The sequence below is a fragment of the Lissotriton vulgaris genome, chromosome 2_1, assembly GCF_964263255.1.
Source record: "Lissotriton vulgaris chromosome 2_1, aLisVul1.2, whole genome shotgun sequence".
NCBI lineage: Eukaryota > Metazoa > Chordata > Amphibia > Caudata > Salamandridae > Lissotriton > Lissotriton vulgaris.
In genome coordinates, this window is record NC_141687.1 from 839460734 (window position 1) to 840371491 (window position 910758).

Sequence of the window (910758 nt, forward strand, 5' to 3'; positions counted from 1 at the left end):
CGGGTGAAACTGAGCAGAGCTATAATACTAGCAAACTGTTGTCATGGAGAAGTATCTTTGTACAGCTGCATTTTCCATCCTTGTCATTCTATGTTTTAAACTGATTCGTAAAATTATTTTTTTCTATATGTATTCATATGTAGATAACGGATGTATGATGAGGTATCTAGTCAATACTACTGCTGTACTATTCTGTTTTCCTGTATTCTAATGAAAGAAATGCAATAAAATATATTCAAACAAAAAAATGAATTAAGACGCAAATGTTTATTTATTCCTTTTATTGTGCTTTTATAATTTTTCTTCTATCAAAATCGAATAAAGCTGATTTTGACTTTGACTTTGAAGTTTGTTGAAATGAAATGAAATAATCTCGTTGATCCAATCATGTCGCCTCCTCCCCTGGGGCGTGCAGGCTTCTGATGCAATTCGTCCTTCACGGACGCGGACTCGTTTGGGATGTTACACTTTTGACCTCTGCATGGAACTTGGCTGCTCCCTTCTCCACGCCATCACGTTTGCCAGAGGGTGTGCAGTGCTAATAAAACTCGGAGCTTGAGGTCGTCCCGTAGCAGTAAAGGCCACGGCAGGGATAGAACCGGTCGCCATGTTTCGCCTGCTTCTTCTCCTGATGTGCTGGAGCGCTACGGAGGGCGGGAAGCTGCTGGTGGTGCCCCTGGATGCCAGCCACTGGTTCGCCATGCGAGACGTGGTGGAGGAGCTCGGGCACCGGGGCCACCAGGTCATAGTTTTTGTGCCAGAGCACACGCTCCTCGTCCGACCGTCCCAGCATTACACGCTCAGGTCCTACACCGTGCCCTACACCAGCCAGCAGCTCCACCGGCGCCTGGACTACTTCAAGAATTACCTCCACGAGGGCTCCAGGGCGGAAAAGATCCTCGCAGGCACCTTCGAGTACCAGATCGTGTCGTATGTGACAGACATATTCTTTGACGGGTGCGCCAGTCTCTTGACCAACGGCCGCATGATCCGGGCGCTGCAAGAGGAGCGCTTCAATGCGCTGGTTACTGACCCTGCTTTACCGTGCGGGGTGATCCTCGCTGAACAGCTCAAGCTCCCATTCGTGCACACTTTTCGCGGGTACCCGTGTGGTCTAGAGCACGTGGTCACCAATTCTCCCGGACCTACGTCATATGTTCCTAGGTGCTACACTCTTAGCTCTGACCGGATGCTCTTCGGGGAACGTGCCTGGAACTTCGTTTTCGGCTACCTCGAGCTCCTGCTGTTCAAGAACTTCTATGGCCAGTATGAGCGCCTGGCTGCTGAGGTCCTACAGAGGGACGTGAGCCTCGCGGAGCTCTATGGCCGAGCCGCCGTCTGGCTGCTGAGGTACGACTTTGTGTTCGAGCACCCGCGGCCCGTCATGCCCAACATGGTCTTCGTCGGAGGTCTCAACTGCAAGAAGGGGGCGGAGCTGAGTGAGGTACATAATAATAACACGCAGTGGCTAGAGGTGTGAGGCCCTTGTCGGCCTTCCGGTGTTCCCTTGTCTAACTGTGTCAGCCTAGGTCAGAGGTCAATGGTCGACAGGACGTGAGGGGGAATGGCTTGGAGAGCGGGCCATGCAGATGCCTGCTTTTCTTGTCTCACTGATCTCACTGTAATTTTAGGCATTACTGAACTGCCTCCTTTCTTGCAAAAAAATAATTTACAATAGCGAATTCAGACTGCCTCTGTGCAGCATAATATGGCCTTTGAGTATTTGCGTTTCTAAGGTACAGAATGCTGATGTACTCACTTAGGAGACCCGAGCGCCTCACATTTCCTCTTTTAAGTTCACTAAATTCCACCACCTGCTCCCAATGCTGTGTGTTCAATGAACTGACTGTCAATGTGCTGCAGCTCCTGGTATTTTCTGTTCATTTGGCCCATGATCCTCATGCTCAGCCCATGCTCCACAAGCTGAACCTCCTCACGCCATGTGCTCCAGGAGTCTCAAACTCTTTTTTGTATCCCAAGTATTTCAGGCTGCCCGAGTGTATCCCACTCTGCAGAATGTCCTTTTCTTAGCCTCAAGCCACTCTTAATGCCTGTTTATGAGCATCAAGCACCCACACTGTCTTCCAAGATGGTGAAAACCCCATACACTGTCTCTGTACCCTGAGCTGCCATGCTTTCTTTCCATGTACTCATCTTACCTCATTCTGCATAGGTTCCCTAGGCTCCCCACTCTACTTGTTGGTGATCCATAAGGTACTTAATATATATGGATAGTTATTAAACATGTCAGTAAAGCACAACCTACAGTGACTTTGCAAACTCAAGCCCAGTGTCTCGGGCCAGCAGTCGGTGCATGTTACCAGCAGTCCATTACATCTCATTATTGACAGCACATCGATGTTTCATGGACACAGCTTTACCACCTTTTGAAGACCTTTTACTTTTTGCTCCCTAACAAATTTCAAGATCAGTTTTGGCATATAATGTGTATCTATCCCAATGCTACTCTGGTATGACATGTAAAAGTTGTTACTCTCTCAGACATGGCATGCTTGACATATGTAAGGATTCATGGAGGTTCATGAATTAAAAAGTGAGACCAAGTCTTCAGCAGAGCAGACCAGGTCAAAAATGGGCCTTTCTCTGTTATCCGCAGACCCTATGCACATTTCAGCAGTTGTGTGTGTGCTCATTTGTTCAGGGCACATATCTAACATCTAAGTAAGGACTTCAGACTATCCCTGTCATTGTTATGGTTTAATAAGGTTAAACCAGTGCTAGGCCAATCAATTTATGTACCTGTTTCTCTCTCTCTTTCCTGGATAGCACACCCAATACCACCGTTTATGTGTCCACAATACAGTTCTATTGAATACATTGTAACAAAGAGCTACCTCTCTGGATACAAAAAGGGCAGAGTTTACATACCAACAATAACAAGCATTTACAATGCAATGGCCTCGGCTTTGTTGAAGTTAGAGCTATTGGCATTGCAAATGGCATTTTTTTCATTTTTTTTAAACATAAATAAATGGTATTGTCATTTACAATGGCAATATGTGAGCATTACAGTGTAGTAGAGTATTAGCGGACACAGAGCCACACACACAGAAAGCCACAGCCACACACACACACAGCCACACACACACACAGAGAGCCACACACACACACAGAGAGCCACACACACACACACAGAGCCACACACATGCACCCACACACACACACAGACAGAGCCACACACACAGAGCCCAACAAACACACACAGAGCCCAACACACACACACGCACACACACACACAGCCACACACACACAGAGCCACACACACACACAGAGCCACACACACACACAGAGCCACACACACACACAGAGCCACACACACACACAGGCACACAGAGCCACACACACCGCCACACACACGCACAGAGCCACACACACACAGAGGCACAGAGAGCCACACACACAGCGCCACACACACACAGAGAGCCACACACAGCGCCACACACACACACAGAGAGCCACACACACAGCGCCACACACACACACACACATCCACACACACAGCGCCACACACACAGACACAGAGCCACACACACAGCGCCACACACACAGAGAGCCACACACACAGCGCCACACACACACAGCGGTACAAAAGGGGGTGGTGATGGACGGAGCATCTGAACCAATCAAACACTCACACCTAGTCAACAGATCTGGGTTTAATCCATCACCATTCTTTAGCCCACTCCTTGGGACATATTTTCTTCGTTGTTGTGCCTCAAATCCTTCTTCTTGTTCGTGACTCAGGGTGGGCTCCTGGTCACGATCTCTTCATTCAGTCCTCGATACAATCGTTTATTTTCAGCAGGACACGCCTGATGTGAATCCCTCCTCGTCGCCAGTTGTCGCGTCCTTGTTCTGAGGCGATACATACACGACACATCACTCAGGTCAGTTGCTTAGGTTGCTTTATTCTCTTAGTTACAATAGACTCCTGGGATGGCGTCCTTGCTTCTCCTGGTCATCCCATGTTCTGTGTGTTCCCCCGCCCCGCTGACCGGATGTCCTGTCCGGTGACCTGTCCCCAGCTACTTGACCCACGGGGTCCTAGTGCCCCACACTCAGGTCACGACAACCCAGTTAACAGATCTGGGTTTAATCCATCACCATTCTTTAGCCCACTCTGCCACCCCAGTTCAGACATGGCCATATGCATATCAGTCTGACCTTGTACCTCATGGGAACAGTTCAGCCCGAACTGTCAAGCCATGCCTTCCCTGGACCGGAAACAAGCTTCTGAGGACCGGACACACACACACACAGAGCCACACGCACACACACACAGAGAGCCACACACACACACACACACACACACACCCACACACACACACACACACACACAGCGCCACACACACACAGAGCCACACACACAGCGCCACACACACAGAGAGCCACACACACAGCGCCACACACACACACAGTGGTACAAAAGGGGGTGGTGATGGACGGAGCAACTGAACCAATCAAACACTCAAACCCATGTCGCGTCCTTGTTCTGAGGCGATACATACACGACACATCACTCAGGTCAGTTGCTTAGGTTGCTTTATTCTCTTAGTTACAATAGACTCCTGGGATGGCGTCCTTGCTCCTCCTGGTCATCCCATGTTCTGTGTGTTCCCCCACCCCGCTGACCGGATGTCCTGTCCGGTGACCTGTCCCCAGCTACTTGACCCACGGGGTCCTAGTGCCCCACACTCAGGTCACAACATCTCCCCCTTTGTTATAAACAAATGTTCGTGACACATTTCTGCAGTCACTGCTAGCCAGCGCTGATAGTGATCATTGGCCAGAAATGGAGATATAGAAGAGAGAGAGATATAGAAGAGAGAGAGATATAGAAGAGAGAGAGAGAGAGAGAGAGAGAGAGAGAGAGAGCGCTGCTCACTCTATCTCTCTTCAAATTGTCTATGTCGTTTCTTGCATGTTCTTCTCAGCCTTGCTTCATCTTCCTCTATTTGTCCTCTATTTCCTCCGTTGTGCTTGCTGCGGGTTCCGTTGATGTTTCTTCTTTTTTCAGTCTTCAGCTCCTTTAAGTGTGAGCTGTTTCTCGTCATGTCGTGTTCACCTGCTGCTGCTGTGATCATTGGTCCTTTTACTTGCGTCACAGTTAGAGGGTCTCTGGAGAGTGGGTTGTCAGACTTCCTTTGTTGTTTCTGTCGCCCCACTACCATGTCGCCTTCTTTCAGTTTTAGTTCAGATGCATGTTTCCGGTGATCAGCATGTGCTTTTATCTTTTCTTTTGCCTCCTTGTCTTTTATTGGTAAGTCCCTTCGGTCTACACTTATTTTATCTTCCACTTGTGGCAGTCTCGTCTTGCTCAGTCTGTAAGGTGTTACTATCCGTACCTTCCCCATTAACATTCCTTTCTCTGCTTCTGACAGTTCTTCACTTATTGTCTCGAGCATTAATAGTTCTTCTTCTTTGCTGACTCCTTGATCCGTGAGGCTGTTATTGTTTGTGTGTCTCCATCTTTGTTGCCTCGATGCTTTCTGGATCGCTAGCATGGTGGTGTCTCTTTTTGTCTCTTGTTCTAGCACTGACATTGTTGCTAATATCGGTGCGTTGTTCTTTATGATGTAGTTTAGGTGATCTTCCGCCCTTGTTCTTGCGTCTTTTTTGTATGGCCGTGGATGTCTGGACATGTAGTCGGCTAGATTTTGTTCTCTTTCATGCTTGTTAATTATTTTCAATTCGTAGTCCATCAACCTTCTTCCCCACCTTTCTGTCCTTGGTGGTAAATTTGCTTTTCTGTTGCCATAAATCATTTTTAGTGCTTGGTGGTCCATCACTATTGGTGATCTTGGTGATTCTTTTTCTGCTTTGTGTTGGGCCACTATCGCGCCCAATCCTACTGGGCCGGCATCTGCGGTGATCTTCGTGCCTAGTGTTAGATCCAAGTACTCCAAGTGATCTACCATTGGTGTTACCCAGGCTGCCGGTCCGTATGCCGGCTCGATGATATCTTGACTCAGTAGTGTTTTCTCCCTTTCAGCTTTCCTAGTCCTCTTATTTGTTTCTGATATTCTCTTGAGATGTTTGTGGCGCAGCTGTCGAGCACGAGCCTCGCTTTGTGGGGTCCCACCTCTATGGTCACGGACTCTGTTTTTTGATTGTCTTTTTGTCTGCGGTATTGTGTACTTGGTCTCGTTTCAACCATGTTATTTTCCTCTTCTCCTTTCCTTTTTTGTTCTTCTTTTCTTTTTCTAGCACTTGTTCACTGACTCTTCGTGCTTTCTGGCACGTGTTTTCGTCCTTTTTGCTCTTTTTGGCACTTATTCTTTTATTTCTTTATTTCCACTTTTTGTATTCTTGTTCACTGTCTCTTCGTGCTTTCTGTCATTTATTTTCTTCCTTTTGCTCTTTTTTGGCACTTTGTGATTCTCTCTTTATTGTGCTCTTTGCGGCACTTTCCTCTTGTCTGTGTTCTTATGTGCTTTTTGCAGCACTTTTCTTAAGTTGTCCTCTTTTTGTTTGTGCTTAATGTTTGTCTCTTGACTATGCTCTTATCAGCACTTTGTCATTCTCTCATTTATTATGCTCTTTGTGGCACTTTTCTTATTAAGTTATCCTCTTCTATTTTTTTTCTTGCACTTTCCTGTGCTTGTTTAATCCTCTTGTGTTCTTTTCCTTGCACTTCCCTTTGTTTATTTCACTCTCCTGTGCTCTTATCGGCACTTTGTGTTTCTTTTTCCACTTTCTATGCTGTTTCCTCGTTTTGCCTGACTTCAAAATGGCCGCCGCTTCTCAGACCGCTCCTATTGGTCCTTTTTGCCTGATTCCAAAATGGCTGCCGAAATCTCGCTCGATTTCGGAGCCAATCTCACTCTTGCCTTACTTCAAAATGGCCGCCGCGCTGTTCTCTTCTCCTATTGGTTCAATTTCCTGGCCCCAAGATGGCCGCTCTCATTCTCGCGAGAGTTCGCCCTCCTTTGAAAAAACGAGCGCGTTTCACTGCCGATTCCTTACCGGAGCTGTTCTCTTCATCAGACGCTTGTTTTCCTCCTTGGGACATATTTTCTTCGTTGTTGTGCCTCAAATCCTTCTTCTTGGTCGTGAATCAGGGTGGGCTCCTGGTCACGATCTCTTCATTCAGTCCTCGATACGATCGTTTATTTTCAGCAGGACACGCCTGATGTGAATCCCTCCTCGTCGCCAGTTGTCGCGTCCTTGTTCTGAGGCGATACATACACGACACATCACTCAGGTCAGTTGCTTAGGTTGCTTTATTCTCTTAGTTACAATAGACTCCTGGGATGGCGTCCTTGCTCCTCCTGGTCATCCCATGTTCTGTGTGTTCCCCCGCCCCGCTGACCGGATGTCCTGTCCGGTGACCTGTCCCCAGCTACTTGACCCACGGGGTCCTAGTGCCCCACACTCAGGTCACGACAACCCAGTTAACAGATCTGGGTTTAATCCATCACCATTCTTTAGCCCACTCTGCCACCCCAGTTCAGACATGGCCATATGCATATCAGTCTGACCTTGTACCTCATGGGAACAGTTCAGCCCGAACTGTCAAGCCATGCCTTCCCTGGACCGGAAACAAGCTTCTGAGGACCGGACACACACACACACAGAGCCACACGCACACACACACAGAGAGCCACACACACACACACACACACACACCCACACACACACACACACACACAGCGCCACACACACACAGAGCCACACACACAGCGCCACACACACAGAGAGCCACACACACAGCGCCACACACACACACAGCGGTACAAAAGGGGGTGGTGATGGACGGAGCATCTGAACCAATCAAACACTCAAACCCATGTCGCGTCCTTGTTCTGAGGCGATACATACACGACACATCACTCAGGTCAGTTGCTTAGGTTGCTTTATTCTCTTAGTTACAATAGACTCCTGGGATGGCGTCCTTGCTCCTCCTGGTCATCCCATGTTCTGTGTGTTCCCCCGCCCCGCTGACCGGATGTCCTGTCCGGTGACCTGTCCCCAGCTACTTGACCCACGGGGTCCTAGTGCCCCACACTCAGGTCACGACAACCCAGTTAACAGATCTGGGTTTAATCCATCACCATTCTTTAGCCCACTCTGCCACCCCAGTTCAGACATGGCCATATGCATATCAGTCTGACCCTGTACCTCATGGGAACAGTCCAGCCCGAACTGCCAAGCCATGCCTTCCCTGGACCGGAAACAAGCTTCCAAGGACCGGACACACACACACAGAGAGCCACACACACACACACACAGAGAGCCACACACACACACACACACACACACAAACAGCGCCACACACACACACAGAGCCACACACACAGCGCCACACACACAGAGAGCCACACACACAGCGCTTCACACACACACACAGCGGTACAAAAGGGGGTGGTGATGGACGGAGCATTTGAACCAATCAAACACTCACACCCAGTTAACAGATCTGGGTTTAATCCATCACCATTCTTTAGCCCACTCTGCCACCCCAGTTCAGACATGGTCATATGCATATCAGTCTGACCCTGTACCTCATGGGAACAGTCCAGCCCGAACTGCCAAGCCATGCCTTCCCTGGACGGGAAACAAGCTTCAGAGGACCGGTTTCTGGCATTTCAGCCGTCTTCAGCCCGGCTTGCTTGAATCCAGTGGCAAAGTGAGCAAGGGACTCACGTCTGAGCATACCCTGCCAACTTATGGCGAACAAAGCGGTACAAAAGGGGGTGGTGCTGGACGGAGCATCCGAACCAATCAAACACTCACACCCAGTCAACAGATCTGGGTTTAATCCATCACCGTTCTTTAGCACACTCTGCCACCCCAGTTCACTCATGGCCATATGCAAATCAGTCTGACCCTGTGCCTCATGGAAACAGTCCAACCCGAACTGCCAAGCCATGCCTTCCCTGGACCGGAAACAAGCTTCCGAGGACCGGACACACACACACAGAGAGCCACACACACACACACACAGAGCCACACACACACACACACACACACACACACACACACACACACACACACACACACAGCCCAACACACACACAAAGAGAGCCACCCACACACACAGAGAGCCCAACACACACACAGAGCCCAACACACACACAGCCACACACACACACAGCGCCACACACACAGCGCCACACACACAGCGCCACACACACAGCGCCACACATACACACAGCACCACACACACACACAGCACCACACACACACACAGCACCACACACACACAGCACCAAACGCACAGCACCATACACACACACAGCACCACACACACACACAGAGCCACACAGACACACAAAGCCACAGAGACACACACACACCCTCACCCCGGGGAGTCTCCTTATTTACAAATGGGTTATTCGAGGCCCCCACCAACTCCCAGAGCTCACCCGTTGCTTCCCTCAGTGTAGGTCAGCCACACGCCCATCTCTGCCTAGTAACGCCCCAGGGAACAGAGGCAAGAAGAAAAAAAATGATCACAAGCAGGGAACAGAGGCAAGAAAAAAAAAACGATCACAAGCAGGGTAAGTGCTGTGAATGGTCATCTGAAGACTGGCATAAATCATTTTCAGGCAGGAACACATCATCTATAGTCACACAAGCACATTTCATGTCCAGATAGGCATGCAGCTGAAACTATAAGAAGACATGCAAGTGCTTTTTGAGGACATGCATCCATCCTCCCACATAAACAGGAGCTTATCAGCAACATATAGACAGACCCATAGTATCTCCAGAGAGGCACTCAGCATTAATAGGAAGGGAAACTATGACCCCTACCAGCCATGACCCATCACGCCGTCCTGATTTCTATGAAAAACGCGGAGGAGTGGCAAAGTTAACCCACGAATAGCAGGTGCATATTCTCTCTCTCGTAATCATTACATTTGGAGAGTTATCTTCGGCTCCTACAGAGGCTGGGGTCTATCTGCCAGATGACTGCATGGAGCCAGGAAAAAGGCCAAAGAGTAACCATGTGGTGTCTGGCTGCAACCGAAGCTCAAGCAAAACAAGGTGTTAAATGTCCACTAATTAGAAGTGTCAAAATACAAGCACCAGCAGCAGGCAGAGCATCCCAAACATGCAGTGAAGGGCAGGAATTCCTTGAGATCGGTTAACAGTTGAGCTCAAGAAGGCGCAGAAGTTCCTGGGTGGGCCACAAACCCAGTCTGCAAGTGCAGGAGAGAAACAGCCCTCTGGGGCTCCTTTACTCCATCAGTGGGAGAGAAGCAGGGGTGAAGGTGCCTTACTGGAGACCGGGAGAGTGAAAAATAGGGCTAGATTACATGAGATGGGAGTGGAGGGATAGGTTGAGGAAGACAGGTGGATTGAAACATAGGTCAAGGAAGGCAAAGGGTGAATGTTAGGATGGGGTTTGAGAGAGTGAAGACCAGGATAGGGTTGGCAGGGAGATGAAGGTGACAAATTACATAATGCGGGGACAGAGGTTTGGGGAAGGTGGGGTGAATGATGGGTTGATGGAGGCAGGGGGTGACGTTTAGGTTACCAGGGTAGAAACAAGGCTGGGTAGAGCCAGTCAGATGTACTGCATCCAAGACATATGAGTGATCTTACCATCCAGCCTTATGTATGACAGGTCTGCCTACAAATCTTTTTACTTACCAGCCTGTGGATATCTCAAAACATTTCATTGTGAGACTTTTTTTTCAGTGCACAAATCGAGGTTCATTAAACTCATTACATTTGCAGCATAAGCCTGCCTTAAGGCTGTCTGCACATATGAAAATTATAAAGTACCATGATTCAGAGTGCCAACCTCGGTGGCCTTCTGAGAAATACCTCAGGCCCTGGCAATTATAACACTTAACCACGGGCTTTAAAGACACCCAAAAGTGAGAGGAAACAAGAATCTGGTGCACTTCTAAAGGGCTACGAGCCATGTACTAAGACTTTCACTTGGAAAAATATATACAGACTTGTCCTTGACAAACATGGGAAATTGGAATCTGTAGTCTCCAACACAGAGGGCAAGACTGCATCTTCCAGTAGTGTACATGTTTTAAATATTACCCTTTTACAGTATTGTTAACGTGAATTCAGGGTGTACAGCAGTTCAGCACAAGGATGCTCACATCACTCACTATTCATGGAAACTCGTTAAAACCCACCAAAGTGCTGAGTGAGATATATACAAGTATCTCCATATGTCAATCCAGAAATAAAACTGAAAAACACAAACAACCACATAGAAGAACTGGATACTGCCACCTATAAACGAGAGCATGGCATGAGGGGCTAACTATTTTTCAGCTGTACTGGCCTTGCAGATGACTCAGCTGTGGAATAGAGGAATGTTCGGTGGTGTGAACTTAAAAATATGGGAGATGGATCTTATGCTTGAAACTGAGAGTCCATTGCTGTAGACAGTGGAGCTGACAAGCCCTCCTACCCTGGAAGTCCTGGGTATTGATCAGGCTCCTGCCCCACTAATTGCACAGATCTAATTCCAGAGGCACTCACCCAAGCCGCCCGAAGCCCCCCTCACTCCCCCGCTCTGTGTGGCCAAAATCAATGCTGCGGTGCCCCCTGAAAATGGGCCCTAATCACATCTGGGGATGTAACTTTCATTCATTTACATTCAGTATGTACACAAACACAGGTGTGCTCGCAGGGAGAGGGGCCTCCACGGACGCAGGGGACAGGGAGAGGCCTGGGACACGGGCGGAGACGCCAAGAAAGGCACAGGGAGGTAACGAGACACACCAACAGGAAGAGACAGGCAGGGAGAGGCACAGAACACAGAGAGAAATGAAGATGAAGAGACCTTAAACATAGACAGATGGGACAGAGGCGCGAACACAGACACAGGGATAGAAGGAGACACACCAGGAGAAAGAGACACGAGCAGACAGGGTCAGGAAGAGGCAAAGAAAACGCGGAGTTGAGGAAATAAACATAGTAGTACAGAGACGCCAACACAGACAGGGGGACAGAACGCGACACACACTAACAGGAAAAGACACACGCAGGTACGAGCAGGAAGAGACAAAGATCACAGGGGGATTAAGAGACATTAAACATAGGCTGATAGGGGCAGGGACGCCAACACAGACCCAGGGACAGAAGGAGACACACCAGGAGGAAGAGACACAGGGAGAATAGATACAGAGATGAAGGGGTATTAAACATAGAAAGGCAGATAACATTAAGCAGATAGGGACAAAGACAAGCGAAATCAGGAACACTGTGACAGAGAGCACATGGAACAAAGGGAAAAAGCGACGGAAATACATCGTATACCGGCAGACAGGGGCGGAGACACGAACATAGGCAGGGACAGAAGGCGTAAAGAAAGGTTTTATACAAATGAGAAATGGCAAAGGGTTGGTGCACTGTGTTCTGGTTACCTACATTCTGCAGTTCAAAATTACTTGATACAGTTACTGCCACGAATTTCAAGGCTGGAGAGGAACGGAGCAAGCACTCGCCATGACGTTGTGTTTTTGCTGTAAGCCCTGTCCTTTTCAGACTGGGGGGCGTGTTTTTTTTAAAGAAACAAAAAAAAACACGCCCCCTCAATCCGAAAAGGACGGGGCTTACAGTGAAAACACAACGCAAAGGAAATACATCGAATACCGGCAGACACCAGGAGAAAGAGACACACGCAGACAGGGTCAGGAAGAGGCAAAGAACAAGCAACGAGGGGGGGCAGAACAGTAAGCACAACCAACGAGGGGGCAGGGGAGCAAGCACGAGCAACGAGGGGGCAGGACAGCAAGCACGAGCAACGAGGGGGCAAGACAGTAAGCACAAGCAACTAGGAGGGGCAGGACAGCAAGCACGAGCAACGAGGGGGGGCAGGACAGCAAGCACGAGCAACGAGGGGGCAGGACAGCAAGTACTCACCTGAGGACGGCTTCTTCCGGCGGCGGTCGAGCTGAAATGGCTTTAGCAAAGCGCCGATATTTTCCGATTCGGGGGCGTGGTTTTCGTTCTCTCCTCTTCTGATTGGCTGGAAGGTAAAATTCCAGCCAATGGGAAGAAGAGAGAAAGAAAACAAGAAAGAAGCTAAAAAAAACGCCCCCGAATCTGAAAAAGACGGGGCTTGAACAGAGTGATGCCCCTCTCCTTCAATGGCTGTCCTCCGTTTAGGAAGCCAGCAAATGGAGAAGAGGAGCGGGTTCAAGCCCCACTCTAGGAAACATAAAATCTCGGCTGCGCAGTGTAACGCTAGGCCGAGACCTAAAAAGGAAACTCCCCTTGAACTTAGACACTACTCCACCAAATTATGAATATAGGTAGCCAATAAGATCAGTGCTTCACAAAGTCTACAATCAAAGTGCCATACAAAGAATTTACAAGTTCTTTATATACTTTTATTATTTTTCGGGAGATGTCTCAGCCGAAAGGAATAGACATGAAGTGTTTTAGGGGAGCTGAAATGGATGACATGATTGGTAAATGGGTACATAATTGCAAGTTAATGCAAAATTTGTGTCAGATCTGCAATGCGTTGCATTTTGAATTTTCAACCAGTTGAATGGACAAACTGTGTACGAAGAAAGTTAGAAATGGGTTTTTGGATAGGAAAGAAAGTTATGCACTTGTTCTTATTGTCTGTTTTTCAAAGTGGCCTAAAGTTAGCCACAAAAGGGGTCATTTGTAGGAAAAAAGCATTGCAGGTAAGGTTGATTTAATATAAAACACTCTGATTTTGAGCACAGTAGGTTTTCTTTTTGAACTCCTGTGAGGTAAAAAAAAATTTGGTTTGAGATTGTCTCCATGATGGTTGAAAAACGGGAGTAGTGTTTAACATAAAAGATGCATGAGTTCTTGAATAGTAGGCAGACATATAGCAAATGTGTTCACAGTTGGTCAAGTGATTCATTTCAAAATGCAGAGAAGCATAAAACTGGGGAGCCGAGCTAGTCTAAACCAGTTAGTATAATTGAATAACTGATGGGGCTGCGAGAGTGGAAGGTGGAACTATGTGGAAACTCGACAGAATTTCGTATGCAAGGACAAGGGGAGGTGAGGAAAATACTGAACCTGATGTCCAGGGTGTACCTGAACAAGGCAATAGTAATGTTTACTTAGCTTTGTCTATAAGTGTGTCACTTGCTTCTCTTGGCAAGCAGAATGATCTGGTGACACGCAGAATGATCTGGTAACAATTTAAATCTTCGGCTCCTCAACTATGGCGGAGGAGCGTTGCCCCACTGCTTTGAGCAGTGTAAAGGAAAGGAAATATAAAATGATAATAACTTTTAGTTATGATCATTTTATGTTTCCTTCCTTGGCGGGCAGGCACATGGGGATGCTCTGCTCAAGGAGTAGGGCAGGAGAGGAGTGGTTTACACACTCCTAAGTGCGCAATGACTGTTTGGTCGTCCCTCTCCGGCCTCCCAAACCAGTCATGCACACTTTCCCCGTTCTCCATACAGGCAGCATTACAGCCTACGTGGAGAATAAACCCCAGGCCCCCAGACCCTGGTTGAGCGTCCAACCAGGACGCTCAAAACCAACCACAATGCTGCATTGCAGCGTTGTGATTAGTCAGGGGAGCCTGGCTTTCTGTCCCATGAGGAGAACAGGAGCAAGCAGCAGAGACGAGGTGGCGGGCAAGGATAGTGTTGTAACTTGTTTTTATAAAGTGGTTTTCCATTGCACTACCTTGCGCCCGCAGCCCTCCTCCCACTCCCCCATGTCGGCGAGTCATGCCGACCCCCACTGACAAGACGAAGTCTAAAGTTGAGGAGAACACTGGGGAAGTTTGAGGACAACATTTTAGATTATTCATTTTGTATATATCTCTTGGTGTCAAGTGTTCTTGGCTGATTTGGCACTCATCTTGCATGCACATACCCACTTGTCATCCATTCCTGGCCACCAAATATACACCCAGACACTTCTTCTCATCCCAAACATCAGTAGGTGCCCCTCATGGCACTGCCTCACTATGTGTTCTCTTAAATTACCGAAGGGGACAGCCCTCATGCCCCTTTTCAAAATACCTCCCTCCAGCGCTATTACTACTTGTCCTCTGACAAGTGATTTGAGCTTAGGGAACAATGTCTATTCCTCAGGCCAACTTTCTTTTAATTACTTGATAAGAAATGTACTAATGGAATCAGTATTAATATCTCCATTCTGCTCCTCCTACGAAATCACACTTTCAGGTGGTAGATTTGAACTTGCATTCATAGCTCTGATCTTCCCGTTCATCATTAACTTGTAAGGGTAGGCGTACCATGCAGTCTCCGTGCATGCGGTTTCCACTGAACATATACCCCAGTGAACTGGAAGGCCTGAAACTTTGAGGCATATCTTGCTAGTCTTGGTGCGAGAGTTCATCATCCTCCAGGCAAGAATGCTGCATGGAGAGGCTTGGGGTTGGCTTGAATAATACATTTTGGTGGTGCATGGCCGTTCTTAGTTGGTGGAGCGATTTGTGTGGTTAATTCCGATAACGAATGAGACTCCTTCATGCTAACTAGTTACGCGACCCCCAGCTATAAGTATATTGGAGGACCTTACTGTTTTACTAGGGTGTGTTTGGTGGACAGACACAATGTACATGCGGCCTCCAAAGCATTCTTCACATTCCTTTCTCCTTGCGCCTTGACGTAGCAAGACGCGCAGTGTACTATCAGCTTCATTAGGCAGTGTGGAGGGCACGCGTCCCTACCCGACACAAGATGCAGCCCTCCCTTCACATTCTTGAAATTCCTTTATGCACGTCTCTGCATCTCATTGCGCTGTCCCATCTGCTCTCAATGAAAGATAATCCGCCTGATGAGCGCATGAGACGGCACATGATTTATCTGATCCTGCTCTAGGTACCATTGTTTTTGCTCCCGATAAGCGTTTTTGCCCATGGAGCGTTGTTTTCCCGTATAGCCCGTTATAATTCACGGGGCCCATCTTGATTCTCACGAACAGAACCAACAAACATTGGGTAATCAAAATCTTTGTCTGGTTCGGCAAGGGTCGGTTTTCGAATTGGTCTCTTCATTATTCCTCCCTATTTTGCCGCTAACTTCACGTGACCAACCATGCCAAGTGCATTTGATAAATATTGGGAGTCTGTTGAGAAGGAGGAGGCACTTCTCCCTCATCCATGAGAAGCTGGTGGATGCCATTGAGGCAAACCTGGAGAGGGTGGTCTCTTCTGCTTTGGAACCCCTGAGTCAGAGGATTATTGAACTGAGGGTATGACACAGTATATTGCCCCTGGCTGGGGAAGGTCTGAGGCTTGAACCTCCTACTGACTAGGCCTGGGTGTAAAATCCCGCTTGCTGAGTTTTTTCCGACTTTGTGCTCTGCGTAGCAGAGTTTTTTTCTTTGCTCGCCAAGGTTAAATTGGCGAGGTGTGCGAGGAAAATCTTACCCAAGACCACCTCCTGGCAAGACTTCTCAATGTGGGCTGTCACGGATGGCCGCTACCGCTTGCATTGAGAAACCTTCCGTTCTTATTGAGGAAGTTGCCCCTCGAGTAGAACATCTACTTGAGCAGCAGAAAGAAGCTCTGCCCGTTGGTTGTGCTCTGCATGGTGATGTTCACATTGATTTCCCTGCACAGGTTAAACACCCAGCGCTAAAACACACAGTGAACGTCTTGACCTAAGGCACTCCGCTGCTTGCGGAACTCTGTGTAGCGCGAACTCCGCCCAGGCCTATTACTGACACTCAGGAGCCCCTAAGAGTAAAAGCAAAGCCAGACGGAATGCCAATCTTAGGGTGACCTCTACCTCCTCAGATGCCGGTGAAAAGCTTTGGCAGGCTTCCCTGAAAAAGGCGCCTTGATGCTCTGGAGGCACATGACGAATCATAGCCTGGATATCTCCTCTAGGGCAATTGATGATAATGCTGGGGAGGGTTCAGATACCCCTGATGGGGACCCGGGAGACAAAGCAGGCCCGAGCAGACTGTGGAGACCTGAAGGTGGCACCAAAAAACCCAGACTGGAGGAGAAAGGCGAATAGAACACTTTGGAGTGCCGGGTATATTGAACCCGGAGGATATTTATTATCCCATCTCTGTGGACTGGGTTCCAGCGTCTAAGGTGATGTTTTATTTAGCCAGCCGCATTAGTAAGCCCATGGGCCAGGAGGTACGGGAGCATCTGAGGGCTGAGGGCTTAGACCCTCCCTGGCCAATAAGGTGGCATGTACCCCGGCTATAGATGCCAGAATCGTGAAGTTTATCACAAAATTTGTCAACGACCCTAAGAAGGACCTGGACCATTCCTGGCGATCCTGTCAGAATAAGCTTTTAGATGTTCTGGGGGCACTCACAAAAATCTGTGATATGGCTGAGGATGCCAAAGAGTCCAGACATTTGATTGACCCCACTATTCTGTCAGGTTAAGCCCAATGGGCACACTCTTTTTAGACAATGCCAACTGTGCCTTATCGACGAAGCGCAGATGTTCCTTACTAATCAAGATAGAACCCAGGTTGGGTGAGCTGGCTACTACAGAAGCCAGCCCTGTGGAAAATGGGGGTCTCTTTTGGGAACCCTTCATTAAGGAGTTATCACGCTTCATCAGTACATTCTCGTCCCTTGACAAGGCTTAACAGTCCATCAAGAAAGTCTTCAGCCAACAGGTTTTTGGAGGGGCCAGAATAGTAAGTGAGAGCTCCTCTGGCTTGGCGTATAATTCCAACCCCCATAAACTTCAAACAATGCGTTCCATTCAGTGGCAAGACCACAAGAAGGAGAGTTCTACCCCTCTAGAGGTCGTGGCAGAGGATGTGGAGGCAAAGGAGCCTTCTGAGGAGCCAACAAGTCACCTGTAGGCACCACCAATAAGCAATATCCCTTCTTCCCTACACATGGTGGGGGACAGGTTACAGTGGTTCAGTCAAAACTGGGCATCCATCAAAGCCACAACGCTCCACCTGAACTTGATTGGTACGATTATTAGACAACCACCCACACGGGAAGCGGCACTCAAACTGCAAACGGCGTGGCCTTAGAATAGAGCCTACACAGCCTTTACTGACACCGGTTGCCAAAGACAGCGATGGAGTGGGACAGAAAAACTGAAAGGCTGCAGCAAGTACTGTCTCCCCCATGCCAAGGAAACATGTGTATCCCCCAGAGTCAGAGGTGCCATGGGAGGCAGAGGACAGCGATCGCTGCAAAGTAACCGACTAGACAAATACGCCTTCAATAAAGAACAGCCAGACACGCCGGTTCTGACCCCAAGTACTGACAGTGGCCAACAGACAGCGAAACCCAAAGAGGTCACATTGCAAGATGTGATGACCACCCTACAGCAAATGCAAACCTCCATTGACACTATATCTTGTGACATAACGCTGCTACGAGCAGATATCTCCAAAATGAACACGAGAATGTCAGAAGTAGAAACCACCACTGCAGCTCTCTCGACTGACACTGTGACACTGCAATGACAAGTACGTCACCTGGAATTAGCTACCAAGCAGATGGCAGAAAAGCCATATGATCAAGAAGGACGCTCACAGCGCAACAACATTCGCCTGGTGGGGGTACCGGAAATCATCAAAGGGCTAGCATGAGATCTCTTCGTTGAAGACCTGGCACAAACCCAATTGCAGCCACGTGGACTCTCGAACTTCTTCTCGGTAGAAAGACCCCACCGGGTACCAGAAGGGAAACCTAGACCAGGCCACCCCCCACAACCTCTTCTGGCACGTATCTTCAACTTCAGAGACAGAGATGCAGTTCTGCAGGCGGCCCGAATTGCTCCCCCATTGCGGGTGGACAACAGTAATGTAACCTTATACCCTGACTACACAGCGGCTGTAACGAAGCAACGCGGACATTTTTAAACATTAAAAGAGAGCTGCGCAATCGAGATCTCAAATACGCAATGCTCTTCCCAGCAAAACTAAGGGTGGAGGCACAAGGGAAGAGCTGGTTCTTCGCAACACCGGAAGAAGCCCAAGAATGGTTGGAAGGATGGCACCCAGCCAAAGGATATAACCGACAAGGGACCAAGCAAAGGCACCAACTCACCAAATCAGCCCTAACAACAAAGACAGAGACTGAAGCAGTGGGGGACGCTCACAAAAGTGCTAACAATGACTCCGAATGATACCCCACATAGTAGAACTTGAGGGATCACTCCGAGACGACGTTGCTACACCTAAAGAAAAACTTCGCGCATTGACAGGATTGCAACGACCTACAGACAAGCATTCGTTCGAGGGGCCAACTTCAGATCCCACGGACTATGGGACCCACACTACAGACAGCACACAATAGCCAGGTTGAAAATTGGAGCCTGGGTCGGATTGCCTGATGCCTGGAGAATGTTCGCAACAGACTGTGAGGACATAAAGGGAATGTCCGGGGGACGCGGAGTGACTCTCCCCTTTACGGAAGTACAAAGTTATGGAACTGAAGCACTCTGCTGAGTTGGGGAGGCGGGTAGTTTTAAATCCGCTGTGCAGGGAGGGTGGAGGAGAGATGGGTACAGTTAAATGGTTTCTTTTTAGTTTAAGTTATATTTTTGACGAAAAGTGCAATAACAAGGGTCAGACCAGGAGACAATATGGGAAATACACTGCGAACAGTTCAAGGCTTGCTATACATTAATGATGATCATGACAAACACAAATTCGGGGACCAGTGACAAAAGTCCCCCCCAAAAAGGCCTTCCGACCGTCCTGCCTTCCGTTGAAGGTGCTATCATGGAATGTGAATGGTCTGGGAGATAAAATCAAATGGGGCCTGGTCTTACAATACCTCAGACGTAAAAATCCAGCTGTTGCACTCCTCCAGGAATCTCATCTGACGGGGAGGACCTGTAAAGCCCTAGACAGATGAGGCTTCAAAATGATAGTGCACTCTGATTTCACCTCTGGTTCCAGAGGGGTAGGGATTCTAGTCAATAGGCGTTTCCCATTTATTATAACTGGGACCAACAAGGATGATCAAGGGCGATTTGCAGCAATAACATGCCAATGGGACGGTACAATATATAACGTAGTGTCAGTTTACATCCCGCCAACGTTACATCAGACTGCCTTTCCAGACCTGGGGAAATTCCTACTCCCACTCCCACATGGATAACTAATTATGGGGGACGACTTCAGTGCCACCATGAATGCACTCATGGATAGACAGCCCCCCAGAGACCCTAGAGACCCTAGTGGTGCTAACCTCAAGTTAGTAGAGTTTGTAGAAGCTCTCGGCTTGTTGGATGTATGGAGGACCAGATACCTGACAGAACAGCAATATACATTCCACTCTGGAGTACATAATAGTCTCTCTCGACTAGATTACATTTTTAATTTAGCAAAAGGGATGCTAGGAATGACAGAGATTACACACCTACTCGGGTATATCGGACCACTCACCAATACTCATTACATACACGACCTCACCACGCAATGGCGAGGATTGTTCCCAATACACCCCGGATACCTAAAAAATCATAAAATCAGTAGGGACCTCCTTAAGACGACAAATAACTATTTTGAAGAAAAACAGCACTTGGTCCCCTCTCCAACGACTCTGTGGAAGGCATACAAGACAGTGCTGCGAGGGCACGCAATATCCCTAATTACGGGACACAAAAGGACACAGAATAGCCACATTGATAATCTAGAACTGGAAGTATCATTAGCCGAGGCAGCACATATAGCAGACACCAATGAGGAGACGACACATAAGCTACACCTTGCACAGCAGGCATATAAAGCCTACACACAGGAGGAAACTAACACTACACTCACAAAAACACAACACACTATTTGCGGGTAAGCTATTGGCTTTGTTAGAAAAGAAGGAGAGGGCAAGTAAATGGGTGGGTTAGATCCGATTAAATGATGGACAAGTAACAGCTGAACCACAGGAAATAACCGAAGTGTTAGCGGCACATTATAAAACAATATATACCCCAACAGCCACAGCCTCGATAGACGACACACTAACCCCAGATGCAGCAGTGGCTCTGGAAGAAGATATAACACCAGGGGAACTCACACAGGCAATAGGAGCACTACACACAGGGAAGGCCTTAGGGCCCAACGGAATCCCGGTGGAATTCTATAAAAAAGCAGCACCCCAGCTCGAACCGCACCTACTCGCCATGTACACAGATAGCTTAGAGAGGGGGATCCTACCTAGAGATCAGCGCCTGGCTACCATAGTTGCGATACATAAACCTGGCAAAACACCACAGGAGTGTATGTTGTATAGACTGATTTCCCTAATACACGCTGAAGCAAAATTACATTACTATTACTACATTTACTATGTCATTATTATTATTATCATTATTATTATTACTACATAGAGAAGGCTGTCTTACTGTTTAATACTTACATTATTACTATTGCATTGTTATTATTATTACATAGGGAAGGCTATTTTATTACTTTCATTATTACTATTGCATCGTTATTAATATTACATAGGGAAGGCAATTTTCTTACTTAAATTACTATTTTCTCATTATTGCATTACTTTTACATTATTATTATAATTACATAAGGAGAGTTTGGATCATGATTTTATGGTGTTTTATGTTTACTTCTGGAATGTTTATCTTCTCTTCCTATGTTTATATATGTGTATACTATTTCATTTTTGTTAAATATTATAAAGGGGAAGATGTGTAGTAATCTGCTTCCTATGTAATGCGTCTTCCTGGCCCTGGTTCTCTGCCTGATGCTCTAGCTATCTGATGTTATTTGGAATGTTATGGATGTTTGTATTTGAAGGTGGAGCTGTTGGAGGAGATAGGCCGAGCAGCCAGGAGGCTGCTCCTGGTGGGGCTTATATTAAGACTTACATTGGAATTTACCAAGATGTAACTTGAAGAATAAACTACAACTACAAGAGCTGTCTACAAGACTTTATTTATTTCTACATTGGCGACGATTTAAAAGGAAAATAACTTATGCGTGGAGAAAAGAAGGCTATTTGATGGCTACTGGAACTCAAGGTACTAATATTATTAAAGACATTGAACTATTTAAGCTTTCTGGCACCCGCCCCACCAGTGACCCTGACAACGGTCGCCCTAAATAATTTTAGGTGCCAGATCCACCTGTGCATGAAACTGTAAAGTATATCTGCAGTCCTGTTTTAAAACTGTGAAGCCCAATGAAGAAGTATTTGCTAAATCAACCTCAAATTGTCACTGATGCTGAATGGTGTGACCTGATGAGAAGTGGCTGTACATGGTAGAAAATAATCGGGGGCAGATTTTGATCACATGCTTTTAAAGAATCATCAAGCACCGCTGTTAAAAATGTAAGAGAACAAATGTGGAGAAAACTGCAGTCAACACCAATTTACAGTTTCAACTGTGAGCAATGGTCTATTAACTGATGACGTCCAGTTAAACTGCAGTCAGCCCCATGGTCCATGGTATTGAAATGGAAATGGAATAGCAAGAGGGCAATAGTTTGTTGTTGTGTCTCTGTGCTCTGTAACTGACCAGGATTGCCATCAGAGTTAATTTCGTGAGTCAAGTACTGGTGATAAAGATGATTTTAATGTGAGTGTTGCCATGAGCATTTCTGCCTGAAGATCGTCACAGGTACTGTCATTTACACTAATTGAAAACTACATATTACTGAGAATGTCGCTTTGGAAAACTTAGAACTAGTGTAACAGCGCCATCTTCTGGTTATGGCGCGCAATTGCACCAAGAAAAGGAATTAAGAGAAATGAGGATTCAGAACTGGAACAGTAATGAAATATTGCTATAAGGAGTTAGAGTATGGGTCAAAGGAAATATGAAACCCGGAACTGTACTGTGTGAGATGATTGTTAAGTATTAAGTCACTCACTTGTTTGTTGTGGTGCATGTGATGACGGCTAAGTCACTTAGTGACACTGCATTGAATTTGGTGATATATGCCAATGTTATGTACATCTGCTTTTGATTTGCAACGTGTCATTCTAAATTGATACTCAATGTGATGTTCATTTTACAGTATTATTATAGGGAGGTGGATTCCCCCTTTATAATTATTTGGGAGGTTACTGCGAATGTGTGGTTTATAGGGAGGTGGATTCCCCCTTTACAACTATTTGGGGGCTTACTGCGAGTGTGTGGTTTATAGGGAGGTGGATTTCCCCTTGGGAGGTTACTGTGTGTGGTGGTTTATAGGGAGGTGGATTCCCCCTTGGGTTACTGTGTGTGGTGGTTTATAGGGAGGTGGATTCCCCCTTTACGAGGAGGTATGTGTTCTCTTATTGGGAGGTTACTGTGCATTAATGCGTGTGTGGTCCTGCAATAGCATGCAGTGCATTAGAGGATATGTAAATTTCCCTGGTCCTACAATAGTATGCAGTAGAGGGTGTTCTTGGTAAGTGGACAGTATATTATAGTGTGTGCAGTAGAGGGCGTATGGTATTCCCTGGTCCTGCCATTTGTTTAAGTTTACGACTTCCATATTGTAAATTGTAAATTGATACTTGTATAACTTTACTTGTATAATATATTACTACTTTATTACTTACATTACTATTACTACATTTACTAGTTACTCTTGATGTTAACGCATTATACACGAGTATACCGCTAGATAAAGGCTGGAGGCACTGAGATTTTTTCTATCTAAAAGAGATGCTTCTCTGTATGACCATACCAGAATGCTCCTTGAGCTCACTGAATTGACATTAAATAACAATTACTTCCAACATAGATCTGTTTGGTACAAACAACATTCGGGTGTGGAAATGGGGGCTAGATTTTCACCTTCGTTTGCCAACCTGTACATGGGTTTCTTTGAACAACAGCACATTTGGAAAGACGGCCCCCATCATTTAACTAATAACATCATTTACTGGGGTCTTTTATTGAGGATGTCCTACTCATATGGAGCGGTGACACGGATTCTCTCAAACAGTTTGTAGAACATCTTACAAACAACGAGTATAACTTAGCATTTACTTACTGCCATGACAAAAAGGAAATTGACTTCCTGGATGTAACATTATATGTCAAAGATGGAACTCTACAAATGAAACTTTTTCGTAAAACAACAGCGTGCAATTCTGTTTTGCACGCAAGCAGTGCCCACTCTACTAGTCAAATTAATGCCATTCCGTTTGGTGAGATGACCCGAATAAAAAGGAATTGCAGTACTGATGACGATTTCCAGATTGAGCTGGACAGAATGACTGAACGCTTTGCCCAAAGGGGATATGGTTCAGAAATTTTGAAAAAAGCCTCTACTAGAATTAAACAATGCAGACGTAGTGATCTATTGAAAAACAACAAAAGGAAAATAATATCAAAAACCAGGGACGTGTAGCGTGCATCACTCAATATCATTGCCATAGTAATGAGATTTATAATACACTACGCAAACACTGGCACCTGCTCAAACTGGATCGAGATATTGATCCATTCATTAAGAACAAATCTTTCATGACATACAGAAGGCGTAAGACTCTACAGAATTTGTTGGGATCAACTAGTTGTAACACTAAGATTAAGACATCAAAAAATTGGCTCCCCTCCAAACCTAAGGGCTTTTATAGCTGCACCATGTGTAATGTCTGCCAATTTGCTTCCAACAAAACAACAGCTTTCTGCTATAATACTAAAAAGACCTATCAGATTCAGGAATTCATCAATTGCAATTTGAAATTTGTTGTTTATTGCATTATATGCCAATGCAAACAAATTTATATAGGGAGCACGATTCGCCCTCTTAAGGAACGCATACAAGAGCATATTAGGGCCATCCGTAATAACAACTCCAATTATCCACTGGCTGCACACTATAATTCAGAACATAGATCATCTGAACTAAGCAATATTGGATTCCATGGAATCGCCATCCTTAAACATGACTCTCGAGGTGGTAATAAGGTTGCTGCTCTTAGGAAACTAGAAACACAATGGCTCATTAGATTGAGAGCGGTAGACCAGGGAATAAATGTAGACAGAGAAATGCATGTCTTTGTATGATAACTTGAGCATATATGTCTACAAGCTCAGGACATATAGGCTGTCGCTCATATCTACTTCCAATCTGGTTGGTACACCACTGAAACTTATAAATGTATTCTCTCATACACACCTCTAACCAACTTTTCTGCTTTTTCATACTGTAGAATTGTATGGCTATAATCTGAGACAATACTTTATTGATGTCATAGTTAAACGATGTTTTCACCTTCTGACACTAATTCTGTTTGTGGTCTTGATGTAATCGATATATACCCAGAAACCTGCTATGGACTTTTCCAAACTGTATATGTATATCTTTTTGAGGTATGTGCTTTATAAGCATTAACTGTTACACTGTTACTGTTTACGTGATTTTAGGACAAACTGTATTATGTTTTAATGATTGAATCTGACATGACAACAGATACTGATGATAAATATTTCATTGTACCTGCATATCTTTTTTGATGGAATTGGTCCCACTGTTACATCATTATGAATGTATGTATACCATACAAAACGCGCGCTGACTGCTAGCACAGTGTTTGATAGAACTCGCTCCTGAGGTGAAAAGCCGGGAGTTTGCTCACTCTTTTTTAAAATTTTAATATTACTTGTGATATTGTGTTTACTGGACTTACCCTCGGCCACTGCCTCGCATTTCCCAACACCCCGCCCAGCCGATTGCACGCTGTAGCAGGGGAGTGTTGCTGGAGCTACTCCGCCATTGCTTGACCCGCGGACACGCCCACGGACGCTGGCCACGCCCCCTCATCACGTCACTATTCACCATAAACCATGCTCTGTACCCGGAAGCGCAGCGGACGAGCGCAGCGGGCGCGACGATTGCGCACCGAAGGCGCGCATAAGGCAAGCTCGTCTGCGCTCGTCCGCGCCGAGACCGGGCCTAGGGCCACCCCCCTTATTCCACCTGTGTCACCCCCGGGTCTTAATACGGAGATACTTACCTATACCTCCGCCCAATTACAAAATCTTAGGGTCGCAGCAGAGGTGCCCCATGTCCCACCACATTTGTTATATACCAACTCCAATATCGGTCCTCGTAAATGCTCTACGTGCACGGGAGATACCCCTACCCCTCCTACGACCTCCCCCCACCAGGTCCTAGCAGCACTCATAAACGTGCGATCTCTCCCCAAACACAAAATTGAAATCTCCGAGTTAATCGACTCACATAACTTAGATAGGTTATTCATCACGGAGACATGGGGGGATGACTCCTCTGGCCCAGATTTCAGAGCAGCCACTCCAACTAACCACTGCATAAGCAGACTAGATAGACCTAAAAGAAAAGGTGGAGGTATAGCTGTTATCTATAAAGATAATTTTAAAGTTACAATTGTGGAACCCAACTTCACTGACTGTGAGGCTTTTTCTTTCACCATTGGCCTTTCTGACAAACATTCATTCAAAGGCATGTTAATTTACCCCCCTCCTGGGCCTAGGTCAAAATTCCTCACGAATATTGGTAATCTAATTGAGGCCTCAGTAGGATCTCCAGATTTCACTTTATTGGGAGATTTTAACTTTCATCTCGAAATAATAGATGACCCAGACACCTCGCTCTTAATCAATGACCTAGCCGCAGCGGGTTTCCTGCAAATTGTTAAACAACCCACACACCAAGCGGAACATACCTTAGATGGACTATTCACCAGCAATAATCAAATATCTGTCTCTAAGGTAATCCCACTTACTTGGACGGATCATGCAGCCGTATGTTTCTCCATAAAAACCATTCCCCGTACCTCTTCCATTACTTCTCCTTCTCCTGTCTCCTTTAGAGACTGGAAAAATATTAATACTGACCATCTCGCAGAGATGATGCTAAGTAGCACTATCCCTAATGAACAGGATCCTACATTGGCGTCCATGCACTATTTGAGCAATTTAAACACTGCTTGTAATAAGTTAGCCCTGGTCAAAACCATTTATCGCTGTAGAAAGCTTCCCCCGGCCCCTTGGTTCACGGAACCATTAAGAAAAAGCATACCCTATGCACACACTTAAATGTAAAACTTGGAAACAATGTCCATATGCAGTAATCAAATACGATACAGAGAAACAACAATAAATTGCAAATTTTTGAAGATCAATAAAGATATGTCAAAAGAAGTCTTGGTCTCCTTGTTTTATTCCAACACAGCATGTGTACAACCAGCCGACACGTGTTTCATCGCGTCTGCGAATCTTCAGGGCTGGAAATGATACAGAAGACAAAGGGCTATATTTGGGAATTTATACATTGGATGTATGACCTTGGGTAACACTTCAGGTCAGCCGTACGAGACAAGCATTACATTGGGTGATCTCATGCATAATTAATGCCCTTCGAGATGGTAGTGGGAAAACATCTGTTAGTGTGCTGAGGTGCCTTAAATAGCTCACATATCCCATGCAATCGAAGTGAGCCGTTGTGCACTTAAGCACCCTAATTACTGGAGTGCATTCTCGTGCAATTGTTGTAACAGAATGGTGCACAGTGACGTGCTAGGCTAAGTTCTATGCCGATGTGGGGGATCATGCGTGCTTATAAGTGCTCGGTGACACAATAAAAATTCCAACACATACCTCCAATGGTTGTGTTAAGTCCTTACGGTCTGTCGTGATTAAAAGAGAATGGTAGATAAGAAAAAGAAAAAGTAAAAGAAAAAAAGGAGAAAAAGGAAAAACGGTGGGAGAATAATGAGAAAGCGAGGGAGGGAAAAGAAAAGAAAAGAAGTCAAAATTTAATGTATCAAATCGTGAATAGATTATTGATTACTGGTCATGAAAGAAATGCCAGTTCTATTTATAATTAGGTTGAGATTTGTAGTTGACCGATGATAATGAACAAAAGGGAAAGCTCCCCGCTATTCCGGTGATACTTCCGACCCGGAAGGGCCCAGGACCATTCAAGGTTAATTATGAGGTGAAGTACAAATGCTGTAATAAAGTTGAAAATAATCGTGTTAAGTCTTTCCTGATGTTTAACAGGATAGACTGGTGTTGCCATTCTTAATCCTTGTTATGAACAACAAAGAAAACGAGTAATAGTTGTCTTAAATGCTAGCGCTCCTAAATTAGGAAGACGCAACCTGCTCCGTGTGCAAATATAAGGGACATATTGCAAGTGCTCACAATGGCTAACAAGTAAACTTTCCAGCGTGAGTGTATTGGAATCACTAACAATCGTGTGACGTTTAAGATAACCTAGTCTGGTAATCTGCGCCCCATTTTATTTGGGACGGTCAGAGCAAATCAACTATGGAAAAGTACTGTATAAATGAGATCATTATAAGACTAGATTATTATACTGGTTTCGTGTGTTACCTTGCAAGCGAGTGCGCTTGTATTTGGTCGCCCGGGTGAAGGAAATGGGTTTCAGTCACTTTTAATCTGAAATAAAATATATCCAGATTGTATCGCATTGTTATGTAAGTATACCGACACAGAGCATGTATCCACTGTAAAGTACCAGCGGTATGGATAAAAGCAGCCTACCTTAGCTTCTGGTATATCGGAATATGAAGAGAAATATTCTGTAGCCTCGTCCGGACTTGGTGTCTGAAAGACAAACAATCCAGACGGGCAAGTTGCAATATCTACGCGGTAGCTGCTGAGTCTAAAAAGACATCGAGCCCCCTAGAAAAGTATCATTGTTTGAATTAACAGAACTCTAAATAGGCACTTCTCCTGTCTAGAATTCTTTTCACGGCTTCTATCCCTTTAAATCTTTTTCATTCGGGTAGACGCTCACGTCACCATTGGGGGCCGTACACTACTTTAGCCAGTTCCACTTCCGGGTCACGTGTTCGCACTTCGAACAACGAAGACCCGGGAGAGGAAGGAAGGACTCTACAACGTCTTGGAGGTAATTCAAACAATGATACTTTTCTAGGGGGCTCGATGTCTTTTTAGACTCAGCAGCTACCGCGTAGATATTGCAACTTGCCCGTCTGGATTGTTTGTCTTTCAGACACCAAGTCCGGACGAGGCTACAGAATATTTCTCTTCATATTCCGATATACCAGAAGCTAAGGTAGGCTGCTTTTATCCATACCGCTGGTACTTTACAGTGGATACATGCTCTGTGTCGGTATACTTACATAACAATGCGATACAATCTGGATATATTTTATTTCAGATTAAAAGTGACTGAAACCCATTTCCTTCACCCGGGCGACCAAATACAAGCGCACTCGCTTGCAAGGTAACACACAAAACCAGTATAATAATCTAGTCTTATAATGATCTCATTTATACAGTACTTTTCCATAGTTGATTTGCTCTGACCGTCCCAAATAAAATGGGGCGCAGATTACCAGACTAGGTTATCTTAAACGTCACACGATTGTTAGTGATTCCAATACACTCACGCTGGAAAGTTTACTTGTTAGCCATTGTGAGCACTTGCAATATGTCCCTTATATTTGCACACGGAGCAGGTTGCGTCTTCCTAATTTAGGAGTGCTAGCATTTAAGACAACTATTACTCGTTTTCTTTGTTGTTCATAACAAGGATTAAGAATGGCAACACCAGTCTATCCTGTTAAACATCAGGAAAGACTTAACACGATTATTTTCAACTTTATTACAGCATTTGTACTTCACCTCATAATTAACCTTGAATGGTCCTGGGCCCTTCCGGGTCGGAAGTATCACCGGAATAGCGGTGAGCTTTCCCTTTTGTTCATTATCATCGGTCAACTACAAATCTCAACCTAATTATAAATAGAACTGGCATTTCTTTCATGACCAGTAATCAATAATCTATTCACGATTTGATACATTAAATTTTGACTTCTTTTCTTTTCTTTTCCCTCCCTCGCTTTCTCATTATTCTCCCACCGTTTTTCCTTTTTCTCCTTTTTTTCTTTTACTTTTTCTTTTTCTTATCTACCATTCTCTTTTAATCACGACAGACCGTAAGGACTTAACACAACCATTGGAGGTATGTGTTGGAATTTTTATTGTGTCACCGAGCACTTATAAGCACGCATGATCCCCCACATCGGCATAGAACTTAGCCTAGCACGTCACCGTGCACCATTCTGTTACAACAATTGCACGAGAATGCACTCCAGTAATTAGGGTGCTTAAGTGCACAACGGCTCACTTCGATTGCATGGGATATGTGAGCTATTTAAGGCACCTCAGCACACTAACAGATGTTTTCCCACTACCATCTCGAAGGGCATTAATTATGCATGAGATCACCCAATGTAATGCTTGTCTCGTACGGCTGACCTGAAGTGTTACCCAAGGTCATACATCCAATGTATAAATTCCCAAATATAGCCCTTTGTCTTCTGTATCATTTCCAGCCCTGAAGATTCGCAGACGCGATGAAACACGTGTCGGCTGGTTGTACACATGCTGTGTTGGAATAAAACAAGGAGACCAAGACTTCTTTTGACATATCTTTATTGATCTTCAAAAATTTGCAATTTATTGTTGTTTCTCTGTATCGTATTTGATTACTGCATATGGACATTGTTTCCAAGTTTTACATTTAAGTGTGTGCATAGGGTATGCTTTTTCTTGTTACTTTGGAGTAGTACAGCTTGCTTGCTTCTCCGTTGAGTGGTTATATGGTTGCCCACTCACCCAGTTGCACCACATTCTACTTAGTCCTACAGTGCTACCATACTGGCAGTGCGCCCAGTCCCTGACATTCTAAAAACCATCCCTTCTTCACGGAACCATTAAGACTGCAAAGACACCATTGCAGGAACCTGGAAAGGCACTGGCGCCGCCATTACAGTCCTATTGACAAAACTGCCTACAAAAACTCTCTCTCCAAATACAAAAAACTTATCACTTTGGAAAAAGCACGCTATTATACTTCCCAAATTAATCAGTCAAAAAACTCTACAAGAGAACTATTTCAGACAGTCACTCATCTATCCAACCCGCCTGTGCCACGCTCAGATGGATCACAGTCACTCTCGGATTCGCTAGCAACATTCTTAGAAAATAAAGTCAGTGCCATCTTTTCAACCTTTTCCTGCTCCCCTTCCTCCTCCACACCCATGGCACCTTTTCCTAACAAGGCACCAACTTTCTCTGCCTTCGAACCCACGACGCAGGACATATTAAAATTCTTGGTGCTCGCATCAAATCGGGGTCACCAGCTGACCCTTGCCCTCCCGCCATCCTTAATCTCATCCCGGAAGCTATCTCCCCTGCTCTGACTACCATCTGCAATGCAATGTTTTCATCTGGGATATATCCATCGGTTTGGAAGGAGGCCATAATTAAACCACTTTTAAAAAAGCCCACATTAGATCCTCTCCTTCCCGCCAGCTATAGACCTATTGCTTGCCTTCCTTTCCCTGCTAACATTTTCAAAAAAATTATGAATACACAAATTTCTAAATTCATAAACGAAAATAATTTACTCGATGATACCCAATTCGGGTTCAGACAGGGTCATGGAACAGAGACATCGCTACTTATTGTATTGTATTGTATTTAGTTATTTGTAACGCGCAACTGTCACCCTACGGGTATCCTGGCGCCCAAACAGGAAGTAGTCAGATGGTAATCAGATGGTAAACAATACACTAGCTGTCATGACATATAGACCGGCCGCCAGAGCTATTAAATAGAGTCAGGGGGATTATACTTTGGCGAACAGCCAGGTTTTCAGGCTCTTTCTGAAACCCAGTAGGGTGTCGATCTGTCTGATCTTCTGGGGAAGCTCGTTCCACAGCCTAGAGGCAGAGGTACAGAACGCTCTGCCTCCCATCCTCGTTCTCCTGATCCTGGTAGTAGCTGCCAGACTCTGGCTAGCAGAGCGCAGGGACCTGGAAGGACTATACCAGGAGAGCCTTTCCTGTAGAGGGATAGGTCCTGTGTTGTGCAAGGCTCTGTACACGATACATAGGGACTTGAAGGCAACTCTACTCCCGATTGGCAACCAGTGTAGATCTCTTAGCGCCGACGTAGTGGAAGAACTACGAGGTCTTTTGAGTGCCAGCTTGGCCGCTATAGACTGGACCCTCTGGAGCCCCTGTAGGATATATAGGGGGGTCCCTAGATATAAAGAGTTACAATAGTCCAGTCTGGCCAGAATCACACTCCTAACTACTAGTGGTCTAGATTCGTCAGGCAGGAGGGGCAGAATCTGTCTGAGTGCCTTCAACAATCCATAACAGACACTGATGGTTTTATTGGTCTGAGAGGTCATTTGGAGATCCGCATCAAACAGTACCCCTAGATTGCGCACGGTCTTAACTGGGATGCAAGGTTCTGCTCCCGGCGCGAGCCTAATCTCATGGGAGGGTTGTTGACTCAGCTTGGCTGATGAACAGTAGACAACCTCTGTCTTCCCCTCATTAAATTGAAGGGAGTTTATTGTCAACCACCTGGACACCTTGTTCATGCAGTTCTGGAAGGTCTCCATGGTCACCGCCTGTCTTCCTTCTAAGGAGAACACCAATTGTGTGTCATCGGCGTAGTTTATCAGATCTATGCCGAAGGATTTGATCATGGGGATCAGGGGCTGCAGATAAAGATTAAAAAGAATAGGACTGATCGAGGAGCCCTGAGGTACTCCATGACTGACCAGGGACTTGGGCGATGAAAAGGGTGCTAGGATTACCACCTGTTGTCTACCTGTCATGTAGGATTGACTAAAAAAAAAAAAAAATTGACGGAAAAAAGTGAAAACATGGCTCTTCCCCAAAGCGTAATCTCACCTGAACCTTAATACTTCTCCTCCCCTCCTCTGTTGCACAGCATTTCTCAGCAATTTGTACACAGCGCCAGGATGCCCGTAGGGTTGCAGATGCGCTTTACAAATGATATAAATAAATATAAATAAATAGGATTGTATCCACCTCAGGGCTTTGCCCTTCACGCCCAGTTTTTCCAGCCTGCTTAGCAGAACTGCATGGCTGACCGTATCGAATGCGGCCGACATGTCCAACAGCACCAAGACTGAGGAGTTGCCATTGTCGGCTCGCATTCGAAGGGTGTCCAGCATGGTTGCCAATGCAGTTTCTGTTCCGTGGCCTGGGCGGAAGCCAAATTGGTCCTTATCCAAAAGACAGTTATCTTCCAGATAACCTGACAAGGATCTACTGACCATCTTCTCCAAAATTTTTATCGGATAGGGCAGGAGGGAGATGGGCCTAAAATGCGCCGGGATAGTAGGGTCCAGCGAAGGTTTCTTAAGCAGGGGGGTAACGACTGCCTGTTTCCATGCTTCCGGCACTATGCCTTCTTCGAGAGATTGGCGACAGATCTGATGCATCCAGGGGAACAACTCTGGCCCATATTCTTTCCAGATCCTGTGCGGAAGGGGGTCTAGAGGGGACCCAGATGATACATTCTGGGCCAGTCTAAGAAAGAGCTCTTCTGTAAGAGGGGTGAAATTTTCCAGTGATGACAATATTGGTAAGGGTTCCTCTTCTTCTATCTGTGCCTCTGCATCTTTGCAGCTATCCCTTTCCTCCTTCAGCCCCCCCACAATTTTAGCGATCTTTTCCTGAAAATAGATCGCAATCTCATCACAAAGTTCTTGTGTAGCAACCACCTTATTACTCGTACAGGTGGGATGTGAGAGATCCCTTATGATGTTAAAAAGGGTTTTAGTACTGTTAGGGGACTGAAGAATAGTAGTGGCATAGAAGAGTGCCTTAGCTTTGGCGATGGCTCCTTTGTATTTAGCCTGTTCCACTTTCAGCTGTTTTTTGTCCATCTCTGAATAATGTCTTCGCCATTTCTTTTCTGCCTGTCGGCGTGCATTGCGTAGGGATTTCAGCTCCTCATTAAACCAGGGGGCAGATGGTTTCATCTTATTTTTTATAGTTTTCAGGGGGGCAATTCTATCCAGGGTCTTTATGATGTAGTTACAGTATTTTAGATAGTTCAGGTCTACCGATTCCTTTGGATCATAGGAAACATTGTTCATAAAAATAGGCTTTGTTTTATCCTTCGGTAATTTAGACCAGTTCCGTCCCTTCCTGTAGGTTACCGGTCGTTCACTTCTATTCCCCTCAGTAGATATGGAGATCTCAAAGTGGATTAGGGAGTGGTCGGTCCAGTGCTGAGGTAGGATATCAACCATCCTAGTCTCAGTCTTGTTGGCGAAAACCATATCTAGGATATGTACCCCTGAATGGGTTGGTTTCTGTACCAACTGATCCAGACCCCAGTTTCCACAGTTGTCCTTCAGATCCCTCAGGTGGCTCCCCAGGGACCCGTTGTCCCATAGGTTAAAATCTCCTAGGATCAACATTCTGGAGTGGGACAGGGCAAGGGCAGCAATGGTATCAAACAGCGCCTGGTATTGTGTTTCCGCACCAGGTGGTCTGTAACATAGCAGTCCGGTCAGCATTCTACCTTTTGGTTCTTGCAGGGAGAACCCCAGTAACTCTACCCCCGCCACCCCATCGATCTGTAAAGGGGAAAAGTCCCACTTATCTTTGTAAATCACTCCAAGCCCCCCTCCTCTTCCCAGTGGCCTAGGTTTATGAAATAACTTATATCCTTCCGGGCATGACAGGCCCAACTCAACAGTGGTATCCACAGTAGTCCATGTCTCAGTGATGAATAGGGCATCTAGGTCCATGTCATTTAGCAACTCTGACACTTCCAGGTGATGTTTTACTAGGGATCTGCTATTGATCAGTCCACAACCCAGCACTACAGCGGACTGTGGTAGGATATTATGAGGAGATCCTTCTACACTCTTACCTATGGCTAATAGCTCATCCCTAGAATACCTACAGTATGCAGCGGTCCTGGTCCTGAGCCCGTCCGAGGCACGGACGGGCACAGACGGGCTTTCCTCTGGCGCCCCTCTGGCGCGACGCTGCGCGCGAGCGCTGCGCGTTGGCATGCTGGACATTAAATAGTGTTTGGCAGAATGTGCTTGCAGCCACTAGGACGTTCGCCCCTGGAGCGCTTCTGAACCCACACCCAAAATGGCAGTCGGGAGTGAGGCGGCGCTGAGTTTACCCAAATTGGTAAGTCCTGTTAGCTCTTATTATTTTCTAGGTGATAGAATCAAAGGGGGAGCGAGGGGCACAATTATAAGTTAGCACAGCGTCATGTAGTACAATGTAGCACCACCACACAATCAATACTTAAAGCAACAGATGAGATAAGGATCTCAATGGATAAGGGAGGAGCCGCGGTACTAATACTCTTGGACCTCTCCGCAGCCTTTGACACGGTCGATCATGTCACCTTGATCGACCGTGTCTCAGCCATGGGAATAAAAAACAAAGCCGAGAAACTTCTTGCCTCATTTCTGGCTAACCGTCCTCAGACGGTGAAGATGGGCAACTACATCTCCCAGACATTTTCTCTCCATTGTGGAGTACCTCAGGGCTCCTCGCTAAGTCCGACACTTTTTAACATCTATGTGTCGGACTTAGCGAGGGTTATAAAATCCTATGGAATTGCCCTTACAACCTATGCGGATGACACGCAATTGGTGTTATCCATATTTAATGATGGTATAACAGTTGCGCTTAACTTCCAGGAGGGAATGAGGGCAATAAGTTCCTGGATGTCATCAAACTGTCTTAAATTAAACTCTGACAAGACATTGGTGATGACATTCGGGAAACTGGAACCTATCTGGTCCCCCCAATGGTGGCCACCTGAGATGGGAATGCCCCCTCAACCGGTGACCAAGGTACGCAATTTAGGAGTCATATTTGACAACAAACTGACTTTCCACCAACATGCCAACTCGGTGGTTTCCTCATCTTTTTTCATCTTAAAGAAGATTAAAAAACTAATTCCGTACTTACCTCCTTCTGCGGGCAAAACGTTAATCAGTACTCTGGTCTTCTCTAGAACAGATTACTGTAACGCCCTTCTGCTGAATGCCCAAGAAAAGGTCCTCAACAGATTGCAGATGGTCCAAAATGCCTCGGCCAGGACCTTACTAAACATCCCCAAGTTTTCATCCATCTCTCCGTATATTCGACAGTTGCACTGGCTCCCAGTGAGTAACCGGACTAAATTCAAGGCTTTATGCATCGCCTACAAAGCCATCAACAATCTAGGCCCACTATATCTAAAAAAAGCATTCTGCCCGGTCGAATACTCAAGAACTTTACGTTCTTCGTCAGCCCATTTGCTAAAGGTTCCTCGGACAAGAAGGGCCAACTGGGGAGACAGATGCTTTACCACCTCAACAGCCAAACTTTGGAATACTCTACCCCTCCATTTCAAAACAGCTCCCACACTGATTAATTTCAGAAAAAAACTCAAAACATGGTTGTTCTCAATATAAAATTTTATTTACTACAGTGAGAGTTCTATTATCTCAGCGCCGAGACACCCATCTGGGTATTTGCGCGCTTTAAAAATTGCATAAAATAAATAAATAAATAAATAAATATGTAAGGACACTGCATGGATAAATAGATTCTACCAACCACTATGATCCCTTACACTTGGGCTTCACTATATCCACCTCCAGTGCTTTACCTGTCTTTATTATTATAATACTGGCTCTTTTAATTATTGTCAATCCGGATCTTAATGTGCTTCATCGTTTACTGAGGAGAATAGTAACTTTTCGTTTATACTGTATGACTTTTTCCTTCATAAACTTCATAGATATATAGTTAGTATTAGGATCATTTTAAGATATCCAAATCGATGTGCATTGTTATATATTTTTTTCAAACTTCACTACTGGCTTTTGAGCATACTTGCTAACCTGACTCAGGTATAACACTTTTCTGGTTCTTGTCAGGCTTTTTACTTTTAGCCCTTTGAATTTTAAGATGGCGGTGAGTTTCTTGGCATTGCGGCTTTCAGGCTTCTCATGACTTGATATCTGCGGTTAAGCACATTCGTATACATCGCGCGAACATCAGCTTTATACTGGGTCTGTTTGGGCTTTCTAGAATCACTCTTGCCCGTTTAAAGATGGCAGACGATTTTTCCAGCCAATGAGAGCTTACTTTATGACCAGAACAACTTCAGTCTTCTTTTGATTTCTTTTATTTTGCTGGGTGAGCTCCGGTGTTTTCAATGGCGCCTGTTCCGACGTTCGTATATATTTGGTGGCTCGATGGGCAACAATCGCTTACGGAGTGCCAGTATCAAGAAGTGCCAGACCCTACAATACGGTAAGCAGGGCTTTGCAGGGGATGTTCATGGGATTAAGGAACTAGTTAGCTTACATGTTTTTCGAATTTCACTCAAGATAGAGTCTGATGTATACCTCTGTTTCCTTACAGCCTCACGCATTTTCGAGGTGTCTCTATAGGTAAGACAGTGGTGTTAGCCAGTAGGATTTGTACTTTGTTTGTTTGTTTAGACTAAGCTTCATGTACATCTCTGTTTCTGTTCAGCCTCATGCACTTCTGAGGTATCTCTATAGGTAAGACAGCGGTGCTAGCCAGTAGGATTTGTACTTTGTTTGTCACTTTCAGAATCTTGTAGTTAATGTTTACAACATGCCATGTATTTATTTTATACTAGCAGCCCGTCCCGACATTGTCTGGGAGCAAAAGGCTGCTTCAGGGCCCCCGCCCGCCCCGCAGAAGAGTTGTCTGTGCAAGTCCTGGCCCTGTTCAACTGATTTGGCCCACTTGTGTTATTTTTTTAATTCGTATGTATTGTTTTCCGCGTTTTATGTTGTCCGCAAGATGTGAGGAAAGTGTTGTGTCACCTGTTTAATGTTTTTTTTCTTTCGAAGGCTCTTTCCGTGTGTTCGTTTTTGTATCCCTTCAAAGAAGTTTCCCTTTCGTTTTGTCAATTGTGTGGTGAAGTCCTGGCAGTGCTCGAGTGATTATGGGCCGTTGTGTTATTTTCGTTATTCGTATGTCTTATTGTAAGCGTTTTATCTTGTCCGCAAGATGTGAGGAAAGTCTCGTGAATGCGCAGTCGATTGCGTTTCTCTGTTAAGAAATGTCGGCTTTTTTTGTTCGTGTTTACCCCCCTGTGACGTCGTTGGTCAATGAAAAATGGTTAAAGACTTTTTTTTTGGTAAGCCAAAGTCGTGTGTGTGTTTTCTTTAGTGCGTTGTGATTGGTTTAGTATGCGATTAATCCTGCCCCCTGTGTGGCGTCATTTGACACTCCTCGTCGATGGAAGACCCGCCCGGTTTTTAATGCGAAGGCGTCAATATTGTCTGGGTAACTGCAACGAATGTGTGTATATTTCTTATAGCGCGCACCTCTGCTGTTTTTGTATATTGGTGTTACCGCGCTGTATGTGTGAATTTAAATTCATTGAAAGCGCATTTCCGCTGTATGTGTTGGGATTTGCAAATGTTTGTTAGAAATTCATTGAAAGCGCATTTCCGCTCTATGTCTGCATATTGTGCGTTCTAAATTCAGTGAAGGCTTATTTCCACTCTATGGGGCCGATTAGGATTGCGGTTTTTCCGCATCCTCGGGGCCGGCGGAAGCCACCGCCGGCCCAGAGGATGCGTAAAAACCGCAGCGGACTGACCAAGGACCCACCGCCACATTAGGATGGCTGGTGGGTCCTGGTTTCCGTCCGCAGCTTTTCCGCCGCGGTCGGCTTACAACCGCGGCGGAAAAGCTCTGATATGGTGACGGTGTCTCTCAGACACCGTCCGCCATATCAGGATGGGCTTTAAAAAGTGCTTTTCCGCGGCGGGTTTTCCGCCGTGGAAAAGCATACGGATCTTCACTGCGGGGGCCCGTTGCGGGCCCCCTAGGTGAAGGGGGGTGGTGAGGGGTGCACATGGGGGGTACCTGTGGTACCCCCCTGCATTTGCATGCAGAAAGCGGCAGGCACCGCGCGGTGCCTGCCTCTTTCTGCATGCAAATGCAATGCGTGCATTTTTAACATTGCCGCGGGTGCAGCTTGAAGCTGCACCCGCGGCAATGTTAAAAATAGAGGATGTGACCGCCAGGGTGGCGGTCACATCCTAATTGGACAGGAGGGAACTCCGCATGCCATGCGGAGGTTCCCTCCTGCTCTGCTAATCGACCCCTATGTGTGCATATGTAAGTGTGTTGTGAAGTCGCTTGGCCTATGTTTATTTGCACTTGGCACGGTCCTGTAAACGCCCGCATTTGTTGTTTGAGACGCCCACGGCCACGACCACGCCCCCAAGGGACTACTTTACCACTTTGGGCGTTTTTGCTTTTTTAATGCATATGGTGTACATATCTATAGCCTATGTCCTTCTGCCACATCTCCCCTTTCAAATGGTGTATTGGGTGTAGTGATTGGTGCATTACTTTTGTAGTTTACCTGGCTCAAAGGTTTGTATTCTCTCTTTATAATAGTAGCATAGATTTCAGCATGTTGGTGTTACGATACACCTGATAGACAATAGTGTGATTTACGATTGGTATTACCACCACGTTCTGAAAGTATCTAACCAGGACGTTTGCGGTATGAACTTCTATTTTATGGCGTTTTAATCAACTCGTGTGCACTCTTGGATTGGATTTTTTTGCGCTGCTACTAGTAATTTATGACACACTGAGTACTCATACTTTGCGTAATTCATTGTGCTTGTCTAGATCTAGGCATTACGGGGTGACCAGGCACTGTAGGACATATTGGGCAGACATGCCTGTTAGTGTGTAGGACCGATATCAGTTTATCAATTAAACTTAATTGTCAAATAATCTTATATCAGGAGGTATATGCTTTTTTATGTATACATGATTCAGTTACCCTATGACCACCCCTCACTTTTTACTTGTTGTTCTAATACTGTTTATTCCTTTATACAGGTAGTTCACCTTGTTCCATTCAGACTTCTCTTGCCCGTTTTTGGAAATAACTTATTTAATCATTGGTGAGTGTCTGCTTATAGCTGACTCTTCGCCGTTCTGATTTTGAAATGGTCGTTTTAGAGCTGATAATATCTTTATTTTGTGTTACAGAGTCTCTTTATATATCAACCCACAACTATTTTATGTGGTGTCAGTAACGTGGGTTTCATCAGGACAAGTCCATAATACTTACATTATAGGTGAGATTCCTCATCTTCTTCTGAGGCCCCTCACTCAAGTGCTGTGTGATTCCACTAAATGATCATTTTTTAGGTATATGAATCCAACAACCGCTTTTATTAATTTTGGGATCGATACAAACAGTACATTTACTTTTCAATTTCTCCATAGAACCAATGGTGAGAAACCCCCTCTAATTTTTCTCCAGTTGTGCACTTTCGATCTACCTTCTCGGGCGACTTGGACTTGGCTTTTTTCCGGTGAGAAGCCTTTATTGATACAGCATTCTCTTGGTCCTCAGCAGACTGTTTATAGATTTTTTTTTAAAAACTTTTTTAAAACCTTTATTCAAAAACAGTGCACACAGCTATTTAGCCTGACATCTCGGAGGCAAGGCAGCATGTTGAATCAGAAAAACAATAGTGCAAGAATCAATGCAGCAGAACAGTGAAGGTTGATTTTACTTTTTTATAGAAGAAACAAAGAGAAATAAGAAAGGAGGAGAAGCGCCGGATAAGGCGCAAAGATATAGGCAATGGAGTATGAAAGCCAGTGAGGCGTTGTGGGAGGGTTCGGGGGATATATGGAGCACAAGTATGAAAACAGGAAAAAAGGCCAGGAGCGGGGAGGGAGGGAGGAAAACACAGGATAGCATATACACAGCATTGCAGTTGGTGTCACAGGCTACGGCGACAGATGTTCCTCCAGCGGAACGGGTTCTGGGGGTATGCAGATGTCTCCCCTGTATGCATTCCAGGCCCCCCATAACTTCTGCCACTTTTTAGGTTTACCCCTGGCAACATAAACAGTCTTCTCCCTGAACATACACCAATCCATATTGGCTTTCCATTGCACAACCTTAGGAGCTGCCGTAGCTCCCCATTTCTGCGCGATGTCACGCTTAGCCACCATGTTGCCAAGGGTTACCCATTGAGTCTGGGCCACGTTGTGGTCCGTCGGATCCCAGATGTTAAGGAGGCATCTCCTGGCTTCCGCATTCACCGCTACCCCAGTCACCTCACCCATAATCAGGTGCACGCGTCGCCAGTAGGAAGCTATTGCGGGGCATTCCCATAGGATGTGCATGAAAGTGGCAAGGGCACCACAGCCACGACGACAAAGCCCGTCCTCAGAGTAGCCCATATGCACAAGTCGGGGACCAGTTACGTAAACCCTGTGCAGGATCTTAAGCTGCACCAGTCTGAGACGGGAAGAGATGGCAAACTCCTTAGGGGAGGACACCGCACTCTGCCAGTCCTCATCATCAATTTCCAACCCATCACACACCCACTGATCCCTCACACCCAGGAGGAGGTCGGTACGGACATTTATAAGCTTTTTATAGGACAGTGAGATGGCGCTGTCCGGCATATGGCCGTCCAGCACCCTATCTTCCAATGGGGAGCTGTCTGGGATCGCCCCCTCCTCCGGTCTAGCAGACAGCAATGCGTGCCGTAACTGGGCACACCGGAAAAATTCAGAGGCACCCAATTGAAATTCTTCCTGTAACTGGGGAAAGGTCTTAATCTCGCCTCTCGACAACATGTCTTCCACCCTGGAGATGCCTATCAGGTCCCATTTATCAAAGCCCTTGGTGTGCCACAGTTTGCCCAGAATGTCCAAATCATATAATGGGGTCAATCTGGTCAGTCTATCTTTCCATCCCTGAGCCTTGGTAATTGCCCTCCAAATATGGACCGCGGTTTTCGTTGGACCCGACATCTGCCCATCAAGAGACCTCGAGTAGAGCGCCCTATAGTAATTTCCGCCGCCCAGGAGCCATCTATCCATGGCGTATCCAGGGTTGTTTTCCGGACCATAAAGACCATGGTTGATAGCCGCTAACTGGGAGGCCCAATAGTATCTTCGCACATCAGGTAACGCTATTCCCCCATCGTACCATAGGAGCGTGAGCTTCGTGATAGCGATGCGGGGCCGGCCATCCCAAAGCAAAGCACGTTGCAGGCCCTCGATCTCCCGAAAGTACCGGGCGGGGACCGGATCCTGAGTATTCTGCAGGGCATAAAGGAACCTAGGCAAGGACATCATTTTAAATAATGCCGCGCGCCCAAACAAAGAGAGCGGAAGTTTGCGCTAACCCTCCACATCTCGCCGAAGCCGGAGAAGAGGGGGAAGCAGATTATGCTCGTAGCGTGCCTTCGCATTACTGGAGATATAAATCCCCAAGTACCTGAAGCCCTGGCTCGCCACCTGGATGCCGCAGCCCCTAGGGAGGCGCGGTGTTCCCCCTTTCAGTACGTACAGGTACGACTTGGCCCAGTTGATAACAAGGCCAGAGTACCAACCAAAAAGCCGCAGCACATCACAAGCCACAATAAGGGATGTGCAGGGGGAAGTGAGGTACAGCAGAATATCATCTGCGTACAGAGAGACTCTGTCCTCAAAACCAGGGGCCCACCTGATACCATGCAGATCCGGGTGAGTCCGCAACAGGGCCCCGAGTGGCTCGAGCGCGAGTGCGAACAGGAGAGGCGACAAAGGACAACCCTGCCTGGTGCCCCTACGAAGAGCGAAAGTCGCTGAAACACGGCCATTAACGACAACGTTAGCCAGCGGTTCAGCATATAGGAGTTTAACCCATCCTACAAATTCCGGGCCAAAACCGAGCTTCGCCAACACTGCCCACAGGTAACTCCACTCGAGGGAGTCAAAGGCCATCGTGGCGTCCAGGGACACCAGGACAGCCGGCTCCTCAAGTGTATGGGCCCTAGTTAGGGCACCGTGAAGTCTACGCAAGTTAAGAGCAGTGTTGCGGTGTGGAATAAAGCCCGACTGGTCCGGGTGCACTAAGTCGCCGATAACACCAATCAGACGATTGGCGAGCATCTTGGCAAGAATCTTAGGCTCTGCGTTCAAGAGAGAGATGGGACGGTACGACCGGCACAAATCCCTCGGCTTCCCTTCCTTATGGATGACCACAATGGTGGCCAACCTCTGGTCAAGGGGAAGTAGGCCTTTCTCCCGTGCCTCCAGGAACATATTGCGCAGGTGTGGGGACACCACATCCGGTCTAATCTTGTACAATTCAACCGGAATACCGTTGGGACCAGGCGCCTTGCCAGACCTCAATGATCGGATCGCAAGCGCGACCTCATCAACGGAAACGTCCCTGTCCAGGTCATCCCGATCCGCGTCCGACAAGCACGGAAGATCGATGTCGGAAAGGAATGCGGCCGAATCGGCCTCAGACCGGTCCGAGACAGAGGCGTAGACACCCCGAAAGTAATCCGCAAAGGACTCAGTAATGGCACTCGGGTCAGTGACCACCACTCCGTCCTCTCCCAATATCTCAGGGACGACACGGCTGGCCCTCTCCCTCCTGTCCAGCCAGGCCAACAACTTCCCGGCCTTGTCGCCGACGTCGTAAATCCGACCCTGCTGTTCTTTAGCCAGGACGAGGGCAGCGTTAGTAGCGAGTTCACGGTACTCCGACTGTTTAAGGGAGAGATCATGTAATAGGGCAGGCACGGGACCCGCCTCTAACCGGGAATCCAACTCCATGATCTCCGCCTCGATGCGCACCATATCGGCATCTCTGACTCTACGGGCCTCTGCTATGAGAGTAAAGGCCTCCCCCCTCAAAACTGTCTTAAATGCTTCCCACAGAGTGGCGGCCGACACAACCGACCCCACATTTTCGGTGAAATAGAGGTCGATGGCCTTGGCCAGGAGACCATGAGTTTTGGGGTTACGGAAGTACCATGGGTTAACTACCACTGGTCGTTCCGACAGAACAATATTAAAGTCGAAGGAGACCCACAGCGGGGAATGATCAGAAATACCCCGTGCCAAAAAACGGGCCTCGGAGACCGCAAGCGCGTGAGCCGCCAGGGTAAGAACGTAGTCGATTCTGGAAAGGCTGCCGTGGGTGCCGGAATGGAAGGAATAGTGGCTTTGGGTGGGATGCAGGAGTCGCCAACTATCGACCAACCCCAGCGTCTCAAGGAAGGTGGGCAGCCACAGTTGGGTGTTACGGAGGTCTCTAGGCGGATGTCGGTCCAAGGAGCCGGAGCAAACCGAGTTAAAATCACCCCCCACAATCAACAGCCCCGCGGGCAGATTCAAAATGGCGCCACCAAGGTCCTGGAAGGTGCTAGTCTGTAAACCCGGGGGAACGTAAACTGAAAGTAATGTCAGGGCACGCCCTTCCCATCGTCCCGCAACAGCGGCATACCGCCCCCTCTCATCAATCACAGTAGAGTCAATCTCAAACGGAAGGGACGTACGCACCAGAACACCCGCCCCCCGAGATCCCGAAGAGAACCCCGAATGGGCCACCATTTTAAACCCTTTACGATTGAGCGCTCTACATGTATTTCCAACCAAATGCGTTTCCTGCAAGAGAACAATATCTGGCATATGTCGTTTAAGCAACTGTAGCACCACCCCTCTCTTAATACGGTCACCCAAGCCATTGACGTTCCAACTGAGAACTTGCAATTTCCTACCCCCCATCGTCGTGTCCCAGGTTCCACCCAACCCCGAAAAGCCTCAACAACAAGTGAAACATAACAGTACATACGACCCATTGCCTAAGAGATAGAAAGAGAGAATAAAGAAAACACACATGAACATCACCACCACCACCCCCCACCCTGCACCCCTGCAGCAGACTAAAAAGCCCCCCCAACCAGCAGTGTGCCTGTCGCCCCATAAACTAAACTACAAGAAAGACCCTGGAGGAGTGAGGAATCCCCGCAATCCCCCCCCCGCCACCCTCCATGGAAAAATAGAAGAAACAAAAATGGAAAAGCTTTGGCATTAGTAGTCACAGACATCGGAAACACCAACCGCTTAGGCTAGCGCAACAAGACCTATTCTTGATGATCAAGGCCCCCAGATGCACCTTCGGAGTGTTCATCATGCTCTTCTCGACGTTGTGGCAAAGTGTCCAGCCAGTCGCTCGCAGACTCAGGCATGTCGAAGAACAGGGCTCGGCCATCATGCTCGATCCGCAGTTTAGCAGGGAATAGCATAGAGTACTTTAACCCCATGTCTCTGAGGCGTCGTTTCACCCCCGCAAAGCTCTGACGCTGTCTCTGAACGGCCCTGGTGAAGTCCGGGTAGAAATGCACTTCAGCGTTCTGAAATTTAAGTGGCCCGTGTCTCCTGGAAGCTTGAAGGATCACATCCCGGTCTCTAAAATTGAAGAGCCGGGCGATGATGGGCCTCGGTGCGACACCCGTCTTCGGAGGGCCGCCAGGTATCCTGTGAGCCCGTTCCACTGAGAAAAAGTTACTGAGTCCGGCTGGTGCGAGATGTGTCTGAACCAAGTCCTCCATGAAGAGGTCGACAGCCGCTTCTTCCGCTCCCTCCGGTATTCCGATGATGCGGACGTTCTGTCGTCTAGCACGCCCTTCGAAGTCCTCCAGCCGTCTGGAGAACTGGTCATTAACCGATCGTAGGGTCCGGACCTCCGCTTGCAGGTCCGAGACATCGGTCGTTAGGCTGGAGGTCTTAAGGTCAAGGGATTTCACCCGATCATTGGTTTTGCCCAAATCGGCCCTGATCAGGTTGAGATCAATGGCCAGGGTGTCCACCTTGTGTGCCAGGACCTCGTGCTGTTTCTGCATCTCAGTCCTGATGCTTGTGATGGCCCCCATGATGTCTCTTAAAGTAGGTTCCGAACCTTCGGGCGAGCCCGTACGTAGGGAGTCTTTAGATGGAGCCACCACGGAAGGCGAGGTCCTTTGCTGGGCATAGCGGTCGATCTTATTCGACTGTTGCTGAGTCGTCCTCTTACCGCCCCTATTCGCCGTCCTGTCGGGGTCCCCTCTGACGGCCATGATGGGTTCGAAGAGAACAAAGGGCTACCCAGCGAAAACAAAGTAGGCACTTGCGTAGGACCGAGACGAAGCCAGCACACAGGTCAGGCCAGCAGCAGGCGACTCCGCAGCTACGCACACTCCGCCAATCGAGATCGGAGGTTCACGCTCCGCATTTCAATCATGCAGCACGTCGCCACGATCATCAGCCGCCCACAGGACAATGGCGCATCCCTGGCACAAAGTTCAACACGACGTAACTTCGTCTAGGAACATCGGATTTGGAAGCGGTAAGCAGTTCCCGTGCCTGCGACCATTCGCCAATTGAAATCCACGACTGTGGAAGAGGATAGCCTCCAGGATATTTGCGGAGGGTCGGAGGGTCCGCGGAGCTCCGAGCTTACGCGGCCATCTTGCTCGCCCGCGAAGCTCCTCCCTTTACTGTTTATAGATTTATATGTCTTCCTGATTTTATTGATTCTGATCAGGAATGGATAGACTATTCCATCGTTGACTACTGTTGTTTTTTACGTATTCTGTAGGATTCAATCTGTTCTTGTGTACATACCGCTGCTTGATTTACCTTTTTCCAGATATTCTCACATTTACTAATAAAGAATTTTTTCCTCATGTACTCAGGAACTTCAATTTTACAGCATCTTCCACGTAATTCGGCTCAATATATGCTGTAATCATTTACTTCAATGGGTCAGTTTCTATTTTGGATATATTTTTTTCTTGGTGGTGGCACTATTATATTATTTCACATTGTTTAATCACTGGGTAGTTCTTTTCCATACTCATGTCTCTGGAGTCTTATTCTTGGCGTTTCACCTGTCGGTTACTCGGATATCTTACTATATAAGAATTTTCTCTTTTTTCTCTCTCTTTATTTTTATAAATTCACCATTTGACTTTTTCTTCTGACTTCATCTTTCATTTCACATATTGAGTTTGTATATTTTGTACACTCAGTACCCTATGCTTATTTAGGTTGTTTTTTGTTTAGGCTCTTTTTATAAAATTTCTCACATTGTATTACTAAATTTTAAAAGTTTGTATTCTTATGTATATATTTTCCTATCATGTCTTTACAGCCTTGAAAAAGTCCCTGTACTTATTCATAGTACGGACGAAACATGTGTCGGCTGTCGTTTTATCATTTGGAAAATCACTTTTAAGAATCAATGAAAGCTGGCGGAAGCTCCCGCTCTCCCTACTCGGCCATGCGGCCCTGTTCAAGATGATGTCCTTGCCCAGGTTTCTCTATGCCTTGCAGAACACCCAAGGCCCGGTTCCGGCCCGCTACTTCAGGGAGATTGAAGGTCTCCAACGAGCCTTGCTCTGGGATGGTCGCCCCCGTGTCGCTGTCACGAAGCTCACGCTTCCGTGGTACGACGGGGGCATAGCTCTACCGGATGTTCGTAGGTACTACTGGGCCTCCCAGCTCGCAGCTCTCAATCACAGGTTTTACGGCCCGGTGAACAGCCCCGGCTACGCCATGGATAGATGGCTCTTGGGTGGTGGTAACTATTACCGGGCCCTGTACTCGAGATCCCTGGACCGGCGGATGTCGGGTCCAACGAAGACGGCGGTCTCCATCTGGTGGGCGATTACCAAGGCGCAGGGATGGCAGGGCAGACTGACGAGATTCACCCCTCTGTACGATTCCGACATTTTGGGCAGGTTATGGCACACCAAGGGTTTCGACAAATGGGACCTCATTGGCATCTCTAGGGTGGACGACATGATCTCTAAGGGGGGAATCAAGACCTTTCCTCAGTTGCAGACCGAACACCAGTTGGGCGGCTCGGAGTTCTTCCGCTATGCCCAGCTGAGGCACGCGCTGCTCTCTGCCATGCCACCGGAGGGGGCGATTCCAGAGAGCTCTCCGCTGGAGGACAGAGTGTTGGACGGCCAAATGCCTGACAGTGCTATTTCACTGTCATACAAAAAACTAATCAATGTCCGCACCGACCTCCTCCTTGGAGTGCGTGATCAGTGGGTGAGAGATGGCCTGGAGATCGACGATGAAGATTGGCAGAGCGCAGTGTCCTCCCCTAAGGAGGTTGCCATCTCTTCTCGTCTTAGACCGGTCCAATTTAAGATCTTGCACAGGGTGTATGTGACTGGCCCCCGACTGGTACATATGGGATACTCGCCCGACGGTCTTTGTCGTCGAGGCTGTGGTGCCCTCGCTACCTTCCAGCACATTCTATGGGAATGCCCCGTCATAGCCTCCTATTGGAGAAGGATACACAGTGTTATGAGTGAAGTGACTGGAGTGGCGACTACGGCGGAGGCTCGGAGGTGTCTCCTTAACATTTGGGAACCGTCTGATCATAACACCGCACAGACCCAATGGGTGACCTTAGGCAATATGGTGGCCAAGCGGGACATTGCTCAGAAGTGGGGTGCCGCTACGGCTCCCCTTGTGGTACGATGGAAAGCCAACATGGATTTGTGTATGTTCTGGGAGAAGACGGTATATGTTGCCAGGGGTAGGCCCCGTAAATGGAATAAAGTGTGGGGAGCCTGGAATGCTTACCGGGGGGATGTATGCCTGCCACCCGAGCCTGCTTCTCTGGATGAACGTATGTCACCGTAGCCTGTGACACCAACTGTGACACGTTACCTGATTGATCCTGTCTTTCCTCCTCCCTTTTATTATCCTCCACTCTTCTGTATCACTGATTCGTTGCTTTCTCTCCCCTGCCTGCTACCAACACCTTGCTGCATTCTCTATCCCATTGCCACTCTCTGGCGCCGTTTGGCGTTTCCTTTCTTTTGTTCTCTTCTCTTCATTATAAAATACTAAAAACAACCTGTATTGTCCTGATGTACCTGTTTTGCACTGCTACGCTCCTCTCTTACCATGCTGCCTTGCCTCCGGGATGTTAGGCTGAATAGCTGTGTGCTCTTTCAAAATAAAGGTTCTAAAAATTAAAAAAAAAAAAAAGAATCAATGAAAGAAAAGATGATATAAAACATGAACTCTATCCATCTATTTGTCCTGCACACCATGAGAATTTGTTGACTTTACTTGGATTTACTGTTGTTTAGACTTTACATTGCATTAGTCTTGTACATACTTGTACTGTAGGATTGTGCTCTCTCGACCATTTTTGCCTATATGTTTATTTGTCAATCCTTTGGCTTGATAAATTGTGTTCCTTCCTGGTAGTGGGGGATATTGGTCCATGTAGCACTCCGTCTTTGATATTGAGAAAGATTTTATTAACTGTCCAGTACCATTTCTGACTTTATTAGTATTAGTGGATGTGCGGTCTTTTCCAATCCTTTGGAATCACCACTACCGTTCTCTGTATACATTACATTTACTATGTCATTATTATTACATAGAGAAGGCTGTCTTACTGTTTAATACTTACATTATTACTATTGCATTGTTATTATTATTACATAGGGAAGGCTATTTTATTACTTTCATTATTACTATTGCATCGTTATTATTATTATTACATAGGGAAGGCTATTTTACTACTTACATTACTATTTTCTCATTATTGCATTACTTTTACAATATTATTATAATTACATAAGGAGAGTTTGGATCATGTTTTTATGGTGTTTTATGTTTACTTCTGGAATGTTTATCTTCTCTTCCTATGTTTATATATGTGTATACTATTTCATTTTTGTTAAATATTATAAAGGGGAAGATGTGTAGTAATCTGCTTCCTATGTAATGAATCTCCCTTGCCCTGGTTCTCTGTCTGATGCTCTAGCTATATGATGTCATTTGGAATGTTATGGATGTTTGTATTTGAAGGTGGAGCTGTTGGAGGAGATGGGCTGAGCAGCAATGGAGGCTGCTCCTGGTGGGGCTTATATTAAGACTTACATTGGAATTTACCAAGATGTAACTTGAAGAATAAACTAAAACTACAAGAGCTGTCTACCAGACTTTATTGATTTCTACACTAAGACACTGGCCACAAGATTACAACCACATTTCACCACGGTGATCCATCCCGATCAGTCCGGATTTTTACCAAACCGCAATACTGCACTCAATCTGAGAAGGCTCCATAGTGTTATAGAGCGTAGGTCCGCCATAGAAGAGGACGCAGTTATTCTCTAACTAGATGCACGAATGGCGTTCGATTAGGCGAATGGCCCTTCCTTTTTGCAGTCCTCGGTCACATGGGATTTGGGCCCAAATTCTGCGTGTGGATCCAATTACTCTACACTTAGCCACTAGCACAAGTGGTGGTGAACGGCTACATACAACTGAATTTCCATTGGGAAGGGGGACACAGCAGTGTTGCCCACTATCACCACTCCTATTTGCGCTAGTGTTGGAGCCCCTGGATGCATGGATAAGAGAGGGCCCATTGATACGTGGATTAAGATGGGCAATGGGCTGGGAAGACCGAATCTCGCTATATGCGGACAATATAATTTTATATTTAACATTCCCAGCACGCTCCATTAATTGCCTTTTAGGCATCTGCACGGCATATGGGCGAGTCTCTGGATATTCCATAAACTGGACAAAGTCAATTCTTTATATATTACATGATTCCTCGCTGCAGCTACCACGTGGATGTACACTTCAGATAGCAGACAATGGCTTTAAATATCTAGGGATATTCATAACACTCGACCGACCACAGTTTATTGCACAAAACCTAACACCTAAAAGCTAATACTGGCCGCAGTATTCTGCAGAATACTGCGGCCAGATTAATTTTGGACCTACCCCCAAGATCGCCGTCCTGCCCCAATTTAAAATTCCTTAATTGGCTCCCAATTAGGAACAGAGGGCACTGTAAAATCCTGTGCCTAACACATAGAAGCATCTATGGCACCGGCCCCGGTTATTTAGAAAAAAAGCTGAAAAAATACCAGCCCGTTAGAACCCTGAGGTCCAGCTCTAAACTTCTTCCTATCTCCCTGCGAGTTTGCACTGTGCAAAACAGAGGCTGTTCCTTTTCACATCTTGCTCCTCACCTCTGGAATAAGCTTCCGTCCCATCTCTCGTCCATCTCAGATAATCTGCGCTTTTGCAGGTAATTAAAGACATGGCTGTTCTCTAAATGAAATGAGATATAACCCAGGTAGTGGAATCTTCTGCAAGTACCCTGAGACCTAACAGTGATTTGTGCGCTATATAAGATTCTTTGACATTGACAACCCTTGATGAGATTCAAAGGCGACGTCAAACACTGGCGTACACTGCCACTGACATTACTGGGAAGGGCAGCCCTCTTTAAAATGATGGCACTTCGCAGGTTTCTATATGCACTACGAAATACACCATTCCCTGTCTGCCCAAGATACTTCACAACGATAAATGAAAAAGTGACTGATCTGCTCTGGGATGGGAAGACTTCCCGTATAGCTATGCACAAAATTACGAGAAGTTGGTATGACGGTGGTGTCGCCCTCCCTGACATTAAAATATATTATTGAGCTTCACAGCTGGTTGCCATCAACCAATGGCTGCATATACCCAAAGAGGACCCAGCATACCGATTGCATAGACACCTACTAGACGCTAAGGGGATTATGGGAGCGCTCTACAACAGGGTTAGGAGAAGCAACCTCACAGGTCCAACAGCACACACGATACACGTCTGGTTTGAGGCACAGAGAGCACTAGGATGGGAGGGAGTAATAACACAAGCTATGCCACTATGGCACACAAAGAGATTGCGACGGGTTGAACAAGTGCACTCCGTGGTAATATAACTTCAGTAATATAACCATAGTTCAAAGGTAATTGCGAGCAGCCCAACCGTGGCCTGCCCTGGAGCCACGTGTGTGAAAACTTGAAAAGAAAAGTGAAGCGATTGTGCACTCCAACCTCGGACGCACTGCTGAAGGCCAACAATGTATCACAAATACACCAAGTTGTTCAAATATTTAATCCATTTATTTCAGGTACTCCCAAGTTATTCGTCTTGATTCATCAAGTTACACGGTAAACATTTGTATAGTTAGCTTCTAAAACAGCAGATGTGCCTCAGGCCTCTTTCTGTCGCATGCCTTATACAATATTCATATCCTTAGTGATTATTCTCCAATGCATTTCGGGCTTAACTTATAACCCTTCTTCAGGGATTCACTAAAAAGTTTAAAAAGACATGACCATTAGATTATACGTCCCAACTGCATTTCACATTTCAACAAATTGCTCATTTACGTAACCCGACTTTTTGATTGACGTTTTCCCGCTATACGTTTTAACATGCTTAAACCAAGCTCCCCTCTGAAGTTCCCAACCATTGTTATGCCAACATTTAAATGACTAGTTTCCTACTAATCAATTACCTTTGAACTATGGTTAAATTACTGAAGTTATATTACCAGTGCACTTGTTCAAACCTTCGCTGTATGATATTGATTCTGTCCTGACACAAGTGGCACCCACGATTACTGGATATGAAACTAAGTTACAATGTTACACGATAAGACTTTGGAATCATCATCTATCCTTTTACAACTGCAGTTTGACGAGCATGGCGATGGAAAGTTTACACTCGCAGTGTCAAATGACGTCTTATTACCATTCCATGTAATTTACAATTTGCTCGTATCGGAGTTGGACTTTTTGAAAAAATTGGTTTGACATATAATGTACACTCTTAAGGGAGGGCGGGGCATACGTGTTAAAGCTCAAACAGTTGAAAATGATTGACACACTGGTTACCCTTACCCATAAAATGATCGTTGGTGCATATTGTGCATTATGGGAGTTGTAGTTCAGGCGAGTAATGATGTGTAACTGCTGGGTAACTCCATTGGTTAACTGAAGGGGAGGAGTACATAGAGTACTAGTTTAAATATGAGGACGTTAGAAGTTCAACACAACGCTGCACTGTGAAAACGAAAGTTTGCAATGACTGATATCAAAAGGTAGGAAGGACAGTAGCTGGGTAGCATTTGAAAGCTTGGGATACAGGGGAGAACTATACGGGAAAATAGTCATTTAAATGTTGGCATAACAATGGTTAGGAACTTCAGAGGGGAGCTTGGTTTAAGCATGTTAAAACGTATAGCGAGAAAACGTCAATCAAAAAGTCGGGTTACGTAAATGAGCAATTTGTTGAAATGTGAAATGCAGTTGGGACGTATAATCTAATGGTCATGTATTTTTAAACTTTTTAGTGAATCCCTGAAGAAGGGCTATAAGTTAAGCCCGAAATGCATTGGAGAATAATCACTAAGGATATGAATATTGTATAAGGCATGCGACAGAAAGAGGCCTAAGGCACATCTGCCGTTTTATAAGCTAACTATACAATTGTTTACCGTGTAACTTGATGAATCAAGACGAATAACTTGGGAGTACCTGGAATAAATGGATTAAATATTTGAGCAACTTGGTGTATTTGTGATACATTGTTGGCCTTCAGCAGTGCGTCCGAGGTTGGAGTACACAAAGAGATTGGGCACACTGGGCAACACCAAGGGGTTTAGCCAATGGGATTTGATAGGAATATCGAAAGTTGGAGAGCTCTGGAAGAAAGGGGAAATGGTCACGTTTGCCCTTTTACAGGCCACTTACAGATTGGCAAAGACAGAAATATTCCGCTACATGCAGGTCAGACATGCACACCAGTCTCTGATCCCACCAGGAACACGACCCGAAGAATTCTCACCATTAGAAGATAGGCTCCTAATAGACCACCTTCACGAGAAGGCAATCTCACAAACCTACTGGAAAATTGTGAATAACCGCCCAGACCCCACAGCAGCACTGAAGGCCAGTTGGGAATTAGGTACACTATACCATACTCTCTGGCTCTGTCCAGAGATATTAGAGAGCGGTGATGCGCATGCTCTCACAAGTCACGACAGTCACGATTCTCCCAGAACCGAAACGTTGTCTTCTCAATGTTTGGGAACCTACGGACTCAAACAATACAGCTCAGGACTGGGTAACACTAGGCATGACAGTGGCAAAACGAAATATAGCGCAACACTGGGGATCCAGACTTACTCCTACCCTCAGCCAATGGTGCAACGACATGGACATGGCAATGATAAGCAGAGAAGTCAGTCTAAACTCACAGAGGGTGCCCCAAAAAATGGACAAGGATATGGGGGAAATGGAACACATACCGTGGAAATATATGTGAACCCCCACAGGAGGAGTCTAGGTCAGACATTAGTGAATAAACACACTTTAGCATACGATGATTGCAGGATATGTTACAGTTTGTCTATTAGTCCCAATAACCTAGATGGACTAGTCTCCGACGTTTATATACAGCAAGAAAGTTTATGTAAAATGCATCACCTCTGTCTATGCACCATGAAAGATTATTGTACTAAAGGTACTGTTATGGTAATTTAAATGTCAATAAAATTGTTTAAAAAAAAAAACTGGGCATCCATAACGGGGGACACGTGGGTGGTTCAAACCGTGAGGAACTTTCACATAGAATTGTACTGTATGCCCAGTCGACACTTTCACCCCCGTCCATTGGTGTTCTCACAAGAAGGGACGCGGTGGTAAATCAAGAGGTGATGGCTTCTAGTAAAAGGGACAATTACCCATTCTGTTCTTCACCCCAGGGCGTTCCTGAGTAATATTTTCCTGGTTGAGAAGTACAAAGGTTACAGACAGTCATAAAGTTGAAAGATTTCTACCAATGGGTGGTGTTTTGTCATTTTAAAAAGGAGGGCATTCCCCTCCTCAGAGATGGGAAACAGCCATCACATCGGATGCCAAACAATGCATGCGATTACAACACGGTCGTTACAACGAACATATTGTTACATTGCAGTACCATTACAACGCAAGTCGTTACAACGACTTGCTCCAGGGGCGCTCTAAACTAAGGAATAGAATAATTTACTATTCCAACACCTTCTCTACTGTTGCACACACTGGAGTTGGAATAGTAAATTATACTATTCCTATGTCCAGTGTGCCCCCTAGAGCAAGTCGTTGTAATGGTACTGTGATGTAACAATGACAACGTTGTAAACGCATGCAATGTAAATGCCTATATTCTCAGAGATGCTCTGTTTTCCAATGACTGGTTGATAAGGCTTTGATAAGGATGCCTACCTCAACATTCTGATTTTTCCTCCCCACAGATGTGTCTTACAGTTCGAGTGGGCCATATTTTTGAGTTCACATACCTGCTGTTTGCTTTGTCCTCAGTGCCTTGATGGTTCACAGAGAAATGGAGTTGGGGGTGTGGGGACATTCTCGTGCCTCTAAATATAATAATGGGATTCAGCATGCTTCCATTCAATTTAACTTGTGCCATGAGAGCCGAGCACAAAAGTGATACCCAACTTATCAACTGTTCTCCAAGACAAACACTCCAGTGTACAGCAACCATAAAGCTCCACTTCAATCCATCAGACTCATTCTTGGCTTCTAAAATGTCAATCAGTTGGTCACAATTTGTTTAATGTTTAGTGCTAAACATTGTTGGGTGGGTGTGGCTGGTTCAGTGCCCCATTATGCTCCAGATTGGTCGAGTGACACCAGCCTTGACATTAATGGGATAATTCTCAGTGCTATAACCATAATAATTTTGCATCCATGTTGCTGAGACACTGTGGCTTAAATGAGGAGCACAGTGTGTGACATTTGCCTACTTTTGGAAGTGTTGTAATTATAACCTCCCTCGGGGTATGATTTTGCCTTCATCGTACATAGATACGAAGTAAGAGCAAAATATACGTCCAATTTCCATATACAATTCAATCTTCAGCCCGTCACTGAAATACTTGAAATTACACTATTACGCTATGTCGTAAAATGACATGCCATTCACGGCAAAACTTTACAGCGAAGACGCAGGAATAAAACAAACAACTAGAATGTGAATGGCTGTTGCTCATGTCACTTGTGTTTTTGCGATATTGTTTCCACAAAAATGGTCTCACGTCAAAAATTGACACAAGGATGCATTTCACACTAAAATATAGCACTAACTGATGGATTTGCTTTGGGTAACTGCATGTAATTTTTTGGATGGATTTGCTTTCTTGTAATTGCATGTAATTGTGTGTAATTCTCCTTAGATTTCACATAACTACGCAAGTTGTTACATCCTCACCATGGAGTCTAAAGGCCTCCCTTTGCCATACCACTCAGCTAGCCTGTATTTGTTCTTAAACTTGACTTGCCAATCTGCAGTTTGATTCAGTTACAGCAGGAGCCTGCTCATGCTCTAATTTCTGTTTCTCTTACTCAATTCTGTGGAAGATGGACCTTGTAGATCTCAGGACTCACACCTATTTCCTCTATAAAAATGACATATACATCATGGTAGTTTGAGATTTCCATTGCTTATCTTATTGCCCACTCATTGTTTAGGCCCTGCACATTCCATGACGTCAAGCGATTTGCATTAAATGGACCGCCATGTGGTGCATGCACGTCAGATAATGACATTTAGCCTTGTTGTTCTCCAGTTACTGTCAATCAATCAATCAATCAAACATTTGTAGAGCGCATTAATCACCTGTGAGGGTCTCAAGGCGCTGGGGGGTGGGGAGGGGGAGTGCAGCTACTGCTCAAACAGCCAGGTCAAGTAAAAATACACCCCTCTGTCTGGTTGTATATAGGCTGCTAACACCAAAGCTGACTAATCCTTCCCACCGCCCACTCTGGTCCCACAGTTGGCCAATGTCAATCGTAGCCCTCACAAAGCCAACTGTACCAAGAATCCCCTTCAACAGCAGAACCACGTTCCGGGGGTTAGAGTCAGGTCCCCCACAATGCTCCCTTGTCAGTATCCCTTGTTTGAGTCCATGCCCCTACCTGTGTCTCAGTGGGCCCCAACAGTAAGCATTCATCATTCACTACTGGATTCATGATCTGCCTACGGACGTCAGTATAGAACCACTGACAGTAAGCAAGCAACCCCAAGGTATTTAGATCTATCTGTAAACATTATCCCGCCCCAGTCATTTCAGAGCCCTTTGCATCCAGCGTTCTATGCCATTTGGAGCATTCTGATGCCGCCTACTCTGAATCACTGATAGTCTGTCCTTCCTAGGCCCAATGCCACCTGTGACCCCCAGTGTTTTGGTGTTACAGTCCTGTCCATGAATTATTGCACGTTTGTGAGGTCAGTAAAGTAATACAGTTGATCTTTTCTTTATCATCTTTATTTCGACACAATATGTCATAAAAGAAGTCACAGAATAAAATTACAGCAAAAATCATTACATTTTTAAGATAAAACCAAGGTACATCTTATCATAAAACTAGTTCATCATAGGAACATTTACAGTGATTAAAATAAAGGTTAAATCAGAGTCCCGCTCGTCATTAAAAACCTACAAGCAACCTGGAGCTATACACAAAAAGATACACTAAATCTCATTTTACCACATGCTGTCTTCTAATATGCCACATGGCAGCTAAAAATTTGGTTACAGCAAAAACAATTACTGGAGATAAATCAGTTTTTAGTATTCTATAGGAGTGAAAGCACTGCCTAATCCCCAAGTTTTTGCAAATTGGAAGAATCCACTTCTTTCTACATTGCTGATAGGAAGGACTAAAGAAGATAACATGGATTTCATTTTCTAGCTCCACGGTGCACCCTGGACAGTTTTTAGGGGTAGGTGGACACCAGCGGCTAGTAAGGGCTCTGATTGGCAAAGAGCCATGTCTCCATTGAAGATACAACTTCCTGTGGGAGGTAGGGCTAATATCATCAAGCACAGACTCCATTTTATAGTAATCTTTCGTTACTGCAAATGTGCTCGACAATGACCCCATTTGGGCATTCGATAAACAGGCAGACAGATTCTGATCGTAATACATTTTGACCAGGTTTTTACGGGTTATACTTCTGCAAGCTTGTTCCGGGTTGGTCCACAATAGAGGACACCTAGCCTCTCAAATTCCTGTCTAATATATTTCAACCAAGGAAGTTTCCATACATTAGGGAGATTTAATAGGTCCAAAAGTTCTTGCCTATAGCTTGAGAGTTCCGGGGTGACCCACAGTCGCCTCCAGAATGTCAGGGGCTTAAGGCCCAATTCCTCTTTTAGTGATCTTAATCCCAAATCTAGCCTGAGGGGAAGCAGGGGTGTGCTGGCAGGCATGGATACCAACTGCCTGATAAACTTGTTTTCCGTGGCAGTAATTGCAGGGGCACAATTGTGGCCCCACAGTTCACCTCCATGGATTACCGCCCCACGTGCCTGCATTTTGTAGATTTCAAGAGGTGGGCCGATAGGTTTTATCGCTGATTTGTTCAGTAGTTTAAGGATCCCCCCACCTTTTGGGAGAGCTTTAATTGGGATTTGATCTGATGTTGGGCCCAGTTCATGTTTTCATTAAGGGTCAGACCCAAATACTCAAACGTCTGCACCCTTTCCAGCCGTACACCACCTATAGCAGGGTTTGGGCAAGTTGTTTTCGGCGGGTTAATAATCATGAACTTCGTTTTGGATGTATTTATTTCAAGCCCCCTATCATAACAGAAGGTGACAAAGCCATCCAAGACACGCTGTATACCCATTGGAGTCTTAGCTAGTAGCAGCGTATCATCTGCGAACATGATCGCAGAGACTGCCGACCCAGCCAGCCTTGGGGCATCTCTGTTGGGGACTGCATTCAGATGGGGGATTACTCCGTTGACATAGAGGCAGAACAGGGTTGGCGCCAGAATGCAACCCTGCCTTACCCCCCTGTCAACAGAGAAGCTAGATGACAAATTGCCTTCTCTCCCACACCTGACCCTAGCAAAATTCTGAGTATGGAGTCGAATTATGATGTTCAGAAGGGGGACTGGGATGCCTAGGTCCTCCAGAACGCTCCAAAGTTTCCTGCGTGGGACCAAATCGAAGGCCGCACGGAGGTCCACGAAAACAGTATATAATGAACCGCCCTCCACAATGACCGTTTTCCAGTAGAGCATAGATAGTCTGAAGATCTGGTCAATGGTGGATACGTTCTTTCTAAAGCCTGCTTGGTACTGGCTTAAGATTTCGGAGTCCTCCATCCAGTCCAAAAGGTGGTCCAAAATTAGCCTTGCAAAAAGCTTCTGCGATACATCTATCAGGCTAATTGGCCTGTAGTTGGATGGGAGCAGAGGGGACCCCTTCTCAAAAATGGGGACTAACTCTGCTCCCAGCCAAGTACTTGGGACCGCCATACCTCCAAGGATTGCATTATAGATCGTTAACAAGTAGGGAGCCCAGATCCCAGGCTCATGTTTATAAAGATCTCCCGGTACCTTATCCAACCCTGGTGCTTTACCTGCAGGTAGCTTCGATATAGCGTCCCGGACCTCTCCTAAAGTGAACCTAATCTCGGATGAACCGTCCGCAGGTGAGCTCTCTGCATCACCAGAGTGGTGCACCATGCGGAAATTATCCACCTTATACAGGGTGCTAAAATGTTGTTCCCTAACCTCTGCTGCAATGTTCAGCTGAACTGCCAGCTCTGGTTCAACCGACCCAGTGCTCACAATCTGCCAGAACTTCCGTGGGTCTTAAATTGCCAAGGCTGATGTTAACTTTGCCCAATTTTCATTCCCCCACTCGATCTTAGCATGGCGGATTAGCTGCCGGTATGCTTGCCTCCTACTCTTTATTAATTCCCTGTTGGTATTGTGTTTCAAAGCATGCAGGAGTTCGCTTTTTGCCAATCGGCATGCCCTGTTATACCAGGTAGGCTTTCTTCCTGCCCTTCTCTCACTGGGATCTGGGGGATTTAAAATATCTGAGAGACTATCAAATAGTACCTTATTAAGTGCTCCCAGCCTTTCGGAAAAATCCTGCAGGGGATGCTGGTCATTAAGAGCAACTACCTCAACTACTACAGGGATGACCCGGGCATATAATTTGCCTACTCCATCTGGATTGTTGACCAGCTTTCCCATCTTACCCTATGTCTATTACTAGACAGAGTAGCTAGCCCCATTAGATGTATCAGCCTGTGGAGCTGGGCTGCCCTTGTTGATACCAGGCATAGAAAAGTCCAAAATCAGGGGATTATGATCACTCTCTCCCCTTGGTACAACCCTAAGGTCTAAAACTCTATTCGAAGCCCTACACTCGGCAAAGATGTAATCCAAACGTGCCTCCCTCCCTGGCTTATTAAAAGTGGTCATAGGCGGGTTATCAGACTTAGTACGGCCATTACATGCCCTGATAGAATGGGCCAACGTGAGAGACGTAATTTGAATGGCCAATGGAGCCCATGACCTCGCCGAAGGGCCTGCAACCTGAGGGATTTTCCAGAGATCATCCTCCTCCTGGTTTACACCATCCAGTAAACCCTCCAGGGGTTCGAAGTGAGAGTTAAGATCTCCTCCCACCAGGAACAAAACTCCCTCTGGAATGTTCGTTAAGAAGGAGGATAGCTCTTCAATAGCTTTAGACTCAGATGTAGGACTCACAGGTCTAGAGTAGATATTGACCAGTGCGAGTCTAGAGCCATTCTGCCACTCTAGAATCACGCACTGTACATCCTCGGATGCTGTGTCCATGATTCTGGCGGAGCAGCCCAGATGGGTTGCAACCCAAATTGTTAGACCTCCCGACGGTCTACCTTTTCCCCCACCTTGCGGGGACTGAGAACGAAGCAAATCCCAGGCGAAATTGCTCTTCCCTTGCCCATGTTTCCTGGAAGAGGCAGATATCGTTTAGATCTATAAATGATCCCCAATCAGGGCAGGCGAGTTTGTTACATAGGCCCGCCACATTACAGGAAAGGATTTTTAATGCACTCGAGCCCGAGGAATTGGCTGAGGGTTGCCCAGAGCGTCCTCCAGTGACAATGCCCAAAAGTTCAGGAAGTGGGCATTCCCGAGAAAGATAGCCATCATCAGGGATGTCCACATCTGTCCCTGGCTGAACTAAGTAAGGCGCCCCCCCTGCTCTTCCCCCTTTGCCTGGCTCCAACTGGAGTCAGTCTACCTGATCAAGATAGCTGTATCTGTTGGTATATGAGTAGTCTCCCTGGGTAGGTGCATCATCGATTGGGCCTATACCTTCCGCCTTGAGAACTTGGACCCACCCTTGTCCATCCATTATCAGTACATGGATACCATCGGGTATTTGGTGGTGGATAGAAGAAGGACAGTGGCAATGGTCGAATGGTTGTATTTCCCGAGTCACCCAGCCAATTGCAAATATGAGAAACTATCTGCGGATCTCTAAAGTTCACCAGGATGCAATCACCCTTGATTTTCTTCGAAGTGTTGCCCACCCAAGCTACCCTCCTGACCATCAGCAGCTCACTTCTCATATTGGGGGGAAGGGGCCTGTGGATGTTCAACCAACTGATCACTTTAATTTTTAAGGAATCAAAGGTTTCTTGGGCAGAGTTAGTAAGCTCAGGCACACCACTTAAGATTACCACGTGGGATGCCGCGTCTGGGGGTAAATTGACAACTTTTTTCCAGCATAAGCAATTTGGATCCTGGGCAGGGCGGTCACCAGTCTCAATGGGGTTCTTTGTGGGTGCTAGATTAGACTTCTGTACTAAAGGCCGGGGGGGTGGTTGCCTAGGGGCAGGAACTGGAGTGGGAATCGGTGTGTTGGGTAAAGTTGTGCTAACTAAGGTAGGGGGGATGGTTTTCTTCGCAGTTATCAAACCAGAGGGATTGGGTGGAGGGGGAGCGCCCACATTCGTAGGCACTCTCTGGGTACTACCCCTAGTTCTCAAGTGATCCTCAATACCCCCAGTCACAGTTTCTATTGCTTGTAGCCTAGAATCGATCCGGTCGAGTCTGACCATTAGGGGGTCCAATAAGTTCTTCAGAGCATTAATAACAGCATGGGAATGCTGATCTCCCCCACCAGAAGACCCCTCACCAAAGAAAGAAGAAACCAGCAGCGTTGTCACCCGTGATTGAGCGGGCTGAGTTGGACTAGTATTTACATTTAAAGGTGTAGGAGAGTCCACTACATGGGAGGATTTCTCAGGGTTATTAAGCGGACGATCTAATTTGGCCCTTTTTCCTCCCTTTAGCTGCTTCCCCCTTTTCCTTTTGGGGACAGCACCTTCCTGCAGTCCTCGGGATTGTGATAAATTAAGGTCACTCCCCTCTTCCAGAATCTGAACTGCCTCCGATGTTGAAACAGGTTCAACCACCGGTATGGACTGGAGTGAGTCTTGCTGTAAAAATGAGGTACTCCTTAGCTCTAGCAGGACAGACTCAATCGTTTAGTTGATACTGTCCAGGAGAGCTGAATGGGAGGGATCAGCCTTTTCCGGGGAATTGGCATTCGCAATTAGACCCAGAGAAGATCTTCTAACGCTTTCAATACCGTTCGAAAGCCGCCTTTCAAGGATAGTTAATTCATCGTCCACCACAGAATTAGCTCTAATTAAAAAACTGTCCAAGGTACCTGCAACCCTGGTTGTTGATGCCATGGCTTTACTTCTCGTCTCCCTTGATGTCATGTCCCTTGTTATTATTTGGAATCCCTGGGAGATGTGTTATAAAGCAGAATGATTAACCTCCGGGTGGGCTAACAGAAGGCCAAGAGGGGTGGCCCGGTCCGGTCTCGTCCGTGCTCGAACGGGCTAAAACGGGCCCGCCCTTGGCCCGGTATGCGCCCGCGTGCGTCCCGCGATGCGGTAGCTATCAACTGCTAAGTAGGTAGAGGCAGGGGGGCGTGTCCGACCGGGAAGAGGCCACAGCTGTGGATGTATCCGGGGTGCTGGTCCTCGCAGTCCTGGTAAGCTCTGCAGCTCTGCTCCAATGTCCGCCCAAAATCCACACAAGGAAACTGCTGGCGAGCGGCTCCCGATGAGCGGGGGCCGCGAGCAGTAAAGAACAGGAGGCAGGGGGGCGCGTCCGGCCGGGAAGAGGCCGCAGCTGTGGATGTATCCGGGCTGCTGGTCCTCGCAGTCCGGGTAAGCTCTGCAGCTCTACTCCAATGTCCGCCCAAAATCCACACAAGGAAACTGCTGGCGAGCGGCTCCCGCGGAGCGGGGGCCGTGAGCAGTAAAGAACAGGAGGCAGGGGGGCGTGTCCGGCCGGGAAGAGGCTGCAGCTGTGGATGTATCCGGGCTGCTGGTCCTCGCAGTCCCGATGAGCTCTGCAGCTCTGCTCCAATGTCCGCCCAAAATCCACACAAGGAAACTGCTGGCGAGCGGCCCCCGTTGCGAGCAGTAAAGAACAGGAGGCAGGGGGGCGTGTCCGGCCGGGAAGAGGCCGCAGCTGTGGATGTATCTGGGCTGCTGGTGCTCGCAGTCCCGGTAAGCTCTGCAGCTCTGCTCCAATGTCCGCCCAAAATCCACACAAGGAAACTGCTGGTGAGCGGCCCCCGCGGAGCGGGGGCCGCGAGCTGTAAAGAACAGGAGGCAGGGGGGCGTGTCCGGCCGGGAAGAGGCCGCAGCTGTGGATGTATCCGGGCTGCTGGTCCTCGCAGTCCCGGTAAGCTCTGCAGCTCTGCTCCAAGGTCCGCACAAAATCCACACAAGGAAACTGCTGGCGAGCTGCACTCCCAATACAGTTGATCACACAGTAAGATCCGTAGCTTAGCAGGATAGAACATGGCAAATTTGATCCCTTTAGCTTACAATTTTTTACACTGTGGTAAAATCTCGCCATGCTTCCTGGATCATATGGGTGAAATCAGGGCAAAAGTTTCATTTCTTGATATTCCAATTAGCCCCAGTATTTGATTTGTAAAATATTAAGTGCCAGGGCTCTGGCCAGTTGGCCACTGCAGCTTGCACCACCCATCGCCCTTGTCATCGCTGTCAAAACAACTACTAATCATCTCTCTCTCATGTAAATGTGACGGTTCAGATTATTCCGGGTCCCCAAAGCTAAAGGAATGGCTGGGTAGGTATTAGCAATTTTAATGTATATTGTATTTCTAAACAACCGTTGTTCTGCTCATATCTAAATTAGAGGTAGACTGTTCTAGGTATGTTGTTGACAATAACGTGCCTGTGCAGAGCACCGGAAACCTATTAAGTGCCTGTGCTTAGCTCCGGAAATCCTCGGCTCAAATTAAGCACTAGCCCTTTTCTCCAGTGAGGCGCAGCTTAGTACCCCTGTCGCAAAAACTCAAGAATAATTGTGGGGTGGGCGGGAGGATGTCCTGTTTTCGCCTGGGAACCAATAGTTTAGAGAAAGTCTCCGGTAGAGCTTAGATAAGGAGTGCAGGTTTGCACATATCTATGGATTCAACAAGGAGTTGTATGCCCGCGTAAATTCCGAAAAATTTGTACACCATGGATGAAATATTACAAGCTAGATCTAGACGCAGATGGGGCAACTCTAGATCTTTCGCACAACAGGACAGAACTGAGTCCTTAGTAACTGTGTTACCTAGCCTATACCTGAAGGTTAAGATTGTACAAGATTTGACCTATGTATTTACATGTCTGTGTTGTTTATGTGACTCTGTGTCTCTCATTGAAGAGTCAGCTGCAATGTTTACTGCCCATTAATGTAACTTGCTCCTCGCAATTAGACATACCTCATGCATTAACAACTCCTTTTCCCAATTGTATGTTTTGTTTTTCAGTACAAAAAAACAAAATTAAGTAAAAAAAAACCAAGGAGTTGTGCATGCCTGCTCAGGACCATAAATGAATACAAAAATCAGGTTTTGATCACCCAGTGCAGTAACCAGCTAAGTCAGCAACAATCTTTTCAAAACAACCAGTTTAAGGAAAACCATAAACGACAATCGTATCTCTCACACCTCTTTATCCACCACACTGCGAAGAGCTGTGTCCCATATCACAATAACCACACCTTGGTGGCCATCATGCAACACTTAAAAGCACTGTCGACATAGCATCACAAAAGAAAGACAACTACTTTCCAACAGACACTGTACAAGGTGTAGTTTGCTGCCCATGTAGGCAAGCGATTCAGTGCCCCACAAAAATATAATATAATATAAATGTTGCAGTACTACACTAAACAATTATTACGGCTAGAGTATGCCTCAAGATCTTCGGTTGTCATTTTAATAAGCTCTTGTACTTCCACATCTGCTAGATCGGCTTGGATTGTGATACAGCGCCGTCTTCCTCATATGATATTCTGCGCTCCGCAAGATTTATCTGGGCACCTTGTTTGTCCCAGTGCTCTCTTAGAAGATCCACCCTGGCAGTCACTGCAACAGCTTCAGAGCCTATTGAAAGTAGGTTGACTTCCACTTCCATTAGCAGGGACCATGTATCCATGGTATCAGGGTCATCTTGGTTAGAAGGGTCCAATGGTGCTCAATTTTTATCTTGAAACCCCTATCGCTTCTGTTCCGTTTTGGGTCAAAAAGCAACTTGCTGTATGCATTGTCTCATTTGTCCATTTTTACAGCATCTGCAGGATGCCACACGGCGGTCTGTTTTGTCAGCAAGTACAATTTGGTCTTGGGTCAACTGCACGCAAGGATGATACTTGAAATTGTTACATATATTGCTCCATTAACTCCCCTATCTGTTCTTTGCCAACCTAGAGAAATGTTCTTGCAGTAATTTATGAAAGATCAGGCATCTGATATCAATGGAGCTGCTGCATGTGCTATCTTGTTATCACTTTATGCTCTCTGGAACCATGCTTAGTTCCAGATTATAGAAGCTGCCTCCATCTGCCCGGCAATTTACCATCTATGGCAACACAAAACCAACAGGCACACTCGAGAATAGCATGGAAGGCAACACATGTGGTCATTAGGTCTTGTTTTTGGGGTACTCCAGCCCCCAGAAGACTCTGCTCTGGAAGCTCCGCCAGCTGCCGGGACCAGGGGTAGGAGCACCCTCCGCACTTAAGAGCGCCACCAATCCTCCCGCTGTGCGGGAAGCCTTGCCTTTGTTTGTGGCAGACTCCAGCAGTCAGAAGACTCTGCGCTAGAAGCGGTTCCAGCTGCCTGGCCCAGGGGAGGAGCCCCGTCCCTTCTCAAGAGCACCACCGATCCTCCCAGAGTGCGGGACGCGCCCTGTCCAAGCGCAGGCCCTTCCTACACCTGTCAGCGCTAGGAAGAGCCAGGCCAGGACCATCCCTCTTGGCTTTGTGGCCTGGTGTTGTCTGGCACTTTGGATCCAGGTACACAATTACATTTAACTCTTCTCTGTGCTTTTCTCCTTGGTTTCCTGTAGGGGTAGGACTTAGCCCCCATTTTGCTGAGACTCATGGATTTGAGGAAAGACTGCAAGGGGTGGCTTTCGCTGCCTGTGTTATCATCTCAGTGGTCGAAGTGGGCAGGATCAGCAGGGCACGGCTTGCCCCTACTTATTTAATTCAACAGATTTGTTCCCCTACTTTTTTTATTTTAGACATGCGTCCCAGGACGGCAGAAATAGCCATGGCCTATGGATAAGGTTCAGCGTTTGTGGCCGTTCCCGGACTGTCAGATGGCTGAGAAGACAAGGACAGTGTCCACTTCTGCTGTGCTGCTGGAAGCTGCCCCCCCCCTCTTTCTTCCTGTTATTACCTTTCTCTTTCAATCTAGCTCCTCCTCACTTATTGAAAACTGTTCTCACTCTCTCTTTCCTCCTTTCGTTTATTTGTTCCCCTGTGAAATGGATCCAAAAAAGAAATCTACTTTCTCTAGAAATGTCTTTTTCTGAAAATGTTCTATTCCAAAGTGCAGCTTCAGTAATAAAAGGTTCAAAATATGGAAAATAAATTAAATAACTAAACAAAGCAAGACAGATGGTGGTAAATTGCCCAGATTGATTTTATTCACACCCAAACATATTAGCGCCACTTTACATAGTTTGCCAGTGAAACGCTACTTTTGTTTTCTTGTCTTACTTTGAACAGCATTATTTTCCCCGGGTGGGGAAGTGCACCAGTCCTGGAGGTACTGCAATGCCTGATTGATGAGTGGAGTGGAAAACAAAATGTGTACTGCGGTTTTGTGTTCACGGATGTGGTCTTTTTAAATCATACTGCTCGTGTTTTGTAAGTATATAAGCAGTGGACATTGAAACGTGTCCCGGTAGTCATTTCCTTAACTTTTCAGGCAAAAGCACTCACTGATTTCTGAACAATGAGTGTAAAAGCGTTAAGGTAACCATGTTGTTCCTGCTTACATTTCACATGCTTTACTTAATCTAGTATTCCCTATGAGTGTTTGCTTTTTCCAGGATGTTATTACTTTTTTGTCCAGGCAGTATATTGCTCGTGCATAATTTGAATTGAGTTGCATCCAGGTGTTTCTAGTGGGGTACAAATGGGTTGTAGTTGAAGGCAGTGTGAGTTTCTCTCAATGGTGCAATATTGTCTTCAGTGGGGGAGAGGATATGGCAGTATGGTCAGAGCTGCCGAATTTGGAACTGGGGAACCAGATTTAGCCTTCAGAACCAGTCCACCAGACCACTCTCCTGAGGGAGCGCATTCCCAGGCAAGACCTTAGCACCAGCAGGTGGACCCTACCAGTGGCAAGTGTGGGATAACCTTAAAGGCCTGTCCACCACAATCCATACTGAAGTTCACCTCCAATCTTGCGGGCAGGCCTACAAAGCAGCACTCCCTAGAACAACAGTGACTCTGTCACTGAGGTCACAGGATCTTTGTGAAAACCTGGCTCTAGGGGAGTGCAGCCGGTGTGACCGCACTGGGTGCTGACTTTGGTTGGAGGCGTCGTGTTTGCAAATATATTATGGTTTTAAAACTGTTTGCTGCCTCCTTTCTGGCCTCCAGTAATGTTAGCAACAATAACAATTTCATGATAATTCTGGTGATTAGTGTTCTTCCTAGAGAGAGATCAGAGTTTTGCCTAGTGAAAGTTTTGACTCATGGAAAGGTAGTGTAGAGGGTAATGTGCCTGCTGCAGAGAACATGTACCTTGCGGATCACAAAGTGCACATAATATAAATAGGTCAGTGGGTTACTGCTTTTGCCAGAGACATCCTTTTGTTACTTACAGTTTATAAGTTAAAATCTTAACAGCACAGTGAACTATTAACTTTCATCTAAAAGCTGCATGCAAACTGCAAGGTATACATTAGAGGGTTATGGTTTTTTCCCCAGTCTTTGATTATCCTAATTTTGCAAAAAGTGTTCATTTGGATAGAAAGCAATTCTGATTATTAAAGAGAACCCCCAACCATGGTATTCCGTTTGTTTTATATTCTGAGTTTGTGTTTCTCCAGCCCAATCACTATTAAACTATTGTTGCAGGGATTCTGCTCCGTCACAGAACTGTGCACAGAGACTCAGGACCTCAGTGAATTAGGGTGTACCAAAAATCGCCTTAGTACCCAAAATCCCCTACCAGACTAGCATCAGTGTCTCATTAGCTCTGCGTCCTATAGCAAAGTCACCAATGATTAGACAACCCAGAGCACGTGACTTAGGATACCTCAGGTAAGGTGGGAAACATGAGCACTCTTTCATTATACTCTCATACCAGTCCAGAATAGGGAGTAAAGGGAGACACGAGCATGTTTAAAATGTTTATTTTAACGTTGTGATCTCAGGTGCAGCATCTTAGCTAATACAAGCAGACATATGATAAGAAATAAGATTGTCCGTATAGTTACTATTCCATAAAATACAAAGGGAGAAAGCGTATTATAATGCTAAATAGAAACAGGTTAAATGTATACCTATATTTCACCCTCCCTTGCTAGTAGGTTATTTTATAACTAAAGAAGGTCTCTTAGGCTTGCATAGGCGACCCCATACCTCAGAGATTAGCAGGAGTGAATCACATTGAGTTCAGCACAAGATCTCAGCATACGAATGTTCTACAAGTGTGTTCAGTCATGCCTACACAGTGTATTATTAAAGGTGCCTGTATCTGAGCTGTCCACAGCTGCATATATGTTATGTCTAGAATGTGCCCTGATTAGTTCGAACAACAGCAACAGTGTTGATATAACCTTGAAGGCCTCAGCACTCACTGTTCAGACTAAGCTTACAAAGCTAGTCTAGCAATGTAGAAAAACAAGTCATTCTCATGTGAAGCAAAACTCTTAGTCTAACTCGAAACAATATCTAACTTGTGTGCCGTGTGCAAAAGAAAGCAAAAGGTAAAATGACATTTAAACTTCTAATAGGCTCATGCTAACTTAACACTGTATAAAAGCAAGGCTCCGCCCACTACATTATACTGCTTACTAGTATGGTTTTCATGTGACTCCCACAACTTGTAGTCTTTTGTCATATGTAACATTTCCCATACAGTGATTTACATACATATAATTGATTGTCTCTGTGTAGTGTGTGTGATGTAAAGTACTCTGACACACTACACTGGTATGAGTGGCACTGTAAATCAAATTAAATGCATCTGAGAGAGAGTGTTGTTATGGAGACTTGAGGGGCACTGTTTAAGAGTGGTAGTGAGGGAATCTGTGGCGGAGGTGGTCATTGGGGGGGCACCAATAACCATTGTTGTACATGGCGCCACCAGTGCTAAAGCGGGCCCTTCCCTTGAGGCCGGTCTGCCTCACCCATTGATACCTCCATTGGCTTTGTTTCAGCAGTAGTAGCTGCAACTCACCAGGGATCGGCAATGCAGGATTTGCACAGACACCAAACAAAGTTTGCAAACTTCACAGTCTCTCTGCTTCATGCACAAGCTTTTGAAACATGTGCTGCCTGCTTTGGGGGCACTGAAAATATGCAGCAATGGGGGGCAAAATTATGCTGCAGTGTTGACTAAATTATGCAGCATAAAAAAAGGCTGCGGCATAATGCAGTATATTTTCTGATGCTTTTTTATTTTTACATTTTTACACAATTAATGCCAATATAACATGCAAATACTGCAGCAAGAAAGGTGATCAGTCAACCGTTGCAAAGGGCCGTTCACTTTGCAGCAACTCAAGTCATATTTTCTAGTAGCTTTTGATCCATTTGAGCTACCAACCATTAATAAGTTAAAACTGCCAGATTATGCAGCAGATTTGTATAATGTAGCAAATATTATATAAAAAATAATAGCAAACTTGGATATTTTACCATTTATGTCTGAACTGCTCTTCTGGAAAAAGCGAGGAGAAGTACTGATGATAGAAACTGTATGGCTCGGAGACGAATGGCTTGTGATTCCACTGTAAGCGTATTTGGCACATTCTGTGATTGAAAACATATCCCACTTTGCAAATGTATTTTAACTCATATTAAACCCTAAATAATCATGTGTATCTATTGGTTGAATGAAATAACATAATAAGCTGTAACTGGTCAGTGAAATACCAAAAACTGAAAATTGGGATGTTTTGTGCATTCTGGCCGCACCTCTAACACCGCCCACTGATCCAATCCATGGGTCATTCCCTCCCTCTGATTCCCCTACTTTTTTTCCCCTCACTTCGACCACTGGTAAAGTTTTCCCTAAGACCCCCAGCTTAAGCGTGTGGGGTCCCTGTCCCCCAGTACCCAGAGTTGTTGCCTCTACCCAGGAGTCACCCTGTACCCTATCTGCAAGCGCACTTAAGTACTTTTCTTGGCACAGGAGCCTCGAACTTTCTCAGTCAGGGCTGGTACTCTGCCTTTTAGCATCTACTGTTGTGGTTATTTTTGGTTGTGGGGCTTGCTCCATACACCATTGTTGAGCGCATGTAAGCGCTCTGTATATTCTGCACCTCCGTCTGCCTGAGCCTGGAGGGGATGGGAACAGTTTATCCATTTCGACCCTGACTGTGTTCTTCCCAACTGCGTTGTGCCCTGTTGATGAGTCTGTTCTCGAAGATATCGTGATTGATTGAATCATTGATCTAGCATTGTTTTTTTTTTTTTAGTTTTAAACTTGACCTTTATTGACATCAGAGAATTAACCCAGCCGGGTGCCTACATCCCATCGGGCCGGCACAGCAATATATAACAGTCCGTGCTTAAAGTAGGGGAAAATGCGTACACAGCAAGTTGCCTACAACCCAATGGGCCGGCCACGTCAGATAGGCAAAAAAAGAGCAGACAGCAGTCAATTTAGGTCTCCTAAAAGGTAGCAAAAAACCCAGAAACTTCCTAACTTATGATTTCTGCAAAGATCATCTGTCACAGTTAGCCACAGTTCAATCCAATATTGTAGTCCAGTCGCCACTCACGTCACAGCTACCTAGGCGTGATCAAGAAGTGTGTCCCCCTGTACCCCACCCTCCCCCAGATGTCTCGCCCTAGGATCTTATTGGCCCACATCCAGGGATGCTCCCGCCTCTGCAATCTCCTCCTGGCCCCCCCCCCCATCTTCTCCCCTGATCCTGGCTCTGGTCTGACCCCACATTGTCATTGTGTTCCAGAAGGTATGCCCTAAGAGGCCGCCAAATATCTTGAGGTCATGAGGAAGGTGGCATTAGGTCAGCATAAACGTCCAGCTGTTCCTAGCAGTACACAAGATCATTAAGCCACTCTTTAAATGCAGGAGCTAAACCGCGTCCCCAGCGATAGGCTATATGCTGTTTCGCCATCAATAGAGCTAGAGAGGCGAACCTCCGGATTTTAACGGGAATTTGCTCAGTATAGCCCAACAGGATGGTAAAGGGATCATCAGGAACATGTATTGCAGTTATGACATCCAGTGCCTGCAGTACCTCCCCCCAGTACTCCCGAACAAGCGGGCATTCCCATGTCAAATGTCCAAAGTCTGCTCCTGCAGCCTCACATTTGTCGTAGCAGTCTGTGTCGCGCAAGCGTAGCCGTTGTAACCTAGCAGGCGTATAATATAAGCAATGAATGTATCTCCAGTGTATCAGGCATAGCCTCCTATTTGCAGAGATGACCCCTGTTTGGCGACAACAATAGGCCCATTGCTCCTCTGAAATGGGGGCAGCCAACTCTTCCTCCCACTTCCCTTTAGCTGAGGCAGGGCTCCGTCCCCGTTCCTTTTGAGTGGAACTATATAAACGGGACACCACGTGTTCAGGGGGGTCTTGTTGCAGTAAAGTATGTAAAGGGACCATAACGGGGGGTTCCGACGGGAAGTCCTGGGTTAGTGACCGTACATCTTGTCTAAGTCGTACATAATAAAAGCGTTCTAAAGGAGGGGGGGGGGGTGGAGGAGCCGAAAAACTCCTCACTAGTCTTGAACTTCCCATTGTTGTATAAGTGACCCCAAGTGGGATAAGACAGTTTCCGCAGCATGCAACGGCAACCTCCCTCTGCAGTGACCAGTATATCCTGCCTCCCTTGTAGGGGCACTAGCGGCGAGTAAAGAAGGGGGCAATGAAGTGTACGCGCTAGATCTCGCCAGGCACTGGTCGTGCATTGGACCGTGGTGGCTGCCAAGTGTCTAGGTACCGTGGTCACGCTAAGGTATGCAGTATACGGTGTGGGTGCCATATGCCCATCCTCTACAGCCAGATGAGGCATATACGGAGAGGGATGGAACCAGTATGCCGCAAAGTGCGCTTGAACGCAAGCAAAGTATAGATCCATATCCGGGATCTCAAATCCACAGTTTTCAAAAGGCCGAGTCATCATTTCCCACGCCAGTCTGGGCTGTTTTCCTCCCCATGTTAGTCAGATCAGCTGCATTTTGATGCAATTAAATAAAAACCGGCTCGGTGCGTAGGGGATGTTAGTAAAGAGATAAAGGAGTTTAGGCAAAATAATCATCTAGATCAGCGACACTCTAGCCGCCATGGAAAGAGGCATCAAAACCCACCCGGTCACCTGGTCACCCTGTCAGTGATGGTGTCAAGCGCACGGCCATAGTTGGAACTCATCAATTCCTCCCGACAGCAAGAGATTCTAATACCTACATAGGTAATGGTGTCCTCGCACCATTTCAGTGGAAAATCAGGCGTGAATTCCTCTGTAGCGTCTGTGAGGGGGAAGATTTGGGATTTGCCCCAGTTCACATTAACGCCAGAGAGCTGTCCAAAGAGGATGAGCAGGCGGAGAATGGGGTTAAGGCTAACTGTAGGGTCTCGCAAATAGAGAGTTTAGTCATCTGCGTATAAGGAGATAAAAATTAGCCTCTCAAGATATATTAGGGCATGCTCTCGATAGTGCTGTCTAGGGGCTCAATGGCTATGGCAAAAAGCAGTGGCGACAAGGGGCATCCCTCCAGGGTGCCCTGTGTGATAGAGAAGGGCGCCAACTGAAGTGCATTCACCACCACCCTCGCACGCACCCCAGAGTAGAGCAGGTTGATCCACTCCAGAAAGAGGGTCGGGAATCCCATGCGCTGAAGGACAAAAATAAGGTAGTCCCACTCCAAGGAATCGAACGCCTTAGTGGCATCAATAAATACAGCCGCAGCGTTGGCATCAGGATCAATGTCATGGAGCAGCGCAAAGAGTGTCTGCAAGTTATGGGACGTGCCTCGAGTAGGCACGAAACCTGATTGGTCCAGAAGCACCAGTGCCGTCATAAGGGGACTAATAGGATCAGCAATAAGTTTGGCCAGGATTTTTGCGTCAACATTTATTAAAGAGAGCAGCCTATATGAGTTGCACAAGTGAGGCGGTTTGCCAGGTTTAGGTATAGAAATGATACGCGCCTCCCTCATAGTGGGGTGGAGTATACCACTCTCCAGGGCCTCTTCAAACATATGTCTCAACACTGGGATAAAGAGATGATGAAAAGTCTAATAAAATTCAGCCGGGAGGCCATCCGCCCCCGGAGCCTTCCCGGACTGCAACTGCATTTTGCGCTGCAATGATTTCCTCATCTTCATGATGTCGTAACAGGAATGTCCGCTGCCCATCTCCCAGCCAGGCAATCGCAGTATCCTCGAAGAAGGGGGAAAAGTCTACGGTCTGCGTTCTGTGGGTTTTGTACAGCTGTTTATAAAACTGTTTAAAAATGTCCACAATCTCAGTCGCGTCGTTGTGCATTTGCCCATCCTCCCCCTCAATTTCCAACACCATGTTCGAGAAGCGTGGAGGGCGAACCAAAGCCACTAGCATCTTTTCGGGCCTATCTCCCTCCCCATACTGCTGTGCCCTATGATACTTCCCTCTGCATTTGCATTCCATCTCTGCTGTCTCTTGATATTCACTAAGGGTACTGCGGAGTTCAACTTGCAATTCAGTGGTGGGGCATCGCTACAGTTCAGTCTCGATGTGCCCAAGTTCTGTTTCCAGGCGACGCAAAGTGGATCGGATGTCCCTCAGGACCCCGCCACTATTGGCAATGCATAGTCCCCGCTTCGTAGCCTTAAAGGCGTCCCATAGGACTATTGTGCCACCGAGCCATCATTCCTGGGGAAAAAGTCTGTGATCTCCTGCTCTAACTCTTGCTTGAAAGCTGAATCCAGTAAGAAGAGTGGGTTAAAGCGCCAAAACTGAAAAGGGGAGTCCATGTGTGGGAGGGTTACAGCGACCAGTACCGGAGAGTGGTCGAATAAGTCCTAGGCAAATGGGAAGAATGCGTAGCCCATGGAGCAAGGCCCTTCGAAAGAATCCAGACATCTATCCTTGACCAAGATGCCCGAGCGGTGGTATAACAAGTGCTCTCCTGTCTAGTCGGGCGTAACTGTCGCCAAATATCAACCAGATCATAATCCTCCAGTATTGCCTTAAGGCAGCCGGTGTGGTTGTGGGTGCGAGCGGTCCATACCAGGAGCAATTGTCACATTGAGATCACCCCCCCATAACAAATGTTTTGACCCAATCTCTAATATCTTCCCCCACAGCACCCGGAAAAATTCTGGATCATCAGTGTTAGGTCCATAGCATGACACCAGGGTGAAGGTTTGATTAGCTAACCACCTCCATAGAATGGAATACCTCCCCTGCTTATCAGCGACATTTCCCAGTGGGGTATATGGAAGGGACTTTCTCACCAGTAAACACGTGCCTTGGGCATACGTAGAGTAGGAAGAGAAGCACGTATGACTGGCCCATCGAGCAGCAAAGGTAGGGGGGACAGTGGGGCTGAAATGCGTCTCTTGTATCATAGCGCAGTGTATGTTGTATCCAAGAATGAGTTTGAGTTTACAGGCTTCTCCCATCCCTCTAACATTCCAGGTAAGGAAGCGGTAGGTAGTGGGTGATGAGCGATCATCTATCACACATCCCAGTGCATCGCATTCTCCTGCGGCGCTTGGTGACATTGCTTTATTTAATGCACATGGCAAAAGTGGCTCGAAAAACAGTGCCCTGTGACAGGGCCGGACATTGATCATCATTCAAAAAGTCAAACAACAGTGTCACACCCTCCTCCCACATCAGCAGCCCAAACCTGCTGTGGCCCTAGTCCCTCCCACCATCCCCCCCACAAAACTATGCTCCCAACAGGGGAAAACATCTGTACCATTGCCATAACTAGTGGTACAAAACCCACAGTCATCTCAGTAAGGGGTCTCCTGCGAGGTGGCGTCCAGAGGGCGGCCAAGGTTGTCCTCACTTTAACGACGGTGCTCAGGAGTTTATCTCACGGTCATCCAGAACTTAGTTACACACCAAAAGGACATTGACTAGAACAAACCGCTCTTGCAGCAGGCATAGGGGTGAATTAAAAGTGTCTTTATCTGTGCAAGCAGGCAGAGGGCGAGTATCTCTTCCAAACAATGTCAATGCAGCCGTCTCTTTGCGCGCCACTAGGGCAACCTCCAGCATAGCAGAGTTCATAACTGGATCCCTGCTCCCCTCAGGGGGGATGGACCGCCCCCCCCCCCCTCCAAGAACCCTCCCGCTTTATATATCTGCCCCTCTCACCTATACCATTTGAGTCAGGATCCCAAGGTGTGCCTGCTCATCCATGTGCGTCATAAATGATGTCGGGGTCATTCCACATCAGAGGTGCCTCCGCCAGCTTCAGGATGGGGGGACGGCAAAGCATGCCCCACCGCTGCCCTCGGTATGGTCTTCAGGAAGACCTGTGCGAGCTGCCGAGTGTTAAAGAAATGCTGCTTGCTTTGATAAGTTACTTTAAGTTTCGCATTAGGGAGGTTAAGTTGCTGTAGGTTCTTCTTCACTGGGAGGAATTTCCATTTCTGCTCTTGAACGGCCATGGTAAAATCAGGGTATATCGAGATGTCCATCCCTTCATGTCAAAGCTGTCCCTTCTCTCTGGATAGGCGCAGGGCCACATCCCAGTCCCGGTAGTTGAGCAGGCGGGTGATTATCGGGCGAGGCGTTGCCCCAGGCACCGGGCGGGCCGCAAGCGACCTATGAGCTCACTCCACCAACAAAAACCGGTGAGAAAGCCTCCCTCCCGAATAAAGCAATGAGAAGGCGCTCCACATAGTCCTCCATCCTCCCAGTCGCAGTCATTTCCGACATACTCAAAATGCGGAGATTGTTCCTTCGAGAACGGGATTCAAGGTTTTGGTCACAATCACCCGCAGCACCCTCTCCATGTCCAGCGTGCGAGTCGTAGTCATTGCAGATGCGTCTTCCATGTCTGAGATCCGCCGCTTCCTCTCCGCCAGGTGCTCTTCATGTTTGTCTACTTTGTGTGACACGCCATTCAGCCGCGCAGACATGGAGTCCATTTTGGATTCTATAGAAGTCAGGCTAGACTGCAGGGCTGGAGCAGTTCCTTCAGGTCAGCAGTCAGGGGCGCCTGGGTCTCTGCCTACTCCTCTTCAGGGTCTGTGTGCGAATGTGTGCTTTCCACGCCTCGAAGTTTAGTTTCAGCCTTTGGGTTTTCCCAAGGTGTCCAGTTGCGCAGCGTGGCCCGCACCCCCGTCCTCCCCTTTGATCAGGTAGTAAAATTGCTGGCCTCCGTCCCAGTCGCATACCACCAAAACACAGAGTGCCACGCAGCTGGAGGCGCTCAGGGAGAAGAGGGCCAGACTCCAGCTCTCTCCACACCTTGGGTGGGGAAAGCAGGGGGGGTCACAAGTGCTATTCCAAGCAGGTCGTCTTCGAAGGAGGATACAGCCCCCCAGTGCCGGCTCGGCTCCCCACAGGGCCCCGGTCTCAGCGGTCAGCAATTGCTCCAGCCACACCACAGTGCCCTCTGCTGGGCTGTTAATTATTCCCAGGATCTCCAATCTTCTGTGTCCCTCTGCCTATAATGCAGGTATACCTTCCCTATCTCAGCACTCCAAGGATCAGGGCCCAGATCAGGCAGTCGATAGGTCTTCCACAGTGACCTCTCAGCCTCAACCTCCAACTGGTCACAAAGCTACTTATATGTCCCGCATTACATGTTCAGCACTGTCTGCCTTGATCCCAGCGGCAGGCCGTCAGCCCACATCAGGCCCCTCTCACCACCTCTCCTTCCTCCAGGCGCCTCCTCCATGGACCGGGCCAGCTCGGCTTCCAGCAGGGTCCCGCAGCCTCGTCACGTCCCGCTTCTCCTCTGCAGCTCCGCTCCAATATTGCACGCCGGCCCGCAGGCTCTGCTGTGCCTGCCGGGTATGGGGGCCCCTAAACAGGCCTCCAGAGGTCTTAAGCGCCCGCAGTTAACACACGCCGTTCAACAGGCGCTTGCATCCCCGCTGCATTCTTCAGCGCGGCAGACACTCGAGGGGCAACACAACTCTCCGCATCGGTCCGGTCTCGAGGACGGGCCTCCCTCCAGCTCCTCCGAGGCCCTTCACCCGCGATGCTCGCTGTAGGCCTCCGGCTCCTCCCTGCACCAGCCAGTCCGTGGACTCCAGTCGGGGGGCAGCTGTCCACCACCCCCACAATGCCAGGGAGCGTCAGGCTCGACCAGGGTCAGCAGCGCTCCTCACCTCAGACGGACCAGCTCCGCGTCGATCTTCACCACTGTGCTGGCAATCGTCCCGTGTCCGCCATTTTAGATCTGGACGCAGCTTCCGATCAGTTGGGCATATCAGCGCTCCACGGCCAGGTTCCGGCTAATTTCTCGATTCCAAGCATTCCTGCACGATTCCCCCACACAGTACTCATGAAATAATCGCCAATAAAGTCTGGATGACCAGGATAAAGATCGGATATTCCGAGCTGCAAGATCCCCACGGTTGTGTGGCCATCTTGCTTGGTCCCCTATAGCGCCCCCCCCCCCCCCCCCGCTTTGGGTTTTATGTGTGTATGTTATGTCCAAGAGAAAGCTAGGACAAAATAGGGAGGGGGGGACTGCGAAACAGATTGGCACTTTGGATAGGTATATTGAGAAGGCAGTGGGAGCCCTAGACAAAGATATTTTGCTTGCAGGGAGGTGGCTCTTTTTATATTCTACTTCATATAACTTTACCAAGTATAGGTAACACCTCAACTGCTACCCCTGTTACTCCTGCTGTGGAGTTGGTTGGGGGGCAGAGATGAAAAAGATGTTTATTATGTCCCGAGGGTAACAGACGGATCACCAAGCATGCCTCATTGCCCCACTTTCAGTGGAAACAGGGGGTACCTCAAGCAAAGGCTGCCAGCCTTTTGTCCCTTGGGTCCTCAACACCTGGTGATTCCCTTAATTCCAAAGAGGTCATCAGGAGTATTCTGGCTTAGCTTAGCAAGGAGGTTGTTGAATGGATTGATTCTAAGCTGTTAGAGCTGTATAAGTGCCTGGGGCGTATTGAGGAGAAACATGGTGAATTAAATGCCACGGTGGGCAAGGGCTCTATGGGAGGGTGGGGCATGCCAATGGGGTATGGGTTCTTAGGCATAGGCAGGGAGCCACAATCCCAGTTGGTGGGGAAGGAAGGGTGAAATTGCACACCATTGTCACAACTGGAGTTACGACCCCGCATGTTGGCCATGATTGTTGCCCGTCTGAAACTGTGATGGTTGTTCATCAACCTGGGATCTCCAACACCTTGAGTATTCTCCATCCACCTACCACCCAGGAGGGTCCAGTACAGAAATGTGTTTCCCCGCTGCAATCTTCCGCCTGCAGCATGACCTTATGTTATTGTCCTGGTGGATGTTGCGCTGTTACGAGCTGAAGCCAGTGAGTCTGCTGTAGAATGAATCAATAAGACCACTCATTGGAGTCACTGGAATATCAGATGTAGAGGCAATATCTTTCCAGAGGTACGTATGGCAAAAAGAATGGATTGGGTAGATGTATGAAGGTAGGATCTGCTTTCATGGTTACCCCCACTTTTTGCTGGCGTCGGTATGTTTTTTTATTTACTAGTCTGCTAATCAGGACCCCAGTCACAGTGATTTCTGCCTAAATTGACCATGGTAAGTATCTGTACATCAAAATTGGTGACTGGCGTTCCTTGAGTACCCATGTAAGTCTCTAGTTATGGTACTAAGGTACCCAGGGCATAGGTAAATCAGCGCTCTCCCATGGGCTGCAGCATGTATTGTGCCACCCATAAGACCACTCAAACTGTGACTACAGGCCAGCCATTGCAGCCTGTGTGAGCTGGTGCTTGCACCTCTCACACCATATATAGGTTTATTTATATCTGAGGTCACTACTCTTAACACCTATAAGTCATCCCTATGGTAGGCCTTTCAGTCCTGAAGACATGGTGCTTGGTTATAAGTCTGAGGGTGTCCCTGCATGAGTAGGACAGGACACCCCTACAAACCCTGTGTTGATTTTCTAGGCTTGTTAAGTGGGGTCAGCCATTTTTATACATATGTCAAGTCAAGTCAAGTCAATAAATTTATATAGCGCGCTACATACCCAGAGGGTCTCAAGGCGCTTGGAGAAGGGTGGGGAATTACTTGTCAAATATCCACGTTTTAAGTTGCTTTCTGAATGCTAGGTGGTTCTGAGTAAGGCGAGGGTGAGTGGGAAGTGAGTTCCAGGTTTTAGCTGCCAGGTAGGAGAAGGATCTACCTCCCATGGTGGTTTTGTTGATGCGAGGTACAGTGGCAAGGGCTTGGTTGGCGGATCGTAGCTGGCGGGAGGGGGTGTAGAAGGACAGTCTTGTGTTGAGGCATTCAGGTCCGATTTCGTAGAGCGCTTTGTGTGCGTGGGTTAGGAGCCGGAAAGTAATCCTCCTATTGACGGGGAGCCAGTGGAGGTTTTTCCGGTGTCCAGAGATGTGATCTTTACGCGGGATGTATAATATGAGCCTGGCTGAGGCGTTCTGGATGCGTTGGAGTTTTTTCTGGAGTTTTGCGGTGGTACCGGCGTAGAGGGTGTTTCCGTAGTCCAGACGGCTCGTGACCAGAGCGTGGGTGACTGTTTTTCTAGTTTCGGTGGGGATCCAGCGAAATGTTTTTTTGAGCATGCGAAGAATGTTGAAGCAAGATGAAGAAACGGCGTTGACTTGTCTGTTCATCGAGAGTGAGGAATCCAGGATGACGCCCAGGTTCCGTGCGTGGTCCGTCGGGATGGGTGCTTTTCCAAGGGCCTCTGGCCACCAAGAGTCATCCCAGGCGGAGGGGGAGGTTCCTAGGATGAGGACTTCTGTTTTGTCTGAGTTCAGTTTCAGACGGCTGTGCTTCATCCATTCGGCTACTTCTTTCATTCCTTCATGCAGGTTGGTTTTGGCGGTGTTAGGGTCTTTGGTGAGTGAGAGGATCAGTTGAGTGTCATCAGCGTAGGAGATGATGTTGAGGTTATGTTGGCGTGCGATGGCCGCGAGGGGGCTCATGTATACGTTGAAGAGGGTGGGGCTGAGTGAAGATCCTTGTGGTACGCCGCAGATGACTTCAGTGGCCTCTGACTTGAATGGTGGAAGGCGGACTCTCTGGGTTCTTCCGGTGAGGAACGAGGTGATCCATTCCAGTGCTTTTCCTTGGATTCCGACGTTTCTGAGGCGTTGTAAAAGGGTGCTATGACAGACCGTGTCGAAGGCTGCGGAGAGGTCGAAGAGGATGAGGGCGACTGTGTCTCCATTGTCCAGTAGAGTTTGAATGTCGTCTGTTGCTGCAATGAGGGCGGTTTCAGTGCTGTGCTTGGCTCGGAAGCCGGATTGTGAGGAGTCGAGGGATTTGTTGGTTTCGAGTAATGCGGCGAGCTGGTTGTTGACCGCTTTCTCGATGACTTTGGCCGGGAATGGAAGGAGTGAGATAGGGCGGTAGTTTTTGAGCTTGGTGGGGTCGGCTGTGGGTTTCTTCAGGAGGGCGCTGAGTTCGGCATGTTTCCAGCTTTCCGGGAAGATTGCGGAGTTGAGGGAGCAGTTGATGACGTCTCGGAGGTGCGGTGCTATAATGGAGTCTGCTTTGTTAAAGATGTGGTGAGGGCATGGGTCTGTGGGGGATCCTGAGTGGATAGAGTTCATCAGATGGATGGTGTCCTCAGTGGAGATTGGCTTCCAGTCATTGAGGATGTTCAGGGGGTGTGGGGGTCCTGCAGGGGGTTGGGTGGGTTGGTCTTCGGGTCGGTTGTCGAAGCTGTTGTGGATGTTAGCGATTTTGTTGTGGAAGAATGAGGCTAGGGAGTCGCAGAGGGCTTGAGAGGGGGTGATGTCGTTGGAGTTGGCTGAGGGGTTGGTGAATTCCTTGACGATGTTGAATAATTCCTTGCTGTAGTGGCTGCACCGAACCCAGTCATTTGTGGTATCAAACATGTTGGAAGCATACCCCAACACCTTTCCAGTATTGGACGTACTATCCTATGTACTGGGGGGGGGGCTCCTTTGGGATACCCCCCTGTACTCCCAGCTACAGCCTTTCACAGTCTGACAGAAAGCTAGTGCTGCTGCCGACCATAGACACATTTCTGCCCCCTGTTGCTGCGCCAAGTTCGAGTAGGGGAAGGTAGACAATTCCAGTCACCGGGAGGTGTGACTACCTCCGAGACAGGACTTACTTTATTGGGCAGGGGTGGGGGTTCTTGCCTACACCACCAGACTGCTTTGAAGGGCACATTTGGTGCCCTCCTTGCATACTCCAGTTTGAGCCAGTTTAGGAATCCCTTGGCTCCATTCCTGCTGCGAAACTGGACGAAGGAAATGGTAGTTTCTCTTTCCCTATATCCAGCAACTCCTCTGGGAGGGACCCTTGAGTCATCCTAACCCCCTTCCCAGGGTATTTATGCCAATAGTGGTATAAGACATGATTATAATTTTTGGGACCAGAGAGGATAAGTACTTCACATATTAATTTAGCCATTTCTACTGGCTAATGTGAAGGATTTCTATGATCCCAATTACCAAGTTAAGGCCACCCATGATTTGTTGACCAGGGTCTCTAGGTCGGCTATTGCCACACATACTTATAGTGATCATAACTCCCTATGCCTAGACATATGTCTTCCTGGGAGGGTGAGGAAAGTTATGAGTGTGGCATCTGAATCAGTAACAGTTAAGACCCAAGGATTGAGCCTGGCCTGGAGAAATGTGATTATGAATAACTTCACTAAATTATGCTTGAACCATCTGCCCCTGGTGATTAAATGCCTTACTGCCTCCTGCGACTATATTGGGATGACCAACCTATTTGTTAAGTTGAATTTATTTGTAAGCACGTTTCTTATGAAACCAAGTAGACCAGGGTCTCATGAGGCTAAGTATTTGATCAACACTTTAGGAAGGCCTCATTGTTGTTACATGAGGCTCCAAAAAATGTAGAGTATAAGGTCACATTACGGAACTGGATTAAGGACCTTCTTGGGAAAGCTGGTGAGGGCTTGTAGGCTGAAGGATACTTTTGGCTAGTGGCTTATGGGACTAAATCGGTGAGTGTGAAATCTAACTCTGTTATTACTACCATTAGCCTGGAAGAGTATCTAGCCCTACCCACGAGAAATGCCACTTATTAGACCCTGTTTTTTCCAGTGATAGAATGTTAACAATTCAAAACCCCACTACCTGTCACTTGGTCAGACCCCTTTCTGATCTCATTTACACTGGAATCTCCTAAAATGCTTACTAATTATAATTGCTGCTTCTTTCGCATAACTTCAATAAAATTCTACACAAAGTTATCTAGATGCGACACACAGGTGTTTTAGCTGTGAACTCACACGCCGGCCCACTCACTGAGTGTGCCATTGCTTAGCGATCATTGTATGAAGAGAGAGCGCACAGCTGTGTATAACACGTTGTTTACAAAACAAGCATTACTACTGCTGCCTCTGTTAAAAGAATGGATGAGCTAGTACATTACATATACAAACTTCATGAGATAAACTGTAGGTGGCAGTGTCGGCCTGCTTTGGTCAGTTCAGGTAAAAGTAATGGTGCTCGGTGCAGTTCATCATATTGGACACTTGGTGGCAGTACTTCTCTATTACAGATTAAAAGATGACATTTCTCGTGAGGTTCTAAGCATTAAAGGCCTGTGTAATTACCCAGGATTAACAGAACAAGCGTGAGGGAGCGTGGCGCGGCCCCGCATGAGCGGGCAAATGCACTTGTGCTTGTGCTGGCATCCGCTTCGTGGGAGCGAGCAGCGGCGGCGCAAGAGCCATATGTTTTCAATTACCACGCGCACCACTGCTCGCTCCCGCAAGGTAGATGCCAGCACAAGCACGAGTGTGCTTCAAAAGGAGCAGACCGATGGCCAAAGGCCCTCCTAGAGAGTGCGTGCGCCCTGCCTAGGCGAGATCTAAAAAAGTTGAGTCTGCCTCAAACGTGCAATATGTCTTCTCTGGAATGTGACCCTTTGGCAATTTTGAATTTGTTGTGAGATGTTTTCCAGTTGGATTTAGCTATCTCTTCCTGCATGTCTTGCTGGCAGCTATCAATTGCTTCAGTAGTCTTCTGGGAGTTGGTCTTCCATTGTGGGGATGGCTCACATTTATGGAGAAGGTTTGAGTTGCCTGTACTAGGGTTCATTCTGTAGTTCCTAATTTGGATTTTCTCTTGTCATTTGTGGCCTGATGCATGCTGTATTTGAGTTGTTTGAGCATGCTCACCTTGCAATTCTGACTAGGAAAGTGGCCTTCTTCCAGCCAATTATGTCTGCCAGACATCTGGGAAAAAGTGTAACTCTTTTTTTGCACGAAGTTTCTTCCTACAGGATTGGTGTTAAGAATTTCTCCTTCTTTTCATCCTAAAATCATGTCCTTTTTTCAGCTTTCTTGGGACATAGTTGTGCCTAGCTGTGGTTGAGGGGGCTGATCTGTCTATGGAGTTCTTTAATTTCTTGGATGTTGGTCATGAAATCAGGATGTATTTGGCTCAGACCGAAGCATTCCTTGAGATGGGTGCTCTTTGTGCTTCTTATTGTCTACATCAAATGGATGATAAGCCGATAATGCCCACTACTGCTTCTTTTGATGCTAATTTGTGAGTTCCCCTGTTCTGTTTAGGTCCTCGCCACCAGGAAAATGGCACTCAATGAGGGAGTATTTCCATGGTCAACATCTGTAGGGAGACTACCCAGGCTTCCCTACATACATTTGTTCTTCATTATAAGTTGGATGTATCTGTAGCTTCCTCTGTGGGTTTTGCTAAAGCAGTTTATGCTTTTAGGTCTTGATAATAGGACCTGCTCTCTTGAGTGCATTACACTTTGTGTGACATACATTTGCTGTGCTTTGTATGTGTTTTCTGGACACCTGCTTTTTGCTTGGCACAGTAATGACTAGGAAAGGAAGAATTGATGAGGAGGTAATGCCGATTACTTACAGTAAATCTTTTTAGGTCTCACAGAGAGACCTATTGAGGCTAAACCAGAGGCTAAACCAGCGGATTTCCGAAGCGGATTTCCGACAGTTCACAACGCGCGTCCACATCAAAGCTATTAGCCTCCCTCCCACAGGCAACCAGAGGCTAGTTCACGACGCGCGTCCACATCACAGCCATCAGCCTCCCTCCCACGGGCAGCTTGGCCTCAGGCATTCACCCCAGCGCGAGTTCTCCTCCCCAGTAATTACATCCCTGCTGTTTACTTCTTTCACGGCCGCGAGGCCGTGCTTCAAAGGGATCAGCATGCCCACCCCTTGTCCTTTATTTGTAGATCATCCTATTTGCCCATGTGTTAGCATCTCACCCCTCCTTCTCAGCTTGATACCGCTATTCACGCCCCACTCTATTTTTCACCCCACATCTTCGTCCCTCTCAGAGGGTGTAAACTCTACCCCTTTCTCAGCCTGGCACGCTCTAATTGCCGTTTCTCAGGGCCATCCACACTCCCAGCATGTAATCTCTCCCCCGCTCTCAGCCCGCCGCTTTTAGGGATTCACCCATTAAATTCAGATAGTACCCCCTCCTCCCTGCCTGTATTCTTTATTCCTGCTTCAAGTGAACCCCCACCCTCCATCAGCCTGTCACACACTATATCCTTCTCTTTCTGACCGAGTCCACCTTTAACCCCATCTGCCTGTTGCTTTAACATGTCACCCCTTTCTCCCACTCTCCTTCGTCTTTCACCCCCCCCCCCCCACCCCTCCACATTTTTAGCCAGTCCTCTGCTTGGCTTCCAGGACAATAGCATTTCAACCCCTCCCCCTCCCTTCCCACATGAGTTCCTTCGTGGCTATAGCGCTATGGCGGCACCCCACGGCCTAGCACTCACAGGGAGCAGCGTGACGTGTCACAGAGCTGCTTTACTCGATCATTTGAGTTCGTGGTGCGGGAGGACAGGCGTGTACACATAACAAAGTGTCCTGTTACCTGGTGCTTGTTTTTCTTGTCTCTTCTGCAGTTTGCTTCTTAGCGCTCGCTGGTCTGTTTTGCCTGCTACGATGCAGGGGGCGGAGGTTCTGCAACTTCGAAGGGTTTGTACATCACATAACAGAAGCAACGATTTTGCTCTATGAGTGTGTACGAGGAAGGTTTGCAGCCTAGCTAGGATGTTTTCAGAAGCACCCTAGGCATACATGCCAATAGACAAGATTCAGGCGGGGACTCCCGACGGCTTCTTGGGCTCAGTCACTGAAGGCATACACAAGTCGTGCCTATCTCCTCACTCGCAGTCAGAGCTCCCCTGTAGCAATGCATCCGGGTGAACATTTGCAACTTATCTCACTGTGGAGGGCGTCGCCGAACGCTGGAACCGAGGGAGGTCGTTTATCTTGAAGTCCAGCCAAATTGTCAAGCACCAAACTGTGGAAGAAAGAGGCTGCGCTCTGAGGTGTCCTGAAAGAAGGGACATTCAGCAGTAATTATTCTATCTTGGAAAACCCCTTGCTCACAAACACACGCTCCCCTGTACCTCTGTCCCTCATACGTGCACTGTTTTCCCTTTCACCTTGTTTTCAATACCACCCGTATGCTCATTTATTCTCAGAGGGATTGAGTCACTTCACATTCTCCAGTTACGTTGCAGATAAGGAGGAGCGGCTCATTATTTGAACGTAACACTTGGGAGAGTGTCTCAAGGGCTTCCACGCCCTCCATCTTCATAAGGCAGCGAACATTTAGTTGGAATTCATTTTCTGCAGTCTAATATTTAACGCCCCACCTGAAAGTCTTTATCCGGCAGCTGTATACCAAGCTCCATTTGAATCAGGTTTTCATACCTGTTGTGTTATTATATCAATTTGGCAATTTATTGCTAATATGTTCTGAAACAAAAGACATGTTTTATTGGTTTCACTTTCAGTTGTTTTTCTCTTACATCACCTCATACTTGCTTGTAAAGGTAACCCAGATAGGCATGAGCGGATTTTGCGGATTGGCAATCCGCGAATTTGCGGATTTGCGAACTCGCAATCCGCAAAATCCGCGAATTCCCGCGAATTTGCGGATTTTTTTTTTTTTTGTGTTCGCCCGTGTTTCTGCCAGTTCGCGAGGGTTTTTACAATTTCGCAATTTGCGAACTTACCTGTCGGGTCGCAAGTTTTGCGAACTTGTTGTTTCTACGTGTCCAACCTGTTTGGGACACTCTTCTTCATCACTGCCACTCTCTGTCACCACTGCCACTCTCTGACTACTCATGCCACCCTCTGGCCCACCCATGCCACCCTCTGTTTCATCACCACACCCTCTGGTTGTCCAGTGTACATTATTTTCGGCAAAGCAAAGCACACCTTCCCTGCCTCAAGTGACCTGAATTAATTTGGGGCTGATTAATGTGTCACAGAATATTTTTTTAGCTGGCACCTGCTTCCTTAGTGCGCCCTGATTAGTGATCTTTTGCACTTGCTAAGTGCTTTCATTGTTGCAAAATTAGTTACAACACCTGCCCTGCCCCAACTGACAATAATGAATTAGGGGCTGATTAATGGATTTTAACTTCCAGCCTGGCTCCTGCTTGTCTCCCTTAGCTGTAATTCATGACCTTTGTGGCATATGTGTAACTATTCTGAGGTTCAGAGCAGGGTCACATAATAGTTTCAACTGGCAACTGAACTCTGGAGGGGCCCCTCAGGAAGCACTACAGGAAATGGCTACTAATGATGTGCCTGAACTTTTGAACCTGGTAAGTAGTTACTTTCAGTTTTGCTTAGATCATATTTCTGCAATTTCGCACTTATTCGCGGGGCGCGAACTCACGCGAACAGTGCGAGCAGTGCGAGCAAAATCCGCTGCTCGCGGATTTGCGGATTTTGCAGGAAATTCGCAAATCTCGCGGATTGCGGATTTCCCGAAAATCCGCAAAATCCGCGAGCGGAACGGATTTTCCGCCCATGCCTAAACCCAGACAGACATTGTCTGCTTGGCGTTGTGGAAGTGGTTCAATGCCCAGTTTATGTTTTTTCTCGACCCAGGTTTGCAAGAAAGGTGTTTCTAACTGTAGCCAGGGAGTCTGTCATTTAAGTGGCCATTTTTATTTTTTACAAACTGTCTATTGTTAATAAAAGATGTTGCGCATACTAAAGTAGAAATGTTATCCAGATCTGTTTAATGTACAAAATGAAGGGTGCATAGAAAAAAGAGCAGTTGCTACCCAACATGTGCACTCATGTCAAATAGAACCTCTGGTACAAATTACACCATCATGAAGTTACCTATTGGAGTTTGTGGTCGGGAGGAGGAACATGCCTTTATGCATTGGGGTGTAGAGGAATGACTTGGCAAACTGGATGACTAGCTTATTGCAAGAGACTGAGTGGTTCAAGGTTTACATCACTCTACCACCCTCACTCTACCACTCTACCGCCCTCACTCTATCACTCTACCGCCCTCACTCTACCACTCTACCGCCCTCACTCTACCGCCCTCACTCTACCACTTTACCGCCCTCACTCTACCACTCTACCACCCTCACTCTACCGCCCTCACTCTACCGCCCTCACTCTACCGCTCTACTGCCCTCACGCCCTCACTCTATCACCCTCACGCCCTCACTCTACTACTCTACGCCCTCACTCTACCACTCTACCGCCCTCACTCTACCGCCCTCACTCTACCGCCCTCACTCTACCGCCCTCACTCTACCACTCTACTGCCCTCACTCTACCGCCCTCACTCTACCGCCCTCACTCTACAGCCCTCACTCTACCACTCTACTGCCCTCACTCTAACGCCCTCACTCTACCTCTCTACTGTCCTCACGCCCTCACTCTACCGCCCTCACTCTATTACCCTCACTCTACCGCCCTCACTCTACCACTCTACCGCCCTCACTCTACCACTCTACCCCCTCATGCCCTCACTCTACCACCCTCACTCTACCACTCTACCGCCCTCACTCTACCACTGTACTGCCCTCACGCCCTCACTCTACCACTCTACCGCCCTCACGCCCTCACTCTACTGCCCTCACTCTACCGCCCTCACTCTACCGCCCTCGTGCCCTCACTCTACCGCCCTCACTCTACCACTCTACCGCCCTCACTCTACCTGTCTATTGTTAATAAAAGATATTGCGCATACTAAAGTAGAAATGTTATCCAGATCTGTTTAATGTACAAAATGCATAGAAAAAAGAGCAGTTGCTACCCAACATGTGCACTCATGTCAAATAGAACCTCTGGTACAAAGTACACCATCATGAAGTTACCTATTGGAGTTTGTGGTAGGGAGGAGGAACATGCCTTTATGCATTGGGGTGTAGAGGAATGACTTGGCAAACTGGATGACTAGCTTATTGCAAGAGACTGAGTGGTTCAAGGTTTACATCACTCTACCGCCCTCACTCTACCACTCTACCGCCCTCACGCCCTCACTCTACTACTCTACGCCCTCACTCTACCACTCTACCGCCCTCACTCTACCACCCTCACTCTACCACTCTACCGCCCTCACTCTATCACTCTACCGCCCTTACTCTACCGCCCTCACTCTACCACTCTACCGCCCTCACTCTACCACTCTACCACCCTCACTCTACCGCCCTCACTCTACCGCTCTACTGCCCTCACGCCCTCACTCTACCGCCTTTACTCTACCGCCCTAACTCTACCGCCCTCACGCCCTCACTCTACCACCCTCACTCTACCACTCTACCACCCTCACTCTACCACTCTACCCCCTCACGCCCTCACTCTACCGCCCTCACTCTACCAATCTACCGCCCTCACTCTACCACTCTACTGCCCTCACGCCCTCACTCTGCCACTCTACCGCCCTCACTCTACTGCCCTCACTCTACCGCCCTCGTGCCCTCACTCTACCACTATCACTCTACCACTCTATCGCCATCACTCTACCACCCTCACTCTACCGCCCTCACTCACTCTACCGCCCTCACACTTTCACTCTACCACCCTCACTCTACCACTCTACCGCCCTCACTCTACCGCCCTCACTCTACCGCCCTCACACCCTCACTCTACCGCCTTCACTCTACCACTCTACCGCCCTCACTCTACCGCCCTCACTCTACCAGTCTACCGCCCTCACTCTACAGCCCTCAATCTACCACCCACATGCACTCACTCTACCGCCTTCACCCTACCGCCCTCACGCACTCACTCTACCGCCCTCACTCTACCGCCCTCACTCTACCGCCCTCACTCTACCGCCCTCACTCTACAGCCCTCACTCTACCACTCTACTGCCCTCACTCTACCGCCCTCACTCTACCACCCTCACTCTACAGCCCTCACTCTACCACTCTACTGCCCTCACTCTACCACCCTCACTCTACCACTCTACTGCCCTCACTCTACCGCCCTCACTCTACCGCCCTCACACCCTCACTCTACCGCCCTCACACCCTCACTCTACCGATTTAACGCTACCACTTTACCGCCCTCACTCTACCGCCCTCACTCTACCACCCTCACTCTACCACTCTACCGCCCTCACTCTACCGCCCTCACTCTACCGCCCTCACTCTACAGCCCTCACTCTACAGCCCTTACTCTACAGCCCTCACTCTACTGCCCTCACTCTACCGCCCTCACTCTACCGCCCTCACTCTACCGCCCTCACTCTACCGCCCTCACTCTACCGCCCTCACTCTACCGCCCTCACTCTACTGCCCTCACTCTACCGCCCTCACTCTACCTCTCTACTGTCCTCACGCCCTCACTCTACCGCCCTCACTCTATTACCCTCACTCTACCGCCCTCACTCTACCACTCTACCGCCCTCACTCTACCACTCTACCCCCTCATGCCCTCACTCTACCACCCTCACTCTACCACTCTACCGCCCTCACTCTACCACTGTACTGCCCTCACGCCCTCACTCTACCACTCTACCGCCCTCACGCCCTCACTCTACTGCCCACACTCTACCGCCCTCACTCTACCGCCCTCGTGCCCTCACTCTACCGCCATCACTCTACCACTCTATTGCCCTCACTCTACCACTCTACCGCCCTCACTCTACCTGTCTATTGTTAATAAAAGATATTGCGCATACTAAAGTAGAAATGTTATCCAGATCTGTTTAATGTACAAAATGCATAGAAAAAAGAGCAGTTGCTACCCAACATGTGCACTCATGTCAAATAGAAACTCTGGTACAAAGTACACCATCATGAAGTTACCTATTGGAGTTTGTGGTCGGGAGGAGGAACATGCCTTTATGCATTGGGGTGTAGAGGAATGACTTGGCAAACTGGATGACTAGCTTATTGCAAGAGACTGAGTGGTTCAAGGTTTACATCACTCTACCGCCCTCACTCTACCACTCTACCGCCCTCACGCCCTCACTCTACTACTCTACGCCCTCACTCTACCACTCTACTGCCCTCACTCTACCACCCTCACTCTATCACTCTACCGCCCTTACTCTACCGCCCTCACTCTACCACTCTACCGCCCTCACTCTACCACTCTACCACCCTCACTCTACCGACCTCACTCTACCGCTCTACTGCCCTCACGCCCTCACTCTACCGCCTTTACTCTACCAGTCTACCGCCCTCACGCCCTCACTCTACCGCCCTCACGCCCTCACTCTACCGCCCTCACTCTACCACTCTACCGCCCTCACTCTACCACTCTACCCCCCTCACGCCCTCACTCTACCGCCCTCACTCTACCAATCTACCGCCCTCACTCTACCACTCTACTGCCCTCATGCCCTCACTCTACCACTCTACCGCCCTCACGCCCTCACTCTACTGCCCTCACTCTACCGCCCTCGTGCCCTCACTCTACCACTATCACTCTACCACTCTATCGCCATCACTCTACCACCCTCACTCTACCGCCCTCACTCACTCTACCGCCCTCACACTTTCACTCTACCACCCTCACTCTACCACTCTACCGCCCTCACACCCTCACTCTACCGCCTTCACTCTACCACTCTACCGCCCTCACTCTACCAGTCTACTGCCCTCACTCTGCAGCCCTCAATCTACCACCCACATGCACTCACTCTACCGCCTTCACCCTACCGCCCTCACCACTCACTCTACCGCCCTCACTCTACTGCCCTCACTCTACCGCCCTCACTCTACCGCCCTCACTCTACCACTCTACTGCCCTCACTCTACCGCCCTCACTCTACCGCCCTCACTCTACCGCCCTCACTCTACAGCCCTCACTCTACCACTCTACTGCCCTCACTCTACCACCCTCACTCTACCACTCTACCGCCCTCACTCTACCGCCCTCACTCTACCGCCCTCACACCCTCACTCTACCGCCCTCACACCCTCACTCTACCGATTTAACGCTACCACTTTACCGCCCTCACTCTACCGCCCTCACTCTACCAGTCTACCGCCCTCACTCTACAGCCCTCGATCTACCACCCACATGCACTCACTCTACCGCCTTCACCCTACCGCCCTCGCGCCCTCACTTTACCGCCCTCACTCTACCGCCCTCACTCTACCGCCTTCACTCACACCCCCTCACGCCCTCACTCTACCGCCCTCACTCTACCAATCTACCGCCCTCACTCTACCACTCTACTCCCCTCACTCTACCACTCTACCCCCTCACGCCCTCACTCTACTGCCCTCGTGCCCTCACTCTACCGCTATCACTCTACCACTCTATCGCCATCACTCTACCACCCTCACTCTACCGCCCTCACTCACTCTATCGCCCTCACACTTTCACTCTACCTCCCTCACTCTACCACTCTACCGCCCTCACTCTACCGCCCTCACACCCTCACTCTACCGCCCTCACACCCTCACTCTACCGCCTTCACTCTACCACTCTACTGCCCTCACTCTACTGCCCTCACTCTACCAGTCTACGGCCCTCACTCTACAGCCCTCAATCTACCACCCACACGCACTCACTCTACCGCCTTCACCCTACCGCCCTCACGCACTCACTCTACCTTCCTCACTCTACCGCCCTCACTCTACCGCCCTCACTCTACTGCCCTCACGCCTTCACTCTACCGCCCTCACTCTACCGCCCTCACTCACTCTACCACCCTCACTCACTCTATCGCCCTCACTCACTCTATCGCCCTCACTCACTCTATCGCCCTCACTCACTCTATCCTCCTCACTCAATCTATCACCCTCCGTCTATCGCCCTCCCTCTATCTATCTATTGCCCTCACTCTATTGCCCTCCCTCCCTCTATCGCCCTCCCTCCCTCTATCTATCGCCCTCCCTCTATTCCACCCACCTCCTTTTCTAACTCCCTGTTCTCTTCTCTTCTCCCGTGCTGATCTGCTGCTCTCTTCCACCCCGCCTCCTTCTCTAACTCTGTTATCTTCTCTTCTCCTGTGCTGATCTGCTGCTCTTCCACCCCGCCTCCTTCTTTAACTCCCTGTTCACTTCTCCTGTGCTAATCTGCTGTTCTCTTCCACCCGCCTCTTTCTCTAACTTCCTGTTCTCTTCTCCTGTGCTGATCTGCTGCTCTCTTCCACCCGCCTCCTTATTTAACTCCATGTTCTCTTCTGCTATGCTGTTATGCTGCTCTCTTCCACCCACCTTCTTCTCTAATTCCCTGTTCACTTCTCTTCTCCAGAGCTGATCTGCTGCTCTTTTTAACCAGCCTCCTTCCCTACCTCCCTATTCTCTTCTCCTGTGCTGATCTGCTGCTCTCTTCCATCCCACCTCCTTCTTTAACTCCCTGTTCTCTTCTCCTGTGCTAATCTGCTGCTCTCTTCCACCCCACCTCCTTCTTTAACTCCCTATTCTCTTCTGCTGTGCTGATCTGCTGCTCTCTTCCATCCACCTCCTTCTCTAACTCCCTGTTCTCTTCTTTTCTCCCTCTGCTGATCTGCTACTCTCTTCCACCCTGCCTCTTTCTTTAACTCCCTGTTCTCTTCTCCTGTGCTGATCTGCTACTCTCTTCCACCCCACCTCCTTCTTTAACTCCCTGTTCTCTTCTCCTGTGCTAATCTGCTGCTCTCTTCCTCCCGTCGCCTCCTTTAACTCCCTGTTCTTTTCTCCTGTGCTGATCTGTTGCTCTCTTCCAAGTGCCTCCTTCTTTAACTCCCTGTTCTCTTCTCCTGTGCTGATCTGCTGCTCTCTTCCACCCCGCCTCCTTCTTTAACTCCCTGTTCTTTTCTCCCGTGCTGATCTGCTGCTTTCTTCCACCCACCCCTTCTCCAACTCCCTGTTCACTTCTCCCCTGCTGATCTGCTGTTCCCTTCCACCACCTCCTTCTCTAACTCCCTTTTTTCTTCTCCCGTGCTGATCTGTTGCTCTCTTCCACCCACCTCTTTCTTTAACTCCCTGTTCTCTTCTGCTGTGCTGATCTGCTGCTCTCTTCCATATACATCCTTCTCTAACCGCACACACACATACATACAGCCACGCACACACACATACAGCCACACACACAACCACACAAACACACACAACCACACAAACACTCACACAATTGTACACACAACCACACAATCACACCCAACCACACACACAACCACAGATACAACCACACACACACAACCACACTCAATCACACACACAACCACACACACAACCATACCCAACCACACACACATACGACCACAGACACAACCACACACACAACCACACACATCTATCTATCGCCCTCACTCTATCTATCTATTGCCCTCACTCTATCTATCTGTCGCCCTCACTCTATCTATATATCTGTCGCCCTCACTCTATCTATCTATCTATCTATCTATCTATCTATCTATCTATCTATCTATCTATCTATCTATCGCCCTCACTCTATCTATCTATCTATTGCCCTCACTCTATCTATCGCCCTCACTCTCTATTTTTTCTCAATCTATCTATCTTTCTATCTATCTATCTGCCTCACTCCATCTATCGCCCTCACTCTATCTATCTATCGCCCTCACTCTATCTATCGCCCTCTATCTATCTATCTATCTATCTATCGATCACCCTCTATCTATCGCCCTCTATCTATCGCCCTCTATCTATCTATCGCCCTCTATCTATCTATCGCCCTCTATCTATCTATCACCCTCTATCTATCTATCGCCCTCTATCTATCTATGGCCCTCTATCTATCTATCTATGGCCCTCTATCTATCTATCAATGGCCCTCACTCTATCTATCTATCTATCTCCCTCACTATCTATCTATCTATCTATCGCCCTCACCCTATCGCCCTCACTCTATCTATCTGTTTATCTCCCTCACTCTATCTATCGCCCTCACTCTATCTGTCTATCTATCGCTCTCACTCTCTCTATCTATCGCCCCTCACTCCATCTGTCTATCTATCACCCTCACTCTATCTATCGCCATCATTCTATCTATCTATCACCCTCACAAAGGGCCCGATTCACAGAACTAACTTAAGACAAAATCCTAAACTTACTACTTTTGGTATTCACAGAAGTTAGGATTTTGTCTTAAGACAGACTTAAGTTAGGATTCTGTCTTAAGTCTGTCTTAAGTCTGTCTTAAGACAGAATCCTAACTTCCGTGAATACCAAAAGTAGTAAGTTTAGGAATTTGTCTTAAGTTAGTTCTGTGAATCAGGCCCAAAATGTATCTATCTATCTATCTATCGCCTCACTCTATCTTTCGCCCTCCCTCTAGCTATCTATCTCCCTCAGTCTATCTATCTATCGCACCACCACAGCATCACTCAGGGGCACCACAACATCACCATGCGCTACTACAGCATCACTGAATGCCACAGCATCACTCGTCACCACCACAATATCACTCGTCTCCACCACAACATCACTCGTCGCCACCACAACATCACTCAGCACCACCACAGCATCAATCTGTGCAACTATTCAACAACAACTGGTTCAAATATGTTCTCTCAATGTTTCAAGCTTGATTACAAATGTCACAAAAAGATGTTAATATTTCACTTCTGTTCTTGGAATTTCATCACAATAAAATACACTGAACATAATCTTCTCAAAAGTTATTTAGTAAAGTTTAAGCTATTGCCCTTGTAAATTACAATAACTTTTATTTAAGTATTAATTATTTAAAAAAATTAAAAGCCATTGTTATTTGTAATATCAATACATCTAAGTCATGTAAATACAAAACATGTTGCATTACAAATGCTATAGGTGTCACATTTGCAAAAGTTAAAAGTATTGGCATTGTAAATGACAAAGCTATTAAATTTGCTATTTTCAAAACCAACACATAAATAAAATATTTGCCATTTACAAGACCAATAGCTCAAACTTTCCTAATGCGAGACCTATTGCATTGCAAATGCTTGTTTTAACGGTGGCCTAACCTTTCTTGTCACTGTCATACACCCCTTTCAAGTGTGGCAGGTGCTTTGTGATTTGCTATTGGAGGGTTTGCTTTATGCAGGATGTGCTACTGCGAATGGGTTCATCTTAAGAGTAGGTTTCAAGTGGGGTCATTAATTTTATCTTATGAAAATTGCTTTTTATAACCCTTGTTCTCGAAGTCTTAACCTTAGTAGCAGAACATAGTTTGTGCTGATGGTTGCAGGTGGTGGGCAATAGCAATAGATTTTGGGGAGCAGGACTTATCATTGACCCAGAGCAAAGCAATGGAGGAAAAGAAAGATAGGAAACATGTGAGAACGGCTAAAAGCAGGGTTGAAAAAGGAAAGCAGTGGAGCCCTAATGAAAACATTTTGTTTAACAATTACTCAACAGTGAGGGCTGTGACAAGGAAGAGAATGCGTCCATGTAACATATTACTAATAAGTAATCCAGGCATTATACAAATTCATTATAGGGTGTCTAGTTTCTTTCTTTGCTTTGTCTGATTGTATGATCACAATTCTTGGATATTAGCTTGCGATAAGGAAGTATTAAAAGCAATGAATGCCCCAAAATCTAATGCCATTGCTAGAAGTACTTACAGGAATGAATGCCTCAAAATCTAATGCCATTGCTAGAAGTACTTACAGGAATGAATGCCTCAAAATCTAATGCCATTGCTAGAAGTACTTACAGGAATGAATGCCTCAAAATCTAATACCATTGCTAGAAGTGCTTATAGCAATGAATGGCTCACAATCTAATGCCATTGCTAGAGGTGCTTACAGCAATAAATGGCTCAAAATCTAATGCCATCTGCTTAAAGTACTTAAAGCAATTACTTAAAGCAATAAATGTCTCAAAATGTACTGTAATTGCTAATGAGTAAAAGGCCTAATTAATCAATGGACTAGAAGTTGCATTAAAATGAAGCCACAGTAATCTGATTTACGGGGACACCCCCTCGTGGGAAGTAAGATTCACTATTGCTATTGTAACATGTTTAGATTTGCATACTAAACCTGAGCACGCAATATTGGAAGTCCCTATACAATCATTGTTGCCATAGAATATTTTCAGTAAAAAGGATTTTGAGCACAATTATTGTTTTCGTGGTTCATGACTTTTGTGTTTACATAAAATGCTCAAATGCCTTCCTGCCAAGTTCACGGTTACACAGATCTGCGAAGAAATAAACATTTACAAACAATACAGCAAGCATTAATTATAAGGACCCTGACTCTGGCACGAGGCAAACAACTAGTAACCCACCTTCCTCATCCAACTAATATTTTCGTTGGTTATGGTGTTTGAAAATGCCCATGTCAAATAGCAGCATACCCTTTATGTTGAAAACATTAAAAGGTCTTTTGTAGAGCAAATACGACTAAAGCTGCAAATTATAACACAGGAAACCAGGTTACAATCAAAACCTCAGCTCGATATACTGCTTATTGTGATCAAATCACTTTTCTATCTAGGTACCTAAAAATAGGAAAATATGTAACATTGTGTTGACAATTGCATTTCAGTCTTGGCATGACCCTAAGTTTAAGCCACATTTACTGTTAAGACTTCACGGACTTTGAAGTTATAATATAAAAACTCTTCCCACAGAAAAGACAGACAGCTTCTAATAGTATGCAGGGATACTTAATGTGTATTACCTTCTATATTACCTCATAATGTTAAAAGCTGTCTGCCTTTTTAGGCACATGGATAAAAAACTGATTTGGTCATAATAACAGAATGTTGAGCTGAGATCATGGTTCTAACCTGTTTTCCTATTTTATAATTTGCAACTTTAGTCGTACTTGCTCTACACATGCCCCTTTATTATTTTAAACATAAAGTGTATGCAGCCATTTGATATGTGCAAAAGGGACACTTGATGGACGGAATGCTGGACAATGCAAACATTCACCCCTAGTCGCAAGGATATGGGTTAAATCTATCATTCTTTTGCTCACCACACCACCCCAGTTTGGACCCAGCCACGTGCAAATCAGTCTTGCCTGGACCGGAAACAAGCATCCTGGGACTAGATGCAGGGCATCATCCTTCATCAGCAAGACTAGCTTGAACACAGTGGTGTAGTGAGCACAGGACCCACGTCTGGGCATACCCTTCCCACTTAGGGCGACATATGCAAAAGAAACAATCGATGGACGGAATGCTGGACAATGCAAACATTCACCCCCAGTCACAAGGATCTGGGTTAAATCCATTATTCTTTTGCTCACCCTACCACCCCAGCCATATGCAAATCAGTCTTGACCCTGTTCCTTTTGAGAACAGTTCAGCCTGAACTGCCAAGCTAGGTACTCCCTGGCCCGGAAACAAGCATCCTGGGACTGGTATTCTTTTTGGCATTTGATATGGGTATTTCTTCAATTTAAATTTAAATAGTTATGGCAGCACCTGTCACTCTTGTCATCTACTTTTTCGCTCTTTCTTTAGTCCCTGCTCTCTTTTACATACCGCCCCTTTCACTTTTTTGTCATTCTTAAATAAGTTGGTGTCTTTCAGAGCATTTCTGCTCTACACCCTCTTGCAAAATGCCCTGCCTTCAATGTCTGCTCCAATACCTCAAATCAGTGACAGTACCCCAAATGAGGGGGCTCCCCTGCAGAATGTGGTGAGAGGCTCATGATATTCCCATTTCTCACAGATTTACGTTGTGCTTGGTCTGAATGGAGCCCTCGCTGCTCCACAGTGACTGCAGGAGCAGCGTTGCCCCCCTGCCTACACCAGTAATTTCCACCTGAAAGGAGATGGTGAAAACTATCTTTGACCTGAGAGATTAAAAAAAAATATCTCCTAACTTGCAGCCTTAAAAGTAGTTGACCCCATATAACTGGCGTCTGTAGGTGTGAAGGTTGAGCCACTGCTGCCAACACACTTTTCTTAAACAAACAAAAATCTCTGAATGCCCTATCCCATGGTGTCACCATTTCCTTCTTCATCTACACAATCATGTATTGATTCCATCATTATGGAATTACCCAAAAAATAATAATAATAAAAACCAAATAATATTTATATAAAAGTACGGCAAAAATTAACAGTCTGAGTTTATTAAATACAACTCAAATCTACATACCTTGTGTGCGCTCGTCGGCCAACGGCTGTCGCGAGCACTACCTCGGTAGTGCTGTGTACGTCCGTTGGCCGATGCGGCCCGCCCACCTAATAGAACTCCCGCAGCGAAATTTTTGCCGCGGTAAACGAGTTAAATGACCTTCCTTATAATATTTAGCTTCCACGTACTTATGTATCTTTATATTTATAATTTTGCTTTTAATTCAGCATCTCCAATACACTACCTTATATTTTAACCTATACCTCTTGCAATATAACCTGTACCTCCACTCTCTGACTCATATTATCAAACTGCATTCTACCACTCTCTCCAATGCTCTACCCTATTTCTCACTCTATACCTCTCTCAATATATCCTCTGCCTGCACCCTCCCATTCAATCCAAACTCCATTCTACTAGTATGATCCTCAAAATAACCCTTTCTAGATTCTTCCCAACTCCACCCCTCCTTGCAACACCTCATAACTCTTTTACTTTTCCGATCTCTCAAACAAGCTTTTCTAAACCCATCTTTGACTCTCCCTCCTCCACCTCCCCTTTACTCATCCCAAATCTTCACCTACTTCTATAAGCTCCAAAAATAAATAAAGAATTTCTAACCCCTTCCTTTTTCTATCTCTCCACTATCCTTTTCAGTCCAAATAACAGACTAACATATTCACCGCTCAAATTAATTTCATATTTCCGTATACTAATCCTGTTTTGGGTAGGAGAAGCCTGCTACCTGCCAACAAGCACTTCAGCACCTCATCAGGGGTAGCGTGGCACTGATGGGCAGTGCAAATAGGTGTGCCACTGCTGAATGAGGTGGCCGTGTTGGTGTTTTCTGTCCACAGAACCTCATGTCTACACTATATTGCCATCCATCATTACATTTGTGTTGAGGGGCATGCAGCTGTGGCATTTTTTTTTAACTTTATTTTTCCAATGTATAGCATTTACAAATGTCGCAAATAAGGCACCATGTCCCACATATCAAACAATCATTTTGCAATTTATACATGTTTATCCTGATAGTACAGTTTCAGGTGTCAATTGGCACATCTAGTACAAAAGCATATAGTGACAATGAATATCCTACCAAAACGGCCCCACTACTAGCCCACCCCCAAGTTTGTGGCCAGGCATGCAGTAACACAACCCCACTCATGGTTGACCGCAACGTAGGCGTTGATAGTCGATATAATCACCCACTCCCTCAGGCACAATACCATTTTATGACTGAGAATTTGAGGCCAGCTTAGTTGCTTCCACATATCTCCGAAATGGGCCCCATATATCCTTGGGTCGGGACGTAGGGGGTGTGATGCAAGCATAATTCTCCGCGTTAACATTGCAATAGGCTAAAATGCGAAGCCAATCCTGCACTTTGGGTCCTGTTATCCTGCCCCAGTGTATTGCAATCTCCCGTTTTGCCAGCAAGAGCCCCAGCAATGCAAAACGTCTAACTCTCTTGGGAAAGTTCACTGTGTACCTATCAGGCTCCGCTTTCCGTCTTCCTCGGGGCAGTGCTGAGAGTCCAATTCCCGCCCCCTCTGAACCACCCCAGAGTCTGAATACAGAAATACAGACAACTGAGACAATGCAGACGTCGCGGGAAAGGAAGGGGACAGCGGGGAGGGAGATCTGTAATGACAAAGAACAAGGATTTAGAAAAGCCCACCCCTCTCAGTCTACAAACGTGATCTTCATGTGGTCTCTATAAGACAACCTCCCCCTTCCCAAAGCGTTTAGGCTATACCTGTAAAGGAAAATACAACAGGCCAAATCCAAATGGAGACAGTGGTTCTGAGGAGGTATCAGGAACTTATACCCAACTGCGAACATAAAACAAAGCACAATCAAAGATCCGTGTATGTAACCACACGTGCCACTGTTATATGAGATTCATAGAACACATACCAAGTACTATGCAACAATTCTCTTAATTTGGGTACTTGTCTGTTCCAGTACTGCAATACCCCTCATGTCTCCTGAAGAAATGAAAATAAGGAAAGAACAAATGAACTCTGCATCAAAGTATGAGACCACAAGGAGAATACTGGCGTTTGGTTTCCTTCGTGTTAATCTTCACTCAAAGGTAAACGCCCATCTATTACACATGAACACACAAAGTTCTATATGCCCATGTGAATGTGTATTCTGAGGGTACTGCGAGGCTCAGTGTTGATATCACACAAAGTGAGTCCTATCGCACCACTCTTCTCCTCTGTTTCTCACAGGAAATAAACATAATAGTTCTTTGGTACAAAACGTAGGTAACTGTAAACTCTAAGGTCTCTATCCTTGTGGCTGCAAACGGCCCAATAACCCTTTGGGTAAACCTTTACAAAATGACTGGTGACCGTATTCCTCTCAGCCGAGAGAAACACCGAGATCGACCAGTAAATGGTGTGCGCTGTTGGGATCGAAACTACCAACACCTCGCACACCCAAAACCAACAATTACTCACAAGTTCGTAGGACTTGGGGCAAAACAAGTCATAGATCCTACCACGGCTTCCTTCAGTAACAGAATGGAATTATCGGCGTTTCACCGCCGTTCTCTGCATCTCTTTATTTCCCGGTATGCGCGCGCATTCCACGTTGTTACGTGACGTATGCACAGCATGCCGGGAACTGTAGTTTGGGACACTGAATGCCCGTGTTTGTCGCCGGCCCCACACCACCGATGCTGCGGATCCTGACAGTACATCCCCCTTCACAAGGAGGGCCGAAGCCGCTTTCGGCCTATCCGGAAACAAACGGTGAAACTGGGCCACCAACCGGGAAGCCCGAACTGCTCCTGCAGGCTCCCACGAGTCCTCCTCCGGACCATACCCCTTCCAGGAAAGCAAATACTGGAGACGACCCCGCACCCATCTAGAGTCCAGGATCCGATTCACCTCATACTCACTATCCTGTTCCACCCAGATAGGCAAAGGGGCCTTACGGACTGGACACCTGGAGGGCTTCAATAGGGAAACGTGGAAAACAGGGTGAATGCGCAGCTGCGCTGGCAGCCGCAACCGAACAGCCACTGGATTCACATGGCCCACCACTCGGTAAGGACCAATAAAACGGGGATTAAACACGCTATGTTTCTTGAACCTGATATTCTTTGTGGACAACCACACCAGATCCCCCTTCTTGTACTTTGGATTGGGCCTCCTATGCTTGTCTGCTTGAAATTTGTACCTTGCCTTGGCCTGTACCAGATTCTTGCGCGTATCCAAAAGTATTTTGCGTACCCGCAACAATCTGTCCCTCACCTCTGGCAGCTTCACATTGTCTCTTGGCAACAGCATAGGAGTAAATCTAGGGTGGTGTCCGTATGAGCAAAAGAATGGCGAGTGTTGAGTGGATGCGTGTTGCGTGTTGTTGTAGGCTATTTCTGCCACCCACAACCAGTTTACCCAAGAGTCACTGTTGTTCTGCACATAACAGCGGAGGTATTGTTTCAGAGATTGATTCAGTCTCTCCGTCTGCCCATCACTTTGCGGGTGAAAACTGGTGGACACTGAAGATGTTATACATAAGGCGGCACACCAAGTTTTCCAAAAGCGAGCTGTGAATTGTGCTCCACGATAAGATACAATGTCCCTTGGAAGACCGTGTAGTCGCACAATATTCACAAGTAGCAGGTGAGCTAACTGGCCAGCTGTGGGCACCTGCCGGCAAGCGATGAAATGACCCATCTTGGTCAAGAAATCTACCACAACCACAATGGCTGTATTGCCTTGGTCTTTAGGAAGTCCCACTATGAAATCTACTGAAAACCTCTCCCAAGGATGCTCCGGAGTGGGCAGAGGTTGCAGTAATCCCTGAGGCTTTTGTCTGTCTGATTTCATCCTGTTGCAGGTAACACATTCCGCCACCCAACGACTCAAATCTGGTCTGATGGAAGGCCACCAGAATTGTCTCTGGGTTTTCTCCAATGTTTTAATAAAACCCATGTGTCCGGCACTTGGATTGTCGTGGCACCAGGAGAACACCATTTTCCTCAATGTGAGCGAAGGAACTAAGACCTGCTGTCCTCTCATCGGTACGCCATCTTTCAGCTTCCAATCCGGATGATATCGAAGCCATGTACGCCAAACACAGGTTTGTGCTCCTCTTCTGACCCCCATCAAAAAATCACTGGATTGAGTTGCTCCTATTACGTTGGCCGGTTCTACGATGGATCGGATGGGTTTCTCTGTGGGAAGCAGGAGATTTTCTCGTCGTGTGAGCGCATCCGCCTTTCTATTGGTAGAGCCTGGCCGGAACGTAACCACAAAACGGAACTCCTCAAAAAACATCATCCAACGGAGTTGTCGGGGTGACAAGTGTCTAGCGGCCCTCAGAAACTGCAGATTCCGATGATCTGTGTAAACCATGACCAAATGTTTCGCACCCATTAGCCAGTGTCTCCATTCCACAAACGCATCTCGAATGGCCAACAGCTCTTTTTCCGCAATCGTATAATTAATCTCAGCTGGACTTAGTTTGCGCGACATGTAGGCGATGGGATGTAGCGTTCCAGTCGAAACATCCTTTTGTGATAGCACGGCTCCCAGTGCTATTTCTGACGCATCCGCTTCGACAATGAAAGGGAGGTCGGGATTGGCATGTGTTAACACAGGTGCGGTAGAAAAAGCGTTCTTGAGTTTATCAAAAGCGGTTTGTGCCTCGTCATCCCACACAAACCGAACGTTCTTTCTCGTGAGCCGAGTGAGTGGTGAAACCATTCCAGAAAACCCAGAGATAAATCTTCTGTAGAAGTTGGCAAACCCCAATAGGCTCTGGATATCCTTGACATTATTCGGGCGAGGCCACCCCACTATGGCTTTCACCTTTCTCTCGGCCATCACCTGCCCGGACGGAGTAAGCATAACTCCCAGAAATTCCACCGTTGTTACGTGAAACTCACATTTGGTGATTTTGCAGAATAGGTGATGTTTCAGCAACGCCTGCAATACCGATTTCACATGCGTGACGTGTTCCTCTGTAGAATTGGAATATATAAGGATATCGTCAATATACACTATGACATGATGATCCAGATACTCACGTAGCACTTCATTCAAGAAGAACTGAAACGCGGCTGGGGCGTTGCAGAGCCCAAAGGGCATTACCAGATATTCATAAAGCCCGTAACGCGTTTTGAAGGCAGTCTTCCACTCATCACCCCGTCTGATACGAACAAGGTTATAAGCACCACGCGGGTCGAGTTTGGTGTATATGTGCGCTGATCGGACCTGTTCCAGTAAAACAGGGATCAAGGGTAGTGGATACTGGTTCTTGACGGTGATGGAATTCAACGCTCTGTAGTCGATGCAGCATCTCTTTTCACCATTGGCCTTCGGGATGAAAAATAACGGCGAGGCTGCTGGGGATCTAGAAGGCCTGATGTATCCAAGAGCTAGATATCTATCCAGATAGGCCCGCAATGTTTCATTTTCAGGTATGGTCAAAGCATATATTCTCCCATTGGGAATTACAGATCCCGGTATAAGATCGATGCGGCAATCATACGATCTATGTGGCGGAAGAACCTCCGCCTCTTTATCACAGAATACTGATTCATACTCTGCATAACAGTGTGGAAGAGACACTTCTTTTTCTGCGGCTGTGGCTATGGTATGCAAGGAAGATAACGCTTGAGCCGGGCTCCAAACCTCTGAAATACAGTGTTCTAAGCAATAGGGAGAAAGGAACTGAATAGTCTTTGTGGTCCAACTTATCACAGGTAAGCATGGGCGGAAAATCCGTTTCGCTCGCGGATTTTGCGGATTTTCGGTAAATTCGCAATCCGCGAGATTCGCGAATCTCCCGCAAAATCCGCAAATCCGCGAGCAGCGGATTTCATGGCTTGCTCGCACTGTTCGCGTGAGTTCGCGGCTTCCCAGTACAACTTCGCGCCCCGCGAATAAGCGCAAAATTGCAGAAATACGATCTTAGCAAAACTGAAACTACTTACCAGGTTCAAAAGTTCAGGCTCATCATTAGTAGCCATTTCCTGTAGTGCTTCCTGAGGGGCCCCTCCAGAGTTCAGTTGCCAGTTGCAACTATTATGTGACCCTGCTCTGAACCTCAGAATAGTTACACATATGCCACAAAGGTCCTGAATTACAGCTAAGGGAGACAAGCAGGAGCCAGGCTGGAAGTTCAAATCCATTAATCAGCCCCTAATTCATTATTGTCAGTTGGGGCAGGGCAGGTGTTGTAACTAATTTTGCAACAATGAAAGCACTTAGCAAGTGCAAACGATCACTAATCAGGAAGCACTAAGGAAGCAGGTGCCAGCTAAAAAAATATTCTGTGACACATTAATCAGCCCCAAATTAATTCAGGTCACTTGAGGCAGGGAAGGTGTGCTTGCGTTGCCACAATAATGTACACTGACTGGACAACCAGAGGGTGCTGTGATGAAACAGAGGGTGGCATGGGTGGGCCAGAGGGTGGCATGAGTAGTCAGAGAGTGGCAGTGGTGACAGATAGTGGCAGTGATGAAGAAGAGTGTCCCAAACAGGCTGGACACGTAGAAACAACAAGTTCGCGAAACTTGCGACCCGACAGGTAAGTTCGCGTTTTGCGAAATTGTACAAAACCCTCGCGAACTGGCAGAAACCCGCGCAAACACACAAAAAAAAAAATTCGCGAGAATTCGCGGATTTTGCGGATTGCGAGTTCGCAAATCCGCAAAATTCGCGAACGCGAGATTCGCAAAATTCGCCCATGCTTAATCACAGGATCATGTTTTTGCAACCATGGAAGCCCTAATATGATCCCATATTGCGCTGCCTCGATAATGTTGAATCCCAGGTATTCGTGGTGCGTGTGATCATGAGTAACCTCATACTCCTGAGTATGACATGTGATGGGTCCTGCTTGTAGTTCGTTCCCATCAACCACGTAGACAGTCTCTGGGCTGGTTTTGGGGACTAGCTGTACTCCTAAACGACGGGCCTCGTTGATATCCATAAAACAACCAGTCGCCCCAGAATCAACCATCGCACAAATGTTTTGTTTCACCTCCCCAATCTTAATGGTCATGTCCAAAAAGAGGTGTTTTCTCTCATAATCCGCAATTGGGGTGAATGAAGGGATAATATGTATGCTTGAGTGCCTCCCTTCCTTTGCCTTCAAGCTTTGGAGTTTTCCGGCTCCTTCTCATTGATTCCTGCAAGGTTTTGACCTCCCCTGAACCTGTTGGCTTTTGGTTTCACTGGGCATTCGCGTAAAAAGTGTCCTTTTTTCCCGCAGTATAAACATAATCCCAGTTTACGTCTATGTTCCCTTTCACTGGCGGTTAAGGAGGCTCGCACAGCTCCGATGTCCATAGGCTCAGGGGATGTAACCGTTTTCTCCCCACTGCTCGCTTGTTCATAGGGCATCACCGATTTATCTTTCTTCTTATGTTCCCCTTTCCTTTCCTTCATTCTATGATCCAAACGGAGGGCAAGGTCTATCCAGGCTGAACACGTACGGGGTTGGGGGTCTATTTGGGCCAGAACATCTTTCATTTCTTCACTAAGACCCTGATAAAATATGGCTGACCTCTTGGGTTCCGGCCAATCTGTCTCAGCCACCAGCCTTCTGAAATTGTTTAAATAGGTAACCAAATCCGCATCACCCTGCTTAAGTTTTAACAATTCCCTATCTGCCGTGAAGGTTTCTGCTCGTCTATCAAATGATTTTTCAAATTCCTCTTTGAAATTATCCCAATGGTATAGGAGTGGGTCATCCCTTCTAACTATTGGAACTGTCCACTGTGCTGCTTCCCCCCCAAGATATGAAATAAGGAAAGCCACCCTCGCTTGGTGTGTGGAAAACATTTTAGGTTTACACATCAAGTGCAACTGGACTTGGGTCATAAAGACTTGTACCTTCTTGTTATCCCCATAGTATCGTTCAGGAGGAGCAAGAGGGATTTGTGCAGGCATCTCGACCACCACAGAAGTAGTAGGAGATGAACTGCCTGATGCCCCATCTTGTGCAACAGCGGGAGTGGGTAACCTATCTACCTTGGCTCGTAATTGTGCGTTTTCAGCCCTTGCGGCAGCAACCTCTCTACTGGAAGCTGCCAGCTCCACTTGAACTAAGGCCAAAGCAGACAAAACATCCTCTAAGGTAGTCATGGCGGAATCACAGCACTGCCAAGAAGAGGTAAAATTCGTGGGCCGATAATTCTATCAGGCTCTGCTTTCCGTCTTCCTCGGGGCAGTGCTGAGAGTCCAATTCCCGCCCCCTCTGAACCACCCCAGAGTCTGAATACAGAAATACAGACAACTGAGACAATGCAGACGTCGCGGGAAAGGAAGGGGACAGCGGGGAGGGAGATCTGTAATGACAAAGAACAAGGATTTAGAAAAGCCCACCCCTCTCAGTCTACAAACGTGATCTTCATGTGGTCTCTATAAGACAACCTCCCCCTTCCCAAAGCGTTTAGGCTATACCTGTAAAAGAAAATACAACAGGCCAAATCCAAATGGAGACAGTGGTTCTGAGGAGGTATCAGGAACTTATACCCAACTGCGAACATAAAACAAAGCACAATCAAAGATCCCTGTATGTAACCACACGTGCCACTGTTATATGAGATTCATAGAACACATACCAAGTACTATGCAACAATTCTCTTAATTTGGGTACTTGTCTGTTCCAGTACTGCAATACCCCTCATGTCTCCTGAAGAAATGAAAATAAGGAAAGAACAAATGAACTCTGCATCAAAGTATGAGACCACAAGGAGAATACTGGCGTTTGGTTTCCTTCGTGTTAATCTTCACTCAAAGGTAAACGCCCAGCTATTACACATGAACACACAAAGTTCTATATGCCCATGTGAATGTGTATTCTGAGGGTACTGCGAGGCTCAGTGTTGATATCACACAAAGTGAGTCCTATCGCACCACTCTTCTCCTCTGTTTCTCACAGGAAATAAACATAATAGTTCTTTGGTACAAAACGTAGGTAACTGTAAACTCTAAGGTCTCTATCCTTGTGGCTGCAAACGGCCCAATAACCCTTTGGGTAAACCTTTACAAAATGACTGGTGACCGTATTCCTCTCAGCCGAGAGAAACACAGAGATCGACCAGTAAATGGTGTGCGCTGTTGGGATCGAAACTACCAACACCTCGCACACCCAAAACCAACAATTACTCACAAGTTCGTAGGACTTGGGGTAAAACAAGTCATAGATCCTACCACGGCTTCCTTCAGTAACAGAATGGAAATATCGGCGTTTCACCGCCGTTCTCTGCATCTCTTTATTTCCCGGTATGCGCGCGCATTCCACGTTGTTACGTGACGTGTGCACAGCATGCCGGGAACTGTAGTTTGGGACACTGAATGCCCGTGTTTGTCGCCGGCCCCACGCCACCGATGCTGCGGATCCTGACAGTACCCCAGTAGTGCAACCTCTGGAATAGGCTCAAGAGGCAAGTCGATCATCTTCCGCAGTGTAGAGTGAATGTCCACCCAGTAAATGTGTAAGCAGGGGCAATTCCATGTCTTATGCATGAAGTCGGTGGGAGGTGCAGCGCATTTCAAACATGTGTGTGCCTTGGAGGTGTCTATCCTGTGTGCCTTGGCCGGTGTAAAATAAGCATGGCGTAGAAATTTAAAGTGTAGCAGCTTGTGTTTGCTGTTAAGGGAGATGTTTTTGGTTACCTCGCAGCATTTGGACCATTGTTCGTCTGTTATTGGACCTCCCAAGTCTGCCTCCCAGTCCTGTCGGAGCTTGTCGTCACATGCCGGTCTCATATCGGAACATGCTTTGTACATTTTAGAAATGAGACGCGCTCACTCTTTGCTCTCCATTAGTAGTGTGAGGTGGAGAAACGAGTCCGGCTCAATTGGGAACGTGGGGAGTATCACCTTCAAGGCCGACCTCTTTCGGGCCATAACATATCTGCCCTCCGGGTCATGAACCACGTCGTTGAGACTAAAGGGGGACTCTTTTGTGTACTAGAATGGCGGTGCCCCTGGCATAACTGCTGTAGTTGGCAAAATATATGTGCGTGCCCCAGCTGGCACCGAATTGTGCCGCATCTGTGGGGGGAGATGTGTTTCCTGCAAATAGGCAATGTCCGGCTTGTGTCGAATCAGGTAATGAATCACCTGTCCTCTTTTGCGGTTGTCATTTAGACACTACTTCAATGAGAGGGCCAGGGGGCTGTCAACATTACCCATGCACGCCATCAGAACTGAGTGTACAATCTAACTTGACAAACCTGCGATGCATGTCTAACATTGTTCGCGATAGTGGACAATGGTGCAAACTATAACATTTAAATCTCAAGATCCAAACAGCCCCCCACCCCACATCCAGCCACCTTACAACCCAAAGGTGCCAAACCCTCTGCAAATAATCAAAGAAGAAGTACAATTCTACTTTAGACGAGACTGATGTGGCCCAAGCATAGATCCCAGTGAGGAGAAGAACAGACTCAGTGGATATATCATGGGGGGGTAGCAACGATGGGGCATGTACCAGCCAAATGACACAACAATGTAACATGAATAACATTGTCCCAATTGAATACACTAGCATGAAGAGACCGATCTAATGTGTCAACCAGTGCCTGAATTAAAAAAAGAGTTCTGTGCTAGCATCCGAGCCACTATGTGGTGGGGAAGGAAGGCTCGCTCCCGCAATTGACTGGTTGTTTCGTTGTTTGTATGTCCGACAAAATTCCTGAGCCTCAGCTGGAGTGTTCTTCACTCTCAGGGCGCTGTCCGTAATACAAGAATCCCAAAAACAGTAAACACACCCCTTCAGGCAGGTGCTTCCTCCGGGATTTTTCCACCAAACTCCATCTTCATCCAAAAAACGTTGCTGGGTTCTTGGGTCCCAGGTACCTTCTCCGCCAAATGTAACATCTTCGCATTCTGATTCACTCCCACCGTATTTGCTTCTACCATCCTAACTCCCAAACAAAGGATTATTCTACCTAACAAGCTATGTCTTCTTGCACCTGCACAGAAACGTACGAGAAAATAATCTTGTACACACTCTAAGTTACAATTCGAAAATCAACTGAAGGAGCCTTTCCCAAGGAAAATACATTTCTAGTCTACAATATTAAGTCAAGCTAAGAAATTGCAGTTAGGCCTCTGCTGGCTTTTTCATATCTCAGGCCTGTACACTTTGAAATGCTTTCTAATACGACAACATAAGCATTACATTCAAAGGCACTCTAAAGCATTACGTGTCATAACATTTCTAAAACATTACTCTTTCTCAGGTTAAAGCGTTACTTTATTAATTAATAAGCAAACCTACACGTGCAACTTCTAATATGGCATGGTAATCCTAATGCAACGTTTTACACACGAAGCAATAATTTCTGCATTAGTTAAGGTATATTATCGGTTAAAGCCCTACATTAGTCTTCAAATGATGTGAGCACACTACTACATTTTTCAATACACTCGATTTAGTTCCGACATTTCTGATGATAACATGTTAATACAGTCCTCTAAATATGCGGATGCTGACTACCCAGGAATAGGATGCACCCCTACAAATTTCAGAATAACATGGCGCTCTATCAGTCCCCCCCTTTGATGACATGTGTAATCACCAAACTACACCATCCTTGGGGAAAGAACCGACTTAAACAGAACTTGTTGCCTCTCATTCTCTCCTGAGCAACTCCATGTTCTTAAGGTTCTGATATTGACTGTCCTGTAGTCTCTCCATTCGTCTCTTTTGCGCTCTCAGAGATCTCTCCAATCTGCTGGACCTATACCACTTGTAAGCCCTAATCAGACCCCACAATCCAATCACACATGCCACAACTATAATAAGGGGTTTCAAAACAAAGCCAAGGAACCCTTTCCAAAGGCTCGCTAACCAACTTCCTACCTTGCCAAATCCTTTGCCAACTTTCTCCCACACAGTTTCTTCAGTCAAATCCTCAGTTTCATGATGGATTGTAGTGATGTTACTTTTATATTTCTCCAGATCTTCGCTGTTATCTGGTATATAAGTACAGCACTCTTGGACCTTCAAACGTTTACAGACTCCTCCCTCTTTTGCTAGCAGAACATCTAAAGCAAGACGATTCTGCAAGACTATCGTCCTTATCGATAACATCTCTCCTTCAACCAACACCAACGACTTAGCTGTATTCATTGACAATTCATCCACAACAGTCGTCAACCTTCAAATCTTCACATTATTCAAAATCACACCCAATCCTGGTATCATAGCTACAAAGATATCTCCAACCACAGCTGCTGCACTTTCACCTCGCTTCACTCTTACATGCTGTCCTCCTTCTAGGAGCTCCAAATCTTCTGCATGATAAATCTTAGAGAAAATGATCGCTAGATAACATGTACCATACCATTTTGCACAATCGCACATAGGCATTCCCTCCACAAACAAAATACACATTCGGAATAATCTGCACCACACCTTGCAAAAAGTCTTTAGCTGAATATTCTAATGTAAAGGTATGATCACATGTGGTCTGACCCAAGTTAACATTCTCATAATATGTCTGTGGACGACTTATGCACAACTTTCTCTTCTGCACTTCATCTAGAGCTATCGGACCATAACTCCCCTTCGACTTGTGCAATTTCTCTTCATCTGTCCAATCTACCTTTCCCTGATCTGAATCTCGCAGCTTTTTTTGTTTCCTGTATCTATCTTCTACTTGATCTATGAATTTCTTCTCTACATCTGACAACAGACATGTCAGATTATGGTGATGAGCATAAGCTGTATTCAACTCTAAAGTCGGAATGAAATACGTTCTAAGTCTATCTTCTGATTTGTAACAATCATACTTATTCAAATGCTTATAAGCTGGTACTTCATGAAGCACTGCATCATAATTCGAAAAGAAATACTCAAAATGATTACGTCCATAGAAAATGCTAAGCAGCAAAACTACACGTAATACCATATGTCAGTGGAAGATGATGATATCTAATACCCTCATCCACCGAAGCAGGCAATTGCATACACACATAACAATCTTTCTCATCCATTGCATCGATGTATTCATACAACAACTTTGCATATGCATTAAGCTTAAAGTCACCTCTAGACATATCTACACGAAACCTACGACTCTCTTCTAGTACCAAAGCTCTTTCATCTCCTATTTTGACCTCTTTCTTGCTAGGAGTAGTAGGTGTAGGTGTTCCTTCTACCTCCTCTGCCTGCTCATGTGGTGCTAAATACGAAACTACAGCAACTAGAATTAGGAAGAGTATCACTCCTCCTACGAGTGTACCTACTAGACATCTAGCCCTACGATTTGGGTTTCCAGCCTCCATGGTCTCAGAACAGATTGCAATTCTTGTTCAGCAGCAACGCTCAAGAGTCACTTCTTCTCCTCCTTCAGCTGCTTCACCAACTTGAACCACACCTCAAAAGCTGGAAGTCCCTTTTTGATTTCAGTTCCTTATTTACTTTATTCAAAAGACAACCTTAACCCTTCTCCGTAATCCGTGGAAAGCCCCTAAATTTCTTCTTCTTCCACTTGGACCTAGGTTATCTAATTCAACTTAATTACAACAAAGTCTCGTTAATCCAAGATAAGATTTGTCCCAATGGCCTCTAGAACATGCTGTAAAAGTTCATGACAAAGAACAATAGATTCATGAGATGGCACTTCAGTTCCAAACATAGAAAATATCAGTCTATTCAAAATCAAGTTGCGAATTCTGCTTAGTATCAGAGGATTCTGGACTGTGATGGTCAGTACCCCTTCAATTTCAAGTCCTGGAACCAATAACACCACGTCCAATTTCACGTTAGGACTTGTTCTGATCACTGTCACTGACCTCAGTCTCCCCAATCTCAGTACTCCTGGCATCAGTCACAACGTATGTCCACTCTGGAGTCACGTACTTTCGGCAAGGCACCCTCGTTCGTCTTGACCTCCTCAGACCTCCACAAACTCGTACTTCCTCGCCTTCGTCCAATTTCACATTAGGACTGGTACTGATCACTGTCACTGACCTCAGTCTCCCCAATCTCAGTACTCCTGGCATCAGTCACAACGTATGTCCACTCTGGAGTCACGTACTTTCGGCAAGGCACCCTCGTTCGTCTTGACCTCCTCAGACCTCCACAAGCTCGTCCTTCCTCGCCTTCGTCTGACTCAGACTCTTCAGACACGGTAGCAAGCTCCCTCTCGGAGACCAGTCTCAAGTTCAGCCGCCTCTGTCTCTCTGGTCACTGCTCTTCTGCTCTACTGGTTCTCCTGCTTACTCCTTTCTCACCCTGTTCACAACTTCTCTCAGCTGAGTCTGACTCTGGGTCACCTTCACAGTCACTTCCCCTCTCTGATGCAATTTCAGTGTTGCTGCCGTCGTGAGCCGCCTCACCTCGGTCTGGTGAGCAACCATCTTCTTAGGGACCCTCACAGCTTGGCTTGTCCCCTCCTGTGGCCCTGCCACTTCAGCTGGATATTTATTTCGGAGAGGAGCTGTTTCTTCCAAGGGTGCTGAAACTCGACGGGTGTGAGAAGCATTTACCCACTTTGGCAATCCTCCACACTTCACTGCAGTGTTTGTTACCAATATGACCAGGTAAGGGCCTCTCCAACGAACATCCAAGCAGCTCTTTCTCACGTGCCTCCGAACCAGTACCTAGTCCCCCGGACTCAGGTCGTGAGTCGTGACAGAGATCACTTGAAGCCAGAACCACAGCAGCCTGCACCTGATGGGACACAGAACGGATGACATCAGCTAGTCCCTTGCGAAAATCAAGAATGAGATCATCTGTGATGCTTATCAAGGCTGTTGATGGCACCGCTGGTAACCTCATAGCCCACCCCCTCAGCATTTAATGAGGTGAAAAACATGTTCTTCTGTCAGGTGTACTGCGAATACTCATCAACACCAGAGACAATGCATCAGGCCACTTCAGTGACGTGGATGAACACACTTTTGCCATTCGGGCTTTCAAAGTCCCATTGATCTGCTCCACTATCCCAGAAGCCTCTAGACAGTAACTACAAGAAAGTCTCTGATCAACATTCAGCGCTGTACAAAGCATCTTCACGATTTCGCTATGGAAGTGTGTTCCTCTGTCCAATTCCAATGAGGTCGGAATCCCAAACCTAGGTATGAGTTCCCTCAACAACAGCTTAGCCACTGTGAGTTTATCGCACCTACGTGTCGGGTACGCATCTACCCACCTTGAGAACACACATACCACAACCAAGATGTACCTCAGCCTGTTGCACCTAGACATCTCAATAAAGTCCAACTGCATCCTGTTGAAAGGTCCCCCAGATCTCCCAATGTGACTCATCGTCACCACAGTTTTCTTTCCAGCATTCATTTGTTGACACGTAAAACATCTCTGACACACAGCCTCAGCCACTGCACGAAATCGCGGATTGTACCACGTTTGTATGAACACTCGCACTATCGCATCTCTTTCCAGATGTACAGCAACATGAATCTGTCTTGCCATCGGTCTCAACAACTCATCTGGCAACACCGCTCCCCCATCACTTGAGACCCAAATGTCCACATCCCCTTTTACACAGCCTGAATTGATCCACACATTCTTCTCCTGGTCTGAAACCTGTTCCTGGCACTTGAGCTCATCCCAAGTATCTGCCATGGCCAACATTTTGTAGAACTCGGTTCTTTCTTGGTTCCCTTTTACATGACTCTCAGTGAATGAGCAACCCTATTCAGGACAGAAACGTGCCACTTCATCCGCATAGCGGTTTCCAAGTGACACGAAATCTGTCCCCTTCCCATGAGCTGTGCACTTTACAACAGCAATTTCTTTGGGGCGCTGCAAGGCCTCTAAAAGCAACCTCACGAATTCCCCATTCCGGTTGGGCGATCCAGACGATGTCATGTAACCTCTCTGGGACCATAACTGTCTGGAATCATGAAACACACCAAACCCATACTGGCTGTCAGTTTAAATGGTGATTTGAATCTGGTCGGCTGACAAGCAGGCACGAGTCAAAGCAATGATCTCAGCCACCTGAGCGGAGTATAATCCTTCCAGGCCTGCAGCTTCAACTACTCCCGTAATGGTACATACAGCAAATGCTGCTCTCAACTGACCAACACTGTCTCTTATGTATGAACCATAAACAAAGAAAATGTCATCAGGGTCAGGCAATGGTTCATCAACAATGTCAGGTCTCGGTTTGGTGCAAAGCTTAGTCACAGCAAGACAATCATGGTCCACACAATCTTCATCAAGTGTGTTTGGCAACAGCATCAATGTAGCAGGATTCAACCAGAACACCTCCTAAGGGTCACATTCTCTGCAGCAAGCATTACCTGCTCGTAGCGTGCGAGCCTATTAATGGTCAGTTGCTGTGTCTTGGTCCTTGTCATCAACAATTCAACAGAATGTGGAACATAGACAGTCAATTGGTGACCCATGACAATACATTCACAACTTTCAATGCTCTTTACGATGAAAATCCATTTTCACAAGTGTTTTTTTTAACTAAGGTGGTAAGGCTTTCTATCATATTTTTCAATGCGCCTATCTCTGTTCTTAGTGTATTTCTGATAAAAAGGGTGTCCATGGGTTCTGATTTGTTTTCTATACAAATCGTCGCAATATTACACACCGACCTAGGAGAGGATGGTGAGGGCATGTTGTCACTGTGTTCGTCGTTAACACCCTCGAGAGGTAGAAATCTGTTTTTACAAGGGATTGCAGGTTCTTGCCCTTGTTCCTGCTGGGAATTGCTCATACCAGTGCTAGCAAAGGAAGTGGCAGAGGATTGGGGTGCATCATGGGGAGTTAGTGCTAGCTTTTTTGGTTTTAAGGGTGCCCTCTCGGGAGGTGGTTTTTGGAACATTATTGGGATAACAGGGGGACAGTTTGCTCTCGAGCTTAGAGGGGGTCTCTCAGTCAGGTCACCCGGGGTTAGAGGTACCGAATGATTGCCCTCTGGGTTGTCCTCGCACTCATTAATTAAAGTATCTATCCTGTCAAGGACGCAATTGCTGCCATCATGAACCTCTAAGGGGCTGCTAATGCCAAAAAGATCAAAGTGCTAGCAATAGACAGATAAGCATGTGCCCCCCCAAAGGATTGCAAGCGGGCGCGGCAGATAGTATATAGGTGTAAAATAGTCCCCGGTAGCCCAGAGGAAACAAAACCATCAGAGTCAAATAAAGTCCACTAGGCAGCCAATTGTTGGCAGCAAACACAGCGATATATGGGACAGAATGCATAATACCTTACTGGCTGATGTTCAGGGTTCAAAGCAATTCCAGTGGCAAATTCAAAGTGGGGTGGCCCTGCCCTGCCTCTTCCTATCAATGACTTGCAAGGACGGGCCCGCCCGCGAGCGTCGTGCGCTGACGAACACGCGCCGATATTTAAAGCACCTCCAGGCACGGAATGATGTCGGGCGTGACTGTGGCCACAGGGGATTCTGGGACTGGTGGTCCTTGCCCCCTTTCTCCTCCTGCAGCATGTGGCAAATCAGACAAGTGTCAGGCATCCAGGCGGGTTTCCCGCGCTTCGGGAGTCCACGCGGTTAATTAATGCTCCTCCGGGCACTGAATGATGCTGAGCGTGACGGTGGCCGCAGGGGAGGCTGGGACTGGTGGTCTTTGTCCCCCTTCTCCTCCTGCAGCGTGCGGCAAATGAGGCAAGTGTCAGTCGTCCAAGTGGGCTTCCTGCTACGATATTTAATCCGCCTCCAGGCACCGAATGATATCGAGCGTGACGGTGGCCACAGGGGAGGCTGGGACTGGTGGTCCTTGTCCCCCTTCTCCTCGAGCAGCATGCGGCAAATCAGGCAAGTGTCAGGCGTCGAGGTGGGCTTCCCCAAAACTGATATGTGATCACCTTAGTAGATGAGATCAACTTGTTTTCTGGTTGCATCCAGAATTTCTTCTTTCTCTCTGTGGAAGTGAACCCTGGTAATGACATTTTGTGGCATCTAGTCAGTCCTTCGGTTTCAGCCTTTGTAGTTCAGAGGGATGATACGAGCGACCTTTCCCAGACACCATCTTGTCTCTTCTCAAATAAACAAGGCAGGATCCTGGGTGAAACAAATTTTAGGTGGCAAAAACTAGATGACTCAGCCGCCAGAAAAAAAGAGGAAAGCACCTAAATAGAGGAAAAAGACAAGAAGTCAGAAAAAAACCCTAAGGGTAAACATGCAGAAGGAACACATAATATAACTACACCAAGGAATACAAAAATGATTTAACAAAGAATAATCAAGAAAGAGCAATAAACATACAGGAAACAAGGAAATGCACTGCAAGAAGAGATAATCGCAACACACTGGGGCTCACAAAGCTTTCCAATGCACTGCATTCATTTGTCACCCATCTTATATAATGGTAGAAATTCTAACTACTCATTCAGTAACTGGGAAATAGAGAAGACATCTTGAAACCTGTATTAAAATAGCAATAAATTGAGGGCAACATATTGTATTGCGATATCATGCAATAATACACCTCAGCATTAGCTGCCACTTAATCTGGCCTTGTTAAAAACTGAAGTGAAGGTAGGCGTTCTATTTTTTTAAGAGGCATTTTCTTTAAAAAAAAAACCTTGTACTCCAGATACTACAGTGATGCACCAATGACCACATACACAAAAATATGAGTACCAATTGTAAACCTGGGGCAGGGGGAGTGGGATAAGGAAGAAAACCAATACAATGGATTCCACCACTTTGACTCGTCATTTCTGTTGGACACTAATGTCTGAAAGGTGTAAAGGTCACAGTAGTTCTGCATTAAATTGTAAAAGTGAACGTATGTACCCTAATAATATCTCTGTGTAACTGAATCTCTGTGAGCTGATGTTGAACCTTTCTATTCCTTATACTAAATGAAAAAGAGAAAAGCATTTTATGGAACTAAGCTGCTTATTAGGTTATTTGTTAGGTGACTCGTTTTCTGCACACAGCCGATTGCCTACAACCACCTTGTTAAGGCCGACATCCCAGAGGATGGCCACATATAGAATCAAGGCTAGCAAGTTAAAACAGCCTGTATATTTAAAGGCCCATGCCGGTCCTAAAACAAGAGGCCACCTAAAAGGGGGAACAACAACAGAAAAATGAAGTCCTCCCACCCCCCCAGGCCTGAAAGAGAAGGAACGTAAAACAAAAGAGGACCCGTATCAAGATGTCAAGAGCTGCATAGTGACCCTAAAAACCCAACTCACCCGTTCCCACTCGCTCCCGCTTGCCTAGCTGGGGCCCATCTCAGTCCGTGGTAGGAGGTATCAAATGTCGTACTTGTAGTAGTATGGGGCAAGGGACCTCACGGAGATCTTTTGATAACAATGCTATGAAAGGAGCCCAAAGTTCGGCATATTTCTCACCTTTCTGGTTTTGGATCAGCGAGAGTCGCTCCATTGCCAGGGTTATCCAGAGCCTATGGAACCACGCCGAGTGTTCCGGAACCGTAGCTGTACCCCAATGCACTAGTATCGCCTGTCGCGCTGCGAGGAGATCTAATGTCATCTGTCTGCTGCGCAGTAACTGCAATGGGACGGTGAGGGGGTTCGATAGCCCTAGCAGGGTGTAGGCCGGGAAGCGAGGTATCTCGGTGTCAAATTTTTCATCAATGTCATTTAGGACCCACTCCCAGAATCGCTCTAGCCTCGGGCAATGCCACAAAAGGTGTGCAAGGGAGCCTGACCTACTGCAGCCTCGCCAGCATTCTTCAGTGTGGTTTGTGTTCCATTGATGAATCCTAGCCGGGGTAAGATACCAGTAAGATGTGACCTTAACTGCGGATTCAGTCCCTGCAGTGCTATATGCTGATGATGTGCTCTGTAGTGGATGTTCTCCCACTACTTATCCGTGAGGACCTTTCCGAGCTCTGCCTCCCATCTGAGTTGGCCGCGAGAGCGAGTCCCTTTCTTACTCAGAGCCAGAAAGGGACTCGCTCTTGTTCCGTTATGAGGTGTTTGTCATCCTTTTTATTTGCTATCCATTGCTCGAAAGGAGCAAGCTTACAAAAGGCATGTGGAAGGCAGGCCTTAGAGGTGGCCCAGTGTCATAGTTGTAAATAATAAAATTCATCCGGGCGAGGAAGGTCAAGATTGTGGCGCACGCGGCTAAACAGGATGATGCCATTTAGGTCGAGGAGGTGGCCTAAGCGCGTGCAGCCCGGCTTCCCTCCATCTCTGGGCAACTGCAGTCGTGATACCTGGAGGGAAATCCGGGTTATCAATCAGTGGAGTCATCGGAGAGGGGAAGGTAGTGAGGCCCTTTGCAAGTGCCACCTTGTCCCAAACTTTCATGGTGGCTGCCGTGAACGGAGAAGAGTAAAGACCCCAAGAGCCCAGGTGGCGGGGAAGCCAGATTTCGCGCCAGACATTCGCACCAGCTACTGCCTTGTCCATAAAGGTCCAGTGCTTCTCCAAAAGTGGACAGTTCCATTCAAGCACATACCGCAGGTGTGCAGCCTGTAAATATCTGTGAATTAGCAGCAGCCTCACCCCTCCATCTTCCCTGGAGCACAATAGTTGCTCCACTGGAAGGCGTGCCTTCTTATTACCCCAAATGAATTTGTTCAGAGCAAGCTGCAACGACCGCACGGCGTTAGGTGGCTGAGCTAACGGGAGGGTCTGGAATAGGTACAGGATACGCAGCAAAATCGTCATCCTGACCACCACAATGCGCCCAAACCATGACAACTTGTGTTTGGCCCCCCCATCCAGCGTCCTTCGTGTCTGCGCTACCAGAGCCGTGTAGTTCACCTCCATCGTGCGTGTGAGCGAGGGAGTCAGAAGGATGCCCAGGTAGCGTACTGGGTCGCGGGATCAGTGCAGGGGAAGAGACTGTTGGAGGGCCTTGACCTGTATTTGTGGTAGGGACAGATTAAGGACCTGGGACTTGCAAAGATTCACCTTAAAGCCAGAGAACTGGCCAAAGGACTCAAGTTCATCAACCAGCGCTGGGAGGGAGGAAAGACGCTGGGCAAGGGACAAGATGACATTGTCTGCGTACAAGCTGATCTTGTGGCTGTCGCTTCCAAACTTGAGGCCCTGAATGCCCATGTGATCACTGATTTTCTGCGTGAGGGGTTCCTTGTAAAGGGCAAATAAAAGGGGTGAAAGGGGACACCCTTGTCTCGTGCTCCGGTCAATCTCAAAGGGGGCTGAAGAGACTCTCTTAACTCTAACAAACGCCCGTGGGGCATGATATATGAACTGTACCCATTTGATGAAATGGGGGCCAAAGCCGAAGTTCTGAAGGACGTCGAAGAGGTATGCCCAGCACACTCTGTTGAACGCCTTCTCAGCATTGACCGAGAGTAGCACAGCGCACACCTGAGAGCGGTGAACACTATTGATGAGGTGGAGAAGGCGTTTGGTGTTGTCGCCTCCCTGACGGGTGGGGATGAACCCTTCCCGATCAGGATCTATGAGACCTGCCATTAAGGTATTCAGCCGAGACGCAAGAATGCCCGTGAATTACCAACGATGCCTCATGAACCAACTGTCTGAAATGTAAAGGACAATTTACTGTATGCACACATGCCCACAACTGCAACAAATGTATGAGGTTATGATGATCTCAACGTACGTACTATATTAGTGTATGATATTAATTTACTATTTGATGTTAAGAATCAAAATATGATTGTGCTGTATATGTTTAATAAAAGATGTTTAAATAAAAAAAGAATGCCCATGAAGAGTTTTGCATCGATGTTGAGCAGCGAAATCGGGCGATACGAACCGCATCTTCCTGGGTCCTTATTGGGCTTAAGGATGACAGAGATCGCTGCCTCCCCCATTGAATCTGTCAGTGCCCCACTGTCTTGGGAGGAGTTAAATAGGCGGGTGAAAAGGGGAGCCAATTCATTACAAAATGTTTAGTAAAATAGGGCAGGGTAACCGTCGGGGCTGGGCTGCTTATTTAGCTTCAGTTTAGAGATGGCTGAGATAACCTCCTCTAAGCGGATGGGGTCCTCTAGAGGATCTGCCTCTCCCTTCGGGAGATGGGTGAAGTTGCTAGAGGCCAGGTAGTCCTGGGCATCAGGGGTGTCTGAGCTATATAGGTTGCAGTAGAAGCATCGGAACTCCTCGACAATCTAGGAGTCCAGATGGAGTTCCTCTCCCGTGGAGCGTTTAAGGAAGGGGATGTTCCCTGCTATTGCTCTGGCACGCACCTTCTGCGCAAACATTTACCTGCATCCATCACTTCCCAAGTAGAACTTGTGCCGGAAGCAGAGCAAGGCATATTCGGCCCTCTCGAGGTCTAGGCGTTTGAGGAGCATTCGCTTCTTCTCCATCACCCGCCGTACCCACGGGGCCCACGTGCGCTTATGTATCGCCTCCAGTTCTGCCACCTCCTGCTCAAGATTCAAGCGGGCTTCCCTACGTCTACGGGCCTCAGCAGAGGAAATAGCCATAAAAACCCCATGTAGCACTGCCTTGAGAGTGTCCTAAACAGTAGCCAGGGAAGTCTCACCGGTATCATTATGTTGTAGGTAGTTCACTATCTTGGTACGTACTTCTTTCATGATATCGGGGGAGTGTAAGATGCCTACCTGCAGTCGCCATCTAGCAGGGGCATGTCCGATTCCGTCAGGATACAGGGAAAGAGAGATGTGTGCGTGGTCAGAGAGGGAGCGTGTGGCCCTTAGGGAGAAGCGCACTGCAAACCAGGAACATGTCTAGGCTTGCATATATTTTGTGTGCTGCCGAGTAGTGGGTATAATCGCTTGTGTCAGCATGCTGAAGGCGCAAAACATCGTGAAGGACATTCTCTGCTAGCCACTGCTGACTTTCGGTAGAGAGGGCTCCCACTTGAGTGTAGCGCTGCCCAGACCAGTCTTAGTCATTATCCACAACTAAGTTGAGGTCCCCGCCCACTACCAGTGCGGAATCGGGGGAAGCCAGCCCCTCCGTTACATGTCTGCGAAGAAAGGCCTCTTGATGTGTATTGGGTGCATAAATATTGAGTAGAGTGAAGACAGTGGATCCCCACCGGATCCTGAGGGCTAAGGGCCCGATGTAGGTGGCCGTTTCAGGCCATTTACCGACCGGTAACGGCCGATTTCGGCCGTTACCGACCGGTAAATGGCCAATCGGTATGTAGGGGCCTAAATCCAAGGCCACATGTAGGTAAATCTACATTTACAGAATCGGTAAAATTACCGATTCGGTACAAAACCGAATCGGTAATTTTACCGATTCTGTAAATTCCATATGTAGGTGGGACTCTTCTGAGTCCCAAAGGCCTTAACAAATCGGTATTTTACCATGAAATCCAACTTCATGGTAAAATACCGATTCCGGTGTGCATGCACATGTGTGCATGCACACCTATGCCATGTGGCAGGCAGACCTGCCCCTAGGGCTTGTATGCCTGCCACATGGCACCCAATCATGTTTAGGGGTGCCAGGGGGTGTCAAAGTGACACCCCCTGCACCCTTGTGAAATTCGGTATTTACCGATTTGGTAAATACCGAATCGGTAAAGCCTATTGATTCCTATGGGCTTTGAAGCCCATAGGAATCAATAGGCTTTACCGATTCGGTATTTACCAAATCGGTAAATACCGACTTTTGCCGATTCGGTAAAAGGGAACATCTGGATTCCCTACATACCCACCCCTCACATTTACCGATTCTTCATTACCGAATCGGTAAAATTCGGTAATTTTCGGTAATGAAGAATCGGTAAATGTTACTTACCTACATCTGGCCCTAAGACCCTTCCCTTGGACTCATAGAAGGTAGACAACACCTTACCCTCGAATTCAGCCCCCCTATAGAATGGCCACCCCGTTCTTTTTCACCACCCCGGAAGACCAGTATTGGCGCGGAAAGCACCGGGCGCGCATGCGGGGTGTATCTTTAGCAAGCAAATGAGTCTCCTGAAGCAGACAGATTTCGCAGTTGGACTGCTCAAGGAGGGAGAGAATCGCAGCGCATTTCGTGAGGTGGTTCAGGCCTTGGACTTTGAGGCTCACAATTTTCAGGTCTCTAGGCATAGCCAGCGTAGGCGAGTATGCAAGATGGGCTCCCAGGTTGTCAGGTGCGCAGGGCAAATGGTGGGCTGGAGAATGAGAGGGCTAGCAAAAAGGGCTAATAATTGCAGTGTCTGATATGGGAAATCCCCAAAAGAAAACCCAGCAAGAATACAACACAAAAAATACATCTCAGAATAACATAGTCCCAAAAGAGAACAGTAGCCATGAGTCTGCCTGTAGGGAGAACAAAAGGTGCTTCCCAAGAGCTCAGAATAGTAGAACAAGACACGTAAGTCCATCTGAATTGAAGGATCAAAGAGGAACATGACCTTGGCGGAATGCCACAAAACAAAGTACCTGGCGAACCACTGGCCGCAGACGGTAGTCCGGTGAGTCAGGAAAGGTAGACTACTCCTGTGCCCCTCCGCACTCGTGTCATTACCTCCATTCCCTCGGTGTAAGTTGGAGTGCTTCAAGGTTACAAGGACAGTCATGGGGCTGAGACAGGGATGAGATCACCGCCTCACGTTCCTTTGCCAATTTTCTCCGGGGCTGGCTTTGCGGAGGCCGCCGGTTTAGGAGGCCGCCGGTTTACCGACAGTCTGCCATCAGGGAAGTTTTGTGGGGCACTCCTATAGGTCATTAGGCTCCAAAAAAGTTCATAAACACTTTACATACTTCAGTAAGTGATTTATTCATTTAATGCTTCATTTTTTTTAAATTCCTGCATATTATGTAGCATATGCGATTTTTTTAATTAAACTTGCAAAATCATCAATTGAAATCTTTCAGTCTCCAATGCATTTCGAGCAACCCTGTGCTCTTCATCAGGGAGCCAAACTAGAAAGGTAAATAGATAATATAATGCTTAATCCCATAATGTTGAAACGTCACATATTAATAACACATAAATGACAGAATTCAAATCAAGATGTTCAGTGTGGTTAGTAAGCACACGTGATTCAAATGTATCCAGAAATGTCAGTACTCACTTATAACAGCATAGTTAATACCAATGTTCCAATGATTTTTGACAGAAAAACTGTTGAAAAGATAAAAGAAACTCATGGTCGAAAATTGATATTGTGCCCTAATATGGATGAAACTATAATACAGGTAAGTGTACCATGTAAATGAAAGTATCAGTCATGCTACCATTCGGGGGGGCGTGGCTTGGACGCCGATCGGGATGGCGGCGTGAGCTTGTAGCTCCGCGCAAGGTCCCGCTATTTCTCCTGAAAACTACACCCTGGGGGATCCCTGATCGGCGAAATCTATCTGTGAAGTATTGGGGAACCATCGGAGAGCAGCTGAGAGCTCTTGGGAGACTGGATATACCGCCGAGACCCGAAAGAAGGAGTCGGAGGTGCTGTGCGAAGCGGGAGGAAAATGGCGGTGGAAAGGGACGGTGGTCTCTGAGCCAGGGTCGAGGTGGACTGGAATCGGACTGCGGTGCGAACCGCCTCCAGCGAGACTGGTGCAGCTGGGGCGCACCCGAATGGGCCTGAGAGGAGCTGGGGGTACGGAGGCCGGTGTTGGACTGGTGTACAGCTTGTACGCACCCGTTTATACCTCCTCCCTTCCCCCCTTATCCCGGCCCTAGCGACAGTGAGGCGGGCGGCCCCGGTACTCCTGGTTATTGGAGTTGCCAGCACGGCAGGGGTGACTGCCCTACGATAACTGTTGGTGCGCTCGACTCGCGGGCAGAGGATAACGGGATCTGGAAGAAGACCAGGGGCGGCCGTATGACGACGCCAGAAGCACCTAAAATGGCGGCTGCAGGCGGGGCGGCCATTGCAGAACAGGGCCGGGAGGACTCTACTGCGCTGTCCCATGAAGGTGAGGCCCGAGCTTCCCCGCTGATGATGGAGCAGGAGCAGCGGCTGCATCAGCGGCTGGATACTATTCTAGAGGCCATAACCTCGACTAAGGAGGCTTTGCAACAGGACATTGCGCAGGTCGCCACAGGGCTGGGTCTCCTGAGGGCGGATCATGCTAAGCTGGCGGACAAAGTGAAGGACCATGAGCAACTGCTTCAAGACCTGAAACCGGCGGTAGTGACCGCGGAACATAAAATAACGGACATCCTCAGCCGCCTGGACGCGTTGGAGAGACGAGCGGAGGATGCCGAAAGCCGTAATCGACGGAACAACGTACGGGTTGTAGGCCTGCCGGAGAAAATCGAAGGGGATGACGCAGTGGCCTATGTGGAAAATTGGTTTCGGACGGTGGTGTCGCCGGAGGGCCTCTCATCCTTCTTCTCACTGGAACGGGCACATAGGGTGCCGGCTCGCCCACCGGCGCTCGGCCGCCCTCCTAGACCGATGGTGGTGAAGCTCCTACACTATAAAGATCGGGACCTGTTAATCCAGAGGGCTCGAACACTGGGCCCATTTGAGGTGGAAAATAGCCGAGTCACGATATTCCCGGACTATACGCAAGAAGTTCAAAAGAGCAGGGCATCCTTCCTGGCGGTGAAAAAAGAGCTGAGGGAGGAGGGCATTCAGTACTCGTTGCTCTTCCCGGCTAAGCTACGAGTCATCCTGGATGGGAACACTCAATTTTTTCAGACTCCTGATGAAGCGTGGTCGTGGCTAGAGTTGTATCGCGCCGGCACAGACAGAACTGGTAAAAGTCAGCGGGAGAGGCCTAAACCGCTTCAGATCTGGAAATCTCAACGAATCCGCTCGCGTAACAAGCTTCAGAGAGCGAAACGGGAAGGTCAAATGGCTGCGGACAAAAGAGGGGCGCTGGCGGCGACGGCGAGCATCACGAGGTCGCAACAGGAGAGTGGACTGGTTGAATCGGACTCTGGTGAGGACGGAGGCAGGACCGGAGAAGAACTATCGGAGGCGGAGAGCTCGAAGGGCCCTGCGGTCACCCCACAGACATCTGATGGGATCTTTAATGGATAACTCATGTATGGGACTTATGACACTGCGCTTCTCACGTAGAAATACTCAGTTAGTACTAGAAGGGCTGGCAGGTAGGGTGTTGCATAAGAAGTGTGGGATGGAAGACGCGGGGCGCGGACTCCGCCTGCCCTGGGTCGGCAATAACTCACCCCCTTGGGGCCCTTAAGGCCTTCTGTGGTGGCGACCACAGATTAGACTGATGTGTGTTGAGTTCAAGGTTTGGAACAGGGCTGAAACTGGGTTATTAGGCTCTGTCCTGGGGAGTGGGGTTTGGGGAGTTTTTTCTACAATTGTTTTGGGGGGGAGCAACTGCTGCGATGTGGGCAATGACTGGCTGTACCTGAATTGGATCGTTAAGGATTATCATGGGGACGTTACCTAATTTGAAATGCCTAACATGGAATGTCCGAGGACTGCGAACAATGATCAAACGCTACAAAGTGCATGCTTATCTGGTGAGGCGGGGTGTTCAGATTGCAATGTTACAGGAAACTCACTTACCTAAACAAGAATGCACTGCGCTACAGAAGAGGTGGCGAGGTCAGGTTTTCGGTACCACTTATTCAGCATTCGCTAGAGGGGTGCTGATATGGGTTCGAGCGGGCGTACCGTTCCAGATGGTGAACCAGCTGGTGGATCCTGAGGGTAGATAGGTGGCGGTGGAGGGGAGGTTATATGGCCGGGATGTGGTTTTGTGCTGCGTATATGCCCCAAACGTTGACCAGGCTCGCTTTTTTGATGGCCTGTCGTGCTCACTGGCCTCCTTCTGGGCGGGTCCTGTGATTCTGGGAGGGGACTTTAATTCAATCACTAATGTGGCATTGGATAGGTCGCATCCACCACTGGCTGATTCCCCAGTACGTAGACTAGCTGCACATAGGAAGGATTGGCAAGAGAGGTGGGGACTGCTAGATGTATGGCGGGAGCAACATCAGGATAGTGGGGATTATTCCTTTTTCTCGGCCCTCCACGCCTTACACGTCAGGATCGATTCGGTCCTGTGCAGTGGTTCCCTGGCTACAATGGTCACCCATGCAGAATACCTGACCAGGACCATCTCGGATCACAATCCCTTGTTGGTATTCGTACAATGGCAACGGGCGAGATCCGCGATTCCAACATGGCGGCTTCGGCCCGACACCTTGGAAGATTCGGTGTTTAGTGGCGCGGTCCAACGAGGCATAGACCAATACTTTGGGGAAAACGAGGGTACAGCTCATACTAGGTCCACTGAATGGGACGCGATGAAAGTGGTGGTGAGAGGAGTGTGTATGGGTAGGTTCTCGAATGCCCGAACATCGGTGTTGAATGCGCTTGCAAAAGCGGAAGAGGAGTTGAGGGGTCTGGAACAGCGTAGACCGGACCGACCCGACTTACAAGCCCGGTTATTAGAAGCCAAAGAGGCAGTGGCGACTGAAACGGAACGGCTGCGGAGCTATGATTATAGGCAATATGCCATTAAAGCGCATGCTGAGAGGGATAAAGTAGGCACGCTCCTGGCCAGGCTCGCTAATCCTGAAATCAGAGGCTGCCCAATCTTGAGCATAAAGACTGCATCAGGGGAGATGGTTTATTCGCAGACAGCGGTGCTGGAGTGTTTTCGGACCTATTATGCGAAGTTGTATGGGTGCCAACTGGGGGTAGAGGCCTCGGAGATCAGTGATTACTTGGAATTGATGCAGCTTCCGGTGCTGGATGACGACGATGCGAAGGACTTGGGAGGGCCTATCGCGCTCGCCGAGATCAGGGCGGCCATTAAACACATGGCGAGGAATAAAACGCCTGGGGTGGATGGCCTGCCAATTGAATTTTACCAGAAGTTTGTGGATAGTTTGGCGCCCAGATTACTGGTGGTGTACGAAGAGGCTAGAAGGTTGGGGTACCTGCCCAGATCGATGAGGGAGGCGTTGATAGTACCATTGCTTAAACCCGGCAGAGAGGCATCAGATGTGAAGTCATATAGGCCTTTGTCCATGTTGACGGTAGATTACAAGATATTGAGCCGCATACTAGCCACCAGGTTGGCTCCACATATGACCAGGTTGGTGCACAGGGACCAAGCAGGGTTTATCCCTACAAGGAACACGACGCTCAATATTCGTCGCCTAATTGGGATATTGGATGGCGCTGCGGACGCAGATGGTTTTCCGGCAGTGTTATCTGTGGATATTGAGAAGGCCTTTGATAGCCTGGAATGGGTCTACTTGGAAGAAGTCCTGGTGAAGTTTGGTCTTGGTGAGGGGTTTCATAGATGGACGAAAGTGTTATATTCATCGGCCACAGCGAGGGTGCGCCTGGGCACTCTTGTGTCCGCGGATTATCCGGTTTGTAGAGGAACGAGACAGGGGTGTTCGCTATCCCCATTGCTGTTTGCATTAGCAATGGAACCATTAGCAGCGCGAGCCAGGTCAGGAGTCATGTACCGGGGGATTGAACGAGGTGAGCAATTGCACTATATATCTCTATATGCGGACGACTTGCTGCTGTACATGGCGGATGCAGAACAGGCTCTGGAGGGAGCGATGGATATGTTATCCGAGTTTGGTCGGTTGTCAGGCCTTATATTTAATTGGACGTAGACTTGCATCTTTCCGCTTAAGGCGGACACACCATGCCCCCCTCGTGATTTGGGTGTGGTCTGGGAGCCATCTTGTTTCACTTATTTAGGAGTCCGCATTTACCATGAGGTCGCGAATCTGTTGGAGGGTAATATTGGGCGTTGTATAAGAGCACTGAGAGGCTGTATATCCTTTTGGGCCTCCCTCCCCTTGTCAGTACTGGGTAGAGTAGCTCTATTGAAGATGGTGGCGCTCCCAAGGTTACTTTATTATTTCCGCACGCTACCCATTTGGATTCCTCAGAGGATCTTTAAGGACCTGCGGACGATGATAATCGACTTCCTCTGGGGGCACGGACGACGTAGAGTAGCTTTGAACACCTTGCTTAGGCCAAGCTTGAGGGGGGGATGGCAGTCCCCGATTTTGAATTGTACTATTTGGCTGCGCAGCTTCAGGTTTTTACGCAGCACGTGGCTAGGGTGTTCAGAGGGCCGGAACACGAGCGAGGGAATGGCATACAACGCCACGTCCTGGCTTACATTATTATGCAGCAGAAATTAGAGTTACGAGGCCTCACTATGGAGGAAAAGACGCTCAGGTTGTGTTGGCATAGGAGTTTGAAGAGAGCACAGACGTCCCGACCTTATGCACCGGAGATACCATTGGGAATGCTGACCGCGCTGCCGCATGGTGGCGATTGGTCTCCGTTGCTGGAATGGGAAGAGCTGGGATTGCAGGTGGTGGGTGATCTGTATATAGATGGAACGTTGGTCCCCTTCCAGACGCTACAGGAACAGTTTGGGCTGCCGGAAGGGAGCTTCCTCTTGCATGCGGCTGTGGTGGCGGCAGTGCAGAAACATTGGAAAGGAGGGCTCCTTGAGCCGGAAACGACCATGGCCTGCCAGTATGTCGTGATGGCCGCAGGTACATTTAAAGCGGTGACCTGCCTCCATAATAGGATGTTGCACGAGGGGTTGGATCCGCTCCTAGGCCTGAAATCGAAATGGGAGGTTAGCATATGTAGGCCCATCCCAGACACGGTGTGGGGACATATCCTGAAGCGAACATGGAAGGGGACAAGGAATGCACGCTTTCAACAGGTACACTTTTACGTCCTGCATAGGGCTTACCTGACCCCGGAGAAGATTAAGCGGTATTTCCGGGTGCAGGAGGCGCGATGCCCGAGGTGCCTGGCATTGGAGGTTGATATAGATCACTTGTTGTGGGGCTGTCCAAAGCTGGAGACATACTGGTTGGAAGTTGGGGAACTCCTGAATGCGGTGACTGATCGGGAGGTGTATTTTGACATGGCGGCGTGTCTGTTGCTCTGGTTCCCACACACGTGGAGGACGAAGAATAAGCTATTTGTGTATACGGGCTCCATGAGGCTTGAGAGTGTAACGGCATCAATCGATCTGTAGCAAGCCCCATTGTAGTGATGAGAATAAGGCCCATATCGGCAGCGGTTGCGGGGGGGGGGGTTGTTTGGGGGTTGTTTGGGGGTAGTATTAGGCACCGAGGTCCAGGTCAAGAAGCACAGCAGTTATTCCCGGGGTTGGACGTGTCCCTAGCGTGACAGGAGAGCTCAGATAGGCAGCGAGGGAGGGACAGGGACACATAAGACCAACGCGATAGGGACCCACCATTAGATGGGCTGGGGTCCGGGACCACGAGTTTCGCTCGCCTAAATAGATGCTAGTAACTGCTGGCTGGTGTGGGGGGAGGATTAGGAGCTTAGGGGGGAAAAACGCAGATACGTAAAGCTGTTATTGACCAATCATCCCTACGGGATGCTCACTGTGATGTTCTTGCTGGAAGTACGGATTACTACGCCGCCCGGCCTCCGGGATACGGGCTAAATGGCTGTGCACGACTTACTGTTTATTTTATCCATGCGTGGGGACACCATGAGTGTGCTGGTTGATTTATTATATGCAATGGTTTCTAATTCTGCAATAAAAACAAATTAAAAAAAAAAAAAATCAGTCATGCTACCATTCTTAACTAGTACTAGACAGTACACGTTTACACTAATAGCGTATCTGATAGTTACAAACCAACATGTTACATAGCGGCGCGTAATGCGCTTTACAAGATTGTCGTTTTCTCAAATCTTACCGTTATATCTTCTTATAGAGGGATATAACTCGTCCCGTTCTACGCTAGTTCATGTTGTGAAGTTCCTGGTGTGTGACATCATTATTAAGGGCGTGACAAATAACGCAAACTACTATAGTTAAAAACTAAAATAGGACTGGAGTGTAGATAGTGGCGGCCATCTTTTAAATGTCAGCGCTAGTTAATAATACCAGGCATCAAACCTGTGAATTAGAGTTAATAGTAATGGATGCCTGGCTTCACCTTGGGGGGTGCCCAGGAGTGGACATTTCACAGGAAAGCCAGGAAGGGGTCCACAGTGGTATAAATACAGCGCTACGAGACCCCAGGGAAGAAGTGCGCTATATACATACAAACACATTTACATTTACATTTACATTTACAATGCACGGACCAGGCTGGAGCAGAGAAGGAGGCAAAATGGTGGGCGCCCGACAGTCCGCGCTCCGGGCCGCACCTGTAGTCCTGCAGCGCGAGGGCAGCTCGTCTTCTGGGACCTCTAGCCGGCGTGAAAGACTGCAGTTGCATAGGATCTGGTGCTCCGGGGCTCACTCAGGCAGCGCTGCAGCGGAGCACACCCAGGTCTCACCAGTGGTATCTCTGTGGCTGCCGCCTCGCTCGTGGGAGCTCCAGCGCGGTCTCAGCAGGAGCCCAGTCAGGAGCACTCGATCGGCCTGCGTATGTCCTCACAGCAATACCGGAGGGATCATAGGTCGGTACCAGTCATTGTTCCGCAATTCACAGGCCGGGGGATGGGGCATATACAAAGGATCGGCGGGGCCAGAGGAGCGGAGTTTCGCATCCTACCAAGCCGCCATTTTGGCTACGCCCCCTAGAAAAAAGCATTTTAAATGTGCGTTTAATAATGCTACCTCAATGAATTAAATAACTATAAAGTAATGAAAAGGAGCATACAATTATATACAATTAGTCTGTAAAATACAATCAGTGTCTCAAACTCCACGAAGTCCAAAAAGTGTAGATGGAGTCTTGAAATTCCTTTTCAATTTTTCTTTATTTTGAAGTCATATGCGAGAATGCATGCACCAGCCCAGCCAACGTGTTTCGTCCAACATTGACTTCCTCAGGGTTGAATCTATTTTTTCCAAAATAGGTGAAGCAATCTTCTTTAATTCCGTTGCAAACATAAGCTGAGATTCCCCGTAGCGTCCAGAAAAAGAGTTTAAAGGATAATTGCCTTCATATCCAATCTGCCAATCTGTCCTTTTAGGACGGATAGACCGATTGCATTCGAACTTGACTGCTGAACATGTTTACCCCTTTTCTGTTTCTTTCTCACGTTGTAGGTTAAAGTCTGACAAGGAAAAATAAGTGCGGTCACCCAAACATGAGTGCCGATGGGTCCCTCCTGCAACTACCAGCTCAAATTAAGCACGAGGGTGTGGACTTATGCTTCCTGTTCAGTGGGTGTCAAATATGTGGTCATCTCTCACATGCATAGGATAGTGCATCTTGAATGATTCTGTCCATCTTCCTTTTAGATAGAACCTACACCTCCTACAACATAATTTCCTACATTTTATTCCACATTTTGTCTTATTCTGGAGCCAGTTCAGCCAATTTGGATCAATTGAATCGATGCAGAACTCAATCTGATGGAGGACGATCTTCCTTACATCAGTCATAGACTTGAAAATGTCCTCATTCGTGACAGAGTTCCTTTTTAAATTCTAATGAGGTGAGGTTGGGATTTTTCACTGGAAAGCAATTCACTTGACTAGAGAATAATTTCCAAGGGAAATTTCTGAATGAAAAACAAATAAAAAATGAACAGATATTAAAGTAATTCAGTGTGGGACGAGCAGAAGAAAAGTTACGTTTTGGATGGGGGTGTAGCTCTTCTGTAAGATGTGCAACGCATTCATATCCCTACCTTGTGGTAGCTTTTTGCCAAGCTCGTTGTTTTTCTGACTCGAAATAATTTTGGTCACAATTATTCTGTTGAGACATGATTAATACAACACAGAAAGCTTTTACTTAACAAACATTTAGTGGAGTGAGCCTTTTCACATTCTGTCCTCGTCTCTATCTTGAACACCCACCTAAGAGAATCTTTAGGTGCTTATATAAGCTCGGAGTTAAAAATTTATTTTTTTAGTTAGACCCGTCAATCTAAAACTTGTGCAACCATTAGCCTCTTTGTATGGAACACAGTGGATTTTTGGATGCCTTGCTAAAGTTCAATATTTGAGCACCACTCACTTTTGCCAGATATCATTGAGTGGCCTGCCGCCAGGCAGCCTGATTACAAAAGCCAGTGCTTTCATGCTCTTTGTAGCAGAGCACCCAGTGCTGAGATGACTCCACAGGGACCCCTCCTTTTCCTTTTCTTGTTCTGGAGCACAGCTGAGGGTGGGAAGCTCTTGGTGGTGCCTCAAGATGGAAGCCTCTGGCTCAGCATCAAAGCGATAGTGGAGGAGCTTGGACAGCGTGGAAATGAGATTGTGGTTATTATTCCTGAGGTCACTTTTCTCATCCAGCCATCTCAACATTACACGCTGAAGACCTACCCAGTGCCGTACACACAAGAGCATCTTAATGATAGATATAAAATATTTGGTACGTTCAATTTTGATGAGCCGTCTCTCATAGAGCAGTTCATGGCTGGTACAAAGGAATACAACGTGTTAGTGTACCATGTCAGCCTTCTGTTCCAGGGCTGCATGAGTCTCTTACAAAATAAGGATGTGATCAGGTACCTAGAAGAGAGCAACTTTGATGCTCTGTTTACAGATCCAGCCTTGCCCTGTGGGGTGATTCTTGCTACTCGACTCAATCTGCCTCTTGTGCAGGTCATCCGCGGTTACCCTTGCAGTGTAGAGCACATAGTCTCCTACTCCCCCAGCCCACCTTCCTACATCCCAAGATGTTACACCTCCTACTCTGACCACATGAACTTTGGAGAGCGGTTCCGTAACTTCATTGCTAGCCATCTTGAGCACTTGGCTATATATAGCATCTATGGTCAATATGAGCGCCTCGCTGAAGAAGTGCTACATAAGGAGGTGGATATTATGGAGCTCATCGGCCGCGCCTCGATCTGGCTGGTGAGGTATGACTTTGTGTTTGAATACCCACGACCGGTGATGCCCAACCTGGTCTTCATTGGAGGTCTAAACTGCAAACAGAGGAAGACGCTGAATGAGGTACATCATTCGAGTTACTCGGATGTGGGATCCTTGGGATCTGTACAGTGATTACATTTACGAGTTCTCAAAGGTCAAAAAGTGATCAATGTGAATCTCCTGGGCTTCTAGTTTAACATGTTTGAATTGAGAACCAGTAGTGATGGATGGCTGGAGGAGAGAATGTCATTTGTAAAGTTCTTCATCTCGAATGGGGCATTAGTATGGTAAGCTTTGCTCAATCTTGCCACTGTACATTCACTCTGCCTAGCCCTATGTAGATCTGATGGGAATGATTCTCTCAGTCAGGGCTTATGCACAACGGAATACACCTGAACAGCCTTACTGCAGCGCTTTGAATTTTCTGCAGTTTTCAATTAGATCTTTTTGACAGGCCTATTACAAAGGTACTGCATTAAATAATGTTGGTTCCAATAGTAGTTCTTGCAATTGTGATTCTTTTGCCTCTCTTGCTGAAGAGATTCGATAATGTTTAATCATTTGATATTGCAGTAAAGATACCTTTCATTCATTTGCCAAACCAACTAAGGTAAGCACAGCAAAGCTATCATGGTCTCGCTTTTAACAGCACATTGAACCCTTATTCAGGTAAAACTTTGCCAAGTGTTTGTGCGCTGATGTGTAGAGAATTAAATTCTTCTTCCGGGGTAAACCCCAAACCCAATGGCCCAGAAGGAGTTTGGCTTTCCTCAAACATTGCCAGAATTGCATTTCACAGGACAAAAGTATGCTACATCCTTGTTGTATCTCTGTGTTTTATAGGGAGGGGATTTGGTGGGAGGGTAGGGAATGCGATTAGAGGCCTTAATATATATTTTCCTACTTTGCTACTTTCCCTCTACAGCAAGACAAACCTGACTTTCATGCCTGGAATTTGGAAATATATAAACAGTTAACTTATTAAAATACACACTCTCATGTTTTGGAAGGTACCTCCTTTATTGGTCATATTACACAGGTGAAACAGTTTATTAATTTTAAATATGCTCCATCATCCTGCCTCCCATTTCAAGAGACCGCTTTTATTATAGATCAAAGCCTATCAGACAGCATAGCTATCTGGTTGGCTAATGGAATCTTGGGGACATTCGTAAAGCATCTCTGGGTATGCATTCTGGCCATTGTTTACCATTGGCTTTGTGGTTTGTAACTCACATTTGCTTGCCTTCTATTTGCTGGTTCTATTTGTTTTAGGCTGACCAGCTTGAGTTTGTCACTTCTGTTGCCGAAAAACCTATTTACTGTATTCTTCCACCAGTACCAGATTTCTGTCAACAGGCCTTTACATCTTTTTCTTACCTTTTCACATTTGCTATGCATTCAAAAACAGAGGACATGTGTCGGGTTCTGTCTTCCAGGGAGCCTGGAGTTTACTTTTCTTTCTCTGACTTCAAAGTAAGAGGATATTTATGTGACAATTGTGCTGGCTACTGAGGTTGTGCTTAAAAAAAGGAGGGTGCATGTTATTTATTTTTCTAGTACACAACATTTAAAAGTCTATAAATGAACTGTGCAGATATTTCAGAATATATAAGAATTAGAAAGACACAAATAAAGCCAATTTTTTGATAGTTCTAAAGTGTGGTGGAAACAAATATTTTAACACGATCATAAACTCAATACACATGGTGATAATATTTCCACACAATATCAAAGTCAAAGTCAAACAAGCTTTATTCGACGATTGTCATAAAAGCAACTGTACATATAAATACAAGTTTAGATAAAATTATACATATTTACATTTAAAATCAAAATCCATTACACATTTAAAATCAAATTATAGTACATTAGATAAGGGTTTTTAGATTGGCACCATGAATACATATTAATCTTTTAGCCTTCTACTTCTGATAGTCCACGCCCAACCCAAGAATTTTGCCACAGCTATATAAACTGTTGTGTCTGTGCAGGTACGAATTATTCTAACTGCCACCGACCCCCTGTCGGTGCCCATTAATCTGCACATTGGGCGTAGCCAAATTCTCCGGGGCGCAACGTACTCGGGACATTCAAATAGTAGATGGCCAATGGTTTCAGAGAGCGCTGAGCAAGATGGACAAGCGGCCTTGGTTCCCCCGGACCATCTACTGGTGAACGCCCCGACTGGTAAACTCCCAATTCTCAGTTGAAAGTAAAGTTTGCGATCTAAGGGTTTTAGGATAACGTCCCAGAAGGCTTCCAATTTTGGCACTTTTTTAATGTCCATAAACAATCCGGTCAAGGACCCAGAATAAATAGACCTAAAGGTCCTGGAGACCACAAGCTGCCAATACAGTTCTTTAAGAACCTTCTTAGGAGGGAACCTTACATTTGTTGGATCTTCCCACAGATCCCGTCAACCCAAATCAATCAAGAGGCCCCGGATATGCCCTAGCCACTTGATTTCATGGGAGATGTCACTTCTAATTATATCCAGCAGGCCCCTTGAGAAGGTTTCTAATTCAGGGGTGATCCAAATCCTCCTCCAGTATAAAACTGGTCGCAGAGATGCAATAAGCGCTATTGGGGACATCCCCAGATCATAGAAGAGAGGATTCAGAGGGGTACTCTGTGGTAATTTTATTAGGTTCTTAAGAAAGGAATTTTCAGAGACTGACATCCCCCTAAGATTTTCAGTTCCCCACATTTCAACCCCGTATGAAGTGGAACTAACCACTTTACCCTTGTAGACCGCCAATACCGGTGATATTGGTTTAGTGAGGGACTTAGAGTGCTCCTGGCTCAGGGCCCCAGAAAGCTGCCTATGTTTTAGAGTGGCCAGCTCAATTTGATGTTTCCAGCAGAAGTTGTGCTGAATACAAACTCCCAAATAGGTAAAAGCTTGGACCTTTTCCAGAGGACGCTTATTCATGATCATGCCACCCTTAAAAGATTTAGAAGCATTAAAAGTCATAAACTTTGATTTCTGCACGTTTACTTCTAGGCCCCATGCGGTACAGAATTCTTCAAAGAGCCGCAAACCCTTTTGAAGCCCGCTAGGAGTTTTTGCTACTAAAAGACAATTGTCTGCGAACATTAAAATAGGAACTTTTGCTCCAGCAAGGATCGGTGCATCAATATTAGAGTCAATAAATATTTTAGCCACGTCATTAATGTATAAAGAAAATAGAGTTGGTGCCAGGACGCAGCTCTGGCATACTCCAGTTTCCACTGAGAACTGCTCCGTGACACTCCCAGGACTCCCCCACCTGATCTGTGCATAGTTTTGTTTGTGAAGTCTTTTAACCAATGATAGCAGAGGCCCAGGCAAACCCATGTCACTGAGGACATTCCATAGCGTGGAACGTGTAACCAGGTCGAATGCCGCTCTTAGATCTATAAATGCGGCATATAGACTACCGTGTCCAATTATCACGGTCTTCCAGTACAGCATAGCAAAATGCAGCACCTGGTCGACCGTGCTAATTGAGGTTCTGAACCCAGCCTGCAAATGCAATAAGATCTTGTTATCCCGTTCCCAGTCAAGTATTTTGTTTAAAATCAGCCTGCCAAATATTTTTTGAGAGGTGTCAATGAGGCTGATTGGACGGTAATTTCCTGGCTGGGACCTGTCCCCTTTTTTAAACACAGGTATGATTTCAGCCCCGTTCCAAGAACGAGGAATGGGGGCTCCCCTGGCAACCATATTTGACAGAAGGAGTATATAACAACCCCAGGAATTCTTATCCTGCAGAAATTGTTCCGCGGGTATACCATTGATACCTGGCGCTCTACCAGGGACCACTAGATCTAAAGCACACTGAACGTCTGTCTGGGTAAAGAGATCTTCCGAGCAAGGTTCAAAGGGGACTTCCACGGTTGATTGCGTATCCTTCCCCTTAGCATATTGTGGCTGGAAGTGTGCTACACACTTTTCTTGAGGGACCCAATTCTGCGGTTTATCCGGGTTGCCATCCACGCCCCACTTATAGTCATTCCAGAATCTTCGCATGTCTTTGTGGGATCCTGCCTCCTTAAGGTCATTCCACCTTTTCTCATCACAATCACGTTTAGCTCTGGAGACAGCATTTTTATAAATCAACCTGGCCGCCCTTATATTCTCAGCGGACTCAGTTTTGATAGCTCTTCCCAGGTCAAGGCGGGCCTTCCTGCATTCACCTGAGTACCAACGTGGTGCCTCAGGGGTGCGGGAACCATTCCGCCCGCAGAGCTTAATAAAGAGACTTTTTAGTTCACCAAAGAAAACCTCGTGAATCATAGTTACTCCTTCTAATTTTAAAATATTTTTATCTACTTTAATTAGCAACCCTAAATCTAGTGTTGCCTGGGCAAGCTTGTTGATTATAAAATCCACATTCTCTTTATATAATGAAACTTTGGACCATCGGACGTGTCGCATATCATTAGATATCACAATATCTGGGGAGGGGTAGGAACCATCTCAGCCCCATGGTGGTCGGGAGATTCCCAATAGGTGAGGTTCATGCACAAAGGATTGTGATCACTCTCAACCCTATCTATAATTAGCATGTCTTGGAGATATCTCCACAGGCCCAGGTTAAGCAAGATATAATCTATTCTACTCTTTCGAGTGCCACTCTTAAATGTAAACGCCCCAGCCTTGTCATCTGTCGCCCTTCCATTAGTTGCTCTTAAACCTTTATTTAAACAAAGAGAATTCATTTGGACCACTACATCGAACCATTTGCTAATCGGTTCAAGATCCAATTTTGGAATCCCCCACTCCCTATCCTCCTCGTCTGATACATCCCAACTTCCATTCAAAAGAGGTTCAAAATTAACATTAAAATCCCCCCGACAATTATATTACAGGGGAAATGGCGACTTTCAAGTAATTCTTCCAGGAGCAATAAGACCTCAGATTTTCTACCCCCAGTGCTTCTCGCATATACATTATAAACATAGACTGATACAAGATTTGGAAACTTAAGTCTTAGTACCTGCAAATCCCTATGGTTGGTGGGTATGGTTTTTATTTCCACCCCAAGATCCTGTCTTATCCATATCGTTAGCCCTCCAACTGGTCGGCCCCTCCTTCCCTTCTCTGCAGGGATACTGTAATTTCAAATAACCAGGGAGATGTAGTTGTTCCATCGACCAGGTTTCTTGAAATAAGCATATTTCATATTCCCTGATAAATAGTACCCACTCAGGTGACTCTAGTTTAGACTTCAAGCCAGCTATATTCCAAGAAAGGACAGATCCAGATTTACCAATAATAGGCGCAGGGCTATCTTGCCCTGCAAACTCTAATTTGGTATCTGGGGGGATGGACTCACCAGGGGAACTAGCTGGTAAAGATTGCTTTTTAAAAGGGTTTACTACAATACTACTTAAATCCTGCCCAGTTATTTCACTATTAGCTACTTCACTGGATATTTTTATTGGGACTCGTAATTGAAGTCCATTGTTACAGTCTAGTCTCGAACGTTCCCCGTATAAGCCTCATCCTGCTTCCCTTTTATAGGCTTCCAGGAATGCGGGGGGGGGGTTTCTCTCATCTGAATCCTAGAATAATCCGGAGAGCAAGATCTGAATTCTAGATTTAACAGTTCTCCGGCTACCATTGGATTTTTCAAAGTGAGTTCTATGCAATCATAGGCATCACCCTGGAAAGTAAGCCTACTTGCGCGTAGAATGTCCTCCGTAATCACTGACCTGCATCCCCTTACATGCCTAATCCAATGAATGGCTTTGTTGGTCAGGGTATCAGGTGATTCGCGATCCCTACCAACAGGGAGCTTGGGTATATTAATCAGGTATACTGATGGAGACTTACTGAGGTTTGGATTAGGTTTCATGGCACCAATGTTTAATGGAACAGAGCCCACTTGATGCCGACTAGAAGGAAGCTTCTGCTCAGCCTGGTTTACCCTATTAGTTTGCTTACCCCCCAAATGCCCTGATTCGTCACTAGTTAGGATTTGATCGTGGCGCTCGAGTAAGTATTTATTTGTCTGGAGGCACTAAATTCCCTGATCTGGCAACCTCACTATTCCTGGAACTTTTGGGTGCAATGGGATCTGGTCTAGACTTTTGGCTTAACAATGAGGGAACATTTCCTGCACGGCCTACTACACCTGCCCAGTTGGCGCTAGGGGCTTTAGTTGGTAAAGGACCTTTGTTACATTCCACCTTTAGAGGGCCAACAACGTTAGTTAAGTGGTCAATCTTAACTTGCATACCCTTTATTAGGTCGCATAGATGGGTTACCAGTTTGAACAGAAGATTATCAGATTGATCAGCTGCCTCAAAGACCACCTCAGGGATACCTGCTGCTGGGCGTAATCCAGGTTCTGTCGCTTCCAGCCCATTATCTAAGTGGGAGTGTTCAATTTGAGCTAGAACAGTGAATCTATTAGAGCACGGTAAGTTTAAAAAATCATCGGAGCTCTGGTTGGAGATTACAATAGATCCGCTCTGGCCTGAGTTATCCTCACTATTTTTATTTAATGACGTTTTAGCCCCTGAGGTTAATTTGCCCCTAAACATTTCAGGTATAACTGCTAGTCCCCCTTTTTTACTCTTCCCACCCTTCACACCCCCAGAGCTTTCAACCTCACAATTCTCCCCCCTAGGCTGGGGGCGACTGTTAACAGGTCTGTGCAATCTTGCACAAGTTCATCAATCCTGTCCATTCTGCAATTTCCTCCTGGATGTGGCTGACGCTTTCTGGTAAGCTTACACTTTTGTCTCTTTGGATGCTTTCCTCCCTTGGACGCCCCTCCAATAGAGTCATTGATGTCCTCAGGATTTTTTCTTTTCCCCATTGTTCCAGTCCTATTGGCCCATAGACAGTAGGCAAACAAATAATGAACAGTACCTTTTGATAGCAGATGAAAGGGGGGGGGGGGTGGCCCAGCCCTGCCTCCTCCTGCCCCGGACGGCCACAGAAGGTCCGCCCTTTGTGCGGGCTTCGTCCGGCTCGTCCCGCTCGCGTCCCGCGCGCGTCCCGCGCTGCGGATTCCGGATTTGTTGATATACAAGATGTTATCAAGCCCCGGTGAGCTGGGGGCGGGCCTACTCACAGGTGCCAGCATGCACGGGCTCCTGGTCCCTGGAGTCCCGTGCGGCGTGAACTTGGCGTTCTGACTCCCTCGATAGCGAGTCAGCAGCAAGTAGAACCCTTCCAGGGGTGACAGCAGCGCTGGGGGAGAGAGCACAGTGGACACAATATCGTTTGTGTGCTGTACACTTTTATCACTAAAACTGTATGTCTCTGCAAATGTAACACTCCATTCTACTCTGCACCACCCACACCTCTGGAGTCTACACTACATCACTTCACACTATGCCACTTCACTCCACACTGCGTCACTGCTCTCTACTCTGCACCACTCCACTTTACTCCACTTCATCCCTCACCTCTCTGCTAAACACCACTGTATTCTGCCAATGCATTCTATCCCACACTACTCTACTGTGCACCACTGCACTTTTTATCACTGCACTTTACACCACTACACTCTGTGCCACTCCACTCTATGCCACTCTGTGCAACACTGCACTCTCTGGCACTGCATTCTACTCTGTGCCAATACACTCTACCACAGTGCACTCTGACACTCTAATCTACTCTGCACTTTATGCATTCTACACCACTGTACTCAACTGTGCACCACTCCACTTTATTCTGAAACGATCTACTCTACGCCACTGCACTCAGTGCCCCTCCACTCTACTCTGCACCTCTCCACTGTACTCTGCACCATTCCAATGTACTCTGTGCCACTGCACACTACTCTACACACTGCACTCTACACCACTGCACCCCACACACTTTAGTCATAACCAATGGACTCTATGTCACTGCACTTTTCGCCATTGCACTCCACACCATTTTACTCAAAACCAATGCACACTACGCCAATCTACTCTCCGCCACTGCACTCACTGCCGCTATACAGTACCCAGCAACACTTTACGCTACTCCTTTAGTCACCACTGCTTTCTGCACCATTGTACTCTGTTACTGAACTCTATGCCACTCTATTCTACTCTGGACCACAGCTCTGTATGCCACTCCACTCTGCACCCCTCTGCACCACTCTACGCCACTGCCCTCCATACCAATGCACTCTACACCACTCCACTATACTACAATGCACTCTACGATAGTCTACTCTGTAACACTGCACTCACTGCCACACTACTCCACTGCACTCCACGCCAGTGCACTCTACACCACTCTAGTATACCACACTGCACTCTTTGATAGTCTACTCTGTAACACTGCACTCTCTGCCATGCTATGCCACTACACTCTACTCTATGCAATGTACTCTACACCACTACACTCCGCATCTCTCCCCTCTATGCTAGTGCACTTTACTGTGCACCACTCCACTCTACTCTGCACCACTCCACTCTACGCCACTCTACTCTGCAACACTGCACTCTACACCACTGAACTCTACGCCACTCTTCCCAGCACCATTTCACTCTATGCCACTGCTCTCTACTCTGCACAACTCTACTCTTCGCCACTCTACTGCACTCTACACCAATGCATTGTGCGCCACTACACTCTACTCCACTCTGCATCGCTCCACTCTATGCCACTGCACTGTATTCTAATCGGCATCACTGCACTCTACTCTGACACAATCTACTCTACGCCACTGTATTCCACTCTGTACCATTCCACACTATGCCACTCCACGCCACTTTGTTCTACGCTGCTACACTCTATGCCAATGCACTCTACACCACAACACCCAAAGCTAATACATTCTACGCCACTGTACTCTATCCCAGTTTACTCTGCACCACTGCACTGTACCCCTCTATACCCTACTCTGTAATGCTCTATGCCACTCTACACTACCCCATTACACTCTATGCCACTGCAATCTACACCAATGCACTCTATGCCACTCTACTCTACATGGCACCACTGAACTCTCTACCACTGAACTCTACGCCACTCTAATCTGCACCATTCTATCTGTGCCACTGCACTCTACTCTGCACACTCTGCTCTATGCCACTCTGCTGCACACTATGAAAATGCACTCTACGCCACTGTAACGTTAGCGGTAGGAAAGGGCAAGAGACGTGTCTTCGTCAAAGTTGCGTTTATTTTTGACAAGAGGTAATCAGTGCAAGTTATTCGTGAAGACACTCTCCTTGGGGAACGACTTCGGTCCGTCCGCCTTCTCCTCCTCGAGACGTCTTCGGTCTTTGCTGCTTTGGTGGGGCTTCTCCGATGTCTCGTCTCGTCCGGCTCCGTGGTGCCAGGTCACGCTCGAGGTGGGGAGAAAAGGAGAGGACAAGTTTCAGTCCAAATGCCCCGAACTTTCAGTGTAGGGAAAAGGAGTGAGGAAAACCCCAACCGTGACTCAGTTCGACTACGAGCGTGAGGAAAGGGTAGGTCAGTGCAGGGGACGGGAACACCGGGAAAACAACCAAGGGTACTGGTCACGTAACGGACCCGCCCTTGTGTCCCACCCAACCTGCTATACGAGCCCGTACCTCGCGGAGCCACATACCTCCTCCTGGCGTGCGGCTGGGCGGCTCGTGGTTCCGTTGGCCTGATGGCTCCTCTCTCTCAGTTCGGTTTCCAGTAGTTGTTCACTCGGTCTGCTCTTCTCCTCTGGATGCTCCTCCCAACGATTCGTCTTCCTCCAGCTCACTCGACTCTTCCTCCCGTCTCCAACGTCCTCCGGTGTACAAGCACACCTGATCCTGCCTCACCTCGGCTTTTGACAGGACGTCGGACTCCGCCCACTCTCCCGCCTTTGTCCAGTTAAAGGAGCCACACTCATCATCATCTTCGGATGACTGCCACGGCATGTCGGACTGCCACCATTCCTGCTGCGGATCGGGCGGCTGTTGAGACAAGAGGGGTGTGTCATGGGAGGATTCCCCGATCAGGCTTCTGGGGGTCTTTAAGCGTTGGGGCAACGGGCTCCCCTGGTTACAGCCACTCTAATCTACTGTGCACCATTGCACCCTATGACAGTGCACGCTACGCCACTTCATTCTAGGCCTCTCTACTCTACTCTGCACGACTCTACGCTATGCGAGTGCACTCTGTGCCATTCTAATCTAACTTTGCACCACTGCACTCTTTGCCAGTGCGCTCTAAACCACTCGTGCCTAGGCCACTCCACTCTACTCTGCACGTCTCCACTCTATGCCACTCTATTCTTCAACACTGCACTCTATGCCACTGCACTCTACCCTGCACTCTATCCTGCACCACTCCAGGCTACGCCACTTCACTCTACTCTAAAACAATCTACTCCACGCTACTGCACTTTACGCCACTCTACTCCACACTATGCCACTCTATCTATGGCACTCTACACAACTGTACTCTACTGCGCACCACTCCACTTTATTCTGAAATAGTCTACTCTACGCCACTCCACTCAGCGCCACTGCATTTAGCAGCACTGTACTCTGCCCACTACATTCTACTCTGCACCACTGCACTCTACACCAATGCATCCACAACACTTTACTCAATATCAATGTACTCAATGCCACTATACTCTACTCTGCAACACTTTACGCTCCTCAACTATACGCCACTGCTCTCTGCACCATTGCACTCTACGTCACTGCACTCTACACTACTCTATTCTACTCTGGACAACTTAACTGTATGCCAGTGCACTCTACACCACTACACTCTATGCCACCGCAATCTGCACTACTCCCCTCTACACTCTACCATAAACCACTCCACTCTACTCTGCACCACCCTACGCCACTTCACTCTATGCCTCTCTACTCTCCAACACTGCACTCTCCTCCACCAAAGTCTCTGGCACTCTTCTCTGCATCACTGTACTCTACTCTGCACCATTCCACTGTATTCTGTGCCACTGCACTCTATTCCGCACCACTACACTCTATGGCACTGCACTCTTCACCATTGCACTCCACACCACTTTACTCAAATCTGCTGCACTCTACGCCAATGCAATATGCACCACTCTAATCTACTGTGTACCAGTACACTCTATGACACTGCACTCTGTGCCAGTTCACTCTATGCTTTCCTACTCTTCTCTGCACAACTCTACTCTATGCCCATGTAGTCTAAGTTACTCTACTATGCACCACTGCACTCTTTGCCAGTGCGCACTACATCACTCCAGTCTAGGCTACTCCACTCTACAATACTCCACGCCACTCTGCTCTGCAACACTGCACTCCATGCTACTGCACTCTACCCTGCACTCTGTCCTGCACCACTTCACTCTACTCTGAAACAATCTATTCCACGCCACTGCACTTTTCGCCACTCTGCTCATCTCTGCGCCACTCCACTCTATGCCACTGCACTCTTACGCCACTCTACTCTGCACCCCTCTACTTTATGCCACTGAGTTCTGCGCCACTGCTCTATGCCACTGAACTCTATTCTACACTTTTCCACTCTACGGCACTGCACTCTATGCTGCACCACTCTATGCCATTCTAATCTGCACCACTCTACTCTATGTCACTGCATTCTACACCAACTACTGTACACCACTCTACTCTACACCACTGCACCCTTTGACACTGCATGCAATGCCATTGCATGCTATGTCACTCTACACCATTGTGCTCTACTTCACTACACTCTACACCATTCTATTTTACTCTGCACCACTGTACTCTATGCCACTGGACTCTACACCACTCTACTCTGCAAGACTGCACTCTTCACCACTGAACTCAATCCCACTATTTTCACATCACTGCACTCCACACCTCTGCATACTATGCCACTCTACACCGTTCGGTACACTTGATCACTTGATCAATGCACGCACAAGCTCTGTTTTTATAATATTTGTAGCCACTGCTTTTTAAAACTTATTTCTAATCACTGTCCTGTCATCTGCCTGCCCTTACTCATCTTTGGGCAGCTGGTCATTCTTGTGGGCATTACCTGCTTCCCCGGTCCGCCACGAGCAGTTCTGCTTGATTGTTGTGGAGGGAAGCAGGCTCCTGAAGCTCTTCTGGTCTCAGAGTGAGGAGGGGAGATCCCGGCAGGTATCGTTCCAGTGTTTCCACTAATCACTCCTACTTATGGCCCATGTGTATGCGGATGCGCCGGTAGATAGTGCCGTCCGGTACACTTGATCACTACACGCACAAGCTCTGTTTTAGTAATATTTTTAACCACTGCTTTTTAAAGCTTATTTATAATTGCTGTCCTGTCACCTGCCTGCTCTTACTCATCTTTGGGCAGCTCGTCATTCTTGTGGGAATTTCCTGCTTCCCCTGCCCTTCTCACTGAAACCTGGTCCAATAACGCTTCAGGACCCAATCTAGTAGACGCTATTCCTACAAAAGACTCTACCCAGAGGGTAGACATGGTGAGATGGATGGGGGGAGGTCTGGCCATTGTGTTCAAAACTCATTTTAAATGTCTGATGGAATCAAGTTATAACCTACAAATATGCAAAGCCCTCCATTTTAAATGTATTACTTCAGCCACCGACTGTTTTGGAGGCCTGCTGATTTATAGACCCCCAGGCCCTAGGTCCCCCTTTTCTCATGGAAATTAAACTCTTACTAGAACCTTTTTTAGCAGAGAACTGGATGACAATCTTGGGTGATTTTAATTGTCACCTAGAGGAGGCGGTCAACCAAGATTCAGGCTCCCTCTTAGAGGCTCTTGCAAATATTGGATTGACGCAATTGGTATCCACCCCCACCCATAGGGCGGGAAATACACTGGATGGTATTTTTACCAATGATACCAGATTGGTTTATCAAAAAAACATCCCTATCAGCTGGTCTGATGATAGCACAGTCGCCATTGGTCTTCTGCCCATACCTGCAGCCAGAAATATTAGAACTCCTCGCTTCTCGGACAAATCTAGAAACTGGAAAGAGGTCTCGACCAAGGCACTTGCCAGAACTCTAAATAGTTAACCCTGCGTAATACCAGAAGACTCGGATAGAGGGGCGGAGACCTTTGTTGAATGGTTGGAGAGTGGCGCTAATAAACTGGCCCCTCTGAAGGCAACTGCCATTAAAAGGCACTCGCCATCAGCCCCCAGATACAACAATAGGCTTAGGATGCTTAAGCAGACATGCCGTCGCCAAGAGCGGGCATGGAGGAAAACCCAAGATGAACAAAAATAATCTCCTTCAAAAGATCATTAAAGAATACAAGCTCGTTCTAACTTTGGAAAAATCTAAATATTGCACCGGCCGTAAAATCGTGAATGCCTCTTCCACCGAAGAACTTTTTAGGCTAGTACAGCAGCTCTCTGCCTCACAACTCAGGGAGGAGCCAGAGAGCTCTCAAATGTTCTGCAATCAGCTACCAACCTCTTTTCACTCCAAGATTAGACATTTGTGCAAGTTTTTGACCTAACCACCACTACGCCTATTCAGTCAAGTACCATTAGCGGGTCCCTACTGACACATAAAGGGATGTCATGACTCTCAAGTCAAGAGTCGAAAGGTCTTTCTGTGTTTCCTACACTCTCCCCCAAGTTGGTAGAACAATACCTTCTGAAAACCAACTCAGGATCACTGCCAGAAGGCTGCCCACCAGCAATTCTCTATATAGCAGCCAGCATCATAGCCAACCCACTTTCCTATCTAATGAACAATGTGATTACATCCGTCTCTTACTCCCGGAGTCGGAGGCAGGCTATTATTAGGCTTCTCCTAAAGAAACCGAATCTGGATATCAAGGACTGTAGAATTATCATCCGATCCCCGACTTCCTGTGCCAGCGAAGATTCTGGAGATGCACCTTAATATCCATTTGATGGGAACTGCAGGACAGCAACACTGGTTTAATGGCTCCCATTTTAGCTTTAGGCAACATCATGGGACAGAAACTGCATTAATCTCAGACACTGATTGTATAACGTGGCTATTGGATGAAGGACAAGGGGTGGGGCTGATACTCTTCGATCTATCAGCAGCATTTGATACCATCTCACCTGTGCTGCTGATGGGTAGACTTCAAGGTCTTGGCATCTCTCATCAAGCCTTAGCCCTCTTGTCCTCCTTCCCCAGGGAAAGATCCCAAAAAGTGAAGTTACCACACATCTATTCAGAGGCCTTTTCACTGCCTTATGGAGTGCCGCAGGGCCCATCTTTGAGCCTTGCGCTTTTTAATCTTTATGTGGCCGTCCTAGAGACAATCATCCAGCATTTCAGAATGTAGATAGTGTTGTATGCTGATGACATTCAAATCATGGTGTCAAATCCCCAAGAATCCATGCCCATTAGCTGAGAACGTCCGACGTTGCATGGCCAAAGTGGCAGAATGGATATCATGTAACTTTTTAAAACTCAACGGAGAAAAGACACAAGTGATGATTTTTGATCCAGGGGCACCCAGCTGGAATAGTAGCTGCTGGTAACTCTCCTTAGGATACAACACTATACTACCTCTGGTCTATATTGTAAGCATGTGTGATTATGTGTAAGTGTGAGTTCTCTCTTATACTATTGTATTAAATTATAATATAATCTTGTCAAAGGGGAATCATCCCTTGAGGACTAGAACCCTCACTCACCCTTGGGTGACATGCTTCATCATATGGGTTCCTCCTCCCAGCACGAAAACCTAGTCTTGCCGAGGGCTACAACCTCCTCACTGTGATACGCAATAGGCAACTCAAGGAAAAGAGCAGCAAATAACAACTGTGATGCTTTGTTTGAAATACGGATGCCAAGAGAAAAAAACTCCCGGCTGACGTTTGTGAACACTTTTCAAGCTACTCTTATGACATTAAGAAAATTGTGAATCATCATTGGAAGATCTTAAATACTGGCAATGAGAAACTGCCCTTTCCCATTGTAGCATATAAAAAAAAAAGTATGAACCTGAGAGATCGTCTAGTACATACTCGACCAAGGGAGAAAAAGAAAAGTGAAGGACAGGCCTCTTTGTGGAATCTCCATCCGGTAAAGGGTCACTTTCCCTGCAGCACTTGTTTGTGTTTCCACAAACAGAAAAGACTACGGAAATAGACATAGGTACTGGACGGCCTTGGATATTGCAGAAAAGCACAAACTGCAATAGTGAGAAAATTATCTATTTGGTATGGTGCCCTTGCAAGCTCCGATACGTCGGTATGACTTCACAAAATATTAAAACAAGAATATCAGAACATAAGAGTACCATCAGATGTAAAAAGCGATCGACAAAACTGAGGAATCACTTTCTGGATCAAAACCACTCAGAGACAGAACTTAGATGGGTGGTACTAGAGCAACCCTGGGTACCCTCACATATTACAGATATCTCCAAATTTCTTTTTAACCGTGAACAGCGCTGGGTTTTCAAACTCTGAACCGACATCAATGGGTTAAATGATGAGATACCCTGATTATCTGTACATTAAATGATTTCTTTATCATTCTTATGATATGTACTACTATTCAACATCACTTGCCCCTACCCTCATGCTATCACATTTTAAATCATAGTTTGGATAAGGACATATTATACATATCACAGTTGCCCAGCTATCATTAGAGGTAAATGAGAAAAGATCCAAAGATCCTTGCAGATCTTTTTTACTGGCATTAAAATAAAATAGAAATATATATATATATATATATATATATATATATATATATATATATATATATATATATATATATATATATATACATATATATATATATACATATATATATATATATATATATATATATATATATATATATATATATATATATATATATATATTCTACTCAAAAAGTAGTTTGGAAGAGTCCCCCTTCTTCATCTTTTTCACCCCTTCATGCCTGTGTACATTGCCTTGACATAAACAGGAGGGACTGTTTTTTGCTCTTCTTACTGCTTAGAGCATAATTTGTTACATTACTTTATTAATATGGGTATAGACAATTGGTGGCCCGTGGTTGTGCATGCATGCTAATCATGACTAGAGACTTGGAAGTGGTACATGTATGCACATGCTCTTCTGCGTGTTTTGCGTATTTTGCATAGAAGGTTTGGGTCTCTCTTCTCTTCTAATATACACGAACCACTCTCGCTTGGCCATTCTATTAGAATGAAGTATCCCGTGATTAAAAGAACAATGCACTTCGCATTAGCATAAAACACCTCGTTAGGAGATACATGTAAAAGACGTAGTGTCACAAGTATAGCACTAGGGTAAAATTCTGCCACGGGCAAACGCATGCGCTGTATCCCTTTCCATTTGTGATTTGTGATCTGCCGTGTTTCGATTATGACACATGCGCGAGTCCCCTTCTTTTTCTTCTTTTTCTGGGCCGCGCAGCTTGGCAATGAACCTTTCGTGCTTTAAATATATGGCACAAAACATATATATTTATTCAAGGCGGGTTACTTTGGAAAATAAGTAAACTAAGCAAACATCGTGCAAGATTCAAACACAAGCACTGCGCATGTGTGAAAAGATTAGTGATGACTCTGGAATACATGCGCATTTAAATTGGATGAAAGGGGTCTTTCAGGCGGGTATTTTAGACTACTAATGCCAGCACCTGAAAAGAATTCCATGAATTAACTAGCCTACTTAAACAGAGCCCTTCAGTCCGATCGGTACCTCCCGGAGCAGCTCTGTTCAGTGCCGAGGTACCGACGGACAGGTAAGGAGCCTGCTGGAAGTCTAGCCAATAGCAGGAGATTGTTGTTAACTACCAATCTTAGAGTAAAATAGGAGCTGTCCTTGCTTTGGATTGTGGTCTAAGCTAGTTCAAAGTTCAAATTAAAATTAAATTGCTTCTATAATATTAGCAGAGCAAGATGTATTCAACATGGGACTTTGAGACCAATGTTAACCCTTGTTTCTAACTCTGCAAACTATTAGAGCACTTCGTGCTTGTTTGAGAGGACCACTGTGGGGGGTGATGCTACACTGCCTCAAGTATTTCTGAATACATCTAGAGTACCTTTTTAAACATAGCTGACTCACTTCCAATTTGTAAGAGGAGTGATTTAGTAATCCTTATCTCCCCACAGAGCGGGGCCTCATCCCCTGAGCTGTAGCTAGGTGGAGGTGAGGCGACTTATCCTACATATGAGGGTAAGTTGATCTACAGACAAAGAAAATAAAATAAATATTAATAAGTATACGGTCACTCTGACGATAAAATGTATCACATGATGACAACTGTTAAGCATGACTTTCTGATGATGTGTGTATCTTTTTTTTTTTTTTCTTTTTTCACAGATTGTCCCAGTAAATCCTGATTCAACTTCACAAGGATTACTGGTGTTGTATCTATATGCTTACTTTTAAATAATTTGAGCACTTCATCATAATAGCAGCAGCGAATATTATCATTCTATCTGGTCCTGAAGAAAGCCATCGATACATAACCTTGATCACTTGGCTGAAACATGTTGACCATTTGTAAAGAGCAGTTTTAAATCTATATGGCTCTACTCACTGTTTTTTAACCCTGCCAGTGAGAGCAATTTAATAAAGAAAAATCTTGCATCTCCCTAGGCAGTTTTAAGTTCACGTTTAGACTCACTCATTAACATTTGTTTGTTTTGCGCTGCACCCCCACTACAACACATCTTCACATATGGGATTCTAGCATCCTAGTAACACTAGGCAGCATCTTAAAAAACATCCCTGAGCTCCCTCCTCACAGTGAGGAGGTTGTAGCCCTCAGCAAGACTAGGTTTACTTGCTGGGAGGAGGAACCCATATGATGAAGCATGTCACCCAAGGGTGAGTGAGGGTTCTAGTCCTCCACGGATGATTCCCCTTTGACAAGATTATATTATAATTTAATACAATAGTATAAGAGAGAACTCACACTTACACATAATCACACATGCTTACAATATAGACCCGAGGTAGTATAGTGTTTTATATTACGTAGAGGGGAAGCTCTCCTTGCTGGTCTTTAAAAATAATTCCCTAGGACCCTACCACCACCCTTTATGTTGTTATAATAACTCTCCTTAGGAACCTGTCCTACTCTGGGGAAAAAGGCTAAGACACTTGGAGTGCTAATGGACACTGAACTTAGCTTTAATGCCCAGGTGAGTCGCACAATAGCAATATGTACCTGGAGTATAAGGATGCTTAAAAACAAAATCCCACTCAATCAGCAGTCTGCACGTAAGCAGGTTGCTCTCGCACTGGTAATGTGCAGACTGGATTACTACAACTCACTGTAGCCGGACTTGAATAAGAACACGCAGCACAGACTCCAGGTGGTGCAGAATGCATTGGCTAGACTTGTTCAGGACATTCCCAGGGGGCAGTCGGCCGCAAAGGGATTGGAGACCCTTCATTGGCTCACAGTTAGTAAGCCCATCAGCTTTACATCTCTCTGCATGGTACATAAGGCTCTTTATCTCCCAAATCCAACAAGATTTAAAGCTATGTTTAGTTGGGAAACCCTAGGCAGACACCTTCGTTCATTGCTTCAACTCTGGCTCACATTGCCGAGAACCAAAAGAAAGAAATGAGGCAACAGAACCTTCTCCACGGCCATAAGCAAACTATGGAACACCCTTCCACAAGACATTAGGGCCATCTCTCCGCTCTTCCCCTTCATGAAGGCTCTTAAGACCTGGTTTTACTCCCTGTAGATATTTTCTACATCTGGAGTTCTAGTGGTCTTATTCCGGACGATGGTCTATAGCGCCTTGATGACTTTGGGTAACTGCTTGGCTCTACAAATTCTAAATCAAATTGTGTTCCATCTCACTGCACTCTACGCCACTCTATTATACTCTGCACCACTGTACTGTACGCCATTGCTCTCAACTCTGAAACTCTCTACTCCGCACCACTCTTCTCTGTGCCAATGCACTCTATGCCACTGCACTCTACTCTGCACCAATCAACTCTACGACACTCTAATGCACTCTATGCCACTACACTCTGCATCACCCACGCCACTCTGATCTAGTCTGCACCACTGCTCTCTACACAATTCTACTCTATACCACTGCACTCAATTCCACTCTGTTCTATACCTCTGCTACCCTGCACCACTGCACCATTCGACTCTGCCCTGCATCACTCCACTCTAGGCCTCTTCTCTCTACTCTGAAACAATCTACTCTATGCCAGTGCACTCTATCATACTGCACTCGACACCACTGCAGTCTACTCTGCACCACTGCACTCTATGCCACTCTGCTCTATGTAACTGCAGTCTGCAGCACTTTACTCAAAACCAATGCACTCTACGCCATTTCACTGTACACCAGTCTACTCTGCACCGCTGTACTTGATGTCACTTCTCTCTACTCCTCTCTACCATACCCCACTCCATGACGCTCTACTCTATTAAATTTTACTCCACTCTACAACACTACTCCACTCTGTAACGCTCTATGAAACTCCCTCTGTGCCACTCCATGCCACTTTACTCCACTTTATTCTACAACACACAATACTCTACTACTGCACTCTACTCTATGACCCACCACTCTATGTCACTCCACAACACCCTACTCAACTCTATGCCATTCCACTCTCCTACACTACTCCACTCTAAGCCACTCCACTCTACGAGAATCTACTCCGCTCTAAGCCACTCTAATCTATGCCGCACTATTCAACACCCTCTATGCCATTCTACTCTGCTCTACACCACTCCACAACACTTTGTCACTCCACTCTATGACAATCTCCTCCACTCTACGCCCCTCAACTTTACTCCACTCTACTCCCTTCCACTCTATGACACTCTACTCCCCCACGACACTCCACAACACTCTAAACCACTTCATGACACTCCATCTCACTCTACACCACTACGCCACTCCAATCCACGCCACTCAATAAAACTCCACTCTAGTCCACTTTATGACACTCCATTCCACGCCACTCTCCTTTACCCTACCAACTTTTAGCCAAGCAGAATAGTAGCCATGATGGTGTACAACATGGCTAAATGATATTGGCAAAGCCAATATCTCTTGCATAGGCGACATGTATTAGCTTTGCCATTGCTTGTTGACCATAGAACCTACGAACGGTTCTCACTGTGGCTTTGGCACGCAACCATATATCATGCAACAGTAGGCAGATTGCAGTATTTTGCTGCACCTCAAATTGTAAATATGTGTCAGGTAAAAATATATATGGCTGTACACAATAGAGTGTAGTTAGGTAAATGGCCCTCCTGGGAGACGCACTAACGGAGGCTACTGAGGTGATATTAACTAGCTATATCTTAAGGAAAACCTATTTTAGGCCCCCCTTAAGTATATGGCATACAAAAACTGCACAGTGTGTATTTTAATAAGGGTCTAACAAAATGTTGTGCTCTTACACCCTCTCCAGTCGGTCGGGTTTATGTAAGTTGTTTTAAACTGTACCCTACAGTCTTTGGACTGAACTCCAAGGTAATGCTCTTGCTCTCATAAATGTTTTTCGTAAAACACTCTGCCACTCCTAGTGGTGATGGTCTATCTTGTGATTACTTGTTGATCTCTGTGACAGACTCTCCAGGCTTCATGCGGAAAGAAATTAATGAATCCGACCTCATGTGGGTGTAGAGTTTCTCATGTGAGGCCTTCAGAAAACTATTCCAGGGTATTACTGCGCCAGCTGTAGCTTTTAGGGTGTAAAATTAAATGTTTTATGAAAATATATGTATGTGCATGCTAAATTATCTTTCTATTTTTTTTTTCCCCATGGGGAAAATATGTTTTCCTCTGGAAAAAACCCTATGCCTTCACCCCAGCAATTTTAAAGGGAAGAATGTTTTATTCTGTTTTCTATCCTAGAAAGTGATTTACTCCTAGTGGCAATTGATGGTCTTTGAAAGTAGTGGTCGTAACACCTGCCCTTAATCTGAAGGTTCGACTAAGCAGAGCAAGCAGGCTCGGCTGGCTTCGGGATGTTTGGAAGGGTGTCCTATCCGTCCCTGGTAACATTTTGGAAAAGGGTGCCAAAGGGGGCATTACAGCACATTTTCCCTTCAATTTTAAAGGCTAACATTTTTCTTTATTTTGCTTTTGTTGGAGTGGGAGTTCTAAATCTATTACCTACAAAGTCCAATACTTTCCCTAGTGTTTCTTACATTGGGTTATGAATAGTATATCTAACCCTTCCAAGTCGATCACTTTCCCTACTGTTGCTTACATTTAAGTGGGAATAGTAAATCTAACCCTTCAGAGGTCCAACACTTCCCCTGCTTTTCCTTACTTTGGAGTCAGAATAGTAAATCTAATCCATCCAAAGTCCATCACTTTCCTAATTTTGATTAAATGAGAGTGAGAATAGTTAATCTGACTCCTTTGAAGTTCAACACTATTGCAAGTGTTGTTTATTTTTGATTGGAGTTATTTTTTTTTCTTTCATATTTATTTTTTTTAAAAATTATCATTGTATTTTTTAAATGTTTAAAAAATTTATATAATTGTAAATTGCTTATATATCTTTACTATTCATATATGCAGTTCACACTATTCAATCTATTTGTATATTAATTTTAGTATATACATTGGGTTACATATATTCCAAACAAACTCTGATGCCGGGAAACAACAAAAGAAACAGCACTCCAGTGTTGTGTGAATCGCTTAGTTTATTAGCGGACACAAACACTACCTATGCAATTCAGCTCCAGGAGCCTTTCTCAAAGTAGTTATCCCCATCACCCTTAGACATTAAATTCAAACATATGCATAAACAATAGACTCCATTCATTGGAGTACATATCAATTAGTTGCTTCACCATAATCACTCGAATAGTCAAAATTCATTTTGTCACAGCGCTCCCTTAAAAGAGATTTTACATACAGAATATATCACAATTAATTTGTCCTGCATGATCGTACAATGATTTCAGAAAAATTACATGCTTGGAGGCGATAACATATCAAATATCAATTTAAAGTGATGTGTGATAAAAACAGTTGATATTAAAATATAATGAAAGCTTAAGAAAACATAGGAAAAATAACTTATGTAAATACCTTTCCCTAATTTTCTAAGCAAAATGTGGAGGCTACTTCTCTCAATCCATCCCCAGTGGGCAGTGCATGGTGAAAAAAACACAACTACCAGCTTCATCATAATTCCTAATTATTAAGAATAATCCACCATAACAGAGAATGTTACCCCAAATAAATAAGCAGAGTAATGCAGCAAATAACTACAATTCAACCCAATTGGGCTACCAATCGTTAGAAAGGAAAACATTTCGGCTTCACATCCATGTAGGCAATGTCTTCTTCCATCACAAATTGAATCCAATATGCTTGATAAACGTGATATTCTATAACAAAAATATATCAATCATCATGAAGGAAGAAGAAGCAAGAAAACTAAAAAGAACACGCAATAGTATACATAATAAACTAAAGTATATACAGTTGACTGAAAATTCATCATCATGGTCATCTCATTACAATTTTGCCACTCTGGTGTCAAAGACCTACTTAACATCACCACTAAGATGCAACAGCAATTTTAGAATGTGTTACAGTTAGCTGTATTGTCATTAACCCATATGAACCTCCATCTCTTTGTCATTATTCAGGCCGAGGGGGGGTTTGGTTTGCAGGTCCTGAATATATTTGGATTCCAACTGTCTTAACTCTCTAGCACTATTGCCCTCTCCTGCATTTGTATTGGCTCAGTGTATTGCAAAAAATCTTAATGTATAAACATCCTTCCGATGCTTCAATGAAAAGTATCTTTCCACAGGGTGAGACATATCCACATTACGCATGGCACATTGGTGCTCAAGATTGCGCTTTCTGAAGGTAGTGCTTCCCAAATACATAGTATTTCTTGGATTTTTTTAACCGGATGTTTTGAATCATACATTTGGAGCTACATAATTGGTTTTGAGTCTCCATAACTTCATGCTTATTAAATATGTATTGTGAAATAGTATTATGGTGAATATTTAAATTATTGGGATTTTGAAATTATCTTTTGAATTTTCGTAAAAGTTCTCATTTGAAGTAATTAAACACTGACCATTTGCAGGGCAGGGCCGTGGGAAAGGCAATCTCTGTTCTACCTATCCTAGATGTAAACCTCAGATTTTTAGGATTGGCATTTAATATGTCCAAAAAGATCTGAGCCTTCTCACATGGTCCATTCTAAAGTATGACAAGATCGTTGATGTATCATGTTCACGCTATATAAAACTTTATAAATAAATAAATATCATAATTGCTGAGTTGATTCCTGTTAATCCTCCACCCAAGCAATCTGCTCCTCCCACCAGCCCATCACAAGATTTGCTAAGCTGGGGGCGAAGCAGGTGCCCATTGCGGTTCCTGTCCACTGTGTATAACAGACACCGTCATGAATAAAGATATTCTCTTTTAAGCAATAGTTGATCATCTTAATCAGTATCCTATTCTGTTCATTGAAGCAGGCCAAACTCATCTGAAAGTAATGCTCACGTTTGTGTACCAAAATTGTGAAGTGTATAACAATGTCACATCCATCGTAATCATAGCATAGGACCCAGAGCATTCCACATTCAGTATTTTAGTCAGAAAGTCACTACTGTCTCTACAATTGGATGCCAGAGCGAAAAAAAATGGAGATAAATAGAAATTGATATTGATAGCCGTATTCTCCTAGAATGCTGCAATAGAGGAGACGTCCCGGGTAATAAATCTATTTGTATATTCATTTTAGTATAAACAACTCCTACAGAGGAGAAATCTGCATCTCCCCATCCTCTGAACTAACAGCAGAAAATAGAACCAGAGAAAGACCTGGTTGGAAAGATACATGAAAATGTCGAAATTAATTGAATGTGAAATATCATGCATGTTAATTGACAAGATGATCTGCATGTAATATAAAAAATTGATAAAAATATCTATTAAAAACATTTGAGTATATACATTAGGCTACATATCTGTTTTGGTTATTTATATATATATATATATATATATCAGATCCACATCCTTTGTAACGCCGGGACACCGGGACAGCGGTGCATTAAGGGGCAAAGGTTCCCCTTCGTCAAAATGCAGGTCCACACAACGTAGCGACGCTACGTAAAATGCACTCCCCTCGAAATACCGGGAATCAAAAAATTCTCAGCAAAATGCGCTTTTCCCAAAATCCATGTTTATTTAAAGTGCAGCATCGTGATAAGTCATGGAATCACAAAACCCAACGCGTTTCGGCGAGGAAACTCGCCTTGATCACGGGTAGTTTCAAATCCAATGAACAAACATTTAAATAAAGTTTCATGTGATAAGTGCAACATAAACAAAGGACTCATTGCTTGTTTGTGGTGGCCATCTTTGAGTGGAGTACACATTCATTAGTCGCATAGTTCAAAAGACTAGGAATACGTTTTTAAAGGCACCTTTTCATAAATTAAAAAGCATTTGGCATAAATAAGCCCATCATTGCCACTTATATAATGTCCTGACATGCAAAGGGAAAATAACAGGAAAAGTTTATATGCGCGTTCTAGATTCACGCTAACATCTTAAATTAGATATACATCCGGTTTCTATATTCTTATTTAAATTCAGAATTCAAATGAAATTGCCCCAAACGTCAATTCAGAGATAGGCTCACATATATAAAACCCCAAGTGAGGTTTTGCATTCTGTCGTGATTGTTTTCCAGGGTTATTTTTAACCAACATACATTCTTGGTCTCTGTATGAGTATTTTTCAGTTCTATGAAACATTACACTGTCCAACTTCAGTGAGTTGACTTAACAGGAAGGTGCCCAATACGTTCAGTGCGTTGCATGCTACATGTGAAATCCCAAGTGAGATATAGTGTATAAGGCAGTCATTCGTATCAATCCAAGTGTATATAGTCTTAGACGGATGTCTCTCCCTGTGCATCATAACATATTCAGTACCTATAAGTGAAACACAAAAGAAAATGTGCCAGTCAGAATCTCTCTCATGCATAACCAGAGACTAATGATTTAAGCTATGAGTCTTATACTAAGTGAATGACAGTGATGAAACAAAATTAAAATTACAAAATACATTTAAAAACAGCAGAAGGCACTAACTAGACCAAGGGCTAAAAACCAATTTGCAGTTCTAATTACATCCAAAGCAAATACTTTGTTAACCATATCCAGACTGCAATTTACATTAATCACCTAGATGCCATTTCATTTCTTCCTCCGAATTTAAACCCCTAGGCATCAGGGTGTCGAGCTCAATGATGTATCTGTTCTCCATTTGTCTTAATTTGCGGATCTTATCTCCACCTCTCCTCATGGCAGGGAGCTTGTCAATTACGAAGAACTTGAGCAGATTTCTGTTGCTCTTGTGTTGTTCTTCGAAATGACGTGCGATGGGCGAAGTTTGATCCTTGTTTTCAATAGATCTCATGTGTTCAAGGACACGTTTCTTGGCAGGGAACATTGTGCTCCCTACGTATTTCCTTGAACACGGGCATGTCAAAACATACACGCAATATTCAGATAGGCATGTTAGGTGTTTGTTAATAGGCTTTTCCACTGCTTCAACCGGAAAAAAGACTTTCTTGATGTTATGACTATACCTGCACGCTTTGCATTTCATGCAGGTATAGAAGCCCTTGATGTCACTTGATTTAGTTGTATTCATGCTTACCTCATTTCTGCTCAATTTGTCCTTGAGGGAATGTGCTTTTCTGTAGGTCATACTGGGATTCTCACCTAGGACTTCAATCAGAGTGGGTTCCGTTCTAAGGACATCCCAATGGCGTTTAAAAGTATTAAATACTTGCTATGATTTGGAATGAAAAGTAGAGATATGTCTTACTAATTCTGTTGTTTTTGCGGTTTCAAGATTTACATTGGTTGTTAGCAGGGATTGGTGGCTGATTTCACTGGCCTTTTTAAAAGCAGCATCTATGATAGAGGATTGATATCCCCTTTCAACAAAGCGCTTCCTCATGCATACACTTTCAATCAAGAAATCTTCTTCCCTACTACAATTCCTCCGAGCCCGGAGGAATTCCCCAAAAGGAATGCTTTTGATCAAGGTTTTCGGGTGTCCACTGTCCGCGTGCAGCAGGGTGTTACCCGCAGTTTCCTTGCGGTATAAGGAGGTTGTAAGTTTCCTATTCAGCACTTTCACATGTAGATCCAGAAATACCATATTCTGGGTATCCATGTGACCCTCCAACCTGACATTAAGATCATTTCTGTTTAGATCTTCCACAAAACTTTCTGCTTCACTCTGTGTCCCATCCCAGATGATGAAGAGATCATCAATGTAGCGCAGCCACATTTTCACATGGCTGCGGTACAATGGATGAGTCCTCTCTACTTGCTGCTCCCAGTTCGCCATGAAAAGATTAGCAAAACTGTGAAAGTGAAAGTGCTGAATAGGAAACTTACAACCTCCTTATACCGCAAGGAAACTGCGGGTAACACCCTGCTGCACGCGGACAGTGGACACCCGAAAACCTTGATCAAAAGCATTCCTTTTGGGGAATTCCTCCGGGCTCGGAGGAATTGTAGTAGGGAAGAAGATTTCTTGATTGAAAGTTTATGCATGAGGAAGCGCTTTGTTGAAAGGGGATATCAATCCTCTATCATAGATGCTGATTTTAAAAAGGCCAGTGAAATCAGCCACCAATCCCTGCTAACAACCAATGTAAATCTTGAAACCGCAAAAACAACAGAATTAGTAAGACATATCTCTACTTTTCATTCCAAATCATGGCAAGTATTTAATACTTTTAAACGCCATTGGGATGTCCTTAGAACGGAACCCACTCTGATTGAAGTCCTAGGTGAGAATCCCAGTATGACCTACAGAAAAGCACATTCCCTCAAGGACAAATTGAGCAGAAATGAGATAAGCATGAATACAACTAAATCAAGTGACATCAAGGGCTTCTATACCTGCATGAAATGCAAAGCGTGCAGGTATAGTCATAACATCAAGAAAGTCTTTTTTCCGGTTGAAGCAGTGGAAAAGCCTATTAACAAACACCTAACATGCCTATCTGAATATTGCGTGTATGTTTTGACATGCCCGTGTTCAAGGAAATACGTAGGGAGCACAATGTTCCCTGCGAAGAAACGTGTCCTTGAACACATGAGATCTATTGAAAACAAGGATCAAACTTCGCCCATCGCACGTCATTTCGAAGAACAACACAAGAGCAACAGAAATCTGCTCAAGTTCTTCGTAATTGACAAGCTCCCTGCCATGAGGAGAGGTGGAGATAAGATCCGCAAATTAAGACAAATGGAGAACAGATACATCATTGAGCTCGACACCCTGATGCCTAGGGGTTTAAATTCGGAGGAAGAAATGAAATGGCATCTAGGTGATTAATGTAAATTGCAGTCTGGATATGGTTAACAAAGTATTTGCTTTGGATGTAATTAGAACTGCAAATTGGTTTTTAGCCCTTGGTCTAGTTAGTGCCTTCTGCTGTTTTTAAATGTATTTTGTAATTTTAATTTTGTTTCATCACTGTCACTCACTTAGTATAAGACTCATAGCTTAAATCATTAGTCTCTGGTTATGCATGAGAGAGATTCTGACTGGCACCTTTTCTTTTGTGTTTCACTTATAGGTACTGAATATGTTATGATGCACAGGGAGAGACATCCGTCTAAGACTATATACACTTGGATTGATACGAATGACTGCCTTATACACTATATCTCACTTGGGATTTCACATGTAGCATGCAACGCACTGAACGTATTGGGCACCTTCCTGTTAAGTCAACTCACTGAAGTTGGACAGTGTAATGTTTCATAGAACTGAAAAATACTCATACAGAGACCAAGAATGTATGTTGGTTAAAAATAACCCTGGAAAACAATCACGACAGAATGCAAAACCTCACTTGGGGTTTTATATATGTGAGCCTATCTCTGAATTGACGTTTGGGGCAATTTCATTTGAATTCTGAATTTAAATAAGAATATAGAAACCGGATGTATATCTAATTTAAGATGTTAGCGTGAATCTAGAACGCGCATATAAACTTTTCCTGTTATTTTCCCTTTGCATGTCAGGACATTATATAAGTGGCAATGATGGGCTTATTTATGCCAAATGCTTTTTAATTTATGAAAAGGTGCCTTTAAAAACGTATTCCTAGTCTTTTGAACTATGCGACTAATGAATGTGTACTCCACTCAAAGATGGCCACCACAAACAAGCAATGAGTCCTTTGTTTATGTTGCACTTATCACATGAAACTTTATTTAAATGTTTGTTCATTGGATTTGAAACTACCCGTGATCAAGGCGAGTTTCCTCGCCGAAACGCGTTGGGTTTTGTGATTCCATGACTTATCACGATGCTGCACTTTAAATAAACATGGATTTTGGGAAAAGCGCATTTTGCTGAGAATTTTTTGGTTCCCGGTATTTCGAGGGGAGTGCATTTTACGTAGCGTTGCTACGTTGTGTGGACCTGCATATATATATATATATATATATATATATATATATATATATACACATACATATATATTCCTTAGATTCTTCTCACTTCGTTCCTTACGATGGAAGTCACGGCACAGCAAACAGGTAGGTTTTAACAAAAACAATTTATTTACACACAATGTGCAAAATAACGTGCAACGATTAGGACTGCCTACGCGTTTCGGCTACTACAAGCCTTCCACTGGACCATAGAGTCTAGACCATTTTTTAAGTGCTATGTGCAGTACGAAACCCCTTTTCCATTTCCATTGTGTGTCTAGACTGTCAACCTTGCTTGCAGGTAATAGCATAATGGTAGTCGCCATTTTGTAGGTCTTTTTGTCGTACATTATGTTTATAAAGGTTTATACATAATACACTCACAGTGAAGTACTCGTTGTAAATGATTTACAGTATATGTAACTTCCACCTAAATATTTACAAACTATATACAAGTTCCGGCAAATGAAGGAGGGTGATTTACCAACTAAATGTTGTTCAATTCCAGTAAAGAACTCATAATTCATAGCCCTCCGCGGTATTTATCCCGCTTTTTCACACATATTCAATCTGAACGCCATTTCTAAGTGTAAGTACACTTATTCTGTACATTTTCTAAATTATTTACACAGTGATTCAAATGTCCACAAGACCTATCCTCTTATATTGTCATTGCATTCTACCATAATTGGATTTGTGCACTTCAAAGTAAGTATCTACAATTCAGTATTCCCTATGGTTTTTGCATCTTCAATCCGTAAAGTACATTATATACAATATAAGTTCTTGGTTCAAAGTGGACTCTATGTTGTATTTCATCATAATGGCATTCTCATCCGTGTGTTATTCTCTTGATTTCATCATGGAGTTACATACAGTTTGAAAGGGATTGTTCTCTCTTGTGGCGATTTTTCTTCTCAAGATTCTCATACTATTTACAATTAATTACATTGATCAATTTACAGAAGCATTTGTAGATAAGGAGCTCATTTTATAGTTCCATGAAAGCTTTACAGATGTACAAACAATTCGGCATCCAGGTTGTGTCCGAAGGGATATTCCGTGCCCATTGCTAAGATCATTCTCGATTCAAGTTTGCGTAAAAGTAATGTTTCATCACCCCCTCTCTCAGATGGTTTGCTAAGTTTTATTCCAGCATATTTTAGCAAGTTGGGGTTCGATTGATGGTATTTCGCAAAATGTATGGCCATAGGATAGCTCGTGTCCTCATTCTTGATCGCTCTTAGGTGTTGCAGGATCCTTAGTTTTAGTTTATTGATTGTGCTCCCTATGTAGAATTTTCCGCAAGGGCACATGAGTCTGTATACCACACATTTAGATTCACACGTTATGTGGTCCCTTATTTTTTCAGTCCGTCCGCATTGTAGTTTGTAATCTGTGATATTCGTGCCATGCTCACAGGCCTTGCCTTTGAAGCATTTCCAGAACCCTGGAGTTGTAAGCCATGATGTTTTCTTAGGGGGTTTCAACTGTAGGTGACTTTGAGTTAAAATGTCACGTAGTGATGAGGTTTTTCTATAGGTGATACTGGGATAAGAGGTCAAATTTTCTTTCAAAGTGTCATCAAGCAATAAGATATTCCAATTTCTTCTTAAAGCCTTTTTAAGTTCGTTACTCTGGTTGTTGTAGTCGACAATCAAACGTGTCACATTCTCCTTGTTGTCTGATTCATGTCTCATTCCATCACTTTTACTATCTACTGGCAAAAGGAGGTCTGCTCTTCTTTTCAAATTCATCCTTTTCCGTGCCGTTGCGATTACTTCTACAGGATAACCTCGTTCCTGGAATCGCTTACTTAGTCCATCAATTTCTTTCTCAAGATCATCCAATTCTGAGCAATTCCTTTTGGCTCGCAACATTTGTCCGTACGGAATGCTCCATTTCAATTTAATTGGATGCCACTGTTCGCGTGAAGTAAGCTGTTGCAAGACGTAGGTTTTCTATGAATCTTTGTACACAAGGTTCCTTTTTTAACGAAAACTTCAATGTCTTGGACGATCAAATTAGTTGCACTGATTGATGAAGTAAAATGGAGGTTAAGATCATTTCTCTCCAGTGAGTCAATGAATATTTGGAGATCATTGCTGTTTCCGTCCCAGATTATAAATAGATAGTCTATAAAACGACACCAGAGTTTGATTCTTGATTTATGTTTTTTCTCCTCTTCCATCACTCCAGTCTCCCACATGGCCATCAGGAGGTTCGCATATGTGGGCGCAAATGATGTCCCCATCGTGGTGCCTTGCTTCTGCAGGTACAAGTTCCCCAGAAACAAGAATGCATTGTGTGTTAAGCAATAAGTCAGCATTTCTATCAACATTGCTGAATGTTCCAAATAACTGATGGATCTTACTTCCAAAGCTTTTTCAATGGCCTTGATCCCATCCTCATGGCGTATTGACGTATAGAGTGATGTTACATCTATACTAGCCATTAAATAATTTGCTTTCCATTTGATTCCTGAGATTTTATTAAGGAAATCCATTGTGTCCCTTAGGAACGACGGTAATGTGGTTACATAGTTCATTAGGAATATATCGATGAATCTAGATGTTGTTTCAAGTAATGATCCTATTGAGCTAACAATTGGTCTACCCGGGGGTTTCACAAGTGCTTTGTGTACTTTGGGTAGAAAGTAGATTGTAGCTGTGATGGGATTGTCTGTCTTTAAGTAGGAATATTCATCAAAGTCAATCAGACCTTTGTCTTTCCATGGCAACAAAAGAGAGTGATATTCCTCCTTCCATTTTTCCAGTGGATTGCTCTTTAGTGGCTCATAATGATCTTGATTTTCCAGCTGTCTGTTTGCTTCCGCAATATAGTCAGTTGTATTCTGCACAACAATGTTTCCACCCTTATCAGATGCCTTTTTACAATTGTGGAATCATTCTTTAACTCTGATATTGCTCGATACTCCTCAGGCGATAGATTGTTCTTGTTGCCTGTATCCTTTTTTTAGGTTGGACGATCTCCCTGAGATGTTCGCTATTTCTTCTATCATTACTTCATGAAAAAGATCGACTTTATTCCCAGGCGGGAGTTGTGGGCAGAATCTAGATTGTCTTTTCAAGCCACCCATATATATATATATATATATACACACACACACACACACACACACACACACACATACATACATATATATATATATATATATATATATATATATATATATATCAGGAGACGAACAGAAGTTTAAAGGGTCACATAACGATGACCTGACAGCAAGAATCATATTGCTGTTAATGAGTTGATAACTGTTACAAATTGAGTGGTAACAATTGCCTACAGGGGCGTCATGTCATGTTTATGCAAATGTTAGTGATCCGTATCAGTGGTTATTATACTGAATGATGTAATTCAGGAAATGAAAATGCGTGATATTTAAATGCATTTATTGTTGAACTCATTCAATTGAGCTAATGTAAATAATAATGAACTATGGGAATTGTAGTCCCACAAACGCGTGAGCTAGCGCGATTTCTCCCGCTATTGACTAAAATAACCTGAAACACTTAACAATTGTATTATGTTAAGGATACTACATTAATTCTGCATTGTAGTGCAAAATGTAGACATGAGGTAATATTGGACGAGAGAGTATGTTTTCACTTTTGAAAAGTCACATGAATAGGTCACATGACTAAGTTTCCGTTTTCTTTTTTGTATATATCTTTATGTGAATGAATACAACCTGTCACTCGTGAGCAAGCGGCGAAGGCTGCGAAACGCGTTGGGTGTTGTTGCCGAATAAAATCACTTAACAAGCAGAATTGGGCCTCGACTTTCTGTCGCATGAATGGTAAAGGACAGTGTTTTCTCGGATTTAAAGGGGTAAGACGAAACCCCGTCGAGGCCCGCCATCGTCAAAGAGGCGCAGGCACGAACTTCGTCAGCCTTTTGGAATTTTGAGTTTCAAAGCTAGCGCCCGCCCGAAATTGACTCGTAAGCTGTAAATCAAGGAGCCGACCTTACTGCATCGTACTGAATCGAAAGAACGTTGTGAGGGCTGAGCACCCGGAAGTCAGCAAACACGTAAATGTGTACGAGCTATACTGGAATAAAAGCAAAGGGCATTTGGAGCATCGCTGAGGAAATGAAAACATTGACCAGCGGTGAGCGTAAATAAGTGATACTAATACTGAACGCATGAGAACAGTATGGCGACATCAAGGAATGAAAAACGTCATGAAGCAGCATGCAAAATGTTTGAAACAACTGCATTGGCGCATAATGAAGGGAGTACAGCTGAGCCCTCTTTGGGAGAGAATATGTCAAAAAAAGCCCAATGGGACCTGCTTTGGAAATACATGAAATTAGAGCAAAACAAATGGTGGGAAGCGACCACACTGCAAAAATATATTGAGGCAGGAAGAGTGCCTCGAGGACTCCGGATCTTTATTACCCCTACATTCAGCGATTCTGACCCGGATTTAATCGGCGAGTGGGCTGAGAACAATCACCACTGCTCAATGGTTATGCTGAAACTATTAGTTAAATACGCTAACCGTGATTGTGAGAAACTGACTGCAAAGATTGAAGAGGTAACAGCTAAATTAAAGGCACTCTGTGAAACTGATGAATTTGACCAAGATATGGCGAAACTTGAAAACAAATTAGAACGAATTGAAAAAGACATCAAAGAGAAGAAGCAGAGGAAGTTCCTACGGGATTTTGTGGACTATAAAAAAGGGCAGATACTAACATTTGCCAAGAAATTTGACCGGTTGAGATGTCAAGGAGCAAATGTGAAAACCGCAACGGAAAATTCAAACCAAGCGGAGGAGGTGAATTATGTGGACAAAACACCAGAATCCAGAGCCACTACCAGTGAACCTGCCCTGAACCAGAATATGTCAGTAAAAGACAAAATTTTAATGGAGTTCACAATGTTAGCCCAAGACAGACTGACCACACAGGAGAATGTCGAAACAAGCAACCAAAGAGGACGAGGTCGTGGACGCGCAGGAAGAGGCGTAGAAAGGCTGCAGAATACGCCAAAAGAAACAATGGGGAGTCCGGTAGGATCTCGCACACGCTGGCAAAAAAGAACAAAAGAATGGAGCAAACCGAAATGAAAACCAAGACGGTGTTGAATTTATCGGATCGCAAACTAACGAATATTGAAATTGATGTTTTGTCAAGAGGATTAACATTTGTCCCTACAAATGAGTATGATTACACACAAACTAGGATTGCTCTCTTCTACTTTACAAGAAAATTGCGTTTAAAGAAATGGTTTTCCACAAAGACTACCATGGAGAAGGAGAACACAAGTAGAGATGAGGTTAGTAACCTGTGTATAAATTACATTGATACATTGCATTTATTGAATGAACTGGGGGACCAAGCTGATTTCAATAGAGATCCGATCTTGAATTTACTCAATGATGACATTGTGACAGACCTTAGCAGTAAGAGTCATTTTAAACCTACATCCATATTTATGCCGCAAATAGCAAATGATGCACTTGATGTGTTTGAAAAGGGAGTGAAAACGGTTTTAAAAAAATTAGCGGCATTTCATCAAATGTAAGAAGAAATTTAACAACTGAACAGACCTCCGCAATCCAGACATTACAGAATGACCCTGCCATTGTGATAAAAAAATCCGATAAGGGGGGTAATGTTGTGGTATGGGGGAGAGATAGATATGTGAACGAAGGTTTAAGACAGCTAAGTGATGTAAAGCAATATGAGAGAAGCTCCAAACTGTGTTTTGAAAAATCGAACAACAAATACCATGAGGAATTGTATGAATGGAAGGATAAGGGTTGGTTGGAACAAAATGAGTATGACTATTTGTTTTGTAAGTATCCAAAATTACCGGTATTGTATTTATTACCCAAAGTCCACAAGGACAAAGATAATCCGCCAGGCAGACCGATAGTGTCATCCAGAGGGTCTAGCCTTGAGAACACGTCTAGGTATGCTGGTTATTTCTTGCAGCCATACGTGAAAGAGTTACCATCGTATATTAAGGATACGGGTGACTTTCTAAGGATGATGAAAGATTTTGTGTGGAAAGATGACTATTTGATAAGTTTAGATGTTACTAGTCTATATACGAGCATCCCTCATGATTTAGGCCTGAAAGCCTGTAGATACTACTTTGGTGAAAGATCCATCTCCTACCTTATGCACACTGAGGTACTGTTAAGTATGATTCATACATGCTTAACTGAAAACTATTTCTTATTCGATAACCAGGTGTACAGACAGCTAATGGGGACTTCGATGGGCACTTGTTTTGCCCCAAGTTTTGCGTGCCTCTTTTTAGGGTGGTGGGAGGAGCATGTTGTCAGACCCCATACCTTATATAACAAACATGTGAAGAAATGGGCAAGATTTATTGACGATGTGTTCTGTGTGTGGGATGGTACCAAAGAAGAAGCTGATATCTTTGTGAAAAATCTAAATACCAATGAACTGAACTTATCATTTACACACCAAGTGCACCCAACCCAAATGGAATTTCTTGATGTTATGTTAAGAGTACATGATGGCAAAATTGAGACCTCTTTACACCGCAAAGCAACAGCAGGAAACAGCATGTTGCATGCTTGGAGCTGTCACCCTAAAAGTCTTATCCAGAGTATCCCATACGGAGAATTATTGCGTGCAAAACGTAATTGCAGTACAGTGGAGGGGTACGAGAAAGAATGTAAAATCATGACAATGAGATTTAAAGAAAGAGGATACAGTGACCAATGCATATCCACTGCCTGTTCCAAAGTAAAAATAAGAACTAAGGACGAACTATTGGTAGGTGAGTCAAGAGATGAATTTACACCAAGTTGTGAAAAGGTTAGATTTGTAACCACATACAGCAATAAGGCCTATGAGGTAAGGAAATGCCTGGAAAAACACTGGAGCATTTTACAGACTGACCTAGGTATTGGGAAGTCAGTGAACGAGTACCCACAAATCACCTTTAGAAAAGGGAGATCAATTAGAGACTTGGTAAGCCCAGCGAACTTGCCAAGAGCATTGCCCAAAAAAATAAATCCGATACAGGGATTTTATATTTGTGGCAAATGTAATGCCTGTAAAAACAGCAAATCGGTCAAGTTGTCAACCAACAGCAAACCATTCAAAATACAGAAACACCTATCATGCGAGACTGAATACGCAGTGTACGCCCTCAGATGCCCATGTAGTCTATATTACATAGGGAGTACGGTACATAAAGCAAAAAAAAGAGTACTAGAGCATCTGAGAGCTATAAATCACCATGACCAACAATACCCAATTGCCCGCCATTTTTACAACAAACACAACCAAAACACAAATTTATTATCATTTGTGGTATTGGATTGTATACCCAAGAGAGAGAGAGGTGGCGACAGGGTTAAAGAATTACGAAGACTGGAATCCAGGTTTATAATTGGATTCCAGACACTGTTTCCATCAGGGCACAATGCAGATGAGGGACTGGCATCTCACCTAGGATAACAACTGCGCCAATGCTAATTATGATGTATAAATGAATCTTGCTGTCTTCTTTGAAATGTGCGGAAAAAGAATGTTTTTATTGAATTTTTGTAAAAACAATCGAGTTAATGTTTTTAATAGATATACTCTCTCATTTTCAGGTCACATATGAACCTTTATTCACTGCGGAGTGCGTGAATATGAATGAAAGTCACAAGGGAAGAGTGATCAAGGGTGCATTAAGCACAGCGTGAGACAAGCCAATATATATTGGAATCATATTGAACTAGCTTTTGAATGGTTAAGCCCACTTGGGCATAATATATCAGGAGACGAACAGAAGTTTAAAGGGTCACATAACGATGACCTGACAGCAAGAATCATATTGCTGTTAATGAGTTGATAACTGTTACAAATTGAGTGGTAACAATTGCCTACAGGGGCGTCATGTCATGTTTATGCAAATGTTAGTGATCCGTATCAGTGGTTATTATACTGAATGATGTAATTCAGGAAATGAAAATGCGTGATATTTAAATGCATTTATTGTTGAACTCATTCAATTGAGCTAATGTAAATAATAATGAACTATGGGAATTGTAGTCCCACAAACGCGTGAGCTAGCGCGATTTCTCCCGCTATTGACTAAAATAACCTGAAACACTTAACAATTGTATTATGTTAAGGATACTACATTAATTCTGCATTGTAGTGCAAAATGTAGACATGAGGTAATATTGGACGAGAGAGTATGTTTTCACTTTTGAGAAGTCACATGAATAGGTCACATGACTAAGTTTCCGTTTTCTTTTTTGTATATATCTTTATGTGAATGAATACAACCTGTCACTCGTGAGCAAGCGGCGAAGGCTGCGAAACGCGTTGGGTGTTGTTGCCGAATAAAATCACTTAACAAGCAGAATTGGGCCTCGACTTTCTGTCGCATGAATGGTAAAGGACAGTGTTTTCTCGGATATATATATATATATATATATATCCTACTGACACACATATATCTATATATCCTACTGGCGGTCGCCAGTAGGTAGTTAAAGTTAGGACCTTGTTTCTATTCAAAAAGCTTTTTTCTTTTCCCAATAACTTTGGCGCCGATTGACGAATCATCGCAAACTTTTCATAACTAGTGGGGTGCTCCGGTCAGCTCCTGTCTTGAAAGTTTCGGGGTGATTTGGCAAGCAGGGGCCGAGAAAAGAGGGGTCCCAAAACGTGTTTTCTCCATGTTAATTTCCATAGGAAACTTTAGACACGGCTACAGACCATACTGCTGAACGGAATTACATCAAATTTGGCAAAAAGGTAGCCCTTGGTTCAGAACGAGTCCTTTTTTTAAATGGTGTAAATCCGTTCAGTAGTTACTGAGGGGAAAAAAAAACAATAAAAGTTTCGATATTTAGAGGCACGAAGGGTCCGCGGACCCTCCCGACCACGAACTTTATTCTAATTGGCTGTCAACACTCCAAACCAGGAAGTGTTGGAAGCCATCTTGTGCCTCGGTAGAACCGATATTTACAACAAGGGGTGGTGAGGGACAGAGTCTCTGAATTAAACAGAATACTCTCACCCAGTCAAGAGATCAGGGCTAGATCCAACACCGTTTTTTAGCTCACTACACCATCCCAGTTTCAGAACCTGGCTGTATGCAAATTAGTCTGTTCCTGTCCCAGTGCATGATGGGAACAGAACAAACCAAACTACAAAAGCCAATTCTTACACTGGGAAGGAAACAAGCTACCAGGGACCGGTTTCTGGCATTTCAGCCGTCTTCGGCCTGGCTTGCTTGAATCCTGATGGTGCAATGAGCAAGGGACTCACATCTGAGTATACCCTTCCACGCTTAGGGTGGACAAAAATATTTACAACAAGGGGTGGTGAGGGACAGAGTCTCTGAATTAAACAGAATACTCTCACCCAGTCAAGAGATCAGGGCTAGATCCAACACCGTTTTTTAGCTCACTACACCATCCCAGTTTCAGAACCTGGCTGTATGCAAATTAGTCTGTTCCTGTCCCAGTGCATGATGGGAACAGGGCAAACCAAACTACAAAAGCCAATTCTTACACTGGGAAGGAAACAAGCTACCGGGGACCGGTTTCTGGCATTTCAGCCGTCTTCGGCCCGGCTTGCTTGAATCCTGATGGTGCAATGAGCAAGGGACTCACATCTGAGTATACCCTTCCACGCTTAGTGTGGACAAAAATATTTACAACAAGGGGTGGTGAGGGACAGAGTCTCTGAATTAAACAGAATACTCTCACCCAGTCAAGAGATCAGGGCTAGATCCAACACCGTTTTTTAGCTCACTACACCATCCCAGTTTCAGAACCTGGCTGTATGCAAATTAGTCTGTTCCTGTCCCAGTGCATGATGGGAACAGGGCAAACCAAACTACAAAAGCCAATTCTTACACTGGGAAGGAAACAAGCTACCGGGGACCGGTTTCTGGCATTTCAGCCGTCTTCGGCCCGGCTTGCTTGAATCCTGATGGTGCAATGAGCAAGGGACTCACATCTGAGTATACCCTTCCACGCTTAGGGTGGACAAAAATATTTACAACAAGGGGTGGTGAGGGACAGAGTCTCTGAATTAAACAGAATACTCTCACCCAGTCAAGAGATCAGGGCTAGATCCAACACCGTTTTTTAGCTCACTACACCATCCCAGTTTCAGAACCTGGCTGTATGCAAATTAGTCTGTTCCTGTCCCAGTGCATGATGGGAACAGGGCAAACCAAACTACAAAAGCCAATTCTTACACTGGGAAGGAAACAAGCTACCGGGGACCGGTTTCTGGCATTTCAGCCGTCTTCGGCCCGGCTTGCTTGAATCCTGATGGTGCAATGAGCAAGGGACTCACATCTGAGTATACCCTTCCACGCTTAGGGTGGACAAAAATATTTACAACAAGGGGTGGTGAGGGACAGAGTCTCTGAATTAAACAGAATACTCTCACCCAGTCAAGAGATCAGGGCTAGATCCAACACCGTTTTTTAGCTCACTACACCATCCCAGTTTCAGAACCTGGCTGTATGCAAATTAGTCGGTTCCTGTCCCAGTGCATGATGGGAACAGGGCAAACCAAACTACAAAAGCCAATTCTTACACTGGGAAGGAAACAAGCTACCGGGGACCGGTTTCTGGCATTTCAGCCGTCTTCGGCCCGGCTTGCTTGAATCCTGATGGTGCAATGAGCAAGGGACTCACATCTGAGTATACCCTTCCACGCTTAGGGTGGACAAAAATATTTACAACAAGGGGTGGTGAGGGACAGAGTCTCTGAATTAAACAGAATACTCTCACCCAGTCAAGAGATCAGGGCTAGATCCAACACCGTTTTTTAGCTCACTACACCATCCCAGTTTCAGAACCTGGCTGTATGCAAATTAGTCTGTTCCTGTCCCAGTGCATGATGGGAACAGGGCAAACCAAACTACAAAAGCCAATTCTTACACTGGGAAGGAAACAAGCTACCGGGGACCGGTTTCTGGCATTTCAGCCGTCTTCGGCCCGGCTTGCTTGAATCCTGATGGTGCAATGAGCAAGGGACTCACATCTGAGTATACCCTTCCACGCTTAGGGTGGACAAAAATATTTACAACAAGGGGTGGTGAGGGACAGAGTCTCTGAATTAAACAGAATACTCTCACCCAGTCAAGAGATCAGGGCTAGATCCAACACCGTTTTTTAGCTCACTACACCATCCCAGTTTCAGAACCTGGCTGTATGCAAATTAGTCTGTTCCTGTCCCAGTGCATGATGGGAACAGGGCAAACCAAACTACAAAAGCCAATTCTTACACTGGGAAGGAAACAAGCTACCGGGGACCGGTTTCTGGCATTTCAGCCGTCTTCGGCCCGGCTTGCTTGAATCCTGATGGTGCAATGAGCAAGGGACTCACATCTGAGTATACCCTTCCACGCTTAGGGTGGACAAAAATATTTACAACAAGGGGTGGTGAGGGACAGAGTCTCTGAATTAAACAGAATACTCTCACCCAGTCAAGAGATCAGGGCTAGATCCAACACCGTTTTTTAGCTCACTACACCATCCCAGTTTCAGAACCTGGCTGTATGCAAATTAGTCTGTTCCTGTCCCAGTGCATGATGGGAACAGGGCAAACCAAACTACAAAAGCCAATTCTTACACTGGGAAGGAAACAAGCTACCGGGGACCGGTTTCTGGCATTTCAGCCGTCTTCGGCCCGGCTTGCTTGAATCCTGATGGTGCAATGAGCAAGGGACTCACATCTGAGTATACCCTTCCACGCTTAGGGTGGACAAAAATATTTACAACAAGGGGTGGTGAGGGACAGAGTCTCTGAATTAAACAGAATACTCTCACCCAGTCAAGAGATCAGGGCTAGATCCAACACCGTTTTTTAGCTCACTACACCATCCCAGAACCGAGGCACAAGAAAACAGGGAAACTGTTGCAAAAAACAAGAAAAGGGGGCAGGTCAGAAACACCCTTACCCCCCAGACCTGCTCAAGGGGTCCCACAAGGACCCCCAGGGCCAAAAAAGCATTTTTTTTAAAATCAGCGAGATTCGCGCACCCACTGCGAATTTCGGCCGAACATTTTTAAAAAACGAAGCGCGGGTTACCACGCTTCGTTATTATTTAGCCCCCAGGTGCACTAAGTCCCGGGGGCATGCAAAATTGAAATGCCCCGCAGCCCCGGGGACAGCCACCCCCGGGGCTTTCATCTATATATATATATATATACATGTGGCTTTTTTCAGGCATGGCAGGTTTGTGCTGCTTTCAGGGGCTGCTTTTTGACCGACACTGCTTGGTGTCGGAGAAAACCTTTATTTAACAGAATGTACAGAAATGTCAAATCCTCTTACCTGGGGGTCTGCCAGCTCTGGCTCTCTCGGGCTATTTCTCCTCCTTTATTGGGGAAGGGGGCAGCGACACCCACGTTTCTTCCGCCGGACACACAATCTTTTAATTGAGGGGCTGATTGCGATTAAGCCTGTGCTGAGAAATGCTTGGAAGGGATGGCCTGCTTGACCAGTGCAGCTGTCCTGGAGCCATCAGTGGCGCAAAGGAATCTGACGAGCCGCTAGGCCAGAACACCGTGCCAAGGAAAGGCGAGATTCAGGGACGAAAGAAACCCCTTAATGCCCCACTTGAGGCAGCCCGATGGGTGCAAGCAATATAAGCCCCTTGCAAACAGGTGGGCGTGCCGTTTCCCTAGGGGGTGAATCACGCCCCTAAGAAATGACAAGCCCAGATGAAGGTTTAGCCTGTCTTGCCAGATTTCAAGCTTAGAGACTCCAGGTTACGCGAAAATCATTTTATCGAGCGCTCAACCCATGTAGCTGTTTGAGTAGTTGGTGGTAACTATTGCAATCCATCAGAAAGCAGAGTCACCCACCTGGTTACCTACGCGTTCCTTTAAGAAATGCATGAATTATAAATCCTGAAGGGAACCAAAGACCCTAATCACTAATGCTATTAGCTTTGACTTATGTATGCTGATTTTTTTTTTTTTTTTCATTTATTCACCCTCACAAACGTAGGACGCGTACGTGTCAGGAGAGGGATGGGAATCTGACGAGGGGGCAGGAAAAGGACAGTAGCTCAACAGTCTGGGGCAGAAAGGCTCTGAGGCTAAAGGAGCGAGAGGGGGATATGAGAGGAAACTTAGTCTCCTTGGGTAGAGAGGTGTGGTCGGGAGCTGAAAGAGGTAAGGACGAAACAGAAGTGGGAGACACATGCGGAGAGGCAGGCAAAAGCCATTTTCTGCTTTACACTTTGTATATCCTTAACGCTAGTCAGCGCCTTTGAGAGCGCCCCATTGACTCAGAGTAATTTACATTTTTGCCAGTCCACTAGGGCAATGAATATCTCAGGCCTCCAGTCTGGACCGTAGGTCTTCCAGTCTGGACCGTAGGTCTTCCATGACAGAATAATTCTCCCCAGAGCGCCTGTTTCTAAGTTCAGTTCTTTAAACTTGCAGCGTAATCTTTGGGGAAACAGAGCCTGAGTGGGGCTTCAAAACCTTGATGACTTCTTGTTCACAAGAGAGGAGACGACGACGGTGAACGTGGCAGGCACTTGAGCTATTTTGTGGACACAGCAGCAGGTTTTGTGGTACCAAAAGCCCGGGAAGAAGAAGGGCCTGACCACAGCAGTGGTTTGGATTCTGTAACAATACATTAAATCAAGACTGCCACAGCACACGCCAGGGATCCTGGGGGACGGGTGCATGAAAGGGAAAAGTGCAGTAGCTGGTAGGCTGTAGTGTCACCTAGAAAATCATTATACAAACAGTGAGGGGCGAGCAACTGCCCTCCAGCAAAAAAAAAAGGGGGCCAGGCCCTGGGGGATGGGGTCCCCAGGGCACAAAAACAGGCAAGAGAAGGGGGCCACACAGCCCCCCTTCTTAAAGAAAATAAAAGCCGGCATTGCGGCTAGGCCCCGCCCCGCTACACTCAGCGCATTTTAGTTGGGGAATTAATTTCCATTGAATACTGAGGGTCCCTGGGGGCCAACTAGCCCACCAGGTACCTCCAGTATGCGCCAGGGAGCTGCGTTGCAGAGAGGTATTCAGAGGCCACTCCCCTTTGTACACCTCTATTCAACGCAGCTCTGTGGCGCTTACTGGAGGTACCTTGTGGGCTAGTTGGACCCCAGGGACCCTCAGGATTCAAGGGGACTTAATCTCCCAAGTTAGCTGAACTAACTATATCGGGGGAATTTCTCTGGTTTTGTACGAGTGAAGTGTCCAACTAACTATAAATTTCCCTAACATCTATGGTGTTTTCAGTGAATGTGTATATGTATATATATATATATATATATATTTGGTGACTTTTGCTTTAAAGTTTTTATATTTCCATGTAAAATGTTGTAAAAACTGTTTCATTATTGAGTTTATATTTTTTCAGTACACACACACATATATATTTAATTTGCATTAGTTATAGAAATTATTTATTTTTAATGTTATTAATATTTTGTACCTTCATTATTTAAATGCATTTCTTATAATACTATATATATTAGTATTTCTATATTCTTACCTTTTTTTGACTATATTCTGTTCCACAATATTTCCTATTAAAACAAGCATTTGCAATGCAATAGGTCTCGCCGTTGTGAGAGTTTGAGCTATTGGCATTGTAAATGGCAATGCCTTATATTTACGTGTTGGTTTTTAAAACATAAAACAAGGCATTGTTATTTACAATGCCAATAGCTTAAACTCTCGCAAATGCGAGACCTATTGCATTGCAAATGCTTGTTGAATATTGGTTTAACAATGTCAACTAGCAAACACACAAAGGGCATACTCAGTTAAAATATACACCCCAGATGCCTACAGAAGACCCTGAGTAAATCCCAAAAACAAAGCACTAAGTAAGAACTGGATTTAACTTGAATGTTTTCCATGGCATATTAATCACACATATAAAATACATAGCATCATTTGTACCACAGTTTGGCTAGAATCTATTCCCATTTCAGTGAAGAATACAATATGATTGTGACATCACCTCCTGTGACGTTATCGCACATCGCCTATGCTTATTAGGCACTACTTGGTGTTTTAGCCCTGATTCCCTTCTTTCAGCATTCATAGGTGGGCAACTTGGATCTGACTGTGGTTTTATGCAAGCTGCTGAGGTCTGAGTCAGTATGTGGTCGATCCCAGCTTTTTAGGTCTCGCAGACGTAAAAAGCAGGCGTAAGCCTGCTGTGTGCGAGACATCTGTTGCTGGCGTGTTAGGAGGAATGTGAGACGGAGCTCAAGCACGAGCGTTGCAGTCTCAGATTCCTCCTCGGGGGCGCGCACGGCACCACACACGCATGCGCATACACAGACTCAATCACACACAGTCACGCATGCGCTCACACATTCCCACACGCACACACTCACCCCCCTCCCCCCTCAGGCATACACACAGGCAGGCAGGCAGGCAGGCACGCGCACACACACACACGCACCCCCCTCCCCCACCACCACTCCTCACGGGGCTCACACGCACACACACGCACGCGCGCGCACACACACATATACACATATCCCCCCTCCACTCACCGTGCTCGAGTCGCCTCGCTGAGCTCCTTTTCTCCACACGCGGGGCACTTCTGTGGATCTTCACGCTACCTCGGCGCTCTCCCTCCATGATGGGAGCCCGCATCAGCGCGCAACACCGGCCTCTTCCGGCCGCGTCACAGGCCCCGCCCATGTCACGGGCAAGGATGCCTGACTTCCTGGTTTCACCCCCGCCAGCAACTCTGCTTTCTGAAAGCGTGCAGCAACCTAGACCGGTAACTTGGGATTGCGGGCAAATTACTTGTTTTTTTCATGTGTTGTGTGCAGATGTGTTTCACAGTAGATGTTGTCTTTGTACGTTTGTTGGGTGGCCGTGATACTTCAGTTTTCTGGTTTTTGTATTGTTGCTGAGTGCACATCTTTTCCTGGCTCAGCACTACATGGACGCCGAACTTTTACAGATGCTTGTTTTTGTATTGACTGTCAATGTGTTTTTGTGTGTGATGTCTTCTATGGCTTTCTTTCATTGCTATATTATTTTTTAAAGGCTTTTGCATGTGTGTGTATACATTTTTTAATTCATGTTTACTTTCCGAAGATTCTTTTTGTTCTCTTGTGCTACCACACAGCTTTTATCAGCACAAAGGCCACTGCGCATAATGTTTCAAAAGAATAGTAAGTTAATTGCGCTTCATGTTACTGAACCCCCTGTCTGCTTACAACCATGGCTTTTCAGATTGGATTACGTTTTCCTGTCACCTCAAAAACTACCAGTCAATTCTTGATGCACAAAATAAGTAATATTCACTACTGAACAATTCAGCTACAGCGAGCTGTGGCTTGGTGGATCCTTTAGACTAGAGAAAAGAGCCGAAAACCTGCTCTATTATTAAGTTAGTTGCTGCACTATTGCTGCACTGCTCCCGCACTCGCTAAGGTATTTGCAAAGAACTATGCGAAGCCCATCGCTCTGCCTATTGAAACCTCCTCAATCAACAGATATTCATTAAGAATAAAACAATGGAAAGTAGTTCATTGCTGTTTATAGGACAAGTACAGATGTTGTGGACGAGAATCCGCAGCACAAGATTCACATGCTTGCATCTTCTGCCACCTGCTGGCGTGATTCTGGAATTCGACATCAGTCAAAAGAAGTAAGATTACAATGATAATCTAAGGAAACCGAGAGCGGGCCTGGGTTGCTAAAAGAAAGTTGCTCGCCGCTTCAATGTACAATGAACACTTGTTGAAATAGTCAGTCAGTCAGGATATCTTTATTCGACTTGTTCCAAGTCATACAAAGAAACAGAAACAATAAAAACATAACATAGGATACATACATAACCTTACGTTTTCCTAAAAAACATCAAACTACATACACGTTTAAAATACTATATACAAAATTAAGAAGGCGAAATTTGACCAGCAGCTTTCACCCTAGCAGCAGCCACTAGGAAATTAGCAATGCAGAAGGTTGTACGTGGATTTGTCAAAAGCTGTAAATAAAGCAGCGCCGGGCGTACCTGTGTAAAACCCGCTTCTTTCAGGATGGGGAGCAAATATTTTTTCCTCTGCTCATGATACAAGCTACAGAACATGACAAAATGCATTGTGTCCTGCACCGAGAAATCATCGCAACTGCAAGGTGGGGCTAGGTCTGGCTTCTGCCATCGCTTAAAAGAACCTAAGTAAAAATGTAACAGTTTAAACCTAAACTTTGTCAGTAAAAACCTATGATAAGGGTATGTAACGAAACTGAGATAAGGTGCAAGAGAGGGAGCACTAACCAAAAGGTTATGTGACCCAACTGTAGGCTTCAGTAGTTCAACATCCTCGCGTCGCGCTTCCTTCCTTTCCATGAATGCCTTTTTTATATGAACTATGTCCAAGGCCCTGATTTTTTCTGGACATGAAAAAAGTTCTGGGCGACCCAAGTCTGTGAATGATTTAATTAGATAGGCCAGCCATGGAATGCTCCTATGTTTGTCTAGAGAAAGAACATCTTTCAATATTTTATGGTTCAGTGGGAGATCTTCATTCAACCACATTTTCAGCCATAGGATCAGGGGCGCTAAGCTCAATGAATCCGACAAGTAGGGTAAGCCCACCTCTTGATGAATCGAATAAGTTGGGGCTGACTGGGGTACAGAGAGGAGGGATCTAATGAATCTGTTTTCTGCTCTCTGGATAGGATCAAGATTTACATAGCCCCACAAGGGAGATCCCTATAGTGCAATGGCCACAGGCTTACACTTATAGATCTTTAGAAGGGCTTCCATGGGCCTAGCTCCCAACTTACCCGCAAAGCCCAGGATCGCTGAGGAAGACCTAGTTACGGCCAACCTTTTTGCTCTTATCTGTGGCCCCCATGTTCCCTTTTGGTCAAACAAAACGCCCAAATAGGGGAATGTAGTTACCTTTGAAACAGGGACCCCACTGCAAAAGAATGTTTTATGGCTTTTTTTGGTACACTCACGCCCCATTACCATCATATGTGATTTGGAAACATTAACCTTCAGGTCCAAATTATCCATGAAAGAACCGAAGGCATCCAATAAGAGCTGAAGTCCAACACCAGTGCGGGCTATCAGCACCGCGTCGTCCGCGTACAGGAGTGCCGGAATTTGTACATCTCCTGCACGCGGGACGTCCGCGTCCTGGCCACGCAGGTGTGCCCCCAGGCCATTGATGTAGATGGTAAAAAGCGTGGGGGCTAAGATGCGACCTTGCCGTACCCCCTTTAGAGATTTAAACAGTGGAGTACATCTACCGTTATTTGACACTCGTACGGCTGCAAAGAGCTCCTGATGCAAAGCGGCCATGAATGTAACCAAAGCCTCATCGATGCCCAACTCCAACAGGATCGCCCACAGTTTTGACCTGTTGACAAGGTCGAACGCCGACGAAAGGTCCATAAATGCAAGAAACACCGAACCCTCCTTAGCCACCGTATACTTAGAGATGAGTAGGTGCAGGTTAATGCATTGTTCAATGGTCCCTTTTCTCTCTCTGAAGCCGTATTGCAGTTCGGACAACCCGCCACAACCCTCAATGTTCTCCCTCAATCTGGATAAGAGGACTCTACCCAAGATTTTTACGGTTGAGTCCAAGAGGGATATGGGCCTATAAAATGCGGGGTCGTCCCGCCGTCCTTTGTTTTTAAAGATGGGGACGATGGTAGATATGGCCCATGAGGCGGGGGCTGAATTACCGGTAACTGCATTAAACACGTTTGACATGACCTCAGCCCACAGTTTAGGTGAAAACATGAAAAAGTCAGCGGGTACTCCGTCTGGACCAGGTGCCTTATGTTTAGTGGTTGCCAGCAGAGCTTTTTCCACTTCTTGAGGATTAAAGATGATAGGGTGGGCATCTATGTTATGCAGTTTGCCTTTTTTAGTTCCTTCATCGTCGCCCCCATATACATTTTCAAAAAAAGACAGCCAAGACTCGTCGGTAATCACGCAATCCATGGAAGCATTACTGTCATCAAGAAATAAGGGCTGTTTGATGATCTCCCAAAATCTCCTGCTGTCCTTCAGTACTGCTGCTGAAAGGAGATTGTCCCATGTTTCACGTTTAATAATGTCTTTACGGTTCTTTATGGCTGCTTTATAGGCTTTCCTTAATCTCGAAATGTCATCTTTGACCCTAGGAACAGATTTAAGTGCCGCCAGCAGTTCTCTGTGGGCTTTCGAGCATGCAGGGTCGAACCATCGCTTATGTCCATGGGCTCCCTGGATAGGTTTGACAAGAAGATCCTTAGAGACCTGATCACATATTGCCTCATAAGCTGCTATTATTATATACCCTTGGGTGCCCGGGTCTCTACAAAGCTCCACCTGAGCTTTAATTTTAGGGTAGCATTTTTCATAAAAGTTTTCCGGGATAACTTTAGCCCACTTTACACGTCTATCTTGGTCAGAGGTCCTCAGGGGATGTGCCGTTTTAGTCATTGCTGGTGGTGCCCCCATATGGGCTCCCCAAGCCACTTCGAGTAGAACTGGGTTGTGGTCACTATAGTGTGTAGAGACTGTGCAGTAGGCCATAGACCGATTTAAAATGCCTGATGAAACAAAAATATAGTCAATCACTGTTCCATATTGGGCGCCAGTAAAAGTTGGTTTTCTCAGGCCACAGTCAGGTTCGTATGTGACAAAAAACAACCTAGGCAACCCACACTGAACAATGCAATATATTTAAGGACAAATGGCTACAATTAATTAGGAAAATATATGTTTTTTATTTTAAGGCTTGTAAAAACACAACATATGACACAAATAAAGAAAGAAACATTCAACATCAATAAAATCATATATCACATAATGGAATTAAAAAATTCATATAATGGTGACAATTAATAACAGCATATATGAAATAAGTTAAAAAACAGAAAGTGGCAAATTGAGTCTCAGGTTCGTGTAAGTCGTAATTAGCCAGTAGCTCTTCAAGCTCCTGCCCATCTGCAGAATGTTCGAAGTGAGGTCCCCGTATGGCTGCGTCGTCGGCCTCGTTAACATCTCTTCCCTTGCAGGCTAATTCACATGGATGAATATTAAAATCGCCTAATAAAATAAACTCAAAAGCTAAGTTGATATCCTGTGATACTGTGTTTAAAATGTTGTCCAAGTTGGCGATATTACAGCCGCTGTATTCGCTGTTCCCAGAATTATAAAAGTTAACATACAATGTCCTGCTTTCTTTGTTGATCACCCTCTCGACTATTAAGATGTTATCAGAGTCAGCGCTGATCTGCCTATAGCTACCTTTTAGGGCTAATGAAAATAAAATCACCAAGCCCCCTTTGGCTCTGCCCGCTCTGCTGGGGACTGCAGGTTTAGTGAAGCTGGTGAACCCATCCCACCAGAGATTGTTAGATGTGTCCCAGGTTTCTTGCAAGGCGATGATGTGATATTTTGAGACAAAGCTCAGCCAAGCTTGATCCTGGCGTTTTGCATTTAATCCTGCTACGTTCCAACTTATGATCTTACATGAGTCAATGGGTGACCTTGAATCATTTACGCCCTCTGATGCTCCTTCAGCTGTATGTTGCGATACCAGACCACCACTTACTAATAATGGATCATTCGACACCTCCCTTACTTGCTCGACTCCTGGTTCAAGTCAATCGCAGGTATTTAAGTCAGATAGAGGAGCAAACCTATTGCCTGTACTAAAACCCCACTCAAACGGGGTAGCTACCTGACCCTGACCATATGGAACTGAGTTCCACATGGGTTGTGGAGTATTTGGGTGTTGCAGGAACTGGTCATTTCTCAGCCAGTGTGTTGGCCTAAAGCCCCGGGCGTTACGATCGTCACCCAGAAAGCCAGAACCCCAAGCATTACCTCTTGGCTCTTGTGCCAAGACAGGCCTGGTGTTTAACTCAATCGGGCGATGGAATCTTCCTGGCTCCTGATATGCTATAGGCTGAAACCAGTCATTAGGATGTCGAAGTCTGGTGGCTGCTCTCCAGTTACTAGTATTGGTATGTCTATTATAACTGGGGAATTTAGGTAAGGTACAAAACTTAGTCTCGTCAAAAAAGAACTTGAGGGTGAGAGGAACAATGGAGCCACTGCGACGTTGGGGTGGAAAAACATTACTCAGAATGTCTGGAAGAACCTCCGCATTTGCGAAGTTTAGAATGACGCAATCCCCTTTAAACTTTTTAGGCTTGCTACCGATCCAAGATACCCTCCTAGACATGACAATGTCCCCTGCCAACTTATCGTACCCTTGTTCTGTCATGTGCATGTTGTTAGTGAGCCAATACAGCGCTTTATCTTTTAGATCCTGATTGGACTCTACTTTACCTTGTGATAGAGCAGGGACATTTGCCAACACCAGAACTACCGGTGAGGCTTCCAGAATGAATTGGGCTGAAGCATCCTCTTGCTGTGTTCCCACTGTGGCAGCAGTTATGCTAATACGGGGGTCTGCAGCATCTGCGTCCTGTCCAAGTACAGGTAATGATGGTGGTGGTAATGGAGGCGGAAGCAGCGACCCTTGCTGGATGGGTTGCGGGTTACTTTCAGTTGGAGTAACCTCCACATTTGTGGGTATTAAATTTGTGACGAGGGAGGATAAGTTTTCGACCTCGTCGGCCAACTTGCTATGAACCACGCCCAGCTTTTTGACCTCAGATGTTAGTTTATCCAATTTCCCGATCAGAGGTTTGATTATAGTCTTGATTTTAATGTCTATCATATCTTGGATCCTATTAAAAAGATCATCATCATTAGTGCTTCTTGGCTCGCTATCAGTATCGAGATCCGCCTGTTTCCATTGCCGTCTAGGGGGTGGGGTGGTGACCTTTTTCCTACCTAGATGTTTTCCCCCCCGTTTAGCTACGGATTTTCGGCAAGCTCTGACAACCCGTGTGGCGGGCTGCGGGGATTGTGAGGCTGCGTCCGTAATGGATATCTGATGGTTTGAATCATTGATAGCATTGACTGATAAGTCTATTAGATCTAGTCTATCTGTTCGAGGGTCAGAATCAACATCGGCGTCGTCCACGGTTCCATTAACTTGAGGATTCAAATCTGCTGGATATAGTGTAGGATTTTCTTGCGGTAGTTCAGATGTCGCTGTACTAAGTACGCTTGTCGAGGGGCTTTCTGAAGGCAAGATAGGTGATTGACTCAAACCTAGAGATTGCCTTCGCTTATTGTTAATATCGTTAACCACTTGTACCAAATATGAGTCTAAAGTATTCACAGTCTCATCCGGGGCAGGTGCCCGTTTTTTCACCATTATTAGAACTGTGGCTATGGACAGCCTACAGAAAGCTCACCTTCAGATGTATTCGATAAGAGCCAATAGAATAATGTGATGTGGCTGACAGTCAGTGTCAAAACGAAGGCGAGCCGATAACAGCAATACAGTTTGATGAACAAAATAGCAGACTAGGAACAGTACCTTAGTAATCAGCCGGAAGATGAATGGGGAATGGCCTAGCCTGGCCTTTTCGTGCCTCTGAGGGCCACAGAGGGCCCGCCCTTTGCCCGGGCTTAGCCACGGGCGTCCCGCGTAGCTGAGGGCTGATTGTTTTTGTACGCCCCTCCTGACGCCTTGGCTCGGCGTCAGGGAACGCGCCTCCGCCGCAAAGGCTGCCGGGACCTGTAGTCCCGAGGCGGCGGTGGCGTGCCTGGTGCTCGCGGTCTGCGCTCTCCGGTGCTGGTTCCTCCTGGGCGGTGGTGTGGCTTGGTGTTGAACAGGTAATGTCCCCTGTTATCTCCTGCTATGTCTGTGCTCCGCTATCTATTGCTCTGAAGAGCTCCCCCCGCTTCACCGAGGGCTGATTGTTTTTGTACGCCCCTCCTGACGCCTTGGCTCGGCGTCAGGGCGAGCGCGCCTCCGCCGCAAAGGCTGCCGGGACCTGTAGTCCCGAGGCGGCGGTGGCGTGCCTGGTGCTCGCGGTCTGCGCTCTCCGGTGCTGGTTCCTCCTGGGCGGTGGTGTGGCTTGGTGTTGAACAGGTAATGTCCCCTGTTATCTCCTGCTATGTCTGTGCTCCGCTATCTATTGCTCTGAAGAGCTTGAATCCGTGCTTGGCACACATTTTATTTAATGTATGCTTTTTGGGGTTCACCGTGGCGCTACAGGAGCACGTCCCTCGGATGTTTTTGTATGCTTTAAACACGCAACACACGCTACATCCGCAACACCATACGCCCAATATTCTTGTAATGTGTGCATTATGGATTACAAATTATGAACAAGCAATTTAGATTTATCGCAGCACAGGCTTTACAAATGCCGCATTGTCTTTTAATCCATCATTGCAGATGCAGTGGAAAGATGCGCGCATTTCTTTGATTCTGCTCTTGATTTTTGGGTTGGCTAGGTTTGTTGGTATTGCAATCTACAAATAAGTGGGGGATATTATGTTACATGATGCAGTGCTACATTTTCTTTAAGTCTGTGTAGGTATTACAGATTAAAATGTTTGGGATATGTTATGTAACGCTGCCTTCATTTGAATAAATTATATCTGTGTTTGCAAGTTCCTCCAACTTATCGCGACACCAACATCACAGACGCCTGACTTCATTTGACGCCATAATGCTGCGCCATACTGACTATCGCACAAAACTTGACAATGATAAGCGAGGCTCACGGTTCACGGACCACGTGCTTTAGTTTTAACGAACACTTCTAAAATCGGGTCCTCTTACGATTTGTGCTTCATTAGCGGTAACTCTGGCGAACCACGCAGTACAAATGCTATAGGTGTCACATGTGCGAAAGTTAAAACTATTGGCATTGTAAATGACAAAGCTATTAATTTCGCTATTTTCAAAACCAATACATAAATAAAAAAATTGTCATTTACAATACCAATAGCTCAAACTTTCCTAATGCGAGACCTATTGCATTGCAAATGTTTGTTCTCATTGGTATGGGGCACATTTGCCATGTTATTCTGTGGCTTGAGCATTGTGTCTGGGCTCGTTGGACCTGCCATTAAATGGGTCAGTCTGTCTTCCTTGCATTGCAGCTCTCGCGTGGCTTACACACATGCACAAGAGGCAAACAGAGAAGGGTAGTAATGGGAAAGTGAGGAAAATGATTCTTTGACGTGGACATAGATAGAAGGACGCTTCGAAGAAAGGTGGAAGGACGACAACAGCATATTAAGGCAGACAAAGAGCAAAGGGAAAGTAAGAAATTAAAAGCAACTGCAGGAAATGGACAGAGCTAGAGAAGGGACAAGGAATGGAAGAAAACACACAAAAAGAAAACCTATTGAGAGCGAAAAGGAGCTACATAATGCAGAACAAAGGGAACCTGGCTAGAGAAGTAAAGCAGGAAATACAAGAAGAGAAAAAGAATGGCAAGGAGAAACAGCAAAAAAAGAAGAAAACAGAAAGGAAAGAAAGGTAAACCGAACTGAAATGAAAAGAAAGCAACAAGAAGCGCGAGCAAAAACGTGTGGGCGAGGAGAGAGGCGCGTGCAGAGAAGGGACAAGGAGTGGAAGAAAACACACAGAAAGAAAACCTATTGAGAGCGAAAAGGAGCTATATAATGCAGAACAAAAGGAACCTGGCTAGAGAAGTATAGCTGGAAATACAGGAAGAGGAAAAGAATAGCAAGGAGAAACATTAGCAAACAAGCATTTACACTGCAAAGGTTTCGCCTTTGGAAAAGTTAGAGCTATTGGCATTGTAAATGACAAATTTTGTATTTATGTGTTGGTTTTGAAAACAGATAAATAAATGGCATTGTCATTTACATTGCCATTAGCTTAATCTCTCGCAAATGTGAGACCTATTGTACCCTACGGATGAGCTCAGCAGACAGCAATTACTACCACACACACACACCCAGAGCCACACACACACACACACCCACCCAGAGCCACACACACACACACACACACACCCACCCAGAGCCACACACACACACCTACACACACCCACCCAGAGCCACACACACACCCAGAGCCACACACACACCCAGAGCCACACACACACCCAGAGCCACCCCCACACACCCAGAGCCACACACACACCCACACACCCAGAGCCACACACACACCCACACACCCAGAGCCACACACACACACACACCCAGAGCCACACACACACACCCACACCCAGAGCCACACACACCCACACACTAAGAGCCACACACACACCCACACACTAAGAGCTACACACACACCCACACACCTAGAGCTACACACACACCCACACACCCAGAGCTACACACACACACACCCAGAGCCACACACACACCCACACACCCAGAGCCACACACACACACACACACTCAGAGCCACACACCCAGAGCCACACACACCCCCACACACACACACACACACCCCCACACACCCAGAGCCACACACACACCCACCCACACACACACACACACCACCCAGAGCCACACACACCCAGAGCCACACACACACACACACCCAGAGCCACACACACAAAAACGTCCCTAGTTAGTTTAACCGGCTTGTATATGGCTTTGTACTAATGGAATATGTTAATGTAACAACTCACGGTATGATGTTTCATTGGGTTCTCTGCTCGTGATGCATAATTCTGTCCTCAGTAAAGTTAAGAAAGCCTACTGCCACCCAAGGCCGTCACTCCCGGCAAGCCTCATCCCAGCATATCCTCCTCTCCTGCCAAGGGAATAGTGAAAAACATCTTCTGTGTATCGTGCAGCGGTACATCTGGTACAATAACAAAGCTTTTGTAGTGATTGACAAGTTCTTGAGAGTACGGCAGTAACTAACTGAGCAAATGCATTCGCTGAAGATGTCTGTGTACAGTCAACCCCAAAACATTTAAAATCCGGAGGTGTTAACTCCGTATTTAATCTTTGTGAGGATGATACAAGGAAGAACAGGTCGCATTGGAAGCCAGAGTACCTGTCCTCTATGAGTCGGTCTTACATTTAGAAATCAAGAACGCAATTTGAGGGTAATGCTGACATTCGTTGTGTGGAAAGAGTGACTCGTTAAAGAGCAGGTCGCCGCGTACGGAGGTCAGAGCCGTCCGTGGCAGGATGCGACCGAGTGCCCTCCGCCGAGATCTAGGTTTCCAGGGACCAACCTCCTCCATGGCGTGAACGCCGGCGGTCTGTGGGTGCTGCAAGAACACGTCAGAGGAAGGGACAGACACAAAATGGAGCACGAGGTGGGCATTCCTTCTCGTGGATTCCGCCACAGGCCCAGCTGTCCCTCCCCTCCCCTCCCGCCGGCACTCGGCCTCAATGCGATGCTTGGCTGGACAGTTGCCAGGTCAGTAGCCCACAGCCACCGCTAGAGTCCTGGGCGTAGTGACGCGCCCCTCGGCAGCGTCACGCATCGCTCTATACTACAGGGTCTCCTACGAATGTTTGTTGTTGTGGTGAGTCGAGTCAAGGCTGGGTAGCAAGTATTTCAAGTTTGACGGCGGGTGAGGGGTACTCGTGTCAGCTTTTCATGATGGGAAGAGTCCCGGGTGGAACCATTTCATTGGGGGCGGCTCAGAGCATTCCATACGCAAGGGCGGAGGTTTATTACAACCAGCCCGCACTTCACAGTCGGGGGGGCTGTTACATTTGCACTCCAGGCCTCGGCGTAGTTGTGATTGTTACAGTCCTGCGCTTTAGGGTTGCAACATCGAAGCACTGGGAGTCGAAGGGGTGGGATGACACAAGGCATCGCTGGGAATGCAGGATCGTTACTCCCAGTATTAGAGCAGGCGGGGTAGTGGGTTGTCAGCCCAGAACTCAAGCATGGGGTGGAGGGTTCGTTGCTGAACTTGCTGTTGATCACTACAGATCTGGTCTTTGGCACTGGCGGGACCCGCCTAGAGCTGCCAATGCACCGGTACTATGACATCTCACTTGTTACCACAGTACGAGAGCAGTTACTACAGCCCCGCATGGGATGACCGCTGCCTACCACAGCCGTCTGCTTCTGGCTGGCGAATGACCCTACAATCAGCACCCTACAATTATTTATTTATGTATGCGTTTTTTTTTTTAATAGCGCGGCGGACTTTACCCGAAGGTGTCAGAGCGCTCAATCATTCCAACATTCTATGCTGTTTCCTTAAACAGATGCCTCTTCACCTCTCTCAACACCGCCGCTATTAGTACCCCGCATCTAACTTTTAACCCACCCTTCCAAGATTCACCAATCACACAAAGAATTAGCTGCAGCTCTACTTGGCAGCCACGGTGGGCAGTACTTCAGGCACCCCCACATTCCATCGAGCGAGAGCACGACAGCTCCCTTTTCAGAAAGACATTCACCTAAGGATGGAATAAACCCTGCCACCACCCCCTTACCAAAGGAACACCCCAGAAATCTCACGGGAATCTACAATAAACAAGAAAACGGTCTCAGACTGATGAGATGGACCCTGGGATGCGTGCACTCGGACGGGCACACGGACAGCTGGAGGGGGCGGGGGGACGGGCACACGGACAGCGGGAGGAGGGGCGGGAACGGGCTCACGGACAGCGGGAGGGGGGCGGGAACGGACAGCGGGACATCACGCAACCCACCCCCGCAAAGGACACTTCCGAAATGGCGAAAACAAAGCTAAAAAATAAAAAAATACACGCCCACAGCCGCATGACGTGGGCAAAAGCCTAAAATTCTCGGGAACGCCCACGAATCTGCTCCGGCATTGATGGACAGATCTCTGTTCCAATGGCTAGCCTCCATTTATGGAGCTAGCCAATGGAACAGAGGGGCGGGACTACACACACATACTCTAGACAAAAGATTTCGCCTGCACGAAACGCTGCTTGCGCAGCTTTCGACAGGCGAAACCTAAAAAAGAAGAAAACAAAGGAAAGAAAGGGAAATCGAATTGAAATTAAAAGAACAATTCACATATACAGATATCAGATGGCTAACCTCAACATACTTCTAATACAAAGTATTTCCTAACCCAGTCTAACATCTGAACCATAATCATACATTAATTACTTTTCTGCGTATCCTATTTGGGCCTACGGCAAGGTCGCTAACTGGTGTCAGATCCTTATCAATTAGCCACGCCCTCCCGTAGGAGTGCACATGCGCAGAGGGCCCGTTTACCGAGAGGGTACTCTCCCCCCTCCCCCCTTCCCCCCCCGGTTACCCAGTACGCTCCATGAACTCCATTAAAAGGGGGCCCCTGCACTCTGTGCCGTTTAGTGACGTCATCGTGCCCGTGCGGGGTGGCCAACCAGCCTAAAGAAAGCGTGACTCCCCCCTCCCCCGTACCCATTCAGCCAACTGGATGTACCGCCCCTGGAGTTCTAGGAGAGACCACTTGTCCCTCCACCTGGGCGACCCCATTCAAGAATGGCACCGCCCCCTAAAGACCTTAAATTTACTGCTCACCAATCATGACCTTACCGCCTGACCAAGGAATATCAATAAATACAACGATTGATGACCTGTCAGTGGGAAAAAGTTCTAAGGAACAAAACTAACATATTAATAACCTTATAATACAATAAATATCTGCTTTAGGGGATGGTGGGTGGGGGAAAAGATTACAGCCTCCTAGAGGCTGGGTGAGGCAGACCTGGGAGCGTGGGATAAAGAGACCGACTCCCGCGCTCCCCAGTCTTTTAAACCCCAATACTGGCCAGGCCGGTTCTAACCAGCCTGACCTCTTCTCCCCCTTGACTCAGAAGCGATTCAATCGCTTCCGTGTCAAGGGGGGGCCCTTTGGGCCAATCCCTGACGTTGCGCGCCCACCGAGTCATGATGACGCGGCGGGCGCGCCCCACCCTGGAGAGCAGGCGAGGGGGGCTGGTGCCCCGCCATACCTGCGGCGGGGCTGATGACGGCTCCCGCCTTTTTTCATGGCCAAGGACTACCGAAAATCCCCCTCCCCCGCCTTGTGTGGATTTCTTTTTGGAGGCAGGGGTTGTACAACCCTCGGCCGTATTTATTAAAACATAAAATCAAATAAGTATTGAAATAAACAATATTCACACATTTTTACGCAGAAAACGTAGCATGACATTTGATTCCAAGTCACATATACAGATATCAGATGGCTAACCTTAACATACTTCTAATACAAAGTATTTCCTAACCGAGTCTAACATCTGAACCATAATCATACATTAATTACTTTTCTGCGTATCCTATTTGGGCCCACGGCAAGGTCGCTAACTGATGTCAGATCCTTACCAATTAGCCACGCCCTCCCGTAGGAGTGTGCATGCACAGAGGGCCCGTTTACCGAGAGGGTACTTCCCCCCGGTTACCCACGTACGCTCCATGAACTCCATTAAAAGGGGGCCCTTGCACTCTGCGCCGTTTAGTGACGTCATCGTGCCCATGCGGGGTGGCCAACCAGCCAAAAGAAAGTGTGACTCCCCCCTCTTCCGCACCCATCCAGCCAACCGGATGTACCACCCCTGGAGTTCTAGGAGAGACCACTTGTCCCTCCCCCTGGGCGACCCCATTCAAGAATGGCGCCGCCCCCTAAGGACCTTAAATTTACTGCTCACCAATCATGACCTTACCACCACAGGCCAGCCTAGTTGCCCGACTATCTGGCCCCCCCTCTCCTCCTACACTGAAAGATCATGCCCAGCCCTAACACTCCCTAGCCAAGCCATTATATTTTCCAATAGGATTTCATTACCTAACCTAGTCAGGTGAACCCCGATTTTTAAGAAGCACAGTTCCCCTCCTGACACACCAATGGGCTATGTTTTGTAACTGAGGGGACCTGAACAATTTTGCTATTTTATTGTTGATCCTCCTTACCGAGTGATTCAACGCTTTCACAGAATCTACCCCCCTCCGATTGAATCTGGGTATCATCTGAGACCAAACTATGGTGGAGCCTTGGCATGCCTTAGCTAACCAGCCTACCTCAGAGATTATGTCCTCCATCAAAACTCCTCTCCCCAGATTTACCAGATCGTTCCCACCCAAATGCAAGATAACTATCGTGGGTGGAGGACTGTGTCTACTCAAAAGATATATAACAAAACCTCTAAACTGACTGAGGCAGAGACCCCCTTTACCATGGAAAGAAACCTTGAAACCATCCTGCTCAGCTCTTTGTCTGTAATTACCTGAAAGAAAAACAGATTTCATACGCCGTATATAAGAATGACCAATGATCCATACAACATGTGCTCCCTTGTCCTGTGGATGTGGCCGCCGTTGTGAAGAATCCTGCTGGTGATGCGCCGACGGCAGTTTCCCCCCTGCGTGACAGGGTCGAGAAACTGAAATGCAAACAAACAGGACAGTCATCAGTCCACAATTGCATAGGTACCCTCACAACATGTGCAGCCGCACATAGCGCTTGTAATAATTAGAAGACCATCTTCCAATCCTCTTCACACTGTTGCTATGCAACCCTCTAGCTGTTGCCTCTGTGGCAGCCCCTATTCTGAATTAATGGGTCCAAAGGTCCTTTGGATTCAAACCTGTCCTTTCGATCGCCATGGCCAATAAACTTTTTAAATTGGAACATGGTAAGTGGGGTACTGTCAGCATGTATTAATAATGTCCCCCCTACTGCACCATGCCTCTGTCTGAGAAAGGCTTCCAGGTGCATCACAGGGCAGCATGGAGAGTTTTGTGCCTGATGAAGTACCATCCCTTTGCCACAGGCTTCTTGATCGCTTTTAGATTTTCTAATGGTTATTAGCAAAGTGTCTCCCTGTATCTTCACATGCTCAAGCTGGAGCGTACCTTGCCCATCCTGTTTGTTGCGCGCCACCAGTTCCCCCACCCTAAATGCCCTATAAAAGGCTAATGCTAAGGCAGCTCTGAATAGTAATGCCTCCCCATGTGAACTGCAAATGCCACCCAGGGCTGTTAGCAGTGACGTCAGCCACCCCAAACCAATCGGCTGTCTGGTGTCAGGAGAGGCCCCCTGGAGGCGACACCGCCCCTTTAGTGCTTTTCTTACGATTACATTATTTGTGGGGGTCCCTGGTTTCCTTGATCTGTGCAAAGAAAGAAACCGCTGCCACATGTCGCCTAGCTGTCGCTGCAGAGCGCCCTTCTTTATTCAAAGTGTCTAAAGACTGGAGGAATGCCCCTGACTTATGCCAGCTATCCGCCATATCCTGCTCCAAAAAAGCGCAGTAAGACCAAAACGCCCCTTCGTAAGCCTTCCTGGTCCTAGGCGCTAGGCTAGCTGCCACGAGGTTCTGTAGCTTGGGGCACCAATCTGCCAGAGTACTTCCAGGAAGTGTGTTGGTGTCGCCTTTGCAGACGGTAGGTGTTCCCTGAAAACCTGCATCTTGAAGCGAGAGAGTGCGTCAGCGGCATTATTCAGCACCCCCGGGACATGTTTAGCCTTAAACTGTATGTTCAGCTTCATACACAACGGCACTATCTCTTTTTCAACAGGCGGAGGATAATTTTACACCGGGCTGCCTGTTGGTTGATGCATTCTACCACTGTCATGTTGTCTGACCAGAAAATCACAGATTGATTACGCAAATGATGAGGCCAAACCGTCAGTGCTACCCAGATGGGAAAGAGTTCCAAGAAACCTATATTGGCTGTCCGGCCACTCTTAACCCACCAAGCCAGCCAACGTTGAGCCACCCACTCGCTCCCGAGTATGGCACCAAATCCCACACTGCACACAGCGCCAGTCCATAAACCTAACTCAGCAGAAGTAGTGGGGGGACCGGGCCACACTACCCTGCCGTTGAAACCCTCCAGAAATGCGATCCAAATCCGCATGTCCTGGCGAACCTCAGACGACAGTCTTGTGTGATGGTGTTTCTCCTGCAGGCCTGCCATGGCCTGAGAGATGGAACGGGAGAGTGGTCGTGCCATAGGTATTACCCTTAGTGCAAAGTTCAACTGTTGTAGCTGATGTAATGTAACCTTATCCTTTGCCAAACTTTGCCAGAGTGATGCTCTAAATTTCAATATTTTTTCTTGCGGTAACCGGAAAAACCCCTGTACAGAGTCCAACTCAATGCCTAAAAATGTTATTGTGGTTGCTGGACCCACCGTCTTCCCCAGCGCCAGAGGGACCCCAAAAGCACGCATGAGTATGCAAAATTCCTGCAATACCCACATGCATTCCCGGGAGCCCGCCGACCCCAGAAAGAGAAAGTCATCCAGATAATGCATGACATATTGGTGCCCCGTTGCCTGTCTCAAAACCCATTCCAAAAATTAACTGAATTTTTCATAGTAAGCGCAGGAAACAGAACAACCCATGGGCATGCACATATCCATGTAGAATTAGCCTTGGAATTAAAAGCCTAGAAGGTGATGATCTAGAGGATGTACAGGCAGTAGCCAGAATGCAGATTCGATATCTGATTTGGCTAGCAAGGCCCCTGGTCCCAGAACCCTTCGCATATCCACGGCCTGGTCAAAAGAGGCATATTTCATGCTACAGATTTCTTCGTTGATGGTGTCATTTAATGAATTGCCTCTAGGAGCTGACAGATTATGAATAAACATGAACTCCTCTTTCTTCTGGACCACCCCCAGGGGTGAGCAAACAAAGTTGTGCACAGGGATGTGGTCAAAAAAGGACCCGCTATTCTGCCCAGGCGCAGTTCTTTTGCAATTTTTGCTGCTGCTACCCCCGGATTGGTCCTAACAGACAGCTGATTTTTACACTCTGGTGTCCCTGTGTAGTCAACTGCAGGAATCCTAAAGCCATACAAAAAACCTTCTTGTAAAATCCTAGCCATGGCATGGTCTGGGTATTTGTTTAACCAAGGAGTCATAGCCAGAACGTCAATGGGTGAATGTGTTACCAATCGTACCTTCCTGTTTCTTCCTTCCCCTATTTCCTGAGAATGTATTACGTTTTTTGAGGCAGTTTGATTCTGGGTGGGAAGGGTGATTACATATGGAGCATGCGTGTCTGAATTTACAAATGCCTTGTGCCCTGGTGCATGACTGCCTGTTAAAATCCCACTGCTCCCTGGACTAAGCCCGTGCTCTCCGTTTGTGATGGCCGAAAGGGCTGAGGCGCTTGGGAAGTGTGACCCATGTTCCAGTTTTGCGCTGCATTACCAGGCTGTCCTGGGTTAAAGTGATCAAACCACGAGATGGAGTCAACCCGGTCCCAGGTAAGTGATGGGTCAAATTCTTTAGCCTTCCGGAAATTCATGTCACAATCCTTCCATCCTACACCGCCATAGTTATCATGCATCATAGTGACCCTGCTCTGGTAACACGCCATTTCTGCTTGCAGATTAGGCGAACACTCAGCTATTATAGCCATAAATACAGAGAAGGCCCTAATCCAGTTGTTCAAAGTCTCCTCTACCCTGAATCTCGACATTTCAACACGCCATTCACTAGGAAGCATCCAATCCTTCTGCTTCCTGGCATACTCCATTTCCCTGTTATCCATCAGCAAGGAGAACATATTAACGTAAGCGCCTGACCATACCAATTCCTTAACCTCGCGTGTTACATGCCTAACCAGATGTTCCCTCCTAGTGGGTAACACACCCACACCCAACAGTGGATATACCACTTCCTTACCTGTTGACTCAACTCCAGCTGGCTCCGCCATCTTGTCTTTTCCAGTATCACTCTCCTGTACCGCTGGTTGGGGTAAAATTGAAGTGCTTTGCCCTTCGCCTGGCACCCCGTTTGGAGCAGCAATAATTTTTGCCACCATTCGCAGTGCCTCTGCTAACGGGTCCTCCCCTACTTACTTAGCACCCACTGAAGATGGTAGCATTCCCCCCTTTCCTAACCAAGGGAGAACTGCCGCCATCTGAGCCGCTAGCTCTGGCGGTATGTGATTTACCCCTGTTGGTGCTGGGACAGGAGTTGGTGCCACTGGATTCAGGATGGGAACCACTGGGAATGATGCAGAGCTAGGTGTGGGTACCACAGGGGTTATCGCTGGGACGACCGGCATAGGCAGAAGCGGGGTAGGCGCAGGGAATAATGGGACACTTGCCGGGATCTCTGGTATAGGCGTAGGGGTCACCTATGTCACTGGAACTCCTGAGGGACCCTCCCCCGAAGGAAATTCCCCCAAAGGCTGTCCTGGTGTGGCGTCCTGATTCTTCCCCTTTCTTGGGTTTAACCTGCCTGGGGAGTGGATCCAATTCCCCTCTGGGTTTTGGGGGCACTATGGTTCGCTTGGGCCTGCCTGCTGGGCCCTTCAGCCCATCCACTCTTTGTCTAAGCTCCGCAATGCTCTGCCTCATTTGCTCTACCTTTCCCCATCTCCTATCCATTGTTGCAATCCTACGCATCACTGGTTCCAACATATGCTCCATGTGGGAACGCTTAGTACCGCGTTTACTAGCCATAAATGCTGACCACACAAATCCAAGCTTAACTTCCACACTGATAGGTAATAACACCGCAAGCACAATGTTCTCTGCTACCTAAATGGGACCTATCCAGGTCCTTACATGCGACGTTGGAGGTACACAGACTGGCCGTAAGCACCACGCAACTGGAGCCGCGCCACACCAGCTAGCCTGGGTGTTGGGTGAGTAAACTCTAGCCCGGCGGCCCACAGAAGCAGTGAAGTGCAGGCCTATCTGTGTCCCCTTATAGCGATGTCCTCTGTGCCTAGTGTGAAGAGCACCCTCTGTACTCCTATGATGGAAATCAACAAGCTTAAGCGTATGTTATGGACTCACAAACCATAGAAATTGGGTTAAAAGCATACAGTCGTGGCTTTCACAGAATTAGCTCCTAGGTGCCACAATATCTTGCTCCAGGATCATTGAATACCAGCGTTCTTGCCAATAATCAACCCAGCTCTCACCAGTTGTTTCCCAATGATTTACCACCTTTTATGAGCCCCCCCCCCCTCTTTGCACACACAAGTTATTGGAGCACTGCTTAGCACCACAGATTATACAATGATTTGCCACAGAATCACAAAATGCGTTTTGTTGCCGAAAATTCGGCCTCCTTACTTCAAATTCCTTTATCGCATGAACGCGCCGCCTCTGAGCAAAGTGCTCAGTTCCTTTCACAATCCCCGCTTTCACTGCTGCACGTCGTGCGACAACCTGCCCTGCCTTCTTCTGTACCTTGAAGGTGCGTGTGTGCACCTTACTTAAATCCAAGATGCACCGCTTTCACCCGATACTCCTCCGCTCTCAGGGAACCAGGAATACGCCGGCTCCGTACTCCGCTGCACGTCCACGCCGGCACCCGCCCCAGCTCTCTCCGCTGCACTCTCACACGATCTGTAGAGGGGAAATAAAGAGGAAAAGCCGGCCACCGACCAGTCCTTCCACCGAAACCAAAGGAGACGAATCGCCCGCGTCTGCCGCCTGCCTATAACCTGTAAAACTAAAAACAAAGAAAAAGATTATAGCCTCCTAGAGGCTGGGTGAGGCCGACCTGGGAGCACGGGAAAAAGAGACCGACTCCCGCGCTCCCCGGCTTTTAAACCCCAATACTGGCCAGGCCGGTTCTGAACCGCCTGACCTCTGCTCCCCCTTGACCCGGAAAAGATTCAATCGCTTCCTGGTCAAGGGGGAGCCCTTTGGGCCAATCCCTGATGAGGCGTGCCCACCGCGTCATGATGACGCGGCGGGGCGTGCCCCACCCTGGAGAGCAGGCGAGGGGGAGAAGGGCGGGTGCCCCGCCATACCTGCGGCGGGACTGATGATGGCTCCCGCCTTTTTCTGCTTGTGGCGCGCCCCTCAAGGTGTATGCCGCCACAAGCATGAGTATGTGCTTCCAAAAAGAGCTGCACGACGGCTAAAGGTCTCCTATGGAGCACATGCTCGCTTAGGTGAGACCTAAAAACAGTGGAGGTAGATATAGAGGCTAGGTTTAGCCTCCTTTAGATATGTTACACACACAAATCGAATACTTAGAAGAAAACCTTCCGAAGGGAAAGGTGGATAGGACACAGTGGGAATCCACTGTAATCGCTTCGCAGGACAAATTTGTTTTCCTGGAGACCCCTCACCCACCAGGGTTGCCCCTAGGTGGCATGCTTCATCATTGGGTTCATCCAATCCTCTACGGAGTGAGGTGTGCTGCAATTTAATGATTACGCAGGAGCACTTACTGGTATTTACTAGAAATGAAGTAGGAGGGAGTGGAAAAAGTGAAGTTAAAAATACCTAAACAGTGGGCCAGTATTTTATTCCCGCACCTAGTTGGTAAGGTTAAAATCAGGGGCTATCACTGAAAACTGGGACCATAATGAGTCTGATTGTCTCAGTAATAGGTAGTCAACATGTTTCGAGCCGTTCCCCTATTGGCTTTTCCTCTGGACTACACAGGAACCAGTCCCGTTAGTACCACTCCTAATAAATCCTCTATTAAGGACCCACTCGTCCACACACACTGTGCATACACCTAATATACATACGTTGTCTCTGAATATCTCGTATTTAAAATAGGCTATGCTATTGCGTCTTGGTCTAAACAAGGGTCGAAGGGCCTGTAGTCGCACTTTCATCAAGACCGCCTCGGACAATACACCTAATTTCTGCGCTGGGGACTGCATCTTGCACCTAATTCCTGCTCTGGGGATCACATATTGTAGCCCCAGGGCTACAAAAGCTGACCACCTACCGTGCCTGTAATTTTACCATCCCTCTTTCTTTCCATACTCGTTGCACCGTTTTTAGGTCCAGCCTGGGGAGTGCATGCACTGCTCTGTGAGCCATGCTATATGTATGTATGTAGTTAAAGCCCCGCCCACTCTCTGTCCCTATTTGCCAGTGGCTTGTGTCATCGTCCTTCATAAATGCTGGCTTCTGATTCGTTATTAGTCTTGTTAGTCCCTTCTTAGTACCGCCTTGTCTTCATTTGTAATCTGCAATGATGGTCCTTTTTCTTTGGTTGTTAAACAATATTTCTACTTTAGTCTGTAAGTACTTTTTTCTTCAATGAGCTTCTCTTACTGCAATAGGGCAGGAGTGTCTATCATGCACAGTTGTGACCACTGGCTTGTTTAACTTGCAGAAAACAGGGAGCTCTTCAGGGGCCATGAGAGACAGAAGGGGGCAACTCAGAAGTGCCTTTAGGGAGGTTCTGTACTAACATCTATGTTAAACATGTATATGCTTTATGTTTGCTCCTCCGCTCACTTGCTAAAAACCATAACTTCAACAAAGGGCTCTTACCCTCTTTTCCCAATTTGTTCCTCTGTGAAATGGATCTAAAAAAGAAAGAAACTCTTTGGTTGCAAATCATGTCTCTTTGCACACACTCTCTCACAATCGCAAGCGCAAACCCGACCAGAAGTTATTGGAGCGCTTTACTGAGCAGTTCTCCAGTTCCAAAGTGGCAGCTCGCTGCACATTGCTCCTCGGCTCAGATTACCTGTAAAGAGTGTGCTTTCACCTCCAGCTCAACGTTGCTCTCCCTCATTTGCTTTTCTCCCCCTGCCCGCCACATTGCTGAGTCTGTCATTTGCTTCCCTATGCTCTCCGTGCCCCTTCCCCCACTGTGCCATCATTTTTGATTTCTCACACCTACCTGCACCTTCAGTTTTGCTTCCCCACACCCTCCCCGTCTGTGTTCCTTCTGCTACTTTCTGTTTGCATTCCCCCCCACACACACACTCACTTTTAAACAAGCATTTAGAACACATTAGGTCTTGCATTTGTGAGAGTTTAAGCTATAGGCATTCTAAATGACAATGTATTTTCTTTATGTTTTAAAACCAAAACATAAATAAAAGGCATTGTCCTTTACAATGCCAATAGTTCAAATACACGTAAATGCGAGACCTATTGCATTGCAGATGCTTGTTGTTTTAGTTGGGTGCATGGCTGTGATTCCCACAAGCATTCCGGCATATTAGGGGGATCCATGGCATGTGAAAATGCTGCATGTGCAAGTAAGGTAGGATCTCTCCGTGTGTGTCAGCAGTACATGAACAAGCTTGTGCCTGGTGATTAAATGTGTGTATTCCCAAAGTATGTTTAAAACCGATTATTGAGTGACTGAATTAGAAATACATATTGCTGATGTTGTCTGTTTGGCACCAGAGGGGAGTTTTTGCAGTTGCTCATGCTTAGTCACTTGTGTGGCAGCATACCATAATTTTTATTGTTTTTATGTTTTTATTAGCGCTGTCTGGGGCTTGCAAGACTGGTCTAACTTTCTGAAGTCTGGCCCTATAAGGTCTCTTACCTTTCATGAACTTATAAAATGTGTTTAGCTCACCTGAGACATCTTGAAATTGTGAGATCTGTGTAACTGAATAATTCAACCCTCCCCTTCCAATACGTTTCTCACTCACTTGACTAAGATTTTGCTTAGAAGAACCCTAGAAACTACTAGCAAAGGCCAGGCTGGAAAAATGAAAGGAAGTGAGATGTAGCAGTGAAGAAATATGCTGCAGACATTTTGAAAATTGATAGGCCATTTGAAGTTTCACACCGTTTATAATAGGCTTGCCTTTCACCCCATGAAAACATTGGAATATTTAATCTTTGCTCCATATTAGCATCCACCATCAGACACTTATCTATTGCTGCCTCTCTCAACACAACAGCACAAGTACAACTTTGCGAGTCACAATAAAATCACATAAACATTTTGTAGGACATAGTCTAAGGATCTCCTAATATTCCTTGCATACATGTATGTTGCCTGGTCCTCACTTTGAATAAGTGAGTGTCTCTAAATTATTGGGCGACATGTATGGATGAATGGATGTTCGAAAACCTTAGACTTCAGCCATAACACAAATAAACCTCATCAGAGACAGAACTCATCGGAGTCCTCTAACCCTCCAAAATTATTTACAATTAGTCTACCCCAGAGGTCAGGAACTGACCACAGTAACCAAAATCAATAACCTCAGGATAATCTTTCTTAGAAATGTCCTCACAGACCTATATCTATCTGGACGCAAAGAATGCTCAGCTCCCCACCATCAGACAAACCTTTCCAGTCTGCAAATTAGCACACAAAAGGAACCTAGTAAGAACCCTTATCCTTCGTAAACTGACTATTTCAATACCATCAACAGTGGAGTTGAACAAAAAGTAACACATGAAAAACTGCAGGTAAGCCAATAATTAATATCAAGTCTCTGAACATTAGTAGACGCAAAACCTACTCCTCATGCACCTCACTGCCTCCTCCTAGACAAGAATAATACTATGCCACTAGGTTTATATACGGCGCAATCTACACCATTTCAATGTCGTCTTTGGGTTTTTGGTGAGTGATGCATTGTGGATGCATTGTTGAATATAGATTATTTCAATAGAGAGGAATCCTACGGAGGTCCAGTCAAGTAACCTTTCAAGGAACCCTTATGCATGTGACCGCCTTCTCTGTGCTAGTGCATTACTGAAAAGCAATTTCCTTTTTACTGGTGGTGTTTTCTGTTCCCATCATTAGACTAATTCCTAATCTTGCTGTCCATGCGTTTCGTCGAAAGACATGGTGAATGATCAAAGACTAAGCAGTGGCGTAACGAAACTTGAGGGCCCCCCCCTGCAAAGTACATGGAGGCCCCCCCCCTATTACCCGCACCGTTCAAGAGCTCTCAGGCTAGCGACCCGCCATACTGCAGGGGCTGAGGAGCTTTTGTTACGCCACTGTTACCAATACAGCCGTTATAAGTAACCCTGGATGGTGGAGTTAACAGTTGGGCTTAGTCTGCCTGCAGTCTATCATAGGTGCTCGTCTATCCACTACTGGATCCCTGCCATCAGTTTGTCAGGAAGGTTTGTCCTATTTTAGGTGGGTTTCCTGATGCAGACTCCTTTCATGATATACATTGGGCCCACTCATTGTTCAGTTTTGCCAAAAGTGCATCCACTGCTCCTTCTCTTTCACCCCTCCTCCCTCTTGCTTTCTGTCTCTTCCTTTCCATTATTTCTATGCATCCTATCTTTTCTTCATTCTCATCCTAGCCTTTTTCTTTCTATTCTGTTACTCTGTTTATCTCCAACATTTTCTCACCCATCCCGTCGAAATCATTCCACTATGCTATTCCTATCTCCTGTGCAGTATTTCTCTCCCTTTTTCTGCTCTTTTTCTGCTATCTGCTTTGCATTTCCTTTGTCCATTTTCTCACCCTCTCCATTCCCTATCTCTCTTTTCTCAGGTCCTCTTTTATACCCCACCCTCTCTTCTTTATCAGCTTTCCAGTGGACCTTGTCCTTATAGCCCCTCGTGATTTCTTTCCTTCATACTTTCTCATTGTGTCCATTGATTAGTGCTTCCAGTGCATTCTTTTCTATCACTACGCTCTTCGCCAATCCTGTACAGACCTGGAGCCTGGGTCGCTTGTCTTGAGCTCTTATTGCCCTTCTTCTTGCTCATACTCTCCCAGAACCCCAAGCCTCAAAGGTTTTATTTATTTACTCTAGAGTCTTCACTGGTGTCTCTAGAGAGGCCAGATGGTGCCAGTTCCCCAGAGCTATTTGTCCTGACTCTAATTGTGTCCGCCACCACAGCTGCTCAATGTATTGGGTGGCAACACAGAAAAAACACTGCACCTTGCCACACACATTAAATTGTCCAACTACCTTTTGTCTCCTTCTTCTGTTCTCTCACTATAATGTTCCACTGTTCTACTCCATCAGCCTTGGATTTAGGTAAGAGTATTTGTTCCTGGATAAATTAATAAAAAGATCTGAACCATAAAAGATCAATGGGTTTTCAAAATATTTATATTTGAGCATTGTTAATATAATATTCCATCAACACAAGCAAAATTCAAAGTGGTGGATGTCAAAAAGAAGCACTATTTACAAGGAGAATAAAGTTAAAAAGTTTTAGGGAAAAAGCCAAGACCTAATTATATCAAGCAGATTAGTATATGGCACCAAATACTTAGATATTTTATAAACAAAGATATTTTAACTGCACCAAGATTGAAGAAAAGTAAATTCATGTTTTATAAGTGTGATGGTAAATGTGAGCCTTAAATGTCAAATAATCAATGTATTAAGAATTATCAGCTTGGGAAATTTAATCTCCGACACAGAGTTGGATTTTTATTATGGAATTTGCAGAAGTGGTCCATGAGCCTTAATGAATGAACCTCGATCCCGCTGAGCAGCCTGAGAAGGTAGCACTGTTGGGGGATACGGCAGTGGCTGATCAGACCAGTCTGACCTATATACACTTAACTAGAGAGCTTCAAACTCTGTGCTCGCAATCCAGCGCATCACACATGCACTGAACGCTGACAACCAACTCACGTAAAGGGAATACTGTTGTCCTCTCCCTTCGGTGTTTCCTTTATCTAATGTTCTTCCTGTGGGTCTCCTTTACACATTGTTTCAGTGGATTTCTCCTTCCGCATTATTTCTCTCTCTTTTGCAAATTCTTAATACTTTTCAGAAGCCTTCTCCCCTTTCCCTTTGTCTTTCAATGACTCTCTCTTTTATCTTTTCACTCTCTTTGTGGCTTCCCAGTCGCTTCCACCCATTTTCCTATTTGGGATCTGTTTACCCTACATTTATGGAGATCTTTCTTTCAAAAAATGTTATCACCTCCCTCTGGGCTTTTTTTCTTTCACCCTTTTTATCTCCCTGGGGCCCATACTATTGCTCCGTGAGGCCCTACTTCATCCATTTTCGCCCCATCTCTTGATCTATTTGAAGGTATTTCTTTCACTCTCTCCTGGGTAGTCTAACATTACCTTTCTCTCTTTGCTCATCTTCTCTTTATCTATCCCCTGACACCAGTCCACGCAACACAATCTACCATCTATGGCTTCTTTAATTTTCTCTGCACAACATATTTTGATGATGTTCAACAGAAATAGAACGTATTGTTTATCAGTGATCCTTCCAAAACATTCATATGCTCTCTCTCTCGTGGCTTAGCTGCCTTTCTCCCTCATTCTAAAGGGTGTCTCGTTTGCTCTTGTGGGTCTTTTTCACTCTTAATGTGACTCTCTCGGTTTCTAAGGCTCCTTTTATACTTTCTCTTTGGGGCTTTCGTTCACCTTTTGATCTTATATTCTTTCATACGCCAGAGTATGTGTAGACGTGTTTTTTGTTTGTGTAGATGTCTCACTTTGCACTTGAGAATGAATCTATAAAATAAGGTTAGAACCCGATACCACAGTAATATGTTAAATAACTCCAAGGGCTGCATCACCTCATGGATAGGCAGCACCCTAATATAACACTGCATTTAGGTTTTAACAACATAATGCCATCTGAAATTCAAATTGCAGCATTTTTGCCCCTACGTTCAAATATGCACTGGCCGGTGCTTTGTGTTCTTGGGTCCTTTGCAGTGTTCACCATGGAGAAGGGAAATTTCCTCCAACACAAGTGCTGTTCCTAAATGGACTGCTGCGAATCTAAGCATATTTATAACATTGTGTGTTTGAGCTCTGGCATCCCCCAAAAAACGAATATACTTTGCACCCCAGGAGAGACTGTATGTACAGACAAACTTTAGTTTAATGTCAAGTAAGTGTCTAAGGGGCGCATTAGGATGGCGAGCGGACGACACAAAAAGGGACCGCCCGCCATAAGGGCGGGGGTCCCGTGGGGGACATTAAGATGCGCCCGCCACAGTGGCGGGCGCATCCAGCATTCCTGACATTGTGGCGGAACACAATGCCAGTAAGGCATGTTGTGCACTTCCATGCACAACATGGCAGGCATCGCGCGGTGCCTGCCATGTTGTGCATGGAACTGCTGGGGGGGTACCATAGGTACCCCCCATGTGCACCCCCCAGAATCCCTGCCAATGTTAAGAACCGCCTGCCTTTCCGTGGCGGCGTTGCCACCACAGAAAGGCACATCCCAGCCTGCATAGTAATATGGATGGCGGTGTCTACCAGACACCGCCACCATATAAAGTGCTTTTCCGCCCGGTAGGGAATCGGGCGGATTGCCTACCTGCGGAAAACCGGCGGGCGGTCTACCGGGGGCGGCGGTGGTTTTTGGCGGGCGGATCACCACCGCCACACAGGCGGTGGCGATCCTCCCGATATCATAATGGGCCCCTAAGTTTCGAGAACAACAACAGAAGCACTCACCTTAGCTCACCCTGGAAAATCACTCTCTTCCTTCGATCTGTTTATTTCAACTCGCCACTACTGGGTAATTTTTTTATAAATTCTTCTAGCTTTTAGGGGAAAATAAGCATACAATTGAGCTTGGGAGTGGTGAGCAGGGCCCGCTTTAGGGCAGTGCGAGTGGTGCGACCGCACTTCGCGCTGATCTGGAGAGGGTCGCTGTGCTGAGCAGCTTCTTACGATTTAAAAACGCCTGCTGCAGAGTTCCTTGTGCATCCAGCTTTCGGGCAGCAATAAAAATGTCAAGATAACTCTAGTGAATAATGTTCCTGCTAGACAGAAAGAGATCAAGTTTTGTCTAGTCAGTGGCAATTTTGACTAGTCATAAAGTAGTAGAGGGTTAATATGCCTGCTGCAAAGAACAGCTCTGTATTTTATTAGGTTAGGTGAGTGGATTAGTAAAACCAGCCGTTAACAGTGCTTTAAAACAAATGAAATGTATGCGAGAGAGGGGCTGTGGAGAGATATGGGGCACTTTTTTCAGATGGTAGTGAGGGCATCCGAGGAGGAGGTCATTGGAAGAGGGGTGCCAAAAAAGACTGTAGCACTGGGCACCACCAGAGCTAAAGCCAGCCCAGGTGGTGAGAGACGAACTGAAAGCATTGCATGTGCCAAAAGTGCTTACCCTGCCTTCCCAGCGCCTCCTCTAAAGTGTCTTGATTATGAACTGCTCTGTCATTAAATGGCTGATGCTGGGCCACTCACTTATAAAGCATCACACCTCCTGACAAGCAGCCAGGGCACCATCGCGATACAGCTCTCAGAAATAATCTACAAATTATACCAATGATCTTCTCTGCTGCCTATCTGCGGCCGGTCTGTTTTTTTTCTACCTGCCCTTTCAGTTTCTTTCTACCAGCGAGGGGAAACCGAGAGGTTGGTGCTGAGCAGATATGAGCAAAACACATAACTGAGGAGCCAACCAGTAAAATAAATGCTGTCTACAGAGGCTTCTGAACCCCGGTGCCTCTGCACTGGCTGCACCACTGACAGCTCTGCCTCTGATTTTGTACCTTCCAATGCGTCCCAGCAGAGTCTTGCAACTGGAGCTGCAAACCTTCTCCTGCCCCAGTCAGCATTTTTTTTTCTGAAGTTTAATGTAGTGCGAATTTGACTGAAGGTATCAGAGCACTTTACGGGAGCACCAGTTGCATTTACATAAGGACACATTCATTTTTGTAAGGGACGGGAAGATTAAGTGATTTGCCCAGAACCACAGAATGTGAGCGTCGTTGCCGGGACTCAAACCCGGTTCCCCAGATTTGAGGTCGACCGCCCTCGCCCTTAGGCCACATCCTCTCTTATTTATCTGTGGTCAATCATCGATTCTGTGTCGGGATGGCCTACTCTTACTATCTTTGATATATGGTTGTCAGGCTGGGTTCCAATCTGTGGTGTATTATGTTTTTCCAGTAACTATTGTATTGTCCTCATCTGAAGAATTCAACAGCATTCTCCAATTTACCGATCTTTCAAGCAGGCATTCATCAGTTTTTACTTGTAGGAGAGTGTCTCAGGCATGTGTCCACCCTTCTCGGTATTATAAATAGTGTGTAATGTTAAGCGGTCGCCCATTTCTTTACATTCATGAGCAATACTTCAGTGGAGAGGGTTTCTAAAGCTTTCCACGCCATGGCCATCCTTCTTTTTGCTAGCATAAAGGCCACGTAAATGAATTTGCTTATGGTTTTTAATTTTTTCACCTTACATGGGGCAAATGTCACCATATGTCAACATGCAAGCAGGACGAAAATCACAACAATTTAAAGGGTATTAACAGAGTATACATGCCTTTTGTCCCTTTGTCAGTTGTTTGGATGATGAATAAATAAAAAACACAACACATTTCTTTGGCAAACCGCAACAAACGGTCTCTGTATTCCTTACAACTGTCCAGATTGATATACAAATTAATGTAGAACAGCAGCAAGTGTAAGATCCTGTGAGAGGAGGAGAAAAAGAATGGAGGATGGATGTACAAAAATCCCAGAGGAATGATAACCCAAGTTTGTTAAAGCTTTTGTACCATCTTGTGCTGTCAAACATCCAGGCAGCTGTATGCCTCCTCCTACTCTCTCTGGCGGCCCCCACCCCCATCCTTTTTCCAGCCAGGCTCAGACTGAAGAGAAACAATGTAAGTTGTTACTTTGTTTCTCTTCAGTCCTGGGTCAGGTGAGGAGCTCAGAGCAGACTGCAGCTGTTTTAGAGCAAGACACACAGCTCTCTACAGATGACCTGAGGGGGGCTTCCCTTCACGTACTGAAGACTGGGCCCCCTGCCCCTCGTACCTAGATGCCAGAGCTGGCTGAGAGCACCGAGATGCCAGAGCTGGCTGAGAGCACCGAGATGCCAAAGCTGGCTGAGAGCAGCTAGAGGCCAGACCTGGCTGATAGTGCCTAGAGGCCGAGCTGGCTGATAGCACCTAGAGGCCGAGCTGGCTGATAGCACCTAGAGGCACGAGCTGGCTGATAGCACCTAGAGGCCCGAGCTGTCTCAGAGCGCCTAGAGGTCAGTGCTGGCTGATAGCGCCTAGAGGCCCGAGCTCTCTGACAGCCCCTAGAGGCCAGAGCTGGCTGACGGAGGCTAGAGGCCAGGGCTGACTGATAGCAGCTAGAGGCCAGAGCCGTCTCAGAGGGCTAGAGGCCCAAGCTGTCTCAGAGGGCTAGAGGCTAGGGCAGGAGCGTAACACAAGCCCCCGCAGCCCCCGCGTTGCGGGGGGGCCCTGCGCTCCAGGGGGCCCCGGGGCCCTCGGCCCTTACTGTAATACACGCATCATGATTCATTGATATTGATTTTAATGGACGGTCTGTGCGCTGTGTGCACTGCACGCTCGTGCCGGCTCTGACAAAATGGTTAAATGCGCGGGCCCCGCCCGGGGCCCTGCGAGACTTAGAAATGGTGTAGGGGCCCCTGGAGTCTCAGAAATGGTGCGGGGGCCCCGGCCGTCGGGGCCTGTGAGTGAGGCACTTCTGCTTCAGTATATTGTCTGGCCCGGCCTGAGGCGCTTGAGGACTGGTGCGGGCTGCGGGCGGGACCCGGGCCCCTGAAATTGTTATATGGTGCGGGCCCCAGCTGGGGCCCGTGAGAGGCTGGCAGCGGCTCTTGATGAAGGGTGCGGGCCCCGGCCGGGGCCCCTGTGAGCCTTATTGGTGGATGGTGCGGGCAGGACTCACTGCGGGCCCCGCCCCTGAGACTCTTAAATGGAGTGGATGGTCATGAATGATGTCAGTGCGGGGCAGCGGGGACCCCGGCCGGGGCCCCTGAGGCACATATAAATGGTGCGTGGGCCCTTCAGAAATGGGGCCGGGCAGCCCCTGAGCAGGCTCTCTTTCTAGTCTTTACATTCAATGGCAGCAGACAGGGTTGGTGCGTGGCGGCGCGCACTTGTTTACTCCTCCGGACTTTCACTTTCCGCCTTCCGGGACGCGTATGCGCGTGGGGGGCGGGGGCAGGGCTGGCTGGTGACCAATGCCCTCATTACATTTGTCGGGGGACAGGGATAGGACTGTCAGAAGTCCGTCACCGGCGGGGTCTTTATTTACAATAATTTAAATTGCCCGGCCCCTACCTGGCTAGCCTTGCGCTGCCCCCCCCCGCCACCCCCTGCCTGCCTTCTGCCCATCCGCTCGCCTCGCATCCATCACGCCGCCCTAACTCTGAGCTGCAGGCCAGGCCCAGCAGGCCCCCCCAGCCCTCAGGTCAGGTGAGTGTGAGTCTCATGACGTCGCGAGTCATGCAGTGAGAACCTGGCATGTTGTAGAAAGTTAGTGTGCAAGGCGCAGAAACGGCTATGACATGTGAGTGAAACTTTGGGGTACTGCTACTGCAGCTAGTATAGTGTGCGCCAGTATTCGCTTCGTGAATGATTTTATTAGGAAATTGCTGAGAGCCTCACCTAGGCCTCTCTAGAGAGGAGTTGTTCTTTTGTTGTGCTGGTATGGCAGATGAACTAGGGGTTCACGGCTCGAGGATGCTTTCCCTTGGACTTCAGTTCCACCTGAATCTTCTGTTTGTCGTCGCCGCGCTTCACACCTCGGTGGTGTTAGAGCAATCAGCAGCGCATCCTTACACACCCGGCAGTCACTCGCAGTGTGACCTCATCGGCTGCTCTCAGTTATTGTATTTATGGAGACGGGCAGTGGAACTTAGAGCGGTCGACCTGGAAGCTGGGGACCTGGGTTCGAGTCTTGGCATCCACACTCAACATCCTGTGATTCTGGCTAAATCACTTAATCTCCCCGAGCCTAACAAAAATGAATGTGTCTGTCCAACTGTAACGAAACTGTAGCTCATTAAAGTGCTCTGATACCCGATTTCAGTTCGCGCTATATAAAAATCTGGAAATAAATAAATAAATTGTAGTGCGAATTGCGAAGGTTGCTGACTGTTCTGGATGCCTGGGCTCTTCAATCCGGTTCACTACGGTTCTTATTTCATTTCAACGTGGAATTATAGCGCTGAGAAGGTCGGGAAAAGGGTAAAAACGCCAGACACATAAAACTTGTGTCACTGAAGAGACAATTTATATCTATATGTACAGAATGTCCATGTAACAGTTTTTCAATGAATTCCGCACCATGCACCGAATCTATAGGCATGCAATCTTGGTAAAACAGCATTGCAGAAGCAAAATAAGGTGCATATGTACATCGAGGAGCGCGGGAGGAAGGAGCTATGTGGGGTAAATAGCTGTGAATGTATTCCCTGGTCTATGTACTGTGTAAATCGGGGATGCTAAAACCAGTCGAGCGTGACATTTATATGTTGCGATACTACAAGTAACCCTCATAGTAAGTGCTCTAGCTTAGTGTGTCCTTCCTCTCCCTATTGGAATTTGCACACTGTGACCTTGAAGTCTGCATGGCCGCTTCGCCTAACTGTGCCTCCTCATGAGCTGGGATTGGGCCGTTTAGAAAGTGTGAACAAACACTTGTGTTTATTATTTGCACGTGTAACAGATATTGTGTGGAGTTAGTATTTGATGGGCGGCCACGGTGTTCTGCACACACATTACAATGTCCTGCATAAATAAAACATTTCAAACTACCCTGATAGCTGCAGTTGAAAAACCCCGGTGTGGTAAAGGTTTTACAGTTGGTGTCCTGACCACCCCTAACCTTGAGCTATATAGCGCATGCACGTGACTTTCGACAGGGCAGAATCATTAATTCAAGCTTAGTTTGTGTGTTTTAGAGCCCGTGGCCTCCACGCTCTCTGCTCTGCATTGATTGAACCCTGATGGTGTCTTTTCACAACCCTAGCGAAAATCCCCGTTGGCCGATTGCAAAGAGTTTCTGCTAGACGTAGTAGCTACCATATTGGTTTTTTGACACCTGATGTTTTCCTGGGGAACACTGCAACCCTGCAACTGGTTATTGGGATGTATTTTCCAGTGTACTCCCTTATAAATCTCACGCTCTGTAACTGACCCGAGTAAAAACATTAGTAAGTAGCCAGATGGATTTCCCATCAGGGATTTTCCATCTGAGAATACATAGATATTTGTGAGGTATTGTATTGTGCTTACGAATTTAAAATGTTTCCAGACAACAGTGTGCTTTCAAAAAGGTATTTATATAAGAACAATGCTGCCTTTTGAGTCACTGTTACTCAACATTGCTTTGATAGTTATATTTATAAAGGGTTTTACAAAAACTGAGTGTTCAAAATTGAATCACATGCCTGAATGATATATATATATATATATATATATATATATATATATATATATATTGAAATATCTATTATCTCATTTAGCAAGCAATGGTTTATGTCAAGTGATTGACGTCCTAAAATTATCATATTTACTCAACAACTGTTATTCCTCTAAACATTATAATTAACCAGAGCGAGGGTGCAACATAATGGACTTGCCGGTAATTTACCCATGCCCCCCAGAGAGCGAGAGAGTGGAGAGAGAGAGAGAGAGAGGCAAGTGGAGAGACAGAATGTGGAGAGAGAGAGAGAGTGGAGAGAGGCAGTGGAGAGAGAGAGAGTGGAGAGAGAGTAGAGAGAGGGAATGGAGAGAGGGAGTGGAGAGAGAGAGTGGAGAGATTGGAGAGAGAGAGAGGGAGAGACAGTGGAGAGAGAGTGGAGGGAGACAGTGGAGAGAGAGTGGAGAGAGAGTGGGGAGTCGGAAGGGACAGTGGAGAGAGAGTAGAGAGAGAGAGAGAGAGAGAGAGGAGAGGCAGTGGAGAGAGAGAGTGGAGAGATTGGAGAGAGAGTGGAGAGAGATTGGGGAGAGAGAGTAGAGGGAGAGAGTGGAGAAAGAGAGTAGAGGGAGAGAGTGGAGAGAGAGAGTGGAGAGAGAGTGTGGAGAGAGAGAGTGGAGAGAGAGTGTGGAGAGAGAGAGTGGAGAGAGAGAGTGGAGAGAGAGAGAGTGGAGAGAGAGAGAGAGTGGAGAGAGAGAGTGGAGAGAGAGTGGAGAGAGAGTGGAGAGAGACAGTGGAGAGAGACAGTGGAGAGAGACAGTGGAGAGAGACAGAGTGGAGGGAGAGAGTGGAGGGAGAGAGTGGAGAGAGAGAGTGGAGAGAGAGAGTGGAGAGAGAGAGTGGAGAGAAACAGTAGGGAGAGAGAGTGGAGAGAAACAGTAGGGAGAGAGAGTGGAGAGAAACAGTAGGGAGAGAGAGTGGAGAAACAGTGGAGAGAGAGCGAGTGGAGGGTTAGAGTGGAGGGTTAGAGTGGAGGGTTAGAGTGGAGGGTTAGAGTGGAGGGAGAGTGTGGAGGGAGAGTGTGGAGGGAGAGTGTGGAGGGAGAGTGGAGGGAGAGAGTGGAGAGACGGTGGAGAGAGAGTGGAGAGAGAGAGAGTGGAGAGACAGAAAGTGGAGAGAGACACTAAAGAGAGAGATGGAGTGGAGGGTGACCGTGAGTGGAGAGAGAGTAGAGAGAGTGGAGTCTGGAGAGAGAGAGTGGAGAGAGAGACACAGTGGAGAGAGAGTAGATAGAGCGAGTGGAGAGAGAGTGGAGAGACAGTGAAGAGACAGTGGAGAGAGAGAGTGGGGAGATTGGAGAGGTTGGACAGAGAGAGTGGAGAGAGAGAGAGAGTGGAGAAACAGAAAGTGGAGAGAGACATTGGAGAGAGAGAGAGTGGAGACAGAGTAGAGAGGTTGGAGAGAGAGAGTGGAGAGGTTGGAGAGAGAGAGTGGAGAGAGAGAGAGAGAGAGAGAGAGAGAGTGGAGAGAGAGAGAGTGGAGAGAAAGTAGAGAGAGACAGTGGAGAGAGAGTGGAGGGTGAGACAGTGGAGATAGAGTGGACAGAGTAGAGAGAGATAGTGGAGACAGTGGAGAGAGAGTAGGGAGACTGACTGATTGACTCAGAGACTGAATACTGACTGACTGACTGGGTGAGAGGCTGACTGAGAGAGAGACTGGCTGACAGAGAGAGGGAGACTGCCTGACTGACAGAGAGAGAGAGAGACTGACTGACAGAGAGAGACAGAGAGAGGCAGAGACTGACAGAGAGAGACTGATTGACTGAGAGAGAGACTGAGAGAGAGAGAGAGGCTGACAGAGAGAGAGAGAGAGAGACAGAGATTGACTGACAGAGAGAGAGAGTTAGATGCTTACTGACGGAGAGAGACTGACGGACAGAGACTGACTGACTTACAGAGAGAGAGAGAGAGACTGACTGACTGAGGTAGATAGAGAATGACTGACTGGGAGAGACTGACAGAGAGAGAGAGAGACTGACAGAGAGAAACTGACAGAGACTGACTGACAGAGAGACTGAGAGATTGACAGTGAGAGAGACTGACTGACAGAGAGAGAGACTGACTGACAGAGTCACTGACTGAGAGGGAGAGACTGACTGAGAGAGACTGACAGAGGGAAAGAGAGAGACTGTCTGGAAGACTGACCGACTGAGGGAGAGAGACTGACTGACTGACAGAGAGAGAGAGAGAGACTGACTGAGAGAGAGAGACTGACAGAGAGAGAGACTAACTGACTGACTGAGAGAGAGAGAGAGAGAGACTGACAGAGGGAGAGGGTCTGACAGAGAGAGACTGACTGACTGAGAAAGGGAGACACTGATAGAGAGAGTCACTGACTGAGAGAGGGAGAGACTGACTGAGAGAGACTGACAGAGGGAAAGAGAGAGACTGTCTGGAAGACTGACCGACTGACGGAGAGAGACTGACTGACTGAGAGAGAGAGACTGTCTGACTGAGAGAGAGAGAGAGACTGACAGAGAGAGAGGGTCTGACAGAGAGAGACTGGCTGACTGACTGAGAGAGAGAGACTGACAGAGCGAGGGGCTGACAGAGAGAGAGACTGACTGACAGAGAGAGAGAGAGAGAGACTGAGAGAGGGTCTGACAGAGAGAGAGAGGGGGTCTTACAGAGAGAGAGACTGACAGAGAGAGATAGAGACTGACAGAGAGAGATAGAGACTGACAGAGAGAGACTGACTGAGAGAGAGAGAGAGACTAAGAGCGAGATAGAGACTGATAGAGAGAGAATGACAGAGATAGTGGAGAGAGTGGAGAGAGAGATTGGAGAGAGACAGTGGAGAGACAGTGAGACAGTGGAGATAGAGTGGACAGAGTAGAGAGAGTGGAGAGAGAGAGAGAGAGAGTGGAGAGAGAGTAGAGAGACTGACTGACTGACTCAGAGACTGAATACTGACTGACTGAGAGACTTACTGGCTGAGAGACTGACAGAGAGAGAGAGAGAGAGAGAGAGAGAGAGAGAGAGAGAGAGAGAGAGAGAGAGAGAGAGAGAGAGATTGAGACTGACAGACAGAGAGAGTGAGACTGACAGACAGAGAGAGTGAGACTGACTGACAGAGACTGCCTGACTGACTGAGGTAGAGAGATACTGACTTAGAGACTGACTAAGAGACTAACTGAGAGACTAACTGAGAGACTAACTGAGAAACTAACTGAGAGACTAACTGAGAGACTAACTGAGAGACTAACTGAGAGACTGACTGAGAGACTGACTGAGAGACTGACTGAGAGACTGACTGAGAGACTGACTGATAGAGAGACTGACAGAGAGACTGACAGAGAGAGAGAGACTGACTGATAGAGAGACTGACAGAGAGACTGACAGAGAGAGAGAGACTGACAGAGAGAGAGACTGACTGATCGACCGACAGAGAGAGAGAGAGACTCACTGACGACGGAGAGAGAGACTGAATGACAGAGAGAGAAAGATTGACTGACTGAGAGAGAGATTGACTGACTGAGAGAGAGAGAGAGAGAGATTGAGTGACTGAGAGAGACTGACTCACTGAGAGAGAGAGAGAGAGAGAGAGAGAGAGAGAGAGAGAGAGAGAGACAGTGATGGAATTTGGTTCACAGTGTGTATGAAGCTATGCAATGCCTCTTAAGATTGCTATTGTCTGCTAATGAAAATGTATTATCAAAATGTGCTCTTTGTAGTTACATCTGCTTTTGAAATAGAGCATTGTTGCATTGTCTAATGTTTTAAATACAGAAACGAGAAGGAGCAGTGGATGCACTTCACTCGATGTTGTATATCATGACAGGAGTCTGCATCAGGAAACCCACCTAGAATTGGGCAAACTTCCCCGGCGTACTGATGGCAGGGACCCTGTAATGAATGGACCACCACCTATGATAGCCTGCTGGCAGACCACGCGCAACCTTTAACTCCACCATCCAATGTTACTTATAAAGGTTGTATTGGTGACAGTGGCGTAACAATAGCTCCGCATCCCCTGCAGTATGGCAGGTCGCTGGCCTGAGAGCTCTAGAGTGGCACGGAGAATGGGAGGGGGGCCCCCTCCATGCAGTTTGCAGGGGGGCCCCCTCGAGTTTCGTTACGCCACTGGGCTAGGGATGGCTGATAGCGGCTAGAGGCCAGAGCTGTCTGTGAGCGGCTAGAGGCCAGAGCTGTCTGTGAGCGGCTAGAGGCTCGAGCTGTCTGAGAATGCATAGAGGTCCGATCTGTCAGAGGGGCTAGAGGCCAGAGCGGTCTAAGAGGGTGAGAGGCCAGGGTTGGCTGATAGCAGCTAGAGGCCAGAGCTGGTCGAGAGCGCCTAGTGGCCTAAGTTGGATAACAGCGGCTAGAGGTCCGAGCTGGCTGCGAGCGTCAGGGCTGAATTGAAAGCGGCTAGAGGCCAGGGCTGGTTGAGAGCGGTCAAATGCCAGTCTCAGCCCTGCTATAACTCTGAGCACACCTAAAGATGACACGACAGATACGCCCCAGACATCCCCAGAAATGAAACACACACCTTGTGCACACCCCAGACATCACCAGAAATGAAACACGGCCCTTGTGCACACCCCAGACATCACCAGAAATGAAACACAGACCTTGTGCACACCCCAGACATGAAACACATGCCTTGGTACCCCCCAGACATCAACAGAAAAGAAACACACACATTGTGCACACCCCAGACATCACCAGAAATGAAACCCAGGCCTTGTGCACACCCCAGACATCACCAGAAATGAAACACAGGCCTTGTGCACACCCCCCCTCCATGTCTGTTGTATTGTCCCAAGTCATATGACTCCGTCAGTTAGCCTCCTATTCCTAGTCTAATCACTGCCCGGCTTGGCACTGCGGCCCTATCCCATCCAAATAAAATAGAAGTTGAACATTTATTTACAAAGGAGGTGGAACATATCATGACGCCATCATCGTCTCTCACTGTCCCTGTAAACAAGTCACTGCAGGCCCAGGAGGGGGTGGGGGTGGCATGAAGCAAGAACATCCCCTTCTGCATCTTTCAACTCTTTATTTCCCCTGAAAAATGGAAATTTCAAATTACAAGGTCCCCAGTGAGAGAGAGAGTGTGAGGGGCTTTGATGCACGGCTGAATTTATTTACAAATTGGCCCTGATGAAGTCTCTGTAACCCTCTGAGGGCGCCCACCCAATCTTGTTCCCGCAGGGCTCGGACTGAAGAGACACAATGTAAGTTGTTACTTTGTTTCTCTTCAGTTGGAGTCCTGGGTCAATTTCAATTTCAATTTCAGAAGCTTTATTCGAATTGTAAAAACAAATTCATAAAAGCATACAAATAAAGTTCAGATTTAAAAATAAACAGTTCCAATGCTGGTTCAGTGATTGCATTTACAGTACAAAATTTGTTAAAAACGTCAAAATCAAAGAATTTCATGATATAGTACAGCGGCCTAATGAGAAAATTCATTTTGAGTTTTAAACATTCTGCATATTGGGCATAAACAGGTACAAATTTAGGTTTCTATACCTCACGATAGCTCTCAGAAAAGATGATACGATTCTAGTGATGCGTTCATTTTCTAGAGATCTTAATTAATCATATGCCCCTCTGCAAGTCCTTAAGCCCCATGATACAAGTAGGGGTTTCAGTCATTTTTTCCTCGGATGGCTATAAAAGGTGAAAAAAAGAATACAGTGAATGTTAGACTGATAAGAAACATCGTCGCAAGGACAGGTTCTTTTTTTTTTTTTTGACCAGTCATTACACTGTGGAAAGGTTATCAGTCTAAAGAAAGTCTCTAAGCGAAAACGAGTCAGGAGCATACGGTTAAAAGGGGGTTGTTCGATCAAAAGATACAACAGGGCCCCCTTATTAACAGTAATCAGATCATGATCCATAACTGTCTTCTTAGATCTTTCTTCCCGCCATCTTTTTCTCTCTAAATGTTGTAAGAGGCGTTTTTTAAGGGCAGTTCTAGACACTTTCTCCATACTATCTGTGTTGGAGAAATATTCAGGATGCCCAATTTCTTGCAGTAGATCTTTAACAGAGGTAAACCATTTGATGTTGGTGGCTCCATCAGATGCCAAACAATCATTTATTATATCCCTATTCAGGGTGGTCTCTGGATTAACCCCATTATGCCATAGCAAGATAGGAGATGATTTAATAGTGTCTGTAACATATGGCAAGGCTACTTCCATATGTGCCACATATGTTGCCGTACTCTTTGGGGTGGCCAGTAGATAGCGTAGGAATCGATTTTCAACTCGTTGGATGGTTTCCACCGACTCAATCCCCCTGAGTCCAGCCCCATATGTCCCAGTGGAGATACATTTGGCCTTAAAATTCTGGAGCAATTCTCTTACTGGTCTACCACCAAGCTTTTTTGCAAAATTCACCAGAGCTCCAGTAGCTCTAGTAAACTCAAGACCCCTGGCAGTTACTGCAGGTTTCCATGAGCCCTTTCTCTCAAAATGTACGCCAAGGTAGCAGAATCTGTCGGTAAGCTCTACCTGTCTACTGTCCAGAACAATTGAACAGGATGTTCTTCGGTTCTTGGGTCCGCATGACATAGTGTATGTTTTAGAAACGTTCACGCAGAGGCCTCTACTTTTCATGAAATCTGAAAAATTCGACACTGCCTTTTGTAAACCAACCCTGGTCTGGGACATAATTGCTGCGTCATCCGCGTAAAGGAGTATGGGAATAGGTGTCCAGTTTACTGTGGGATAATCGTGGTAGACTTCAGTCCGGGTGGATCCAACCTTGTTTATATATAGAGGAAAAGGCAGGGGTGCTAAAATGCAACCCTGTCTTACTCCTCTGCGGATTCGGAACATATCAGAGCACTCACCCATCCTGCCAAATCTAACACGTGCACCAGCCCCATTATAGAGTTCTTTGATGAAAGTGAGGATTTGACTGTCTAGACCAATGTCAGATAGTGTTTGCCAAAGCATTCCATGGTTGACACAATCAAATGCAGAGCTTAAGTCCACGTATGTTATAAAGAGATTTCTTTTTTTGGCATGGATATACTTAGCTGTTATTATTGCTAGATTGAGTCCCTGCTCAACGGTCCCTTTACCTGCCCTAAACCCATATTGCAGGTTGGAAACCTCCTCATGTTCTTCCATCCAGTCCTGCATTCGGTTAAGAATGATTCTGCCTGCAACCTTCATTAGGCCATCGAGAAGCGAGATTGGCCGGTAGCAGGCAGGATCATTCCTATCCCCCTTTTTATACATAGGAACTACTATGGCCTCCGACCAGGTGGTGATGAACCCAATGTTATTTGAGGAGTTGAGCACTCTGGTCAGCAGAGGTGCCCAAAGGTCAGGTACACTTTTGAAAACATCTATTGGAACGCAGTCCGGCCCTGGAGCCTTCCCCGCCGGGCTTTCTGTGAGTGCCTTGATCACTTCATCAAGATGGAAGTGGATGCCCAGTGGGAAAGAACTGCTCTGTATCTCGGCCAACAGTGCCTCAGAGTTTTTTTGGTGTTGTTCCTGGGAGGCCTATTTCATTGTAAAGACCTTCAAAGTGTGTAACCCAGTCTTGTGCTGTAATAGCTTGATCTATTTGTTGGGCCCTGATGGCCTTGGAGGAACGGGGCATTGACTGCCTTCCAAAAGGCAGTGTTATCCTTCAGCTCGGAGGCTGCCTGCAGGACTGACCATGCCTGCATTTTTAGCTCTTTTTTCCTGGTTATTAGGGCATTCCGATAGGCACGTCTGGCTGACTGGATGTTTTCTCTAGACTTTGGGCAAGAATACAGAGCTTTTTCAGGGCGGCAAGCGCCTTAGAACAGTTCCTGTTAAACCATCCCTGAGTCCCCTTTGGTGGACTACGGGGTACTCTGGTCAAAAGTTGTTTTATACCTGAACAGATCTTTGTAAATGAGCCAACAATGGTATGAGCATCGTCTTCAGTTGAAAGGCCAATTTTAAACTCCTCGTAGACGTTCCTAACAAGCTTTTGTAAAAAGTTTGTGGGTGTCACCTTTTTCCATTTGATACAAACCCATTTTTCGATGCCAGTATTGGCGTTAGATTTTATATATGATGTTGCTCTTATGACTTAAATCACCATCCCTAGCCTTCAATGTTACAGCAATGGGATAGTGATCGCTAAGGGCAGTATCAATGATCTCCCAGTTTAGTACCGCACCTACATAACGAGTTGATAGGAGAGTAAAATCAATAGTCGAATTGTACCCTTTCCCTTTGAAAGTTGGTCTAAATGCTTTAGTGGGGGTGCAAAGTTCGTTAATGAAAGACAGAGAGAAATGAGCCGATATAGAATTATACAGCTCCCCTAGTTTTGTGTGGGTAAAATGACTCCAGGCCCCTTCGTTGTCGTCTCCCCTACCGCACAAACCCGCTATTCCTCGGGGACATAGGGGGCAATTAAAATCCCCCACCCACAGCAGGGCCATGTCTCCTGTCATATGCTCCTCGATTTTAGTGAGATCCGTCAAGAGGTTGTTGATGACACGCTCTATAAGTATGGCAGGAATATTATTATAAAAATTTACCAGCACCATATTTTGTAGGTATCCCCATGATGTAATTAAAATTTGATAGTATTCATTAGTGGTGAATTTAACATTTAAGGGACCAGTGGTGATTGAAATGTAAGTACACAGATCCCCCTTGTGCCTACCACTTTGGCTGGGGGTAGCTGGAGTAAAAAAAGTTTTATAGCACACAATATGTAGTTCCTTGTTAGCCCAAGTTTCTTGAACGCATATGATGCTATATTTTAATGTCAATGATTGCCACATCAGGTCATTGATTTTGGAGAGCAGGCCTGCCACGTTCCAGCTGTTGGGAAGTACAGGCTTCAATAAGGGGCCGGTTTCAGTGACTTCAGGAAAAATAACTTCAACACTTCCCACGAGAGGCACAGGACAGGTGGACGATTGACGCCCCTCAGGATTTACTATGGGAGGGCTTATTGTTGGTTGCACTAATTGAGATTTAAGTCCCACTGTGGAGTTGGCAGGATCGGCAGGGTTATCTGAGGTCATACATGGCGGATAAAGATTTGTAAGACCCATATCATGAATTTCGTGAAAGTTATTTAAAAAGCTAGTTGCTTGGTTAGGATATCTTAAAACTTTGACATTGTTATTTGAATGGGATTTTACACTGCTGTTATCAAGACTACCACCTAGAGTGGGCGCCGTAGGGATGGCCGGGACTATGTTGAATACGTAATTTGTCTGACTCACACCCCCCTCACTATCACTACTCAAACTATCCTGTGTGAAGGTCTTTTTAGTGACGATGCATTTACTTAAATCCACATTTAACTGTGATGCTAGGGGTGGAGAGCCATTGGAGGCATTTGACCAGTCGATGTGATTTGGTGCACATGGGACCATACGTTTCTCTGAAGTGAGTCAGTCTACTCCATCTAATCCTGTGAGTGCATCGAATCTGTTTAGGGTAGGGATGTTAAATGGAGGGACCCCCCACGATCCCTGATAGGGATTAATTTGGCTATGTTGACGGGGTAGTAGGGACCTAGGATAGAAATAACTCAGATCGTGAATCTGGATCCCAACCCCCCCCCGCTCTCCTGATACCAGTCATTGAGGTACGGAATGACCCTGCGGTCCCTAAAGTTGATTATTATGGCATCACCTTGAGTATCTTTAGGCCTCTGTCCCACCCAATCGAGCCTTCTCACATTCAGAATTTCCCCATTGATATTGGGGGGCAGTGGTCTGTTATTCCTTAGCCAGTAAATTACTTTATTTTTAAGTTCCTGATAGCCTTCTGTTTTCCCTGTTTGTAATTCTGGGACCCTAGTCAGTACCGCAACATAAGGGGCCGCTTCTGGCGGAAGATCAATTTGCAAAATGGGGCCAGTGTTTTTTCTAGTATCTAAATTGCCCCTGCCATTGTTACCCCGTGTTACCGCTGACCTGATTTCATTTCCCGCTGGTCCATCGGTCCTAGTTGGTTTAGTGGCAATAGTTGGAGTGTGTGTTTTATCTGGTAGTGTATGTGTGGGTTCTAGAATTTTATTTGCCTTACTGGTGTTATGCGTCGCTGATTCCACTGTTACAGATTTAATACTTACATTGGATGATAAGTCCCTTAATAAACCTGTGTTTGATTTAACGGCAACTTCTATGGTCCCCAATAGGTCAGCTATCCTCTTTACTCTTTCAACTAGTGGAAGAAGTAATGACTTCACTAGGACTTCAATGTTCCCTATTAACTCATGAGTTGGTGGAAAAGGCGCTGGGATCTTGCCTGAGATTGTATTTACTAATATGTTCCCTGTTCCTGTAGTTTGATTTATTGGAGAATGTGGGTGAGTCTTGGCCAGTTTAGCCTGTCTACCCCAGTGTCTATTTCCCCCTCTTTTCCTCTTTAATGTATGCCCTTTAGATAGAATTTGGCCCCAGGGTTTTTTTGTTACAGTGGGGCTCGAGGCTTTCTGAAGCAGGGGTTCTTCCGAAATTATTTCTAAGACAGGATCAGCGCTAGAATCCTTGCTACTATGTGACCTATTGGGCTCAGATAATGTTGTAGCATCTTTAAACAGGAGAGGAGTGCTAATATCGCTGTGAGAAGATCTCTCCTTGTCCGGAGTAGGCATCGGTGAAGTCACTAATTGGAGGGGTCCTAATGATGAGCGTTTATTCTGGAATTCAGTTGATATGCGGCGCTCGTGATGGCTATCTCATGCTCCAGCATGGAGGCCGCCCTGGTAATAAACTGATTGAGCGTCCCCCTTACAGACCTGCCCACTAATGATTTCCTTCCGTTCACAGCCCTTGGTGACATATTCCACAATCTTTGTGCTCAGGTACTTTGTGACCTAGAAAGTAATAAGCAAGGGCCCCACCAAAAACACAATGAGGCAGAAAGTGAATAAGTGAGGCAGCAGGATCTTGGGCAAGATATCACAGTACCTTCGAGTTTTTGAATTCCCAAGTAGTCTGATGATAGGTGGAAAAGGTATGGCCCAGCCCTGCCTCCTCTGGCCTTTGAGGGCCACAGAGGGCCCGCCCTTTGCCTGGGCTTCGCCCGGCGCTCGTTCCGCGCGCGTCCCGTGTAACGCGGGAAGATGCGTAACTAAATAGGAAGTGATGGGGGCGGGAAGAGGACCCAGGTGCGGCCGATGTTATCACGCACAGACTGCTGGTCCTCTCAGTCCCACCCCTTTAGCAAGTCGGCAAGTCCTCCGGTTTTTGGCCCAAATTCGGCAGTATTCCACGTAAGTTCAGTAAAAGAGCCCCACAGGTATTAGGCACAGGATTCCAAAGACTGCAACACCACGGCTGCGAGCGGCACCTGGGTCACTGCAAGGAGTTAGGAGCAGGCTGCATGTGCCTGTGAGCAAACCTCTCACAGCTCTCTACCGGGCGATGAGCTGAGGGGGCACCCTTCACGCACTGAAGACTGGGGGTCCCCCGCACCGCGGGGGCTGCGGGCGTGTTTCTTACACCCCTGAGACTAAGTTGACTGGGGAGAGAACTTTTTAAAGATATGTATTCCTGGGTCCCACGAGTTGAGGAGATGAAACGGCTCAGGTTGGATAGTAGTGAGAATAGAGATAATACGGAGTGGTGTGAGGTTTAGGTTTGTGTAGCAAAACGGAGGAACTTTGAGTAAAATCTGACCGTCTGTCACCGCCTGGGCGGGGAGTATGAGCTTTCTAAGAGGAATAATGTACAGGACCTGCAGGAGGAAGACCTTTTGCAAATTTCCAGGACAGATTTGCAGGATTTGGTTAATTCTGCTGTTCAGGCTGCACTGCTGAAGCCTTCTGCCAAAAAGTCAAAAGGGGAGAAGGATGAGGACATGGACAATTCCATTAAGGGGAAGTATTTCCAGGGTTATGTATTTTCCGACATGCTAACCCATATTCGTGAGGTCCTGGGGTTTGATCCTAAATCCTTGGCGGACGATGGCGTTTGCTCCCTGTATATTACCTCAGTGGTGGATGAATTGCCTTTCCATGATGTCATTAAGGACATTCTGGCTAAGCAACGGCTTGAGGTTAACAACCAGGGGATTGCTTGCTTTTTGGGAAAGCAGCATCGCTTGGCAGAATTTGATGTCCAGTTTCTTCAGTTTCCTAAAGTGAATTCTATTTTGTTTTCAATGGCTTCTTCCTCTTCTTTGTCTTTGGAGGAGGCTTCCCTTGCTGATCCTGTTGAGCAGAAGGTGGAGTCAGCTTTGAAATGTTCTTATGCTGCTTCTCATTTTGGGATTCGGCCTAGCACTTACTCTGCCTATGTCTTGCAGTTCCTCATCAAGGATTTCGAAAAGTTGTTTGACTGTCTTCAGGATCAGGGGGATCCTACTCCTATCTTGGCACAGGTGGAGGTTTTGGCCCAGTTTCTGTCTGAAGTGACTTTTGATTTGCTGTGGACCTTCTCCTTAGCTGCAGGGGTAGCGGTGGCTGGTTGGAGGTCTCTATGGACAAAGCCTTGGCGTCTTGAAGCGGTTCAGAAGGCCTTGACTCATAAACTGCTGTTTGAGGGTCCCTAGCTTTTTTGGGACGATTTGAACACAATGGTGCTGTGGTCTACAGAGGAGAAGAAGTTGTAGAAGCCTTTTCAGAGTGTGCAAAAGACAAAATACTTTCTCCATAAGTAAGGCTTTCACAGTGTTCTCTCTTCTTCTCAGCCCTCTCTGCGGTCGAGGCTGCGTTCCATTATAAGTCCCTGCCTCAGCAGCAGCCCAGGGTGCTGGGCAAAAGCAACTATGCCAAGGTGGGGGCTCAGCTCCATTTGTTCCTGCAACAAATGGTCAACAAAAAAGAAAAAATGTTCAAACCAAAAACAGTGATTGCTTCAGGGAAGGTCAACCTGGATATAAAAAACAGGACTGCGTCTTCGATTGCAGTAGGTCTTTTACCCCATAAATTCATGTTTCATAATTAACAAGAAATACCAGAAGCTACAAACATAATGCACGAAACTAGAAAAAGTAAAATCCCTACTTTGTCAACCTATCTTCTGTGTGTGTTTTGACTGCAGCATTGTTTTTTATTCAAGAAAAGGTAACGTTCTACTTAAAAACTGAAACGGTAACTGCTAACAGCGTTTTCAGTGGATAGCAAAAGTACAATTTCGAGGAAAATGTCTGAATAATTTTTTTTTTTAAAAAGGCAGGATATTAAAGCAACTCAGTATGGAACAAGCAGGAGAGAAGCTAGGGTAAGGTATGCACCATTCCTATCTCTACACTGCAACGTAGCAGGTTTCTTAGCAGCTCGATATTCTGCCTAGAAAATACATTTTCTTCACATTTTAATTCTGTTGAGAAATGATGAACACAACACAGAAATAATGTGCTCACTTGCATTTAGTGGAGTGTGCCTTGTCCCCTGCTGCCCTCGTCTCCATCTTGTATTTTTACATCTACCTTGATTGGCTTTCCTCCATAACAGCCTGGCAGAAGCAGTATGAAAATCAGCGCTTGCATCAGTTATGAGTTCCAGATAATCATTCAAACAAAAAATTGTGCAACCATTAGCCTTCTTTCGTGAACACAGTGGATGTAGGTACCTTGTTAAAGTTCAATATTTGAGCACCACTCGCCTTTGCCAGATTTCTCATAGAGTGGCCTGCCGCCAGGCAAACTGATTACAAAAGCCAGTGCTTTCATGCTCCTTGTAGCAGAGCACCCAGTGCTGAGATGACTCCACAGGGACCCCTCCTCTTCCTTTTCTTGTTCTGGAGCACAGCTGAGGGTGGGAAGCTCTTGGTGGTGCCTCAAGATGGAAGCCACTGGCTCAGCATCAAAGCGATAATGGAGGACCTTGGACAGCGTGGCAATGAGATTGTGGTTATAATTCCCGAGATCACTTTTCTCATCCAGCCATCTCAACATTACACGCTGAAGACCTACCCAGTGCCGTACACACAGGAAGATCTCAATGATCAATTAAAAGACATTAATGCGTTTAGTTTTGATGAGCCGTCTCTCATAGAGCAGTTCTTGGCTGGTACAAAGGAATACAACATGTTAGTGTGCCATGTCAACCTTCTGTTCCAGGGCTGCATGAGTCTCTTACAAAATAAGGGTGTGATCAGGTACCTGGAAGAGAGCCACTTCGATGCCCTGTTGACAGATCCAGCCTTGCCCTGTGGGGTGATTCTCGCTGTTCGGCTCAAGCTCCCCCTTGTGCAAGTTTTTCGTGGTTACCCTTGCAGCTTAGAGCACAAAGCCTCTTACTCGCCCAGCCCACCTTCCTACGTCCCAAGGTGTTACACCTCCCACTCTGACCACATGAACTTTGGAGAGCGGGTCCGTAACCTCATCGCTAGCTATCTAGATCACTTGGCTATATGTAGTATCTATGGTCAATATGAGCGCCTCGCTGAAGAAGTGCTACATAAGGAGGTGGATATTATGGAGCTCATCGGCCGCGCCTCGATCTGGTTGGTGAGGTATGACTTTGTGTTTGAGTACCCACGACCGGTGATGCCCAACCTGGTCTTCATTGGAGGTCTAAACTGCAAACAGAGGAAGACGCTGAATGAGGTACATCATTCGAGTTACCGGGATGTGGGATTCTTGGGATCTGTACAGTGATTACATTTATGAGTTCTCAAAGGTCAATAAGTGATAAGTGAATATCGACTGTTCTTCTAGTTTAAGGTGTTTGAATTGAGAACCTGTAGTGATGGATGACTGGAGGAGAGAAGTCATTTGTAAAGTTCTTCATCTCGAATGAGGCATTAGAATGGTAACATTTGCTGCATCTTGCCACTGTGCAACCCAGCCCTATGTAGATCTGATATGAATTACCCTTTTAATCAGTGCTCATGCACAGCTGAGTACACTTGAACAGCCTTACCTCAGCGCTTTGAATTTGCTGCTTTTTTCAATTTGATTTTTTTGGCAGGCCCATTACAAAGCGACTGCATTAAATAACGTAGGTTCCAATATTAGTTCTTGTGATTGTGATTCTGTTGCCTCGCTAGCAGAAGAGATTCGATCATTTTTCATCATCCTATGGTGTTTCTACTAACTCTGATAGTGCAGTAAAGATACCTTTGATTCTGCTGACAAACCAACAAAGGTAAACACAACAAAGCTATCATGGTCGTGCTTTTAGGAGCACAGTGATCCCTTATTCAGGTAACACTTTGGCAACTTTTTGTGCGCTGATGTGTAGAGAATTCAGTTCTTCTTCAGAGGTAAACCCCAAACCCAATGGTCCAGAAGGAGTTTGGGTTTTCGCAAACATTGCCAGAATTTAATTTCGATGGACCAAAGTATACTACATCTTTGTTCTATATCTGTGTTTTATAGGGGGAGAAGGGAATGGAATGTAATTAGAGCACTTACTATATCTTTTCCTACTCAGGTACTTTCCTTCTACAGCAAGCAAACCTGACATTCATGCCTGTAATTGGCAAATATATTCTTTCCTTCATAAAAAACACACTCCTAAAATTTGGAAGGCACCTCTTTTTTATTAGTCAGATTATAGAGGTGAAACAGTTATATTAATTAAAAATATTCTCCACCGTCCTAACTCCCAGTACAAGAGACAGCTTTTGTTATAGATCAAAGCCTTTTAGAAAGCATAGCTGTCTGGTTTGCTAATGACTTCTTGGGGGCATTCGTAAAACTTCCCTGGGAATGCATTCTGGCCATTGCTTATCATTGGCTTTGCAGTGTGTAACTCATATTTGCTTGCCTTCTATTTGCTGGTTCTATTTGTTTTAGGCTGTCCAGCTTGAGTTTGTTCCTTCTGTTGCCCAAAACCTATTTACTGTATTCTTCCACCACTACAGCCTTTACATCTTGTTCTTATCTTGTCACATTTGCGATGCATTCAGAGACAGAGGTCAAATGTCAGGCTCTGTCTTCCAGGGTGCTTGGCGTTTACTTTTCTTTCTCTGACTTCAAAGTAAGAGGATTTATGTGACAATCGTGCTAGCTACTGAGGTTGTGCTTAAAGAAGGCTATTCAGGGGGGGCTCCTCCATGTGGGCGGAAGAGCATCGCCACACTGCCTTCTCGCAGTGCGAGAAGCAGAAACATAAAATGGTATTATAAATACCATTTTCTGCTTCTCACACTGTGAGAAAGCAGAAGACTTTGGTTGGGGGGCGGGCGGATGGGCGGTCCTGCTCAAGGGAAGGGGAGGAGTGGCTCCCCCACTGTTTTGGGCGCTGACTGTTTGGTCGGCCCCAGTGCAGACCAAACAAGTCATACACACTCTCTTGTTTCACCATGTAGGCTGCATGCAGCCTACATGGCGAAAATGGCCTCCCCATAGACGCCTGTGTGGTCAGGGTCCCTGCCAATCACAACGCTGTATTTACAGTGTTGTGATTGGCTTAGGGGAGGCTGCTTGCTTCCTGCATGGAGCAGAGAAACAGTGATGACGTAGGACGACGCAGGACAGGACCGGGCCGGTGAAGGTAAGTTATTTTTTTTAATGATTTATTTTCCCCCCTCCGCGTGACCCCCCAGCCCGTGAGTCATGCCGGTGGCAACTGAGGCTGTACATGTTATTTTTTCTTCTAGCCACAACATTTAAAAGTCTGTAAATGAACAGTGCAGATATTTCAGGATATATAAGAATTGGTAAGGCACAAATAAAGCTCTTTTTTTGGTAGTTCTAAAGTGATGTGGAAACAAATATTGTAACACGATGTAAAAAATCAATACACTTGGTGATGATACTTCCACACATTATCGTTTGTGTGCTGTATACTTTTATCAATAAAACTGTATATCTGCGCAAATGTAATTGTCATTTCAGTTGAAGATGTTTTGTCTGTAATGGTGGCAGTACGCTACCACACCATGCATACTTCACTTTATGCCACTCCACTCTACACTACACCACCAAAGACCACTGCAGTCTATTCTACACCACTCCACACTATGCCACTCTACTCCACATTGCATCATTGAACTCTATTCTGCACCACTCCATTCTACTATCTACTACACTTAATTCTATCCCTCACTGCTCTACACCAGTATACTCTGCCACTGCCCTCCACGCCAATGCACTCTATGCCACTCCACTAAACTATACCACAATGCACTCTATGGTAGTCTGCACTGTAACACTGCACTGTCTGACACTATATGCCACTGCACTCTACTCAGCACCATTTCACTCTTCACTACTCTTCTCTGCACCACTGCACTCTTTGCCACTGACTCTACAGCAACGCACTGTACACCACAACACTTTATGCCACTCTACTCTCCAAAGCTTCACTAAACGACACTCCATGACACTGCACTCAATTCTGAAACAATCTACTCTACTCCACTCTATTCCACTGTGCACCGTTCCACTCTATGGCCATGCCATCTAACTTGCACCAGTCCATGCCACTCTATTCTACTTCATTGTGCTCTATGTGACTGCACTCAAAGCCAGGGCATTCAACACCACTTTACCCAAACCCAATACAGTCTACACCACTGCACTCTATGCCATTCTACTCTGGACCACGGCACTGTACGCCACTATAGTCTACTCTGCAACATTTTATGCCACTCTACACCATTGCACTCTACGTTACTTCACTCTGCACGACTCTACGCTGCTGCACTCCACACAAATGCACTCTATGCAACTTTACTATGCATCACTCCACTCTGCTCTATACCACTCTACGCCACTCGACATCAATGCACTATACATAACTACACTCTACACCACTCTACTCTGCATCACTCGACTCTAAGTCACTGCACTCTAAGCTAATCCGCTCTAAGCCACTCTTATCTACTCTACTTTACTGCACTTTATGACACTGCACTCTACTCTGAATGCAATATACTCTATGACACTGTTTCATTCTGCACCATTCCACTCTATACCACTGCACTCTAGACCACTACAAACTACCCTGTGTCACTTCACGCCATTTGTTCTACCCCTCTGCACTCTACGACCATGCACTCTACACCACTTTACTCAAAGCTAAAACACTCTATACCACTGCACTCTAATCCTGTTTACTCTGCACCACTGCAGTGTCCCCCACTATACTCTACTCTGCAACTCTCTTCTCCACTGCACTCTACCCCTCTCTACTCTACACCATTTCACTCTACACTAATGCACTCTACGCCACTCTACTATGCATCACTGCATTCTGTTCTGCACTGCTTTACGCCACTCTACATCAATGCACTATACACAACTACACTCTATGCCACTCTACTTTGTATCGCTCCACTATACGCCACTGCACTCTAAGCCAATCCACTCTAAGTCACTCTAATCTACTCTGCATCACTGCACTCTACGACACTGCACTCTACTCTAAAACAAGCTACTGTAGGACTCTTTATTCCAATCTGCACCATTCCACTCTATGCCACTGCATCTACCCTGTGCCACTTCATGCCACTTTGTCCTAACCCTCTGCACTCTATGGCAAAGCACTCTACACCACGTTCCTCATAGCTGATACACTCTATGCCACTGCACTGCACCACTGTTCCCAGGTGCGTGCTGTTACCCGGAGCATGCAGTGCTGTGTGTGGAGCGCATCCCAGGAAACACCCGTTTTGCACGCCGCTCGCTTTTTTAAAGTGCACAGCTGCGGGGTTATTGACACTTTTAAAACTTTTTTTGTGCTTGGCATAGTGTGCCACCCGACCTGTATTTTCCTGTTTCAGTTGTGGCATCCAGATGTATGATACAACAAGTAACATCATACCTGCAACAAGTCAGACTATTGTCTTTGAAAGTGGTTGCTACTTGCATAAGATAAATAAGCAGCAACTATTGCTTTTCTAATATTGAAAGAGCTTCCACTTAAAGCCCTGATGACACCACCTCAATTTTGCTGCCCCTGAGGTTCAAACAGAGAAGGGACGCAACTGTTAGTGAAGAGAATACTCCAACAGATGGATCAGTCATTTACACACTTGCAGCTGCCATCTGCTCAGACCTGCATCTTGACAAGATTAAACATCTTGGCAAGGCCTAACCAGCCTTCTACCCTTCTTAGTTCGTTCAAGTGAGCACGGTTACATAGAGCAAATGTTTAGGAATGACAAGATGGCGAAAAAGGCTCCTTATAGAACCCCAACGTCGATATGCAGAGGCACTACTTCTGAAGCATTGCCATACCACACTCCCTGACATATCTTTTGTCCTTTTTTCTTCCACTCCCCAGCTGCTCCCGTCATCTACTTCTCTTGTTTTTCCTCTTCCTCATATCTGTTCCGCTACACGTTTACCCATTTTCTCCTTCTCCCCATCCCATTCTTGTCTCTATTTCCCTCTCTCTGCCTGTTCTTTGCTTTCTCTCTTACCGGTTTTCCATTCTCCGTTCTCCCTCCCAGCTCTCCAAACCCTCTGGCTGCCTCTTACCAATTTCTCCATTACCCCTTCTCCATTTCTCATCTTTACACCCCCCTGACATTTTTTTCCTTTGTTCCTCTCTTCCCTTTTCCCTGCCACTAAATCCTATTTCTCACTAGTCTCCTCTCCTTTTCCTTCGGCTGTTATGTTACAATTTTGAAAACACATACCACTATCCCTGAATATTAGTTGGAAGCACATTTAGAATCTGGACCAGTGTGCCTCTGTAGTGTTGGTGACCTGGCTAAAAAGGACATAAAAAAGCTGAAATTGAATCATAAATCCAAAGCTGTTCTGATCAGGGGCCCCAGAAAAGCGTTTGGCCCAGGGCCCTCCAAATCCTTAAGATGTCCCTGTGCATTTGTTAAAGTTTTCATGTTAATCCCAGCACCCATCATGAGCTACAATTAACATGAAAACCTTAACAAATGCACACAATCATCCCACAGCCCAGCCCTATTAAGAAAAGAAATGCAGCACCGTAGCTGCCAAGGTTTCAAATTGCAATGTGGGACATTTTCATAATTTCACTGTAATTGTTTGTGCCATTTGAACAGGGACGGCTTTAGTGCTGGTGGCGCCTGGTGTGGCATTGTTTGTTGATGCCTCAATCACCACCTCCACCACGGATACTCTCAATACCAACCTTTAACAGTGCCCTTCAGGTCCAGAACCCCTCTCTCTTTCATATTTATTTTAATAACGCCACTCATACCATTGTAAGGTGTTAAGCACTTTACATCATTTTACATCACATACACATTACACAGAGACACTGAATCATAGTGTGTAAATCAATGTATAGGAAATGTTACATCAGACAGAGGAATACATTTTGTAGGAGGCACAAGTCGTCCATACTGGTAGACAGTATAGTTTAAAAGTTCTTGTTCTGAAGAAGCACACACTGAGAATTTAAAACGTAACACCATAGCTTTACTGATACGAATTGATTTCTACACGAGTGAAACCTTTTTGCAACATTAGGATAATTAAAGACTGGGGGATAATTCATAATGTCCTAATCTATAACTTACAGTGTTCATGCTGCTCTTTGATAGTTACTAGCTCACTGTTCTATATTAGGATTTAAACGTATAAACTGCAGGTGGGAATGCAACGTCTTTTGATTTTTTTATGCACAAGTTTGGAGTGATATTTGACGCGGCACACACGCGCGGTCTGGTTCCTGACGCACATAGCCATGGCTGCAGCGCACAGAGACCCTACTTTGCAGCACACAGAGGAAAACAATTTGAAAGAACATTGATCTGCACCACTGCATTGTACCCCACTATACTATGCTCTGCAACTCTCTACATCACTGCACCTTACCCCCTCTACTCTACACCATTTCACTCTACACCCCCCCACCACTGCACCTGCTGCACCCCCAGCCACTCCACAGCTTACTGTGCTCCTATACTTTAACAGATAGAGGTGACCATTCTACTGTGCACATAAAAGAAGGTTAATGGGAATGTGATTTATATCACATACCATAAGAAACTGTATACCAAACAAATGAAGTATACTGTTTTGGAATATGGGGTTACTGATTAATCTACTACAAGAATAATTTATTTTTTGTATATAATATGGTGAATGAAAGAAGGATCTTTCATTATTATATACATTTTGTATTGTGCCTTTCACTTTTTGATCGAGCACAATCTGTCTGGTTGCAAAAGACCTATTGTGAACTTACCAAGAGTTTGCAGGGGCTTAGAGCCTGCCCATTGTTAACCACGTGTCGGCTTTATTGCCACACACATTTGCTTTCTTCTTATTCAGTGTCTTTCCTTGTCTAAGCTTGCACATCTTGTGTTTGTCCTCTCCTTGAGCATAGTCTCTTTGCCATCTCTCTGACTAGCTGGCTTCTATCCTTCCACTGCCTAATTTTAAGGAACTTTTTTTTCTTTTTGTTTATGCACTCCATGAGAGTGCATGTGTTTTCCAGTTCTCTCCTTCTTGCTCCCTAGCTCTCAGCAAATGCTCTGTTGGGTGCTTTTCTTCTCTCTCCTACAATCCTCCCACCTGAAATGAAACATAAATTAGTAAATATTCGGTGGGAGGTTCCCTTTAATAGGTAATGAAAACTGAATTGGTTAAACCAGATGACTGCAGATGTTTGTGTGTGTAACTAGTTACAGAACTGAATTGTGGCGCTGTGGGGATAAGTGATGCATATTGTATAGTGCTTGAAGGTCCCAGCGTGTGATGGAAAGCACAGTGAATATGCAAGTCATAATTCTAAAATAGTATTGCACACAGTATGAGATAGGCTGCAGCAAAATGCTAAACGGATTTATGGGGAGATTTACCAAAAAGTCAAGCAATGCAGAGCAGCCCCCGTGTGGCTGTGCTTTATTGTGCTATTTACAACAAGGGGTGGTGAGGGACAGAGTCTCTGAATTAAGCAGAAAGCTCTCACCCAGTCAAGAGATCAGGGCTAGATCCAACACCGTTTTTTAGCTCACTGCACCATCCCAGTTTCAGAACCTGGCTGTATGCAAATTAGTCTGTTCCTGTCCCAGTGCATGATGGGAACAGGGCAAACCAAACTACAAAAGCCAATTCTTACACTGGGAAGGAAACAAGCTCCCGGGGACCGGTTTCTGGCATTACAGCCGTCTTCGGCCCGGTTTGCTTGAATCCTGATGGTGCAATGAGCAAGGGTCTCACATCTGAGAATACCCTTCCACGCTTAGGGTGGACAAAAATATTTACAACAAGGGGTGGTGAGGGACAGAGTCTCTGAATTAAGCAGAAAGCTCTCACCCAGTCAAGAGATCAGGGCTAGATCCAACACCGTTTTTTAGCTCACTGCACCATCCCAGTTTCAGAACCTGGCTGTATGCAAATTAGTCTGTTCCTGTCCCAGTGCATGATGGGAACAGGGCAAACCAAACTACAAAAGCCAATTCTTACACTGGGAAGGAAACAAGCTCCCGGGGACCGGTTTCTGGCATTACAGCCGTCTTCGGCCCGGTTTGCTTGAATCCTGATGGTGCAATGAGCAAGGGTCTCACATCTGAGAATACCCTTCCACGCTTAGGGTGGACAAAAATATTTACAACAAGGGGTGGTGAGGGACAGAGTCTCTGAATTAAGCAGAAAGCTCTCACCCAGTCAAGAGATCAGGGCTAGATCCAACACCGTTTTTTAGCTCACTGCACCATCCCAGTTTCAGAACCTGGCTGTATGCAAATTAGTCTGTTCCTGTCCCAGTGCATGATGGGAACAGGGCAAACCAAACTACAAAAGCCAATTCTTACACTGGGAAGGAAACAAGCTCCCGGGGACCGGTTTCTGGCATTACAGCCGTCTTCGGCCCGGTTTGCTTGAATCCTGATGGTGCAATGAGCAAGGGTCTCACATCTGAGAATACCCTTCCACGCTTAGGGTGGACAAAAATATTTACAACAAGGGGTGGTGAGGGACAGAGTCTCTGAATTAAGCAGAAAGCTCTCACCCAGTCAAGAGATCAGGGCTAGATCCAACACCGTTTTTTAGCTCACTGCACCATCCCAGTTTCAGAACCTGGCTGTATGCAAATTAGTCTGTTCCTGTCCCAGTGCATGATGGGAACAGGGCAAACCAAACTACAAAAGCCAATTCTTACACTGGGAAGGAAACAAGCTCCCGGGGACCGGTTTCTGGCATTACAGCCGTCTTCGGCCCGGTTTGCTTGAATCCTGATGGTGCAATGAGCAAGGGTCTCACATCTGAGAATACCCTTCCACGCTTAGGGTGGACAAAAATATTTACAACAAGGGGTGGTGAGGGACAGAGTCTCTGAATTAAGCAGAAAGCTCTCACCCAGTCAAGAGATCAGGGCTAGATCCAACACCGTTTTTTAGCTCACTGCACCATCCCAGTTTCAGAACCTGGCTGTATGCAAATTAGTCTGTTCCTGTCCCAGTGCATGATGGGAACTGGGCAAACCAAACTACAAAAGCCAATTCTTACACTGGGAAGGAAACAAGCTCCCGGGGACCGGTTTCTGGCATTACAGCCGTCTTCGGCCCGGTTTGCTTGAATCCTGATGGTGCAATGAGCAAGGGTCTCACATCTGAGAATACCCTTCCACGCTTAGGGTGGACAAAAATATTTACAACAAGGGGTGGTGAGGGACAGAGTCTCTGAATTAAGCAGAAAGCTCTCACCCAGTCAAGAGATCAGGGCTAGATCCAACACCGTTTTTTAGCTCACTGCACCATCCCAGTTTCAGAACCTGGCTGTATGCAAATTAGTCTGTTCCTGTCCCAGTGCATGATGGGAACAGGGCAAACCAAACTACAAAAGCCAATTCTTACACTGGGAAGGAAACAAGCTCCCGGGGACCGGTTTCTGGCATTACAGCCGTCTTCGGCCCGGTTTGCTTGAATCCTGATGGTGCAATGAGCAAGGGTCTCACATCTGAGAATACCCTTCCACGCTTAGGGTGGACAAAAATATTTACAACAAGGGGTGGTGAGGGACAGAGTCTCTGAATTAAGCAGAAAGCTCTCACCCAGTCAAGAGATCAGGGCTAGATCCAACACCGTTTTTTAGCTCACTGCACCATCCCAGTTTCAGAACCTGGCTGTATGCAAATTAGTCTGTTCCTGTCCCAGTGCATGATGGGAACAGGGCAAACCAAACTACAAAAGCCAATTCTTACACTGGGAAGGAAACAAGCTCCCGGGGACCGGTTTCTGGCATTACAGCCGTCTTCGGCCCGGTTTGCTTGAATCCTGATGGTGCAATGAGCAAGGGTCTCACATCTGAGAAAACCCTTCCACGCTTAGGGTGGACAAAAATATTTACAACAAGGGGTGGTGAGGGACAGAGTCTCTGAATTAAGCAGAAAGCTCTCACCCAGTCAAGAGATCAGGGCTAGATCCAACACCGTTTTTTAGCTCACTGCACCATCCCAGTTTCAGAACCTGGCTGTATGCAAATTAGTCTGTTCCTGTCCCAGTGCATGATGGGAACAGGGCAAACCAAACTACAAAAGCCAATTCTTACACTGGGAAGGAAACAAGCTCCCGGGGACCGGTTTCTGGCATTACAGCCGTCTTCGGCCCGGTTTGCTTGAATCCTGATGGTGCAATGAGCAAGGGTCTCACATCTGAGAATACCCTTCCACGCTTAGGGTGGACAAAAATATTTACAACAAGGGGTGGTGAGGGACAGAGTCTCTGAATTAAGCAGAAAGCTCTCACCCAGTCAAGAGATCAGGGCTAGATCCAACACCGTTTTTTAGCTCACTGCACCATCCCAGTTTCAGAACCTGGCTGTATGCAAATTAGTCTGTTCCTGTCCCAGTGCATGATGGGAACAGGGCAAACCAAACTACAAAAGCCAATTCTTACACTGGGAAGGAAACAAGCTCCCGGGGACCGGTTTCTGGCATTACAGCCGTCTTCGGCCCGGTTTGCTTGAATCCTGATGGTGCAATGAGCAAGGGTCTCACATCTGAGAATACCCTTCCACGCTTAGGGTGGACAAAAATGTTTACAACAAGGGGTGGTGAGGGACAGAGTCTCTGATTTAAGCAGAAAGCTCTCACCCAGTCAAGAGATCAGGGCTAGATCCAACACCGTTTTTTAGCTCACTGCACCATCCCAGTTTCAGAACCTGGCTGTATGCAAATTAGTCTGTTCCTGTCCCAGTGCATGATGGGAACAGGGCAAACCAAACTACAAAAGCCAATTCTTACACTGGGAAGGAAACAAGCTCCCGGGGACCGGTTTCTGGCATTACAGCCGTCTTCGGCCCGGTTTGCTTGAATCCTGATGGTGCAATGAGCAAGGGTCCCACATCTGAGAATACCCTTCCACGCTTAGGGTGGACAAAAATATTTACAACAAGGGGTGGTGAGGGACAGAGTCTCTGAATTAAGCAGAAAGCTCTCACCCAGTCAAGAGATCAGGGCTAGATCCAACACCGTTTTTTAGCTCACTGCACCATCCCAGTTTCAGAACCTGGCTGTATGCAAATTAGTCTGTTCCTGTCCCAGTGCATGATGGGAACAGGGCAAACCAAACTACAAAAGCCAATTCTTACACTGGGAAGGAAACAAGCTCCCGGGGACCGGTTTCTGGCATTACAGCCGTCTTCGGCCCGGTTTGCTTGAATCCTGATGGTGCAATGAGCAAGGGTCTCACATCTGAGAATACCCTTCCACGCTTAGGGTGGACAAAAATATTTACAACAAGGGGTGGTGAGGGACAGAGTCTCTGAATTAAGCAGAAAGCTCTCACCCAGTCAAGAGATCAGGGCTAGATCCAACACCGTTTTTTAGCTCACTGCACCATCCCAGTTTCAGAACCTGGCTGTATGCAAATTAGTCTGTTCCTGTCCCAGTGCATGATGGGAACAGGGCAAACCAAACTACAAAAGCCAATTCTTACACTGGGAAGGAAACAAGCTCCCGGGGACCGGTTTCTGGCATTACAGCCGTCTTCGGCCCGGTTTGCTTGAATCCTGATGGTGCAATGAGCAAGGGTCTCACATCTGAGAATACCCTTCCACGCTTAGGGTGGACAAAAATATTAACAACAAGGGGTGGTGAGGGACAGAGTCTCTGAATTAAGCAGAAAGCTCTCACCCAGTCAAGAGATCAGGGCTAGATCCAACACCGTTTTTTAGCTCACTGCACCATCCCAGTTTCAGAACCTGGCTGTATGCAAATTAGTCTGTTCCTGTCCCAGTGCATGATGGGAACAGGGCAAACCAAACTACAAAAGCCAATTCTTACACTGGGAAGGAAACAAGCTCCCGGGGACCGGTTTCTGGCATTACAGCCGTCTTCGGCCCGGTTTGCTTGAATCCTGATGGTGCAATGAGCAAGGGTCTCACATCTGAGAATACCCTTCCACGCTTAGGGTGGACAAAAATATTTACAACAAGGGGTGGTGAGGGACAGAGTCTCTGAATTAAGCAGAAAGCTCTCACCCAGTCAAGAGATCAGGGCTAGATCCAACACCGTTTTTTAGCTCACTGCACCATCCCAGTTTCAGAACCTGGCTGTATGCAAATTAGTCTGTTCCTGTCCCAGTGCATGATGGGAACAGGGCAAACCAAACTACAAAAGCCAATTCTTACACTGGGAAGGAAACAAGCTCCCGGGGACCGGTTTCTGGCATTACAGCCGTCTTCGGCCCGGTTTGCTTGAATCCTGATGGTGCAATGAGCAAGGGTCTCACATCTGAGAATACCCTTCCACGCTTAGGGTGGACAAAAATTCCACGCTTATGGTGGACAAAAATGGGGCAGTGAGATAAATAACGGTGATGGATCAAGCCCTGATCTTTGGACTGGGTAAGAGTGGTCTGTTTAACTCAGACACTCTGTACATCACCACCCCCTTTTCTAAATCGTTTTTGGCCACTATAGGTGTGGCATGGTATACTCAGACATGAGTCCCTTTCTCACTGCTCCATCAGGATTCAAGCAAGCCGGGCCGAAGAAGGCTGAAATGCCAGAAACCGGTCCCCGGTAGCTTGTCTCCTTTCTGGTGAAGAATTGGCTTGGTAGTTTAGTCTGCCCTGTTCCCATGATGCACTGGGCCAGGGACAGACTGATTTGCATATAGCCAGGTTCTGAGCTGGGATGGGGCAGTGAGATAAATAACGGTGATGGATCAAGCCCTGATCTTTGGACTGGGTAAGAGTGGTCTGTTTAACTCAGACACTCTGTACATCACCACCCCCTTTTCTAAATCGTGCTTTATTGTGCTTCAGGGAGGGAGAAGGATATTGCCATATCTTTAAAGATTTGGCTCTCTCCTCCCTTTTCCCTTGCGCCGGCGCTGATTACAGCTTCTGTGTGCCATGCACACACCTTTGCACCAAACCGCTAGGGGTTGTGTGTGTGTGTGAGAGTCTACATGGAGAATCACAAGGAGAATTACTCCATGGGCTTGGGCGTCGGTCAACCCATATCTTCACAGGAGTTTTTCGTAGTATTTCGCCTCTCAGCACCTACCCGACCGGGCGCCAGCCCGTATCCGACGCCCAAGCCCATGGAGTAATGTGATTCTTAGGTCACATCAAGGAGCAGATCAACTGACTAGTTGTAGCTCAGCTGTAGTTATTCACAGCACGAGCCTGCTCCTTTCACACTGGGGGCTAGTATCCCCTCAACACTTGCACATTACACTTCACTATTTATTACTGGTCCTGAGGAAGCGCCAAAGATTGTTATGACCGTCTAGGTGCAAAACATGTCGACTTGACCATTTTTGTTACCAGGGGTACATTATTGCCCATAGGCGTAATGCATAACCTTTTGTTTTTTTAGCATGGCAAGGGGACCAACACAATAAAAGATGTATTCCCTCTGGTATCCGTTAGCCATTTTTATTGTTCACACACACCTTCACTGTGCACACAGGACCCACTCCACACACCCTCATTCATCTAACAGCCGTACTCTTAAAAAGATCTCCGCTAAAGTGACCCTACGGGGACCCGTAGGGCATTGCAGCGCCGGCCCAACGAGTAGCTAACGCCCAATGATGAAGCATCACATCCTTTGAGGTGTGTGAGGGCGACAAGACTTATTCTTCCCCCTTCAAAGTGGGTCCTACTCCTAGGTTCATCCTTTCCTTCTTTCCACTCTCCTCTCTACCTCGCATATCGATGTGAGGGTGACTTTTAGGCACCCACATCAATGGAACAGTGACCCTCCTTTTGGTTTAACGCCTCGATAGTGGAGCATGGGCACTGGACCATAATCAGCTCCTGGTCCCCATTTTTCTTGTTTTGATATGGTTCCCTGGCCAAACATTTGAGTAAAGCCTCATTTCAGGATTGTGCTGAATTGTTCAAAATAAGTGCAAGAGACTGAGCAGCCAACGGAATACACCTGTCACAGTAGAATTTTGCATTGGAACTGCAAACCCAACAAATGAAAGTCATCAGGGTGGACTGGCAACAAACGAAATACTGACTCTATATTTGCTTTTGCTAATAGGGCTCCTAGACCTAGCTGCCTTGCAAGTAGGAGTGGGCAGAGCTCGAAGAGTTTCACTCTGTGGAATTCCACTTAGTTACCAAAGTACCCCAGTTAGCACTATTTAGAGGAAGTCATGACTGCAGTACACAGATACTGCACGATGGGTCTTGAGAGGGCGCACAATGTATACAGCCATCCATAGGCTGCACCAACTGTGGGACCCCTTTATATGTCCTCACATGCGCACAATGTATACAGCCATCCATAGGCTGCAGCGACTGTGGGACCCCTGTATATGTCCTCAGGTGCGCACAATGTGGACAGCCATCCGTAGACTGCACCGACTTTGTGACCCCAGTATATGTCCTCACATGCTCACAATGTATACAGCCATCCATAGGCTCACTGACGGTGGGACCCTTGTATATGTCCTGACATGCGCACAATGTAAGTAACAGCTCCGCAGGGTTTTTTAGAAGATTTCAGATATTAAGGGCGCTCTGCCTTGGATTTGTTACGTTAGGGAGTACTTCATAAATAGGTAGGTGAGTGGTGCGTGAAGAGCGAACGGAAAAGCCCTTAACCGTCCAAAAGAAAAATCTAAGGACTTTAACAGCACATAAAACAGCAATGCTCTCGCACTCACAACAAGGTGTAAACAGGAATATTCAAGTATAACATGAAAGAATAGAATATACAGAAGCAGAATCTTGGGTGTTTTTCGTCGACGAAACACGTGTCGGCTGACTGTGGACTATTCCTTCGGTTGTGGACTCATTAAACAACCAACTTAAAAAGAAAAACACCCAAGATTCTGCTTCTGTATATTCTATTCTTTCATGTTATACTTGAATATTCCTGTTTACACCTTGTTGTGAGTGCGAGAGCATTGCTGTTTTATATGCGCACAATGTATACAGACATCCATAGGCTGCACCGACTGTGGGACCCCTGTATATGTCCACCACTGATGCGCCGCATTTACAATGGCGTTGGCGCACGGATGGGCAGATGCGTGTTGCATCCCCCGGCGGAAAGGCAGCGCATTGCTGGAGTCGCGTCACAAGCGTGACGTAGCTCCAGCAAGGCTCGGGGTGCCCCTATGCCTAACATGCTGCGTCAATCCTTATGCCTGTTTCAAGTAAATTGTAAATTGATACTTGTATAGCGCACTACTCACCCGAGGGTCTCAAGGCGCTTGTACGAATACCGCTATGGAACCCATCCTGGCTTTCCCTGTGAGGCTTCCACTCCTGGGCACCCCCAAGGTGGAGGCCAGGCATCCTTAGCGTTGTGGGGGCCGTTGTGGAGATTAAGCAAACTATTGCCCAGAGTTGCAGAGTGGGACTCCATGATTGGAATAGTCACCGAGGCGAGAATTATCAGGTCCGTGGAATTTTAAGCCCAAGACCCGCGGAGGCGGGGAATTGAACCCTGGTCCCGGGCTAGACCTCTGCATCAGGGTCTGCCGCTCTAATCATTGAGCCACACTTCTCCAGCAGGCGCAGGGGTTTGACGCAGCATGGCCGTAAAAGTGACTGAGTGAAATCTTGTAGATTTCACTCAGCCACTTTTCTGAGGCGTTCCTGCACTGGAACGCCCCCCCCGTGCCGGAACGCCATGTGGTGCAGGGCTTTACAACGTGACGCATCTCTCAGATGCATCATGTTGTAAATACCCTGCAGCATGGCGCTGGCTTTGCGCCACCGCTGCGTCACAAAAGTGACGCAACGGCGGGGCAAATGTGGCGTGCGGGGCTTGTAAATCTGCCCCTAAGTGATTTGCCCAGAATCCGATGTCTGAGACTCTAACCACCACACGTATTTCGCTTGTTTACGCCCGGCTGAAACTAGGTTTCTCACCTCGCACCGCTTCCTTCAATTATTCCTAATTAAAGGAGCAAGCAGGTGCACTGCTCCAGCATAAAACCCCTCACCACAGAAGCCAGGCGTGGGGGGGGGCATAGAGCAACATCGGATTTGTCTCACAGTCAAACCATGGTCTCATATAGCCACTAGATGGCAGTAGGCTCATAGTAATATGTAAAGCGATGCAAAAGGGGATGATGGACGGAGCGTTTGAGCAAATCAAATGCTCAGACGGGAGTCCCTTGCTCACTTTGTCACTGGATTCAAGATAGCCTGGCTGATGAGGATTATGAATCCGAAACCGGTCCCAGGATGCTTGTTTCCGGTCCAGGGAAGACATGGCTTGGCAGTTCGGGCTGGACTGTTCCCATGAGGCACAGGGTCAGACTGATTTGCATATGGCCATGTCTGAACTGGGGTGGCGGAGTGAGCTAAAGAATGGTGATGGATTAAACCCAGATCAGTTGACTGGGGGTGAGTGTTTGATTTGTTCAAGCGCTCCGTCCATCATCCCCTTTTGTATCCCCTTTTGTATCGCTTCATAGTAATATGTAGCCTCTTGTCTACAGTTGTGTTTATTTTTAGGTCTCGCGTGGGTGTGGCAGCAAAGCTGCCCTTCCCTCGGAGAGATCTTGTAAACAAAAAGGGAGCCTAAGCCCCGCCCCTCCTTTCTATTGGGTAGCGTCATCGTTCATGGTAAACACTGGCTTTCCATTAGAAAGGAGTGTTTTCCGTTGCCGCCCTGTCCGCTTTCGGAACGGCCCCTCCGGACATGGTAGCCTGCATTACGGCCGTTGTGACAAGGTTTCTTCTCTGAAGCTTCATCACGCTGCCTTGTTAGGTCTCGCTCGTTTAAGTAGGAGGCAGCTGCAAAGTGCTGCATGGCCACTCGCTACCGTTATTGCATTTCATATGCATTTTTTAAAACGTTTTAATTCTCCCATTAGAAACGTGTATTGTAACACTTGCATAGTCCGCGTTTATTTAGGTGCCGGGTCTATTTACTGTCCCAGTCCGACCCCGGGTGCCGCCGTCCTGGAGGGTTTGCCCGTGTGACTCAGCGCCACATCTAGCAGGTCACATAACTGGCAGTTTGTGCGCCCGGCGCAGTCACAGACCGTGGGAGACAGCAGTGTGCGTGAGGCAGGTGTGTCTGTCTGAGGGAGATACACCAGCGTTTATTTATTTTATGTATCTATTTTATGCGTTTTTATAGTGGACTTTACCCGAAGGTGTCAGAGTGCTTCACAAAAGGAACAGTGTGTGTGAGGGAGAGAGACAGCAGCCTCCGTTTGTGTATGGGTAACGGAGAGAGGCAGCTGTGTATGCCTGAGGGAGTGTGTGTGTGTGGGAGGGAAAGATAAGTGTGTGAGTGTGAGACATCGCCGTATATCTCAGGGAGAGTGACAGCAGAGTGAGAGTGACAGCAGAGTGAGAGTGACAGCAGAGTGAGAGTGACAGCAGAGTGAGAGTGACACCAAGTGAGAGTGACACCAAGTGAGAGTGACAGCAGAGAGAGTGACAGCACAGAGGGAGTGACAGCAGAGTGATAGTGACAGCAGAGTGATAGTGACAGCAGAGTGATAGTGACAGCAGAGTGATAGTGACAGCAGAGTGAGTGTTCCAGAGAGAGCAGGGTATGCTTGTGCGCTTACACGGTGCACTGACACACAGGAGCTAAGACAAAGAATAGCTGACCATGAGTCTTGGGAGCTTCATGGAGGCAGCCGGCCCTCTGTGAGGTGAGCAGCAAGGAGGGGACGCCCCAACCAATCAAGCGCAACTACTCACACGTGACGGTCTCAAGGGGCGGGTAGGTGGCAGATCCTCTAAGTGCTGGGGTCACTGTAAGACCCAGGTCTTGAGATCCTTGACACCCCGACCACAGGAGCTGACAGGTAGCCTGTGGAAAGCATGACCCTCCCCTCCCCAAATCGAAGCACCCCAACCCCGGAGCTGACAGGGAGCCCGTAGAAAGCATGAACCCCCCCAATCGAAGCACCCCAACCCAAGAACTGACAGGGAGCCCTCCCCCCGTCGGCTTCGATGTCTAGTGCACGGCAAATATGTTATAAAATGAACTGGTGTGAACTCAAAGAGAACCAGAATACATGAAAAAATCTGCTGTAAACATTTAAGCCGCGTCACGCTATATTTTACTGTAAACCACACTTGAAAAGGTTAATCTAAATAAAAGGGCTGGACCTTAACATAGTGTGAGGCATTTAAAACCAGCAACAAAAAATGAAAAAGGTAAGATCGCGCCACGTGTTCCCTTACATGGAAACACAACAAGATGAAAAGATGCGTGTTGTTAGGTCTCACACTTTCATGAACACCTTACAGAGCATCAGAGGTAGCGCCTCATTTCATGAATTAGCCTGAATATTGTATGCTGTTCAAGCCCGCACCAACCCCAAGCTAGAGGAGCAGGCTAGTGAAGTAAAAGTTCGGCAATGACATCCTTTATCTGTTGACATTGGCAAGGTTGTACGGTCAGGGTAAACAAATGATAGGCCCATGCACACGTGCTCGCAGAAGCCTGGAACATCTGTGAGAACTCGAGGTTGCCATAGCAAACCTTCATCCACTTTGCATCTTCTTACAAAGAGGGATTTCTGTCTTGTGAGTGCCGCCATTCCATGTTCTCGGATGCATTTTATTTAATGAATATACCTTGTTTATTTTTAGAAACGATCAACGCTGCACACAAGCGATCGTTATGGGTGAGTTTTCGTGCCGGGGTTTTAGATGTATTTCCCCATTGTAACAATTGATTTATACCAGCATATTGTCCACATTTCTGGTTTTAATTTTAGTAGTTGGATGATTCCTCCCTCTTTTAGGGCCAGATGTAGGTAATTCCGATTTACCTACTCTTAAATACCGAATCATACCGATTCGGTAATTAAGAGTAGGTAAATTAGAAGTAGGCAGATGTAGGTAATTTTTATTTTTCAATTACCGAATCTGTAAGATTCGGTATTTACCGAATCGGTAAATACCGAATCGGTATTTCCCATTGATTCCTATGGGCCTTGAAGCCCATAGGAATCAATGGGAAATACCAAATCGGTATTTACAGATTCGGTAAATACCGAATCCTGGCAGGGGGAACGGGGTGTCACTTTGACACCCTGTAGCACCCCAATTGCAGGCTTGTGTGCCATGTGGCACACATACATGCCCTAAGGGCATGTCTGTGTGTCACATGGCATAGGTGTACATGCACAGATGTGCATGTACACTGGAATTCGGTAATTTACCACCCAATATGATTGGGTGGTAAATTAGGAATTCCTAAGGGCCAGTGGCACTCCAAACCGTGCCACCTACATCTGGAATTACCGATTCGGTAAATATACCGAGTCGGTATTTTACCAAATCTGTAAATTTACCGATTCGGTAAATTTACAGATTCGGTCAAATTCGGGCCCCCTACATCTGAAAAACCAATTATCGGTCGGTAACGGCCGAAATCGGCTGTTACCGACCGGTAATTGGCGACCTACATCTGGCCCTTAGTGTTTTGTTCACCTATGCTGGTAGTCACATAACACTCTTCCAGAGACCCTTCTGACCCCTGTTTCATGTTTTTAAAAACACGTGTTGCTCTCTCCAATAGTTTATTACATTCAGGGACGATCCAGTACAGCGCTTTGAGGAAACTTTGTGCCACAGGTTGCCCTTAGCTCATTTTACTTCCGTCGGTGAGCTTCCTTACAAGTCATAAACCACTTGAAAAATGTCTTCAGGGAGGGGTTTTGTAACAAATTATTTAACTTTCTTTATTCATTAGAGAAACCTATTCCCAGAGGACTTTTAGCGGCATATGGAACGGCTCCAACCCTGAATTCCATATTGTTACTCACATGTTCTCACTGGGTACCATAAGCCATAGGTCAGTGAATCTTCTTCATACACTTGAGTGTAGACACATAAACTTACAGAACGTAACATTATTGTCTTCTTACCACAGATTGGGATCTATTCCCCGCCACTCCTGTGGCGCCCTATGCCTCAAAACCAATCGGAAGCATTTACATGATCATCCTACCAATTGGTCTGGTTAAAATGTATAAATTCAGAATTTTGGTCAATGCAAGCAGACCCATTGACACATGTTTTCTCCTCCATAGGTGCTTCCCAAACCTGCGTCCTGAAGATGACCCTGTCTAAATTGTATGCAAAGGGCCGAAATGTTGACAGAATAATAGTGTACTGTGTGGAGAATAGTGTGTGGAGAAGTGTGGCTCACTGGTTAGAGCAAACAAAACAGGTGATGGACCGAATGTGGATCAATGTCACACATTCACCCCAGTCCAAAGATCTGGGCCCAAATCCATCGTTTTTTTGCACTCCACACCACCCTGGGTTAGACAATGGCGATATGCAAATTAGCTCTGACCCTGTGCCCCATGGGAACAGTCCAGTCCGAACTACAAAAGCCATGTCCTTCCCAGAACGGAATCAAGCATCCGAGGACCGGACCGGTTTCGAGGTAACACCTCTCATCAGCCCGGCTAGCTTGAGACTACCAAGGGTAAGAGATGTTGACCTAGTTTTCCATGTGGCACTCGTCACACTGCACTCAGTACCCCTTGTCTAAGTGAAAGGATCAGAAAATAAAGAGAGATTTAAAAGTCATATGTATGTTTTACATTCCAGTCCCTCTACCTAGCCACTGGGCAGCAAATAAGTAGCTGTTGTGGAGCTAAGCATGGGTAAAGGGATCAACCTTTACAGTGATTGCTGCCATTTTAGTGAATAAGTGCTATGGCAGCTCAGGGCTGACATTCACACCTGCAACATACCCCTGAACACAAATGGGAGCAGATTATTGAATAGCAATAACATATGTGAAAATAATTTGCAACACTGCTCGAAGAATGAGAATGTTTTTACTGATAACAATGTTTGCAGATTTCTATTGAATTTGTGTGTGAAGCAAATGATGTATGTAATAAGACTTTTTAGGGCGGAAGCTTAGTAGCAGTATGACAAAGCAATCCCGAAAAAACTTTGGATGCATGACTCTGTCGTCGAATAAGAATGATGAGGCTAAATTAGAACAATTGCATAACATTTGGAGTAATCATAGTGTGAGAAAAAGACTGCACTGAAGACAAGCTAGGCTCTGCTTTGTTGTGGCAGGCAGGAAATTAAGCACAATTGCTAGGCCCTGCAAACCTAATCCCAACCTCATTTGAGTTAACATATTGGCTCATCTGAGCCGGGTGCGATTAGTGCAGGGACAGAAAATACCTTCATGAAGTATTATCCATTTTAAGCACTACCCCTCCTGCTAACATTTAATGCAGAAGACAAGACAACCATGCTGGCCTCTGTCCTAACAGAAGTCATCTCTCCCTTCCACATTGCCTCCTACTGTCTCCTCAGCTAAATGTAACTAATTTAGCAAGGATCATGAGCCTTGAGGCCCTATGTTGAAGGTGGGCAGCTGCTACTTCCAAGGGGCTCTTCTTGGCCTGCTCTCAAAATACTTGGGCAGATGTTCTTCTTTCAAATCACTATTGCCCTCATCTGCCTACTGGGGAGGGGTGGTGGGGCAGAAAGTCTTGAGGCTTTTTTTGGGGGTAGGCGGGACATTTGCATGCCCATTTTGGGCAGCCCCCACCCCTGGCCTATAAAAAAACCTGGTGTTGATTGTGCTTTCTAACCCCCGGGGAGGCAGATTGGGGGCTACTTCCCCATCTGCCTCCCAAAGGGAGGCAGAAGAACTAGCATTCTGGGCAGCCCCACCCCAAAGTATATTAAATCAAAAAATCCCTCGTGCTTAGTGGGCTTTCTCGCCTCCCTCCCCCGGTAAGCTCTTCTTCAACCTCCCGAGGCCAATAAAAAAAAGGAAATCCCTCTGCTGTCTGCAGCAGAGGGATTTAGTGCCCCTGTTCTCACGACGGAATGGTTCTGTCATGAGCACAGGAGCACTGGTGCTCCTTACGGAACCATTCCATCATGAGCACCCAAAGGGTTGAAACACAAGCAGAGGAACGAAAACAGAACAAACGTATTGTGTGTTTATACAGTGCAAATGCCACCAGATAAGTGTTTTAGGTGGAAAGCCCAAGTTAACTAAATACATTTTTTTTTAAATTAAATGAGCCGAGGCAAAAAAAGATACAACTACCACAAAAACAGTCCTAAAACGAGCCAAGGAACGAAAATGAAAGAAACATACCTTGTGTTTAAAAAGTAGAAATTACACCAGATAAGCACGTTTAAGTAAACACAGTCCTAAAACACAAGCCAAGGAATGAAAACAAAAGAAACCTAATGTGTGTTTATAAAGTGCAAATGCCACCAGATAAGCGCATTTGAGTCGGAAAGCCCAAAATAACTACAATCCAAAAATACGAGCAGAGGCAAACAAAAAAAAAAATTGCGCGCACAAAGTAACATAAAAAACAAAAAGAGTAACATCACATGTACCAGGGAAGGCTTCTGGGAGGGTCTGAAACACAAAAAGGCGGGGCTAATTAAGCTTATTCACAAAACAAAAGCAGTCACTTTTGAAGGGCACTAACCGGAACGAATGGAAAAGATGGGAGGTGCTTAAAACCCACACCGTAGATACAGCATGTCTCTAAGAGACAGCGCATGCACTGCCTAGGCGGGACCAAAAAATGGGAGAGCCCTCTTTGAAATTCAATCTACAAGTTAGGTTTTTATGAGGGTCAAAAGAAGAAACTAAAAATCAGAAGTGCTGCTCCTAGAGGTCAGTTGCGAAACACACCAGGTGCTTTAAGCAGAGGAGGGTGTCATCAGCAACCCTCCATCCTGTTTCTGCTGTACATTTAACTGGCACCGGTGCTTTCAGTGGGCAGTTACTCTATGGTACTGTGTACCTGCACTTCTCAGCAATTTTACAGTACAGTTAATGGGAGAGTACGTGCACTTCTCAGGAGCACACAAGTACTCTACACAGTGAGTGCCAGCACTCCCATATTTCTGTGTAAAGCAATGATTGGCAGGAATTTGCAGCCCCAGGCATTATTTATCCTGTTTCTAACCACTTCCAACCCGGGAAGCTATCAAGTGATTGGTCCAGGAACCCACAAAGTGTTCAGGAGAAGAAGTTGGGATTTGAAACCAAGTGTTATTGCTCTGCAGTAAATCCAGGGTGTAAACTCCGCTACACCCCACAGATAAATGTATTTTCTAGTAAATAGTTGGGTACAGGTGTTTTAGTCTGGTATGGTGAGGCATCTGTCGAATTCCACCAGGAATGTTTTTTATACTCACAGACAAAAACACACACACTCTCTCCCTCTCTGTTTTGAAAGTCTTCAGTATTGTTAGTTATTTTACAAAATATTGTGTTTTGTCTCACTTAGTCTGTCTACCAATCTGCATTCGTCCCCTTGCCACTGCTCCTTTAGTCCCTCTCAAGCACCCTGCTAGTTGGATAGTGCATTTCTTTTCATAACACATTTTATTGGGATTTGGCAATACAGCAAAACCAGGACAGCCCACATTGTAGGGTGAATACCCATGAACAAAAGTGATACAAAAAACTGGCACAGTCATTCCCCAGCCACCCACCCAAACCCAACATGTCTCCTATAGAGCCTTCATGCAAGTACATTCTTGGATCCCTCCCTGTTCCCTCATGTTGTAACAAACGTATATTTGTATTTAAATAGCTAGCTGGGCGCAACAGTATGCATTGGGGCTAGAACTATTCCTCCATAATCGTCCCAGCACCATCATATCTAGTGTTTTTGTGGACAGCCCGTAGCCTGAAACACTGCAGTCTCTAGACTAATACAATGGTTCATCCCTCTCTTCCATGTCCCTATTGATAGTGAAGAGTCCCCTTTCTACATTCTGGACATGGTCCTCTTTGCCACCATGAACCCCAGAAATAACAGAGGGAATGGGAGGGAACCGTTACAAAAAAAAGCACCTGTTATATGGAGGAGGATCCCTTTAGGGTCTAGTGGGATCTCCACAAGACAAGACGCCACCCTCTGGCAGAAGCGCTTCAGTTTCAAGAAACTCCACACTGAGGAGGGTGCCCTCTTCTATCCCGCATCGAAGACAAATGGTGGAATTAATTACACCCATGCGCCACAAACGGCGTCTGGTATAGTAAATTCTGTGCAAATATTTAAATTGTATCAAGCGGAGGCGTGAGGCAATAGCTGCTCTGCAGGGGGCCCCTAGGGCCTGTGTCCAATCCTCTTCATCACCATCTATGTCATCCTGCCATGCCGCCCAAAGGGCAGGTGTTGGACCTGGCCTTGTGGTGTGGTTCCCCCCGTTCCTCAGCGCCCCGTTAGCTTAGCCCCGTGCCCAGAAATCCCGGGTCGTCCTGTCCATGTCTACGCAAACGCTGACGACCACCCCCGGCAAACCCTGTACTCCTCCCCGGCCCTGCACGCCAGACCCACATGGCCCCATAGGCCCATCGTCAGCCATTTTCCCTTCCCGAGATCCCTGATTCCCTGGGCCTAGCATGACCCCCAGCCCCAGCGACACTCAGGCTCCAGACACGCCAGCCCCCGCTGGGAGGGTGAGGGCTCCCCGAGGGAGATAAGACATCTATGTCATCCTGCCATGCCGCCCAAAGGGCAGGTAATGCAGTGGAAGTATTTGTGGTCAATGTCTTATGCAATGTTGAGAGTACCTAAGTTGCCCATTCAACCGTTTTCCCTTACTGGGCTAAAGTCTGGTGGCTCCCAAAGGTCTCTTGAAATTATTTTAAAACGGTGCCTCTCATGACATCGCCCAGCGTGGAGATCCCGAAGTCGTCCCATCTTTAGGACCCACTCAATGAGGCATCTTTGTCGAAGAAGGATGACCTGCAAAAAGGGAGTCCTTTGTGTCAATCTGCCCCTCCACCCCATCCGCCAGAGGGAGCGCCTCCATACAGATATGTTATGTAATGGATTTTAACATTGTATGCCACCCTGATTGCATACAATGTTACTGACCAGGCTACTCCCCAAGGTAAATGATCTCACCAAGGGCACAACTAGACCTGAACTTCGGGTTGGGTGGTAGGGGGCAAACAGGTCAGCCAGTCGAGATGGGGTTAACACTTTAAGCCATGGGGCTGAACTACCTTTTGAGCTAATGCAAGAAAATAGACTGATAAATGATGCATTTTAGACATTGGTCAAACCCTATATGATTACAGCAAACATGTTTTAGTTGAATTGACAATGTTTACATGCTACTTCTAGATCTTTAAAAGGGGAATCAATCCAACACACCTTAGAAGCAGATTTTGAAAGTTATTTCAAGCTGGGGACCCTTTTTGCCAATGCTCGAAGAATTCCTTCTGTGAAATGACAATGAGCTCATAAATTGTTTTTAATTCCAACTTCAGAAAGACACCACAGTCTGACTGTTGACAAAACTGACTTTGTTCAGTCTGTTCATTGGGACGTTGCAACATAAGCTTCTTTGAGGCCACACACATGTTCAGTTCTCATAGCAGTGTTGTGATTGTCTTAGGGGAGCCTGGGTGCTTCCTGATCCGGCCTGCGCGTAGGGATGACGAGGAGGTAAGTGTAATTTTCTTTTTCTTTACATCCTCCACCCCGCCTTCCCCGATCCGTGCCAGTCGTCACTGATTACTTTGCCAGGAATCTGCACTGTTCTAAATCAAAATAAAAATAGTTTTGCTAGCAACCCACATTGAGCAGTTCTCATATGAGGTGACAGTATAAAGAAGAATTTAACTTGGCTAATAAATCACAAGGGTCAAACTATACTACATTAAATCATGCCAGAACCCTGAAAACATACAACAGTACTAAATGTACTAAATAAATAGGATTCATAAATCAGTTATAAACACACAGAGACTCTAAATTTAAGTATCGGAAAGATTCATTTATTAAAATAACAATTCATAAAGTTAAAAGCCAAATTTTAAGTCCATTAAAAAAAGCATATCCACAAATTCAAATACGGGACAACCAAAAGACAAACAAGATACTTAATGTATACGAGAGACAAAAAACTAGTGAAATATTAAAAAGACATCATGACTGGGTTACATCGATTGAATCAGTTCTGTTGGAGTCTATCAGCTATACTATGATTGATAAGGCTCAGATGTTCCTCGAATTTAACTATGCAGGGAAGGGCGTCGACGTATTTCGGTGGGTTCTATCTTTTTGTAAACCACCTTCTTCATGACATTTATTATTTTTGTCTCTCTTAATTTTGGTACAATAATATATATGCCTATTTAAAACAAAAACTAGCATGTATCAAATGACATGATTCCATTCTATGTAACATACAACAAAACATCATACATAACATCATGATTATTTAAAAGCATTCAATTTTACAAAATGTAAAAACTTAAAAGCATATATTTTATCAACAAACAATGTTGTAATGTAATTTTATAACTGTTTTAGGGGCCCAAAACACTATTCATAAACACATTCAATACTACAATTAGCTCTACACCATCTATTTCACTAAATCTATTTCTATCGGAAGATATACAATATATCTTTCCAACTGATATGTGTACGGTATAAGTAAACTGTCCAGTGTGATACTTTTCTAAAAGCATGTCATATATTGTAGGGGAGTCAACCCCAATTAATCACCTTTGGGTTATTTTTAATCTAATGGAGGTGGCTGTAAGATGTTCCTATACACCAGGTTCAAATAACACCCATAACATACTTATAGTTAGAATAGTGTGCTGTACCTCTTGTTATGCTCACACGGTATGTATTGTACACAATCCGTCCCGACAAGGCTGACTACCGATTTTCAACCTCTGTTTTCAATAAGAAATGTATCTGAGAAGAAATTGTTAGGTCAGAAAGTGCAAACGGATTAAGATAATCGTATTAAAAAAGCGAATCTATAACGATCCACCTCTAATTCTGGTGATAGATGATAGACCACAGACTGGATTCGTTGTGGGTATCTTGGTGCGTGGGGCCACTCTTTTCCCGTTTTACTCATATGAGGTGACTACATCCACAAAGTAAACACAAGGCCTAGAGAACCAGCACAAAAGGTAGTTGCTTTGAAAAAGTTTGCTATGAGTGGAGTTCTAGCAAGCAAAGGACACCAGTGTTCCTTCAAGGTCCAGAACAGGTACAATGTAGGCCGGATCCCTTTCAGGTTCCCCTGGCATAGCCTTACCACCTGCAAGCCCAGGAGCCACTGTTAAATTATTTTATTTCTCTTGTATCAGTTTAGCAGTGTTCATACAAACACAACTTTCATGTTTACGTGAAACCTGCAGTGCTGAGGCCATCCCTCTCGACTCTCCACCAGGGTCCTGATGACAGGAGGAGAAAGAGTGCTGAGCGACGATCCAGCTACAGATTGGTGTTTGAAAACACAGCATTCTGTAGAGAGATGTCAGGATTGCGCGTTTGAGGGACGTAGTTCAACTACGATCCCCACACACAGGTATTGTATCCATTTTATTTGGCAGACACACTGCGCATGCCTCAGGCATCACAGTTTATCTGCACAACTGGGGCTGTCAGTCAGTCCAATGAGGAACCAAACAGAGCAGCAGGGGCAGGACCCTCATCATTGTCCCAGCTTCTGATAGGACTTCCAGTCCTAACAAGAAGCTGGAAGAGGGCTTGAGGTGGGTCTTCCTCTGAAACCCGGCCTTGCTGCTCTGTCTGGCTATTCGCTAGGAATCTTGGTTTGCTGGGTCCCATGTCCAGCAATGGATTCCTGCTCTACTGCTGCTAAAGAGCCTTTGCGTTGCCAGCAAAGGGGGAAGGGCAAGTGGAAAAAAGAACTGTGTATGATTGAGGGAAATTGTGTTTGGTAGTGATTGAGAGTTAAGTGAGAGTGTGCGTTTATTGATTGTGTTTGAGAGTGTCAATGAGAATGAAACAGTGAGAATCAGTGAGAGTGAGTGTGACAAAGGGAAAGTGAGGGAATGAGTAAAGCTGTCTGAGTGATTTAAAAGGGGGAAATTACGGGAGGGAGTGTGAGTGAATCAGGGGCTTCTCCAATCATGCAGCAGTTGCACCATGTGTTATAGGCAGGGGAAAACCCAATCAACTGGTCCAGCTGCACAATTTAAACAGAACACCTGTACCCCAAGAGTTCAAATCAGAGTCCCCGCATACCAGTAGTTATTAGTGAGGGTCAGTGATTGTGAGATTGTGTAAATGTGTTTTGTGAGTGAGAAACAGTGAGTCTGATTGTATGGCTACATTTGTGTGTGAGGGCACCTGAGGCATATTTTCAAAACAAAATTTGCCTCGGGTGCCTTTGTGAACAAGTGGCAAGTATTACGCCTCATCGGTATCAGGAATCACCAGCCGCCACTGATGGGCAATGCCCTGAAATAAATAGTGTCTCTTTATAGCATATGTTATAATTACAACAACCATGGTTTCACTTCTGTTCTAAAGCCTCCAGCACAAATGGTGAAATCCACTAAAATATAAACGGTATACACCTGTTACAACGCACTACTGTTACAACGCGACTTTTACAACGCATACCATTACAACGCATTGCGCTGGGGGGCGCTCTAGGATAGGGAATAAGTATAATTTACTATCCAACACCTTCCCTAGGGTCCACGGGGACTGGAGTTAGAATAGTAAATTATACTTACCAGTATCCAGCACCTCAAAGCGCTATGCGTTGTAATGGTATGCGTTGTAATGGTCGCGTTGTAACGGTAGGTAGTTGTAATGGTATGCGTTGTAACATGGTACATCCAATATAAACGCTGTGTTTTTTAAAATCCTTCAACGTCAATGTGCATTATACATTTCTCTAAAATTCCGTTGTGATGAATGACCATAGTCTACATAGTGGTTGTTCATAAATGTATATACTAGTTATAGCAATTATAGCAATTACACTGGCCTAGGTGTAAAAAGGGACCACCTTGAATAAAGCACAAGAGACACAGCCGACTGGCCACACGGTTACCAGTTTCTTATTGTAACACTGGAACAAGTAGTGAATGAAGTAGTGTTTTCTACAGGATGCTCTCTCAATTCCATCACTTCAGGGAATCCTGTAACCATTCTCACCAATTCTCCTCCTCCCGAAAGTGCGTCAGAAGATTCAGGAGGAGAGGAAAAAAGTGACACTAACAGTTCCTTTTTGACCACGTCACCCATGGGTTTGTTTTCCCATGGATCTGTCCAGAGGGGAGATTCTTCACATTCACATTTAACCATCACCTCTCCAGTTTCCATTGCCTGACTTGACTCAGCAACAGCACATAAGGTTGACGGCCTGTAAGTTGAAAGGGTAGGGTTGGAACAGATGGGATGTTCTAGGCCAGTTGTTCTTGAAAATCAGGAATCATCTAAGCCATCAATCTTAACAGTGTATAGGAAGACTGGAACTCATTTGAGAAATGGTGCTCATCTAAAGGGTACTGTTCCTCTGAAAACTGACCCTTTTCAAATGTTTTATTTTTTACTGGATGATTTTTTGAAAGGTTTTCTCCATCTACATTGTCTTCCTAGTGGGTGGTCATTAAAGCAATTTAGGGGCTCATTAGGATTGCAGTTAATCCGCATCCTCCGGGCCGGCGAAAGCAACCCCTGGCCCGGAGGATGCGGATTAACAGCTGCGGACAGAAAAAAGACCCCCCGCCAGATTAGGATGGCTGGGGGATCTTTTTTCCATCCGCCGCTTTTCCGCTGCGGTCGCCTTCCGACAGCGGCGGAAAAGCTCTAACATGGCTGGCGGTATCTATCAGACACCGACAGCCATATTAGGATGGCGGCGGTCCTATGCCTTTCCACGGCGGCATTTCCGCCGTGGAAAGGCATACAGACTTTTCTTTGGGGGCCCGTTGTGGGCCCCCAGGGGTGAATGGGGGGAGTGGGGGGTGCACATGGGGGGTACCTATGGTACCCCCATGCCTTTGCGTGCACGAAGCGTCAGGCACCACGCGGTGCCTGCAGCTTCGTGCACGCAAAGGAAAACATGTTTTTTAACATTGCGGCGTGTGCTGCTTCAAGCAGCACCCGCCCTAATGTTAAATATACAGGATGTGACCGCCAGGGTGGCGGTCACATCCTAATCTGCACGAAGGGACCGCAGCTGCCCCTGCGGACGGTCCCTCCTACTCTGGGGTGGCGGACGCCATCCTAATAGGCCCCAAAATTCGTGGAGGTCTCTTCCAGAATTTACATTTTGGTCACTGAACTTTTAAAGAATTTCAGCCTTAAATGTCCAACAGTTCCTTCGTGGGGTCTGTCCATAGGTTACAAGGACTTCAGTTACATCCTTTTGAACCTCTCAAGATATCATGTTTGGCATGGTTGTCTTCTAAGACAGCCTTTATTGTAGCAATCACCTCTACAAGGAGATTGGGTGAGTTGGGGGCACTGTTATCATCCTTTCCTTATTTGAAATTCTTCTTGGATTCTCGATTTATTCCTAAGGTTAACTAATTTTTCCATTTGGCCCAGGAAGTTGTTTTCCAGTTTTTCATTCATAAGATGACACTGTCGTCCCTTCCACTTTAGATGCCAAGAGGGCTTTATCTATTTATATGGCTAGAAGAGGAGAACGTAGGACTTCCGATTCTCTCTTTGTGCCTCATGTATCGGTTACCAAGTGTAACAAGCATTTGCAATGCAATAGGTCTTGCATTTGCAAGAGTTTAAGCTATTGGTATTGTAAATGACACTGCCGTTTATTTATCTGTTTTGATGATTAACACATAAATTAAAGGTATTGCCATTTACAATTTCCACCAGCTCAAACTCTTGTTAATGCGAGACCTATTTCATTTCAAAGAAGCATTCCCCATTGTTACGGGCTGCTTGGAAAGTGAAAGCGTGCATGGCGCGCTGAATATTGCAGAAAAGCATGTAATTCCTGCAGTAGGAGAAATGCATTATAGAAAATAGTGCTCACAGACTAAATAAGACATACGTGTAACAACAGAAGTAAATGGGCCAGTCCTCATGGGAGGTTACAAATGAAGATAAGGTGGTACTAAGGAGGGACTAACAAGCCTATTAACGAATCAGAAGCCAGCATTTACAAAGGACAATGGTACAAGCCAATGAAAAATATGGGTGCAGAGTGGGCGGAGTTTCAAGTCCATACTCGAATACAGCATGTCTAGCAGAGCAGCACATGCGTTGCTCAGGCTTGAACTAAAAAGGCTTCTACTCAAATACTGAGCAGATGGGTACTCCAAGCTATATCCCAAGCCTATAAATCAAATGGGGAAGCTATTCCTTCAAACATTCAGAGCAGTTCTACTAGAGCTGTAGCAGCTTCTTGGGTAGAAGTGGGTGAAGCCTCAATTCAGGAGATTTGTCGAACAGTGACATGGTCTTCCCAGTATACTTTACCCAAAACACTATGGACTGGATTTGGCAGGTTCTACAGAAGAGTCTTCTCGTACCACTGTTTTATAATCTGCAATGAAGTAATTATTGATCCACTAAACTTCTTTAAACATCATTTATTCATGATGGAATGGTTTTAGGTCTTGCGCCTAGCGTTGCAGTGCGCATCACTGCCCGCGCAGCACGAGACCTCTTGTATGGGCTTAAGAAAGCTAACCACATGCTCATGCGTGTGGTTTTGCTTTCGCAGGCTGGCATTGGCTGTAGCGTGCTTTTTTTAAAAAAAAACAGCACGCAATTGGGCAAAGGTGGGCGCATGTCCCGCTTTTGCTCCGCCCATTCCCGTCCGTGTCTAGGACGCACATCAGCTCTCGGCACAGACGACAGGCTCCCTCGCCCCCTGACTTCTTTGTGGTGCGCACGCACCACTGGTTTCGATTCCCGCGTTCGACTCCTCTGTGGTGCGCGCGCACCACAGGTTTTGATTCTGTGCTTGTTTCTGGTTCAATTAAAACAGTGTTGAATTTTCTACGTGATGTTGTGCAGTAAACTCTGTAACCGGCTGCTATGGAGGGTATTCCATGGATGTGCACAGTTGAAATTTTTGTTCTCCTAAGAGTTTAATTTACAACCAATATTCAGGTGGAATTTCTCTATGAGTCGCAACATTGTGTAAGAGATGCTCTTGTGACTCCTAGCTCCAATTGAAGCAACTGTTTCGGGGCAGAAGAAGGAGCCGGGGGCTGGGTGGCTAGGGCGAGCGCTCATTGGAAATGTCCAGCTTATACGCAAACCTTCTGTGTGTCAGCATGCGTAGTGCTGCTAAAACAAAGTTGAGCGAGGAGGCTGGAGCAGACGTCGGTGGCAGCAGGAACAGCGCGTGCTATAGGCTGCGGCAAGCTGGTGGGGTCTGCTGGCGCCTACCAGCCTTTCCTGTGGCCCTCGTCAGGTAAGGGTGCTCGGGTAGCGCGTGGTCCTTTGTGAGTGGTGAGGTGGCGCTGGCGCGGGCTCGCAGAGCCTGTTATCATCATAGTTGATGGAAGGAGCAGCACGCAGCGCGATTGCACGAGGATAGTGGCTGTAAAGTCCCCTCTCTGGGCGGGACTTGTAAGAGGCCGAACTTGTTGCCCTTTTGTATGGGAGTCTAGGGTTTTAAAAGGCGCCCTATTGTATGTTATAACTGGGACCTTACATGCCGCATTACTGACGTATTTTATTGGGTATCGTCTGTGGTATTACTCTTGCTTGTGAGGGGGTTAGCACAGGATTTTACGTGGGTTCTACCAAGCGGGAGTTTCTGTGCAAGTTATTTTTGGGGATAAAGTGGAAATGCTAATTTTAAGGCTCCATTTTGGGGGTGGTCAGATGACTTATATTATAAAGATCTAGTGCGGTCATTTGAGGGTCATTTCATCCTCTTGAATGAATATATGTGTCATCGTGCTATCTGTTCACTGAGGTTAAGCTTGAAGTAAGGACGGACCTGTTGAAGGCTCTGACTGGGCTGTAATTTTAAAAGAAAAAAAACTGATCTTGAATCGGGACCGGGCCTATGTTCACGTCCTCCCACTCTTGAAGGCAAAACCCTGATCGATTGCTCGCAAAGACTGTAAAGCCCCTTAATGTAATACACGTTAGCAGTCTTGTTTTAATTTTTTACATGTTTTACTTTATCTTGTATACCCCGAGTATTTGCTGTATCCAGGTGCTACTGTAGTCTCTTTCATGCAAATTAACACTTTTGTGCAGTGAACTAAATTGCTGCCTGTTTGGGTGAGTTCATGATGTTGTTGGATGTATGATGGGCCACAAAAGAGGGCTCCAGAGTGGAAGGTGAAAGGAGTGAGTTTCATGCACTGATTGGCCTATCTACAGAATTCATGTTACATATTTGCATGTGTTAATTATAGTTATCATTGTATGTGAAACTGTGTGAAGGAGGTATACAGCTATTAAAATATGGACAACACCAAAGGAGAAGAAAATGTTCTTCCAGGTGAAGGAATGGGTTGCCTATGCAGAGAAGGGTGAAGTGAAGATGAAAGAAGATACTTGCAGACAGAGAGTTTAAAAAGTGGGTTTTGAAGAGGAAATATGTATGAAAGATGCAGGCAGAGTATTTCGGAAATGTGTGGGTAGAAAAAAAGCAGTGTCTAAAAGAATGAGAGGCTTTGGAGAAACATGGTGTGAAAGGGATAATGGTAGTGATTAAATCACCAGAGAAATTATTGGATTTACGGGTTCATATGCTGTTTGTATATTTCAAGATATACAAGCAATTGTCATCAGTAAATGATAACAAGCATTTACAATGCAATAGGTCTCACATTTTTAAAGTTTGATCTATTGGAATTGCTAAATAATGCAACACCAATAGCTCAAACTTTAATAATGCGAGACCTATTGTATTGGAAATGCTTGTTTTTTTTTACTTGCCTCATCCTCAATGTTTAGTACTGAGATGAAGAGCACTAGGATGAAGGGATAATATCCCAATTACAATTAATCTTTATTACCCTTGTGAGAAGTTGGCCTGGTATACGGTGTTCACTATTCTAGTGAGCACCTTGCACCAGTCCAAACGACCCTTATGGTGATTGGTTGTAAGTCAACCTTATAGACCAGCTATCCTAGTGGTAGCATGGACAAAAGCAGTCTTAGGCTAAACTCAAGAGGGCATGTGAAGCCAGCTGTTTTACCATATGCAACCCCTTTTAATACCAAATGAAAGACACCACACAAGTTATATATTACAAAATATATGTATTTATTTCTAGAATAATCCCCTTAACTCTTTATGAGCACAGGATCACAAGCATTAAACAAAGGACACAGTATAACATACAGTAAGCTGCACAATTATGGATAGGCCGGGTGGCCACTCAAACCATATATTAAGAAAGTAGTAGAAGTACCACGTCACGAACAATGAACAGGTCTAGGGCCTAGGGAATCGCTGGGCCTACACTGGACTAATGAAGGTTAGGTCAGGAGAGGCCCACAGGATACGGGTGCAGAGTCTATAGGCAACCGCGTTTACCATACAAGTCAATGGTGCGTAAAAATCAGAAAGTTATAGGTTTCGGAGTCTTCCGACTGGACTAGAACTTAGCCACTTGAAACTAGGACACTAGAGGTGTAAACCACTACAGGAGCACCGGAGTTATATTGTTACCTCACCCACAGGAAGCGGGTGCATAGGTGCCAAAGTGTGATGGGTTTCGTCGTGAAGTTCTATGGAGCCTGGAGATGAAGATGCTGCAGGCGGCCAGGAGAGAAGAGTCCGGTTGGATCCAAGAGTGGATCGAAGATGTAGAGTACCTGAAAGCAGAGGGGACAATGTTCAGGTCACTGGCCAGTGACCAGCGAGGAACCAGGCGATGTTGGGTTGCAATCAGGTGATGTCGAGGTGTTTGTCTCCGCTGCCACGTGGACCAGGAAGGATCGAGGATGACCAGCTGGTGAACACGAGCTGTACCACAAAGGCTCTTGCTGTCGGCGGTGTCGGTACTCGATTCGGAGTCACCAAGCCTTGGCAAAGGCAACCCACGCAGGATGCGAAGATGTCTTCTTAATCGGACCGGGAGGGTCAGATCGATGGTTCCTTTTCAGGGGAGCTGGGGCCAGTCTGGAGCAACCAGACCAGCAGTGTAGTTTCAGTGTTTCGTCGTCACAGAGGCCACTAGCCAACGGGCAAGCGACCAGACAACGCGTCGAGCAGGAAAAGTGCAAAAGGGCCCCACGCAGCACTCAGAGTGTGGAGAGGTGATCTTTGGAGCACAGGCTGCTCGGGGCTGGGGCTTCTCAAACCCCAAAGCACAGCGTCGAGGGAACCTCGGGAGCTGCACTGGAAGCACTTTGTTGACTTTCCAAGATTGGCCGGTCCCACGTCTCTCGTTGCCTCCACGGGTCTAAGCTTTGCTAAGACTGTGGATCGGGCTGGTGGAAGTCTGGGAGTCAAGGTCTTGTCGGTCTCTGTCGTTCGAGCTCCGGCGGGAGCAACGGCAAGGAAAGCCTCGTTGCGCTGATGGTGCCTGCTTGCACAGGGTGGCCACTCCTTGACCACAAGGGAGATTCTTCAGTCTTCTACGTTGAGTAGGATGTCGAAGGGTCCAGAGGTTTGTTTCAAAGTTTCAGTCAGGATGATCTAAATTGCAGTAGCACAGCTCCTTCCTTTATTCCAAATCAAGGGGCTGGATCACCTGCTAGGTCCCTCCTATGGGTGGGACCCAGGAAGGGGGTGGTTACACCCCTTTCCCTTTGTCCAGTTTCGTGCCAGAGCTGGGGCTGGAGTGCCCCAGCACCGGTTTGAACTGGACTATGCATGGGGTGCCTTGTGCGCCCCAGGCAGTGTCTAGTTTCATTCAACCCTCCCTGCTACAATCCACTATCTCCTGTCTGAGGTGGTGTAACACCAACCTGTGACAGGTTACCATTTGTCCCGGCCTCCCCTGCCGGAGTTTCGGTCAGCAGCAGGAGGCCAGACTTGTGTCTGTGGCAGCAGCATCCATTTTGTGATGCTGGGGCTCTGGTTAGATTTAACCGCTTTTAAGCAAAGTAACATGTCTTCTCCCTCTAGAAGGGTGGGATGCTACCCCCGTCACCAGAACTGGCGAAGGGGTAGTATTCCAAAGCGTATGACACCTTACACGACATGTTTTGATAAAGCCAAACCAAAGTTAGCAAGTAACCGCAAGGATTATAATGCACTTAAGAGTATATGGTATGGCAATATCCCAGAACAGCTAAGGGAGTTGGTCCCGAAAGCTGCAGACAGGCTCAGCTCATGCTAGAGCACCATCTCACATAAAACCAAGCACTCTGCCTCCTGGATTGATAAGGCCTGCCATAGGAGTGACTTATAGGTGCATATGTGTCCAGATATAGGTTTAGATATAGGTATACTATATCCAAGCAAGGGGTGATTACACAACCTTGCCCCAGCTGAGTGATCAGCCAGTTGTGCCAGTTTGGATAGCCAACCAAGGGTGGCAAAAGATATGCTGCAGCCCCTGGTAGGCCTTGGATGCACCTATGCCCTGGGTACCTATAGTACACTGTACAGGGGCTGATAAGGTGACCCAATATCCAATTGGAGATGTACCTAGGGTACATGGAGTCCATTTTACAGAGAGAGCAGATAGCCTGGGCCCTGATTAGTAGTGTGCCAGGCCAACTAAATCGAAAACCAGCTAAACACTAGGCAACAAATCTGGGGTAACCAAAGTCAGGTATCCACCTTCCTACAACCCTGATTCATAGTCTTCCTCGTCCAGTCCACAACCCTTCTTCCCATTTACACCTCCAACATATTGCCCTTGGTAAGTACAGGAGGCCAGGTAGGGGAGGAGCATTTGAAGTGGGTTGATATAGAAATAGAAAAGAGCTGCAATCAGCGCAGATCAGTATTCATGAGCATGTTAAAAACCTCTCAAAGGCGAAGCCGCCTCAGTGTTAAGGACTTGGACGAGGAGGTCTCCGAACCAGGGTAATTAGATTACCGGAAAGTAATTGAAACATTACCCAGTTTAATGCTAATGTATTTACTGACCCTGATAACATGGAAGGATGCGTCCCCATTACCAAACTTTTGATGGTGAGCATCAATTCACTGAGTAATCTTGCTGAGCTGGATAGGTAGATAGGTAGGTAGAGACACAGACAGACAGACAGACAGACAGACAGACAAATAGATAGATAGTGAGATAGATAGATAGATAGATAGATAGATAGATAGATAGATAGATAGATAGATATTTTGATCCTCAGCTCCCACAAATTGATTAATTAATTTGTTTATAGCGGTCCTTGCTTCAACACTGCACCATATACATGTGTAAGGAACTTCTAGCAAACTTGCAAATCTAGTAAAAATCAACAACATTAATCAGGTAGGAACCAAATCATCTATCCTAACACCAATTAACCCATTTGCTCCCGGATGCCCGTCTTAGGAAGTCTCCGACTGCAAATGGTGGGAGAATATATGTGGGTGGCCCGTGGGGGTATGCCAGTGCTTCCCCCTGGGTGGGTGCCAGGACGTAATGGTTACGTACTCGGCACGGGAGCACCGCAGCCGAGGACCTAACCAATACATCCATGGCACCCAAGGCGTTAAAGGCTTGAAGCTCCCTTCATTATGTCCCAATAGGACCTTAACTTGGTTTTTACTTTTCTCGTGTGTGATTCCATTGAGCCACCTCATACCAGCTCTCTTAAACTTCTTACCATCAAGACAGCCAGTCTGGTGACTATTACATTTGCCCAGAGAGTCACTGAAATGTAGGTGCTGTCATCACAGCAGCCTCTATACATCTCATTCTTCCCAGACAAACAGGTTCTTCGTACTCGGGCATCCTTCTTGCCAAAGGTATTCACCCCATTCCATGTAGGCCAATCCATCGCCTTGCCTACTTTTCACTCTCTGCCTCATCTTTCTAAGGAAGAGGAGAGTCTCCACTGTAGGACCCAAATAGAGCGTTGCGGTTGTACCTTGACCACACAAAAAATGGGTGGACGATCAACTCTTAGTGCGATATGTCAGAGCCAAAAATAGGAAGGCAGTGCAGATAAAAGACTATCTCAGAATGGATCATGCTCTGCATCAAGATCTGCTACGCATTGTCCGAGAAGCAACCGCCAGAGTGGGCTGCAGCCACTCAGCATGCAAAGTTTGGGTCCTAGACACCTGTCAGGCAGAGCGCGAGCCTCATTGCAGACGTTCACCAAGCCATAGTTCCTGGACAGTGAAGTTTTGCGGTACAGGCACTTTGCCTGTTCGGTCCTGCAGGACTTCCTAGTATAAATCAAATTAGCAGACCCACCTCCACATAGGTATTGCTTGGGTATCTATTCCACGGTAAGGTATCTGTGGTTAGAAGTCGCTTTCAGATGAACATGTTACTTACTTTCGATAATGCCTTATGTAGTAGAGACTCTATCTAGCTGCATATTCCATACCAATCCTTCCCTTCTCTGAGAACAAATTAATAGGTACAGGGCTACTCACTTATCATGACCCTTGTTCCATGCTGCAGTGGTCAGTGTAATTTGTGGCTCCGCGATCCTGGCTTGGAAAGTTGAGAAAAGAAACTGACGTCAGCATGCTGGCGTGGTGTCTATGTAGGCACAGCGCTTGTCACATCTGGCACAGAGGATACCGACGATGCCCTGCGGAGGCGAACAACACCACCTGCCGGGGCACAGTGGTATAGCACGCGAAAAAAAGTCCGGATTCAGTCTGATGTCTGGGGATAGTTCTGAGGTAAGGAATCTGCGGCTAGATAGTCTCTACCAGATAAGGCGTTACCGAAGGTAAGTAACATACTCTACAGTGTTTAAGTGCATTTGGTATTGGCACATAACATGATGTTCTTGGTATTCAAGACTGGCTATAGAAATTGGGGGTATGTGGACATTTGCTATAGATTTTAAGGGTATATGTGCAACTTATGTGGCTGCACAGAATATACGCACACTATGAAGTAATTTAAAGATATGCTGAATCTTTCAAGTGTTGGACTCTGAGGATGACTGTTGATAATGACTTCTGAGTGCTTGCTATTGAGGTACCAGGTTCTGTGGACCCTTACTGTGGGACATGGGGTAATGGTTCAAAGGCATTAGGCTTTTCTCTAGATGTATGTGTTTTCTGAGTAATTGAAATTGGATTTATACCATAGAGGTAAGTGAACACTTGGTGGAAATATTTGGCAGTATGCATACACTTCCTGTAGCAGTGAATGGAATGTTTGGGGAGAAGATGTAGCCTTATGGCTAGAGTGGTCGACCTCGAAGCTGGGGAACCGGGTTTGAGTCTCGGCAACGACGCTCAACATCGTGTGATTCTGGACAAATCACTTAATCTCCCCATGCCTTACAAAAATAAATGTGTCCATTTGTAACGAAACTGGTGCTCATGTAAAGCTTCCGATACCCGATTTTTCGGGTCTGGTTCGCGCTATATAAATCTAAAAAACAAAAACAAAACAAAACCAAATAGGCTGGCCCTGATAGACTGGAGATCTTGTTCATGTCATTGTTCTTTCTCAGGGCAAAATTAGGAATCCCCATCCCCTCAAGATCCTGCTTACCACCACTTGTCTTGCAACTCTTCGAATCAGTAACCTGGTTCTCTACTCAATGGCTGGCTTGCCTGTCTCTCTTTAATTATACACCCCTCTCATCACTCCTCGTTTTCAATATTGTAGCTTCTGCCTGAAATGAAATGAAAAAGAAACTTATATAGCGCTCTAAACCCTTGTGTATCAAGGCGCTGCATTCTAACACCTAATTTGAGCCTTATTTTCTACCATTTCTTGGTTAGCCACTCTACCCTTTAACCATGGCGTCATAATTACCTCCCCTCCCTCACGTGCTTAGACCAGGCTTCCATATCTGTGAGCATCTGGCAAATTATAATTGTATTTCCTGCTTTGACCCCTTCATTCGCGTACACATTGTCCCATTCCCTTGCTTGGAGCGCCTATCAGTTATCATGTGTTGTGTAGCCGCAATTTCCTTTCGTCACATGGAAAGGCATTTCTTTACCTTAACTCTGATAACTTACACCTGAATTGTAACGTCTTCTACTGTCACTTGGCCTCGCCTGCGCTTTTCATAAAACTCGAAAATGAAGAAAAATAAAATGGGTCTGAAGCACAGGCACTGCCTCCAGCCTTGAGGGGTGGCATGAGGCTAAAGTAGAAAATCAATGAAATGTGTTGCCAACATACTGGACCAGAACAGAGGAAAATGCCAGGACCAGTTCAGCCAGGGACATCGGCCCCTGGTGGGTGGTGCATGCCACGTGGCAGATTCACTGGCCAAGCCCCAAGTACTAGAGCACGTACATTGATCTGAGGCGGATGCCAGTGCCCTCCACGGCAGGAACGAACAAGCATTTGCAATGTAATAGGTCTCGCATCCGCGAGAGTTTTAGCTATTGCCGTTGTAAATGACAATGCCTTCTATTCATGTGTTAGTTTTTAAAACATAGATAAAAGGCATTGTCATTTGCAATGCCAATAGCTTAAACTCTCGCACATGTGAGACCTATTGCAGTGCAAATGCTTTTTTTTCTATGGGGCATACAAAGAGTGTGACATTTACAGTGCGAGAGTAAAAGCAAGAGTAAGGATTCCCTTTTCATATATTTAAAAGAAAAGACTTAAGTCTCTGGGGGGTTCGAAACCAGGACAGAGGGTGAGCCAACGGTCGTATCTAAAGTTGCATAAAGATTGACAAATTCACAATCGGTTGTAGCTAGCCTTAATTGCTATAATCTTAAATACCAGTACGTTAGTAAATGATGAGGATGTATACACTAGATGTGGTTTTGCTTACAAAAATATTTTTATTTTTAGATGTTATTATCTGTTCATACCAACTTTCAATATTAAGAGTTTTCACATTTATTCATAAAATACATTAAAAACATTTGATACAACAATTTATCACACAAAGTAGTCCTGCATTAAAAATATTTTGATGCAACAAATTATCACACAAAATATGTCGACGCGGCGTTTCGGTGATTTGAGTCGTCACCTTCTTCAGGACAGTATTTGAATTAAAATCACTATAAATTTAAAACAAGAAAACAAAATGTTGTAATTACTCCATCATTATTGTGGTAGTTGTTAGCAGAACAGAACTTGACTATAGTTATCTCATTATACTTTAATCTCCACATTTTTGTCTCAATATTACATCCTATGCATAAGAAACAATACATCCTCATTAATTTTCAACGTTTTTATACAATTACTCACACTGGAAAAGTCAGAATGATTGGGAACTAACTGAAAGGTTCTTTTATAGAAACAAGCCTATAAGATATTTGTAAATCCCGCAACTTTATTGAGGTCACACCCTTTCATCTTGAACCCTTTTTGTATGTGTAGAGGGGGTTGAGTTTTATTTCACCTCGCTCTCTTATCTCATCACATCGCGGAGCGATCGTATTGGGTTTGACCACAATAAAGTTGTGGGATTTACAAATATCTTATAGGCTTGTTTCTATAAAAGAACCCTTCAGTTAGTTCCCAATCATTCTGACTTTTCCAGTGTGAGTAATTGTATAAAAACGTTGAAAATTAATGAGGATGTATTGTTTCTTATGCATAGGATGTTATATTGAGACAAAAATGGGAGATTAAAGTATAATGAGATAACTATAGTCAAGTTCTGTTCTGCTAACAACTACCACAATAATGATGGAGTAATTACAACATTTTGTTTTCTTGTTTTAAATTTATAGTGATTTTAATTCAAATACTGTCCTGAAGAAGGTGACGACTCAAATCACCGAAACACCGCGTCGACATATTTTGTGTGATAATTCGTTGCATCAGAATATTTTTAATGCAGTACTACTTTGTGTGATAAATTGTTGTATCAAATGTTTTTAATGTATTTTATGAATAAATGTGAAAACTCTTAATATTGAAAGTTGGTATGAACAGATAATAACATCTAAAAATAAAAATATTTTTGTAAGCAAAACCACATCTAGTGTATACATCCTCATCATTTACTAACGTACTGGTATTTAAGATTATAGCAATTAAGGCTAGCTACAACCGATTGTGAATTTGTCAATCTTTATGCAACTTTAGATACGACCGTTGGCTCACCCTGTGTCCTGGTTTCGAACCCCCCAGAGACTTAAGTCTTTTCTTTTAAATATATGAAAAGGGAATCCTTACTCTTGCTTTTACAATACCCTTCCCTTTTCAGAAAAAGGGTTTCTCCTTCTAACTTGAAGACATTTACAGTGCGGCCGGCAATGATCACATGCATTTTACGGAACAGTCCTTATTTTAATAGATTTCACTGCTTGCGATTTTCTTTTTTTCCAAGCGCACTTTGTTTAAATACTTTTAAGGAGCTTCATATGTCGATTATTTTATATTTGTGTGCAATTAAATGCATTAACTGGCACTATTTTGCCCCAGAAATTAATGAAATAACAAGAGAGGGGTATCAGACAGTGAACCCACTGACGCCTCGAACTAGGACCGGAGTGGGCACTGAGTTGGCAGGTGAATGCCTCAGCATAACCACTGCCCACCCGGGTAATCGTGCTCTGTGACCCTTAACTTTCAAACTATGTCTTAACTATGACGGAAGAAATGTGCCTGGTGCGGCCGGCAGCCCTGAGGACTCATGTCGTCCATCCTTGGAGGTCACGTCTGCAGTATTGTTCTGTAACACAATCCAGGCACTGGGGCCACGTGAGGGATGACTGGGATTGTCCATCCAGGCAGGGAGCGGTCTTCTGCCCTCCTTCAGTTCGTGTTTTCGCCTCTCCAAGGGACGAAAGAGGAAAGGGAGTCAGAAAGAGTCGTGGAGAGGTGGACCAGGGAACACAGGGGTAGCAGTAAGAAATGTGTCAGAGCGATGGTAGAGGAGGCAAGCAAGAAGAGCTGTGGAGAGCCCGGACGAGGGGGGAGCGGAAGCAGGGAGAGCTGTGGAGAAGGGCGAGAGGAGAGCAGAAACAGGGAGAGCTGTGGCTAGGAGGTGCGAGAGGAGAGCTGAAGCAGGGAGAGCTGTGGAGAGGGGGTGCGAGAGGAGAGCTAAAACAGGGAGGGCTGTGGAGAGGGGCGAGAGCAGGGAGATCTGTGGAGGGAGGGTGCAAGAGGAAAGCAGAAGCAGGAAGAGCTGTGGAGAGTAGCGAGAGCAGGGAGAGCTGTGGAGAGGGGTTGCGAGAGGAGAGCTGAAGCAGGGAGAGCTGTGGAGAGAAGCGAGAGGAGAGCTGTGGAGAGGGGCAAGAGGAGAGCGGAAGCAGGGAGAGCAGTGGAGATAGGGGCGCGAGGAGAGCGGAAGCAGGGAGAGCTGTGGAGAGGGGGTGCGAGTGAAGAGCAGAAGCTGGGAGAGCTGTGGAGATAGGGGCACGAGGAGAGCGGAAGCAGGGAGAGCTGTTTAAAGATGCGAGAGGAGAGCGGAAGCAGGGAGAGCTGTGGAGATAGGGGCGCGAGGAGAGCGGAAGCAGGAAGAGCCGTGGAGAGGGGCGAGAGGAGAGCCGAAGCAAGGAGAGCTGTGGAGAGGGGCGAGAGGAGAGCAGAAGCAGGGAGAGCTGTTTGGTATATCTATGTTGCTGAGGTTATTTATACAGCTATATATATATATATATAAGCATGGGCGGAAAATCCGTTACGCTTGCAGATTTTGCGGATTTTCGGTAAATTCGCAATCCGCGAGATTTGCGAATTTCCCGCAAAATCCGCAAATTCGCACGCAGCGGATTTTTTTTCTTTGCGGTGTAAGTTCGCAATTGCGAACAGCAACAATCTCGCACTCGCGAAATTACAAAAATTGCAATTCTGCACAAGAAATCTACTAGCAAGCAGCATAGACCTTCTGAAAATGATTATTTTTATCAGAATAACTCCTCAGGTTGACATTTGCCTGCACTTTTTTAGATTTGAGGCCTTTTGATTTTCTTTGGATAACTTTTGGATTAGAAATCAACTTTCTCATATAAGCTTGGTGGGGCATTAAAGTTGCTGTAATGCTGCTCTGCAGAAAAACGAGTTTTGCAAAAGTGAAAGCAGGTTCAAAAGTTCAAACTCATCATTAGTAACCGTTCCCTGTAGTGCTTCCTGACAAGGGCCCCTCCAGACTTCAGTTGCTAGTTGCAACAATTGTATGACCCTGCTCTGACCCTCACAGCAGGCTCATAGAATAGCTACAAGTAGGCCACAAAGGTCCGGGGAAAAAAAATTGCACTGCAACAGAAAGCAAATTACAGATAAGGAAGCAGGTGCCAGACTGGAATTTTAAAACAGTGACACATTAATAAATCAACCCCAAATTAATTCATGTCAGTTGAAGCAGGCAGGTGTGCTTGCTTTTTCCCCCCATAATCTACAGTGATGATGAACCAGAGGGTGGCATAAGGCATTGATGTACCAGAGGGTGGCATGGGTGAAACAGAGGAGGCAGGGGTGAAACAGAGGGTGCTGGGAACCTGTGATGATGAACCAGACGTAGAAACAACATAATCGTGACCGTTGCGAGCCGACATGTAAGTTCGCAATTGCGAACTGTTACAAAACCCTCGCGAACTGTCAGAAATCCTTGCGAACTGGCAGAAATCCTTGCGAACACCAAAAAAAAATCCGCAAATTCCCAGTTCAGTTGCTAGTTGCAACAATTGTATGACCCTGCTCTGACCCTCACAGCAGGCTCATAGAATAGCTACAAGTAGGCCACAAAGGTCCTGGAAAAAAAATTGCACTGCAACAGAAAGCAAATTACAGATAAGGAAGCAGGTGCCAGACTGGAATTTTAAAACAGTGACACATTAATAAATCAACCCCAAATTAATTCATGTCAGTTGAAGCAGGCAGGTGTGCTTGCTTTTCCCCCCCATAATCTACAGTGATGATGAACCAGAGGGTTGCATAAGGCATTGGTGTACCAGAGGGTAGAATGGGTAAAACAGAGGGTGGCAGGGGTGAAACAGAGGGTGGCAGGGGTGAAACAGAGGGTGCTGGGAACCTATGATGATGAACCAGACGTAGAAACAACATAATCGTGACCGTTGCGAGCCGACATGTAAGTTCGCAATTGCAAACTGTTACAAAACCCTCGCGAACTGTCAGAAATCCTTGCGAACTGTCAGAAATCCTTGCGAACACAAAAAATAATTTGCGAGAATTCGCGGATTTTGCGGATTGCGAGTTCGCAAATTCGCAAAATTCGCAAACGCCAGATTCACAAAATTCGCCCATGCTTATATATATATATATATATATATATATATATATATCCGCTCCAACAGTCCCTCCCCGCAATACTCGGGAAACAGGAGGCAGCACTCAAAAGATAGGATGCACAAAGTATTTAATCTCACAAAATAGCGCTTTCGGCACTCGGCCTTCGTCAGTAATGAGACAGTGGGAGGAACCCATACTCATCCATTTAAACTTTCACGTTGCACCAATAATAAACATAAAGATAGGACTCAATATAGAATCGGCATCCGCCATCTTAGAGTGGATGTGAAAACATTGTGCTAAACGCTCATGTTAACAATAATGCATAAATCAATATCCAAATGCAACAAGCCCAATAGGCTATAATCTCCACACAATGCAACTGATTCTCATACGTGCTACTTAATCACGCCCTGGATGGGCAAACATAAATTCAATTGAAACTCAAATTCATACGGCATCCGCCATCTTAGAATGGGTTTAAGTATACAGATGTAAAAGCTTAGTGTAATCATTATATGGTAATAATCACAAGAGCCATAATGTCTACAATATCTACGCTAAGCACTTGATCCCCATATCACTGCATTTATCACGCCCTGGATGGGCTTAAACCATTCAACGTATCTGCAACGTGTCACAACCCTCATGGACAATATAACTGCTATTAGAAATCAGATCATCTTCACAGTTAAAAAATATTTAGAAACAAACAGAAAACATGAAGCAATGATGCAGTCAATTCAATATTCAATATTCCATAACTCTGAATATCTGTGCTCATACCAAATGCACAGCCAAGTCCTCATGCATGTTAAGTCCAGTAGGCATTTTGCTCACCAAGTCAATTATGTATCGTGATTCTAATCGCCTTAACTTTAGGAGTCTATCTCCGCCCCTGACACTAACTGGGACAGAATCCAAGCAGAAGAAGGTCAGTAATTCTCTGTTGCGTCCTTGCTCTTTGTCAAAATGTCTTGCAACAGGATAACTGACATCTGCATTCTGGATAGCTCTCTGGTGCTCTAATATTCTCAGTTTCACCGGATTGGTCGTGCTGCCCACATACCTTCTGCCACAAGGACATGTCAGACAGTACACCACTGTTATGGCAGAGTTTTTGGCTTTATTTAGCAGTGATATAGACCTTAGTCTTGCTCACATCTAGTATAGGTATTCTTAGCCTGTGTTGGCCCTTTTAAGCCCTTTTTTTCCAGACCTAGAAGAGGATAGCTGCTTAATATGATAATAGATCCTTTATTCTTGACTCTAACCTGTCTATTGCCTATTGGCTTTGACATACTTGACATATTGGTATGGTTTATGTAGGTATTTTGGCAGAGCTAAGGGGCATTTCATCCCTTTCAGGCCTACAGGCCTAGAGCTAGAGGGACTCCATCTTGATGAAGCTGAGAGGCTTTTCAGGGTAAAGGCAAAGTTTATAGTTAAGGCTGTTTTTCACTTGGAGAGAACCGGTCTGGGCCAGCCCTTATCGGTAGGCTGTATTATTCTCTGTGTTGAAGACACCACAAAAGGCTGGCCAGCTGGGTGTGTGTCCTTGATGCGAAGTGGTGCAGAGATCTGGTGGGCGGCAGGCTGATGGCTGGAACTTTCCATGAGGAAACAGCATTCTATATCAGTGAAGTGCAGAGGCGGAGTCAGGGAGTCGAGTAGAGTCGAGGAGAGTCGAGTGGAGGTGGCGAAGCCAGTCAGTCGTGTTAAGGTGGAGGAGTGGAAAGCAGTGGAGTGGAGTTGGCAGAGAGAGAGGGTTCAAGCTGGAGAGAGAGCTGAGTTGAATAGTGAGCTGGAACTGAAGGAAGCAGTCAGAAGCAGTTACTTATCAGGAGGAGGTGTGAATAGCTGGAGTATGAAGTAATGCCTTTTAGAAGAGACGGAGGAGAGATCGTGGACTAACCTATGGGAGCAGATGGAGTTAATTGGACATTGGCGCAGAGACAGAGTGAATAAGCTAGTGGAATGAACGGTGATCAGAGCGGAAGGAACCATTAGATTGAAGCTGGAAGGTGGAGACAGTTCGTGGGGGAGAGGAGTCCCGTGCAAAGTGATCAGCGCAGAGGTGTACCCAAGAGTGCAGGAGAGAGAGAGAGTCTGAGATGAGCCAAGGCACAGACGAGAGAGGAACCCAGATGACAGCTAGAACAAGACTACACACTAATAAGGTGAACTCTATCCTTAATCTTGTCCTTATTCCCTAAGCTATTGCATGTCTAATCTTTTCTCTTTCAGCGGTGTGTTCTACCTATAGTCTTTGTCAGATACAGATCTGTGTAAATGTTTATATTGTTGTAATAAAATAACCCCCAGTTTGTAGCAAACTGGCGTGTGTCTCATACTTTTGTTCAATCTAGGTAAATATATCTCCTAGGTAACCATGGGCGAATTTTGCGGATCTCGCGTTCGCGAATTTTGCGGATTTGCGAACTCGCAATCCGCAAAATCCGCGAATTCCCGCGAATTTGCGGATTTTTTTTTTTGTGTGTTCGCAATTGTTTCTGCCAGTTCGCGAGGATTTGGTACTAGTTCGCAATTGCGAACTTACTTGTCGGCTCGCAACGGTCGCGACTATGTTGTTTCTACGTCTGGTTCATCATCACCGCCTCCCAGCACCCTCTGTTTCACCACTGGCACCCTCTCTTTGACCCATGCCACCCTCTGTTACATCAATGCCACCCTCTGGTTCATCATCACTGTAGAAGATGGGGGGGAAAAGCAAGCCCACCTGCCCTGCTTGAACTGACATGAATTAATTTGGGGTTAGTTTATTAACAACACCTGCCCTGCCCCAACTGACAATAATGAATTAGGGGCTAATTAATGTGTCACTGAAAGAATTTCAAGTTCCAGCCTGGCACCTGCTTGTCTGCTCCTTTAGCTGTAAATCAGGACCTTTGTGGCATACAGTTAAGGTCAGAGCAGGGTCACACAATAGTTGCAAGCAGGCAACCGAATTCTGGAGGGCCCCCTCAGGAAGCACTACAAAGAATCGTTACAAATCATGAGGTTGACCTTTTGCACCTGCTCATTGCTTTTGCTTTTGCTGAAATCGTTTTTCGGTTTTTTTCGCGCTATTCGCGGGGCGCGGCGTCGTGCGAAACCGACCGCGGAAGCCGCCAATTCGTGCGAATGAGCATTTTATTTTTTTGCGGCTTGTTGTTTCGCGAGTTTTTTTGCAGTATTCGCGAGCCGCTTGCAGCGCAACACGCGAATTTACCCCAAGGTCGAGTACGGGCGCGGCCATTTTGTTTGCGTGACGTATTTCCGTTTCCGCCCGCTATGTATAATCTCGCGCAGTAAGCGCATTGCGAGTAGAGGTTCGCACGAGATCGCGCGGGAAATCTAGAGGTTCGCACGAGATCGCGAGGATAATCTCGCGCGAACTTACTTTCGCGCTCGTGAACGGGCGCCGGCCATCTTGTTTTTCATTCATTTCCTGTGTCTGGGCATGGTGTTTAATCCTCTTGGTATCTTTGCCATCCTTTGCTTATTTTCAGGTTTTTTTTTACGATTTTGCTTCTTATCTATCCCTCTCTTTTCCTAGCTGTATATTTTTGTCTTTTCTGCTATTTTTCTTTACTTTTAAACTACTTTTTTAAACTCTTTTCTTTTCTTCTTCCCTATCCTATTCTTTCTTAATTTTCAACTTCTTCCTAACTTACCTGCCCAGACCATGGTCAAGCCAGGCGCCGTGAAGCTGCCCAGGCACTTGAGGGCCGCAGCGGCGGCGGGGAGTAGTGCTGGACCCAGTGCCAGGACAGCATGCGGGAGATTGAGGGGGGAGCAGGTGACTCGACGGGAGATATTCAGCCCGGAGGAAGTGGGCGCGCTGGTCTACTTCGTCCAGCGCCGCCTGCCCAGGACCATCGCGGGAGGCGGCAGGATCGCGGCCGGCGGCTACAACATGCGGGAGCGTCGGAAGCGGTGGGAGAAGGTGTGCTGGGCCATATCCCACCTCTACGGGGTCCAGCGCACCTACAGCCAGGTCACCCATCGCTGGACGGACCTCCTGGACTGCGAGCGCGACCTGCTGGACCAGCTCGGCTTGGAGATCCCCGGGCTTGGTGAGTAGTAGTAGCCATTTAATCACTCACTACTATGATGTTTTCTCCTGCTCTGTGTTGTTGTATTGCAAATATTTGTTTTTTACATGGAGCAAGCCAATAATGCCGCTGATGACGATTACATTGTAGTTAAATTATATTTCAAAATCTTCTGTGCATTTCAGGTGCACTGCTCTCCTTCTCAGTGGCGTTGCTACTATGCTTATTTGTTTTCTATTTCGTGGTCTCATTGGCCTGAGTAACTATTATGTATGAGTGTACTTTACAGAACTGCGTAATGCTAGACACTAGGGGGCAGATTACATTTACAAGCCCCTTGCGCCACGTTTACGTTGCCACGTTTACGTTGCCTTGCGTGACGCAACAGCGGCGTAAACGTGCCGCATCCCTGCGAGTCATTTACAGCATGACGCATCTAGGGAGATGCGTCACGTTATAAAGCCATGGGCCTGCACCACAATGGGTGCGTTCCTAGTACGCAGGGTGGGCGGTCCGGCGGCTGTGCGCCTCGCAAAATTGCCTGCGTGAAATCTACAAGATTTAACGCAGGCACTTCTGCGACGCTGCTACGTCAATTCAATTCCTTATGTCTGCTCGAAGCAGGCTAAAGGACTGACACAGCATGTTAAGTATTGGGTGGCCCTGAGCATTACTGGAGTTGCATTGCGTTGGCGACGTGACTCCAGCGATGCGCCGCTCTTACGTGACGAGATGCGTCACGCAAGTGCCTACCCTTGCGCCAGGGCGCGCCGCATTGTAAATGAGGCGCATCTGCCGTGTCGCAAGGGTAGTTTTGCGTGACGCATTTGATCTGGCGCATCTCTGGAGATGCGCCAGAACGCGTAAGTAAGTATGCCCCTAAGGGGCAGAATTGCAATTACCGTCGCATCCCTGCAAAGTAGCAGGGATGCGCCATTAATTGTGCGGCCCGCTACCACCACCAAACATGGTGCGCCGTATTTGCAATGCGGCGCACCATGGGCCCAAAACGTCACCGAAGCTTTACTGCTGGAGTTGCGTCACAACGATGGCGCAGCTCCAGCAATGCTCTGGGGTACCCTATCTCCCCAATGCTGGGTCAAGCCGTACGTCTGCTTCAAGCAGGTGCAGGGTTTGTGTGACGCATCATTGTCCTAAAGGTGACTGATTGAAATTTTGTAGATTTCCCTCAGCCACTATTAGGATGTGTTCCAGCGCAGGAATGCCCTCCCTTGCGCCGGAACGCCCCCTGATGGCGCAGGGCTTTATAACGGGATGCATCTCCCAAATGCGTCACGTTCCTATAATATTATACGCCGCACCATGGCGCCCTTTTTTGTTTAGCTGCTGCGTCACAAAAGTCACGCAAGAACGGCGCAAAAGAGCCGCAAGGGGCTTAAATCTGCCCCTTCCTTTGTACCCCTGACAATAAGAAAAATAGTGGCGGTGGATTGATAGTTTGACTATTTCAATGACTGGTAATGTAGCAGGCAACTGTTAGTGTTGTCACTGATCTGACTGAAATCACAATGGAGTTTGTCTGTCACTTTGCGTCTTGCCTGCGGACTGCTGCCTGCCAGTCCTAGGTGAACGTTTCAGTACTTTGTTTAGTGAGTTACGTGACTTTCCAAGTCACAGGTCCGCAAATAAATGAAAACTAACCTTAATCAATATAAATTCGCGGAAATATTTTGTTATTGTTCTTTTGAAATGTTTGATTTGGTTGACATTGACAAGCAACAATCATCCATGTTTTCTGTTCTTTCTTTCATGTTGTACGTCAGCTCCCCCCAGGGGCGAGAGGAGGACACAGGAGCAGCAGGCGGCGGATGCTGTTCAACAGGGCCAGGATCGGGCAGGCGAGGGCTCCTCTGCTGGCCCCAGTAAGTTTTCATTTTAGACAAGTACCTATTTTTCCTAGCGTTCCTCATTTGACTTTTTTCAAAATTGTCTTTGCTCTTCTTGTAGACTGTATCTAAATTCTTATCCTGCCTCTACTATGACTCCCTGTGGTATTACTAGATTATTCTTATTAGTCTGTCTGTGTAGCTAACTAAGATTGCACGGTTGGCGAAACTCCCATGATTCTAGTCAGCAATAGCTCTATCAACTTAGTGCAGTCCTCTGGGATTGTCCATAATGTCTTTTGAAGTGTTCTATCTGGACTCATGCTTGCAAAAATTGCAAAACCTTTCGCTCAGTCACTCTAGTCTGGACCAAAATACACAGATTGTATTTAAGTTTAAAAGCTTTATTAAAAGTAAACACATTTATTAAAATGAAGTCATAATAAAACTAAACGTTTAACTGATAATGGAAAAGTGGTTAGTGCTGACGATTAATTGAAGACATTTCTTGTGGTCGAGCCGAGCTCTCACCTGGTTTCAACTTGATCTTGTTGTTAGAAGTCCATCTTCTGTCTGTGTGGAGAAAAATGGTGCGTGTTAAAAAAACAGCCTTCATCAGTTGTGCCAAAAAGTGCAGCAAGACAACCTTCCCTGGAAAAAGGGACATTTTTTTTAACTTTAACGTAGACAGTCACAAATTACATTGTTTTCACATGTCTTCATTCCTAGACCAAAGACTAGTGAGTGCTTTATTCTAACATTCTTAAATGTACTTTGTAGGTGGAACATCTGGTGGCGGGGCCAGTGTGGAGGTGGTGGTGCTCGACACGGAGGCGGAGGGCGATTCTTCAGGGGAGGAGGCGGCGGCTGTGAGAGTTGAGACGGTGGTGGTGGCGGCCAGAGGTAAGCTCTTATATATTCCTTACTTATTGAGATTGAAGACTAGCTGGGAAGGCAAGAATATGAGATGCATGGCTGGGTGAATGATGAAGCAATGATGGGTGGAAGGACAACAGCCTGGGTGGGTGACACAGAAACTGTATGTGTCCATATACCTGGATCATGCTACTATCTGACTCTTAGATAGCATATGTGTATCTAGAGCAGGGGTACTCATAGTACGGCCCTCGGGCCGGTGGTGGCCCGGCAAGCCTTCCTTGGCGGTGCGCAGACCTTGCAGACAATCACTGCTCCCCCGGCCCCCACAGAGCAGAGTGGAGATGCAAGGCCACAAAGAGGTGAAATAGAACAAAGCCTCTGTGGGGCCGGGCAAGCAGTGATTGTCAGGGTGGAGAAGCAGGGGCGCTACAACAAACAAAGCCTCAATAATATGTTAATGGTCTTTTAAAGACCTGTTAAGTACTTTGGTGTTGTTGTCTGTGTGTGCGCGTTGAGGAAGCGGTCTCAACCCGGGCTGAAGGCTGACACAGATAGACACACACACAGTGAGATGACAGAGGGGGAGGTAGAGGGAGGGCAGGAGGGAGAGAGAGATGGAGAGGGAGGGCAGGAGGGAGAGCAGGAGGGAGAGAGATGTATGTAAATGCTGGGTCTGGTGGCTCAGTGGGTGAGGGCATCTGCTGCAGGGACCTGTGTGCAACCTCATGGTCACAAGTTATCGTTTTGCTTTAGCCCCGCCCCCTCTGACTCCGCCCCCACCAGTGCGGCCCTCGGCCCCAAACTACACTGTAAATGTAGCCCCTGAGAGAAAGTTTGTGAGTACCCATGATCTAGAGAGAGTAGACGGTCAGTGGATGAACTAAGTGTAACTTTGAAGAGCATGTAACACTGCACCCGCACGTCCGTTCCAGTGTAGGAAAGGCAAGGAAAAGAACTTTTAATTTTGTCCAAATACTACCATCAATAGTAGCAGTAGTTTGTATTGCAAGCACTGCATAGATCCGGTTATTACGGTGGCCACTCCCTACCTCTCTTAATAAGTTTAGTAGTACTCAGTCATTCATGTGTGGATGTATCACTGGTCACTCAATAAAAAGCAAAGCACCAAAAGTCATCCCATATATAAGCAAAAACATCCCATTTGAAGTGATAGATAATCAGATTATTTATCTTCTTCAATTTTCCATTTCTAGTACTCATTTCCACTGTAGGGTGAAAGTTAAATTAATTAAGGAGTAGCCCTTGAGTTGTAACAGAGTATTCTCAGTGCCACCCGTAATAGAAAAGTAAGAGCTTCACCACCTGCATGTACTGGACGGGTACAGTAACGCAACGCAAGTCTAGGTCACTCCTCATGGCGTGCGTCTCTTTTTCTCGGGTGCAAGTTTACTGCGCTGGCATTATGCCGGCTTGCAGAAGATAACGTACCAATTTTCCAAAACAAGAGACAAGAAGAAGAATAAGACTGGTGTACTTTCATAGTCGACTCTAATGGAAGTCCATAGTGCTCGTTGAATTTGTTCCTTAAACTCCCACTAATGTTAGAGCAAGGATGAAGAAGTGTGAGGTTAGATAGATACTGGCCTCAATAGTTATGTAATGCGTTTGCAAGTTGCTAGTTGTAGTGCAACACAAATTTCTGCTGAATGATTGAGTTAATCTTAAGGAGCATTGGTTACAGACTATGTCTTTCTTTCTTCATATAGGTTCTCCTTCCAAACGAACAAGGAGGAAGGAGCTGGCTAGAGCGGCCCGGCAACGGAGGATCGATGCCACTGTGGCCGAATATCGGCGGCTGGTGGCCCTGGAGGACGAAGAAAGTGTGCAGTCGACCACAACAACTACGTCGTCTGCATCGGCCTCCGTTCCCCCACGGGCTGCCAGTGCCACCCAGCACAGTGGTCCACCCAGACTGAGCCGGGCTGCCAAAGCCAAACGCCACCGCCGAGTAGCAAGGACAACAGCTACAGCTTCCTCTCACAGCCGTTGCACCTACAAGGCATTGAAGGCACGCCTGCGCCGCAGTACCCTGATGGTGTCCCGCCTCCAGCAGGAGCTCCACCACTTTTCCAAACAGTTGGAGGGGCTCCGCGTAGAGCACGCCTTGCTCTGCCAGGAGCATGATGCCCTGGCCCAAAAAGTTGACATCATCCGCCCATAGTGTCCCTTGCCCCTTTTTTAGAGACTTTTGGGGGGTGGGAATTGGGAGTTGGGTTTTTGGGGACTTTTGAAGGACAATCGTTGGGGTTAGGGAGGGTCTTGCGGGAGATTATTTTGTTAGGGATATAAATATACTTTTTCAAACTTTATCTGAGCATACCCGTTTCTTACTGCTTGCCTGGTGGGTGGGGGTTTAACGTTGACTTTGTTTTCCTGAAAGTTTAGTTCCATTTTCTTCCTTTAAGTGTAAATGCCCAAATGTTTTCAACACTAAGTGCCTCTCACAGACGAAGTGAATCCAAGAGTCCTAGGACTTTAGTAGTACTACCTTCAGTCTCTCGTCTCTCGTACTAATACTCCATTATACCCCCAAACCACCAAACGCTTATCTTACCTGTAATTTGTGTTTGAAAGTAGGGCTAGACCCAGGGCTGGCTCCACGGGAGACAGCGAATATGGTTGGCAATCTTGGTCGGATAAAATTTCCTCATAGCGGTGGTACTAGTGGTGTGACACAGTGGCAGTTGCATGCCTATGAAAAAAAAGAAAATGAAATCTGGTTTGTCCTCCTGAGCAATTCAACGGTACAACTGAGAATATAGCAGGTGACAGAAGTACAGTAGAACAGTGCCACATTGTAGCCTAACAAATGGTAAAGTATAACTACTAATTCGGTTGAAGTTCTTTCACATTAGCAATGGTTCTTTGTCAAGCAGAGTAAGAATATATCCTCGGATTTCTTCACCAGCCTGTTGCTATCACCTTATCCTCCCCAGCAAGTGTGTGGATTTATTGCTGTCATTTAGTCACACATCAATCAAAACCACACAGCCCGGGGGAAGAGGGTTAGGGTTTGAAAAATGGATGGGTACGGGGGTTTTTGGGAAAGGTTTTGGGAGACAAGAAAAAATAGCACAGCATAGACAAACAATTGTGAACATAAACAAATCTTTGGGTACAAACCTATCCATCAATCTTTGAAAGTGCATGCACTACTGCATACATGTCAGTGAAAAGTAAGTAGTACATTCGACAACTGTGGAAGAATAGAAAGAATGCGACAGTACAGGGCCTGTGTGGAATTATTGATAACGATATTCAACATAAGGTCTCTGTACTTAGCCAGATACCCGAGCGAGAGCCTTGCTGGTCACTATAAATGCATTCACAACAACACTCAGTGGGGTTGGTCTGGAAGGTATAGTAGATAGAAAAGGAGAAATTGCTTGTTTTCTAGGTGTCCCCTCACTCACCAGGGTTGCCCCTTGGTGACATGCTTCATCATTGGGGCCATCCCAGTCCTCTACGGCCTGGGGCGTGCTGCGACTTGCGAATTACGTAGGAGCACTTACAAATGACTATGTGTGGTGCAGATGTGATAGTGGAGTGGACTAAGTGATGTGTTAAGGGATCAATTTAGAAGCAGAGAGAGATCCAAGAAATGCAGTCACAGTCAGAGAAAAAGGCAAGGGATACTGTATCTATGTGGTTGTAGTGGTCCTGTTGGAAGTGGTAAGTAAGTTGCCTGCAGAAAAAAAATCCTCCTATTAGCGGCACTCCTCCATTGCAGCCGACGCTTCGTCCATCGATGTTGGTCACCAGAAGACACCCTGTCCACTGCCTGCCTGATGCTGAATTGTGGCTCGCTACTGTGAAGCCTGACTCCATCCTTTTTTCCCCATTGCAGAGACTGAAACCCGGCCTGTAGTTATTCAACGAAAAACAGGAAGTGATATAATATTACAACACGACTGATAAATAAATATAAGGTATGTAGGCTGTGGAGTGCAAAAAGTCACAATTTGATTCTCCTAGTAGACAGTACAATATTTTTGAAAGTGCGTACTCTGAGTCACCTTTTGAAGGATAAATAAGTATGGGCAAATTAATGTAGCGGATCTTGCCCCTCAAGCTAGGTGTACTGTAAACTGTGTTTTAGAACAAAATTAGATCTTCCTAGCAGTGCTCCCACCCAGACCCTTACTAAAGCCAGTCGCAAAAATGTAGAAGACCCCCAATCAAATCTCAAAAAACGAGGCCTAGCAGAAAACTGGTGACAAAACTTACTTTGAAAGTAAAAGTAGGCCGAAGTACCCCCTTCCTAATTACCCATTACCCACCGTGGATTGCATTCAAACCACTTGCAAGCAACCAAGCAAAAGTAGCCATAGCCAGCATCGCTCCAAGACTCGAAATCCCCCCCACTCAAACACATGCAATAGAAATACTGCTAACCCTAACGAACCCTAAGTTAAGAATAGTGGCAAAGGCTTTCTTTAACTATGCCAAATCCCCCCTTTCCCACACAGGATTTTCTTCAAATGACTTGCAACCAAAATTACACATTCTCACGAGTGCTCTAAGACCCCAGAACTCAGTTGGAAAAATCTAGAACACCCCGAAACACATGCAATCCTGCTGCTAGGGCTAACCCTAACGAACCCTAAGTTACAAAAAGTGCCAAAACTAAAGGCTTTTTCGCGAGGATTTTGTCCCAACCACTTCTATCCGGTATTAGACCTTCCCAGGAATGCCCCAAGACCCGGCAACCCACCCGCCAAGAAGCATAACACCCCCAAACAGGCCAAAAGCAAAATCTCATACTTGCAATATTTCTGGGCCTTCGGTCCAAACGCGCTGCGTAGCTAGGCCATAAGTCGGGGTTGGCACGACGGATTTCCTGAAAAGCAAATGCAATCAAGATTAGAGTGTCCCAGCAATGCTCCCAGACCACGAAACTCACCCACAAACAGACGGAACCCCCCCTAAGAGCACATCAAAGGCAAGCAAGTCATCAAAAACACAAAAAAATTTCCGCCTGGGATTTGGTCCATAACACTTTTATCCGGTATTAGAGCTTCCCAGCAATGGCCCCAGAGCCGTCAACCCAGGAGAAAACGAGTAGAAGACCCCCAAACAGCCAAAGAGCAAAAGTACAAAAATGGGGACTTAGTCAATTTTTCACAAATTTCCCAAATCACTCCGCGCGCGCTCTGCAGCTAGGCCCTAAGTCCCCTCTGCCACCATGGATTTGCTTCAAACCTCTTGCAAAGTAAAGTATATATAGCCAGCAGTGCTCCCAGACCACGACACTCACCCGCAAACACCAGGAAGCCCCCCAAACAGGCCCCCGAAAACGCTACATAGAGCAAAATGTCAGAAATAGCCAAAAAAAAAATCGGCCTGGATTTTGTTCCAACCACTTCTACCCGGTATTAGACCTTCCCAGGAATGCCCCAAGACCCGGCAACCCACCCGCCAAGAAGCATAACACCCCCAAACGGGCCAAAAGCAAAATCTCATACTTGCAATATTTCTGGGCCTTCGGTCCAAACGCGCTGCGTAGCTAGGCCATAAGTCGGGGTTGGCACGACGGATTTCCTGAAAAGCAAATGCAATCAAGATTAGAGTGTCCCAGCAATGCTCCCAGACCACGAAACTCACCCACAAACAGACGGAACCCCCCCTAAGAGCACCTCAAAGGCAAGCAAGTCATCAAAACACAAAAAAATTTCCGCCTGGGATTTGGTCCAAAACACTTTTATCCGGTATTAGAGCTTCCCAGCAATGGCCCCAGAGCCGTCAACCCAGGAGAAAACGAGTAGAAGACCCCCAAACAGCCAAAGAGCAAAAGTACAAAAATAGGGACTTAGTCAATTTTTCACAAATTTCCCAAATCACTCCGCGCGCGCTCTGCAGCTAGGCCCTAAGTCCCCTCTGCCACCATGGATTTGCTTCAAACCTCTTGCAAAGTAAAGTATATATAGCCAGCAGTGCTCCCAGACCACGACACTCACCCACAAACACCAGGAAGCCCCCCAAACAGGCCCCCGAAAACGCTACATAGAGCAAAATGTCAGAAATAGCCAAAAAAAAAATCGGCCTGGATTTTGTCCCAACCACTTCTACCCGGTATTAGACCTTCCCAGGAATGCCCCAAGACCCGGCAACCCACCCGCCAAGAAGCATAACACCCCCAAACAGGCCAAAAGCAAAATCTCATACTTGCAATATTTCTGGGCCTTCGGTCCAAACGCGCTGCGTAGCTAGGCCATAAGTCGGGGTTGGCACGACGGATTTCCTGAAAAGCAAATGCAATCAAGATTAGAGTGTCCCAGCAGTGCTCCCAGACCACGAAACTCACCCACAAACACCAGGAAGCCCCCCAAACAGGCCCCCGAAAACGCTACATAGAGCAAAATGTCAGAAATAGCCAAAAAAAAATCGGCCTGGATTTTGTCCCAACCACTTCTACCCGGTATTAGACCTTCCCAGGAATGCCCCAAGACCCGGCAACCCACCCGCCAAGAAGCATAACACCCCCAAACAGGCCAAAAGCAAAATCTCATACTTGCAATATTTCTGGGCCTTCGGTCCAAACGCGCTGCGTAGCTAGGCCATAAGTCGGGGTTGGCACGACGGATTTCCTGAAAAGCAAATGCAATCAAGATTAGAGTGTCCCAGCAATGCTCCCAGACCACGAAACTCACCCACAAACAGACGGAACCCCCCCTAAGAGCACCTCAAAGGCAAGCAAGTCATCAAAAACACAAAAAATTTTCCGCCTGGGATTTGGTCCAAAACACTTTTATCCGGTATTAGAGCTTCCCAGCAATGGCCCCAGAGCCGTCAACCCAGGAGAAAACGAGTAGAAGACCCCCAAACAGCCAAAGAGCAAAAGTACAAAAATGGGGACTTAGTCAATTTTTCACAAATTTCCCAAATCACTCCGCGCGCGCTCTGCAGCTAGGCCCTAAGTCCCCTCTGCCACCATGGATTTGCTTCAAACCTCTTGCAAAGTAAAGTATATATAGCCAGCAGTGCTCCCAGACCACGACACTCACCCACAAACACCAGGAAGCCCCCCAAACAGGCCCCCGAAAACGCTACATAGAGCAAAATGTCAGAAATAGCCAAAAAAAAAATCGGCCTGGATTTTGTCCCAACCACTTCTACCCGGTATTAGACCTTCCCAGGAATGCCCCAAGACCCGGCAACCCACCCGCCAAGAAGCATAACACCCCCAAACAGGCCAAAAGCAAAATCTCATACTTGCAATATTTCTGGGTCTTCGGTCCAAACGCGCTGCGTAGCTAGGCCATAAGTCGGGGTTGGCACGACGGATTTCCTGAAAAGCAAATGCAATCAAGATTAGAGTGTCCCAGCAGTGCTCCCAGACCACGAAACTCACCCACAAACACCAGGAAGCCCCCCAAACAGGCCCCCGAAAACGCTACATAGAGCAAAATGTCAGAAATAGCCAAAAAAAAAATCGGCCTGGATTTTGTTCCAACCACTTCTACCCGGTATTAGACCTTCCCAGGAATGCCCCAAGACCCGGCAACCCACCCGCCAAGAAGCATAACACCCCCAAACGGGCCAAAAGCAAAATCTCATACTTGCAATATTTCTGGGCCTTCGGTCCAAACGCGCTGCGTAGCTAGGCCATAAGTCGGGGTTGGCACGACGGATTTCCTGAAAAGCAAATGCAATCAAGATTAGAGTGTCCCAGCAATGCTCCCAGACCACGAAACTCACCCACAAACAGACGGAACCCCCCCTAAGAGCACCTCAAAGGCAAGCAAGTCATCAAAACACAAAAAAATTTCCGCCTGGGATTTGGTCCAAAACACTTTTATCCGGTATTAAAGCTTCCCAGCAATGGCCCCAGAGCCGTCAACCCAGGAGAAAACGAGTAGAAGACCCCCAAACAGCCAAAGAGCAAAAGTACAAAAATAGGGACTTAGTCAATTTTTCACAAATTTCCCAAATCACTCCGCGCGCGCTCTGCAGCTAGGCCCTAAGTCCCCTCTGCCACCATGGATTTGCTTCAAACCTCTTGCAAAGTAAAGTATATATAGCCAGCAGTGCTCCCAGACCACGACACTCACCCACAAACACCAGGAAGCCCCCCAAACAGGCCCCCGAAAACGCTACATAGAGCAAAATGTCAGAAATAGCCAAAAAAAAAATCGGCCTGGATTTTGTCCCAACCACTTCTACCCGGTATTAGACCTTCCCAGGAATGCCCCAAGACCCGGCAACCCACCCGCCAAGAAGCATAACACCCCCAAACAGGCCAAAAGCAAAATCTCATACTTGCAATATTTCTGGGCCTTCGGTCCAAACGCGCTGCGTAGCTAGGCCATAAGTCGGGGTTGGCACGACGGATTTCCTGAAAAGCAAATGCAATCAAGATTAGAGTGTCCCAGCAGTGCTCCCAGACCACGAAACTCACCCACAAACACCAGGAAGCCCCCCAAACAGGCCCCCGAAAACGCTACATAGAGCAAAATGTCAGAAATAGCCAAAAAAAAATCGGCCTGGATTTTGTCCCAACCACTTCTACCCGGTATTAGACCTTCCCAGGAATGCCCCAAGACCCGGCAGCCCACCCGCCAAGAAGCATAACACCCCCAAACAGGCCAAAAGCAAAATCTCATACTTGCAATATTTCTGGGCCTTCGGTCCAAACGCGCTGCGTAGCTAGGCCATAAGTCGGGGTTGGCACGACGGATTTCCTGAAAAGCAAATGCAATCAAGATTAGAGTGTCCCAGCAATGCTCCCAGACCACGAAACTCACCCACAAACAGACGGAACCCCCCCTAAGAGCACCTCAAAGGCAAGCAAGTCATCAAAAACACAAAAAAATTTCCGCCTGGGATTTGGTCCAAAACACTTTTATCCGGTATTAGAGCTTCCCAGCAATGGCCCCAGAGCCGTCAACCCAGGAGAAAACGAGTAGAAGACCCCCAAACAGCCAAAGAGCAAAAGTACAAAAATGGGGACTTAGTCAATTTTTCACAAATTTCCCAAATCACTCCGCGCGCGCTCTGCAGCTAGGCCCTAAGTCCCCTCTGCCACCATGGATTTGCTTCAAACCTCTTGCAAAGTAAAGTATATATAGCCAGCAGTGCTCCCAGACCACGACACTCACCCACAAACACCAGGAAGCCCCCCAAACAGGCCCCCGAAAACGCTACATAGAGCAAAATGTCAGAAATAGCCAAAAAAAAATCGGCCTGGATTTTGTCCCAACCACTTCTACCCGGTATTAGACCTTCCCAGGAATGCCCCAAGACCCGGCAACCCACCCGCCAAGAAGCATAACACCCCCAAACAGGCCAAAAGCAAAATCTCATACTTGCAATATTTCTGGGTCTTCGGTCCAAACGCGCTGCGTAGCTAGGCCATAAGTCGGGGTTGGCACGACGGATTTCCTGAAAAGCAAATGCAATCAAGATTAGAGTGTCCCAGCAGTGCTCCCAGACCACGAAACTCACCCACAAACACCAGGAAGCCCCCCAAACAGGCCCCCGAAAACGCTACATAGAGCAAAATGTCAGAAATAGCCAAAAAAAAATCGGCCTGGATTTTGTCCCAACCACTTCTACCCGGTATTAGACCTTTCCCAGGAATGCCCCAAGACCCGCGGCGCCAACCCACCCGCCAAGAAGCATAACACCCCCAAACAGGCCAAAAGCAAAATCTCATACTTGCAATATTTCTGGGCCTTCGGTCCAAACGCACTGCGTAGCTAGGCCATAAGTCGGGGTTGCCACGACGGATTTCCTGAAAAGCAAATGCAATCAAGATTAGAGTGTCCCAGCAGTGCTCCCAGACCACGAAACTCACCCACAAACAGACGGAACCCCCCCTAAGAGCACCTCAAAGGCAAGCAAGTCATCAAAAACACAAAAAATTTTCCGCCTCGGATTTGGTCCAAACCACTTTTAGTGTTTCCCAGCAATGGCCCCAGACCCGTCAACTCACCTGCAGAGAGGTAGAACAACACCCCCACAAGTGCTGAGTCTTTCTTCATTGGGCGTAAACCAGCCCTCTGCTTTGATGGAAATAGGAGTCTAGAGGAGGAGGATAGAGGAGCATGTTCTTCTGAACTTGTGAACCTGAGGAATGCAGACTGCGGCACCTTCAAATCAATTAGCAAACAAGTGAAGACAGTTCTGGTGATGGGCTTGTTTTTGTGATTATCTGATTAAAGTTTGAATTATATTAACTGTGCACAACAAAGAAAGACAGACACACAGGAATAAAAGTGAATAAGGATGAAAAAGAAAGTTATTGATTCGTTGTCTCATTTTCAGGGCTCGGTATCACGGTCCAGGAATAAGAATAAGGCTTCGTCATCATACTCTGCGAATTCAGGCAGGGTGAGCTCAGTGTCACCTGACAGAGTAGAAATTCCCTCATCTATGTTGCTGGCCACCTCCTCTTCATCCGGCACGCTCTCTCGTACTCTGAAATCTGGTGGTATGAGGTGCTGATTCATCTTGATCATTGTTAACCTCTCCACATTTTTGGGCGAGAGGCGGCTCCGTTTGGGAGTTACAATCCCACCAGCCGCACTGAAAACCCGTTCAGAAGACACGCTTGCGAGTGGGCAAGACAAGTAGTTTAAAGCCAGGTTGGTGAGCTGTGGCCACAATTCTTTTTTCCCATGCCAATACGCCAATGGGTCAGAATTAACATAGACCTCTGTTGAGTCATTCAGATAGTCCTTCACCATCGACTCAAGGTCCTCATCCAAGGTTCCTCCACTTTGCTTAGCTCTTGCTGTGCCTCTGACCTTTTGAGAAGCAAACCCACGCAGAGCTAGCCAATCCTCTTCAGCCTCCAATGTTTCTGTTGTCTTTCGTGCAGATGATCCGGTTGCCGGTGTCTTTAACGGCTGAGAGGTCACTTGTGCCACAGCCACAGGTGCAGAAGTGGATTGTTTTGACTGGGGATGGCCTGCTGATGTACTGCCATTTCCTTCAATTTCCAGCCGTTCTGTTTCAAACTTCTTGGCTGACAAGGCTAGCCAACGTTTGTACTTTGGAACATGTTCATCATCAAAAGGAAAGAATGCTTGGCCTGCCAGCGCCTTTTTGTAGCGTGGATCCAGAATAGTAGCACAAATGTAATGCTGTTCTGAGTGGATCTTTTTAAGACGTTCATCACCTTGTAGGAGCTCTAATAATTGCTCAGCCAGAAGCAAAGAGTCTTGGTTTTTGTCATCTTTTCCAAACACAGAACACACCTCCTTCAGTTGGTCCTCCAGCATGTACAACAATGGGATAGCTTTTCCCAAATTAGAGTCCTCCTTGCTGACTGCACGCGTGAAGAACTCAAAAGGACGAAGCATGCGTGTCAGGCTTTCAACTATGTTCCATTGCGGCCCACCCATCCTCAGCTCCTCTATACCCTCTTTAAAGAAATATTGATCGAGTTCCGTATACTGCTCATACAGACGCTTAAGCATGTAGAAGGTTGAGTTCCAACGTGTTACCACCTCCTGGATGAGTGCTTTCACTGGCATTTGACGTTGATATAGCAGGCTCCTCAGCTGCTTCCGGGCCTTAAAAGAATGCCTGAAATGCTTGCACATTTTTCGGCAGGTCTCCAATACACTGTACGCTGCACTGCCTTTATTACCCAAGAATTTTTGGACAACCAGGTTTATACAGTGCGCCAAACACGGCACTCTGAAATAGTAACCGTCCCTCATGGCCTTAACTATATTGGCGCCATTGTCCGTGGAAACATAACCAACCTTGCGTTTTAGTGGGGACAGCCAGTTAAGGACCTTTGTGTTAAAGACATCCAAAATGTTTTCTGCTGTGTGACGTTTCTCCAAACCAAACATGGCTAGTGTTGCATGTTTCCGAGCACCTTTAAAAACAATGTTAGTGTCAACACCTGCGTTTAGCTTTGCTTTAGCCCCTGAAAAAGAGACCCAGTGTGCAGTGATGCACATGTAATCAGCGCCTGCGCCACTGGTCCACATGTCTGTTGTCAGATGTATAGTGTGAACAGCACTCTTCTGCAAAGCTGCCCCAATCACCTTCAGAACATCTTCATGTAGTGCTGGAACCGCAACTCGGGCAAAATAGAACCGGCTAGGAACCTTCCATTTAGGGCAGAGCGCTGTCACTAATTCTAGAAAACCAACCCCTTCTACAAAAGAAAAAGGGAGAAGGTCCAGAGCTAGCATTTTAGCCAGCTTAGTGTTATACAGATGGGTCATTGGGTGGTTGCGTTCATATTGCGCTTCTGTAAACAACATCTTTTTAATGTTGCCCTGGACCAAGGATTTACGGGATGATGATGATCTCTTCGACCCAGTTACGCTCGCTGATGAACTTTTCCGCATTGATGTCTCACTCTCTCCCACACTCTTAGTGTGGCTCCCTTGGGGTGTGCTGCTGACAGGGGAACTGGGTGTAAGTGAAGTGTTTGAATCGTCTTCTACCTCCTCGTCATCACCAGATGAAAAATCAACGTTTTCATTACGTGCAATTGCGGCTTTCTTGACCGCCTCTAGGTGCGGAAACCATTGGACAGGGTGCGCTCTCTCAAGATGACCTCTCTGGCCTCCGGTACCATAGTTAGAACCAAGCTTACCACGACTAAATCGAAGCTTACAAAGGCTACAAATGGCTACGTTTTCCTTTTTTGGGCAAACACTAAAGAAGTCCCAAACTGGAGACTTGAAATGTCTTCGGGGGCCGGAGGAGGCGGCGATACTGGTGGTGGTGGTCCTGCTGCTAATGCCAGATGAAGTGGAGGATGTGGATTGCCGAACTTCAGTACGTTTTGCACTTTCACCACCACGAATTGAGGTCGAGGACGAGGTGGGTACCTTCTTGCGAGGAAGAAATATGGAAGCAGTAGGTTTTGGTGTACTACTTAACTCCAAATCTAATGATTCCATTTCCATTGCCTCCTCGCCGACATCATCATCACGCTCAGCAGCTTCTCGGGATAGGGTCAAAATGTCTCTTTGCTGCATGCCCGGTGGGGCTGCAGTGACCTTTGTGATGACTGGCTCGTCGTCATCGTGAGAGGCTTCATCACCAGCAGTATCTGTCACTTCTTGTTGAGCCTCATCACACTCCATAGGTTTGAGTTTTTGGACGACCTTCCTTTTACGCTTAGGTACCGGTGTCAGATCATGGTGTGCCTCACTGTCAGACCGCAGTTGTGGTTCCCAAGACAGATCACTTGCATCAGAACGAGGTGGGCTTGAAGAAGATGTAGACACCCCCCTTGATCTTTTCCTTGCTAGGGATGTGGAAGACAATGAATGATCATCAGGAGGAGTGGCTTCCAATGATACCTCGGCTTCATTGTCGATTTCCTGATGTGCCCCTACTTCGGGAGGAACAACTATTGTGGGCACTTGTGAACCTCCATGCACCTTTGCTTGCGCATCTCCTTTTGCTGCCTCTCCTTCCACATGTACTTGGGCGTGTACTTGCACATGGTGTTGTTGTTGCGGCTGTGGTTGTTCAACACTTGTCAGATGAGTTACAACAACCTGTGTTGATTCAGGGACATTGCTGCTACTTTCTTGCGATGAGCCAACATCACTGGTCGATGGTGATTGGAGAAGTACACTGACTGCCTCTGAAGCACTCAAGGGCTTTGACTTAAGTTGGCGTGGTGGTGGAGGCACTGAACCCAATGGAGCAGGGGTGCTGCTCCCAGCTTGGTTCCCAGCAGATCCTGCTGCTGCAGGCGTACTTTTTTTTTTTGCTCCCAAAAAACGTGGCGGGTGGCACACCAGCCTCCTTGGTAACTTGCTTCTTCTGCTCCTTACTAGCAACTTTCTTGCTAGAGGAGCTACGGAGAACTTTCTTTGGGGGCGGGGCCATCTTCTTCAGAGCAGGTCAGACAGCAGGCCGCAGTTGCACGAATTGTAGAGTTGTCTGAGGCCAGACGTGACGTCGCGTGACGTTATGCTGCACACACACACCGCTGCAGGACTTCTTCCTGGCACTGGTGGTTCTCTTGAGTCTTGTGCACCTAAAAAAAATGGAAGACAGAGGAACATCAGTTCAGTTATAGAGCACAAAAAAATCGAAAAACACTGCAAAATCAGCACAATCCCAATCCATCCATGCCCTCCATAATGTTTAAATTCAAGACAACCCACAGAAAGACTAGGCCCATGCAAGACTCACTACCCCTGGGCATAAATAAAGGTTGAAAAGTAGGCAAAATGGTTGGAGGCCTAACAACAAAGCCTGCATTCAAAATGGCCACTTGCCTCCTAGCACATGGCCAGGGCCTGCCTGTACCAGCACTCAAAATGGCCCCCACCCACATGGCCTGTCCCCATGAACACCCCCAAAAATCGAAAAACACTGCAAAATCAGCACAATCCCATTCCATCCATGCCCTCCATGATGTTTAAATTCAAGACACCCCACAGAAAGACTAGGCCCATGCACCACTCACTACCCCTGGTCAAGGCCCCAACAACAGGTCAAAAATCGAAAAACACAGAAAAATCAGCACAATCCCATTCAATCCATGCCCTCCATGATGTTTAAGTTCAAGACAGCCCACAGAAAGACTAGGCCCATGCTAGACTCAAATACCCCTGGTGAAAAGGCCACAAGTACAGGCCCAAAAAACGAAAATCACTGAAAAATCTGCACAATCCCATTCCATCCATGGCCTCCATGATGTTTAAATTCAAGACAACCCACAGAAAGACTAGGCCCATGCAAGACTCACTACCCCTGGGCATAAATAAAGGTTGAAAAGTAGGCAAAATGGTTGGAGGCCTAACAACAAAGCCTGCATTCAAAATGGCCACTTGCCTGCCCGTGCCAGCACATGGCCAGTGCCTGTAGCTGCACTCAAAATGGCCACCAGCCACATGGCATGTCCCTCCCCATGAACACCCCCAAAAATCGAAAAACACTGAAAAATCTGCACAATCCCATTCCATCCATGCCCTCCATGATGTTTAAATTCAAGACAACCCACAGAAAGACTAGGCCCATGCAAGACTCACTACCCCTGGGCATAAATAAAGGTTGAAAAGTAGGCAAAATGGTTGGAGGCCTAACAACAAAGCCTGCATTCAAAATGGCCACTTGCCTCCTAGCACATGGCCAGGGCCTGCCTGTACCAGCACTCAAAATGGCCCCCACCCACATGGCCTGTCCCCATGAACACCCCCAAAAATCGAAAAACACTGCAAAATCAGCACAATCCCATTCCATCCATGCCCTCCATGATGTTTAAATTCAAGACACCCCACAGAAAGACTAGGCCCATGCACCACTCACTACCCCTGGTCAAGGCCCCAACAACAGGTCAAAAATCGAAAAACACAGAAAAATCAGCACAATCCCATTCCATCCATGCCCTCCATGATGTTTAAGTTCATGACAGCCCACAGAAAGACTAGGCCCATGCTAGACTCAAATACCCCTGGTGAAAAGGCCACAAGTACAGGCCCAAAAAACGAAAATCACTGAAAAATCTGCACAATCCCATTCCATCCATGGCCTCCATGATGTTTAAATTCAAGACAACCCACAGAAAGACTAGGCCCATGCAAGACTCACTACCCCTGGGCATAAATAAAGGTTGAAAAGTAGGCAAAATGGTTGGAGGCCTAACAACAAAGCCTGCATTCAAAATGGCCACTTGCCTGCCAGCACATGGCCAGTGCCTGTAGCTGCACTCAAAATGGCCACCAGCCACATGGCATGTCCCTCCCCATGAACACCCCCAAAAATCGAAAAACACTGCAAAATCAGCACAATCCCATTCCATCCATGGCCTCCATGATGTTTAAATTCAAGACAACCCACAGAAAGACTAGGCCCATGCAAGACTCACTACCCCTGGGCATAAATAAAGGTTGAAAAGTAGGCAAAATGGTTGGAGGCCTAACAACAAAGCCTGCATTCAAAATGGCCACTTGCCTGCCAGCACATGGCCAGTGCCTGTAGCTGCACTCAAAATGGCCACCAGCCACATGGCATGTCCCTCCCCATGAACACCCCCAAAAATCGAAAAACACTGCAAAATCAGCACAATCCCATTCCATCCATGGCCTCCATGATGTTTAAATTCAAGACAACCCACAGAAAGACTAGGCCCATGCAAGACTCACTACCCCTGGGCATAAATAAAGGTTGAAAAGTAGGCAAAATGGTTGGAGGCCTAACAACAAAGCCTGCATTCAAAATGGCCACTTGCCTGCCAGCACATGGCCAGTGCCTGTAGCTGCACTCAAAATGGCCACCAGCCACATGGCATGTCCCTCCCCATGAACACCCCCAAAAATCGAAAAACACTGCAAAATCAGCACAATCCCATTCCATCCATGCCCTCCATGATGTTAAAGTTCAAGACAGCCCACAGAAAGACTAGGCCCATGCACCACTCACTACCCCTGGTCAAGGCCCCAACAACAGGTCAAAAATCGAAAAACACAGAAAAATCAGCACAATCCCATTCCATCCATGCCCTCCATGATGTTTAAATTCAAGACACCCCACAGAAAGACTAGGCCCATGCAACACTCACTACCCCTGGTGAAAAGGCCACAAGTACAGCCCAAAAAAACGAAAATCACTGAAAAATAAGCACAATCCCAAGCCATCCAGCCCCTCCATGATGTTTAAATTCAAGACACCCCACAGAAAGACTCAGTCCACCCACCACTGAGTACCCCTGGGCAAAAGGCCCCAAAACAGCCCAAAAATCGAAAATTCCAAAATGTAAATGCAGCAACTGTAATGCCCCAAACAAACTTACTTGTAAAATTTCTAATCCAACAGTGATCCAAAGAAAGTCAAAAAGGCCTCAAATCCAAATATCCAGCAGCATCCACTAAAAGTAATCCTTCCAGCTCCAGACCCAAATGAAAAGTGACCAGGAGATGGACAAAGCACTGGGAGGAGCCTGCTGAACAGGAACAGGAAGGTGAAGACTGTGGGGCACTTCCTTCCTCCCACCCCCCTGCCCCCCTCCCCAAAATGGACTCCTCGCTAAAAAAGTGCAGGCAAATGTCAAACTAAGGAGTTATTCAGATAAAAATCATCATTTCTAGAAGGTTTATGCTGCTTGCTGGTGGATTTCTTGTGCAGAATTGCAAATTTATATTTTCGCTCGCCGCATCTCAAATCTCGCAATTGCGAAGTACCGCGAGACGTGATCTCGCCGTACTCGCGTTGACAAACTATCGCTGGCAAGCCGCGATGACGTAATCGCGCTCGCCAATTCCCGCGGGATCACACAGCAAGATCCAAATTGGCGCAGCACTCGCAAACTATCGAAAAAAACTACTCGGCAAACGATGATAAACGCCGCGCGCCGCAAAAATTGTATCACCAACGCCGCGCGCCGCAAAAAAAATCCGCTGCGTGCGAATTTGCGGATTTTGCGGGAAATTCGCAAATCTCGCGGATTGCGAATTTCCCAAAAATCCGCAAAATCCGCGAGCGTAACGGATTTTCCGCCCACACCTACTCCTAGGTGTTTACTAGGTACATGAATGGATGAGTAATCCCAATCAGGTAAGTGGTGATCACATAAATAGGGAGTGAGTGGACCTATGATGCCAAGAATAAGAGGTACATTATATTAATTGGCTAACTCCTAATATTGTAGTAGCAGACCCTTAGTGAAGAGACTTCCCAATATATATATAGGTGTTCATAGGAATGTGGTCGTCGTTGATATGCGGCGTTAGTGAGAACATTGGGTAGGAGACCAGCGTGGATACCCACAAGATTGTGGCTTGAATAAGTGAGAGCGTCAGGTGGGAGACTGGCGTGGAGGTTTGCAGGATTGCGAACCGTTTGGAAAAGGGAGCATTGGGTTCTGCAGGCCCATGTGTAGACGCACCGGATTGTGTGTCATATCTGCCCTAGGGTAGATCAGTCTGGGTCTGAGTGGCCGCGAGACTAACTGATGTATGAGTGTGGTGTAGGGTATGGATATCCCTAGTAATCAGTGAGTATTCTTAGTATCCCTATAGATTTAGTGGTGTTTTTAATAATATGAGCTTGTATATTGCGAGTTCCCCATCCTCAGGTAGGTACCCAGGTGCCTGGATAGTTGGTCCTGAGGAGGGATGTGATTACGTTCTGGCTGGGTTGGAGGGGCCCCTAGGGGCTGATCCCATCTAATCAGAAAATCCGACCATAACAACCACATAAGGCGTGGTACATGTGAGGAATTTTAGAATTCTCTTGGGTTCCTTGACACCTGGTATGCTGTATTGAGTTATGTGTTTACTTCCCTTGCACGCCTTACACCGTCCGCAGGGAAAGAAACCTTTCATTGGTTCAATCTTAGGTTTGGGCTTCAGTTCATCATGGTGACTGTGGACCAAATAGTCTTTTAGTGCTCTGGCCTTTCTAAATGTTACTAGAGGATAGGAGGGCAGATCTTGTTTTATAACATTGTCCGTCATTAGGATATTCCAATGTCTACGCAGAATGCGTTTGATGTCTCCGGAATTCCTTAAATAGGTAGTTATAAGTCGAAATTGCCCAGTCTCAGTATTTCTTTCATGAGTTTTGTCTTCCAGCAACTTGCTCCTCTCTAGGGTCTCCACTTTACTTAATGCTTGTTTGAGTATACCTGCATTATATCCCCTAGCTTTAAACCTTTGTATGCAGTTGCTGGCTGCTTTTTTGAACTCATTGTCCTTGGTATTGTTCCTCCTTATCCTTAATAGTTCACCATACGGTATACTATTTACCAATCTCTTAGGATGTCCGCTGTTCGCATATAATGTCGAATTGCCAGCGGTGGCCTTGCGAAAGAGCTTGGTATGCAGATTACCATCTTCAACGAAAACAGTCAAATCCAAATAATTAACTTCCTTTTGGCTGATTTCTCCTGTAAATCGCAAGTTGTTGTCATTTTTATTAAGTACCTCTAGATATTCCTCAGCTAGTTCAACTGTCCCTTCAATGATGATGAACAGGTCATCTATATAGCGGTACCAACATTTCACCAGATTATTCCATTTGTTGTTGGTTTCGGACCAAGCCACCCGCTCCTCCCAGTGCCCCACGAATAAATTCGCGAAGCTCGGGGCTGAGCAAGTGCCCATCGCCACGCCTGTTAGCTGTTTATAGAGGTTCTTGCCGAAGAGGAAAATGTTGTTCTCGAGGCAGAATCTTAGAAATTCCATCAACATTTTATTGTGTTCATAGTATTTCACTGGCCTACTCTCCAATAACCAGGAAATAGCTTGAAGTCCTTCATCATGCTCGATACATGTGTACAAGCTAGCAATGTCAATGACCATCATAGTATACCCTTCCATCCAATCCATTCGTTCAATACAGTTCAAAAAGTGTTTAGTATCCTTCAGATAGGATTTCAAATTGACCACAAGGGGAGAAAGAAAAGAGTCAACATATATTGATAAGTTCTCAGTTAAGCTGCCCTGAGAAGCTACAATGGGCCTCCCGGGGGGATTCACCGGATCCTTATGTATCTTTGGTAGATAATAAAAGGTCGGGGTCACTGGATTTAAGCATCTCAAAAACATGTGTTCATCACCATTTAGCATATTGTTATTGTACCATTTCAGTATCATGTCGTGGTAGTCTTTGATGCTCTTATTATATGTAGATTCGTTAACCCTCATATACGTGTTTGGATCATTTAGTTGTCGCAGTGCCTCTTGTTCATACTGCAATTTAGTTAACAACACAATATTTCCTCCTTTATCCGAGGGTTTACACACCAGGGACGAATCATCACATAGCTTTTTTAATGCTGTTTGTTGTTTATAGGTGAAATTGGACCTACCACGATCCGATTTGTGTTTACATCTAAGAGACCTTAAATCCTGAATCACAGCTTCAGAAAAAGTGTCTATCGCATCCGTTCCCATTATTGGCATGAAAGTGGAACTAGGTTTGAAGTTTGTAGCACTCCCTCTTTGCTGTACTTCCATATGTGTCACCATTTGTGTATCTCTTAGGTTGACAATATCCTCATCTTCTACCTCCCTTCTCAGTTCTTCCAGAGATCGAATGCCCGCAAGATCTTTACATAGCAATGTGCTTTCTTCCGTGTCACCAGCAGCCGCTGGTTTGGGTAAGGGAGGTTTCAGCTTGAAATATTTATACAGTTTTAGTTTGCGGGTGAACTTGAATAAGTCTATGCGTGTTTGCGTAAACTCGAAGTTTTTTTCAGGGCAAAAAGTAAGTCCCAATTTCAAGATGTTCTGTTCCTCGGTAGTCAGTATTTTTAGTGTCAAGTTGACAATAGTAAGATTGTCTACAATGCCTATGTTTTCTTCTTGTAGGCACTCTTCATGCTCCTGGTTACGGGTGGCGAGCCCACGGTGTTTGCGGCTCCAGCCCCCCCTCCTCGTCTTCCTCTTTGTGTTCTTCTTTCCGGGGGTTTGCCCCTCCCCCCTGGATGTTGTTTCGTGCGCATTACTTGATACTCCTCCTGAAAACCCGAGGGTTCAGTTTCGTCTTCATGACCGTCCTCGCTTGATACCTCTTCTCCAGTTAACGATGATTCCGAGGTTTCAGGCACAGGGATACTTGTCCCAGATTGTTTTTTCTTTCTCATTTTCAATTCTTTGCGTGGCTGGTCATATTTTTTTGAGAAGGTAAGTACTCTTCCCATGCGGTAGTCTTTCTCATCCCTCTCAAATTTCTCCTCCTTTCTTAGTTTGATTTTCTCTTCATATTTCTTCAATCTTTTCTTCATTGCTTCACGTTTTTCTTCCAATTTGGGTTGATCTTGTTCTTTAGTGAGGTCATGTTCAATATCCTTAATTTCAGCCAAGGCTTTATCTCTATCGGACCAGGCAAAGCGTACCAGTATCATCAAACTGCCCTTGCATGACTGGGCAGTGTGCTCCGCCCATGCGTCCAGTAGCAGGGGGTCCGGATTTTTGTATGCAGGGATAGTGTAAATCCTCAGCCCTCTTGGCACACGATCAACATCTATATAATTTTGAAGCGACGTCGCTTTCCACCATTTTCTGCATTCTCTGTCATAGAGACGTTCTAACGCAATCAGCTTTGCGTTCAGGTCCGTTGCGTTTTTGTCAGTGGTATCAGGTGCCTCCCCCTGTGCCCCAGCAGCCTTTTTCTTGTTCTTGAACATGCCCTCTTCAGCCTTCCGTCTCTCTGTTTCACAAAACATTGTTAACGCTCGTGGTTACAGCCGTGACCACGGAATGTGAGCCTATCTCGCCAGCGGTGTTCCAACTTCACATATGTGGTTCAAAAGCGGTTTAGTCTCTTACCCGGTGTAATCCAGGGACGCTTGCTCTGTTGTTTCCCTCGAGAAACGGCGTCCTTGTAGTGGGAAAAACCGCTGATAAATCCAAAGCGTTGGTTCCGCGGTGCAACTGGAATATAAATGACAGCTCCACTCGCACCAGCCTGTAGCACTCAGAGGCGGGTGCCTGCCAGTCGGAGGTGCACAAAGTATTTAATCTTACTTTGTGCATCCTATCTTTTGAGTGCTGCCTCCTGTTTCCCGAGTATTGCGGGGAGGGACTGTTGGAGCGGATATTATTGTCGGGTGCACCCCCGACTGGCAGGCACCCGCCTCTGAGTGCTACAGGCTGGTGCGAGTGGAGCTGTCTATATATATATATATATATATATATATATATATATATATATATAGCATACAACTTGTCCTGTCGCAGCGGGAGCACGCTTCAGTCGGTGCCGGCGAAGGGACCAGGGCAGTGTCCCGTTTTGATGAAATACCAATAATTCACCGCACACGAACTACGGTTCGAAACGCGTAGGTGTTTGTCACGTTTTGAAATAAAAGAAACTGCAATTTGACATCAAGGCGTGTGCGGTGAATTATTGGTATTTCATATATATATATATATATATATTTGTATTCACATTCATGAATATTTTCCTAGGTAACACTGCTAACTCTTCTGATTCAAGTATGTGAATCTATGAAAGATCCAATGCTGGAGAAGAAAATAATTTAATTACCTGTAACTGTGGGTCTCCAGTATTGGTATTTTTCATAGATTTTTAACATCGCGTTTGAGCACACAACTCATAACATCATTAACATCACTCCCTGACATATGTAGACACTGCCGAAATAAAACTGACATGGTGACACCACGAGCGGGTATCGTAACGTTTGAATCTTTTTAACTTCAAATTTTTTTGTTCGGTGTGTTAAACACCGGTGACATTATTAAGCCCGATGACTCGTTTTAGAGTCAGTTTAACATCGTGTTTGTGCACACAACTCATAACATCATTAACATCACTGCCTGACACATTTAGCCTCAGACTGAGAGGGAAGCCAAGAGTTTTTATTAAAACCGCCTATTATTTTGAAACCACGGGTCATCATTTAGTGAAGGTCAATCACCCATTACTTTTCCTCATGTATATATGCCTGAATATTTGTATTACTGTTTACAGATTATCCCCAGATGAAGGCACTGATGCCGAAATGCAATGGGATCATATAAAGTCATTCAACAATTGAAATGCATTCTCGGAATTGAAGTGTTTGAAGAATCACAATATTTCTATATGAATTGTGACGCAACAATCCATTAAAAGATGTAAATCGTTACATAAAGTACTGAACGTCTTTTTCATATAACATTTTGATTAATCTGAGAAACCTTTTCCTAAGGACACGACAACCAGTGCCCGTGGGACATACCCCACTTACGTGGGGATACAACTTTATTGATATCTTCCACACTCCCGTTCAGTGATACCTTGGAGCATGGCACAATTACACAACTACATACAACCAGGTAGTGCGCACACTAAACCCCTTGGATCTTTCATAGATTCACATGCTACCCACCCTCCTCTCCATAGAGGATCACCTACCTATTCCATTATCTTCATTTTTCACTTGTGCTAGAAAATCTGAGAGCCTGGAACCTCTGTGGTGAGGGTTCTTGAGGATGCTGTTGTCTGATTTGCTGTACTTTTAGCAATTCCTAATGACAAGTGATTAAAGTATATGTTTTTTCTCCATTGAATTCAATGTTAAAGTTATTACTTACTGCTTTATATGTACCATGGGACTTCCACTTCGACGACAGGGAATGATTCAAGCATGTGACTCTATGAAAAAATACCAATACTGGAGCACCACAATTACAGGTAAGTTACTTATTTTCTTTTTCCGTATAGCACAGACTCCACTAATTCAATGGACTCTTGGCGCTTTTATGTTCTTGGGGAGCCAGCTGGGTTTTGCGATTTGTGGGCTACTACCTTTGATTTAAGTGTTGGTGATGTGGTGTGTAGAGTGAAGATCTTCCCTACATTAGCTTTGAACAGTGTTGTGGTTTCTCCATGTAGAGAGCTGAATGGAGCTGGGACATCTGTTGAATTATATAACTCTTGATCTAATCTAACCCCTGTCAGTTTTACAAGGGTTGTCTGTCCTCAGGAGCCCCTACATGCATTCGTAATTGTGACACGTCTTATGCCTTTCTATGGGACATATGTGGACGCGCCCATGCCTTCTTAAGTCTCACCTGAGGCAGGCCTTGTGTTTGCAAGGCATTTTATTTGCTTACATTGAGCTTACAGCCTACCGATTGCTTATAATTAGTTGGCTTTATCATCACTTTCAGGTGCTTGCTTCTCACTCACTTGCATGTGTGGGCTTACTTCTTTTTGTTTTTGACCCTCACCTGGAGCATGGCCCAAGTACTTGTGACCTTTCACTGCTTATGTTTTGGGGCCTACTTTTTCCATTTTGTTGAATCACTCGATGAGAGTGCATGTGTTTTCCATTTATCTCTGTGATATGTTGTCCACAAGTCCTTTGTGCCTCTTTCTCTTTTACTTCTTTACTAGCCCCTTTCACCCTCTGTGGTCTTCTGTTCCAAATGCCCCCTTTTCCCTAACACCTCTCCCATTCTCTTCGCTGTTCTGTTATAAGCACAGTATCAAATCTAACACATCCCATGCATGCACAGAACCAGATCAGAAGGACAGGCGTTTTTATTACATTGCATGGTACAGCATCCCATTCCACATCAGAGCCTCCTCGAATCTTCTTTGATCCTGAAGGAAATTGAAGTCATGACTTTTTAATTACCTAACCCACCTTAAGGTAGTGCCAGGCCCCAGTGCTTAATTTAAGCTGGTGGAGGCACAGGTGGTAATTTTTAGGGTTCTCATTCTAGTGGTGCTCATTCTATTTCATTGCCGCATTGTTGTTTTTATTTAGGTGGCTCTATACAAGTGGAGCACTGGGAGGACACGTGATTATAAGACACGGGGTCCACTATATGATCGCTGGTATGTGATGCCCTGGCGATCATAAGGTAAACAACTGTCTTTGAGTAAAATTAATGCGTGGCGTTACTATGGGTGAATTCGCCCTGAATATACTAAATCCTTTGGCTGCAGGGTTGTATATTGCGGTTTATTCATCGCTGCACTCCGGTTTTATCTACACAGGTTCTTTAAATTGACAAGATGTGAAGATTGAGAATAGTGCACCCCATCTTTTGTCCTGATGAAGTTGCTGAGGTTGGAGCAACGAAACATGTCGGCAGCAAACAAATAATGATGGTATATAACTAACCATTTTTAATTGAAGAGTTTGCAGCACCAGAATAAAGATAGATAGCTAGCAAACCTCTTCACACTTTTTATTCTTTTTTGGAACCAATTTTCTTGGTTCATTTTATATGGGGTTCTGGTATTACTATATGCAATCGCACAATAAGTGTTGGTAATTGTCTACTGTTGGTGTGTTTGTCACTATTCTTATTTGTGCACATATATATGTTTGTATGTGATTCTTTTGTCTTCACCCAGAGAGAGTGACCAATGATGAGAAGTGGGTAAACTGGTGATTGTTAACCAGGAACCCCCTCGGGTGATTCGACCGTGAGGCACTCTCTCTGTTTCCACTTTAATTTTTGGGTGTCAATGTACAGTGGCCTGTGTTTATCCATTTTTATAAATCTATGCATCTTGACCTTGGGTACAGTGTTAATCTACACGTTAAGGAATTATAGATTTTTCATCATATATCAGATCCCCGTTTGGTCTAAGTCTTTGTTGCGTCCCGTCTTGGTAGGGCTCTTTGTGATTAAGGGTAATTTTTAGGGGCCAGGTACTTATTTTTCCTAAGCAAGAGAGGTAAAAACACACAAACACAAAAGAAGAAGGAAGAGAAAGACAGAAAATTGTCAATGAGGAATAAAGCAGTAGCCCTCTAGAGTGAGATAAAGCGGCAGAGAGTGTCTGAAAGTGGATTAAAGAGGCATGAGGTGGATTCAGGAGTGCACAGCCTTGGTATTTGGCACACTGACATTTAATAGCATGTGCAATTGTTATTTATTCCTGAGTCAGTCTACTCATCCGTTTGTGCTGATTTTTAGCGCCAGGTGTTTGTCCTGTGCTGGAAACCCAGCGCAAACTGCACCATGCGCAGCACAAGAGGGCGCTGCTTCTTTCTGCTGCTTGAGTAGATTTTTGACTCAAGAAGCAGCTTCCTCAACGCAAACATAGCTTTTCAACACAAGGGGTTGAAACTATTTGCAAACGCCCGTATTGAGAAATCTCGCTGGAAAGAAGTCTAGCGTTGGATTTTCTTCACTCGTGATCGCAAAGTTAACATTAATGAACTCGAATGAGGAAAAATCTCAAAGTGCAGAGTATGGAAAACTCCAGACACTCCAAGAATGGAGAGAAGTTCACCAGCCAGGCCTACCCAGAACCACCGCTGACATGTTTTGTAATCCTCATTTACACCAGAATCAGCTGTGACGCGTCTGATTCTCAGTTATTCAAACATTGACACATTGTGTTGTCCTCGCCCATATTTGGCACATTGAGTGAGCGTAACCCATATTCAGAGCTAGTACATTTGGGATACTCACCCTAAAATCAGCATGAACACCTTGTCTGATTTTTACATTAATGTGCAATCAGCTCTGACACACTGTATAATATTGCACCACATTGAGAACTGATATATCGTGTGATAGTAGCCCCAGAATCAGTCCTGATACCTCGTCCGATTTCCAGTTGCTCAAGTAACAACTGTGGCCCATTTTCATCTTCACCACATACACATTTTGTATAACTTGCTCTAGAATCGGTGCGGACACCTTTTCTGAATCTCTGTTATATCAGAAACAGCACTGACATGTTGTGTGAGCCCTATCAATATTTAGTACTGACACAATTGTATCCAGGACACAAGTCGGGGGTACACACGGTAAGACTGCATCCACCAACTATTTTCACACGGTAGATAGACGCTGTCCACCCTGCCAAGAAGTTAGGCCCCACACAAATATCTTGAAATTGTCCTGGTGTCATTTTCTGAGGCTGGAACACGTTTAGCAGCGCATGCACATTGTCTGCTTTCCATTACCAGCAGCAAGGTGCAGGTAGGGTGGGGGCTTTTCTATTTTCACCTCCAGCTGTGTGAAATATAAAGGGAAGTTAAGGGGCCATCAGGCCTCCTTTTTGTTCTAATATGACCCTGGCTGGGTGTGGTCTGTAGACTCACACATAGATACAAAGGCAACGAAGGGGAAACCAAGGCAGACAGCTTGTTATCACGTCACAGGCACTTAAGAAAAGCATGCTTTTGCCCATGAATATATAAGACTTCATGCCCTGTAAGAATATCAGATGTGTTGGTCTGGCCCAGTATTTACACAAATAACAATTTAAATACCACTATTTTATTTCTTGTATAATGCTACTCGTCCCATTGCAGGGTGTCAGAACTCTTTGTGTTCCATACACATAACACTTAGACAATAAATCATCTAAGTGGGTAAATCAGTGTACAAGATGTGTTACATAAGACTGAGTGTTACATGGTGAAGGAGTCACATGTCCTTCATAGTTCTCCGTCCTATATCAAAAGGATTACAATTTATGAGATGCAAGTAATAAATGGATCTCTGTGTTCAAAGCATAACCCACATATCTGCAAACAATAAAAATCTGTAATCTGCATGTTACATAATGTGCTTTGCAGGAGACACATTTACCTTCTACACTACTTTAATTAAAATCTGGGACTAGACAAAACACAGATCTCTCCAACAAAAGTGTTAACCTCCAGAGATTTCTTACCATTTTTAATATTCCCTGAGATTTATTGAGCACACAAATATCTCTGCAGCAGTAACCCCATAAGATATTTTAAAACTCAGACTTTGTAACCAACTTAGCAGAACAGATCTACTGCCATGGTTCTCCTTGTTGCCAATTACTCTGTGGCAGAGTTTTAAACAAATGTGTTCGTTGAGGCCCAGATTTTGCATCGGGGTTGCCCCTCTTTTTTGTCAGAACCCTGATGGAAAATCTCAATTGTTAAATCTAGTAACTCGCCTAAATGTACTCATAATAGACCTGCTAAACATGTGTGAGGTCTTAATATCTGATGTCACATCTTCTGATGTCACTTCCTGTGAGGTCACTTCTTGTGCTGCCACGTGCCATGTCACGCGCCGTGACATCATGCGCTGTGATCTCACGCACCATGAAGTCACTGTTATACTGCCTAACTAGGTTAGCCCCTCCACTTCTTTTTGAGGATGTGTGCATTGATTGTATGCTACTCGCCCTAGAATCAGTGCGGACACCATTCCTGATTCTCAATCATACAAGAAACAGCATTGACACATTGAGTGAGTCTTTTTCGGAAATAGGTGCTATTGCCTTACCAGGATAAATGATTTAAGCAACAATGTGGGAAATAACGTTAAAAACTAAATTTCTACTTGAAAACCATTCTAGAATTGCACCTCAGATTGCGTTTAAATTGCTACAAAAATTGTTTCACATAGAAAATGACACATAGGGAATATGTGCTTGCTTAAATGTATATGAAATAATGTTAAGAATTATTTTTGGGACTAGGCTATCATTCTTTCATGTGCCCCTTTATTAGGCCCAAAAGACTTTTTCAACTCCTACTCGTAGCTTATTAGACTTTTATTTAGAGCATGTTTTCCTCAATCCAGCATGCCACATTAGCTCATTTAAACTGAACAAAGACCCACCTTACTGTGACTGTTAGAATAAAGAATGATTTCGATATATTTTATGTACGTCTCACCAGAACATTATTGCTAGTTTTGTCTCAGCATATCCGACTCACTTTTATATTCACAATGGACATAGAGCTAATCGTTTAGCTTAGGTAGTAAGGTTCTCATGAAAACCTTTCTCCATGTTATAAGTATATGCAACATTGTTTTACTACATACCAATGTGGATGTTTACTGTGGGAATCGAGAGAATAAGCATCAGAAGTTGACAACCCCATTGAATAAGCGGTTTCCATTGGAGTAAAACTATTAACACTTGATAAGCTTGATACGTTCCGTTACATTATTGTGTGATTTTATATTAATAAGTGTACCTAGCTAGAGACCAGAGACCAGACTTGATTCTTTTCCTCTGAAATTTGCTTGAAGGAGACTTCTTATGACTCTGCAGAGTTACTTCTTATTTCAGCTCTTTGTTATCGACAGCTATTGCTGAAGGTGACTTTATTATTTACCTTATCTAAACCCTTTTTTGATCAATGCTACTGCAATGATAATTTGCTTCTTTACTGATATTTTGACAGTTGCTCGGCTGAGTTTCCAGAACGACTCTTTATGAGAAGTGCAATTTACTCTTTTCCAAAAAGGACTCTTCATGGGTTCTATTTAGGGTAGATTAGGCTCTTAGCTAGTTTAGTGACAATTTTCCTTTATGGAAAAATTTGTATTGATTTATGCTGTCACTTGCCATTTATTTGGCATTTCTGTAAACTGAACTAATCTGAATAAAGATGAAAAAAAATACTAATCTTTTAAGATAAATAAAAGTTTTGAAAACTCGACCAAGCTCTCGTCATTGACTGAACATTAAGGATCTGGCAGTTGATGATATATGCAGGATTTGTATTCTCATTCCAGCTCCATTCAACACTTGGCAGAGGTCCATTGACCTGTCAGGAAGCCATAAGGATTTCCAAAGGACGAGATCTGTAAGTTGGGAAGTTAGGTCTTAAAGGCCTTTTGGAAACCCTCCTAGGAAATTTCCCACAACAACAAGCATTGCCAAGGACAATAAGTCTCGACTACAGGAGGTATTGGCCATTTCAATGTTTTCATATCGATTTTGTACAGCCACAAATCTACTGTCGAACTTGGCTGAAATAAAAAAAATAAAAACGCTATGACGTGGTAGCAGCTTGTGCGTGATACTGCTTCATGGCGTTTATTTTGTGATTTTTCTGTACCAGCCTCCTAGAACTTGAGGTGTCCTTGGAGAGAGGTACTTTTTGTTCCAAGTTATCTGGTGTTTGCTGTAAAGCTGTCAGCTCTTTCTGCACCTGTGCATGTTTGAACTTTTAGCTGGGCAACACATGATACATTTCTAAACTTTTACTAGAAAACTAGTTTTCCAGAGGGTGCCTAAAATCACGCTCCTTCTTGGAGTGCAGCTTATGTGCAAGCTCCTCCCCCTGGACGCGGGCATATCTGTTTGTATTTCAAGTTGCACAACAAGGCATGTGGGAATTGCCAAATTATTTTCCAGGTCATTGCTTCTCCGAGCTCAATAAATGTCCGAAGTCCAGACAAGATTCTGTGGACTCAGCACCTCCCTATAAAGAGCGGATCTCCATCCTTTCGCAGCAGAACCTCTTGTCCACAGATGGCTTCTGGGACTTCCTCCTGGGCTGCAGCCGTGCTTCTATTCTTGGCCTGGTCCAGCCTCACAAATGGTGGGAAGCTACTGGTGGTGCCCCAAGATGGGAGCCACTGGCTCAGCATGCGGCCTGTCGTGGAGGAGCTGCAGCGTCGAGGGCACGAGATCACCCTGGTGGTGCCAGTGGTCAACCTTCTGATAAAGACTTCAGACGTCTACACTGTGAAGACCTACCCAGTGCCCTACACGAGGGAAAACTTTGAGTCTCAAATCATGCGGATGAGTAATGCCGTCTTTACTGAGCTATCTTTTGTGGAAAGGGTTATCACGGAGTATGAGCTGGCATACAACATCACCAAGATGATGCTCTCAGCCTGTCGGCAGCTACTGAATGACCGTGAGCTGATCCAGTACCTGCGAGAGGGTGATTTTCATGCCTTGTTCATTGATCCCATGTTTCCATGTGGGCAGATAGTCGCTGAATATCTCTCCATCCCATCCGTCTTCTTCCTGAAAGCGATCCCGTGTGGCTTTGATGATGCTGCCACACAGTGCCCAAGTCCTACATCCTATGTACCCCGTCTGTTTACAGGTTTCACAGACCGCATGGTGGTTTCTGAGCGAGTGAAAAACATGTTGTTCAGGTTCTATTTGATGGGAATTTGCCATTATATTTACTCGCCTTATGGTCACCTGGCCTCACAGTTCCTCCAGAGGGACATATCTGCTCCTGAGCTCCTAGGTGGGGCCTCGCTCTGGCTGCTGAGATATGACTTTGCCCTTGAGTTCCCGCGACCAGTGATGCCCAACATGGTCTTCGTAGGAGGAATCAACTGTGTAGAATGGAAGCCTTTGTCTCAGGTGAGTGCTCATTGCCTTCTTTCCACGCAGTGACCTTTAGGGGTGTGTGTTTCTATGCTGCATATAACACCCTGACATGGCTGGTGTAATATCACTTTTGATGAGCGTGAAAAAGTTGTACAGAGAAGTTCAGCAGAAAAGCGTTCAAAACGTTGCTGTTTTCTTAATGTCTGCTGCCTCACCTTATGACCTATTATTCAGTAGCACCAAGAGACCCTTGGGTGATAGTGCGTTTTAACAAATACAAAAAGAGTGTAATGAAAATATTTGGTGGGGGGGGGTAGAATAAAAGGAAGGGAGGGATGTAGTAGACTTGTGCGAGAGAGAAAAGAACAGATGGGGCGAGAGATGGAAGAGACAAGAATGAGATAGAGAATCATCCAGAAAGCCACAGAGCTTGTGAGAAGAATTGTGGATATCGGCGGGAGACGGAGGAAGAGTGAGGGAAGAAAGAATGAGATGGGGATGGAAAAGGTGAGGGGTATGACTTATTGGGATAGGTGGAGCAAGTGGCAGAGTGAATGAAATAATGGGTAATTGATGGAGAAGGCGCTGGGAGGTACTAAGTTATGAACTACTTGATCATCCCTCTCTAGTGACACTGCGAATGATTCAGAGTTAGATGCAACAAAGTATAAGAGTGACAGCTTTGTAAAAAGTGCACCTGCGCTTACCACCATTAATCACCAGGATTACCATACTTCTTTGTTGCTGCTGTACAAGCCTGTGGGCTTCCCTGTTCACTATTTATTTATTTATTTTATTTTATGAGTTTTATATAGCGCTGGCTAGACCCGGAGGTATCAGAGCGCTTTACAAGAGTATCTACAGAGGTACAATACATTACACAAAGTTACATATTAAAAATAGGGGTTAAGGACATGAGAACACTTGAAGATGGCAAACGAAGACACTAGGTGAGGCAACGAAAAGCCCACGCGTGCAACACTGGACAGTGAAGGCCAAGGTCTAGGTCTTCTTAATTGTGTCTGTTAGTCTTCAAATTAAGGTCTGACCAAGGGCATCTTTTTGTTTAGCAATCACATTTATGCCAAAGCTCATTCTGTAACCAGATCCAGACTATAGTCAACCAGACGGGATAAACGCCAACCTCACAAGTCCATTCTGGACCACAGATCTGGAAAGCAGGCCCAGCATGGCCTTTGGCCATCCCAACCACAGCAGAAGAGGCCACCTGTGACGTGCTTCCTCCTTGTCAATAAACAAACGTTGTGATTTGTTTTCACTTCATTTACTTTAATGATCAGTCCAGGGATATCAAGGAACCTAGAGAATACATCTTAAAGTGCATTGTTTTAATAATAGCTGTTTAAATTATGATAGGGAGAAAAATACTGGCTTTTGATGATTATCCCTATTTTTGTACTGACTGAGACATTCAAATACCGCTCATGCCGGTAAAAAAAATAAAACCACCCAGTGTCAACCCTAGCTCATGTCTGAAGCAAGCTACAGTGGGGTGGGGGGGAGGGGGGTGGAGGGGGGGTGTTGGGGTAGAGGAGACAGGAGTTTGTCTGCCAATGATGCAGCAGGTGCACTGGTACCAGGGCTATGAACGGCCTTTTGCACCTCAATTATGGCTGTTTGTGTTGGGGGTTCTGAGAATGTTAAGTAGTTTAATCAGTGTAGAATGCGCACATTAATAAACTGTTGAAGGAGGCATGCATTATACTATTCAGATAGTGGCAGTTCATGCCTCCTCGGATGAGCACCCATAATGTGGAATTGCAATGCCTACTAGAATATGAGTGTCTGTCTGTTCTCTGCCAGATGCTGTGGTAAAGTAAATAACAGTTTTATCTCAAATTAGAAATTGAACACAATAAAGCTGTATGATGTAATGTGAAACAACGCTATCAATAAAAACAGTTAAAAAAAAGTAAGAAATTGTGCTGGGCTGAATTTATCCCCATCGGTGTGGCAGGGTTACAAATGTGGGTATTTCATATTCTAATATCTTGACACGGTATATTGCCCATTCCCAGGTTATAGTCGAGGACACTGGATTATGCAATTTTGTGGCTTGTGTGTTTTCTGCATAATTATGGATTTGCTGCATTTGCCACATAATCCATTATCTGATGCATAATCTGCAAATTAAAAGAACATGTTTCTAGTTCAAATGGATCAAAAGTTGCTAAAAAATACAGCAACATTCTTATTGCTATACTTGGGTGGTAAACATGTACCACTGAGGTGCAACCTATGACCAGATAGTGTTAACAAGTGCAAAGAAAAATAATAAAGGAATGAAGTAATACTATCACAATATGTGCCTCATTACGCCACTGTATTTCTCTTTCCTTGCTACATAATTTGGTTCTCCCCCTGCCACATAATTTCAGTGATCCTGTTTATGATCTTACTCTTCACATTCAGTGGTGGCTCCTTCATAAGGGCGGAGGAGCGACGCCCCACTGCTTTCTCGCAGTGTGAGAAGCAGAAACATAAAATGGTAAAAAGGCCATTTTATGTTCCTGCCTCTCGCACTGCGAGAAAGCAGAAGGGTTTGGTTGATGGCGGGTAGGTGGGTGGGTCTGCACTAGGGCAGGGGAAGAGTAGCTTGCCCATTACCAAGGGTGCTGACTGTTTGGTCCGCCCTCAGGGCCGACCAAACCAATCATGTGCACTCTGCCTTTTCTCCAGGTAGGCTGCATGCAGCCTACATGGAGAAAATGGCCTCCCCATAGGCACCTGGCTGGTCGGCATCCCAACCAATCACCATTAAAATTGCAGCGTTGTGATTGGCTCAGGGAAGGGGAGGGAGGCTGCTTGCTTCCTGTTCTTGCCAGAGGCAAGAGAGCCAGAAATCAGGAAAATGCGGGACACGCGGACAAGGTACGTTTTATAAATGTTATTTATTACCAACACCCCCCCCCCCCCTCCACCCACGATTAATGCCGGCTGTGACTGTTCGGTACAGATCAAAATTCAGTTCAAAAAGATCTACTAAGTGTTATGCAATATGGCATGATATACACATGGTGGCATTATGGCTAATTATCCAAACTTGTCTCAGAACTAAATAATTCATTCCACAGGTATAGTTTAAAATTGATATAGCTAAACATTTTCCACAAACCAAGTATGATTATCAGATAAATGGATAGTGTCTGCGTCATCTGGTCACCTTTCGTAAATAGTGTTTGGTTACTTTTTACCTGCACAGCACTAGGTTTGGTAAGGTTTGCTGTTTCGGTGCGAGGTCTCACAGTTGATGATTCATGCACATAAGCCTCAGAGAGTGGAGTTCTTCGACCTTTAGGACCCAAAGCTGCATCACATACACATTCATAAAAAACATGGTTTGTTTGCCTCAAACAAGTTATTGTGTCATTTTATCAATATCGTTTTACTCACCCATTCAGTGTTTAAGGAACACAAAACACACCACATGCACACACCACCACATGCATAAACGCCATGTTTATACTCATACATACAACACATAAGCACCCTCACACCAGACTCAAATTAACTTTGCCTACAGAAACACCTGCACTGGAATGGCCATGTCAGACACATACGCAAAAACACCACAAGCATGCACGCACATACAATACCCACTAAAATTGCACATGTATAAGTTGATTCCATATACTAGAGATGCACAAGCACAAACTTTCACTATTCACAAACAGGACCTCAAAAACTGCAAGCCGCACAAGCTCTCAGCGCTTCTCACCCTTTAGCTGAATCTGCCTAGAACATATATATGTCACAATGACCAATGAATGATGAATACAATCTAACTGCCTGAAATTGAACACAGAGGAGACTGAAGTTGTGATCTATGGAGAGTGCTTTTCTCTGTGCGATTACACTGGTGGCCAACAGGACGAGGACCTATTCCCACCCCCATCACCCATGCCAGGAACCTCTGAATCATTGCTGACTGCAAACTTGACATGACAGTCCAAGTTAGGGTCATCACCTCATAAAGGCACATGTCTCACCTCACCTCACGGAGCTACACTGGTGCAGATGTTGCCACCATTTGTGAACTGGTGTATGATTATTCTGAAGTTTTCCAGTACTTCATGAAATGTTTGTATCTGTGGTTGTTATAGGAATTTTAACTGCAACCTGTGAGATCACCTTTTCAACACTATCTCCTGTCCTCGCCCCTTTCTGTCGCACAATGAGTGGAAACAGAATATGACCAATTTAGCACATAAGATGGACATTTGTAAGAGAGTTTTCAAAGAACAACAGGGCCTGTATTACAGATAGGGAGCACTGTCCCTATTTGTATCACTGCGCACCTTTAAGCAGGTGCACTTAGATGCAAATAGGGACAGTGCACTCTGTTACAATTAATGTGCTGCCCTTGGAACAGTGCGGAAACCTGTGATTGGCCTGTGGGAATCGCTTTCAATGAAATACGAAACGTCTGTTTATAAGTATAGAAGTCATGTGTTTCACAGTACAGGTGGCATACTGCCGGCAATTTAAAGAGGGGAGAGAAATTCCCAGGGAGACAGGTGCAGTTAGTGATGGCACCTCCCTGCAGGGCTATGTCTAGGGCACCCTCCAGAAGGCTGGCTTAAGGAGGCACATACTGTGTATCACTTTTTTGGGGAATTCTGTCAGTGCGCATCCTGAGGGTCATTTTGCCCCTGTACCTGAATCTATGATACAGGGAGGGTGCAGAGGCAAAGGCATTCCCTCATTTGCATAGGGTCATGCTCCCATAAAAATGAGGAAATGCACTCTGAAGTTAGCGCTGGCTCTACATGTACCCCAGTACATTAAGAAGGGGCTGCACAAGCGGCCGTCATCTGTAACACTATAGTGCCCTAGGGTGCACTAAGAAGGCCATTGTACCCCTCGATCACCTATGTGATATACCCCAGAAGAGATTACCTCTGACTGCAATTACCAGTTTTACAATTGTCAGGCATGAAAATTGCAAACAGGTATCAAGAATACTACTTTCTTTTGTCCAGATGTGTTGCTGTTTTTAAAACTTGTTTATCAATAAAAGCAAAAGAATGACATGGAAATAAACAGTTACCAAGATCACAATGTGCAGAGAAATAGGTGTTGAGCAAGGAGTAAATTTAGCAGGTCTTCCAAGTGTAGAGATACAAAGGTTTAGGTGTGGTTACAGGGAGGGCAGGGCCTGACGAGTATAGACATCAACTTTTACTCTCAAATAACTCTACACATGCTGTGTATGACTGTTTGGAAAAAAATATAATATAAAGCTAGTACTTGTAGGCTACCTTCAGAATTGTCAAAAATTCCACACATTGGCCCACCCAAACGCACCCTTGACCCATCCAGATATAAATTCCTGGAACCGGGCCTGCTGGGAAGGTCCATTTGGACGCTTTATCTTTGAGCAATGAAGAAGGAAAAATGCTTTGGTTTTGCAAATGGCAAACCTAATCGCTCTCAACGTGGTCGAAGTTTCAAACTTCACTCTCAAAGTTGTGGGAAGTTCGAAATTTTGAAAACATTCATTTGTGGAGTTTACCAAGTGACTATACTTTCCTCAGCTTCTCTTATGGGAGAATATTCTTGCAAAAAAAGCAGTTCTGTTTTTCTTGAGCTTTTCTCTCACAAATCGAGATGAATTGCCGCATTATAAACATATTCTGGTGGTGCTCTATTAATTGCCAACCCTTATCTTGTGATTACTCACTCTGGACAGATGGCCAGGAGGTCTGCTTTCAATGCAAACTGAAGGATAGATGGCCAGGACGTCTGCTTTCAATGCAAATTGTTCACTGTTATTCAAGAGGGGCTCCTTTGAATTTGTGTTCCTATTAACAACACATACACAAACGGTAGATGAAACGAAAGGATCGCACATCCTCAATTCCTATTCATACGAGAAATGAGCTTCAATGCCTCATCAGCGGTAGTAAGTGATAGAAACATGCAATTACATACAATATGTTGGTTGTGGACAAATCAGCTTCTGATCCATGTGGAGCAGTTCATCCTACTCTGCCTGGGGGCATTCCAGTGGGTGGGAGCACCAGGTGGAGTTCTCCTTCCCATGGTGGGTGTACAGAATCTGGTTTGGATGATGCTCTGCGTGAGGAGTAGTTTTCAGGGATAGAGATTCAGGGAGGGTGTGCAGGGTGAGACACCTCCCTAATAATTACTTAGTTGTTCTGGGCCTGGCAGTGTCAGTCGGATCTTCTGTCTGCTGCAACGGTAACATCAAGCTACCACTGATGCCTACTGGGTAGAGGTGTGTGAGCCAACTTTTTAACCGGGGAGTTGAGCCAGAACTGAGCCAAGAGTCGGGCTTGGCACTAATAGCCCACGAGCTGAGACATGATTTACATATTTAGTATGTAAATCATGCAATAAACATCATGTAAAAATATGATGACGTCGCTTTTAAAAACAGTGTATTTCTTTACCATGCATGTGCTTGTCACCTAAGTATTTCAGATTATATCACTACATTGAGAGGCATTCAATAAACGCAATACTGATAAAATATAAACTTAGAAATGTTCATGCGTCCCCCACCCAAACGCCAATGCCTCTATTGAAATCAGAGATAAGTCAGTTGTCATGTGAACCCCATATGTGGTTTAGATTCTTAATATAGATTGAGCAACATTATACTCTATTAAACATATGTTTTTTGTGCAGTGTACTTCCTGAACTCACACATTTGAAGGTACTCTTGTTTGTGATAATAAAGAAAAATGAGACCCTGTAAAATAAAATGTTTGCAGTGGATCACACAGTTTGTTCAAGCCAGGAAGCAGGACTGTTGATTAAGTTACGACTTTGGCATAACTCTACAAGGGGTGTTTTGCCTCCCACAAGTGACAAGGTGAACTTGGTTCAATACACCACGATTAATGTGATAGACAAGTTATTGTAGCCCTGCAATCACTACTCGATGTGTGATTGATATGGAGGTATTGCTTTTGGGTTACTAACATTCTCACAAGAATTGGCTCTTCCTCACATAACCACCACACGCAAACAGAAATATACAGCATACCCTTCTGTATATAAACATTTATTTGTACTATAAATAGGTACCTATATATGTGTATTGCTTTATATAATCGTATAGAATAATTATTTTAAAAAAATATATATATCTTCATTAGTTCTGCTTACCAAATGTACATATATTGATCGTTACTTTATTCAATGTTTTTAACATATATATAAGTGACTGCATAAATAAGTGAATCTTTTATCATAATTATTTATCTAGAAATGCTTCACTATTGAATTACAAAAAATATATAAATAAAATTAATTTAAAGTACAAAAACACATGAAAGCCAGAGTTTATTTAATGCATCTTGTATCTACAAATACTACCTTTCTGTATGCATCTATATACCTTCCATTTACTTCTGGATCTATATATTTATTACGTTTCGTCTAATTCAGCTTATCCAACGCACTACCCTATTCCTCACCAGATACTGCTCCCAATATATCCCCTACCTCAACTTATTGACTCATCTCAAACCTCATTTTACTACTCTTTCCAATGCACTACCCTATTTTTCACAATATACCTCTATCAATATATTCCCTACCTCCACTCTCTCTTTCATCCTAAACCTCATACCACTACTATGATCCCCAAAATAACCCCTTTTAGACTCTTCTGTACTCTACCCCTCCTTGCATTATCTCATACCTCTTTTACTATTCTGGTCTCCTAAAATAAGCCTATTTAAACCCTTTTCTCTGACTCTTTCCCCTCCACCTCCCTTTTACTCATCCCAAGCCTCCTCCTACTGCTATAAGCTCCAAAACAAAAAAAGGGAAAAGAAATCTAAATCCTCCCCTCTTCTATCTCTCCACTATCCTTTTCAATCCAAATACCAAACTACCATGTCCACCACTCAAATTCATTTTATATGTCACTATACTAATTAACCACTAATCGTTTATGGGTCCTGGAGTGCGTACTCGCCGAAAAAGCGCTTCACTGCCTCATATGGGGTAGCAAGCGTTATATAAATGCAAAAATTGTTCCCTTTTCTATCCCTCCGCTATCCTTCTCAATGCAAATGACAAGCCAACATATCCACCACTCAAATTACTTTCATATTTCACTATACTAATTTAGCACTAATATTTTATGGGTTCCGGAATAGCATGCTACTCGCTGAAAAAGCGCTTCAATACCCCATCAGGGGTAGCAAGCGATATACATGCAAACCTACTTCCCTCTTCTATCCCTCCACTATCCTTCTCTATACAACAGATAACTGACTATCATATCCACCACGCAAATTACTTTCATATTTCACAAAACTAGTTCACCACTAATCCTTTATGGGATCTGGAGTAGCATGCTACTCATGGAAAAAGCACTTCAACCCCCCATCAGGGGTAGTAAGTTCTATTTAAACGCAAACCTTTTTCCCTCTTCTGTCCCTTCACTATTCTTCTCAATCCTAATAACTGACTAACATATCCATCACTCAAATTTCTTTCATATTTCACTATACTAATTCTCCACTAATCCTCAATGGGTTCAGGAGTAGCGTGCTACTTGCCGTAAAAGAGCTTTGACGCCTTGTCAGGAGTAGTAAGTGCTATATAAATGCAATTACAATACAGTACAATACAAAAAAGTGGGGATCGGGCAACATGACAACAGCAACAAACCTTCTTTTGCCATTATCACACACAATGTACTTAAAATAATGAATAGTTTTACGTTAAAAGTTTTTCTTACTTCAGGAACCGATTTCTTAGTACATCTAAAACAACGACACATATTTTTTTAACGAGAACAAAACTAACATTCACAGCATTGTTAAAATGTTATCTAGAACCTGACACCCTAATGCGTACTTCTATGTGCTTTACTTTGAGAGCATGAAAGGCATAGCAACTTGCAGTCTATAGTTTCTTGGGTGAAAGAGAGCACAGCATACCTTGTTGACAGCAAAGGCTGTCTTTTTCATTATAGACATGAAGACTGTGTTCACTGCAAAAGGCAAACACCCACTGCAGTAGCAGTATGTTAGTCTTCCTCCAAAACATGGCTTTATCAGCTTCAGGTTTCAGTGCACTGGCAGTAGGTGGTTCAAGTGGCAGTCCTTATGTCAGAAATTTCAACTTCTGATAAGATTTAGGATATAAGTTTAAGAATGTCTGACATAGATTATATGCATCAAGGTATGGGTCCCAGACGGCCCAGGACATCAATTCTGACTACATTATTTTGGTTATATGTCTTTATGCGTTCTTATTAAACCTTGACATGTTGAAGAAGAGACATTTCCCCCAGAAGAATGTCACAGTAGATGTTGTATCTATGTCATTAATCGAAGAACTTGCCAATATCACAGTTCTTAAAAAGATAAGGTCTGGTGACAGCTGTGTTAAAAGGCAGACATGACAACAATTCTGCATAACTCAAGTAATATGGTGGTGTCCACTGTCTAAGTTGAGGAAGATGGTGACTTCCAAGCACTAAGAAGGAGTTGGGGCTTAATAGATGGAGTTGGACCTTATTGGTTTTACGTCAGGAGTGACACCAAACTTTCTGGTTTCACATTGCACAGCTCAGCTACTAGATGGGTATTATCCCTTTACCTTGCCCATTTCACAACAAAGGTCACTGCTTTGTCGTTAAGTCTTGGCACATTAGGCTAGATCGTGGAGGTAGGCAGATGCCATATGAGAGATCAGCTCGTTTTGGGCTCAGGGGTCCAAGAGGACTTTGAGATGAGCCAGAGCCAGGCATTTGGTTTTAGTTTTCAGTAGCTCACCAACCTCCAAGACTGGGCCTGGGATTGAAGAGTGAACTACAAAGATGTGTGTGATGCATGGTCTGGATCAAGTGCATGGGTCTGAGTGGGCCCCTGCTTGCCATGCAATTCACACCGGTCTACTGCCTGCAAGTCTTTAAGTCGGTTGTGTTCTGTCAGGTCTCAGATGTGATATTAACTAAAAACTTTGAAATGGGCTCCCATCAGGTCCAAAACTCACATCCTTTACAGGTGAAAACAATGCTCGAATTCACAACTACTATAGAAAGCCTTGATGTAATCCATAACAGCGAGGCAGTCTCTGCTTACATTACATTTTAACTTAATCTTGTATTCCCGTAAGAATATTTGTTTTTCCATAAATTGTGCTTCTGTAGTTTTTTTCCTGTAACATATGACTCTTTGTGTGAATGAAGTCACTTCTAGGTGAGTTCTGGTTGTGAGTGAGTGTTCATGACGGAACAAGAGTGAAGGCTCTGGAGATGAGTCTGAAGGCAGGATGAATTTTTCACAGTGCCTGTCAGTGTGTCATAAAGGTGTTCAGATGTGCCTGCAAACTGTGCTTCTAAAAGGCCTGTTCTCACTGTCCAAACTAAGCTTGGTCTGCTCATGATAGGTATGGGCTTATGTTAGCTTGCTCTCCTGGGCTGCCCTGCACGCCATTATTCTGAGAAGGAACTGGACAATATAGTCAAAACGATCCCATAGAGGCCCTACACTGTTTGGATTTAGTTTTCCAAATAACTGACAAGTAACACCCCTAAATGGAGATGCTGGCTCAGTATATGATGTACACTTATGTAAGTGGACACCTTGCACTGATCCAGGCTACCCTTATTGTGATTTAAATAGACAACCTTAGAAAGCTCTCTAAGTGGTAGCTGGGGAGAGCAGCCTTCTGGCTTAGTCCAGAAGGAGTGTAAAGCAACTTGTTTTACCAGAATATAATCTTATAGGTATAGATTAAGTGAAAAAGAACCACACAGTCTATTTATAAAAATATGTATTTATTAGAAGACACTCAATAACACATGCAAATATCTCCTAGCCAAAAATTTACGCAATGCGCACAATCGTTTGCAATAGAAACAGGTACGTAGCACAGAATACACAGTGCTATGGGGAGACCAAACCATATACTAAAATAGTTGTATACGAACCACAACTCGAGTAAAGACAATACTCAGAGGACGTAGAAGTGCCGGGGACCAAGAATCCACCCAAGGTGAGTATCTAGGAGCCCCACGGAGGTCGTGTGCTGTGTAGGACCAAAACCACGTTCTCTGTACAAATCAACATATACGTCACGGTTGCAATTTTAAAGAAAGAAGACCCTTTGCAGTCGACCTGAAGAAACCCTGTGGAAGGCAAGAGGTTGGAGAGCCACTCCACCCGTGGACACCCTTGTAACCAGGTTACCTGCTCGAGAGAATCTGGGTGCATAGGGGTGACGTGGGGTCGTAAACTGTCGCCAAACACAATGGGAGACCTCAGGAAGCTGCCGCTGTTGAAGAAGGTGAAAGTGTCCAGTGGAACTCAAAGGTTAATTCAAGGTGGAGAGTACATGCAAGCAGAGGGGATAGAGTCTAGGTCACTCGGTGTGACTAGGGGGCACGGAAGACGAGTGCCCACTGATGTCGGGTGTTGCAGGAAAGATGACGGTTACCCTGGAGCTGCAGCTATGAGGACCAGGTGACACTGTGGAAGACCAGGAGTTGTCCCACGCCGGATGTCGTGAGTTGAGGGGCCGGTGCCTGTCGGGAGCACCAACAAGCCTTGGCAACTGCAAACAACATGGAAAGCAAAGAAGGTGCTGTGTCCGGACAAGCAAGGTTCTGAGGACTCACCACAAGTAGGGGAGTCAGGGTAGGCCCTAGCAAAGAATTAAAAGGTGACTCTCAACAGGACCCACAGGCCAAAGGCACTGGAGTTCCAAGTGGACCTAGAGCAGCTCACCAAAGAAGCAGGCCCATGGTGCAAGCGATGCAGTATTGGATAAGATTCTGGTCACTGCAGATGTTTGACGTTGGGGCTACTTGGAGCCCGAAGATCTTGATGAAAGGAAGACTTCAAGCCTTTGCAACAGTAAATCGCCTCGGTGTGCAGGGGTTCGGTTCCTGTGGCTCCGACGAGGGACACTGGCCTCAAACTTATTGAGAAGACAGGACAGGCTTTTAGGGATGTGAAGAACCACCACCTGTGTTGCCGTGCCTTTCGGAATCCGTGGGATCCCAGGATCAGCAGACCGGTCAGCTTAGTTGTAGTTCCTGCAGATGCAGAGAATTGACTCCTTCACTTCAAGGGAGGAAGGTTTCCTGCATGGAGCACAGGCCCAGACGTTGCAACAGACAAACAGGGTGAAGAGATCAGGAGCAGCAGGAATCTTCCCGGTTGATGCTCAGAGCGAAGTCCAGAGTGCCAAGACCGTCGAAGTTAAAGTGGTGTCTGAATTGAATCATGTACCATGACAAAACTAAGACCACCATCAGGTAAGCCCTTACATACCCTAAGGAAAGGGTTGGGAAGATTCAGGGTTCCCTCCCAGGGGAGGAGTTGGACAGTGGGGAGGATACTCCCCTGTCCTTTGTCAAGTTTCACACCAGAGCGGGAGCCAACGGGTCCCTGAGCTGGTTTGAACTGGACTATGCAAGGAAGACACCAAATGTGCCCTTCAAGCAGACTGAGTGGCACTGACAAGCGCTCCTACCTGGCCCCAATACACTAAACCCTGTCTGGGAGGTGGTCATACCACCCTGTGACAGGATACCTATTGTTCTGCCTTCCCCTGCTTGAGTTTGGCTCAGCAGCAGGAGGGAAAACCATGTTTCAGGTTAGCAGCAGCCATGTTGGGCTGTCTGGGTCTAGAAGATTGGTACCAGGAGCACTGAGGGCCTAACAGAGAGCCTTTCCTTTTACAGTGCTTGGAATCATTCTTCCAACACCGTTTATGGTGTGGGGGTATGATTCCAACCTGTTTGATATGAAACATGACAGGGTTTGTTACAGCCAGTTTTGAGATGGTCATCGCGTAATGACGTGGTGCCCCTCTATATGTTATGTGGCTGTCTCACTTACAACCCAGGAGAATGGACTCCAAAGGCTGTAGGGGTGTCCTGCTCATGCAGGGGCAGCCACACACATAGAACCAAGCACCCTTGACTACAGGATTGACAAGGCCTGCTGTAGGCGTAACTTATATTTTTAAGTGCAGTGACCTGTACCTTACTTCCATATACTAGGGATTTATAAGGGTTCCCCAGTAACTAATCTGGGGTGTATCTAAGTACATAATATACCATAACAATTCAGGGGAGAAAGCAGAGAGACTGGGGATCTGATTAGCAGGATCCCAGTCAGACAAGTCCGAAAAACAGCATAGCACCAGGCAAAAAGTAGTGGTAACCATAAAAGCAGATCCTACTTTCCTTCACTAACACTGTCCATTAGCATCTCCCAGTGGTGCTAGTACATGGGCCCTATTCAGGGAACCAGTCCTAAAAAAAAAAAGTTAGGGCACTCACCAAGTTAGGTAGTATGTACGATCACAATGTGTGACATCGCAGGACGTGGCATCACGCTACACAACATCACAGGAAGGGATAACCATAAAAGCAAATCCTACTTTCCAACACTGTCCATTACCATCACCCAGCGGTGCTAGTACGTGGGCTCTATTCAGGGAACAAGTCCTAAACAAAAGAAGTTAGGGCACTCACCAAGTTAGGTAGTATGTACGATCACAGTGTGTGACATCGCAGGACGTGGCATCGCGCTACACAACATCACAGGAAGTAAAATCACAGGTGACATGACATGTTTAGCAGGTCTATCATTTGAGTGTATTGCGAGATTTAACAATTAAAGATGCTCAGCACTTAAGCCTGTGACTTTAGGTCTCTGTCTGGAGGAATTAACAGCCAATATGTGGATTAAGTTTGGTGTCTAACTACATTAGCCAAGCCACTAAGTGCTGCACGCTAGGCATACTAACCCTTGCACCATGAACATAGCATAGTCATTGCATTGTAAAACAAATGCTAGAAACTGAAATTATGAATAGCAAAATTACAAAATGTACTATCCTACCTAGCATATCACAATTAAATGAATGCACTGCTAATTTTAAACCACTTTGATCCATTATCAAAAAATGCAAGTTGCACACTGTAGTTTCAACTGGATATTTTGCACAGCTGTTAATGTAGACATTATGGATCATGCTATATTGCCACAGGATGTTTAACCATGAAAAATGAGTAATTAGTGAGACCGCTTCTATCACTGAAAACCTACCATCACTTAAAACACTCCCATGGGTCTGCACATCTTTTATGGTGATGGACTGTAGGATCTACCTTTCTAGACTGGGTATCATACACAGGGCAACGAGCAGTCAACCACCTGTTAACATATGGCATTGGCTTCCAAAGCGGCAGAGGAGGGCTCATGAGATTTATAAAACATTAATTAAGCACGGCCTTTTGCACTCCCAAAATAAGTCAAGCACTTTTGAAATGCTTGTAATTTCAAAAGAAAATGGAACACAAACTGATGTCATACGCAGGATGAAGAGAACCTTGGAGTTCAATTCTTTTTAAAATGAGTTAATTTTAAAACAGCCCTTCACATCAAACCCAAACAGTATTTGCTGGGTCTCTTATGCTAATCAAGAGAAATGCCTATCTAATTACAGGTGGTACAAAAGGGGGTTGTGATGGACAGAGCATCTGAACCAATCAAACACTCAAACCCAGTCAAAAGATCTGGGTTTAATCCATCACCGTTCTTTAGCCCACTCTGCCACCCCAGTTCAGACATGGCCATATGCAAATCAATCTGACCCTGTATCTCATGGGAACAGTCCAGCCAGAACTGACAAGCCATGCCTTGCCTGGACCGGAATGAAACTTCCTAGGACCGGTTTCTGGCATTTCAGCCATCTTCAGCCAGGCTTGCTTGAATCCAGTGGCAAAGTGAACAAGGGACTCACGTCTGAGTATACCCTGCCAACTTATGGCGAACAAAGCGGTACAAAGGGGGGTGGTGATGGACGGAGCATCTGAACCGCTATCTAATTCCAAGGTCCTCAACTCCCTTAGTGCAATTTCCATCATCAAAAACAACTAAATAGCATATGATATCTGCTGATCTAATAATACATTCTGATGTCCAATTGATATAAATCATGTTAGCAGTAAGAGGGAGGAAGCTTCTTAAAGTGAATCTTTATGGAAGGCCAGAAGACTTAGGGGCTGTGTTCGCTGCCACGGACTTGGGGTGACTGCCATTCAGGATTCAGGACACAGTTACACATGTGGGATCGGCTTGTGTTAAAGAGGGTTAGTGGGACTACGTGTCGCCGGCCTTGCATATGGAAATATGCTTCACTGATCGAAGGGAGTGTGGTGCTGTGGTCGCGGCCACGGACTTGGGGTGACTGCCATTCAGGACTCAGGACACAGTTACACATGTGGGATTGGCTTGTGTTAAAGAGGATTTGTGCAACTATGTCTCGTCGGCCTTGCATATCGAAATATGCCTCACTGATCGAAGGGAGTATGGTGCTGTGGTCGCTGCCACGGTCTTGGGGTGACTGCCATTCAGGACTCAGGACACAGTTACACATGTGAGATCGGCTTGTGTTAAAGAGTGTTAGTGGTAGCACGTGTCGCCGCCATTTCATATGGAAATATGCTTTAATGATCAGAGGGTGTCTGGTGCTGGGGTCACTGCCTTTCAGGACTCAGGACACAGTTACACAAGTGGGATCGGCTTCCGTTGAAGACGGTTAGTAGCACCATGTGTCGACGGTCTTCCACAGTGTAGGCCAGAGATAGCGGTGGACAAGGGCCCACAGTCACGTGCATAAGTTGGTGGCCCCCCTGGTCTGTGTAGTGCAGGTTCAGTGGCACCACGTGTGGCCGGCCTTCCATATGCAAATATCACTCACTGATTGAAGGGAGTTTGGTGCTATGGTCGCTGCCACTAAGTTGTGGTCGCTGCCATTCAGGACTCAGGACACAGTTACACATGTGGGATCGGCTTGTGTTAAAGAGCGTTAGTGGGACTACGTGTCGACGGCCTTGCATATCGAAATATGCCTCACAGATCGAAGGGAGTGTAGTGCTGTAGTCGCTGCCACGGACTTGGGGTGACTGCCATTCAGTACTCAGGACACAGTTAGACATGTGGGATTTGCTAGTGTTAAACAGGGTTAGTGGGACTACGTGTCGCCGGCCTTGCATATCGAAATATGCTTGACTGATCAAAGGGAGTCTGGTGCTGTGGTCTCTGCCACAGACTTGGGGTGACTGCCATTCAGGACTCAGGACACAGTTACACATGTCGGATCGGCTTGTGTTAATGAGGGTTAGTGGGACTTCGTGTCGCCGGCTTTGTATATCGAAATATGCCTCACTGATCAAAGGGAGTGCGGTGCTGTGGTCGCTGCCAAAGACTTGGGTTGACTGCCATTCAGGACTCAGGACACAGTTACACATGTGGGATCGGCATGTATTAAAGATGGTTAGTGGGATTACGTGTCGCCGGCCTTGCATATCGAAATATACTTCACTGATCGAAGGGAGTCTGGTGCTGTGGTCGCTGCCACGGACTTGGGGTGACTGCCATTCAGGACTCAGGACACGGTTACACATGTGGGATCGGCTTGTGTGAAAGAGGGTTAGTGGTACTAGATGTCGCCGGCCTTGCATATGGAAATATGCCTCACAGATCGAAGAGAGTGTGGTGCTGTGGTCGCTGCCACAGACTTGGTGTGACTGCCATTCAGGACTCAGGACACAGTTACACATGTGGGATCGGCTTGTGTTAAAGAAGGTTTGTGCGACTACGTGTTGCCGGCCTTGCATATGGAAATATGCCTCAATGATCAGAGGGTGTCTGGTGCTGTGGTCGCTGCCACGGACTTGGGATCACTGCCTTTCAGGACTCAGGACACAGTTACACATGTGGGATCTGCTTGCGTTGAAGACAGTTAGTAGCACCATGTGTCGCCGGTCTACAACAGTGTAGGCCAGAGGTAGCGGTGGACAAGGGCCCAAAGTCACATGCATACGTTGGTGGGCCCACCGGCCTGTGTAGTGCAGGTTCAGTGGCACCACGTGTCGCCGGTCTTCCATAAGTAAATATCACTCACTGATTAAAGGGAGTCTGGTGCTATGGTCGCTGCCACTAAGTTGTGGTTGCTGCCATTCAGGACTCAGGATACAGTTACACATGTAGGATCGGCTTGTGTTGAACAGGGTTAGTTGGCACCACATGTCGCCAGTCTTCCACAGTGTAGGCCAGAGGCAGGGGTCAGCAAAGGCCCACACCCGTGTGGCGTTGACTTGAGCTGCACAGATTGTTTAAGAGAATGTAATGGGTTAATAAGACCAAATGCTCCCAATTTGCATTGCTACTAATCCTGAATTGTGAACGTGCTAAGCCCAGTGTAGGGTGGAGGCAGCGGTAAGGATGGGCGCACAGCTATGTGGCGTTGAGTTGAGCTGCACAGTTAGTGGCACCTGGAGCACTCAGTGTGTGTGCCCTCTGCAATGATACGTGGTCCCGGCGGGCCGCACTGGGAGCAATGTCTTTTGTCTAATGAATTCTGCCCTTATAAGGCCACTTGGCGATGACTTATGGTGCAGTGAGTTAGTAGCACCTGAAGTACACAGCGTGTGCACAGCCTGCGATCATGTGTGGTCTGTGCCTGCCGCACTGGGAGCAACGTGTCTTGCATACTGGAGTGCGTCATCTGCAATCGCCACTGCATCTGAATTGTGAGCCCTGCTGTCCGCAGTGTAGATCGAAGGCAGTAGTCGGTTCAGACATAAGTCTGCGGTGCTGTGCTGCTGTGTTCGCAGGAGGCCTGTGTCGAGGAGGCCCGCGGTCATGGCGGCAGCCACGTGGGAGGGTGAGTGCCGCCACTCTGGGAGACTCGTTGGTCTTCCCACAAGTGAACCACACCCAGGGCCTGGCCTATTTATTCATACTCCTACGCTGGAGTGGCGTATGTTAGACCAGCCCACTCCGCTTCCAGGGGGAGACAGCACAGCTACATGACAGCGATCTTCCCACTGCCTGAGGTAACATGGTTGCATCCACTGTGCACTACACTACAAGTATCAATAGTATATCCCCACATGGAGTGGTTTGTGCTTTGCATAGTGAGGTCTGTGCAGCACATCAGCGTTAGGGGGTGAGGTTCTGGTGGCGCTGGGTGCTGTGGCCTTGTTGGGTGTCGCAACTGCATGATCAGTAGCTCTATCACGTGTTGGTGTTTAGATGTGGCTGTTAGTTGGGTCCAATTCACGCTGTAGATAGTCGACATCCTTACACCAGTTAAAGGTTGATGTTAATTTGTTACTGCTAACTCGGCTTATCGCCTGCTTTTTGGATCGCATTGCAGATTTGGCGGGTCATTAAAAATATGGGGAAGCGGTGTTTTTTTTTTTTTGTGCACAGGAACGCCTACTTTGCATAACATTAGCGTTAGTTGTGGCTCTCGTTTGTGGCGATTTTATTGGCGGAAGGTATTGATGGAAAAGTGGTGAGATTCGCAGTTTTCACCAGGTTGAGAATGGGATGATAATTAAAAAACACAGAAAAAAACATAGGTTTAATGAACATTATAATTAGACATTAGCATTTAAAAAACCTTTTGAATTCACTGAAAAAAACATAGGTTTCAGGCATGTTATAGTTAGAAATTAGCATTTAAAAAACCTTCGAAATTCATTGAAAAAAACATAGGTTTCAGGCACATTATAGTTAGAAATTAGCATTTAAAAAAACCTTAGAAATTCACTAAAAAAAACATATGTTTCAGAAACGTTATAGTTAGTTGGACATTTCACTCATAGAAAACCATTGAAATTCCCCTGTTATAGTTAGTTGAGCTAACTATAACATGCGCATCCGCAATGCACTGCCGATGACGTCACATATTACATCATTCATGACATGGTCAGTGGCAGGTGAATTTCTATGGTTTGCTATGAGTGAAATGTCCAACTAACTATAACGCCCCTGAAACCTATTGTTTTTTCAGTGAATTTCTAAGGTTTTTTAAATGCTAATTTCTAACTATAACGTGCCTGAAACCTATGTTTTTTTCAGTGATATATATATATATATATATATATATATATATATATATATATATATATATGTGTGTAGATATTTTTATATTGTTTGTAGAGGTTCTTCCTTCAATAGAGCGCCATATACATGTGAAACGAACTGCTTATAAACTCACAAATCTAGTGAAAAACAACATTAATAAATTAGGGACCTGAACACTCCTTGAATGAAGGAAATTGCTGAGGTGTCCCTTCATCTGAACAGGTATAAGAACCTGTAGACAAGCATTCAAGGGCTCAACCTCGAACATACACTCCTGAATATAAGGGTTGTTACATTTGTACAGTTATTTGGGGCGAAAGCAAATGCATATATCCGTGCAAGAAAGGCTGAAAATCATGTACGAACATAGTAGGAAACAAAGAAACTTACAATCGACCTTTTTCCGTTAATATCTTTTTTATTTCAATCAAGTAGCTGTTAATTGTGCTGTTTTTCTTTCTTTTTGTATTATTTTACAGCAATGTTTTTTACATGTTTTTAAGTCTAATTCAGTGGCATGGCGTATCTAGACCTTTTGCCCCCCCCCCGTGGCGGTCCCTGCATTTGCCGCCCCGAGATGGCCGCAGGTAAGGGGGGGTGCTGGCGATTCCTGCGTTTGCTGCCCTGCGATGGCTGCAGGTAAAATCGGAGGGGGAGGGTCCGCCACCTCCAAAACTTGTTCTGCCCAGGATGTACCACCCCCCACCTTGCTACACCAGTGGTCTAATGGTTTAAACTGACTATGGGGCAGATGTATCAAAATACCTATTTGCGATTCTCAAATAGCGATTTTTTGAGAATCGCTATTTGAGAATTGCAAAATGGTATGTATGTAAAAATTCGCTATTTTTTTGCAATTTCTTTAAATTCTTTAATTGCGATTAGCAAATTGCTAATCGCAATTAAGGAATAATTTCCCATTCATTTCTATGGGCCAGGAGGCCCATAGGAAGTAATGAGAAGTTATTCTCAATTTGCGATTCGCAATTTGCTAATCGCAAATTGAGAATAATTTCAAGGGTGCAAGGGTGTCTTAAGGACACCCTGCTGCACCCCTGAAATTTACATGTGTGCGCATATGGCGCACATACATGCCCTAAGGGCATGTATGAGCGCCACATGGCACCTTTACAAATGCCAAAAAGTGCATTTGTAAAAGAATTAGCAAATTACCACCAACTACAAGTTGGTGGTAATTTGCGATTTCTTAGTGTAAATTCGCAAAACTTAATTGCTTCTTACATAGCATTTAAGGAATCGCAATTTGCGATTCCTTAAATGCTTACGCAATATTAAGGAATTGCAAAATTTGCAACTCCTTAATATTGCGATGTGTTTTAGATGATACATTGCATTTACCGATTTTGTTGCTAGTGCTGCTTTTTACCGAATCGCAGCGTTTGCGACAAAAAAATCGCTTGATACATCTGCCCCTATGTGCTTTATTAATAAATCTGAATCACTATTTTAACACCAATTAACCCTCTTGCTCCCGGGTGGCCTTCTTAGGACGTCTGGCTGCAGAAAGGATTGTCAAGATGACTGGGGTTCTTGTTCTAAGTCATTGTTCTAGCTCAAGGCAAAATTCGATATCCCGCTTCCCCATCCAGGGTCCTGGCAACCACTACTTCTCTTGCGAGGTTTAAAAAGTTCCTTTTAATCATGCTCCAGATAATCTGGTTGTCTAATCAACATTTGGCTCTCTTTTTATGATCTATACTCTTATCACTCCTCGTTTTCACCTTCTAGCTTCTCACTTTTGCAGCCTTATTTTCTATCCATTCTTGGTCTACTCCTTTTACCCTTTGATGGCATCATAATCCTCTCCCCTGTCTCACGTGCTTAGACCAGGCTTCCACATCTGTGGGCATCTGGCACATTATGACTTCATTACCTGCTTTGCCTCCCTCCACTTATACATTCCCTTGCTTGGAGTACTTATCAGTTAACATGTGTTGTGTATCCCTATTTCCTTTTATCACATGCACGGGTATTGCTTTACCTTAACTCTAGTAACTTGCATCTGAATTGTAAAGTGTTTCACTATCACTGGGCCTCGCCTGCGCTCTAATAAAACACGAAAATGAATACAAATAAAATAGGTATGAAGCACTGCCTGCAGCCTTGAGGTGTGGCGTGAGGCTAAAGCGGAAAATGGCAGACATTGTTTGCCAACAGACTCGGAACAGAACAGAGGAAGATGCCAGGACCAGTTCAGCCAGGGACATCGGCCCCTGGTGGTACATGCCACGTGGCAGATTCACTGGCACAGCCCCAAGTACTAAAGCACGTACATTTATCTGAGGCAGATGCAAGTCAAGTGGCCCCCGTGGCGGGAACTAGAAAACAGCGGTTGCTGCTTCAGTTATGGCCAGCAGAGGGCACCCCCAAATCTTACACACTAAACATCTTTTCTCTTTATGGCAGGTAACTCGGAAAATGAAATTCAGTCTACATTATTGGCATAGCACGTGGAAGCGTTTCTAGGTGATTCCCTACAGCAGCAGAGGTTGTACCTTTCAATGAAGCAGCTGGTACCCACGTCACCTAATTGGTGGTGGTTGTTTTTCACTGACATATTCCTCGGACGCAATTTCCTCCTTTGCATCGGGCCTCTTGGCGCTCTTGCCAGACCACTGTTTTTGCAGCAGCCACTGCAATTGTGGTGAGATACGAAATTACAACATTTCAACCCCGCTTTATATTATTGGGGGATGTTTTAACTTTCTACAATATATTCCAGGACCCGAGCTAGAAGTAGCAAATACGCCTACAGAACGATTTTGGGGAAAATAAACTTTGCCCAAACGCTCCAGGACTGCAGTTGTATTAGAAAATTTGCCGTCGCAGCCTCCACAAAGCTTCTGCTGTTCTGAGGGCACAACTGAAGCCAAGAAACTCTGCTATCTATCGATCGATCGATCGATAGATAGATCGATGTTGTACTTGTTTTTATTTCAATACTGCACAGACCTCACATTACATGTTAACCCTACTGTTTGCAGTGCGTCAGAGATGGTTAATGAAGAGACCACCAGTTAACATTTACTCCGAAGTAACTGTACATAGTATCACAGTGGTCTGCATGTGTGCCCAAATACACTGGGGTGGTGGAGTGAGCTAAAGAATGATGATGATGGATTAAACCCAGATTAGTTGCCTGTGGATGAGTGTTTGATTTGCTCAAGCTCTCCGTCCATCATCCCCTTTGGTATCGCTTTGTTCGCCCTAAGTTGGTAGGGTATGCCCAGACGTGGGTCCCTTGTTCACTTTGCCACTGGATTCAAGCTAGTCTGGCTGATGATGGCTGATTAGCCAAAAACTGGTCCCAGGATGCTTGTTTCCGGTCCAGGGAAGACATGGCTTGGCAGTTCGGGCTGGACTGTTCCTATGTCTGAACTGGGGTGGTGGAGTGAACTGAAGAATGATAATGGATTAAACCCAGATCAGTTGACTGGGGGTGAGTGTTTGATTTGCTCAAGCGCTCCATCCATCATCCCCTTTGGTATCGCTTTGTTCGCCCTAAGTTGGCAGGGTATGCCAAGACGTGGGTCCCTTGCTCACTTTGCCACTGGATTCAAGCTAGTCTGGCTGATGACGGCTGATTAGCCAGAAACCGGTCCCAGGATGTTTGTTTCCAGTCCAGGGAAGACATGGCTTGGCAGTTCGGGCTGGACTGTTCCCATGTCTGAACTGGGGTGGTGGAGTGAACTGAAGAATGATAATGGATTAAACCCAGATTAGTTGACTGGGGGTGAGTTTTTGATTTGCTCAAGCTCTCCATCCATCATCCCCTTTGGTATCGCTTTGTTCGCCCTAAGTTGGCAGGGTATGCCCAGACGTGGGTCCCTTGCTCCCTTTGCCACTGGATTCAAGCTAGTCTGGCTGATGACGGCTGATTAGCCAGAAACCGGTCCCAGGATGTTTGTTTCCAGTCCAGGGAAGACATGGCTTGGCAGTTCGGACTGGACTGTTCCCATGAGGCACAGGGTCAGACTGATTTGCATATGGCCATGTCTGAACTGGGGTGGTGGATTGAACTAAAGAATGATGATGGATTCAACCCAGATCAGTTTACTGGGGGTGAGTGTTTGATTTGCTCAAGCGCTCCGTCCATTATCCCCTTTGGTATCGCTTTGTTTGCCCTAAGTTGGCAGAATATGCCCAGACGTGGGTCCCTTGCTCACTTTGCCACTGGATTCAATCTAGCCTGGCTGATTACGGCAGATCAGTTGACTGGGGTGAGTGTTTGATTTGCTCAAGCGCTCCATCCATCATCCCCCTTGGTATCAAATACCCCACCCAGCAGTTTTATTGATGGGCGCATGTTATCTATGTGGCATGCAGAACAGTCCCCACAGAGAAGGAATATGCGCAGCATTAAATAACATAACTTTGTAGTAAAAGAAACAAAGAAAAAGAGAACCTGGCAGGCTGGTGGCGGGTGTCTGCCCCGGAAAGTAACAGGATGCCCAAAGGAGGATTATAAAGTGTCAGGCAGAAAATTCAGAATGTACAGAGGCAAGAGCCTCTCAGCTCTCCGGAGTGTGTCAGAGTGGGGTGGTGGTCTTCAGGAGTCATTACCGAAACAGTACAGTTTGCGGGGATAATGTTGGCCGCTATGTCGGGCCCCCATCAGTGGCATGTATGGGAAACTGGCACAATTGCATTCTGCCGAATCTACAGCCTGTGTCGTTAGCCCACCCCATTGTTAGCCTAGTCACCAGCAACTCAGCAATATATTTAGAGTTACCCTATGTTCATCCCCTCGTCTGCAGAAGTGTGAGTTGGCGGAGTATGTGTGGTAGTCTGAGAACAGATTTCAGCTTAATTTTCACTTTTCTTTCGTCCAGGATCCTTCCATCTGCCCTCTTGGGTGCCTGGCCTGAGTATACATAGGCAGCACTCTTTTAAATTAAAATATAAAAGTGCTGGCAGTCACTATCCATAGTACCTCCTGGCTCCTGAGAAGTGCTGGTGCTCTCCCATTAAATGTATCGGAGCAGTGCTGAGAAGTGCAGGGACTCTTTCTTTCAAATTAAAGAAATGCAAGTTTTCAGTAACAGACAGTACCTGCCCATTTAAAGCACTGATTGACAGCACATGCAAAGTAGTGGGCCAGAACCAGGCGTTAAAGAAAGTTCTGACCAGTTGCCAGTGCAGAGCATGGCACCAATAAATATGCTCCCTCGCAGAATACGGACTGGGGTTCGGTGGCAGCAGCAAAACACTTGTTCAAGCTGGACAGATCCCCCAAAACAAGCAAAAAGCAAAATAAATGGTATGCAACAGCAAATGTTAGAACCCATTTTAGGCAGTTATTGCGAATAGCGAGGAGTCTCCCGTTTGGAGAGGTACAACATTAAATGCTAACTCATGCCTCGTGCTAGAATTACACAAGTAGGTTAAAGGTCACAGCAGAGGGGTGAGGCAGAGCTCAAAGCCTCTGTGTGTTGCATGCTCTTCAACGGGCAGGTCCCCGCAGCTGCAGGATGACTCACGTGTCCCAGAAGGCCTCACGATCCACCCCTTTCTGCCTTAATCTTTTGTTGGCATGTTTCCAACTTCTACAGATGTCAAACTACTAACCGGTTGCAAAGAACACATTTTACCTGCACAGGAGCCTGTTGGGGAGGGGTTTGCACTTTGCACGTGATACAATAGATGTGTAAGAGTGATTCTGAGCAGTTCAGGCAGCATCAGAGAGGAGATGGCGTCTTTTCTGTGCTCCATTCGTCCAACCATTGGTGCTCTTCAAGTCCTTCTTGTTGTGTCACTCATGGCTTCGGTCAACTGTGGGAAGCTGTTGGTGGTGCCACACGACGGAAGTCACTGGCTCAGCATGCGCCTCGTGGTGGAGGAGCTGGGGAGGAGAGGCCACGAGGTGGTGGTAGTCGTGCCAGAGATCAGCCTAGTCTTTGGTGGCTCTGAGGGGCACGCGCTGAAGACCTACCGAGTACCGTTCACCAAGGAGCACTTTGATGGCACCCTCAAAGCTGTAGCATTTGATGCCTTTCTTGAGCACCCCCCACTGCAACAAATTTTGTCCATCAGGAGGTTGATGACTAACGTCACTGGCATGATGGTCGCTGCCTGCGAGCACCTCCTGCATGACCAGGAACTGATGGCGTATTTGCTTTCTATGGAATTTGATGCTCTATTAATGGACCCCTTCTATCCATGTGGCACAATTGTTGCTGAGCACCTGTCTCTCCCCACTGTGTACTTCCTTCGTACTATCCTTGGTGGGATGGATGAGACAGCATCCCAAAGCCCTAGTCCTTTCTCATATGTTCCAAAGGCAATGTCTGCAAACGCAGATCATATGACATTCTTTCAGCGAATACATAACCTGATGGTGGCGCTCTCTGACTACTGGCTTTGCTATACCCTTTATTCTCCATTTGAACGTCTGGCTTCCACATTCCTCCAAAGGGAGGTGACTTACAAAGAGCTGTTCAGCCGAGCATCAATCTGGCTTGTGCGATATGACTTTGTCTTTGAGTTCCCGCGTCCTGTCATGCCCAACATGGTCTTCATAGGCGGTATCAACTGTGCCAAGGGAAAGCCTCTGCCTCAGGTAAGCTCCTCAAGTTCAGCATCAATTCATAGCCTTAAGTCAAGCATAAATGAGTTAGAATACATTTTTTCCATGCAGAAGTTCCACTTATTCATGGGTATATATTTGTGAATTGGGTTCTACAAGAGCAGACTGAAGCGCAGATCTGATAAAGTTGTGATCGATTAATAGATAGTAAGGTGATCAATAGCAGTAGCACTGGTCCTTGGGGTATGGAAGGTGCTGCAGAACCCCTATGAAACCAGAAAGAGTTTAGATAGAGAATGAACAATGAATAGGGCTGTCATATGCTTTTTTTCTTGCAGCATGTTTTGTATTTTTAAAGATAGACTGTCACATATGCCCCATTCTTTTAGTGTGGTGATGATATTGGCCAGCAGCCCACTATAAAAATTGATGCAGCGTCACTGAAGGTAACCTTCCAGAGGTTCTCCATGATTAGAAAGTGGCCATTGACTGGGGTTGCCCTTCTGTTCTTCCATTATTGAACTATGAAGTACCACAGCTGCTTGTGCCATACACTCCAGCCTCACTGAGCTAAGAGTTGGACTTATGTGGTTTGGCTGTTGTTTTCAAGTGGATACTAACTTTTTTAATTCAGAGCCAACATTATCCTTCAAGGTCAGGTAAACCATAGACATAAATAGGTGCTTAGGAACCAATCCCAGACCCTTACAGATGTATGCTGATAGCAGCTTAAGTTGGGTGACTTCCTTCATCAGTATCCAGCTGTTGCGCTTTTTGGCACTAGAGTGCTGTGGTTTAAGCGCACTAGCCTAATAAGGAAGTGTGCAACATGGTTGTGGGTCCTTTGCAGCGTAAATATAGGTGTTGGTATGAAGCCACTCATAGATGTTAATTGTAATTGCATTTATGTAGCGGTTACTACCCCTGACGAGGCATTGAAGAGGTTTTTAGGCGAGTAGCACGCTACTCTGAAAACAGAATGGATCAGTTGTGAATAGTATAGTGAAATATGAAATTAATTTGAGCAGTGGATATGTTAGTCTGTTATTTTGATTGAGAAGAATAGAAGAGGGAAATGTTTGCTACATCTAATGAGGTGTGGAAGTGCTTTTTGGCGAGTATCATGCTACTCCAGAACCCAAACAGGGTTAGTGGTGAATTAGTCTAGGGAAATATTAAATTCATTTGAGCGGTGTATATGTTAGTCTGTTATTTGGATTGAAAGGATAGTTGTGGGATGGAAGAGACAAGGGTTTGGATTTATATAGCGCTTGCTACCCCTGATGAGGTGTTGAAGCATTTTGGAGACAAACAAACAAATTTAGAAGCACAGCCACCACAGGGTGAATACTTAGGGACCCAAAGAAGAATATCTGGTCTGAAATGGCCAACAGGCACAAAATGAAAAATCGCAGAAATGAGCCGTACCATCCACTAATGGACCGTTTTCCTACAGCTGAGACCCAAAAAGAATAGAGAATTGTGGGCCAGAGTGGTCAGTAAGGTGTAGCTGAATGCTTACAGAGACCAAGGGCAAACGCTGCGGAATAGCCAGCTTTAGATTATACAAGAAACAAAGTTGCTTGGCCAAAACCAGTCCCGCCTCAAACAGAGGAACCCCTGCAAGAAAACAGATCAAATAAGTAAGATCTTCTAAAAAGGAGGCATTCAAGACTAAAAGCACTAAGCATGAATAAAGACAAAGGAAAATGCTCAAAATCGGAATTCAACATGGGGCGTCTCTTAATGTCCAGTTAGGTGCAGAGTAAAGTACTGATAGGGTGGATGATGGAAGTCCATAAGACGCATGCAAAAAGAACAATTGATGGACAGAATGCAGAACAATGTCATACATTCCCCAGTACAGAGATCTAGGCCTAAATCCATCGTTTTTTTTGTTGCTCACCATGCCACTCCAGTTTGGACCCAGTCATTTGCAAATCAGTCTTGACCCTGTGCCCAGTGGGAACAGTCCAGCTCGAACTCCCAGGCCAGGTCCTCCCTGGGCTGGAAACAAGCATCCTAGGACTGGTTTCGGGCTTGAAGCCCTCATCAGCCAGAATAGCTTGACTCCAGTGGCATGGAGAGCACGGGACCGACGTCTGGGCATACCCGTCCCACTCGGGGTGACAAATGCAAAAATAAACAATTGATGGACAGAATGCAGAACAATGTCATACATTCTCCCCAGTACCGAGATCTGGGCCTAAATCCATTGTTGTTTTGCTCACCATGCCATTCCAGTCCCAGGATGCTTGTTTCCGGTCCAGGGAAGACATGGCTTGGCAGTTCAGGCTGGACAGTTCCCATGAGGCACAGGGTCAAGACTGTACTGGGGTGGCGAAGTGAGCTAAAGAACGATGATGGATTCAACCCAGATCTGTGACTGGGGGTGTGTTTGAAAAGTTTCAGCGCTCCGTCCATCATCTCCTTGTGTTTGATTTGTTCACCCTAAGTTGGAAGGGTATGCCCAGATGTGGGTCCCTTTCTCACTTTGCCACTGGATTCAAGCTAGCCTGGCTGAAAAGGGCTGTAAGCCCAAAACCAGTCCCAGGATGCTTGGTTCCGGTTCAGTGAAGACATCGCTTGGCAGTTCGGGCTGGACTGTTCCCATGAGGCACAGGGTCAAGACTGATTTGCATATAGCTGTGTCTGAACTGGGGTGACAAAGTGAGCTAAAGAACGATGATGGATTCAACCCAGATGTAAATGTAAATGTATGTGTCTTGTAAAGCGCACTGCTGCCCTGAGGCGTCGTGGCGCTGTAGACCGCTGGGGAACCCATCCTGGCTATCCCTGTGAGATGGTCCCTACTGGGTATCTCCAAGGTGAAACCAGGCATCCCCGGCGAATGTGGGGGGCCATTGTAGAGATGAGGCAAGCTAATGCCCAGAGTTGCCGAGTGTGATCCCTGGTTAGAGTAGGCACCAAGGCGAGAATTATCGAGTCCGCTGACCCTGGTCCACGACCCTGCTGCGTCGGGAATTGAACCCTGGTCCCGGGCCGTTCTCTGCTTCCGGGTCTGCTGCCTCTAACCAGTGAGCCACACCACTCCACTGTGATCTGTGACTGGGGGTGAGTGTTTGAAAAGTTTCAGCGCTCCGTCCATCATCTCCTTGTGTTTGCTTTGTTCGCCCTAAGTTGGCAGGGTACGCCCAGACGTGGGTCCCTTGCTCACTTTGCCACTGGATTGAAGCTAGCCTGGCTGATGAGGGCTGTTAGCCCGAAACTGGCCCCAGGATGCTTATTTCTGGTCCAGGGAAGACATGGCTTGGCAGTCCAGGCTGGACTGTTCCCATGAGGTACAGGGTCAAGACTTATTTGCATATAGCTGCGTCTGAACTGGGGTGGCGAAGTGAGCTAAAGAACGATGATGGATTCAACCCAGATCTGTGACTGGAGGTGAGTGTTTGAAAAGTTTTAGCACTCCGTCCATCATCTCCTTGTGTTTGCTTTACTCTATAGGACACTCCAAAGGACAAAAATAAGGAATACTGATCTTCAAAGCAGTTAAATCTCAGAATATGTGAGGCAAAATTCTAGATAGAAAATATAACATCTACACAATTGCAGCTGCAAGAAAAAATAAAACTACTTAAAACAAAAATGGAGGTGAATGAGATCCAAACTGTAGATAGATAAGCAACAGGTGAGAGTAAAGTACGAGAAACCAATAAGATGAAGAGAAGGAAATAGGACTGTTCACAAGCAGTAGAAGCGGGAGCCAGAAATAAAGAGATGAATGAGGACACGAAAAGCTCTGGGCTCCTACTACAGACAGATAAATCAGTGGAACATGCGCAGAGCTTAAAGAGAAAGGTAGCAATAATGTAGGGCCAAAGGCCACATCCCAGGCAAAGTGTGAGCCATGGTTCTGAAGAAGTCTAGAAATGCAGCATGTAAACAGGCCAAATTAAAGACCTGAATTAAGTTAGCAAAATAGGCGTTACAGTTTGGGCGTGCAAGCAACAATATAAATAGAGACTCGGACGTGGGAAAAAAGGCCAAATAAAAATATAAAAGAAAGATAAACACTAAATCAACCTGCCCTGGGCCCACAGAAAAGTAAGCAAAGTGTCAAAGTCGTGCGGAAAGGTCCACCCGCAGCAATCTCAGGAGGCAAAAATGCTTACAGCTTACTTGCAGGTCCCAGGAACAGTTACAAGGCCCAAAGCACAGTAGGGGGCCAGGTCCCATACATCCAACGTGGGTGGCACTGCAGTTCTCTAGTCTTGGTGTGTCCAGTGCAAGAACTAATGTGGTCCATGTGGATCACTATACAGAGGATTCGCCAAAGGAAGCGATCGTGGCGGATGGCAATCTTCATATACCTGTTCACCTGAGTTACGAATGATAGATCAGAGTCCACAATCATCTTGAGGACCAGTTGCCTTAAGGATGCAACTCCCAAACCTAAAAGAACTTGACAAACCTCTCAGCCCAAGAGCTCAAAAAGAACCTTAAATCAGTGTATACAAGAAGCACTAGAAATTGCCTTCTCTTCTGCTCTAGACAGCGTGAAATCTATTCCGATGTCAACCCTCCAGTAGAGTGCAGAAAAATATCCTAATAAAATCTAGCAGATCTCGCTCGAAAAAGACACAACCCTCAGGCAGAAGCAAGCATCAAGAGGAACTCGGGGGCGTGAGCAGGAAAGAAGAAACATAAAGTAAGGTAATGTCATGTCCATGGAAATTCAACAGCTCATCTTCGTGTGCTTACTCCTGCGTGAAGTCGGTTATAAAAAAAACAAAGGAGCCATTAAAAACAGTGACTATAATGGGGATCGAATCCAGGTGCATTCCGTGGCCGAGGAGCACATATGCCATTGGTGAGGGTGCGAATACCAACCTAATATAAACTAGAGGATGTAGCCTCCTTGCTTCATGTCACTGAACCAAGTGGACTAACACACCTGAAGACAACGAATGGCAAAAGCACACTCGACAAGAACCATAAAATGCCAATAGACCAGATTCAGACGGGAGACTACTGATTTTTCAACCCAAAAATGGCTTTATTTGAGTTTTCTCCCGCCTGAAATTGCATTTTCTATAATAAAAGTCAAAGGGGAATTTTAATTCTCCCGATTTTTTATTGTAAATCTCCCACGTCCCTGTCATAAAATGTTGGCATATATGCTAGAACGGTGTTACTGGTTACATCGATCATCAGGGAACCGAGGTAAGTGGAGACATGTAGGGCGAGCCTGATCTGCACCCTTCCCAAACGGAGCGGAGCTCTCAGAGTCGCTCATCCTGTCCAGGGTTTTGCTTTTCATTCCGGGAGTCGTGACCGTACAAGTCCCATTGTAAAATGAAGGCTCTAGTATCAGCATGCAAAGAATCATCCTAGAGTCTAGACTGTATGAGTTACTGGCGGACGAATACGAGAAACCTCACAGCTTCACCAAACTAAAAGCTGTTTCCTCCAAGGGCCTTTATCGAAGTGGGATGGACCAGTTAGAGAGATGCGCAGTAAAAAAACACATCTCACAGCAGCCAATTGGTATATCGGGACTGTTTCACTCGCCATTGTGTTCAGCTGAAACTGGTTTGAGGCGGGAGGGGGTTGCTTGACTCAGATTTCTGCCCTCTGCCCCTCCTGCCCTGCCCCCTCCACAAACAGAAAATTCAAACGTATAAGGAGGGCCAAAGGGCGGGCGTTTGCCTGAAGCAAATGAGGCCCCCGCCTCACTCTGAACGTACGTGTCACGTGCAGAACAGGTTACAGCCCTGTGCGCGAGGAGCTGCTCTGCCCGCCACGGACAGCACACGGTGGGATACTGACCCCGCGGTTTCTGCTGCCAGAGCTCCTCCCGCAAATACTCCAGCAGAAACGTGCACCGAACATTGTTTCGGCAGAGGGTGAAGACCCGGAAGTTGGTGTTGGCTGCTGTGTCTGTGGCTGCGACAACCTCGCCTCAAAATTCCGCCGTTACCCAGCTAGCACCTCTCGTCTCGTTCCCGCAGGACCCTAAGAAAAGAGCACTTTCTCCATTCAGCCATGCTCCCTGTCCCAAGTTTTGTGTCCTGGGCTTTGCCTGGGCTCCTTTGCTTGGGCCTCTTCAGCCTCACCGAGGGTGGGAAGCTGCTGGTGGTGCCCCAAGATGGCAGCCACTGGCTCAGCATGCGGCCTGTGGTGGAGGAGCTGCAGCGTCGAGGGCACGAGATCGTCCTGGTGGTGCCGGAGAGCAATATCATGATAGAGACATCGAGCGCCTTCACAGTGAAGACTTACGCTGTGCAATACACCAAGGAATTTTTGGAAACAAAACTCAGGTCAATGGGCCTAGAAGTTTTTAGTGAGAAATCTATTCTTGAGAAGGTAGTTGCTCTCTATCAGCGGATATCCAACATGACCGAGATGATGCTCTCCACTTGTCGCCACTTTCTGGACGACCAGGAATTGATCCGGAGTCTGAAGGAGAGTGACTTTGATGCTTTGCTGATTGATCCAATCTTCCCATGTGGGCAAATAGTAGCGGAGTACCTGTCCATTCCATCAGTCTTCTTCATGCGAGCGATCCCGTGTAGTTTTAACCACGAAGCGGCTCAGTGCCCTAGTCCAACGTCCTATGTCCCCAGGTTTTTCACAACTTACACTGATCGCATGGTCTTTTTTCAGAGATTGAAGAACATGATGATGGGTGTCTTTGAAAGCTTGCTTTGTCGCGCCATCTACACACCATACGGACTCCTTGCCTCACAGTTCCTGCAGAGAGAGGTTACCGCATTGGAACTCTTCAGCGGAGCTTCAGTGCTCCTGCTGCGCCATGACTTCCTCTTTGAATTTCCACAGCCAGTGATGCCCAACATGGTCTTCATTGGAGGAATCAACTGTGCTGAAAAAAGATCTTTGTCTCAGGTGGGTAACATATATGTCTATTATAAAAATGGAAGGAATTGTATTAATGGGTGGGCCGTGGAAGCGACACCTCAATCACATTTAAGGTCCTGGAAAGTCTTTAGTTCCTGGATTCATAATAATTACAAATTGTGAATACCTAAGTGATGTTGCTTAAGAATCATTGAACTCAATGATCCTAGTAATAGCTATCCCATCGATATCCCCTGGGCAACAGCATTAAACGCGTTTGTGAACACGTGTGCCATTACCACGCTTGCCTTTACCACGCATATGCCTTTTACCACACATATTCCTTTACTATGCATACCTTTACAATGATTTTAGTTGTAAAGGCATATGCGTGGTAAAGAGAGTCAGCGCTCTAGATTCCGAGCGAATTGGTGGGGGTGGGAGGTGGTAGAGACTTTGGGGACATCCTTCTGCCTGGACTGGACAATGTTACCTCCTACATCCCCCTCTTCATCTACCCTCACTTCTCCCCCCCCTTATCGCCTCTTCCTAATTCACTACGCTCCATTACACACGCCTCTCCTTTCAACCTCCCCCCCAACATACCCCCTTCTTGCAATACTTCTTACATCCAAACAACATTACCTCCTACATCCCTCTCTTACCCCCTGATCTCCCCCAATTCCAAAAACACACGCAACCCCCCCCCCTCTCCAGGCTTTACACCTCTTCCTCCACACTTTATCCCTCCACTTAACAACCCTAACTCGACGAACAGACCAATAAACACAGACCCTCATCAACTCGCACTCTAGCTTCCCCTACCATTGAACTTGTCCTTTTGTCCCTCATCCTAGAACTCTCCTCTCTTAGAAGCGATATCTCACTCCTTTCTAAAACTGTCTCCTCACACATTGACACCCTCCTCAGCACACCCACATACTGTCAGCCTAACTCTATCACCTACAGAAACACTCCTCCTTCTAACAACCACACAACCTGCACATTACCCAATCAACCCTCACAAGTCGTGACCCCATATAATACCAACATGTCCACACAACCACAACGTGGTACTCAACCAACAACCTCTGAAGCAAACTGTTCCTCTAACCCAGTGGTTCCCAAACTTTTGACTCCTGAGGACCCCCATTGAGTCATCACTGAAAGCCGGGGACCCTCAAGCAATTTGTAAGAGTTACATTTCAAATATTAAAACAATAATTCGAAAAAAATACACACTTGTGCATACAAAACAAATACTCAAAGTACTAAGGATATTGGGGCCAGATGTACGACCATTTCATTTAGCGCCTCCCAATTGGCGACACATGGCAAGTGGCAAATTGCGAGTCGCTAAATGAAATGTACAACAGTGTGTTTAACACTGTTTAGGATTCCCAATGGGGGTCGCAAATTGCGAGGTTCATTAATATTAATGAGCCTCTTTCAATTTGCGAGCCCATTGGGAATGCCAGCCCTCCCAGGTATGGTGGCCTGCTGGGCTCTGCAGGCCACCATGTCTGGGACTGCTTTTAAATAAAGCAGTTTTCAAAAGAAAATGCAGCCCATTTACCATGCATTTAAAGAAAAAGGAAATGAAACATTTTCGTTTAATTTTCTAAGGGCAGGCAGAGGTCCCCGGGACCACTGCCTGCCCTTAAATAATAATTTTGCATGCATTTGCAAAGGGGAAGGGGTCCTCTGAGGACCCCTGCCCATTTGCAAATGCATTACCATCTACTTGCAGTAGGTGGTAATTGCGAATGTTTTGCGACCGCAAAACATTTGTACATGGTTTTGAGACTCGCTATTTGGAAGGAAATGCCCCTTCCAAATAGCAAGTTGCAAAACGTATTTAGCGAGTCGCAAACAAATTGCGACTCGCAAAATAGGCAATGTACATGGCCCAATAGGTTTTTGCATGCGCAAGCGGGTTCGCGAACCCGTTCGCACATATAAAAACGGATCATACATCTGGCCCCTAGCATTTTATTTTGAAGTAATAGCCCCTCTGTCACATGCATTTCATTTGTTTTATAGCATCTCTCATACCATTGTAGGATGCCAGAGCACTTTACATCACACACATATAGAGACATTGAATCCTACATGTAAATCAGTGTGTATATAAAATGTTTAAAGAGTGCTTGGTCTGGAAAAGCACAAACTCAGGATTCAGAACATAACACGGTGGATAGCACTGACTTTAACATTAAAAATGTATTTCCACCCAAATAAACCTTTTTAGCAGCATCAGGATAATGAATAACTGGGGAAAAACATAAGTTACTAACTCGTACCATGCAGTTTGCAAGCAGCTCTTTGATGACAGTTTATAGGTCCCTCTGCTACATTACAATTGTCACTTGTGAAGAGCACAGTAACAAAAGAATCTCTGTGACAAAAGCAGTAACCACGAACCTATGCACATAAAATACTGCGTTTTAAAATGCATGTTACACATTCTTTGCAGTAGGCACATTAACCCTCTGTGCTACATTAGTTAAGTCAAAGCTGCCACTGAACAAAACTCTCCTCACGCTCCAGCAGGTACATTAATCACTGGTATGACCTTGACACTTTTATTGTTGCTGGAAAGCTGCTAATTATACAAGAAACTTTCCTGTGCTTTTAAAACTGTTGCCTACGGACCCCCAGGGAATGTGTCACGGACCCCTGGGGGTCGGCGGACCCCAGTTTGGGAAACACTGCTCTAACCTAACTATCTCTCCATCTCTATCCTCTATAGCTAACAGTTCCTCGAACTTAACTATTTCTCCTCCACCACGGTCGTCCAACGTACCCTCTAGTCATAAATCTTCTATCCCAGTTCTCTTAGAAACTAGAAGACTCCCACTTCCGCCTTCCTCCCCTAGACCACCCCAACAACTTAGATCTATCCCCCCTTGTCCCCCTCCCAATCGCCCGATCCCACTCCCCTATGTTGCACGATGACTAACTGCCGATCCGCCTACTGCCCTACGCATCTGTCTACTATTCCAGTTCTTTTAGGAACAAGCAAACTCTCCCTTCCTCCTTCCTCTCCTAGACCACCCCAACTACTAAAACCTATCCCCACTTGTCCCCCCTCTCTACCGCCAGTCCCCACCCCCCTCTGCTGCATGCTGATTAACTGCTGATCTGCCTCCTGTCACGCTACGGAGATCGCTGAAACCATTCTTAGTGAAAACATTGACATTGCTTTCCTAACTGAAACATGGCTCACCTCCCACTCCACTCCCATCCTCGACCTGCTTATCCCCCCTGGTTATTCTGTCATTAGAAAAGACAGAATCGAACAAACAGGTGGTGGACTCGCCATAATTTTTAAAGCTGAACTTAACATCTCACTCGCCAATCTACAAGACCCTTCTTCCTTTGAATACCTTTGCGCCAATCTCATCATACCTGACTCAGTTCAGTTCAAGAAGTCTTTATTCGATTGATTCATCATAAAAGACATAAATACACAATACACATGAAACATATAAAACCAGTATTAAATCATCGGCATCGAGTTGACTTCTTATAGAGCTATACAAAAATTTAAAAAGGTGTCGAGCATGACCATACTACCACAGTATATACAAAATTTAAACAATCTCCACTAAATTATTTTTAATAAACCTACATCTGATCACCCAAGCCCACCCGAGAAACTTAGCAACCCCCACAACAATAAGCGGATCCAGATTAGTTTTTAACAGTCTCAAGGCTTCCACAGCCGATCTGGTGCCTAGTTGTCTACATACTGGTTTGAGCCATTTGGTTCTGGGGGCTGAGTATAGTGGGCACACATACAAAAAATGATTCAGACTTTCCCCGGTGCCGTGACAGTTAGCGCAAAACCCCGATCTATCGCTTCCCCACTTTTTGGTAAAGTCCCCTATGGGAAGTGAACCACATCTAAACTGAAAAAAGAGTTTGCGGTCCAGAGGTTTAGTAATAATTTCCCAGTACCCTTCTAACTTGGGAGAATCTTTATGTACCATAAACAGTCCAGAAAGACTGCTCGTACTCGTTTTTAAGAAGATGTTGTGCGTCACCCATTCCCAGTAACATTTTTTAAGCTCATTTTTTGATGGGAATTTGGCTGTCTCGGGCGAAGACCACAACTCACCAAGGCCCAGAGATAGTAAGGTAGCCCTAAGATCTCTAAACCATCCAATTTTAGTGGCAACAGGACTATTTTTTACCTCCAGACAAGCTTCTGCATAATGGTGTAGTTCTGGCGTCGTCCACAGGCGTCGCCAGAATGATAAAGGTCGAAATCTTGCTTGGTCCACCACCGAGTGGCACCCCAGGTCGTATAAAAGTGGGATTAGTGGTGTTGACTGAGGCAGACCTGTTGCCATCCTTAAGAACTTGTTTTGGGCATGTTTCAAAGAGTCCAGATTACTTCCACCCCAGAGCTCTGCGCCATATAACACCGCTGATAAAACCTTTCCTCCATAGATCTTCAACAGTGGTGACATAGGCCTCGTAAAGGACCCTTTATGTTCCTTAATCAAGGCTCCGCCCAACTGTTGATGTTTCAGGGTCATGAGCTCGATCTGGTGGGTCCAGCTCAAGGTGTCACTAAAGGTAACTCCCAGATAGGTGAAGTACTTTGTCTGCTCCAGGGGGGTATCCCCCATGGTGACCCTAGCCTTAACCTGTTTATGCCCCCTTAAAACCATAAATTTAGTTTTGGCCACGTTCACCTCCAGCTCATGTTCGCTGCAGAAACTCTCGAACCTCGACAGTGCGTTCTGTAGGCCCTGTCTAGTTCGTGAAATCAAGAGAGTATCGTCAGCAAACATGAGCAGGGGGATTTTCATGCCAGCCAAACTGGGAGCATCCGTGGGAAAGCCGTCAAAGTACTTGGTAACTCTATTGATATATAGAGAAAACAAGGTGGGTGCCAAAACACATCCTTGTCTGACACCTTTCGACACAGGGAAGTTCTTTGTCACCTCTCCGGGTTTGCCCCATCTTACAAAGGCATAGGCCTCTGCGTGGAGGTTCACTATAAGGCGGACCAGAATAGGAGGCATGCCCATTTCTAGTAGGCAATTCCAAAGCCCGGCCCTCGGGACAAGGTCAAACGCAGACCTAAGGTCTACGAATGCCGCAAATAAGTTTCCTTTACCCAGGGTAACCGTCTTCCAGTGCAGGAGCATAAAGCGAAAAGCCTGATCCAGGGTGCTTACATGAGGTCTAAACCCTGCTTGGAGGGGAGTGAGAACGTTATACTCCTCGATCCAGGCCTGGACCCTAGATAGAACAAGTCGAGATACTATCTTCTGTACCGCATCAATAAGACTGATCGGCCGGTAGTTCGATGGAACCGACCGATCACCCTTTTTAAAGATGGGCAAGATCTTGGCACCAGCCCATGAATCAGGTACCTTAGCACCCCTAGCCAGCGTGTTTACCAAATGCAATAGATACGGTACCCATAAGTCTTGATCCTGCTGGAAAATATCTGCTGGGATACAGTCCGGACCGGGCGCTTTACCCCTAGGGATGGCATTCAAGACATTTTCAACCTCTTTGGCTGAAAACACAAGGGTATCAAAGGTTAATGGCCAACTAATGGGAGCTTCCCCAGCACTAAGACAACTAAATTGTTCCTCAAAGTGGGACACCCATTTTAGTTGATCAACAGAAGCAGGGCTGGGACGATCATCCTGAGACTGTCCCCATCTGAGGAGATGCCAAAACTGCTGGAGGTTCCTAGAGCCGCAGGCCTCAGCTAGGAGAGCCCAGCGCTCATCATCCCATGCGGCTTTAGCCCGCCGTTTAACTTCATTATAAGCCTTCCTGCTGGTTTTGATTAGGGCTAGGTTCTTAGATTTTAAAGCTTTAAACAAAAGTGAATGGGACTTGCCGCACTCTTCATTAAACCAATTAGCAGGTTTCCTCGCCTTTCCTAAACCCTTGTTGGCTACATATTTAACAAATAATGTCTTTAGGGACAAAAACAGGCTGGCATGAATGTCGGAAATTTTAGGGATAGTCCGATTCAGGTTATCACACTTATCAAGTTCCCTTAGAGAATTAGAAACCAGAGATCTTATTTTACTACGTGCATTCACATTTACAGCTACCTTTGGCCAACGAACCCTCCTCATATCATTAGGTAATACCATGGCCTCCTGAACGGGATTGGAATGTCGCACAATCGGCCCGGCAAAACTAAAGTCCTTCAGTTCTGCTATGAGTGGTTCGTGATCACTTTCTGGTCGTGGTTTAATTATCATATCCGAAACTATGGGCCACAGGTTTGTGTCTACTAGGATATAGTCAATGCGGCTGCTATGCCTGCCATTGAAGAATGTTGGGTTGCCCATCCTATCCGATCTTGTACGACCATTTAGGGCACGCAGCCCCCAATTCAGACATAAGCCTTTGATGAAAGTGGCGCCTTGGGACCACTTAGTGATCGGAGGTAGCTCAAGTTGTGGAATACCCCACATCATGTCCTCTGCCTCGGTTAGCAACCCATCCTCCCTGCTTAGAGGTTCAAAACAAGTATTAAAATCACCCATTACGACCACATGACCTGATGGTTGGGTAGAGCCAAGGAATTCATCTAAACATGTTAGGGTGGTTGATACTCGACCACCCGGAGTTCCTCTGGCATATACATTAAACAACAAAATGTCCAGCCCACTATTAAATTTCATGCTAATTATTAAAATATCAGGGCAGTCGATATGAATTTCCTTCACAGAAACCCCTACAATTTGACGAACCCAAGTAGTAAGGCCCCCCATAGCCCTGCCTCTTTGGCCTCTAACTGCAGGTTTATTAAAGCTCAGGAAACCTGGAAGAAAAACTGGAAGGGTTGACCATGTCTCCTGAAAAGACCAAACATCACCTTGACGGATGAAGTCAGCCCAGTCAGGTATACATAAACAGGATTCTATACCAGCCACATTCCAACATCCCAAAGTAGTACCCTTAACACAAGCTTGAACACACGGGACTATTGTGTCTATAGGGAGGGGTTCACTGGGTTGAACGGAAGATTCTTCAGACGGGCGTGCCTCTATGATCGACCCTTCCCTTGTCAAGCATATTAACCCAGCCTGAGCAGCTTGCACGGGAGATGTGCCCGTGGGAGAAACAACCATAGATTGCAGTGGGGCAAGAGACAGTGTTGATATGACTAGCTCTCTTGAGTAAACTAAACATCCCTCCTCACAACACTGGTGTGTGACTTTAGAACTTACAACATTACATGGAAGGATACTCGTGTCATCTCCCACACACGGAGTATAAGGGTCGTCATCACTTTTCTCTAGTGCTTGTCAATCATTAGACGACAACCCTGAAAGTGGGTCATATAAGTTTCTCAAAGGAATGTTCCAAAGCTCTTTGGGGTGGGTAGGCCTGTTGGCATAAAGATTTGCTGGAAAAAAGCTTGGAGGCTGCTGTAAGTGTGTGAAGGCTGGTGTTGAGGGAACCATAGGATACGGGGGCTTATTTAAGAATGGCAGATCCAATAGGGCTGGAGGACCAATGGGCTGGGTGTATGACTTAGCCCAGCCCGGCGTTTGTACAGGGCAGTTGTAGCTAGATTGAATATAGGAGCGATACAGCGCCTCTGGGTTAAAATGGGGTCCATGGAAACTTTGCGTGAAATTGGACCATTTAAGGAGGCTTTTGGTGTTTTTATTATTTCTACCAATGAGTTGGTCAGTTGGATTGATCAGGGTCTCAGGGTAGAAATAGCTTAAATTCCTTGTGGAGATCCCTCCCTCGTTGTTTCCCACATACCAATCTGTAAGGTGAGATACAACTCTGTGGTCCCTGAAGTTGATGATCACTATGTCCCCCTCTATGTCCTTAGGGCGCACCCCAACCCACTGACATCTTCTGACCGTAACGATATCCCCATTAAGGTTAGGGGGAAGGGGTCTATTTGTTTTCAGCCAAAAGATGACTTTATTTTTTAAACTTTCATTATTTTCTCTATCCCCTTCCTGAACTGGTGGCACACCTGTCATAACAATAACAAAATTTAGTGAATCTGGGGGCAGATCTACATTTTTCTTCAATGGAAAGGGTTTGTTGATTTTACCAACAGGTTTACCCATCCCTTTCTTTGTCTGCGGTGCTGCTCCCTTAGCAAGTGGTTTGCTGACTACCACACTAGGGTTTGCTTTCACGGGGGGTATTGTTGGAGTAGGTTTAGCAACCACATTCGGTGCTTTCTTTAAAATAGTAACTGCTTTAGTAGCATTGATAGTATGTTGACTGGTAGTGCTAGGTTGTTTGCCAGCAACAAGAGATGAACCGGCTGGTTTATTGGATGAGCCCTTAGTCTTATCCAGGCCAGAGCTATGTGTAGACTCAATGGTCGCCACAAGGCGATCCAATTTTTCTCCCATAGTCCTCACACGTTCTAGCAGGGGAAGCATATATGATTTAATGAGCTTCTCCAAAATACCAAGGGACACCTCATTTACCCCTACGGTTACTAGCTCTGGGGATACATGTTCGCGTGTGTCTGAGAGTAAAGGCTCTACTATGTGTGGGGGCCCTGGCTCACTATTTGGGTTGAGTAGGGGTGGTAATGGAGTCTGGCAGCTACGCCCTTTCCTTTTTACCCCTCCCTTTCTCCTTTTCTTCCTTGGTGGGGAGTGTACAACCCATATAGCCTTGTCGGACGTGGTTCTTGATTTTAGTGCACTCGTTTCAGGAATGATCTCGCCTGGGTCGATACAAACCAGTGACAAGTTGGACAGCATAGGGCTTGGTTCTACTTCCCTGGTAAGGGTCTCGGGGATGTTTGTTTCAATGATGCTTGAGTGATCAATAGGGGGACAAACAAGGTGACCTCCGCAGGAGGCACTACTACAGGGCGGGGAGATAGCAGGAAACCTAAATATACTAGGGGTAAGGTTAAGATCAGTGGCATCGCCCTCAATAACGCTCAAACCTTGGGCGGCAAGTTCTTGTGTATTATTTGAAACTGGCAGTGGATTTTTCTTTAACTGCTCAATTGAGCGTCGACGCTCGGCTCTTCTTTCAGCAAGAAGTAAGTCCATATCCACCTCCTTGGCGGATTTCTTAAAGAATTTATCTAAGGGACCCAGAACAGAGACACTCACACCGGGCGGAGCAGAGTGGCTCATGTCAGAGGAGGATTGTCCAGACTAAAAGCGCTTGGTGTAGTAACTAAGGAAACACTGCTAGCTATACACAGTGCAGAGATACTAAGACACAGCATACAACAAGCAAGATGAAAATGACCAGGCCCAGCCCGGCCTCCAGCGGCCCCGGACGGCCACAGACGGTCCCGCCCTTGTCCCGGGCTTCTCCCGGCGCCCACCCGCGCGCTCCCGCGCAGCGGGGATGTTAACTCCTCTTTGTAGCTTTACAAAGGTCACCAAGGGGGCGGGGCCGGCAGGGAGAGGAGCCCAGCTGGAAACGGGCGCGCGGGGACTCCTGGTCCGTGGAGTCCACCCGCTCTACCCTCGCAGCCCTGCCGGTCAACAGGTGATGCCCCTTGAGGTAGATTGACAGCCGCTGTAAGACCGCGGAGCGGGTCCGGCGAGCAGCAGCGGCTCACAGCAGGCTGAGTCAAAGTTACACGGTGGTGAGCGTGGCGTCAGAGTGAGGAATCCGCCGTAGATGGGCTTGGCAGCCTCTTAAGACTTGCTGTGATGGGGGCGGGGCCGGCAGGGAGAGGAGCCCAGCTGGAAACAGGCGCGCGGGGACTCCTGGTCCGTGGAGTCCACCCGCTCTACCCTCGCAGCCCTGCCGGTCAACAGGTGATGCCCCTTGAGGTAGATTGACAGCCGCTGTAAGACCGCGAAGCGGGACCCGCGGAGCGGGTCCGGCGAGCAGCAGCGGCTCACAGCAGGCTGAGTCAAAGTTACACGGTGGTGAGCGTGGCGTCAGAGTGAGGAATCTACCTGACTCCCCCACTACCCGGTTACACACTATCTACCACCCCTCTGGAAACAACATCTCCTTTACGGAAGAGTTGACTGATCTTATCATACAATCGTCACTCTCACATTCTAAAAATCTCTTCCTCGGTGAATACAACATCCATTGGAACAATAGTGTTGATCCTGCTGTCATCCTACTTAATGATACCATGGACATCACCAATATGTCCCAACTCTGCCATTCTCCCACACATAACAAAGGTGCCACCCTTGATGCTATTATAACGAACAACGATCTAGCCTCCCTCTCAAATATTCTTCCGGTAGATTGGTCTGACCACTACCATATCCTTTTCACCATGACTAAATCCATTTCTCGCCCCACCCCCACCAGCATATTATCCAAGAAATCCACAGGCAACCGTCACCTTATTCCTCCGGGTGAATTGGAAACCGCAATTAAGGCTCCCTTAGCTCTACCCCCTCTCTCTGACAGCACCACTGACCTAACCAACCATTATAATAATTCTATTCTTGAAACCCTCGACCAAATTGCTCCAATCAAACTCAAACAACAACAAAATATTCCTCCTAAGTCTTGGTTCAATTCTGAACTCAATAATGAAAGACGGTCCCTTAGACATTCTGAACGGATCTGGAGAACCCATCCAAGCGTGGACAATCTTGCCAGCCTTAGAACTGCTAGATCACAGTACAAAAAACACATATTTAACAAAAAAGCCTCCTTCCTACGTTCTCAACTGGACCAGGCCAGAAACCGCCCTAGAGAACTCTTTAACATTGTAAAAAAACAAACCTCCACTGGCCCTCCTAAAATATTAGCCTCCATTGACAAATGCAAAGAAATTGCCAGCTTCTTTACGAACAAAATCAACATGATCAAACTTTCCTTCTCTTCCCTCCCACTTCAACCTACCACCATCCTACACACCCTCCTCAACACTCATAACTCTCCTTCGACCACTTTTTCCATACCGCTCGATACCTCTGCTCCCCTCCCTGCTCTACTTCCAAAAACAAACCCCCCTCTTAAAAACAATGCCTCTTGGAGCGATTTCAGTCCTGTATCAGAATCTATGATCACTAATATCATTGTCAAACTAAAACCTTCTGTTCACTCCAAAGATCCTCTCCGCGCCCTTCTGGTTCAAGAACTTAAATCTATCATTGCCCCCATATGGACTAAAATGATCAACTCCTCTCTTTCCACTGGATGTGTCCCTGCCTCCCTTCAACTTGGTCAAATCTTGCCTATTCTCAAAAACACCACAGCTGTCCCAATGATCCAAACAACCTTCGTCCAATCTCTAACCTTCCATTCCTCTCCAAAGCCCTTGAAAAATGTGTCCTATTACAACTAGAGAAACATATTGTCTCCTTCAACCTCCTTGATGTCTTCCAGTCCGGCTTTAGAAAGGGGTGAAGTACAGAAACTGCTATGCTTAATATCATTGATGACATTCATCGTTCCCTTGACAAAGGAGAATCCTCAGTTCTAATCATTCTAGACCTCTTAGCTGCATTTAATACCGTCCAACACCCCACCCTTCTCAGCACTCTGAAAGATCGATTCGGTCGGGAAGGCACGGTATACAAATGGTTCTCTTCCTTCCTACAAAATAGATCTCAACAAATCAAGCTTAGCCATTTCCTCTCTAAACCTCAACCTGTCTCACTCGGCGTTTCTCAAGGATCCATCCTCTCCCCTACCCTATTCAATCTGTTCATGGAACCACTCATCCTCAAACATTCTAATATCAACTACCACCTCTATGCTGACGACAACCAATTATACTACAAGATCAAATCTCACAAAGACATCCTTCACCTCAATAAGACCCTGAAAAAAATTCAAACCTGGTTCCATCTGAACCATCTCAAACTGAACCCCAAAAAAACAGAAATCATAATTTTCTCCCCCAAAAATAATTCTCTTCCCATTCAACTTTGGTTAAATGACATCAAAGCTCTAAACTGCCCTCTCTCCACCTCAAATTCTGTCAAATCCCTAGGCATCAGTATCGACCAGAATCTTAATCTCATCCCCCACATTGAAAATGCATCCAAAAGCGCTCTTTTCACCCTTCTCCACCTTAAGAAACTTACAGCTAGATTAATGAAAGTAAAATCGGCTCGCAAAGGGCCAGATTCTGAGAATCTGGCCCTTTGCGAGCGCAATTTTTGCATTTGGGATTCATCATCCCAAATGCAAAATTCGCTATTTAGGCCCATAGGAATGAATGGGGAGTTATTCCTTATTTGCGATTAGCAATTAGCTAAACGCAAATAAGGAATCAGTGGGAATCGCAAATTCAATTGCGCTTCCTACATGAATCCCGGTTTGCGAGTCCTTAATAGCGAATCCTTAAAATTCGCTATTAAGGACTCGCAATTCCTTACCTTGATGAATCTGGCCGATAAACCTTTTATTCCTGCAGAAGATTTCAAACTTGTTGTCCAATCGCTGGTCCTTTCCAGGATTGACTATGGCAACGCCATTTTGGCTGGCACCCCTAAAATCCATCTTGCTCCAATTAAATCTGTCCTCAGCCTTGCTGCTAGACTCATCTCTGATTGTAGAACATTTGATCACATCTCCCCCGTCCTCAAAAATCTCAAGTGGCTCCCAATAGAAGGTAGATCCACCTATAAGATTGCCTGCATCACTCACAAAGCTCTCCACCAAAACACCCCTTCCTACCTTGCAACAAAACTACACAAAGCAGGTTCCTCCAGATCCCTGAGGAGCACAAACTCCCTTGTACTGATCCCACCTAGACTCAAATGTCAAAAGACCAAATCCCGTGCGTTCTCTGGTAACGCTCCCACAATCTGGAACTCTCTCCCAAAAGATATCCGTTGCAACCCCTCTTACCCTCTCTTCAAAAAAGAACTAAAAATACTTCTTCTCAACAAATATTGACTATCTAATGTTACTGACACTGTACATGTTCTAAGTACTGGGGTATCTAATGTTAGTGACACCTTACATGTTCACTCCTCTCTCTATTATGCACTCCTCCTCACTCCCCCTCTCTATGCCCTCATATTCTTACTCCCCCTCTCTTCACCCCCCTCTCTCTCCTAACTTTCATTATCCATTTCCAGCTTAATTTCTATCTCTATGTCTCTTTACCCGATTAGACAAGTTGAATACACTATCATTTTGTAACTCGTTCTTGCTTGATTTTTAGTTTATTTCATTGTTCGTTTTCACCTGCCTTGTAAAACGCTCTGATACTCTTGGGTCCAGTAGCGCTATATAAAACCTTTGAAATAAATAAATGAATGGAAGTAGCAGGATGGATCAGGACGTGGCCTGGTGAGTAGGGCTCAGGGCCGGATCTTAGGGCTCAGAGCAGGGGTTCTGGGTAGTTTTTAGGGTTAGGGGCTACTTTTAGAGCTAAGGGCAGGGGGCTGGGTTGTTTTTAGGGCTGGGGCCAGGGTAGTTTTTGGGGCTGATGGCCCGTTTCTAGGCGAGGAGTCAGGGTAGTTTTTAGGGCTGGGAGCTGGTTTTAGGGTGGGGGGCTAGGGTGTTTCTAGAGCTGGGGCCTGAGTCATTTTTAGGGCTGGGGCTGGTTTCAGGGCGGGGGGCAGGGGTGTTTTTTGGACAGGGATTGAGGTCGTTTTCAGGGCTGGGGCCAGGATTTAGGGCTCATGGTGGGGGACTGGGTTGGAATCTTTACCACACATATGCCTTTACCAATCCTGCCTTTACAACGACATTAGTCCCACTTACAGTGAGTAGCCTATTAGACAATTCCCCTGGACTTTGTCTAAAGCATATTATTAATCATAGGACCCAGAAACATGTATGTCTAAAAGCAAGGCTGGCACCGCGATTCACTGGCTCCACCTGACGACCAGAGATTTACTCCTGGGCATCGTGATCAACCCTTGATCAGCTCCCGTACCTGCCGCCCCTTTCCCAGCGGCTTGATCCCAAGGTCTTCGGTGACCGTAATCCTCCTGAGACGCCTCATGGACGTACTAATGATTCCACGCCTCAGTTGATACCTTTCCTCCATAATCCAGGATTGCCCCGTGTGGCTTTGAGCGCACTCCAGCATACTCGCAGGAGCCCGACCATCACTACCGGTTGATTTATAACCCGGTACTGCACTTCACCCAGCTAGTCCTGAAGATGATCCTAAATTGTACGGATCGAAACGCGGTCGACTTCCCAGCCAATATTTAGGCGCTTCCTACATAGTGGTTCTCTGTAGAAATAACAACCAAGTTAATTGTGGAATGTGCTTTGAAACCTCTATGTTTATAGTCACTGTAAATATCCTTGCACAGAACACTTTGCGCCGTTTACGCTGTTTCTTTTGTCACTTGCGTCGCCGTAGTGTCACTCACTTGTCACTCGTGCACCTTGTACACACTTGGGTCTCAATGAATTTTGAGTATTTACAATTACAGTGCTGTTATTAATTGTGAATCATTTCTTTGCCCTACTATTTATATGTTGATTAAAATTGATGGTTTTAGCACATATCATGAGTAAATAGAGTCTCCTGGTGCCCTTTTGGATAATGTTTTCATATCCTTATTATTTGTCATTCAATTATACCAGTTGGGATATTGTTTCCTTTATATAAAAGAAAACAAAATCATAAACAGAGAGATTTAAAACCCATTGCACTATAGAATATTTTATATATATCTCGCCCCTGTCTCAACCCAGTTATCCCAGATTTCCCAGTATTTTCTCTTTTTCGTAAAGTTGCCTCCTAGATCCAAAAGAGCTTTCCTCTGAATAGAGTGGATCCATTCATTCTCCGTAGGGGGACATGGTAATATCCATTTAATACAAAGCACCCTGCGGGTTAGGAGAATCAAGGTAAATATTAGAGCGTTATGATTTTTTGTTAGTTCTCGTTCATCAACTTCGCTAGGGGGTAACCCAAAAATTACAGATATAGTTGTTAGTTTTATTTCTAGCCCCATAATATCTGATATGGTCTTACCCACTTTATTCCAATATGAAGATATTACCGGACAGCTCCAGAACATATGGACCTCATTAGCTCCATCTTCTGCGCATTTGGGGCATTTCTTGATTTCCCGATTTCCCATCTTTGATATTTTCTGGGGGGTCCAATAGGCCTATGAGCTGTAAAGAGGTGATTCTTTTTTAATGGTGCAGTATTTCTACAGGACCAAAGAAGAGACATAGATTTGAGTTCTTCATTCAGCAGGTCATTCTTCCATATCTCCATAAATGAGGCCTGCTCCTCCTCTCCATTTTGGGCAAGTAACCAGTACCAGTCTGCCATCTCTTTTAGGTTTCGCCTGGGGCCGGAGCTCCTGGCTCCGTCCAGGAGAAATCTTATGTCCCTACAGTGTACTGCTTAGTCCCGCCCTCTGTTCCATTGGCTAGCTCCATAAATGGAGGCTAGCCATTGGACCAGAGATCTGTCCGTCATGGCCGGACCAGATTCGTGGGCGTTCCTGCATTTTTTCCCCTCTCCACCCTTTTTGCATCGTCATCGGGCGGTGGGCGGAGTTTCTTTTTTTTTTTTTGGGGTGTTTGTTTTCGTCATTATGCCGACCACGGCCGCCGGAAGAAGTCCAGGTGAGTGCCCGTTCCCGCCCTCCCGCTGACCGTGTTCCGTTCCCGCACCCCCGCTCCCGCTGTCCGTGCCTTTCCCGCCCCCCCTCCTGCTGTTCGTGTGCCCGTAGGTACTTGTTTTGGGTTGCAAGAACCACTGTTTGTGAAGCGGTGTCACAGTACGGAAGGAGGCAGGACTGTCAACAAACACGAGTGCAACGATAAAGGTCGCATGCGAAAACCTGCAATCATTAGCAAAGAGGTCGACATCACATTTCATCAGATCACGATCTCCAGGGCATTTGCATTGGACGGATTAACCACTACGTAGGCTGCGCGCGTGTCACGTGACTGTTGTAACCCTGGAGGCCGGGAAGGAGGAGGGCTGAATCCATAGGGGAGGGCTTTTCCCGCCCCCCCCTTCCGCTGTCCGTACCTTTCCCGCCCCCCCTGAAGGATAGGCACCATCACCATTGTGGGCTAGGTTTTAAATCTATATTATTTTGGGTGAATTTTCTGCCTGGCGCAGCTATTATAAGTCAAATTTAAAATATGGGTCTGGATTATGTACAATATGAAATAGCGCTCTGGTTAAAGGAGCACGCACATATTGTTTTTACTTGTAGTTGCTTGTTTTACAGTCCTGCATGTGCGCCCAGTGAGGTGCGAAAGAGGGGTGTAAACAGACGTGCGGAGGTTGACAAACAGAAGGGAGGCGCAGCCCCTCCGAGGCCAGTCATTCTTCGTGAAGAAAGGGTCGCGGGGGGGGCGGGGCGGGGGAGGGGCGAAGGCAGTCACTTCTGCTGGCCCGAGCTGCTGTCACTTGAAAGGATTCCCGCTGCATGTGACTGGCCCCCAGAGACCGGCCATTCACATGTAAATCCTGCCGGGGGGAGCGCATTGGCCCACAGCCGCGTGTGTATCCCCCTCCCCGGGTCTTGTCCTTCATTCCTAGTCAGGCTTTTGGAATGCGAGGGATGGTTTTGGAACAATTGTTTATGTGGGATTTTCTCTCTGGAGTGGTTCATCTCAGAGCCGGACTGCTTCTGTAAGTACTTTGGTTCTGTTAAATATTTTTTTACATGTTATGCTGTTAATTTATATTGTAGAAATGTGTGTTCTTTAGCTGTCTGTCTGACAAATAACAGAGAATATTGCTTGTTTATGGGATACAGGGCACTTTGTTTCCACTATTCACCCGGTAATTAAATAGCCATTGCCTTTACAAAGAGATACCTGTTTAAATGCAATAGATTATGTCAACTCTGCACCTGGTTCCATTTGACCAGTCACAAATGGTGCCATCTGCTTTTGGTCACAGCTATATGAGTTGTTGAATGTCTGATAAACAGCTTTACAGAAAACTCGCTTTGGTTCTGGTTGCATCCTGCAGCAGCATGTTGGAGTCTGATGGTGTACAGTGGAGACAGTTGATACTTTTTTCCCCAAAAAGTATAATTGGCCTTGTTTTTTTCTGCCGGGTGTATATAGCACAGCGTCCAGAAACCTATATGTTGTTGTTTTTGCATATGTAGCTGCGTACATATGCAATTGATCAACTGAAATTCACGATAGGGTGATTATTAAGTGACGTGTTTTCTGTTGGGCGAATCTCACGGTAAATGTACGAACCGAGCGCTTGCTTTCATAGGCTGGTGATGAGCCCATTGGTTGGTATATGGGATTATAGATGTTGTAGACAGTAGTGCTGGAAAGGAGCTTGTAGTCGTGCCAGGAATATGGGGGTCTGTGTTGTCTACATTGTACACGTTGATGGTTCATGCTGGTAAGTGAGCGTATCCGTTGTTGGGTTGATTTAGCAAAATTAACTTCCATCTATCTACGTGCTTAATTTGTAAAATAAAAAAGTGCCATGTCCCTGACCAGGAAGCCACTGAAGCTTGCACATCCAATTGCCCTGTCTCTCCAAGTGCGACACTGCAGATTATTCCAGGTCCCAGAGCTAAAGGGATGGCTGGGGAGGCAGATATTACAAATGTTGTAAGTATATTGTATCAATAAACGACCGTTGTTCTGCTCCTCTCTAAATTAGTTGAGCAAGGGCACCATATGGCAGCCTGTCTTAGGTGTCCATGCAGAGCACCGGAAACTACCGGCTCAAATTAAGCACTGCACTGCTTATTGGCATCTATAACTATGCAACACAGCCTCGCGGGCCTCTGGTTTAAAAACGAGCACGTGCCGTTCTCCCCAACCGCCAATCAGTTGTTCCAAAAGAGGGCTCGCGCGGCGGTGGCTTGTTCTCGTGGCCTGTCTTTCTCAGGACGCGCGCGGGGCCCGGACCAGCACCGTGGTCACGGAGCGAGCCTGCTTTGTTCACGGGACTTGGCAAGTGCTCCCCGTCTGTAGGGCAACCCAGCCCGGGCCTTTGCAATCCCGTGAAGGGGCTGTGGTTGCGCTCTTTCTGTCCATGGCCACTGCAGGCCCCCCACCCTCGGCCCAGGCAGCAAGCAGGTGGCGGGGCCATGACAGGTGCTAGCAGTCCCGGCTCCCCGGCCTGCTACTCCCGCCGCTAGGCTGGCAGTGCACGCTCACGTCAGCTGTTGTGAGTAGAAGAGTAAGGCCTCCCAGGTCCAGCACAGAGGCTGGCGTTTAGTACATGCGACTCTAGTCCAGGGCAACGACACACGCAGGCTGCATTCCAGAGGAAGCACAAAATAGCACAGTGCAGGCTGGCTGACAGAAAACAGTACAGGATCTCGGGTACTGTAAACAGAACGCACGAACATAGCTCAGCAATTCGATGTTCCTCGTTTTATCTTAATCACGAAAGGTTAAACGCACCTGCTTCCAGTGAGTGTCTAAAACTTTCAATGCCAAACTTTATGTAATTTCTAGTTACTGTATTTTTGCAGGACAAGAAAGGGAAGCGCCTTGCCCGGGATCACACAAGCGTAGAAGCCGGAAATAGAGCGCAAATAGCGCAGTTTCCCAGGGAATAATTTAGTCACTGCTCCTCACATACCTGTTCCATAATTCACGGCGTCACTGAGCAGTTTCTCAGGGAAGCCAGCAAATTATCCGTCTCTAGAATGTAATATGTGCCCCATCCAGCTTTGTAGGCTTTTTGTAGTGGTTACTTTTACTGTCACCGTTACAACAAATGACAGAGAAGGATAAACGCTGAGCAAAAGCAAAAGGAGGAAACAATGGGCCAGAAGGGAGGACTTAACAAGAGGTCCAATAAAATGCAAACTTATAGAACAGTAAATTCCACATACTTCGTGACAGTTGGTTTTGACAGGGACTTTTTAAATCAATCAAATAACTAAGCATGTAATAAAACACACACTTCTCTGTGAATGAACTGTCAGGAGATTGACAAGATGCATTAAATCCTTCTCAAAACAGTGAAGTCACAAAACACACAGAGCAGCCACAGACTTCTCATGAGAGGCTCTGAGGCTGAACAGGTCGCTTAGGTTCCCTGGCAGGTCATCACCGTACGGTTTCCTTTCACAACCATTCCTGATAAATATTTATGAAAGTATAATTCGCCCGTCCATCAAAAGGCCCCCTTAGGTTCCCGGGTGGAATTTAAGACGCGCAGCTCGCCCGCACGCGAGGGTGCCTGCTGAGGTGAGCATCAGAGAGGGGAAAAAAAGTAGTTGAACGTCAGCACCACCCTGGAGGCACGAGGCGCTGCATCTTCACGGCACCCGACCAGGGGGCACACATGCCTGAGCGGTGACCTTTCGCAGCAGCACCACAGATCATCCCTGTTGACGGAGGAGGCAAGTAAGGACAACAAGGGACACCCGATTCACAAAGAACCAGGGTACCTAAGCTTGCACACGTAAACCGCTAATTCCAATTAAAGTTTTGTCCAGAGGTTGTCATTCTGTTAAACACACAGCATGTCAGTCACGTTAGATGGTATCGCAGGGACTTACTCTTCTGCTTTTTCTTTAACGTGCCTTTTAAACGTTTTGGATTATGGTTTTAATGAACTGCACAATATATTTTCGTACTACTGGTACAGCATGTGTTGCACGTCAATCTTAAACACATTTTTTTAATGGAATGTCTTCCTTTTTCGTACTCGCTCTTGCATGCACCCGCCTATTTCTTGTGGCCGGAGGGACTCTTCCCGGTGGTTGCTATTGCAGGCCTGTTGCCCTTTCTCCTTACGTGCTCTGCACTTTGTAATGTTGTATAGGAAGCTGCATGTGCAAGCTCTTGATATTGGAGTGCTCGATACTTGTGTCTTCAATGTCAAATTGCTTACTGTATCGCGTATGTGTCACCATTTAGCCACAAACATAAATGTTTCAGGTTTGTATATTTGCATCAATAAATGTACAGATATTTCCACCATCCTTTTTATAAATCATATACGCTTTGTGCGAAAGTCCGTCCCTGCGCCATGGCAGAAGCATCCGTGTTTCCTTTCAACAAATGGCTGCGTAGTCCTTTCGCTAAATGTCATTCACCCACCTTAATTTGTGTAGTTATTGGTACTGTGATAACTATATATTTCTTCTTCAGGGATGCAGAAGACGCTGTATATGGGCGCGATGGCTACGACTGTGACTGCAGAGTTCTAGGGAGTGCAGAGTGACTGCAGAGATTAAGCTAATGACAATGTAAATGACAATGCCATTTATTTATCTGTTTTCAAAACCAACACATAAATACAAATTTTGTCATTTACAATGCGAATAGCTCTAACTTTTCCAAAGGCGAAACCATTGCATTGTAAATGCTTGTTCCTTAATGCCACAAGAGCTAATCTTTAGTGCTAAATTCGAGTTTCCTGATAAGTGTGGCCAAGAAATGAGTTCCGCCTCAAATAAAAGTTGCCCCCAATTGTTAATCCCACTTCTTCTCAGAGGTTTCGCCAAAGCATCTGCCAAACACAGTGGTGTCCCAGGGGAGTCCCAGATCGGAGTAATGTCATTATGTTATGGGATTTTTAAGACGACTTTCTTGTGACCAAAGTTTTACTGTTGATTTCAAAATCTTCAATTTTACTTTTTTGAAAAATTTAGGATGGCCAAATTTTAAAAGAAAACCCCCGGCTTGTTGAGAAAAATCCCTTGTAAGAGCTTTAAAAAGAGGTGAGAACATAAATGAGGCCTGCTCCTCCTCTCCATTTTGGGCAAGTAACCACTTCCAGCATTAATTGTAGGACGTTTTTAATCTGAAATACACACATATACAGCTATAAATCAGGGCTTGCAATCCCTCCGTATTCCTTTTTCTTTCTGAGTTTTTTCTGGGCAATCCTTGGACACTTATTTCCCCATATATACCTTGAAAAGACCCCCTGGACCTTCCCAAACCAGATTTTTGGGAACTCTAAGGGAATAGTGTTGAACAAAAAGGTATATTTTGGAAGAAGCAACATTTTTAGGTTGAGCCTAAGGCATTGCTTTAGCAATGCTTGTTGGCGAGATTATAGTAAGGCTTTCAAAAGTGTACCCAAACTGCAGATCGGGTACAGTGCATGCGAGCACAACCACGCGCATTGTGAACAGCTGCCATTTGCTACCAGACACTTCGTGCGCGTGCCGCGCTCCGCCTCTGCTGCACTTCAGCTCACCAAGCTGCACACCCCCTCACCCCTTGCTCGCCAATGTCCCTCCCACCCTTCCTTTGATCTCGCCGCAAGTTCTCTCAGGCTAATGGCCCTCCCCCAGCACAGAGCGCGCATCACTTGTTCTTTCTGGTTTTTCCTTGCTGGCTCACGGCGCTGCTCCCAGTTAATCTAATCTCCCCATACCATTCCCACACAACATCTCCAGCCCCTTGCAGGTTATTTGTAGTGTCATTGTTTTCGCAATGCCACCCGCTTGTTTGAATTGTTGTTTTCCGCCCGTCGCGGACCTTCACTGACACTTCCTCCCCGTCTGCATTTTAATTGTTGCCACACCTCTTGGCTTCTCATGTCACTGATCCCAGAGGACACACTCACGGGCATTGTACCACATGCATCTGGTTGCGATTTCCCCCTCTCTGGGAGCCCGCGTCTACTATCCGGCACTAGGAGGGGAGGGCTGCCCCACCCCACCCCATGCTTTTGTTGGTAAGCTCTATAAAACAACGGAGTCTGGTCCTGGGACGAGGGGGCAGCTGGACCGATTATATCACAAGGAAAAAAGAAGTTGCTGGCCCTCTCAGATATTTAGTCTCTAAACATTTTGAGACCACAAACAAAAAATGAATCATTTGTTTGTAAGGGTAAATTTATTTAGCCCTTTTGAACTTATTTTCAAAATTGAACTATTTTAAAGGCGAGAAGAACACTTTACAACAATGTACAAGACACAATGACACCTATTTACAACTACTATACAAATAAAATCTATACAGTTAAACAAACAATTATGCACAAACTTCTTTATCAAAAGCAAAAATTGGCGATTATTTCACAATAATGATTATTCTTCAAGAGTATAAACCGCTACAAAAACCACAAAATGAAAGAATGGCAACAAGAATTGAATTTTTGTTTAGCAATCAATTCAGAGATACTGAATAATCTCTTCAGGGACAGATAATTTATAGTTGCCGTTTGCCGACGCGTTTCAAATCTGTAAAGAATCGCAGATTCTCCTCAGGGCTCTGTCATTGTAGTTGATCTATGTGAATAAAGGAAGTTTGTTTTAGAAAAATAAAATTTGGACACTTGTCGACCCCCTACGGTCGCTAAGGGCTACCGGACTCATTACCTTCGCGGGAAGGCGGTATGGTCTCGATGGTCCAATTGCTCATGCAGGGCTGTGCGCTGCAGATGTTCAATGTGGCAGAAGATGAGTTCTGCAAGAGATTAATTCATATGCTTACTAAACCACCCGGGGCAGCACAGTGTGACTGACTCCAGACTGGAAAGGCACAGGGTTTCTTACCTTAGTCAGGTATGACGGTAAGGCTCTGTCTAGATCCTTTCAATGGTCAATGCAATTACGATGGTACCTATGAGACACAAGCGTTGTGCTCAGTGTTAAAGTCTATTTTGACACCCTGGACAATAGGGTTATGCGAGGGAGTGTTGAAAAACATACCTATTGTTTGAAGGTAGAGCGGAGAACGCCGGTCGCCATGCCGTTTTTTCCTTGTCGTTCTCTATGTGCAGTTTTAGTCAATGGCGGTGGCCAAGTTTAGAATCCTCCGCGGTATTCACAACGGCGTGTATATGAATCACGCTGAAATGAAAAGGAGAGATTTCCTTAGTTACCAGCTAAAGCTGTTACGCTTGTCATAGTTATTTCGGAGCCTCACTGACACTCACCTCGCTCTTGTGATGTCTAACCAGCAAATGCGAACACTCAGGCAGCCGTGTGGCCGTCTGGAGCTCCTACATCATAGTGAACCATGCACTCGGCATTGTGGGTATTGTAGTTTTTCAGTATTCGGTCAAGTGGAAAATTTCACAGCCGTGAAATTTCCGAGAGTGAATTCAACCCGGTTTGAGTACTGTTAAACTTGAGTATTAAGTAAGCCTCCTTTTTCAATAGGATTTGTTCAATGTTGGTACCTGTTTTAGGCTGATTTATGCTGAATAGTACGGTCCATGTGAACTCATTCTCACCATGTTGTTTATCTGAGAAGTGTTGGGCTAAGGGCGCAGTTAAAACTTTGTTCTTGATGCGTGACCTGTGCTGTGTCATGCGTGTATTGACCTGTTGATTGGTCTTGCCTATGTAGATTTTAGAACAAGGGCAAATAATGGCGTAAACAACATTTTTAGTTCTACAATTGGTAAAGCCTGTGTGTGACCATGTTGTGTTGCGGTGTTGAAAAGTTTTGCCTTCCATGGTTGTATCGCAAGCAATGCAATTACCACATCTGTGGTGTCCTTCAATGGGTTTGAGACCCCATTGAGACAACAAGTCACTTTTGGGTTTGGCTATTCCTATGTCTGCACGAACTATTTGCTGGCCAATATTTTGATTTCTTTTAAAAGCAAATATTGTACGTGGAATCGGTGTGTCTAGTTCTTCAAGTAAATGCCAATGTTTTAGCACCAATTGACGTATTTTGTGAGTTTCAGCACAAAATGTAGTCACACAAACCAGGTTCTCTAGGTCACGCTTAATTTTGGTTTCAAGAAGGCACTCTCTCGGTGTATAGCGTGCTCTCTTGAAAGAGTGTTTCAATAGTTTTTTGGGGTACCCCCGTTGTGTTAATTCCTCACAAAAGTTCTGCCCATGTTGGTCGAATTGTGCCAGCTCCGAACAATTCCTCCTGATGCGCAGGAGTTGTCTGTACGGCAAATTAGCCCTCAAGTTTCTAGGATGCGAGCTATTGTAATGGAGTATGGGGTTCTTGTCTGTGGCTTTCTTGAATAAGGAGGACTTCAGGGAGCCTCCAGCATCTGTTATTTCCACATCCAAAAATGTCATTTTCACATTGCTGGAATCAACCGAGAATTTTATGTCCTGGTGTCTTGTATTGAGCCACTGGTGAAAGTCACTCAACTCGGTGCTACTCCCCTGCCACAGGAGCCACACGTCGTCGATGTAACGATACCAGTGCACAATGTGATGTTTGAAAGGGTTATTTTCCTCCACAAATCTTTTTTCATATTCGGCCATATATAATACGGCCATTTCCGGAGCATAAGGGCACCCCATAGCGGTGCCCTTGATTTGCAAAAAGAAGTCATCATTGAAACGGAAGTAGTTTCTTTTAAGGGTTATCTCGGCCAATTTCAAGATAAAGGAGGTGGGAACTCTATGAGGTCTTTCTCTTGAGTCAAGGTAGAGTTCTAACACCTCTAGTGCCTCGTCCTGCGGTATCTGGGTGTACAGTGACGTGACATCCATCGTAACCATGAGTTGTGATGTATGATCGAACTGGGTCCCTTCTACCTTCACTAGAAAATCAGTTGTGTCCCTTAAATAAGATTTAACTTTGGCCACGAAAGGTTTTAGGAAGAAATCCACATATTTTGACAGTGGCTCTAGACAAGAATCACATCCCGACACGATTGGTCGTCCCGGGGGATTCGACAGGTTTTTATGAATTTTCGGCAAGAAATATGCCACCGGTGTTCTAGGACATTTCTTCACCAAGAATTCGCTTTCTTTGAGACCAAGAAACCTACTTTCTTTGCCTGTTTGGACTGTCTCCAAAATTAGTGACTGGATTTGTTGTAACGGGTCCTCCTGCAGTTTTCTGTACCACTCTTGGTTGTTCACTTGCGAGAACCCTTCAGTCAGGTATTGTTCTCTCGGCCAGATTACCACCGCGCCGCCCTTATCGGCCTGTTTTATTATTATCGAGGGGTCTTCCTTTAGGTTTTTCAAAGGTAGTCGCTGTCCTTTAGAGATATTATGTTTGATAAATTTCTGATTGTTCTCTAGTTTGTTAATTGAGGACAACAAAACTTGTTCAAAAGCGTGAACCTGTTTCGGAATATTCTAATTCGGTACAAAGGTGGATTTGTTCCTAAGGCCCGTTGTTTCCATGTTGATACTTGGAGGCTGATTCGCAAAGAAAGCTTTGAGTCTGATCTTACGGCAAAACTCTATTGCTTCCAATTTGATCTTTGTAAAGTCTGTCTGTCTAGAAGGGACAAATTTGAGTCCTAAATTAAGGACCGTTTCTTCCTCTTTTGTCAATGTCCGGGTAGATAGGTTCACTATGGTGGAGGGACCCTCTACGTTTTGTAGTAATTCCTCCTGGTTCGCATTTCCCATGCTGGTTTGAATCTTACTTTTTGTTGTTGGCCTTTTTCTAAAAAAGGAGTTTGTTTCTTGTTGTTGTTCCCTCTGCTTTCAGACCCTGAGGACTCCGAGGACGAAGTCCCAGAGAAAGTTTTATATCTATTTCTAGACCTTCCTTGAAAATTTGAGAGTGCTCCTCGAGATTCGGTTTGGGAGTAGTAGTCTTCTTTAAGGAAGGGGTAAGCCCTTTCTAATGTGAAGGATTTAGAATCCCTTTCGTACTGAGCTGTTTTGCTGTTGATGGTATTGTCTTTAAAGGTCTGTATTTCTTTATCTAGTTTCTCAAGTAGGGCCTTAGAGTCCGGAATCACCTGACTGTCCCTAATGGCCTTAGTAAGTTCCTCGATTTCCTCTAACTCCTTTGCACACATTCTCTGCGCTGTTTCTATGGTGTGGACCATAAGGTCCCTGCTGCATTTCGTGTTTATGCAGCTGAAACCCTTTTTGTAGTCCGCATCGTCAGTGAAAATCACAGGCACATTCTTGACCTGAAGCCCCCAAGGGATGGTGCCACCCCTTAGGTGCTTGAGGAGAAAATGGCTGTGTAATTCTGTGCGAATATGTTTTTTACGAAGTCTCGTTAATTTATCAGTTTCATTCTGTTGTTGAGCTGAAGAACTTAAAGTAACCTCAGCGAAGGGGGAGTTGGCCAACAGATTTTGGATATGGCTCTCAGAAAAAGATAAAGTGTCCTTCTCGCCCATTCCTTTGGAGGGACAAGATGTCTCTCCCAGCTGTCAGCTCAAAAAGCTTCCACCGTGGAGAAAATCCTGATGCCCTAAGAACTCTCGCGGGTGTGCGCCCGCTCTAAAGTTTATAAAACAACGGAGTCTGGTCCTGGGACGAGGGGGCAGCTGGACTGATTATATCACAAGGAAAAAAGAAGTTGCTGGCCCTCTCAGATATTTAGTCTCTAAACATTTTGAGACCACAAACAAAAAATGAATCATTTGTTTGTAAGGGTAAATTTATTTAGCCCTTTTGAACTTATTTTCAAAATTGAACTATTTTAAAGGCGAGAAGAACACTTTACAACAATGTACAAGACACAATGACACCTATTTACAACTACTATACAAATAAAATCTATACAGTTAAACAAACAATTATGCACAAACTTCTTTATCAAAAGCAAAAATTGGCGATTATTTCACAATAATGATTATTCTTCAAGAGTATAAACCGCTACAAAAACCACAAAATGAAAGAATGGCAACAAGAATTGAATTTTTGTTTAGCAATCAATTCAGAGATACTGAATAATCTCTTCAGGGACAGATAATTTATAGTTGCCGTTTGCCGACGCGTTTCGAATCTGTAAAGAATCGCAGATTCTCCTCAGGGCTCTGTCATTGTAGTTGATCTATGTGAATAAAGGAAGTTTGTTTTAGAAAAATAAAATTTGGACACTTGTCGACCCCCTACGGTCGCTAAGGGCTACCGGACTCATTACCTTCGCGGAAAGGCGGTATTGTCTCGATGGTCCAATTGCTCATGCAGGGCTGTGCGCTGCAGATGTTCAATGTGGCAGAAGATGAGTTCTTCAAGAGATTAATTCATATGCTTACTAAACCACCCGGGGCAGCACAGTGTGACTGACTCCAGACTGGAAAGGCACAGGGTTTCTTACCTTAGTCAGGTATGACGGTAAGGCTCTGTCTAGATCCTTTCAATGGTCAATGCAATTACGATGGTACCTATGAGACACAAGCGTTGTGCTCAGTGTTAAAGTCTATTTTGACACCCTGGACAATAGGGTTATGCGAGGGAGTGTTGAAAAACATACCTATTGTTTGAAGGTAAAGCGGAGAACGCCGGTCGCCATGCCGTTTTCTCCTTGTCGTTCTCTATGTGCAGTTTTAGTCAATGGCGGTGGCCAAGTTTAGAATCCTCCTCGTATTCACAACGGCGTGTATATGAATCACGCTGAAATGAAAAGGAGAGATTTCCTTAGTTACCAGCTAAAGCTGTTACGCTTGTCATAGTGCTTTCGGAGCCTCACTGACACTCACCTCGCTCTTGTGATGTCTAACCAGCAAATGCGTACACTCAGGCAGCCGTGTGGCCATCTGGAGCTCCTACATCATAGTGAACCATGCACTCGGCATTGTGGGTATTGTAGTTTTTCAGTATTCGGTCAAGTGGAAAATTTCACAGCCGAGAGAAATTTCCAAGAGTGAATTCAACCCGGTTTGAGTACTGTTAAACTTGAGTATTAAGTAAGCCTCCTTTTTCAATAGGATTTGTTCAATGTTGGTACCTGTTTTAGGCTGATTTATGCTGAATAGTACGGTCCATGTGAACTCATTCTCACCATGTTGTTTATCTGAGAAGTGTTGGGCTAAGGGCGCAGTTAAAACTTTGTTCTTGATGCGTGACCTGTGCTGTGTCATGCGTGTATTGACCTGTTGATTGGTCTTGCCTATGTAGATTTTAGAACAAGGGCAAATAATGGCGTAAACAACATTTTTAGTTCTACAATTGGTAAAGCCTGTGTGTGACCATGTTGTGTTGCGGTGTTGAAAAGTTTTGCCTTCCATGGTTGTATCGCAAGCAATGCAATTACCACATCTGTGGTGTCCTTCAATGGGTTTGAGACCCAATTGAGACAACAAGTCACTTTTGGGTTTGGCTATTCTTATGTCTGCATGAACTATTTGCTGGCCAATATTTTGATTTCTTTTAAAAGCAAATATTGGACGTGGAATCGGTGTGTCTAGTTCTAGTCTACTTCCTTTATTCACATAGATCAACTACAATGACAGAGCCCTGAGGAGAATCTGCGATTCTTTACAGATTCGAAACGCGTCGGCAAACGGCAACTATAAATTATCTGTCCCTGAAGAGATTATTCAGTATCTCTGAATTGATTGCTAAACAAAAATTCAATTCTTGTTGCCATTCTTTCATTTTGTGGTTTTTGTAGCGGTTTATACTCTTGAAGAATAATCATTATTGTGAAATAATCGCCAATTTTTGCTTTTGATAAAGAAGTTTGTGCATAATTGTTTGTTTAACTGTATAGATTTTATTTGTATAGTAGTTGTAAATAGGTGTCATTGTGTCTTGTACATTGTTGTAAAGTGTTCTTCTCGCCTTTAAAATAGTTCAATTTTGAAAATAAGTTCAAAAGGGCTAAATAAATTTACCCTTACAAACAAATGATTCATTTTTTGTTTGTGGTCTCAAAATGTTTAGAGACTAAATATCTGAGAGGGCCAGCAACTTCTTTTTTCCTTTTGTTGGTAAGCTCAGCATGGGACGCGTGTCACATGCGCACAGGAGCTTTTGCACCCAGCCAGGTTGTGCACAAGGCACTCCCTGTCTCGTTACCCGAAAGGACATACCACCGGGAGGGGGACCACACACACACACACCCCCAAGCTAAGCTGCAATCACTTCCAGGCTCGCACAGCCATGCAGAAACTCGTTCCAGGAATCAGTTATCAAAAGAGCCCAACACTCGCTCCGAGTACACCCATAGCAAGACTTGCGTATTGCCTCATAGCCAATGCCCCCCCCCCATACGTTTTAGAACCCCGTGGTACCGGCCGCTACTTAGCTGGCTGTTTTTGCACTGCATCGTGCCCAACGTAGAAAACATGCCCCACTCCCTCAATTAATGAAATGCATTAAGTGTCTGACATGAGGTATAAACCGTGTCTCTCCCATTTTTGGTAAAAATGTGTTGCAGGCAGCCCGTTTTTTTCCTGTTTTGGGGTTTCCGACTTTATTTTTGCCCGCCCAGGCACCAACAATACATTTTTTTTCTTGTCACAGCGAGATCATTGGCTACAGTGGCCTCATCAGCTGCCAATATTTTACTGGGATATTTTCCGTCCATGGAGGGTTTTCGGTTTCGTATGCTGGGTGTGTTTTGTTGCTTATGTTCTTTACTTCGTGATCCTATTTGTATTTCAACATCCTGTGAAAGGTTACATGTGTTTAGTAATATATACCCTCTCGTGCATGTTCAATATTGTGAAGAATGTTGTATATCCACTGTTGAGATTGCGCAATCTCATTTCATCAATCAAGAAGCCAGGGGGTTTTGACGGTGTGTAATGTGTGCTGGCGTCAGTCTGGGGAGATGTGTCTGATTGTGTTTACCGGAAGCACTCAGGGCTACTACAACTTGCAGTCCTCTCATGCGTGCTTCGTGGGGGCGCAGGGACGGTGGCCTCTTGCCCAGACCACTGCTGGAGCCCGGTACCTCGCCATTTGTTCCGGAAAATCCCTCGCCATTGTGTACAGTGCCGGTCTTCCTGTTTCAGGCTAACTACAGAGGCGCCATGTTGTGTTTTTTTTTACTAAAATCTTTGATTTAGCTGAAGCTTCATTGTGTCCTCCCCTCTCTCCCTCCATTCCTCCTTCCTCTTTTCTCTCTCCATTCCTTACATCACCTCGTCCATTCCTTCTTTGTCCTCTCTGCTGTCCCCCCTTCCATTCCGTGCCTGCTAACCTTCACACCTCTGCTTCTACACTACCACCGCCTTCATTCTTTGGGTCTCCGCATGTGCGCTTTAAGGCTATTACAATGTGTCTCAAACTAACTATGCAACGCGCAAGGAGTTAATATTCTGAAACTGATTCATATGCCCCCAAAATCCAATCCCCTGTGAGTGGACTGTTCACCCTTACATAAATTCACTTCCTCCCTCCCATCCTAACATCTGGTATGCTAATAAAGCCGCCCCTCGGTGGCTTGGCTCAGCCTGTCCAGTCTGGCAAGCCTCCATTCAGTGCCCACTGCTCAGGCCAGCTGCCCTCAGAGCACTTCTACTGGGCACATCTGCAAGTAAAACAGAAACCATTTCCAGACACACTCTCTCCTGGGAGCAGCCTTTTCAGCTCGTCCATTAATTGCAGAATAACACTTGGTTTTAATAAAATGGAAAAGTAATTCCAGCATGTGCGTTAATGACGTCTGCCGTAGTACATAATGCCACCAGATTATGTTTTTAAAGATTTAGCTCCTGAGATATTGAGTGTTCACAGATTCATGTTTTACTGTATCTAGGTGTAAAAGGAGGGCGTGCAGGCTCCTGTGATGTTGGGTGTTCACAGATTCATTTTAACACTTTATCTAGTTTAGTTTTTAATGATTGCATTTTTTTAAAACGCCATACACTTTGTTTATTCTGTACAAATGGCGGTGGGCTGTGTTTGATCTGTTGGCTGGGAGGCCCGAGAAATGTGCTGAGTTTCTGTAAATAGAACATCTTTATGTTTAGTACACCACACACCTCGCTCTCCATCATATGCAATCATGTGCAGTTACAGAAGCGGAGGAAAGCTTACACTGCTGCTGCCTGTGATGTATAAGTGTGTAAACGTGTTAACCACTTGCGTTCTCATTTTGGTGGTCTTTCATGGTGCCAATTTGTGTATTTCACTATTTGTTCACATTCTGCACGCTTTTCTTTGTTCAGTGTTTTTCTATCCAGTGGGTAGCTACCAAAGAGTGTCTATCCATCTATCTATCTATCTATCTATCTATCTATCTATCTATCTATCTATCTATCTATCTATCTATCTACACGTTATAAAGCAATAGATAGAAGGTTGTGTGCTCGCGCTCTATTGTCAACAGTACAAAGTAAAACTTATTAGGGCTGCTACTAGGGATAATAATGACGTCTATCTACAGTCACAAATAATGTAGTCAAACCACATTAACAAAATTGCATACAATTTATCCCGAGCAAAATCAAACTGTGTACAGAACATCTATCAAATAAAGCATCATGTTCCAAGTTTGGTGTTAGTCTTCTTCTTTAATGTTTGTTACAGCATCTCTTTGATTTCTAGCCAACACGTGTTTCGTCTAATTAAAGAAGTCTATGCATTTAGACTTCATCAGGGCTAGAATTAATAACAAAAACAATAATTACAAACTAAATATGTCCTGTAAAACATATTTTGAAAGCAATTCAGAGAAGACAAGTTCTGAATTCAACCCACTGACAACCATGTCACCACAAGTGACAGGAGCATCGAAATAAACAGTTCACCTCTGTGTCAAGATAGTAAGTTGATCAACACACCCAGTGTGAATAGTCCATATTCAAGCCAACTTAACGCAAACAAAACGTACAGCTTTTGTTTGAAGAAAGAGAAGTGAAAAATTAACCTCGAGAAAAACACCACAGAACCCAAAAAGTAAAAAGTTATTAAGTATGAAAAGAGTATTGAAAAAGACAAGCCCAGTTATGTGCTAATCGAAAACAGATAGTCCTAATACCTCCAAAGCCCAAGTTAAGTCGCAGTGAATCTAAAGCTTTATTACAAATGTCACAAATAGATGTTAATATTTCACTTCTGTTCTTGGAATTTCGTCACAATAAAATACACTGAACATAATCTTCACAAAAGTTATTTACAAAAGTTTAAGCTATTGCCATTATAAATTACAATAACTTTTATGTAAGTATTAATTATTGGAAAAAAATTAAAGGCCATTGTTATTTGTAATATCAATATATGTAAGTCACGTAAATACATCACATATTGTATTACAAATGCTATAGGTGTCGAGGCAAGATGGCGGTTTGTCACTAGACCGCAATGCAAGCACCATACCTGAGCTCCGCACCATGATCAGAAGGATGCCGGCCCCTAGGTCACCCACGCGCCCGTGACTGAACATCAATCCCAACCTTAAACCTAACCCTTGGCTAACGGAAGATGCTAAACGATTGCCAGAAGCTAACCCGGCACGCTCCTAATTTTATATCATCCCTCTACTCACTAATCAGATGGGCTTTTATAAAAATATTTTTAAACTCACCGGTCTACCTCCGGAGAGAACCGGCTGACTCTGTGAACCGTGCTGATCCCATTGACTCTGTGAACTGTGCTGATCCCATCAAAGCAGTCTCCGCTTCTACCGCAATGCCCCCTAAAGCTGCTGCAGCCTCGATGTCAGTGGAAGCACGAGCCAGAGCTGCCAGGGTGCTCCGAGAGAGTACCGAGCGCCAGGCACAGAGCGGATGTGGATTCGGAAAGGCACAGACACCTACCGCAAAAGGAAAGAAAGAGATGACCCCTTCCGAGGTCGGGGATGCTAACTCACCAAGGCAGGATGCGCTGGCAGCGTGAAGGAACTCCTGAAAAAGGATGCGGCTGGTCCCATTGCTGATCCAGGGACTACAGTGAACGACCTGCTTCGAAAAACCCACAGAGCACTTCCGGAGTGGGAGAAGAAGCTACAGGCAGCATCCCACAGTGATGCAGCAGAACCTGCCCCGGCCGCCTGCGGGAACACACAGCAAGACGGCGAAAATGGTTCTCAAGCTGCTGGTTATCAAGTGTCTGAAGGAAAGTGTAAAAAAGGCCCCTTTTCCCACCCAGAGCAGTTACAAACACCCACTTCAACCGTGAGTACTGCGGGGGCAATTATACAGTCCGGACACATAAATGCTAGCTCAGCTTCTGACTTATGTCCAGGCATCGGGGATGGGACGGTTGTTATTGACCAACTCGCCGAAGCAAATGTCTCTAACCTCGCCAATCTCTCCTTGAATGGGGGGCCGACTAAAAATGTATCTGAACTACAAGACATTGCATTAACTGCTAGCGACCCCCAGGCACCACACGAGAAAAGGGATGGGATATGGGGCGACCCTATGCTGAATAGCGCATTCACTGGCAAGGGACAAGGTATTATTGGTCAGAATCCGCACCAAGATCCTCCTAAAGATGATAACAATCTTAACCCGGAGTTGGATAAAGAGGCCAGTGACGTCTTCTCTTTTTCCAATGAAGCTGGGGGTGAGGGAGATTGGTCAGATGAATCTGAATCTGAATCTATGTCTTACCTGACGGACGAGAGCAGCAATAGTAACGGAAAGAACACCGAGGTTAGCACTATCAAATCTAAGCCCACACAGATGCGCATAAAGAAACAGCAAGGTAGTGGCGATCTTGTTTGGGATTATTCCCTCTCAGACCAGTTTACACTCCCTGCATGTAGCGCTAAGAACACCCAGCACATCACGCACCCCTCGCTTGGCGAGCCCTCCCCGACAACATTAGACACTGTTCTACAAGCCATAGCGGCCCACCTCAAGGAAACTGCATAAGATGAGCGGAGGGCACAAGCAGCACTACGCAAAGTGCAAGGGGTTGTTCGCAAGCTTACCAAGACTTTTAGCTCTTTTGGAGACAGAATTACCGAAATTGAAGCTAGGGTGCTCTCTAATGAAAATGAAGTAGCCATGAATCACGAAAAAATTGAGTCTCATGAGTCCGAATTGGCTGTTGTTGGGTGGAAGCTCGAGGACTTGAAAACCGCCAACGAAGGAACAACCTTCGGATACTTGGCGTTCCTGAGAAGGCTGAAGGTGATGACGTCCGCTCCTTCGTGGCTAATCTATTCAGAGACTCTTTGCCCGAGCTAACAAATTGGGACTGGGACAATGAGATCCAGCGAGCACACCGAATGCCCTTTAAACTGCCAGCTAAACCCGGGACCAACCCTCGGGCAATCTTGGTTTACTTTGGCAACTTTTTGCTTAATCAAGCAGTCTTTGAAAAAGCGAGGCCAGAATCTAAGCGCACTAGTAAAGATATATCCTATTTTACGCGCCACAATTTTTGCCAGGCCACAGTCGAAAGGCAGTGGCGGCTCCGCATGCTAATCAAGCCGTTCCAAGACAAAAAATCTCAAGCCTACCTAAACAATCCAGCACGGCTCAAGGTTGTTCATGGAGGGCAAACGCAATTCTTCCTGTCAGAGATCAAGGCCAAAGAGTATTTGGATGAGCTAAAATGACTTAGATAAGAACTGGCACTATTCACATTATGCTCACATTGAACAATAATTAAGTCACTACATGCATCAGTCTTAACAAACAGGGCCAGAATGAGATCTAATGTTTAATTTCGTGTGTTAGGGTTGGGTGGTGGGGTTTTTTTTGTCTGTCGAGAAACTCACTAGGTTGTTGGGTGATTGAGGGGGTTGTTTATGCTCTTAGGTTTTCTAAATGCATTTAATGTTGCCTGAACTTCTGGAATGTCCTGCGCAATAAGCACTAACCGGCAACCTTCTGGGGTAAAAACTATTACAAAAACAATGTATGTTCTATTGTATATGCTCAAATGCGGGGCTGCATTACCATCATCCAGACTCTTATGGAGTCTGAATGCCTTTTTGGGGGGGGGGGTGGGGGGGGGGAGAGGTGTTGTTGTGGGGTGGCGGGGGTGGGTGGGGGTGCACCCACAATTGGAAAAAACAGAACCAGATCCAAGATAGGAGTCCCTTTTTTTCCTAAATCAGTACTAGGCCGAGAAAGTATTTCAACCAAGGCAGAACAAATATGTTATGAAATCCATTGTGAATCAAAGTTGCACATGCATATTGAACTACTTAATACACTCTTATGGGGAGGTTGACCATTCAAACCTGGAATGTTTCAGGTCTTCTATCTAGAGATAAGCACCAGCGCCTGAGTCAGATAATAAATCAGAACCCCTTGAATATCATTTGCCTCCAAGAGACCCATTTGCCCTGGGACAAGAGGGAGCTGTTAAGAATTAGGGGATATAATTTACTAGCATGTACCTCACAAACTTCTAACATTCAGGGGGTAGCTATACTTGATAAAACCTTTCTTGGCCAAGCGATCCATAAGTTAGTTGACCCACAGGGCAGATGGGTTATTATTAAAATGGCCCTTGGAATTACTATTTGTTCGATCTATTGATCCAACCAAGACGACCCCACTATCTTTGAGAAACTCGAACTTGAACTTGTAGCCTGGCAGGGGCCACTTATTTTATGTGGAGATCTAAATATCTTGCTCGGTCCCTTGCTCAATAGCCATGCACAATCAAAATATATTGGTTGTAAACCACAAGTTTTTAAATCTATTAGCAGGCTCAGTGACAGCTTGGGCCTAGTAGATATTTGGGACGCTAAGAAGCATCCTGACCCTGGCTATACCTACTTCTCTTGCCCCCATAGCAAACATGGTAGAATAGACTATATATTCACAACAACCGATTTGTCTACCCAAGCCACAATCACCAAACATCCTAAAATTATCTCTGATCACAATGCACTAACCCTTACAATCAACATCACAACCACAAAGAGACAACACCGGATTTGGACTTTTGATGGAAAACTCCTGGCCAACAAAGAATACATCAAGTATATCACCAACTGGGCCCAAGAATTCTTTGATATTAACCGGTATAGCGCCTCAAGATGTGTGGTTTGGGATTGTTTTAAAGTAGCTCTTAGAGGCGAAACAATGAGTTATCAAGCTAGAGTTCGGAAGCAAAGTAGTGGGGAGTATAGCCAGAAGGTTCAGGAGATGGCCAGGGTCGAGGAAGAACATGTTACACAAATAGCTCAAGGAAAAGATGGGAAACATGCTATGTATCAGCTGTTGGTGTTAAAAACCGGGCTTAACTCGGGTCTGAGTCAAAAAGCTGCTGAGACTTTTAAAACACACCAGAAAGATGTATATGAAAATGGCAAAAGGGTAGGCAAACACGATGCGCTACGTACCCGCCAGAAAAACTTATATAACGCTATCACATCTATACAAGTAGGAGGGCAGTTGCATACACAAACCTCAAATATAATTAATGTATTCCAACAATATTACCAGAACCTATCCCAAGATGATAATACAGCTAGTAGGGCTGAATCAGATACCTTTCTGAGCAACTTTCTCGACGACCCCGAGGCAAGTAGGCTCATAGACGATAACACCCGAGAAGACCTTGAGAAGGAAATTACCCTTGCCGAGGTACTACTTGCCCTGTCCTCACTTGCCTCTGGGAAAGCCGCAGGTCTAGATAAAATACCCCTCGAGCTATACAAAATCCTGAGTCATTATCTAGGTCCACTTATTCATGATCTATTCCTGGGGATTCAATGGAGTGGCATTCCTCCAGAGTCTTGGAAAGAAACTAACATAATCTTCTTTCCTAAAAAAGGGAAACCCCCAGACCAATTATCATCTTATCGCCCAATTTCCCTAATTAATTTTGACTCCAAATTATATGTGAACGTTATGGCCATCCGGCTTGGGAGGGTTGTCGAACATCTGGTCTCTCCATGGCAGCACGGATTCATCCCGGGTAAAGGCACAATCAATCACACCCGAATGGCCATCTCCTTATTTGATATAATGTCCGCAACGGGGGCCAGATGTCGATGATCCTCCTGGACGATGAAAAGGCCTTTGACCGCGTGTCCTGGAACTTCCTCTGGGCTACTTTGACACGTAACAATTTTGGCCCCAAATTTGTTAAATCCATAATGGCGATGTATCTTGACCCCAAAGCCAAATTACAGATAATGGGCTCTGAATCAAGTACGATTAATGTATCTAGAGGTACAAGGCAAGGGTGCCCCTGCTCTCCAATACTATTTGCCCTATATATAAATCCCCTAATCTTGAAGCTTCTGGAAGATCAAAAAATCAAACCTGTAGTGACCTGCCAATTTGAAACTAAGGTACCGGCTTACGCCGATGACATTGCGGTACTAACACCTGATCCCACAGAAGCAATGCCGGAAATAGAGAGTCTAACGCATTTGTATGAACTTTACTCTGGTTACTCCTTAAATAAAGGAAAAACAATTATGCTTTGTACTGATAATATCGTTTGCGTGGACCCCCGGAAAGCACAGAGAGGTACATATTTAGGCGTTATGATAAGCCCTGATACCAAATTAATCCCCAAGCTCAACTATGAGCCATTATTGAATCACATAAGAAAAGACTTAGATCGAGTGAACAGCTTACATCTCTCTATTATCGGTAGGGGAAACTTTTTAAAGATGAATATCCTCCCAAGGGTGTTGTATCTTTTTCGAGCTATTCCTTCGATCTTCGAAGACAACATCCTAAAAACACTTGAATCTCTTATGTCCAAATTTATGTGGCAACAGGGTAAAATGAGGAGGTCCTTGAAATTTCTTTCACTCCCCCAGAACAGGGAAGTATTAGCAGTTCCAAATATGCTATTCTACTTCTGGGCCTCGTTTCTTCAACAAATTGCCCGCTTCTATATTCCATCCCCTCCGTGGACGAAGCCGAGGTTATAACGATTCCATCTATCTATGAGTTGTCATTAGGGCAGAAATCTAAAGGTCTCTTTCTGAGGCAAGTAGAAGCAAGTTACTACAAAAAGAGTAAATTCAAAATTATTTCCAATGCCTGGAGAGTATGGTCTGGAACGACTAAATATATGCAAATTTTAAAAATAAATAAAGAAGAGACAAAATCTCAGAAAATTCTGCTCTATACGCGGCCAGTTCAGGGATTGACCACAGCCTCTTCCAATACACGATTGGTCTTGCACTGATAATCTCTTCTAATGGAGCAAGGAGATGACAGGACAGCAGCGAACGGCAAAACAACAACACAGGTCTCCTCTCCTCGTGACCCCAGGTGCTGACAAACAAGTAGGCAGTCCAACAAAGCAGCAGGCAAAGGCTGCTTTTGTAGCGCTGTGTACGCAGCTGTACCAAGAGTCATGGCCTGCCCACTAAGGTCCCTTATACCGCAAACGCCATCTGCCGCACTGCCTGTTATTTCAGGATCGAGTGTATACAGTTCCATCAAGGTATTGTATCCCTGATCTATAGTGCCCTCTCCCCTGCATGCACTGGAACCTGTGCAACTCCTCATATGCACCCTGGGGCGTACCTACCATAGGTGCAGCATGCGCACTGGCACCGGGGCCCAGACCACAGAGGGCCCTCTGAACCCTGATAATAGCTGAATTTACTAACCAAAAGCATTCAAAAGGGTCATTAATCCTGCTTGCTCCAGGGCCCATGGTATGGTTGCTACACTAATGTATGCACCTCAAACCCTGACCTTCACTACTGTATGCTATTCCAACACTGATATCCGCAAAGAACTATGTTGATGCACCTCATTCGTAGGTTTTGGCACTCTTGCCTATATCCGCCTACACTTTGCTGTTATGGGAGGCACTGAAATTGTACCCCCACCGCCCAGGATACGAGGTGACTGTGTGTGATGGCACCTGATTACAATTCAAAGGGCTTTATAGCTTCACATCTAGAGCCAAGACAACATGCCTTAATTTCTCCTCTCACTTCATTTCTCTTTGCAGCTAACTATGAGGGGGAAGCCATTTAAAGTCAGTGCCGTCCAGATCAGTGGGTTTCCAGTACTCCCTTCTTAGGTTTGTGATCACTCAGCCCGTCAGGAAGCTTCACTGGCTTCCCATTCCCAAGTGCAGCCAATTCAAACTTCTCATGCACACGTACACAGACCTACACAACACAGGACCAGAATACCTGAACAGCCGCATACACTTTCACCTGACCACCAGACATCTACACTCTGCCTCACTCTCACTTGCACATATTCCCCGCATCCACAAAAGCAAAACTGGAGGTTGCTCATTCTCCATCACCCACGACACGGATTGACCTCCCTCAACACATCAGAGCCTTCTCCTCACTTCTTGAGTTCCGTAAGAAGCTGAATACCTGGCTCTTCATGTAAGAAAATTTAGAACCACAAACCTACACACCTGCCCAAGTGCCTGAATACTCTCTCACGTGATTAATGCTCTATAGAAATCAATATAACATAACAAGATTAAATTCACTCATTATTAAACAGCTGCCACACACTTGAGTTCCCCAAATTTGTAGTCTGTCATCGTTCAAAGTACTGTTAGTTGATACATTGTCAGATTATGAAAAGCATGAAGATACAGTTCTTTGTTAAAGTAAGGAGTAACCCAAGATTCTAACCTCACCCCCTTAAAGCTCAGGTGCTCTTGAAATAAAAATAAAAATACAATGAAAATAAAAATGGCTTGAAAGTAGATTTCTTTTCGTTATTCTGATGCACGAAGTACAAAAGCTGTCCCTATCAATTTCAGAATCTCATTCCCAGCAAAGGTGTAACAAAGCCAGGATTAGGTTTCTAGGAACCCTGGCACTCTCTTCCCCAACCCATCGTCACTGTTGTCGGTTCTTTATTCTACCCTATGGAAACCTTCTAGTTTACTGGCCTCCTCATTTGCGGGCCTGCTAGAATGACACATAGGTGTTCCATCCTAAGTTGATATGCTACCTGGAAGGTTTGGATTTCCCAGAAGTTGATTTCTTTCTTTAAAAGTTTTTTCACACACTTTCGGGAGAAGGAACAGTTGGGGATTAAAACTGGTGTGAGGGTAATTCAAAGTGGATCCTACAATCATATTGACCTAGAAGGAAACCTGGCTCCTATACTGCTGAAGGCCTACAGGTAAAGGTGGCGTGTGGGTTGGCTTAGCAATGGGGATGCCCCCAAACGGGCATGGGAAGCCCTATCCAAACGTACACCGATCGCCTGCCACAGTAGGAACATGTAATCCACAAAACGCAGTCACATTAGAGAACATTGCAAGGGCAGGCAAAATATTCCTGTTGGCCAAATGTCTACTGAGCCATGGGATGAAAACTACAGCAGAGAATCAGAGCACTGTTGCTATATTGGGTACCATTACCAGACATATTCGTCCATCGAACACTGCCAGCATAACGGAGTGACTCATAATGGTTGAATTTAATGTTACACTATTTTATTGCAAACTATGTGTTTTTCCGTATAGCACAGACTTCACCAATTCATTGGGTTCTTGGCACTTTCATGTTCTTGAAGAGCTAACTGGGCTTTTCGATTTGTGGGTTATAGCCTCTGATTTAAGTGTGGGTGATGTCATCTGTAGAGTGAAGGTCTTCCCTACTTTGAGTGTGAACTTTGTTGGGGTTTCTCCATGTAGAGAGGTGCATGGAGAAGGGACAACTGTGGACTTTTATGACACTTAATCTAAACACTGTCAGCTTTACAAGTGTTGTCCATTCTAGGAGCCCCTTCATGCATTGGTAATTACGACAGGTCTTGTGTCTGTCTACATGACATATGTGGGCATGCCCATGCCTTTTTAGGTCTCACTTAACTAACCCATGTGTTTGTGAGGCATTTTGGGCTTAGAGCCTACTCATTGCTTACAATTGATTGGCTTCATGGCCCCTCTCGGTTGCTTCCTTCTCACTCATTAGCATATGTGGGATTTACTTCTTCTTCTGTTTGACCCTCCCCTGAGGCATAGCCAAAAAACTTGTGTTCTTCCACTGCTTGGGCTTTGGAAGCTACTTTTTCATTTTTATTGACTCACTCCATGACAATGCATGGGTTTTCCATTTGTCTTTCTGACATGCTGTTCACCAGTGCTTTGTGTTTCTTTCTCTTTTACTTCTCCACTTGCCCCTTTCATGCTCTGTGGTGTTCTCTTCCAAAGGCTCCCTCTTCCCCAAGACTCCTCCTGTGCTCTGTGTTGTTCTATTATAAACACACAATCAGGGCTGACACATCCTACGCTTACACAGAAACCAATCAGAAGGACTGACGTTTTATTACATCGTTCCTAAAGCGTGGAACAGCCTCCCATTACACAGCAGTGCCGCCTCTTCTTTTCTTGGATCCCGAAAAAAGGTTGAAGACCTGACTTTTTCAGTACCCAACCTACCATAAGGTAGGACTTGTCACTAGTGCCTAATCTGAGCCGGTGGTTGTTGCTGCGGGCCCCTAGCACTCCTTTTTGGGGACTGGCACTTATTTTGCCTGATTGGACATTGCCTGAGAGCAAACTAGGGAAAAACACACAAATGGTAAAGAAGGAAGAGAAAGATGGAAAAACGTCACCAAGGAATAAAGTTGTAACCTGCAAGAGTGAGATAAAGGGGCAGAGAGTGTCTGGAAGTGGATTAAAGTGCATGGTGTAATTTAAGGATTACGGAGCCTTGGTATTTGGCGCACTGACATTTAATAGCACCGGCTGCAGGTGTCTGAGAAGCTCTTTGGGTCCAGGCCCTCATTATTTTACTAAGTAAACCCTGCTAGGCATAAAAGCCTGCTCAGGTCCAATATAACCCTGTGTGCGATAGTGCGCTTTACAATTACACATTACACAACCATATGCAATTGTTACTAATTCCAGAGTCAGTGTGCTCCTTTCCCCAGAACCATCACTGACATGTTTTCTACTCCTCTTTTACACCAGAATTAGTGAAGACACACATATTACTCTCACGTACTCCAGAATCAGCAGCAGCATCTTGTGTGATCTTCGTTCATGACAGAAAGTATGCCAGCACATTTTGTGGCCTCCACTTTCTCGCGAACAATTTGCCTGATACTCCTACACTCCAAAATTAGCACTGGCATTTTGTACAGCTTTCTGCTGACACCTTGTCCAATTCTCAATTGCTCCTGAATCAGCTGTGACACGTCTGATTCTCAGTTAGTCAGACACTACTTCTAAGGATAACACAATGTGTCAGTACTAGTTTGAGTGCCGAATATGGGCGAGATCATATTCAGCACTCAACCTTGGAGTGATCGTGGCCCATATTCAGTGGTAATACGTTTTGGGATGTTCCAAAATCAGTGCTGACACCGAGGCTAATTCTCCATTACTGTACTGTCCTCTCTGACACATTGTACATTGTGCCACTTTGAACACTGACATATCGTGTGATAATCGTCACAGAATTAGTCCTGATACATGGTCCGATTCCCAGTTGCTCAAGAAACAACACTTGACTAATTTTGCAATTGTTGCTCATATTCAGCACTGACACGTGTTGTGTTACTATATATTGAATAGGTACGGACACTATGTATGATTCTCAGTTACACCAGAAAAAGCACTGACACATTGTGTGAACCTTGCCAATATTTAGCACAGACACATTGTGTTCTACTGGCCCTAGAATCTGTCCGGACACAATGTCTAGGTGTTGGAAACACCAGAAACAGCACCAGCACATTGTTCGAATCTGACCAGTAGTCGCTGCAGATACCTTGCAAGAATAAAAAATATAAACAACCAGCATTAACAAAGTCAATAGGTCTCGATGACAAGAGTTATTGGCTTTTCAATGTTTTTTTAGCAATGCAGTGTTGCTACGCGACTGCTGTGAAACATTGGTGAAAGTTTTAAAAAGCACTAGGACGCAGCAGCAGCTAGTGCATGATAGCGCTTAAAGCCATTTATTTCATGATTTTTCTGTACCCGCCTCCTAGATACTTTCAACTGTCCTTGGACATAGGTGCTTAGTCCATGTTATCTGGTGTTGGTTTGCTGTAAAGCTGTTGTAGTTTTTCTGTGCATGTGCATGCTTGAACTTTCAGCTGGGCAACAGAATACATTTCTAAACTTTTACTAGTAAACCGATTTTCTAGTGCGTGCCTAAAATTGCTCTCCTCCTTGGAGTGTGCATAAAGTCACCTGGCCACTACGCTGTGACCGCGACCCCCACATTTGATAATGCAACCCTTACGGCTGGGCACGGCCGAGAGTATAGATATAGGGGGTAAAAAACGCTCGTGGTTTTCCCCCACAATGAGCTCGTAGAAGCCCCATGGTTTATATGTGAGCCATCACCACCCTCTCCATTGATGTCGCCTTCATCATTGAAACATGGGTCAACCGCTCCTCAAACCCTGACATCAACACCGCCACTCAAGGCTTCAAGATGATACACTGAGACTGCACCAACAGACAAGATGGAGGAATCACCATTATCTTCAAGTAAACCATCAGATGCATCATCACCAATGATGACCCCACACCGCTCATGGAACACCTCAACTTCCTACTACAAACGGACAGGAAGACCACAATAACAAGCACCCTCGTCTACAGACCCCAGGGACCCCGAGCAACATTCTGCGACACAATCCCTGACCTCATTGTCCCCCTAGCAATATACTCTCACCAGTATGTCCTACACGGCAGCCTCAACTTTCACATCGATGACAGCCAACGCCGCCAACTCCATTGCCCTCCTGGAGAACCTCAACAACCTCAGCTTCACCCAACTGCTCTCCGAACCCACGCACAAAGCCAGACACACTCTCAATTCCATTTTCCCTCCAGTAACAGAATCAAATTCAGCCACACCACAGACCTCCCCTGGACTGACCCCACCATCGTACTCTTCACCATCACCAATGCCCAGCACACCATCACCAAGCATCAGATCTCCTCCCACCACCATTGGAGCAAGGTCACCGAAACTCTGTGGTCTCAGGCATTCACCCCCTCCCAACCCAGAGCCTCGACAGACCTCGACCAGCCCATCCAGAACTCCCTAAGACTCCCTCTGCTGCCTCCAACTAATGTATGATGAGTGCTCTGGGTGGACAACTATCTTTAATAATGCGGGCCCTGGAGGATGCTGTCCCTGGGGCAGGAAAATTATCAGGGAGGGGGACCACGTTGTTCCCCCTCCCCTTTAATTAAAAAAACAGCCCTGTGGGATGGAGTCCCCAGGACCTAACAAGGCTTGTGGAGGTGGGGGCCGGAGTCACCAGGGCCTAACAAGGCTTGGGGAGGGGGGGCCACGCAGCCCACCCACCTCCGCCTTCAGTAAACAAAAAAAGGCCCTGAGAAAAAGCCCTGGGGGATGGGTTCCCCATGGCATAATAAGGCTCAGGGGGGACAATGCGTCCCCCCTATAATTAAAAAAAAAAGGCCCGGGAGGGATTGGATCCCGAGGGTCTAAAGAGACTCCGGGAGAGGGGGTCGCGTGGCCCACTGCCCTTCTTTTGTAAGTTTGGGCAACAGGGTGGGCTCCTTGTGGCCTACACTGGCTTGGGAACTGTGGGCATCTGGCAAAGTATGCCTTAATTCCCTGCTTTGACTCCCTCCACTCACTTATACATTCCCTTGCTTGGTGCGCCTATCCGTTAACGTGTTGTGTGATGTTGTGTATCGCAATTTCGTTTTGTTCCATGAACAGGTATTTCTTTACCTTAACTCTAGTAACTTGCACCTGAATTGTGAAGTGTTCAACTGTCAATGGGCCTCGCCTGCGCTTTAATAAAACAAAAAAATGTATAAAAATAAAATAGGTACGAAGCACTGCCTCCAGCCTTGAAAAGTGGTGTGAGCCTAAAGCACAAAAAAAGTACATTTTTGGCAACATACTGGAACGGAACAGAGGAAGATGCCAGGACCAGTTCAGCCAGGGACATCGGCCCCTGGTGGTACCTGCGACGTGGCAGATCCACTGGCACAGCAGCCCGAAGTACTATAGCCGGTACATTGATCTGAGACAGATGCCAGTGGCCTCCACGGTAGGAATGAAACAAGCATTTGCAATGCAATAGGTCTCACATTTGCGAGAGTTTAAGCAATTGGCATTGTAAATGACAATGCCTTTATCTGTTTAGATAATTCATACATAAATAAAAGGCATTCTCATTCACAATGTCAATAGCTCAAACTCTTGTAAATGCGAGACCTCGGCCGCCATTGTCCTGGGCTGCTTGGAAAGTGAAAGCGTGCGTGGCGTGCTGAATGTTGCAGGAGAGCATGTTATGCCTGCAGTAGGAGGAACGCATTAAAGAAAATAGTGTTTACCGACTGAATAATTTAATAAATAACAATGTCTCAACAAGTATCAATCCAAAAAAAGGTTAAGTATGCACACAATAGTTGTAAGAGAACAAGAGGATAAAAAGAGGGTGGGAGACATCAATGGATTCGCTAAAATTGCTAAGAGCCGTTTTAGATTCAGAATTGGATAAAAAAAGAAATTCCGAATATAAAACCGCTCTTAGCAATTTTTGCAAATCCATTGATGTCTCCTTCCCTTTTTTTAATCCCCCTGTTCTCTAACAGCTATTGTGTGCATACTTAAACTTGCCTTGAATTGATACTTGGTGAGACATTGTTAGTTGTTGCATATGCTTCTTACACGGGTCTCAACTGGGGTTATGAGTTACCTCCTGTTGTTTTTTTTTTAGGTACAGACTATATAAGACATACCGCGTAACAACAAAAGTAAAAGGGCCAGCCCTCATGGGAGGTTACACATGAAGATAAGAAGCCTACAGGGGTATGGAATATTTGGAAACAATTACTTGTCCAAGGGACAAAGTGCTACGGAAATGTTCTTGCCCTGTAATGAAATCCACTTGTCCCCTTTAACACCTAAATCATTTAGATGAGGCTGCACACTTGTTTTATTAATCAGGAACAACCTCCTAAGTAAACTTGCCATCTGTTTCTGTCCATCAGTTGTAAGCAACCACACAAATTCCCTTAAGGCAACCTATAAGCTTCCACATTCCTCTCACCAAAGATGCTAAGCTGGTCTCATTTCCTCTTAATTTCTGTCCATAACCCTTCCACAGACTCATCATAGGCTCCATCCCTTTGCTTCTGATCTTTCACACTATAAGCTTTATCCCCTTACCCATTTCTCTCAATACAGACTGAATAGTGTTTTCCTCCACTCTCTCATTGCAGGCCACAAGTTCCATGCCCTTTCATGCACTACACACAATACAGGTTTCATGCTTGGCTTCTTGCTTCCAGCTCGCTACATGTTCTATGCCCCTTTCTCCACTCTCTCTAGTGCCTACTAATAACTGTGTGATAAAACACATCATTCATCATTTCTTTCTCTGCCAATGAAGGCCATCTAGTAGATGTTTGTAGGGATCCTTAGCAAAGGAAAGTATTGTTTGCTTTAGTGTAAATATGACACCTTCTCATGTTATGTGTGTATTTTCGAAACAGTTTCACGATACGCAACCTATAGACATATGACTGAATCTCCTCTCTGCATTTAAGAAGGTACAGGCTGGTATGAAGATGTACCGCTTCCTGGTTCGCTAGGAGTCGAAATTATCTGACGCTAACAAAATTATTTGGGTTGAGTTGAAGCAGTGGCCATCTTATTGGGGTCTGAATGAAATGCTGCATTAATTCGCTGTCTGTAGCCGCTGATCTTTTTTATTTTTTATGTGAGCGTAATCCACCCCTGTAACCTCTTCTCTCCTGTACTGCTCCTATGAATGAAGCATCTAAAATATTGATAGGAGAGTCCCAGTTAACATAGGGAGAACACAAGTATCCTGCCCATTCATTACGAACACACAGCAGACATATCACCTACCTGTGCATGCCAAAGTACAGGCCATGTAGACTTTATTTGTGAAGAACAGCAGGAGGGTGACAGACTGGCCCAGACATTGTGTGTGAAATCAGCATAAGCGCAACTTTGTCAGGGAACTTAGTCCGCTTTTTATGCATGGTTAAAGACTGTGACACTGACTTGTAAAACAGCATTTGAATGCTATCGTGGAACTCGCGCTTAAGCTGTAATCATCTTAAGCTAAAGCGCAGGTGCCCTGATTGCTTCAAAAGTAAGGAAAAAGAAAAAAAATCAATTTCTTTACTTTTGAATCTATAGTGGCACTGTTCTTTAGCTTAAGATATTTACAGCCAAAGCGCGAGTGCCGGGATTGTAACCAAAGTAAAGAAAGAGAAAAAGATGGCGGCTGCACGTCTTTTTTTTATTTACTTTGGTTACAATTGCCTCACTCGCGCTTTAACTGTAATGAAGAAAATAGTGCTTGCTAGACTAAATGAGATGTGCCGTGTAACAAGCGAAGTAAAGGGGACAGTAGTCAATCGAGGTTACAAATGAAGACAAATTAAAGAAATGAAAGTACTCATTACCAGACAGTACCTGCCCATTTAAAGCACTGATTGACAGTACATGCAAAGTAATGGGCCAGAACCAGGTGTTAAAGTTCTGACCAGTTGCCAGTGAAGCGCACAGCACCAATAACTCCTATGTTACCTCGCCGAATACGGACTGGGGTTTGGTGGCAGCAGCAACACACTTGTGCAAGCTGGACAAATCCCCCAAAACAAGCAAAAAACAAAATAAATTGTATGCAACAGCAAATGTTCGAAAACATTTCAAGGGGGTATGCTGAATAGCGCGGGATCTCCCATTTGGAGAGTTACAACATTGAATGCTGACTCATGCTAGAATTACACAAGTAGGTTAAAGGGCAAAGCAGAGGGACCAGGCAGAGTTCAAGGCCTCAGTGTGTTGCATGCTCCTCAACGGGCATGACCCCTCAAATGCAGGATGACTCGTGTGCCAGAATGCCTCGCGATCCACCACTTTCTGCTTTAATCATTTGCTGGCATGTTTCCAGCTTCCGCAGATGTCATAATACTAATCTGTTGCCAGAACACATTTTACCTGTAGAGGTACCGGCACAGGAGCCTTTCGAGGAGTGGTTTGCACTTGGCACGTGTTGCAATAGAAGTGTAAGAGTGATTCTGAGCAGTTCAGGCAGCATGAGAGAGGAGATGGCGCCCTTTCTGTGCTCCATTCGTCCAACCATTGGTGCTCTTCAAGTCCTTCTTGCTGTGTCACTTATGGCTTCTGTCAACTGGGGGAAGCTGTTGGTTGTGCCACACGATGGAAGTTACTGGGTCAGCATGCGCCTCTTGGTGGAGGAGCTGGGGAGGAGAGGCCACCCGGTAGTGGTAGTTGTGCCAGGGATCAGCCTTGTCTTTGGTGGCTCTGAGGAGCAGATGCTGAAAACCTACAGAGTACCGTTCACCAAGGAGCATTTTGATGGCACTGTCAAAGCTGTAGCGTTTGAAGCATTTCTTGAGCACCCCCCACTGCAACAAATGTTGTCCTTCAGGAGGCTGATGACTAATGTCACCGGCATGATGGTCACTGCCTGCGAGGACCTCTTGCATGACCAGGAGCTGATGGCGTATTTGCGTACTATGGAATCTGATGCTCTATTAATGGACCCCTTCTATCCATGTGGCACAATGCTTCTAATCTTTCTGTTTGTTTGTCTACAAAATGCTTCAACATCTCATCACGGATAGCAAGCGCTATATAAATCCAAACCCTTCCCTCTTCCATCCCTCAACTATCCTTTCAATCCAAATAACAGACTAACATATCCACCGCTCAAATTAATTTCATATTTCCCTAGACTAATTCACCACTAATCCTGTTTGGGTTTTGGAGTAGCATGCTACTTGCCAAAAAGCGCTTCAACACCTCATCAGAGGTAGCAAACGTTATATAAATGGAACCCTTTCCCTCTTCTATCCTTCTCAATTAAAATAACAGACTAACCTATCCGCTACTCAAATTAATTTCCTATTTCACTATACTAATTCACCACTAATCCTTTCGGATTCTGGAGTAGCGTACTACTCGCCGAAAAAACGCTTCAACGTCTCGTCAGGGTAGTAACCGCTGCATAAATACAATAACAATCTATGCGTGGCTTCATACCAACAACTACATCTGCGCTGCAAAGGGCCCACAACCATGTTTCACACTTCCTTATCAGGCTAGTGCACTCAGACCAGAGCACCCCAGTGCCAAAAAGCGCAACAGCTGGATACTGATGAAGGAAGTCGCCCAACTTAAGCTGCTGTCAGCATACATCTGTAAGGGTCTGGGATTGGCCCCTAAGTAACTATTTATGTCTATGGTTTACCTGACCTTGAAGGATAATGTTGGCTCTGAATTAGTTGGAATCCACTTGAAAACAACAGACAAACCACATCAGTTCAACTCTTAGCTCAGTGGGGCTGGAGTGTATGGCACAAGCAGCCGTGGTACTTCATAGTTCAATAATGGAAGAACAGATGGGGAACCTCAGTCAATGGGCACTTTTTAATCATGGATAACCTCTGAAGGTTACTTTCAGTGATGCTGGATCAATTTTTATAGTGGGCTGCTGGCCAATATCATGTTCAAGTTCAAGTTCTAAAATTTGTATAGCGCACTACTCACCCAGAGGGTCTCAAGGCGCTTGAGGGAGGGAGGAGTATTTATTTATCGAATATCCACGTTTTTAGTTGCTTTCTGAAGGAGAGGTGGTTCTGTGTAAGGCGGAGGTGGGTGGGGAGAGAATTCCAGGTTTTGGCCGCCAAGTAGGAGAAGGAACTTCCTTCCATGGTGGATCTGTGGATGCGCGGAACTGCGGCAAGGGCTTGGTTGGACGATCGTAGTAGTCGAGAGGGGGTGTAGAAGGAAAGACGCGTGTTGAGGCATTCGGGTCCTAGGTCGTAGAGGGCTTTGTGTGCGTGGGTGAGGAGACGGAACAAACGGAGAAACAGTCGCTCTCATCTTACTTGACCTCTCCGCAGCCTTTGACACAGTCTGTCATAGCACCCTCATACAACGTCTCAGCAACGTCGGAATACAAGGAAAAGCATTGGACTGGATCATCTTGTTCCTCACCGGAAGAACACAGAGAGTCCGCCTCCCCCTTTTAGATCAGAGGCCACGGAAGTCATCTGCGGCGTACCCCAAGGATCTTCACTCAGTCCTACCCTCTTCAACGTATACATGAGTCCCCTTGCCTCCATCGCACGCCAACACAACCTCAACATCATCTCCTACACAGACGACACCCAGCTGATCCTCTCCCTCACCAAAGACACAAACACCGCCAAAACCAACCTACATGAAGGAATGAAATAAGTAGCCGAGTGGATGAAGAACAGCCGTTTAAAACTAAACTCGGACAAAACAGAAGTACTCATCCTAGGGCCATCCTCCTCTGCCTGGGATGACTCATGGTGGCCTCCGGCCCTCGGAACCGCACCCATACCTACGGACCATGCACGTAACCTGGGCTTCATCCTGGACTCCTCCCTCTCGATGACCAGACAAGTCAACGCCGTCTCATCTTCTTGCTTCAACATCCTACGAATGCTCAAAAAAATCTTCCGTTGGATCCCCACAGAAACAAGAAAGACGGTCACCCACGCACTGGTCACAAGCCGACTGGATTACGGAAACACCCTCTACGCCGGAACCACAGACAAACTACAGAAAAAACTCCAACGTATCCAAAATGCCTCAGCCAGACTCATTTTGGACATCCCTCGGCAAGACCACATCTCCGGCCACCTGAAAGAACTCCACTGGCTCCCTATCAACAATATACAGCCAATCCCTCAACAATTTATGCAATCCACCAACCCATCCAACCAACAACCTATCCATGCATCCACCCATACATCCATGCATCATGCATCCATCCATCCATCATGCATCAATCCACCCACTGTGTCCCACTCCGACCCCTCTAAATATAACTCATTTTTTCTGTATATAGAGATGACTGTATTCACTAGTATATGCAGTAGACCTTTCTACTCTAACATTCCTATGTGACTCTTGCAGTACATCTATTCATATCCCTTCCATATGTATATAGAAATATAACAAGAATCAACAGTCTCTTCTTTGTGACTACATCTAGTGCATTTCAATTGTTTTCCTGTTTGTATCTTTTACTTAACGCATGTAAATCAAAGTCCTTAGGTTTGGCAACTGGTTCTTATGTAAAGCGCTCTGACACCTTCGGGTAAAGTTCGCGCTACATAAAATCACATTAAATAAAACTTTACCCCACAAAAACAAACCATCCATTTGTGCCTAGGCTTACATTTTACGGCCTCGAAGCACACAGAGAAGGGACAGTTTACTAAGTCGAGGCTTTGTAGGGTGCATGGCAGGGGACAGTTTTAGGCGCCATGGGAGGGTAGGGAGCAGAGTCAGAGTACTTCACGGAGGTAGGGGGCATTTTTTTATGGTTCAGGGCAGGGGGCTGCGGTACTTTTTGGAGCAGGGCCTTATTTTAAAGTGCTCAGTTCAGGTGGAGGAACGGCACAAAACACCAAGCAGACAGAGGGCAGAAGGACACAAAAATGCATAAATAAATAAATGAATAAAAATAAATACTGAGAGACTGCAGGCCACAGACTGCCCACACAGACAGAAGCACCTACCAGGCTCACCACTCACATACTGGGGGGGGTCCACATACACACTGGGTCCGGTCCTACCTATGTGATGGCAGCACTCTGATTTTGTAGTGTGTTTAATTGTACACTTCTCTCCTCAGAGGCATAACGAAACTGAGGGGGGAGTAGCAAAGTACATGAAGGGCGGGGGGCGGGGCTCCCACAAGAGCTCTCAGTGAAGGGGCCCGTGCACAGTGCCAGAGGGGAATCTCCCAGCACTGCGGGGACTGACGTCATTTGCATTGTGATGCAAACCCTAGCAAGAGAAACCACCATTTACGATCCCGAAACTTCCTAAAAACCCAGTTTGGCATCCCTGGTGTCCTCTTACTCATGGAGGAGGAGGAGGGCGGGATTAGCGTCGGTCTGACTGGATGCTGTCGAGTCACACTTTGTGCTAGTATAGCGCACTGAATTATTTGTTTACAGTCTCCTAGCGCTGTACATAAAGCTTCTGTGAATTGCTGTTGTTCCCACTGTCCCTGCTCTCCAGTTTCCTCCCGTGTCTCCCAGTTGCACCATATACATGTCTCTCTAGGTCCTTGTTTTATTTATTTCTTTATTTTCAGCTTTATATAGAGCGAACTCGACCCGATTTGCTCATATCAGGACGCCGGGACTAGAACCTGCGACCACAGTTCCAAGGTAGACATGCTGGCCGTGACGCCACATCCCCCCCCCCCCCCCCCCCCCCCCCCCTCACCTAGGGAATCTCTGGATAAGCTATGACGTCACTATACCTGTGACACCTTGAACTCATTTTCATTTTTAAGCGCCTGCGCTTTGCCTCCTGGGATATTTCAGTCATGACTCGAAGTTACAACGCTCTTAGACACAAAACTTTGAAACAGGCATTCTCTGGGAGGGGGAATCTCCTGAAAGTAGGGAAATCCCACCCCACTCCCTTTGCTGATTCAGTGACAGAAGCCTGGTTCCATAGTTTCTTATATCTGCAGCTCTGTCCTATTCTGTAAGGTATTTTGCACTACACCTAATTCACATACATATTGCAGTTTCTGTACAGCGTCCCTTCGCCCTAGTGTTCGCCGTAAAAAAACTAAAATATAAGTAAAATACAATTTAAAAAAATTAAACATACCTCCTATAATGTAATGTGGCTCTCGTGTAAATCACTCTATGACTTTTTTGCGCTGTATAAACTGACAAAAGGGAACGCCAAACCTACAAGTCCCAGAATGCAAAGTGATGTTGGCATAAAAGGCCGGACAAATTTGAAGTGCCACAGATGACAAAACGACAGTAAAACATGGGTCTTCTTCCATTTCAAACCAATTCCCTTCTTCAATTACTGTAATATTAACTTGGTGTCCCAGAGTACGGCGGGAAACATGACCAGAGGCAGATTTGTGAGGATCTATAGACTGCAATTACCAAGAATCCTGGTGCGACAAGCAGCGTGGCCCAGAAAGCCATCTAGTCCTCACCAAGGGGCTGACCCAAAGCCCACTCTATGTAATGTTCTAGGCAGTGCTGTCTGTAACAAGGCAGCAACAAACGGGGAACTGGAATGTGGTTTGGAGGGTTTACGCCCATTTTGAAATACCATCTACTGCACTTTCTCCGGCCAGTGCCATGAGGCAGCAGGGCAGCAGCTATAGGGCACTCCACTGGGTGACCCCAGATATGCTAACACATGCTCTGGCTGATCACCCTGTGTCCTGTACGGGCGACCTGGAGAAAGATCTGGAGAGCCTGCAATCCTGGCTTCTTGCCAGATTAAATGAGCTCGCTCCCTTACAGCCACCCAGGTCTGCGGCCCAACGGGTCTCTGCCCCCTGGTTCACGGAGGAATTAGCCCACGCCCGTAGGCAATGTAAAGTTGCTGAGCGGGCTTGGAGAGTTCAGTATGAGCCTGAGGCCAAACAACGTTATAAAATCATGATGAAGTCATACCATGATCTAATTTTTCAGGGCAAGAAATGTTACTTCTCCAAAAGGATTGAAGACGCGGCTAACTCCTGTAAGGAGATTTTTTCAATTGTGCGTGAATTCACCAGCCCCCGGTCAACCTCTACTCAGGGCGCTCCGGTGGAGACCTGGGCTAATACTATTGCCAATTTCTTCACCACCAAAATCAGGCAAATTCAGGATTCCTTCTCGTTGAGATCTTTAGATGACGTATCTACGATGTCGACTGAGACAGTCTTTTTGTCTCCTCCTGGCCCTGCTTTGCTAGACTTTCCTCCCCTTCCGGCTGCCGCATCCTTAGCCTTGATGAGGAACCTTAAATCGGGCTCACCGCTAGATCCGTGCCCAGCAAAATTCTTAGCGAAAATGGCTGACGTCATCAATCCCATTGCTAATCCTATCCTTAATCTATCCCTGAGTCAGGGTTTTCTGCCCCAGGCTTGGAAGCAAGCCATGGTCATCCCCCTGATCAAGAAGCCCAATCTTGACCCAGAGGCGCCTTCCAATTACAGGCCTATCTCGCTCCTTCCAGCACTGACCAAGATCCTGGAGAAACACGTGCACAGCGTGCTCTCTAACTTCCTGGAGTCTAATGAGTTACTTCATGAATCCCAATCGGGCTTTCGTTCCAACCTAAGCACCGAGACGGCGCTCCTGGAAGTCTCGGAGACCGTTAAGGAGGTGCTGGACACGGGAGGCAGGGTGATGTTAGTCATGTTAGACCTGTCGGCGGCGTTCGACACCGTCCCCCATGAGGATCTCCTCACTAGACTTCATGACATCGGACTAGGGGGGCCGGTGCTCAACTGGTTTCGTTCCTTTCTGGCCAACCGCCGGCAGACGGTCTGGGTCCCACCCGGGTCAGCCGAGATGCCGCCACTGGGAGTCGGAGTGCCTCAGGGCTCTGTATTGAGCCCCACTCTATTTAACATCCTTATGACCCCTCTGGCAACATTGGCGGAATCCTATGGGGCCCGGATCGTCTCTTATGCTGACGACACCCAGCTCCTATTCACCTGTCGTAAGAGCGAAGAGTTCGATGGAGAAAGGATCCGCGAGTGCCTTGGGGCTGTTTTTAGCTGGTTTCAACACAACAGCCTCAAGTGCAACTCGGACAAATCCGAAATACTATTCTTCGGATGCCCATCGGAACCAGATTGGCAGGGATGGTGGCCTGCTGACATGTTCCCTCCCACTCAGTCCTCTAAGTGGGCTAAGAACCTGGGAGTTAAAATTGACAACGAGCTCTCGCTCAAATCCCAGGTTTCTACTCTTACGGGAACATGCTTTGGGATCCTCAAGATGCTACGCAAGTTCTTTCCCCTTCTCTCGGAGGAACATCGGAGGATCACTGTTCAGGCACTCATAGGATCCAGATTGGACTATGCAAATGTCCTATATCTGGGTCTGCCTGAATACCTCCTCCAGCGTCTGCAGGTTACCCAGAACGCTGCTGCTCGTGCAATTTATGGCCTGCACCGCCGCACCAGTGCCTCCAATCTCCTTGTATCCCTTCACTGGCTTCCGGTGCGGAAGAGGATACTGTTCAAGGCCATGACTCTCGCCCACAAGGCCTTGCATGGCAATGGTGCCAAATATCTTCAGAGGAGGCTGGATTTCTATCGACCTGCACGGTCCCTCAGGTCAGAAGCTTTGGCTTTGGCTCGGGTGCCACGCATCAAAAGGGCTCGGCTAGGCGGCCGGTCCTTTAGATTCCTTGCTCCTCAGCTATGGAATTCCTTACCGGTGTCCTTGCGAAACACCGCAAACCTGCTTGTCTTCAGGAAAGACTTAAAAACTTGGCTGTTCGCTGGATAATCTGTCCCCTCTTTTAGGCCCCCGCTCTTTTACTGTTATGTTTTCCAGCTCTTTCTTTGGTCTGGAGCACAAAGCGCCGGGACACTCCTTTGGAGTAGCCGTTGCGCTATAAAAGTCCCATTTTAACATAACATAACATAACATAACCCAGTAGCTGGGATTAAATCAAGTGTTACACACTGCAGTCTATGGTAGTTGCATCGTTTTAAGGAATGTGTTGATTCTGTTGTGTGAAATACTGCCCAAAGCCAGGTGATGTTACTAATGTCAAGCAGTATGGCCTAATGTGTGCAACGGCAGAGGAAGATAAGAGAACTGAGTGTTGTTTATGTTATTCTTCCTCCCACTGCAGCCTACATGTGCTGCTCTCCCACTGCGGTGGCAGATTGAACTGTCAGTGAGGGGTTTGTGATTCATGGTTTAATGAACAGGATTTTCTTAAAGAAAATGTTAAAATGTTCCATGCGCTCCTTTTGCTAAGCAGCAAGCGCCCCCTACCATAAAACCATTGTGCGAGCTATAGACGAGTGAAATGATTCACGATCAGGTGGTTTTCTTGAAGGATCGCGCTCTCGATGCGGCTGTGTTAGTGTGAGGAAAATGCTGCTGATGGATTGCAATAAACTCAAATGTTGCCATGGAAACCATTGCATCACAGCCTATGTGCGACATTCCAAACAGCCTATTTGTTTATTACCTGGTCTGTGAGATAGATTTCACATCCGATTGCTTTTTCAATGTACTTTATCATAAATGTAATGGCGGGCTGGCACAAAAATCGTCTGTTTATGCACACAGCTAGGTCATGAAACATTAGCCTTCTGGCCTTGTCTGCCACTGAAATAAAATATCGCTAGCAGTAAGTCTGACGTGTCACCTCCAATCCAGACGGGCATCAGCCCTCTGCTATCGCAGCACGAGGAGAGCTCGCTGCTTTGCCATTGCATCTTGTCACCCGAACCACAATCTGCTGTACCCTTACTTTTTCTACTCTATTCCTCTCCGACTGGCCCCACACAGTTCTTTGTTAATGCCTATTATGCACGACCTGCAGTACTAACTCTCATCGCCTCTCATTTCCTTCAGCACGCCGACAGAACCCTGCCTTAACTTGCTAACTTTCAGAGATTAGGCGTCCTTCCGAGACTGGAACCCGGTTTCCCAGCCTCGAGGTCGACCACTGTCAGTGCCTGAGTTTCGCAGGCTGTGCTTAAGGAAGGCGGGTGCCGTCAATGCCGGCACAGATTGGAGGGCGTTCCCGAGAACAGGCTTTCGGCTGACGTAGCCAAAAGCGAAAAATTCTCGGGAACGCCCCCGAATCTGGTCCGGGATTGACGGACAGAGCCCTCTCCCAATGGCTAGCCTCCATTTATGGAGCTAGCCAATGGGAGGAGGGGGCGGATACCCGACCCCACAGAGAAAAACATAAGGTTTTCCTAGCGCATGCGTACTTCGTACTTCGTACTTCGTACGCATTTGCTAGGCAAAACCTAAAAAAGGAGGCATTCAAGACTGAAAGCACCAAGTATGAACAAAGTCAAAAGAAATTGCTCAAAATCAGTATTCAACATGGGGCATCCCTTAATGTCCAGTTAGGCGCTGAGTAGAGTACTGATAGGGTGGATGACGGCACTCCAAAGGGCATTCCAAAGGACAACAAGCATTTGCAATGCAATAGGTCTCGCAGTTACGAGAGTTTACGCTATTGGCATTGTAAAAAACAATGCTTTTTATTTATGTTTATAAAACAAAAACAACAAAAACAGGCATTATTATTTGCAATGTCAATAGCTCAAACTCGCGTAAATGCGAGACCTATTGTATTGCAAATGCTGGTTTCTCTTCTCTCATCTCCAGTTAATGCGATTCCTCAGTGGAGCTCTCTACCAAAGCCCATATTAATTAGAGGGCATGTGTGAAGCTCGGCCTTCCTCTCGCCAGTTGCAAACACCCACTGGTACCAGCAAGCAAGCACTGGCAAGTTTAAATACTGTTCTCCACGAGAAGCTACAGGTCTTACAACAGGGAAATACAAGCATCTCAGTACAAGGAACCACAAACTTCCTTTCTGAGGAACCAGATGCGTCACTGTTACAGACCTCCCCATTCTGAGGCAATATAGGCTGCCCGGCATAACAAACCTGATGAGAAACCAATCACTCCATACAAATAACTTCATACACCCCCTCACTCTGAAACACAGACATCGATCCTTGAGTAGCTAGCTGCAGGCATTCCACCCGAGGAACCACAGACATCCCCATTTACAGAACTGAGCTGTATCACCAGAAACATGCATTTCCTGCGAATAAATGTAAGTTGCGTTTATTTTTTTATGTAAAGTGTGTGCATTATATTTTGTACCTGGCCAACAAAAGAGTTACAGAATAATTTATTCTTTTTAGTCATATCTCCGACCCACCGCCAGGCTCGCTGACTACGCTCCCCTGCAGGATGACAGTTTCCATATACATTTTATGCACTTCGACCACTGTGTACCATCCAACATCCAACCCGCTTTTAGCCTTCAGTAAATAGATGGCACCCCGCGTATAACCATTATCGGCACAGGTGTCCCAGGCTCTCTGTAGGGGTGGTATTACTAGATTGAGGTTTGGTATTTAAAATATTGATTTCAGCATCCACAGACTTCAAATGGTTTTATTAAGAAGGCCCATGGAGAGGTGATAACTGTGATGCTTTGAAACGTGCTGTCCAAGTTTAGACTCTTTTCAGGAAGAATAAACCTTTGCATGATTCCAAGGTTAATAAATTAATAAAGCATATCTCTGTTGATGTGATTAAATGAAAGAATAAGAAATGGCTTACCTTCCTGGTGCTTCCGCCACCAGTGTTTGTATAGAGATATAGCATTTTGAAATAAGCGGGTGGCACTCAGGAAGGCGAGGTACTCTGTGATGTACTAGCAACACGGGAGGGAGGCATCTGGTAGACGGCAGGAGCCCTGCTCTGTTAAAGAAGATTACACAGCACGCTGAGAGGCAGCAATCGGCCGAGCAGGACCTCTGGTGGGCACAATAATATTGTGTGCCCCACCTCACAGGATGCCTCTCTCCGGCCCCTGTTGATCCTAGGTAGTGCGTTGACGCCTTCCCAGAAAGTTACAAAGGACGGCTCCAGTCTTAAAAAGCAGAAAGAGACACTGTGATCGTTCGAGCATGCACATTGGCTGTCCAGATGCAAGCTGAAAGACATATCATGCGCGTGCCCATGTGCTGTCAGGGGCCAAGCTGATACAGACGCTGTGAGCGTGCACATCGCCTGTCCGGGCGCACACATGTTTTGTCTCCCTTGGTGCACGAAACCGATAACAATAGCCTCGCCAAGCCAAAGCAGCGCATGCACTGCGTTCGCTAGGTGAAACCTAATAACAAGGAATACTGCTCTTCAAGGCAGTCAACAGCGCAGAATATGCGAGGCAAAATTCTAGAGAGAAATTATAACATCTACATAATGATAGCTACAAGAAAACATAACTATTTAAAACGAAAATGGAGGTGAATGAGATCCAAACTGTAGATAGATAAGCAATAGGGGAGACTAAAGTGTGAGGAACCAAAAAGATGAAGAGAAGGAAATAGGACTGTTCCCAAGCTGTAGAGGCGGGAGCCAGAAATAAAGAGATGAATGAGGACACATAAAGCTCTGGGCTCCTACTACAGACAGATAAATCCGTGGAACATGGCAGGGCTTAAAGAGAAAGGTAGGAATAATATTGGGCCAAAAGGCCAAATCCCAGGCAAAGTGTGAGCCATGGTTCTGAAGAAAGGTAGAAATGTAGCATGTAAACAGGCCAAATTACAGGCCTGAATTAAGTTTGCAGAAGAGGCGTTACAGTTCGGGCATGCAAGCAGCAATATAATAAAAAACGTGAACATGGAAAAAATGGACAAATAAAAATATAGAATAAAGATAAACAATAAATCAACCTGTCCCAGACCCACAGAAAAGTAAGCAATGTGGCAAAGTTGAGCGGAAAAGTCCAGCAGCAGCAAGCTCGGGAGGCAAAATGCTAACTGCTTACTCTCGGGTCCCAGGAACAAGGCCCAACGCACAGGAGGGGGGCAGGTCCCATACATCCACCGTGGATGGCACTGCAGTTGTCTAGTCTTGATGTATCCATTGCAATAACCAATGTGGTCCAAGGAGGATCGGTATACACAGGATTCCCCAAAGCAAGCGATTGTGGTGGAGGGCAATCTTCATATACCTCTTCACTTGAAGTATGAATGATAGATCAGAGTACACAATCATCTTGAAGACTTGAGGGCCAGTTTCCTTAAGGATGCAACTCCCATACCTAAAAAACTTGACAAACTTTTAAGCCCAAGATCTCAACCGATGTCAACCCTACAGTAGAGTGCAGAAAAACATCCTAATAAAATCTAACAGATCTTGCTCTAAAAAGACAACACTCAGGCAGAAGCAAGCATCAAGAGGAACTCTGGGACCTGAGCAGGAAAGAAGAAACATAAAGTAAGGCAATTCTCATTAATCTATCGGGCTCTGTTTGTGCCCTGGCACAGGCGGTCCGTTTATTTCCGGACTGCAGTGACAGCAGCCACATGGATGTGCGTGTGCTCACTTCTCACTAGTGGAGAAGTTACTGCATGACGTCTTGCCTGGTGAGCTTTGAAGGGGAAGGGAAATCCTTTAAAGAGAGTCATTTTCTCTCTGGATTTGCCTTCTCTTCTTGAGACTCCAGAGCTGCAACATTGTCGTGGTGTCTCAGTGAAAGTTGTTTCTCAATATTATATAGAAGCCACAGTTACTGCTTATTTAACTTATGCAACTAACAGCCACTGACAAAGCCAAGAGTCCTGACTTGTTGTCGGTATGATGTACTTGTATCATATATCTGGATGCAATGACAGAAACAGCAAAATACAAGTCAGACCTCACACTATGCTAAGCACAGATTTTTAGTTTACATGCTTTTAAGCTACGCCCTTAATGACAGGGGCCACGCCCCTTTGAGACACCCCCCCCCCCTATTTTTTTTATCCCACTTAAAGCCCCGGTCATGTCTATGAAAAGTTAACAACTCCTCTTCGTGTGCTTACTCCTGGGTGAAATCGGCAAAGGGGAGGGGGTGTGGTCTGCCAGCTAGATATTCGACTTTGGGTGTTGGAGACCAGAGTTCGAACCTCGGGGGCGCCTCCACGTCCTGTGATTCTGGGCAAATCACTTAATCTCCCCCTGCCTGAAGGTGTAATGGAAATACGGTGCTCATGTAAAGCGCTCCAACATCTTCGGGTCGAGTTCGCGCTATATAAATCTGCATTAAAAATAAAAAACACACGAGGAGCCATTAAAAACAGTGACTACCTTTCGGACCCAATTCAGATGCTTTCCGTTGCCGTGGAGTTCCATTCCTGGGAGTTCGAAAACAACCTAATATTTTAACCGCGTGTTGTCGCCTCCCATGTCACTGAACCAAGTGGACTAACAAATCTGAAGACAACGAACTGCAAAAGCACACTCGACTAGAACGTGTTCCTGGTTACATGGAGCATCAGAGAACCGAGGTAAGTGGGGACATGTTGGGCGAGCCTGCACCTTTTACAAACGGAGCTCTCAGAGTCGCTCATCCATTCCAGGGTTTTGCTTTTCATTCTGGGACTCCTGTGACTGCTACTACTATTGTAAAACTAGGACTACAAGCGCCAGCATGCAAACGATAACGTTTGACTGTACGAGTAATTTAGGCACGAACGAACCCAGTATACCTCACAGCTTTACCAAACTCGGATGGGTCCCATACAAGGGCCTTTAACGAGGTGGGACGGGCCAGTGAGAGATGCGAGAAAAATATCTCACAACCGGAAAGTTGTATTGTCACTGCTTGCATACCATTGTGTTCAGCTGGAGCTGGTCTGAGGCCGGAGGGGGATTACTTGACTCGGGTTTCTGCCATCTGTACGTCCTGCCCTTCCACCTCCACAAACAGGGTTAGACAATGCAAATGTGTAAGGGTCAAAGGGCGGGCGGTTTGCCTGAAGCAAATGAGGCCCCCGCGTCACTCTGAACGTACGTGTCACGTGCAGAACAGGTTACAGCTCTGTGCGCGAGGAGCTGCTCTGCCCGCCACGGGCAGCACACGGTGGGATACTGACTCCGCGGCTTCTGCTGCCAGAGCCCCTACCGCAAAAATTCCAGCAGAAACGTGCACCGAACATTGTTTCAGCAGAGGGTGAAGACCCGGAAGTTGGTGTTGGCTGCTGTGTCTGTGGCTGCGACAACCTCGCCTCAAAATTCTGCCGTTACCCTAGCACCTCTCGTCTCGATCCCGCAGGACCCTAAGAAAAGAGCACTTTCTCCATTCAACCATGCTCCCTGTCCCAAGTTTTGTCTCCTGGGCTTTGCCTGGGCTCCTTTGCTTGGGCCTCTTCAGCCTCACCGAGGGCGGGAAGCTGCTGGTGGTGCCCCAAGATGGCAGCCACTGGCTCAGCATGCGGCCTGTGGTGGAGGAGCTGCAGCGTCGAGGGCACGAGATCGTCATGGTGGTGCAGGAGAGCAATATCATGATAGAGACATCACACGCCTACACCGTGAAGACTTACGCTGTGCCTTACACCAAGGAATTTCTGGAGTCAAATGTGAGGTCACTGGTCCAAGAAGCTCTTGGTGAGAAATCTATTCTGGAGAAGGTAGTTGCTGTCTATCGGCGGATATCCAACATGACCGAGATGATGGTCTCCAGTTGTCGCCACTTTCTGGACAACCAGGAATTGATCCAGAGTCTGAAGGCTAGTGAATTCGATGCTTTGCTGATTGATCCATTCTTCCCTTGTGGGCTAATCGTAGCGGAGTACCTGTCCATTCCATCAGTCTTCTTCATGAGAATGATCCCGTGTAGTTTTAACCACGAAGCGGCTCAGTGCCCTAGTCCAACATCCTATGTCCCCAGGTTATTTACTACTTACACTGACCGTATGGACTTTTTTCAGAGGGTGAAGAACATTCTCATGGGTGTCTTTGAAAGCTTGCTTTGTCGCGCCAACTACGCGCCATATGGACTCCTTGCCTCACAGTTCCTGCAGAGAGAGGTTACCGCATTGGAACTCTTCAGCGGAGCTTCAGTGCTCCTGCTGAGCTATGACTTTGTCTTTGAATTTCCACAGCCAGTGATGCCCAACATGGTCTTCATTGGAGGAATCAACTGTGCTGAAAATAGACCTTTGTCTCAGGTGGGTAACATATATGTCTAATTACGAAAATGGAATGGATTGTACTAGTGGGTGGGAGGTGGGAGAGACATCTTAATCACATTTCCTGTCTTGGAAGGTCTCCAGATCCTGGATTCGCAATTATGTTACTTAAGAAACATTGAACTAAATGATCCTAATAACAGTTATCCCATCAATATCATTCGAGCAACAGCATTAACAACGCAGTTGTGAGCACGCTTGCCATTACTGGTTACCACGCTTGCCTTACCCACGCATATTTCTTTACCATGCATACCTTTACAATGTTTTTTGTTGTAATGGCAGTAAAGGCATTTGCTTGCTAAAGGGAGTCAGTGCTTAAGATTCAGAGTGAATGGGTGGGGGTGGGCCGGTTTCAGGGCCGGGGGCTAGGGTGTTTTTAGGTCTCGCCTTTTCCATTCCGAAGGAATGGAAAATGGAGAGAATTCAAGTGCTCAAAATACTCGTCAAACGAAGGGTTTTTTGGTGCGGTTTTCTTCGAGTTCACGTGGCCACAGGCACGCGCTTTTGGACCATAAACTTTCACGGTCATCTGTTCCCCAGCTCCAGCACCTCCCCTCCTTAGCCTTACTTGGATTTCTCCTCCCCCTCCCCAGCCAGCTTCCCCCAGGCCGTGTTCTCTCCCACCTTTCCTCCTCTCTGTCCCTTCTTTCATTCACCTCCCCTCTCTCTCCCAGCACACAGCCTTACTTGGATTTCTCCTCCCCCCTCCCCAGCCAGCTTCCCCCAGGCCGTGTTCCTTCCCACCTTTCCTCCTCTCTGTCCCTTCTTTCATTCATCCCGTTTTCGCAGAGGGCTCGGGGACCGCACAAAAACGCAGCTTTCTTATTCTTCCGTCTTCGGTCTGATTCCTTATGGATTCTGTACATCTCCCTCTGAGCCCAGCTGCACTCGTGTGCAGAGACAGTGGACCCAGGGTAAGCGCAGCCTTTTTATTCCCGCCCTCTCTGTGTGATCTTATGGACTGTCCATAGTTTTAAAATCAAGCAGTCCTCCCCAGACAGCCCGTGGACTCTGCTATCACATTTCTTCGCTTATTGATTCTTTATAGTCTTCCTCGGATAGTAGGTGGGTACTACATCAACAAAGGCGTTTTATTCCTGTACCTTCGCTTTAACACCCTATGGATTCTGTACATCACCTTCTGAATCCTACAGTGTTGCTTAGATAGCACGTGGGTTCTACATAAACAGGCTTTTTATTCCTGCGCCACCGCTCTGACACCTTATTGATTCTATATATCGTCCTCAGAATCCCGTGGCCTTCCGCAGGTAGAATGTGCACCCTATATAAACACCGTCTTCTGAGTCCTGCGCCTCTCATTATATAGATTATGGATTCTATACCTAGCATTTTGAATCCTGCATTTTTCCTCAGCTAGCATCAGAACACGACCTTCAGATTACTGGGTCCTGCGTCTCTCATGGTATGGAGTCTGTACAGCGTGTGATCGACCACTGCTGCCTCTTGAACATCACGCAGATAAAATACAAATGTGACCTTTTGATCCTTGCAGCTTCCTCTGATGCCCGACACGGTCTACACAGAGCCATTGGAACCCTATATTCTTCCGCGGGTAGTACCCTAGTGTATATAAACATAGTATTCTGGTGCCTGGTCACCCTACTAATTGCATATGGATTCTTTCTATACTTGGCCTTTTGAGTGCTCCAACCTCTCCCTTCAGAACGCTCTTAGTTCAATTCCTCAACCCTAACCTGTATGGTTGATGGATTCCATAAATCACCTTTTTAATTTAACAATCTTCTATATATAATACGTTACTACGATATAAACACAGATGCAGGAATCGTGCAAAGGCCGCTTTGCGTGTGAAACAAGTGAACTTATCTATGACGCGTGAAAACTCTACCTTCCCCGCGTGGAAAACTTGTAGTGTTTGAATGCCCCAAAACATGCCCACAAGATGTGTGGAGCCCTCACCCGGTCTTGCACCACCGAGTGTGCATCAACACGCCCCCAGCACTCGGCGCCAAAGCCCCAACAGAGAGGGGGGAGCTCGGCGTCTCTGCCAGACTTGATCAGTCCACCGAATATGATTCAGGATCAAATCACCAGGAGACAGCAGGCTTTCGCCAGGTGTCGAGGCATGTCGCAGACCGTGTGCGCCGCGCGGCCTTCCACCGGGCAGTGTCTGAACCATCTATCCTTTGATAGTAGGGAACCATGAGGCCTCAAGGTATGTGAATCAGCAACCCCAAACAGAGCGAGCAAGCTATGCTTGATACTAACATGTGATATGTGCTCTATGCAGGCATCCGCATAATGTGTGAGGCATAGTTCTTTACCAAAATACAGTGTGCTTCAACATCCTTTCACCCAATCGTAGGTGAGCTCAAGAATCCTACCAATACTAAGCATATGCACCATATAAACCCACGCCCCACGGGGCGTGAAGCACAATTCTTACCAACAAATAGTGTGTGCACCATGCAACCCACTACCCCACGGGCGTGAAGCACGATTCTTACCAACACATAGTGTGTGCACCATGCAACCCACCACCGCTCAGACGTGAAGCACAATTCTTACCAACACATAGTGTGTGCAGCATGCAACCCACTTCCCTACGGGTGTGAAGCACGATTCTTACCAACACATAGTGTGTGCACCATGCAACCCACTGCCCCAAGGGCGTGAAGCACGATTCTTACCAAAAGATAGTGTGTGCACCCTGCAACCCACCGCCCCACAGGCGTGAAGCACGATTCTTACCAAGACACAGTGTGTGCACACCATGAAACCCACTGCCGCACACACTGTAATGCATGACGCCATCTATGCAGTCAAATGGCTGCGAACTGAGGCTGGTCCACCTCCCACTGCGCCCCTACCCCCCCTCCCCAGTCATCAGTATAGGACTCGGAGCTATGGTGACACAAAACGTATTTTTTTACTGCCCGTGAGAGCAGCCCTGGAAAAACATTAGAATTCGGTGACATTAAGGAAGATTCAGGTTAAGTTTGATTGTGTGATTGTTAATATCACGTAGCTTCCTTTTAAACAACTTGAAGCCCTGTGAGGCATTTGAATTAACCGTGCACTTCAGATGTTTGCTTTGGAGGATTTATTTACATTTCATTGCCGTTTTTTTCTTTTTTTTTTTTTTACCCTGGCCCTCCTGCTGGCCTTCCACCTACATATCCCCTCAGTGTTTCGTGCTTTTGTAGAGGATTGCCACCAGCAGCATTTCTCCTCCCCTTGCCTCCGAGAGCTTCAAATGGATCTGCTTCCCTGCCCACTGCTTCACACTTCACGGCCTGGCGGCCGTGACTCGCATCAGGTCTGCAAAGCTACGGCCAGCTGCTGGGCAGTAAGGTTGCCTCCCCCCCCATCCATGGGAAGTCCCTCCAGTGAAAGCGCAAAGGCATATAGGAGGTCAGCCCCTGATTTTCAACACTGTTCTCTATGAAAACGCCAATACTTATTGTGGGTTTTATTAACCTGCCTTCAAAATATTGGTTTTGGTAAAAGTTTCCATAACAATTATGCTGAGATTTAGTTTGTTATGCAAACGCCAGATATGAATTTCTGCCCTGTTTTCTGTGCCACAGTTTTTCTATTTTGCCACTATTTTATCTACTTCGGACTATTGCCATTATAAATTACAATCACTTTTATTTAAGTATTAATTATTTAAAAAAATTAAAAGCCATTGTTATTTGTAATATCAATACATCTAAGTCACGTCAATACAAAACATGTGGCATTACAAATGCTAAAAGTGTCACATTTGCTAAAGTTAAAAGTATTGGCATTGTAAATCACAAAACATAAATATAAAATGTCATTTACAAAACCAATAGCTCCAACTTTCCTACTGCGAGACCTATTGGAAACGCCAGTGCTTGTTAGGACTGGGATCTGGGTCATTTTCAGGGCTGGGGGAAGGGTGTAATCTTTAACACTTGTATGCGTTTACAACAAAATTTGTTGTGATGGCATGTGTGGTAAGGACGCAATTGTGGTAAAGACCGCATTGTTAAGGCATTCAATATATCTGCTTGCGTGGTTCCATCATACAAGTCTAGTCCCCATATCCTTGTTAAACCTATTGGAAAATGCAAAGCCTTCAATATCCAAGAAAATGTTATTCACAATCACTCCACAGACATCATTGGTGTTTCTGCTCTTTCTGTTGCAATGAAGCTTCAGATGCCGTCCAAATCAACAATTCTGTCTGCATCGTAGACTCTGAGGATCATAATCCATGGATTCACAAAAAGTAGAAAAGGACTGGGTGGAATGTTTGAATTGATCTCAACCAGTGGTAATTATTCAGGACCATTTCCAGTGCAAGATTGTTTTGCCCACCATACCACTCCAAATGCAAAAAAAACAATTGATGAACAGAATTGAGCACAATGTCATACATCCACCCCAGTACAGAGATCTGGGCCTAAATCCATCGTGTTTTTTGCTCACCGTGCCATTCCACGTTGGACCCAGCCATATGCAAATCAGTCTGGGGTGGCATAGTGGGCAAAAGAACGATGGATTTAATCCAGATCTCTTGACTGGGGGAAAATGTTTGAATCCTTCAGCATTCCGTCCATCATTTGTTACAGTTACACTTTTCACCCTTTCACCCTAAGTGGGATGGGTATGCCCAGACTTGGGTCCCTTTCTCACTGTGCCACTGGATTCAAGCTAACCTGGCTGATGGAGGGTGACATACCCCGAAACCAGTCCAGGATGCTTGTTTCCGGTCCAGGGAGAACCTGGCTTGACTGTTCAGTCTGGACTGTACCCATGAGGCACAGGGTCAAGACTGATTTGCATTTGCATGTGGCTGGGCCCAAACTGGGGTGGCGTAGTGGGCAAAAGAACAATGGATTTAACCCAGATCTCTTGACGGGGGGAGAATGTTTGAATCATTCAGCATTCTGTCCATCATTTGTTGCAGTTACACCATACCACCCCAGGCAGAAACAAGCATATTAGCCTTGGCTTATAAAGGGAATAGTACAGCTAAATCTGAGACCCAGAGCCCCTCTGAACAAGAGCACAAGCAACGGGTTTGGCCTTTTTGACCAGATCAATAGGGTGATTGAGTTTCATGGTGGAGTAATCACACAGGACCCAGATTTGGGCTGTTGGAGCGCGGTGCTGAAGAAAGCAAAAAAGCAAGGCTTAAATTAATCTCTACCACTGGTAAGTGATTGAGGCTGCATTCCAGACCATCATTTTCTGTTAAATTTGCCACCTCTGCCAGGATCCAGCCATATGTAAATCAGCCTTTGCCCTGCTCCAATTTTGGCATCACTGTAAATAACATGTCCTATCCTTAACTCAGTGATAGAAATTTTATCAGCCTCTGAAAAATGAAAGGTTGAACACCCCTGCTTGAATTCAAAATCTCTCTTAGGTTGCACATAGATGTCTATAGAGGGCGCAAACAAGCAGGTACATATTTATTTGATCTCAAAACATAATCTTTCTTTTGTGCATTTTAATTCTAATAGTTATGCGCAATATCACTGGCTTCACAGTCCAAGAAATAAACAAAATAAAACTCTATTAATATATATGCTATTAAATACGCTGGGCTAAATTTATGGACTTTTTGTTTGGAAGGCAAAATTCTTCTGGCGTAGCCCAGTCTTTTAACTGCCATGTGATGGGTATTTATTGTGGCTAACATGTTGTAGTGGAATTCTTGTTGGATACCCGAGCTATCTACTTTTTGATGGGTGTGGGATGTTATAATGGCATTTTTGACCCCCTGCCAATTTCAACCAATCCATATTAAATATGGTAGGTCATGTTTTTAGGTTTCACCTAGGCAGCGCCTGCGCTGACTTTTTGAGACATGCTGCATTCATGATATGGGCTTTATTCTCTGCCCATGGTAACCTCAAATACTTAAAGGCACCAAAAGGAGTCACAAAAGTATTGAGTGCCTGACAGCTCGAAGAAAGTTGTATTTGGTGGTAGGCGGATTGTAAGTCAATGGTAGAGAGAACCTTGGACTTGCCGATATTGGCTAGCATTTCATGTAGATGTGGTAAAGGGTGACGATCAATGAGAATATTTTGATTTAGAGATCTTAAATCTACACATAACTGTTGGACTTGGCCCTTCTGGCAGGTTCACCCCTGAACTTTTTGCTTGGTATTATTAAATAATTATAGTGATTTCTTGTCTTTGCGCCCTTTGACACTGTGGCGCAGTGTAAAGTGTGTGCGCTCCCTGAGTGCGTGTGTGAGATTGGCCTGCCCTCCCATAGGAATGCATGGGGAATATGTGTGTCCCTGGTAGTTCCTGATGCATTGGGATTTCAGATGCGAGTTTGGTATGTGCGGACTCGTGTGATTAAATGCTGCGCAATGATGTATGCAGCGTGATTGTGTCTAGTGTGGAAGTGCCACTTCTAGAAGTTGGCATGTTTGTGTAATTTGTGTCTGGCGTGTGATTGGCTGGAGCTGGCTGGTGAGCCTGGCTCCAGGAGTCAGGATGGGCCTGCCCCGGTGGTGAGTGTTGAGATTAACATGCTGATGTGAGAGAGGGGCTGCACCTGGGACCTGAATTGGGCTGGGATTTTCCCTCACAATGCTGGCTCCACCCCCTGTGGTGTGTCTGATGTCCCTGACCCATCCTGTGAATAGAGAGAGGGGTTGAGCAAAAACAAAGTGCTCAGGAACCAGTTGTATCTGGTTCGCCCCTTGCCTGCCCCTTTAGACAAAGGATTTATGTGTATAAAAAGAGGCTGTGACCTCTTGTAAAATGTTCTTGTTTTCCTGACTAGAATCTATCAGGGGTGTGCTGCTGCTGGGGAACAGGGGAAGGTTTGCCTCCCTGGGCCCTGCCCAGCCCCTGGCTTGCTGATGGACTTGGTTGCTGGGGGCCCTTTTCTTCCTTTAGGGGTCCTCCCTTGGGGGTTTACTGGTCTCTTTGCCCTCTGGCAGCCTGGAAGCGCTTTATTTCTAAAATATTACTTGTGATTCCAAGCGCCTCTCCAAGGGCCTGGAAGTGAGCTGGCCCCCTAATCTGAGTCCCAGGAATAGTGGACTCTGCCTGCTAAAGCCGTGAAGAAATTGCTTGGCTGTCCCTCTGCCGCTGGAGCCGCTACAAGTGCGTCCCGTGTCCCTGGACCTCCGCGAAGCCGTCTTGTGCCTGCCCGCCCCGTGTGACCCGCTCTGCCTTGAGTTGTCCTCGCACCGTGTCGCTGGGCTGCCCACACCTGCTTCGCCCTCCTCTTGCGGGCCCCCGCACTGCCTGCCGCATTCCCTCTGGGGGGAGTACCCTGGCCGAGAAGCACAACCCCCGGAGACTCCTGGTACGCTGAAGCGCACCCTCTCCCGGGGGTCGCGCCCCGCCAGTGAAGAGCCTTTTCCCCGCTTTGTGCCCGGCACCCTTGTCTTGTTTGTGGCGTACGCCCGTGGCGTACAACAACCGAACCAGCCTTCATTGCCCCCTACAAGAGTACCGCCCTGTCCGTGTGGCCGTACGCCTCATACCTGCCTGCAAAGTCCGCCCTGCACTCAGTATGCACCAAGGGCATCAAGTATCCCGAGTACGCTGGAGGCCTACTAAACAAGCTGCACTTTCCATCTTGATCCTGTGAGCCGTACCGGCGTGTGCGCATCGGCGTGGTACGACTCGCACTGCCCAGGAGTTTGCTGAGGTTCACGCCGTACGCGTGAAGTGTACCACTTGACATGCCCTTGTCCCCAGGCCGCGTCGCACCCGAGGGCCGCACTGTACTGGAGTACAGGCGGCCCCGTGCCGCTCGCGCCTCTGGGGGGAACCTCCTGACACTCAAGGACGTCTGCCACCAGCCGGACCGGCCCTGTGAGCACCGCGTCCCGAGTACGCCTCGCAGCCCGCGTAGGACTGCGCATCTTCAGGTACTGTGCCCACATTGGACTGAAAAGTCCAAACTGTCTTTTAATCAAAGGTCCTGCATTCGGGGAAAGTTGAAATCCTTCAAGGCAGCCACGTAATAAGAAAAGCTCATTTTGCATCGAGTGCAAATCCACAAGAAAGCCTCATTTTGCATCGAGTGCAAATCCACAAGAAAGCCTCATTTTGCATCGAGTGCAAATCCACAAGAAAGCCTCATTCTTGTGCAGCATTGAAACTTTATAAGAAAGCCTTGTTTTTCCTCATTGAAACAGCCTCTGAAAGACTAGGCTGACCTTTTTGAAGCATTCTGCCTGATTTAGAAAGACACTTATGAAAGCCTATACCCTCAAAGCTAAAGTATTGTGTGCAGCCCAAAGCGAATGCTATTTATGGTCTTCCCCAGATGCACAGCACTTAGTGCCAGCTGCAGCGTTTACGCCCTGTTCTGCCCCTGTCCTTACCTGCCTAGCAAGTAGTGGGCAGCTGCTACGTTTAGGTTATGGCGCAACCTGGACCTCAGTGCTATTTATGTACTAACTGGGATTCCTGCGCTAATGTGATTTATGGGCGGCTATGATTTATGCGCTAATGCTTGGGTGTTAGGAAATGCACTGTGCGTAGTATGTTTTGCGCACCCTGTGTTCTGACACTTGAATGTGTTTTTATGCATCATGTCTGAATCTTCTGGCCTATGCCCCTAAATGTAGTTTTATGCTTAGGTGGTTGTTTTTTGAGTTCATGATTCCCTGCGTGATATTTTACTAAGGTGGTTAGGGTTGCGTAGGTGGTACTTACCTCCCTCCTACCAGTGGTTACTGGTTGTGTGCTACATGATTATTTGGTGCTACAATGGTTCTAGTTCTAAAAGTACTTATTCCTGACAGTGGTCCAGGTGGTCCTGTCCCATGTACATAATCCCCTGTAAATTCTGTCCGTGCCTCTGGCACATTGTAAAGTGTGTGTTTACTATCTAATATGTTTTGTAATACAAAGGCGATTTTTACATATACCTTTTGTGGAGTTCCTTTTGTGGGGGGCCTGGGATGTTGTTGCTGGTGGGTGCGTGCGATAATACTTAACTTACATTGCCTCCGGGGTAAGCCTTACTGCTCGTGTCACGCTACCAAGGGGGTGAGCAGGGGTTATTTTGGCGTGTAACTTCCTTGCCCTGACTAGAGTGGTGGTTTCTGCCTGACTTTGGCGCAAGCCTCAACCAACCAGAAATCCCATTTCTAACACTGGAAGGCAAGTGGAAGGATAAGATACCTTGTGTGGAGTTCATTTTGTGGGGGGCCTAGGATGTTGTTGCTGGTGGGTGCGTGCGCAAATACTTAACTTACACTGCCTTACTGTTCGTGTCACGCTACCAAGGGGGTGAGCAGGGGTTATCTTGGCGTGTAACTTCCTTGCCCTGACTAGAGTGGTGGTTTCTGCCTGACTTTGGCGCAAGCCTCAGTCAACCAGAAATCCCATTTCTAACAATAACCACATGTTCCCAGTTCTCTTTTTCTGTAAAACCACCGGAGAAACCCATTCTGAGGCATCAATAGGAGAAATTATACCTTCGGTCTGGAGATTGGACAGTAACAATTTTAAATCCTCTCTGACGCTCGGAGGCACAGGTCTAACTGTATGTACACTAGGAACAGCATCGTTTTTTTGCATAATAGTATGTTCATGACCTTTGACAGTACCTACAGAATTTTTAAACAAACCAGGAAAGGATTGCAGTAACCTATCGACAATGGAGTCCAGTTGATTGACAGATAGAATGTTGGAAGAAAGATCACCCAAAATGATGGGAGGATCTTGCCCGGGACACAAAATGATGCCTATTAGAGCAAGGTACTTCCATCCTATGATGTCTCTTCTTTTGACCGCCACATACATTTTGGTTTTAGCGGATCTGCCTAAAGACTCCACTCTGTCCCAAAAGTAACCCTACAGATCAATGTCCTTTTCCCCAAAAGCTTTGGGGTTGATATCAGGAGGAAGAAGTACCATGCCATTGGGCCATAATTTCTAAAACCATCAGCTAGGATAGTGACAGGAGCTCCTGAATCAGCCATGAACAAAATGGTTTTACCATCGATAGAAATGTCAACCAACGGCCCATTAATAGGTTTATCAGAAAGTTCAGGAGTGTCAACAGTGACTAAAATTTTAACAAACTGGGAAATGTCAACAAACAATCTTGGACGTCAGGAGTGTCCCATGAAATGTTAGAAACTTTAACTCTACTGGAAATACTGCTGGTGCTGTATTCATCCCAATCCTACACACACCTTGGAAATGTCCACATTTCCAGCACTTGACACATTTTTCCCTATAGTTGGACAATTAGGATTGTTTCCTATGTGGTTCCTGGAACCACAACGAAAACAAACCAATTGGCTCCTAAAAGGTTGATTCTTGAAAAACCTCTTGTGGGAGGTTTTCTTCGAGTTGGTGGCATAAACAACATTGTCGTCTGAAACAAGACTCACAGTGGGAGAAGGTGCAGGGTGTGTGGTGGACTGTGTAGGAAGAACCATAGTTTGATTAGATTGACCAGATAAAACTTTAGATGTAACGATTGACCTTTCAATACTTTTGGAAATGTCTATCATCTCAACTAAAGTAGGATTGCGAGAGGTGAGAAGACACTCTTGGATCTTTTTGGAAAAGCAATAGAAGACAAATTGATGACTTATGTTGGTGTCAACATTGGGACCAAACTCACACTTTTCAGCCAAAACTCTTAAAGTTGCTACATAATCCTCTACCGATTCCTCAGAGGACTGATCCCACATTGCAAAATTAAACCTTTCTAAGAGAACACTTGTGGAGTCAGAATATTGTTTGCCCATGCGTAGTTTAGCTTCAATAAAGACGTTCCATACAGTATCTTCAGATGTAGACGCAGGATAGCGTGGAAGGTTGTCAAAGACTCTGCGGCTGGCTACTCCCAAAAGATTGATCAACAAGGCTAATTTCCCTGAGGGAGAATAACCATCAACATCAATGGCAGTGAGATCGTTTTCAAAATCTCTCGGCCATTCTGTCCTCTTCAATTCAGGTTTGCCTGGTTTTTGTAGGAAAGGCACAGGCAGAATGACACCTTGGCTGGTTGCCATGACAAGTGAGGCAACAGAAATGATGAAGAAAAACAATGTTATGCTGGAGAAAACACAAAATATAATGGTGTTTGAATCACCAAATGAAGGTGTCACAACAAGTGCGTAGAGTAAATGAAGGAAACAACAATGGTGTGTGAGTCACCGAAGGATAAGGTGTCACACAAATGGCACGCAAAACTCACTAGGGTAGCAGGAACAGATGGGAAGAAGGTGTGCAAATTACCATTGTGCTGCATATAGTGGCTGATGCAGAAAACTGGCAGCAGGTGAAGTTGTTACAGGTAAGGAGGTGTGCGAATCACCGATTGTGGTGTCGCACAGGAGGAGAAAAGGCGTCGGAATTGAGTCTGAATGAAATTCACTTCACGACTCACCCAAAATGGCCGCTGTGCGTCAGACGTCAAAACGCCTCCCAGAATGCAATGCAGGACTTCCTCCGACGTCGGAAAGACAATAAGAATTTAGAAAAAGAGGTCAGAACTCAGTGGCTCTAGAGATCCAGAATTGACGAAGGTAAGAGCGAGCTACGCAGCTGGTGATGATTCAAAACAAAGCGCGTGGGCAACAAATAGAAGGGGGGGTTGGGTGCGATAGCAAATAAGTGCAAAATTTGACCCAGCCGAAAGAACTTCTAATGTCCTTGCCAGGGACGTCGGTAAGGAAGCAGGTGCAGCAGACACGAATAATAATCCACATTTGTAAAGCGCGAACAATCACCCGTAAGGGTCTCTAGGCGCTGGGGGCCGTCAGGAAGATTAAGCAAGCTATTGCCCAGAGTCACATGGTGCTGGGCTAATCTGCTGCTGGTGCTGCGGATAGAACCGTGATCCCCAGATTCCGGAGTCAGTCGCCCTGGACGCAGCGCCACACCTCTTCCACACGAACCGCTGGGCTCCAGTAGAAATGTAGAATGGTGCAGGAAATGACAGCAGCTGGAAACCCCACTCCTGGTACCGAAATGCGGTAGTGGGTAGAAAGGCAGGAACCAACAGAGGCGCAGGTATTAAATCCAAAAGAGCTTTATTAGGATAAAGCTAATAAGCACATGCAGAGAGGAGCCCACGGCAGAAGCAGCTGCACAAACAAGTGACAAGAAGCCACTGCTGGGGCCAGAGTAGAACATAGTATGACACAATGCAGATTCCAGGTAAACATTTGTTGTGTTGACTTTTTACTTTGTACACCTTTAAGACTCGTGCTTAGTTAGTTAGAATGCTATGATGCTAGGTAGAATGTGGTGCTTGCATCTTTAGAATGGGGAGTCAGTTGTACAGCAGCAGAGATGGATAGCAGCTGTTCCCTGGCGCTCACCTGTATTTAATTATTCTTCTCTTAATAAAGCAACTATTCATATTATGGCCTAAAGAGCATCATTACAATTGGCGACGATAGAACATGGAGGAGAACCCACAGAGTTTTAAAGAAATTAATTGAATTACATTTATTGGCTTGGAGAATTGACAGATCGCAGATGTGGATTATCGGTATACACGATTAAAAGAAAATGGAGTTGGAGCTTTAAAAGACATCTGAGGATCGGCGGTGAAGCAGAAGCTGGAAAGAGCAACATGCCTGGAGGTACGGAGAACATTGGGGAGGTATGCAAGGCGTCCGTTGAGTCTCCGGTCGGCTGCATCTTTCGAACAGCAGAGGAGATTCGGTACGGGCTGTGTGCGAGCTTGCGTGCTGGTCAGAATGCAGGAAGATCTGGGGGATTATTGAGGAAGTGATGCAATAGGGTAAGGTAACGCAACGTGACCTTACGCAGTGGCCATTTTGGATCAGCTAGAGGAGCGGAATCGGAACATCGCGAAGGGAGGTGAAAGGAGGAGTAAATACACGACGTGACAATAAAATGATGTGTATTAAAGGAAGTGGGGGAAACGGAGAAATAAAGAAGAAATACAGGTGAGATTGTCAGGGGGAAGTAATTAAAATACAGATAAGGGACTTTAAAAAAAAAAAAAGAATAAGAAGTTTATGGAGAGAGGAGACTCTAGTGAGAATATTGTAGGTAACACAAGTGGGAATACGGAATGCAAGATGGCACAACAAAACTTCACGATAAGCACTCCTCAGCCGTTTTGGGCTACAGGTACCCAGCCGGAGATAAAGTGGATTGAATGGAAGGAATATTTTATAAATTACATAGAAGCAATTGATGAAGAAAAAAAGATGAAACCGGAGCAAAAGAAAATAATTTTACTACACTCTTTAGGAGCAATAGGACTAAAAACACACTCACGTATGAGTAAGGTGGAAGATGCGAATTTAAATGTTTTTGAAAATTGCATGAAGGATATGGATAAATACTTCGCACCAAAAGTGTGCATTGGAGTGACTAGACACACATTCTTTCAAAGGAAGCAAAACAAAACAGAGACAGTTGATGATTGGATTGATGAGTTAAAGAAGTTAGCAATAGATTGTAGATTTGGAACTCTACACGATGAGTTGATACGTGAACAATTAGTTATGCATAACAATAACTCCACGTTACAGGATAGACTATGGGTGAATGGCGATGCGCCATTAGAGGATGTGTTGGCTATTATGAGAAAGGCGGAAATGTCGGGGAGATGTTCTTCTGTGGTAAAAGAAACAGAACTGGATAAAACATCAGGCACAGTTTGTAAAATACAACCACAAAACAGAACTCAGACGAGGTATCAACAAAGTTCACAGGGAAGATGGATGGGTCAACCGCGAGAAATAAAAAAAAAGATACTAGAGGAGAAGAAAGAAGATGTTATCGTTGTGATAGCAAAGAACACTTGGCTTTTAGTAGGACTTGTCCTGTTTTTAATAAGAAATGTGGTATCTGTGAAATGTTAGGACATTTTTAAAAAATGTGCCGCAGGCGTAATAATGTTATGTATATTTGGGATGAGGAAGAGGTTGTGTTGTTGAAGAGGAGGAAGAAAGGTTGGAATGTGTAAAGAATGTGAGAGGTAATTATGTCATCAATATATCAGATAAGGCCTTAGAAGGAAAACCCTTATGTAAAATATCTTTGGGTAGCGTGGTGGTGGAAGTGTATGCGGATTCTGGATCCCCTTACACTATCGTAAATGAGGAGGTTTGGAAGAAAAAATTTGTGTGAAAAATTGGAAATCAATTGGGGAGTTCAGATATTTGTCCAGTAAGTTATACTGGGCAGAGAATTGAGATGCTGGGCTGCAGGCGACTCAGTCTTATTCAAAGGAAGGAGCACAAGAGGCAAGTTATGTGACAAAGGTGGGACCATCAGTGTTGGGATGGTTTGATCAGAAAAATTTAAATATAATTTTAGACCCTAATAGTGAAGAAAAAGTGTTGGTGATTGACGAGGAGAGCAGGTTGAGTGATGTTTTGAGCAAAGAATTTCCAGGAGTATTTGGTGCTGTTTTAGGAAGGTTAAATGGCTTTGAGCATAAAATACTGCTTAAGGCTAATGCAGAACCTAAAGTGCACAAGGTTAGACCCATCCCAATGTTGATTAGAGAAGAAGTAAGGGGGAGTTGCAAGGCCTACTGGCAAAGGGGATCATAGAAGAGGTGTAGGCTTCCGAGTGGATCAGTCCTATTGTCGTTGCACGAAAACCTAACGGCAAGATCCGCCTATGCATAGACTTACGCCATCTAAATAACAATATAATTGTAGAAAAATTTCCATTACCTAAGATCAACGAGATGGTGTCTTCATTTAAAGGTGCTACATGGTTCTCGACTATAGACTTATCCGCCGCATACCACCAGGTAGAGTTGGAACCAGAATCAAGGTATCTAACAGCTTTTATCACGCCCTTCGGGTGTTATCAATTTAGACGTATGCCATTCGAGTTAGCGTCAGCTGCGGCTGCCTTTCAGAGATTGATGTATAGGTTATTGGGAAACATGGATATGATTGCATTTTTCCAAGATGACATTTTGGTGTCTGCAAAGAGCAAGGTAGAACATGACTCAAAGTGAAGGCAAGTTTCAAAAGTTTTAGAAAAGGCAGGACTAACAGTGGAATTATCAAAGTGTAAGTTCTGCCAAAGAAGTGTATCTTATTTGGGTCACATCATAAGTGAGGAAGGTGTTAAACCTAAGCCGGCTTTGATTGAAAATATTGTGAATTCAGGGGCGCCAAGTACGAAGGAAGAGGTGAGAGCATTTCTTGGAATGGCAGAGTATTGCGCGAAATTTGTGAGCAATTTTGCGTCAAAGGTATTTAATATTCGCAATTTGCTCAAGAAGAATGCTAAGTTTGTTTGGACAAAAGATTGCCAGGATGAATTTGAAAGGATAAAAATTGATTTGCAGAATGTCAATGCACTAGCAAGTTTTGATCCAAATGTTGAATGTTTGTTGACAACGGATGCGAGTGATAAAGGTATAGGGGCAGTGTTATCCCAGAAAGATGTAAAGGGGAAAGAAAAGATTATTCTATTTGCATCAAGAGCACTTTCCCCGGCCGAAGTCAGGTACCCCATTATTGAAAGGGAGGCATTAGCATGTGCGTGGGCATTGGAACACTTTAGAGCCTTTGTGTCGGGGAAACCAGTTACAATTAGAACAGATCATCGTCCATTAGTGAAAATTTTGTCATCAGATGGCATCTCTGGAGCTTCGGCAAGAATGGCCAAATTGTCGATGCGAATGAAAGAATTTATTTATAAAATGATTCTCTTACCAGAAAGAGACAATATAATTGCAGACTGCTTGCCTAGACTGCCATCTCCACTCGAGGAGTGTCTGGATGACCCGTGGGGGACTGTTAGTATTGCTTTGGTTCATGATTCAGGGGCCCCTGCCATCAGCAATAAACAGTGGTTGGAAGAACAGGATAAGGATGTTGAACTTAAAAAGATTAAGGAGTATATATGTACTGGTTGGCCAAGACATTGTTTTATAAAAGACTATTTTAGAGCATATTGGGAAGTTAGGATGGAGTTGTCTTTAGAAAGAAATATACTTTTCAGAGGTGACAGAGTTGTTCCCCCGATCTCTTTGAGGAAGAAGATTTTGGAGTTATGTCATGAAGGGCATTTTGGAATTGGGAGGAACAAAATAATTGTGAAAAATATGTTTTGGTGGCCAGGAGTGGACAAGGACACAGAAGTATTTGTTAGGAACTATGAAGTTTGTAGTTCAGCGGATAAAACTCTCAAGACTTTGAAACCTTGTATGAGTGATGGGTTGATCCCAGATCTTCCATGGGAAACAATTGCTGTGGATATCATTGGGCCAATTGGAGAGATGAAAGAATTTGGTTTAGTGGCTATTGATTTATTTACAAAATGGCCTATTGTAAGGTTTGTGGACAAAGAGGACACACAAAGTGTGTTAAAATTTTTGGACACGATTTTTATTATGGAGGGTTTACCTGTTTGTATCTTAACATGGAGTGCAATTTTTGTCACACATAGCTAATAGTTATTTTCAGAAGTGCGGTGTTAAACATAAAACGACTGTGTTATATAATCCAAGTGAGAACGGCACAGTAGAGAGATTCAATAGGGTGATCAAAGGAGTAATTCAGGCAGCGGTTAACAAAAAAATGGATTGGAAGGTTCAGGTATAAAAGGCAGTGTGGTCTTGCAGAACAACATCACAAACTAGCACAGGGTTGTCTCCCTTCGTTATGATGAGAGGAAGGTTACCTAGAAGCAAAATTAACCCTGGTTGGTTAATGAAGGGTAAAATTGCACAATGGTCTCCAACTGAAGTAAAGAATGATTTGGATTTACTCCATCCTAAAAATAAAGAGTTTTATGATAACCAGTATGGCACGAAAAATGTGGAAATAAAAGTAGGGGAATGGGTACGGGTAAAGAAACCGTATAAAGTACGAAAGGGTGAAAGTCGTTTTGAGCCACAAAAACAACGTGATTGAGGTTTTGAGAAATGCTGTAAGGTTAAGTGACGGAAAAGTATGGAATATGAAAAGCATTGCTATTAGTGATAATCACTATGATTGTGTGGATGCAGATGTTGTAAATAGCCAGAATAAGTTTGATTGGATTGAAGACCATTTTGATAATAGTTGTTTACAAGCACAATTGACAGATATGGAAAGGGACACAAATGAAGTTGTAGGTGACTCTCCTTTGGTTGGTCAGTCGTCCTGTGGGGGGGGGGGGGAGGGTTGCCAGTGGTTGCAACAATGGTGACTCTAACAAAGACCAGGATGAATCCAATGTTATCGAGAGGGGTTATGGTAAAAGAACAAGTGCTTTACCCTCATGGCTCAAGGACTATGTTATGAAATGATTTATATTAGCTGACAAAGTTATTTTATGTATTTATTGTTATTTTCCGTTTACCTTTTTTTTTTAGTTGTTATTTATTTATGGTGTTGTACTCTTTCTTTTTTCGGTTGAAGAGAGGGGGATGTGTTGTGTTGCCTTTTTACTTTGTACAACTTTAAGACTCGTGCTTAGTTAGTTAGAATGCTATGATGCTAGGTAGAATGTGGTGCTTGCATCTTTAGAATGAGGAGTCAGTTGTACAGCAGCAGAGATGGATAGCAGCTGTTTCCTGGCGATCACCTGTATTTAATTATTCTTCTCTTAATAAAGCAACTATTCATATTATGGCCTAAAGAGCATAATTACAACATTCTAAACATTAAAGAGATAGTAAGCAACTTAACTTATCACACCAGAGTTGCTGCCTACGACCACCACCCGCCTGTGCCACAGACTCGACTCTGGACTGACTCTGGACTCTTCAGCGCCAAGCCGCTGGCCAGGTAAATACCAGCCATAGAGCCTTAAATTATAGACCGTGAATCTCCTCGTCTTCATTTTGCTCGTGAGAAAGTGTAACACATACTTGATGAAATGTCACTCATAATCACAGTGAAATTATGAAAACGCCACACCGCAATCAGAAACCTTGGCAACTATAAATACACATAATATAACTGTATGCAATCAGTAATTCCCAAACCAGTGTGATCGTCACCCCAGAACCTTAACAGACATGTTTTCTAATCCTCTTTTACAATAGAATTGATGAAGACACATGTATTACTTATCACGTACCCCAGAATCTGTGGCGGCAGCTTGTGTGATCTTCGTTCATGACAGAATGTATGCCGATGCATTTTGTGACCTTCACTTTCTTGCTAATAATTTGCCTGGTACTTCTACACTCCAGAACTAGCACTGGCATTCTGTACTGCTCTCTGCCCAGATTCACTGCTGACACCTTGTCCAATTCTCAATTTCTCCAGAATCAGCAGTGACACTTTGTCCGACTTACCATCTTATCTAAGGACACAGGTCTCCTAATTCAGAACCTAGTTTTGTCCGCTCATACACGTTTTTAATCCCAATACAGGGTGGCCCACATTAAATATTTTGTTTGGGTTCCAACCCTGTATTTTTTAATTCTGCACTCACATTTGAATAGCACATTTTGAGTTAAATCACTGTTACACTCACCACCAACCTGCTCCGCTGTAAATCGGGCGTTGTAGCACGCTGGGGGGCATTCGGCCACCCCAGCGGGGACCCAATGATGAAGCATGTCACCAACTAGTGGTGAGTGAGGGTCCTTTTAACAATAGAGGTAGACATGCCCTTTCAGATGTGTGTTAACACATCAGTACACAAGGTTGCTACCTACTGGTTGTCATTATTGGAATTTTCCAGTTTTGAAGTTACCTTAACCGGGTAGGGGCTTCTGTAAAGTCTAACACATTTATACTTTGTTGCACGGATTCCTAATTCATCAGGAAACAGCACCCACTCATTTTGTGATTCCCTGCTCATATTTAGCACTGACACATGTTGTGCTACTCGATCTAGAATCGGTGAGGACTGGACACCATGTGTGATTCTCGGTTACACCAGAAACAACATTGATACATTGTGTAAATCTCATCCGTAAATTAGTGCAGACACCGGGTCGGAATAACAAATGTAAACAATAAGAAGCATAGACAAAGCCAATATGTCTCGCTTACGAGAGCTGCTGGCTTTTTCAATCTTTTTATGGTGATGATGTACAGCCACGCTGCTGATATGGAACGTGGCTGAAAGTTTAAAACAAGCATTAGGTTTTGACTATGTAAGAGCTATTGGCTTTGCCAATATGTTTTAGCCATGTTGCACACAAGCATGGCTGCTGTTTACCCTGGCTAAAAGTTAGTGTTTTAATGGAGAGTGGCGTGGAGTAGAGTGGAGGGAGGTGGGGTGGCATAGAGTGTAATAGAGTGGAGTGGAGTGGAGTAGAGTTCAGTGGTTGTGTGACACAATAGTGTGTAGTGGAGTGCCATAGAGGGTGTTGCATAGAGCGGAGTAGAGTGTTGTAGAGTGACATAGAGCAGAGTAGATTGTTGTAGAGTGGAGTGGCATAGAGTGGAGTAATGTAGGAGAGTGGAATGGCATAGAGAGGAGTTGAATGTTGTAGAGTTGAGTGGCATAGATTGGAGTGGCATAGCATAGAGTGGAGTAATGTGGCATGGAGTGACAAAGAGGGAGTTGTATAGAGTGTCGTAGGGTGGAAATGTGTGTCATACAGTGGAGCAGAGTTTATTGGAGTAGAGCGTCATAGATTGGAGTATCGTAGAGTGGAATGTCATAGAGTGGCCAAAAGTGAAGTGCCGTAAAATACAGTGGTGCAGAGTAGATTAGAGTTTAGTGCGTTTACATAGAGTAGAGTGGTGTAGAGTGATGTAGAGTTCAGTGACATAGAGTGCAATGGTATAGAGTAGATTGTTTCAAAGTAGAGGGAAGTGGCATAGTTGATTGGTTCAGGGTAAAGTGGAGAATAGATTACAGTGAAGTGATGCAGAATGTAGTGGCATAGAGTGTAGAAAAAGTTGAGTGGTGCAGAGTATAGTGCAGTGGCATAGAGTAAAGTGGTGCAGAGTAGTGGTGGAGAGAGCAGTGGCGTAGAGTACATTGGTGCAGAACAGAGTGGCGTAGAGTTCAGGGACGTAGAGCACAATGGTTTAGAGTGCAGGGGTGCAGAGTATAGTGGTGTTGAGTTCAGTGGCAGCTAGTGCAGTCTTGCAGAATAGAGTGGCGCAGAGTAGAGTGGTGTAGAGTGGAGCGATACAGAGTGAAGTAGTGTAGAGTGGCTTAGCTTGCAGTGGCGTAGCATGCCGTAGTTTAGAGCAGTGGTTCCCAAACCTTTGACTCCTTAGGACCCCCACTGAATCACTACTGGATGCTGGGGACCCCCAAGCAATTTGTACAATTTAAATTTCTTTTAAAAAAAGCCTTTTGAAGCAGAGGCAATTTCAAGAGGGAGACAGACTGAATTGGGTCTATTGGCATGGACATGTATGCATACAGCAGTGTATTATTTAGTGGTACCCAAGGGCTTGTGAAAATTGAGCAGTCAGACAGCAGCACGAAAATCCTACTGCTGATCTTGGCTGCATCTATTTTTACCTGCCTGCCAAGTAACAGTAACCTATACACATGTGCCTTTCAACGTTTTATTGCTTTTATTGTATTGCCTGCATTGTCATTGTTGTGTCTGTGACTGCTGTTGTCTGTCTTCCCCCGCTGCCTGTATGTGGTCCCTGCCCCTTTTTAGGTCTCGCCCTGCGATTGCAGGCCAAAGGCCTGCTGTCGCAGAGCGAGACTATTGCTATCATTCCGGTTTTCAGGGACTCAAGGGGAGAGGACAACAGACTGTCACGCGCACGCAGCAGCAGCCTGCCGGGATCAGGTCGCGCGCGTCAACACGCGCTCCGATTCCGGCAGGCTGTTAACAACATGTGCAAACACACATACAGCCCCCCCGCATACACGCACGCACACACATACACAGAGAACCCCCCCTTACACACACATCACCTACCTTGTCTCGGCGTCTTCGCGCTCCCTTACCCCCGCTCCTCTGGTGCGCGCGCACCACTGGTTTCGATTCCCGAGTCGGCTCCTCTCTGGTGCGCGCGCACCACAGGTTTCTATTCAGTGTTGATTTCGACAGCCAATCAGGAGGCAGAACTTCAACAGCCAATCAGGAGGCAGAACTCCTTGAAGATATGCTCCCTCTCTGGTCCGCCATCATTTGAACTGCACGGTGCGTCGTGCACCCCAGCAAAAACGGCAGCATGGGCCAATAGACCATCATGGGTTAGGATCCGGTTTTACTACTAATGGCAATAACTTTTCAAGTGCCTTTTCGCATCAATATAGTCTTGCCTTATTACATATTTTATACGTGATGTATTTAACCCATTACAAGATGGCGGGTCCGGCGAGGGCTCGTCAGTCCGCTTTCGATTTTCAGTAATCGGACTTTTTACTGACAGTGGGCGTGTATTTAAAGCCCCGGAATGGTAATGGCAGGTTTTTTCTCTCCGTGAACATTTTTTAGGAGCATGCCAGGAGACCTGTGAGTCCCGGTAAGTTTTGGTACCATGGCGAACCAGGTGCATGTAAATAAAACCCTGTTTTTGCACCGACCACGTTCTATATGGGTTGGAGGAGGTGGTTGGGTTTATCCTCTGTTGTCCGGATGCGGCATACGAAGTAGTGCTTCTTGGCCACGGATGTGTTCATTCTCCCTCTGTGGGTTCTTAGATTCATATTTTGCCCGGAGCTTCTCGCTATAGCCCTGGGTTGGGTATATCAAACCGTGCATTGATAATTTAAAACAAGTTCCAAATTGACGGAGTGTAACAACGGGGCTTTCTCATTATGTCTATACAGGCACTTTTAAATATCATTCATTTTAAACATTATTTGCACCGCAACGTGAAGTCTAAGGGTATCACGGAGTGCATTGCACAAGCCTTCATCACCCACAGGTAAATTCCGTGAACACACAATGGAATGTGTTACTGTGCGTTTGATAGCAGTAGAGAACAATGGGGTTTAGTGCGATTCTTAAAAAATTCATTTTTGGTATTTAATCATTTCAGTGTCTTGTATGCGAGGCCATCTCTTTGAGGTGTTCATCCTCTTCGCTTTGGGATCTGAGTGACCCTTTGAGATTTGGGAGATTAGGCAATTGAGGTATTTATTGCTCTGACAATAGTAATTTGGAGGATCAATGGTCCATTATTTTTTTTTTAAATGAGACATGGGCCTATTAGCCTTAGTAATCCTTTGGGACGTCTCTATGGTGTAAGACGCCGCTAATATTGTCCTCTCTGATACTTATAATGATGCATGTCGTTTTAGGGTGATTATCCGTGCGCCCTTCACTTCACCCATTGATCTGCTTGTGTACCATCTGTGGACATTAGAGCAGCGAATTAAGAGAGATGAATTTCCTCCGATAACCCACGAATTCTATCAGTGTGTATTCAGGTTACATTTTTTCTTTGATTTTGAATCTGGGTGCGAACAAGTGAGTGTGTGTCTTAAGAATGGAGCGGGTGATGTAGTTTTAGTCTTACTTACAGCACCCATTGGAAGCGGGGAATGCAATGGTTAAACACTATACTGATGATTTGTTCACAGTTGGGATTTGCTATTTTGGGTTGGTGTTAGTAAAAGTTCCTGACTGCACACGCCATAATGCATTTTTTAACTTGTGTATTACAATTTGCATTGTTTTTTAACATTATGATGTAGGTGCCATCTTTTTAACTTGTTTTTATTGTCATTTTTAGATTATTCGTGGGGAGATTTACCAATTATCTAGTGTTAGCCTGAGGAAGGTGGAAAGTATATGCCACCGAAACGCGTTGCTTTGTTTGTTTAAATCATTGGTTGTTTGGTTTATGAGAATAATCAACACGAAGCTGGTCTCACAAGTAGACCTATGCTGGAATTCACTAGCATTGATAAACAGCAATAGAGCACACTGAAATGTGATTTTTTTTTAAAAAGTGTTTTTGACAAAAGATCATATCTTCCTCGTTTGTATTTATACTCTGTGTTTTTATTTTTGTATGATCACTTAATGAATTTGTTTTACTCCTATAGGGTCATATTCTGTGTATGGATTTATGTATTATGTGTATTTTTGTTTAAAAACAATGTACAATCTGATTTGATCACTATATATGTGTTTTAAAAAAAACTATTATAAATAAATTGGAGATAGCAAAAGGACTTTTTTAATAAATGTTTTGGTAACTTACTTTGACATTGTATTCTTCAACTCCTAGGGTGACTTTTTGAATGTAGTGTGCGCGGTCTGTGAATGCAAGTTGACTGGTGCTGTATGCTCAAATTAAACAGAAAACAAAGGGATTCTTTGTTTTAAGCCTTATAATTGTTTAGCCATGCAACAGTTGATGTTGTTGCACCAAGGATATTGTGCGGCATAACTAAATACTTATAAGGTCCCAAAAGCGAGACCTATTGGCTATGCCAATGCTTGTTCTTCCCTCTGTTCCCCTCGCTGTCCCCGTGCTTTCTCTGCCCGGTCTTTCCTTCTCTACCCCTCGCTGCCCTGTGTCTCTGCCCGGTTTGCCCTTCTGTTCCTCTCGCTGCCCCCGTGCCTCTCTGCCCGTTCTGCCTTTTGTTCTTAGCTGCCCCTATATTTCTGTATTCTGTATTTTGCCTCTGTGCCATCCGTTTTTGTGCCCGTCTGCTCTCTGTGCCGCTCTTTTTTCCCTCGTTTTTAGGCCCCTTTTGCCTTCTGTTCCACTCGTTTTTCCCTAGTTTTTTGTGCCTTTCTGCCCTCTGTTCCACTCGTTTTTTGTGCCTTTCTGCCCTCTGTTCACTCGTTTTCCCCTTCTTTTTTGTGCCCTTCTGCCCTCTGTTCCACTCGTTTTTGTACCTTTCTGCCCTCTGTTCCACTTGTTTTTCCCTCGTTTTTTGTGCCCTTCTTCCCTCAGTTCCACTCATTTTTTTATGTCCTTCTGCCCTCTGTTCTACTCGTTTTTTGTGCCTTTCTGCCTTCAGTTCTACTAGTTTTTTGTGCCTTGCTGCCCTCTGTTCCACTCGTTTTCCCTCATTTTTTGTGCCCTTCTGTCCGCTGTTCCACTCGTTTTTTGTGCCTTTCTGCCTTCAGTTCTACTAGTTTTTTGTGCCTTTCTGCCCTCTGTTCCACTCATTTTCCCTCATTTTTTGTGCCCTTCTGTCCGCTGTTCCACTCGTTTTTTGTGCCTTTCTGCGTTCTGTTCCACTCGTATTTTTGTGCTCTTCTGCCTTCTGTGCCACTCGTTTTTTCCTTGTTTTTTGTGCCCTTCTGCCCTCTGTTCCACTCGTTTTTGTACCTTTCTGCCCTCTGTTCCACTTGTTTTTCCCTCGTTTTTTGTGCCCTTCTTCCCTCAGTTCCACTCGTTTTTTTATGTCCTTCTGCCCTCTGTTCTACTCGTTTTTCGTGCCTTTCTGCCTTCAGTTCTACTAGTTAGGTTTCGCCTGGGGAACGGAGCGTAAGCTCCGCCCCCAGAGAAATCTCTAGTCTTCAGTAAGGGACTCTTGGAATACGCCCTCTGTTTCATTGGCTAGCTCCATAAATGGAGGCTAGCCATTGGAACAGAGAGGCGTCCGTCATGGCCGGACCAGATTCGGGGGCGTTCCCGAGAATTTTTGGCTTTTGGCTATGTCATGCTACGTCAGCCAAAAGCCGGGAACGCCCCCGAATCTGGTCCGGCCGGGCCGTGCTTGCTGCTGTCCTGCCTTCCTCCGTGTCCCTCCTCCCGCCGTCCCCCCTCCCCTCGCTGTCCTGTGCACGTTTCCCGCCGTCCGTGTCCTCTCCCGCCCCCCTCCCGCCGTCCGTGTCCTCTTCCGCCGTTCGTGTCCTCTCCCGCCCCCCTCCCGCCGTCCGTGTCCTCTCCCGCCCCCCCCACGTGCTGAATCAGAAAAGCCCATTGGTCACTGCCCGATTGTCCTATTGGCTAATCCGACTCTGACCCATAGAATTCTACAGTGTGGTATGACCTTTGATGACACTGAAATCTTAGACAAACCCTAAGGGGTCAAGCCTTGCCGGCCTTTGGTCTTGGGAAAGGCAGGCACGTTGATCGATGTGTTCAGAGACCAATAGAAGTGACCAGCGTAATGCCAGGCAACTGTTTGTATACAAGTAGGAATAGTGAGGAACTAACGACTGGAAGGCGGGTAAAAGCTCATATTCGTCCAATGCGAGCTCTATGGGCGGGGTTTGCTCGCAGGTGAGAGCGGAAGAAAGTGGCGTCTGTTGGCGGCTCCCGGTGGCAGAACAACTTTACGGTTTTAATTTATATTTTAATACTTCTCGCGGAGGTCTTACTGGCAGACCAGACTGACGAATATCTGAAGCGGGAGCATTCGCTGAGCAAGCCGTACGGGGGTAAGAAATGGCGCTTGTGGACTCGAGTTAAAGACTAAGATGCAGGCGAACTCTGGGGGTAAAGTGGAGTCACGTGAGAAGGGCAGGCTTGCTGTCAGCTGCCGTACCTTTAAGTCCTGTGTACGCACAAGTATAAGTTATCATTTAACATCGTCCCTGACGAGGCACGGTGGCTTTTTCGGACAGCCGGAGTCCGGTTTTGTAATTTAGATGTGTTTTGACTATGTGGGTAGATCCAGACTGACCATTCTGCCGCCCTGGTATTTAAACGTCAGACAGCAGGCTAGGTGGTTGCTTTCAGAGAAGGATGGGCTCCCGAGTACCATGGCCTTATTTAACAACAATCTCCTGCGGGGTAGGGCTAGAGTGATCGTTTTCTTTAGTGTTGATTTTGGTTCCTAGCCAGACACTGGAAATGGGGTCCGTCTTTTTAACCTTATGGATTTGTACAGAACATGATCTATCTTTGCAAATTATGTACCTTCCCTCCGTCACAGATTACAACATTATCTAGGAACATTTTGCGACCACCCCCTGCAAATTGCCACAAGTCCTGCGAGCTCGGTAAGGTGCTGCGCCGCCTGCACACTCACCTCCTGCACACTGGGTACAAACTCCAGCCGCCCCTGCACACACTACACCCCTTCCACAAATCGTGCGAACTAGGCATGGGGCTGCTCCGTCTTTTTTCACGTGTCTGCCATCTGAACTGTTGGTACTCACTTCTGCCCTCACTGTGGACAGTTGCTAACAGTGTAGACCAACCATGTCCTTTGATTGCCATCACTTTCCATTCGTGCTCTGCACTCTTCAGTTATTTACAGAGTCTGGCACAGAGTCTGGCACAGGGACTTATCTTTGAGGTTCTAGTTTTAAAGGTCCCCAACAAAGTTGCTCTGAAAAGCTCATGCCTTACATTAAACCTTTTCAAGCCCTTTGGTTGTAAACGGTACAGCAGCTACGCGTTGATTTCTGATGTTACTCTGTTAAAGAAGCTATTCGTTACTTTACATGTCGGGTTTTACACAGGGATATGTATTGAAAGTAACCATTGTTAATATTTTTCTTCATTAAATAATTTGACAGGTTGTATTTTTCTACTTCATAGTTTGCACCACTAAGAGAAATGTCATAAATAGTCTGTATTTAGAGTGTGTTTCTGTTCTCTTGTTGACAGTCATTAGAATGAGTAATTAGACTCCTTAGCTCAGCTGTCTTTTGAAGGCAAATGATCCTTCGTGGTTTACCCCGAACAGCATGAATCCTCTGTCATGTGGTTAGCCTCACTTCTACACTCGTTAGTCTAAGGTCTCTACTTCTGCTGATGGTCTTAAGAACGTAATACAGATGCTTTAAGGCACAACCATGAGAATGAATTGTGTCTTTTGTATGTAGGAAAAACCTTTACTATTGGATAAGTAATAAATACAATTTTTATCCTTTACACATTTCACTTTAATCACACAAGCTTATCTTCTTCGAGTAAAGTGTACAGGGTGTGTGTTCACTTGCTGCAAGGAAATGAGGTTCTTTCGGAAATATCACATTTAACTTCCTTTCCAGGCCAGTTTACAAATAGAGCTAAAGCAAACCTGTACTATCAAGGCCAAGCTCTGTGTGTGTGTGTGTGTGCGGCTGGCTGTGTGTGCGGCTGGCTGTGTGTGCGGCTGGCTGTGTGTGCGGCTGTGTGTGTGTGTGTGCGGCTGGCTGTGTGTGTGTGTGCAGCTGGCTGTGTGTGTGTGTGTGCGGCTGGCTGTGTGTGTGTGTGTGTGGCTGGCTGTGTGTGTGTGTGTGCGGCTGGCTGTGTGTGTGCGGCTGGCTGTGTGTGCGGCTGGCTGTGTGTGTGTGCGGCTGGCTGTGTGTGTGTGTGCACGGCTGGCTGTGTGTGTTTGCGCGGCTGGCTGTGTGTGTGTGTGTGCGGCTGGCTGTGTGTGTGTGTGTGCGCGGCTGGCTCTGTGTGTGTGCGCGGCTGGCTCTGTGTGTGTGCGCGGCTGGCTCTGTGTGTGTGTGTGTGTGGCTGGCTCTGTGTGTGTGTGTGGCTGGCTCTGTGTGTGTGTGTGGCTGGCTCTGTGAGTGTGTGTGTGTGTGTGTGCGCGGCTGGCTCTGTGTGTGTGACTCTGTGTGTATGTGTGGGTGCAAATGCAATAGGTCTCACATTTGCGAGAGATTAAGCTATTGCCATTGTATATGACAATGCCATTTATTTATCTGTTTCCAAAACCAACACATAAATACAAATGTTGTCATTTACAATGCCAATAGCTCTAACTTTTCCAAAGGCGAAACCATTGCATTGTAAATGCTTGTTTTTTGTGCCTTTCTGCCCTCTGTTCCACTCGTTTTCCCTAATTTTTTATGTCCTTCTGCCCTCTGTTCTACTCGTTTTTGTGCCTTTCTGCCTTCAGTTCTACTAGTTTTTTGTGCCTTTCTGCCCTCTGTTCCACTCGTTTTCCCTCATTTTTTTTGCCCTTCTGTCCGCTGTTCCACTCGTTTTTTGTGCCTTTCTGCCTTCAGTTCTACTAGTTTTTTGTGCCTTTCTGCCCTCTGTTCCACTCGTTTTCCCTCATTTTTTGTGCCCTTCTTTCCGCTGTTCCACTCGTTTTTTGTGCCTTTCTGCGTTCTGTTCCACTCGTATTTTTGTGTTCTTCTGCCTTCTGTGCCACTCGTTTTTTCCTTGTTTTTGTGCCCCTTTTGCCTTCTGTTCCACTCGTTTTCCCAACCGCTGTGCCCCCTGCGGCCCCGCCCCCCTGACTACCCACTGCCCATTCGCTGCCCCCGCCTCCCGATTGTATTGTTGTGGTCTTGCCGCCCCTCCGCCAACATTCACAGCTCTTGTGTGCTGTGAGGACGCATGGGCGTTTCATTTTTCACTACGACAACAGGCACTCAAGTCCTGCAGAACCCCTGGGAATGTCTCACGGACCCATGGAGGTCTGCGGACAACAGTTTGGGAAATGCTGGTGTAGAACACAGTGAAGCAGAGCAGAGTGGCATTGAGTTTAGTGGCCGAGAGTGCTATCTTGCAGAGTAGTGGCGTAGAATGAAGTGGTATATAATAGCGTGGTGCAGAGTGGAGTGGTTAAGGGTAAAGTGAAGTGGTGCGGGATAAAGGGTAGATGTGCAGAGTAGAGTGCAGTGGTGTAGAGCAGAGAGCAGTAGCGGGGAGTAGCGAAGAGCAGAATAGATTAGAGTGGTGTATAGTGATGCAGCGTAGAGTGCAGTCAAGTGGCTTAGAGTGGAGTGATGCATAGTAGAGTGCAGTGACAGAGAGTACAGTGGTGTAGAGAGCAGTGGCATAGAGTACAGTGGTATAGAGTTGAATAGAGTTGAGTAGCGTGCAGTGACCTAAAGTGCAGTGGTGCAGAGTAGAGTGCTGTTAAGTTCAGTGCAGTCTTGCTGAGTAGACTGGATCAGAGTACAGTGGCGCAGAGAAGAGTGCAGTGCCATAGAGTATAGTGGTGCAGATAGCAGTGGCATAGAGTACAGTGGTGCTGAATAGAATAGAGTGGTGTAGAGTGCAGTGAGAGTGCAATTGTGTAGCATGCAGTTGCGTAGAGTGCAGTGCAGCAGAGTAGAGTGATGTTAAGCTTAGTGGTTGAGAGTGTAGTCTTGTAGAGTCGAGTGACACTGCGTGCTGTGGTGCAGAGTAGAATAGAGTGGCATAGCATGGTGTGGCATAGAGTGCATTGGTTTTGAATAAAATGATGTTGAGTGCATTGTCTTAGAGTGCAGTGGTTTTGAGTAGAGTAGCATCGAGGGCGGTGGCATAGAGAAGGAGTAGTGCAGAGTAGAGTGGGGCAGAGTGGAGTAGTGTGGGCATAGAGTGCAATGGCATAGAGTGCCTTGGCATAGAGGAGATTGTTTAAGAGTATTGTGAAGTGGTATAGAGGGGACTGTTGCAGAGTGGAGTGGGGCAGTGTAGAGTGCATAAAGCCCATTGACGTAGAGTCATTCAGAGTAGAGTGGAGTGGAGCAGAGTAGAGTGCAGTAGCGTAGAGTAGAATTGTTTTAGAATAGAGTGAAATGGCATAGAGTGCAGTTGTGCAGAGTAGAGTGGCATAGAGTGGATGGGCTTGGAGTGGTGCAGAGTAGAGTGGAATGGCCTAGATTGGACTGGTGATTAGTGCAGTGATGCATAGTACAGTGGGGTAGAGTGCACTGGCGTTGAGGAGGGCAGAGTGAAGTTGTGTAGAGTGTTGCACCAGATGCCAGCAGTGCTAAAGCCGGCCATGGCGGTGATAGAGCGCGGGTTCACCTGCCCAGAATTTTACCATACTCACCTGGGCTCATAAACACTTATACACTTTGAACAGGTAAACCTACTCCTAACCAGTGATTTAATTTGAACCTTTTAGGACTTACCAATCCCAGTCACTGGTACCTAGAGTCCTAAGGGATCAAGGGAGTTAGCAAGAAAATAGGTAGTAAATAAACATTTGCACTCATAAAATAACCACAGACTCGGGAAAGATTTAAAAGCGTTATCTAAATAATGTTTTAAATGTTAGTGTCCATACTAAATTTGTCAAAGCTTGATCAATTAAGATTAATATTAAAGCAAGATGATGTGAGAGTATCATGAAACGTTCTTTAAGCATTGAAACATAGGAAGGGTAATAAAGGGAAACAGCACAATGACATACCCTTATGACTTATATTTACCTAGAATGGTGTGAAGACCAACCCTGGCCACGAGCTGGAAAAAAGGATAGGACCCCCGATAATGCAGGTGCCAGCAGGATAGAACAGGTGAAGTACAGACCAAATTGGATTAGGACAGGACCTCCACAGGTCAGGACCGGCACCCACAGCTAAAGTGCAACGCCAGCGTCACACCCCTCTCTGCAGGTGGCAAAAGTACATTTTGACTCGATAATTTCAAAGGTCAAAAAACAGCCACAGAAGTGGGGTTCACTCCCACTTTCCTGCTTAGGGAAATCAAACCTACTGAAGATGTCTATTCTTCCCAAGTACACCTTTATATTCAATGCTATCCCGCTAGAATTTAAACTTGAATGGGTTAAGAAAGGTCAAGGCCTTTTTAACAGCTTTATATGGGGAAATAAAAGGCCGACAATTGCATGGAAGAAATGTAGGGAGAAAAAGGAAAATGGCGGTATAGCAAGCCCAGACCTTCTATGTTATTTAAGAGCCTTTCAATTAAAAAATTGTCGGCAGTTATTAAGGATCTCAAACCTTATCTCCCCACTATTCCAAGCTCTAACATTTGGCCCACCTGATATATCCAATCATTTCCTTTATAAGTTCGGAGATCCTAAATTCTTTAAAAAAGTTAGATTAAAGATTCTCAAAAGTGCCTGCATTTTATGGTACCATATCAGGAAGAACAGGTGCAGACCAGAATCAGGATAAGTACAGACCAAATTGGATCAGGACAGGACCACCACAGGTCAGGACCGGCACCCACAGCTAAAGTGCAACGCCAGCGTCACACCCCTCTCTGCAGCTAATAGTTGGACCCCGATTGGGTTAGCGAATCTTCTCCCCAGGAAAACCCCGGTTGAGTTATCGAACTCCTTCCCAGAACCCCGATTGGGTTTTCGATTCTTCTGACAGAGTGCTCCGCCAGCACCTCTGCTCTCGATCGCCTATTGAGTGATTTGGGTCAGTGACAGGTCAGCTATTCGGACAAGTCGGACAATCTAGCTAGCTAAGCCTACCTTACACTCAAGAACTATTGGCACGGAAACTGTAAAAGGCAAAGAACAAGTTTATTAAGACCCCATGGGGTGGTGGTACACTCAAACAGCACCCTTCGGTAATGCAAGAGGTATCACACCGAACATCGGTGTGACCCCGTTTATATACAGTTTTGGGGCAATAAAAGATAGGCGGCACAAGTTAAGACACATTTTAGGGACATATATGGTCATGTTTTGGAATACTGCCAGCTCATTGGAGGGGGCACAACTCCGCTGGTCAGTTTGGTGCACATTCCTGAAGGTTTACAGGTCAGTGGGAACTGCGCATGCGTGGCTTGACCAGTACTAAAATAGCCTGTTGCTGGGCAGACAAGAGTGGTCAGTGGAACGGACAACGGACTAAAGGGCACGCCGGCCACGAGGCCGCTCATGGTCTAAGATGGCCGCCACAACATTCAAAATGGCGTTATCGTATATAGCCAAGAAAAGGAGGACAACGTGTAGGTTCAGCTAATCGCTAATGCGGCCGGGCCAATTACGACAGACGACCCTTTTAGCGTTTAGCTGAATCTACCTCATAATGAACATAATCAGGATGTTCGTCCTCGATGTCTATTAACATAATTTGTGTCACCTCTTTGTGCAGCATCATTTTGTCATGGGCAAGAGCTCGCCTTGATGGTAAACAAACTGATAAACACATCGAACATAAGGCTGGGCCACATTGAATACATAGGCATATAAAAAACATTGCTCCCACAAGTATACAAAGAATTGTCAACAGTTTCCAGCCCCAAGTTGCAATCATAGACCAGAACCATCCCGAAAGTGTCCAAGTTCCATTGTCCGGGTGTATTTCAGCAGCTATTTTATGGAGCTTGGAAATAACATCATACACAGATGGAGAATTATCCGGAACATATACGCAACAACTGCTTCCGATAATTCTACATGCCCCCCCACGATCAGCCAAAACAACGTCCAATACCATTCGATTTTGGAGGGTGACAATTCTGGAAATCTGTAGTTCCTCGGTAATATTCCCCAGGGCAATGGCAGTGTCATTCGCAACAGCCTCGACAACACGTGTCAGTCGTCTAATTTTCTGGCTGTTCAGTGCAGCCCCCACAAAGGAGAATAGTCCCAGATTAAAATCCACATACTGTTGTAATGCAGTGTCCGTTTGGTCAATGTCCTCCAGGGCAACAGTTCGTTTAACCCTATTCAAAACGAAATCATGGTACAAAGTATAATCGTTGTGGTACATCGGAGGGGCAATGAATACAGGGGGTAACACAAACGATACGTAGCACGTGCCCAACCACCCTACTGGAAGCTGATGGTAGCCCTTCGTTCCACAGATAAAGTATGTATTTCGTGATGCAACAAATGAAATGCCATTCGGGCTATCAAACGTGAGAGTAGTGTTACATTCGCTTTTTCCTACTGCAATCGAGCCCTTATTCCTGATGCATAAATCGGCTTTTGTAGCAATGACATTTATGACGTGGGCACTAGATACATTAACGTTCCGCTGATTGCTGTATACACGTGGGGCAGACACATTGTCAGGCCTATACTCCTCCCATTCAAAACGAGTGCCCTCAGCCCGGGGAAACCCATCCTTGTCATGGGAACATACTTTATTCAAACGGAAAAGCACCCCCCCCCTTAGTTGGCCATCTCAAAGTAAAAAGGAGGGTGTACCAGGCGTTGCATGACCCATTATGTGAAAACGGGAGTGGAATAAGTGGGGTGCCCCCTCTCTTCTGATGCCCAGGCAACATCCCACACACCCAACAATTCGAGGTATTGGTCATGTTATGTGTGTGGTGAAGAATCTGAATGAAGCTGTTATTTAAGTACGTTTGGCGGTGGCGCTCTTCACGAAAAGGCAGTGTAAAATGAAAATGTTCAGACGGTGCCGGGGTAGTCGGCAGCAAATGTTCACGTACGGGCACCACAAGTTCGACCACCCAGGCTATAACAGCTATCACCACAATAGTCAAAACAAAGAGAAAGGCACCCAATATTTTCTTATCACGGGATGCCGTTGATGCCATAGTTCAAGAATGTTCGTGCAAAGTCTCAAATGGCACAAATTGTTCACAAATTGTTCACAAAGTCTCAGATACACGTATGTGTATACCTAAAAAAGAAAAATGCGGTGCTGAACTCCGAGGTAGCCGTTGTTTTCTTCTCCGGGCCAAGACGGGTGTCGCTACTCTGGCAGAACTGATCCCCCCCCCTTGGAATTCCCGGTTTCCGTTTCACAAACCTGGAGCGGTAACCAACCAGTCATTAAAAAGGGCAAAAAAATCTTCTTATCGTGGACGCAAGTTGTAGCGCTCTCTTCCGGTAGCAGATTGGTCCGGGAAGGCTCCCTCAACTTCGGCCGACGTCACAGCTGGGCTCTTTTCTTTCTCCAAGATCTCCTTATAATCAGTCAATACAGTAGGAGTCACCAGATCCGGAGAGACACGGCGACAATGTGTCGAATGCACCCACCGCTTCCTGTTTGTCACTCGTACTGCGGTACGGGTCGCAAGGAGGACCTGCTCGGGGCCCTTCCACCTGGGCTCCAGACTGCTTGCTCTCTCAAACGAGCAAACCATTACATGGTCACCAGGACAAAGATCATGGCCCTCTCCAGTAGAGTTGTCAGGGAGCGCTTCTCGAACCTGTGGATGAATAGAGAGCAAATCATTTGTTAATCGTGCCAAATAATCATTCATCATAACACAAGGCACATCATGTATTAATCGCGGCTTGGGCACCCCCCAGATGTTCATAGGGCGGCCAAACACCACCTCATAAGGCGTAAGGCCAGTTCGTGAGTGGGGTACTGATCTAAGAGAGAGCAGTGCTAGTGGCAATGCGTCTGGCCACTTCAACGATGTAGACGCCACAATTTTGGCCAGCTTAAGCTTCAACGTAGCATTGTACCGCTCGACCAAACCTGCTGACTGAGGGTGGAATACAGCGTGGAACTTCTGCTGAATCCCTAACCCCTTCAGTACATATTCCACGATCTTTCCAACAAAATGAGGCCCATTATCGCTCCACAGAAATTTACAAACTCCAAAGCGAGGAAAGAATTCCTTAAGCAACACCTTAGCTGTTGTCAAAGCCGTATTGTCTTTCGTGGGGTAGGCCTCAACCCATTTGCTAAAAGCACACACCACCACTAGGACGTACTTCAGGTTATTGCAGCGCTCGAGTTGGATGTAATCCATTTGAAGCACCTCAAAGGTGCAGAAGGTGGAACGAACCCTCCTTTCGGAGTATGGGTCCCCTTTCCAGGATTGTGTTGCAAACATACCAGGCAGGTCTGCACTACTCTCTTTGCAGTATTAGCAATCTCGGGGTGTTCCCAAACTCGTGTTAAAAGCCGAGTGATTGCAAGAGCTCCGACATGAGCCAGTCCGTGTGTCATCTGGACCATCGCCTGTAAGTAAGCCGCAGGCAATTTCCACTTCTCCATGTCTTTGCTTCTCCAACAACCCTCGTCATCTAGTACCCCATCTGCTGCCCAAGCCGCAAGTTCAGATTCAGTGGCCGATTTTTGAATATCCCGTATTTCTGCTCTAGCATCACTCCATCGCTCAGCCTGCGATTGTACCACGTACATGGGGGAGCTAGTTCGAGACATAGCCGTTTGTCTTGCTATGCTGTCTGCGAAGGCATTTCCTTGGCCCACTTTATCCGTGATCTTTTTATGGGCACTGCACTTCACTATTGCTACTTTCTTAGGGCCAAGCAACGCATTTAGGAGATCACGCACTAGCTCTCCATGCATAATATGCTCTCCGTGTGATGTCAGAAACCCGCGTTCCCTCCAAAGCAGCCCGAAGTCATGGGCCACTCCAAAGGCATACCGGCTGTCCGTGTATATGTTCACACATAATCCGGCACTCAATTCGCAGGCTCTTGTTAAAGCTATCAGCTCTGCTGCCTGAGCCGATTTTTGTGGTATCCTAGCTGTTTCTACCACTGTCTTAAGCGTCGTGATCGCATATGCTGCGGAAGTCGTACCATCTGGCAGCCTTAAACACGATCCATCAACCCACAGTTCCCCATCCACATCTGGAAGTGGCACATCCTGTAAATCGACACGACCCTTTGTCTGTTCCTCGGTCAGGAAAACACAGTCATGATGTTTTTCTTCCTGACCCTCCTCGGCCGGATAGGGCAATAAAGTGGCAGGGTTCAAAGTAGCGCATCTTTTCAACGTAATATGTGGCGCTAAGAGTGTCAGCTCATATCCTGTTAGCCGTGCACTCGTAAGGTATTGGGTCTTTGTTTGGTTTAACAGGGCATCTACTGCGTGAGGGACTAACACCAACAATTTGTGTGATAACACTATGCCCTCACTCTGTCGTATGGCTACTGCTGTTGCTGCTACCGCTCGAAAACACCCAGGCAACCCTCGTGCTACAGGATCCAAAATGGCAGAGAAGTATGCACATGGTCTCTGCTTATCCCCGTGTAATTGCACTAACACTGACAACGCGCACCCATCATTCTCGTGCACGTACAATGTGAAAAGTTTCGTGTAGTCTGGTGTACCTAACACGGGTGCGGAACAAAGGGCCTGCCTCAACTGCTCAAAAGCTTTCTGACATTCATCTGTCCACTCAAGAGGCATCGGTGTAGCTTTGGACAGTAATGCTAGCAAGGGTTTTATGATATGTGAAAAACCCATGATCCATTGCCTACAAAAGGACGTCAACCCTATAAAGGCACGTACATCTCTCTGCGTGCGGGGGACTAGTGTATCTAAAATTGCTTGAATTCGATCAGATGTTAATGCACGCCCCTCCTTAGACAACAGATGACCGAGGTAGGTCACCTGGGGTCTACAGTATTGAAGCTTTTTCTTAGAAACCTTGTGATTGTGTTGTGCCAAAAAGGAAAGCAACGCAAGTGTACTCTGTTCACATTGTGCATAGGAGTCAGCGGCAAGCAGAAGGTCATCCACATACTGGATGAGCGCAACGCCAGACTGCAATTTAAAGGAATCTAGTTGCCGTTTCAAAGCCTGGCTGTAGATGCTAGGGCTTTCAGTATATCCTTGGGGAACACGGCAAAATCTATACGATTTATTATTGAGTGTAAAACCAAACAGATATCTGCTATCAGGGTGAACAGGGATGGAAAAGAACGCATTCTTTAAGTCAATAACGCTAAAGGTGGTGGCCGTCGGTGGAACCAAGGTAAGCAGAGTCGTGATATCAGACACCACCGGGTATTGGGGAATGACAATTTTGTTGATCTCACGCAAATCAATAATAAATCGATAGATCTTGCCATCTGAATCTCTCTTAAGAATCGGTAGAATAGGGCTGTTACAAACATTATAAGGGACCTCCTCCACAACCCCTGCAGAAATCAAATCCTGAACAATATGTGTCAATGCAATTTCACCTTCTCTCGAAATCTTGTACTGTGGCACTCGTGGTAGAAGGGCCCCCTCCTTAACAGTAATGTGTATTGGTGGAATACGCATCTCTCCCACATCCGTATCTGAGGTCGCCCACAACTTGTGCGGTAGAGAGGCCAAAGCAGGGATGTCTAAAATGGCATAAAATCTGTCAGGGTCAGGGTAATTGTCATTCAGAATAACCCGCACTCCCTCTGGAGCGCAACGTATTGTCGCTCGAAAATATTTAAGCAAATCAATGCCCAGGATATTGTCTGGGGTATGGGGTGATAACAAGAATTGGCCAAAACTAAAGTATTTGTCAATGCATAGTGCAAGGGGCTTGGACAATGGGCTGGGGGAGGGTGTGCCATCAAACCCACACACGTAATCATTTCGCCAGACAGGGGAGCCCTCGGAACCAAGTTTTTCGACAGAGCGCTACGAGTAGCTCCTGTGTCGACTAGAAATTGATCAGTAGAACCCAAAATACCCGCTGTTACATATGGACCTTGCTGATCTACCGGCACTTCAACTGATTCCTTACCCCATCCTACGCAATCCTATGCATGCACATAATCCTGGTGTTCCACATTCTCCCCTTCCGAAATCTGATATTGATTCCGTCTATCAAACGTATTTCGTTCGTCCTGGCCACGGCCCCTCTCCTCAACCTGTCTACGATCACCTCCGCCACCTCTCGTTTCAGTATAACCTCCTCTTGACCTTCCACTGCCTCGACCACGCTGACTACGCTGTTCACGAAGTACCGGACAATCTTCGGCCCAATGCCCAAACTCCTTACAATAAGCACACTGATCCTCCGCAATGTCCGTACGACCATACGATGCGTTTCCTCCACCTCGTCTACCTCTATCATTCCCTCTACCCTGTGTTCCCCGAACTTGCGCCAACATCACCTTCGTTTTCAATTCCTTCGCCTTTTTCTCTACACTTTCTTTAGCCTCCACTTCCTGCCGCTCATAATACTGAGCCATAGTTAACAAGGACGCAGGGGTCGCCGTGGCCCAGGAACTTTCACTCGACTTCAATCGCTTAGCAATCTCTGGTAGGAGATTAGCTACATACTTATCTACAAACAAATGCCGACCCGTATCGTCAGTTAAAGATTGACCACTGTAATCATGAAACGCCTCCTCGAAGCGTGTAAAGAAATCTGAGACCGTTTCATCGGGTTTCTGCTTGCACGACGTTAACATGGTCCAATCAATCTTTTTGGAGGGAACGAGCGTCTTTAATTTATTCAAGATAGCTGCCGGAAGGTCTAGAATTAACTGACAAGGCTTACATGCTGGTTCTCTATCCAGATCTGCAGCATTTATGTCTTTCCATGTCCCCCCCAATATCGTTTCATCATTATTTTTACGAATTTGCCTCCACATATCAGGTGGTAAAATTAGTCCAAAAAACAAATCTATATCCACAAGAGTCATCACACAAGACGATATAGCCCCCTCCACCCCCTCATAAAATGCCGCCGGATTCTTCCGAAGATCAGGTAAAGAATTTTTCAATGCCATGACATCTGCTCTATTCCATGGCGTGTATACCCAATTATACACAAAATACCCTTTCGCATCCTTCGACAATTTATCATCATCCGTACCTTCCCCTTTTGGTGGAACATACAAAGGCGCGGCTTCACGCATAGGCATAACATGCAACGCAGAACTCTTATCTGAACCACGGAGAGAACACTCCTTAGCCCGCCCGTTATTCTCCGATTCGGACTCCTTTTGCCTCCGTTTCCGTTCCTCCCGCAATTGGGTTGTCTCATCCCGCAGCTTGATCAATTGCTTGAACAGGTCGTCAACATCTGAAAGATCAAAATCACCTTTAGCTAAATTCTCACGATACACTGACAACACTTTAGGCTCTAGCGTATCAGAAAGTTCACGATATGCGTTTACAACTTCATCCGCCAGACTGGACAGAAAATACATTAATTCAAGATCCGACCACCCTTTCTTTTCTGTTAACAACTGCTCCTGAGTAACACAATGCTTATTCACTTTACGAGCCCAACTGCGTAAATGAGCGGACCTCTCCGCAGTAAACCTGAGAGCCGATACCCCCTTCTGGCTCAACTGATCCTGTCCATCATCCTCGGAATCCGCAGCCGGAGCCGTCGGCGAAACGTACGGAGGCGGTGACCGATCTAACAAAGAAAAATCATCAATTTCATTATTAAGGACAGGATAAAGTGGTCGGCGAATAGGAAATTGACCAGTCGTTTGCAATTTACGTTCCCGTTCCTCCCTTTCTTTCTTCTCCTGAGCCTCCTTTTCCTCAAGCTGTAAAGCCTTATCCCGAGCAGCCTTGCGCTGCTCTTTATCCGCCAAGGCAACCTCACGCTTCATTCGTTCACGCGCCGCTTTCTCCCACATTCGCACACAATCAAACATATTTTGTCTAGACCTACGTTGAAACAGACACTGCTCTACAAATTGTATTTTACTTAAATCAAACGACCCGTGTAGAGGCCATTGCAATTCAGGATCGGCCTTGGTATACTTATGCCATAATTTACTGTACATAATAGGGGGAAGGCCAAATTTTATGTACATTTCCCTATTTGGTGTTCCCTCTGGGGGAGCCGGCTGTGCTTCTGCTAACCTAATTGAGGTACCTTCTCCAAGACAACACATTCCTCGGAGTGTGCTAAAAACAGGCATGTTCGAAAAGTATCACGAAAGCGTGACACCAAACCAAATGGCACTTACAGTTCTTCACACAATTGTGCCGCTCAAGGGAAAAAAACAAAGTTAGAGAAACATCTCTACATGCCTGCCTATGTGAAGTGCACTACACATATAAGTTCAAAGATCACAAATTCACAATGTTAGCTAACTCAAATCGAAGGACGTAGATCGTAGGACTTCCGCAAGCGTCCGAGGACTACCTTACCGATCACAAAGCACAGATTTTCAGTAAGCGTCCGAAGACTACCTTACCGAACACAAATCATAGGACCTCAGTAAGCGTCCGAAGACTACCTTACCGATCACAAAGCTTACCCAAATTCCCAAATGTCCAGATTCCAACTGCCAAGGTCTTGTAAGCCAAATCAGCCAAACGGCACTTTCTCAGCGATGCAGACACTTCGAAAACTCAGTCGGAGACCGGCGCCACCTGGAAGGTCAGATCGGAAGGAAAGGAAAAAACACCGTGGCAGCCAAGACTCGGGTCACTCGTGGCAGCGCGCGCCCATGGCGGGTTTCCAAGCCTTCGTCACGACCTCTCCTTCGGGCATCCGAGTCGCCGATGAGTCCCTTCGTGGTCGCCAATTGAAGTATTTTGGGGTTCCCAAGGCCTACACGCTCCAGAGATAACCCACTTACACTCAAGAACTATTGGCACGGAAACTGTAAAAGGCAAAGAACAAGTTTATTAAGACCCCATGGGGTGGTGGTACACTCAAACAGCACCCTTCGGTAATGCAAGAGGTATCACACCGAACATCGGTGTGACCCCGTTTATATACAGTTTTGGGGCAATAAAAGATAGGCGGCACAAGTTAAGACACATTTTAGGGACATATATGGTCATGTTTTGGAATACTGCCAGCTCATTGGAGGGGGCACAACTCCGCTGGTCAGTTTGGTGCACATTCCTGAAGGTTTACGGGTCAGTGGGAACTGCGCATGCGTGGCTTGACCAGTACTAAAATAGCCTGTTGCTGGGCAGACAAGAGTGGTCAGTGGAACGGACAACGGACTAAAGGGCACGCCGGCCACGAGGCCGCTCATGGTCTAAGATGGCCGCCACAACATTCAAAATGGCGTTATCGTATATAGCCAAGAAAAGGAGGACAACGTGTAGGTTCAGCTAATCGCTAATGCGGCCGGGCCAATTACGACAGTACCACCACCCAATGTTGCAAATGTGTGTATTCCCTCAATTTGATTGATCAAAAGACGAGGAGAGGTCATCACACCATACCAGTTATGAGGCCATGCTCTTCAATATTCAGATTTTTCTTCCCGCCCAATATTTTATTTTCCCATGCACTTTTACTTTTATTCCACCCGGCAATTAATGTTTCAATAACAAATACAATGTATAATTTGACATCCTCTTGGAGGTTCAGGAAGTCGAGTTCCCAGGAACATCTTCTAGCAAGACAAGACTTGCAGGATTTCAAAGCCAGTACTTCAGGAATTTGAGCTTCTCTGCACAGGTGCAGTTCCTCCAAAGATGGAGTTCAGAAGTGCATGTCAGGCCCAAAATACGATACATGCAAAAGTAGAAAAGAACCCGTTTTAAAATAAGAAATAAATGAATGCACTGTTTACCACTTATTTCTACTCTAATCCCATTACTTTATTTTAACTACAGCGTTAGGACTTAAGCAGAACGAACAACTTAGTTAAAGCAATAGTGCAAGCGTTAGCACTTTAACACACAGAGCAGCCATCTTAGTTCTAGTGCGCAGAAGCAAGAAATTCCCACCAAGCAGAGAGAATACGTCATGTCACGTGAGTGTGACAGACGCATGCGCAGAAAAGTTCCCGCGTTGCGGCGGACATATTAGATCACTTGAGTTACTTTTAGTAAATGCACATTAAAAAGCATCCCCTAGATACTAGAAATGTCGTGTTTTGCATTGTTAATAAGATGAAACATGTTTATTAGTGTATTACAGTTTATTTCGAGAGGGCTGAGTACAATCAAGGCGCTTTACATGCGAAACCTTGCTCCATCAGCGTTAGGTAATTGTTGTTTCAGTGGAATATGTTCACCTATTTCATTGTTGACAACACACGCATCCACCAAATAATATAAAAACTATGTTTAAAATAGAGTGGATGTTTAATGGTGTAGTGTAAATAATGTAGTTGTTTCCAGGCTCCTGCTTGTAGTTTTCTGGAAAGCAGTTATCTGTGTTATCTAGGTTTGTATGGCATGGTGCTTCTGTACATATTGCACATACTGAGGCTATTGCTCATTAAGTATAGTTGGTGGGCTACACCTTTTGGCTTGCCAATGCGTGTTTTTATTAAAAGGGTTTTGTAGCCCGCTGACTATAAACAAAAAGATCATTAGACATGCACTAGACTAGAGGGTCACATTAAGCAAAAGCCCACAGTGCTTTGATAGAAGACCCTCAACATGAATATTTGTTGCCACAGAAGGTACATGTACCTCCTCCCCGCAGGCTTGTTTTAAGGGTTATGTTACAGCCTTGTAAAATGGAGCAAAGAGGTGGCACGAGCAGGCTCCATGGGGACAGAAATATGCATTTATCTTGCTTTACTATAAAAGCTCTTACTTTGAACTTACAGAAAGAAAAGTAAATGCCAAGCTCCCTTGGAAGAAGAAGTCTGACATTTAACCTTTTTTTTTAAATGCGCAGGAAATTTGACAAGATAAGACGAGATTAAAGGCCTGTTTACTATAAGTGATATCTCGGAAGGATACAGTAAACAAAGTTTGGGCAAGGGAAAGAACAAACTCAAGCTGACCAGTCTAAAAAATTGAGCCAGCAAATAGAGGTCAAGAAATTTACAAACCACAAAGCCAATGGTGAGCATTGGTCAGAATGCATTCCCAAGGAAGCTTTCCGAATTTCCCAAAGATGTCTTCAGCAAACAAGACAGCTAGGCTGTCTGATAGGCTTAGACCTAAAAAACGCTGTGACACCGGAGTAGCGGATTTATCTGTACCTGCCTCCCAGAACAATTGTACTGTCCTTGAAGTTATGCACTTATTGTTCCACACTATCTGGTGTTTGCTGTGAAGCTGCCAGCTCATTCTGTGCCTGTGAATGCTTGAATTTTCAACTGAGCAACATAAGAGAAATTTCAAAACTTTAACTAGAAAACTGGTTTTAAAGGCCCTGTCGAAAATCGATCTCCTCCTTGTAGTACAGCTTATGGCGAGCTCCTCCCACAGGTCACAGGTGTGCGTGATAACATTTTGAGTGGCACAACCAGGCATGGGGAAATTGCCAACATATTTTCGAAATCCTTGCTTAGCCGAACACAATAAATGATCAAAGTCCAGACAAAAGGTTCTGTTGACTCAGTTGTGTCCTTAAGAGAGTGGATCACCGGGGGGGAGGAGCCAGGCCGGCGACCGCGATGGCCGCTTAGGCGTCCGGCTCCGTAAACCTTTCCGCCTCGCGCCCTCATCCTGAATATCATCCTCTGCCCGCATCACAGTGTTGTGTGTGTGAACAGATGCAGCCGCCGACCGTGTGCCTCCGGGATCTCTACCTGCCCTGACTCCGGAGATATGCTCTGTCTCTTCCCGCGGCCTGGACGATCGTTGGAGCCGGGACCTGGAGTGGGGCACTGTACTGACCGCCGACACAACAATGGCGGCCATCAGATGTGAAGTCCGGCCGATCGCCCCGAGCGGGGATGCAGCTAGCTCCGATTTTCTGCCTGTGTCTGTATTCTAGCGTCGGAGCCGTGAAGCGATCCCGACCCACCATCACACGGACTGCTGCTCCCAGTGGGAGACTGCTAACTTCAGCGGCCATCGGATTTCCAACCCGGCTGTCCCTGAGGCGGGTGAGGCTTCCCCGAACTGCCTGGGGAGCGCTTTCATTGCTTGCGGGATCCGCCGGGTGGTCTCGGTGGCCCGGATTGCTACACTCGATCTCCCTGGCCTGTCAGTGGCATCACGTCTTTGTTTGGTGCACGCTCCCGATCTTCTATAGTTTTGGACGCTGACCGAGAGGCAGTTCGTGACTGCAACTTGTGGCTTTGGCCGCCTCAAGGAGAAGGACTTAATGTAACGGGGAGGAGTGCCTGCTTCGAGATGCACAGCGAAGGGTTGAAGGTTGGCGACCTGGTTTTGGCCCTTTGTGCCCTCCGCGGTGCCCTACAACAAAATGCACGAGACCTGGGGGACAGGCTGGACGCCATTATTGTCACCCCGAGGAGGGAGGCGCCATCCGTATCCTGTGCGATTGCCACTTTGCCTGTCCACACATCAGTGGGCTGTGTCTTTGCTACCCGATCAACTGTGGAGGCAGGGAAAGACCCGACTTCTACAACTCCTAGCTGGACACCGGGACTTTCCCTTAAATCGGAGATCGCCGGAGATGTGACGCCGAAGGGGCCAGCTGTCCATGTACCGACTTCGAGAGCTCCGACAAGGTTCCGTCAGTGCAATGGAATTGTTCCTATCACTCAATCACTGAAGGCCCCATACACAGTCCCGCAGCTACGTTTGGTGGACATATTGGTGCGGCTTGATCCCCGTGATTACTCTGCTCAACATGGCCGCCTGTTCTTCTCCCTTGGGACGTCTGAGTCTCCCGGCACTATTTCTTCGGACACTGACTGGTTGCTGTACATGGGTGAGCTTGATAGGGTGGGCCAGGGGTAGAGGAGATTCTACTGGGCAGAGACTGCTTCCGGACTGATGGAAATGGTGGTGACCTGGAATATTTTCACTGTGTATCTTTGCGGGCTAACAATGTATCTTATTACCCTCTTGCGGACAGATTGTCTCTGATTTAGTAGCAATTCTTGTGTAGAGGGTTGGCGCGGGGTGTGGTGGGGCCGGGGGCTGGCCTGGGGTTCCTCCTCCACTTCTTTCGTGACTACTTTTCTTATCTTTATATATTCGTTTCTTTTGGGGGGTTTTGTTTCTTTAGGGCGACAGGCACACTGCTAGGGGGGGTGGGCCATAGCCGTCTGCAGGAGTGCAGGGTGGGGGGTTGGGGGGATGGGTCTTCTTCGCTTTGTCCCTTTTTTGTTTCTATGGCTTATTTTTTCTTTCCCTTTCCCCTATTTCTGGGATCTGGATAGTGTATTCCTGTAATTTCTCCAGTTTGTTCTTATGGGATGGATGTTTCTGGGATGTGCCTAGGCATGATGGTTGGATTGTTATGGCGATGCAACGTGTAAAGTCCCCCTGCTTATCCTGATTAATACGTATTGGTGTTATTTTTCTCATCACAATCATCCTGATGTTGAATATCCTACAATATTGTAATTACGTCCTTTGTTTTTGAATGGATATACGGTTCCGGATCCTGTTCTTCTTTATATTTTAAAAATGAACCTTCATTGATCCTGTTATATATACGGCGAGCTGTGGGCGAATTTTAAGTTGTTTCAGTTTTGTGCTGGCGGGATGCTGATTACTGTTTTTATGATGTACTTGACTTGATTGGATTAAATCGTACTAGCGGCCAGCCTGGATGGTTGTAGGCCCATACCTGTACCTGCCTAATATAATAATAAAGGTTCACCAAAAAAAAAAAAAAAAAGAGAGTGGATCACCATCCTTTCGCAGCGAGAACCTCTCGGCCACAGATGGCTTCTAGGGCTGCCTCGTGGGCTGCAATTGTGCTCCTATTCTTGGCCTGGTCCAGCCTCACAGAGGGCAGGAAGCTACTGTTGGTGCCCCAAGATGGCAGCCACTGGCTCAGCATGCGGCCTGTGGTGGATGAGCTGCAGCGTCGAGGGCACGAGATCACCCTGGTGGTGCCAGAGGTCAACATCCTGATAGGGACTTCAGACGTTTATACTGTGAAGACCTACCCAGTGCCCTACACGAGGGAAGAATTTGAGTTCCTCATCAGCCCGTCTTTACTGAGCTATCTTTTGTGGAAATGATTATTAATGTGTATGAGCGGGCATACAACATTACTGAGCTGATGCTTTCATCCTGTCGGCACCTGCTGAATGACCGTGAGCTGATCCAGTACCTGCGAGAGGGTGATTTTCATGCCTTGTTCATTGATCCCATGTTTCCATGTGGGCAGATAGTCGCTGAATATCTCTCCATCCCATCCGTCTTCTTCCTGAGAGCGATCCCGTGTGGCTTTGACAATGCGGCCACTCAGTGCCCAAGTCCTACATCCTATGTCCCTCGGCTACTTACAGGCTTCACAGACCGCATGGTGTTTTCTGAGCGGGTGAAGAACATGTTGTTCAGTTTCTACACGATGGGACTTTGCCATTATATTTACTCGCCGTATGGCCACCTGGCCTCGCAGTTCCTCCAGAGGGAAATATCTGCGCAGGAGCTCTTTGGTGGGGCCTCGCTCTGGCTGCTGAGATATGACTTTGCCTTTGAGTTCTCGCGACCAGTGATGCCCAATATGGTCTTCATAGGAGGAATCAACTGTGCCGGAAGGAAGCCTCTGTCTCAGGTGAGTGCTCATATCCTTCTTTCAACACTGTGACCCTTAGGGTGGGGTGTTTTCTATGCCTCATGTAACACCTTAGAGTGGCTGCTGTGATATTAGGCTTGTTGAGCATAAAAATAAAAGCTGTACAGGGAAGTTCATTAGATAAGTTGTGAAAACATTCCTGTTTTCTTAATGACCTACTCTTTAGTAGCACCAAGAGACCTCTGGGTGATAGTGCATTTTAACAAATTCAAAAAGAGTGCAAGGACGATAAAAGGTGGGGGGAGAAAAGGAGGGATGGAGTAGACCGGTGTGAGAGAACAAAGAACAAATGGTGCGAGAGAGGAGAATGAGATAAAGAAATAATCATTCAGGAAGACACAGAGCTAGTGAGAAGAATTGGGTCAGTGGGAGGGAGAGCAAGGAAGAGTGATAGGAAGAAAGAGTAAGGTGGGGATGGAAAAGGTGAGGGATGTGACTTATCGGGATAGGTGGAGGAAGTGGCAGAGAGAATAAAATAAGATGTAATCAATGAAGGAGATGCTGGGAGGCAGTAAGACATGAACTGGGTGTTTTGGGCGCCCAACTTGATCAGCCCTCTAGCGACACTGTGAATGATTCAAAGAGAGATGCAACAAAGTAGAAGGGTTTCAGTGTTGTAAAAAGTGCACTCACAATTGCCAGCCTTGATCACAAGTATTTCAAAACTACTTTGTTGCTACTGTGCTGGTCGTACCCCAAGATGGCAGCCGCTGGCTCAGCATGCGGCCTGTGGTGGAGGAGCTGCAACATCGAGGACACAAGATAATTCTGGTGTTGCCGGAGAGCAATATCATCTTAGAGACATCACGCGCCTGCACCCCGAAGACTTACTCCTGGAGTCAAAATTGAGGTTAATGGGCCTAGAAGTTCTTAGTGAGAAATCTATTCTGGAGAAGGTAGTTGCTCTCTATCAGCATATATCTAACATGACCAAGATGATGCTCTCCACTTGTCGTCACTTTCTGGATGACCAGGAATTGATCCAGAGTCTGAAGGAGAGTGACTTTGATGCTGTGCTGATTAATCTGTTCTTCCCAAGTGGGCAAATAGTAGCGGAGTACCTGTCCATTCCATCAGTCTTCTTCATGCGAGCAATCCCATGTAGTTTTAACCACGAAGCGTCTCAGTGCCCTAGTCCAGCATCCTATGTCCCCAGGTTTTTCACAACTTACACTGACCTCATGACCTTTTTTCAGAGGGAGAAAAACATGCTGGTGGGTGTCTTTGAAATCTTGCTTTGTCGTGCCATCTACACACCATACGGACTCCTTACCTCACAGTTCCTGCAGAGAGACGTTACCGCATTGGAACTCTTCAGCGGAGCTTCAGTGCTCCTGCTGCGCTATGACTTTCTCTTTGAATGTCCATGGCCAGTGATGCCCAACATGGTATTTATTGAAGAATCAAGTGTGCTGAAAAAAGATCTTTGTCTCAGATGGGTAAAATATAAGTGTAATTATAAAAATGGAAGGAATTGTATTAGTGGGTGGGCCGTGGAAGAGACACCTCAATCACATTTCATGTCTTTTAAGGTCTCTAGACCCTGGATTCACAAAGATAACACATTTTTAATAGCAAAGTGGTGTTACTTAAGAACTAACAGCCTGATTCATCAAAGAACCGTTTTGCAAGTCTCTAATAGAGATTCATAAGGAATCACTATTAGAGACTCGCAAAACAGTATTCATGTAGGAATCGCAAAATAAAATGCTATTCCTACACATTCCTTATTTGCGATTAGCAAATTGCTAATCGCAAATAAGGAAAAACTCCCCATTCATTCCTATGGGCCAAAAGGCCCATAGGAATGAATGGGGAGTATTCCTTATTTGCGATTAGCAATTTGCTACTCGCAAATAAGATAGCGATTTGAAGGGTGCCAGGGGTGTCCAAAGGGCACCCTGTAGCACCCCTTAAATGCACATTTGAACAGGTGTTGCGCACACACATGTCCAAAGGACATGTGTGTGTGTTACATGAAAAAGAAAACAAGCACTGGCGTTGCCAATAGGTCTCGCATTAGGAAAGTTGGAGCTATTGGTTTTGTAAATGGCAAAGCCCTTTATGTTTTAAAAATGATAAAAAAATAAAAGGCATTGTTATTTGCAATAGTAATGGCTCCAACTTTCCTACTGCGATACCTATTGGGAACGTGAGTGGTGTAGTGTGTGTGAGTGGCGTTGCGTGTGTAATTGGCGTTGCGTGTGTGAGTGGCGTTGCCTGTGTGAGTGGCATTGCCTGTGTGAGTGGCGTTGCCTGTGTGAGTGGCGTTGCCTGTGTGAGTGGCGTAGCATTTGTTATTGTTGTTGCATGTGTGAGTTCCGTGTCATGCGTGAGTGGCGTTGCATGTGTGTGTTGCGTGCGTGTGCGAGTGGCGTTGCATGTGTGAGTGGCGTTGCATGTGTGAGTGGCGTTGCATGTGTGAGTGGCGTTGCGTGGGTGAGTGGCGTTGCGTGGGTGAGTGGCGTTGCGTGGTTGACTGGCGTTGCGTGGTTGAGTGTCGTTGCATGTGTGAGTGGCGTTGCATGTGTGAGTGGCGTTGCATGTGTGAGTGGCGTTGCATGTGTGAGTGGCGTTGCGTGTTAGAGTGGCGTTGCGTGTTAGAGTGGCGTTGCGTGTTAAAGTGGCGTTGCGTGTTAAAGTGGCGTTGCGTGTTAGAGTGGCGTTGCGTGTTAGAGTGGCGTTGCATGTTAGAGTGGCGTTGCGTGGTAGAGTGGCGTTGCGTGGTTGAGTGGCGTTGCGTGGTTGAGTGGCGTTGCGTGGTTGAGTGGCGTTGCGTGGTTGAGTGGCGTTGCGTGGTTGAGTGGCGTTGGGTGGTTGAGTGGCGTTGTGTGGTTGAGTGGCGTTGGGTTGTTGAGTTGCGTTGGGTTGTTGAGTGGCGTTGCATGGTTGAGTGGCGTTGCATGGTGGAGTGGCGTTGCATGTGTGAGTGGCATTGCATGTGTGACTGGCGTTACATGTGCGAGTGGCGTTGCATGTGTGTGTGGCGTTGCGTTGTTGAGTGGCGTATAATAAAAAAAACGGAGGGAGAAATGAAGGGAAAAAAATAAATAAAAAAGGCTAATGGAAATTAAGGATATACATTAAAAAGCGTGGAATCCATTTGAAATCAGATGAAAGGTTTAGTGTCTGATAAATATTAGTCTTCAGGCGCATAGAGAAAGACCACACGAATGTTAATATTAATACCACACGAATGAAATCTGTAAAGATGAACAAACTGGTTGTCTGCAGCATTGAGCGTGCTCGACAGCGCTTTAAGACCCTTTAAAAGATATCCAGGCACAGTGCAGTGATTTTTTAATCTGCTCGACCCCGGCACGTGGTGAATCTGGCTGTCGGGATTTGCCGGGATGCCAGTCCAGTCTATGAAGCGTTTCCAGGAACCACGAGAGAGGAGGGAGATTCTGGAAGCTGAGGGCAAGCAGCAGAGAGGTGGGCCGAGGGGAGCATGGAGTGGAGGGGGTGAGAATACTGGGTAAGTTGAGGGCCAGAGAGGAGAGGAGTGAATGCGGGAGTTGGCTTGATAGAGGGCAGAAGGGGACTGAAGAGGATGAGGGGAAAAAAGGAAATAGGTTTGGCAGGACAGAGGAGAGTAAGACATTAAAAACAAGGCAGAGAAGGGGAGGGGGAGGAGAAATCCGACACAGCGGGCATGGGAGGGGGCCAACGGCAATGAGAGTGTGAAGCAGCAGGGGCCTGGGGGAAGCTGGCTGGGGAGGGGGAGGAGAAGTGAACAGATGTCCGTGAGGTGTGGGAGGAGTGCCTGATGCCGGATGGGGGTGGGAGAGCCTGGGAATGCGAGAGGCTGGGCTTGCATGCGATGCCTGGGGGAAGACGTCAATAATTCAATCGCAAAATTGAATGTTGTAACAAAAACAGACCAGGGTAGAATTACAGAAGGGATTAACACCCCCTCTGAAAATGGTAGGTGAGAAGGGGATGCTGCTTAATGAACATGACTGTACGATCTTGCATTAAGGTCAGAGCTTGGTGGAACTGACTGTAAAGTGAACACACACACCAGAAATCCCTACGGATGCAGATATGAAACAGATCAAGCTTAACAGGAAACGGCCAACACTGTGGAGGAATAATGAAAGAGTGCTTTTGTTGCACTGGCTCAAGGCGGTGCTGACATTCTGTAACACATGCAACAGAATCAAAACACGCTTCTGAGATAAAAAAAATAATACAGGAAGATCCAAACGTGTAAGGAATGACGAGGTGCCTGAATATTTAGATACAGCGCACTCAAACTTACCACATCACATGGTGGACATGATTTAGCAGTTTGGATCGATAACATCGGCCATGATGAGCAGATGTGAGCATGTTATAAAGAGCACCACCCTGAAAGACGACCAAGTACCGAAACAGGCCTGCACAACGTGCTGAGGCCGAGTAAAATATAAACAAGAGTGGAAGGGTTGAGGAGAGCGAAAGTGAGCAAAGCAGAAGCCATGTGACGGAGCTGTGTTGTGTTGTTGGGACAGGCTCGGCAGTGCGGCAAGGCTGTGATTGCGTGGAGAGAGAGGGGAGGTGCTGGTGTGGGAGGGGGGAGGTGCTGGTGTGGGAGGGGGAGGCTGTGATTGCGTGGAGAGAGAGGGGAGGTGCTGGTGTGGGAGGGGGAGGCTGTGATTGCGTGGAGAGAGAGGGGAGGTGCTGGTGTGGGAGGGGGGAGGTGCTGGTGTGGGAGGGGGGAGGTGCTGGTGTGGGAGGGGGAGGCTGTGATTGCGTGGAGAGAGAGGGGAGGTGCTGGTGTGGGAGGGGGGAGTTGCTGGTGTGGGAGGAGTGCTGGGGCGGGAGAGGCTGGGCTTGCATGCGATGCGCGTGCATGTTCACGTGAACTTCATGAAAACCGCGGGGCTGAAAGCCCTTTGGTTTGAAGATGTTTTCGCCACATGAATTCTCGCTCCGCTCGATGCGCTTGCGCACATCGATAGGTCGCGAGACCTAAAAATGCACTAAAGTGCTTTTTACTCTTTTTTCGCAATTTACCACCAAGTCAGACTTGGTGGTAAATTGCGACCAAATATTGCGATTTCGCAATTTCTAATTGGTTGATGAATTGCATTTAAGGAATCTCTATTAGAGATTCCTTAAATCCAATTCCTCGCAAATATGCGATTTCGGTAATAGCGATTTTTGCATTTGGGATGATGAATCCCAAATGCAAAAATCGCACTCGCAAAGGGCCAGATTCTCAGACTCTGGCCCTTTGCGAGCGCAATTCGGCTTGATGAATCAGGCTGTAAATGATCCTAGTTGCAATTATCCCTTCGCTATTCCCCATATCCTTGTTAAACCTATTGGAAAATGCAAAGCCTTCAATATCAAAGAACGTGTTATTCTCAAGTCCCTCCTTAGGCAGCATAATTTGAGTTTCTGCTCCTTCTGTAGCAAGGGACCATCGGATGCCACCCAAATCAACAATGCTGTCTGTATCATAGACTCTGAGGAGGCTGAACCCTTGTGCTAACTGATTGCTAAGCGGTAAGACTGCTGACCACATCTCTCTGATTAATATCAGGTCAACTTGAACGGAACTGAGGGAAGAGTACCTTGAACTTACTCACACTTACAGGAGACTCAGTTTACCCTATGCAAGAGTCACATTTTGCATGAAAAAAACCCGACAGAATCCGGACATATGCAACAATAAAAAGCATATACTCGTTGAGAATAAAAGATTAATTAAACATGTGAAAAGTAAACAGTGACTGCATCGCTGACTTAGATTACCATAAGGAGTTTTACAGTAATAGCTGAGAAATTGATCAGTGTTTTTGCCTGTAAAGTTAAGTGCATAAATAAAGTCCCAGAATGGACACGTTTCAAAGTCGTTTTTTAAATCAAACCTCGCAGGTACCCACCATACTTAAAGCTCTGACTTTTAACAGATGCTAAGTGGCTTATTTACACGTATGACATTTTCAGCCACTCACGCCTGGAATTGCTCCACTGTGGGACTTGTAGTATTTTAGAAAAATTAAAAAAAACACATTGCAAGTAGGGGTTGAAAATTCCAACATGAAAAGGGTTGTGGCTGAAAAACTCATGACTGCCTCAAAGAATCAAGCATGGCTTAAAATCACTTGAAGCTATGTTTTTAAATCGTACAAAGCGCTGTAGAACATTTCAAATACGATTACTGCTTGTTCCGCATTTTATACCTAATACAAAACTTTTCGAACCATTATATGGAAGTGCACCATTTCATTCACATAGTGCATGAAAATAAACAATGATAATCCCATTTGGTCTGACTTTTGTGTAGTGTATTTTGATAATGTTTTACCAATTTCACAAACACAGAAGAAAGGCATAGTAGGGACAGCGTTTGTAACACTATACTAAGGATAGATATAGGTTGCTGGGCGATTTTTGTTTTAATTATGTAGTAGTAAGTAAACTTGCACCATGAATCCACTAATGGCCATGGACGAACAGTAAGTCGGCGATCAAACCGCAGCCTGGTTTTCAGTCAGTTCGATCAGTTTGCGCTTTGCATGCAGCTTGTGAGGGTACCCGGGGCAAGTTGTGGGCAGGAGCACTGGAGCGAATTCATTACACGGAGGAAACCAGTGACAAAAACTCTTGTGTAGCGTTAGACGTCCTTGGCACACTGATATACTGGAATAGGTCTTGAGTGTCCTTTCAGACTTTTAAACAAATTTATGTGAAAACTGAGCTGTATAATGCAATATTTGGCCTATTAAAAAAGCCTGGCTTGCTTGCCTCGCTTGTTGGATTTAAGGGGCAAGTATTAAGCCTGACAGCTTTCAAAGATCATCAGGATCTGCAGCCCCTGCTATTTTTGTATTGAGAACCACACAGGTGGTGTCCCAATGCATCTCGGTTCTGGTATACAGCTACCTTTGCTCATTTAGTACCAGCAGCAGTGCACATTCTTAGCAGAACACCCCAGGTCTCACCTAGCGCCCCCTTCATGGTTCTATCACTGGGACGCATCCACAGCTCTTGCAATGCACCTAGGTCCAACCCTATTATCTGACTGCAGCAGCTTTGCTTTTCTAGCACAGTGTACGCGGCTGTACCAAGCCCCTGAGTCTTGGCCTGCACACTAGGTGCCTTTATACCACACACGTCATCGGCAGCACCACCTGTTATTTCAGGATAGAATGTGTACAGTTCCAACAAGGTGTTGCAGCCCTGATCTTTAGCGCCCTCTCCCCTGCATGCACTGGAACTAGTGCAACTCCTCATAGGCACCCAGGGGCGTACATGCACTGGCACTGGGGCCCAGAGCACTGAGGGCTCACTGACCCCTGATAATAGCTGAACCTACTACCCCAAGAGCAGCCAATAGGGTCATTTATCCTGCTTGCACCAGGCCCTTGGCATTGATGCTGCACTAATGTATGCTCCTCAATCCAGACCTTCAGCACCGTTTGCTATTGCAACACTGATATCCGCAAAGAACTATGTTGACGCACCTCAGACCTAAGCTTTGGCACTCTTGCCTATATCCGCTGAAACTTTGGTGGTGTAGGAGGCACTGAAAGTGTACCCCCAGCACATACCAGGATACGAGGGGACTGGGTGTGATGGCACCTGATTACAATTCAAAGGGCAATATAGCTTCAAATCTAGAGCCAAGACAGTATGCCTTCATTTCTCCTCTCTCACTTCGTTTCTCCTTCCAGTTAACTTTGAGGGGGAAGCCATGTAAAGTCTGCATTCTTGATAATTGGGTTTCTGGTTCTCCCTTCTGTAGGTTTGTAATCACACTACACCTCAGAAATCTTAACTGGATTCCCATTCACAAGTGCAGCCACTTCAAACTTCTCACGCACATGTACAAAGCCCCACCCAACACAGGGCCAGAATACCAAAACACCCGTATACACTTTCACTAGCCCACCAGACATCTACTCTCTGCCACACTCTCACCCTCACTCGTACACATTCCATGCATCCTCAAAAACAAAACTGGAAATGGCTAATTTTCCTACATCACACCGAAGACACGAAATGACCCCTCTCAACACACCAGAGCCTCCTCCGCACTTCTTGAGTTCCAAAAAAAGCTGAAGACCTGGCTCTTCATATAAGCACCTTGGAACCACAAACCTACACAGCTGCCCCAGTGCCTGGATACGCTCTCGGGTGATTAGTGTGCTATACAAATCAATATAACATGATTAGACCAACTCCTACTTATAAAACAGCTGCCACACACTTGAGTATCCAAAGCTCTAGTCTGTCTTCCTTCAATGTACCCTGGGTTGGTATACTGTCAGCATACGAAAAACATTAAGATACAGTTCTCTGTTAAGATAAGGAGTACCCCAAGATTCTATCCTGATGCCCCCTTAAAGCGTAGGTGCTCTTGAAAAAATAATATTGACAATTTAAAAAAACTGGCTTGAAAGTAGATTTTTCTTTATTCTGAGGCACACAACCAGTCCCTATCAATTTCAAAAACCTGTTCTGAAAGTGCTGCTTTTAGGCCTGGGGTGTCCTCTGTACTTAGTGAGATATGAGATAAAAAGCTACACACTGCTGCCCTCATCCCCTAGAAACCTTCCAATTTACTGGCTTCCCCCTTTTCACTATTGGTGTTCCAACCTTCTGGAAGGCACAGTTGATGTGCTACCTGGAAGCTTTGGGTTTTCCACAAATTGATTTGCTTCTTTAAATGTTTTTGGGGTTGCCCACACATGTTGGGAAGAAGAAACATTTGGGGATTAAAATTGGTTTGATGGTCGGTCAAACTGGATGCTACGATCATGTAGACCTGTGGTGAAACCTGGCTCTTACAGTGTTGAGGACCTACAGGTAAAGGTGGCGTATGGGTTGGCTTAGCAATGGGTATGACCTTATCCTGCCCCTGTAGAAATATGTAAACCGCAAAACAAAGTCGCAGTAGAGAAATGTTGCTAGGGCGGGCAAAAGATTCCTGTCGGCCAAATGCCCATGAAGCCTCAAGATGAAAATTACAGTAGTCAGAGCACTGGGGCTCTTGGGCACCATTACCAGGCATAATCATCCACCAAACACTGCCAGCTGAAAGGAGTCCGTCATAATGATTGAATTTAATGTTAAACTATTTGATTGCATACTATGTGTTTTTCTGTATAGCACAGACTTCACTAATTCTTCGGGTTCTTGGCACTTTTATGTTCTTGAGGATCTAACTGGGCTTTGCAATTTGTGGGCTGTGGCCTCTGAAGTAAGTGTGGGTGTTGTGGTATGTAGAGTGAAGCTCTTTCCTACATTCAGATTGAAATGTGTTGTGGTTTCTCCATGTAGAGAGATGCATGAAGAAGAGGCATCTGCTGAATTTTATTCCTCTTGATCTAACCCTTGTAAGCTTTACAAGTGTTATCCGTCCTTAGGAGCCCCTACATGCATTCATAATTTTGACAGGTCTTGTACCTTTCTATGACACATGTGGGCGTGCCCATGCCTTTTTAGGTCTCACCTGAGCCAGCCCATGCATTTGTGAAGCTTAACATGGGCTTAGAGCTTTCCCATTGCTTACAATTGGTTGGCTTCATCGTTACTCTCAGTTGCTTCTTTTTCATTCTTTAGCATGTGTGGGCTTTATTTCCTCTTCTTGTGTTCGACCCTTCCCTGGAGCATAGCCCGAGTGCTTGTGTTCTTCCACTGCTTGGGTTTTGGGAGATACTTTTACCTTTTTTGTTAAAACACTCCATGACAGTGCATTTGCTTTCCATTTGTCTCTCTGACATGTTGTCCACCAGTGCTTTGTGTTTCTTTCTCTTTTAATTCTCCTCTCACCTCTTCCACTGTCTTTGGTGTCTTCTTCCAAACTCCACCTCTTCCCCAATACTCCTCTAATGCTCCGTAGTGATCTGTTATAAACCCAGAATCATGTCTGGCATATCACACGCATACACAGAACCTGATCAGAAGCACAGATGTTCTAACGCATCGCTCCTAAAACGTGAAATAGCCTCCCGCTCCACACCAGGGCCTCCTCTTCTCGGATCCCACAAGAAGTGGAAGACCTAGCTTTCTAATTACCCAACCTTCCATAAGGCAGGGCTAGGCAGCAGTGCTTAATTTGAGCCGGTGGCTGCTGGTGGGTGCCACCGGCACTCATTTCTGGGGACTGCCACTTTTTTTTCCTGATCGGACATTGCATGAGAGCAAGCTATGGAAAAACACAGAAAAGGGAATGAAGAAGGGAGAAAAAAAGGAAAAACGTCACCACGGAATGAAGCAAGATCCCGCAAGAAGTGAGATAAAGGCGCCTTGGTATATGGCACACTGACTTTTAATATTCCTGGCTGCGGGCATCTGAGAAACGCTTTGGGCTCCTGTACTCATTATTTTTCACAGTAAATACTGCTACCCATAAGCGCCTGCTTAGTGCCAAGATATCCTTGCAGGTGATAGTGCGCTTTATATATTCCCATTACATAACCATGTACAATTGTTACTAATTCCTAAGTCACTGTGATCCTCGCCCAAGAACTATCACCGACATGTTTTCAAATCCTCATTTACACTGGAATTGGTGATGGCACATATATTACTCTCACATACTCCAGAATCGGTAGTAGCACCTTGTGTGATGTGAGCTTCGTTCATGACAGGACATATACCAGCGCATTTTGTGACCTTCAATTTCTTAAAAATTTGTGCAAAAAATGTGCCTGAAACTCCTTCCCTCCAGAATTAGCACTGTCATTTTGTACAGCGTTCAGCCCAGATTCACCACGGACACCTTGTCCAATTCTCAATTACTCCCGAATCAGCAGTGACATGCTGTCCTATTCTCATTTATTCAGACACCAGCACTGACACATTGTGTTGTCCTCGCCCATATTCTACACTCCAAACATGGAGTGATTGTGGCCCATATTCAGTGCTAAATATAGGGGGTGAATGCTACTTGTGGTTTCCCAACAGTGCGCTCACTGATTCTGGTGTGCTTCATTTGTCGTGGGGCTTTGAGAACCACGTAGAAGCCCCAACATGACGGAGTGTGGTTTATATGTGTACCATCACCACCCTATCCACAGACGTTGCCTTCATCACTGAAATGTGGCTCGACCGCTCTTGGAACCCCAACATCACCACTGCCACTTCCGAAGGCTAAAAGATGATACAGTTAGACTGCACCAACAGACAAGGTGGAGGAATCATCATCATCATCATCTTCAAGGAATCCATCGGATTCACCATCCCCTGTGGCGGCTCGCAGAGGGAGTGCCAGGGTGAGGGGAGTAGTGGACTTCGACATACGGCAGAACGGAGTAAGAAGTAAGTAAGTAAATAAAACAATTTACCTTGCGCACGCTGCATTGCCGAATTGGCGATGCAGTGCGTGCAAGGTAAATTGTTTAATTTATCTACTTACTTTACTCCTTTCCGCTGTATGTCGGAGTCCACTACAACCCCACCGTGCCCCTCTACCGCCCCACAGCACTCCCTCTGCGAGCCACCACTGACCATCACCAATGATGACCCCGCGCCGCTCATGGTGCACCTCAACTTCCTATTACAAACTTACACGAAGACCACAAAACAGCCAGCCTTGACTACAGACCCTAGGGACCCAAAGCAACATTATGCTACGCCATCCCCGACCTTATTGTCCCTCTCATCACTACGTCCTACTCCGCGACCTCAACTTCCACATCGTCGACACCAATGACGCCAACTCCATCGCCCTCCTTGAGAACCTGAAAAACATCGGCCACACCCACCTGGTCCCTAACCCATGTGCTAAGCCGGACACACGTTCAATCCCATTTTTCCTCCAGCAACAGAATAAAATTCAGCCACACTACAGAACTCACCTGGACTGACCACACGATCGTCCACTTCACCATCACCGATGTCCAGTACACCATCACCAGATTAGGGGTGTCGAATTTAGTAAAATATCTACTTGTCCATGGGGCAGGTTGCTTCATAAATCTACTTGCCCTGCAGCAAAATGTTCTTGTTCCTTTTGTTCCATGTAGTGTAGTGACAAATTATACCAGCAATCTAATTGTAAAAAAGCTCTGATATAGCCTCTCAGATTATGCCTGGGCAGGATTTGAATACTAGCAATTCCCTTATTTTGCCACCCTTCTGTAGATATCCATACTGGGGCTGAAGTTAATGGTGAGCAATAGTTCCACAATTGCAATGCCCTTTTGAGTCAATGCAAACCTATTAACTTACATGTTTTATGGGTTTTCACCAGCTCTTCTCTAATATTTTACCATACTGGGAAAGGATGGAAATGTACTTCTGAGAATGGCAGACTTAAAACTTCTTCCAGGGTTGGGAAAAAAGTGGTTGGAGGGAAAGTGAACTTGCAAACGCTCCACAGATTTTTGCAAGAGCAAATCTACACATGCGTGTTTGCTCATGCTAAAAGGTAGTTCACAAATTCTTTCTAGGTTTACGATTTCTTGGCTTACGTCTATAAATTCTTGTGAATTCATGAAAGCCGCAAACCTGCACTTGATGCACAGGCATATACCATGGGTTCACTTTTGAGATTTTTTAAATAATTGAGCCCCTAATTAGGTCTGACAATCAGCAAGTCCTTTTGTGTTTATTGAAATTCTCTCTCTCTGCCTATCGGCTGGCTTCACTATGAGTGACAGGATTCTGCTCTTTCACAAGAACAAGGAGCATATTAGCACTCATAGTAGTTTTGTTCAGTGCCAGCAACTAATGTGGCAATGTGTGGTATTTGAGGCTGCTATTGTTTTTAGCTTTTTGCCAATGCCTTTTATAATGCTGAGGGCCCTGCAACTCCCACACCAATAATATTTTACAACAAGCATTTGCAATGCAATCGGTCTCGCCTTTGGGACCGTACATGTATTTAGCTATGCAGCACATTTGCCTGGGTACTGAAACAGCTACTGTTGTTGAACACAGTGGAAAGTAAGCACCAAACTGCGCGACACGCTAGGTATGGGAACACATGGAGAGAAATATTGCCTTTCAGCGGGAAATGTATAGTACAAAGCTCTAGGCCATCGGAGGTCATATCACTAAAAATACAAGATTTGAAAAAAATATATTATTGTCTACGGGTACTTGTGGATGACAATTTATATGGACTGGAATCTGGAGAATGCTAAAGTGATTGTGGTATTTTACTGACCTCTGCTGGTCGTTTTCTATCAAGAAAGTTAAACAGCGGCAGTTGCCAGAAAAAATTGTAAAAGAAAGTCCCTCAGTAAAAAGCAATTCTGGTATTTTACTGACCTCTACTGGTCCTTTTTTATAGAGACCATTAAATAGAGACAGTTGAACAGAAAAAAAAAGTCCCTAAGCGGAAGCAGACCAGTCCTAGGACTGATCTCCAGAGCCCACAAAGTACATACACATACAAGTATATGCTAATATATAAGTATATACTAAAGTATATACAAGAGGTCTCGAATGCTCGACCTAAAAACCATGCCAAAACAAGACACACATTCACCAAACGAAAAGGTCGATCACTAATTTCAGAGCTACTGCCTTTGCCAGTGCTTGTTTCTTTTTGTTTCCCATAATATTGTTGAAACTGGTTACACCGATTTTTCATTAGAAATATTTTTGGGAAATACTAGCATGCATCAACATATTTTATAAAAGAAATGGTACCTAAAATTTTACAGTGGTTTATCAAAATATTTTTATCCTAGTTGCGTTTTTTGTAAACTTTTTATTTTTAAAGCAAATAATCATCTTGCTTATAAGCTTTTGCAAATATTTGTTTCTAATCAGAGACCATTCTGGGAGCATTGGATATTTTTTTTAAAATATCTTTATTGGTGACTGCATAGTAGATTAAGCATACATTTCGCATCTTTGCCATATCACAGTCATTTTTCCACTTTTTTCTGTAACTTCCCCGTACATCCCTCTGAATTGTCTCATATGCTTCAGAGTTTCCATCCAACTACAATTGCAAATATCAGGAAATCCAATACAGTTCCACTATTATTCCACTGATAATCATTCTCTTAGATATCATACATATGAGGTAGTACGGGCCAGAACCATAATTACTATTGAAACACAAAACGTTATTACTAACAGTCCCCCCTCCCGTATCCCACCCTCTCCTGGTCGTTTCTGGCCAGAGCTGTCAATACACTTGTGGCCTATCTCCAGCAGGCAATAAGCTGCTACTCTAGGACATCATTATGCGTGCATATTCCGTGGAGGGGGGGCAGTCCCTTGACCCTCCTCTACTACTATAAGCAGACTACTGGGAGTCATCCACACGAGGGGCTAGTAAATACATTCCCTCCAGCTGTAATACCCTCTCATCCCACTCCAGTGCTATGGGTTGTTTCCGTCCCCTCTCTTCCTCTCTCGTCAAAGTCACCCCTTCCGCCTTACTCCATTGCACTAGGTCCGATTGCCATGTAGAACTCCTGGGGGGTCTGGGGGCCTTCCAACTCATTGTAATACATCTAATCGCCAGAACCAAGGTGAGGTCCAAGAATTTCAGTTTGACCTTCAGGGCCTTGGATCTCCTACGTAATCCCACTAGACAGTACAGAGCGTCCGTTGGAATGGTCATTTGAGTTATCGTGTGTAGCGTCTGGCATATCTCTTCCCAATAACTCGACAGTCGGGAACAGGACCACAGCATGTGAATAAAGTCAGCTTCATCCCCGCGACAACGCGGGCAGCAGTGTGAGCAGGGAGCATTAGACATAGCCTTATACTGCTAAACGTGTGTACACATAAAACCGCTGTAAGTAGTGCAGTCCAAGCTTACGTTTCTTTAGAACACTCACCCTAATAATAAAAGCTTTGCATTAATGAACCATAAATACAAATTCGAACAGCAGTAACATATGAAATCAAAAATGATCTTAAGTGCAGACAATGCCCTTCTCGGACCCATAAAGTGGTACTGTAAACTGGCAGGCAAAGGGTTTGTGCTGCAGGGGGTTGGTCATACTTGCCCCAAGGACAAAATACACAAGAAAACTTGTCCTTGGCCCCAAAAAATATGTCCTGGGCATTGGGCTATAGGAATTCCACACCCCTGCAGATGTCAGAACTAGTCCTTCCACAGCTTTAGCAAGGTCACCGAAACACAGTGGTCTCCGGCCCAATGCCTCAACAGACCTTGACCAGACCGTTCTGAACTTCGTCTCCTGGATCATCGACAGAATCACCCCACTGTAACCTACAAAATCCAACAACACATCCAAACATGCCAGCTGATGCACCCCAGAATTAAGAACCATCAAGCACAACTGCCACCAACTGACAAAACGATGGCATGCCACCAAGAACTCCGCCGACAGAGCAGCTCACCAAATAGCCCTCAGGAACTATCATTGGCACATCAAAGAAGCAGCTATCACCACCAGCATCGACTCCGTGGCCAACCACACAAAGGAACTCTTCAAAATAGGAAAAAAAATCTCCAATCCGACAGCCATAAAGAACACGATCCACCTGAAGGACTGGGTTCTTTAAGACCCAGCGGTGCCAGGGCACAACACCTGAAACCTTCGTGGGTAACCTGCTCCGGCGCACAAGTCACAGAGACACGGGACACTTCCTTCGGCGTCAAAGATTCAAGGTTTATTTGCTGCAGGGAACACAGAGATCACGACAAGTACACAGCGTGCAACTTGGGGAGACTGCTTCAAAGTGGTTCTGTGGATCGCTCCTTTTATACAGTTTTTACCCATAGGATAACATGATACACAAAAGTTTACAACCCGGTTCCCACAATTATCCCCCAGAGGGGTCGCTTTGGTCACTTTGAAACACACAAGGCCCGGAACATAAGTGCGGAAACATTTGGCGGTTCCCAACTGTAAAAACCATCTTCCCACCAGTAGCAAATTCCAATCAGCAGTAAAACAGATCGAAAATAGGAACAAAGACAGGTGCAGGGGAAGACGGAGACAGTGGGGAGATCGGAAAAGGGTGTAAAAGGGGAGGTATCGAGAAACACGAGATACAGGCATCAAAGGGACGTGCCTAATGAGATGCACGGCTGAGACAATAAGTCCGTGCGGCAAGATGAGCCTCGAGCGGCACCATCTGCTTTACAGTAGCATCCCCCTCGTCATAAAGACACTCACAAAGAACATGTGTCTTCCGCAAATATCTTGGGAGTCCCAGGGTCGCGAAGCGGACATCGTCCGTTCGCTGGCTACTTGAGGGCAAGAGACAAAATGGATGCCGTATCTAAGATGGAACCCGTGGGTACAGATGAAAAACCCACATAACAAACGAACGGTTTAAGTTAGCACAGCGAAACTGCGCACACTTACTAAACTCATCGTTTGCGGTTCATAGATACCAGACTCGACCATATTCGTGCGAGTCGAAAACACCACTTATAATTGTCACGGAACCTCAGACGCTCCTTTTGCCCTCATGTAGGCAAGCACTAGTCGGAATCATATTCGATATTCATCAAACCATCGAGATGTTGCTGTAGCATAGCTCTGTCCAACCGAGCCCCCTTGGTAACAGATGGTTGTCTCATACACGTTGTAGCACAGAGGCCACATAAGGCAGGACCACACTGCACACAAAGGCAACACGTGAACAGGAACACTACCACAACTCCGATGATCATCAGGATTTTCCAACCCCAAGTCGACATCAGGCCCCAAAACCATCCAAGTAGCGTCCAATCCCCTACATCCACGTGTATGGATTCGGAAATCTTATGCAACCTCGAGATGGCTTGATAGACAGTAGGAGCATTATCTGGAATGAAAATGCAGCAGCTCGAATGGATCACCTTACATACCCCACCGCGATCTGCTAAAATGACATCTAAAACCATACGGTTTTGTAACGTCATAAGTCTCTCCGCCTGAAGTTCTGTGGTGATATTACCAAGGGCACTGGCAGTAATATTAGCTGTCGATTCTACCACTCGAGTCAACTGTCTCAGGTTCCTACTATTGACCATAGGTCCCCAAAACGGGAGGAAACCCTTGAAAAAGTCTCCTGCCTCTTGACCGGCAGTATCCTCTTCGCTAATTACGCCTCGTACAACTCTAGTCTTATGATAATCGGCATCTACAGTAAACGTCGGAGGCAACAGATTTGCAATGAAACATGAGCCCATGAAGTCAGCGGGCAACCATGTGTATGCACGATCATAACAGATAAAGTATGTACCTTTGGCAGCTAGGAACACAGGGGACGAGAACATCGGCAGAATGTAATTTTCAGTGCAAGCACTTGCTCCAAGTCGGGCTTGCGATCTTCGGCCACGACCCATAAGACAAAAATTACCAGTGTGGGGTACGACCCATATAGGAGGCGAGCTTTTGAGCTGCTTCTCACTAGTGAACACACTATATTCACCTCTACTTAGGACTCTATAGGCCTGTACCTCTTCTTCGGGAATAAGCAAAGGATCATAGATCTCACTATCTAAATCCTCTATCGCTATCGACAAAGGTTTTTGGTACGAGGTAGGACCAGAGTAGGGGGAACGTGGTTCTCGAATGGGGTGGAAACCCAGTGCGCTTCGAAACATTGTTTGAAATGCTCGAGCTGACCCTTGGGAACTATACGGTAACACCAGATATGGAATTCCCTTATCCGTAGTATGTGGCATCAACCCACACACCCAACAATTGGTAGTGTTAACCACTAACTGATGCTGATGGAGGAGCTGAATAAAGGAATTGTTGCGGAATTCTACACGTCTAGCCTGCTCGTGTTCCGGTAACATGTGAAAGGAATGGGGAGAAGCAGTAGAGGTAAGATTAGGGTAAGGAGTAGGAGTAGGTGTAGCAGGTAAGAAATAAGACATCGTGTAATACACCCCACCCGCCAATAATGCAGAAGCAGTCAAAAACAATACAAACAGTTGGAATATGAAACATTTAGTACGACTGAGTTGCTGCAGCTTGAATCTATGGGCTTGAGCTCCTTCCAAATCATTCAGCTTCGAGAATGCCATTCCCTACGACCGTCCGCAACGTTTCTTGACGCACTTCGTTCTGTGCAGCAATAGTCAATCCCTGGGAGTTCCCAGGAACCGACGGCCTTTAACCTAGCGTCAAGACCTACCGTCCAGAAGGAAGTACGCGCGCGGCCCTACGGCCTTCAATGCACAATATGTACAAGTGCAAAAACAAAGTCTCTCAGCTGTAAAGGCAAAAAGATACAAGGAGTGAAGCTCAAAATATATGTACAAAAATAATTACAGTAATACAAAAGTTCAAAACTGATCACGGAAAACGGGATAATGCAGTTGTCAATACGGCAAGGCAAGATCTTTTTATTTGTCCTTAGTGCGAGATCGCAAAGAATATCGGTGTTTCCCGGGACGTGTCTGCTCGTCGAACAAAGGATCCGTTGAAGAGACAGCGTCCTGCTGATCAGTTGATTGTTCTGGTCTTGAGTCTTTTGCTGACAATTTTTCAACAGTGGCTTTCTGCTGCGCTGAGGATTCTCCAACAGGCTGTGCGTCGCTGAAAGGCACAAACGCCGGCAATGTTTCTGTTTCTGTTGACGCAATGCCTTTCCTTACCCACGGGTCTGCCGGCAAAGGGATGGGGACTCGTTTGGTGTGCGTAGCATGCACCCAATTCTTACGTCCCTCGAGACGAACGGCAGTCCTCGTGGCCAGGAGCACTTGATAGGGTCCGGTGAACCTCGGGTCCAGGTTATTTTTGCGTGAAAAATTCCTTGTCACCACCCAGTCTCCGGGCTGGAGCTGGTGGCCTGGACCCTCTGTCTGCGTCGGCAATGCGTCGTAAACCTGTTGGTGAATTAACCTCAGTTTAGCAGTCAAGTCATGTAGATAATCAATCAGCATTGGGTACCCAAGATCAGAAAACATTCCTGGCCTAGGAACCCCCCACACATTCGCAGGACGGCCAAACACTATCTCATAGGGACTAAGCCCTATTCGGGAGTGTACAGTCGCCCTAGTTGACAGTAATGCCAAAGGTAAAGCGTCAGGCCACGAAAGACCAGTGGTAGCCTGAATCTTTGCTAGCTTTAGTTTAAGGGTGCCATTGTACCCTTCAACCAATCCAGCTGACTGGGGATGATTGGCGCTGTGGAATTTCTGATTAATTCCAAGGCCCTTACACACACTCTTCATCACACTTCCAACAAACTCACTTCCGTTATCCGACCACACGACTCTAGGCATTCCATACCGAGGAAAATATTCCTTCAGTAGGATTTTCGCAGTAGACAAAGCAGTATTGTCTTTGAGGGGATAGGCCTCGATCCATCGGGAGAATGCGCAAACCACAACTAAAACGTATTTCAGGTTGTTGCATCGCTCCATATGGATGAAGTCCAATTGAATCACCTCAAAGGGATACGAAGGAGGAGCAAAACTGCCAGGGGGAGTTGGGGTTCCTTTGCCAGGATTGTACATTATACACACCATACAATTCTTCACCAGACGTTCAGCACATTTCGTAATGCCGTCATTCTTCCACACAGCAGCCAGCAACTTGTAAATACCTTTCGCGCTAATATGTGCTAACCCATGTGCCATTGTCACAACGGCCAGCACATACGCATCGGGCAACATCCATCTTTTCTGATCCGACAAATCAATCCAACAACCATTCGCATCCAACTTTCCCGTACTTTCTTTCCACTTCGTCTTTTCAGTCTCGGTGGCCTCATTCTGAATTGCTTTCACACTCTCGATAGTGTCTTCACACATACTCGATTCTGTGGGCCACCTAACCGAACTCGTCACATACATTCGAGTGCTAAGGTTCCGGGCAGTCTCCTTAGCAGTCTCGTCCGCAAACGCATTACCACGACCAACATCATCCGTCACTTTACGATGCGCACTACACTTAACAATCGCAACTTGCGTAGGCAAAGTCAATGCATCCAAAAGATCATTCACAAGCTGGCCATGCTGTATCTTCGTACCGTGCGACGTCAAGAAACCTCTCTCTCGCCACAATCGTCCAAAACTATGCGCTACACCAAAAGCGTATTGGCTATCGGTGTACACATTCACACGTTTCCCTTTTGCTAACACACATGCTCTGGTAAGAGCAATCAGCTCCGCAGCTTGGGCAGAATACTGATTCAATCTTGCAGTTTCAACAACAGTATTCAATGTTACAACAGCATAAGCGGTAGTCACATCGCCATTCGGCAACTTAAAGCATGACCCATCCACATACAGAGTGCCATCCGGATCTTCCAATGGGGTGTTTTTAAGGTCCACTCGACCTTTTGTTTCCTCTTCAGTCCTCAAGTAGCAGTCATGTTCTGCTACTTCATCTGACTCTGCACTAATTGGTAACAAAGTTGCCGGGTTCAGAACGTTACAACGTTTTATCTGAATGTGGCTTGCCAAGAGCGTCAATTCGTACCCAGACAACCTCGCACTCGTCAAGTGCTGAGTTTTCGTCCGATTCAAAAGAGTATCGACTGCATGCGGAACCATCACCGTAAGCATATTATCCATGACCAATCCTGCTGATTGTCGGATGGAGACCGCAGCTGCCGCTGTTGCTCGTAAACAACTCGGCAATGCTCTAGCTACTGGGTCCAAGGTCGAGGAAAAATATGCACATGGACGTTGCTTACCACCAAAAGGTTGCGTTAAGACACTCAAAGCACAACCTTCCCTCTCGTGAACATATAACGTGAACGGCTTACCGTAGTCAGGGGTACCTAACACAGGAGCCGAACACAATGAATCACGCAGTTCAGAAAAACTGTTCTGACATTCTTCCGTCCATGGTAAAGGAGTCGAAACATCCTTGCACGTAAGAGCCACCAATGGTTTCGCTAGCAATGAAAAATTAGGAATCCATTGCCTGCAGTACGACGTGATACCTAAAAAGGCACGCACATCTCTTTGGGTTTTTGGCACAGCCATTCGCGCAATCGCTGCAATTCTCTCTGGGGTCAATCTCCTTCCCTCCTTTGACAATAAGTGACCTAGATAGGTTACTTCTTGACAACAATATTGGAGTTTAGAAGGTGACACCTTGTGATTTAACTCACAGAGATGTTGCAGCAATGACACCGTAGCGATTTTGCAAATGTCCTGAGTATCAGCAGCCACCAATAAGTCGTCGACGTATTGGATCAAAGCCGCACCAACCGGCAACTTAAATGCATCCAGTTGACCCTTCAAGGCTTGGCTGTAAATAGATGGACTTTCACAGTAGCCCTGAGGAGCGCGTTTGAACCGGAAGCTACGCCCACCGAGAGAGAAACCGAAAAGGTCCCTGCTCTCTTCGGCAATCGGGATGCTGAAAAACGCATTTTTCAAATCAATCACCGAAAACCATGATGCAGTAGCTGGAATCAGAGTCAGTAGCGCCGTGATGTCAGGCACAACAGGAAATTGAGGAACCACAATTTTATTTACCTCCCGTAAATCGATAACAAAGCGATAAACAGGCGGTTTTGAGGGATCAGTACGTTTAAGAATGGGCAGTACAGGGCTGTTGCACACGTTTCCCCGAGTCTCTTCGATAACATCTTTCTCGATCAAATCATAAATGATCGCCAACAGTGCTCGCTCACCATCAAGGGAGATACGATATTGGGGAATACGTGGCAACCGTACATTAGATTTCAACTGAACAACATAAGGGGAGATATCAAGCAGGCCCACGTCATTCGGACCCGTCGCCCACAAAGACGCAGGAAGAGAACTCAATTCCGGTGGGAGCTTATCGAGGGACAAATACATAGGAGAGACAACCCTCTCTCCCAACGTAAGCTTTACACCCGCAGGAGAACAATACAAAGTTGCGTACAAACGTTTAAGCAAATCCAGGCCCAAAAGATTTTCACCACAACCCGTAGTCAAAATCAACGGGGCTTCTAGCTCACGTGGCCCAATTTTAAGGGGCAAAGGGCACGAAACTGGATTGCTAACGGGGGCGCCAGAGAATCCAACGGAAACATTTGTTAAGCCAGACAAAGGTGCGCCAGGGAGTTTCGAATACATGATAGAACTTTTCGCTGCACCAGTGTCCAACAGAAAAGGCTCAACGACGCCCGATGTAGCAACTGCGACGTAAGGCCCTCTCTGATCAACCGGAACTGATACCACTCCCTCTCCTTGTCTATGGCTGTCCTAATAATTACTGTCGTCAGTTCCCTGATCGACGTAATAATCGTCTACATTGTACTGCGCAGATCGTCCTTGCGATGATCCACGTTGATCGAAACAGTTATTAGAATTTGATGAATTATCTGAGCGATCATTCTGAGCACCACGGCCTCTACCACGTGATGTCTGCTGTGAACCACCACGGCCTCCTCTAGTTGAGTTACCACTATTGCGTTCGTTTAAAACAGGGCAATTGAATTTAATGTGTCCCTCCTGTCTACAATAAGCACATTGATTGTACCCTAACGAGGATCTTTGGGAGGAGGAATCGTTACGGGTTTGCGATCGATTCGATTGCGACTGCGATCTATTCTGTTGGGGCGCATTCTGATTAGAACGCGGCGGATACGCTTGTTGCAACAACACTTTAGTTTTCAGTTCTTTCGTCTTTTTGTCAGCACGGTCATTCTCCTCTTTCTCTCTATTCTCATAGTATTGTGCCGTAGCCAATATCTGAGCCGAAGTAGAAACGGCCCATGCACTCTCTGAATTCTTTAATTTATTGCTCAAATCGGGCAATAAGTTCGACACGAATTTATCCACAAACAACCTTTGTCCACCCTCGGTACCCATATCCTGTCCACTATGGTCAATGAACGCTTCCTCGAACCTCGTAAAGAAGTCGGAAACACTCTCATCTTTCTTCTGCTTACAGGCTGACAACTTGTCCCAATTCACCTTCATGGCTGGCATAAGAGTTTTCATTAATGTTATTATTCTTTGCGGGAGAGCAGCAATCAACTGTTCAGGCTTAGCGCCACCAACTTGCAACCCATCTGCCGCTACAATGGCCGCCCAATCACCACCTAGTTCGTTTGCGTGATCTTCCTGGCGAATCTTAGTCCATACCGGTTGCGGTACAACATTGCCAAACAACATGTCGATATCGGCGAGATTCATTATCGTAGCATCTACGAGCTGCGATAATTCTTTGTAATACCCTGCAGGATTTTTGCGAGGGTCAGGCAAAGATTGCTTCACCTGCAACACTTCCGATCTTTTCCATGGGAGATGTATCCAAACTCTCTGGAAATGCGGCGGAACAATAGGAATAGCAGTAGCATCGCCCGGCATCCATACTGGTGGAACTTCCCGCATAGGGTATTGGCCAGACTCGTCTGGTTGTTTTTCAATATCCTCAACAAACAATGCATGAGGGATGGGAGCGGGACGGAAAGATAGTAACCGCTCAATAGCACGTCGGACGTTAGTATCCACTATCAGTCCGTTTGCGAACTGAAGCCGAAGTTCAGACAGGGCGGTCAGCACCTCGTCAGGCGCATCGGCCGCTATCTGATCATGAAGGAACTTGCACATTTCATCAAACACATATCTCTGGGTTGGTATGTTAAATTGACAAAACGTATCGAGGACAACACGGGGTGGACACCTAAGAGGATTTATCATCCAACCCATCGCCATATTATATAGCGCAACACGTTCTCTGTTACCAGGAAGCTGACTACGTCTCTGAGGACCATCAGAACCAGCAGACCCATGAACAGGTCCGAGCGACTGAAAGAAGCTAGCCGCAAGAGGAGAATTGCGACTACGAGTAGAGGGAGAAGAATAAGACACAGGGCTAACAAGAGAAGGAGTAGAAACAGTGGCAACAGCAGGGGTTAACAAAACAGGAGCAGTAGCAGGAGTAGTAGCGGGAACAGGAGTATGTGGAAGCGGAGGAGCAGTAGGAATAGCAACAGACAAAGGAGCAGGAACAGTCGGAAGAACGGGTGCAGGTTGAGGAACAGGCGGAGGAACAATAGGTGGAAGAACAGGTACGGCAGGGACCACAGGAACTGCGGTACCCTGTACGTACGGAGGAGGCGACTTCATAAGATAGGACATTAAAGGATCCTCAACTGGCTCTTCCTTCTTTTCCGACTCCGTTGGTAAAGCGGGGTAACATTTATCTACAGTCATACGCTGTAATCGGTCAAACACTTCCTTATCCTTAACCTCCTTATCACGCTGGAACTGCTCAGCTTTCTTCACTATGGTAGCAACATTATCTCGCTGACTACGTTTATTCTGTCTGATCTCTTTCTGTCGGGCTTCTTTGCGCCACAACCGAAAGGCATCAAACATGGCCGGCCTTGATTTACGTTCGAACAGCTTCATTTCTAGATTATCTAAGATCGACGCCTCGAAGCTACCGTGAGGTGGCCAAAGAAGGTCGCCGTCTTTCTTTGTATACTTAATCCAATAATCGTTAAAGGTAATCGGGCCTAGCCCATGTTTGCTATACAAGTCATAAGTAGGAGTCCCAACCGGAGGTATCGGGCACGAGTCCTCCAGTCGGGAATCCGCACCACAAGGTCTGAAACAACTAAACAAAGTACTGCGACCAGGCATCTTGCACACTAGCCGAGTTTCACAAACTTCAAGGGTTACGGGATTTACCAAGTCCCAGCAAAGAACAAAACCCTCGGTTTTTGGCGGCTGCAGTCGTCAAACAACACAACAAAGTACGCTAGCAAAGTGTCACCGACAAAAACACTCACACAGCGCTAACAACAAAAACACTAGCTAAAGTGTCAACAACCAAGAACTATGGGAGCGACCCACAAATACTTAACTCAGAAATCGATGGCGTCACCAGGAAGGCCCGTCAATCGTCTCGCTATACTGAGGTCTACGCCAGGCGCCAAAACAGGTCTACAGTCAGGGCAGCAGTCCGTCGCAGCCGTCAGGAGGCGGGAATCTTCGCGGGAAAAGTCTTCGGGCCACTTATTTCGACAACAGGATCGATGAAGCGGAGTGCACCTTCCCTCGGAGATTTCACACGAAGTTCCTCACGATCGTCGGGCTTGGACCGGTACCACTGATGCAGCCCCACGTTGGGCGCCAACTGAAGGACTGGGTTCTTTAAGACCCAGCGGTGCCAGGGCACAACACCTGAAACCTTCGTGGGTAACCTGCTCCGGCGCACAAGTCACAGAGACACGGGACACTTCCTTCGGCGTCAAAGATTCAAGGTTTATTTGCTGCAGGGAACACAGAGATCACGACAAGTACACAGCGTGCAACTTGGGGAGACTGCTTCAAAGTGGTTCTGTGGATCGCTCCTTTTATACAGTTTTTACCCATAGGATAACATGATACACAAAAGTTTACAACCCGGTTCCCACAATTATCCCCCAGAGGGGTCGCTTTGGTCACTTTGAAACACACAAGGCCCGGAACATAAGTGCGGAAACATTTGGCGGTTCCCAACTGTAAAAACCATCTTCCCACCAGTAGCAAATTCCAATCAGCAGTAAAACAGATCGAAAATAGGAACAAAGACAGGTGCAGGGGAAGACGGAGACAGTGGGGAGATCGGAAAAGGGTGTAAAAGGGGAGGTATCGAGAAACACGAGATACAGGCATCAAAGGGACGTGCCTAATGAGATGCACGGCTGAGACAATAAGTCCGTGCGGCAAGATGAGCCTCGAGCGGCACCATCTGCTTTACAGTAGCATCCCCCTCGTCATAAAGACACTCACAAAGAACATGTGTCTTCCGCAAATATCTTGGGAGTCCCAGGGTCGCGAAGCGGACATCGTCCGTTCGCTGGCTACTTGAGGGCAAGAGACAAAATGGATGCCGTATCTAAGATGGAACCCGTGGGTACAGATGAAAAACCCACATAACAAACGAACGGTTTAAGTTAGCACAGCGAAACTGCGCACACTTACTAAACTCATCGTTTGCGGTTCATAGATACCAGACTCGACCATATTCGTGCGAGTCGAAAACACCACTTATAATTGTCACGGAACCTCACACCCCTCCCAAGAACTCTGCAACACCCTCTCAGACTACTACAACATTTTCAACCTCCAACCCGCCATTCTCACCCCGTATGACCTTAACAACCAGCGAACATCAGTCAAACCATTACCACCTGGTCTCCCCTCACCACCCTGACCACCTTAGCCATAATGTCTTCCCTCACACCTACCCCCACCACTTCTACAACCCCGCAATGAACCCAATCAGATCGCAACTCACCAGCATCCTCAACACCTCCACCTCCACAGCAACCTTCCCAAAGAGATGGACACATGCAAACGTTAGATTCCTCCTTAACAAAGCCTCTGCCAACCCCAATGATCTAAAAAATGATCGTCTGATCTCCATGGCCCCCCACCTGGCCAAAGTACTCAAGAAAGCCATCACCAGCAGCTCACCGAATTCTTGGAACAAAACCACCTATTGGAAGCCTCACAATCTGGATTCCATGCCAACCACAGCCCTAAGACCACGCTGATCGCCGCCACTGACGACATCAGAACACTCCTCGACCATGGAGAAATGGTGGCCCTGATTCTCCTCGACCTCTCTGCAGCATTCAACACCATCTCTAACAATATGCTCATCAACAGACTCTACAACATAGACATGCAGCAAGATGCCCTCAAGTGGATCGCCTCCTTCTTTACAGGACGCACACAGAACATCCAACAGCCTCCTTTCACCTGCGCACCCAAAGACATTATATGCAACATGCCACAAGGTTCATCCCTCAGCCCCACCCTGTTCAACGTCTACATGACCCCCCACGCAGAAGACGTCAGATCCCATGCTGCATCGACTACGGCAGTGCCCTCTCACCGGCATCTCCACCCTGCCCCTCAGAAAACTCCAGACCACACAGAACGCTGCAGCCAGACTCATACTGGTCCTCCCCAAACAAACCCACTTTGCCCCTTACCGGAGAGACCTCCACTGTCTCCCCATTCAGAAGAGATGCCAGTTCAAGATCCGCATACACATCTACAAAGCCCTCCGCAACCTAGGGCCTGTCTATATTAACCATCAACTGAACTTTCTCCAACCCTCTAGATATCTACGCTTCTCTTCACTCACACCCCAGTGTCCGTCACAGCCGTCGCCGCTCCTTCTCCTACATCACTGCCAAGCCCTGGAATAGCCTTCATCTCCCGCTCCAGACAGCCTCCTAGCAGGCAAACTTCAAAAAAAAGGCCTGGCTCTTCGGAGGCAGAGTGCCCAGATAACCCTAGAGTTGATAGTGTTGCACTTAATAAATCTGTTTGATTGATTGATTCAGCTTGACACCCAGGGCAAGGGTGCACATGATCACATTTCATGTTACACAATGAGGCATGGGGAATTGCCAAAATATTTTCTGTCATTGTTTCCCCGAGGGCAATGAATGTTTTAAGTCCAGACAAGAGGTTCTAATGACTCCGCTCTGCCCTAAAGAGAGCAGATCTCCGTTGTTTCGCAGCAGAACCTCTCTGCCACAGATTGGCTTCTAGGGCTGCCTCGTGGGCTGCAGTCGTGGTCCTATTCTTTGCTTGGTCCAGCCTCACCAATGGTGGGAAGCTGGTGGTGCCCCAAGATGGCAGCCACTGGCTCAGCATGCGGCCTGTCATGGAGGAGCTGCAGCGTCGAGGGCACGAGATCACTGTAGTGGTGCCAGAGGTCAACCTTCTGATAGGAACTTCTGACATCTACACTGTAAAGACCTGCCCAGTGTCCCACACAGGTGAAGATTTTGAGTCCCACATCAGCCAGATGAGTAGCGCACTGTTTACTGAACTATCTTTTGTGGAAAGGGTTATCAATGTGTATGAGCGAGCATACAACGTCACCGACATGATGCTCTAAGTCTGTCAGCACCTACTGAATGACTGGGAGCTCATCCAGTACCTGCGAGAGGGTGATTTTCATGCCTTGTTGGTTGACCCCCTGTTTCCATGTGGGCAGATAGTGGCTGAATACCTCTCCATCTCGTCCGTCTTCTTCCTGAGAGCGCTTCTATGTGGCTTTAATGATGCTGCCACTCAGTGCCCAAGTCCTAAATCCTATGTCCTTCGGCTGTTTACAGGCTTCACCGACCACATGATGTTTTCTGAGTGTGTAAAGAACATGATGTCCAGCTTCTTCGCAAAGGGACTTTGCTATAATATTTGCGCGCTGTATGGCCACCTGGCTTCGCAGTTACTTCAGCAGGAAATATCTGCGCCTGAGCTCCTAGGTGAGGCCTCGCTCTGGCTGCTGAGATATGACTTTGCCTTTGAGTTCTGCAACCACTGATGTCCAACATGGTCTTCATAGGAGGAATCAACTGTGCTAGAAGGAAGCCTATGTCTCAGGTTAGTGCTCATTGCATTCTTTCCACAGTGACCTTTATGAAGGGGGGTTTCTATGCTAAACGTAACACCCTGAAATGGCTGCTTTAATATTAGTTTTTGTGAGTGTGAGAATAAAAGGTGTACAGAGAAGTTATCATCAATCAAAAAGAAGGGGAGAATGAACCACAAAAGTCTCAATTCGAGTCTCGGGAATATTCTATTTGAGACTCCCAACCACATGTTTACAGTCTGCAGTGTATATAATCTCTTCTCGGTGTGCTTTGGTAGAAAGTCTCTGGTTCAGGGCCCATTAACTGGTTTTTGTCATTGGTCCAACAAAAAATTCTAAGTGGCCTAAGCATGTTATGCAAGTGCACTGAAAATATCCTTTGTATTTTTGTAAGGTAGGATAACCACATTGGAAGCACTCCTCTTTATGGAACAGGCACAGATTGGGGAGAAATAGTGCAACCTTCCCAACTCCACAGGACAAGTACAGCTAGGATAGAATCAGCACAAACCTTTCCCATCACAGGACAGGTACTAACTGGGAGCAGCAACTTAAACTGTACTCGCTCACAGAAATGGTGCAATATAGCAGTAACAAAAGAAGCTTCCCTCTCTCTCACAGAAGGCAATACCTTTTCTGGCAGAGCAGATCCGGCAGGCCAGACTAATATAAGTTTTAGTTACTCACAAACTATGTACATTTAAGGCATGAGAGACGTGTAGGTTACAGAGAGGTCTCTGGAGTGGGTACTGAAGTTACTGAGGTGAATGTGTGAGCAGATGAGTTAGTGAACGTGAGAGTTCTGGCTCCAGTCTAGCTTAAGAGATATTCCAAGTAAACATCCTAAAAGTCCTGCTGTTTTTTGATGCTTTGGTGTCTCATGTATTAAGAAGTAGCCATCACCCAGTAGGTCATGGTTACTTTAAGCAGCCTTGCCACCGCGTAACAGTGTTCTAGGCATGCAGACGGGTGCCAACCTCTGCGAATATGTTTTGAGTGTACGGCCACAAGGCGCTGTGCCACCCCACGCTCCGTGCTGCAGGAGTTCAAAATGTTGAGGGCTGCCAGAGGTTGGTATGGCAGGCAGTGCCAAACAAGTAGGTATATTTTGTTTGGGATGGAGGTGGTGGGGTCGAAGCAGGAAACAAAGGCAGCTGCTTACCAGCGTCAGTCTTACCATTTGCCTTGAGTGGTTTTATCACGACAGTGGGGACAGTTTCCGGCTGCCTGTGATGCTGCTCTTTTATTTAGGGCAACTTTGCACAACACTATATATAACTGCCCAAACCATGTGCAGGCGAACTGATGGATTCTGAATCCATGAAACGTGGTGGATGGCCAGTAGGCAGGGGTTCAGGCAGGGCTTTAAGTGGGCCGGGTCTGTCTGGGTCTGAGCACCGGCAGTTATTTTTAGGGGGCCTGGAACCGGGTCTCTATCGGGCTCTGTTTTCAGGCCTCCAAAGGAAGTCCGTTTTCTTTTTCTTTTTCCTTGACAGCAGTGAGAGCATGCACATGATGTGCCCATGCTCACAAACAACTTCAGAAGAACTGACATCTTACTTTTTCACAGCGCCCCTTACCGCGCTTTCACTTTTATAGCTGTCCCCGAACTCACAACACTCCCTCTCCAGTCTCCTCGCCCCCACTACTCGGCAGCAGAAGCCAGGAGTAGCAGTGCCACCGGGTCACGACACGACTCCATCTTGCAGGAAGACGAGCAGTAGCAACTGCGTGGTAACTGGCACAGGATCATGTAAAAGTCCTTGGAATTAATTTTGTGCATGTGAAAAAGCGCTTCTTAACCTTGCATTCTAACCTCCATAACTGATCACAAAACTACCCCAAAGGCAGTGTGTCCAAATAGAACAGCGTTTTCATTTAATTACTGCATTTTCTTTGGCTTGGATCAGAAAGGCACGACAACATGCCCTCAAATTTTATTCAAACTACGAGTGTGCTTCCTTCGCCGTATTATTTGATATAAAGTGATGAGCATAATTTGGGCAGACACTTGAAAAACAACGTGCAGGCAGTAAATAAACATTCATAACCCCAGCCGAAAAACCACAGTCACCCCTTCCTCTGCCCCCACCTGCTGCAACTGCTTCGCACTTCGGTACCGGCTGCAACAAAAATGAAAAGTACATTTGGGTGGCTCCTTTCACCAAGTGTATTTCTGCCTAGGTCTGGACAGTTTCACAATTATTTCGGATCTAGTCACTTTGCACCCTTCCAACTGTACCTGCGATCCTTTCATTAACAGCGCGTGCAGAGATGGGGTAAGCCAATGCTGAACAGCCTCACCCCCATTTTGAAAAGGATTGACAGCGAATGAGGAAAAGCAAAGATGTGCACCTGCCCTTTGGGACAGGAGTGGGGTGGTGACAGGAGTTTTTTTGTGCTTGGGGACTCCATTTGATTTCATGGAAATAGAAAACTTCACGTACCTACTACCTACAGAACGGATGTTTGCTGCGAAGTGCTGGTACTCTTTCTCTCCCCTTCAAGTTACAAAAGTGTGGGCACTCTGTACAGGAGAGCACATGCCCGTTTGAAGCACTGGATGGTAAATGAAACTTTCCCTGCCAATGGCACACAAAAAAGGCCCCCCACATCCTAGCACTCAAACAAAGCTAATGTGTGCTACATTACTTTGACATATGTCAAGGCTTAGTTTGGGCCCTAGAGTCAGGCAGTTTTAAAAGTGCATTTGTTTCATGTACTTTGTGCAACACGTTATTGCTGATATAAGGTGCTTAATGTAACTGCTCATTCTCAGTTTTGGTTGGCAGAGCACGGTTTGTGTTGTATGTTTGGTACAGGGCTTTAAGTGGGCCGGGTCTGTCCGGGTCTGAGCACTGGCAGTTATTTTCAGGGGGCTTCAAAATGGGTCTCTATCAGGCTCTATTTTCAGGCCTCCAAAGGTAGTCTGTTTTCTTTTTTTTTTCCTCGACTGCAGTGAGCGCATGCACATCGATGTGCGCATGCTCATTTTGCTCACCACTGAGCAGTGGAGATAGTGAGCATGCCAGGTGAGCCGCGTTGTAGGAGGAACGCAGCTTTAGAGAGCCATTTTCTCTCAGGATTTCCCTTCCTGCAGCACATGTGCAACGTCGTATTGGTGCCAGCCTTCACCTCATGGGATGATTAGGAGAGAGACGACCACAGGCAGCCCGCTCCAGCACAACCCTGCTCTGACTTTTCACACTGAGCGTCAAGGCTGCAGTGTAATCAAGCAATAATTGAAACGCAGAGAGAGGAACTAGTCTGCGTGATCCTGCCCCAGCCCTAACACAATGCTAGTTATCTTGATTTAGACCACGCCCCTACTTGGATTGGCCACGCCCCTTTAAGTGGTTTCCCCGCCCATTTTAGAGCACCCCCAGTTTTTTTTTCCCACTTAAAGCCCTGGGTTCAGGAATATTTATTCTCTCTTCTGACACCACGTAGCAGCCTGGTGACACCATTTGCTCCATCTTCCGTCCGTTGTGACTCTTTATCCAGTAGCATTTGCATGTAGTGGGTTTTTATCCCATCCTTGTATCTTTCAAAACAAAACGAAAGATCCCAGGATGCAAAGAAACTTCCAGTGGGACCACTTGAGCTTTGTGCTGACACAGCGGCAGAGTAATTCTCAATGGACTGACCCGCCTCGTGATGAGAACCAGGCGCGCAACACCCATTGGACTGAAAGGGCTTCAGTCCCCCCACCCCCACCCTCCCACCCCCCGTCGTGTGTGGCAGCCCGGGATGAGACAGCACATCCCGGGCATAATCACCGCCGCACCAGAGCACTTCACAGGTCTTTAAGACCTCTGCCTATTAATTAAAGTTTCAGCCCCCTCCCCCCCAATTTTGCCTCAGCCCGCCCCCAACCACCCGAAAATTGGCTCTAGTTGCGCCTCTGATGAGAACTAAATACTCCTTACTCGCACCGTGAGAGTCTGTCAAGAGCTAAAACAGTGCGACACACCGACAGTGTGAATCAGTAAACACGTCAGCTTTACAGTGCGTCTCGAGACCTGAGTTGCTACGTCTCTGTTTGTACTGCTTCAGGGTGGTGTTTTGAGCCAGGCTCGCTTGAGACGCGTCTCTCTACAGAGTTTGCGCAGTTTTCTTTTCTCGTAAGGCCGCTTGTTGCTTGTTTATCTTATGTGAGTCCTCGCCCCGCCTCCATAATCGAAACAGGAGCGTCTGGGGTGTTGATTCTGCGCACGCACCTGCCCGTGGACGCCTTTTTGACGTGAACCTGATAAGATACGATTACCTGTGGTTGATATAAGCTGATCTGCTCTGTGCTCCGAGAGCGCCCTGGGCGAATCCGCATGTGGCGCCCTCTCCCACTCGACCTCTTCAATTGTCTATTGATCGAAAATGTAGGAATAGGAAGACACTATTAGGGAGCGCCATGAAAACATAAACAAACAAAAAAAGCAGACAAGGACGCCCGTAACCTTCAGAGCAAGTGTTTAAACACCCCTTTCTTTGGACCTGCGTCATTGGGAGACTGCGGCAGGTCGGCGCCCTCCCTGGGTGTGAGCCCAACTCCCACCTGTTAAAGACGAGCCCAACTTGATGGTAAGGGGCTCCTCGGCCCTGTCCTGGGAGTGCTCCTAGCGCCTCGTGCAAGAGAAGCTGTCAGCCACCGGGTGGCGCTCTTCTGATGGCTTCTGTGTCTTCCTCCTGGACCATGGCCTGGCTTCTGATCTTGACTGTGACCACCCTCGTCGAGGGTGGAAAGCTGCTGGTGGTGCTGCAGGATGGGGGTCAGTGGCCCAGTCTGAGCCCGCTAGTGAGGGAACTCGGGCAGCGAGGTCACCAGATTGTTCTGCTGGTGCCGGACATTAGCATTATAACAGGGCCGCCCCACGCCTACACTGTGAAGTCCTACTCTGTGCCCTACACCAAAGGGTACTGGGAGTCCAAGGTCAAGTCGATCAGTCACTCCATCCTGAAGGAAGACTCCCTTCTCGAACAGATCCTCCCCCTGTATCAGCGCATAGTCAACATGACCGAAATGATGCTCTCGGCATGTCGGCACTTGGTGGATGACCTAGAGCTGCTCCAGAGTCTGCAGGAGGGTCAGTTCGATGTCCTTCTCATGGACCCCATGTTTCCTTGTGGGCAGATAGTGGCTGAGTATCTATCTAGGCCGTCTGTATTCTTCTCGAGAACATTTCCATGTGGCTTCAACCATGAGGCCGCTCAGTGCCCAGGTCCTTCATTCCTCTCCCCAAGGCTGTTCACAGGCCACACGCACCACATGGACTTTACCCAGCGATTGAAGTACATGCTTGTCGCCCTCCCGGAATGGTGGCTCTGCCATGAACTCTACTCTTCATACGAGCTCCTCGCCTCACGGCGCCTTGAGAGGAAGGTGACCTACCAGGAACTCATTAGCAGCACCTCGCTCTGGCTACTAAGGGCTGACTTTGTCTACGAATTGCCTCGCCCCGTCACTCCCAACATAGTCTTGATTGGAGGAATCACCTGTGTTGGGAAGAAGCCCCTGTCTCAGGTGGGTGGCCACTAGTAAGTTTGCACAGAATTCAGTGACTTTGAGGTGGAGAGCGGTGAAATGGAAATAAGAGAAATATATTGGGGTATAAGAGGAGAAATGAATGATAGAAGCAGTGGGGATTAGATGGGAAAGTGTGAGAGGACAGTCAAAATTTGATGAGAGGGACAACTGGCGAGAAAAAAAGAGAAGGCAGAGCGTGGGCAAGGAGTGAGTAAGAACGAGAAAGAAAGGTAAAGTGGTACAAAAGAGTGACGGAAGTGGGTGTAACCTACAGAAGGAAAAACCGGTAATAAGTACATGGAAAAACAGAACAAATCAAAGAGAATGGCTCGAGCAGACAAACATACGAAGAATAGGTGAAAGATACAACTGAGGCACTGTTGACCGAGACCTGTCTAGGCCTCAAGCTTGTGAAGGCCTGCTGAGGGTTCTTTATGCGGCACTGCAACAAAGCACAGCGTTCTGCTCTTTCAAAGATGCACATAATCTCAACCTCCTTGAACTACTCACACACATTTAAGGAGTTCTTTTTGCTGCTATCTGTTGGGTGATGTAGAATGAAGAATCTACTACTCTACTCCGTTTAACATTTAGCCACCAACCCATATTCTCAACTGGTAGGCATTTTGGTTATGAATTGCTACCGTTGTATTTTTTCGGTTTTACCTGTCTGATACTGTAGCAGTTCATGGTGAACATATTGCTTTTGTACTTTTGGTAACCTTCCTTCAGCCATTCTCTTCTTTTGCTTCGGAAACTTCAGCTATTGGCTTGAGACATTCTGAATTACATCTTGGATCAGACCAGAGGAGTATTTTAGTCTCCCCATTTTTAGGTCCTGCCTACCACACAGCTACCATAAGGCCCAAAGCCAAAAGAAGATCTTTATATACCTATATAACTTTATTTCACTCCAGATGTAAAGAATGTATGGAGATAGCTACATGGTTGACCACATCCTCTAAGATAGAGATTTGTAGGAACACTCCCAATCCTATCCAAAAGCGTCCTGGTTAAGTAAGCCCTGTGCAACAGCTTTAATTGAACTATTTGGAACACTTCTTTTATTGCAACGTCCATTGGAGAGCTAATTACCATCTTCCTATCCTTAAGGCATCCCACGTTTTTTCCCACTGGGCCCATAACGTCGTCTGTAGGTCTCCGTCAATGTTTTTTTTTTTTTTATATGAGTGATATTGCCTCCTGAGGGGTTCAATCAATAGTCTATCCTCCAGCAAGGCAGAATCCGCCACTGTTCTTTTACATGGTACATGTTTGGTGGAAGTAGGTATTTAAATACCTCCTTGTCAGCCAGATCATATTTTTTTGCATCAGTTCTCACATTAGCATTTAGTTCACTACTGATATGTCCTCTATTTTACTAATTCCAAATATCCTAGATGTGAAATACTACAAACCCTCCTACATCTTTCATATAGAAAGGAGACAAGCTACCGGGGACCGGTTTCTGGCATTTCAGCCGTCTTCGGCCCGAATTGCTTGAATCCTGATGGTGCAATGAGCAAGGGACTCACATCTGAGTATAATTCAGACACTCCGTTCATCACCACCCCCTTTTCTGAATCGTTTTTGGCCACTATAGGTGTGGCAGGGTATACTCCGACATGAGTCCCTTTCTCACTGCTCCATCAGGATTCAAGCAAGCCGGGCCGAAGACGGCTGAAATGCCAGAAACCGGTCCCCGGTAGCTTGTCTCCTTTCTGGTGAAGAATTGGCTTGGTAGTTTAGTCTGCCCTGTTCCCATGATGCACTGGGCCAGGGACAGACTGATTTGCATATAGCCAGGTTCTGAGCTGGGATGGGGGAATGAGATAAATAACGGTGATGGATCAAGCCCTGATCTTTGGACTGGGTAAGAGTGGTCTGCTTAATTCAGACACTCCGTTCATCACCACCCCCTTTTCTGAATCGTTTTTGGCCACTATAGGTGTGGCAGGGTATACTCAGACATGAGTCCCTCTCTCACTGCTCCATCAGGATTCAAGCAAGCCGGGCCGAAGACGGCTGAAATGCCAGAAACCGGTCCCCGGTAGCTTGTCTCCTTTCTGGTGAAGAATTGGCTTGGTAGTTTAGTCTGCCCTGTTCCCATGATGCACTGGGCCAGGGACAGACTGATTTGCATATAGCCAGGTTCTGAGCTGGGATGGGGCAGTGAGATAAATAACGGTGATGGATCAAGCCCTGATCTTTGGACTGGGTAAGAGTGGTCTGCTTAATTCAGACACTCCGTTCATCACCACCCCCTTTTCTGAATCGTTTTTGGCCACTATAGGTGTGGCAGGGTATACTCAGACATGAGTCCCTTTCTCACTGCTCCATCAGGATTCAAGCAAGCCGGGCCGAAGACGGCTGAAATGCCAGAAACCGGTCCCCGGTAGCTTGTCTCCTTTCTGGTGAAGAATTGGCTTGGTAGTTTAGTCTGCCCTGTTCCCATGATGCACTGGGCCAGGGACAGACTGATTTGCATATAGCCAGGTTCTGAGCTGGGATGGGGCAGTGAGATAAATAACGGTGATGGATCAAGCCCTGATCTTTGGACTGGGTAAGAGTGGTCTGCTTAATTCAGACACTCCGTTCATCACCACCCCCTTTTCTGAATCGTTTTTGGCCACTATAGGTGTGGCAGGGTATACTCAGACATGAGTCCCTTTCTCACTGCTCCATCAGGATTCAAGCAAGCCGGGCCGAAGACGGCTGAAATGCCAGAAACCGGTCCCCGGTAACTTGTCTCCTTTCTGGTGAAGAATTGGCTTGGTAGTTTAGTCTGCCCTGTTCCCATGATGCACTGGGCCAGGGACAGACTGATTTGCATATAGCCAGGTTCTGAGCTGGGATGGGGCAGTGAGATAAATAACGGTGATGGATCAAGCCCTGATCTTTGGACTGGGTAAGAGTGGTCTGCTTAATTCAGACACTCCGTTCATCACCACCCCCTTTTCTGAATCGTTTTTGGCCACTATAGGTGTGGCAGGGTATACTCAGACATGAGTCCCTTTCTCACTGCTCCATCAGGATTCAAGCAAGCCGGGCCGAAGACGGCTGAAATGCCAGAAACCGGTCCCCGGTAGCTTGTCTCCTTTCTGGTGAAGAATTGGCTTGGTAGTTTAGTCTGCCCTGTTCCCATGATGCACTGGGCCAGGGACAGACTGATTTGCATATAGCCAGGTTCTGAGCTGGGATGGGGCAGTGAGATAAATAACGGTGATGGATCAAGCCCTGATCTTTGGACTGGGTAAGAGTGGTCTGCTTAATTCAGACACTCCGTTCATCACCACCCCCTTTTCTGAATCGTTTTTGGCCACTATAGGTGTGGCAGGGTACACTCAGACATGAGCCCCTTTCTCACTGCTCCATCAGGATTCAAGCAAGCCCGGCCGAAGACGGCTGAAATGCCAGAAACCGGTCCCCGGTAGCTTGTCTCCTTTCTGGTGAAGAATTGGCTTGGTAGTTTAGTCTGCCCTGTTCCCATGATGCACTGGGCCAGGGACAGACTGATTTGCATATAGCCAGGTTCTGAGCTGGGATGGGGCAGTGGGATAAATAACGGTGATGGATCAAGCCCTGATCTTTGGACTGGGTAAGAGTGGTCTGCTTAATTCAGACACTCCGTTCATCACCACCCCCTTTTCTGAATCGTTTTTGGCCACTATAGGTGTGGCAGGGTATACTCAGACATGAGTCCCTTTCTCACTGCTCCATCAGGATTCAAGCAAGCCGGGCCGAAGACGGCTGAAATGCCAGAAACCGGTCCCCGGTAGCTTGTCTCCTTTCTGGTGAAGAATTGGCTTGGTAGTTTAGTCTGCCCTGTTCCTATGATGCACTGGGCCAGGGACAGACTGATTTGCATATAGCCAGGTTCTGAGCTGGGATGGGGCAGTGAGATAAATAACGGTGATGGATCAAGCCCTGATCTTTGGACTGGGTAAGAGTGGTCTGCTTAATTCAGACACTCCGTTCATCACCACCCCCTTTTCTGAATCGTTTTTGGCCACTATAGGTGTGGCAGGGTATACTCAGACATGAGTCCCTTTCTCACTGCTCCATCAGGATTCAAGCAAGCCGGGCCGAAGACGGCTGAAATGCCAGAAACCGGTCCCCGGTAGCTTGTCTCCTTTCTGGTGAAGAATTGGCTTGGTAGTTTAGTCTGCCCTGTTCCCATGATGCACTGGGCCAGGGACAGACTGATTTGCATATAGCCAGGTTCTGAGCTGGGATGGGGCAGTGAGATAAATAACGGTGATGGATCAAGCCCTGATCTTTGGACTGGGTAAGAGTGGTCTGCTTAATTCAGACACTCCGTTCATCACCACCCCCTTTTCTGAATCGTTTTTGGCCACTATAGGTGTGGCAGGGTATACTCAGACATGAGTCCCTTTCTCACTGCTCCATCAGGATTCAAGCAAGCCGGGCCGAAGACGGCTGAAATGCCAGAAACCGGTCCCCGGTAGCTTGTCTCCTTTCTGGTGAAGAATTGGCTTGGTAGTTTAGTCTGCCCTGTTCCCATGATGCACTGGGCCAGGGACAGACTGATTTGCATATAGCCAGGTTCTGAGCTGGGATGGGGCAGTGAGATAAATAACGGTGATGGATCAAGCCCTGATCTTTGGACTGGGTAAGAGTGGCCTGCTTAATTCAGACACTCCGTTCATCACCACCCCCTTTTCTGACTTGGTGTGATGTGGCATGTTCTTCCTGTGTCCCCATTGATATAGGGCAGTCAAGTAACCAGTTGGCACCATTGCATATCTGAAAGAGACATGTTAGTGATAGATTATTTACCTTAGAATATCCCCAGGCGTCAGACTGGATCCATAAAGTTTTACTAGCAGTACCTCTGCGCATCAGTAGGTGGCTGGCGTCGTGCGATTCCGCGTCCTTCGCTGGCGTAAGCACCGAGATGACAACACGGAGACTACTTAGGCGCCACCCATGCGCGCTGACATCAGTTCTTTCTTTTTCCGCGCAAGTAAGCGGCAATCCGGTTAGAGCACGTACTTTAGTCACTTTTTGACTATTTTTTTGGGGACTTTTTGTCTCTTCTTGGTCTTCTCTGGTGCATGTAGGGATGCCTGGTTTTAAATGCTGTGGGGCCTGCCGTCACAATATGTCGGCGGCGGACCCCCAGGACATCTGTGTCTACTGCCTGGAGCGCAACCATGAATCCTGGTCCTGTCTGGACTGTCGGGCCATAGCCTGAAAGCCTTAAGGGAGCGGTTCCGGAAGTTGCTTGAAGTTTGGCATTCGTCCCAGCGCCGTTCACGGTCCAGGGGCCGTTCTAGAGAACGCTTGCAGGTCCACCATCACCGCTTCTCGGGCTCCAAGTCTTCACCCTTGGATTCGGGTAAGAGACGACACAAAAAGAAGTCGAAGAAGCATAGACGCTCTCTGACGTCCCCCCGTCGGTCCCCGGATGCGGACGAGGGGGCCTGGAGTTCCACCCCCTGCGGCTCCTTTGGAGCATGGGAGTTCCGCATTCTACCCCCCTTACCCTGGTCCGTCGGCGACTCCCACACATGTGGAAGAGATTCTTGCTGCCATGGACCGCCTGTTTAGGCCTCAGGCTCCCGCCGGTGCACCTTTGGGCTCACGGTCCGGTGGCAGGATCCTGCCGGGCCTCGACTCCACCAGCAGCTCCGGCCCCAGCGCCTTCAGCTGCTCCGGCCCCGACTCCGCAGGATCCTGCGCAGTTGGCTCCGACCACGGCGCCACCGGGTCCCAGGCTTCTGGCTCCGGCCCCAGCGCCACCTTCGGCTCCGCCTGCGACACTGCAGTGGATGCCGTTGTTTCCGCCTCTGCCCCGGTTCCTGGCCAGTTTTGTCCCTGCCTGGGAACCGAATTGAGATACGGCGCCGTGCCCGGCGCAGTTTTCGACGCCGCTTTCGACGCTGCTTGTTCCTTCCCCGGTCCTTGCCCCGCAGTCGGCGCCGCCCACGGTGGAGGACGACTGGGAGGAGTCGGAGGTCCCTCTTGCGCATCAGTGTGACTCTGAGCAGAATTTGGCAGACGACTTGGAGGAGGCTGGCAACCTCGACGTCTCCTCTGATCCGGGGTTTGCCTCTCCCCCCTCCCACTATGGAGGAAGGTGCCTCGTACATAGTGGTGCTCCGACGGGCAGCTGAGGTCCTTAACCTTGATCTCCCTACGGTGGCCCTAAAGACTTATCTCCTCACTGAGGTGCTCCAGTCGGCGTCCACTTCCTCGGAGCCACTGCTGCCCTTTAATGACGCCCTCACTGACATCTTGCTGGGCACCTGGTCGCGGCCAGCCACATGGGCCCCTGTGGATAAGAACGTCGCCAGGCGTCATCGCCCGGCACCGGGTGACCCTGCCTTTTTGACCACTCATCATACGCCTGAGAGCCTGGTCATTCAAGCTTCGACGTCCCAGAGTGCCTTTCCCACGGCTCCACCGGATGAGGACTCTAAGAAGCTGGAGCAGTTGGCAAGCGGTTGTTCTCCTCTGCCAGCTTGGGGCTGCGGTCGGTGAACACCGCATGTCTATTAGGCCGCTATTCCCACACGGTGTGGAACACCGTTGTTCCGGTGTTGCCTCAGTGTCCTGAAAAGGTACAGGCTGTGCTGTCCCAGGCTGTGGTTGAGGGTAAGGATGCGGCTAAGTTCGCCATTCAGTGTGATTTGGACACCGCGGACTCACTAGGTAGAGCTATTTCCACGACTGTGGCGCTTCGTCGCCACACCTGGTTGAGATCTACGGGGTTCTCGTCCGATGTCCAGAGCTCACTCATGGACATACCCTTTGATGGCACTCGCCTGTTTGGTGATAAAGCGGACAGTGCGCTGGAGCGTTTCAAGGACTCTCGGGCTACGGCCAAGTCCTTAGGTCTCTCCACCACGCGCCCAGCCACGTGTTCCTTTCGTGACTACGGAAGGGGCGCCCCTACCTGCTCGTTCATTCCGAAGCCTGTGCAGAACCAAACTCAGTGCGGCCGTAAGCGGGGAGGCTGCCTTGGCGGCACAGGGGGCCAGCGGGCGGGTCAGTCCACCTCCGCAGCATCCGCCTCAAAACCTTCCTAGTCCGAGCTTTGGGGTGCACCCCATGCCTCTGGGTGTCAGGATTCCTCATCACCTCCCCCACTGGCATTCTGTCCCTTCCAACATGTGGGTGCTGCAACTCGTCCGGAGAGGTTACTCCATCCCCTTCGAGTCTATGCCCCCAGCCATGCCGTCTCAGTTCCACCGCATGTCGGGGGATCATTTCGCGCTTCTCCAACAGGAAGTTATGTTCTCTTGACCAAGGGAGCCATCGAGCACGTTCCTGGGCCAGAATTAGGACATGGTTGTTATTCCTGTAGGAAGGTGGATATCTGACTATGGTTACCCCCAAACTTTTTGCCTGGTGTTTAGCTGGTTTTTGACATAGTTGGCCTGGGATCCTGCTATTCAGGGCCCCAGGCTGATTGCTCTCTCCTTAAAATGGACTCCATGTACCCTAGGTGCATAACATAATTGGAACTGGTTCACCTTATAGGCCCCTGTAACAGTGTACCATAGGTACCCAGGGCATAGGTGCATCCAAGGCCTACCAGGGGCTGCAGCATGTATTGTGCCACCCCTGGCCTAGCCTCCATATTTTGACACAACTGGCTGATCACTCAGCTGGGGTAAGTTGGTGTAATCACCTCTTACTTAGATATAGTATCCCTATATCTAACCTTAAACTGGACACATATGTTCCTATCAGCCACTCCTATGGAAGGCCTCATCAATCCTGGAGGCAGAGTGCTTGGAAATATGTGAGATGGTGCTCTAGCATGAGCTGAGCCTGTCTACAGCTGTCGGGAACCACTCCCTAAGCTGTTCCGGGATATTGCCATACCATATACTCTTAAGTGCATTATAATCCTCGCGGTTATATGCTATCTTTGGTTTGGCTTTATCAAAACATGTCGAGTAAGGTGTCATACGAATTGGAATACTATCCCCTCGACAGTTCTGTCGACGGGGATAGCATTCCACCCTTCTAGAGGGACACGACATGTGTGTAGCCTTAACCCCGGTTAAAGTTAACCAGAGCCTCAGCATCGCAAAATGGATGCTGCCACCACAGACACAAGTCTGGCCCCCTGCTGCTGGGAGTCCTTCCAGCGAGGGAAGCCTGGACAAAGGGTTTCCTGCCTTGGGAGGTGCGAGCACCACCCCAGACAGGGTTTTGTGTATTGGGTAGGACAGGGCTGAATAGATTGAGACATGCCCGGGGCACACAAGGTGTCCCCGTGCATAAGCCAGTCCAAACCGGTCCTGGGACTTTCCAGACCCAGGCCTGGCGAGGAGCTGGACAAAGGAAAGGGGGTGTAACTGCCCCCCTTCCTGGTTCCTCCCAGAGGAGGGACCTAGTAGGTGATCCACCCCTCAGATTGGGAATAAGAGTGGGAGCAGTGCCATGGCACAGCAGATCATCCTGAATCAACTTGAAATAAAGAAGAAGACTGGACTTCGACATTCTGCTGCTCAGAAGACTGATGAGAATCTCCCTTGTGGCCTAGGAGTGGCCACCCTGTGAAAGCAGGCACCAACCAGCAACTCAACGTCTGCTTTGCCGCCGCCTCCCGCCGGAGCCCGAGCCCAGAGCCTGACAAGACCCAGACTCCCAGACCTCTCACAGCCCGATCCACAGTCCCTGCAAAGAAGGGACCCGTGGAGGCACCGAGTGACGTGGGACCGGACCTCTTGGAAGACACTCGAAAAGCTGACTGCGCAGCAACCGAGGCATCCTCGACGTTGTGCTTTGGGGACTGAGAACCCCCACCACTGAGCAGCCCTTGCACCGAAGAAGAGCCCTCCAGCATCTCCACGATCTGCGTGGGGCCCTTTTGCATTGTGCCACTCGACGCGCCATCCCGGCCACTAGCCACGTGGTCAGCGGCCATCTTGGCGACGAAACCGACAAACTACACTGCGGGTCTGGTTGCTCCAGACTTGCCCAAGCTCCTGTGAAAAGGAGCACTCGCTCTGACCTTGCTGGTCCGAGTGTTAAGCATTTTTCGATTCCTGCGTGGCTTGCATTAGCCAAGGCCTGTTTGCTCCGATCAAGTTGCCGACACCGCCAACAGCGAGAAGCCTGCGTGGGACAGCTCGTGACCGACTCCTGGACGTCCTCGACCCCCGGTGTCCACGTGGCTGCAGAGAGAAGCTACACCTCAACGCCTGTTTGCACCCTACATCGCCTGGTTCCAATCTGGTTCCACGGTAGTCACTGGCTAGTGACTTTGAACATTGTCCCCTCTGCTTTCAGGTCTTCACAACTTCAGATCCACCCTTGGATCCACCGGAACTCTTCACATCGAGCCGCCTGCAGCATCTTCAGCTCCAAGCACCATCGACCAGCATGACGAAACCCGACACTACTTCGACCCTGTGCACCCGCTTCCTGTGGGTGAGGTAACTCAGCTCCGCCGGTGTTCCCACACTGGTACACATCTCAAGGGCCTGTGTCTTAAGTTTCAGCGTTCTAGATCACTCGGAAGGTTCCGAACTAACTAACTTTGTACTTTTTACGCACCATAGACTTTACATTGGTGAGTGCGTGCACTTTAAACACTGCACCCGAGTCCCGCGGGCCTTTCCCGACTTAGTCACTGCTAGTCTCGAATAGCTCCAGCGATTCCCAAGGCCCTAGGCCTGTTTCCGTTCTGATTGGTATCTCTTATACCACTTTCTTAGTATATGGTTTAGGTGGCCCCTAGGGCTCATCCATATTGTGCAACTTTTGTGTATTTTAAACTGTCTTGTGATTTAACGCTTGTGCTTCTGTGCTCATAAAGAGTCCAGGGTATTTTATAGTTAATAAATCAATATATATTTTCAATATATATCTGTGTGGTGTCCTTTCATTTGGTATTCAAGGAGGTTGTGTATGGTAATACAGCTGGCTTCACATGCCTTTCAGAGTTTAGCCTAAGACTGCTTTGTCCACGTTACCACTAGGATAACTGGTCTACAAGGTTGAATTACAACCAATCATCATAAAGGTTGCTTGGCATGGTACAAAGTGATCACTAGAATTAGTGAGCATTATATACCAGGCCAACTTCTCACAATTCCCACTACTTTCTGATCCCCAAGAAGGACAAGGGGGGCTTGCGCCACATCTTGGACCTCAGGAGCGTCAATTGCTTCCTCCGGAGGGAGAAGTTCAAGACGTTGAGTCTGGCTCAGGTCTTGGCTGCCCTCGACCCTGGAGACTGGATGGTAGCGTTGGACTTGCAAGACACATATTTTCACATCCCTGTCCTACCGGCCCACTGGTGTTATCTGCGGTTCATGGTAGGCCAGGAGCATTTTCAGTTTGCCGTGCTCCCCTTCTGCCTTACCAGCGCCCCTCGGGTGTTCACCAAGGTGATGGCGGTGGTTGCAGCTCATCTGCGCAGGTTAGGGGTGTCAGTTTTTCCCTACCTCAATGACTGGATGTTGAAGGCTGGTTCGCCCCAGACACTCGTCACTCACCTTTAGACTACGGCCCACCTCCTGCCTTTGCTGGGGTTTTCCATCAACATGCCGAAGTTCCACCTGAACTCAGAAGCTCCCCTTACACGGAGCGGTTCTGGATTCGACGCAGTTTCGGATTTATCCTCACAAGCAGCGAGTCTGGGATATTCAGGCTATGATTCCGATCTTTTGGTCTCTATCCCGGGTTTCAGTCCGGATGATCCTCCGGCTACTGGGCCTGATGGCCTCCTGCATCCTGCTAGTGCAACATGCCAGATGGCATATGCGGGCTCTGCAGTGGGATCTGAAGTTCCAGTGGGCACATCATCAGGGCAACCTGTCCGATCATGTCCAGATCTCGGACGGCACTGCACGACAATTGCACTGGTGGCTCACGAATCGGGATTGGGTCAATGGCAGATCCCTCTCCCTTCCCTAACCGGAGCACACAGTGGTGTCGGATGTGTCCCTCCTGGGTTGGGAAGGCCACTTGGGAGAGGCGGAGATCAAAGGCCTCTGGTCCCCGGCGGAGTCCCGGCTCCATATCAACCTTTTGGAGCATCGGGCGATCCGACTTGCACGGAAGGCATTCCTTCCCTCTGTCCGGGAAAGTGTAGTGCAGGTGTTCAGACAACACCACTGCCATGTGGCATTGCCACAAACAGGGCGGGGTGGGGCCGTTGACCCTATGTCAGGAGGCTCTGCGCCTCTGGATATGGCTGGAACATCAATGCATTACCTTGGTGGTTCAACACCTGGCAGGTTCTCTTAACGCCAGGGCTGACAAACTCAGCCGCTGGTGCTTGATGGATCATGAATGGCATCTGAACTCGGACGTGGTGCAAGGTCTCTTTCGGCAGTGGGGAGAGCTTTGGTTCGATCTATTTGCCACCGAAGAGAACGCGCAAGTCATCAGTTCTGCGCGTTGGAATTTCCAAGGCGGCACTCGCTCGGCGCTGCTTTTTGTCGCGAGTTGAGTTGCGGTCTCTTGTACGCCTTTCCGCCTATCCACTTCTGCCCAGAGTGCTGAAGAAGATTCGGCGTGACTGGGTCCAAGTCATCTTTGTGGCTCCGGATTGGGCACAAAGATACTTGTATCCCAAGCTACTCAGCATCGCAATCGATCCCCTGATCTGACTGCCCTTTTGGGAGGATCTTGTGTCGCAGCAGCAGGGGACGGTTCTCCACCCGAACCTGTCCAGCCTCCACCTCCATGCGTGGAGATTGAGCGGTGATAGTTGACAACTTTCGATCTTCCTAGCGAAGTCTGTGATGTCATTCTGGCAGCCAGGCGTCCCTCCACTAAAACGGTATACGCCTGCAAGTGGAACACATTTGTGGCATGGTGCACAGCAAAGGCTGTGGATCCACTCTTTGCCCCTCTTTCTAAGGTCCTTCTGTTCCTTCTATCCTTGGCCCGGCAGGGCTTTGCTATGGGCACTATCAAAGGTGATCTTTCGGCCATCTCCGCCTTTCTACGGCTTCCAGATCGTCCTTCTCTTTTGAAGTCCCCGGCTGTTAACCGTTTTCTCAAAGGCATTACACACACGTTTCCTCCCGTGCCTTTCATAATGCCTCAATGGGACTTAAATCATGTCTTGACCTATCTGATGTGTGCTCCTTTTGAGGCCCTTCATACCTGTCTTTTACGTCTTCTCACTCTAAAGACGGCTTTCCTGGTAGCTACCATATCTGCTAGAAGAGGGAGTGAGCTCCAGGCCTTTTCTTCTAAACCTCCTTTCCTCTCTGTTCATCCGGACAAGGTGGTTTTAAGGACCCGTCCTTCTTTCTTGCCAAAGGTTGTCACGCCCTTCCACATCCGGCAGACCATCACCTTCTTTCCGCATCCTTCAAAAGAGAAAGAGAGGCTCCCCCGTCTGGACCCAAACCGTGCGCTCTCGTTCTATCTGAAGCGCACACAACAGTTTTGGGTGAATGACCAACTCTTTGTTGGCTACGTGGGCGCCAAAAAAGGTCAGGCCATGCACAAACTGACCATTTCTCGATGGATTATTCTGTGCATCAAAGCATGTTACTCGTTGGCCAAGAAGGAGCCTCCTGTGGGTCTGCATGCCCATTCTACCAGAGCAACGGCGGCTACTACTGCCTTGGGACGCGGCGTTCCCTTGCAGGACATTTGTCAGGCAGCTACGTGGGCTTCGCTGCACACGTTTACCAAGCATTACTGCCTTGACAGTCCTGTCCGGAGAGACGATTTCTTAGCTATTCTGTTCTCCGTGACTTTCTGGTGTAATCTTGTTCCCAGCCCCTCCAACTTGGTTGGTATTGCTGGGGTATCTATTCTAAGGTAAGGAATCTATCACTAACGTGTCTCTTTCAGATGCACAAGTTACTACTTGTGTAACAATATAACTGTAAGAGACATTAGTTAGTGATAGATTGCTTACCACCCCACCCATCCTCCCTGTTCTGCGAACTGCTTTCGAGGGTTAAGGTCATCCCTTTCAGGGCCCTAGTTTCATGGCACCAGTGGTCAGTTTCTTGCATGGCTCTTCGTTCCTGGTGCGGAAAGTCGTGTACAGAACTGACGTCAGCGTGCATGGGTGAAGCTTGAGTAGTCTCCGTGACGTCATCTCGGCGCTTATGATGCTAGCGAGGACTCGGTCAGTATCGATTGTCATCTGGGTAGGGAGGGCTATGCGTCCTTTGTACATTACCTAGATTAGTTTAGCCTGGGCTTTCTTAGCTGCTACTCCATCCCACAGAAGCATACAAAATCTTGCCTCCACTTTTTTGAAAAAATCTGTTGGAACCCAGTAGATCGTGTTCTGGAGCCGCAAATAAAGTTGGGGAGCAGAACCATTTCGAACATTGTCCTATGTCCCAGTCAGGAGAGTGACAAGATCTGCCAGTGGGTGACATTATCTCTAAATCCACCAAGAACAGCGTATAAATTATAAATGAAAAATTGTTCTTTATCGAGAACAGAGAAATCTTGAGTTATTTTTTGACTACATGAATTTGTGGAATAAGATAAGCTGATAATTTGGATAGTTTTGACTAGGCTTCTGTTCTCTGTAACCGTACATTGGAATTGACAAATGTGGACGAGTTAGTTACTTGTCTAAAGATACTTTGAGATTTTGAACTAAACTCCATATTGAGATTGTGGCTCTTGTGGTGTAATTTCAACTGTGAGTTTGTATTAGTAAGTGGATGCTGTGAGATCAATAGTTCGTCATTATGTAACTCAAATCCTTATTGAGCCTTTTATTCACTGTGTTCAGTGTGTGATATCATTGATTGTTCACTATATTTGATTTTAGTTCTCTCTCTAATTAAACATGTTATATTTGTTATTATTTGTGGAGTAATGGCACCTTCCCCCTTATGGACTACAAATAAGTATGCTCATTAGCAGTGGCTTCTTATCTGTTTAGGAATATTCATGTTGTTGCATAATTCCGTTTCACTAAGCAAAGTTCAAGAAATACAAATAGCTTATGTCTAAAAAGGTCCTTTCGTTTCTCATGGATGCAATCATCCACCTTTAGGTCTTCAGTGTGATGTTCATGTTTGAAAAAAGGGGGAGGAGGGTAAGAAAATGAGTAAAAGAAGCAAAAAAAATGGGGTCTGGTGCAGATTTCCTCATTCATCACCAAACCAATATTACATTTCTGCATCTTTGTCAAGTCCATTTCTGATGGTGTTGTATTGAAGAACTAGCTCACTCTCTCTTCTGCGTAACTTGAGTTCTTGATTGCCTCCTTGCCTGTCTTTGTGTATTACTTCATTGCCATAGAAAGTGAAAGTTTTTCTGTCTGGGTGTGTCTCTTGAAAATGATCCGGGAGGGGATGACCTCTTGTGTATTTTATGTTCCTGTAGTATTCTTGAATTCTGGTTCTCAATGGATGAACTAATACTGGATTCAATAAAACAATGTCATTCCTAATTAGATTCTGAATATTCTTATTTGTCCTGGCACACTTCTCAGTAACTAAATAAACCGGGAAGGGGTTTCCTATTGCCGAGAACAAGTAGCTTAATAAATATCCTCATTTATAAGCATGTGTGCAAAAAAACCTAGACCCATTACTCCTTCACTCTATGAGAATGGCTTAATCTCTGAAGGATCCATAATTGGGTCGACAAATTGAAGGGTATACAACACCTATTTACTTTTGTAACACTAGCTGCTGAAAAGGCATTTGATTCCCTCAATGGGACGTACGTTTTTTAAGGTTTGAAGAGATTTAGATTTGTATTAACTTTTTGTGGGTGGGTGGTCCTACTGTGCCAGGCACCCCCTTTAAAAGTTAACAGATGTATTCTGAAATACCTAAGTTAGAGCGCAGCACCAGAGAGGGTTGCCCATTGTCATCCATGTTGTTTGACGTCTGCATGGAACCTCAGGCGTGGTGGATTAGAGTATGAGCCAACATTATGGGATTTCTGAAGGTCAAGGGCGAAAGAGAAAAAATATAGTTATATGCAGATGATGTCTTGCTGTATCTCTTGGAACCCTGGTCATGTTTAGTCATCGTTTCAAAGATTTGAGTGAGAGGCATAATCAATGTAAGCTTGAATGGGATCGTTTGGTCTTATATGAATAGGAAAAATTGAGAAAGGGTGAGAGATGTGGCCCATGACATTGAGGTGTTGAGGGGTGACTTCAGAAATCTGTGAATTGAGATCATATCGAACAGGACAGTTTTCCTGGAAAGGAATCTAGAGGTGGTGCTCCGGGAGTTTCAAATAGTTGTGGAAACGCCTACCTCAATAATGGGGACTTAGTCTTTTAAATGATAACGGTGGCAACATTCTTATACGTCCTACAGAATACGCCATGCGTGGCCCTCGGTCCTTCTTTGAAAGAGTTGACAAAACACTGCGTACACTTTTGTGGGACCAGGGTAAGCCCAGGTTAACACTGCAAATACCAACAAGGTCTGTGCATAAGAGTTCAATACTCTCCCAGATGTAAGAGCATGTTACTGGGCTTCTCATCTCAGGCTCATTAATGCATGGGGGTGCACTTCTTGGGATGAATCTGTATCAGGAAAGGAGAGGATCCCAATGGTAACACACACATACATACATACATCACTTGTCCGGGAAACCATTTAGGAGAGGATTTCTGGAACCTACTCTGACGGCATGGGCTAGGGCCACAAAATGTTAGGGATGATGGGAGATTCACTGGAAAAAAAACCTCTGGAAAGCAGACACGCTACCAGAGATGCAGAAGCAGATGGGGTGTGTTAGACCTGACACCCTTGGCGTGGTTTTTCCCCCATCTTTTTGCCTCTGACTCATGTATTTTTGATGCTGTGCTGGATTTCGTTTTTTCTGGTTTAGATGCTTTGGACACTCTGCCACTGCTGATCAGTGCCAGAGTGTAAGTGCTCCCTCTGTAAATTGTCATATTGATTGGGTATACCTGATTGGCATATTTGTATCACCATGGAGTCCCTAGTAAAGTGCACTGTGTGTGCCAGGGCTGGTGATGACAGATGCTACTAGTGGGCCTGCAGCGCAGATTGCGCCACCCACATAAGTAGCCCTAAAATGGTGTCTCAAGCCTGCCAGCGCAGGGCCTGTGTGCAGTCAGTGGACTGCCATGTCCGCCTGGCCAGTGTCCCCACTGGCTGGGCCTAACCCTTCCCTGTCTGTGCACATCAGTCACCCCTCTGGAAGGCTCAAGGTACCCCCCTGGGCAGGGTGCAGTGTATGGGTAAGGTAGAGCATGTACTAGTGAAGGTAACATGCTCTGGTAGTGAGCAGCAGCCATTTTGTGTGCTCACTTATGCAAGGTAATCTTGCTACATAGATTAACATGGGGGAGGCTGGTCCCAATGGATACCAGCCTATCTTCCCATAGGAACAAGATGGGACATAAGTGAGTGATATCCCTGAACTCAGAATTTAATAACACATCTTTTAGGAAAGGTGGTTTTTAAATTCTGTGTTTGAGAATAGTACTTTTAGAAAGTGGCTGTTCTCTTGTCTAACCTTTCTGTGTGCCTGGGACTGTTGTGGATTGACTGTCTGGGTTGAGGATGACAGGGGCTGCCGAGCCCCCAGGGGGTTATCTGACCCAGGCCGTGGATGAAAGGCAGCAACTGCTGCCAGGGAAGTGGGAGGAGATACCACCTGATAGTGAAGGGCTGTGCCTGCCAGACCACCATGCTGGCTCCACCTCCCGCTGAGCGACTGTCACCTCTGACCCTGATACTGAAAGAAGAAGGAAGCCAGGACACCCCCAGAGCCCCAGCAACACTCAGAACTGGTTTGGACTGGGCTCAGGGCCCCCTTTGCACAAAGACTTCAAAAGACTTCAAAGGACTTCAAAGACTTTTTGGGGTATAAGAGAAGGACCCCTGACAACAGAAAATCAGATTCTACAATCAAGAGGAACCTCTGCTGGAAGAAGGACTGCTGGAGAACTGAAGGAAGATTGCCTTGCTGTGTGCTCTAAGGGCTGACCTGTTCTGCTGTTTCAACTGAAAGCTGAGGAGGAGAAAGGGACTTTGCTGTGTGCTGTGACCCTACCTGCTTGATCTACCAAGACCTTGCTGTGTGCTGTGTCTTAACTGAATCTCCAAGGGACTGAGAAGAGCTGGCCTCCTGTTTTGCAACCCAGGAACATAAAGGTTGTTAAGGACTACAAGACTCTGCTGTGCCCCCCCCCCGAAGCTGCTGTGGGCTGAGGAAATCGTGCGCTGCTGTTGCGGTGAAAATCGGGGGCTGCTCGACTGAGATCTGCTGTTTGCCCCGTGTAGCGCACTGGCTGCTCTTTGATCTGAGTGAGAGTGCCGCGCTGACTGCTGCCTGCCGTGTCTCGAGGTGGATGTGTTCATCGACACGTTTTTTGCAGTGGCTGAAGGGTTCTGAGCCTCCCCAGTGCGGGGCGTGTTGATTCAGTTTGCCCGCATAATCACCGCCGCGGGCCGGGGCCCTGAAATCGACCTCGAGGGTCCGCTCGCAGCACCGAAGGGGCCGCGCTGTGATTGGCTGCTGCCGGAGGCTGGTCGGGAAGCGCCGCGCCCTGATTGGCTGATTCCCCCGAAGCAGCTGTGACGTCAAGGAAGGCTCGCCTGAGAAGGCCGCTCTGTCATAGGCGGATCGCCAGGGACTACACGAAGGAGCCGCGCTCCTATTGGACCAGGACCGGAGAGGCGTGCGGCGTCATCGGAGGCTCGTCCCGAGAGCCGCGCAGGCATTGGTCCAGCGCCCGGGCCCATCGGGAAGAGCATCTGCTGCCGAGGAAATCTCCCTGCCTGCCCCCGGGACCTCGCGTGTCTGCTGCCTGCCCCGCGTGTGGCAAGCTCTTCACCGAGGAGTCTCGACTGTTGTGGGGGCATAGCGGAAAGCACGGGGAAGGTGACCAGAAGCGCTGAGAGCGCGGGGGAGACTGGGAACTCACCGATCAGAGCGGGTAAGACAGCCTGAGAGGAGCGCTGAGAGACATTAGCGCCAAATCAATCATAGAGTCAATTTAACAGTGAATTCAACTACCAACACGTTCTAGAGACTTGAGACTGTTTTATTTTAAGAGCTTCCTAACAAACTAAGTGCAACCATTAAGAATTAAGTGCAACCTTTACCTGAAGAAGTGATTATCGTGTATTACTGCTTTTTACTGCCTGCAACTAGATAAAGTTATATTTTTATATATACTTACCTGTGTGGTCTCAGTTTGTGGTGGATTGGGGATAACTGTTGTGTTAAGTGCATTTATTATACACATTGCCTTGTGGATAAGCCTGCCTGCTCACGCCAAGCTACCTAGAGGGAGAGCGGAGGTTATCTACTGTGTGCATTCCTTCATCCTGACTAGAAGCAAGGGTCCCTACTTGGTCTAAGGTACTTACCTCTGCCAATTAGAAATCCCCAGATCTAACAGGGTGTATTAAGTGGGACCTTGTAGGTATCTCTAAACTGGGAGATGTAGTGGGGGGGGGGGGTGGGGGGGAGGGAAAGCAGAAGTCATTTGAAAAGTAATACGACTTAGGTCCTACCCAAAATTGTAAACTGTTACAACTCAGGCACTCATTAGTGGCAGAATTGGCAGACTGGGCTGATGTACCAGACAATAGCCTGCAGGAGAATATAGGGCCAGATGTATCATCAACATTAGTAATACCAATTTCCTAATTTCAATTATCTCTGAATCGCAATTAGGAATTCAGTATTCTAATGTATGAAACTTTAAATTTACAAATAGCGATTTCTACCAGGTCGCAAATAGACCTAATTTATGAATATGAATGAGGTAGGTAGCAATCTGCGACTCATGAGGATTTGCCGCCATCACAAGGATGGTGGCCTGCTTGGGGCAGCAGACCACCATGTCTGGGGTTGCTTTTAATTACCCTCCCCCATATATTGGGAGAGGGTAGCTTCTAAAATTTTTAGTTCTACCCCACCACTATCTCTTACAGTGATCTTTCTCGATCTTAAAGATGTGACCATCCTTGAAACATTTTGGGATGATATATCTAAACCACTGGATAGAAAGCTCTATTTCCAGGTTTGAATTGGTAGTCTGCCAATTAGAGCTTTCACGTCTAGGTGGACAAATGGGGGAATGGTCACGTGTCCCTGTTGTCTGGCCCCTAAGGAAACAATCATATGTTGTTTGGGTGCCCAGCGCATTCCGCCCCGCGTAGGGCTTGGTTGCGCCCTATGTGTAGATCATTAGCCACCAGGAGTGGCAAGGCCGCTGCTAGAATTATTTGCACAAGCACCAACCTTTTTTGTGTATATAGCAGTGGCAAAGTTCCTAGGGTGGACATGGATTATTAGGAGTAAAATGATGAAGGGGTGATTCGCACATGTTATGCTGTAGTAGTATCAAGTTAATTTTAGGTACCATGAATTGTATCCACTTTTTTTAACGTTTAATTTTAAGATATATTGTATTTTATGAACTATGAATTATATGCAGTTTTAGCCTCTGAGATGTATTGTACGTATTTTTAATGCTTTTATGACATTTGTCGAATAAGGCTTGCTTAACTGACTGTAGAGCATTCTCATTTAAAAAAAATGTTTTAATGCAGCCCGTTTTCCTTAAAGGAAAACGGAATGCATTTAAAAAAACAAAAATGAAACTTTAAAGTTTTGTATTCTAAGAATGGCAAGTGGTCCGTGAGGTCCGTGAACCACTGCTTATTAAAAAATATTTCTTTCAACATTCTCAAAGGGAAAGGGTTCTCATTTGCGAATGGGATACCACCAACTTTGAATTGGGGGTAAAATATGAATGTTTTCCAACCAGAAAACGGTTGCAGAACATTTACACATGCCATTCCAATTTGTTATTTCGAAGGGACGCTCTAAACATACCCCTTCCAAATACCGAATCGGTATGTATGTGCAATCCCACATTACGATTTAGTAACATTATGTACATACCATAATGCCTTATTGCTTTTTACATCTGGCCCATAGTGCTGTTGGAAGAATAAAACAGCAAGCAGTTTCTTTCTTATATTGTACCCTCATAAATAATAAGCCAGCTAACCTTCTAAAACTGAGGGCTACATGGGAAACCGCTGTAGGGCCATTGGAGGATGTTGATTGTGAGGCAGCCCGGATACATCCACAAGAAGTTTGCATAAGGGCAAGATAGAGGTTGATTCAACTAATAGTACTACATAGCGTGTACTACAATAGAACTGAGCTATATAAAATGGGTAGGACGCAGTCTCCCACATGCAAAAAATGCAATGCCATTGATGAGACCTTCCTCCATGCGATGTGGGAATGTCCTATAATACCGCAATATAAGGCTGAGATCATCGCGGAACTAATGGCAGTATGGAGGTCCAGTCGCATAATAGACCCCATTTGTTTATACTAGGCATCTAATGCCATGTTGGTAGACGAAGAGCAAAATTGATGTTCTATGCAATAATTTGTGCTGGCGAAATGAGATATGGTGAAAATGTGGGGAAACTAGGGAGCTACAACTAAACAAATGTGGTTAGTGGGAATTCATATTTGTAGGGAAGCGGAGATAGTGGTCATGAGGGACGACGTTTTTTTAGAAAGTTGGAGAAGGTATCATGAAGTTGGAGGGCTCATTATGGTGTCATTTGGGAGACTCAGGTGATACTTGGAATCGGACACACAACATATAGTCTGCGCATAAGCCTCTTTGGAATGGGAAGATACAAAGTTTGACTGGGATTATGTTCTACCAAGCGACTGTAAGGGAGAGGTGGGGTGGGAGCGGGTTTTCAAAAGTTGAACCATGAACTTGTGTACTTACCAACTTTACTGCCCTGTTGACCTATTGCACAATTCAGTGTACTATTTGATGCTTTTGGAAGCAAAAAGAATGTAGACCGTTAAAAAAAATAAAAGGGAAAGGGTTCTCAGGTCATATCAATAGGTGCATTTCATAGGACACTAAAGAGTTATTGATTTTGAAGTCATGCCCCGGTTGACCGTGAGGACCTCTGATAATACTTCAGGGTTTGGCATCAGACCCACTGGAGAAGAGGGTATAACTGTTTACCGAAGTCAAAGGTTGAAAGTCCAGAGATAAGATTGTGAGGAGTGGATCAGGCAGGATATCACTGCCTCTCTTTAGCAGACGCTCTGAAGCTCGGCGGTGATTAAGATGGCTTCTATATTCGTCTCCTGGCCGGTGTCTGGGTTCCTTCTTTTGACCCTCTTTAGTCTCGGTGAAAGCGGGAAGCTGCTGGTGGTTCCCCTGGATGGAAGTCACTGGCTCAGCATGCTCCCAGTGGTAGAGGAGCTCAGGCAGAGAGGCCACGAGATAGTTCTGGCAGTGCCAGAGATCAACATACACATTGGAACGTCATCCCAAGACTACATAGTTAAGACCTATCGTGTGTCTTTCACCAAGGAATACTATGAATCAATGGTTAAATCAATGGGTACTTTTGTTTTTACTGAGTTGTCCTTTCCAGAAAACATCTTCACTTTATATCACCGGATATCGAACCTCACTGAAATGATGGTCTCCACATGTCAACGTTTTCTGTATGACCGAGAGCTGATGCAGTACCTGAAGGAGAGTCACTTTAATGCTCTGTTAGTTGATCCTGCGATGCCATGCGGGCAGATAGTGGCGGAATATCTGTCCATACCATCAGTCTTCTTCATGCGGGCGATTCCATGTACTCTAAATGATGAGGCTGCTCTGTGCCCAAGTCCAACATCCTACATCCCCAGGAGTTTTACCGGCTACACAGACAAGATGCTCTTTTCTCAGCGGGTGAAGAACATGCTGATCACCCTACCTGAAATGTGGCTTTGCCACTTTATTTATTCTCCGTTCGAGCGCCTGGCTTCGCAGTTCCTCCAGAGAGAGGTGACCGCCCTGGAGCTCTTCAGCGGGGCATCAGTCTGGCTGCTGCGTTATGACTTTGTCGTTGAGTTCCCTCGCCCGGTGATGCCCAACATGGTCTTCATTGGAGGAATCAACTGTGCTGAGAGTAAGAAGAGTCTGCCTCAGGTGTGTTATTTATTTTTCTATGAGAACAGAAAGATCTAATTAGAGTACAGTGGGCTGAGAGAGGGATGTTGAGAAGACATCATCATGGGCAATCAGTGAATAGCAGGGAGATGCTAGGAGGAGAAGAGGAAAGATGAAATAAAAGGCTTCGGTAAAGTGGAGGATTACAACTCTGTACATTGTTTTAAGTAATGAGTTTACAGCATTGGTTAACATCAGCGATACTGTGGCAGCACTCAACACTGTCTTAATGTCTCCAATAACATTTCACATCAATGTCCACATGGTCTGTGCCCCAGGTGCCCTCCGTAGTGGAGACACTAGCTCAGCACGACCAGTTGCCTCCACAGGCAGTCCTCTCCACCCCACGCCCAAATCATCACTTGTACGCTTACTTTAGTACAAGTCCATCTGATATGCTTCTAAAAATCCATTTATAACGATTCTCCCACAGTGAATGGGCATCAGGACTTTTGTGCCACACAATAATATGCGAAGGGATTATAAGTATTACTCAACCTTTAGAATTTGATCATGATCATTACACTGCCACGAAATTACAGCGCCAGGAAACCTTTCGGTGCCAGTGCGCTATATAAGAATCCCCTAAAATAAGATAAGATAAGAATTACTCATCGGAATTTCTGCATATATGTCCATCTCAAATCCTAGTAGAATATGCACACCAGGATTCTAGTGCAGGAAAGTATGGCCATATGAATATCTGTGCTTCCAGGATATGTTCAGTATGGTGTTACAGATTATAGCTATGAGAATTATTGTGCCACACATTATCCTCTTATGTTATCACATATGTCCAACATAATGATTTTGACTTTGAATGTGCACATTCGAATTGCAGTGTTTATTGAATATGCACATTATAATTACCGTGCCAGAGAAAATGCAAATCACAATTACTATGCAGAAAAAATAGCCTTCTTATTAACTCTATCACAAATTATGCTTTTCAGAATAGTTGTGCTACGCATGGAATGTTCTTATTGGATTTGCAGTGCTTTTCGAACACACACATCCAAAACAGGGAGTGCAGCAAAATTACTATCTGGAAAATATAGACATCATCATGACTTTGCAACTGGGCACGGCCACTAGAATGTCTGTTCCACATAAAATGTACAGCAGGATAGTTGTTTTGTAGAAAATCCCATTAGAATTACCTTGGCACAAAAGTTGATCGTAAGAAATACGGAAGCAGAATATGGCCACGGAATTATAGTGCCATATACTGTTACAATATTGTCATGAGAAATACTGCCTTTCTGATATCTGTATTACTGACTCGACAGAATGCAGGCGTCATATTTACTGTGCCAGACGTAAATAGTTACAACTCAGACATGCATTAGTTCCCCAATTGGCTCTGCAAGGCATTCTGTATTTAGGTATGGAATCGAAGCTCTGCCCATCTTTTCAATTAGCTCCTGTTACTGTCCTTTCAAAATCGTTGCTTTTGATTGATAAGTAGGCTTGGTACCGCCTTGTCTGCATTCGTAACCTCCCATAAGGACTGGAATTTTTACTTGTTTTGTTACACAGTCTGCTTTATTGAAGCTGTGCTGAACAATTTTCTTTAATGATCTAACACTATTCCACCCACGTAGTGCTTTCCTACAACGCAGCACGCCCCCCGCTTTTATATTTTTAATAGTAATGCATTTATTTAATTTACAGCTCTGTCCATTTTCACTTTAGCAGCTGAGCTTATTTAGTTGTTCAATATACAGCACAGTCCGCTTTCACTTTAGCGGCCACGCTACTTTATTTCATCTACAGTGCAGTCCGCTTTCACTTTAGCGGCCACGCTACTTTATTTCATCTACAGTGCAGTCCGCTTTCACTTTAGCGGCCACGCTACTTTATTTCATCTACAGTGCAGTCCGCTTTCACTTTAGCGACCACGCTACTTTATTTCATCTACAGCGCAGTCCGCTTTCACTTTAGCGTCCGTGCTACAGAACCTTTCTTTCTTTTTTTATCTTTGGGTGAAAGTGTCCTAAACCATGCTTTCACTTTAATGTTGGCCGCGCCACTTTCTTTAGACCCTGCTCACTGTAACCTTAATATGGTGAGCACAATCTAAAGAAAGGGGCGCGGCCCCCAGTAAAGTGGACTTGCAATTACAAGATTTTCAGCTATTGTCATTATAAATAACAATGCCTTTTATATGTGTGTTGTTTTTAAAAGCACATAATTAAAAGACTTTGTCATTTACAATGCCAATAGCTTAAACTCTTGCAAATGCGAGACCTATTGCATTGCAAATGCTTGTTATCAGATGGGAGCCGAGTCACAATTTAGGCTAATAACTAGTAGTCGGCCATAGGGAAGCGTGGATGCCGCTCTGCGTGGGCGAGTGTGAGGAAAGGGTACAAGGTGAACTGAGGTGCACTGAGGGGAAAGGGTGGACAGGTGGGAGGGCATGGGAGATATAAGAGTTGTGTTTGTGAGGACAGGTTGAGGTGATCATTAACCAGCCCTTTTAGGAAGAGTTGACTCTGTGACTAGGCAGTTTTTGTGTGCGTTTTTAGGAGATAAGAGTAGGTCTGAAGAATGAGAGGAAATGACACGTTCGAGTTACATGCAAGGGGAAAGCTGACTTTATAAAATCAGGTTTTATTAGAAATAAAAGGGGGAGGATGCTTGTGACTCCTGCATCCATGCTTCATTGTGGTAACCACAGCGCTGCTCGTCATTACGGACATGGTTTCCAGTATTGACCACCTACAAATCATTGATTTCAGGCGTTTGTCCAACTACTGAAATGGAAGGAAAACAGGAGGTCAGCACCCAGAATGCACTTTGTGGTCACCCAGTTGTCCAGTACTGAGAGGGAGGTGATCAACCTATGCCCCACACATGTACACAGTCTATACATGCCAACAGACCTGATTAATGCGGGAGACTCACAAATGTTAAGCAAAAAAGGCTTTAATGTAGGTCCCCTCCCACCTGAAATTGCTCCCCTTTAATACATATCAAAATGGAAAATAAGTTCTCCCAATCATTAAAAAAAAAAAACCTCCCTGTTTTGTCTCTCTAAATGGTGGCATGTTTATCAATATGGAGGGAAAAGTCCAGAACTTGGGCACTAATATTGACCATTTAGTCTCAAAATGCAACTGTGTCAAAAGATTTTCAGTGGTCAGTAGCAACTTGACAATTTCTCTTCCAGAAAATGTCCCACTTTTCGCCCTGTAGTGTTGGAGATAAGTGACATGGGGTTGAGGGAGTGGCAGGAAACGTCATCTTATGTGTTTCTTTTGTCTGCACTGGAGTAGGGGGATCCCAGTTATAAAGGAAGAACGACCCCCCCCCCCCCCCTTAAATAACGTCAGCTCTGCCCTGGGTTGTATCTGCTTCCACAGATGGTTGACAAGACCATTCTCTCATTCACCAGGTGCAAGACTGTCTGTCTGATTTCTTGAGTCTCCTCAGCCCACAAGCGGCTGCTGAGACATCAAAATATTGCCGCAGGGGAAGACCACCACATAATTCTTGAATTTCCAAGAAGGCAGTGGCATAGACGGGGGAGTCTGGAACAGCCAGGCTTGATGCTGTTTTATGCGGATCCTAGTCTGTCCTTCTGCCCCGGGCTGTAAAAGAATACATTGAAGACAGTAGCTTAGCTAGTGTAGTGTGACGGAAGGGTATTTCCATTCTATAAAGGGTCCAGGACCTCTCTTCCCTTCCCCTCTCACCTCCTTTAGCACTGTTGAATGGTTGAATTACACAGTGACCGGTGATAAGTCTCACATGACCACCCGCATCTTTGAATCCTTACATCTCTGAAATCTTATTGTCCCGTTTGAAGCAGCATATCTATCAGACTTTTACCTCAAAAGTGCAGTTGAAGTCAGGTGTTTGAGGGTGAAATTAACACTTATTTTGGAAGGTAATGTAGGTTTGAAAAACTGGCGACTCCATTAAAGTCTATGGAGCTATTTTGTCTGCTAGGTGGGTGAATAGAAGTAAAAAGCGACTTGACAGATATGCAGCAGCAAATCTTTCCAAGCAACAACACACACATGGAACACAATGCAGTAGGTGGTGCTCTGCACACTCACCCAACAATTATCTCAAATAGTTGGGTATCAAAAGGCTCAGAAAAGCAGGCAGAATGATTAAGATCCTCAACAAAGCACACTGGACGAGGCTGCACACAAGAATACAGCTCAGGACAAATGCAGCTTCTATTCGGATGTTGCTGTTGATACAGCCTTACAATTGGTAAGAACAGTTTGAGGCATGTGTGGTTGTACAGACACATGCTTAGCTAAGTCTGCCATCTAGTGTTGGACTCGAAAGTGTGCAAGTTTTTCATTGAAGAAGTCTTTCTAGTCACAAGCTATGGTGACTCTTCCTCTTGCTTGCAATGCACATGGTCCTTGGCTCAATTTTATTTTCTGCCATTAGTTTCGGAGGTGTTCTCTTTTGCTCCGTCTTGGCATAGCTGTTTCCTTGTATAGACCTTAACGTCGGTGTTGCCCTCAATCTTGGTTATTTATAGTTCTACATCGGCAGCTCGTTAATATGTTTCCAGCCGACCGAAGAGGAGGTGGGGGGGGTGGGGGGGGCTTTCCCCTTCTGGGCAGATCTTCATTTCATGATGTCTCGTCCACGCCATGTCCCTCTTTCGATGGAAGAGACACCCTTTCGATTTTGCCCATGCTGCCATGCCATGTTTTCACACATTGACCAACATCTGGTGTGCAACTTGTGCCTTTCTCTGGATCATCAGGAATCCATTTGAGAGGCTTGCAAATCCGTCAGAGTTGAATGTGCATTGCAGAATACCTGTGCCAGAAAAGATGGCTGGAAAAATAACTGTGCTTCTATGCTATGCTCATCTATATTATGGGTCTCTTAAGTATGTATTACAAATCACACTCCAAAGAAAACCCATCTCTTCTTGCAGTAGTTGGCGTCAGGTCATTAAGGTCCTTTATGCGTAAAGTTGTAATTGCACCTCCAGAGTCTAGCCCTTGTATCAATGGGGTTCAAGGGATCCCAGTGTATATCAAATCAGGTGCCTGTATGCAAAATGTAAGTTTATATTAGAATCAGGGCCGGACTGGCTACTGCGCAGTTGTGTGTGCTGCAGAGATGGGGGTCTGATTTCGTTGATGGGGACCTGCGTGTGCAAAACGAAATTTGTTTTGCTTTTTTTATTTCAAAGCACACGCAGGTCCCCATCAAAGAAATAAGCCCCCACCACAGAGAAATTAGCCCCCAGTTTGGCAGCACACAGAAACGCTCGGTAGCCAGTCCAGCCCTGATTAGAATATATATATATATATATATATATATATATATATATATATATATATATATATATATATATATATATATATATATATATATATATATATATTCTTGATTTGCAACTCTTTCAGGTGCTCTCCTGGGTTCCATGGTGCTGCAGGGCTTCCAGTTGGACTTCCACCTGAAGTCCCTTCCCCGCTACCCTCGGGACCCTTTATTGGGTCTCATACTGATGCTAGCTCAGGTTTCCACCCCAATTCTTGGGTCCACTACAGTCCCTTCTCTACATGCTCCAACGTTGACTTCACTGCACTATGAGATTACAAAAGTGCAACCACTTAGTATGCATCCAGACTCTAATGCTGTACCTTAACCCAAGTACTATCAAAGGCTGAAAGCTGTGTTTAAATCCGTCTCTAACGCAGGTCAAGGTATCCAAAATGTGCCGCTCAACACTCATGATGATAAGGAGTCTGTCAGATTGCCGATATGGTAGATAAATCGCCAGAGTCTAAGCTGGACTCGTTGGTAATCAGAGGTGGAAAGTGTCGGTTTCAGTGCAATTGTGTGAAGAGCAGCAGAAGTGCTAGATTTAAAGTTGTCTGCTATTGAAAATAAGGTAAATTTATTAACTGAGAAGTACAATCAGATCCTCCTCTTCTGAGCCACTATTGCTATTCAACAAGGCTCTTGATGAAACTCTCAAGGCCACCTTTTCTGAACCCATCTACGTCCCTCCAGTCAGAGGAACAGTGGCCAGATGACAAAGGCCAGCCCTCTGTGATCCTGATTTTATAACAAGGCATGGTATGTCTAAAAGGTCTGTTGACTAGTACAGTTACTCCCAACACCTTTTTGACCCACCATCTGGAAAGATTGAGAGTCTAAGCATATTGATGCATTCAGGAAGAGAATACTCTTCTTGGCTATTTTAGCATTACGATTTTTGAATACAGTAGGCCCTGTGGGTAGGTACTTTCATGCTTTATGGGAAATGACCAGTGAGATATTGTTTGCCATCCTGGAAGATGAAAGCGCGTTGCTGATTAATGCGATACATGATAGCAAGGATGTGGCGAAGGATGTGTTGCATGCTGACTTGGATACCACAGATTGTGCTGGCAGAGGTATGGACACCAGTGTTGTGGTTAAAAGGTAGGCCTGGAAAAGTTCGGTTGGAAGTTCAGCAGATTCAGCAACATTGATTGACATGCTTTTCGATGGGTCCAGATTGTTTGGTGAGAAGGCTCATTCAATGGCCAAATGATTTGAGTACCGGTGAGCCACAGCATGATCCTTGGGACTCCTGTCTCCTGCCAAGTAGTTCCACAAGCTGTACAGAAAAAGCAGGGGTTATTCCAGGGGGCTATCGTATGGACGGCACCACCTCTCCCAACTTGTGAAGCAACAGAACACCAAGTACTTTCAAGACAGAGGTCCTGGCGGTGGCTGAGTCTGTTAGCCCCAGCCGACACAGCGCTCCTCTAACTCTTCCTCTCCTGTTGTAGAAGTTGCCAAGCACCACTCATGTTCACATTGGGCTGGGAGGAGGCAGGATATGACCTTTCCTGCTCAATTGGAGATACCGGACCACTCAATGAATACCTTTTTGAGGTCTCAGATTGTTTCTGCTCTGTACGCAAGAGACCAAATTGTATTCCTGGGCTTGTAGGATGCGTATTTCCATATTTCCATCCACTGCTGCTCATCGCAGGATTGGTGTACTTCTTGAGCCTACCTTGGCCTCTCAGGTGTTCACGAAAATGATAGTGGTGTTTGTTTCCTATCTTTGGCGAATGGAGATGGATGCATTTCCATACCTTGATGACTGGCTGCTCAGGTTGTCTTCCCCAAATAGTTGTGGGCCACCTACCTGGTTGAAGTCCTGACATCTTTGGGGTTTCCATCAATGAGCTGAAATCCCATCTGAGCTCATGCTGTGGACTTCCTTCATTGGAGCTGTCCTTGACACGGTGGCATGCAAGACCATTCATTGCACCGCAATTGGACTTCATTTTAGTGTTAACATTTCTTATGTGCGTGACTTTTGAGTGAATGCACAGTTGCTCATTGAGACTATTGACTCTCAAAAGAATGTTTTTGATTGCCGTCACCTCTGCAGGCCATCTGAATGAACCGCAGGTACCTTCTTCCAGGACAAATTTTGTTTTGGGAACCAGGGCAACATTCTTATCCAAACTTGTGACTTCTTTTCACAACAGCCAATTTATCACCCTTCAAAAGAGGAGAAAAGTCCATTGGCTAGACATTAAAAGGACTTTCAGTTTCTTCTGTGAGTTTACAAAAGACCATTGTGTGGATAGTGAGTTCTTTGTGGGATTCTCTAGTGCCAAGAAAGGAATGTCAGCGCAGCAAGAACCCTGCCAATATGGATAGCCCTCTACATCAAAATCTGCTATGCTCTGACCAAGAAGCAACTCTCTGAAGGTCTTCAGATCTATTCAACTAGAGACAAGGCCACTATGATGGCGTTTGCAGGGGAGTGTGCCTTTTCAGGACATCTGCCAGGCTATTATGTGTGCTTCCATGCAGGTGTTCTCAAAAGACTACTGCCTTGACAGTCCGCTCCACGGGAGGGCCATTTTGCCCGATCGGTCCTGTAAGACTTCGTATTATGACTCAACTCTTCAGTCCACCTTTGGCAAGTACTGCTGTGTTATCCATTCTAAAAGTAAGAAATCTGTGGGTAGAATTACCCATCAGAACAAGTGACTTACCTCAGTAACCCTCTTTATGTTGAGTACTTTATTTAACTGGATATCCCTCACTGCCCTCCAGACCATAATATATTTGAGAAAGAATTGTGAACTCTCCTAATTGAAGGAACTATATAGAATAATTTTAAACAAATAGCATCTTGGAGCTTTCGTATCCTATGTTACCTCCTAGAAGAATTATGCAACGGGGTAGCCTTTTGGAAGGCAAGATTTGTAAGATTTGAAACAAAACCAAACTTGTTATTATAAGAAACACCAGCCTTCATGACGCTCACATTTTACTCTGTTTCTTTTGATCAGTTTAGAGACAGTAAAATACCTTCATCCCTCTGATTTTCCAGATGACCCAGATCCTGCAAGATGGCTGACACCTTTGTAAAATGTTCACCTGTGTATTTCATAGCCACCCTTATTAGTTCTGTTTCAATGGCATAGTATGTGTGCCATGGAAATAGGAGATCTAAAAGTCCCCATAAAACAAAATATCTCTAAATCCTTTGAAATTTAGTAACCACAGACCTGTTTTACTACTCTCCTTTTCAGGTAAATTTCTGGAGAAAATGGTAAATAACCAACTCTACAGCTATGTAGAGCGCAGCCATATTCTGGACTGCATCCAGGCGGGCTTATACCTTGTTAGAACTGCTGAATTGTTGATTGTTTCTGTTCTGGATGATCTGTGAAGATTGGTGAGAAATGGTGGTGTTGGTGCCCTGGTTTACTAGACCTGCTTTCGACAACCTCAATCATTCTTTTCTGATCTCCAGATTTTGTGCATCACATGAACCGCTCTCAAATGTCTGATATATTTTCAGAAGGACAGGGATCAATCTGTGCTACTTCCCTCATTTCCCTCTGACTCCAGAACCCTGAGATATGGGGTTCCACAAGAATCTGTAGTATCTCTCCTTCCATTTAATTTCTGAATGCTTCCCAATCGCCACATTGCTGTATTAGGCAGTCACTTTTATATGTATTTTGCTGATAATCGGCTTAACTTTGCCGTAACAAGAAAGAGAAGCATCATTCTAAGTCTTCCACCAACTCCATGAGAAAGTGCTTATCAATTGCTAGATAGTGGATGGCAAAAATTCTGAAAATTAAATCCAACTAAAATCAAACTTCTTCTGACATCTGCAAAACATCAATTCTAGACCATCTGGATTGGTCCCCAGTTATAGGTCTTGTCCAGTGTCCCATAAAGCGTTTCGGAATCTTAGCATTGATATTAACATTGACTTACAGCTGTGCTTTCATTAGGAAAAGCCACGAAAAATGGGTTGGGATGCCTGTGGATAGGAACAAAATGTATAACTGATGCTTCCCTCAGTTGAAGAAAAATTATAGAAATAAAGACAAGAAAGAGCTTGTTTTCGTTACTTCGTATGTGTAGACTATTAATGTAGTCGGACTGTAGATCAGTTAAAAAACATGTGAAAATGGTAAAAAAAAAAACCTAGCAGCCAGATTCATCATCGGCATGTTTTGCGAGTCTGTAATAGCAAATAATAAGGAATCGCTATTACAGACTCGCAAAACGGGATTCATGTAGGAATCGCTAAATAAATTGCGATTCCTACACATTCCTTATTTGCAATTAGCAAATTGCTAATCGCAAATAAGGAATAACTGCCCATTCATTCCTATGGGCCTAAAGGCCCATAGGAGTGAATGAGAAGACTTATCAGTGTCCGAATCGCTATTAGCGATTCGCATTTTGATTTTGCGATTTCAAGGGTGCAGGGGTCTCCAATGGACACCCTGTTGCACCCCTGAAATGTAAATGTAGCCTGATGTTGCGCACACACATGTCCAAAGGACATGTGTGTGTGTAACATACCACTTAGAAAAATGCACTAAAGTGCATTTTTCTAAGTTTTCGCTATTTACCACGAAGTTACACTTCGGGGTAAATAGCGGCCAGAGATAGCGAATTCGCAAATATAAATGGATAATGAATTGCATTTAAGGAGTCTCTAATAGAGATTCCTTAAATGTAATTCCTCGCAAATATGTGATTTCGCAATTAGCGATTTTTGCATTTGGGATGATGAATCCCAAATGCAAAAATTGCGCTTGCAAAGGGCCAGATTCGCAGAATCCGGCCCTTTGCGAGCCGATTTTCCTTTCATGAATCTAGCTGAAAGACCCTTAGTAAGTGTTTTGTTCCTATCCACAGGCATCTCAACCCATTTTTCGTCACTTTTCCAGATGAAGGCGCTGCTGTGCCGAAACGTGCATAGACACCAGACATTACCTGGGTTGTAGCCACTGATTGATGTTGGAATTATTCATCAATTTGATTCTACTACCAGAATTAAGCTTTTTGCCGCCTAATATGACATCACATTTAATAGAGATCTCCCAGATTAAACATCATCAACAATGAAAATTGGCTTTACATATGTACATATAACTTGTTTGTCTTAATTATACACTGTGCTGCCAGAGTGAATGTTGATAGGGCTGTGGAGTGTCTGTGAACTATTTTATTGTTACTATTATTCATATTTATTGTCTTGTCTCAATAAAAGTCAATTTTGTACTTGTCGAATATAATTTTTGTTTAGGGTCCCTCTATGTGATAGTATTGTATTGCCCATACGTTTTTAATCATGCTCGAGTTGGCCTAGGATTTTGGATTTTTCATTTTTAACATTGCAGTATTAAACTCTCTCATCCAGTCAAAATTGGATTACGGTAACGCCACATGTCTATTCTCACCAGAATCAATCTTTCTCCAACTTCAGCCAGTGCATAACGCTGCAGCACACCTCTTTACTATTGCACCCTAAGGTAGTACTGCACATGTTAAAACTATGTAATAGAGCTCTATACAAACAACACCTCATGATTGCGCATATCAACATGTGTACTATTTATAGATCTGAGGGTCTTGTGTGGTCAATTACCATGCTCCCAGTTGGAGAGCTCCAGTGTCATTGCAAGTACTCGAATGCAGTGCATCCCAAAGCTTTGACATCAAAATAACTTCTGAATCATAGAAGCCTTTCTTAAGGTATTTTATACATTATGAAGCTTTAATATATAGCTAGAAACGTGAAAGATCTCAATTAATTGCCCGTTTTCAATTGACATCCCTAATACATATAGGTTTGGGGTTGGGCAAGATCAGATATACCCTGGAAACTGGCAAATGGAAGAGGCTTATTTTTTGTCTCATAGAACAGAATAGTTACTGTGCATGGGATGTATGACGTTACAACGCATGCTTTTACCACGCATGCTGTTACAACGTAGGTTTTACCACGCATACCATTACAACGCATTACACTTGGGGGTGCTGGATAGTGAATAGTTTAATTTACTATTCCAACTCCAGTCCCCGTGGACAGTAGGGAAGGTGTTGGATAGTAAATTAAACGTATTCCTTATCCTAGAGCGCCCCCCAGTGTAATGCGTTGTAATGGTTTTCGTTGTAAAACCTGTGTTGTAACAGCAGCATGGTAAAAAGTGATTTCATTTCAATAAAATAATTCATGTCCCTTGTATAAGAATATAAAATAAAGATATTCAATCAGTTTAAAAAAGATCATAAAAGCACAGAATAAATACAAAGTAACAATTTCATTTCAATAAAATACTTCATGTCCCTTGTATAGGAATAAAAAATAAAATAAAGATAAAAAGATGATAATATAATATAGGTACACGTTTAACATCAACCTTATCTGAGTCACTCTCTCAGATGCAGTAGTGGATAACTTTTCCATGACCCTTAGATACAAGCCGCCCCCCTCTTCCTTTTTCTCATACAGGCCCAAAGAAAAGAGGCTAGTGAAAAACGTGTAAAAAAGTCGGGTAATGATTTTAAAAAGAAAAGTGCAACTCAACACTGCCTGAAGTTCTTCTGCTTTAAAAGGGGCTTAAGAAGGCGATTTAGTCATATGCAGTATTTTTAGTAGGAAGTAATGTTAAATCACTGACAGCTCCCAAACTACAGGAGGCGTGACTGTGAAAAATAACATCATAAGAGGAGTAAAGCGTCAGATAGTCTTTTCACATAGTAATTTGCAACTGTAGAAACACTAATTAAAGCTGTATTTCACTACTAAACACCTTAACAGCACAATGATGGAGGGTGGAAGCTACCATGCTGTCCTCCATTTTGCACACTACTCTAAAAACGCCCGTGTCTAGAACATAAATTTCTTTCCATTATCAAGAAATCATTCAGCCTCCTGCCTTATACCACCGAACTTTGAAGATGGTTAACACACTGAATTTAGTAACTGGAACCACTAGTCTACAAACGACTGTTCCACAGGACAGATAAAGTGGGCAGATTGGAGTATTGCAATAGTTGGGCGTCCATATCAAGGATACAGCAAACTACTGAAAGAAATGTAGGAAAGCTAAAAATAATTGATCCAGGTCTAAGGCGCTATGAAACAAAAATCATTATTTGCTCAGAAAGCCTAAATGCTTTTACTGTTATGCAAAAGCATGTATGGGTAGAGTGTGTCATAAATGATAGTTCTAAATGAACCCCTACTACACTTCATTAGTGGTTCTCATTATAATACCAAGCATTGGCAAAGCCAATAGGTCTAGTACTAGTCTAGTAAGCACCATTGGCTTCGCCACTGAGTTGTAGCCATGAAGTACATCAGTATGACTGCTGCTCAGCTTGGCTAAAAGTTAGTGGCGAAGAAAAGAGTGGCATGAAGTAGAGTTGTCTATAGTGAAATAGAGTGTTGTGAAGTGTCATACTGTGGAGGGTAATGGATTAGAGTGTGGTAGAATGGAGTAGAGGGAACTGGAGTGGTGTAGACTGATGTAGATTAGAGGAAAGTTCTGTTGAGTGGAGTAGAGGGGTGCATAGAGTGGAATAGAGTGTCGTAGAATTTAGGGTGTAGAGTGGCGGGGCATAGAGTGACCTAGCATAGAGTGGAGTAAAGTGTGATGAAGTATAATGTCGTAGAGTGGAGTGGCGCAGAGGGTTGTGGAGTAGAGTGTTATGGAGTGGAGTGGCATGGCGTGGAGTGGCATGGCGTGGTGTAGACATTTGGAGAGTGGCGTGGAGGGTTGTGGGGTAGAGTGTTGTAGAGTGGAGTGACATAGAGTGGAGTATAATTGAGTGGAGGAGAGTTGCATAGAGTGGAGTAAAGTATCCTAGAGTGGAGCATCGTGGAAGGCCAGTGTTGCAGAGTGGAGTAGAGTGGCCTAGAGTGAAGTGGCATAGAGTGTTGTGGAATGGCGTAGAGTGGAGAACAGTGTCGTAGTGTGGCGGGGCATACAGTGGTATAACATATAGTGGAGTAAAGTGATGTAGATTGTTGGAGAGTGGAGTGCCGCGGAGTGGAGTGGTGTAGCGCAGAGTGGTGTAAAGTATTTGTGGAGTGGTGTAGCATGTTATTGAGTGGATTGTCGCACAGTGTTGTAGAGTGAAGTGCCATTGATTGGAATTGAGTAGAGTGTCATAGCGTCGGAGGTCGTAGAGGGGGGGTCATACAGTGGGGGTCCTAGAGTGAAGAATTGTGGAGGAGAATAGAGTGGAGTAGACCGTTGTAGTGTGGATAGGCACAGAGTGGAGTAGAGTGGTCTAGAGAGAAGTGGCATAAATTGGCATAGAATGGAGTAGCGTAAAGTGGAGTGGCATAGAGTGAAATTGAGTAGAGTGAAGTAGAAAGAGTGGAATAGTGTTGTGGCACAGCGAAGAGGGCAGCAGAGTGTCTAAGTGTGTCGTTGTGTAGTATTCATAGTCTGGTAGTGCACTTCCATTCAGACAAAACATTTTTAATTGAACTGACCATTACATTTGCTCAGACGTACAGGTTGCACTTATAAAACTATACAGCACACTAGCAATATTTTGTGTAAATGGCATTAGCTGCTTCGTTCTGATTGTGCTAAAATATTTGTTTCCACCACACTTTGGAACAACACAGAAAGTGCTTCATTTGTGGTTTCTAAATTCTGATATATTCTGAAATATTTGCACAGTTCATTTACAGACATTTAAATGTTGTTGGTCGAAAATGTAACATTCTAAAGCCTCTCCTGTCACGTGGATACGCATCAGGATTTTCATATAAATCCTCCCACTTTGAAGTCCAAGACCGAACAGTAAACATCAGGCTCCTGCATAACACTGAGCCTGACATTTGACCTCTGTCATTCAATACACAGCAAAAAGGACAAGCTAGAAACACAGTTTCAAAGTCTGTTTTCAGAAAGCGAGCACCCGTGGATTAATACAAGGAGAGATGTTGGAACAGACGATGCTCCACTGGAGGGGCAAACAATTGCAGGACAACCTAACGAATGAAACCAGCAAATAGAAAGCAAGCAAATGTGAGTTACAAACCACAAAATCATTGGTAAGCAATGGGCGAAATGCATTCCCAGAGAAGCTTTCAGAATGTCCCCAAGAAGTCTTTGGAAACCAGACAGCTGTGCTGTCTTGTAGGCTTCGACCTAAAAAAGGATATTACAAATATTATTTGTGTATAAATTCACCTAACTAGGCACGCATGTATGGATACATGAAAACACATGGTGCCACATATGCAGATATGTAACTATACACATAACTCTATCAGTGCCTGAGTTTAATTCATAAATTGGCAGGAAGGAGCCCCAATGGAATACATGCCAAAACTTGTGATGCAGGGCTGAGACTTGCAATTCTTTCAGCTCAAAAGTATATTTCTTCAGATTCTTTAAGTGCAGTGAAAGTTAATGGGAAAATAAGGGTTATGATTTCTGCCTCAAAAACTCTTAGGTGCCCCCAAATAGGGGTTGTACTGTGAAGGCCCAGGCAACTCCGATCTATCCACAATACCATGGGGAAGGGGAGTGAAGGGTCAGTGCCTAGTTTTCTTCTTTTAACCACACAACACAAATCACTATCCGTACAGTCATGGGCACCATCTCCCATAGGGGGCTCGTTCTCATTTTCCGAGGCATGCCATGAATGTCCGTTACATTTGAATGGGCTAGCTGCGTTGGTCTACAATTTCCATGTCGCAGTGTAGTTTTCTGTTTAAGCGAAGTGTCTGCTCAATTGTTTCATTTCAGATGTCCCTTATCTTAAGGTCCTGGTGAGACCCCCAACCCGTCATGAGGTCGACACATCATTGGCAAACGTCAAAACGAAATATTTCAGGCCCCTTTGATATCCAAAAGGGGCCCCTTTAGGATATTGCTTACTTATGAATGGTCATTTTTGTATATTAAGAAACCTGATTGGATACTGTGATATGACACATTTTCTTTGGCTCTTTCTCACATGGGACAGTGAGCACTACCTATTTTTCAATACAGATAATACTTGTACAAAACTAAGTATGTCTAGTATTAAACAAAAAAAGATTGACTCATTTTTGTCTGTATATAACATTCTCCTTGAGACATCCGAATCTCCGGTTGAAATTTGCTATTGTGTAGTGACTTATCATTTATTCATACATTGTCCACAAGAACCATTGTTTTTTTGATACATGCAGTTAAGTAGTTATGCATATTCGAAATCTGTGTGTGATATTAGGCATGCATTGTTTAGTACCTGGCCTTAACTGGGGGATATTGGGCCATGGGAATGTGCTCTGTGAAGCTCTGCCAAAGCCATATTTTAGACCAGATTGTAATCTTGGGCTCTGTGCTCTGCCATTTTGAGCCTACATTATGCGACATTGCCCCAGCACTGCGTGGTCTTGGTACACTACAGTGTATTTAGATGAGCATGGACAGTGCCAATGCTATCTATCGAGGCACTAGTTTTTACTGGATCAACAAAATAGTCTAGGACATGGATATAAGATGTATGCCTTCCTTGCTGAGAAATGTCTGTCTCATGTACACAACTTTGGTCATTAAAGAACCGAGGTTCTGCATTTGCTTATGTATTTACAAATAGCGATTGTGGCAAAATTCACAGCACCCAAATTCACTCTGTGACGTCTGGTATTAAGGAATGGTGCAACACAGAAACGGAAACACTGCTGCAAAATGTCCCCACGTCCAGTCCTCCAAAAATAAAATAAAATGGATCTACATAATCATATATTTTGTGAGTGGCATACAATCTAACAAGGTGATGAAATATGAGAATTTAGGGCCAAGCATATCATTCTAGAAACCTTTGCCGTCATTTTTCAAATGCTACTTTGTAGCAGATTCTCTTTCCACAGTCTCCCACAGTCGCCGTACTGTACTTATTTTTGTGAAACCCCAAATGGATTTCGTTCCTACCATTTTGGGAGTTCTTCAGGGCAATCGGCAATGTTATGTAGATGTTCCTCTTAGAAAGACAATTGTAGGCTTTTCATTTAGAAGTCACAGATCGCTGTGTAAGCAGGACATGCCTGACTCAGTCCTGTAGTGACCTAACCAACTGCTCAAGTTAAGGCACCAAGACGGTGCATGTTACCAAGTAAATTTGCAGCTGAATGGATGCATCAGTTGGGCAAACAGCGATAAAATTGGCCGTAATAAGCCTCAATAGTGCTATTGTTGCGCGTTGATAGCGCAGAATATGTTAAGTCATCGACCCATGAGATCTACATTCAAAGTCTAGACCACAAGATGGCAAGAAAATGTACTGGTAAAGACGAAGGGAGACGCAGTTGTAGGCGGTGATGTGGCTGATTGTACTTCCGGTTTCAGTGTCTGCATTCAGTTGATGGACGGTGGGCGCAGAAAATAGTTTTGTTAGTTCCACAAACTTTTGAGATGTCCTGAGAGACTGGAGCCCGAGTTGGTGACTACTTAACTATGGATGAGAATTGGTCCCCATTGAAGGCCTACAAAATTAGTGTTACTTAGGCACACTATGCAGGGTTTGGGAAATGAAATTGTCAACAAGGGTCTACAAGGTCCTCTGAGCAGCTCCCCGGCAGCCTTCTCAGTCTAGCCCTCCAGAACATGAATCATTTTTCAATCTTTTCGAAAAATTAAAAATTGGTTTGACCAACCTATTTAGCCTCATAGGAGCGTCGAACGTTCAGCGCCCAGTGCTGAACGTTCGAAGAACGAATGCTGGCCCGTCGGCCAACGGTCGTGCGCAACACTGGCAAGGTAGTGCTTGCGACGACCGTTGGCCGACGGCAGCACTTAAGGGGTTATAATAATTAAGTTTCTCACCTATAACACTTCTGCTCCTTTCTAACCGCTACAGAGGAGCTTCTCTCAGTTAAAGGACAACAGAAGTGTGTGGTCTGCAGCTGGCACGAGTCTTGGAAACAGACAGTGCTGTACACCCTAGCCTCTAGCTGGAGGAAGGTGAGAAGTTGCAGGCACCTTTCTTCCAGAGAAAAAGGTGACCTTATCTTCTGAGCTATGGAGGAGACCCACCAGGAGGGAAGCGTGTGTATCCCACACCCATAGTGCACTGTTGCCACTTGTCTTTGGGCTCCAGGGGTTAGAACAGAGCTCACTGGAGATGCATTTCTCTTCTCCAGGCATGTGCTGTGAGACATCAGCACACTATATTTATTTTTTGCTTACCTATTAGATATTTTTACAGTGTCCTCCTCAACATGGGGTTGTCATCGAGTCCCCCGCTGTGGGCTCAGGACTTGACCCTGCTACGTCACCCCTAACTCCACAAGCCTGCTTCCTTGGCAACGTCTTGCTGCAGGGAGGGGGTTTCAATAACTAACTTGGACAGTGGAGTTAGGGAACTTCTCTGGAGAACTGCCTTACATTGTCTAACATTTGCAGGGCAGTCACCTCACTAGCACCCCCACAGCTTCCACTGTGTGAGAGGTGTCTTGAAGGGGCTCAGACCAGGGCGTGCTTTCTCAATGCGTTCATTGTTGTGTGGGACAGTCTTTAAGTGACCAACCCCGCCCTTCAGGCTTATTGCCATTACAGGGAGCAGCATGGATGTAGGGTTAGACTGGGCTGCCTGGCAACACCCTTCACATTCATGAGGATCCGTCCCAGTGAAACTGGCCACATTAGCACTCAACTCTGTGTAGTGTGTTTGAGAAAGAAGCAGATCTCGCCTGAATCCCAGGCAACACCCACTGGCAAAAGTAAACACCCGCTTCCCTTCGGCTGAAAGAAGAGCCACCTTGGAGATTGACATATTGTCGACTCTAGGCCTGACAGTTTTCTGCCTAACATGCAGGAAGCAAATGTTAGGAATTCAATATCCGAGGAAGTGTAACTTTGTAATGCTGTCTAGTCACCAAGTTAGTAGAGATGAAATAAGACACAAGGACCATCTGATTCACCTTTCCTTTCGTTATCCGACATCAAATGATTGTCACCTGGTGACTTTGACGGTTAAGAAAATGGCAAATTGCAATTTTTCCCCCAAAGAACACAGTCAAGTATTTTTCGTAACCCCCTATACAATCTACATGCACCCTCAGCTCTCGCCCAAGTGCTGGTCAGATACTCTTTGGACTCCCTGTTGACCATCTGTGCACAGACATTCCAGGTATAGCCCTCAATTCTTGCTGCACTCCAGTATCACAAAATTAAGAACCAAACCCCATCTTTTGGCTCACAAGAATGCCCAAACTTCATGACTATAGTGCAGTGATCTTGGCCATCTTCCTTATACTTCTGCCTTCATGGTGCTCTGAACCACAGATTTTACCTTGCACTGAGCATGGTAATGAGCATAACTGTGTATGTTCCAAGGACCCTTGCATAAGCTGTGGACCTGGTTCTGTTATCTTCTGTTGTGGACCACTTTTGGATGTACATAATTTAAATAAGACCACTTTCTGCCTTCCTTTGTTTAAAGACAGCAATATTATCAGTTTCAGCCTTTCGTCTAACGCAAATCTTTTATTCCTTCAGGCAGTGGTCCAGAGAGAATTCTTGTTTTAACCCTGGTGAAGTGGGGGCTCCCATTTCTTCCTAGGAAGCATCATGATTCATACATTTGTTTAGAGGGTTTCATTATGCTGAAGGCCTACTATACCATTGCCATTTAGCTGAGCGCGTGTGCTTCCCTATGACATAGACTGCAGACCATCTACAATGCCACAAGTCATCTTTGAATAAGACCAGAGACTCAGTCGTCCGATGAGATATGTTCATTGGTGATGGTCGGAAATGGCTGCAGTCTAACTCCCCACCCTACCTGTAGCTTCCCAAGGAACTGTATATATGAAATACAACATTTAGCCATATGCTCCTGCATGTATTCTTCGGTTGGTTGAGCAATGAATAATTGTCACCCTCTGAATAAAGGTAAAGAAAATGATCACATATTTTGTTTGGCAATTGGTTGTTTGCAACTATTTAATAACTTTTTAATATTCCAGAAGGTGGTGTTTCTCTGCATGTGGGGTCACAGAAAGCACACTGAGACCATTCAAAGGTAGAAATGTTCTACAGAACAATGATAACACAATGACATTACATGTCATAAAAAGAGTTTGCAGGTTTTCCTTGTAGTTGGTGCAGAATGGTGATTGGTACAGTCAGTCAGAATGGAAATATTACAGGTTACTTGGTTCATCTAGTATGTGGTATAAAGGTGAGAAGATACTGAGAACCCATCAGCATGCTTACTCTTGACCTGCTTCGAATGACCAGTGCGAGTTTGAAGATTTGCTGAGTTGTCTTAAAGCCATACAAAGGTAAACATGTGGTATTGTGAATCAGGTAAAATGGCAATCCAAGACGTTCCAGGTACTTGCTTTCACTGTAACAGGATAAAAAATGTGTAACATCAGGCTGATGAATTAGTCATCTACATAATTTAAAATTAAGGCACACTAGAAAAACGATATCAAAGTCCAGATGGGGGGTGCATTGTGATTCTTTGAGGACTTTGCTTGAGACCTGCAGCAGATACCCTGCACGGTGATGGTGAAATGGCTTGTTTACCTGCCTGGTGTGCTGCCGCCTGGCTCCCTCTATTGGCCCTCTTCGGCCTCAGTGAAGGTGGGAAGCTGCTGGTGGTTCCTTTTGATGGAAGTCACTGGCTCAGCATCCGCCTGTTGCTGGAGCAGCTCAGGCACAGAGGCCACGAGATTGTTGTGGCGGTGCCAGAGATCAACCTACAGATTGGAAAATCCCCAAACTACACAATGAAGATCTACCCTGTACCCTTCAACAAGGAATACCGGGAGTCAGCAATTAAATAAGTTGGTACTCGTGCTTTTACTGAGCAGTCCTTTCCAGAAAAGCTGTTTACTTTGTATCAGCGTCTAACTGACTTCACCGAGATGATGGTCTCCCCATGTCAAAACTTTCTGTATGACCGAGAGCTGATGCAGTACCTGAAGGAGAGCCACTTTAATGCTCTGTTAGTTGATCCTGCGATGCCATGCGGGCAGATAGTGGCGGAATACCTGCCCATACCATCAGTCTTCTTCATGCGGGCGATACCATGTATTCTAAATGATGAGGCTGCTCTGTGCCCAAGTCCAACATCCTACATCCCCAGGAGTTTTACCGGCTACACAGACAAGATGCTCTTTTCTCAGCGGGTGAAGAACATGCTGATCATCCTACCTGAAATGTGGCTTTGCCACTTTATTTATTCTCCGTTCGAGCGCCTGGCTTCACAGTTCCTCCAGAGAGAGGTGACCGCCCTGGAGCTCTTAAACGGGGCATCAGTCTGACTGCTGCGTTATGACTTTGTCGTTGAGTTCCCTCACCCGGTGATGCCCAACATGGTATACATTGGAGGAATCAACTGTGCTGAGAGGAAGTCTCTATCTCAGAAAGATCTAATTAGAGTACAGTGGGCTGAGAGAGGGCTGTTGAGAAGACGTCATGGGCAATCAGTCAATAACAGGGAGATGCTAGGAGAAAAGAAAGTGGGGTGGAAGTGGGTTTCCCTAAGTTGAACCATTAACATTGAGAGTCAGTGTACTTACCAACGTAACTGCTGTGTTGATCTATTGAACCATTCAGTGTACTGTTTGATGCTTTTGGTAAGCAAAAAAATCTAGATTTAAAAAAAAAAAAGGTTCTCGGGTCATATCAATACGTGCATTTCATAGGACACTAAAGAGTTGTTGATTTTAAAGTCATGCCTCGGTTGATCGCGAGGACATCAGATAATACTACGGGGCCTGGCATGAGACCCACTGGCTAAGAGCCCATTCTAGGGCATAACTGTTTACTGAAGTCAAAGATTCAAAGTCCAGAGATAAGATTGTGAGGAGTGGATCAGGCAGGATATCACTGCCTCTCTTTAGCAGACGCTCTGAAGCTCGGCGGTGATTAAGATGGCTTCTATATTCGTCTCCTGGCCGGTGTCTGGGTTCCTTCTTTTGACCCTCTTTAGTCTCGGTGAAAGCGGGAAGCTGCTGGTGGTTCCCCTGGATGGAAGTCACTGGCTCAGCATGCTCCCAGTGGTAGAGGAGCTCAGGCAGAGAGGCCACGAGATAGTTCTGGCAGTGCCAGAGATCAACGTACACATTGGAACGTCCTCCAAAGACTACACAATGAAGACCTACCGTGTGCCTTACACCAAGGAATACTTTGAATCACATATTAAATCATTGGGTACTTTTGTTTTTAATGAGCAGTCCTTTCCAGAAAAAATGTTCACTTTATATCAGCGGATATCCAACCTCACCGATATGATTGTCTCCTCATGTCAAAACTTTCTGTATGACCGAGAGCTGATGCAGTACCTGAAGGAGAGTCACTTTAATGCTCTGTTAGTTGATCCTGCGATGCCATGTGGGCAGATAGTGGCGGAATACCTGTCCATACCGTCAGTCTTTTTCATGAGGGCGATTCCATGTACTCTAAATGATGAGGCTGCTCTGTGCCCAAGTCCAACATCCTACATCCCCAGGAGTTTTACCGGCTACACAGACAAGATGCTCTTTTCTCAGCGGGTGAAGAACATGCTGATCACCCTACCTGAAATGTGGCTTTGCCACCTTATTTATTCTCCGTTCGAGCGCCTGGCTTCGCAGTTCCTCCAGAGAGAGGTGACCGCCCTGGAGCTCTTCAGCGGGGCATCAGTCTGGCTGCTGCGTTATGACTTTGTCGTTGAGTTCCCTCGCCCGGTGATGCCCAACATGGTCTTCATTGGAGGAATCAACTGTGCTGAGAGTAAGAAGAGTCTGCCTCAGGTGTGTGATTTTTTTGTTGTTTTATTAGAACAGAAAGATCGAATTAGAGGGCAGTGGGCTGAGAGAGGGGTGTTGAAAGACATCATGGGCAATCAGTGAATAACGGGGAGATGCTATGAGGAGGGAAAAAAAAGACGAGATAAAAGGCTTCGTTAAAGTGGCGGATTACAACTGTATACATTGTTTTTAAGTAATGATTTTACTGCATTGGTTAACATCAGTGATACCGTGGCAGCACCCAACTCAGTGTCAATGTTCCCAATAACCTTTGACACCAATGTCCACATTATGTGTGTCCCCAGATGCCCTCCGTAGTAGAGTCACTAGCTCAACCCGACCAGTTGCCTCCACAGGCAGTCCTCCCCACCCCACGCCCAAATCATCACCTGTACACTTAACCTAGTACTCCTGCCAAAGGTAGCTCTCAAATCCCAAGGCCCACATCCTAATCTTTACCCACAGCTCCCATTGATCTCAGTACCCAAAGAGGACAATCGAATTTTCTTGCTAACTAAATGTGCATACTTTGGTACAAGTCCATCTGATGTGCCTCTCACTATCCATTTAGAATGATTCTCCCACAGTGAATGGTCATTGGTACTTTTGTGCCGCATAATATTATGCGGAGGGATTATCACGATTACACAACCGCAGGATTTTATCATGATAAATACACTGACACGAAATGTACCCATCAGATTTCCAGCACGGGTTTATATGCCCATCAGAGAGACTGATACACAATATACTCATTCTAAATTCTGTGGCAAAACATTTCCCATCAGAATTAAGGCACCAAAGAAACTGCATTTTTCAGAATTACTGTGCGGGTATATGTCCACTGGCTAATCCCTTTACATTTCCCTGCCACTTAATGTGTCGATCGGAAGTTCCGGTAGAATATGCCCAGCTGAATGCCAGTGCAGGTCCGTTGAATAACTGAGCTTCCAGGATATGTTCATCAGAATTCTGGTGTTACAGATTTTAAGTATCAGAATTATTGTGCGACACATTATCCTCTTATGTTATCACATATGTCCAACAGAAAACCTAATTTGCCTTTGAATATACACATTGGAATTGCAGTGTTTCTTGAGTATGCCCATTATAATTACCGTGCCAGAGAAAATGCAAAGCACAATTATTTTGTAGACAAAATAGCCTTCTTATTAACTCTGTCACAAATTCTGCTTTTTAGAATTTTTGTGCTGCGGAATGCGTCCCGCTTAATTGCCTGCCCATGAATGTGCTCATTGGATGTGCAGTGCTTCTAGAAAGCACACGTCCAAAAGGGGGAATGCATCAAAATTATTATATAGAAAATATAGCCATCATCATTACTTTGCCACGGGGCATGGCCCCTAGATTGGCTGTTTCAGATAAAATGTACATCAGATTTGTTTTTCAGAAAATGCACATTAAAATTACCTGGCACAAAATATGCGCGCAAGGAATACTAAGCGAGCAGAGACAAGCCAGAACTACTGCCCTAGATATTGTGGCATCCGTATTACTGAGTCGACAGGATCCAGACGTCATATTTACTGTGCCAGATGGTCTCAATTTGTTTCAGGACATTTTGGGCAGCGTGACTCTTTAGTCACCACATAACTCTGCCTAATGCCTGATTATGAGATGGTAGATAAAAAGATTTCTTCTGACACTGCAGTGTTTAGACTAACTCCACTTGTACATTTGCAAATCTTTTCCTGTTTATATATCTCTTATGTAACTCATTTAATCCAAAGTCCTTATGTAACGCAACTGGTTCTTTTGTAAAGCGCTCTGACACCTTCGGGGTAATGTTCGTGCTATATAAAATCGCATTAAATAAAATAAAATAAACTTCGAAGGGCTGGCCACGCAGAAACAATTCTTGAGTGGTTATCATGCAGGAAGCCGCATGTTTGTATGAGATGGGAGCCGAGTCACAATTTTGGCTCATAACTAGTAGTCGGCCACAGGGAAGCGTGGATGCCTCTCTGTGTGGGCGACTGTGAGGAAGGGTTATAAGGTGCACTGAGGTGAATGGGTGGACAGGTGGGAGGGCATAGGATAAATAAGAGCTGTGTTTGTGAGGACAGGTTGAGGTGATCATTAACCAGCCCTTTTAGAAAGAGTTGACTCGTTGACTGGGAAGTTTTTTTAATGTATTTTTATGAGATTAGAGTAGGTCTGACAGTAAAAGAGATGAAAAGTACACATTAAATGTATATGCAAAGAAAAAGGTAACTTTATAAAGCCAAGTTTTATTAAAAATAAAAGGGTAAGGACTCTTGTGACCCCTGCGTCCATGCTTCACTACGGCGACAGCTGCGCTGCAGGCCATTCCGGAATTTTGTCTCCAGTACTTGCCACCTACAAATGTATTCTTCTGAAATGGAAGCACACCAGGACTACAGCACCCAGAATGCATTTGCGGCCACACAATTGTTCAGTACTTAGAGGTAATCACCCTATGCCTCACAATGTACTCTGTCCATACAGGCCAACAGACCCGATTCAGGCGGGAGGCTCACAATCTTTAAAGCTTTAATGTAGGTTCCTCCGGCCTGGAAATGCCCCCCTTAAATACAAGTCAGTGTGGAAAATAAATCCTACCGATCAATTTTTTAAATTCCTTCCTTCTCTCTAAAGGTTGGCATGTAAGGTGTTCCAATTTGGATCACAGTTATAAAGAAAGAACGAATACCCCCTAAAGAAAACTCAGCTCTGCCCTCGACTGCAGCTGCTTCCACTGAAGGTTGACATGACAATTATGCTCTGGTTTACTCAGTGGAAGATAGTCCGCCAGTGATTGACAGTCTGATTCCTTGAGACTCCTCAAGCCCTCAGTCGGCATAGAGAGTGAAGTCTTAAGGGGCCAGGCTCAATGCTGTGTTATGCGTATCCTTCCTAATCTGACTTTCGGCCACTGCTCCAAAGGAATATGTTGGAGACTTTGGCTTAGCTGGAGAAAGGGTAATGGAAGGCGATTTCCCCACTCTATAGGGTTCAGGACCACTCTTTCCCTCGCCTCTCCTCATCTTTAGCAGGGAGGAGTGGATGTCGAATTACAGACTGCGAGACAGGATAAGTCTCACATGACCACCCGCATCTTTGTCTCCTCGCCTCTCTGAACTCATATCGCCACGCTTGCAGCAGCATACCTATCCTCTTACCTCAAAAGTTAGGTTGAAGTCGGGAGTTTTAAGAGCGTGATCCCATTAAGATCAATCAGGAATTAATGCTTTTTGGAGGGTCCTGTAGGTCATGTCAAATGTGTGTGAGTCAATTGAAGTCTATGGCGGCATTTTGTCTGCCAGGACGTGTTATTGAAGTAAGAAGTGGGTGATATCTGGTGAATGCAGGTGAAAATTGACAGATCTGCAGGGGCACTTCCCTCCAATTAACAACACACACGTTGAACACAATGTAGTGGTTGGTAGTCTATTCACCATCCAACAATGATCCCAAATAGTTGGCTGTTGATGAGCTCAAAACAGAATGCAGAATAATAAAAAAACTCACAACAGAGCACACTGGACGAGGCTGCGCAGGACAGATGCAACTGGTGATTGGATGTCGCTGTTCATACAACCTTCAACTATCGAAGAATATTCTTGCTCAAGAGGATATGCCACTCGCTACTCTATAAAAGCATGCATTAAGAAAGAAAAAATAAACATGTAGGAAACATAACCTGAACATGCATTTACCTGGCTATGAAGACAAGCAGCAGCACTTATTATTTGCTTCTTACCATGCAGATACATATTTCCAAGAATATTCATATTCCAAGCAGACACAGCGCAATTTGGTCCAGTATACTGGCCTCCACCACATCGCCTACACTCAGACAAAAAGACTCCTTCTGCCCTGTAAACGTTTGGAAATTCACTCACTGGATAACAGAAAGGTGTTGTAACTAAATATTGTGCGCCATGTAGAGGCCACATACCAACTACTATGTAGGTAGGGAAACGAAGCATGAGCAGCACGGGAGGGTGGCTGCAATAGAGCAAACTCTGTAAAGCAGATAAAAAAGGCTGTAAATTAGTGGCTGATTTCTTAACAAAAAACTTCTCATGAATACATGTTCATTTGTACAAATAACAATTTGCTGGAATAAAAATAAGCAATAATGGATGCTCAAGATCCAGATGCGCATAAATAAAGATTTCCTTATTCTTAAATTGGGGCAGTCAAAGGTTGATTATGTTGTAAAATTCCTTCTTCATAGGCTAGCGTGGCCAACTGATGTATCTAGGACACAAACCCACGGCTGAGAGGCTGGAAAATGCTAGGCTTCTGTTCCTTCTGGTGCAGCTCCTTGCTATGGCAATCCTTTAGGGTTTCTGAAGAGGTCCTGTAATGGTTGCTAGGAAGAAGAGTCATCTACATTAATTGCCTCAGGACAGAATGGAAGAGCGCATTGGCCTGGCACAAAGATGTTTATGTGATAGCACCTAACTAAGCTGTCAAGGAATCATGAGATCTCAGGAAAAACTTTTGGGCGCCCTCCTGTTGTTTGAAGTATGCCTGGTTTAGAAGAGTGCTGTACACAGGCTTTGGTGCTGCACCGAAGAATGTGGTATTGCAAGAAATTTAGAGGAGAGATGCAGTTGAGCATTTGAATACCTACAGTTTTTATTAGGGATTTAACTATGTGCATAGGAGAGAAAGGTTTTAATACTTTTCAGAGTGCACAATGGATTGCCATTATTATAGCAAGGAGTGAGTTCCATACTTTGCCATTTGTGGTGCGATGAAGTTTCCACCAGTCTGAGATTTTTTATAAAGGAAATGATTTGCTAAAGAGAGGAGCCAACCCAAATAGAAGTCCTCTGCTTTGGTGGAAGGTAGAGCTTGGGCTGAGGGAAGAGAGGGCCAGTGCAGTGAATGGCACGAGGAGCTGTGCACATTGCATGGGGACAGGTCTAGCCTTGGCAACCGGTGTAAGGACTCAAGAGTAGATGAGATATAAGTCTTGAAATTAAGATTAAGAAGTTATGTGGCAGCTGGTAGTTTCTTAGTGGCGTAACACGGGGCCCGCAGCCCGCTCGGTGCGGGGGTGGGGTGGAATCAAGCTCCAGCCCTCAGCACAATACTCTGTAGAGATCCGGATTGTGTCCGGAGTGGGCCCCTCACGTATCTTGCAGGGCGCCCCCCTCAAGTTTCGGTACGCTAGGGCAGGGCCGGCGCTAGGCATGGGCAGCATGGGCGGCTGCCCAGGGCCCCGAGCTCAGCCCATCAACAGGGGGCCTCGCAAAAGTGTTTCCCCACCACCCTCGCGCCTGTGATGAGCACTGCGTGGCCCAGGGAAGGGCTGCCTCTCCTCTGGGCTTCGCATGCATGTGTAAGAATAGGAGAAGAGGCCCCCTCCCCTGTGCCTCGCAGCACTGGTTAATGGCTGTTAACCCCCAGGGAGGGGCCCCCTTTTCCCCAGGGCCGTGCAGCCCACATGTAGTGCGAGGCCCATCTGCATTTGCAGCTTTGACCTGTAATTGAGGACAGGGTCGGATTGCAAGGCAAGCAGTAGAGCATTGGCCGATCGGCCGGTGCTGAAAGGTGTGACATGTAGGCCGGTTGTTAAAGGGCCTCAACTTCATTCCTGCCCCCCAGGCCATCACACTTCTGGCTTTTGTGCGCGGGGCGAAGGTGTTAAGTGTGGCAATCTGCCTTAATTGTGGCGAGGTGTTGATTTAAGTATTGTGTCATTCTCTCCTCAGCCCCCCAAGTGTCAGACCGCTCCCCTGCCAGGCAATGGTGGGTGGGGGCAGGTGGGAGTATGCCGGGCCGTCACTGAGGGAGAAGGTTTTTGGCTATGGGCAATTGGCACCTTAGCCTCCATCTTAGCTGCCAAGGTTTCAAATTGCTATGTGTGAAATTTTCATAATTCAGTGTCATTATGAGAGACATTTCAACGACCATGAGTGACCCTTTCTAGTACGCAAAATCAAGCAACAATGAGGAGGAAAACATATAAAATAACGTGGGACCCAGCCCAAACAGGGTGTGTGAAGACCCAAGTGAGGCACGAAAACATCACGGACCTGTCTGGACATCTGTGTTGATGGGCAGGCCGGCAGAATCCTGTCTTCCAGCCTTTGGCGACTCGCACTGGGTTCCCTGGCTCCACCCTTGAAATGAATGATGCTGTTGTTTAGAGCATCAGTCTATCAAGGGCCTCTCTGCCACGTGGGACACAGCCCTAACAAACAACACACTCCTCCGGTGCCTACTGTTGCCGGGCGGGCTGGCCACCAGAAAAACAAAATACAGATTGCCAGCCCATGTGGTAGGCCCCCCTCCACGCTGGCAAACTCGGGGCCTCTGACATCACGTGAGTGACCTGGGCCAACTGGGAACGGGGACGGACCTATGTCAGAGAGGGCCCAACAACATGAACAGGTGTCATTTATATATACATTCGATTGGATCAATCCACCTATGTCACTCTACAGAGTAACAACTTTAAAGTAACACCGGCAGGAACGACTGCAGCTACCTGATGGGATTGTGCGCTGCACTGGCATCATCACTGTCTATTACAAACACACACAGGCTCACAGTGCCTGGTACTTACGGTCTTGGGCACGGCCGTAGATGAGTCTGAGTCAGTACGGAGTCCGACTGTGGCGCATGCAGGCAGGGACTCTGGCCTGCTTAGTGTACATCTGAAGGGCGCCGCTTCGCTATTTCAAGGCATTACTACACACCTATTCTTGAATTACTTTAACAGCAGGCACTTGCTCACTTTGTGAAAGGAGAGGAGCGGCAATTCAGCATGGGGCGCCTCGTGGCCGCAGCGACTTCCGCCGCAAATGTCATCTGCTCGGGCATACTTCAGTGACTCCACTAGGGCGGAGGAGCGTCACCCCACTGCTTTCTCGCAGAGCGAGAAGCAGAAATATAAAATGCAAAAACTACCATTTTATGTTTCTGCTACTCACACTGCGAGAAAGCAGAAGCGTTTGGTTGGGGGCAGGCGGGTCTGCTTTAGGGCAGGGGAGGAGTGCCTTGCCCCCTGCTAAGGGCCCTGACTGTTTGGTCGGCCCTCCGGGACCGACCTAACCAGTCATGCACACTCTGGCCTTTCTCCATGTAGGCGCCAATGCACCCTACATGGAGAAAATGGCCTCCCCATAGGCGCCTGGCTGGTCGGCGTCCCAACCAATCACAATGCTGCCATTGGGAAGGGAGGCTGCCTGCTTCCTGTTCCTGCCAGAGGGAGGAAAGAAAGAGAGCAGGTCAGGAGCAGAGATGACACGAGACCTGGGAAGGTAAGTTTATTTAATTTTTTAAATAACCCCTGCGAGACCTCCCACCCGCGAGTCATGCTAGCCGCGACTGGATTTTACATGCAAATTAGAGGGGCCTCACATCTTCCCTTTCGCCCGGGGCCCCAGAAGTTCTAGGACCGGCCCTGCGCTAGGGTAGTTTCTGGATCTAATGCTGGCATGATCCATACGGAAAAAGTGCTATGTTGATGACAGCTTGTACCCTTTGAGGGAACGGTAGATAAAGAAAATTTAATATAGATTTCTCAGCATGTAAAATTAATCCTTGTAACTTGAGGCATTGAGGAAAGATTTGGTTCCACAAACACACAGTTTGCAAATTCCTTACGTGGTGTGCTGTGTTAGAAGGTAGGACAACCTCTTTTACCCAGATAGTGGTTAGGGGGAATGTGGTATATTTACAATATCTCCATTTTTTGTGTATAAGATCAAGCGGAGTCATTAGCTCCTAAAGGTCAGCAGCAAGGGAACATTGACATATGGCACAGAAATCAAGATCAGATGGGTACTCAGGTTTTAGAATAATTTTTATGTCATTGGTTTAATTGTAGCTGTTGAGGGTTTTGGAAGAAATGCGTTCCAGTAGCGGGCTTTGGAACACTTTAAAGAGGAGCGAATAATGGGGAATCCTTGAGAAACTCAGGGTGTTGAAGGAAAAGGAGAAGAATGTGCTAGAATGATGGATTTGTTAGTGAGGGTGAAGTACCATAGTTTGTACTACTCTAGGTATGAGTCTCTCAAACAGAGTAGGATGAACAACCATAACAAAGGCTGCATAAATGTCTGATAGCGCCTTTACTCAATTTGAGTCCATTGTATTACAGATGAAGTCCAGTGCTAAATATCAGTGCAGAATGAGAGTCCTTCGGCGTGCTTACTCTTGACCTGCTTTAGATTACCAGTGGGAGTTGGAAGATTTGCTGAGTTGCCTTAACCCATATAAAGGGATACTTGGTACTGTGAATCAGGTAAAATGGCAATCCAAGACGTTACATGTACTTGCTTTCACTGTAAAAGGTAAACAATGTTCAACGTCATGCTGATGGATTCATCATCTGCATGTTTTAAATGTAGAACTGACTGGAGAAGTGATAGCAGAGTTCAGAGAGGAGGTGCATTGTGATTGTATGATGATTGCCCTCTTCTTGAGATCTACAGCAGATATCTTGCACAGTGATGGTGACATGGATTGTTTACCTGCCTTGTGTGCTGCCGCCTGGCTCCCTCTATTGAGCCTCTTCGGCCTCAGTGAAGGCGGGAAGCTGCTGGTCGTTCCATTTGATAGAAGTCACTGACTCCGCATCAGCCCGTTCCTGGAGCAGCTCAGGCAGAGAAGCCATGAGATTGTTTTGGTGGTACAAAGAACAAAATATGAGGGGGGTCCGAGGGGAAGTAATGTTTACAGACCAGCTTGCAACCTGTCCCCCCACCATAGTTTGAAACATCAACTCACATCAGAGAACCCGGCAGCCATATGTGAAAATCAAGTATTTTACATTCTGCTGAACTCTAACCGGCCCAGACAGACTTCTTGACGGTTAGTTTTCCAACACGTTCTCCTCTATCTCCAGGATGATGCCTGTCTCTGGGAGCATCAAGCATTTCAGTTGCGACATGTTCACATCTAAAACCGACACAGGCTTCATTGATCAAACTCTAAACCTGGTTGTCCGCTAAAACACATGGTCCTAGGTACACAGATTGGCATCCGGTTTCCGGTCTTTACAAAACAACCAATCATCATGAACTATACCTGTCAAGCGATTTCTCAATCCGGTCCGCTTCCGTCTGGTTCTTATCAGACGTAGCAGCAGCGTTTGCCCTTTGTGTTTCCGGTTCTTGCAATGAACCAATCATCGTCGTACACTTCCGTTAACACACAAAAAACCGGCTCCTCTCTGGTCCGCAAATGGTCGTCATAGCCCGCCTAAACGGATATGCTCACCACCTTCCCCTCGGCTCAGATGACAGACCGAAGCAACGACAGACAGGTTGGTGATACTCTATCCAGACTCTTCAAAACCAGGCTCAAGATCCCCTCTGTGTTGAGCCCCACATTTCATGCCATACTTAAAAATAACGAATTTCTAACATGCAGGACATGCTTCTTGAGGCACATTTTTAAGATCAAAGTATTTGTGTCCCTCTCTTCCACACTTTTTACGCCATAATTACACACACTCGTGAAGCGAGCTGTATGAGAATTTTTCTCATTACATCCGAGCGCTTTAAAGTCACATCAACCAGAGGCGCCTTGTATCTGTCTCCATCTCTGTGCCTTCGCTGCAATCCTGCCAGCAGTCATTGCCTACATTGAGTTACACCATAAGTATCACACAACGCACTTTATGGAGAGGTTCATACAGGTTATTCTTTCATGTTTTTTTACCCTTGTTTAGAGCGTGGCCTCTTTGCCCTGAGCGAGCGCCAGGCGAGGTGAGGTCTTCTCCATAACGTGTATGGGTGAGTTAATCATACCGAACCGTGGTACACTGATTTACACACATTTGGTGTTTTCTAATATGCTGACATCTGTTCTGTTCTGTGTGTATCTTTGTTTTTCATTTTTCCTTAGGAGAGTTTGTGTTATAACGATATGAGACTACCATAGAGTAAAAGTTTACCAGTAGGTCTACATTATCATCACTTATTGTGTTTTAAATCACTGTTGCAGTAGTGTACATCATAGGTCCTGATGAAAGCCTGTCTAGGCTGAAACATGTCGACCAATAAATATCTATGACGGATAGTAATTCTTTCCATACTATCTTCACTCTGCTTTTAATCATGCCGTTATGATGGTCACACCCAAAAAGCAGTTTTTTGTAATCTTAACAGGTATTTTTAAATATCACCACATTTACTTTTCACACTTTTTGAGCACTGCAACCTTTCCCTTCAGCCTACTAATTCTACCTACTGGCTGTCCTTCTCACTGGAGGATCCGATACTAGCACTCCTCGAAAGAGATCTGATGAGGTGTCTAGCGGATACCGGTTTCTAATTTCTAACCCAGATGACGAGGCTCCGCCAATGGGTGGGCTGATGGGTATTTTCACACTCCCTTCTCTCCTCTGGACTATCCTTTTTACACACTACAATTGAGTGTTTAGTATCCTTATAGGATCTTCGGAGACCCTTGGCATCCTTCTTGTGTTGTCTAATTGTTTTGGTGGTGCCAGAGATCAACATACAAATAGGAACATCCCACTACTACACCGTGAAGACCCTCCCTGTGCACTTCAACAAGGAATACCTGGAGTCCGCAATTAAATCAGTTGGTATGCGTGCTTTTACTGAGCAGTCCTTTCCAGAAAAGATGGTTACTTTGTATCGACGGCTATCCAAGGTCACCGAGATGATGGTCTCCTCGTGTCAACACTTTCTAGATGACAGAGAGCTGATCCACTCTTTAAATAAATCAAATGAATTTCGTTGCGCGCACTGCATTCCCAAATGCAATGCAGTGCGTACAACGAAATTCGTTTGATTTATTTAAATGTTTACTTACCTGCAAACCTCCATTATCCATACATTACTTACCCCCACCCTGCCCCTCCCCACGTCACCGCCCCGCCAGGTACTCCCCTACCGACCGCGGCTGTTTAATCCACATAAGATTTATTGACCAAAAATTACACTACATGGGTGCCCCTTGTAGAGAGTCGGGAAATTCGATTATCTTGGAATTTGATTCTTTGACCCTATCAAACGAATTGATAATATTTCTGCTTTACTTAACCAGAGGCCATTTGCTTTAATTAAATTTTGCTCAGAGAACCTCTAATCATCCTGTCTCACCAGCACTAGAGATAAATAGAACACAAGCAGCAAGCACAGCTTTGTATGGCTTAGAGATATGGGGTCATTGCGACTCTCGCAAACTCGAAAAAGTGGAAAATACCTTTCTCCGCTCTCTTTTGACACTTCCCCAAAGCTCCCCTATGCTACCAGTCCGACTAAACTTGACCCTGAAATCTATAGTCGATCACATGAAATTGTGCCAATTTTGTTCTGGGTTTGAGTTTGGATGGTAGAAAATCTCTGCCCTTATAGAGAGAGTTTAATAGATGTTCTGGAAAACTCGGGTGCATCTAAAATTCTTTGGTTAGGTTATGTAAAGAAGTCACTTAACAAGGTGGGGCTTGCAGCCTTTTTGGCTACACACAGGCTCTTTGCCTGTCAATGCCAAATACGTTGTGAAGGATAGATTTCGGTATTGAAATCATGGAACATTTTTTTCTTTATCTTTCCGGGGTCGACTGACCAGTGATTTTCTCTTAATTAAATGGGACTACAAATTTCATGCTTTTTAGATTATATTAAGTCATGGTTAGCTAGAACCCTTTATATAAAGTGCAGTTTGCTAACTTTACCGACCGCTTCCTATTGCAGTAATTGTCAAATTGATGGTCAAATCTCCAGCACTTTTCAATCCAGCAAGTCCCAGGATGAAACTGAAGGGCATATTTATTTTTTATGTAAAGCATCTTGTAGAGCAAGATCCAAATAGGTAAAGCCACTTTGTAAACTATATGAGATAAGGCAGTATCTTGTAGCATTTAAAAAATTGTTAGGCTTATACGAACCCTACGGTTGCGTTTGCTGTAGCCAGATGTTTATGCTCTACTTGGGTCATTAGATTTAAAGCTTTTAAAATTATTCCTACGTATTTATCCTTTTAACAATTGTTTACGGACCTTGCTACATTACACAATCACACTTTATTGATGTTTGGGAATGGTTCTCATTGGATCGACTTGTGACAAATTGGGGCTAGTTGAAGTATGATGGAATGGGCAAGATGTGATCTGTTTATTTTTAATTCTTTGAATGAATTTTAAGATGGGTTTGTTTCATGATATTTTAATGTTTTATATATTTTTTTCAATGAATGCAGAATCCGGAATCATAATAAATAAATAAAATGATTCACAGTAGCTGTAAGTAGAAAACTAGGGGGCTCCTGAGTCCACCCGCCATCGTTGCGGTGGTTGGGACCCCCGCCAGTGATGCGGCGGTCCCACCACACATGCAGGCCCTTAACATTGCGGACGGTGCTGCTGGATGCAGCACCATTCGCAATTTCAAAATAGCATGCACTGCATTTCCCTGCACTGCGTGGCAGGCACCATGTAGTGCCTGCCACGCAGTGCAGGGAAATGCAGGGGGTTACCATGGGTACCCACTCAGTGCAGCAACACCCCCCCAAACAAGGAGGGTATGTAACAGGCCCCCAAACAAAGTCCCCGCCAGCCTTTCCATCGCGGCCATGGAAAAGCCTTTCTTTACCCACATTCTAATTTAGTGGACGGTGCCTGCTAGACACCGCCACCATTTTAGGTGCCCTTCACCGGCCAGGCAATTGGCGGTGAAGCGGCGTACGGACTTTGTGCCTGCCGCAGTACCCACGCCATCCTAATTGGGCATGGGTAAACTGCTTAGTGATGGCGGAAGGACCGCAGCTGCCAGGCCGGTGTTAATGGGCCTTCTGCCATCCTAATCGGCCCCTAGGTTTTTAGATCTCTTCCGAAATCAAGATTGTTACAAATAACTCTTATTCTTGCAGGAAGAGTTCTGTAGCTTAGCTATTGAGACTGAGAGGACTTTCTGAATGACGAGATGGGTAGGAGTGAACCTAAACCGGAAGTAAATGTTATGGACTGATACTAGGTTTACCCAGATACGATAAGCTATGCACATCGCCTTAAAATGGAAAGATGTGGCACAGCGGCCAGAGCAGCTGAATCTGGAGCATAGGGCTCATGGTTCGATCGCCGCCGGCAGCTCAGCTCAGCATCCTGTGACTTTGGGCACTAGCTCACTTAATCTCCCCTACAGTCCCCAGCACCTTGAAACCCTGAAGGGGGTGATATGCTCGCACTTTACAAATAGGATTTCATTCATTTCAAAATGATTCGTCTGGCCACTAGGACCCCGTGTATATTGACTGAAGTGCAGGAGAAATGATGTTGAGGATCTGTCTAGCACCTGCATCCTGGATTCTCTGTAGCCTCTTAATCAGTATGTAGGATACTCCAGGGCATATATTTGTGGTGTAGTCTAGAAAGAAGATAACTAACTGATGGGGGCTTGTAACATTTGTGGGAACCCTAATTGGAGAAGATGTGACATAGTCATCTCCTAATGTATAATGTTCTCTTCTTGATTTGGCTCACTTTAGGTGTAAACGAAAGTTCCACAGCCTTGGTCACTCCTAGATTCCTTAACTGGAGTGAGGGGTTAGCTTTTGGGCATGTCTTTGGATGGGTGGTAAACGGTCCTTTTACCACAGGCTAGAACTGCGTAAATAAATGTTACATTAATCTATGCACTATAGTTATACTATTTGTTCTGTGTCTCTTGTTGAATGAAGGTAAATGGTTCGTAGATACGGTATTTGATTTGTTGAGAGGCGAGCCAGACTTGAGAGTGGCTGAAAAGGATGGAGTAGACTCATTTAAGGTTTATTGATGGATTATATTGGATAATGGCTGACTAGACCCTATTATGGGTTAGTATGAAGCGTTGTGTGCATGGAAGCACAGTGCTGTTTGTTTTGTTCCTCTAGGCCCATTTCTCGCTGAAAGGGAATATTTCTCACCATGTTTTCCCATACCTCGCATGTCACGCAGTTTGGTGCTTACTTTCCTCCATGTTAAAGAACAGTAGATGTTTCAGCACCCAGGCTAATGTGCTGCATAGCTAAATACATATAAGGTCCCAAAGGCGAGACCGATTGCATTGCAAATGCTTGTTTTTAACCCCTCAGAGACACACACGAAGAATGTGCATTTCCTTAAGGATTCAAAGAGTTGCAAATGTGTAAATAATTTTGAAAGGTGGGTTGGGGCTTATTTGTTGGAGAATATTTGTGCAAATGAAGAGAGTTCAAAACTATTTACCAGGGGTTAGATAAAAGGTCAAAAGGGTCGCAAAAAATATTTGCCTTCACTGTCATTCTTTGACTAGCATGTGTTGAGCCAAATTTTAACTCAACATTTACCTTCTACATTAATATAACTTCCCTTCTCAGCGAATGCTTATTTTCAATCGTAGCACAATTATTTCACTTTTTTCCATGACCTTTAATTCTGACCCAGTTATTGCATTTTTGTATTGTGGTCTGGGGATACTTTGATGGCATATTACTATTTCTTGGCACGTCAAGCTTGTTACTGATAATAATACTATTACCCCTAAAGCAACAATTCCTACTCCTCCAACTGCTCTGACTGCTACACCTAATTTCACTACTGCAAGTGCTACAACGGCTACTAGTACTACTTGAAATCATATCAGAGGGGCTCAGCAAAATACCTTTGGATATTTTTTCAGGAAAAATCATTTCAGATTGGCAACATTTATAGTTCATTTTGCCAATTCCTACTAACTTTGTAGTCTCCTTCAAAAACAAATCCATTAACTTTGACCTGCGCCCAATGCTAGGCCCTAAACACGATGTAAGTGACAATGTTGAAAATGGATTCTGCCTTAGTATGCAGAGGTGAATGGCATTTGTTTACCTGCCTTTGTTCTGTAAATGGTGGCACTGTCACATGATTACAATTTCCTCCACATACAGCTCACTGGAAAATGAGCAATTCTGATAAATTACCTTTGGCTGGTGTCCTTTGTTAAACTTTAATCTTAGCTCATCTGAGGCATCCTGTCCCCCCACATCACCACCCTGACCACGCAGCTGGGGAGGGGCCTAATATGCCAGTCCTGTTTAGTGGGCAGCCTCCTTTAAACAATCACCATCATTTTTTTTGATTAGTGGTGGCAATTGCATTCGGTAGTTTGAGATCTTATGTCTGTTTGTTTCTCGCGCCTTGATGCCCTTTTGGGGCAAAGTCTGCGCGTTATAAAATTCTTTTCATTCATTCAATTGAGTGGGTGATTCTCTTTTGCTGGGGAGTGCCTGTTCTTTACCAAGGATTGTTTTTCCAAACCCTACTTTCTCAGCTGCTGTTTCTCGAGGTTGTCTTACTTGAGGTTGCACACTAGTAACGTCAAGTTAATGTATCCATATAATAAGGTCACCTGCGATGGGGTGATTAGTAGCTGTATTTATTGGTAACTGCAGCCTAGGGTAGACACCGCTCCACCCTGTTTCAAGACGATGCAAAAATACATCCACAAATTGGCATTCTCTCTGGAGAAAAAGAGGCACACCCATCACATTAGTTCAGAAATATGTTATCAAGTTTTGTCAAATTATGTTTTGTTTAGGAAAAATAAAAGTACTGTTGTGCACTTTTGGGCAATTCTTTTTGGAGACTTTTTGTTTGAACTGTGTAGTAAGTTTGTGACTCCGAACTGCTACAATCACCCAGAAACCTTTAGTTTGCTAAACACTGTTTAATAATATTTCTGCTCTGTTAAAATGATTTGCCGCCGGAACTGGGGGCGATTGTGGTTGTCGGTGATGAGGAGTACCAAGTGCTTGAAAAATAAATTCAGGAGGGGGTCCTTACGGCTGGAAATTTTGTCAGGGGGGTCTCGGCATCCAAAAGTTTGAAGACCTCTGCTCTAGGGTGTACACTTGTCAGTTGCTCGGTTTTAGGTGGTATGTTTCGAGACATTTATTTCCATTATGTAAAGTAGCACCAAAAAAACATAAAGTGGTAGGTTTTTACTAAAGTTCTTCAGGATGAAAGTTACAGGTTGGTGAGAGCATGTAGATGCGTTGGCCTGCCTTGAATGAATGCACTGTTGACAAAAATGCACTTAGAGCAGGCTGCTTTGAGTTCACTTGTGTTAGACAGTCTTCCGAGAGTGCCACTCAAATTGTCATGTATAACTTGTAACTACTAACCCGTGATTGTTCTATTGAAACCCAGAAAAAGAGGACCATCAACTGAAATATCTTTGTATGTGGCTGTTAACTAAAACTATGGCTACCATTTGCATTGTTGTAATATAATTTCAGGCTGATTTAAGGCGCACGAAAGGCTGGCAAAATTGAGGCAAGCATGCTTGACACCCCCGTCCCCCCCCCCTCCCCCTTTGCCAGTGCTATTTTGCTTTTTTAGCCAGTCATGCTTTGCACCCAGAGCTTGTAGCGCCATGTATCCTATTGGGAAAGTAAAGGTGCAAGGAGCAGAAGACTTTTAGTCAAAAAGACCAGAGTCAGTAAATGCGTCTCTTGAGACATATTGTACTCGACAGATAAGAAAAGGCAGAAGCCAGGCAGCAATGGGGACAGGGAGCTCTAGCTGGCCATGACGTGGTACGCTGTAAAAATTATGTTTGTTTTCAGCCTTAATATTATGTTGAAGCTGACCTTGCTTCTGCGCATTGCTTACCATTGGCTCTGTGTTTTGTAACTCACATTTACTTTCTTTCTATTTGCTGGCTTTATTTGTTTTAGGCTGTACAATTTATCTTTATCCCTCCCATAGGGCATAACCCATAGGGCATAACCTGTTTATGTATTGTATCACGAGGGCTCGCTTTGAATGCCCAGCATACGCTTCCCGTATGCTGGGCATTCAAAGACGGAGGTCAAATATCAGATTTTGTCTTTTGATGGAGCTTTTCTTTCTCTACTTCGAAGTGAGAGTATTTATATGACAGCCTGGTGCTGTCAAAGGAAAGGTTTTTTCTAGCACATAACAAAAGTTGAATGTCTGTAAACGGAGTGTGCAAATATTTCAGAATGTCAGAATTAGGAAAACACAAATTAACACATTTTTGTATAATACCAAAGTGTGCTAGAAACAAATATTTGAATTACTATCAAAACAAATCAATACACTAGGTGATGCCATTTTCCACACCTTTTCATTTGTACACTGTATAGTTATATCAGTCAAACTGAATGCATGGCCATTTCAATTGAAAATGTGTTGTTTGTAATGGCAGTGCACTACCACAGTATGTATAATCCACGCTACGACACTCTATTTACTCTATGCCCCTCCACTTTACAACACTCCAGGCCACTCTACGACACTGTACTCCCCTCTATGCCACTCTGCTTCACTCTATGTCAGTCCCCTTCACACTGTGCCACTCCACTCTATCCCACTCCACTCAACTCTACTCCACACTAACCCACTCCTCTCTACGACACTCTGACACTATGACACTCTACTCCACTTTGACACTCTATTGAACACAATTCCACAACACTTTGCCATTTTATGACATTCTACTCTATACCACGTTACTCTACACCACTCCACTCTACTTCACGACACTCCTCTCTACTCAACTTTGCTCCACTAAACTATTCCATGACACTCTACTCTACTACTCTCCACTCTACGATACTCCACGACACTCCACATGATCCAACTCCACTCTGTGACACTCTATTCTACGCCACTCTATACGCCACTAATTTTTAGCAATGCTAAACAGCAGCCATGCTATTACACATTGGCAAAGTCAATAACTCTTGCATGGGGTAGACCTTTTGAATTTACCAATACTTGTTAAAGCCCTGTAGTAATTATTACAGGTTGTGAAACTGTCGTATGCTTGTAGGGATTCTGCAAAGCCAGTGGAACAAGCCAGTCGGTGCTGTTGTATGACAGATTCTTCTGGTGCATGGAGGATTTTCTATTTGCAAAATAGGGACATTTAAAATCGTAAACAATAATTACATTTACAATGGTTATATTTGCTATCATCCAGGACTGCTGATGCTGGGGCAGGGAGGGACAGAGTGATACAGAAGAAATAAGCGTTTTCTCCTGGGTGTAAATGTATGCAACTGGCCAATCAGCAAATCTGAAGGCTGCAAGTGAGCCGAGTGTCATGGAGTCGTTTGACAATTGTGACAAAGAATTCTTCCCGTTGCTATGTAATGAAAGGCTGTTGCCTGCTGAGTTCTGGAGTGCGTCTTTCTAATGCACATATAAAAAACATTTTGCACCAGATTGAGTCTGATTGCATATTTATTACTAAAAATTATGTATTTTGAAAGCAGCTGTTTCAACTTGAACACTTGGGCCCTGGTTACAAGAATCCGCGTTATTTGTCGCACCTGGTAAATAATGATACCACATAGATTGCTATTTATATGGTGAACTAAATAGCAGTTATTATGAGTTTCTGGGGAATAACACATTTTCCTGTTTAACACACCAACAATTCACATGGTACTTTAAATGCCTATTCTTTCCCCCTGTTCACTTTCGGCAGGTTTGACCTTCCAAGATTTAACGAAGGTTGAGATATTTAAGGAGTCCATAATTATCTGATGTGTTAAATAAAACGAACTCTTAATTACCACATGTGGGTTACACGTGTGTCGGGATTAACCTCCTAGCTCGTAATCAGGGGCTAAATCTTTTTGCACATTTCCCGAACTACCTTATAATAAATGAAAGTTAAACATAACTAAAGAGTACCCTTCCCGTTCATTCTTTGCTTCTCTTTTAAGGTTATGTTTTATATACAACTACCAGGAGGTGAAATGCCAACTAATTACGTACAGAATCTTTGGTTATTTTAAGCCACCTCTCTGACCCCGACCTCAGCCTTAGGATCACAGTTCCTACTCTTTTTCATGCACTTCGACTGCTGACTGCGGCGGTGGTAGCACAGTTGCACGAGCAGCTGGTTCTTTCAGGTCACCATCCATTTATGACGAAACGAGCTGCTGCCTGCATTTGTTGTGCCCTTGGCACCAGTCCGATGAGGTGAATTGAGGACGTTGACCGCGCACTTCTTATTGGATGAGGAAATCTTGGCTCCCTCTCAGATTCTTTCCCTTCCAAAGAGCACACAGCGCCGCGATTGGAAAAACAAAGTTTAACATTTGAATGCTGGTTAATGCCCAACCTTTTATATTTACCTGAACATATTGAATGTTAAAGTCTTGCGATAATTAAACCCCGCCTTCTCTGCAGTGCACTCGGCTGCATGTCACAGGACCTCAGCAACAGAAGCTCTCTGGCTGAGAAGGTCTACAAATCCTTCGGTTTTATCTCCGGGATCCCGAAATCTAGCGCTTTTGGATAAATGTTGATCTGGGATTCAGCGTGGCGCAAAGGGTTGGCACTTCTGTCTAGAGTCTGGTAGGGCCTGTTCTTGAGGCGTCCTCTCTCCGAATTCTTCCAGGTGCCCCCGTGCTGTTCTGGCACACATCCCGTTGGCCTCACCCAGGCTGCACCTCCATTCCATCATGGCTGCTGGCCCTCAGTGCATCCCCTGGGCAGGGGTCGGGCTCCTCTTTGTCCTCCTGTCCCTTTCCTGCCCTGCTGAAGGAGGGAAGCTGCTGGTGATCCCTCAGGATTTTAGTCACTGGCTCAATGTGCGTCCCTTGGTGGAAGCGCTGCGGCATCGAGGGCACGACATTGTTGTTGTGGTGTCGGAGACCAACATCCTGGTTGGGCCATCGAATGACTACACCTTGAAAACCTACTCTGTGCCCTACACTCGGGAACAACTGGAGTCAAATATCAGTTCAATGAGCCAACCTGTTTTTAGCGAGAAGTCCCTTCTGGAAAAGATCCAGGTTCGGAATAAGGAGGCGGCCTTTTGGTCTGCGATGCTGGTCTCCAACTGTCGGTACTTCCTGGCTGACCACGAGCTCATCCAGTATCTGCGGGAGAGTCAGTTTGATGTGCTGCTCATCGATGCGGTCTCCTCTTGCGGTCAGATAGTAGCGGAGTACCTGTCCACACCTTCCGTCTCCTACATGAGAGCAATCCCATGCGGCTACCACTATGAGACTGTTCGGTGCCCCAACCCTATATCCTACATTCCCAGGTTTTTTACAGCTTATACCGACCGCATGACGTTTTTTCAGAGAATTACCAACCTGATGACCAGCTGGTATATCAGCTGGCTTTGCCATACCATCTACTCACGGTATGAGGACCTGGCGTCTCAGTTTCTTCAAAAGGAAGTGACCTCACAGGATCTCTTAGGTCGGACCTCAATCTGGCTTCTTGGATATGATTTTGTCTTTGAGTTCCCCCAGCCAGTGATGCCCAACATGGTTCTTATTGGTGGGATCACCTGCGCAGAGAGGAAGCCTCTCTCAGAGGTATGATACTTTTTGCTCTGATTGTTTTAATGTGGGGGCGTGGAGAGAGCGGGAACCCTGAGATGAGGGCAGAGGGGAGGGATGCTGCGTGGGAGTCCCAAGCTTACAAAGGTGGCGTTTTGGAAGGGTGAGTGTCAAGGGCAACAAAAGGAATGGAGAGTGGATGCCAGGACGAAGGAGCATGCTGAATGGACGTTTTCCCAGTTTCATTGGCCTGGAACCCATGAAGGTGAGTAGAGCACAGTGGCATTTCGCGAGGAGTGCAGTCGCTGGGTCGAGCCATCATAAGCCGCATCATCCCATTTGTGGCGCAGTGGGCAAGTTGGAAACTGTGAAACCAGGAGACATGGTTTTGATTCCCACGCTACGGAACTGTGTTCTCTTAGGCAATCACTTTTAAAATATATTTCTCTGCTTCTATTTATCGTAAAGATTGGCAGTACTGTGAATCAGGATACATGCTTGACAGCAAGTGTGTTGGTCTAGGACCCAGCAATCATTAATGATAACCCTGCGGGAACAGCACCCCGTCTCCGGGGGTTCTGACTGACAAGGGGTAGAGAGGGAAGTCACAAGCCATACGACAAGCCTTCTGTGCATTACAGTCTTGGCTCTCCTTCTTGACTAAGTTGATGATGTGAACATCATGTTTTCTTGATGCCTTTGTCTGTCATTTGGTAAGAACTTTAAAGTGGTCTCAGGAAACGGGCACCAGTTGCATGTTCTGGAGACAGGACAGCCCCCAAGAGCAGGTTTCATTCGGACAATATATTTTCATGGCTAAATGGTAGCTAGTTGACTGGTAATGCACACAAGGACCTTTACTGAACTTAATTAAGGAAACCTCATGACACATTGTTTAGTCTCAAGCAGAAGCTTTGCTCTTACGTTATCTCTAGTCGACGTTTACCGACCATTCCATTTGTTGCGCATCTCCAGATAGGAGAGATGCGCTTGTTCCTCAGACTGCTTTGTCCTCCTTGGGGAGCAGCAAGTGGGACATTTGGCATTCCCCACTAGCTAGGTGAGGGAGAGACGACGAAAATGTGGGGCAGTCATGCAAAAATCAGGAAGAATGACCAGACCATGGTGTGCTTCACACACACTGTGCTGTTCAGCACCTACCTCTCCTCTCGCCCTCCCTGAATCACCCACCTTAATGAGCAGCCCCACTCTGAATCCTGGATTCTCTGTAGCCTCTTAATTACTTTGTAGGATGTGCAAAGGTGTATATTGATGGCCTTGTCTAGAAAGGAGAGAACTAACCTGATGGTGGCTTGCAACAGTTGCGGGAACCCTAATTGGAGAAGACTTGACATAGGCATCTCCTCACATATAATGTTCTCTTCATGATTTGGCTCACTTTAGGTATAAGCGAAAGTTCCACAGCCGTGGTCACCCCTAGATTACTTAATTGGAGTGTGGGGTTAGCTTTTGGGCACAATCTTTGGATGGGTGGTAAGCGGTCCTTTTACCACAGGCTAGAACCGCGTAAATAAATGTTCCATTGATCTATGACCCATAGTTCTACTATTTGTTCTGTGACTCTTGTTGAATGAAGTTATATTGTCCGTTGATACGGTATTTGATTTGTTGAGAAGCGAGCCAGACTTGAGAGTGGCTGACAAGGATGGGGTAGACTAATGTATGGTTTGGTGATGGATTGTATTAGATAATGGCTGCCTAGATTCTGTTAAGGGGTTAGTTTGAAGCGTGATGTGCATGGAAGCACAGTGCGGTTTGTTTTGTTCCACTAGGGTGTACACTTGTCTGTTGCTAAGCTTCAGGTGGTATGTTTCTAGATATTTATTTCCATTATGTTTCTTTGGTGCCACTTCAAGTAGCACCAAAAGCACATAAACCGGTAGATTTTAAGTATGTTATATTTTAGTTACTTTCTTCAGAATTATAGTTACGCAGAATGGTAACAGCATGTAGCTGTGTCCGTCTGGGTGACCAGTTGACAAACCTGCTCTTAGAGCAGGCTGCTTTGAGTCCCCTTGTGTCAGACAGTCTGCCGAAAGGATCAATTATAACTTGTAACTACTAACCTGTGATTGTTCTATTGAAATCCTGAAAGAGAGGATGGCCAACAGATGTATTTTTATCTGTTGCTGCTAACTATTTCTAGTGCTACTGTTTGCATTGTTTTAATATCATCTCAGGCTGCTTTAAGGCGCATGAAACGCTGGCAAAATTATGACAAATCATGTCTGATCCCCCCTCCCCCCTACTGTTAGTGCTATTTTGCTTTTTTACCCAACAATGCGTTGCATCCCTGGGAGTTAACTCCACATACCCCATGGGAAAAGTAAAGGTGCAAGGAGAAGAATGTTAGCCAACAAGAGCAAAGTGAGTAAATGTGTCTCTTGTGAGATATTACACCACTCGATGGATAAGGAAAGGCCGAGGCCAGGCAATATGGGGACTTGCGGCCATCACACGTTTTATGCTGTAAAAACGATCTGTTTGTGCCTACCAGAAAACATAGCTGTCTGATTACTAAAGACTTTTTGGGGCCAGTCTGAAAGCTGACCTAAGAATGCATCCTGCCCATTGCTTACCATTGGCTATGTGGTTTGTAACTCACATTTGCTTGTTTTCTATTTGCTAGCTTTATTTGAGGCAGGGGCGACTCCTTTGCTAAGGCGGAGGAGTGTTGCCCCACTGCTCTCAGAGCAGGAAAAGTAAAATGATTTCATTATTATTATCATTTTATTTGTCGTTGCTGCGGGGCTGGGTTAGGGCGGGGCAGGGCTGGTGGCACAGGGAGGAGGAGTGGTTCATGCACTTAAGTGCACATGACGGTGTGTGGTCGGTTATCTTGGGCTGGCCTAACAGTCATGTGCACTTAGCATGTTCTCCACCGGACTGTAATACACATACTGGTTGGAGAACATGCACATGCTTCCAGTCCCCATGTGAGCTTAGAACCACAGTGCTCAGACCAATCGCAACGCTGCATTGCAGCGTTGTGATTGGCTTAGGGGAGCCTGTGTGCTTCCTCCTGCAGGGACTCGCCAGAGAAGTGGAGAGACTATGGTGGAGAGACAGCAGCCGTGAGGAGGTAAGTGTTTTTTTGTATTTACCCTCAATTCCTCCCCTTCCCCCCTTCTCCCCCCTCCCCCCCGCCCCCGGTCACCCTCCCCTTGCCCTGCCACTAGGGTGACCAACTGGCATTGGTGCAAATTCAGGACGCGGAGTGTAAAAATTCAGGACAAAGGGTCAAAATTCAGGACACAAATTCAGGACAGGAGGTCAAAATTCAGGACAAAACTTCACGACAATTGGATACGTTTTACAGACACATCAGAGGTCGCGCAATAGTATAGAAGTAAGCCCAGCCATATCCAAACATATTCAACAATTTGCAAACCTATCCATCATGTATCCTTCCATCTATCATTTCACTCATCCATCCCCTCATCCATCCTTTCACTCATCCATCCATTATCCATCCATCCACCCTTTCAACCTATCCATCTGTACACTCATCCATCCACTCTTCTACCCATCCATCCATTCACTCATCCATCCAGCCATTTACCCTTTCACCCATCCAGCCATCCTTTCACTTACTCATCCATCCATCCACCCAGTCACTCATCCTTCCACCCTTCTACTCTATCAGTCATCCATCCATCCTCCCTTTCTCTCTCCATCGACCCTTTCACTTAGCAATCCAACCTTCCATCCATCCACCCACCCACCCACCCATCCATCTACTAATCCACTCATGAATCTATCCATTGACCCTATCATTCACCCATCCTTTCTCTCATCCATTTATCCTTTCTCTCCTCCACTCATCTATTTATCCTTTTGTCCATCTACCCTCCCTTTCACTCACTCATCCATCCTTACATCCACCCTTTCACTCATTTATCCATCCATTCAACCTTGCATTTATCAATTCATCAATCCATCCATCATTTCACTTATCCATCCACCCACTCACTCATCATCCACCTTTTCACTCATCTATCCTTCCACTCATCCATCCACCCTTTTACTCATCCAGCTACCCTTCCACCCATACATCCAGCCAATTACCTTTTCTCTCTTCCATCCTTCCACTCACTAATCAATCCATCCATCCTCTCTCATTATCCATCTATTCAATCTTTCATTCATCCATTCACCCTTTCACTAATTCATCCAGCCATCCACTCATCCCTTCACTTACTCACTCACCCACCTTTTCATATTAATTTTTAGCAGAGCCTTTTTGACAAGAGGCCCATCAAGAACTTCACCCTCGCTGCATGAGCCATTCCAGGACTGGGACAGAAGCCACCCAGGGCAGAGACAGGACCCACCACAGGAGGGGGACAGGAGCCATCACAGGCGGGGGGGGGGGCAGGTGGGGGGACAGGAGCCATCACTGGGGCGGGAAGGAGCCATCACAGGAGGGGGAACAGGATCCACCAGGGTGGGCACAGGGGTGGGCATGCAGTATTCTAGTATAATCTTGGTCTCTTCCGGGGTGAGGTAGGGCTCCTCACCCCCTCCTGGACAAGACAACGAGAAGACATGCTCTTTCCAAAATGTTAGTTTTGCCATCCCCCGCTGTGATGTACAGTACTTACAGGAGATGCTCCAAGAGAACTGATTTAACTGATTGTCCTCCATACTTTGTTAATTAGTGTGGGTACGATTGTGCCATTTCGTAATTTTATTACATTAAGACTGCATGTTAGAAGAACCGAGGTTTGTTTACAATTTAGTGACAGTATTTAAGCTCTGTGAAGAGAACCAGTGCTGCACCGTGTAATCAGGGCCGGTTCTAGGATGTTTGGGGCCCTGGGCAGAAATGAAATGTGTGAAGCCCTCCTAAATCGCAGAGACATGGTGCATTCAGGGCTGTTTGCATCTGAATAGATGCCCCTGCTCCTGAAGCTGCCGCCCCTCCCTCTCAGTCACCTTCAATCACCTCTTAACAGCTCATCAAGGGCTGGAGGTGTGAGGGTTGCCATCCCGCTGTGCCTCTCCAATGCTGCGGGGTATCTGAGCTTTGCATCAGAGTCAAGAAGGGAGGAGGGTGGAAGCTGTGCCGGCTTCAGGGTAGTGCAACTGGTGCCCGAGGTTAAAATTACGGACAAATGGCGTCCGTTAAAGAATGCTTCACGGACAGAGGGCCGAAATTACGGACTGTCCGTAAAATTTACGGACGGTTGGTCACCCTACCTGCCACCCCGTTCCCTGCCAGCCGCCACTGGTTTGAGATGTTCGGCGTTGTCCCTCCCATAAACCATAAATAAAACATAACCTGTTTACTGGCTTCTTTTATGAGTACTCGCTTGTACTAGAAACAAATATTTTAATACAATTAAAACAAATCAATACACTAGGTGATGCCATTTCCACACATTTTAATGTGTGCTGTATAGTTTTATCAGTAAATCAAATGTAATGGTATTTTCAATTGAAAATATGTTGTCTGTAATGGCAGTGCACTACCATACCATGCATACTCCCCTCTACGACTCTCTACTTCACTCTATGCCCCTGCAGGTTACAACACTCTACTCTTCACTATGCCACTTTACACCACTCCACACTTCAACTCCACTACACACTATTCTACGGCCCTCTACTCCACACAACTCCGATCTGTGCCACTCCACTCTACGCCATTTGACTCTACTCTACAATACTCCAGTCTGACCCTACACTCTGACCCTCCATTCTGACACTCCTCTCTATCCTACTCCACTCTACGACACTCTGTTCCACTCTACTGCACACAAATCAACTCTACACCACTCCACTCTGCGCCACTTCACTCTGCACCATTCCACTCCACGACACTCCACAGCACTGCACTCTACTCCACAACACTCTACTCAACTCCACTTTGCTTCACTCCATTCTGTTCCACTTCAGTCTATTCCACAACACTCCACTCTACTACATTACACTCTGACACTCCTCTCTTCAACACTCTTTGATAGTCCACAACACTTCTCTAGACTCTATACCACTCCACAACCTCCACTCCGTGACACTACACTCTGCTACACTGTCCTCTTTGCCATTAACTCTTAGCCATGCGGAACAGTAGCCACACTGTTGCACAACAAGGCTTAAACACATTGGCTTAGGCGATAGCTCTTGCATAGGGGATACCTATTGGATTTGGCAATACTTGTTAAAGCCTTTTAGGTATAATTACAGGTTGTGAAACTATGCAGTAGCATGTGCTTGCAAGAATTATGCAAAGCCGAAGGAACAAGTCAGTCATGCTGGTGTATGACAGATTCTTCTAGTGCATGGGTGAATTTGTTTGCAAAATAGGGGCATTTAAAACGTAAACCTGGATTACATTTGAAATGGTGTATTTGCTATCATCCAGAACTGTGATGCTGAGGGAGGGACAGAGAGACCGAGTAGAAACAAGCCTTCTCTCCTGGGTGTCCTGCTACCTGGAAGAAGTGTAAATGTATGCAACTGGCCAATCAGCAAATCTGAAGGCTGCAAGTGAGCCGAGTGTCATGGAGTCATTTGACAAATGTGACAAAGAATTCTTCCCGTTGCTATGTAATGAAAGGCTGTTGCCTGCTGAGTTCTGGATGTGCATCTTTCTCTTGCACTTATAAAAAAAGGTTTGCACCAGATTAAGTATGATTGTATATTTATTACTAGTACTAGTAGTAAAAGTATATTTTTTGAAAGCAGCTGTTTTAAATCAAACACTAGTGCCCTGATTACCAGTATAGGTTCTATTTGCACCACCTGGAAAATAACGTTACCACGGTGTTCATTATTTATCTGGTGCCATAAATATAACCTATTACGGGTTTCTTGGACATAACGTGCAGATTTTTATGTTTAACACACACAAATCTGCATAATAAGGAAAATGCTGTAAGCTTTTCTCCTGTTAAATTTCAGCAGGTTTTACCTCCTAAAATGTAACGAAGGTTGAGGTATTTAACGCATCTGATAATGATCAGATGAGTTAAGTGACGCGCAACTCATAATTCCAAACCTTGCGTAAACAGGGGTTTACACATGGGTCGAGATTAACTTCCCAGCTCATAATCGGGGCCTGCATCTTTTTGCACATTTTCCGGACTACCTTCTAATAAACAGAACTTAAACATAACTAAAGAGTACGCATCCCATCCATAAGTTTGTTACAAGTGTTTTTCATTTAAGGTGTGTGCGTCATATTTTATATGCAGTTACCTGAAGGTGGAAAGACAACTAATTAGTTACAGAATCTTTGGTTATTTTAAGCCACCTCTCTGACCCCGACCCCAGCAGATAGGATCACAGTTCTTATTCTTTTTCATGCACTTCGACTGCTGACTGCGGCGGTGGTAGCACAGTTCCACGAGCAGCTCGTTCTTTCAGGTCACCATCCATTCATGACGAAACGAGCTGCTGCCTGCATTTGTTGTGCCCTTGGCACCAGTCCGATGAGGTGAATTGAGGACGTTGACCGCGCACTTCTTATTGGATGAGGAAATCTTGGCTCCCTCTATTAGATCCTTTCCCTTCCAAAGAGTACACCAAGATAGCGACTGTAAAACGAAGTTCAACATTTGAATGCTAGTTAATACTCAACCCTTTATATTTACCTGAACGTATTGAATGTTAAAGTCTTGCGATAATTAAACCCCGCCTTCTCTGAGGTGCACTCGGCTGGATGTCACAGGACCTCAGCAACAGAAGCTTTCTGGCTGAGAAGTTTTAAAAATCCTTCAGTTTTGTCTCCGGAATGCCAAAACGAAGCGCGTTAGCATAAATGGTGACCTGGAATTAAGCGTGGTGCAAGGACTTGGCACTTCTGTCTAGAGTCTGGTAGGGCCTGTTCTTGAGGCGTCCTCTCTCCGGGTTCTTCCAGGTGCCCCCGGGCTGCCCTCGCATTGATCCTGTTGGCTTCACCCAGGCTGCACCTCCATTCCATCATGGCTGCTGGCCCTCAGTGCATCTCCTGCGCAGGGGTCGGGCTACTCTTTCTCCTTTGTCCCTTTCCTGCTGATTTTAGTCACTGGCTCAATGTACGTCCCTTGGTGGAAGCGCTGCGGCATCGTGGGCACGACATTGCTGTAGTGGTGTCGGAGACCAACATCCTGGTTGGGCCGTCGAATGACTACACCTTGAAAACCTACTCTGTGCCCTTGACTGTAGCAACTGGAGTCAGATATCAGTTCAATGAGCCAACCTGTTTTTAGCAAGAAGTCCCTTCTGGAAAACATCCTAATTCAGTTTAAGGCGATGACCTCCTAGTCTGCGATGCTGGTCTCCAACTGTCAGTACTTCCTGGCTGACCATGAGCTCATACAGTATCTGCGTGAGAGTCAGTTTGATGTGCTGCTCATCGATGCGGTCACCTCTTGCGGTCAGATAGTAGCAGAGTACCTGTCCACTCCGTCTGTCTCCTACATGAGAGCAATCCCATGCGGCTCCCGCTATGAGACTGTTCGGTGCCCCTATCCTATATCCTACATTCCCAGGTTTTTTACAGCTTATACAGACCACATGATGTTTTTCCAGAGAATTAGAAAGCTGATGACCAGCAGGTATCTCACCTGGCTTTGCCATGCCATCTAATCACCGTATTAGCACCTGGCGTCGCAGTTTCTTCAAAGGGAGGTGATCTCACGGGCTCTCTTAAACCGGGCCTCCGTTTGGCTTCTAGGGTATGATTTTGTTTTTGAGTACCCCCAGCCGGTGATTACCTGTGCAGAGAGGAAGCCTCTCTCAGAAGTATGATACTTTTTGCTCTGATTATTTTAATGTAGGGGAAATGGAGTGAGATGGCTGTGATGCACCATCTAGAACCCTGGGGAGGATGCAGAGGGAAGGGAGAGGAGCGTGGGAGACCCAAGCTTACAAATTTGGTGTTAAGGGAGTGTGAGTGTGAAAGGCAGCAAAAGGAATGAAGAGCGGATGAGGCGCGGGAGGAGCATGATGAGTGGACGGTTTTCCAGTTTCATTGGCCAGGAACCCATGAAGATGAGCAGGGCGCTGTGGCATTTTACAAGGACTGCAGCCCATGGGCCAAGCCATCTTAAACCACCTCATTCTATTTGTGGTGTAGTGGACAGGTTGGAAACTGGAACCAGGAGACATGGTTTTGATTCCCTTGCAACCGAATTGTATCCTCTCAGAGGGAACAAAAGACAAACTCCCACTTGACATTTATTTCTTCTTTTGTGCTAATATAGTGCTGTGTGTTCTGACCTAGTAAACATTAAACAACATACATAGTTTGTACAATTGCATTTAATATTTTCTGGCTTAGTTAGCTCATTCAATAAATATTCTGATCTCACATAAATATTTTACAATATTTGTCATATAATTTCATGAACAATTAGTATAGACACAGATTTGCAAACCACTTCACATGAAAAATACTTGATGCCCATCCTTCACTCACTCATACATACATCAAACACACATGCATCTCAGAACCTCCACACATACACAGAAAAGCTCCAGCAGCGACCATCCCCGACGCCCGATATGATCTTTGTGCTACAGCGATGACCGCACTCTACGCCCGCACCGCTTTTCCTGCTACAGGGACCATCCGCGACACACTCCCTGTTCTGCAAACTGGACTCTTTGAACTAGACTTTGAGAAGATACATTTTTAACTAGGACTAACCTGGTCCCTGAATCAGGCCCACTCTCCATCACGGTCAGCCTGAACTTGTGATTTCCCTCAGTCTAGCACGACCAAATGACCGCGAGTGGCACTCTGTGCTTATAGGCGTTATACTTACCTAAACCTTTATCTTTGAAATTGAATATCTTCGGTTATCCTGATTGTATTTTTGTTGTTTTGATCTCAAATTGTTTATTAAATTATAATCTGTGTTTTTAAATTGGTTTGGGATTTTTCTCATATTGTGTTTTCACTTTGTTACTGTTAGTGTGCCGCATAAATAATTTACACATGGTCTCTAAGTTAAGCCTGACTGACTTTGTGCCAGGCTACCAGAGGGTTAAGCACATGTTAATTTAGTGACTTTTGTGTTTTACCCTGACAGGGCTTGTTGCTTTTTTTGTTTTGTGTTTTTTTGTTTAAATATGTTTTTATTAATTTAGTCTCCAATCACAGTACAACACTCTGAAATATCCTTTCACACCATTCAAATATAGATAAGAAATATGTTCTCGAGGATATGTAGCATTCTAAAATAACAAAGGGAACAGTGCATTTCTACAACATTGTGTCTTATGCATATCGTATTGTACTGAAGCTTATACTGATCAATCTTATCAGTAAAGAACATCACAACATAACATTAACTACCCAATCCCCCACCCCCCCCCCTGATTCACATAAGGAAAAACACTGTACTGATGTTACAATTACAAGCCAAATACTGAGTATGACTAGGAATGTTTTACACTGCGTCCTGAGTGTGCAAGGCCTAGAGGCTGGCTCCCTCTTCAGAGTTGCCTTCTTCATTGCTATGTTCTTCTGGTACTGAAGATGAACGATCCTCCCTCCCCGTGTACCTCCGTAATCATGGCATACCAAACCTTTGCGTCCTCTTCTAATTTATCATCCTTCCGGACCCACCTCATCCGTATTAGCTCATCCGTCACCCATTCCCCTAGATCACCAATCCACTGCTTCACTGTAGGGGGCCTCCAACTGACCGATATCCTCCTTTTAGCCAAAACCAACCCCAACTCAAGGAGTCTTCTGATGAGGATTTTATGGGAGACGGTGTTGAAGGCCACGGAAAGGTCGAGCAAGATGAGGGCTGCCATTTCTCTTTAGTCAAGAATGATTTGAATGTCGTTGGTGGCTGCAATGAGTTATGTTTTGGTGCTGTGGTGCTTTCTGTATCCTGATTGAGTGTTGTCTAGAAGATGGTGAAGTTCGAGGTGGGTTGTGAGTTACTTGTCGATGGCTTTCTCAGTCACTTTGGCTGGATAGGGGAGCAGGGAGATCTCTCTGCAGAGCACAACACAGTCACTGATTGCACACAGTGAGATCCAGCCCAAAACAACTAACAGTTCAGATCAGTACATTCTCCTAAAGGCCCACAGTGCCAGCACTCACCTACAGTGGACTGCTCCTCGCTGTGTGCAATCAGTGACTGACTGTGTCATACACTGCAGAAAGATCTAGGAGAACAAGTAGGTACTTGTTACCTGAGTCAAGGAATTGTAGTGCATTATCAACCGGTTTAAGACGGGTAGACTTATTGCTGCAGCTCTTTTCAGTCCCTAATGGCGATCATTGAGGAGGCTGTTGGCCTGGATATGCAGAGCGAGTTAGGAGGCTACATGATAAGCTGCAATCACCTCAGCAAGAAAGGGAGCGTTGGAGAAAGGCCGGAAATTGTTTAGGTCCCTGGTGTCCGCTGATGCTTTTCTTTGGAGGTGGGCTCATTTTCAGACAGTAGGAGAAAGTACCTTCAGTAAGTGAGGAGTTCTCCAGAGTGTCCCAGTAAAGCAGATGTTTGGCAAGCAAGCTCCATCTTGATGTAACCAGGCAGAACATTATTGAAGTAATTTGATGATTTAACTTTGGAGATGATATTGAGAAGCTCTGTTTCCGTAATTTCATCAAAATGAGACCAGGTTCACTGTACCTTATCGATAAACTTTTGGTCATTTTCGAGCTTTCATCCGGGTTTTTCTTTCATCGTAAAGATTTTTTTGCGAACCAAAGAAGTAAAGGTTTCGGCCTTTTTTTCTTATTTTTTTAGACCAGCAAATTCCTTGATGAGGTCCATAAAGCAGCTGTTGTATTCATTGGGTAAAGTCTTAATGTCTGTCAGAGGTCTGTGAAAGAGAAGGGGGTGAAGAGTGGGAGAAATCTACAAAGAGTTCTCGAAATTAGAACATTAATGACATGTCATTCACAGTCCTCGCCTCTAATGGAAACCGTACAACGCCACCAATAGCAACACAAAGCTAATGTTACTTTCAATAATTTAGCACATGAAAAAGTGGGAGCACAAAGAAGCCATGTCCAACAAAAGGATAGCCATGGCCACTGGCTTGCCTAGAGGGTCATAACATGTGTTTACATGTTGCAATCAGACGTGACAGACAGTAGTGTGGGGCTGCCTATTCGAGCAATGGAGGTGGTATGTTTGTGCTGTAAGTCTATTAATTCTAGGCTATTCTGCAAACTGATTAGCACCCATCCAGTTGGGCCTACATCCTGGCACAGTTAAGCACTAAAAATATGAGCACCCTGCTCCTGAACTGGAGGGGGGTATCGGGGCATCTAGGCGCAATGCAAAGCTTTTCCCACTTTACATACGTGCTGCACAGTGCAGCATGCGCATGGAAAGTCGGAAAAGCACGGAGAAATGAAAGCATTTCTCCTGTTAGCGCCTCCTATGAATGGGCTCTAACATTTGGTGCAAAACCATGTTTGCAAATATTTGTAAAAATGGTTTTGCATCAAAGGGCATGGGTGGTTGCATCAGAACGCCCATGTACCACCCATGTAATGCCCCCTCAGCGCAAAGTAATGCAAAGCAGTGCTTCGCGATGCTTTGTTCTACTTATGAGGTGCTTTCCAGCGCAAAACAAGATTGCGCTGGAAAGAAAATATCAACAAAAACAATTTGCGCTGGTCAGCGTCACTTTTGTGACGCTAAACCAGCGCAAAAGGTTTGAAAATCTCCCCTCTATATATTTTTTGTAAATGTTGGAGACCCCTGACCTACTCTATCCTGCTCATTCTCTGGAGATGACACGAAAATTTGGAAGCCAAATGATATATTAGCCCCCCAAAAAATAGAGCAACATGCATTCCCTCTTTAGCTAGCCTAAAATGACACCTATTCATAAAGCACATACCCAATACATAACGTTCACTACACTGCAATTGCCTACTTCAAAAAGTCTCCTTAAGCCTGTAAGTCTGTCTTCACCCTCAGTTGTTCCCTACCACTGGGATGTCATCTGCTCTTAACTTCGAAAACCTGACATCGCCCCTCCCATCACTAGCATGTCATCCTCCAAGCAGACCTCCAGAAAAATGCACTTTAACACAATAAATCTTAATGTGCTCGTATCAATTAGTTTCTTTATTATTTACACCTCGCCGCCCCCTCCCACTCATAAACCTTGCCTTGGCTGATGAGTTGTTTGCTTCAGGCTGGTGAAAGGACTTGCTAAGCTCTCTCGGGTCATATGAGTGCACAGACCACGGAGTTTCTTGATAAGAAGCTGTGGAGGCGGTACCTCTCCACAAAGGACTTTGTAGTTAGAAAGCAAAGTGCACTAGATTGAGGGATTAGGTCCTCTGTAGCTTGCATGTTTGCACTAGCCTGCTAAGATTTCAAAATCCTGCGGTAGGAACTTGTAGTTCCAGGACTAAATACAAAAGCATATTTTGTGCAGCAGAGACTATTGGTTGTCTCTGAGGTGAGATTTGTCGTGACTGCCTCTGGACTTGGTGCCTTTCTGACTTTTCCGGTCAGTCTTGCTCAGGATCTTTCAGCGATCAGCAAAGATTCCCTCCACTGGCCATGTCTGCCTTCTGGGCTGCTATCGGCTTTCTTCTCTTGACCCTCTGTGCCCCCTGCGAGGGCGGGAAGCTGCTGGTTGTGCCCCAGGATGGAAGCCATTGGTTCAGCATGCGGCCGGTGGTGGACGAGCTGCATCAGCGAGGACATGAGATCGTTCTGGTGGTGCCAGAGATCAGCATGCACATAGGGACATCGCACAAGTACACAGTGAAGACCTTCCCTGTGCCCTACGGAAAGGAGTTTTTTGAATCTCAGCTCAAGCTCATGAGTGATTATCTTTTTGCCGAAGAAGCTCTCCTAGAAAAGTTTATCAATCTCTATCAACGGATTTCAAATGCAACTGAGATTATGACGCTCGCCTGCCGTCAGTTTCTGGAATACCAAGAGTTGATCCAGTACTTGAAAGTGAGCCAGTTTGATGCTTTGTTCATTGATCCAGTTTTCCCATGTGGGCTGATACTGGCAGAATATTTGGATATACCGCCGATCTTTTTCATGAGACTTCTTCCATGTGGTCTCAACCATGAGTCAACTCGGTGTCCGGCCCCAGCTTCATAGGTCCCAAGCTTGTTCACAGGCTACACTGACCGGATGGATTTTTTCCAGCGGGTGAAGAACATGTTGATGACCATACCCGATATGTTGCTTTGCCGTGTCCTGTATTCTCCTTTTGAGAGTCTGGCCTTACATTTTCTCCGGAGAGAGGTCACTGCCCAGCAGCTCTTTGGGCGAGCCTCCATTTGGTTGATGAGACATGACTTTGTCTTCGAATTCCCTCGACCAGTGATGCCCAACATGGTTTTTATTGGAGGCATCCACTGCGGCCAGCGGAAGCCTCTGTCTCTGGTGGGTGACTCTTTCAAATACCAAGATGGTTACTAAGTTGGCTGTGGCCTATCTCCTGCAGTCTTTGCAGTGGTTTATAACAGTCATTACCATGCAATACCCATATCACGCATCCAATACCATGCAGATGCCTTTACCTCACATACCGTCACAGCGAGAATTTAAGTATTTCGTAGGTAAGTGTATGTATGTATATTAGGGAAAGGGCGTTTTTAGGGTTTAGGAGTGGGTAAGGGTGTTTAAGTGCCATGGTTATTTTTAGGGTTTAGGGTAGTTGTGGCTATTTTGGTGGCAAGGGTATTTTTGGGGTTTAAGGTCGGTAAAGGAATTTGGGTGGCAAGGGTGTTTTTGGGGTTAAGGTGGGTAAGGGTATTTTTAGGGTTTAGGGTCGGTAACCTTATTTGGGTGGTAAGGGTGTGTTTAGGGTGGGTTACGGTATTTGGGTGAAAGGAGCGTTTTAGGGTTTAGAGTAGGTAAGGGTATTAGGGTGGCAAGGGCATTTTTAGGGTTTAGGGTGGGCGAGGGAACTTGGGTGGTAAGGGTATTTTTAGGGTTTAGGGTGGCAAAAGGTATTTTGGTGGCCAGGCGATTTTTAGGGTTAACGGTGGGTACGGGTATTTAGGTGGCAATGGTGTTTTAGGGTTTAGGGTGGGTAGGGGCATTTGGGTAACAAGGCTGTTTTTTTTTGGGGTGGGTAAGGTATATGGTGACGGGTAATTGTAGGTTTTAGGGTGGATGATGGTATTAGGGTAGCAAGGGTGTTTTTGGGTTTAGGTGGTTAGGTGGCAAGGGTGTTCTTAGGGTTATGGGTGGGTAAAGGTAATTGGGTAGGAAGAGTATTTTTAGGGTTTAGGGTGGGTGATATTTGGTTGGCAAAGATTTTTTAGGGTTTAAGGTCGATGGGGTTATTAGGATGGCAAAATATGTTTAGGGTGAGTGAGTTTAGGGGTCGATAAGAATATATATATATATATATATATATATATATATATATATATATATATATATATATATATATATATCCTACTGGCGGTAGCCAGTAGGTATATATAGTTAGGACCTAGTTTCCATAGGAAATCCCCAACATTCTATTGGGAATAACTTTGGCGCTGGTTGATGAATCTTCGCGAATTTCTCAAAGAAGATGGCTCGCTCCGCTCCTTCCCTGAAAGTTTGGGGGGGATTCGTCAAGTGGGGGCTGAGAAAAAAGGGGGGTCCCAAAACGTGTTTTCCCCATGTTAATTTCCATAGGACCATTAGACTCAGCTACAGCTTGAACCGCTGAAGGGAATTACACCAAACTTGTCAAAATGGTAGTGTCTGGTATGCAGATCACGCTTTTGGTAAAATAGTGTAAATCCCTCCAGTGGTTCCTGAGAAAATTAGAAGAGAAATCAATTATATATCTATAAGCGCGCACCCCGCGATTTTTCGCGATTTTTTTTTGGGGGGAGGGGGGCTTGGGGGGGGGGGCTTGGGGGGCTTCTCTCTTTCATTTTAATGTTTTTAATTTAATTTCGAGGGTGCCCACCCCTCGTTTTGCACCCCGAGATCACCGCCGCCGGCCGAGCTGCCTTAAGATGGCCGCTGCCTGGTTGTGGGCGGGGCCGGGAGGACGTGGTTTTCGCTTCCCCCTGCCTGGGGGAAGCCTTTGATGTGGCCGTCCTGTCTCCCGTGCCGAGGGGAGACCAGGTGATGCCCTTCTACGGCGAAAGTAATCACCTTGAAGTGGCAGGTAAGTTTTACAATCTGGGCACCTGCTTTTGTTGCTTCCCCCAGCAGCGAGACCTGCCGCCGGCACTTTTGGATTCAGCTGAAGCGCACGCACTGTATCGTTTTGATTATATGCAACCTTTGCGGACAGGGTGCCAGCCGTGCGGTTGAAGGCACTTCTTGAGAAGTCTTACATGTGGCACTGAGGGGGAGAACCTTGATTTATTTATTTTTCCCAGTTATATAGCGTGAAATCGACCCGAAGGTATTGGAGCGCTAGCGCTGTACACGAGCAACACAAAAAACACTGTATAATGCATTTTCGTTTTTTTTGACGGCCTGCTTTCCGCATTAAAGTTTGTGCGCAGGCAGGACCGGGCCTGGTAGGAGCATGAAAATAACAGTAGTAGGAAGCCATCTCCATCTAAGAGGTGACGCCGCAGCCGAGCTCAGTTTACACTTTTAATTTCCTTCGCCGCCGAGCTCGTTTACATTGTTAATTTCCTTGCTCAAACAAGCCGCTGCACAGTGTCATTGCATTTGGTGGCCCACGCTGCAAATTAAATATGTTGTCTTTATAGCATTTTGCTAATTACTTATACGAGTCTTGTCATTTATGACAACATGTAATTTATTTAAAAATGGAAGTCCAGCGGCGGTGATTGGTGACGAGTTAAACAGCGCCGAGCAGGCTGAGCTTTTAGCACTCATTACTGGCAGGCATGCAGGAGGACACGGGACAGCGGCGGGTGGTGTCGGCGGTTTTGGGGAGTGGGTGGGGTACTTTTACTTACCCCATCAGGCCGGGCTTTTCTCTTCCTGCTAAACTGCCACGTATGGGATCTCATTGCTTCTTGCTATCTTAGCTAGCGCCAAGAAGCCTTTTTTGGCATTCGAGCGCTTTAGAAGAACACCTAATATGATACATATAAAGAAAGTGTGACCAATGACAAAGAATTCAATGAAAAGAAGGCAACGGCAACGAGGAGGGATAAATGAGGGAATGTGGAAAACGGAGAAAACGAAAGATAGTAGTGTAAAGAAGAGAAAAAAACAAGAGAGAGAGAGGGAATAGAGTAAGAATTTTGGACAGAGAGAGGGATGGACATGAAAAAGGAGACAGTAGGAGTGAGAAGTGGGAGAGACAGGGTCGAGGAGTGTAGAGACAAGACACAGGAAGAACATTTGAAAGAGAAGGTGAGGATGAGAAGGAGAGACAATGTTGAGATGAACAGAGGTGAAAGAAAACAGACCGGACAAGTAACAGAGTGGCGTGATAAGAGGAAAGAGTCGGAAAAAAGCGCACCGAGAGATCAGACACGAAGAGGATGAGACAGAAAGAGGTGAGAAGCTTTGGATAATTAGGCCGACATTAGAGAAGCATGGAGTAACAGGCGCCACAAAGAGGGGAAACCCCGCCAGGGGAGACAGGTAGGAGCAGACAGAGGTGGTGACGACTGGAGAAGAGGGAGGAAGGCTTGGTACAGCAGGATTTGCAGACATTCAGGGGAATGGGAGGGGTGTAGAACTGGGGTACCCCTTAAATTCTTGTTTGTTGTTTTTTATAGCACATGCTTCACTCTGCAGGATTTTCAGAGCGTTGAACATAGTTAGTGTGAAAACACCAGGCAGAAGTCAACCAACTGTTAACTGGACACAGAGCAGAGAAAATACTACTTACATTACAGCTAGTGTTTGAGGAACGCATGTGGGTTCGTTGCAGTGATATAAATGGTGGATAATAGGGCATTAGGTTAGTTCAATGCAGTGTATGCTGGATATCGGTCTTCCAGTACACATTGACAACAACTAGGCAGTTGTGCATTAACTGGTAGACGTGACACAGCAGATAACATATAGCCGTCCAAGATATGTATACAGGTGCGACAGCCTGGTACGGAGCCCAAAGTACCAAGTGCCAACACCAAGAAATAAGGACGTGATTAGAATAAAGCAGCCTTTTGAGTGGGAAACAATTAGTCATACATTGATGACTGGATTGCAAACAATCCAGAGCACAAAGACAGCAGAATATGTGAGTGGGTAGCGTAAAGTACAATACTTTACGTAGGCCCCATGGGCCAAAGGAGCCATAGATTAAATATTAGACATAATGTCACATATACATGCAGCAGCTTCAGGTGTAGGTAAGGTAGAGCCTAGGATGAAGCAACAATTGCCAAGTACCGACATCAATAAATCAATCTATGAATCAACTAGAGCAGCAGTGCATGTGAGGCATGCGTATTCATGCAAGAGGGACGTATGAGCAAAGACTAGAGTAAAGGTTCAAAAGCATAGGAAAATGCAAGAGGACAGAGTAAGACAAAACAACGCGGAATAGGGCATAATTGGTGAAAAGAGGCCTCAGAGGCTCGAGATTATTGGTAAAGGAATGGTAATGGGAGATGGTTGAGCCCAGAAATGGGGGAGGTTTGGTACACACAGAGCTCTGTTCCCCAGCAGCGACTGGACTGGCGAAGACAGCGGCATGTACCAACTTGTGTCTGTGGGGTGGACGAGTTCCCCATCTATATGTGCAAGAGAGGGAATCTCACACTTGTCAGAGTTCAGCCTACTCTAAACTTCACATGAAAGTTGCCAAAGAACTCCATGTGTGTGCTGTTCTGTGGGGCTGGTGCATACAGGCCTGAGGCTTACAATACAGACACCTACTGATGCCTCTTTGATTATGTTCTGAATTCAGTGGAGTAGTGGCAAAAAAGCCATTACGATTGGTTACTTTTTGCTTTTGGGGATATATGTTAGTGTCTTTGAAAGAATAAAAGTGCTGTGATTTTTTTACATATAGAATTGTTTTAATCGAAGTGACATTCCTTAGTCCCAGCACCACAGCGTACATTTTCAAACTAATACGAGTAAGGTTTTTGTGTCTGAATATAGACTGCTTTATAGGTCTCATAGATCTCATTTCAGTACATATTAGGAGGGTGGTTGAAATTCAGGATCACCCCTAACAACAACTAAATTAGTACACACTTTGAGTCTTGATATATTCCATTTTGTGCTGTTAGTTTATAGCAGTGAAGGAGTCCTCCTGCAGGATTACAGCTGGTGTGGTAGCTTTGGAAGAACGTTTATTGAAAACACTGCAAGACATTTATGTAAAAAAAGAAATTGGCAAAATATTTGGGGAGACAGTCTATCAAGCACGCAGTAATAACTTAGACACTGTCCACAATGTCCACAGAAGTAGCAGTTTGAGTATGCCCCCCCCCCAGTAGATATTTTTGCACTAATATTTTAATCATAACCCTGTTCCTGTTTAGTTTAAGGGCTCTGTCCCTCCGCCTACCTCCCTCTCCCTATCCCTCTGTCCCTCTCTCTCTCTACCTCTCACCCTCCCTCTACTTCCCTCTCCCTTTCCCTCCTCTACCTCCCTCTCCTTCTACCTCCCTCTACCTCTCCCTCCCTCTACCTCTCTGTCCCTCCCTCTCTGTCCCTCCCTCTCCCTCCCTTTCCCTTTCCCTCTATCTCTCTGTTCCTCCCTCTACCCCCTCTCCATTTTCCTCCCTCTACCTCTCTGTCCCTCCCTCTCCCTCTAATTCCCTCTCCCTCCCTCTCTATCTCCACCTACCTCTCCCACTCTGTACTTCCCTCTCCCTTTCCCTCCCTCTCCCTCTCCCTTTCCCTCCCTCTCCCTCTCTTTCCCTCTCCCACTCTCTCCCTCTCCCTCTAGTTCCCTCTCCCTCTGTCTCTACCTACCTCTCCCACTCTGTCCCTCCCTGTACCTCCATCTCCCTCTACCTCTCTGTCCCTCCCTCTCCCTCTACCTTTCTGTCCCTCCACCTCTCTGTCCCCCCTCTCCCTCTACCTCTCTGTCCCCCCTCTCCCTTTCCCTCCCTCTAACTCTCTCCCTCCCTCTCCCTTTACCTCCCTCCCCCTCCCTTTACATCCTTCCCTCTACCTCTTTGTCCCTCCCTCTCCCTCCTCTACCTCCCTCTCTGTCTACCTTCCCCTACCTCTCCCTCTCTGTGCCTCCCTCTCTCTCTCTGTCCCTCCCTTGCCGTCCCTCTCACACTCCCTCTCTCTCTACCTCCCTCTACCTCGCTGTCCCTCCCTCTCCATCTACCTCTGTCCCTCCACCTCCCTCTGTCCCATGCCTCACTCCCAATTTATAAAGCAAGAATTCTTCCATAAATCAAAAGTTACAAACAGACTTTGTAATGCCATAACTCTCGTGACGGCTTTCTATATATATTCACTGAAAAAACCATAGGTTTTAGGCCTTATATAGTTAGGAATTAGCATTTAAAAAACCTTTGAAATTCACTGAAAAAAACATAGGTTTTAGGCCTTATATAGTTAGGAATTAGCATATATATATAGATAGATATATATATTAGCTTTTAAAAAACCAATGAAATTCACTGAAAAAACCATAGGTTATAGACTATATATAGTTAGGAATTAGCCTTTAAAAAACCTTGGAAATTCACTGAAAAAACCATAGGTTTTAGCCCTTATATAGTTAGGAATTAACATATAAAAAACCATTGAAATTCCTCCTATATAGTTAGCTGGACATTTTATTGATATAAAACCAATGAAATTCAACATATAGTTAGTTGCACTAACTATATATTTCGCGCATCCGCAATCCAATGCTGATGATGTCACATATTACATCATTCATGACATGGTCAGTGACATCACTGATGACATCACTGATGACATCTCATTTAACATCAATGATCACACCACTGATGATATACTTCATGTGATAATACAATGCACCTCCTTACACTCTAATATAACTTCTGTTACACCTAGTGTAAAATACAGAGTATCATTATTTAAACTATTGACACACCAATACCATTTACTACATACGCACTCACTGATTCCTACGTCTACACACACATTCATTCATTCACCCATAAGGTCACTCGTACATACAGTCACTCATCATTACAACACTATCATATGCACTCATACACCTATGCAGACACTCACACACTGCCACTCATCCATGGAGTTACTCACACACCTAGTCAGTCCTGTAAAGAATCAATCACACTTTGATTTCTTAATCTATACAGTTAAACACAGAACAGCTTACATTTCCACAGATATACTAACACGTACTTACTCACTTATATAATCAAATCCTTCATCCATACTCTTATACATCCACTCATTCTTCAATATGTAAAACATATTTAAACTTTACAAAAACACACAGACACTGGATGATGTCATCAGTGATGTCACTGACCATGTCATGAATGATGTAATATGTGACATCATCAGCATTGGATTGCGGATGCGCGAAATATATAGTTAGTGCAACTAACTATATGTTGAATTTCATTGGTTTTATATCAATAAAATGTCCAGCTAACTATATAGGAGGAATTTCAATGGTTTTTTATATGTTAATTCCTAACTATATAAGGGCTAAAACCTATGTTTTTTTCAGTGAATATATATATATATATATTGTCCGTGCTCTGGTTTCCCTGCCGCTTCACCTTAATGAAGGGCGTGTTGCTTTCGGTCCCACATATGCAAAACAGTCCCTCTCAAAAGAAAGGATCACAACGCCATGTCTCCTTTGAGCGAAAATAGTTTTATTTGCCGGCCATCGCCAGCGAATAAAACTATTTTCGCACAAAGGAGACATGGAGTCGTGATCCTTTCTTTTGAGAGGGACTGTTTTGGATATATATATATATCCACAAAACTCCCTACTTCCGAAGGGAAGAGAGCACACACACTAGGGCTACAGAATCCCGGCTTCTATATTTTGTTGGGCCTCCCTCGACTCAGCAACCAAGAGATACGTGTTTCGGCTGTAGCAACAGCCTTTGTCAATCTGGTAAGTGCCATTTTCATGCACATTTTATCATGTCACATAAAAAAAAATATAGAAAAAATACTACATATTTATATATAAGATTTCATTTGACATTAGCATTTAACAATTGCCAATAATCAGATTCATTGTTTGCACACTATCCATCGCCTTCATATGATTTTAAAAGAGCTAAAAGAGACAGATCACGTCTCCCAATTCATACTATGTACTGTAATGTACTCCCAGATTAGAAGCCAAACTTAAATAAACAGTGCAGGATTCCCAATTTGCAATATTGGTACAATACACCAAATAGGTACAGTTGTGCACTTCAAGGCATTTCAGTTGCCATACGCCTGAGCTGTGCATGTCAGATTAGCCGGTATTTTTGCTGTGGACAGGCTGACCTGCACAGTTCAGGCTTCCACATTGAAAGCTACCATTGAGCTGTGTGAGTAAAGACTCAGCCCCATTGGTCTTCAATGGAGCGTTGTGCTTGCATCCCCCGGCCAATGTTAGCACTGCTCTTATGCTACTTAGTATTGTATGCAGCATAGTAGCAGTGCTTGGATTGGCTGCGGAACTCGGTCTTATTTTTCCCTGCCTTGCGTTGCCTAGGCGTGACCCAAAAAGTCTGTGTACCTTCTGAAATCTTTTAGACCCCAACTTGTAGATAAATATATAGATGTGACCTGGACAACAGGCCTGCCGTGTCCATTGCACTTTACTGATTTATCCACATTGTGCAGGGGTTTGAGGCAGTTGTCTCTGCGCTGTGGCTGCAATTCTGTGGATGCGTTCTTCTAAATTCTTTAAAGCCGAGCGATAGACGAACATTATGTTGGTTTTCTAAAGGGATGGACCATGCAGCTAGGAACGCTTATAGGGCCGTGGCCTAGCTAAATAACTTGCATATCACATGTTTGAAATCTAATAACTGAGCCGCTTCTTTGTAGCAGGGATAATTGTATAGCCTGCACGTCACAAGTTCCGATCGTTTGAAGATAGCTCAGTGAGCTATGCATCAGTAGCACATACGCATGCGCACTTTACAAGGAAAAATTGTAAAACCCCAACTCAAACTTTTATTTTTCTGCAGCTGATAAAATTATTATTGCTGAGCTGGGTAGTAGTGAACGCCTGTTATCTTAGGTCAAGAAATAATTCAGTTTGTGCTCTATTAAAGGCAGTGTAATTAATTACACAGAACTTTAGAGAAGCCTTTTTGTTTTTCTTGCCTGACCAAGATTCATAGCACATCTTTCTGCAGTTTCTGGTCTGTATTTGTTTTGAGCACAATTGTATCACTATTTATTTGAAAATGTTGTGCTTTTTTTCAGAAGACTTAAAGTAAATAACTTTGATATATATGATCTTTGTCTCCTAGTCACCTTATGATTGAGGAAGCGTGTATCTTTGTTATGTTTTGATTTATTGATAATCTAGCATCAACTGCAATGAACTATTGTATTGATGTGAGATAAAACCCCGACTTCAAGTTTGGCTCGAGTCTGAAAATGTATTTATTACAAGAAACATCTATGAGTCACAGTGTAAAACAAAGGGTATCCCTGCAGCTTGACACAACACACTAATATAGAGGCTTCTATCATCCTCGACGGGATGCAGGTAGGGCAGAGGTGGGGGCTGTGAGGGTTGTTGGAGCTGGTGCAGGCGGTCTTAAGGATGTAGCTGAGCAAGCTCCAATCTTACAACCACCTATCCTCGGGTGCTAAGCTGCTTCACATCTCACCTCACTTCCGGTGAACAGAGTTAGCAATGGCAGAAAAACATGGCAGGTACAGCCATGCCTTTCAAAGAATAGCACGTTTTAATTATTTCACAATGGTATTAACACAAAATGATACTTAGAACAGGAAATGAAAAGGTGGTTTTGTTGCCTTTTCACAAATGGCGCTTCCGCTGTGAGTCATTTTCCGCAGTGCGCGTTCATGTGAGCATGGCGTAGAGGTCCTGTATTAACTTCTACGTGGCCATTTCAACGTCAAAATTATTTTCTGGAAAGTTACGAAGTATCCATTTGTTTGAACCAATCACAGAACGTGAGGTGTTTTTTGCTTTGTTATTGATTCTGCCGGATGAACTGGTCATGGCGAGCTAATAAAAGGGCTTGGCTGCTGCCCCAGGTGAAGTGAGGACAGAGGCCATCAGTTTCTAGGAGCTGTTGACTTGTTATCTACGCTTTCCACGAAGGCCGCTGTGAGGTGGGTACAAGGTCCGGTTGGGGGAGTATGCAACCCTTTGCAACTTTTGTTTTTGCATAACCCACTAAGGTTTCAAAACCCTGAGACAGAAACCTTTACTCCTGTGACCGAAACCTTTGATTGTAGGACTGGATGCAGAGCCACAGATGCTCTTTGGCAGAAACTCTCCGATGTCTCTGTGGAATGACTGATCCTGACGCCCCCTGGGCTCGGTGCCTTTTTAGGGTTTCCCTTGGCACCGATTGAGATCCGCCCTCCCTCTTCAGCCATTCCTTCCAAGCTCTCCTCCTTCTCATGGCTACTGTGTCTTTCTTCTGGGATCTGCCAGGCAGTGGCGTCACTAGGGTTGGTGTCACCCGGTGCGGGTAACTCATGGTGTCACCCCCTCACGACTTACAAAAAAGAATTGTTGAGCATTTGACCATGACATAGTGGTGAAAGAGCGTCAGTTATATCACTGGATGCAATGTAATCCTACATGTCGAGCCAGAGGGGCAAGTAACCAAAATATGTCAGGATGAGTTGAGTTTTGTACCGCACCAGTGGCCTGTAAACCTTCCTTGGGTCTACATGACCCTCTAAGAGTGTCTTGCAAAGTATATCTTAAGCACAACCATTGTTTTAGTCTAACACAAATGCAAATACATTGTCCAAAAAGCTGCAATTTGTCTGCAAACGTGAATTGGAAAAGCAAGCCAGCTTCACAACGTTTTCCACAAACCCTTGCAAAGGTTGAAAGAAACTTTGAACTTGACTCAACCCTACTCTGATAGACAGGCAGAAGGCATATATGTTGGGAAACCTTTTTTATTTTTTAAAACACTGCAATTGACTGCTGGCTTTGAAGTTTTATAGAGTGTCCCATCTGCATAGTCAAGGGAGGCGCTGCAAGGTATTGTAAGGTATGTGATCTCACAAGAAAGGTGTGCTGAAGTATCCGTACTAAGACTGAGACTATTTGTATTGTATGGTATTGTAATTGCATTTATATTGCGCTTACTAACCCTGACGAGGCGACAGGGCGCTTTTCAGCGAGTAGCACGCTACTCCGGTACCCATAGAGGATTAGTGAACCAGTATAGTGAAATTTGTGTAATAAGAAAGAGCGCATCACGTGCCCTGGTAATTGGACTGTATTAATGTGACACCACTATAGTTACAGGTATAGTGCCAAGTGAGAGAAATAGTGAGCTATGTGTCATGGGTTTCATTGGTGAAGTATCCGCACAAAATCACGCTGAACTTGGTTGGTTGCTATGACCGGCGCCGGCCGTGTGCAACTGCAAGCACATGCACGCCTGGGTCAGGAGTCAGGACTAGCCTAGGAGGCTGGAAGGGCGGGCCGGACAGGGCCTTCTATTTAACCATTACCGCAGTCCCCACTCCCCAGGCCTATCGTGACTGCCCAAGGATTAGGGAAGAAACTTTAGGTGCACTAGACCCCGAGAGGAGCGTGTTTTCGTTTGTGCGCCCGCTGCGCACCACAGAGACCAGGCTGAAAAAAAAATCCATGGGACACACAGATGACTGTTGACGTTTTTTCTTTTACATTAGTGCCACTGCACTGCCACATTCATTTCTAACTTAGTTCATTCAGGATTCATAATCATTATATACTTGATAATATTTCTCTCTCACCGACTGCCTGTCTCCGGAGTTCGGACCCAAGAAGTTAGTCAGTCCCAAATTTGAAGGGGAGAGGGAGACGACGGCGCTGGCGAATCGCGATATCAAAGAAGATGACATCCAATTAATTCTTTATTATAGCACGCACTCGTGACTCAGCACTACCCTGTGCTGCCGTCTCGTCTCCTCTCCTCCCTGGCACGTGTTCTCACAGCACCATCATCACATGCATCGGTGCGTGCGTGCGTGGCGACGGGGCGGTTGCAGTGCACAAACTCACTCTCTGCACTGACTGCAGTAGTAGCAGACGCAGCAGTATTTTAATTTGTAAGCAGCAGGTGTGCTGCGCATCTGCGCACCATGGCGGTAGTGTGCGCTAGTTGCTGCTTGCACACACCGCACTATAGTATACATAAAAAGCAGCACTGGCAGCAGGTGAGGGCGAGGATGAGCAGAGGCTCAGGCTGCACTCCACTCCACTGTGCAGTGCTGAGCGAGAGCGAGCCAGGCCAGCCAGCGCGTAACTAACCAGATTGGTGTCACCCCAGACGGGGTGACACCCGGTGCGGTCCGCACCCCCCGCACCCCCCTAGTGACGCCACTGCTGCCAGGCCTCCTTTTCCTGATCCTTTGCTCCATCTGTGAGGGTGGGAAGCTGTTAGTGGTGCCCCAGGATGGGAGCCACTGGCTTAGCATGCGCCCAGTGCTGCAGGAACTACAGCATCGAGGACACGACATCGTTCTAGTGGTGCCGGAGATAAGCCACCTAATTGGGACGTCGCACAACTTCACCGTGAAGACCTACCCTGCGCCCTACACACAAGAGCACCTGGACTCCCAGATCAAGCTCATGAGCCATGATCTTTTTGCTGAGAAGTCTATACTTGAAACTTACTTAACTCTTTATCAGCAGATTTCAAATACGACTGAGGCAGTAGTCTCTGGTTGCCGTAACTTTCTGAATAATCAGGAGTTAATCAAGTTCCTGAAGGAGAGTCAATTTGATGCTTTGTTCACCGATCCGGTTTTCCCGTGTGGTCCGATTGTGGCGGAATATTTAGCCATACCGCCGATCTATTTAATGAGATATATTCCATGTGGTCTATATCACAAGGCAGCTCAGTGCCCAGCTCCAGCTTCCTACGTCCCAAGTATGTACACCAGCTATAGTGACCGGATGGACTTTTCCCAGCGGGTGAAGAACTTGCTGATCACCCTGCCCGATATGTGGCTTTGCCATGCCTTCTACTCCCCATTTGAGCACCTGGCCTCGCAGTTTCTTCAGAGAGAGGTCACTGCCCAGCAGCTCTTTGGCCAACCCACTGTGTGGTTGGTGAGACAAGACTTTGTTTTCGACTTCCCGCGTCCTGTTATGCCAAATATGATCTTCATAGGAGGCATGCTCTGTTTTAAGAGAAAGCCTCTGTCTCAGGTAGGTGACATGTTTAAACATCAGGTATATGCCGGAGTGGGGAATGCTCCAAATCTAAGTTTTACGCCCTGCAAACATGGTAGCACTGTACATTTTCAGAGTTTTCAAGTTGACCATCTCAGGTGAGCATTCTTATAGTCCTACATTTATAATGGGAAATACAAACTATAGGTGCCAGCAAGGGTGGATTGACCATTAAATCAAACAAGATCGTCGGAGGGACTGGCCTTTGTGATCAGCCCTGGGGCCACTCGATTGCTGATTTAGGGGCGACTTTACTGTATGTCGTCACTAGCATGCCTCAAGGTAAAAATGTGCTTCCATAGCTGCGTTTAGTGGGAAATCTTGGGCATTGCAGTTTGTCCCTCCAGTTTACCTGGAAAACCAATGCCTACCCTTTACAAGCACAGCTCATGTCCACAGTCTGCAGGGCTGCACAAGAGACACCTAGCCAGGGTCACTGGAGGAACATGTCATCTGCCCCCTGTGGGAGTTCTTGCCAGGGCCACTGTAGTCCAAGGCTGCTCCCGAGGACCAGAATACGATTAAGTAAAAGACGGGAATAGTTGAGCTACTCTCACCTGGCATAGAACACCATGATTGCTCTGTATTTGTGACAAAATCAAGACCGTGCAGTTTTAGATTTTGAAAATAAGGGGAATGACGTGATTAATAGAAACCAGCATTGGCGATGTCAATAGGTCTGGCTTTAAAGAAGTGTTGTATAGCAATGTGAAGCATTACTTTTAAATAGCATAGGAATGGAAACGTTTTGTGCGGTAGCACAGAACTATAGAATAATATTGGCGTATGTTAAAAGGTCAGGTGACAGTTGCACTTCCAAGCCAGACCTAAACATCCATGTAGGTTAGAATGCCATCCTTCCATCTTTGCTACTGCCAGAGAAAAACACCATAATTGATTTAATTATCTAAGACACTTTAATAGCATTACAATGCCGTGTATGTACCCCTGAAAGTTCAAGCTCAGAAAGCAGGATAAATAAACAAAATGATCACAGTTTTATGGAGGGCAAGCCCTTTTTGGGGGGAAGTACACGACATCTGCCCATTCAAAACATGTACTCCTGGTTCCCAACATTTGGGCAGAGCCAGGGCCCCTCTCTTGGTGATTCTCACATAATTGTCTGGCTACAGCCTTACTGTCAAGCCGGACCATAAAAAGGGGACCTGCACGCGCAAAGGAAACAGAACAAGAAAGATGCAAATGAAGGAAAAAATGAATAAACAATGAGTTATTGCAGGTTAGAAAGAAAGGGGGTTATTTTTAACCCCTTGCATGCTGCCCTCGGCCATTGGCCGACGGGAGCACTACCTCGCTAGTGCTGCCGTCAGCCGATACGGCCCTGCCCATTTTGCGGAACTGCGCGAAATTGCGGCCGCGGCAAAGGGGTTAATCAGCTGTCATTATTTACAGTAAAGGTATATGTCAAGTGTTGTCATAAAACATACTTTACAGTAACAAAGGTAATGAGAGGAGAGAAGGCAAAGGAGAGCATCATTTTCTAAACATTGCTTCTGATTGCAAAGAATATTTCTATATTTCCACAACATGAGACCGGAAAAGATGGTTTGGCTGGTATTTCCAACTGTAAAAAAATATAAATGTATTAAAACTTTCAAAGTCCGGCAGGTCTCTGGTCCAAAATGGCATGAAAGGGGTCATGATTTTGGCATGAGTGATGTCATTGGGCATGTGCCCTGCTGGGTGCTTGTTGCCTACCAACTGCACGCAGCCTGGAGCATAGAAAAGGGGGAAATCCCGGTGACTGCTTTCACTGGCCTGTTTCTGTCTCCTCTAGTCGTGTATGTTCCCATTGGTGGCACTGCAAAATCATCATTTATAATTGCTGTCAATTTTACATCTTTTGCTTCTTCTTTTCTTTTAATGGCAATACAATTCCACTTAAACTCCTGCCCTCCTAAAAAATTAGGATATTGCATATATTTTTCCTCACTTACTGTGCCAGTTATGCCTTGCTTCTTTAAGTGTAAAATTGAACGTGTAGACCATGTAAGATAGGCTTGCAAATATTTGTGAACACCCACAAAGTTAGATATTTGTGAATATTGACACCCTTTGCTTTGGCCACCCTCTAGGAACATCCACTTCCCCTTTCCTAGGTTTCACTTGTGGCTAAGGGACTTGTAAACACACTGACATTGAGGTTCAAATTTTGATGGGAAAATGCACACGTCATCACTGCAGCATCTGCAAATTGACCTACGAGAATTGATATCATGATGGTGCAAGCCATAGTAAAAAGACTTAGCACCTACCCAGGCGGAAATCGGTCATCGTTTTCCTCGCATCCCATTTCCTGTGTTTCCTACCTGCATTCCCTACCCCCGTTTACCATTTCCCCTCTACCTCTTCACTCCGCATAAGCTGTGTGTATGCGCTAATAATTCTCACATTATTGTGTAATCTCATGGTTTTTTTTTCTCCGATTTCTATACTTGTCTATGTAATTATGGAACCTGTAACTCACTGATCCTCATGTAAAGCGCTCTGATACCTCCGGGTATAGCCAGCGCTATATAAAACTTTGCAAATGAAATAAAGAGACATTCACAGAATTTTACCAGTATCCAGCATCGGTCCATGAGGGACTGAACCACTCCAGTTGTTCACAATAATGGCTTGGCAAATGAGTTCCATTTAGATTCATAATAGTATATAGATGCATCTGATTTAAATACACTGACAGCACGGCATGGACCCACCTCTCCTTGAGCTACATTGGATCCTCCAACACAAATGAGCAGTTGTGATTAGTTAAGAAACCTGACTGATGTAGTGTACACATGGAATAGATTGCGAACTTATCAGTTATACAGCTAACCATTATTCCCTTTCTTACTTTAGCTGGCACAGCCGGTACTCTTATCTCCATCATGTAGATGCGCAAATCTATGAATTCGCAATTCAATGAAAGAGTCTGCCCCTAAAACATAAAGAGAAGCCATTTTCTCTCTTTATTTTCATTTTTTTGTGCTTTGCCCTCTTTGTCTATGAAAAGGGCATACACCCCGCAGAAATACTATTTTAATCTCCATCCGGAGAAAAGTTGCTCTCTTCCCAAATCCAATGCCTGGACGGCCAGGCAGGTGAAGATTTAAAGACTTGCTCCAACAACCATTGGCATCGACTCTGGGGCTGGTGGGTTCCCATTGTGGTCATGCTGGAATGACTGTTCTTCTCTCTGGCATTACCCCGTGAGCTCAAATGGGGTACTGCTTTCAGAGCGGGATTGTTTGTCATTAGCCAGTGGTTCACCTTGGCCTCATTCTAGCCTCGACCGTGAGTAATGAGGGCTGAACATGTTGTTCAAGGCTGATTTTGGTTTCCAATCTTGCCCTGCTTTGTGGTTGTGTTTGAATTGGCTCAAGGCAAAGGTATCACCAGAGGATGATGGTACAATCAGGAGAAAAAAGACAGTAGCAGTAGCATTGTGTGATGTGCATCACGTAACTGGTACATCTGCAAGCTATGATTATCTTTAGAATAATGCATCTGTCATCTTTTTCCCTACATGCTCTGTCTTATTGGTAAAAGGAAGGGTTGTTTTCACCCGAGCATCGTCAAAATTCACACCTTCTAGACCCTGATTATGAGCTATTAGGAATTCTATGTGGATCTAAATGCACAAATCAACCACACTTGTTTGTTAATGAGACACAGCAATCCAACACAATTGTGGAGGTATATTTATTTAAGCTTAAGCTTAGAGAGACAAGAAGCCATTTGCTTTCAGATGTACTCTACCAGATGCGGCTGGCACAATGTTTACATACTGTTTGAACTTCATTGACCTGCATTGAAATAGCTAAGTCGGACATGTGTTAATAAATGAATAATGGAAGTTAAGCTGAAGCCAAATACTAACAGGAATCTTATCAAAGCATAAATACATTCTCACAGGGCTGAGGACAGGTGATGTTGAAACGTCTGCTGATCCTTCAATTCTTGAAAATAAGAGTGAGGTCACAAGAATAAATAGTTCATGGACTTTTACCCTCCTTGGCCTGTGTGCAAATTCCAAGGTTTGTTCAGCTGCAGGGTTCATAACATTTCAATGAAACACAACATGGAGAATAGTTGACCAATGTCCTATTTATGCTCCGACATGGAGATTCCGTGCTATCAGAATTCCCTATATCGACCTGAATCTCTGCATCTAATTTCCGTAGGAAAGGGGAATAACTGCGGAGCCTGACTTACTGGGTGATATTCCACATGGTATACCCTATCCCAATGGTTTTAATATACACATTTATCACCTACTCTGAGGGGGATAGGGGCTTGGAAACTGTGTGTAGTGTACACTACATGCTGTAGTGTACACTTTTCCCTAAGCAATTTTACTGGCATGATTTTCAAGTCGGTAGACTCATATCCAGACTTACTACACCTAGAAGACCTGGGGGGCCACCAGACCATTTATAATTGCGCAGAGTGGCAATATACAGGAAATAATCACATTGTTGTGCACGACTCTCTCTGTTGTTTGTGAAGTATTCCTAATTTTCTTACGTTGAGCAGTGCCCGCTCAGTAATGGAAAACTGTAACTGTTCAACCCTTTTTTAAAACACTTGGAGAATTTCTAACTTTTCCCAAAATATTCCAAGACTTTAGTTAATATAGTAAATAAGCCTCCTAGACTAATTTGGAGAAAGTTGAATGTTACCCAAGTATTTCAGGGCTGGAGGTCTAGTAGTAAATTTGTCTTTCCAGTGTCGACAAAACCCTCAGCCGTCCTGAGGGTACAAATGGTGAGGGTCTGTTTTCTTTATCACTCTACCATACTCTATCTCCAGTTATATGCACACTCCGCTTCTCGTACTTCCGCTCCCCTCCTCCAGTCTGTGCTGCCTCCAAATCCTGTGTTCCTTTAAAACATCCACTGGCAGTATAGCACTATGTAGAACCTAAAGAGAATGCTCCATACAAACATCACAGCCTCTTTTATTCCGACAGTGCCTATTGTCCACTGCTTTTATTTGCCGACCGAATAATTTTTTGATGTTTTGTTTGTTGAGGGTCTGTGTTGAGGCCCTGTTTCAGTGCTTAATTTGAGGCGGTGGTTTCTGGTGCTGAGCACTGGCACTTTATCATCAACACCGGCGCTCTTCATGAGCACCAGTTAAGGGCACATTAATTTATGGCACAGGAACATTAAATTATTTGTCCCGAATCACAGAATGTCGAGCCGACACCAAGACTCGTGCCTGGTTCCCCAGCGCAGAGGTCGGCAGCTCTGGCCATTACGCCAAATCCTCTTCCCACTTTCATGGTTTACTAGTTGGTTCTGTTTTAGGTGACTTTAGCAAGAAAAATGGGTTGGCGCAAGCTGTCTTCTGACGAGAGCCGTGTCATTTATTTTTTTACAAATTAACCACTGCCCTGTTTCCTCACCATCCCTTAGTAATTGCTCGAGCCAGTGGTTTAACACACTCCTGCCACCTCTTCGTGTAGAGAAGCTCCTCTCCCTTGACATCCCTTCCTCAGGGCACCATACCGTGATAGCAGGACAGAACCCCACAATCACAGCAGGGCTGAACCCCACAATTGTTGGAATCACACTGACTGCAGACCAACTCTCTCTCTCTTTGTTGTGGACACTAGTAAACATGAGCAGCAGTCCAGAACTAATCGTCATCAACACTGAGGGCGAGTGGGCACTGGTAGCATGCCAACTGAGGGCTCATAACAGTGACAGCAGGCCAGAAACCAAGTGTCCTAAAACACAGAACCCAAAACTTATTAAAAAAAACAGATGAGGCTTGGGAAACTGAGAGCCTCTGACACTGGGTGCAGGACAGAAACTGATAATCATTAGAATCTTTAAAACTGAGGGTCTCAAAAACTGGCAACAGAACAGGACCCTAGTGTCGCTTGGCCAAGGGTTATTAAACACTAGGAACCCTGACACTGCCAAAAGGCTAGACCCTTACAGTCCGTACGATTGAGTGCTCCACAGCGTCAACAGGCTAGAAGCCCACTGCCCTTATATGGAGGGCCCTAAAGTGTCGCCACCACCAATGGGGTGTCCCGTTGCACCTCAATGTATCAAGTGTAGGCCCATTGTCCAGGGAGGCGCTCTGTTTTCTAGTGTTTGGAGTGACCACGTAGCTATATTTTGGTCTTGCAGTCCTGAGACTATGTTGCAGACCACCAGAAGATAGATTTCCAAGTCATCTTTGAATATCCGTAGATCACGTGTTGCTTCTGAAAGCAGTGTGCATAAAAAAATGTGTATGTTTTCTTGGTCTTCAAGACTACCGTCTACTGTTGCTTGCTTACTGTTTTTTTCCCTTGCACTTACCCTGAGCTAAACTCTTTCATAGCCCTGCCCTCGCTTATGCAGCCTTGGATTTCTGAACTTTTCAATAATCACTACACCCTGATAGTCTTGCTGTGTTTGCCACTTACTAGTAACAAGATGAGGCTCACACCTGTGGCCCAGTGGGCTAGCTGTGTTTTATATATGTGCCTCTTCACAGTGGTGAAGTTATAACATGCATAGGGAAGAGTGGGTGCTATACTCTGGGTGTTCTATTGTACATCCCCTGTCACAATAGAGCATAGCAGTCTAAGCCTATTTACACATAATGTCCACCTGGAAAGTCTTCTAAATGCAGTCACACGAGGTAAAACAAAATGACACAATAAGAATTGTCCTTCACTTATCAGCCTACCATGGACACAGGCACCTCCTCCGTTGGGACTCAAAATTCCCCCGCATGGTGATGGATGTATACTCCTGCTCTGAGTGCCCCAGCTGCAAATATATCTGGATCCCAGGTTTTGATTTTTGTTGTCATGGGCAAACATTGATCATGCGTGTGTGCCATGACATAGGTCTGTCTCATGGATTGCGGCCTTCTTGAACCTGGAGAGTCGCCTGAGGTGCTTACATCACGATGATGATAAGATACTTCCTTTACCAGGAGGAATGTAGCACGAGCGCTGATGTAGCATCATACTGTGTAGTGACCAGGGCCCAGATGAATTTGTTCTGCTTCTTAACTCTTTAGGCACTGGAACACTTTTGACTTTGAAGAGTTGGAATGGCACTCCTGAGACTCAGACTACTAGTGGGGCCTAACTTGAATTTTGCTTATCGCGAATGGGGAATAATCACTACCATTAGTGGGAAAGGGAAGAGGGACTCAAGGGCCTGCCTACCGAACACTTAAGTACTAACCTCAGGGGACTGTTTTTTATTTGGGTATGCCGGAATTTTACTTTGAGTCCAATATAAAAATTCCATTTTATTCATAAAAGCAAGTATTTGATTGCTGCTACTGAACGTATTTTGAGTTGTTAGCCTATGTTCATTCCTTGCATCTACCTTCTCCTGAGAAGCCTTGAAGTGCTCGACCCGTGCTACCACTGACACTCAAGTGCTGAAGGGTTCTTGGCCCAGTTGCTCACGACCCATAAGAGGTTGGGCCCAAGGACATCAAAAGTAAAATGCCTAAACCCCCACAACTGAGCCCAGAAGCTCCTGCTTGCCCCAGGCCAGTGAAAAGTGTTCTGACAGCCTCTCTCTCTGGCAGTCCATCATCCTGAAGTGTCCTACGCCTTCACTCTGACCATACCACATCAAGGCAGCGAGATGAACAGGTAGGCAGGTAACCAGTTAATCCTCCCGCAACCTTCAATGTGTCATCTAAATATAGATTCAGAGCACCATGAAAAGCATGAGGTGTTCTGGTGTAGCTGTGGGCTAATGTGTGCAGATTTTACCCTTGGTAGCAATGCTGGATCTCACCTGGTGCTGTGTAAACTCGCCCCCATGGGATGGTAGCCCTAACAGTGACCCGCACTGTGTTACCCACTTACATCCTGCACAAGAATCAGTAGACGCTTCTCCCTCTTCTGGCCCTCATGCCTATTGAAGACAGGCTCTTGCATGGGTTCATCCAGGAATCTTCCCACTGGTGTCTCAGACCTTAGTGGTATGTTATGTTATGTTATTAGGGATTTATAAAGCGCACAGCTACTCGATAGTGTCCCAGCACTAAACCTTCTGGATAGGGCTAACAGTAAGCTCTGGCTGGCTAATTTACACTATAGCTGAAGTAAACAAGTTTTCAGTAGCTTCCTAAAAGGGAAAACATCCTGCATTTGTCTAAGTGCCAGAGGAAGTTTGTTCCAAAGTTGACCTCCTTGCGCCTGAAAGGAGCAGCCACCGATTTGAGTATATGAGAAGTTGGGGATGCAAGCTAGCTGAAGTGCAGCAGACCTCAGGGCAAGATGTGGGTAATAGAATTGTACTCTGTTCCTAAGGTATGGGCCCCCATCCCATGGAATGATTTTAAGGTTAGGACCAAGGCCTTAAATATTATCCTATTACGGATCGGTAGCCAGTGCATGGCTTTCAGGTGGGTAGACATTAGTGTTCTGGGACCGAGCATCAGTATTGCCCTTGCCGCAGGTTTCTGAACCGCCTGTTGTTGTGACAGCAAATATTCGGGGATTCCCAAGTAAAGGCTGTTTACGTAGTCCAGCCTGGATAAACCGTCGAGGATTTGGTCCGTGGGAATCTTTTCTGTTCTTCAGGATGGAGCTCTGGTTTTGTCAAGGGTCCTCCCAAAGGAAATTCTTTCTGCTCCTTGGCACCCATGTCGGTTTGGAAGGGCAAAGGCCCTCCAGTGAGGCCAGGTGAGTAGTTCCACACTCACAAGCTGATAGTGAACTAACTACAGAAACATTCAGACTTTACATACATATGTTGTATTCGTGCAAGTGCAACACTTACTTCACTGCAGTCACTGTCGCTCATGATAGACTCTCCCCAGGCATACCTGATTACATCTTCATTCCTTCCTGAACAAAAACACCCATTTGTTCTTCTTTGTGAGCCTTTCAACTGTAGCTTACCAAGGGCTCTGATAAAAAGTGAACTTACTGCAGTCATTCCCTTCACTCTTCATTCATACTTCACTCACAAGTCAGCCTACGCATGCCTATCCCACCGTCACCCTCACAAACCTTGAATAGAGCCAACATGCCTGTGATCAGGGAACCTCTTACAAAGAGTCATCTGAAGTAAAACTGTTGGGAGATAGTGGCTTAATATGGGTGTTAGCTGGGAATCGTTGAAGATAAAAGTCAGGTGATCTTTATCCGGGGCATAGACATCCAACATTTGCCTAGGATTAAGGGTGAGATTCCTCCATGAACATCTGTGCGGTTCAGTTTTGTGCAGTCAGTCAAGGGAAACAGAAAGATGAGCTCTGGGGAAAGGGAATTCTAGTTGAGGAGTAATCCAAGTGAAACCCACCTATTAAACCATTGTTTATCTTTTCTATACCGGTCACAGTAAATGCACATTTGTTCACAAGTATCTAATGTTTCCGTCTTCTTTCTTCTGCAGGAATTTCAAAAGTTGGTGGATGACTCTGGTGAGCACGGCATAGTGGTCTTCTCGCTGGGGTCCATGGTGTCGGAAATCCCCATGAAGAAAGCGATGGCCATCGCTGAGGCTTTGGGGACAGTTCCTCAGACGGTGAGTAAGAACCCCACCCAATACCCTCTCCGCATTCAAGGGCACATGCTCAAGTGTACATAGCAGAGTTCTGTGAGGAAGGGTTCTGTGTCTTGGATGTGGCTGAAAAGGTCTAAGATGAAGGCAATGAGAAGTGGATGCACCTCCTTCAGAGATCCTTGTGCAATCTGTAGGGTCAGGCTAAATCCCTACTTAGAGGTTGATGAAACGAGTTCCATTGAGCCCTAATTTCTTCATTGTGGTTTAAACCAATGTTTGAGGGCCTCCATGGACTCTGGCAACAGCAATGCTCCAACCTCAGTAGGCCCTAGATATTTGGCCACAGACAAGAACCCTCTGCTATTGAAACATAGGACCAAAAACACAAGCAAGGCTCTGTCAGGAGCCTCGCTATCCTAATCCTGACATGGTGGTGTAGAATAGCCTCCTTCTAGAACCAGAAACTCATAAAGATCTTGGGGAGGGTCACTGGAGCGGAGCAGGGTTCAATCAAGTGAAATAAGGTTCAGTTAGGGTTGTCTTACCCCCGGACATGTCATTCCCTTATCTCATATCCCAGCTGGGCATCCATTAATAATGCAGAACTGCAAGTTGTCTTGGAACCTCTTGCCAACACACCTGAGGTTGTTGAAAACGGAGACACCGTTGAGGAAGGCACTAAAAACTTGGATTTTGGGATCCTCAGATAAATTCTGCCTATCCCTCATATAGGGTCCCCGCGGCTCCATCTCAACCTTCTTCCGACTAGCGACAGGAGGCTTCTTTCGGAGTGACAGCCCGCGCTTTATAAATGCAACAATTAAATCAAATCAATGTTAAGAGAAAACCAGAACTTGATGCGTTGTTCACACATGCTATTGAGAGCTCCCTAACCTGCTTTTGCATCGCATTTGTAATTTAAAAGAGGTCTCACTCCAAAAGAACTGCGTGATTATGGTGTCTGTCTTTAATCGTCAGATGAGACTGGCATGCAACTTGCTTTGTATAACATGAATTTGAGTGTGAAATTCCACAAAATGAAGATTTTATTTTGCATGCCAAACGTGGTATTACAAGCTTTTTTCTTCGAGCTGCTTCCTCTGGGCCGCACTTTCCGGCAATGCAAAATTATTACTCCTCAAGATATTACAGCACTTGAGTTAGAAAAGTTAAGAAGTCTTGTGCACTATTTTGGAGGAAGGTCCACTTTTTCCAGCATGTAGAACTCACGTTGGAAATAGAGTTAACAAATTTATAGAGGCCACTTCATGAAAGGTGAGAGCATTTTGGAGGTGAAAATAGCGGGATTTCCACGGGTGAACTCTTGTGGAATTTTAACATACCTCTTAACTCACCGGCCTATTGCGGGTGACGCCTGCTTTGGGCGATCATGTGCCTGTCAAGGCTGCCTTTTTTCGCCCACTGTGCTGTTGAGTGCAGCTGGCTCCAGTAAATTGTGCTTATAAAGCCCTTTAGGCTCTCTAGATAACAGAGATTATTATTATAGCCCTATAATCCGTTGCGGAGGGTGTTAAAAGCCCTGAACCAGAGTTATAGGCCCATGATGCAAACAATAGTATCAAGAGAGAGGGTTGACCCAATAAAGTCACTGGGACCTGGGTATCTAGCGTTAAGAGAAGGGGGTCCCAGTAAGGAGAGTGTATTGATAGAAACAGTTCAAATAAAGCAAATGAAAAAATTAAATGCATCTATAATGTTTAATTCACATTATAGGAAAAGTAATCAAAGACAAATTCACAAATTACAGTTGTATAGGTGCCCCTGGGGGTAAGGGGGACGTGCAGTCGTGAGGGTAGTGTAGGAAGGGATAGTGATAATAAAAACACGTATTATTCAAACATTCGTATGAGTTCAATGTCGGAAAGACAGTAGAAAGATCATGAATCAACATAAAAGTTAAAAATGCACATGCCCCAATGTCCATACTATACAAGAATTATGGGTAGGAGGAGGCTGTGTTTCGAGGTGAAGAAGTCGACGTTTCGACCCAAGTGGAGCAGGAATCCGTGAAATCCTTGCATGTGGGTCTTCATCAGGACGAGAGGGGGGTAGTGGGGCAAACAACCTGAATTTAAATAGATATATTGAGTCAGTGTAACATTCATAAAGCTGACCAAATCGCAGGTTGTATAAGGGTAGACATATTATTTGTTCAACATACCTGAATATATCAGTGTTGGTGAGTAATATTCATTTATAGAATCGATAGTGAACATTCAATTCTGGGGAAAATCAATATTATGCCCATTAGAACCATAGTCAAATACTATGCGTGCTCATATCAAGGGCTAGAGAAAGAGATTCCCGACTTACTTGAGAAGTAAAGTCCGATATCCCAGATGGATATGACCAAACGATCCGGGTACTGGACAGGGAGGGACCACTCTACGTATCTGAATAAAGGGAACATTGTTCAGGTGGGCTTGACCAAAGTAGAATACTCAAGATGTCAATATGAGAAAACAGTGGTCGGTGGGGCTTACCGATTTATGTAGAGTTTATCTTGTGTCCCCGGTGTAGAAAAGGATTACGTCCGTGTGAATCGGGATACGTATCCTGGCAAGAGGGAAACAGGAGGGGGCGTCATTATCAGAGAATAGTTGGGTTTAAAGCACATTGGTTGTCACTGGTATCGGGGGCCGATGTGCGGCGGGCTTACCGGTCTATTTCAGCTCATTGAAGATCAAGCGTCTCTCTCGGCTGCCTCGAGGAGAACGCCGAACTTCCTGATGCGGGGGTTGACATAGCAACCGGAGGTCACGAGTTAATAGTAAGCGAAAAAAGACTCAAGGAGTCAATCGTTGTCAAGGTAACCCGTACGGAAGGTGATATATTACAGTATACGGGAATAGTTAAACCGAGGATAGGTCCGTATTCATTAAGCAATAAACACTAGATGGGAACTAGGAATCAACATCATTGATTCTAAGTGTTGGCATATCAAAAGGAGAAATTGTGTAGGTTTTTAGAGTCACAAAGAAATCGAGAGGGCACAATCGTGTTAGAATGCATGCTTCGTGGTTTGGGCAAGCCAGAATAATTAATTTAGGCAAACCGAATAGATAAAAGCAGAAATCCTATTTGAACAATCAAAAATTACGATTGGTAAGGCATACTCATGAGGTGGAGAATGCACGAGTGAGGGAGATCCCTCCCTAACATAAGAGGGTAAAGTCAGTGATAGATAAGCACAAGACATTGATACGCCAAGTATGGACATAAGCAATTACACTGCGAACCTATCACATGATGGTTAAGGCAGTGTCAATGAGACATGAGTTGTCAAAAACATAGTAATGAATGCAAATCGAAAGATATTATTCAGTATCAATCACAAAGGAGTACCAGTATCCAAACTTATGGGCATAATCTATTCTTAGAAGGCTCAGAAGAGGGGGCAAGAAAATCAGCATACTGTCTCAGGAATCAAAGCTTAAGTAAACAGAGCCTACTACACCTAGTAAAGAAAAAGTGCATGACCCCTAGAAGTACAAAAAAATCTGTGAAAATCCCCCCACGCTTAGAAGAATTGACGGAGAATATAAAAAGCAGAGGTTCTAGGAAATCCAAAGATAAGAAAATAAAAATTACTCCTTCATTGAGGTCATACTTTAAAATTCAACAAGTGGTGCAAGTGAGAGGAGGAAATCACGGTCAGGCAAATAATACGACTGACACAACGACGACTGACACAACAAACTCAAAAAGTACACTGGATACATCTCCTGCACAGTCTCTGAGTATAACAGCAGGTATTCAGAGTACCAATCACATGTCTGAAAAAGAAGTGGAAGAACCTGCAGACATGGAAGTGTCAGTAGGAGGAAATACGCAGTCAACGTCTCCTCCTGACCCATTTACTAGTATGACGTCTTCAATGAAACAATCTTCACAACTAAATCTGTCAGCACATTCAGGCTCTTTAGCTCAAGTAAGCAAGAGCGCAACACCACAAAATGAAATCGCAAATCAAGAGTCCCAAGAGATCTCCGAAGAGGAGCCGGAGCAGGATCTTATAGACAAAGATGAGAAAGGAAACTATTTGGAACTGTGTTTGGACAAAATGATGGAAAAAATAATGGGGGAAATGAGAGAAAAATTTGCAATCTCTGAAACAAACCAGAACAGAATACAATAAGCGGTAGAAAGATTAGACCAGAAAATAAATGACTTCGGGGTCAGAGTCACAGCAGTAGAGAACGAGTTGGGCTCCCTAAGTAAAAGAGTGGACAATACCCAAAGAGAGATAAGACACTTAAAGGATAATGACAAAATAGTCAAGGAGAAACTTGAATCTCTGGAAAACCAAGGAAGAAGAAATAATATTCGCATCTTGAACGTCCCTGAGAACTCAGAGGGAACGGATATCAAGGCTTATGTAATATCTCTATTAGAAGAATTCCTGCCTTGGACAAAAGACTGTGATTTAGCGGAGGACATCCAACGAGTCCATAGAGACCCCTTCAGGAAGAGCAAAGAAAAGAAAACCCCGAGGAAAATCTTGATAAATTTCAGAACATACTCTCTGAAAGAAAAAATATTGAGTGAGGGTCTAAAAACCGGGAGCTTCAACAAAATGAGCTGGTCATTTCGCATCAGATCAGATATTTGCAAAATTACGCAAGATCGGCAATGGGAATTGGGCCAATATATGCAGGAGTTAAAAGCACTCGGAGCGAGCGTACAACTAAAATTCCCCGCCTCCCTCAGAATAATGTGGCGAAATAAAATGCACAACCTAAGAGACCCTAAGGAGGTAGAGAACCTCATTCAGTTAATAAAAGACCAGATTGAAATCAACAGATTAAATAAGGAATAAGTTATCAAATCATGAGGTGAAGGAACAATGCTTGATTCATTTGATATTATAAACAAGAACGAATTAAAAAGTTCTCAGAGGCAAAGAAAACAGACAATTGAACATATATGGGGAAAAGCAATCACTAAATTAAACCAAAAGAAGAAACTACCTGGAGCAAACGGAGCACGAATCCTGGGTGAAACAACACCTGAAAAAAGAAAAGAGGAGGCTTCCCCTGGGAGGGAACCTAAAGTAACTCACAAAATGCAGGACTGTAAATACACACGGGTGGGGAGCAAACTAGGGAAAAATGAAAAAATAATCCTCAAAATTGGAATAAAAAAAAAGATTGGCAAGGGGGTTAAGAGCTGTCACAAAAGCAAAAATAACTCAAAATGGCAAAAGAGAGATCAATAAACATTCTAACATGGAATGTTAATGGGCTTAGAACTCCTCCAAGAAGAAGAAGAATCATGGAATATCTCAAAGAAATAGAAAGTGAAATTATTATCCTTCAAGAAACTCATTTAACAAAGGCAGAATGGTCTCAATTAGCAAAAAACCTAAACTGGATTGGAGCAAGCATACACACAACGCAAGAGTGTAACACAAAGGGGGTAGTAATTATTATAAAGAAATCTCTCAATGCTAAAGTGGAATTTGATAAAGTCGACAATAAAGGCAGATGGGCAATTGTCAAGGTCAGAATTGAAGAATGTATTCTCACTATTGTGGGGTACTATGGCCCCAATAGGGACGACGCCGAGCCACTTAAAAAACTTTATTCTGAACTCTTAACATACCCAGCTCCAATCATTATGGGAGGGGATTTTAACCTCATAGGAGATCCTAAATTAGATAGATTCCCTCCAACAAAACAATGGAATCTACCGAAGATGAGGGAGTGGCTAGGGATCTATAAAAGAGATTTATTGCTAGAAGACATGTGGAAATTAAAAGGAATAAAAAACTACCCATACACCTTACACAATAAAAAATTAGGACACAAATCAAGAATAGATTTCTTTCTACTAAACAAAAATTTGCGAGATAAAGTTAAAAGTATTGAACACTTGCCTGCACACCTATCAGACCACTCTGCAGTCCAGTTAAACATAACACTTCCGAATTCTCAAATGCCTAGCAGATGGACTGTTGACCGTACAACTCTTAGGGACGAGCGATGCGTAGAGGATCTTATAACTACTACCCAACATTACTTTCAAGAAAATGCAACTAGTACTTCAAAAAGAATGACATGGGATGCCTATAAAGCAGTTATAAGAGGAAAACTGCTCAGCCTGGGTGCGTATAAACACAAAACAAAAAAACAGGAAATCAAGAAAATGGAAACAGAAATCAAAGAAGATGAACTACAATTAGAATGTGATATCCCGCAAGAACAAAAGGAAAAAGTGGAAGAAAGACTTCGTAACTCAAAAGAGAACCTGACAATTTATTTAGAGAATATAGTCAAAGAGAAATGGGAGAGCAGTAAACTAGCAAATCATGAGTATGGTGAAGGATGTGGAAAACTCCTAGCTTGGAAAATGAAAACAGACCAATCCAGAAATAATATACTAAACATACACAGCCAAGATCAATCAATTACTTTCGCAGATGATGCCTCAATAAGGAAGGACTTCTTCAACTTTTTCACCTTAATATATAAGGAAGACACAAACCCAACAGAAGAAGAAATTAAAAACTATCTCGAAAAGATTCAACTCCCGTGTCTGACTGAGGAGGAAGCGAAATCTGTGAACTCAGAAATAACAACAGAAGAAGTAAGGAGCACCATAAGTCATCTAAAGAAAGGCAAAGCGGCAGGCCCAGATGCGTTACCTAACGAATTTTATATGGCATTGAAAGAAACAATAATTGAACATTTAACTGAAATGATGAATAAGATATATTTGGAACATGAAAAGATCCCAGACTCATGGAACGACGCTACAATAAGCATATTACTAAAACCTGGAAAAAATCCTAAGCACTGCGCATCATATAGGCCAATATCGCTACTAAACTGCGATGATAAGATTTTTATGAACATAATAGCAAAAAGAGTGTCTAAGGTTATGGCCAAATTAATTGATACGGACCAAAGGGGTTTTATAAAGGGAAGACAGATACAAGAAATTACACATGAACTAATAGCAACAATTCACATAGCTGCACAGGAAAAGCTTCCCCTTACACTTATCACATATGATGCCGCTAAAGCCTTCGACCGTGTCAACTGGGCTTTTCTAATTAAAAGCATAGAGAAAAGCAAGCTTGGGATTAACTTTATTCACATGGTAAGTGAAATATATTCGAGCCCAAGAGCGAAGGTAACTGTTAATGGCAATCTTACGGAAAACATTGAGATCCAGAGAGGCACACGACAGGGATGTCCTTTATCTCCACTACTCTTTAATTTATATATTAAACCCCTGGCATGTTCTATCAGGAATAATACTAAAATCACACCTTTTAGATATTCACACTGGACAAGGAAAGTTGCACTCTACGCAGATGACCTAATGGTGTTCACGGACAACTATAATTTTTCCAAACTGGCGATAGATGAAGAAATGAACAAATTCGGCAAAGTTTCAGGATACCTAATAAATAGCGACAAAACGGAGATAATGAGGTGGAACTCACAATTAACTTCCCCTCTCTTGAAGGATAAAATAAAATACTTAGGAATCATCATAACACAAGATCTAGGAAAATTAGCAGAAACAAACCTTAGTCTAGTTATGAATGAAATGAAAAAGCTCCTTAAAATTTGGTCAGGCTTACCTTTGAGCTTTTTAGGTAAATCAAATATAATTAAAATGTCAATTATTCCAAAATTCACTTACCTCTTCAATAACATTCCATTAGAATGTAAAAAAGAAACCCTGAAAAAAATACAAGGAGAAATATCTAGTTTCATTTGGTCATCGAAGGGTACAAGAATATCATGGAATAAACTCAGGAGAAAGAAGGAACAAGGGGGCATAGCAAGCCCGGATATATATGAATATTACAGATCCTTCCAATTTAAAAATGTCAGAGTTTTACTAAAAGCACACCAAGCATATCCACCATACTTGCAACATTTGACAAATGGTGAAGACCACTTCCTCTTCAAGTTCGGCCATCCGAAATTTTTCAAAAAGGTTAAATTAAAGGTTCTGAACAATGCCGTTAAAATCTGGAATCAAATAAGATCTGTCACACACATTCCATATTATAGTAACATGGCTCCAATATGGGACTCCCCAGGCACTCCTGACTGCTTAAAAGACTCTTTATCAAAACCACTTAGGCAAGCTGGAATTGAAAAATGGGGACAACTTCTATCCGGAAACTCTTTGTTATCCTGGGAACATTTACAAACAATTACAGATCATAGAATCTCGAAGTTTAAATATTATCAACTGAGTAGCTGGGTAAGCACAATTCCAAAGGGAGCCTCTGATCCGGAAAACCTAGAACCAGAAATGACTAGTGAAACGGTATTAAAAAAAGAAGTATCCAAATGGTATTGGGCATTAATTGAATCAGAAAAAGAAGATCCAACAATTGCTGAAAAAATATGGAAGAAAGACTTACAAAACAAAGTTTCAGACCTTTGTCAAATCTGGAAAAAATCAGTAGAAAAATGTTGGTCGTGCGTAAAGGCCGCTCCACTAAAAAGGAATCACCTTTTCTCTATACATAGAGCGTATTGGACCCCCAAAAAACTATCAAAATTCAAAGGTGCTTCAGTTAGATCGTGCAGTAAATGCGGAGAGGAAAAAGCTGATGATATACATATGTTTGGTGGGTGCCCCTCGCTCACACAATACTGGCAAGAAATTGGTAAGACCCTAACTGCAATACTGGCAACACCAATAACCGTGAGTATTATTTTGATTATTTTTGGGATACACTGTACTACTCAACCTAATCAGATTAAGTTAGATAAACATCAAGAAAATTTACTATTTGTTATGATCCTTTTAGCACGTAGAGAGATTTGTATTAATTGGACAAAACCAGTTCCTCCAACACATGAAAACTGGTTAAATACTACAATAAGAATTAGTAATTTGGATAGAAAAGGGAAACAATTCAAAAAGATGAAACACTGGGAAATTCTGGAAAATTACATCGAATCTAGACAATAATCTACAACCTTTAATTGCCAGAGGCTCCTTTGTTTGTTTGTTTTTTTTTTTCTTTTTCTTTTTCTTTTTGATTCCAATGATTAAGCGGTCAATAATTCCTGGCATGACTTGAAGTCTGTCAAATATACAAAGGGTCAGAGATCTTCCGAAACAAAGGAATTATTGTGTAAGATGGAGGTGTGCGGAGGAGACCTGATCAGATCAAGAAAGAGGCATACCCCTTGTACCCCCCGATAGACGATCAGGGGCAGCCTTTGTGGAACACCTTGTTGGGATACAGGTGGTCTCCCGAACGCCTTTCTTTTCTTTTTGCACAACCCGCAATATGAGGATAAAGGGAAAAAGGAAAAAATAAAAAAAAAATAAAAAAAAAAGAATCTATTCTTAGTTTCAGTATATAAAGCAGGTAGATTTCAGCCATATATGTCAGAGATTGGTATGTACTCAAGACAATTACAAGATAAAACAAACTGCGTACCTATCGCATGATGGTAAAGGCAGTATCAGTATAACAGGGGCTGTACAGCTACCCAGGTTAAAGTAGACAGAGTAAAGTGAAGATATAAAGTTAGATTACCGTCATTCAAGGTAGGGTAGCAAGCTGAGAGAAAGAGCTATCATGTTCGTTTAAACCTGATTGAATAGAGTTAAAAAAGAACATCCATTTGAGTTCTCTAATGTTCAGTATATTGGAGACATTGCCTCCCCTGGGGCCTAAGGTGGCTTTTTCAATCACAACCCATTTAAGGCTCTCCGGTGGGTGTGCAGCTGATCTGAAGTGGTCTACAAGGGGGGCCCCTGCCACTTCGCACCTTATTCTGCTCATATGTTGTAAGATACGCTGTTTGATCTTTTGTTGGGTTTGGCCAATGTAAATGAGGTTGCATGGGCAAACGATGGCATATATCACCATTGAGGTGTTACAGTTCGTTAGAGCTTTGAGCTGGATCTTGTTCTGGTTATGTTGGAACTCTTTGGTCTGTATAGTACTACTGCAGGCTTTGCATTGGCCACATTTAAAGTGACCCATTACTGGTTGGAGATTCCAGAGTGACCTAATGGTAGGTTCCTCCTTGGTGGGAAGGAGAGAACGCACAACATAGTCTTTGACACTCTTAGATTTTTTGAAGGCATGAAGAGGGTTATCAGGGTGTTCAATGTCGTCTGAGATCAGTTGCCAGTGGTGATTGACAATTTTCTTTATTTGGTTACTCTTAGTGGGGAAAGTAGTGACGCATACAATGCGATCCGCTTGGTTGGTGGTGGAGTCCTTCACTTTCAGAAGTTCATCCCGAGGGTAGAACCAGGCTCTTTTTCGGGCCTTCGTGACCAGTTTTTTGGGATATCCACGCGCTTTGAGGCGGTCCGATAGGTCTTCTGACTGTTGGAAGTAATGCTCTTTAGTGGAACAGTTCCTGCGAATTCGCAGAAACTGCCCAAAAGGCAGATTATCCTTTAGTGCACGGGGGTGGTGACTGCTGTATTGAAGTAGGGAATTCCTCTCGGATGGTTTTCTATAGAGGGTGGTTAGGAGGTGACCTTGATGGTGGTAGATAGTGATGTCCAGGAAATCAATATTTGGTTATCAGATTTGATAGTGAATTGCAGATGGGGTGATTGTTGGTTCAGCCAGCCGTGAAACTTAGTGAATGTGGTCAAATCGCCATTCCAGATTATTAAGATGTCATCTATGAAGCGAACCCATACATTAGGATGGTCTTGAAAAGGATTTCGTATATTCAATATATTGTTGTCTTCGAAGGCTGCCATATAAAGGATGGCTACATCCGGGGCAAAGGGAGCCCCCATTGCCACACCTTTGGTTTGTAGGAAAAATTCATTCTTAAATGTGAAAAAGTTCTTAGTCATAGCAATTCGAAGTAATGCTGTAATGAATTCCGTCGGAACTTGCATGGGTGCCGGTCGTGAGTCTAAATACCTGGTAATGACTGCTAGTGCTTCTTCTTGCGGGATGCAAGTATAAAGGGATACCACATCACAGGTGGCTAGCAGTTGTGTCAGTGGGTCAAATGGTGAATTTTCAACCAGATTGATGGTTTGTAGAGTGTCCCTCAAGTAAGTTTGTGTAGACTCTGCCAGAGGTTTTAAGAAGAAGTCAATATATCGTCCGAGTGGTTCTAAAATAGAACCACAACCTGAGACAATCGGACGTCCAGGTGGATCGGTCATGTCCTTATGAATTTTTGGCAGTGTATAGATCGTTGCCAGGCGAGGGTGTTGCTGATTGAGGTATTCAAATTCGGTTTTAGAAAGAAAACCTTGGTCAAATCCTAGTTGGGTTATTTCCAAGATCTCACGTGCTATTGCGTGTGAAGGGTCAGAGCGTAATTTCTGATAGCTGATCCCATCCATTAGTTGTCGTTGGATTTCAGATTCATACTTCTTGACGTCTTGAATAACAATCGCGCCGCCCTTATCAGCAGGTTTAATCACAACCTCTGTGTTGTTGGCCAATGATTGAAGAGCAGTTTTTCCAATTTTGCTGGTGTTGTACTTGGTATAGGTGTGATTAAGTAGAGCTGAGTTAACATCTCTCCATACAACTGCCTCATATGCTAGAATTTTGTTAGTCATAGTACAGGATGGAGGGACAAAGGTAGATGGAATCCTCAGTCCGGTATTGGAAGAATTTTTATATGGTCCAGCATTTCTGAAGAAATATTTAAGCCTCACTTTCCTGAAGAATTTGAACAATTCCGTGCGGACTGTAAAGGGGTCTGGTCTACTGGTAGGGACATAAGATAGCCCTTTGCTCAGTGCACGTAGTTCATATTCATTAAGTGTGTAATGCGAGATATTGACAATGGGATTGGTGGTGGGTGCATCCCTTACCAATGGTAGGTCTTGTTCCGTGTGGTTCTCTCTCCGTGTTGTTCTTGTTGGAAATGAACCTGTTTTGGGGCTTGGCCACGGCCGGTATCCCAGTTGGTGTTGTTCTGGTTCTGTTCTGGTGATGCAAACAAGGCCATATAATGAAGGTGAGGGCGTTTAACAACTAGTACACCTACTGAGGGTCGAATGTTTTAAATTAAAAGGGAAGAAACAGAAAAACAAACATTGGCAGGTTAGAGCCGATTATTAGCCCGAATTGTAGCCCTGAGCCAGTTCACTTGAGCTCCCAACATCTTACTGTTTTAATATTTATTTATGGTACACATTGTATGACCTATGGGGGCAATGGAGGCTAAACAGATTGGCGTGGCTGGGTTCGGTAAGAGCGGTGCGGCGGGGGGCAGGGAGGGGGAAGGGGGGATCGACAGATGACAGAAAAGGGGGAACATTTTTTTTGTTGAAAAAAAATAACTTACCTTGGCTCGCCACGTTGCAGACTCAGCGATGCAGCAGCGCAAGATAAGTGTTTTTATTTCATTTTCCCTATTCCGTTGTCTGTCGACCCTCCACTCTGCCACACCCTACCGCTCTTACCTGAACGGGCCACGCCTGCGAACAGACTGTGCCTGGTTTCAAGCTCGTGAACTGCTGCTTCACACTTTCTTCAGTAATCGAACTTTCAACTTGTTGATCTCCTCAGCACACTCCCCGTGGAGTTACAGCCAGGAAAATAGTGAAGCTGGACAGAGCCCATCTTTAAATAAAATGCTATGTGGTTAAACGTAACATGCCCTTGTTAAAATGTGTATGCAGTGTGTTTTAAAAACACGGGTTTCAAGCACAATATTGTCACATATTAAACCTACTTTGCCACGATCTCAGAATTATAAGTATGAGTACCTGCTCACCTGGTGAGAGAGATGAGGAGAGGGAATTCCAAACCTTGAACACATGCAGAAGGTGAACACCCACAAACCTCCAAGTGTGTGCACATTCTGAAACCGTTGCAAACCTTCATACCCTTCAAAAGAGTAGAGATGTAAGATGTTGTCAGGGTAGCAAAAGCAAGAGGAAAATTCAAAAACTGGTGCTTTAGAAAAAGAGGGCTTTCAACAGGGGAACTATTTCCCCAGCGAAGAAAAAAAAGAACAGTACAGTTATATTTATGCATAAAGAAATATATCCTCTGCTACATTTCTTTATGGGTAAATGTGTTTGCATTAAAGTGTTCAGTCACAGCTGTAGCTTTTTAAGATGACTAGCGAATTTCTTTGTGAACTGACATTTTTCTAATGTAAGGACCGCCTCATAGGAGCAATCCCGGGGATACAAGAGAACAATGAAGAGTACTGTATTAGGACCATTCAACTACAGAGCAGCCTACAGTAGGCACCTTTGACATATTTAAATGTGTCAAAAACATGCCAGCTCTTTTTTTCTTCTCCAAATTGTACTACTGTTCAGTGCCTGGTGTATTCCACTACATAGCAAAGGTGGATGTATGGGGTCAATCCGAACTTAGAAACATCCATTCTGCTGGACATGGTGCTGTTCTGTGGGGGTGCTCTCCAGGTAGACACAGGGGAGAGCACCTTCCGAACCAGGTGTTGAATGTGTCACATAAACATGCACTGTATTATGATTGATGCAATGTGTTTATCAGATGCCTTCTTATATTTTAGGTTGGTGGGTGTTATACATAAAATGTTAAAATTGTATGTGTAGTTTATATATGGTGTATAATGATTTGCATAAACTATAACAAAGCATTATGATATTGCATGTACTGCTGTAGTAGGTATACGCACGAGTGTTTCTAGGTCATTTTGCTTGCACTGCATACAGTGGGGGTGTTGTCATGTTGAATTATGTGTTCTGGGATGTGCTTCAGTGTCGCACTTCTTCATGGTCACTGGTGAGGAGGTCTCAGCAAGCATTGTGCTGCCTTTTCTACTGAGGTGTATCTATAATGTCTTTAAAAAAGCCACTTTCCTTTAGAGTATAATTTAAAACGGTTTCTTTTCACAGGTTTGCATGCGTGAATGCATGTTGCCGCAAAATAGCTACCTGCTATATTCCTTGACATCCGGCAGGGCCTTGAATTACTATTTCCCTCCTTTATTTTAAATGCATCTCTGCTTACCTTATATATAGGGCCACTGGAATTATGCGATTGTGTGTTCTAGGCAGTTTTTGCATGATTATAGATTTGCTGCATTTGCCACATAATCCATCTTCCACATAATCTGCATATTTTAACCCAAAAACCATTCTAGCTCAAATTATTCAAAAGTCAGTAAGAACACAGTGTCTCACGGGTTGATATGCAAAGGAAGGCCCTTTGGAAAGGTTTTCTTTCTGTTGCTTATTGTTATGTGTGGGAGTTAAAATGAGGCGCAACCAATGCCCAGGCAGTGTTAAAAAGTGTAAAAGTGACAAAATAGTGAAGTAATACTATCATAAAATGTGCTGCATTATGCCACATAATTTACCTTTTCTTGTCACATAATTGACTCAACCATGCCCATAATTTGTCTCTCCCCGCCACATAATTCCAGTGGCCCTGCTTATAAACCTCTATAAACTACTCTGAAATCTCAACCTTCTTCACCCCCCTTTTTTTTTTTTTTTTTATAAATCATATGCTTCTCACATGCCCCCTATAATGATCACACCTAAAATACTAATGCACCACAAAGAAATTAATGCATGGAATTGTTTCCTTTAGCATGCAAGGCTAACTAACCCCAGTAACCAGTGGACTGAATACTAACCTTGGCCTACTCGCCGTAAAGCGATTTAATGCCCCTTCAGATGTAAAATAAGAGCTATATAAATGCAGTTTCAATTTCAATTTCAAATTTGATGGTGCGAGGTGAAATAAAATGACCCAGGGGCCAAAACACCGAATTTAGTAAGAGCTGCCACCAGTCGGTTTTTCCACTGGCGTGACTGGTATTTTAGTGTCCTGGACGGTACGAAAATGTAGAAAATCATCCATATCTGGTAGTTTTACCCAGATCAGTCTGTACTTTAAACAGAAAACGTAAGGCAAAAGCACTTTAACACGAGTTCTCAAGCTGCCCTAATAATCCCTGACTGATCATTAAACTAAAGAAAGGAAGAAAAGCCATTTAAAAAAGGAATAGGTTTTTTGGAATATATATATAGATATATATATATAAAGCTTCCTCTTTAATTATCATGTTCTGGTCTTTGCAGAATTTTCCAACATAAATAATGCCGGTTATTTTATTTTCGCTTTTTTGTAGTTTTATGTAATGTAAAGTCAGGCCAAGGGCATTGGAGTGATTTGCATGAGCATCAGTTACATTAGAGAAGATCAAATTTGTATATGCTTTGGGAGAGCAAGTGATTTTCCCAGATTCACAGGATGCTCGGCTGCTTAGTTCCCAAGTTCCAAAGTTCGTATCTCTAGCCAAGGCGGCCTCACTGTGAGGTCTACACAAACACACTGACTCCTATTCTAGCCCCTTCATCCCTCTCCTATCAACCTAGACCTGAAAGACTATGGGGCCGAGGTGACAACACCTGGCACAGGGTGGCCTTTACCCACTCACCCACACAGAGGGCAGGAAAAAAAACAGTCCACAGGTTACCTTTTGGTGCCGGCCCATTGCCCAATGCCCGACTTCCCAATCCGACCCTATCAGGAGTAGCATTCCTCTTCAGTGAACACATCAGAAGTTCCACTGGTTCAGCGACTACATCAGGGGCTCCATTGGTCTTGGTAAGAGCAACATTGTTTGAAGGTGCCTTCTTTCTAACCTTAACTTTTCTCCACCTCACCTGTACAGGTTTTATGGCGGTACACTGGCCAAGCTCCCCCAAACCTCGCAGCGAACACCAAGCTCATCAAGTGGCTGCCGCAGAATGACCTCCTAGGTAAGTGGCTTCAGCACAGCAGCACCACATACTGTGCTGAGATAACACAACCATGCGGCCCAACACGCAAACCAGAGCTGGAGACCAGAGAGGGTCTTCATACAATACATTTGACAGGAAATGGGCAGGTGGGCCTAGGACTGGAAGCCCTAATTTAAAATAAATTCCTGTTCATGCTTTTATCTATGGAGATGCGATGTCCATCCCACCACTGCAGGCTTGTATAGACCCTTCCACCTATACCACAGTTTAGCAGTAGGAAACCTGATGATCTTATCTTTTGTTTGCTGCACAAGTTTGTGCTCCTCGGATTGCATCTGAAGTTGTGATGTCTGGCCCCTCAAGACACCCATTATGCTCCGACCTCCTCGAGAGATGAATGTTGGATTTATAGATGCCGCTGATATCGTGTCTGTCACTTACTGATGCTAATAAGGCACTGATTTATCACAAGAAGTCAACTTAAGTATCCTATGAAATGAGATGGCGAATACAGGCTGCCATGTCCATGGACGACCATCCTATTTATAATTTACGTAGAACACACCAGAAAATGAATTTCCGCTTGACACTAAAATAATACGGGTCATTATTAACCCACTTCATTTTTAATTTAATATTAATGTTGGAAAGGTCAAAGGTCTGCTCTCCCGATTTAAAATGGTGACCTTCAGGCTTCACACTACTCTCCGAAACAAGCTATCAGTCTATAATGCTATATTACATAGTTTAAATACTACAAAGTATTTTTATACTACAATTAATATTTATTATCAAACTGTTCTGTAACTCAGCCTGTTTAAATTGCATGAAGCAGTTAAGATAGTCTTGGTTTTAACCAGTGCTTAATTTGAGCACGTAGTTTCTGGTGCCCAGCACTTAATTGTCAATACCGGCACTTATGATATCGTGCCACAAGGTGGTGTTATTTGACGAATTTAGAGACCAGCACAACAACAGTTGTTTGTTAAATCAATATACATTTAAAATTACTAATACCTGCCTACCAAGCCATTTTTAGAGCTGGGGGGGAGAGGAGAAGGTGCTAGAATCGTCTGAATTGAGTGTGATGCTTAGTAGTTGTGTCGTTACTGCCCATGACAGCGCTGGAATAGGCAATGGGTGGTGCACACTGGAGCGGCCTCCTGAGAACGGCCTCAGCACTTCTTTTGTTCGCCAATTAAGCCCTGGTTTAAACTTATATTACATCTAATCATTTTCAGGGATCACAGGGATAGCTTCTTTGCTTCTCAAAAGTAATCACTCATATGCTAACTTCTACAATGTTTCATTTATCTATGATAATCCTATGTGTTGGGAAACCTAATCATTCTGTCCTGAGCTATCAGTGAAAGGCATAAAAGGTCACTGTAATTTTAAGAAAAATCAACAAATGATAAATGCTAAGCTATATGTTTTATGGTTATTGCACCCTGGTCTGTGATATAGCGAAAACATATACTTTTTACGCTGCAGAGTTCACTTTTCAGTGCTAGGTGGCTGTGTGACTCCACCCCAGTGAAGAATCGATGAGGAGTATATCATCCGTCACTGCCTGTAAAGACTAGCCGCAGATGTGGAGTTGGGACCGGGTGGACACCCACTTTCTGTTTTTGGGGGAATCTGGGCGGCACTCTCATGAAGGCATGGCTGGGAAACAAAATGTTCTTCCATTCCCCCTGATCTAGCTCCTGAATTAAATCTGCTTTGATCCCCCACAGGGCTTTCATCAACAGTTAGTTCAGTGGTCTTCCTCAGGGCAAGGTAGCCAGCTGTGTGGTGCAACAGAGTTCTTGATGTTGTGAAATGCTTGTTTCGTGTCTCCGCACCTCCATGTTCCTTTTGGATTTCGTCAATGTTCTTTGGGGCTCTGAGAGCTTCACCAGGTTAAGTATGAACCTCCCACAATACGTTGCTAGATCAAGAAAGCATCTTACTTCTGCTGCTGTTTAGGGTCGGCTGCCTTCTCTAATGTCTCACCCTTTCTGAGTATCAAAACTTAACACCACTCCATCTGTTACTCACCAGTACAAAGTCTCCTATTTATGTGTTTGATTCTTGGGAGTGCTGAACTTGTTCTTGGGAGTGCCGAGCTTGGCTAGCACTTGCATTATTCACAGCTCTTTTCCGTTGGTCACATCCAGATGTGTTGGAGCCCAGGAACTAGCATGAGGTATTACTTTTTGCACTGCTATTCCAAACATTATCCCATCTGAGGACCATAGTGTGATGCTATGTGGTATGCGCTTGTAGGCCCCAGATGCGATGTATGGCATACTCCATGTCTAGTTAATGTGACTTGCTTTGTTCAATGTCTTCATCAGGCCTTCCACTTCCCCTTTGGCCTGGGGCCACATTAGTGTGGTATGTCAGTGAGCAATTCCTAAAGGTTCCAGATATTCTTTAAAATCACAGCTCTGGAACTGCAGTCCATTGTCTGCTTTCAATTGCTGGTCAGACCCAAAATGGGAGATAGCATCTTAAACTTGGCCCATGTCTACTCAAAATTGATGTTGGCAAAAATGTCAACCTCCTGAAATATGGAATAAGCATCCAACATGTCTCCCATCTAGTAGTGACCCAAAGTCAACTCTCACTTCTTGCCATGGGACTTCACTTGAATCATCCGGGATCACAGGACCTGGTCTGTGGAAGGGGCCAGTGACTGACCCCAATGGCACTCAGCTACTGGTGCCTCAACGGGATGTCCATTGAAGGGCACAAGACTTCCTTGCACAGGCGGGCTTTCATTTTCTCCGCCCTTCGTGACTTAACTGCACTAGCTAGACATGGAGAGTCATGGAGAGTTTGTGGGATAATCACTCTGTGCCTTCTGTGGTGCTCAGTTCATCTTGTATGTTCCACAGTCCTTTCGTAACCGTGTTACTGCCATTGTTTCAATCTCCAAAATTTTGCAATAAAGTGTTCCATTGATTCATTTTCGCAATATCATGCTAAATATATGGACCTATTTTGGTTTCATCTGCTGTTTTTGCCGGTTATGGAGTGAATTGCCAATGTGAGTTGCCCCAACACTATCAAACTCATCAACTCCACCTCCTACAGAGTCCTCTACTGACTGTCTCTACCTGAGGTGTCTGAGTGTTAGTCGGTCTTGTTTTTGCATCCAGACTTGTACCTGAATACAAACTATTACTACTGGAGCTAAAGAACCCATTTTTAATGCTTGGTGGAGAGTGGGGAGCAGTACCAGCGAGTAGTGGTTTGAGGAGATTGTGGTCAGTTGTTACTTTGAAGGACTGCCCTTTGAGGTAGAGGTGGAAATGTGTGCAGTCTCATTTGATGGCAAAGGCCTTTTTCTGTATGTGCGCATAACACTTTACTGTGCTTGTTAGTGCTTAGCTTTCAAAGGCAATCTGCCTTCATTCATCCCCCCAGTGTGTTGCATCAAGATGGCCCCCTACCCAGTGGGACTGGTGTCGACTATAAGCTCTGACTCCTTGGCTGGGTCATATATACCATGGTTGAGTTCTACAATATGCATCGTTTAATGTTTTGGAATGCTGCTCCTTAGGCTTTTCCTCAAAACCCAGGGGTTTGCTGTTTTGGTCAGCTCTGTCGGAGTTCCAGACAGTGTTGCAAGATTGGGGATGAAGCTACCGCAATTGGTGACTAGACAAAAGAAGCTACATACTTGAAATGGTGAGGCTCGGCCTCTCTGACATCAACCCTTATTCAAGGGTCCACTCTTATTCCATCTCCAAAAAATATGTATCATAAAATCTGCCAACAACAACACACCGATCAGGTAGAGGACCCAAGAGAATATTTAAAGACCAAGCTCTAGGGACATTCCCAAATAGTATACAACAACAAAAGAGTGCCAGAGGGTCTATACAGAAGGTAAGTTAACAGTGTGGGTTATCAAGCAACACAAAAAACTATCTAACTGACTGAGAAAGATGGTAATCAATGACACACTGGCAGATGGTCAAAGATACCCATCAGTCACCACTCGGAACCGCCCTTCATCATTTGGTATTCCTTTTGGACCATCTACCCAGATGTATTATTCCCAGAAAAAAGATGACCAAGGTGGTAAATGGTCCCTTTGACTGGGATAAAAGGTAGTATGGTCTTACCACTCCTTTGGACTGGTGAGTTGCAGAGCGTAAGGCAACCAATGACGTGCATTGCAAAAAATAAAATAAATTACAAAAAAGAATAGAAAAGTGCGTTTAAAATTGGATGAGGGAGTAATGAACAATATTTATTCGGATGATTCTCGCTTCTACCAATATTAAAAATTTGTCAAGACAGGTTACAAATTAACTGTCTAGAAGTAGTACCAGGTCGACATGTTTCAGCAAATAATGGACAAGATTGTCCTTGCTTTCTTCAGGACCTAACGACAAATATTGCTACTGCAAATAAAAGTGAAAAGTGACAGTAAGAAGCCAGATATAAAGACAAGTACAGAGATCACCTGAAGTTTTTCTAGGTGACGACTCTTGTCTGTTCTTACAAGTCATGTAGTTCACTAAGAAAGCCAGAAAGAAAAGGTTAAGTGCCAGTAAGTTGCTAAACCACATATCAACACACACAATCACTAGGTCATTACTTGTGAACTTTAGTGTAGTCAGGCCATCATGCTGACATTGTCACTCGTTAACGTAGTGTCACTTATTGACATTCTAGGATACATAATTATATGCCACACGCAGGAAAAATATATGAATCTTACCACAACTTGTAAGAAGTGAAGACCTCACCCCACCTGGCAGTGGCTCAGGAGTAGAGTGAAGCACCGCTCTAAAAGGGGCAAGTAGACGAGAATCAAAAACATGCCAGACTTCGTTAAAAACTCACCCACACATACAAACACAGCCCCACCAAGAACTGTTGAAAAAATATAGAAAAGACTCCCTTTCCTATTATGGAAAACGCCGTGTAATGCGTTAACACGTCCGTTTTTGTAAAGACGGAAAAGACGCATTAACGCGACTACAAGCTGCTATGCATAGTAATGTCTTGTGGGTGCTCAACCGCAGTTCAGGGATAGTAACCAGTATGTAAATATATCCCATCAGCGTATGAGGGCTACTCCAGACTCGAGATATCAGGTTGACTAGTTCTCCCGTAGAGAATCACAGAATCTCGGATTCACCTTGAAAGAACGAGTGGAACGGGTCCCTAATACAGACATGAATGAAAGGATAGTAGAGCCCATAGGAACAAGTCTGTCTGTCACAACATATATACCACGTGTAAACAAAGCAGGCTTACCTAACCGTCGGTACTTCCTAGCCGGCGTCTAAACCGACTGGGGAGGTACCTGCGGCATATTGTAAACAGGAACAATCGGCGAAATGATGTTCGCTACCTAGGTAGACAGCTACATGTGTTTAAAAATAAATGTAAAGCGCCTGACAGTGAAGTACAAATCTGTATTAATTGCACTAGGGAAAAAGAATTGCCCATGTAGAAAGATACCATAATTCTACCACAGAAACTCCATATTGTCCAGCACAACCTGACAATGCCCACAGAGTGCACCTTCCTCTCCATGATTAACGACTGTAGCAAACCTAAAGTGAACCACAGAGGTCAGAGAAGAACAAAGAAGAACAAACAGAGGGAATTGTAGGTTACTTAGAGAGAAGACCAAGGAATCTCATCATTCAGCCCCCAGGAAGCTGTCTACCTCGGTAGCGAACATCATTTCGACGGTTGTTCCTGTTTACAATATTGGTTGCTATGGTGCCGAGAAACGGGCTACCTCCAATAGTAACTGTTGTTACACGCTCGCTGCTGGGTGGACCAATCAGCATCCGGACTAGTGAGTCACATGGCCCGCTTAGCCAATCAGCGCAACCTTCTTAAACAAGAGTGTTCTTGGACGCCGGTACCTCCCCAGTCAGTTCAGACGCCGGCTAGGAAGTACCGACGGTTAGGTAAGCCTGCTTTATTTACACGTGGTATATATGTTGTGACAGACAGACTTGTTCCTATGGGCTCTACTATCCTTTCATTCATGTCTGTATTAGGGACCCGTTCCACTCGTTCTTTCAAGGTGAATCCGAGATTCTGTGATTCTCTACGGGAGAACTAGTCAACCTGATATCTCGAGTCTGGAGTAGCGCTCATACGCTGATGGGATATATTTACATACTGTTACTATCCCTGAACAGCGGTTGAGCACCCACGAGACATTACTATACATAGCAGCTTGTAGTCGCATTAATGCGTCTTTTCCGTCTTTACAAAAACTGAGGTGTTAACGCATTACACGGCGTTTTCCATAATAGGAAAGGGAGTCTTTTCTATATTTTTTCAACAGTTCTTGGTGGGGCTGTGTTTGTATGTGTGGGTGAGTTTTGAACGAAGTCTGGCATGTTTTCGATTCTCGTCTACTTGCCCCTTTTAGAGCGGTGCTTCACTCTACTCCTGAGCCACTGCCAGGTGGGGTGAGGTCTTCACTTCTTACAAGTTGTGGTAAGATTCATATATTTTTCCTGCGTGTGGCATATAATTATGTATCCCTGAATGTCAATAAGTGACACTACGTTAACGAGTGACAATGTCAGCATGATGGCCTGACTACACTAAAGTTCACAAGTAATGACCTAGTGATTGTGTGTGTTGATATGTGGTTTAGCAACTTGCTGGCACTTAACCTTTTCTTTCTGACTTTTTTAGTGAACTACATGACTTGTAAGAACAGACAAGAGTCGTCACCTAGAAAAACTTCAGGTGATCTCTGTACTTGTCTTTATATCTGGCTTCTTACTGTCACTTTTCACTTTTATTTGCAGTAGCAATATTTGTCGTTAGGTCCTGAAGAAAGCAAGGACAATCTTGTCCATTATTTGCTGAAACATGTCGACCTGGTACTACATCTAGACAGTTAATTTGTAACCTGTCTTGACAAATTTTTAATATTGGTAGAAGCGAGTATCATCCAAATAAATATTGTTCATTACTCCCTCATCCGATTTTAAACGCACTTTTATATTCTTTTTTGTAATTTATTTTATTTTTTGCACTGCACGTCATTGGTTGCTGAAATAAGTTGGATTCAATGGCAGGAGTTGAAGGTTGAAATCTTCTTTATTTTTATAGTAGAAACACCCACAGGAAAAAGCCGCCGCTCGACTCCAGGACTCCGGGCAACTGACTAGCGTTGCCCAGAGCGCTAGAACCGAACGGGGCGATAGAACAAGAAGCAATCCCTCGTGCTGGGTGCAGCACGAGGGTGGACATCTACTACAACTTCTCCCTCTTCACAACATTTCAAAGCAAGGAAGGAAAAGAAAGCAAAAACATGTGAACTGAGACATCAAAAGTATTTTGAACTGAAACATGAAAATAAGTTTCAACTTAAAACATAATCATTAAACCTGACAGGTAACTTCCTACATCGAACAGATGGAGCAGAAGCTTGATGAATAACTTTCCCACCAATCTCAGAATCAATGGAAGAGGGAGAGGGACACATCAATGAAGCGGAGGGATCTGAGGAAGAAGAGGAATTTGTTCATGATGCGGATGCATCTGACAATGGACTGGATGAAGATGAGTCAGAAGAACAAGGAAGATCTAACCAAAAAGACCAGTCACACTGATCAAATTGTTCTTTGGTCAAACTTAATAAGGAGCGAGCCTGTGAGTTGGACAAGTGAACTAAAGCTCTCTTGTTCCACCATCCTCTGCTGCCAAGTAAAGCAGAAGCCCTACTGACAGCAGTTACCTGAACTGGGGTAGAGAATTTAGAGAGGCCTTTAGCAACTTTTCTTGGGTTTTTGATGAGAACCCAATCACCAACTTTTAAAACAATAGAACTGAAACATTTACCTGAATCATGCCTGGTCTTCATTAGAAACTGTTTTTGTGAGACTTTTTCAGATAAAGAAACATCAGAAGGTCGAAGGGTCTCAACGTTTTTCTCGGATAACCATGTAGGACACAATTTGGTGTGAACGCTCCTATTTCTTAACAAAGAAAAGGGAGATATGCCAGTTGTACAATGGGGAGAAATGTTGTATGACCAAAACTTCTCTTCAACAAAATTCCTTACATCATTGTGGGAGGAAATGGCAGTTTGAACAGCATCTTTGAGCAGTCTATTAGCCCGTTCAACTAAACCGTTTGAAGTGGGCGAATAAAGTGCAACTTTGAAATGAACAACATGTTCCATTAAAAATGAGTTAAATTTTTCGGATACGAAATGGGAACCATTATCGGTAACTACAACAGAAGGACAACCTTCAATGATGAACAAATTCCGCAAAAAATTGATGGCATTGGCAGAGGAGGGAGAGTCACAAAACATGTGGTACAACCATTTTGAATGATAGTCAATTAGAAGAATGACATATTTCATGTCATGGGGAAGGACATCGAATGGGCCTGAAAAATTCAACCCAACCTTTTCCCAAGGTTTGAGTGGAAAAGGAACAGGATGGAGGGGCGTACTAATGAGTTTCCATTTCTTATCCGAGAGTAAACATTCATTGCAGGAATCAATGTAAAACTTTACCTGGGACTCAATAGAAGGCCACCAATAATGGGATTTGATGAGTTGAGATGTTTTTGTTATGCCTAGATGCCCTTGATGTGCGAATTTAATGATATCAGGTCTGACATCAGAAGGAGGAACAAAAACATCATGCCTCATTATTAAGTTGCCAACAAGAGAGAGTTCAGAAGAAATCATGGAAAAGGCTTTCAGCTCATTAGACAATTTTCTATTCTCAGGCCAGCCCTTAGAAATGTATTGTGCAACCAATTTTAAATTGTGATCATTCTCATAGGCTTTGGACCAAGAATCCTCCGTAATGTAAGGGCACAATTTGGTGGCGTCAAGGGTGGCAACTACACACTCAACGTCACCAATTTCTTGAAAATCAGAAGCATTATTGAGTGACATACGAGATAAACAGTCAGCACGAAAATTTTTACCACCTGAGATGTGCTTAATATTGAAGTGAAACTCATGTAATTTGGACAAGAGCCTGACAAGTCTTGAAGAGGCTTTACCTAGGCCATCCCCGTTGAGGAGTTGAGTGAGTGGCTTGTGATCGGTAAATAAATCAAATTCTCTACCCCAAATGTAGTTTTTGAACTTTTCAATTGCCCAAACGCAAGCCAATGATTCTCGTTCAATGGTGCTATAGTGGGTTTCGGAATCCTTAAGTCTTCTAGAAGAAAAGGCAACTGTGTGTTCTCTACCAGAAACCCACTGACCCAAGACAGCACCTAAACCAGTCAAACTGGCGTCAACCATAATGAAACATTTGGCAGAATCTTGAAAGGGATGCAAAGCGGGGGCACCAACAATCATGTTCTTGACGTGGGTAAAAGAGGCATCGATCTCTTAAGACCAAGAAAATTTAGAACCTTTGCGAAGCAAAGAACGAAGTGGTTCAACGATTTGTGCATAGCCTTTTACAAAACGGGCGTAATACTCTGCTAAACCCAAAAAGGAGCGGAGGGCGTCCTTGTCTTTGGGAGGGGAGGCCTGAGAGATAGCCTCGATGAGAGAGGACTTGGGTTTTATGCCTTCGGGAGTTAAGGTATGACCTAAGTATTCAAGGGATTGAGAGCCAAATTTGCATTTGTCAGCTCTGACAGTCATGCCAGTTTCATTGAGCTTGCTCAAAACAGAAGATAGATGAGATAAGTGAGAATTCCAATCAGGTGAAAAAAACAAAATGTCATCCTGATAGGCCTGCACCCCGGGAACAGACTCGAAAAGATGATCCATTATTTTTTGGAAAACACTAGCTGCACTAGCAAGTCCAAATGGAAGTTTCAAATATTTGAAAACACCAAATGGAGTCACAAAAGTGGTGAGATCTTGAGAAGGTTCAGTGAGGGGTACCTGATGGTATGCCGAATGCAAATCGATTAGAGAAAAATATTTTGCACCACCTAGGTTGGCAAGTAGGTCGTGAATTTTGGGAAGGGGATGGCAATCAACCAAAATATTTTTGTTTAGCGTGCGAAGGTCGGCACATAGCCTAACCTCACCATTCTTTTTGCGAACGATAACAATGGGCGAAACCCATTCGGAAGAGTCTGAAGGTGCAATGATACCATCCTTTTTAAGAGAAGTGAGCACAGATTTAAGCTCATCCCTGGCACTGATAGGGACAGGGCGAACTTTATGAACAATGGGTTGAGCAGAAGCTTTCAGCTTAATTTCATGTTGAAAGCCTTTGACAGTACCTGGTTGGTTGGAAAAAACATTGGGGAATTTGTCCAAGATTTGTTTGATGTCTGACTCATGATCTGACTCATGATCATTAATGAGGAGACAAACTGGAACAAAAGGTGGAACAGGAGAATAACCCTCAGGAGGATCACCTACTCTAATGGGATCATCCGAACCAGGGACTAGGAAAATACCCATTTTGGCGAGATCTTGCCAGCCAACTATATTGGGACCCTTGGTCGCAACATAAATCTTTGTGATTATAGATCTGCCAAAACACTCTAGCCTATAGTCAAAGTAGCCAAGCATGATAATATCAGACTCGTTAAATGCCTTTGGACTAAGGTCAGATTTGAACAAAGAAATGGAATTGTTCCATTTTTCATGAAAGAATACTTCGCTGAGAATGGTTATTGGAGATCCAGAATCTGCCATGACTGTAACTTCAACGTTCCCAAACAGTGCAGAGCAGTAAGGACCTTTGACTAAATTAGAAGTATCGATGAAATTGCAATGGATAGATACAACCATGTCTTGGAATTCGTCAATGCAATCATCTAAATCAGGACATACAATATTATTTACAGAAGGTCTGAACGTTTTTTTGACAGATTTGCACATACCTTGGAAATGTCCTAATTTTTTACATAAAACACACCTTTTTCCTGAAGCAGGACAAGAGGGGTTATTGCCAATATGGGATTTAGAACCACACCTGTAACAATAAGGGTTAGGTTTTTTTTGTAATTGTCGAAAAGACTTATTAGTGCTAACTAAATTAACAGAAGTAGAATTATCAAATGAAGAAGTATGAACAGAAGTATGAGGTTGATCTTTCTGAAGAGCATTGGAAGTAGTGATGGATCTTTCGATGCTCTTGGCAATGTCAATAGTTTCTTGAAGTGTAGGCTTCTTGCAGCTCAACAGGCGTTGTTGAATCTTTTTGGAGAAACAAGCGAACACGAATTGATCTCGAATGTAAATGTCGGGATTAGATTCAAATTCGCAAGTAGACGCCAAGATTCTCAACTGAGCAATGTACTCCTCAATGGATTCGTCTTCTTGTTGTCTTCTCTTAAAGAAGTGATGTCTCTCAAGCATTTCATTAGGTTCTTCACCATAATGTCTTGCAAGGCGAGATAAAGCTTCCTTATACTCGTCCCAATTATCACCCGCACCACCAGAGGGAGGAGAAGACCTTGGGAGATTTTCAAAGACATGCTGTGCAGCAACTCCCAAGCAACCATATAAGATAGCAACTTTTCTCTCAGGAGTGAACTTAACTGCATCAATTGCTACAATATGGTTGGCAAAAGCTCTAACCCACTGACGCCAAGGAATAGTAGGTTTCCCAGGAAGTTGAAGAAAAGGTGGAGGTTGAGCAAATTGTTGAGAAGAAGCCATTTAAAATGAAAAGTTTCAGAGTTATGGTTGAGAAAAAAAATAATTAAAACAATTACAAGTGCTCAAGAAATCAAACGCATGAATTAAAGCTTATAACGTTAATTGAAATGCAGGCAAAGGTGTGCCTGTCACTGAAAGAGCACACACTTGAAATAACAAATTTTTGTCATGTAAAAAAAAATGTAGCGAAAGATTGAGAAAATACCAGTATTTGAATCCTCAGTATGATGAAGAAATGTCAATAAGACGAAGCGAAGGTCGCGCTTCAGCGTTAAATTCCAGCAAACTGACTCCGTGTGTCAGTGTGTTAACGCCGCGTGTATAGCTGTAGCTAGGCAACCAGCTAAGATGGCTGCCGTGCGTGAGCGTGATGACGAGGAGGCGTGGTGAGGTGAAGCGCTGCAGCGTCAAGTGCACGTTAGGAGGTGATGACGTGCAGGGGTTGATGACGCTAGGGGAATGCTGCGTACTCACGGGCTGAAGCTCGAGGCCAACCGTCACCGTCAATTGCACGAGTTGCAAGGAAATCCAGCAAAATGGGCAGAAAGCAAGCTACCGGAGACTTGAAGTGCAGGTAGATGAGCAGGATTTGAAGATACCGGATGAGTGATGAAGCGCCTGGTGGGAGCCGAGAGGGCGAGCACAGAAGGGTCGGCCGAGTATCTCCTGGTGGGTGTTCGGTAGGTTCAGGACCCGCTCTTCGCCAAATGAAATAAGTTGGATTCAATGGCAGGAGTTGAAGGTTGAAATCTTCTTTATTTTTATAGTAGAAACACCCACAGGAAAAAGCCGCCGCTCGACTCCAGGACTCCGGGCAACTGACTAGCGTTGCCCAGAGCGCTAGAACCGAACGGGGCGATAGAACAAGAAGCAATCCCTCGTGCTGGGTGCAGCACGAGGGTGGACATATACTACAGTTGCCTTACGCTCTGCCACTCACCAGTCCAAAGGAGTGGTAAGACCATACTACCTTTTATCCAAGTCAAAGGGACCATTTACCACCTTTGTCATCTTTTTTCTGAGAATAATACATCTGGGTAGATGGTCCAAAAGGAATCCCAAATGATGAAGGGCGGTTCCGAGTGGTGACTGATGGGTATCTTTGACTATCTGCCAGGGTGTCATTGATTACCATCTTTCTCAGTCAGTTAGATAGTTTATTGTGTTGCTTGATAACCCACACTGTTAACTCATAAAATGTGCCTTCTTTTTGCATGAACTTGCTTTTGTTTTGGTCTGCGACCCTTTGCTGTTTGGCTTTGAGCCTCCTCTGAAGTTCCTGTATCGTTGTGGCAACCATTAAACCATCATCACTGACACTGAGGACTCCTTCTAGGCCCTACAGGACCTTCCTAATCACATTTTGAAATACCTGTGTCAATGAGGATATGCTAAAACTAAGACAGTGGTGCCTTAGGAGGTCTCCATGTGCTGGGAAGGTCGTAATGTATCTGCACTACTCATTGAGTGCACTTACTTTCCAGTCTGTAGAACCACCAGCTTCCATTTGATCAGTTATGAAGTCATCAATGGTAAGTGTGATGTGCCATTCCCGCTTAATGGCTGTGTTAGGCAGGGGCATGTGTATACAGATCCTGATGCTTTCTCGTTGTTTAGGTTTGTGGGCCACCGCCAGTTGCGATGGTTGGGGAGTGGGGCTTGGGATCTTGTCAATGACACCAAGGTCTTACAGGTTTTGTAATTCTGCTCCACAGCAGGGCATAGGTGGAAAGGAATATGATGGTGGCATAGGGTCACAGCTGTGTGTAGTGAAACTGCAGGTGTTCGAACCCAACCAAGTCCACAGAAGAGGTGATTCATGCTGGGCAGTATGTCATCTACACATCATGATTGAATGGCTACTGCAAAACGTATCAGTTGCAGCTCTTCCGTGGTGGAGCAGCTTAGGAGAGTTTCTACACCTCAAATGGCAACAAAACGTAGCCATGAAACATTGTTCCTGTGTGCGAGGTGGCCCATTTGAATTCTTCTAAGGGAAGAGGGTTTGCTTTTCTATATGTGGTTAACTTTGTCTTGGTAGGTAGCAGTGTTTGGCAAGGGTATAGTTCATTGAAGTGCTTTATGCACATTATGTGTCCTGAGGCACCAGTGTCTATCAGGGAGGTTATTGAAGTTCCTGATATGGTGATTTGACACTTGGGTTATAGCCTCCAGCCTCTTTTATGGCTTCTAGTTAAGCATTATATTAGAAAATAATCAATTATATTTACCTTCTTTGTCAATATTTTAAAGAGGGAAAGAGCCCCATTTGTGGGCAGAAATTCCCTCGGCCGCCAATGGGACACTTGCATCTTACTGGGTGAAATCATCATTTGAGATCCACTCTTCGAACCCTTGCAAAGTGATTTGGGCGTAGTGTGCTGAGCATGTTCTACCTTTGGCTGGGCAGTCCTATAGTAGATGTGCGGGCAATCCACAGTACCCACACAGTACCCTAGTCATCACACAAACCGTAGTTTTTGGCGGGAGACCACACCAGCCATCCTTTTCCAATGGTTGCAGCAGTCTTTATCGTTTTATGTTCGCTCACCTCCTCTCAAATTGACCTTTGCTGATTATGCTCCCCATCTGGTTAGCCCTGTCATTGGACAACTCATAAGATCTGATGAAGGTAGAATTTCACCCAATAGCATTCTCGGCTTGCAGAGTATGTGCTGTCAGAGAGCAGCCGAGGTACATCCTTGGATAAGCTGCACCCTGGCTTCCTTATGGGGGGCATCATTAGTACAGGTGCTTGCTAGTTCATGAAGTCTTGCATAGGGAAGATTTCAGTTGAGTCTCCCTCAGGCTGATCAGCTTGTAGCTTTGAAAATAGGATTCATCTTGGGGTTAAGGAACAGATTAAGTTCCATGATTGCTCCATCATAATCTTTTCCACCGCCTGTGTTGGGGAGATCCTGGACGAGCTTGAATATTTTCTCCTGTATAGTGAAGAAGCAACTTTTTTGCTTCCCCATCCCTCTCCTTTGTAGTTTTGAAGTGGTTGTTGATGCAGGCAACCCAGTTGTGCCAGCAAGGCATCCCTGTCATAAGCTCACCCAGCTTTATAAAGGGGGCTAATGGATTGGCTGATCCTCCTCCTGGACGTATGGGTCTGTATGGCTTGCGGACATCATGACATTGTACACCATTGGTAAGGCACTGGGCATTTATTTGTGCACTGCCACCCCCTGGAGTGCCTGGCTCATTATCTTGCAGTGCGCCCTTCGTTGTAAACACAGTGACTGGGGGCGAAATGGCCTCTTCTTTTCTATTTTTTTGGTTGTTTTCTATTTCCCTGTATTATTTATGCCCATTTTTGTTTTTATATAGTCTCTTTCCATTGCATTGTTGAAGTTCTCCCTGGTGTGCCGGCAAATACACTTTGCAATAGTCTCTCGATTGAGCTTTATCATGCCAGTGCTGTTGCCAAATTAGGCAAGCGTTGACAACGCCAATAGGTCTTTCTTATGAATACACTGTCAAGCCAGACCTAAAAGTCAGTGTATGTTAAAAACTGCCTCCTCCTATCTGTTCTCTGCCACAGAAAAACACCATCAATCATGTAGTTATCTAAGACACTGTAATAGCGTTACAATGGCATGTGTGTGTGCCCTTTAAAATTCAAGTTCAGGAAACTAGATAAATAAACAAAATGATCACAATATTGTAGAGGACAAGCGCTTTTTAGGTCGAAGCCTACCAGCCAGTGGCACTGTCTGGTTATGAAAATACTTCTTTGGGACATTCTGAAAGCTTCACTGGGAATGCAATCCGTCCATTGCTCCCCATTGCTTTGTAACGCACATTTGCTTATTTTCTATTTGCTGGCTTTCTTTGAGGCTGTCCAGCATGTCTATGTCCCTCCTCTCATGGAGCATAGCCTGTTCACCACTTCTATGACTAGCTCCTTGTATTCTTCAGTGAGTGCTTGCTTTCTGTAAATAGGCCTTTAAATGTTGTTCTAATCTTGTCACATTTGATGTGCATTCAAAGAAAGAGGTTAAATGTCAGGCTCTGTCTTTAAAGGGATCTTGGTGTTTATTTTTCTTTCTCTGACTTTAAAGTGAGAGGGTTTATGTGAAAATATTGGAGGTGGGAAATCAGATTTTTTCTAGCATAGAGCAAAATTTTCTCAGTTTTCTCAGTTCGTTGGCCGACACGCTGCCCCAGGTTGGGCCAAACATAGAGACGATGGAAATAAATATCTCGAACTGGCTCGTGAATGCCAGTAATAAACATGCCCCTCTCACAAGATTAAAAACCTCCCGACGCTCTGATGCTACCAGATGGTTCTCTACTGAACTTAAAGATCAGAAGCTACGGCTCCGCAAATTGGAGAGACAGTGGCGTGTAAAGTATGGCCAGGAAGAACGACTGATTTATGTGAATGCTAGGAAAGAGAATAAAAAAAACATCTTGGCAGCCAAAGCTGCCCATTTTTCTAGTCGCATTACCAATTCAAATAATAATTCAAAAGAGATTTTTAATATTGTCGATGAACTCTCTAATTCAGAGAGGATATTATTGAAGGTGGCACCATCACAGGAATTATGTAATTCCCTCAATGATTATTTCATTGACAAGATTATAACTATTAAAAATAATATTCCCAAACGTTCCGTTGTACCTAGTTCTGATGATCAGTTTAAAAACACTCATACGTTAAGTCATTTTCCCAATATTGACCTGGAAATTTTTTATAAGCTCCTAATGAAGGTAAAATCAGGAGCTCCATCTGACTGTTGTCCGCCGCATATCCTCAAAGACTGTTTTTTGGCTTTTCCCAGCCCCATACTGGCTCTAATGAATGAGTATCTCTCCGAGGGGAAAGTCCCCTCGGCCTTCAAGAAGGCTATAGTCGTTCCCCTTTTGAAGAAACTCGGGGCAGATCCTACATTGCTACCCAATTATCGCCCGATTTCTTTGCTGCCTTTTGTCGCAAAGCTACTGGAAACTCATGTAGCAAATTGTCTATCTGACTTTCTAGAGGAGTCTGGATATCTCGACCCCCACCAGGCAGGCTTCCGGCCAGCACATTCGACGGAAGCGGTCATAGTGGCGGTGTTGGATACTCTCAGAGATTACGTGGATGGGGGCTCCCCACAGGCACTGGTACTATTAGATCTCTCAGCCGCGTTCGACACGGTCGACCATGAAATTCTGGTGGACCGCGTCGAACTGGCCGGTGTCCAGGTGGGCGGCTGCCTGTTGGCTGTCGTCTTATCTGAATGACAGGTCTCAGGCAGTACGTCAAGGGCCCTACATTGCCCCCTCCCCCCCCCATAAAACCATATGTGGGGTTCCTCAGGGCTCAGCACTGTCACCTCACTTATTTAACATCTATATCTCCCCTTTGATTCGATCACTGAAGATGAGAAACGTGACAGTTGTCAACTACGCAGATGATCTGCAGCTGGTCCTTGAGATCGATGGCTCCGAACGTTCAGTGGCGGACCTCCATGAAACACTGCTGTTTATACAACAGTGGATGGACGGTAACCATCTGAAACTGAACCCGGGCAAGACAGAGCTTGTCTTGACCGGGGACAGTGGTAAATTCTGGGGTCCTCACTACTGGCCCACGGAGCTCGGTCCATCCCCCTTCCCTGCTAGCTCGGCAAAAACGCTAGGAGTTTCCCTTGACAAGGAACTAACACTGAAATATCAGGTGGGCATTGTGATTTCAAAGTGCTTCTTTCAGATGCGCAAGATCCGGAAAATCCACCGCTTTTTCACTCAGGACGCTCTGGTCCGGATTATAATGGCCACTGTCATATGCCATTTGGACTATGCGAATTCTGTATACCTGGGGATGCCACTTTATTTATCTAAGCGATTGCAGTTAGTCCAAAACCAGGCTGCTTGGTTGGTCATGCGTCAACCCAGATGGCAACCAATCAGCCCAGCGCTTCAGAAACTTCACTGACTCCCCATCTCTCAGCGCTGTGTTTTCAAAACTGGCTGCATGGTGTTTAAGGCCTTGCATGCCAAAAACCCCGCTTTTATTACTAACCTGTTACCCAGATATGTGCCCAACTGGACCCTTCGTTCTGCCCATCTTTCTCTGCTTTCTGTACCCAAGTTTAAACGTGTGCGTCAGGGGGGCTGCCGTTTTGCGGTCTTGGCGCCTAAACTTTGGAATTCGTTTCCTCTGGAGATTCGGTCTTGTAACGACATCATGCAGTTTAGGAGGCTCCTCAAGACCTGGTTGTTTCGGCTAGCTTATAACTTGGGGTAATTGACAGCTGTAGTCTGTTCAGTCCGCCTTCATTATTTGTCTGCTCTCTGGTCAGTGCCATGAAGCCACCCGGTGTAAGTGCGCTTAATAAATTCCCATTAACATTGATATAACATTAAATTTAAATGTCTGTAAATTAATTGTGCGGATATATCCGAATTAGGAAAGCACAAATGGAGCACATTGTAAGTCAGAAGTGGTGGATCCAAATATTTGAGTATGATCAAAACAATTCAGTACACATTATCATTTGTGCGCTGTATAGATTTATTAGTAAAACTGTATGTGCGAATGTAATGGTAATTTCAATGGAAAATGTGTTGTCTGTAATGGCAGGGCACTACCACATCATGCATACTCCACTCTACGGCACACCACTTTACACCAGTCCATTCTATTCCACTTCACTCTAAAACAATCCAACACACAGCACTCCACTCTAGGCCACTATACTCCACTCTACGCCACTATACTCCACTCTATGACACTCCCAGTCCCCTCTATGGCACTACACTCTATGGCGCTCCGCTCTACGACACTCCACACAACTTTATTCCACTCCTGTCTATGACACTCTACTCTACTTTACTCCATTCCATGCCACTGCACACCACTCTATTTTAACAATCTGACACTCTATGCATTCTGACACTCTATGGCACTTCACTCTATGCCTCTTTACTCTAAGCAACTCTACTCTAGTCACTCCACTCTACTCTACATCACTCCACTTTGCATCACGTAATTTCACTCTATGCCACCGACAACACTTTACTCCACTCTGTGCCATGCCACTCTACTGTATGCCACTCCACTTTGCCATTCCACTCTAAGGGCCACATGCATCATTGTAAATTGCCGTTGCAAAGCAAATCTGCCCCTTTGTGACCACTATTTTTTCATTTGGGATGCATCATCCCAAATGCAAAAATGGCTATTTAAGTAATTGCTAAAATATTGATTACTTAAATTGCGATTGCATTTAGGGAATCACAAATTGCTATTCCCTAAATGCAATGCAACAACCAAAATTAAATTGCGATTTCGCAATTAAGAAACGCAAATTACCATCAATTCAAAGTTGATGGTAATTTGCGAGAGCTTTGAAAAATGCACTTTTGCACAAAAGTGCATTTTTTAAAGTTCTATGTTGCACACATACATGTCCTTGCGGCATGTGTCTTTGCAACATGTGTCGAAATTGCAATTTCAGGGGTGCATCAGGGTGTCCTTTTGGCACTCTTGCACCCCTGAAATTGCTTGCACAATTTGCAAATACCTATTTGGTACTCGCAATTGCGCATGCAATTCCCATTGATTCCTATGGGCCTCTAGGCCAAAGTAATGAATAGGGAGCAATTCCTTATTTGCGAAACACAATTTGCGAGTCGCACATACGGAATGTGTAGGAATCGCAATTTTTGGGCGATTCCTATATGAATAAGCATTTGCGATTCCTAAATTGCGATTTCTTAAAAATCGCAATTTAGGAATCGCAAATGCACAGTTTGATGCATGTGGCCCTAAGCCCATCCACCCTACGTCACTCTACGACACCCTATGCCATTCCACTGTATGACACTCCACTCCACTTTATGCAGTTTCCTCCACACAATGTTACTCCAATCTACTCACTCCACTCTACAATACTTCACTTTACAACACTCCACTCTATACCACTCCACACTGACACTCTATTTCACTCTACACCACTCTATGCCACTACATGACACTTTACTCCACTCTACGACACTACTCTCTATGACACTACACTCTACAACTCTCTATCCGACTCCATGCCAGCCAACTTTACGAAACGCCTCTCCATACCACTTCAATCTTGGACACTGTATTCCCTTCTACGCTACGCCACTTCACTCTACGTCATTCCACTCTACATATCTCTCTCTATGCCACTTAACACCACTCTATGCCACTCCGCTGTACAACACACTACTCCAGTCTACGACACTCCATGCTGCATGCCCCTCCACTGTACCCAACTCAAATCTACTTTTCTCGACTCTACTTTTTACCAAGACACTGCACTCCGCGACACTCTACTCTATTACGACACTCCACTCTGTGCCACAATCTTCTATGCCTGTAATATTTAGCCCTGAACAGCATCCACGCTGTTGTACAACATGGGCGTAGGCGAGACCTATTGGCTTTGCTGATGCTTGTTGTGGAAGAAAACATATTCTGCCCAATCAAAACATGTCCTCTTGGCTTCCAACATGTGCGCAGAGCCAAAGATTCTCTCCTTGTGGTCTTTACATTAATGTCTGTCTACAGCCAAGCTGTCAAGCAAGACCATAAAAACCGGAAGCTGATGTCGGTGATTATTTGTTGCTGCAATCTTCTATTTCCCCACTAGATGGCAGCCTCACGCTTAAATTCACACGAGGATTCGGTGTTTAGTTCCATCGCTTAGTTCCAGATAGCGGAGAATGGCTTTTCGATGATGCGTTTTGGTTGCTAAATTTGACAGAATGTTTTTCCAAGGTGTTTGTCCATTAAGTCTTATCTAATTGGGTAAGCGTCTTTTGCCCTCCTTGTGAGTATCGTCTGCGTTCGTATAGCAAGTATCTGGAGCGAGGGACAGTTACTTGGTGATAACGATTCATGTCCTGGCTTATTTGCCAAATCGTTTCATTCTGGGAGTTTTTTTTGTGGTTCAGTTCAAAGAATTGTGCTAGACATTTACACTTTCCTGCAGCTGGAACATTAACCCTCTGAGCTCTCCTACTCTATTTTCTGATAAATTCGTCTGATTTGAACTTGCTAATACGTTTCATAATGTATTTTCCTGTGAAGATATCATGGCAAAGGTCGCAAAATGTAATATCCTGTGATGTCTTCATTACATTCATTTACATTTTTAAAACCTGAAAAGTCCTACCTCTTTTTGGCCACAGAATGTGTAATGATGTATCTGTGTCCCCACACAGTGCTCAGAGACTGCTTGCGTTTTAAACAGCTTTATTTGAATCAAGTACAACTGTAATGCATATAGAGCGCCGAGCGTCTAACTAGCTGCTGCTCCGGTCGCCAACTGCCGTTCTGTCGCATTCGCGCCCTTCCTCTCATCGCTCTGCGCCTGCGCGCGTGCCTCGCTCTCGTCTATAGCGTGACGCGCCAGACTAGAGCGCAACACCACATATCTCCCCCCTTTGACACACTGAAATTTAAGCTGATAGGAGTCCATCTCTAATGTCCACTCATGTCAAAGTCTCTATATTTTGAAGGCAAGGTGACAGTTCTGCCCATGCGGGTGCGCCTTACCAGGTTACTCTCCTCACCCTCGTTTCCTCCGGGAAGACTCTCAGTGTCTCTCTGATCCTCTCTCTCCCCTTCAGCATCTGGGATGGAGTGGCCTCCCGCTACCTCTGCTGTCTGTGCTTCTCTTTCTCCTCCTTCTACTCTGTCCCCTGAGGTTTCTCTCTGGCCTTCCCCGCTTGTGGATGTCTCTTCTTCTCCTCCTATACGTATCTCCTCTTCCTCTGATTTGGGCCACCTTACAATCCTATTGACTCTCGCGATGCGGTCTTGGGACCACACCTTGCCGTCACTGAGTAGGGCAGCTCTGCCTCGCACCTCCTTGACTTGTAAGGGTTTGCTATACTTGCTCTCTCCTTTCCTCTGCAGGGTGGGAAGTTTGACTCTGACCCATTCTCCTTCCTCCAGCAAGGTTTCTTTAGTGTTGCGCCGCCTGTCGTAATGGGCTGCATATACTCTTTGGGCCTTTTCTAGGTTGTGCTGCACCACTGCTGGGGACCATTTGCTGGTCACAGTTTTTTCTCTCCACACCACATTGTCCCGGGTGAACGGGAGTCGGCCTCTCAGGATTTGGAACGGGCTATACCCTACCACCGTGGGGGTGATCCGGTACGCCCACAACATGCTCTGTACTTCTGCTTCCCAGTCTTTCCCTTGCATGATGGCCGCTTGTATTGAGCCCATTAGTACGCGGTTAAACCGCTCCACTTGGCCGTTACACGCTGGATGGTAGATAGCTGTGTGTTTCGATTTGATTCCGTTCCTCTTCATGAATCTGGTCCATTTGTCTGAGACGAACTGAGGTCCGTTGTCACTAAGTATTGTCTTTGGTATTCCTTCCCTTAAGAACAGGGAAGTTAAGAACTTCAAAACTGTTTCGGTGTCCATGGATTCTTGCACGTCTACCTCCGGCCATTTGGAGTATTTGTCGATGACCACACACAAGAATTTATTTATTCCTCTGTTGTCAAGCATTGGTCCCAGGAGGTCAACAGCTAGGTCTTCCCACGGGTTCTGAGGGTTCTCGAATTTCCCTAGCACTGGTCTGAGAGGTCGGAGTATTTTGTCAGCTCCTTGGCATTGCTCACATTCTCTCACCTGCCTTTCTATTTGAGTGTCCATGCCAGGCCACCAATACATTTGTTTCACTCGGGCTTTGGTCTTTACGATGCCTAGGTGTCCTTCGTGCAGTTGGTTCAATAGTGTCGGTATAAGGGTTTCGGGTGGAATGACTCTCTCCCCTCTGTACAGGAAGACTCCCGAGTCGCTCAGGGACAGTTCCTCCCGAATTTCATAGAACTTCCTCATCTCCGCTTTGAGCCTCCGTTTGTCCGGCCAGCCTGACGTGAGGTGTTGTTTGACCTCGGACTTCTCCAGGTCTTGCTCATAAGCCTCTCCCCACGTTTGCCTGCTTATCGTCATCTCATTGTCAGCCATGCTCGCTACCATCTCGTCCATGTCCGGTGCGGTTGCCGGAGCATCCTCCATGGCGGAAGCTCTACTGAGGTAGTCAGCCACCCTGTTCTGAGTTCCTGGTAGGTATTCAACATCATAAGTATAGTCCAGTAATTTGAGCGTCATTTTCGCAATGCGCGGGGTAGCAGTGTCATGGCCCGAAGACGTCAGGACCTTGACCAATGGCTTGTGGTCCGTTTGGAGTTTGAACCTGGTGCCCCAGATGAATTGCAGGAACTTGCACACTGCCCACGTGACCGCCAGCATCTCTTTCTCAATGACGCTATATCTTTGTTCCGTGGGAGACAGAGCTCGTGAAGCAAAACTGACAGTCTCTACTGAGCCATCCGCCCTCTCCTGTGCTAGCACAGCTCCCCGGCCTTTGTCACTGGCGTCCGTGGTCAGGATGGTGCTGCCTGAGGGGTCGTAGCCCTGCAAAGGGACGGCCTCACTGATGTCTCTCTTCACGGTTTCAAATTCACTTTTAGCTTCAGTATCCCATTCGAACTTTGATTTGTCTCTGATGAGCAGGCGCATCCTGTGCGTTTTGGTCGCAAAGTGTCTCACAAATTTACTATAGTACTCGGCCATACCGAGAAACGACCGTACCTCTTCTTTGGTTTTCGGGGCCCTGGCTTCCTTGATGGCTCTCACGTTCTGTCCTTTGGGAGATATGCCGTGACTCCCAATCTCGTGTCCCAAGTAGGTGACCGATGACATCCCTATTTTGCATTTGCTCCATTCCGCCGTGAGGCCTTTGTCTTGCAGCATGGTAAGCACCTTGGTCAGCTTTTCGTTGTGATCTTCCTGGTTGGACCCCATTACCAGGATGTCATCCTGGAAATACTGGGCTCCTGGTATATCTTTGAATAAGCGATGCATCAACTTTTGGAAGACCGCGGCTGCCGATGCCAGGCCAAAAGGCATGCGGCGGAATTGGTAGCACCCAAAGGGCGTGATGAAGGAGGTGTATTTTCTGCTTGTGGGATGCAGGTCGATCTGGTGGTACGCCGACGTGAGATCAATAGTGGAGAAATGGGTGACGCCTTTTGTCCTCGCTAACATTTCCTCAATTCTAGGCAGAGGGAACTTTTCCACAATGAGACACTTATTGAGTTCGCGGAGGTCCACACATAGACAGACTTTGCCATTGGGCTTCTTGGCTACAACCAGGGGGGCCAACCACTCTGAACTGTCTATGGGCTCTATAATGCCCTGTCTTTCCAGCCTCTGGAGTTCCAGTTGCACGGCCTCACTTGTGGATATGGGGATGTTCCTGACTTTGTGGGACACCGGTGTCGCTCCTTCCTTGAGCATTATCCTGTGGACAAATTTGTCCAATTTTCCTACTGTTCCGTCAAAAACCTTGGGGTAGGATAGTTTCCAATCTTCACCGTTGGTAGTTTGCAGTTCTTCTGTTAGGAGGATTTGTTCCTTGCCGCCGGGATCCAATTTGATTCCTAGGTCTCCAGCATCTCTCCACCCGAGTACAGAGGGGCCTCTTTCTGCCACATACAACTTGCAGGTTGCCGATCTACCTCTGAATTCGAACTTCAACGGTCGATAGCCTATCATGGGAATGGTGTTTTCGGTGTATGAGATGGCACGAATGTCCGGTGGACGTAGATCAGGCCCTACTACGGGTACAAAGTCTCCTTCCCATATGGACCGTTGCACTATTGTCCAGGGAGATCCAGAGTCAACAGCCACGTGCACTTTTACTCCGCCGATGAACATGTCCGTGCGTGGTTTGTCCGTGCGTTTTCCTGTTACTTCCAGTACCTGACCTTCTATGCACAGTACCATGTCGCCGTCTTCCAGATCATCCTCTGTCCCGATGTCCGACGGTGCTGACTCAACACACTTTACCGTGGACCTCTTCCCCTTTTTGCGGCATACTTTCTCAAAATGGCCGACCAGGCCGCAGAACGCGCATCTGGCGCGAAACGCGGGGCAACGTTTGTCCTGTGCCGAGTGGGCTGTGCTCCCGCACCTGTAACATGAAAACTTGCTGTCTGTGGACGGTCGTCCCATTTGCTTCCCTGCCCATCTAGGTTCCTGCTTCTGGTCTCCGTATGATCCTTTTTGCTTGTGTGTGGTTGAGGCCTCATCGATCTTGTTGACCATCTGTTTCTGCGTGCTTTCTCGTTTGGCTGCGTCTGCGCAGCGCTTTGACATCTCGGCTTTCTTTACCATGGCTATGACGTCCTTAAGTGATGTCTCGCTCTGTGCCCATAGTTTGTCCTGGACTGATTTGTTGGTAGTATGCATAACTATCTGGTCCTTTATATACTCATCTTGCAGTGTTCCATACTTGCACGTGATGGCCAGACGCCGTAGTGCGGCCACGTAGTCATCTATTGATTCCCCTGCTTCCTGTTTCCTTTGCTGGAAATTGTAACGGTCTATGGATACACACACGGCTGGTCGAAAGTGGTTATCCAGGTCTTCCAGCGCGTTCTTGAAGACGTCGTCCTCTGTTGCGTCGCGTTCCTTGGGCACTATGTTGGCAAACACCCTCACCCCTTCCGGACCCAGGTTGTGGAGCAACAACCTCTTCTTCCGAGCTGGGGCGTATGGTTCTCCATTCTCGTCCTCTAGCGCTTCTATGTAATTCCTGAAGTACTCCCTCCAGTCTTCCCACTTCATTTGGGGTTCGCCTGGTCTGGGTAGGAAGGGGATGGGAGCCATCAATGCGGAGGACTGGCTTGCCATCTTGGGTTCGTCCTTGGGTGCTTCTACTTGGACCCTGGGGCTATTGGGTGCACTGGAGGCTTCCGCTCCACCTGCGGTGTCTCCTTGGCTTCTGGGGCTGCCTGGGGTGTTATCCCCTGTTCCTCGAGGTAGGTTGGAGGACTGCTCGCCCTCCTCTGGATTCTGGATTGTACCTTTAGTTGCCAGTGTGCTGGCTGAGGGACCCCTCGCCTCCGGGACAGCACTGACCTGTGAGGTGGTCTGCAACTGGTCCTCTGCCGAGTGGTGGTGGTGCGCTGCTGCCACGCTCTATGCTTCTGCGTTGGTGCTGCTTCACATGCGCTGTTCTTTTGGCCTGGGATGGTCTTCCGATGTTCAGGATATCGACTCCCAGGTAGGCTGTGTGTGGACAGTGGGGTGATCCCAGTCCTCGTCGCCACTGTAATGATGTATCTGTGTCCCCACACAGTGCTCAGAGACTGCTTGCGTTTTAAACAGCTTTACTTGAATCAAGTACAACTGTAATGCATATAGAGCGCCGAGCGTCTAACTAGCTGCTGCTCCGGTCGCCAACTGCCGTTCTGTCGCATTCGCGCCCTTCCTCTCATCGCTCTGCGCCTGCGCGCGTGCCTCGCTCTCGTCTATAGCGTGACGCGTCATCGCGTTCACGCTCGTAGACTAGAGCGCAACACCACAGAATGTTGTCCATTAAGGAGAGGTGTGGTTGGGAAGCATGCATACAAGGCATGAGCGGAACATATGCCAGTCATACTTTGGTTCTGGAACAAGTGATGATTAGATGGGGCTATTCTCAGGCAGTAGAAGCTGCTACCAGACGCGAGTGGGGGGGAGGGGGCGAAGGACGGCCGCCTCCTCTCCTGTGTCCTCCGTTATCTTCCTGCAAACTCCCGGCTAGCCGCAGGAAGCACCAGGCTCCCAGGCTGCTCCTGAGCCAATCACAATAATTCAATGTAGCGTTGTTATTGGTCTGAGCGCCATGGTTCGGCGCTCAGATGGGGACTGGAAGGGTTTGCACGTTCCTCACCAGGCTGTGTAATGCAGCCTGGCGTGGAACATGCAAAGTACGCATGACTGTTTGGCTGGCCCAAGAGGGCCGGCCAAGCAGTCGTGCTCGCTTCAGGAGTGAAAACCACTCCTCTCCCGGCCCTGCCAGCCCCGAGAGCTACTGACAGCTTTAGAAAAAACAAAATGATAATACTTAGAATAAAATGATGGTAACAATAGTTATCATTTTATTTTTCCTTTGTTCAGTGAGGCAGCGCTCCTCAGCCTTAGCGGAGGCGCTGCCACTGTTCTCAGGTACATTAAGAACATGAGGAACATTATTATTGTAGGAAGGTAGGTAGAGCCTGGACCAACTTCAATGGGAATAGTGGGAACAAAAATAGTAACTGTTTTTGTAAGAGAACTGTGATGGACTTAGTGAAGTAATAAAAGTGCATTCGCTGCCCGTCCATAGGGACTGAAACCACACCCCTCACCTTTTACCCCTCAAGAATAGCGTGTGTCAGGCCGTGCAAAGGTCAACCTGATAGAAACTCTTCATTTTCAGGTCAGGCTGCCAGTCGCTAGACATGCGCAGGCTCTGGGGCTGCTTGAGCTGAACTTTGCTGGGCTGAAGATGTTGTAGCTCCTGTGGGCGTGAACTCCTCAGCACAGCAAAAGGTTCTCGAGGCCCTCCCCATCTTGACAAGGGGGAGCTTCACTCATTGCCTTGGACCTGGTTTCTTCAGTTTGAACCCAAGTGCTCATTGCCGAGTATCAATTAGTGACCAGCAGTCTCTCTGACCCATCACATCTGTGACAAGGTTGGGACTGCTGCTTCCCCTTATTCGTTGATCACGGGTCAGCAAGTGAGGGAAGGCAGCAGTCCCAACACTCCTGGGATCCCCGAGGAAGAACTGCAGGTAAGTGTAATGATTTTTTAAAATTAATGTTTGGTGCGTGTGTGTATCTTTGAATATTTGGTAATGAGTGTTCTGAATGAATGGATGCGAGTGGTTGTATGTATGCATGTGTGTCCAGGGGCAGCTGCTGTCAATCCAATGTGAGTGGGGGGCGGCGCGGGGGAAAAATAATACAAAATACCAAATAATAAACAAATGTACACTCACCTTTTACTGCACCAGTCCTGATCTTCTGCTCCCGCACTGCACTGCTCCTCTGCCTCCGGCACTGCAATCCTCATGAGCACAGGCTCCCAGACTCCCCACACAATTCCAGCGCTGCTCTCATGCTATTAGTCCCAGCATGAGCGAAGCGCTGGGATTGGGCAGAGGGGGCCAGTTTCTCGCTCCAGCAGGGACTGGGAGTCTATTCCCCTGAGCACTGCTGAGATCTCCAAGGTACAGCCTGGTGATATCAAAGTGTGCATATTCGTTTGGCTGTCCTTAGATGGCTGGCGAAACCTACATGCGCACTTTCAGTGCCACCCACTCCTCCTCCCCATGCTGTGTGGCACTGCGACGTGGCCCAGCTCTAGACTCCGGAACTGGTAGTGAAAAATAAAATAAATAGTTTTATTGTCATTTTCTTTTTCTTCTGTCTTCTGCCTTTCAGCAGTGGGAGCGATGCTCCTCCGCCATAGCAGAGTGTGTGTGTGTGTGTCCCATCTGCTCTCCTGCCTAAAATTACCAGCCACCACTGTCAAAGTGTAAGAGTAAACAGGAAGCTTCAGACATTGTAGACAATGGAGTTACCAAATATGTAGGGGTGTAGGTATGGATAATGCAACAGGTGCAGTGACAGCAGCTCCAGAGATGTGAGGGGCCCACCTACTAAACCGGGGGATGATGAACCCATTTTTCATGTTTTCGCTAGGGCCTGTGGCACCTTTGCTATGCCACTGCAAATAAGGGAACCAGGTCAGTCCTGTAGCCTTTCTCTTATATTTACTATATTATGTTGTACGCATGTATTATTTCCAAATGCAACACTCCTCGTGGTGCTGCAGACTGGGCCAAGGTCGGCTTTGTCTCATGGTGGACACACAATCCTAAAAAAGCAGACAGGTGGGTAATAATCGCACTGGGACCACAAAAGCAAAAACGCTTTTTGAAAGTAACAATATTTAAGACGTGGTACTTAAAATATGCAATGTTTTTGCAATGCTGTACATATTTAGTTACTAAGTGGCCTCAAGCTGAGATCAACAACCACTGTATGCTTTAGGAAACCACACTCTGTCGACACGTCTCCCCTCCCCCTAGAGCAAAACCGATGAGCTGTCCTTGGACAATGAGTGTATAACAAAAACGTGATCAATAACTGCGGTGGGTGAGCACAACTATTGAAAGTTCAGTTAGCCGCATACACGCTCCTCAGCTCAGTGATCATTAACTCCCAGAACTGTAATTGTTGCCTGACATTTGTGTAGTCCACTCTGGTGGCGTGTTGTGTTCAGTCATATTCAGTTAGGAGCAGGCTGGCGTGCGCATGCTCGGCGCGCAGTATGTGTGTACGCAGTGCGGCCTGCGTGGGCATAGTTCAGTGTTGTGTCTGAGGTTGTGAACCGTGCTCCAGATTGTGTGCGGTGATGAGGCCCTTATGGTGGGCACGCGCTATATCATAGGAAGAATGCGCGTGAGAAGGAGAACAGCACATGTACCTTCCCCTGGCATTTCCTTAAAAAAAAATGGAGTGACACCTTGTCACAGAGTCATATTATTATTCATAATTCTATCTCTTATCTATCTTTTTGGTTACCGGTTTATGTATATTTATCCTCTTAATGGTATATTTATAACTTGATTATCTTTTTTATTACAATTAGAACATACTAGTTATAGGATATTGTAGCTCTATTTATAATTAATGCATTCGTTTTTATAATTGTACCCCCTTCCTTCCCTCTTTTTATGTTTCATATGAATATGTAACATTTTCTTGCCTATTGTAATTATTTTGATGGCTTTTCTAATCTATGAACTGTGAATAGGTATTTTCGCTAAATAATATTATTTTCTGTAGTGTCTATGTTTATTGTCTATAAACAATCTTAATAAAATATTTTGAACAAAAAAATATTTTTAATACCAAAGCGGTTTATTTATTTTCACTGGCTCACACCTAGGCACAATCCCACCCACGTATAATTGCCTATGAATTCACACCACCATGTTACTCATGCTGTTTTTCCTGTCACTTACAGACTTGGTCATGCACAATCACTCAAACTCTCTAATTTACCTTCAGTAAGGTTTACAAGCTGTACTCGCCAAGATGTATTCAGCCTCATTCCTGTTACATGCGTTAATTCACATTTAAGTAAGATTATAGCACGCACATTTTTCTCACTCTCTAAAGACTTGTTTTTCTTCCTCTGGCAGCACACCCTAAGGCACGTGCCTTCATCACACATGCTGGCTCACATGGAATCTACGAGGGCATCTGTAACGCGGTGCCCATGGTCCTGCTGCCTTTATTTGGGGACCAGATGGACAACGCCAAGCGAATTGAATCGCGTGGAGCTGGCGTGACCCTCAACGTCCTGCAGATGACTGCACAAGATCTCAGTAACGCCTTGAAGACGGTGATCAATGACCCCAGGTCAGTGGTGTGATCTCTGCGCGTAAGCCATACCTAAAACCCTAACTTTATACTCCAGCCTTCAACACTATTAGCACAGCGAGCACACCCCAGTATATGCTGGAATTCCAACTTCATCCCAGCCTCATTTTCTATGCCAACTTTAAATCCAGCCCACATTTCCATCTATGACACATTCCCCACTCATGACTCCACCTTTGGACCACATCCTCAGCGGTTCTGCCATTCACATCTTTTAACTCCATCCCAGTTATATATTCCTCTTTTTAACATCGCCTCTAAAACTGGATTCCAATCTTGTCTACAACTTTTTTTTTTTTACGAACCTCACTTTCATCCTTATGCCTTGTCCTAATTGCCTTGTCCCAAAACATTGCACCTTAAGCTACCGTCCTACCTCGCTTCATTCCTAGAGCCATCAGCACCCCATGATCTTAACAATGCCACTGAAATATGACTCAACTCCATCTCGTCACACTACGACAGCAACTTTTTTATATAACAAAACTAACCCCAGTTACACTCCATCTGCAAACCTGGGGCCAGATGTACTAAGGTTTTTTGCGGGCACAAATGGGTTTTAGACCCATTTGCACCTGCAAAAACCAAGTGGCCCATGTACTAATCCTATGTTGCGAGTCGCAAATGCATTTGCGACTTTCAATATAGGATTAAGAACTCGCTATTAGGAAGGGGCGTTCCCTTCCAAATAGCGACATCAAAAGCTATGTAAGAATGTTTTGCGATCGCAATTGCGGTCGCAAAACACTCGAAAGCAGTCGCAAACGGGAAGGGGTCCCCAGGGGACCCCTTCCCTTTGGGAGTGCATGCGCAAACATTATTTAAGGGCAGGCAGTAACAAAGTTACATTTTTATTTTTTAAATGCATTCCGTTTCCCTTTAAGGAAAATGGGCTGCATTTTTTTAAAAAACAGCTTTTTCTTTAAAAGCAGTCCTACACCTGGTGGTCTGCTGACTCCAGCAGGCCACCATCCCTCGGAGTGCCAGCCATTCCCAGTGGGGTCCCAAATTGTGACAGCCTCGTTAATATGCATGAGGAATGCAATTTGCTACCCCATTGGGATTCACGAAACAGTGTCTCTGACACTGTTGTACATTGATGTTTGCGGCTCGCAAATTGCGACTTTCAATTTAATGCAATTTGCGAGTCACAAAAAATCAATGGTCATACATCTGGCCCCTGGTCCAGGGGCTATGGCCTTGGGATGAACCTTAAAAGGACTGTAGATCTCTTGACTGTAAACAGGAAACAGGTTACGGATAACATGCATATCTCTGGATTGTAGTCTAAGACCGATTTATTCAAGAACTGCGGCCCTGTAGCAGGTTAGGATAGCCCTGAATATATTTAAACTGTGGCCTTGGGCCAGGGTACAACAGACCGGACTACTAGCTTCTAGTCCTTGGCCAGTTTAGCAGGGACCTAGGTGGCCTGAACTTGGCCCTTGGACACAATATAATAGGCCACCTCCATATCCCTTGAGGGTGGCACTGCTCAGGAAATGTTTGATACCACACAGTGTGGCCCTCGATCTGGTGACAATAGAATCTGTTAGCCTGTGACCCTGGCCATTTCTAGGACAGGGCAGGATATCTCTTGCCAGTCAGCTTTGGCAAACATGGGCATCTTTGTACTGTTTCCCCTAGGTCGGGTAAGGACAGATATCCCTGTTCTACTGCCATAGGTCAGGTTAGAACAGGACACACTAGCTATCTTTGGACTACGGTCCTGAGAAAGGACAGACCTCATTCTTCCACGACTATGCACTGGTTAAAGTTAGGACATTCCTGGATCATGGGCTGGAGTCCAGTCAGTGCACACCTGGATATGCTTCACCTGGGGCCGTGCTCTGGTTAGGTCAAGCTTGACTATACCTGGACTGCGGCCCTTTTTCAGGTGACGATGAAGTGGGATTTCAGGGTACTGTCACCTTTGGTGAGAGGAGGACACCAGTTGGTTCCATACACAGACTGTGAACCTTGTACTTCATATTAATCTCTGCTCTTGCAGGTGCGCTGCCCAACATACGTTACTTCAGTTTGCGCTGCCTTGCAGTCTTCTGGAAATATGACTTTGCATCCTGGTGTCTTTATCTTGTGCTTATGTATCTCTTTAATATTTACTTTCTTTACTCTTTCTAGCTATAAAGAGAACATCTCTCGCCTCTCAGCACTGCACCTGGACCGGCCCATCCACCCCCTGGACCTTGCTGTGCATTGGGTAGAGTTTGTGATGCGGCACAAGGGTGCCCCCCACCTGCGCCCAGCAGCGCACGACCTCAACTGGATTCAGTACCACTCACTGGATGTCATTGCCTTCCTCCTTGCTGTTGTTTCTGTCACCCTCTTTATTGTAATCAAGTGCTGCTGCTTTTGTGGTAGGAAGTGCTGCGGCCAGAAACGGCGACCCCAGAAGTCTAAAACGCACTAACTGGGGTGCACGCAGCTCGTGATAACCCCTATTCCACTCAGGAGCAGAAACAGTCTTTCATAAATAAGGTATTTGAGTTACAGGACATGGATAGCAGATTCTATTTCAAATATGTTTCAGTTCTAGGTCAAACCTATCTCAATTATGCACAATTTTTACTCAATTTGGGCTTCCTGTCCCAGATTTGTATACACCACGCCAATTTCTTTCTTAAATTTTGGTCAGTTGCTCCTGACATTTGGAAAACATTTTCAGGATTTGTGTAAACGTTTTCCTGCCTCTGATAAGAAATTTTGGAATTCCTTTTAGTCTTTCCTGAATTATTGGACAATCTTTCCTGAAATCTGGGGTAGACTACCTGAAATGTCTTTCCTGAATTCCAGGATATTTCCCAGTTTTTAGGTCAGCCTTTCTGGATTTCTGGGTAATGAGCTGAAAGATCCTGACGCGGCTCTCCAGTTTGGGTATTCTTTCCTTGATCCTGGGAAAGTCTTTCCTGAGCCAGCAATTTAAAAACTCTATCAAATCATTCCTGAATTCTGAAGAATTCTACCTAATATTTCCCTCATCAAGAACAGGCATTCCTAAATTTTGAAAATGTTCATGAATTCTATTTAGCCTTTGTAGACTTCTTGGTAAACCGTTCCTAAATTCTAGTCAGGTTTTCCTGATTAATACAGCCTGCTGAGACGCCGAAGGAGCGTTTTCTTCATTTGTGAAGATAAGTCAGTGTTCTTTAACTTTTTAGACTTGTATCCTGAATTCTGCACTGCGAAAAAGCACGCACTGAATTCTGCACTGTAAACTGCACGCACAATTTACCTTATGGAGAAAGATAAAATTATTTCATTACTATAAAACGCACTGTAAATATACAATTAATTGTCATCTCACTTTCCTTCCTTGCCCAGTAATGAGACTCGGGTACATTCTTTCACATTAATTTTGCCTATCCCTTAAATTTAAAATTGGCGAGATTCTGATAATTATATTTTACAATTCTGCAAAACATTCACATGATGACATCTTGTAGCAGCACATTCAGTTACTCATCTTCACAAAAAGTGAAAAGACTCTGCATATATTAATTATCAAGCTCCTGGATTTTTCATTTTCTGCGCAATAAATGCACTGCAGAAATATTTGCAAAGTAGTGCAGAATTGTATGCAGGGCTCATTTCAATATATTATTTTTGTAAAGGTTCTCCATTTTGGCTTGCTGAATTCTGTAACTCTCCTGATTCCTGAATGAATTTGGTGTTTACATCTACATACCTCATTTCTGCCCACATTTGGTAGGACAATCAGGACCACATTAGGAAGTGAAATTAAAGCCATAGAATTAATGTTAAAATTGTAAGATCTGATTTTCTTAGATTTTCATCTGTTTAAGATTGTGCTTTACTAGAAAATATGGCCTTCACGTTCATGGGATGGTGTCTTTGTTTAAGGTACTCTTTAAATAGTCCTTCCTGGCATTAAACACTTTTGAGACTGTCTTATGCCGTTAAAAAAGTATTAGTAAATCCCACTTGTACCTTTTTCTTATGACTTCGGGATTAACTCTCAAAATGGATTATCAATACATTTCTTAAATTCAGCTCACACAAAATGGCTGCTGGACAGAATAGCTCCTAGTCAAAGTAGCTACTCCTGAAAGTAGGTACTGTACATGCGCTAACTGCGCAGGCGTCTGGCAATGGAAATAGCCTAGCAGCAAGTAATCAAAAAACAGGGAATTTGTCTCCACCTGCATGTGGGTGAGCTAAGTATCGGAAATGCACCCCTCGTTTCTGTGTGTGACTTTCTATCTCTCTTAGTCTCTCTCTCTGTCTCTCAATCCCCGATGCCGTTGAGGGGTTCTGGTGACATAAGATCAAAGGCAGAATGGCTTTTAACGTCTCTGAAATCCTGAGATGGAATGATATTGGCTTATATTTTCAAAGGAATTTCTATGTGATCTGAATTTTAAAATGTGTGTTTTATTATGGAAAATGAATATTATATTTTTATTTTGGAAGGGGAATGTTCAATGAATGTAATGAGCAGATCAATGATGTATAATCATGGAAAACTCTTGAAGATGCTAGCACGGAAGTTGGTTATGAATATTTTGATATTGAAGCTATTTTGTACGCACAAAAAATGATTTTCTGAATAAACATGCAGAAATTGGTGTGTTTCAAGTTTCATATATTGTGTGTCTTATGTTTGTGGTGTACTACATAGTCCACAAAAACTGATGTTCTGCATGTGACTTTTACCCTGACATGCAAGGATGTAGCAAGGGAGGGTAAGCAACAATAACAAGCATTGGCAAAAACCAATAGGTTTCACTATCTATTGGCTTTGCAGCTTAAAGTGAACAAGCATTGGCATAGCCAGTAGATCTCGCCTTTGGGACCTTATGTGTTTAGTGAGAGCTATTGGCTTTGCCAATGTGTTTAAGCTATGTTTGCAGAGCAGTGTGGCTGTGATAAACACCTTGCATAGCACGCCGCACAGACCGTACTTGCTCGTCACATATTGAAGGTGAGTAGCAGTTACGTGGAGTTGTTTTTCTTCCTTAAAACCAAGTCAGTGGAAAATGCAACCATGGCAAACGGAGTAATCAAAGTGCGCTTCAAGCCTGTGCTTGGCTGTGGGCTGGCCAGCCGAATTGATAGCCATTGTTGTTGAAGCCCATAAGCTTTCCCGTGCACCGAATCAGTATTTTCCAGGCCATTATTGTTTCAGAACCTTCAGTAAATAAAGCACATTTTTCTGCACTGAAGAAATTTTCTACAAAATCAAAACAACGACAGCATGAATAAGCACTGCAAAATGTGCCGTACTACAATATCATCTGGCTACAGCAGATTTGAAGACCTTGTTAATTATTATTTATGACATTCACTTTTCAATAAGGACACTCTAACCCGAGACATTATACTTGGGTGAGAGCCTTGTTGTCTGTTTTTACTTAGGGTAGGAGACCCCCAGAATAAAGTTTGGATTTCTTGGTACTCTGAACCCTATTTTAAGCACCTTCCTACATCTACACAGTTCTAGCCCCACACCCGCCCTTCACCATACGGCTATTGGATAAAAGATCTTCGATAAAGTGCCCCTACTATAGGGAGCCCGTTGGGTATTACACCGCCGATCCAACGAGGAGCAAGCCCAGATGATGAAGCATGGCACCTGAAAGGGTGTGTGAGGGCATTACAATCCAATATATGGATTCCCAACTCTAAACACCTGCTGGGGCATAGTTGGTTCCGGTCTCCCTGACTTTCTAACCCTGACATTGAGGAACAGCATAATCTTATTCTTGAATGTTTTAATTAAATTTTTAAAAAAAGCGTGGCTGCAAAAGGGAATGCGACCGTGCTGTGTTAATTAGTAACATGATCCATGAGGTTTGCCTAGAAAACAAAACAATTACTAGAACTCTGCAGTTTCCAGGCGCCTGTCCGCGATGAAAGGGGTCCGTGGCTGGTGTCAAGGTTACCCCCAGCGGGACTCCCTGGGAGCGAGGGCGCGCATCACAGGCCGAGGTTTGGCTGTGCAGGCTCCATACAGCGCACGGAAGCCCTGCAGGAAAGATTTTGTATTCAGTGATGGGAAGTGAACTGTTGTGACCCTGGTGAGGTAGGCAGCAGAAGGGCCCTCCAGTATATTGATCGGCTCCGCTGCACGCATTGTTTAGGGTGCTGCAGATAAAACTACTCATCATACAGACAAAGGATGTCCTTAACGATAGTGTGCATGCGAGACAGTCCAGCAAGCATTGCGGGAGGCTTTGCGCACATTGCTGCACAAGACCCATTTATCGCTGGAGACGGTGCACGCGCTTCATGTGCGAGGTGCACATACTGCAGAAACCAAAGAGAGTGCACACTGGGGAGGGTGGCACACGACGAGCGTATAGTACTAGGCAATAGGTGGAATTGCATCCAGTGATAGAAGTAGCGCTCCAATCTCCAAACGAGGTGAAGCAACGCTGCGCAGACTGCATGGGGATGCACTGCATGTAATTTAAACCGAAACACTGCAGCTGGGTAACCATATTTTATGGTTTATGCATATTAAACAGAATTGGGACTAACTGAAAGGTGTCGCTTCCACCAAGTCTGCACCTTGTGCATCCTGCTTTGGAAAACGTATTGTATGAAACGGAGAGGTGTGTGGTGGGCGGGAGACAAACGTGGTACACACTTCTTTCAGTACAACACTTTCTTTGCGAGTGCTGAGCACCCACAAAGCATACTAGGGTGGCTGATTGCATCCGCCATGGATCTGCAGCTCTCTTAACTGGTGCATGGTGGGTAAAGGAAGCCCCACATGGGGAGTGGAGTGGTTTGTGCTGGCGTGGGAACAATACTAGATAGGAGCGAACAGGACACGTGTGGACAGTAAACGCATGCCAGTTCGCGTGCCTCTTTAGCATGTGAATTGTCATAACAAAACAATGGAGTTATTTTCTGCAAAAAATGCAAAGGAAGAGCTGGGTATCCCATCCCGCACATGGGTGGATTTGGAGCAACCGGCAAGGTTGAGAGGTGGAGAAAAGCCTGCAGCAGAATAACACTCCCGGCCAAATGCTATTTGGTTCCCAGTCAGCAAAGGACGTCCTGCTCGACTGCCAGGGATAGAAGAATGAGGAGAAAAAGAAGCATAGTGTACGGGTTGTGACGTCTAACAGGTGAAGGAGAAGGGACAGGGGTCAAGAATTAGAAAGCGAGTCAGCAAAAGAAGGCACATGCATGAGCAGAGAAAACAGGTGGCGGGAAAAACTATATATGTGATGGTTAGCGAGGAAAGGGGACACACATATGTCATATGGTTACGCCATCAACACTAGTGAAAGGAGAGGTACGGATCTGGGAAGTGTTTCTGAGATGCATGCTTTTTGGCGGAGGGTATTGCAATGACCACTCGGTCAAAAATATGAGTTTACTACATGAAATAAACCGAGGAAATGCAAATTCAAATGCACGGCGCAACACGCCTAACATAAAGAACAGCATCCGGCGAATGCTGCGTGCGCGTGCTGTAAGTAAGAAAAAAAGAGGAATGCAGCTGCTACCCTTCGTGCGGCTGCTCGCTCCCGATACCCAAACGCCATGGGAGTGAACAACTGGAAGAAAGGTGGGACATGCACCCACCTTTGGCCAATTGCTTGCTTTCATTTTTTTTTTTGCAAACCTTTTTTATTAAACAGTCTCGACACGAGGTATAAATTCACATAGTCAATGAGGGTACATGCAATACAACAGCATGGTTCGTTAAAATTTACGGGGATGGGGAATCATCATCATCGGCATCACGGGGAGGGGTACATATATTGCCCCGGTATGTATTCCAGGGTGCCCAAACCTTGGACCGTTTGTGGCAGCAACCTCGGGCCACATAGACTGTTTTCTCTCTTAGCATGCACCAGTCAAGGTCTCGCTCCCAAGCTATGACCGTGGGCGGGTGCAGGGCTCCCCAGAGCTGTGCTGTATTTCTCTTGGCGAACATGCAGCCAAGCGTGGCCCATTTCGTAGTATAAGTGTTGAGGTCGGTAGGTTCCCAGATGTTAAGGAGGCACCTGGGGGCTTCTGGTCTGATTTCTACCCCCCAACACTTCACTCATGACCGTGTGGATGTTGCGCCAGTGTTCCTGAATTTGTTCACAGTGCCATAGTTTATGTATGAATGTGCCCAATTGTGTGAATCCCCTCCTACAAGAGCCGTCCGTCAGTCCACCCATGTGCACCAGCTGGGGACCAGTTACGTAAATTCTATGGAGAATCTTTAGTTTCACCAGTCTGAGTCGCGCTGGGATAGCGACCGTTTTAGGAGAGGAGACCGCTTCCTGCCAAGTTTGATCATCTAATTGTATTCCGTCCTCCGTCCATTTGTCTCGCAGTTTCAATAGGGGGTTGTCAATATTGTTAATCAGTTTTCCATACGTTGGGGAAATGGCCCTGTCAGGTAGGTGGACATCCAGCAGTGTGTCCTCTAGTGGGGAGGTGTCCGGTGGAGTCGAGTCAACGGGAATTGCTGTTTGCAGCGAGTGTCTGATTTGTAGGTATCAATAATATTCTGAATCGCCAGGGCATACTGAGTTTGTAGAGCGTCAAAGGGTTTCACACCCCCAGCGTACCAAAGGTCTTTGACATGGGAAATGCCTATTAAGTCCCATTTATCAAATCCTTTTGTATTTCCCATATATCCAAGTTTTTGTGAGTCCCACAGAGGTGTGGCAAGAGTCAGCTTGTTGTGCCAGGCGAGTGATTTAGTAGCAGAGTGGTAAATTTTAACTGTGAGGTCAGTGGGGCCGGTGAGTGGGTATGTGCTTGGTGTTGAATATAGCGCCCTTGAGAAGGTCCTGTTGGGTAAAAGCCAACGGTCCATAATGAACCCTGGGTTGTCAGGGCAGCCATATGTGCAATGATTGTTAGATGTGCAGCCCAATAATATATTTTAATATCAGGCAAGCCGATTCCTCCATCATACCAGCTAAGTATCAGCTTTTTCATAGCAATACTTGGTCTCCTTCCCATAGAAGGTCCCTCAGGAGCCCTTTAAAGTATGAGTTTGGGATGAGGTCAGCTGAATTCTGCAGTGCGTACAGAAAATGGAGCAAAGACATGTTATGTTATGTCATGTTAATTATTTCTTCTATAGCGCTCGGCTACTACAAGGAGCATCCCGGCGCTTTGGCGAAGAATATCTGCAGGTAGAAGGGCTACATAACAGCTGAAAAGGAGACTAAAAGAGGGAAAAAAAACAAAGAAAAAGTATTTAGTAAAAAGCCACGTTTTCAAGCCCTTCCTAAAACCAAGAAGACTGGTAGTCTGTCTCAGGGACAGGGGTAGTTTGTTCCAAGCCCGCGGGGCCAGGTAGCGGAACGACCGGCCTCCCTTTCTAGCACGCCTAATGGCAGGAACCGTCATTTTGGTCAGACAAGTTGACCTCAGGGCCCTGCTGGGTTGGTAAAAAGAAAGGTGTTTCCCAATATACTTGGGGCCTACACCATTTAGAGCTTTGAAGTCAGTGTCAGGCTTTTGAAGAGGATCCTCTTAGGAGTAGGTAGCCAATGCAAGGTGTTAAGTAATACAGTGGCACCTGCTCTTCTCGGGAGTCCATAGATGGCTCGGGCTGCCGAGTTCTGTACTACTTGCAAACGGGTCAGAAGATACTTCGGTAGACCCAAAAAAAGAGCGTTTGCGTAGTCCAGTCGTGATCCAATCAAGGCCTGAACAATTATTTTCATATGGTGAAGTGACACCAAAGAAAGGAACTTTCTCAGCATCCGCAGAATGCCAAAGCACTTCCCCGAAAGGCACGAGATGTGGGGCCCAAAGGACAGATCACTGTCCACTATCACTCCAAGGTTCTTAACCTTGAAGGACACACTGTCAGGAGGAAACATATCCTGTGGCCACCAGGATTTCCAGTTTGGCTCGGGAGCACATCCAAAGAAGAGCAGCTCAGACTTGTCGGAGTTGCACTTCAGGTCGTGTCGCCTGAACCACTCAAAAACCGCACCTAGGCATTCCCTGATCCGTGTGCCATCAAACATCCCGCCCCTGTCACATGTGAACAGGAGCTGGGTATCATCGGCAAAGGATATGATCTGGGCGCCGAAGGACTCCGCCACCACCGCCAGAGGGGCCATAAAGATGTTAAAGAGCATGAGGCTAAGAATGGAACCCTGTGGGACCCCCACCTCTAGCGGTGCCATATCAGCGGAGTAAGGGGGCGCCCAGAACTTTTGCCGGCGGCCGGCCAGAAAGGATTTGAACCAGTTCCACACCGTTCCACGAAGGCCACATTCCCAGAGTCTTAAAAGGAGGCCCTCGTGGGGAACGGTGTCGACATCATTTTAAATAATGCAGCTTTGCCCAATAGTGAGAGCGGGAGTGACTTCCAGTGTGTTATGTCGCTTTTGAGCCTCTGCATTGGGGGGAGTAGATTGCGGGCGTATCGGACTGATGGGTCAAGGGAAATAAATATGCCTAAGTATTTGAAGCCTTCTGAGACTACTGGAATCTGGCAATTTCGGGGTAGAGGAGGAGAAATCCCCCATAGGACATACAGAAGTGATTTTTGCCAATTGACACCAAACCCAGAATACCTTCCAAAAGTATCTTATATGTCAAAAGCTGCTATTAGGGATCTCTTAGGAGACGTGAGATAAAGGAGAATGTCATCCGCATATAGGGATATCCGGTCCTACCAGTCCGCCGACCAACGCATGCAGCCGATCATTACATCTTTACAGATCCACGCTGCAAGTGGCTCAAGGGCCAAAGAGAATAGTAAGGGAGAAAGAGGGCATCCCTGACGGGTCCCGGGGCTGAGTATAAAGGGCTCTTACTTCCTGTTATTCACAACTATCTGAGCCATCGGCGCGCTGTACAGCACTTGTACCAAGTGGCAGAAATTTGGCCCAAACCCTAGTTTGACAAGTACTGCAAAAAGATAAGGCCATCCAGTGCATCGGAAGCCATTGTGGCGTCTAGGGAGACTATTATGGCATCCTCACGTATCGTCGGCACTCTGCCCAGGACTCCATGCAGTCTGCGCAGGTTGAGAGCAGTGTTTCTCATAGGCATGAACCCTGATTGATCTGGGTGTACTGAATCGCCTATCACCTTGATCAGTCTACTGGCAAGTACTTTAGCTAGAATTGTAAGTTCTGCATTCAGCAGCGATATAGATCAATAGGAGGTGCACTCCGTTTTGGGTTTCCCTTCCTTGTGGATTGTGACCATAGTGGCAATCCTCTGGTCATATGGCAATGAGCACTGTTTAAGGCTGTCCTCGAACATGGATTTAAGATAGGGGGCCAATTTATCTGGTTGAAGTTTATAAAGCTCAATTGGAATGCCGTGTGTGCCCAGAGCTTTCCCAGAGTGTAAGGTTCTTCTCGCTGATGCTATTTCATCAGCAGTTAGTGCACTGTTCATGAATGTGTGGTCTGAGTCTGATAGCATGAGAGAGGAGATCCCTTGATGAAAATGAATGCCCCACAAAAAATAAAAAAGGGCGAATTGGTAGCTATGCACTAGCCCATATATTCGAAGTGAGTGTCAATAACAAACTAAAAGGATATTTCTGTAAACAATTATTAATGCTTTTATTTTCAATTGATTAAAAAGGAGTTTTTTTGTACAAAAATTGCTTTAAAAACAGTACATACTCAATACATTCAAATATACCACAAAATCATCTCTAAATAAAAACCATAAAACAATTAGTCCTAAAGATAAGAAAAGACAGAGGCGAGAACAAAAAAACAGACAATCTTATTTGTCATAGCAGTACATATCTGGGAATACGCAATGGAAGAGACTAGTCCAGGAAACGTTTTGCTTATAATGTCTATGGAAATAGCTCTGTCCCTTGATTATGTGCTTTCTTGCGTCAACGCGTTTCGATGGTTAATTTGAATTTTTGACCATCTTTTTCAAGACAGAAGTGATGTGTCTCTCCTATTTATGGCACTGGATGGTTGCCAAATTCATGAAGGTCCTGCAGGTAAACATACTTATATAAGTATTGTGAATGTTATTTCTATCACTTTCATAGTACCACTCTAAACAAATTTTTTACAGGTTCTTTACAAGATGTATTGGGTTTTTGGAACGTTAGATCTTGAATTACCCATACCATTCTTTGCAATGATTGTAGTATCATCATTACACATAAGAGATATCCATCCACTTTTCAATTGCATAGATAGCCGTTTCATAAATTGCTATTTCTTAAACATATACACATTGTTCGATTACCCATTTTCCTATCGTTCTAATGCTTAAGCCATCATTTCTCATATATGGGCTTTCAACACAATATATCTCTTATCCCGCATTGTGTGAGCAGGTCCTTAAAATTGCATTCTCAGTGGTGCCCCCGGTTTCCCCCTCCCCGTAGATGAAGTGGGAACCTGGGCTTGGACTCAAATTGCTGGATAACTGATAGTTTACCTTATAACATGTACTCTTCTATTTTATTTTGCTCGACAGTTGTTCTTATTGTACATGGCATCTGCCAAATGATTGCCGTTTCTGTGGGGAAGAGGTGTATCAAATTTTTTTTATATATAAAAAACCTTTCCCAAAGTTTGATTTCCTCTTTAGCATAAGTTAATAATGATTATTTCGTACCTTTTATTGTCCAGTGGGCTGTGGATATAGGTACTTTTAATTTCATCGAATTCCGACCTCCCACTCTCCAAGGACGATTTAAATATTGCACTCTTGGTTGTTTCTGTAATTAGGAAACAAGGTATGGATGGGTACTTTAAATCGGTGCTTCCTTCTTAGTTCAGAATCTCTACATTATAAACTGATTATATCGTACCTTTCTAGACATTGTGAAATTGTCCTCGTTTTTTTTTGTCGTTTATCACCAGTTAGTTTCTCACGCTGTCCTGTGGTGTTTGAAAACGGGCTTCGATATAAAATTCTCCCTGTGGTGCAATCAAAGCATATATTTTAAGTATTCCATTACCAGGTTTTAAACGCCCTATTGATCGCGCTACGTTTGTTACTACTTACTCTCTACAAGAGTAGTCCGGGTTTCCTCCCTTAACTTCAGTTTCTTGACACAGATATTAATCTCTTGTCCTTTTGAAATCCCACGGAGAAGCCTCATCTCATTTGATTACCCGCTGAGTCTGATAGCTTCGGGGGAAAGATGTTTCTAATAAGATCGGTAAAGTCTGCTTCAGGGTATGGTGCGTCTGAGCTATATACAGTTTGGAAGTGAGCTTCAAAGTGGTTAACTATGTCTTGGGGATCTGTCGAAGGGGACCCATCAGTACTTTTAATTTCTGGCATGAGCCTGCTGGCCTGCTCCCTCTTGTCTAACCATGCAAGCAATTTGCTAGCCTTGTTACCTCAGTCATATCCCGTACCAGCCTATCCTGTCCCAGTAGTTTGGCACAGTCAGTGACCAATGCCCAGTATTCATCCTGGCGCAGAAGGAGGGAGTGAAGGGCTTCAAGTGTGGCGTCTGAGGTAACATCCTGTTCCAGACGGTACAGCTCCTGTTCCATATCAGAGATTTTTCACCCTATCTTTTTTGGCACCCTCCACCAAGGAAAGAGCCTGCCCTCGGACCACCGTTTTAAAAGCTTACCACAATATTTGAGGGGACTCAACTGTGTGTTTGTTCTCCAAAAAGTATGCATCAATAGTTTTGATTAGTCCTTTCTGTATTTTGGGGTTCTTGAGGTACCAGGGGTTTATTGGGGCAACCCGTCTCACCTGTGTATGGTCTAGAACAATATGAACCCACAGAGGGGAATGGTCGGAAATACCTCTTGCTCGGTGGCGGATTTTGCGTGATTTCATTTTTGAAAGCCACATGCAAAGGCCAATAGAATGTGTGGAAAATAAATAGCCACACGCACAAGTTTAGCGAAAGTCTGGAGTGATTCCAAGAAGCCCTCTCCTAGAGCAGAGCATGCACACCGCGCTAGGCTCAACCTACAAAAAAAAAAGGTATGATGCCGTTAGCGCTATTATTTTCTTTACTGTCAGCTATGTAACACAGTAGCATGCTTTGCTGTTCAATATGTCTAAAAAACATTGACAAAGCTAATAGACCTCAGATAGGTGAGGCGTATTGACTTTGCATATGCTTGTTTGGGAAAGCACACTACTTCTCCCGAATCAAAGCACGTACCTCTGTTTCCCAGCATGTGAGCAGAGCAAATGTCCTCTCCTGCGATTCTCTCCTAATTGCTTAGATAATGTGTAATGAGTGTGTAATAAAGGTTAAAAGGGTATGATTATGCTTGAAACGTAGGGCCGTGTGAATTTTCAGGAAGGGCGGACCACGCTACAGGGCAAGACTAGAACAGTAGGAGAGGTTTTGTACAAGCACAATGCAAGGTTTTGAAAATAGATCTGAAATTAAAATGTGATTGCTCAAATGTTTCTAGATGGGCACATGAGGTAACAACTTCCCAGGAGACGGTACTGTAAAATGGCCTTCCATATTGCAGCGCCCTTTCAAGGAATTTTTCTTTTTTTAAATTGACTGAACTGCAGTTGAGGGTATGCCTTATTTTATTTTTTATTTATTTATTTTATTAAACTTATAATGCGTACAGCTACCCTCAGTGGGTTTCCCGGCGCTAGGGACAGACTAGAGAAGAACTAGCAGAGTGAAATTGCAATTAGAAGAACCTCCGACATTACTGCTGAAAAAGCCAGGTTTTAAGTCTCTTGCGAAAACGGAGAAGATTACATTCCGTCTTCAGGGTCACGGGTAGGGCATTCCACATCTTTGGACCCAAATGGGAGAAAGAACGACCTCCCATTTTAACCAGCCTAAATCTGGGAACGGCGAAATCGCCGTTTCCTGAAGATCGTAATTTTCGGCTGGGCTTATAAGCCTGAACTAGGCCCTGTAGATATTTAGGAGCTAAGCCTTGTTTGATTTTAAATAAATGACACAGGGCTTTAAATTTGATTCGGCTAGGGACTTTAAGCCAATGAAGGTCATGAAGTGCTGGTGAGGCGGAAGCTCTCCTCTGAACATTTCGGAGAAGCCGGGCAGCCGCGTTATGAACAACTTGGAGTTTTTTATTTGTTTTCTGGTCAGCTCCAAGATGGAGAACGTTACCGTAGTCCAGGCGTGAGATCACAAGTGCCTGGACCACGGTTCTCTGTGTCGAAGGAGGTAACATCCACAAAATCTTCTGAAGCCATTTCAAGATGACAAAACACATTGAGGCCACCTTCACGGCCTGCTATCTCATAGTAAGATTCTCATCAACAAGAAACCCGAGGTTGCCTTGCACAAAATATTTTATTTTACCTCGTTGTGAGGCACCATTTAGTTCAAGTACTCAGCGGATTTTTGTGAAATTTTTACAAGACTCAGGGGACTTTGAAAACAACTGTTCAACCGGCCTCTTTCATTTACTACAGCAGTGCACTATGGGAGTTGTAGTCACCTACATTGAATGTAACCTGAAAATCTTTTAACTCGTCAGATGCACAACGTTTTTTGGGTAACCCAGGATAGGTCTGGCTCCGTCAATTTGTAAAATTTACATTGGACTTTACAATGTGTATGCAGAGTGTGTCGATTTAATTGGAGGCCAGCAATTTTGCTCACATTAAACTGATACAAAGCAAAGAACTTTGGACATAATCTTTCTGCAAGTTACAGGTTTGGCATCCAACACCCTCCCACACAGGTTCCTGCCCAGTAGAAATGATAGGTGGGTTAATGTTCCTTCTCCACTAATATGGACACTCAATTGGGCTACTGCACCTGCTGCACAAACGTGCACCTGTTTATTTGCGGGAAACGTCACGTTTGTCTCAATACAGTGTGAATTGTAAGCCTCCTGGAGCACCAAGTTGGGTATTGTTCAAGGAGCAGTGTACTAAATAAATTACTCATGGCTAAAATCAGACTATTTGGGAACCTGGCTTCAAACATCGGAGGTTGAGGTGAAGGAGGAGGCGTACGCCTGTGCGTTGAATGTTGTTGATGCCACGTGAAACACCACAGACACTGCCAAACAACGCGGAGTTTGAAGGGCCAGCTACTTAACCAAGAAAACATTGTTTGGGAGTGTGTAATGCAACAAACACCCCATAAGTGTTGCCGCCCTGCCAGGTTCCATGCATCAGGCGTTAGACTAACGCATTTTAATGTGGTGGTCCGCATCCCAGCATTATTATGCATTTATCACGCATGGTTAGCACCTTCACTGTCTGCGCACTGAGCGTGGGTGAACTAAAAGCAGGTAGTATAAAGTTACAGCGGCACCACAGTTGCTCTGCACGGAAGCACGTTCGGAGACACTCACTGTGAAAAGCAAGTACTATAAGGCAGCGTACCCTTAGGACGCGGGACCCCGGTGTGAGAAGTTGGCCTGATAGATGATGTCTCCAATTCTGGGGGCACCTTGTATCAGTCCAAACAATCCCTTATGGTGATGGTTGTAAGTCAACCTTATAGACAAGCTATCCTAAGGGTAGCATGGACTAAGCAGCCTTAAAGGCTTAACTCAAGAGGTCGTGTTAAGCAAGCTGTTTTACCAATCACAATCCTGCAATATCAAATGAAAGAACACCACACAAGTTATATATTATAAAAATATATGTATTTATTACTAGAATAATCCTCTGTACTCTTTATGAGTGCAGAGGCACAAGCGTTTAAACAAAAGCACAGTTAAACATATAAAAGTTGCACATTTATGGATGCCAGCGGCCACGCAAACCATATAATAAAAAAGTGGTATAAGAGTTACCAATCGAACAGTGGTTAGGCCTAGGGCCTAGGGAATCGCTGGGAGCAGTCAGGACTAGCAATGCTGAAGTCGGGAAAAGCCCGCGGGATTCGGGTGCAGCGCTTAAAGCACACACATGTACCAATGCAAAGTCAATGGTGCATAAAAGTTAGAAAGTTACTGTTTAAGGAGACTTCCGCTTAACCTAGAAGGATGAAACTTTAGACACATATACTAGAGGTGTGTACCAGTGTAGGAACACCAGCGTTGCTGAGTTACCTCACCCACAGGAAGCGGGTGCACAGGTGCGAAGTAGTGTCGGGTTTTGTCATGCAGGTTGATGGTGCCTGAGGATGAAGATGCTGCAGGCGTCGTGAAGAGAAGTGTCCGGTGTGATCCAAGGGTGGATCGAAGATATAGATGATCTGAAATCAGAGGGGACAGAGTCTGGGTCACTCAGCAGTAACCAGGGTGGAACCAGGAAGGAACCAGGCAATGTCGGGCGCAATCAGGTCGATGTTGTGAAGCTTCTCTCCGCTGCCACGTGGACTCTGGGACACGGGGATGTCCAGGAGTGGATCACGAGCTGTCCCATGAAGGCTCTCGCTGTCGGCGGTGTCGGCTTCCGGATTGGAACATACAACTCTTGGCAAGCGCAACCCACGCAGGATTCGAAGATCGCTTAATACTCGGACCAGGAGGGTCAGAGCGGGTGCTCCTTTTCAGGGGAGCGAGAGCAAGTCTGGAGCAACCAGACTCACAAGTTAGATTTCAAAGTTCGTCGGTACAGGAGCCAAAAGATGCAGAAGGGCCCCACGGAGCACTCGGTGAGTGTAGAGGGGTGGGCTTCGGAGCAAGAGAGGCTCAGGGCTGGGGCTTCTCAAACCCCAATGCACAGCTTCGAGGGTCACTCGTGGGCTGCACTGTCAGCGTCTCGTGGTCTTTCCAAGATGGTGGGCCCCACGCTTCAGGTCACCTCCACAGGTCTCAGCTCTGCAGGGACTGTGGATCAGGCTGTTAGAAGGCAGGCACGCTGGGTCTTGTCGAACTCTGTCGCTTGAGTTCTGGCGGGAACTGCAACAAAGCAAACGTCGAGGTGCTGGATGGTGCCCGTTTGCACAGGGTGGTCACTCCTTGACCACAAGGGAGATTCTTCAGTCTTCTACGTCGAGTAGATGTCGAAGGGTCCAGAGTTTCGTTTCATAAGTTTCAGTCAGGATAATCTGAGTGCGTTGGCACTGCTCCCATTCTTATACCAATCTTGGGGGCTGGATTACCTGCTAGGTCCCTCCTATGGGTGGGACCCAGGAAGGGGGTGGTTACACCCCTTTCCCTTTGTCCAGGGTCGCGCTGGGACTGGGGCTGGTGTGCCCCAGAACCGGTTTGACCGGATTATGCAAGGGGAAGCCTTGTGCGCCCCAGGCACTGTCTGATTTCTTTCAGCCCTCCATGCCCCAATACACTATCTCCTGTCTGGGGAGGTGTAGCAGGAAACCCTTTGTCCAGGCCTACTCTGCCAAGTTTCGGTCAGCAGCAGGAGGTCAGACTTGTGTCGGTGGCAACAGCATCCATTTTGTGATACTGAGGCTCTGGTTAGAATTAACTGCATTTCAGTAAAGTAACATGTCTTCTCCCTCTAGAAGGGTGGAATGCTATCTCCGTCGACAGGACTGTCGAGGGGATAGTATTCTAAATCGTATGACACCTTACACAACATGTTTTGATAAAGGCAAACCAAAGATAGCACATAACCGCGATGGATTATAATGCACTTTAGAGTATATGGTATGCATTATCCCGGAACAGCTTAGGGGGTTGTTCCCGACAGCTGCGGACAGGCTCAGCTCATGCTCGAGCACCATCTCACGTTAAACCAAGCACTCTGCCTCCAGGATTGATAAGGCCTGCCATAGGAGTGACTTATAGGTTTATATGTGTCCAGATATAGGTTTAGATATCGGTATACTATATCTAAGCAAGGGGTGATTACACCAACTTGCCCCAGCTGAGTTATCAGCCAGTTGTGTCAATTTAAGAACCAGCCAGGGGTGGCAAAAGCTATGCTGCAGCCCTGGTAGGCCTTGGATGCACCTATGCACACTGTATAGGGGCTGACAAGGTGTCCAGTACCAATTTGGTTATGTACCTATAGTACATGTCTGTGAATTTAGAGAGAGAACAGCAGGCTGTGGGTCTGATTAGCAGGCCCACAGTCACATTAAGTCGAAAACCAGTGAAGCAAAAAGCAAAAATTGGGGTGACCATAGGATAGCAGACCCTACTCTCCTACACCCGGGATCCCGGCCACGCCCCGTGGCTCCTGTCTGAAGCATGGGTCGCCGTGGAAGGCGGGAAGTACTTCCGGGGCGAAGTGACGTCATTTCCGGGGCTGGTAATGAAGGGGTAGAAGAGGGCTGGGGGCCTATTAAGGGCATGTTGCCGAGGCCCTCGTCATCTCTGCCTTTACAGTGCCAGCCCCGTGTGCAGAAGACTTCGTGAATCTCCGGGATCCCCTTTTCTTTCTCCTTCTGCAGGTCGACGGAACGTTGGTGAGCCGGCTCTTCGTGGTGTGGCTGTCGTGAGCGCACATCGCAGCGGTGCCAGAAGTTGGAGGAAGTCGTTATTGTTATGGAGGAGGAGCGGGGCGCAGCCATGGAGGAGTGCGATGCAGCGTTAGGAAGCAGGAAACGAGCAGTAGAGTGTACTCTCGGTACACAGAGGTGAAGGGAGGGGGGCCTCTTATTGTTGCACGGGGCAGTCGCGGGTGGAGGCTGTGTAATTTTGTTTGTTTATAGTCGAGTTGGAGGGAGATTGTATCTGGTGACCCTCATGCCTCCGGTCCCTGTGGATGCCCGGGCCACATAATTGGAGAACGGACAGGAAGGGATAGAACGTGTTAATTACCGTCGGCCCCTTCCCTCCTCTAAATATCGGGCGGGCACATTTTGGGAAAAGTTAAAAAAGAGAGAAGTTGTAGACGTCCCTTGCCAAATTTGGGGGTATATTATCAAGCACGGAGTTAACTTTATTGCCGCTTTAGCAGCAGAAAACTGCGCTGGTTAAGGAATAGGCTGGCTATGGGTACAGAGAGTAGCTATTCTGGCAGTAGGGGTATCTCCCTTACACTAGTGGCCACCGAATTTTCAATGCATGGCGGCGTTTGGTCGGTGTTGAAGTACAAAGGCTGTTGGCGCAGTATTGTACCTGTTTTTGCTAATGAAGCCACAGTCCCTCAATTTTTTATACAATGGTTTTACATATTTGGTGAGCTTTTAAGCTAGTGGCTGATCTTGGGCACTATATTGGGGTTACTGTGTTGAGCCCGGGCCTGCTACTGACGCCGAATTGTGTGCTTTTAACATGGTGGTTGGTCTGAGCTTTAGATTGGCGATTTGTTTGAGGCACTGGGTGCTCTTTGCGCTGTGTGCTCACTGTTAAAACTCAGTTACTCTAGGAGCTACACTACACTTGTCAGCAGACGCAATGCTCAAGGAACACGAAATACACGCGCTTTTCATTAGATGCCTAATAATTCTTAGGGAGGATTCTGCCCTGTTTATCTTCAATATCCGTCCCTTCCACCTTCACTCACAGACAGTACGGACAGGCCTTGTGAGACAGCATGTAGTCTGAGTATGTAGAAACTGGAGAAAGAAGGGCTGATGGAGGTCGCCTGTGGGCGGGTGCTAGATGTTGTTGCTTCTTTGTTCTGTTTGGCGGGCGATCCTGCTGAACCTGTTATTCTAAGGTTATTAATATCAAACTTTATTTCTATTTCTCTATAACTTGGTACTTGGCTTTTTGCTTTTCAGAGGTACTGATTTTTGTAGTATGTTCCTTTAGGTTTGTCAGGTATGCGTTTTAGTGGGCCATCTCTATGATTTGTATATCTCATGCTGTTATGTTTTTTTGAGGTGGATGCATTGGTGGTATGTTTGCAATGTAATCTGGTTCTCCACTGACATTAGTAATGGAGTATTTAAAAAAGGAATGTGTTTACCGGCAATTTTGCAAACAGTCGAGTGCTCAAAACGTTAAGCACTGTCATCCCTCTACCCTAGAAAGTTGCTTCTGGTGGCATGTTTTCTCCTCGTTTGAAGAATCACACTTTGGAGAAGTCAAAGATAGACTATGCTTTGAGACAGACCTCCCAATCGTCCCTAGTGTTGATGTACGGACAAAGAGGCCAAGGACTGAATGGGCCCACAAGCTGATCTCCGACTTACCCCTAAACTGATCTCTGCACAGAGAAGTCAATTAGTGAATTGTCTTGAAAGAGGACTTTGCTTTCAACCTTAACTGTGGTCTGTCGAGAGAGAGGTAACGGAGAATGACTGTTTTTTTTTTAATCACAGAGTAGGGCATTTAATAGGGATTATTACTAAACTCAGTTAGCAAAGTCTCGAGGCTCCACTGAAGTGTTAGCGCATACATTTTATCCTTCTAGGAATGGTAAAAGGAGGAGTCCGTTTGTCAGGGATTAATTTTGTGACCTCAAAGGTGTAATTATACATTGGTCTACCCTCAAAGGCATGCCCACACCTTTCAGATGCTTTAACACCTGAAGGACTCTAAGATTGTGTTCCTCCAGTGTTCTGCCATCAGCCTGGAAATATCTCAACCTAACCAGGTCACTAAACAAATTACCCAACACCCTCTGAAAGACTGATGCAGTGGAGGCAAGTCCTAACAGAATCCTAAGACACTGATAAAATTAATGTAAGCTTGTGAGCTTTTATGAAAGCATATCTGGTGGGCACCGGGTAGAAGAAGAAATCCACCATTTGACACAATGGATAACAATCAAACCATGAAGTGGGAACCTGTCCACTACTTCCTCCCTAATCAACCCTGAGTTCCACACACAAAGTAATGCCCTTGTTGGCCTTTCAGCCTACAGCCTTGGAGTCCAGTCAGACAGTTGCCTCAACTGGTACTATGATGACCCCTCACACTACATCAATGGCTCCTTCATGACATACTAAACACTGAATAGCATCCTCCTAACCCAGGCAACTACAGGTGTGACAACCTACTTCCTAATGTTATGAGTTTAATTGGGAAGGCACCCCAGTCTAGAGCTTAAAACCTTGACATACATTCTAGGGATATTGTACCCTTGAACTACCTGATGCATACTTACTCGAGTGCTGGCATTCAGGATCAATATAAACCTCTAACACACTTTTATTTATTTTATTTGCATAGTTTTATATAGAGCTGGTTAGACCCAGAAGTATCAGAGCGCTTTACATGAGGTTAACATTAAAAACAGACCTACACAGTTACATCAGTTCTCAGAACTGAAGTAGGGGAGATTTGTATTGAAATAGAAAAAAACTTTGACACAATCACTAAAGCTAAACGTCCATGTTTTATTTGCCATAGTAAGAGTTTCATTCAACCAGTCACTACAAAACAGTTTACAAAAAAAACCTACTTTCGCAAGTACTTTATACTGCGCCAAAATATTATCAACCTTGATGGCCATATACATTTCCACTTTTACAAAGCGATCTTGGGATTCCAAGGTGATGGAAGTACCAAATCATTCTAGTGAGTTGGCCTCCATATCCTCATTTGTGAATATCCATCTTTTCCAAACATACCAATCCCTCAAAAAACTTCTTGTAAATTTGCGAAGATTTAATGCTTAATTTTGAAATACATCAAACATCAAGACTAATTGTGTGTTCTTCATTTTCACTGTGGCTGATAAATTACTTCCCACTGAGGTTCCGTGAATTCTGAACCCGTATTATAAAGGTCATGATTTTGTTACGAATTTGATAGTAGCGAACCGTAACTAGTGAGTGCGGCATGTACGAGTGATTTCGCCATGTTAAACCGATGGCTTTACTGTGTATTTAAGGATTCTGTTCCGAACCCTCAGGTTCCATTTTGTGTACGGCAGCCATTTTGTGGTTGCCCTCACATAGGCTGATGACTACGGCCGAGCGAGTCTTTTGGTACACGTACACGTTAGCTGACTCCTAGGTGACCTGAGCGAACTGACCCTGTTGCCTGAAGCTAGCCTTGCTAAGCCAGTTCCTTGTCCGGTAGTTGATCGAGATTAGGATCAAAGAGCAGGACATTGCTGAGTTTATGGCACACACACACGCCCTTCTATCTTGCTTCTCATCTGTTCCTGTTCCTTCTTTTATGGTCTATTTATGATATGGGTTGTGGTCTTTTATTATGGGTTTGTCCGGCCTGTTCGAGCAAGAATGTTGGACTTTCCTGTGTAATTAATGGTGGGCTGGACAACTGAAGAGTGGATTTGTAGACATGCGATACCTTTTGCAAAGTTGCTTTGGATTGGACAATTCGTAAATAATGGGTGTTTGTTAGGAATGTGATTTTTGGCATAAAAGACAATGTCTCGCTCTACTAAAATTGAGCAGTTTCTGACGAACCTACTTGTTTTTTTAATTGAATTTGTTTTTATTGTTGCAGTAAAGTATTTCATTACAGCTTAAACAGTCCGCCGACGTGGCCTCAACATTCAGCCACGAACAGCTATGTGTGCAACATTTTCTGGCTATATAGAACTGGTACACATACACATGATTTCGGTGAATCAGTGCAGTATAATCATGGAAAGGCTCCTGCAGGCTGAGGGGTGGTGGGACGGTATCGCCATAGGGGCGACGGATAAGATCTAATGGGCACTCTCGTGCCGTAACAGCGCCGGATCTAGATCTGCACAGTGCACATAACAGTGTTACCAGTGAACAGGGGGGTAACAGAACTGTGGGAGGGAAGCATGTAGGCGCTAGCAGGGTCTAAGCAGGGGGATGATGGCGGCGGGTGTCGAGGGGGGGGGGGGGGGGGGGAAAGAAGCCCTCGGATGGCCGGGCATGCGAGAGGTCGCCCTGGACGTAGGGAGTTATCGGGGCCCGACTCTGGGGTGACTCACTTCAGGGGAAGGCTACCGGTCTTCTTGGGTGGGGGGGGGGGAAGGGTCAGGCGGGTCTCCAGCTTGCGTGGACTGGCGGAAGCTGTGAAGGAGCATGGCCCATTCCATGGAGATGGGAAGTTTGCGCGCGCCCTTGGCTTCTTCTTCCCTTAAAGCGTCTTCCTCCGCTGCCGCCCATTTGCTAACCGCTCCCTTCCAGTGTGCTATGGGGGGACCCTCTGGGGATCGCCAGCGCATGGTTATACATCTATTGGCTAGTAGGAGCGCTAAGGACACGAAGCGCCTATGCACCGGTTCACGTTTAGATATGTGGAGGATGCCTAATGCACTGGACTCCCAGGTGGCTAGTGTAGTGAGACCCGTGAGTTCCCGTAGTGTGTTATGCACATCCTGCCAGAAAGGTTGAAGATTGGGACAGTCCCAAAACATGTGACGGAAGTTCGCAGCCGGGGAACAGCATCTGGGGCATAGGAATGGCGTGGAGGGGTAGAACTTCTGCAATCGCGCTGGGGTGAGATATGCCCTGTGTAATATATAATATTGAATATTTTTGAAGCGGGCGTTCCTAGAGACGCGTTTAGGGGCCTCGAGAGCTTTAGTCCACTCCGAGTCGTGCAGAACACGGCCTATGTCCTCTTCCCAAGTGGCTCGAAGGGTCGCCAGGGGGGTGTATGAGAGTTCCCGGATGGATTTGTATAGCCACGTGACCAGGTGGCGACCCACCCCCATATGTAGAATAGTATGTATTACTGGATGCGTGTCTGGCTCGCCATTTTGGAGATTGAAATGGGGTCGGTATCCGTCGAGTAGTTGCCTATACCTGAGGAATTGGCCTGGGGAGAGCCCGTATTCTGCGATCAGGCGGTCCAGCGGTTTCAGTTGACCCTCCTCGAAGAGTGATTCTAGATCTGTGATACCACAGCGGGACCAGTCGGCGAGTAGTGGTGCCGCAAAGTAGGAATCCTGCTTGGGGCCGCCTATTAACGGCAGCAGCGGGGAGTATGGGGGTCTAGCGGGGGACAGCCGGTGTATCCGCAGCATACATCGGCGCGCTATCGTCACCTGGAGAGGGTAAGTGCGTCGCGGCTTGGTGCCCGGGAGAAGCAGACGGGTGAGTTCCGGAGTTGTGATTCTACCAGTAGGAGTAACCGTCTCCTGAGGGTAACGGTCCGCTGTCCAGTAGGACAGCCACTGGAGCTGTGCTGCGAGGAAATATGCCTCGAAGGATGGAGCTCCGAGTCCCCCCTGTGTTGTGGGGAGTTGAAGAGTTTTCAGGGCGACTCTGTGGCGGCCCGCTCCCCAAATGAGAGTCCCTAAGAGGGAATCAACGTCGCGAAAGAAGGACCTGGGTGGTATCACCGGCAGGTTTGTGAAATGGTAGAGGAGCCGGGGGAGCATCACCATTTTAGCGAGGGCTATCCGTCCAATCGGGGCCAGTGGTAGTTTATTCCAGAAGGCGACCGTCGGGCGCAGACTCTCGAGTACCGTGCGGTGATTACCGTCAAGGATGTCCGCCGGAGAATGATATAAGCGGACGCCAAGGTATCGGGGAGCTTCCGCGGACCATGAAAGACTATGCGGTCCGAGGTCGATGTCCCGGGGGGGCAGGTCCGGGTGTAGGGGGTAAACCGCGGACTTGTCCCAGTTGACCTGTAGACCCGAGGCAGTCGCAAAGTCCGCTAATGTGGCCCCTATGGGGGTTAGGTCCATTTCAATGTCTCGGACATATATGAGGAGATCATCCGCGTACATGGATACACAATGGGTCCCGTCTGCAAGCGGTACTCCCCAGGCCACACCCTCCCGACGCAGTCGAACCGCCAGCGGCTCGACCGCTAGCGCGAATAAGAGGGGCGACAAGGGGCAGCCTTGTCGTGTGCCTCGTCGGACTGCAAACGCCGGTGAGATGCGTTTCCCAATACGAACTCGCGTAGTGAGGTCGGTGTATAGGAGGCGGGTATATGCCATGAGCGTCGGGCCGAGATTAAGGCGTCGCAGGACCGAAAACAGGTAGGGCCAGGTAAGGGTGTCGAACGCCTTCTCTAGGTCCATAATAAGGCAGGCAGCGCGGGGAAATCTGTCGCGTACCTGATCTTGAATATGGAAGACTCGGCGGAGGTTCTGGGAGGTATTCCTCCCGGGGACGAAGCCGCATTGGTCGGGGTGGACCAGCGGGCGTATGATCTGCGCATAACGATCAGCTAGGATCTTCCCCAGTATCTTACAATCAGCCGACAGGAGAGTGATAGGCCGGTATGACCCCATGTGAAGCGGATCTCTGTGGGGCTTAAGAAAGGTGATAATCACGGATTCCCGCAGCGACTGGGGTAGTTTCCCCAGGTGTAGTGACGCCCCAAACATCCGTGACAGACGGGGAACCACCAGGGGAGAGAATGTTGCGTAGTATTCTAGTGGGAAGCCGTCCAGGCCCGGTGCTTTATTTCGGGACATGGCGCGTATCGCTCGGGTGATGTCAGAGGGAATTATCTTGGCGTCTAGTGTGCACTTGTCGGAATCCGATATCGTGGGCAGCGTCAGAGGGTCTAAAAACTGATCCGCGGTAAACAGGGTACAGCATGCCGGGGCTTCGTACACTCGTGCATAGTGGCGGTGGAATGCTAGGAGAATCTCAGCTTGTGATTGCACCAGTACACCCTCCGGGTTGAGAATGTCCGTGATCGGCTTAATTTCGGTGTCCTGCTTCGCCATCCAGGCCAGAAGCGCCCCGGTTTTGTCTCTGTCTTTGTGTACCCGAGAGGCGTATGCCCTGAAATTATACTTACGGAGGTCAGCACAGGCAGACTGATATTCCGTTTTGGCCTCTGCCGTGAGTACGGCGTGTTCCTCCGAGTCGTCAGGCCGTTTGGTGAGAGCAGCTAGAGCCTGTTCCGTCGTTAAGAGCGACCGTTCTAAGGTGCGGCGGACCCCCACTATCTGTTTGATGCATTCTCCTCTCGCCACCACTTTATACGCGTCCCACTCCACTAGTACCGATGACGCTGTGTTCTCGTTGTGTATAAAGTAGTCACGTATGCTGGTTTTGTGCGCGTCCGTGAAGACCGGGTCCGTTAGGCAGTCTCTGGGGAGGCGCCAGGTGGGGACCGGTGGATGCGGGGGGCGCCAGGTAAGCCGTATTATGTGGGCATCATGATCCGAGAGGATCCGTCCCAGGTAATCTGCAGATGTAACCTTAGGAAGGATCGGAGCAGAGCAGAGGAAACGGTCTAGGCGGACCCGAAGGTTGTGTGGTATCGAGTGGAAGGAGTAGATGCGTGCCAGTGGATGTAGGTGTCGCCATGCATCGGTGAGCGCCCAGTGTGTGGTCCATGCCCTGAAGAGGGCCGCCTGCCGGGGGGCTGGGGAGTGCGCGGGGGGGGGATGTGAGCGGTCTAGCGAGGGGTCTAGTGTGCAATTAAAGTCGCCTCCCAGCACCCATGGGACTGTGGTGAACTGGGCCAGGACGCCCGTAAGGTGATCCCAAAACCGGTCCTGATCCGTATTAGGGGCGTATATGCTGCCAAGAAGTACCCCCTGCCCATCAAGAATTCCCTCCAGTAGCGCGTATCTGCCCTCTCTATCAACTACTCGCCGGAGCGCCCGGAAGGGAGTGCCAGGTCTCACCCAGATTAATGCGCCGCGTGCAAACGCTGAATATTGTGTGGCGCAGATGGTCCCTCGCCATTTGGCCTGTAGGCGAATGAGTTCAGTGGCGTTAATGTGCGTCTCTTGCAAGAACGTAATGTTGGCCGCCATGCGCCGTACGTAGGAGTATACAGAATAGCGCTTGCTGGGCGTGTGGAGGCCCCGTACATTTAGTGTAAGGATACTAACGTCAGAGTGGGGGACAGCCATTTCTAGGGTGACGTGGTTGGGGGAGGGGCACCCCTACAGTTCCCGTGTGCCGCCCGTGAGTGCGTGTCGTGTATGTTCCTGCGCGCCAAGCTTCCTTAAACGTGGGGGGGGGACTGGGGGAGTTAACAACAACTAGAACTTTGGGTGGGCAACTGTCCCAATTCTGGGGATACGTCACTGGGGGTGGCATATCCAAACTAGTGTCCCACTAGGGGAGAAAACCAACAGAAAGTCGCGGGGGTGGCAGCGTGTGTCGCTGCTGGGCCTGTGCGCGGGTCGGGCTCTAGCAGGAGAAGTGTGTATCGCTCGCTGGAGCTCGCAGTTATCTGGTAAAGCAGTCTAGGCGTCTAGACGTCGCGCATTACAGCAGGCAATCATGAAAAGGATATGTCAGCTGACAGTCCAGGTGTTCACGAAGAGGTGGTAGGCTGGCTGGCCAGGGCAGCGTCCAGTGTGTGCGTCACCACAAGGGGGGAAGAGATTGGGCCAAATCCTGACATAGTCCCATCACTGTCCCGGTCTTTCTCTGGGGTGAACAGGTGCGGGTGACCTTCCAGGTCCGAAGCTGGGGGTGACTGATGTAGTCCGGTGGCCGCCCGTATAGCGTCTCGTCGTTCCTGCATGATTTGTGCAAGATCGGGCGAGCCCGCCTGGGAGGACGCTCGATTCTTGGAGTGGCTAGCTCGCGAGCGGCTTGCGCCCCGTCTCCTTGATCGTCCGGAGTCATTGTTGCGTTTCTTCTGGGGTCCTGGTTTAGGGATAATCGGGCAGTGAAATTCGGTCCAGTCCTGTGCGTCCGCTGCCGTGTCGAAGAAGAGAGCTTTCCCTTTGTGGATCACTTTAAGGCGGGCAGGGAACAGCAGGGAATATTGAAGATCATTCGCGCGGAGGCGCCTTTTGACTTCCAGAAACGTGGAACGTCGCTGTTGGACCTCTCGGGCATAGTCTGGGAACACCATAACATGTTGGTCTTCAACCTGCAGGGGACCCGCCGTCCGGGCCGCGCAGAGGACCGCATCCCGGTCTCGGAAGTGCAGGAACTTGGCTAGCATGGGCCGTGGTGGGAGACCAGGCTTGGGAGCCCGGGCTGGGACTCTATGAGCCCTTTCGATGGAGAAGTACGGCGACCGGTCGCAGTCTGGGGTAAACGATTTAGTCCAGGATTCCATATAGGTCAGGGGGTCAGAGTTTTCGATCCCCTCCGGCAGGCCCAGTACGCGAATGTTACATCGCCTCGAGCGTCCCTCCAAATCCACTGTGCGTTCTTCCAGGGTCGTCACGCGTCGCAGGATCTCCTGTATATCTGCTTCCTGTGATTTCACCGCTGGTAGCATTTCAGTCATGTTCCGTTCACCTTCCTTCACTCTGTCTGCCAGTTTTCGGTGTTCATCTCGAACCAGGCTGATGTCTGTTGTCAAGGTGCCCAATCTCTCTTCCATCGAGAGGCGGGACATTTCTATTGCCGCCAGCACTTGATCTAGCTTTGCTGACAGCGTAGGGTCGGTTTGCGATGCATTAGTCTGCGTCCATGCCCTCGTCTGCGGCATCTTCTCGACAGCTGTTTCCGGGACTGTTTGGGTGGCCCTCGGTTTCCCCATGGGTGCTGCTAGATGGGAGAGGGGGTTCCCCCTGTGGTCGTCGTGTGTCTCGAGGGCGGTAGGCCAAACAGTAACCCCGGATGAGCGGTAGTTGAGTGCCAGTCAGGTCCTCCGGCCCCTGTCGGGTGTAATGCGAGGCCTGTTCTACCTCGAGGGGCCTCTGCCAGGGGTGCCAGGGGCGGTGCGCAGTTGCCGGGGTCGGCGATTCCGGTCGCGTGGGGGTCCTCTCTTCTCTGCGTGGAGGGGCCCGCGTTGACTGGTAGGGCAGGGCCAGGAGGCATGGGCTGGTGCCGGCTGGAGTGTAGGTAGGGCGCTCCTATCCCCAGAGCGGTCGTTCTTGGCGTCAGGTTCCTATGGGCGCCATGTTAGGGTCAGGCACCGTTGGTGGGAGTGATCGCGTTCCAGGCACCCTGGTCAGGTGGCGGTGTGTCCAATGGCTCCCTACAATGGTGGACGTGAGATGGAGAACTTCGGGGCACCGGCAGGAGGTCCTCGGGGGGGGGAAGTATTCCGCGATGACCAGCTGTCCGATCTCGCGGAGCTCGATCAGGCTCCTGGCAGTGAGCCGGCGTCAAGGCGCCGGGGTCCCGGGGTGGTCGCCGCCCTCTTGCGAGCCGGAGCTCCGGGGTGGAGGAGGGCGCCGTATGGCAGCGCAGTCTCTGTGGGATGGCGGCCTGCGGGGCCGAGGCCGGGGCGTCACAGTCAAGACCCCCGGGAGAGGGGGAGGGGGGGATGGGGAGATCTCCACTCACCGCTCCCAACAATGGTGCCGGGCGTCTGGGGCTGTCGGCTCCGTGAAAGTGTAGTGCCCGCTGGCTCCCTGTGATGCGTGGTGGCAGGGAAATCGAGTCCGGGAGCCGATCAGGCTTCTGGCATAAATGCAGCCTCGGTGGATCGGAGCCCCGGGGCGGCGGCCGCCATCTTGTGCGTCGGGGCTCCGGAGCTCAGAGAGACGCTGTGCACCGCGTATCTCGGTGGGTCGTCGCCGGCTTTCCCGCCGGCTCACTGCCGGCGTCTCTGGTAATGGCTTCTGGGGTCGTCTTCTAGCAAGCCGGATTTCGGCGATTCACGGGTCCGCGGGGCTCAGTAGCGTCCGCCATTTTCCTAGGGTAGGCGTCCTTCGGCCGTGGTGAAAAGCAGTTTGGCTCATGCCGTTCTTCCACAGAAGCTGCCGGTCACTCAAGGGGTGCCCCGGTGTGCAGGGGGATCCCGAGTGTGGAATCGGGTAAGCTGAGGCTCCTTGCGATCCAGGAACTGGGCAAGATGCTAGCCCGATCGCGGAGCCTCAGCAGGACACAGCCGCCATCGTGGCTTGCTAAGCCACCCTGACGAACCTACTTGTGTCGTACTTTGTAGACTTCTGTTCCTGGTTGCAACCAATAAATTTGATCTTTGACGCCACCGAGCAGTATCCCGTGTCTCTGTATTCTAGGACAGGGGAACCCGAAGACTTTGGGCGTGTCCCTGGCGCCGCTGGGTTCTAAAACCCAGTTCTTCAGTAGGCGCCCAACGTTGGGTGACTTCAGTGGTACCGGTCCAAGCCTGAAGATCGTGAGGAGCTTCGTGAGAAAATTCTGGAGGAAGGCCAACCACTTCATCGACCCCTGTATGTCGTCGTGGTCCGAAGGTTTTTGCTGCAAGGCTTCCCGCTTTCCGACGGCTACGAGGGACTGCTGCCCTGACTGTTGCCCTGTCTTGGACCCTTTAGTGATGCTTTGTAGAGCGAGACGATAGACGGGTCTTCCGGTGACGTGACTGATACCTCAGTTAAAGTATAAGTGGGTCGCTCCCAGTCCATAGTCCTTTGTTCTTTGGTTCTTTGAGTCCTTAGTTTGAATCCTTAATTTTTGGGTTCCTTGGATCTTTGATTTGATACTTGCAAGTACCAAAGCCGAGGGACTCGTATATTTATGAGACTATCTTGTTTTGATAATCCCTTTAAGTTTGAAGCTAGATTGGTGAGCGAAGATGCCTGGTCTTAGCAGACTTGGAAAGATATTTGGTTGTTGTAGTTGTAACAGGGATTCCCGATTGGAGGATTCGTGTCCGATACCTCCGGTTGGAACTCCGACTTATGAGCTCTATTCTAAACATGGTGTGGGTCCTATTATGTTTAATGAAGTATGGGTCAAATACACCAGGAAAGACGATGTTCTAAAATGGCCCCAATATGGTAGTTATGACAGATCTTAGATAATTTAGAAGTTAAACTATTTTAGAAGAAAGCCCGGCCGGCAATGTTTGACTCTTTCCGCCTCTGGCGTAAGGAAGCCAAACAGAAAGCGATTAAAGAAGCGAAAAAGAATAAAAGAGAGAAGGGTATATCGATAATGCAGGCTGCTATACAGTTTAAAGATAATGAGGAAGAACAAGCGAGTGAGCAGTTGCACAGGCAACATAAAATGGCCATCGATAAGTGTTATCCAGCTTTGTCACCTCTCTTGCGAGATGCGAAGGAGGACCCTGAAAAGGATCTTTTGATGTCACATTTGTTGAGTTCGCCACCCCCTTACTTACAGAGTGCTACGGCACCTCCGCAACCTTTAGTTGCGCAACCTCCAGTTGTTGTGCCTCCTGTTGTTGTACAGCCACCAGCTCCCCCTCAGCTTGTTTCTTCTCCTACGGCGCAGCCTCCTCTAGGGCCGCTGACTTTGCTAACAGTTTCGCCTCAAACTCCTACAACTTTCTCTCCTGTACTTGCTGCTCCTTCTGCTACTGCTCCTACGTTTGTTTCGTCTCAGCCTACTTTGTCTCCTGTCATTATGACAAACTCTCCTTCTGTTCGGCAGAGAATGACTGATACTGTTACTGGTCTTTTCTCTCCTTTCTTTGGGTCATTGAGTGTGACCCCTGTTTCTATGCGTAAACAGTTGTATAGTCAATTGCCTGGTCCTGAAGAGCGGGCAGTGTTGGACCATTTGGCTCGTAAATGGGTTACTTATTCTTCGAGATATGATTTAGAATCGGTTATGGATGTCTTCCGTCAATGGGAAGCACCAAAGCAGAGGTATGTCTTCGACATCATGTGCACTTTCCTCCGTGAGGAATTGGAAGATGGTGAATTGGGTCAGACTCCGTCAGAGTTGTTTCGTGTACAGTCCGATTTTGCAAAGGGAACAATAGAGGGTCTCAACGTTGAGAGAGAAGTTGCAACGTTGCTTTCGCTTAGGAGTGAGCGTCCTTCTCAGTCGTTATATGAGCCTGATTCTTCTGTCAGGAGGGAAGCGCAACAGTATCCAATGAGAGAGGTTCCGCCAGTTTGGAGAGCAGGAGACGCAACCACTCAGCCACCAATTTTGCCTCATTTTCAGCGTGTTTAGGTACATTGTCCATGGAAGAGAGCTGAAGTTTTGGCTCTTAAACAAACTCTGCCTGATCCCCGAAAGAATCCTGCAGGGTATTATAAAGAGTTGTCACAGACAGCTGATGCGTGCATTATGAATTTGGCCAATATAGATATGTTGTTTGGTAATGTAGTTCCTCAACCCTTATGAGCAAAGATTCGTCACGAGAATCATGCGGCAGAGTTAGGTGATACGTGGGTTAATATTGTTGCTGCAGATGGTCGACAGGTAGGTGGAGCTAAACCTGAACCTTTAGTTGCGGAATTACCTGGTAGAATTATTACGTTGATGAAAACCATGATGCCTGCTATGCGAGTGAATTGGGATAAATTGTCTGCATGCAAGCAGAAGAAAGATGAAAGTGTGTCTGATTTCTTCACTAGGTTTGAAGAGACGTTTGTGGATCATAGTGGTCAAGACACGAGTACGAAAGGAGGTCAAAGGTTGTTCGTAGATAAGTTTGTTCATAACTTGCTTCCTGAGTTGTGTAATAAGCTGAATGATTCAGAAAGCTCATGGGCTGTCTCTTCGTCTGCCCAGATATTGCCTACTGCACAATATTATGAGAATAGGGATAGGGATAAGGATGAGAAAGAGAAGGTAGACAGAAAGACTAAAGATTTGAAGACGAAGGTTCTTTTGCAACAAGCGTATCCGCCTCGTTATAATCAGCGTGAGTTTCAGCAACCTCAGCAGTTTCAGAGAGGATCTCAAAGGTCTGAGTCTTTTCATCAGCGTGTTCCTGTAGGCCCTAATCAGTGTGCATATTGTAGAAAAGAGGGTCACTTTAAGAGTAGTTCTCCGGTTCTGTTACAGCGTACGAATGATGCGTCTGGTGTGAGGTCGAGGTGGTCAGCAAGCTCTTAGATGTAGAGGACGTGGTGGTTTCCCAGAATGCACGATCCTTTCCTCCACAGAATACGATGAATTGCTTTGATCAGCAGAAAGTTGCGTCTGGTAGATCGACTCAGTACTATGCTGACGACTATTATGTTGAGTGAGCATGTCGCTGTTAATGATTGCTAGGACAGCCATAGACAAAGAGAGGGATTTGTTTCAGTTCCAGATCAGAGTGGACCCTATGCTGAAGTGATTACATCAGGTGTGTCAGAGCCTTTTCTGTTGGATACTGGTGCTGCAAAGAGTTCTATCATGCACTCTAAACTCCCTGGCGCACCTTTGTCTGGCTTGACAAATGTTTCGGTAGGTTTTTCTGGCACCCCAGTTCGTAATCCAGTGTTCGAGGCATATGGGCTGCAGATGGTACATTATGAATAGATCGCCATCTGGTGTTGGGCTCGGATGATTGCACTTTGTTTTTCTCTTGGAGAGTCTTTTGTATCTTGGTGACTCCTCCCTTAGTTGGTAGTGCGCATGGGCATCGGCTCCATCCTTAGATTGTTTTTTTCCGCCATCGGGTTCGGATGAAGATCGAGACGCTCCAGATCAACTTCAGAAGAAAGTGATTTTTCGGCGCGTATTCCCTTTCCAATTCGACGGTATTGTTATCGAACGCGTTCTTTTCCATTCCGACGCGTTACAAATTCAAAATAGAAGAGAAAAACTTGGATCTACGTCGAAGAACAGGAGACCTTTCTCGACGCAGTCAAGCCCGGAGTCCATGGAAAGGACTCCATTCAAAAAATGTCCATCGTGTGGTGCTAAGTTCCCACACAAGGACCTACACGAGGTGTGCAACCTCTGTCTATCGCCTGAACACGAATCCAGGGACTGCGAAGCCTGCGCAGCATTCTCCTCCAAGCTAACGATTAGAAATCGTCGAGCTCGAAGACACGAGGTTTCCAGAATGCAGGCGGAAGCAATCCCGGAGCTGTTCAGAGACGAACAAATCGAGGAAGAAGAGGACCAGTCGGGGTCGGAAGGGGACCAGTCGGAGGTTGAAGAACTCTTCGAGCAACAAACCGTGAGTGACGACGTCCCCTTACCGAAAAACCGACCCCGTGTGGTAACGACCCCGCCCTCGGGCCCGGTCAAACCGCTGAAAAAAGTTTCCGACGCCCCGCCCTCGGGCCCGGCAACGAAACCGAAACTGAAACCGAAGCACTCGGAATCCCACCATGTCGGATCCGAGAAAAGGGCGACATCGACTTCGGCACCGAGGCTACATACAAAGGAGAGCTCGGTATCGAAACATTCCATGTCGAAAAATAAATATGATTTATCGCCCAAAAGACACTCGATACCCAGAAAGTCGGAATCGAGCAGACATTCGGTGTCGAAAACAGCAAGATCTGACGATCGAAAACAAAGACAGCTCTCGGAACCAGGACCCTCGGTACCGATTCAAGAGCAACAAACAGATCCCAAACAAAAGATCTTGTTTATTGACCCACAAACTGGGAAAGTGGTCACGAAGAAGAGAAAGAGTGAACAGTCAGAAGATAAACCTCTTCCTTCAAAAAAGAGAACAATGGGGACGAACATAACTCCTCCTGCTTCTCCTCGTCCTAGAGCCACACCCTCTTCTCCTATTCCTCACAATAGGCCACATATTCCTACACCTTCCACACCAAGACCAGCTACACCTCAGTCAGATGTAGACAGTGATATAGGGGAGGGAGAACCTCAAGGGGATGACGAAACTATCCCAGATGAGGAGGATCCATGGGAAAATTACGATGTAGGGTCAGATGAGGACAACGACCCAGAGCTATATCCCTCAAAGCCTTCACCACCTGATGATAACACAAGGTTTTGTGCAGCTCATTAATAGGGCAGCAAAATATCACAAACTAGATATGCACACAGAACCTCAGATAGAGGATTTCTTGTTAGAGACTCTACCTAGTGCACAGAGAACATCAGGTACTCTTCCTATGCTGAAGGGTCTTCTTACTCACACAGAGGAAATATTCGAAAACCCAGTGAGAGCCAGGGTGTTAAACCCAAGAATCGATAAAAAATACAAAGCGGCTCCAAAGGACCCAATATTTATTAGAGGGCATGTACCTCTAGACTCGCTGGTGGTCTCAAACGCTCGTAAAAGAGCAAACTCATTATCTACAGGAGAGGCTCCCCCACCAGATAAAGAGTCGAAGTTAATAGATGCATCGGGCAAAAGAGTAGCATCACAGGCAGCGAATAGCTGGCGTATAGCCAATACACAAGCACTACTCGCACGATACGACAGGGCACATTACGATGAGTTAGAAAAACTTCTCACACATCTTCCAAAAGAACATCAGAAGAAGGCAGACCAATTAATACAGGAAGGTAAAATAATAACCAATACTTCCATTAAGTGTGCATTAGACGCAGCAGACACTGCAGCAAGGTCTATTAACACTAGTGTCATGCTAAGAAGGCACGCATGGCTTAGAATCTCAGGATTCAAACAAGAAGTACAAACAGCCCTACTGAACAAACCTTTTGATCAGAAGACATTGTTTGGTTCAAGTACAGACGAGACATTAGAAAAGATGAAGAAAGATACGGAAACGGCTAAGTCAATGGGAGCATTGCAACAGCCAACACACAGAGGTTCCTTTCGTAGATCCACCTATAGAGGGGGCTCAAAAAACACAGGAACAAATCAGCAATCCACATCTATCACACCAACATCATCCAGAGGTAATTCAAGAGGTAGTTACAGAGGTAACAACAATAAGGGTAGAGGCCGCGGAAATAATAACAACCGCAACGCCTCAACACCAAAACAGTGACTTCATAGAACTCCCCCCAGACCACATAACACCGGTCGGGGGACGTCTATCACAGTTCCTACCTGTCTGGGAAAACATCACGTCAGACAAGTGGGTGAGACAAATTATCCAACATGGTTATTGCCTAGAACTCACAGCTACCCCACCAAACATCCCCCCCAAACAGCGTCCAATGAGTCAAGATCATCTGACATTGTTAAGAGAGGAAGTTATAGCACTTCTACAAAAGCATGCAATAGAGAAGGTCCCAAAGGATCAACAAGGAACAGGAGTATACTCGCTATACTTCCTGATCCCCAAAAAGGACGGGTCCCTAAGACCAATATTAGACCTCAGACCTCTCAATGCTTACATAAATTCGGAGCACTTCCACATGGTCACGCTCCAACAAGTACTCCCTTTACTGAAGAAAGGGGACTTTCTTTCTACACTGGATCTAAAAGACGCTTACTTTCATATCCCAATTCACAAACCCCACAGAAAATACCTAAGGTTTGTGTTAGAAGGACAACACTACCAGTTCAAGGTCCTTCCGTTCGGTGTCACAACAGCACCGAGAGTTTTCACAAAATGCCTAGCTGTGGTGGCAGCACACCTAAGAAGACAACAAATACATGTCTTCCCATACTTGGACGATTGGCTAATAAAGGCCAAATCAAAGGAAGAATGTCTTCACAACACACAGAAGACAATTCAATTGCTGCACCACCTAGGGTTTACGGTGAACTACAAAAAATCACACCTGCAACCAAACCAGATCCAGCAATACCTGGGGGCTACAGTAGACACAGAAAAGGCAATAGCATACCCCAACCCAATCAGAGTACAGACAATGGTCGGGTTAATACAAAGATTTCAACCACAACACTCACTACCAGCACGAGTGTTTATGCAACTATTAGGCATGATGTCCTCTTGCATACTGCTAATACCACATGCCAGACTACAAATGCGCCCACTGCAAGAGTGTCTAGCGACACAGTGGAATCAGGCTCAAGGTCAGATTACAGATCTGGTGTTGGTAGACGACCGGACGTATCGCTCTCTGAAGTGGTGGAACACAGAAAACATTTCCAAGGGACGGTCGTTCCTAGAGCCAATTCCACAAGTAATAATAACAGGGGACGCATCGCTCTCCGGATGGGGAGCGCATATGGACAAATACACAGTACAGGGGAAGTGGAGTGTGCAGCAGAAGAAACTGCACATCAACTACCTAGAACTATTAGCAATATTTCTAGCACTAAAAGCTTTCCAAATGCAAATAACAAACAAGGCAGTCCTGATCAGAACAGACAACATGACTGCAATGTATTATATTCAAAAACAGGGGGGGACACACTCTCTCCAACTGTCCAAACTAGCACAGGACATATGGAGATGGGCCATTCCTCAAAAGATCTACCTGTTAGCGGAACACCTACCAGGAATTCAAAATCAAATAGCAGACATCCTAAGCAGACAGTCAGAACAAGTTCACGAATGGGAGCTGCACGACCAAATACTACAGCCATTCTTCCAAAAATGGGGGCAACCAGAGATAGATCTGTTTGCAAATCATCAGAACGCAAAATGCAAACAATTCGCATCCAGGTACCCACACCAAAGGTCCCAGGGCAATGCACTGTGGATAAATTGGTCCAACAAATTTGCTTACGCGTTCCCTCCTCTACCACTAATTCCATTACTGGTGAGGAAACTGCAGCAACACTCAATGACAATGATACTAGTGGCACCCACGTGGGCAAGACAGCCGTGGTTCACCACGCTGCTACAACTCTCACAAGTACCACATCAAAAGCTAAGGTTATTACCCATGCATCTTACACAGAACCATGGAGAAATAATGCACCCAGATCCCAAACAACTGAACCTAGCGATCTGGCTCCTGAGGTCATAGAGTTTGGGTACTTAGATTTACCACCAGAATGCATGGAAATCATTAAACAGGCAAGACGTCCTACCACCAGAGCATGCTACGCAGCAAAATGGAAGAGGTTTGCTATACACTGTAACAGTAAGCACATCAACCCTCTGGACGCATCCGCTAAACAAATCATTTGCTATTTATTACACTTACAGCAATGTAACCTAGCATATACCTCTATCAGGGTTCATCTAGCAGCCATAGCGGCGTACCTACAAAACAGGCAACACCTGTCACTGTTTAAAGTACCAGCAATTAAAGCTTTCATGGAAGGACTCAAAAGTCATTCCACCAAGAAGACCACCTTGCCCAGTCTGGAATCTCAACATAGTGCTTACCAGACTAATGGGGCCACCCTTTGAACCTATGCATAGGTGTGAAATACAATTCCTCACATGGAAGGTGGCCTTCCTCATAGCTATCACGTCACTTAGAAGAGTAAGTGAACTGCAGGCTTTTACGATTCAAGAACCATTTATGCAGCTACACCAAAATAAAGTGGTTCTTAGAACAAACCCAAAATTCTTACCAAAGGTTATTTCAGCATTCCACATCAATCAGTCAGTGGAATTACCGGTTTTCTTTCCAAAACCACAAACAGTAGCGGAAAGAGCCCTACATACACTGGATGTTAGAAGGGCCATATTGTACTATATAGAAAGAACACAAACTTTCAGAAAGACAAAACAGCTATTTGTTGCGTTTTCTCCCACACATAAAGGCAATCCCATCTCCAAAGCGGGCATTGCCAGATGGATTGTAAAATGCATTCAAATATGCTACTTAAAGGCAAAGAGAACATTAACTGTTCCTCCTAGAGCTCACTCTACACGTAAACTAGGAGCATCTATGGCATTTCTGGGAAACATCCCACTAGATGACATATGCAAAGCGGCTACCTGGGTTACACCGCACACTTTCACAAAACACTATTGTGTAGATGTGCACACAACACAACAAGCTAGAGTGGGACAAGCAGTATTAAAAACATTGTTTCAGACAGTTGCAACAGACACGGGCGACCACCGCTAGGGAGAGAACTGCTGTATAGTCTATTCATAATGTACCATCTGCAGCCCATATGCCTCGAACGGAATATGCTACTTACCAGTATGCATCTGTTCTTGGCATAGAGGGCTGCAGAGTGGTACATGCCCTCCCAGCCTCCCCGGAAACCTGTGTCTGTTCCAACATTATCTTATTTAGATACACTTACATGGGCACTCTTATCTGTATTCTACTATACTACTCCATCTAACCCTACTATGGCAAAACAATCTAAGGATGGAGCCGATGCCCATGCGCACTACCAACTAAGGGAGGAGTCACCAAGATACAAAAGACTCTCCAAGAGAAAAACAAAGTGCAATCATCCGAGCCCAACACCAGATGGCGATCTATTCATAATGTACCACTCTGCAGCCCTCTATGCCAAGAACAGATGCATACTGGTAAGTAGCATATTCCTTCTAGTCCTTTGTCTCTTTCAGTTGGACCTTGTGAATTGGAAGCACCCCTCATTTTGACGACGGGTTGTGGTGAGAATTTGTTGGGTTTGGATTTGTTGAAGAGGTTACATGCGACATTGCATTGTTCTCCTTCAGGAGTACAGCTTACATTGGGTAAGAAGGTGATTTTTCCGATGTATTTGTCTAAAGATCGGCTTCCACCGGAATTGTGTTCTCTCCCTGATACTCTTTGGGCTACTGGTCCTAATGATGTGGGTCTCCTCGAGATCCCACCTTATGTAGTGACGCTTAAAGCGAGTGTCCAATTGCCACGTATTCCTCAATACAGGATTTCTAGTGATGGTGAAAGAGCGCTTTTAGCGATCATCTATAATTTGATTGAGAAAGGTGTGATAGAAGAAACGGGAGGTAATGTGTGTAATAGTCCGGTTTTGCCTGTCCTGAAACATACTGATTCTTCTCAACCGCCTATGTATAGGTTTGTGATCGATCTTCGTGAGGTGAATAAGATTGTTGTGCCACAGTTTCCTGTTGTTCCGGATATTACTGCTTTGCTGACTACGATTCCAGCTTCAGCTACTTGCTTTTCGGTGATTGATCTGAAGAAGGCTTTCTTCAGCATCCCGATTGCCGAGGAGAGTAGGGATATTTTTGGCTTCTCTTTAGGAGGCCGAAGTTTCCGGTTCAAGCGCGCACCTCAAGGTTATTGTGAAAGTCCCTCCATCTATAGTCAGGCTTTGAAAACACAGCTTGATACGATTTTATTGCCTGATGGTGCTGCTCTTATTCAGTATGTCGACGATTTGTTAGTTGCTGCTGATGATGAAGAAACCTGTAAAGAAGCTACTCTTTCTTTGTTGCGACATTTGTCTGACTTTCATCATAAAGTGTCACTTTCGAAGTTGCAGTATTGTCGACAAGAAGTGACCTACTTAGGTCATCTCTTATCGAAGGAGGGAAGAAGGTTTACCCCAGAACGAATTCAAGCAATTGCGAAAATGAATGTGCCGACTACACAGAGAGAAGTACGTGCTTTCTTGGGTATTACTTCGTACTGTAGACAATGGATTCCAAATTTTTCGTGGCTTGCGAAGCCTTTGTTAGCACTTACTCTTAAGGATACTCCGAATCCTCTTCCTTGGTCTGACGAATGTCAGAAGACTTTTTCTGAACTACGTAATGCATTGTGTTCGGCTCCTGTGTTAGGTAATCCCGACTACAGTAAGCCTTTTACACTCTATGTCCACGAGAGAGAGGGATGTGCGTCGTCAGTTTTGACTCAGCAGTTTGGCGATAGACAGCGTCCATGTGCGTATTTTTCGTCGACTTTAGATCCGGTAGCTAGAGCGTTGCCGAGTTGTTTGAGAGTACAGCAGCAGCAGCTGTTTCTATTCGACAGTCTGCTGGTTTGGTAATGAATAATATGTTGATTGTGATTGTTCCACATGCAGTGGATACTTTGTTAAACAGGACTAAGACACAGCACTTGACTAGTGCTCGATAGTCAGGTTACGAGTTGACACTTTTGGCGAGTCATGTGCATATAAAGCGTTGCAACACGTTGAATCCAGCTACGTTGTTGCCGATTTCTGTAGAGATGGATGTTCAAGAACAGCATGATTGCTTCCTTAGGAAAGAGGAAGAAACGAAGGGTAGGATAGACCTTAAAGATACTCCTCTTGCGAAATCTGATGGTACCTTATGGGTAGATGGTTCATGCTTTAAGCTTCCGAATGGTGATACGACTGCAGCATATGCGGTTACGACTTTGCATACGATTGTTGAAGCTGCACGTATTCCACAGAATTCAGCTCAAGCAGCAGAGTTGATTGCACTTACGAGAGCATGTGTGTTGTCGAAAGGAAAGAGAGTGACTGTGTATACCGATAGCCAGTATGCATTTGGAGTTGCCCATAGTTTTGGGCGTTTGTGGAAAGAACGTGGGTTCTTAACATCGCACGGTACAAAGATACAGCATGGGCAGTTGGTGAATGAGCTTCTTGAGTCACTTACGTTACCGATGCAAGCTGCGATTGTGAAATGCAGTGCACATAAGAAGGTTACCGATGACGTTGGTCGTGGTAATGCGTTTGCGGATGAAGTTGTGAAAGAGACGGCGAAAGATGTGACGAGTCGAATGTATGTTGCGGGTCCAGCAAGATGGGTTCCGGATAGAGGAATGTGTGAAGATACAATAGAGAGTGTGAAATCAATTCAGGCTGAAACTACTGAGAAAGAATTGAGTGTATGGAGAGAGAGAGTACGGGAAAATTGGATTCGACTGGTTGTTGGATTGAGTTGTCAGAGCATCAGCGATGCGTATGTGCTTGCCGTGGTTACAATGGTGCATGGAATGGCTCATATTAGTGCGAAAGGGATTTGTAAGTTGTTGGCTCCAGTATGGCAGAATGCTGTGATTCCTAAGTGTGCGGAGAATCTGGTCAAGAATTGTATGGTTTGTCTGATGTATAATCCTGGTAAGGGAACTCCAACTCCAGCAGGTCACTTTGCGCCTCCTACGTACCCGTTCAAGGTGTTACAATTGGATTTTATCCATATGGAGAGATGCAACAACTTAAAATACGTCCTTGTAGTGGTTTGTGCCTTTTTGAGATGGATAGAAGCATACCCCCTGAAAGATAATACTGCCTTGTCCACTGCTAAAGCCTTACTCAAGGAATTCTTCCTTAGGTATGGATTGCCGAGAATGGTGTGGAGTGATAACGGAAGTGAATTTGTGGGTCGAGTCATGAAGAGAGTATGTGAGAGTTTAGGAATCCGTCAGAAGTTCCACGCTGCAAATCGTCCCCAATCAGCTGGTCTACTGGAGTGTTATAATGGCACATTGAAGTTGAAACTTGCCAAGATTCAGGCGAGCTCTGGTCTCCAATGGCCCGATGCTTTGCCATTGGCACTTTTGTCAACTAGAACTACAGTGCATTCTCGAGTGGGCCTTAGCCCATACGAGATTGTGTTCGGTCGCCCGGCAAACATATGGGGAGTGCCGAGGCCGACCAAGTTTAGTGAGATCGAATATCCTGTACTGATATACTATTTGTATGAGTTGACGGCTAAATTGAGTGTTTTACACCAACAGGTTCACGATACACTTCCACAAGCATCTGAAGATCCAGGACATGCTATTGATCCTGGTTCGTGGGTCCTTATCCGAAATTTCCAGCGGACAAAGAATGATCAGCCCCGCTGGACCGTCCCCTACCAAGTTTTGTTGTCAACGCGTACAGCAGTGAGAGTCTACGGGAAGAAGAACTGGATCCACGGCGTACATTGTAAGAGGGTTTCTTTGCCTCTGCCGTACGACCAGTGGGTCCAGGAGGGTGTTGGTGATTCAGAGACTGAGACTGTGCCACGTTTTGGCCCATTCAGTGATGCACGTTTAGTTGGGACAAGTTCTGATCGCGAGGACGACGATATTTTACAAGCAGCTGTATATTCTCCCCTGAAACTAGACACTACTGAACCAGAACTTTTATTCCGGAGTCAGACGGAGCCTGGTAAAGGCCGCTACAATTTGAGGCCTAGATCTATGGACAAATAAAAAGAAACACAATTTTCCTTTTTGCTGCTTTTTGACAATTCTGCACTCTCTCATCCAGAAAGCTGTTTTGATCTATTTTCCTTTTTTTCGAACCACCATCAGGGTTCAGCTGTAGGGTCGTGGTGCAAAGACTTGAGTGTGCAACCGGGTAGACACAAGGTCGACGGTTCTGGTTGGTCTAGGGAACTCCCTGGACTGGCAGAAGCACTCTTGAGCAGAAGAGAACCAACTGCTGCGAACAGCACGTTAGAGGATGGAGTTTTTTGAGATCGAGAGAGTTGTTGAAGAAATTAATTTTTAGAGAAAACTGTGTAACTTGATGAATAGGACATGTTTTTTGATAACGTGCCTCTTAATGCTACTTAGTATGATGATGTTTTTGGTGGGATATGTCGTTTTCTCTTTTCAAGTGACGTTTGCACCCACCACACAACCTATGTCTTTTCCTACTATTTCTTCGCATTCTTTTCATCCTTTGCCTGAACAGGAGTCTATTAGAAGATTGGAATTTGCTAATAACTCCTTTGTACAACTTCTACATCAGCATCAGTTAGTAGTGAATACCACTAATTGTTGGGTGTGTGGACTTATGCCTCATACTACGGTTTAAAGGTATCCCTTATTTGGTTCTGCCATTCAGTTATAATGGTTCCGTGTGGGCGTATAGGACGATGTTCATTTATGCCCATGAAGATTATCCTCTGCGTTCCATGAAAGATAATCCAAGTAATAGTGCTCTAGTGAAGGGAATAGTGGATATGATTAGAGGAATTAATTCCTATGAGACTATTCCTGGAGATGAGACGCGAGCCTATATTGGATGGAGCGTCACTGGATATGGTGTTAGTCTGAGTGAGAAGCAGCGAGGGAAAAGGTCATCCCCGATTTGGATCATACCCCATCGTGGTCATTTTTGTCTGCAAGGTAACGGCAAGAATCCGAGAGCTCAGTTAGGGAAGAGTGTTTGCACTGAGACGTATGTTTTTGCGTCCCAGACTTCCCCACCGTTTTTAGCAGCTAAGGGTACGTATTTTGTCTGCCATGACAGAGCATATACATGGTTGCCCCCGTGATTTTTCAGGAACATGTTATGTTTCGTTTTTGTTGCCCCCTACGTATACTGCAGCGGCAGATTACCACAGAACGAGAGTTAGTAGAGGTGTCTTCAGTAAGGAAGATACTGTAGGACAAGAATTGGGAGATTTTCTCAAGGGTTTCCTACCGTTTTGGGGACTTATGGCTAACAGTAGGAACATACGACAATTGACGAGAGTGGTAGAGTCCACCATAAATGAGACTACTGGTGCCCTTGGTAATGTGACTGCAGAGCTTCAAGCGGAGCGTCTTATGACATTGCAAAATCGTGTTGCGTTAGATGTCAAACTTGCATATAGAGGAGGGGTATGTAAACTGATCCATTCGAGTTGCTGCATTTTCATTCCAGACAATGCTCCGACAGTATACCAGGCCATTTCTAAGCGACATAAGATCTCCGAGTCTGTACATATGGGCGAAGGAGATTGGTCATTGATGGGATGGTTTTGGGAATTGTTATCTTCCTGTTCTGTCTTTGTATACAGTGTGCTCCTGCTATATGTGGCTGCTGTGCTACTACGTGTGTAAGGAGACCTGTATCGAGAGAAGTACTAAGTACTAGGATCATGCTCCAGCGACATCTTGATGATCTGATGAATATAGACATGGATTCAGATTGACGTAAGTTTAGGTTATTGCCTATGTAAGGGCAAAAGGAGGGTCTAAAGTTCCGTGAATTCTGAACCCGTATTATAAAGGTCATGGTTTTGTTACGAATTTGATAGCAGCGAACCGTAACTAGTGAGTGCGGCATGTACGAGTGATTTCGCCATGTTAAACTGATGGCTTTACTGTGTATTTAAGGATTCTGTTCCGAACCCTCGGGTTCCATTTTGTGTACGGCAGCCATTTTATGGTTGCCCTCACATATACCGATGACTACGGCTGAGCGTGTCTTTTGGTACACGTACACGTTAGCTGACTCCTAGGTGACCTGAGCGAACTGACTCCGTTGCCTGAAGCTAGCCTTGCTAAGCCAGTTCCTTGTCTGGTAGTTGATCGAGATTAGCATCAAAGAGCAGGACATTACTGAGTTTATGGCACACACACCCTTCTATCTTGCTTCTCATCTGTTTCTGTTCCTTCTTTTATGGTCTATTTATGATATGGGTTGTAGTCTTTTATTATGGGTTTGTCCAGCCTGTTCGAGCAAGAATGTAGGACTTTCCTGTGTAATTAATGGTGGGCTGGACAACTGAAGAGTGGGTTTGTCGACATGCGATACCTTTTGCAAAGTTGCTTTGGATTGGACAATTCGTAAATAATGGGTGTTTTTGGCATAAAAGACGATGTCTCGCTCTACTAAAATTGAGCAGTTTCTGACAAACCTACTTGTGTCGTACTTCGGAGACTTCTGTTCCTGGTTGCAACCAATAAATTTGATCTTTGACGCCACCGAGCAGTATCCTGTGTCTCTGTATTCTAGGACAGGGGAACCCGAAGACTTTGGGCGTGTCCCTAGCGCCGCTGGGTTCTAAAACCCGGTTCTTCACCACTTGCAGCTCCGCTTCCCCACTAATGTATTTCACTGAACTCCTCCAACACTCCACAAAATGACCACCCTTCCCACAATTAGTTTTCAAAGCTGCATAGTCTTTACTACTAGGCATGTGTCCATCTAATCCACAAGGAAACTTTTACAACCAAAAATCGGCTTCGCTTCAGCATTCATTGACACAGTATTCCCCTCCCCTTTCTTACTAACATTACTTTTCAGCTTCTCCGCGCGTTTAGCAACTATGTCACACAACTGGAGGTCCATCCTTTAACCACAGCGCCTCCTTGATCTTATCTGACTTGTATTTACAGCAGATGTTCCTCTACAACCCGGCCAAATTTGAAAGTAGGAGATAGTTTCCTAACTGCTATGATCTTTTTCTTTACGCGTTCATCTTCCCTTTGCACACTCCTCCCAAAATCGAACCTCTCAAGGATTATGCTGACTGTAGGGAGAAAGTGCATGTTAGATTTCTTCACAACCACTTTAAACTCATTTGATCCTCGACTTTCTTCCTCATTTAACTCCCCGTGATTTTCCAACACTACTTGCCCCTCCACCCCAAAACAGTTCGTTAGGCAGGCAAGCTTTATTTCTGTTCTAATATTTGCACCACATACACTTGCATAGTTCAGCAACAATTATTTTACACTTGTCCCAACAAATATTTGGTTCATCTGGGTGAGGTAGGGAAAATGGAGGGGTCATGTTCTGAACATCAACTTACAAATAGGACAACCCTAAGAAATGTAAATAAACCACTACCAGTCTAGTGACCGATGAGCGCAGTACATAGTATATACAAACACTCAAAATATGTAACAGCTTTGAAAAAATTGTGCCTTCCAATCTTGTTAGAAGTATGGACAAAGAGTAGACAAGAAACCTAAGAGTACTCACAGTTCGCAGACCTCCACTTAACATATATTTAAATGCCAGCTGGTGCTAGTACATGTAGTTACATTATTATACACAAACCATGGAGAGTAGCTTTTTGTGAGTTCCACAAAGACCATCTTCACTCAGCCAACCTGGGTATGGTAGATTCTCCTCGATGCTACATCTCAATGAAAAAAAAACCCATCCCGGTCAGCACCTCCCAACGGTGCAAATCTCTGACTCACAGCCATTCTCCAAGAATGTGCATGTAACCCACTGCTGCCCTTGTGGGTGAAAGAGACCATGGGCCACACACAAACTTGATCATCAGTTACCCAATCACACGTGCCATCAGGGATGCTCCCAAACACAGTGTTTAAGTTATCCTGCGGCTGAAAGTGTATCACCATGCTCGAGTATGCCAGGAGTCACTGACATAGGAACTTGTAACACCACTGAGCACTGCCGCTTCTAGTGACCTGATATAGCCTTATAACCCACTATAGCGGGCTATACTGGCTATTAAAGGCCCGCTCCAGAGTTAAAGGCCCAAGACCAGGGCCTTTAACAAGGGAGTAGGACTTTAATAGCCGGTATAGCCGAGATACGAAGGGCTATAAGGCTATTAGAACATTCTGCCACTAGAGACAAGAATGTTCTGACAAATAAAACAAAGTTTTCATGGAGCGCGAGGGTCTGGAAATCTAATACAAGCCATTTTAAGCCCTGAGCTACTCCATTGTTTTCAATGGAGCTCCCAACATTCCAATTTTCTAATATAGCCTCATAGCCCACCATAGCAGGCAATACCGGCTATTAAAGGCGCGAGGGGCTTTAACAAGGGACTGGGATTTTAATAGCCGGTATAGCCCTGCTACGAAGGGCTTTAAGGCAATCTGCAGTACAACAGGGGGTGGTGATGGACGGAGGATCTGAATCAAACACTCACACCCAGTCAAAAGATCTGGGTTTAATCCATCACTGTTCTTTAGCCCACTCTGCCACCCCAGTTCAGACATGGCTATATGCAAATCAGTCTGACCCTGTGCCTCATGGAAACAGTCCAGCCCGAACTGCCAAGCCATGTCTTCCCTGGACCGGAAACAAGCTTCCGAGGACCGGTTTCTGGCATTCCAGCCTTCTTCAGCCCGGCTTGCTTGAATCCAGTGGCAAAGTGAGCAAGGGACTCACGTCTGAGCATACCCTGCCACACTTATGGCAGCCAAAAGCAGTACAAAAGGGGGTGGTGATGGACGGAGCATCTGAATCAAACACTCACACCCAGTCAAAAGATCTGGGTTTAATCCATCACTGTTCTTTAGCCCGCTCTGCCACGCCGAGTGGGCTGGGTATGCTCAGACGTGAGTCCCAGGCTCTCCACATCACTGGAGTCAAGCTATCCAGGCTGAAGAAGGCTGATAGCCAGAAACCGGTCCTTGGATGCTTGATTCCGGTCTAGGAAAGACATGGCTTGGTAGTTCGGGCTGGACTGTTCCCATGAGGCAGAGGGTCAAGGCTGATTTGCATATAGCCATTGTCTGACCTAGGGTGGTGTGGAGTGCAAAAAAACAATGGATTTAGGCCCAGATCTTTGAACTGGGGTGAATGTAAGACATTGTTCTGCATTCTGTCCCTCAACTGTATTTTTTGCTATTAGAACATCCTGCCACAAGAGGGCAGAATGTTCTAACAAATAAAACAAAGGCCTCTCGAAGTTCGAGGGGATTTAAATCCCCTTGAGCTCCAAGAGGCCTTTGTAAAACATTGGAATGTTGCTCTGCAGGTCTTTAACGGCCCGTAGAAGCATGGAATGGAGCTCCCAACATTCCAGTGTTCTAATAATGCTTATTCCTCGCATGATGTGGTTATGTCAATGGCTGCTCCCCATGCCTGGGGCACTGAGTATCACAAATCGTAGCGATCAATATTGCTTTCCAGCGTTGCTTTGTTCCTGTGCCATTGGTGCTGCCCATAATTGGATTACAGACCGAGATGCGTTTCACTGTTCCTGCGTTTGGCCTCAGCAAAACGTGCCAAAGTCACCAACTATAGGAACTGGAATGTTGCTTCTAAACTTGAGAAAATATAACACTTTAGGGGCTTATTTACAAGCCGCCCATTGCGCCGCTGGTGCGTTACTTTTATTGATGCACCGGCAGCCTAATGGGCTTCCCTATATTTACAAGGCTATATAAAATCGCCCTGCGTGGCTTTTCATGGCCTTGTAAATATGTTTCCCTTTCATGCACAACTCTGCCTGAAAGCGGCATTCCATGGGCGTTGCCGTAGGTGTTACCACTCACCATCCATGGAACTTGAGGCACTCCCAGATTTACAAAATTGTGTAAACCTGGTAATGAATCAGAATCCTACGCTTCCCCAGGGGAGGTGTAAGGAGATCAACAAGAAGAAATACTTCCATTTCTCTTTTTTTCTTCCTCTTTCTATGCAGGTTGCACTCTGCATAATGAATAGAAAGAGGACAAAACCGTTAATGATTGTTTTTGTACAGGAAGGAACACCTTCCTGCACAAAAATAATCATCCGCTCAGCGCATGCAACCTTGCAAAACGATGTACGGGTGCCAGTGCAGGCGCACAGCTGCTGCTTGTGCACCGGCACAGCGGAGAAGGACAGGGATGGGCCGGATCTTCTAGATGTGGCCATCCCTGCCCTTTTATTTTGAAGCACAGCAGCGCAGTAGGAAGGCTTGCTGAGCTTCCGTGCGTCAAAATATTGTAAATGAGGCCCCTAGAGTCTTGACACAGGAACCGGCTACCACACCTTCGCCTCTGCTGTGTGACATGATTTCCACTCTACCTGGTCTACTCCCACATCTACTCCCACAGACAAACATCCTCTTCACCAAACCGAGGACAGTAGGAATAGCAAAGAGAAGATTGATGTCCCCTGCTCATGTTGAGGCTGAATGCTTCTCCTATTGCATCCTCGTCACCAGTGTAAAAAAGCAAAGTGCAGAGTCCAGCTAAAGTGAGCAGGCTTTTTCATCGACCTCAACCACCACTGCCCTCCTGCAGCTGCCACAGTAAAACCCCTCAAGCACAGTGGCGGTTTAAGGTCAGCAGGGCAAGACACCACAGCTGGGTCTAAAGTAGTTTTTGTAGGTTTCTTTGTACACTGCAATGCAAAGATACGCTGTGAAGAGTTTACAATATTGTTCCATAGGGTCAAGGTTGGCTGCATCATAGATCCAGGAGGGGTTCGATCAAATATGGATGTCACTGGTCAGGAGTGTATGAACGGTCCTGGAAAAGGTTGTACTAATGAACATCGAGCCCAAGAATATAGACTTATAAGAATATCATGGGATAAAACACCAAACGTTAAGTGCATCAAGGGAAGTATAGATTTACTATCTCTAACTCCAAATATACGTACGTACCGTTAAGATGTCACCTAAACATATATATGAAAGTGAGGAACAGAAAATATAGTGAGTTACACTGGTAACCACTAGAGGGCAGTCTCGTAGTCGAAATAAGCGGCCAGGCGATTGATGGACAAAAATGCAAATCCTGCATCTACATCCTTCGCCCATTCTCGTTTCGCATCCTACTTTGTTTTGTATCTCGAGTGAGTCATCGTGTTTCATCTATTTATATATATTCGGAAATAAAAGGCTCACGAGGACTGTCTCCCATGCTTTGTCTGTAAGGGCTGTGTCAACAGCGACGCCTCTCTTGAGGTCAAGAGGGGCCTTAGATGAAGAGATGTGGGTAGGGTCGGACAGGAATTAGATTTAGGCACCGAATTAAAATTACTACCAGTAGCGGAAAAAGTGGGCCGCAATGGCAAACCAGGGCAGTTTTAAACTTGTAAAGACAGCTGTATACGTGTATTGCAAGGTCTGAGAGACTGCATGCAGGCGATATTTGTGGTAATATCAGAGCCATCAGCAGTAACAGACATTGCCAAAGTAAATAGGGCTGACTTTTCTACAACTAAGGACTTTGTCAATGTCTTTTTAGTCATATTGTACGTCAGCTGTGAAAAATGGCTGAAAGTTAGGAAAAAAGTGCCATGTGACCCATTTTCTTAGAATTGACTTTTTCTCTGTCATGACAAAAAAATGCTTTCAGGAACAAAATGACAATAACACTGTCACCAAACATAAACCAACAAGAAATAAAAATAAAAATGTACACATCATTCATTTTAATGGAGGCAGGCAGGAAAGATGAGCCAAAGGCGGTGGGTGCTGGGCAAAACTCAAATTAAGCAATAACAACAAAAATGGAATAACTGTGACCCATTAATGGGTGCAAAGGATGCAATCTACTTAAAGCGGTCTGAAGTTGATAAAAAAGCGAGAAAGACATGGTTGTGATGCCTGAAACTCTCAAATACATAAACGGCTATCAAAGTCAAAATTTCACTTGTTTAACCATTTTACCTCCGAGCTGAAGTTCGCCTTCTTGGCCCTGCACGAAGATGGCTCCAAAAAAGCCATACAGAGCAGGGAGTGCAGCGCTGTCTGCAGTTTTGTAGCATCTTAAAAACTCATTGGGGTAATCTTTTGGTGCTTTTTTTCTGGCAGGAGAGGGCAAAAAACGAAGGTGGGAGGTGGAGGTGGCCAGGGCAAGAAAATCTGGGGAGGTGGTGGAGCGGACAAGCAATGCAGGAAGAGGGCACAAGTAAAAGGGAAAAAAAAGTACCTGTATGAGCGGCAAGCACTGGAAGGACACAGGCAAGGGAAGAAGTACTTTGTCAATGCTCCGTTGTAGGTGCAAAGAGGTAGTGAAGCTGGCATTTGCTGACCAAATAAAGATGAGGGCAAATTAAGCAAACCAATGGTAAGCAATGGGTGGGCTCTACGCCGCCCGTTAGTCTTTCATGCCACACCGCATGCTCTGCCTCAAGTAAGACCTAAAGTACAGGGTGTGAAGGAAGGGGGCAAACTGTCTAAGAGGTGCAGTTGCCCACTAAACATACCAAAGGGCATAAAACAACCAAGAGTGCCCCTTAAACATGTAGGGGTGCTAGCCTAGGTAGAAGGCAGGAGAGTGTTTAAAGAGAGGGCATGAAGGGTGACTAGTTAGTGATTTTAGGTTTCGGGATGGGTAGTGGTAAAGGGGGTCAGGGTGATTTTGTGGCTCAAGGTAAAGGGAGGTAAGTATGAATTTAAGATTTGGGAGTGGGTAGAGGTAAAAGGAGGTAGGGGTGATTTCAGGGATGTGTTTAAAGAAAGAAGGGTGAATTTAGGGTTGGGGAGGGTGGAAATAAAGGAGTTTAAGGTGATTTGAGGTTTCAGGGGTGGGTAGAGGTAAGTGTGCTTTTAGGGTTCAGCAGTGCACAGTGGTAAGGGGAGGTAAGGCTGATTTTACGTTTCAGGGGTGGGTAGAGGTAAAGGAAGGTAATGGTGATTTTCGGGGATGGGGAGAGGTAAAGTAGGGGCAATATTATGCAGAAGAAAGCTAAAATAAAGCCCTTTTTACTCAAAAAGATGCGATTCTCCCATCTGAATCCTGTGTGTTGGCATATATGAGACAGTCAAGCAAGGACCTGACACACCTTCAAACAAGCAGAGCCACCACAAGATTTGGCATGTAAATGATACTGTAAATGTCCTGTGAATCAATAATAAAGGCTTCTTAAATTTCTGTTTCACTTTAGTACATTAAATTACATCACTGCATTGACATCTGTTAGAAGTAACAATTTTGAAGAACACTTTTCCACACCTCCAAAAGAAGGTCGCCCCAAGAGCACCCAAAGTGAGCAAGAGAAAACAGAAAAACTGCCTGAGACAACACTTTTGTGACTTTTGAAAAAACCTCTTAGGCCACATTTTATTACAACACATTTCAGAAGAACAAAAGCAGTTCCATAAGACTATTCAAAGACTTTAAAATATGTTTGATTCCCATGCAGTCTGCCAAACATACTTACTGGCCATCCTCTGTCTCCCTTTGAAGGTTTTTCCTCCCCAAGCCTCCTAGAACACCCAGACCTAAATTGGGACCTGGTCTGCACCCACTAGGGCCCTAGAGTCTTAAATTACCCACTTTCTCTGAAAGAAGGAGCAACGCCTGCTCAGATGCAAGCCTAAACAACCATGGCAGTGGTGTCCTCTGCAGGACTCCTCCAGCACCTATCAGAGAGCTGTGACTGGGCCACCGGGCCATAGCCTAGTCCCCTGGTGAAGAAGGCATCTTTCCCACGCCTAGAACCACAAGGATGAGGCAACCACTGCATAAAGAATCAAGAAGATATTGTCACCACCCCCTTTGTCCTTCAACACCTCCTGTCAATATTTCAGGCTTTAACACACCTTGATCCCAAAAATGAATAGGCAATAGAATGCAATATGTTTGTGTGGGACACCAATGTGACCAGAAGTATCACTGCCAACTATGAGCCCACACTGCCACAGGACGACCATTTTTCACCCACCATTCGGCATCATCATCCTCAATGATGCTAGCTGCTGTTCTGCGAAAGAAGACAAGGAATGATCAAACATCTTGTTCCCCTCAGTAGACAGGTGAACCCTGTCAGAATGGAACAACTTCCCACCTCCCACCCCTATACAACAATGAGAAATGGACTTCAAACTCCTCTTATTCAACAGACGGACTCAGCATTTTTCTGTTCAGGTGCTTAGCAAAAGGCCCATTCTGCCAAACTCTCTAGATATCAAGTGGGGCCATGATGCAGTTGCTTAAAAAACAGTTTAGTCAAAACAATGCAGCCATCAATAAATCAATCATGCTGACCCCACTGAGCCAAAACCTTACCACCCAGATGCAAGGTGGCCAGAGAAGGCTACATAAGGTGCCTTTCCAGGAGCCCTTTGATCTCCTGTCTCAGTCGTCCAATGTGACTCACCTCACCCTGAAATTGGCTTCATGAGCATGCCGGTCGAAACCACCTTGTCGCATGTAGGACTGCCCCAAGACCATAGAGAAACCAATACCTAGTGCACGAGAAAGAAAGGGGTCAAAGAAAAATCAAATTTAGACAGAGGCAAGACAGCGTTGAAATGACATTTGAATTGTGTTCCTTAACTTGTGACAAAGCACGCATAGTATTTATAACAACCAGATATCCATCTGCCATTTTTTCTTTTTTTATCTTGCCCCGGCTCACGTCCAGACCCAGTTGCTGAAGTGGCTACCCCCAATCCAGTATAAGGAGAAGAAATTCACCAAATAAATCCCAGTACACACTAGTGCCCTGGATAGGATCCTCCTAAAGTAACCTAGTTTGCATACAAAAATATAGCCTAGCAGTACCCCTTGCTAATGTACCCCCTAATGCCCAGAGACCATGCTGAGGGTTATGTGCTCTCCTTTTTCCAGTTGATATGTTTTAGAGCAGCAGAGAGATGTAGCAAGAGAATCACCTGGCCAACTGATGTTCTTAAAGACCAACTAAACATCCTTCTGCTTTTGAGGAAGCAACTATTTTGCCAAATGTTAATGTCCAGTAAAAGTCAAGGCAGAATATCACCTTAAAGAAGATGGCCTGAAAACTGAGGGGGAGATTAATTGTTATGCCATGTTTGACGTAAAATCGTTGAAAAATCTTTTTTTCCCCCAATTTACTTTCCAGCGCTAAACTTGTTTACCACCCAAGGTTTCTGACGGTTTAACCCAATTTACTAACCAAAGTGTGGATTTTGGGAGTCTTTTGGGGGACCACCCAAAAGGTGCAGGGATCACCCTATAGTCCACGGGTCCGGAATACAAACTGAGACCAATGCTGGAGCCAGAGAGAAAGGATATTTATTACTATCTCATGAGAGAGAAAGCATCAACAAAAGACACCCATAGCTGTCTGAGGCGGCAGTCTGATCAGTGCTTTGGTTCTGCACCCTATATACCCTTCATCCCCACCCTGAGCGTGCCAGGTGAACAGTAACAAACACCAATAATTTAAAGACAAATAATGATAAGTTCTGATACAATCGGCATGTGTTGGCTGTTTGGCCCCTGCAGGGCATAGGTGAAAAAGGCATGATTATATGTCAAACAAAGGTTAATCTGATAAGCACAGAGGGTAGCGGTGAGGTCCCTGCAGGGTGTAGGCGAAAAGCATGTTTATACAAATAAGTCCGCAAATGGTAGTTTGTTTGGACCCCTTGCAGGGCGTAGTGTGCAGGGTGAGGACGATAAACATCTGGGAAACTCCCTGCCCGACTGGTTGAGCATGGCTGGTCAGTTTGTGGCAGGTCAAAACATGAACAGGGTGTGAGTGTCTGTGCAGGAATGTGGCAGGTCAAAAGTGGAGCTCCAGAGTGTTCCAGAGAGGTCAGTCATAAAGGGTATAGCACAAAATGGCGGAGTGAATGGCAACATAACAGATATACTTTTATACAGAGTACAAAATGGCTGAGCGAGTGTCAAGATAAAAAGTCTATTTTCCACAAAAGTAGACAGGGTTTAGCGCAAGAAAACTACCCCCTTTTAAAGTAGGCACAAGGAAGGAGAAATGCTTTAATTTCTCCTTCCTTTTCCAACTTCGCATCTGTGTTGCACTGTACAGCACACATACAAAGAGGAACAAGCATTGGCATAGCCAATGGGTCTCGCCATTGGGACCTTATAAGTTAAAAAAAAACTGAAGTATAAGACTTGCGGGAGAGTAGGTGGATGTGTGTGGATAGTAGGGCTGGGGTGTTGGTTCTGGGGCTGGCTTGGTGGTGGTTTGAAGTTTGTAATTTGTGGGTATTATGTGGGGCTCCGAGGGCATCAGGATTGCGGGGGATCTGTGTGGGGAGGTGCGCATCCTGGGGTTGGGGGTTGCAGGACGGGAGTTGTGGTGCTTACCACAGGCTTGGCGCAGGGTCTTGCATACTAAAGGATCAGTCTGGGCATGGTGGGGTTGATTCCAGGGGGTGGGGGTGGGTGTGGGTGGCTGTGAAGTGTGGTGGGGTTTGGCGTGGGTGAGGCAAAGGGCTTGAGGGGGGGTGTTGCTGGTGAAGGAGGACGGGGCCCTCACAATGCGGGATGAATTTTGGGGAGTTGCAAGTTGGTCAACTGGGGTCCTCTGGGCAACCGTAAGCAAATGCGGGGACCTATGGGGAAGCGTGGTGGCCCTCAGTGCGGACCTGCTGACTTTGGAGCGGCTCAACATACGGCGATACAGCGCAGATAAGTTAGTCTTCTCGGAGTGCCACAGACTGGGTGATTGGCCTGGGGTGACGCACAGAGAATCAGGAGGAGTGTTTTTATGCGGAGTTGGGTTTAGGTGGCAATTGGGTTAAGGGGTAGTCAGTGGTGCTCCAGTGGGAGCGGCGAGGGAGAGGGCGGCTGCTATGGGAGCGGCTGTGGACATGGCGTGCATTGCCACTCTGAAGGGGCCCATGGAGTTGCACAGAGGATCGGGAGGAGGGTTTCAATGCGGAGTTGGGTATGGATGGCAATCAGGTTAAGGGGTAGTCAGAGGCGCGCCAGTGGGAACGGCGAGGGAGGGGGGCTGCTGTGTAAGCAGCTGCGGACAAGGCTTGCAGTGCCACTCTGAAGCGGCCCATGGAGTTCAAGGCCCTGCTTAGCCCGTAGTCCCAGTCTGGTAGACCATAGGGTGGGGAGTTGGCCTGTCCTAGCCGTAGGAAGCGCTGCTTGGGCTGTAGTTTCTTTCTAGGGCCCAGTGGGGTGTATGAGGCCTGTGCCCAGTGGGGAAGGAGTGATGAGTATTGGTATGTGCCCCCTGGCTCTGTACCTTTATAGTGCCCCGCAGGTTGTTCTGCGAGAGGCTGATGTAGCTGAACTTGTCCTTGGAGCTCCAGGCTCAGTGCAGCGGCGTCTCCAGTTTATCCATGGCTGGATAGAGGCGTCGGAGCCTGCGCTGCAGCTCATTCTCCTGCTGGTTCAGGGACGAGTCTCTGTGCGGGTGTGCGGGCAGCGGGGACACAGGGGCTGTCAAGGCGGGGGGCTCTGGGCCCAGGGCCGGGGAAGGCAGCGGGGGTGGAGGGGGTGCAGCAGTAGCCGGGCAGCCGAGCTCTGGGATGAGAGCAGCGAAGAGGAAGGCAAAGAGAATGTGCTTGCAACCTGTAACGGGGCCGAGCCCGGACATGCTGCGAAGAGCCCGGGGAGTGGTTTCATGAGAGAGCTGTGGCTGCATGGAGAGAGCAGGGCCCTGGCTGGCTGTTGTGCAGAGAGGGGGCGGATGCCGATCCCGGCTCAGGCACCGCGAGTGTACTGCACTGCGGCCTCTACTGCCTCTGCCAGCCTCGCACAGTGCAGACCTGCCGGCCCCACAGCGGCGCAGGCATGCTCTGCGCAGGTAGCAGCGTCTCCAGCACAGGCACAAACTACTGCCTCTGGCAGAGTGACTCCAGCGTGCAGGCTGCTCCGCTGTGCCGAACCAGCTCGGTGGGAGAACTCGGTCTGAAGGGGTGCAAACATGGAGGACAGGCTGCTAATTAAACAAGCACAGTCGTGAAAGTGACCGTGCTGGGTTAATTAGTAACCTGGTCCTGGAATGCAGCTGGCACACTGCTCCTCCGTTCGCTCACAAGGCTCATAGGCCATGGGAGTGAATGTTTATAGAAAAGGCGGGACATACCCCCGCCTTTGGCCATTTGCGTGCTTTCATTTTTGAAAGCAACACGCAATGGCCAATAAAATGTGTGGGTGTGAATAAACTCACACGCAGAAGTCTGTAGGAAGTTGGGAGTGCTTAGAAGAAGCCTCCCCATAGAGCAGCGCATGCATGCTGCGCTAGGCTCGACCTAAAAAAAAAAAAAAGTTCAAGTAAATAAATGTGGGATTCTTGTAAAGCGCACTGTTACTCTACCCGAGTGTCCTGGCGCTGTAGACCGCTGGGGAACCCGTCCTGGTTTTCCCTGTGAGATGGTCCCTTTCTGGGTATCTCCAGGGTGAAGCCAGGCCTCCCCGGCATCTGTGGGGGGTGAGGTTCCGTGACGATTGTAAGTGGTGTTTTCGACTCGCACGAATATGGTCGAGTCTGGTATCTACGAACCGCAAATGACGAGTTTAGTGGGTGTACACAGTTTCGCTGTGCTAACCTAAACCGTTTATCTGTTATGTGGGTTTTTCTATCTGTACCCACGGGTTCCATTTTAGATACGGCATCCATTTTGTCTCTTGCCCTCAAGTAGCCAGCGAACGGACGTTGTCCGCTTCGCGACCCTGGGATTCCCAAGATATTAGTGGAAGACACATGTCCTTTGAAAATGTCTTTATGACGAGGGGGACGATACTGTAAGGCAGATGGCCCCGCTCGAGGCTCATCTTGCCGTGTCGGTCTATTGTCACAGCCGTGCATCTCATTAGGCACGTCCCTTTGATGCCTGTAGCTCGTGTTTCCAGATACCTCCCTTTTACACCCTTTCCGATCTCCCCACTGTCTCCATCTTCCTCTGCATCTGTTCTTGTTCCTTCTTCGATCTGTTTTACTGTCGATTGGAATGTACTAATGGTGGGAAGATGGGTTTTTACAGTTGGGAAACCGCCAAATGTTTCCGCACTTATCTTCCGGACCTTGAATGTATCAAAGTGACCGAAGCGACCCCTCTCGGGGATAATTATGGGAACCGAGTCGTAAACCTTTGTGTACCATGTAAACCTATGAGAGAAATATGTATAAAAGGAGCGATCCACAGTAACAATTTGAAGCAGTCTCCTCGAACCTACACTCGTTGTACTTCCTGTGACTTCTGTGTTCCCTGCAGTAAATAAACCTCGAATCTTTGACGCCGAAGGAAGTGTCCCGTGTCTCTGTCATTCGTACGCCGGAGCAGGTTACCCACGAAGGTTTCAGGTGTTGTCCCCTGGCACCGCTGGGTCTTAAATAACCCAGTCCTTCAGTTGGCGCCCAACGTGGGGCTGCATCAGTGGTACCGGTCCAAGCCCGACGATCGTGAGGAACTTCGTGTGAAATCTCCGAGGGAAGGTGCACTCCGCTTCATCGATCCTGTTGTCGAAATAAGTGGCCCGAAGACTTTTCCCGCGAAGATTCCCGCCTCCTGACGGCTGCAACGGACTGCTGCCCTGACTGTAGACCTGTTTTGGCGCCTGGCGTAGACCTTGGTATAGCGAGACGATTGACGGGCCTTCCTGGTGACGCCATTGATCTTTGAGTTAAGTATTTGTGGGTCGCTCCCAGAGTTCTTGGTTGTGGTTGTTTAGTTGTTGCATGGTTCCATTGCATTTGTGGTTCTTGGTACTTTGTTGTGATATTGGACGACTGCAGCCGCCAAAGACCGAGGGTTTTTGCTCTGTGCAGGGACTTGGTAAATCCCGTAACCCTTGACGTTTGTGGAACTCGGCTAGTGTGCAAGATGCCTGGTCGCAGTACTTTGTTTAGTTGTTTCAGACGTTGTGGTACGGATTCCCGACTGGAGGACTCTTGTCCGATACCTCCGGTTGGAACTCCCACTTATGAGCTCTATAGTAAGCACGGGCTAGGCCCGATTACTTTTAATGAATACTGGATTCATTACACTAAAAAAGACGGTGTCCTTAGTTGGCCACCTCATGGTAGCTTTGAGACCCCGATCTTAGATAATCTTGAGGCTAAATTGTTTGAGAAAAAGTCAAGGCCGGCCATGTTTGATGCCTTTCGGTTGTGGCGTAAAGAAGCTCGACAGAAAGAGATCAGACAGACTAAACGTAATCAGAGGGATGGTGTTGCTACCATTGTAAAGAAAGCAGAGCAGTTCCAGCGTGATAAGGAGGATAAGGAAAAGGAAGTGTTTGATAGGTTACAGCGTATGTCTATAGATAAATGCTATCCTGTTTTGCCTACGGAGTCGGATAACAAGGAAGAATTAGTTGAGGATCCTTTAATGTCCTATCTAATGAAGTCGCCACCTCCGTATGTACAGGGTACCGCGGCTCCTGTGGTCCCCCCTGTACCTGCTCCTGTGCCTGTTCCTCAACCTGTTCCTCAACCCATACCCGTTCTTCCGACTGTTCCCGCTCCTTTGCCCACTGCTGTTCCTACTGCTCCTTCGCTTATACTTCCACATACTCCTGTTCCCGCTACTGCTCCTACTCTGCTTACTCCCGTTGTTTCCTCTGTTTCTACTCCTTCTCTTGTTAATCCCTTATGCTATACTTCTCCATCTACTCGATGTCGTACCTCTCCTGTTGCGGCTAGTTTCTTTAATTCTCTTGGACCTGTTTTTGAGTCCGCTGGTTCGGACGGTCCTCAACGACGTAGTCAGCTTCCCGGTAACAGGGAACGTGCTGCGCTATATAACATGGCGATGGGTTGGATGACGCATCCTCTTAGAAATCCTCCACGTGCTGTACTTGATACGTTCTGTCAATTTAATGTACCGACACAGAGGTACGTGTTTGAAGAAATGTGCAAGGTTCTGCGCGATCAGATATCGGCCGATGCACCTGATGTGTTGACCGCTTTGTCTGATTTGCAGCTTCAGTTCTCGAACGGACTGAGTGGATACCAACGTTCGACGCGCTGTTGAGCGGTTGTTATCTTTCCGTCCCTCTCCGATACCTCAAGCCTTGTTCGTTGAGGACGTTGAGAGACAGTTAGATGCGTCTGGTCAGTTTCCCATGCGCGACGTTCCACCAGTATGGATGCCAGGTGATGCTAACGCTGTTCCTATTATCTTACCGCATTTCCAGAGAGTATGGATACATCTCCCATGGAAACGATCGGAAGTGTTACAGGTGAAGCAATCTTTGCCTGACCCTCGTAAAAATCCTGCAGGATACTATAAAGAATTGTCGCAGCTCGTAGACGCTACAATAATGAATCTTGCCGATATTGATATGCTGTTTGGCAATGTCGTACCGCAACCGGTATGGGCTAAGATTCGTCAGGAAAATCATCCAAACGAATTAGGTGGTGATTGGGCTGCCATTGTAGCGGCGGATGGGTTACAAACTGGTGGTGCTAAACCCGAACAGTTGATTGCTGCTCTCCCTCAGAGAATAATTACACTAATGAAAACACTTATGCCAGCTATGAGGGTGAACTGGGACAAATTGTCAGCCTGTAAACAGAAGAAGGACGAGAGTGTCTCTGATTTCTTTACGAGATTCGAGGAGGCATTCATCGACCATAGTGGTCAGGATATGGGCACTGAGGGTGGTCAACGGTTGTTCGTAGATAAATTTGTCTCTAACTTGTTGCCCGACTTGAGCAATAAATTAAAAAATTCTGAGAGTGCGTGGGCTGTTTCTACCTCTGCTCAAATATTGGCTACGGCACAGTATTATGAGAACAGAGAAAAAGAGGAGAACGACCGCGCTGATAAAAAGACGAAAGAACTTAAAACCAAAGTGTTGTTGCAACAGGCGTATCCTGCGCGGTCGAATCAGAATTCTTCGCAGCAAAATAGATCGCAGTTGCAATCAAATAGGTCGCAATCGCGAAATGACTCCTCCTCCCAAAGATCTTCGTTAGGGTACAATCAGTGTGCCTATTGTAGACAGGAGGGTCATTTAAAATTCAACTGTCCTGTTTTAAACGATCGTAATAGTGGTAACTCATCTAGAGGAGGTTGTGGTGGTTCTCAGCAGACGTCACGTGGTAGGGGTCGCGGTGCTCAAAATGATCGTTCAGATAACTCGTCAAATTCCAATAACTGTTTTGATCAACGTGGATCATCGCAAGGACGATCTGCGCAGTACAATGTAGACGATTATTACGTCGATCAGGGGACTGACGACAGTAATTACTAGGACAGCCATAGACAAGGAGAGGGAGTGGTATCAGTTCCGGTTGATCAGAGAGGGCCTTACGTCGCGGTTGCTACATCGGGCGTCGTTGAGCCTTTTCTGTTGGACACTGGTGCAGCGAAAAGTTCCATAATGCATTCGAAACTCCCTGGCGCACCTTTGTCTGGCTTAACAAATGTTTCCGTTGGATTCTCTGGCGCCCCCGTTAGCAATCCGGTTTCGCGCCCTTTGCCCCTTACGATTGGGCCTCGTGAGCTTCAAGCTCCGTTGATTTTGACTACTGGTTGTGGTGAAAATCTTTTGGGCCTGGATTTGCTAAAACGTTTGTATGCAACTTTGTATTGTTCTCCTGCGGGTGTACAGCTTACGTTAGGTGAGAGGGTTGTCTCTCCTATGTACTTGTCTCTCGATAAGCTTCCACCGGAATTGAGTTCTCTTCCTGCATCTTTGTGGGCAACAGGTCCCAATGACGTGGGCCTGCTTGACATTTCCCCTTATGTTGTTCAGCTGAAATCTAATGTGCGATTGCCACGTATTCCCCAGTATCGAATCTCCCTTGATGGTGAACGAGCACTGTTAGCGATCATCTATGATCTGATCGAGAAAGATGTTATTGAGGAGACTCGGGGAAACGTGTGCAACAGCCCTGTATTGCCTATTCTCAAACGTACTGATCCTTCGAAACCACCTGTTTATCGTTTTGTTATCGATTTACGGGAGGTAAATAAAATTGTGATTCCTCAGTTCCCTGTTGTGCTTGACATCACGGCGCTACTGACCCTGATTCCAGCTTCTGCATCCTGGTTTTCGGTGATCGATCTGAAGAATGCTTTCTTTAGCATTCCGATTGCCGAAGAAAGCAGAGACCTTTTCGGTTTCTCTCTTGGTGGTCGCAGCTTCCGGTTTAAACGTGCTCCTCAGGGCTACTGCGAGTCTCCATCGATTTACAGTCAAGCCTTGAAGGGTCAACTGGATGCGTTTACGTTGCCGGCTGGTGCGGCCTTAATCCAATATGTCGATGACTTATTGGTGGCTGCCGATACTCAGGACATCTGCAAAATTGCTACAGTGTCGTTGTTGCAACATCTCTGTGACTTACATCACAAGGTATCACCTTCCAAACTCCAATATTGTTGTCAAGAAGTAACCTATCTAGGTCACTTATTGTCAAAGGAGGGAAGGCGGTTGACCCCAGAGAGAATTGCAGCAATTGCGCGAATGACTGTGCCAACAACCCAAAGAGATGTACGTGCCTTTCTAGGTATCACGTCGTATTGCAGGCAATGGATTCCAAATTTTTCATTGCTAGCGAAGCCATTGGTGGCTCTTACGTGCAAGGATGTTTCAACTCCTTTACCATGGACGGAGGAATGTCAGAAGAGTTTTTCTGAATTGCGTGACTCATTGTGTTCGGCTCCTGTGTTAGGTACCCCTGACTACAGCAAGCCGTTTACATTATATGTTCACGAGAGGGAAGGTTGTGCTTTGAGTGTCTTAACGCAACCTTTTGGTGGTAAGCAACGTCCATGTGCATATTTTTCCTCGACCTTGGACCCGGTAGCTAGAGCATTGCCGAGTCGCTTGAGAGCAACAGCGGCAGCTGCGGTGTCCATCCGACAATCAGCAGGATTGGTCATGGATAATATGCTTACGGTGATGGTTCCGCATGCAGTCGACACTGTTAAATCGTACGAAAACTCAGCACTTGACGAGTGCGAGGTTGTCTGGATACGAGTTGACGCTGTTGGCAAGTCATATTCAGATAAAACGTTGCAATGTTCTGAACCCGGCGACTTTGTTACCAATTAGCACGGAGTCAGATGAAATAGCAGAACATGATTGTTATTTGAGGACTGAAGAGGAAACAAAAGGTCGAGTGGACCTTAAAAACACTCCTTTGGAAAATCCAGATGGAACCCTGTATGTGGATGGTTCATGTTTTAAATTGCCAAACGGTGATGTGACTACTGCGTATGCTGTGGTGACTTTGAATACTGTTGTGGAAGCTGCGAGATTGAATCAGAACTCTGCCCAGGCTGCAGAACTGATTGCTCTCACTAGAGCGTGTGTGTTAGCGAAAGGGAAACGTGTGAATGTGTTTACCGACAGCCAATATGCATTTGGCGTCGCCCATAGTTTTGGATGGTTGTGGAGAGAGAGAGGTTTTATGACGTCGCATGGCACGAAGATTCAGCATGGACAGCTTGTGAATGATCTTTTGGATGCACTTACGTTGCCTAAGCAGGTAGCGGTTGTTAAATGTAGTGCACATCGTAAGGTGACGGATGATGTTGGTCGTGGTAATGCATTTGCGGATGAGACTGCTAAGGAGACTGCCCGGAACCTTAGCACTCGAATATATGTGACGAGTTCGGTTAGGTGGCCTACAGAGACTAGTATGTGTGAGGACACCATCGAGAGTGTGAAAGCGATTCAAAATGAGGCCACCGAGACTGAAAAGACGAAGTGGAAAGAAAGTATGGGAAAGTTGGATGTGAATGGTTGTTGGATTGATTTGTCGGAACACAAGAGATGGATGTTGCCGGATGTGTATGTGCTGGCTGTTGTGACAATGGCACATGGGTTAGCACATATTAGCGTGAAAGGTATTTGTAAGTTGCTGTCCCCTGTGTGGAAGAATGATGGTATCACGAAATGTGCTGAACGGTTGGTTAAGAACTGTATGGTATGTATGTTGTACAATCCTGGTAAGGGAACTCCAACTCCTCCTGGTAGTTTTGCTCCCCCTTCATGTCCTTTTGAGGTGATTCAATTAGACTTCATCCATATGGAGCGATGCAATAACCTGAAATACGTTTTAGTTGTGGTTTGCGCGTTCTCCCGATGGATTGAAGCCTATCCCCTCAAAGACAACACCGCTTTGTCGACTGCGAAATTCCTACTGAAGGAATACTTTCCTCGGTATGGAATGCCTCGGATTGTATGGTCTGATAACGGAAGTGAGTTTGTGGGGAGTGTGATGAAGAGTGTGTGTAAGGGCCTTGGAATTAATCAAAAATTCCATAGCGCCAATCATCCCCAGTCAGCTGGTTTGGTTGAAGGGTATAATGGCACCCTTAAACTAAAGCTAGCGAAGATTCAAGCTACGACTGGTTTTTCGTGGCCTGACGCTTTACCCTTAGCTTTACTGTCAACAAGGGCAACCGTACACTCCCGAGTAGGGCCCAGTCCCTATGAAATAGTGTTCGGTCGTCCTGCGAATGTTTGGGGGGGCCCTAGACCGGGTGTGTTCTCTAGTCTTGAGTATCCAATGTTGATTGACTATCTTCATGATCTGACTGCTAAACTGAGGTTGATTCACCAACAGGTTTACGAAGCATTGCCGACGCAGACGGAGGGTCCAGGCCACCAGCTCCAGCCCGGAGACTGGGTGGTAACGCGTAACTTTGCTCGTAAGAAGAATTTGGAGCCCAGGTTCACTGGACCCTACCAGGTCCTCCTTGCCACGAGAACTGCCGTCCGTCTAGAGGGCCGGAAAAATTGGGTGCATGCTACCCATACGAAGAAGGTTCCTATACCTTTACCGGCGGACTCGTGGGTGAGGAAGGGCATTGCTTCAGCTGAATCCGAAGGATTGCCGGCTTTTGTACCTTTTAGCGACGCACAACCTGTCGGAGAATCCTCAGTGCCGCAGAAAGACATTGTTGAACATTTGCCACCGAAAGACTCAAGACCAGAACATTCGACTGATCAGCAGAACTCTGTTCCCTCATCGGATCCTTTGTTTGATGAACAGACACGTCCTGTGAAAACTCGATACTTTTTGCGATCCAGCACTAAGGACAAATAAAAGGATTTCGTTTTGTCCCTTGACAATTGCATTATCCCGTTTTCCACGATCAGTCTGAACACCCGTATCATTGTGATTATTTTCGTATATATTGAGTTTCGTTCTACATGTACTTTTGCTTCCACAGCTGAGAAACATTTTGCATATACATTGTGAATAAAGGCCGTAGGGCCGCGCGTGTACTTCCTTCTGGTTAGTAGGTCTTGACGCTAGGTTAAAGACCGTTGGTTCCTGGGAACTCCTAGGGATTGACTACTGCTACACAGAACGAAGTGCGTCAAGAAACGTTGCGGACGGTCATAGGGGATGGCATTTTCAAAGCTGATGGACTTGGAAGAAGCTCAGGCGCAAAGATTCAAGTTGCAACAACTTATTCGTACCAAATGTTTTATGTTTCAAGTATTCGTATTGCTTTTGACTGTTTCTGCACTATTGGCGGGTGGGGTGTATTATATGATGTCGTACTTCTTACCTTCTGCCCTACCTACTCCTACTTCTGACCCTAAACTAACCTCCACTGCATCCCCTCATTCTTTCCATATCTTACCTGAGCACGAGCAGGCTAGACGTGCAGAATTCCGTAATAATTCCTTTATTCAGCTCCTTCACCAGCACCAGTTAGTGGTTAACACTACTAATTGTTGGGTGTGTGGGCTGATGCCACATACCACGGATAAGGGAATTCCATATCTGGTTTTACCGTATAGTTCCCAGGGTTCAGCTCGAGCATTCCAAACAATGTTTCGAAGTGCACTAGATTCTTACCCCAGTCGAGAGCCACGTTCTCCCTACTTTGGCCCTGGCTCGTATCATAAGCCTTTGTCTATAGCGATAGAAGATTTGGATAGAGATATCTATGAGCCGTCGCTCATCCCAGAGGAAGAGGTACAAGCCTATAGGGTCCTGAGTAAGGTCGAGTATAGTGTGCTCACGAGTGAAAAACAGCTTAGAAGCTCGCCGCCGATATGGGTCGTACCCCACATTGGTAATTTCTGTCTAATGGGTCGTGGCCGAAGATCGAAAGCTCGACTTGGAGAGAGTGCGTGCACCGAGAATTACATTCTGCCGATGGTCTCATCCCCTGTGTTTCTGGCTGCCAAGGGTACATACTTTGTCTGCCATGATCGTGTGTATGCATGGTTGCCCTCCGACTTCGTGGGCTCATGTTTTATCGCAAATCTGTTGCCTCCGACGTTCACTGTAGACGCAGACTATCACAAGGCTAGAGTTGTGAGAGGCGTAATTAGCGAAGAGGACACTGCCGGTCAAGAGGCAGGAGACTTCTTCAAGGGTTTCCTCCCGTTTTGGGGGCCTATGGCTAATAGTAGGAACCTGAGACAGTTGACTCGAGTGGTAGAATCGACAGCTAATATTACTGCCAGTGCCCTTGGTAATATCACCACAGAACTTCAGGCGGATAGGCTTATGACGTTACAAAACCGTATGGTTTTAGACGTGATTTTGGCAGATCGAGGTGGGGTATGTAAGGTGATCCATTCGAGCTGCTGTATTTTCATTCCAGATAACGCTCCGACCGTCTATCAAGCCATCTCAAAGTTGCATAAGATCTCTGAATCCATACACGTGGATGTAGGGGATTGGACGCTACTTGGGTGGTTTTGGGGCCTAATGTCGACTTGGGGTTGGAAGATTCTGATAATTATCGGAGTTGTTGTGGCTTTCCTGTTCACGTGTTGCCTTTGTGTGCAGTGTGGTCCTGCCTTATGTGGCCTTTGTGCTACAACGTGTATAAGACAGCCGCCTGTTACCGGAGGAGCTCGGTTGGACAGAGCTATGTTACAGCAACATCTAGATGGTCTGATGAATATCGAATATGATTCCGACTAGTGCTTGCCTACTTGAGGGCAAAAGGAGCTTCTGAGGTTCCGTGACGATTGTAAGTGGTGTTTTCGACTCGCACGAATATGGTCGAGTCTGGTATCTACGAACCGCAAATGACGAGTTTAGTGGGTGTACGCAGTTTCGCTGTGCTAACCTAAACCGTTTATCTGTTATGTGGGTTTTTCTATCTGTACCCACGGGTTCCATTTTAGATACGGCATCCATTTTGTCTCTTGCCCTCAAGTAGCCAGCGAACGGACGTTGTCTGCTTCGCGACCCTGGGATTCCCAAGATATTAGTGGAAGACACATGTCCTTTGAAAATGTCTTTATGACGAGGGGGACGATACTGTAAGGCAGATGGCCCCGCTCGAGGCTCATCTTGCCGTGTCGGTCTATTGTCACAGCCGTGCATCTCATTAGGCACGTCCCTTTGATGCCTGTAGCTCGTGTTTCCCGATACCTCCCTTTTACACCCTTTCCGATCTCCCCACTGTCTCCATCTTCCTCTGCATCTGTTCTTGTTCCTTCTTCGATCTGTTTTACTGTCGATTGGAATGTACTAATGGTGGGAAGATGGGTTTTTACAGTTGGGAAACCGCCAAATGTTTCCGCACTTATCTTCCGGACCTTGAATGTATCAAAGTGACCGAAGCGACCCCTCTCGGGGATAATTATGGGAACCGAGTCGTAAACCTTTGTGTACCATGTAAACCTATGAGAGAAATATGTATAAAAGGAGCGATCCACAGTAACAATTTGAAGCAGTCTCCTCGAACCTACACTCGTTGTACTTCCTGTGACTTCTGTGTTCCCTGCAGTAAATAAACCTCGAATCTTTGACGCCGAAGGAAGTGTCCCGTGTCTCTGTCATTCGTACGCCGGAGCAGGTTACCCACGAAGGTTTCAGGTGTTGTCCCCTGGCACCGCTGGGTCTTAAATAACCCAGTCCTTCAGGGGCCGTTGTAGAGAGGAGGCAAGCTTAATGCAGAGTTACCGAGTGTGTTCCCTGGTTAGAGTAGGCACTGAGGCGAGAATTATCGAGTCCGTTGACCCCTGGTCCACGACCCTGCCGTGTCGGGAATTGAACCCTGGTCCCGGGCCGTTCTCTGCTTACAGGTCTGCCGCCTCTAACCAGTGAGCCACACCTCTCCACTAGTATGTTGTACTGGAAGGGTATCTTTCTTATACAAACCCTATGCTTGACTCACGGAGACACCCTTGCCACCTGGCCCAAAGGTGTTTCAGTGGTGCACAGCAGCTGATTTCAGTGCAGGCGCTAGGGAAAGCACTAGAGAGAGGGGAGGAGAGTGCCTTATTTTAGCAATTTTGCGCTCTGATCCTCTCTCCTTTTCAAGCAGTGCAGCATTTATAGCTGCTGCACTGTGGTGTGTGGAAAAGTAGTAAATCACACCGAGTTACGCACAGCCAGTAAGGATGCAAAAAGCTTGCCAGTTTTCCAATGTAACTATGTCTTCTTGAATCCTTTTATAGCTCGCTCCGTCCTCTCCCTACCCTTTAGGGTCTTCTATCAATGGAAGGAGGCTGCTATATCCTGAGTGCCCACTAAAACGGTCAAAGCAGCCATATGACACCTTGCATAAGCAGTGGACCTCACTTCCCTCTTAAAGCAAATAAAGAAGGACAGCTGTGAATCCTCTAAAAAGGTCTGAAGCCCTAAGGCCTATTCTAGAAAGCTCAAATATGCTCTTCTGTTCTTTGGTGCTAGGGAGGCTGAGAGATATTGTAGGACAATGCACCAATGGTGCATGGCAAAGGTGCTGGGTTCCTCTGCTGCCTCTGGATGGGAGCATCCGAATCCTGCATCTTGAACAACAGCGCATCAGTGGCATTATTCATTAAACCAGGAACATGTTGGGACTTAAACAAGATGTTATGCTCTAAACATACAAGGGCGGTTTCTTTCAACAACCTCAACGCCATTCTACGTCTCAAATGCCGTTGACAGATTTCTCCCCTGCCATATTCTCTCCTGTTTGAACACCATAGATCAATAACAAAAGTAACCAGTGGAAATGCAGAAGGCTACCAGTATGCTTAACAATTCCCGAAATATCACATTCTTTATCAATCCTATCTCGGGCTCCTTGCGAGGCCATTTTAAGCATGCCAGATTTTGCCAATAATCACTAGAAAACCCACACATACCATTACATTTGTATAGAGACATTACAGAGCAGCGGTAAGATGCTACTATTAAAGGTTTAGAGGAATTCAACCAGATATGCGGGTCCTACTTTATCTCAGCAGACTCTAGTTCTGCAATTTTTTTTTATATCCCAGCCATGGCCTGTGTGATAGCCCATGGAAATAAGGTGTAAAGCAAAATTCAATTGACCTACAGAGACCTGTAGCTGATGCAACGTAACGTTGCAGTCACCTAAGCAACCTCTAATAAACTCCTTAAATGCCATTAATTTGTCAATGGGAAGCCTTCATAAACCTTAGCATATCAATCTGAATAGCAAGAAAGACCAGTGTTGTTGCCAGTCCATTGGTCTTCTCCTGGAAAGCCCAGAAGATGGAAATCATCCGGCTGTACCATAAGTATCTTGAAAGCGGTCTCAATTTTAGCATTTGCCCCTATCCCCACTGCACTAAGCATAGCATTGACCTGGTTGAGCTAGGCATACCGCACGGGGAAAGGGCCTGATCAATGGCATTGCTAGCAGATTGACCTTTTTGGGCTAAACAGTTCTGAATAAACTCCCCTTGTTCCTTCCGAAGGACCTCTCCGAATGTAGAAATACAAAGTAAGCCAAGATTCTGCATCAAAAGGCCTAACTACCCTACCCAAAGCCAACTCCTTCTCAATCTTTCCTCTTTGCCACCCACTTATTCACTAGGAAGGACTGCTGATTCTTACAGCCCACTGCCTCTGCTAACGATGCACCCGCATTAAGTTTAGCCCTTGAAATCATTGCCCGCAAATCAACCAGGAAGGGAGTCTTACACAACAAATACTTTACCCTATTTCTGTGCTGATGGGCTGGAGCAATTATGCTATCCCTGTGGGGCGAGTGCACGCTTTCTTTTTTAGGCCCAGCAAATGTTTTCGCCTGACTCTTCAGAAAACAAAATTGGCCCAGCTCCATTTTGTCCCCTTTCACGAGCATTGGGTACCTCAGTCAGGCGCTGACATCAAGTTGATCCCAAAATATTGGCTTTAGATGCTTTTCTGTGATGGAAAGCCTGGTTATGGTAACAAGAATATGGAGGCCCAAGTCAGGGAATTTGTCAACCAAAATAACCTTTTATTAATATCCCCAGAGTGAATGCAGTTCAGAGGCTCAGGGGGAGGGTTAATTATGTTGGGCGCAAGAGCCCCTGCTGAAGAACACAAAGGTTGTGAGTGAAATGCTTGGATTCTTCTCAACTGCCATCTGAAGGGGACCTGGCCTGGCAGTTCAAGCTCAACTGTTCCTATTGCAGAAGGATCAAAAATGATTTGCATAGGACTGTTCCATGTCTAGAGTGGTATAGTGAGCAAAAGCCTAGGGTCCGAGATGCACCCTTGTGCTATCTCCAGCAGTGGCTGATATTTATTCAAGTTAAATCCTAATTTTTCCAGCCTTGCTTTATGCACTGTATTTTGCAGTTATTTTAATCCTAGTATTCATGTCCTAAATGCCTTTGTTTCAGCATGTACTGATTACTGTAACTGTCCAACTCGATCTGTCAGATTACAGTTAATCCAGAATGTTGCTGCCCGATTAATTTAGAATCTCTTGTGCCAGAGACCACATTTCACCTGTTCTGTCATTATAAAATTATCTCCCTCCTAAGGAGTGGATCCTTTTCAAATCGATGTGTCTGGTGCTTAAGGCTGTCTGTTCCCTCCAGTTAGCCCCATTGTGTCAGCGGTTACAACGGTACAGTCGCCGCTCGTTTAGTTAATAAAATGATATTCCTCTCGGCTATTCCTAGATTTCATCAGAGAAAAGTTGATGGCAGGGCCTTTCTATTGCTGCAGTTCAAAAATTGAACTCTATGCCATGAAATCTCCATCAAGAGTCAAACCTTAATGGTATTCCCTAAACTATTACATAGTTCATTTATTAAGGAGTGCACTAGTTATTGTTTTCCATCTGTTTCTTTACTCCTAGTTTCCTAGGGTTTCATGCTGAAATAATGTTGCCGAGTTTATTGGTGATCATGGAGCTTTATAAATCAAATACAAATACTGGTCTCTACAGGTGTGTGTGGCTTGTGGCCACTGAACCACAGGACAGAAGCTTTGCCTCACTGATGAGGCCTGAACCTGGCTGGGGTGGATTGTGTTTCCGTCTAGAGAGGACCTGGCGTGTCAATTCAGGCTGAACTGGCCCTGTTGGACCAAAGCCAAGACTAACTGGCATTTTGCTGGTCTGTCTAGAGCGGCATGGGGGTAAAATTGGTGGCCTGGAATGTAGCACCAAGTGATCAACAATGACTGAGTTTATGGCAAGCATCCTTCCCATCACTTCGTAAAGAGAGATCCCCATCTCATCAGATGAACTGGGCAATTCTCGTTCCTGGGATGTTAGCCGGTCAGGGTGGATAGGAGGGGGGCTGGAGTCCTCCGTTTCCCAGTGGCACTTACACAATCCACCTGCTGACCCTGTAAATACCTAGCATAGCAGAGTCAAATACCTGGCATAGCAGAGTCAAATACCTAGCATCGCAGACTCATACCAAGCACGTTTGCACACCTACAGCCCCATTCACACATGCTCCTCTGGGATGACGACAATGTGGAGAAAAAGCCACAAGAAGCCTCTACCTACACAAGAAGAATGGACAAAGGCTCGTCTTCTTCATCAGAAGAAACACTTTAAATCATCTGACATGCCTATCACAGAGCACAATATCAAGGAGTGGGCCCTGGCAGGTTTATTACAGTGTTAATGAACATTACCATTTTTAGAGCAGATTTAATGCACCATGGCATGTCTAGGGCAGCACAATCGCTGGTTCCGGTTCAGTCGGATGAGTACAGCCTGGCGTGTCCAGGACGGGATTATCACACCATACAGGCTCTTAGCGGGTTCAGTGCACCAGGGCAGAATTAGGCAACCAGGATTCTTTGTAGCACCAGGATTAGTGCAACCTGCCATAGTTGGGATAGGTTTCCACCAGGTTAATTTAACATATTACACATGTGCACCCACATTGTTTTTAAATCAAAAATCATCCCAATTCTTGAGGTAGTGCAAAACCACCTGGATTATTGCAACACTCTATACCGGTCTCCAAACAAATCAAAGGCTAAAATCCCTGTCCACATTCCAAGGAATCAGGCAGCTCTCTCCAGTTTGACCTAAATCGTTGCTGTAAAAATTACGCCTGCATTGAAGTCCCATCAACTCCAAGTTTCAAGATCCTGTTTCAAAACCTTCTGCATCATCCATAAAGCCTTCCACAGAAGCATGCCAGACAACCTCCGGAACATTTCAACCAGAAACTAACCTCAGACCATCAAAATATACTGAATATCTGGCCAGATTGCTATGTCTGGGCTGCTATGTGTGGGACTCTCTACGGTAATGCCCTCTATGCAGGAACCACGGCTACACTCCAAAAGACCCCAACACATACAAAACACCTCTGCACGCCTCATCCTCAGACTCCTGTGCCATCACCACCCACCAGAGAGATCTGCATTAGCTCCTGGTCAACAAGAGGATCACCTTCAAGCTCCTCACTAAAGCTCTCCACAACGCCGGTCCAGCTTACCTCAATGAACTTACACCCCGAACCGCCAGCTTTGCTCGGCTGACCTCGCCCTCGCCACTGTCACTCGCATCCGCCGTACGACCAGCAGCATATCCTTCTCCCACCTCACCGCCAAGACATGGAACACCCTCCCTGCCCACCTGTGCCCGACCCAGGAGCTGCTGACCTTCAGGAGACTTCTGAAGACCTGGCTGTTCGACCAGTAGCTGCTTCCCCTCTCCCCTTGAGACCCTCACGGGTGAGTAGCACGCTCTATAAATGACTGATTGATTGATTGGTCCATGTCAGTAAAAACAATTGTCTTACATTTTGACACACAACTATTCAACTAGTTCTCTCCCCTATGATTACCTGTACACTTTTCAACCAAGTTAGTTACCAGTCCAAAATCTCCTGCCAGTCAAAAGACAACGTTGCTTACTTGAATCCCAGCCCCGCAAGGAAATTGCCCAACCATGCAGAGCCTTTATTTGCCTCTCTGCATCTCGGATCAGAGATCACTCCATCAGACACATTATCCATCATTGGCTGCTTGCTTGTCCCTTTACCAGCAAAGCTGCATGTTGTTAGGTTTCAGGAATGGTTTAAAAGGAGATAGGTTGTATCCATGAAATAAAGTGCAAGTAATTTACAGAAATCCAATGATGTACATGAGGGAAACAGGCATGCGCCTTAGAGTAGTTTATACTCAGAAAGAGGAGGCATGCACCAGATGAATGGAAAGGAGAGGGCCAGTGGGCAGAAAGAAAGGTGAGAAAATGATTGAACGTTTTAATCAAATGGAATTCTCATGTAGGGTTTTAGGAATATAATGGGAGGCGTGTTTTTGAGACGGCATGCATTTTGAGGAAGTTAAACTGTAGAAAGAATCAATATTAAATATATCTATGTCCAGGGCAGATTGGTTAAACACGCGAGCCTGAATGTGCAGATCATTTACACTTTAAGAAACGAAGCATGCTGTATGAAAGGCTGGGGCAGACTATTACAATCTGTAGTATCCCAAGCTTGGTACAGGGTGTATATACTGCACCAGGGAAGGTGGCGCAGTTTCCTTTGTTAGGAAAAGTCTCATTGAATGATCTTCACTTGCTAGTCTAACCAGGGTCAGACTGGCAGAGGAAATAGGCCAGGGCACCAAAATAAAAAAAGAGGCTCTGAAGATATACAAGTGGGACTAGATGCATTGATGCTTGCTGCAGGAAATCTTCGTGGTGATATTAACAGTCAAAACCAGCCCACATGCCAACAGTCCCACAAAGAGAGAATATCCCAGCCTGCATTGAACATCACTGCATTAAAAGGTCACTTCATTCATCAAAACGGCTTCTCTTAAGAGGAGCAGTTATCCCTTCTTTAAATCCTTAAAAGCTATACCACTGTAGTAAAGAGAACCATTTCCAATTTCCACTGGCCAGCCCCTCAATAGGAGTGGCATTCAAAGCAAGCAGCTAATGGCGTAATACCAGAATCTCGGAGTAGTTTCATTGTTTCTCCGACGCCTTGCAGCCTGGTGCAGGTGGCTGAAAAATAGGAGCATTTGTAAACCACATGGCAAGACGCCATGGGTCTGGATCAACTTGTGCCAGAGACACCTGGCCCTGTTTCTGACGGCCCTGTTTCTGCTATCAGATGATCACATTTCAAAATAATGTGGCCTTTTCATACCTCCAAAAGGCAGCAGTATGGTATGACAGCTAGTACCACTGGGGAAAAAAACAGGCTGCAGGAATGACTAAAGGTTTTCGACATATTTGCATATGAACCAGACCTCGCATTCCCATGTTGAGAAACTTGGATTAGAAATCTGGCCACTTGTCCAATAATTGCCACACCCAACTGCACTGCGAGGCATGCGCTTGCATATTCAAAGACATTAAGGCCCAAATTTAAGGGGATTTGGCATAGGGGGGAGCACAGCAAGTCAACCTGCTGCAGTACCCTACGTCAAGGTGAAAGAGCAGGAATGTATGTATCCAATATGGTTCATTCCTGTCCCTTCCCTCTGTGTTGGCGCACTTTTGGCAGCCTAGGACCAAAGCAGGCACCCTTGCACCACCTGTGTTGTTGGCAGGATTGTTTTTCTGCAGCAAGAAGGGGCAACTTCCTGCATGAAAACAATTCATAGAAGTGTTTTCCTTCTTCTGTATGTGCTGCAAAATGCAGCACACAGAAAGAGGAAAAACAAGGAGAATTAAAGATATTTATTCTCGTTATACCTGCCCTGGGGAGACGTAGGATTTTGATGCATTCTCAGGTTTACAAGTCCTTGTAAATAAGGGAATGAGTCAAAACCCATGGGAGTTGATTGGGAACACCCACTGCAAAGCCCATGGAACGCTACCCTTGCGCACAGTAAGGCGATGCAGCAATTTGCGCTGCGTTGTCTTACTCAAGATTTATGAGACCACTCAAAACCACGCAATGTTCCTTTGCATGGCTTCATAAATCTGACTCAGGGCCTTGCGTCACGCATGTACCACTTTGCGGGGTGCAAACAAGACACATGGCTCCCATAAATATGCCCCTCAAAGCCTGTTTCAAGTTGTTTAAAAGACCTGTGAAACAGCGCAACGCTGGGGTAATTCCTTATGCCCGTTTAATGCTTTAAACTACAAAATACTGCTAAACTTCAAAAACACTCATGCTTTATATGAGACAGGCAACTAGTACCCAGGCTCTTCCTGGGGCGCGAAAAAGTGATGCAAAGCACCTGACCAGAGTTTAAAATGTGCTTCAACATATGATGAAGCATACGGCTTTCGGAATGTATGTGCGGTGGACCCTTGAATCTCCCTGCAGCTCTCCCATACGTTCACTAACCCTGGTTTCAGGAGTAGTGTGCTACTCACCATACGCGCTATATAAAATGCAATTACAATATCACTACAAGTGGTATGGTTTGGATTAGAGGGTTACTGACATGGGTCTCAGTACAGCACGGCATGATTGAGGTGCCCTGCTAGAGCAATTTGTACGTATAGTGGAATAGAAGGCATCTGTACAGGTCAGAATAAAGCTACACTGGCAGAGCGGATAGTGGGTGTCACCGCCTTAGGGCAGGATCGATGTGCACTGGCAGAGCCATTTATATCTATATTAAAAAAAGAGGGCATTCTTGCAGGCCAGAATAGAATTGGCAGAGCTGCACATGTCACAGGGCAGGATTGATGAGACCAGCAGAGGTCTAAAAATGGTCAACCAAGTTAACTAGACTGCCAGTTGAAAATTCCTCTTAGCCTGCAATCCATATTAATTCAATTTCACTATTGGCTGCTGGCCTGTCATTGCCTGCTAGAGCCCATCTACTTACCAAATCAACGGCACTCTTGAGATAATCTCATCATCATATACTGCTCACACACATAGACAGCGCCTCAGTAGTCACCCTGGGGAACAGGCCCCAGTGCAATTTAAAAATACACTGGTATAATTCACATAACACTTGTTGTGAGAAATTCCTGATATTGATCCATTACACCGCCGTGCATTGAAAAATTATAGTGCGAGAGAAAAAAACATGAGAATGTTAGCAGCTATTATTTGCAGCAACTGTGAATGTTTTTGTGCTTTATTTTAGCGCAAATTGTGTTGTTAGTGTAATGGCATGAGGGCGCAATTCAGGCTTGAATAAAGCAATACATTTTTTAAAGAAATTACAAAACCAAATTACATAAACTTAAAAATATAAACATTTTAATAAAAAGAACTAAATAAGTTCGCTTTATGTGCAGCAAAACTTGAAAGTCTGGGGTTCTAAATATTTATTCATGCATGTACATTTGGGACTTCGTATAGTGCAATTTTGTCTGTTTCTTGCTTTTCATATAGATGTATACCATTTATATGTAGTTATGTATCTATATATTTATTACTTTACTCCCACTAGAGAAGATTAAAAGAAATAAAAAAAATGGACTCCAATTCACTGCTCTGCATCTCAGCCTAAACCGCTTTAAATACAGCCTCTATCTCTACTCTCTCACTCATCCCAGGCCTAATTTTACTACTATGAACTCCCAAATAACCCTTTCCTGGACTCTTCCCTCCTCTAACCCTCTTTTGACTCCTCCAGGACCTCATTTTACTATTATGCTCTCCCAAATAACCCTTTCTAGACTTTTCCCTCCTATATACTATTCAGTTCAACTAACAGACTCCCATGCCCATCACTCCAATTAACTTCTATTTCCCTCTACTAATCCACCCTGGGTTCCGGAGTCGTGTGCTAATCGCTAAAAAGTACTTTGACACCTCGTCAGGGGTAGTAAGCGCTATATAAATACAATTACTACTACAATTACTATCAAAAGTTTAAAAATACTGAAATTCCATGATTGTGCTTCTTCTCCCAGTCTGCCTCTCTTCATAGTACGTGTTATCAGTGACGTCCTGCTGACTTTAGACAAGTGATGCAGGCTCTGGGTAGGGCCTGGTCGTAGGCTGGGACTGCGCTCAGTGGGATGGCCACTGTAGCCAACTGGGCACAGCCTTTGGATGCATCCTTTCAAGGAGCTCTTCATTTTGGAATGTCAGAAAATGCTTTATTTACAGTGCCATTCAAAAAATGTGGGGAAAAAACTGTAATTTAATACTCAAGTTGCCATTGATGTCAATGCAGCAGTCATCCTTGCTTATACCACGGATGTCTGTGATATAATTTTGTTATGTTGTCTGAAACATCAGGTTATGTTATGTTATTCACACTTATACCGCGCACAGCTGCCCCAGCAAAGGGGCGTCCTGGTGCTTAACAAGGTACACAAAACACAACTTAGTTAAAGGCCAGAAAGAGGGAACAGCAGAATACAATTTAATAAAAAGCTAGACAAACAAAATAGTCTTGATGGCGCGTCTAAACTGTAGAAGGTCTTCAAGAGCCCGGGTGTGAGGGGGGAGAGAATTCCACCACTTTGCCGCTAACACCCGAAAAGAGCGGCCACTGGTTCTGCTCAACCTGAAGTGCGGAACAGCTGCCAGTGTTTGGCCCAGGGATCTGAGGGTTCGCGAGGGTACATAGGGTACCAGCAAGTTCTCCAGTATTTGGGGGGTTGAACCCTTGAGGATTTTAAAAGCAAGGCATAATACCTTGAATTTGATCCTCTGGTTCACAGGGAGCCAATGGAGAGAGCGCAGTGTGTTAGAGACCGAGCACTGCCTTGGCAGCCCTATCACCACTCTGGCTGCAGCATTTTGAACTCGCTGCAGCCGGGTGAGTTCCGACAGATTAATCCCCGCCAAAAGCGAGCTAGCATAATCCAGCCGGGACAACACTGACGCTTGAACCACTAGTTGCCTGGTGGGAGCGTCGAAGAATTTCAGGATAGGTCTTAAACCTCTGATAATGCCATAGCAGGTAGCCGCCACCTTCTTGGTGTGACAGATGAAACTAAGGGTCGGATCAAGCCAAACCCCTAGGTTTTTTATCTCCGATGCTGGAGAGGGGGTCACACCCAATTCAGGAGGCCACCACTGGTCACCCCATAACTCCGCCTGCTTGCCGACCACCATAACCTCTGTCTTTTTGGCGTTTAACTGGAGACAGTTGGAATTCATCCAGTTAGCCACTGCCCGTTTCCGTCACGGAACCTGGGAGCCTCCATATCAGAGTCCCCACTCAACGTGACCGCCAGCTGCGTGTCGTCTGCATATGATACCATCGTCAAGCCCCATTGCTTGACGACCGCAGCCAGCGGTCTCACGTAAAGATTGAATAGAGTGGGACTTAACAAAGAGCCCTATGGGACACCCAGATCCAACGGATAAGATATAGACTGGCCGGGCGGGATCGCAACCTTAAAAGACCGTTTGGCAAGAAAAGAACGAAACCAGCATAGGGCGGAACCCGTGACACCTACTTCTTCTAGGCGCTGGAGCAAGATCCTGTGTGAGATCGTGCCGAACGCGGCACTAAGATCTAATAGCAATAGTGCCGCCGTCCGACCCGCATCAAGCACAGGTGAGGTCATAACAAGTGCGCATTGGGAGAATTGTGGTTGCATAACTCCTCATAAGTGCCAAATTGGGGGGTCTTCATCATCTGGCTAGAGCTTTAGCTGCTGTTGTGAGCACTGATGTGATCAATACGGGCTGCAGCATTTCATAATGTTTGCACTTCCGATTGCTTTTAAATTCTGGTTTGGGTGATGGAGCACAGTAGTTCCTTGCGGCACACAGCCAGTGCAGATCACCCTGAAGCAGCTTCTCTAGTCTTACCAAGGGCATCACAGAACTTTTCATGCCGTAGAAGCCCAACAAATTGGCTTTGCCAGTGCTTGGTTTAAAAAAAATTATATTCGATTCCTAAGGTCTATTCAATTGACGTTTTTAGGAAAATTTCCTTTTTTGTTTTAAAACACATCGATAGGTATTTTAGGCGGAGGCATCCACCCTTATTTGGTGGATGCTCATCTGCCAAACTTGAGGTTTCTCTGCCCAGTTAAGAGGTGAAGGAACTACCGGGCTTCCGACAGCAAAGTCCGAGCTGAACCTGTTGTTGGAAACACTTGACTTGACGGCTTGTTTGTCAATGGGCAGCTAGGTAATAATGATGATTGCCCTTTCCCATGTAGGTAGGACATCTGTCATTGCCTAGCCTTGGACGTGCCCAGTAAGAACTGGCTGTAGCGATTAGTCGTTGGCCATACAACTTGGACATTGCCCCAACCTGAGAAATGAAGGGGCAAGGCCTTTAGGCAACATTCTTTAAGTGATAACTTATCGAAAACTGTTCCTTTGAATTTCAATAGAAAACACAACTTTGGTGAACCCCTACTATAACGTTATCCCCCATTGATTTCTCTTCATGCAAAATTCCCAGATATAACAAATTAAACTATAGCTTTGAAACAATTTCTGCAGCTACAATACCAAAGTTATATGAAATTCGAAAAAAGTTTTCTGCAGCTGCTTGCAAAACCAGTTTTGTTAGGGTTATTAGGTCAGGAGACATTAATATCAGCACACCCTAAGTTTGCTTTGAAAGAAGAAAAAAGTTGCATATATTGTCTTTGGAATCCCATAGCTAAATATAGGCATTTTATCCTGGGTATAGAAGGAAAGGTATTTTATACCCTTGTGTGTCTAAGCTCATTCTCCTGGGATGCAATGAAAGGTAATGGACCTGCGTTTGTAATCATGTGTTTGTGGAGCGCTTTATGCCGATTAGATAGACACAACCTTAAATCCTAACCAGGACTGGGAGGGATACATCAGAAGATACCGAAATATTTTTAAAAACAACGTTTTCAACTTCTGTCTCAAACAAAGCAGATGTGTTTCTATCTGAAAATTCAAAGGAAGAGAGTTGCAGTCTGGCTGCTGCTGTAGAAAAAGCAGATACTCCATAAGCAACTGCACTGGTCCTAGTAGTGGCAAGCAACTGCTGGCTTGTCCATCTAAGGGAGCATGACGGTAAGGAAAATGTATTGGCCAGAAAGGAGGGTAATTTGAGGCCTAGGGCTTTATGGTATTGTGAGGGCCTTAAACACCATCCGATATCGAATGAATAGGCTGTGTATAGATCACTAGCAACATACGCAATCTTCTGGCAGTTTTTGTAAGTACCTGTTCTGCAGGATTCTGAGCAAGTGGAGGTCGACCCAAGAGTTTCAAGATTCAAGGTAAATTGAAGTAACGTATTCAGGAGGAGGCCGGATGCTAATGTTCACTACTGTATGTGAAGAGGGGCTAATAAAGAGGGGAATCTTTTCAGAAGGTGAAAGTGGGTGAAGCAGGTGCAGGCCACATTTATGGACTGGGCTCTCAGGTACAGCCTTCAGTCCAAAGGAACACCTAAATTCCACACCACTGCCACAGGATCTGAGAGCTGGCCATAGGAGTGTGACCCATTCAACTACTAGTGAATTGGAGGTAATTAAGACCTTTTTTGCTTGGGTTCAACTGGAGGAAGTTGATGGCCACCCATCCCCTGATAATGAGAGCCTATGTTAAAGGTCTTGCATTTTGATTGGAAGACTCTTGCACTCGATAGGTTAAGATGAGCTCAACGTCATCAGAACACGAGCATTGGGCTCGATGGAGCAATTTGGCAGGGGTCACATGTACACGTTAAACAAAAAGTGCGAAAGAATTGACTTTTGCTGAACTCTTCGGCCGAAGTAGATTCCTTTGCAAAGTACAGGGGAAGAATGACGACTTCTGATCTCCCTGAAATGAAAGAATTTAGCCACTTCAGGACCACACTGGTGAGAGCTACTGCTTCCCAGGTCTTAAGAAGTAAGTTGTGGTCAATAGTAATAAATGTGGCTGATAAGTCTCAGAGGACCACCCTTACCAATAATAGTTTCTTCTTTGTCAATGAGCTAGCAAAGATTATCCATCGCCGACAGTACCACCATCTTAGCGCTGAGACGGAATCTGGCTTATTGCCCATTGATTAAGGTGGTTGGAGTCTGAAAAGCCCTGAAGACAAGGCCACTTTTCAGTGAAGTTGATCCATGTAAGGGAGCAATAAGATGGACCGAAGATTACCCATCAACTTCCAGAATGGGTTCTTTGCACCGATCTTGGTATGGCTGCCTTCTAGAGTTCTAACAAAATGGCATGCCTCTAAAAGTTGTTAAAAACAGTCAGGTTGTAACTTGAAGCTAAAGGCGAGTGGTTTTATGGTTGCTGAACTGTTGGACTGAGTAATGACTGAATCCAGATTTGTCAATCAATCCAATTTCGTTTGAAATTCAGTGGTTAAAATATCAACCTTTAGAAACTTGCACAGCAACTTGTGATTTACATTTAGCATAAACTACAAAACAGGTTAAAGTCTGAGCCTAGTTCTATCTCCTTGTCATGTATGGTATACATACATTCAGCAGCATATGATGCAGGGGAGAGCAAAAACGCCTAATGAGGCTAGGATGGGAAAGGTTCTGGGCTAACGTATATCAAATTTTAAGGGAAGAACCTGAAATTGGTGCAGTCTCTTACAAATGAGCAATCCAAATAAGTGTTTTCTAAGCATCTCAGCTCTGTTTGACGCCGCTACCCTCTTTGCCCTTAACCCCGGATGCACACCACAATGCTGCGAAGCTGCCCCAGGACACACCCATGGTCCTTTCGCCTGCCACTCCTGCAAGTTCGCCTGCACCAGGACCCACACCAAATCCACTACCTCCAAACACAGCTCCAACTCCAACCACCTGAAGTGCATCCTGCTGAACACCCGCTCGGTCCACAGACACGCCACTGAACTCTGGGACCTACTCGACACTGCATCGCCGGACGTCGCCTTCCTTACAGAAACCTGGATGGACGCTTCATCAGCGCCCGACATAGCCATAGCCATAGCCATCCCGGACGCTTACAAGATCATCCGAAAAGACCGCACCAGCCAAACAGGAGGAGGCATCGCCATCGTCCATAAGAACACCATCCGAATCACGACCTGCTCAGACGATAACCTAGCGACCGCCGAACACCTTCCTTTCCAGATCCACACCAACCCCAGGACCACACTTAGAGGCACCCTCCTCTACAGACCACCAGGAACCCGCACACAATTCAACGAAGACATCACCGACTTCATCAGCCCACATGCCCTCACCTTCGAGAACTAAATTCTACTGGGAGACCTCAACTTCCACCTGGAAAAGAAAAAACGACAGCAACACCACCACCCTTCTGGACAACCTGGCCAATCTCGGACTCAAAAAACTTGTTGACACCCCCCACCATCCTTGCCGGACACACGCTCGACCCTATATTCACCTCCAGCAAACATCTCCTTCGATCACACCACAGCTCTCCATTGGACAGACCACAACTGCGTTCACTTCAGCTACAAAAAGACCACGACCCACAACCCCCCACAACCTATTCCTCGAAGAAACTGGAACAAAATCACCACCGACCAACTCTTCACATCGCTAAACCAAAACCCTCCTGCCATATCATCGGACCCAAACCAAGCTGCCACCAAACTCACACAATGGATCACCCACAGCGCTGACGTATTAGCACCCTTGAAAAACCATCAGATCAAACAAGGTAGCAAAAAGGCCCCCTTGTTCAACGATGACCTTAAGAAATCCAAGAAGTTATGTACCCTCGAGAAAACCTGGAGAAAAAACCCAACCTCTGACAACCTGACCACCTTCAAGGACGCCACCCACAAACACCACCAATTGATCCGATCCACCAAGAAATCAGCATTCAAGTATCGACTCGACAACAACGCCCACAACAGCAAGGAACTATTCAACATCGTCAAAGAATTTAACAGCCCCACCGCCTGCACCAACGACATCACTCCCTCCCAAGACCTCTGCGACTCTTTATCCTCTTTCTTCCACAACAAAATCGCCGACATACATAACAGCTTTGAAAACCAGTCCGATGAACAGCCCACTCCACCCACCTCCGAACCAAAACAGCACTCTCACCTTACGCCTGGAACCCAATCACCACTGAAGACACCATCCGCATGATGAACTCCACTCACTCAGGATCGCCAACCGACCCATGCCCCCACCACATCTTCAACAAAGCAGACTCCATCATCGCACCCCATCTCCGCGATGTCATCAACTGTTCCTTCAACTCCGCTACCTTCCCGGAAAGCTGGAAACATGCCGAACTCGGCGCCCTTCTGAAGAAACCCACAGCAGACCCCTCTGAACTTAAGAACTACCGCCCCATCTCACTCCTCCCATTCCCTGCCAAAGTCATTGAGAAAGCAGTCAATAGTCAGCTCGCCGCCTTCCTTGAATCCAAAAATTCCCTCGACCCTTCACAGTCCGGCTTCCGAGCCAAACACAGCACCGAAACCGCCCTCATCGCAGCTACAGACGACATCCGAACGCTACTGGACAACAGAGAAACAGTTGCCCTCATCCTACTCGACCTCTCTGCCGCCTTCGACACAGTATGTCATAATACACTCATACAACGCCTCAACAACTTCGGAATACAAGGAAAAGCTTTGGATTGGATCAGCTCGTTCCTCGCTGGAAGAACCCAGAGAGTCCACCTCCCCCCATTCAAATCAGAGGCCACCGAAGTCATCTGTGGTGTACCACAAGGATCTTCACTCAGCCCCACCCTCTTCAACGTATACATGCATCCATCGCGCGCCAACACAACCTCAACATCATCTACGCAGACGACACCCAGCTGATCCTCTCCCTCACCAAAGACCCAAACACCGCCAAAACCAATCTACACGAAGGAATGAAAGAAGTAGCCGAATGGATGAAGAACAGCCGTTTAAAACTAAACTCGGACAAAACAGAAGTCCACATCTTAGGATCATCCCCCTCTGCCTGGGACGACTCATGGTGGCCACCAGCCCTGGGTACAGCACCCATACCTACAGATCACGCACGTAACCTGGGCTTCATCCTAGACTCCTCCCTCTCGATAACCAGACAAGTCCACGCCATCTCATCTTCATGCTTAAACATCCTACGCATGCTCAAAAACATCTTCCGCTGGATCCCCACCGAAACAAGAAAGACAGTCACCCACGCACTTGTCACCAACCGACTGGATTATGGAAATACCCTTTACGCCGGGACCACAGCCAAACTACAGAAAAACTCAAACGCATCCAAAACGCCTCAGCCAGACTCATACTGGACACTCCCCGTCATGCTCACATTTCCGGTCACCTGAAGGATCTCCACTGGCTCCCCGTCAACAAGAGAATAACGTTCCGTCTCCTCACCCACGCACACAAGGCCCTCTACGACCTAAGACCCGAATGCCTCAACACACGACTGTCCTTCTACACACCCATCCGCCAACTACGATCATCCAATCAAGCCCTCGCCGCAATTCAGCGCATCCACAGATCCACCATGGGAGGAAGATCCTTCTCCTACTTAGCGGCCAAAACCTGGAATTCTCTCCCCACTCACCTCCGACTTACACAGAACCACCTCTCCTTCAGAAAGCAACTAAAAACCTGGCTATTCGATAAGTAATGCACCCACCCTCCCTCAAGCGCCTTGAGACCCTCTGGGTGAGTAGTGCGCTGTACAAATTCCTGAACTTTAACTTGAACTGTAGTCTCTAGTGCCAACTCAGGGTGTCCACCTATATCAAACGTGCTTCTCCAAACCATGTGGACTGATGAAGGGAACTGAATTTATTGAATAAAAAGATAAAGAACAAGAAAAATAATGGGGCACACAGAAAAAAAAAAATTTGGCGTGTATGCACGATTGCTGATGTTACTTAGGAGCCTTGCAAAGTCAGGAACTCCAATTAAAGGGAATTCATATTAAGATTATGTTTTTAAATGTTGGATTGCTTGCCACATTTGTATTTAATGCAATTTGGTGGATCACAAATGTGATCGGCAAATAAATAATAGAAATGTTTTGTGAGAAAAAAAATGATTTCTAACAAAAAGTAAATACTTTTCGACTGGACTATAAAGTTTCACAGTTGAGTATTTTCATGGAACCGATCATAGGTAACATTCATCAGAATGATTAGTAGTACGTGCTGTACTTGCAGAAAGAGCCTTAAATTGGCTCGCACCAAGGAGGACTCTTGGATCAATGTAGTCAAACTATCAGGGCTTTAAGTGGGCTGGGTCTCACTGGTGCTGAGCGCTGGCAGTTTTTTTAAAGGAGGCCTCGAAACGGGTCTCTATCGGGCTCTGTTTTGTGCCCTGGCACAGGCGGTCCATTTTTTCCAGACTGCAGTGACAGCAGGCACATCGATGTGTACTCGCTCACACTGCTCACTTCTCACTAGTGGAGAAGTTACGGCATGATGTCATGCCAGGTGAACGTTGTAGAGTAAGGAAAATTATTTAGAGTCATTTTCTCTCTGGATTTCCCTTCTCTTTTTGAAACTCAGAAGCAGCAACATTGTTGTGGTGTCACCAGGGCTTTAAGTAGAAGCTTTTTCAATATTATATACTAGCCATAGTTGCTGCTTATTTATCTTATGCAACTAACCATTGACAAAGCCAATAGTCCTAACTTGCAGGTATGATGTTACTTGTTGCATCAAATCTGGAATCAATGACAGAAACCGCAAAATGCAAGTCGCGTGGCACACTATGCTAAGCACAGACTTTTAGCTAACATGTTTTTAAGCCATGCCCCTGGGTGAGATTGGAAAGGCCTCCATGTGTAAGTCAGTCTACGGACAGTAAAGCTCTGAAGGGCTTGTCCCTGAGGCACTGGTGTCCGACGGCAGCGATTTCGGAGGTTGGCTCTGCTAGGCAAGGGTGGGCGTGGGGGGGGGTGTGGGGGGGTGAGGCCTAGGGGTTGTGCCTATTACGGTTCTGCATAACAGTGAAATGAAGCGCCTGGTGGTGTGTGTGCTGTGTACGTGCATCTGGGCAGGTGTGCAATTGCGTGCAGGGTAGTCGGACGTGCCAATATTTAGCAAGTAGGGAAGCAATCTGAAAAAACAAAGGCTGGAGGGCAAAATACCTTTATTTGCTTCCTTGTGTGAATGAATGTAAACAGCTGCGAGTCTTTCAATTATTAAGAAATTAGTCAATCGATGTTTGCAGATGAAACCGCCAGCGTGTGTATGAAGATTAGAAGAGATAAAGCCACGTTTGAAGGCGCTCTGGAGGATGTGGACATCTCTCCACGGACTTTAAGCAGCAGCAGAGTCTGATGGCCCTGACCACCTGGTTTATAAAGGGCCAGTGGGGGTGGGGGGGGGGGGAAGGAGGCCACCGCCCTTGTGGTCCTGCACATACTGTGGAGCCTGGAACACACGCTGTGGGTGTTACCCAGAGGAACCAATGCAAAAGACACACAATTGATGGATATACCCCCAGTGGGACGGGTGAATGAATGAATAAAGTATTTATCCAGTCAGAAATGAAAACTAAAGTGGAGCAGAACTTGGGAAGAGAATTAGGGGTAGAAGAAAGATCAAAGATGAGCTGAAGGTCATCTGCGTAGTTGTACACAGAGACCCCCAGCTCAAGGAGAGAGGTGATGAGGGGATGAATATAAAGATTGAAAAGAAGAGGGGAAAGAGAGGAACCTTGGGGGAACACCACAAGTGACTGGGCGGGGAGGAGCAGAGACACCGGGGAGATGAACTGCCTGGGACCTATCCCGAAGGAAGGACGCCAGCCAGGAAAAGGCCGCGCCCCGAATGCCCGCTGCGCTGACACGGTCGAGAAGGATGGAGTGGTCAACCGTGTCAAACGCAGCGGACAGATCGAGAAGGACCAGGGCTTGGGGGAGGTTAGAATCGGCCTTCCCCTTGAGCTCATCCAGGACTGCGAGGACCACCATCTCCGTGGAGTGGCCCGGGCAGAATCCTGCCTGATGGGATGCAAGGAGGCCATTCTCCTCTATGTAAGTGGAGAGGCAGAAAGTAACATGAGCTTCGAGGATCTTGCCGAGGTAGGGAAGAAGAGAAATGGGACGGAAATTGGAAGGAAGAGAGGGACCAAGACCGTTTTTTTTTTTAGAATAGGGAGGACTATGGCGGATTTAAAAGACGAGGGGACAGATCCAAGAGCCAAAGAGGAGTTAAGGAGAGCAAGAGGGGGAGCAGGACAGTTGGTGAAGAGAGTTTTAAGAATGCGCGCTGGCGCGCAATCCACTGGGGAGCCAGACTTGATTTTGACCAAAAGTTTTTAAAAATATATCAGTGGAAATGGGAGGGAAAGAGGGACAGGTTGAGGCACTGTAGGAATGTTGGCTTTTATCTTCACGATCTTGTCGATAAAAAAGTCGTTAAGTGAGGAACAGAGGGACTGTGAGGGAACCAAACTAGGGGTGGAGCGATCAGAGGTGGCAAGATTGTGGACCAGAGAGAAAATTTCACAGGGTTTATTGGCCGCGAGAGCTACTCCCTCAGTGAAGTAAGCGGGTTTAGCCGCTAGGATCGCTTTTTTATATATTCAGTGAGGAGTGATTTGTATTTGGCGCGCAAAGAAGGACAATAGTTCCGTCTCCAGTGGCGTTCCGACCGCCTGAGGTCGAGTTTAAGTGTTTTAAGTTCTGGAGAGAACCATTTGTGCGCGTCATATGGACTAACCGCCTTGATCTTTGTAAGCGGGGCAACTAGGTCGCACGAAGAGGAAAGCCATGTGCCAATGGCGTTAACTTGGGAATCAAGAGGAAGATTAGTAAGGTTAGGAGCAGAGGAAGCCAAAGTGAGCGAGAGGGAGTCGAGGTCGGTCCGATTCCAATTGCAGGCTAAGATGTTTTTCGGAAGGGGGGGGCTTGTCGACCGCTCCCAGATGGATGGAGAAGGAAATGAAAAAATGATCCGACCAGACGCATGGGGATAAGAGAAGGGATGAGACAATGGGACGTGAGGACCAAATTTGATCCAAGATGTGGCCCTGGACGTGAGTAGGGACTAAGACATGAGATGTAAGGTTTAAACATTGAAGAGTACCTGAAAAATCTTTCGAGGAGAGGTCTTCCCTAGGGTCGCTCGGCCAATAATTAAAGTCGCCGAGCAGAAGGACGGACGAATTGTTGACCACAAGGGTGGCCATAAGGTCCTGAAGGGAGGCTACAAAGGAAGGCATAGATTGAGGGCGGGACGGTTCACAAGGAAGACAGTGAGGGGGGCAGAAAGATTGAGAGAGCGGGCCACAAGGTAGTCTACATTAGAAATGGGGGGGGGTGATTGAGAAGTTGAAATTTGAGGGTCGACCGAATGATCATCGCCACCCCTCCCCCCACCTTACCGTCCGGACGATCAGCCCGGAGGGCATAATAGGTGTCAGGAAGAATGGCTAGGAGGTCGGGAAGGGAGTCAGCAGTGAACCAAGTTTCGGTCAGAAAGAGGAAATCCGGGGAATCAGTGGTCAGAAGGTTAAAGAGAGCTGTCTGATGTTTGACAGCAGAGCGGGTGTTAAGCAGTAAAGCAGAAGCTACAGTAGGAACAGGGACGATGGGGGAACAAGGGACAAGAAGGGGGTCAGCAACGGATGGAGTGGTACTGGAAGGAACCGGAGTCGGGTGAAGAGGGGGAGAAACAAGAATACCAAGTGTGTCAAGGTGTCGCAAGAGTGAAAGTGAGGGTGGGGAAACAGCAGGGAAAGCTATAAGTTGAGCTGAGGTGTACACCAAGGAAGGGGCAGAGTGCATGGCCCCGGCCCGTCGCGGACGGGCGCAGACGGGCTTAACTTAGGTGCAACTTCGGCGCGCCTTCGTTGCGCCTGCTGCGCGCGTCCGCTGCGCGGCCGGGACTGGGTAACCATTAAATAGGGACACATGGGGAGGAGGAACAGAGGGCGTGGCAAGGGGGGAGGGGCCAAAGAACTGCTGCACCGAGCCCAGACCCGCCCAAGATAGTGGAGCCGCCCGTCCCACTCCAAGAGTCAGGCAAGGAGGGGGGCGATCAGCGGAGGCGGTCTGGGTCACGTGCAGGACAGGGGCAGCCAGGAAGGACTGGAGCGCTAGGTCCGAAGCGCTGAAGAGCTGAGCAGGTAGGCGGCTAAAACTTTCAAAGGAAATGTCAAATGTTTTAAAAAGCAGCGTTGCTCCCGGAGACGCCTCGGGAGTTCTGGAGTGGAGCAGGATAGGCGCGCGTACAGCTGACCGCCTGAAGTAGTTGTCGAGGGGGGAGGGGCCAAAGAACTGCAGCGCCAAGCCCAGACCTGCCCAAGATGGTGGAGCCGCCCGTCCCACTCCAAGAGTCAGGCAAGGAGGGGGCGATCAGCGGAGGCGGTCTGGGTCGCGTGCAGGACAGGGGCAGGACACGGGTATGCCCAGACGTTGGGTCCTGTGCTCTCTATGCCACTGGAGTCAAGCAATCCTGGCTGAAGAGGGGTGAAACCCCGAAACCGGTCCTCTGATTCTTGTTTACAGTCCAGGGAGGACCTGGCCTGGCAGTTCGGGCTGGACTGTTCCCATTGAGCGCAGGGTCAAGACTGATTTGCATATGGCTGGGTCCAAACTAAAATGGCATGGTGAGCAAAACAACGATGTATTTAGGCCCAGATCTCTGTACTTGGGTGAATGTATGACATTGTTCTGCATTCTGTCCATCAATTTTTCTTTTTGCTGAGGAACCAATGAGCAGCCTCACTCTTACCAGACTAGATGACAGTGCCAGAGACGTGAGTATTGCTGGAAGGACGCTGAAGTGGCAGAGAGCCCAGGACACATTGGGTCCATTACCTACCTGCCCACCACGTGCCCCCACAGGGGCTCGGGAGTTAGAGAGGAAGCTCCTGCCACCACAAAGGAGGCTTGATAAGCAGACTTCCTTCTCATTCCCAGCATGGGGCTAGCAATGCAAGAGCCTACTGCATGGTTTGGACAACAGGGGTGACAGCATAGCAAGCTTCTGTAACACACAAAATCTGTACATGCAGCAGCAGTGCACGAGTCTCTTTCACACTTCAGATATAATAGGATTGTCAGCAGTGCAAGCTTCAGTCACACAGGAAACATGCAAACAATGACTCTGCAAGCTTCTCACACAGATCAGATACAACTGGAATGACCGCAGTGCAAGCTTCAATCACACAAAATGCCTACAGGCAGTAACAGTGCAAGCTTCAACCGCAGAGAATCTATCCAAAAAGTGGCAGTGAAAGCTTTTCTCACATACTTAAATATGATTGCCAAACTGGTCCAGAATGTCATAAGTAATGGAGATTAAAGGTAGTTTGTTTCAAAAGATAAGCTCAACGTCACCAACTTATCCCTAAATTCTTTAGACAACACAAAGAATAGCAAATCCGCTCTGCAGTGGTTCAGTTCTTATAAGCGTTTATTAAAGTGTTAAGCTGTATGTACCTGAGGTAGTTAGAAAACCAACAAGGACAGAACAACACTCACTTCTACAGCCAGTAAAATCCATATCCATTACAAAATCATTCAAGGATAACACTGAGCGGATTGTCAAAGGTGCAAAAAGGCATCCAGGAGTCTGTGGATGGTTTACACCCCACAAGACGCCTGGAATATGAGAGACCGCAGAGAAGGACAGAGTATTACTGCCACATCTGCCTGAGACAAGGAGGGTCTGCGAGGGAGAACGGAGTATTCCCAACACATGTCGACAGCAGACCAACATGGACTGAGGAAGGGCGAGGCATTCTCAAGAGAGGCTAAAGAAGATTCAGAGGAAGAACTGAGTGCTCCCACCATACGTCAACTGTAGACTAAGGTTCCAAGAGGAAGGGCCAATAGTCGCATCCAGAGGAAAGGCTGTGTGGTCCCATCACATGTAGATTAAGAAGGTCTGTGAGAAAGGGCAGAGCACTTCCAACACACATTGACTGTAGAATACGAAGGACTGCAAACAACTGCTTAGTGTTCTAGTCACATCATCCATAGAGAATCTATGAGGAAGGGGCCATTCTTCTCAGACGTCTACTGTAAATTAAAAAGGGACAGTACAAATGGGCCAAGAGTTAAAGTTGCGTCTAAATCGGAGAGCAGGTGGGACAGCAAGCAAAAGCTCCCATTACATGTCTGCCCTACATGAAGAGTAACTCAGAAGAAGGGCTGAAAGTTCTCATTACGTCCTACCCAAGGACTATCAGGACAGGTGAGGGTTCCCATTAACATGTGCTATAGACCTTCAGGATTTGTAACAGGGGACGAAGGTTTCTGTCAGGTACACGAAAGGCTGGAATCGGTAGTAGTTGGGACTGGAGAGTCCCATCAGGTCTGCTATAGCGATGGTGTCAGAGCGCCGAGTGTTCCGGTCAGATCTACTCTACACCAGAAGTAAAGCTGAGGAAGGGCCGAGGGCGCCAATCACATCTAACCTGGATACTGGAAGGGACTCCGAGGCAGTCGACCACAGGTTAGCAGAGATGGTGGCGGAAAGCTGGGTGTTTCATTTTAATCATAGATTAGAGGATCACGTAAAGCAGAGTTCTCATCATGCCTAATACAGACCATATGCGGTGGTGACTGATGTGAAGTCATCACATGCCAGAGACGGCAAGTGCTGGTGATGCGGGCTATGCTCCCGTCACACACACCATAGATTAAATGTGGACAGGTGGCTGTGTTACCATCCTTTCCTACAAACCGTAAGCAACAGAGGTTAGAGATGGGGGTGAGATGTTGAGTGTTTCTGCGAGTTATGCCTATACTACACTGGAAGAGACGGTAACCCAGACAGGGCTGCCTGCCAAGCGATGAGAGTCACTGTTCAGGTGTTCCAAGTGTTTCCCTCACACAGTATATCTGACAACCTGTAGATGGAGTGCTTCTTTTGTTACTGGACAGGGGTCTGTTTACAATAAACATCTGTTTTAGAAGCGCTGGGACATCGTGGTATGTTTCTTTCTTTATATTGAAGGCAAATAAAACTTTCTAGGAAAAAAGTGTAGCACGCCAACAAGCCAAGGACCCACGCAGCAGCACCACACTTCTGTTCTCAGGGTCACTGGGTTGGGGGCCCGGGGTGGGGGTGAATACGATGACGCTAGTGAAGGTTTAAGGATGGATGGCTTACACTACTGCAGAGTGAAGGGTGATGCACCCTCCACCCATGCGACCTGTCTTCAGATACCACACTATCCACCTACAGCCCACTCCTCTGCACCCACAGCCCCCACTCCTCTGCACCCACAGCCCCCGCACCCCTCCAAAAAGAATGCGGTTAGACTATAATATTGTGGTCGAAATATCAGACTGCTGATATATTGTGAAGGCGATTAGGATGTCGAACCCGAGCCAGCGTCACTTGAGCTTAAGTGAGGATATTTCAGATGATAAACATAGTATATATATTTAGTTCTGCGATATATAACCTAATAAGGACTCTCTCTCTACCACCTGTCGCCCCCTCCCAACATATTTGCGTTGCGGAGACTCTGCAAAGGAAAGCGGAGGAATAAAGAACTCTTTGTTACAGGAACCCCCATCTCCAGGGGTGGAGCAGGCCAGGCTTAAGAGCACCCCTCCCCTAAAATGGCACCTACCACCAAAACCAGAATCTCCTCTCCCGGGGCCAGTGATAAACGTTTAAAGTGCATTCCTGAGATAAGAACACCTCGGCAACCACCATCAGATAGGACTCGGCGGGGGTCAGGCTCCGGTGCCGGCCCCGCCCTGTCCCGAGCACGAACCGCACGCCCTTGACTCGCCGCACTCCCCCACGAGAGCGCTCTCCGTGAGACGGCCTGTTCCAGCCAAACTCACACCCACGCACGAGTACGAGGCCATCGCAGCCATCCCTCAACAGGCTTCCGAGCAACGGGGCCGCCGTGAGCTCACTCGGCAAATATCTGCATCTACTGCGGAGAATTCCTGCAAGAAAGATTTCTAAACTTGGCGAGCTCTCTATAAATACACATCTATCAAAGAGGAAGCGGGCGGTGGCGATAGAACTGGGAGGATGGCGAGGATGTAGGGTGTCCAACGGGCTCCCCCTAGCGGCGGTGACTGGGATCGTCTGAATTCATAGCAAACGCAATATCAGAGCTAGAAGTGATGGCGCTCGTGTAACGCAAGGCCTGGGAGCTGTAGCGCCTAGAAATCAAGCAGAACTCCCGATGCTGCCCTTTGGTTAACGGGCATTTTTCTGTCACGCACCGGATTCTCCCCGAGCCCAGTGGGCTGTTCCAAGGCACTGCCATGGTTCACAGGCACTGCCCTCGGTTCACAGGCACTACTCTAACATGAGCTTGGCCCTTCCCCAGCCCTGCCGACAACTCGGAAGCACTAGCGTGCCCCGACTCCATCAAATCTGCTCCCTTCCCGGGCATGTGCGGGACTGGGCGTCTGCAGTCCGGCCAAACGTGATCGGGAAAAACCCCATTCTCAAGAGGCCAAAACTCTCTCATGCTCCCCGAAGCCTAGTCCTCCAGAGCATAGGCGCTGCATTCTCTTCCGCGCCGTGAATACATTAAAGCTAAACCAGTTAAAGACCGTGTCTAGGGGAGGGGTTATAACCAAGTGAAAATGTGCTAAGTGTGTGTGTATGCCAGGTGCAGGGGCCCGGCCGCCCGGCGTTAAGTGACTAAAGGGTAGTGTTCCGAGTAAGGTCGGGCGCTGAAGTTTACGAGCCTAGAAGAGTCAGGTGTGAGAGGGCGGAGCGTGCTTCCACGAGCAGGCCGCGTGCACGTGCACGAGAGGGCGTGTCAGAGAGGGGGGTTAGGAAAGGTTGGAAGAGGAGTGTCTTGAAAGAGAAGAACAGGAAAAGGTACGGTCAGAAGGAATGGAGCGATATGAGGAGTCAGAAAAAAAGCAAGGTGGTAAAGGAGGGGTGCGTTTTGGGCGGAGAACAGAAGGAGGAAAGTTGGGATAATTCTCCCTCGAGAGTTTAATGCATCTGCCCAGGTGGCGAGGGGAGACCAGAGTTAGGGGTGAGGGTAGCTCTAAGTGCGTGCTACTGAAAGCCAGAATGCAATGGCTAATCCCCACTAAAATTCTTTAACATGAATTTTAAAAATGACCAGAACAGAATTTAACAAAGGTCCCTGGGGCTAGGTATTCCCTTTCACTTGGGCAAGATCACACAACTACATCCCTTCTATCTCCGCATCCTGAAGGCCATACTTCACCTGTCACCGCGAACGCGGCTGAATGAATAAAAAAAAACAATTGTTTTTCACCCAGTGTGTGTCCACTGTTGAAACTAAAAACCCTTGGGCAAGTCTTGTTTTGTGTAAAAAGAGCACATTGTTTGCGGGGACCGGTGCCCTTTGAACTCGGCTGGTGTCAGGTGAGCGGCGGTGGGGAGCCCCGGTGGACAATACTGAAATGCTTTCAAACCGGCCTCTCCATTGCACCGCAACCAAATGGTGACAATTCAATCCGGTTCACTTTACCGCAGTAAAATGATGGTGAACCAGCCACGCCCATCTCTACAGAGAAGTCATTTTAGCAGATGGTGGCCGTGCAGTATATTTAGTGATACAAAAGGGGATGAGTGTTTGATTTGCTCAAACGCTCCGTCCATCATCCCCTTTTGTTTCGTATATTTAGTGTCATGAAAAAAACAGCCAAAATGCGTTGAACAAGCCCCCCTTTTAACCACCCCCCCTGCCTCCTCTGAATCCCCAGGCCTTGCGGGTGTAGCTTGGCGGGGCAGGCATGGTGCAGGCTCAGTTGCCATTGGAGCGGTGAAGGCAGCCTTTTGCATTTTAAGCGACCCCCAGAAAGGCTTAAGACCACCGTCTTCTTCAGCCTCACGCGAGGGTCGTGGTAAGCCTAACAGCACACACTCCGCTTGTGCATCGATTTACAGCCCCGGGTTTCAAGCAAACCCCTCTCAGCCCCGACTTTCACATGCGTAATTTCCAGCAGTTACCACCTGAAAGAAATCGCATAAGAGGAGTTCACGTGAATTAATGCAAAAACACGGCATTCGTAAGGTCATTGCCCAGTGCACAGCGGAAAACTGCGAATCAGGATCTAAAATGGGCCGGAAAACTATTTCCCCAGGCGGTTTTTACGTCCGACCTCATCTGGACCCGGCCTCGATTACGATTACCCTTGTTGATTCAGATATGTGCTGTAACTTCTGTAACGTCACGTATTAGAACGGAGTTTGTGGCCAAACTGGTGAAATTTACCAGAGGAGACGACCAGTAAATGTCTGAATGTCTTGTCAGGAGCGATACACACCGCGCCCTCCTCTGGTTAAGAATCAGACCCTAGAAAGAAGCAAAATTCGCTTTTCCCAGAGGAGCCGGCGGCCGGCGTGTCATTTATTTCGTAGCTCATTTTAATGGTCTTTCCGCCCTCACACCGCCTCCCCTCTTTGGTGGGACACGGACTACAGTTCTAAATGTGACTTGCTTGTCTGTTGGAGCTGGAAATCAAAGCTGTGCGCCACTCTCCCTACCACCAATCCAGCATTTCAGAACCGGTTCCTGAGGAAATTCAGACTCTGGCAGTCTCAGGCAGATGTAAAGGCAGTATTCGTTACTTTTTTATTTTTAAGGAAAAGGCCACGTGCACCTCCCTCCGCGTCCCACGGAAGGGTGGTGGTGTTTGATGGGGAGGGGGCTACAGGAAAGGCTTTCATAACTAACTGCAGAATCAGTTACAGGGGGGTGCAACAGCATTATACAACAGAAAGGTGTGTATAGCAAACATAACTTGGTTCGCTCTCTTTCCAACATTTCAACAACTTGTTCAATTTAAGTGTCTGACCCTTTAGCGGCACTTCTGGATTCATGAGGAGTTTTAAATTAAACAAAGGTCAGTTGAAATAGTGACAGGAAGTTCAGGGTTACTCTTTCCGTGGCATTTTTTTTATTCCTAACAAAAATGGGAGGAATTTTATTCTTCCCTCCGCTCGCCCTCTATCTTCATGTGTTAAGACTGCAGAAAATAGATGCAAAGCAGTGACAACTTACGTAAATTTTACGTAAATTCGTTTTTTCCCCATGGAGCAAAGTGGTTGACGATCACACATCTGAAGAAAAGGTGCAAACGCACAGGCGATATGGGAAGGAGGACCAAGCAACACCCAGCTCCGCGTCCCGTCTTAAATACATATATTTACACAATCCCACAGAATACATTTACAAACTGCATATAAAACAAACCTTTAAAAACATTCACAAAACGACCACATTTTGAACCCGGACCAAACGAGCGGTTTTACTTATTTAAAATGGCCGATAGAAAATGTAAAAATAATGTCTATTTGAAAAAGCATGTAAAAACGGAGTTCCGATATTTTAAAAGTAGAAAGCGTCCCCGTAAGAGTCCCACCATGGTTCACAATCAGTCGTGGGGTCCTGTGAAGGCATTCAGGCCAACGAGGGCAGCGGTTCAGTTGCCACCTTAGACCTCAGTGGCCTCGATTCGTTCAATGCAGTGTCACCTGGGACTACTGAAGGGCACCCCAGCATCAGGGCATCCTTAAGGTGTGCTAAAGAAGGGGGAGGCTACAAACTTTTACGTGCTTGAGTCAGAGACTTTAGTTATGTAGAGGTTCCTCCAGAAAAAGAGTACCAGCATTCGAGGGCGGAGCCCCCTTTGATTGGTCGAGGCCTGTAGCATCTCGCCGCACACATGCTGGTGCACGTTGATGATTCAGCTAAGAGCCCGTCTGGAAATAGTCCCCTTCCTACTCCGCGGAAAGTAGTTTCGACTCTTCACTGGGGCTACTGAAGTATTCTAGAACGAAAGCAGACAGGAAGCAGCATTCCTTAGATACCTGGGACTTCCTGCCCAGCAGAAGACCACGCCTTCCCCAAGCAGTTCACCTGGATCACTGACCGACCCCAGGCAGGAGGCAGTGGGTAGGAGCCAGCCCACCCATAACAATGTGAAGTAAACCGGCTCGGCATAAGTACAGAGGGCCACCAGGACCAAATTTATTAAGGGCAGTCAAAGCCAGCAGAGGACAAAGTAGGCACCTGCCCTATCAGATATATTCAAGCCTTTTCTCTCAGAGGATATTCCATAGTTCCCAAGCCTGTTACTTGGTCAGTGATGGTGAAGCAGAGCCCTGCCTTATCAAGTGCTCCTGTGCCAAGAACAAATGGAAGATCTCCAGAGCATTGGACTTCTTCAGGTTGCAGACAATCATGGTTGTCAAATTGCAGCTCTTCAGGCAGCAACAGCAGAAGGCAGGGGCCCTCGAGCAGTGTGCGGCTGGATTACCTCCACTCCTGAAGTATCGGAGTCTTCCTGGTCTGCCCACGTACAGAAGGCAGAGGTCCTCAAGATCCGCCAGTCTGTTCAAGAGAATCTGGACCACTCGGGCCACTGAAGAGTGTAGACAGAGCTCTGCCCCCTCAGATAGCAAAGTCATCATCATCAACCCCAGAGCAGAAGGCCGAAGCCCTCAGGATCTCCAGGCTGTTGACCAGGATGAGTGTCCCCGTGAGGTGCTTCCAGCGCTTGGTGATGGGGCTCTTCATCTTATCCAGCCCCGTGTGCAGCTCCTGGATTACGTCCCGGTAGCTGTCTCCAATCTGGTTGCTCCACGTCAGCAGGAAATCATAGGCAGGTTTCCACATGGCCTGCAGTCACAAAGAACGAGAGAAAACACAGCAACCATTAACCAACACTACTGAGTTCATCGTGAAAGCACCACACAACAAATATCTTTGACAAAACAGAGCTTTGCAGTTACAGTACACCTGAAAAATTGCACATGCATGCCCTGTTGCACAATTTTCCACAATAGTTTCCTTTAATTGCCTCACCCTAAGAAAGCAGTTCTCAAAACTCTCGATAACTGTTTCACAATTCTTCACACACACCTGACTTGTATGGCATGCCCATCAGGCATCAGAGAGCCCTAAGAGGGATCAGAGGCATAAGCACCTGCTCTACCCTGGAGCGCCTGGCATACTGGTGACCGCTTAACATAGCACGGTCTCACCAGTCATAAAAGGGTTAATGAAATGGTTAATGAAATGGTCAATAACAGACCCCATCCTTTAAGCACCAGTCCAGTTTATGGGATGCGCTTTATTAATGGCCAGCATCGTCACATTACATTAGACTCGTTCAGGTTGCTATTTTAGGGCTATCCAGATTTATTCAGTGAAATCTAAACTATTACTTTCAAGTATGGGTGGAGTTTTTATTTATGGACTCATTTCATATACAGCGAATTGGGTCTGTGTGTCTAACACAATCAGTAATTGGAGCTGGATCAATTGGCCATCAGCAGATGTACTGCTTTAATAATTTACCCAGTTGATCTCTTAAAATTATTCAGAGGGGGACAGCTTACGCAGATTCCTTTGGTTTACAGCCAGGCTGCTCAGTGCTCCTTGCACTATTTGATGGACTCAGGCTAAGAGATTCCTGAAGAAATAGTCACTTGACAATCCTGTTCCTTAGGCTCCTACCCTGGGTTTCCCTTCAAGCATGCCTTTTAAGCATTAGTGTAGTAGCACACTAACACCTCTAGGGCATCATTATAAAATGGTGTTTCTATAACACTGAGTAGAGCGTATGGTGCATTTGCCTAATCCTGCTTTGACACAAAAGAGTGCTTCCACTGCTGTTTAACAGAGGCAACATACATTATAAGAGAAATTAGTTTTTGATGCAAATAAATAACAAGTTACTTACCTTCCATGACACTTTCTAGTGGCTACTCTAGCGAACTACAGATTCCTAACTATACATTACTCCCCAAGCACCACATGGATCCAAAATCTTTTTCATTGCACTGATCTCAAGGCCGATAGTGGTGCTGTCTGGCCAGGCACATGATTCTACAAACCCACAAAAATGACAGTAGGAGATGCAGATAAGCACCAATCCTTCGCACAGATGTCCGCTTCATATCATTATCTTTCCACGCCATACTTTCCAGTGTGTTGAATACTAACATGGGCCCTTTTTAGAGGTTAAAAAAACGGGAGGTGGTAGGGAGGTGAGGAATCTGCGTTTAGAGTATTCACCAGAAAGAGCCTTACCGAAGGTAAGTAACTTGCTCGTCTGATGGATAGGTCTTAACAGCAGAATCCTCAACTTAGAATAGAAATCAAAAGAGTACCTCCCCAAGGTGGAGGGTCTGTGGAGTGGGCTCCCACCAGAAAGTCTTTCAGGACCAAGCAGGCAATATGCCCTTCCTGCCAGACCTGGTTGTCTGTCAAGGCAGTAGTGCTCGATAAATATATGCACGGACACCCATGCCGCAGCCTGGCAGATGTGATGAACATCTGCCAAAGCAATGGTAGCAGCCTCAGCCATGAAGGAATGGGCTCTCGGGCCTTCTGGAGGCTTCCTCTTGACCAGTGCGTATGAGATCTTAATGCAGAGGACTATCCACTTCAACAGAGTAGTCCTTGCACAGCCCTCCCTTTCTACTCACCAGAGAACTCCAAAATAGTTAAATAATTCACTCAATGGTCCCAGGTGCAATGAATGTAAAAGCTTAAAGAGCCAAACAATGGATCTTACCTCCTTTTCTGAGAGTGAAGGGGCGCAAAGAACGGAGGTAAAGTGAAGGATTCCCCAATGAGGAAGGTAGTCACGACATTTTGCAAGAATGCCACTGAGTCCTCAGCACCAACTTGTCTGGGAAAAAGGCAGTGTAGGGCAGGTGCACTGAAAACGCCTGAAGTTCACTCATGTGACAAGCAGACATTATCGGAACGAGGAAGATGGTCCTTAAAGACAGGAGATGCAGCAGGCAACTAAGCATCGGCTCACAGGGCGTACACACGAGAAAAGTCAAGACCAAGTTATGGTCATATTTTGGCATTAGAAACTGTTTGGAAGGGAAGATGTGTTTAGATTTGTAAAAAGTTTGACACAGCAGGTGATTTAAACATGGGCAGTTGGTCCAGCAAACGTAGAACGGCCCGACAAATAACCTTTAATAGTGCTCACTGAAAGACCCTGCTGGGCCAAAGATAAAACAAACAAGAGGATATTGGACAGCTTTGCTTGTAAGGGGTCAGTCTTACTAAAATCACACCAGGCCACACATTTTATGGCTGGTGTAGATCAATTTTATGAAAGGGTGCCTGATGGCAATGATGCCATCCATCACTTTTAGCAGCAGGTCAACTGCAGTCAGTTGCAGCCACTCAATCTCCACAGAATCTAATTGAGCAAATCTACGCATATGGTTGTAGATTGCACAAATTCAGGGGAAGGACCCTCCCCTGCCCCCTGCTGAAACTTGAGGTCTTCATAAAGTGTTAGCTTGATCAGAGGACCGATGTTCATGCCGAGAAGGTCTGGGCACAACCCTCTCCTGGCCCAATACAAAGTCATTAGGACAGGGGCATAGCTAGAGTTTGTGGCGCCCGGGGCTATCCCTCAGTTTGCCGCCCCTTGGTGGCGGGGGTGCTCGGGAAAAAGGACGGTGAGCACTTGAAAGATGTCGGAGACACGTAGTATTGACTGGACTAGAGATCCCCCGCATCTGTTAGTCTTTGAGAGCATGTGAGGGTTTGGGGTGTGATTTCCTGCTCTAAATATTTTCCATTGGCCTATCACGAAAAGATAGAAAATAGTCCTTTTAATTATTGTGTTTTATTCTACGAAAAGTCCCCAACTTTACTGGTTACTTCATTTCTTCCCTCGCACGGCTACTTTCCATTTTGCCAACTTTCTTTTTGCCCATTTTGCATCTTTTTTTTATTTGGCAATATTAATCACTTGCGCAGTTTACCACCTGGATTACTGGCTGTGCCTTCTCCAATTATCTCCCTTTATTGACATAGGTGCACACAGCACCACTCTGCGCCGGGTGGTGCTTTTTAGCGGCATCCACACAACATGTGTCTCCTGCTCCCCCAGCTGCACTGCCTAGAACATTGACCATCCATGTAAATCTCTGCCTTGAATATATTAGAAAGTATGACATACCACGAGCAGTGCTTCAATTGGAGATGTGCAAATGCTGGCACTACCCATCTCCAAATAACTGTCTAAATCTGGGAAATGTTGGTACTTTCTCATTCATAGCATTGACCCACACAGAGAAGAGCAAGTACTCTCCCTTACTAACTAAAGAAGTGCACATACTTAACACTTAATGGTATCGGCCCCCTTAAAGCACTGGCTGTCAGTTAATTACTTTTGTATGTTGCATGTCTTATTCACACAACTCCTCCTCCACCTCACTGCGTGCTAGGCATTGTGGGTCATGACAAGATAAGAGCAACCCTCTAGTCGCACAATCATGACAAACACATGCCTACGTATAATCAAAACAAATTCCAAACTTTTCTCACATATGGTCACAACAAAAAAATAAAACTCTGCCAACCACGCGCTCCCCTCTGGTGTCGAGGATGGCGGGCTGCTTTCTAAGCTGCAGAGGCTGAATGAAGCGGGCTCAGCCCTGGCCAGCACTGAGGGGACAGAAGTCAGAAGACATCTTCTTTAGCTTTGCGTCAAACTTATCTGACTTTGTGTGGTTCCCCACGGTTTTGCACTATAGGCCTTTTACGCCCACTTTCATGATCTATTGAGATATCACTTTTTTTTTTAACTTCTAGCGCAAAATTCATTTTGAATGTGAAGGGTGATCTGCACAGCTGATTACACCCCCACCTCCTTTCGTGCATGTGCCAGTGCTAATAAAGTAAGCCTGGCCCAGAATCTTGGAAGTATCTTACACAAGCACAGGAAAGTGTCACAGGACCACGCACGGCAGCATCACTTGCCCACTAACAGACGGTGCACTTGTTGCTGCACACAGATTGCAGGACCTCCACATCAGCATCGTTCCTTCCCAACAACACAGTCACACCCATAGGGGTCCAGGCTCCAGGACCAGAATGAAGCAGGAGCAGAGCCTTGGCCATCTGCCCCACTTCCCATTCCTAGCGCAAGCTCGGCTTCAAATGCCTGAGTTCAGAATACCAGCTGTAGAAAAGCCTGTTGTGTGTATAAGTATTTCCGTCACGGGCTCAAGCTCTAGGTTGCTGTGTTGCCTTACACAAACACCCCGTTGCTCTCCGAATAAACCTTTTCTGTATAACAAAATAAACCAGAAACCATCTATCAGTGAAAACAGAAAACAATTATTTTCCCAATGATAACTAGTTCCACAGGTATTTCTGATATTTGTGTTTCCCGCGTCTTCATTGTAAAAATGTCACACACAGTAATCTGAAGCCTTGGCAGCTATGAGGTAATTAGAATTATGCAGTCTCTCACCTCGGCTCTTCATAATTATGAAAGCTCAGCACTGGCCGCCGGCGACTCTCTACTCCTCAACGACGAGAGCTTAGTGGTGCGCGTAATGCGTCACCTATCGCGAGGGGAGGGCTGGCCAAATGTCCATTGCAGGGCCGTCATTGGTAGCGCTACCGCGCACCACAACTGATTGACGGCCCTTGCTTGGGGGTAGGGGGAGCCAGCCAAGCCAACAACAGACCGTCGGAGCCTACAAGTGGCAAAAAAACGAGTTAGGCCGGCGAGGAGGCGCACCGCAGCACTGTAGGAGGCCGCCTTAATAATTAATTTGGGATTGGGAGTTGGGACAACTGTGTTCAACAACTTTTCCATTCCCAAAATAAATTACAAGCGCCGGGCCCGGCCGGAACGGGCCTCAGTGCTGCACGACCACGGCCGCCTCAAAAATTGTGCCGCCTGGGGCGGACCGCCCCCCCCCCGCCCGCCCCCCCCTAGCTACGCAGCTTCATTAGGAGGACTTGGCTTGAACGTTCCTGATCTTTTTCAGAACTGGGATGACATGAGAGGCAGGGGAGGAAAGGTGTACCAGAGTCCCATGTTCGATTCCAGCCAGGACACATCTAATAAATGTTCTTGTGGAAACACCAAGGAGCAAACATTTTCAAACTGCACATTCAACGGTGACCAAAAGATCTAGCCAGGGTATGCCCACAGCAGGAAGATGCCCAGCGCCTCAGAGTGTAGATGCCATCCTTGATCCGCCAGATGCAGCTTGCTCAGTTAGTCTGCTCTGTCAGTCATGGACCCTGCAAGGTGGTTCACAAACACAAAAAACAGGGAGTTTTTCCCAAACCTTCTTGATGGCCCCCTTGGAGAGCAACAACTGCACTGCCTGCAACAAAATGGGCAGGCCCTTACCTGAAATAATCTTTGGTGTGGGAGGAATAGTGGGCCTGGAAACAGTAGAGGATAGCTATTTTGAAGAATCTATAAGACCTATCTGTCAGATGTAATGATTGTCGGCCTGGAAGGAAATGTTAAATCCTGCTCGCCAACAGTGACCATACTTCACTATGTGCAAACTAGAGTGGTTTAGTGGCTAAAATAGCAGAGGAAGGCGAATTGGAAGACTGATGCCCCTGCTGGCTGGTATGTTGTCTACTAGACCCACATATAACCTCAAAAGAACTGGGATCCCTGCTGCACAAGTTGGGATGGCTATCTCTGTTGATAAGCCAGCCCTCTGGAATGGCCTCTAAACTTCCTAAACTGATGTGGAAACTGTTGGACAGAGGGCAACAGTCCCAAAGAGCATTCCACAACTCTGTCCTTCAGCACTTTAATGCAGTTTGCCTTTTCACTGAGGATGCAGGACCCATCAAAGAGCATATCCACGAGGAGGCCAGAAGATACCCAATGACGAATAGCGAAACCTGAGAAATGCATCCATGCACGTCGTTTAAGTACAAAACTAGTACCATATGCTTGATGTACCATCACAAGTGGCGAAGGGTATGCCCAGATGTGTATCCCTTGCTCACTGTGCCAAAGGAGCCAAGCTATACCCAACTGTAGAGGCCCAATCAGGGCAAAACTGATCTTGGGATGCTTGTGCTCCGATTCAGAGGGACCATGGCTTGGTGGTTCAGGACTGTACTGTCCCTACTGGAGCAGGATCAAGATGGATTTACATATGGCTGAGTCTAATTGGAGATGACATGGCAAGAAAAAGAATGATGGGTTGGAAATCTAACAAGAGCGATTGCCAATGGTAAGACTTGTTACAAGCATTCCCCCAATCACCTTTTGCGTTTGTGTGAAACATAGTTTATAGTTTTGATTTTAATGTGTGGGAGGGAGAAAGGGAGGGAAATAGGGGGAGAAATCTTTCTCAAGAGACTGACATTAGGTGTTTGAAGCTACCTTAAGAAAGTATCAAGGTTTTGGAGTGATAGTAAACTCGAGTCAAGTGCTTGGGAATAATCAAATCTGGTGTTGGATGTCCTGGAGAGATATCACAGACTGACAGTTTTTTGGGCACCATCACTGTACAAGAGGAGCTTGGAGTGACATTGCTTTCTTATGGTTGGGTGCATTGAGGCATTAAGGAACTTCACTCTGACTTCTGTTTTTCTGGAGCAATGTCACAGTTTGAAGTTCGGTGTCAGAGATTTACATAAGATTCCTGGAGCAATATTGGGGTCCTGAGGAAAAAGTCCTGGGGTGCTCGCTCTCTAAGATTGTGAAATCAGTCCATCTCCTGAGAACCTCAAAGTAACATTTGCTACACAACCTAACCCAATGCCTCACAAAAGGAATAGCTGTTCTACAGACTCCACCTGTTAGGCACCTCACTCCGCTTTCCCAAACACAAAAATCTATGTGCACCTTAAAGGAATCTCACCTCGTTGTCCAAGCCACCATTCTTGTCCCGGTGAGGGGCTTCGTAGGCATCCATCTGCTGCTTGGAGACCCTGGCCAACTTCTCGGCCAGTTCACGCCAGCGTTGGGCCACCTCCACAGCCGTGGTGAGGAGCACAAAGTCCTGGATCAGCCGCACCACCAAACCCTGGTAATCTATCTTCAACAGAGCCTAAGAGGGAAAAAATGAGCTAGTTAGGGGTTACCTGTGTTAGGAACATCTCCAAAACAGTCTCCCTTCCAGGCATCACGTTTCAGTAATGGGTCAGAGCAGCAGGAGAGCCCACATTTTAAAGGGAAACCCATCCCCCAACCCTCCTGTCCTGTTGCTGGTCCTCAATGGAGTGCGCTGTCAAGACTCTGCCGTAACAGGTCATTCAGTGCAAATTTGCCCACCATCCAACTCAATCCATAGATTTACTAGCACTCAGTCTAGTCAATATCAGTCCAGGATGGGCAACACGGCCCCTGTATGAATAGTAAGGAGCACAATTTCGTGCAAAAGTTTCTTATAGCACAAACAAACATATGACGCCCTTTAATGTGTGGCCAAAGCCGACCATGGAGGAGGGGAGCAGGAGGAGGAGGAGGAGGACGAGGAGGGGGGCGGGGGGCAAGCAAAAGCTTAAAAAAAAATATATAGTTGTCTTCCCATTTACCCTCTGCTACCACTACCTTCGTACACCAATTCCCCATCACTATACACCACTAAAAGAAAACGCATTGCATAAGTACATCCTTCTGGGTGCATGAGACACGCTGTGATATATAGTCCCCCTAATCAGACAGAAAGAAATTAAGAACACAGGCAATTTCGCCTCGAGAACAAAGACAATAGAAATACATTTCTGGGTTCCATTTAAATCCAGATATTGCAAACCAGGATGGTTAAAAAAAACAAACCATGTAGTGTTAACTGTACAGCTTCAAAATGATATCAGATGAAACAGTACTTGGATGCCAGATGGTACTTAGTCACTGGATAACACAAGAAATGATACATCATTCATCTAATAGTTGACCTGTAAAAAGCAGTGCACTGACATACAAGAAAATCTGGACCGTTCCCATCAGGTTGGTGCCTTTGGAAGATGAACAGAACTGGGGAAGAGTCACTTACAAACACAGGATAAATAACTACCTCAGAATCGACTGCCTTTAAGAAGCACTTGCCCATCAGGAAATCGCAATTTCGCTGCAAGCCAACAGTTATAATTCTTACCCGGCACCATTTCAGAGTTTCTAGTATATCATGTATTATTGAATTTGCATGCAGGGTATTCTTTGAGCAGGAGTTTGGTGGGTGGGGGGGACGGAGATATAGGAGGGAAATTTATTTATTTATTTTTAGAGTTTTATATAGCGCGAACTTGAACCGATTAGGTTATCAGAGCGCTTTACATAGCACCAGTTCCGTTACATGTTATCAAAGCACTTTACATAGAATCAGTTACGTTACACATTTCAGGAACACATTTCTTTTAGGGGGGCTCTTACCATCATGAGTTCTTTCTGGAACGACTTCCTCTCCCTGGCCTCGGTGTTGTTGCAGTCTTCTTTAAGTTTCTCCAGCACGCATGCCACCCGCTCTGGCTCACTATCCAACTCTGCCCGGCAGAAATGGTTGAGTGGCAAGGCAGCATAGCCCAGGGCATCCGCGAACGAGCGCCAGCTGCTAATGTTTTCCATGAGCAGGGTCCTTACGGAGGAGTAGATATAGGTCAGAAACTTGCAGGGTCTCAGAATCTGTTCCAGCAAGGTACTAGTGGTGAGATCAGGGCCTTGGAAGTACGCAGGCTTAACCTTCCCAATCACAAGCACATTCTTGGCATGCACAAGGCCAATCTTGCCCTGGTAATGGCCAATGTACCACTCTTTGGTCCACAGCTGGCCTTTTAATCGAATCTTCTCCTCAGTGAGCAGTGCAACAACGTCCCCTTTCTTATATTCTAGCAAGTAATGGTTCTTGCTTTGCCGTATAACAGTCTTGAGGAGTTTCCCATATTTCAAATTGGATACTGGCCGATCCCGAAAGACTGGAAATCGGTAGGTGGACGCCATGGGGGACAGGATGATCTTCCCCACCTCATTTTTTTTCAGAAATCTTCTCTGGGCTGTAGTCTTGAGACCAGATTTGGGAGGAGGAGGCGGTGTCTGCACACAAAACTGAGTGATAATGTTCTCGTGATCATCTTTCACTTGCACCCGCAGTGTGAAGTCTGTGAGCTCGTTGGCATTGTGCGAGCGAATGGGAAACACCAGGCGACAGACCTTGCCTAGCTTCATCTGGAAACCACGCACCATCTTGGCTTGCTCGTTGGCGTGCACTTCATAGTTTGTCATATTGGAGAAGAGGCAGAGCTGCAGGTCCTGAGGGCGGACCAACACAAATTGGTGCTTCCCCCAAAGTTGTAACACCACAGGGGCTGCACCATGGATCTGCCGTGCAACCTCATTGACCAGCAATGTCTTTGGGGCGCAGTCATGACCAAAAATGGCCACCACAGTTTTAAAGGAAGGGTGAATGTGTTTGGGCCCATACACACCCACTGTGATCTTCTTGCTGATAAAGTCCCACACTGTGGCAGGATAGACAATGTTTTGCAAGGCTAGAGCTACCACGGTCACATACATGCAAGGCTCCAGATTCTCCAGCTGGACCTGGATGCTGTCCCCATAGCAATAGGTAGAGATAACAGGAGAATAGGGACCTTCCTTGGTGTCACTCCTTAGGCATCTGATACTCACCATATTTTTGTTAACAATTTCATTTTTGACCTCAGCAGATACTTTGAGCTCTAGGGTGATGAAGGTCCTCACCTCCATGTTGCTGAGTTTAATTTCCAGGACTGGGCTAATGGTGCTGGACTTGTCACTGTTGAGTTCCAAGGGTGGATCTAGCAGGGCTTTCATAGAGATTTGCTGGGTCTCACCAGGTGGCACATGACCTTCAGGTATGTGGATGCTGATGTTGGTGTCGGGCAGCTGGACCGCACCTCCACAGCTGTCCAGTTTGCACACAATGTTAGTTTCCAGCGGCTGTGTCTGACCCCAGCCAGGGTTCTGCCCAAGTTGATCCAGGTCGTGACAAGATCTTGCCAACTTTCTGTGGCTCAGCCAAGCTGCCCGAAAGTCTTCTCTGCTCTGGAACTCTTCGGGGGAGGGAGACTTCAGTGCTGTAAAAAATCCAGAAGAGGCAGAGTTCTCAGGCTTTGCTTGGAGGACAGACAATTCTGATAGACTATAGGAACGCTTGCTACGGAAAAAAGGATTGTCACGCCGGACAGTCTGCTCAGAATTGGGAACAATGATGGATGGCTCATCAAAAAAGTGTGGGCCCAGACCATTCATTGTGATGGCGCTAGGTTTGCAAGGGGAGGAGGACACAGGGTCAAATAAAAGCAAATCTATGGTGGGTTTGGAAACTGGCATCGAGTCCAAGACTGGTGGTGGGTGTAGATCACCGTTAAGGAATGGATTTTTGGGTGCACCATTTAAAAATGGGTTATTCTGGTATGCTTTAGTAGAATCTTCTTTCACAAATGCAGTCCAGTCCCCAAGGAGGTCCAGCTCCTTCATGCTTTCTTCAGGGCCTTCCAGTAGATTGTCGATCATCCCACTGTCACTTAGAGAAGAGTAGCGGTTGTTTAGGGGCTGAACGTGTGAACTGGGGATGTAGCCCATCTCTGTAGTGTTGTGTGCGTACCACCAGTCTCCGCCTGACGTGTCAAGGACATACAGGTGATCTCCCTTGGAGAACTTGAGGGTGGTGAAGTTGCTGGGACGGTAGTCTCGAATGGCCACCACTTCCTTCACATTGTCCAGAGACGTTGGTGCATCGATGAGTAGGGCACTTGGAGTAGGCACTGCAAAAAATAGAAAAGCAAGGTTAAGTCAAATATAGATTGTTGTATCCAAATTCAGAATCTAAGGTTTATGCAACTAATTTGCAATTATATAGTACTTTAAACCCCTAAAGGCTGTAACATACATTTTGGATCATGGCAAGATTGATCCTGAATTGAACAAATGTCTTGCGATAGGCAGCACGACAAATCAACCCCCACAGAGAGATAGGAGAAGGAGTAAGCAAAGTCTCTGTATGGTGTCAGATCTGGAACATGAAAACTTATGGGGTACTGCATTAGGTCTGGAACGAGAGACACCATTAGCTCATGTGAAGCAAGTCTCGCCTATGCACTAACATGGCACGGTATAGATTAAGTTTGAGGTGCACGGACAGTGGCAATACAGTGCAAGGGGATGCTGCAGGATTTCAGTGTGTTGGTAAGTGCACACTATATTAGCTGTAAATGACTTGCATTGATATGTTGCAAAGATGTGGGTGGTCACTCTAGAGAACAAGCCGCTCGGCGCTTAAAGTTCACAGTAAACAGGAGCCCTGAAACCCATAGCTGCGTTTCTCTACTATAAACAATCGTAAAGAATATCCATGAAACAAATTCTATTTCCAAGCAGCCAATACTCTGTTATTTAACCAGAGTTGTTTGATTAGGACAGATACACAAGACTGATTTGTTTGGATTCCTTGTAAATTTTCTAAACCTGAAGTGTTCTGTCAATTAACCTTACGGCCAAATACACATTGCTTTTACAATTGCACTGTTTAGTATATTGGTGGCTGGCTACATCTTGTCACATATGCAACGCACCAGATCAACAGAATAGACGTGAAGGGTAGTTCAAACAAACTGACTGAACATTGGTGAATAATGGTACTTACGAAATTGCTAATCAGGCAAGTATATAGGTCAAAATACCACAAGCACCATTATTTTTTGCGGTGGTCTGATTTTTTCAATGCAGCAGCAGTATTATGCTCTGGCAATAGCTTTCTGCTCCAGTAATATTGTATAAACACATTACATACTATTTGAGAACTATTATGGGAATAGGGACTGCCGGAGGTAATGTGTAGTCCTCAAAGGGGGTTATGTAGTCTGGACGGATGCATCAAGTGGGCTTTCTATTAAGACTACTGTCCCCTCACTGGACTGTGAAGAAGTGACTGGTGGCAGCATGAACTGTCAGTAAAATAGGCTTCTTTTCCCAGCTACCTACAGAGAGGAATAACCTACTGCCTACACCTTATAAATTGCCTGTTCAGTTCAGAACAACTGAGTCTATCTACACTGTGCGTTAAATGCAAGCATGCATGCCCTCAGTGTATAGCAGAAGTGTGCAAGGAGTATGCGTACCTATGGAAACTGCAGAATGCATTTTGATATCACTGTGTGGGTACTCTATATTAAGTGGAGGGTGGAGCTCATCCTTCAGACAAGTTATGTGGATTGCACAACACCGACTTGGCCTATCCTTCTGATAGTTAATGAGACAAGCGGGCATGGGAGGACAGAAGACTCCAGTGTCTTTGAAGTGAGAGTGCTGTCTGGACATGCCCAGCTTTTTGTTTCCCCAGAGACCAAAGCCAGTTGGTTGGCAAGCGTGACGGCTGCCACCTCCCCTGTGCCATTCTTTTCTGTCTTTTTTGTAGCCTGAGGGACCGCTTCCCAGACCCAGCTTCCTTTCGGATATCACCTGAAGAATAGAGTCTGTACATCCAAGATAAGTGAGGTGATTACAATAAAGACCACATGGAAATGTGCAGAACTCAGGCAAATCCCATTTCGACTGTGCAGGGCACTCGCACAGCTTTCAAGAAAAATTAAGGCTGAAAAGTATATGTCGGAGTGTAATCCACTTAACATCCACACCACAAGAGATATACTGGGGAACTCGGGCCTGGCAAACTGTGTTTATCAAATACCTAGGAATACATTTCGTCAAAGAACTCAAAAGCACACTCGAACAAAAAAAAAAAAAAAACTACTGTTAGAAAAAACAAAGAAGCTGTTGGAGTCCTGGTCACCCACATTTTTAAAATGGTGGGGGGAGGATAGAGACTATAAAGATGATGATCAACTACCTGTCGAGTATGCTCCCCTATACTCACTGACGAGTTCCACCGCAAAATGGACAAGATGCTAAATAAATTTCTATGACGGGATAAGCAAGAATAAACCTTCAAAAATTACGACTAAACAAAAAACTGGGGGGTGGGGGGGGTCTAAATGTGGCAGACTTCAAAACATTCCAAACTGCTTTTTTAGTGAAACGGGGGGCCTACTGGGTCCTGCCTCCCCAGGAATATATGCTGGTCTGGCTTACTTTTGAGAGATTTATATCAAAAATGGAGGGAAGAGGATTAGAAGTCCATTCATTTCCACTGAGTAAATGTTCATGAATCAAAAATAGAATGGACACTAGTTTCTACAAAACCATTGGTTTGTATTCGAAAACCCTCATAGACATCCTGGTATTGTCGTTTGCGGTGTATCTTTTTTCCGCCCCATCAGGAGTCATGGCGTATTCATCGGGTGATCGATTGACGTGCTGGGTGCTTGCCTCACCTGAGGCTACCTCTGGTGATAGTAGAAGTGTCCAGAGATCAAAATTATGTACGTGAAGGAATAGACTAAAAATAGTGTCTAATCAAAAAAGGGGTTGTTTATTCTGGATAGTTTAGGCACTATGGTTAAAAAGGAGTTGCGATACAAGGTGGTCGGGTCTTCCCTGGCTATAGCCAGGGGAAGAGTCAGCACAAGGGACACCTAGCTGTACCTCATGGTAAATTACCACATGCGACTCTGGTCCCCTGTTGAAGTACTCACCTTGCGCAAAACAGCATGGGAAATTCCCATCCTTCTAAAAACTGAATCCCACACAAGTTGTGTGAAGCTCATGTCATAATTTTGTTTGTCTGTATATACGTTTTTTTGTCCTGACGAAAGCTCCATAGACCCGACCGGGCCGAGCGAGCTGAAACATGTCGACACGTACCTAAAAAGATATGGTGATCCAGTAACCCGACCACCTTGTATCGCAACTCCTTTTTAACCATAGTGCCTAAACTATCCAGAATAAACAACCCCTTTTTTGATTAGACCATATTTTTAGTCTATTCCTTCATGTACATAATTATGATCTCTGGACACTTCTACTATCACCAGAGGTAGCCTCAGGTGAGGCAGGCACCCAGCACGTCAATCGATCACCCGATGAATACGCCAGGACTCCTGATGGGGCGGAAAAAAGATACACCGCAAACGACAATACCAGGATGTCTATGAGGGTTTTCGAATACAAACCAATGGTTTTGTAGAAACTAGTGTCCTTACTTTTGAGAGAGCCATACTGGACAACCTGGAACCAATAGCTCTCCTCACAGCCAACAAACAAACAACCCGCAAAGCCAATAGTCAAAAACACAAAGAATGCCCTGCTTAAAGTAGACTAGACAAAGGAACACAGCGTAAAAAATTCAATGTGGGAGTCACTGTGGGTAAACACAAAGATAAAATACAGAGGGAAACCTCTCTCCATATATACATGGAAAAGGCTAGGTATTGCATACCGAGCGCAGCTGGAGGAGGGGGGGAAGCCCCTCCTTCAGCATGCTAAAAGCAAAGCACAATCTACCAGACATAGAATTGTACAACTTCCTTAAAACCAGAACTGCCCTGTCCAAAGCGAAAGTCAAATAACAAGCCCTCAATCATCCAATACATGACGAGTCTCAACAGAATAGGCCACCAGGTATCACACCTATACCAACTGCTACGACCCAACTCTACCAAACTGAATGACAAAACAATCACTTACTGGGAGAAACAACTCGGTTCCTCACTCAACAAGAAACTACACCTCTTCTGGGCCTCCCCCCACACAAAACAAAATCTCCCCTGTGTTAACAGACAAAATTCTGGCTCCTACACAAAACTTACTGGACCCCGGCTCGCCTAGCGACTCAAGGCCTGAGGGAAATCGACCTGTGCTGGAATTGCGACAAGGAAAAGGGGGACCTGGCACACCCTATCTACCACTGCCCCAAGGTTAAAAAATTCTGGGAAAATATATTCACCTTCATAAACACAACGCTAGGATGCACACTACAAGCAGACTGTTACCCTTACCACAGCATTTATGACAACAGAGTTAGAATCACAACAGGACAGAGACCTACTGGATCTCCCACTAACAGCGGTAGTTAAAATAGTACTCACCAAATGGAAAGACACCTCCAAGGCAAACTTCAAGGGGTGGCTCAACTGGATGACGCATCTTAGAGGCGCCGACAACACCGCCCTGCGAAACTCACCATGGAGACAACCCAACAGGGGGATGTGGGCATCCTTGGACGAGCTTGTAGACCCATATGAACTGCCATGAATAGTACTAGCAAAATGTAACAATGGGCTCTGTAGCACACCCCCACTAGCCAGAAGAAAGTAAACCTCTGTATGCTATCTCTTTTTCTCTACCTCAATTCCTATCCTTTCCTCTTTCCTCGCACTCTTCTCCTCTTACTGAGACAGTGGATAGGGGGACAACCAAGCATATATAATTGAAACTGTACTACCATTTACACAGCCAGTGTGGGCTGCCTCCCTGTAACGACAATGCGCTGATGAGTATATGTTGTAAAAAAACAATAAAAACTATTTTTAAATTAATAAATGTAGGATTAAATGGTGCGAGCTAGCTGCAAACATGAATGGACACATGCAGAGACTATGACACACCAAATCTGAATTGGCTCCCCCTTCCCTGGAAGGTCATCCAGGTCTAAACCTTTTGATCTTACGTTCAAATATGGTTTTCATGAATATTTACTTTACCATGACAAAGCTCAGCCTGAGAGCAACATGTGTCCGCTGAACTCCCCATATCACCACACCTTATCTTGAAAAAGGCCAGAAATATATAATTGCAGTGTTTCAGAATTGGTCTGCACTCACCATCAATGCTACCAGCAGTGATTAATTTGTGCAGGAGCCGGCACTCATTTTTTCTAGGACTGGGGATTATTTTTCATCAGACATTGACCCAAAGCAAGAAAGACTTTCAGAAAATGGAGAGGGAGAGAACGATAAGAAAACTAAGCAGTGACAAAGCAGGAAAGGAGGGGATGAAAAACAACTGAAAAAGAGAGATAGGCCGGAAGTGTAAGATGGTGGAAGAAAGAGGCAAATGTGGAATGAATAATAGGCACTATGAGTACTAAGGCACTCTGGGGATCGGCACGCTGGCGGAGACAAAGAAAGTTTGGCCTCTGCAATTACTATTTTTATTGTGCCAATTACTGGACGAGGCCTTACTAAGAAATACCTCGATCCAAACAAAAGACAGGAAGCCTCCTGGTGTCGAGTGCGCCGGACCGGTCCACAGGAGCCGGGGCAGAGAGGAGTCAGCTGCAGTTGACAGACCGTGGATCAGCTCAGGGCTAACCTGAGCAAGATCGCCCCCTGCTGGCCCTCTTCTTCTCTGAACGGTCCAGAGTTATCGAGCCAGGTACGGTGCAGCGCAGAAGGGTGCCCCCCGAGATCCTGCTCACTTTGTTTGAAGTAGCAGAAACGGTCTACTTTGAGCAGCCTTACGGCTCATGGGAGAAAGGTAAGGTTATATTATATATACAAAGCATCCACCAGTCTTCAGCACAGACATGATTTGGGGTAGACAAGATAAAACACCGAAAAGGGTTTCTGAAAGTGCTGGAGATTCCTCTTTGAATAGGCGGCCATTTTCAAGGGGTCTCTGGTCAAATACTGTAAATTCTGAAAATGGCTGCCCCGTGCCAGATGCTCTACCCTCCAACCACTCACAATGAAACATAACACTTAACAAAGCAGGCGGGTGAGGGTCTCCATGCCCAACAGATCCTAGTGTGCCATGAAAGGTTTGAGCAGAACCGATAATAGGGAAATCATTCTAAACCGGTAGACAAGTACTTCGTTTACTAAATACCTTTGCCAATCGGATCCTAGCAGGCTCCGACCTGCACCCTGGGGTCCAGGAGTCTCTCGCCTGCCCTCAGATGCAGACAAAATAGTGAGACAGGGACAAGACCAAGCGAGCTGGTGTAACCGGATATCCTTCCTGCAACACGCACAAGTTGACTAAATAGATGGGCATGCCTGCATTTCTTGTGGGTAAACTTTGGCTCGGTGCATAGATGTGTACAAAGCTCGTGATGGACACAACCCTCGTGCATATGGAAGTGGGTCCCAGCAGTACCTTAAGTCATTCATACGGTTTAAAGCCCCTGTAGTGGTTACCCACTGAGTCACCCACTAACTAGCTAGCAGGACTTTGGGGTTCTTTCTACAGCTCTTTTACACCCCGGGCAAGGTCGGAGAGCGCAGGTGCAGGAGCAGGGAAGAGTCAGGGAATCTCTCCAGAGGTGGCTCCGACTAGTCTGGTGCTACTCTTCCCATCTCCTGGGCCCTTGAGGGTCCTGCCCCTACTTCCTGGGGAGTTCATTCGAGGACATGGGGCCTCATGATGAACTCTTCCCTCAAGGTCGTGTGGAGGCCTAGCACGAGAAGCCCAAGGGTGGCAGAGCCATAAACTAATTGGTGGCCTGGGGACCAAAGGACGTAGGTACAAAATGTCTTGTCCACCTTCCACGTAGATGACTCAAGGGCGAAGGCAGGAGCAGTAAAATAAGTTACAGGGAGCTCTGGAGGGGGTGGGGAATGCATTAAATGAGGCCTAAGGCATAGCAACCTCCCCTCCCTGCGCCGATTGGCCCATTTGAAGGGGCGCGTGAGTTGGCCCAATCAGCAAGTTGAATAGGGTAAATGGAGGGCTCAACGGATGGGCCCAATAATCAACAGTAGTACCGGGCCCAACTTCACACTGGTGAATGTCTGTAGAGACTAGAAACCAAGTCTGCCACATCCTGACGTTGCCCACAAGCCAACTCTTGGCTGAACTTCAGATTTTGCTTTAACATTCTCGCTTGCGTCTCGCTCGGGCACCTAGTCACTCACCTGAAAACACTGCTACTCATGCCAGAATCAGCCTACGAACACTGACATCACTCAGCTGGCCACTCTACAGGTAGTTGTGTCCTCCTCCTCATAGAGCATGCTAAATCAGGAGCTCTCCCCAGAGGGTTAGCAGGGACCCCTCTCTTGCATGAGACTTAATTTTCAGTCACACTCATTCACTAGAGTTTTTTCAAAGTGTTTATCGCCTAGTGCACCCACCCCATAATCATTTATAATCATTAAAACAATATTTTCACTTTCAAGCCTTGGTACCAAGCACAGAGTAGCCCGGCTTTTGAGGTATTTGCAAAATACTTTTTCTGGTATGACAAAAGAGGGATTTGTTGTGGACAGGGGTTGTGGAGCTTGGCATCGTACATAAGTACACAGGAAGTCAATGCACTGGAAAAAAACACAAAGCTTAAAGTGGCAAATATTGTTATGTGAAAATGTCAATTAAAAGTTAACACTATAAACTAAAAAAGAAACAAAAAACACTAAAATTCGCCAGTTATAGTTAAGTCAAGTAACTATAACTTGAACCTTCGCCTAGTACACCTTGTATGGTGATGTCACTTCAGTTATTAGTGATGTTATCAATGATGTCAGAACAAGTCACTAGAGTTCGAATATATGAGGCATGGCAATGGCTCAAGTTCTAGTTGACAACCATAACTGGCGAATTTCTGTGGATTTTCAGCTTAAAATGTTACGTTTTAACTGACTTTCACCTAAATATAACATCACTTCTATCTTTTTTTCAGTGAACTTTTTATTTTTATTTTAAGTAAGATTTTATTGCCATACCCAACTAAACCAACCCTCTAATGGTTTGGCTACAGTGCATGGGCTGTAGCGTGGCCCTGCACTTCCCCACAGAGTTCAGCCTCCCCATCCCAAAACAGACGCCAACTACCCTTTTTAGGTCGAGCCTAGCGGCAGCGCACATTCACCGCGCGCTCCGAGGCATGCTGTATTAGGGTATGCACTAGAAGCCCCACCCACTCTCTGCCCCCATTTGTAATTGGCTCTCTCATTGTCGTCCTTAAATGTTGGCTTCTGATTGATAAATAGGCTTGTTAGTACCTCCTTGGTACCGCGTTGTCTCCATTTGTTACTGCCCATAAGGACTGGACCTTTTACTCCTCGTGTTACACGGTCTGCTTTAACTTAGCTGTGAGCACTATTTTGTTTCTTTTTTTATCTTTTTATTTGCAGCACTGTCCAATTTTACTTTAGTGGCTGCGCTTGTTTATTTTTAAATTAATTTGCAGCATGGTACGATTTCACTTTAGCAGCTGTGATTGCTAATTCAATTAATTAATTTCCAGAGGGGTCCATTCACTTTAGCGGCTGCACTAGTTTATTTAATTTATTTGCAGAGCGTTTCGCTTTCACTTCAGCGGCCGAGCTTCTTTATGTGATTAATTTGCAGCCACCCACATGTGTGCTTGTGCCACCCTCTGCCCCTGAATTAAGTTCCATCGGTGTTCCACACAGAAACCCTGCACAAGCTCCACCTCGGCAGCTTCCACAGACCCTGTTTTTAAAACATAAATAAAAGGCAGTCATTTACAATGCCAACAGCTTAAACTTGTGTAAATGCGAGACCTATTGCATTGCAAATGCTGGTTTGAAAATTGATTTCTAAACCCAGCAGGACTCAAACAGGAATCCAGGGGAATCCATTCTGAATCCCAATGGACTCCAGAGGGATCGCGGCACCACAAAAAAAAAAACCCTACCCAGACCCCTAATCTCTCATAGTTTTTTTTTCTTCATGATATGGGGACTTGGTCCCCAAAATCTTGTAATAACTGCAACACAATATACCTTCTTGTTGCAGCCACCCAATCAGAGAGCAAGCTCCTGCAGGACTCACAGGAGCTTTTTGCTACAACTGGAGTGAGGCAACCGACAGGAAAAAAATAAATAAAAGCCCCCTCGACCAGTCGGATTGCTCTATTATTTTAAGTTGTTGCCCGCTGTACTCCCACGGAGCCAACCGTCTAGATATCAATAGCTTTTAACCTTTCTTTCTCAAACGTAGCGGTCTGCCAAAATGTGGTGTAATTATGTTCAGCCATTTTTGCAGTAGCACTTTTCAAAAATAGCTATGGAAATTGCGCCTTGGGACCCTCACCCTCCCCCTTTTTCTCGGGGCACCCACTTGGTAGATTACCTTGAAACTTTCCAGGAAGGAGCTGAGGTGGATGAATTTAGTTTATGGTAACATTTTGTCATACGGCGGCAAAGTTATAAGCAAAAGAAAAAAATATATCTATTTCCTATGGTAACTAGGTCCTAACTATAATTACACTGTGGTGAACGTGTGTGTGCATACACACAAACACTGACGTTTGGCACTGTGTAGTTACCATAGGAAATTATTTTTTTCTTTTGCTAATAACTTTGTCGCTGTTTGTCAAAATATTACCTAAAACAAATTACATCCACATAGGGAGATGGAGGGGGAGGGGGTTGTGCGTGGGTGTGTGTATACTCACAAACTTTATAAATGTATATATTTTTTTTTAAATCACCTTATTATACTTCTTTTATTTTCATCGTTTTAGAGCACTAACCAACCATGTTTTTTTATTACATTTTAAAAACGGTTATAAATAATATAGTTCTCACCCACATACATGGCTCTATATATCTAAATCTTTTCTATATTTTTCTTTTCATGGTGAAAGTAAATCACCCGAACTTATTTATTTTTAAATTGGCTCTTTTTTGGGAGGATAAGGGGGGTGTGGGGGAGGGGCAGGAGTAAACCCAGTAAGCCCCATTCCTCTTTTTCAAATTATCACTATATTTTTTCGGGGAGTAGACCCAGAACCCCACTTTTTCTTATAATGGCGGAACTGGTTGACTTCAATATTTAACAAACTGCAATTTTAAGAGGGGAATCCCATTAAACTGAATAGAAAATGGTCCATGCGTATAGTGTGTTTAATTGCTACAAGTCTGCAAACCCTAAACGACAGTGTAACAATGACTGTATGTCATGAGGGATGTCAATGATGTCATTTAACATGTCATGACTGATGTAATCTGCGGGGTCATAAGTAGCGTTTAGTAGGGGCACAAGTTATAGTTCGCTCAGTAAACTATGGCTGGTGAATTATCTATATAATTTCTATTTAATTTACAAATGCATGTTAAGAGTTCTGCAGTTTAAACATGAAGAAAAATAAATGTCTAGGTCAATTTATACAATACAATACCATGCAAGTGTATTTTCGGTCATAATCTTAAGTTTACAGCAGAAACGAAATAAATTTTTTTCTGCCTGGAATTCAATAGGACATTCCTGGCAGGCATAAATGTACTTGATACCACAGATATCTTCGTAAGGAGTGTGGTGAAATCAGCAGCAGTAAATCCATCTCAAGAGGAGGTAAGAGGGTATTTCAAGTTGTGTGCATTGTTGCCAAACTTTGAAGGCAAACCACAAGTATGTGGGCATTTCCAAACTTCAGGTCAAACACCTCACTGTGAAAAGGGTTGGAGATTTAGTAACTCCCCTTCCAGAATGGGAAGGGAAATGATTCACCCCATATTTGCTTGCGAAATCGGGGGAGCGCTTTCTCTGCGAACAAAAAAAATCATTCCCCAAGCAGAGGAAAAAACGCATGCATTTGCACGAGGCTCCATGTTTTCTCTGCAGATGCAGAATTCCACATAGGAGGAATAGGACCCTGTGGGACATGTCACAGAACATTCCCACTAGTATGCTTGGAAAAACTGGTCACAGATTTACAGGTGTATGGCTGGGTGGGTTTATGAATAGGAGAAAAATGTAAAATTACGCTCCGAGACTACAACGTCCACAGTACTTTCACATTTTTTGTTCCAGAAGGGGCATCTATGCTTTTTTTTTTACGGAAATATATACATTTTAGGTCTCATAGCGATAGACAGCGCGTAAGCGCTGTTTTGCCAGAGATCTTTTGTTACTGAGTGTGCTTCCCAGGAGACAGTACCTGGCCGCGCGCATTGCCTGAAGGAGGCGATTTCAGCGGGCCACGCGCTCAGCTGCTGTCTCCTGGGAAGCACCAACACCACACACGCAGGCGCAGAAACAGACACACACACACACACACGCGCCCATGCACGCACGCACCAACACATACAGAGAACCCACCCCCGCTGTCGCATACACACACACGTGCACCGAGCACCCGCCCACTTACCGCCACTCCGGACTCCAGCCGCCACCGCGGGGCTCTCTCTAGGGCATGGGAGCCCCGCGTCACCAGCACTGCTTCTCTCCGTGGGCGCGGCTTCTCTCCGTGGGCGCATGCGCGGGCTTCCGAAGCCGGAAGTCCCGCCCCACGGATAGTTTCTAATTTCTTGGAAATCGAAGTACTCCAGCTGAGCCTCCTGCAGCGGAACAGGCTGCCTCTGGTCACTCAGCTTCAGGTGGCCGATCTTTGGGACCAGTTGTTGCAGAACGGGCTGTTCACCCGAAGACATTCGGGTACGGGTGGGCATTGCTTCTACGTTTTTGCTTTGCTTGTTAGAGACAGTGGTGAGACTTATAGAACACAGCGCCTCTAGGTGCCGCTTGACTAATCATTCGTGCCCACTTTTGCATAGCAGACCTCATTTTGTAAGGTTACATAATATTGGCAATTAAGGAGACTGAAAGATAGCGAAAATTTCGAAAGATGTGTTCTGGAACATAAATGCATATTGAGGGAGCACCTAAGAGTTCACTCAGTGTTAAAAGTGTAATCTGAGTTTACAGTGCACAATATAAGATCGTTTCACTTGTATTTTAGTTTGGCAACTCGTGTAGTATTGCTTGTGGGTTTGGCCGGTATTCACTAAGCTTCACAGGAATTACAGATGTGGCTAAGCAATATTTATAAACCAAGAATCACAACCATAGATGTTTGGCCACAGAGCCAGATATAATGTAGTCAAGGATCACGAATGGAATAGGGTTTGCTGGGTTCCTTTGGTTTGACTTGTATTTATTGTACAATGTATGAGAGTATGCTCCGTGTGTTTAGACTGTGTCTTTGGTGTGTCTGCCTGGTATTTTGTGTATAGTGTGTTATGTATATGTGTATATCTGTTGTGTATGTTGTACGAGAAGTGACTGTGTACCAGCGTTTTTGGCAATTTGTACAATTCCTCCTTCTCTGTCAACCTACGAAAAGTTCCAGTTACTATGGAAGACTACTAAAGTGGAACTTAGCCACGAATCTGGTGAGTGGCATGATTGATAACCACGAAAAACACACTGAAAGATGGCAGCCACAAACAGGGTGATTGAGAAGGGGGAGGAACACGAAAATAGTCCCTCTTCGCTGATGCCAGAAGAGGAGGAGCTAGGCTGACTTTTAAAAACATTGACAACGAGAAGCTTTTAAACTGTGCACACAGCGTCTGAGGAAGTCGCAAGACGAAGCGCGTCATGCTGGTTGCATTAAAAGCTGTTGAAATCCCCAGTGTGCTCCGTGTGTCTTTTAAAGAGGGACACCTTTTGGGAGTGATATTTATACGTGCAGTGCCGTTTGCACGAAGGATGCACCCGCCTGAAGCAGTTCAGCAGGAAAGCGGCGTTCGTGATGGCATCTATGGATAAAGAGCCTGCGTGAACCGCCAATGAGAAGGAACCCCGTTATCTGGTTTGTGACTAACGCAAGGTAGTGCCGATGACTGGAAACGGGTTCCCAAATCAGCGGCTGGCGTTAAGGGAATAAGCGGACCAATAAGCTCCACAACATACCTCTGAAAAATCGTACCATCAAACTGGACAGTGTGTTTATACCCAGAACAAAGGAAGACTACTAAAGTGGAACTTAGCCACGAATCTGGTGAGTGGCATGATTGATAACGCCGAAAAACACACTGAAAGATGGCAGCCACAAACAGGGTGATTGAGAAGGGGGAGGAACACGAAAATAGTCCCTCTTCACTGATGCCAGAAGAGGAGGAGCTAGGCTGACTTTTAAAAACATTGACAACGAGAAGCTTTTAAACTGTGCACACAGCGTCTGAGGAAGTCGCAAGACGAAACGCGTCATGCTGGTTGCATTAAAAGCTGTTGAAATCCCCAGTGTGCTCCGTGTGTCTTTTAAAGAGGGACACCTTTTGGGAGTGATAACTATGGACAGTATACACTATTCCTGACAGTCAATACACAGAATAACATACACAAACTGGTAACCGTATGCACACTTGCGCTCACTCTCTGGACGGATCGCCTCGGCCGGCATAAGAGGAGGGAGCCCCCTCCACGCACGCTCCCGCCCCCGTCCTGGTTGCTAATCACCCATCACTGCCAGGGAAGCAACCGGTGATTAATGGCGGCTCTGCCACCCTGACCGAGCGAGCAGAACCTGGAATCAGCCCCCCCCAGGAGCCATCGGGGCACCCGCTGCCCCAGCAGCAGCCCCCTCCTGCTGCAGCAAAGCACCCCCTGCTGCCCCAGCACTTAGCCTCCCCATACCATAACACCTTCACGGCTTCCACCTTGCCCCCAAGGGACCTCATTTGTCCTAGAAATTACCTTTCCCTGGCCCCCCTGTATCCTCTTACAGCTTCTCCCTCCCCCCAGCAGCCCAGCATCCAAAACCACCATCCGCTGGCACCCACCCGCTGCCATCGCAACCATTCAGCTACTGGGGCACCCGCTGCCCCTTCATCTGTCCTTGCTAGCCCCCCAGTACCTCAGCCTTGACACCCCCCAATCACCCCCCCCCAGCATCCACCATTCCCAATAGCACAACACTTACCTGTTGCCTCAGCAACCCCCTTCCGCCGTTGCATAGAGCCCTTCGCTGACCTCTGTGACCCACCCCCTTGTCACCCCCCTCCACAATACCACCCCCACCCGCCTCGACAGAGTAAGTGCACAGGAACGCACTCCCACCAGTGACCTGCAGGGGACCCCCAGATGTGAACTGCAGGCCCTTCAGCTGTTGAGTGACTGATTACAACAGATGTGTGTGTATCGCACCTAGTGCCGCCAGCTGCATTCATGATAGCAGTCTCGTAAGTATGTGCAGACAACAGCTCGGTGCAGTCCCTCTTGTGAGTATGACTCTCTGATTACAATTACAACAGATGTGTATGTAAATTGTAAATTGATACTTTTATAGCGCACTACTCACCCGCAAGGGTCTCAAGGCGCTTGTACGAATACCGCTGTGGAACCCATCCTGGCTTTCCCTGTGAGGCGTCCACTCCTGGGCACCCCCAAGTTGGAGGCCAGGCATCCTTAGCGATGTGGGGGCCGTTGTGGAGATTAAGCAAGCTATTGCCCAGAGTTGCAGAGTGGGGCTCCATGATTGGAATAGGCACCGAGTCAAAAATTATCAGGTCCGCTGATTTTTTTTTTGAGCCCAAGACCCGCAGAGGCGAGGAATTGAACCCTGGTCCCGGGCAAGACCTCTGCATCAGGGTCTGCCGCTCTAACCATTGAGCCACACTTGTATGTATCTATAACGCCTAATGTCACCAGCTGCATGCATTATAACAGGTTCGTAGTATGTGCAGACCAACAGCTCGGTGCAGTCCCTCTTGAGTATAAATCACTCTCTGATTACCACAACAGATGTGTGTGTATAGCGCCTAGTGGCGCCAGCTGCATTAATTATAGGAGGTTCGTAGTATGTGCAGACAACCACTCGTGCAGTCTCTCATTGGAGTATGACTCGGATTACCACTAACACAGATGTGAGTAGTGCACACTTTTCCACCAGGCAAACACACCAACAGCCTTCAGTGCACGCTTCCAGACACACACACCATCAGCCTTCAGTGCACACTTTTGCGGGGCACAAACACCACCAGCGATCAATGCACGCTTCCACCACACACACACAGCACCAGACGTCAGTGCCCGCTTTCACCAGGCACACACACACATCACCAACCGTCAGTGCACGCTTTCACCAGGCACACACCACCAGTCAGTACACTCTTCCGCCAGGCACACACGCCACCATCTGGCAGTGCACACTTCCACCACGCACACACACCACCAGCCATCAGTGCACATTTTCTACAGGCACACCCACCACCAGCCATCAGTGCACGCATCAGTTAACACATCCACAATTAACTATTGTAGCAATCGCAGTATGGCGCACTTTACATTTAAACATGTCAGTGCACGCTTTTCCACCATGCACACACACCACTAGCCATCAGTACACGCTTTCATCAGGCATACACACCACCGGCCGTCAGTGCACACTTTCAACAGGCACAAACACCATAAATCATCAGTGCACGCTTTCACCGGGCACAAACACCACCAGCCGTCAGTGCACGCTTTCACTGTGCACAAACACCACCAGCCGCCAGTGCACCCTTTCACCGTGCACAAACACCACCAGCCGCCAGTGCACCCTTTCACCAGGCACACACCACCAGCCGTCAGTGCACCCTTTCACCAGGCACACACCACCAGCCGTCAGTGCACACTTTCACCAGGCACAGACACCATAAGTTGTTAGTGCACGCTTCCACCGGGCACAAACACCACCATCCGTCAGTGCACGCTTTCACTGGGCACAAACACCACCAGCCAATACAGAGTTTGCAAAAAAATTCATTCAACACATTGTCATATACAATGCCAATAACTCAAACTTGAATGCTGCGAGACCTATTGCATTGCAAATACTTGTTTCAACTGTATCTGAAGTTCAAACGGAAGACTTTGTCTCCGATATACAGCCACGATTCATGTTGCACATTTCTAATCTCTTTATGCTCCACATAATTACAAAACTTCCAGCTAAAAACGATAATTAGAATAAATACAAAATCAACATTGCCCATAATCCTGAATCAAAGATTTAAAAGCCCAATATGTCTCAACATGCATTGCCTAGTGCATACATAGAGCTATTGGCTTTTCCAAAGTCTGTTTGCCATGTAAATGCACTGGCTGCCATCCCAGACTGCTTTTCTGAAGAAAAAAAAAATTCATGATGTCCGACATGGAAGAGCACATGTGCAAATGGGCCAGAATTCATTTTGGGATGATTTGGTTATACATTGGGGAATAAAAACATTCCACAATGGCTATTTCATATAAAACCATGCATGCATAAATGCCTTCTTTTTAAGATGAACAAAAATAATTTCAAGATGGCCACATATGCTTGCGCACGCATGTTGGCCTTCTGGAATTTTTTTTTTTTTTTTTTTTTTAACCTTTAAAACTGATTCATCACGCCAAGATTTCTGACTGGCATTTCAGAACAGTAAATTAAAAATTAAGAATGCGCAGAATGCCACGCAATTAAGGCAAGGGAGCAATCTGATTACAGTGTGCAGCTGTAGCACCATGCAAAAATCATTGTGGAAAAAGCATGTACGGACATAAAAAACGCAAGGCAAAACCAAGTGGACAGTGGAGAGCAGGCTCAGAGGGAAAGGAAATTGGGAGGGGGCAGTTGACGGCCTCGTATCGGTGTGAGCAACTATCGTACCCTTGCAAAATGTAAAAACATGACAATTCAATAAAAAGTAAAGCGGTGGCAGACTGATGGAGGTGAGAGAAAAGCACTGAACGTCTAATTAAGAATGTCGCCTCACGTCAACAGTGGAAGTCCACAAATCAACCATTCAGAAACAAGGTACAAAAGTAATGAAACCGGGATAAAAAAAAAAAGGGGGGGGGGATATGTCAAAGAAGGAGCAAAAATTGCTCGGAAAGACACACTTTGACTTCAGTGCATACAACCTGTTGGATAATCCCCACCACTGAGTACCAGTCTGATTTGGACTTGCACGTCTACCTGCAATATTTGGTTACAATACTACTTGTGTGATTAATACTTATCTACTGCCTATCGGACATTCGATTTGATTTGCTTCCTTGCTTGGACTGTTTTCCCAGTTCCATACAGATGCCAATAATTGCCATACAAAGTGAAAAGTGCCCTTAACCAAGGTGCACCCTTGTGACTGGCACAGATGCTTTAGAAACATGCTGCCCAGAAGTCCAATTTTTAAATGGACGAAACGTGTTGGCCGAAGGTTTTTACAAATGGAATATACCTTAATAAAAGATATTACCATATGGAACGCATTAACACTTATCTATACAGGAGTGCCATATTTGATTGTGATATCTTGATGCCAGTTTCTTATCAAATATATATTTGCTTGTTTGTGGTGCAGCTCCGACTCGGCTTTGTTGTTCTACGTTTACTTGTGAAGGGAGGCACCCCTTGGACAGGGGGCGCACACAGAGAAGTGCACACAATGTTGTCTAATATTTTTTTATATCAAATTCTTTTGGTGATTAACGGTACGGGTGCTGCACAAGTGCTTTGGTCCACTGTCCACACAATAAGTATTCATTATATACAGACTACATTAATGATGAAATGACTCCCGATTGAATGCCTGTGGATGTAATAACTCCTGATTTACTACCTATGATTTAAAGGAGGGGTCACCCCTAGGCAGCATCTTGCACAGTGTGAAATCTCACTATAATTTTTTTGTAGATAAGATTTGAAACAGATCAAGCACCTTACCCCTCTGGTTCAACCCCAGACAGTAGAGTTATGTCCTCAATGCCTTGGCACAGGCAGTATGTGGACTCCATGAACCACAACCGGAGTATGAATCCCCAGCAGGCCCTGTGATGAGTTTGGTAATGAGCTGTGATTCCAGATTCAGAGTAATTTGCTACGTGTAGACTTTGTAATTAAACTCACCCTTGCATGTTAACATCCCCAGGTCTTTTAGATGTAGCGCGACGCTCAGATTCAAGGGTAAGCTTGCAAGGGACCCAACTTGATGCCGGGGTAAGGCGCAATCAAGGGTCTGCGTCTACAGACTCGGACACCACTCACACATGTGCTCTGGAGCATGGCACGGATGCAGAGGGTGTACGTGGACAGGGCCTTTGCATCTCAATGTGTGACTATTCCGATGGTGTATAGGCAGGTGCTTTTTAAAGGGTGGCTCTTTTGCCAAAAGTCTGAGCCTGTATGGTCCCAGTAACTGGAGGGGTAGCTCTGCTGTAAAGGTCAAAACCTATATGGTCTGCATGGCCACCTGCTGTTGGAGGTCGGACCCATACAATCCTTGCAACCAGAAGGGTGTAGAGGGTCTCAGCCTGTGCAACCCTTGTAAGTCACGTAAGCATGGGCATGGCTCGGATGCTCAAGGTTTGAGTCTGGCGGCAGGGTTGCTCGAAGGCCTGAGCTTTGTATCGCGCCTGTGCCCAGAGGGATGGCCTGCTGTCGAGGGTCTGAGCCTGTATAGTAGTTCATGCAACAGGAAGGGGAACTTTGCTGTCAAAGGTCTGAGCCTGTATAGCCCTTGTAACTATAGGGTTGATTTGCTGTTAAACGCCTGCACAATTTCGGCAAGCATAGGGACGGCTCGGAAGTCGCAGGTCCGAGTCTGTACAGGTTAAGTAACCGGAGGTCGAATGGTCCCAGCCTGTACAGCTCATTTATTTATTTATTTATTTAGAAAGTTTTATATAGCGCGAACAAGATCTTCGCAGATATCAGAGCGCTTTACATAGGTGAATAGCAGAATATACACAGAAACATCTATAGTGTTAAAAGTACAGTGAAATGATATCATAAACAATCAAGTAGTCAATTTCAAAGTCATACAGAAAAGCAAAGGGTTCGAACAAGTAGTACAGATGAGCACTGAGTCTTTGAAGTTGATCCCCAGTAGTGTTTCAGGTGCATTTAGCCATGAGGATCGCTTTTACTTCTTTCTTGAAAAGAATGGTAGATGGGATGAGTCTGATTTCAGGGGGGAGTGAGTTCCAAATCCTGGGAGCCATTCCTGAGAAAGAGCGTTTGTAGGTTTTTTCTTTGCGGAATCTTTTAGGCTTTAGCAAAAGATTGTTTGTGCCTCTAGTGTTTCTGGATCCTCCAGAAATCGTCAGCTTCTGAGCGAGGTATCTAGGTGAGCTAAGGTGGACAGCCTTGTGTGTCAGACAAGCGATTTTCAGGTGTATCCTGGCTTCAAAAGGCAGCCAGTTCAGGGATTTGAAGTCAGGGGAGATGTGTGAGTGTTTTTTTGATCCAGTGATAAGTCTCGCTGCGGCGTTTAAAGAGGCTCTTATGGGTGCCGTAGTAGCTTGGGGGAGACCGCAGAGGGCGGTGCTGCCGTATTCTATTCGAGGAATGACAAGTGATTGTACCGCAGTTTGGAAGTCTTTGGCTGGAAGGAAGGGTTTAAGTTTCCTAAGGGTGTTGATTTGGAAATTTGCTCCCTTAGTTGCTTTGTTGATGTGTTCCTGCATGCTGAGATTGGTGTCGAGTGTTATGCCCAAGGATTTTGCTGAGTCCACGATGGTGGGTTGAACATTGTGTGCCGTTAGGTGTTTAAGCCATATTTGTGCGGTAGTGATCTTCGCGGGAGGTGAGATCAAAAGGAACTCTGTTTTGAGGGCATTAAGTTTGAGATGATTAGCGGCCAACCAGGATTGGGTGCTACTGATCGTTGAATTCAAGAGCGTGATGTCATTGGGTGATTGAAGTTTGAGATAAAGTTGGGTGTCATCAGCATACATGTGGAAGTGCACATTGGATTCTTGTAGCAAGGTGGTGAGAGGTTCCATAACTAGGTTGAACAGAGTTGGGGATAGGGAGGATCCTTGTGGTACGCCTAGCGATACAGGTCTTGGCGCGGACATCAAGTTGTTGCTCTTGAATTTCTGCGACCTGTTATGCAGAAAGGACGTGAACCATTTGAGCACAGTTCCAGATAGGCCCATTCTTGTGTTTAATAGGTCGAGTAGATTCTCATGTTTGACGGTGTCAAATGCGGAGGAGAGATCAAGGAGGATTAGGAGGCAGGTATCGTTGTTATCTAGGATTTGGAGGGCGTCATCGATTATGTGAGTCATAGCAGTTTCAGTACTGTGATTTGCTCTGAAGCCTGATTGATGAGAGTTGAGAAGATCAAACTGAGTAATGTGTTTAGACAATTGTATTTGTACGCATTTTTCCAGCAGTTTGGCAAGAGTCGGAATGTTGGTGATGGGGCGGTAGTTGTTGAGGTCTGAGGGGTCGGCTGTAGGTTTCTTTAGCAAGGGCGTGACTTGTCCCACTTTGAGGGAGTCGGGAATGGACCCTTGTTGAAGTGAGCTGTTAATGATTTTAGTCCAGAGTGGAAGGAGCGACGGGGTAAGGGCTTTGACAGCGTTAGCAGGAAGGGGGTCCGTGAGGTGGTTGGAAGGTTTCAGTGTGCTGAGCAGTTTGCCAATTTCTTCTTCCGTGTAGGTGACAAAGGTTGACCAGATGGCATTGTTTTTTGGTTTAGTTGGTGCTATGTAGAGGGGTTTGGGGTAGCGGCTTGCATCCATGAGAAGGTCATTCTTTATGTTGTCAGTTTTTTGGATAAAGAAAGAGGCGAAGTCTTCACAGGAGGGAGCTTCACCCATAGTGTTGAGAGGTTGGGGGTGTTCTTTGGATTGCGTTCGGATAAGCTCAAACAGCTTTCTCGGACGATTTTTGGCTAGGTCAAGCTGACGGCTGAAGAAGACTGATTTTGAGCGTTTTATTTTCCTGAAGTAGGCATTTCTCTTTTTCTTCAGGGTTTTTAGGTTCAGTGCAGAGGGAGCTGATCTCCAGGTGCGCTCTGCCATTCGCATGGCGCGTCTGTCGTCATTGAGACTCCCGTCGTACCAGGGATTGGAGATTTTTGCGGAGGCTTTTTTTAGCTGCAAGGGTGCGACTTCATTAATTATTGAGGACATAGTATTAAGATAGTGATCAGTCAAGGATTGGACATCCTTAACGCCAGTGGGAGGAAGTAGTGAATTGCAGCTGTTGGGGGGCAGAGGGTTTGAGTTTAGTTTTTTCATGTCTCTTTTCCAGATTTTGGGCCTGGCGGATTGAACAGGGTTAAATTTAACTTTTACATTGATGAAGAATGTGATAATATGATGGTCTGACCAGTCACAGGGTTGGATAGATTCGAGTTGGATAGAGGCTTCTTTGGAGATGATAAGGTCGAGGATAGAGCCTTTCTTGTGAGTTGGACTATTGCAGATTTGAGTGAGGTCAAGGGCGTTAAGGAAATTCTTCAGACCTTTTACCACCGCATCATTGTGATCGTTCCAGTGGAGGTTGAAGTCACCAAGGTATATTTGTGTGAGTTGTCGCCCGGAGTTGGTTGAGATCATATCCATGATTTGCTGGGAGAAGGTAAGGTTGTCGCCGGGTGGGTGATACACGCCGTGAAGAGTGCAAATCGGTTTGCCCTCACTGATAATATTGAGGCAGATGTATTCACAGGAGGTTGGGGAGGGTAGGGAGGGGGAAGTTACTTTCAGGACAGAGAGGTTGCGCCTGTGTATACATGCGATTCCGCCACCTTTTTTATTGCCAGTCCTGTCAAGTCTGGTGATGTGGTAGTTGGGGGGAACCAGAATGTCCATTATAGGTGTAGAAGATTCTGTTAGCCATGTTTCAGTCATGATGATTAAGTCAAGATCCAGTTTTAGGATGAGATCGGCGATAGCGAAGGAGTGTTTTGCGGCTGATCTGCAGTTGAGGAGAGTGCATTTGAGACGGGGTGTGTCGAGGGAGGAAGGGGGTTCTAGAGCGAGAGGGACTTTACTCAGGTTACTATGGATAGCTATTCTGTTGTTCAGTGTGGGGGGTCTAAGGGGATTGGAGTGAATCGTGGGAATGGCAGTGAGAGTGTTGGGTGTATTGCTATGGGGAGCTGGGTCGTAGGAGCGGAGGAGGGCGATTGTGTCTAGGTCCGAGAGAGGATTACAGGAGCGATGGGGGCGGTTTTCGCGGTTGTGAACAGGGATTGTGGTCCAGTGCGGTGGGAGTCGAGTGCGAGAGTTCGCCACCCGGGTGGAGGACCAGTTGGGAGGGGAGGTGATGGTGGAGGCGCGTGCGGGCTGTCTGGGATGAGTGCTGAGTAGTTGTTTGATGATGTGAATGTCTTGTTTGATCTGGTGGAGGGTGTTGGGTGAGGGGTGACTGGATTGTGATAGGCAGAGTAGATGTTGTTTGATGATGTGCATGTCTTCTTTGAGCTGGAGGAGGGAGGTCGTAGTGCAGTCCAGTGTGAGAGATGTGTTGGAGGTGGGGATGGGAGGGTCGGTCGTTGTGGTGGGGGTGAGGATGGGAGGTTCGGGCGTGGGTGACAACGGGGAGATGTTGGAGGTGTGGTTGAGAGTATTGGTGGTAGGCGGAGAGTGCAGGGTGGAGGATGGGCGTTTATTAGTGGTGGAGGGGGCGCATGTACGGTAGTGCGGGGTGAGAATGGGGGGGGAGGTGGGGTTGTATGTGGTTCTTTGTTGAGGAGTCGTAGTTGAAGAGTTAGGGGTAGCGTGTTCTGCGTGGTTGGTTAATGAGTGGGGGTGAGGGCGGGGTTTAACTGTGAGCTTGTCGATCAGATGCTTAGCTTGATTAGGCGGGATGTGGGTGGGGGCTGTGATGTCCTGGGTGACAAGAATGGGAATGTGGGATGGAATATGGGGGGAGGGGATACGGCTGGTGTATGTGGGGCCAAGATCAATGTCAGTGATTGAGGGGTGTGGGGTAGCAGCAGTGGATGGGAGCATGGCTAAGGTGCTGGTGGTATAGGAGAGGTGCGTGTCGTTTTGGGGCTGCGCTAGATTAGCGGCGTTGTTGGTATGGGAAGTGGTGTCAGGGGTGAGCGGAATGGTTGTGGTATGAGTGGGGGTCAAGATGTTGGTGGGGGGGGGGGTGTGGCTGGTGTGCGAGGGGGAAAGGTCTGAGTCTGTGAGTGAGGAATGTGGTGTGGCTACAGTAAGTGGAGGAATGACTGTGGTGACGGGGGTAGAGGAGAGGTGCGTGTCGTTTAGGGGCTGAGCTAGGAGAGAATGGTTGTGATTAGGGGCTGTGAAATCACGGGTGATAGGACTGAGAGTGCTGTGTGTGCTGTGAGTGGGGGTCCGTGGTTTGGAGAGGTGCTGTATGAAAGTGGGGAACAGGTTGTCTAGTAGTTCCAGGTTCCTGTCTGTGGATTGGATAAGGACAATCCCGTTGTTATAAATAGTGATGGTGGTTCTGCCCGGGAAGAGTTGGGAAGGTGTGATGGTGAGTGTTCGGCCATGAGCGGATTTCCTAGCATTGGAGACGGTGAGTAGGGAGAGGAACGTTTTTCTCCATTGAGCTCTTCGTGTGGTGTGGAAGATGATATCAATGTTTACGGCACCATTGACCGGTGAGAAGTAGGTGTCTGCAAAGGGGGTTTCAGGGTGGGACCTCAGTAGATTGTGTTTAAAGCGTTTTGCAGCGTTTTTGGTGAGTGCGGGTGGGTAGTTGATTCTATATGTGTGCTTGCCGATGAGCTCCATTATATGGTGACGGAATAGGTAGGGGCGTGTGGGTGCCCAGTAGACGCCGGTTGCCGGGAGTAATAGTGACACAGGTAACAGTGACACAAGTAACAGCCAGGGTATGTGAGGTAGTCGTCAACGTAAACAGGGTAGCGAGGTAGTGAGGTGTAATGAGTGCAGAAAGTTATGCAGGAATAAAATAAAATACCTATGCAGGCAGTAAAAAACCTGAATCGAAAGTGACAGAAGTGAGTATGTGTCGGTAGCGAAATACACTTGCAAACAAAAGTCAAATGCAGAATAAGGTAGACGTACAATACTAAAAATATGCTGGAATAAGGTACCTATGCAAACTGTAAAATACCTGGGTCGAAGGTGAGCAATAGTGAGAAGTCAGAAATAGTCAAAAATATGTGAGGTACATGAATCAATAGCCAGATACAATTGATAACAAGAGTCACATGAGACAGGTGGCGCTAAATACAATACCACTGTAGAAGGCCAACATATAAGGTAGCCCTCGGTGCAGGATACAATTAGGAATATAAAACCACAATAGACTGCAAAAATATATGAGGTAGCCCTCGGTGCAGGATACAATTGGGAGTATAAAAATATAGTACCACTATAAACGGCACAGAGATATGAGGTAGCAATCAGTGCAAGATACAGTTAGGAATATAAAACCACAATAAACTGCAAAAAAATATATGAGGTAGCCCTCGGTGCAGGATACAGTTAGGAATATAAAAATATAAAAGTATAGTACCACTATAAACGGCACAGAGATATGAGGTAGCAATCAGTGCAAGATACAGTTAGGAATATAAAACCACAATAAACTGCAAAAAATATATGAGGTAGCCCTCGGTGCAGGATACAGTTAGGAATATAAAAATATAATACCACTATGAACGGCACAAATATATGAGGTAGTAATCGGTGCATTACATGTGCAGATAAAGTGAAAAGTGCTGGATACAGTAAGGGGTATAGTAATATAATATAGAACCCCTATGAAAGTGCTGATACAGTAAGGGGTATAGTAATATAATATAGTACCACTATGAAAGGCAGACACTATCATAGTCCGACGTGGTAGCGCCCAGTGGTGTACATTGTGCATTGCTCATGGCTTGCTGGAAGGGAGTCTTATCTCTATTTCTGTTGGTCATGCGAGGGGGAGGCAAACTGGGGAGCCTCGGGAGGATAGGATCGCTCTGCTGTCGAAGCTCAGAGCCTTTATAGTCCTTGTAGGTAGAGGGGTAGCTCGGGGGTGGCAGGTTCGAGCCTGAATGGTTCTTGTAGCCGGAGGGGTGTCTCTACTGTCTAAGGCCGTGTCTAGGAGTGGGTCTCCTGAAGCTCCGCGCCTGTGCAGTCTGTAGAGCAGTGGGGTATAGCAGTAGTGTGCAGCGCTGCAGTGAGATCTCTGCATCTGAAGATGGCCTCACACCCGAACCCTACAGTGGGTTACATCCTTCGAGATGCGCTTCAGTGGGTTGCCCGTCTAACGCCTGTAGGGTGTGTGAAAACAATCTTTCAGGCAGATGCTCGGTCGCCACCACTTATCGATGTATATTGTAGTAATGTCGCTCTGTGACAGGAGGGGAAAGCGCTGCTGTTCATCATTCCAGGACCTCTGTGAGCAAAGCCATGCATGGGAAGCACTAAGGGAGCAGGGCAAGACTGAGCATGACCCGGACTGATGGCCCAGCTCTTGGGGACACGGAGCCTGCTCCCGGACACGACATGCTCCAGGCTCTGTAAAGTGAAGGGCAGCCACTTTACCCTCGGAAAGAAATTCCTCGAAAGGAGCGGTTTGGAAATTAATCTTCCGGGGAATGAGTGACGCGGGCATGGGAAATGGCAATTTCTACAAGTTAAACTGTAACTAAGTGTCTTGCTCACTGTATCTGAAGCGCACGGTGAAGGGCACGTTAATAATTGTTAAAGAACACGACGCAGTGCTCTGTTATGACCCCCCCTTTTCCGACTCCGTCGCTTCATGAACTCCCACCGCGAGGTCTAGCGGAGGAGAGGGGCCATCGGTATTGGGTGACACGGCGGCCTCTGTCAAGAGCTGGGGATAGGGGGTTCACAAGACTCAAAACAACGCAGCTCAAAACTGCCCGCAAAAGCCCAGCGCTACCCTCCGTGCGTCTCATGACGACGGATACAAGGCTGCATTCTCTATTTCACATAAAAAGTCAAACTTTCCAATGGAAGCAACAATTTAGTAATGCCGACGACTCTCCCATGGCAAGAATAGGGGCGCAGGGCCGACAGCCGGTCCCCCCACGAGCTCCCCCACCCCCCTCGTGTCTTCGTGCAACTAGCACAGGCCACTAGTTAGGGGGACAGGGATAGGTGGGCACCGGGGCGGGGTAGCTAAGAGAAGATACACAGTCATAGTGATGAAGGAGCAGTTATTACAGTTTGTGGACTCCATTTTGGGCAGTGGGTAGAGTGGTTTAGTCGACGTGAGGAAAGGTAGCAGTCTGCATCAGGCTAAGTATTTTATTTAAACACGGAGACAGCAGGTGGCAATGGAAGCCTTGCGCATGTTGTACGCAGCTGGGAAGCCTGACCCTACAAGGCTTGGTGTTCTAGGGCAGGTTTGGGTAGGTATTGTTCAGCTGCCAAAGACTGGTGGCAAGTGGTGTGCCTGATGCTGCTGTGGCATACTCCCCTCCAAGGGGCAGAAGCCATTTTATGTGGGGGCATGAGCACGGTATACCGATTGGTGGGACTGTGGAGCACGTGATTCCCTCAAAGAAGGAGAAGACTGTAAAGTCGGGGGCTCTAGGCCTGCAGTGCATACATACTTGGTAAAAGGATGACAGACACAGGGTGTCATGGCACTAGACCTGGCCTCGAGCCTGTTCACTCTGGCTCTTTTATTGGCAGGGTCACCTGACAGTTGACGCCGGTGTTGTGTGGGGTGGGCGTATGGTCAGCCCTCAAAGGAGTGGCTGGTAGACTGGTCACTGTTGAGCAACTAGAACGTGTCCAGCAGGGCACTACAAAGACCATATCCGGGGAACAGAGGCTTCATGGATTCCAGGGCTCAACAGTGCCCCACACCTTTCCTGGCCACACCAGCAGCGTGAATACAGTTGCAGTAATAAAGTAAGAAGGCGGAGTTAAGAGGTGGTCAGCTGGGGGCGTGAACAGAACAGCAGTGTCAGTTGGCCAACGAGTTTGGAAGCAGCTTGAAGAGTGTTGAGAAGGTGGGTGGGGCCTGGGGAGCCAGAAAGCCAGCAAGTGATGCTCTGTATGCAAAAGGTTGTATTTTTTAGGAAACCATGATACTTTTGAGGGTGGAACAATGGGAAACATAGAACCTAATAGCAAAGTCCATGTAAGTTTAGACAATGAGGAATTACCAGAAAAGTGGTAATGATCGAGGAGAGGTGAGGCAGAAGATGCTGAATGAAGGGACTCAAAGCTTAACGATTGAAAGAGGCAGGTTGGGTGCATTTCAGAAGCAAAGAGCATAAGGCGGGAACACCATCTGTGGTAGAGGAACAACACAAAGGTGCTGGCCAGCAAGTAAAGAAGTGCCTTCGGAGCAAAGGAAGAAACTGCTGAAAGATAGGGCAGACGGTATGGAATGACAATGGTGAGGAACCTGTTAAAGGTCGACAAATTCAGTGGGGGTTGGAGAAGTTGTAATTAATATTGATGGGAGGGATAAGGTGGTAAGGGAAAAAGATACAATGAGTGTGGACAACACAGTTAGGGCAAAGAAAACAATGGAAGAATTTAGGCGTGATGATGATATACAATATGATGACAAAACTGGTACAGAAAAATGTTGGGATAAGAAAGCTGAGGAGGAGGAGGAGGTTTATCATACAAAAAATTGCCATTTATGGGTTTGGCTGTGGCACTGGGGTCACATATTTTGGACAAAATAAAAAACGGAATTTGGAAACATCAATATGTAGATGTTTTTCAGTTACTACACAGACATTCAAGCTAAGGAAGACTAGGAATTGACAAGGAGACCAAGGGTGCCAATCACAGTGGATAGTTGCGCATCACATTTTTGGGTTGTTGCCATTATTTACTGTGAGGAGCATGGCAACAGGGCAGTGCGTTATTAAACTACATTGACATAATTCGCACAGCTCAGATGCACTTGGGGGGTGGGGGGGGGGGTGATTTGCATGGTTCAGATAGGATTAAGAATTCATGGCAAGGCTTAGTGTAAATCCAGACAAGCCTTGGAGAGATGTTGATTAACATTTCTGGCATCAGTGGATGGCATCCACACACCCGCCAGTGACCACCCATATGGCAGGTGCTAGTGGTTTACCAATTACATATCAGCCCTTTCTTTATAGCCCCACCCAGCAAGGGGTGGGAACTGTGGGGGGGATGGGGAGAATAGGTGGAAGAGACACAGGTGCATGCTGGAATTTCAACAAAGGGTTCTGCCCAAGACAATTCTTCCATTATAAACATGAATGCTCCAAGTGCTGTGGTAGACACCTTTGTAACAAAGGTGAACAGTGGAGGGCTCCTAGGGTAGAAGACATCAGTTACAACCTGTAATAAAGGCCACATACGTTGGTTAAGGTATACACTTTACAACAGTGCCTATTATATCCAATCCAGTTTTTTGGCTGCCTCCCTATTTGGAGTTTTAAGGAAGGTTTTCAATTAGGTTATCAAGGGCTTGGGATCAGAAAGCGAGCTGATAACTTGAAAAATTGGCAAAAGAGTTACCGGACATTGTAAAATCTAAATTGGACAAAGAACTGAAAGAAAGAGAATAGATGGACCATTATGGTATTGGCCTTTACCCGATTCAATGATTTCCCCACTGGGGGTGGTCAGAAAGAACAAGTTGAGTTCCAGCCAGAAGATACATTAGTAAATTATTCCATTGAAGAACGGGCAAACACAGGGATATACACTTCAGCTGACAATGCTATCAGATTGGTAAAGTCTGGGGAAGAGGGTGCTGAAATAGCTAAAAGTGATCTCAAGTCAGCCTTTTATTTATTGCCAGTTTATCCAGCAGATTTTACTTTATTTGGCATGAAATTGGGGGGTGGGGGGGGAGCAGTATTTCTGGATAAAGTACTACCAATGGGGTGGGCGATTTCTTGCTCACTTTTTGAAACATTCAACACTCTCCTAAAGTAGGCCTACACAAAGAGTTGTGGTCATAAATAGGTATGTCACGATCTGGAGGATTTCTTGTTTGTGGGTGAGAAAGGGACGGGAGACTGACAGAGCTTTGTAATTTTTCGAGAGATTCACAGGATTTGGGTGTACCTTCAGCCCCAGAGAAAATGGAGGGACAAACTAAATGTTTGACATTTTTGTGTATTGAACGCAGGTCTTCTGATAGCAAAACTTCTAGATACAAAAGTTAAAGAAACCCAGTCTTGTTTGGATAGCGTGACTGGCTTGAAAAAGCAGCACTGCATTCGATTCAGAAATTACTTAATTATCTTAATTTTTCACACAGGGGAGAAGACCAGAATATAACAGTTGTGAGAGCGGGGAGGACCTTCTACAGGCGATAATGTTCTGCTAAGCCAGGGGGCAAGTTTGCTTGTCTTGGCATGATATCAGGAGAATTAGGAGATGTCAAAATAAACAGCTAGAAGATGCTGTTTTTTCAAAAGTTGACAAGGTTTGGTTACTGTTTCTACCATTTCATTTTCTCTATTTCACGAACCGTTCTGGTCCAGACACTGAAAAAGCAGTTACTTGGATTGTAGGACAATCATTCACACTGCTATGGCTCGGTGGAAATGGAGTAGAACTACAGACAGAGTTCGGGGTGGGGGGCTGCACACACAGCTAGGGGCTACTGAGCAGTTATATTAAAGTAATGTAATTATTACAGTGTCTTTTATAGTGCCATGGGCATGTCCACACCCCCCCACCCCCACCGCGTAACAAGTCACAAAACAAGTAGGTCTAAAAAAGTGCGGTACAGTAAGGACATATTCAATATGTCACATGAAATCAAAGACCAACCATACAAAAACTCTGCATCATATGTTATGGGGCATGCAATGTAAAAATACACTGTGGTTATGTGCATTATTTTTTAAAAGCAACACCCCTGTCTCGACATTCTGATAATCCCCATTACATTCTATTTAGTACCACCTTTGTGCCATTTCCCCTTGGCAAGGCTTTGCTTCAGGACCAAAGCAACAAATGGAAATTCGTGGAAATGAAGGCAGCCTTAGCCGACTGCCATAGTCCCATGTTCGGAGCCACTATGGATAACCACTAAGTCAGACAGAGGGATAATATTAGGCACAGCAGCCAGCACAGACTCTTGAGTAATATGTGGCTACTGAAGGGGGGGGGGCTCACCACGACTGATATAATAGCCTAGAGTTAGATTTTAGTTAATTATGAACCTTCTGACCCAATGAAGTATGGCAGTGTCCCAGTGCCATGGGTACATGCAGTAATTCGGTAGGGATCAATTTCAGGCCTGAATAAGACCTTGGACCCCATGTGCAAAGTAATTGGCCTAAACATGTTGGCAGATGAGAAGCATACACATTTCCTAGTACCCACTGGATACACCCCCATACCAGTATTAATAAAAAGACATTTCTTTGGGTCCACCCTCAAGGCAATTTTAACTTCTGGATCCCTTTGAGGATCTGGCTTTATTTATTAAAAACTTCCTCTTTAAAGAGGTTGAGTCCATCCAGGCAGGATTATCTTACAAGAACAGGCTACGGTTACCCAGGATAAAGCATGCCACAAAAGAGTGGGTGACATTTCCATATCCAGTTGGGCTCCTTGAAAAAGACTGCAAAACACCCAACATACAAGATGGGCCAACTTTAAAGCAGAGTTGCGTGTGAAAACACAGAGGCCGTTCTAACCGTGGTGGCGGCTAAGGTGCTGCCCGCATTGACATATAGTGCAATGGTGTTTAAGGACATCCTCTATGAGTGGTTAGACAAATAGCAATGTATCTGCAATTGGCGTATCTTCACCCATCCAGATTGCACTGGCCAGTCACAAATAGGGATAGCTTTAAAATTGTCATAGCGGATCTGATTTTAAGGGCCACATTTATAATTAACTGCCAAACGTTGAAAATGGCCCCAACAGGCATGATGAAACATCTGCTCTGGGAGAAAAACCAGTCCCCAGTTCAACATGGGGTCTGCTTCTGGCAATCTCAATTACGGCCTTAAGTGCAGAAGATCTACTAATAAAACAGTTTACCGTTGAGGACCGTAGCAACATTGCTAACAAAACAAGCTAAGATAATCCAATGGAAACAGGACTTAAGCGACTTAAAATCCAAACATCATGGCAGCTGGGCTGCTAACCTCTACTCTCTCGGCCCCCTACCTGATTACCTGCACTCGCCGATCCCCTACCACACAAAGAATGCGCTCTGGCCTACTCTATCTATTGGTATTGGCCTAAAGAGTCTATTGGTATGATCGTAATGAGGGAGAAGTCGACGCACGATGCTGATGGTGCGGCACAACAGTAGAATCCTTAATACACAGATCCGACCAATACTTCGAATCCTAAACCTAAGGACATGGGGGTTCGCTGTCCTTACTGGCCTGCAAGGAGAATCATGTCAGCTATCTGGGCATTTAATAAAGATTATGAAATCAGTAACAGGAAACCTAAAAATGCCCAAGATGTCTGCTGAAGCCTAGGACACATCAACTACAAATTTGTTTGAGGCACAAACTATGTCCTATTTTTAGAAGACCTTTATAATACAAGCACACCTGAAGCACATACCCTACAGATCCCCACCTGTCCAATAAGGAACTATGAAGCAGCGTGTGTTTTTAAGACAGCTGATTGTTATGTCATCATTTACGAACCTGTTTGAGGCAGGAATTATGTTTTATAAAATATAATCTAACACTTTAAAGCAACTCATTGCCACTCCATGAATTACAAGCCCGCTTGAGGTACAAATCACGTTTTATTATTGAAAGCACGACACACTTTTGGATTTTAATCAACTGCACTTAGTTAGGCACACCTTAATGGTATGGACTTTTACTGATCACATAGTAGGGCCTTCTTTCATTACACTCTGCTATTGTATGTTTTTATTCTGCTTTTTTTCTCAACGCTTTTTTTTTTTTCCTTGGCAGAGATGTAATGATTTCAAATAATTGAACATCAATAAACTTTACTTACTTATTCCATATCCAGTAATACTGGTTCCAGCAGGACCCCACTAGCTTGCCGTTTATCTGTTTTACCAGACTCATTGAGAGGTACCAGTATGAACCACTCCAATATTTTTTAAGTACCCTATAAACCACAGGTCAAGGAGAAAACGACAGACGGAAATCCATCAAAGCTTCACTGGGGCGGATTACTATGAACCACATTATTTTAGGGGAACTATTACAAATCCTTAGATCTTCTCCCAGCACTGCGAAAGGGGATGAAATAAAACATTTGTAAATGATCTGAGGCTGGTTGAGAGCCTTTGAAAAATCCAGAGATGTCTGGGGCTGCCGTATCACACTATAAGGATCTGGGCAGACTAATGGTCTGGCGAGAAGCAATCGATGTGGGCTGAGGCCTCCATTCTTAAGATGCACAAACATAAGTACGTAGACACCTCACCTTTGACATCGCTGAAGCTAGGCTCCGAGAAGGCATCTTCTATGTCGATGAGCGTGCCCTCGGAGCGGCACCGCGGGAGATTGCTGGAGTTAGCCGCACGGATTCTTTGGGCAGCCATGTTTGTCCGTCGCATCCGGCAGCACTAGGGTTTCATGATGCTCTGTTATGACATGTCTGCCAGCTGCCGGTCCACATCCTGCCACACGACTCCAGTGTAAGCGTGAGGTTACTGATCAGATCACAGCGCCCAACCACAGCACCCAACTACGGAAGTGGCTTCCCAATCTCATTGGCAGAATTGAGATCTTGCTAGCAGCTTTCAAATCCTGAAGTCTCCAAACAAGGTTGATATCCCCAAACATTCAAAGACCTAAATGAAAAAGAAAAAAGTATGAATCAGCAATATAGTTATAGCAAGAACTCCAGAACCTGAAGCAAACTAGTGCTTTTCCTTTTCAAGTAAAGAAGCTTAAATTGGACTCTCCTCTCCTGTGGAAACTCACATTTTACTTGCGAGTGACTAAGGGTCAGGAGGTCAGGTGGAAACCATACACTTACAAGAAACTGATTTGCAGCCCAGAAAATGAAACGTGGCAAGTGAAGCAATCGAGCAGGCTTCTACAATCAGGAGCTGGTGAGCTACTGGAAGCTCTCCAGTTACCTCTAAGTAACTCTCCTGTGTGCAGCACAGCCTACTACATTAAATGAGTTGTCAAGTTGAATGTTATTTATATCAAAATACAAATGCATGTTAGCAAGAATTATGTGCATTTTTGGATTTCATAAACTGATGTTTGGAGAAAAATGGCTGAATTTCCAAAATATATTTAAGACGGCTATTTCAATGAGAAATCATGCAGCGTTGGGAATGTTACAAGCTTAGTGCTAGGTGCATTGCAGCTATGGCTGTCATGCATTACCCACATGGAGGCATTCCACACTGACAAAGCCTTTTTATTACATAACTGGCAGCCATTCCTGACAAACTGAGGTGATCACTGCAGGCAACTGTGCATAAGGTGAACCCTGATGTGATCTTGCCTAATGTGGCCACAATTACAACTCTAACTATAATAGTAGCTCATGGTGATTTTCATTGAACATATATAGATCTTATTACAGAAAGGTTGGAGACCCCTGCACTAGAGACTTTCCCAACCTGTAAACTTTGGCCTGTGCGATTTTTTCTCGTCCCATCTTTCTGAAACATTCACTCTGTATCTCGATCTCATCTATTTCGTCATTAGCACCATCTTTTTACTCTAAGCTGCATGTGGTTCCTTGCATTTCCTTCAACTAACCAATCCTCCCACACACACAATGCATCCACTCACCCATATGCATACCATTTTCTTTAACTTTCCCCATGTCATTATTTTGACAGCTGTTACATCCTTCATAACACGTTTGCATAAAACCACAATGCAAGTGGCACACCTTACCATTGCTCTGGGCTCTCTTCAGAGAGGCCAATGATTGGAAAAGCAGTATTCCAATCGCCTTTATAATTCACTAACAGGCAATGTGAGAAACTTGCACTGCGTCCTGCTTGTACTTCGCAGCTCTCAGCCATGGCCTACACACAGCTACGTAGGAGCGACTCTTCACACTGCACATGATACATGAGTAATATGTTGCATGAAAAACTACAGACAAACCAAACTGGAAAAAGAAAATTCTCTTAGGGAATGCAAAAAGTAAAAAGTGAAATGTAAACAGAAACTATACGGCTGCATGTAGGCAGGCAGAGTAGTGTCTGTTTTTGCTGGCTGTCAACAGGAGTGCAGCACAAGGGTGAGGCAAGGGGGCAACAGGACATTTGCAGATGCAACCGCCATCCCCCTTTGCACAACGGCATAGGTTAGAGGACGTACACACTGTTAGGTCGAGCCTGGGCAGTGCAGGCGCTGCGAAGCATGCTGTATTCAGGTAGGGACTTGAAGCTCCGCCTATTCTCCGCTCATTCTCCTCCCATATTTTTCATTGGCTTGTGTCATTGTCCACTGTAGCTGAATATTGGTCAATAGGCTTAGTAGTCCCTCCTTAGTACTGCCTGGTCTCATTTTGTAACCTCCCATGGCGATACCCCAGTTGTGTGCTGTTACTCTGTAGGCTTAAATTACAGCCTCCAAGCACTATTTTCTCAAATATGTTTGTCTTGCCTGCTGTTGTAAGCATGACACGCTCTCTTTTTTTTAAAATGTATAGCACGGGCATCGAACGCATTTGCAATGCAATAGGTCTTGCATTTCCGAAAGTTTAAGCTATTGGCATTGTAAATTACAATGCCTTTTAAGTATTGGTTTTAAAAACACAAATAAAAGGCATTGTCATTTACAATGCCAATAGCTCAAACTCTCGTAAATTCGAGACCTAATGCATTGCAAATGCTTGTTCTGTAGAGTCCTTAAGCAAAGACGTTTTGCTAGTGTTAGGAAATTTGCGAAATAAACTGCTACAAAAGGTACAGTTTTTGGATAGATTTAGCGAAGTGAAACATTTGCAACGTTTTGCATAGACCTTCGTGAAAGTTACAAAATAAATAAAGTACATACAAACATTTATAAACAACTTATCCAACTTGTAGCCAGAACTCAGTCGCCTTCCGGCACTGGAACATGTTATCTGTTTGACGCCGGCCCGGCTGGCTACAGTAGGCGCAGTAGAGAACGATACATGTTGGAACTGTGTTGTAAATAGAATTAAGCAGGTAGCAGGACACGTCTTTAAGTTACCAAGATATATTTATGAAGTTAGATAGAAGAGAAGACAATAGAGCAGTTTCCTACCTTCTCTACCTCCCATGTTACCTATGTGTGTTCTATATGGTGGTGTTGGGGATTCCAGCCCTGGCAGTTGGTCTGGTCAGCTGTGGGGTATTACTGCTCTGTTGTCTTATCTTCTATCTAACTTAATAAATATATCTTGGTAACTTGAAGACGTGTCCTGCTACCTGCTTAGTTCTATTTACAACAAACTGCCTTAACCCCTTGTATGCTGGTGACGAACCCCAGCCGTCACGCTCCGTGGTGCTAGTGTGCTGATGACGGCTGGGGTTCGTCACGGCCCCGGCCCTGTTAGTTTGTTTACCGCACAGCGGCGGAAACAGGCCAGCAGCGAAGGGGTTAAAGCAAGGGGTAAACAAAACAGGTGATGGACAGAATTTGGATCAATGTCACACATTCACCCCAGTCCAAAGATCTGGGCCCAAATCCATCGTTTTTTTGCACTCCACACCACCCTGGGTTAGACAATGGCGATATGCAAATCAGCTCTGACCCTGTGCCCCATGGGAACAGTCCAGTCCGAACTACAAAAGCCATGTCCTTCCCAGAACTGAATCAAGCATCCGAGGACCGGACCGGTTTCGAGGTAACACCTCTCATCAGCCCGGCTAGCTTGACTCCAGTGGTGTGGAGTGCCTGGGACCCACGTCTGAGCATCCCCAGCGCACTTATGGCGGCAATTGCAAACAAAACAGGTGATGGACAGAATGTGGATCAATGTCACACATTCACCCCAGTCCAAAGATCTGGGCCCAAATCCATCGTTTTTTTGCACTCTACACCACCCTGGGTTAGACAATGGCGATATGCAAATCAGCTCTGACCCTGTGCCCCATGGGAACAGTCCAGTCCGAACTACAAAAGCCATGTCCTTCCCAGAACTGAATCAAGCATCCGAGGACCGGACCGGTTTCGAGGTAACACCTCTCATCAGCCCGGCTAGCTTGACTCCAGTGGTGTGGAGTGCCTGGGACCCACGTCTGAGCATCCCCAGCGCACTTATGGCGGCAATTGCAAACAAAACAGGTGATGGACAGAATGTGGATCAATGTCACACATTCACCCCAGTCCAAAGATCTGGGCCCAAATCCATCGTTTTTTTGCACTCTACACCACCCTGGGTTAGACAATGGCGATATGCAAATCAGCTCTGACCCTGTGCCCCATGGGAACAGTCCAGTCCGAACTACAAAAGCCATGTCCTTCCCAGAACGGAATCAAGCATCCGAGGACCATAAGTGCGCTGGGGATGCTCAGACGTGGGTCCCAGGCACTCCACACCACTGGGAGTCAAGCCAGCCGGGCTGATGAGAGGTGTTACCTCGAAACCGGTCCGGTCCTCGGATGCTTGATTCCGTTCTGGGAAGGACATGGCTTTTGTAGTTCGGACTGGACTGTTCCCATGGGGCACAGGGTCAGAGCTGATTTGCATATCGCCATTGTCTAACCCAGGGTGGTGTGGAGTGCAAAAAAACGATGGATTTGGGCCCAGATCTTTGGACTGGGATGAATGTGTGACATTGATCCACATTCGATCCATCACCTGTTTTTGTTTGTTAAAGCAAGGGGTGACCTTGCCCATCTCATCTAAGAGTGCCCCAAAGTCAAGATCTTTTGGGTCAAAGTTAACAATTTCATCAACACAGTAGTAGGGGGAACCATTAAACAAGGTCTAAACGGAATAGCCACTGCATTTATGGCTCCAGACCTAGAAGGCAGGAACAGAGAGCTGGTAGACCTACTCATAGCAGCGGTTAAAACAATCCTAGCGAACTGGAAGTGCACAAGTAAATCCACCTTTAAGAGATGGATAAACTGGGTGACATTTATGCGAGGCGCGGACAACATCACAGCAACATACTCAGCCAACCACACAGCTAGAAGTGAGATGTGGAGCGCCCTGGACAAACATTTAGAAATTGTTAAACCCCCCTAGACTGCCAACAGGCTGCATAAATCGCACCTGGCCCCACTAAAAACACTTCATGCAGCAGCGAGAATGATCACAGACAGCAAAAAAAATCTGACCACATCTCCCCGGCACTCAAAGAACTCGAATGGCTCCCTGCCTAAATGCGGAGTACCTTCAGAACGGCCTGCCTAACCCACATGGCCCTCCACACCGGAAAACTTGGCAAACAAGCTCAAAAAAGCAGGCCAAGCCAGAAATTTGAGAAGCTCTAACTCCCTGCTGCTCATCCTACCAAAAACCAGAAAGAAGAGAACTGCGGACTGCTCTTTCTCAGGAAATGCCCCCAAAATATGGAACGCCATCCCCCCGCACATCAGAACTATACCGTCCTATGCAGAATTCAAGAGCCAACTCAAATCCTTGTGCCTTATCCGCTCCCTTGGTTGTGGGTAACTTGGATCAGCAACCGCCCCCAGAATCCATGCGGTAACGCTGAATCCTGTTACCAAGAAGTCTTGCTGTCCGAACTTTTCCTCATTCCAAATTGTCGCTCGCTGATCGCTTTTATTGGGTTTGTGTCATGTTGTTCTCTTTTTCATTCCCTCTACTGTAAAGCGCTCTGCTACCTTCGGGTCTTGTTAGCGCTATAGAAAACTTCTAAATAAATAAAATACCACTATAATGCTATGCCAAGGTCAGCAGCGATTTGCCGAAACGACACTTACCAGTATCAGCAACAAAACGAAACGTCGCCCATCGTTCGCGAGAACCCAATAACCGTTCTGTGTGTGCCCCCGCATCACTATTGTACTGTATTTGTATTATATCTGTAAAATTTTCAATAAAAAAATCTTGAAATGAAAGTTTTAAACAGATTGTGCAACTCGCATGAACCCACTGAGCTATCTTACTTGTTGCATAGTCATTCTAACGGTGACATCCATGGGGGCGGGGTAGAGGCCACCGCGGAGACTGCGGTCACATTTCACTGGTCAGCAGGCTCGGTGCAGACACAATGAACATCCTACAGCGAGGAATCAGCCGTCATAACAAGAACGATCCAATTCAATGCTGCTCACTTTGACCCCAGACGGTTGAAAGGACGAGGGGGCCGAGGGAGTTTTGACATCCACCAAACGTCACTTCCGGCTCTAACCAGCGTTCACTCAGAGAATGCACTGGCTTGGTATCCGCGGATCCGGGCTCGCGGGGCCCTGCGAACAGAAGGAAATGCTGCTAAACATCTGTACACGCGACGGGAACAAAAGGAGGTGTGCACATACCAAAACGCTCACTGGATCAACCAGTGCACTGGATGTGGAACAAAAACCACAAAAATGGCGCATTAACTGTCTCACGAATGGGTCACGTCTTCATGAAACCGAGACAAACACGGGCCCTCTTCGGAGAGGAGTCACCCGGGCGTACAATGGATGGCAGGATACGGCCGCTAGCTCGACCGCCACGAGTAACATGTGCAAACAACAACTGACCCGGTGTCAACCAGTTCATACTGAACACAAGGACGGCGCCATGGGAGGGGGAGAGAGGCAGCGCCTCTGTTGGAGGTCCATTTTGGAGGTTGAGGGATAGCAGCGATGCCCTTCAAATCTGGTTAACACAACATAGAGCACTACTACTAAAGCGCGTGGCAGTGTAATCTGTTCAACACGAGCGAGAGCAGGGCTATGACGGACTTGAACCTGTGCACCTTGAGGAATAGCTCTGCGGTTTGTGACTGCAGAGAGGACGAGAGCAGGCAACACCAAGATGAACCAGCACGGAAGAGTGAGCACTAAACACAACCCAAGAGTGGAGAAGCCACTGTCCTGCCTTGTCCACACTGAGCGATCACTCCGCATTTGATACTAGTTAACTTCCAGGCCCGCCCGCTGCGCTTGAGTGGGGGCCTCTCCAAAGGGGAGCCCCCACACCTGCGCTGGCACACGCCTCCCAACCGTGTCCTCTGCACTTTAAACAAGTCCCCTGGCAGGCAAAGAGGGCTGGGAAAGGAAATACACACGGGAGATCTTGATGAGTCCGAGGCAGGAAACACAGACCAAGCGTCTTGAAAGTACACACTATCTGTGAGCACCAGAGGAAGGTTAGGTCTGGAGTACAGTATACTTACGATGTGGGCTAACAGACAGAGCTGACTACTTTGAAACTAGGGAACCGGGTTCGAGTCTGTCGTCGGGTCAACTCCTGTGATTCTGGGCAAATCACTTAATCTCCCTGTGCCTGAAAAAAAATGACTGTATTGGTGTAATGTAACTGGTGTTCATGTAAGGGCTCCAATACCTTCGGGTCGAATTCGCGCTATGTAAAAAACAGAAAAACAGCAAAAATATGGAGTAATTCATGTCAGCCATGAATACAAGAGGGTACCAGGCACACGCGTGTCCCTCAATCTACAATAAGGCAACCTCTCCTGTTTCTTAATTAAGTGCTGTCGAAGCACCACGCATGCACACTTTCACAACCACCCCTGCTGCAGCCCTCCTAATCGCCCCATCCCTTTGTCTTTCACAACCACTCCAGCCACAAGCAGCCTGGTCACAACCAAGGGCCCTATCACCTTTGCCCTTTTCCACACACAGGCCCCCAGAACACCCACATCTGCTTCCTCCAGGCCTAGCCCCAACCACACCACACAGCCCTTCACACACAGAGTTCAGATCCTGCTGACACACTCATATATGCTTCCGGGCACTGCTGCACTAGCCACTGCGTGTTCCCTCTACCCCACACCTGCCTTGCACCCCGTACCTCATCCCAAACACCCCACGACTCGCTCATCCGCAACCCCACCCCTTCCTTCCAGTCACCAACCCGGCCCTGCACCCCTCGTGTCAGAAGGCGAGGGGGCTGTGGGGTGAATACAAGGTGTGCTGCGGGAGGCAGGGCTCTCTCCCAGCCGACCAGAGCCCATGGCACAGCGGGGCCCGGCCTCGAACTCCCTGGGCGCCGCCTCACCGGCCGTAGCTGCCTGGCAGTCCTCCTAATCCGGGAACAATGCATGCAGCGCAGCGGAAAGCTGCCCCGGGAGCGGGGGGCGGCTCCATGCCAATCCCAGGCCTCCCGCGGGCACCACCAGGTCCGGCACGCTGCCAGGCGCGGAGCGGCGCACACGGACTCCGGAAGGCGGCGCAGTCGTGAGCCCGAATAAAGGAAACAACGCAAACTACGAGACTAGCCCCGCAGCAGGAGCGGGTGGGGCTCTCCCGCTCACAGTCTCGGTGGAGGCGCCACCCCTGCTCCCTGTCGCCACATGGGGGGCCCCTTTAGATAAGACCATTGAACTAACACACCTGAAGATGATTTGTTTAAGAAAAGTCCACGACTTGAGCACAATGTCATCAGTGATAAGGAACCGCCTGCAACTTACAGAATAGGGCAACATGTAAATGTTAGGCTGGGCAAACACTAGGTTGAGGGACAGAATAGGGGTTCGAGATATGGTTGGGGCAAAGATTACGATTTATGTCTGGGTTAAGGGCGAGGGTAGACAGGTTATCAAATCACACCAGCATCTGGTCAAACCTTCAAACAAATGCCTCAAGTCCCCCAGCGTGAATGTTCACAGCATGCGCGGAAGAAAGAGCTCGTCAAACATCCCAACCCAACCTGCTGCTCTTCAGACAGCAACTCGAGGCTCGTCTTGCCCTCACTGCCATCCCCAGTCCCCCAAACCCAATAATTACACCAGCCTAGGTCTTGCTCTGTGTGGAGACTCACAAACCCAGATATTATTAGTGATATACTGCTTTATTTAAGAAAAACAAGGTTGCTGGTTCTAGCTTTGAATAAGGGCACTTGAGGGAAAAAAAAAAACTGCCAACACATGTTTTGCCCCTTTTTGTCGCTCATGCAGCACCTCAAGGAGGTGAATCGATCAATCGTATCACTCATGTTACATGTTCTCCCTGGTGGATGTCTGCATGTAGTTGTGAAGTATGGAGTGCGGTCTCAGCAACTTGTGGACATAGCCCACAGAGAACGAGTAACAGGGTTACGAGTGATCCTTTCGCTGCCTTGAAGAAGGTCCAGGCCTGCATTGCAGGAAGGGGAGAAACACGCGTTGGCTGTTTTTTTCAAGTGACTTGGTTCAACGCTACAAACAACAACCTTGTCTTTAAGTAAAGCAGCATATCACAGATAATATCTGGATTTGTGAGTCTCCACACAGAGCAAGACCAAGGATATACATTCGCTTGAGCGGCCCCAATTCTTCTGGGATTCTTATGCTCTAATGGGAAACAGTTTTCTCCCACTTTGAGGCCAATTGAGACTTTGAAAATTTTACCCAATAATAAAGGATTTTTGACACCAGGGGCCAAAAACCGCTCTTTTCAATCCACCGGGATTTGAACCAGCGATCGACAACCTGCACACGGACCTGATTTTGCTGGAGACTCCATAGAGCTTCAGTCCCGTTTGTATGGTCACTGTATCCAGTTTTAATCCCTCAGTCTTGCCATTGTTGATTTAGAGTTATCTTAACTGCAGCTCTTAAAGAGTCCTTATCACCAGACTAGCTATTCAAGCCACAGATTTCACTCCGGTTTTATAGGGCTAGGTGTAATCATTACCAGAACCACAAGACTACTGTCTGGAGGGATCAGCAACAATGGTAAACCATGTGAGTGCACATACTGTCGAACATGGCATCAGACAGGTGATGAGCCCGCTCCCCAGACCGATGAGCAAGTGTGTTTTGTTTGAGATGTGGTGAATGAACGAGGATAGTGAGCTCAATAGTTAGCTCAGTAGTTGGGGAGGGGCATGCGTAGACTGGGCAATCACCTGAACACGGCCTGTGCAGCCAGGCTCAACCACGCCAAAAGCAGGGAAAGGCAGTGCGCAACAAACAACTCACCACCCACCTCGAGCCACACCCCCTTCCGGACTCCTACCAGTCGAGATTCCACAGTAACCACAGCACCGAGAGTGCTCTCATCGCAGCAACAGATATCAGAGCTCTCCTTGATCAAGGAGAGACGGCGGCTCTGATCCTCCTCAACTTCTCCGCAGCATTAGTCACGGGATCCCACTAATAATAATAAGAATACACATCGGTATTCGAGGGAACGCCCTAAGAAGGATCGCTTCTTTCCTCACCGGAAGATACCAAAAAGTCAGCCCACTCCCATTCACCTCAGAACCCAAGATAATCATCTGCAGGGTCCCTCAGGACTCGCCCCTCAGTCCCATCCTCATTACCAACTACACAACACTATTGGCCAACATAGTCAGATCCCACGGACTCATCATCTCATATGCAGAAGACACTCAACTTACCCTCTCCTTCTACAGGGTCCCCACCACCACCAGAGCTAGTTTCCAAAGTTGCGTGACCAGTGTTACCAACTGGTTGAGAGAGACCTGCCTGAAACTCAGCACTGACAAAACAGATGTTCTAATTTTCTGCAAAAACTTCACCTTCTGGAATGATTCCTGGTGGCCGGCGGAAATAGGACTAGCACCCTCCCCATCGGACAACGCCAGGAACGTCAGCATCATCCTCTACAGCTAACGGGCATTGAAATCCCAGGTCAACGCAGTGTCATCAGCCTGCTTCGTTAATCTGCGCATGCTACGGATGATCTTTGCGTGACTCGCCACCTACAGCAGACACCTCCACACAAGCCCTCGTCACAAGCAGACTCGACTACGACAACACCCTTTATTGCAGGATCTACACACACCTTCTCAAGAGACTAAAACCAGCAATCCAGAACACAGCAGCCAGACTTCACCTTGACCTCCCCCACCAGACCCCCACCTTAAGGAACTCCATTGGCTCCCAAAAAATGGACTGATTGATTAAAGGAGTTGGGGGTAAAAAGTAGGAGGGGGGAGTTACAAAAAAAAAAGTGACTACGATGGGGTGGGGGAAGCAAAAGTTAAGCTTGGGGTGGACAGAGCAACAAATGTGAGGAGTTGGGCAGTGATGGGGAAGCTGCTGATGGAAGAGAGAACAAGAAAATAAACGAACACCATTGCAATGCTGAAATAAATACATGAAAGACAGATGGGCACAAAGGGTCCCCATGATAGATATTTTTATTTTTAAATAGCGCTGTATGATAGTAAAAGAAGCACTTGGGCAACCAGCTAGAACGTAATAAATCAGCTGGATGAAACTTTGACTGTGCTTTTGTTTTTTGCCTACTGTAAGGCATTCTGCAAGTTCAAACGCTCACCCATGACAGGCCTAGTGACCACAGGTTGGTAATAGACGCCAGCTGACAACGACTGACCCAGAGAAAAGGGAACGGACAGCAATGTGTTCTGAGGCAGAAACAGAGGCAGCGAGACAGTTTCTCCTACACTATGAAACATGCACATGTCTTATTCCTGAACTTCTGCGGGAATAATCTTTGCTCAAAAACCTGACAAATAAAAAAAGTTTCATACTAGTAGATTCATCAGGCACAGGAGGAAAAACAGCAACATATTTTTTTGCAGGTCACCAAGAAAGAGAGTAAACGTTGAGCAACATGGACTTCAAAACAGCCCACTAAGTGAAACACCTGGAACTGAAGAGACTGCAACATTGTAAGGTTTTCTACGTACTTTGACAACCGCTCTCGCCTATAAAACAAACAGTAGTTGGTTGCACTTGATGATAGAGGAGGCCATGAGTCGAGAGGAGCATAGATCATGGGTGCAGTTGGAATAGCGTAAAAAGGCTTAGTCAGACAAGGATAACGGACTCCTATCAAGAGACTCACTTTGTAGGTTTTCTTCAATGAGTTTCGGCCTGCCTACACGAGCAAAGACTTCAGCAGGAGCCCCATGAAAAGGACAAGGGTCTCCGCCTAGGTGCATTGTCTACAGAAGGAAACCACCTGGTTCTGAATATTTGGAAGCCACTGCAGTTGTGTGTGAACAGTGTGTTCCCTCTGCATACAGTTCTGGCACGGCAGATACAGCCTACTTGGCAAAATGCTGCCATTCTTTTTTGTTATGTTTACAGTAGAGGTAGATGAGGGCATGGGGACAACCCTAGTCTTGCAGTATGTCAATTTAATTAGAGGTTATAGTTCAGGATATTTTCTTAAAACAAATGGGTACTCCGTATCCATTTGTTACGCCATCTTTAATGGAATTTGAATGTTGAGCCTTGAAAGAGCACACTCTGACCGGATGTGCATGTCGAAAGATTCAATTTTATTTATTTATTTTAAACGTTTTGTATAGCGCTAGGTGGACCCGTAGGTATCAGAGCGCCAGGTGAGAGGTGTCCTTAGTCCGGCCAGCTAGAGTCTTGTAGTGCGCGATTTCTATTACATTTCCCAGGAATAAAGTCTAACTGTACAAAACCGCTCTGACTTTCGTTTATGTGTATGGGGCCCAATAACAGGAGTTTCAAATCGGAAACAGGACTACTGCCAACGAAAGACAAAGCATTGCTAGCTTAAAAAAAAAAAAATATATATATATATTTTCACTTCCAGATAATAAAACTTCAGCTTTGACCGACTCACTCCCAAAGAGTGAATTACTCACCCTTCCTGAACTACATAACTCCTGGAGTTAGCATGCCTGGGTGTTTACACTCTGCATCCTGCAGTCAGACGCAGATGGAGTATCGGAAAGAGCCTTGCTTATTTAGGAAATCTTATATCATACTTGCCTAAGCTCAGTCGGAGTTCAGGGTTCAAGAAAGGGTTTTCTTCCCTTTTAATGTACAGAGATCATGGCTCATCCACGGGCCGCATCAACACACTTGCTGGCTAACAGTCCGAGGGCCGGTGTGGAGTAGTGGGCAGCATCCTTTTTTCATCAACATCCCTGGGACCTCGATACTAATGCTTGAAAAGGGGAGCTGAGGACCTTAGTTTTCACTACTCTTCAGTGGGTCGAGGTGGCTAGCGGTTTGACTCGTGGTTTGCCGTCTGTCCTGGCCTGACATTTTATCTTGGAGCCTGTTGGATCCTGTGTTGCATCAGAAGAGTGCCGCCAGATGGCATGTGTTTGTAAAAGAACAATAAAACAGTTAAATGACCAATAGAACAATAAAACAGTTAAATGAAGACACACCAGCATAAACAAGGGCCTAGTAGAGGTCGCTGCGGAGAAACAACCCTACTTCTGCCTTTTATAAGCGCCGTCCATAACACTTGTTACTTTGACCAAGTGGAATTGTCCTCCACTTAGGGGCTACGATGGCAGAGTTGGACCAGTTGGAATTTAGAGTTGGACCAGTTGGAATTCAGAGTTGTAAGCCTAACAGATAGACGAGATGTAGTGCGCTGCAGGACCCAGATGCAGGAGGGCGAGACCAGTAGCCAGAGATTAGGGGACCCTGCAGTAAACTGCCTAAAACAGGTGTGTAATGTCAGCAGGGGTGGATCTTTCAGATTCACCCAATAACCAATTTTCTTTCATTTGTGGAAATTCGTGAATATATCCCCAATTGATTGACATTTACTAGGGATAAGTCAAAGCCACAAAGTATTTGTAAGACATTCATAAGCCAAGATTCTTAGATTCATCATGTATGGTGCTCCAAATAAGCAAAAATGAGACCATCGGAATGAATTGTGACAGAATTTGAAATATGGTTAGAAATCTTAGTGTGACGATTACTGGGTGGTCTATGAAAAGTTCAAGGGAGCACATTTTCTTAAGTGGTCTTGATACCCATAATAGCAGCAACACATTTATTTATTCCAGTCCTAAACATTTAAAAGCATCTATGTTCGACCCAATTATTACTTTAGACAGGCCTTCATCATGATGGGAAGGGTGCACCCCCGGCTGGATGGAGAGTATTACAAAATAGATACCGATTTTTGTAAGTAAACATTTCTTTGGCCTGAAATACTTATAAGTAAAAGCAGGAAACAAACCGCCAAGGATCAAGTAATGTATTGAAAACAAGTCTCCCAGGGCTCAGAGCCTGTGCAGTTTTCTTCACCTTCAAAGCGAGGTATAAAGAAAGAGGGTCCCGTATTTGTTGTGAAAGATGTGTAGAGAACATGCTACAGAGAACACACCCCATGTGCACAACACAGAACCACAATCAAAACAGGCCGATGCTCCCAAACCACTGTCATGCACCACACCAAAAAGGCCAAAAAACCATTCTGATCAAACCGGCACAAATACACTACAGGCACACAGCACATAATCTTAATTACCTCCATGAGTTGATATTTATATTAAAGACGTGTTTCACCCTGGCAAGGCCATCAACCAACCAACCAATCTAAGGAAAATGGGAACGTCCTTCGGCACACCAATTCATACACAAAAAATGTTCAAGGTCAAACTCACTTCACTTTTATGCTAATCTCCACAAACGAATTCTAAACCAAACGTACCTACTAACCTTATATCACCACACAGCAACATTCACAGTCCACCGACAGCCTTCCCAGATTGAAAAACGGAAGATTCTCAAATGAAAGGGAGTGCAGATTAGAACTGAAGTACAATGCAACAATAATGTCAGTAAACACCATACAAACCACAATAAAAGTACATGCCACGCCTTGGTTGGTTTTAATATTAATACTTTGTTCATGGTTATTTAAAACCTTCAAATACGAAAAGACAGGTTCGATTAATAGAACATTCATACATATTAAAATGGTATAAATCAGCATAAAAACATACTGGGGTTGCCACGCTAGTTGGCTAAGTAAATATAACGGCTAGTTATTCCACAGTTAGAGCGGCACAATGATTAGATAAAGTGCAGATGCTTTGAGACATTTTTTTACAGAGAAAAAAAACAAATGGACGGAAAATTGGTCCTTATTACCAATAGAGCAGTAATCAAATAAAGTGCTGGTGCAATGTAAAAGCCACCAAAAGTAGCACAGAATGATCATCGAAATGGACACCTCGGATTTTCATCGGTCAGGTGTTATTGGATACAGTTCAAAGCGGTTGATGGTTTCAACAAGTAGTTTAACCGGATAAAAATAGCAGCTAGTCATTTCTCATTGGCAGCAGCACAAAAGCAGGTAACGTTCAAATGCCCAAAATATGTCCCATCTGGTTGTTTAAACCAGAATAGCAGCAGGTTGTTCCTCATTAGCAACGGAGCAATGGTCTGATAACGTGCTGGTTCAATATAAAAATAAACATTAGTTGCAGCAGAGTGGTGCATGCCTCGGTTGTGCAACGCTCAAGGGACGGTTTCGGTTGAATGCAATTCAGTATGGCTAGTCATTTTCAAGAGATCGGCTCAATAGCTAGGTCTCGTATACCCCTCTGAACTATTTGTTGGAAACGACCAGCGACACAGATTTGCATTCAACCAAAACAGGCCTTTGAGCATTGCAAATCAGAAGGTGCATGCTTTGAGGACCTTGGTTGGATTGGTTTTCACAGTCTGTGCTTAGAAGTACTTTTGTATCAGATGGAGAACAGTACCATGTATTGAAGAAGCAGAGGTGAGGGTGACCATGTTTTAGAAAAAAGGGAATTATTCCTCATCGTAATTAAAAGTTATAGTGCAACTCATCTCGGAATTTCTGAGGAAGCCACTAAGGGACTTGAAATATAATTACACATAATGTGGGGAATTCTCTATATACATATATATATCTATACATCTATATCTCCAAGTGGTGGCCACCAATGGGTAGTATAGGTAGGTATCCGTTTCAATAGAAATGCTTTTTTAGTTTGCTAATAACGTGGGCCTTGTGTGACTAATCTTCAAGGAACTTTCTTTTTGGTTATTTTCTAAATGGAAAGTTTCAGAGTGGTCGGTCAAGTGGTAGCTGTGAACAACAAGCATTGAAAATGCAATAGGTCTCGCCCTCGTTTAAGCAATTCTGTTTGAAATTAGGTGGCTTTTTAGCTTTGCTTTTATTAGTGATTTTTAAACTGTCATGTACATAACATACATATATACATATATATATACACATACATATACACATATATATACACATACACACATATACATATATATATATACACATATATATATATATATATATATACACACACATACATACATACACACATACATACATACATACATACATACATACATACATATATATATCTGGAAACCCTCAAACCACTTCCTGAATTCTCCCAACGGCAGTCAGGCGAGGAAAGAGACACAGACCTCCGAGGTTTTCAAGTGGGCAGTATTTTATTCAGTGACCCAACACAACGCGTTTCAAGCCCGTAAGCCCTTGATCACGTGTATATATATATCGCAGCAGCAACAACAACAATCTTCAGTAAGAATGCACCGCACTCCTCTTGGTATTTAAGTTACAATTTATTGACCTGTTTGACTTCTTCCACCTACATGTTTCGAACACTAAGGTTCCTGATCGGTTTACTACCATAAAAAGTATGATACATATTACATCACTCATGACATGGTCAGTGACATCACTCATGACATCACTGATGACACCATCCAGTGAATGTATGTCTTTCTGAAAAATAAATATGTTTTATATATGTATATGTAAAGGTCGATGGAAGAATAAATGTTTAAATAAGTGTCTTAATGGATGTTTTTTTAAAAAAAATTGATTGGTTAACTGGCTTATTAAGTGTATCTTAGTGAATACATATATTAGCGAGTATTGTTTAAATATTTAAATGTTTGTATTAGTGTTTCACTTTGTGTATAAGTGGCTGCATGGGTTGGCGAGTAGCTACATGTGTGTGTATATGGGTTATTAGATTTTTTTTAGTATTATGAGTGTCTGTATGGTTTGGTGGGGGTGTTACTTAGCACAGATGCATCAATGACTGACTCACTGTTTGTATGTGTTTTGAAGACAGCATATGTGCAGGACTGTATGGGTGGATGAGTGTGTGTTATTGTGTGTTAGTGAGTGAATGACTGTCTCACAAGTGTCTTTATCAGTAACTACATATGTTTTAATCTAGTATATGTGAGTATTGATGTATATAAGAGAGTATATGTGAGTGAGAGATTGAAAGAGTTCTTGTTCAAATTAGTATGTGTTTCTATAAGTGATTGTTTAAGAGAGTAAGTATGTGCAAGTTTCCTTAGAAGTAAGGTGGTAGTGTGTGTATAGCTGTATGTGCCAATAAATGGATGTTCAATAGTTTATTTGCATGTGTGATTATGTGTGTGAGTAACTTTTGGATGACTGTCGCTGTGTAACAGGATGTATAGGAGTTTCACTACATATGATGAGTGAATATATGTATGAGTGACTATATAGAACTGTTGGTGAATGAGTGGATGTGTATATAGATGGTGGTATTACTGAATTGGTTGTTGTAACTGGTATGGGTATCTATTTTTTTGAAAATGTTAGTTTCTATTTTTGAATATGTGTTTCAAGGGTTACGTTACACTGAAAGGAGGTCTGTCACTCTGTCACAAGGATAGTGTCATGAGTGATGTCATGAGTGATGTCACTGACCATGTCATGAGTGATGTAATATGTGACGTCATCAGCAGTGCATTGCAGGCGCGCAAGTTATAGTGAGTCCAACTAACTAGAACGTGGGAATTTCAATGGTTTTATGTCAGTAAAATTTCCAGCTAACTATAACTGGTGTCAAACCTATGTTTTTTTCAGTGATATATATATATATATTTATATTCAGTCGCATTACAGGAGGATTCGTTTCCGGGATCCATATCCCCTTGTCAGGTGGCGTGTAACATTCGGTCAATCCCACCGCCGAGTTAAGTCAAAGTTTCCTGCTATGGTAGGCAAAAACACGCTCTCAGAAAGGTTGCAGCTAGTGGGAGCTAGTGGGAGTTTATTCACAAAGTAACGCTACGCGTTTCAGCACGGAAGTGCCTTGATCACACGTTCATATATATATATGCGCGTACAGAGTAGCAGAGAGAGCGAGTAGCAGAGAGCACAGTCCTGTGTCTGGCGAGCACAGTCCTGTGTCTGGCGAGGGGTGTTTTGTTTTATGAATGTGCTCATCTGTCAGGTGAGTGGTGTCCTGTGTCTAGTAAGCTCAGTCCTGCATCTAGCGAGTGGTGACTTTAGTCTGCTGAGGGGTGTTCTGTGTCTAAAGAGTGGTGTCCTGTGCCTGGTGAGAAGAGTCGAGTCTGTTGAGGGATGTTCTTTGTCTAGTGAGTGGGCTCCTTGGTCTGGTGAGCAGTGACCTGTGTCAGGTGAGGCAAGTTCCGTACCTGGTGAGCAGTGACCTGTGTCTGGCGGGGAGTATTCTGTGTCTGGTAAGTGTTAAATCCCACAAAAAGAGGAAAGGGTGTAGAGTAAATATCCACAGAATAGTTGATAATAAAGATAAGTTTATTGGTAGATTAAGAAGCACTCCCTGCATACAACTCAAGTCTCCAAGAGGTTAGCAGTAACTGACTCTACATTACAGTTGAAGCATAGAATACATCAAGAACAAACTGTACATGGTAGCGAGGCATACACAATCAAGCAATAACATATCACGAGGCATACACTTGAAAGAAAACACTGGCACGAGTCTTTGTGAATGAATGCGTGCGCGAGCGAATACTCGCGCTGACTCGTGCATTAGATACACAACACACCTTCCCTCCTTATGAAAGAGAAAAAAAACAAAACAAAAAAACAAACTGAGAATTACATTTTTCCTGTTATGTAAGCAACAAAATCTGACAACCACTTTGGTTTCCTAGAAGTTCTCTTGGGTAAAGAAACACCATGTTGAATAGCAACATCTTGACTGGTGATACTATCATTTGAACAAGAGGGTACTACAGATGCAGTATTTTGATTGGTACAACAACTGCTTGAACAGGAAGGTATAGCAGCTGTATCATCACAAATTACACCCTCACTGGAATCCTCATCCAAGCAAGATAAATCAGGATGTTCGGAAATAGGTTCTTTACAATAAACATTCTTGTCAGCTTTGAGAATAGCAATTCTACTGAGATTCCAAACTTTATTGTTTGATAATCTCACAGAGTTTTTTAATACTTCTAAAACTTCAAAAGGACCCATAAATGAACTTTCACCTTTCTTGACCTTCCACGGTTTTTTAACCTTTACCATCATACCAACTTCCACTCTCGGATCCTTTTTGGAACCACATTTCTCATCAAAGTACTTTTTATTGGAGCAATGAGTGCGAATAAGATTTTCTTTAACTTTACTTAGATCCACATTTGAAGAAGTAGATTTGACCAACCACGAAGGATTCACCTTAGTTCTAGGAATTCTTCCCCTCATGATCTCAAAAGGAGAATACCCAGTCATGGAATTCATGGTTGTCCTGTACATCCACACCTTCTTAAAAATTTCAACTTCCCATTTTTGTCATCATTACCAGTAAACTGTATGGCACCCTTCAAAACCCTATTGAATCTTTCTATTACTCCATTCCCACTAGGATTGTATAAAGAAGTAGTGGAATGAGCAATGCCAAGCCTTGAAAAATAATCATTGGCTTTCTTTGAATTGAACTGTACACCATTGTCAGATATAATTCTTACCGGTAGTCCTTCAATAAAAACTTTATTCAGAAAACATAGCACAGAATCTGTATCTATTTTTTGGACAATCTTGATAATTGGCCATTTAGAGAAAATGTCAATGGCTGCAATGACATACTTAGATTCGCAACCAATAGGACCCATAATGTCTATAGCGATGGTTTCCCAAGGATTGTTAGGAACAGTATGCGCATCCATATTAGGTTTTAAGGTAATTAAAGACTTATCGGAATTAGCACACACAACACAATTCCTAACCAGCCGTTCAACATATCCATCCCTGGCCACCAAAATAAATGCTTAACTTGTTGCTTGGTCCTAACCATGCCACTATGACCTTCATGACCCTGTAAAACTATAACTTTCCTCACGCCCACTGGTGGAACGATACGTTCACCTCTTTTGATAATGTTCTCACAACATGAAAGTTCTGATCTCACTTCCCAGAAGCTTTTCAACTCTGAATTCAAACACTTTTTGTCAGGCCAAGCACTAGTGATATAATTAGCAACATTCTTTAAAATCTCATCATCTTCAAATTTCTCTCTCCACAGAGTTTGATCAATAGAAATAGGACCCTCATCATGAATCATGGCAATCTGAAAATCGTCCCATTCATTGTGTAAATCTTCCTGAATAGGTAGAGGCATCCTAGATAAAATAAAATCAGCAGAAACATTTTCTTTACCAGGTAAATATTGTATATTATAAATAAAGTCTTGTAAACGCATGGACATGCGTGCAATGCGGGCTGAGGCTCTCAACATGCCTTCTGTAGTAAGAAGCCGTACCAAAGGTTTGTGATCACTCCTCAGTGTACATTCCTTACCCCAAACAAACACTCTGAAATGTTCCAAAGCCCAAATGCACGCTAACGTCTCTCTTTCTATTGTGGAATACTTTCCCTCAGCAGGGGTAAGAGCCCTGGAGGCATGCGCAACAATAACTTCTTTTCCCTCTTTAGTTTTTTGAGTAAACACAGCACCCAGTCCTTTTGCGCTAGCATCAGTAGTAATAATGTTTTGCAGAGACGGGTCAAAACAAGAGAGCGCACTTGCTGAACAGATAGCACTCTTCACATCACAAAACTCCTTCTCACATTCACTTGTCCATTCAAAAACAACTCTATTCTTAATTAACTGCCTGATATTATATGTTCTACACGAAAAATCAGGCACATACCTGGCGTAGAACTCGACTAAACCTAAAAAAGATCTTACATCATCTTTAGATTGAGGATGAGGAGCAGACTTAATTGCTTCTAAAAGTGAAGGTTTTGGTTTGATCCCTTCTGCACACAGTTCATGACCTAAGTAATTTACAGAATGAACACCAAATTTACATTTCTCATGCTTAATGGTAAGACCATGTACATTAAGTGCATTCAAAACTTCCTCTAAAGCAGCAATGTGCTTGTCCTTGTCATCATTGAATACCAATATGTCATCTTGAAAACAGATAGCATTTTTACAATCCTTTAAAATGTCTTGCATAACTCTGAAAAATTGCTGCTGCGGACACCAGACCAAATGGCATCCTGTTGAACCTGAAGCACCCAAAAGGTGTAATAAATGCAGTTAGGTCTTTGCTTTTGCCACTTAGCTCTATCTGATGGTAAGCAGCGGATAAATCAATGGTTGAAAAAATATTGGACCCCCCAACAACAGACAACATTTCAGAAATGCGAGGAAGAGGAAACTGATCTACAACAATATTGTTGTTGAGGTGGCGAAGGTCAATGCATAGTCTCACCTTGCCATTGGCTCGTCTAGCAACCACTATGGGCGAAACCCATTCAGATGATTCTATTCTATCTATTATGCCACCTTCCACCAAAGCATTTAATTCATTTTTAACTTCATCTCTGACAGCAAAGGGGATATTTCTAGCTTTGTGTATTTTAGGACAAGCATTTTCTTTTAAGCGAATTTCATGTTTAAAGTTAGTTAACCTCCCAATGCCTTTTGAAAAAACATTTGGAAACTTTTTTAACATTAATGAGGATATGCCATTCTGCTCATCCATTAACATCACCGGATTGGGACTATTAGGATCCAGCACAATCTCAAGTTTACCAAAGTCAAACCAGCTATAAGCACTGAAGGACCCTTTTTTTGAAACATATAATTTTGCAATACACTTTCTGTTCTTAAACCTGAAAACTAAGATTCTGAACCCTAAAATATCTATCCTTCCACCTGAATATCCCTCAGGATTGATATCACTTTCTTCTAAATGACTACCTAGTCTTGGTACAAATAATTTTTTCCAGACCGATTCACACACTATAGAATAAGGTGATCCAGAATCAGCATACATGTTGATCTTTACACCTCCAATTACCATATCACATAATGGCTTCTTCTTAATAGTATTGTTATTTACATTCAAGATTACGGAATCTTTTATGTTTAGAACAAAAGAACAGTTATTAGAGTCATTTGTGAAATCTTCATCATCACTATTTTCACTTAGTTCAATGCATTTCACTTTTTGGTTAACTTTACCCCTTCTGCAAGCAGAAGTAAAATGTCCTATTAGGCCACAATTGGAACATTTCTGTTTTAAACCTGGGCAAGTTTTGTTATTAGCTAAGTGTGACTTGCTGTTGCATCTAAAACACTTATGGTTATTTTTGGAATCTTCAGAATTTCCTTTTGAAGGAAATATTTGTTTCTTTTTAGAGGAATCCTTATTTTTACTATCATACTTATGATTAATTTTTGCAACAACGTCTTTACTAATTGAAGCATCTTTACCCTTAACCTGTAATGCACTCCTACAGGAAAGTTCAGCTTTCCTTACAATGGATACAACAAAATCTAAGTTTATTACCATTTATCCATAGTCTTTCCTGTATAGTTTCATTACTGGAGTGCATAACCACCTGATCTCTAATGAGATCTTCTTGTAAATTACCAAATTTACAATCTAATGCTAGAGTTTTAAGAGAGGAAACAAAATTGTCTACAGATTCTTCACTTAACTGTTTTCTCTGAAAAAACTTGAATCTAGAAATTCCTATGCATACCTTGGGAGAGCAGTATTTATCAAAATCATATACAGCTTTATCAAAAACATTCATATCACCACTTGCTTGCGATGTAGGAAGCTGATTGAAGGCTTTTAACCCTTCAGGTCCCAAAGAGTGTAAGAAAATACTTTTTTTTCTGGAGCTTTCATTTTACCATTGGCATCTAATGTCTCAATATAATTTAAAAAATAAGCTTTCCATTCAATCCAAGGCATACAAGGAGAACTACCAGCTGACCAATAACTTTGTGGTGGAGAAAGAGTATAACCTTGAGCACACATAATGATGGAAATAAGAGATTAAATAAGCTAATTTACACTAAATATCAATAACAAGTGTAACATTAAATAAACAAAAATAAAAAAAAATAAAAACTGTAATAATGCCAATGAGAAGAATAAAGTACTTGGTTGTAGAAAAAAAAAATAGTCAAACAATTCCTGAAGAATAAAACGTTTTCCTGTGTTCTTTAGGAGATTACAGCAGTTTTCCTGTAGTTTTCCAGTATTTCAGTTCCCACTCCGCTTTTCTGGTTTGTATCTCCGTTTATCAAACTGTAATCAGACACAGCCGGGAAAAGAAATGAAGTCACCTCTTTAGTTTCACCCAACGGAGAATAACCAATGGAAAGCAGCGTCTCAGAAGAAGTGCAGCAATCTCTTCCGCTTAAAATCATCTACACGTACGTGTAGATGAAGGGATTCACCAGCGCGAACAAGAAACGAAGACGCGCACTTCAACATGCAGAAAAGGAAAATAAATGAATTCCACCCTTCGGATGGCTGTTCTTCGCTTCCGTAGCAGGTACAGGAATCAATAAAGATATTCAGTAACTTTCTGAAGTTCCATCAGAAAATAAATAAAAATGCGTAAATTTGCATAAAATTGAACAGGAAGTGCTTCTCGGAAGGTTCAAAATGCTCCGTCCCTCGTAGCCAAATTGTAGAGTAAATATCCACAGAATAGTTCATAATAAACTGAAGTTTATTGGTAGATTAAGAAGCACTCCCTGCATACAACTCAAGTCTCCAAGAGGTTAGCAGTAACTGACTCTACATTACAGTTGAAGCATAGAATACATCAAGAACAAACTGTACATGGTAGCGAGGCATACACAATCAAGCAATAACATATCACGAGGCATACACTTGAAAGAAAACACTGGCACGAGTCTTTGTGAATGAATGCGTGCGCGAGCGAATACTCGCGCTGACTCGTGCATTAGATACACAACAAAGGGGGACGGAGCGAGCTCTAAAAGAGTGCACCACCGCAAGGAAATAAACAAGAAACAAACCCTCCTTCCCTGGAGGGAGGTAGGGCTGAAAGACTGCAAACAGTAGTAAAAGGGGCAAGCTGCTGCTTCTTGGGGGTGCAGCCGAACCAGGGCTGCAAATAACCTGAAATTGCCCAGCATAGCGCCTTCAAGTTGCAAAGCACGCAATCCCCCAGTTAACATTAGCTGCAGCAACACTTCAGGTCCAGTTCAGGCATTGAGTTACCCCCATAAAACTAGGCGTCACAGCATGTGGGTTCCTACGAATTCATCAAACTTCCATTGACAGGGTGTTGACTTGAAGGGGGCCAGCTTGTCGACTTTAAGGAAATCATGCATGCGTTTTAGCTGCTGAAAAATACCCATATTGTTGCAGAAATATCCGCACAAAGAGCAGCATAAGGTTTCTCTGATCTACCATACCTCTAAACCAGAAAGGTTAGTTCCTTGAAAAAAAACATGAAAGGACACAACCTTATTGTTAGTAAACTTCTTCAAAACAAGCATTTGCAATGCAATAGGTCTCGCATTAGGAAAGTTTGAGCTATTGGTATTGTAAATTACAATTTTTTTATTTATGTGTTGGTTTTTAAAATAGCGAAATTAATACCTTTGTCATTTACAATGCCAATAGTTCTAACTTTCGCAAATGTGACACCTATAGCATTTGTAATGCAATATATGTTGTATTTACGTGACTTACATATATTATTACAAATAACAATGGCTTTTAATTTGTTTTAATAATTAATACTTAAATAAAAGGTATTTAAATTTATAGTGGCAATAGCTTAAACTTTTGTAAATAACTTTTGTGAAGATTATGTTCAGTGTACTTTATTGCGACGAAAATCCAAGAACAGAAGTTAATTATTAACATCTTTTTGTGACATTGTAATAAAGCTTGAAACATTGAGAGAACATATTTGAACCAGTTGTTGTTGAATGGTTGAACAGATTGATGCTGTGGTGGCGCTGAGTGATGTTGTGGTGGCGGACGTGTTATGCTGTGGTGTTCAGTGATGCTGTGGAAGCGCATTGTGATGTTGTGGTGCCCCTGAGTGAATCTGTGGTGGTGCTGAGTGATGCTGTATGCTATGCTATGCTTTGTTTTGCTAACCTGTGTTTTGTTTTGTTATGCTATGTTATGTTTTGCTATCCTATGCTTTGATTTGTTATTCTATGCTATGCTGTGTTTTGTTATGCTATGCTATGTTTTGTTATGCTATGCTATGTTTTGTTATGCTATGCCCTTTGTTATGCTATGCTTTGTTTTGTTATGCTATGCTATGTTTTGTTATGCTATGCTATAGGTTTTGTTTTGCTCTGCTATTTTTTGTTGTGTTTTGTTAAGCTATGCTATGTTTTGTTGTGTTTTGCTATGTTTTTTATGCTGTGTGTTGTGTTATGCTATGTTTTGTTATGTTATGCTATGCTTTGTTTTGCTATGCTATGCTATGTTTTGTTTTGCTATCCTTTGCTTTGTTTTGCTATGTTATGTTTTGCTATCCTATGCTTTGATTTGTTATGCTATGCTGTGTTTTGTTATGCTATGCTATGCTTTGTTATGCTATGCTATATTTTACTATGCCATGCTTTGTTATGCTATGCTATGTTTTGCTATCCAATGCATTGATTTGTTATGCTGCGTTTTGTTATGCTATGCTATGCTATGTTTTGCTATGCTATGCTTTGTTATGCTATGCTATGTTTTGTTATGCTATGCTATGTTTTGTTATGTTATACTATGCTTTGTTTTGTTATGCTATGCTATGCTTTGTTTTGTTATGCTATGCTTTGTTTTGTTATGCTATGCTTTGTTTTGTTTTGTTTTACTATGTTTTGTTGCGTTTTGTTATGCTATACTATGTTTTGTTATGCTATGCTATGTTTTGCTTTGCTATGCTATGTTTTGCTATCCTGGTGTGTGGTTGTGTGTGGTTGTGGTTCTGGTTGTGTGTGTGTGTGGTTGTGGTTCTGGTTGTGTGTGTGTGTGTGTGTTGGGTTGTGTGTGTGGGGGGTGTGTGTGGGGGTTGTGTGTGTGCGGGGTTGTGTGTGTGCATGTGTGGGCAGTTGTGGTTGTGTGTTGGGGGGTTGTGTGGGGTTGTGTGTGGGCGGTTTTTGGTTGTGTGTGGGGGGTTGTGTGTGTGGGGGTGTATGTGTGTGGGGGTGTATGTGTGGGGGGGTGTATGTGTGGGGGGGTGTATGTGTGTGGGGGGTTGTGTGTGTGTGTGTGGGGGGGGTTGTGTGTGTGTGGGGGGTTGTGTGTGTGTGGGGGGTTGTGTGTGGGGGTGTGGGGGTGGGGGGGGTTGTGTATGTGGGGGTGGGGGGTTGTGTGTGTGGGGGTGTGTGTGTGGGGGGGGTGGGTGTTGTGTTTGTATGTGTGGGGGGTTGTGTGTGTGGGTGTGGAGTGTGTGGGGGAACTATCAATGGGGGAACTATCAAAGAGTCGCCCAGCCGCAAAACCTGAGTGTCTTGCAGCCTGCGCCCAGCCATTCCCCAGCCTCGGAGATGGCTTGAGGTGATCGCGAAACTCTTCCGGATCCGTCTCTGGTGTTCAGCCGCTATCTTGCATTGCGGGGCTCCGTGCAATCCCAGCCACAAATTAAATGGGTTGGGACTTCCCCTCGACCGTCACCTACCCAGCTGGACTTTGGGCACACTTTTCCTTTGTTTCCTATTTTCCCCCTACCCTTTTACCCTTCCCTCTAGCTTTCAACACCCACTTTATCTCATCTTCCTATGCTCTTTAAAAAAACCAATACCTTGCTAGTTGGCCGATGTCCTGTGGAGCTACCTGATAGCTAAAGAGCAGCTGGGCCGTCACCTACCCAGCCAGGCTTGGGGAAAACTTTCCTTCGTCTCGCCGTCGTATATCCCCCCACCCCTTCACTATACCCACTTACCCTTCTACGCTCCAGTTATCCCATCTCCTATGCTCTTTAATGGTTTACTAGGAACTTATGTAACCTGTTAACTGATGTAATTTTGTAACATTGTGGTACCTCATGTAAAGCGCTCTGATACCTTCGGGTCTAGCCAGCGCTATATAAAACTAATTTAATAAATAAACTGAGAGATGCTGGAAGCATCACCAAAAGACATTGGCAAAGCAGATAGGTCCCAAAGACAAGATTTATTGACTTCAGCAATATTTTGGTTTCTTTCTTTGTTACAAAAGTTAAACAGTGAAGACCTAATGTCATAATTGACACTCTGTTGTGGAATAGATCTATGATGACTTGGTTTGTGGTGGTGGTCACCTATTCCTATTACTGAAAAGTAAGATATGAAATGCTGACCCGCTCCCCCCTCCCACACCCAATATGGCTAGACAATTCGATCCTTCTTTTTGTTTATGTCTTTATAACGCCAACTTTATTTTATATAAGAGCAACTTGTTGAAACCGTGATGCATTATGGCACAAAGAAGTTAGGCTTTTTTTTAGCCAACAATGCAAGCTTCCTGTCTCTTCTAAAAAAATGTAATAACAGTGTTTTGCTGATATTACAAAAACGTAAGTGGAGATTTAACTGGTACAGAGTTTAGTTTACACAGGTAAACTGCGCATTAACAGTCTTTGCAAGGAAACTGTCCTCGGCGGAAACCCTGCATCCTTTTTCCAGAAACCAAGATATGTATGTGTTAGTCTAATAAAGTTATCATCCATGTGTGAGCGAGGCGCGTGGGAATCCGTGCTGTTTTCCGGTTGTCTTGCGAGACACAATGCAGTAAACGCCAGCATCAGAAACGTCAGTCACAGTTGTCAGTCAGTCACTCTGACCGTGATATCTGCCTGAAATTCAATCCTCTCCTCAGTGGGCTATCCCACGGCGGGGGGACACAGAACCAGGCGCCCTCACCACAGTTCCGTCGAGTAAAACAACATCCCGTGAACGGGCTGCACACTGCAGGCTGTTAGATAAGAGGAAATGCCGAGGTACAAAAAATGCTTTCTTTATGGCAAAGCTGCTGAGGAAATTGCGTGAAAAGGTAAAGCCCAGGGGCTGGTTTATGGTGAACTCTGGTAATAAAGACCGTTAGCTTTGAAGTGAAAGCATGATTCAGAAAATGAGTCATGTTAGCAATTAGATAGTGGTTGTCGAAGGCGCTGCTTTCATTTTGGGGCGGTGGGAAGTGGCCTCCGGAGGGGGTTCGCTAGTGTGGGTGTCGATAAACTGCGCACGCTGAGGGGGAAGTGCGAGCGAGAGGTAAAGTGTGAAGTTTTTATTCCCCTGGCGGAAGCGCGGAGCCAGAGTTTCATTAAGGGGGTGGGGACCTCCGTGCGAGCTGCCAGTAGCAGGGGTGAGGAACAGGAGCTAATGATGCCTGCCTCGCACTTCGTCCCAGCCCCGACTAATCGGCCTGTCCCCTCTACTGAACTCAGTTGACATTCCCCCCAGCAGGACCACGAAAAAGCAACAAGCTCCAGGTGGCTCCCCAGTGCTGTACTGCTCCCCCCCCCCCCCAAAAAAAAACGAAACACTAAAAAACAATATTTTGGTGGAAAATAATAGGGCACACTACGAGGGAAGGAAGAGGGGTGGTCGAGATTTTGGGTAGGAATGAGCTGGCTGTCCGCGCCCCCTGAGACCGGGGCCGTTCGTGTGTGGGTCAGAGATCTCTCGCACCACCGATTGGTGCTCCTGATCTGCGATCAGCTTCTCTCAGCTCCTGTGATGCCGCCCAGAAGGAATTCTTCTCTCGTGCCAGGGTTTCAGATGTCCACCGCTGCTTGACCCCACGGACCACCAGAGGCACACCTCACCTCTGGCTCCTAATCACCGAGCATTACAAGTCAAGGCTCCCAACCTGTTTACAGGCAGGCGGAAAAAAACAGCACTTCGGGGTCTTCAAAGCGAGCCTGCCTTCCCAAGGCTGACAATTAGATGAAGAGTTTACAGCTGGCCTGGGCTCTTCAGAGCGCAAGGGGGTGGAAGCAGAGCCCGCTGGACACTACTCGCTGAACATGTTTCCCTCTCAGCCTCTGCCGAGCGGACACTCTAGCATCTGACATGGCAAGGGAGCTCGTCTGGAGGGAAGCGGAGCCACTACTTTAAAACTGGTCTTCTAGGAATAAGTAAGAAAAACAAGTCAAAACGAAACCTAAGAGCCGCGTGCGTGAGCTTCTACCGTAGACAGCTCACGTCGCGAGGCTCTTCGGTTTCGGTTTCCAATGCGCATGGCACAGTCGCGCTCGCACACATTCACAGCAAACAGCCAGCAGCAAAAGCGCGCTCACGAGGCCAAATCCGAGAGGAAAATGCGCGCGTCAGACTCGTGTCCCCATATTCAGTATACTAAAGTATACATGAGGTCCATCGCTACGCTCGACCTAAAAAAGAAGAAAATGAAGAAATCTTGAAACACATTTTGCTTAAAACTGCAAAAGCGCAGAGAACAGAAATGCAAAGCGCGTCAGGCATTGTTGAAGGCAAACGCTGTAATACAAAAAAAAAAAAAAGTGCCTAGTGGATAATTAGGAGACACTGTCTCCTGCAGCAAGTAACAGATCAAATCCCGGTAGGCGTGGCAGACAGGGGACAGGGTGGCAACCCTCAGTGTAATGATTGCCTATGGTGCAATCATTACCCTGTGTTTTGCATCATCCATGACGCACAACGACGCACACTAATCACAATTGTAGGCGGAGCCACGACACGACTTCTGGAATCGTATCGATTCCAAAAAGCCTCTGCATGGCAGAGCAGCGCATGTGCTGCTTTCACCAGGCCGAGACCTAAAAAGGAGATAGTGCTCCAAAACATAAAATCTCCATTCAAAAAGGAAGTTATGTTTGAGGGGGGCTTTTTTCCCCATTGGCCATCGCCCTCCTATGGGAGCGACTGGCTCCTGCATGTCCTACGCGAGCTCGCACGCAGACTGGCTGTCTGAAACATGAAGAATAATGGTCTGGCATTCATTTCGGGACATGGTCCAAGTGTGATGAAAATTAAAAATAAAAAGTATAAGATTATAGGGGTACCCTGACCCCCTGCACCAAGTTGGGAGATCCCAGAGGTCCACTCCCTGGTGGTGCGTCTCCTGGCTGGTGACCATTATTTTCAGATCTACAACTCTACCACAGAGAACAAAGATACACTCCCATTCCAGGTGTCCTATACTAGGCATTTTTTGCCAGTCCAGGTACAAAATTTGTGTAGAGGTCCAACGCGTTTCAATCTTTATAGTATATATTTTTTTTAAACAATTTATTGATTTTCAAAGTTTACATGTACCATACAGTGGCGCAGTATTGCATAAAATCCCAACAGTCATCTTGCATCATTACATATAACATGCTACAACAATTCCTGCTCGCTGTTCTACGATAACATATTTGAGTTTCTTTTATGTTATCCATTTACAGTCTTTGATCACGGCCTGAATGGTTGACAATCTTAGCAAGCCGCGTTTTCAAACATCCCATTAGAATAATTCCACTTTAGCTCATGTGAGAGTCATAGTCACTTCTCCATTACTGATGCATTATGATATTGAAAGTTGTCTACCATGTTTCTGCAACCATGAACTGTCTAATGGTATGTGTGCTCTTTCCAAGTCATATACCCACCTTTAAATGTTGATGGTTTTAAACCTGCCCTACCCGTGATGAAGGCATGTTTGACGCCGAGGCGCATTGGTTTTGTTCAGCTTCATGGATTAAAATATAGGATTTTGCAGTTTTTATGGATTGGTGATCTTTCCGGATTGAATCGGAGAAAAAGTGCACATTCCACGCATTGGAGCAGCAATACCGGAAGTGTCTTGACTATGGGAATATATAGGAGAGAGAGAAACACTGAAATGTACGAGTTATATATCTCAAGTAACTAGAACTCGTGCAGTAAAGTGACTAACTATAACTTAAGCCCTCGCTATGCACTACTAACTACTTCCCATATTAGATCGCTCACGACATGTCCCATAACATCATTAATGATAACACTGTGCATGGTGGGGGCGCAAGATATAGTTACTTTACTGCACAAGTAATAGTTACTTGAGAACTAGAACTGGTGAATTTCATTTTTTTCTTTTTTAGCTTAAAATGGTTTGTTTTAACTGACATTTTCTCCTAACTATAACATCCCCATAGCCTTTGTTTTTTCCAGTGCATTTCTATTGATTTAAAAATGTAAAGTAAAATTACAACTCCAAACTATAACGTGAATTTAACCTTCGTTTTTTCAGATCTATACACACACGCATACATATACATACACGCACAAACTGCGACTCGTCAAATCTCTAAAGCAAATAAGACTGTACAAAGTGCAGGGAAGGAATACAAGCGAGGGTGAACCAACAGTTTGTTACAACGTGCCCGCCGGCCATGGGATTACACGGCGGATAGGGCTACTTACTTATCAATGAGGGAAACCTCAGCAGATTAATTGGCTGCTCCTTTTAGAAGTTGGAAAGGGAGGGAGCCTGATGGTTTGCGTTAAGATGGAGTTCTAGATCCGGCTTTGGATAGCCGTTCAGCCAGGAAGTACGGCATTAAAAGGCTTGAAGATGGTTTCCATTTCTTCCTACAAAATCCACTTGTATTTTACACATCTTCCAACAGACTGCACGCTAAAGCTACACTGTTTTGTATCAATAGTGCTACATATTGAAGAGTGGTGAGTAGGGCCCAACTAGACCTCAACACATCTAAAAAGAACACTGTCCCATTCGAGTTCCATGACCTCACAAAGGAACACGGAAGGCTGCAGTCTCAGTACTCGAATGCAGGCTACGAGGTCATTACAAGCCTGAAGAGTTCAATGACCTTGCAAAGGAACTTGGCACAGAGTCTGGCAAGTCTAATGATTCTTTTAAGATTATGGAGAGTCTACCGAGTTCCATGACCTCATAAAGGAACTTGGCTTACAGTATCGGAAATCACACGTATAGTCTAAGGATATTACCCATCTGGCTAAGCTTCTATGACCTAATAAAAGATGGTCGGAAGGATACTGGAAGTCTGCCAGGAATGACATGATCTCATAAAGGAACTAGGAGGGCAGTTTGGTAAATAGTATGTTGTCGAGGAGAAATAATATTTTTTACATAAAAGTATGTGTAGTGTCTCATAACTAGAGTGCTGTGAAATGTCTCACCAGCAGCTTCTTAATGACGGGGTATCAGACAGGAAGAGGAAAGACAACAGTTCTTGGCTCATTATACAAGCAAGGCCCTAGTGAGCTGGAAGTTTCAGATGTTGCTGTATTACTACAAGAAGAATCCAGACACTGAGCTAGGTGAAGATTTGTAGTTTCAATAGGAGGAAGAACCCATCAGGAAATGGCAGCATTCACAAGCTCCATGGTTCGCCTTTAACTGCAATCGTCTGAACCGGGAACCCTCCACATTGCAAAATAAGCATATAAACAAAGCACACATGGAGTGCGTGAACACAATATGTCTGGCAAAGCACAGCCAAAAATAATATATGGGATAAAATAAACCATTGTTTTAAGTCACTGTTGCAGGTCAGCAAGGAGTTCCATGACCAAATAGAGGTAACGAGACCGAAGGACCAGTGCTTCGTTTGAGCCAATGGTTGCAGGTGGTGCCCACAGGCACTCATTTTTGGATAGCGGCACTTATTTTCCCACATCAGCCCTTTACCAAGAACAACAGAGAAAAACACACACAGATGAAACACGGAGAAAGACAGAAAAACAATCAAAAGGGGAAAAAGAAGAGATATCTAATGGGGTAGGGAAAGGCTGGTAGTGGAAAAAGTCATGAGGTGGTATTAAGTTTACTCCGATTTGGTGTGCTGTGCGTCCACATTTAATTGCACCACCCGCAGGCTTCTGAGCAGAGCTTTGGGCACTACCACTCATTAAGCACTGTGAAGGACGAGTTACTTTGAGGTGAATGCCTGCTCAGGTGACTTGCAGTATCCTTATTGCAGTATTCTTACAATGAAGGCTCCTGGTTTACAGTTTAGGGATTTTTACAGATAAATACAGACAGAAAGCAATATGTTTTCTGTCTGCATTTATTTTTAAAAGTGGATAAATATAGAAAACTGGGCGTCTTTCAAGTGACTCTCCCTCCATGCAGTCTTTCATAAATTATAGCCCACCAGCTGAGCAGATTGTCCCGGACAGCATGGGAATTCCACTGCAGCAAATTATCACAGTTGAGCAGCTAGGTCATTTCTCGGCTAGAGAGGTCACAAGTCACCAGCAATAAGGAAATTAGAGCCAGGCTTCTATACAGGGATTGCAGGCTCCCATGCATTAATTTCCAAATTTGCAGAGGCGTAACAGTGAATTATGTGGATGTTTTCCACAGAAGGGTTCTGAGTGACAACTAGATAAGAGCAAAGCTCGAGTTGTCTAGGATTTCACTCAAAACCCTGTGATTCTCTTTCTATCCATCTGTTATTGTAGGCTATGGGTTATGCATGCCCCCCAAAATCTGACCCTTCCTTCAATTGCTACACAGGAGAGTAACATAATATAGCCTCTCCTCCCTGTCCCAAAGTTTATATACATTTAAAAAAAACTTCCAATACTCTGCACCTTCTTTCCTACTCCAGAAACTGTGCGCCTTACTTTCCAAGCAGCTATGAGAGACTCCCAGAGAACCCAGCCTGAGCAGCTTAGAATTCCTTTGGGTTGTTAAGTGTTGCTACCTCACAGCAATGAATTCCTGGATGTATAATCTAGTTATTCATGCTAGTGGCTCTCTACCAGAACCATACATAACAAAAGAATAATGCGCAAAACCAGAATATAAATCAAGGATACTACAGGCCTCATTCCAACAGCCTAAGAATACAAGGACCACAAAACCAAGGTTTTGATGTAGACAATTTTAGAATTCAAAGAGAGCAGACTTCACAAACTCTCTACATCCACTTATTGCCTAGGAAAGGAGTAGGATTCATAATCGGGGAACAAATTAATCTATACCATTATTTAAACATTTTCAGGGGTGCAAAATATAACATACATCCAATTATAGCAAAGATATGGTTCTGCCACAACATAAAGGTTAAGTAGCATCTACAAATTAGCCAGCGCTGCAATGTGCATTTTGTCTAGTTAAGGAGCGATGACCACGGAAGGCATGGAGACTATTCTAGTCCTCTGCAGGGTGCGCCACCTATTCTGCTCAATATCAACATTTACAGTGCACTCTGGGGCAGAACACTGCTTACCATAGGTAGACACTGAACCTATTTGCTTGCTTCCAATTCATTTCCTTCCACTTCTTGTGTTCATGCCTTCTCTTGAACATTGTATATTTATCATCCTTTTGTTTGGATTACCAGTTTCCTTCCACTGCTCCCATTCAGGGAATTACATTTCTTTTGCTTTTAGCAATATATGGGATAAAAGAAATCACTGTTGTAGCAGTCCATGGAAGAGCATTTTAAGGTCGAGCCTGGGCAGCGAATATAGCATCTGCGAGTCATGCTATATTAGAGTATTGACTTGAAGCCCCGCCCATATTTGTCATTGGCTTGTGTCATTGTCTTTCGTAAATGCTGGCTTCGTATTAATTAATAAGCTTGTTAGTCCCTCCTTAGTACTGCTATGCCTCCATTTGTAACCTCCCATGAGGACTGGCCCTTTTACTTCCGTTACAGGGCAGGTCTTATTTAGTCTGTATGCAATAACAAAAGTTGATGGACAGAATGCAGAACAAGGTCATACATTCACCCCAGTACAGAGATCTGGGCCTAAATCCATTGTTTTTTTGCACTCCACACCACCCCAGTTCAGCCAGGGCCATATGCAAATCAGCCTTGACCCTCTGCCTCATGGGAACAGTCCAGCCCGAACTGCCAAGCCATGTCTTCACTGGACATGGAACCAAGCATCCTAGGACCAGTTTCTGGCTATCAGCCAGTCTCCTGACTGGGGTGAATGTTTTGTTTTGTTCTGCATTCCGTCCATCAATTGTGTGTCTTTTGCTTCCTCACCCAAAGTGCGCCGGGTATGCCCAGACGTGGGTCCCAGGCTCACTGTGGCACTCGATTCAAGCTATCCTGGCTAATGAGGGGTGAAACCCAAAAAACGGTTCTAGGATGCTTGTTTCCAGTCCAGGAAGGACCTGGCTTGGCAGTTCAGGCTGGACTGTTCTCATGAGGCACAGGGTCAAGACTGATTTGCATATTGCCATGTCTGAACTGAGGCGGTGTGGTGAGCAAAATAACGATGGGTTAAACCCAGATCTGTGACTGGGGGTGAATGTTTTGCCATTGTGCAACATTCAGTCCATCAATTGTTGTTTTTATTTTTGTCACCCTGCGTGGGATGGGTATGCTCAGACGTGAGTCCCATGCTCTCCATGCCACTGGAATCAAGCTATCTTGGCTGATCACGGTTGTTAGCCATAAACCGGTCCTACGATGCTTGATTCCGGTCCAGGGAAGACATGGCTTGGCAGTTCGGGCTGGACTCTTCCCATGAGGCACAGGGTCAAGACTGATTTGCATATGGCCATGTCTGAACTGGGGAGGTGTGGTGAGCAAAATAATGATGGATTAAACCCAGATCTGTGACTGGGGGTGAATGTTTTGCCATTGTGCAACATTCCGTCCATCAATTGTTGTTTTTGCATTATTTAGTCTGTAAGCACTATTTTCTTTAATGAGTTTATCCTACTGCAGGCACCACATGCTTTTCTGAAACATTCAACGCGCCATGTGCGCTTTTGATTTCCAAGCAGCCTGGGACAATGGCGGCCGCTTCTTTGAAATGCAATAGGTCTCGCATTTACAAGAGTTTGAGCTAATGGCATTGTAAATGACAATGCCTTTTATTTAGGTGTTAATTATCAAAACAGATAAATAAAAGGCATTGTCATTTACTATGACAGTAGCTCAAACTCTTGCAAATGCTAGACCTATTGCATTGCAAGTGCTAGTTTAATATCTCCCTCTTGTGCTGCTTCCTCCTCAAATCCAGCCCCCTTGTGCTTGCCATCTTGCTCCCCCCATAGCCACAGCTCATCTGTTGCTTCCATCACACTTCCCAGTCTTCTTTTAAAGCTCATATTTCAACTTTCTACCACCTACTCGCTGATACTCCCCTATCCACCCTTCAGCCTTGATTTTACCTCCCACCTGTTCCTTCTTAGCTTCCCTGCCCCTTCCAGTCGTGCTCATTTACATTTTTTAGGGCCTAGCAGCTGCAGTTTGCGGTCAGACTGCTTCTTACTTAAGAGGTGCATCTGTGCACATTTTATTAACAGTAGATAAGTAAAAAGCAGCTCAGTCATAACTAGTACCCGCATGTACACATAATTGCCCTTCTTTGAAAATCCTGTTCACCGTCACCAAAAAAAAAAGCCTTTTTTCCTACTTTTTGCTACTACAGAACAGCACCTGCAAAGAGAATTTGCAAAGCCAAAAGGTCTGCACTGAGAAAACTAATAAGCAAGTTATACTGGCTTTGTCATTACTGGTTTGTTAACTTTAAACCCAGCACTAATGCCAGTTAGTGGCAACACTACCCTGCAGTGTCTACACAACACTTTGAAGTAACTTTAGAACAGCTTTGTGGTTTCCACAAATAAATCACACTTAACATATGCAGAAAGTTGTAGGTACGCTTAATACAGAGCGTACTGTGCCCTCAATTGCCTCTCGGTGTCGGGTTTTCACACAGCCTGAAGGGGTGCAGAACAGGCGATACAGAAGAACTACAAAAGGTTTGCTCGTCATTAAACTCGGGGGAGGAAGAGGCAAAATATCCTGCAACGACTGTGGCACGTTTCTAAAGAAAGCATATATCCACTGAGCACTGTTTTACTAACTGCAAAGCTACCATCATTTAAATTCGAGCAATCAATTCAGCCGTTCATCATTCCGGATTCGATTAATCAAAAGCAATTAAACTCCGTATACCTTTTATTGAGAACACTTAGAAAGAAAAGCAAAAATGCTGACAAAAATGATTAATTTCAAGTAACTATTCCCTACGCCAATCTAGAGTAGAACAAGTCTCAACGGGTGCCACCACAGTCAATTCTGGCCCTGGCTAGTGGAATCCAGTTAAATACAGAAACATACAATTTTACGGTGCAAGTTTGAGGCCTCATCAACAAGCATTTCCATCTAACTGTGACAGAGTTCATAAAGAGTCCCAGCTACACCCTGGCTGCCATAGTACTCCCGATCTCTGCATCTGTTTCAGCCGACTTAATTTGTGACTTGTGACTGAATTCTGGTCTGCTTTGGTTGCGTGCGTTCTCTGAAGCATAGGTTTTATACTAGCAGAGGCACTTCCAAGTACAAAAACTATGCTTTAACGCTTTTTTCCACCATGTATGTGTAATGTACAATCCAGCACATACGCGAATTTAGAAAAAGAGGGATAATGAACACATTTCTCCTGGTTACACCTGCGTCACATAGGCTTACGTTTTTCTAGCAAATGTCTGTCTACCTAGGTGTACAGATGGAAGATTTGAGTCAAACCCCATGGGTGGCTGCCTGGGCGGTCCAATGGAACACCCATGTGAAACAATAAAGCAACACAATGCATAGCACAACTTTGTGTTGCTTTGAGAGGCTACACAATGCAAATCCACAATTGTTGTGATATTACGGTTTTTGACATGCCTTCCTGAAAAAATCTGGGTCAAGGGTCATGTCACTTCCTGTGAGGTCATTGAGGTTAAAGAGTAGGTGATGTCACTTCTTATACCCCTGGCATTTGGGTGAATTGATGCCAATGCCTAGGTTTGTAGTATTTGCTAAGTAAACAGCAATTATTTCGTACGTTTACATCAGATTCATGAAACTGGACTACAATGCATTTAAAACGTGGACTTTAAGCTTAGTTATTGAAACACTTAATATGTGGCAAATGGTGCTCACACGTGTAAGCTCTGCAAAAACTGATCAAAGGATTTTACTTCTAAAGAACGTGTTTTTTTAAAGTTTGCTAATGTCCGGGACATGTATGTTTATTTTAACAGCCACAATCTCTCGCAGCCAGATTCATTCCAGTTCACAGCAGTACTTCCTCTTCTGCAGAAGCACTTACAAATCAAGAAGAAATAAGGAACAAAGTAACTTGGCTAAGAGGAAAACATGGCAAAATAACAACCTCCACAGAAAATGGATACAGGAGTATGAAGAGAAGTGAAGATTAATACAGTGACTTAGCGAAATCCAATAGCTCCTAACCCCACCTCTTGGCACTTCTGTGCTGGACTGAACGTGAACAGCGACCCAGAACAACGAGGACAAGAGGCTAACTTGAACCCCAGTCCTATCAAACAAGTGCAAGATTCAAGACAGCCATTTCTGCCAGCACGGCCAGATTGGCGTACCAAGCTTCTGGCTTTCCCCGGGAGGTTGGAAGGGTGTAAGGCCGGTTTTGTAGCAGTGCAGCAGTTTTAAAAGCACTACAAAGTTCCTTGTATATCCAGCAGTTTTCAGGCAACAATAAAAGTGTCAAGATAACTCTGGTGATTAATGTACCTGCTGGAGGGAGAGAGAGAAGAGAGTTTTGTCTAGTGGCAGCATATCAAAGAAAAGTATTTTAGTTGTGTAGCGCAGTGGGTTAATGCTTTTGTCACAGATGATTTTGTTACTGTGCAGTTCATAAGTTACAGTGGTAATCAAGCACAGCGAGCTATGAACTGCCATCAAAAAGCTGCATGCAAACTAGATGGTACAGGTTACAAAGTAATGCTTTTTTCCCTCACTCTTTTATTATCCTGATGTTGATAAAGTATTTATTTGGGTAGAAATAAATTCATATTATTAAAGTGAACCCTAACCACTCTGTTGTGCTCTGAATCCCTAGTCTGTGCTTCTCCACGCAAACCAGTATGGATGAAATGTGAATGCTACACCTTGTAGTCCCCTTTGCCTTATGTAGCATTTTTTTATACACGGATTTACACCTGTACAATTGTCTCTGTATGTGTGCGGTGTAAAGTGCTCCGACACCCTACAGTGGTATGAAAGGTGCTATAAAACAAATGAAATAGTTGTGAGAGGCTATGGAGAGATGAGAGGCACTGTTAGAGGGTAATAGTGAGGGAAACATTGAAGGGCCCCAATAAAGATTATTGTAACCTGGTGCATGGTAACATTTACTAATCTTTAAAAGCGAATATAATTGAAAAAATAAATTATATGTGTATCTATGTATATCTATATACAAACACATATACATACAAATGTGTTGTAGAATGCACTATTTTTCCCAAATTTTCTGGGGGGTGGAGGCGAACCCTCCTGGAGCCCCCGTTGTACTGGTCAGGCTAGTTCGCTGCACTTGCAATACACTGGACTGCACTGACAAAATTTGCCAGGGCTGCTTTGGTTTCCAAGTCTGGCCTGGACTTGCTAATTTGAGACATAGTGGTCAGCTATTAACAGATGTTAAAAAATAGAATAAAGTTGAAAGATGGTTGCTTGATTAATAACCAAGAGTCACAGCAACACTAGGGAGTGAGAGCTTGACAATAGCATATTAAGGTTTTTTTTTTTTTTTTTAAAAAGGATGCTATAGGAAAGATAGCAACCTTATGTAGGTCTGGCCTTGAGACGTTTTGCCAGTCTTACAATTTTCGAATAAGAATCCAAATCAAAACGCACATAAAATATATATTTCCTTTAAACTTCATCAATAGGAACATTTCGAACAAATGCAAGGACTGGTGACGGAGGCCATCCCCTGCTATAACTCTCAAAGTTTTTCAGGGCCGTCTGGCTCTGTGCAGAGTAAGGAAGGAGTGGAAGCCTATGACACCGGCCTCCCTGCACATGAAAACAGATTCAGGAAAACAGCTCATTAAAAATAGAACAATGGTCTTAAATCAACATGTTTCAGTGACACTGAACTCGGTATTGGTCACTTAGGCCAAACACTGACAACCGAGGTTGAGGCTCAGGCTCACTGAAACTGTCGCCAGTTTACAACTCTGGCTTTCAGTGCTCAGCCAGTGTGACCGAAATCTGCTTCCGCTGCTCGCCCAGTGTCCATCCTGCTTCGAAACCGCGTAACTTGCATTTCTCGCTGTTGCCTTACACACGTCCATGTCTTCGAAATCTTTTTCATAGTGGTGTTCCACAAAACCAGATTATTTCGAGTAACATATTTTCATACAAGTAACAAGGTGAAAGAGATTGTAGACAGTTTAGAGTGGTGAACAAAGTTGCAAAAAAATAAGGGACTTTTTCATGAACAAAGTGTATGGATGCCCAGGTAGTAGGGGAAATGCCTATGGTTAGCCTGCGCCCATGGGACCGTGGTGACCTTTTCTACCACGCCACATGCCTTGCACAATACACAAAGCAGCACAGTTCAGAAAGCTGGCAGTAAGTATGGAAAACCATGTAAATGTGTGAGACAAACAGCCTGCACCTGTCAGCACGGACCAGCAACAGCCTGAGGAGCCCTGCCCAATTCAGCCCTACCCTCACATTTGCGTCACATCTCGCGCCCCGCGGTCACAGGTCAATCACCTGACGTCACCACCCTGCGTGCAGACGACGCCAGAGACCTGCACCTTGCCGTCATAGTCTCACCCTCACAGCTCTGCACCTGACGTCTATGGCCTGACGTCACAGCAGTGACCAGGGCGTGGCGTTACTACCCTGCATCCCCACCATAGACCTATCCCTAAGCCTCAGAGCCTCTCATAGACCTTCAAGAAGCCGAGAGACGAATTTTCATTTCTGAAAACTAGCATTCACATTCTTTAAAACAAGCCATGTGACGTGGCTCTGCAGAGTAGCTAGACGCATGTTCACACACGGGTTGGGGGGGGGGGGGGGGTTAAGGGGTTGTACCACAACGACGAGTTTTTTCTACTCACAAAGAAGGAAGCTTTCATCAATGGTGTGTGCAGGGGATGCTGGAACAGTTGTGGAAGAGAGGAACATTCCACTGACACCTGCCAGAAACACGACACCTGGACAGGACTGGGAGTGGCTGGGGCTCGTCTCCAGGGGGAGAAACCGGAGACAGCAGCCAGCCTGCTGGCAGAAAACATGGCACCTGCCGAGGTGGCACCTGCTCCACAGCCCGCAGGCGCCACGGATGTCTTCCAAGGACCCAACCCTGGGAGCAAATACGGCACTGGGGGTTAAATGCAGGTGGTGACTGACTCCAGCAGGATGAGTGCCCTACCAAGGAGAAAAAAACAACGAAAAGCTTAAAGAAAGAATCACTCAGCTCAACCTCTAGTGGGGGCTTTCAAATAAGGGAAAATAACCACAATAACACAAATATGGGACTTCGCAGCGCACGACTACGGTTTCAATCACAGTGAATCAGGGTTTTAAGTGGGATAAAAAAAAACTGTGGGGGGGTCTCTCAAGGGGCGTGGCCAATGTAATTAAGGGCATGGCTTAAAAACACGCAAGCTAAAAATGTGTGCTTAGCAAAGTGTGCAACCTGCCTGGTATTTTGCGATGTCGGTCAGTGTGTATATATATATCTATATATATATCAAGTAACATCAAACCTACAAGTCAAGAAGCAGACTCCACTTGGATCAGTGAATAAAAAAGTTTATTTTTTAAGCACAGAGGCGGAATATGCGCTGCGGCGAAGCGAATAAATAAAAGCACCCATGGAGAGAGGACTTTGGGGTGGAGAACACAGCGCAGGGAAATCCACTGAATGAGAAGCAAGCAAATAAGTGACCATAAAGCAAACCAACGGTAAGCAGTGGGAGGGCTGTAAGTCCTTCATACAATAAGTCTTTGGCAAGCAGACATCTTGCACGGTTTGGTAGACGAGACCGAGTAATCAAAATCACGAAAGCTCTGGTACATCGCTTACAGGGACATCCCCTGCTCGTCATAAGTATCTGCTTTCCAGTTCTAAGCCTCCTTTCCATTTCGGCTTCCTTCACTGCTGCCGACCTCCCTGCCATGCTGGCAACACTTGCGTCCCGGGGCATCGCAAATTAAGTGTTCCGATGTTTTCCTCCGACTTTGGGTGCTCCATTGCACTCTCCTGATGCGCCTTGCCCCATGCTCTCATCTAGAACTTCTAATACTTTAACAGCCAAGCCTTTGCACAGCACCACAATAATAATTGCTTAATTCTTTCAAGAAGAAATAATAAACCTCTACCGACACTCCCACTTGGTTCATCTTCTCCTTTTGAGCAAATATCACGCCATTCTACTGCTCTAATAAGAGTAGACGTTAATTCCAGCAGGCGCCAGGATTTAAACTACTCTACATTAGAAAATCTTCTCCCTCCCCCCTATGGCCAAGACCCTGGTCAGGGCTTCAGTGATGGGCGAGCTTGACTGATTCAACAACTCACTACATTCCTTATCCCGAGGACAAAATCATTTTCACCACCAGAGTTATTTACTACCTGTTCCCATCACTCAACTTGCCCTACCAGAATACACAGTGCTCGCTAATAAAAACCTACGCTTGTGTTTAAAAGACATCCATGACACTGTGCGGTTACCTTTCGTACCCTCCCTGCAAGGCACACTGCTCGGCCCCTAGGATCATCCTAGCCTCCTCTTCTGGTTGTACCTAAAATCTGCAAAAAGAACAATTGATGGACTGTTCCCATGTGGCGCAAGGTCAAGACTAATTTGCATATGGCTGGGTCCAAACTGGGCTGGCTTAGTGACCAGAAGAATAATGAGGGATTCAACCCGGGTTCGGAGGCTGGGGGTGAGTGTGTGAAAAGTTTCAGCTCTCTGTACATCATCTTATTGTGTTTGCTATGCACCTAGAATCTCCTTGTACCTTGGTTGTGTTACGATCTACGGAGTTTTTTGGTCACTTCACTGGCATGGCATACATTTGCATCGAGCTCAGTTTTGAAAGTGCTCTCAACATCAATGCATAGAGCTTGAAATCACTTACTACTGAAGCTCTCCTACTACTCTGCCCAGCTCCTAAAAAGGCTTACCCTGCTCCTCCCCTCTTTCCTGCCACTCCCTCACTACTGTAAATATATACATGTTCTCTATGCCGGTACATTTCTATTACATTTCCTTTGGTTGTGAAGGTTCATACCTGGAACCACACTCCCGGCTTGCATCAGGCCTGGGGCGGTCGCATCTTAAGCAGTGACCTCAAATACTGCGCGTATCCCATCAGGAAATTTGACACGGAGGAGATGGTCAAGAAACGGAGGCAAAATGTTTCATAGTTTAGTTGTGGAGTTAGAAAGATCATTTATTTATACATACAGCTGAGGGATTGGGGGGGCTTATGGATTGGAGGGACAGCATGAAGGCAGTCAAATTCTTGACAGAAATAAACACGGCTTAGGTACGGTTCACTAGAACAGGTCTCCAACCACCAGAAGGAAGGCAGCTGGTGGAGGCTCACTCAGACGGACGGTGATGTCATCAGGACAGCCATACTGGGGATAACCAATGGGCAACTAATGAAAACCGCAGTGGGCGTTCTCCACTCATGGTCCACACTGCCCCCGCCGTGGCCCAGCCAGGACACTGCATCCACCACCAGCCTGGCAGTGAAGAGATCCGTGAAAGCTGTAAAATTGGGCTGCCAACCAATCTCCGACTCACATTGTTGTCACAGGGGCATTCTTGACATTTCTAGCTGAAGTAACCAGCATTTGTCGTATATTCAGAGAGTCTTTGTTTGTGCTTCACTGAGACACAGGAATCTGCAAAACAAGTGGCGTGTTTTGGAGGGTTTGCCGTCGACGTCACTGGGCTTGGACAAAGAAAACACCTTGAAAGGACAGTCAGGCGACCAAACCCTCAATCACCAAATCCCCTTTAGCCCGGTGTTCACGATCGCCTGTGCACGAGGAAAAATATGTACAGCCTGCTATTCGGGTGGGTCTAAAGACGCCAAGGACTCTATGCTTGTACCCACCCAGTTACGATGCCTCAAATATCTCACTGTGCCAAGCAAAACGCCAGGTACAAAAGACAACAACTATGCACACGAGTGCCCTTCTCACACACTCAGTTCCAAGGTGATTGACAGCGGTGTGCCAGGGCAGAGCTTTTCCAGCCCCTGGAGCCCGGGCTGCTTGCCAGCTAAGCACCAACCAACATAGCACCCTCCATACCCCAAGGCCAGTGGCAGCCGTGCCAATGGGGTCAGCGGCATGTCATCTCGTTCCGCGACGTAAAGGAAAGTTCTAGGAGCAGGAAGTGACAGGGAGCGAGGAAAGGAGGTGAGACAGGCTGAGAACAGCACAGACACCTGGGCCGCGAGGCTGTGCAGACGCCGCATAAATTAACAGCTGGCTCAGCGTAAATGAACCTCTGCATTAAACAGAACATCCGAGGCACGCCGGGAACACAGGCGAGGTGGGAAAGGATGGAATTAAGAAGGGTTTATTCTAAGCAGCAGCGGGTTTGGTGGTTTGTTCGCCAACTCCTAAAATCCAGAAGCTTCCACGTAGCCCCTGCCAAACACTGCCTTCTGAATGTGGCGCCCAACTAGTCATAAAAGCTCTTAGAGGCAGTCTGTCAGTTTCTGGTGCTCCCTGCAGACGAACTTTCCCATATTCTACCGACCCAGGAGTGAACCACCAAGGATGGTACGTGCCCCTCTTCGACGCCAGACTTGCTCCCGCTGGTTTGACTGACACGATCCGAACAAGAGTCTAAACTGTTTTCATGTAACGGTCTTGTGCAAGGTGGGGGTGGGGTGGGGGGGCTTGTGAGCACCTACACATACATGTAGTGAATCAGGAGTTTGTCTAAAACTCGAATGGGACCGGAGGTGATGTCAAGTTAGGTTGGCAGCCATGTTAACAAATGGTTTGTTATTGGAGTAGGGGACAGGATGCGGCTAAGTGAAGAGGGAAGGGTATACGCTGCATTTAGTTATGGACTGAAGCCCGGTTTTGCTGCAGAGCACCAGAGCGCCACCTGCTGGTCGGGACAGCCATAATGCGGCTTTTGCAAGGATGCTTGGTTTCTCACTACTTACATTTCAAAATAAAATTACAGATACCACGCGACCGCTAATCTTCCATCCAAGAACTGAAAGTAACAGGGGATTGTCATACTAGAGTTAAAAAGGCTGTTCAATTGGGCCACTCTCAAGCTACATATATGAATAATACATCTGTGCGAATCTACTGTAGATCAGAGTGTTGTGTTTGCTGGACCAATCTTAAAATATACATTAGAGTACTGCACACTTGCACTATTGTGATGCTATCAACTGGAACAATTTTAGCCATAACAACTAAACTTGCAATGCATACATATACAAATTAAATACCTATTCTCACGGAGTATTAGAATACTCTGCGCTGAGCCACACGCAATTCAGATGTGAATACTCTGTTGGCTACTGTAAAATAATATGAACTGTGTTATTCTTGTGCTATGGATCACAGTACGGCACTTGTGGGACATTTCACTACTATAGAATTTAGCACAGTATGCGTAAACCACTGCTCTCGTTTCATTGTCCTGTACATTTCTTGGTCCCACAGAGTAGATGCGCACTGTGCGTACCACACACACCTAGGCCCAATGCTTATTTTGCTACGTATATAGAAATGGACACACACACACACACACACACACACACTTGTGTGCGTGCAGCAGGCCAATGTTTTTCTTTGTGGTACACAGTCAGTGCTGCTGAATATGGATGTGGGAAATACTAAGGCAGTCTAGTCTTCATTCTACCTCACGCCTCTTTCTCCCACCACATGTATTTCCTGTATCTTCATCTCTTTCATCTCCGCTTTCTCCTTTTGTCAATATTTTCATATCCTCTCCTTCGCCCAGCATCAAAGTCTGATGAAAAACGAGTGCTGGTGCACTCCCTCCCCCTTCCTCATCTGCAACCACCAAAAGAAAGTACGCATTGCGTACCCCACAGATCAGAGTACTTATTTGTGGTATACTTCCTTACCATTCGAGATCTGGGTATGGGATTGTGCCACGCACACAAGGTGATCGCAGAATGTTTGTAAATAGTCTAAACCACATGGTAAATCACTCTGGGAAGCATTCCAACCAATCATTTTTCACACACTGTGGCATTCTACAGCGAGGCCTGCTTACTGTAAAGCAGTACTACATTGCTCCTCCTGGGTACAGCCCATAGTGAACTGCCAGGCGAGGGCCCCTCTCCAGAAGAGAGAAGAAGCAACCTCAGATCAGTTTCAGCCTTGCTAGGCCTGGTCGGCGAAGAATAGCTTGCATCCGGAGGCACATCATACCAGGGACCCACATACCCTTTGGCCCCCCATGACTTCATCAATCGCTGATGGGAGAAATACATGCACATAATACATGCACATAATCGAAACCAGTGGAATCCCTGTGGCTAGCATTGCAGCTCATCGTTTTTCGCACACTGTGCACTCTGGAGAGAGGCCCGCCTTATGCAAATCGCTGCAGACCCAAACAGCACACTGGAGAGAGACAGTTCAACGCTTGAGGCCCCGTGGGAGGGGCGCTCAGATCAAAGGCACTCGGGCAGGTTGCACAGACCTCCCCTGCGGAGGCCACACGTAGATAAGCAGTCATTTCAGGTTACTCTTCGGCTCCCGTATCCCTGCCCTCCCTGCTGTTTGTGGCCCAGGAGGACCCGAGCGCCCGATCGAAACACCAGCGACTGTTCACCGCCTCAGGTCACCAAGACCTAGAATCAGGCCTCTACGTCGGCACACAGGGAACGAGGGAGGGGGCAACGGAGAAGCCTTAATGCGTACGAATGATCCACTTGTATTAGTTCCCGACTAAGAGAGCAAGGCAAGGGGAAAGAAATAGAGACCCATTTAGACAGAGAGAGGCAGGCAGATACAAAGACTGAGGAGGAAGAGAAAAACTCCGAAGGCCAGCAATGATGAACACTACCCATCGTGGGATCGATGCTGCATGCAAACCATCCACGTACGACAAACCGAAGTGTCAAAGTGCTCTGTATGCAAAGGCCTAAAACAGTTTAAGGTCGATGGGTTGCCAGGCATGCAGAAAATGATAGGTACATGTTGGCCCCATCCAAGTTATTTAAAGCCTTTGCACCATATGCAGCTTTGACAAAAACAGCAACCACACAGCAGCTGCGCTCTGTCCCGCAGCTTTCAAATTATGAGAACATCACTGGCAAGCAGCAGAGCAGGACCACGCAAACCCACGGAGAGGCATGGCTCGAGGCACCAGAGACCTAGAGAGTCAGATCACCACTCAGGGAAAAGGGTAACCACGCATGAACACTGCCGAGCAGAGGCACAAGAACCGACCTCCGAGACTGCACAGAAGACGTTCGACGAGTTCAGGCGCAGTGACACCACACACTGGAGGCTGAAAGGTGGAGAGAAACAGAAAGCCCCCGGTGAGAGGCAGAGAAGTACAGCCATGCTTGCACCGTCTCTCGTTGTCCGAAATCGAGATCAGGCAAACGTATTTGCCCCCCCCCCGAAAAAAACATAACAAAAATTAAAACGGTGCACCTTCTTAGGAAACCATATACACGAATTAGCGGACATATAGTTTATGTCCCGACTTTAGTTACAAGCAAAATTCTATGCCAAGACTCTGCCCATCTGAATAAATGAATGAATGAATGAATGTGGTATTTATAGAGCACAACTGTTGCCCTAACAGGGTCGCACCTGAAGTCAGTTACACTTGGTATGGTGCATGAATTCTTAAACTCTGAAAAAGCGATAGGCCTCATCTTGTCCAAAACATCTTTTGAAATGGAGACGGGGCAGGTGTAAGACATGGAAGCTAACGAGGGTGCAGGCAAAAGGGGAGGCGGAGCACCCCGACAGGCTTGTGGATCACCAGCTGTATGTGGGTCCCTGGGCTGCAGGGGCACTGGGGAAAGAAAGGGTCCAGTGATAGCCCAATGTGCCTCTCAGCCACCCCACCACCTCTCGTCTTCCACTTTCAGTGACAGTGTTATCACATTGTAAGGGATTTTATTAAACATTTCCTCCCTCGGGTATTCGACATAATATTGGTAAGGAAAATAAACCACTATTATTTAGATCCTTCTAATAGGAGGAAGGGGGAGGGAGGTTAATAATGCGGATTCCAAGCATTAGCTGCGATTTCTTCGGGTCTGATTATTAAAGTCCCCACTATATTTCTCATTTCTTGGAACGATTTTAACAGCCGGAGTGAAAACGAACAATATTAAAAGGAAGGGAGGGTGTCCAAATCTAGGGTGACGACCCCTAAAACGGACTCAGTTATTTCCGGCCTCTGCTAGCTTGCAGGGAGCAGACCCCTACCATGCCTGAGCGTCATTAGTCTGGATTCCTGGAAGACCCCTTAACAATATAAAAACTGGGTCATCGCCAGAGTCGCGGCGGGGGCGGAGGTCGAAGGAAGTGCCAAGAGAGAAGGATTAAAAGATCAACTAAAATGTAGGATTAGATGGCAGGAGCCAGAACAAAGCAACAGAAACAAGAAACGAGAATGAGGAACACGAGTCAGAGGATGCGCAACAACATACCCGTTTCCATCAGGGCTGCCCCAACCCTGCTCAGTTTTAGGAAACAGCTGAAGTCTCACCTCTTAAAGAACAATGCCTCGTGATGCAGTAAGAGTCCACAAACCAGTTACCTCTCCGTGGAGTGGTTGAGGGTATCTAGCTTTGCACTGTACAAATACCACATGCATACAAGAAACGATACACACAGGCTACATGGCATTTACTAAAAACTGAAAATAAGAGAACCCTGCCTCAAAAACAGGAAAAAGCTGAAGATTGTACCACCGGATGGCGGTGCCCCTCTAAGTCAGCTTTAGCCCAACTCCGAGGAATGAGCGGGGCTACAGGGAGAAGGCCAGCTCCTGCAGGTGGGGTCTGGACACCATTCCCCACAGAGGGCTGGCATCACACCTACTGTGAGCTGGGTAGCATCCATTGAAGGTGATGGGTCATGGTGCTTACAGATGGGCGGGCAGCGGCGCCACCAGAAAACCATAGGAAGTCCTTCCCAGAGAGTGACTGGCACGGACTCCCAGAGACTACCACCCACCCTTCTTCCAAAGGGGGGGGGGGGGGGGGGGACACAGGCAGCCCCCAAGAAATTAGGACTATGAAACTCGATGGTCTCAACACAGGCTAGGGGGTCTCAGTGGCCAGGCTTTACAGCCCACCTTTATCTAGAAGCCTCCTGGACAGGTGACTGGCGAGATGACTGGCACTCGTCGGCTTGTGTAGGTCTCTGCATGTTCTGGTAGCCAGCACATCTCAGTCTCTGGCATTTCCGCTTCTCAGAGACAGGACCAGTGCCTGTCCACAACTGAGCACCCAGAAGTCTACAAAGAGCAAGGGGGCACGAGCTGCCCCCTCTATCCCCCGAGATATCTTGATCCTTCCCATCAGAGTTTTAGTCAGGACCGAAGGCCTACAGTGTGCTTAAGAGCCACTCACCTGAAACACAGTTAGCCCCCCATTGCTTGAAGGTTGACAGGTCATTCAGCATGCTGGAGAGTAAAATGCCTCCATTCAGTAGTGGTCCACCCCTTTTAACGCAGGAAAATGGTACATTCCCCAATGCCCCATTTAACAGCTCCATGTGAACCCAGAGCTACCCTCTTTGTGCCCTCAGCTCCACCAGCCAACCAGCCTGGCAGGAAGCCATTCCTCGCTGCTGCTGGCAGAGGGCGCAGGGCTCAGCAAACGGAGGGCCATGGGAAACATTCCTGAGCAGAGGGAGAGAGAGCCAGGAGTGGAGAGCTGGCGAGGGCTGGACAGCAGAATATGCAAACACACAATTTCCACAGGCAAACAACCCCCCAGTCACCCTCAAAGGACACCTGGCAGCCATCATCATTCACAAATTGTTAAAATCAGTCTTTCTGTCCATACCTCACTTATATGGCACGTGCCCCCCATAGTTTCCTCAGGATATATCCATATAGCATGCCCTCACTAGAAATCCCTACATCACCCACCGGGAACTGGTTCGAATCCTTAGGCCCACCAAGGATATTCAGTCTTCCAGGGTCGCAAAAGAGTGCAAATAAGTGAGCATATTATTTCTGTGCCGCAAGGCAAACCAGTTTAAATGTATGCTACTGAGCAAGCATTTAAGTGGTAACTAATATTAACCCCTACTAATGTGGCCCACTTTACCTCAACCCCCCTCGCTTTGTCTTTTCTACCAAAGTCACTCTCTATGGTCCTAAAGAGCACTGTAGGGGCCAAAAGGGACAGAGGCCTGCATAGAACACCAAGGTAAAAAAAAAAAAAGTTATTACAGTGCCCAAGCTGATGTCTGATAAACCTACCAGTCTCACACGCTCCATTGGGGTTGGGGAGGTAGGGTCTGTGGCGGTGAATGCATTTCTTTCCTAAGGACAAACCACAGAGTGTAAGTCCAGACTGGGAGCTGCACACGTGCACTGTGATCTCCCTGGCGCCATATTGCTTCTTCCTATAGAAGCCCAGAATCAAAGAGCTGCAAAATCTAGGGCGGGGTCTGTGAGAACACCCAAACTGCTTTCAGTGGGCTATACCAAGGGCACCCCAATATTTTCGTTTAGAATTTGGTTCTGGGTGCTGCCTCAGAGTTCTCACAATCGTGCCATTTAAAGGAACACAGGCTCTGGGAATGTGATAAAATGATTTGCCCAGGATCACGCAATGTAGTCAAGAACTAGCAAGCTAGCACTCTTCGGTTGATTCAGACTTTCATCCTTCTACGGTCGATAAAATGAGCACCACCTTAGCAACACCAAATGGTCTAGCTCCTCAAGCATTCACAATTCGAACGCACGTGTCCCTGTTAGAACATTTGACGACAGATTAGGGACAGATTCAGAACGGCATGGCACAGTGGTAAACAGAATACCAGGCCTAAAATGACCAATTCTAGCTCGTATGTCCACCCCTGTACTGTGCCATTCTGAGCTTTCCGCCCTTGAATGTGCCTATATGTGAGGTCTGGAATTACCAGGCCCTCCCCTGCATGTGATTCCCCGAATGCAGAACCTCTTCTGCAGACATGTTCCACCTGCTTTCTGAAGATGAAAAATGTATGCAGAAAAACATATGTTACTGGGTGACTCCCCCATACAGTAACACGTATTCATGCTCGGGTGGCACTTCCTCCATGTTCACCACCCAAACACATCCTGATGGGGCCCTTAACCAGAAGGCATCAACGACCTTCCCTTTCTGCGTCCAACGCCAATTGCACCTACAACGAATCCGGATCTTGCATAAGGTCCCCCCGCCCCTCCCCCTCTGCTCTCAATACCTCAATCCAGAGCGCCATTTAAGTCTGCCATAATAAGCCGTGCTGCGCTTACTGGGTCAAGGGAAAAAGCACAAAGATGCCTTGTTTGTTTCGCTCCGAGGGACAGGGAGCCGCCACAGAGACCAGAGCCAGCGTCAGAGAAGGAAAGCCTTCCAGATCTTCAAACATGGTAGTCGATCCACCGATGCTCTACATCCGCCCCAAACACAATGTCATTTAAGGCGGACCGCATCATACACGACAGCACCAAAACAAAAGAGAAGGCAGCATTCGTTGTCCCGCTAAGCACCACCTTTTGTCCGTCCAGGCCGCCGCTCAATGCAAACACCTCCCAGTGCCATGTAAAGCCGTCCCCAACAACACAAAGGAAACCCCGGATATACAAGCAGAATCCACTGTGAGACACTGGCCTGCCCGCCCATGTGACACATCAGCAGCCCAACATCAAACAAACGCCAGAACACGTCAGACAGCCCACAGATGATTAAACACAACTGATTTATCTGCACGTCATGCAAGGCCATCGCAACATAACGCCCTTCGGACCACACACACACACACACACACATCTATCTAACCCAGTGCTTAATTCGATTTTAAAAATTGAAAGTGTAGGATCCGAAGGTTTTTCTTAGGCGATCGCTGCTTAATACCAAGGCTGCTTACTCTGGATTCTACCTCACGCCTCTTCCTTCCACTCCTGTGACGATCTCAATCGTGCAGGGTTTTCCATTATTGCTTTCTTTGTTTTCTGCATTTCTGACTCCTGCTCTGGGTCAAAGTCTGATGACAGAAAATACGTTACAGTCACCAGAAATGTGGGCTGTGCCCATCACCATCAACCACCAGCACAAATTAACTGCTGGCTAATCACCAGTGTCATATAGCCCACCTCCCAGTAGGAATTCACAGTAGTGCACACACCAACACCACACCAGTAGCCTACCAACAAAGTCACTCAATACAGTCTGACAGTGACACGTACAGAATCCAAACAGTGGCTTGTAAGGCAGTCTCCAGGGTCATACAGTGCAGAAATACTGCTGCTGCATGGCGACTTCTCACCAAGAACATTCTTGGCAGCGTATACATGGAGCAGGGCACTGCTTGAGGTTCGTATCCCTGGTGCTTAATTTGTAAAAGAGTGAGTGCCCACGGCTGGCGGGACAGACCGTCGGGTGATAAAACCACGGCTGTGTAGTATCCATTCCACGGCCTCTCATCCGCCATCAGGCACTCTCTGCCCATTTATTTCACTCAAGCAGGTTCGATTACACCCTTGATTTATTTCCTCCTTATTGTTTTTCAGCCATTTTCTTCCTCCTCCTTTCTCTGGGTCAAAGTCGAATGAATTAAAAAAAATACTGGTACCCAAAAACGAGGGCCGGTGGGTTCCACTTGCAATCCCCGGTTCAAATTAAGCATTGCCGTTTCACAGCAAGCCATATTTCTAGTTTAGTCTCCTCGGGATGAGCTGGGAGTTTTGGGCCCTGTAGAGACACACCATCCTCGTGGGAGCTCGGTATCCATAGAGCCGAGGCGTACTGTATGTTTTGTTTCTCATGAGGCACGTCGCAGGGATTTATAGTCGCTTTTCAGTCACTCTCTTACCATGTTCGTTGTAGCTCAGTCTCGGCGGAGCAGGGTCGTGCGAGGGGTTTTGGGTCTCCTGTGAGCTCCGTTTCCAGAGAGTCAGACCCACCCTCACTTGCGGGTGGGGGTGAATCTTTGCATTCTTCCATAGGACACATTCCCCTGCGGAGGCACGCTGGGCTGGCGGGATCTCCCAGCTTCCTGGTTTCCAGGCCGTGGAAGCAGCTGCCCTTGGAATTCAGAGAGTCAAACGAGTTTTCCAAACCCCTATTAATAGCCGTGGCAACAGCTGCGAGCTTCCCAAACCCTGCATACACGTCTCTGTACACCCGCGGCCACAGGGCACAGCTGGTTCCGGCGGCCTGCACCGGTCAAGGGCCGAGGCCTCACCGTCCCACTGGCCTTCCCCGCGTTCTACAGGTGCCGCTATGAGCCAAATCTGCTTTCACTCATTCGGGTCAACGTGCAGCCCCACGTGGATTGTTTTCAAATGCAAACGGCTGGTTGCTCAAGAGAAGCGAGATGGGACTCCTGTTGGCTAAACAGAAGCAACGCGTTTACCTCAATCGCACCACCAGCGCTCATCCTGTTCCAGCATTTACTCTCGCAAACTTCTCATTAAGAACAGCAGCACCCCCGTCTTTGCAGCACCGGGCTCCGCTAGCACACGTCAATCCAGATCAACAGCCCCGCTCCCCCCCCCCCCCCCCAATCCAACACTTTAGCAGCTGTGGGTGTTACTAAGGGGGTTCTGTGTAATGTCAAAAAATGTAAAACAAGGAGATCAGTCTTCTGCAATAATTATCTGGTCGCCAAACAAACTCAAATGCCACTGCAGTGGTGGATTCAGTGTGGCTGAATCAATCAAGAATTATAAAGCGCTGCTAATTAACCAGATAGCGTATACCGGTGCTTGTAGGCCCCGGAGTCTTACTTGAACAGCCAGGAATGAGGACCATTTGGAATTCCAGAAGTGAGTTGACGGTCCGAAATTGTGTGGGGAGGCTGCTCCAGGTCTTTGCTACGATGTGGTAGAGGGTGCGTCTCCACTTCTGCTTCGCCAGATGCGGGGAGTATGGGCAAGTGAAAGGGGGGCAAAGTTCAGGCGGTGGTTAATGTAGGTTTGAGTTTCCTAAGATGGGGTGTGATGTGGGTTCAGAGGATGAGTCGGACTGTGGCGTTCTGTATGATCTAAGTCTTTGTTGAAGGTGTGCAGCGATTCCTAAGTAGAAGGAACTGCCGGAGTCCAGTCGGCTGGTGCTGAGGGCTTGCGTTACAGTGGATCTTGTGCGTTGGGGTGGTCACTTGAAGATCTTACGTAGCTTGTGCAGAGTGAGAAGCAGTCAGAGGAGATGGCGTTGATCTGTGATTTCATGCTGAGCTTGTCGTCAATGAGGATTCCGAGGTTTCTGGCATGGTTGGAGGGAGGGGGTGCAGGCACGAGTTCCGATGGCCACCAAAAGTCGTACAATGTGTTGCTGCTGTTGCTAAGATCAGTACTACTGTCTGGTCTGTGTTCAGCTGCAGGCAGTTCTTCTTCACCCAGTGGCTGGTTGCAAGAACAAATGAAATAAGAGTGCAAAATGAAGGGATGGAGAAATGGGTGGTGAGAAGGAAGGAAAAAGAAACCCCAATGGATGGATCATTGCGATGGAGTAAATGATGGATGGAAGATGAAGTGAAGGAGGGGTATAGAGAAGGTTGGATGGAAGAAAAGAAGGATGGAGAGGGGAGGATGGATGGATGGAGAAAAGTATCGATGATGGTTAAATAGATAGAAGGAAATAAGAAGTCAGGTCAAAAAGGACAGATGAGCAAATGGAAAATGACATAAGTATAGAAAGAAGGGAGAGATGAAGAAAGACAAAAAAGATGTAGAAAAAAATAAAAAAGGGAAGAAAACAAAATTGAAATCCCTGAACGAGTCACAGGCTGGCTTGCATCACTAGCTCGCTCAGACTGGTTTCAGTTCCAAGTGGGGGGCATTTCGTCAATAGCAGCCCTCCAATCGGAGCACTGGGACATCAGCACACCTCAAGCCCAAGTAACATCACCCCTGCCACTGCAGCTGGTCCTGGGGATGCAAACACAGAGTGAGAGCAGCAACCCCCCCCCAGTGCTTAAGAGTTGCACACATTGGTTGTGAATAACAGGCTTCATTCGGAGGCTCAAGAGGTTGATGTGGACCAAGACGCCAGTGGCTTCCAGAAATATTCTGTGAATCAGTTTCTCAGGAGCAGTGGAAGGAATTTCATCCCTCCCAAGCAACATGAAACTTTACCCCGTTGTGTGCTCCCTTTACACGGATTGAAGAGCTTTCTCTGGCTTTTTTCAAGTATGACTGCAATACCAGTTCACCTCTGCAGGTGTCCTATCCTCTTTCATCCCTCCCCACTGCATACCTTTTGTTCTTTCTATTCAGATTGCAACTGTGGAAGGGATGATGAAGTTTTTGGACTCCGGGAAGGTGGTGTGAAGGCTGGCTCTAGAAACCATGAAACTCAAAGTTCTCAGAATAAATCAAGAGTACTCCCCATCGGGAGGTGCACTTTTAAAAATAAACGTCTTTATTCCAGGTTGACTGCCAAACTGGTCAAAACCATGATCCTGAGTGAAGGAGACCTCTCTAGTCCTCGCACTTCACTAGTTACGACCCAAAGCAGTTTTACGCCAACACAGTTTGACATAAAAAAACGACATTGCCATTGCATACTAAATCAATAGGCACAGCATTGGCCAATGGGCAGGCTTTGGGTCCTGGCAGAAATATATGAAGATTCTATAGGTACAAATGAGAGATATAAAGCCGGGGTCAGAGTAGAAAGAGATTAAATAAAACTCTTGCAATACAGTGCTGAAATCAGGACTACTGCGATGGTCTCTGCAAAGCCAGTGCTTCCATGAACGTTTCAGACCCCATAGAGCCTGCTACCATGCTGGAACCAGTGAACCAGCTGCATCTCGGTCAATAGAAGAGGTACCAGGCAATCAAACCAGGTCCCTCTTACAATCCTCCATCCGGTAAGATCCCCAACGTACAGGAATCAAATAGGATTATTTTAGAAGCACTGGGCAACACGTCACTCTTTAAGACTACAACTGGTTGCTGAGTTTTTCCTCCGATTCAAGGTATCCTAAGCCCTGCCCACTAGCTGATAGGGATGGTGCCTGTGGAGGCTTGTGAAGGACCCATGCTTATACCACGGGGCCTTCAGAGTAGCTGGTATGCTGCAGGGAGTCCACCACAATCTCAGAAGGCCTCTTGGTCGGGCAGGGGAGCAATCTTGCCAGTCTCTGCCCTTTGAGTCAAATCACCTTTGAGCTCCACTGTCTCTGGTAAGGGGTCCAGGGATGGCATCAGGGGAGTCTGGACCACTCCTCTGACCTCCTTGTGCTAGCTCAGGGTCCCCTCTCGGGTCGCAGGCAGTCCAGGAGGATCCACAGCCACATCGGTACAGGGCCACGTAACACTACAAACTGTTGGGGCTGAGCTCCAGCTTATAGCTGTAGCTTGCAAGAGTTGGACACTCATCTCTTGTTAGTCAGGAAGCTGGCACCATTCAAGCGGATCTTTCTGTTCCATGGGGGAAGGCTTCCTCGGTGGGATCATTTGTTAACTTTCCCCAAAATGATGGTGAAGGGTGCTGGCCTTATTGTGTGCGCTTCCTCTCCCTCACTCACTATTTTGGGTCAGACAGCCATGATTCACCAGAGAAACAAACATGGTGATGGAACTCTCACACAATCTAGAGGGGGGCGTCTATTGCAGGAAAGCCACTACATTTCACCCCTCGAGTACAGCCATATGTTGCAGATGCAAATAGATACATCAGTCCCCTGCCAGGGACCACACAGTACTGGGGGTGAACCCTTGAGAAAATTTGTAGAGTGACCCTTTTGAGCCCCACCCGACCTGCATGTAGTCTAGAGCTCTGCAGGGAAGGAAAGGGTTGCGTGGGGCGGGCCCTTTGATTGCGGGCTACTAAGACATGCCATAACACAGGGGATCTTTTACGGAAAGAATGAGAAAAGGAAAGAAATGGACAGCTGGCACAAACAGCTGTGGAGCGTCATCATGGCTACAGCTTAACATGCTTGACATTACACTTCCGGTCTAGCCTGAAGACAGGATGCAGCACATCCGGGTAGCTATTTCTTTCAACTCCATCTGTCTCCTAGCAGGAAGAGAGATCGTTTTTCTATGGGAAGAAACCGGACCGCTGCAGAAGAGCTATTACTATCACCTTCAGCTCGGACAAGGTCACAACCCCACTTTCCACCTGCCTCCCAAGGACATCTGTCTGACCATGGCAAGCTTTCAATGCACAGCTGATGTACAAATACCCTGATTTAGGACTCATTTTAGGATATAACCTATAAGTCTCCATTACCATATAGCGGAATGAGGTTGACAGCAGCCTTCCTTTATAAAGTCATGGAACTCTGAAGTGGCTGCAACGTTTTTTGAATGTACGGCAGAGAGTATTTTATTACTTCTAATAAATGGCCACAGCAGCTCGTCGCCCCCCCCCCCCCCCCCCTACAGACCGCTTAAATCATTGGTGTCTTGCTCCTTCATAGGAAAAAAATAGTATGGTTGTAGAGACCACGAATAAACACAAACTCAATGGTGAGAAATGAAACGCACCCAAAAGCAATTAGCAACTTGTTGCAGAATATATTAGAATCAGTTTAAAGTAAATTTGATTTTTTTTTATAAAAGGGCTGTAGCAGAGAAGGAGTAGTAACATGCAGAGATTTTCATTCTTGTAATGTGCAATGTGTAAAAAAAAAATTAACACGTTGTAATAAACAGCTCAGTCTGCTTGTCACGTTACAAACTGATCTGAACAAAAACCCCGTTCACAGATTCGTTGTTCAAACTGCAGCAACTTTGGATTTGTCCTTTCCTGCTAAACAGACCTGTTGTTGCAGTTCCAATGCATTGCATGATAGCATAGTGCTACTATTTGTTTAATGCAAATGAACATCATTATATTAGATAGAATCAGATGCAGTGGTTATCACCATCCCCTAGCACGGTACCTCTTTCGCCTCAAAAGAACTGAGTCCCGGCCATTGCAGTGGCGGCTCCTCCGCTATGGCGGAGTAGTGTTGCCCCACTGCTTTGAGCAGTGTAAAGTAAAGTAATTATAAAATGATAACTTTTAGTTAGGATCATTTTAGGTTTCCTTCCTTTGCGGGCGGACGGGTGGTGATGCTCTGCTCACGGAGCAGGGCAGGAGAGGAGTGGTTTGACCATGACTAAGTGCGCAATGACTGTTTGGTCGGCCCGCTCTTGGGCCGCCCAAACTAGTCATGCGCACTTTCCCGGTTCTCCATGCAGGCTTCCATTACAGCCGGAGAACAAGCCCAGGACCCATTCCCTGGTTTAGCTTTCAACCACGACACTCGAAACCAATCACAACCCAGCATTGCAGCGTTTTGATTAGTCAGTGGAGCCTGTGTGCTTACCAATCACAACGCTGTGGGCCTGGATTCCTGACCCACAAGAAGAGCTGGAGCAGAGACATGGCGGCGGGACCAGCGGCAAGGTAAGCATGTCAATGTAATTTTTTTTGTTTTTTCATTCTGCTACCTCATGCCTGCCCCCTCTCCACCCACCTCAGCCCCCTTCCCAGAGCCCGCCAAGCCACGAGAGTCATGCCGGACGCCACGGTCCCATTGTGTCCCCTCCATGATGCTCCATTCCCTCTACTCCTCCCCTTGCCGAAGCATGGTATTGCTGAAATGGAAACAGCAGACCATGCTCAGCACGTTGGCCATTATACAAGACCACCTTGCTATCCTACTCAAGTCCAGTTTCTCTACGGGTCCTCTCTGTGTCCAATTAATGCAAACACAGTGGATATTTTTTGCATGGAACCCTCTTCCCTGCAGTCCAGATCTCCTTCAGTCTAATTTCATTATGCAGCGACCGTCTGCTGCCCCCTCCCCCACCCACCCACCCACCCACCCGACTGGCTTGCCTCTAGTTTGACATCTTATCCCAGCAGAGGATATAGATTAAGTTAAAAGTTGGCCAAATCACTGTTTCTAGACAAAATCTCGAGACTGGCTCTAGCCTGGTAGTTCCATCACGCAAGATGTGAGCCAAAGACTACGGCAATTAGGTCACAAGAGCAGCCATCTTTGAATGGTGATGGGCATCCCTGTAGAAATGACAGAGGTGTTTTTTTTGGGTTTTTTTTTAACATAGCTGCCAAACTGTTCAGAAAGAAAGACAGAACTGGTTTACCTGGAAATCCTACAGTTCAACCAACCTCTTGAGTCGGATATCCCCTGTGGTCAGCAGTTCACAGGTTTAAATCCCAGCAAATTCTGCAAAACCCTAATACCACTGCAGGCATGGAGTACGAACACATTAGGAAAATCAAATAATTAGTGAATGATACTTACGATTTATGCTCTGTTCTATGTGTAGGTAATATGCACTCCAGAGGGCTCTCCTTTATTACAATACAGTTTCTTGATCTATTTTAAAGCACCTATTATTTAAAGACGCTCAGTTTCACAACAACTTTGTGGTCGCCACTCACCAAATCATAGCCCAAGTCTGAATTTTGTTTTAAGAGGGTCGAAGGCACTTTTTCACTGAATGATATTTAGTTAATTGGAGTTCAAATCCGTTACAAGGGCATGTGGAGTAAAGTAATTAAGCTTTACCGATTATGCTGGATTTAGTTTGTGATTGACACTCTTCTAAAGGCCAGGTGACTCAGTGAGTTAGGTGCTTGCTTCTGCGATCTACGTGATCTTCAGGTCATGCATCTAAATCCCTGCAGGGCCAACTCAGCTTCTCATCTTCAGGAGGTGCATTTATATGGAGTACAATTGAATCCAGTAGTGATAAAAGCTTCTCTTTATATGCTACTGCCGGATCTGCACCCACCTTGATGTCCCGGCATTCTTCAAAGATCACTTGAACGGAGTAGCCTATGCTCTATGTCAGAGTAAACAGTGCGGCAGCCGTTGGCTTGGCAGTACCCGTCCTATGTGGCTAGTTAATCTTGTGAAGACATTTTCAGTGTATCAAAGGCAAAATAACTGGAGTAAATGGCCAGGGCTTGCAGATCGGGCTGGACTATGCCTATTGGAGAAGACCAGTTTGCAAACTGTTGGGTCCAAACTGAGGAGGCGTGGTGGCAAAAGAGCAATGGGTTGGGATGCTGCCCAGAGGCATTGGCAGAGGTTATATTTATTGCACGCGTTCCTTCGATCTCCTTGTGTGTTTGATAATATTCCGCTCGCCCTTCTTCGTTCCATATTGCTCTCCCTCAATCCTATATTTTCTTTCTGCTCATCTTACCTTCTTTACTTTTCTGCATTTGGGTTTGTCGTCTGCTGCATCCCTTCCCCCTCCCACACAACCACACACATTCCGTGTTTATCTCCTCAGTTCCATGATTCTCGCGCTCTTTTGTTCTTTTTCCCACTTAGTCTCCGTGTCCATACCTCCTGATGCGAGTTGTATCTATCACACGCGTGGTCTTTCACTCGGGTGCGATCTCTTCTCATAGCTACTCTTGTTCTAATTCTCGGTGTCACGCGTGTCCATTCCTTTCACCTCCCCCGCCTCTCCCGGTCCTTGTTGCCAAGTTGAGATTTAAGTCCCTGTTTTATAAACCGTGGGAGACTTTTTTGCGCATTTCCTAATCTCGGCTGCAGAGCGGAAGTGGTGAGCGTGGTGGGCCGGCTGCCTGAGGGGACACTTTGACACAAGGCCCTGAATGGAGCCTGCGACTCGTGATGTTTCTGGCACAGCTCGCGCGCGTCTCTGAGTGCGCTGCTCAAGGCCGAGCATCTGGAAGTGATTTCTTCTGACTGCGGGTTTCATCTAAGGGAGGAATCCACCCTATGCGGGGGCGACCTGCTACTCCCAGCCGTCCCAGAATGCCCCAGTGTGGAGTGACTGCCCCACGGTGCAGCATCCGCCCGGCCTTGTATTCTACAGCCAAACTAAACGGGCCTGAATGTTGTCACTCGGTCGTCCTCGTGGTTTAGATGTGCAGAGTATGTATTTGAAAAGATTTTATAGCGCCTACGTGTCCCCTTACGGTAACTTGAGAGAACTGTCTGGATGCACTCGCACACTATGTATAATATAGAGAGTCTCTTGGCTTTGGAAAGGCTTTCTGTTTGGGAAGCTGGTGTAAAATATAGGATTGCAGATGACAAAAGTATGCTTTATTGCATCTTACAAGGTGTAAAACAGTCCCTCCTGTGTTGCAATGGTGGATGGATGGATGGATGGATGCATGCAGTGCGGTCTGGGGAGGAGATGCTCAGCTGCAGCTCTCCAGGTTCAGTCAGACTGGCTAAAATGGTCTAATGCGATTCCCCACTCTGAAGGCTTCAGCGAAACATGAAAAGAAAACAAGAATTAAAACAAAAGATAATTAAAAGATTCTAGCGCGGAATGCTTTTCAACACAGAATGGCTGAAGGGGGTGACCGATTTCCGAACTATTTATACAGTCCGAAACGAGAGGGACACCTCCAGCCGGTAGTGGCTGAGCCGTCTGATCCAAAAACCTCCTCCAGATAGTAATTTTTCAGATTCTATTTTCATTGGTTGCAAAAGCACGGGCATTAACATACCTAAAACGTTAACGGGATGGAGTCGAGGAAACATACAAAGGCAAAGTCCCCAAAAAGGGATTGGCCACTCAGCTTTAAAGCTCACTTAAACTCCACCTTTGGATTAACACCGGATGTAGAGCGAAACTTTCTATAGAATGGGCACTTCCGGACAAGGCACTAAACTATTTACTCTTCCTAAACGAGACACTATTTTCCATGCATCCTCGCACCAGCTTTTACCATGAGTCACTTTTGTGGTTCTGCGGATTCTCATCAGTACTATGCAACAGTCCTGGCTTATCTAATGTAAACAAACAAAAAACGTGTGAACAGGAAGTGTATTCATTTGCTCCATCACTTCCTGTTATCTTAAGGTTCAGTCCCAACAAATGTTGTCTTCAACCTGGGCAAGGTAGGTGCTCGTGGTCCATCACTATCTACCAATAAGCGCACAACACTGAGCTTAACAAGTGGGTGTAATCGGCCATTGGCCACTACCCTCCAAAATGGAAACGAACGGTCAAACTGAGAAAAACTGGATGCTCACCAACATTCCGAATTTGAACCTGCACAATTAAACACCCACCTGCTGACAACTAAGAAGTGAATTGCAAAGACGTTGGCACCCTCCTGCATCCCCCTCAAACTTTAGGATGCATACAAGTTCTTAGCCATCACATCCAGACCTGTGATAAACTTGTCCCGTCTACACTTGTCCCGTCTACCTAGCAACAACCTGAATTGAGACGGGCAGGGGTCCAGGCCCCAATCTCAAAAGCGTATCATTATCGGGTCACTCGGACTCTACACTCCTAACATGATGATGCTACTGCCACCCTACCGAACACCAAGTCAGACCACTATAACAAGAGATACATCTCTTTACAAAAAAACAAATACACTGGCCTACACCTTTACTAAACAGCTCATACAACCCATACTCTGAACGCTAAAACATTAACCACCACAGACCGTTAGCTCACAAATGTATGTACAATGTCGAACCAGTCCCAGAGTCTAGATCAGCATAAAATCCGCCCACAGAAGAGAAAAAGAAAGTGACGGAAAAGAAAAGGGATGTTTTTCCACATGGGTCGACCATGTATGATATTCTTACAGATCACGGTCTGAAGGGAGGATAACCTTACATCACCATCGGTCACACCCGACCACAGGCTGTTCATTAACACAGCAGTGGGTGCCATTTTACACAGACAACACATACTCTACACAGCGGGCTGATACCCACTGGCCTGTGGTGGAAGAAGTTCTAAGACACATGCAGTGTGTCCCTTCCAGAGCTGCTGATCGCTTTCCTGTTTGCTCTGGATATGTACGGAGGGTACCAACTACAGACATCATAAGAGCTGCAGTGGTGGCTACAGAGTTTTCCATCTTCGCCTGTGGATGTCACAGGAGCAAACTAGCGCATTGGTGAAATCGTGCATCTTATGGAGAAATAAGGTTAAAGAAACTTGTGCTGGGCTCGAGTATTCCACTAGACGATGCAACACTAGCAAAGAAAATAATTATATTACGCTGCAAAACACAAGGGGGGGAGAGAGGAGAGAGAGGAGAGAGAAGAATACTTTGACATTCATTACTTCATTGATATCAGCCTTGCTCCAAGCTTCCGTAATTAACTTCCCTCACAATTAATAGGTAAATCAGTATTGGTTTAATGAACTTTACACTATTTCATAGATCTCACCTTCGGTACTGTATGTGCTGCCAAAATCCAAAATCTTATTGATCAATAGTTTATTGCATTCTTTCAACATTCCAAAATGGACTTAAGAAAAAAATGATATACAACCAATCCAATCACGTTTGACTAATAATGTACCCTGCATGTAACTGAATCTATAAAACCCATCTATCAGATACAGGTACTGCCATTACATTGGCAACTTTATTCAGCAAGATAGAGCACCCTCTTCATAGCACACCGAGCAGCCATCAATCACACTTAAGGAACAGATCCTGAGCGAAATAAACAGTGACAAGACAAACTTTGAGACTTCAGTATGCGGCATAGAATATGCCAGCTGCTCTGTAATGTATAATACCAGGAAGACAAGTCATCAGCAGTGCCTAATTAGTAAAACAAAAAATAGATGCAGGTGTGTGCAGTCTACACAGCCAAATGATTGGGCAGCCGATCACAGAATACCTCTTACTTCCGCCTCCGGACTCTAGTCCATCACTATACACTGTCTCTAGACCTTATACTGGGGCCAGCTTCTTGGAGTGTTCTTTTTTAAGATGTCTACGTCTTGGGCTACCACTCTGGCATGCAGGCTAGCGAAAAAGACATGGAGAAGCACCTTCTTGGTCTCAGGCCTACCAATGCCACACACCGCAGTCCTGGTGTGCACGTGCATGCACTACCAGTCTGGTCACATCCGGTTCAGCTTTGTTATGTATTATTACTTTACACACTCTTGTGGACTGTGCTTGTGGTAGTTTGCCTTTTAGTGTTTATACCGAGTATATTTATTTGTTTTGAAAGGACAGTAAAGACAGGTTAACGAAAAACATTAGGATTAAGTAGAAAGATTAATACCGAGAAAGAACAAGAAAACAATGACTGCTAGAAACATGAAGGGGATAACATGGTGAGCTGGTAGTGTGCAGGACTTGTCGCAGTAACTTAGTGGTAGCTGTGGGCCCTGCCCTTTGTCAAGCGCTACCTCGGTGCACACCAGTGAATACAGCAGCAGGCCGACAAACCACTTTGCAAACACAACAAGATGATGGAAGGAGTGCTGAAACTTTTCAAACATTCACCCCCCAGTCAAGAGATCTGGAATAAATCCGTTGTTTATTTGTTCACCATGCCATCCCAGTTTGAACCTAGCTGTATGCAAATCAGTCTTGATGCTGCTCTCCATGGGAACAGGACAGCCCAAACTAACAGGACAGGTCCACCCTGGACCAGAAACAAGCCTTCCTGGGACCGGTTTTGGGGTATCACGCATCATCAGCCAGGCTAGCTTGAATCCAGAGGTACAGCGCGCAAGGGACCCACGTCGGGCATACCCATAGCCACTTATGGCAAACATAGCAAACACAAGATGATGGACGGAGTCGGGTCAAGACCGGCTGAGTTCAAACTGGGGTGACATGGCTAGCAAAATAACAATGGACTAAATGCAGATCTGTGACTGAAGGAGAGTAGTTGAAAAGTTTCAACACTCCGTCCAACATTTTACTTTGTGATGTTGCTATGTGCGCCACAAGTGGCTACGGGTACGCCCAGACAACACTTGCTGGCTGTGCCACTGGATTCAAGCTAGCCTGGCTGATATGGGGTGATACCCAGATACCGGTCCCATGATGCTGGTTTCCAGTCCGGAGGGACCTGGCCTGGCGGTTCAGGATGGAATTTTCCCATGGGGTGCAGGGTCAAGACTGATTTGCATAGGACTGGTTCGAAACTAGGGTGATGTGGCAAGCAAAATAACGACGGATCAAACCCAGATCGGTGACTGGGGGAGAGTGGTTGACATTTTTTTAACACTTCGCCCAACACTATTTCGTGATGATGCGACAAACCACTTTACCTGGCCTCCGGCAGTCTGTACTTTTCACAGAACAGCTGGAAGAACACAAAGACAGGTGACAGGTGACAGCACACATCTGTAAAGCATTTAAGAAGCTAGAGTCCCTGCCAAGAGCGAGCATGCGGTCTACAGTTGAAGCCACACAAAGGTGCCTGCCCCTGAATAACAAACTTAGCAGAGGTCTTACTTCGAGCAGGGAATGCCAAACACACAGCCCCACAGACCACCTCTTCCTATCAGCCTTGCTGAGACCATCTAAACATAAGAAGCGTCCACGCTTCAAATACACTGACGGAAGATTCAGGGATCTTTTAGTCAAACCAAGTCGCTCATACTTCAGAATGTCGAATTTTCAATTGTGTTGATTACAATAATTTGGAAGTGCTGCACTTGCAATATACATTTCACAGCTTTACGGTATGTTATATATATTGATGCAAATATATTGATGCAAATCACTCCACCTTCCGTCACCGGATCATGAGTCGATACAAGATCGCAAGAAAATAACACACTTTACCAGTGAACGGCAATGTCTGACTCAATCAGAATTACTGTGGGCATAAATATGCACAATTTCGACACAGTATGCTTCACTACGGACCAGACCGCATCTTCCCAAAACGATTTGGGGTGAGAACATCCAATCGACCATAAAAAGACACATGTATAACACTCCATGTTCGGCCAAGGTCCCTGGCCCAGTGCACCATTTCATCAATCTTGCGTAGGAATGAAACTCTAGCATTCAAATATTTTGTTGAATTTGTTTTTTATGGCTTATGAGTCAAGTGTTAGTGGGTTGCACAACTGAACAAAGTTTTTATTCGTTTGTCTTCAGAAAAAACATTTGAGTGCGCCTGGTGAAGTCACTTCCGCTTCCGCGTGCCCTTGTAATACACATAATATTCTTAGATCCCCCCCCCCCCCCCCAGCCGATTCTCGCAGCTAGCCAAACCACCCCCGTCCTATTCCTTGACATAAACGTACTACAGAACACACACATTGAACAAGTGCCACTACCGCTGCCACTGCGCGTTGGTGCTGGTCTCTTCTGTGGGTTGTACTTTTTGGAAGTGTGCAATGTGCTTCTTTTATTCCAAGCACTCCGTTATGTTACCAAGAGTCTGTCGACCCTACACAGGGGTACATAAATGTGCTCCCGACCTCAGCACCGGACAGCTAGGACCCTGTATCCTGGGGCGTCCGGCCCTCCACACTGCTACATACAGGTGCTCCCAACCGTAGCACATGGAACAGCTGGGACCCTGTAGCCTTATTCCTGGAGCGTCCGGCCCTCCACACGGCTACATACATGTGCTCCCGACCTCAGCACATGGCCCAGCCAGGCGTGGGTATTTCAGGGCTTGCGAGTAACAGCTCTGAATGAGGAATAAAGCTACTGCTCTGTTCACCGGCAATGAAACCAAACAATTCTCACGACGACAAATGCCCGCTGGGCCCATTTCCACTGGAAGCAGCTGGAGGTAAACAAGGCCCTTTGTGCTGAAAAGAAAGGTCTGGCCGAGCAGACACAGTGCGACGCCCGAAGCCTGGCATGAAGCAGTGCCACGTACACCCACCCGGCCATTGTTGTTTACGTGCGTATCAGCATGGCCTTCGGTATCGCAAAGGATGATGGGGATTTAAACCCTCCTGTCACCATTTTTGTGGTGGACTGGAGGATGCTAAAGGGGTTGAATGATCAACCACGGGGTTAAATACAAACAAGGCCCAGACAAACAAACTGTAGACCGGGCGTGCGGGGCACCCTGAGACCCCGCCCTGCTCAGAGGTGCCCCAGGGCAGGCTGATCGGCAGTGTGGGCGGTATGTGCTTCAATTAGCAGTGCCTAGAGGGCATTCTTGCGAGCTAGCGCTACGTAGGACTGCATTTGCTTCCCTCGCTATTTTAACGGCAACACCCTGCAATGCTCGTGTTTGTACGAGTTTATTATAAGTATTTGGCAGGATTTGACATTGCTTTCCAAAAGAATGTTCGTCTCCTCCGCCCGGGGCCTTCAGGGCAGATCACAACACTGCCGACAGACTATCACGAGCGGTACCCCTTACGATTTGTTGAATCGGGGTGCAGAACTCCAGCTGAGAATGCCACAGGTGCGCAGGTTAAATTACTAGTGAGTTCGAGCACGGGGACGACGAAATGATCTTGGATGCTTTAATGCCCCTGCACATAGCCTTCTTTCATTGCAGAAAGTCTAGGGCTACCGACCTGCATGCGGAAATTCCTGAGACTTGTGGGCCAGCTTTCTGCGGTCATGCGAGGTTTAAACGCAAAATGCTACACCCCCACCCCACTCCTGCAGGGACCTACGCCGTTTCGCCCGTTGCCATGGCTGGACGGACAGATGGAATCTCAGCTCACGTCACCCGAAAAGCATGTCCGATGGACCAGCACACACACTTCTTGCATGTGCACACAATACTTGCTACTACGGAGAAAGAATGCTCCCAAGTACACTGACAGACGTGTTTCTCTTCTAAACTGCATTTCAGCCTTTAATTTATTTGTAGCCACTATTTTTTGAAAAACTGTGCTATATAATGAATGGTCATATGTTGTAAACAAACTCGGGGTGAGAGGGCGCCTGCTTCCAAAAAACACATTGCTTTTGAAGCGGGTGCCCTCGCTGTGCAAAGTGGTGCAGGTGTAAGAATATTTGACCGGGCTACTTTCACCTCCCAGACTAGTCCCGTCAGAGACTGACTCCTGCTGAGGCCACACAGCAGCCAGATGTAAAGCACGCACGATACACACACCTCATGTTCAACTTTCAAAACAAGACCGCTAGAGGTGTTACACCGGATGTGGCGCAAAGGAGTGGGCAGATGTGCGACAGGACAAGGGCAGCGTTATGTTTAGCATAACAAAAGCACAGTTCGCAGGTCTCGCTCACTGTTAGGAGGGCACATTTGTTACCAGCAGGCAATTATGCGAATTGGCACTGGCCTGCGTGGACCACGCCCACATCCGGTCGGCACTTAGGCTGTCAGGCTAATCACGCCAACACATGGCTTGCTTTAGGATGCAACACCTGGTAATTTTAGCAGACTTTCCTTGGCCAGAATAAGCAACTGAACTACTAGGAAGGAGGGATGGGCAATGAAAGGTTGTTGAGACAGTTTTTAGGTCTTGCATGCAGTGTGCGTGCGAGTTGTATGGTTTAGAGGTGTGGGCACTGCCCATTGCTTACCACCCATTGGCTTCATTGACAATCCTCCATTCTACCTCCTCTGGGCCAGTGCATGCTGGACATCACTTCCTTTTCTTTCAGTGGAGCATAAACCAAGCACAGATGGGCTCATTTTAAATAGTATCAGTTTTCTGATTGCACTGTATGCAATTCAGGAACAATTTTTTTCCCACTGCCTCCATCTCCCGTACGATATAGGTCACTCCTTTGCCTACTAGCCCCTCCTGCTCTGAAACACGTATATTCGTAAACAAATCAGTTCCAGCATAAGTGTTGTACATACCAACAAGCTCCTGCATCGCATGAAAAGCTTCAGATGTTTACATAGATAGGTCGGGATAATAAGTCAATAAAACCTGTATTAATATAGCACTTACTTGCCCATACGAGGTTTGAAGTGCTACAGGGCACTTCAGTGTCAATTTTCCATACCACAAAAAGCCGCTCCACACCACTCCACATACCGCCCTCTCCACTCCATGCCATTCCACAGATTGTTACCCCAAACAATGCCCCTCCGCGCAATGCCAATCCACTCTTCACCACAAACTTTTAGCCGTGGTGTGCAAGAACATTATTAAAAGACCTTGGGAAAGCCAATAGGTTTTGCATAAGCGAGAGCTATTGGCTTTGCCCATGCTGGTTAATGGTGCACCCCAAATATGGCTAGTAGAACAGCACAGATGGGTAAATGCCAATAATGGAGAAGGAAGAACATAAGGGAATTATGTTGTGTTCATGTATGCACCAACGGTACCCTCTGAAATGCACCGGATATAGGTTACCAATGTGCAATGTAGGAGAGGACATATGGGCTAGGTGGAATGGGCGGGATGGGTTGGGTGGGGCAGGGTGGAGTGAACAGCCCCCCTTTATGTGGCCTCTGGATGCACAGAGTGTACCCGTCACTGCATTACGAAGAAGGAGGAAGGATGAGAGGGATTGTTGATATTGTTCCCATATGACTTCCTTAAATAACACCACAGAGTCCCATAGACGAAGTTTCTGTTGCTATTATGAGTTTACCATCAACGTGGTACACAGCACCTTTATCCAAACCTGTGCATAGAACACTTTATAATACTAGTAGTTCTCATTAATACCCAATACTCACAGGTACCACTTTCCTCAAACTCCAATGGATGAAAGGCGAGTGCCAACCGTGACCGGATTTGAACTCCAGGCCTCCAGATTGTGCACCAGCTTCAAGCAAGGTGGGCGCTTCACTTGCTGAACTGCCTCGCCTACTGGCACAGGGGTGGTGCCTCGGGTGTAAAAGTCCCACAGTGACCTTGGATAGTCTTGTTCACGCTAGTTTGTTCGGAACCCATAGTGCAGCCTAGCCCACTCTTCTCATGGCAGGACTGTGAAAGAAGTTATTGGTCAAGTAACAAGATCTGGTTGATGGAAAATGCTTGAAGCTAGGCAGGAGACCTGCTTTGATGAGAAGGAGCAGGAGTACCCTGGCGGTGGACACTTAACAGCCGAGGGGTGGGAGGGGGTGAAGGAGAGTGAGGGTGTAACTCCACAATGCAGGCCAGAGGAGAGAGCTGCAGCAGATTGGAGGGAACAGAGCTGGCTGCAGTAGAACCCACAGCTCCAGGGAAGGTTGGAGAGTTTCAAAATGTGGCTTTATTTCTAAACGAAAGCAATATTCAAGACTCAAGCAAATCACTTAGTTTTTTTGCTCCTAATGCATCATCTTTTTGTTGGCACATATCAGTGCTTCAGTTGAAGCCATCAATCGCCTACACTACTATACCCATGCTGCTTCCACAAATCAAGCTATGGATAACAAATTTACTTTCAGTTTGAAATTCCTCACATTTGAAGAGCGTTTTCATATTTTCAAGTTCAAATTTTTTTAAAGGGTAAATACTTTATTAAAGTCCTAAAATTCTTTTATTTTCAAAACAGTCTCCAACCCCTCCAACTCTCCCAGAGTAGCGATACAGAGCACCCAGGGGTCCAGGAACCACAGGTTAACACCTGCTGACCGTGGGACCAGTCTTGAATGCCTCATCGAAGTTCACTCCGTCATCAAATCCTTGAAGTAGAACAAGACCCAGAGAAGGGATAGAGCCTCCAATTTAAGAAGGTAAATAAATAGCTGTTTGTACTCGCCATTCTCCTATAATGTTTAGGAAGCATTTGGGTGGTCCCAATCTAAAGAGCAACTTCAGCATTAAATCTAGTGTCCCACAAGAGACACAGTTTGTGCAAACAGCGAAGCTGGCCTCTGAGCCACTAAATCCTGTGTTCATGACTGATCAAACAGTCTTTTGGCATTCCCGTTGCCCACGTTGGTCCCTACCAGTAACCAGATTTTAGGGTCAACATTCATCCTGACCTCTAACAACAAGTGTTTGTTTGGTACCGATAACCGTAAGCGGCTGCAACTTCAAATCAGAACTGGCACTGACTGGCAGGCTCCCAGCTTAATAACACAGACAAAACTGTTTGGGGCAATCAATTTTAAGTGTTTATTGAAAAAACATCTGACTAACATCTTTATTTATCTTTACTTTTCTACACTTTTAATTTCTTTGCCATTTACGGTTTTAGATAAAACAACCTTGCAGAACACTTAAGAAAAGAACAAAACAAAACACTTCACACAACTTCCAAGTTCAAAAACGAGTCCCTTCCTACAATTCATTAGAGTGACTATAAAGTGATCTTAAGGGAAAGAAGGGTGGTCCAAAAACACAAAGCCGCAACTGAAAAAGCTTGTGAAGGGATGCATTGGTTAACTTTTTTGATCTAGAGATAGGAGAAATCCTGACTCCATTTTGTACGATAAACCAAGCAAGGTGGCAGTTTCCAAACAAGGGCCCTAGAGGCAAGATATATCTAGTTTAAATTGGAGACGAAACACCAAGTGAATCTGTGACTTGAGGACAGACAAGCCCGACAATTTCAAGCGACTATATTGAGTCATACAGCTAACATGAAGGTACCTTTTCTTTGGTGACAATATATTTTTAAATCTATAGGCTACAGTTGTGTACCTTAATTCTTACAGAAGAATTGCCGATAGTTGAGCAATCAACATCAGTATAAAAGGGTCACACAATGATCCCTTTTTGGAAGGGGAGTCTCCTATTGATTCGAGACCTCTATTTTACAACCCCTGAAAACAAATGCAATGCCTATTTTACAGGGATTAATCAACAACTTAGATCAATGATCAATCAAAAACCCACATATGACACAAAGACAATTCCGGGTTGATCGAATCATTGATTGTTCTATATCAAGCATTTGTATCCAATACACCAATTCATAACTTTTTTTGTTTTTTCAATACGCTGCCCACAACATATCACATACATTAAATTAAATGACAGACACTGAGAATGTAGACAATCCCAGTGTACATGCACACAATGAAAATATTTAGTGTCTGATGTCCAAACTCAAATGGCCCCAGCAGTATTGAATAATGTCCAGGTCATTTATCCCAACATAGAAAGCGGCAGGGCAGCAAGAGTCTCTAACTTGCAAACCTCCATAGCCCAAGGAGCATTCCTAAGTGGAACCTTTGCTCTAATAGTGTGGCCGAGGCTTCTACTCCCCTGTATGTCACCGCCCATGTCCGAAAATAGTATATGGTCTCTTTCTCTGGCATAAACTATACACCGCTGTCAGAGGAACAGATTTTTCACCACGTATTGACTGCCAGGTCAACGTGCCCTTATTATTACCTGGGGACGACGTAATACTGATGATGTGGGCACGGTGGTGGGGCACTAAATCATCAGGTTGAAAACATCCGTGTCATGAAATTACCACGGTGCAGAATGTTGTTGCAGCACAGGCAAATCAGGTTTATTCCCGCAGACAGAAGGACAAAGCTATTTGAAATACAAATGTGTTTTGCAAGCTGGTGACGTGGAAATGCTGGTGAAGTGGAAATCCTGCTTTGTATTTGTTCGGCTTCACATTTAATATTTCACGCTCAAATCTCCATAGCTTGTACATTTGTAAATAAATATGCTCCCCATGTCCACTTCTGAAGCAATGTTTACTGTCATGACCTACAACAGTAAACATGATACCATTCAACAAATATTCACTCAACTATTACAAAAACAACACATTAAGAATGAAGTTTGACTGGAGATGGAATATGCAACCTGCAATGCACACAACACTACGCAATAACACTATTGTAATTTGAACAGTCAATCCTATATGTAGAAGCAGGGGGTGCCAGCCACCCGCAAAGAACAGCAAAGTAAACAAAAAATTCCTCCAGGCTTTCCTCCTTCATACCTGTAACATCATCTTAGTTCAGCCACTAATAAACAAACAATCACTTCAGACAAACTCATAGCATGTAACATGTTCCATCCAGTCAAAAATTACCACAACTACTGAGAGATCCTCCGGAAATCCAGAGATTTTTCAATACAGGCCCCCAGGCTTAAAAACCCAGAGTATCACACAGTACTAAAGCACTGAAAGATCACTTGACAGAAACAAGCATTGACAAAGCCAATAGGTTTTGCCTATGAGATATTCGTTGGCTTTGCCAATGCTTTGTAGACATGCTGCATAGCAGTGTGGGCTGCTGTGCATAAAGGCTTATGGTTAAAACAAACAAAAAAAAAAAAACACGCTAGGACACAGCCAGCGCAGACTGCATCATATCACTTTTTTTCTCTCTTTAAGCCATATTGCACAGCAGTAACTGCAGCATCTCGCGGCAAGTGGAAGGACACTGGCTGCAGACAGGAAGCTATACTTGGTCCATTCCTCGCAGCAGGGAAACACATGAAGCCCCAGGAGGAAGCCCTGACAAATAAGAAGCAAGAAAACGTGAGGGATGTCGGAGCTAACCAATGATAAGTAAAGGGCGGGCTCAAAGCTAGTTTTAAACTTAAAAGTGCATGTGCGCTGTTTAGGCGAATCCGAATCAGGAGCTAAAGTTCAGACTCTGGTTTGTGAAATCCAGAGTTCATAGTGGGCAGGAACTGAGGGGCAAGACCTGCCCAAATGTTTTTAAATTGACAAAAAACAGTTCGCCTACTTTGTTAAAAGGCAACTGCCCCTGAATGGTTAAGTAGGACATGTGCGATGCCTCAGCTGAAGTGGAGGGGAGATGGTCTCCGGTGCTGTGATGCAGAAGGGTGAAGGGGGGAGGGGGGGGGGGGGGGGGGACAGAGAGCTGAACAAGAAACAGGCCTTCTTGTCAGGGTATCTGCTGCATGAAAGAAATGTAAATGTGCACATTAGGTTAATCTGCAAATGTAAAGGCTGCTTGAACGCCAGTACTGGCTTTAATTTCTGGAGCAACTTCAAAGAGTATTCTTGTTGGGAGGTATTTATTATAAGGAGACTTGAACTATCGAGTGCGTGCTTTTAATGAACATTTATAAAAAATGCACGTCACTCAGATTTCAGCCTCTCTTATACTGTGCGTAATGAAAGTTTAAAATAATGATATACATATTCAAGGTGCTTTCTGTCAAAGGCTGGGATATCGTAACACTAAACAAGCATTGGCAAAACCAATGGGTTCCACCTATGAGCGGTATCTTGGCTTTGTCAATTTCTTTTTTTAATGTTCACAGGGGTACTAGCTGCTGAGCTATATAGCTTAAAGTAAAAAAAAAAAAAAAACGATGTGGTCATACAGCATCTTAATTTTTTTACTTCAAGCTATGCACAAGCAAACAAGTTAAAATTGTTATATATTCCCTAAAATTAATATGAAGTTTATAGTCTTGAACAAATGCTTATTGCAGTTATCAGCATGTCAAAGAGTAGCTAGCTGGAACACAGAGTATGGCGAGGCTGTGGCATTACAGCCAGAGCTGCTGACTTTGGAGCTGGGGTTCCAGTTTTGAATCTCCCCACCGTCTCAAGATGCTGTGATTCTGGGAAAATGACTTAATCTCCCTGTGCCTGTAAAAATGAATGTGTCCTTGTGCAATGTAACTGGCACTCACGTAAAGCACTCGAAGTTCTTCCAGTCGATTTCACGTCATATAAAATAAGCTATGATGGAGGCAACAAGTGATGGGTTGGGGAAGGGACTCGTAGTGATGGGAGCGAGCTGGTGGGAGTGACAAGCCAGCAACAAACTGGGAAGGGGCATGCAGTGACGGAAGTGAGGCAGTTGTAGGGACTGAAAAGCAGTGAACAGAATGCGGATGATGGAAAGTAGTAAAAAAAAAAAAAAAAAAAAAAAAAAAAAAAAGAAGAATTAAGTATGCAGCAAGTGGAAGGACACTGGCTGCCATAGGCAGTACTTGGTCCACGCTCCACAGCCAGGATGAAGACATGAAGCAGAACAAGAAACTGTAGGCAGGAGGTGGTACTGCGCTTTGATCGCTGGTAAAAAAAAAAAAAAAACAGTCTGCGTGGATATACTAACTACAGGCAACTCGCCAACACTATAAATAGCCACTAATGGACCTTAAATAAACAACGGGAACAGAATACATACATGCAATTAGACCCAATTCAGGCGCGAGACTTGATTTTTAAATGTAAAACAAAAAAAAAAAAGACATTATTTTGGCTGTATATAGCCCGAAATTGTCTCTCCTTCAATAGAAGTCGAAAGAGGAAATACATTCCCTCCAATTTTTTTTTTTTTTTTTTTTAATCACTCCCTTTTCTCTTCTAAAATGCTGGCATGTATAATAATACCCAGCTCAACCCAACCGTAAGCCCTTTGGGAAGCTGGCCAAAACGTCCACCCGCCAGACACAGAACAATGCTGTCAATAATGGACAGTAACCATTCAATCAGAATTTGGTGACATTTGCTGAAGGTGCTGGTGTATTTCTTGCCATGAGAGGGAACGGCAGCACCCCCACCCCCCCCCCTCCGTCTGTGGCGGTGGTAAGTAATGGAGGTCAGTCCCCTTCTTCCCCGGGAAAGTGCCCACCCCGGGGTAGAAGACAGAGCCAGCTTGTCATGGAGAGCTGCATGAGTCAGGCAATCGGGGACGGGGCATGCAACAGCCACGAGAGAGCAGCTTCTCTTGCCAAATTTTGACTAGTGTTTTTCCTGTATTCTCTAGCAGGGCCTGTGGGCAGGTGGGGGGGGGGGGGGGGGGGTCTGGACAGAGTGAGGGGCGAGCTGGAATAGGAGCTCTGCATAACGACGATGCTAAAACCCTCAGTAGGATAACATTCGTTGGGGCCCGTGCGGCTGCCCCAATTCTCCCAGGTGCCCCTGCACCAGCCATGGTGCGTCTGGCCTGTCCCTGGGTCTTTAATTTGAGACCTGTGGGGACTTTCTGCTAACACAAAGCACCGGGGCCGGACTAGCCATAGCAGGCACCGGGTGTTTCCTGGAAGTTTGCTAGGGTGGGGGCGGCTTTTTGGCCCCTGGGGGGCTATTTTTGTTACCAGGGGTCGGCAATATTGCCACCTGTAACAAAATCGGCCAAAACCGGCCATCGCAAACTACTGGGCTACACCCCCCACACCCAGTTGGGGGGTGGGGGGGGATGGGGGGGGGGGGAAGAGAGGGGAGGCAGCTGAGCAGGTTACCAGGACCGGATTCTGTTCCCGGTCCGCCCTGCAAAGAGCCAGAGCGCACTGGCTATGCAGCATTATCGGGCAGATACACGGGGTGAGAAGGGGCGTGGCACCCTCTAGGCTGAAATCCTCAGCTGCATCCTTGGACCATTATGGATGCTCTCTTTGTGAACTCTGGAATACAAGGCTGGAAGAGGGATCGCCAAGCAGATTGGTCACTACAGTGCCCGTAATCTTCACCCACTAAAGCTCGTACCAGTTCTAGCAGGTTGCATGTTCAAAAACAGACTGCAACAACACAGAATAGGGGAAGCAGCGACCACTCTTAGCCGGAGGGGGGGGGGGGGGGGGCTGGCGCCTCTCTGGCACACGTGGGGGGGCTGGGCTACCACAATACTGCATCTGGGCGCTTTAGGGCACCCAGAACCAGATTCTTCCAGGGTTCGGCATCGGTTATGGCACTGGCCCTCGAGGCCCCTTTTTGGGACGGCCTTTGCAAAAAGCCAAATTGGTCACTACAGTGCCAGTAATCTTCACCCACTGAAGCTCGTACCAGTCCAAGTAGGGGGCATGTCCAAAAACAGACTGCAACTGCTCTGACAAGGGGGGAGCGGCGACCAATCTGGCCAGCTTACAAAGAGCTCAGAAACAAGATCTCCTCCCAGTGTTTGGCTTGTAGCTCTGACCGAGCGTCATCCCGTCCGGAAATGTCTGCACCTCCCTGCATGTCCCAAAGTGGGGCTGCTGCCTTCAGCACATCTGGCCCAGCTCAAGGGACCTGCTGAACACTTGCACAAAGAACTATTGATGGACAGCATGCAGAACAAGGTCATACATTCACCCCAGTAGAGGGATCTTGGTCTAAATCCATCGTTTTTGCTCCCTATGCCATTCCAGTTTGGACCCAGCCATATGCAAATCAGTCTTGACCCTGCGCCCAATGGGAACAGCCCAGCCCAAACTGTCAGGCCAGGTCCTCCCTGGACTGGAAACAAGCATCTAGGATCAGTTTAGGGGTTACACCCCTCATCAACCAGGATAGCTCGACTCCAGTGGCATGGATAGCACGGGACCCACGTCTGGGCATACCCATCCCACTCGGGGTGACAAATGCAAAATGAACAATTGATGGACAGAATGCAGAACAATGTCACATTCACCCCAGTACAGAGATCTGGACCTAAGAATGATGGATTTAACCCAGATCTCTTAACTGGGGGTGAATGTTTTGTTTTGCATTCCGTCCTTCAATTGCGTGTCTTTTACTTCCTCGCCCTAAGTGTGCCGGGTATGCCCAGACTTGGGTCCCGGGCTCACTGTGGCACTGAATTCAAGCTATCCTGGCTGATGAGGTGAAACCCCGAAACTGGTCCTAGGATTCTTGTTTCCAGCCCAGGTAGGACCTTGCTTGGCAGTTCAGGCTAGACTGTTCCCATGAGGCACAGGGTCAAGACTGATTTGCATATGGCCAGGTCTAAAATGGGGTCGCATGGTGAGCAAAAGAATGGTGGATTTAACCCAGATCTCTTGGCTGAGGGGTGAATGCTTTGATTTGTTCATCATCCGTCCATCAATAGTGTGTCTTTTGAACACTTGCTGACAGCAGGATACTCCTCGGCCAGGAAGCGACGCGTCTCCTTCACACACGTGTGAAGGTCGGAAGTCTGCTAGGTCCATCTAGCAGGAGCGCGAAGAATTTCGGTCCAACCTCTCTGCATACCTCCAGTGGCTGAAGAGCCAAGTGAATGAATTACCACTGGCACGTTCACCTGGAACATGTGGGAACCGTTTCAAACAATTTCTTTCAAGAGCAGTAAACGTTTTTTATAGAGAGCGGCTCAGTTTTTCTTGGAACAAATCCACCCCTCTCGTTTTATTTCTTACATTAAATTCCGAGCCCAATTTTTCCAAGTTTTGCTTTCTTTTATTTTGTTTTATTTTAGGAGATCGTGATAAAGCTTTTGATTAGTGGTTTTAAGGGACTGCAGTCTTGTGGGCTTGCCTAGAGAAAGCACACACTTTTCTTTCCTAAACCATTACCAATTTTTCCCGGAGCAGTCCAGCTTTGCTCAAGTAACCTGCAAGCATTTTGTAGGCAAGTGCATTAATTGTGAGTATTCAGCATCCATACTATGCCTGTAGCTCGTGAGCATTTTGTACAGAGTGCTCATCTTGCTTAGCTTTTCCTCTTGAGTGACTCCATCCAAATAACACTTGGATAAAAAAAAAAATTACAAAGTTTGCAAAAGTGCAGATTTTCAGATGAAAACTATCCTTGTAAAAACGACAGGAAGGACTCGTAGTTCTTTGCAAGGAGTGTGGTTACTTCACAGGAACAGAAATACATGGCCTTGCACACCACTACTTGCGATCCTGTGTCTAGTGCCTGGGATACAGAAGCACTAATGGTCATTTGATACCACAATACTTAGCGATGCCCGTAGAGTCGAATCAATGGAATCAACCCAATCCATTCACACAAGAACTTTCATTCTCATCACTCAAGACATTTGTATCGTCAAATTTTCTTAGAAAAAAACCCAATGGAATCTTCTCACAATAATTTCCTTATAATACATGGGATTCTGTAATACTTGTAAAATTGTCAGTCTCCAATTTCTTTACAATCGGCGAATTTGGGCGCACCAAGTCTGAAGGCAGCTGAACTCCATTATTATAAGTTATTACAGTTGAGCTATGACGTCACAATGTCTGCTGCCAGCAGCCGAGGTGTAAGGTCAGGTTGCAGTGCATAATTAACGCAGTTTTTTAAATGAACATTGCTTTTCTTTCTGTTATTTCATGTTTTAGCTTGCAATGACACGCAGAGAGACCATGCTTATATTTGCACTGTTTAGACAGAGAAAAGCTAGAATCTGTCTGCATGTTTCTACACATTCAAGCTAGTGAACCTTTGTTTAAATTAAAACAAAACTGACTTGTATTGAACTCTTTTTAATATCAGTTTACAACAAATAACTTGCAGGTATTTGATGCGTTTAATTTTGCACTAGAGGTTTTATTTGTATTCTTCATGTTTGCAAATAGGCTTGCTCTTTCATATGAAAGAGCTACGCACCAAGGTTTTAAGTGGCTTGTGGGAGAGGTGATGGTGTGATCATGTATTATATGGGATAAAGTACCCCCTGGCATACAGGATAAGGATATTGCAAGTCACCTCTGAGTTTCATAACCGTTTAAAGGTACTCTGCTTTTGACCTCATTCCTCTAAGTGGTTATGGAACTCCTTTGTGACTTGCAATACTCTTATAATGTATGGCAGGGGTACTTTGTTCCTTATATAATTAACAACAAGCATTGGCATAGCCAATAGGTCACACCTATGGTTTTGCCAATATGCTTTAACCATGTTGTATTCTAGTGTAGCTACTATACAGTATGGCTAAAAGTTATTAGTGTAAAGGAGCTCGGAGTGAAGTGTTCTAAAATGGAGTGTAGTGTTATGGGGTAGAGTGGCGTTGGGTAGAGTGGCGTAGGGTAGAGTGGCGTAGGGTAGAGTGGCGTAGGGTAGAGTGATACGGTTGCATGGAGTGGTGTAGTGCAGGGTGGAGTTGAGTGGAGTTGCGTGGGATGCAGCTGCGTAGAATCAATATGCAGGTATAGACAGATAATGGATCGTCAACATTATAGATGACATCAAACCCTAAAAAGATACTAATTCAGAAACTTTGAAGTGCAAACTAAGAGCTTGACAAATCAACACCTTCCTATGTAAAAACGTTAAGATGGTACACAAACGCTGGCTACCTAGCAACTAATGACAACCTAAGGCACCCAAAAAGGTATAGCAACATAGACGGTTAACATTGCCAGAGGTGAAAACCTTCATCAGGCTGGTAGGATACACAAAGAATCTGTGCCTTTCCTTTCACTATATGGCCCTATATATAAGGGCCATAACAACAATCACCAGTGGTGTGGATTCCATGAAACATGTGTTCCAATCAACTAATGATGATGTGCCAAACCTTTTCCTAGTTTTATTTTTTTTAAAACTCTAAGGATGTCACGCGTTAAATGTAATTGAATTATTCATTATACACTTAATAAGTTGTTGAAGGTAATTTACCCTAGGTTTTAACGAAACAGATACAAATGCAAAAGTGCAAACTTCCTAAGCAATAAAAACTAGAGGTATATTTTCCATTCGCTATAACACCACGCTTTTGTAGTTTTCAGACTTCCTGCCCTCTCAGAAGCTCTTCATGTAATGAGTGCACCTAATAAAAAGCAATATTTTGTTATTTTAGAAGGTACTAAATTTTCCTCTCTGATAGGAGAAAGAAATTGTTCGACCACTTATTAATGCCAATAATTTGAACCATCTTTCAGGAAACTTTGGTAATATTACTACAAGGGCCTTTAGATGGATGTTCCATATTGTGCAGGTTTAAATTGTGAGCACTCTAATCTGTGTTAGCACAAGGAGCAGCACATTAGCAGGCGCATAATTTGCACCCGGTTCAGATTTGCAGGCCCACTAAAAAGGGTTCCTGCACGAAGCGAGACAATTTCAAACTCTACCTGGTGCACAAATAGTCTGTCTGCACCATTTGCATCGGAATTTGCACCATATTGTGTAGTCATCAACTATGGATAAACACCTGCAAAACACAGCCAGCTTGTAATGCTCAGTCCTTCGGCCATCTTGCTAGGGTTACCCTGAACCAGCTGTCTGTCCTGCTGAAAGACCTCAACCAGCGTAATGTGAAATGGCCGACAGCCGAGGATGACCTCACTATGAAATGGCTTGATCTAGTGCGACCGAGAGCGGCGTTAAAAGATATGCTTTCAGCCAGAAATGATCAAAATTGTTTAGATCGAGACTTTCCAAACCCAAAACTGCATGGTTGGTGGTGAAATAATTCTGTTTAATAGCATTTGACACCTTCTTCCTCACGTTGTATGAGCTTCATTCTTCTAAATCTTTGTCTATTGCAGAGGAGGAATTTCAAGTTCGCAGGCTTTTTTAAAAACACTTTGATTAACGGAGTCTGGTGAACAGCGCTGTCGCCACTGCGGAACGGCAGACGCTTCTTTACATCATGCTTTCTCCCCCCAAAAAGTGCATACACCGAGTAATGAAGAGGAGAGTGTCATGCCCCCAGTAAAGCATCCAGTCCAGGTGGGCGTGGAAAAAACGTGGACAGGGTGGTAACCAGGAGGGACTAATAAGCCTCCGGAGCAATAATAACACCATGTTTAGCATAATAGGTGACCTAAAATGACGTGCACCAATTGGGAAACACGAGCGAAGCACATAGCGAACTTCTGGAACCGTATTGATTTTAAGAAGCCCTCGCATGGCGAGAGCAGCGAATGCACGCTGCTAACACCAGGCGAGATCTAAAAAGGCAAAGGAGGGCTGTAAGCCCAGAGTGAAAACAGAACGTCTTGAAGAGACAGGGCATGCCCTGCCTGGTCTCAACATATAAACTACATAGGAAATCTACAGCATGGTTCTCAAATGAGTAGCTTGTGAGCAACTGTTAGCTCTCCAGCTACACATAAGCATCTCTTCTCTACGCAGCCCAGCCTAATAATTTAATTAATATATGTAAACCAAGTTTGAAAGGTGTGCTTTCAAGATGAAAATGTGTGTATTTTCAGAACTCATGTGCTGTTTGGGGAGACTTATTACTAATATTAGCTTGGTGCCAGGCCAGGGGCATTACAGGTATGTTATGTACTTTTGCAGAAAAGGTTGGCGACGCCTGAATCACAGCGTCAAGTTGAAGTAAGAACGGACAATCTTCCTGTCATTATCAGTTTTCACGAAACAACTGAAATTTCTTCTTCTTTTCACTCATTTTTGAAAAAATCCAGAACATGAAATGCTTAAATGTAACTGGGTGTGAAAGACAACGTCTTGTGGCATGACAGCCCTGGCACGATAAAGGACACCGGCAACTAACTACAAAAACACCATAACTTCTGGTAAGAAGAAATCACTCGCCCCACCAGTGTTTGGGTATTATACAAGAATATTGACGACATAACCCTAGCAAGTGCTCCAGCCAATTTGCTTACAGTGGTCAAGCCACTCATCAAACCTTCAACACGCTTGTTCCATAGCTGCAGCTCCCATCCTCCCTAAAACATGCCGTTTGGTAAACCTACAATACCAGACAGTAGTCTGCAAAAAACCCTAACGCACTACAAAGACAAGGCTTTGGTGTAACATGTGCTGTTCTAAAACTTTAGAACACAGATGGAGCAGTAGAGAGGCAGCTCAAGGATAATATTCGAAAGTGTATGCACGGAAAGGGGTGACTGGATATATGGATGCAGTAGAATAGCAAGGGTGACATGAGCCATAATGCAGGCAAGGAAAATGGGCCCTGGGAATCCTGACTGAGTAGGAAAATGCAGCCATAAGGGTCTTATGGGACACTTACCTTCCTGAGCCCTGGTGCCACTCAACCTGCTGCACCAATAGTAACTACGCCCCTGGCTGAAGGAATGTTTTCATAGTCTCCCAGTAAGATTGGCAGGAAAAAGAGATAGCGTAACGATAATTATTTCAAACGGAAGACGGCTAATCCAGTAAATCCGACTTGTCATTATTACCTCAGACTAAAATAATAAATAATGCCTGCTATAGTAAAAAAAAAAAACACATAAAACAATTGCTTTCTGGGTAGAATGCATTGATGAGATAAAGAATACAACATGTGAAGAGTGAGTGTACTTGAAATGTGCAACAGTCAAGCAGGGATTGCAATGCACGCACTCCTTAGGTGGTGAAGCAATACACCAAACATCCACTCGCATGAGGTGAAAATTCTTCGGTTGAAGGAGCGAAGGCCCTCACCATGATAATTCGAAGAATTGTTATCAGTAAGTTATACAGACGTCTATGCTGTCCAACCAGACCGAAAACATGATTTTATAATGAAAAATGCGACCAGGAGTAGTCGAAAGCTTAGAAAAATTCTAGGTACGGTAGCTCCCATTTTTCCTGATAAGAAAAAAAAAAAAGCCGACCAAAATGCATTGGGGTACTTAAGATCCATCAGTGAGGCCAGCATAAAAGACACATGGGAATAATAATACAGATCAAGTTAAGGTAAACCTGGAGACCATTGTGGCAGGCCAGTGCTATACAGAGATCTTCAGCTGCACTGGAACTCAATGTCTTTATGCGAAATCCCCAACTGCACGAGACCCTTGATAAATATTTACAAATTAAAAACACACACAACATATGATGTGTTTTTTTTTTATATCTGACACTGGAGAGCAGGCAGGGAAGCAAGTCTTTTTCTTTCTCTCTAGACCCAACACTCTGCCCTTTTGTGCTGACATTAAACCAGCAGATGTGTGCCTTCCATCGCCTCCCTAACCTGTTCCTAAAATCCGGATCAGTTTGACAAATGGGTCTTCACCACAGCAAAGGGCCTACACACACACATATGGGTAGGCGTGGGTGCCGATATACAGTGCTGTCTTCACGCATCGGAGGCAGAGTCCTGAGGGCACAAAACCTGTACCATTGTCTTAGCAAGAGACTAGAATTACTGTCCTATTCCACGGCACTTGTTGCAGCATATTCTCCAATTAGCACAGACTCCCACGAGTAAGATTGCTCTGGCTGGCATAGTCGATGGTAAATCTGTAACTTCAGTGGATGCTCTAAGTTTCCATGGAGATAAAAGTGTCAAACAAGCAGACAATCTTTTAATGGAGGTTTTTCAAAAGCAGACAAATCTGGAGAAGCCCATCAGAAAATCCCCCCATAAAAACTATAAACAGACAGGGTCGCTGGGGCACAAATTCAGTACATTTTGAGTAGCACTCATTTTATCTGCAAAAGCACATTTTTGTGGAGGAGAAATTAGATCGGCTCTCAAATAGAAGGAATATTGTGCTTCTGTTCCTTTACAGATTGAGAGGCCCAATGAAGTTTAGATAACACTAAGAGAAATATGGACTATTCGAGGTAACAAAAATGGTTGCCAACTTCTGACAACAGCAGACACACTTGAAAGCAAACGGCAAGTTTAGAGAGGCTCATAAACTATGTAAAACGTAAAGAGCAACTTTGGGTAGTTTCCTTTTAATAAATAAAATAAATGTATCTACCAGTCATTGACAGATGTATGCGTTTCACTTGGAATGCTTAGAATTGTATGCTTAAAATGGAAGCTGCGTGGAGTCCTCTCTCACTTTTATATAACAAGCCCATGAACAAGTGTTACCCTGACAAAGACAGGAACTCGGTCAACATGTGTATTGTACGATGCGAGGTCTGGAATAGATTGTGTGGAATCTCAAACAAAGCGCATTGTCTCTTGTAGTTTACATTTCTCGGAGGTTCATGCATTACACGCCTCAAACCAAATCACCATGGATTTTTTTCCGTCCTGGGTGGCGCTAGTTATAAAGGTTTGTTTTCAAGAACGAGCTTAAAAAGGCACAAGCATAAAAAGCAAACATCCGAGGAAAAGGCACCAGCATAAAAAGCAAACAGCAGAGGAAAACATCAGTAATGCCGGCTCCGAAAAACGAGCTCAGAAGAGCCCTGTTTTACACACTGAGATCACAGTTGAGTATTATGGGGAAAATTGGCTGGGACAAAAGATTCCGGCGCGGAAGCCTAGCAACCAGCACCATAACGTCCACCGTACGAAGACAAATGGGTTTGTTTGGGCGCAGAAAGGTGTTGGGGTGGATAAATGGAGATTTGAAACCTATTGCAGAGACTTACTCTTTGTGATGAAATGGGGAAGTGTGGAAATGGGGAACAAAGAACCAGAACCCTTCGAACATGAAGGGCTTCATAACGTAGATGTGATAGGCTGTCATGGGCATGCGTTTATTACTAAATAGACTTTGCTCTATCTGGAGGTGAGCAATGTGTTTTTGAGTTACATTTAAACAAAGGTGCAAATTCCTATTAAGTTGGTATTTCTGTCTGCTACTTCATCAAGCAGCCAAGAAAATGGCTTTTAGACATCTACTGAACTGGTTATTTAATTTTAACAGTATGTTTTCAAAACGAAAGCAGTAGAAACTGCCTTGGTTTTTTTAAACTCTACCTTTGTAGTTTAGTGTGTAAAAATGCATATGCTAACGCCATGACAAATTACCTTTATTCAATCAAGAGGCGTTCGCTCGGGAGAGAGGCCCCAGGGTCGAACGGACTCTTGATTGGGCACCAGCAACAAAACTTTGGGGGCTGCTGAAATTACCTTTGATATTAAAAAAGCAAATCCAATTTTCCTGCTCCATTTTTCTAGTGACTACATCAAGGGTGCAATTAGCCAACTGCCTGAATACCAAGCTATCACTCGCATACATATTTCTTGAATGAAACTTCTCAAATCTAGTTTAAAAAAAAATAATCTGTGAAGCTTAGGGCACACAAGTAATTTTTGCCAAGAAGATATATATTGTCTGCAATACAATTGTGACATTGCTACCTGGAAATAAGAAACACATTAACACTAGAGCTCAGGCTTATTTTTTAATCAAAATCAGGGGAAGAATGTCTATGCAGTGTGTGCCTCAGTGGTTAAATCTTATGACCACCTCCTTTTTAAACTGTGCTCTCCTCACTACATATTTAAATGTACCAGTGTAGGGATGCAGGGTTTGGGGAGTTAAAGGTAGGTGGGTCCGTTGTCGCAGCCCTGTCATGTGCCGCACCTGTCCCCACGCACCCCACTGACCCAGCTTGACCATTGAATAATGCACGCAATGCGTGGAAACCAAAATAGCTCAGAGGTCAGCGTGGGTTCATTTGAATTTTTTGTACTAGCGAATGGATTCGTTCTGTTTTGATGAGAGTTGGAGGATGGCAGGAGGCCGGCTTATTTCACAGAGCAGTTATGGACTTTCATTGTGAGAGAGTAACCTGCACGCTGAATTTAAACATACAGAGGGAGTATGCAGCTAACTGCAAAATTGTTGTTGGTGGCCTTGCGCCAATGTGCCTTCGCCACCAAGGATTCTTGACCCAATTCCACGAGGGCTGGGGACAGCAGTCCCTGGATTTTTCATATGCCCACCTCGTGTGTGACAGTGTTCCTGTACTGCAGCACACAGAGCAGCCCCGCAAAGACGTATAGGAATTAGGATATCTTGGCCATGGCCCCATTGTAATGTAATGTAATTTGTACTTGTAAAGCGCACTAATACCCCAACTGGGATGTCCCGGCGCTGCAACGCATACCGCTGTGGAACCCTTGCTGGCTTATCCCTGTGAAATGTCCATTCCTGGGCACCCCCAAGGTGAAGCCAAGCATCCCAGCGCGGTTGGGTTCGTTGTGGAGATTAAGCAAGCTATTGCCCAGAGTTGCAGCGTGGGACCCATGATTAGAGTAGGCACAGAGGCACAATTATCAGGTCTGAGGAAATTGAGCCCAAGACACGCCGAGGCGGGAATTGAACCCTGGTCCCGGCCCAGACCTCTTCATCAGGGTCTGCCACTAACCATTGAGAAACACTTCTCCACATTGCTATTGCGCAGTCAGTTCGCCATGAGGCAGCATGGAGGAGGTGAGCCATCCGAGCCCAAAGCAGGACCCATGAGTTCAGCTGGATTTCCAGCTGTGACCAATCTCCCTACTGTCTCTGCAGCCCACTGACCTATTTGAACCAGGTACAAGGGAAAGCGAACCCATAGAAAGGTTCTGGTTGTCTTTTTAGATCCAAGCACTGTGTTTAGCCTTAAAACTGGCCAACAAACGTCTTGTAAAAGAGGATGAAGACCGCTCCTAATTTAAATGTGCATGTCTTACCCTGCGGAAGTGTACCACTTTAATCCAATTGAATAAATCACTGACTGGCGGTTAAAAAAATGGGTAATATCTATGCAGGAACGAAGAAACATTATTAAGCCGCCTAGCTACAATAGCATTAGTGAACCAAGAGGCAAGTCGGCTGTCATGTACCCACTTACATTTCACCTACATTATTATTAGAGATGAAGCAACATCAAAGTCTATTAAAGCATCAACATGAGAGACGCTTGTACAGCACACACCCTGAGCCAAATTATTTCAATGAGCTCTCGGATGCAATAATCAAGGAAAAGGCAGAACGGCAAAGTAATTTGTTCAAGCAGGAAAGCCCAGATTGAACACCGGTTCCCTGGTTACAAGCGGTGTAATTCAGCCACTGGACGCGAGTCTTATTCTCTGTCCTGTTTAACCCAAAGGATCACACACAATTTTTATTCCTTTAGGTGCACTGTATCACCTAAATTCACATATCAAAAGCTAGCAGACAAGAGGTTTTCCAAAATAAAAAAAAATACAATTTAGGAAATGGCAGGGTGCTCTATCTGCCTGTTGAAATCACCCTCTTACCCTGACTTAGCACAGTGACTGATTTCAGGAGAGGTGTAACACCTCAGTGAAAGCAACCATACTACTCCCAACGTTACATGTCTTCACAGAGACAAAAAGATAAGTGCACAGCTTGGCTGTTAACAGACACAGTCACAGGTGAGTGTAGGCTTTGTGATTTTTTTGTTACCACATGTGGAGCATGATCGAAGACACCGTAAATCTACTCGTAGAGGAAAGCAATGCTAGGAATTTTTCAGATTGCACAACAGACTGTTTGAAGTCCCTCTCCCATAACTTTCATAGCACTCCGCAGGCGCTTCAGTATCAGTCCATCTGCTCACTCGCCCTCAATAAGGCGTAGCCCAGCACCTCCTCTACTGCAAGGGAATGCTATTTATAATTGTAATTAAGAACTGCAGCTTGAACAGCAGTTCAACTTCATCCAATGTGTGCAAGAGAGAGAGTGCGTGTGGAATCTTCATAATAGCCCGTCCTGCTTGTTTTATCGGCGCCCCCTTAAAAAACCAATTCTATGGATGCCCATGGAGAGAAAAAATATTAAACTATTATTTTGCCGAAGCAAATAACGAGTTGGTAAATCTGAATGAGCAGCAGAATTATTTAGTGATACTTTTTTGCTTGCAAATTTTACCACTATAATAGTTTGTTTTTAATTCAATAATAGTTGCACTTCTACTGAGGAGAAACGTGACTTAAGTGCATATTTATAGGATTAGCCCTCAAAAATTCCCCAGAGGGATCTCCGGCCTTTGGACTCAGAATAGAGGGTATATGAACTTGGAGCAAGGGTGTGCAAACACAAAACTACACCAGATGCTCCCAGCAAAAGCATAATTTCTTTATTCTTCGTCAGTTGCGACTTAAAGATAACCCTGGGTCAGCCAGCTGTCCATCAATGATTAGGAAGGGGTTTGTGTCGTCTCTGAAACTGATGCAAAGGTTGTCATATGCGGAAGAGAACAGCGAGCATGTTTGCGCTTGAGCGAGGATAGTTGAGGGTTGATACTAAAGTGGGAGAGAAGAGTTGAACCCCTGGAATCCCCAAGGATAGGAGAGGATCAGCTACATCCCTTCCAAGTAGAATTCACGCTACAAACTGAATCACCTGCCGTAAATAAGCAAGTCTATTAAAACTGAAATTAATTTAGCCAGTGGTCGAACTGCATACACCAATAGGGGAACTGTGATCCTGAGCACAAGAATGGGAGCGAGGCCACTGACTGTGTGGACAGGATCAGACAATTAAAAAGAGCAAACTATACTGTAACTAAATTGTTGGCCCTTCCTAGAGGTATCAGCATCTCAAACAAAAAAGCATAACCTAAAAGAAAAACAAATCCAAGTTAAGCAATCTTCACATTGCTGGAGACCCCATACTTTTCCTTCAACCGGAGGCAAATAAAGGTCGTTGTCGTCGCCCATGCAATAAAAAGTTTATTCTTTGACAAAGAGGTATGGGAACTATTTTAATAAAATTACAAAACATTAGGAACGCTGTTCCCAATAGACCACGCCCACTTCATGCTCTGAAAGGAGTTTGTGTTTAACGACAGATGAACATTAAAAGTTACAGCCCGCTCCAAAAGGGTCCATTCTGAAGGCCTGTGGGCGATTTCCGTACATACATCCTTGCATCAGGTACGCCCCCTCAAGCGCTGCCGCACTGCTGGCGCTGTTTGTACAAGTAGTTTACAGATTATTTTCATCAAAAAGGTGCACGGAGCTTACATGTAAAAATATGTAGCAAGGAGCTTCGCCTTTTCCTGTGAACAGGACACGCTGGGTTCAGGCGCTCCGTTATGCGGCCTCAAGCCGGGCCAGGCCGGTGATTCAGCCTGGTGTTTACAACCCACACTTCCGAGGAAGTGGAAGAGAGCCTTATAAAGAAAGGTTAATCTGCATTCCTTTCCCAAGGGCTTTCTCCTGGTGGCCCGAGCACTGTGCGGACATTTATATCAGAACAGGAGGCAGACATGTTTGATGCTGCGCTAGTCCGAACAGACACAGGATTCTGTTAAGGAGAACTTTTCTGTAGTAAAAAATAAAGATCAATATTCCGTAGAACTGAGGCTTTTAAGAGGTGGCTATGGCGTACAGTCAGTCGCCCCTTCTCCCAGCTGGCGGCCAAGACCTGGAAGCACCGCCCTCTGCACCTCAGAGCCTCACCATCGCTCCAGCAATTCAGGAAGGATCTTAAGACATGGATATTCAACCAATATGGGAACAAGCAGCATGATCCCACAGCGCCTCGAGGCCCTCACGGGCGAAGCAGCCGTGCTCTACAAATCCTGATTGATTGATGCAGTGCTTCGACGCCTTGTCTGGGGTAGTAAGCACTATGAGACAACAGGTACCTGGGTTCAGGCACATATAGGAGGCGAGTGTATTTCAGCACAGGGGTGGCTTCGGAACATGGAGAGATAGATGCCTTACCAGGGGGTCCTAGAAACGGGGCGTATCTGTCAATTGTGCAGCAAGTGCAGTAGCGCCAAACCCCAGGAGAGTGAGGGCTCTGCACCCAAGATACACGTGCACAATTGGCCAGGGATCAATTTACATATTTGTATTAGAACCAACTGCGATGCTACTACGCCAACACATTGGACTAACAAAGTTTACATTATGCAGAAAGAGTCGAGGCAAGGAATCGTACCCTAGTTGGAGAGGTGGGTGAAAAACCGCACACCATGAGGTTTCATAAGAGTCTGTAGAATGCACAGAGATGCAAGAGCAAACACTGAACTTGTCTTGAGAGCAAGTGCAGTTTGCAGTGTTTAACACCAGCGGAGAACGGGCAGCATAGTAGAGCCTGGTGGTTATTAGCCATCAGTCACTATTACAAATGGACGTAAGAATGTCCTTTCGTTTGCAATCAAGCGCACATTATACAGGTGTTCAGGCTGCGTGGTCCAGATGGGTCGAACATCACGAGGCGCAACTGAAATATAATGTAGGCTCGACGACAAACTATCACAGCAGAACATTGAATGTGCATGCACAGCAGAGCCGGGTTTTCGAGTCGCGTGCTGTGCCACCCCCACCGCATTTTCCTACCCCAAACCTCCCTACACCTTCCAGTAATTCATAAAATGCAAAGGTGCTTTTAGAGTGTGGGCACATAGTCTTATGGGAAGTGCCACAAGGATGGAGTGGTGCACCTAAGCGCTATCGAAGAGCATAAACGGTATTTACAAACACCTCGCCACTGACGTAACACCATAAGCTGAATGAACAAATTATGTACAAAGCAAGACGTCGTTATTAAAAGCCCGCTGGCCACCTCCGAGTGAAGTGGAAAAGGCAAAAGAAATATGTGGAGCTATGGGCCAGAAAGTGAATACTTAATACTACCAATTGAACTTTGGAGAAAAGTCGTGACAGAAAACTAGCAGCCCTCGAATTACGGGCATGGCAATTGAACCTGCAGCCATTTAACACGTAATAAGTAGAATAAACAGGAACCAATAGAAATACAAACTAGGTAACAATGGGAAATAACTGCCGCAAGGGGAGAAACAAGAGAGAGCGAGACCAATACACTGTAACACTAAAGTAACCGCTGACACTGGCTTGGAGCGTATGGCTTAGGTATGGTTGCGGTGAGAATGAACGGTGCATTGAAGCGCGCGTCCAGTTGAGGTTTCTGTGCTTACCGGGTTACTCCCAAGCTGCTCCAGCTCTTCTTAGATTACAGCCACATCCAGAGGCCTGTGCAGTGGGAGGGTGTCGGGGGCTGCGCTGCTCTCCCTCCACGGTGACTGTGTCGAGGCTTTCCCGTTGATAACTCCTGCCTGCGGCGCTGCCAATCATGTCCCAGGTGCTGCTGCTGGCACTGAGAGCAGCGGGTCACCCCCCTCTGCACATGCACTGTGGCTCCAGCGGTGCAGCCCTGCTACGGCTACACTGTGTGGCTGGCAGTGGGTTCTCCGGGCTAGCGGTGCGCGTGGATGAGTGCACCGCCTCAGCTGCTGGCTGACTTCCCTCTAGCTTCTTTCTGCTGTGTGTGATCAACGCCGCCAGCCCTACATCAGGGGCGGAGCTTAAGCAGTGACATCACAGCCTCCACACATACTCGCCTGGGAACCAGTGTGGTGCGGTAACAAGCTCCCGGCTCAAATTCCAAATAGGAGGGGCCTAGCCTGAGTGGACACCCAGGCGGCGTTGTTAACTCAGACAGGGGTGGGATGAGCCATGAAAATAGTAAAAGGACAAAAGAGTGACAGAACCAGCGGCCATCTTGGACGTGTGATCTTGCGCATTCACTGCTCAAAGGTATAAGTATAATTGCTCATCGCTGTCGGGAGGAAACACTTGTCATTTACGTAAGCTCACATTCTGGGAAAAAAGGTGCAGCGCACATGCGAGGTAAGGTGCTGTACCAACGTAGCAGTGCTTTCGCTGTAGAAATTCTGCATACCACCACTGCATACAACATATTGAATTAGCTATGGGACTGAAAGCCCAACAACATTTTTATGTGACTTATTAGTAAACATATATGTATTACATTTAATAGTGGTTTTACGCAAATAAAGCGAAATACACAAAAGATGGTGAGAAAAATGCTTGGAAATAGCCTAAACCAGTAGCATTCTAAACCATCGTTTTGTGCCCCTCTATCTAGAAGCTTGCCTAATACAAATCAGTACATTATCAAATGCAAATATTATGAAATATGATAACATGAAATGCCAAGACACATTGATGGTGACAAAATGTAACACATTTTAAATATGTGCTTAAGAAAGACATTTCCAGTTCGAAAAGGGGGGGGGGGGGGGGGGGGGGGGGGGGTGACGGTCGGGGTGTGACGGTCGGGCTGGGGTGCAGCCAATGCTTCTCCCAGCCACCATTTTGTCCTTGGTGACCTGGTGGCTGGGAGCGTTAGTTAGGGAACTTTTTGCAGTTTGGATTGGTTTAGTTAGGCCATTCGTTCTTTGTAGAGTTTCTGGTTTGTTCAAAATGATGTTGTCTGAAGATGTCCGTGTACTTGAGGCCCTTTGGCTTTTAAGCGAGGCCGGCCGGAAGGATTTAGTCATGGGCAGGCCTCGGCAGGTGTAGCCGCGGTAGTGGCGGCTTGCACGTCACCGAAATGGCCTTGGTTGGTGGCGGCAGTTGAAGGGGCTGCCCACGTTTGTGGAAGTCGGCCCGGTGCGGTGGGATCGGCAGGAAGGCCTGGTGTGCTCGGAGCTGGTAAGTGCTGGGCTCCGGGAGGGCGGGAGAGTTGCGGGCCGGGGGAGCGCTTCAGGCGTGTTAGAGTGTGAGCCGGTGGCCGCTTAAATGAAGGAGCAGCGGGTTCTGTCGGCGCCCACGCGTGTTGTGAAGCGCGGTGGCGGCTGCGCTGGAAAGAGGCGCTCGGCGTCTCTTTCTGCCTGTCGGGTGGCAGAGTCAGTGGTGGGTGAGTAGCGGGAGGAGGGCAGTGTGGTCCCACCCGGCACCCCAATGCTGTTAGATTGGTCCCAGGGGGGGGGTAGCGGCACGGTTTGATGCCCTCTGTTAAGATCGAGGCAATGCCAGGTGCGAGCAGGAGAGTTGTGGGGGAGCCCCTAAGACAGAGGTCCCCCCGAGGGTCTCCAGGGCTTATATTGAGGTCAGAGGTACGTGTGGTGGAGGGGAATGGGCCACGGAGGCAAGGGCCGCAGTTGGGGCGGAGCAGTTGGGCATGGGGCAACAGGGTACAGAGGCAAGGGTGGCTACATGGCGGGGAAGGTAGGGGTGAGAGGGACATATATTTAGTCCTCTTCTTTTTTCCCCTTCTCCACCTAGGAGGAAAGCTTTTTCAGTAGGGGGTAGCTCACCTGGGGGGGGGGGGGGGCACCGGTCAGGGGGGTGGGGGGAGTTGCAGCCATTTGGGGGGTTCAAGCTCAGGTTTCTGAGGAGGAAGGAGGTGAAGGGGGAGCATATGGGCTGTGTAATGAGGATCTGGTCACAGCGGTGGGGGTCAAGCTTCGGAGGGTCTAGATGTTTTCCCATCTTGGGGGGAAGGAGTGCGGGACCTGGAAGAAGGTGGTCACAGCGAGTTGTTTGCCTGCCATCGGAGCGAGAGCGCGCAAAGAGGTGATGGGAAGGTAAAAAGTTTGGAGGGGGCCCGGTGGGACTCTGCGGGGTCTGTTGTGGGGGTGGGGAGGGATTTTCAGGTGGCGACGGTTTCTTCACCATCGGCGCAGGTGAGGTTGGAATGGAGTGAAGGTGGGCTGGAGGGGGACTCCTCCCCCCCAGTTTGTCCATGGGTAAGTAAGGGTAGTTCGCTGGGTATAGGTCGAGGCAGCACTGGGGCAGGAGTGGGTGCCTTTGGGAGCGGACAGGTGATTACGCTAGTAAGTTTGTGGTGAGGCCCCAGCACACCAGTCCAACATTTTTCTTTACAGGTTAGGGAACGTCGCGGGACACCAGACTCGGTAGGGCGAGGTGCGGCCCAACTGCGCCGAGGAGAAGGGAGGGTGGAGCCCAGAGCGGCACATTCCGTACCGGCAGGGGATCCCGATGCGGCCAGCGCACGAAGGTCCAGCGCGACCTCGCTGGCCCCGACAACCAGCAGGACCCGCTGGTCAGCGGGTCCAATGGATAGGAGCCTTCAAGACACTCAACGCAAGGGGGAGTATCGGCGGGTACAGCCGGCTCCCCCACATGGAGCATTGTCAGTGGCCGCTAGGGCTGGTGTCAGCAGTGTTGAGTCGGCTAAGGCCCGGAGTGTGGTTTTGTGTCTGATCCTCTACAGGTAGAGGAAACAGTGGTATTGGATTACGATGATGACAGCACCGAGGAAGGGGAGTTGAGGGACAATGGGGGGGGGGTGCCTTCTCATATGTCTCCTAGTGTTTTTCAGGCAATGCAGGCGGTGCAGCCCAGGAGGGCGGTGTCGTTGGGAGCCAGGAGAGAGTACGGCTCCCTGGTGAGGGCTCCTCGAACGGTGGACCCAGCTGAACAGTTGGGATAGAGATCGGCGTCAGGTCGGGCACCCTTGTTAGAGCCAGGTGAGAGTGTTGTCCCACGGGCCAAACCAAAGATGGTGTCGGTGGGGACAGGGGATGATGATGTACGGGAGGAGCTGGGTGGTAAGCTCCATAAGGGAAAACATGTTAAAGATCAGGGTGTGGGGACTGTTGATAACATAGCACCAGGCGCTAAAGTGGAGAGTGGGCTGAATACGGAGCCAGAAGTGGCAAGTAAAGACCCTGTTCCGAGCAAGGAGTTAAAGATTAAAAAGTTGCCATATATGGGTGTGACAAAGCCCCTGGGTGCACATCTGATGCTTGCCACGAAAGAGCGAATTTGGAAAGGGGAATATGTTGAAATTTTAAAGTCACTGCACAGAGAAGTGCGATCCAAAGAAGGGTCTAAAGAAGAGGAGTATGAGCTGGCCAAGCGGGCTAAGGTGCCGTTAACGATTGAAAATTGTACGGCAGCATTTCTAATATATGCCAGGGTATATTGCGAGAAGTTTCTTGAGCGCTGTGTGGCCATATTTAAATATATGGACGTGATTAGGAAAGCACAGATTACGGGGAGTGGATGTGCATCAGCACAGTATGACGAGGAATTCAGGGCCCGGATGGCGTGGGATCCAGAGGCAAAGTGGGGAGAATTGGATTCGGATCTATGGCAGCACACTATGGGGGCGTGAGTTGGGGGCAAGACTATATTCACAGCAAGCGGTTTACCTTTAGTGTACTGGCCCTTTCAAGGGAAACCCACCTGGGGAGGGGTGGGGATATCAACAGCCACTCAAGTTGGGTCAGGAACATGCAGGGAGTTTAATAAGGGCATGTTCATAAGGGAGTATTGTAGGTTCAAGCACAAGTGTTTACAGTGTGGAAAGAAACACCCTTTGGTTAGATGTTGGGGAGTCAAGCCGCAAGGAAATCAGCAGTGGCAGCAGACAGGTGGGAACACAGCAGGGCCTTCACAGCAGTTCCAAAGTGGTAGGGGAGCTAAGGGACCTCAGGGGGCTGGTCCCAAGGGCTCCTACACCAGTTAAGCTGGCTTCATAGAGGGCTGGTCTGCAGGATTATGAAGATTTGAGAGCCAAGTGGGTACTGTTTGAGGGTTTTGAAGAGGGATTTGGTTTGGGTTACAAAGGGCCTTGGCAGAGGCAGTGGGCAAAAAACTTGAAGTCAGCCTTTGAACATGTCAGTGGTACAGGACAAATTGGATAAGGAAGTGCGTGAAGGTAGGATGGCAGGTCCATTTCACGACTGGCCATTGGAAGACTTGATTGTGTCCCCGGTCGGGGTGGTGCCCAAAAAGGAAGTCGGGCAGTACAGACTAATACAACACCTATCGTGGCCTGAGGGGTTTTCTGTCAATGATTTTATTGACAAAGAGTCAGCCTCAGTGTCATATTCCTCAGTTGACGTTGCTATGTCACTGTTTGTGACTGCGGGCGCAACTGCAGAGATGGCGAAATGCGACATAAAATCTGAGTTTTGTTTGCTTCCCGTACACCCGGACGATTGGAATCTTTTGGGAATCCAATTTGATGGTCGTTGGTACGTGGACAAGGCGTTGCCGATGGGTTGTTCCATGTCTTGTGCTTTGTTTGAGTGTTTCAGTACTTTTTTACAGTGGTATTTCACACAGCACACTGGTCAGAGGCTGGTAACACACTAATTAGATGACTTAGTTTTTGTGGGTTCCCCGGGCTCAGCGGAGTGCCAGGTAGCACTGGACAGGTTCCATGAGCTTATGTGTGAGCTGGGTGTGCCTTAGCACCAGTAAAAACGATGGGTCCATGTACAACCATGTTTTTTTTTGGGCATCGAAATTGATTCAGTTGGAATGCAGGCAAGTCTGCCAGTTGGGAAGAAAGAGAAAATGTTGGATTTGTTGGAAGAAATGCTTGCAAAACATAAGGTGATAGTGAAGGATATACAGGTTTTGTTAGTTAATCTCAATTTTGCCTGCAGGGTAGTCAGGGCGGGGAGGACCTTTTGCTGGAGACTGGGGCATGCTTTGTCAGGACACCATCTGCCTCACCACCGTGTCCGCTTGTTGGCAGGGGTGAAGGAAGATCTGCGTATGTGGAGAACATTTCTGCATTCCTTTAATGGTATACCATTGGCCAGGGAAGTTGATTTTCAGTGGGATGTTCAGATCTTTTCAGATCCTGGAGGCACTCAGAGGATGTGATTCCGTTTCTGCTAGATTTGATTGGAAAAGGTCTTTCTAAGGTCACCATTGCTGGAAAATTGGCAGGTATTTCGTTTATGGGAAAGCTTTTGTGGGGTTATTCCCCTTCTGCGGGGGAGGTGGGGAGGAGAATGTTGGAATGTTGGGATAGGGAGCGGGGCAGGGCACGTTTGGCTCGTAGGCCGTTATCTTTGCAGACTTTGGCAAGCTTATTAGCAGTGTTACCTGCTGTTTGCAGAGATGGTTTTGAGGCATGTTTGTTTTCTACTCTCATGTTCTGGGTGTTTTTTGGAGCTTTTCGGGTTTCTGAGTTGTTGGGTTCCAGGTTGAGAGTAGGTATCCCTTGGCAAGATGTTTTCTTTGCTGAGAAGGGCGTTTATATTTGGTTGGCTTGCGCCAAAACAGATCAGAGAAGTCGTGGAAAGGGAGCTTGGTTGTAGGCAGCATCCCCGGTGTCTAAATGCCCCTTACATTGAGCTGGACTTTGAAGGAGACTATCTGGTGGGAAAAATAGTGAGAGGGTTTTTTGACATGCTGATGGGGGCAGGGTGACGGATTATCAATTGCGAATGGTGTTGCGTAAAGCTTTGAGACAGATAGGCCTGGATGGGGTTCAGTTTGGGACACATTCTTTTAGGATCGGGGCGGCAACAGAAGCTGGTAATCGAGGCTGGTCTAGGGGGGATATTATGCGACTTGGGCGCTGGTCATCCAACTGTTTTCAATGCTATGTGTGGAGCGATGCAGATGAAGTGCTTGCGTCAACCTCTTTTTTATGAAGCTTATATTGTTTTTTCTTGTTTCAGGTTCCGTAGCAGGCCCCCACTCTCCGGAGTTGACCATTTGGATAGTGGGGCATTCTTTTGTAAAATGGGCCCATGTTCAAGCTGGCAGTTGTTATTTCAGGAGAATATTGTGTTTTAATGAGCGCTTGTCTTAAATTGTTTGGAAGGGGAAAGTGGAGATGTTATGGAAGGAGTTGGTCCCGTCTTTGAACAAGTGGTTGGTGGGGGGGCAAATGTCCGGATCTTTTGTTAATACATCTGGGGGAGAATGACCTTTGTGGAGTAAAGAGTGTGGTTTTGTTAAGGGCCATAAAAAGAGATCTGGAGCTTTTGAAGGAGAAGTGGTCTGGCTGCCATGTTTTGTGGACCAAGCTTGTGCCGCACAGAGTTTGGAGGGGCACGCGGAATCCCAGGGCGATTGATAGGGCTCATAAGAAGGTCAATTTAGAAATTTCTAGATTCTGTAGGAGACTAGGATTTGGTAGGGTGTGCCATAGGGACATTACGTTTGAGTCTGTGGAGTTTTTCAGGAGCGATGGTGTCCATTTATCCCGGATGAGTATGGACCTCTATTTGTTGGAGGTGAGAGAAGTTCTGTCCAGGTGACTTAACGTGCAGGAACATTCGAGCATGGGCTAATTGAGCCTTTTTTCATGAACTATGGGATCAGTGGTATCTATCAGATGCTTGACCGTCTTGGTTGGGGGGGGGGTGGCAGAAAGGGGGGGTAGTCTCCTCCCCCCGGCTTTCTGGGTGGCGGGGATTTGGTGGAATTTTTGCCAGGGTTGGCAGAGTTTTTGTGTTGGCTAGTTTAAAGTTGGGTCATTGACAGTGATTGTTTGGGCAGGTTGATTGTTGGGGCACTTACAGAGGTTGGGTGATCGTTAAGTGGTGAAGGGGCAGGCAGGGGACTTTTGGTATAATAGATGTTTAGTTTTATATGCCTGTGTGTTATGCATTGAATTATGATATTGTATTTTAGTAATGTTGTAATGCTTGGGTAGGTGGCGGGTTTCAAATAACTGTTAGGGGCGTGGGAGGGGAGTAGGGGTCAGGTAATGTTTTATTTAGTGAGGTTTAGTTTTGTAAGGCATTGGCCGAGGAGTTTTTAATTGTTATGTGCACCTGTTCCAATAAAGCGGCCTTTTTCACACACAGAAGTTGTTTTTGCAGTCTGCTCCCCCCCACCCCTCCTTCCCAAATAGATATTAGTGTTTTTTCAGAAAATAGCTTTAAAAAATGTGTAGATGTTGCTATATGTGGTGTACACATTACGGGACGTAGGCACACTTCTATGCACTCAACAAGTGCTATTGCCTGAGCCAACCACCTTTAATTATACTTTTAGCCCACGCCATGGGCTGAAACATTGATATGTTGAAACAGGACAAGGGAACACACAAAACAACACATGTGCGTCTGTGCAAGCGTAAAAAGTACAGATATTTTTATCTTTTGTCTTAATGCATGTACTCACTGGTATCTCATTCTAAAATATGTGCACTCTTGATAAATAAGTTGTATGCTTTTAAATATGCACGTAAATAATGCATGCTACAAAATTTGGTGCCTTTTTAACCTCTTCGATGCTCATGACGTCTCACGGCTGTCATGAGTCACGGTGGGCGTGTGCTGATGACGGCCGGGAGCCATCATGACCACGCCCGCAATCGGAATGTTCAGCACTGCGGCGGAATTCGCGCTGCAGTGATGAGGAAAGAGATTTTCTGTTTTTGAATTGTATGAATTTGAACAGTTATGGTGTTTATGCAATAACTTTTAAACATTATATATTCCATACTTGCCTCGATAGACTGCATAGCTCAATGTCAACAGGACACCAAATGTATTTCCTTGTAATCTTTGTTGCCAAGTATTTGTCCAATTGCTTTAGTAGAACTGAAAGAAAACTACATCTCCCAGAATGCATTAATTTAGCTAGTGAAAGCAGAGGGCTGGGCGATTTGATGACAAGGGAGTCACTTGGTAACATTATAATATGTATAGGATTTTTTATCACACCAACAAGTCACAATACATTGTGACCACTTCTATAGCACTAAGCAATCAGCTGCCGCTGTCTAGTATGTCCATCCCCAAAGCATGTGCTCCAATACATAAGATTCATTAGATGTTCTATTTGCAGTCTCATTTTAAAGGTAATGTATTTGAGCTTATATAGCGCACAGCTACCCGCAGTGGGTTTCCCGGCACTTGCTTAGGGAACCCGTCCTGGTATTCCCCTGTGAGATAACCCCGGCAGGGTATCCACAAGGCGAAAGCCGGGCATCCCGCCGCGAGGGGCCGTTGTGGAGATTAAGCAAGCTATTGCCCAGAGTCGCAGAGTGTGAACCCGTGAGTCGAGAAGGCACCGGAGCGAGAATTATCAAGTCCGTGGAATTTTTAGCCCAAGACCCGCCGAGGCGGGGAATTGAACCCTGGTCCAGGGCCGATCTCAGCTTCCGGGTCTGCCGCCTCTAACCCCTGAGCCACACTTCTCCACATGGATATCAATTGTTGACAATGCAACTGATATTTTATTTTTCCCTAATATCTTTGCTATTGTCTCGGAAATTGGCCACTTTTTTCATGAATCAACGAAATACAGTGCTGTATTATATGAAAATATAAAGTGTTAATGTGTTTCTAATCCTTACATTTGAGTGGTGTTCAGAGGGACTGTAAGTCTAATGAACAATGTTACAATTCATCATGGCTGAGCTCGGCAATACAATTATTGTTGAACCAATATAATCACAAAGGACACCTTGGTAACTCATTTAGATGGAGCAAGCCACCAGGAAAAAGATATGTACATTGATGAGACTCGGAATAGTGTATTTCAAACGGATGCCAATATACTACTCTTCCTAATAAAAAATAAATGTCATAATTCACAGATTAAAAGTGCTCCCTGGAAGACGGTCGAGCCCACCCTAGTTTATAGAGACCAGAGTGCAAGCCGATGATGAAGCATGACTAATAGAGTGTGTGAAGGTTCTAAATGAAAAGTATTTAATATTCCCTCATGGGAAGTGGAACAAAATCATGTATAAAAGACAAAAAACATTAAATAAAAAAATATTTTAAAAAAGAAACCTCTGATCTCTGAGTTGTAGGATACCTTTGGCGGAAACGTTGGTCTACCAGATACATAACCCATTGACCAATGATTATTTACGGATTGAATTGGTATAGCATATTATGATATGAGGACATTGGTGTTTTGATAACATGTAATATATAGACATAATGTCCATAGCGAACCTGTGATTAATATTTAAATCAATGTATACATTTGAAATACAATGATTGGATGGAATATATTTACGAAATATGATTTTTTGGAAAACAGGTATTTTATGTGTATTCTTTTTTGGAGTACATGGTTGATGAATGTAATCTGTGTTAATGTGAAAGTATGTGTTTGGTAGTGATACATTAGTATTACTACAAGTTTGGATTTCTGTAGCAGGACTCTCGTGGTATTTGAGTTTAAGTTGTCAAAGCTCTCACCTGGGTCCACATCTTATGCAGCATTTACCCAAATTCTATTGAAAGCCTGTGTTTTGGACTCTACCATCTTTAGGGCCCTGGGTGGAGCTAGGCTGAGTAACCTAAAAGCAAGGTTGTTTTGGTTGATGTCTCTGATTTCAGTCAACTGGGAGACTAGACAGTGATCAGACCACATCCCTTGTCTTTAGGGATGCTAAGGAGGACAAATTCATATCTGGTATGGGAACTGCAACATTTCTGGCTTTCCTTATGATATGTCATGAACGACCATGTGAACAAAGGCTTGAGGCTCTGAATAACAGGGACAGTCACATTTATGGTTGAGCGGAATTAGCCTCTACAATCTCCTGCCCTCTATGCAACTTAAGGTGTCATAATCACGTGGCTCGTAAGTGGTATGTTCGGAGCTCAAAATGGGCAACACCAACATGTAGACAGACAAGTACACCGATTTCTAGAGTTGAAAGAAAGAGAGTAATTTGCTGCCCAGGCTAATAGTAAATTTCATATATAAGGACCCAGCACCATATGCCATCAATACAGGTACAGTTTGCCACAGGAATGGGCTAGTGAACCACAATGTCCTGGGTTGGGTAGTTCCTTGATGCTGATGGCTAGAGGTGGGAATTGGCACAACATTTTTGACGATTGCTGATGTTAAGAACGCCACAAAGATATGATCTGCATCAAAAGATTAACATTTAATAGCTTAATTTTTCTTGAAACACAAGTGGAGTCTAAGGGCCAAGCATATAATGTAGAATTTAGTTATTCATGCTGGTCAATAATCTGTAAAAATAATTGCTGGTGCACTGACCTCTGGACCATCGGGCAAAGAGCAGTTAGATGCACCGTAGAGCCCCATAACACAACTAAGGACAATGGTCTTGTTTGGGGGCAGCAAAACACACAAGAGTAGATGTTGTTGACACTTCTGTGAGCATCTCAGACCCTTCAGAGTTTATACCTTGTTGCCATATTTTACATATGGAAATAACATATTCAAATGATGAAAAAATGATCAATCGAAGCATCTAAGCTCTAATAATGCTAGTGAGGTGGATCAAGACAGATGTGTAAACCAGTACCCAAAGCTACCTAAATCTACATCATGCCTTGAGTTTAGGAGAGATTCAATATGTTTTTGAACTCTATGTTTCAAATATGGTAAGAATAACTTTATTTGGTACTTAGGTAAAACCATTCAAACTAAATATATGTTAACGTATAAACAGCCATGATAATAAGATCAAAAATATTTATCACTATAGAAAAAAAAAATAGTATATATCCTAAATGACAAGTATATCGTCGGTTTATATGCAGGCACGGCCCGTGCCGGGCGTTATACTGGGGCGGTGACATTAGGCAGGGGAGGGTCACTCAACTCCACCAATGACATCTGCTTCCTTCTCGATCGGGGAGAAACAGCAGCCCTCATCCTCCTGGACCTCTCAGCCGCCTTCGACATGTCTCCCACTGCACCCTAAGCACGATCCTCAACAATGCCGGCATTCGCAACAAAGCCCTGGTCTGGATCCGTTCCTTCCTCGCAGGTAGACCACAAAGAATCAGACTACCACAGTTCCCATCAGAGCCCACGGAGATTGTCTGCGGAGTCCCCCTGGGCGCCTCCCTGAGTCTACATGGCCTGTTCGCAGCCATTGCCAGGAACCACTCAAAATTGTCTCCTACGCTGACGACACCCAGCTGATCTTCTCCATCATCAATGAACCCACAATTGCCAGAAACATCCTTCCATGACGGGATGAAGGCCGTCGCTACCTGGATGAGAGATTACTGCTTCAAGCTCAACTCGAACAAGACCGAAGTCCTCATCCTGGGACCCAACACCGCTACTTGTGAAAACTCCTGGTGGTGGTGTCCCGCCATCTTAGGAATCCCCCCACACCCACAGACCACGCATGAAACCTTGGCAACATACTGGACTCCTTACTCATGATGAGCCGCCAGATCAATGCCGTCTCCTCATCATGCTTACACACCCTTCACCTGCTTCGAAAGACCTTCAGATGAATCCCCACTGAGGCCAGAAAGACGGTCACAGAAGCACTCATCAGCAGCAGACTCTACTACGATTCAGAAAAGGAGGTGGTGATGAACAGAGTGTCTGAATTAAGCAGACCACTCTTACCCAGTCCAAAGATCAGGGCTTGATCCATCACCGTTATTTATCTCACTGCACCATCCCAGCTCAGAACCTGGCTATATGCAAATCAGTCTGTCCCTGGCCCAGTGCATAATGGGAACAGGGCAGACTAAACTACCAAGCCAATTCTTCACCAGAAAGGAGACAAGCTACCGGGGACCTGTTTCTGGCATTTCAGCCGTCTTCGGCCCGGCTTGCTTGAATCCTGATGGTGCAGTGAGAAAGGGATTCACATCTGAGTATACCCTGCCACACCTATAGTGGCCAAAAACGATTCAGAAAAGGGGGTGGTGATGAACAGAGTGTCTGAATTAAGCAGACCACTCTTACCCAGTCCAAAGATCAGGGCTTGATCCATCACCGTTATTTATCTCACTGCACCATCCCAGCTCAGAACCTGGCTATATGCAAATCAGTCTGTCCCTGGCCAAGTTCTGAGCTGGGATGGTGCAGTGAGCTAAAAAACGGTGATGGATCAAACCCTGATCTTTGGACTGGGTAAGAGTGGTCTGCTTAATTCAGACACTCTGTTCATCACCACCCCCTTTTCTAAATCATTTTTGTCCACCATAAGCGTGGAAGGGTATACTCAGATGTGAGTCCCTAGCTCATTGCACCATCAGGATTCAAGCAAGCCGGGCCGAAGACGGCTGAAATGCCAGAAACCGGTCTCCGGTAGCTTGTTTCCTTCCCAGTATAAGAATTGGCTTGGTAGTTTGGTCTGCCCTGTTCCCATGATGCACTGGGCCAGGGTCAGACTAATTTCCATATAGCCAAGTTCTGAGCTGGGATAGTGCAGTGAGCTAAAAAACGGTGATGGATCAAGCCCTGATCTTTGGACTGGGTAAGAGTGGTCTGCTTAATTCAGACACTCTGTTAATCACCACCCCCTTTTCTGAATCATTTTTGTCTACCATAAGCGTGGAAGGGTATACTCAGATCTGAGTCCCTAGCTCATTGCACCATCAGGATTCAAGCAAGCCGGGCCGAAGACGGCTGAAATGCTAGAAACTGGTCCCCGGTAGCTTGTTTCCTTCCCAGTATAAGAATTGGCTTGGTAGTTTGGTCTGCCCTGTTCCCATGATGCACTGGGCCAGGGTCAGACTAATTTGCATATAGCCAAGTTCTGAGCTGGGATGGTGCAGTGAGCTAAAAAACAGTGATGGATCAAGCCCTGATCTTTGGACTGGGTAAGAGTGGTCTGCTTAATTCAGACACTCTGTTCATCACCACCCCCTTTTTTGAATCATTTTTGTCCACCATAAGCGTGGAAGGGTATACTCAGATGTGAGTCCCTAGCTCATTGCACCATCAGGATTCAAGCAAGCCGGGCCGAAGACGGCTGAAATGCCAGAAACCGGTCCCCGGTAGCTTGTTTCCTTCCCAGTATAAGAATTGGCTTGGTAGTTTGGTCTGCCCTGTTCCCATGATGCACTGGGCCAGGGTCAGACTAATTTGCATATAGCCAAGTTCTGAGCTGGGATGGTGCAGTGAGCTAAAAAACGGTGATGGATCAAGCCCTGATCTTTGGACTGGGTAAGAGTGATCTGCTTAATTCAGACACTCTGTTCATCACCACCCCCTTTTCTGAATCATTTTTGTCCACCATAAGCGTGGAAGGGTATACTCAGATGTGAGTCCCTAGCTCATTGCACCATCAGGATTCAAGCAAGCCGGGCCGAAGACGGCTGAAATGCCAGAAACCGGTCCCCGGTAGCTTGTTTCCTTCCCAGTATAAGAATTGGCTTGGTAGTTTGGTCTGCCCTGTTCCCATGATGCACTGGGCCAGGGTCAGACGAATTTGCATATAGCCAAGTTCTGAGCTGGGATGGTGCAGTGAGCTAAAAAACGGTGATGGATCAAGCCCTGATCTTTGGACTGGGTAAGAGTGGTCTGCTTAATTCAGACACTCTGTTCATCACCACCCCCTTTTCTGAATCATTTTCGTCCACGATAAGCGTGGAAGGGTATACTCAGATGTGAGTCCCTAGCTCATTGCACCATCAGGATTCAAGCAAACCGGGCCGAAGACGGCTGAAATGCCAGAAACCGGTCCCCGGTAGCTTGTTTCCTTCCCAGTATAAGAATTGGCTTGGTAGTTTGGTCTGCCCTGTTCCCATGATGCACTGGGCCAGGGTCAGACTAATTTGCATATAGCCAAGTTCTGAGCTGGGATGGTGCATTGAGCTAAAAAACGGTGATGGATCAAGCCCTGATCTTTGGACTGGTTAGGAGTGGTCTGCTTAATTCAGACACTCTGTTCATCACCACCCCCTTTTCTGAATCATTTTTGTCCACCATAAGCGTGGAAGGGTATACTCAGATGTGAGTCCCTAGCTCATTGCACCATCAGGATTCCAGCAAGCCGTGCCGAAGACGGCTGAAATGCCAGAAACCGGTCCCCGGTAGCTTGTTTCCTTCCCAGTATAAGAATTGGCTTGGTAGTTTCGTCTGCCCTGTTCCCATGATGCACTGGGCCAGGGTCAGACTAATTTGCATATAGCCAAGTTCTGAGCTGGGATGGTGCAGTGAGCTAAAAAACGGTGATGGATCAAGCCCTGATCTTTGGACTGGGTAAGAGTGGTCTGCTTCATTCCGACACTCTGTTCATCACCACTCCCTTTTCTGAATCATTTTCGTCCACGATAAGCGTGGAAGGGTATACTCAGATGTGAGTCCCTAGCTCATTGCACCATCAGGATTCAAGCAAGCCGGGCCGAAGACGGCTGAAATGCCAGAAACCAGTCCCCGGTAGCTTGTTTCCTTCCCAGTATAAGAATTGGCTTGGTAGTTTGGTCTGCCCTGTTCCCATGATGCACTGGGCCAGGGTCAGACTAATTTGCATATAGCCAAGTTCTGAGCTGGGATGGTGCAGTGAGCTAAAAAACGGTGATGGATCAAGCCCTGATCTTTGGACTGGGTAAGAGTGGTCTGCTTAATTCAGACACTCTGTTCATCACCACCCCCTTTTCTGAATCATTTTTGTCCACCATAAGCGTGGAAGGGTATACTCAGATGTGAGTCCCTAGCACATTGCACCATCAGGATTCAAGCAAGCCGGGCCGAAGACGGCTAAAATGCCAGAAACCGGTCCCCGGTAGCTTGTTTCCTTCCCAGTATAAGAATTGGCCTGGTAGTTTGGTCTGCCCTGTTCCCATGATGCACTGGGCCAGGGTCAGACTTATTTGCATATAGCCAAGTTCTGAGCTGGGATGGTGCAGTGAGCTAAAAAACGGTGATGGATCAAGCCCTGATCTTTGGACTGGGTAAGAGTGGTCTGCTTAATTCAGACACTCTGTTCATCACCACCCCCTTTTCTGAATCATTGTTGTCCACCTTAAGCGGAGAAGTGTGGCTCAGTGGTTAGAGGCGGCAGACCCGGAAGCTGGGATCGACCGTGGACCAGGGTTCGATTCCCCGCCTCAGCGGGTCTCGGGCTCAAAAATTCCACGGCCTCGACAATTCTCGCTCCGGTGCCTACTCGACTCACGGGGTCTCACTCTGCAACTCTGGGCAATAGCTTGCTTAATCTCCACGACGGCCCCTCGCTGCGGGATGCCTGGCTTTCACCCTGTGGACACCCTGCCGGGGCCTCTCACAGGGGAATACCAGGACGGGTTCCCTAAGAAAGCGCCAGGGTGCCTTTTGGGTGACAGGTTGCGCTATATATGTACACCTACATTTACATTTACATTTACATAAGCGTGGAAGGGTATACTCAGATGTGAGTCCCTAGCTCATTGCACCATCAGGATTCAAGCAAGCCGGGCCGAAGACGGCTGAAATGCCAGAAACCGGTCCCCGGTAGCTTGTTTCCTTCCCAGTATAAGAATTGGCTTGGTAGTTTGGTCTGCCCTGTTCCCATGATGCACTGGGCCAGGGTCAGACTAATTTGCATATAGCCAAGTTCTGAGCTGGGATGGTGCAGTGAGCTAAAAAACGGTGATGGATCAAGCCCTGATCTTTGGACTGGGTAAGAGTGGTCTGCTTAATTCAGACACTCTGTTCATCACCACCCCCTTTTCTGAATCATTTTCGTCCACCATAAGCGTGGAAGGGTGTACTCAGATGTGAGTCCCTAGCTCATTGCACCATCAGGATTCAAGCAAGCCTGGCCGAAGATGGCTGAAATGCCAGAAACCGGTCCCCGGTAGCTTGTTTCCTTCCCAGTATAAGAATTGGCTTGGTAGTTTAGTCTGCCCTGTTCCCATGATGCACTGGGCCAGGGTCAGACTAATTTGCATATAGCCAAGTTCTGAGCTGGGATGGTGCAGTGAGCTAAAAAACGGTGATGGATCAAGCCCTGATCTTTGGACTGGGTAAGAGTGGTCTGCTTAGTTCAGACACTCTGTTCATCACCACCCCCTTTTCTGAATCATTTTCGTCCACGATAAGCGTGGAAGGGTATACTCAGATGTGAGTCCCTAGCTCATTGCACCATCAGGATTCAAGCAAACCGGGCCGAAGACGGCTGAAATGCCAGAAACCGGTCCCCGGTAGCTTGTTTCCTTCCCAGTATAAGAATTGGCTTGGTAGTTTGGTCTGCCCTGTTCCCATGATGCACTGGGCCAGGGTCAGACTAATTTGCATATAGCCAAGTTCTGAGCTGGGATGGTGCAGTGAGCTAAAAAACGGTGATGGATCAAGCCCTGATCTTTGGACTGGGTAAGAGTGGTCTGCTTAATTCAGACACTCTGTTCATCACCACCCCCTTTTCTGAATCATTTTTGTCCATCATAAGCGTGGAAGGGTATACTCAGATGTGAGTCCCTAGCTCATTGCACCATCAGGATTCAAGCAAGCCGGGCCGAAGACGGCTGAAATGCCAGAAACCGGTCCCCGGTAGCTTGTTTCCTTCCCAGTATAAGAATTGGCTTGGTAGTTTGGTCTGCCCTGTTCCCATGATGCACTGGGCCAGGGTCAGACTAATTTGCATATAGCCAAGTTCTGAGCTGAGATGGTGCAGTGAGCTAAAAAACGGTGATGGATCAAACCCTGATCTTTGGACTGGGTAAGAGTGGTCTGCTTAATTCAGACACTCTGTTCATCACCACCCCCTTTTCTAAATCATTTTTGTCCACCATAAGCGTGGAAGGGTATACTCAGATGTGAGTCCCTAGCTCATTGCACCATCAGGATTCAAGCAAGCCGGGCCGAAGACGGCTGAAATGCCAGAAACCGGTCTCCGGTAGCTTGTTTCCTTCCCAGTATAAGAATTGGCTTGGTAGTTTGGTCTGCCCTGTTCCCATGATGCACTGGGCCAGGGTCAGACTAATTTCCATATAGCCAAGTTCTGAGCTGGGATAGTGCAGTGAGCTAAAAAACGGTGATGGATCAAGCCCTGATCTTTGGACTGGGTAAGAGTGGTCTGCTTAATTCAGACACTCTGTTAATCACCACCCCCTTTTCTGAATCATTTTTGTCTACCATAAGCGTGGAAGGGTATACTCAGATCTGAGTCCCTAGCTCATTGCACCATCAGGATTCAAGCAAGCCGGGCCGAAGACGGCTGAAATGCTAGAAACTGGTCCCCGGTAGCTTGTTTCCTTCCCAGTATAAGAATTGGCTTGGTAGTTTGGTCTGCCCTGTTCCCATGATGCACTGGGCCAGGGTCAGACTAATTTGCATATAGCCAAGTTCTGAGCTGGGATGGTGCAGTGAGCTAAAAAACAGTGATGGATCAAGCCCTGATCTTTGGACTGGGTAAGAGTGGTCTGCTTAATTCAGACACTCTGTTCATCACCACCCCCTTTTTTGAATCATTTTTGTCCACCATAAGCGTGGAAGGGTATACTCAGATGTGAGTCCCTAGCTCATTGCACCATCAGGATTCAAGCAAGCCGGGCCGAAGACGGCTGAAATGCCAGAAACCGGTCCCCGGTAGCTTGTTTCCTTCCCAGTATAAGAATTGGCTTGGTAGTTTGGTCTGCCCTGTTCCCATGATGCACTGGGCCAGGGTCAGACTAATTTGCATATAGCCAAGTTCTGAGCTGGGATGGTGCAGTGAGCTAAAAAACGGTGATGGATCAAGCCCTGATCTTTGGACTGGGTAAGAGTGATCTGCTTAATTCAGACACTCTGTTCATCACCACCCCCTTTTCTGAATCATTTTTGTCCACCATAAGCGTGGAAGGGTATACTCAGATGTGAGTCCCTAGCTCATTGCACCATCAGGATTCAAGCAAGCCGGGCCGAAGACGGCTGAAATGCCAGAAACCGGTCCCCGGTAGCTTGTTTCCTTCCCAGTATAAGAATTGGCTTGGTAGTTTGGTCTGCCCAGTTCCCATGATGCACTGGGCCAGGGTCAGACGAATTTGCATATAGCCAAGTTCTGAGCTGGGATGGTGCAGTGAGCTAAAAAACGGTGATGGCTCAAGCCCTGATCTTTGGACTGGGTAAGAGTGGTCTGCTTAATTCAGACACTCTGTTCATCACCACCCCCTTTTCTGAATCATTTTTGTCCACCATAAGCACTGAAGGATATACTCAGATGTGAGTCCCTAGCTCATTGCACCTTCAGGATTCAAACAAGCCGGGCCGAAGACGGCTGAAATGCCAGAAACCGGTCCCCGGTAGCTTGTTTCCTTCCCAGTATAAGAATTGGCTTGGTAGTTTGGTCCGCCCTGTTCCCATGATGCACTGGGCCAGGGTCAGACTAATTTGCATGTAGCCAAGTTCTGAGCTGGGATGGTGCAGTCAGCTAAAAAACGGTGATGGATCAAGCCCTGATCTTTGGACTAGGTAAGAGTGGTCTGCTTAATTCAGACACTCTGTTCATCACCACCCCCTTTTCTGAATCATTTTTGTCCACCATAAGCGTGGAAGGGTATACTCAGATGTGAGTCCCTAGCTCATTGCACCATCAGGATTCAAGCAAGCCGGGCCGAAGACGGCTGAAATGCCAGAAACCGGTCCCCGGTAGCTTGTTTCCTTCCCAGTATAAGAATTGGCTTGGTAGTTTGGTCCGCCCTGTTCCCATGATGCACTGGGCCAGGGTCAGACTAATTTGCATATAGCCAAGTTCTGAGCTGGGATGGTGCAGTGAGCTAAAAAACGGTGATGGATCAAGCCCTGATCTTTGGACTGGGTAAGAGTGGTCTGCTTAATTCAGACACTCTGTTCATCACCAACCCCTTTTCTGAATCATTTTTGTCCACCATAAGCGTGGAAGGGTATACTCAGATGTGAGTCCCTAGCTCATTGCACCATCAGGATTCAAGCAAGCCGGGCCGAAGACGGCTAAAATGCCAGAAACCGGTCCCAGTAGCTTGTTTCCTTCCCAGTATAAGAATTGGCTTGGTAGTTTGGTCTGCCCTGTTCCCATGATGCACTGGGCTAGGGTCAGACTAATTTGCATATAGCCAAGTTCTGAGCTTGGATGGTGCAGTGAGATAAAAAAATGGTGATGGATCAAGCCCTGATCTTTGGACTGGGTAAGAGTGGTCTGCTTAATTCAGACACTCTGTTCATCACCACCCCCTTTTCTGAATCATTTTTGTCCACCATAAGCGTGGAAGGGTATACTCAGATGTGAGTCCCTAGCTCATTGCACCATCAGAATTCAAGCAAGCCGGGCCGAAGACAGCTGAAATGCCAGAAACCAGTCCCCGGTAGCTTGTTTCCTTCCCAGTATAAGAATTGGATTGGTAGTTTGGTCTGCCCTGTTCCCATGATGCACTGGGCCAGGGTCAGACTAATTCGCATATAGCCAAGTTCTGAGCTGGGATGGTGCAGTGAGCTAAAAAACGGTGATGGATCAAGCCCTGATCTTTGGACTGGGTAAGAGTGGTCTGCTTAATTCAGACACTCTGTTCATCACCACTCCCTTTTCTGAATCATTTTTGTCCACCATAAGCGTGGAAGGGTATACTCAGATGTGAGTCCCTAGCTCATTGCACCATCAGGATTCAAGCAAGCCGGGCCGAAGACGGCTGAAATGCCAGAAACCGGTCCCCGGTAGCTTGTTCCCTTCCCAGTATAAGAATTGGCTTGGTAGTTTGGTCTGCCCTGTTCCCATGATGCACTGGGCCAGGGTCAGACTAATTCGCATATAGCCAAGTTCTGAGCTGGGATGGTGCAGTCAGCTAAAAAACGGTGATGGATCAAGCCCTGATCTTTGGACTAGGTAAGAGTGGTCTGCTTAATTCAGACACTCTGTTCATCACCACCCCCTTTTCTGAATCATTTTTGTCCACCATAAGCGTGGAAGGGTATACTCAGATGTGAGTCCCTAGCTCATTGCACCATCAGGATTCAAGCAAGCCGGGCCGAAGACGGCTGAAATGCCAGAAACCGGTCCCCGGTAGCTTGTTTCCTTCCCAGTATAAGAATTGGCTTGGTAGTTTGGTCTGCCCTGTTCCCATGATGCACTGGGCCAGGGTCAGACTAATTTGCATATAGCCAAGTTCTGAGCTGAGATGGTGCAGTGAGCTAAAAAACGGTGATGGATCAAGCCCTGATCTTTGGACTGGGTAAGAGTGGTCTGCTTAATTCAGACACTCTGTTCATCGCCACCCCCTTTTCGCAGACTCAACTATAGCAATGCATTCTACACAGGTGTCACCCAGAAACTCCTAAAGAAACTACAGCCACATCTCTGAACACCTGCGAGAACTCCAGTGGCACCCAGTCAACAGAAGAGTCACGTTAAAGCTCTTCTCACACGCCTACAAAGCCCTCCATGACTCTGGACCATCATACCTGAACCATCGCCTCTCATTACATGTACCTACCAGACACCTCTGCTCTGCTGAACTGGCCCTTCCCACTGTCCTTCGGATCTGCAAGACCAGGACCAGAAGAAGATCCTTTTCCTACCTCGCCACCAAAAACTGGAACACTCTGCCTCTCCACCTCAGGCTATCCCTTTCGCTGACTTAATTCAGGAAGGCTCTCAAGACCTGGCTCTTCGACTGAACCTCAACGCCCAGTAGGACCTGCTGCCTCTATGCCCCCAAGCGCCTTGAGACCCTTGCTTAACAAAGACTGATTGATTGAAATTGCAAGACACACCCTGGTTGGCCATTTAATTTGGGTGGGCATGCCATTTGGCTTGCAACTGTTAGCTCCATGTCAGTGACAAATAGGTTGAACAAGATAGGAGCCAAAACACATCCCTGTTTCAGGCTTTTGTTGACAAGCACTTTTTCAGACAGGTTGTCACTGGGTCCTAGCTTGGAACCAATTGCTGTAATAAAGTTCTATTAATGTGCTTAACATGTTAGTCGGATGGCCCATTGAAACGAGATGGATCAAATTAACAATTTGGATTAAGGCATTCATTGTCTAGAGCTTTCTAACGTTAGTGGATAGTTATCCAGTATGTATGAAAGTAAAAGGTCACAAAAAAACCTTATGCTGCCCATTCTCCCTTAGAAACTCTCCACCTTCCCTTTCTTCTCTGTCAAACCTTTTAAAACTCGGCATAAAGCCATAGACGGAAACTTGTTGACACTGAAGGCGCTACCTACTACTTGTGATATCTTAGGGAAAACATAGAGACACAATCACCCAAGTCAGAGCATATTGTGGCAAGGGTGACGCAAGAAACAGGCGAATGACTTCTGAGAAGGTGAAGGAAGGCAAAGTACCTCTCAATGAAGTGGGTTCACAGGAATGAGGCGTGTCATCACCTTGTGTGTTTTGTCATAAACAAATGTAGCACTCTGAAGGATCCCTGGTGGATATCAGTGGAAATATCTGCAGTATAGTGAATTCCGGATGATGAAATTAAGTCCATTATTGACTTTGAGGACTCAATGTATGACATAGAGGGCTCAGATTATTTAGTAACGGTGGTCTCCCAAACCACTTAATAGCGGAGTCAGGATTGTGCACATTGCCTGCTTGCTCCACATCAGGATACAGCTATCAATACCGGTTGTCAGGTCTGACCTCTGGGGCTGTCCGATGGATGATTTGAGTTCCTCTGGAATCAGGTTCCTTCATTGGAATGGCTCTGTGCCAAATGTAGGGTGGAACTCAGAGCTTCTAGCAAAAGTGTAAAAAGCTGAAATTGTTATTTTATCAAATTCATTATATTCATCAAATAGGGAGGATAAAAATGTTTGGAGGAGTTGTGGATCACATGGCAAATCTGACTATCAATATTTTGTGGAGGCTAATCAGTGTAAATACAAGACAATGCAAAACATACAACTCCAAAGCAGCTCCCATTATCACCAAAGTCACCTGTACGATATTAAACTGGCTATAGTCCCCAGGATGAGTAGTGCACGTATGGGAGGTCACTCTTCCATTTATCGTGCCGCAAACTGTAGAACTCTCTCGCTGTCGATCTGAGGTCTGAAGTAATCTCCCAAAAGAAACAAAAGATTTAGGTTTTTAGACAATCTTAATATATTCTTTCTAGGTGTTTTGCAGCCCTAGGCGAGAATTGAAAAATGCCGCCCCCTCCTTTTCACTCACCAGCTACAAGTTCGTAATCCTTGCTAAGCACACTCGGTCTTCCATCCTGCTGAGGTAGGTAAATAGAGCAATCGTAAAACCTGTTATTTGCAGCCTTTGGAAACTGTATACGTATTGTGTAAAGCGCTATATGAAAATAACTGTATTCTTTTTGTTTGCGGGTGGCAAAAGGACGGGATGGAGATGGTTGCGTAGGTGGGGGTAGCAGCGTTCTTTGACATCACATGATATAGACTTCCCTTGATCAAGTGACCAGAAAGAAGAGCGTCAGTCAGTGCGCTAGTGCATGGGAAGCTAGTTTGCAGAGCCTGAACTTGGGTTTCATGAGGCGCTTTCTAAAGGTCTATCTGTTTGAGCTATGAATTCACCGACTGTAAGATGCAATTGGTAAATAGATTGATGCAGTTAAATTTAATTTCAATATTCAACTTGGGAAGGAGAAATGTATTCAAAGCGAGCATGAATAATTAATTAATATTATTACTAATAATTCAGGCTGTATATGCATCAGTGAATATTATATTTATTTACACACTATGCCTACTATCAAGCATCCGACATTGAATATCTTCTGCTCATTTAAATGAAAGTGGGGGGGGCGTGGCCAAGATGACGGCGTGAACAGACGCACCTTGCCGGAGCTCCCGCCGACAGCCTGCTTTAGCACCAGCCCTAGGCCCCAAATAGCAACCATCGGCGCCCAGTTTTTGTGGGAGCACTCCCGAGACAACGGGGAGCAGCAGGATCCCAGTGGCCGGTGAGCGGATGAAGATAGATGCGGTCAGCGGCTAGTGTGACAGCGGCGGAGGCGGAGGCTGGCGCGACCCGCGGAGGACTTCGAGCGGCGAAGGCAGCCTGACCTATTGTCTGCCCGAGTGCCGGGCCGGAGGCAGAGATGAGAGCGGAGTCCCGCGAGGTGCGACTAAGCAGGGCGGCTTGCGACCGCCGCTGGGCTCTGGCTGCTGAAGGGACCGGATTCCGGCTGGCCGCCATCTTGTGAGCGTAGGTGGCCGCTGCTGGAGAGACCCCCGGGGAACCTTCCAGGGCAGCGACGGCGGCCGCATCCAGCGGCCTGCCGGCTGGGGAGCGGATTCTGGCAGCTGCTCAGCACATGGGTGAGCCCAGGGATGGAGCGGACATCCCGGTGAGGGACAGAGGTGAGCCGCCATTTTGTGACGCTACAGGACGGAAGTCTTCCCGAAGGTAGGCCCCGGCCTCAGGAGGGCTGGTAGAGACCTGGTGGCCCGGTCTAATCCCCGTAGCGGTCCCCAGGTGGCGGAGAGTACCTCCCTGGCAGCAGGAGTGCGGGGAGCCCTGAGGGACGCGGGTGAGAGCACTAAGTGATTCGGCTGCCGTGGAGCCTGAACTTAGCGGCAGCACAGGGCAGCAGGAGAAACCAAGGCGATACAGCGGGGAGCGGTAGGTAGGCCCCCCCGACTTATGAGTGCACGTCTGGACTGAGCCAAGAGGGATCGAGGTCACCGGTGGACATCGTGGGTAGACCGGAGAGCGGCAGTGGGCGTCTGGAACCATAGGGGCCCGTACGGAGGCCCGGAGTAGGGGTCGAGCTGGGCAGCAGAGAGGACACTCGGGGGTGGCTCAGATAGTACACAGCACGAACCGACGTCTGGGCCTGGTGCCCCTGCGGCGAAGCGGGTCTGGCTCCCTCGGTGGTGTGACCCGAAGAGTTTCCCTTGTGGCTGAGCGCCTGTGGATCCCGCAGAGATACGGCAACTGGGAGGGCATAGGAGGAGACCCGCAGCATCTGGTGAGCCCCGGGCCGCAAGTAAGGCCTTGGCGGAGACTGGTGCCAGTGGAACCCAGGGATGTCCACCGCGAGGGTGAGGAAGGAAAAAACGGTCAAGGACCTTTATGCTAAGGCCCAGACAGCGCGACAGGCCAAGGACATGGCAGCCACCGGGACACCGACAAAGTCGGAACAGGAGCAGGGCTCGGAACCGGTCACTAAAGCGTTCCTGGAGTCGCTCTTCACCACTCTGCGGGGAGACATACAGGCCCTGCAAAAAGAGTTTGCGGAGGAAATCAAGGACGTCCGTAGAGATGTAGACAGCATAGGGGAACGAGTGGCAGACCTGGAGACGAAGGGCGATTCCAGGGACACAGAGATGGAGGCGCTCCATCAGGAGATAGTCCGGATTCACGATCAGCAAGTGGATCTCCAGTCACATGTGGAGGACTTGGAGAACCGCTCCCGCCGCCATAATGTCCACATCCGGGGAATGACTATGACCGAGGACACCAGGTACCTCTTTAATTTCACTGGGGCGCTGTTTCGCTACATCCTGGGGTACCCAGCAGACACAGGAATAAGGATTGACTGCGTACACAGGGTGGGTCCCCCACGCGCCGGCTCTGTCCAACCACAAGACATTCTCGCTTGTGTGCAGGACTTTCGCACCAAAGAGGAGATACTGTTGAAGGCACGACAGAAGCATCCTCTGTCCTTCCAGGGTCAGTCCCCTGTCCTCTTCCAAGATTTGTCCGCTCTTACAATGCAAAAACGGTGCTGCTTCAAACACGTCACGACTCACCTTCAGCAGCAGAACATCTCCTACAGCTGGGGCAATCCCTTTTGTTTGATCTTCAAAAAAGATAACAAACTGCACCAACTCCGGTCTTTGACGGAAGCATGTAGATTACTGGGTCTCGAGCTGCCAGTTGACACGGAAGAGACGGAGGGGCCTACAACGAAGTCGGAGGAAGGTAGACCACAGTGGAGGCAACAGTTCAGAAGACGTCGGATCCGGAAGCTGCCAGCAGCAGAGATAAAAGATGGCCAGAGAGCTGCGGTTGACGTAGTATCATCGGGTGCCGAGGCTTCTCATCCCAGTTGACTTTGAGGATGGCCGATTCTGGAGGGGCTTTCCATGCTTCTTGTAGGATGCTGTCGACGGGAGGGAGGGAACTCTGCAATCTGACAGACTATCCCAATGTTGACTTTTTCCACTCATCCCTGGATGATGGACAATATTGTTGACTATATCCTTTTTTGGGGGGGCTTTCTTCTTGCTGAAGTGCGGGTGTTGGGGGGTGGGTTAGTTGGGGAAGTGGGGCGGGCGGTTCCGGGTCCACGAATGAGTGTATGTGTGCTTGATGGGCTGTGGTATGTGGCGAACGATGGCTGGGATGTAGACACTTCCCGACACAGAGTTACAGAGAGTCTGGGGCTTATGATTGACTATGCCTGCGACTGAACTGCGCCTGCTTACCATGAATTTCCGGGGTCTAAACAACCCTGTAAAGAGGCGGGCGGTCCTCTCTTTCCTGGAGAATTCAAAGGCCGACATTTGTCTGCTTCAGGAAACGCACCTCTTAGCCAAGGACTGCTTTAGGATGAAGTCGCGTTGCTTTCCGCTCCAATACTTCTCCTCAGGGCCCAATAAGTCTGCAGGGGTGGCGATCCCGGTGGCCCAGCATTTTAGAGGGAGGGTTGGGAGAAAAGTGGCGGAAATACGAGGCAGGTTGCTCTCCTACAGCTTTTCTTTGGGGGATTCCTCCTTTACTGTTAGCTCAGTCTATGCACCTAAAGAAGGCCAGGAGAAGTTCTTTCACCAGACACTTACTGAGGCAGCATCTGCACCAGACAGGCATGTTTTGATCGGTGGGGACCTGAATCTAGTGTTTCACAACCAATTGGAGAGATCGGGGCAGCGCACCACGCAGGCGGGTACTCTCTCTAGGGAGGGGCTGGCTAGATTGGAGGAGGTGGGGTTGGTTGACCTCTGGCGCAAGATTAGATTACTTCCTATCCTTCACGTCACTCAAAGCGCTGGCGACAGAGATAGAGTTTGGGGCTGCGGCGCTCTCTGACCACGCACCGTTATCGGTGGTGTTCTCCTTCCCACCTGTGCCTAGAGCTGCGCGTTGCTGGAGATTGCGCGATACATTGTTACACCGTAAGGACAACGTGGAGAAAATCAATGGGGCTATTAAAGACTTCTTATCACATAACCACACTACAGACACATCTCTGGCTACACATTGGGCGGCACTCAAAGCGGTCCTTCGCGGGGAATTTATAGCGATATCAGCAGCAGAAAATTCGGAGAAAGCGCGCAAACGCGAGGAATTGACGTTACGGACAAGGGAGCTGGAGCAGATGCACCAGAGGACGGGAGCGCCTCGGGTGTGGAGACAACTCCGCCAAGTACGACAACAATTGGCGGCCTTAGACCAGGACAGGGCAGAGTTTGCGGCGTTGAGGACCCGCCATTTGTACTACACCGGGGGGGACAGGTGCGGATGTCTGTTGGGTCGCGCGCTTCGGGAAATTCAACAACTGCATATGGTACAGGAGATTGCCACACAAGATGGGGGCGCGTCACTGACGACGGTGATATCGCGAAGACTTTCAGCGAGTTTTATACTTCCCTCTATGCAGGAGCGAGGCTCGATCCCGCAGTTGGTGAGGCCTTTCTGGAGTCTGTTTCCATCCCGGCCCTGTCAAAGGGCCAAGCGGAACAGTTGGACAGTAAAATTCGACCCGAAGAAGTAATCTCGGCGATCTCACGCCTTAAGATGGCCAAGGCGCCGGGCCCAGATGGGTTCACGGCCATTTTCTACAAAACTTTCTGCCCCCAGGTAGCACCATTGTTGACAGCTTTATTTAACTCCTTCGAGGAACCCCAAGCGATCCCAAGGGACTTGCTAGATGCCACCATCTCGGTCATCCCCCAACCGGGGAAAGACCGCGCACAATGTGGGGCGTATCACCCCATATCTCTCCTTAATGTCGATCTCAAAATTTACACCGGCATTCTGGCCGCACGGTTGGCTTCACTTATGCAGGGGCTGATAGAACCGGACCAAGCGGGTTTTATCCCAGAGCGCCAAACAGTTGATAACACCAAGAGAGCCTTACATCTGATAGAGAAGGCCACGCCCACCTGCGGGGAATACATGCTGCTCGGAATCGATGCAGAAAAAACTTTTGACCGGGTCCACTGGCCATACCTGGAGTGTGTATTGATAAAAGCTGGGCTGGGAGTGAAATTCAGGACTTGGGTCCTGAATTGTTATACCTTCCCCATGGCGACGGTGAGGGTCAACGGATGCTCATCCCCGCGCATTCCCATTGAACGGGGGATGCGGCAGGGGTGTCCACTGTCACCTCTGCTGTTCACGCTGTATATGGAGCCGCTAGCACAGGCACTGAGACTAGACCCGAGGGTAGAGGGGATTAAGTTTGGCGCATTTGTACATACGATAAGTTTATATGCAGACGACATCCTTCTATCAATAGGCTCCCTCAGAGCATCTCTGCCGGCATGTGTGGAGATCCTGGAGACCTTTGCTGGTACATCAGGCTTCAAGGTTAACATGTCGAAAATGGAGGCGCTAGACCTCTCACTAGATGGGCAGACACAAGCCTGCTTGCAAGTCCATTTCCCATTCCGGTGGGCATCAGAGGCTATCCCATATTTAGGGATCTAGTTAGCGGACACTCTGCCAGGCACGGTACGTATCAACTATGCCAGGTTGCGTCAGACGCTACGGGTGGAATTCGGCAGGTGGAGGCATCTTCCTCTATCCTGGCTCGGCATGGTTGCTGCCGTTAAAATGACCATCTTGCCACAGATCCTATATGACTTTCGGGCTATCCCACTTTGTCCCTCGGAGGGATGGATCAGACAGACACAGTAAGAACTCGCCCAATTCATCTGGAATGGCAAACGCCCGAGAATGAAGCTTAGATTGGCCATGTTGCCGCCGGAACAGGGGGGCCTGGGCCTCCCGGATCTGCGGCTCTACTATCAGGCGGCCCAATTCCGGACATTGGTGGAATGGAGCAGGTGGGAGTCAGAAAAACACTGGCTCTTCCAGTTTCAGGCTGTGGCGGGCCGACCATTGCAGGAAGTTCCCTTCCTCCGCAAGGCGCATCGTCCTGCTAATTTATATGCTTCCTTCAGCACGCGGGTGCCCATGGAAGTCTGGGACCAGACTAACACAAGGCATGAGTTGACCACATTTCCTTCCCCGCTTACACCGCTGGTAGACAACCCAGATTTTGGGCCGGGATGCGACGCTCAGGCCTTCGCCAGGTGGCGTCCAGCAGGGTGCAGATCTCTGTACCACTTATACACGAGAGAAGGGATAGCCCCCTTCGAGCATATGCGGCGGGAGTACGGCCTGCCAGAGATAGAGCGGCTCCGCTATCTGCAAGTGCGACATTGGGCACTTAATGCTCAGGTGCGAACAGAGGTGGATCGGAAGCTTAGCCCTTACGAATACTGGTTAATCACAAGGACGACGGACAAACAACTCATCTCGGACCTTTATCGCATGTTGATGGAACGGTTTGCACTGGTGTATAATCCAAGCAGGGTCCACTGGGAGAGGGATTTGGGTCGGGCGCTTACCAACAAAGAGTGGGAGGGCATCTACTACCGAGCGAGACACTCAGCATACCACATGAGACTGACAGACACCTTTACCAAACTAGTGACATACTGGTATTACACACCGGAGAGGTTGCACGAAATGGACCCCACAAGGGATGTCACCTGTTGGCGGGGCTGTGGCGAAAGGGGTACGTTAGTTCACCTGTGTGGGAATGCACCCAGATCCAGGGATATTGGAAATTGGTTCTGGACGAGGTAGATATACACTTTGATACAGAAATCCCGAGGTTCCCTGCTTATGTCCTGCTGGGTGTACCGAATGCTCTGACCTACCCATTGAAATCACGTAGGGGAAGGCTGATCGCTATCGCCCTAGGCTCTGCAGTTCAGAACGTTCTCTCTTTCTGGCGCACCACACATATCCCCACATTCCAGGGCTGGTTGTTTCGCCTTTGGGCAGTGCTCGGCATGGAAAAACTGTCCTTAATCAAAGCTGGGGAAGAATCCAAGTATACAGAACTGTGGCAGCCGTTCCTGTCCCTGTTGGCCACAGAATTCAGAGAGGTGACATGCCCCCGGTATCTGCATTTGCTACGCCTGTCACAGGTTCATCTTTGAGAGGCTTTGGTGTGGATGGATGTTTGTATGTATGGGGATTATGGACCCGGAACGGGGGTAGGGGGCGGGTAATGTTTTTCCTCCATTGTTGCAGACTCTGCTCTATAGTTCTCCCGGGAATGGGAGGGCTTGCGGGGCTTTGGGGCTGTTTAACTGTAGCTGTCATAGCATTCTAATGCCTCTACCGTTGTATTGCGTATTCTTGATCCGCAGAGCATCTTTGTTTTTGTATGAGCTGCTTTTTTCAATAAAAAGATTTAATACTAAATGAAAGTGGAATTTCACTTTGTTGTGGCTCTAACAAAAATCCTGTCTTCCCATTTTCTTTTCGCCTGTTTAGTAGTATGCCAATAAAAGTATCACCCAACTTTGTCATTGGTTTTGTGTTAAAGTTACTACAATCGAACATACTTTCACATTGTTATTTTTATAACTCTTGCCATAATAAAATACTTTGATATTTCTGTTAGAAAAAAAATTACAATAAAAAAATATTTAATTTCCCTTTTTTACACTATTTTTACAATAAAAGTAATAGTTTACTTAGTACTGGGGATGTGATAAACATATTTCGATAAAGTGTTATTACACTGTTTTTTAAATAAATGAACAAAACGTGTTTTTACACTTTTTGCATTCCTTTGTAATTAATATTATGATAAAGTATCATAACACGTTATTTAATAATTGTTATAGCAATTACCATGTTTTTACGTGTATCTATTGCTTCTCATCATTCTGTAGGTGCCTTAAAACACTATTGCTCCATCACATTACACGTGGAAATTACACAGTTGGTAATTTTGGGTGCTACCTAGAACAACGCTATAAAAGTTACTTTACTTTAATCATAGCACAAACAATCTCCACCTAATGCATACACTACAATACTTGGCCAAAGTGTGGATAAGCACTTACTTGCTAAAACCATTTGGGAATTAGTAGCATGTTATTAACATCATTAACAGCGCCACGAAACCAGAAAACACCAGTAGCAAGTGTCTGGCTCCTCACTCCTGATCCAGTGGTATAATCTTCTTGGCGCACTGAATTACTGATGCCGCGCAGCTCAAGGGTGGTGCAGAGCTCTTTCATCCCTGTCCGTGCCGAGCCTGATGTATGGCACCTCTCCAGGCCACCGACCCACTTTTGCTGCCGGATTTCCGACACATTTGTTTCTGGCGCCTTTTAACAATGAATGTGAATAACTGAGATAAAAGAGGGACTCCGGGCTGAGAGCATGCAGGAGGAGCATGACCGGAAGAAGACCTTTGCGAAGCACTTTGCCACCCTGGCCGGTATGAGGGTCCCTGCACTCTGATAGTGGCGTAATTGGTGAGCCCCTTACTGCGCCTCACATGTACACTCCCTTGGCAGTGCTCGGAATCCCTGCACCTTGAGAGAGGGGCTTAATGACAGTGACCCCTGCCCTCTTCTGCACCTCACGCATGGCCGTTTCTAGGTTATTTTGCTGCCCTCCTCCTTTTGCGCCCTAGGCGGCTGCCTAGTCCTGCCTAATGGTAGAAACGGTCCTGTGTAAGATGTCTAATGTTTTCGCTGCAGTATTCCAGTTTCACTTCGGATGAATTCAGCAGAGTTCGAAAACTATTGAACTTCCACCCTTCATGAACACGTTTTCTCCTCCTATCTTACTCATGTTACTCTTTTCTTTCACACTCATTTTTCTTCTCGTTTTGGGAGATGAAATTGGTTTATCAAGGTGGGAACATTCAGTGAGGGATGTTTGCCTTTCATATAAGATCTCTGAGTTTTAATCATTTCAGCTACTTCAGTCAGAAAAACGGTTCTTGTGAAGAAACAAACGAGACTTTAGTCTAGGTCTTTAGAATCAATTACACTAAACTGAGAAATCTATAAATATATTCTATTATATATGGTCTATCAAATAGGAGGATCCACCAGTCATATTTCTCTGCATGTTTAAAATATAACCTATCCCTATTGTACATAGAAATCCTATTAACTTGTTATGTTGTCTTAATTATAGAGCGCAATGATTACTCCCAAAGTGTCTCGCGCTGAGATTCCACACTAAAGGCAGCGCAGCTCAGGTCATTGTTGAAGTGTGGAATCTCAGCGCGATACAATTTGGGAGTAATCATTGCGCTCTATAATTAAGACAACATAACAAGTTAATAGGATTTCTATGTACAATAGGGATAGGTTATATTTTAAACATGCAGAGAAATATGACTGGTGGATCCTCCTATTTGATAGACCATATATAATAGAATATATTTATAGATTTCTCAGTTTAGTGTAATTGATTCTAAAGACCTAGACTAAAGTCTCCTTTGTTTCTTCACAAGAACCGTTTTTCTGACTGAAGTAGCTGAAATGATTAAAACTCAGAGATCTTATATGAAAGGCAAACATCCCTCACTGAATGTTCCCACCTTGATAAACCAATTTCATCTCCCAAAACGAGAAGAAAAATGAGTGTGAAAGAAAAGAGTAACATGAGTAAGATAGTAGGAGAAAACGTGTTCATAAAGGGAGGAAGTTAAATAGTATTCGAACTTTGCTGAATTTATCCTAAGTGAAACTGGAATACTGCAGCGGAAACATTAGACATCTTACAAAAAGCAGGCTGTGTCTGACCTAGAGAACTGCCAGCATTAAGGCTAGCTAGCCAATGGTCAGAATTCCTATCAATCATCTTACTAGGTTCAGCATCTTCTCTTGGAGCACAGCAGGGCTGATGAGGGCATTGATTTTCTAGTATTGGGTTTTTGCAAATATTTGACACTGCAATGTTACAAGATAAGAATGATTATATCATTTTAGTAAATCATTATTAGCTACTGCATCATGTGTTGACTGATAAAAATTTAGAACCATGGTTTTATATTGGGAAAACCCAGTAGGTATGAGGATGGGCTCGAAGCACGATGTCAGAGACCATTCTCACAGAAATTAGGAAAAGAAAGAAATTATACCATTATTGATTTCCAGGGCAAACAAAAGCATGTACGTTGACAACCTGTAACTGGTAATGTTAGATGGACGTAGATTCTAGGTCCATCTAAGGTGCTATTTCCTTGATTTCCTCGTTCAAGTGTGGAGACAACCACTAACACTGTTTCATTTACTCTTCCTCCTACCTATAGTCAGATGTAATACATTGTGGAACTGGAGGAACACATCTCCCAAAAATATACATTCGAAACGAGGGACTACCAAGGCTATGTCTGCATGTGCAAGTGTGAGAACTGCATAGCTGACTGCCAAGGCTTTGCTCTTAGTTGCCACCATGAGTGGTTTGAATTATTGGTGAGCAGAAACAGAGACAGTAAGAAAAGTACTCCCCAAACAAACCAAACACTCACTTTCCTACTAGTCTGAGTCTAACAATGATAGGGTATGCTTCTTGATTCTTTGGTGATCTTTAGTTAAGAAGAAGAAGAATACTTTATTGTTTGATTAATAAAAATCAATACAATAGTGGGCATGCATCAATGATAAAAAAAGACGTATGTTGAACAATTGCTAAAATATTTACACATAAGGCAGTAAACAAGCATTAACTAAATCCTGTGTTTTTGCTTACATTATTTCCTCTTGCATTTTTAGAATCCGCCTAAATGCGTCCACTTAATGCATTAATACCTTCGCAAGCAAATAGAAAAATGTGAAGTTCAGCAATAAATAATTTAAAAACCTAACAGTCTATATTTTTTGATGATAGTAAAATGTAAACTTCATCTAGACAATTGTGCCTTTTTAAAAAACAGTTAACAAACAGTTGAGAGCTGTGGTGGGCCGTTCTAATTTGGCATCAACTAAGGCTACAGGGCAAGACATTAGTCATTTTTAAAAAGCTGATAGCTAAACTGCTCATAGTGCATTCTACTTGTAAAATAAAACCCCTACATGCAATAAATTAAAAGTTCCAATGTCGCACAAGACATAGAACATTAAGTAAATAATGTGCAAAAAGCCATAGTCCACTGCTGTTAAGTCTTACGGTGAAGTAAGTAGATCGACAAAACAACATCGGTCTTAGTTCTCCCCGTTATGGATTAATAGTTGTTAGCTTGCTGGCTCTCGCAGTTTATAAGACTTTTTACTGCTCTTGTGACAAACTTGATGAACCGGATATTAAGCAGTGGATTGTACGGAGATGCAAGGATAGCTTGTCTACAAGTGCGGATGCCAAGTTTGTGTCATTCAACCTTTAGCAAAATCTTTTGATCATTAAGAAGTGCAGGGCAAAGACATACCACGTGCTCAATTGTTTCCTTGCTGCTCCCACACCCCCTGCACGTTATGTTTGTATTTGTGCAGCGCCAACTTGGCAAGTGATACAGAAATGGCCATTAACCCATTCTGAGGGCCAAAAATCTTTTTTCCCACATCACTGAGTAGGTGCATGACATATGAGGCACCACAATCCCTGGCTTAAACCCTGACACGATTGACCAGGCGTGCTTACTTTGTACCAGTTGGGCTCTGTCCGAATGGAAAGACTAGAAGCAGACATTTCTTTTGATGTAGATTTTAAGTGCCTGCTGCGATGGATTGGAGCTCCAGATTCCTTCTGCATCCAGGAGTTTTTTAAGAGTCTTGTAAATAACACCGGCATGATCTACCAAGCTGGCCGGCTGAGATTTCCTGCCACAAAAAGGCCTCCAAGCTTCCTTCTCTGGAAGTACGTAACTTGTTACACAACCTGATGAATGCTCCACCCCCTACCGCTCGGTGATCTTGGAGACCAAACTCAAGTCGTATTTGAGCAGAGGATGAGGTTTTTGGAAGGCTCAGCACTTGTTTGAAGATTCTTGTTATTATTTTGTTCACAAGGCTGTTGTCTTTCCCCTGCAGGATCTCCTGGCTGTAAGTGAGGAAATTGAGGGGTTTGCCTTCATGACACTTATGAGAGGCATCAGACTTGGGCCGGACAACTGCCTTGTGAGGTTCTTAAATGCCACCTGGATTGTCAAAGCTTTGTTTGGAGAATGAACCCCTTCTGTCTATGTGGACCCCCAGATATTTATATATAGCGGCCCTATCAATACTTTTACCCTTGAACTGCCAACTTGGTATTTCCTTAACCCGAAGGTGATTCCTTGTCTTTGATAAGTTCAATTCCAGTTAGTTTTCGATGGTGTAAGGAGACAGCCGATCAAGTAGTCTCTGCAAGCTGACCCTGGTGCGGCTGAGCAGGACAAGATCATCCCCATACAGTAAATTGCTAACTCTTACCCCGGCAAGTTTTGGAGGATGAGAGTTGACTTCATCGAGTGACTTCGACAGATCGGAAATTAAGAGATTAAAAAGGAGGGGCGCCAGCACACAACCTTATTTTACTCCACGAGATGTTTGTATTTTTCTGGAGATATAGGATCCATCTCGAAGTTTTATGCAGATCCACGTGTTAGTGTGTAGCTCAATTATGGCTTGTAAAAGCACTGGTGGTATCCCCCATTTCCGCAGTTTGAGCCATAATCAGCGTCGGGGCATGTGGTCGAAAGCGGCCTTGAAGTCAACAAAACAGCAATGCATTAGCATTCCTGACACTGCCACTTTATCCAACAGGAAAGATTTTGGAAGCAAGTTGGTTATAGTATCTGATTTTGGCACAAATCCTGTCTGGTTAAAGGGTATAAGGCAGTGGTTAATTTGTAAAATAATAAGTGCCGGGGCTCTCGTCAGGAGGCAGTTTCTACCAGCATATTTCTCCTGTTAGAGCTGCCTAAAGCAGACGCCAATGAAACCCTACAAGTGGGGAAAGGATGTGGTGTAATTGCCAGAGCTGCAAACAGGTTTCCAATGTACTCAAATTTACAACATCAACACACGTTTTAAATATCAGTCACCGTTTCATGTGTACAGTAATGTTTTTTATGTTCCTTGGGTTTCAATTTGAAGGCATCTGTTACCAAACCCGTTTCAGGTGCCCATGGCTCGGCGCACAGGCAAAATGTCTGTATGATTTAGAATTTCTCCAAGAAAGCTGTTTTGGCATCATATGATATAATTTTTTGTATAAGCTTTTCCATTTCGGGAAACTAGGTTTAAGTCTCGGAGTCAACAACATTTTGTTATTCTCGGCGAATCACTTTATCTCCCTGTGCCTACTGAAAATTAATGGGTCCTTCCTTAACTGGTGCTCAAGCACCGGTGTGGATGATTAAGTGCTGGTGCTGAGCACCGGAAAGCACCGGCTCAAATTAAGCACTGGTATAGGTGTTTTTTTGTAGCCCAAGATGCCAGATCTTGTAAAAGCAACTTGGCGTAGTATTTGGATTCTACATCCAATAGAGTAATCATCCTGTAATATTTTGGATCTGATCTCTTGCCCGCATTGTAAATTGGGTGTATAATGGCACTACACCAAGATTCCGGTAATACCTGGTTAGTCCAGCAGTAAGTAAATAAGGGTGCCAATTGTTTAGCCCAGAATTCAGTGTCCTGTTTGTACAGAGCCTGGGGTAGACCATTTCGCCCAGGAGCTCCGTCTGAGTGGCCCTCGGTTATAATTTGTGCTGTTCTTTTCATTAGAATGTCCAGTGTTTTCATTAGAATTTCTAGTGTTTTCATTAGAATTTCTAGTGTACTCATTGAGGCGGTTCTTTATGCTGGAGCAACGATTTGGTATTGGTTACTGATGGCATCTTTATATTCAATTCAGCGGATTCCTCAGGTGTTCCAACATGTGTTGTATCTAGCGATTGGCATAAGATAAGTTGAGGGGCCAAAGTTGGAGGTTTGGCCAATGAACCTTCCTTTTCTGGTTTTTCAAATGGGTCGTTAGAAAGGATACCCATTGGAGTTCAGAGATGTTCGCACTACTTTGTCCTTCTTGGTTATGTGTTTTTGAATTAACAAGTGACCAAAAATATTTTGAGTTGTGATTTTACTTGCATGATTCAGTTTTAACCAGAACTGCTCGGAGTGCTTGTTATTCTCTAGGAATATTGCTTGTCGAAGTGCTTTTTGAGCTTGCTTATATAAATTAAATATGTGATCTTCCCCTGGGTGCCTACGTGCTTGTCTTAGCGCACTGTTGAGTAATGATTTTAATTTCTTAATTTCAGCAGTTGTCATTGTTAAATTACCCTTTAGGGATTTTCGTGTGGTACATGGGAAGTTTTTAAGCAGTTCCCGGGAGAAGAGTTCCCATGCTGTAGTGGGCAGGAATATGTTGATGCTCCTTAAACCTCGCAGAACGATGCATTTTGTCATTATTGTTGGTATAATAGGATCTGACCATTTCAACCTTTTGAGGTTTTCAGCGCGAATTCCTCTTGTGGTCTGGCTTGTCGTGGTGTGCCGTGCTACGTAGAGAGACATAGTGATAACTTGAGGTCGATGATCGCTGTCTCCTTGTGCTGCTATGGTATAATTCTCAATCAAAGGGAGAATTTCCTTGTTGCATATGGTGTAATCTAGAAAGGAATGAGTACGACCATTAGATCTTGTCCAGTTTGGTGGACTATCCATGGGGAAGCGACCGTTCAGAATTGTGTAACCCAGAATACGGAGTTGTAGCACCATGTATTCGCCAAGTTTGCTATGTTTGTTACCAGTAGGCTTTGTTTGTTCCAAAATATCTGGCCATGGTGCATCATCCTCTTCAGGAAGTTCTTGAAAGAGGTTTGTATTATAGTCGCCAGATATTAAACAGGCTGTTCTTCTGTGATTACTTTGTAGGTTACACAAAATCTGGATTAGATGACCGAACTTGGATTTTTTCTCCCTGACGCTTTAGTTTTATGACAGCCTTGTTCACTGGAGGAGCACTGAAAGGACAAGAACATTATTTTCTATGTAATATTATTAATAGTTCCATGAGTAGTGGGGATATCCAACAGGATAGAGACCAAAGGCCAAATTAAGAGTTTGGCCAAGAGGGTACTCCGTTATGCCTGTGACAGAGTACCCTCTCTGCCTAACCTTCGGTTCACCCTGCTGCTTTACAGTCAGGCAGACCTTCAGTATTTGGACGATGGAACCTTCTCCGGTGCCATCTTTGAGATACTGCTCCAACGGCCCAAAGGAGAATGGCCATCAGAGTTTTGGCAATTTGACCACCCGATTTAGAGTGGGCAGTTGAAAAACCAGTTTAAATGTTTGTCAACGCTGGCTAAAACCGGGTTGTACAGGACAGTGTAAAAGTTTAAATGATCCCCAGACCACGGGAGACAACTCCTGTGGTGTGCGGGTCATTCGTTTTTGATTCTTCCAAAACAAACTCCCACTTTGGGAGTTTCTTTTAAAAACACCTAAAACATGTTAAAAGTTTGACAAACATCCATCAATTTGACTGGTATATCTGTCAAACATTTAACACATTGACAGGAACTGCTGTGACGGCAGTTCCTGCCAATGACTAGAGATGTTCGCAGGGCCGGCAGACATATTTGACCTTGATAGAGTACAAACCTTAGTCTACTCTGTAGATCTGGCCCCCAGTGTTGAAGAAGAAAATCTAGGAACACTAAGGAGAAACAAGCATCAAAGCTCAATAGTCTGCCTTTTTCCCTTCTGAGTCTGGAAGATTATGTTAGGCATTTTTCTACTCTTTTCTTATGGTAGATTTAATGTCTTGCTGCCCAACTCTTGTTAAGCTCTTCATCTTCACTCAAGAACTGTTCATATTGCCAAAGAGTTTATTTCCCTTTGTCGCTTTCTCCTCCTAACTGGGACTCTCCTAAGGAGTCATGTGGCACCTTATATGTTAAGGGTATGCTGGCTGCTGGGAGAAGTCACTATTTTTTCTGTCAATTATGAAGGGAACAAGACAAGCTTCATTGCGTTCGGTCCTTGAAACTGCCTTAGGTGCACCACGGTTAGAGGAGAGGAGCATATTTCAAAATATTTGCTTACTGGATATTTCTTGGTGTCTTGAACCTTGGCAAAGTGACTGTTGAGTGAGTGAATTGCAGATCTGTGATGGGGAAGCTTGCTGAGCCTCCCCTTGTTCTCTCTTCATGAAGGACTGCCCTACACAGACATCTGTCAGACCTGACCTGGTAAAACATCGGACTTTGGCATCCAAAAGGCAACATCAAAATAAACAACGCTCACACATCCAACACAGTGAGATACACTCTACATTTGGGTCTCACTGCACCCCCAACAGTGCATCATTCTTAGCAATAGCACACAGTATTTCAAAATAACACATTCAAAGTGTCTCTGCCTCCCCTTCTAACCCAGTTCAAATATTCTATATGGGTGAGTCAATAAGCTCACAACACCACACACAACAATAAACAACACGTAGCAATGTACATTACACAGAGTAAGTTGGACCCTGTAGATCCAACTTGTGTTTGGATGATGCTGTGCACATCACAACACCTCACACTAGGATGCAAAATAGAACATCCAACAGTACACAGTGCCCAGAACACTGAGCACACACCCACTCACTACTTCCAAAGGTATCACTGAGCTGACACCAATAGTGTACTCTTCACAGAAGGGAAGAGTGTCACACCACACGTCACAACATACTAAATTTAGGACTCACCCAACAAACCGAGGGCTAGTTTTGTTTGCAGGGACACTCGATTCTAGCTAGAGACCATACCGTCCCTTACCTCAGAGACATACTCAAGTTGGGAAGCGTGCATACCAATCCTCCCAATTGGCATACACCCAGATTTGCAAAGACCTCCTGGTCGCACCCATCAAATCATACACCTACAGCTAAACAATTACACAAAAGCACTGCACTACTGATGATCCAGTTCAATCAACCAGAAAACAGACTCTGGTCCGTGATTGAATGCGTTAGAGTCATGCTGTGCATTTGCTCCCCGCTGCCTGTTAAACTTTTCACTAAGAGGACTGACATAGACAAGGTAGCAGTAGGAAGCAGGGATATATAATACAATTCATTTCATGAAGTAAAATGGCTTTGGGAATTAAACTGCAAGCGGATTTTTTGTATAGGGAACGTAACCGCTGCAAGCAAAAATGATTACTATAACAACAAAAATATTTATTCAAATATGCAGTTGCTATGGATACAACCACGTGAATGAGGGCCAGCAGTGAGTCCATTTGACGGGATGATGTGTGCTACTACTTGGACTGCATATTCATCTGCCAGGAGTGAACTGCACTTTCAACAAAACGTGCTACAAGTGTGTTAACTCTTGGGCTGCAATGGCTGGCGCAAGGTTTGGATACAGTTGGCAAAGTTGTCTGACATTACCACGCATCCTTAACATGCAATGCCCGTATCACTAAAGCCTTTACCACACATAGACCTTTACCACACAAGCCTTTGCAACACAAGGTAAGTTACATAAGATAAGTGAAGTACATGTACAAATGCATGTACATTTTTTATTATAAAAATAAATATTTTAACTATGGGGAATTCCACCAACCTCCCCTTTTTGTACCCTTACCACCCTATTTCCTTACCCACCACTAAACCCTAAAACACCATATTTCCTTACTCATCCTAAACCGTAAAAACACTCTTACCACCCGACTCCTTTACCCACTCCTATACCCTAAAAACACCCTTACCACCAATTTCCTTACTCACTCCAAAACTCAAAAAACGCCATTTGCACCACATGCATATTTCACTTGTTTGTTTGCACTGTATGGGAAAAATTAAAATATAAAAGAAGACTACTGAAACATACCACCCTCTGCCACTTGCTTTTCTGTCCTGCTGTAGAAACGCTGTTGGATTGACATTTGCAGGCTGTGAGTAGTTTACGTTTGTATAATATATATTCACACAAAAAACAAAAGTTACAGGGATGTTACAGTTGGGCTCAGATTTCACTTGTACAAAACAAGTCAAATTCAGCAGTCATAGTTACCTGAGCTTTCAGCCAAATTTGGTGCAATTCCATTCAGCAGTTTGGGCTGTAGTCATACTCAAAACCTCTAAGGGAATAAATATAGGGAAAACGCATTTGGGACCCCCCTTTCTCAGTCCGTGCTTCAAGGATCACCCCGAAACTTTCCAGACGCCTCCTGAAGTGAGTGTCATATTTGTTTGGAAGATTTGTCAAACGGCGCCAAAGATATTCGCAAGCATGGTCCTTACTATAACTACATACTGGTGACCGCCAGTAGGCAGTAGGTTATTAAAGCTTTTGATGAAGCACACAGATGTTTGGAGGTGTCCTTGCTTTTGGGCAACTTTTTGGTGGATCAATGACACGGCAGCCTGGCTGTGCAGGACGCCACACTCTGTGAAAGCACATGGGGCCAAAGTGGTTTCGAACATTTTGGAGCTTTAGGAACAGCTGTGTTTTTAAGAAAGAAACCAGGAGACATCATTCCGCAGCCCACTGGGGCTGAATCGAGCTGAAAACAGACACGGAATAGAACTGTACCCACTGGGGCTTTAATAAATCAAGCTACAGGCACCATCCTACTTTGAGCCTGAAACACACCTGCAAGGTGCCCTGGAAATGTTTAAAATATGTGCATGCAGTCAATGGTGCTGTTGAAGATTGCAGTTACATCCGATGCCTCTCTCTGAAGAAGGAGCCAGCGCGCTCTGAAACGCGTAAGAGACTATGAATTATGGGATGTGACTACCGGTTTAAAATTAAAGCTTTTGATGAAGCACCCGGATGTTTGGAGGTGTCCTTGCGTTTGGGCGACTTTTTTTGTGGCGATATATATATGTGAACAAGGGCTCTAGGGCTCGAAATGCATCACTGCTGTAACCTGGGTTGAATAAATACCATCTCGCCAAATCCTCGTGGTCCGTCTCCTTCTTCGCCAGTTCCTGTCAGCTGGAGGTTGTTTGAAGTGATATTTCGTTGAAAATATATATATATATTACCTACTGGCGGTCGCCAGTAGGTAGTGATAGTTAGGACCTAGTTTCCATAGGAAATCCGCAACATTCTATTTGAAGTACCTTTGGCGCCTGTGGACGAATCTTCGTGAATTTCTCCAAGAAAATGGCCTGCTCCGCTCAACTCCTTCCCTGAAAGTTTGGGGGTGATTTGTGAAGCAGGGGTTGAGAAAAAAGGGAGGTCCCAAAATGTGTTTTCCCCATGCAATTTTCCATAGGACCTTTAGCTAGGGCTACAGTCCGAACGGCTGAACGGAATTACACCAAATTTGGCGAAAAGGTAGAGTTCGGTTCGCAGATCACGCTTTTTGTTAAATGGTGTAAATCCATTCAGTAGTTCCTGAGAAAATCATAAGTAAAATCATAAGTATATCTATAGGTGCTTACCGTACGTGTACCGTACGCGTACAGGGCCGCGTACCGTATGCGGACGTACGCGTACCTTTCCGAGCACGAGCTGTATGCTGATTGGCTGTCAACTGTCTGTCAACCCTCCAACCCAGAAAGTGTTGGCAGCCATCTTGTGCCTCGGTAGCCTGAGGAACAAGAAAGCAGAAAAACAAGGAAAAAGGGGGCAGGGTGAAACACCCTGACCCCCTAGGCCTGCTCAGGGGGTCACACAAGGACCTCCAAGGCAAAAAAAAACCACGGGTACGCGTACGTATGCGTACCTTTCTGAACACGAGCTGCATGCTCATTGGCTGTGAACAATTCAAACCAGGAAGTGTTGGCAGCCATCTTGTGCTTGGTAGACCGAGGCACAAGAAAGCAGAAAAAAAAACACGTAGAACGTAAAAAGGGGGCAGGGTAGAAACACCCTGACCCCCTAGGCCTGCTCAGGTGGTCCCACAGGACCCCCAAGGGCCAATTTTTATTTTTTTAAACCCGGTCTGCTTTTTTTCAAATTACCCCCCCGGGGAACTAAATCCCGGGGCCTAGTGAAAAAGAAGTGTGGGGGGGGCCTCAATCCCCCCCACACTGCCCCGGGGACCGCCACCCCCGGGGCAAAGCAACGCAGCCCCCTGGCGCATACTGGAGGCTCCTGGTGGGCTAGTTGGCCCTCAGGGACCTCCAGTATGCAACAGGAATTAGTTCCCCCTCTGAAAAAGCGCCAGGGGGCTGCATTGCAGAGAGGTGTAAAAAGGGGCGTGGCCTCCTACACCTCTCTGCAACGCAGCCCCCTGGCACATACTGGAAGTTCCTGGTGGGCTAGTTGGCCCTCAGGGACCCCCAGTATGCATGTGAATTAGTTCCCTCTCTGCAAACGTGCCTGTGGGCTGCGTTGCAGAGAGGTGTAAAAAGGGGCATGGCCTCATTACACCCCTCTGCAATGCAGCCCCCTGGCGCATACATTTTTTTTCAATTGATATAAAAATATGTAATGTAATTTAAAAAATAAAATATCTAAAAATAAATAATTTAAAATAATGTAGTAAATCAGTATAAAAAATATAACAATTAATACATTTAAAAATTATCATTTACAAAACCTTTGAAGTTCACTGAAAAAACCATAGGTTTCAGCCACGTTATAGTAAGGAATTAGCATTTAAAAAACCTTAGAAATTCACTGAAAAAAACATAGGTTTCACACATGTGAAACATCACTCATGACATGGTCAGTGACATCACTCATGACATCACTGATGACATCTCAAATGACACTGACCATGTCATGAGTGATGTAATATGTGACGTCATCAGCAGTGCATTGCGGGCGCGCGAGTTATAGTTAGCTGAACTAACTATAACGGGGGAATTTCAATGGTTTTGTAGGAGTGAAAAGTCCAGCTAACTATAACATGTGTGAAACCTATGGTTTTTTAGTGAATTTCTAAGGTTTTTTAAATGCTAATTCCTAACTATAACGTGTGTGAAACCTATGGTTTTTTCAGTGAAAAAATAAAAAATAAAAAAAAAAAAAAAAAAAAAATATATATATATATATATATATACATATATATATATATATATATATATATATATATATATATATATATATATATATATATATATATATATATATTCCTTTGAATCCTCTCGCCTCCTTGTCCCCTCCTGGTGGAAGTCACGGCACAGCAAACAGGTAAGTTTTTTAGCAACTTATTTTATTTTACACACCATGTGCAAAGTTCCGTGCAGTAATTGGACGGCCTACGTGTTTCGGCTACTCCTAGCCTTCCACTTGACCATAGAGTCCCTGGTGTCTAGACCATTTTTAAAGTGCACAGTGCAAATACCCTTTTCCATTTCTACTATTCCTCTAGACTGTCAACCTTGTTTACAGTTTATGGCAAAAAAGAGGTCGCCATTTTCTTGAAATAACTTAAGTTCACTTAAACATCACAGTAAAGTACACGTGTGTTCAAATAATTCAAGTATTTACATTTCATTGCGCACAGCATGCAATTATCTCTGATAAGAACTGTTTTGATCACAGTGAAGTACTAGTAATTCAAAAAATCAAGAATGATCATGTCTTGTTTCTCCATGTTGTTTTCAAAATTAATTGTTCTTCCCGGGGTTCTTGGTCCTTAATGACTGTATACATTATATACAATTTTGTTTCGTCAAACGAAGTCCAAATTCAAATCCTTTATGTTTTCATTGGCCAATTTCACAAGTTTCAGTGACATTATACTTAGTTGGACATTTCACTTGTACAAAAGTATAGAAATTCCCCTGTTATAGTAGGTTCAGCTAACTATAACTTGCACCCCCGCAATGCACTACTGATGGCGTCACATATTACATAATTCGTGACATGGTCAGTGTCATCATTGATGACATCAACTAGGCCACCAGGTACCTCCAGTATGTGCCAGGGAGCTGCGTTGCAGAGAGGTGTTCAGAGGCCATGCTCCTTTTTACATTCTCTGCAACGCAGCTCTTTGGCGCTTACTGGAGGTACTTGGTGGGCTAGTTGGTCCCCAGTGATCCTCAGCATTGAAGGGGACTTAATCCCCCAATTTGCAATGTGCCAGAGGGTGCATTTGAACACTTGGTATGTCAGGCCCATCCCCTCCCGGCACCACTGTGCAAATGCGCCCCCTAGTGCGTCCTAATTTGTGGGATTAATTCCCCTTGAGTCCTGAGGGTCACTGGGGGCAAACTAGCCCACCAGGTACCTCCAGTAAGCGCTACAGAGCTGCGTTGCAGAGAGGTATAAAAAGGGGCGTGGCCCCTGTACACTTCTCTGCAACACAGCTCCCTGGCGCATACTGGAGATACCTGGTGGCCTAGTTGGCCCCCAGGGACCCTCAGTATTCAAGGGACATTAATTCCCCCTCCTACAATGCACCAGGGTCGCGTTCGCTAAGTGCTGGAGTTAGGGGGTGTGGCCTCCGCTGCGATGCCGGCTTTTTTTTTTTTGAAGGGGGACTGTGTGTCTTCCCTCCTTATAAATTATTTGGGGCCTGGGGACCCCATCCCCCAGGGCCTCCATTTAAAAATAAATAAATAAATGGGAAGGGGGCTGCGCGGCCCCCCTCCCGAGGCCAATTTCGGCCCGGGGACCCCATCCTTCAGGGCATGGGCACGTTTAAAAAAAAAAATTCTTTTTAAAGGACGGGACTGCGTAGCCCCCTCCTTCGGCCTCAAGTGGCCCCGGGGACCCCATCCCCCGGGGCTGTGCCTCATTTTTTTATTCTTTTTTTTAATGATTGATGGAGGGAGGCCGCGTGGCCCCCCTCCTAGGCCACTCATGGCCCCAGGGACCCCATCCCCTGGGGCCGGCCCTATCTGTTGGGGACCATGGGGGGACCCCAATTCCCCTACGGTCCTGCTGGCTCCCACCTCCTGCGGGAGCCGGCATTGCTTTTCCACAAGGGGAGCTCCTAGAATGCAGCTCCCCTTGTGGAAAACCAATCTGGTTTGGATTTTGAAAGCGAGAGTAGGAAACCTGCTCTCGCTTCCAAAATCCAAACCAGAGTTTGCTATGACAGGGCTGGAGCCATGCGGCTCACACCCTGCCATAGCAAACAGCAGTGTCCTGGGGAGGGGCACCCCGGGACACTGCAGGAGCTGGCCCTGGGGGGTGGCTGTCCCCAGGGCCATGAAGGGCTCCAGGAGGGGGGCCGTGCGGCCCCCTCCCACCTAGTGCAGATCCCTAGGGAGTTGGTGGTCCCCGGGGTCGGGGATCCGTAATGAACCACCACATTTGCATATTAGTGCCCCAGGGAGGTGGCGGTCCCCGGGGCGTGTGGGGGGCTTGAGCCCCCTCACAGGTTTATTTATTTTCATAGAAAAGCCCCGGGGGTAGCCGTCCCTGGGGCAGCGGGGGCCGTGTGCCCCTGCAAATAATTAATAAAAGCCCCGTGGTGGCGGTCCCCGGGGCTTGGGGGCCTTGGAGTCCCCCAGACATAAAAAAATTAGCTCCGGTTGGTGGCTGCGTGCCCCCGCAATTCATAAATCTTGCCCCGGGGAGCCCCACACAAATTTTTTCAGTGCCCCCGGGACCTGCCCCACCCCGGGCTTTACTACAATAAAGCGCGGGAGCCCGCGCTTCGCGTTTAAAACATTTTCTCGGGTGGATTCGCAACCCCAGCGCGAATTCGGCCGATTAAAAAAAATATGCTTTTTTTGGCCCTTGTGGTCCCTGTGGGACCCCCTGAGCAGGCCTAGTGAGTCAGGGTGTTTCTATCCTGCCCCCTTTTCTTTTTTTCACCTTTTTTTCTGTTTTCTTGTGACTCGGTTCTACAGAGTCACAAGATGGCTGCCAACACTTCCTGGTTTGGAGTGTTGGCAGCCAATTAAAATGAAGCTCGAGGTCGGGAGGGTATGCGTATCCACTGTGCCCCTAGATATGTGTTTTTTCAATTTCTCAGCAACTACTGAACAGATTTACACCATTTTTAAAAAGTTCGCTTTCTGAGCCAAACAGTACCTTTTTGCCAAATTTGGTGTAATTACGTTCAGCAGTTCGGGCTGTAGACTTGGCTAAAGTTTCCAATGGGAAATTGATTTTTTGATTCTTATTTTTTGAGTTTCTCAGCAACTACTGAACGGATTTACACCATTTAAAAAAGGTCGCTTTCTGAGCCAAGCAGTACCTTTTTGCCAAATTTCGTGTAATTTCCGTTCCGCAGTTCGGGCTGTAGCCTTGGCTAAAATTTCCTATGGAAATGAACATGGAGAAAAAACGTTTTGGGACTCCCCTTTTTTCTCAGCCCCCACTTGACAAATCACCCCCAAACTTTCAGGATAGGAGCTGACCTGGATAGACCTTTTTTTGGAGAATTTCGCAAAGATTCGTCAAACGATGCCAAAGTAATTAGCAAAACAAAAAACACTTTTTCAATAGAAACGAGGTGCTAACTATTACTACCTACTGGCGACCGCCAGTAGGTAATAGTTATAGTTAGGACCTCGTTTCTATGGAAAAGGCGTTCTTTGTAAATATTTTATATATATATGGTAAAAACATGCATGGTTAAGGCAATGCGTGGTAAAGGCATTGTGTGGAATAGGATGCGTAATAAAGGCATTGTGCTGTGATGCCTGCATGGTAAAGGCTGTATCCCAGTTGACTGGGACATGCGTCAACACATATGCACATGTGTGCTTTACAACCTTGAATCAGTTTGTTTTCTTCTATTTTACTGTTCCAAGATGGTGGAGAAAGTCATTAGGGGAACTGTCTCCACTCCTGAACTTTTTACCTACAAATCATTGATTTCAGGGGTGAGTTAGACTAATTAGGCCAGTGAAGCCAAACAAGTCTACAAGACCCAGAATGCATTTGACTAGCACAAAAGGTCCAGGACTGGAAACAGTGTCATTGTCACTCGAGGGAAGTGGTAACCTTGTGCATATCTTTGGCTAAAACCATTTTTGATGCTGTGCAGCATGGCCGAAAGGAAAAGAAAAGAAAATAGAGAAAAAAAGGTTTGATGATGCAGCTGCCAATAGCAACATCATTTTGTAGGCACATGCATACACAATGACATATGGATGGCCCTCAAAAATATATGGGTGCCATTTGTTTTATAATAAAATGAAAATAGTAGCAAGAAAGTGCACTTATTTTTAAAGCAGAGGGGCCGGTTGCAATTTGCTGTCTAGTCCTCTCAAAAAATATTATTAAAAAAATAAACAAACACTGTGTGGGTAGGGGGGCAGTGGAGGAACGAGTTGCGGCTGAGGATGGGGGTGTGAGGCTGTAGTGAAAATAAAGGTGAGTGATGGGAAGATGGGAAAACAAACAGATGAGCAAGGGAGAAACACAGATGGCCATTGGGGAGAGACTCTATTGAAGCGTTATCCCAACAGTGGGCACCGTCACCTAGCTGCACTCTGAGGTACTTTTCAATAAGTTTAGTCCAATTCAAAAAAAGTTCAAAATATATTTCTTTGCTTTTATTCTTATTGTATTCCAAATGGGTTCACGTTCCTCCTCGGGACCCGCCAACGCGATGGCGGGTCCCGAGGAGGAACGCTACGCTACCGTTTACAACTTGTAAATCAGCATCGGACAGTACGAAAAGAATTATCTCGCAAAATACCATTTGTGTTTTTAGTGTACACGCCGATATTTACCCTCGTGAACCCATTTGGAATACACAGGGCAAGGGTAAGCCCCGAAATGCATTGGGCACACAAGGAAAAAAATTATGATGGAAACAATCAAAATGACGAAGAATTAAATGCAGTAATAAAATAAGAATAAAAGCAAAGAAATATATTTTGAACTTTTTTGAATTGGACTAAACTTATTGAAAAGTACCTCAGAGTGCAGCTAGGTGACGTTCTCCACCAGGGCCGGACTGGGAACTGAAAGCAGCCCTGGCAAATTTTGCAAGACCAGCCCCCGTCCGGCGCGTAGCAGACCAGCCCCCGTCCAGCGCGTAGCGAGCGAGCGCAGCGAGCGAGCCCGACGGCCACTAGGGGGATTTGGGGGGGTTCTCCCCCCTAGAAAATTTTGAAAAACGACAGACCAAAATGGTGAATTTTACAGCATATTTTTCATTACATATTCAAATTGTATCAACTTTCAAAGCACAGTAAACAGTAGATGATGACCTTAAAGAACATCAGGCTACCCACCCAGTCATATGTATTCATAGGCATTCTTTCAGAGAGCACCAAAAATAGACACAAGTAGTGAATGAGAGAGAACAAAGTAAAAGCGAGACCAACCCCCACATGGTGTGTAGGGAGCAAGCGCTGTGAGCAACGACCAGGGGGAGCTTCAACCCCCCCAAGAAAATTTGGGAGACAGAAAGGCCAAAACAAAGCATTGTTCAACACATTTTTCATTACATATTAGATTGTATTAACTTTTAAAGCATAGTAAATGATTACCTTATAGAGCACCAGGATACCCAATCATAAATCACAGACATTGCCACAATGAACACTAAAAAATGAAATGTCAAGCATTGAACATGAATTTAAATATAACCAATGTATTCTTCATATAAAATAGGATAAAGACATTTAAAAACACACTGAACTTCAAACAAGTGTGCAAAGGTTTAGAGTAAAAAGTGTACAAGACAATGTGCAAACATTAAATGATTTTTATATCCTGAGTTTTGTAAACAGTGCTTAAATAAAGGATCTCATGTAAAGTGAAACAGTGCACAACATTATGACTAGGTATATTGACATTGTAAACAGCTAACATGACCTGCTTGTAGTAGCAAATCCTTAATACGATTTTATAGACTATAAAACATAACAACATACTTCTTCTCAAACAAGTGTTATATTCAATTGCACTTTGCATTCATTTGTGTCAAGAGGGTGTTTCGCAGATGAGATGTCGGAGCAAGTCCCCAAGCAACCACCCATGGGATTTTGATGTAAAGTCCTACCTACTAACAAAGGTAGACCTGGATTTAAAACAAAAGCTGACGCCTTCTTGAGGTTTTCCAAAAATGCATGTATGCTGTAAAGTACTGCATAAATACAGTTTTGTATTGGATGGATATTACTTGTTGTTTCAGTGCAAAGCCTATGCTAGACAGTAGACATAATGCTCACAGGCTTTCACTATGGTACAAAGGTGTGTGCGTGGTGTAAAGCAGGCTCAAAGAGAGCCAACGCAAGGAGGTCAACTCTGGTTATTGCACTGCATTTTTTCATATTTATAATTGGCCCTCAAAATGTTGACGGTAACATGCAAAAGTCAAATGCTTTTCATGTCAAGAGTGCAACCATCAAAGAAAATATTGTATTAGTACTGCTCAGCTTAGAAATGTAGTAACTTGAGCTCACATTTAAAGTGTTAACATCCCTTGCATCAATTTGCTTTTGGAGGCAAAAAGATCAATGATTTTCTCATTGCTTATTCGCATTAAAGCATCTTTTTCAACAGACATAAGCATAAAGGCTTCCAAACGTGACTGAGAGAGAGAATTACGCAGCCTATTCAAGATGTACTTGAGCTTAGAAAAAGATCTTTCACAAGCCACCTGAGAGGAGGAAAGAGTCAATGCCAACTTATAGGCATTAAAAAGAGAAGTGTAGGCTTTACTGTACAGGTTATAACGCAATAATAAACTATAGCAGCAAGCAATACAGTCCCTGCAAGTCTTACACTTATACTTTTTTTGCCCAACATTTGCGGACTGTACTATCTCATCATCAAAGTTGAGATAATGTGTGTCTAAGTCTTGCTCATCTTCAACTTCTTGGATGATACTGTACTCTTCTTCAAGACTGAGTTTTAGTCTGCTCCACTTAGATGCAAAATCAAGCAACTCATGCTGCAGTTTCTCAACAGATGCTTCTGGATCAAATCTAGTTAACAAGCCACTTAGTCGTTGAAGAGCATTTTGTGGAAAGTTCTGGAGGATATCTCTAAAGTTTCTGGGGTCCAGGCATGCCAAATCTGCAAACAACTGGCCATGAGTTGTGAATCGACTTTGAAGGCTGGTAACTACTTTGTCCATTGCAGCATTATAAACTTCTATCCTGTATTTATCAGTAGCTGACCTGAGACCTGGAGAAGTGTGGCTCAGGGGTTAGAGGCGGCAGACCCGGAAGCTGAGATCGGCTCTGGACCAGGGTTCAATTCCCCGCCTCGACCGGGCTTGGGCTCAATAATTCCACGGACTCGATAATTCTCGCTCCGGTGCCTACTCAACTCACGGGTTCACACTCTGCGACTCTGGGCAATAACTTGCTTAATCTCCACAACGGCCCCTCGCGGCGGGATGCCTGGCTTTCACCTTGTGGATACCCTGCCGGGGTTATCTCACAGGGGAATACCAGGACGGGTTCCCTAAGCAAGCGCTTAGATGCCTGCGATGTGGGCGGTTTGCGCTATATAAATACATGTACATTTACATGTACATTTACATCAGTCGCAGTTTCGCCGGGCATCATCTTCTTCCTGCGTACCCGAACCTCTGGGAAGTCAACTTGAATCAAAATTTCGCTGTCACACTGAACCAATTTTTCTTGTGCCCAATTGATGAATGTATTTGTAGCATCCATTATGCTGTTGAAATCCCGATCATGTTGCTGTAGGGAGTCAATGGTTTCAGTCACCATTCGATATGCCTGCAGTACGTCCAGACCTTGTGTTTGCAAGTACAGCGATAAAGGAGTGGTGTTATGAAAAATAAATAGATACATCTGTGCAGTCAAAATGGTATCAAATGTAACTAGTGACTTTAGAAATGAAATGGCTTTGTATCTGATCTCATCATTGAAGTTATCTGATGTGGATATCTCTTCCATAGTTTGAAGAACCTCAATGTACACAGATTTGCTTGGGTCATTGTATAGACCAAAGATTTTTTTGAGTGCTACATCTTTTGCCCACCATCTTGTTTCTCCAATTATAGAGATGGAGCGAAACCGTGATTCAATATTTTTGTCTCGCCACACATTCATTCGAAGGTATGAATCTCTGAGAAATACGGCACAAGAATTTAACAGCTCAAACAGTGAAATTGCAGATACTGAGGTTTTAGTGACATCACTTATAACAAGGTTAAGTACATGCACGTAGCACCAGACATGAATCTGACCAGGTGCTTCTTTACTCAGCCATGCTGTGAACCCATTATACTGTCCTTGCATATTGGAGGCTCCATCTGTTGAGTTACCAACACAATTTGCAACGCTAATGTTCATGGATTCAAGTACAGTGCAAACTAGCTGACACAATGCCTTTCCAGTTGTCGTTGTGCAATTAACAACAGCCACAAGACGTTCGTGGACAACATCGGTGACATATCTGTCTATAATAGAGCACTGGTCTACAACATTTATGTCCTGTGTTGTATCCAGCTGTATTGAGAACATTTCTGCTTCTCTTATTTCTTCAGCAATACCCTCTTTTATTAATGAGGAAATAATATCTATCAGAGAGTTTACTGTTGTTTTTGAAATCAGGGTAACCAAACTGCCACGTCCTTTACCACTCTTTGCAACCTCATGACGTTTTTTACTCTTTTTAATGACATCCTCAAGATGGCTTTTCAATAATGGATCAAATTTTTTGAGATACTGCAGAAGTTCCAAAAAATTCCCATGATCCAATGTTTCATCTTCCAAGGTGTAGCTAGCTTCTGTAGTTGCTCAATAGCTCAGGCCTCTTTTGCCAATCAGTTTTATTGTTTCTACTACTCTTTCCAAAATGGCACGTTTTCGCTTGACTTCCTCTTGTTTTGCAGTTGTGTGTTTTGTAAAAAGATGACTACATATATCTATGTTTTTGGTTCGCATCATGAAGGATTCCGAAGTACTGTGATGAAGGATGCTGTCTTCGTGCTCATCGATTCTTTGATACATATGCCTTTCATCAGAACAGCCATCAATGAAAGCACTTCTATCTGTCTTTTTGCTAAAAGCTAGACATACCACACAGAAAAAGGTTTTGGCTTTGCGTGAATAAGTCAACCACTGCCTTGGTTTCCCATTTTTTTGCTGATATAATCTTTTAGCATTCCAACATAGACCATCAGGTTGACAGGGATGAAACTTAAAAAACACATTCAAATTTTCAGATGTTGGTCTCAAAAACCATTGGTCCTCCTCCGCTGGATCAATCAAAGTCACATCAGCATATGCTGATTTCTCAACGATGGGGTCTTCTTGACACTTTTCTTTGGAATCTTCCCCACTTTCTATTTCAATGTCCCCTTCTAAACACTTGGGAGCTGCCTCCTTTACTGTGGAATCACTACTCATTTCAGTCCTTTGGCCTTCAGCAGTTTGTTCAACAGCTTCACTTCTGAAGCTGGTAGACGTGCTGTCACCTTCTAAAGAAATCAAATCTTTTTTGGTAGTAAACATATCAGTCATTTTTTTGTAGCGACTTGCTTCTTCCTCTTGCATTTTTTTCTTCTTTTCACGTTCTTTCTCAGCTCCTCCTTTCTGGTGCACTTTCCTCTTTCCAAGAGCTGCATGAGTTAACGTCACATCAGCACATGCTGATTTCTCAACTACAGGGTCCTCTTCATACTTGTCTTCGGAATCTACATCAATTTCTAAGTCAATGTAATCTTCTATATGCTTAGAAGCAGCCTGTGTTACAGTGCCTTCACTGCTTATTTCAATTCTTTGGCCTTCAGCAGTTTGACCAGCACCTTCAATCCTGAGGCTGGTAGACGTGCTGCCGCCTTCGAAAGAAATTAAATCTTTTTTGGGAGTAAACATATCAGTCACTTTTTGGTATTGGCTTGCTTCTTTCTCTTGCATTCTTTTCTTCTTTTCACGTTCTTTCTCAGCTCCTCCTTTCTGGTGCACTTTCCTCTTTCCAAGAGCTGCATGAGTTACAGTCACATCAGCACATGCCGATTTCTCAACTACAGGGTCCTCTTCACACTTCTCTTCGGAATCTACATCACTTTCTACTTCAATGTAACCTTCTATATGCGTGGAAGTGGCCTGAATTACAGTGCCTTCACTGCTTATTTCAATTCTTTGGTCTTCAGCAGTTTGTTCAGCACCTTCAATCCCGAGGCTGGTAGACGTGCTGCCGCCTTCGAAAGAAATTAAATCTTTTTTGGGAGTAAACATATAAGTCACTTTTTGGTATTGGCTTGCTTCTTTCTCTTGCATTCTTTTCTTCTTTTCACGTTCTTTCTCAGCTCCTCCTTTCTTGTGTGATTTTCTCTTCCCAGCACCTTTCATATCCATGTTGAAAATCTAAAAATGATAGAAAGAGGGGTTTTAAGAGGGGTTTCAAGGTGGATGCAAACTGATAAATTTGAAACAAGACATCCCACACCTAATGCATGGGGCTTGGTTATATGTACACAGAAAGTATTGTGTCACGTCGTGTGCGTAGAGCTTGCTTTGCACAATTTCATTTCCTAACAGGGAATCCTACAGATTCAGGCAGCTATAATGTGGTAAAGGATGGGAGTGGTGGTGTGCAAGACCGAGTAAGAGGCTTCTCTCCAGTGCACTTTAAAAGATAGCATACTATAGTGCGGGAACATGTTTCAAGAGTAGACTGCACAATGTTGAGTGAACATATCTCTTGAAGAGAGTGTTTCCCAGGACAGTCATACTCCGAGAAACTCTATAGAAGCTAAAACCACAACAGAAGGAGAAACTGCGTCATTGAACAGAGTCAGACTGAGGCATGGTGTGAAACCAACAGACTCCCTGGGTAGGTGTAAAAGAGAGTGACATTGCATACAATGATGCCAGGACTCTTTAAGGGGCACTACAGTGTTGATTCATCACTGTAGTGCCCTTGATGATCAGCACACCCTTCGGGCGAATCGGGCCACTCTTGTCTTTTCAACAAAGTGCTATGCGTTTTAGGCATTTTTTTAACACTGTTTCAGCGTCATAACTTTACAGCATAAAAACTACAGTCTGATAATCTTTATTGTACTTTCAATTAATTGCCACTCACGTTGTCACACATTAAGCACTGAGATGTCATGTCACACAGGCCACCGAGGTCAGAAACTGGGGAAATGTCACTCATAAACACCTAGGCACTGAGGGTAGAGACTCTGGAAATGTCACACATAAGCATCTGATAACTAGCAGTAGCACCTAGGGCACAGAGGCCAGAAACTATTGAAACATCACACCCATTCAGTGTAACTCTTAATAATGATTACAATTATTCCTCCGAATTTAAGCAGTTTGTGCAAGATCAGTTGTTCAGGGTACACATTTTCTGAATAGTGATGAGGCTCCAGTCCCTGCCCCAACTACCCCAACCCCCAGGCGGATCCGCCAAGAGGTCTGAACACTCATGAAAAACAAATGAAGACATCTGCATAAAATGCATTCATTGACAAAATATATTGTATAGAAACGCTGGGAGCATGAACAAGCACTAACTGCAGGAATAGGTCTGGCTATGTTTTTATGTGGGGAGGAGAGAGAGGGGAGAAGTTAGGTGGAGAGAGAGAGAGGGAGACAGAAGAAGAGAAAGGGAGAAGTAGCAGGAGAAAAAGAGGAGAGAGTGAGAGAGAGGACGGCGAGGAATGAGAAAGATGGGGAGAGGGATGAAGAGAGAGAGAGGGTGAGAGAGAGAGAGAGAGAGAGAGAAGAGGAGAGAGAGAGGAGAAGGAG

The 910758-nt window shown here is 45.9% G+C and overlaps 2 protein-coding genes and 4 pseudogenes across 12 annotated transcripts; 5 read left to right on the forward strand and 1 right to left on the reverse strand.

The window, feature by feature from the left end:
• Nucleotides 1-577: 577 nt before the first annotated feature.
• Nucleotides 578-630448, forward strand: LOC147731260 (UDP-glucuronosyltransferase 1A5-like). Of its 10 annotated transcripts, none has more exons than XM_086956284.1 (6): nucleotides 442506-442552; nucleotides 444742-445626; nucleotides 580160-580291; nucleotides 595912-595999; nucleotides 625602-625821; nucleotides 627985-630448. In XM_086956284.1, the coding sequence occupies exons 2-6, from the start codon at nucleotides 445084-445086 to the stop codon at nucleotides 628271-628273; spliced, it is 1272 nt and encodes a 423-aa protein (XP_086812410.1). In that variant the 5' UTR covers nucleotides 442506-442552; nucleotides 444742-445083; the 3' UTR covers nucleotides 628274-630448. The 10 variants fall into 10 exon arrangements, with proteins under 10 accessions (XP_086812408.1, XP_086812407.1, XP_086812405.1 ...); XM_086956283.1 differs by lacking the exons at nucleotides 442506-442552; nucleotides 444742-445626 and adding exons at nucleotides 567458-568022; nucleotides 569929-570749; XM_086956278.1 differs by lacking the exons at nucleotides 442506-442552; nucleotides 444742-445626 and adding exons at nucleotides 567802-568019; nucleotides 569929-570749.
• LOC147731261 (UDP-glucuronosyltransferase 1A6 pseudogene) lies at nucleotides 131992-132891 on the forward strand (annotated as a pseudogene).
• On the forward strand, nucleotides 399120-400246 carry LOC147731262 (UDP-glucuronosyltransferase 1A1 pseudogene; annotated as a pseudogene).
• On the forward strand, nucleotides 500342-501319 carry LOC147731263 (UDP-glucuronosyltransferase 1A1 pseudogene; annotated as a pseudogene). The gene has a single exon (XR_015308424.1). The product of XR_015308424.1 is annotated as a UDP-glucuronosyltransferase 1A1 pseudogene (transcript).
• Nucleotides 521090-522077, forward strand: LOC147731264 (UDP-glucuronosyltransferase 1A1 pseudogene; annotated as a pseudogene).
• A 91290-nt stretch (nucleotides 630449-721738) lies between the features above and the next one.
• Nucleotides 721739-856447, reverse strand: SH3BP4 (SH3 domain binding protein 4). Its single transcript, XM_086956287.1, has 5 exons — nucleotides 856086-856447; nucleotides 766027-766396; nucleotides 731758-734126; nucleotides 730244-730432; nucleotides 721739-723239 (listed from the first exon to the last, which is right to left on the reverse strand). The coding sequence occupies exons 2-5, from the start codon at nucleotides 766157-766159 to the stop codon at nucleotides 723012-723014; spliced, it is 2919 nt and encodes a 972-aa protein (XP_086812413.1). The 5' UTR covers nucleotides 766160-766396; nucleotides 856086-856447; the 3' UTR covers nucleotides 721739-723011.
• Between the last annotated feature and the right edge of the window lie 54311 nt (nucleotides 856448-910758).

What these genes read in the sequence shown, in the direction of transcription:
- LOC147731260 (XM_086956275.1), top strand. Translation starts at nt 330,772, where the DNA reads ATGGCGTCTTTTCTGTGCTCCATTCGTCCAACCATTGGTGCTCTTCAA. An exon ending in TGGGGACAGTTCCTCAGACG is followed by an intron (nt 580,292 to 595,911) that starts GTGAGTAAGAAC and finishes TCACCTGTACAG; the next exon opens with GTTTTATGGCGGTACACTGG. An exon ending in GCCGCAGAATGACCTCCTAG is followed by an intron (nt 596,000 to 625,601) that starts GTAAGTGGCTTC and finishes TTCCTCTGGCAG; the next exon opens with CACACCCTAAGGCACGTGCC.
- SH3BP4 (XM_086956287.1), bottom strand. Translation starts at nt 766,159, where the DNA reads ATGCGACGGACAAACATGGCTGCCCAAAGAATCCGTGCGGCTAACTCC. An exon ending in TCCAGAAAGAACTCATGATG is followed by an intron (nt 730,433 to 731,757) that starts GTAAGAGCCCCC and finishes TTTCCCTCTTAG; the next exon opens with GCTCTGTTGAAGATAGATTA. An exon ending in ATGGTGGCTTGGACAACGAG is followed by an intron (nt 723,240 to 730,243) that starts GTGAGATTCCTT and finishes TTGTGACTGCAG; the next exon opens with GCCATGTGGAAACCTGCCTA.